Source organism: Acromyrmex echinatior, chromosome 12 (assembly GCF_024713525.1).
Source record: "Acromyrmex echinatior isolate Ae372 chromosome 12, ASM2471352v2, whole genome shotgun sequence".
Classification (NCBI taxonomy): domain Eukaryota; kingdom Metazoa; phylum Arthropoda; class Insecta; order Hymenoptera; family Formicidae; genus Acromyrmex; species Acromyrmex echinatior.
Window position 1 is genome coordinate 3,339,826 of NC_141863.1, and position 1,104,636 is coordinate 4,444,461.

Below are 1,104,636 nucleotides of genomic sequence, written 5' to 3' on the forward strand. Positions count from 1 at the left end.
AAACACACAATTAATAGCAATGCGGGAAACCTCCCGTCACACAAGTATGTGTGACCAAACGATCCTCCTTTTAGCCCGCATGAATCCTAAATAATCTGCTATGGTTGCTCTTTGTCACTTTTGTCCTGTATCGTATGATCGAACCGCGGTTTACTTCGTCAACATATCGACCGTCATAAAAAAGATTTCAAGAAAATATTTTACTCTCGGTAACCAATAAAAATCTCGTTTCAAATGAATAAACGAATTAAGAATTTGTAATGTCTACAAAAATCATAAGCGTTTCAAGTTACCATATTATTTGACCCTTCCAGAATGACCAGTAATTGCGACATTGTCCTTATTAATTTCGAGAAGCAATTACGTTTTCAATTATAAATAACTCGCGACTTTCCATGTCGATTCCGTAACGAGGCGTCACGGTTGCTAGAGCTTTTTTAAAGATCTCTTTTCAAGCGTGGTTAATGACATGATGGTTAAGTGACTCCTCTCAGTTTTCTCCTCCTCTCGCGCTCGCCACCGCGTTCTTTCGCCGGTGCTGCTTACCCCGTCTTTTTATTTTTCCCGAGAAACAAGGAAGAATGCGGAGGCAAGTGGCAACGAGAAAGACGGAAAAGAACGAGAGAAGGGGCGATCCTTCGTGTGTGGTCCTGGAATCCTCGGTCAACTCGGTCGGCCGAGGTGTCGCGTTGTGTGTGGTATACCATGGTGTCTTACGTCGTGTCGAGACGTCCCATGCGAAACGCCATAAGCATGTGGAGATCCGAGGAAGATTCCGTACACATACGAGCGACATACGAGACACAACGTACGGAACGATGGACGGGACTCGCGTATGCTCTACGCAAAACCCCCTAGAGAGATGCTGGAAGTCGTGGACCACGCACTCTGTTTTTGTTCATCCAAATATCTTTTCGTCGTTGCCACTCTTGACATATGGAATTTAGTGCGCTGCCTAAGCGTGCGTCATAAATGAAACTTGACCAACCTCAAGTTAAAGTGGTTCTTTTTACGAGACATTTTCACATCTGTCTAAGCAATCTTATGTCTCGTGCTAATAATATGAAACTTTTGAGGAATTTTTCGGATTTTTAGGTTCTCTAATATGTATCATGTTATATGGATTGTTTTTCTTACGATCTTTTCTCTCATAGTTCTGTAAATTCAACGAGAATTGTATTTGGAGAAATCGTGTTTATAATTCCAGAGATATTTTTTCTTACACCTTTTGTTCAATGGATTTTTATATAAGTATTTTATTCATTCTTTTATGTTGGTTTGTGAATTAGTCGATTAAATGCTTTTATGAATCTATTAGCTTTCTAACAGGTGACATTACATGTTGCTCAAGCATTGCCGAGCATAATGCGGGCATAGTGTTTATGCTATTGTTATCGAACGGTGATAGTCCCATTGAGACATATTTAAAAGATATGTAACAATGCCATCTCTTTTGCCATAGTTTTCTTTGTTCTTATATTTATATATACATTAACTTTACAAATTTTTTAATGGAATTTAAATGGAAACGATATTTGATCGAATGGCAAAATGACAATGAACTCTATTGAATAACTAATTAATTAAAATTTTATTAACGTATGTGCCATTAAATGTTGTCATTATAAAGTTAAATAAAATGCATTAATTTTCTTATTACTAAAAGTTGTAATCATATTTATTAATATAAATCATTAGTTATTAATTAATGGAATATATCCAATTGACATTAACTAAAAGTTACGTCTATTATTGTTATAATTTTGTACTTAACAATGTAACACATGTATTATATTTGTATTGTTGAAAGTGAAATTATAACACAGATATTATGTTACTTTTAATTGGTGTTGACTAGTATATGCAAGTACAAAGATAATTATTAATATTTGGATATATAGCAAAGAAAAATATCTTTTTAACGAAGCAGTGCTTTTAAACGATCACAAAGAAAAAACAATAGAAATAAAAAATTTGTGCGAGGAAGGAGAATGTCTATTTTTGATCTCGATGATCGTGTCATTTTAACACGGCCTTAACCTTGGAGCGACAGAAAATGTAAAAAAAATGAAAGATAGAAGAAGGGAGCTACGAAAACGTATACACAACGGCAGCGTTTATTCAATGTGGGAGGTCCTACGGTTTCCCTCGGACGAAATGTTCGAATCATTTGTCAATGCAGTCCAGTTTAGCGATTCGTTTCACCAACACAGAAGTTCTACAGCGATGCTGTGGGTGTTGGTACGGTCTAGAGATATCCCCCTGTCTCCCCCGATTCTTTTCATTCTAGATCCCCCTCCGAGGTCTGAGAATACGAAGTGGGGTCCTTCCGTGTCCTTCCTGAAATGGTTTTCTTTCTTGCGGTCTAGCGAAGGTGTGAAATTCGTGATTAATTATCGGTATTCGTAGGCGGGTTGAGAACTGTGATTCTTTGAGTTTCTAGAGAAGGTTACGTTGGTCCCCACTCGTTACTCATATGCTACTGCATGTAATTTGAAAAAAAACAACAGTAAGTTTGAAAGAAAAGTTTCATGACAGATATAATTATTTTCTTTTATTATCCGCATTCGACGTTATTTATTCTATGAGTATTACATGTATAATAGTAACTTAAGTATATCAGTCTCCCAAGGCAGACATTCTCTGGAGAAGAATGCGCAGCTTTCGGGTCTGATGTGGTGTTTGCAAAAATATTCCTCCAACCTCCCGTGTAGCCATTCGCCGAGACATTCCTGTGCGTCGTACAAACAGAGGGAAGTTGGCAAATATTTTTCTTCCTATGTTACCGCATGCAGCATGCTCTTTTCAGAAACTGAGAAATGTGCGAAGGTGAGATTTCCGATCTTCCCGATGGTTGAGCATTTGTACAACGCGGTATAACCAGAGAGGCTTTTGTGGATACTACGAATCTGTGAACTATTTATTTTTGACCTCGTGGACCCTTGCTCAGGTTTATCGAGGCTAGGTAAGAGTACACTTGCTTGGATCACTGTGAACTTCCTGTGAATCCCTTTAAACAGACTAACGCTATGATCGAACAATATTTTCCGCGAAGAAAATCTTTCTAATTTTTAATTTCTATTAAGAATATTACGAGAATAAAGAAACATTTTCTAATTTAAAAGTTTACAAATTTTTTTCAGAGCAATCCTATTCTATTTTTGTACTTCGATATGTCTTACCACTGAATCTTATAAATCTCTGTTTATATAAAAAGATGCATGAAATAAGAATATTTTCAGATAGAAAAGATTTGTATTAATCATAATTAAATTAAATAAATTTCGATAAATTAAATTAATTAAATTAAATAAATCGAAAAATTATATAGAAAAGCATATACATTTACAGATAAACGTTGCAGCGTTTGATTACAATACGATTAAAATCGTAAAGAGATACTTTTCCTGCAGCAATAAAAATATCTGATTGCACAACGACATTGTTATATATAAAATTATATAAATGTTGAATCTGTTTCTTTATTCTTATCAACTGCGCTACGCAAAACGAGCAGAACAATTAATCTTTCTAATTTTATAACAACTGTAATAATATATTTTTCAAAACAAATCTCAGAATATCTTAAGATAATAATATTCTCATAAAAATAATTTCTTATCGTGGGAATTTTGTCGACACGTTGAAATCTCCGCAGATTTGATATCGCATTGTGATGCGTTTCTAAGACAGTATCGCTACAATAATAACACCAACAACGTAAGATCGCCGCAAGATATATCGGCATAATCGCAAAATTATTTAATTGGCGAACATCGTGTATCGCGCGCACGCGTATGAGATCAGCTTCATGAGGAGAATACAGGAAGAACGAGGAGACCAAGAGACCCCAAGGCGGGAGGATTTAATCTTCAATTCCGAAAATCAACTTAATGTATTCCACCCCGAAAGAGGTGATCCCTCTTGTTCGGCTTAGGAGTGGACGAGTAGGTAAGAGAGAATGAAGGGAGACAAGAGAGGGGCCTAGGAGCTCACAACCTGTAATTTCAACGCGAACGGACTAAGTCGTCGGTAATATGGGAGCCCGAAGCTGGAATAACGGCTCATTTCCATAATTCGTTCTTTAAGCATCATTTTTAATAGGCCCCTGGCGCCGAGCGAGCAGGCCGCCGTCGGTCGGGCCCGAAGGGCTTCGTCAGACCCCCATAGTGTTTACACGACATCGGTCAGACTTCTGTTGTCCTTCGCCTTCATATCGCCGTAATGTCTTCATATTCCCACACGAACATGAATTGCAATCTTCAAGAAATAAGCGAGATAATTGAAAACCTTATCGCGTTCCCTTTAATATGGACTAGGCGAGATGGATTATAAATTTAAATTACGTTGTGAAAAGACAATGCATGTTTCCCCATTCAAGTAATTTTTTTTACCGAAATCACGGGACAGACCGATGATAGCGATTATAGCTTTCGAACAGACGTGCGTGATGTGCGTGGTTTCCTTAAATCTATCCCGGCATAATCGCGTCCTTCTTGTTCCGCTCTTTTATGATTTACGTAAAATTGCGTTGACGCACAGATGCTATCCCATTGTCTCCATTTTTGTAGCCACGTGACGGATACCGGTCAACGTAATTATTACATCCTACAGCGACGACCGTGTTACGCCCGCGTTGCACCAGTACCCCGAATTTCGGCGGTCGGTTTGGGATCCCACAAAAAAGAAAAAAAAAACGGAAGTGCGGTGCAGATCGCGAGGCGCGGCAAACAAGTGGCGCACCGTCTGCTGCTGCTGGCAGTTCTGGCCTTATAAACCGGTCACGTGACTGAGCAGGATCGACGAATCAACGCGTGGTAGCACCACGAAGATCGGCGGAAGATTGCCGCCAGCACGAGGGGGAAATCTCAAAGAGAAAAGGAGAGACCGATGGAGAGAGAGAGAGAGAGAGAGAGAGAGAGAGAGAGAGAGATGTATACTTATAAAGGAAGAAAAAGAGAAAAACGGAAGAGGGATATAAGAAGAGAAGGAGGAAGAGGAGGAGGAGGAGGAGGAGGAGGTGATGGTGGAGGAAGATGGTGCCGGAGCGAGATGAAAGTTCACTTCTTCCTCGGTAGCAAGGTTTCGAGTCGGCGTGGAGGTAGAGGACCCCCGCCGTGCTCTCCCGCTGCGACCGGTAGCCATCCTCCTGTCCCGTACGTAATACGCGCTACATATGTGCGTGTGTGAGTACGTACGCGACTCACGTCCGTGGGGTGCACACTCCAGAGGATCCAGAACCGGCGCACGCCATTGCGATATTAATATTCCGTCTTTAAGTGCGGTAAATCAACGAGGAATACGTCGTTCATCCCTGACACTGCTTGCCGACCTCTGTCCAGGGTTTCGGGTTACTCGGCATATCGGAGATCGCCCGGAAGGAAATTCCCTATTACTACCACGTTTACTTGTATATCCCACGGCCCTTGTTTTCACATATATATCGAAGGAATCAAATCGCGCGAAGAATGGAGGTAATTTTCGCACGGTAGATGAAGAGGTATACGTAACATGGCGGGAAGCGAATAATATGTGGCCCTATCATATCGTAGCTCATTCGACGGAATCGGCAAGAATTGCTTCAGAATTTTGAAGCAGTCTCTCCACAAAGAACTAATCCGAGACTCTCTTCTATATTTCTCTCACGGCACTCAAGAAACTCGCGCGGTTATACGGCTTCACGTCACCAGCGGGATTTCGAAAGAGTGCAGGAAAATAAAAAAAAAGGCAAAGTCTCTCTCTCTCTCTCTCGACACAGAGAGATCCCCCCAGCACCCCCTCCCCGACAGTGCAACTAAATAAAAAGTACAGCGAGCGCGACTCGGCGGCGGCTGGCTTCATGGACCGCGGGAATTTCAGCCCCCGCTGTGTGAGCCACGGTGGTGCCAAGGCGGCTGTGTCACGGGGAGATTGCGCACCCCCTTCCTTCCTTCCCTTCGACATATTTTTGTGACGCGAACCACACGCAAAGCGCCACGCGATCTATATACCTCGGTTTCCCACCTCGTCGCGACTGAAAGTGGTCTCTCGCTGAGCATGGGGCGATCCAATTTTCTCTTCAAGGCTTCTCCCTCGAAACGGGCTTCCCGTAGGGCTTTCTTCCCATCGAGATGGGAAGCTCTAAGGTTAATGAATGAATTCAATAGGAAGAACTATACTGGCGAGGTTAGCGGGCCGTTTCATCTCATCAATATTCTATATCGAAGTTAACAGAAAGGAGAAACCACATATCTGCTTTTAATTTTTACTAATTAAACTCAAACGCGCCACAACGTCTTCTTAAGAAAATTAATTAATTAAGAAAATTCAACGAGATGCGCTTGTACTGCCAAATTTTACTACCGCGTGCCTGCGACGTAACTTTAATTAAAGAGGCATTCGGAATGTCGAAAGTAAATTATTGGCTGCGGCGGCGTTAAGCATGAAACCGCCACTGAGAGGAGAGCTTGTACCGGCAAGAGGCGGTTCAATTTTTCACAACCGTCGTAAACAGGCTCCAAAGGACGTAACAGCTACCGAAATGGTCGTCTCACTGGTAAGCCGGGAATGACTCTAAGAGATCTCGAGACCCGATGGTATCCTCAAGGGAAAGCACGGGAATTAAATCTAAATGAAAGATCTGCGGGGGAGAGGTGAGGAGAAATAAAATCTCTTTCGGCCTTCCTTGGGCGCATCATAAGTAGCGAAGGCGAAGATAGTGGGAGGCGGAGGAAAGAGAACGGAGGGGGAGTAGGTTGTAGGGCTATCTCTCCCGGATCTCAATCTAAAGACTCCGAACATATTTTCTCGAGTTTAGAGTCAGGCCCGACTCCTCCATTGGCCGTCGTGGAATCTACGTCCGTCGGGATCCTTCCTTCTTTCCCTTCCCTCTTCCGCCTCTATTTCTCTCTCTCCGTCGCCTTTTCGCTCTCATCGTCCTCCTCTCGATTTCTTCTACCTGTTTGCCGCGTTCCCCCGAGATCAAAGCACGCCGACACCAGCAGCCCGATCCGTGGGGTGTCATCCGAGATGAAGGGTGGGAACCAGCGGTTGCAGAAAGGGTCAGGAGGGGAGGGCTCGATAGGGCACCCAAGAAAAGGTGGCCATACAATATTCATTAATGTGCCGAGGTAAGGTCGCTGGGGGTATTTCTCTAGAGTCTAGAGAATGAATCGAGAATTGAGCATCGCCGGCGTACCAATATAAATCATAGCGTTGCCTGTGAAATCGATCGGGAAAGAAAAAGGAGGGATTTCCATTGCCTGACCCCATAACGACATCACGTAAAAGAGCTAAAAGTCCCTCGGGAAACGAGGTCGATTCTTGAACGATGACTTATGCGCGAAAGCAAGAGATATATTATAAACGACTTAACATAAAAAATTATCTGTCTTTGCGATATCATTTTGTTCAAACAAATATTTCTTACAGTATGTATAACAGTTCTGTCCGCCAACTCTTCGCTAGTCTGACTAAGATTGTAAGTGACACGCTATAAAATTTATAAAATGTATCCGAGATATAGATGATACGATACGATCGTTCAGGACGAACATAACGTTGCGGTGAGGATCATTTTTGAAGTTAAGATCGCGGGACAATAGCGTTCGTGTTCCATGGTCAATCCTGCATTTTTTTCAACGGCTATCGACCGTCTGGCATCTAGCTTGTCGTCGAGAAAGATTATATGACTTTATCTTTTGCCTTGTCAAACGAATCGTCTAATTATTTCAATCGAGTTAATGGTCAATTCATTTTCTTCAAAAATATAGTAGAAGTTTTTAGAGAATCTAATTAACTGTGCTTCTTTATTCTTAAATTATTTCAAAATATTCATTTTTTGAAATATATATGAGATATATTAAATTTTGATAGAAAAATATTTCTGCAAGATATGAAAAGCAGTAATAAATAATGGTAAATACGCGATATTAAACCGCGATATTAAAGTAATGGATGGATGTCATTAATTTTGTGTTTATTCGGTTATCAGACGTAGTTAATGTAAGAAGAGAGACCCCCTCAGTGGTGTTATCGCCAAGTCAGCGCCGATAATGCGAATGTGTGCATACTCTCACGTATCCTCGCGCTTTTACAGACCCACTCCTTCGTCTTTCTTGAAAAAAAAAAAAGATTGCTTGCATTACGAGCAAATTTATAGCATACAAGTATGACGGAGAATACAAGCAATTAGATCTTGTATCTTCTTCAATCATGGTACAGCAAGACATGAATAACTTTCTTCGAAATTAAAAACTGCTCACGCTGATAGCAACAGGTGGATCTTGATTCCGATAAGCTTGAACTTGTTTACTTCGAATTTCCAGACGTTGCGAGTCGCGACGAGATTAGATTGCCGTTCAATTAACACCCCGGCGAAGAAACGTCGCCAGACGGCATTTCGCATTGTGATGATTCAAGAAAAAAAAAGTAAAGTATTTCGTTTTAAAAATTTCCTTTAAATTAATCCTTTAAATTACAGAGCTATAATTAAATGAAAAAAAAAAAAGAAAAGAAGAAATAGGAGTAAATAGAAAAAAAGAAAAAATTCGATTGTTAATGACACCTCGTCGCGATCACGTTATAAATTAGACGATCGACAGCCAAACAAAGCCATGGCTTACATAGCGCGCGATGGTGAAGGGAGAATTTCTCACGCATCATCGGATCCATCTTTCCTTTATGATCGAAGAAAGTCGACGAGTTTTCCCGGGTTTTGTTCGCGATGCATCGGCCAGTCGATCGACGCGATCATTCTCTACGAGATGGAAAACGGGACGAGGCTTGTCTGACTTTTCATCCGTGGAGAATGGACCCATTATCTCATGCGCGTGGTGTGCGTTTACGACATCTGTTATGTCTACGAGAAGCGTATTTTCCACTTGGAAACGAAGTTTCCTTTATAAATCGCTTTTGGCATTACAATTTACAACGGGGAGTTAAGCATCTCGATTAATGGCGCCGTTAATGATTTACGTATGCGTTTATAGTCCTAGTGCGATATAGCGCGGCAAACAAATGAAATAAAGCGAAAATGAAGCGCTCATTATTTTCTAAATATAGTAGAATGACATTGAACGATATAGAATGATATAGAACTTCATATCGCGATATATTCCTGAGAAGCGACGTGACACGTTCGAAGAGGAACATAAATAACATTTACAAATAACATTCGGGAAGTTGAAATCCCACTGTGTTAAATGATTCTAATATGCCGCCGAGAATGAAAATAATATCACCTTGATCAGTTGTCCCAATAATAAATTCGCGCCTTCAAGAGATTAGTCGGTCAAAGGAAACGTCGTCGCTCCCCTCCTTTAATTATCTTGTTAATTCTGAATATTTAGATAAAGTGTAGAATTGGTCGATGTTAGCAAAAGTTTACCAATAATCACCAATCGCGTGATTGCTCAGTGCAAATGTCGTCGCAACAAATGATGATTCGTGACAGATCGGATTATATAACACAAAATTTTTCCTCTGCTGCGCGATACTCTAGACCGTGACGACGTGAAACACGTCGCAACTGGATGATAGCGGATACGTCGATTCCTCTTTTTCTACATCGCAATTCTATATATGTTGGACTCCGTTCCATGAGTCAGGAATCTCGCATATAGGCGGCGTAATTGAGAGTACAACTCAGACTGAATATAACTACCGAGCGGTATCGCGTTGCTAAACAATCCTGTTGATTTCTCTGAGGTCATGTCGCACCCGGACGAAGATCATCGCGATCATCATCGGCGCGTGCTCGTCCAATTATCAAAGCTCACGCCTACGGTTAGATGTCGTTTAAAATTGTTCTTTATCCACTCTCCAATATCTCTATCGATCATCTCGTCGATGCTTTAATCATTCCTTTTTTCATTGCGGCGCACGAAGACGCAAATAATTGCTTCTCCGTCGTTATCAATTACGTCATCGGGCCAGAAACGTGTTCTCTGACAAGACTGCGGCAACCTTCATCGGATCGCCTTTCCAAACGATGACAAGCGGTCACTTCCTGATGACGAAGGCCCCCCTGGACCGAAGGTTGCCTCCGGCAGCCGTCGTTCAGGGTCGCTGTCGTCATTTTCACGAGCGCGTGATTCTTTGCCGCTGGGAAGAAATTACCGGGTCAACGATGGCGATGTCTGTTGATTCAGCTTGCAGCCCATTCACACCGAACCGTTAATACGGCAGATAATACATCGCCATGTTGTGAAACGCATGGACTTTGTTCCCACCCGCAACGATCAGCAGCAAGTCGCATGAGGCAAAATCAACGATAGGGGCCAAGTCAATTTTGGTTGATCGTGCGATGCGGGGGGTACCAGCGACCTTATCTTATTGAAGCTTGACGAGATAAATCTGTCTAGCCTCTTTTTTCTCATGGATCTTATGTCTCTATTTTCATTGCCTTAATAAGATGTTTACGAAACGGAAAGGAGAGAGAAAGGGGGGAGGGGAGGAGGAGAGAGAAAGAAAGATTTACAGGTTTTGCTCATATAAAGTATAATTCAAAACTTTGATGTGATTTACTAACAATATATTTTTATTGTTTTCGACATTTATGATATTTTCCTACAACATTCGTACACACATATTTTTAAAAATTAGTGCTGAGAAAGTTATTAGTTATAGGCACTATTAGTTTTCATAATACTAAAATAATTCTTATCATCTTGTAATATCTATATTCTTGACTAAATATATTTTGTAACAAATCACTGTTCAATTAGTTTCACATTGAAGTGACTTGATTTGATACTCGTTTGCAAGACGACTGTTACGACTGGCGAATACGCGACAAACTGTTATCAGTCTTCTCTCTTCTGTGCTAGTGAATCTCATGGAGGGGCAATAAAGCGATAGCGCGACAATATATAAGCTTGCACATTCGTCTCTGCCATCAGTTTGATATTCTCTCACGTTTATGTTTTGCTCTAGAGTTGTACAATTCTGATCACATCGTACTTTCATTTCGAACATTTGAGATAATTAAGAAAAAAAGAAGTTATACGGTAAATAAATAACCATAGATTTTTCCGCGTGCTTATAAAGGAGTTAATCTGGACGCAGCGTTCATTCACTACTACAGTTCAATCAGCAAAAATTCATCGTGTTTCATCCTCGAACTCTAATTGCGATTTTTACGTCTTCTTCCTCTTCCTCTTCGACGCATCATCTCCACCGTTAGAAAGCGTGGCAGCAACACGCAACCAAAAAAGATGGGATTCTCTTAGCATTGATTGAACCGTTTCCGCAATAACTATCGATTAAGTTGCGCATTTATCTTCTAAATAAATCGAACTAATAAATTGAACTTGAGATATTTTCAACCGTTATTAGACGAACTCAAAGTTACGAAAACTGTTTCCGGAAGTGTGACGGCAGTGTTTTATAATTCGTTCACCGTGATCGTCCAGCCCAGTTATGCTCTCGATCAAGTACAGCAAGCAATTCCTGAGCTACCGTATACTCAAGTCCAATCGGTTCAAATACATTTGACGATACGGACTCGGACTACGTGGTAGAGGGTGTGCGCAAGGTGGTGTGTGTGTGTATTGTACTGCGGGCGACTTGTCGTACCTACGGTGTTCACGAAAGCAGAGACGAGGGTGCCCCAACAAGACCTGGAAAGTCTTGTGCTAAAATCCAATGGCCGAATCGTTTTGCACGACGACGCGAGCTTAATTAAAGAAATACGTCGGACGGGAACGACGCGACAGGAAACTGACGTCATCGAAAATCGCTAGTGAGGCGAATCTTTCGAAGGCAAGGAGCATAGAACTTGGAAAAAAAAAGATAATTGTAAAACAAATTGAATTGGTAATGACAATTGACAATTTCGTCATCGAGGATATTTTTAATCAAAAAGAAGATATAATTTTTGGAATAATTTTGCGAAAAAATCGATATAGCGGAGAAAATCTGATTGGTAACGAGAAATTATTTTATTAATAAAAGAAGTTTCGGGCAAAAGATTGACAATCAAGATTATAAAATTGTGGCAAGCCATGAAAGACTGTGACAGTTAATGATTTCGTTATTGAAAGGATTGTTAAAAAGGAAATTGAATATTTGTCACTAGCGAGACAAAAAAGTTCTGAGACTCCCTTTGAGGAACAGACAGATTTTATCTAACGACAGCGCTAAAAAAAATACGCTTATGTATGTATGTCAGCTTGTGAAAGATCGTTAAAGCAAAGATAAAGAAAGAGCGACAAAATTAAAGTTAAATAAATAGAAAACGAAATCATTCGGAAATTCTTTGAGAGAGACGCATCGAACGCGACTATACGTGTACATTCACGTATACAATACACGTCTGCATAAAACGCGAATTAAACAGTCATTAATTAAAACGACGATCGAGCAAAATCTGCACGTCTTTGGTGAAATTGGCGAATTGGTTGAAGTCGGGGGCGAAAAAAATGAAAAAAATGATCGTTTATGTTCCGGGCAGAATGCCAACTCACGTTGGTCCCTACGGCGCCGCTCGTTACCCGGGCACCCTGCTAGGAGCTGTCCCGGGTTTTTACAGCCCGGTTTCCGGCTACTCCACCGGCCCGGTCTCGAGCTACTACGGGAGCTTTCAGCCACCGCTGGACCTTCCGGTTTGGCCGCGGAGGATGCCGGCCGAGGAGGAACTAGGTGCCTCGCCGGCCGCCGGTTTGACCGGACTGGGGGTGTCTCCGAGCACCGGCGGTCCTCCGAGTCCGGCGCACAGCGACTCGGATGCGTCCAGCTCGAGTTTGGAACTGGGTACTATCAGGACCGGCGAAAACGCCCAATTAAAATGCAGGTAAGAAAAAAGAAATGTTAAAAATTTACATTACTTGTACAATACTTACGTAATGGGACATAATATAAAAATCGCGAAATGAAAATTATTAAAGAATTATTAAATATAATAATTTAAATATATATGTCATTTATATATATTATGAATATATGTTATAAATTATACATATATGTATATCAAATACATATTTACGTAGATAAGAATTATATATTTTTATTATAAATATCTCCGAGAAGTCATAGATCGCTGATTGACTCTGGGTATTGAAGTTTAATGAATGCACTGCGTTCAATATTATTGTTGATAAAAAATCAATTAAGATAAGAGTAAGAAAAATGCGTTATTTGAAAAAATTCAGTATTTTCATTAAACGACACCACAAAACTGTCTTAAAATACTTCTGCTTTCAGTCAAATCGTATGTATAAAATTCAGTTATTAGTTTAGCACTTGTTTACGATTTAGAAAGGATGGTACAGATAGGTTCCCACTTCTGCTTCTCAAGATATATTGCGTTATCTAAATACAACACAGATTTCTTATATCGGTATATTCGAATCCTGATTGACGTCGTCTTGTCTTATCGCAAAACACGCAATGTAATTCTATCAAGTTTTCTATTTATCCATTCTTTCCTTCTGTTCAAATTTATCCAAATCAATTATTTTATCTTAATCCGTGCTCGCATTTTTTCTACCTGTTATCTTATCTCTTTCTCACCTTTGTACTTTAACATTGTTTAACGTGCTTTTCTAACGACACATGACTTTATCTGATAAATCTATTGTAAAGTGAATTAACAAAGTAATGCACGTTTCATCACGGTTTTACTATCAAAGATTTACCACAAATAATACAATCGAGATGATCAAATGTCGTTATCTTGTTTCACTTTACATTGTGTTCTTCTTAAATGGTGCTAATCTTTCTCAATATATGTAAATATGTCCATAAACGTGTTTACACGTTACTAGTTACATACCAGTTACGGCCAGTTATCTCGGTTGATATCGTGGAGGTCTTTATTGCTTGAGGATACTCGAAGAAAAATTTGTAATTCATCTTGACAAGTGCATTTACCGTCTTGGAACATCCGAGATTAAGAGCTCGACTGGCGGACTCATTTTCTTCCTTGCGTGTTTTAGCAGAATTCGCAGATCTATCCAATGCTCTCTCTCTCTCTCTCTCTCTCTCTCTCTCTCTCTCTCTCCCTCCCTCTCTCTGGGGACAGTTTATCCCGAGAGGAAGAGGATCAATATCTCTAATGGTAAACAGGTTTGCAATCGGCTTAGTTTATATTCAAAGTCTACGCACTCCCGATAAAATTTAGACTCGGCACAAGGCGAAACGATAGCAATTGCCTTCGAAAAACGAGCGAAAGAAGGAAACTCTTAACTTAAAGCGATGAATCATTGACTGCTGTATGGTACGTGTTTAAAAAAAATTTCCGTTACAATTAATTAATTTGTTTATATGCATAATACGCCGAATTCCAACATTATTGCGTCAGTTATCATGCGCAAATAAAAAATAATAAAGTAGTAAAGAGGAAATCTTATTATTGAAGTTTTGGAGAACTTTGATTATCACAAAGAAATAATTTGCTTCACTCGGTGTGCACGTGAAAGCCAGAGCACTCGCTGTGATCGCAGAGAATATCATTCTTTCTATCAAGGCATTTGCTTATTTTATCAATCATATGTATGTATGTATATATATAGCTTTTTTTTTTACTAATGTATGCAATTTATTTATTTTAATGGAAAACACAGTAATCAGAGTCATCTTATATAATACATTATTTTTGAAACCATATTAGATAATGCAAGATTAATTTAGAATATCTTTAACATTATATATTTCGAAGCTACATTGTAATTTGTATAATTACTGCTACTCGTGAGTGAAATAATTGAAGACAAGAGCCGAGTGTTTGGCCAATTAAATCGTTCAGAATTACCTTGATCCACGACCTCCTGTGGACATATCCGTGTCTCTTAATTGAAAGAATTCGTTGTCGTTCACAGTATAGTACCGAACTTTAGTCTGTCTCTTGCAATAAATTAGTGTCAAATGGCGGCAATTGTAAAATGGATGCAATTGGTATCAATTGGACAAGCCAACAAACGTTCACGTTTGTGACGCAAATTATATTTCGATACTTCAGAGGAGCGTCAAACGGCTGTATTTACATATCATGATCGATTAGTTCCGATTTGTGCAAAGTGGCAACTAAAAAATTGGATAGAATTTATTGAGTTATTTCTTGACGTTACGTTCTTCCTGTTAAAAGAATTAAAATTGTAATATTCTTCTTTTACAGATGGCAAGATTGTGGCCGATGGTTCACGTCCCTGGAGCAACTTGCAGGACATGTTGGGAGATTGCACGCGGCGCCTGGTCCGCGGGGTCTGTTTTATTGTGGATGGGAAGGATGCGCAAGAGGCGAGCGTGGGTTTAACGCGAGGTAAAATTTTTCCGGATGTAATATTATGCGCGCGTAAGACAGCAATCACTTTTGCATTCTTGATGAACCCTGTGTTTCTCTCGTGCAGGTACAAGATGCTGGTCCATGTACGGACACACACGAATGAGAAGCCGCATCATTGCTTTCAGTGCGACAAGAGTTTCAGCAGAGCAGAGAACTTGAAAATTCATGCACGTTCTCATACTGGCGAACGTCCTTACGTCTGTCCCGTCGAGGGTTGCAACAAAGCTTACTCGAATTCCTCAGATAGATTCAAGCATACTAGAACTCATTCCGTAGATAAGCCATATTATTGCAAGGTTCCGGGTTGTCCGAAGAGGTACACCGATCCATCGTCTTTAAGAAAGCACGTCAAGACTTATCGCCACTATGTGAACAACAATGACAAGGTGCAGGAGAAGAGCTTTGATGATAGCAACATTCAGGAGAAAAGATTCGATGCTAATTCGCCTGACAAGCAGAGCAGCAGTGCGCATTCCGAGTCGGATAAGAAGGACTCGAGTATCGAGAGTAGCATGTCGGGTTGCAGTCCAAAGACTAGCAACAGCTTCGAGGAACAGAGGAACTTTGTCGAGTGGAATAACATGTACAACCTCCAGGAACAACGAAAAGAACAGGAGCAAGTCACCCCACCGAAGCCGTACGAGCAGGATATAAAGATTTATCCCAGGATGTACGATGAAAATTATATTATACCGGACAGGATTCAAGTAAATCCCATGTACTCTGCTGGTAGCACTATTATCAAGGATTGCTCTGTAGCTTCATCGTCGCCTCATACGAGTCCAGGTCGAGTGTCCGATTCGTTGCCGCGTATTGGAATGCAATCGACGCCCATTAAAACCGAGGAACCCATGGAGTACAGTGTTACCAAGACCACTACGGTAGATTATAGAAACATCGAGTCGATCGTCAACAGTACACCTTGCAAAAAGGAGAATACAGTCAATTGCGATCCAGTGAGGCATTCGGTAATCAAGCGCGCGGAGGATCTAAAGATGGAAATGGAACAGACGCCGCTTAAAGAGGAATTGAAAAATACCAATGTCGACTGTTGCTGCCGGCATAAGTGTTGTGTCCACAGCAATGACAGCATCTTGCAGAAGACGAAAATTCTCTCAGATCTAATTCTTAAGACACAAAATCCGCTCTTTCGACATCTATTGGGTTCAGTAGATTTGCAGTATGGGCTAGAAAATATGTGGAGTAATATCGTGGATACTAATAACACATGCGGCCAAGACCTCAGAGTAAAAAATGAGAACGTCACCGAGATGGAGCAAGATTTGCCACTGGACTTGACGATCAACAAATAACGAATAATTAGCTGTCAACATACCAAAAATCTCGTATTTTGTCAAATAAATTTTATTTTTATCAATTGACAAAATATGAATTAAATGAAAACATCATGTGAATTTTAGACATCAATCAGTCAATCAATATAATACGATTAATTGAATGATAAAGAATAATTAATATATCATTTGAGAACTTTCGATCGCATATTGAGAAACCAAATATATTTTAAAATCTAATAATACAAGAAAAATGACCAGATAAAAACAATTCAAGATTGGACAAGAATTTGCTCAATCCGTAGTTGTGTAGAAATAGTTGCACTAATCAAACTATTCATTAGAGATATAATTGGACTTGTAAATGCAACTCGACAACCTTATAATCAATTCAATCAATCACTTGGAAACGATGTTCCCGCTTTCAAATTTGTCATTAAAATCGGAAATAACAATGAAAGTTAAACTAGGGACTTATTATAAAACTGTAAATATTTTTGAAACACACGGAAGTGAGAAATAATACTCTTGCCCAGTAATTTATCTATTAGAATTGAATTTCAAGAGTTATAGTTTTTATAATGTAAGACTCTTAACAATAATCATATTCCAGTACTCTATGTAAACAAAACATATGTATCATATGTATATAGAAATTTATATGTATGTATATGTATGTGTGGCGAGTCAATTGATAAATAAAGTAATATGAAATAAAGTACCTAGAGAACACCACATACATTGGAGCGTCAAATTTTAACTGATATCTTTATAAATTATATCAGATTGGCTATATGTCATATATTTTAATCGACAAATGTTACAATCGATAATGTAAATATTTATATATGCTCCAAAAATGTCTTATAAAAAATAATATTTAGATACCTTTTTATAAAGTCTTTGAAATCCTGGGAAAAATGTTTCATACATAATTATATATAATTATATATAATTATATAAAATTATATAAAAAAAAAACTATATATATATATAAAAAATTATATAAAAAAAATTGACATATTTTATATACAATTATTTATAATTATATATAAAACATCCATGTATGTATGTAATATTTTTTCCCGGTATGTCTTTTATAAATACACGTGTTGTCTGAGGTGTTTTTCTCTCTGCTAGCAGAACATGTTTAATGACGTGAATTAAATAAAAAAAAGATTATTTATGTGTTGTTCATTCTCTTCCTTTCATGATAAATTATTTGCATAATTATTTACAGCTGCTTGTAATGTAATTAATACAATTTTGTAATAAATACAAAAATGTTATAAAGATACTTGTAAATTTTATAAAGTTAAAACCTTATGTTTGAAGCTAATAAAAAATGTTTGCAAAAAGAATTTTATGAATAAAATGATATCGAATATATTAATTTAAAATATACTATAAAAAAATTAAAAAAAACATAAATATTAGTGGAAGAAAAAACATAGAAATCGTAATTTTCAATATCATAATGTTATTATTATCTTTCTATTTAACTTGAATATCTAAAATATATAAAATTATTTCTGAAAAACGTGTTATCAGTAATTATCGACACGATTTTATTATCGATAAAAGTCTAAAGTTTCCTGAAATCAGCCAAATGGCAGAAAAAAATAGGTATACTGTTATTAAAAATAATGAAATTATAATTATATTATTATATTATTATATTACAATATTATTATATTACAAATATTGTGATGAAGCTTTTAAGATATCTTTTGAAGCGATAGATGAATTTCTTACATTATCGACAACGAATACGTTATGTAGTATAATCAAAAAATATAAATGTAATATCCGATAAAAATTATTCTGAGAATTTTTCAAAATTTCTGAATAATTTTATAACTTTTTAGAATATTTTTCAAATTTTTTTTGTATCACTTGAAACACTTATATATTTAAAAATAAGTTTACACTCTTTATTTTTTATTTATTATAGCAGAAAAGAAAAGCTTATCAAAAGAGAAGTCAGAAAATTTTATATATATTTACCATTTTTGTCGCCAGATGGCAACTTCATTCGTGTCTAGTAGAGACTCCAATAAAAGTTACGACATGAGAAAGTTAATTAGTTTGCGATGTTTCAGAAATTTCCGTTACGTAATTTGACATGTAATGTAAAGAAATTTATTTGTTAATATCTTTAAAATATATAATTTTAATTATAATATATTATTGACAAGTAATATAAATATAGATATATGCAAACAAGAACATGACACCATATACCGCCATTTATTTGAATTATGGATTTTACTGAACTGAACTGACTGGATGCAGAAACCAAAAACACTTGTAGCAAAATGCGACGCGATGACCAATGAACATGTTAGGAGCTGTAAGCTTATTGGCTACCGTGTTACATTTTGCAGCGCTATAAACATTTTCACATTCAGTGTGTAGGATATTTAAGCGTTTATATTATAAAAAAAATTGAATTTTCTACAAGCTTTTTCCCACTTTAACGTTTTCTCTATTGAGAAGCGATAAAGTTTCTTATTGACTGTTAGAAATATATGCGCAAGAATCATCTGAGTTTCTTCTCAACCATTGAGTATAATTTTGCGCAAGCGCACATCTGAGTTTCTTCCATCCATTGAATATTCTCTTCAATTTTATGTTTTATGACAAAAACATAACCTAATAGTAACTTCCTGAGTGTTGTCATCAAGTCGTATTTTGATTACAAATGTGTTAGATTGAGTATTTTTAACTCAATGGCAAATGATCGGGAGGTACTTCGAGAAATCTGGGACGGAAAGATCCCAGTCTGTTTTACTCTCAACTCTGAAGAAATTTGCGACTTGCAAGGACCAGATCCATTTTACTTGATGGTACCTAGATTAAGTTATTTTCCACTGTGTACAGAAAAGGTAATAAGTTTACAGCACATTTTATTATATTAGAATTTTATTATTTATTCATATATAGCTCTATATGAATTCATATATGAATATATGAATAACTGATTGATTAATTTTATCTATAATATTGAATATTGTTTTAGGTTCGAAAACATTTCATACGTCATATACAAAGTGACAGTAAACAAGAGCATGAGATGTGGCTGGAATTTAATGGAATTCCATTAAAATGGCACTATCCAATTGGTGTTCTACTAGACATTTATTTTAATGACATTCAATTACCTTGGAATATTGTCGTTCATTTTGATAAGTTTCCAGAGAATGTTCTAATGCACTGTCAAAACAAGTACGTAATAACTCAGACAGCCAGACTGCAGCAACAACTAAACAAAACCTGCTGGTATAACCTGATGACAGATTGGCAGAAGAAATTAAGGATCTGCACTGTTACTAAATATTTTCAAGACTTGCTAGGTACTGTCCGTTTGTTGCATGTAAAATTTATCAGGCTTTCTGTATAACCAAAGTTTTTATAATCTGCTGCCAATCTGTCGAGTTTATATAATCTGCTGCCAATCATAGTGCTAATCATTTTGCTAACAGGAAAAATTTGTATGTAATATTAGCATGATGTGGTGATTTGTTTACTTATTTGATAGTTAGATGATATATAATTGTAACGTTGTAATGTAATTTTAGGGAAATTGTAGAGGCACATTTTCTGTCTTGTATAAAAGAAGCTGATGTTTTGAAACATAGAGGTCAAATTGTTTCTAGTATGCAAAAAAAGGACCATACCCAATTATGGAATGGCATTATGAATGATAAATTTGATCAGTTCTGGTCTGTAAATGGAAGGCTTATGGAAGCCAATACTGAAGAGGGATTTAAATATATACCTTTCCGTTGTTATACAAGTGAAGATAAATATATACAAAGACTCATAAAACCAATGAATGAAGAAGGCCAAAGAAAGACTTTAAAGCATTTGTTAAATGAAGTGTTTCCGGATCAAGAAAATGGTACTGTTACACAAGTTTCTCTAACAAGGGATATATCATAACTGTCTGTTTAAAAAAATATGTATCTCTTAAATTTTTATTTTATCAGATATTTTAAGAAGAATCAGATCAATTCCAAGACAGTTGCAATATATCTCTTGGAAGTCATGTACATGCTTTCATTTGTTTAATAAAATTGATACTTATGTGATTTTATTTTACAGTTACAGTGCGTACTCACGGTATTATACCACCGTTAGAGACGCCGCTTCAGTGGATGTCAGAACATTTAAGTTATCCAGATAACTTTCTACATTTAATTGTAGTCACGTCATAATGTTTAAGGAAACAGATAATTTCATTCTCTCAATGATGAAATCGTTTTTCTGTGATTATTTTGTTTTAACATAATTTATATTGTTTTATGGTATATTTATTTTATAAAAATTTCTTCCCATAAAAATTCTATCTGTAATAAAATCAATTTATTGCCCAATAAGGCCAAAGGGAAAAGAATATATTTACTGATATATTAAATCGCTACTATAATGTTAATGAAAACTATGTTTATTGAACAAATAGTTATAAAATTTTCTGCTCGTTAAGTTATCGCGCATCTTTCATCTGGTTTGTGATATTCTATCGATGTCCGCGAGGAAAAATGATTATTTTGCATAATTGTAGATTCTGCAGGTTTACGTATGATAACGGGATGATTTCCGTTATTACTATATTCCATTGTTCTGCGACTGTTTCCAAAACTAAGGTAACTCACAATTTCTTTCTTTTTACTTTGTTGCTCCTGCAATTCAAAAAAATTTCGATTAGAAACTTATTTTATTTTAAATTTATTCAATTTTGTTTTTACTTTAAATATAATCATCGCAGTATCTTGATATCTTTTATGAATCTCTTCCTTGCTCAAGACAATGATCACTTCTGGAGATTCATAACACGCAGTCATTTATATATATCTCGTATAATTTTGTTCGCATATTCAACATGTACTTCTCTACGACATTTACATCGCCTCTATACCTGTAATTATAAATCCGGTTAGCAGCAGTTCTTTGAAATTTAATATTTATCTGCTACGATATTTTTAAACATGGATAGTCTCAACCGAGGAAAAAATATATAAGTCGACAGAGGTAAATTCGGTGTTAATATTACGGTAATATAAGAGCAAAACATTCAACAGAGAAAGGAATTGAAGGGAAAAAGAAGGTAGAGAGGTTTTGTCAAGATAAAAATATATGCATGGGGTCTAGCCTTTCGCAAACGGTAATTTTCTCGCCGTTGCGGGAATTGCAAACGACTCTGTGAGACTTCCTTTCCTTTTTCTTCTTTACCGCGCGACATCAAGAACACGTGTATCGTGGAGACAGGCTTTTGGAAATACGAGTGCGCTTTATAATTAGCCACCATCGCGAAATTGAGCATCTCTCCCAGTCGAGTGTTATGCGCCTGAAGGTCTCTTAGAATTACTGTTCAAACGTGATACTCGTCTCGATGTCACGTTTGAAGATTATTCTTATCTCTTCACTTTTCTCGACTTGTATACATATATCCTCATCTCTGCATATCGACTTTTTTTGTGATTTTGTTTTACGCTATGTATCTTGACCCTCAATCATAGTTCAGTCTAACGTAATCGCGATGACGTCAATTTCAAGCTCAAAAAACCGATATCACATATATCAATAAAGTGGAGATATCTATTGAAGTGGAGCTAAAAGGAGCTCTAATGCATCGTTTAAGTTATATTTTTAATCTACAATCGGGAAAAGAGAAGGAACACTTTATGTGGGACATAGAAACCATAGCTGTAATCGTGATTATTAAACGATTCATAAATAATAATAGTATTTGACAAATATCACGTTGTGTTTGTGTCCAAGATCGCTATACTGACTCTGTGAGGATATACGGATTTCTCATTTTGTGACACACTTCCCATTACCGGTTTTCTACCTCAAATCACAGTTCTTGCCTACGAAAATCAACGATCCAACGATACGAGATATGCTGAGGGAATAATCGACGAAACTTTTGTCTGCCCACTGCACCGCAAACAGAATCGGAGAGCCACATCAGTTCGGACGATGTTGGAGCAACGCCAGAATCTTTTCAGCTTTTGTATTTCCGGTTGGAGAACGGACTGAGAGGTATTCCGGGAGCACGGTGAAGTATCTAAATGCTACTCAACTCGTTATTGTATTCTTAACGCTTTTCAAGATACATATATAATATCAGCGAGGAGGACTTGAAAACTTAAACCGCTTACAAGTCGAGCAGCTTAGGTACGAAGAAACCGTTAAGTGGCGAAGGAAAGCGGAGATCGGCATCGTCGCGATTTGATCTTCATAATATTATACGTTCAGAATGTTACATTCCAACGGAGTCATTTTTTTTATCGTGCCACTGCACCCTTCCTAATTGCGTTGCACCAGCCGGTGACATTTATTGGCGTTGATTGGCGCGTTGCAACAGTCATTCTTTGATTCAAGGTCCGTTTAGCGCGTATGCGGTGACCGTAATAAAAACGGATAATGTGATTATTATCGCGATTATAACTGCAAGACTTCGGTGGATCTTCCAAGAAAACGTATTCTTAATTTTTCTCTAAATGGAATTACAAATCAATAATTGATATATATTAATATGATATAAAATATTAATGTAAGTGAGTAAATCGTAAGTGTGATTTAAAATTTCGTGAGCGTGTTCCTTAATAAGAAAGAAGAAATATTCATATAAACATTAAATCGTAAATGTTTCGTTATTGAAATAAGGATACAAATGCAGTACTATTTGTAGTATCAAATAATGACTTTGTTTAAAATTTTTAGATGGGTATTTTTTGTTTACAAGAATGTTCATCTATTAAAATATCTATTATTTTCCATGTATTATTCTCTGTTATTTTTCGTGCCTAAGCACGTGCCTTATGTTTTTATGGAAACATTTGTTCTTTCTGTTTACTCAGAAATACACTCGTAAAATTTTACAACTTATGACTCATGTTTTATACCACAACAATAGGCATTTCTTCATAATTTAAATTAAAAAAATTAATTTGTCTTAGAATTACGACATTTATGAAAATGTAAAAACTTTTATAAAAGATTATGAGCTCTCTGCTTTATTACATGATGAAAACCTCGAAATATTATAGCTAATTGTGAGAGATCAATTGTCCTACTGACGTTAAAGTAGCGATCTGTGAAACTGAGCTTCCATTCTTTTCGCTGTTGCACGCGATAACGATTGCTCAATCCGCTCAGGTGCATTGGCACCAAGTCATTTACATTGCGACACAATGTGAGAAATTGTTTATTATATTCGCTAACCTCATAGAAGTTTTATCGTAAAACAAATACCAAGGTGTTTTTCATCAAAATAGTCATTAATCAATGCGCTCAGATTTGTTATCGTATCTTTTTATAATAAACTACGAATAAAAATTCTCTACGCAACACTAGCAATTAGAAAATACATTCATTAATGTTTTATGCTCTGTTCTCGAATAATTAAGAAATAAATTATTAACGTTTCATTAACGTTTTATTACTTTCTTATTAGCTAAATGACATTTACTGGTTAATCATCATTATCATTAGCTGCAGAGAGTCGGCGTGCGGATATGGAAATGTGTGTGTCATTCAGAGTCCATATTTTCCTTTCCTTTTAATAGTGAGCGTTTTATTCCCTGTTACCGGACTCGCAACGATAAACATCGGTAGTAAATCATGCATTTGCATAGGAGGAATTTACGGTGCGGTGTGCATTCTATATTGCTTACGAGAGATTCGAACTCTTACGTACACAGACACCTACGATACAAATTATACATGCATGCGTATTTAATTCTCTAAAAGAGAAAAAAAAACAAAGATATTGAGATTATTTACAAAATTAAATATCACGAGAAAATGTACAAGAGAATTTACACGGAAAATTGCGAGAGACAAAGCAACATGCGCGAGAACGTTCTTCACGCACGTGCGATGTGCACGTGTGCGTGCGTGTGCTGCCGTATTACGCGAAATTGAGCGTCCTGGATGCGTGCCTGGGGAGACTATAACGCGTGAGAGAGGCTGCGATTGCCACGAGCTGCCAATCGAATCGGACGCGATAACGGAAAACAATGCAATCGGTGCATCGGCGCGGGATGTCGGTGCACGAAGACCGTACCGACGTGCGTGAACCATCCATGACTTGGCTCGCGCTTATCACCATCGCGCCTCTAATCTGTGCGGTGAGAGGAATGCCGGGGGTGAGATATCGAGACGAGCGAGCGCGTTCCTCTTCAGGAACGCAGTCTACAACTCGCAAGTTGCTCCGCGCGCAGGTCGTGCGCGAAATTACGTAAATCACTAATTGCGAGAGGAGTGCACAGTTCCAACTTGCTGTTTCTTAAGAACTGATTTCCTCTACCCGTTCTTTTCCTACCGAGAACAGTCGCAATATCGCTTGAAACGTAGACTTCTCTGAAATATACGTTTCTTTTAATAACAAAAAAATGATAAATATTATGATCTTCCTTTGTCACAAAAACAATTTAATCACTCTTAATCAGAAAACATTATATATTTATTAGATTGGAAGAACGTTTGTAAGACAAAATTAATTTAACTGAATCGATTCACAGATGGCCTTGATATTACGAGATAGAAATTGACGTAATTGTTTATCAATATTACGATAAAAATATTTTCGAATGTGAAAGGTCAAAGCGACGATAGGAAAAATTTAATTCGTAATATTATTCGAAATTTTTCGATTTATCATTATTCGTTGTTTCATGATCCAAGCGGAAATATTGAATCTTGAATGAATGTAATGAGAGAATGGAACTTTTCTCTCCTATACTGCGTCACATGTAACTACTGAACTACTCGCGGCAGGAAGATAAATGCTAAGGTTTGTAAAATCGCGTGAGAGACTTCGTGAATCATATCAGTAAAAGAAAGAGCTATTGCATCAAATGTACTAATGCAATACTCTTTCTTCGAGTTATTTGATAAAATCATCGTCTTTCCAGATAAAAAAAAATACACATGGCTTCTCAGAATCTTGGGAAGGATTAATAAATGTCGCATATAGATATGATAGATAACACACATTGTCGATATCCAATAATTTAGTACAAAATGTAATAACTCATTATATGCAATTTAAAAAGAAATCAAAAACTTCAAGTTGTAACCTTTCAATGTTGATCTTAATATTACTGTTAGTTTATATTATATATAAAATAATTTCAAACGATTCAATCTACTTTTTCAAGCAAAATTTGATGATTCAACAAATGTATTTCATATATATTGTATTTTGATTATTTCAAATTAATGATCGTATCAAAATAATAGCATTCCATTCACATTTCTTTACGCTAGACATTATTTTGTAATATTCTGTAGATTCGCAGCCGATAACAAATAACAATTGCACGTAAATAACTTAAAAAAAATAAATTTAATGAGTGTAGGGGCAATAATAACAGGGGGGCTTGTTTTAAAATAATCTCTTATATTTTCTCTCAAATTCGGTAAAGATTCTATATTATATAAAGCGTGTCAAAACGTTGCAAATGCCAAAATGGGCATTTTTATGTTATTTGACACGTTTCATACAATCTATAGGCATGTGTGTGTGTATATGATACAATATTTAATACAATAATTTTTGCGTTTCTTAACGTACAAAAAAAGGATTGGTATCTCAATGCCTTTCTCTTGCACTCCTCAGACACTAAGATCATTTCCACTCTCGTTCTCCGATACTCTGCTGTGGATACTCATACGTACACACACACACACATACACACACACACATACATACACACGCACACTCTTTCTTTCTCTCCGTTTTTCTTCCATTCGTTTCCTCTCGATAAATCACAATGACGGATGTGGTCATTTCAGACAAAAGTTGATAATAATGAGAAAAAAAAAAGCGTAAAATACAGAATTAATAATATTATCGTAATCGTTTGCAACATGAAAATGCCGATAAACTGTTCGATTCTATGACTGTCGCGTCATTCTGAGCTGCCACACATCGAAGAAACCGTGTGCTTTCTTTTTTTTTTTTCTTTCTTTCTCGATATTGACCATGTATGTACTAATAAACGCAAGATAATATGTCGATAAGCAACACAGCGTCAAATAATCGTGAAGTCCTCGGCTGTGCGAATTACATCGATTGCACGCAAGAGTGCGACGAGAGAAACAACATTTTTGTAAAATATGTAATCGGGAAGGCATGACGACGCACACGAAGTTTCTTCGTGTCATTGCGATACAATAGAATAATAAATAAGGAATAGTTGAAATACTGATATAGCGCGTGAGGAGGACACTGGTATATTATTTCCGTACAATTTCGTACAAATACGATACAATAAATACATACGCTTCATCAGCGAAAGATACTTGGTGACGCTTTTGATTCTTGATTCCTCCTCACGCTAAAACCGTAAGGCACGAGTAATTCGAAGGCACCTGACAAATTTAGAGGCGCATTTGTTGTAAGTTGATTGTATCAAAATATAATTTTCGATATACTATATCATATGTATGTATATGTATGTATAAGTGTATATGTACGTATGTATATATGTATGTGTATCCACTTTACATATTTCTATTTATATACATATACATATATATATATATATAAACTTTCTTTGTACACATACAATAATGAACATTATGCATACAACATATTTACTTGTGTGTTGTACGGACTATAAAACGCGGGGGCTCGCCCACGAGACTCCCCCTTTTATGCACTTAAAAAATATTGCTTGTATACGCTTTATGCCTCTCGTTAACAGACTCTTGTGGACTACGATGTGTACGTGATGTACGTACTACAACACACAAATACAGACGCACCCGAATGCATTCGAATACAGCACACATACAGCACACAAAACATTCCGGTGTGACGATTTATATTTCACGCGATTAAACATTTTTTTCGTCAATCATACAGCCGCTTATTATGTATGTATTATGGCATTATATAACTTATTATGGCTTACGATTACGCTAAATTTTTTTATTGTACACTGCCGCCTTGATCACGATCCATTATCGCGATCGTGAGCAAGGCACAAACCTATTTCCCTTATTTTATCTTTTGATCCCCGGACTTAGTTGGCGAATAGCTCTATAATAAAAAAGAAATATGTATCTTTATGCACAATAATAAATTAACGAGTTAAAAATTGTCATTGTGCATTTTTTAAAATATGAATTATTAAGTAAGATAACATTAAGTAAAATTTATATTTCTTCCTTTTATTTCAAAAGAAGTATATAAGACAGAAATATTTCTGATTGCATGATATGATATGTTGCACCACGAGATTGTAATTATAATTATCATGTCGTAAATTTATTCGTGAGACGATAAATTAGAGCTTGGTACGAAGCGATCGCACAGGCAATCGCGTTGGATAATGCCGTACCATGAATGAGCTCGATTAAGCGTGAATATTGAAACATTAACGTAACTGCCCTGTCTGCAACAGTGATTTACAAAATTGCCCTTCTTGCCTGTCGCTTGGCAACCACTTGATTATTTAGAAATTCACCTAATATCAATTTCCTTGCCTTCGATAATTAAAATATTAATAATCTGTATAAAGCTACAATCATCAGAATTTCTTTTGCTTTTAACATTTATCTTAAGTGAATATTTCAGAATATTTCAGAATTTCATCAAGTGAGGAAATTGAGGAAAATCCACATTATACATTATGATCGATATCGTAAGACTTTTCCGGAAGATATCTCTTACAATCTTATACGAATTTCCTTATGATACTAATGATGTGTGTGTGATTCACAAAAGTTTCCTTCTGATAATTCGCCAGCAAAGTCGAACATGAAAAAAGTTACTTATTTACTCGAGGATCATAATGCATCTCAATCTCAGTGCATTGGAAACGAGAGCTCATTCATACTATGAAAGACATTTATCTATAATTATTACGTCTGTTCGACTGTCTCCGACTATCCAAGAATAAAAAAAAGTTCAGGATTAGAACTCTAACTTTAAAAATGAAAAATTTTGAGAGTTATAGGGATAATCATACAAAAAGGAATACATACATTTTAAAAATTCATTTTCCTGCGTATTAATTAATTGCGCAAAATATAAAAGAAAATATATATTTATATAAAGAATTTTATTTTTTAATCTTATTTTTTAGAACAAAAGCTGTTAGAATAAAGGGAGTGAAGAATTATATTAATTTTCATATATTTTAAAGGTTCAATAATTTCTCTACTTCTGTAAAGAGACAGCTGGACAGAGGCATCATTAATTGTCAAAATACAAAGACTTGAATATTTAAGACTATAGTACTCCATGTTCGTTATTTATTGTTCGTATGATATTTAATGGCGAAGTTGATTCAATGATAATTAATGTAAACCGATACGTAGCTTTCTACGTATCTAAATTATCGGTGTTTAATGCAAAGGAAACTTTTATAATTTCAATGTTGTACATAAGTAATATGAATAATAATCGACAATCACTTCTAAGTTGATCTATACTAGATACTAACGTTCTGTTTTAGATAATATTACTCTACAATATATATTCAACATTATATAATTAATGTATACCGGGGTTTGTCTTATATCACGCACGATGTCTCGTACGCGCAATTATACAATTAAAATATAAATATATTACATAAGGCACATAATTTTCAATCATTATTTCCATATGTCTTTTTAATCTCTTTTACCCACCTCGTCTAATTTTACTATCAAATTCTTTGCTATAACTAGCAAATTCTTTCAAATCATTATTCTTTTGTATCCGATAATATGCAATGACTTCCTATCACTAATACATTTAATCGTATGACATTTTCGTCATTTCCCAGCAAATTAGTTCGCAGAGAGCGAGGTGCACAATGAATCTTTTCGGGCTTTCTATTATGTCTATTCTTCTAAAAATATTAATATATGAGCTATTACAAATACATAAATATATACGTCTTTATCATGCATGAAAAACGATTCACATTTTGTCTTAAACCGACAAAAAGAAGGCACGAGAAGTAGTCTCTGCGGAAGTGACGTCATTTTGTTTCAAATTCCCATCTCATAATTTTTTTACTTTTTTTTTATTTTTTTCAAACGAAATCATATAAAAATAGATTATTTCTCCCAAAGGAAAAAATTGATTAAACTCTAACATTTAAACTCTAACATTTAAAATAACACTATAATACATATATCCACTGAATTCATCATAGAAGTCTTCGATGATTCAATAATGTCATATTCTTACTTAGTTTCTTTAAATATTTACATTTTTATTTACATATTTACAGACAGGCCATTTAAGTGATAATAATGAAAACAAGAAGTAGACAACAACTGTCAAACAATGAGAAGGGAGATGACGAAGTTTTATTGTATAACATGGTACGCGTGTGATATGTGCGCACATGGAAGAAATTGTTTGAGCAATTAAGTGATTTCTGCAGATCGAATGCATATTCACGATCGGTGATGAAGGCGATCGCACGACCAGTTCGCGGAAAGCTATGGGTGGCACGATACCAAGAAATCGTACGATTAACGTCCGTCTGCGGATAACTTTCCATAGAAAATAAAATGGAAGAAACATTTATGTTGTTTTTATTTAAAATGCAATGCATCTGTATAGCACAATATGTAATGTCGATATGAAAAATTGAACTAAAAATTTGCTTAGACAAATATTAAGCTAAAAATATCTTGCATACGAGATTGTCTGATTTTATTACATATCATGTTGCAAGAACAGATTCATTGCATTCCACGGTACTTCGGCTTAAACATTTCTTTCCGCGAACTTTCTTTCGATGCAACGCAATGGCTGCGCGCTCTGACATAATTCTATAATTATAGCAAACGAATTCGACCTCTAAACGGCCTAGCCGATAACCACCTCTAATCTCGATGATAAAGTGATGAAAAAAGATCTGCTAGAATATCTACACAAGTTTTTAAAAGGAATGAACGGATGGCGGTGGAGGGGAAAAGAGTCAAGCAGATCTGATGAAGTTAGAAGAAGACGGCAGTCGAGGACACGACCATGTATAATCTCCTTCCATGCCTCGGGTCGTCCAATGGCCGATTAAGACTTTATCTCGATGTATAACGCTGTACTGACGATCCGTAGAAACGATAAGTGCTTACGTGGTCTGCTACGTGTAGTAGATCACGCACCAATCGATCTTTCGCCGGTACATTCTCACCCGAGAAACCTACAAGTCTGATTTTTACGCCCCCAAGCTAATTGACTGTAACGCAATTCATTATCAGGTTTTTTTTTACTTTTAAAGAAATATATCTATGTAGAATGAAACAAAAGAAATACAAGCACGATTGACGATTGTTTCAAAAGTACGGTTTTCTATCATTAACATTTGATCGTATGCAAAAAGATATTACATGTAGAGTGAAGATACGCTAACAAACGCATTCCTCTGCGGAAATCGATTTGTATACGAATCTAAATCATATCTCCAGGGCACTCGCAAATTAAGCTTAAAATCATAATTGTGACTTTGGCTCTCATTGAAATCACAAATTATCTGGCAATTACCATTATTGTTATTGTTGATATTATGACCGCTGATAGGAGATAAATCGCGCTGAACAACGCACTTCTTCATGGGTTTACTCACTGGATTATCTAGGTAAGGCTTGAAAGTGATGGCATCAGGATTATTCGAAGGCGATACAGTACTGATTGATTTTGTAACAAATTCCGTTCGAGAGAATTCCTGTGTTGATTTCCGTTTTACAAGACAAAGAGGCATATCCTGAGGCGGTATATCGTAGGAGTCGTCCATATCTGCAAACTTGTCGCAGAATCTTTTCGCCGATGGCATCACATCTTCGCAGCAAGGAAATATGCAATGTCTCTTCAGAGGTGAAAATCTTTGCTCGCATCCTTCGGAAAAGTTAGAAACCACGGAATTTGCTCTAGGCGAATAGCAATACATTTTAATCGAAGGCTCCGTGTAACAGGACTCTCTTAAAGATAGCTCTTGATAAGAAGATGTCGTCGACATTGTAGTATGACTATCTACGGAGCAAAATAGATTACAGGGCGCTACGGATTCTACTTCAGAGGATGGTTCTGTTCCAGTGCAGGGTTGATAATTAGAGGGATATTGAGAAGAAACAAAACCAGCATCGCCAAGGATGTGATGCGATGGCAATAGTTCATGTTCAATCTCAAGTCGATCACGTAACAACGAAACACAATTTGTAACTTGTCCCAACGAAGTGTAATTTGTTGTCGTCAAATCCAATGGCGAATCATTTTGGACAGGACTCAATCGTTGACGTGAATCTCCTCGAAGAATGATTTCATTTCTGAGTTCTGCCTCTTGTTCCAGCCATTTCTGTACCTGACGACGATTTATGCCAAATTTTCTCGCGGTAGCTCTTTGATTTCCCTTTACTTCCTCATCCCAATGGAAAGCGTCGAGAACGTTGAGTTTAAAATTCAGAGAAAAAGATCGTCTACGAGTAAAATTGCTAGACGAATTTAAGCTGTTAGAGGGCATGAAAGAATCTATCTCACTATCCGACCAGCTACTTCGAGATCTTCCAGCGCTATAACAATCACGAGGACTCGAAGGCAAAGAGTAACTATTGCGATCGTATATAGGATTCACTGTTCCTGAACTATCTAGTGACGACTCGCCAACAGGTGGTCGTTGATAGTCAACGCACGAGGATGCAGTTGCTTCTTCCCCTTCGTTATATACAACCTCTTCCTCATCCAAATGCACTTCTTCTTTGATCAACGTCTTGCAATATTCTATCTTCTCCTGCACTTCTTCCTCTCTCTTCTCTTCAGTATGCTGCGTTGTCTCCTCCGACTTTCTCTCTTGCTCGTGCAGAACCGATGGGATAGGCTTCTCGGAATTCAACGGGCGGCCCGTGTGTGCGTGTTCATGAGCGTGCACGTGCAAATACGGACTTGCAGGAGCTCGTGAAGAGTCAACGAAGTGAACGGACGAGGAAGAGCCATCGCTATCAACGCCTTGATGCGATACTGGCGAGAGCGGGGCCCGTGGGCCATTGGGAGAACCCATCGATTCATACGGCCCTGACGTCGCCGCTGTGTCTGGACTCGCTGGCTCTGTCTTTATCATCGACGGCGCTAGTAGCAGGCTGTACGATTTCCTGTCGAATGAATCGACGTTCCCATAACTCTGCTCTCGTTGCTGCGGATGATGATTCGGCGAATGATTACGCACGCTATTATTGATATCGTTCACGTTGTATCGATGTTCCTGATGTGGGGAATGGTAACTCGTCAAAGTTTGATACACCTTCACTTCGTTCCTACTACCGAACGTTGAAGCTGCTTCTGCATCTTGTTGTCTGTCTCCGTTCAATAAGTAGTAATTACGGTCCTGCTCCACTTGCGCGTCTAAATATCCATGAATCTCCGGTACGTGAACTCTATCTTCGTGTTCTCCGAACAAACGAAGATGTTGTTCCGATGAATATTCTTGATAGATCACAGATGTTAAACATACGGGCACCACCGTATTGGTGGTAGTAGTTTGAAGGCTATATTGGGGCGAGGAGGGTGCACTATCATGCGGAGGATGAGAAGGTGGGGGCCCTTGCTGTGTAGTCAGCTCGTCGCCGTGCTGTCTGGCGAGGTTGAGGTTCAAGGCCGGCGTTGCTGGAATCACAGTACTCCCTGTGACTTCCGTCACAGTATCCGATTTAGAAACACTCGCAGAAGAAGCAGTTGATGAGACGTTGCCAGAATTCCCATTTTCAACGCTATTTCTGAGCTGCTCCTCACACTGCAGCCATTTTTGTATTTGACGACGATGAATACCGTACTTTCTTGCAGTAGCTCGCTGATTCTGCCGACAGTCCTTATCGTGCCTATACGAATCCAGAACCTTAATTTTAAAAGCTGTCGTAAAGATACGTCTGGTACCCATAACGCCCACAGATTTTCGCATATTCTGCTGCTGATGTTGATGCACCGATTGCTTTGAATGAATCATTTTCACCGAGTTATCTTCACTGAGCATCTCACTCACGTCAACAAGTTTTTTTTTTTATTAAAAATATTATACACACATAACTTTGTCGCACCTGTAGCAATGGCCGTCACATCGACCACGAGTCCGATTATAATGACGATGCAGGTAACAATTACTACAAATTTCGAAACCGGCACTGTCAAAGACTACGCACGAGACTACCTTAACGCTTAACATTGCACGATGCGATCTGACCGTTCGGCGCCGGAGTTCCTTTTAGGTCTTGCCGTAACTAATTTTCATCCCCACCGACGAGCCTGCCGCTGCTTCTCACTGGTCTTTCCCCTCCGCTCTATTGCCATCTCTTGCTCTCTCATTCCTTCGAATCTCTCTCCTTGCACTCTCTTGCGGCCTCTCCTCTGTGTATCCCCACTCGCGTCACTTCTTTAGCGCTATCTGCGTTCAACCTATCATTTTCATCGTATTCTCTCTTTTCATCTAATGTTCGCCCCCTCGCGACACATCGTTGCCCCATTCGTACAGCACGCTAGCTAGTCTACCGCTGAAGGCGGCTACCAGTCATTCTTCTTTCTCTACGCCACCGATCTAACGCCTCCTCTCTTTCTACAGGATCTCTCGTCATTCTGCCTCGACCGCCTACCTAACTGCCGCAAGTATAGACACCCCATGTCCTCTCCTTTCTCTCTTCCCTTTCACACCTCAGCGCCGTAAAACTCCGCCATTTTGTGGACTTACTTCCGTTAATGACGCGCGCGGGAAACGTCACGCCGGCATGACGACGACGCTCTCGGCGCCATGTTGTCTGCTGCGAACGTCTGACTGACTGCCTGCCTGCCTGCTTGCGTTGCGTGCCGTTCAGCAGTTCGCCGTGGCAGCCAGCATGGAGCCCCGATTTTTGCTCGCCTTTCTCTTCAAGCTGATCCTGTCTCCGTTCGACTTTTCAAAACACAAAGTCGAACACGCACGGAATGTAACATTCCGCATTTTTTTTTTATAATGTATTACAAGACATTATGTAGATTTCAACTATAGATTTTAAAAATAGAAACAGTAATCATCGCATAAAATTTAAACGGATTATAATCAATCTCCCAAGATCTATTCCTCGAAAAACTAAATATATAATATAGATCAGGTCACTAACATACGTCAAGATATGAACATTACAATACATATATCATATGCATGTCTGTGAGTCGGCGGTAGTACAGGAACTTTTAGTTAGGTAAAGCGGCTAGTGGGTGAGGGAATTTTGCCTTCCAGGAAAAACGCTTATGACTTACAGCTAATGTTAAGCTTATTGAATTAGAAATCGCCTGTCTTATAACTCTACGGTAAAGTAAAGTTGGAATTATTTTCTTTAGTTGAAACTAGAATAATCCTTCAGTTTAACATTGGGTAACCGTTATCAGCGATATATTCGTGCTTTTATAATCTTAATTTTTTAATAAAAGAATTCTACAATCTTTTTGCTTCCTTTCGTTTCTTTTCTTTCATGTCGTTGGAGTTGCTTTTGAATGAAATTTCGAGGTATACGATAGCCTCTTGCATATGCGCCGTGGAATGAGATCATGTTGTTTTTGTGGCGTGAGCCGACAGTTAATATGTTTAGCTTCACGCGCCGTTGCCATGTCTCTTCTTAGCCACACGTAGGCCGCAATACGAACGCATACGAACGCGCGCGGAAAGACCCGCGAGGCAATGACGCAAGCCATACGCTCGCATATACTTCGATGAACGAGCGCGTGAGTAAGATAGACCGATAAAAAGAAGCGAACGAGGCCTCGTAAATTTCCACGATTCGCGCCACCGGCAGAAACCAAGGATGCCAACGAATCCTCTCGCAGTTCTCTGAAGAGCCACCCTACTCTATTTCCAAGAATCACGGCGGCTATTCTTGTGCTCGCTCATCACGATGAGGCCTGCTTTTGAACACGTCCGCCGTACAGCGAAGAGGCACCTGCCTTCTCGCGCAGATCGGCCTTCGTGTGTAGTTATATAGGTACGACTCATCGCTCAAGTATTTCACTACCTGCGTCCGTGAAACTGAGATCTTCCTGTCGATTTACTATGTGAGCAATTGATATTATCAATTGCGTCGCAACAATGTTGCGCATTCCATCGAATAATTCATAGTTTTTTTTATATTTTTTTATATTACTTTATATTATTTACTTATGTCGATTGGTTAGAGTGATTGCAGGAAATTTCTTTACATGCTTTACATGCTTTTTGCATTTTTCATCTGGTTATTCCATATTCCGATCTTTCGCATTCTAGCGAGCGGAATGAAAGTATTCGTTAAGAATAATATTGGCGACAAGCATCATAAGGAAAACATCGAGTCGAGGCAACAGTAGACCGGCAGTCGCCTAGTGTCGGCGCGGGACGGCTGGCCGGCTGGCACGGCTCGTCGGATTTGTCCTTGAGGCCGAAGGTAGGCGCAGCACGCAGCACGAAGACAGAAGATGTGGCAACATAGCAGGCGCCCCCTCTTTTGTCCGCCGGCCGCTCTTGCCAGACAGGGTGTCGCCAGCTCGATCGGCCTGGTCGTCCGGGTTAGTGCGAGGGACGAGGAAAGGGAGAGCATACGGAGAAGAAGGAAGAAGAGAGAGTTTACGTATATATGTATATGTATATATACGCTGTGTGCCATAGAACAGCACTAAGAGGGAAGAGAGACGCACCATGGGGGGAACTGCTCGTTCGAGCAGTGGACATAGGAGAGACGAGACGAGGGACGAAATGCAACCTCGCCGCTCGCAGCCCGTAAGAGATCGTTGTGTGCGTATTATAGGATCGGTCATGGACCTACATTCACGCAGGCCAAGCATGTTTGAAAACTCGCGTTCTTCTGGAATGTGGCCTGCGGAGCCCCCTTCGGGCAACCTCTCCCTTTTCTCCTCATTCGTCGGCCCTGCGAAGTCTCTCAACGCAGTGGACGTGCTCGGACGTCTACCTACGCCCTTCTCTTCTTACCCCGCCAAGCCGTCCTTCCTTCACCATGATCCTCGTTTACCCGTCGTCGTGGTTGTACCTCGTGCCGCCGCGCCGCGGCCACCAGCTTGGCGCCCCAAATAGTCGCGTAACCAAAGACGCGCCTCTGGCCTGGCTTGGTCGCGCCAGACTTCTCGGCGCCCAAATGATGTACATCGACCATTTCTGTCTCACTTCTTCCTTCGCACTCGCTCACGCGGCTATTATAGCCTTCGCTTTCCGCGCTCTCCTTCCACGAACTTATACACGGGAAAGGCCGACGGGAAGGAGGTTTTATAGAAATGATAAAGAACAACGAGAAGAAAAAGATAGATCAGCCAAGTCTCTATTTACCGATGTCCTGAAACTTTGCTTTCAATCCAATATTTGTGTGGCCTATCTTATTCAAATAACGAAAACTAACATGTTTGTATACATAAATATACGAAATAAATGGAAAAAAAAAAGAATATAAAGTTTAATGAGACTTGTATTGAAAATCTTTAAATGTCTTTCCAACTTTTTTGTTTGACTTGTAGATAAAAGGATCAAGTTTGTTGGCAAAACGAGACAGGCGGTCGCCTACAGACGCTCAATTTCGTGGTGTGTGTGTGTGTGTGTGTGTGTGTGTGTGTGTGTGTGTGTGTGTGTGTGTGCGTGTGTGTGTGTGTGTGCGTGTGTGTAGGCGATAGATTAAATCTAATCTCAGAATCGTATTAAGTTTTGTTTCAGTTGGCCCTCATTCAAAAATTTGCGTTATTATACCCTGTATATTTCATATTGATTGCTGTTGCCAAAATTTGTTTCACGCATTTAGATTTTCATTATTTCTCCCATTAAATTCTACGTCTAATATATGCCGTTAATTCCTCTTATTTCACAATTTGTCAACTACCCGTAATATTTATCGAAGTTATGTATAGTACACAAAACAGACAGGCTGCATTTCTGTAATTTAATGATTGATATCTGGCACTAGCTCTGTTACGTTTTCGTAATACACGAAGGTTTCCGCATTTTACGCTTTGTATTTATAGATTCACGAATATTTGCGTTTTGACTTGGCATCGTCCATGTAATTCCAACAGTACAGTCGATAGATAGCAGCGGATTCGTTGCGGAAAGAATTCGTGAACTATGACACGTTGTGAATATATAAGTGCGATAAGCGACCATGGCCATTGGGAAACAACTGTATATGTACATACATATTCATCTTTTATCCAGAATAAAGAGCGGCACTTGTTGAAATCGTAATCGTACATTTATAAGCTAAATTTATTTATGTGCATACTAACTGAAAGAGCAATACACACATGTACACACAGTTACGTTAATGCATGCGTGCATACATGCAGCGTATATTACGTGTCGTGTATGCGTGCATAGCGTCGAATCTAATCATATAGCAGGGACGGACGGATCGACTAAACGTTAGTATATTTTTTAAACTAAATTGGATTTACATCTCGATGATCTAAATAAACAGAATATTTTAGAATGTAAATATTAATAAGGAACTCGTAGAATAATAATTATTATTTACTAGTTCTTTTTCATTCTTTTGTTACGATATTTTCATAAAAATATCTACCCACATAATACGTTTTATCCGACAGATAAAACTATTGGGTCATCTAAAAAGTATCCGCGGTTTTTTATCTAGATGGTGTTGATGGTCAACACATCTAGTGACAAAAAACCGCGGATACTTTTTAGATGACCCAATATTACTGGAATATCCTCAAGACATTCAGAGGATATATAGGGCTTCTTTGAACGTCCGTTGGAGGTCTATCCAATAGATACTTATATTTATTTTATAATAAAAAATTATCGTTTTTCAAAGCTGAAAAACATGAGTAAATTTATCTAATCCATAAAGTTATTGAATTAATGTTGAATTAGTCCCTGATTATGCAACGCGTACACGTTAAATGTTGCGCGTTCAATGAGATTCGAGAATCGAGTCAGCCCGCGTTGTGTAGAAATATACCTCCTCCGTAGGCGGTCTACGATGGCGCCTACTCGTGCGCATACCTGCCTACCTGTAGCCCGTAGCCCGTAGCCCCCGAACAGGCTAACCTCAGGCGGAACCGTCGACTCTCCAACGCAACGGCTCACGAAACTCTCATTTCACCGAGATTCCTCCGTCCGTGCGTCACGAGAGATACGCCCGTCTCTACGCGTATCCGTTCGTCGCACGCAGCCGGTAGCCATCGCAAAAGCGGACAATCGAGAAGCGAACGAGCGAACCAGCGAGAAACGCACAATGAATGAATCGACTCAATCGACGCGACGACGGACAGACGCATGGACGGAAGAACAGATGCACGGACGGACGGACGGACGGATGGACGGACGATCGGTCGGTCGATCGATGCAATTCCGTTGCGCAAATTCAGAAAACAGTGAAAAGAAACCTTATCACGCTTGTGTGTGGACGTTCACCCACCGACACACACGTACGAGAGAACTCAGCCCCGCGGTGCAACATCGATGATTTGTTTTTTTTACGAGTTTGACATATACACGTGTATATGTACGCACACGCACTAACCTTTATCTTATCATTGGTGAAGGCGGATCGAGGTTGACTGGTTGTTTGCTATAGTAACAAGACTCAACGATTCAACGCTCTTGCTCCCTCTTTCTCTCTCTTCCCCTTATCCTTCTATTGAGAAAGTAGAATTCCACGAGGGTGAAACATGTATATATACATACATATATGTATATATATATGTATATATATAATCACCCCACAATTTCGATCGCAGGGGATTCACGACGGCGCGAAATGCGCTGCATTTCCGTTCGGATAGCGATTTGCTTTATCGGCCGAGCAATTAAAAAAAAATGATACGCGCGGTAAAAAGATGCTGTTTTATCCGTAGGACGCGTGTTATCGATGTTTCTAAAATGGACTGGTCAATTGATATTCTCGCGCAAATACAGCCGTTACAAAAACGTTAAAAGAGCCTAAAAAATGTGAATAGAAAGAATGCAACTTTATAATAACGAAATATTAGCCAAAAATAGATATTAAAATTTATGAAATTATATAACTTTTTGTTGCGTTTATGCATGAAATATATAATTATTTGAAGGACAAACGTTGAGTTTAGAAAATAGGGACTCGCGTTTATCGAGACGTTTATTTAAACAAACGCAGTTGCTCTATCTTTAAGTATGTCAAACGATATCGGTCTATAATTATTCATCGTAATAATAAACATACACACGTGCACCGTTCATATAATATGTTTCTATATTCAGATCGATTAGTCACTAGTTCGGTATAATGGTTTGTTGGCGCACGATCAGGCCGATGATTTATTTACATGAAGAAATTGTAAAATATCAATTACTTGATCGATAATCGAATCTATTTTTAATTTCTGAAATGAGTGATCTTTGCCACATTTTCCGTAGCTTTAATTTTTATAAATAATATTTTACTTGCGCAAGCTAATCCCTTTATAGAAAAATGAATCTTATATCATTTACATATTTGCCATATAAGCTAAAAGTTTTGGCGATTCTGTAGGCACTGTACCATTTCTGGCAAGCAGATCTGTAAATAAATGGTTAGAAAGGAAAAAAAGATTCTGTCAAAACTGATCTGAGTTTAATTATTGAAACATTCGCGTATATAAATAGGGTACAAATATATGTGATTGATGCGTATGTGTGTTCATTTCTGAATGTTACTGCACAGTTCGACTTAATAATATATATATAAATATATACATTTTGTAAATTGTTTTAATAAGGAGTCACATAAGCGTTTCTAAATAAATAAATATTGTTTCAACACAATATAAACTCGATAAAAATTTCAATAATTTTAATAATTCTAATAATAATTTACTTCAATTCTTTCCTTTATCGCCTCCTTAAAAATGTATTCTGTAAATTAAAAAGAAATTTCAAACAATTCAATTATTAATGAAACTATCTTTTTTAATCTTTATTCTTTTGATTAAAAAAAAAATCGTCAATTTTGTTTGTGACCCTTTTAGAGCAAGCACCTTAACCGGAAGTCTTAATTTACTCCACCCAATTTATAAATTACGTAACGTCTCTAGAGTAGAAAAAAATTCGTCTATAATATCAAACTGATGATATGACACTATATTCCAAATGAATACGTATTTTTTATTTATAAATTACTTAATTAATTGTAAAGAAATAAAATGATTGTAAAATTGATTCTTATAAAGTGTATATTTTCGAATCAAATACTTTTATTCCTACTTTTATGTTAATATGTTTCCCTCGTCTCAACATTTACGCCATAAATTAACAAAATATAATATACTGAAGTATTTATTTACATATTTATTTTTAAAATAAAGATTTTATTTCAAAATAGATATTTACGTGCTCACATTCATTATGGCAGTATTTGAAGAAGCGAGAAGAATGTTCTGCAAAATATTTATAAATTGAGCGAGTTTATAAATTGAGTGGAGTTAATAAATTGGGAGAAAATATCATTGTCCTTATAGAATTATTCGGCCACTTATCTCGCCGATAGTACATTGTACCTCGAGTATTTCTTGTCTTAACATTCTGAACGCGTACAGCTAAAATTTCAAAGTCTTTCGAGTTTCAGAAACACGCAGAAGACTATCTACATCTCAATAAGTGAATGATCGAGTGCTTCTCTTTTATCATTTCCAGTATCAGTACGAGTTTCACGAGTAGAGGTACTCCTGCTTGTAAGTCTTGAAAGAGTTTTAGCGGCTTCTTACAAGAAGTTCGTACTTTGAGACATTTCCTTTGCCTCAGTTAATTCAGTTCCCAATTCCAACACCAATTCTAATTGCTATAATATTGATGGTTTTTTTCAGATGAATGAAACTTGTGCACGTGAATAAAATTTATCGTTATCTTTTTCTTCGTAAGATTTCTTCTTCTTTTTTTTTTAAAATACGAACCGCTTCAAGAATTCACTAAATCCGAGAAATATATTTTCTCGATTATTCTCTTTTTTTTCCTTCATTCGTCTATGCTTAATCGCTATCTTAATGCTATTTGTATCATTAAAGACGTTAGTGAAGCGTGAACCTTTAAATATCGCTAGTCTTGATACGGGTTACAAATCGATCTCCGTTACTAAATCAAAACTGTCTCAATCGTTTGGACATACCAAAAAAATTTCACTCGAGCAACATTAAAAATAAATTCGTCGCTCGCTCCTGTTCTCCTTGCAACCCGATCAGAAGTAGCCACTAGAGGACACAGTTAGCTGTTTCTAAGAATATTCTTAAATAAAATCTACTGATTGCATTTTCAAGGTGGTCTTAGTCGCGAGTGAGCTCCGCGAAATATGTCGTATGTGTACGTATGCGTGTGTTTGTATGTATGTGTGCGAAAGAGTCGCCAACTTTTCAACACTTCCAACGTCCGACATGCGCAAACTATCATTCAAATTTCAATCACAGTTGCTGATGTAGCATTGTGTTTTCCTCATATGTAAAAATAAATCGCGTCAGCACAAAAAAAAACCAGTCACAATTGCTATTTCAACAATATTTCAGCACATTTTAGTGGCCAAAAATAAATAGCTTATTAAGTACATGCATCCACACGAAGTGGTTGTATATGAAAGCCTGGCAGTCGTCTAATATATTTAGCATTTAACGAAAATGTAATATTGCACTGTTACAATTTACGCATTTGTTATATAATCTGTGATCGTCTTAAAATATGTTACCTTCGTAAAAGTTACGATATTCATGAGCTGTTTCTTGCTAAATATTACTTCAGCTAAGACGAGTCGAGTCATTCTCTTCATCCGAGATCTCGAAATCGCGTAGGTGTTTGCATTTCAATATATGCATAGTACAAGAGATTCATATAATCTTCATCTCGGTCAAAGTAATTTTTAATATTTGCGTAGACTTATTTTCATGCGTTCTATTATTAATAGTTTTAAATAATTCTGTCAAAAATGTCGGTCTATATTAATAAGCATTATAGTGTCACCGATAATATCAGTATTCATTGATATGGTATAATCGATTTCTATAATCGATCTCCGTATAATCATAAATGATATATGTTGTATAGAATGCTAAATGCATTAAGAGTAGTTCAGATGCGCGTCATGATAATATGATTATCTCTTTTGAATATCGATTTCTTATCTTCCATCTCTTTATGTGTGCGCTTTATCCATTGTAGATATAATGAAAATGAACATACAATAGAAATGAAAGGGCGAAGATGAATCCTTTGATAACTTACGACATGAGTATGCGTGTGTGTGCGTGTGAATGTATGTGTGAACTCTCGCACTCTTCGTTATTCGTCATTTTTTTCCATTTACTTTTGCAAATGCGCTCTGCGAACGAATCTTTTTCGTTCTTTAAGGCATCATTTTGCGAGGTGTCAGCCATTTCTTCATATAGTAACAGAAAATCGTAGAAATATAGATGAGCACCAAAAGAGCACACGTCACCCCAAGCGCTAACACTGAAGTTTTCGTTGGACATGGCTCCACAATGGTCACTGTTTTGTCTGCAAACACAATAGCGTATTCAATTTTTGTAGCGAGCGTTAAAATATTTTATTTCCAGGTATACGAATCTGTGTGTGTGTGTGTGTGTTTTGTGTATTCATAATTTTACCTGCTTCGTTAAAATCTATGCTAGCATCGCTCTTTAGAAAATCGGACTGTTTCTCATCGCCAAAGTCGAGAACTAAAATCTCTTGAGACAGAGTCATATCTTCAGCTTTCTCTTCCGTCGAGTTTGCAATACTTCTTCTGCGTCTCTTGCCCCATGATTCCACGGATTCACGTCCCCACTCACAAACAGCCTGAAATGAAAGAAATTATTAGAGGCTTCCTTTTCCTATAATAAGAGAAATGAGAAATCAATTAATTACCGGTTCGCAAGGTCCCAGACAGTATTTCACGTTACATTGGAAGATCACGCCGTAAGATTCGGTGAACCTAAAGGCCTCGTATACAGATTGCAGAGCGTTACCATCGGGAGTGAAACTGGGGAAGATGGAAGGATCGACGGGACATCTGAAAATTTAAATGTTTAAGATTTTGTTAGCTTTTTATTTTTTTTTTATTAAGCTTAAATGAGAAATATTAAACAGAATAAAATAGACTTACCCTTCGTCGTCGATAATTTGAAACGTGCTTTTCGAGTCCTTTGCCATAGCTACGCAACTACGAGCGAAAATGCCGTAAGGAGCTGCAAAATATTAATTTTTGTAAATTGTCAGATACTCATTGTATCGTTATTGAATTAACTTTTTTTTCTTTTTTAAGAGAAAAATTAATTTGCTGAAAGCAAACTTACTGTCTTCTGGGATTTCGATTCTGAATGTCAATTTGTCACCAATGCGTACAGTTTCAACTTCTCGCGATCGGCTGTCGAGGATGCGAATTCTTGGTGGAGGCGCTTCTGGTGCACTAGTAATACTGATCATTTCTGGATCTCTGATCGGCATCATACCAAATGTAATATTCTTCGAGGACATATCATATGTGCATTTAACTTTGTAGATTTTGTCGGCCTTTGTCATTACCACGGAATGATGTTGCAGTACAACCGTGTTTGAATATATTCCAGTCTGAAAACCGTCACGCTGCCATGGTGAAAAGAAAGTACAACAGAGATTATGTACTCAAAGAGAGAGGGACGTGCATTAACGTAAATTCTTTATAGATTTTTTTTTAATATAAAGATGTGAGAAAACAATTATGTTGCGTATTGATGACAGTGCAGTGTGTTAGTCAATGATCAAATGTGACAGATTGAGAATGTTGGGCATGTGATACAATATTTGTAATAAGTGCTAATTGCTTGAGGTAATTTCTTTTAAGCATGCATATTTCTCAGGCATCAATAGAAAATATTGTAATTATAAAATTGTAACATATGCAAGAATAAATATTTAGAAGAATCCAAACAAAATAATTTTCAAAAATTATTACAATTAAAAAAACTCTTTAAAAAATGTATTTACATTACTTTTCAATGTTATTATCATTATTTTATATATTATACTTACCACGCTTTGAGTGTTACAATCTTGTCCGCTCATCGTGAGGTCGAGCCTGAAGAGATCGCTATTAATAACATCAATATTACAAGTCTCAGATCGTCCGAGAGCATAAATACGTCCATTGAAAGGCTTATTTGTACGAACTTGGACAGCAATACGAGTATCTTTGCAGTCAACCGATACTGTAATATTAATCATTAAGATCAATATTAAATTAGACAAGATTGATATTAAATTTACATTTTTATATGATATTATATTATTATATTTATTCCGTACCATCATAACAAGTTCCAGTCTTGTCGCAATTGATGTCATTTCGGGTGAGATTGTTTATCGTAGAATCTTCTGTAGTCTCAAAAACGACCGGCAACGGGTCCGATATTGGTCCAGTACCCTCTAAAATAATAACGTGTGATTAATACATCGCGCATACATGTTTAAATTCTCTTAATCTACATCCCTTACTTTCGCAGAAATTTTCAAAGTAGGTGCCAACTCGTTCTCCATTATCGATCAAAGGCCTCTCCGCGTTAAGATACGTGGAAGGTCCATCTGGGAGAGTCCAATGATCCAAATGGAAGAGCTGACAATTATAAGCCGACCCTTGTGGCGCACCGCGATAAAGGAAAGATCTGCAAAGAAACTCGTTCTCGATTTCGCAGGCTAATCGGCAAGCGGACTCACTTTGAACCTGCAACTCTTTATCCGTGTAATAATGCAGGCCCGCATATTGTGCAACCTTATCGTCTGCCACACCGATTCTGGGCATCTGGAAGATCCTTTGAGCCTTACATGCCTCTTTTCCTATTAGCAACCGATTAAATAGACAAGTTTTATTTCTTTTTCATCGACAATATATCTAGAATTATTTTTTCAACATTTTCCTCACAACCGCTTACCTTTCAGGCATAAATTTTCGAAATAATCCACTCCTTGCGCATCCACGAATTGAACGTATTGACCCGTCGTTCGACGATCTGAATCGCTCAGATGACACTGGAGCGTCACATAATTATATTCAACGGAGCGACAGGTGAAGCGGTGCTCGTTTAAGCAAGCCGCGAGACAAGCTTCCTTTGTGGACGTGTAAATTAATGCGTTGTCCAATCCGCGAATCATTTTATTTGAGATACGCTCGAAGGCCCATGGTCGTAAACAAACGTTCTCTAAAATAATATAGATCTATAGAGATATTTTTACTTCTCTTTTGTATTATGTATGCATTCTAATAACACTTATGATACAATCTGTGCAGATTTGTCTAACGCGTTTTATTTGTAACTATACAAATATTCTAATATATTTTATTATATAATATAATAATTATAATAATTTTACTATAATAATTTTACGATTCAGCTAAATAATATCTTGAAAATTAACGCATTTTTTTCATTTTCTCCTTAAAAACAAATAGAAAAAAATCAAAGAAATCACCAGATAAAAGTCAGAAAAATCACAATTCTGATCCAAATAAATTTATTTATATTCGATTAATACTAAAAGCATCAGGTAAAAAATTAGATCATAAGATAACTAAAAATATTGTTAATAATTTGGAAGATCTCTTTAACTTATTGCTTTCTTTTTTGAAATGATGAAACATTTATCATGATTCCCGGAGTATGACGTAATGAAAAACGGGAGGATTGTGTGAAGCCCATTGCTAAAGATTCTGTGATGAAAAATCATGAGACGCTATCATGTGACTTGGCATCGTTATCTGATGATGACGCACGTAACTACGCTTTTTGGCACATGGGCCCGAAATGTATTTCGGCCGATCCCGTTCGGCGTTCCAATTTCTTTTGTTACACCCTCAAAACTGGCGCTAGAGTTGCCGATGATGGCGGAAGCGGTGCCAACGAACCGCTGGGACGCATGGCTACTTCACGGATGAATCATCGTCGACCGTACAAATTCTTGACCGTGGCCGCTGACGACAAATCGTTCGTTCTGAGCGAAGCTTCGTCAACTAATAAGGCACCCATTATTTTGTCAATCAATTATGTAAAATATTTATTGAATTCTACATTCAATTCTAAAAAATCTTGCACAATTTTTATGGAAAATGACAAAATTGGCTGTAACTTTACTATTTTATAATTTACGTAATAATGATTTGTGGCAAAGTTAACATTGTCACAATTTCTGCAAATAAATCATTTGACTTCAGACGGTTAGTTTAGAAATCCCAGAGTTATCATAAAAAATTAATTTTAAAATTCTCTGACTTTTCTAGGTTTTCCAGATAAAAATGGGAAATTTTCATGACCAATATAAAATATGTGAAAATTTTAATATTCAAAAATATGTAAAAAATTGTAATATTTAAGAATCAAGAATTGTAAGAAAGCTAGCTTATATTATTGAAAACTTAGTAGATAAAAGAAGCTTGGTAGCATAATAAAATTTTGAGGACAAATTCAAGGGTAATTCAATAAAAAATAAATTAGTATTGAAAAAAAAAATGTTATGATGAAAAAGAATGATCAAATGAAATTAATGAATAAAATATAGATTTTAATTATTTTTAAAAAGTTATTTAAAGTACACGAGTTTTCAACGTATTTGACTATAAACGTCAGATATAATATTTAAAGAATTACAAAAATTATTTAGAATAGGAGCAGTTTAAGCGATTGTGAGTGAAAAGTTCCAGTCTCTTTTATATTTTCCCCTGATTTTTCTCGGTTTTCTATGATCAATTTCAATTTCCCTGACTTTTCTCGGTTTTCCAGGTATGTGACAATCCTGTAAATGAGTATTACTTCTTATATAGATCCCAGAAATATGAAAAATGTTTTCTAAAATATCCATTCACAAAGATACAATAATGTATTTTTTCATAGAAGCGTGTTTTAAATAGTTTTAGCTCAGTTCCATTCTTTCTTTTCAAGAATTGTATCCCTTATATATTTTACGAGCAAGGGCACAGCAAGGATAGAACACAAAGACAAACTGGCAAATAAAGTGTCTTTCTTTTGCAAGGAAAATTGAAGAAAGGTAAGACTTATGTAAAATTTTGCAGTTTATAAACGACTTGTAACGATCACTGGAACAAAGCCCATTCTTTTGAAATTTTGTTCATCCTGTTTATCGGTCGAAGTAGGTAGCAAGCGATTTTACGAACACAGAGTGCCTCACAAAGCGCGAAACAACTCACCAAGAAAATCGTTTTACTCATTAAATAGACAACATGCAATTTCTTGAAGCGCAAGAAATTTTCCTCCAAAAATTCCCGGATTATACGGAAGAGCACATGTTAAAATATTGAATAAAATCAGATATTAATATTTAAAGTATTGAAAAATTTCACAAAAAATATTGCTTAATCATATACAACTGTGAGAGAAATGTATTCTAATAGATTAATTAAAATAAATAAGCTACAAAGATTATATTTGCGTACAATGACGTCGATTTGGAAAAAATATTAGGAGGGAGGGGAAGGGGATAAGGCAAAAACATTTCAAATAATGATCTTTTTTTTAATAGTCTTTACATTATCGAAAGAGGGAGATAGAAATGTATTGAAGTATGTAGATTATCTTTTACATGAAAAACAAATTGTACAAACAGAATATTCAATACATGAAATCAAAAAAGAAATTTCTTTTCGATTACAGATAGCAGACGACACGTCTAATTCGCAGCAGAGTAATGTTTACGTAGCGTATCGCCTGATCAATGTTTTCTCGCAATTTTAATTATTTGTAGTTAAAAAATATTTTGTTAAAAAACAAAAGATAAAAATTATTGGAAGATGTCACTTTATCAATAATTTTATTTTATGGGAAGGAAGTGAAAAGTGCTCTGTCCCTTTAAGTCAACGTATATGTCTTGCGTATATGTGTGTATAGCAGAACATTTTTTTTCAAAAGAAAAGACCTTTTTCTTAGAATATTATTAAACATTCAATGCGGCAAAAACACACAAATGAAATAGTATTCTTAGTGTTCCAATGTAATAAAATGCTTTCATAAATAATGAACTGCGGCATATATCTAAAAAAAGACATTAAATAGACTTAAGTTAATATTAGAACCTTCTTCAAAATTCTAAGAATTTTCAAGGTTTGCACACGTGCAGGTAATACCGTGGCAACCTTTCTGTTTAAACGCGTTCGGCTTAGTTCCCGGATACTCGACTACATTTATTGTAAAGCCGATTCAATGACCTAGCCAGCAAAGAAAATCTGAAAAATAAAGGCTATTTTGGCGCGGATATATACAGGGAAAAACGGACAAAGACTGACTACCTGACCACCTATGAGAATTTTCTTGTAGTTTTCTTCTAAAAGAAAAAAATTGCTTAAAGTACCAACATTTAACTTCAACTTGACGCTATAATGTTAGTTAACTACTGTAATAATTATAATAATATAATTATTTTTTATACAGTAAAATTAATTTTGAAATATTATTTCCTAAAAAATAATCCTTGGTTACTTTTGTCGGTATATATCAATAATGTAGCATGTAAAAATATTACATTATCTTTTCTCTATTATGAAAATTTTTAATAAGTAATTTGATTGATTCTTACTGTTTTAAAATATATTATAAATAACATAATAATATATTTTCTGCATTAAATGTATCCGATTTAAATGTATTTGTAAAGATAAATGACGTTTATTGTTTTCCTAAGCAAATCAAATTGTTTTTAAATCTTCTAACTAGCCGCACTTAATAATTTAAACTGTTTTGTTGCCTGGAAGACTTTTTTTTCGTTCGACAAAATGCTGTTAGTTAGCCTTTGCTTTGAAAGTCGTTATGCCGATACTGTCAAACCTATTCGCTTTGAGTTTAAAACGTATCAGATTATCGTATTTCACGGTCTATTCTTCATATTATTCTGCAACGCACACAAATAACGGTCTTTCCCATCGTAAAAATTTCTTGTGTAAATTATCTTTTTCATTTGTCATTTTTCTTTCTCCGTTTACTATGCTTTTATCCGCCGCTTCCTGGGTAACCAGATCACATTAACGAGTATTATAACAACAGCAGTGCATTTATTATTCCACAGAACATTCAAAAATCGAAAAGAAAGAATGTTGTAAGTATTAAATATTTAACCATTAACTAATGCGCCAATTCTCACCGGATCTTATCTGCAATTTTGTCATATAGTACATATTGGCGGCTCTTTGGGGCTGCGCCGCCGGATTCGTGGCGGCCGTTTCGTTCTGCAGCTGGCAGAGGGTGTCTTGCATCGGCGCCAAGGGATTTACGACAAACGAGAACGCGGCTGCCTGACATTCTGCCTCTTCCCTGCACCATCCTTGGCACTCGTACAACGACAGATTCCTCACGCTGTAATAGGTAGTGCCGCGGTAATCGTAGTCGGTAAGCTTCTCAAACGCCGTCCTGGCTGAAACGTGGAAGCAATTTTGCCTCTACAGAAGCATCCTCAGTACATCCTTTCATTACATGAGCAATCGAAAGGTTCTTATAGAATTCTATTCAACATAAATTTCCATTAGAACGTAATGACGAAAGCCTCGACTAATTTTAGAAAAAACTTACCCAACGCACCGTCGCCGCTCGCCAACAGTGCCATGAATATCAGGCTCGCGGCCGTGGCTGTTACCGTTCCGATCGCAAATGAGCCCATCTGCAATGAGAATGAGGAAACCACAGTTACAGAAGCTGTAATTAGAATTAGCCTGACCGAGTATTGTTCTTCGAATTGGCGTGGAGCTAATTCCTGAACGGAAAAAATAATTTTGCTAAAAAATTTTAAATTTTGCTGAATACAAATCTGAAAACCACTTTGTTGGACTATCAAAATAGTTATACCGGAAATTAAAAAATGACGAACAACGCTGCAAAAAAATGTTTATTCTAGCAATCAGTTTAAATTTAGATTTAGAATAAAATTATTTTAACCGTTCAACAAAATTACTTTTAGATCTGTATCCAGCTAATCCAGCAAAACTATAAATTTTCAATTTTTTTTCAACAAAATTATTCTTTCCGTGTATAGCGTCCTACAAGGAATAATTGTGACGCGCCATGTACCGCCAAATAATTAAAATATTGAGAGTACAAATAAGTTTCCGCCATTTTTATCAAAAATTAAGCATTTATCGTGAAAGAAAGGTACATAATGTTTTATTGAAAGTATTGTCGCTAGCCACTACTTTTTCCCATCTTTCTAGCATACGGATACCGTGTTGGAAGAACGCTTCATCTTTTAAGGCTATCCAATTATCGATCCAATTTTTGATATCTTCATATGTTCTTTGTCTTCGACGTCAAATTCACCGTTCTTAAACTTTTGAAACCACTCACGACGACTTCTCTCACTTAAGGCAGCCTCACTATATGCTTCTACAAGCAATCGATGAACCTCAGCTGTAGATTTCTTCAAATTAAAGAAGTAAATCAAAAGTTCCCGCAAATGACGCTTATTCGGCTCAAAACTTGGCATTTTCGCACAAAAAAAAAATATATGATGCTGATACAAAATCGCTAGTATTTCAAGGTTATATTGTTGACTGATGTCCAAACGTCTTACGATATAATGTTTTACATCAGACAATTTTACTCATAGCTTGCTAGTGGCGCCGTCTTTTGTCAAACGACGGAAACTTATTTGTACTCCCAATACACCAGTATATGCAGAAATACACGTAGCGTCATTACTTTTGAAGCTTACCAATGAAGCAAGTCAATACCCCGAGTATAAATTCAAACGATTGTGCGCGCGGAAATTCCACTTCCAGTAATCAAATACACGTTAATCCGGTATAATTCTCGATTACAGTGGATTCTAATGAAAGGGTAAAGTTAATCACTCTGGTTACACGCCTCATCAGCGCGGAGAATCTGCTGAGCGATATGGTCGTTTGTTGAACGAGAATTTAGTACTCATGAAAAGTTCGAGTAGATGATTACGCCGAGATACAGTTGAAAAAAAAAATCGCGTCGTTTGCTATTCCGTCGAGTGTACTCTTGTAATCTGCTCGTTGCAAGCGTGCAAGTGCTGCAACTTCCCGCACACCACGCAGGACTACGTTTTGCTCGCGTTTCACGAGACCGCTTCCTAGTTTCTTCCCGTTGCCGTTTTTCTTTTGTTCTGTTCCTTTCCCGCATCTAGTTACGCGGGAGACGCCCTTCTCATCGATGTTGTAGGTCTCGATCCTCGACAGGACGAGTTCGATCCCCTGACTTCGCGAGATCAACTTTTCACGCTCTCTCTTTGGTATCTCGAATAATTTATCTCGCAGTAATAACAGCGCCGCACAAGAAATAATTTCACCGCCATGCGTGAGCATCGAAAATAGAACGCGCGTATTTCCTTCACAATCAATCTTTTCCTAGCCTGTGGCGGACATGTCACGCTAATGCTGGTAATTTCTGAAACCCGGCCGTTTTCGTTATCGTCCTTAATTTCTTCATGCAAAGGATGTTAGTTTCTTAAGAAACGAGAGTCTTAATGTCTGCAAAATCACAAAATGTTCTATATATCAATACTTTCCATTTGTCTATCACGTCTAATACGCTTCTACAAGTGATAATAAAATTATATGAATCTCCTTTATCTTTTCGGTGGTGAATACGTTCCGCGGATACTCCAAATATCTGAACAATGCCATTATTACATAAATCATCTGCGCGCAACTGTTCATCCGATTTCCCAACAAGTCAACTTTGCTGACCAACTTTCTTCCCGGTCGTGCACGTCTGATTTGCCAGCCTACATTACGATAACAAGAATGCAGATATGATCATCATACCCGAACAGCTCGAGATTAACCACGTAGTTTCGTGGAGTTCGAGGTCACCGAGTATAATAGAGCTCCATTGGAGATCGCCAGAGGGAAGGAGAGCCACATCGTGGCCTGCACCGAGGCCAAAGGTTCATCCTCCCCTCTCCATCTGCGGCCCCGTGGTCTCTCCTCGCAATCCCGCACCCACGAGATGCACGTCGTGGCAAAGTCGCGCGCTAACAATGAGGAATGCGCTTAGGCGCGCTCGGTAGGCAGGTTGATGCACTGTTACGAAGATTAATGCGACTGCCGAGGTGAAAGAAATGCGTGCGCGAGCGCGGAAGGAGCATGGATTTCTTCTTCGCCTTATACGGGGTCACGAGTTACCTGAGAAACTCGGATTTCCGGGATTTCACAGAACGTGCCTTTTCATCTCTGCGAATAAGACGAAGGGTCTAGATGACTTATAGATTTATTAAATTCAGCATCGATTCATCCCAGTTACATCTCAGCAAACAGCTGATACCATCTATTGTCATTTGGATGTAAAAAAAGAGATGTTATGAAATGATGACAACAAATCAAAATAATGACAACAAATAATGTCAATTTGTTTGCTGCGGAATGTCTCACTGGAATTCTCAAGTCCTAAAACGGAACTAAAACGTCCTCACGTTTCTATCGAAATCGAACAGCCCAGGCAAGGATAAATGAACTCTTCGTTATCTACTACAGTCACGATATATTCCCGTGTTCCAATTCACGTCGATTTATATCAAGCGGTGATCAAGATATGCAATATGGTAGCACGAACGACCTTAACAATCTCACGGTAGTGTCTCCCGACCCGTTGTAGGCGCGGGAAAAAAATTATTCCGCGTACGTACGATGCCCCTGACCTTTACGTCACAACCAGTCCCGTCTGGCGCGAGACCTGGTCGACAGGTTCGCAGGCTGGTGATGTTCCGCAGGCGCCCAAGGCACGTTCGCCATGCGAGATCGACACTTCCGGTAATCGTCGATGAGTTCGTGCGAACCGCACGCCTACCGTACTTGACGAGTCGTGTTTCTTATTGAAACGCGTTTCCCCCGATAGCGAAGAATTTCATTACTTTCCGCCAGGATTCTGCTGATAAAAGTCATTATAATATGCGGATACATGATTATGTACCAATTATAGGCGATTGTTAGCATACTCCAGCGATTAGCAAAGGGAGGAAATGAGACTTTTATAGGTTGATGATCGTTTTGCAGTTATGCTTGCTTCTGATGTCGTAAAATAAGCACATTTGCAGATTAAACGAGGAGTCGAATAGAAAAAAAAATCACTCTCGGAAAAAGATTTTCAACATGCATGACATCTAAATGCTTGACAAACAATTAAGGTAATTTTATACTAATGATTATTACGGTTAAATGCATGTCCGTAGCGTTTATCTGAATCTAGACATTCTCGTAAACCGTTAATTATCGAGTCACGATCGCCATCTTTGGATAATGCAGCGTCGTGGAGGTCTCGTACTACATAATTATGACAGGCTTTCGAGAGTCCATCGAGAGAAGATTCAATTACGGTGTCACGACGTTAAGCTGTCTTTTCGTAAAACGAATCGGATGTTTATAGGGTCATTTACGATTCTTGCAAATTCGTTCCGTGTACATTAGAGAGATACATTACCGTGACGAACTGCAGGGAAATACACTCTAAACTATTCTACTATTTTACATAACTTTATTTTACTGCTCCTTTCAGAAAAATAGTAAAAAAAATTTACATAGTATAGTTCCGTTTTTCTCATAAGCTTCTTAGGAAACGCCGTAGACGATTTGCAACGTAAGATAAACTGCCTAGAAGTACTAATTGTAATCATTGTGTTATCGGTAATAAGATGCATCTGAATACACCCTTCGGCTACTGAAATATGTAGATTTATGACCCTTACAACGTCAATGCCGTTCGAATTAATAGCTTCACCAGGAAATTTCTCACATATTAAAGACACGGCAGCTCGTTCTCCATATTATTTCGTATATTTATAGAAGACCGCAACAGAGAAGATCTCATCGGCTGTTAAATATCCATGTTTCAGTATTCCGTAGGATAGTTTCTTATGAGCGTGTACGAAGCCTGATAATAATTGGTCAATAAAAAACATTGTGAATGAAGTATAATTATCTTGATTAAAGCATCAACCGAATGTGAATTGACGTCCCGTCAACATTTGCCAGTTCCGACTTACGTGGTTACCTAGGTGGAACTGATTAGACGGAGGAGAAAATTGTTTACTCGCTGTTGCATCCCCGGCGTCGACGAAAGGGAAAGGGGAAAAGTTTTAAGGAAAGGCAAGATTGTTATTTCTGCTAAGAGCACATACATCGTGCACGTTACGCTCTCACGTATGCCGTCGTTCGTCTTATACCTCGCTCTTTCTATCCCGAATGATGCTGCGATAGGGCGAGAGCCAACCAACGTGTTCTGACTTTCCGAGGAGAGGAATCACTCCTTCTCGTCTAGGGTCGTTTCACACCCTCATGGCGCGAAGCGCTTCCCGTCACGATACTACATCCGCTTTCGTGATGAATCCGACTGCTCACGACTCAAATTTACATGAAAGCGAAAGGCAGACTTTCGTGTGAGCGCATAGTTCACGTGAACAGCAATATACAAGGCAACAATAATGTGATATACGATGTTTGTGAATAATTAGATAATTCATCAGTGAATATATATATGTCTAAATATATAAATAATATATATTTTTTAATTATCTCGTAAGGCGTGTTATTCTAATTTAAAATGAGAAAAAAATATGGAAGAGTAGAATAAAAAATAAATCAATTGAAAGAAAACATAAATAATTTTCTATGAATTGATTCTTATCATCACATATATCTTTGCAGTTTCCGAGTAGCTGAATATTTTCGCGAGCACCGAGTTGAACCGCGATGAACCCGATGAACCACGTACTATCTCCACGACGCACGTAGATCAGTAGCACCAGTGTGGATTCATAAATAATGAGTTCGCAGGAACGAGAATACGAGGAAGGAAGCAAGAGAATGATAGAAAAGAAGAAGCGAAACGAAAACTGGCGTAGAAAGACTGGATTCATAAACAATGAAGGTACGTAAAATAGCGCTTAAACTTCTCGCTGGAAGCAACCGAGATGTTTGGAAAAATATTCGCGGAGCTCGATTTCTTTTTCAATATTTCATCCATCGAATGAACCGTGAAATTGACGGAGAACTCGCTTCTTTCTTCCGTGAGAAAGAGCCGATAAATTTACACCTCAATATATAATAGTGGTACAAGAAATACCTCAAACAAATTCTTTATAATTGATCGAGAGTTCACAGTTGATTTTAAGAATGAAGAAAAAAGTGTGTCGTGTTGTGTGTGTTACTATGATGTTACGCTATTCTAGATAGCGTGGGACTCACCACGATGTTCCGTGAGAAGCGTGATCCCGAGGATCCATTGCCTTTCAGCGATCAAAGCGAATGATAACTTGAAATCGGTCGGTCGATCGATCGATCGATCGATTCGACGGATCGCACATTGGAACGCACACCAAGCGATCTTGATAAATCCTCCAAGTAATTAGCAGCTAGATATCGTCGTCGGTGTACCATGCAGAAGACGGGCGAAGACAGGCGAACCGAAGACGGAACAAGCGAAGTAAAAAAAATATGATTACGCTGCTGTGCTCCCCTGTGGCGGGAGGCTTCGTCCTGGTGCAATGACCTATGCGGCGTAGGAGCCCTTTCGCTCTTCGCGCTATCATAGCGCGGGAATAATAATCAAGGAGGCGAGAGAGAAGCCGACCTTTCGAGTTCTCATCTCCATCCATCCGGGATATTATCCAAGGTAGACGCCATAAATATACTATTCCGGCGCGGCAAGACTTGTCCCACAACGGCGAATATTACAATGATGTATCGTCGTTGTAACGAGTTCTATAAATCAGTCGGTTGAAATAAGTCGCTTACCGAGGACGTTTCTTCTTGTTCTTTTAGAAATTGCGCGAAAAATTGAGAGACACGGTCGTGTTTCGCGTCAAGTTCACGCGCAGTAACGAAACATATGCTAAATAAGAGAAGAATGTTCTCTTGCGAAGGCGGTTGGCTCTCGAAGGTATGAAGAGATCATCCTACTGATACTAAAGAGGATAAAGGCAAACTTTTATAGTTGTGTATTCTGTTAGAAGCCACATTATCATGGAAAATTCTGACATTTAACGATGGGAAGAAACATTCAAGTGAAGACCAAAGATAGACGCGTACAGAAATCTACGGATGTACTTTAAGGTTTCATATCAGGGAAGCGGTAATCAAACGAAGCTCATAAACGGCCTTTCATCTCGCATCTTCATCTTCGTCTTCATTTTCCGTGGAGATTATTCGAGGTTTTATCGTGGGCAAAGCGGACGATTGGCGAAGAAGGCTTGCCTCTCGAAGGCACTAGAGAAACGTTAACGAGATAAATTGCGTTTCAAAGAATCTCGTATATTCTTGCACGCACTAACAAGCGGGTCCTTAACGAAAGTTTTCGGGTTTTCTCACAACTTACTAAGTAAGGATACTTCCCGACGTAGACACAACGCACATCACGAAGCGCAATCGTACAGATTTCTTAAAAAGAAGACTTCAACATCAAAGTCTGATTTCACTTCAGAACTCCATTCGTTCTTCATAGAATGGAATGAGAAAAGGGAGAAGATATGATGACCTTCGAGTCAAACCACCCGTAGCCTTCGAATCGACACTTCTTGCTCCTCCACCGACATTTCACATTAGGAACATTTCGTGATTGACGATCTTGCGCATTATTCAAACGAGATTGCTCCGTCCTTCGTGACGAGCAGGTCGATGGCATGGCATACTGATGCATTAACAATGGTAATATCACGTTTAAGCGAGATGAATTAATTACCAAAGAAGACGCAAGAAAGGCGACGGTCAGGAAGGATGTCCACGTTTATCTTAGATTGAGGGTTTCGCACAGCTGAAGAAGTTATCGAGCAGACAACTTCATCATCTCGCATCGGACACGGCCCCGGATTTCTTCGTCCTCGACGAAATTAACCTCGAGTTATGGTCGGATGGAAAGAGAGAAACGGAGTACAGAATGTGGAATGTGTGTCTCGCGTTTAAACGTGGCGGTTTACACGTAAACCTGAATAAGTAAAACGTCGACTCGCGTAAGACAGTGATACGAGGATAACATCTGCGGCGAGGTAATGGAGAGACACGAAAGAGAGAGATTACTTTTCTGCGGTTATGAATCGGAATGCGCGTGTAAATCATTCCCGTCCTGAAAGTGGACAACAATTACTTAAACGCTTATAGACTACTAGGAAAATGCAAGCCGGGCTTTACAAAAAGATACCTTGATGCGAATACGTCAAACTAGTAATGGGATAAACAATTAATGACTTAAAAATAGAACATTAAAGAATAATTACATATAATCAAGGTATAATATAAAAAATATTATACAATATTAAAATAAAGGTAAGATTATGAAATTGTAAATTAATAATAAAATTATTCTTTTCTCATGATCGCTTAAGGTAGTAAAGGGAGTCTTCTGCACGAAGGCTCGATAAACGTTCGAACCATTAGACATCTTGTCAGCATCAGGTCGGGATGAAATATTAAATCTACGGCAAACTCTCCAATGTATTTACTGGAAATCGAGCGAATGGATTTCAGGAAGTACCTATCAATTTCATCAATTTGATGTTAGCTTGGCGGATATGCATGAATTATCGTGGTCTCGATAACAGTGTTTAGCTTGCGGAAAGAGGAAAATAAGGTAGAAAAGAGAAGGGAAAGAAGCAGAAGAAAACCAGCGGGGATAGGAAAAAGAGAACAAGGAGTCCTTCCGCAATGAGGCCGCGCTTATCTTCTCCGTAAAACAAAGTGGCCCGCGGCTATTCCTCGCTCCATTTGCACGAGATAATCTTAATATCCGTAGAGCAAGGGAAGGAAGCAGTTGTGCTGTATGATGATGGAACGATAACGCAATCTTGAATCCTTCGAAAACTAGAATTTGAGAAAAATAAAGGTAATACGAGATACGTCACGAGCGTTTTCGTGAAGATTTTTGCAATTTTTCTCGTCGTCAGTGCTATCAGCGCTACTTTATAAGAAAGTATAAACGTCAACCGTTAACGGAAAAACTTGTAGCCGTGTCGAGGGAATATAATGAATCGTTCGGTTAATTAACCGAAGTTGTATTGCGCAGAGGGAATGTTCCGTTACATTGCTCTCCGGTTTACGAGGAAAGAATTTGTCAGGAACTTGTCTTACAAGCTACACGGAAGCGACGACCTTGAAGATATCACCATGAAAAGTAGAAGCCAATGAGGAAATTTTCACATCTAGAGACCGGATAATTAAACGGTGACCGTTACCTCTATCTCTATCTCAATCTTAAGGCAAAGACTCGCGTAATAGGTTACTTTACGGGAGTTTAGAGAAAAACGGTCTTGATGCAGCGGTTGCTTCCTGGATAAGAAAGTCAATAGATCTAACATTGACAACTTAATAATTCTGCTAATAATTTTAAAAATTTAACTAATAACAAACTGGACATATCAATCTGTGTTAAATATACCTTTTTATAGATTAAAGATTTTCAAAGATGTAATAGGTACACTGAGAAAAAAATAACCTAAATTTAAATAAATATTTATTTGAATACCGCTAACTAAACATTTATTTACAATAAATAAATATTTACTTAATAAAAAGAAATGATTGTTAAATCAAATTAATGTTTTTTGTACCGAATAAATATATTTTTATTTTTAATAAATATTTAGTTGGTACTATTCAAATAAATATTTATTGAAATTTAGGACATTTTTTTCTCAGTAAATAAATAAATTTTACATTATTTTAATTTGCTTTTTGATGCTTTCTTTTTGAACAATTAATAGAAGAAAGTCATGTTAACAGAATTTTGTCTACTAAGAGTAATCTGATAATTTGCTGTTGACTGGTCCGCACTTACGTGACTTAAGTCACTTTAATTGCCCAACTCTGCATGAAAATGGAGACAAGCGTTCGAAACACGCGAGCAAATTTACATTTCTCGAGGATAATATTATTAATAATTAACCGCAATGACGGTCGCATTATTCCGTATTATAACATAATGAAGCAAAGGACAAACTTGAGGACAATGTTGAAGGATGTTGAAGGAACGAAGTGCGTCCTCGCGTTTACAGTTAAGTCGTTGTCGTAGCGGATCGCAGATTAATTCTACGGCGTTTCCCTGTGTTGTGCTTGCCATGAAAAGTCGCAAGAAATTTATCCTGAAGAAGGGAAGAGAATAATGTAGAGATACAGAACCAAGGTGGTATCGCGTCGACCGTTACCGTTACTGACGTATGCCAGCGATCTAACGTAACTTACGGACGTGAGTCGCATCTTGAAATCACTTTGGGATCACATTCGCTGATGAGAATAGGTGCAGTATCACATGCTTTCAAGAAAAAGCTCTTGAAGAAAGTGCGAAATTCTGAAATATTTCATTCTTTATTTCCACGTGAAAGAATGAATTGTTCGAAAATTTAATTTTTGAAACGACGAGGAGAAAGAATCTGTTTTTCAGCGATTAAAACAATTTAATGAACTTTTAACCCACTTAGCGAATCGCAATTGTGTCGTATGAATTTAATTAAGCTGGAAAGTTTGTACACCAGTCTGCAAACAACCAATACAACTGGAAACGACGCATGCTACCAAGAGTGCGGTAGCCGATCCTGCCATCGTCGAAGACATTACGTGGTCGTGCTCATGCAAGATCTCAAGTAGCTACGAGGACATTTTGTCCCCTCGTCGGGCGCCGTTGCAGCCGGCGTGTTTCGCAATTTTTGCGTTCAGCATCCTAAGCTAATCTCCTCTTCGCCGTACTATCTTTTCTCTCTCTTTCCCTCTCTATCTTCTCATCATACTCATCCGGCTCCTCCGGTTGGTCGATGCAAATGGAACGACCGAGAATAGGAGCTCAGCAGAGCAAAACCAGCGAGGCAGGACGGCGAGACAAAACGATCTCCAGGAGGGACCCGCTGTATCGCTCAAGGACACGATCCACCTCGAAAGCAGGCTCCGTGACAAGCGATAGAAGAAACAGTAGGAGGAGAAGAAGAAAAAGAAGAAGAAGAAGAAGAGCTATGACTAGGAGGAGCTGAGGAGAGAAATATTTGCGGATCCTGGTGCGCGTCCATGGTTACACAAAACCGCTTGTTCGCAGAATTTTTTTCGATTAACCGCGGTGGATGTTGCCACCGGAGAAGCTGCCGCATCTACCGATCCTAGAACAGAATGCGATCCGGCAACTACTGGGAATGAGCAAAGAGAGAAGAACAAGGAGGAGGAGGAGGAGAATTCGTTTCTCTATCGTCTCTTGAGATCGCGGTGTAGATGCGATAAATTAATGCTCTTGGGGGCGGTTTCGCCGACGGCAACACTTAGGATAATTTCCATCCCGTGTCCCTCTAGTCAACATCGCCGGCTCAAGTGCGCTCCCGGTGAAACGTGGTTTCGCGATTTCGAAATGCTTTTACGCTCGAGCATATTGTAGAAGGTTAAGCGTAATGAACATCTACGCGAGTCTTCTTCATACCGGAGAATCGGTAGTCCCATTTAATTCGCGTTAATCGTCTCGCAAAGAGACGATTCTTCTGGCCGCCGTATGCCGCAGCTACTAATCTACGTTCCCATTCGCCGAGGAAATTTCTTCCCTTTTTCGAAATTAATACTCTCGACTCCGGATCACTCTTTTTTCTGTTAACTTACGGCACGCTGGACCGCGGTAATGTCAGTCGACAACTCGTATCAAGCGCGACAGATGAGCCCCATGCTCCTTCTAGGATGCATCGCTTTCCTGAACGCAAACGACCGGCGCTCGGCCCGGGGTTCAACGAACCAGTCGATAAATTGCGCGTCTACGATTCTCCCCACTTCGCAGACGCTAGTCTCTCATACTCGGTAATTACGGATTCGCCGGACGACTAATGGCTATTTAGAACGGACCAGGCGTGATTTAGCGTCCCGCTCGAGTACCTTGCCCTACCCGCAGCGCGGCGCACCGTACTTTTCGTGGCTCGCATTACAATTGATTTGCATTACAAGGAAAACAGGCTCCAAGTTAATAGACTCATGCCTAGAGAAGGAAAAGCGACCAGGTTCAATTGGCATGATCCTATCTGGTTAGACATTTTTTTTTATCACACCGCACCCGCTGGCGACCGTGCGCAAAGTAATAAATTATCCGAGGATTACGCGATGAATCTAATTATGAGTGGTGCAATTGCGATTGCGATTTACGCTGGACTGTTCTGGCCGGACGTTCGGCCCGCGTATACGTAATTTGCATGTTAATGGAACGAATAATAATCACGCGTGCTCGAAGCAAGAGCACTGATACCGTGGTGTCTTGCTCGCATTGTAGGAGCGCCTACGTAATTACGTAGGCTTGATTTGAAAAAGCAACGACTTTAAGAAACGTCGAACCGCACGTATAATTTGTTAATTTCAACAGAAGATATTTATAACTATAAGCGTCTCTCACAGATGTGGTTCGCGGTCTTTTAAAATGCGGGTCAACGTTGACGCAGCGGGTGGAGAGACTTTCACTATCCTTCGCTATCCTCAAGTTCGAGGTAATCTTCATTATCTCGCTTATGTAATGCGATAGCCACGAGAACAATGGCATGGTGTCTCAGTATGCGAATCATCCGTCAGAGTTGCCACGTAAGAATAGTAAGTGTTCAGGAGGTTCGAGGTCCCGCACATGGACCTCACAGACGAGATCCCAACCTTCGACGATCAAGTTTCGACGCAAGAAGTTTCCTCGTTCTCAGGAAGGGAAACGAGCCGTCGGAATAAGAAAAGAAATAGCAGCGGGTGTAACCGGGACGCACGATTATGCGAACCGCCCGCGGTGAGCGAAACGAGCCGTCGTACGCTACTCAGTCGCAGCGCATGATGCATTAATGAGAAATGATCCCGAGCAAATGAGTTACTCGGTTGACGAACGAGCGTGCGAGGCCGAGTTATCGGATCAGAGCTACATGGAATGCACGTAACGAAATCAAGTGTTCGCAACCATCGAGGTGCGAATGCAGGTGTGATGGGCAGCGAGTGTCGTTCCGGGAAGATGAGTAGCATCTTCGTGCGGCACGAAGAATCTATGGCGCGTGTACGCTCGAGATGTACGAGCGTGAACGACCTTGGGCACTGAGCTGAGCTGCTCGCCGATGCTCACCTGTGACCGGTTTTGGCTGATTCGCTGCTACTGGTAGCGGGCGAAAGTGACAGCCGCGTTTTTACGAGCATCCCGCGAAGTCGGGGGTCCGCGATTACTCGTGGGATAATTGGACGTGTGGAGCCTTTTTGCGCTCATCCTCTATTTTAATTCGAATGCGTGAGATAGTTAAGGACGAAGGTGTATAGCGTTATAAAACGTATGTATATATTCATATATCGAGTGCAATAAAACACCCTACACAATGCGAGGCACAATACATTTTCTGAATAACACCTCGTTAAAGTAAGACACATACTTTTCCGGCCTTTTAGCGGGGTGATATATATTTATTTAGTTAAAAAAAAAAAATTGTTATAATCACGTGCCGCGTTTTATTCTGCGTCTTCCATCTATCGCTGATGTATCAAAACAACAACATGATGTACAATCAACGCACCAGTAATCAACGCAATTCAATTCATGGTAAAAAACACGGCGGGCGTCTTACATGGATGTAAAGATAATGATGTAAAATGAACCCAGGGAGAGAGTTAAGGATTACACGGTCGATCAACACATCGAGGAAACTCTACGCAAGCGAGTCGGTTATATCATTCAGCCAGAGGCGCTGAATAATACATACATTGTAGGTTCGAATCAATTTGCCAACTTATGGACTGGCATTCATTTCTTGTTTGATTGATTTTGATCTTGAATTTTACTGCGCGGCAATACCATCTCACGAACGGAATTGAATTGATTTAAGTGTATCTGCGATACCTTGAATCAACGGCGGAATTACAAACTAACCGATGAGAAATGTGCAAAATCAGTGCATAAGCAAAGCCGGAAAAGTCCTTTTTGAACAAGCTTTCCGTGTAGAGGGAAGAAAGAAAAAGAAAGAGGATATTGCGCCTTCTTGCGAGACTATTACGCTTTGCCGCCGGCACGACCGGTATCCTCCAGAATTGCATTCATCGCACCCGCCACGTCGCCATTGCGCCGGATACACCGGCTGCATCAACAAGAGCTGTATACTGTGTAATCAGTCCGTAGGCGCGCTTTCCGATTCGCTGCAACTAATAGCCTCTGGCGTGACGGTGTTGTTAGAAATATCGTCAGGAAATAGAGATAGAAAGATAAGATATATTTATATATTTTATACAAGGCTGAATATGTATTTGAAATACTTTTTTATTTGAAAAATGATATTTGTAAGACAATTGTATTTGGTATTTTGTATTTCATAGGAGCATATAAAAATATAATACAAAATACACTTGTATTGCAAATACTATGTTTTAAATAAAAATATTTCAAATATGCCCAGCCAGCCCTGATTATATATAAGGGAAAGTGGGGGTAATTGTGCGCATCCTGGTTTGGTACTTTTTCAATGGATGAAGACATCACTGTGGTGAAATTTTTACGCAGGAGGTCGTCCTCTTAAGATAAAAGATACGACATAAATACGTTACTAACCAGGGAAATACAAAAAAGTGAAATCACATCCTTTCTTGTTATTTTAGCGGTCAGGAAATAAAGTGGTACGTTGATATTTTTAATTTATTTGATTAAAGTTGCATACGTTAAAGTATGTTATTATGCGGCTTTTGAGCTGTTATTTATTAAGTTTGATTAAGAAATGTTGAAGTAATCGTATTTCATATTGTCAAGTCGCGACAGGCAATTGTGCACAAGCGTTTTGAAATGCCCATAATTACCCATCTTCCATATAGTATATGACTAACATTAATTTTTTCGTTTTTTTTTGCATTATTATTTCATTTTGCCAAAGTCTACGTATATTATTATTATATTAGTTTTGTATTTTTGCTTAATATATGTAATACATATTTATATTGCAATATAATAAATATATTTTCTAACTTCTTCGTCAACATTCCATAATTCATTCATTTCCTACGACTTTTACTTTGCGCACAATTATCCGAAATTTTTTTGCTTTTCCGTTTTTTCCTTTCTGCCAAATACAATTTTATTGAATGAAAATCTGTTCGATATAAGGATATAATCCGTAATGGTAGAAGAATGTTTACAGTTTCTATTTCCATACTTATATCACTTTAAATTTATTGGAAAATCATTCCAATAAATTTCCCTTAGATGCGCACAATTCATCCACTTTCCCTTATATATATAGAATAATTTTGTCGAATTATTAAAGTAATTATACAGAACTGTAAAGCATAATAAATAAAGCAAAAAGTTTTAGCAATCAGCTTCAGCATCCTATATGTAATTACTTTGATGATCTAAGAAAATTATTTTAGACCTGCATTTATAACTAATTTTTTAGATACTTCAGCAAAACCGTTATTTCTGTAGGATTAAGCTTAATGAAGCTTCTCTTTCTCTCTCTTTTTCTTTTTTCGCGGTTTTTATAGGTACGAACAAAAATAAAAAAAAAATAATAAGAAAAAGAATGAATTTTTGGCTATTAAAAGCTACTCATGTTATGATTTGCAGATGCTGATGGATTATTCCATCATCTGTTCCGAGAGACAGAAGATTTACGATATTAGTTAATAGTTAAAGAAGGTAATCTAGAGAAAGACGCGCAGATGTTCATTCCCGAGTGACCTTCGTTAACGATTACTTCAATGAGTTCTCGTCGTGTTTTTTTTTTCTTTCGACTAATGACGCATTCGACTAATACGAAAGTTTCTTTGATTTCGAATTACTATATTCCTTATTATTCCAATTATCCAATTACGTAATTATTGGAATGCTATTCTAATTATCTTAATGGGCAATTCCCTTGTCAGAGCTAATAACCACCTGCAGTAGATTAAAGTAGGCGAGATCCCTGTACTTTCGTGAGAACGGCGCCTGCTACCTATCTCTTGCTCATAGCAACTATGCCGGATGCTCTTACGGTATGTATATCTCACACACGGTATATAAACGTTACACCATCAGAAGGCAACGTATACCGCGAAAAAAGGCGGATTAAAAGCAATTTAGGGCCATATATTTCCCAAGACGGATATGGATGGACGCAGCGCGGTGTATATACTCGCAATAGCATGCAATCAATCCGCGAGATGACTTCGTGCTTCTTGCCAGTCTCGCACGACTAACGACATACCTAAGTAGCGCTTTCTTAGGTAGCGGTTCACGGGCGTGAACCGCATTTCATCGAGAGCGATGCTTCTATTTTTCTGCCATATCGCAACACTCGATAATTGGCTTAAAGTCACTTGCGTTCTCTATGAATAATTACTTGTGAATAATCGCCAGTCACGTGAATGCCTTCGGACATCTCATGCAAAGGTGATCTGCTAACTGCCGTTTCTTAAGAGACTAAATGAAGACTGCACAGGAGATATAAATTACCGGACCTTATTTGCGGGCTTCGAAACAAAAAGATCGCGAGGCGTCCCGGTACGAGAACGTAACGGTAAACGCAAAAGGCACCGAAACAGCAGGCTTAAGCGGCTACCTCTTACGACAACTGGGTGTTCACCCGAACAATTAATCAACGACTTCCAGTGCGGTCGTGTGATTGTAAGTTTTCGAATCAGTCAGATTTTGCCTCGACTCACGAAGCGAAGGTACCGTTATTACGCAAGAGACGGCTGTGAAAAGGAGGAGGAAAAACGGTAGACGCGAGCACGAGCGCACCTCTTTCTCCTTCGGATCGTTTTTTTTTTTTCTTTATTTAACTCACCTCCTGCCTCTCTTTCTCCTGCTCCTCCTCTTTCCCCTTTTTCCTCCTCCTACGCTTTGTTCGCCCACTCGGTGGTTACGGAGAACGGTTCATCGTGACAAGACTTCTCGCAGTCACAACTTTCTGCGGCTTTCAACGCCGAAAAAAATCCGATTCCGGAACTATTGCCCAGATAGGGGCTTCGTGACTGCGATTTGCGGCGCGAAATATCCCTTTTTTCACCCCCCGTAGCGAATCGTCAGATTATGCTGAATCGCTGTTCAAGGTGGAACGTATCGAGGTGCGTTACAACTATTATTAAATAATCGACGCTCGTTTTTTTTTTTGTGAAAATTAGCAATGACGTATAACGCCGTTGATGGAGTATTTTTGTCACACGAAACATACAGCAGATTGACTCAGAAAATAACACTCACGTGTATAAAAAATTATTTTCTTTAATATATAAATATTAATATTTAATATCATAAAGATTGATAATTTAAATGTTTGGCAAAAAGGCTTAAAAGGAATAAATAATTGCTCTAATCTTATTTCATAGGCAAACACCGTGAAATTTGTTAAGCTAAAAAAAAATCTCTGTTCATGCGTGTGCCAATCTGAAAAGCAATATGATGAAACCTGTCAAAAGTGTCGACAATTATCTCTCATCGATCTTGGTGCACATCATCTGGATGCAAAATAACCTAGCAATTAATGAATCATTCTGCGATGAGAATTCCGGTCCGACTGACGTGCCGTCACGCGCAAGTATATCGTGATTCGCGAAGGTAGCTATTACGTCGCTATGCTTATTTAATCGCAGACGTGCTTGGTGGCTAAGAGCAGACGTTGATACGGGACGATCGGCTAGAATCGGTCTGCCTCTCATTTCTCTTGATCAATCCTTCTCGAGAGGTTCGCGTGAACGTATGCGCCAATTGTAATTTTTGTATAGAATCTCATATTGTTGAAGATTAAAATAACAAACGTGTACCGCAATATAAATATAATGATAATTCTAATATATAAATATAATAAATCCCTTGGTTTTCATATAAAAATTCTTTCCATGCTCAATTTATTAATAGGAAAAAATGAGAACACGTTTGAGAGTACATGCTCGGATTTAACGGGATTAGATAATTTTTTTTTTTTTTTTTGTAAAACTGCCACATGCACAGCTTACGTACAGCATTTACGGTGCACCGTGTTATCGGCGCTTTTATGGTCAACGCTTGTTATGGAATTCATGCGTGAACTCGATAACATGCGATGGTAGAATGCAGTGGATGTAACTATTGAGGAAGTTCTTGTCGGTTCAAATTACCATTATTTTAAAAATAATTGAAGGGGGTATAACAGTCGATACAAACTCCAAGAATTGAGAAATTATATACTGCAGAAAAAATATGTAATACTTTGATTCTATTTTTCTATAAATCTTTATAATTTTTTGTAGGATACATACTTTTGATTTTCAAAATTAAGACATATTTTTAATTTTATCATTATTTCCGATTATTTTTAAGTTCGTTAAACCTTCACAATTGGATGATAAACAGGTATCTATATATTGAGTTGCTAGTTGCTTTGAATACCTGAAATATTAACTTATGACTTCAAACACTTAATTAACCAAGTGTATTTAGACAATATTCATAATAATACAATATTTAAACTTTATGCAGCAGCCAACAGTTGCCGTGCAACTAGTTTATTATGATCCATTTATAAGTTTTAATATCGCAATGAATTTAGCAACGAAAAAATTCGTACTGCTAAAACACGTGTCTACGGGCGACAGGTAGAAATAATTTACCGACAAAACGCACGCGAAAAATATTTTCGAAACACACGGCACGCAACGGTCTATGTTCTACAAATTCAATCGTCCTTAAATTATACCCTTCGATGTCGGGGGTCCATCGTTCTTCGTGGCTAATGAAAATAAGAATTATAAGTAATAAGGGAAAGAAGATAAAGAGGCTGAAGCCGACGGACGGACGGTACAAGCAAGAAGCGAAGAAAAAGAAATTGAAAAATGCCTAAACCTTCGGGAGGCCCGCGGCGAGGAAGAGGAGTTCTGAATGTGCCGTCCAATAAAACAATATAAATCACACAAGAGAATCTCGCAAATTTTTAAAGATAAATTCTATAGCATATGATATCTATACAATACATGTACGAACATAATCTCCGCGGAATTTTTAGCGATGCGGACAATTAAAAAAATACTTATTGAATTCATTCGCCGAAGAAACAATGGATTCTGAGAGCGCGATTCTCAGGAAACCTCAACCACTGGTTATTAATGTTGTCGGGGCGTCGTCGTCATTAAAGTCGCGTTAAACTTAGCACCGATTGTTCGCTTTCCGCAGTTACGACTTACAGTTACCTACATATACCTACATTGTGAGGAATTCAGATCACCGATTCTCACCTGGCCCGCCTGCTGCGTTAAATCGCCAATCTCAGTGTAAAACTCATCTAAAACTCATCGCGGAAATGACAGTAACGGTTTCGCGCGTAAACGTAAATTACGAAATGTGGCATTGACTGCGATATTAATACTGAACAATCTGCATTTTTTCTATCTACATTGACAGTTATTAATTAATTTATTTATTTTGTTAATATTGATATATTTAATTAATTATTTTACATTATACGGGATTATTTTACGCAAACAATCGGTTTGATGAATTTTGAGGAGCCTCGAAAATTCTTTTTATAGAGATATTAAAATTAAGACGTGTCAATTTTCACGGAGAAGACTCGTCATATGTTATTATTATTTTTTTTTTACAAAATAGACGTAAATATAAACATCGACATAAATTGCCGACTTGGCACTTGTTAAATAAAACTAAGTAGTGGATACACTTAAAGTATAAATAATCGTTATAATAATAATAATCAATGCCCGTTAATTAATTACTTTAATAGGAGTTGAAATCGCAGGGTAGTACCTGGCGTGGTCTCTCACTCGGTGTGCGATTTTAGTCGCCGTTCACGCGTAACATAAGATCACGCATGTTTCGCTCGTACCTATCTCTCGTCGGCAATTTCGCGTTAGATTATCACGTATCAGCAAGAAAAACCTGGGAGATGCCGCGCCCATATTATTTATATTTCTACGTTCCACCGCCCTGGAATTCCAAGACCAGGAAGCGCTTTCGTAAAACGTCCAGGAAGTCGGCAACGCCTCGAGTGAATCGCCGTTAAAGCGGACTTGGCTAAACCTGGTCGTCTACTCGATGCTGTGAAACGACAGGGTGTTTCCCAACATCGTGACCGTTGAACGTCGTATCAACCGGTCGTATCAATAAATTCGAGCGTCATCGTTCAACCGCTTCGCTTAATGATATCCTCCTTTAATCTTCCCGTTCACTGGACAACCCGCGATTTGAATTAATTGCTTAATGATGCCGTTCGTGCACTATGTAAATATCTGTGATTTAACTTGACCGAGTACATAAATAAGTAGACAGTAGATAAGTAGTGTATGTCGTAGACATCATTCTTTTCAATCGTAATATCCTTCTGAAACCGTAACTGACCGAGATGATGATTACGAGATTAAGAATAATAAATCGATCCACATTTCATGTATTATCTACGAGAACTATCTGCACAATTTATTTATTACCGATAACTGTTACGCTAAATATATATATTGCGCATTTAGATAAATTCGCTCATCAATTCAACATCAAGCGATAATAATAATAATGTCTTTCTCCAATTAACATTCTTTTGCGGATTTTGCAGAGTTCCGTTTCACCGGGAAATCTAATGCAACACGTAGCGGTGCGTAACGAGCCTCCTAAAGGGGTATGAAGAACAAGGTCGTTGGTGTGTACTGAAGGCAGTTGGTGAGATCGTCATGTGAAACAGGAAGTATCACGGCCGTGCAAAACGTATCTCACGATAATCACAAACAGTCACCGAAACTGCCGTTTCGAGGATTCACGCCGGATTGAGGAAGCGATAAAAGCTCGACGAGCCATTCTCATGCTCGTTATGATGCGCCGCAATCTGCCATTAACCGGACCCTCGCTCGATTTAGAGGCGATAAAATCCATGTGCGAATATCGGCAAGGCAAATTACGGCGATCTTACGTTCTATTCAATGCATTTTGCAGATTGTTTATAGGTTTCACGGAAATTCGATGTCATCCGGTTTATAGCTATCTCTTTCTCTCTCTCTCTCTCTCTCTCTCTATTTCCTCCCCCTCCCCCTCTGTCTCTCTCTCTCTCTCTCTCTCTCTCTCTCTTTCTCATTCGTCACGGGTTTCGACATCTCGCAATCTCGCGCGTCGCACTAAATTGGCGTCCAGCTGTGATGATATCATTCGGAATAAGGACTACCAGCTCGCGTGCGCGGGATTACCAGAGATGGTCCCTCATCCTGTCCCTCCGACAGCTGGAATAACGAGACTCGCGGACGTTACCATTAAAATCGTGACTAGCGGTTTTTGCTTCTTCGATGAGGGACTAAAATGGGCGCCCGCTCGTCGTATCGATGATGATGCTAATTGGAGTGGATTGAAACGAGCGGTTTTTATCCCCAGGGTAACCCCGTCCAGGAAGCACTTTGCGGACATAAACTGGCTTAAAAAAAAAAAAAAACGTGTTAATTTGACTAAATTACTCGCGAATGTTCGTTTCTACGTGCCAACGTTCGACGTGTTTGCGTGCACAATTCTTAAATTTTTAATCGACGGGATGAGCAATTTAATTGAAAGTTGACTGAATGCAACCAATACTATCACGAATCTATGCGGATTCTTATTTGTCAGCTGTCCATTACAATATGCCTGAGAGATGCGGAATTACACTGACTTTCGCGGAAATGAACAAAGATTACGATTGTGACTATAACGGTATACGTGGAGATTTAATATCTCCGAGTTTTAATTCAACTGATACGCAATTATTATTATCTATTAAGAATAAATACGGAATTAACAGTTATCATTGTGTAATAAACGCTTATGTATTTTATTTTAATCGGAGCTGAAACGCGTCTCGGACGCTTATTAAACGTCGACGTCGTCCCGTTAAAGATGGCGATAATGGCTGTTTATAATATACTCATTATCTAGTGTCTACATTTGATATCTATCTTAGTTCGAGTGAAGTACAACTTCCGGTAAAGAGAACCGAACTGAAACGACGTAGCCAAAGTAGCACCGTCGATTCGTCTGGAAAGTAAAGCGCGAATCGGCGAGCGATGGACCTCCAACGGTGACGACTGACTGGAGAGTGTAACGGTCTTCGAATGCAACAGCGAGAATCGAAGACGAGCGGTTACCGTTGCGCGATCCACAAACTCGGGGGCCCGGCAGACATCTCCATGCACCACGTCGCGGCGAAGTCGTGTGCCGCTGTTTGCTTTCCATCGCCCGTTCTCGTTCCTTTGTCCGTCCGCCTTCGTTACGCGCATCGTGACCGCACACGAACGACCGATGATCTGAATATACACCCGTACGACTGCTCATCACGAGAAGTACAGTAAAGCTCCATTCGTCGATTCGGAATAATAGAAGCACGCCGGGTCAAATAACAGAATTTCTATTATAAGAGACCACGTGTAATTTGAGATTGAATGCTCGTTATTAATTGGGTTAAATGATTTGCGCAACTACACAATAGAGAGGCTTCCATAAAATACAAAATCTTGATAATCCATATATCCACTACTACCATATGGTTCGATGCTAAGATGTAACGACCGTTTCGCGAGTTACAACCTGCAAAGCATTGCACATAAAACACCCACGTGACACGTTTGCATACGCTTATACAACTCGGCATTCCTCCTCTCCTTCTTCGAATGTATAGCTCTTTCATTATGCCGAACCGCGCGATGTCTGGATACAACGGGCGGTACACGCGTACAGGTCGTAAGTTGCGAGATAGAGAAGCGTAAAGAATCGAGTCTCGCAAAAGACCGCCCCCCGAATGGATTCGGGAATATTCTCTCTGTTCATCTCGGTAGAGACGAGGATACCGTTGGCTGTGCCACAAATTCTGGTAAAGGGATATTTCTCACTCGGATCCTTCACAGTACAACGTATTATCTCGCATGGCATCTCCCCCCAACTCGATAATGCTACTTAACACGAATCCTAAAGCCGTTAACTCGTACAACGTGTCGAAAATGAATGGAGGCGTCCGCTCGAGAAGACGAGGCTTTTACATTCTTTTGGCTGCTCAAGTTCGTCTCGAAACTCAAAGAGAAAGTCCGAATTATCGTTTAGCTCGCGCCGCAATTTGACCATCGGCGTGAATTACGCTGTTATCTAAGATGTTTCTTCCGTTATTCTCTATTATCTAACTTAAACGATCATACGAATAATCTATTAATACCGCTACGATGATCAGCGCAGATATCAAGTAGTGCAAAGCGTTCATCTCGCAAGAGGCCTCATGCAAATCGATGTTTTAAATTAAATTACTTGTAATTGAAGTTAAGAAATAAAACGACGATGAGTCATTATTTCAATAATTATAGACGTGACGCGAATGCTCGATGAGGCCGAAGCAATTTTCTAATCGGAGTTCGTAGGCATGTTGAAAGATTTATTTTTTATACAGATAAGAGATATCGCATGCAAGAAATCATCAGCGTTTAAGGTGTTCTATATAATTATTTTGGTGATTATTTTATGATTCAAAAAATTTAAATAAATAATATGAAAGGAGCTACAAACCACGCTGGATGTTAATGACTTTTTTTTTGTAAACAATCAAGATTAAATACAAACAAAATTAAAACGAACGTGTCAACTCCTAAACCGGGTCATTCTCAATGTTAGAATAAAATAAATAATAATTTAAATTAATATCGACACAAAAAAATGTGTTCTAATGAAAGAAAAAAAATTCGGAATATATCACATTATTTATGCCCGTGTATATTAAAATTCAATAGAGAAAATTTTTTTGTTCGAATAATTTAAATTAAATAAATAATAAAATAATGAAAGAGGCTACGAACCACGCTGGATGTTATGGAATAATGACTTTCTCATGAACAATCAAGATTAAACACAAAAAAATTAAAACAAATGTGTCGACTCTTAAATTGGGTCATTCTCAATGTTAGAATAATTTAAATTAATACTGATAAAGAGACACAAAAAAATGTGTTTTAATGAAAGACAAAAAAGTTCGAAATATATCGCATTCACAACCGGAATACACATTTCATTAGCACATAACATCCAATAACGTAATTCGTAGCTTCTTTCATATTATTTATTTAATTAAAATTATTTAAACCGTTTTCTCTATTGAATGTTAACATACGCGGGCATAAATAATATTTCAAACTTTTTTTCTTTTATTAGAAACACACATTTTTTTGTGTTCTTTATCAGTATTAATTAAAATTATTCTAAGAAAATTAAGAACGACCTGGTTTAAGGGTCGACACGTTTTGTTTTAATTTTGTTTATATTTAATCTTGATTGTTTATCAAAAAGTCATTAGCACATGACATCCAAGCATATTCTCCTTCCATATTATTTACTTAATTTAAATTATTTGTATCGTTTTTTTCTATTGAATTTCGATAGAATTATTTTCAAGTCTGTTTCTAGCTAAATTTTTAGATACTTCAGCAAAACCGTCCTTACCGTATAGATTCGATAAGCTCAAATGACTATGGCTCAGTCTCGGAGAAATATATTCAGGATACGTATGCAAAATAAGTATTACAGTTCCACTTGCGAATTCTTTTGGAACACCGGTTATCCAGATGATTGCGACTTTGCAAAATTGCTTGAATATCAGCGATCAGAGCGACGATCAAGAGGCTGAACCGATATTTGCGGTTGCGATCCAAGACCATGATTTCAGCGTTCGAACGTGAATCATCTTTGTCACCGACCGAGTCTCGGCCATTAAGCTATTCACAACGCCCAGCTGTTCTCATCTTCCGCATTCATTATTCTCGCCGAGATCGCGAGAGAAGAATGCCGAGTACGTCGCGCGCGTCTGGCATCTCGAGATATCAATAAGACGCAGCGAAATTCCTCTACCTGGGTCGCGGCGGATGAGCTAAATCGTAACAATGGTGACGAGCAACGAACAGTTCTACTGAGCAAACGACTCATCTCGCGTGATTCGAGATGGAACAAAAATTCTGTGGTCTCGAGGACCGCTAAGCACAAGGCGGATGAATATGTGTGTGCGTGTGCAATCATTCGGCTAGAAACTCCTCGAGAAATTGCCATCTAACCAGGTCAAAGACATATAATATACAAATAACGCCTCGCGTGGTATATAATATCACCAGCAAGCGGATTCATTCCACATTTCCGATGCTATCAAATCGATCGCGTATCGAGTATCCTTATCACCCTAGCTTATAGTTCATATAATGTGATTAGCGCATGTTTACAGTTGCCGGAATTGATTATCTTCGATAAGCCTTAAACGTAGACTTATCGTGAATCATTTCAGATACCAGGATTCGCAATGAGCCAAGGCTGATAATTTATACTATTTACAATTCCCGGATATCGCGCTAAACGTCCTCCATTTATTTCCTGTCCGTCAACACCGTCTATACTTTTGAAAAATGTGAGCGTCAATCTGTTTCACCGGTACGTTTCTCCTTTATTTGCAGCCCTGAAAAATCAATCGACCTGAACGAACTATTTGGAACGACAAATTCCTTTCGCGCTGTCACATGGTTCATTCCGTGTTTCACGCGTCCCGATAATATATCTCTACTGCGGCTGTCGATGACCCCCTTTCACGCTGTGTCTCGTACCTTCGTACCGTTAATCGATCAATTTGCAAAGCGCACGTTTCGATCGGCGCCTCATGCCTCCTCATGCCTTGTGCCGAGTAGCCGTGTAGCCGGGCACGTTGCCGGCTTTCCAGATTGCACGACCTGATCCGGCGCGGTGCGGCGTACGCGAACGAACGCGGAGCCCACTGATTATTACGTGTCCGCCTAATAGCCCCGAGCGAGCGAGGGTTCGATATTGATGACCCACTAGCACGGTTTATTATCCGCTACGAAGCGCAGCGGCGATTAGTTCCTTTAGCGAGTCGACCAAATGACGTTTCCACCGGCAGCTGCCATATGCATCTTTCGCGCGCGCACGTATGTACGTATGTATGTACGTGTGTACGTGTACGTCTGTATAAGCGTGTGCATCGGTGAGATTTATGTTTACTTGTGTGAGATAAGCATTTTACAGACTGGTGGAGCGATAGAGCACCGTAACACCGGAGATATGGACAATGGACACGAAGGAGTTTTAAGAGTTACGTGTAAAGTAATTCGTTTCAGGGATGATAATAATATGAGAATAACGAAAGAAATAGCCGGACGAATTTAATTGGACGAATAAATTGGTATAATATCCGCGTTTGGGGAAACGTTTGAGTTTTCTCGCGAATATATCCTGATGACAACTTGCGTGGAGAGACGTGGGTTTCAAGATTCTCGTGCGTATCCGCTTCCGTTTTTAACCGACACCAACGTCGAATTATATCTACGCGTAGCACGCGAAGCAACCGCCATGTTATTTTTAGTTACGCGAGAGCAATTAGTATTTAAGCGAAAAGCGCAATCGGCGAAGCGAACGCCAGAGATAAGACGAAATTATTACGGTTCGAGTTAACTCCACACTCTGCGAGATACACGTAAACGCGCAATGCGTTGCGTCGAGGGATCGCCAGGAAGTGACTCTGAAACGTGCTAAGCGCTTTAATATAACGAGCGTCGAACTGTCGCCATTGAACTGTTCTCCACTCAGGTTCGTTTGCCCTTTACACATCGCCTTACACGCGTTCGCGCGTACAGGAGCCTTGACCCAACACCCGGGAATGGATGGGTCTCGAATGGAGCGCGCATGTTGGTTCACGATCCGGGATTATACGTCGCGTCGCGTTATTGTGAGCGAATAAGAATTCACTTGCGAATTCATTTGCGAGCGTAACCGTTATGCCATTCTTTAGAAAAAGCCAGCCTGGACCTCCTCGCCATGCATCATTCCGGACAGGTGACATATTTGCCTCCGACGTAGGAGAATACGAACGTGCAGTTTAAGCCGATTAAGATTAACGGTGTTAAGATTAGCGATTGTCTCTAAGATTCAAGTTTTACGTAAGATAAAAAAAGTGTAGACAGAAAGAAATTGTATAAATGGTACATCCGTCCATTTTCATTTATGCTGATGTAGACCGCGGTAAAGTTATAATCTGCAATTCTAATAATGCTCTGATCACGCGGAAAATCGAGGTCTCCTGTACGTGTCAGTAATGCGTACGAGATTATCGCAGTGAGTTGAATTCAGTTATCAATTCATATACTTCTGGAATTATTCATCCGGAAACGTATGACGATCATTCCCCGATATGTTAGTATTCACGATACGTTTAGCTATTGCGGAGAGTTAATTTCAAGCTACGTTCAGTCTACGTGATACTTCCTGCAGAGCCAGATGGACGAGCACCTGCATAGAAACGGGTAGTCAACCTGGGAGATACAACCTGTTCGAGCACCCCGTGGTCTTCCAGGCGCTTCTTTTTACGGTTATTGGTCCCATTTCTCTGTTTGCTTCAAGCACGTAAGAATAACCAATGATGATAGGAGGTACCTACCGTAAGAGCACGTGTAAGAAAGTGATCCCCTCGTCTTTGTTAGCGGAATTAAAAATACGAATACACACGAGGTAGTACCCAGGAATCTCAAATTCTGCCGCGAATAAAGAGAGAGACATGTACTCGTAATTTCTTTAATAAGACAGGATATCTCTTCTTCATGGTATAACAAGATGCAACAAGAAGTAAACGTGGTGATTTCCTTCCGTCGAGTAGTCTTTTTGAGCAAGAGTTCGAATCGCCACGATCACGCTACATACGTAAGGTACGGGTAAAACGCGGCTTCGACTTCTTTCCAGCTCGAAAGATCGAAAGAGAAGACCATGCGAATCCACACACGACGCATTCGGTTCGCACGTATCGGTCTGTTTGTACGAGAATAGTGGATGGAGATGGAAGGAGCGTGCGAGCTAAACGGAGTCTTGGTCAGGGCCGTTGGCAGCTCGGGGTCAACGGCCAGGCGGCGCCTGCGAGATCCTCCGTCGCTCGAACGCGAGATAGTGGGGCAGGTCGCGCTTACAACGACGTCAGGGGAAAAGGAAAACGAAGGTAGGGAAGAAGAACGAAAAACACACTGGGAGGACTTGAATGCGTGCCGCGCGAGAAACCGTTTTTACACCCCTTAGATATCGCGAGCTGTTTCAGCAGCCCGGCGCAAAATCCTTCCTGAAGAGGTAAACGATTTGCGAATAGATTTGCTTTAAGTGGCTAAGCAAAATCTCGCAATTAATCTCGTACGACGTTGGCAGCCGCGAATACGCCGTAATGACCTCCGAGAGCAGAGATTTTTACATTATTATCGTCGCATTTGTGTGCATTTCCGTGTACTTCGTTCGAATATTATTCCTTTCTGTAATGCGCTATTTCATACCTATTCAAAGACTGCTTTGTGAAATGAATTCGCAATAAATGTCTCGGAGAATTCACATGCACGACATGCATCCGATTCCCTTTCATTTAATCTGTTTTATTGCCGACATAATGACATCTCTTTCAGTTTTAATTACAAGAATGATGTTTCCTTTTTTTACAGATATCATCTCATAAAGATACGACTTCGTTAGATGATACGTCAGCATCGACTCGTAGTAAAATGTTAAAAATCCTATTTGCAAGTGTCATGGAAGAGTAAAAAAAACGCACGGATTAAAGATTCTTGTCTCTCTTACTTCGTGTAACGTCACGAATCTCATCGCGACAAGATAAAAACCGATCCTGGTTGGCGTTGTGATCGAAGCGACGTCGATGACAATGATGAAGAGAAGCAAGCCGGTCACGTCGCGGTAATTTTACACCTGGAGATGAAGTACTTTGTGTTCGGATCCTCCCTTTCCTCGTTTAAATTGTCTATTGTATCGTGGTCTCGCGTATGCTAATGGAATTTTGATATCAGGTGCCTCACGTGAAGGTAGGGCAATTCCGAGAAACCAAGATACCAATGATCGAGCAGCGCATCACTACGTGAAGGTCGCTCGATATAACATGACGGAATTGCAGAGAATCATTCGGGGCAGTCGGCCAGTAAAACCGAGTATACGGCGATCGGACGCAAATGAGATTTTCTAAAGACATTATACGACCGTAACAAACGTAATGACCAAAGTAAATTGTAAAGTACATTAATAAATGTACGGTAGTGAAAAAGCAAGGAAAGGTGGCTAAGATGTAAATATATCAATAAGATGAATGGGGATATAATATTATAAAAGGGAGCAGTTTTAAAGTATAAATACAAAGTATTAATCAAAGAATATCAAAGAACGAGTGAGATCAAATTTGTATACAATGTTGTAATAATAAAAACAAATCGTTAATGGTTAAAAAAAAGTCTAATGATAAAAATCTGAACAAATATTAATTTATGTATATAAAATCAAAATTAGAAATAAATGAATAAAACTAGAGAATTATCTTTTACTATCGCTCATTTTTAATTTCATATGTGATACATATACCGCTCTGAGCAGTTAAGCATCGTTGAATTTTATGGTTGGAGTCACTAGAATATAAACTATATAAGAAAAACGTGCATTATAAAAAGATGCTCATTAGTAGAACAGTAATTATCAGCAGTTTTGAAATCAGTAACTTGCATTTGACGATAACCTAGCAGCAAATCGTGAGAAGTGAATGTGGTACGTGGTCAGAATTGCTACGCGTAACGAGACTCGTTGGAAAATGTGTCTAGCAATTTTCAACTCCTCCGGGATTTAATCAAGATCGTGCAAGCTGGAATATACTACGTGTAGATAATTAAAACGCATTTCGTAAGTAATTAAAGTACATTTCATAAGTAGTTGCAGCTACATATATAATGAGAGTAAGTTTATAATTATATACATAGAGCTTAAGTTCACATATAGTTCTATTGTATAATATATAATTTTAATTTCAGATTGTCCTAATAAAATTGTTTCTGCTGAATAGATTATCTATAATATCATAAACCTATTAATATACAATAAATTAACAAGAATTATAAAGAAACAAAAATGAACACAATCTTATTAATTTTACTATTAGCAAGATATTTCTATTAATTACTAATATTAATTAAAGCTTAAGCAAAACAGGAAATCTTACAAGTTCCTTTTTTTTTTCACTCAGTTCAGGAGTGTGCTCAATCGAGTTGCTAAGCAGCAAAATTTCGACACTCGTCACGTCGCTTCCACACGTGTAACATAAATGTCTACATAATTCATTGAATTCCCATCCCACGTGTAACGTGTGATTCTTGGGCGAACATTACACCTACTTTGAAAGTAGTAAATGTTAAACCTGTGTATTATGTCGCTTTTATAGTAATATTCTTCCTCGTAATATTCTTTCCTTTAACAATATTAAATGAAAACATGAAATTAAAATAAACACTCGTATCTGCGAAATAATAAAAAAAACATATACATAGACAACACTATAAAGAGTACTACTTCCAGAAACAAATGATTCATGAATTTCGTAGAAGAATCTCTCTATAATGCAAAGAGTATCGGAATACGTTACGCTTCCCTGGCGTTGAACTCTCCAAATCAAGAACTGCTTCGTCGCTAAAAGCTACAGCTGGCAATAGAATTCTCGCGGCGCAATTGCTCAGTAAATGAGTAGAATCAAATTTTAATTTACTGCTACAATATTCAGTCATAATATTTGAACAAGAATAATTTATTTATATTTTTCATTTTCTCAATCACAAGCTTGAAATTCATTTTAAGTGACGCTTCGAGTGTCTTGGTGTTCTTTTCAACTTCGTACTCTACTTAAAAAAATTATAACGTTATAACATTACCGATTTCGCAAAGACACGTAAGTACGTCTACCTTCTGACTCACAAGTTAGGGGGTCGATGGACTGAGCCGCCAGAGGTACCAGCATGAATATTCGGGACACGTAAAACGAATATATCAAATTGGATCGCTTATCTCGAAAGACTGCTCGTTTTAACGACGCTTATTTTCCATTGGGCTTCCTCACGCATTTCATAAAAATATTTTCATATAATTGTACAGCTTCATTAAATTTTAAAGTTGAAAAAAATCATTGAAAAATACTGAATAAATCATACGGATAAAGCTTAACGTATAGAAATGGCCGTATCGCGGCATTAAAGTCTCTGTTATAGACGTCTATTTTCTCGCGTTCAACTAAGAATAATCTCTTCGACCTTGAAGGGCTATTCCATTCGCAGCATCGAGCTCTCCCATTCGTTACGCGAGTGCAGGGTTAATCCATGAACGCGCGAAGCAAATCAACGCCGTGAACGAGACCGAGAATCGAGCGGCGTGTATACGCGTCATACGCCGCTTAAGAGAAATGAGTTTCGTTTTCGCGCCCTCAGTTACAGCCTCCGCACGCTCGTCTCGCTTTTTCAAAACCCGCACTTGTATACGTATCCGTTGGGTGCAACAATAACCCTTTGAAACGATGTGATCACAACGAACAACCGTATCTTGTAAACGCCTACGTGAGATATTAATAAAAATGGGCATTTTTTTTTCTTCTCCGAGATATAAGTATTGAAGAACACAGGGCGCGTTATCGAATGCTAAAAGAGATTTCTACATTACGTTATTATTAAGATATACGAGCCCCGCGATAGGATACATCTCGGCAGAATATAAGAGGATTAATCACCTCATCCTTGAAAGACACGAGACCTTCTCTCGAGACGTAGCTTGTACGCTTTTGTAACGTCCGCGTGCTATTACCGCGCGGTTGCTCAACAGCTACGGCCCTGACTTTGAACCGAGCTCTCATCGTGGGAATGGCGGCCGCGAGAAATGCCGGCGATCGACGAAGAACTTATATTTTACATAGATAAGATTTATATTCTCGCCGGTTATTACAAAATTAATTTGCTTCCTACGTAATTTGCAAAAAGTAATCCCATCGTAAGTAAAGTAAATTTCATCGAACGCGAATTGTACGTGTCATATTTTCACCTCCTTTTTTTTTCGGAGCACTGGGTAAATATAATCCTCACCGCTATGGGATATATCGATACGCCGCATCGCGCAATTCGAGGTCGATCGACTCAACGAACGTTCACCTAAGGCACCGCCGAGCAGGACCTTCGCCGTGAACCTTCTGCACGTTCTCTCCACGATCACTTCTCGATATCTCATGGGATCGAGATCCGTGGAATCGTTAAGCGATTTTCTATCCGCGCAAGCATCTCACACCCAACGAACCCGTTTGGCCGTTGACACTTTTTATCACGTCGAGGTACCCTGTCGGCCATGCCTTCTGCGTGAGAACGAACGCGACACTTTTCGCACTAGTGTGTTAGCACCAAAATCCCACGTACCTTAGTCGGCTATCCACTGATATCGCGATCCCAGATCCTAAGTTCACCCCGGTCTCTAATCACTCGATAGTTCTAATCACTGGTATTATATATCTAACCGATATTTTTCTAAACTTTGTCAAGCCCGGAAAGTCTCTTCTGCCTTTCGAGCGAGGGTGGCGGAGATATCGACGTAATCGATGGTGATCTCTCCGCCAAAATCTTTCGACACCGGGCCGAGCACACGCGACTTGAACACTTGATCGCTTACTCGATGTAAGAAAAAAAAAAAAGACGCTCCTGTTGGCTGGACTGTCGGCACGGCTCTGTCTTCGAGGCAGCGCATCCGCCTGACTTTATAAACCGAGTGGGTCGAGTGGTGGTCGCGATGTGCTTGTCAGCTATAACTGGAGAACGATTGGAGAACGCGGCTTAAAGGCGTCCGCGGATTGGCTCGCAAATCTAGCGGTACCGAGGCTCCATCCTGGGGGATCGACTGCCTTCGCGAAACCGCGATGTTTCCATGCGTCTCTCTTCCTACGGCCCGGCTAGTTACCCGGTGTAATTAGGGAACAGTGACATTTTACCGTTTTTCCCTCTCTTTCTGTCCTGCTGTCGTGTTTAAGGCTTTCTCAATCTACTATATCAGTCAACCGATACGCAAAGAAAGAAAAATCTGATCGCGTGCATCGCTACGCATCGAGCATATGGATTAAGTAGGTATAATAACAGTGGAAGTGTGACACAAACGAAAAGAAGACGATTTTAAATTGTGTGTAAACGCTGATAAATTGTTCTTACGATTTTTTTTCAAGATAATGAAGAAAAATAAAAAATTAATTTTATTAAATTAAACATAAAAATTATTTCCTAGTTCGATATTTAATTAAAAGAGTTTGCACGATTAGAATGAATAGTAAATTTTCTGAAATCGTGAATGATATACCGATTAGCTCGTATTATATTTTATTGCTCGCTAACGTGACGTTTTACGCGAATAACTTACACTGTGTATTACTTCCGATATGCGGTGTCAAGGAACGACTCGCATTAATGTAAACTTGACGCTAAATAAATGTAAACGTGCCCGGTAGGCCACCGTCGATGACCGCAAACGTATAATTTCAGGCTAAGAGCTAAAGAGCGATACAGAGTTCACGACAGCGCGGTGTGCAACTAATGATTTTTGCGAGGCATCACGAGAGAAGAGATGCCTCGTAACTTCGGCATCTATGCGGCACCGTAAACGTAATGGCAGTCGCGGACCGTCAGCCGTGAAACTGTTATCCACGAACTTGAGCGGTGCGAAAGAGTCGATAGAATCTGACGCGATGGAATGCCAGCAACCGACCGAAATAACGATCCTTTCTCTCAGAGTCTCGGGGTCGACGTAATTTTCCCTAACAAACTTTTCAAACTGTAGGCAGCATCTCTCACAGACAATATCTTTGTTTATCTGAGAGATATACAACCTCTGAAGAAATTGCCTTGAGATTTATCTCAAGCTTGAACACATACAACTATTCCTTTCATAACCTACAGGTACGTAATTTATTATATTAGATGTATATTTATATTTATTGGGTCATCTAAAAAGTATCCGTGGTTTTTTGTCACTAAATGTGTTGACCATCAACACCAGTGACAAAAACCGCGGATACTTTTTAGATGACCCAATACATAAAACATACTATTAAAATATTTCAAAATATAATTATAAAAGTCAGGAAAATGTTACAATTTATTTTTTATATAAAAAAGAGAATTGTTTTATATATGTATCTGTCGAGATTAAACTTGTTCCTCATTAACAGATTGTTCCGCTTATGCCGGTACAATTAATAGGGAGACGATCGGAATTTACAGAGTCGTCGTTGAGCAACGTATCTGGTTCACCAGAACGCATACCACGATCGTTAGACATACGAACCGATCGTTAACTGGATATTTATATCGTTGCAAGAGTTGTAAACATTATGAGCAATATCAATAAGGCAAAGGATGGATTTTTACGAATAAAAAGAAATATCGTATCACTTCACTGCGCCTCGCAACCGTTCAAACAAACTCGTTGTTAAAGCGGTCAATTTCATGCTCGAAATAACTGTGAAGACTTGTATCAACTGAGAGAACGCTCGCTGCTAATACAGTCGTAAAATTATGCCACATGTTAATGCTCAATATTGCGATTAAGATTAAACCTGGGAAAATTTAATTGAAACTGAAGCCTCGTTAGCCTCCTCGATGCAATCGTCGGATATTAGAGTGCACGTAAAAGATTCGAGTTCTAGTTTCAGCAATCAAATCTAAGGAAATAGCCTTCGTTACGTTTCAACGAAAACAACGCTCATGTATGCATGCTCGTGTACACACATATTGGATAATTTTCACTTACAGTGTGTACCGATTAATTGGACGAACGATTAAATTATGACGCGTTCGACGAAGCTAAATATAATCTCGCTATATTACGCTTAGAGGATGTTATTAAAAGTCGCAAAAAGCAAGTGAACCCTGTAAACAATATTGCCGACTCGTTACTCTGTTGCCCACAGAATTTTCTTTTTTCTAAGAAAAATTCGAAGAGCAAATTGAAGATTCTCGCTTTAATACCAGTCGTTATGCACACGCAAGCATCATTACAGACTCACGCGGGAATTGTCAAAGGAAAATCTCCGAGGGAAACACAAGTTCATCTACGTTTCCACAGGAGGTCAACCATATTTACCGAGATACCATTCTAATTGCTTAAACAGGACAGAAGGCTAATAACGCGGATTTAAGGAAAGTTCTCACGAAACATGAAATAGATGAATATCAGTTCACTTTTATTCCTCGCAGGGAAAGATTGCGGATACGGGATGAGTTTTGCGAAGTAAGAGCGACGTGTTGAAGCCTCCACCTGTATCACAAGTTGATCATTCATAAAAAAAAGGATAAACGCGTCACTCTCGCGAAAAAGAAGTGAATAGCACTTTCATCGGGAACAAATCGGGTTATGGCAATGATAAAGAGTACGTAGTCAAGATTTAATCGAGGCTTATCGCTAACCTTAGATAGCTTATACCATCGTTGATTATTCAACGGGTCTCTGTTCTGCGCGCCGTCACTATGTAGACCCTTCGTATGTTCCTCCTTGTAACTTAGAAGGTCCTATTCGTCTCTTCTCCCTTTTGTTCTATCTTGATTCTTTGCTCTTTGACTTAGGTATATAATAGTAGACGCTGTGCTGACTGTGTAACCATTAGAGGTAGGATCCCTTTACGGCTGAACCCTTCCTAGTAGTGATTTTCGTATTATTCCCTTTCTCTTCTTCTCGGATACTCGGCTCTCTTCGCTAACGAGTCTTTGCGGTGATTCTCAATAAAGCTCATATCCAAGACGTACTTAAAAGTACGGAAAAGTAATTTGTACAAATGATAAAATCGCATCGTTACGTTTAAAAATTTGAAGTATTGTATTTCAGCTTTGATTAAAAAATTTAACTCAACACAGAAATATAATGAATTTGACAAAAATTAGTCAAATTTTTGAAAGTAACGTAAATCGTCATCACCTTGATGCCACACAGCTAGACGATCGCGCGACCTAGGACGAATTACACGGTCGCCAACGCGGGCATCAACCATGAAGAGAACCGTATGGCACACGGACCAACCAAAATCAGCGAGATTGGCCAGTCTAAGTGCCTAACTGTAGAATTTTATGCTCGGTGATCTAACGCGCACATTAGCGGCGGTGTCCATGTGGTACTATGCAAATGGGCGTACCTATAAATCAAGTTAGGTGTCTAACAGTAGAATTTTATGGTTTGCTAGTCTCGTTCTAAAATGCACACGCCCATTTCCGCATTCAGACGCGGTGACGATGTGCACGCTGCAGATCCGCTTTTATTTCTTAATATTTAAGTGATGCGCAAATGCCGATGTGGATCATCTCGCAATCACAACACAACCGCCGTTCACTGAGAGTCTTTCGACTGCGACAATAATCGTACGAGCGGCTTAATCATCCCGACGCATTTTGGCGACATGAAAACAGGCACGACCATCTTTACTATAATCTTCGTAAGCCGCGATCATAAAATTTTTGCGTGCTTTAGCCCCACGTACGGTACCGAATAAGAACGTGGAATCACGATGGGACTACGGGATGCAATAAACTACGACTACCGTTTTCACGAGCTTACGCCGTAAATATTGCAACGGTACAAAGAAGATGTATAACACTGTTGTTAACAATATAATGAATGCGTGGTTTGTCGTAGGGGCGTTTGACTCGAACGGACAAGAAACTACGACCGCTAAAGCGTATAGCTGAAATTACCCTTTTACAAAACCTGCGAAAGTAGTTCTTGAATTTGCGGCTTCCTATATATATTTATATAACCGCGTCAGATCCGCGTAAGATCTGCGTCGAAGATGTACTGGATAAGAGTTGTGGGTCGAACGTTATTCCAAGGGAAACACTCGGAGAATTTTCTTTCGTGAAAATTACCGTAACAAATATTGCTCTCTTTCTCTCTCATATATAGACACTTGGAACAATTTTATTCTTCAATACTCGTGCGGTGGCGTGCAAGATTCTTCGATTGACGTGATAAACTATATTAATAGCTCATTGTATAAATGCATCCTTAAAACCGACTATATACCGATACACAGACGCGTTTACCTGCACGCGACCATTATATCCCGCGCGAAAGTGTTACGCGCATTTTCTTCGGCGAAAGGAATCAGGCGGCCGTGTTACGTCTTTCTCAGCATCATTCTCTCGCTAAGTGTCGATCGTGCGAAGTTATTCTGACGATGATCGGCAGGCCGAAACATCTAACTGTGGCGTTTGGCTATTTTACGAGCTAGTTGCGCACGCGGCCGTATGCGTGGGCGTGGAAAACGCGGCTGATCAGGCGTGCTGGGATCACGAAAGGAGCGTGTGTGGTGGCACAAAGGTTACTGCGGGGTCAATTGTCTAACTGTGGTACCCACTCAAGATGTTATGATCGTTTGTCTTCCGTATTGTCTCGCGTTGAGATGATTCTATCTATAGACGCAAGTCGATCGTAAGTTTTTTTTGTTGCAATAGTCAATTGAAAATTAAAAAATTGACTAATTAATTTTACATTACAGAACCAACTTTGCGTAACGGCTAAACAACTTGCGCGGAATGAGGCGACCTTCCCTCGAAAGACCCCCTTACGAGTTTCCCCGATCCTCGGATAATTACAATGCTGGGTAATTACAAGAGCGACAGAACTAGGCCATTGCATGTATCTTCCGTGTATTCGCTTTAAAAACAAAATATTGTTTATGCATTATTAACTTTAAAAGATATTAAAGACGCGCTCTTCTCGTCACGGCGCACCGAGTCGTTAGACGTTACAGCAAAAACTGTAATACTTGCGAAGCGTCACCTTGAGCGGGTTCAGCGTAGCGCGAGTGCAACAGCCGATCCCGCCACGCTTGTTAAGATCGGACGTTACACCATTGTTGTAGAGAACTTTAGCTATACATTTGATTCGCTCGATCGTTCGTTACGCGGCCGACGCGACGTGCAACGTTGAGGAAGCGAATGTCAGAAGAAATGGCGAGACCTTTAAGTCACGGTTCTGCGATCCGCTTTAATCTTCAAATACTCACTAAGGCGCGAGAATCACTCGTAATGTTTCAGCTAGTTATATGAATATGATCTCAGGTTATTACATAGAGTCTTATATTATCCGCTTCTTATCGCCATTCTTTCAAATTTATATGCTACTTCTTATCGGCAATGTTGGTAATAATCTAATGATATTCGAAGTGATATAACTAGAACTTAAGTTAGATGATGTTAAATATGTTTCGAACTTATTAGCGGCTTATCACAAAATCGAATTAAATATTATAATATAGATTTAGTTTAAACAGTTAATATTGTAAATATAACGCATTTAATTTATTTCTAACAATAGATAGCAAAACTTGGAAGGAGATTCTTGATGTTTATTCTCGTGCGTTTATGATGTCTTTCAAAATAAAAAAAGATCGATCTAATTAAATTTAGAGTTAGTTGAAAAGTAGTTTGTTGAAAAAAGACAGTCTAATCTAATGAGACGTCTCTAGCTTGATGGGTTGACCATCGAATACTTTCATTCGAGTATACCTTCTACATCTTCCTGTCTTGGAGTCTATAATAGAATAGATGAGCACAAGGCCTGATCATCGGGAGTTATGGTTGATTAACTGGAGTGCCTGGCAATGTAATAAAGTCGCCCGGCCTTGGAATGGGTCTAACTAATACGATTTATCGCCCGCCGGGTTCACGTTTGGAATTATTAGAGAGCACAGCATCCCTAGATCATATTTTGTCGTCAACAACGCTGTTGTTACCAGGAGCCCGCGGGAATGGAGATGTGGAAACGCGATGGTAATTGAATTTATAACGCCTATCCACGTTTTGACTGGTTGCATCCGGGAAGGTCTTAATTTGCACATGCAAACTTAATTTTGCGTTACGCAAACTGACTTGCGAAACGTTTCTCGATCAATGCATCATATTCAGAATCTTTATTTCCGCGTGACATAAACTCACGATTCACGAAGCTGCAATGTATCGTCAATTGTGGAATAGGACGAAAAGGAATGTTGCTTGTAAGAAGCCCCGGAAGAGTGGCGAGAGCCAGATGCTTTGGGCGCGTAATCGAGTAATCGAATATACCATCGCGGTCCGATAACAATCGATCACCGTTAAACCATACCCACCTGCCAAGCCTGAATTCTCACGCTCGCACATCCAGCACATAGATGAGAAGGACGTCGAGATAGAACGCTGCGTTCTTTCGCGAACAGGGAGCCGCGAATAATCGAAAGGAGCGACGACGGCGTGCTTCCTATCGTGGCGAGAATACTTTTTGTCGTTCAGTCAAGACAATTCGTTCCGCGCCGCGAATCACGCTCCATGCCTGTCGTTCCAAGACACCTGGAAAAAGAGTGCTGTCTCCCTGTACGAATGGCACGAGCGATCGGTCTGCGAAGTAAGACCTGACTTGCTCGATCGATTCTCTTCATGGCTATGAAATTGGGATGAGATTGTCGACGGGCGAGCGTGGCGTTTTCGGAATGGACCATTGGCACTGTATCGGTTTCATGATTAGATTCGCTCGATGCCGTTAGAAGACAAAAGCACCTCACGAAATCGTGGACACGAAAGGTTTCCGCAACGGTAATCTCCCGGTGACGAGTGTGGGATCTCGACGAGATGAAGCGAGTCAGTAAAAAGCAGAAGATGGAATTCGCTGTTGCTTACATACATGTACATAATTCGCTTCACATATATAATATTTAATTACGTATATAATATTACGCAGGTACCTGTTTTGCAACTTTATTCCGCATTTATTGTCAACCCCACAATCCCAAAAGAGCGTGAAGGTGCTACATATAAATTCTAAAACCAATAACTATATATACTGTTACTAACGACAAAGATTAAAAGATTTCATATTAAAGTCGGAATAATTCGTAGATATTTCTTGGACATAAAATGTGCAAGGTATGAATATACATTGATCGAACATTGATAATTTAACGTCAGAGATAGATGCGACCGGAAAGTGACTAGACAGGTTTTGTGATCGCTAGATGAGAGTTCTGTCGTTATCTAAAATCATGTTCTGATATAGATATAGATATCTTGAGAAAATAAAATATCAAAAAGTTAGATTATATTAATCAAGATTTTTAATTTACTAATATATTCAAATATAGGTATATGCATATTCAGATATTTTGAAAGACTATGTTAAAGGCGTTTAAAATAAAATGAAATTTTAAAGTAAAAATAAAAGAACTATTTTGACATCATTCATTATTGAAAGAGTCAATCTCGCCGTTAAATTATTTTCCTCTACCTATTAACGTTAGGTCATTTTTGTTTTAGATTAAAGTATTATATATTTTCACTTAAGGGATTAAATAAGGCAACGAGTTTCATGAAAACTTGAAAATAACAATTAAAATTATTTTCTTGGATATTAGATGATATTATCGTCTCTGCATACTCCAACGACTTATCATCAATTCTCTCTCCGTCATGACGGAAATGGTATGAGCCGACAGGGACCGCCGGCGAAAGGAACAACCCATTTAGATATTCCCCGCCGATTCTCCTTCAGCTAGTCGTTCCTCAAGATTTCTTAGTTCCTTCGTATAAGTTTCCTCCTCCGCCTCGTCCTCCCACACCCGCCCCCGCTCGCAATCACTATATTTTAGTTCGCGTCCGTCCGAGAGGCATTGACTCTTCAGTCTTCCCGTGCGGCAGCCAATGGAATACAAGGCGGCTTTCTACTCTTCTGGGTTCAGGGCCGGTCAAGGACTCGCGCGCAATGTTGGCACAACGTTGGCGTAGGTTACAAGGTGCGAAGAAAAGGATTCAGACAGGGAGTTTGCGACCATCTCCTAGGTCGTCCTGTCATATCGCTAACCGACGAGCTTGACGTCAATATTTTGCGAAGGTCGTCACGGGCGATAATTGCGGTTAGTACTCATTAGACCGTGAATTATCGAGCAGTAAGCAACTTTACTGGCACTTGCCAACCTATGAACCACATCACCGTGGCCGCATTCGGAGCGAAAATACCATCGATATAACTGCGAATCCTGGAAGGATTCCTGCAGGCGGATTATTTTGATTACGGTGGATGCGAACGGACCTTAATTATTAAGCCCGTTTGTTGTAAGTTCGAATGAAGGTTTCCGTTTTTGTGCGAGGCGGAGGCGATGGTCTTAAGCAAGGCAGTGACCGCGAAGGACACGGAAGATGAGGGCCTCTTCATTATTTTCCTGTAGATTACGCCCCTCCGGGGCTCCTCAGATTTCGTCGAAGAGCAAATCTGTTTTTCGACCGACGATCATTTTTCTCTTTTTCGGTTTTGCGATTCTTACTAATGCTCGTTCTTTCGTCGCCACGCGGATGCGATAAAGACTTGAAGCGTCGCTCTCTTATCTACTTTCATTACAATTATCTCCCGCGCTAATCTTCTCAATGACTTCCGTTCTGTCCCCGTCGTTCTCACATTCTGACGTTAGTTCTTCGTAGCGCCTCGCTGCACGCAATAAACATCGAAGATCGATTCATCGAACGCGCAGGGCGACGACCGTTCAACAAGTTTTCTCTCCCCTCGTTACAGCACTTTCGCGTTTAGCATATCCGTTCTTATCTCATCATATCTGTAAGTAATGTAGCCGCGTATCGTGTATCAATGTAATTATTGTACGCCGCGAGAAATTGCGCGTCCTATGTACTTAGCGCCTTCTACACTTCATGATGACGAAAATAACTGCATCGTATGACGAGAATAAGCCAGGTTTGATTGGTTCCGTGTGATTATTGTCCTTTCTTCACTTACTAATTTCGCATCGTCGTGAGACACAAAAAAAAATTGATATTTCATACAATGGTACATTTTTACAAGATGGGTGTACGTTTCTATGCAAATTATTTACAATCTCGCAGCCAAGAGCAGCCAAGCTGAGTGGAAATAATTGATTATTTTCCGGCTGTCTCTCGATAAATAGCCGAGAGCTATGTATCCAATCGAAGCTCTTCAAAGCTCAATAAACCCGCCTTCATGGCAATTTCATCATGCCATCGCGATGGTTCATTATTATCTTCAATGTACTGCCCACGTTTTTCCATACGTCCGAGTCGTTTGTGCGTCCCTCATAAATAAAACCCCTGCCATAAGGTCATCATATCGAACTAGACAATAATTGCCCCGCATTCCGTATGATTCGTTGGCACGTCCACGTGTATTCACTCAGGGAAGCGTGCGACATGCACCGTCTCATATGAGCGTCTCATATGAGCACGTAATAACAGGCTCGCAAGAACGTGGCGGTGGTTCTGGTCTTCCTCCCTTTTCATCGAACCATCCGCGTCGTCCATCGAACTGCCTCATTTTCACGCACGATGTTCCTACCCCTTCTGCCCTCCTTCCCCTCGCATCGCTCGCTTTTCTACGGCAGGTCTAAAGGTGATTTCTCGTCAAGGTCACGCAGTCTACCGTCGCGGAACGAGTCTATTTATAGGACACGGCTGCAGCATCACGGCTGCAGCTTCTATCGTTCCAAGAGGGTCGTTCCTTCATACGTTCCTTCATACCGCGGCAGCGTTTTAGACGATACGGGCGATCGAGCGCTCCCCTTGTTACGCACAGGTAGCATAAACCGAGCATGAAAATGACCCGGAAGAGTTGTCTTAAAAAAAAAAAAAACCGACGATCGCCGTCGTCGCGGCGGCTAGGCAAAGGACGAGCTGGACGAAGATGATGCCGGTGCATTCAAGACGAGTGCGGAAATCGGTTGTGCGCTGGCAAAAGCTACGAATTCGCTTCTCTGTGCAGCAGTCCGTTCCACGAAGGGAAATGCTCCTTTCGATTCAAAGGAAGAAACGCGATAACCTGTCCACGGCTGGCCTTGCCAGCGTAAGTGATAAATGCAAAGATTTCATTTCAGCTAGAGAGTGCCCTACCTCGACTGCCAGTGCCAATCGCACCATTCAGATTGTATCCCTCTGTATAAAGCAACGGTGGCATTTTTCGAACGCGAGAGCGTTCAATAGAGTTGTTGTCAGTAGCCGCGAGGATGGCAGAGAAGGACTTCCGTTTTAGATGCCATTGATAGCGCGCCTTCAAGTTTACAGCTTGGTGCGCGTTGAGGATACAATGGCATTGGTAGGATTTATGATTAGTTGCTGATACGTCATGATCTACTTTGTGGCAAATTGCACGAGATTATTACGAAAAGAGTAACGGCACACGGAGAAGGGAGAATATACGGAAAAGACGGAAGGTTTACGATAATAATAACGTACGACTGCTATTATTCAAAATTATTGATGTTTAAAAGGTTATTGCTTCAGCTACGTCTCTACGAATCACGCGAGGAAATGATGTTTACATAGCGACGAGAGTAAAAACTTAAAGCAAACTTGTCCGGGACTTCGCGCTTCCCATAGTCGAGGCTCCATAATCCACCTTGCACTCCACGTACCTCGACGACTTCTGACATTACGTAACATGACGCAAGGCAAACACACTCGGCGTACGTACTACCTCCTCTCGGGTGTATTTTGTTATTCAGCGATTCTGTACGGTTTGCTACATTGCACGTACACGTGGCGTGCGCGGCAGCCGGTAGCAACGGCAAATACTCCAGTAAAACGTCGCGCGGCATCGTAAGAGCGCTTCTGGGTAATGCGCAATAACTTTGTTGCGCTCTATCACGGCCCGGAAGCTCCAGCTGGTATGCACTCTCCACTTCATCGAGTCGCTCATGTGCCTCTCCGCTCCGCGAAAGGAAACGCTCGTTTGTAATGTCCGATTCCGAGAGGAGCGGGATATCCTGTCGGGCTGGTTGCCACCGGCTAACAAATGCGAAAAGTTTAGCTATCCGTTTTCTCGCGCTACGCCCTTCTCGCTCTCCCGCTTCTCTCTGCGTAACTGTCTTGCGGGAGATTACTGGTTTTGCAAATTACGCGTTTTGATTAATGAAAATACACGACTCACGCGTCGCCCCTCCTAGCGCAAAAATTCACGCGGCACTTCTCCGTTACGCCGTATATATGCTAATATTACATAAATTAACGTTCACGATATTTACGTCGTGATTATTGCAGGTAACGCGTTCTTGCGGACGCTATCAGTGCAACCGTTGGCGTCGTTATCTTCCACAATTGTTTTATTTTTAATGACGCTTTCCGCTCGCGGATTAACTCACGCTATTTCTACGCACAGGATACATGTCAATCAAAGGAATTGCATTTGCAACAGTTAATCGTTTAATAATAATAACTGTAGCTTGGCTTGGTACAAGATAACGACGCTAATGGAATTAAATAAGAAGACAACCTTCTCTAATTTATCAATAATTTCTGTCAACAAATTATCCAAGTATCGAAGAACACGCTGCATCACGATGGTGTTCAAAAGTGTGCAAACTTTCTACGACATATAATGATGGTACATGTCCGTGTCACACATAAATTGGTCTGCGTATACGTGTATATTGATGATCAGCGATATCTCGGATGTATCATTTCGCTTCGCGCTCACCGTCGTTTTGAATTTCACGGTTCTGCGTCGATCGAGTCGGTTTCACCCGCTAAAACTATCCCTCAACTATTCCCAATCATCCGTTCGAGCGAAGATCGAGATCCGATGATTTGCTCGAGCCTTTAACATCAAATCGCAGCCGTCACGTTGAATACCAGCACGTCTGACGCAGCTGGTCGCAACTCTTTTGTCACGGTAGACTGCAGATCATCGTTTTCCCCTCTCTGCACAAAATCCGCCCAATCGATTCTCGAACAATGACACGCGTCAACGATGGACGCGGGAATTCATTGTTTTATAAAGACGCAAAACATCTGTGTAATAAGACGTCACAGGAAGTGACGTGTAAATAAGTGCACTGCTTTTCATTCTTTGCTCACCACCGACGTGTGTTATTGGATCTTAACATTTTTTATCGATTATAAACTCTTATCTTTACATGAAAATATAAAAAAACATATAAAAGAAGAAAAGGATTGATAAAGACTAATTTATTTATTTATTTATTTTTTTAAGAATAAAACCTGTTTCTTCCTAAATATGTTTTTAATGCTTCAAATATGCTTTAAACAGTATTATAAAAAAATATATTTAAAACATATTAAAAACATCAATTAAACATGTTTTTTACCCTTGAAAAGAAATCTCTTCTATCAGTTTAATAAGTCATAAGAATTTGTTATTCATGATTGCAACAATCGAGATTTAAAAGTTGAAAATTATAAATTGAAATAGTTTTTCAATGAAAATGGTGGGATTATTCCTGTACGACTCATTTGCACCGAGTACGAGATCATAAAATAAGGAAATTAAAATGATTCATAGTCGCGGTTGAAAATAATCCTGTGGAGATTGGTAAAGTGATATACCGTGAGAAGAGAGTAAATTCTTAGTAAATCATTGTCATATAGGAAATCAAGTATTTAGAAGAAGATTAGAAGAGAATTTCACTTAAGGAAAAAAAGTAAATTGGATTCCTTGTTGCGCATCTCGTAAAAATCATGATATTGATAAATTTAATTAATGCGTTTAATATTCTCTGAGCAATAGATTTTTAATCTATTTCAATGTTCGTAACAAGAGAGAGAACTTGTTTATATAACTCGCTATTTGATCAGCAGTATGAACTCGTCATAAATGTCCCGCACGCAAAAAACGACTACTTGTCTTTCTTTATCTTTCCTTCTTCATCTTCGTGTCGGAAGCTCTCTTTCCTTTGATAACGCGTATCAAAAAGAAGCTGCTGCACGGTAGCTTCTTAGTAGTTGCTTGGCAATTAACGAGCATGAGACGCGAGTATTAAGTTTATCGAATCATTTATCGGCCTTACACAATTATCGAAGTCACTCATTTCAACGTTTCAAGCGATAGCGGTATATACCATGTTTTCCCTCCCTTGGCCCTATACTAGAAGAAGATTGCTTTTCAACCGCATTCTCCCTTCATTAGCCTCGGCGTAACGAAGGGAAAAGTACAGAGAGGCGTAAGCAGTCATGACTATCTTCATAAATCTTCCTGGACGCGCGACGATATCAGCTGTGTAATTGTTTCTTGCGAAGAAAGTTATAGCGACCATTTCTAAATGGTGACTGATGAAGCTTAATTCAGTAACCATCTTTAAAATGCATGGAGAATACCATATAAATAAGCTATTCATTATAAATAATTATTTACTGGAAAAAATCTGGTTTTCTTTATTCACCAGAAGCCACTCAATTCTATTTAATCTATTCAATCTTTTTCTATCGCGATTTTCATTCAAGTTCCATTATCTTTCACGGATGTGTGTTGACTCTTAGCTTCAAAAGTTCTCTAAAGATTTTTTTTGTTCTATATTATTTTTATCTGTAATTGGCAGTACTTGACGGAATTCTAATGTAATAAAAAGTTTTATTCAATTACCACAATTAGCGCATTGTCGCCTTAATTCTTATTGCTTCATCTGTTCGCTATACACGTTTACCTTCGAAGTGACTTCAAGAAAACGAACTATACAAAAAAGGTCGAACTAACGAAGACACTTGTCTGACCGTCCTATTAATTCTGTGTCGTGTACATTTCAAGCTGCCAACTTATCTCGTTTTACTTTCCCAATTGACATTCCCGTCGTCAATCTTAATGACAAGCGACTTCAACAAAATCATTTTTTGTCGCAACCGAAGAGAAGCAAACAAATTTATATCCCGTGAATCTACATGATGGAAATAAATAAAAATAATAACTAACCATCATCGTCGAAATAAAGTGTCAATGCCTATGTACGGATCGAGAATAAAGTGGATGGAAAATATTATGACAGCGGACACAGTAAAAACCCTGTGTACGTACAAATTTACCAAGAGAAATACGCGACAACCTGCCTGTAAATTTCACCCAATATCGTTGTCGTTATCTTTGAGAAGAAGGGAAAAATATAGGTGGAGAAAAACGCGATCGCTCACGGGACTACTAATTTCGCTCGTCCTTTCAGTTGCTAATTTCTGCGTTCTCGCTACTCCTCTATTCTTCTCCCTATGAAGAAGCGGGAAAGCAGGGAGAGCACGTTCACTGATTCGCGTACGACGATCGATCTTCTTTTCTGTACAACTTTCCTTGTCTCTAAATTGGAACGATGTGCTTCTCGGTACGCCTCGCGTTGACGAGACACACGCGTGACGAGAATCGCCAATAACGGTGCTCCCGACGTTATCTTCGCGAAATCCTGGAAATAATTGGCTCGTTGTAAATTCATAGTCGCGGCATGAGGAAGAGACAACAAACAACGACCGCTCTTTCGATTAAGCGAAAACGTCATTTTTCACGCCGCAAATTGTTGTAGCTGTCGACAGTAAACCACATGGAAGAAATATTTACGTTTCCTAACGGAAAAAAAATCATCATCTTATGACAAGCTGAAAAGTTTTATTACCTTGATTAAAAGTAGCAAAATAGAGGAACGTTTATGATCTGTATTCAGAAAAGTAAATAACTATCGATCAATGGTGGCCGTGATACCTGATGCATAAAATTACGCACTGAGAATCTTAATTTTAATTGCCAACTTTAGACTCCGCAGGCTACGCAGCTGTCTTATTATTAATCGGCCCGATTGTTACGTTCAATAAAGCTAAACGCGACGCGCAAGAGAAGTGATCGAGCACGACCGTATGTATTCTTAGTTAATATAGCATCACAGCAATTTACGGCTGTCGAATGATTTCTACTGACAGCGGACTATTAATATCGAAGATAGATTGCGTACTTGTTGTAACATCACCGGTGTATTTCGAGATGGATCTTTTTCCAAAGTTCCCGACCACCGATGTAGCTACGTTGGATGGTAACTTACCGGGTGGTCAATGTCCGGGCGCCCACGTTATATACCTACTAGTAACTCGAAGCGGAATCGAGTTAAAGACAACGTGTGGAAAAGAAAAAAGAAAAAAATACAGAAGCACTGGAAGAAAAACGCGAACTTGCGCGTCAATCGTACGGTATCTCAATGAGTATGCGGCAAATATTATGACAGAGGACACATGAGTGCGTGTTTTGCAGTATATGTGACGTGTATGAAAGTCGCTGATCATATGGGGAAGAGTTGCGGAAGAGTGCAGCTGCATAAGATAAAATCGAAACCGAAATAACTTACGTCGATAATGGTACAATGTATACACGGACGGACATCTAAGGCTATCGTCAGAAAATACCAGATTATTTCCAGATCGCTGAAGAAGAGTAACTAACGGGTTTAGAAGAAAATAGGTAGAAAGGGAGGAAAAAAAAAGGAAACAGATGCAGAAGAAACAGAAGAAGCACGCTTGGTAGAACAGAGGGAGAACAGGAATTCTTCTCGCGATGGAATGAGGAAATTACGAGGAGGAGGAAGCGACAGCGAGAGCCTCGGATGTCACCAGCGGCTGGTCCACGTCAGGCGTATCGCAAACGGGACGACACGCTTCGTGGACGTTGCACGTCAGGTCGGGGTTAGACCTGACAGAACATTCGCCATGAACTAACACGGAGGCACTCGCGTCATGTGCATTCGCGCGCGTGTATTTAGATTAAGACTTACAAGCTTGGATCGGGAAAAGGTCGGTGACCTCCGCGCGATGTACCACGAGAAATAAATCCCATTAAAAGGAAAAGAAGAAAAGGTCGAACCGTCAAAACATCAAATCTAGAATTTTTTTTTCTTCTCCACTCCATGGCGAGATGCGGGCGTGGGAAGAAACGAAATTGATTCAGCTATGTGAAAATCACGCGGAGATGTACTCGTATATACGTTTGTGATTTTATCGATTACAGAGAAATTCACATAAAATAATTGTTCACGGAATTATGGAATTTAATTTTTCATGCAACTCCATCTATAGAACGTAAATATGAGATATGATTATCACAATGTTCCGTTATGCATTTCTCAAAGCTTTGAACTATAATTCTCTCAAGGCGCACTTAAAACATCATTTCCTATCAATTATGATAGAATTATCATAACTCGGTAATTAGTCCAGATCTGCTATTAGCAGACCGGAGCTCATTAGATTGTTAATGTTGCTCACGTTGTTACTGCAATGTGCAATCGTCCCTTAATGCGCCGCATCATCTTTCGACTTCTTCTCCGGGACTCGTACAAACTATACGAGAAGATTCCACGGAGTAAAGAGCTTTTGCACGCACAGCGGAAAATTTTTTAAACATCAAAGTAGTTGCTCGAAGTTCCTAGCCTCTTTTACAGAATGCGAATTTTATACGTGGAAGAAGTACATAAAGTCATGAGACTTAGGATTACGAAAGGCGTGTTTAGGGAATAAAAAAGTACCTCGACTAAGTCGCAAAGATGTTTAACTTCACTGCAAAGCTGTTTTCGCGAGTGAACATTAATATTAAATATGACTGTGCAAATTGCAAAAATTACCGATGCTTGACTGAATATAGCGGGTTGGACCCTGGCTCGCAGGGCATACCTACTACCTACTTCGCAACGTTGGTCGAGAGGTCGAGGCTCGTTAAGTCGGCAATGTAATCTACGACATTACGACGTCTAATCGTCTCTAATACGCTGCGTCGTACTCAAATCCCCCGTTCGCGGCTGAAACACGGAAGGCGTCGAATACGCCCGTAGGGACTTCGTAGACCCCAAAGACTGAAAACCTAGGCGATGGCTTTTGCGACGTTGGTTCATGGAATTCTGCATGCAGCGCAGCAACGACGACGACTGTGGGAAACGGGAAATTTACTCGGAAGACTCTCGCGTGGGTTGGGTTAATATGTGTAGAATACGTGTAGAACACTGTCATTACGCTCGCATGATGTTCGTCTTGCGAACATACGATGGTCGCTAATGGATGGACTATGTCGATCAATTATGGAAAATTGGAACGAGATGAAGACGAAGCTCGGTTAGTCGTAACTGCAAGAGATGATTCTCTACTGCATGTTTCTCTTGTGGTTTTGTTAAATTATATATAGTTATTCGCGAATATGTACCAAAAATTTCATGAAATCTGTTAAAAAGAAATAAAAAGAAAAGATAAAAACATTTGCTCAATTTCTGGAATTATTATGATAGTATATAAAGCAACAGACAATTTAAAAAATTATTGCTTATTCGTAATATAAGTTAAGAAATTCACACACATACACACACACACGCATTCTCGTACAAGAATGAAACCCACTGACCTGCACAAATAATTAGTGATCTTATTTAATAATTTTCACCATGTAGTATCACGGTAACAAGACGATGAACGAGAAAAGGAATTCCTCGTTAAAGAAGTTCTTCGGCGAACAAGGACAAGTGCCCACATCCGACCTACAATTTCTCAAAACATCAGTTCCGAACATTGACTTATCGTCATATATGTTAAAGACTCGTTGTCAAGACCGTAAGCACTTTAATGCAGTACAGTTATGTGATACCAGCCCGGTATATATCATAACTGTACACCTAATGGAGATACACGATTGTGGAGATTGGACACGGTTTTGCCAGACCCGGGCGAGTTACCGACCTCGTGCGATCATCTCACGCTACGAGAGAGCAGAGAATGCTTTCCAGCATTCGACGCAATCCATTTAACAACGAAATAAGCGGACGCGAAGCTCGGCATTCGGTAGTTCCGTTTAATATTGACGTACAATGCGAACTTCACAACGAGCAACGCGGTAACATGAAGCAAATTCTTGCATTCAATAGACCGAGAACGCGGAATCTACGTTTCTTCGTTGCAAAATTCCGAGAATGTGGCTTTGAGAAGGAAACTCTGTGCATTTGAGGACATTCAAATGTGTTTCTAATGTGTTTCTCGAGAACAAGAATCCAATAGGCAAACGACAATTACACTTGTATATGCATAGTTGTTGTACAAGCGTTAAATTGCGTCATTAACATTTCTAAATATCGCGATAAAGATAAAGTGCTGTTACGCAGGCGGAACGCCTAGTGTTCTTTTTCTACGAGATAAAAAGAAATTTATGAGTTTCTCGTTTAAACTTAAAAGAGGATTCTATTTGCGAATTGTTATTAAGTTGTTACAGAAAACGCTGCTCTCGGAATAAACGATAGCGAACCGCCGGCGAATCGGGAATTAGCGCGTCCTGAAAGCGCGAGAAGTCACACGGTGCTACCGCCGCTCTCGGTGCATTGTTCAAGGTCGTCCAAGGACGTTCCCGAGGTCCTTGGACTCGAGAAACGCTCGTAACAAACTGGTCCCCCTCGACCTTCGACGCGCCGCGGCGTGGCCGTTGAAAAGAAGGCGAGTCGAGAGCGGATGTGTTGCGAGAAAACGCAAGGCCTGCATTATTACTTTCCTTCATCTCTCTCTTCCACACCGGCCGGGCCGCCGCAGTTGCACTTCACGTGCACCTCTATACCTCCTGGGCACATCCCGCCTAGTCGTTTCCCTTTTTATTCCGCCGACAAATACGAGCGCGCGGTGTAATGACGATAAAATCGAAGGACTGCTCTCAATTTGCTTCTTTGTCGCTCCGCCCCATCGTCCATTTTTCTTCGATTACTCTCGAGGTTTCTTCTTCACGGGGGCTTACCCGTTTCCGGTCATCCTGCCGTTACACGCCTACCCGTGATATTCTTCCGGGCTTCTTCTCTCTTGTCCTAAAGGGTCGTGCGAATCGGTTCAAGCCGAATATTTTATAATTCAAACTCTTCTTATGTCATCCAATATTGCGTAAATTATACGCTTAACAGCGTCTCAACTTTTCATCAATTTAATGGCCTTTTTCTTTTCAGGTTTAACACTTGTCACGCAGCTGTCCGTGGCCCTAGCGATGACTCGTATATATCGCGATCTGCGATATAATTATAATTGTGTACGCGATAATTTTGTATATACTAATTATAATCGCACGAATGCACGAAAGTTTCTTCCTTTTTTTTTGTCTCCTCCTTGTCATCCCTTTCTTGTGCCGCGCTTCGGCTTTTTCTCGCTATCCTGATTCTTCTCCTCGCGGCTTCTCAACCAAGATATTCCTTTAGCCTGCTGACTAATAATATAAAACGGCCGATCCTCTCCGATGTATTATGCCGAGGTACAATTCACGCACGAGCGGGCACCGTAAGGAGGCCTCTCTCAAGAGGAGGCTCGGCAGGATGGAATCTGGTCGAACGTGTGTCACGGCGCGCATCGCAACATTCGCGACCGGTGCACGAAAAGTAGGAGGCGTCATCGCGAGAAAATCATTTCGAATTACGTAGCGGCGATGCGATTCTATCTGCAACGCATGGTTCAACGTAAAGGATCGTTCAATGCCGTTGTGCAATGTCGCCTTGCGTATTATACGGAGGCCTCCCGGCGTAGATTGGACGACCGCGATCGCGCGGCAAGATTGGGATAATGAAGTTGCGCTTACTCGAAAGCACTGCCGGAATAGAACCGCGGAATAAATGCACGTACAGTTTGAGTTACATCTTACACCGTCTGTTACATTTTACACCCGTCTCGTTCCTCGACACGTACGACTTTGTGTTTGACAGCAAGATGTGACACTTATCGCGATAGTTTATCGTCTCGTACCTTAACGCGCGAAATTACCGTGGAGATGCGCTCCGAAGTGTCGCGGATGTTCTAAGAAAGGGTAATAAGCGCGTCTTAAATTCGTATGACGTCTTTAATCAAAAATATACAAAGAGATTCTAGGTCTTCTTGTATGTTAAGATAAGATCTCTAGAATCTCTCTCGTGTATTTTTATTAAAAATTTGAAATTGTTATTTTATAACGGTCAAAGTTAGATCTTTAATGTCTAAATAATTCAATGTGTTCTACAGATTACCTTGGCCGGGAGGCTGATGTAAGATAAAACAGTTTCGTTTATGAATTATATCGTCTTATAAACGTATTATTCAATAACACGTAGAAGCTCGTAGGCATTTTACTTATACCCGATTCTTTGACTAATCTATATACGTTTTCGTGATGAATGTGACGGCTTATCATGCGAATAAGATACGCGCTAAGAAAAACTACATAAATTGATTGTAGAGATAGTTAGATGTCAGTCGAAAGAGATTACTGCGAAAGGTGTGATAGAGATTCGTAACGGCTCTTGCGGTGCGCGTTCGATCGACGAACGTAACTTCCCCTCGTTATAAAGTACCTCCTCGAAAACGACACTTCTCGCGTAATCGTCCGCGACGTTGCTACGCAGCTTCCTGTGGGCAACATAAATCTCCTCGCTTCCTCATATAAATTACACCGGGGGATGCTGAAGTGGCCGATGGGGTCCCAGATGTAATATCACGACACTTTGCGATAATCTTCCATGGTTCACTAAGCCGTTCCGTAATGTCATCAATTTATATCGACTCCGGAAACGATTGCCGCTATATGATGCTAATTGCGTTCGACGCTCACAAGAGGGATTGAAACTATATGATATTTCATTGACACTGCCACACTGATAAATTAACCCGTTAGAAATTTGCGTTTTGTATTTCTTAGGCGTTAATTACATAACATTCTACATGGGACATTTCCGTGGAGTATATCAAGACAAAAAAATATATTCATAAAATAAATAATCTGAATATTAAAATTCAAATGAAATCAATTCGATCTGATTATTCTGCGTATTTTAATGTGCCCGTAACTTTCGTTTACGATTATGTTTCCCCCCCCCCATCTCTTACGCGACGTGTCCCCAAGTTTTCAAAAGAAATTTACACTGCCGCCCGGGAAAATAATCATCGTGTCAATTAACGGCGGGACTGCACCGCCGCGTCATGTAATCTCTCATCTGACGTGCGTGAAGATAAATCTTATTTAAATGAGTAGCACGCAGGAGGCGAGGAAAAAACGGTACCGTTTTGTGCTCGAGTGTCGTGTGTGAGTGTTTACTCGCTCAAAAAGTCGTTTCGCCATCCGGTTTACTCTCGCACGCTCGTCGCTTGTTACCTTTCCGTATACCTTCCGCACCTCTTCCTGTTTGTTTCCAACTTTCCGTGTCATTCTACCATCGTCGATTTTGCACTTGTCGCTTCCGCGTGTGCATCTCCCCCCTCCCCCCTCTCTCTGTTAAAATGACGTCGATATTCAGTATGTACGACACCCGATGATACAGTATATTTATCGTTTATAAAAAAGCATAACGATTAAGATGTAAATTGGATCTCTCTCTCTCTATAATAAATAAGAATTCAATTATAATTAAATTCTCCTCCATCGTTGGGCACACACAACACACATACACGTACACATTCTAAATATACCTATGCAAAATTCCTATAATTTCCTGTAATCACTTACAATTTCCTGTAATCACGCGAAGAATCATCCAGAAATTTTTCCTTCATAGCTTCGCATCGATATGGACCGATAAATATAATCAATCGATAGTAAACACATTACCATAGAAGGTGTTGATGCAACGTAAGTAAGAGTTACGTCACTACAAGGGTTCATAAATCGTCATTCGCAACGCGCGACCATTTCTCTCTCCATTCTCTCGCGCTTCTTTCCCTTTCTTTTTTTTCCTCCTCTCTTCATTCTCGCTCCCGTCGTCTCCCGTCATCGTCGTGCATCCAGGCTGAGTTAAATTGGCATGAAGCGTCCACTCTTCTTCCCTTCCTCTTCTCTTCCCTCCCGGTTCATTCTTTATTTCTTTTCTTTCTCTCCTTCCCTCTCGCCACGATCACGATTCACCTCTCGCGTTCTCCTCGCCGCTTTGCGCAGCAGTAGCTTCCGTATCGCGCTTTAATTACGATCGAGATCCCGTTTTTTTACAGTACTTTTTATTAATTGAGGGGCCCCGCGCGCGCGCGCGCGCACACAATCGCGCTCGTAAACAATGCAATACACACATGTGTACACACACTTATCGAAGCCACGCGTCCCACCGTAACAAAAGACGATTACGGTACCAGATTCGCGTCGCGGGTCCTCGCGCACCGGCGACAATCAAACATTCAGCGTAAAACCAACACAATTATTTTCTGGACAACATTACCCGCTCATAATCAAGATGAACTCGTGAGCTCGCTCGTAATTGCATCCGCGATATGATAAATGGTAACATAGTTACTATGAACGGAATGAAAGAGGTTAACAAAACGCTTATATAAAAACATTTATATCGTAAGAGAAATATTTTATTTCTGCACGCTTGAAATTGCATGGAATAATAATCAGAAAATGGTAAGTCAGATATTTTCATAATAAGTGAAAGAACCCGGAAAGAAGAATAGATGAAAATTTTTATGATAGCTGATTTTAATAGACTGATGTAGTAATTTGCATCGCACATGAAAGGAAAATTAACTCATCGCCTTTAACAGTCAATTCAAGTTCAAGGTTCAATTTACGAGCGATTATGTGGAACAAAAGAATCGCCCTGCGATAAAACGCATCTATTATGGCATCTCATTCATTATGATAACACGTCTTTCCTATCTTCCTGTTTTCGTTCGGTATATAATCGCATAGTTGATCAAGTTCGTAATTTTAAAACAGTATTCTAATCCGGAAAGGGCATAATTTTAATTAATATACACGAAATATGCTGCTGCATAAAAAAATCTTTAAACAGCACATACTTTTTCTTTCAATTGTGCTTTTAAAAATTTGATTGTTCTCCTTTCTCAATATTCTTTAATTGATGCACGAGTTTGAAAGCATTCGTGTTTAATGAGAACGATACATTTATTTCATAACATCCGACAGCTCAGAAACGGATTTATTGTCGGAAAGATGAAAAGAAATTTGCAACTTTCGCACGGAAGGCTTCCGCGCAAGCGGCGCATCCTCGTTTTTTTTTGCCAGCAAATTATTCGATTGTTTCGCAATCTTAACGATGTAAATAATTGCTTTCTGGTCGCACGCCCCGTTCGTATTTTAGATCGCGAGATGTCAGTTAACGAACTACGATCCTGCAAATAGGATGCTATGCAAATGATTCTAACGTTCTATGGATTATGGTAGATAAATGCCGTCGGAATCAGAAACTTCCTTCCTTGTTGATATAACCCCCATTAACATAAGATAATGAAGAAAATGGGTGTAAATAGGAAAAACTTAACTAGGGTGCTAAATTAACACATGATAGGCGTGAAAACATGAATATGTTTTCTTAACGATACCAACTATCCTCTAAAGCTGAACAATGACAATAGAATTTTATACGTGCCTTGTACACGTTGATTATCTCATGAGTATGTGTGTCTTACAGATTCTCGGAAATCGCTAGTGTTCTTTGTATCAAAATCGGAAGTTTTACCGGAACAAACATAAAGCTTCAGAAGAAATGATATATACAATGGTGTTATAACGAGATATCATTTAAGAGAATAGCGCTCGAAAAGAATCAGCCTAAAAATATTCTAAAGGATACCGTTAGAACGCTAACCGATTGTAAGCCATAAAATATTTGAACAGCGTAGGAACGGAACATTGTACTTATATAACGAATTAAAAAATTCTTTTGCTGAATATGACAATAATTATGTCTGAATACTGTGCTATTAATGACTGAAAATGTATTGATAAATAAGATCTGCGTTATAATATTTGTTTTAGAAAATCAGAAAATAAATAAGTACGGTTATGAAAAAGTACTTTTTTAATAATCCTAATAATTAAAAAGGATCTATAATATATTTGATTAATTCTATATTCTAAACTTCCAAAGCAATCCTTATATTATCTGATTAAGAATGCACTCTTATCATGTTTACTTGCGCAAAGAGTGATTGTTAAAACTAATCATAATTTACCCTGACAAGAGCGATTACTATAATTTCGTTCATATAATTTACATAGCTCGTTAAAGATCGTACCTATACTTTGGCATCTCAATTAGAAGTCGAACCGTAATTATCCCCTTATCATTTGAGACGCGCCACGCGTCTCGTCTGATCGCGGTACGTAAAAAAATTCGAGGGCAGAGGTCAATTGTTCTTAAGAGGCGGCCGCGCTTTCAGAAGTTTCCTCGCGACTGACGTTTCCGCCGGATCGATAATTGCTGTCACCTCGCGTTTATGCATTCTACGTACAGTAGTGTAGTCTCGCATCGCGAAACGTTTGGCTGTTTCTAAGCACGAACCTAGGAAGAGATCCTACCGGCACGTGACGGATCGCATTGAAGCATCTCTTTGATATATGAAGACCGACCGGCATGGAAGATTCAGTGAATCTTTTCAACGATGAGAATAAAGCGAATACATTCCGCCGTATTTTGATAACGGTAACACGAATAAAAGAATTTCTTTAATCAATTTCTCTCTGATTTAGATTGAAATGCATATCGTGTTTAAGGACGCGCCAAGAATTGTCAACCGTGTCCTCATTGCAATGCACGATGCATGTCACGGTTTGGATAATTGCTTTCGTGAAGATGATAATTGTTACGCGAAGAATTTTTTTGCGCCGATGTAGACCGGCTATTTAGACAGGAATTTCTATGGGTTCTTCACAGCTAGAATCCTTCTAGAATTATTCAAGCATCATCACTCAGGAAAACTGCCGAGTTAGACTTGAGTAGATCCTCCCATTAATAAAGAAAAAAGCGACGAACACGACACGTCGCTGCCTATCTATAGTAATTGTTGGCCAATGTATAACTCAACACGCTGCGTACGTATTTTTATTCGTTTAATGGTTAAGGCTATGCATTTCTAAATAGTTAAATCAAATACAGTTACCTGGAAGAAAATGAAATCGCCGTAAAATGGAGTCACGTTGTATGCTCGATTCAAATAAGACTTTATTATAGTTCATCGCAATGAATACAGATAAAATTGGCTTTGCATACACCGGGTCTCTGATGTCAAATCAAATGGCATATTCGCGTAGAAACGAGTCGTATACCGTTATCGCGTCAGCTAGCACAATTTTCTGTGCTTCTTCATGGCACAGCGCAGGAAAATCCTTTAAGAATCATAGGAATGCTTCCTCCAAATTATCAAAGGTCTATGAAGCGATATAAGCGACATATTCTCTCCTCTCTCTTTCGCTTGATCTTACAACTATTACGGACCGTTACACAATTCAACTACCGCTTCTTCGTGTGTCTCCATCTTCGATTGGAAAAAACGAAATTGACCCAAGTATACAGTAATTTTCGAATTTTACTTCCTCGCGTCTGTTCATTATTTTCGTTATTTCATCCGCTCCCATGTCAAAGCGAAATCTTCTGTAGAAGTAACCGAGGAATTTCTGAGACATTGTACGTTTGTGATCACCGCTCATGATCGAATAATCTCCAGATCATCCGGAAGGGAGCCGAGGTACTTAGATTGCACCTGGCATTTGGTCCTGGGAGCTTAAATCGACGCGGATGCCGGACGAGAGGGCAGTCGTAAAGTCGGATTAATCTCCGGCAATTTATGGGGCATTATCCGCCGACCTTCCGGTACGCGAACAGCTATTAAGGTAGATGAATGTACACCGCCGAGGGGGCGAAACGGGAAGAGGACGAGCGAGACGCTCGCAGGATGAACAGGACACCCGCGTGTGCGTGTATGCGCTCCTAAGTGCGTGTAGATTCACGCACAGTTGCGTGTCGTTCATACCTCATTCAATTGTGAATACCATCACGACGGGACGTGACGCGTCTTGTACGCACCTGAAAAAATGCGTTGGTTACGCGTATTAACTCTGAGACACGCAGGTACATGTGCGACTACGAGCATTTCGGAAGCGATTGGAACGTGATAGAGAAGAAGAAATAAAAATATGTAAATAAGGTACGAGGTTCATAAACGGGGGATAATACGTTCGCGAGGAAAAAGAGGATCGAGGACAGGTTTGGCTTTCACAAAGTCGATTCACTAGATTTCGTCATTAAAACGTTATTTCAGATAGAAACTCATAATAAGCTCGATATGACAGTAGAAATTATTTTAGGAAAAATTATTATTATTATCGTGTCAAGAATTCGTCATAAAATTTTCGTCAAAAGTGTACCGAATGATATTATAATTTTTCCTAAAATGAACTTCTATTGATCGTCTTCATCTTATTATAATTTTGTGTTTTATCTGAAATAGGCCAATCATATACTATATACATTAAATAAATGCAATTAAATAAATGAAGAATGTGTAAATCGACGGAGCTGTTTGTAAAACTTAAAACATGTGATAATAAAACAATCTTGGGAGAGAAAGAAAAGAGGAAAAGGAGGAACCCCGGAGATGTTTTGCTTGTGCAAATTCTTTACCGTTGCGCGATTAAATTTGCACACAGAGATACGCGATACCACCGTCATTGTTTCGTTACGGTTTGCAGGAGCCGGTCGTTCATTTTATTGCGCCCGAATTAATTCCTGAGGCGTGTAAACTAGCAGTGTAATGCGCATCAAAGTCGTATCATCGTATCATCGTATCTCGCGTGAACCATTAAACGAATACCAATACATTGCCATTGTTCTTTAATTACAATATGTCGTTTTACACGACGATGCTCACATTGTCGCATCTCCGGACAATTGATTATAATTTTAACGATAATACGACTACTTGCATATTATGATAAAAATTAAATTCAACTTTACGTGAGGATTGTAATATTTGTAATAATATTATCTTCCAGAATTAGTCGAACACTTTAATTAAAATGCTAAGGACCCCTATTAACGACGCACAGTAAAGAAGGCGGGATGAGATACTTGAATGATCAGAAGCTACCATTATCATTACAATTCGTCAAAATATCGAGGCGAATTCTCACGTGAACGACGCGAAAGACGAGTCCAGGTGATTTATTCGCGACGTGGCATTCGGCCGCGGGAAACGCGAATGGTATTCGCGGATTATGAATATCTCCTACGTAACGCTATTGTCCGCTCAGCTATTGATGTACAGTTATGTGGGCGCGTATTGTGTAACCGCGCGGCGTTTATTGTCAATAGAATTCACGATAACACGCGAGAGAGCGCCGTCCTGAAATGCACCGTTCAAGGCTTCAACGCGGATACGTGACATTGTAAACTCGAATTGTTTACATGCTCACGTTGCATACCGCCGCGAGATCTGCGCCATCTGCTACGCGTGCACGTTACAGAAATAGCGTTACAGAAATATGCTGCTGCACCTCGGCATTCGCCTCGATAAGAACGACGTGCGCGTATTCCTGAGGGGCTGGAATTTTACATTATTCGTCGAACGTAATAAAAATAAGATCGATAGATGAGAAACGTAGGAAAAAGCGTGTTTGCGTAACGTCCATAAATTATGCAACCGACCCGGTAAAAAAGCAAGCGTAATTGCTCCCTTAATGAACCAACTTCCCTGTATCTCACTATACGGCATATTAGGTCGCGTACGTCGATCGACGTTTTCCGGCAAACTCAGCTCTCACGTCTCTAAGAACTCGAAGAAAGTGAAAAAAAAAAAGAAAAAAGAAAAATGATAGGAAGGTAATCACGAGGGACGAACGTTAAGTTAGGGCGAGCAATTAAATTGTAATCCTCACATATCCCTCGAGACGAATCGGTTTAAATCGGAAAGACTCGAACAATCAACCGGACTGGTTTGCCCTTCGAGCAATGAAACTCATTTGCAGACGGATCGCATATTTCCCGGTGCGGTGCAAAAAGCTACCGCGGCGAAATCGATATCGCCCGATAGAGCAATCAGCGGCGCCGGCCAGCCGGCGGCGCAAGAAGGCGCGAGTGGCACGCGAGAGGAATAAGTCGAGGATCGTGTATGCGCTATTAAATGGTACATTGCCTTCGCGTGTTATAGAGTCATCTGGTACGGCGGGGATAGTGTACGGATCCACTGCCGCTCTCTCGCGTGCTCCTCAAGCAGCATCTGGGACTTCTGTAAGCTGCGGCGGCGCGCGCGCGGCTTCTTCGGTATTCACAGATTTCATTTCTAAGGGACCGACGATACCATCGTGAAGAGACCCGTGGGAATACAGTCGAAATCATTAATTTATCCACACGCGCATATCTATCTTTATACTCGTACAAAAGATCGAGAAATGCGATATGCTTCACGCGTGTATTTATTTTAAGGTTTTTCGCAAATGCGCGCGACACGCTTGTCTGATAAGGATACGCATATATATATCTCCAAGTGTTACAAATCACACGGTTTACGGAAACATACGTACATGCTTGCTGTCTGGTTAACCAGCTGTTACGCTCGGATAAATTCACACCGTGTGACCTTGTAATGTACCGTTGAGGATGGTCAAGGACCCAAGAAAGTTCAAATGCGATTAAGTACGGCTCGATCATGAGGAATTAACGTTAGATTTCCTCGCTAGTTAAGTACTCGGTACTTGCTTTTGGGTACGAGCGATCATCACGACGTTGATTTTTTACCGGGCCGTTACCGTTGTAACGATTTGTAGGATTTATCGCACAGCGCGGCGTGCCGTCGAATTAACCACCACGGTAAGACGAACGCGCGTGATTGTGGTTCTAATGATTTCAATCGTTACGATGTGCGATCTTGCCGTTGTACTATAATCTTTTCAATTGGAAAGCGTGAATGTGTTACAGTATGTGCAGGCCGCAAATGGTAGCAGCAAATTTAATGATTAATAACCCATTAATCAACACGTCAAGTTTTCTATTGTGAACACGGGGGGAAACGGGAATTGTAACGACGAGAAGAGTTCAGGAGTTTCTCGTAATTACGACACGAACTTTGGAGCGAGCGAAAGCAGGGACATTACGAATTTATGCGGTGAAACCGGCGGTAAGTCACTCGTTCTTAGTTCGACTTCGCGGCGACGCCGGATGGAATTTACTCAGGTTTGAAACTTACTCATGTCGAAAATCACATTACCCGCGGTATGCTGACAGTGAATTTATTTTATTCGTATACATACCTGCGATATAAATCACCCGCCCACGATTGCGCGGACCGACAACGGCTCCTTAAGTGACTCGCTGAAAGGTAATTCCGCCGCTTGCAAACGTGTTGGAATCTTGATAAATCGTATACCCGGAGTAGGAATCTCACCCATGGCGTAGTCATGGATGATTGTCTTTTTTTAAGCCCGTAGCTGTTTTCAAGCTAATAAAGTTTTTTTTTAACAAACATACGTCTAAGCTTCAACCTATTCTTATTCCTTTTCTTTTTAGTCCAAGTTACCTTTTGCCTCTACTTTTCCTTAACCTTCACAGGAAAGACCACTATAGGATTGAAATATTGTTATAGGCAAGAAATACAATGTAATAATAAATTATAAGAAATCTTATTCCAAGAAAAAGCTGTACGATTTTAAAAATAGACCCTCTCTAAATTAACTACATTATCAATCGTAATAATGCACGTGTATTATTTTATGTGTGTAAATGTATATGTGAGTATATCTGTGATGTAATCAGCGTGGATTCGCATCAAATGATCCTGTACGGATCAGTCATCTCTGTGGGACGAGTGATTGTTAGGATTCTTTTCGAGATAACGATAATGATATAACGGTTGCGTGGAAATAGTTGAAATGATCCCGCAAAAAATGAAATAGATTTGTCAATGGCATTATATGCGACTGATGAAATGTTGCTAAATTTCATTAGCGTCTCTTCTTAGATTGACACGACCGAATTAAAAAATGATTGCTTAATGACTTTTTCTATTTTAATTGAGCTTGAATATCTGTATTTGAAGAAATAAAAATATTCTTGCAACTTCGATTGCTTTATAAAACCATGCAAAGATAACCATGCGTATAAACGTGGCTGGATTTCATGCAGGAAGAAATTTAATTCAGAATTGATGTAAGGGAAGGTCAAGTGTGTTATAATATCGTACGCGAATATCGCTTTTAATCCTTCCGCTACAAAAGGCGATGATAGTCAACCGTAAAATTACATCCTTCGCGTGTTGAAAAATCGCCTTACAGGTTACGCTACATTACATACATAATGCATTGCAGGTTTGTAAGAAGTGAGCTGGGCTATCGCTTTTAATTCTTTCGCTATTAAAGTCAACGTGACGATGATCTCTTATAGAATTTTTACGCCTTGAAATCTTTTTCAGTATTATTGAAGCAATAAATATATTATGTATATTAATTATACGATATATACTTAAATTTTTATTCGCGATAAATAAATCATAGTCAAATAAACAAGTAAAAGAAGATGTATCTTTCTATGATGTTCTGCTGAAAGTTTTAACGTTTAAGTTAAAAAACTATTTGGTAATGTAATAGAGAAATAATTTTGAATTTTTCCATATTTTTTGAAAATTTAGAACAGTAAAAAAAACTTGGGCTACGGACAAAAAAAGACTCAGATTGCTAACAAAGAAAGTGAAAATAAGATTGCAGATGGAGAATTAAAATAATAATATATTTTAAAGGCGATAATTTATTCAAGGTAATATTCAAAGGAAGCTTGCCAATCGATTCGCAATGGAATAAAAGAAAGACAAACACAAATCTATCGCGTATCATCTTCCGGAAAACAATCATCGAGTCTCGTGGGCCAAATTGCTTCTCAACAAATACGCGCGTAAACGAAAATCACAAAGTTCTCAGGAAGAAGCGACGACATTAAAGTGTAGCTTTAGCTACACGGTTTATATTTACGAGATACCCATAGCCTATAATTCCTTCCTTCTTCCAGTTATCGTACCGGCAAGCCCTGTCATTATCAGCGTGCACCTCAAACACCATGGTTAGCTAGGACGTTGCACCAGCGAATGGCCGCGTCGTCTTTTCTCTCGATACCTCGAAACCGATAGTGCGCGACTTTTTGTTTCGCGTCCCTGGCTACCATCCTTCGCGCAAACGGGAAAGGAAATGATGAAATACTCCCCAGGCCTCTGTGATTTACTTAGATTATCCTATCACGGAATAGCCGATAATCGGGCAACGTTATCGATACGTTAGATATAAAGTTCTCAACCGGAAATTGCGGCCGGTCGCGTCTAATTTTTCTGATAACAAATGCATCGTTGCATGAGAATATGATTCTTATCGAGATTCTTATTTTAACCCTTTCATTTTCAAATATGATTTATCGCAATTCCTGCGACATTTCTTGTTAGTTTTAGCAAAATTTTAGGCTCTATTATCATTTTTAAACACAGTTCCACCTTTTCAATTTTGATTTTAAGATTAAAAGATGCGGAACCTCTCCTTTTTTATAAGGAACTATAAAAGTATGAAAAGAAAGAGCGCTGCTGAAATTGTCATTATTTTTTTTTATATAAATGGAATGTCGTACTAGCTTCACAAATCCATCTAAATTTAGATTGTGATGTTAGCACGCCGTTCTACTAATAAAAAAAAAGACAGTTCCAGTAGCACTTTTTATAGTTCTACGGTTCTTATCAAAATAAAAAAAAATTCCACATTTTTTATACTAAAAAATCATAATTGGAAATATGGCGTCTTAACTTCGCGAATCTAGCATAAATATAGAAAAATACAAACCGCAATATTTTATGTTATTTTGTATTATATAATATATAACTACATAGGAAAGGGTGTAAGCAATTTGAAAATTCTGTCTAAATTTTCTATGCTATCTAGTTTGTTGCACACAATACATTCTGGAAATAAAAAGCACTTTTTTTTTTAAATTTCATGATGACAATAAGCATGTCAAAAATGTCATTAAGCACACAGTTAGCGCCTTACTTAGAATGTGGGTGGCCTGAATATCTGAATATTTTATCGTGAGCGGATGTAAGAGTGGATGTACATGATTCACACTACATAACAGTGTTTAGCAGCATTCACAGCATGAACTGCTACTCAACTCGCATACAAATACGCTTATGTCACCATTGCAAAACGCGCGACAGTTTCCCGCCCGGTCGTTGATCCCTAGAATATCACATATGTATCTTACTTTAGTATTAAATACTAATAATATTTACACTATAATATTTTAATATCAATTTACAGATGGCACAAAATTGACATTTTTTTAAAGAAATAATATATTTACAGATTTTGTGGCGAATGGGATTATATAATATGTGCCGTTTTGGCACTGGTCAATTTATTTTGATCACTGCTTACGCTTAAGACTCGCAATTATAAACTATCCCGTTTGTTCGCGAGCGAAACCTTGAGATCTTGAACTTGACTTGAAGTCCATGGTCGCCATTGCAACCTTCCAGATTATTACCGTTAGCCATTGCCGCGTTGACGTAATATACGCAGGCATGTTTCTTCCTTGTCGTACCTTGTCTTCCCTGCCTACTTGAAACTAATTATGACATTTAACGTACGCGAGCATCGTATAGTCGTTCACTTAGATATTTCGTCGCACTTCATAAGGCGCCACAAAACATATGGAGTCTCAGGTCATATATCCACATACCTTATTACACCGACGGCGTTTTGCAACGTGACTCTTATATGCGCGAGCGATCATAAAGACGATCAGTTATACGAAAATAACAGTGATCTTTTAACTCCTTCAATAGCGGACCTCTATTTAGTCAAGGAAAGGCTCTTTGAAATTTTCATACGTTATACGCAAACTGCAATTTGTTATCTTAAACTGATATCTTATAAAGATAAGATTTACATTAATTCTCGTATCCATATATTTTAATTTTCTCATTTTAAGATTTTAATTTATCACTTACGTTATTTAACGGATTTTCAGAAAATCTCAATAAAATCTGTCATTTAAAATTATACGCAGAAGACGTCTCAACACGGATGATAAAGTTACACGAGATTCATATTCGGAGGTAATTGTCATCTTGATGATCCCGACGGTATTTTACCCGCGACGAAGAATGTAAAGGCTACGAAAAATGTCTAACGATTCCAAAATAATTGCTCACCGTCGAATTGCGACACCTTATCCCGGAGATTGCACCCCGTTAAAGTGCTGCAGATCGTAAACTCACGGCAACTCGCAGTTTTATTTTACGAGACACTCTGGCGCGCACTGAAAATGCCGTAATGTTTGCGGACCGGCTCGAATTATGGCGACGATTACTCCACGCTGAGCGCGCGTTAGCGTGGCGACGATCTTTAACAGCACGCGGTGTCCATCCACCCCATAACGTTATCACATAACGTTAATTATGAGTCGCTTTGATGCAAATGGCAGTTTCATCGACAACGAGTTATAATTGCGATATCTTTAGAGAATAAAGCTTCTATAAATGCGAAATTTAGCGGATCTTGCGTTAATATTCGTACTGAGATAGCTGTGGACGTAATATAAAATTGTATTAATCATACAGATAATGTATCATAATACGAGTATGATAATAAGAGATGAAATAAAATATTAATGCAATGATAAACTTTGCGAAAACTTTGTTAAAATATGTAATCTCACTTAAATAGCATTCGCTCGGTAGCTTTATATAAACCGAGACAAATAAAATCCTTGTCTATTCACACACACATATATGTATATATATATACATATATATATATATATATGTATATAATATATTTAAATATGTATCTCAACTAGTTACTTGACTAGCGGAATTTTATTATAGTTATTATCTTAATACATACGCATATAAATTACGGTGCATGACATAAATTATTTTAAAGTCGATAATTTAATGTCATAATTTAATACGTATATACGTATCTAAATATACATCTGATACACATATGATATTTCTCCGTTATATGTTATCAGAGATCTTCATTTCAATAAAAAAAATTTCTTTTCACTCACCGACCGATGCACAACAGCGGAGTTATCTGCAACGTCGATTATGTTGATACTGTAACATATAAACGTAGAATCCATATTAAAACAGGGCAGAAAAAACAATCAATATTCTAAAAAAATAATTATTGAATGTAAAGTTTAAATGACTAAAATTTTCTCGAAAATAAGCATACAATTTTCAAAACAACTATACTATTTCTGTTCGTTAAATACAAGTTACTAGAATTTTCTCTCAACGCTTCAAAATATAATTAATTTAACGAGAACAAAAATCTAGAATTGACCTCCGAGTGATAAGTTAATTAGTATTGAACACAAAGAAAAAAGATCTAAAAAATGAAGAGCAAATTTAATTTCTAAGATGAAGACCATTTCCACTTTTCAGCAGTGTGAACCACTTGCAACTGTCCATTTACAGGAAAATGCAATTATCAAGATGCAATTATCCATGGTAACGATCACGCAAGAAAGATCGTAGTTATATACTAATTATTAAAACCACAACATTTTACACAATACTCTCAAAATTAAAGTTTAAGTTAATTAAAGTTTTAAAAAAGATAATTAAAATTGCATGCGGGGAGGGGGAGGAGGGTTAATTATTAATATAAGAAATATATAAGTCTTTCTGGGAAAAAAAAGAAAAAAAAAACCTTATTAGTCCATTTATTAATACAACATTCCAAAATGTGACACGACACGACACATCCATCTAAAATTTATTTATTAGATTGACAGCAATTTATTAAAACCTAGATATACTCGTATTGAAGCTTTATGTTACTCAAAATCAGTAACAATAGATAAATTATGTTTCAGTTGGCGGAAAATTCAAAGCGCGAATTTTATCATTACGATATTGTTATTAAGAGATATATTAGAATCCAAGCATCCAAGTTAAATATATAATTATTGACTCACAATGTGGAGCAGTAATTTATAACTCTCGATCGTGTTATCGTTTCGGTTCTTGCTTCCAAGTTGCGCAAAATATCCAACAAATTGTGATAACCCGGTTATGTGTGTGCAGAATGTTAATTATAATAATTAAGCAATAGTGAGAATCGTGATAGCCATATTCATAAATTGTTTGTACCTTCTAGCTCGGGTTTCGTCGCGTGAATGTGTAACGTGATGACCTTATAGACCGACCAGTGCGCCGTAAAAAAATAAATACAAAGATTACAACCAATTAATTTTTTTCTTTTCGAAATATTTAACGTATTATAATAAATTCACAGCTTATATTCATTTCTTTACATTTTTAATTAATTTTGATGCATATTTAACATAGCATTCACAATCTGATACTTTTTTAATGAGTAAGATGTAGTAACTTATGGAACTGTATAATTTATAAAACTTCACTATTGCTACTTGTAGCAAATTTTCTACCTCTAGAGAATTGAAATTGTATGCCTTTAAATTTTTTATAAATCAAGAATCTCAATAAAACAAAAATTATCTTCTAAAAAAAATATTGTATGTTTATTTAAATATTTCGAAGAGCATAAAATGGTTAAAATAACTTCCCAAAGTATAATCAAGCAATGTTCAAGTCTACAGCTAACATTATGAAAGACGAATAAATAAGTTGGTCACAAGATTTACAATGATAACAGAATGTAATGTGCCATGTGTGTTAAAAAAACATCAATGTAACAGCTGCGATACTGCCAGTTACTATCGCAACATCTACCAATGCTAATCAGGGTTAATTAAACTTTTCCTATCCACTTATACGAACCGTCGTTATAATAAAGGAGAGGTAGGAGGAGCATTCAAAGTACGGTTAAGTTAACCGGTCCTAGGCATGAATAACGACAACAAAAGTTGAACGACGTGACGGACGTAGGTGTGAGACCCGGAAAATGTACCGCAAAATCACGTGCCTCAGCCGGCAACCGTACTGACCCATATTTATCCGAGTTTCGGAGGCGTATACAGTTATCTCGTTCGATGTAGTTCGAAACGCAATGCGTTCTTTTCCAGGCGATCTCGAGATTCCGCAAATCTCGTAAAACATTCCGGACAGCCTCGGTATCTGCGTGCCGCAACGGTTCCGTGGTTCTCTTTACACGATACTCTCGGCTCCTTTTTTCTCGATGGATTTATTCTGATGGACACAACGACCGCGCACAATTCGAATTCTCTCGGAGCTTTCCCTGCGGGGAATTCTTCCAACATAAATATATGTTATTTAAATAAATATAACGCAAATGTACGTACTTGATGTAAATGCTCACTTTTCAATATGAATGACAAAGAAATTATGATTTAAACAGGAAAATTTTCATAGCAAAAATGATCGATACGACGAATAAAATTTGACGCTAAGTACTGTTTTCTTGTCTCGACATATATTTAGGAGTTTTCAAAAAATAAATCATTTTTATTTTGCGTGACACGAAATACATAAATAAGTGAATGTAATGTAACACTGTGAGAGAATATGCACAGGATGAATAAGAAGCATTAACCTGTCGAAGTTAAGCGAGCTATGCGGAAACGTCAAAAATATCTCGCAGAGCCCTGACATCCCGCGGCTACGGGTCCATTACGGGTCACGTTAGCTCGAGTTCGGATATTATTTTAGTTTCAAGGAACATCGGCTTCACCAATTTCGTTGAGAGCAAAGGTTAAAATTCGCCGTCATTACGGTAATGGTGCGAGAAGACGCTTTTTAAGTATACAGTAGTTAGATAATAAGCGTTAAATTACGCAGAGACAAAAACCGCCCACCTTCGCGGTATAATAACGACTTTCCTGTTGTACAGGTAATAATGAAAATTTGTAGCTTGGTTCGGAGTCGTAACGCGCGATAAACTCGGTAATTTATATTCAATCTCGCAATTGTAATTGAATAATTTTAACAAGCAATTATTACTATGTATATCCGAAAACTTCCGGGTCTAAAGATATAAGAAGAAGAATGATAAAATGAAATATTTTTATTTTTTAATATAATTTTTTAGAATGATAAATTAATTATTTTATATTATTAAAAAATAATTTTAATTTTTTTTCCTTAACATGATTTTTTTTACACAAGATTGCAGGGCAAGTAATGAAGACACTACCGTGTGTGTTCAATGTTCTCTTTCTAGAAATAAAATATATCTAAAATTACTCTAATTCTAAACATACAAAAAGAAGAGCATAAAACCACAAGATATTGTTTGTGATATTTAATAAATCATTACATTAATAAAAAATTTTTATGTTCTTCTTTTTGTACGTTTTGATTTATAAACCACGTTTGTTGTAATTATACTCAATTCTTTTCAATCATAAAATCCTATAAATCAATGTAATAATATAAATGTATTGTTTGCTAAATTAAAATTCCATTTTGAAATCTAAACGTAATTGACATGTAGAACCTGTTGCACGTCGTGTTTTTGCACTTTAAGTTCTATTCTCAGAAATTCTCAGTGGTTCGTGCGCGAAATTCACATCGCTCGACTCTTTCCCATGAGCGAGTATTCTAATTTTTACCCTGCGACACATAGCTAACATTCCACTTCTTTGTCGCCGCACTTCAACATTGCTTTATCTTCTGCGGCGCGAACATGGCAGTAGTTTCATACTAATGAGCGCTCATACTTAAACCTACATAACGTGGTATGTATCGTGCGTGGGTACAAAGTGTTATACAGATGTTTGATATGTTCACGAAGAGAGGGAGGAATATGTCGAAGAACTAACTGTTAACGATTGACATGACAAGCCGAAGGAATACCGTATCACGATTATAAAGGTTTATTCACTATTAATTATAGCATCCTTGACAGCGACTTCTCGAAGAATGTAAAATATTTGAATTGTGAAGTGAATGGCTAATACGAGCGGCATAAATTAGGCATAAGAAAATCAAGCGTATTTTATGCATTGAAAGTACAAGATATTATAAATAGAAACAAAAATATAATTTGTCGCGCAGAATTGTTCAATAAAATATTATTCATCAATGTTAAAAATTCGTAAGATACACTTTATTTATTATTATTAATGCGTTGAATGTCGGACCTAATTCGCTCGTTTTTCCAACAACGATGGAGTGAAATTTTCAGATTAAGTCCTCGATAAAACATCATATAATTGAATTTAAGTACTTTACACTATTAATTCAATATTAATTATATTTTTTAAAATTACAAATATTATTTTTTACAAGTTATATGCGTTTTTTTACTTTGGTAATACCGGTTAACGACGGTCAACTGATGAACGGCACAGGGCTACTTAAAGTTCAAGTGTTGGTCAGTGACTGGCATAGCAACGTATTAATACTCTCTCTGATCAGTAGACGTAAAGTGACGTCCTCGGAAATCTGAAGCCCAAAAAAAAATTCTGTCTTGTTGGTTACGATGAGATCGTGTAATTTCATGTCCGTGAATCTATTAACGATAACATATATAACATATTAATAAATCCAAGATGATTATAATTCATAGAAACGCATGAACAGAAATACACATCGTGCTATGATGCCGAACAATTAAAATAAACTATAGCAAAGCAGAAGATGCAAGACTGCAATCAGTTGCATCTCATTGCTGTCAAATACCTGTATGTATAACAGCTGTAATGTATCTTCCTGAGTACAAAACTGCGAATCGACTTAAACTTAGTTTCTTTGAAAATTTACAGAGCGTGTTATGTTAAATCTGACAAGTCTTTTAATTTCTATTTTATTTTTAATGTCGATTTCGCGATCGTTCTCCTTTCCAGTTCATCAATGTTGTACGAAGTCAGTACTCGATTTCAATTTGTATCGCAATATTTAACAAATTCGATCCAAATTTACAGCAATTCTTACATGTACAATACAGCAACTCTTACATGTATAAATAATTATTATTCGTAGAATTTATTGAATTTCATTAGCAGTCAACATATTAAAAAAAGTTATTACTTCCAAAAGGTTCAGTATCATTATATATAAATATAATCGTCAAGTCCAAGTTACTTCAATCAAACCTTCCATTGTAAAATTTGCTTTCTGCAGATATCAAATCGTTTATCGCGCGCAACTTTCCACTAGTGAATCTGATAAAGATATCCTGTACGTAACACCACTCAAAAAGTGGCATTCCCATTTTCAAAGTAATGAATGACGGAGCGAGAACGAGCTATAAATTGAATTTACAGGTGCATTGCAATTTTCTACTCAATTAAGAGATAACGATATTTCACAGTCACGTACCGTCAATACTTTTTCTGTTTTTACGCGTATCGCCGCCATTCCGATTTAATGATCACTTCTACTCATCTCGGTGATTACTAAACTGTCGGAAAATACGTGGTGCGCAAAATTTACGAGATAAGATATTGCTTCTATTCCGCAAACACTAGATACAGTTAATCGAGAACGTCTTATAAAATCTACGGAGTTTTTCGACCATATTTTTCTGTACACATCAACATTCTTTCTAATATGACAAATGTTTTCAACATTCTTTTTGAGATAATAATTTTAGAAAATTATCGCTATTGTTTTTATTGTAATTTATAAATTACAATATACATATCTTCTTAAATTTCGAATGTTTTATTTATTCTACGTTAAATATCATATTGTATCGTATATACTAGAACGTTTTTAGTCTCGTAACTAATACATGTCACGAAACAATTCACATTTGCAATCTACGTTCGCGCGACCATTTTCAATTTGATTAGGTCGTTTAGAAATCGCTGATCTTCCAAAAGCACCGCCGGCGCTGAGATAATAGAACGTGTAGTCACGTTCTAACTAAACTGCCGGAAACATCTATACTTTTCAGTAGTCTAAGTGGAGCCATTAAAGTCAGCAAAAAAGTGGCGCAGACTGGAATGTACGGCGATTCTTCAAAGCGTCGTACGCACTGGCTGCTTAGTCATTTAGACCGGCGTGCACATCGCTTAAGTTTCAGCCATTCACTTTAAGTCTTTACCGTTCCGCACTCAGCGGTAACGACGTTAGCAATCGTTTTTTATTATTCATTAGCGGGTCAAGTTTGAGAGAACCGCGACTGTTTCACGCGCGTCTTAACGTTTCCCCAATGTGCTTTGCCGCAATGGAAATGTCGCGCTGCGACTATCAATGAAGACAGCTAAACGTGAAGACTTTCAGACGTTCAACTCTCCGACCGTAGGCTCTGCATGGCATACGAACCGTGTGAATTTGAAAAAGAATTTCATTATGCGCGCGCATTCACGTATGCGAAATACACATGGTTGCGTGTCAGGTCACCTGTGGAAAAGATTTAGTAATTTTAAATGTATACATTGCATTTTCATGGAAACCATAAGGATCTTTACGAGCAGTACATTTCGCGTGCAGTGCATTTTAGCGTCATTATTTATGCCTATGAAATGAAACAGGTGGTACGACGTCGAATGTTGCGATTATAAAACTCTGTAGGCCGTGGCTTTATTATTGGCGGACACGGGCAATATATAGATACGCGTGTGCTCGCGTATGCAAATTCCGCAGTACACACAATAAACGGTGCATGAATTAAGGCGGCCATACCGTGCATATACCGTACGTAAAAATATGTACAAATATAATAGATGTTTTATGCTTGAATTTTATGGAAAAAAAATACTCTGGGCCCAAGCTTATATTTAGCTAAACCATCGCGTAATTTCAGAGATGGTTCTACATTCGTAAATGTTGACTTTACAACAGACAAGAGGGTGTAAATTAAATTTTCCGAACTTACGACGACGTTAATTACTTGATACTACGAGAATTTACGGCCGGCACTTTGAACTTTCCACTTCAAGACCATGTATGTTCTTCACGTGTCTGCTCTTACGCCACGTATGCAATATACTCGCACAAATGGTGCATCAAGAAACGCGTTGAGGCCATTCTACATTGGTCGTATCGTAGACGTCGCAAGTCACAAGCTTGTTGCTTCAGCCTGTGTGGAAATTTATCCGGAAATTCCATACTTTCATACTGGCCCTATATGGGCATTACTGAGGCATCCAAAGTAAAGGTTTGTCAAACTTACTTTTTCCCCAAGGTAGTTATACTTAGGCCTGCCCAGTTGCAGTATAAGGCTCAATTTGATCTCAAATTTTCTCTGATAAATTTAATTTATAGGATATCCTATAATTATGCCTTAAATGGGCTTGAGTTTGATAAATCTTTATTTTGGATACCTCAGTAATGCCCATATAAGGCCAATATTGTAAGAAATTTAGAAGAAATCGACACAATTCGAAAAGCTATCAGTGTCAAGGCTGTGTAGCTCAGTAACAGGACGGAAGTCTATCAATATGCAGAAGATCAGGTTTTGGTTTGAATTCCGGAACGCTCTGATATTTTTCTCGCTTATTTCTTACAATATTAAATATGAAGTGCCTGGATAAATTTCCTCATGGATGTATCAATCCTATTTACAGTTATATAAAATATGCCCAGGTTAAAATTTTTATACTCTTGGCTCAATTTTGGATTGTCACGCCTGACCTGAGCCAAGTTTGAAGACCAATGTGGAACCTAGATAAAAAAAGCGTGACAATTCAAAATTGGGTCAAGATGGGCCTCCTAACTTGGGCATCCTAACTCCTCAAATAATAAAGGAAAGTTAACTCGGCCCCGATTACAGCCTAGAAAGAATTTCCACACGGGAACTATTCGATACTTCAATTTTAAAGTCGCGTGATACTTACGACACTTCGACGCTACGATACGATCAATGTAGAATGGCCTTTAGATTTATATTAATCGTATTATTGAGACTGCAAGAGGCATTAACGGCACAGGGCACTCAGCGCGCGTTCCGATGAAACGATAGCGTCTTCGTGAGAAACATTCCGCGGATTCAGCCACCCGCTACGCGAAAAGATAAGCGGTGTAGTGCGTATTCAGTACGCGCGACACCACGCAAGTTCTACGCGCTCACGCATCATTCCGCGTGCACGCGTATCTTTGGCGTGATTGGAAAGTCGATCTACATGTGGCTACGCGGCCGCAACGGCACGCACACGATCGCACCTTCGACACGATTGCGACCTGAAGTTCCAATATCAACTTCTTTACAGACGACTTGTGCGAAAGAAAACCACATGCCGTGGCGCGTCGAGGTAGTACACCTGATTAAATCGCCCGTGATTTGCATTCGCACATTATCAAGATGAGATAACGCTAATTGCACTACGATGTACCTGGCTATAAGTTGCGGCGAATGCTTCCAAGAATTTCGTTATCGATCTATTTTTTTTTTACGATAAATCCCATTCTATCTTCAAACGTGCTCTATTTAAAGAAGAATTAAATTTCTATTAGCTAGAATATATATTATATCTAACTACAACAGTATTAATTACGAACGAAGAATTGATATCTCACGACTATATTCGCTAGGATATACTAGTTATGATAAAAAGGTTGTTGCTCCCGTCTGGGTTGCAACCGTATGTATATTCGAACTGCGTCGTGAGATGCATTCCAGGTATTTCTCTTACATGCATCTACGGTTACATCGACGAGAAGGGCTCGTTACGTTCGCGAAGACCTTCGAAGGTACGTAGACGAGGAATATACTCGGCTCTAGTTGGAACGGCTCCGATCTGTTTCGTGGCTACCTCATGCGCTACATACGTGTTTATCTACGTATGTAAATGTCAGGTAAACGCGGATGCTAGTCTGGATGTGCATCGCCTATGGGAATACACGGCCATGCCAAGTTCAGGGCCGACAGCGGAAAAAATATATTAAGCCGTTTATCTTTGCAACACGCCTGCCTCATGGCAGCGTGTGGATGGTAATAGTATATCGAGTTTATAACAAAACTACGCCGAGCACTCTTCGTTATGTAAAATACGCCGCGGTGCGCAACAACTTTAATACCGTAAAGGCAGCAAAGGAGGAGGATAGACGGTTTCACGAATGCGTAGAAGAGAATTGCTATTCCGAGGGTAGCTATATATCAAGCTGCAACGCAAATATTATATAATTGTGATCGGTATAACAGAGCCCTTTGTTCTTTGTTAATCCAAATTAAAATATCACTGAATGCAAATTCAGGTTCACGTTAGAACGCTATCGTAGTTTATTGTGTCAGAGCTTCACTTTGGTTCTTGTAAAACATTCGCGTTGAGCAAACGTTTATACGCACATCGGGAAACGTAAAATACGAGACGCGCGGTGCTTTTACGTCCTCGAACAGCTGACGGCGTTTTGACGTATCGCGATTAATCAGAATCGACGTGCACCGGCGGAGCGTGGTATTAAATCGCGTCGTAAAAGAGCGGCAAGAGGCCGGCTGGCGCGTATGCTCGCGATTACGGCCCCCTTCGGTTGGTACATCATCCCCCAGCGCATCCCCGACGTTCCTCCTTTTTCACGACGGTCTCCCGACTTCTTGTGCTCGCTATAATGCGGAGAGCCGCGTAAAGACCGGCCACAAAACTCGGCGCAGGTACATACTCGTCGTACAAGGTTCCGCTCGGAATTATAACTATAAGCGCCATAAAGCTCGCAAACAGAGAGGAATGCATTTTTACATCAGGCGATCCAACGCGTATCGTCTTCGTTACAGACAGACCGCTGCTATAAGATCAAGAAAGAGGAATTAAAGTCACGCAAAAAGTACTACAAATCAAAATACGGCGGAAAAGCCTGGAATTCAATAGACAAGAAAAATCGCGTGTTCCGTTCACTCAATTAAAGTTAATAACGTATCCGAAAAAAATGTTGTTCAGTTAAGATAAGCTTGTCTTGGCTCCGACAGGATTATCTGCAATTAGGATATTCAACAATAAGATAGTAGCGCTATCTTAAGCGATTAAACATCGCTAAAAGGCACGATAAACAATTCGCGACATCCAATTGATCGCGAAGCAATCCAATGAAAACCAGCTGGGCAATGGTTAATTAGAGGGGAAAGAAAATGCCATGTCATCCGTGCATGTCTCTCTTTCTCTTAAAGAAAGACTTGTGCTTGGATGTGCAGCAGGAAAGATAACTGGCGACATGGAGGCGTCTAACACCTGTTAACGAACGCAGCCTCACCTTTAGGTGCCTTCAAGAACGTCGATACAGTTATTCCAACTGCAAGATCGACATCCTTTAAGGTCACCTACTCCTAACCGGCTATCGCGATGAGCAACTCTGCATACTAGGACAACGACAGATTCGCGATGCCGAATGGACGATCCTTAAACTTAGCTCGTGGAACGCGCGGCTTATGGAAAACTCTCAGTTAGTAACTTATTCCCGTATTAATACCGATCATAGAATTACGCGAATAAAATCCAACGCATACACAGTTTACGCGCATAAACGATTACTTAACGATGTTTCATGATTTCAGTAATATTAATTTGATAAAATCGCCGACCGGTTCACGATTATTAAAATACGAATAATTATCGAATTCCTCAACATACAGGAATCTTGTAGATTCAATCGTAGACTTTCCTTCTCTTTTCCTCGGGATATTTATTGAAATGAAAACTAACAGAGATTTCCTTGCGATGCACCCGAGGATCAGAGATAAACTTTTCATCTCTCTCTCTCTCTCTCTCTCTCTCTCTCTCTCTCTCTCTCTCTCTCTCTTTCTGTCTCACTTTACTGCTTGATATTTTTTATGAAGTTTGCATCGGATTGATCGAGGCATGGAATTAATTAAAAACAACCGGACTATACGAAGGTCTGCTCGGACCCACAGAACCGGTCTAAATGCAAGATGGCGTGAGTATTATCGATTTGTCATCAGCTGATAAAAATCTACAACACCCGTGCTACTCGTTCACCTTTTTTCTTCTTTTTCATTCGATGTACGACCCTTCATTAAACTGATGTACTGGAACACGAAGCGTCGCGGTGCAATATTGTCGGCCGATTCAATAATTAATGAGCTATTACCACCAAAAAAAGTGGCTCGTTAGTTTGTATATGTAAACTAATACAAAACGGAGATTTACATGATTCATCTTCGAGAGAGGCTTATCACGAGAACGCATGTAACCGTTTCATCATTTTTATTCATCGTTATTTTCGCACCTCTCGAACCATCGGGTTGTCAGCTATTTTATTGCATTTCGAATACCAATTTCAATACCAAGAAACATGCGATAATCAACCAGCTACAAGTTCAAACCATTAACTAGTGACTACGTTTTAATATAAGACGTTTCAACGCAAAACTTGTTAAGCTCAAAGTGATTTATGATCAAATGAATGAGAGCAAAAATAAATTAATTCTAAAATAAAAACCCGTGTAAAGTCCTCCGTGTGGTCTCTTTCTCTCTCTCTCTCTCTCTCTCTCCCCCTCAATTTTTGAAAAAATTAACTATCTATAGTTCATTCGATCGCTTATCGTTTACAAATGTATGTGATTAAAACCGTTCGCGTCGCAAATAAAAAATATCTCCTCAAAAGGACTATTAATATCGTTTGCACGACGATTATTAATTTCCCATGTCAGAACATGCACAGTGGCACGTACTTCATTAGACGCGTTGAATCGCTGCAATTCGGCAATTCCGTTAATTACTGCAATTACCGGTGTACGCATCGTGCACGCCATTCTTACGCAAACGCACTTATGCAAATCACCATATCGCTGCCAACCCGAGTACAGTTACGACCGTGGGTACGACGCGCGATCTATACAGGGGTCCTCCATACAGGTTAATCCAGCAAGATGATCGTTGACCCGCGATCTGGGAAGTGTGCGCGAATCGCGATTTAATTTGCGATCGCATCGACAGCGTCTGTATTCATCTGCCTTCGATTACGTCCACTCGCAAGATACATGAAAAAGTGCCCTTACACCTCGCGTAGCTCCTTATCTGTGATAGCTGTATCCGACTAGAGGTCGAGGAAAGAGGGAAGCGCTAATTATCATCGTCGACAGGTAACGCTCGTTTGTTAAACGCGTACGTCGATCGTACGATAAATGCGCAACAATGTCCATTAAAGCATTAATTAATTGATTAACTTCACAATTCTTCGTGACATCCATAATTAACCCTTTCAGACTTACAGCTAAGAAAAAGTTTTGCATCAATCTCGTGATGAAGGAAAGAGCCACGATTGTATCTCACGAATATGAAGGGGAAGAGAGGATTGACTCGTGAACAGGGAGCATTAGGTGAATGAATATTGTTATAGCGCAAGCTGAAAGTCTAACAGTACCATTGTGCATCCATTGAAAGGAAAAAAAAAACATTGATACGGGCAAAGTTCATGCTACGAAACGGTGCTGTATCGTGAAATCTCCGAAGGTTAATCAGGATGTGGGGATTGATAGGCGCACAAAACGCAAAGCGTCGAGATAAATTGACGCGAAGGTATTTATCTGTAATTAAGTCGGTCGCAATTAAAGCTGATCATCGATCAAAAATTATTTGCTATTTCAGGCGGATATATGTGAAATCCTCGCTGGCGTATTAATGAACGTTGTGCGTTCAGCGAGAGAATGCGCAGGAGGTCGGAAAGGGCTACAATAAGAGTGAGGGAGATGAAATGAGTGGGAGGAGGAGAAATCATAAATCTGTGTAATTGACAGGTCCCGCTGAAGATGTTCGTGCGGCATAGATGCTCGAGCAGATAGCTGGCTAATAATGCTCTGCCTGCTCGCTAATAATCTACGAACGTGTATAATAGGCGCTTTGAGAAAATGCCATCTTCCCATATTGTAAAGCAAAGCGGCGATGAAAAAATTAACACACTCGTATACAACGAGACTTGCATTAATCGGCGGGTGGTCACGCCCGTAATTAACACCTCGGGGCAGAAAAGCCGAGGGGTGAAGAGTACTCGTAGAATCTCGTGAGGCGAGTAGATGTGTAAGGATTTTCAGTCGCCGTTCTCTCTAATTCATTCGACGTCGGCTCGCAACGTTGAAATTACCATCGTCGCGAATATTCCCGCGTCATACGTGCTAGTGCGGCACGTACACGCAAGCCAGAAACATCTATCGAATGTGTTTGCAAATCGCCGCAAGGCTGGCGGTAATTTAATTTGAAATCAAAGATCTATCTTTTTCTCTTTCTCCATTTCTCTATTTCTCTCTCCCTTTTCCCGGCGGAGAGGAAGTCGAATCCGCGTACCAGACCACCGTGTGCGCAACGGAAATAAAGAACCTCCATGAAATTATGCACCTGTCCATTAGCCGCTTACTCGTTCTAGGGGTTCTAGGTGTGCGCATAACTTTCCACGGGTCCTGTGCTTCACCGTAATCTCCCTTTGTATCCTTCGTAAGGTCGCGTGAGAGCGCAATAATTTAATTCAACAGCGGACATAAACTCGGTCTAACCAATAAGGACTCGCAGCCCTTCTCAGCGACGATTCTCTTCGTTCACGCGTGTCCTCGAGTACGCGGGTATATCAGGGTATTCACAAGCGTGTACGTGCGTATAGAAAACGTGTACCAGCCCAGCACGTATCTGCGGAAGTGCGATTGTACGCGCACGAGTCCTTAACTAATCGCCGACGAAGTTCGAACCCCATGGTCTGGTCGCGGATCGGAGTTACACCGAGACGAAAGTAATGTAATGTTAATGAACGCTTACTTACGTCATAAATCCGTTTCTATTGCGATCGTTTTCAGACACAACGATTAACCTCGCTCATGTGCGTTCCGCTCAACGACAAGACGTCTGTTTTCTGTAATTGTATTATAGTGTATACTTTTGAAACTTAAAGTGAGGTAGATATATGTTTGATATCTGACGAAAGTGAGAAAAACTGATGCGAGTAAAACCGAATAATGATATTACATAGCACCATGCACATTATTATTAACATCTTCTCAATGCGTATATACGGTAGCATGAAATTATGCAGCAGAAAAGGATTTCCAGTAAGTTGCGAATTAGTAAGCCGTCCGCTTTGGTCGACGTTTAGGAAGGTAATATTCATTATTTTAGATTCTCCGTTGAAACTGTATAATTCGGCTCTAAAATGTGGCCCTATTCCGAAGGGTTTTATTGGTAATCAGGAGCGACGAGAATACGAACCGTCTCAAATCGCTTGGGACGTGCCATGGCCATTAAGGTCATCCACACGTGCGCCATTAAGATACCCCTTTACCGTGCAGGGTAATTCGCTCATGTAACAAGAGGCGGATAAAAGGGTCGAATCTTGCGGATAACGGCAGCAATGCACCCTTCGTAATCGCCTTCGATCATCGTAATGCGACATACATACACCCGCCTTCGGCGCAAAATTAGCCGATATCGAGCGATTGGAAGCTCGTCTGATGGATGCACAAAAAATTTACTCCACCGATTACGTAGCCCTCATCCGACAGAGGGGATATTATGATATTAATATTATAATATCTTCAACAGTCCCTTGCTTTTGCGCAGTCAAAGTGTCACCGTTAGTGTGTAATGAGAGCAATTTAATAAATTTTCTGATATTCATATTTAACCCTAAACTAGGCATTAACTACATAATCGATCGACTCATAATCAGTTCGGATTTCAGAGGCCCTTATTATTCCTCAGACAAAATAAAATGTAAATTTCAACATTGGCAAAGGATAGTTAAACGTATGCTCGACAAAATTCGTCGAATCGGTCAAAAACTTAATGATACAAAACGTTTGAAAAAAACAAGAAAAATCACAAAAATCTCTGGGCCTTTAGACTCCTGTCTTATTAAGGATTAATTATAATTGAAATGAATCAATAGAGAGATCAAAGCAAAAAAATTTACAAGCAATAATATATCATTCTTAGACGACTAAAAGGGACCAAACGTGATACTGACCAAATATTTACATTGTTATCTTTATTTAACGGTGCAATCATTCATCATTCCGCATTCACGCGGCGTAAGGATAATCAAAAACGCAATCGGTTTGCCGCTCGCACTGTTCTAATTAAACAGTCATTAATCATTTGGAACGTTAGTCGCGACGGAGCGTGCTATAGATTCCTGACAAGCACGTGATTAGGTATGACCCCCATGACCATTTATGAATTAGGTGTCGAACGTGCGCTTTATGGTAACCGTTATTATAGGCGCCATTAACGGTTCAACCGCGTGATACCGAAGACAATTTTCCAATATAGTTTCGTTAACGAGACAAGCTTGTCGAGTAACTTGAATCGTTTTAATTTAGCAGTCCTTGCTCTGCTAATAAAAAGCGCTTGAAATATCACTAGCAAAACAGATTTCAGCGAGAGTGGTGATTTGCATGAGCGTGACATTATACCTTGAGCAAAAACCAATTATCTAAATTGCCATTATACGTATAAACTCGAAAGTGTATTACGCTTTCAGCGACGAATTAACGCATATATAACTGAATTTAATTCCTCTATTTAATTAACGTATCAAAATTATATTAAAACCTCTGTTAAATATAATCATGGAATGCAGAAAAAAATTAATCTAGTGTAAAATAAAATTCTTAATTAGTTTTCGTTTAAAAAAAGAATAATAAAGTTAGGGATAATGGATTTGAAATAAAATCGGAATTTTCATTTAGTTTAGAAAACTCGTTTATGATACAAATATTGTGCATGCTAATTCGATTCTGTTACGTGCGCTGTAATGAGATAAATCATAAACGCATCTCTTACATGAAATTGTAACTAATGTGTTGCAAATCCAACTGCCATTAAAACGGTACAATATTAAATAACGTTCCAAGACAAATCGACTAAAGAGCGATCTAACGCTCGCTCGCAGCTGGAATCGTGCAGCAATGTTTTGTCTTATTTATCGCGCTGAGATCCACTTAAGCGCGCATTACACCCAATCAGTTGAATAACATGTATGAGACACGATTACATAATTCGTACCGTATACTTTGATAATTCATAGCTTAGATAATCCATATATTTCGATACTTCGATTTATTTATTTCATCCTTCGAAATAAAGGTCACTTTATCATGCTGCTCCTGACTGGATTTGTTCTTATCAACTAAGCAAAGTGTTTGGGATCTGCGAGAAGAGACTTAGCAACGATCCTGTCTGCGGTGTGATATACTCTTATCTAACGTGCCGCAAAATTCTTATTCTGTTTGAAAGCGGTGCTATCACCGATATGGCGAATATGCGAGTAGCAATCACCGCATCGTCGGTGCACCAAACCTCGTAATCGTGGCTTGCACCGCGGGACAAAACGATCAGCAAGGATCTATCGAGGCACTGATCGTGCGTGGCCGCTGCGTCGTTATGTGGAACGATTGCGATACTGCGGTACAGTTACCTTGACACGAGGAGAGCACATCCTTGCGGCGTGCATGAAACGAGGATGAAAACGGGGCCGCGTGTGCCGTGAATGCACGTCGATAAATATTTCTAGGCTACAGCAATGTGCGTAAGAAAACATAAATCGATGCGGTGTCGTATAAAATATACCATCAAATTATTCGGTTAAACCGCTTGGTTTTGTATATCGAATTCTGGATATATAAATTATAAGCGTGCACAACGTTGACGTTAGGTAAAAATACATGTAGTATAAGAAAGGAAAGAACTGGTAAGTAGGAATTCAGGATGTCGCCGAATATTAGGCAAATGGAGTATGCCTTTAAAAACCAACTGTCACGTAATTTTTAAGTTCATTTTAGAATTCACAAATTCATACGCCAATAAATGTGACGAGGCAATAAATAAAATGACCACCATAAATCGCTACAAGTTCAAGTTGTCCAGATACATTATGCCTCGTTTAAATGAATCGTCCAGTGGTTGAGTTATCTAGAACGCAGATGTTGCTACCTGCCTACAAAACGACTTTGTATGCATTAAGGAATATCGTGTAGATATTTTATTACAGTGTGTGCGTGAACACCATGACATCCGCAAAATCATCAATAAATGCGAAAGATAAAAAAAGCCATCTGTCAGACATCAATGGCGGCTAATCTTCTTGTACAAGTATGTCAAATATATAATCAAGATGCAATCTATCATGCTTCAAACTTACTTGCTTGAGTAACATTCCAGCTAAATGCCCGATTTGATTTTATTGCGCGAAATAATGCTGATTTAAGAATTAAAATTCTATCATCGAAATGGATCAATTTAAAAATTGATGTTCCAATGTACGTATAGTATAACTATCTCACGATTCTGATTCGATGCAATCCTATTTTTTTCATTCTCATAAGTATCTGACGTTTTTGTTAAAAATATTCTCCTATTGAAGGGCGTCGATTGCTGGAGAGGTGCTCGTGTTTCGATATATCGAGATGTAACGTAAAATAAGTGGAAGTGGAACGACGATGATCACAAGCGAATAAGAAATCGGACGAAGTAAGACGAACCTGGAATCGAGGCGAGATTCAATCTCAACGGATGAATTCACCATGAAACGTTGCGATTCACCACATAAGCGTTTTCGTACGGCCTTCTTGTAATCCTGGTCCATGCTATTTTCTCGCATTTACTCGCATTTCCTTCCTCATACATTTTTCTCTCCTTCGATTCATGCTTCACACATTTGCTTCTTGCTTGATACAACACTTTATTTTGCATTACTTTTTCCACTGCTTTTCATCTAAGAATTTTTTGCCATTCGCTGAATAAACTATTGTTTAACAAAACTGCAGGTTTTTCTATTTTTATAGATCTATCTTTTCCCGATTGTTATACTTTTAGCATATTATGTCACGCTAGAAAAATGGCGCGTATAAATGACGTTAGAAGATTTTCAACTTTGAGTTAAATAGTAGATGCAGTGTACTAAATCGGCCGATGTTCATTGATGCTCCTAAGCTCAGTTATTACTGAAACTACTGTAATCAATGCTAATACGGGGCCGGTCGTCGGTACTAAGAATTAACAATTTCCGCTAACCTAAGGCTTACAGTGCTAACTTTACGCGCGATGCAACCAACGCCGTAGTAAATCAATATAAAATCGTAAATATTAATCCCTTCTCTCTTTTTCTTCCCGCATAAAAAGCAGTAATATGTGGAAGAAGCTATTTATTGCGATAATTATTTACGATGCGGACGCCCACGTGACTTAGGGAGAGCATGATTAAATTGTGTATTGCAATAATTAAAACCGCGAAGTATAATGTACGATAATGGTGTACCGCATTCTTTCAGATACTACAAAAACAAAATTACTCTATCGGCGTCAGTTTTAATTGCACACACAATCTAAGAAATAAAAGTAGTTAGTAGATAATAAACTAATTACGATACATACATACGTATAATATTGCGACGTATATTACATTAATTGTACAAATATTAAAGTTACTAATTTTTTTATTTTCAGCAAAATACTATCATTTATTATGTAGTTTTCTTGTTTGGAAAGATCACTACATCCATTATATTCGCGTGTGTAACCATTCCATCCTTCCACTCAAGCTTATTTTATATCTCGGTACGTCAAAACGTGTCATTATTAAATACATATAGCGTGCAGATTCTTACAGTGTTAAAACAAGTCTAAAACTGCCCTTAATACTAATAAGAAGCAAACAGTAACATGTATGTTAGCCATTAACAAAAAAAAACAGACTATTATAACATGGCGCAAATTCTTTCTCCGACATTCGTTTAAGAAATTTTGTGCATAAATAACAAAATATCTAAATATAAGAAAAAGTTTGTGGATTTCAGATTATATCGACCCGCATTTCTCGCCGTTTAATGCGCGGCTGAATGATTATGCCGCTCGTTTGCTTTATACTCTACCGGACTGTCCAATTGCTTACTCGGTAAAGTTGCTGTTTAAAGACCACGTATAATCTCCTCTCCATCGTCGAGAAGCTAAATGGAATCCGTGGACAGGCGACACCAACGGTATCCCCTGTCCACAACCGCGAACGTCGTTCCGCTCGAAGACATCGGCGTCTAACGACGTGCTTGCTTAGCTACCAAGACAAATGGTACACCCTACATACATTTGTATATTTCGCGATGTTTGTACACTCGGTAAACAACCGAAGCATAAATTGCAGCGACGCAGTGCGTATTGTTTCGTGAACATATGCTGGAGATGTATTTAGGTATGTTTCATTGCTTAATTTCTTTATAAAAAAAAAAAGTAGAGATCAAAGTTCGTTACAAATATGATTTTTTTCATTAAATAAAAATATACTCATTGTAATTAACTCTTGATTGATAAAATAAATCGTGATAAGAAATATTCAGATCATGAAAGTGGATTCTAGAAGTGGCAATCTAAATGCAATGTCTTAAATTGTCCAATCTTAATTTGATAATCTTTCTTGTATTAAGTGTAATAAATATCATTTTTATATGCAAATAATATCTGCAAAATATTAATATTCAAAACCATATATATGTAATATGTAAATGTTTGTAAAGATCTTCAGTATATTAGGCATGGGGAAGGAGGAGAGAATTTATAAACTCGCTAAGCCAAAATGGTGTGAACCGGACATATCTATTTTTATAGATAGCGCGCTTTCTCTTTCTCTCTTTCTCTCATAATATTATTTTAAAATGTTCACGGTGCCACCTTGTAAAATCTTTTACAACATTTCGCACAGGTATAGTTCGCCGACAAGCAGAAATGGGATTTGCTTCATCGACTGTAGATATTCAAACTTTAACCAAATCGTTCAAAAAGTCCTCACTAAAAGCATCCCAGAGAACATTGAGACGTTTTATAAGACATCATAAAGACTTCCTAAAATTCATGAGACATTTTTCGAAAACATTAGAATGACGTCTTCAAGATGTCTTATGCGTCTATTTATGACATTCTAAAGACATTATCTTTAAGACATCTTACAGACTTTTATGATGTTTTACAGATTTACCTTTATGACGTCTTACAGACATTATTCTTAAGACTCGCTTCGGACATTTGTCTAAAAAATAAAAATAAAAATTACTGATACGCGTTGACAAGAGGAAGTATACAAAACAGAAATTGGAATTACCTGATAAATCTGTATGTGAATGTAATTATATTTAATACAAATTTTCAATAACGATTAATAATTGTGATAGATAATAGATCGTTATTGAAAATATATACTAAGTATGATTTTACATTGTAAATTCTCAAGTATACATATAAATTTTCATACAAATAAATTTCTGAAGATAAAGAGAACTTGATATATTTTAGAACATTCTGTATTGTAAGCATGCATCCAAATAAAAATAAAAATAAAAGTAAAACTTTATAAATGAAATGACTTAAAAAATGGCAATACAGGTAAGATTTTGAGAAATGTCTAATAGTATTTTTAAATGTAAATCTTAAATACATTTTTCATTTGTATAAAGTGCGCATAGCTTACAAGAAAACTTAAAACAATTATAAACTAAAACTGAAATAATAATATTACAACTATTATAAGCTGTGTCGATTAGATAATGATACTGCTGACATCATTATCCACTTAACAATTGTTAAAACTTAAAAAAGTTAAAAAAAAAACAAAGAAATAGCAAATGTCATCCATAGGAAAAAAAGCAACAATTACCTACGTATGATAAAAAAAAAAATGAAATTAATCGATCAATATATTTCTAGCTTTTATTCTATATCTAGCGTTAATTATTTAGAACATTGCAGTATACGAAACGTGACGTACAAATGCATACGCATATTTGACGTCGCGTTGTGTTATACTATTTATGTCTTAATTAACACGTGCAATATATTTTATTGAATAAATTCGTCTTTGTGTTTTACATATATTATTTATTAAAATGGATCTACAACGGTATTTGTTTTCGATTGCATTAGTTTTATTAATGACAACACGTATCCATAGCCAAATGCGACCAATAAAAATCGGTAAGGAATGATCATTTTTTAAAAATTATTATAATAAATTTTTAAAAACGTATCACTCATGCGTAAAAATATTGTATATGTTTAAAAGAATTATTTAATGACAGAATTGACGAAGACTGAAATTTCTATGATAATCTACTCAATTGGTAATACGTAAATGTAAAAAGTATTTTAAACCAAATCAGTATTTGCAAAGACTCACTTTTTTCAATTATATTGTAAAAAATTGTTTATAACAAATATTTTTCACAACATTACATAATTTTAAGTTACATAACAATATTCTTCAAAAATTAACATAATGTCATGGCTTATTTCGAGTTATAATTAAATTAATTTAAAATTAATATAATTAACAAACGTTTCGACTTACAAAGCCTTCTTCAGTGCTACAACGCAGAGATGCAATCTTAAATTGTATTTAATGAATAAAGAATAACGGATACAATGAAAATTTAAAAACCATAAATGGTGAAGTGTCATAGTTTAAAAAAATTAATCTACTGTTGACTGTAGTATCTAAATGTTCCTATCTTTTCATCTGGCGGGATACTTATTGACGTTCGAATTTTTTTATATTTTTATATTCTTTTATATATTTTTTACGTTTGTTAATTATATTAATTTTAAATTAATTTAATTATAGTTCGAAATAAGCCATGACATTGTGTTAATTTTTAAGAAAATATACAAACATTTTTTACTCTATTTTAATGTTCCTCAAATTTTTATTTTCACATGAATAAAAAACTGTTTAATTATTGAGTTGTCGGAAAAGTCACGATGCATTTTTCAGCTCAAAATTTATACATATATACAATATCTTCTCTTAAAAATAAACGCAATTTAAATTTTAAAAAAGCGTTTTAAAGTATAAAGTTTATTTTCAAAAGCTTATATATTTTTTAAGTTTATGCGAGTTTGGTAATTTTTACAGAAGAAAAAAATAAATACCAGCTGAAAAAAATAAAAAAATTTCTTTTCACTTTGTAGATCTGTAACATGCCTAAAAAAAATTTGAGAACAATTTCGACTATCTATCGTAAAAACTTGCAGCTTTCCCTGCAAAATCATTTTTTTAAAATATTCCTACGATTCTTTATTACTGAATAATCGCGAATTAAATAAATATTTTGAATTTAATTGCTTATAACCTCCATTAAGAAACATCTTGACGTAACTATTAAAACAGATTCTTAAAGCTGAAACATTGCTCTATCGAATGGTATAATTGAATGTAGGATATATATAAATTTGAATTAAAAATGTAACAAAAATACGTCATGACTTTTCCGACAATCCAATACATTAACTTCAAGCAAAGATATATTAATTTAAAGTGCAATAGACTTGTGAATACCAGTTCAGAAAATTTCGAAACAAATACCAATTAAGATTAATATAATATTCCATTTGGGAGAACAGTCACATACATATTAAATTTAAATAACAAAAAATATATAAATTATTAATTATTTTCTTCTTTTTTATACCGAATTATGTTATATGTCATTAAAAAACGATATGTAACAACATTGTGTCGATTCATAATTAAAATAAAACGAAAAAGACATGTTTAATATAAAAGAAGGTATCAATACAAAGAAAGTACAAAAACAATATAATATATTATAGTAAGTAAAAAATATTTATAATAAAATAATTTTTAATTAAAGTTCATTAGTAATAAATTTTGCGCGTGATAATATCAGTATATAATCATAAAGTCACCCAAGAGAAATATTTTTAATGACATTCACATGCTTGTTATTTATTGTTAATCCGATACGCGTAATTAATAAAATAAAAAACTAATAAACTAGTAAGTAAATTAATAAACTCGTATGTATCAACTAATATTAATTATTAAAGTAAATACATGTAATAATTATTAACAGATATAATAAGCAAATTAATTGTGATATATAAATCTTTTTACTTTAATTAATCATCAGATAAATTTATTAATAATTCAGCACGTTCATATATTAGGTGTTGGAATTAATTCGTAGCGTTTTACAAGTGATGGGAAGTACTTTCATTAATGTATTTTTTAATGCTCATGTGAAATAAATAACATTCTTTCATTAAAAACGCTACGAATTAATTCCAACACCTAATATATTTATTCTTTACAACAAATATGCATATACATATATCAATTTTTTAATTAATTTTTCATTGATTAATATATTTTTAGGAGCAATTTTTCACAAAGGCGAAGAACATCTTCAATCTGTATTCTCAAGAGCAATCTCTGACACAAAAAATGAAAACCATGAACTCGTATTTGAACTTGTAGCAGTCATTAAGTACATCGAAGGCAATACCGACAGCTTTATGACTGCTATAGCTGGTAAGTACGTGGTGAAATCAATTATTCCGAGTGATTATTCCATAATGTTGATATGTATTTTTTATAATAATTATAAATCTATTTTCCTACATAACATACTTATTCTAATCCTAAGAAATTTAAAAACTTTTTAAACTATCTCTACAATTATATAATGTACATATTGTAATGTAAGTAAGATGTTATCAAATTAAATAAAGTAAAATTAGCATCCATCTTCAACTTTTGAAAAAATTAACGGTATACCTTTATACGGTCTGACCCAAATGACTTCTCAATAATCTTGATGTTCATAATTTTTTAATGATAATATGGAGCGAAAAAAATCAATGATCTTGAACTTCTTAAAGGTCAAAGTCAACATCGAGATCAATGAAAAATTATTTGGGGCGAACTATGTAAAGGTAAACATTTACTAAATTAACTTTCTATAGCGTAGAAATGTGCAAACAAAAAAATTCAAAGTGTGTATACATGTGCAAACGATAAGCAATCAAATGATGTATAGAAAATTAATTTTATCAAAAATTGGGACCCAACTTCAGACGGGTATCAAATTAAAGTATGTTTATAACTGAAAAAGGAACAAGAGATTTATTCTTTTTTAAGATTTTTTTTATATAAATATGCGAGGAAATTGGAAAAAACAGATTTATGAAGAAGGATTTTTATTACATAATTATTCTAATTTTAAACATATTTGTTGATTTACTTATTCGATATAGTATTATTTTCTAATAGCTTGTGAACTTCTTGAGGAAGGGGTGGCAGCCATTTTCGGGCCTTCCAGTCGGTATACTAGTGGCATAGTTGCGAGTATTGCTGCGAGATTTGATATTCCGCATATAGAGTATGTTTGGCGAGAAAGCAAAGAAAAGCAAAATCGGAAGAAAGCTTCATCATTAATGACCATAAACATATCCCCTGCCAGTGAACAAGTTAGCCAGGTTAGTCAGTTATTCGCAATTTAAAAGAATCATTTTGTATCTAAATATGTAGGTTTAAGATATGTACACTATGATAACTTGGACATGTTTAACAGTGCAAGTAATAATTTAATTTACTTTTATGGTGATTTTTAGATACATATTTAGTTAATTAATCAAAGTTAAATCGTTTTTATAACACGTTAAACATTCGAAATACAATTATTATATTTGTAATATATTTTCAATCAACAAAACTGTACAGGCTATCGCCGATATCATTAATTCAATGAACTGGCGAAAATTCGCAGCGATTTACGAAACTGATGAAGGACTGTCTCGTCTTCAGAAAATTTTGATTCTAAAAGGAGACGAGAACGATCCGATTATACATACAGCATGGAAGCTTGACGAAGGACCGGATTATCGCTCAATGCTTAAACAGATACGCTATTTGCCAATGCAGAATATAATTATCGATGTTAAACCGGAAAATATTATGAAAGTGCTCCATCAGGCAGAGGAAGTCAGTTTACTGTCAGATTATTCCGACTTCGTAATTACATATTTGGTACTGTATTTTAAATATACTGTATATAAAATAACATGATAAGCGTTTCAAAAGCGTATTTTAGGTATTATAAAGTCAAAAAGCTTGATAATTAAAAAAATTATAAGTTAAACTTTTAAAAATTACATTTAAAGAAAATTAAATAGAATAGGAAAAGCATAATATTATTCTTCTTGTGCATCTCCGATTGCTAGAAAACAAATAGTTTTTGAAATAATTATTCCGTTAAATCGTAGGATTCATCCATTTTATCTATTATCGAGATGCTAAATGGTACTTTTAATATCACTGGACTGAGCATAAGAGAGAATGATGACATAGAAGGAATTGATTCGGTATTTATTTAACAATCCCCCTTAATTATCAGCAATAAGCATAATATAATATATTATAATATAATCTCATAATATAATATAATATAATATAATATATTATGAGATTATAATATAATCTCAAAAGTTTATATTCTCTTATTATATTTATATGTACAATTCTTAAGTACTTGCGTCAGATCTACACCGGATCTATAAATTAATGAGTGCGAACAAATCGCTCGAATATTTGTAAACAGTCAGTGCCTCGATAGTGAAAAATTATAACAAAAAAAGACTATTACTTATTACAAATATCAACGAGTAAACGTCTACGAAAGACTAAAATATTTCTGCAATTTTTTGTTGCACAAGCACTTAAGAAAAGAAAGTATTTATTTATTCTAGCAGACAGATTAACGTCTATTTAATGTTTTCACATTTCATATTGAATTAAGTGATACAAATATTTTATATTAAAAATTCAAAATAAAAAATTATATAAAATAACTACTTGAACTAATTTGCGATTTTGATATAGTTAGATTCAGCGGTCCTCTATGACGCAGTATTTTTGTTGCATACAGCATTAGAGACTTTAAATGCAAGAAATATTGAAAATGAAGTAGATATGTCCATTGATCCTATACCACTTTCTTGTACTAATAGTACTAGAAAGTATCAAGTAGGATCTTATATTACTAGTATTATGCGAGAGGTAAGGAGAAGGTCTTTTTTTATCATTTCTTATATAATAAAAAAATGACAATTTGACTTTAAGCCTTAAGACATATAATATTATGAAAAAAGTAATTTAATTAATAACGACTTTCTTACATTTTTATATACACTTACATAAAAAAATAAACTTTCCAAAGTTAATTAATAAATTAAGTTAATTTAATTAATATTAAATCTATTAAATGTGACTGACATAATAACTTTACTACTTTAACACAACTGTATTTAAATAATGAACATTCGCGAAAAAAATATTTAAAAATTAATATCAAATCTTCATTATTTACTTTTAACGCAAGAAAATAAATGTTTACTTTCAATGTACAAAAATTTTTCTTACACAGATATCAAAAAGAGGAAAAATAACAGGTATTATATACATTGATGAATATGGCCGTAGACGAGATTTTAATGTAAAAATCTTGAACTTTCGACAATCAAGTATGATACAAACGGGTTATTGGGATACATTTAATGGTATACATATCAAACAGATGAAGAAGGTGAAAGATATCTATATATACGGAAGATTCATAGAAGAGAAGATATTCAAGATAAGCGTACACAAAGTTCGTAGTACTATTTTACATATTAATTATAGATGTCTGCCTAGCTGATCTCTCCATTTAATCAAATTAATGAATAAATTATATAATAATGCGCTATTTATGCGCTTTCATATTAATATAGTTTTATCTTTCGCGCTACATCTCTTCTGCACCTCTCTTGGATAATTAAAAAAAATTCTCTTTATGCATAATTAGATAGTGTAATTTTGCAATTTTAAACGACTTAGGGATGAATATATCTGTTTGCAAGAGGGAAATACCTTAAGGAATACAGCGCAAAAATTGAAACTATTTGAATATGGAAATGCATAAATAGCGCATAAATCCTGTGTATTTAATTTTCCAAATCGATTGTTATTAACACATGAGGGCTGATTGACAGCCTACTCAGCTCCCCCTACAAAAAATTTTTTTTAGCTAAATGATATGAGCGCAAAAAATTTTTTGAGAGTACATAAATAGCAAATCATTAAATTAATTTATTAAGATTTGAGAGCGCCAGCTAGGCAGACGTTAATTATAGTCCTGACATAGAAATATATGATGTTAGAGCCATTGAATATTAGAATTATATCTTGTAAATTCATTTTGTAATTCATAAATTACAAGAGAGGATTTAAAGTTACATTACGTATATAGTTTGAGAAAGATATTCAGTATATAATAAGTATAGATAAAAAATAAGTATAAAAAAAGAACAAATTGAACAGAAAATGATATTGTATTTAATAATATTACTTTAATGATGCTTCAATATATGATTTCTCTTAATTAGTACAAAAACAGAAATATCGTGTACCACTAATGATAGCATTAGTGGTATACATAATAGCGAACGAGACCATGAAGTTACATATAATTGCTCTACAAATAACTCTTAGTTCTCTCTTAGCTCTTCTTTTTATTTATTGTAGTCATAATTCACTAAGTATAAATTATACAAATATTTTTGGAGATATGAAAGATGTAGTAACTTCCTCTGATTCAGAGTAGACCCTACATTATGGAAGTAATCGATGGTTCAACGCGAGGAGTACTAATTGGTCAAAAACGCTATGAAGGTTATTGCATCGATCTGATTAATCTTATCGCAAATTTTCTACGCTTTAAAGGGATAGTATTCCAACTCGTAACTGATAGACCTAGCAGTTATGATCCACAAACAAAAACTTGGAATGGTCTAATCAGGAGCATTCTGGATCATGTAAGTAAAACATCCTGTATTTTACAGAGGAAAAAAAATGATTTGTTAAAATATCTAAAAATTTTGCTAGATACAAAATTGAAAAATAATTTCATTGGATTATCAAAATAATTATAGAAGACTTAAGTTGATTTCTGGAATATTAAAATATTTCACAGCATTACTAATCATGCTTGAATTTACTACATATTTAATTACTTTGATAGTCCCGATAAAATTATTTTCAGATTTGCATGTAATTAAATTTTTTAATATTTCTACAAAATTGTATTTTCCGTGCAGGAATTTTTGCTTAAAGAAAAATATGTTCTTAATATATTTCTACCGCCTCATTTTGGCGACAAATTAAAGTAAAAAAATGTTCTTTTAAAAAGAAAGAAAAGATAGAAGAGAAACATGTAAATCAATTGAGATTGTTTTCATATTACAATTAAATTAATAGTAATATTTTTTTAATAATCCACTTTTTATTTAAAAATCAAGTTAATTGTTTATCACTTTCATTTCATTAGTTTTTTCTAGTTATTGTGATAACAAAAATTAAGAGTTTACACTACTTTTCAGTAATTTGTTATTTATGATCTATTTCTTAAAAATTTTAGGAAGCCGATCTTGCTGTATCCGATTTAACGATAACATCTCTCCGCATGACCGTTGTGGATTTTAGTTTGCCTTTCATGACCACAGGTAATACAATATCCCTAGAGAAATAATAAAATATTATAAATTAAACGTGTTAAGATATTGTAATAAATAAATAATTAAATTTTAGACTATATTAATGGCAGTATTCCAATTTTGTTTTAAATTAGGTTACAGCATTGTGTTTAGCAAACCGGAAAAGCAAACGTCATCTTTTTTCCCAGTCTTAGTGCCTTTCTCTAAAGAAGTATGGCTCTCCATGGCTATTGCTTGTCTTGTCGTATCGATAATGTTATTTCTTCAGGCAAGGTAAGATTTTTTTTAAAGACAACATAATTAATAATTTTGAATGTAATAAATATGTCATAAAAATTATCCTTCTTAAATTAATAGAGGAAGGTCGCCAATATCACCGACATATCACTTTGTTTTTAGATAATATTTCTTAAATAAAAATTAAAAATAAAATTTAAAAAATATAAGTATAAACTAAAAAGTATCTTCTATCAAAAATTATAAGCAGTTGTTATAATACTTTGCTATTTTGCTATAATTATTTTTTCGTAAAATAAGCAAAAATGAACTTCTGACAAAATGGACTCCAAAACCGACACACTAAACAGTATGTGCTACGTATTCCTATTCTTTTTCTTTTACAGGAATTATTTGTATAAAGTATCTACAAGTGAATGTATATAAAGATTTTTCGGCTTCACAAGTCGATTTAAAGTCAATTGATTTTTGAGATCGTTTGATTTGATATCTATTAGATTTTTTGTTGATTTTTGCAAGAAGATCGATATTTTATCCATATAGTGTTGATAAAACATCGATCTTATTAATGCAGCGTAAAATGCCGATGTTCGAAAATCAATAGAAAATGGCGATATCAAATCAAACGATCTGAAAAAGCAATCGATATCGATTTGATTTCGACTTATGAACCAAGGTTTCCAGAATTTTTCACTTCGTTATAAAACATTTTTAGTGAATTATAATTTCTTTATGCTGTTCTGCAAACTGCAAATATGTAACGCAATGGTTTTTCAAGGGGTTTTCCATACATGCACGATAACTTCAGCTACAGTACAACTATTTGATACTATAAAGCAACATTGTAAAAATTAAGCTTGTTAAGATTAGATCATTGTCTGTTTTAGACAAGTGTGGCGGTTTATGCTACACTCTAATTTTATATTCAAAATAGTATTATGAAAAAACTAAGAGAGAAAAAATAATATAAAATGATTTATAAAACAGTAAGCATTTAAAACGTAATATTATCAATAGTCACTGTTATTGAAATTATGCAATATGCAAAAGATCGTAAGAATTTTATTTTGCATTTGTAGAATTCGTTTTTAGCTGACTTGATATAGAAACAAGCTACAAACATATGAATTATGAGTTATTTTTGTACTTTAATTAGCTAAATAGATCAGAATTTATTAGTATTAATAAAGTGCAATAGTTAGTTTCTGAGAAATAAGGGGGTATCATTTTAGAAGACTTACATCAGTCAGCGACTTTCCTCTAAATCCGACTAAAATTAGTAAAGTGAAGATAATCGTTAAAAAAAATGTGACTTGCATTTCAAAAATTTAAATTCTTTCTTAAGAATGGCACCTGAGTGGAATAATTCGCATCATCTATACAATACTGATTCCGAAGAACTCAAAAAAAATTTTAACTTCAAAAACTCGTTCTACTTAATTATTGCTTCTTTTGTGCAACGAGGTTCAAACATACTACTCAAGTAAGTTTTAATATGATATCATTACATTATAATTAACAAATATATAAACATATATATTTTAAATATTGAAGAAATTATTTTTTTAACCAAAAGTTAAATGTTTTAAATTATTATATAGTATTTTTATATAAATAAAATCACTTTCATTGTAGAATATCATCCCTGCGCATGCTTGCGAGCATATGGTGGTTCTTTACTTTGATCATGTACAGCTTATATACAGCGAATCTAGCCGCCTTTCTCACTGTGGACAAAATAGGTATACCTGTTAAAGGAATTGAGGACCTGGCTAGACAGACAAAAATTAAATATGGTATACTAAAGGGTGGCGCAACAGCATCATTCTTCCAAGTACATTAGCAGTTTATTTATGATCATATTTAGCTCAATACGAAAAACTTACATATATTCGATATTATTCAATTATAGAATTCGACTTATTCAACGTACAAACAAATGTGGAATACAATGGTGAATTCTAAGCCAAGCGTATTCACATCAAGTTATAAGGAAGGTAATTCCAAAATTGAACATACACCTCTAAGTAAGATACATGTAAAAAAATACATGAAAAACTTTCTTTCTTCAAAAAGAGTTATATTATTCGAAAAAACAAATTTTTTCTTTTAAATTCTATTTTTCAAATACATTAACTTTCTGTTACAATATGTTCCAGGCATCAATCGAGTTATCCATGGCAAACGACGATATGCCTTTATCATGGAAAGTGATAGTAGTGAATATCATATAGAGCGCGAATGCGACTTAATCAAAATAGGCAGCGTGATCGAAAGCAGAGAATACGGCATTGCTATGCCACGCAGTAATATTATAACTTCACTACAATACCAATATTTTTCCATTTCTTTATCTTTATATTAGGTGTTGGAATTAATTCGTAGCGTTTTTTAATGAAAGAATGTTATTTATTTCATATGAGCATTAAAAAATACATTAATGAAAGTACTTCCCATCACTTGTAAAACGCTACGAATTAATTCCAACACCTAATATAAACCATTTTTCTTGCATCTCTTCTACAGATTCTCCATACGGAATACATATTAACCGTGCGATCTTGAAGCTTAAAGAGAGAGGTTTACTGCGCAAACTCAAAAAAAAATGGTGGCAAGAAAGAGGAGGAGGTTTGTGCAAAAAAGATGAAATTAATGCAAACACACACGAATTAGGAATGACAGGCCTCGGAGGTGTATTCTTCGTTCTAATATGTGGTTGCAGCGCTTCGTTCTTTATCGCAATTTGCGAATTTCTATGGAATATATTTAAAGTCGCTGTGACAGAAAAGGTAAATCTCTACTTTATCATATTCATTGTTAATTTTGGGATAAATATTATAAATAAAGTAAATTAATTTTGTTTTTTTTTTTAATGAAGAAAAGGAAAGCACTAAAAAATTTAATGTTCGATATAAGATTTCTTTCTTTTTATCTAAATTAAATTGTTTCACAATTTAATTTAGATAAAAAGAAAGAAATTAAATTGTGAAATAAATGCACAATACGAGAATTTTAACTATACGTATTATATGTTAACCTTAAATTTAATAAGTTAGTTACATAGCCATTATTGCGATATATTATAAAGAGAAACTTAATTATCATCTTTTATACAGATCACGCCGTGGGAAGTGCTAGTTGCCGAGTTGAAATTCACTATAAACATCTTCGCAATTAGGAAACCCGTTAAAATTATCAAGAGGAGCAAGAGCAACATAAATTCCAAGGAGGGTGGACTTGACAGAGCTGCATCTACGACTTAATCTATCGTTGCTTTTTTTAAATATATTTTTTTAAATATATTAATGTATTTGATAAATTCGATAAAAACTATGATAAAAACAAGTGTGTATATAACGATCATGAAATGAATTAATTATTGCCAAAAGCAATTAAGTTTAATCACAAATTATTTTAAATAATATAAGGACACCTACATTGAAAGCATTAATTTAGCATTAAATAAATATTCATACATATATAAATAGATAATGTATATAGATGTTTGTAAAGATGTGTATTAAGCAGGGGTTGATGTATACACTAAGCTAAACGACTGTGTGTCAGTCATCTCTGTGTGTATACCTCTCTTCTGTAATATTATTTTAAAATGTTAATCATCTTGTACAACAGTTAACATAAGTGTAGTTCGCCAAGAAGCAAAAATCGGATTTGCTTCATCAACTGTAGATATTTAGACTTCAACCGAGTTGATCAAGAGATCCTTATTAAAAGTATGCATGCTTAAAATTTAACAAAAATAATTTTATGACATTAATAGTCATTTATAAGTAAAGTACGACATAGATTAAAAGTATTTTGTATTGTTAGAATGTATTTAAATAAAACTTTTTTTTTAATAGGTAAAGAATACTTGATATATTTTAAAACTCCTGTATTGTAAGAATTAATTTAAATAAAAAAATAAAAATAAAACTTGATAAATAAAATAATGGTAATTATTTAGAATACCTCCGCCTCACCTCAAATCTTAATAAAAATACACTTATTTGACATGTTTTCATTAAACGAAAGAATCTGCCAAAAAAAAACGTAATGGTCGGCCTCGTAAATTGAGTTTTTAAGAGTTAAAGTTGGAGACTTTAGACTCTAAAATCTTCAACTGTAACTCTTAAACATTCGATTCACGAGGCCAACCGCCGCATTTTTTGCCAGATTTTTATTAAAATTTGAAGTAGGCGAGGTGGGGGGAGGGGGAGAGGATATTCTAAATAATTATCAAATAAGTTTAAAAATGATAATATATTCGAGATACATAAGATTTTGAGATTTGCTTAATAGTATTTTTAAGTAAATTCTAAATACATCTTTCATTTATGTAAACTCTCCGCGTAGTTTACTGTCGGACTTAAAATAATTATAAACTGAAACTAAAACAATAATATCACAACTAAACTGCATGGATTGGATAATGATGCTGCTATCATTATCCATTTAACAATTGTTAAAACTTAAAAAAGCTAAAAAAAAACGAAGAATTAACATATGTTATCCAAAGGGAAAAAAGCAGGGATTACCTACGTATGATAAAAAAATCTGAAATCAATATGTCTTATACATTTAGCTCTCATACGTTAATTATTTAGAGTAGATTGCAGTATACGAAGTTTGACGTACAAATGCACACGCATATTTGACATCGCGTATTATATTATTTATTTATGTCTTAATTAACACGCGCAATATATTTTGAATAAATTCGACACTTTGTGTTTTACATATTATTTATTAAAATGGATCCACTACAATGTCTGTTTTCGCTTGTACTACTTTTATTAGTGACAACATGTATCTTTGGTCAGATGCGACCAATAAAAATCGGTAAAGACTGGTCCTATTTTACAAAATTAATAAATTCTAGCTCATGATGTGAAAACATAGCTCATGGTATGAAAAAATTTAATATTCGAAAGAATCATTTAACGATAAAATTAGCAAAGACCGAAATCTCTATGATAATCTACTCTACTAATACTACGTAAATGTAAAAAATATTTTAAACCAAATCAGTATTTGCGAAGACCCACTTCTTCCAACTACATTGTGAAAAATTGTTTATAAAAAATATTTTTCACAATATTATACAATTTTAAGTTATATAATATTATTCCCCAAATTTTTATTTTCACTTGAATAAAAAACTGTTTAATTACATTAATTAATAGTATTAATTTCAAGCAAAGATATATAATTTAAAGTGCGACTTGTGAATACCAGTTCAAAAAATTTCATAACACAAATATCAATTAGGATTAATATAATATTCCATTTGGCGACTGCCACATACATATTAAATTTAAATAAAAACCGATGTATAAATTATTAATTATCTTCTTTTTTATGACGAATTACGTTATTATGTCATTAAAAAACGCTAAGTAACAATGCTATGTCGATTCATAATTAAAACAAAACGGAAAAAATAACTTCACCGTAAAAAAATATATCAATAAAAAGAAAAGTAAAACATAATTATAATAAAATAACTTTTATTAAAAGTTCATTAGTAATGAACTTGCGCGTGATAATATCAGTATGTATTCATAAGTCACGCAAGAAAAATATTTTTAACGATGTTCACGTGCGCTTGATACTTAATGTTGATCCGATAAGCATAATGTAAATTGTAAACTCATGCATAGTTTATTAGCATTATTAAAGTAAATACACGTAATATCTATTTATAGATATTTAATTAGAAAATTAATTATATATTATATAAATCTTTCTACTTTACTAATAATCATCACTAACAAATTTATTGATTAATAATTCAGCACATTTATTTATATTTATTCTTCACAAAAAATGTATACACAATATCAATTTTTTAATTAATTCTTCATTTGTTAATACATTTTTAGGAGCAATTTTTCACAAAGGCGAAGAACATCTTCAATCTGTATTCTCAAGAGCAATCTCTGATACAAAAAATGAAAACCATGAACTTGTATTTGAACTTGTAGCAGTCACTAAGTACATCGAAGGCAATACCGACAGCTTTATGACTGCTATAGCTGGTAAGTACGTGGTGAAATCAATTATTCCGAGTGATTATTCCATAATGTTGATATGTATTTTTTATAATAATTATAAATCTATTTTCCTACATAACATACTTATTCTAATCCTAAGAAATTTAAAAACTTTTTAAACTATCTTTACAATTATATACAATGTACACATTATAATGTTATCAAATTAAAATGTGAAAATTTGGCATCCCCAACTTTTGAAAAAATTAACTTTGTATAGTATAGAAACGTGCAAACGAAAATGTGCATACCTGTGTAAACGATGAGCAATCGAATAATATATACAGTTAATTTTTTCAAAAGTTGGGACCCAACTTCAGACGGGTATCAAATTAAGATATGTTTATATTAGGTCATTTAAAAAGTATCCGCGGTTTTTTATTCAATTTTTGAATGAAAAACCGCGAATACTTTTTAAATGACCCAATAATTGAAAAAGGGATCAAGAGAATCATTCTTTTTTATAGAAATACGGGAGGAAATTGAAAAAAAAAACAGATTTATGAAGAAGTATTTACATTACATAATTATTCTAATTTTAAACATATTTGTTCATTTACTTATTCGACATTGTATTATTTTCTAATAGCTTGTGAACTTCTTGAGGAAGGGGTGGCAGCCATTTTCGGGCCTTCAAGTCGGTATACTAGTGGCATAGTTGCGAGTATTGCTGCGAGATTTGATATTCCGCATATAGAGTATGTTTGGCGAGAAAACAAAGGAAAGGAAAACCAGAAGAAAGCTTCATCATTAATGACCATAAACATATTCCCTGCCAGTGAACAAGTTAGCCAGGTTATTCGCAATTTAAAAGAATTATTTTGTATCTAAATATGTAGGTTTAAGATATGTACACTATGATAACTTGGACATGTTTAACAGTGCAAGTAATAATTCAATTTACTTTTATAGTGATTTTTAAATGCATATTTAGTTAATTAATCAAAGTTAAATCGTTTTTATAACACGTTAAACATTCGAAATACAATTATTGTATTTGTAATATATTTTTAATCAACAAAACTGTACAGGCTATCGTCGATGTTATTAAGTCAATGAACTGGCGAAAATTCGCAGCGATTTATGAAACTGATGAAGGACTGTCACGTCTTCAGAAAACTTTGATTCTAAAAGGAGACAAGAACGATCCGATTATACATACAGCATGGAAGCTTGACGAAGGACCGGATTATCGCTCAATGCTTAAACAGATACGCTATTTGCCAGTGCGCAATATAATTATCGATGTTAAGCCGGAAAATATCATGAAAGTGCTCCATCAGACAAAGGAAGTCGGTTTACTATCAGATTATTCCGACTTCGTAATTACATATTTGGTACTGTATATTAAATATACTGTATATAAAATAACATGATACTTTCAAAAGCGTATTTCATGTATAATAAAGCCAAAAAGATTGATGATTAAAAAAATTACAAGTTAAACTTTTAAAAATTATATTTAAGGAAAATTAAATAGAATAGGTAAAGCATAATATTATACGTTATTCTTGTGTCTCCGATTGCTAGAAAATAAGTTTTTGAAATAATCATTCCGTTAAATCGTAGGATTCATCCATACTACCTATTGTCGAGATGATAAATGATACCTCTAATATCATTGGACTAAGCATAAGAGAGAATAATGACATAAAAGGAATTGATTCGGTATTTATTCAACAATCCTTCTTAATTATCAACAATAATATAATATATGTCCGACAACCATATCGGCACGCAATTATCATTTCTGAAATTAATTCATTTATATGAATATATATAATAGTTCATTTATATGAATATATATAACATTTCAACATTCAGACTGTAGTGGCGCTTCATATTTAAAGTAATAATATAATATATTATAATGTAATCTCAAAAGTTTATATTTATATGTACAATTCTTAAATATTCGCGTCAAACCAGATCTAGACCAAACAAATTAATGAGTACGAAGAAATCGCTCCAATGATTACAAACAGTCAGTTCCATTTAATAGTGAAAAATTATAACAAAAGAAGAATATTAATTATTATAAATATCAACGAGTAAACGTCTACGAAAGACTAAAATATTTCTGCAATTTTTTGTTGCGCAAGCACTTAAAAAAAAAAGCACTTATTTATTCTAACAGATTAACGTATATTTATTGTTTTCACATTTCAGATTAAATTTAGTGACATAGATTTTTTTATATTAAAAATAAAAAATTACATAAAATTAAGTAACTATTTGAACTAATTTACGATTTTGATATAGCTAGATTCAGCGGTCCTCTATGACGCAGTATTTTTGTTGCATACAGCATTAAAGACTCTAAATACAAGAAATATTGAAAATGAAGTAGATATATTCATTGATCCTATACCACTTTCTTGTACTAATACTAGAAAGTATCAAGTAGGACCTAATATTACTAATATTATGCGCGAGGTAAGGAGGAAGTCTTTCTTTATCATTTCTTATACATATAGTAAAAAAATGACAATTTGATTTTAAACCTTAAAATATATTATGAAAAAAGTAATTTAATTAATAATGACTCTCTTATATTTTTATATACACTTGCTTAAAAAAATAAATTCTTCTCTAATAAGTTAATTTAATGCCACATTAAATCTATTAAATCTATTAAATATGGTTGACATAATAACGACGCCAATGTTTACTATCTGAGCACAACTGTATTCAAATAATGAACATTCACGAAAAAAATATTGAAAAATTAATACAAAATCTTTATTATTTACTTTTAACGCAAGAAAATAAATTTTTACTTTCAACGTTCGAAATTTTTTCTTACACAGATATCAAAAAGAGGAAAAATAACAGGCATTATGTACATTGATGAAAACGGTCGTCGACAAGATTTTAATGTAACCATCTTGAACTTTCGACAATTGAATATAAAAGAAACGAGTTATTGGGACTGTAATGGTCTACATGAAACACCGCTTACGTTGGAGGAAGATATATATTTATACAAAAGATTCACAGAAGACAGGATATTGAAGATTAGCGTAACCATAGTTCGTAGTACTATTTAATATATTAATTATAATCCTGACATTAATATTATATGTTGTTAGGCATTAAATATTAGAATTATATCTTATAAATTTATAAATAAATAAAAGAGCTAAGAGAGAGGATACTTGTAGAACAATTATGTGTAACTTGATTGATTTAACTCGTCCGTTAGTATCATTAATTTAGAGAAAGATATTATTTATAATAAGTACAGAAAAGAGCAGATTGAACGGAAAAAAATATCGTGTTTAATAATATTTTAAACTTTACTGCTTCAATACAGATGAGTATGATTTCTCTTAGTTGGTATAAAAACAGAAATATCGTATATCACTAAAAAAAAAAAGTAATAACAAACGAATTAAATCAAGTTATTATTTAATCTAAGTTATAATTATTCTACGAGTATCCTTTTTCTTAGATTTTTCTTTTATTTACTGTAGTCAGAATTCAATAAGTATAAATTATACAAATATTTTTGATTCAGAATGCACCCTATATTATGGAAGTGATCGATGGTTCAACGCGAGGAGTACTAATTGGTCAAAAACGCTATGAAGGTTATTGCATCGATCTGATTAATCTTATCGCAAAATTTCTAGGTTTTAAAAACGTAGTATTCCAACTCGTAACTGATGGATATGGCAGTTATAATTCAGAAACGAGGAAATGGAATGGTCTAATCAGAAGCATTCTGGATTATGTGAGTAAAATCTGATTTTACAGAGAGAAAAAAAATGATTTGTTAAAATATCTAAAAATTTTGCTAGATATAAAACTTAAAAATAATTTCGTTAGATTATCAAAATAATTATGTAGAATTATGTAGAAGGCTTAAGTTAATTTCTAGAATATTAAAACATTTCACAGCATTGCTAATCATGCTTGAGTTTACTGCATATCTAATTACTTTGACGGTCCCGTTAAAATTATTTGCAGATTTGCATCTAACCAAATTTTTGTGTATTTAAACAAAATTGTACTTTCCATGTAGGAACTTTTGCTTAAAGAAAGATATGTTCTTAATAAATTTCTATCGCCTCATTTTGGCGATAAATTAAAGTAAAAAAAAAATTTTCTTTTATGAAAAGACAGAACAGAAAACATGTAAATCAATTGAGTTTGTTTTCGTATTACAATTAAATTAAATATTAATAGCATTTTTTAAAATATAATAATCCACCTTTTATTTAAAATCCACGTTAATTGTTCATTATCTTCATTTTACAAGATTTCCTTACTTATTGTGATAACAAAAAATAATTCAAGTTTGCACTACTTTTCATTAAGTAATCTATTATTTATGATCTAATTCTTAAAAATTTCAGGAAGCCGATTTTGCTATATCCGATTTAACGATAACATCCCATCGCGCGAGCGTTGTGGATTTCAGTTTACCTTTCATGATCTCGGGTAAATATTAATAAAATTATACATTAACTATTAAAAAGAATAATATACAAAAAAATATTACAATATTGTTATAACTCGTTGTATTCATTACTCATAAATTTTAAAGAACCCAAAAATAAATTAAACATGTTAAAATATTGTAAAAATAAATAAATAATTAAATTTTAGACTATATTAATGACAGTATTCCAACTTTATTTTAAATTAGGTTTCAGCATAATAATTAGCAAACCGGAAAAGCAAACGTCATCTTTTTTCCCAGTCTTAATACCTTTCTCTATAGAAGTATGGCTCTCCATGGCTATTGCTTGTCTCGTCGTATCAATAATGTTATTTCTTCAGGCAAGGTAAGATTTTTAGAGACAAAATACTTAATAATTTTGAATGTAATAAATATGTCATAAAAATTATCCTTCTCAAATTAATATCTTCTAAAATTAGTAGAGTGAAGATAACCGTTAAAAAATGTGTCTTGTATTTCATAAATTTAAATTTTTTCTCAAGAATGGCACCTGATAAGTCGAACAATCCGCATCTATGCAATGCTGATCCTGAAAAAAATAATTTCAAAAATTCGTTCTACTTGACTATTGGTTGTTTTATGCAACAAGGTTCAAACATACGGCCCAAGTAAGCTTTAATATAAAATTATTATAATTAATAAACATACATTTTTAATTTTGAAGAAATTATTTTTTTAAGCAAAAGTTAAATGTTTTAAACTATTGTAGTATTTACACATAAATAAAATCACTTTCATTATAGAGCATCATCTCTGCGCATACTTGCAAGTATGTGGTGGTTCTTTACTTTAATTATGTACAGCTCGTATACAGCGAATCAAGCTGCCTTTCTCAATATGGACAAAATATCTGTTAAAGGAATTGAGGATTTGCCCAAACAGACAAAAATTAAATATGGTGCACTAAAGAATGGCGCAACAGCAACATTCTTCCAAGTATATTAGCAGCTAATTATTTATGATCATATTTAGCTCAATATATGAAAATAACTTACAGATATAATTCGATATTATTCAATTGTAGAAGTCGACTTACTTAACGTACAAACAAATATGGATTGCAATGGAGAATTCTAAACCAAGCGTATTCACATCAAGTTATGAAGAAGGTGCCCAATTCCAAAATCGAACATGCACCACCTATGTGAAAAATACATAATAAAACCTTTTTTTTAAAAAGGATTATATTATTCGAAAAAACAAATTTTTTCTTTTGAATTCTGTTTTTCAAATACTCATATTAATTTTACAATACATTCCAGGTATCAACCGAGTTATCCATGGCGAAGGACGATACGCCTTTCTCATGGAAAGTGGCGCTATTGAATATATTACGGAGCGCGAATGCAATCTAATTAAAATAGGCAGCGTATTCGAAAACAGAGGCTATGGCATTGCTATGCCACGTAGTAATATTATAACTTCACTATAATACTAATATTTTTCCATTTCTTTATCTTTATTTAAATCATTTCTCTTGCACCTCTTCTGTAGATTCTGTATACAGAGAAGTTATTGACATTGCAATCCAGGCGTTTAAAGAGGTAGGAGAGCTGGAGACACTCAAAAAAAGGTGGTGGCAAGAAAGAGGAGGAGGTTTGTGCAAAAAAGATGAAATGGAAAATAATGAAAGCACGAATCAATTAGGGATAGCAAGCCTCAAAGGTGTATTCTTCGTTCTAATGTGTGGTTGTAGCGTTTCGTTCTTTATCGCAATTTGCGAATTTCTGTGGAATGTACGTAAAATCGCTGTGACAGAGAAGGTAAATCTTCATTTTATCGTGTTTATTATTAATTTTGGAATAAATACTATAAAAATAAAGTAAATTAATTTTCATTCTGTTAATGACGAAAAGTACTCAAAAATTAATGTTCAATATAAAATTTTTTTTTATGATAAATTAAATTGTGAAACAATGCAATATGCAAATTTTAACTATATATATTATATGCCAACTTTAAATTTAATAAGTTAGTTACTGCATCGCCATCATTGCAATATACTAAAGAGGAATTTAATTATCATCTTTCGTACAGATGACGCCGTGGGAAGTGCTAGTTGCCGAGTTAAAATTCGCCGTAAACGTCTTCGCAATTACGAAACCCGTTAAAATTGCCAAAAGCAGTAACATAAGTTCTAGGAAAGGTGGACTTGACAGCACTTCATCTACGGCTTGATCTATTTGTTGATTCTTTCTTATGTATTGATGTGTTCGGTAAATTCGATGAAAACCATAATAGAAACAAATGTATGTGATGATCATGAAATTAATTAGTTATTGCCAAGGGAATTTAAGTTTAACCACGAATTTTTTTTAATAATAAAAGAACACTTACGTTGAAAGCACTAATTCATTAAACAAATATTTATATGTACTTATATAAATAGGTAATGTATAGATGTTTGTAAAGATGTTTGTAAAGATGTGTACAAATCGATGTATTTACTAATAAACTGAACGACTGTATGAGTCAGTGATCTCTGTGTGTATATCTCTCTTCTGTAATACTATTTAAAAATGTTAATGATCATCTTGTACATATTAATATAAGTACAATTAATATAAGTATAATTCGCCAACAAGCAAAAATCGGATTTGTTTCATCTTTGTAGATATTTCAGACTTCAACCGAGTCGATCAAGAGATCCTTGTTAAAAGCATGCTTAAGATTTAACAAAAATAATTATATGACGTTAATTTTTATTTCTATAAATAAAGCATGATACAGATTAAAAGTAGTTCTGTACTGTTAGCATGTATTTAAATAAAATTTTTTTAGTATGAAGCGAAGGTTAAATGATTTTCTGATTTATTAACCTTGAATAACTTAGTTTAGAAAATATGTTTTAATTTATACTGTCATATGTATATGTCATAATAATAATAATGGCAAAAAAGATTAATCTTTTTCCTATACGTAATGCAAGGAAAAACTTCATATTACTCATTTTGACATTATAATCCAATATGATCGCGATAAAAAACTACAAGCACTAATTACTTAATCTTTTTATGTGTTTTTTAAAGTAATTAGTAATCTTTATATTGTTATCCTTTATTAATTTACTACTTCATTTGTTCATTAATTTTTTGCTACATGGTTAAACATGTATTCTTTCTAATTTTATTTTGAAAATAAGAGATATTTTAATCACAAATTGGTAAATTTGTAATAAAGAAAATTAGTTCAAATAATAAAAACGGAAATACAAAATGTAGATTGTTTGTATTTATTACAATTTTAACTTTCTCCCTATTTGTTAGATTACAACAAAAATCCCTACTAGTTTATTTAATTAACAAAATATGAATTTATAATTTTAATAACGAATTTATTTGAATATATTTTTTAAACATAGAAGTATAGAAATATAAAATATCGTTATAAAATATTACTGGAAGAATGTGTGCGACGTAATCACTACGACATGGTTCTCAAAACGAACGACGCGAAGCCAAGCGTATATAAGATGTGGTTCGGATCCAAATTTAGATCAGTGTATAGTAGGACAACATCGAAGTCGAAACTTAGTGAATACAGTTTTCTGATTCATTGGTTTTCCCTCTTCTATTTCATTGAAATTTCGCAAAGTTTCTATCAAAAGTTCTTTGCTTCAGATAAAAATCTTAACTGATTTCAATTGAAAAAGTATTGAATTCAAACAATGAAGAAAATTCAATTATTGACGCGCGAACATTAAGGTAAAACTAGTAAAATTATTAATATATACATATAAGGTAATATAGTTCTACTGTGATATAAAAATCGATATAACTCGATTGATTTCAAAATAGTTTAAACCGTTAAAATTTATAATCATAATATAAAGAACTTTACTTAGAAATTATTACTCATATATATTCTCCAAATGATTTAGATTGAAAGTAAAGTTATTAAATAACAAATATTTTATTTAAGAAAAAAAATTGAATTTTAATTAAAATTTACATTCATTATATATATTTTATTATATATTATTGATATCGATAAAATGTAGTGTTATGTACATAGAAAAGGAGAAATCATTAATAATTGCAAAGTTATTCATATCTTGTAAGTAAATAAATTTACTATTGTGTTTTACAGATTTTTTACTAAAATGGACTTACGACAGTATTTGTTTCCGACATTAATTTTATTAGTACTGGCAACATGCATTCATGGCCTGCCGCGACAAATAAAAATCGGTAAGCAGTGATCATTCTAGAAAACTAATAAACTTCAGAAAGCATACCGTTTATGTATTTCGCAGATAAAAAAAATCATTTATCAATAGAACTGGCAAACACTAAAACCTCTATGATAATCTACTTTACAGTAATTTAACATAATATTCTATTTGACGACCGCATATATGTATATATTTAAATTAAACAATAATTGATTCTATAAATTATTTATTGTTTTCTTCTTTTTTATGACAAATCGTCATTAAAAGAATGCCATATAACACATGAATTCATAATCAAAATAAAATAAAAAAGATATATTTAACATAAAAAATTTTCTTAATACGATAGAAGTAAAAATATATTTATCAATTTTAGAGTCAAATATATTTATAAGTTTTGGAGTCAAAATTCAGTAATGATAAATTTTGCTCGTAATAATACCAATGTATGTTCACAAAGTCACGCAAGAGAAATATTTTTAACGGTGTTCACGTGCGTTTGTTACTTAATAATATTAATCCGACATGCATAACGTAAATTGCGAATTCGTGCGTCATCAACTAATATTTAGCAATTTATTCAAGTAAATATATTATAGGTGTATGTAATAATTATTTGGAGGTATTAGAAAATTAATTGTGATTATATATTAATCTTTTTACTTCAGTTAATCATTACGATTATGTCTCATTACAATTACGTGCTAAATTTTATTTTATTCTTTAAAAAAATATATTATAATAATTTATTTGAAAAGCACTTCATTTTTATTTTTAAAATTTCTTACGTTAAAGTTTTTCTGATATACAATATATAATCATGCACATATCCTCAATCTTTGTATTATATTTCACACATTAATATTGATCTAACAAGGTCAGACTTTTTATAAATTTTTTAATTATTAATATATTTTTTAGGAGCAATCTTTCACAAAGGCGATGAAAATCTTAACTCTACATTCACAAAAGCAATCTTTGATACAAAGTATGAAAATCTTGCACCCGCATTCGAGCTTATCCCCATCATTAAGTTCATCGATGCTAATACTGATAGTTTTAAAACTGGTGCAATTGGTAAGCACCTGGTGAAACCAATTACTCCGAATGACAATTATTCCATAATATTAACAAGTTTGTTTTCTAATAATTATAAATATACAATATTTTTTCATAATGTATTTATTCTAATTCAATCCCAAGATTCGAATAGAAAATTAAAAATGTTGGAATAGCTGTATAGTTATACATATAATCATACATATGTATGTATATATATATATATATATATATATATATATACACACACACACACATAAAATGTTATCAAATAATCGCATTCAATAAAAGCATGATAATAATTTAAAACGGGACGAGAAAATTATTTTTTTACGGTCACAAAAATTCGTGTGTAAATGGAAAAATAAAATGAGTTTACAAAGAAGGCTTTACATTGCATTTTTATTCTATAATAATTTTAGACATATTGTTAATTTATTATGTACTTAATGTATTACTTTTCATATATATAGCTTGCGAACTTCTTGAGGAAGGAGTAGCAGCTATTTTTGGACCTCCAAGCAGGCATACTCGTAGTATAGTTGCGAGCATTGCAGCTCGATTTGATGTACCGCACATCGAATATGTTTGGCGGGAAAACGAAGAATTAATAGAGAAAAATAAAAGAAAGAAGATTCTATCGTCAAAAATGACCATAAATGTATTCCCTACCAGTGAGAAAGTCAGCCAGGTCAGTCGCTATATGTTATAAAGAAGTGCTTCGCAATTGAAAATCGACTTTGTTTTATACGCTATAATAAATCGCAAAATTTGAAAAAGATGTTTAACAGTGCAAGTAATAATTCAATTTATTGGTTTACGCAATGATTTTTGGGTTATCACATCTAATTAATTAAATCGAACGTAGTTTACAATTCTTAGATGCAAGTTAAATCGTAATTTTGATATCATTGAATTTAAAATACAATTATTTATTATTTTTGTAACGTATTATTAATATAATCGACAAAAACTGTAGGCAATCGCTGATGTTATCGCATCAATGGAATGGCGAAATTTCGCAGCGATTTACGAAAATGATGAGGGACTATCGCGCCTTCAGAAGACTTTGACTCTAAAAGGAAACAAAGAAAATCCGATTGTACACACAGTACGACAGTTGAACGAAGGGTCAGATTATCGTACGATACTTAAAGAGATACGCTCTTTATCGGTGTGCAATATAATTATTGACGTTAAGCCGGAAAATATCATGAAAGTGCTCAACCAAGCAAAGGAAGTCAGATTACTAGCAGATTATTGCAATTTTGTGTTAACATATATGGTATAGTATATTTTATTTATATTTATATTTATTTACGTAACAATTATCATATTACTTAACAAAATGTCATATTACTTTCAATGTCGTTTTTTACGTATTTTAGTGAAAAGATTAGTGTTTAAAAAAAACTATGAATTAAACTATTAAAATTAAATATGTAAGAAAAATTAAATAGAATATAGATAAAATATGTATAATATTGTATATTATTTTTATGCATTTCCCATTGCTAGAAAATAGCGCATAAACAGTTTTTGAAATAATCTTTCTATTGAAATTGTAGGATTCATCCAAGCTATCTATCCTTGAAATGCGAAATGGTACCGTCAATATCACTGGACTGAGCATAAGAGAGAATGATGATATAGAAGAAATTGATTGGGTATTTATTCAAGAATCTCAATTTTTTTATCAGTAATGAGTATAATGCGATATATTAATTATAATATAATCTCAAAAGTTTATACAATAAGATTGGAAATAAGACCGTTTATGTTAAATACATTACTTTAAATACGAAACGCCACTACGGTCTAAATGTTAAGATGTTGAATTATTATATATATTCATATAAATGAATTAATTTCAGAAATGATAATTGCGTGCCGATATGGTTGTCGGATTTTCGCAATCAATCTGAAATATTAATAATCCTCCCAAATTTCCCAAATTTAATCAAAAGTTTATATTCTCTTATTGAGTTTAAGATAAAATATTTAAAATAGAATATTAATATGGAATTATATAAGTTGATTGTTCGCGACTTTATTTAGCTGGATTCAGCAGTTCTCTATGACGCAGTATTTTTATTACAAAAAGCATTAGAGACTTTAAATGCAAGAAATGATAATGAAGAAGATATTGATCCTATATCACTTTTTTGTACTAATAGTACTACAAAGTATCAAGTAGGACCTAATATTATCAGCATTATGCGAGAGGTAAGAGATTTTCCTTTATTATTAAATTTTTTACATACTAAAAAAATAGTAATTTGATTTTAAATCTTAGGATATATGTATAACGAAAGAATATATTAGGGAAAGTTTCCGCACATTTTTAACAACTTTCCTTTATTAAAATAAAATAAATAATACAATGTATGTTAGTCAAAATATTTGCTACTGTTTTCTATCATCTTTACCCATCCTTTTCAGGCAGTATACGAACACCACGTTGAAAATGCGCGAAAATTTTCCCTACATTCTAATAATTAAATAAAATTATTCAATTACACAATTTAAGTGATCTCATATTTAATAATGATAAATTTTTATCAATTATTTTAAAAATAATAAAATTAATATTTTATTATTTTTATAGTTGTCAAAAATGGGAAAGATAACGGGCGTTATGAACATTGACGAATACGGTCGTCGACAAGATTTTAATGTAAAAATTTTAAATTTTCGACCATCGGGTATAGTACAAATGGGTTTCTGGGAACCGTTGACCGGTGTAAATGTCATACGAACTGAAAAGGAGCAAGACAGCTATTTATACAAATCCATAGAAGAAAAGATATTCAAGATTAGCGTAATGGAAGTTTGTATTCCTACATTAATTAATCACATTATATATAATTTTTCTATAAATATTCTCTCTCTTCTCCTTCCCTTCCTCCCTCCCTCCCTTATTCTTTCTCTCATTCTTTCTTTCTTTACTCTAAATTATATAAATATTTTTGGAGATACGAAACATGTAATAATTCTTCCGATTCAGAGTGAACCCTACATAATGAAAGTAACGAATGGAACGCACGGAGAAATGATCAATCAAATACGCTACGAAGGTTATTGCATCGATCTGATTAATGCAATCGCAGACTTTTTACATTTCAAAGGAATAGTGTTTGAAATTGTAACTACTAAGCAGGGTAAATATGATCCAGTAACAAAGACTTGGGATGGTCTAATCAGGCGCATTGTGGATCGTGTAAGTAAAATGTTTCAAAGGAAGTTTATTTTAAATTTATTTCTATTACCTTATTTTATCGATTTTAAACAAAAAAAAATTCTTTTACAAAAAAACAATTTCTTTTATGAAACAAAAACGTATGGCAAATCATCTGTTTTAATATTTTACAAATCTTTTCATATTTACAAATTAATTGTAGTATTTTCGAAAACGCAAATAATCCATCTTTTATCTAAAATCCACATCAATTGTTCAACCGTCGTGAAGTTAGTCTCCAACATAAAAAAAAAATAAAGTTTCTTCGATTGCTCATCGTTTGCACATGTTTGCACGTTTTGAATTTTCGTTTGCACACTTCTAATTAAAAGTTTTTTAAAAAACAATTTTGGGGGAAGGCTAACTTCGCACTAGCCCCCCAACTTCGAGCAAATTGGATCGAAAAGGCCTCAAACGATAGATTTTCGTTTGCACATTTCGAAACAATTCGATTTTTTATTTGCATACCTTTAGTTAAAAAGTCTAACCTCCAACACTCATTTGTTAATAACTTTTTAAGGTATGCAAACGAAAAATCGACTGTTTCGAAATGTGCAAACAAAATCCTATCAATTCATGCCATTTTGAGCACAGTAATTGCAATTTAAACCTATCTTCTACAGTCGATCTCTTTCAAAACTTTAATTGCTTTTAAAGTACAACTACTACAAGTGTGCAAACAAAAAATCGAATTGTTTTGGAATGTGCAAACGATCGATTGAAATCTTTTCGATCCCATTTGTTCGAAGTTAAGAGGCTAGTGTGAAGGTAGCCTCCCCAAAATTATTTTTTAAATAATTTTTTAACTAGAAGTGTGCAAACGAAAATTCAAAATGTGCAAACGATGTGTAAACGATGTGTAAACGATGAACAATCGAATAAGCTAAAGAAACTTCATTTTTTTAATGTTGGAGGGCTAACTTCATGGCTAATTATTCATCACTCTCAATTTTGTAGAATTTCCCTATTTATCGTGATAAGCAAAAGTATGCCTTACTTTTCTATAAACTGTTATTTATCATTCATTTCTAAATGTTATTATATATAGGAAGCCGATCTTGCGATATGTGATTTAACCATAACACATGAAAGGAAGTCTGCTGTAGATTTTAGTCATCCATTTATGAATCTCGGTAAATATATATATTATTAAATATATTATTAAATATATTATTAAAAAGAATGAAAAATATAAAAATAGTCTAGTAATCGTTATAATTTGTTATTTATTAGAAATTCTAGAAGAGATTTAAAAAAGGAGTTTAAAATTCTTGTAAAAGCAATAATACAATAATTACATTTTATTATATACTAATTTATGACAGAGTATATTCCAACTTTATTTTTAGGTATAAGCATTATATTTAGCAAACCAGAAGAGAAGACACCAGACTTTTTTTCCTTTTTATTACCATTAAGTACAGAAGTATGGTTCTACATGGCTACTGCTTTTCTCGGTGTATCAATAATAATATTTCTTCAAGCAAGGTAAAATTTTTCAGAGATAAAATATTATAATTTTGATAAAAAATGTAATAAGAATTATTCTTCTCAAATTAATTATTACTTTACTAAAATTAGTAAAGTAAAGATAAAAAAAATGTGACTTGCGTTTCATAAATTTAAATTGTTTCTCAAGAATGGCACCAGATGAGTGGGACAATCCGCATCCATGCAATGCCGATCCTGAAGAACTCGAAAACAACTTCAATATAAAAAATTCCTTTTGGTTGACTATTGGTTCTCTTATGCAGCAAGGTTCAGATATTTTACCCAAGTAAGTCCTAATATGATATTTATCATTGTATTATAATTAATAAACATATTTTAAACATTAAAAAAATTATTTTTTAAATCAATATCTTCTGTAGATCAGGGAGACAACATTAATATCTCCACTGGTGTTCCGTATCTCATTAATTAATTACAGTACAATTGATGATTTCACTATCACTCTCACTAACGTTTATCGAGTTATATTACTTGACGCTTTCACTTTCGCGCTCTATAACGTTTTCTATTTGACGCATTGTAACGAATTAATGTCGCCCAGGGGAACTCGAGTCCCCGGATTGCTCTGAGATTTCGCCTGGGGGTGCCTTTTGACTCACCCTGAGTCTTCTCGATAGATAAACTTGTGGTCAAACTATTTGTGATGAGGGATGACGCCTAAGGGAAATCCTGAGTCGCAATCGCGCACGCACACACGTAAGATAGACTCGTAATAATATTTGGACAATATTATGCAGTTTGGACAGATACTGTTCGTACCCGATTCGCATTCTGGCTTGATCAACGGTCGAATGAATTTAGCGCTGCCAGGCCCTCGATTTCTTTCCGGATTGGTTCTCCCAAATCGTGGAGATCACGTGTTAGCGGCAACGCCGTTTCGGGCAATAGCAAGCGCATTAAGAATCACAAACATCGACAATCGTTTTTAACTGTACCGCTACCGCGATTTCTTCCTACCAAGATCCAGATGCTCCTGTCGTCCGTAAACGTGTAATCGTGTGATCCTTTGATTTTATCCGACCACGATTTCTCGAGCTCTACGCAACAATCAAGGATTAATTATTTTCCTATTTATGCTTTGTGTCATTTTCAGTTAGTGTATGATTCCTAATAATTATTCCAACTAGTATGATTTTAATTGTATTTTACATATTTCAAATATGCTGTATATAAATATTTCACGAGTGACTTGATCTATATTGAATGTCTATTTTAATGTTGTTGTGATTATTATCAGATAATTAGATTTGGTACTCTTTCGATGTTTTAAACTATTATAATATACAGGATGAGTCATTTTAATCACCCCAAATATTTCCGTTCCCTTGCATTTTACAAGAAAATGTTTCAGACAAAAGTTGTATGGTTTCGAGGGACATAAGATGGTACCATTGGTTTAACTATGAGTGATGTTGTCAAGGTCAGACGAAGGTCATATTAAATTTTTTAAATGGAACCCTCCATTTTTTATTATGCATTCTTGTAGCTTATCTTGAGAGCTTTTCAAAACACTATAATAAAATTTTTCATTAAGTATTTGTCGAATTTTGAGAAAACAAAATCACTTTCATTACAGAGCACCGTCTCTACGCATGCTTGCAAGCATGTGGTGGTTCTTCACATTGATCATGATCAGCTCGTATACAGCGAATCTAGCTGCCTTTCTCACAGTGGACAAGATGGAGACGCCTATTAAAGGTGTTGAAGATTTAGCTAAGCAGACGAAAATTCAATATGGCGCACAACAGGGTGGATCCACGTCAACCTTTTTTAAAGTTTGTCAGCAGCTTGTTTAGCGACATATTTAGCTAAATATAAAAATAACATGCAAATATGATTTAATAATCAATTACAGAATTCAAACTATTCAACGTATAAAAGAATGTGGGCTGCAATGACAGACGCTAGGCCAAGTGTATTCACATCAAGTAATAGAGATGGTGAGCAATTCCAAGATCAAATTTGAATACAAAGAATCTTCTTTTTTTTTAAAGAGTTACATTATTCGAAGAAACAAAATTTTTTTCTCTTAAATTCGATTTCTTATAATGTTTTCTCTTGGCTGCACTATCGCCCACTAATGCAACACTCGGACAGTGTACTGTGTTTCCATGGCTAGTGATAAGCGAACTCATTCGGTGTACCGTGTTTCCGTGGCTACGTAGTGCAAATTTTATGAATGGGATTTTGCTATATCATCTCAAAGGGTAGAGAGCCAGTGTGACATTTAAAATTTAGAAATCAAGGGAATAAGGTTTTAGCGCAATAATGATGTTAGTATACACCATAGTGTGCACCACTCTGGTGTAGTGTAGCTGAGTGTAGCGCTTACACACCGCAATTGGTGCGGTGCGAGGGTCCAGTGTATCCCAAGAGAAAACGCTATTAGACCCTTTATTATATACGTTCCAGGTATCGAACGAGTTGTCAAGGCTAAAGGACAATATGCCTATTTCATGGAATCCAGTAGCATTGACTACCAATTGGAGCGGAACTGCGAAATAATTAAAATCGGGGGCTTAATTGACAATAAGGGCTATGGCATAGCTATGCCGCGCAGTAATATTATAACTTCTTTGAATACATCCAATATTTTTTCCATTTTATTATCGTTATATAAATCATTTTTCTTGCATCTCTTCCATAGATTCTGCATATAGAATACCGATTAATCGTGCGATCTTAAAGCTAGGAGAGCGAGGTATATTGTCAGAAATAAAAAAAAAATGGTGGCAAGAAAGAGGAGGAGGTTTATGCACAAAGGATGAAGAGGAAAAGAGTGAAAACACAAGCGAATTAGGATTGGCAAACGTCGGAGGTGTATTCTTCGTTCTAATGTGTGGGTTATGTGGTTCATTCTTTATCGCAATTTGCGAATTTTTGTGGAATATACGTAAAGTCGCTGTGACAGAAAAGGTAAATTTTTATTTTTTCATGTTCATTATTAAGTTTAAAATAAATAAAGTTAATTTTGTTCCTTTTAATAAAGAAAATTATTCAAAATTTTAATGTATAATATAAAATTTTTACTTCTTTTTATAAGTTAAATTGTGAAATAAATTTAATTATCATGTTTCGTACAGATTACGCCGTGGGAAGCACTAGTTGCCGAATTAAAATTCGCTGTGAACATTTTTGAAGTAACAAAACCCGTTAAAATTTCCAAGAGCAACAACAACAGCGCAAGCTCCATGGGTGGACTTGGCAGAGCTGCATCCACGGCTCGATCTATCGTTGGCTCTTTCTTACGTCTTGATATAGTCGATAAAATCGATAAAGATCTCAGCACGAGTAACCGCACTAACGATCGTAAAATTAATTGATCATTGCTAAAAGCACTGAAGTAAACTACGAATTGTTTTAAATAATACACGATTTAAAATTATACAAAATCATTTACTTTGAAATTATGTATCTAATCGGTAATAAATACATATCTACAGATTAAATGAGTTTAATTACTGACGTAAGGCAACTAACAAAAATTTACAAATTAGTACAGATGAGTAACATGAAATTTTTCATTGCGAATAACAGTTGTAAAACAATTATTATTCTCACTGCTTCGTAGCATAAAAAAAAGTTTGTCAGAAGTGGGATTCGAACCCACGCCCACAGAAGTGGACTGCGACCTGAACGCAGCGCCTTAGACCGCTCGGCCATCCTGACTTGAGAACCGATTTGGTAAAAAGAGCAGAAGAACGTTATTAAAATTCTAATTATAAAATATGTTTTTAAAGCTGTAATAAACTATTATATGTAACATGTTGTTATATAAAATCAATGTTGACAAACAAATTGACAATATGTGAAATACTTGTTAATGATAAGTATATTAAAAAATATTATGAATTTAGAAGCGATTGTAAATAATAATGTAAATAATTTAATCATATTGTAATCTACTGATAATACTGCAACATTGATTAAAATTGTACGTGCATTCAAAAATTTATATCAAAAAATGAATTTTCAAGAAATATGCTTAAGAAAAAATGTCACCAACGTATAATTGCAAAAATTTACGGAAATGATGGAGGATCTATAAATTAATTCATTTTATAAATTAATCCATTTCATACAGGATAAAGTTTAAAAACCTGATAAATTTTGAAAAATTGAATAAATTTTTTCAAACGTAAAATAAAACTTCTATTTCTATTTAACCAGAAAATTGCGAAAATAAAAAAAAGTGAGCCATTGTCAAGCTTCTTTCTAATAATTAATATTAATTTCAGCTTATAAGTAATATTTTAAAGCTTAATAATAGTAAATAATATTATTAAAATATTTTAATTAATAACTAGTTGCTTTAAATTCTAGTTGTTTAGCAAAATTTTTTATAATTCGCGTACGTGGTATCGACAAATGGAATAATGTTTAGAATGAAAATCACTTCACCGACTGCAGATACACGATCCTCAATCGAGTCGATCAAAAGAAAATCTTGAATGTGCGCTTGGGAGAATCAATGAGGAAAACTTATCCCGCAAAATATTGACTTTCACTTCCGCGTCTGAAGGCTGAACATACCCCACGTGCGTTCCGCATCGTTAGCACGTAACACTTCTACCAACATGTGACCGATTTGCTAAACATTCTCTTCTATTCGTACTGGCTATAATTACGATGATTTTTTTTAAACATTTTCTCTATAAAATTGATTACGTCAGACCTAGACTTTTGCCTGAAATGCAGCAATCATAAAAATCTATGATAATATTCAGCAAATCTGGCTAAATAAAAATAGAATTTTTTATTTCGTATATGTAAGCGTATAGCGGAACAAATAATTGTTTTAAATCTTCAACATGACAATCAATAAAAAAATTAGTTTCGTAATTTTTGTCTTTGAACAAATAATTTATTTTTCGATACTTGAGCGATTTAATTAGGCATGACTAGCATTCTTAAAGAAAGTTGTCAACCTTGCAGTACTAATATGTTAATAATAAATATGTTTGTTTATCTAAATATAATATCATTTCTCGAACGCTATTCACATTCGAAACGTCGTAAGTTCCGCTTGATTCATATTTTTCATATTACATATATTACATATATTTCTCGACTATCCGCAGTTAATTGAAATTGCGATATTTCACAAGCCTTTACAATATAAAATATATAATATATTATTACTTTGTATAAGGAACATTAAATATACATGACACCGGAGAAATTCCTTTTTATGAAAACATAATCCCTTCTTTCTTTAGAAATTCTATAGAGGAGATCAAATAATAACGTTATTATTTAATTCTGTTCATACATATATCTTTTAATTCTAAATGTTCAAGCTTTTTTCGTTATCGACGTCATTTATGTAATCTATGTAAATCGAGAAAGGAGAAAGATAAAATTAAAATCCGTGCCAACGTGCCAAATTGTCACCACGACCTTAATGATAACCACTGGCTATGAAATCCCGAGGGCATCGGTGTGACTGAAAAAGAAAGATTCAACGCCAGCACACGTAATACGAATACTTTCGCGGTGCATCGAAAACAAGAGCAAAGATTCGAAACCGATCTCCTGCTTCCTGAGCAAGGACTGGTTCGGAACCGCGCATGCATGCAGTCGATCACGTAGAAAGCTCGGTTGCATAAGCCACAACCGGATCTCACCAGACGTTTTTTCCGACGAAGGAAGAGAGATGAGAGCAACGGAGTACGGATGGTGAAGAGGGACAGATTGGGAAATTCGGAGAAACTTTGAAAACTATTGATGCACCCGGGAACGCGACGGACTTCGTGGCCGGCTGGTGAGAGTCGCTGAAAGTTGTTTGTAACAATTTTACGTGCATTGACCTTATGTAAACATTAAATAAAAGTGAAAACGCTGCATAAGATCATTCTATTACTCAATTTTCGCTGAAGATCCGGGATTCACTTGACACTCATGTGTTATTATTACTTCCTTCTCACTTGGATATTCCCGTAAGATATAACGAAAGGAAATGTTCATTTCAAGTTTATGAAATATGAAAAACATTAAGTAACACAACAGGGTATGTAATAAAGAAATTAAAAGTATTTTCGACTATATGTGTGTACATACCGGAATAATCCCTGTAAAAGTTTTTCTCAACTGTACATGACTCTCTTGGCGCATTGCTGTGAAACGTTGTGAGCTCATTGCATTTTCCAAGAACTTGTTTACTTTAAAATAATTTACGAAGGTTTGATCTCGTAAATTTAAAAAACGATTAAAAGAAACGATGCGTTTACGCGAAAATCGATTTGTAAAGTGTCGTATATTTTTACGTTGTAGATTTTTACGGTCGTTACATCCGAGATAAAAACTTAGATCTTCAATAATTCTCTCACCACACGGGAAGATAAAAAGTATAAGCACACAGAGAAAGTTCATGAAGAGCCGGGGAGTGTAGAGTTTTACAGTAAATATACCTCTCTGGTATATTTCTACTCTTTTAATAACACAATAAAAATTCTGTGTGTATGATATGAATAAAATATAGTGGCGATTAAAGTTTTGGACTTCTGTATTAAACAAAGAGGTAAATCCGAGTGCCGACATAGTGTCAGACACACAAGAGGCGTTTTATCATCATTGTCTTTATCTTTGTGTCAGTGAAAAAAAAAGCTTACATTTGCTTCCAGATATAAGACTCATATTTCTTCTGTTTACAGTCGAGTAAGCCAGATGCCTCTCATGAGGAAAATTCCCTTCGTCTTGGACCCCTTTTTTCACAATTTTCCAGGCTATACTATCTAGAAAAATACCTGCCTCGTCAATTTCAGTCCTTCTCGACATCGCTTATTCGCTGCCAATCTCAACTAAGATCAATCATCTCTCCTCTACTTCTTCACTTTATTATTTTAGATGACAGAAACCTTCTTATGATGGATAATATACGTAAACCTATTATTGATAAGAATGTTAAAGATTTCTATGTACATAAAATTAAAAAGAGATTTTCTCAGTTTCTGTATATATTTGTGTATTATGCTTCGCTTATCGAGTGAATTGTTTATTACTGAACTAAATATTTAACATTGATTTTTCGGCTTTGGTATATGATTCATTTAACAAAAAGCGTTATAATTATGTAGATATCTACGCGACTAAATAATTAATACTGATTATTAAAAACTATTAATAACAACACTTTTGAAACTATATATCGTATAATTAGACCATTCAAATACTCTCTCTATACAATAAGTTAACGGGTGAGAATAGCTATTTGCATTGTAACGTAAATGGCTTCTAAGCATACCTTAGAAATGAAATCCATATGAGCCTTTTACTAATTAGCCATTCCTCTGATTTACATTCGTGACGGGAATAGTCTGCTAACATTTTCTGAATTAAACACCTGTATTATAGTTCCCTCAACCAGAGTACCAACGTATACATTAATTAAAATTATAATTACTTTTGTATTAAATAAAAAGTAAACGAAAATAATTATATTACCATTGTTTTTTTTTTACTAATCCTTGATTTAATTTAATATGGAGAAATTATTGGTATTCTATTATGTGTGATGATAAATTATTATTAATTGCATTTTATAAATAAAAGCAGCAAAGTTCTTCTGGATGAATCATTTTTAATATACATTTTTCTATAAAATAATAATAGCCTATTCTTTGTAAATATTTCTTAATATACAGTTATCTTGAAATAGTTTATTTATTTAAATAATAGTGTATGTGCTATAAATTATGAGGAATATGAAGTAGTTAGCAATACGAATTAGTTGATTTCACAATGATTATATAATGTCTAATTTTGAAACTGTATGCTACATAAGAAAATGTATGTTATGCGCATATATAATGTAATGTTACAATGTGAAAAATTAAATCTCGGCTTTCGATAAAACTTTATTTACACGATAGTATAAGCACCATAAATTACAAGCAATGTTTACGAATGTAGTTCATTTCGTAATGATTATGTAATATTTAATTTTAAGACTGTATCCCAAGTAAGAAAATACATGCTATAAAAGTGCATATGTAGTCTGTTTTACGAATAATGTTGCAGTGTAAAACTTAAATAAACTGACTTTTAATATAAATTTTACAAGCTATTAATTATAATAAAATTTGTTATCAACAAATATTATTAGGATGAAAAAATACTAAGATTTATCTCATAAGACAAAATATCTTATATGTATAATTACACTAATTACTCTAATCAAAATTCATGGTTTTGAATTATTTACGTATATTTTTTCTTGCATTTTAAAATATTTATTTAAAATATACATTTAATAAAATATATTCTTTTAGCATTATATTTAAAAATATTAATCTTTATGCATTTTTAGCTCTGTATTTTTTAAAAATTAAGTAAGATACATAATTAAATTCTCAAAATAAATAAAAAACAAGAGAAAAGAAAAAACAGGCTACTGAGAATTCGCGCTAAAATTGCGCATTGCAATATAAATAAGATTTGAATATATTCACAACATTATATTGTATTAATATTAAAATTCAAAATTTATTTTACATTTTTAACAATAAAATTATCTTATATATGACAAAGAGAAGTAAGCTGTTGTCGTGTCAAATTTGACAACATAAGATTGACTATTTCATGAGGAATGTATAGGTATCTCTCATAAAACATCATGATTTTCATTGGATCTTAAGTATTTAAATTTATTACTACATTGACTGAATATTGAAGATGGCTAAAAGTCGAAATATGTACAACACTTTTTTTGTAATAGATTTCAGAATGCAGCCTATACATCGAGCGATTGGTTCTTACTTATAGATCCATAAATAAGAACCAATTTCTCGGTGAACTGGCGATATTCTGAAACCCATCGAAAAGAAAGTGTTGCAATCTTTTAGTTGCTGACTGTACACATGAAATGTAATGTTGTGAGTATATTCAAGTCTTACTTATAATGTATTACACAATTTTAACAGCGTGAATTCGCGGCAGTCTGTATTTTACTACTTCTTGTTAAAATATTTATTTTAAATACACATTTTTTTCAATATTGTGTTTTCACGGTATAAGTCTAGATTTTTGTAAAAACGAGATAATTTTTTGTTATGCATTTTTAATACGAACCAAATAGTGTTCCTCATATTTTTTATTCTATCTATGATGTCTGCATTATAAATAATTGTTGTTATACAATACACATGCAGTGTATTGTACAGAACAACTAAAATTTTTGCAAGAAAAATTTAATAGTTATTATTTATATAAGCAATCTTTACATTGACGAGTATAATAGTTCATCACATTATTGCAACTATGTAGAACAGTTTTTTGTCACTATCGCGAACAGCCGAGCATTAATAATCAGAAATAGAGCGTATCCGACAATATGGATATATTCTTCCGAGTCATTGTGATGAGATTACGAGTACAAAATGTAGCATTCGTTATAAACTTCATTGAAAATTAAAAAAATTACATCAAAGTATTTTGTAATAAGATAATAACAGACTAATATATAGTTGATACTTAAATCTTATTATGTTATTAATATTAACATAGTAATAATTAATATTAATAATAATTAATATTAACAGCGAAACAATATTTAATTTTTTAAACATTTTATTAATATTAATATTTTGTTAATATTAGCTATTCTTGATCAAACACGTCTTTCACGAATTCCACTACGAGCAGTAGAAAAACCGGCTAAGCCACGACATTTCTTCGCGACCTGGAGAAGGAAATGCGTTTACGGCGGTAAAGTGCATCGTCGTAAGAGAAAGGGGAACCTACTATTCACGGGTGAACGTTGCCGCAGACTTTATTCACTTCATTCAGTGCGTGATCCTTAGTCTGTCATATGTGCGGGCACCTTCCTCATTGGAGGAATTTTTTGTAATTTTACTCCGTGTGTTCGTTAATCAGTGAGAAAACGTGTGCGAATCGCAAAGTGCTGAAATCGAATAGATTATCCTCGTACAATTCGCGTTATCGTTTTTCAAAACTTGAATCAGTGAAATTAAATCAGTAAAAAACACATCGCGATTGATAAATATATTTTGACATCAAATTTAACGAAAATGAAAGAATTTTTTTTATTATACGTTGCCTATTAATTAAACATTTATAAGTATTCCACGCAAATAATACAATTATCATAACCATATTGCTATTGTAAACATCATTGATTATGACAATTAATGAGATGCTAAGCCTGATATATCTAAATCACTGTAGTCCGTAGCAAATTCGCTAGTGTTTGTTCGCAAAATCAGTACCACAATTAAGCATAATTCTCCGAATTCTGAACACTGAATCGGCATTTCCCGCAATCACGTATCTCTTCAGGCATGCTCGAGAATCCAGTCGAATAAGCACTCATTACAACAGCATTACAACGACTTCCTAAGAGGAATTTCATCGAAAGTTAAGATGACGGGATCTGGAGACCTTAACGACGGAAATCGGTGAACTCGATCTCCTCCGTTTATAAATAAAAAAAAAAATCTAGTCGATCATTTCCCAAAGCGCGAGTGAATTCTGCAAGGTGAATTCTTTAATAATAAACAGAGAAAGAATGGCACGTCCGTTGAGTTACCTTTTCGTGATCGTATGCATCGTTTACGAAGTGATCGCGGAGAAAGAATCAAATATCCTTAAGTTAAGCAGACCGCAAAAGGTTACTTCGAACGAGACTAAAACGACAAACTTTAACGTAACGGAATACGTGACAGAAAAGAATGAATCTGGCAAACAGTCGCCTTTAATTGCTTTCAGCAAGAATAATCCAGAATTGGACTGGAAGAATTACTTGAAGATGTTCGACGGAAACGAAGAAGAACACCGAGATCTCGACGTCGATTTTATGAAGGAGAAACTCGAAAAGACAGCTAACAGTATACAATGGCTCGCTGATCTTTATGATCCTCTCAGGTGGGCCAGAGTGCCCGGAAAACTTCAAGACGAATGTCGAAGAGATATGGAAAGGTTTCTCAGTGCACTGAGGGACGGAAAACTCTGGGCGGCAAAAAGTAAGTAACTGGTTGATTAAAATTTAGTTAATAAAATCCTTTCAAGATTCCTCAAAATTGAAATGTTTTCACATTGATTAATTTCTATAATTAAAAGATATAAATAACAATATGTGTTTTATAAATCTTGTCTTATCTAACAGTTTATTTTTGAAAAATAATTTAGATTCTTTATACATTTATGTATATTACATAATTTTATTTTTCGATAAAAATTTTGACAAGCATGATGAATTATTAATTTAAAAGTAATTGCAGAAAAAGAAAAAAAGAATATAGAAAGCATAATTACGAAATATAAATAATAATTGAGCTAAATAGAAAAAGTATAAGCAACAAAATCTGATTTTTGAGTGAAAAACCGTAATCAATTATTACAAAAATATATTCTTGAACTAGGATTAAAAGTATTTATGTTAGATGTATAAATATCATGATTATTAATGAATTATCAATCGTTATCATTTTAGACGTCATCATTTTATAAAATTCATTAATAAGCAATCAAAGCACTTTGACCTAGTTTACAGCGTAGATTTAGTAAACTTCCTGACACCTTACACAACTGCTCTTGAGTCTTTACTCTGTACGTTTCCTGCGAATACAGCATTACGGAAATGAAATTTGGTCGTTACTATTTTGAAGATGACACTCAGCAAGAGATTCGGAAGAGAATCAACAATGAAGTCATGCAAACGAATTGCATTGAAGTATTAACATAAATTTAGAATGGAACTTCTTATGAGTTTAAAATAAAAAGAGGGTGAGAAAGAAAAAGAGAAAGAAAATGCAATTGTTTCTATAAGATAAAATTTGTTTTAAAAAGAATTTTCCGTACCATTCAGAAATGTTATTTCGTTTCTTCTATAAATTCTATATATTGCATTGTATCTCTCTATTCTTTTTATTTTTATACTATAAATTTTCCGATAATTTATTTTTTACTATTAGATATTTTCTCTACAAATTGAAACTATAAACAAATTTCTTTTGCTACTGATAAATAAAAATAGATTGAAATATTACATATTTATATATAATTTAAGCATAAAATAAGCTATAAACATATAGAAATGCACACAAAAATATTTATTATGTACTGTTCAGGCTCTTCAATATTTCAATAATCTCGATCGAATAAGCGCTTTCGATATTTCATGCAAATTTCTTCTGCCATATGAAAATGCGCAGTTCAAATACATATATCCGTATTATAAAATATTATTACGTGTTTCTATTCAATTCAAACTATATATATATGTACACCAATATCATATAAGAAATTTAATTAAAGGATCGTATCATAATTGATAATTAAAAGAATGAGAGGGTACATCCTGCACGAATTATTTTACATAAGCGACATAATCAGTCACTTCACGAGATTAACTAATAACGTCGTCGTGGTGTACGATATCATTATCGGAACCGTCCGTCCGCGATTTAGAAAGTGAGAAAGACTTGGGAAGCTGAAGTAGCCGGCCCGATGAAAGCATGCAGCTGCACGAGCTGCAAAGTCACATTCGCGGTGCACGGATTTACAACGATTTCCAGTCACGAGCTACGTTCGCATTATCGATATCCGCAGTAATAACGTCGAACATATCAATGGCCAATTGACCGCGGCATCGTCCTATTTCGCATCGTGGCAAAACTTGCGAAACTGCAATCGCAGCAGCGCGACACGCGACACCCGGCGAGATCATCTTCGCGCGCGCCGCTCCAAGATATGTGATAGCGGCTCTTAAACGAGCCAAGAGTCGCATACCTGTAATTACACTTAGAAAGCGACACTAATTGTCGGAAGCAATTTTTTTATCCTTGACTCTATTAATGACTCACTTATCCTTTGAATATGCAAGAAATGGGATGTTTAAAGAAACTACATAATTATATATACACATGAGGAAATTTTTGGAGCGTGATTTACTTTTAGAACGATCAAATGCAACTTTGCAGCCGCACAGCTTGCGTGTCTGTCGAGTATGGAAAAGTTTTAAAATACGTTTAAACGTCAGAAAAAGTTAGAGCGACCGTTTTACGAGACGACGGAAATAATTGCGTTAAGCAATGCAATCACGAAATATACGACGGGAATAAACAAAACTTGGGCAATTATCAAGTTGCCGCGCGACAAGCAATAAAAAGTTGCATCGGTAATTTCGTGTCTCATTGTTGCGGAGATTATTTCCAAATGCTACGCGGAAAAAGGACTTGCATTAGGCAATCTCTTTCGATGCTTTGATCTCGCGACTGTCATAACACGCCACAACGAGTCATTATTCTTAAAGCCAGATTACCCATCAATCAGTCGGACGCGTTACGCCATTGTTGAGAATTTCATCGCCAAAATGCAGCAATAACTTTACGTCTCGAAACAATTCTACAGTGACTTTATAGCTCTTTGCTTCTGTCTACGCAATATATCACGAATATAGATGGAAATTCAATTACGACGTCTGCCAATTTAACTTAACTTTAACTTTCGCTGAGAAGTCATATCGTCTTGGAACGAGGTGGAGAAATTATCGTCTATACGCGTCGAAAGTATGCAGTACGCTTTATTTTAACGCCATTTACGTTACAGCCTTTCAAAATTTCCTCACGGTTCATTTGCGTAATACCAATAGAGAGATTCTTCTAGATTATCGCACAAAATTGATCACTTTCGCGATAACAGAGCAACGCGTTACGTTCTCGCGGTGGTGATCGGTCGATGCGAACATGTGCATATGCAGAGAGCCCCGACAACACTTTCTACTCTCGTGATCAACACGAGTCACTTTACGTAACTGACAATGAACCTTCCGCCGACAACCGTGTAATCAAACTCCACGGGGAACTTGAGACAAACGAAATTTTATTGCGTTCCCGGTGCGGACGGTGACAGACGTTCAAAGAGAAAAACGGGGGAAAAAAGTTATGAAGCAACCGTAACCGAGACGTAGCATCCGGGTAGCTACCGTTCCGGAAAGATCTCGAGAATATCTTTCCCAAAAAAGAAAATGCCAAGCATATTGTCCGTGCAAATATTTCCGCAAATTTGTCATGCCTAGCTGTTTTGTAATCTTACAAGTCTCTTCTCACGTCCTTCGTAAGGGACACGTGATAAATGTCATACGAAAGTGACACGCTTATTTCGTTCGTTCCGCTCCGATAACTAACAATTATTTTTCATCGTTTCGACTGGCTTTCCTTTTCAGTGTCAGACGCGAGTGGCCGCTACTCCTCGCAATTTCACTTTGGCAACGGTTTCTGGCTGGGATCGATCACCCTCTGCAGGGAGCTCAATATCACCGACAGAAAAACTATAATGAACATCGAGGAGCAAGCACCTTTTTCCTTGAGGTTTCACGTGGCAAGATTTTATCTGAATCTTCCGAAAGAGGTCGACTTTTCAGTGAGTAATAATAATGAGCTTACGCTATTACCACGTTATAATTATTAAATCTTTGTAACTACAAAGATTAAGTACTTGAATAATAAATAATCAATCTTTTATTCCCATATTTATGTATGTATATATAAATGGTTTAAATAAATTTGAGAAGTATCTTTCTATATATACATTTTTAAATGTATCATAATAAATATGTACATTTTTTATACTTGACATAATTAACGGCTTATAATAAAAAAAAGTTATATTAATAGTATTAGATTTCTAATTAGAAATAATCTTAGCAATTCAATAATATCATTATAATGAAACATACTTGTGTGTGTTGTATTAAAATAATAGTATTGAATTAAGATTATCTCCAATCAGACTAATGCCGTTAATATATCATTTTTTTGTCGTATCATGTACAAAAGATGCATTAAGTAATTTACAAATAACCATTTTAATTCTTAATTATTTCCATAATTATCTTCAGTAATTATACTTGTGATCTTATCATTGCCACATCATTATTCATAACGGGATGCAACGAAGCGGATTATTACAATATGCGACGCGCGTTTAGTGAATTAGTGTATTTCCTATTCGACGACATAGTTTCATCATTCCGTACTTGTATACTGCGATAGTACATAAACTACACTGTACTCGAGAATTAATTAAGCATCGGGTACCCTGAGTAAGCTGACGAAATCGTTATGAGACATTATATATCTATATATTTCTAGAATTGTACATCAACTATTAATTGCTACGTATTGTTACACAATGATTATTTACGACTGTAAATAATCCACGTTTAACCGCGATAGCAGACAAAGATATTAAAATAGTAAGGATAAAAATCATTGTTCTCTTTCTCTCTTTTTCTTTTACTTAAGATATCAAGTATATTTCGATTATGTGTAATAACAAACACTAATAATTGAATTTAAAGTATCTTATTTATAGTATCTTATAATTTGGTTTTATTTGGAAATATTTGTCTGTGACAAAACGTTTATTGAATCTTTCTAAGAATTTTATTTTAAATGAAATAAAATCAAATTATCATTAAATACAGATAAATTATAAAAAATAAATCTATTATTTTTATCTTAATAAATAAAAAATATAATTAATATTCGTTTTTTTTTTCAATAAAATTAGCAGAAATAAATCTGAAATATTTTTATTATCCTTCTTTAATTTATTTCCTATAGATATATCTATACTACAATACAATATATCTCGTAATTATCTAATAGTAATACTCTAATAAAAAAATTTTATGTTGCAAATAAACGGTGCACATTGTGAGCTTTATTTTGTAAGCTCTATATATAAACATAATAAATCGGCAAAAAGATCTTAAGTATTTTGGGAGTATGCACTATAACATTATAATCTCTTCTAGTCTATCCACTTTAAGCCAATAAATCTGCGAAATATTATCATTATTTGTGATAATACTTTCATTCTTCCGACTTGAATTTTTAATTATTCATATCTTTTATATATAATAATATATAATAAATTTTCACAGATCCATTATAACTCATATTGAAATAAAAGATAATTTAAAACTCACCGATACGAAGCGTAGCAGCGGAGTTGTCGTAACTACGTTGATCTGTAACATACAAATGTAGTCAGATCATATAATATCAATAAAAATAATTAATTTTGAAAAGTAAAATTGATAAGAACAAAGGACTCTTAACTTCGATAAACAATAAGTATATTAAAGAAAGCAAATTGTGAGAGTTAAAATTTTAGAAAGTAATTATTTCACGTATTGAATTTGTATATTAGTTCATTTTTTTCAGGTAAAGATTTGGTAAAATAATTATATATTTCTAGAAAAACAAATAATTTATAAAGAATAAATTAATAATATACCTCATGGTTGCTCCGCCGGCGCCCGATGCCTCCCAAGCCTCCTCCTCCTCTCAGAATTATTTGTTACACTCACACACTATCACTCGCGACACCGATTAATTACTATAACACTATATAACACTCGATTATTAAAATATGACAATCGTACGACACTTTAAGAGGCCTCGTTATCTGAAATAAAATAAAATATTATTTAAATGGCGTATTTCACGACTTTCCAATTTTTTAAAAATATATATTCTATTAGCATATTCGATTTAGATGCTTTGTGCTGTAAATTTCATTCTATCTTCATCATTTATTATATGCGAAATAAAGTTTTACAACGCGTGAACATCTAAATCGAACGCAGCCTCGATTTATATTCGCACTTTAATTGAGTTTAAATAAAATTATCATGTGAAATATCTATCTGCTACGAAAAAAAGCTATTATGTCTACTATTCGTGCCAATCATTTCCATTACAAAATTCTGAGAGTTTATTACTCGCGCAGATTTATGAGCGTTACTTGCCATCGATAAATGTGTAAGAAATGAGGTTTTACAGCAATTAACAATTACAATTTAACATTTAGAAGAGTAAAAACGCGATGAAACACGGAGCGACTCTCACTGTTTTTTGCCAATTTGTATGTCGAAATGCGAGTAATAACGCGGCGAACTTATGCAAACAATAGCGAGCAATATACAGAACACAAACAGAAAACGAATCAAGGTTGCGTGCCAACCGACATATTAGTATTCCGACTTTAATATTTTGTAAAAATTTTATATCCGGTAGTAATTTTAATTTACATTTCTGATGTCTTTATATAATTGATAATTAATATATTCTCGTTAAAATTGTAAGAGTTTATTAACCTGCTGATTTGTCTATTCTATTTGATACAAAATATAATTTTTTTTTACTAATAAGTTATTTTATTTAAAAAATTGTTTTCTGTGATACTTTACTTATTACTCGATAACTTCGTTTGTTAATGGAAAATCTTATTTTGTAAAAATTTTTTATTTTTTAGAGCTTTTTAATCCTAGCTATACACTTTTTTTCTTTGATATATATATATATCGGGTCCCTGGAACTCCATATTTGTTATCAACTTCCGTAAAAATGAACATATTTCAATTAATTTTTTTTTTTCAATTTTCGGAAGAAGAATTGATTAAGGAATAAGTTCATAATGTTTAAAAATCAATAGAATTAAAAGCTTCGAGATATATAGGATCAAAGAAAAAGAAAAGTTCAGAAATACGAAAAAAATCTCGATTTAGCAAATTGCACTGGGGCTTCTGGGACTCCAGTAAGTATACAGCTAGAGTTAATCATATTAACCTAAATAATATAATCGATCGTATAATAAATTTGAACAGATCAGCAGGGTTAATCACGCAGCTAAGGATTACTTGTTATGTTTGAACGTCTTTCGAATTAAAAATTAAGTAGAAACTCGAGAACTTTTCTATCTTGCAATTAACTGTTAGTACACATAATTTAGTCATTCGTGTCCTGCGCATTTCTTTTCTTTGAAATTCTAGAAGCACCTGACTAAATAATGATCTCTCCCTTTTTTAACATAACTGCACAGATACTTTTCAAAGATATTAAAATATATCTGAGAGAATCGTTTAATAATTATTTTATACTCGTAAAAGTTATTAAAATTATTCCGAAACACAAATCGACTCATCGTGTGCAGGAAAGGATGAAAAATCAATACGTGTATTAAAAGTTGTAAATAATTTACAATTTCCAAATTCTCATTGACTCGATTTTTCCAATAAAGAAGAAAAACTATTTCGACATACGCGTGGCTCTTGACTCGCTTAACTTGTGAGTATTCAATCGAACCTGTGAATCAATCGCGCCAGTCGATAATCTCTAATTGTAATATTTCACGTGTGGAATATTTCACGTTTCGGGAGATAACAATGTAGAGCGGCACGCGCCACTACCGCCTCGCTCGCGTTGCGACGCACGAATGATAGCGCGGTGACCTTGCGTGAGGCCAACGCTCGCGTCACGCACTACGCCGTCCCATTCAAATCAAACACGTACCGAGCGTTGCCTTTACAACGTTATTTTTTCGTAAAACGTTTATTTCATTCTGAAAAATATTTTTACGTGAAACCTTATTCGATACATTTGAAAGCAATCTCTATGTGTTCTTATCATACTTTGTCTTGTAGATTCATTAACGTGTTAAAGTTTAGATTTATGATTCATGTTAAATTATAAGATAAAAATTTTATTCGTAATTTTACCTATGTACGTGGAGTGCATGGTTTTTTTGATATACAATGTATGTATTTTAATACATACTTTATACATGTATGCAATCGGATTCTTCAAATATTTTGTGCGATATGGCATGTAAAATTATAAATTGGATTTTATTTTAAATGCTGATACAAATTGTAGATTGTATAAGTGAATTTAACTAATACATACGATTGAATCATTCGTGCTTGTGCATTTCTTTTCTCTAAAATATTAGAAGCATTTTACTGAACATATAGTCTGTATTTTCTTTCCTTTTTTACTACACAACTTTAACTATTTGTGTGTATATTGTAAAAATGTTATATTACGTATAAAAAATCTGTAAAAATTAAATACTTAATAATTTTTGAATAATTGTAAAAGTGATGAAAATTACTCGAAACACAAACAACCAATGATATATGATAAAGAATCGGAATATGTGAACCGAAACATTTATGCAGATTTATTAATTGTTGCTAAATTTTGACCCGAAAAAATATTTGATACTTTACTAACTAGATTGTTACTTTAAAAATTATAAATTTTTTAAAAATCTTTTATAGATCAAGAAAATAAAAGCTGTAAAAATGTAGTGATTCATTTTCTTTTTTAAATATTTCATTATATAAATATTCGTTAATTATTTTTAAATTGAAAGCGTAAAGAAATACATAAATGATCAAATTGAATAATCCAACAGAAAACTTATTCGTTATTAAAATATCCATTGTTTATTAATAATAATAATCCAATTTATTATTAATAATTAATTTGAAATCCAAGGAATAACATGTTACGTACAGGTAAAAAAGATACAAAATCATTTGTGCATGAAAAAAATGATTTTGCCGAAATATTAAAAAATTTAGCTAGTTACAGATCTGAAAATAATTTTGTTGAATTACTAATAATTATAAAAATATGATGAACAATAGTAAAAAATTTTTTGATACTTTAGGAATCAGCTATTAGCGTACATAATTATTTTGATAGTCCAACAAATTTATATTTTCAAATTTGTATCCAATTAAATTTTTAGATGCTTCAGCAATATCATTCTTTTTGTATGCATAATGAAAACCTATATATATATATATATATATATATTTCTATCACTTTCGATAAGTTCAAGATTTTCCAATATTAAAATTTCGTTCAGTTTTTATTACGATATATATATATATATATATATATATATATATATATATATATATATCGTAATAAAAACTGAATGAAATTTTAATATTGGAAAATCTTGAACTTATCGAAAGTGATAGAAAATATCGAGCACAGATCGGCGCATTTTTGTTAAGTTAGAGTAACAGCTGGGCAGTTTATTTCCTAAGAAAAAGTAAGTTTCGGCATTTGCACTAATAAGATTATTCGCTGACTTTAATCTCAAAGTTCGTCGATAGTTATTTCAAACACTGGAAATCCGCTATTACTCGCCTTTAATCTTGTTATCCTTGTGGAGTTTGACGATATCATTACGTGCTTAATTAATAGAATTTCCTGCCTAAGCAATTTCGCAATTTCACAGACTATGATCCGCACAATTTGCCGAGTATAAGTTATTACTAATTAAAAGAAAAAAGCATCCATCGTATTTCGATCTAGGACCAGTTTTAAATTCAATAAATTCAGCATTATCGAGCTGGAATCCTTTCTCTCTTGACGGTGACAGTAAGAGAGCAAAAAAACAAAAATAGAACACGTAGCGCATTATTAGAAGAACTGAAAAAGTTTGAACTACGTTTTTTTTTCATCGTCACGCGTTCTCATTTCCATTACTGCGCGTCGACGCGACTAAATGAAAATTATAATCTCGAACATTGAACGAGCTCGACTATCACTATATTTTTGCGAGAATACGTGAATTTTTTGTGATGTGAAAAAGTATCACCCGTTTAAATATTCTTACGGAAAATCTAAATCCTGTCACTCTGCCTTTCATGTATAAAAATGTGTAAGCAACGAAACATGCAATGCAATCATAGAAAATATGTATGGAAGAGAAAGAGAGAGAGGTTTCTCAAAAAGCGTATTTCTGTTAGATTTTTTATAAATGGTCAGCGTACCTTTTAGTAAATCGATCATCAGCATCTTTTTTTTTTTAAGTGGTTAGCATTTTTTGCCATAGTACCTATATAAAGACATCAAAATGGAAGAGAGGTCTTCTATCCTGCAAGATTCATTTACTAATGAAATAATTTTCAAAGGACAGAAAATACTCTTCTCTAACGATATCATTTCATTTTCTTTCCAGACACGTCAGGTGTTTTTGGGTCTCTGCTTGCCAGGTACATGCGATCGCACATCCCTGACCTCGATGCTAAGGGCCAGTGCTGATAGAGTCGAACGCGAGGGCAATTCGACCTATCGATCGAGCGGCCCGAAAATTCACGTTGTTACGGTGAAGCCCGTGCCATCCAGCAATTACTGCGCCTGGCAAGATCCCAAATTTTACGTCCTTTCGTGAGTAATCCTAAAAATCCTCTTACAACCGAACCATAAATTGCTCGAAAAACTGTAGTTCAGCACGGCCAGTGAGTTCGTGATACGACTTTTCGCATCGCATAATAATTCAATATCGTTAAAAAATGCATCTATTTAGCGGAAAGAAGCAATCATGACGTAATTGTTAGTTAATTCCATTTCGTAAATTGATTGTTTCGATTGTTGTACGTGTATATATAATCATTTATAGACGATATTATTTAAATACGATGTTTTTATCATATTATCGTTCACGACGTTCTAGATAAGATTGGCTCCGATAATAGAAAAATATTATTCATGCGATTTAAAGTGCGAAAAGGACTTGAGCTACCTAACGGCGTAAGTTGGAAAATTTCATTCTAGGACACAGTGCTCTGATGGAACTTATGAAACTTGCTTGCCGCACTTTTGGTAAACGCAGATATCTCCTCCCCTTCGTATTCCTGAATATCAAAGTTGATATTTCTACGATATCGAAGAAGAATCGAAGTCTGTGCTCAGGAAAAATCTATTTCCTGCAGATAGAAATATTTGTTTTCAATTCGAATGTAATTTCGCTTTATTATATTTGATACTTGAAAGAACAATTTCAATATTAAACTGTATGTACGGCGCATAAAAAAAGATTAAAAGTAAACGAATTTACGGTGTATAAAAAAGATCGAAAGTAAACGAATTTTGTGTAATTAAAAAGAAATTAACTTTTTCAATTAAAAGATGCGATATATCTCGAATACATAATATTCATATCGATATTTAAGAACGAAGTGTGTTTTAAAAGCATTATTTTGTTCGATGCGTATATAAAATTGTTTTATCGGCTATTACAAAATATACGCCCAGTTTTACGGCATGAAATTTATAAGAGGTAAAGTAGGGATATAGTATTTCAAGGGCCATCGCGATCGATACTGTTCTGTATTAACCTGCAATTTTCCAAACAAAACATGCATAATTAAATTTATGCTTACATTCATTTTAATAATAAATAAATACGGAGAAATTATATAAGCATTTATATAAGAGAGCATTATTGCCTAACTTTAAAATTCGCGATATGATCAGACAGAAATTTTGCAATCATACATTACATAATACAATACAGAGGATCATTTCATTTTGAGTAACGAATTCATGCACGACGTAAACAAGAAAAATGCGTCGTAATTATACACATACCCCTATGGTGAGCTTAAAAAGAAATTAATTACAAGCTCTCTCATAATTCTCGTAACTAAAGCGCGCCAGAATCATGACAATATATACTTATATATTCTTCCCTTTAAAAACACCTCTCTTATTCTAAAACCCTATATAACATTCATTCATTCTCAAAAATCTGGGTTTATGTGATGTAATACATCAAATGGATAGCAAATAAAAAAGAATTCTCTTCATAAATTTTTCATGTGTTTTATATATATTTTTTTCATACATCAAGAAATTAATCCTGCAGCTTACGATATTTTATATCAGTGATATAAATAAGAAGTTAACAGAAATTCAATCGAACAGATTGTGAATTTCATAGGATTAAAATAGACAGCTGTAAACGAGTTATATACTTCGAACTGTACGAGTGGAAATTAATTCAAGTTCTCGTTAGAGAAAGCTTAAGCATTTGAAACTGCGTTGAACCGAAAGACCGAGGATCATTGTCCGCGTATATGCCGGCAGTTTGGGCATTCGAAAAGTTCGATCCACGACAGTAGTCATGTCGTACGATATCTCTAACGTGCGAGTGAAAGCAAGAGTTCTGCGAGGATTGGTTAATTTCGATCACGGATTGCACAGTCAAACTTTGGTTGTATCCACCCGAAGTTCGGGGCCTCGTTAACCGGAACGTTACGGAGAAAGGCACGGATCTCTCGTCATTCATGGAAAAATACTCTTTCATTTTCTCGCTTTCTGATCGAAAATTGTATTTTTCCGCGCGTGGTAAAGTACCACTGCTTTTTAATCGACTCGATCGAACGAGATCGCCGCGGCAGATTATTTATTACGCGGTCGAGATAGTTTGCGCGTGAAATACGATTTATGCGCATCTGACGTGACCGGTTACGTGAGCGCGTAAGCGGTACACCCGCGAAAAGAAAGTGCGGGAAGTATTTATGTTGCACACGTGAACGCTTAATTGCCACGAGTATAAGCGGCAATCGCGCAAACCCACAAAATATATGTAGTATGTTTGCTCGACCTCACGCTACACATTATACCGTGGCAATGAATCGATACTATGAGACAGTTCTTGGGTGATAGGTAGCATTGCCATATATTTCAAGTCGTGTATTTAGGTCGACGATTACGTATTTACAAAATGAAAAGCTTAGTTCATACGAATTACTGGTACACACGTTTCGCACAGTTTAGAAAGTAAATAAAGTAAATAAACAGAATCTTTTAATCAAGAATCTATTATTTATGAAAGTGAACACTTTCAATTTAACTCAGTTTATCTGTTAGGTAACTTCGATATATCTTTGCTGGATATCGTTAGTACATGTATTTCTCAATTTGGGACAAAATCCGAGAGAGCAAAGTTTACATCGTCATAAGTATGTATCGCACGAACGCAGGACAGAAAACTTAAAAGGGGCTTCATTCCTTCCTTTCCTTTTAAGTTTAAGTCAAGTTTTCTAATTTGCGCCCGCTCGAAGAAAAATTGGCGAGCAACTATTTGAAATCAGTGCCAAACGTTGTTTAGCATACTTTCGCGGTTACGTTTCACTCGCGACGTTTTCACGTCGCTCATCTATCGAAAGGAGGGAATTACAACGTACGTACGAACGTCAATCGTTGCGTAATGACACTCGTGCGATCTAGTAGTGTTCAGCAAACAAGACAAATGCAAACAGCCGGGGTATCATGGATGTCAAATTGAGCAAGTGTTGATTGCACAGACCTGACGATGCAACTGCTAACGTGTCACCATCGTTAGTCTTTTCTAACTCCCGTCTCCACATCCCTTGCGGCATATGGCTCGCAATGCATACCGACTTTTGCCATAAATGTTATGTAAATTGCATAACTCCCTACGGTCAGCTGAAAACCCACTACGCTTAATAAGAACAAGACATTCGTGTCTTATGTATCGCGATCTTATGTATCGTGTAATAAATTGCACGCGATCTCGGACATGCGATCCCCATGCTTTACGTCTCCATGTTCAAATTGCATTTTGAAGAAATGCATATTTCATTGATTCAACGCGATTATCTTAACCGCATCCTTTTCATATTATGCATGTAAATGAAATGTTGTCCGTCGAAGCGATTATTGGTCTGTCACATTCACATATAATGCTACTAATGTTCATTCATAAGTATCTGTTTTTATCCATCATTTTACCGACACGAAATTACAAGTGTAATAAAATACCACAAGTTATTATTATATATGATTAATCTCAAATTAAGGAATAAGAAGATAACTCAGGTATACAAATATAAATTGACGCCAGATTACGCTAAGTTTCTCTTATGAAATCATATCGTGTATATGATGGTAAGTTACTTCTGAAACATATGTTATATTCACAATCGTTAGACTATCGACTGGTACAGAATTTATTACGCGATATTACAATATTACACGTAGTATTATTATCTATTGCGTAAGAGAAGTGTAGTGATACTGTTTAAATAGCCGTTAGCATTACGCAGCTAATTGTGAGTCACCGATTAAATGCATGATACAGGAAAGTAGAACTTTTTCTTAATGGCAAAACGTTAATTATCTACCTACCGGGACACGCATTACATAATTCGTAACAGATTACAAAGCATCCGATTGAACGCCGATTGCCGAATGCGTATGCGTATGTTGTCGAGAACAGTGACAAAAAAAAATGGCGTGCGATGCAAGTAATTCCGGGTAGCCAATTTTCTGCGTCGGTCCACGTTGCAGATATTACATCAATCGGTGTTGCAACAACGTGACTTTTTACTGGCACAAGAATGTCGGCCGCAGAATTCGAAGAAATTGAAAAATGTTGCGTATGTTGCACGAAATTCATCAATTATTCAAGAATTCAGACGGATGATCCTTTTATAAATTCAGACAATACAATTCAACGTCATGTTTACACGTTTTTGTGAAACAAATTAAGATAAAACTAGGTTATGTCTTATTTAATTTATGCAAGGACGAAAGTAACTTGGTCAGTTTTCAACACCACCGATTATTAACACATAGGATATTAGGAAGGATTTATAAGGAGATTACATCGCTGATGAAGGTTTCAACATACATGGGGCATCGTTTGATGCCCCGTTTTTGCTCTGGTTGCAGCTATTTACCATTATTGCAGAACAACGCGCCGCGTTTGTGTCCTTGCGCGTAATGCATAATAACGATGAAGTTAACGAGACCGACGACGCAAGATTGTCCGCGGGTTGTCGAGAAACTGCACGGTTCAATTTCCAAGGAGAGTTACAATCTAATGGTCCGATTTAGCGACTCATACGGTCTGTCCTAAAAAGTTAATCCGCGTGGAAAGACTAGTTTTCGCAAAATTTAATCACGAAAAGTAACACGCGCGGTTTTCAAATAACGCTATTTTTTTTTTCATTCGTTTCGGAATGAATTACGAAGCGGTCTGAATCGTATGAATAAAAGTGCATCGAATTTCTCGGATTTGCAAATAAATCGAACTGGGCTGATTCATTACGGAAATATTAGTCGCACGTTTAAAAACGACGAACGTCGGCTCGCATTTATTATTGAACGGTGAAATATCTACGAGGGATTTTTACCGACGAGAGACAAAATGAAAAATTTCATGTAGTTTCCTAAGTGCGGCTTGAGACAACGCGGATAAATCAAACGTGATAAACAAGACTCCTCGCAGCGACGCGACATGCGCTTTAAGTTATTACAGCTTTAAATTATCACTAAATCGATGGTTGCTTCATCTCGCGATGCTTCACCTCTCTCTAATCCGTAATATCGGAGTGTAAGTTGTAAAACTGCATTAAATAATTACAGCATTAATATAACGTTAACCAAGAATGAAATATTTTATAAAGTAGTATAATGCGTTAAACGATAATTTCAATTTCCCTTCATTTCATTAAAATAGATAAAGCTTTCATAATAAAAATTCATTCCGACAAACACGAGTTTAATATAAAAGTAAAAATTAAAAATAACGTTAAAATATATATAAAAAACTTTAGTGTGATCTTTCAATGATAAAATATTGAAGCGAAATATAATGAAAATATAAGTGATTAAATACGCAATTTGCGATACACAATATAGAGAAGTCAGAATAATATATTGCGACCTGAATCACAGGATTGTTGGAAATTCAGTTTACTGAGTTGAGAAGGAAACGTGTGGGTCGTAAATAATCCTTTTGGTTACAGTACGTCGCAACTCTCAGCAAGTAATTCTTCAAAAATATTTCCAGACAACCGTATATCGCATTGCGAACTATACGAGTTACACGTGTTATTATATGCGGTCTCTTAAATTTTGATAAACGTTCCGATCGATAAATGCTTCGATCGATAAATGCTTTTTTATACAATATTCGTAGTTCGTACACAAGTCCAAGATAACATTTACAGTTTGTTGCACAGGGCAGCAAACAAGACGATGAAAAAATTTATTTTTACCACAATTTTTTTTCTAAACATTCACTAGATTATTCTCTGACGGAACTAGAAAGAAATCGCTCAGTTAAACAGCTGACCCTCAAGAAAGCGACGTAATGTTCGGCGCACCGGCGTGCAATTATGCATCGGCCGACCGTGCATCGTGCGCACTTGCACGCATGTTGTGGACCTATTACGCAAGATTATAGAAAGCCCCCGGTACACGTGAAAGTGTTCGCGCTATCGTCTGCATTCCAGCAGAATGCGGGCCTCGGTAGATGCAAATCATGTCTTGGAGTGAGTTCGGGATCAATTTTTGCATTCGAAAACGTTGGATGAGCGACATTATTAATGATGCACAATATCCTATCAGTTTTTCGTAAAATTTTTATCAATGAGGTAGTACATCGATCATGGTATCGTTAAAGCTCAGTTTCACAACTCACTCACTTAACTCTTAATCGAGGTTCAACTTATTTCTAGAATTGAAAAGAGATAATATTAAGTTGAACCTCGATTAAGAGTTAATTGTGAATTGTGAAACTGAGCCTAAGAGATATTATTATTGAACTTTCGTTTTTATGTTCTTAATTTATTGAAATAGATGCGACCTCATTAAAATATATGTGCACGTGAATGTACGCTTAGCGATACTATTGTAACCTTGTGATAAGCGCATAACTTTCAATACATTGTCATCGTGTACGCAATTGCGACAGTAAACGTTCTCCCCGCGAAGTGACAAACAAGGAAACAGAACGAGAGCGAAGAAACGAGAGTAAATCAAATGAGAATTTAATTGACGGTGAACGCCAAACCAGATGTATAATAGCGAGTTAAATAAGCTGAATTGACTCACCAGAACTGATATATGTATGCAGCACAGCAACCATCAAGATCTGAAATAAAATATAAAAGATATAATTACTAACAAGTTACAAAAGAAAGTTGCGCGTTCTGTTCATTTATTTTTAACTTTGTATACAGACAAAAGTTTCGAGACGACTGTCGAGTATTCTATTGCGCGTACAATTCATTCAAGATTTTATTCAAGAAAATGAGAAAAAGATTTCTTTAGCAGATAAAAGTTATAAACGGCGATGGTAAGCAAAGAATTAAATCAGAACAGCGAAAATGCGAAGTATACAAGAAAGATGAAAGAAAAAGGAAAAGAAAAAGAAAAGAAGTGCAAAAAAAGATCGCAACAAAACTTCGTTTGTGAAACTTTTATTTATTCGCGTTCAAATCGCCTTTACTTATTCTTTTTCTTTTGTCGAAATTCGCACATAGTAGCGTGTTAAAATGGGTCGGATAAAAAAAAAGGAGAGAAAAAAGAAAAAAGAAAGCCTATTGCTATTCTATTTCCCGCGGAGAGCCACATTTAAGCTGCACACAAATGTACTGCGGGGAAAAGAAAGAAATCCACAAAAGCCCTCCTCCCGTACTCGAAATGTTCCGACAAGAATAATAATTTAAAGCCGACAAGAAGATATAAAGCGGAAGTTCCTTCGGCCGTTAGCCCCGAAAATAAGTGCGCGGTCCGAAACTACGAAATTCATTGTCTGAATGGCTTTATTCCGCGAAATTCCCATTCGCGATTTTGTAGTAGATAGTCGATGAATGAAAATCTAATAAAATAACTTTTTTGATTTTACACAGTTAAATATAAATACGTATATATAAATACGTATAAATAAAAACGTAAATACGCATAATATAAAAACGTATTATATGTATTAAATATAAATATGAATATATAAAACTTCAAGGAAGATAATATGGAAACTGTTTGTTGTTTATACTTTCAAAAAGTATTCATTTATTCCATTTTTCGTCACTTTGTGCGTTAATAAATCAAATTCGAAATTTTTGTAAAATAATAATTTTTGATAATATACATTAATCAGTTAAGTAAAAATCGATTCATAAATGTCTATAAATTTATAAAATATAAGCGTGTTATTAAATTTTCGTATAATTAGTCTGCAGGATGTCTATCAATTATAAATTCCAATTGTGTGCTAATCTTCCACGCGAAAATTCGATATCACGTTCAACGTAGTTCCATAATGAAGCAGTGTCAATTTTTCACCGCGAAACTGTTAGATTCACCGTAATCAATCAAATCAATGAAAACTTCGCACGGATTTATCATAATTTAGAATTGCGACTACAGATTACATTGAGTTAAATAAACTTTTTATAACAATATTTAAAAGATATATATTTTAATATTATTACAAGAAGGCAATTAATTAAATATGTGTGTATTTAATGTATGTTTGATTGGTTCCTTTTGTAAAGAATAAATAAAAGATACATATATATTCACCTGAGAGTAAGAATATTACAAAGTATTATGTGTAATATAATATATACTTCCCCCCCCTTCTCTTTTCTTTTCTTTTGTGCTTCAATTCACCTTATTTAATAATGAATAGACGGTGAGAGGACATATGTGCCTCCCATTGTAATTAACACAGAAGGTTATTAATTCCTGAAAAGGTTAAGATTGGAAAACGACCGCAAAAAATCGCACCGTAGTTGCACCGAGTAATTTTTCGAATTTAATTTCGCGGGACATTAAACTCAGCAACTGTAGCCAGTACGCCGCCCAACCGGAAATTGAAAAAGTTAATGTGTTATGTGCAGCGTATATTTTGATTAATAAATTGTGATATTTTTGATTAATAAATTGTGCATTTTGTACTTGTCTTTTCATTCTCGATCACATTTTCTAACATCGATATTTGTTAAGCGACATGTGAATTGATTTGCAAAATTTTCGTATAGCATGTAAGCTACAACACCGTATCTCTCTACAAACGCATCCTTCTACGATACAATGCATGTGCGTTGAATGCTGAAATCATAGTATTGTTAGCGACGAACAAAAGCAATACATAGCTATACACCTTGCGTCTTTATTTTATGAGTCTGATGTAAATCTGTGACGCCTCTAAAGACAACGAGTTTCTATCGTTGACGGTCCATTTAATCTTTTAATCCACTCGCGATACAACAATACTTATTAACATTGTCTGCATGTTTAGCTATGTGATAATTCTGTTGCGTGTTGAGAGAGTTTTCGAGCAAAACTTTTCAAAAAAGAAAATAAGATGTTTTTTTTTGTTTTCTACACGATTTCGCATTTACTTTTCACGCGTTGCAGTAAAAAATAAAGGAAATGAAAACATGTTATTATACGAGTTCTTAACACGTCTTGTTATCGATATTATAGATTTATTCACAAATTATACTATCATTTCAGAGCCATTGGTGGCACGATATTGTTGCTGATGATCTGCGCGATCGTGTACGAATATAGATCACTTCCTCTTGCGAAGGAGATCGAGTTTTCGAGCGTATCGAATAACAACGACAAAACCAATGACTTTATAGACAAAAATCTGAATCAAGACCGCAGGATCTCGATAGGACAGGAAAACGATCAGGAACTGATCGAAAAAGGAACAAAGCGTTCGCAAAAAGAGAATTCCATTCAACGGAAGAGTTGCAACAAAGGTTAATGACATATATCTATAGCTTTGTCGGTATATTTTTGTCTTAAATATTCTTAAAAAAATTCTTCAACACAGTCTTTGTCGTTACTTTTTCAGGATTCTGGCTGAAATTCTTACTCGCGTTCAGTCCTATCGTCAACGGGAGTAAGATCATTAGCACCGAACCTGCGGCCAAAGATAGTCTAACTTGTCTCCACGGTCTTCGAGTGTTTTCTTTAGGATGGGTCATCATGGTGCACACATACATTCAGGTCTTCTCTATCGCTGGTAATTCAGGGAGAGTTGCAAAAACCACTTTCTGAAATGAACGAACTATAGCAAGAAAGCTTATAGGCGCGTAAAACGAGAAATGTAGAAGATAATAACGTAGAAAATTTTGTGGTCTCGTTAACAACGTTTCTCAAATTAATTTGAGATTACTCTACTTTCTACAAGTAGCGCTTGATGCAACCGATAAGCATTGTGATGTAATGAGATGTATCGCGTTTCCTGATCAATGATAATCGAATCTAACTCTCTTCCTCGCTTTATACGTGTATATACTTTCACCGACAATTTTGCGATTAAATGTTTCCTCATTACGCTTTGCAGAGAACAAGACATTACGAACGGTCACAGAAAGGAATTTCATGTTCCAGACTGTCAGTAACGCGACATTTTCCGTGGATACTTTCTTCTTTATTAGGTAATGAACAATGAATGTTTATCGCGATGAAGCAGAAATTAATTTGTGACAATATTGTTGACAGTGGTTTGCTGGTGACTATACTTTTCTATCGGTCCTTGGGCAATCTGAATATTGAAAAGGGCAACTTTTTGAAGACAAGCTTCACCAAATTCATTATCATGATCTTATATCGATTCGTCAGGTATACTTTAAATAGTACATATAATTCCCCGTTGGAAATATTTTTCTTTCGAAGCAATTAAGTTTTCAGATAAAATTTTTACTTTTGATTTATCTTATGTATCATACAGATTGACGCCAGCTTATCTCTTTGTACTGGGAATGAATGAGATCGCTATGAAACAAGCTCAAGCAAAGACAGTCTTTTCACCAATTGTTATTGATCATCTGACCTGCGAAAAGTTCTGGTGGCGAAACGCGCTATATTTGAATTCTTTATATCCGCGTACAGAAATGGTAAGATGATTTATGTTCTGCTTATCCTAATGCGCTTTCTTTTTTCTCGCTACTTCGTGAGGTAAAGCTTTTAACGAAATATGAAACTTCTTATATGCATTTTATAATAATGTTCGCTCCGAATACATATATATATATACATATATATATATATATATATATATATAAAATATATGTATATTTAAAACATAAAAAAACACTAATCTGATAAAAAAAGCATTAGATGTCGTTATCGAAAAATACATAATGGATTAAAAAAACAAGATTCATCAATTATTTTAATATTGCTTTCAAAACGTATCCCAAGTACTTGATGATACAATAAATATGGAGTAACGAAGAATATTGCATAATACGTGATTATGTAAAAAACGAGTTAACAACACTTTCGATGTACGATAGGTAGAAAAACCGTAAGGATTGGTTTTTGCGTCAAAGTGATACTTAATGCATCGCCTTTCCCGCGCGTGAATTTTCCTTCGTGTCCTAGTTCTCTTAACTTTCGCAATCCCGTCGCGATGCAATCTGCTTGGCAATTGATTCGCACATATTACATTAATAACTTTCTAGTGCATGCTGTGGAGCTGGTATATGGCAAACGACACGCAGTTCTACGTCCTTGGGATACTTCTTCTTTTGCTCTCGGTGAAATATTTCAAGACCGCGGTCACTATCGTTTCGCTGTTGATCGTCTCTTCGTGGTTCACTACGTTCTCGATAGCCTACAGCAACGATTACATAGCCAGGTAATGTCTTGAACTCCCGATCAATATTACACGTATCATTTGTCTGCAGCACACCTTTCACGTTTTCTCTATAGATCTACTACTGACACGATTAACGATACACTTGTACCAAGTTATAACTGTGTAAATATTAATAATATCTCTAATATTTATTAATTTACAAGATATCATTAATATTAATGCACATGATTAATTGATAATCACAAGATAATTTTTTTAAGAAATTTTCCTCTAAAAAATATGATAAAAATTACTAGTTAAAAGCTTATAGTTAAAAATTGTTTTTGAAATTATAAAAGTCAACTTATCATTTAAAATGAAATTCATTGAAATTATTTATAAAGATCGTCAGGGTATAACCATCGTTCGTGGAAAATCTTAATTATGTATATTAACGAAAAAGAAACAATTTCAAAGTAACAAAGGCCTTTCACAATATTCAATGAAACACAACAATTGGAATACAGCCACTTACAATGTCTGTATGACTTGCTCTCCCATCGAATAAAGTACCTCGATCTTTTTATATTCGGAACTGGGTGAATACGGAACGGTGAATACGCAGGAACAATGCAATAAGCCAGGTATCTGTCGAAGCATCGCTTGTAATTAAAAGCAGGCTTTCATTTCAGACAGCTTCATGGCGCACGTGCCTATTATAACGCGCTATCGATATTGTACTTAGCATTATTCGTCCCCTGATGCGGCAATTTCAACGCGCGATATGCGTACACGCTTAATTCCTTTATCGCACTCTTCACACAGGATTCAAGAGCCGTTTGCTCTATTTGACGAACTCTACGATAAACCCTGGCTGAGAGCGGGTCCGTATTTCATCGGCACGATCAGTGGTTATATCCTCTTCAAAACTAAGTGCCAGCTAAAGCTACCTATGGTGAGCATTTCGAAACACTGTTCCCAGCTATCAGATTAATCATTCAGTCAATCTGTCAGTGATATACGCCTCGCTGCGCGATAATGATGCGATAATGCGAATTTATCGAACAATTGCAGAATCCGTATACATTACGAAGAATACAAACAATATAATTAAAGATAATTGGGCAGAAACGATAATTATCTTAATACATGTAATTTATATTGCAATTATTTTTAAGTTACCCTAAATACAACAAGGATTGCTAAATGTATTATTCATCCACACGGCGAGAATTTTCTGCGGGCGTTCTTTCTTAATGTCAAATGTTTTCTGTTAAACTAACCAAATCTCAATTCCACAGGGAGTAGAATTAATCGGCTGGATACTATCCGTGGGCATCATGTTCTCGGTAGTATACGGATTGTATCCCGGAAATTTGACGGTGATGGTGAGCTCCGTATATGCTGCCTTGGGACACACCGCGTGGGCGATGGCCGTTGCTTTTATCGTGATCCAATGTTGCACAGGGTCGGCACGAATGATCGACAGTTTGCTTTCGCTTAGGCTAATGTATCCTCTCTCGAGACTCACATATTGTGCCTATCTCGTGCATCCTGTTATCATGATGGTCACGACTACGCAGATGGACGGACCGCTGCATCTCTACAATGGGATTGTGGTAAGATAAAAAAAATATTGTCTGAATATAAAGTTCCTATTGCGATATTGCTATATGATATCTGTATAAAACGAACCGCCATTCCGTATACATATCGTAATGTTTTATTTGGAAAAAATAAATAGCAATCTGATCTCTATAGAATAGAAATCTTGTTTAGACGTTACCGCGACTTTTTCATGATAGATAATTTTGAAAAGAAAACCGAAAGTAATACTTATATTTTTTTTGTCCCTTTTAGGTTGAAGAGTATATAATTATTAACATACAAATAAATATTCTTTTGAAAATATTAAGTATAAACTTTCAAAATAAACTTATAAAATATTATATATATATATATATATTAAAGTTTTTCTGTTTTTTTAAGAAATAGAATATTATATTATTTTACCTTTCCAATTTAATTTTCTTATATAGGAAAACTCTTCTTTCGATTATAATATATAACATTTTACATAAAAGATTCTCTATTTCTGCATTTTTAAAAACTGTTGTATAAAATAAATTGCATAAAATACTACAATTCATTTTACTCTCAATAGAATTGTATTAAGGCTATGCATGTTTCTTCCACAGCTTATCCTCTATTTCGGCAACCTAGTTGCCTCGTACCTGCTGTCCTTCTGCATTTCTCTCGCTTTCGAGGCGCCAGTGGTAACTTTGTTGAAAATTGTATTCACTTCGAAGAAGAGAGCAAGGTAGAATGCAATTGTCTGCCTGATAGAAGAATAAATTATCCAGCGTAGTAAGTATGTAAAAATTATGCACGTGAGTTAACACATAAGTAATAATTGTATGTTGCAATTACGCATTCGTCGCTTATCACGTGTGCATACATGATTTATACATAATTTAATATAATGAATAATATTTTTAATCTATTAAATTTCTTACAGGTAACAACATTGTTCCAAATCTGAATTTTTTTAAAGCAAAGATGAGAATCATCCAAAGATGAAAATCACTTTTCCAGGATAGAAAAGTTCGTCTTTATTTGTGAACATAGATTTGTGAACATCGCTGACATTTAATTATTCTTGATAATAATGTAAATATTTTATGATAATCTATGTGATGTTATAAGTCTTAATAATGTTAAAATTTTTTTTTGCAAGATAAAATACTAAATTCCTCATAATTCAATTTATTATTATTAATAAAAGATCAGGGGAGATAAAACATGAAACAGGTTTATAGAAAATGACAATTAATTATCGTAGAAATAAAATAATTGCAAATGTGAAGAACATTAAAGATTAAAACCAACTGATATAAATCTCTAACGTAAAGCTTTTGTCGAGGAATTCTGAACTTCGGGGACAGTTTTATTTGCGATTCTCGCAGAAGCAACAATAAAGTTAACACACCGAATCATATTTCTATACGTTATTTTAACACAGTAATTATTATTAAGTATCATGATCTGCTAATGCAATAATCCTTTATTTACGTAATGGATAGAAAAATGTTCCTCAAACATAAAATCCTGACATAAATCGCTGATAATACAATATAAAATCACGTTAAGAAACTTTTCTCGCGTGGAATGAAAAATCTACGATAGCCGTAAATATATAATGCAGCGTATAAATAATAGCAACAAGCATTTAAGCATGCAATACTATGTTGAATACATTGTAACATGATATCAATCTTTGATATATTTTTTTTGTGTGGAAAATAAAAAAGCGGATTATGTACAATTAGTTAGAATTTTACAGTATTTTTATCATTCATTTAGCAGTTTATTGTCAAATGATATAATAAATTCAGTCGCGTAAAATTCAGTTAGTATAAAGAAATAGAAAAAAACATATATGACGCATTTATTCCAGAATTTATGCGTATTACGCGGGATAGCCGACGATTCGCAATAACGAAAGAAAAAGCGAAAAATACGTTATATAGTACAAAATCGATAGAAAACATAAAAAGAAACAGAAAAAATACATTACTTTTACGTATCAATAAAAAATACACAGAAGGAATAATTTACGTTAAACAACAAAGCCTCTGTGATGGAAATCAATTTGTCACTATTATGTATTATCAAATTTAAATAAGCCTCGATTTCCTTATCATTGGCTTCTTATTGTATCTAGACACAAAGGCTTTTCTCTCCTGCTTTTAGCAACTACAAAGCGATGCGTGACGTAAAAGGAGGCGCATGTCGCAAATTGATTTTCGATGCTCAAGAGGTATCTCCGGACTTTGCGTTTAAACGCGTTATCTGCAGATGTAAAAATAATTTTAAATTCCTTCAAGGATGCGACCGTTCATTGTTACAAAAATATGACAGATGGCTAATAACTGCAAATTAATCTATAAACACAATTTTCTAATGAAGTTTAATTCATATTTTCTTGCAGTAATTTCGTTTTCTTAATTCATTAAAATCGCGACTTTTTATTTAGAATATTCTGCTTAATATCATTGAGAAACTTCATATTAAATTCTATTTTAGATTAATTTCCACATTAATTTTTATAAATGGATTATTACATATGGATTTAACATATTTATAGTTTAGAGTTTTATTTTATAGATTCGTTAATTTTGTAATTAATTTTGCTCGATGATCAAATGATTATTTAATAAAATTTATCCATATCATGCGATTTCGCATGAGCACGCGGAAGAAACGTACACAATGTCTACGATACTTTCTACTTCTACATGGTAAGCACATTTCCGGTTTCATATCTAACTTATTTTGTACATATCGTTTATTCATATATATTACAAACAGAGCGGAAAAAAATAGAAATAATACGAAATAAATGTTTGTAGAACATTTAGCATACTATTGTATGTACTGAACAAATATTAATTACCAGAAAAATTCACAATACTCTTGTCGACGGAAATCACAGGGCACATATTTCCGCGGAATTTTACAATATATAGAATTGATGTTTTTCACTTTAATTTTAAAAAACACTATAGCGAGGAAAAATATCAATAAAAAATTATTTTTAGATTGTAAAATAGAGAAGGTACGAGAGTATAGTAAAAATCAGCCGGCAAAATTCTAATTAATGAGTTATTAGTATTTGCGTTTAGATACGCGCAAGATAAACTACGGTATAAAATAAAAAATTGTGTAAAGATTTATAACTGTATATATAAAATTAGCCCCTCGTTAAGATAGTAGATGAGATTAACAGCGATTTTTCACGAAATTTTACGACGATGTTTAACATACAGAATTTACTTGAGATAAACGTAGCAGATTAATTAACGCGTCACCATTTACGCCTATTAAAGAGCTAATTGTAGAATTTAAACGCTGAACAAAACGCGTTCCGCTGACGATACAGTTTCGTAGAGTGATAAATCTTTAGCCAACCAAAGCCTGTGTAGTATCCACCATCTGGCGTCCGACACGAACACGCTCACGAGAGAAAATTGCTGAAGGAATTAAAGTCGCTCTTAAGATCGATATCCACCCTATTTCAGTAAATGACCGTATATTATTTTTTTCTATCCATTAATACATACGTTCATTCATGATGTAAGAAGACCGGATGAACTAATTTCAAGAATGTGTAATCGTTCAAAGTAATGAAGATATTTGTGACTAATTTAAAATTGACTCCAAATTATTATTACGCGGAATGTTACACCTGGTCTTCTTACATTCAGTTTCGATATACAGTGGCTGCCATAAAAGTTTTCGACTAACATATAATGTGACAATAATTTGTGCTAATTTATTTTTTAGTTTATATTATAAATTGATATAAAAATTGTTATAATCAACTTGAGAACACGGTATCTTAAATATAGAATATATTAAAAACTTGTATACTACATATCTTTATAGATTGTTGAGCAATATAATAAAATAACTCACACTCAGTCGAAAATTTTTGGCAGCCATTATAAGGCGACCAAAATCATAATATAAACAGGAAAGAGATTGTACAAAAGTAATTTTAAAGTATAAAATAAACTTCTTTCTTCTCACGAATTTTTACTTTCGAAAAAATCCATATTAAAAACTAGAAAATTAATAATAAACTTCTTTCTTTGTTAAACATGAATAAATATGATTAATTTCTTAGCGCTCCTAATTGCCAAACTTGTTATAAACATTTATTAAAAATATGCATTAAAATACAAATATAAATTTTACATAAAATTCCCTTTAAAAAAAAATACAGTATGCAATATGTTTATTTCACATTTTGGTTGCTATGCATAATTCCTTGAAAATGTGCACACCGCAAGTAAAATATTTATGCCCGCCTGGGATTACTTCCACTTTAATATGGAAGTGTAAAGCTGTATTAAATTTTCGTAGATTGCATATAATGGGTATATAGATTCGAAAATCGTCCATTTGTTTGCCGCGATTTTGCGGTTACAGAATGTAGCAACCTCTATATATGTGCATTACCGCAATGACATTGTTCATATGCACGAGAGAGAGAGAGAGAGAGAGAGAGAGAGAGAGAGAGAGAGAGAAAGAAGGAGGGAAGGGAAAAAAAAGAGAGAATGTATACACGTGAAGAGAACATCGAAAATGGTTACGGATGTGCTTTCGTAGAACATGGGCACTGTCAGATTAAATCCACAACATAACTACGTAAAGACACGTGTACGACATAGACATCTCATTAAGAAAATCGATATCACTTTAATTATCATACAAGTAGAGACGGACATTGAACGTAAACGCAACCATTAAATAAATAAAACAAAAAATGAACATTCGATCAAAACTGGATTAAAAGTTTAGTTAAAAATGATTTATACTCTTTTCCATGTATATACTCGTACACTTTCAATGCATTATAAATTATAATTAACATCTGATTTAACAACATTTTAACAAAATAAGAAAAGTCATAAAGCGAAAAAGCTTTTTGTTAATAATTATTTCTTTAATGATACCAAATTTTCCACGTTATTCATACTTTATTGCATACGAGAGAAAAAAGATTTACCATTACAATCTATTAACAATTTACAATTAATTCTCTTTCGGAGTCCTCTATCGATTTAATCAAATATAATAGGGGAGCTAGATTTCCTGGACCAAAACGTGAAGTGCGGAAATTGATTTGAGAAGATCACAAAATGCATTTCGACACACAAAAGCCATTGCACTGTATACACATTTTGTACACAAAAGCTCTATATATTCATAATCGACATGCATTCACCATTTAAACGCACTATAAAATTTCAATTAAATTATGCACGATTATCATTGTAATATCATGTTTAAAAAAATGTGTATATATATTAGGTGTTGGAATTAATTCGTAGCGTTTTTAATGAAAGAATGTTATTTATTTCACATGAGCATTAAAAAATACATTAATGAAAGTACTTCCCATCACTTGTAAAACGCTACGAATTAATTCCAACACCTAATATATATATATATATATATATATATATATATATATAAATATATAAATATGCCATACGCGTATCCAAATGTATACATTTTATGTAATTAAAAAATATCAAATAATTTTAAAAAATATGGATGCATTGTTGCAGAACGTAATTAATTAAATTCTTTACAAAATAATTGAAAAGCGCGGTACCTTGTTCCATTTTGGAATGCACATCATTTGCATGTGCTACTCATACACACACACACACACACACACACACACACACACACACACACACACACACATTCCATGCTTATGAGCTTTTCACATTCACTTTGATGAGTATGTCCGTCTGCATTCTTAACCGAGCTTAACGTAACCTACTTTCAACCGGTGCAACTTCTTGTAATTAGCAGACTGAGCTGCATCTCATGCGTTCCGACGACGTTACACTTCTTTAAGAAAGAATTTTCGCATAAGCAAATTTTTCTTACTACTAATACTGATGTATTCGAGAGTCTCTCTTGTTCTTCCTCTAATATAACTTTTTGTTTGCCGCATAATCTGTTACAATAATCTATTAAAATCTAATATAAAATTCTAAATTTCGACATCTCTCTATTTCATTGATCATGAAGAATGAGGATATATCTAAATTTACCATAAAATTGACCGATCGAATTTCTTCTCCCAGAGGTTACAGAGATTGTTTTTCCAATAAAAATGGAGAATACCTGAGAAATCCTCGGGGAGATTCATGAAACGCGACTTGATTAATTATCATCCCTGAAGGGTATGTCGAATTCTACGAAATTTGAAAGCAAGGTTTTCCATGAATTTATATGATAGAATTTAACTGATAGAGTTAATTTCTCTATATTGTGTTCATCTTTGTATCTGTTGCGCTGTGTAAACTATGGGATTAAAATTTTTATTATTATAATATAGAGTAATTTTGAGTATTACAAAATATCTCCCAGGAAGGGATTATTTTCAGAAATATTATTGGCAAGAAAAAATAATCTATTTTTAGCAAAAACACAAACAGGAAAAAAAGTGTAAACCGAAGTAATATTTTTAATTAAACATAGCCTTATAAATGTAATTATTATAATTAATTTGAAAACGATTATTCTTAAAAAAAATCTATTTCTTTAATTTAATAGTTATTCCTAAAAAATCGATTCCTTTCATGTAAATTTCAAAGTCTGTAATTATTTCAAAACCAATATATATATGTGTGTGTAAATATATATGAAAAGTAACAACATCAAAGAAGTTGAAAAGCATTTGTGATTATATAATATATCATTCATAGAACCAAGTTCTGCAAGCATATTTTTTATGAATGAATTACCGTGTATTCAAACTGCAGTCTTGTAATTTTTCTACACTTTCTACCAAAATTTTGTCTTATATATCTGCGGTGGCACATGCGCGGACAACGAGGTGCAGGAGGTAAAGCCTAGTTTTCAGTCAGTCGGCCGAGAGCCGTCGAGGAGCTCGAGTTGTATACAAATTTTGGTGCTCGCGATACACACACGAGGTTTCGAAAACTATCGTAGGCTGACAGAAATCGCGTTCGATTTATGAAAAAAAAGAACCGCAATACTTCTGTGTTACAAAATGCGTCAATCACTATAAAATTGACGACGAAACATGAAACTGACAAATCTTTTCTGCCAAACTGGTTAAAATGGAAATCCTCTGGTCGGATAAACCAGTAGAATAATGTCTCGAATTTTGCACGTGAAAAATTTACATGTGAAAATAAGACGTCGTGCACAGCCATAATTAATTGCAGTCTAAACCGAGGAAAGGCTCGATTCTGAAAGTTCAGTCGTGCAAAGAAATCCAAAGAAAACGCGAACGTGACACGACTGAGAGGCGCGAGACCGACGAACTTAAGCTTACTAGTGAATTTCCGGGGATATACGCTATGTGTTGATAACAGAGAGAAATCGATCTTTAAGCATCTCCAACTCTGACTTGCACTGGATGGAAAATGTCATTAAATCAATCAAACGATATACTTAACGAAAGTGTAATTAACAGAGATATTTTAAATATTATGTGTATTGTTCAGAAAAATCAGTGACTCCGATTTATCGTTTATGTAATTTGCAAAAATATTTAATAAGAAATAATTTTTAAATGCAAATAAAATTTTCTTTAACTCGAAATCAAAACTTTGTCGATTATATTTAAGAAAATCATACTATCAGTTAAACTATCAGAAATTCCATGGAGAATGTCTCAAATTTTTATATCAAAGTAGTGTAACATATTTATTTACAAAGATGCTAACACACGAAGCATGACACGTCAAATTGCCGAACGTGTTCGGAGAAGGACTCAGAAAGGATTCATTATTAGTTTCGCGGAAGTTAGTGTACACACGGGTTAATGTTCCTGTGTCTCCAACTAGAACGACGAGGAGAATACACGAAGTTATCCAAGCATGAACAAGGGAAGATCTGGTGCGACGGCCACCCGGAAAATTTTCATAGAGTTCACGTCACAAGGATTTCTCGTTTAATAAGTTTCCAGGTATGTTAAATGTCCGCTAATTAATATCAGCTAGAATTGTGGCATCTCGGGTATCTGCCTCGAACATATTTTATTTACGAATCATGCATTATGTACATATGAATATGCCAGGATGTGAAATAACTGACCATTATTGCGGCTATGTTAACATAATAACAATAATATAGAAATTAATATTATTATATGTTTACAATTGCAAATTACAATTTAAAATTATTTAAAAAATCATTTACCATTATAAATACCATCATTAACATCAATAGTTATGCATCATTATTCATTATAAGAGATATTTATTCGATTTTGAGTATACATTATTAAAATTTGTATAAAATAATATTGATATCTAAAAATTAAATTAATGTAAAATATATAAAAAGTATAATTTTATGATTTTACAAAATAGAAAAAAAAATTATATTTTTAGAACGATAAGATTCTCTTTAAAAATTCTAATTTATATCTTTGATATTTCATTGCCCGGAAAAAATGTTTCATATATAATAATATATAATTATATATAATTATATATTGTGTGACATATTTATTTCACATATAATTATATATAATTATATATATATAAAGTATGTCCATCATGTATGTATATAACATTTTATCTTAGATAGTTGTGAATCAAAGTAAATCGATAGAATTTAATTAATCCTTTTTCAAACATACATCTTTAAAGTTTACATTGAATTATTCGCGTTTGTATACCCATGCTGCGTTTTCACATGACTTCGTGTTTGACTTGTTATCCAAAAACTCTGCCAATTGTGCGAGTTTCTGTTCACACTTCACAGTATGACGTATCGACTTTCGATACCCGCACCCATTGCTGATTCATGACTGCGAATAGTTCCGACAGAGACACACTCCTTGCAGCATTATCCCACGTCACATGCTATGACGCTTAATAAGCGAGATATATAAATGGTGGATCATTTTCAGATTGAAAAATTGCCTTTTTATTATAAGATATTACTTCTATTCCGTAAAGATCATAATGTTTCGACGTTGCACGGCAATGCATTTGTCAATTTTATTTCGCTAATATTTTTCTAAGAATGTATACGAGAATGTCGAGTCACGTAATGTAGATATCGCAGATTATAACACGTGCGAGTAATATATTAAATGTATCGTAGATAGAAATTTTTCATATAAATCGTTTTCTTTTTTTTTTTACGTTTTATTAGATAGCCTGCTCTTTGCAAGAGGGAATTGCCTATTACCTGGTGTCATTATAATGACACCATTAAGTTTAATTAAAACAGATAATTCCAGTAAAATAATATTCAGTGCGTCATTTCTTTTTTATGATTCGTTATACACGATATTGGAGCCATTTAATGGCGATCGTTTATAAAAGACTGGCAGATGGTAGAAATCCTGTCTAGATAGGAGCTGAATTCCTATCTAGATAAGAGCTGAATTCCTTTTAAAAAAATGGAATCTAATCACGAGGGTCACCTTCGTGATGGAAATTAGTGGCCCGAAACAAAGTGGCGTGTCAATGGATGATATTCAATTTACTTTGCAATGTACGATAACTTGTCGCACGAACGATTCCTATCAACAAAAAAGGCAAGAGGGTTCCGGTTAAATGAAAACAAAATAGATTTCAAGAAACAAAAGAAAAAAGTTGAAAAACGTGAAAAAATAACGGGTCTCTTGTTTTAATTCTTTGATGTGCTGTTACAATGTAAGCGATTTATTTTAACGTAATGTTTTTCTTGATAAAGCTCGGAATCCTTTACATGTGATAAAAAAATCAATTTTTAATCTACGTAAATGATGGCCACGACAAAAAAGAATAGGAAGAAAATTTAATAGCGCGAAAACTTCGCGTTAATGCTATTGGAATTAATTCAATTTTTATTCTTTTATACATTTAATAACGTAAATAATGATTAATGATATATTTTAACTAAGTTCGTAATTCAAATAAAGCATACGAATATATCCGAGCATAGAAATTAGCTCAATGGCCTAATTTAGATGTAGCCGGACATGTCTAATTTTGTCTAAACATCACTTATCTTGATAAATAGTACATGTATACAAATTACGCGATAACGCAAGTATAATTTATACCTATTTGTCAGAAATGCAAGGGTCTGGAATTATATTTTACGCACAAATTATCTTGCAGTTTACATTTAACTATTTTATAAATGCTTAATCATATATAAAATTTGTATAATGTAATTTATATATCTATAATCATATACTAAAGATATCACTTTTTATTTTTATTATGCAATGACAAAAATAAAGAAACCCAAATACAGTTTTAAAAAGGTAAATAGGTAAAAAAGATTAATTGAATTTTGACACAAATCTCCTCTTGATACACAGAGCACCAATGGCTAAATTGCAAGGTAATTTTTTTGCTTTCAAGCCGCGCTGCCGAAACTTTCATAGAAAAGTAAAACGTATTTTTTGGATTCGCCCAAAAGGCATCGAATCAACTAGGACCAACGGTAGAATTGTCGAAGAGAAATGATACGATGCCAAATACGATACTCTAAGATTCAAGATTCGTGTCTCGTTAACCCCGTGACCCCTTCGCGATCAATTTCAGATAAAATTTCATTCGTACGAAAATCAAAATAGCAGAAGCCCCAAAAAAACGAATACGAGATACCACGATTTTATTATGACAACGTAAAAAAACATAAAAATATTCTTTTTTATGAAACTCTTGTATTAACGTCATCCTCACGGTTTGTCAGAATTACAAAATGATAAATTCATATATTTCGATCATTGTCAAACTTTCGTCGACGCTTAAGAAACATTTCAAAGCATTTGATAAATAGAATCTATTAACAAGTAAACTTTGTGCACGATGTGCAATAAGTAAGAAACTTCGTGCTTGGCAAGAAAGTTAGTAACGTAGAAACCTATGTTTTTGATAAAACATAATATTCATGATGGAACTTAAAAGAGAGCATATAATATTTTATATATATTTATACATATAAAATTATTCTTCGCATCAATCTTTTGATATATAATATGTAATGATAAAAATGCAATGTATGTTCATGTATGTATAGTAGCCCTTTTTCGTACCTTTTGTAATGTTGTTACCTTACTATACGTTACTTTTTATTCTAGCACGTTGCTTACTGCGCGAGTAATAAAACCTTTATTACGTCCCTGCACTCTAGTTCTACGTATCACCTCATCTTCATTCCCTTTTATTTTTGCTTTTCCAAATACACAACGAAAATGCTATTTAAAAATTCCGTACGAAAAACGTTAGATGTTATAATTAAATCCATATCCATACGTGCGGATGCGTACGTATTTTATTCACTCCAGATTTTTCCTTGCAATTCACAGAATTCTATGAATTGCAAGGAAAAATCTGAATGAATATCCAGAATCAGTTATGATTTAATAAATATCTAGTTTATTACAGCAAAAAAATGATACGCTGACAGAAATTGTCGTTATGACTCCTCACATAAATTAAATATTCATGAGTAAACTGTTAATATTGTGTATATATAGACTATGATTTATCCTCTTCGTGATCGTCTTAACAAAACGTATTCCTATTCATTAGCAAAACGAGCTTTCATCTGTGAAATAGTTCATTAAGATTCTTGTATATAATGAAGCCGCATAATTTCAAGCAAAATAATCTACGAGAACTGCTTAGTATAAGCTCACTCTATATATTTCATATATACGCTAACTAAAAAATGTAACAAAAAAATAAAAAAAATATTCAAAATAAAAAATATTTAATATTTATTATTATATATTTAAATATTTTATCACAACATTTGGAAAAAAAATCGGTTTTAAATAACAAATTTATTTCAAAATAGCTATAAATATCTAATTACGTTATTCATTCAAATAAGGATCCTTCGAATTTAATTTTACTTTCGTTCGCAATAATATTGCTTAAAAATACATATTCGCAATTGCTCACATTCTACTGGCGCTGAAGAGCGTTTTCACTGAAGAGCGTTTTCTTTTATGGTGCATTTTACGGGACCAATCTCTTAGGTAGATCCCTCAGCCTATTTAATGTCGTATATCAAATTTAAATGGAATTCTCTCGGCAGAACAGATAAAGTGGTAGATTATTTTGTGTGAATTACCATGTAACCCTTTCACAAGACTTGCACGCGCGAAGCGGATGTAAAATTACGCTCTTCCCACAGTCGACGATTACCGAGGCATCCAAAGTGCAAACACAATCAAGAATCCCTCAAACTTGAACATCCAAAAGTACCGCGGTAGAAGAGTAAAAAGTTTAACAACTTTGGTTATCAATGCTAAGATACACCTACTCGCAGAATTCTCACATAGGTTTGTAAGAATCAAAACACGTCTGAACAATCTTTTGCAACTTACTTCTGAACTGTCAGGTGGTCACATTATAAGCATTGTGCTCTGTTAAAACATTATTCTCTGTATCTTTAATCTTTAAGATTTATATAAATATAACTATATAAGATTTTTATTACAAGATTTTAATTTCATTCACATTCGATGTATATAATTTCTCTATTTCTATAACACTCTTTTTATTATGGAAAAAAATAAATATTTTCTTAGGCTGATTTCTAACAGAATTGATACGAGCTAGTCAATAACCAGGAGCTACGAAAGATACTATCATATGCAATTATCTAGCTTGCGCAATTATATGTACTCCTCCAGCAATATTCCGTACTCCGGGAAAGTTGAAACATATCTCTGACCCAATCTTTAAAACTACAGTTTGCACGAATGAAAATGTTTAATGTATCCTAAAATCTTCCTACAACACACACCTCGCGAACTTCGGAAATAAATTGACATTATCAACATTATAAAATCCCAAACTTTTACGGAATCTGTCAGATAATTTGTCAGGAATATTCTTTAGTTTAAAACGGATAAAATGTATCATATATGAAGAAATAACTTTGATATATAAGTATTTGTCTCTTTTATAAAATTGAGTATTAGCGGACAAATTAGATTTATATATTTCTCATAAATCAAATAAAAACATCAGATACAGAGAAATATGCTGTGAAATGTGTCAAACTAAACACGCGAAAAATTTATGCGAAAAAGAAATCGAACAACATGGATATAAAGTTGTCATAATAATACAGCGATATAGATTTTTTGTCGTAATGTTTTACAAGGTCCGCTTTTCAAAGCCAATACTGATCTCTTTCTTCCTTTTTGACATGTTCCTTAGTTTCTCTCTCTCTCTCTCTCTCTCTCTCTCTCTCTCTCTCTCTCTCTCTCTTCGTATTCCGATATGCTCTTATCCTCTGACATGTCCGAAAAATAGATTACCGAAGGGTCTTGTTCCGCTTCCTAGTAGTTTCCAGTAACGACATGAAATTCACCAAGCAGAAAGGAAGGTAGTATCCGCTTACAGAGCAATATCGAAGGTATTACAATATTTAAAGTAGGGAAACGGAACAAGGATTCTACACCATAATAGCGAATATTACACCTGTGACTCTCTCATAAGCATTGAAATGAATTCCTCTTGAAAGAATATTTAAAATATTATCACTTCAAAAATAACGACTGTAAAATTACTTGGAAATTCCTCTTAATCTCTCGTAAATTTAATAATTTCAAGTATTCGAATTAACTGAAGAACATATTTTACGATTTTTTTTCATTGCAATTAATCAAAATTGTATATTTAACAACGTTTGAATAAATTCCTATATTAATCATCATAAAAAATGCTTTTGTAAAAACAATTTTACGTCAACGTCATATATCTTCCCACACAAATGTATCTTAGCCTTATTAGAACATTTCCTTTGTTCTATATTTAATATAAAGAAAAAAACTTTATTGTATGCTTTATTAAGAATTGATGGGTTTTTTATGGGTTAGGTTATAGTGCCAAGAGGGAAAGCTACCCATTTTATTTGGAGACCCAGTATACGCTCCGTCAAACAAGGATATACATTATAGTACCGAAAGGTCAATCGAAATCACGGAAAGAAAAGCTCTTTGTCCCTAAAGTACGCTTTCCTAGACACGCTATTCCTCCGGTAATGGTTGCATTGCTTTATCTCGATTTATATTAAAATTCGTAGTAGCTTATCTAACAATAAAACGGAATCCCCATTCCTACGCATCATCTCAAATTATACCCGTTTATTTAATTAATCATTCCTACACAAACATATTTATTACAATATTATAATTTCGTTATTAAATTAAACACTCGTCAGCCAATGACCTTTTCAAATTAATTTCAATAAATGAATTAATATCAAATATTTTATTTTCGTTTCAAACTGGTGTTCTCAGTGTAATACAAAATAATAAATTAATGTTTTTGTTATTCCAGTAATTTCATAAAAATTCCAAAAGTATACCTTGTTAATTATAATTCTATTTCGAATTTTGAAAATTTGATACAAAGCTCTATACCTACTTCAGCATAAAACTACAAAGAATTAACTTACATGTATGTATAGAAAGAAATTAAATATTGATAATTAAAAATCATTACATTGTTTTTCATACTTATATTAGGTGTTGGAATTAATTCGTAGCGTTTTTAATGAAAGAATGTTATTTATTTCACATGAGCATTAAAAAATACATTAATGAAAGTACTTCCCATCACTTGTAAAACGCTACGAATTAATTCCAACACCTAATAAAATCTTATCAAATATTATCAATAATATTATTGCGTAACATGCAATAATATTATTGATAATATTTGAATCGTATTCATTAAATGAACGTAATTTATATTTATGAAATAGATTACTTTTGGCTTTAGATGCAGCTTTCAACTGCAAGAATGTATACGCGAAATAGTAATATCACTATTATCGCATTAGTTGACCAACAGTAACGTTATTACAGTAATAACGCTCTATTGTGCTGCAGTCAATATCGTTTCGTAAACTAGCTCCACCAAGTACCACCAGTAAATATAGCGAATAATATGCAGTCGGATGGCGGTGTCGATAATGGCAGAAAGAGAACAGAAATAAATCGTAAAACGTCATGACCAAATACGATGTAGAAAAATCAGAGCTCTCAGACGAGAGAGATAGAAATGACGAGAATCGGTGGGATTGCAAGGACGACAAATAGATAAATGAAACTGTTCGTTGGCTATTATGCGGCGGTTCGTTTCACATCCCGCATGCGATGTCACCTGTTTCATTTTCGTATCGCTCTCTTTTCCGTTTTGCATAGAGAGAAGAACCATTTCGCGCGAATAAAACTTTAAACAATAACTAAAGCAATAAAATGAATAACAATGTTATGCATAATAATGGTCTGAATCAATCATAAAATATCGTAAAATTTATTTAACGGTCACATTAGTTTTTTTTACTACTGATTTTTTTACTACTGATAATGAAAAAGTAAAAGAAATATAGTTAAAATATGAGGTAAAAGAATCTATTCTATAACTCTTAATGACTATGTAACGCTACAGTTATAATCGTTTACATTACAGTTTAAGAATTACAGAATAGATCTCAAAATTATTATTATTATAAAATTACTTAGCAAAAATATTAATGAAAATAATATATGATAATAATATAAAAAGTAAAATTATATAGCAAAAATATAAATCATTTGTCACGACCAAACATTTCGTATTTCGTACGAATCGTATTTCAACTGAAACCGAATAAACGTTGTTGTTCACATCGTTGGTTATCACGTTGCGTCGAAAGTTCTATTTTCGGGTTCACAGACAAAAAGAGCGAAATACTCTATCTGAAAACGTCAATTTAATAAAAAGCGCAATGATATTGGAACATACAATCGTTGTTCCCAATATAGTTAACCGTTTATTCATTCCCTCTGATATCACTAATATAATCGTATCTTCGATATTTGATAAAAAAGGAAACAAAGAGAATTCTTTATGTATATGCTCAATATAATTCCGTATAGATAGATACTATAACTTATATAATTGAAAAATACGTGCGTTTGTCAAAATGTTTGATTACGTTTATATAACTCATATTAAACGTCAAATTAAAATTAGCGTTAAATTTGAAGACCGTCCACTAAATTTGGCACAACAAATCTATACAATTTGCAATTCGATAACGAACTAATCCTTCGATTGATATCGAAGAATAGATTCCATGACCAACAGGAAATTAGATCATATCCCTTCAACCATGAACAAGCAGAATTATTAAATTACACAATCGAGACAGCATATTATAGTGTTCATTACGAAAATCCTAATTTGCATCTATAGAAGCGTGCCTCGTAGTAATACGAAAGTTTCTCAAACTTTGACGGCAGATTCTGCACTTAGTTATAATGAACGAAAAGTTCCCTTCCTAACTACATTTATGAAATTGTACTGAGATTATACTTTGGATGTAAATGGCAAATATTGATATCTATATTTTAAATTTAGTATAAAATAAAAAAAAAATAAATTAAAAGTGTTTTTATATTCCTTTACAATTGTTTTAATCATATCGAACACATGCTTAATAGCACTTTTCCATTGACTTTAATTAACTTCAAATATCTTTTCCTCTTTAAAATCTAAAAACGTTAAATTCAATTCGCATCTTTTCGATGCAAATAGCTAAGAAAACCCTCAGAGATATCACGAATTGTTTCCAACATCTACTCGAAATCGCGGAATATCCTGCGAGAGGCAAAGCTTCGACATTGTAAAGATGGGTTGAGAATCTGGCGAAGGAACAAAGAATAAAAGGAAAGTCCTCTGAATTCCGAGAATGTTCAAATGCGATGTGAATCGCTGATCTCCCGCGATCTTTAGCGTATAATTTATCGGATGTGTCTAACTTTCAATAAAATTAATCATTAAAATTTCTAAGAGATACGCACAAATTTTATAAACGTTATTCTCAGAAAGATGACAATCTCTGTCTGTCGAAACAAAATTATCGGAATCATAATTTATTAAAAATATACTCCTATATCTATTTTTCATAATTTAATTTATAACCTGCGTTACTACAGCACGCATGTAGTCAGTTGTGTGTTAGTTGTCCATTATATTAATTTAAATTAGCATTAATTTTTTTTTATATATGTATAATTAAACTATTTTTTATCTCTTATATTTTCAAGCATTGTAAATGTATAAATCATAATGCTTTACAATCTAGTATATTTTAATGTTCCTAGAAATTTTTCAGAGTTTTTACATAACCTTTAAAGAAAGATTTATTTTATATAAAGGTTGCAGGATTACTAATTTAAAATCTGCTAAATGTATGTTACGAGTAATGTTATAAGCTTGGATTTGCACTCCTATTCATTTTCGTTTCCCGTTGGTAACATAAACCACGAAGAAGATTTTGTAAATTATGGTGTGACATATACATATAAAAATAGCCATCTATTTTATAATAATCATGTACAAAATACATGATGGTATTACTTCCAAGTATGTATTCGTAGTAATGATCTATTGTAACACAACAGGTGGATCACAATAGATCATTCTCATGATACGCCAACGTGCGATTATTCATTGGGTCTTTTGGTAATAAATAATATGCCATCGCAAAGTGGCGATTTCACATATGTGCGATAGCATAAGTCGTTTTTTGTGACGTCCATATTACGCAAAAAAGAAAGTTTTTTCCGAAAGAAAAAAGGTACAATCCTCTGTTGTTAAACTTTGATAATGGAACTTCTTTGGCAAGAAAACTTTTACGTATGCTCAGTACTGTTAATATAAATATTTAAATTCGCTAACTAATTATAATCTGAGATCAAGTATACACAGTAAAAACTCCATTATTAATAAAAATTAAATTTTACTAAATTACCGCGGACATGGAGAAGAAAAATGTACAAAAAAATTAAAATAAGCTAAAACAGTGTTTCTCATTTTTCACGCACATTGTTTCCTATTTATTTTATTTTAACATTAAAAAATACAGGTAATTTTGAAGATTAAAATAATAACATATTGCTTGCTCATTAAATTTGTTATTCGTACTTTAAATAAATATTTAAAATCTATAATTATGTAATTTTTAAAAAACACTTTTTTCAAATATAAGATCTTATAGTTTTACAAGCAAAAATCTCTACATTCTAATATTTTTTAGTCTAAATAAAAGATTAAGAAAAGAATAAAAGGGTAATAGATCATTAAAATAGACTAAAATAAAATAAATAACTCACCCCAAGGTTGTTGTGCCATCGCTCGATGCCTCTCCTTCTTTTCGCAGATTACAGTCCATTGCACTTACATAATATTCGCGAAAATGCGGACAATTATGATCGCGATATTTTTTACGGCACTCCCGAAACGATTATTATAATTCAACAATTACGCGACACTTCGTGCAATATCTCCGAATCTCCGAATCGATCACAGATATTAAGTTTTTCTTTTGATAAATTCTTTATTAGACTGCAATGTTAATCTGTAACAAATGAAAAAAAAAATTATTATAGCAGCGCTCAAAATATCTAATATTTAAAAAAATAACTATTATATTTTGATATCCTTAAATTTTATATTCATACTTTAAATATAAATATTTAAAATAACTATAATTAAAAAAAAAATCTCTTTTCGTTAAATATAAGATTTTATAATTTTGCAAATAAAAGTCTTTTTGTTTTAATTTTTATTTTTTTTAATTTAAAGATAGAAAAAAGAGTAAAGAAATAATAGTCAGTTAAAACAATGACAATATATGAAAAGTAAATAATACTCACCCTAAGGAGGGTGCTCCTGATGCCTCTTAGGCCTCCTTCTCCTCTCAAAAATTTATTATTTATAGAACACTCGCGAATATGTTACGGACAGTTACTTTGTATGACACTCCCGAAGCGATTATTAATAACACAACAATCACGCGACATCTCCGAAACAATTACGCACTCTTAGTTTTTCCTTCAATAAATCCTTTGTAGTGGCAATGTTAATCTATAACATACAAATATAAGAAAATATTATATGTCGTTCAAAAGAATTAATATAATAAAAAGATAATAATTTAGTTAACTTTTATATTTGTAAATTAAAATGGAAATATAAAAAATTTCTTTTTTTCTTTACCTCCACATTATTACTTCTGTTAACTCCTCATAAATAAAGAAATTTTTTAAATGTTAACGAATAGGAAAAATGTTTACCAAATCGAAAGTATAAAATATTTAAAACATTTAATACAAAACATTTAATATAAAATATTTAATAAAAAACAACACAACACATGCGCAAAATATGTGAAGCTTCTACTATACATATAATCCTGACGCAATAAATAACTATCTATAAAACAAAATGTTAAAAAAAAATTGTATCTAATATTAATTTATATTATTTAGAAGTATCATATATATCGTAATTCTTGAGGAATTTAAAGCCATTATAAATACTTTCGAACTTTTACCATACGCGTACATTCTCTAACTCACATTGTTATGCTTTAGGAATGCTTTTTGAAAGTTGTCGAAAGTTTCTGCCGTAAATCATAGTCTATGTATATGGGATCGCACCACAGAATAGTCATCACCTCTAAGCCAGAAATTTTACTCACAACCGCAACCACGTGGCTGTATTAAAAGACTAAAACCCGTATATATTAAACATCAAATATCCTTTTTTTATTTAAAAAAAACATATAAAATAAGATTATTATTATCTCATTTCTTTAGAATATTTATGCAAAAGTCATATATTAATATTATTAATTAATTAATCACAGCCAGAGAAAATCAATATGGAAGCACAATTAAATCTTTGTGTGCTATTCGTTTCTGGAACGAATGAACGAGAGAATATATATCAACTTTAGCACATGTATCGGTAAAAAGCATTTTCGTTCACTCGCAAGCTAAATATCTCAGTTTTTCCTAGCATCATTCGTACCAGCTCCTCTTATCCTTCATTCGATCTCTCGACTTTCGTACTCAAACCTTCGTTCTGCATTCATCAATATTTCTCGCTCTTATTCGCTAACACCGCTCTATCCTGTGTGTCTGAGTCGCAATTAGTGAGCGGTATGACGCGCAATTGCAGTGACAGTTATATCGCATGGCGTTAAAACGCATACTGAAAACGTACTAATTCATATTCTAATCATGAAATCATGGGAAAGCGAGTTAATTTTCATTTCCTTCATAAACGTTGTTCGTAGCTCTTTAATTATTTCTTTGTTTTATTTATTTCAGACTAACGTAAATTAATCAACTGTATACTTAACGATCTTTTGTTCGAGCGTTTGCTCTATTTATGAAACACATTAAATTATTAAATGGCACAAGTGCAGCTGTCGTAATTCATAAAAATAGGAATAAAAGATTCTCTATTTATTTATCATTTTAAAAAGAAATCTCTTTAAATGCGCAGTTAGTTTATTAAATCCAATTTAGTACAGCTCTTCTATTCGCAAATTATAAAATTTAGATTTTATATTTGTAAATTAACGTTAAGTTTTCAACATAATTAGCGCCAATTACCACTTTACAAATATTAAAACTGATTATAGAACTGTTTAATATAGAAAATTAAACTAGAACTATTATCATAGAATATTAAAAAGCGTTGATAAATCATGTAGGCTATTTTTTAATTAACTCATATATGCATACGTATGCGAATTGAATGCTTTATTATTATACCACATGAATTTAATTTAAATTTAAATATTCAAAAGTTGCGAAAGAGGCATCACAGCATGAAAATTAAGGATAGATCACCTTTAAAAATTCAGCAGAGAGTAAGAGTTATACGCCGAGAGTTATACGAGAATTTTAATATTAATTAGAATATAGAATTGATGAACAAGAGCGCGATAATTAATAAACCACGACTTAATTGTATTTAGTTACCCGATCAAATTGGATTGAGCAAGATCACATTTTCTCATTACCACAGCTCCAATGCGTCACCGGATAAATCCACATTAGTGATCTGGGTTAACGAAGAGGTAACACTGCAGGTATTTAAAGTGGCTTGCAAATGTATACCTTCGAAGTATATAAGAAGTATATAAGAGAAAAACAATGGACAGTCATAACATAATCTGCAGATAGACAATTCTATTCAAACTCTTCTGTGATATCTCACCTTATGGAAGGAGACATAATATAAGAAAATTGATATCAAAACTAACAGAAGCGTAAAATCTGCAAAACACATCACTTTTATTTGAATTAACAACGACGCATTTCCTTGGAAAATTTCTATGATAAAATCACAGTTACAAAAAAAATTGTCTTTTTACACTTTAATGATTATATACACAAAGCGTTGTGTAGATTGTAAAGTTTCATATCGCTGCATTTAATGGCGGGAAATGTTAGAATGAGATTCACCCAAGTCTAAATTGAACTTTCATGGAAACAGGAAAGATTCCGGAGATATAATGTCGTTTACAGTGAAAACAAGTTTTAGAAAATCTACGAGAGAAGTCCTGAAACGGACGGGAAAAAGAATGAGAATGGGATTTAAAAAGTGGACTGATTCTGCGAGCGAAAGCTCGATGATAGTTGCTCGATTAAATCTATTTGGGATTATTATTTTTCAACTCTGTCTAAAAAAAACAACAATTTATTTTCCAAAAAACATAATATCAATGCGTGTTTATACGAGGGCAAGGTGAAAAGTTATCGGCCTAACATAGATGGTACTGCTACAAATAAATGTATTTTTAAAGTAAAAAACTTATTCTTTCTAGGCCGAGAACTTTTCACCTTGCCCTCGTACTTTTTTTACGCGTTTTCCTCGTAGAGAATATTAAATTTCAGAAAAAATCGAATCTTTTATTCCTTTCATCGACGGTAACTGTATCTCGTTGAAACCGCAACTCTTTATGTAAAATAACATTCTACACATTCTTTGGTAAATACAAATTATAAATGACTGAAGTAAGAATTTAAAGTACACACACACACACACACACACACACACACACACACACACATATGTATATGTATATATATATAGTATATATACATAACTGTGGCACGGTCGGTTGCGCTTATTAAATAGCGCGATTTTACTGGCACATAATATAATAAATATAATAGTAAGTCTCATCCAATTTATGCGGAATTTAATACTTCTCGACATGCGCGCATACTTGGCTGACAATATTTCTCTGTTAGATTATATCCTGCAGAACCTAAATGCGAAAAATATTGCAAGTGGTTTTGGAAGCAAGAGAGGGAAGATACTGTGGAAAGTAACGTCGCTCTATAAGCTTGGGAAAAATTACCACGTATGTCAGTCTACACGTTTTTCTACAAGAGTACAGCGTACACTGTATGCTGCACACGTAAACTTTGTAACACGTATCCTTTTTCGCCAGATCTAGATAAAGCAGGGTATACGATAACGAAAAATTTTAAATTGTGCATATTAGTCAGATTATGCTATAACTGCTGTAAAATAGAGCCACTTTAATTACGTAGCATTTACTTCCGCAATATTCTGTATTACATCCGAATCAATTTTAAATATTTAACATGACCATACAAAAATTGTGCTTTTTAAATTTTATCTCAATATATTCTTGCAAAAATTCAGACAATATAAAGTTTCAACTGGATATGTTAACATTTCACGTGCATTATCGACAAAAATGTCTGCCATAAATCGAACTGCAGTGGTAACATATAATGTATATATACGTTCCTGGAGAAAGCCATAAATTTTCAAAACAGTTTATAACAATTCAAGCATACGCAAGCCAACATTCAAGTTTATTGTGGCAAACTTCACGGTTTGCTACATTGACATTTTTGTGTATGATTATTATTACATCAATTCTCATTTAATATAATTTGCAGATGAATCAATAATTTTGTAGCGACACAAAAAGTAGCGATTACTAATAGACGTAAAGTACTTACAATTTCAGTAAAATAACCCAACCATAACAATTTGTTTCCTACATACGTCATGCGTTGACGCAATAATTACGACTCGTTAGCGTTTAAAACTAGTTGTTTCGTGAAGTTTGACGCGAGTTATTTTCGCAGAAGAAAGCTTTTCCGCGTAAATGTCCACAGCGAGGTAACCGAGACAATCTTACCATTCATTCGAGACTGCAATTGTTAATGTAAGAAAATATCTCTTTGGAATTATTTCATTAAAATGCTTCTTCAAGAATGTTGAAGTAAATTCATTCACGTAATTTAATAAATTGTATTAATCGAATTAATTTAAAAACAGAAATAGAAGCGAGAAAAATATTAATATATTCACAGACAGCAATCGATATCTTATTCAAGAATTGGAATAGTGCCAATCAATTAGTCACAGAGTCGATAATCTATCGTGCATCTCAAATATTTATGAATATCACAAGTGCCACGAAATAAGGACGAGGAAATTGCAACGAAAATTATTTCTGGAAATAAAATTTTATATATGCAATTAATTGAACAGCTTACTCTTAAATAAACAGAACTCGCGCACGATATTATTGTAATTATATACGTACTAAATAAAATTAAATAAACGGATCCTCTAAGTAACCATTTCTGCATGGAAAGAATTAACAATAATATTTCTCGAGAATACTCCGGAACGGAATGCCAGCATTGCTGACCTTATTATACGCAGCAAAAGTAAAAGCTCCTAAGTTGAATAATAAAAATCTTATATTATCCCGGATATCACCAGACAAGAAGTTTACTCATAACGCTGAATATAGCACCGGATGTAATGTAGTGATTCAATCTGGAATAAATTCAGCGAGGGTACAATGTGAGGGTGCTCATGCAAACTCCAAGACCACGTTCAGAATATAAATTCAAGACTATGAAATGCACGCGGCAAATTCCTCTTCCTCTCTGCGTAACTTCTCTTCAAAAGATAGGAAATTACGGGGAATCCAGCAAAAAATAAAGATTACGGTGTCCGTCTCACGGAAAAGTCATCACAACTTTTTATAATGCATCATGTGCTTCCTTCCTGCATCATTTATCTTCATGAAACCATAAATCGCGTAAATTCCTTGTCATCCATTTCTGTTTCTCAATTTTGATAAATCCGTTTTTAGAGTTTTTATCCGTCACATGATTGTGTTTTACAATTTATAAACTTAAGTATAAACGTTGTACGATTAATAAATTGCTTTTTTTTGCGAACTGAAATGCGACGCATTAGGAAAACCTTAATGTCCTTTAATATCCATTAGAGATCTAATAGTCGAAAGAACGTTTTACTAACGTCTAATGGCTGCAAGACTTCTCTCTTATGGTTATCGAAATTGCTCAGATCTCAAGTCTAGTGTATTGTAGTACAATGTATTGTAATATAGTGTATTGTAATACAGTGTATTGTAGAGTATAATATATAATAGTGAAATTATTTATGATAAAAGTAATACGAGTTAAAAAATAAAGTGATGATATACTGAATTTCTTAATATATTTTCTTTGAATTACCGAGTTTTTGAGTAAGTTTAAGTTAATTTTTTTTATTTAAAAAAGATAAAGCTACTAATTTTGAATTATAAATACTTAATAAGATATATCAGATTCTTGAATTATATTTTAAATAAAACCCAACAGAACTTTAATTTAAAACTTGATTTCAAAATACAAATTAGTAAAAACTGAAATAGAAAGCTGCGACAAATAATAACCTTTTTTGATATTTAGGAATATCTACGAAAAATATGTAGATGAAAGAATTCGTAGATTAAATAACATGCATTTAATCAGGCATATGTCAAAAAGTCACAATCTTGCATAAATATATAATATGCTATCATTACAAGAATACCTAGTAAAGAATTTAAAAATTCCACAATGGAGAAATTCCACAACGAAATTATTCAGCCAATAAAACTTTACAATTACGAATTTATTGCTTGTACAGATGTGAATAACTATTCTATCTAAGTTTGAGAAGATGCTTCGAACTTATTCATGTGATTAATTGAATTATATATAAACTTCTTGTTGGAAAGTTTGACAATAATGCCGCCAATTTCACGCAATCCTTAATGCTTCGCAACTGTTATTCCTATTGGAATTATATCTGGTATTGACTGCATCCTAAAACACGTATCTGTCCGCTTCAAAAATAAGTAGCAAAAATTATTATACATATTTAAATCTAATTTCTCAACGTCATCAACACGTTTTACTTTATAATAATAAATTTTTATATGCATAAAAATAATATTTTCATCATTAACTTTCAAACTTGGATTAGATCATATTTATAATTAAACTGTCTATCATCGGAAAATTGAATATGCTTTGGAAAGGCATGCATCAATGACACGCCACTTTATGATAAATTTAGTTTGCGCCTACTCCTTGTCCTCTTTGAACGTCATTTTCACTATAGCACGGTCTTTCTAGGCAAATGTTATACTGGATTATTATTCATATATAATTTATGTATTATATATTTATGGCATATCGAAGCAACGGCATGACATATCAACGAATCACATACGTAATGACAAGTTTTACGATCATTCATTCTTACGGTGAAATTATTATCAACTCTATTGGATTGATAAATTCTACCTGGTACGTTCGTAATAAAAAGTAATTAAATATAAATATTATTCGAAATCAAATAATTTCATGGTAATCTCACAGTCTAGTTCCTTATATTCGCGTAAAATAAAAGATATATTTAAAATATCAAGTTTAAAATAATTTTATTTAATTTCTAAGTAATCTTTACATAAATAATTAATTTCTCTTTTCTGTTTATAAAATGTTATTTCGTCACATTTCATTTATTTATATTGTGATATTTATTGCTTTATATCTTATTTCGTCACTGTGACATTTGCATATTCTATTTTCTTTCTCGTAATGTGAAGAATACATCGAGAACGATAAACTATTATTTACATAGTTTTTCAGTTCACTGAAACATAAAAATCGCAATTCTTGTATTTTTCCGGGATAAAGGAATAAAATATGTGAGCTTCGATTCGAAACAAGAGTAATCAATCACACAGAAACAAAGATAAAGGATTATATCAGCAGTAATTTTTTGTTACAAGATAGAAAAAACTTGCGGCCCATTCTTTCATATATTTTTTTCAATAAAAGTTGAAATATTATTTCACTCCCAAAGAATATGGAATTTATGTTTATACCTTTTTCAGAGAATATTCACGGCGTAACGGAAATCTCGTAAAAAATTAATAAATAAAATGTGTTGTTGTAAATTCTTGTACGAAAATCATTCTGCTTGTCATGATTGAAAAAGACTTGACAAGCGGATGTATTAAAAATTTAAAGATATTTATCTACTTTGAAACATCTACTTTGAAAAGGAAAGAGAAGTTTCTACGTGTCGGGGATATTGATATTTAGGTATATTGAAGAAGGAGACTACTCTCTTGAGCTATTTCAGAGAAATAAGCTGTATCTTTTACATCAACAAAATTTTCGTTCAATTTTCGTAGAAAAATACCTTTACGTATTAAACCTCCAAGAAACTGAAAATAAATTGCTTATCGACATATTTTTAAGTCTGGAAATTAAAAACTAATACTTTAGTCTTGTACAAAGCTGTTACTTTTAACAAAATCCTGTTAACCTGTCACTATGCTGCATTAACTTTTCGAGACCCCTTTAGGGACTTCGACAGCAGCACCACCTTTTTCGCCACTCAACCCCCATGACAATGGCAAAAAAGTTTTAGCCCTTAAAATAAAAAAGTAGATTAAAAACACGCCGGCCCTCAAAAGATTAAGAAACTCTATTGAAATTAAAGGTGCAAGATCATATGTATCACATTATTATTGCTTCAAATATTTAAATTTTATACATTTATATAGAACATTTATTTATTAATATGTTTTAAAAGAATATTTTATACATATTCTTTTATTATTATAATTAACTTCTGTTATCAATATTTTTTCTGTTAATTATTTTTTTGAAGACATTATTTTTGTAAACAACATTTTATTTACTTCCTAGTATTGTGAAAGAAGCAAAGAAAATAAAAGTATTTATTCTTAGGAATTGTATGGCTGGGGACATATTTAGGTCTCCAACCTTACGTTTCACGATCACGTTTCTATTATACATATCTCATTTTGTTTCAGCGGAATTTCGGAACAAGATTATACTCGTAATGTTCTGAAGCCCAACTTTCAAAGAGTATAACGTGCATGAACAAGCAATATTGCATCGTCATGATTGTTTCGCGGTAGATGGGAAATTAATAGACTGATGATACTAGTAAGAATTAATGAGACTTACGAGAAGCAATTACGATTGATAACTACCTCGATGAGAGAGTAGAGGATCTAACTCACTAACGAAGCCATGTTCATCATGACACCGCATGACATTAGAAGCAAACCAATTAAGAAGTTGTTGCTTAAGTCAGTAAACAATTGAACAATTTTGCATTCCTGAATACGTTTAGTAGATAAATTTCATGTACAATTTAGGAAATGTTTAGCTAAACCTTGACCGCGACCTCTCAACTTCGAACTTAGAAGTGGCAAATTAGCGGTTTCTAAGTTCTAATTTCAATGATATGGTGTAGTTAAAGGTCAAAATGGAGTTTCGTGTTCGTGACCTAAAGAAAGATAACAAGAGTGTGGAGCGGAAGTGGCGGAAGGTGAGAGAGTAGGCTGGATAAATCATGCGGTTTATCTGATATGATCGAGGTTGCCCTAATTAATGGAGTGCATGATAAACGATGTGATTTAAATGACCTCCTCTAGGACTAAACAAAATCTGACCGACATAATGAGAACTATATTAGTCATCTACAAAAAACAAGGCTACATTTTTCTTTTTACTTCTTTCCAACCTTTTATTTGGTACCATAAAATCGACCGCGCACTGTTCAGTAAATAACACCAGAGATTAAACGTCGCAATCAAATTTTAAGCAAATGTAATCTTGGCATGTACAATCAATATCTATATTGTGATATTTGATAATGAGTAAAAGCAAGAAGAAATTTCCTGCCTCTCGAGATATTTGAATAGAAATCCAAATCTATAATTCTCAAGATGAAACCGCAAATGCGGTCAGATGAACAGATAGTTAGACAGTTATAATGTCGATTCTAATCTTACCCATATATACCGGCGTGTGTCTTTCGTGTACGTAAACTGGAGGCATAGAAACGCCTGAGTTCACATTCGTACATGCATGTGCATAAACGCGAGTGTGCCTACGGGGTCTGCCGGTCGGTGCAACGTCGTATGCAAACTCGGACCGAACATCCCGCCTGTCTCGAGACCGGTATACGACGAACTCGTATACGTAAACGACGTAAATACCTTGGCATTCCATGATGTTGAGGCAATATGGACTACCAACTTCCTCCGGCCATATACGTTACGTACATACTGCTTGTATTCCGATAGCGTGCCAAAATGTGGGAAATGCAGATAGAGCTGTTAACTTGCACTTGCTTTTACGCGACGGGCAGTCGAGAAACGTGCGTGATAATATATGGACTCTATTGCAGAAGATGAAAACTTGTTGATAGGATGAAAGGATCTCTTCCGAACGTTCTCACGAAGACAGGGATGAGATCGTGAAAATTTTATCAACGTAACTAGATTATTCTCCTACATTCTATTCTTTAAATATATACAATTCCTTGCAGGAGGACCAGCACACTGTTCGACAATCACAAGATTCTCTTGTGAAGAAAATTTTGCTTCTTGATACGAACGGTCGTATAACGCCAAGAAATTTGAAGAGGGTTGATTATTTCTTTCACATGGATATGTAAAACGAGATTTTTCACACCGGACTAGCCGACCTACTTAGATAACAGGCACGTCGTAACTATCATTTTCTGGCAACCAGAAAATCTCGTAGGCTCTCCCGAACATGCACTAAGAGGAGAAGACGTGTTTCTACTAAAAGACTAAAACTTGATAGGACAATTTAACTCAACGCGTGAAAGTGCTATCGACGTCTGAAATAGCAGCAATATCTCAAAATCCACTGTTTTATTAAAACAGGAAGTTTTCACGCAGCGGATTGATAAATCGACTTTATTCTTCTTTAGGATAGTTTGAACTTTATATCCTGGATTTCCGCGGCCAAACATCCAACGTTCTATATTTTGTCAGTAAATATTTTTTAAATATTGAAAAGATATATTTATTTACGCAGCGCTTTCCACTGTCATCGTTCAAAAGTACCTTTTTCTAAAGTTTTCTTCAGATAAATTTTGTCTTCATAAATAATGCCATTCCTTATCATCTCTTGTAAACGAGAACAACCTTATTTCTATGTTAGAGGATGGTAATTTTTTTTTCTTTTTTTTCTAATTCAGGTTATCTCATCTTATCGCGTAGGCTTGAGTAAACGATCAGGCACTCCCTTAAGCATAACAAAAAAAACTGCCTACGAAGCTGTTTTTCATTCAAGATAAAGGTTCCCTTTTCCTTCGCAATTGTTGTATTCAGACATTTTTTTCATGTCTAAGTACTCCCAAATGATTTATAATACGTAGCAACATTCAACAAACCGTCACGGCAAAAATATAAAGGTGGACTGACAAAAGCTGGATAAAATCGATCAGGAAAAGATGTGTCGAATCCTGCAAAAGATATCGAGAGAATAATGAGAATTTGATCTATTATCGCAACTTGGAGATGATGAAAAGTATTATAATAGATACTCGATGATTCCAAATTGTGATCAAACAATTAGTTATTTCACATAAAATATATGCACATTTGATTTTAATTTAATGCAAATGTATCACGAAAGCTCTTAATTGATAAAGTTTAACAATAATACGACAACGTAGAAAATTGATTCAATTTCGTAAGGAATCGTTGTACCGCCGCAAGAGATTAACTGCATTTCGCAATTTGTGCTGCGCTCTAACCACACCAGCTGGGCAAAGCCTTTACGTGCGCGCATTATCCCGCATTATCTGCCCCTGACGTCCGGCGATATCGCAAATTCTCGATAATCTACCGTCCGCTGTTATTACACCTACATTTCGACCACAGACAATATTCGCACCGTCAATTTTCTCATGAGACAGTACAATGCGTTCGTGCAATTGTTCTAAACTAAAAAAAAAGGCAAAAGAAACATCGAATTTAAAAAGAATTCGGAATGTGTCTGCAAGGAATTTTAAAGAAATTAAAAGTTTGATTATACGGAAAGAATACCTCGAGAATAACTATTGGAGAATAACTTCTTTTTTTTTTAATTAGATGAAGGCTCTCACAAATATTTATTTGCAACTTCCGTAATTTGTCAAAATCAACATTCGGTAAAAACAAAAAATTAGGAACAGAATCTGAAACGTTTCTTGTATTTTAAACAGCTCTTTTGATATCATTAAGGCGCTTTTAATATTATTAAGAAAAAGATAACGCTCCGGTTACCATGAATTATACATCGCATATGGGAAATCCCTTCTCATATTTTCTTTGTCCCTTGAGACAGACACATTAAATATTAATGAGAAAAGTGATAATGAAGTTAAAATGTCGGTATGATCAAATATAATACGCACTATAAGATCTTTATTTCATTTTATATAATGTAATATACATCACTGTATTTAATTACAACTTTTATTAAAAACAATTATTATATCAATAATTTATGTAGTAAAAATATAATCTATTCTTTTTTTACATAAACAGTAATATCCGTTAAATATATACTATTTCGAGTATAATATTAGTAGCGTAAAAATATTCCGGGTCACGTTTGTTCACTACTTCGCGAAATAATTTAAATCCCGGGGGTAACCGAGTAAATCCAACTATGGAACGCAAAGAAATTTGATTCTTGTAAAGATTCTCTATGTTCTGCAGCAATTTTATGTCTCTGACGAGGCGCTAACATCGCCAACTGATTCCCAACGCGTGCAAATCGCACGTTGAAACTGGAGCTACGGATGCTAGCTATCGATTCCAAGCTTGCTGAGCGACGAGCGAACCAACATGCATTCCAATGCGAGAAAGATAAAAATCGTTCGTCATTCGGTTTCCCGATATAACAACTCGTCGAAGCACTCATCAAAAATGACAGCATCAATACATATTGATGAAATGCGCAACAAGACCATCCTGATTGTATTCTGTATCTCTATTACCTACGCGTAGTATAACTGTAAAATAAGAAAAAAAGACATATTCTAAAATAGAATTTGTATAAATTCAAATTGGGTTTTATTCTCCATTAATTTCGTCTTCTCTTAATTATGTGCATTTGACAGAATAGATGTTACGAATAGGATCAAAATGTAGGTATATCGAGATCTGTAAAGTCAGTTCAAAGGTGAATTTCCATTCAGTTGCAGAACAAAGGAAAATGTCGGCCGAAGTGAGAGCTGGTCGACCTACCATGCCAACGATTCCGCACTCCAAAAGGCCAACGATTTTGATATATCCGACGGGTAAGTTATAAACACCATGTTTCCAATACTAATTCTCAGTATTACGCTAAAACTAAATTCTACTTTATTATAAGAAATGTACGGCGACTTATGTCATGTTGATTGTCTTAAGAGATGCGCTAGATTCATTTTGAAGACACGGTATATTAACTGCGCGAGGGATGACGTTTAATTAGACGCTTGTGTATAAAATATTAGATCGCGCTCGCGGCAATGTTAATTACAAACGAGTTGTTGAAGCATAAGGGGTTTAAAGAGGCGGAGAGAGAGAGAGAGAGAGAGAGAGAGAGAGAGAGAGAGAGAGAGAGAGAGAGAGAGAGGAGAGAGAGAGAGAGACATCGGATTGATAATGTAATTAATGCCAGCCATTTGTTATATGGCAAATTACGAGAAACACGAATCCACTAACAAGTTAGCGATGTTAATACAATAACATAGTACTGTTATCCGATCATCATTCGCCGATGAAAGGCTTTGCCTGTTTACCATCGTGCAGTGACGTGCGAATTGTCATATATGATGTGTCTAACAAAGGACCATCTCGGTTTGTACAAGTTAGTGAAAATCCTTGATATCAATAAAAGTTGACAGCATAAGATAGTTCGTTATGAAAAAAATTTTACACAGAAAAATATCATTCTATTGCTAAAAAAGTGATTACTTAATTTATATTCTTTTCTTAAGTAATGTTATCTTTAATAAAAAATATTTTCTTAATAATGTAATCTTAAAATATATACTTATTAAAAATTTTAGAAAAATTCATTATTATGTCAAAGAATTTAAAAAAAAAATTTTTATTTTATAAAATTAATTGAAAAAGCGACTTTATATAAGTAAATCGAATTTATTTTAACTTTATAATCTTGATTAAAATATTAAATTTACTAGAGGATTCTGAATATATTAAGTAATTATTTGTCTACAGTACGTATTTTTCTGTGTATATTTTCAGAATTCGAAATTAATTCTTTTTCAAATGCAATTTTAGAGATTCACAATTATAGACTATTGACATTTAATGAACTTGGAGAACACTTTTTCAAGAAGTAAAATACTTCAGCGAGGTGACGGAGTTATTTGTGTCACGGTTTTCTGTTGGATTAATTATAGTTGACGTTATAAAACTTTAGAAACTTTAGACTTCGCGCAATCTATGCTTCATTCAAATCCCCACAATAGCTCTAATTTACAGCTACTAAAACACTACTAAAAACACGAACACATCGATTCAAAAACACATCCTTAATTTTAAGAATTACAACAAACGGTAATACGCGAGACACGATAAGCACAATACAAGAAACGTGACGAGCACATGGAATACGCGAAATATGGAATATCTAATTTTTTCAGAATGACGCATATAATCTTTAGAAAAAGTTGTATGTGCTAATAGTAATATCCCTTACCAATATTTTTAATAAATAAATCAAATTCGAACAATTAATGTAAATTAATGTACATACAGTAATAAATTAAGATTTATCTTTCAAATATTTACTGCAAAAATAATTTAATGAAGTCGGAGTCGCGTCGAGAGTTGTAATAGCCAAAAAGTTGTGTTGTATCTCGTTCTGTAGAAGTTGTGCGCTATCTTGATTAAAAGTTCTCAAAAGAACCAAGCTTTTCTTTGCATCGTGTAGGAAGAATAGCATATACTGTAAAAGCTAAATCAAACTTTATGTATTACATACTGAGAAAATAGCGCTTAATCCAAGAGAGAACTGGGACACTTTTATTGAGAAATGTCGACATTACTATATTATGCGTTGTGTAAAAAGTTTTAATCGAACAATTCTGTCGTAATAGAGACAGTAGGATTTAAGTTTTTTTAAATACGGATAGAAAGTCTAATCAGTACCATCTTAAATCTTATCTTATAAGACCCACTAATTCGATTTAAGCAACTTCGCTTTTATTACACGCTTGAAATTTTCATGAATTGACAAACTTTCGAGAATACCCTTTTTATTTAGTGATGTAGATCTGCTTCGTGAACAGGAATGAACGAACCACTAGTGTGGTATACATGTACTTCATTAAAGATATTTATATACTCATAGATAATAAAAATAAAATTACGTAACTTTTCGTATATACATATATAATCATATTCATATCTATTAAATCAATTATCGTCAACAATTAATAAAATTGATATATCAGAAGATAGAAGAGAGTAATTGACATATCAATAATTTGATAAGATAAATCTAATAAATTTGATACGTATTCGTATAACGATCGTGATGTTATCAAAAACAATTCTTCAAAAATGGGATATACAAAATATTGCACCACCAGTATTTTAATCTTGTTAAATCTTGTTAAATCTTGTTAAATGATCAAAATGACCCGTCGAAAAACATTGTTTAAATTATTAAAAGCTCCTACGTCGCTAAAGAAGATAAATACTTTACATTTACGTTATAGACAATTACGTTGTTGAGAATTATATATGTACGTATTATAGTAATGTATATAAATTAAGATTAATATTGTATTAATTCACTTATAAATCCTAATGCACGACCAATTTACATCTTTCAGTTACGCCGGAGAGCATAATCATACCTATCGTATCCTGCATTCTGGGATTTCCGCTGTTAGCATTAATGGTAATTTGCTGTTTACGAAGGAGAGCAAAACTCGCCAGGGAACGGGCTCGACGAAGAAACTGTGATTTGGATCATGGCGCATTGAGCCTCGTCCGTTTCAGCCCGGTTCATCGCCTAGGTGAGCACCCACCGAGTTTAAAAGTAAAACTAGGACACGCGCTTACGCGGAACAGATATTCGCTGTGTGAATAGAAACACTGAATAGAAACCAAATCGCTCGTGCAAAATTAAATGTGACGCTAACCAAGCGGATAGTACGTGCAAACCAGCGCTGCGAGAAAATTATTAGAGATATAATATATTTTTTTATGTGCGCGAAGCTCTCTTCAATATTTTTCAAATTAATTTCATAAACCGTATCCAAAATATCCAAATAAAATAAATATATTTATATAAAATAAAATTATAAAATAATATGTATATTATATATTGACCATTGTGTCTATATAAAATAAGCAACAGTGCTGCAAATCAAGTTTATAATGGCATGATATTTATTTGGAGATTGTAATATTGCATTTATAGAGAAAAAGAGAAATGTGAAACACAACAGCGTTTGCTCCAATGTTTTCGTTAATGACGACTACATTGTTCTCTATCTCTCTCTTTCTCTCTACATATTTTTTCCTCGACTCTCTGACTGAATACAAACATACATAATATAATACCTATGCATAATACGTAAGTACTCTCTTGCAACGGCACATAAATGCACTCGTATAGAAATAATACCGTATATCGTACGAGACCATTGGAATAAACATAAAGAGGATAGAAGGGGCTCAACAGCAGATTGAATTCTGGCCTGAACATTCCAATTCCATGCACTAACGATGGATATTTTTAGTGTGAAACTATGATCGACGTACATATAGCCGATTATTTCTATTCAAAAGCAAATACTCGATAAATTCCCAGTTAAATCCTTCTCTCGCTCTTTTAGCACAAAGTAGACTAGACTGATGTTATAAATTATATCCCTCAAAAAAACATGTAAGAGAGATGTATGAAATATTATTTCTGATCTAAATCAAGGCAACAAATTATTTGTCAATATAAAAATTAAAATATATTAAAGTAAAATGCTATAAATGTATTAAAGTAAAATGCTATAAAATTCCATTCTTGAAGCTACACATGAAAATCACTGTGCTACGAAATTTTTACGATAAGCAGAAATAAATTTCTTATCCGGAAAACCGACACACGACATCGCAACCAAACGAATCTATCACGTCGTAATATCAAAAATTGGATCTTATATCGTTCATTGATAATCCATTTCCGCGGAGTGCAACGCGATGGATAATATATGTGACACTCCGGAGCGCTATTTCTCTTGTAACCGTGCGACACTTTATCCGAACACGATTTCGTATGTGCAAATGCATTTCCGCGTGGTTGAGAATAACCATCAGGAATGGCCGCGTTATTATCTCGCCATTCTTGTTTTCGCATCTAAAATTCGCTTTAAATCGAAAAGTTTTTGTTATCTGGCATCCGGTACTGGCATCCGGTACTTTTTGCTGCGAGAGAACAGCGACGTAGCCGCAAATAAATGTCGTTTTTGCATAAAAGCATTTGCATCGTTAATATACCCACAACATCATTCATTTACATATTGCTTGCGGAAGTATCGATAAACAATCGATGTAATTCGATGAACTAATTTGTTGACGTTATTGACGTTATCAACTCTTTAAATCGTCTGCATAAATGCTATGACTTGTAAAAGTGATAGCATTACATCCATTGTATAAATTATTTTTAATTTAGAATTGTGATGGACAATTTGATATGTACATCAATATGAAAAAGGTAGAAAAACATGTTTCTTTTCACTTATAAATGAACGTATTATTTTAACGAAGAATATATTTAGTAAATAAATGCATAGTTAATAAAACTGCCTGAACATATAACATATAACATAATAATGTAATAATATTTTACAAACAATAATGCCAAATGTGTCAATAAGTATACCGAAATTTATAAATACAATGGAAGAACCTAGAATTGTCTGTATAATAAATACCTTTTTATAATTTTTATTACATAAATTGGTGTAAATTTATTTTTATTACTAGATATACTTGCAGATTGAGTTGCATTTTTAGAATTTTTCAACGTAATGTAGAGCTGAAGATAATAATATATTACTATTAATATTAGAAAAGAAACTTTTATAATATTATATAATGTAAAAAGGATAGAGTATTAAAAATAATAGGTGAATTTTTTTTCAACTGAATCTTCTTATAGTGAGGCTTTTTTAATATACATATCTTTATTTAGAATTTAACCTCTCTGTGCGTATTAGTTAGCGCAAAACAAAAAAATTTAAAGATGACGCGATCTACTTGAGTGCGGAAAGACAGATTTATTTCTTCACGTACTACTAATACGGTCTCTTCCAGCTAACGAAAAAGTTTTTTATGTCCCTGCGTGGACGATCTACGACGTAAGGTAGCCGTTGCAACCGCTACAAACTCTCAATTTACGACAATCCAGTCACCAACACTAGATAGTAGACGGTCGTTTTGTATCACTATTTAGTGCACACAGTAGACGAGACATAAAATTTACCGTCTGCAATGTTCTCTTCTAACAAAAGATTGTCTGCTAAAAAACAGAAGATAAATGCTTCATAAATATCATATGAGCATAATGTACAATTTAACTCTTACATTTTTCTAGTGACTATTAATTTTCAGAGATGAGTCATAGAAAAAAAAGATAAGTGATATATATATATATATTACTTATCTTTTCTTTCAAAAAATTTGCATGTAATGCTACCTGTAGATTTTTTGAAAACTTTAAATCTAATTTTTTCTTATCACAATTTAATCAAATAGCATGTATTTTCACACTATTTCATTTTTAATTTGATTTAATATCTATTTTAATGATTAAATGTTAAATAAATATTCAAATATTATGTATATAAAACTTTAGAGCGAAAAATAAGATTTTATTATATCTATTCATATCTTTGAAGCTTACTTTGCATAAGAATGACTGTTTTTATAATTGCTTAAAGTAATTTAACAAATCCGGATTTCATTTTTGCGTTTATGTTAAAAGAAGTTTGCGCAAAGAATTAAAATCAGTTGAAAATTTATCGAAAATATCACATCATGAATATACATATTATTATCGTGACATGCGACATTTATTAATTATTTGTTTTCTCTCATTTAAATATCTTTCTGCAATTAAAATTTATTCTCCTAAATGAGAATACAATTATTACGTGCATCGAAACATACAAAAAATAAATAAAAAATTTTAACACAGAGAGGTTAAATCGATTTAATTAATTATTGTATCAGTAAACTCTCCCTAATTCTAAAGTTAAAGAGGATTAAATTTTACATACAGTGTAAGCTTAAATCAGTTATCTAAATATTTACTCTTTAAAAGTAACTTTTACTTTTTCATGTATATAAAGGAATGAATGTATTTATAGAATAAAATTATATGGTACAAAATAATCCGCACTGAAAGGTTTATTTGTGTTGGCAAGCACAGCATCGAGAGAGGATTTAGGTAAAATACAACGTAGTTAATAGCATCGCTCGATTCTTAGAAATTTGCTCGGATGTATAATTTACAGCAATTTCTTTAGCATTTGAAAAAAAAAAATATTTTTTATCTAATGTGCCAGCGCTTGTGACTTGTATAATGCCATAGGATAATCAAGTTAGAACGTAATTAGGTTTGTATAAGAATGAGATAATATTAATATTATTCAATACGTGATTTTTAGTAAAAATATTGGAATAGTCGACATATTAGGAAACTTTACTTATTTCCATTTTTATTTTATGAAAATGAGTTTGACGCAACGTTTTTTTATTCCTAGATTAGATAAAAAAAATAAAATTGAAGCTAAATATTAGATTGCATGGTTCGTTTGTACGTATAGTATAATTAGTTTAGCCAATTAGGAATCTTAGAGATTCTTGTAGTTAATTTAAGTAGAAATTTTTAATCGAAAGTTTTGTCAATGGCAAATCAAATTTCCGCCAGTGAATATTCTTCGAATTTCAATAATCGCAAGCAGAGCAAAAAAAAACGAATAAAAAGGAAGAAAATATTTTAATTTGTTTCGTATTAAACACAGTCTTGTCTTTAATCGTCATATATAGATAATAAGTTTTGATATTCTTAAATTGTTAAAACTTGCAACTTTGATAGCGAATGTGTTCAAACAAAAGTTAATGATATCAACATTTTTTTAGTAATACGACTTACATGTTATCGGCATTTTCGCAGCTGGCATTGATCGACCGGCACGTACCGTGTCCTTAAGAGGTGATAGAGGATCCCGAGCCTTCTCATCCCTGGAGTTGGACACCGTCGTCGAGGAGCGTTCAGATCCCGAGCAGAGCACCGCTCTCGAATTAAGTAGTCCTGACTAGCATCCGGCTTTGGCACCGTCGAGGTAATAACGATGAGATACGTTGAAATTATCCCGCCTCATTCATAAATTCTCATAAAAATATTGCTAATTACACAATACGAATTTCTAACTTCAAATCAGTATTTTCTTCAAGAAATGCAGTTTTAAAATTAATAAAAAAGAAATATCTCATCTACGAACGGCTGTAGAGAAAATAATTACATCGAATAAAAAGTTTGTACGGTGAAACTTTAAGCATTAATAACTATGTACGAACTCCATCCGATTTGCGGATTAAGCAACTAATACTTTGTTAATACCATAAAATAAAAATGATACTTGTTCGCTAATTAACAATAACGCGACGCGATCAGAATTATATTTTTTATAACAAATATATATGAGTGGCTGAAAGATTACAAGAAAATACGAACGTTGTATAAAGCTATGTTTCATTTTTAATTTATCTATTCTTTTCTATAATTCTCCTTTTCCCTCCGTTACAAATTGAATTTTTATTCGAATTATATGAATGATGAACGCGGAAGATGCTAGTTGGACAACAGCTACACCTAAAATCAGAATTAAAATATTAACAACTAAAATACAGTAAAATATAAGTTACAATTACAATATCATTGTTGACTGCTCTAGATTAGAACGTCTGTCCTTCCTTTTTTTGCGCCAAGAATTTTTCATATAACGATTTCTCATTTTTCTCCCTCATATTCATCCGTGATAAAAATTTCTGATTAACTTCGAATTGATATTTCTTTCACAAAAGCATCGTTTTAAAATGAATAAAAAATTATCTCACCTATGAGTCTTTATTCCGAAAGCAATCTCAATCGAGAAGCAATTTGAATAATGGCATAACAATTGCGCATGAGCTTTGAAAAATTCATGAATTATTTGTCGTAATCAACGAAAATCACGTTGCCTGCTAATTAACGGCCCTCAAGATGCAATTAAACTCGGTGTTTTTAAAAGAGAACGCAATCGAATAAAAAACAGTCCATGAGCGTCACACGAAACTACATTTACACTTTTTCTTTCTGTATTTCCGTCAGCAATATGAATTTATCTGCATTACGCGAATCGATTTAAGAGGAATGCGCTAATTGGTCGATGGTTAAACAGTAAGAAACAGTCAAAACACTGTAATGGCGTCAAAACGCTTTATGACTTTTTCTCCCTCGATCCTCTTCCATGATGTAAATTTTCTCAACAATATATGGAATAACTTTTTATTACATGTAATTAAATACGGACAATAGTCGCGTCGATCGAGAATAACAATTTGAATAGTGACGTCAGTTCTCTACCAATTGCGCGTAGCCTTTAAAAACTCGTTAGAGCCGACGAAAATCAAACAGCTCTCTAATTAGCAGCACCTGCAATGCAATTACAAACTTGATATTTCTCGAAGAGAACGCGTATAATTGAATAATAATTCGTGAAAACTCGAGCGCGCGTCACACGAAACTACATTTCTCTTATACTCTTATTTCTTGCTCTTCGTTTCGCTAGCAATCTGAATTTATCTGAATTACGCGAATAACGTAGGAGAAACGCGCTGATTGAACGACGCTTGTACTTAAGATAATTACAGTGGTGCCAAAATACTTAGGCATCTTTTTTTCTCCTCCTCTTTCCCATTCATTTTCGATGTCAAAAATAGGAATATTCCTCATCCATTCAATAAGAGCAACTCAAATAGAATATAGAAATCATAATAATATTCCAGGAAAAAATGTTTCATATATTATTATATATAATTATATAAAAAACTGACATATTTGATATATAATTATATATAATTACATATATAAAATATGTCCCTGTATAATAACATTTTTTCCCGGGATCACAAAGGCATTGTCATATATAATGATATTATTTGTCACTTATAAGTTCATTTTTAATTATCAAACGACATGATGACGTTCTGTATGATATCATTCTGTACGACTTAATTATGATTCTGTGTTCTGAGAATGAAAGTCAATGTATTTTTTTTTTTTTTTTTTTTTTTACAAAAATACAATTCTAAAATTAATAAAGATTACTTTACCTACGAGCTTCGTGCCGAAGGGAATTGAGTTAGTCGAGGCTGATTCTATAATGGCCGCGAACAGCGAACTACATGCATTAATTGCGCCAACTTGCGTATACGAGTCTCAACCGATTGACGAAAGCGATTGATGCTTTATTAGATCGATTAGACGAAGATCGAACTAGCTATCACTAATGGTAACTGCAACGCGATCGGACTCGGATATTTCTCGAAAAAGATATCGAATAAAGATTGCGAAATTGGTCACCCGACACCGCGTCTTCCCCGTCTTTCACCCGTTTCTTCCTTCTTCCTTCCGTTAGCAATCTGAACTTATCTGAGTTACGCGACTCGTAAGAGAAACGCGCTGATTGGACGACGCTGGTTAGTACCTAATAAAATAATTACGATAATATAATGACGCCAAAGTACTTTTTCTTCCCTCTTTCCTTTCCGACGTTGTAAATATTCTCGAAACCGAGATGATTTTTTGTTCCTCGTTCGTATTTATTTAATGAGGGCAATAAGTCTGTAATTTTCATTTATAACAAGAATATGGCCAAATTAATACCAGAATTAATAGAATAAGATATCTCACCTTAGAGCTTTGTCGATCGGATTGCTTCTGCCGAAAGCAATCGTATTAATCGCGGATTGAACGGAGCTATATACATTAGCTATATACATTAGCAATTGCCCTAACTACAAACCTTAATCGATTCGATCGATGCTTCGTTAAAATGAACAAAAATCGGACTAGACTGCGATTTAACAGGAAAACGACATGCTCGGACTCGATTTCCGTTAAAACAACGCGTTCGATCGGACCAAAAAATCACGACAAACCGCGATCGTCATATCACTCACTTCTGCCAACGTAATTTTCGTTTAGCACGTAACGTACATATTACGTGCAAGCATGCTGATTGGTCGATCAAGCAATTGCGATATTTACAGTTCAAATATTGGAAAGGGCGCAATTTTCGATTCAAATTATTCAGTAATGTTCACTTCTGCCAACGTAGCTTAACTTTAATTTCGATTTAACTTACTCATTATTTTTTTTCTAGTTCTAAGAATTAGGAAAAGATAATCAAAATTAAAGTTAATCTATACTGGTAGAAATGAACATTATACATGGATAAAATAAATTAAAATTCTTTAGAATAGGATTCCTTTACTGAATAAAAAATATCGATATATGCTAATTTCTACCACCTATCTACTCTCCTCACAAATATTCATTAAATCTGACAATTTTATAACTGATATGAAATATTGATGATATTTTCAATTTACATTTTGTTAATGAAATTTTCTTGTCAAGAGCATGTATAAGAACATAATAGAATATCATATAAAACAAGAGCGTAAAATGTATATACAAAGTAAAAAATAAAAAATAACTAAATTTAAGAATAAAGTAAACTGATTGACCAATACATCAATTGTTTGTACAGATGTTTATGAGATTGAAGTGATCATGAGAGTAATTTGATCATTTCAGATTATTAAAAAATCAAGACTAATCTAATGTCTCCATACTGTGTTGAAATCATCTGACCGCTCAAAATTATGATTTATTAGAAAATCAAAACAAATTTAATGTCTCCATGCTATGTTAAAGTCATCTGAATATTCGAGATTATGACTTGTAAAAACTAAGGACTTGTCCAAACTAATTAAAGTCTTCGTAAAGTGTTAGTGTGTTTTGCAGATATGGTTGCATTTATTGCATTTTTACAGGTCTCCACGACCATCGAAATCTTTGGCGGTGCCGTTGCCTGTGGATCATAGTCCGCTGTGGACAGCTTTGACACACGCTAATGCGGTCTCTGCGGCGTTAGGAGACACCTAGCAGGAGGTGGAAGACGGCAGCTATATCAAAAGTCTCGTCCTAGATCTGCCAATCATTTACTGACCGGCCTCTCTGAAAATGTCTCTTGGAGCATCGGAAGGAAGTTGGACATCTTTACTCAAGCACTACCATATCGCGATAATGACTGTGTGAAATATCAAAAAAATATACAATGCTTTTATGTCAAGAGAAGTAAATAATAAAACAAAATTTACAACAAAATGATGTTCGAAAAGTAGAGCATCGTATTCCTTTCGTGTGAATGTGCGCGTATGCATGTATATCGCAACTAACATTATGACCAACGTGAAATTTTGTACTATTTGCTCGTAATATTTGCGAGTAGAGCTTTTTACACGATAGTTAAAATCTAAAATGTACGCGGTCACTGTAGGAAGTAGCTGGTCTACAATACTAATATATCAGTGTAAATACAGATTTTTAATTAATGTACAAACGAAATTACATGAATAAAGTTATTATTCGTGACTGTATTATATGAAGATTGATACTGTACAATCGTCGTTCAATGTACGCTTTTATGAACATTCAACTATTCTATTAAATAAAAAATATAACATGACATATCTGCCTTCCTATATCAGATTGATGATTTTCGACAGTCCAGGATACGTAATAATATAAATTTTACAAAGTCAATTGTAAAATTAAGTCAATTTGCAATTATAGCTATGTAAATAATCGACGGTTAGAATCCGGGTATTATGCGTCCTTTTTTTGCTGCCTTTTTCAATTTATTCTGTTTCTTTTCCTTCTTCTTTTTCATAATATTTTCTCGTCGCTTTTCTTGCCTTTCCTGCATAGATTTCTGTACGTTCTCTATCCTGGAATTCCATTTATTTGCGCTGTGTTTCTTTTTCTGTTCGTTCCGTTTTATAGTACGTTTCAGCAAATCGGGATCATCTTTAATCTGTCAAATATAATATAAAGTCAAGTATAATATAAATGTATTGAAAACATAGAAAACATTTATATATGAAAAACAAACAATGATAAATTCGCAATATATATTACAATATAAAAAGAATTAGCTAATACAAAAAATAAGATATTTATAAAATAAAATCAATTATTTATTTTGTTAGATATTGCAATATTAAAAAAGAAATTTTTCATGTATATATATATAATATATATATATATATATATATTAGGTGTTGGAATTAATTCGTAGCGTTTTTTAATGAAAGAATGTTATTTATTTCACATGAGCATTAAAAAATACATTAATGAAAGTACTTCCCATCACTTGTAAAACGCTACGAATTAATTCCAACACCTAATATATATATATATATATATATATGGAATAGGTACAATAAGGTGAGTATACATACCTTTTCACCAGATGCTTTTGCCAATGCAGATTTCCATGCATCTTTCTCTCTAATGTCTTCAGCTTCTTCCTTATCTCCTAAATCTTCTAATTGCTTTAATTTTTCTTTTTTCTGCTGTACTTGTTGTAACATTTTTTTAGGGTCATTCTGACTCTTAGGTAATTTCTTCTTTACACCAATCTCGGAGAAGTCAAATTTGCTAAACACCATTTTACCTTCCGAATTGAAAACTGGTTTAGGTTTTGGCACTTTTGGTACTTCCTCATTTTCCGTCTTTATTTTACTCCCATCAACTGTATTTTGTTCTATCCTAGCAAGCTTTCTTTGTAATAAACGCTCTTCCTTCTTCGTCTTCTTCTTCAGTTTATTTTTCAAAGTTTTCTTAAGAAGTTTCTGTTTGTAATGCAACTTCTTTACACCCTTTAATTCTTCCAATTTTGCATGTAACTCTTTAAAGGACTGTGCTCTTTTAGTCTTCTTGCCTGGTATAGCAAAATTCTTCACTGCGATGGAAAATACAGTAAAAAATAAAGTCAGCAATAAAATTCATGGAGAATAAAAATTTCTTTTAGTAAATGGAAAAAATGCAAACTTTCTTGAAACAAAAAATATTATCATTAAAATAATTACATTGGTTGTTAATATGCTTATATATTACATATTAAAATAGAAATATAGATAGAATATCATTGGTTAGAATTAGATAGAGTAAATTCTGCAAGATTATTTTATACTTTCAAACAAACAAAGAGATAATACCTTTTTTTGTAGGCTCTTCTTCCTTCGTTGAATTATTTTTTTCAGCTAAATAAAAATATAAAAGATATCCATTTAATTGTTTTAAAAAAAACCTTTACATATTTTAGAAATTATATTACTCAATGAAAAATTATATCCACCTAATTCATGCGTCACGGGCATTATAGATAATATATGTGAAATAAATTGTTCCTCTTTCTGGAGCATTTTACGAATTTCGTCTTTATTAAATCCTTTCGACATTGTTAACTGCATCTTCTTCCCAAAACTCACGTGTACTTAATCATGTAAATAACTATGATATAGGTTATGTTACCCAACGTTACCAACCTTGAATATGAAAATAAAATAGATTTAAGATTCGCATTGTTATATTTTTCTATGAACGTTAAAAATAAAATTAAAAACAGAAATAGAATCTTTTTTGATTTTTTATCAATTCTTTTATTTTACGTTTTGTAAATTAAGAAAATATTTCTTTCAAAATTTTACATATAAATTTTACATTTTGGGTTTTTATATATAAATCCTTTTGTTATGAATTTCTTTTATTCTTCTCTTTTCTCTTATATTCGCTATACGAATTTATATTTCTTGACATTCTGATTTTGTGCAAGAAACGCAACATCGGAATTGATGATGAATAAAAAAATCAAGGATATAGCACAACACATACATATGTCTCTCTTTCTCTCTCTCTCTCTCTCTCTCTCTCTCTCTATATATATATATATATATATATATAATATATAAAATTTATATATATATATATAAATTTAAACATGTATAAATATATTACACATTCTATAAATGAAAGGAAGAAGAAATAAAAGAAAAAAAAGTCAAAACACTCAGCATGCAAATTTTTACTATTAAAAATTATACATATCCTTATAAAATTATGTATTAATTTTGAAATCATTTGCATACTCCTCTTTAGTTTATTACCAAAATCAACTTTTATGATATACTGATATATGTATTATTGTATATATCAAAAATTATTTTAATGCTTTTTTAAGCTTTCATGGCTGTTATCTTTAAAGAGAATTTGCGGGTTATCGCTGTGTTTTTTATTCATTACTAATGCCGTGAAACTTGCCATTCACTTTATCAGTTGCGCTCCTCATCTTAATCGAATGAAGTCCTGATGAAGTATTTTAATATAAATCAGATAACTTAATTATATAAAAATATTGATGACAATATTAATAGCAAAAGAGAAGCTTATAATAATTCGATATAAGAAAAAAACAAAATTACGTAAACGCTTCATTTATCAAACGTGATTCTCGTAAAACAATAAGGTTTTTTCCAAATAAATCAAAATTATCAAATTCTTCTTCAACAGCTATCGCATCTTGTACAGTTTTAAAATAAATGTGACAATATCGTATATTAGTTTTCGAAATCGTCTTTACAACCGTCGCTGAAACTGGACTAAATTTCTCAAATAAATGTAAAATGTAATGTACACCATAATTTTGATGAATATTAGCAACAATTATATCTTGCATTGGGATGTACACAATTTTAGATGAATTTGTAGTCTTGTTTAATGTGGATGTCACATCAAATTCTTTCGGCTTCATTTTTGCATCAGAAACTAATATTGGCATTTTCTGATCATGTATGCCAAATCGCCTATTTTTATCGATTTTGCTATCTGTCTCAGTCTTCATTGAAGAATATAATTTAGTATCTTCTTGCTTTTTTCTCATTACTTGATTATAATCTTCATTATTAATGGGATTTTGTTTTGGAAATGAATATGTTTCATCAAATGTTTGAAAACCTGCATTCTTCTGTTTAATTTCATCTGCATTATATTTATAGTCATGTCCTGAATTGCGAGCAGTATCTAAAAAATTGTTTCCTTGGAATTTATTCGAATCAAAATTTCTTGAACTATAAAATGGTTTGCCTCTATATTCCGACAATTTTTCCTGTTTATTATCCTCATGATGAGTAGAATTTGAATCAAATTGTTCATCAGTGCTAAACATCTTTTGCGAAATATCTTCCATCTTTGCTGCCTGCCATTGATTCGAACTGTTTTGATTAGTTGCTTTTGCTTCGCTTCCCAATTTATCTTTTTGTGGTAACAATGATATCTGACTATCATTTTGAAGACCTTTTAAACAATTTATCACTTCATCTAATGTTTTATAATTTATGATTTTCAATCCATTGGAACCACCTCCTTCATATATGGATACAACAGTTCCATAAGATGAAAACGTATCTTTTATATATTCTGAGGATAGTCCTTTCTTATTTGCAAAATGTACACTAAAACCTCCATCTTTTGTTGTCCTATAATACTTTTCATAATCCATTGTAACTGAAGAATTATTCTCCTTGGAAGTTTGTCTTGAAAACAATGAAGATTTTTCATCGAATACTGATGAATTTTCTTTAGTTACATTTGAAATAAATTTATGATTATATATAGAGTTTTGAGAAGTATTTAAAATGTCACTAGATCCATTATTTTCATTGAAAATTTTATGAGTGCTGTTTCCTCCATTATTTGACAAGTTTTCACTATTGAAATCTTTTCTATTCGTTTTTCTATCCTTTATTTTACTTCTTTCTAACAATAACTGTATCTTACTATCTTGTAAACCTTTTATACAAGCTATTGTTTCATCTAAGGATCCATATTTAATAAATCTAAATCCAGTTTCATCCTTAGTAACATTTACACCTAAAACATTTCCATAAATTGAAAATATTTGCTTTATCTCATATACAGTGAGCTTGTCTTTGTTCAAAAAATGTAGATTGTAAACCCCTTCTGGATCTTCTTTAATGTACTTATCGAAATCCATGATATCGAATAACAGATTTATCAATGATGCTTCTTCAGAACTCTTTTAGTTCTAAGATTGAGTTAAAGTTAGGTTGAGAGATTAAGCAACATAAATTACAAGTAAATCCATTCAAATTCAGCTAAATTTTCAGTCTTTTAATGCTTGACGTATAGTTATGTCTTGTATAGTTTTTTCATCTAAAATAATTTTAATAAAATTAGCATTAAGACACCCTGGTAAAAATTTTTCTCAGAATTTTTCATATAATGTTTCAGAATTTCTAATTATAATTTTATAGCTTTCTCACATATTTTATTGAAAAATTCTGAGAAAAGATATAGATTTTCAGAGAAATGTTTCAATTCGTATAAAAATTATAAGAGAAATTTTTATCAAGAAATAGAGCCTCTTTTTATGTTATTATCTAATAAATAAACAATTCTCACCTGATGTTACAAAATATAGCTTTGTTTTTCATAAATAATACAGCATATATTTCTGGCCAATATATGGAACAAGCAGAATCCCTAAGATCGTGCAAAAAACTATTCCAAATTATTAGTTGCTAAACAAGCATGTGTTGCACGTGTACCTAATCAGGAATTTTGCCAGTTAGAAATTTATTATACATTTGAGACGAGATCTTTCCTGTTGTTTTATATCATCATAATACATGTATGTAAACACTTCATTCCCACAAATATCAACAATCGAGAAGATTATATGTTTAACTAATAATTAATTACAAAAAAATTGTGACCGACTATTCTTCCTTTTCCCAAAAAAAATGGTCCGATCTCTCTCATTAGGTAAACAAGAGAACTAGGGTCGACAATAGACCGACTAGAAACTTCGATAATCACCAATCACCGACAATCATAGATCTAGAATGACCTAAGTGAAACTCTATGGATCCTTTCTTGATGAAGACAGGTAAGACCTTCGACTATATAAGTATGACTCGCCAGTAAAGCCGGTTCTACATTAGTTGCAAGTTTGTTGCGACAGCCAATCTGAAGCTTGCATTTTGAAATCAACACTTCACATTGTCGCAACAAACTTGTGATCGGCTTGCAACTAATGTAGACCAGCTTAAGGTGCATATCCTGCAATCAATCAAAAGTGTTCCCAAATGTACTGGTTTATGATTAGTCACAATGCGCAAAATTCAAATCGACTATTTTAATCATATCAATAATAGCTAAATTGTTTATTTAATATAGATATTGTCATAATCTATTGGTTAAGCCTTTTTAGTTTAGTTTTGAAAACTATAAATTATATTGGGTCATCTAAAAAGTATCCGCGGTTTTTTGTCACTAGATAGTGTTAATGGTCAACACATCTAATGACAAAAAATCGCGGATACTTTTTAGATGACCCAATATGAAATCCATCAATTATCCATTAAGCAGCCATTTTAGTGCGTAGAAATAATTTTATCATGGACTGCTAATCACATGATTGCAATGACCAATCAGAACACTTAACACTAGTCGCGCTTCTCTTATAAATCTATGGCCGGAATCCATAATTTGTTTTTAGGGTAAAATCACACAGTGCGGAAAAAGGCTGCGAAATAAGGAATGCGCCATTGAAACAACCAATTAGGCTATTCGGAATAAAGCAGAATAACCGGCAGAATAATCGGCCGATTAAATTAATCTCAAATGAAAAACCGGTTTTATATTAATTGTTTAAATATGACTACTTAGTTAATTATGACTACTTTTACATGACACGCTTATGCTCATTTCTACCAACGTAGATTAACTTTAATCTCGGTTCAACTTACTCTTTGTCTTCTTCTAATCTTTAGAATTAGAAAAAGACGAAGAGTGAGTTGAACCGAGATTAAAGTTAATCTACATTGGTGGAAATGGGCATTAGTCGGGTTTAATAACACTCGTATAGTTATGAAATTGTCCAATCATAGCTGTTCCTCGGAAGAATGGAACGACTACGATTGGCTAGTTTTACAACTATGGATGTTATTAAACTCTATTAAGAGTGCCGTGTAAATGTAATCAATAATCGAGAGTTTTTAAATCTCTATATTTGATTAAAAAGTAATTTCAACAATTTCAATATATATACAGGGTTGGCCATATTCGACGGAAAGACCTTGAACCCTATTAAATGATTTTTAAAATGAACAGCAAAAAATGTGTTTTTTTCCCATGATTGAAAAAAAAACATCTTTCCGTCGAATATGGCCAACCCTGTATTTATTTTTTCAACATATATATATATAAATTAAACATCTTATATATAGATACAATCTAAATTAAAGTATTTTAATCTTAAATGTTCAATTGTTATTTGATCTAAAAATTAATAAATATTAACTCGAATAATATAAAAAGCACTGTTTTCGTAAATTTAAGGCGGAAAGATCAATTACAAATAATTCGTGCGATTATTATACTCAGAATCGCGAGTTCAAAAATCGGTCTCGGTGATATGCGCCATGCCGCCTATGCCATTCTACGCCATGCCATACCACGCGGTTGATTTACGTTTCCCGCTTCTCAGTCATGGTCGCCCCTGGTGGGCGGCCATCTTGCGCGTACGGAGACTGCGCACTAGCGCGCCATCGTAATTTACGACTCTCTCGCGCACACGATCTTCTCTCGTTTGCTCTCGTTCCAACAGCAGGTTATTGTGTGAGGTACGTCATCGCGATCCGTGAGTATCCGCGGACCTTTCCTCGACTCAGCGTGTCGCTCGGCAACAGCGAGAAACGTGACCGCCGTAACCGGGAACGTCGCGTGCGCAAAAAGAACAGCACGACCGTCACGGAGGGAGAGAGAGATAGTGGGCGGAGTTTACGTTTGTGTATGGTGTGAAGTTTGCAACGGAGACGCGCGTTTGTTTCGGAGTCGAGAACGACGCGTCCTCGGGAGATCGCCGTTCCCCAAAGAACGTCGATCGCACGTCAGCGTGGAGGAGGTTATGAGATCGGGAGTACAGTCACCGTGAGGTCGGACAGCCGTAAATAACGTGGATGCGCACGCGGATAACGACGGATCATCACGAGCGAGCGCGAGGAAGGAAGAGGGACCGTGACGCGGCGGCCGGTGCGGGAGGCAAATGCATGGGACGCTCTGATTGGCCGCGGCGGCTGCTATGGCCGCCGATTGGCGTATCGCACGCATATACCCGAGGGCACAGTACGGACGCGCACCTACACCCGCGAACCGCGTAGCAGTCGCTCGAGCGACCGAGGACAGTGAGAAGAGCGACGGAAACGGTCGGTCCGCGCGCGTCGTCGTCGTCGTCGTCGCCGTCGTCGTCGTCGCCGCCGTCGCAGTTTCCTTCTGAGGTGGAAAGCTTCGTGTGCGACGTTCGTGGCGCGAATGGCTTGGAGAACGACGCTGATCTTCAGCCATAGCGAGCAAGAGCCGTAGAACCTCACCGAACATCCGAGAGAGAGAGAGAGAGAGAGAGATATTATATATACATATATATATATATATATATAGATATATATACATAGTGTGCTGACTCGAGGGAAGGAGTGCGGTCCGGGCGCGACGCCGACCGTCTCAATATAACCGCGTATACGTAAAATCCGACAATCCGTCAATGTTAGAGCCGCCGGAGGAGATCCTATTCTCTACTTGCCCTATATTGTGTATACCAGATTTTAAAATACGATAATTAAAAGTGCATCGCTGGAGCGGAGAGGCACTGAGAGAGAGAGAGAGAGAGAGCCGAACGAGGATAGAAGTGCATCGCCAAGCGGGAAGGTAAGCGTGCTACGGTGCGGGAGCGAGCGAGAGCGACAGAGAGAGAAGGAGACAGGAAAACGGGACGGAACGGAGCGGAGTTAAAAGCGCCGTACGACACGCAGAAGGACAAAGACCGCGGCGTTGGCATAACCTCCAAGTCGTCGATCGTTCGCGCCGCGCGTTTTGGGGATCGTTGCGCGAGTCCAAGTCACGAGGTGTTCGTCACTACGAGGATAGAGAAAGGGAGAGAATATATTTTTACAAGTGTGCAACGCGCGCCTTCTACTAGAGCGACGATTCAGGCACGTATCTGGGAAAGAGAAGAGGAGATTGGAGAGAGAGAGAAAGCACGTGCATCATCAACATCCGGCCAGCGGCAACGTCCGTCGAGCTAGAAGGTAGTCGGTAGATTGTGAAGGTTGGATTTATTCAATTTTGTTACGCGTTCTTTCGCGACACCTGGTATACGATTATAACGCGTAGATAAATTCGTTACGTGCGTGTAGTGCGACACGAATGCGCGCTCCGTCAGTCGGTCACGTCTGGGCGCCACGACGTAGCGGATATAAATAAATAAAAAAAAAAGAAATAAATAAAGAGGAGGCCCCCAAGGCGACACACGTCACGCGTGCACGTATACACACGACACACGTCCGTGCGTACGGCATCGCGAAGCACGCGAACGGGAGTGAAGTAGCGCGAGCATTCGGTTGATGGATGAGACTGGCAGGATGCTGCAACACGGAGGATCAGGTGTGGGTTTGATGGGTGGAAACCAGGGCCAGGCAGCCCAGAACACCGCCGGCTACGGCAGCATGGGCCCGGTCGACGGCACTGCGGCTCAAGGCCCCGATCAGGCGGTCGAGGCCAGGAAACAGGACATCGGCGAGATCCTACAGCAGATCATGAACATCACGGACCAGAGCCTGGACGAGGCGCAAGCGAGGTATTGCCGTCTCGTATCCTTTTTCCTCCTTTTTCGTTCCGCCATTTTTTTATGTGCTTGCGCGCGGGATGCGATGTTTGATCTTGTCCAGTTACCTTTAGAATACCTTTTCAATATTGTATCATTGAATTGTCGTTTCTTTCTTTTAAATGCTTTCTTTTACCTGCCCCTTCGTCCTTGAATGTTTCGTTCACTTCCGGCACTTGGAAACCGTTGCATATTTGGTTTTCTAACTTCACTTTCTAAAACTTTTAGAATGATTCTCGCTTTGAAAGGTAAAGTTTCATTCTTAAAGATTGATGAATGGAGTCTTTCTTCAAATCTACTCTCTAAAAATTTCTTATATATATTTATTTAATGTTTACACACAATCGGTTATACTTTATAGTTAAAATAAGTAGTGCCGTATTCTTAATTGCCACGACTACTTTGGCGCTAAAGTGTCCGTAAGGTCTATCAGCGTTACGTCGGAGCAGAAAATTATGTTTACGGCTCGTTAATAGCGGAATTAAAGGTTTAATGGTACTTTCGATTTACGAGGTCGATTCGTTACTACTCGGGAGGAGGAGTACCGTGTAAACGAAATTCTCATAAAAGCAAGACGATGCCCGCGTATAAAATACGGTGCACGCGGTTTTATTTCGGGTCCCCGGGTTCACGGAAACGCATTAAATCGTATAGATTACAAAGTGTACCCATGTTATACCGCTCGTCGGTTCTCGCAACGTCACGCAAAAAGTACATCTCTTCTACCGTTCTTCTTATCTCATATATCAATTTAAAAAGAACACGCGGGGAGCATTTTGCACAATCTTTGCAGTTAATTATACGGTATTATAAAACGTGCAGTGTGCTTATTAATAACGACGAGTGATAATAGTGCTTCCACTGTGTAACTGCGGGTCTCGACGTATACTTAGCTAATTATGCGCGTGTTATTCATTAGCGCATTAATCAGTCTGATTTATCTTACGGAATACATATCTCGGTAAACATCCTTTCTATCTTTTTATGATAATTTGATGGATCTGCGAGGCATTTCTCTAGATAGGATTTATCGATCCGCGAAGAGATTGATGTCACATTTTTTTCTTTGCAATTTAGCGAGTAAACAAACGAAGGGAACGCGTTTTATGAATAAAATTTTTTAAAGAAACGTAGCATCTGGTGGTACTCCGAATTCCGAACTCCTTGCATTTAAACTGTCTCGTCTGTGCACACACGCGGCTAAGTGTGGCTGCCTGTTTCACCTGGCTTTGCTCATGTATGTTAAGTTATATTAAGTACCTGTCCGCGTGTTGGACGTCCGCTACAAAGAGCGCCAGATGTGCCTCCCACGAATACGTGCATTTTATACGGAGTGCAGAGCGAGACACTTGTAATTTTCGCGACGTGCGTTAAACGTTAGCCATTTAAATATTGCGGTCCTCAATTAAGCATACGGCCTTGAATTAAGTGAATTGCCTTTATTAGCACTGAGCCACTAATTTCGGTGGCGATAGTTATAATTTCATATAATTTGTATGCGGAGTGATGGTATCTAGATTTGTCTTCCTTCGTCATACGATTTTTTTTCCTCTCGACGGACTCGAGGGCAACTTCTGGCTGCTTTTCAGCAAGAGATACTGTGTAATACAGTGATAATTTCATCTTTGTTTAACAGTGGCACACAAAAATGTCATGATTTACTGTACGAGCAAAAAAATGTCTTAATACAAAAAAAAAATAAGCTATCAGAACTCGTCAAATAAATAACTTTCTTCTTTTAAGTAAAATATCTTGATATAAAAAAATTTTACTTAACACAAAAAAGTTATTTATTTGATGAATTCTAATAGTTTATTTTTTGTATTGAAATGTTTTTTTCTCTCAGTATGTTTTTTATTGGAAAGCATTCTTTTTTTTTCTCGAAAGGTCAATCCTGAATTTGTAAAAAAACCCACGTCAATCATCTTTTGTGTGACTTTAGGTCTGTTCTTTGTTGCTATATCAGACCGTAAAAATTTGATATCTCGCTTTCGCCAAACTTTAAATATATGTATATCTATTTCATTTTAAGTACAAGTGTACGCTATAGTAGCTACAAAGAACAGACTTTTTATAGCGACGTCGAGCTAATCTATTCGTGAATTTGCTTGCAGAAAACACACCCTCAACTGCCACAGGATGAAGCCCGCCCTGTTTTCGGTGCTCTGCGAGATCAAGGAGAAGACAGGTGAGTGATCTTTTCTCTGCAACAACACGGGCATTTGCTCTTTTTGCTCGACTCGCACCGCTCGGATCATTAAACTTTACGTGCGAACGACTCGCCTATTTTGTACCGCGCTAACGGATGAATGGAATTTTTAAATGAATTACTTTTGGATGTGACAGACTCTCGTTTGCGACAGAGACTCATCTTGTCACAGAGACCGCGGATTCCAATGTATTTTTAGTCTCTCTCGTATTAAACTGGCAGTGCCGCGTATTTTTATACATATGTATTTCACATGATGCAGAAATCGAATGTTATGAGAATGCATTATTATTTTTGCAGCGTCATTGATTATATCTATGCTCGAGCGAAGTTTCATTCCATTCGTCCGTGCGCGCGAGTTATTGTACATCATAAATCATAGGTCTTATTTAAGCTGACTTTCGGCGCCTAGTAGTATTTGGTATTGATTTTTAAATTGCGTTTTTAACTCTTGGAATCGATCGAAATCGGCACAGACGACCGCGTTTCGAGACGACCTCGGTTTTCGATGCTTTACGTACGTATACAGAAGATTCCTACATTAATATGAAAAAAAATAATGACAGTTCCAGTGATTTCATAGTTCTACTTCTTCCTAATAAAAATAAAAAAAGTTCCGCATATTTTATAACAAAAAACCAAAATTAGCATACCATATGTATTCTCTTTTGGTTTTTTCAATATAAAAAGTGCAGAACTCTTTATAAGGAACTGCAGAACTATGAAAAGAGAATGTTACTGAAATTGTCATTATATCTCATTAAAACCAAAAAATGTTGAGCTTCGCAGATCCGATTCCTACGATCTTTAGATTCTTTCTTCTTTTTCATTGCGAAAGAAGTCTGATAATAGGCGATAAGACTGCATTTCAAAGTGTATCAACACTGAAAATCGAACACGCCGAGACTGCCAACTCGAGATTTAATCTCTGAACGTGAAAAAGATCGTAACTTCTTCGTGAATAACGTTCGAGCCGTTGTGTCGCGGCTCGTAAGCGCGCAGTAGAGCGAAATCGAAAAATTGCGAGAGAACCCTATCTGCGACAGTGCAACCCGCGTTGATGCTCCCTTCGACCACCCTTCGACCGCGCGACCCCTGCGAGAGAACCATTCGAAACTCGTAAACATAATTTTTATGCGATGTTTGGATTACTTTTACGCGCGGATCAAGAGACCGCGAAACGCGCAATTATTTCTGGGGGACACGATCGAGGAAGACTAAGAGAGAAAGAGGGAGAAATTACGAAAGAGGGGTGAGAGAGATTGATGTAGGGATGGAAGTTACGTCAAAAGTATTCGCTGCCCGTTAGGGGTGGAAGGACCACACTACACCACGCCCCTCATACTAAGCTACTCTCTTTCCTATCGCTTCTCCAGCGGTGTGTGCGTGTGCGTGTGCGTGTGCGTGTGCGTGTGTGTGTGTGTGTGTGTGTGTGTGTGTGTCACACACACATACACACAAATAGGAGACACGAGGCTGTGACGTCAACAACGACATCCCACGTTTCTGTAACGTTATGATATTTCCAAATGGGCGTTGAGTACATACGCGACGAAAGGATATCTTTTTCGCGATCAAAAGAGAACGAGATCGCTATTGATTGTTTTTCGGAGGAATTTAAATGTGGACGCAATCGTTTGCTAACGCATCTTCGAATGCCTATGCATTTTTATAACCCTATGCTTTTTCATTACTTTTATTCCTTCCTCGTTGTATTCTCGTTTGTCGTCATTCGGTTATACTGGGATTTTAAATTGTACTTTGCCTCGAGCTCACGGAGATATTGACCTTTCTACTTCAGTTTTGTACAGTTAAATCATAGCATAAAAGATCTCACGATATTTTGTTAAGAAATTGTAGTATCTGTACAGATATTCAGATATTCTACGCAGAAAACTTTTTAAACTTTATTAATGTAATTATTATTATCTAAAGAAATGAATGTATATATAATACATTTTATTAAAATGCTAAGATGTTTTCAGAATTGTCTTTATAATTTTTATGACTTTTTTTTATCGACATATTCTTTGAATATTTTATATATAAAAATACTTTTATAATGTGCTTAATATAATGGATATTTTCCAGCAAGAGATACTTAGTAACACACATTACATTCTTGTTATTTGCTAATGTTAAACAAGGATGATATGATCATGTGTTTTTTGTTGGAAAGTAATATATATTGGCAATATTTTGAAAAAAAAAAAGTTATATTTGAAACATTTAGAATTTTATTGTAGGTATATTCTATGTACTAAAAAATATGGATTTAATATCATGCCGATTTATATAATTCTCACTGTGTTGGTGTTGACATAAACATGTGAATTTTATCAGCATGTAATTTTACACCAACACGATGAGAATTATATTTAATACCCATAATGTCAAATTTACGTTCATATTTTTCAGAGCGCATACTTTTATCCTTCCGTATAAAATATTTATACATATATAACTCTAGATTTTTTATTAGAATTTAAATAATAAATAAATAAATAAAATAAATAATCAATGTCTATATGGACTGCATTGAAGAGCACTTGATTTTTCGATGCGAAAAAGAGAGGAGAGCAAAGAATAACAGAGAAAGTTTTAGTTAGAGTTTATCATAAACAAAAAAGGCGTCAAAGTATGATGAGCACTCGAGACGATGAACCGTTTTAACGGTCCTGTATCTTTTATGAGTTCCGGCCCGGCTGCGTGCAGAGTGCCACACGCGTGCGCGCGGAAAAATGTACTGAGAGCTTTCTCCTTCTCGCTTCATACGAGTGGAAAAGAGACACGAGATAGTCATAGTCGAGTTTATGGACGATGGCTGACGAGGCAGTGAAAAAGTACTAAACCAAGAGGAGCAGATAAACGCTATGTTAAGCAGACCGTTTTACCAGCCATTTAATATAATCTGCTCTTGCGTTCGTTCTCTCGCGTGCGCCGCTCAGATAACTTTGGATCAAGACCGTACAAGGTGGGACCGATCTCCATCGTAGTTAGGGCCTTATCCCTTTGTTTGCCGCCGACGAACATCACGCTATTATATCTACGTATAACGTTGCGAATTTTTATTTTGTCAACAACCTTTACCCTTGTCGGCCTTTCAGCGAAGGAATCTGAATTACGCGCGAAATTATATGTGAGAACTAAAATTTTCCGCTATATAAAAGGTTATGTGGAAGTCTAAATGTGAATTACAATATTTATTTTTAAATCTCCCAATCAGTTGTTGCAATAGTATTGAATTATAATAAAAAAAGTTGCACGAATTTCTTGCTTTATTTGTAGGAATTAATTTCTATCGGAACAAAAATTCGTAGCGCTATCCCATTTGTATCATTTTCTATGTAAAAAAATTTGGCAATTATACCATTCGATAAAATAGAGTTTCAATTTTAAGAATCCGTTTTTTGAATTGCGATAATTTTCATTTTAACGCAGTTACGAGCAATTAAAATGAAAAGACTCCGTTTATTTAATTCGTGATAATTCAGCAACAAAAAATTTCAGAAACATTTTCGAAAAACGATTTTGTTGAGAAAGTTTGTTAGAAAGTAGAAAATTTTCGCAAGTTTTTTTGGGTACGTGACAGGCTCAGTGAGAAGAAACTTACTCATTTGTTCAGCTCGTAGTTTTCTATAGAAAAGTTGTGAAACTCACAAAAACTGTCAAAAAACATAGTGATCTTACGAAAGTAGAGGTTTTAAGCTTTAAAGTCCTATTAAAAAATTTAAATGTCATTCATTTTTAACGAAATTGCTTGAATTTTGAAGCTCATAGAGCTACGAACTTTTATTTCGACCTGTCACATTTCGTATTCGATAGAATAAATTTATTAAATATACCGAAGACTTCTTTTTATTCATGAATTCACGGCTATAAATCTTGATGAAATCGCAAAATTTATTTTTAACAGAAATAAATTGAGCGAAAAAAAAAAATTTATTCCGACATACAATGCAAATAAGTCACACTTGACTTCCTCGCTTTTGATGCAATTTAATGCGCTTGCAATGGATCGGAGACCTTAATTTTATGTCGCTCCGAAATTCTAACTCGGTATATACGATCACAAGCGGAGAATCGGGCGATCGCACTTAACACTAATTGTACGGTGCAATTACGAGACACGCAACCAGGCAACTCGTTCGATTCGCGTTAATGGACCGTCCTACTTCCTCGAATATCACGTGTAATACCGATCGATCGGGTCCTAAGAGACAGTCAACCTCTGACTACGATTTGTCACGGTCAAATTGGAAGAGGCGCTTTCCTTCTGTAACCCGCTGATCTCGAAGACCTGTTTCGGATGGAACACACCGCTCAGAACGATTTCCCGTGGGGCGCGCGTAGATCCCAAATACCGAAAGAAACGGGGAGACAAGGCTGGTTCGAAATCCGCGGGATTTCTCTACTCGCCTTTCAACCGTTGTCCCCCAATCCCCCTTTTTCCATCCTCTCCCATGTGCGGACAGCTCTTCAGTCCGCATAGAGCAGCTGGCATAATCTCGTAGTGCACATGGAAAAAAAAAAGGAAAGGAAAAAAACCTTCGAGGATGTCGGACCCGAACGGCGGCGAGAGGACTAAAATCCGACCTGATTGCACGATAAATAGTCATCTTGGTAATTATCAGGTGGACGATTGCCGGACGATGAACTTTTCGGCGCACTCGGACGTCCGATAAAACGAAATTAATCCGCGGGCAAAACAGATAATTCGGCCGAATAATAATTCGCGTCGCTGCCATTAATCACGGATCGGCCGATATTGATTTCGCGCGTGGCGCGCAATCCGATTGGCTGACTTTACTTACGGTCCGTCATTGCGTATATGACGCACGTGCGTTTCGTGCGGTGCAATCCGTTACATAGGATGTCCCGTGCTGGATTAATCCGTCTGTTCGATTTTCACACCGAGGATTTATTTAATTTAGGGCATCGCCGCCGCGCCGTACATCCTCCGATTCTCTGCAGTTTTGAAACAATGGCAGCTCGTGCAAACAATTAAAAATCCATACTCGATTTGGCCGTTGGCCAACGACAGCTCCGTTTCCTGTCGCACACCTATATATATATACATATATACATATATATAACGTGCAATATGGACGTCCGTCAGCAACAATATTATTATTGTTGTCATCTAACTCGATTGTCGCTCGATATTTTTAATACAGCATCCTCTTTATTAGGGGAATCTTTTTTTTAACGCTAGTAAAAATAATCGATTCGAAAAACGACATTTTATTCAACAACGGGTGTACGAAAATTTTATTCAGAGATACGGCCTTTCGCGCCGCGTTGCCTGATATGTTAATATTAATCCGAAAGGTGAAACGGAGCTGAGCCCACGTGAGTCTTGAGCGCATTGCGTTTCGCTGCAACTAAACCGGCTGACCTTGATTTCGCGCAGCGCATTTCACGCTGGATTCACCCCCGTCCTTTATCTCCCGTAATTAATGGCTCCGTTTGCTTCCATTTATTACGCGAGTACGACATCGAACTGTCTTCAACACGGCGGGTGAGCACGCTCGCGTGAACGATTAAAAATTGCTCTCGGTACATTTCCCTCGTTAATCGCGAAGAATTCACGTGGACGATCTCGAAAAAGTTATGGAATTTTAATTGAAAAACAAATTTAATTATAATTAGATTTATTTTACAGTGCTCTGTAAAATAACGCTTCGCGTTGTCGAGAAATTCACTCGCTGGGAACGTGAAAGAACGTGGAGCGTTCGCGGAAAGAATTTGATCGTATGCATCGCGTTCTGTTATTGTTACAATGTACGAAACGTGGCTTCGGTTTTCGAGAGGTTGACGCCGCTCATTCCGGCTCCAGCTGGAATGTCGTTCCCCTAGCTTCGCTTTCCTTTTCTTTTTGTTCCGCGCCTTTCGTGCTCTCTTCTCTCTCTCTCTCTCTCTCTCTCTCTCTCTCTCTCTCTCTTTCTTTTTCTTTGTATTTCCATCTCTGTCTTCTTCATCCATGATACTCGCATGCAGATGGGGTTCCAGCATCCCAAGGTGAACCGGAGTCCCTTGGCCCTCTCTTCCCATTTATCTCTTTCTCTCTCTCTGTTGCCTTCTCGCTTTCTCCATCTCTCTCTCTCTCTCTCTCTCCCCCCCCTCTCTCTTTTCGCCTCGTCCTCTTGAGTCTCGAACTTCACGGAGTCGACTAACGAGATTTGTCCGATTGGAGTGAGTCCGCTGTAATGCTCACGCACTGATTTATTGCAAAAACTTACACATTTGTGGTAAATCGCGGCCTCTCTTTCGTTAACGTAGGGAAACGTTTCATAACGAGCACACGTTTCGTTCCCGCGTTCCTCGCGCCACGAAACGAGAGCCTTGCTGATTCTCATGAGTCGCTTTAATTAACTTTGCCGATTACGCGTCACGTATTCGCTAATTACGCGCGAAGCGGCTCGCCGTGACGAGCAAAAGACGGCCGCAATACGCGCGAGTTATTATGCATTGTGTACCCACAGACGCTGATAAAGACACGTATTATCAAGTAACGGAATTACCGTAATGTTCGCTTTACAGATAACGTATGCACACATTGTAGGCGAGAGTTTAACTCGAACGCTGCTGCTTCGGGCTTTATCAGCACACGGCCTAAACTGCCGTCACAGTTATTTTCGTCGATTATTTTATTTCCTTTCTTCATTCGCACTATCAATTGACGAGTCACGGTTTCACGTTCGTCTAATTTAAAAAAATAAATGCGTCACCATCAGTTTTAAGCGCGGCAACTTCTTACCCGACGGCGACACCGATACAACAAAAGAGGAAACAAAAGGAGGAATCGGAAAATGAAGGGAAGAAAAAGAAAGAGGGAAGATAAGATGAAAAGCTATTGTGCTGTCAAGTCGTAGCGCGTACCGTTAACGGAATTGCAGTTAAGTCTCTTTAATTGCGTGGAGTTACTGACCGGAAGTCGTCGTTATGGTCATTGCTCTCGTGACGAGGCCACGCTCTTATTATTCGGTACTTTAATTAAAAGCTGATAGACAGGATTTTATTAAAGTGTTATTTTTCCGAGTGTAAAAGCCGCTCTCGGTCTGAGGAGGGTTCGATTACTCGAGTTTTCGCCAAATAAACAGATCCACTTGGTTCGTCGAGCCGAACGACGAACATTTAGCGTCTAGCGACGACTGAGGGACGCTTTGCGTCGTGCGTGTGACACGCTACACGCGTGTGATGGCGTATGTGTGTATGTGTGTGTGTGTGTGTGTGTGTGTGTGTGTGTGTGTGTGTGTGTGTGTGTGTGTGTGTGTGTGCGTGTATCTACGAGCGCAGGAGGTCGATTTAACAAACCATACGTTACACCACGATAAAATCTCGCAAACCTATAAACTTCGAGCTGAAGCTAGGTGCGGGTACGTTATATCATAAAAATCCAGTAAAATAAGCTCGTAAACCGAGCGAGGGAAAGAGACGAAAAAGTGGAAGAGAAGGAAAGGGGCTCGTGTTGTCGCGATGCACTATAAACTTTCTTCGCGAATACGCGCTCACGCGTGTCATACACGTGCATAATATTTTAGAATACGCATTCGAGATTACAAAAATTGGACTATGAACGAGATGTTGTTTTATAAGTTGCTTGTAAACGTAGATAACGTAGATAAAGGAAATACAATATTTAGTAACACATCTTTTTTTCGGAGTGTGTTATATTTATTTATTTATTTATTTATTTATTTATCTTTACTACGCACACACGCAGTTTTTTGATATGTAAAATTATATTAATGCGAAGAGTTCAAATCTTCTACATGGGTCTCTGAGGTTTCATTTATGAATAATTAATTTTTATTCATATAATAAGCTTAATCCTCTATTTTATTAATATAATGTAATTAACTCTCGGCAATGTGAAATTTTCACTGTTTGTCTGCAACCTAGAATTTCGAATTTCAGTGCAGATTTTTATATTGTCTAGACTATGTAAAATTCTTAATACATACTTGTGAAAACTTTAATCTTTCGACTCTCTCATACTGATTCCCAGACATAAGTTTGCAAGTGAGGTAACTGACTTCAAAAAATGTTCTGTATAACAGCACGTTTATAATATTAAAAATTATATTAAAGTATAGTAAATAAATATATCAATGCGTAAAATATAATTGTTATTTATTTTTATTCATAAATCTATAAAAATTTTCAAATTTTTTAACAAAATTATTCTGAAAAGGTGATTTTTAAGACGAACGGCTCGCTTGGGAATCGAAAAATTAACGAGTTTTTATTATCGTAGAAATTGGATTGTATTTCACTTATTTTTTTACAAATTTAAATTTAAATTCATCTACCAGAATTCACAATCAAAAAGTCCAGTATTGCCGACTGGAGGGTGAATAATTAATATAATACAATGAAATTATATTTCACCCTCGGGATGTATATTAGACAACGTATTCTCTATATAAGTCAGGATAGTTGAGATAATCTCTATTTCTTGTACGTGAACTATTACAGATGTACATGTACACCTCACGCTTCTATCCGATTCGATTTATGGATATGCCGGTTCTTCGGCTAGGTCGGCGATCTTAGATTATCTCAGTGCATTCACGTCTTGGTGTGGACGAGGGAGGAAGAGTGATCTTTCGAGAGGCTAATTGGAAGATTCTCGAGGGCTACTCTCGGCGGCTCCTATACGCTCGTCGTGGGCCGGCGTCCTCTTAATCGTATGGTAATTCTATGGAGATTGCATGGGGCGAGGAGAAGCTCGTAGCTCGGGATCGTTAGGCCCTTTTCGTCCCCGCTGGGACCTAAACTCACTCTGCCTCCTTCCAACTAACGGCGTTCCGCTATCTGGCTTCCAATCACTCCTCCTGCTCCTCACCCATCATCTTCGTCGTCCCCTAAGAAACTTATTTTTTCTTACGCTCATCTCGTTGCTCCTGTCAAAAATAAATCCAAAAGGTATGATTAGCTCACTTCTGTCTTGCCGAAAATTGTATTCTACGAGAGATACTCTGTCAGTTAATTCGCCATTTAATTCTTTCGTGCAACATACAGATGAAAGATTATATTATATTATATTCTATTGTATTTATATTACGTTATTTATTTAATTTATTCAATTTAATTCATAATTAAATTAATTACAAGACCTTTGCTGCTTTGAAAATTAATTATTAATATTTTATAAAATACAATGTCTCGGTTACCTGACGAGAGCTTATAGCTCATAGCTTTACCGTCAAAGTTTCACCTTCCTTTGGCGCGTTCTCCGATTTTCCCTCTTATATTCTTTCTTGAGTAGAGGCCCGAAGTGACAAGTGAATGGCGTGCTAGCCTCAAAGAGGAAGGGAGGGGGAGGGGGAATAACAATAACCTCGCCGCGAAATAAGTATCATACTGTCTCGTTTTCATATATATATGCAAGCGACTCCAGACACGCGACGACCTCACAATCGCCACTGTCAGTCCTCGTTGGAAAGAAGCCTGCGATTATGCGGGCGTGTATGCGTGTACGTATTACGTACGTATGCATGTGCTTGCAAACGCCACTTACTCTGTCGCGCGCAAATGCGAGCGTTATCGTTGATCTAACTCCATTCCAATTCCGTCTGAGTACCAGATGACAGGAGAGTGACAGCTCATCCTCAATGCGACTCGCCCCCTTCCCCCTCCCCCTCCCCCTCCCCCTTCCGTCCGTCATCGAAGGAATATATCGGGCATAATTTTATCGCGAATCAAATTAGAGGCCGGTACCGGCGTTGTTCCCGCCTCATCGACCACCGACGCGTTATCTTTACGTCAATCCTGCGACACCCCAATATCTCGTTAGCATTTTTTTACGAGAAGCAATTTTAATTTCTGCTTCGCCGATAAACACCTATTATTATTCCTCGCGATACCAATTTGAATTCGAGTATCACGTAGGTAAAATATAATATATCGCGATATCGCGCGCGGTCGGCGGCCCCCGGGAGTCCGCTTCTCATTTTTGCGGTACGGTGGTGCAATGTGCACGCCATTTACAGGGTGCATAGAGCAACGAAGGAGCGATGTTCGCAGCGTGCGAGATGCAGCAGAGAGTACAGGACGCATAACGGCGAGAGGTGCCGGTGGATAAAAGAGCGAGAGAAGAGAGAGGAAAGAGGTGCGGGGGAGGCCATGGTGGGAGGCAGGCTGAGAGGAAAACGCGAAGGAGCTTCCATCTCGGGCTCGAGATTTCATTAAAATTCATGAACCGTACGCGACTTGCGCCTCTCTCGCGCCGCGGTGGTCTTTGAGTTTTGCGCGTTACGAAGAAACGGCGCGATACAGCCACCGACGTGGATGGACGAGAAAGAGAGAGAAAGAAAAGGGGGAGAGAGAGAGAGAGAGAGAGGGCGAAGAGAAAAGCGACGTCAGCTATGAATAATACAGGGAACTTCTAATTGCGCGAGACAAAACTCCGCGTAGTTGGAAACTTTCGTCCCGACTACGATGGTCGGGAGGAGGAACTTTCGCAACTCTTGCAAAACTTACCACTTGTTTTACCGTCGACCCATCCTCTTTCGTTCGCCCGTATACGCGCCGCGTCGTCTCGCCGGAAGTCAACGCGGAAACGCTGCGGCTCTCTTTATACCGTCCTTCCGCCGGTCGCATCTTCGCGCGGCTATCGCCGTGGAATCTCGCGAACTTTGTTCCTTTCGTTCCGCCGTTTGTGATTCCCCGTGGAATTCGCTCCGAGATGCCGAGAAAATGCCGCTCGTCAACTAGTCTTTGCCCAGTTACAATCTTCGTAGCTGTTATGGTATCCAAGATAAGGCGTAAGGTGATATCGAATAGAAAGTATTAATACAAAAAACATACAAGGCGATCTTCAAGGCTGTATTTCATTTTCGTGTCTCTTTATAATTTAAGAAAAAAAAATGGCAAACTGATACGCCTACGAATGTTGTCGATGAGAGTGAGAAATGTATGCTATTCGTATTTTTTAACAAATATTTGTCCAAATAGCACTAATTAAATATTTACTAAATATAAATATATATTTATTTGGTACAAGAATTTGTGTGATTGAAGTATTATTTTTTTTCATTAAGTAAATATTTATTTACCGCAAGTATTTAATTAATACATATTTAAAGAAATAAATATTTATTAAAATTTAGTAAATTTTTTCCAGTACTGAAACATCGACTTTAAGATCTAACGATCTCAAGAAATTTTCTCATGACAGAGATTAATTATTAATTATTGGAAATCTGTCCGCTTTCTATCACCCTCGGTACATTTCCTTCTTTATTCCACGCGTGAAACATCGCGTGGCAGCCGAGAGTCACGGTCGTATAGATTATCTGTTCGATGATGATTAAAGTTATTATTCGACACGTCATTTGAGAAAGAGAAACAGTTGTTTTCTCCTTCGCTCGATCTCGCTCGAGCGCTCTTTCTCTCGTTCTCTTCCTCTCTTTTCCACGATAGTGCTCACATAGGTGTCGGCAATGAAGAGAGGGATATCGTTTCTACGGCTAGGGTGTGTTCAACCCCCGTACTCAGGGGTGGCTGTAACGTCGCTCGTAAAAACACCGTAAACTCGACAGCAACAGGTCCCGTGTGTCTGCCGCAGAAGCGCCGGCCGTGCCGCTCTCGAATATGACGGTTGATACGAAAGCGTACACGAAGGACTGCCGACACCTCGCTGCACTGCTCACGATCTTTTGTGCCATTCGCTTTGCAAAGAGACAGTTACGAAATAGAGTACAAATATTTTCTCTAGTCGACAACGTTTTGTGGACTCATCATTTTTTTTCTCAATTTATTAAGTACATTCGTAGATGAAATACAATCAAAACTCGCCGAGTCTCCTCGTACGTTTTTTTTTTCCCCCATCAATTTATCAAAACCACGCATTTTCAGGCATCGCGTTTGAAGCATCGATTCTAAACGTACCTCTATCGAGACATCTATCATTCACGATTACACATTTCATGTATTTTTTACAAGTATCGTCGAACTCTGAATAAAACCGGAAGAAAGGACCGACGAAAAATCTCGGAAACTCTCAGTGCATCCGGTATGCACGAGGTAGAAAACGTAACCACGGTACCATCTTGTTGATTCCGACATTTTTACGCGAGGAGGTTACCGGAACGGTCCGGGCGACCATCATCTTCACGATGGTTGGGGCGAAGGGGCGGGAGAAGCGGTGAGAAAAATTGTCACGGCGAAGGATTTCGAATTCTCGCCGCGTAAGGAGTCTGCGGCAGCAGAGCCAGCCAGCTCTCCTTCCCTTGCATGTGCATGCATTATGCATGCACAACGGCGCTACGAGAAAAATGTCTTGGCAGCCGCAAAGCGCGGGATGGTTGCCTTGTCTCTATGTATGCGGCGTTATCAGCCCAGTATATGCAGGTGTACATGTGTCGATACCGGGGGGTCCAGATGCACTCAACTTCGCCGGCGGTCTTCTAATTACGCTGATAAGATTTCACTAATAATGACATCTATTATGAACGACGTAAATGGCGATTGGCAATATAGCGTGTGAAAAATTATTTTTCTTTCAACATATATTTTTCAAACAAATCGAAGTAATGCAATCTTGATAAAGATTTTTTTTCTTTTTTTTTTTAATACTGCTGGAATTAATTATTTTTTTCGACGCACTCTTTATTATTAGCAATATTTAATTCATGAAAATGCATCGTTCTTTTTTCTTATTTTTTTCGAAGAACGTTCAAAGAATAATATGGGGGGAAAATAAAAGATAAACATCGAGATTAAAGCTGGAAAAAGACGAGCTATGGTCGACCGAGTCACAATAATGCGTCTTGAGTTCCATCCTCGATATTTCCACCGACGGTTTTTCCACGATTTGATATTGAGCGCCCTCCCCCTTGTTGAAGGTACGGTGGGGATGAAGCTGAGCCGACAGTGGCGACCGTCCACCCTTCCTCAGGGACGGATTGCCCTCTCTGGTTCTTCTGTGGACTATGTCTGATGTCTATGGCTCCATCAGAGCCTGTACAAGAACGCGTTTTTTCAATCTGCTCTGATAGAGTTATATTTTTTTTCACATTATTATAGAAATTAATGAAGAATTATTGTAAAGAATGCACTGTGTATCGTTATGATACTTTATTAAATTTTATTTAATAGGATATTCAAATGCAAATTTATGCTTTTATGAGAAACACTCGCTACTTTCTAATCTAAAAAAGTAAGATTGCCGAAGTTGTATATCGTGCAATTTATGAGTTAAATATGGATAACGAAGTTGCAACGTATGGAATATCGTGAAAAGTTTCACGCTAAAACTTGAAGCTTAGCCGGACGATGTTTCGCGTGTAAGAGACAACCCTCTTCGTTAACTTGGAAACCGAAGAATCGTAGAGCCGAGGGGGAGAGGGTGAGGGTGGTTTTTCCAATGATGATGCACCGGCAGGAGGTGTGCGTTTACGGCACCCGTGGGAGTCACCGGCATGAAAACGAAACGCGAAGAAGAAAACTCCGGATCCTGTCCATCCTTAAAAGAGGAGTCTCGAGTTTCTGTGTGAAAAATTTCACAATTTCAAAACGTTGTAAACTTAAAGCAACAAATTTCGGCGGTAGTTCTATAGTTGTACGTATATATAATTCAAGTATCTTTCGCTAATTTCCTTTTTCGATATTTCATCACGAAATTACTTTTTCTCCCGAAGAAATATTGAGTTCAATTGTAGAAATTAAATTCGGGCTCAGAATATAATCTTGTCAAAATGCTTTTTCATCTATCATTTTAAAAATAAATCTATCGTTCTCTAAAAGTAAATTTATACAGTTCTCGGAATTAAAATTAAATAGGATGTCATGATTGGAATTCGAATTGATAGATATCTTTTTCAATGAGATTTTTTTCCATCCTCTGATTTCGTTCGACGTGAAAGGATTCTGGCTGTGTGGAAAGAGTTTCGCCGAAAGACTTTCGGGTTCTGATGGAATCCTAAATTTTAAATCGCTCGAAGGATCCCAGTCGGAAATTGAACCTTGACCTTTTCCTCCTTGACGACTTTCGATCTTTCTGATGGGATTGGTCTTACGATCGTGAACGGGCGTTAGGAAAGCACTATCGTCGTTAGGTTTTATCGTAGATGTTTTGGCTTCAGGTATAAAGTGCGTCTAGAATAATTTCACTAGTCACACTTTGCGGCCGCAGCACGTAAAGGTTTTTCAGTTTTATGCGTTGCTTAGCTATAAAGTGCCGATCCGACGTTGTCTGCAGTGTTGGTTAGAGTTGCAATAGTCGGAAATATACTTAAACAAAGATATATTTTATATGATAGATCCTACCGACGTTAATAATTTTATTTATTAAAATTGTGAAATTACGTTTAAAGACATTTAAGGGAAAATATCGATAGTTTGACAGTTTCGGAATATCGTTAGCATCCCTCGTGGCTTTGGCTGGCTCATAAATTCGCCAGGGAGAACTTGCCACCAAGTCCCTGGAGTAGCGGGTAGCCCGTTCAGAATTACATCGCCGATATTTTTGCTTCGCCGATGCCGCCGACAATGAACATTTTCGCGACACGCACGTCGCGGCGAAAATGCGAAAGTCGCTCGGCGACGTCGACGTCGGCGTCGGCGTCGGCGTCACCGTCGGCGGCGGTGGCGACAACGCGACAGGCGTCGACGAAAAAAGAACAGCAGTAACATCTCCTTTTTCGCGCTGTCCATTGACGTTTATGCGTTTGCACGCGCGGTCATCGGTATACGCGGCTGCTGCCGGTGCATCCGTGCGAATGCACTCCGGAGATTTTCCAGGCCAAGTGCCTCGGCGTTATTCGCGGGGATGCACACGCCGTAGATCATGGTGTTTTCAGCATCCATATCCATACGCGCGTCTACGAACACACAGGCGCGTCTGTACGCGGAAATGCACCGAGTTATTTTCTGACCATTGCCTCTCGCTCTCCTCGCACGTACAGTCTGGTCCATCACGTGCCTGATACGCGGGATACAGGACGTTCCGCTCTGGACGGAATGTGGGGCCTTTCAGTTATGAATTTTCTATTAATTTTACAGTTGATCTTTTTCGTTGGCGAGAATTCAGTAGCGGGCTTTTTGTATTCGAATGGGAAGCGACAGACATTCATGAATGATTCATTAGGGAGAGACACTTGTAATCTCGTGAATACATTTCACAATCGAACTTGATCCGAAATGAACATTTTTTTCGTCTAAATTCTTCTTACTGTACACATTTCTTTTAATTATGTAAAAATGGGTATTTTAATTTATTATATTTACTTATTTATTTTTTTTTTTTTCATGTTTTTCTTTCATCTCATTGCTATATCTTTTAAGACACGCGACTGGTTTTACGTGAAGCACTCTGTATATACAACGCACGTCGGTCCGTGGCTACATAGGCATCGACTCGTGCATACATATACACACGCACACGCGCACGCGTATACCGGGTGGTCCGAAAGTGGCGTTGGTCTCGACGCGAGAGCCACTCGATCAATACACCACGTTGCCTCCACCCCCAGAAACCGTCGGTACACCCCTTCCACGCCGCCTCTGTCTCTTCTCTTTCTCTTTCTCTCTTTCTCTCTTCCATCCTCTCTTCTATCCACCGGCTACCCCTCTGCACCGTGGCCGACGTGTTCGCCCACCCCCGGGAAGAGGGACGATACGGTGGAAACGGGCTTTCGGCCGGCCGAAGACTCGGAAAGGAAATACTCCGCTCAGCAGAATTTTTCGACACACGCTCCTCGTGCACTATGCAAAAAAAAAAAAAAGAAAAAAAGAGAAGGGGAAAAAACGATTCGGCCATTCGCGAGACTCTCTCTGGAAAACGGCATTATTCCGCGAAATGCACATCCCGATTTTTCGAGAAATTCGCGAGAGCGTAAATCTTTCGGAATAAAATGTAACGCGCGTGCAGGCACGCGAGGAAGTTATTCTTGTGGAAATTAATATCGTCGCATTCGCGAGTCATCCCGTCGTAACTTGATCCTTTCTCTTCCAATCTCCATCGTAAATACACCGTTATCGATGGCGCTATCTTGATCTGGCATTCCCGCGTATTTGCGCTTATCGCGCGTGGGATGGATACGGTTAGCCGCTAAATAGATCGGCCACCCTCGATGATCGCGGAAATCCTCTCGGAATTTCACCGGATTCCCGTGTTATTTTCGATACCGACTTTATTATAAGCTCGTTCCATGGACGCCCCGGCGTGGCGGTACCGGCGGCAGCGACGGCTTATCGCGTGAAGTAGAAACGGATTGAGTCCGTTCCTGATCAGTTTTCCACTTTGTCGATGAGGGTTGGCTCTCGTAGGCATAAACGAGGTTATAGAGTCATTATTAGGCATTATGGACCTGTTTCGTCGGCGGGAGCTTATACCAGAAAGAGAGGCCAGCGCGCGTAGGCGTTTTCCTGTCGTGTTTATTTAATCGATTACCGTGGCCGTTGAATTTTACAGTACCTACCGAGCGAAATGTGCCTCTTATACCCCGCACTCGTAAACTGTTACAGCGGCGATGTTCTATCATCGACATTACGATCGGATCGTATTGTGATATCTACCGCAGGGAGGTACGAATAGACGCAACGTAGTTCGTACGATGAATATTTTTAGCGCGACTTACAATATTAATGAGCGTCAGAAATCTAGAAACTGGAAATATTTCCAAATTAGTTGGAAAGTAACGAATGGTTTGCAGTTTTCTAAAGGATTAAAAATTATAGTAAAAGATGAAACGCGAAACGATCTGCAATTATCGTATAATGCGATATTTTATGAACGCCGTAAAGGCGTTATAAAAGCGCGAAAGGGTTCGTTTTTTTCACGCGCTCGTAAAGATCGACGCTATCCGGTTCATTTTGCTGAACGAGGCGAGGCGACTGAGGGGAGAGGAGGAGGATGGGAGGTCTGGTGGTCTTCGAGGTACAGGATACGGCACTGACCATGCGTGCGAGGGGTGTTTCCACCCTCCACGGACGAGGCCGTGGGTGCAGAAAGGGGAGGAGAGCACACATTCGGTACACCTGCGCTGTATATTGCGGAAAAGCCGGACTTGCCAGGCAATAAGAATTTCTTTCTTCATCCCTCGCACGCCTGGCTCCCTTCTCCGCGCCCTGTCGACATGCAACCCTTTATTAATATCCTCCCCCTGTTCCTCCTCCTCCTCCTCCTCCTCCCCCCCCCCCTTGGCCCGCTTCTCCTTCGTGCTACGTCTCGTCGGTGAAGCACCACCTTCGACCTTTTTATCTACCCGCTTCTATCCTCTCGTACTTCTCATTGTCTCGCAACAATGTGGACTCGGGGGCTAACTAGTTTCGCTGATACGGGCGTATTAGAGCTGCCTCGGACGGAAAAAGAAGGCCAGAGTACAGACCGCCTTTCGTCTTTCGTTCCGCGCGCGCGGACGACCCTCTCTGTGAACTCTGCACCTGTGTACGCACGAGCTCCAAATCGGAGTCTATATAGAGCACGTCGTGACGGCAAAAACGAGGAGGGAAGGTCTCTCGCTTGGTGAACTTGGTGAACGCGAATAATGAGTTCGTTCCACTAGCGCCGCCGTCCCACTGCAAGTCTTACCGTAACAGATGATAGTAGATTGAAGCGAGATTCATGAGAGAGGTTTACTCGCCGAACTCACGATTATTCTTAGCTCGACCGTAGGCGTTTTCGCAATCGTTCGGTAATTATCTCGCCGGGCACGTTCCGAGTGATTTAATTCTCGACGCGGGGGCCGCGTAGCCGCGAGCCGTTCTTCTCGCGGTTTCCGACGCGCGCGCGAGCATTCCCCGCGGTTATTAAGCTATTAAAAAGTCTGGTTATCGTTTGCCGCGAGCTGTACGTGCGCGCCAAGCCGAGACAAGTCCTCGAGGGTTTCCTGAGCAGGAATGCCACTTCAATAACGAAGCCGAAGCGCAGCTATGGGGAGGAGGGAGCTTAATTTGCCTCGAGACACCGCGTTCTCTCTCTCTCTCTCTCTCTTTGTACACTCTCCTTCGCGTACATACACACGTACATACTTATGTACATGTATACATGCACGTGTGAATATATATACATATGTGTGTGTGTGTGTGTGTGCAAGTATCCTAGCCGGATGCCTTCCATAGTTATACCACCGCGCCTGTCTCTCGGTGCTGGCATCGTACTCACGTTTCGTCCGCGTATAAACTAGAGAACCGCGCGCCGAGGTGCGTCCGTGTGCGTTGCTGTACACGCCGAGTATATAGCACGCCTAGACCATTTTGCAGCGTTCCTGCCATTCTAACATCCGTGTTTCATTAAAAGATCTCTCGGCCCGACCTCTCGGCTGCGCCGTAACGACTGGCACTTCGCGTAAGACGGACCACGCCGGTGTGTACACTCGGTGTCTCGGAAGTAATCTCCGCGTTCTTGCGGCGGACATTGGTCCCTTGACGATCGTGTCGTCGGCATCGCGTCTGACCCGCAAACTTCCTTAACGAAAGAACACCCTGTGTACAACGGAGTACGGAATAAATAGTACTACGATTCATAAAGTTTGCTTCAAATCGCCTCAAGATACGAAATGCGATTTATGAATTATTTATTCAGATTCTTTTGCTTCTAAGCGCATTACATTACACGCGCGGAGATTGTATCGTATTATTGTATCATATTTTTTTATGTCGTGACGGTATCTGTTGTGACGTTGACTTGATGAATGAAAATAAGCGCCACAATCTTGTTATGCCTTGAAAGCGCGACATATTACGATGGACGTTTCCGTCTTGCATTTTGCACGTTATTGTAAGAAAAAATGTGTAATCGAGATTGGGTAGTCTAAGATCAATATACACTGTGAACGCAGCGTCGTTGTGCAATCGCTTAGAAATTCATTGTGCGATAAAACCACATGCGAGGACTATTAAACTTGTTGCTCTTCGGCTCGACTGTAATGGAAATGAACAATGGCTTGGTAATACTTGAGAAACTGTATAACCGAAGTTGCAGTTCTCAGTAGTACTTCAAATACTCTTTCAAATCACATCCATTGTTTCAAGTGCCGACTTATAATAATACGTTTCGACTTATAATAATATATGTATAGCTATATATTTTAAATCATAACTCAAATGTCTAGTTGCTCTGTCCTACCCATTTGAATAATCTTGAGATTAATTTAACCCTCTGCTGACAATATGAAATTTTAACTTTTTCAACGTCAACAATAGAACTCTTTGAGAATACAGTAATTTTTTTATTATGTTTCAGATTATATAAAAATCTGAAAAAAACTTTGATATACTTAAATTTTAACGAGTTTTTTTACTATAATAAAGTCGGATTGTATTTTACTTACTTTTTACAGATTTAAATTTATTTATCAAAAATCACAATCAAAATATCGATGACGTCTTTAAAGACCCCATATTGTTAGCGGAAGGTTAATGGTATGATTTCTCAAGATATATCTCACGAAGAACCGGGACTCTTTTCGGTGACTTTATTGCGGATTTAACGTGAGATCCTTGCTTTTCTAGTCTGCGGGATAAGATTTCGCAAGGACCCGCGCATTTCACAGGGGGTTGACGAACATGAATGTGGCATAGTCGGTAATGCCTCCGTAAGGGAGTTAACAGTAATTCCTGTCGACCGGGGGCCCGTCCCTTTCGACATTTACGACGTGTTTTACGCGATCAAAGCAAGCCGTAACAATTATTGGGCGATCTCGCGGCCGTAAAATTTTATTCGACCCCCACAGCTACGGAGCAAGCCACCCCCATCGCCGTTTCCAATCGCGAACTAGGGGGATGTTTCACGATCTCTACCCCCTAGCTGCAAGTCTTGTTTCTTACACGGCTAGAAGATTATATATTAAGTGGTAAATGCCTTTGAATTGATTTCAAGATTCAATAAAGTCTTCATGAAATATAAGATTTATAAGCAAAAGTAACATCGCATTGATAATTCAACATTAAATGCTACATCAAGATGTCGGCAATTTCATATTAAATATATTATTTTCAAGAGCGGTCGAGATTTATACTGCAAGGCAGTCGAGGAACGAGGCGCCGAGCATTCTCGGGGAGCATATCTTCGCACTTATCCCGTCCAGGTGGCGGAAATCGATGGCCGCCGGCGATCGTTCCGGACACCCGGTACGTCGAGCTCTGCGCATTGTGTACATTTGGCCGCGTTTTCGCGTCGAGTTTTGATTTACGGGGTTGAAGGAGTACGGGAGGCAGGAGGGCGACCGCGGTGAACAGGAGGAGGGTGAGTGTTCCGGCGGAAGTAGCTAGGAAAAAGGAGGAAAAATAATAGGAGGGAAAGAGGGGTGGCGGTCGAGAAAGTTGGACGGGCGGAACATGGCAAAGATATGGTCGAGCGAATTCAAGTCGTAAGATGGAGAAATAGAGAACAGGGGTTAAAAGAGGGAACGAACTACGGGGAGGGTGGCGACGACGTCGATGCTGGAAAAACATCGCGGAGCATTGTGAGCGAAATACCATAGTTCGCGCGCGGGATCCTTTTTTGGGTGGCGAAAGCACGGAATTGCCAGAGCGCGAAAGAAATCGCCGAAAAGAAGCTCTTCCCTCTCCCGCGAGCAACATAAAGCGGGAGATATACGCGCGAACGAGCGCCGAACTTCGCAAAACATTGTTTTCTACGGGCAGAAAGAGAGTTTCGAGATTCGCCCGACCGAGAAGTCCCGTTCTCGTCGCCTCGGCACCCGGAACTTCCGCGTCGATAAATCCGCGATCAACGGGATACGTCGTGAAACGACGAGTACGACTGGGAGGGTAATTCGTTGGCGTGTTTTAAAGCGGAAGAAAATTTTATGCTTACGAAGATGAGTATAAATTTCTCAAAATTCTTCACACATTAAATTTTTATTTTGTTCACTTTCTATTAGAATTTATTTTACACACGTATGAAGTTGGTCCCCTCCAACTTTTGAAAAAATTAATTTTCTATGGCTCATATTTATTGTTTGCACACTTTCGTTAAAAAAAAGTTTCGTTAGTACTATTTAAACAAATATTTATCAAAGTTTAGTCAATTTTTTCCAGTTCACATATACAAATCTGAATAAAAATTTTTTTGGATCCTCAAAATGATGGAGGATAAAATTTTTGCTAGGATATCCAAATTTTTCCATTGTTTATCATGCTTTACTACATAAATGTTTTGATAGTACAATAAAATTTTAGATGTATGTATCCCTAGTTAAATTTTCAGATACTTCAACAAAATCGTTCTTTCCGTGCGATTTCGATGAAGGATTTTCCACCGTGCATTTAAACGCGCGTTTATCGCGTGCGCTACTTTATTTTCTTTTTTTTTTTAATTTTTTTTTTCATCTCGACATTCGAAACCGGCACGCGAGTTAGCATCGCATCACATCGTCTCGAACAAGCGAGGACGAGTCTCGAAACACGAGCCTGCCGTCTCGATTTCCTTCGTAAATCAGGAGAGCTCGGTATATTTTTACGGCAGGGGCGTCGATATCGGATCCCAAGGGGGCATAGACATTGGCGTCTTTCTTCCCTCCTCTTTCAGTTCCCTCTCGGAAAGCGAACGTATCGCGCCCTACGCCTGGGATTCACCCTCGAATTAAAAGAGCAGCCATCTCGGCCACCTTCCCTTTTTCCTCTCCCTTCTCGTCTTACCCCGCACGGATTAGGGAATGAAGGTGTGAGAAAGGTTACGGGAAGATGAAGAAAATAGAGAAATGAAGTTAATATTATACATGAAACGCTGAATCAGCCATATTAAATATATAATTTTACGTTAAGTACGGAGATGACTAAAGGAGATGCATTGAGAAAAAAACAAATTATATTTTGCATAAATAATTTTAATAATTTCATTTTCCAGTTTTGTGCATCTTTCTAATGTGCAAACTATTAATTTTGACAATTAATGACGCTCTCGTCATCTCGCTTTTATAGCGTTTGCGATACATACCGATGCACATCTAGTAACGTCTTCGGTATTCTGACATTCTTCCACACCTCGTTTCCACATCCGCGTTAAAATGGCGACAACGTCATAGAGAAAAGCTGCCCTAATCTCGCGAACGACGCCGGGTGTGCGATAATTCAGACCATCCCGGCGAGTCTTACAGCGGGGTACCAACCGGCGCTCTTAAAATATGCAAGGGAAAGAGAGAAAGAGAAAGAGAGAGGAATACGGCCGGGATCCACGTGCGACGAAACACAACCCTCGAGATAATTTAGATTCGTGGAGCGAAGCACAGCAACAGAGAAGACCGGTGGCAGAACGTTGGCGGTGTGTATTGATCTAAACGGGAACCCGTGAAAGCAATTAAGATAAGGCACGGTAACAAAGGGTTGTCGGCTGCTACCCCGCTTTCCGCGATGGAAAACAACGCGGTGACGGCGGATAGCGAAAGGAACAGACGGGGGGGGAGGGGGTGCAGATATACGTGAAGGAGGAAATACGAGGTCTAGGCTGGATGTTAAAAGGCGATCGAGAAAGCTCGACATTTATTACAAAAGCGGACTATGGCGAACGCGAACCGAGGTTTTGACCCATGAAATTATAATCCATTTGTGTGATACCTAAAGTTGCCTGAGCTACTGCTACTGTGCCGTTCGCATTCATTGAAGCGAGTTATTCGTTCGTCTGTTCCGTCGCTTGCTCACTCGCTCGATCTCGATTCGATTTTATACATATAAGGCAATTACAATTTAAAATAGTCTCCGATGATAATAAATCTAATGAATAAGAGGTTATCCCATTTTTCTATCGAAGCAGATCTTTGTGCTCAAATATTTCTGTGTGAATTTATATACACACATTTATATACGTATCTGATTCTGCAAATTGCACGACGAAATCTTTTTTACGCTGTTTTTGCAGAAGTAAACATCAATCATGAATAAAGAACAGTAATATATCACATATTAAATTGACAAGCAATTTAATAATTTACATACATAAAATATTTACGATATTCGCTGCTCGTCGTAATCAAAGACATTAGTGTTAACGCGTTATTTTTCAAGGTTCTCTCAATCATTTAAACCGTTTTCGCGGCGCACAAATTAATCGTGCAATTAGCCTGCAAGTAGGCCTCTCTTCAATAAGGTGCCGTATTAATGTACTTCATTCGCAAACGACCCTCGAGAACGACGACGTTACGTTTTAGCAGGTATGAGTTTATATACTGGGTGTCCCGTATACAGATCCGCGCGTCGCACACGTGTCAATCGTAGATAGAGGGAGAGAGAGGGAAAGGGATAGCAGGAAAATGTGGCAGAAAGACAGAGACGTGGGGAGCAACGAGAGCAAGAGCAAACGGCTCGAGCAGACCGTCTGAGTCGTAAAATGTTAACTGCTAGTAAAACTGAGTTTACGCGCTTGTAAGGACCCCCGCAGGAGGCTGCTGCCATCCCTGGCCCCTCTTCAGCTTGGCAGCACGCAGAGTCGCCCCTTACACCCCCTAATAGCCAGATTATTGCTCGTAAGCCAGCCACCCCCGTCGTCTGCCCGTCTCCCGCGTGAACACGGAAATAATTCCGAAAGAACGTTTAATTTGCACGTTTTCTTAGACTCCTTGTTATTGGATACCAATAATAAGGGGACTGAGTACCGTCGCCATCTGAATTTCGAAACATTGTAATACATGTATTGTAATACATGCGTTCGACATCAATTCAACTCACAGTTCTTATTAACTCTTTCGATTTACAATTTTTATCACGAGAGGGAAAAGGAAGAATAATTTTGTAGAAGACACTAAAGTCATCTAAACGGATAAAGCATCACAATTTGTACGTCGTTTAACTCAAATTCAAAAGTGAGTGCAATTATCTTAACCTTTGTCAGGTTAGGCTAATTAAGTATACTTAAAGTGTAAAGTTACATAAAATGTGTACTATCCGGCGCTAATTTAGCTCCAAAGTTAAATTTCGCGGATATTTTGTCTTGTTGACAAAATGTGACTTTAAGACACGGTTTTCGTAATTGTATAAGAATGATTATTATCATATGCTGTTGGATTTATTTTTTTTCTTCTTTCTTTCTCTCAAGAGCCTTTCTTTTTTCCACATTATGTTATAAATTATAAAATAAACTTCGATTACAAGGATTAAAATTGATACAATCTTTTTTCATAGATAAGAGGACAAACATTTATTTCTATCTTAAAACGAGCGCTCGTATCAGCGATCGAAATTGCTTGGCCTTTTAACTTTCAATGGTGCAAGTTCTTCCGCATCGCCGTAAACCGGCGTTTTATTCCACCGCCCTCGGCGAGAGACGCCGTCCAGAGGTTTTTCATTTTTAATTACCCACAGCGCCGTGAAAAGTTTCTCGGCACTGCACGAAAGTTTTAATGGCTGCGTTGACTGTCGTTAACCCCTTCTTAAGTCATCCGTGGAAGTGCCGCGGAACGTGCTACGATTTCGAAACTTATTTGACTTCATTCTTGAAGCTCGTTTGATTCGGCCATACCTTTCTCCACCGTGATTCAATTTTCAACATCATTCATTCGAAACGTCACTGAAGGAATAATGAATTAGCGTTTGCTCGATCCAGAAATAACAGATTCATTCTGATTTTTCGAAATTAATATCTTATTTCGCTCTTCCCTGTAAAAATATTTTCTGTCTTCCGCGAAGACAATTAGCCCCAAAACAGGTTTTTAACAATTGAGAAATTACGAGTCTTGCAATTTTTTACTTGAAGAAACTTGTTTCCCTGTCATTTAAAGCTACACAAAGTCTCCTCATATCAGAATCCCCCTAGAATCTTGCCGAGGAAACAGAAGTCTAGCCCCTCTTTTCCACTGGCATAATTGTTACACTTCATATAAATGCATTAGCTCTGCGCATTCGTTTCACGCCTCCGCGAGTCCACGAGAAGTCTCGTTCGTTCCCCTTTCTTCGTTCGTCTCTCCGGGGACTTTTTTCGCGAGCTGTGGCGAAAAGTGGCGGACGAGAAAAGTTTTCAGCGAATTCAAGTAGCGACTTGGGCAATTGCAAACGCGAATTCATTCATAAAGTCACATCGAGAAGGAAGGTAATAACGTGAAATTATCGTTCGAATTTTCTTGGAGAAACGTAAGAAATAATATTAAAATATTCGCAAAAAAAATTGATGATAAATATGAAACAAATTTCCCGTAAAATCCATCTTTATGTTTTCAAAGATAATCAATAAATGTTTTCAAATTTTTCACATTATCTTTAGATACAATTATTAGGTGTTGGAATTAATTCGTAGCGTTTTACAAGTGATGGGAAGTACTTTCATTAATGTATTTTTTAATGCTCATGTGAAATAAATAACATTCTTTCATTAAAAACGCTACGAATTAATTCCAACACCTAATAGTTTATATTTTTTATTGTATCATATACGTCATAATTTGTCAAGATTTTAGATTGACTAGATATAATCTTGCTATAAACAGGGTAGTATATCTTGTATGCCAGAGTTCAGTCTTCTCTGAAGACGAAGAGATTCCTCTTGACGCTTCGTCAAAGAAGCTGAGAGTTTCTTGTTTCGCTTGCATGCCAGTATTTGCCTCGGGTGAGGGTGCTAACTGTCGAAGACGACAGGGTTAACATCTTCGTGGTGGCAGGGAGTTTCGCGCGAAGATAGGGGGAAAATCGGAGGATATACGAAAGGCAGAGTATAGAATGTCCCTCGCTCTGCGGTTTTATGGGTCGTCCAGCTCCATCATGCGCCATAAAAGTACAATAAAACCGCTGTTACACCGTGGAGAACTACCCGTTCTAAACCACTGCGTGCAACGGGTCCTTAAGACGAGAAGAAGACTGACGGAGACGCTTGGGGAGACGACCAGAGGCAAAATTGATTCTTTTATGATCGACAAACGCGCGACCCCGAACTAGGATCGATTTGCAAGCAACCCATTTTATTTTTACGTGAATACATGCAGATATATTCCCCTCTGTCTCTTTGAGATCCTTCAAATCGAATTAACCGTTCTAAATAATTCAGAGTATAGAAGTTACGAGCGTAAAATACATAAGGAACGTGATTTCAAAAGTCACATTTCTGTAAAATAACTATTCTTTGGAGAAACTTAAAATTATTTTTTTCTACTCTCTAAACCTGAATCAGCGGAGAATCACACTGATATCAGTATGCCATTGGTAATCAGTGGTAATATTACATTCCCCTATGTATATGAATATATTGTAATTTTAACGTGGCGCTTTCGTCTGTTTTCAGTTTTGTCACTGAGAAACACGCAAGAAGAGGAGCCGCCAGACCCGCAACTAATGAGGCTGGACAACATGCTGATCGCCGAGGGAGTCGCTGGACCAGAGAAGGGCGGTGGTGCGGGGGCCGCTGCATCGGCATCCGCGGCAGCTGCGGCTGGTCCACCCGGGCAACCGGACAACGCGATCGAGCATTCGGACTATAGGGCTAAACTTGCTCAGATTAGGCAAATTTATCATCAAGAACTAGAAAAATACGAGCAGGTTCGTATAAAGGAAATGTCGAAAAAATATTATCGAGTGGCTTGAAATATATTTCAGCTTTAACTTTTGCGAGAGAGAGAGAGAGAGAGGGCATCGTGCGCTTTTTGTGTATACCGGATTTCCGTCTGCAAATTGCATAATGGACACTCGCGTTTGGTTCGCCGAATTTAATCTTGATGAATTTATAAATGTACTGCAAATACAAAATGGCCAACCGACCCATTAAGCCAAACGGGTTAAGTTTAACTCGCGTATTGATTTTCGTAGCGCGCGGCGCCGCAGTCAAACATTTTTACGTTTGCGCGCGCGACGTCGCAAAATCCCCTCTCACTCCCACGAAAATTATTCATTTCAAAGAGAGAGAGAGAGCAGGCGAACACGCTCGCTTTATGCAAATCCCGCTTATGAATATTATTCGCCGCGAGCGAACGGCGGCGGCCCATTATCGACGCCATATCGAGTATTGAATTCGGGTCGCGGAATTACATCGGTCGTTTTATCGTCGTCCGACTTTGTGAGCGCGAAAAAAAAAGAAAGAGAAATAAAGAATGAGAGAGAGAGAAAGAGAGAAACGGAAAAGGCGAACTGAAAGACTGAAATGAACTCGCGGCGCGTAAACGAGCGCCGTTATTCACTCTCGCCGAGAGAACTCTCGGCGAAATGAAAAATTTAAACGCGTAACCTCGCGGTTATCGTCGAGATCCGGCGGCTGACAAATTTCGGCCATCCCGGTGCGCTATCAGCCCTCTCGATTCCACCATCGATAATCTCTCCGCTCGTGAAATTCAACGACGTCAACGCGAATTTATCGTCCGCCAACGATCTCGCGGTCTCGTTAAGGTTGCGTAATATGCTGGAGCGAATTCTCACCGTGATACAAACAACGATCACAGGCGGTCACGAGTCCGCGCGATAAAACGATCGATTGAAAATTCACACTGTAATTCCGCGTAATCCACGGGTATTAGACGGTGATCTTCATTAATAACGCGTTATTAAATCGCTAGTGAGATGATCGTTGTAATCAAGCGATTTTCACGGCACGTACTTTCACGATCTTCTACCAAAAGGAAAGCGTCAATAATTCCCTTGCGGCGTGTCATACATATACAGGGTGTTCCAGGTGGAAAGATTAATATTCTAAGAGATGACGAGATATATAAGATATATCTCGTCATCTCTTAGAATATTAATCTCTATCTCTATATATATCGACTGATATATCTTATAATATCTCTATATATCTCTCTCGAGATATATAAGAGATATTATAAGATGTATCAGTCGTTTTGAGTAGAAATGTTTATATGAAAACGTGTATCTTATTCTGAACGGTTTCCGAGATAGTTTGAACAGTGGGTTTTTGAAAATTTATTATAAACTTTTAACGTCTCACTTGAACAATGGACTATTAGAAAATCTACGTAGTATCTCTTTTTTAATAGTATAATTTTGTAAACTGCAAATTCAATCTCGAAAATCGTTCAGAATAATAAGACACGTGCCAAAGGGTTTGCGGGTTATCGCCATGTCGTGATCCATAATGGCATTAGCAATGGATCACGACACGGCGATAACCCACAAACCCTTTGGCACCCCTGAAGAAAATACCCGTGAAAGCTTCAAAAGAATAAGACACGTGTTCATAAACATTTTTACTTAAAGGGTTATTTCCCAGAATATTGACCTTTCCTCTTGGAACATCCTATATGCATCGATTTAAACAGATATTAAGGAGTCTGTATGGCCTATTCCGTAACTCTTTAACGACAATTTTACTAGCTAGGAATGTCGTTACGCAGGTATTTTACATTGTGAAAAAGCTGCACAACGACAATATAATCGATACCGAACTATCGTTAAAAGTTACAGAATAGGCCTACCTGATGTCGTCTGTTTTACTGACAAAAATACCAATTCGTATTAATTTCAGAATCAAAATTTCTTTTTCACAGTAAAATACACGTGCTAATATACGTATATCAGTTTGACACGATTCAATCGGAGTCTGGCCGTCACGTCAGCATTCTCTTAATGATTCTCGATTATGACGGAAACTCGTGTACTTTTTTTTTCTGTGCGAACGTTTAATGGCGACTAGCTCGAAAGGGGGACTGATAAGAGAACGGAGAATGTTATGCACGTACATTCGAGAGAAACGACTGCCGTCGAGCTGGTCTCGGACGGGGCGACTCGCGTGCTAATGAAGCGGCTCGCGCTAAGTAAAATCTCGCGTGCCGGACCTTGCCTGTATGTCGCGTGATACACGGGTTCTTTCAAGAGGACGCAAATCACTATGTCGAGATATTGCCGCGCTCCGACGGAAATTCGACGATGTTATCGCAAGCAGTTTCATTAAGAATTTCCCCCTCGGTCGCTTCCTCTTGAAATCGCTGCCATGATTCGGTCGCGACGCGACGTGGCGCGCCGCGATAATTCGACCCGACAGGACAGCTTTGACGCTGGATAAGAAGACCCTCGTGAATTTGGTGAAGTAAAAAGTAAAAAAGTAAAAAGTTCCTCAGTCGATTAACTCGAATAAATAATATTAATTAAATGATCAAAGCTCGGAAACGCACGTGACTAATTAATAATACGTATAATAATCTGATGTATGAATTAAATGGTCAAAGCCCTTTCACGAAACATTTCACGAAATTATTACGTGGGAAATTTCCTCAAATGATACTCGGAATTACCCCTGACTCTTGCACGTAATTTTACTTTTAATTAATTTATTTGGAAAATAATTCAGCACGATTCAGAGATAGCTATCTGTGCGATTATCATCGCCGTCACGAGGCAAAGTCGCGGGGCGATTACAAAATCGCGCGTACTCATCACCGGTCGTGTTCACATCCCTTTTTCACCGGCGGGACAGATTACCGGTCATTCCGCTTGACATACGCGCGTAAAAGCCCTTACATTCGCATGACGTCGCGCGTAATCGGCTATTTTTACCGTAAATAGGGCCCGCTCATCGGCCCCAGGCGCATAACTCTTTTTAACGCCGCTCGCGTTTTCGCCGGCAGTTTTTCCTTGCCGCTCGCGTATATACGAGTACGTTCGCTCCCTATATACGTGGATATACAGCCGTGTGCATGCACACCCACGCGCGCACGTGTGCTTTAATTGCCACACCCGCTTCGACCCCATATTTCACCGTGTGTCAGCGGGCTTGACGTTTCCCCGCGGTAAACACGCACAGCCCCGGAGGTCCACCGGCGCGGTGTGGCGCATTCGTCAGGGTCGGATTAAAAGGGCATACCGTATTTTCGCGCAAAATGATTTTGACGTCACGCCTCGCTATTAACGGCGGTAACGTCGCGTCCTTTTATTTTAGAACGTTGGAAGAGCCAACGGGAGTTAACGCGTGCGTTATTACCGTCATTCGCGAAGCGATTTCCTCGAAGCTTTGGAGGCGCGCGTTCGTCCCGCGTGGCGAGCCGTCGCGTCGATGCGGAAATTGAAGATTACAGTTCTTGGAAAGTAGCAATTCGCGCTCTGCCGTCGTCGGTGGAAATCGTAAACGATGATTCGTGACCGTTCTTCTGGGATACGCCCTGGATCCGCCCCTGTAATGCGTGCGTGGCTCTTTGTAACCGCAACAATATGCGCGCCGAAAACGTATGCATTCGCGTGCAACTTTGCGATGCAACTCGTGCGTGCCGAGGGGTGGTCCGTTGATAAACGGGGCCGTTAACGAGTTTTAAATCTTCTCCCACTTTTCCAATTTCTTTTTCCTTCCTTTTTGCTTTTTGTAATCTCTCTCTTAACTTCGAATGGACTTGCCACGAAATTGTCATTTGTAGCTTAAATTATACGCAAAAGAATAACGAGTGTAACGATAGTTTGTTAAAGCTCCTCTTCCTCTTCCTCCCCCTCCCCTCCCCCGAGAAGAAAAGAACTCAATTGCGCACGGTATAACCAGAGGAAAATTTGCTAAAACGTACGATATAAATATTTCGTCGGATCTGAAAAGTTCAGTAATTGGTTTAGTTAGCGGGCCAACGTTGTCAGGACAGAAAGTTCGGCCATAAGCGAAATTTACTATTCAAATTCGGTCGACTCTGCTGCATTAGGGTGAATGTCTGCCTGACTATGCAACATGGCGTGACAAGCACGAGAATAGAACCGCATCGGGTTTTACGAGATCGCGTGATCACCGCCAGCAAACATCGTCTCTACCATGAATTTCGTCGGTGCATGCCCGCCTTTATTTTATCCGATTCCCAACTCTGATTCCGACCGCGCACACCTCGGACCTATCCCTGTATTGTATCTCGGAAAAAGCAATGCAGAATGCATCTTCCGTTTGCGGGAGGAGGTGGGAAGGGGAGGGAGGGAGGGGGGAGGTGGAGTGCGCTTTTTACGCGCGCATAAATATTTTGTTTTATTGCCTGGCTATACATCCCTTATTGCGGCTATATATCCGTTCGATGGTATGATCCACCACATGTAAATCGTATTATAAGTATGATAGCAGAATGTAAATATCTTACGTAAATATCTTTTGAAGTGTTACCATAATAATTTGAGAGAAAAAAAAAGATGATCCCAACCGAGGGGGGGGGGAAGGGGGAGGGGTAATATTTTATTGAACGAAACGGGATCTCGGAATAATTCGGAGTAAAATAACTCGGAGTAAAAGCACGACATCTTTATGTTCCTTTAAGTAAACTAATTAAATCGTCGTGTTATTTATTACGAGGAATGAAAGAAACGGTAGTGTCTCAACGGAAGCGTTCAGTGGCTCTTGGCGAAGCAAATTTTCTCACGGCGCTCTAATTTTACTGCGACACGCTCTATTAATACAGAGACGCATACGCGTATTGCGAGAATATATAGCGGAGGCCAGCATGCCTGGCTTCGCCAACGTTATGGAAATTCCGACGTGTGCATTGCTAAATATACTGGCGCCTGTTCGCTCTCCCTCTCTTTCTCTCTCTCTCTCACTCTCTCGGCGCGGTTATTCCCGCGGTTAGGGAAACAACCCGGAGAGAGTTTCCGATGGTTGCATAATCGAATTTATGCTTGCGGCTGATTTGTATCGTGGAGAGTGGCATAGATCCTAGCTATTTTGCAATTCAGTTTCTATCCCAAGTGTCCAGATTAAACCAACGTCACCTTCGAAGAAAAATTGGTGAAATGTCGTTCGGAGTGTCCCAGAAATATATGGATGTTGACAGTCACAGAAATCTAATCCTTGAGTAATCGAAAACATAAATTATTTTTTTCCTACTAATTCTTGTGAATGACTGAAAATCGAGTATTTTATCTTTAATAATTTCATCTATTCAGCTGGTCTAACATAAATCAAAGAATTTTTTTATTTGAAAGAATTTATGGAGATCCCAAAAAATATAGTTTGCCATTTATAATCGGTTGATCTTACATGACTCAAAGAATTTTTATTACTTGGAGGAATTTATGAAGATCCCAGAAATTAGTTTGTCGATTACAATTGTGTATAAAATCTTGTATGCTTCAAGAATTATGCAATAAATTACCGCAACACATTGGGTCAAATCCGTCTTGACATAGGATTGCAAAGAGTTAATATTGTCGACTCTGTAGCATGAGAACCTATCGGATGATAGTATCATTTATTCCGAGACTTGAAGCGTTTCAGAAATTAAAGGAAATCAGTCCGGAGAAATGTGAACTGGCTTTTCTATCCAATTCAGCAACGTTCCTTTCGTTCTTTGCACCTTCTCCCTCTTTCTCTCTCTCTCTCTCTCTCTCTCTCTCTCTCTCTCTCTGTCACGTGCAACAGCCGGGAAGACGGGAACGGGGTTGATCCACCCTAGTTGAGTCCCGCGCGAAGAAAGGAACGAAGAGGAAGAGAAGCCGCATCGGAGTGGATCGAGAGAGGAGAAAAGGGAGAGGGGAGTTCGTCGGCGGAATGGAATCCATTTCGAAATTGCAAGCCACCCTGTTCGATCCCCCTTTCTCCACCGCCCACCCTTCGTATCCTGACACCCTCCCGCGGCCTTTTCCTGGCTCCTTCCCTCAGGAAAAGCCACTCCCCCTGCTCGACTCACACCGCCCGTCTCGCTCTCTATCTCTCTGGCTCGCTCCCTTTCGGGAGACAGCGTGCTCGCCTCGAATACTGATATCGAGCAAAGTCCTTTTTCCCTTAAACCGAGCAGCCACCAGGAATAATGCATTATACGTACGCGTCCTTCGTCTCTCACTACCTCTCTCGCTTCGTCGCTCGACTTTTCCTCTCATACTCTGATCATAGTACCTTTCCTTCGTGTCTTGCTAGTCTTAGCTCTCTCCGCCTTTCATCATGTCGACGAGCTCGAAATGTACTCAAATTTGCCCTGAAACAGTTTTATATTTTTAATTAACAGTTTATCTCATCAATGAATGTCTTACATTAGATTCGACGCGTCTCCTGTTGAATGATTAATGGTTGGTAAAACCCGACGTTTTGTCTTTATTTGTTTTAGGCTTGTAACGAATTCACTACTCACGTAATGAACTTGTTGAGGGAACAAAGTCGTACCAGGCCGATTACGCCTAAAGAAATTGAAAGGATGGTTCAGATTATTCACAAGAAATTCTCCAGCATCCAAATGCAGCTGAAACAGTCTACTTGCGAAGCAGTGATGATCCTGAGGAGTCGATTTTTGGATGCCAGGTTCGTGTTATATTCGTGAAACAATAATACAAGTAATAGATGTATATAAAATGCATTCCATTTATCATCATAATCATTTTTGTGCCTTTTGTGTATCCAAATTCGGAAAATATTCACCGCAATTAACATGATACGAATTGATTCTTGTTGCAGACGTAAAAGAAGAAATTTCAGCAAACAGGCGTCCGAAATTCTGAACGAATACTTTTATTCTCATCTTAGTAATCCCTATCCAAGTGAAGAGGCCAAGGAAGAGCTCGCACGAAAATGCGGAATTACCGTGAGTCAGGTATCGTCCATTATTTTCTCTTATACGTATTAGGCGATGAACTTTTGTAACTTATAATATTTGGCATCGTACTATGGCTTTTAATTTTTATAATAATTTTAAAAAGTTTTTAAGCTTATTCTTTAAAGAAGATATTACGGCGCTGAGTAAAATATTTTATTAAACACTTCGATGAAAAAGAATTAGGTATATTGGACGTGTGTGAGACAAATTTTTGTCTCCCTTTAGTGTTGAAATTGAAATGAGCGCGTATCTTTATTCTGTTTGCTATCAGGTGTCCAATTGGTTCGGAAATAAGAGGATACGCTATAAGAAGAACATCGGTAAAGCGCAAGAGGAAGCGAATCTGTACGCAGCCAAGAAGGCAGCTGGTAGGTTCCAACTTCGCTAAGTGGGTGTCCCTTTACGAATTTGTTTTGCTTAAAGCATGAGGAAAATTTTGTAATAGTAATTCACAAAATTGATAAAATGTCCATATATGAATATCTCCGTGATTGGAAAGCAACATTTTGTTAATGAAAATCAGAAACGATTTTATTTTATGAATGGCAATTTATAAAACGTTTTCTAAAGTGCTACCTTTTATGTTGCTACCATTATTTTTATCTCTCAATGCTCCCCCGGACTTATTGCTCTTTTGGTTACATTGGAACTTCGCCGAGGAAAAGCGAATTAAAAGCGAGAAATGTAAATTGTTCTCCTGTAAATTGAAGCAATTAACAGACAAATCGTGGTACATATTTTTTCTCATATTTTTTTAAACATTAAGCTAAGAATCGAGATAGAGGAAGTCTCATTACTGTAAATCATTAGGCGACTGAGTTACTGCCTATTGTTTGGCGCCGCAGTGACATTATTATTGCAACCGTTGATGAATCGCCGACGAAGAATAAATTTAGCGTTTGTTTTCTTTGGCACGTGATGCTTAGAAGAAACATCTCCGTGATTAAATCTTTTAAAAAATTTCTTGTTTTCAAAAGTTGCGAAGCACATATAGAGCTATGAAGTTTTCGTTTCATCTTTTGGGATGAACTTTCTCATTTCATCCTCGCTTACTATCTATTTTTGTCTTTCACTACCAGCCTTGAAGACGATGAGAATTCCTTTTTCTCGTAAAAATTGCAAGAAAAATTCCCGATCCCATTCCGAAATTCCACGGATTCGTGGATCTCACCCTGGTCGCAATTACGCGCGCTTCGCTTAACTACCGAGGCATCTCACTTTATTTCGGACGCGTGAGATATTTTTAACTCACCAATTATACTTGGGAGAGAAGGGGAGAACACGAGTCAGATGGCGAGAGAGGATGGGTGAGACGCTGGGGGTACGATGGAAATTCCGGGCTTCTCGCATTTCTTTCAGCACTCTCTGCGTTTGTCTTTCCTCGCCCACGTTTGCGATGAAACGACCCGCGGTCCTCTCGTAATTAAAGAAACGGAATTCTAACGACCTAACTCTGCGAAACAACGCTTGTCTCGAATGGCGCGAAGGTTTTACAAGCGCGGAACACTCTACTGCAGAAGCCGCCGGGTACGGTTCATACAAATCTGAAGCAAATTATGAGAAAGCTCGGATATTGTCGGAGGAAAAAGACGAATTGAAATTATTAACGCATTTACATTCAGAAGCAGTGATACATTATACAAGTTTAATTAGTCTTTCTATATCGTTCCTTAAATATATCTTTGCAATAATTGGACTACGTTATTACGTTTTTTCACGAGCCAAAAAGAGAGCATAAGCTCGCGAGACACGAGAGACAAAATCGCTTAAAAAGAAAAAAGTCGCACCCTCGAATTTTGTATGCACCGCGATTGTTTCTACAGCAGCTTTTGCAGGAGCATCGCCGTACAGTATGGGCGGTGCCAGCCAAGGCACCCCGACGCCGATGATGTCGCCGGCGCCGCCCGGAGGACCGCAGGACATGGCCGGATACAGCATGGGAATAAACGGCAGCGACTACGGTTCGCAGCCGTACAACGATGGCTCTATGGGATACGACCCCATGCATCAGGTAAAATTTACGTAGTCTCTCAGAACGCTCACTGTTGCGCGGTGTTTCCTCATTAGCCGGTTCTGGTAGTCAATGTCGCTCGCTTTTTGGAATACGCATTCACATTTACTAAGCATGAGCTTATCCTAGAACGTTATGCACACTATGTGGGATTACGCTGTGGCTCGGAAACGCACTGCCTCTGAAAGAATAGCTGAGAGCGTTGAATCTGATCAATCTCCGGATACGAAGAAAGGAATTATAATAAATTGAACGATTGACTTTTATTATGACGAAAACTTGCTCATGTGATTAAGTTTATGAATTTGATCTTTTATTGGTAAGAAATTACAACCAAGTGTTTTCCTCCGATCTTAATAAGCTTTGGATGTTAAAATATAGACAAAATAGATATATTTTTTTGTAATGTTTTTTTTCCATTGAATGGGTCTTACAACCCTTTCTTAAAAAAAAAAATTAATATTTTTTTCTTCTTGAGTAAATATCGTTCTAAATCGTCAGATATAAAAACAGTTTTAAGGCTCCTGAGAGTATTCACTCATATTGAATCATAAGCGAGAAATGTGTCATAAGCGACACATTGATTTTTTTTGCATGCCATTTGTAAATAAAGAGAATTTGGATGAAATGAAATGATGAGATCGTTTTAAAAATGATCGAGAACTATCCTTATTTCCTTTGACAGTCAATAAATAGTCGTAAAAGGCACATAAAATGCGTTTATTAATTTTTATTCAATGTGTATACATGTTCACTTCACGAACCTTTTTCGACCTATCAGGGAAGATAAGGAAAATCTTTGTTCATTTTTACAAGTGTTTTAAAGCGATCTCATCGTTTCGTTTCATCCAAATTCTCTTTATTTATAAATGGTATGCAAGAAAAATCAACCATTTCTCGCTTATGATCATCATGATTCAATATGGCTGAAAACAACTACTCAAGAGCTTTAAAAAGTTTAAAAAAATGTTTTCAAGATTATTTATAATAATGATCAACAAAATTTTTTAGAGTAATTTTTATATATAAATAAAATTGTTTATAAATATTATAACAATTTTTATAAATAAAATTTTTTATAAATAAAAATCTTTAAAAAAAATTAGAAGAAATATAAAAAGATGTTATTTTATTAGAATTATAAAGTACCTTCGAAACTATTCGAAACTATTTTTGCTTATATAACTTTTACTTTATACAAAACAATATTCACTCAGGAGAAAATCGATCTTTTCCACAAACTATTTTTAAGAAAAGTATGCATCTCTTATTTCTGTCTATATTTTAACGTATTTAAGACTTATTAAAAATAGAAGGAGACATTTCTTCTTTGTGAAAAATTTCATCAAAAGTTTATTTAGTAATAAATTATTACATGTAATTATTTCATCTCTTTAAGAGAAATTTGTATTTAATATTTCGATGATGATTATTTTAAAGTTTGAACTGTAATATATCAAAATTAAAATTGGATTGCTGAAATTTTTATCATTTTGTATATATTTTTGTATTCTGAAATTTTTATATTTAAAAATCGGTAAAAAAATAAAATTCGATATTGAATATACATTTCTTTTTATTTTATTTAATGCTCCTTAAAATTACAACTCCTAATTAATTTTATTTCCTCAATATACCATTATTATCGCATATCCTATCATTTAGATGTTCATCTCTCTTTTTTCGCATAAATCATGCGAGCATATGAAGTTATTACTGAAATCTGCTGTCTTCGCGCAAATTGCTTCCCTGCAGTTCCAAGCCACGGCATTGCATCTCGATGAATGCATGCGCATCTCACCTTTCGCATACTCACACTCACTACAAGAGAGAAAGAGGGAGAGAACGAAAAGAGAGAGAACAAGAACGATATTAGAGCAGGGGGGGAGAGAGAGAGAGAGAGAAAGAGAGAAGAAAAGAAAGGGTAGCGGTGAAGGAGTCTGCTTGAGTTTCAGGATGATTACGATGCCATATACAGGGAACAGACCCTCTTGTAAAACAACCCGAATGCATAAAGAGAGCATTACGCATAATGCCATTTTGGTTTTATATTACACGATTGAATTAAACGTAACTTTTTTATTTTTTTTCCAGATTTCCGCGATTTTTCAGATGTGTAAATAAAATGTTCCATTCCGTTATAATTTCCGGGAATTGACTAAGTATTTATATACTTGAAATTTAATTGACCTCAAGAACTGAAAAAATTGGCATGCGTACCCCTTTTACCCCTGTATATGGATGTGCGTGCATGTGAGTGCGTGCGATTAAATGTGTACGTGTGTGCTGGAATATATATATATATATATATATATATATATATTGTGTTGCCGGATACGCTATTGCTGGTCCTGTAAAGACGGGCTCGAGGGCGCCGACAGTCGTGGTGCGAAGGGTGTGTTGGATCGAGTAGGGGTGCCAGGGTAGAACCTGCACAGATATGTACAAACACACACACGTAAAATACACGTACATACACAACTAGCAGCCAATAGCGCCAGGTTTGCTTAGTATGCATTGGAGTTGCTAAGTCACTTTTTAGACAGGGCTGGCTCTCTCACATATTAATGGAGCTAGTGGATGCGCGCCGCCTCTCCTAACGAGTCACCCGATGTCTCTGCGATGCAACGCAACGAAATGAATTTGGAACGGTGGAAAATTTGCGGGATTTCTTCGATCACACTCGACAGTCTTCCCCACTGAGGTTCCTTTTATATCAATCTTTGATAAATACTTTTCGCGTTGCTTTTTTTCATCGAATGTCGTTAAGGACCTTCGCATAAATTGTTCGTTATCTTCTTCCTCCTCCTTCTTCATTAGATTCTTCTTTAACCTTCGTAAATTCGCTGAGACTATTTATAGCCCGGATTTGCTTCCATAGTTTATTGTACTGCCCTCACAGTCGAGCCGTTTAAATCGACGTAAGCAGTTTTATAAAATTTTCATCGAGAACCTTATAGAAATTTAAAGAATTCTAGAACGAAGAATACTTCATCTCGCAATTCACAAATTGACACATACATGCTAATTTCCGCTTTGATATCGGCGCTTCGCATGAGGATACGTCTCGTAACGTCTCTAGCGTGGCTCTTCGTTCTTCGAACGTAGTAAATCTCGCTGACGTACAATTTCAACGATGTCGCGTGACACGGAGTGACGTTAAATTAAATTTGCGGGTAAACACAGTGAGCGGGAGTATTCGGGAAGTCTGGCAGGGGATTCCTGTAGGAATTTCAAGCCGATGGATCCAATATCTGACATGTCAATACGCTGATCACTTGTCGATGTTTCGTTTCGACTACAATTCTATCGTGGGATAAAAAAAATCGTTACATTTGTCCGATGAATCATTTGTCGAGGAGCTTATTTAATCCGCATGTTTTCGATTTCGACAAGATACCGTTATTAAATTATCGTTGAGAAGATCGTAATAATATATTTGCGCAGTATTTCTTTCGTTTTTCTTTTCGACAAAACCTCTATTTTAGAAAGCGCGTCGAACTCGATCGGAATCGAGGCCATCCTAGGAAAGCCCGGGAGGAAATTAATTTCGTGGTTGATCCGGTTCACCTAGAAATTCTACGATCGCGCGGGATCACGTGGTGCCGCAAGGGTTGAAATGAAGCGACTAAAATGCATGCTCGTAACCGTGCTGTTCCGCAGTCACTTCCGGCTTCTGTATAGCTCTCCACCTTCTTTATCGATCCGAAACAGAGCCCGTCTTCTCCTGTATCTTCTTGCTGGCGTTAAGTTCCATCAGTTTTATCGTTCGATCGATGTGTCTTCAAACCGGTTCGTCGAGAAACACAAAACACGTAGCGAATTTACGGATCAATTTTATTTTTAGCTATTTTCACGATCAAACTCGCTTCTTTTTTGCACAATAAAGCGCTATCTTTTAGTTCAACCGATTTAAATTCTTAATCCATCTTAAGAAGTATAAAAGAAGTATAAAAGCAATATTACGGTTCTTTCGATTAACCGTTCATTACGTGTCGTTTATCCAGAAAATATCGTACTATCTTTCAGTCTGTTTAAGTGAAATTTCTAATTTCACTCGTGAAAGGCAGACACAGCGAGCTCGTACGTATCAACTTTGCTTTTAGCTGAACGTCACCGCTTCTGGATTCTAATCCATTTCGTTGTTCTAATGAGATAGAATTTGCAATTTCTTGTCACATCGATCTCTCCAAGGTCTTTCCAGCTTCGACGTTGCATTAAGTTTTGACAGTGAAGTTCGACATGATCGGCTCTAATAACGAAGTTTGCGACGACAACAATTCCCTTCCTTTGACAATGCTGCAGCTGGCACTAACTACTTTTCCCGTAATCGCATACGTAACAAATGAGCATTCGCTTTATTACACTCTTACACGAGCACAAAGAGCCTCTCTCACACGCCGGCCGATTGACTCCTAACATTTTGCACCGGTCAAGTAATGTAATCCACTTGTATATTTCGTCATAATCTATCTTTATCACCGCCTCGTTTTGTCTTCGCCGTCCCTCCCGCTCCTTCACTCTTCTTTTAATCTCGTTCTAATCAGTTGTTGGTTGGTATTTCGAATCTAACAAGTAACAGTAACAGTAAGGAGTTGCGGAACTGTGTTTGTTGCAACGAAGAGAGGAACGCGAAGTTCGTACGAAAGCACCTCCACCGTCCAACGGAGGAGGGAAGCGAAGATGCTTTTCCTTCCTAATCCAGCCGTTTTCGGATTACCGTCTTTTGCTATTTTGCGCGCGTACCGCCACAATGTGCGTTATTAAAATATCGAGAATGACGTTTTGAGAAGAAAGACGGCGCATTGTCGCAAGCACAGTTCTAGTACGGTCTCTGCTACCTACGTTACTGTCACGATCCATTCGGTCGTCTGCTGCGCCGTCTCTTCTACTCTCCATCACCTTGACGATCCGTCTCGGAAGCCGCGAAATCGCGCGAACGGTTCGCGACGGTTCGGAAACGATCCCGGGCGACGTGCATTTCTTCTCTTATCGTTCGCGAAGAGATTACGTTATGCAAATCTAAACGAGGAATTTTCAACTAGCCGCACAAATCGGATTTAACTTTGGAAATAGAAGATTGCAATCGGACAAATTCTTGTCAGGATCTTAAATTACGATTCGACGCGAGGTCGTTAAAAAAAAAAAAAAAAAAAAAAGATCAGAAACTCCAATCCGACTCAATGACGTTTTTTTCTTGATGCAGATGAAACGAAATTCTTAGAAGGCGACAGAGAGTGAGAGAGAGACCCCGGATCAGACAGCCATGCAAAAGACACGCAGTCGAAGCTAAGATAGAGAGCGAGAGAGAGGGAGAGAAAGGATGGGAAAGTGTGAATCGTGCGAGAGACAGAAAGATAGAAGGATGAACGCGAATGGGGGAGAGAAAGGAGGAGAGAATGAAATCACACAGCTGGGGAAAAAGTTATAAGACGTGAACGTGAAAATCGGGACTGGTACGTGTACACTGATCTCGGCCTCTCGTGCTTTTTTTATTGTGTTTCCAGTGATACGTCAGGCCGGTCTAAAAGCGCTCGCAATCGTGTAGAAAAATTCAAACGAAACTCTAGCCGCAGTCTTTCGACGTGAGATAAAAGAGAAAGAGAAGAGTGAGATGAATGAGAGAAACGTTAAAAGGGTTAGAGATGATGAGAAAGAGAAAGTGCGAGCGAGAGAAAGAAATAGATGCTGACGAGGACCGGTCGGGACATCACATCGTTTTCCATTGCAACAAGCGCCTGATCTCTTTCCTTATAACTCGATTTTTAAGTAGAAAGAGAGGAAGGTCGTAGAAGAGATAGAGGATTTCGGCGAGAGATTCTAGGAACGAGAGGAGTACTCGGGGAGAGTGTTGTTAGGAGAGATCCTCTCCGGTTCGCGAGGTGCCAGTTCCGCTCTGATCTAACTCATCGATAGTGCAATATGTACGCAGGCAGATCCGCGTGTCTACGTGTTCCGGGGACGTTTCGAAATTTTTACTTCGAACCTGTGCTTCGCAGAGGCGTGCGTGGCGACAACGAGATTATCGCGTGTTTACTGCAGAGGAAGATCCCCCACGCTTCGTAGACCCGAAAAATAGAATTTATTTTCGAACTAAGCTGTGCACGTGGAGGAGGGGGGGGGGAGGGGAAGGACTGCGTGCGTCGCGACGCATGTTAAAGATGTGAACGCGATAAAGTCGAAACTCGTGCAAAGTCTAAGCGCCAGGGAGCGGTCGACAACAACCTCTGGATGACTCGGCGAAATTTGCTGCGAACGACGCTGAGAAGAATAGAAATTTCATAAAATTTCGACGTTACGAAGGGAAAGAGTGAAACTTGGCTATCCGGGACATCTTGATATCAAGTATCAAAGATATCATTCGATGCGCGTGATTGAGAATGATTACCTCTTTTATTTAACTTCTCTTGCATTGGTCTATCATCCTGAAGAATACGTCGACATTGGAAGAATTGGAGAACGCAACGACGAGTCGAACAGACCGAGCTTTTGGATCTTTCCGGATGTTCCATATCGAATTTCGTACACATCGAGACGACACGCAAACTCCGGGTAAAGCGGAGGACTCTTCGTCCGTGCGTTTATTATACCCTCCAGAAAGACGGTCTCGCCTTCGAGCTCTTCCCTTAGGATTAGATCTCGCTAAGTGTGCAATAAGATTTTGATATTGGGACTATTCTTTTTCTCCTTTTTTTTTTTTTTTAGGTTGTAGAGATACGTTAGATAGACCGTTTGTTATATAGATAGTACAAGTTTTGGTGGCAGCAAGCGATAAGTCTTAGTTTCGATTGTTAGTGGATCGCGACGAGTGTCTCGGACGAGTAAGGAGTAAGGAGTGCGAACTGCTACTTTTAACACCGACATTCTTCCAGTTGCGAGAGAATTTGGAAAACAGGGCCTTGAAATTATTCGCGCGAAAGACGTTTCTGTTGCCTTCCTCCTCTTTTTCGACGTCTGAGAGACCAACATCGGAAGACCAGTGACGTGTGAATCTATATCCGAATCTATATCCGTTTGTACATAAATATATGGCAGCATACACGCACCCTACGCATTGCGCGCGGTTTCATATGTCGCTCTTTACACGGCTACTTAATTCTTAGAGATTTACTTAAAGGCAGCTCTTTACGCATACATACACACATACACACACAGTTTTTCACACGTATAATATGTATATATAGACTGATAGAAGGAAAACAAGGCAACGTTGGAGTGTATCTTATAGTTGGAGAGATACTAGGGCAGATAGTTTTCGTGACATGCATGGCTGCATGTAGAGTTTCAAGACACGAGAGCCTCCGAAGCGAAAAAATCACTGTCGGTCTTTGGACGCGATCTTAAAGTACGCTTTTGCAAGTCACGGAAGATTAGGAAACTTAGTTTGTCAACGCTAATTTGATGGATCTAAAAAAAAACGTCGCGAATTACGATAATGCTATTTTCTGAGGCCCACGTGTATATTGGTTTTACAAGGTAGTACGTGTGTGTTTGTCCGCGCCTTTGTTCTGATCTGAGAGAAAGAGAGAGAAAGAGAGATTGATTGGTTGGAGTTATTTGAATGAATAAGCAAAAGATGAAGATCGAAAGATGGAAGAAAGAAGCGTGACAGAGGGAGTGAATGGAATGAAAAATTTCATTGTAGCTCGTTTTGCAGAGTTCAAAATTTCGCGTAGACAGTAGAATAGACGCTGGCTCGTTGCATTGGCGAGTTCGGAAGGATTTCCCGATATCCGAGTTAACAAGTTTCGTGGACGAAACTGAGACAAGTGTCCTGAATCCTTTCGAGACGCGGATAACGAGAGACAAGTGATCGCAAGTAATAACGCGAAACAGTTTCAAGATATCGAGTTTCGCTGACTGTTCGAGCTGCACTATAAATTCGAGTATCTATTTGAAATTTTCGCTAGTAATTTTTGTAATAAATATAGAAGGTAAAATATCTCTGTTTCTCGTTCCCGTACAGCCGATGCAACGTGGCCGAGCTTGAAGAAAGTTCGACGTACTCGCTCGACGCCGAGCGGGTAGAAAAACCGAACGTTCTTCTTAGAGAGCGAAGCGCGAAGCGAAGCAAGTCTTTTTTTTTTTTACCGGGTATCGAGGCGAGGCTTAGTGACCAATGACACGCTATTTTGTCGCCATCCTGCAGGGGATAAAGACAGAGGGCTAAAAATCAATTGCAAAACAAAAAACAAACAATCGAAAAACATGACGCAGGGCAAGGCATTGGCTGGGGGGCCAGGCGCGGCGGGATGGATGCAACAGCGCGAGGCGGTGCCCGAATTTCCGCCTCTCCACGATTCAGCGGACTCTGATTCCGACCGGGAAAACGAAAAGCGACCGCGTGTCTAAAGACTCACATTTGTGATTTCTTTCTTCCCTCATCTTTCCTTCCGAGGCGGACACACGCGCGACGTGTTAGGCGTTAGAGAGAGATTGTACGAGCGATGCGTGCAAAGAGGAGCGAGCGAGCGAGCGATCGAGCGATCGAGCGATAAACGAGAACCAACATCACATCACAGCAACGCAATCCCATCGACAAGACACAACACGACACAACATGGCACACGCCACACACGGTGAAAGAAAAAACGTATACGAAATATATGATACACGGTCGTTCTGCTGGTGTTCCTAATAAATAGTGTTCGTTTTCAATCTTCGAGCAACTCTCTTCTCGTTTTGGTTCTGTATCAGAAGGAAGAAGGATACGTGCGGACGTACGCGTGGACCGTCCGAGCTCATCGCAGAAGGCAGGTGGCAAGCTCGGAACTCGGAAGATGACGGAGCGATTAAGTCGAGCGATCGTCTGGCTGTTGTTTGTTATCAACAAATGTATACGCGAGCGTATCTCCGTGCTCGGGATCGAAGAGAATCATCGGTCGTGAAACGTATCAAACGCGTCTCCGTTCACGTATCCTTTGTTATCCGGACTCGGCCTTATCAAGCAATTTTTCGCGAGAGATCTGTGCACAGAGCGGACGAGCAAAGTGAACGGAAAGAAAAAAAAAAATACGCGAGCGACAAAGGCGTAGGTCAGTGTGCTCTCCTTACGGCGGAAGTTCGTTTCTCTGAAGACAATAGGTCGACGTACACGCGTCTAGCTAGGGAGAGAGCGTACACAGACCAATCACATTTACAACTGCTACAACATTAACAAGGACGTTAACAGCGGCGTTTCCAAGCTTCTCTAATTGTAAGATTCTATTGTTAAGACCAAAAGTATTCCATCATTATTTTATTGTACGACGTGAAATAATTGTGACATCATCGGCACCGAGAATGTTTTTACTTTTTTGTAGTTTTATTATTATTATTTTTTTTAATAAATTTAATTGATTTTTTTAATCAACTTGTGAAGACCCGTTTAGAGACTGCAGTTTATTTTGGAAACGCTGTGCGTAAATATCATTTTTCACAACATATGAACACGACTCTTACGTTAATGTCTTGTTACTCGTTCCCGACATGTTAATCTTATTCTTATGTAATGCTGGCGAATGTCTTTTACGTTCAAACACAGTCTGAATCCCGTACCCTTTATTTTCTAAGTTGAGCTTTAAAATGCAATCACGATCCTTTGCACGTTGCGTACGCTGAGAGGTTCGAACTCGCTGAGGAAATAAAAGTCGACTTTCTGTTTCAGTCAACGTGATGCTACAAATGATCAGTTAGTAAAATTTTTTCTTCTAAATTGGTCAACGAAATGTTTCAAAGTCTTTGTAGTGACGTTTTAACTTACACCCTTAGTCACAAGGGATCCGCGAAAAGTTGTTTAAAAAAATATATTTAGGCTGGCATTCATAGTCGATTCTTATTTCAAAATCGACTTAAATAATTTAATATCTAACGAGCTTTCTATAATAAGCTATTAACTAAGTTTTGAGCCTTAAGCCGCAAGAAATTGACTGATCATAGTCGATTATTCTTCTTACATTCGACTGTGATTGGTCAATTTCTTACAGCTTAAGACTTAAAGCTTATTGTTGAAAGTCCATTAAGATGATAATACGGCTTATGACTTATCTTAAGACTGTACTTAAATATAAAAACCGACTATGAATACCAGCCTAATTCCTCCATTTCCACCAATGTAGATTAACTTTAATCTCAACTTATTCTTCGTCTTTTTCTACCTTTAGAACTGGAGGAAGACGAAGAGTAAGTGGAACCGAGATTAAAGTAAATCTACATTGGTGGAAACGGGCATAAGAGTTGATTCTTAAACTTGCGTTAATTTTATACTTGTGTCAATAACAGTTGGACGACTCTAATATAAAAAAAGTTCTGAAAAGAGAATTCTTAGAATTTGCTCTCGAGATACGTTCCCAAGAATCAAAGTTCTTGGAACGCATATGTCTCCACCGTAGAAAAACTTCGACGTAGCTCGGACTGGCTCGGAGTTTCAAACTTATCGGCCTATTTCTAATCGCTCGCGTCTCGAATTCGACAACGCGGGGCAAATTGATCAAGGATTGCGATTGCTTTGGAAAATTGATGTGCATGACTGTATTTTCGCGAACGAATCGCTTAAATTTTTTCCCTTCCCCATCCCCATTTTTCTTTTTTGTAATTGCGCTACCGAGCACGAAAGTTTCATTAAATTTATTTATCTCCAATTATCCCTTCGTCTTTATCGATTTTATCACCCACGACACAACACACACGTACACATATAGAATGTTGAATCCGAAATCGACAGCGAAAAAGGCCTTTAAAAAAAAAAGAGAGAGAAGTCGATCGTCCGGTTTTCATGACGTCGACGAACAAAAATCCTAAGCGCGGCCGATCAATCGGATTCGACACGTGATTGCGCCTGTCTACCCTTAGTTGGCCGTACGTACGTAGGTACATATGTATTGTGTATACGTATATATATATATATATATACATGTGTATAAAAAAAATATATATATTATATATACATTCTATACTTTCGTATATCTGTATACCTCGCACGCTATTCCGCGTGCGGCGGGAAAAGAGATCTCTTGTTGTAACGAACCGAGCAGAGGACACACGAGGATTGCGTTTCGAATGAACAAAAAAAAAAGAAAGAAAGAGAGAAAGATACGTGAGCGCGCGCGCGTGCACAGTTGCCTGAGGACAAGTCGGGATACCCGGTACTTTCCTGGATAAACGAAACAGTTCGTTCGCCGCGGATGTATACGTCTGCATCGAGTCGGAATCGTTTGCGAGAACGTTTCCGACGACGAGGAGAGATAGGTCCCTCTTGCGAATCTTCTCGGACGATCTTTTTTCACGCCACTGTGAATTCGCGCGCGTACACGATGCCGGATGCTGTTTGCTTTCAGGAGCTGTCGCCTTGAAATCCTTAGGAGAAACGCAGGAAGAACGCATACTGACAAAACTTAAAGAAAAAAAAAAAAAGAAAGAAAGCGAAAGAGAGAGAACTTGCGTGCGTGTATGTGTGAGTGCGAGAATGAGCGAAAAAGAGAGAGAGAGAGAGAGAAAAAGCGGAAAAGAATACGAATAACGAGACCGCGTTGTTATCGCGAATAACGCTCGCGCAATCCGATCACCTCACTATCTGTGATCCGAGGCTCGCCTTTGAACGGCGAGTAATACGAACTAAAAATCGATATTAAGCTATTAAGATTACGTAACGCGCTCGTGTCTGGAGGCACTCGTGTTCTCACCTAAAATCGCCCAAGATTTCCATCTGATTCGCCTTCTCCTCGGACGCCGTTTCTCGCCCGCGGATATACCGATAGGCTGTCGACGGAAAGAAGAATCGCGAAATATCGACAATTCGAGGATCTACTCGTGCGCATGTTTTGTTTCCTCCTTCCCTTCGTTTTCTTTTTCAATTCTCCACGTTACGTTAATTAATAATGTCGACCGAGACGCGAGACCTCGTCGCCCTCGGAATCGGGATCCCCACCTCGACGGACGTATCAAGAAACGTCGTGCATCTCGCGATTTTGCCAGAGATTACGTCGTAACAAATATTTCTAAGTTTTTTTACGAAGCGAAGAGCTTCTGCATTCGCGGAATTAATGCGCGCGCAAAACGCCCTATAAACGGCCTGCGCGAGAAAAGAAAAGGGAATTTGCGATTCGCTCCGGATTAGTCCGCAGTATTCCGCGATCTGCAATTCTCTCTGAATTTTTGACTTGGAGACTTTATATTGACACGAATGCTTCCAGCCATCGACGACAGTGTTTTTCCCCCCCCCTTCTTACCCTTCTCATCTGCGATCCATCAACAGCAAAAGAAAGATATATAGCGGAACGCGGAATGATACATGGCAGACGCATTGAGAGAAATAAAGGTGCGAGAATGAACGAGAAAGAGAGAGAGAGAGCGAGAGAGAGAGAGAGAGAGAGAGAGAAGCAATGGTCCTGCGACACAACACTAATGTATACGATTTTTCAACACGAAAATATTATATATTGTAGCTATATATATAGAAGTATATATAAAAGAGGATAGTATATAGGCAACCATAACGGCTAAATGAATCATTGTAATGACGATGGTAATTAGTATGGCGAAGATTATTATTATTATTAGTTATTAACTAGTTTATTTTTAATTATTATATTATTGCCATTATTATTATCATTGATATTATTATTATTATTACTATTATTATTGGCGGTTCTCGCATTGTGATAATCGCAAACTGTAATTGTATCATTATGATGATAATAAGTATCTATGGGTTATTAAAGTTTATCGTCGACTCGAGACAGAAAAAAAAAGACAGATGTATGTTTTTTTCATTTTTTTTTTTTTTCAAACGATTCACACCTTGGAATTTTTTGCCTTCTTTCTTTCCGTTTATCGTTCATCGATTTAATTATCGTAATGAATTGCAAATTTGGATCACTTATTGCCTAGCATGTAGGTAAAAACGAGGAAAAAAAAAAGGATCTTTATATCCTATTCACTGTATAAACAAAGCCGAGGCGAAGATGAGGAGTTACGAGTATCCTCCGAGCGATTAGGTGGTTAAACTCTGTTGTTAAATAATATGTCGCGAGCGAATCGCTCGGCTAAAGATTGGCTGCCGATTACAGTTCTCTTCTCGTTCTTTTATTGATTCACCTTCGTCCTTATTTCAATCGAACCCTGTCCGGATGAGCGTTAAATCTTTAGCGATAAAATACGGATTATTGTGCAACTCGCATATGTTCATCGTGTGGATCCAGATGATTCAGGCTAGCAAGAACGAACGATTGCGAGCGAACGTTTGCAACGAACACGAACGAGCGTAACAATCTTTTTTTTTTCTTCAACCTAAGAACGAGGGGACAGTTTTCTTGCATAATGCATAAGAAAATGAACCAATCAAAGCCCTTCATCTTCTTTTCCATGAAATAAGAGACTCCGGTTGGGATTGATTTTCTTGTACCTTATGCGTTATGCAAGAATTCGTGCTCTGCCCTAATGATAAAAGACCTAACGTGTTCCTTGAAGTAGAACTAGAATTCGCTCGTGTTCATTCGCGTTCATTCATGCACAATGCTGGGTCCAATCTGGGATCTGACGATCTTGACTCGCTCGTTTTCGAGAGAGACGTATATTTCGCTGTTGATCTTTTTAAACACGCAACGTTTAAAACATTGTATAACGATCTCGGTCTCGACGACCATGGTCATCTTTAGCCGAATCCTTCGCCGATCGTGCGACCAGTACAAGTGCGTTCCGGCACAGCTAGTATACGAGAAAAAAAAAAAAAGCGCGCCCGGGGTTCGCTGTGAGTGCACCTCCGGGCGTCCCTTTATAGGCTCTACTCTACATTTAATAAATGAAACGATAACAAAACGAAGAAAAGGAAAAAAAGAAATACAGATCGATAATACCGACGCGACGTGCGAGAGAGCTAGAGAGAAAGAGAGAGAGAGAGAGAGAGAGAGTGTGTGTGCGTGCGTGCGCGCGAGTGAGATTGACGAGAAAGGAATAAGGTTTAGCGTACTTTACGAAAATACGCGCGGTATAAGATATTATTATATATTTATATCCTTCGTGCGCTCTTCTCTTCCTCTCCCCTTATCCTCCTCATCCTTCTCCACCCTCGACGTCCCAGGTCTCTCCGTTTCTCCTTCGCCCGCCATCCCCATCACCCTCTCCGACTTCCGTCTACACGCGATAGCGGAGAGTGAGAGAGAGAGAGAGAGAGAGAGAGAGAGAGAGAGAGAGAGGAAAAAAAGGAGGCAGAAGATGTAGAAATAACGAGAGACGGCCGTACACGTTCGACGTGCACGCTGATAAGAACGCTGATTGTTAAACTGCATTTAACTGTCTTTTCCCCCTCCCCTCCCCCTTTTTTCTTTCTTTTCTTTTTTTTCGCCTCTCGAAGTGTCATCGGTGTCACGGCGTTAACTGTCGTCGCTTAAAGAACAGCCGTATCACCCCTCTCTGTAATTCGCTCCTTCACATCTCCCCCTCTTCCCTCCCCTCCCCTCCCCTCGTCCCGCCGTCTGCCCGACTCGACCAATTTGCCCGATGATCCCCCGGTGTCGCGCCCACAGAGACGACGATATTTTTGGATTGATTTCTTCGTGTTTCGACAACGCGAGAGCGCGCCTACTCACTTCGCATATTACACACCGGAAATACACCGCGCGGCGTCCGCTGGTCGCCGATTTCGTATACGCATTTTTCGTGTATGATGATCTCAGAGGCACATACGTTCGTGCGCGGGAGAGACGATCGTCGACGTTGTGGCCCGAAAGACGACAGTATACCACAGAAATCATTGTATCGATTCGAAGCATTATGATAAACTTAATAAAAGGATCGAAAAATACAACGGCGTCTCCGATTGTTTAATCTCCCCCCCTCCCCCTCCCCTCCCTCCGCATTCCCGTCCCATAGTTGCTAAGTAATCATTGATGTAATAATCTTTTAATTTGTATTATTCTTTATTATAATATCAATAGTTATAATTATGACAATGAATCCTAATATTAATAATATACGGTATAGATTATCACTATTGTTATTATCATTGTAATCCGCAATTTTATTCTCCATAAACGTACATCAACTTGGAATTTCAGAATGCGTGAACAGTATATAGCAATATGTTACATCAAAGACGAAATCGCGTCGCTCCATAAACCGGCCTATACATACATTACAATTACAGCTCGATTAATACTTCTGTTCAACTTTAACGCTAATCTTAAAATCTTCTTTTTTTCTCGCTCGCCGTCCCACTGCGACATATCACCGTTTTGAGCTCTATCTCGAGCGAGAGCCAACCGCATTCGCATTTTACATTAATATTTTTCGAGTTGTTTTGTTGCGAACGAACGATGGTAAATAATAAGAAAAAGAGACGATAGTTTAATTGCACATTCTGCATCGCCACTCGAATTCTCAACTTAAAGCTCATGTGTAAGGATTAGAAACGTGCATATTTCAGCTGTAACGACTGCATAGATTTCTCGACGAAAGTTTATCGTCGATCAACTGTATGACTAACGATGATGTTGGTCGCAATAAGCTGTCATTCACCACAAATAGAACTCTGGTTACATTTCGGCGAAGGTATAGCACGGGATCCATTTCTATGTCTCGGTATTTAAAAAACAAGCGCGAATTCTCTATATATAAACAATTGCGATAGGACAAGTTTACGAAAGCTACATTTAGAATATGTACAAATCTAGAGTTCACGTATACATATATATATATATAAAACTTACACGCGGCATCTCTGCAACTTTATCAACATGTGTGTTGTAATATATATATTATAATATCATAATATATTATAATATATGCATCTAAGATATACCTAATTCGTATGTCACAGATATAAAATGTATTACGAGTGTCACAATTTACAAAAATTATCCTTAGAACCAATCCCTTCTATTTGTGGTCAATGGATATCTATGCGTCAGAAATTTGCTATCGTTTCCGAAATACTCTATGGAGAATTTCTCAATCTTACTTGACAATATTACGGGACATTTATCAGCGAGAAAAATCGAGACGAAAACCGTCATAATCGATAATATTTTCAACAAAAGATTCTAAAATTGAACGATCAACAGTATCCATATAGGACGAAGCGCAAGGCGACGATAGATTGAGCCAGTAAAAAGCCTTTACTTGCAAAGGTACTCATTCTTCACCGAAAAATATATATCTCCCAGGACATTTATTTTCCGATAGAGACATTTCAACGTACACCAAAACCGTCGGCCTATTCTTTGCTAGGATCCTTTACTGTCCCTTATCAATACTTGCAACTATCAAATTCCTCGCGAAGATAGACGCCAACGTTATCTTACAAATCTAACGCGATTGAACCAGTGGAAACGCAATACAAACTCGTTATTCATTTCACATTATCTGTACGTTGATGGCAGTTGCGTATTTATTGGTGTATCAATGTTATCTCGTAATATTATAAGCCCGACGTCTAACAACGGTATTCCTACATATCATACACTTAATGCGCTATTTCCCCCCGTTTCCCTCGATAAAATTCTCATATCCCTAACATCTCGTATTTATCGGCACTACAATATTCTCTTCTCTTCCGTACATATAAAATCAGACTTAGAATTACAGCACATACTGAGGCCGTGTTGTAACAAATTCTGCGATATAGTTAAACTATATAATCTCAGCATACAATCCTCTCTCTATCGTCACACATTTACAAGACACTTCGAAGCGAGATTATTTATAATTTTAACTTAGATAGATCTCCGATTACAGGTTGCACGTAAAAATATTAACTTTACATCTCACTCACATAATTCGAGTTCGCAGAACTTGAATCTTCGCGTAATATCGAGTCCGGTACCGATGACAATTTACTTACAAGCTAAACGAACATAGTAACGGGAATGCACTCGCACACTTCCAAAACGATGATTAACTATTAGCAAATGCATAAGTAATCATCTGATGGAAATACGTATTTAATTAAAACGGAAATCGGTGCGTAACTTTCAAAGAAATTCATTACACTGCACACGAAATAACATTCCGTGAGAATTAATCTGAAAGGAGCGTATTCTTTCAATTGAAAAGTGTACAATGGAAACTTTAAGTTTACAAATCATTATACGTGCTCGGATACAATTTATCTACGCCTATTGCAATTGCTAAATTATCTTCTCTATTTCCTATATTCCGCGTGGGAATCTTGTTCTAAATAAATTTTAATGTAATATTTAATTCGATATGATAAATATAACAAACTCGAACAAAATTTCAAATGTAAAAATTAAACTAGACAATTCGAATATGTGAAGTGCGTATAAAAAGACGCGTATCTTCTGGATTCTTACGTCGTATACACCCTTTCGAAAGAGACTGTATGCACCGTGCATCACTCTAAAAATATACTATTGTTGTCACGATTTTTCTGTACAAGAACAGATATTCACATTAAATACAACTGCAATTATATAAGAAACTTCCTAATTTAAATAACAAATTATTCTCATGAGCTGTTGCAAAAAAATTATCGTGGATGATATCTGCTAGGTGGCATGTTCTTCACCGAACGATCCTTCATGTCACTCGGGTTGAACATCATTGGTCCCTAAAAAATGTCCTTGGCTTAAAGTACATAAAATTAATAACAAGTTAATAGTTTTATATAATAACATACTAGAGATGAAAGTAAGTCCTCCGATTTTCGAGCTTGCGCAATTTTTTATTTTATAATTATTCGTATTAATTATAGTTTGTATGTAAGCAGTAAGGGAACATATACTTTTTTAAATCCTTATCCTTCGTTAAAAATATGTGACCGCGCAATTGTAATTTACAGTGCGCAAAAAGATAAGACATAAACTGAAACAGTTATACACATATACATGTATATATATATATATCTTAACAAATAACAAAAGTAAAAGTAACCGAATAACGTGTAAAGTTATTTTACAAAACCTGCATCTAAAATCCTTTACCAAGTTTTCCCACGATTCTACGATTAAAGATCTCATGAAAGTAGTGATTGATGATGATTGATAAGCGTAAGCTAGTTTAGTAAGTAGCGTTAAGTCATAATAAGAATCTTGCTTGACACATGGACAAACTGATTAGAAGACAAAAAAATCGTACTAGCATAATCCCTCGTACCATAGTATGTTTCGTAGTAATATTTTGGAAAGTGATCACCTTGGAAATGCGGGAGAAGTTAATGCCATTGGATTACCTTGTTCCGTTGAAGGAGCCGCGGATCCCTCATTGTGTAGCTCTGCACCTCTCGTGATAACGAGCTGGTCGAGCTCCAGCGAGAGAGCTATATACCATACACAATACAATAACGTTGTCTCACTAACAGATATTCGCTACGTCGCTTGTGATTAGCTAGTCTTATTTTCTATGTTTACGAGTGTAATACCAATTTATGCACGATTACACGTTGCACTTAACTCGCAGACATAGCTAAAAAAATAGCGTTTCAACAAACTTATTTAATAAAGCGTAAGGCTCTCTCTCACATCACAACGTGAAAATTAGTATTACGGTATTTATGTTCTCGTGTATTACAGCGTAACTGCTGTATTTCAGCAAAAAGTAGAAAGGAACACTTTCATGCTTTGGTAAGTACACAGATGATTATTGGATTTTTTTTTACAAAGGATGTGCATTACATAAAACTATTCATAATCACAAGGAAGGTACGCTCATTCTATTGCTAATAATGTTAAGAACATAAACATGCAAAGCGATATTAAATTCATTGGTGGCTATATAAGATGTTAATAATCAGCTTTAATTATGAAATGCAATACAGCCTTCCTTTTCTTATGCAAGAAAGCTACATAGGTATATGTACATTTCCATGAAGCGGTGGGTAAGAAGAAAGCGTGTGCGTAAAACATCAAATGATATGTAAAAATTAATAAAATGAATGTCCTTACTATGAGCAATAATTATTATTTGGCTACATCATTCTGCTTCCCCGACTGCTTGCATAAAGAAACACAAAAAGAAAGGTAAGATTAAACACAGGTATATAAAAGAAAGAATCTGTAGCAAAGTGGAGAGATCTAATTGAGTATCACTGTCATTAAAATGAAATGTAGGAAGCAATAAAAGTGTATTTTAATTAATGCTATTAATAACATTGATTGTTTTAGCGATTATTTCTTCCGGTTAAATAGGGGGGGGGGAGGGTAGGAGAAACTGGCATAGTGCTGGAGCAGTCTAGTCCATAAACATTTCGTGAAAAATTTCTACTGATTGATCGCCAGTGAACATATAATTGCTATATATATAGATTAATAAATACGATCAATTCAAAGATATCATGAAAAAATACTTTTGAGAAAAATACACGATTTGCAAAACTAGGGGAATGAGTGTACAGATTGTTCATATCACAATGATTGTGTAGAGAACGTATAGAAAAAATTCGTTATGGAACGTTATGGTTTCAGAAACACGCTGAAACAAATGCTAAGCTGCATATCAGAAAACTGCAGCCACAACGCAAGGGACAACAAATGTATTGTGTAATGTAAGGTTTAATAATAGGAGACACACAGATGTGCGTGTGTGTGTGTGTGTGTGTGTAGTTGCATTATAAATATATAGTTTGGTGTCGATAATATATTTATAGTTCAATATTCGTGAAACCACACAAGTGTGTATTACGTGGCACTTACTGGGGTATTTTCCGCGATGTTTCCAGACGGCGGTGTTGCTGCAGGAGTCAGGAAATCCACAGGAGCGGTTGGATCATTAACTATCATAATAAAGGCAACATTACTTTTGGACAAATTGTTTTTCAATGTTTCAACTCTCATGTTAGATTTTTCAATTCTCAAGTATTTTATTCATTCAATTTTTCGCTGTCTCTAAATATTATATTTTCAAATGAGAAAAACAAGCTGAGATTCAAATTTACATGAATAAAATCGAAGAGAATTAAAGTTTAGAAATTCGACTTACTTGGCGCGGGTACCAACACCTGCGGGGATGAAGTAGCTATAGGTACGAGTGGAGACGTCATGGGGGTGGCCACATTAGACGATGCCGCGCTACTTTTGGATTTTCCACTCGGATTCATTATGTCTACGTAGTTAGCACGCATACTCCTACCCCTTTGCAGTTTGTACATATTACTACCAGTAGGCAATTTCGAAATATCCGCCGCTGATATATCCTCGTTGTGTGCACTTGGTAAAGATGGCTGTGGAACGCGCTCCACTATCGGTGCTTGGAAACTCATGTCGGCTGTTTTCGGCGGTGGGGCCAATGCCGTGATACCGCTGTCGCCATCCTCATCCTTGTTCATCCACTTCTTCGCGACTGGATCCCATACAATCTGTAATACAAAAGACGACAGAATTGATTACAAGATTTCACTAACAACTTTTTCTCCACTGTTTGACATTCGTATGTTAGGAAAAAATCTAGCTAACAAATTAGAGGAGTTTAATAGCAACTTGTTAATCAACAGTTACTCAATAAACCTTGGCATTATACTGGCCTGTTTATCGTCCATCTTATAAGCATTGTTGTAACCATAAGTAGCATTCTATTACCAAAAGTATCCGCGCAAGCCCTTAACGACATAAAACATAAAACCGTCCATCGTAATTTTTTAATGAACTGGAGGAAAATACAAAGCAGTGGCAAATTCTTACCGTTGGGTTGCTATCGTCCGGCAATATCATTTGATTTTTCGGCTTGGGCGCAAGTTTACTGAATAAACCACCGAACCAGGAGCCACCACTGTTGGAAGGTTTCTTTTCAGCCGTTTTTTCGGTTATTTTCTTCGTGTCCGCCGCAGATTTAGCAGTTTGTCGTGGTGTCTCAAGCGCATCTAATTCTTCCAATGGATCATATTGTTTACCCGTTGACGGTGTCATAGAAATTGTTGGCGCAGGCTGAAATAAAATATACGATTGATCATCGCAAGCTTGTTCCAGCAAAGTTTATCACTATTTACTGTAACGATGCGAGTTCGCCTATCACATGCTAATTAAAAGTTTTGATCGCACTCTACAAAACACTTAAAAAATATGCGATACTCACAAATGTATTACAGTAAAAAATGAGAAACTTTGCTTACCAGATTTATTTTAGGAATGATGTCGCTCTATGTTGGAATGTTGGAACGTTCAAAATGTACAATCAGAAAGATATTAAGAACAAAATCATATTAAAAATCTTAGATAAACGCAAAAGATGCAGATAAATTATTAGAAAAAGGATTTAGAACTTAGAGGACATGTTGGTAAGTATTAACTGTGGAAATAATTTTTAATTTTATGACGAGATCAATTTTTTAAATCCACATTAACTATTCCACATAACTATTTTTTAATAATTTTAATGAACATTACATGGCCCCTAAGTTTAAAATCTTCGATATCTATATATACAATAACCTACATCTTTATATAATAATCAATTGTATTTATAATCTTAAGAAGTTCAAGGCAATGCATTATATGACAAAACTTTATTATACGTTTGATGCCAACAGTAACAATAGATATATATATATATATATATATATATATACATTTAAACAACGCTTAAAATATTAGAACTTTGAAAAATTACATAATATTAATTAATGACACAAAACAGGATTCTTTATATCTCTATTTCATCACAGCATATGGATTCTTTCCTCATTAGTATTTGAATATTTTTTATGTAACATGTAAAAATTTGACTTTTGAGATAATAATATATAAACACAATCATGTATATAAATTGATAATTCTGATTTTCAATAATTTTTTTAAATATTTAAAAATATTATTTATTGTACTATAAAAATTATGTATTGCCAGATTAAAAAAAATTTTTTTTGTTAATACTTGAAGAAAATCCAATTATCTATCAATATAGAATTACTATTACATCTTATCTCTGTGTTTACATGTACAGAAAAACTTGGCCACAATTCTATACGCTTACAGATTATTTTTTAGTCGCATTTTGTGGGCATATCAATGTCATAAGTTAAAGACGTACTATTCTTAGCAGAAGTATCATCGATTAGATGATTATTATTTCTAAATCTAAGAGGTAAATCAATCGGATATGTGCCACCAAAAACTAGTGGCTTATATCTGGACGATTCGGAAATATTTTGCCCGGTACTATCATACGACCACGCGTCTACCGTATCGCAAATAACATCCTTTCTACGAATATGCGGTGCAACTCTCATAACTTTCTTCTCCTCGAAATTACAATATTGTTTTAAGGTTTGTGCTTCGTTACTGAAAGTAACGTGACTCTCTTTGGTTCCGAAAGATAAGTCCGGCGCTAAAAGAGACTCGAGTTTCAATTTGCTAAATTGAATGTCTAGATCTGTAGTTTGAGACACGGATAAATTTCCCTTATCTGATCTGTCTGGCGCCGTTTCTTCTTTATCCTCGGACGGATTCTTTTTCTTAATCTTACATTTTAGGAATACCGGTGGTTGCGAGCACGGTGGTTTCGAAAATATAGGATCGACACGTCTCGGTTTTCTATCTTTTGGGTGTACTTTGTTTGGTAAAATTTTTGGATAGCTCATAGTCAATTTGGGATATTTCTTACGAGAATTTGGAACTTTCATATCGAGATTATCATTAGACAGATTAAAGAATGTAGATACATGACCAGGAGTATTATCATCAAATGCAGAGGCGATATACGGATTTGATTTTACAGACACATTTCGACGGCGTAACAAATTAGTATCGGCAACATTTGGTAATCTTTCAAGATCGAGAATATTATCCGAGGTAAGTCCGCAATTACTTACTTCAGGTGTGGGTGTTTTGTCTTCTCTTTCCGTCTGTCGGTGAGCAAGCATTAAAGAAAACAAGTGTTAATTGTATAGACTTATATATTAGACTGTACGTTTCCATTGGAGACGTGAGGACAACAATAGTAAGAAAAAGCAATAGTTATTGAATATACTTTCTTTGTTTAATTGCGCATTATGTGACAGAGCATCTAATCAAATATTGCCCTATGTTACTAATGTTGTCTTCACATTTCCAATGGAAGCGTACAATCTATTATATAAGTCTATAGTTAATCGCAATACTTTATGGCAAATAATGTAAAAAATTATGAACAAAATTGAGATATATCATTTTTGTAAAAAATTCGATATTCATGAAAAGATGAAAATATGAAAGTGATACAAAAATTATATAAATTATATGAGAATGTGAAGATGATATATATTATGAGGAAGAGACGCGTAATGATTAAATTTTTGTATTCAAAGATGGTGTAATAAATACAATAGCTACTTTTTAATATACCTCATAGTTCCATTTGTCTTGTTGTTGCGAATTAGTTACTTCAGTCTGATCAGTTAAGCCTGGTGCAGACTGTTGCTGCCAATTAGACTGTATAGATTCGTTTCTTCCATAATTATTTTGATAATATGACTGCTGGTTCCAATAATCCTGTTGTTGCGACTGCTGATATTGAACAGATTCGTCTACGTTTCTCATATATTGCGCATTCGGATCGTATGTATCTTGAATGTTCGTGGGCAAAGATAATGGTTGCCAATCTGATTGCATTTCATTCGTGTTAATTTCCATCATCGACGTAGGCCCGTCATTGTAATCGGGTTGGATAGTGTTCCATTGTTGTTGTGATGATAATGGTAGTTGCGAAGATTGCTGTTGCTGATGTTTTACTTCATGAATTTCCTGATTTTCTATAGTACGAGAACCATATGTTTCATCTTCGACAACCTGTTCATCCTATAACAGAATTCTATTTAATATTTGCATTAACGTAAAATTAAATATCATTTGTCGTAAAAGAATCATACTAACCTGATATTTTCCAACTATCTCCGCTAATCTGTTAAGCCACGTAACATTCGCAGCATCTTCGATAGCATCCTTATAGACTGGATCGTGATACTTGATTCGATCGCCTAATATATGAACCGCTTTGATGAAGGATTTCTTGTATTTCAATGGATCGTTTGCGATATTTATTGCAATCTGTTCGATATACAATAAAGCTTTTTCTATTAATCCACAATCCACCATCTTTACAGTTAGATCAAATTTGAATGTTTGAAGATCTACTAATGTGAAATGCGGATCGCTAAGGTTCCGAGCGTATTCATAAATTTCTGTTAACATGACAGCTTCCATGGTAAAGAATTCAGAATACGACTTGTTGTGATTAGCGCCGATTAACACGAGTTTAACTCCATTAGTTCCGTAAGCGCCGAAATCAATTTGCGCGAGTATGTAACAAAAATGTGCGGCATGGATGTCGCCCCTCGCGAATAATGTATCCCCGAGAGTCGTTATTGATCGGCGATTAACTTCTGGATTGGTCGAGGTATTAGATATAATCATAGCTAGATGAGGCCGCCAATCGTCCCAGCGCGGATCCGCGACGCACTGTAGAAAAAAAGAAATAATTAGTATCATGACGAAAAAGCGTGAATAATTTTATTACAAAACAAAGTCATAATTTTTACCGTAACTATAGCAGGTATACGACCAGAATGCAGTTGATACAAGGTCTGCAGTGGATCGTGTGATGGCAGACTGTTTGCAAAACGAGTCATTACAGAAGCGTGCGTGCGTTTATCCAGTTTACTAGCCAGGAAGAGAGCGTGGCCCCAAAGTCCTTCGTTCATTGCGTACTCTGTTATAGGTAAATAAAAAGTAAAAATTAGTAACATTTATAACGTTTAACGAGAAAAAAATTAAGCCTTTTTTATATACCTAATGCTTCTTGAACCCGTCCATAGAGTAACGTATCTCTGAATTCATCTGTTACTTGTTCTACGGTTTTTCGTTGCTTGGTTTCAGTTTTCTCGGATAATGCTGAAATGTCCTGGGTACTTCCGTCGCTGCCCGTTGCTCCAGAACGTTGCGATATTTGCGATTCTCTGCGTCCTATATCTTGAGATCTGAACTTATTCGCATCGTAAGGATAAGCATCCTTATTACGCAATAAGAGTCCAGCAATATCGACGCCAACAACGTTCTGAATAGCGAATTTAAACGATATTAATTAATTTGAACGATATTAATTAATTTGAGTGTTTTAAACTATTTTTTTAATGAAGAAAAACTTACTCCATTTTGTTGAATTAACATAATCATCAGTTCGTATAGCAAGATGTATGAAGCGCGATCGATCATTTCTTCATTTATCACTGCTTTTTTAATTTTATTTTCGCAATATTCTATAATAGTCTTCTTATGCGTTACACCACTGTATAACAAAGTCATCATTATATATATTACTTGTATTGAATTTACTTACTTTTATATGATTTTACTTACTTAATTAGAGGTCCTGGATATAATCGTAAATCGCGTGCAACGGGATCATGCGAGAGTAAGCTATCTACGCGAAAAATATCCACTTTAGCTCTTTCACCATCAGCTGGGTAACTAGGATGAACATGGATCAAAGATCCAATGGAAAAGCATCCTATGAGAGAATCATTTTTTTAATTAGCTCAATGATATTAAGCATTAATAAAAAAAACAAATACAATTAATATCAGAAATTATACCATATGCATGAGACGTGGAATATTTAGTCGGTGTCAATCGAGCAGAAGTAATTATCGTATCTTCTAAGGACATATCACCCAATGTTCGTTTATCACCAGTAGTCCTGAAATAAACACAGTATTCTTTCTTTTAATAGAGAATCTTTAAAGAATTATGAAACATATAAACAATATATTATGAAGACATATAATTATGTGTAAAATAAGCGTATTCCACTTCAATTTTGCAACGAATTTAAAATATAAGCAAAATTAAGCATTTTTTAAAATAATTCTACATATATTCTATTATGTGGAATTCCGTTTGTCTGCACTCTGTTTATATACGAACTCATAACTGAACTCTCCTTATCTGAAATGGCGCCATAGTTCGGATAATAAGAATTCGACTTCAGTTTTCCGAAGTCAATTTTTATTATCGGAACTAATAGGTACTAATAGAGGGGAGAGCTAATAAGCTTTTATTATCCGAATTATATACGGTTATCAAAACTATTTCTCGATAGGATAAACGAAGTTTTACTATATTTTTATACACAATTGTCATAACTGTATAATATTTTATTGCATTAAATAATTGTTATGATAATATACGCTTGATATGAATTATTACAAATAATTATACAAATTTTCTACACGCTACGTATATTTAACCAAAATTGCCATAATTGAAATTTTAAAATACTGGGAGAAATTAAATTTTAGAAAAATCTAGCTTAAACATTTCGAACCGAGAGAAGACTCTCGGTCTCACCTATTAAAATTGCGACAAATCGTACTGCGCTCCCGCAGATTTCCGGCCCATCCGGAATATCCAAAATGTGGAATATACAATGTCTTGTTGGGTGAACGGAAACATGCACTTGGGATTGGAAAAAATCTGACATACAATGAATGTTATAAAATTTAAAATAAGAAACAAAACTGATTGTTCAAGAATTTTTTTAATTTTTTAAAAAGAAAATTTCAGAGCATACCTGTCATCGCAGGAGCTACGGCCAGAATGAACACTGGCTCTATCCTCTGGATAATTACTGACTCCTCTGGCAATGTGCTGTTGCTGATGTTGATTCGCATAATATTTGTGGTACCACTCGGAATAGGCAGCAGGATTCGTTCGACGTAAGTTTTCAAGATATGCGTAATAATTGTTACCATAATGAGCACTATAATCATATCCACTGTATCCTGCACATTCACAATCGAATAAATATTTAATAACTACTTTCACATAAAAGAACGTTATTTTTTAATATTTAGAATTGTTGTATATTGCATCACACGTACCATTGTATGCATAATAAGGGTCTCTCGCACGCATGTAGTATTCACGGTCTCTATCATTGTAAGAAGATCTACTTGAAGGCCTAGAACTATGAAAGAGTAAATATAAAATAATGTAAAATACAATAAATTAATATATTAATAAATAAATTATTAAATAAATAAATAAATAAATAAATATACCTTCTTCCATAAGGATCATCGTAGTAGTCTCTTCTATATGGATCTCTAATATCATAATCTTCGTATCTTCGTGATCGTCTATCATCCCTTCTCCTTTCACGATCCATATATTCTCTATCTCTAGGATCTCTAGAATATCGTGCATCATAATCTCTTGGATCTCTATCTCGACGACGTGGATCTCTGTCATCGCCTCTGTCTCTTCTGCGATCATCTGGTCTTCTCCTACTGTCCCTTTCATCTAGATCCTCTTTTCCCCTGATTCTTCTATCCATATCGTCTCTACCATGTCGATCCAAGTCATCGCGACTGTGATGCTTACGTTCGTCTTCGCGATACGGAACATCCCGTCGTTCGAAGTCGTCGCGGGCATTATACTGACGTTCATTATCGCCCGCGCGTCGACGTTCGTAATAATAATCGTCCTCGTATTCACGATCGTAATACGCGTTCTTCCGATCATATTCGTATCGTCGGCGATCAGGACTTGTTTCTCGTCGTCTCTCCCTACTTTCGTCCCGACTATTGCGAGATCCCTCATCTTCTTCGTCTTCATAGGAATCCCGTCGATTCGAGGAGCTGGAGATGCCCTGGCTTTCGCTCTCCAAAGATGCGCCTACCGCTTCCTCACGTTTATTTCGCGATTCACTCGCTTGATCCTGCTTCGCGGACATCGGTGGAGGAACCTCCGGAGGAGAACCAGTAACAACTCTACCACCTGTTGTCCTGTCGTCCGACAACTGCGTATCGTTGGAAGATGCTCCGCCTGGTATCTGTCTACGTTCCGCCTCTGTTTGCTGCGCAACTTCGTCGGGCTCGTTGCCCCTGCCGAGCACTTCACGAGTCTCACTCGGCTCCATCATTATCTGCGACTGCAGCTGATATCTCTCTTCACCTGATGGATCATTCCGCGATGGAAGGGGCTGTTGCGGTGGAAGAGAGCGTTCTCTACCTGAAGGATCATTCCGTCGTTCTAGCGTATCCGTATCACCTCGTAATAACAAAGGAACATTTCTCTCTTGCCCCGGAAGAACGTCACGACGCTCCGCTCGATCAGGTATATTTCTAACTTGTATACTTTGTTCCTGACCCGATGGATCGTTCCTCCTAGGATCGGACAGACGTTGCCCAGTCTGCACATGATGTTCCTGACCTGTAGGATCGTTCCTGCGTGGATCTATGGTACTCGATTGTCCTGGTACTTCGCGCAGGAAGGGAATATCGTTAGGCACTTCATCATTCTCATCATCCTGACTCGGTGGCGTTGGTTCGTGTTCCTGATGTGAATCCGTCAACTCGCCAGTCTCTAAAAATGTATTTCTATCATTCGAAGCGAATTCGTAGTTATCTGGCATTTGTTCCGTCAAAGGTGGATGAGACCGAGTTTGCTGCTGCTGTTGCTGCACCGATAGCACTTCAACGTTGTTCACCTCCTCCCTGAAATCCCGAATATTCGTCGCTTCTTTGGGACTCGTGCTCTGTTTGGGATCATTGTCCAACGTTTCTTTGTTTATAGAATCTCGCGAACCATAAATATCACGTTCCTTCAACGTTGCAGGCGCAACAACCTCGACATTTATGAAATCGGATGATTGTTGGATGTTCTCATAGTTCTCTACACTCTGCTCAGGAGTGTTCCACTGTTTGGGAGGTGGACGTGAGTGATCCTTCGCATACCATGCATTCTCCAACGTATTTTGATTGTACCATTGATCATAACTGCTTTGCGAGATACTATCCACTATTTTAGTAGCACCACTTTGATATGTATTCGATATTAGAGGATCTTGACCGACAATTGGTTGGCTATCGACAGAATGAGAATTCTCTATACCGCTTGACGCGTAATCCGGAGGTAGCACAGGCATATTATCGGGAACAGAACTGCGGATACTCACAACGTTGAAATTAGGAGGATGTTGAGCTCTCTCTTCTTGGAGAACGGAGCTCGAATGTACCTCTAATGATTCACCCAAAAGATCCACGTGTTTTCCCGGTTTGCTACTAAGATTAAGATGACCAAAACTGCTGGTTAATTCCTCTGCTGCTGTAGAACCAAAAGAACGGTCATCTTTTTCGCTAAGAATGGTTTTAGAAAGATCATTTTTCGGTGTATCATCAGTCAGTATGTTTAGATTATGATGATCTCCAATTGATGACTTAATATCGCTCGATTTTGCGTGACTGATTGAATCGTGAGGCGACACAGTAGTTGCGATAGAAGCTGCTACTGCTGCTTGCTTCTCGTTCTCTTGTTCATTATTATTGGGTGTATGTACAATATTTTCTACGCTTGTAGGTACAGTTGTAGATGCTGGAGTATAGTGGAATGGCGCCATGTGCACTTGTTGCCATTCGTTCACAGCAAACCTAACGCTGTTATTATTTTGTGATACGTTCTGCGCGAACGAACTGTTATCCGCACTCGATGGCTGTAACCATTGCGTAGAATGTACAGATTCGTTTTGCACGTTAGAATGTCTCCAATCGTGCGAGGCACTGATATTGCCCGACTGTGGCCAAGAAGCAAATGTGTCATCTACGTTATTTGTTTGCATTAAATGCGTGGATTGATGATGGGACTCGCGATTTTGATTATGCCATTGATTCGATACAACATTAGACTTATTACTCGCTTCGTTACTTTGTTGCTCATTGGTAGACCAGTTCATGGAATGTTCCTTATTGACCCCCTCGATAGGCGCATTGTATATTTGCGATGGTTGCGCACACTGATTGCCCATATTGTCGACTGTTGGTTGTTGCATTTCCTGCGACATGTTTTGATCCTGCCCTTGACCTAGAGTATCAGTATGATTCTGCCAATTACATTGTAATGGTAAGTTTGTTGTGTCGTCTTTACTCCAGTTATAACTGTTATGCGTCGCCATCGGTGATAGATGTGTTGATGTTGGGTGTGTCGATGGTGGGTGTGTCGATGGTGGATGTAATGGTGGTTGATCCTTCTGGCTCTGTTGCGGCATGAGTCTTTGCTGAGTATAAGCTGCATTTGACGATTGATGCTCGTTCGGCCATTGAGCATGCTCATAACTGGATTTCGTGTTGTTCTGTCGAGGCGGCAACGGATACTGCTGATTTTGATTATAGTTCGCGTAGGGCGGGAAAGAATCCGTGTAATTTGACCCAGTCTGACGAGCAGGCTCCGACCTAGGAGTGTTTCTGCCTGATACGGAGTTCTGATTAAGTACATCGGATGTATTACCATTAAGATTTTTGTAATAATGGTTTTGCACAGAACCAGATATCAGCTGTCCTTGATTCTGATACGAGGGTATGTAATGCTGTTGCTGTGATGGTGGTTGCTGCGGTGGTGATTGCTGCTGCTGGGTATCAGACTGTTGGTCCAGATTCCAATCCCAGGGATCCTTCCATGTATCACTCGCATGTTTTGATTCGTTCACAAGAGATTGCTGGGTGGTATCATTCGGCGGGACATCCGATTGAGACCCAAACATGGGTATCCACATATTTTGGTTGTGCATTCCATATGTGGCTGAATGATCCACCCGAGATCTGGCGGGTCTAGCTCGATAAGGATTCTATAATTGCAATTAAATTATTTTAATATCTAAATTATTTATTCTGTTGCTATAACTCATGACTTGTAAAGCATCCAAATATACTTACATTCATGCTGCAGGACTTTGCAGCCTGATTTACAGCAATCTTTGAGATCTGTAATAAATATAAACGATAAAATAGAACATGCGGTGGCATCTCGAATGAAGATTCAACAAAGACAGCAAGAATTAAGTAGAAATCGCAAAAGTATGCTCTCTAAATTCTTTAGAGTGGCATCTTACTCTAAAGAGTGAAAATTTAATCAGTCTTAAAAAAGAATAACTCAATTTTCAAAAATAACTCAATTAATAAAATTTTAAGAATAAAATTTCTCTTCACAGCGAGATTCACTCTTAAAAGTTTCAGAGTGACAAAATGTCTTCATATAATTCTATCATGCATATTCAGTATACATACGTCACTTTTATACAATTGGCAATAAATCAAGAATAATTTTCGCTTTTCATGTAACCACCTGAAGAAGAAAAGTTTATCATCAAAACATTAATATTTAACACGTCAAACGTCATTCGTGATCTGAGGAAAACGCTTGTCATTGCGACACTGACAAGTCTTAGTACACAGATGTAATGACAAATAAGTCATTAGCCGCAAGTTTTCGTGGTACTGGACGATTTCCGAAGATTCTCCAGCACGTCAAAAGAAGAAAAGAGAAACGAATGCGCGAAGAAAACGATCCCAAGTAAACGCAACAAGATTGTTTCGTAAATCTAGACGAGCGAAAGGAGGGCTTTCGGCCATCCGATAAGGAGCCCCACCAGTCGAGGAATCTCAGCCCCGACAGTGCGGAGGCGCTCGGTTTAACTCGGTAATTATGTAATCGCGGACGTGGCAGGGTGCCTTCCTGGCCATCGCCGTCCGAAGAACAAGGCGAGATCGTAGGGTTCAGGTGACCAGCTGTGAGAGTCGACGGTGCTCGACGGCGCTCGACTACGCGGGGAGAGTCGACGTTTGCATACGCGTTCACTCACCTAAAGCTATCGTCGCTCGCGTTGCCGTTTCCACGCGTCTGGTATGCGCATTATTGGCCGTTGTCGCCACCAGTTACTTCTGCGGGTTTCTTCCCACGACGGAGCAAACGTCCTCGTCCTCGTCCTCGTCGAGGTCGATGTCGATAGCCGCGCGCGGACACTCAATTCACTCAATCTTAGGAGTACGCGGACATTTCAACGTACGCGAGAAAGTAAGATAGACTTACAGAAAGAGAGAGAAAGAGAGAGAGAGAACGCGCGAGAGAGAGGCAAACACGACTCGCGGTCGAGCACGTCACGGATCCTTTCTCTCCCCCGACTCTCCGTTCCGTTCGACCACGGCAACTTTCCACGCGAGCGGAACCGGGACGAACGTCAAAAACCGAGGCCGGAAGCCGAGCGTCGCGCCGCGGCGATTGCGCGCGCAAGATGGCGACCGCCGGGTCGATTCGAACGAGGCACCAATGGTATATTTTTCAATTAGGAAATTCTTTTTATTTCTTCAGGTAGAAAATCGAATTCTCACGATTACGCGACAGCAGCGGGTAATCATCCACCTCGAAAACGCGCGCTTCGACTCGTTTCCTTGCGACTTGCGGCGAGTTAAATTTCCTGCGCGAGACGAGTGCGCGAACGTCGCGTGCACGCGCACTCGTATATGTCGTAGGTCCGTTTTCTGTAGCTAGGGTACACTTTTGATACTTAAAGTAGAATGGATATGTGTTTGATATTTGGCGAAAACGGGAAAAAGAATTTGCGGTTTGGTGGAGGAATAAAAAATAGGGATCCGTGTATTTGATCTCTTCGCGATGTGCTCACCGACGACACCGACTCTTACGTCGGCTGCCGGTGATAACGCAAAGCGTTACGGTGCTCACTCGCACTCGGCGGATAAGCGATCGTTGGCCGAGCGATCGGCGCGCAGATCGACAGGATCGACTGACGTGGTGGGTCGGGAGTGGACGCGCGGCGGCCACATCGGCGATCAGTTACGCGCGAATGGTCTTCGGACGTTGAAGTCGCGAAGCAGCGCGACGATTGTACGATTAATTCTTCTCCTCGCTCATTCCAGACGAGATCGGTGAATAGATCCTCGATAAGATGGTCCTGTTCACGATAATCGCGAGGGTGGCAGACGGCCTGCCACTGGCGGCCACCATGCAGGACAACGAGCAGGTTAGACGTATGCTATGATAAAACGTCACCTCCTTCTTACAATTAGCCGTCACACTTTACTTCTGCAATTAACTCGATGCGTCCGTGGAAGTCTTATTACTGACAATATGGAAGAAGAAATCATGAAATTTATTTGTTAAAGTACTGTCTGTTTCCACCAGTGTAATTAACTTTAATTTTGCTCCAACTTACTTTTCATCTTTTTTTTTAATTTTTATATCTAGGAAAGACGAAGAATAAATTGAACAGAGATTCAAGTAAATCTACATTGGTGGAAATGGCAGAAAAGTTTAAATTTTTGGAGCAAATCAATATTTAGACTGGCATCTGTATACTTGTATTTTATTAGACTTATTTATGTTTATATATATTTATGTAATTTATGTGTGTATCTTTATATATTTTATTTTATATTTTATTAAACTTATGGAAATTATATTCTGTTCTGTGCCATAGGATGGTAAGAATATTGTGGAATATCAAAATCAAGCAAAGATGCTATTCAGAAAGTTAGGTCCACAATCTCCGACTAAGTGTACCCTCGAAACTGGACCGTATCTTTTTCAGTAAGTAATAGTTGGACTGAATTCTCCATCTGAGTGTCCCACTATATCATTGTGTCCTTATTAATTGTGAATTAATAAATATCCCTATTAAAGTGAAATAAAATGATTTTGTAACTTTGTAATAAAAATTAAAAAATCAAAATGATACATTGGGCTATTCAAGTAGAGAATCTAAACACGTACTTAGCATGTTTGATCTATGTATTTTGAAACAATTGTATATTGTACTTTGTTTATAGTTATTTAATCGAAAATGAGGTGTGTTATCTGGTACTATGCGAAAGGAATTACAGCACACGCATAGCTTACAGTTATCTGGAAGATATAGCACAAGAGTTTCATTCTCAGTACGGAAAACGTGTAAATACAGTGACCAGGCCTTATACTTTTATTGAATTTGGTACGCTATAGATAACTGTGAATATATCGCGTCTTATTGAATATATCGCATTGGCTTTACATTGTTTGTTTCTTAGATACATACATTCAAAAAGCCAAGAAGATCTTTATGGACAGTAGATCTCGCAGAAATTTGAATACACTTAACAGCCAGTTGCAAGATGTGCAAAGAATCATGGTACAAAATATTGACGATGTTTTACAAAGGGGTACTGTACTTTCAGGTAATGTAGAATTGTTCTGTTTGTGTAAAAAGAAATGTAGAAATGTACTAAAATATTATTTGTATTTTGCAGAATTGGATTCAAAGACTCAAAACTTGTCTATGTTGTCACAAAAGTATAAAAAAGACGCGAGACATCTAAACAGCAAATCGATGTACGTGAAAGCTGTTGCAGGTCTTGTTGCATTTTTGGTCTTTTTGTTATATTTCTTCATTCTTTAGTTAAACAACACGAATAAAAAAAACTTCGATATTATACATCAAAGGTATTCCATTTTCAAGGATAGAATATTTTTGTTTATCTCTCTCATAATTGCGAAGTATTTGTGTGATTCCAACATCCGTTTATATTTATAGAAGTGAAAAATGAAAACTTTCACATACAAGATATAAAAATTGCGAAAATGTAATTATATTGTATTGATATATTTAAACCGATCCATGTAAAAATTATGTTTATAAAAAAATAGTATATAACAAAATATTCAATGATTTTTTAGCATTGCTCGGTGACAAAATTTTTTGTTATGTAGAAATGAATAGGTATAATTTTTTATAAAGTTTCATTGACTCGTTCTAATAATCTTGTGAAGGGATCTAGTAATTTCTATATAAAAACTGTACAATATCATTTTGCCATCATTTTAAAAACATATTGTAACAAATATTTGTGTGATTTATTTATTTTCGTAGTTTGTTGTAACAATGAAAAATAAATTATCTCTACAATATCAACTGGAATAAAAAATTTTTTTAGTAGAGATACCATGAATTTTTTCATGATAAAAGATTTATCATTCTTTACATTTGGATTGTCATATCTTATCATTCTTTATATTTGGATTTTCATATTTTTGTTGAATCATACATTTTGTAAAGTCCTTTTGTAAAGAGAGTCCCGAGTTAGTATAAATTTAAAAAGATATATTTATTATTTGAGTGCGGTTATATTTTTGGGTGGTGTGCGGATATATATATCATTAGTATATGTGGAAAAGGAACCAATTAAGAAAAAAATGTATTATAGACGATCATACACGTCATTAATGTTGCTACGTTTGTATTTCATCTGTATTAAAATTATAATGATGTATTTACAATAAAAATATCCATATATAAGTCAATATTTATAATGTGACGTAATTTTTACATTTTTATTAACTCTTCATAATTTGGTATATTAAGCGATCTTTTCTTCTTTTTTACTTTATTGTCCGTATTCTCATTATCAGAATCTGAAAAATCATTGAAGAAATAGTTTACTGGTTCATCTTTTTTGTTATCATCGGACCTCTTATTGTTGTATCTTTTCTTTGCTCCATAACTTGTACACTCTGCATCACTCGTTTCTTCATCTAGAAAATAATATGTATATAATGTACTGATTTATGACAACATATTGATAGCATTATAATGGTTGTAGTAATGGATAATATTTACCAGTATCTATAATATCGTACATATTCGAGTGATCTTTCATAACAACATGCAATGTCGGAAACTCTACTATAGTCTTATTCTCTAAATTTTCTTGCAACGTAAGCGTAAGATCCAAGTCATAAAACCTAAAAATAATCGATTATAATTAATTAAGTGCTTTAATCATAAAACTAGAAAACAAAGAAACATTTACTTGAATTGTGCCTTCTTTATTTTCTCGGCTTTTAAAAGAACTTTGATATTAGTTAACCCAGCTGCTCTATAAAACTGTAATTTATCAGCTAAAAGTAATTTTGTGTTCAATTTTTCGATGTCAATTTCATCTGTTGCAGAGACTGGATCTAAAATCTGTTCCACCAATGTTGATAATCTTACGGTGTCTAGAGTTCTATAATAAACATAATAATGTATTATTCACTTTTTAAAAACTATTTATCAATTTCCAGAAATGACACATATATTTATGTACCTGTCTATTGTGTACTTTATGTTTTCAGCTTGTGGAAAAATCCATTCTAGATGCCAGAATAGCTCGTTGGTCTTCCAGTTAAGGTACGTAGTGTTTTCCTTATGCCGACTGAAAACTTGTGGCATATATAACAATGACACTTTTCTAGAGAACGCTGCGCATCTCAATTTATGTAGGTGCTATAAAAGAAGACATTGTGACTTTGTGGCACTTTTAAAAAATATATGCAAAAAAAAGAGAATATCGTACCACTGGTAGAATAGCTTGACGAGTGTATTTTATCTCTGGATTTCTCTTCCTTGTATCAATTGATCTGCCAACTTGCTCGAGAAAGCGATAATCTGGAAAATATCAAGTTATTTTAAATTTTAAGATGTCTCAGGCAACTTAAATGAAGAAAGGAGTCTATTTTCTTACCGCTTAGTAAATCTAAATCGGTAAACAACGCTAAAGGGACAAACTTGGTCGGATCCCGGATCCCATCACATTCTAACTCCTTCTTATGAACATTCACGCATGTGAGAGAGCATGTTCTAACCTCACATTTCGGGCAAGTGTATCGCGCCTTAGCCGCGCCGCATACCTCGCAATTCTCCAATCTGTAAATAAAGATAGGAATAAATTAGCTATCCGATAATTAGTGTCGCGAGAAATTTCTATCGGTTTTTACATTTACATACCTTGGGAATCCTATATACTTACTTGTTCTTGATGGTTGCCATCTTATTTTTGCTTATCTCCTATGCGAGTGCATTTATGTATATGATTTTATATGTGTAGTGTGAGATTGCGCGTATGTGTGATAACAGCTGTTTTGTACATATTTTCGTCAGAGCGAATATATTATTAAATAACAATCGTCTTGAGTTCAAGTTCAAATAATTTTTATTTATTCTCTTTTTTCTTTTTTGCATATATACAATATCCTTTACAATTATAATATCGGCTAGGTGGTTTTATCACCTTTTACAAGGAGGGATTATTACAAAAGTACGATCAGCTCTGGATAAATCGTGACTATTATATTTACTCTGTCAACTTCGAATATCTTATTCTTGTTCAATATTTGATGAAGATAAAATAATAAGTACTCGGATTGACATAATCGAGTTTTGGAATGCAATTCAGTGAATCCCGAAGTAAAGCGAATATAGGCTCTTGCGTAATGTAGTATATAAGGTATAAGAAAATGAACAAAAATGCTTTATTTCCTTCCTTTCCGTGACATAAAGAACTAATTCTACAATGGCTAATTCGTTTTTGTTTGTCTCTTGCCTTTTTGGTCAATAAGAGACAAACAGCAAGAAACAGGAAACAAAGAGCACATTGTAGAATTAGCCTTTGTACTTAAATGTATGAAGAACGATGACATTACTGACTGTTTACTATTTACTATTTAAATGTATTGGTCTGTTAGACTTATTGTCAGACAGCAACAAAAAATTCAAATAAGACGTCTTAAAAATATCTTCTAGACTATTTTAGATGTCTTTATATCAAAGCTTAATATACAATGTGTTCTTTGTTTCCTCTTTCTCGCAAAAATGTTTCACATATAATTATACATAATTATATAATTACATAAAATTATATATAATATATATAATTATATATATTATATATATATATATAATATATATAACATTCATATATATTTTTTTTCCTCGGTTGTTTTTTCCTCTTGCCTTTTTGCCTCTTATCCAATTTTTTGTTTTCTTTCGTCCGAAATAAAAATTGATGGATTTCGAAAGAATAGCAATACGTGAAAAGAAACGCGATTGTCAATAAAACAGTCATAAAGAAGAAAAAAAAGACATGAGGTAAAAAACGAGAAATAGAAAGCAAAGAACACGTTATAAATTACCAGCACAGATGTTCAAACTAGGGATGTTCTGAAGAGTATCCTGAAAATGTCTCGATATTCTGAGAACGTTAGCAGAAACATCTCTGGGATAAAGTGTATTATATGGGTAAACTTTAGACATCTTCAAAAAAATGTTTTTAAGATGTCTTATGACTCGTTTTTGAATATATTGTTTGGGAAGGATAACATTAAACCTGTCCTTAAAAATTACGTTTGTTATCCTCAGTAGCCAAAATAATTGATATCATCGCTCTATATAATTGCGGACGGGCTTTCTTCGGGTTCTTTTGATAGTCACGAAAAATCTTTGGCCGGTCTTTAATAACATCTCGTCGATGCTTTTATCGGAGCATTCTAGTCATTCTTAAAAATAAATATTAATTATTTTTACAATTTTTAACTTGAAAGATTAATATATCCATCTATTAGTATGAAAATCAATGTGAGAAACATTTACAATCGTAACTGAAACAATTGACGATATATATCTTGATTTATTTATGGAATTAATTATAATTTATCTCATAACGGAATAACACACAATATACTATTCACAATAAACACTTGCGTTGTACGAATTGACTGCTCGTATGTATCTATATGAGCTGGTTAAAAAAAGAAAGGAAAAAAAAAAGGAAATGTACAACAAGAGTTCAATGTGATGCGTGTACGCTATGCTTTCGCGAATAAAGTAATCTTAACAACTTAATTCGTAATGAAGTTGATAGTAATCTAAAAATATCTTCGTTGCACATTGTGTCCCTTATTTTGTGACTATAGGACACATAAGTACGATAACAGTAATATCTTATTATGATAACGCCTTGCACTGTTTGCAGTTCTCCATTCGTTCGTTGAATTCCTCTATTTGCAATGTCATTTCAAAGAATTTGTATTTATCGTGGATATTCCGCGTAGCGGTGCATAAAATGTTCTGGGGACTTGATCCAGGTTCTGCGAATGAAAATATCACATTATTTCAATAAAAAATCAAATATCGCGAAATAATATAAATAAATAATAAGACAATAATAATAAAAATACGAAACATGATTTTATATATAATAAAATTTAGAAGTCTAAAGATGAACGATGAAATGCAAGAATTTATACAGTTTGAATCAAGAAATATATATATAATGATCTAGGATAATGTTAAAAAGGATCTAGCATAGGTGCAAGAATTTAAGAATATACAAGAATGCATCGTTGCATAACTAAAATGCATAAATATAAAAAGTGCACATGTTGAATATTTTTGGGTGTACGTACTTATAGCAAGATGCGCTGACAGAGCAGTCTTGTCGAGTGAAAGCGCCCAGATTCTAAGATTGTGCACCTTAACGACTCCATCTATTTGCATAAAGGTGTTTTCCACATGTGAATAGTCAAAACCCTTAGGAATACCTTCCATCAAAACATTAATTACATCTTTAATAATCGCCACTGTAGTGAGAATAACTAATATGGAGAAGAGGAATGTACATATTGGATCCACCAAGTTCCAACTTGGCTGAAATATTAATCGATTATTAGTCATGTTTTATGTTTTCAATAGATAAGCCTGTTTGTTCATTGAGTCACAAAACTTCTATAAAAGATAAATATATAAAGAACGCAAGAACGATAACTTTTCAAAGTTTTATTTTTATTTCACGAGACATGATAAAAGTATGTAAAAATATACGTTGATAAATTACTAATGAAAGATACATAATTGAAGATACCTTAAAATAAATGACTAATGCGGCGACGAATACTCCCACGCTCTGAATAAAATCACCCAAAACGTGAATGAATGCGGCGCGCACATTGATATTTCTTTTTGATTGCTCGCCTTTGAGATCATCATCATGCCCATTTTCCACATCATCGTGCCCACCGTGACTGTGTCCGCCGTGACTGTGTCCACCGTGACTGTGGCCGTGCTGATGCAACGACAGGCCCATTCTATAATATCACATACATATAATGCATATAACATTAAAGCAATCTCTACATTAAAGCAATTAAGTAAAGACGCTAATTCTGAAAATTTTGTTAAAACTAGTTTATATCTAACAATTTTGAGCTAATTTTTTTATTTAAATTAAATAAAATTCAAATCAGGCCATTCATATAATTCAATTAATTCTCAAATATTTCTCATTTCGCACATTTAAATTAATTCGTATATCATTCGCGATTATATAGTATATACGCAATGAGGAGATGCTTGCCAAGTAACACAGTCTGGCTGTAAAAAAATTTAAAAAAGGATCAAAATGTAGCCACATCTACTTTAGCTGTGCATTATAATAGTAGTGACTCTCTATGACAACTAGAAAGTCAAAATGCGCAGTTATTTTATTTGTAATGATAGCTGTAAGTGCACTTATGACTTTACGTTATCAGAAAAACCAAAACTAATTTCAGCCATTTTGCTACTTTTAAAGTGAATAAAGTTAAAAAGTGAATAGCTAACAAGTCTTTAAGATGAAAAGTTTGGAAAATTCGGCTGTAATTTGTATGTCATCGAAAGTAAAGAGTAACGTGATTATCAATGTTATATCATAACAAAAAATTGATCATTCGTTTATGTGGCTCTAAAATTAATTAGTACTTATAAGATTCTATGCGTAGTTCTGTATGTTTATGAATGTTTGTCAGCGCTAGTATACTTTTATATATATATATATATATATATATATATATATATACTTTATAAATTGTAATAATTGCAATGATTAATTAATGTTTAAATTTTATCTTAGTGAAACGAAATTGCCAGATATTCAATTCAAGTTAAAGCAAAAAAGAAATTTTTTAAATTCTCTTTTTACAAATTAAAAAATTATAGATTTTTTATTGATTTTATTAATTTACAAAAATCATTTTCCTTTATTAGTTTATCTTTTTTTATCTTTATTCCGACTACCACTGCTGTAATATGAGACAATATTTTTACAGCAAAATTATGTAGTCAAATGGCTGCGACATTTAGTTACTAAAAATATTAGCTTTTTATTAAAAATTTTTGCTTTTATAACTTTGTCAAAATGCTCTAATGACATTGTGACGACAATTCTGCTACATGTGCAGTTTAAGCAACATTATCGCAAACATTTCAAAACTAAACATGTAACAACCTCTTTATGTAGCAGAATAGTTAAGCATTTAAATGGCTTCGATATCGTTTTTGCTGTTACAATTTTCAAAACGTCAATGACTTTACACAATGACTTTATGCCAATATCTGTGACAAAAATGCTATTTAAACTGCGATGTTATCGAAACTTCATGTGTTACTTGGGTCAGTTAATGTTACTCCTGGTGAAAATTTTTCTCAGAATTTTTCATATAATTTTTCAGAATTTCATATAATTTTATAACTTTCTAACATTTTTTATACGAATTGGAACATTTCTCAGAAAATCTACGTCTTTTCTCAGAATTTTTCATATATGTTAATTATAAAATATCATAAGGTTTCTAAAATTTTTTGTAAATATAATTTCTGATAAAATGTTATAAAATCTAAAAAATTACAAAATATTTTTTTCTTGTTATGAGATGAGAAACTTCAAAATATTTCAGAATTCTCTCGTGTGAAAAATTTTGAAAGAAGATGTAAACTTTCCGAATATTTCTGAATATTTCTGAAAAATGTTCCAATTCATATAAAAATTATGAGAAAAATTTTTCGCCAGGAACATTAAGTACATTGTACTTTTCATTGTTATAGGAACAATCGTACGGTATTATGTTGTTATGCATGAATTGCCGTTGTACAGAAGATTAAATAAATATTGTCTTAAATGATATCACTAACACTAGATTTACCGCAACACCAACTGCAGACGTGATCAACATCACCGTTGCATCCAATTCAAAGTCCTTATGGACAATTCTTTCTATCGCGAGGTAGAATAAAATGCCGGTAACTACCCATATTAATAAAACCGAAGTCAATGCCCCGATGACCTAAAACAGTAGAAAACAGAAAATGTACTATCATGAATTATACTATATTATTATATTACTATTATGTATGTACATTTTTTCACTGTGTGTATTAACTGTCTTCCTTTTGTGATACAACTCCACATAAATTATAATACATCACGAATAATTTCGAAATTAATTAAAAACAATTTTAAACAAATTTCATGCAATATTTATTTCATGTGTATACTGTTCTCTATTCTAACTTTACATCTTCTCATTAACTTCACATCATTAACTTTTATATCTAAATCAGGCCTGTTCAATTTGAACTCAGAAGCCAAAACGCAGTTATCGACACAAAAAATTCAATGTAAATAAAATTTCAACTGTAAAATATTGATAAGCATCACTCAGATGCGTATCAACATTTTACAGCCCTCGAAATCTTATCCATTGAATTTTTTTACGTTGATATTGCTTTGTATTCTGGCTCTGGAGCTCAAATTGGATGGTCCTGATCTAAAATAATTAATAATATAAATTATACTTATTTATCAATAAGATTCCACGTTTAACTAACTCAATTTTATCTGAATATCTACATCAAAGAGAAAGGGAAAAAAATACTCACCTCCGCTCGATACCAACCAAAAGGCATTTTTCTAGTGGCTGGTCTGCTGGAGACCCAGATGGAAAAAAGAGATATCATAAAAGACGCAAAGTCAGTCAACAAATGTGCGGCATCAGTTGCTATCGCTAAACTATTCGATAATACTCCGCCTAAAGAGAAAAAGAAAAATAAGAAGGAAATTTATAATAATTTCGCGACGGTATAATTTTTACAAAGCATTCTTGTTTATACAGATAACGCGTTTTGTTATATTACCAACGATTTCTGCTATCATAAAAATAACGCAGAGCGCACTGGCGATCAACAACTTTTTTCGGGCTTTCTTATCAATCTCCTCATTCCTCTCCCTGTGACAATGATCTTCTGGAGATACTAAAAATAATCATAAGAAAGGAATATAAGTGTTTAGTTAAAAAAAAAGGAGTTACTTGAAAAGTCACGATTCGTTAAATGTCAATTAAAGTTACTTGATTGATGCAAAAATTATATTTTATAATAAAATATAATAGATTTTTTTCTAGTTAATTTAGAAGAGAATTGGACAAATATTTTTCTTACAATGATTTGTCATTGTTGTCTCTATTTTTCAGATAATTTTCACTTCACTTTTTAATTGTCACTTTTTTAAATAATCAAATAGCAAAAATATATGCTGATCCAAAAAATAGACATCTCATGAAGAATCGTCGCACATTTTTCTTAAAAGAAACTAGAATTGCTCGGTGACTGAACAAACTGGTATAAAACACCTTTTATGAAAAAAAGGAAAATTTTTTTAACAAGAATAACCATAGTACATTAAAACTTCCGGAGTGAAACTAAAACACATTTTTTTTGAAATTTTAAATGTTTTTAACCTTGTAGAAATGATAACTAAAAAACTAATTAAGATAATCTCCTGTTTTTTTTTGTTTCCTAACTTTTGCGCAAGAACTATTAGGTGTTGGAATTAATTCGTAGCGTTTTACAAGTGATGGGAAGTACTTTCATTAATGTATTTTTTAATGCTCATGTGAAATAAATAACATTCTTTCATTAAAAAACGCTACGAATTAATTCCAACACCTAATACAATTAAGTTTTTGAACAATTTGATGTCTTACAAACTAAAAAATAACAATTTTTTTTACAAAAACATTTTTTATTTAAATATTTTTTTATGCCATCATTTTTTGAATCTTCCTTTAAAAAATTCATAAGAATAGATTAATTTTATGGCTGGCAAAAGTGAAAGGCTCCTTAAATCTTAAATCGCATCATTATACTTGTATATCTCGCAAAGAAAACGTACATGAATTTTGTTGATAATCCGCAACTATATTTTCGTCGCCAGAGCCTTTCACAACCGTACAACAACCTGACAATTTTCCATGAACGCAAAAGATGACCTTCCGTGGTGACATCTCATTTTCGTCGTCCTCATTGTTATTCGGGGGAATGCTCGTTCCATAGCCATAAATCGCCTTATCTTTAAATCTGCAAATACATCATTATAAATTTCTATTGTATACAGTTGAATATTATTAAAGTAATGATACAAAAAATCATTTTTACAGAAGAGTGATTTTTTTACTTCATTAAGATGATTACGATGATTTCCTTATACGACTTTGCGTAGTGGAAGAAAATGATTATGTATTAATGAAATAATCGTGTATAGCTTGCCGTCGATGATTCGAGAAAAAAATAATATCATTGTAGAGTCATTTATATTTAATAATTATTTTAAGTCAATCATCTTTTTTATCATGTCAATTTTATATTATTGGAATTCTTTGGATACGTAAAAATAATTTCGGTAGCTTTTTATTTGTCAAATTACGAAATCTATATCAATCCCAGGACTATCTTTTATATTTCTTTGATAAGATTTATACAAAGATTCGTATTGATTAATATGATAAGAGCAGTATATATATATATATATATATATATATATATATATATATATTAATTTATGGAACTCAGTATAAAGTCCATCAAGTTTTTTTATACGTTCAAATTATAGTGAAAATTATAAAATTATAAAATCGAACTTGTAACAGAATTTATTTCCTGATTTATGATTTATCGAAAATAACTTATATAATTTGCGTAATTTGATTAATTTGAGATAAAGAAAGGTTTCTTAATATTCCTTATTTTTTATTTTTTACAAATTAGATATATTTACTTCTAAATGCAGATTTATAAAAATAATCCATATTTTTTAGAAATATTGAGAACATTATTAAATATATTTTATACATTTAAAATATATTAAAAAAGAAATATTTGTGTTTGTGACATCATCAAGAATAATCAATATTTTGGAAAAAAAGAAAGAAAAAAGAAAATGATTCTCATGTACATGTTTTTTTACTCTATTTTAATTAGTAAGCAATTCTGTAAAAAATCTGATGGAGACACAATTATATGCACAATATAAATTGTTGACATTGTAACACGCTTTAACAACAGCAACACATTATATACGTAAATACTTGACCAATTCTTATCGTTTTTCACAGAATGCTATTATCTATTAGCCAGATATCTCAATAATGCCGTGTGTAAATGCGTATTCGTTTCACATGTACCTGTGAGTTCCTCTGTCACCGTCTGTGATTCAATTACGATGATGCCGTGTGCAAAATCACTCGATCGAAGAATATCGATGAAGACGAAGATTTCGCGATACCGCATACGCTATCATATTTAAAAATGTGTGAAAAGTCGCATCTTGAATTTTTTTCGAACATTTTTATATTATATCATTAATACGTACATATGTAACACTTGTAACATTATGTATAAGTAACATAACAAAAAATTATAATAAAAGTAATTTTCAAAAATACATTAATACAAGTAAAATGCTTATATGAGCATCTGCGATGCATAAACAATATGTATTTTTGTAAAGAATTATAAATAATAAAGAATTCTTATAAATATATTATTCACACACTAATAATTATCGCGGACGCTCACACAGACATTTTATTCATTGTATGTAATAATATATTTGCATAATTCATTTAAGCTTTAACAAATATCATTTAACTTTTATCTGCAATCTATAATATTTAATCGCTCGTTAAACTGATAAACTCATAATTTTCATCGCAACACGAATTATATATTTTTACACCTATATATATATATATTTTTATCATGTAGCCTTAATCTTTTTAGAGGCAGCGTTCGCGGCGCGGAAAGGGAAGGCTGACCCTCAGAAATTTGTCCTTCAGAATGTACAGACGAACAAATATGGCACGGTAATCAGATATTCATAAAGATTCGTGACGGTCTCCGTCGTTCAATCAAGGTACTTGCCGGTAGTGTATAATCTGTAGATTTTTGCCGATACCGCGGATGAGACGCGAGGACAACGCGAGGACTCGCATCGATGCGTATCTCGAGCAACATACTTCCTTTTGTTAACGATATACGCACGAAGTTGCTTATCTCTTTTTCTCCCACGTTCGCCACTTAATGAGGAAATGACAAATAGTTTCACTACTGTATGGAAACTTTTCATTTGTTATCATTTGAGCGACTATAATACGGAAATATAACAATAGGGGACTTTTACACGAAATTATTGGCTTTTGAAAGTCATCATTCTATTATATATATCTTATTATTACTTATATGTTTTTTGAAGTATTATTTATTATTATGGTAATTATATTTCAGATCGATTGAACGGTTTGCGGATTATCGTCGTATGTTCTTAAATAATAAGGTGCACCAGCGGATTAATAACTGACAACGGTCGATTCGTCGCTCCGTACGTCGTGCTATCCGACACCATGTCAGTTTCGTATTAATTATACTGTGATAATACGAGAACAACAGTCTTGCCTCGTCAAGACAGAGAGAACTGCTTGCATGGGCGTCGACAAGACGTTAGAAAAAATGTATTGCTGATATGATAAGAATTCTTGTGAATTTGCAAACTTTTCATAAGATTAGTAATAAAATAAAATCTCTTAATAAAATTAGTCTAATTATGTAACAGTTGTTTAAGCAGCTAAAGAACCTAAGAACGAGTATCAAATAACCTGGAAAAAAATGTTTCATATATAATCATATAAAATTATATAAACTTATATAAAAAAAATTGACATATTTTATATACAATTATACATAATTATACATGAAATATGTCCATATATATATATATAACATTTTTTTTCCCAGGCACAGAAAAAGAGATTGTTAACAAAGTGCAGGAATAAATACGATAAATAATTAAACAAGCTGATAGTATATCAAACATTAAATGTTAATATTGTCTGGAAAAAAACGATTATTTTTTTAAATGTCCCGACTGATAATTCCAGAAAGAAAACTCGAGCAAGCGCGATCCCTGCGCCTATTGTTTCAGGATCGCATGACAAATGCACACGCGAGTGCACTCTTCTTCCGCGATTAAACGTGATTGTTACACGGGCTATAAAATTATGCACTTCGCAAACGCCACTACTTGTTACTCGTGACTTAACGCGAGATAACAAGCATGTCGAACATAGTTTGATGTCGACAGTAAAAATAGTTTAGGAAGCTCATCAGAGTCCTTTATCTTATCCATGCAACACGAAAATTATGTACAACACAGTTTCGGTTAAACAATCATAAATTAACTCAATGTGTTATTCTCGACTCTTGGAAAGCGTGACGGGTCGATAATGGGATAAAAAAGAAAGAAAAAAAACTTGCGGTATACGCGGTTTTACAGGTACGATGCGCTGACGAGAGAGAAACTCGAGAAGTCAACCGCAAACGATCGTCAAACGATCGTGCTTTAAACGATCGTTTGATGGTCGCTCTTTCTCTAATGACGTACGATCTAATCGTTGGTCTTTAGAGAAGGTAGTCTAATAGATTTTCTGCATACATGTTTGATTGTTTTGTTATTATATATGTATATTGGCATCTTTCATGCAAGTCGGTTAAGCCAATAATTTTCATATTTCACACTTAAAAGTATCTTTCCATGTATAATGTTCATTCCAAAGATTGTACACGTCTTTTAATATGAAACTGAAGAAGGTATAGATTCTAAAGAGTGTATTTCTTTATTTATTCTATTTAGTGATACAAGTTGACACTAAAATATTTTATCTTTCTTGATATTTGGTGACACAAATCGTGTTAGCAAAAAAGCCAAAGCATCCTGATACAAGATAATAAAAAATAATTATTTTATTATTTAAATCGGATATAAATGTCAAACGTACCGTTGACATCACTGGAGTGTATATTTTGATTAATCCTAAATTATTTAATGGATTTACAAACGCAAATGTATCATTAATCAATCGCTGGAGAGTGTAAAGCTCTAATTTTTTTAAAATCATTTAATGGATTTATATATATATATACGAATACAAATGTATAACAATGAATCCATTCACGTTTTACGTGGATTACCAATGCGAGAGAACAAAAAAGAGACATCGGTGACGCAAAGTATTTCAAGGCTACATTTTGAAGGTCCACGGACACCGAGATATTTTCTGGTCAAAGCTGATCCCGTTATTCCGACATTAACTGAAAATATTCCGTGATGAACAAAACCGAAGGGAATCATGCGAGAGTGCACTCCCCTTATCGTTTTCGCACGAGTAGTTCCTCATAATTATGTAGTTTCTCGGAATTATGATTTACGTAAATGATGTTGACGCAATTTTATCCGAGTTCAATGATTTATCGTAAATATCCGGGCGGGAAACACCAGAAAACGGAGCAATGAAAGTTGTCAGCAGAACGAAATGATTTTCCTCGCCAGGATCTTGTTTATTTCGGGATTCCAATTTCGTAGAATAGCAAAACGAGTTGTAAAGACTATATGATAGTCTATTAACGTATAAAAAAAGAACTGTGTTGGGAAAAATAGAAATTTACCGTCTCGTACCGCGAAGATTCGAGTAGATAACTTCGTGGAAAAACCCGATTTGTTATTTTTATATGAGAGAACTGTAATTACGCACGACAGTTTAATGGAAAGAAACGTCTAGGTTTTTTTTTAATGCTCATGAAACTTGTTGTACATCCTCGCGTGCGACCATTGTATTGAGATCCTGTCGCGTGGCAAAGTGAAGGGGAATCACGGCCTTGTGTTTGCAGAGCTACAATGCATATCGCGTACGGTAAAATTGCCGCATAATTTCGGCAATCAGTGAGCGAGCTCTGTGACTTTTTAACACGCGGAGACATTGCCCGAAGAAAGAGAAATCGAAAAAGGAAAGGCTTTCTCGCCGACAATGTGACGAGTGTGTGTGAATGTTAAAAGACAGTTGATTATAATCAAGAAATAATAAGAATTTTTTAATTACATTCCGCAATGTTTTTATATTTATATTAGATTCTTTCAAGGCTGTTCCGCGATGTTATGTAAAACGTATTTTTTTTTATGAATGAGAACTTTTATGAATGAGAAAAAATTCTAATTTGTGAGAGATTAATATGTTTTTTTATTGCTGCACTGGACTATACTAAAACTTTTTTCTCGCTTTTACCAAATATCAAATATGTATCCATTTCATAAAAATAAAAAAACAGATTTGATAATTTAGAAACTCGGCGTCTTGACATTTTTCCAAAAGAGATTTACGTCTCAAATATAAATGCAAAAAAATTGTTCAAAATATTTATAAGGTATGAGGTATCAAAATATTTACGAAAACATTTATGAATGTGTTATCGAAAGATTTCAATGATCATATCATGAATATGTTAATGATGATTGACGATATGCGTGTACGTAATTTCTTCCTCCAAAGGGTTAATTTTCCAATCGATTTCGCTAACGATTATCCCATATTTTCCGTCTGCCAATATATAATTCGATATCGAGCAATATATTCCGAAAAGAGAAGAAGCTCAACATCTTCAATATTCTTGTGCGAACATTAATTGGGAAGCTCAATAATTTTTCAAAAGATACTCTCTCAAGAAACAACACACTCCAATTTTTCTGATTCCAACGGACACCACTTGTCATACATTCACGCAGCACCGTCATCTCTCTTAAAAAATCAAGCTCTTCATGGAAATTACGAAAAACAATTAGTCACGCATCGAAATGCCACAGCTGCATCCTTCAAAGCTGCAGAGCAAACCGAAACCCGTAGTATACGGAGCGCAATCTGACAGATTGACAGTAGCCCCTTCTCCTAAAGTTTCTGCGATGTCGCGAAATTTTCCACTCGCTGGTCCCGTGCGATCTCTCCTTCGCCATATCTCACCTGACTCGCGCACAGCGAGGACCAAAGATTGCGACTGGAGAAAAAACTCACAGCTTGATTTTCTCGTCATCCATGATCGATCCCGAGGTGGAGCGTTCGTGGATCCAGCTCATCCAGTCAGCTCGCAGTCGGTCGGCCGCCGATAGAGCGACGTCGCCGTGTTGGTCCTCCTTGAACGGGATCCGTTCAGCGATCCTTCGTCGAGTCGAGTCGAGTGCCAGATGAATGCCAGAAAAAAAAGAGGAAGACAAAATTGCGATTCGTCCGAGGCGGAGAAACCGCCTTGGATGGAGGCGACGGTCGAGGAAGGAGGCACGGTGACTGGTACGTGTTGTAATCAGTGAAGTCGTGTGGATTGTTGTCCTCCGGACGATCAGAGAGACGCGAATCGACTGCAACCGTCACTCGTCGAACGAAGAACGAAGGCACGGCTTGCCGCTCTTTCGGTGGAAGAAGACCCGTGGTCAGCCTGGGTCCGTTCGTCTGACAGATAAAAGATCTAACATTAGCGATCGGTCTATCTTCTTCTTATATACGAACACTCTCTTTCCACCTCTTTCTCTTTTTCTTTCCTTTTTTTTTTACATCTTTCCTTCCCAGTCTCCTCAGTCTCTCTGGCCTTTCCTTGCCAGATAGTCTGTCTTTATCAGAAATCCCCACTTACACTAATACTTTGCTCTCTCACTCGCTGCTCTATCTTCTCTCACCGTCTCTTTCTTCTATCTCCATTTGGAGAAGATACGTCTCTCCCGTCGAGCTTTCGTCCCACACTCGCCTTCGTAAAGAACACTAACTATTTTTTAGTAAAAAATAGTTAGTAACTTCGAGTCTTTGAACTCGTCCGAGAGAAATCGTTGGGGAAAAAGTAGCTCCGATTTAAGAAATTCTGATTGAATTAGCCGCTTTTTAGATAAAACTCTTCTTATCGCACCTTGCTTAGTTTTTAAAACTTCTGAACACTTCCCCCCACCTTTGTTATATCTATAAGTATCACCGATATATCTTGTATCTTAGAGTTTGACGATCACTCCGCATGTACTTTTTGGTGTCAACAGATGCTTTCACAAGTCGGATCCGGTTTATCGCAGTGGATTAATCGTGCGAATAATTCGTGCGATTTATTGGCAAGTATAGTCATTTATTTCTTTCGCACTGATGTCTTCGCCATAATCGCGCTGGTTGTATTATAGTATGCGTCTTATCAATCGATAGTCTCGAAATCCCGAACGAGACCAAACAAGATCAACGTTCTTTCAAAAGTCCAGCACAATGCTCTTGACGTGAAATGTCAATTTTCGACGATTTTTTTTATAAAAAAAAGGGAAAAATTCCTTAGATCAGCGATGTGTTTCTTAAAACTCCACTAATACGGATTATAGTGAGAGATCCCATTGAACGAGTCTAAGCGAAAATCTTCGATCATATCACGAATCATGCCCCATGGAGCGCGAATTGAGACTGAGCGAATGGTAAAGGTGAAATAAACACGCGGGCACGTTCATGTAACTTTCCAAAGAGGTATTGCTGATACACGTGATGCAGAAGCACGCGGCGATTCAAAGAGGCGATTGTCGATCGCGCGGATTTCATAATCGAGAGGCTCTTCCTGCGATCACGTCATGCCCGACTGCGTTAAATTTTAACAGATTGTCTTAACAAAGATCAGGCGAAAATTGAGATTTGCTCTTGAAAAAATTTAGAGATTTCATCACAACAGCTTTTGTTGACGATCGTGGCTTCCAAAATTATCATAATGAGTTTGTAAAAGAATCAACGCCGGGTCTACAATGAATTAGTAGTTGAAAATCTTAAGTCTTAATTTAAGTAGATGACTATTATAATTTTTCACATTCACAATAAGTCGTTAATTGTACAGCGAGTCGTTTGGACCAATGAAAAGGAAGAAAATTGAATTTGGTTAATCTTAAGAAAATCAGTATCGTTAATCTCGTATCTCTATCGTATTTCTAATTTTATTGTTAATTAAGACTATAACATTCAAAATCTTAAGTAGTAAGACGTAAGGAAATTAACATATTGGATTTGCTGGATCCCTGGTGAAAATTTTTCTCTGAATTTTTAATATAATTTTTCAGAATTTCTATATAATTTTATAATTTTCTCACATTTTTTATACGAATTGGAACATTTCTCAAAAAATCTACATCTTTTCTCAGAATTTTTCATATATGTTAATTATAAAATATCGTAAGATTTTTAAGATTTTTTTGTATAATTTTTGATGAAATGTTCTAAAATCTAAAAAATTTAAAAATATTTTTTTTTAAATTATGGGATAAGAAATTTCAGAATATTTCAGAATTCACTTGTATGAAAAATTCTGAGAGAAGATATAAACTTTCCGAATATTTCTGAGTATTTCTAAAAAATATTTCAATTCGTATAAAAATATGATATTCGTATAAAAATAATGAGAAAAATTTTCACCAGGGATGGCCTACTTTAATTGGTCAATTCGCTCTTACGTTTTACTGCTTAAATTTTTGTGACCCATAGGATGTCTTCCACTTGATACTTAAAATGCTTATAGAATCATTTTATTCTTATTGTTTATCAAATATTACAAAGACAGATAATGCTCGTGAGCATTGTGAGCGCCAAATGGAACACACCTTTATGTTTAGCCTAATGTTTTATTCAAAGTGGAAGGCTTTATTTATGATGATGTCATGAAAGAAACTCATTGGGTGAACATCAGATTAAACTTAATGACAAGTTAAATAATGAAAAACCGAGCTTCAGTTGTATAAATTGACTATTGGTCAATTTGACTTCAATTTCACCGATTCACCGATAAGACTTAGGACTATCGACTTATTTTAGACCCGGTGTTAGATAAGATAAAAATTTCAATGAGGGAGACATGGAAATGGTAGCTTACGAAATCGAACTTAGTAATTTTGATACTTTCGAAGAAGACAACACATATATACAAATATAAAGCAGTTACGAAAGAGACAATTTAAAAGAAGATAAATAAGCTGAAGGAGAACAGTACAATATTTACATAGATATTCTCTTTTCTCTTGCTAAGTTCAAATTTAGTGTAAAAAAATGTTTATTTAACTTTTGTAATTGTACGACAAATCGTGTTCACTCGCAGCATAAAAATATAGACAGTCTTCTTCTTGACGTGCGATGAAATATAATAGATATGCTGCCTATTACGTGTACTTCTTTTTAAATGCTGATAGTCGTGTGCATGGATGCCATGGTTTCCATTGTGCATCATTGATCAATTGATGTGATGCAAATACACGTGTGTTATGAGATACTCGGAAAAATGAATGTGCGTAAAACGAGAAGATGAAAATACTTATTAAATTATCTCTAACTGGGTCTTATCTAAAGCTACGCTCACATGATAAAAACTCGTAAATCAACACAATGTTATACGGAAATACATTTTCCATTCTAAATCGTACGTCTCCGTGCTATCCAAGATCCCGGTAATGTTTTGAAATCGTGGATCATGCGATTGCCTGATTAGAGTAAATTAAAATTGAATCGTTTGTCGAAATCAAACTTAGCAATTTTAATAAATTGAAATAACAATACTGAAAGCGAAAAGCTAAGAACAATTTTAAACTTGTTATTTACTCGTCAACGGTGCAACTGAAGTCCATTTTCACGGTAGTGTTTGATCAGAACTATTGGCTGCTATCTGGTGCAACGATGTTTTGTAATTCTTTTGGTAGGATATTACAAGACGAAGGGTAGGGTTTCGTGTAAAATAATTGGATACTTAGAGTTGCCTTTTTATACAGAAACGTGATCGCAAGAAAAAAGATCGTCACACAGAATGTTGGACAGTCAGAAAGAAATAATATCTATTAATGGATGACCTCCGACTGTCTATCAAAAACTACGTTTATGGCTCCGATAATAAAAAAGTATAAAGGTAGTAGGATTTTTAATGATTGAATGTCCCTGAATAATTTAACGCGTTATTTCAGATTTTTCGATAAATTATATTAGTATTGCCATCCATAAACTTTCTAACAATAACAGTCGACATGAAAACTACTTTGCATTTTTTGTCAAAATTTATGACTGTTGATAACGCGTACGTTTGGTGAGTTTGGTCGATACTCGATAATTTGCTATCGTAATAATGGACTTCTTGTAGAAAAGTAATGCAATTTAAAAAATTCAGAAAACAAAAAAATATATATATAAATAATTGTACTATGTATTATGTACTATAATAAAATTTTAGTAATAAATATATAAAAATAAATTTTTAATTTTTTAACTCAAGAATTAATTTAAGAAGCACTCTTTTCTTCATTTCCTAATTATTTTCCTCATTTTAGTATTGTTTTAAATTGTTTCAATTCTGTAAACTGTATATTATCAGAACAATTGTTATCCACAAGGAAAAAAAAATCATTTTAAGAAAGGCACGTTTTTTTTTGCAAAAGTATCAAAAGTATAAATGCTCAACGAACTCAATTGATTACGAATTAAATTAATTCTGTTAACAAACAAGAAATTAAAAAAAAAAAGTTATACCCGAACATCAAAATATATTGTCACAACAAGACTTACTCGTTAGCTATGTTGTTTTGTTCGACCACAGCGAGAATTTCTACGTCGGCGGATTTATCTCTGCTGTTATCCATGTCGTGAATTTTCCAAGCAGATCGTCGAGGAAGAGTGCGAACAACGCGGGTGCGCGAGCATCGAACAATTGACAGAAGCCGTCCGCCAAGCCGATCGCGCAGCCAAGGCAAGGCAAGGCAAGGCAAATCTGCGGCAGCGCGGGGTTACTATGCGTCGGGAGATGTCATTAGTGCGTGGCGAGCTGGCTCTCTCTCTCTCTTTCTTTCTTGATGTATTTACATAAATATTATGAACAAAGGAGACGCACGCATGACAACTAGATCAATCAATTTGATATCTTTATCTCCGCGAGAGCCATCAATAGGAGCTGCTTCTGATTAGATGTACAGATGTCTGATCACGAGTTCGCGTTGTTGAGATTTCATGCATTTCATGCATTTGATCCACAATTCCAGCGAAATAATAAAATAAGCGAAATAAGATAAACGATGATAAATGTGCCTTATCATGAGAAATTAGTCCATTTCGTGCGACCTCGCGCATTACACTCGATCCTCAATTGAAAAATGATCAATGATAGGACGTAATAATTTTAAGCCTGCTCCGATCGTTGCTCTATCATTCCCATTTCGATATGATCGAAGAATTATTGGATTATGGAATGTTTGGGTTACAGAAATGTGTCAAATTTCTTCGCTCGCCTCGCTCTGATTAGCTTCGCGACCGCGGCGTTCAAAATAAATTCCCACGAAAGACACAATCGTCATTAACGCAGGCAATGATCCGTGCTGAAAAATATATCGCAAAAACTCATTAAAAAATCGGATTTCCAGTATCCACGAATAAATTTATCGGTACATAACATTATGTACAGACAAATTTTATTTAAAACTCGAATGTCGATAAGATTTTGACCCTTTTTTTCTTGTCTTCTTTCTTTCTTTGTAGTCTTTCTTATAGCGTAGGAAGAAATATCAAAGATATTTTACAAATATTACAAGTTTATTTCTTATAACTATCATAGTAAACAATAATCAATCACAACATTGGCTCGATAACATGAACAGGATTGTATGCTCATGAGTAATCAGAATACTATAATATCGGCAATTATGGACTTTACTGACTTCTTGCTTCGACTTGATCTAAAGAAGTAGTAATTTTGCGCGTTTGCAATATGAAAAGATGAGATTACTTTGAAGATTATAATTTAAGATATTATACGAAGTATGGATCTAATAAGTAATAGAGACCTTTAGCTTCCAATACATTCCTTATTTTTTAGAGTTTACACGATCAGTAGCAAATATTTACACATAAAGTACCAAACGTTAATTACAAAAGTAAAATATATAAATTTTTACGTATTAACGTTTGTTAATTTAGGACAAATGAAAATTTCTTTATACAGAATTTTATAAAATTTGTTTGATCTTGGAATTCAATATTATATATAATTTACAATTCATTGTGGTTTGAAACATGATCAACAGTTTCTGAAACAAAGAAAAGAAATAAATGTCTCGTGAAAAGAAATATATGCATGCATTTAAAAAATATATCGCGGGAAATATACCACTATCTCTCCATGTTTGTCTGTTTGCATTGTCTATCTTTTGTTGCAGAACTTTGATTTCTTCGTCGTAACCCACCCATTCCGGCAAGATACGCATGGCTGCTTGTAATTTCGCTTCCTTAGTCATCGGGTTATTACACTATATAAAACAAGAAACGAGAAAGAAAAAGACAATTGCTTAATAAATCTAAAACATTAGAAATATTCCAATATATTCATTTTTGTGATGTAAATAAAAATACATACTAAATCTATAGTTTTGGCATATTTTTTGGATGCATTGTCGCACCAAGTTTCGCACCATAACCATTCTTGTGGCAGTGTCTTGATGGCCACTTGATGGATCATATTATTGGGGAGATCCTAAAATCGTCATCGATTATTTTACAAAAACGCAAAGAAACGATGATGTAATAAATAACAATATATATCTTTATACTGTAAATATTAAAATTACTCGTTTTACATACTTGATCAAGATTTGATAAGCTATTTGGATCTTGACTCAATGCCTGATACTGGCCTCGCAGTCTATCTCCGGCGGCAATACGACGGAATCGTTTGAGATCGACCACATACAGCGCGCTAATGTGATAAGCACGACCTTGCAAGTGATTTCTCCAATATCCTTGCTTCCAAAATCTAAAACCATCCATTTCGATTCTGCTATCACAGAACGGCGTATACGCATAAGGTGCACCGCCGAGATCCAAGGTTGCTAATTCCTTCAAATCCGCTCTTACTACCTGTACAAAAATGATAAATAATTAAAAAAAAACAAGTAAAATAATTAAGAATAGTTATGTCGCTACATTTTAAATTTGCCTACCTGATCCGCATCGACAAATATTATTTTCTTAACGTTCAGCGGGAACAGCACGTCGAGGAACAAAATTTTATATCCCCAAATAGTTCTCTGTTTTTCAGTTTGTTGATGAAGCCAACGAGGCCACTTGTATTGAACAAGTTCATACTCAAAGCCATATTCCTTAGCCATATGAGGCAAAAAATCCTATATCATAAGAAAGACTTTGTTATTTGCTTTCGCAATTAGGAAAAGAATAAAGAAAAAAATTCACTACTATTTTCTATATAGACATTTACCTTCAGCGTTGGTGAAAGATAATTTTTTAAGAACCAGAATTTGACTGGTGTTTTAGTGTGTTTAATAACACTTAGCATCATGATCTTCAAAAATCTTTCATATAAATGCCCAGAGGCAAGAGAGAAGATATTTAATTTCTCATCTTTATCTTCATTTTCGTCTGTCGCTGTAAATGTCCTAGTTTGGAAATAAAATGAAACATACATAAGACTTATTGCAATGGTAAATTGTTATTTAGCTATTTTATATCAGCAAAAGTATATCAATTAATACAAGCTGTATTAGTAAAGCAGTGATATGTCAAGTCAGTTAATAAGACGATAAATTGAAGACAAGAACACATATTGGTGACTTGGAATTATAATAATCAATGTGAATAAACTAATAGTTCAAAGTACATCAAGATTGCAGATTAACTGGATGTTAGAATTTAAAAGCCACAAATATGTTCTCTATTATAGTATATATATGTATGTATCTATCTCTGATTTATGAGATATGTGTATGTGTGTACTTAATTATAGAAAATTATGACTGTGTAATTATTAACTACATAATAATGAGAAGCTTACCAAAATTTGGCAATGCTAAAAAAGAGAGAACAAATAAAAGTTAAATTCAAAGGTAACGGAATACCATGCTACTCATGTTAAATACTAACACCCAGTATTAGGAATTTGTGAAACATAAAATACAAGTAATTTAATCAATTGAATGTACCTAGAAATGGAGTTCCATAATCCAGAATCCTTCTCGTTGTCCGATAAAAGATCTATTCCCGCTTTATCTGGCTTTTTGGAAACTTTCACTTTCAACACGTGACTCCTCAGAGAATTTATCAGGACTTTCACATCATTGCCGTTTTGAATAACGTTTTGTCCATCAATAGTAGTAAAATCGTATATTTCTGCGGACCGTCCTTGCCGAAGTCGTAACACCCATTCGCCAGGATTTGCCTTGAGTTGAAAATATCCTAGATTGGCCATTACTATAGTATCAACCATCACAGATTGTTTCTCAGTGCCTAATGTAAACTGAAGGCCTCTTGGTGGATTTCCCATTACTGCTTCAAAACAGTGACCTTCGAGCAGCAAATATTCTAATTCGAATTCACTGAAGCAATACAAAAAATAAAAGTTTTAATAAAACTAAGATAAAAATTATTTGATTTATAATAAGATATATTTTAATATTTTTACCTGTGTACGCCCATTGCGACATTATCAAGTTTAATGTTATCTAAATCATAAACACTGCGAACTACTTCAACAAGCCAGTTCTCAGGTGCATGAATGTATTGTGTTAATAAAGATGAAGTTGGAAGTTTTGTAAATTTTGCGATAAGACCACTAATATCTCCTTCTGTTGTAAATTGCAACTCAGGTTCGAGTACAAATCGATAAAAACTGTAATGAAAAATATATTACAGTATATTTTATAACAAATAAGAAAAGAATTATGAAGAAATTCAAGTATTACTTTACCTTTTCAATGGCATATCGCTATTCTTGTCTACGCAATTCAAAAATACTTTTATATTACAATTTAAGGCTTGTTGTAATGTTTTCAATATCGGGCCCAATTTTTGAGCACCACGTGAAACTGGATCTACAATGGCAATAAAGTTGAAGGCAACTTCATCGGGATTAATTGCTGAAATTTTTACAACGCTGCAAAATAAAACATGTATATAAATATGTATATAAATATGAATTCTTGTACATAATATGTATTCAGTAATCAAACTCTTTAGTTATTTTTATATATAAAAGTCATTATTTTACCTGTGATCATCTCCATGGAAAGGAACATCATAACGACTTCGAGTTTGTGGACGTGGCACTAACAGCGAAGTAATCTTCATAATCGTATCATCCGTAATATTATTTTCTTCTATAAAAAATATTTAATTATTTTTACTACATACATTTAAAACAATTACGCTTTTTTAAATAAAATACCATATTCATCTTCATTGAAGATTTGATCCTTTATCAATTTCATAAATAATTTGTCGCCATAGGTGCTTTGGCTGAATCTTTCTAATAAAGAGAAGTCATCATTTGTAAATTCTTCATTATCGTCCAAAGGTCCAATAACACGACCATTGCACAAAACTGCTCTTGTTCCCAGCTCCATGTTTAAAACGGCTTTAACATAATGTTGATGCAATGACAATATCGAATTTTGATTCTCTAAGATTGCTGCTACAGATTCATCCTGCAGTAATCAAATTATTAATAAAGTGATTTTATATTAGGTGTTGGAATTAATTCGTAGCGTTTTTAATGAAAGAATGTTATTTATTTCACATGAGCATTAAAAAATACATTAATGAAAGTACTTCCCATCACTTGTAAAACGCTACGAATTAATTCCAACACCTAATATATATACGATTATATATATACGATTATATATATATATATATATCATTTATAGGCAGACGTATATCTTACCTCAATCTCAAAGTTATCATTAGCAATGAGAGCTACGGTATCTTCTTTGAGGATTTTACGCATATAAAGTATAGCCTTTTCCGGTGATAATGCACTTATTGCAGCAAGCACAATTTTGTTAATATCAGACTTTAGATTCGCGTCATCTTCTGCATTAATAATTATACTAATTCGCGCATCAGCATTTGATTCCTAATAAAAATATATAAATTTTATATATTCTGTTTTATATATATTACACGAAGTATTACTCTAAATTACATACTACATATTCAAGAGCCTCTCGTAGTAATTGTCTGCCAGATAATGATTTCAAATCAGCTACAACCCAAAAGGAATATAAATGACGCATATTGCGACGCGGTACGAACAAGTAGTGCATTTTCTTCATTAAATAAGTTGATAAATTTTGAGAAGTCCATTTAATATAATCGTCATCTTCAGGAATTGTACCGATTAAATTTAACCATGCATTTTTATCCACTTTTAAGATACGTTCGTTCAATCTAGAAAGCGAAATAATCAAGGCAATCAAATCTAAATAATTTACTATGTTGATTAAAAGATTTAATTACAAGTGTTACATACCGTGGCATAACATTTGGTTGGTTCATGAGAAAATCAACAATGTCGTCTCCTTCTGTTATTTCACCTCGATACACTGCTTTTTGCAACATAGGAGTTTGCAACATAATAGTAGATAACACTGCTTCCTCATACGATTCAGAATTGATCTGATTAGGCGTCAAAGGTACACCGTTTAACAAAGCTTGTGGGAACTTCTTAAAACCACATCGTTTTATAAAGTCGTTGGCTAGATGCCGCCCTACATCGTATTCTGACTCCTCACCCAGGATGTAAGGTATACTAGCGGATGAATCTCTGGATCTAATAACTTTTTTTACATCATCCACATCGACACCAGAATGCCCGATGTAATTTCCTAACTAAAGCAAAAATAAATATTATTAATTCTTAAATAAGAACACATTAAAATGCTAAATATAAAGTTATATTTAATAATGTTATATTGTTTAAATATAAAGCTTTACCTCTGACAAGAAATGTAAAGCCTCTTTTGGACTTCTAGTGTCTGCAAAATAGTGATATGCATTGTTAACTGCGACACTGGCATCCATTAAACCTGTTACCGATGTATTATAATTTGTCACAAAGACAAATCCTACCCTCAATGGTGCAGAATGCGCATAGAGAGATTGTGCCAGAGCAATGAGTGGCATGGAGTCGTCACTTAGAGGATCGATAATTAATACCTAAAGTAAAATCAAGTATTAATTATTCAACATAAAATAAGGAATTATTATTATATTACTAATTTAATAATACTAACTAGATTATATAAATTTCTTCTAATATTTCTGAGCATGCCAGGAAACGTTGGCCGTAATAATTCGGTTAGTGATGGTGACCAATTACTATAGCGTGGATCATTTTCGATATCATTGATCCAATTAATTGCGGAATCTCTTATGTCCATTGCAAAATTTTGATTATCTGTACCTCCAGATAAATCCAAAGCTAATAATTTACTCATTTTTTTATTACTGAAACCTAAAATAATTCATAAAAATATATTCTTTAAATATGTATAATTTAATATATTATTTAATATTTACATATAAATAACTATTTGTAAATTATACCAATTTTATGAAGAGCTTCCATTACTCGTAATTCATTCCTTAAAGATTCTAAAAGAGTTAAAATATCAATAGCTTCCAGGTCAAAATATAAGCCATTGATGAAAAGCGCTGTGTCAGTTGGTTGTATATTTAGACTTGCCATAAATATTTCTTGATTTAATTTCATTTCCTTCTTCATATCGATATTTACTTTAGTTCTGATTAGTGATTTTGCCTATAAAAATAAATTATTACGTATATACATAGTCATATAGATACATAACTTATTTCAATACATACTTGCATAGGAAAATTTTGCGATATATCAGTCAAGATGTTTAGTGCTTCTGCAGAAGGAGACTTCATTATTCTTTCAGCTGCCTGATGGCTTAGTTCTTGAAACTGCCATACTTTAAAAGCACCAATTTCATGACTAGTTTCCAATAAATATGTCTGTATTTTATCCAATTCAGCTTGATGATCTGGATATAATTTCCTGAAAAAATAGTATGTTATACCATACTGATTTAAAGTAACATATAGAAATATATAAACTAAATACTTTACGTTCTTACTAACCACCTTACTTTAAAATCATAAAGTTGATCCCCTCAATTTCTTCCATGCCATCGTTTGTCATTTCTGAGCTTTTCCCTGTGTTGTCTTTAATATCAGAATCATCAGTTGCTTTGTACTCTGTAGATTTCATTTGCAACTCTACACCATAGCCTGATAAACGCAATTTTGTATCCTCCCTCTCCTGTAAATCGTTTCAGATATAAGAAACAAAATTCTGTCTAGTATATATAATGTTTAAAATGTATATATTTCCATTACATTATAATCCTTAATAAAATGACGAAGAATGTAATTGATCCCTTTTGTTTCTGCTATATTTTTTAGCTTCTCATGAAAATCAATAAACGTAGGTGTCCCAACCTGACCATATAATATTATTATTTTATATTGTTCTGGAGTACTTAAATATTTATGATCTACATCATAAGTATCTACAGTTTCCCATGTATCCTGAAAAATAAATAATGTAATTATGAGTTATATTAACATATGAATTATTTTAATGGATGAATTATGTATCTATATGACTATGTATATAAATTGCCAACCTGTTCAAGCAACCTATCTATATCTTCTAGAGAACAAGTGAATGTTTCACCAATGTTAACAAAATTATCGCAAAATCCATATGAAGAAACATTTTTATTCACAGCCATTTGAAAGAACATTTCCACACGTGCAGAATAAATACGTAAAGACATTCCTAACTTAAAAACTGCTATCTCAGATGGAGACAGATACTTTTGGACCAATTCCAAAATAATATTATAATTATCCTGCTGTGTATCTGTTTGAAATAATTAGAGGAATTAAGTATGACTGACTTGCACTTCCAATTCAACTGAAAAATAACATAATCAAATAATGACATAATTACGTGATGTAGAATGTTTAATTATTTCGGAATAAGATTCGATAAATTTCCAAAAGTAATTTGGATTCTCATCGCTAAGATATTCAGCTGCCTCGAGAACAAGAGGTGTTTCCTTCCATTTAGCATTTATTAAAGTTGTTACATATTTGTTGATCTTCTTGTCTGCTCCAAGTTGATTGGAGTATAATAAGAATATATAAAAAAATATGAGTCCCCTCATCTGTAACAAACAAAAAATAAATCAAGATCATCAACAAACTGTTATTATAAATCTTCCTTGTAATAAAATTCTAGCAGAAAGGCGCGTTTTTTTAGAAAGAAAATCGAGTGTTTCATCAGTAAAATTTTGCAAATCTTCACTAAACTCACTGTGAATTCTATTTCAATACACACATCTGTCGAATACACAGGATGATAAGATGATCTAAAGATGCCTGATGAAATCTATACGTGCGGTATCTAATATTTCATTGATAAGCATTCATGGATTTCGTCGACAGCCTAGACTTAGGACAAAGAACGCTGATTATACGAATAACGTATATACCTTCGAAAAATGACTAAAGTTATCTTAGCTACGAAGAATGCATTGATGACTATTGCTGATCCATTCAGTACACGTGCCACATACACAATATCTTGGAATGATGATCGAAATAATCGGATTTAAGAAGAATTATCATCCGGTAAGTTTAGAATCATTAGGACAGAAACCTAAGATCGGCTATCCCGACATTTTACGTAGAACCGTTAAAATTACCTATACACTAGCGCCAGTACATCTATTTTCGGTTCGAGAACTACGTTGTTACGTATTGGCGTGATGCGAGTCCGACTAAATCGCCAATGTTATAAATCGCGTGGTAAATTGTCTTTTAAAAAAAATATAATATAAATTATAATTTGTAAATCGTAAACAAAATTAAACATTTTATAAATATAAAAATATGCACACTACTTAAAATTCTATACAATTTTTCAAATCAAGATTATATAATAACGATATAATGTAATTATACTTTGCTGATGTTGAATTGTTGTACACTATATGTGTAAAAAACTCGATCTAAGAATGTGATCTTATCGCCAGTAGGTATGTAGTTAACCAATTATAATTGTTCACATAAGAAGAGAATCATTTTCAAAGTATTTCAACAAAAAATGACATCACGAACGTTTCCATATATTTATTTCTATAATTATTGTTTATAATAATTGCACAATTTTATTAATTTCTTCTTATCATGTACGTTTTCAGAATCTTTCTTAGATACTTATAAAACTCAATTAAAAAGCACATCCCGGGAAAAAATATTTTATATGTAATTATATAGAATCATTTAAAAATATATATAATTTTATTTAATTGTCTATAAATGACATATTTTATATATAATTGTATCTAATTATATACATATAATTATATATAAATATGTCCATTTATATACAAATATATAAAATGTTAAAAAACAATAAATCTGTATTTTTTAAATATTAAGTTACTATTAAAATTTTTTTCAAAATCATGGAGGATTTAACGTAAATCGCGTTAAGACGGTCTTAAATATAATAGCACTAACTCCTAAGTAAATTAATTTTGTTAACAACATGCTTAACAAGCATGCGCTTATAAAATATCTATGATGAGGAAATAAATGTACACGAGGCACGTAATATATGCAACGTACAATCTATTTATTATTTACAACAACGTAGCAATATTACGTAAACTCACATCGCGCTTTGTCTAATGACAAGTCGCTTATCACACAGTTTTAAAAAATAGCGCGCGGTCGTGCCGCGGCTGCGCCATTTCGAACCAATCAGCGGCTGTCGATCGGGCGCAGTTTCGCGCCTTCGGCGCGCCTCGGCGAATACGAACGGGAATCGCCGCGAATCCGTTTTCGCAAACCGTCATCCATCCAGCCGACTAAGCATCGGATATGCATCGAATCGAGCAATTCTCTCGGTAAGTAAATTCAACGATTATTTAGGACTGTCGGCGCTAATAATCTGAGAGTGTATTTTTACATGTGTATCCAGGCGTTTCGCAGTTGCATTTTGAGACCGCCGTTTTCCTCGATTGGCTATGTAAACGGCTCACGACCGTATCCCCCAGGAGTCCTAATTACGTTGAGCAGCGAATCTGATCGACAGGCGTTCATTGTGAGTCTCATAAAATTCCTTTTTACTAATTTTGAATGTTAAAATTAAGATCGATTCGAATCGATCCAAGTCGCGTAAATCGGATATGCGGTAATGCAAATGGCGGTGGCGCAACGGCGATAGACTTTTGCAAAGTGACACTGCAATATATATCGAATACGGCGGTCGTCAAAAAGCAGTCGCGATAGATGCGTATACATATTTCTCGTAAAATAGAGGAAAAAAATCACGGAAAATCTTGGAAATGAACTGTTCGAATAATAATTCGGAGCAAATATCATATAAAATTTAAATTTTATGTAACTATTATATAAGTAGGAGTATGTATTGGAAAATTAAGTTTCTTGTAAGTATGTGAAAGAATTTCATAATTATATTTATAATTAAAATTTTGTTTAAAGTGAAATCCTTTGGCGTGAAATTTACGTGAAATTTAATTTTCTGAAATTGTCATATAATATTTTAAAAGTTTTGCAACAAATTTGAAATCGATCTTAGCAATTTGTTAATCAAAGAAATGTTTTTGATTAAAGAATATTAAATATTAAATTAATATAATAATACATCCAAATATTTAAAATATTTGGATTTATTACAATATTAAATTAATATTTAATATTCTGTATAAAAGAGAAAAGTTTTCGATTAAAAAAATGGAATATTACATTAACTTGATATTTGTTATTATTATTATTAATATTATTAAATCGAAACTTTTTTGTTTGATTAACAACAAACTTTACTATAAATTGATTTTATATTCACTGTAAAAGCCTTAAAAAATTATATGACAATTTCAGAACAAATACTCCATATAAATAAATATTAATACAGAGATAGATAGCACTATTGTGTCATAAAATGTCATAATAATAAATAAAATGTCGAGTATAATAATAAAGAGCTTTTTAACAAAATTGAAAAAATAAAAAAGAACTAAAATGAAAAATAATTTATTCGTAATTTCCATGAAATTATATTTGCTGAAATCCAATATGTAAATCATAATCGATTCGACAATATTTTATAAAGTTCAATAAAACTCATAATAATATACGATCTTTACAGATTTCCATAAATAAACAGTCAATTTCGCACATTTTAGCAAAAAATAACGTATGGCGAGATCTGAAATTACATTTTTATATTGCACGTTCGTATTCGTCGATTTGTTTGTCGTGGCGGCATTTCTAATGGCTTGTTACAATGTGAATTTTATTGACATGAACGTGGCGAACGCCCATCACATATAGAGATACTTACATGTCGCGTACATACACACAGAGACAACCATACACTCACATCGCGTGTGTTGTGTGTAATTGCGTGTAGACGTACGTGTGTATTATACAATACGTGTATGTATACACGTGTCATTGCGTAGCACGTTCAACGTGACGCGAAAATGGAAATTAATTTAACGTTACAATCCCATTGTACCATCTTGCTCTATGCTAACGTCTATAAACTTTATTCACAATTTGGTGAATATCCTTAGGAATAAACGGGAGGAGATCGAATTGTTTCAAGTAGACAGAAGTCGTACCTTCGTGCGAGCGAATTAGGCAAGGTTTTACGTATTCCGATTTGTCGCGATCGTTTGATCCTGAGATTTTATTTAACGTTCACGGGATGAGAAAATCAAACCACGATTACCGCGTACAACTCTAAATGTGCGCCGAGACGTTGAGCCGCGTAATTTAGAATTGATTCGAGTATAAACTAACTTGTACATTTCATTCCTTCATTATTTCACATGTTCGCATTTTGCCGACTCTTTTCAATTCGGTAGAACTTGGACTTTACGTTCTCGGCGGTACAAACATCGCCGTTGTTACAACACATCCTCCTCCTTCATCATTAAAACGGAGAGTCTTATATGTAGGAACAAAGTTATATACGTATATATGTGTATAGAATATATCCTCAAATGTTATATTTTGGAACCAACGGTAAAACATTTGTATTTAAATTATTGGTATATGAAAAGAATGGTAGTTTTGCTAAAGTATTGAAAAATTTAGTTACATATAGGTCTGAAAATAATTTTAGTTGAATTATCAAAATATCTATATAAAACGCTTAAGCGTTGATGATAATGCTATAAAAAGTTTTAATATTCTAGCAACTATGATTAAAACGTCTTACATCCCTAGTAATTTATTGATTCAATATTAGCCCAATATATCTTCAACGTTTAATTAAATGTATTGCCAATAAATTGTTACTGAGGATAATTATTTTGATGTTCAAAGAAAATTATTTTTAAATCTATATTAAGCTAAATTTTTCAATACTTCGACAAAACTTCTTTCCGTGTACCTCGAGGAAAAGTTATCCAAGCGGGGCAATCCTGTTGCTGGAGTGCACTTCTAACAATCATAACAGCAACTAATAAACGCCGTGTTCGCGTTTGAACGCTAAATCTCGCCTGCGAGAACAAAAGTTGTAACATTAACATTACAATATAATCGTGCGCTCCTTCTCATTTATCGTCACGTTGTCGGTGCGCGTGTTTTTTTTTTTTTTTTCATTCACTTTTTGCGTGGACAGCCGAAAGGGTGGACGGATAGCTGTCGCGGCGTTTAGGGGTGAATTCCTCTATCAAGTTTAAAACGAGAGTGGACGAGTTTTGCTCTCCGATTACAAAGCGAACCCTGTCTCACCATGTATCTGGTATTGCACTGGCTGAAAATATTATGTACACTATTGCGGTCTACACGATTAAGGAAGATTACGAGCCGTTTAGCTTGGCTATTGACTCGAGTAGAAATGGGCAGTTAAATATTTGCAATCCTTGTTATCGCGAATATAAATATTAAAGTTAGCAGAATTAAGGTCACCAAAATTGCATCAAAATTCATATTATTGCATAAAAAAACTTTTAGAAATCTTATGTAACATATATTATTTGGGTAGATAAATTTTATAATAAATTTTACAAATATGGGAGAGCATCTTTTTCTATCGCAATTTGTTCAAGTATTTACGCTATCTGTAGAATAAAAAAAATAATTATATTAAAAAATAATAATTATATATGATTATATTCGTTAATTGAAAAAGAGATGTATTTATGCAATTTGTAATTTTTTTCTCACCTCGCACAATGACGCTGTTATATTTGCGCAATGTAGATAGGGAATTGCATTTAACGATTAAAACATTAATCTTGCGAGTTACTTAAATGTGCTAGTATGGGAAATGAGATTGCGATAAGGATACTATAGCAGGCCCGTTCACTTTGAATTAATTAAATTAAGTGCGCACACGGTATCACGGAGAAAATAGCGGATCGTGATCTTCCTCAATGCACACGTTTGCTCCAGATACGTGTGCATCCTCGTGCCATATTCCGGTCGTATGCACATACAATACATGTAAATTCCTAACTATCTATGCATATATTTATTTCGTACGCGCGTGTACATTTATGTACATATAAATGAATGCAACTGCACAGAGAGACGCGCGCACATCTCATACATCCACACACAGACGCGCACTTTTGCGCGTGCACAGATAGATAATATATACAACGTGTATATATAAAAGTAACCTCTTCTCTAATATATAATAAATTTTTCTTTGGCACATCTCACCAGCTATTAGATCCGTACAATTACACCTGGCTAAGTATATGTATTCATATATAAATATATAAATATATAAATGCATCTATATATTTATATACGTATATAACAGTTTGTGTATTAATTTCTAATTTTTGCCGAATACATACGTGTATGACGGTCGGTCCAGATGCATTTAGTTTCGTCTCAGGCATCTTCGCGTTTTTATAGTGCGGACGTAATGTACGAAGGACTTGGACTTCGAGAACGTTTAATATTTTGAAATAAAACGCTTTTAATTCTCGTTACTTAAGAGAGCTCAGGGCTTGTATCCGACTAGAACGTAAGAGCGTGCTTCGTAATTTCGCTCTGACAAATTTATGAAAGTACCAACATTATCAGCTATTACAACATACATTAAAAAGAGAGAGAGAGAGAGAGAGAGAGAGAGAGAGAGAGAGAGAGAGAGAGAGAGAGAGACAGAGTATTAAGCTTTAGAAAGTACTAACTTATGAGGTAAGAGTGCATCCACACCGACATTATTAATTCTGTTTCACACAAACATTTCGTCAAAATACCGATACATACTTTATGTGTATACTGTATAGTATTTATATACATATACGTCTATCTACATTTAAATGTACTTTCCATATGATCAATTTTAGTGCGTTGTCTCTCTCGATCCTACCTATCTCTAAAAAATTATATAAGAGGAACGCGGTTAAATCTGTATTAATTATACATATATAAGTTTTATGCCGTTAAAACGTTAAGTGCCGCGCCGAACGAAGAGCAGGCTTGGCAGGCGCACGCATCTGCGTGGGAATCGCACTCTCTTGAGTTCGCAATATTCTTCCAAACTCCAAAAGTTTCCTTAAACTTTTCTTTTTGAAATTTTAAAATTTCTTTAAAATTCTTTAAAATTTCTTTTTAAAATTTTATCAATGATTTTTAAAGGTGAATTATCATAAATACGACGATTCATTAAAAGTTACGTAGAAATTTGCTGCAAAAATCAAGCAAGTGAGAATTAAAAAATCTGAAAACCGTGATTGATTCTATCTCGCAATATCGCAAGAATCTTCTTCAGAAAGAACGAGAGGAGAGAATTGCGATGTCATTCGACGAGAGAGCGCGACTCCGTGGACCCATTCAGAAAATCCGGCGCGCAGTCGGAATTGAATCGTCGATGAGGACTTTTTTTGCGCATGTTTATTCTCTCTTTGTTTAAATACAATATATATCCACATGAACAAGGCACTCTCTGCTCGACAGAAGGTTTTTTTCGCCGAATCCCTCGTCCTCGCGCGTCGAGTAAAAAGTCTCTACAGCCACATCGAGCTTTCGTTTCGTTTTTCTTGGGCCATCTTCTTCCTCGTCGAGTAAAAAATGGGGGTGCACTTTAGAATATTTCGATAGGAGCTCTCGCATATCTCGGATTTCGTTCTGTTCGAAAACTCCGGAATTAGGCTCTAAACTGGACAGATCCTCTTCATAAAGCTGTTATTTTTTTCTAGATCACACATTTTCCATATTTAATTTTTAATTTTTTTTTTTTTCGTCTTCCAACAGTCGCAAAATCGAATTTTGTTATACTTTCGAGAGAGGATGTCATTTTATTTTACCGATAGAAGATTAGTAATACTTTTATATTATGCAATAGAGCGAAATGAAATGTGGCATCTGTTATCCCTATGCATTTCAAATTTTTTTTCATTTCCACTCTTTACTTGTTATCATATTCTCTATGTATTCACTGTGTCCAGCACTGTCCGAAAAAAAACTACAAAAATGCAACGGGGATAATTTGAAAGCTAAAAAGCCATATTTAGCAGATGCCATCATTATATTCGCTTATACAAAGTAGAACTAGAAATTTCTACTCTGCTGTTCATATGCATTAATTTCGACTAATTAAGAACTAATAGCGATAGTATACAAAGTCATCTTAAGACGAGCATTATATCAGAAAAATATCTGTTTTCGAATTACGCAAATTCATTGAGAAATTTTTTTTCTACTAGGCGAGTTATTGACGAGATTTTAACTATTAATTTGTTTGATATTAGAAGCAACTCAAAAAACAATGCTCGTACCGAATGAAGACGTAATTGTTATTATGAATCACTCATAGATTTAATCCTTTCAGTACCTAGACTTTGTACAGTAAAATTTTGCTGTATAATGATTTAACGAATAATTTTCTTTTTATTTTTCTTATCAATGTATAATTATAAAATATGTTCAATGTATGATTATAAAATATGTGGCTATAAGATAATTGTTTACTCAACTCTGTAGGATATTTTAAAATCGTATTACAATTATGTGTGTATGCATGAAATGATTTTTTTTTCTAGAAAGATAGATAAAAAATGTAAAATAGATATACATCTTTTATGTAGGATTATAAGAGTTAATAACAACGCGAATAATAAAAATTGCAGAACACTTAAAATTTTTAGCACTTACAGTATTTCACCAGAGTTCAAATTCTTTTTCTTTAAAAAAAGCGAATAATCAGAGTTGGGCTCTTAAGATATTAAAACAAACATTAAATAAAGACAACGAGTAATTAAGAGTCTTAATATGTGATAATTGGTTCTTTTTCTTTGTTTAAATAAGATATTAGAAATTACGTATTTGGCACAACGCGCTTGTGTTTAATACGGTATCGAAAGGATTAAGGCGAAATGCAACTTTATCTGCATGTCTTCTTACGGTACGAACACGAACCAGTGCCACAGAGAATCTCGCCCACGGGCAGATCGACGTGCGTTATAAAGGGAAGCACTTGGTCCGTTTCTGAGCAACGACCGATCGGCAGTCGACCTTAGAACCGAGGGTGAAATTCTCCGGCTTGACGGTCTCTTCGACGGAGATTTTGCCGAGTCGCTTCTTAACGCGGAACGGCGTCGATCGGGGCGATATAATCTCGTAGAGATCGCTAGTCCGTCCTTGAACATCTCCTTTGGGACTATTGATCTTTTGATCGATGGGAATGGCGATATCTACCTCGGCGCAATGATTCTGACTAGGCTTTTTCGGTTGTTCTTTTTCCACTGGCTCGTCGACCAGATCTTTCTTGTTCATCTCCTCGGACGGAGAGTTGAAGACGCTCGAGGAGCAGCTCTTGGAGTCGCAAATCAACGTCATGTCGGGATAATCATCGGTCTCTTCGGTTTCGGACGGCAAATCTCTCGTAGAGGCCAAAGAGATCGTTCTGACTTCCGGCTTCTGAGGCTTCTCTTCGTCGGCGTAGTCCAACGACAGACACTTCTTCTCGAACAGAGCTGGTCCGGATGATTTCTGATTTTCGGTTTTGCTCTCCTTGTTCTCTTTATTTTCCCGATTTGATGTAATTTTACCCTCTTCTGTAGTCTCCAGCGAGTTAATCATCCTCGATGGACGTCGCACACTGTTCTCCCGCTCTACAGAGAGACAAAATTCCTTGTCTGTTAGCAAAATACGCTTCGGCATCCTCATCGGCTTCTGATCGAGATCTAGATCCTTTTCCCAGGACGGGGTCTTTAACAGGCTCTTCACCTTGCGCAATTCCGTCAGCAGATCCATAGTCTCCTGCGACGGTTCATGAAAGATCCGCCTCTTCGGTCGTCTGATGGATGCGTTTGTGTCTGATTCCTGATCGGGATGATCGATTCCTTCCTGCTTTCTCAGAATGGATCTTACCGTACCTTCTTGACTCTGATCTCGCTTATTCATGGCAGTTTCGCTTACAATTGTGTCAGTCGATGCAACATTTTCTTTCTTAGGTGTGCTCTTTATGATTACGTCAAGGTCCCCTGGTAAAAGGTTCAGTCTTTCTTGTCGACTTATTGCTCCCGGAGCGGCTTGAGTGCGTCGTTTGAAAGCCGCGTAACTCTCCATAGGTATTTCCTGCATCTTAAATTTGTCTTGTAATTGTTTGAATGTCTCCCTTGTGTACTCTCGATGAGTCGCCAGCGAATCTTCTGACGAGATCTCCCGTGTTCTCCCGATGTTATCGGTCATAGTACGAGCGGCAGTGACGAATGAAAGAGCGTCTTTCGCCAGGAGATTGTCCGAGGAGATGCCTCGCCTTTCAAACTGATTGTACTTGATTGACCTACGTGTATTCTCGACCGTCCTGATGTCCTCAATGATCGATTTTCTTGTTTTCGTCGGGGAAAGAGTTCCTCTTTCCAAAGTGCTACTCCTCAATTCGATCTCACGTTCGGGGGAGACGCTCGAGATAGGCCTCTTCGTGGGTGAGTTTGGCGTGCTGTCGTCGCTACGAATGATCTCGTGAGAACCCTGAAAGATTCTACGGCGAATCATAGTGGCTGATTCCTTCTTCGTGCGTTGCATTCTTTCGCGTTGCGGCGAGTTGTTCCAGCTGTTAGTTTCACTCGGCGAATTCAAACACGTGGTAGAGGAGGATATTATCTCCTCGCTTGTGGTCACTCGGCACTTCAATAACTCGGCGGTCACGCTGGTCGGTCGCTTCTCCAATTCTAGCCGTGACTCCGTTCGCTCGTCGCTGTTATCTGTCGGCAACGAACTCGGCCCTGAATCCAATACATCGTCTAAAGACGTGTTGTGCAACGTATTTCGTTCCTTCGATGGTACAGTGGACTCTAGATCTTCCGTCTCGAAAGAGTACATCTTCAGCAGGAACTCTTTACCCGACCGTCTTCTTTCGAAAGTTGTTGTCGCCATTTGTGGAGTCTCTGCAATACTTAGAGATTTGTGTTGTACTTCTTCTAAACGGGAAGTAACAGGCGTTACTTCTGGCGTTTCGATTGCATTTTCAACATCTTCCTTGATAGCAATCTGCTCAATGTCGTATCTGATGTTATTTTTTATTCCGTCGTGATTCTTCATCGCGTCGTTCGTCCTCGTCCTAAGTTCGTTCTTGCGTTCGTTACGCGGCGTGTCGAAGATGAATTTATCTAAAGTTTTGGACGAGCCGATCTTGTCGAGGAACGGTCTCTCAATGGCTTTGCTGGGTCCGATCTTTTCCAGATAGGGCTTGCCAAGAATCCTCGGTGTTAGCTTCGCGAGGAATGGTCGGTCTTCAGTTTTCGAAATGCCTATCTTCCTTAGGAACGGTCTCTTCTTTTCCTTGTCTTTGGTAACCTCGAACGAGCGATCACTCAGCCGATCGTTGCTGTAATTCGACGAATTGTCACTGCTCTTGGAACGGGCTCGTTTGTTCCGCGTCGCATACGGTGTCAGCGGTGTTCTGGGCGTTCTCGGGGTGAGAGATGGACTGGGTTCCACGTTCGGGCAAGTCTCATCCAACAATGCCATCGCAGTCATTAGATCCATACAAGCCTTCCGCGGTATCGATACTATCGGCCTCGGGAATTCGCTCTCGATGCTGCTATTCCTCGTCGAGTTCAGATCCGGTTTGCTATCCCTACCATCGTTATACGAGCACGAGGGATACGAGCTCCGATCGCCCATCGGTCCCGGTGAGGTATCGGTCGCTGGATAATCCTCCAGGTACCAGGGTGTCACGCTGAGATCGTCCGGTCTCGAGGCAGGACTCTGTGGCGTCCCTGTACCCTTGCTGATGGCGCCTTTACCGCCAATGATGTGCTGTGACTCTTGCTGACTCTGCTCCGTACCACTCGACGACAGTGCCATTCCATCGCTAACCGATACTTCGTTCGAAGTGCGGCTGAGAAGTGGCCTACGATAGCCGGAGCAAGTAGCAAAATGTGGCGGCGCCGGCCTCGCAGTCTCCACGATGATGCGACCTTGGGCACAAGGCACTACCGGTTCCCCGTCCGCCGGTGCCTCTTCCGGGGTCAACGGCAGCGCTGCTCCGCGACCGAATTCGATGAACCACAGCTCGTCCCTCAACTCGCATTCTCACTTCTTTTCGTTCATGTCTTTATTTAAATAGTGCAATACGTAGTGTAGAACCAAGTCATAACAATACTTGTACTCCGTCTGGAAAAGAATGTTACACATGTTTCTTCATATGCTTTGTGTCTTATATTTTTATATAAGACACAAAATCAAAGTATTTTTAATAAAAAAATATATTATAATATATTAACAATATTATAATTCGAGAAACGCATAAGAAATTTAGAGGATGTTGTATTGTAACGAAATAATTATATACCATGTTTTCCACAAGCTGGGGTCTGTGTCTGCGTACAGTTTTTACGGCTTGGAAAATGTCAACTTCTCCATGTTGAATGACCTGTTCTATACACGCGTTGGCCGCACAGTAGACCCCACAACGACTTCTTCCATCGGGCGAAACCACAGCTACTGGTCCATAGTCTGTTCGTTGTCTCCATCTCTCAACCATATTCATGAGCTCTACTAAACTATTTGTGGACGTGGGCACTTTGTGACCCATTGGCCAACAAGTTAATTGAAACAGTTGCACGGTCTTCGGTGGTGCTTTCACCCCCGCCATCAATTCCGTCAATGAGACGATTTTCTTATTTATCCTAAAAACCTGAAAAATAATTTCATAAAATAAATAAAATATTATCATCGTACATTTTTTAATACATATGTAGATTTTTTTGTGAAAATTCAAATAAAATCTAAAAATTGAAAACTTTGTGAGTCTTTATTTTATGACGATTAGAGAATCAGTTCTCACCCAGGTTTTTATATTGGTGTAATGATTGTGACTGATGTGGTCAATCGTAAACACGGGTCCATATTTCTTGGAGTGTCTTCCTTCAGGCCAAAAACTGGGAAAATTCGTGGATCCCTGAGGTGGCACGCAGAGAACTACTACCGCAGCGCATTCATAGTCGTAAACTAAAGACCAGAATTCACCGCACGTATGTCGAAGGGGCCATTCCGTTACGATATATTCTCTCGGTTTCGTGTAACCCTGTGTAGTATGACAGTGAATGAATGTTCTTTGGAAGAACGCAGAACTTGGCAACGATTGCGGGAATGTATCTCGGGAAACGCGATATATACTTCGATCCGCTAAGCTTTTTATATTTTCGATATTCATAAATCCGATACTTTTTTTTATCATCGTTTTTAATATCACATAATAATATAAATGTAAATTGAACTTAAAAAAGAAATTTGTGTCGATGCATTTATATAAACGCTAAAACAATTAGTTTCAGTTTTAATTATCAGAGTGGTACACTTTGTACAAATTTCGTTAAAAGTTTATATCTAAATTAGAAATACAGATTTCATAGCGAGAGATGTAAGAGAAGGTAAAGATAAACCAGTTAAGCGAGGTGATTTATTTTACTGACTTACATCCACAAAGACAGCGTTGATGTAGTCTGTGAAACTGTTGCCCTGAAAGCTGGTGAGGTATGGTCGAAAGTTGTCCGCTGTAACAAAGGAGAAGATTGATTTGTACAGCGTGGAAAAGCTATTTGTCGAAGTTGCCGGTCGTTGAAACTCACGTGGAACTACCAGGACGTCTCTATTCTTTTCCCTGTTGTCAGCCCTGTGTCCACCGGCGCAATCGCCAATCGTGAAACGCGGCGTCTGCTTGCAAATTTGCTGATACTCTCGTTGATATTCGTTCATTTTAGTTATCGCGTTTTTTATACTCTTCTGCTTTAGACGTTGCGATAATTCAGCTACAGGGAACCACGATGTACCGCATACGACGAATTCCTCGAGCGTGTCGTATACGAATTTGTACTGTTCCTATTATATTTGAATGAATACATATATCGAAATGTAAGATAAAAAAAAAAAGTTGTCAAAGTTGTCAAATTATACCATTAATAAATTTTAAAAGGATATCAGAAGAAAATTAAGAACAATTTATTTGAGAATAAATTCTGAAAATGAAATGATGAATTCGTTGAAAATAGGAGCAAGTCTTCCGCGCAAATCTTTTTTGCAACAAAAAAGAGAATATAGAGAAATTAGAATTCTTTATATAAATAAAAACTGAAACTTTTAACTTAATTGACTATTAATTGTTATTTTACCAAATTTTCTATGAGCCCTCTCCTGCTCTGCCTTAACTTCTTCAAGTAGCCAAACACGTCGAACGCATCTTCCTCTTCGGCTAGCTCCATGTTCGCATCGATCGCTAGATATACTCCTGATCGTCCTCCACCATCGCTTTGTGTCACAAACAAACAAATTTATTATCTCATTAGTGCGAGAGTGGCTCGTTGCTAGCTTTTACATAAATAATCAACTTGTAACACAAGTGTCCTTACTTGCAGTGGACGACCATAGGGCCGGATTCGTTCTTTATGGTTGATCCCACCACGGCTCGAACTCGCCGTCTAAATTCCAACACCGCATTTCCAAAGGGACACGTGTGTGAGTGCCATTCTGTGTAATGAAATTGCAACAACGTCCTTTCTTCCGTAATCTCCTGAAAACGTTTTCGCATACAGAATTACAACGATCTTTCATGATAACAATCATTTTCGTCTCTCATTCGTTTCCTACACTTTGTATTTCATTGTCATTCTTCATTTTCCTCACCGAATCGTTCGGAACACGTACGTGAGATTAAGTGCTTCAAGATTTATGATCGTTGCTGAAATGCAGAAAATCGCCGTCTAACAAATTAACGACGCGCGGTCGCGGAGTGCAACTTGCGTTGCCGGCAGATTATTTTCCGGGGGTGAGATTCTCCTACAGTATTGTTATCCCAACAATGCCGCGTTAAACTCGACAATTGCAGTCGCATCTTGCGCTGCCCGGCCCGTGTTGCACATCGGGACGTTTTGTAACCTCTCAGCTTGCTTTGCTATTCCCGGAATGGGGTTACAAGGTTCTCTTCTTCTATATTAAATTTCGCTCAGCTAGTAAATTTCGAAATTAATTACTTTGTTGCGTCTACTGTTCAATAGAGAAGCATACTCGATAGTTTCATACGGTTCGTTAACCATCTTACATCGAAGAGTGCTGATCGCGATACAAACGAGAGACTAAATTCATCAGTTCCACGTGTCGGTATTTGTTTCACGAGATTTGTTGAAATATGTAAGTTATTTTTCTTAGCAATGATATATTGTGAATAAAGGATTTATAATCTTCTTATGATATTCTTGAGAATTGATCAATATGTTATTGGTATTTGATAAAGACTTACCAATATTTTAAGAAAATATAAATAGGAATTTTATAGAAGTTGAAAAAATAAGATGTATTTAGAAATTTTTTTGAAAACAACTTTTATTCAAACGTTTTTAATTTTTTACTTATAAAAGATATATTTTTATAAATTTTTGTATTCATATGTTGGATTTTTCATACACAAATCAAAATTAAAACTTTTAACTTAATCGACACATTGCCTTTATTATTATTTAATTATTTAATATCTTTTTAAAATATACAATTGGTGCAAAGAAGATAGACTATTATATTATACATTCAAAAATAAAATCTTTCGTTACAAAAAAATACACGTGGAAGAATAAACATCTCTTTCTTGGTTAATGTACAGTGAAAAAGAATATATACAGAGGTTTCGGAAAGTAGACGGAGACATTAATACGAAGGAACAGCTTTAAAACCTGAGAGAACTCTCTAGATAACGGAAAAAGTTGAACGAGAAAAGGACTAGGTAAGTAACGATGCCGGTGGTGGAATCAGATCACAAAGCGTGCGGCTCGGAAGAGCTTTAGAAAGTCCTTGCAATTGTCATTCCTCGTTCTCGTAGATAAAAGTGCAATTAAATTAGCCGCTCGCGTAATAGCTGCTTGAGCAAATTTATCCTCATTCATATCACGGATTCGTATCACATTTCGCATTCGGGCAGGATCTAAATGACGAAAGTGATGCGATCTATATACGGTTAATTTAGCTAACTTTCTCGCTAACTTTGCTCCCCATTCCTTGTTCATTTCTAGGCCGAGACAAGGTTTCGAGTTGGCATCAACTACGTTACCGACCAATTTGGGCAAACTACTGTATTATTCAATTACACATAATCACTCGAATTCCTCACGGTTGTTTCATAAAAATTTCCTCGTTAAAAAGAAGAAGAATTGGTCCATTCAAGGATCATCCGGATAATTCTCGTTGATGTGACGCCTGTCGCAAGCCCTTCTGTGATTCATTCCAGTCTTAATATATACGAATATTCGAATAATATTCGAATCGCGATGGATTTACGTTATTCTGTTACCAGTGATAAATGACATCGCGAATTTTTCAACTTATACAAATTCAGGATGAATCGAATTACTGAATTGTCAATTGATCAACGCGAATGTTTGCGCTTTCTCACAAATATTGAATTTAATTATTCTGCACGCGTTATTCATTTGCTACGCACGTCGAAGATTATTAATCTGGGATACAGATGATTTTTTTCTTTTAAAGAATAATATTTGCTCTATACTGTTATTTGCATGTCACATTTAAATTTATATTGCGAGAGATACAAAGTTTCTGAGTAGCAATTACTTACGTTGTTCTCGTTCTTTTTGTACAGCCTTATCGTCCTTATATGAAAATTAGCGAGCTCCTCTTCTTTTAATACGGAAACGCCGATACCTCCATATTCCTCGTCTTTTTCTTTATTCGCCGGCCAGTACTGTACACACATCACCTGTAAGAGAAAGTTGTGGCTGAAAAGCTGTAGGGTGTAAAGAATTCATAAAACAGACTCTAAACTCTCTTAAAGCTGACTCGCAGTCAACGTCATCGTGCACGATAAAGACTGCTTTTTGCGGCGTGGCAACTTTAATGGACACTATTTCCGAGCACTGTGTTATGTTTCTCTTTTTTACGAAAGTCTCGCTGTAAATGGCTTTTTACCCTGATAAAGTCAAAGGTTTTCGTGAGCATAACGATGCAGGAAGCTTGCTCTTGCCAGACCATCCGCCAGAATTCGGTCACCGTGTTCTCCATAGGTCCCTGAGTGACGATGTAAGCGTTTGGTTTCAATATACTCTGAAATGTAATATTCGACTCTGTAATTTGATACTCGACGCATGATTAATATTCATCTAAGTCCGCGCGGGTGTAATAATTAGCTTGCATAATTTTTTATGCAAGAATGTGTATTCAAATTCGCCGACATGACGAATTCCCGTCTTTTCCGCGAAATAAAAGACATTCAATTGATTTATTGGATCGCGTATGAGATCAGCGATCTCGAAACGCGCTTAATTTGACCTTTGCTTATTGATGTAGATACTTATTAGCAAATATCATGACATACTCACATCTACGTAGGATGCATTAACGTAATCGGAATCAGGCTCGCCTTCTATCGTCTCCAATACTACCCTATTATAGTCGTCTACGAAAAGAAGCGAAAGGAAACATTTTAGTCCTTAGGTGGTAAAAGCTCTTATTCTAGAACGGAAATAAATCCTCGTTAAAGGAACAGAACACCGGCAATTGCAACCATCTTGTAACCGTGGTTTATTTCCTCTATTGCAAGAAAGTTAATTAACGAAAATTCGGAAACCGTCAACCAATTCACGAAACAGTTATTATACTATATTAATACAATAGATTTATTTCTGTCGATATTATTCATTTTTTTTATTTTTTAATACGAGCTCCTTATAATAATTAATGCGACAGAGACTATTTCTATTGATGTATTAGAATCTTTTATTTATTCAGTACAAACTCCACTATTATAATTAAAAACGTTGAATCTGCAAAACATACTTGCAATTATATCCGCTTATTCGCAAATCATTATAAGAGAAAATGCTTACGCAACGCATTTCAAATCGGTGTTTTATGTCATTATACGCGTGCAATCAATGCGATTCTCTTCCAGACATGGAAATGATAACACGGTGACTTAATAAGAGGCTTAGATTAGCCTACATAAAAATAGAAAGTGCTATCTACGACTAGTACCTACATGGAATACACTTTTGATTTTGATTTTTTTCCTTGTTTGCGGTTTTTATGGCGTGTCTGCACGAATGCGTTTCCACCTTCGTTGCTGTCTGCAATGAACATAGAAAACGAAATATAAACGAATGAAATCTCAATGTGAAAGCCTTACTATATACAATTATCAGGAAATTTTGCGGTGTTAATTATTTATTAAGCAGAGAAATGGTGTAATTGATTATTTTACATCAATTATGAAATTATTCAAAAAGCGATACTTGTGATAACGACTATTAATAGTACTGGAAGCTTTAACTCCACATAACAACGTTATTAGGCTAGCTTTTGCAATTTTTATTCTTATAGTCATTTCATTTAGAAAGTAGATTATATCGTGTGTCAATAACAGAAGTTATTAGTGCCTTTGAAATTGATGTTAAATTGAATGCAATGTATAAAGTTATAAAGGATCGATTTAGGAAGAAATTGTTGTTATATATAACAAACGAATAAAATATTGTAGAAGATATTTCTTTTGCCCTTTAAAGACCTGTTCCTGCGATGAAGCTGACAGCTAATTATACAAGATAAAAGTCTGACTATAAATATGCTTGACGTGAAGAAAACTTATTACTTTTTAAAAGTTTCAAAATAAATATATCGAGAAGAAAATTTTTAGTCGATAGCGCAAAATTTATATCACGTTGCGGTTGATGCGTGCAGATAAATTCAATTTTTGCATAGAAAGCGCGTATTTTTTTCGTGCGTTAAAATTTTTTTATATTATCAAAGGCTATATGTGCAATCGTTCGCGTCGATTTAATTGGAATCAGTGAACATTGCGGATCGTATTTTTGGCGCAGTTAACAGCTGCGATATTCGAACGATATATTTTGTGCCATACAGTGTACGTGAAAATCTCCGCGTAGTTTGCTTTGGCAGTAGTGATTGCTCAAACTCTGAGATTCGACAAATCAGAAAATTTATGCGACAACTACATCCTAAACACGTGTCGTATTACTTAGCTAAAATCACCGAAATTGTTCGTGCAGTTCTTTTTAAGACATCGTCAAGACACGTACTCGTACTACAACAATATATTGCAACGCAATCGATTCCACTCGTCGTAAAGTATTTTGGATTTTGGCACAATGGTTAAAAGAGAAACATTTCTGTTGTTATTGTTGCCATTAACAACACTTTTGCTACTTTGAAAATTTAATTAATTCATGCATAATTACGCAACTCTCGCAAACCGGAAGTTTTTCGCATTCCCTGCGCGCTTCATGAATACGTATGACGCTTTATCCGCCAGTATTTGTCGAACATCAGGAACTTTCATTTCCGATAATGCCGGGTGAGTTTAATTTAAAAATCACGCCGAGATGATTTTCGCGTCGCCGCACCGTGCTGGTTGGATTAAAATTCAGCAACGACCATTCCCTGCCGTCCATTCTATCTATTCAACCTCTTACTTTCCTTCTCTCGCCGTTATTCGCAGATAGTTCACCGGATTTTTCCTATCAGAGGAAAAATGCTGGATTGGTTGCGGGAAAAAAATGTGGAAAAGAACGCGTGTGACGAAAATTTCTCGATGAGAGGCTGATGACAGAGCGTCCAAAGTGGTCTCCATACAAAAAGGATCGTTTGCCATATAACCTGCGATTATACAATCGTTAGGAGTCTGTGCTGCGAGGACACAGGATATTCCGGGATAATCTGCTGGCGTATAAACTGCACTCGAAGGCGGCGTCGTCATGCATACTGTACGCGAACAGGGTTAAGAGCTTTCTCGTGTCGATGGCGGATGCCCGGAAAAAAGCTGTCCGCATTTGCCGCATTTAGGAAGGCATTTACCGCGCATCACGCAAATTCTTCGTAAAGGATATGCTTTAAGCTATCAGATGATGTAAATGTAAACTTTTGATACATCGATTCCTCTATGTGATATTACGCATGAAAAATTGGATCTATTGTAAAAATGTCCATGTGAATTCAAAGTTCTTTAAAATTCTGTCTCCTCAAGTCGCAAAAATATAAAGGATGGTGCCTCGCTAAGGCCATCCATCAACAATTGGAATTTCTCAAGAGTAAAACTGCATACATAGAGGAGAAATATTTTCTTCGCGATACAAAGGAAGTAGATCGATTTTGCGCTTCGAGAGACGGACGTGAAAGCAACATGGTGAAATATGTAAATATTGCCTGAGATCTCTTGTCTCCTGAAACAGCAGTGCAAGGTGGAACAGCAGTGCAGGGTGAGATATGAAGGAAAGAAAAGAGATCGGACGAGTGGATGTCATTTTCTAAGATGTTGCAGTTAAGAATTCATCTTGTTTCGTCATTCGCATGGAATTGCTATTTCTCATTGTGTGCTACTTGCATAATAGTATGATGAATTGATCTAAAAACTAAGTTATAGAAAAAGTACTACCAATAAATACTTAATTTTAATGGTAGTGCAGTCAAAAGATGTTTTAAGTCTGAAATTTTTAGGAGTAAAACCTTCTTGTTTTATACATTAAAATTAATAACTTTGATGAATTCAATGAAGATTATTTATAATAAATAATATGTATTTATAATAAATAAAATTATGTATAATAAATAAGAAAATATTTTACATATAAATTACATTTGTTAAATAAAAAAATTACTATTTAATTTAAATCTAAAATTTTGACATTTACGTTTTTATAAAAAACAGATCAAATGTTCCAGAATTAACATTATTTTCATATGAAACACAAATTGATAATATACTCTCGAGATTATAGTTTTCATTTTATAATTTTCTTGGATCTTGAATGTATTATACTAATGCAAATTGTCAAGGTAAAACCTATATCGTGGAATTTCCGAAACAACTGTCTAATGAGAAACCGATATTATGCTGAGTTTCAATTTCTCGACCTATTCCTTCTCAGGAGGAGTTCCGCTTTGTCTCTTGGCTGTCTGCCTATCGCCGAGCACTCTGTAATATCCACAAGTATGCCTATACGTGCCACATGAATGTATATAGCATCACGTATTTCCGATCATGTATCTATCAAGCAAATAAACTTATTCCGGTATCTGACGACGCAGTGTTTGCTTTCAATATCTGTGAGATATTGGAAAATAATTGCGTAATAAACAGTTGTTACGAAATAGAAATAATAACATGTCTATAGCAATACGGTCAGGAAACGTTAAATCACAATAACGTTTAATCACAATCGCATAGGCACGTTTCCTTTAAATTACGCGCGAGTCTGAAAAGCGAACAATTTCAAGATTATAAGATGTAATGAAGTATGACTAATTGTTATAGCCAATAATCGATAACGCGTATATCGAAGAACGTGGCGAGGAAAAGGTCGTAAGAGTTGTCGAAGCGAAAAAGCGAGTCCGACAGGACTGAGAGGTGACCGAAGTTAGATGAGTTGACGGGAAATAGGATTTACTGGGCCTCTCACCTGAAATTCCACTCGGTATAGAACCGGGAATTTTCGGCGCAGCTCGCACAGCTTCGGAAATTGCGAAAGCTCGGTCGGAGCAGTCGGCAATGTGGTGCTCAATTTACTGCTTCCCAATTCTTCCGTAGCTGTGAACAGAAAGATGAGAGGATCTTAATGTGGCTAATAGCGACGATGGTACTAGACTAATGAATTATAAAGTTAATTGATAATGGCAACATCATCTTACCGCGCATACTCAGAGTCTAGTAACTAGACTTTGTGTATAGCATCGTTATTTACAACGAGTACAAATCAAATTACATACAAATCGTATTATATAAAGAAAATGCTACGAATAAGTTAAACATTTTTTTTTTCGAGCAATTTCGGATTAAGTAGTTGTCCGCGCTTGCTGAGATTTCTCGCTCGGGGGCACGGATCTCTCTCGAGGGTAGAAAGACGAATGGAAAATGCGGTAAGCCAAGATGTGAAAGACAGGCGAGGGTGAGACAAACTGCTACTTCGCTTCAGGAAAATTTGCAGCTGCTTGTCACTCTCAGCACTTCCTTCACGTACATACGTATGCCCTCTTGAGACACGTACACGTACATGCAATCATGTTAAATGGCCATAAACATGTGTACGTGTAAGTAGGTACATACAGCTGTATGTCGTCGAAAATCATTAATCCACTGAGAAGTACGAAATCTGCGCTGCCTAGTTGAATATAACTGACATTAAAACGTAACGGCGTTTCCGACGGTTTCATAAAAGTTGAAAGTATCCTTCTAATATTGTCCTAATTACCCCTCGTCGTTTCAATAATATAAAGGCGAGTGCGTGATTAACTTCAGTATGCTGTATTCTAGGAAGATTACGAGTTGAATTCTCCAGCACTGAATCTTTTAGAATTATTTATTAACAACATAGAGAAACATAAAGATTTAAGTATAATCATACGGAATACTTAATCACGGGTGAAAATAGAGAGAATAATTTTATGCCCTTAAAACTACTTTGATATTAATGCGTTTAAGGAGTGAAACAGTTGCTGATATAATCGCATTTTACACTTAGTCGTTCTAGATTTACAATTTGTGGAAAGTTTGTTATTGACATTTAAATGTAAAAGCAATCGATCCACGTTTCGTAATGTCGGTGTCTGGCAATATACAAATTTCAACTAATGCCATACTTGATATGCGAATTTACGTTAGAGTGGAAATTAAATTGATTAAAAATATGATATAAGTCACTCTCCCAATGATCTCGATAGCATATGCAACAGAACATCGCATTTAAAATCTAAATGCAAAATTCTATAAATTACTTATGCACGCATTTCGACATATGCACATACATGGAAATGCACATGATGGAAATTTTAATCGAAATATCATATTTATATACCTCGGTGAGAGGTCAAAATATGTAACGTAGCTTTACTATTTTAACGATATTGTTTGTTCGGAAAATTGTTTACTTCTAGAATTATCGAAAATAAATATATATTAACATATTTAAATGACTGATAGAATAAATATATTTAAATAATAATAGTAGAAAAAAATTTCTACTATTTAAATATGTTAATATACATTAAAAAAAAAAGATAAAAGAGGAAGATAAATTGATCAATTTAATCATTGAGATATTGCAACAAAATCCTAAAAATTTTATAAAATGCACTGTTATAAATTTGAGCAATTATTTAAGAAAATATAATAAATGTTGTCAGTTATTTTGATTGCTTTGATACCAATGGTGTTAATATTTTATATGTTTCATATGTTCTTGCGTTTAATAAGAGCAAATCTTAAAATATAATCACTGCAATATAGAAGCTTTTGATTATCTGACACGCTTACAGAAATACAAAGTTGACTATACGAATACAACAGTCTCATTATCCTTTGTTTCTTTCGGATACAAGAAATTACGGTTACCTGCGACAATATACAGTTGCTTCCGTTCAACGTCAGCTTTGTATTTTACTGATGCATATAATAATATATGTTTTCGACAATATATGACAATATTTTTTTAATTAATAAATTAAAATATAGACAATTAGAATAAGTTAGAATTTGATTTTAAGCATTTGAAATTAATAAATATGTAAAATTAATGAGAAAGTATTAATAATTTTGATAAAACTTTTTAGCGATAAATATAACTTGAGAAGGAATTAAGATTATTTCCGTTTTTTTCTTTATTCTTTGTTGAATATATGTAAAAAACTAAACTTTTTGATGAATTATTCTTCAAAACGGATGTTATAACGTAAATTTAATAAGGGAATAGTCATCTAATTCTTTTACGATTTATTCCTTAAAGTGTTTTTACAACTCATTTAAAATCATTCTATTATTATAACACAATATATACTATTTATTTTATTTTTCGATTTATTAGTATTTGAGAACATTATGAATACAAATTTAATTTTCTGCAAAAAGTAATCATAGAAACCAAACAAATATTAAACGGAATGAACACGTTGTAACTCATTATGATAACGTTTCTAAAAAAAAATTGAATGATAAATATTGTAATTAATATAATTTTTTATTATGAGTTATTGTGAAATATGCAATTGTGCATATTTAAAGATTTGTAAAGAATAATTATTAAAAAAAGAAATTATGTTAAACGATATCCATACAAAACAGTTTTAGAATTTACATTTTTTCATTGTTAGAATATAAAAATTAGAATATTAAACACCTAAACTATTTTCGGATTAAAAGATGCACGAGTATCAATTTTCTATTTGTTGTTTTTCGACAAAATGATACATTCCAGAAAATTCGTGTAAATGTCACACGTCCTATTACATTTCTACATGCCGAACCGTAAAGAGCTACGTGTTTGCGTTGGTGGTTGTTTATCGGTTCGCATTTATCGGCTCGGTATATCTATTATTAGAGCTATAATATACACATCTACAATGTATCAAATCAAGTTTGCTGCATCGTGATCTTGATTGCAACATATCGAATATATACGTTATTATACTGAAGGACTATGCGAGATACATTATCGCTTATACATGAAAATATATAAAAATTAAAAATAAAACATTAAAGTACACTATATAGAATAACTTTTACAAATTAAAAGAATGAAGAAGATTTAAAAAATGATTTTATATAATATCTTCTAGAGATAACCTTTATAGTCTAAGCAATATTGATTTTTCTGCTTACTTTTTGTTTTTGATGTGTAAATACTGTAACAACAAGATAATATTAATTTCTAATTAAAAAATAAAAATATTATATAAATTATTCAATCTTTTATTTTAAGGATAGTTTTAATAAATAGAATTAATAAATATATGTAAAACGTTCTATTTTTTGTTTCATGATTCAAGTTCTGTGAATGAATGTGAACGTAAAGGAATCTGAGAGAAGGAGTAAACCGAGGAGACATCAGGCGACAACGGAGCAACCATAAAGTATTTTATACATTTTTTGTTAAAAAATTAAATACCTGTTTTTCTATTTATTTTTATTGCTTAGCTAATAATTAATAAATTGAAACTATAGAGAAAACTATAGAGAAAACTATAGAGAAAAAAGCATACATAAAATTTTGTAATTTTGTTTTTAAAGAACACATATTTTCGGATTCTATAAAGTTTTTTCATTAAATGTTTATTTGAAGAGATAAAAGATATAACGTATGTAACAATAAAATTTTTTAAATTTAATTACTTTTGACGCTTCACACAATAATGACTGAATATATTTGTATTTTACAGTTATTATTCAACATAGTTTGCAATGTAGTCTACAACTCCGCTGTTGCGCATCAAATTGGTGAGTGATAAATTAGTTTTTATTATAAATTGAAATTTTTTTGTAACGGGCCCATGAAACTTACATCAGATGTGCATCTAAAGTGTTTGTTGAAAATTCAGATCAATAATACAATCATACAAAAATATGAACATAGATTCATTACCTTTAATAAGTTAAAAATTGCTTTAATTAGTTTTAATTGATTAAAATTTCATTTAATTTTAAATCAAAATCGAACCGTTCGCAGTTTTAAATATAAAAATAAAACTTTATTTAACTTTGTTCTGCCTTTTAATACGTTTTAAATTCTCGGCCAGTACTAGCAATTTTTTAATGAATTTATCATTGATTTATCAGGAAACATTCTTGATGTTAGTCATAATTACGTAACGCAATTAATATTTACTAGATTACACTCTTTGAATTGGATTGAAATGATGTAAAAATTCTCTTAATGAATATAAATCTGTATCAAGAGAACTAATCACGCATGTCATACAGAGATTTGAAGAGAGAGTTACTTAATTAGTATTACTTAATTAGTATTCTAACATTGTGCAACGTAAATATCTAACAAATGATAATTAATCGGTCTTTTTCTTTTGTTACCAAGTTCTAGACACAGTTAAAACTATGCAAATATACAATATTTTTCCGCATATTCATAAGATGTAATTGCAAGTAAAAATTAAATGTAACGCTACGATTTATACATTTATCTCGGATGAATGCGAATCGATTATCCTGCTGAACTGTGTAGGATTAGTGACGCATACTACTGAGAATTGTGTTTTTAGTCATGCAACATTCTCGAATCGGAGAACACTGGACGATTCTTCGATCGCTTTGAAAAGTTGCAGTTCTTCGTGACAGACGCAATGAATTCCGGCCGGGCGATTCGATTGCTTTCGAAAGGGTTTCGCGGTGATTACACAGAGCGATTCACTGAAGGGGTAACCTGACCCCTTTCACCGTCAACACTTGTCGTAGAGAACTTTCTCAGTCGATCTCTTGATCGACTAGCGTGTATATGTTTGTCCAAGCAAATATTATATACCTCTATATTTTTATTACGGAATTTAATCGTATGTGTTCGCACTATTTGCGAATTATTTTGCAGAAAATCTCTACCGACGTCGCTATCATCGCGTGCCTACATTTTTCATTCATTCCTTGACCTTAAATTTCTTGCATCCTAACTTGATCCTTCCTCTATCGACGCGAACAGATGGAAGTAAATAGGCTATGTATCAGACAAATAGGAATTGCAGAGAATGTCGCGCGATAGCTTACGTGGTAAATGCGCTGTTAAATTAGGCATATCAAAAGTGAATTTTATGAATTCGAATATTGAAATGACATTTAGATAGAATGTAATTGACTTTGAGAAATTTATTCGCGATCGTGCACTTAGTTTTGGTAAAAAATTTATTTTTCTTGTTATATAAACATTTTATGAAAGCAAAACTTGATGCGTTTATGTTTTTTGTATTATTTCCTTCAAAAAACTTTATTTTTAGCATTCCTTTTCTTAATTAAAAAAAATTTAATTTTATATTTAATTTAGAGTATTCTTATAAACAAACAAAACTGAAATTCTTAATGATTCATTTAAAATTGAACGAAGAAAAAAGTTTCATTACTTATTTATAACACCAAAGCTGAATTCGCGAAAATTCCTTTAATTAAATCTTTACTTTTTTCAAATAAATCTTTTTTATTATATTTTACTGATTTTATTTTAATATTTTCATCCAAATTCCGTTTCAGAACAAAATGTTTCTTTTGTTTGAAGACGGAGCCGATATTTTTCGCTTACAATTGAAATGTTCCATTCGTGCGGCATCAGCATTCAATACTTTATTGTAAATTCTAACTAAACCAATGTAATTTTTAACTGGGTAAACTCACCAAGCCAAGAGGCGGTTAATTAACAAGAACCGGATCTGTACCCGTTATTCAGTACGCGCTCGGCGGCGATTGTTATTGTCTTTTGTTGATCGATCGGGGATTTGAAGCCATCCAGGGAATTACAATGGCGATTCATTACGACCTCGCCGGCAATTAGGCACGAATTCGTTATTTTGCCACACGTTACGTCGCTATTGAATCATCCACCGATCTGGTTTGTGTATTTTGTATCTTGTATCAGCATTAGGGAAAATATTGTATATCATAAAAAGCATGACCACTACTGATGTCACAAGCAGAATCATGTTAATTTCACAACTACATAGCTCTATGTCGCATATTAATTCACGAGGGAGATAGTACCTCCTGATAATTACTGACACCTTATATATAACTAAAGTTTCATATTACTTTTGTACCATTTAATTAAGGACAGTGCATTAATGTAAAAGGTAATATGTAATAAATATTGTATATACAATAATATTGTATATACAATAATAAATATTACACATAACATATATTATTTATATATGTATTTTATATACAGATTAGAAGTACTTTAAATATTGAAATAAAAAGAAATTTTTTTTAGATTTTTAATTTTTTGACAATTTAAATAACGTTTTATTTTATAATAATTTTTATACATAAAAATAATCACGGAAAGAACAATTTTGCTGAAATATATCTACAAATTTAGCTATAAATAGATCTGAAAATAATTTTGTTGAATTATTAAAATATTTATGTAGAAAACTCAAGAATAATAAGCAAAACTGCAAAAAATTTTCATATTTTAGCAAACAGCTTAAGCATCCTATACATACTTATGAAAGACAATCCAGTGGGATCTATGAAGTTAGCACGACAGTCTATTTCTATTAATATAAAAAAAATATTATTTTACAGTTCTAGTAGCACTTTTCTAGTTCTACAATTTCCTATAAAAATTAAAAAAGAATTCTGCATTTTTTACACTAAAAAATCAAAATTGAAAATATGGTGTGTTAACTTCATGAATCTAGCATGAGATTTTCCTTCTAAAGTATAAGAAAAAGATAAATATTTTCACTTTTAATTTCGCGTTAGTTTTACTCGGATTCTATCAATATGTAATTTAAAAACAAAATTCTAACGATCTTCATACACTTTAAATATATATAATTAACTTGATAGTTTAACAAAATTATTTTCAGATTTGTCTAAATTTTTAGAGACTACAGCAAAATCGTCTTTGTCGTGTAGTAAGTTTTAAGACAGGAAATTGCATAGAATTGCAAAAATATTCTGTATCTCTGATTTTCTAGCCGATTTCTTTACGCTCTTGATTTGGCGAATCAAATCAGCGATTCGAGATAGATACATAGAAACACTTTTTATTTGATGAATCAAATTGTCAATATAGTAGGAATAGTGTTATTGATTGCGTGATTGTCTGTCGTGTAAGGGTAGCATTTATTCCAATTTTATCCTAATAAAATGATAGTAATCCTTTAATCTAATCGAGTTTATGAAAGGATATGTTCTTAGTCTACTAATATGATAGCGCACAGGGGATTGATTTGTATCAGGCCTCACGCAAATCATCCGCTACTGAATGCGTTTTCAAAGAAAAGTCTAAGTAAAGCAAAAGTGGGAATCAAGTCTGTTATCAAACGTAACCACATTGATTTAAGAAAGGGCGGAAGATTACCAGAGGCTAACTATGTTGCGCTACTCCCCCAGGTGGTTTTAATCGATTCTCCCCTACTTTCCACGACCTGCCGGATAGCTCTTTATTGACGCAAAGGCCGAAAATATACGCGGAGAAGGATTTTAGTATCATCGATATTTTCGTAAGGGAAAACGATGCCGACTTTCCTCCCGTTTTGAGAACCAACGAAGCGAGCGGAGGAAATTCGATCAGTCAGTCTCGGATACGCACTTTCGCCGTATTGCCTCCAAATTCTGTTTTACGTTATTTTCGGGGAAGGGACATTTCGTTATATTTCGCGAAACTACCTAGTATTTAGTAGTAACAAGCATCGTATACGAATTTATAGCATATAAATAATATAATATAGATGTAATTATTATTACAGATAAATACTTGTTCTATTTACAAAGAATTATTAAAGTTGGGCTCTTGAGATAAAAATTAAACAATCAATGAAAACACGAGCAATTAAGAGCCTAAATTCGCATACGTGACTCTGCTTTGATATTGTAAGTACGTCGCTAAAGATGCTTGGCGTTATGATATTTTTTTTGCCGCGATCGTAATTTAATTTATAGTATTTTATTGTGCAGTTATAAAGTGCACTCGCACTTAGTCTAACAGCTAAATGACGGTTACATACTTCAGATTTTGTAATCTAGGAGACTCTCTTGCTGTACTCGATTACTTTGATTTGCGACTACTTGAATTGTATTAAGGAAGTTGTTATTATACGTGATTATCAATTATTCATCAAGAGATTTTATTGTACTAGATTGCTGAAGATGGCTTGAATTAAGCCGAAACGTTCGGTATTGTTATACATACATATATAATACTGAGAAATATATATTGATATAATCGCTCCAATTACTGCAAATTTAGGCTCTTAATTGCCCGTGTTTTCATTTGCTGTACTTATTCTATTTATACGTCTACGTTCTAGATATATCGAATTCAAGGGATTAACTCCGAGTCCTTCTCATTCCGATATAGGCTGGGATTGAGAATCGAGCGTGAATGAGAATCGACGTCATGATCATGTAACGCACATCTGGATCTAGTATACGCTCGTCAATGCATGTACAGTTTCCCGTTTCTCGTACAAGCAGGTGCACTCGCTTGATTTCATCCTCATGGAGCGCTGATTACGCGGTAAAGCATATTACCACATTGCGAGAGTAATGGAGGCGGCAGGATGAGTTATGCCGAGGCGAGAACAACTCATTGGCCGTTTTGCCCACCGGTGAACTATCGACCGGTCATTCGACGTTGATTCTTACATCAATCGCGATTTATGACCGGTGACCTGAATCTCGCATGCGGACGACGCAAACGAAATGATAACGAATCTTCATTGGACGGTGAAAGTATTACTGATCGGCACGTTTTCAAGCGAGAGAAATAGATCAAGTTAATATTATACATTTGTACACACAAGAATGATGTTCGCCCGCGTTCCGATTTGCACGTAATGGAAAGTCCAGCGCAATATATTTCGCGTTGGTGTCGGATCTCCCCAACAACGCGACAAATATTGGGTCAATAATTTCGCGCGTGAAAAGTTTACATTACATTTAACTAAATCATATCTGTATATGGTAAATTATTACGTTCATAAAGTCGTATTAAATTTAATACGAATGACGGCATAAAAATATTGCGAAATGAATAATTGAATAAAAATTTAATCTCAATCGCTGATGGATAGCAAGTTTTATATTTACATTCTTACATTTTTAATCGTAATCAAATTTTTCTATCTGTGAATGCTGTATGATTAATATTTAAAAATGTTTACTTAATCGACCAACTCGTGACATTTATTTTACAACAAATAAATAAATACTTTAATATTTTAATATAAACAATGTTTAATAATATTAAAACGAGGAAGAAAAAGAGAGGGAAAAATAGAAAGGAAGAGAGAGAAAATTCATAAAGATTCTCGCATGAATCTTCAATATCGAAGATAGAAAATTTTTCCTATCCACGTTATCATTTTGTGTTATCGCGTGGATTTATCGCGAAGTTTAAAATTCCACCTATGTCGAACTTCGTAATCTTTTAAGGAAGTTTTTGAGGAAAAAGAAGAACGATTCCGTTTTCGTCGTGAATCGTAGATGCACAAAACCGTCCCATGAAATATCGTCGTGAATTAGTTGACAGTTCGTGGATTTCTTGCAAGACGGATTAAACGCGCTTTTGAATTTCGGTAAAGTTCTTGCCTCTCGATCTGTCGACCAGAGAATACGCTTCTTCTTAACATAAACTCGCGAGCGATCATCTCTGTACGATTTCCGCATGTAAAAATCGCTATAAAGAAATATCTCATAGATCGTTCGTTATTGCTCTTGCAGAAGTTTCGCAATTGCGAGCTAACTATCGAGAAATTTCTGCGAGCTGTTAGACGACCAGAGTCGCACAGAGCGACATGCATATGTACGGGGTAATAATTACACCGAGACCGTTTCAAGTTTGAGAGCATAGAACTCAATTACTGCAAAATAATGTGGCATGGAAATACCAGCATTGCTTTTATTAATTAAATTTAATTGATTGTGCTACAAATGTTTGTTTAATATCTCCTATATGAATAATAAATATTAATAATCGGCATAAATTCTTATCATAGTGTTAAATTTCAGCGATATATATTATTTAAATTATTTTATTCTTATACATGCGCTCCCTTGAATTTTCGCATGAGAATTTTTACGTTCTACGTCATTATAACGCAACATATATAATTCCAGCAAAATATATTTTTCTATCCATGTTGTGCCTCTTTTTCCGTGTAGGTATACCATACGAAATGACATTTATGGCCTCGCCATAAATGTCCAATTAACATTTTATGTTGCTCGTAGTGCAATATTTATCATATGTTACGAAATAAATGTGTTTTAAACTTGCATATTCGTACAAATGTAGTATAGATCATTGTAATTATCGAATGTTATAAATCGCGAATTACACCATTCGTTTTTTCAGATAATTTAAATCCCAATATCGGACATATGTAATCGGGCGTTTCGTTTTTATTTCGTTTATTTCGTTGAAACATGAAACGGAAATAAAATAGACTTACGCGACGTCACAGATTAACACAAATTGAAGCGATGTAAAATATAAAAAAATGAAAAAAAGAAGATTGACGCTTTCACTGTGTTCGTGTTTTATGCGACTAGCACAGATAGCACTCAGTTTTACGTCATTATATTCCTCGTTCGATTCTATTTCGGCTATTTTTCAAAAGCCAGGTTTGATGAGCGAGGAATAATGGCATTCGCGTATACCGTCCATTGTTACGCCAGCATTTTTCGTCGGGCTGCGAATAAAAAGTTCCAAGTTTTTCTTTCGCAGATGATGTTATACACACTGACGTCAAGTCAATCCCGCGAATATACCTGACAAACGTAATGACGTGATATTGATTGAATTAGACATATCGTCCTCTGCGGAAGTTTCTCTGCCGTTGGCAGCCGTTGCCTAATCGCTTCGACTTGTCAGAGCATAATGAAGCGAGAATTATCATGCTCGTGACATCGTTCAAAGGCAGATTGTCATAATTCATGAGATAAATTGAAATATGTAGAATTTTAGCTTTAACTTTCATTTTGCTGTTGCCGTGCACGTGGTAGATTACAAAACTCAAATACAGTTCTTATTTTTTGTTTTTTCAAAATTTCCTACTTTCAACTCGCTTTTCAGGGACTCTCTATATTCATCTCGTTTCCCAAGTCATTAATATGCGCATTTTAAAAAAACTGCGAGAAAAATATATACGCTCGTGTATTATTATCGTTGTTAATGCACGTTAATGACGAGTTAAGTAGAACGTTGAAAACGAATTTGACCATTTGCAGTGCAAACACCCGTGGTAACGAGTTTGTGAAAATTTTAACTGGAATTTCGAGGGTAAAAGAAGCAAGCTCATCCGCTCCGGAAATGGGTAGTCTCGAGAAAGATGCGGTAAAGTCCGCGACATCTCGACCCATTTTCTTTAATATCATACGGAGTGTTTTTCTTTGTAACGGTTGGACTTTTCCTTGGAAAAAAATGTGGTTTCGCTACGAACTATGGGTAAATATTAAATCGCTTTTCGTGAAGAACAACGAAATAAATTACGCCGGTTGAACTGTAAATTTTACAATTAATACATTTATCCAAATTAAATTGCTAAATTATTTGCGTTCCTGAGTAAAGACAGAAGTAATAATGTATTGTAAATATTAAAAGTGCATTTTCGCTTTATTCTTTATTTAAATTCTTGTTACTTTTTTATCATAATCGAATCACGTTCTTTCAATATTGCAACTTAAATCGCAGCGTGATTAAAGTAAAAAATAAATAGCGTGAGTAAAAATAAATGTTACCTTTCATATAAAATTTAACTTTAAATTTATATTTTATGACACGAATGCTTGATTGTTTCATTTATTTGTTTCACAACCATGATATTAAGCGGCATTATCTTTATAGTTCCCAATGTAAATTATCTATCTTATTTAGTACGCGTGAACTCTCTCTTTCTCTTTACTCAGTTAGAGCAACTCAAACTTCATCCAGTAAATACATATACATTCGAAATTGTAACGCCATAGAGGGCGAAAGCCAACAAAGTCCGCGGAGTTCGGCAACAAGATAGTTAACAAACGGCAGGAGTAATGCATTAACGTTACAAGAACGCGAGAAGATAACGTAGTTCAGAGTCTAAATCGAGTCAGTCAAGAGAAAACAAACCGATGAAGTTAGCCGATCCATAGTCGGTCGGTGAAAAACCCTGTTGGATATTTTCCATCACTTTGTCACTAACAAACTGAATCGTGGAAAAGAATTCGAATTACAGGAATCTCCTAATCGGGGAGGGTGATCTTCTTTACGATAAATCGTAAGACACTAAAAAATGAAAACACTGTCTTCCTTTTTTACGACAGGAGAAATAGCACGTATGTGAGTTGAAAGAAAAGACTCTCATTGTATGGTCTAAAGGGAAGCCTTTTCTATTATCTCATCTGTTTCGTTTGTATTACAGTTGAATTTATCGCTCTCGGCGACAGCAAGGTGGTTCCTCGCTGGTAAGAAATGGGATTGACAGGTTAAATCTTCCTTTCGAATCAAGTGGCAAATGATGTGGAGATATTAATAACTATTTGATCCTACACAGTGCTATTGAGTGATAGTGTTGCTATCAATATGTAAATTTTACGTATAAGGAAATAAGCTATTCTTAATTAATGTAATATAACATTTTTTACACATTTCATACTTTTAATGACAAAATATTTTTAATTTCGTAAACACAGATAATCTAATTTAAATTTGAAATCATTAATTTAAAAGGAAAGCAAAAAGAGAACATTATAAAATTCAATCTTGAAATAATACGGAATATGTCAATTCAATTGTTTCATACGTTTCCTCATAATATTTAAATAAAATACGTAATAACTCAAAGTAATAATATAAAAATTGAAATCACACTCTGAAAGCTTGTCTCCGTTTATCCCAGCTATTAGCATGGCAGATTAGACTTCCTAATGACCACTAAAGGCACAGCTTAACGCTCAATGACTTTGCTAACTTGGACGTGAAATTTACATATCGATAACATTCTAGGGCTGAGAAACATAATTATTTTGCTACGTCACTATCTGTCACGTGAATATGCTTATTTATAACAATGTAAGTTAAAGGAAATTATTTGAATTGTTATAAAACGTACATATTTTTTGTGTATATTTGTATAACTGTTATATATAGAAAAGGGAATATAGAGGTGAACCGCGTAAAAAAAATAACCGCACGTACCACTTGGATTTCTTTTTTATTTTGATGCGACGCGTCTCCTCCCCAGGGATTGAGAGGATTGATAACGCTCTGCGGAGTTGGAAAAATCTACCGCTACATGATTTCGTTTTTATCCCAGTATCCTTCCCTCATCTCTTTATATTGCAGTCAACAGATTTGAACTACCACTATAAATTAGATCGGTATTACCGAATTCATGAAAATTTAATTGTCCAACGTGATGCTTAGGGATGCTATCTGATCGATACTCTAAAACACTCGAAGGAACTGCATAGAATGCCCGATTATTATTACCCGGGGGAACGTAATATCAGTTTAGGGACACCGTTTAGCTAATGGCAAGGTTTAGGCAGTGATTAATGGGCTATAAAGTTTGAAGTGCAATGTTGAAAACAATCGTGACATGTTACAGCGCGGTATGCATCTCGAAATTTTCACGCGACAGCAATATCCCGACGACTCTTTGCGCACGACTGCGTTGCGAATTATAAAAGGATAAAACTATGACATTAAACATGAAAGCGAGTTAAACACGCGTCTTTTACATAGCTCTACACACCGCAGTATATTATGTTCCTTGTAGAAAGACAAAATATTAAGGTAGCTCGGATAATGTAGCAGATTTATTAAATTTTGAGCGACATTTAAAGTGACATTATATTGCCAATTTGATAATAAAGGATCACAATAAAATTTTGAACTCTGGACTGAACTTTAAAGATTACACGTAGAAATTTAACTTTTTTATTTTCACCCAGTAGTTACATTGTAAAGCAATTATTTATCTGTCTGATCTTCTTCTTTCATTTGTGTTGAATTATTTATATCTTTGAATTACCGACGAGATTAATCGTTCTTTAAGCCCCGATAGCTTCGACCGTATCCAAGTTCTCGGTATCTCAAGAGCTCCTGCAGGAACGGTCATCCTTAAGCGCGATATAGCACGGCCTTAAATTCTCAAGCTCGTTTAAACCCAATGCGCCATGGGACACGTTTGTTCCTTAAATCGTCGTCTCTTCTTTAAACTCCGAACGTTCTTTAAACGTAGCGATGCGCTGCACATGCGAACTGATATATGTATGGGAAAGGGAAACACAATAAATGTATCGATGCATGTAGATCGGCGAAGTAGCCGCAGTTGTACATTATGAATTTCCACGCCGAGTATTTTCGATAAAATATAGCTGGCTCGCTACATCTATCTTGTCTCTCTATGATCGAATTGAAGATTCAGAAGAAACTCTTTCTAATAGAAGTGTGCAACGGCGGAAACTATGCTCGGATAAAAAATTCCTCTCTGGGTACCATCATGATTTTTACTTGTTAATTTGATAAGAATGTAAATTATTCGATGTGGCTCAGAATTATTTTCACGCTTCCTACGATAGCAGTCGAAGCCAAAGCTGCCTGTTTTAGTTAAATGTATAGATTAAATATAGAAATATAGTGTAAATATAGAATACGTACGTGCTCTTGAATGAAGATTCGTAATGCTACGGTAATTATATTATACAATTATGGAATTAAATATGTTATTCCGATATTTACGAGTGAACCGGATAAAAATATTTCTGCCTTCATCACTTAAGGAAATTTTGATGTTACTTCCCTTGGGCGGCAAAGTTATTCTTCGATTCGAAAGGAATCCTCGTAGTTCCAGAGAATGACCAAAATCGATGTCCTACATTTAGTAGAAACAGGAAAACGCGCTCGATTCATTCGGAAATGTTCCAAGGTGCTGACGTATATTTTCCAAAGTACTAATTGCCAGCAGAGAGACTTTCGCAAAAAAGTTTCGCCACTCTGGCCTGTTCCGTGTGACGATCAATCAAATTTATGTCATGGTGCTCTCTGAGCTCCCTGTCAATCGTATTTCGTCCAAGTTTCGTGAAGAAAAATTGCCAAACTGACGCTTAATCCTTTTTTCATTTGTATCACGAGTAAAATACGTTATCGCAGGGAATAAATCTTTACTGGAAGTTCGCAAGGATTTACACGAAATAGAATGTATTCTGTTAAATTCATTTTACTGTTATTCGAACTTTTATCGAACTAAAGAACCGTTTACGATTTTCTACGAGGTCTGAATGAACGCATAATGGTTTAATGCTGCAATTTCCCGAAACTTTTCGTTATTTATCCCGAATCGAAATTGATATTCCAGAATATTAATGGCGAATGTTGCAAACGTGTGGTAATTTTGCCGAAATTAAGCCGCAATTTGGATTTGTATCTCCAAATTGCGCTTCCTGCACGTATACATATGAATGACCGGATTACGCATACTCGCGTGAAACGGTTTCGGCGGTGCTAACGAGTAAACGAATCTTTACCAAGCGACATATCAATAATCAATATTCTACGATCGAATCGTCCATCATCAAATAAATGATGATTGACACGCAGCCACGAGGATGTTTACCGAAAATCCGCGTATTAGTACTCGTTGCTAATCCAGGCCAACCGTCCATACGCTTGTTTGCAATCGAGAGCAACCTCTCGTTGAGCACGTGTCCGTTTTAGCATGTCGAATCGAGTGATGTTCCACGTCGTGTAACATTTTCGCTTGCAAAACCATCGAATACTTCGTTAGACAAGTGCATTTACGCGCCCGTTCCCGAGATATTTGTTATTGCTCTTTTCATCCATGGACTGTTTTTACCTACAGCTTTTATTGCCTACAGAGAGATTTTACTCTCTGAAATACTTCCAAAACATTGATTCGAGATTTTGTCATACACATACTTTTGTACCTTGAATATTCAGTTTAATTGAAGGCAGTCATGAAGAGACAATTAATTATTACAAGTCAAGGTGAACGAAATAATTAAGTTCTAAATATAAAATAATATATACACAAAATTTTTCAAGTAGGATTGATACTTAGGACAGAATTCTTATAAATTGCTTTAATTAAATGTTTATTAGCATTTATGTGTTCAGTTTTGTCGTACTTTTAGATCAGTATTTTATATCGACTTGTAGCGTTGCAGACGTTATGTCTATATACGATACGACCGCGAATTAATACTGTTTGTGCGATTGTACACTAACGTCTGTTCGGGGAGTCAACCCGACAGTGATTATGTCGCAGTTGACAAAGCTTGTTATGCGGGCTCTACAAACAGTATCATCCTACGTGTACCTGCGACCATCGCCATCCGACGCGCATATGTAACGCGTAAAGCGAATGGACGTCGAGCTGCAGGTAATTTCAAAGTGACTCCTCGAGCGATGACGTTACGTCGTCTATGATTTCCAATGGTTTCTGAAGCTCTTGAGTGTCAAACAATTGTATTTGTCCCTATCTGTCCCTCAACAGGCTGCAAAGGGGACAGACTCTTAGGATACTTTCAATCGTTCGAGTACATCTTTTCATTATACTGACAAGATTCGTGTAATATAAACAGCTTCATTCTTTGAATATCGTTTCACATTCAAGATGTACCGATGAAGTCCGAGAATCTACGTGGATGTCGGATATATTTAAATTTTATTGCTCGCTGAAGCTCAGGGATTTCCATATCTTTCTTTGTGTATCTTCTGGATACTCCAGTCAGATTCCATTGACGATAGTCACGAAGATTTGATTCAAAATGTTCAAAGATTCCACACTGTTCGTAGCGATACAAAAGAAGAAGCTAGAGAGCTATACTTTTACATTTATCAATGATATAAATGTAAAAGTACATATATTTATTCTTCGTATGATTCTGTAAATTCTTACATCTGTTACATAAATACATAAGAAAATAAAATAACTTATGAATATTTATATGTATTAAAAATATATTTTACAATTTACATTGTATAATACGAGGAAAAAAGTTGTTATTTATATAATAAGATACAGATATGAATCAACCAAGTATAAATATAAATAATATATCTCTCATGTTAAAGTCAGAATGAATAATGAGCAACGGGTTGACGCGAGATATTAATCTTCTAACTGTCAGAGTACATTTGAAGCTTTCATGAAAATTGATACGTTTTGCAGCGAGATAAAAAATTCAAACTCACATCCATTTTTCTCAAAATATTGGAGTTTTTTTAAAGTCAGCCGTAACCATGACGGCGACGGACCATTCGGCTTGTCTTCGCCGTTCAAATCGCGATGGGGGAAAATAAATATAATGGACCGCGATTTAAAGAGTTAATTTAATATTAACGCGATAATCACCACGATGAAAGATAATTATATCCCTCCGCAAGAAGAAGATAGTTCCTAACGAGCTACGTCGGGGAGTTAAAATTTACCTGTGCGAAACGAGTTTACCGCACGTGCGACCCGATGCAATTAACAGCCTGGGGAAAAGGATACGCCACACTGGCAATTAATTCAATGTTCGTGAGTTAAAGTCGTGACCGAATTTGATCGTCATAGGGGAATCGCGCTCTCATATGCGCTCTCGTCGCGCTCGTCGCGATCCGTTCGCTATCGTTATCGTCACAGCGAGATGAAACGACGTGCATTCATAGCTTCCTTTTTGCCGCCGCATAACCGTACGCATAACGGCTACCGATAATGCACAAACTATGCAGGAAAGCGGATGTGCGCGTACAATGGCGTTGCATAATATCAACATCAATATTGTAGAGACAACTTGAATACAGAATAAATTGAAGTTGCGCGATCCATTTTTCAGGAATCGCTGTACGATTTATGAAAAGATTGCACGAGGAAAATGTAAAATATTAATAAGAAATGCGAAATGTAATTATTCTGTATTTTTGCATATAGATCTGGTCGCCCTTTCGCCAGTTTCGCGGGCGTATTGAATACATTTGGCATTTCGAGAAATATCAAATAACCTCGCGCGCGAATGATTTGTACGATGGGACTAGTAAAGAAAAGGCGGAAAATAAGATCGAGTGTTTTCAATTCAGACAGAGACGATATCGGGCGAAAAAGCGTACGGTTTTATTCGCAAACGGTTTGAGAGCTCATAGTGCAAATAAGATGAGCAAGCAGAGAGAAGCGCGTGAGAGGCAACAATATCAGGCGGTATTGTTCGAGATTTAATATCAATTATTCAGATACAAATGTAATCGTATCATCTATTAATTAATTAATTTATATTCTCTGAGATTAATCACACTCTGGTTAAGATATTATTTCTATAATTTACAATCAATTAACGTGTTATTCTATTCAATTTGTATATTTTACACATTGGATATTATAAAGTTAAAAGAAGAAATGTAAGATATAAAGAAGGTTTCAATTAAATGAAACAGTAAAATTATAAAAGGATGAAGTTAGCGCACGCTAACTTGTAGTTCACGCTAGCTGCACATTTGAGCTATTATATGTACAAATATACATATTTAAAAAATCATTTTTTGTGAATAATCAACTTTTTGAAGGCAAGATGAAGATGATTATCGTGAGAAACGCTGTAAAAGCGCTGTGATACGCTTTCTAACATCTACGTCGGCATGATAGGAGAGCACTTGGCGGTTAAGCTTCGATCAATCGTTCTCTCATTATATGAGAGCTTCAAGACTTGCATAAGACGAGAGAAAGCGATCGTCAAGGGAAAAGCGACAAAAAGAAGCCTCGTGTCTGGGAAATGTACTAAAGTGGAATCCTTTAACTGAGACCTACTTCTCCCGAAAGGATGTTTTTTCTCCTATCTGGAAGTAGACGTGGCAAGAAGAAAAAAGAGTCGGGTGCTAAGAGATATTCGCAGAATGCGAAAAGGGTGGAGAAAAGGCGAACAGTGCATTCTCCGAAGTTTTTCTGGAACTTTGCAATTTTCTCGGCAAACACCCAATCAAATTTCCTACTGTAAAGGAGATCGCGCGACTCTCGCCATTTGATCATCCGTATCTTTCGACACAGAGCCGCGTATCGATATTAAATCGCGAAATTACGGAAAAGCTCGAAAGGTCGGACCTTTCACGCTAACTTTCATGGTACGAAGGATGCTCGCAATGTTGAAAATTTGATCAGCCGTTCGAAACCGTTGGGACGGAAGTTGCGCGCTTGAAATCACAGATCGGATGCGAAAAATGATATGCTGAAGTTGAATTTTCGTATTCACGCTAGCTCCAACATAAATCTCTCTTAGTTATATAGCATAGAAACAATTTTCTTTCTTAAATAATGTAATTTTCGTTACATTTATAATCTCCATCAAACATCGTAGATAATAAATTTGGATGAATAAAAAGAAATTAATTTTTCCCCTTCAATCATCGTTATTATCATATTTTAAAAAGATGAATGGTATTATTGAAATATAGAGCATAAAAATTGATTTTATAATTGAATTCTAGGTACGCACGTTAAAAAACGAAACATGACATCTTAAAAACGTATAAAAGATGTCAAAGACATTTTCGCAAAAAACACCTTTTATATCCCAATTTTAGACTTTGTATTGAATGAGACAGATACACTGAGAAAAATGATTTGATTGGATTAAATAATAATTCTGGTGGAAAATGAACGAATCAGAATTTTCTGATTAAATCTACTAAAATTCTAGTTGAGATAATTATTCTGATAAAAATAAGAATTTTAGTAGATTTTATCAGAAATATTGTCTTAACTACAACTCGGGTTATCTTAATTAGAATTCTAATAAATTTAAACAGAAAATTCTGATTCGTTCATTTTCCACCAGAATTATTATTTAATCCATTCAAATCATTTTTCTCAGTATATCTGTTTCATTCAATACAAAGTCTAAAATTGGGACATAAAAGGTGTTTTTTGCAAAAACGTCTTTGACATCTTTTATACGTTTTTAAGATGTCATGTTTCGTTTTTTCAATCAGAATTTTTTTTTCAGTGTATAACAAAAATTTAATTGGTCGCACACAATCAAATATTTGATCTGCGACACTGTTAGTTCAATCGTAGCGAATAAGGGTTAATGTAGGATTTTTTTAAAGAAATAATTGCTAATTGTTATTGGTTGTGTAAAATTTGAAGCAATGGCTGTGTTCAGCAGAAAAAGCAGCTGTTCTCTCAAACGATTGGTTCTTACTCTTAGTTTCTTATTGAATCTAAATATATAACCAATTATATTAAAGAATCTTACAAAAGTTACAAAATTCCTTTTTCTGCTGAATATAACCGTTGTTATTCTTCTATAATGTCAATTAAGTTTTAAATTATTCAGCATATCCGCGAATTAATTTCTTCTAATGTTGATAAACAATAGAAATCAAATTGCTCTTTTCTTTTTGTGAAAAATATTTCTAAACTTATTTTTTCTTTTAGGTTCTTCAATGCTTTTACGAACGGTCAAACTTAGCCCCGAAATGCACGGTTTATAAATCCCAGTTCTCTAATAATATTAAAGTTAACTTCGCTAAAGAGATGATTTCCCATCTGTTTCTTTCCCTCTTATTTCCACTTATTTAATAAATTTCTGATGGCAGTGCAGAAATAAACGGTGACAAGTAGCCGTGAAGTCAGGAGGGGGATCCTGTCGAGAAGAGGAGGTCAACAGGAGATGGATCGATTTGGAGGAGGTAGTGAAGGAGGTAGTGGAGGAAGAGAGGGCGGGATTCGAAGGGGGGTCGGTGAATTCGTTGAAGCGACACTTTTCCAAGTTTCGTTGCCGATCGATCAGCGAAATACACGGTCATACTTACTCTTGGGATCTTGCAAAAAGACAGCTGAAAGTTATTTCCTTTGAAGACAACGCGTCATATTATCTCTTACATGAAAAGAAGTTATCGTTTTGATGGACCACTTCATGTGCACTTCACGTTTCTTGCGCGTGATGTTATATCGTAATATTCACGCCCGAATGTTAAGAATGTCATTCATCATATTTGCCTCAAGATTATAATAAACGAACACAGAAGGAAGTATATCAGTGTCACTCCATCTTTTATCTTCATAGTCGACAGTAATATTTTCGAGCATCTCTCTGAAATGCGATCCAAATTATCATCCTCGGCTGTTGTTTCTACGATGATGAGATGAAGTTTTTATACTTGATTTTATTATACAATAATTAACTTGTTTCTTATTTTTTCTTAGTAATTCTGATTCCCTTCTGTGAAAGCTGTCGCCGTCGATCGTCGTAAAAGCAGCGTCTCACTTCGCTGCTGTTGAAATGGCGAAAACAATTTCCGACATTGACACAAGCCATATTTCAGCGTCTGCTGTCGCACGAAAGAAAGTATACGTAGTACTTTTGCCGCGCATGTGGTAATTTATTCTCCTTGGTTCCCATGTTGGTGGCACATTTTCCCAGGCAAAACCGCCATCGCGGTTACTGAGCTTTTTTCAGTAAAAAAACGAAACACATTCGAGGAAACTTCATGCGATACTATCCGGTTGAAATCTTGACATCTATAAGAATGCATTTTTAAATTAATATATACTTCATATTTTAGCAAAAAGTTGAATTCCAGAAGCAGTCATTTCTTTAAGAAATCCTCATTTCTTCACATATTGTTTGAAAATTACAATTGTCTTCATAATTTCGTCGATGTAGTAGTCGATGTAGTAGTTGATGCTTATTTGAAAAGACAATGAAGTTTTACTGACAACGAAATATCTCAAAATTTAGCTAGATAAGTTCGAAAATAATTTTGTTGGATCAAAATGATATATAGGACGTTCAAACTGATTGGTAGAAAGATTGGTCAAGACTTTTTACATTGCTCATCATGCTTGAAATTCCTACATAATTATTTTGATTCAACGAAATTATTTTCAGGAGAGATCTACCTAAATTTTTATCTATTTCAATAAAATCATTCTTTTCTTGCATACAAAGTTTTCATCATTCTGTCATTAGTGGTGAAATTTATTGACAGATTACTTTGCTAAAGCAAAGACCTGAAAATGAAGCCTGAGACAACAAAGCGGAAATGCAAATTTAATTAAAACGCTTTTGGAACGATTCGTTCGTCGTTACATCGCGCATATCATTAGCAACATGATCGGTACTTGCTTTAATCCGGATCTAACATGCTCTGCTAGTCACACGTGTATTTGAGACGTGGAAAGGAGTTAACTACCGTCACTGACTGTTTGCATAATTCGGTACGGTATCGGCGCGGGATTACGTTTCATATGCAACGGAAACGGAGAGTTTGAGTTGCAAATGGGTCAGCAACGGACATGCATTTATACACACGTACGTGTGTATTTTATTTTGCCGACCGTTGTCGATTGCGTATTACAGGTCGATCGATGTCTGTCCTCTCTCTCTCTCTCTCTCTCTCTTTTTTTAATGCGAAGAAAACGCGATGCATCGCGTAGAACTGGCCGCGCGAGATTTGAAGACAAAGTGCCTGGCCTAAATCGACGCATCCCAGCACTCTCGCGTGGATCGCTGTTATTACGCGCATCGTTTGGCGACGCGCCAGATTTTGAGACCTAAGTAGCCGCCTCGAATTATTTCGCGAAATACTCGCGTGTCGAGAGAGATGGCACGAAAAATAGCACCCACGTTATTATTTGTGTATAGATAGCATCTACTGCGCTCTCGATTACGTGAAAGGAAGCACGCTAATATCGTTTCTAGCTCTGTGTAATATTACTCTGTGTTGTCTCGAGTGCGGAGCAAATAAAAATAAGAAGCGGATACAAAGGATGCACTCAGATACTATTTGAAGAGATTTTAATTTCCTAACTATGCGCAATAATCGCATTTATGTAACATCAAGCGTTGCATAATCATTATGCAGTTATCACATCGTTACCATCCCATTATTACCATTCTATTTAAACGATTTTTTCCTCAATAGTCTGAATATCTATAAATTAATCGATAAGTTATAAATCAGCTGTTATATGATATATACTATATATATAATGCGATTGTGTTAGTCGATTGCACAAAAGTGGTCAATCATAACGAGAATGCACGTTATTTATATATCGTAGCAATTATGTATCGTCGAGATTCGAATTATTGTTATCAAAGTTAATTTAAAATTACGATCAAATTTCCAATTGTTCGTCAGTTTCGCATTTAAAAAAAAATCTGAGCGTGACCACGCACTGTATTTCCAAGCGAGTAGATATAAATGTTGCTGCAATTGCACTTTTATGGAGTACATTATATTGAAAAGTTACATGCATTGTCGTTCTTTGTTGTCGGAATAGTGGAGCGCGTTAACCGAATTCATTCGTGTCGAATAAATTTGCGTAATCCGAGATGCTCGTACTCGCGAATTACCGTGGTTTCTCTGGATGCTCCAACGCTCTTTAACGCAATCTCAAAACTTACTCGTTCCCATCTGTCGCACTTTAGTTCAACAATGAATTTAATCGCGATTCGTCACCGAATGCGTCCCATCTTCTGTATGTTTGACCGTACAAATTTATTAGCCGGAATTTTAATATTTACTTCGCGAAATTTTGCGACCGGAATTTCATTTTTCAAGAATATCTCCGCATTTCTTTATTATTCCTTTGTTTGTTCAATAGCCATTTATTGTACAATTTCACGGAAATATTTTTCTTTTCGCGGAAGCATACAATAATTGCACCTATTAATTAATTGATATAGTTAATAAAAATTAAATTCCGCGTCATTTTTACAAAGAGCATATCGAATTTTGCTCCGAACGCAAGATTCGCAACGTTATTCTGCAAGTACGTAAATCGCGAGAGCTGTATTTAACGTATATTTAATTCACGTATTCTCAGAAATACAAAACTTTCGTGTATTGATTTAGTTCGCAATTACCACGAGCTCTTGAAAAATCGAGCTACACAGGGAGATCATTGTCACAAAAAAATAACGATCGATTTCTCAATCGATCGGACGATATCAGTACGTTGGCCACGCGGAAAATGTGGATTCGAGCAACAAGGAAAACGCAATTATCGGCCAATCAACGTGCTTACCTAACGTCGACCTCTCGGCACTTTACCTCTCAGCTCGCCTTCTCGATCGCACGAAAATGAAAGGTAATTGCGACGTCTATCCGGCGGAGGTTCTTCGATCCTGTCGGATTATCCGTTTTTTGCTGTAATAAACCGCTATCGGAAGCCGAATACCAATAGCTGATTCAATTGTGAGTACACCATGTAGGCAATATGATTAGCAATTAGAGTTTCTCGCAAAGAAACGGGTTTCGGATGATTGATTTAATTATATCTGGACAACAGTTGGCTGATTTCCATCGATATTGTTACCCGTAATTTGTAATACATGATTGATTATCGATTGGATTGACTTCGAAACAAATCGAGGCTGTTTATTATTAGACCAATTGATTATGTAACGCTAATATTAATATCGAAGTATCGCTAATGGCGGAACATGCGACGCAGAAGTGCGACGCAGTAGATACGTGAAATGTTTCGATCTCAATTTATTTGACTTTCAAATTAATTTTAACATGGGAAACCGTAATCTGTTAATAAATTTAATAACAACGTTTTTTTTCCCCTTTACAAAGGTATTTCGTGCTGAACGAGTCTCTGAGCTGCATTTTAGCTTTTGACCAATTCTTTTGATATTCATGAAACATACTTGAGTAATCGTTAAATACCACGCAGCAGGCCTTGCAGCGTGTAGCGAGAATAAAGAAAGTTGTCGGCGTTTAATGTTTAATTCAGTAGACCGGTATAAAAGTAAGATTTTCCTAGAAAAAATTTACCAGAGTATATACCTCCGCTTAGCACACACAGTATTTTCAGTACATTCGAGTAATTATTCAATCTGAATTTGAGATGATTTTTCTGCTCTTATTTTTTTCTTAACAATTCATTTTGCGAGATGCGAAATTCCTGTTTCATTAAATGAAGTCGACGAAATTGGAAATTGCACGAGCACGTTAGCTTTTTTCATTTATCGTGGCACGCGCGACTCTAGATACCTATCTATCTCTTTAAACTTTGTTTACATAATAATGATGCGGTATATGAAAGTTACAGTTGTTTGTAGAGCGCAAATGTACTGTTGCGCTTTGACATCCACGGTACGCTTTGCACTCGAATCTGCATTGCTGAAATTTTGCGGTAAAACAATGGACTTTGCTTGCGAGATTGTTACGCGTATGCCGGCGGCTATGTACAGAATCAGACATATATCAGTAGGCCAGAAATAGTTCTCGAGACCTGCATCAGGGTCGCCCAACCTCTTAGCATGCATGATATTATAACTTATCGATTTCAAAAAAATTTTGTCACTAATCATCAAAAATCAACGTTAATTCTTTGTTGTTTTATTACATTGCTTAAATTAACGACATAGATAATAAATTTAAATCTAGATAATAAATTTAAATCTTTTTATTATTTTATCTCATTCTTAAATTGTTAAATCGATTAATAATCGGAAACTTGATTAATATCCACGTATTCATTTATGATGTATATATATTTATCATACAGATTTAAGTCTATAATCGATAACAAATGAATGCAAGGATACAAATATTTTCAATTATAAATTTCAGTTTCTCTCTGCGATATCCTTTACATTAGCTAACATATGTTGTTTCCAAAAAAGGGATGGGAATAATAAGAGAAAGATTCGATGGCCTGAGGGAGACGTCGTGAATAAAAGCTGGAACGAGTCTGATATGTGATTGGCTGACAGAGGAACGGAGAAGAATTCCTCGTGGGCAATATTTATATCTCGTAGGAACCACAATGTTGACGTAACCGTTATCCCCTCTCTCTCTCTCTCTCTCTCTCTCTCTCTCTCTCTCTCTATTTTCTTTTCTTTGTCCGGCTATTTATCCGGCCGTTCCTCGTTCACTTTTCGTTTCACGCACTCATTTCATTACTTGCGACATCATAAACGTCCTGACAATCCCAACGACGTGATATAAATTTCTTTACGTAATAATAGAACATAATAATGAAAAATCAATATGGTACGTGCGTAAATGGAAAATTGTTTAATGATAACAATGTTTAACAATATCGAAGAAAAAAATATATATTTTACGAAAAAAAAGGTTTATAGATATACATTTATAAAAATTTATAGATATAGACTTAAATAAATTATTACATTACCGAAAACTTTAAATGGCAGGCACGAAAAGGTCGGAATCAAGAAGGATCAATTTGATAGAACTTGGTCCCCACGATATAGTCGAGTTCATGCCATCTTGAGAATTCAAACTTGCGGACTGACGTAGGAGTACGACTAAGTGATGGGAAACAGCTTTGGATGGAGGGTTAGAAGCTTTGCGGGAAGTAGTACGTTCCATCGTAGGGTCAGGCACCTCTAATCTGACAGCGGACGAAGTATGGCTCGCTCCCTGTTCGTTGTAAAACTCGCACGACTTGAAATCAATCGCAATCTATTTTTAATCTAATAGGAATCGTTGGTCACGTCGCGTGACCACTGCACTACTGTCGATTGTTTAGGACTGGTTATGGAAGAGAAGCAAACCTTTCGGTCGGCCAAGTTTAATCCTCAAAATATTCCCGCATTTCATTTGAAATTAAATTTCACCGTCGTTAAATTTATGCGTCCCGAATGTGTTAGCATAATAATTCTATATACGTTCCACTGCATATGATTTAAAGATGAATTGGTTTACACGACATTTATATTTATTTTTGTTACGCACAGTCGTAATAATCCTCATTTATCGATTAACGTAATACACTCGGGAGATATCGTGGAATATTTTATGTCTGCAATAAAGTTTATGTTTTAATGTAGTAATCAAAGTAAGTAGTTGTTCCCTCAGTAAAATGCGACCTGTCCGTCTATAACTCTATTTTTTATCGAATTTTCGCTAAAGCAAAGAAGGAAATACCGTCACTGTTTGTGATTTCTGAAGACTTTGCCATCGTGTAATTTTATTGACTGGTTTCCACCGCAAGACAATAACCCTCGCTTAAACCCTCCAAGAATAGCTAACAAAGATCGAAGGCTTTGCAGAGAAGTGCTCGTAAATAGCGTTGCCAAAAAATTTGAACGCGAAATCGCATTAAAATTTATCATCTCTCGTAACGCTGTCAATTATAAATGGTGTATCTCATCTGCGTAAATCACCGTAAATTCGGAACGTGAAGTTATATTATTTTCAGTGCGGTTTGAAAGTCTTGGAGTGTCGTGGTGATTTTTCTTCGTGTTTCACCAGAGATTTACATGGATTACACATGTTTCTGAGTTAGCTCTACCCGGTCTTTCTCGAAGTAATCTACTTTTGTCGAACCGAAGGGCGTTCGCGAACATTGCCGTTTGAACCTTCATTAATTTCTGTGATTTTCCAAGTAGGGAGAGAAACCTCAGGGGAGATAAATAGAAAAACATCCCTTCCTGGGATCTTTTAATGTACTCTGAGCAATTTAAAGTTCTAATGTCCCTTTTCATCCTACGGGACTACCGTGTAATAAAAAGATACGAGATCGCGAAAGTACACGCGCCGGAAAATAACTTACGGTCAGAAAGAAACATCACGGAGGAACTTGTGATTACGGAAAAATAATTAAAGAAATCACAAAATATCCGCCGACTTTCTGATCCAGATACTTTCTCAAAAGAGAAAAATTGAAAATATTTTATGTGACTAGTAGTCTACTTTAATTATAAAAAAATTTTACTTTATTTAAATATGCTGACTTTATATCGATATGGAATATCGCAGATAGTGCTAATGTCAATAATAATGTAATCAATAACACGATAACGTCTGATTTCTGCGTCGGGACGCAGTCGAGACACTACATATAGGCAGTAATCCAAGATTAACCTTTACACTATCAAGCTTTTCAGCATTTTACATTGAAATACATGCACGCAGTCTACTTTGAATATAATACTGCGGGCGTTTGGCGCGACGAAGATTAATGGCACTTTCTACTGACGTGTACTAGGCAAAAAAATTGACAGACGCTTCTATAAGCGTTACGAGAAAAAAATATTACTTTTAAATTTCATTAGAACATCGATCGTTGCAAAAGAGGGACTTGTCACGCATTATCGTCACCGGCTATGAATTAAATGAGTTTTGTACCGTAAGTTAATTGATAAACTTCGTATTTTTGACATTCTCTTTTTGTAGTTTACACTTACTAATGAAATCTCTGCGCTCAATAATACATTTTAATTAAATGTTGAATACGTAATATTCCCGCGTGAAATCTTTGCGTAATTATCGCAAACGTTTTCTCGTTTAATTTGAACAGTGAAACGCTGTACATATGGATTATATTATGGTATATAAAGTCACAAAATAAGCGATTCAATATGTCCCTAGAAGATGTTATTACGTGCTTCATATGAGACAAGAGAATATCTCTAAGGAATTCAGGAAGGTTTCTATCGAAACGAGCTTGAAAATAGAGATCGAATTGCAAGTTTGATAAAATTGAGGTCATCGGGCGGATCAGCGGATCTGCGGATCTGAACCTAACAAAAGTCTGAGCACCGGTGTTCTCAAGGGTGGCAATCGACCATATCGAATTTTCTCAATTTGTTCTTTCCCGGTACTGCTTTGTATCCCAAATGCGATAACCAATCTATCAAATTTTTACTAGAAAAAATTGGGGAACTGCAAAAATATTTGATCAAATATTTTTATGTAGTAAGTAATTACATTTGTTTAAAATTACTTTATATTACCGTAGTTTTTATATAAAAGTTTAAATTGATAATAACTGATTTATTTTTTAATTTCCACATCCTTCTCTTTTTTTCTTTCTTTATTCTCTCTTTGACATGTATTAATTTTTGAAACAATTCTGTAGAAATAATTCTCAATATTTTTAGATTTTACATTTTATCGAGCTCTCTGTTTTTCAATAAGTATTTGTAGAGCCTGTGAAGCGAATTTGTTTGATTAAAATATAAAATTTCATTTAAACTCGAAACGTAGTAAATATGCACAGAAAATGAACGAGAACACACACGTGTGCTCGCAGAATTAAACAAACGCTTCGAAATTCAGGAATCTGCTTCAAAGAATCATATGCTTTTTCAATGGTTGTACGATGATCGATATGGGCAAAGCCAGACAAGCAGAAAATTTAACGGATGAAAATTGTATAAATTGATGATGTCCCGAAATGAGATTCTGGATAATGGGCCATTGTGGATTACGAGATATTCTCGTGGCGAAAATTACAAAGTTACGAACGTCTCGTGAAAAGTTAAGGCACACTTTACAATGGCGTAGGAAACATCTTCAATTTTATCTCATAGAGGAACTCGATACACTCAAACAATATTCAAAAAAGAAATGATGAAGTAAGAGAGAAAGAGAGAGAGGGAAGGGAGGGAGGGGGAGAGAGATAAAAAGTGAGAAAGGGAAGATAAACTTGGAATGGGAAGGTAGACAGAAAAAGGGGATGAAAGTCAGCTTTAGAACCGCGATTTTCGCGCAGAAAGCTAAAGCGCTTGCCTTTGACAAAGGGAGTTTTTTAATTGACCCATTGTTGTTGGTCTTAAAGTGAGGGTTTCCTGTTGGCGATTGTAAAGTACTTCCAGTGGCATTGTGGATATGCATCAGATGAATCACGAAGAGGCAACAGCTATTTTACTTTTGCTGTAGTTTTAAAAAAGGGTCTAGAAGAACTATAAATATCAGACGATTCTTTCCTACAAAATATTATGAATTGTTCTTTTTCATTTCTTGTATTTCTAAGTCAAGATGTCGCAAGGACTTAATAATAAATAATAATATTATAAGAAACAATTCTTGCATATAATTATTATGAAATTATTATTTATTCGTAATTATGCTATATGATAGAAACAGGACGGATAAGAAAGTCTTGCAAAATCGCCATGAATATAAGTATTAGTAGTATTATTCGCCAATTAGGCACATCAGTGCGCATAAATGAAAATGTACGAAATCACGCGATAAATTTATGTGAAATCTGCACGAACTCATAACGCCTTCAGGCTGGATTAAATGATCGAATCACGTTCGGGCACAATTTAATTTGATTTCGCAATCAACGGCTTTATTATCAGTCAGTGACGATGGATGAGGGTGATGATAGTGTGAGGCTGAATTTTCGATCGAGCGACGACACGCGAACGATACCTACGCTATGTACGTGAACGTTCGCGCTCGATCATTTATTGATAACGATTCGATCAATTATTGACAAACATGCGTATCACGATGCATTTTTGTTACAATATATATTGGTAAATTCCATTAATAGTGAGCGAACTCGATTACTCTTTCGTTATTCTTCCTGCTCTCTTCTCCATACAGTAAACAAAATACCTTTTATTTTTTATTTTTGATTCTCAATATCAATATTTTTGTATGTTTGATGCAAAAAAAAAAATTTTTTTCTGTTTATTAATACAATTATTATCGCTTAATTTTTAAATTATTGAAGAAATATCGTATTGCTCGCGATAAATTATTATGGTATTCGAAATAGAAATAACAGAGAGTAGTATTATTTAGGCGACAATTTATCATGCAAAAGTTGCGCTGCAATTATTGAAGTTCGTTGCATTGAACGTGGGTTGTTGAACGCCTATACTCGCGCTTTATAACCGCGCTGTGCAATCGCATTTGCTTAAGTCTGGCAAGTACAATGAACCAAGCTGCGGTCGTAGTCGCGACAATAAATACAGACGCCACGGCTTCCGTGAGAGACAACTCTATGTCGCACGGTCTATATCTTATCATCCAACGTAACTTGACTATCAACTTCCTGCGTTCGATATTACACGTATGGTGCAACGTTTCGGACATATACACGCTTGCTTTGTTCATCGGAGAGAATATTGATTACTGACAGGAAAATTCTCAAACACAGAACTCGATGGAGCTGGCAGATGCGCGAGGGTGACAATTGAATTTTGCAATTTTACGAGAGAGAGAGAGAGAGAGAGAGAGAGAGAGAGAGAGAGAGAGAGAGAGAGAGCTACAGAGACCCTATAATCCAAGAATAATACGTAATGCATATTAATGCTAACAAATTCGATGCACAAAAGTGAAGAAACTTTTCGTCTTTACAGTTTATTTTTCACAACAAATTAAGTATAACAATAATGTAAAAAATAATATATCTAAATGTGAAAAAGTATTTAGTAATTTAAGCACTCGAGAGGTTAATTACATATTGAAGTATTGATTATTCAAAGTCTATTCATAACATTGGTGAGCTTTTACGAATGGTATTACGGATTTGCTCGGGGGCTAATATAGCGAACAATGCGCTTATCGCATTTGTACCAGATGCAAATAAGCCTTCCACCTCGATTTTCGTCGTGACAATCGGCGAGAACGTGTCGCCGATGCAATGGCGAGTACGCTATTATGTCGGTAACGACTGACCCGAGAATCTGGGTATTATGCAGCAATTGGCCTTACTTGGCGCCACGACAAGTTCGCATTTAGTATTCGGCGCCAACCCGCGCCGAGTACACTGTGTGCGTTATACAGCCTTTCGGAAATTCCGCATTGCAAACGCGTCGGGAACGCCGGGAACGCGATTCTTTCTCGGGCAGATTCATTCCGTGCGACGGATCGCGGGATAACAGGTGGCACGAATAAAGGCACGAGGATGCCGCGAAAGTAAATATAAACGTGCTTGTGGTCGCGAATTTAACGACCACCCGTAATTCCAGAGGCAAAACGAGCAACGCGTCTCGCACGCATCTCGGGTCATATACGAGCTATTGGCAGGGTAAATTGTATCTTTCTTAAGCACAGACTTTTGCATAACGCATAAGGTGTAAGAAAATCAACGAGAATCCTTCATTTCATGGAAAGGAATAATTTTGATCGGTTGATTCTTTATATCTTATGCTTTGTGCGTCATGCAAAAGTGCGTCTGCATTTCCCACCCTTATTTTGGGAAACGAAAGAGTTTGCGCTTAATTTAAAATTTAATTTCATTCTACTCTCCTCGATAAGCAAAACAAAATATATCCTCCCTAAATTTTTTGAAGTGAATGAAAATTCTGTCACTTTTTTTTCTCTTTAAAATATTTCACTCTTTTGGTGAGACTCACTTCAAAGAATTTAGGAAGTAAGTTTTTAGTTCCTTTTAATATATATTGCACCGATATAATTGCACGGGAATACATAGACGCGAATGTTCGTGGTCGCAAAATTATACAAAATAATCGGTAGTAGGAGCAATGCAACCTTAACCGGCTGCAGTTTATTTATAAAGTGTTCTTGAAGCCGCGTACACGGGCGAAATATTTTCGTTTTATCTCGACATCCTAAATATATTCCACAAAATCTGAAGATACCATGTGCTGTGCGGGATTCTTCCAAGTTATTTTCGCCGATCAGCTCGTTTGACACGCGCTAGCCACCATCGATCGAATGGATAGCCAATCGCGTTTAGTAAAATTATCAATTTATAAAGAGAATCGATCAATCATATGGATTAATGGACGCAACATAGTGATGGTTGCGCATATTGTGCATCGCATGAGATTGAAGCAGACTATTCTTAACGTAAAGATTGAATCTTTATAAATTACTTATATGAAAGGAGAAATGTTTCAAAGTCAATTTATTACAGATATATGTTTTGCTAAATAACTTTGTCAAAATACAGTAGGAGGAAATTATAATAAAAAGGTTTTAGATAATAAAATAATATGATTGATAATAGTATTGAAATACAAAAATTGTATTTCATTAAATAGATGCATATGCATGACATAAACGATCATTCTAAATTGTGTATCTCATTTATTTATTCTGACAAAAGCAATCAAAGAGATTTTAAAATATTCAAATTGTGAAATATTGTAAAATTTTGGGAAATTAATATAGATATACATTGGATTGGTGAAACATATTTTGCACTTCTACATTTTTCATATTTCAAATATTGTCATTCTGGCGAAAAGTAATTGTTCGTTACACATGACGTTTTTCCTCCTTCTGTCATTCGCAGGTAGATATCCCGTGGGCTTGTTTTCGAGGTACCTCATTGGAAAAAAATAGGTTAATAGTCTTCGAATGTAGACCGGGTATTTATTTGAATAAAATCCTATTTAGGTGGATATGCAAATAAAATTGTGGTTTTGTTTATTGCACGCACCGCGCTTACTTTGTGTTAACTATCGTTCTACCGTATAATACGCATCTCCGCTTGTTTACGTGCTGTTGATACCGCACTCGTAATCACGTTAGATTCAATTTATTCGCATTGACCGCATCAGTATCCTGAAATTGTTTGTTAATCATTGATGAATCATTTCTTTAATGTTCCATCTAATCCAATAATAATTAATCCATTATTTTCTCTAACTTATCTATAACTGAATTATTAATCTGTTATGTTCATTAATTATATATAGTCCCTATATTAATTTTGGTTCGAAAATTATTATCAAGCTTTTTCGTGTTAAAATGTACACATGTTTTTTGTTGATTCAAGTTTTTTTGCCAAACAATTTTTTTTCGTTAAAAATTTTTTCATCTGGTTGTTGAGCATTTTTGGCGGGAAAAAGGTTTTGTCAGAAAGAATGATTCGTTCGAAAACTGCGTGCATGTTGAACGTTCGTAACAACCGAGAGGTCGAGTACTCCGGCAAATTCCAACGTCGTCGTCGTCATCATGCAATGTGGCAGTTCTCATGCTTGCACTCCGTATCCGGTTCACGGACGTAGGTCCGGATGATTCAGCACGGAAAAGCGTTGCTTTATTTTCATTGCGAAACCCCATCACTGACAGCTACGACGACGACGTAAGGAGCAACGCTCGTGGCAGTGGGTCGCCTGCATTTGTGTCAAGATCAACTAACTTTGTTCGCCTGACAGCATCACAGCGACAGCGTGGACCAAACGTTTATGCAGCTAGTGTGTCTCACATGCGTCGGTTTAAAAATATCCAATAGGCCGCTGCTCGCAACATCCCCGTTTTCTTTCCTCACGAATAAATTCATGAATCAAAGCCAAGCCCGACGAACTAATCCCGATAAACGAAATATTAGAGAATTTGTTTTTGTTTTAATATCGTCATCGTTAATTAGTTAGTTTTCATTAATTCGTATATTTTATTTAAATTTGAAAAATATAATTTATTAATCGTAATTTTCCATCACTTTTTCAGCACTGGACAAGATAGATCGTTGAATTTGTAACATCAAATTATACCCCATTTGAGTTATTTTTAATCATTTCTATAGATTGCCAAGGTATTGATTTAAATTCAGTCTGTTATTTGCTAAATGCATACGTTAATACGGATGTTGTTTACTTTAAAATCTAATCCACAGAAATGGATTGATTTATATTTTGACATACATGGAAACTAAAAATAACAAAATGTTATATTTTTTAATTTGAGAGAGATTGTGTTACCTATTTTGATATCTAATACGTGTACGTAAAGAATTATTACAAATCATATCAGTTTGTGAATAATATACAATACAATTCTAATTTATCAAAGGTAAAGCCAATATTGGCGATGTAAATATTTAACTTAAATTGCAATTAATAAAGATTAAATCACTATAAATCAATTTAAGCTGCGATGGATTAACGCGCTGTCTTACAGAACGAGATTCCTGATTTAATCAGAAATATCTGTCCCCCTTACGATATAAAATGGAATGTCGCACGTGTCATACGGTTTCAACATTTTCGCTCGCCCCTTGAGAAAAGTTTTCATTACAAGGCTGTAAAAATGCATGAGGCCATTTATAATGCTCAAGGGCGTTTTCATATCTCTGAAAATAAAACTGATACGAGAAATTTATTTCGTTTCCTTTACAATCTTCTTCAAAATTGTAGGAAACGCATCGGCATTTTAAGTCACTCGAGTGCAGCCATCTCGAACGGTGGAATTGGCTAGCTCGGTTCATACAATATACATTTTCGGCGTTATTTATAACACTTTTTTTGTTTCATTTCACCGCCCGAACTACTTTCATTAAGGAGACCATCTTTTACCGAGACAATCTGCGTGTGAAAGCAGAAAAAAAGAAAGAAAACCGCCCGTCAAGGTGCGCGATACAATGGGGAATGTATAACTGGCAGTGTCATTGTCTCAGGCAATGATTAACGTGTCTGGGCTACATTGTCTACTCGGATATATGCTTTCGAATAAAATGACAACGCCATTCAATGAGCATCGACAAAGGGAAATGCTTATCCATTGAAAAAAATACACGTAAGCGTTCTTCGCGATAAAAATGAGAAAATTAATAATTCGCCACTGGAAACGTAACTTTATTTTTTGCAACTCTTTATTTTTCCGTGATGATATTATGAGTGTGAACTGGGCCGGCTTAATGACCCGTAAGCGCTATCATGGGCGAGCGAAGAAATGATCGCGTTAATTGATTTCTTGCGTGACGATGGCAGACATCAAGGCGCATATCATTTGTATGATTACATTTGTATGATTATTGATTATTAGAGGATAAACAACCTCTCATTACGAATGAAATTCGCAATATGATTCGTTCTCTAACGACATTACTGGACTATAATGTATCCTCATATAGGCTACTTTTCTGTACATAACGAACATTGTCTATAATTCATTAATAATTATTCTAATACGTCACGTTCTACTTCTCTTAGAAATAACCACGTAATTCGAAAAACAAAATTGCATTAATCAAAATTACATCGCGAATATTTACGTTGTTGAATATTACGGCTTGCCTTTGATCAATTAATCTGTTAGTATTAAAAATTTTTTCGACACTGCGTTATTATTACTTTCTTTTCAATGTTATTCAATAATTTCTTTGATACATGAAAGTTTTTGGACAATGTGTATCAATGGCGATGCGTTTATTGTGCAAAAGTTTCGCTACCCGATGTTGCATTCCATATTCGTTACGGAATTCGGGACTACTCTGATATCTCTAATTCTCATTACGGATATGTAGATCAAGAGGCGGCATGTGAGAGTTAGAATTATCGATGTTTGTTACGTATTGAAGTGCATTATGAGTTGATAGATTCGTTCAGATCAGTACCGTAATTCATTCCACGTGAAAATAGCAAAGTGTGTTCTAATATCCAGTGATATGTTAGTATAATGCAAAAGAGAGTTTTTTTTCTTATAATAATATATCACCACCATAATCTCATTTCTTCTCAAAAATATTCCCAAGCATTTTTAAAGTATCCTCGAGCGATCCAAAATTTGAGTGCGAGCTTATATATTTATGGTGATCTCGGGCGTGTCGCAAAATGCATTACAACTCCCCCAGACTTACGAGAATTTTCAGAACGCCTTTTCAACCTCTTGAAAACTACCTTAAGTCTCTCAGTGCGATCTCGAAGGTCTCAAGAGTTTCGAGAATATTTAGAACACTTTGCGTTTCCTCTCAATAATCTTGAGTGTTCGCACAGTCAAAAGTCTACGAAAACATGCCGGTATAGAACGGTTTTCTTGGCTTGTAAATATTAGAGAAAAATAAAAACGAAAAGCAATTAAAAAATTAATCGTATACCTCAAGTGATACGCGCATTAATCGTTCATCACCGTGATTTAAAATCAAAAATGTGAAAGAAAAGAAATCGAGCTTTCTTTTAATTCGAGATGCAAAAAAGAAATATTTTAAAAATAATACCGAGACGGAAAGGCAGTCAACTCGACGCTAAAAGCTTCTATGCTTCGAGAGGCCTTGAGAAAGTGTTCAGATTTATCGAATTATGCGCTTGATGTTCTTTACCAAGTGTCAATTGCGCAGTCGTTAAGTGGGGTCTTCAAATTCCGTGACCTGAATGCATAAAATTTATTTTCTTAATGGAAAATGCATTTACGATACTGATGCGGAAACTCGCGGAATTTCAGTGCACAACGGTGTGTCTCGTATTTACAAAGATAATACATTTCGTTTGATTGCGATGAAATATTCATTTTATTTGTAGCTTTATTGTATTCATGACGATCACAGCTGAAAGAGCAAATATGAATCTAACATGTCGATATAAAAAAATATATAAAGCACATATAATCAATACTCGTCTCGGTTGTGTCAATAATTCATTACGGTTAGTATGGATATCATTCGACGTCGCAAATCGGATTTAGGTTTTTCATTTTTCAAACGGTCGTAAGATAACATTGCAATTGGATTGGAATTACCCCGATTATTTTCTAACCAAGCTTCAACTCGTACGCTGTGTAAATTTTGTTGTTTACACAGAAAGAACGAGTTTATTGAGTATCTAAAAATTTAGTTAGATAAAAATCCGAAAATAATTTTATTGGATCATCAAAAGTTATGTAGAAATCTCAAGCAATGTTGAAAAAGATTTAACATTTTAGTAACTAGAATTCTGAGCATCCTACATAATTATTTTAATGACACAATAAAATTATTTTCAAATCTTCTATCCAACTAAATTTTTAGATACTTCAGCAAAATTTTTCCGTATATAATTCGTGTAATGCATTTGAGTCGCGATTAAATTCTAACAAAGGAAAGAGAAGAAGTAATCAGAAAAATCAGGACGCAGTATCGCACGGGTATCTCTTTAGATACCCGTAAGACGTTTTTTAATCGTTAGTATTATCTGAGATTAATCTAAGGAAAACGATAATCTAAGCCGGGGTGATTCATTAAGGAAAACGAGATCGCGAATTGTCTCACCGAAGGAGATGAGGCCGCTGTTCAGCATAGACAACTTAATCTGACTGGGAATAGAGGCGAGACTCTGTCCGGGATTTAGGTGACGCTTTCTGGGCGGTTTCTCTGGTGCTCGGGGCGCGCTTCTGCTCCTGTGGTGATGATGATGCTTCCTGTGCGAGTGGGAATGCGAGTGGGAACCGGCGGCGGTCGAAGCCGCGCCTGTACGATCGGAACCGACGCTGCTCAAACCGAGAACACCGCCGCCGCCGGTCGACTGCGTTCGTAAGGACGACATGCTCTGTAAAATTGAAAAAAAGAAAGACAAAATTAATGATGACATAAACATAGAATCTGCAGTTTTATAAAGTATTAAATACGGCGTTTGCATAAAATAATTTATTTCTAATAAATCGTTCCTACTTTATCTAGTTTATATTAAAAAATTTCAAGTTCTTTGCGAGTTCTTTCTTTCTTCATAATGTTTTGAAATATCTAAGTTTATAATGATATAACAATATTATTTTCTTAAAAGAAAGAAAAAGATAAGAAGAGAGAGAGAGAGAGAAGAGAAATTATATTCTCTAGTTCTTATGTACAGTTAAGTAAATTTAAGACTAGACTTCATAGAATTTTCAAATATTTTAGAATTAATCCTTTCAAGATAGAAGCTTTTTAATTAAAAAATATAAAGAAAACCTTATTTTTTAAGGGTCGTTGTATTCTGATCTTAAAATTCTAAAATTCAAATGAAAAATAAAATAATTTAATTATCATGAAACTTGGTTGTAGAAGTTCTTGATATCGCTAAATTTGAATGTAACCTGAAAATGTCGAATTTCAAAAGGGTTGTAATCTCTGATGGAGAATCTCGATGTCACGGGGCTTATAAAGTTTGGAAGTCAGTTTGAAAATTAGTACTAACTGTTTATATAACATTGATAAGCTTCAAATAAAGCAAAACTGGAAAAATTGATGTTACTTTGCAATCACAAATATTCCCTAAAATGGAATTTTATAATAACCATATTATATTTTATTTTTATCTGCTATATTTACGAATTTACTCTTTTAATTTTTCTATTTTTAATCTCAGATTCGAATAAAGCATTATTAAATTATTCCATAAGTCAACTTTCATAAAAGTCGAACGAGTAGTTTTGCAACCTAAAAGGGAACGATTCCAAATAAGATCGCTTGTTCACAAAGGATGACTATTTTAGATATTTTAAAAGAAAAATAATATATATATTGGAAACATTAGAAAATTTTGTCTATCATTCACTTTGATTTACTCATCACGTACACTTTGCGAATAAATTCTGACAATTAGGATATTTTATCATATTACATATTTTCGAATTAAATAAATTATAAGAATACATTTAATTTCTTAATGGTGTCGCGAATCGACTAAGCCGCGATAATTTGTCACTCATGTGTTTTCCGCTCCTTTCACAGAAGGAGAGGGCAAATATTGAAAAAGATGTCAAATATTAATCTTCCTTCAATATTTGCATTCGAACGGCTTGTATGCCCAAGAGCTCAACGTTAAACGCCAGTTGACGCTGTTTGTGTCATACATGCTCACTATCCCCCGAAGGATTATCATTGTCCTGGCTACGATCCATCGCGCCTTGGAGCACATGGAATGTGTGTATGACGTTCGCGTTGTTGCAGCAACCGCTGTTACATCAATCCGCAAAAGCGATTCTCGTATTTCCCGAGGAATATATTTCCAGCGATGATAGCATGTCAGTGATAGGACTTGTTAAAGCCGCTCTACAAGATATAATTATACGTTTTCCGAGTATCTCGAACAGGCCCGTTATTCGCAACCATTTTCCAGAAGATTCATCTTTTCCCCGAGCGATCGTAACTTTCCGCTAAATTTCGCAGGTAAGCAGCAACGAACATCTAAAACAAGCAACTTGTCTTGCTTTCTGAATGACTAGGTATGACTATCGTTGCACGCAATGTGGCAGAGAATAGAGATGGCCAGTTAGGCCAGCTGGCAACGTGACGCAGAAGATCGCATCGCATTTTCTTGCGTTTCCTCAACGCCTATATTTATCAGAACGCGTAATAAGTTAATAACCCCTTAACGTGCCCTCTCGATATCGTTCTCGATGGTCAAAAACGGCGTTAAGTGCCGTTTAGTTTTTATCTGATAAAATTCAGAAGCTGAATTAGCGAACACTTGGGAAATGAAGTAATTTTTTAAAGCAAAATGTTAAAAGGTTCTCTGATTATTATTTGTGGTGATTAAAAGTGACATCAATGAGTTTAAGTACCAGATCTTTAATTTTGATCTAACGACAAAGTTGCGAAGTCAGACTAAAATTGAACAGTGGAAAGTCACAAGAGGTTAAATATATTTTTAATGTGGAAACTTTGAAATTACTTGGAAATTGTCGTGTAACTTACAAAGAGTGAACTAGAAGTGGAAACGCACTTTGAAATGCGATTTGTTGCAAAAAAATAGTTTTTATGTTTATATTAAGAATCCCAAACCCTATAGCATCAGATAATCCTTAAATTTTCAAAATAATGCATGTAAAAATATTAAAATCGTATCGATTAATTACTTGACAAGATAATGGATCTCATTGTTAGGGAAATGAAAAAAAGTAAGTATTACGATATTCTGGAACCAATTGACTTTTTTCCGATACTCCCCTACACAGATGATATAAATACAATTCAGGTTAATGCTTTTTCATGACTACTTCAACAATGCGTCTATATTGTACGGGTCGCATTAATCGGAACTGTATTTATATTTAGCTTAGGCATATGATAAAAAGTCGGTCGTGATATGTAATATTTAATTATCTTATCTTTTCACTAAGCTCAATCATTTTGCCAAGTGGTTAATCAATGTCCGCTGACATTAAAATTTTTACGTTTATTGTTTTTTAATTTAAATGTGTCTGAAGTTAAGATTAAGGATTTAGGATTTTTAATATGACGAAGGACTATTTTTTGTAAAAATCGCAGATCAAAAACACCATTTCAAGTCCTTTATTTATTAAAAGTTTAATCAAGACCAATTAATCCTTATAAGTGCAGTTTTGAATTTTTTTTAAAACTGCAGTCATATTCAATTTATATTACAATACTTTTGAAGTTTGCTTTCAAAGTACATTCATATTCTAACTACAGAATCTATAGACAAGATATTATTTCATCGCCTTCTTCCCTCATTGCATTTTCATTCAGTTTTCAAGCCCCGTCTATGTCTCTCTACTTTCCATTAGCAACGGCGTACTTTTAATCGCATTTGCATGCAGGAAAATCCGAGAAATAATGCCATTAAAAGCAGCGTAAGTTACTTTATTGACATAACTTTTTAGATTGAGTGTTGATAGAGCTTCGATTAATAAATTTAGTTTGTAACTATAGAGATACTACTTTTCTACAATTTTGCATCAAATGTAACAAATTCATTTCTTTTACAAACGTATCATAATGTTATATTTATATTACACTCTCATTTTGAACTTTTAATATATGCATAATATATATATTATATAGAGTTTCGTTGTACACTTTTAATACCTGCGTAAAATCCATGGTGCAGGTAAAAATTTTTGTAGGAAATTTTTCTAGAAGAGCTCTCCGGATTCTTGTCTCGAATTTGTGAAACAATCCGCAGTACGTGGAATTTTTCAAAGAATGATCTGACATTTTCACGTACAATTAGTACAACGTGAAAACTATTTCTCTCTCAACAGCACTAAATTTCTCTTATTCACTTTGCTCTACTCTTATTCACTAGCATAGAATAGCTCGAATTACTCGAATTTGAAGCATACGCGCGTCTTCTGAGAGGACAATTTGCGGAGACTAAGTTTCTTGCGAAGCCTCGTAATAAATCTTTTATGCAAATCATTCAAAGTATTTTAATCTTTTAAAAGAGACGTCAGCACAGACGGCCATCTTACCGACATATATATATATATATATATATATATATATATACGATTTTCCTTCTCTTTCTTATCAATTAAATCGATAGTTTTTTAAAGGCATGCAAATCAATAATATTAATAAAAAAATGCAATTTATAGAACTTATATATGTTTCAAAAGTCCATATCTCATGAAAATAGTAGCATCCTTTAGATATAACTTTCAGAATATAACAGAAGTATTATTTATTGTATACTTGGCATCAGCCTCCGTCGTGTCTTCCGATTTATCGCAAGAAACTGAAAAAGTTGAGGACCAGTATAGTTTCTTATAGAAATATTTAAATAAGCTCAACTGGAGCAGATTTTTTTGCGTTTCAAGCAGCTGCTGATTTCGTCGCGGCATAAATTTTTATTATCTATGTAGATTGTTATTAATTCGGCCAATTCCTCTGCGTACGATTATTTATTATTAAATTATGTTGCTGGCACTTGTGGAGTTTAATCCGTCACTGTCGCGTCCATTTCGAGCCTCGATAATGGATATTCCTAATGTAATGGTGCATATTTCAACAGTACTGCGTTTCTGTGTATTCTCTTTAACAGTTTCTATCAAATTAAACGTAATAAAATGCACCGCGGAGGAACGTTGTATCGACAGCGCCTAATTGCGCACAATTAAATAATGGCTGCTCAATCGGTCGAAAGTTGAAACTCGGTTCTGATGCACAACGCTTTTTATCAAATACGATTCGCGGAAAATATAATTTATAAGAATAAAAGTTTTACGCTTGTATAAAATTTTTACCCGATTTTGATATTAATTTTTAAATCTGAAAATATTTGAAAAATAGTGGTAGAACGAAAAATATTTTATTTATGTTACATATAAATATGTATATAATGGTTGCAAAATTACTATGCATAGTTTACAGCTTCAATTAATGATTATAGTATATATTGCAATGGAATGGTCGACTGATTTGCTTAATCGACCAAAACTAGAAAGCCCTTTATTTCTCTGTATCTGAATTTCGCCATAACTGAATTAATTAATAATTAAGCAGACGGAATTATACGTGTTTGTGTGTGGAGTTCGTTCGGGGGGAAAAAATTGACTATGTATCGAGCTTTAATCTGGAAGTTGAGTCATGCATTGACTCTGATTATTAATAATGTCAACTTAATTATTGATTTTTTTCTCCCTGATTCACCATTGATGTGCTCAAAGAATATCAATTTCATAAATTGAAATTGATGTTCGCGTTAATACGATCGAGATAGAGTGAACTCAATCGCATTTGTTCCGCGTTTACAATGGCGGGCCATAAATTCGTATCTAAAAGTATGTACATACTTAACATTAGACAGACTGTCATTTCGGCAAAGAAAAAAGACAAAGAAAAGAAGGGGAAAGAAAGCAAGAGGGAGAAAAGTCGTAGTCTTTTCCTTTTATATCCCCTCACTGATATATATATTGTACTTGCCTACGCTACCGTTCTCCTCTTTAAAAACTTCCAACTTTATTTTATCGCCTGACGGATGGGTCGGGGGGATGACGGTGCAAAAATACGTCGCAAAACACAAGACAGGACGCTTCTTCTTCATACAACAGTCACACGTTGGAGGAATCGTCATTGACTTTCGCAGTCGCGCCGTCGGAGTTACGCAACTCTGCTAAAGATCAGTTTCTTTCTATCCGCGCATTGTCTCGTAATATATTGCTCTCGTTACGGTACGCGTTAGTTTATCCGTGCGTTAATTAAATTCAATTTGACGGTCTTGTGATTTAACTTCTCGCGCAAATGAATTATTCATGCACCGCAACATCGCGTGTATTACTTTATCTTGGAAAAAAACTTCAGGAAAATATGGGGTGGTTTAATTACTTTTTTAGATACTTTAATTTTTAATAAATATTATCAATTTTATAAGATTTTTATAAAATATCTGCTATAAATAAGTTTTAATTTTAAATTTAAAGAGATTTGTATTGTGAAAAGGTACTTTTTTAATTTGAATAAGCGTATAAAAGATTTCAATAAATCTACTGGTAATTTCGAACTTATTTTTGCGGGTTCCTCGACTACCGTTCGAAACAGCGTTTCTTTTGTAAACCTAAATGAAACCCGAGGTTTTGCTTGACGTTCGGGATTATAATTACTTCTTTTGCGTTTCACTTCTATTTACATTTGTGGACGTGCTCTGGCAAAACTTACAGCTTCTACGGTTGTTTACCATTCTGAGAAAAAGAGTGAAGGGGGACCTCCTCCCGATCGACTCTCATTATAATTTTACTGCTGTTATAATTTTGCAATGTATTATGAAAGCACCAAGCGTGTGCACATTGGCATTTTCAAATAAAGTTTTACTTCTTTTATATCATTTTTACACAATTTTACATTAACGGAAATGTGAATGGTTATATCTTTACAAGACTTGTCCTACGGGAATAAATTTGTCATATTCTAAATAAAATACGTGCAACTTAATTCCTCTTTAATTTTAAAACAGTAAGATACAAAACATTTCATTACATTTATGACAAGTTTTATAATCAGAAATATTTATTTACGTGTATGTTTATTAGTTTTTTTATCTTTTTTTTACTACAACAATTATGCAGTGTTTTTTATTTTGTTCTTATATTAGATGTTACGAAAATATAATTATTTATATGCAGAAATTTGAAAATATACACTAATACAACTAAATTAGAATCTCAAGGAAGGTAATTTTACGCGGCGGAGCAGGTATGAGAGGAGATATTTTAAGAATATATTGCAGTAAACAAAAAGATTCGTCCGAAATAATTCACAGTGCTTCCGTTGAAAATTCGTAGGTAATGGGAAGAATTTCATAATTTCATGAGGAAAGTTCTCAAGGTACGCGTGGACATCTGCGCTCGTGGCGGATATTTTTAAACATTTTGTAAGCAGTCAACACGAGAAAGCCCTTGCCTCTTTCGAAGGACGGTTATTGACCACACCATCGGGCCTCTGAATTCTTGTTCCGAAGTTGTTATCGCCATTCCGTCGGTATAAACCGTGCAAACCTATGGCGCCAGTAATGTTATCAGTTCCATTCCGCAAAGCGATACCGCGGAACGATCGCGGTAATTTTAGCTTCGCACTTTGCAACAATTCACTTTGTTATTTTTAAGCGAGGTATAATCTTGAAATATCGCTATACTGTATAAAATACTGTATAAAAATTCTTAGAAAGACTCGAGTAAATTAATATTTGATTTGTAAAGTTTCAATTGGTTATTGCTATGTTATAAAGTTCAATTTTGTTTTGGAATGTATGTCTGTATGAGAGTTTAATGTGATACTAATTGAATGTGCAATTGAAGTTATCTCAAAATAATTTCAACAATCGCAGTTTCTTGAAAAATGAGAAAAATTTCTCATAAATTTAATTTTCAGTTTAAGTTTTTTCATGATGTTCCGATATCACTGTACTGAAGTGATTCCAAAATCAATATGGAGTGCAGCAAACAAAACCCAGATGTTTGGCTCTTCGTCAAGTCGACGCACAGAGATGGAAATCATTTATTTGTTCTCATTCTGCGTCACGATAAAAAAATCAAGGCAAAATAACATTTTACCGATCACATAAAATATAAAAAATTAATTTTAATATCTTTTAACACATCTACTTTAGCGAATATATAGAAGAAAATTATGAAAACTCTCATATGAAAATGTCTCACAGAATTATATTCGCATATCCGTGAAAAACTGATTCAACAAACAATTATTCTAAATTGTATTACATGTTGTCGTCTATTCTCTGTGACAAGATCCTCGCATTAATTATATAGAAAATTAGAGATCCGTGTGAAATAAGTTAACTTTTAGACTCAATAATAAATAGTTTTTGAGCTTATTCTTTAAAACTTTTGGAATGAATTGTCTAGTGTGAATCACTTTGAAGAGTAAAATCTCACTTCGAAGAGTGAAATCTTACTCTGAAAATTGAGTCGCTCTTTTTCAAGACTGGCTCAATTTTCACTTTTTAGAATGAGATTCCAAAAAATTTAGAGAGTAAAAACTCTTATGTCTGTATAATATTATTTAATTTACCACACTATATATAAAAATTTCCTCATTTTATTCCCCTTTATTTTTTCGGAACTTAATTTACCGTAGAATTAGTTCGAGATCCTTTTTGATAAAATGAATGATTTGCTGACACATTTAAGATAGAATTATCTGATAAATTTATTGATGGAATGCTGAATTTTGGGGCGCGCTGCGGATGGTTACAAAGTTAAATACAAGGGACGATAGACCGGTCATGTAACAGGCTAATCCACTGGGGAGGCCGCTCAACAACTCTCCACATCTACTAGCTTAAATCCATACGTTACACAACATGTGGTTTTTGTATGATTTCATCAATCGCTTTAAATTATTTATTAGAAATAAATTTATACGCAGACAAATCCGGTTTCGAGGGAAGTCGATATCGAATTCCCAAGTGACTGTTTATATTTCAATAAGAGGAATAGTAGGTTTGAAGGGTCTCGAGTTTAAAAGCGCTCAAAGCTTCCATGCGCTAGCTAGCTCGAAGATTGAAGTCGGCTCTTTCGATGCACATGTTTTTAAATACATCTTTCCCGAAAGACTCTGCTCCCACATGAAAGTCGATGAGCTAGCACTCGAGACTAGCAATCGCGATCTCTGTTTCTACAGAAGAATTACAGTTGTATTGTCATTTAATGTCAAGCACGTTTGTCGTAGAACGTGATTATACCTTTCTTTTTCTTTCTTTTATTTAATTCTAGAATACTATCGCTGTTGATAGCATTTTCAGAGCGCATTTGCGAACGTCTTGAAAATGCTTGCTGCTGCTGAGAAATACGATGAGACGCAATTATCCCGACTTTAATTATAACACGATTGTCATCGTCAGAGAAATCAAAGAACGTGACTGACGTTAGTGTCTATCCTTTGAATCGCGAACAGAAGATGGAAGACGTGTCACGTGCACGCCTGTCTAAATTCATGTGAATGGAGTACGCTGTCGCCGCAAATTCGCCTCGTAAATTCTGCGAATCGTTTTCACGCGCTAATTAACAAAACGGATTGTCCCTTAGAAGACCCCCACAAGATGCATACCGTACATACTCCGGCAATTTATCACAGAACAATAACTGCGTAAACGCTTAAGCCGGAGAGTTACAGCCCTCTCAGGTTGGTCGCTCTTAACAGCCCGTCGTCGCTGAATAGTCGACAGATTTATGTATGCTTGTAGAAACGTGTACGAGTACATAATCGATAATCGTCTGGAATTCGTAAGCCGTTCTCTGCACCGTATCTTTATTTCTAATTACTGGTAATACAAGACACGTCGTTACTTCCTACGAGGCGCCCATCGCTTACTTCGTATTTAAGCTCGCTACAAAAGAGAGCAGCTTGCGACGTTACAAATGAGATGTTAGAAAGAAAATGCAAAGTCGTATATACGTTAATTACGCAACACGTTATTATATAGATTTGTAAACCTGTTTTATATGACTAATCACGACTATATGTTTACTTTACGTATACACGTTATGTGTCTTATAAAACAGATCGCGTATCTTAACAACTTCGTAACTGCCATCACAAAATGCGACGCCAAATTTTCCATCGAAAATGTGCATCATTAAAGTAACCGACGACATTTTTTGTTATTGCAGAATAAGTTTTAAAACTTTGAATAAGAATATGCACTTGCACAACTGCGCCGCAATATAATGAAATGAATGAAGGTAATAATTATCTAAAATCCAACGGCAAGTCTTCAAATATATGTAATATATTAATTTATACTTATGTTGAATATTGAGTCAATAAATCTATTTACGTATGAAATATATTTATTTTTAGAATTAGAAAAATCTTAAAAAATTTAACTTGTAAATCTTTGAAGAGATTCTTAAATACAATATTTTTTCATTTTTTTAGCGTTATTATTGTGCAAGTTTATTTTTTAACAAACTTAGTAATTTCTTTTTGCAATTTTATCTGTATTATATAATAATTTGTGCATCAAGTGACAATATACTTTAAAAATGTCCATACGCGATATAATCTGACACGTGTAACGTGATAGAGAGTAATTTAATATCATTCCGTTAATTATATAATTTACTATCATATATTTACGTGATATCATCAAGTTCAGATTATCATATAAGACAAATATTTATAACGCAGCATGAAAACATTTATAAAAGTGTGATTATAATCCACAGAGGATAAAAATTACGACAGTGAAGAGAATTCTAGCCATTTATCTCAATATACACCGCGTGATTTTCTCTTTCCTATTAAGGACTCACACGATGACTGGATTAGCGGCGACAATATCGTGCATAAATCTTGATCCACCTCGCATAATTGCTCTTGAGGTCGTACATATCAGATTCCGCGGCCTAATAATTTAAATCGTGCATGAATCAGCGCGGACGCGTAGAATTCCGACTGAAAATAATTCGCTCACGGTTTCGAATGGGACGAAGGCGAGGAAAAATGTAAGAATGAGCGTGAAATTAATGCTTCGGCACACATATATCGGTATCTCTCGTGGGAAACGAAAACCGATGATAAATCCAGCGTCCGTGAGATATAAGGCAGGTATAAATAAAGCGCGCAAAATAACTGGCATTTTTAATGCCCCTCGATCTCCCGCGCGCCACCGTTCAGAAGAAGAAACCCGTCCTCTGCGAAAAATCGCGGATACATCGAACGAATATATATGCCCCATCCTACTCGATCTACTTGCCCATATATCCCAACTATTTCTTCCTGCTATATCGCAGCTCTCGCATTCGATACTTGCCGGCAAACACAGCCGCTGATGCGAGTAAATAAGACGATAAATTTACGACGGCGAATTCCTTTTCCGACCCCGATAAACATACTCGCCAATTGCCAGATATTCATTTATCGTCGGGATAAACCCTTCGGATGTTCGATTCCCTTAGAAAGTTCAAGTAGTTAATCATGTACGTTTTTCACTGACGACAGATAATTTATGATGCAATTCGATTTTTCATTACATCCTTTGTTAGTATAAGAATTAACACTATTCAAGCTGTCCTCAACGATGATTGATTACGGTGACAATTACTAACGACCGTTGTAAAATTTATCGAGCATTATATATCCAGTTACGTTTGCATTTAGATTTAGATTTAGTGTCAATTTTTTTATTCCATCTTCTTCCGCAGACTAGGCATCTTATTTTGAGATTATTTCACGCAGACAGTCGATCGTGTATCTTGAAACGAGACGAAAATGATAAAAATAAGCGAATTTATTAGAATATTTATAATTTTATTGGTTAATTCCTAACAAATTGCTCATTTTTGTAATTTTCAAGATACACAATTGATCCCTAGACAAAGATTTGCAGCGGAATCGACAATCGATACGACACTTGACGTCTCGCGCATTTTTCTGCCTCGAGCACCTACATGAGATCTATTATTCTGATCTCTTCCGTTTCTGAATACTTAACCTGCTCATTTTTAAGGCAGTATGATTTAAATGTTTTTGATATCGATTTTTAGACGAAAAATGAAAAGCTCTTAAAAGTTCAAGAGTATAATTTAACAAATTGATAATTAATACATTTTATAATTTCACATATGGCTTTATTCATGCTTTATTATGAATAACTTCTGTAAATTTATAGTTTCTTATATTGTTATAATTTATGTATATAAAATTTTGTGTAATATAATATTTATTGTGATAAAATATGGAATCTGACTTGAGATAAATTACGAGACAAGCATTTCGCGTGTTACCCCAGGAAATACTGCTGACTCAGCGAGGTCCATTAGTCGCGAACATTTCAAATTTTCCGACATGCTTCGGCCACTCGTCGTTATTTTCACGAACTGTGCACTTATGGCACTTAAATCGTATACAGACGCAATAGAATGTATGCAAAGAGGGTCAGTATTTTCTGCAAACTGTAAATTTTATAACGAATTTCAAGAGTCAGAAATTCAAAGTCAACAAAAAGATGGTTAACTTTATAAACGACATTTTTATTAAAGTCCATTAAAACGTAATTTTCTTTTTACCAAGTTACATACCTCTTATTACAATTAGTTTGCAATTTTTAAATATTGAATGATAAATTTTACTTTGTAACTCTATTTTAAGTGCTTCTTAATGAAACGTCAGTTTCATATTTATTGAAGAATTATATATTGATCGAAGAAAAGCGCGCATGTTTTGATGCATTCGAGAGATATGACGGACGTTTGTGCATTCATAATATACGCGTATTATTTCCAGCGAGAATTCGCGTGTCACTGACACGTGTGATAACGAAGCCGTTGCACTTTTCCGTACCTCAACGTTCGAGATTGATGCTGACGAGATTTGATGAAGACGATGTCTCACGTAGGCACAGAAACGCGATACTGCACTTTTCTATGCGTATTGACTGCAAAAAATATTGCGCTCTGCAATTAACATTTATTTTCGAAGTTTTGCTTTCTGCACTTTTTCAAACAAAAACGATAAAAATACAATATCGCAAAAATTTGCATTATTCCATCACTAAGCTGCATAACAATCGATCGATCGATCGTTGATATATTGATGAACATCGTTTGAAGATTGAAATTTAACTGTCTTTACATTGATTGATTTTCAAATTGATAGAATGAGTTAAACCATGTAATTACAAGAAAAATTAATACAAATAGCTGAATGAGGCTGAAGGTTTGGATTTTTTTATTAATTTTTTCACATCCACTGGATTAATTCGTTTTTTTGTGGCAATGTCAATTATTCTCCCAAAAATTACACATTGTCAGAACCATATGGAAATCCTTCGGAAAGATATCCGAGCCGACTCAATAAACGTCAACGTGAGAGATCTTCGCGTCACGTGCCAGTGTTCGAAAGCGTTATAATTTCGAATATAATTCTGTGCAGCCGCGATATATAGATGTTCGAAGAGAAGATAAAAGAATGAATTTCTACGATTTCGAAGCCAAGAATAAGATTTTATTTTTTTTTTAAATAATAAAACGTTCGTTGCAGCAAGCTTCATTATTATGAAACTATCTTTTAACTTAACGTAGAAAATCGGACTATAAAAGATATGATGCGACGCAGGCAAAGTATATGTAAAAGCCAATTAACAATAATTACTGTTTATCATGTTGCAAATAGAGTCAGTTGAAATTATGCGATCTAGAATAAAACGGAGCGTCTCTAATGAAAGTAATTAATTAAGATCACCACAGTGTTATCAAGCTTAAAAGAATTAATTACTCCGGCATTCAATTAATTAACTTTTTAACCGAATCACAATTTATAAGTGACGAAACGAGGCTAACGATAGTCTATCAGTATCGAAACTTTCGTTTCTTCATGGTCCGATGTTTCATCATTTTTGCACGCAATCAGTTACTTCGGTCGAACTTGTTATCGAATAGAACGATGTTGACATTGCTCAGCTATCGCGTAATCTTTTTCATTCCTACCTCAATTTTATTTTAATTAGAGAATTTGTAGGATTTTAATTAAGGCGGCGATTTTCCTGGTGAAGGAAACGTGTGTGTGCTTTATACGCGAACATCGAAATTCCGCTCGGCGCCATGCAGAGTCTCACGCTCTTACGAGCCGCCGTCTCGTCGTCGTCGCCATGCAGTTACATCATCGAAAACAACGCGAAAACGTATAATATAGTATATTTCTCACACGCCAACGCGAGCGTAACAAATTATATCGTAGCAAAATTTATAACGTCGAGCTACGAGCTCGTCAGAGATTCGATTTCTCCGTTTTCAACGATAACGAATACTGAAGTGTGAAAAATTATAAGAGAAGATATTTATTAAAATTTTTATCAAATTAAATTAATATTACCACATTTTAATTTTTTTATTTAATAACATGAACATAATTAACAACACATTTGTAAAATTATTTACATTACATTTACATTTACATAAATTAAAAATACATTTGTACTTGTACAAATACATTTACTTTGTCATTGTTATTAATTCACAAATTTATGACACAAACACACACACATACACACACACACACAGTAGTTATTTATTCCTGATAAATACTTTCGCATTTCAAATATTTGTATATTTTCTCGTTTTACCGTTATTTAAAATGTACATTTAAATAAACAGCTCCTAATAATTTTTCACGTTCTATTTCTGTAAATTTTACCGAAAAATATGCATGATTCAAACTTTCAGTGTGATTTCGAGACAAATTCTGAAACTTAAAGAAACCAATTTTCTTCGTGAAAATTGCAACTCGTTTTCAGTTTATTTCCAGCTTTATTGTTCGTATGGATGCACCTGGAGCGCTTTCAAAAGAAACATACATTTTCCGCGTCTTCTCGTTAAGAGTTAAACGTAGAAACGTGACTTCGCTGTAGCTACGAGCTCCGACCAGTCACGTTCAACATTTCGTTGTTGTCATGCAAGTACCGCTCCGGCTCGTTACACCAGACCAAATAACGCTTCAACACTTGCTCGATCCTTCCTACTCGTCTTCCGCTACATCCTAAATCCATCTACACAGTACACAACATCTATCATGACAGGTGATTGTAACGTACCATATGACACGGCTGCTTCCGAGTTTGACAATCTATCGCAAGTCTTCCGCGACTCTGCGCAGTCCTTCTGGAATCCAGTGAATACCGAATGTCCTAAGACCACCGTACACTGACTCTTCTTCGATCAGCAACGTGCACCACCACTCTAGTATCATCCAAGCAACAACCCCCGGGACCAAGATCGCGGCGTCTCTCGCTCTCCTCGATCCCGGATCGACCGACCTCAGTATTGGCGATCGATCGATCGCCGGCCCACCTCGATCACCCCCGAGTCAACGACTGTTATGTGCTTGGTTTCCGGTTCTCTCTCCCTCTCCCTTTTGCGCGCACTGATCATTCACCCACCACCACCACCAAGTACGGCACGACGCGACGGCGACGACGGGTGGCGGCGACGACGACGACGACGACGACGACGACGACGACGACGACGACGACGACGACGACGACGACGACGACGACGACGATGACGACGACGACGACGACGACGACGACGACGTGGACGATCGCGAGGTCGGTGACGGACTGGCGCGGGGCAACGCGCGAGTCACCGTCGACGACGAGTCGAGTCGCTCTGATGAGGAGATCCTGGGGGGCCGTCAGGCTGGCTGGCGAGGAGGTGGCGGGTGGGACGCGAGGGTTGCTAATGGAGAAAGAGAGACAGAGAAAGGGAGAGAGAGAGGGAGAATGAGAGGTCGAGAGCGGCGGAGCGGACGTTCAAGAGGGGAGGAAGGGACGACGGCGTCGGCGTCGGTTCTTCGCCGAGGGCGTGGTCCTGGTGACGAGCGCGTTGTACCGGACTATAGAGCCAGAGACGGAGCGAGCGCTGGTCCAGATGCTGCTGATACTAGCTGGCGGTTGCTGCCTTTGCTGCCGTTGCTGGTACCAGCGTGACCGGTTCGCGAAGGTGCAATGACTCTGAAAATCTTGTCCGGGAAACGCTTGGAAATTTGGAGCTCCAATTTTTACACTGAATCTACGTAACTCAATTACATCATTGTTTATCGCGAAACTTATAACGAGAGATACATCCTGCGTGTAATACATTTCATAATTGAAACTCCTTTCTCTCTGGGACTTGTAACTTTTATAAAGACAGTCTTCATATTTATGGCTTGAAAATAACTGAAAAAAAAAACATCTTCTTTGTTGATGTATTCTAGGTATTCTGATGTTTTAATATATTTTGTCGGGTAATATTTGTAAGATTTCGTATTAAAAAATTACGAACCACATAAAAGACAAAATGTACAGAAAGCTGTATGAATAATAATTATCATCGGGAATTATTTGTATCATGGACTGATTCATTTCTGATGAGTCTTGATTTAACGTTATTTAATTTATATTTGTACATTTAATTTATTATTTGTATTTAGTTACAAATTAAAAGTTTTAGAATAATGTCGATTAAAAAGACTGATGTCTTGAATTTTCGAAAGACCTCTCGTGTTGAGGAAATCCATTCTATTCCAGATACGTTGCTGTTATTCTTTCCGTCCCGACAAGATTCTAGCGGCATAGGGCGCGCATTCGTTATCGTCATATTCTTCATCCGCAAAGGAAAACAGAAGCAGGAATGAAATATCATCGTTATTCTGCATTCTCTTTTTTCCGCGTTCTTGCAGGGAGAATATCCTGGCGCCTGCCGGTATTCCTCGCCCACCGGAAATTACCGAAACTCGCCACATCCGTCCTCAATGTTCGGGATTTTACGTTTTTGTCGTAAACAATGTTTCATTAGCGCAACGCGGTGGCTATCATTGGACTACAAATGACACGACGAGGACGCGTTCACCATTACTATTCGTTTTGAAGTCGTTACACGAGCTGCGGCGAATAGAAATTAATCAGAGTCGTTGGAAATCCTCGTTCGCCGTAGTTGTTTTACCGCTAGCGGATTACATCGTGGTGCATGTTTCTCAAAAACAGAAAAAAAAAAATAGTACTCCACAAATGACGCTGTTTCTCGCACGTGTATTATGTGAAAGATGGTCTCACGTGTGTTATCTTGCATAAGATACCATAAATTCGTATATAATAGTTAATCCTACGAATATTTTAGTCTAATAAAGCACAGTGATAATGATTATTATAATAATAATCATTATTAAAAGAAAATATTCATGAAAATTGCCAGAATTACATTCAAATGATTTAAAAAATAAAACGAATGTATTTATATTATTAGTTAAAAATTTTACATACAGTACACAAAAATAATTCAATTTTCTTTCAATTATACATTAAAATAATCCTATATGAGAGATAGTTCTGATGATTTAAATTAAATAAAACGTATTTTGATCTCCAATAATAATCTGAACATTCTTTAAACTTGCGACTGCGCAAGGATCGACTATAATTCTTTCTAATTAGTACTTGGCATTTAGAGAGAAGAATCGTTCTATCTTATTAACGATATTGTTAGGTGTGGGAGAATCGATTTTCTGTCCATTGATTACTGCAACTATATACCGTAAATCCGATTTCGCGTACCGAGTATATCCTACGCGATCGATAGTCGTTGAAAGACGATGCAGGAAATGACAATTGCTATCTTCTAATACCTTCTAATACAATTGTATCACGATACAATCTAAGTGTCGCAACGAAAATTAGCGCGCAATTAAACTTACAGTTTCGTTCTATTATTAGAGATGGCCAAGTAAACTATTCGGTTCGATAATCTTCTGATTTGCGTAATGCAAATGCCGCTGTACGTAACAAACGGAATAATTTACGAATAAGATAATTTGTGTCATCTCCTCGTTATGTGTATATATATATGTGTATATATATATATATATATGTAGGAAAAATATTAAAAAAGAACAAAAAAGAACGTGTAAATTAAAAATACATTAAAGAACATATTAAAGACATATTAAATACATCAAGGTCAAAAGAATTTTCGTATCAGAGAAGCTTGAAAAGTAAAGTAGCAAAATTATGTAATTTCAAAATAATTTTATTAACCAAGACAATCACTTTTTTGTTTCAATATAACACGCAATTATCATTTAGAAAAAAATTTCCTAGTTTTATTTCTCTAATGAAGTGAAAAAATCATACTAATTTTACTTAAAAGAAAAAAAGTAACTCACAGAAAAAAAGAGAACATGAATATAAATCATTAAAACAGACTATAAAATATAACTAAGCGTCTTACATAATGTATAAAATATTTTTCTTTCTTATTCTTGCAAGAAAACAATTTCTTTCTATGAACTTTATGCGAGATTTCAAATTAATAATAAATAGAAAAATGAGAGTAATTTGGATAGTTTTTTTTTTTACAAATTATGATATTATAAATAATTTCTTTTATCAATATATGAAATTTCTAATGTCAAAATAATATCATAATCTTAATAAAGTGGGATTTGGCAAGGTATTGCAGCCTTTTAGAGATGCTATTAAGTTATTTAGGAAAGAAAAAAGTATTTATTATTATAAGTCTAATTATTTTATATATTATATTATATTATTTGTCCAATTATGTTATTTATATTAATAACAAGTAATTGATTGTTATTTGGGTATATTACTTTATTATTTAAATTATTCAAATTATTTAAATTATTAATTATTATTATTATTTTGACAAAATGTACGTATATTTATGTCCTTTGGCATTTAATTATTCCATCATATTTTACTTTCTTGAAAATATTAAAAGACCTTTTGACCGCAAAGTTTTCTCTAAGCCATTTTAGAGATTTCTCATTCATTCGAAAGTGCAAAATGCAGTCATTTGCAGACAGAGGACTGTTCGAAACGTCGTAATAAATTATTACCGGCGTATTATCGAGTTGAGTGCAGGGGATCAAGGGGGAGGGAAGGGGAGTGGGTGTGTGAGTTTAATCCACCGTCAGAACTACGTTCTGTCGGTGGCAGTTCGCGAAACGCTTCGAAAAGCAGACGTGGACCTGACCCAATTGGAACTACGTTTCGAACGGGGAGCACAGTCGTAATAAAACAGCTAGGTGACATGCCTGACGGTCCACGTCGGGCAAGGTTAAACGCCGACCCTCACGCCGAGCTTATAAATAACTACGATATTTTCCTGCTTTTCGGCTCGTCTCTCTCCCTTCTCTCTCTCTCTCTCTCTCTCTCTCTCTCTCTCTCTCTCTCTCTCTCTCTCTCTCTCTCTCTCGCTCTCTCTTTCTTGCATAGCCACGACATCCCGGCCGAGAAAAGCTCGCCCGATGATCTCTTCCCGAGCGCGTCTAGAGCTTCCCGATCTAATTGGGAAATATGGTAATTGGGTCGAGTGGAGAACGGTGGAATTCTGACATGAGAAATAAAAAATCTTCTTTATCCGTCTTGAAAAATACATCTCTCGTGTGACAGACATAATTTTTTGTTTGAAACGCTGCTGCGGTGATCTTATCCTGATCTGTTCGATTATTGTATCGCCACGAGAATGATGATAGTGATGTGCGTTTGATGTGAAAGAAATATGTACAATGTATATATATATATATATATATATATATATATGTACAAGAATGTGAAGAATTTGGAAATACATCTGAAACATATCATATCGAGTTTCTGGTAGTGTTTGAAGATTTTTTCGATACATTTATTTTTCATTTATAGACGGAAAGAATAATTTTGCTGAAATATCTCAAATTAAATTTTACTGAATACAGATCTGAAAATAATTTTGTTGGACCATCAAAGTAATTATGTAGGAATGTAGGATATTAAAACTGATTGTTAGACTGTCAAAACTTTTTGCAGCTTTGTTCTTTATGCTTGAGATTTCTACATAATTATTTTAATTATTCAACAAAATTATTTTCAGATCTATATTTAACTAAATTTTCAGATACTTTAATAATATCGTTCTTTCCATGTATGTACGGGAAAAATAGGTCACGCGTTCCAGGATTAAAGCTTTGTTGTAGCTTATGGCTTAATATGCGCTCTCTCGAATAGCATTAACTTGGGAAATTTGGAGTTGAGCTTTAACACTGCTGTATGAAGATATATTAGCCTGATATACGCGTGACACAAATGTGTGAAATCTTCCCGATAGCTGTCAGGCCTCAGGGGACCATCAAAAATTCAATGGACGTCGTTTGCTCCTCTCGAGAAAAAGTCAGTGCAATCGATCGTTGGAGGAATCTTCACCACGAGCACGATGCTATTCGACGCAAAATGTCGTGCACTGTTTCGTATTGCAATTCGCGAAACCAAATGCAATTTCCGGCCTCGCTCATCTCGTCGCGTGGAATCTTCCTCGGGAATTTGTATGTGCATATGTTATGTATATGGTTGTCAGCTCTCCGCTTTTTTGAACCAATCTCCAGCAAATCTCGAATTTTTCTAAATTTTCCGATTATATATTCTAAATTTTGATAACTTTTTTAATTCAGAAATGGCGTTCGACGTGGGGTTATAATTATAATAAATTCCATATATTATTCAAGTACACATATATATATAGGAATTCATATATACAGTAATACTGTGCATTTCTAAACAAAATCGTCGTTCGGAATTCGACGTTAAACTGTAGATCCTTTTATGACTGTGTACAATCAACATGCGTACCACAGGCATATAATAAAAGTCAACACATCCTTTCGGAGAATTATAGATGGAGAAGGAAGTAATTTAGATCGAATTATTTAAGCATTAAAGATCTAGCTTTGGCCGTTACTTCCAATTCATTGTTGAATAATAAATTCTATTATATAATTGTGTGTTTAAAGAATAATATATAATTTCACGAAGAGATCAAATGGGTTTAAAAATATAGTTATTAAGTGAATAAAAAAAAAGATATTTATTAAAAAGATATTGAAAAAAAATCTCCGGCAGGTAAGAAGTATGATGACCTTTTTTTAGAGAAGCCATCTAAGTAAGCAATCGATTTCTGGCAGAACAGTAAATCTCCAATGCTGGGCTTCAAACACTGATCGAAAGCTGGCAACCGTGGTTATGTACGTTATATACAAGTAATTTAATTTGCGTATGAAACAGCACAGAAGCGTCAAATTTTTGCTCAAGAAAAGTTTCTCTTGCAAAGAGAGAAACATGGCATTGCTTCCGTAACGGATGTTAAATAATGAGATCGTTAAAAGCTGCATAAAGCATCAAGGGCGCAACACGATGTTTCTCAGTCGTTGAGTATGCATGTTAGATGTTAGCTTCGATGTCGGAAACGGTTACTAAAAATACCGATACGTTTACTCGATCGCGCCGGAAGCTCATCTCTTTCATACCAAAGACCTGTCGAATTGTCATTAAAAAACTCTTGTAAAAATAAACAGAAATACAGAGAAATCCGATCCCTTTATGAAATAATGTACACAAACTAACAAAGCTGAATATAAAGCTAGATATAAAGCTGCATTTTTTTAAATTACTATTTTTATTAAAGATAATTATATTTGCGTCTATTTGAAGAAATGTTTTCATCTCATATAGAAAGTTTTTTTAATTATTATATTCGAATGGTACCGCTACGAACCATTTTAATTGCCATCTGGCTATATGTCCATCGGTCCATCTAGATGTATCTCGGCTGAAGAGATACGTAGTTGACCCGAGATATGGCTGTACTACATCGCCCGTATCAAGTCGTAACGAATAATCGTAGAAAATACACGGAGCACTACATACTATTTTTATGGAAGAGTAAGATATCTGGAGATCTTCGTACATAGACATTATTGTTAATTCATCTCTAAGCAGAATCATTATGACATTAGAACGATATTAAAATGATTCTAAAATAAGAAAATAAAGAAATGATAGAGACAGAAGAATCTTTTTTTATGGAAAAATTCGTTGAACTCAATTCAACATGTACAAAAATTTTCAACAATAAAATAAACTAGATTCCGATTTTCGTAAAAGTAACAGACATTTCATATCTTTAAAATTTTTATGATTTGCTGTCAATATCTGCTCGATGCGGGCGACGCAGTAGATGAAGCCGGTTTTGGTCAGCCGCACATTTCTCCAACCGATATGTCCATCTCGCAGTCAAACGGCGTTTCAAAGTGACGGCATTCGAATATGATAAGTTAACAGCTTGAAACGAGCATCTCTGCGTGCTACTGATTGGCAAACGGCCAAACCGTGAAAATTCCTCAAACCGGTGAACATCCAACAGCCTCTGATAGACATTCCAAGGTTGATGGAAATGCGGTGGATTTGTTGCTTGTTTCTAGCTTTTACTACCGCGCATGTCAGCCTTCAGTTTGCTTTTTATTCAATTTTGAAGATGGGCTCGTATCGCGGATTTGACCAATGTCAAATTTGGCACGAGAGCACGAAGATTACTAATCGATCGAAATAATGTAATGCTTCTTGATGTTGCGGTATTCATTTAATGTTTGTTGCACGAGGATTTTACATCGCGTAAAAGATGAGTCAATTAAAATGTACTCGAAAGAATTTACTCCGCTTAAAAATTGACAAAGAAATATATTCGAATCAATCCCTTCAAATATTATAAATTCAGTAATTTTTTGAATTGTAAATTTTTCTATTTCATTCTCATGTTACAATTTGAGAACAGGTTTAGGTTCCTCTAATAAAAATTAGAAGATTTCTTCCTAATTATATATTTTGTATTTCTATATAATTGTGTTTATTATGTAACAGTTCATTCGACATTTTAAAAGTTTATTCAACACTACAGCGAGAATAAATAGTTGGCGATTAAAAATATAGAACTGCGTTATTCTACGATAAAATAAATGAAAATAAAGAAAGCAATAATTTTTGCTCATAAAGCGACTTATATAGTTCATCTTAAATTCATTGAAGTTTCCTTATTAAAATACTAACCGCGTTTGCTCTTTCTTGAAACAAGATAAAAATAGAATGGAAAATTGTGGAGGCTCAAATTTTTCACATTATTTTTCACTACCATATTTTTCACACGAAAATTTTGCTTTATTAAGAAGCGTACAATGACATAGTACTATCAGCAAGTTTCATTAATTATGATTAATTGTGATGTACAAAAATTTTTCCTAGATTTATACAAATTGAAAATGAGAATACTCAAAATGAGATCTATAATTCTAATATAATGGCGAAACATTGTGTTGCTATCATTTTCGTAACATCCCAAAGTAAAAGTGTAGTGTTCACAATAACTAATAATTAATTCTATTTAAAAAGTATCATGTCTTTCTTTTTATTTATGTATATAAAAATAAGTGTTGTATGTCTTACGTTTTATTTTTGCCATAACGTAGAATAAACTTTTAAGAATATCTCGCCTGATATATGAAAGCATATTAAACATACTTAATGCTTTCTACGTTTATCACGGTCGTCTCTACGTTGTTCCCGTTCATCTTTGCGCTTTGTTGTTGCCGTAGTTGAACTACTGGCGCGTTTAGCCTGTTTCAAGAATTGATCCAGACCGAAAGGATCTTCTTCATCTTTCTCAAACTGTACTGGTCCCGATCGCGCAACTGATCTATCGACTCCACTAAATTCCTTGTCAGGAACGAATCTACAATAAAAAATAAGCACCGATAGCTTTAAATTTATAGACAATTTGTAGATCGTTCATAATTATATAAATTAAAACTTATGTATTGCATACAAAATATAAATATTCTCACCTGTTTGTTTTAACCAATTTCTCCAAATCGTCTCCATACGTGTCTTTATCAATATTCTTGCTAGGACGATAAATGTGCGAAGCAATAGAATTGCCATCTTTCCATGGCTTGTCGTAAACATTGTATTCGTCGTCATGTCCGTAACCGCTGTCCATCCCTTTGCTGGTATTAAAGAGACGTTGATCGAACTGCGCTTCTCCCGTACTAGGAATGCTTTTTGCAGGTAAACCAAGAGCGATTTGCTCGCTAATGTCGCGCTCGCGTTCGCGTTGCAAACGAGAGCGTTTATCGGGAGCGGCGCGAGCCAAATTACGTTCGCGAGCGCGATCTTTGTGCCGTTCTTGTCTGAGTTGATCTCTTTCACGTGATTCTTCAGATTTATCTGTCGAGAGAAAGAAAGCATCTCTTTATCAGTTAAATATCTTCATCATTTTTGTCTTGATTCAATTTTCAGGAATATTTTTTTATTATTATTTATTTTGTGTGTGAACTAGCAATTATACAAACCTAATGTTGCGGCAGATTTCAAGCCGGCACGCTCTTCTCGAGCTTTTTGAGCGAGTTGCCTCAAATGATCTTCCTTCTTCTCTTTCTCCTTTTGAGCCAATTTCTTTTCTAATTGTGCTCGCATTTCGACAGCTTGACGGGCTTTTCTGTCAGCAATGTAAAGAGCTTCTGCTAGCTTGGCAAAGTTCTCATTGATGTGAACTTGTTGCAAGCCCCGACCGTCTGCAGCAAGACGTTTGTCTAATGGGATTGTGTAACCCTGAAATGAAACATAATTTTGTTTCCTAGAATTGTAGATAGAATCGAGTATATCAAATTATATTTCAATATTATCTTTTATGACAAGATAAACTCAATGTTAGGCATAAAATATTTCTAAACACCTTTGCATTTTTCCAGTTACTTATGCACGGTGGAATTTTCCATTCTTTCTGTTCCTTCACCGTCACTTTTCTCGTGGGGGAATGCATGACCGGCGCTGGAGGAGATGGAGGTCCTCGCGGAATCTTTTTATTAATCCTGCAATCGAAAATCTTTACATTAAACATCCGGTAATTGCAGTTGTTCTTTATTCAATTTCACAATCGTCTTATTTTCACTGTACATACTTGAATTTTGGTGGTTCTAAAGGATCTACTTGTGCCTCCACCATTCTGATGACCCTCTGTTTTGCACCTGAATTAAATGACTGTCCTTGCTGCGACGGTGTATAACGTATATACTGAGCCGGAGCTTGTTTCTCTGCGCATCTCACGGGCATGGCTGCTGCAATCTTTGATCTCGTTATCTTTTCTAACGCTTTTTTCGTCTTATCTGTGAGTTCATCAATTTCATCTTCAAGAGGTCGTTGCAAGGTGGGATCTTCCTCATTTGTAATTTCTGACGGTAGCAAATCACTCAACTTGCTATAGACAATCTATAAAAAAAAATTAGTAGATTAGAGATGCTAGTTTATAATTTCAATATATATATTTAAAGCATGATCAAAACTTACTTTATCCTTACTATGACCCTGTCTTGCTATAAGATCATATTTTACTTTTCCCTGAGCATCAAGTTGTATCGCCAAGGCATTACTTGTGGATTCTTTGCCTTTCATCCCCATTCCAAGTGGATACTGAGCAACGTGAATCTCGGGGAAAGCTCCTCCATCTCCAAAGTCCTACATGTAATATACAATGTATTACACTTTAGAGAATTACAAGAGTTATCATAATCACTGATTTTATAAAATGCAAAAGTAATCGAATTATGCTGATAAAGAATATTTGTTTGTACAAATCTTTGCCAAATTACAGCAATTATTACTGACTTCTGGATTGCGTGGCACCCATCCTCGTCGCTGTCCATAAGGTGGTGCTGTAACAACAGCTTTGACCAGCGCTGAAACTGGTCTTTGGCGTAATTTTTGTTCGCGAGCCTCGTCCTCCCTGTCCCACACCACTTGGGTGGGGGCAGGTAATAAGCTAGATCGTAGAAAGAAATGACACAACTATTATTACAACCAGATAATTTGTAAGTTCTGATTTTATGTTTAGAGGTTAAGATATCTATTTTCAAGTCAATTACAAAGAAAGCGTCTTTTTAATACTAGATTATCATCAACAGTAACGAAATGATTTTACTATAAACTTAAACAAATAAATTTGCGTATGAAAATAACTCTTACTTTGTTAAGGACATTATTAAATACGATTTGTGTATCAATCCTACTGGAAGGTCCACATATACATAAATACACACACGTCTCCCACACACATAAACTACTCCGAGTACTGACAGCTGAATATGAAACTTCGTACTTTCACCACGCGAGGTCTCCAAGATCAACTGGGGATTAATAATCCTCTTGTCAAGATCTCTCTTTAGCAGCTATCAATTGATATGTCTCAATGAGCCAAATTTTTATAGTGTTTACAGTACTTGAATACTTATTCAAATTCATAAAATGACTTCTAAGTCCGAGATCACCTTGGAGCATTTTTATATTTTTAATGGCACTTATGCGAAGAAGGAAGGAGAGGCAAGTATGCAGAGATGTATCAAAAAGTAATCCTTTTTGATTAAATAAGTTACATGAGATGTGAACATATGTCTTCTTTTTTATCAGGAAGAAAAGAAAATATTGTATTACTATCCGGAAAAAGATATAGATGTTCAAATCAAGAATATAGGACTTAGCGAAGCGATAATCAAGTTTACAGAGTATGTATCGCAATTGTGTATGTTCGTAAAGAATATTGTTATGAAAGAAAATGTATTACAGGTCTTTCAGTCCTGGGCAGCCATGTGACTATTGCCATACACATAAAACACGTCAGATATATTATCAACCAGAACCTAATTTTTGGATGGTAATGGTATGTATTTTAGAAGATATAATAGATGAGACATTTATCATTTTTAAATTAGTATGAGAAAAAAAAGCAATTTTATTAACATTTTATAGATTGTTGGTGTACCATATATCTACAAAGAAAGAGACGGTAATAAATATCAGAATGATGAAGTATCCAGCAATGTTTGTCAAGCTATATTAAAGCAGACATACATGATGTTTAGATTATTCATGGGTTCCTTTGAAACTATCATTAATGATCCTGAATGTGGTTCTGTAATGTTGTTAAAACTTAAACTAGAACATTTTTATTCACGAGTAAGCAAAGTTACATTTTTTTCAATCAAATATAAGTTAATTAAGCTCGACATGACTTTTACTATATTTCACTTTCGACTTGTTTCAGTATTTACTTTCATTAAAACTGAATAATAGTGATATATTAGATGTTTTCCAAGGTTTACAATTCTTACCTCTTGACAAGATTACATTTCTCAAAGTGCAATGTTTTATGAATCTTGTAGAAGCTATGTTTACACAAGTAAAATACACTGCATTTCTCTATAATGACCAAGTTGTTTGGTATGTTTTGTTTTCGTTATTTCTCTATTATGATATATGCGTATATTGCATATTTTATATAAGATTTCTCTCGTAATTTTTTTTAGGAGTGGCTTGGAACCTGAAGACATGCAAGTAGTTTATAATTATTTAGTAAGTACTCTTTTACCAGCTCATCTTGAAAAAGAATTACATGGAGGCTCAATACCTAGAAACTCTCCTTCACCATTCACTTCTTCACATTATGGAAAGTAAGAACGAATAAATACTTTTGCTTCGATTTAAATGTAAGTTGTGACAAAAATACTATTAAAAGTATTTTTGTTTAGATTTGTTACTGGACCTGCTAGCGTTAATGAGCCCAGTTTAATTGGAAAATCACCAAAAGTTTTTATCAATTACTCTACTAAACCTGTATCATTGTATCTAGTAGTGTATCGAGCACTAAGCGCTACAATATGTCTCTTCGTCGATAGTAAATGAAATTGTTAAAACTATTAGTTATATTATTTATTAACACAAAAATAAAAATATTTGTATTTTTTAATTTTCAGAGAAAACCAGTTTATTAATTGATTTCTTTAAAAGCTTAGACGGTTTTCTGGGACCACAATTAACCACATTAGTTAGCTCTGTAGCTGAGCAGTGCTCAAAACATGTAATAGTTACACCGGAATCGTGTACCAAGTATCTGTATTTTAATAAGTTAAATCTAGCATACAAGAGTACAATACATTTAGATAATAGACGTTGTTCTAACGTACTTACAACACCTGAAGTATTGAGGATTATTACTGATATATACAACGATAGAAACAGGTACATACATTTCCTAAAATTTATAAAACGTGCGTGTTAATGAAAATTACATGTTAATGACTTGTCTCTTAGATTGAAAGAAGCTGGAGAAGTAATTATAAAGACCATAAGTGATTATTGGGTCATTGGAAAGTTGTCGAATCTGAGAGAATTTTTTGTTGTTATACAGCAGAAAAGTGCGAGCATTATAGAAATTGATGGTAGGTATAACATTCTGTGCAATTGAATTTATGATTGTTTAATCTCTTAATAATCTCTCCATTTATTACAGATGAAGTAAAAAGACTTTGCGAGAAACAATTAAAAAGTATTTTTTTCCATTGATAAATATGCAACGAAAAATGGAAGTACAATATGAAATTACAAATATTATTTCCTTATTTTTATCATTAATCTTTCATAATAATCCTCGCTGACTATAAAGAGGTAATATACTATATTATATAAAATAATTGTAGGAAGCTGTATATTTATGCACATGTGATATAAAATGTGAATTATCTCTCTTTTCTCTTTTTATATATACATGTATATTTTATATTATTCATTAGTACTGAAAAATTGAAAAGTTGTATATGTAAATAAGACAAAGTAAGTACTATAATATTGTATGTAATAACAGCATAATTCGATTATAAAAAAATTGTTGAACAAAATTGTTCAAGAAAATTTTAATCAGACATTTCTTCCTTTACATTTTTTTGATTAAGAATATTGTTGGAGAATTTTTTTAGTTTTGCTACAAAAAAACCATCCATATTATGTACATGCGGGTAAAATCGTTTAGTTAATTTCAGCGAGGGATGAAATCGATATTGTCTGTAACTCGTGAAACCATCAGTTCCAAATTCCAAATCAGTGGGTAGTAACTTAACGTCGCGCTTCTTAAGAGCGTAATCGATGATCCATTCGTTCTCTTCTGGTAGAATTGAGCAAGTCGAATAAACAATAATAGCACCTGATTCCGAACGTGCGTTCACACAATCAATCGCAGCTAATAACAACTCTCTTTGTAATGTACAACAGCGTTGAATGTCTACTTCTGCTTTATTCGCTTTTACACTAGGATCTTTTGCGACTACTCCTGTACCTGTACACGGAGCATCCAATAAGACTCTGTCGAAGCCTTTTATAATCTGAAAATGAGATTATCAAATTCATAAATCTTGAAAGTTTTACTGAGCTATAAAAAATAAAAGAAAATTTTCTTTACCGTAGGGAATTTTCGCCCGTCGTAACTACAGATTACACAATTGACAATACCAAGTCTATGGAAATTCCCAACAACAGCTTTCAATCGTTCTTTATTTAAATCGTTAGCAAATAGAGTTCCAGTATTTTTCATAATAGCAGCAATGTGCGAGGCTTTTCCGCCTGGTGCAGCACACATGTCAAGAATTCTTTCATTTTCTTTCGGGTCTAACGCCATTACGGGCAAGAAACTAGAAGCGCCTTGTATCATATAATGTCCAGCTAGATATTCTGGTGTCGCGCCCATAGGCACTTGTGAGGAATACACTACCAAACCAATCTTTGTCCATTTTCCTATGGGATCAAGATTAACACCCCTATTGATGAGAGCCTGAAAATAGATTTGACATTGCAAGTATAATTACATTGTTTATATACATATGTGTGTGTGTGTGTGTGTGTGTGTGTGTGTATAAAACATTGATTTAATTTTATGATACAAATATGAATTTACCTCAGCTAGATCGCGTCGTCTGGTTTTCAAAGTATTCGCTCGGATAGTCATAGGCCTTTGTACTTCACTCGCTTCCAAAAATTCTAATAACTCATCTAGTGGGAATATTTGCATCAATTTTTCCATTAAAAAATTGTTGTAACTGTAATATGTACATAAGTCCATTCGAAGTAGTTCAGTATATTCAGAACGTGATCTATTTTTCTCCCGTAATTTCTTGAAATCTGATAATACCATAATAACGTCTCGTATTCGTTGTTGAATATCTTTTAAATTAGTAACATTGGTAAGTTCTTCGTCATTTGGAAAAGAGAATACACTTTGATATGTCATCATATCTTCCACTTCTTCCTCAGCAAGCTTTCTATTTAATAAAAAAAATGGAAAGAATTAAGTTAAAAAAATTTATTTACGAATTTATTACGAATAGTTAAAAATTTACTCACTGTTCTCTCTCTTTTTTCTTTTTCAGTTTTTTATTAGCTTTTTCTATTGGAAGTAAGTCATCATCATCACTTTTATCATTTTCTTTTCCATCTTCCCTCATTTGCTCATCTTCGGTAGATTCTTCCTCACTGGAAAGCATCTCTTCACTGTCACTTTCTATATTATCCTCCATAAATTTTTTTGTTTTTTTCATGTTTTTCTTTAATTTTGCAGCAGAAACTAATTGATTATCATCCTTGCTCGTATCCTGTTCATTCTCACTCGTGTCCTCTTCATTCTCGCTCGTATCCTCTTCATTCAAGCTTGTGTCCTCTTCATTCTCGCTCATATCTTCTTCATTCTCATTTGTTTCGTTTTCATCTTCACTCAAATATTCTTCATCTTCACTCGTATTTACTTCATCCATTTGTTCATCTTCATCTTCCTCAATGTCATCATCATCATTAAATAACATATTATCATCATCACCTTCACTTTCTTCATTGCTCTTAACTTTCATATTTTTCTTCTTTTTGCTTTGGTTTACTTTCTTGCCTTGTTTGATTACTTGTTTACTAGAATATATTACCATTTCTTCATCTTTACTATGATTATTATCACTATAACTTTCATTTTTTATATTGGTCTTAGTTTTCATGCTTTTCAGTTTTTTATTCTGTTTGGCTTTCTTATTTAGCTTCAATACCTGATTATTGAAATATATTTTCATTTTGTCATCTTTATTGTGGTAATTCTTATTACTATCATTTTCTACATTTTTTATTATATCTTTTTGTTTCCCCTTTGTTTTCTTATTTTGTTTCAATTTTGTTTTTAGCTTTGAGCTCAGATCAGATTGGATTACCATCTCATCTCTTTTCTCATTGACAAACTTTACTTTCTTCTCCTTCTTCTCTTTCTGCTGCTTTAATATGTCTTTCCTCTAAAATTAATTAAACAAAAATCATTTATATAAAAGCTGTAAAAAATAATAATAAATTTTTATTATATAAATCAAGAACGTACATTTTTTGACTGTACTTGTTGTTCTTCCACAGTAGTTTTCTTTTTGAGCAATTTCTTTGCATTTTCTTTTAGCTGTTGATTCTTCAATAGTCTTTTCCTTGCTCTTTGTTTCTGCCGGTGACTTAATGTATTAGATTCTTTACCTATAACGTAGAAAGGTTTAATTAATTTTATATATAATTTCATGCAAATATGTTAATAAAAATTAATCACTATTTTTCATACCTAGAATTCCTTTTGGAAATGTTGGATCACTCTGTTTCTTTGCCTTTCTTCCACGACCACTGAGGTCTTTATCAAATTTTCCTTTGCGACCCATTTAACCTACAAACTGTTCAATAGATTTTTTATTTATAGCATAAATGTTTCTAAACTATTTTATAAACAATAATATTTTACAAACAAAGGATATTCCACAATTTTTATCATATATTTATTATGCAAAAATATATAAATTCTTTGTCACTTACTGTTTAAATAATTCCAAATTTCTAACCTCTATTGCAAACAAGAGAGTATAACACGTTTTAATATCTAAATATTAATTTTAATAATAACAAGACCGTTAAAAATGGTCTGTAAAATGAAATAAAATTGTTTCGATATTTTAACAAATTATTTCATTAAAATGTTATGCCGTGAAACTCTTATAGCTGTACGTTATTGATCACCGCGTGGTGCAGCGTGGTCAACATTTTCTACATGAGAGGGAGGGGAACAGTTCTAGTTTTTTTCTCGGGTGTTGATTAGCTGCAGGATAAAGAAATATTCGTATTTTTAAAAATTCCCTATTTTATAACCATTCAATACTCTCGAAAAATTTGTTATAACAATAAAAATTTGTTACAACAAATAATCCGGATATGTGGCGAGATTGAAAATTATATTAAAAATCCAAATTTATTATACGTATATAATGCACGCATTCTTAATTTATTTAAAAAAATTGTGCATAATAGACTATTTTGCAGAACTAATGCATTTAAGAATGTATTGTACGTATTTTTTTAAATGAAAAAATTATGAAAAACTTACAAATTTTTTAACACATTTGTGAAAGTAATACAAAAAATGTGGCGGTGATTTTGAACTTAGACAAAACATTATTTTAATAAGTAGACGTTTTTAAAGATTAAGGATAAAACAAAAAAAATTTCATTTAAATTATAAGATTGTACTGTTAAATATAAATTGTCTTATATGACTATTTTATATGACTATTTTATATATGTATGTAATATTCATTTTTGTACAGAAAGTATAAATTTTCAATTTTACTTATTTATTTTTTGCTCAGAATATATACCAAATACATTTTAAAAATTAAATCGAGTAGTTAAAATCAAGTAATTAAAAAAATATGAAGGAATTAATGCGTACTATATCCTTATTAATTACAATAAAAAGCAATTTCTCGTAATTTTTGTCAAAAAATGTGGAACGCTTCACGATTTTGCGTGTCATCCTTGCGCAGGGGCCATGCTAATCTTCTCTGTATCGTTCCAATTTTAGTATATGTACTGCCGAAGCAAGTACAATTTGAGGTTCTTTTATAATTGTATATATACTTTGAAACGTGTTTAAAATCACTCTCGAGAAAATTCCATTAAATCTTCAATGTATTCTCGACCACGGCAATCTAGTGAGAAATACACGAACTAAAATAAGTCCTTTAATTTCACAGTGCTATGTCAGTCTCGTTTTCTTGTAAAACTACTCGATCTTTAAAGAATTTTATTTATTGTATCATCATTTATTACAACCGTGACTTATGTGACTGTTCAGTAGATTAAATATCGCATTGAACCCAATTGAACGCTGCGCTAGTACCGGCCGGTACAGTACTGCTTTTTGAACGCATCACGCGCTGTGACGTCATGTGACGTAGTCCTACGGGGTCCGCACGGCTCGGAGCACGGTTGCTTGCGCAGTAGACGATCGCCACGCCGCAACGTAGTGTCTTTCCGCCTTCGTCGTTGAATTCTCGCCGATTCAAATATGTATTCGCGTCAAGTATGTGCAATATTCGTTTCCAACAACGACGGAGGATCATTTGTGCGTGAAACAATACGTGTGGAAGCTAGATTTGCTTGCGATCTTGTCGATGAATGTTCTCGATCGCCTCTTTCGTGCTTTTCGTTGCGATCGAGCACAGTGAAATCGCAAAGTTAGCCGCGTTCGCGGAATATCGGAGGGTAAATGAGGTGAATTTTGCGTTTCTTTTCGACATGGCTTGGCGAAATTATATGAATATATATTTTCGTGCGTATAGTGAATCTCATGTGTATGTGTAATGTGCTTCAGGTGCAGTGAAGAGAAAAAATGAAAGCGGAGGGAGCCAAAATGAATCTTCAAAGTGTCCAACGGCCGCGAATGAACTTTCCGTCTTCACTGTTCGGACACAAAGACTTTGAGTAATTGGATCGGATTTGTCAGGTACGCATTTTATTTTTGACTCGTTATGCGTCGTCTTGGCATTCGAGATCGTATTTTGGTAGACAATAGATACACGCAGAGGTCATACAGTCCATCGAAAATTCCGCGCGTTGTGACGCTGTTCTACGGGGTTCACACGACTCGCAGCACGGCTAGTCGCGCAGACGACAGACGCATAGCGTGTCTTTTGTCGTCAATTTCGTTAATTCAAACGCGCGAGTGCGACAAGTGCGATGCTTGTTCGGGATAACAACGCGGAATTGATAATTGTGTACGTAAAACAATGTGTGTGGCAGTTAAATTTTCTCGCGATCATGTCGATGAATGTTTCGCGATCGTTGTCGAGCTTCAAAGTTAGCCGCGTTTGCTTTCGTGGTTTGTCGGAATGTAAAATGTCCGACCATTTTTTGCGCTGTTTTTCATTGCTGTTTAAGTGCCGTGTAAGAGAAATGGATAATTATTTAGAATAACCCCCCTCCCCGACCTCAAATCTTAATTAAAATACACTTATTCGATGTGTTTTCACTCAAAACGAAAGAATCTGGTAAAAAGCCACGGCGGCCTCGTAAATCGAGTTATTAAGCGTTAAAGTTGGAGACTGGAGATTAAGATATCTATCATTCCGATTCGATATAGTTGTATGTGCGTTCTGCATTAATTACACAAATTACTGCTTTAAAAACACAAATTTATTGCTTTAAAAACACAAAATCTCTGCTTCACAAACACAAATTCATTGCTAATGCAAAGAATTTGTACGCTTAAAGCAGTGAATTTGTGTTTTTAAAGCAATAAATGTATTTTTGAAGCAGTGAATTTGTATAATTAATGCAAAACGTATACATTGAGCTGTATCGAATAGGGATGGATATCTTAAGTTTCCAACTTTAATGCTTAATAACTCGATTCACGAGGCCGTCCGCCGCGTTTTTTTACCAGATTCTTTCGTTTTAAGTGAAAACACGTCGAATAAGTGTATTTTTATTAAGATTTGAGGTTGAGAGGGGAGGAGAGAGTATTCTAAATAATTACCGAGAAATGTAATTCAGATACGGTCAATGAAGGAAGCGATACAGGGAATAGTCTTTTGAAACAGCGATGGAATAGATCTTTGAATAGATTTTCATTGAACGTGACGACAGATTTAACGGTAGGACTTTGAGTAAGTAAGCCGATCTATAAATCTTTATCTGCCATCGCAGATATTGAAATTCGCAAAATTTTCAATAGACTAGCTTCTTTAGATGTATTGAAATGCGTTATTTTCACCAGGATGAAAGTGACTGGTTCAGAAATTTGTATCTTAGAAATAATAGCACAATTATCATATACAAATTATTCTTTAAAAGAATATTAATTTTTTAAATTAAAAAAAATGTGAATTAAGAGAATCTTTTTTAATTTATTTTTGAATTAAAAAAAAAGAAAAAATATTCAAGTTAAAAGAATTTTCTATAAAAAAAAATATCAATTAAGAGTTAAAATATTATTAATTATTCACACTAAAAATGTGAATTATAATAATTTGTATTAAATATTAAAGCGCTCGTAAATGTAATAAATTCTCTTAATTTGCACATTTTGCTTTTTCTTTATTTAAAAATAAATTTTCCTTTAAAGTATATACAATAAAAAAGAGGCCTAACTACAGCATAAAAAAAATGTTACTGACAAATTTTCAATAAGACTATCCCCCCTCCTATAAGACCTCCCTCTCAGATTTAAAAAGCAACTGGTTGAGTAGAAATTCAATGTGCGAAAATAGAATTATCGGTGAATTTTTTCTTTTCTCTTTTTTTTTTGTATAAAAGTCGAGAAATTCTGACTACATCTCTTGGCGGCATTTCACGACGTTTAAGTTGAAGAAGAAGTTTCAGTGGGGCGCGCGACGCGATAAAGGAAAAGTTCGACATTCATGACAGAATTTTAAAGTTTACGCCCGCGAGAATATGAATGTTTAATGGCCGCGCCGCGTCGACCAGGAGGAAACGAGCGGTACACCGACGAGTGCAATTTGATTTTTTTTTCGCTCGACACTGATATCTAACGGACGCTTGGTAATGCAATTTACATAGCACGAAAAAGAAAATGCGTCGACGATCCCTCCTGCTTTCATTCGCGACCCTGGAAGCATTTCAATTATCCGAGATCTGTTTGTATTTCGTATCTGCACTTCTTCACCAGAAGGGACCATTTCAGTTACCTTCGTAGTTTCGTCCCGGTAGCGGCTTCATTTCACATTTATTATATCTGTATCTATTTTGCGTGAGCTTTACGAAGATATTAAATCAAAATATACAATAAATATCTCTTATATATCCATTTTTATCATTTGACTGATATAATTGAAAAATTGATTGATCATCTCGTTTCATGAAATTTTAATCGGGAGACACAAAATTAATGCAATTGTGTGAAACAGAGTTATTATTGGCTTCATCAAAATTTCAAAATTCATACGATGCTTTTATTTCTGTATGTTACTTGATATTTCACTATTTCTAATTACAACGCGAATTATTTATATATCTAACATTATACATTTATAATGTATCTAGCAAAATTTTTAGATATTTCAAATCGTCTTTTCCGTGTAGAGAATTGAGAAAAGGAACATACAAATTTAATTATGGGAGTTAAGCTCGTTTAAATGGGAGTTTTCATTAGCCCAGCTATAGAATTCCGAAACTGTGACGACATGTAAACGTCTTTGTGTTTATGCATGTTATGTTTGAAACATTGCTGCGTTACTATGAATTACCATATGCGGACATAATCGCAGTAGCGTAACAGCGGTCACGACTTCAATTAAAGCCGGTTGTTCAATTGTGCGAGCTTCTCTCTCTCTCTCCCTCTCTCCCCCCCTCTCTCTCTCTCCCTCTCTCCCCCTCTCTCTAGCAGGATATATAGCACGGGTCAAGTCGGATCCCGCGCGATTCGACTACGCAAAGCACGTATTTCGCGGCATCCATCGAGTCGTTAGAATTCAACCTCAGGCGCATTGTGTTCCGATCGTTGGAAATAATTAAGCTCTCTCCACGCGGGTAAAAGCTCACGGGACCGGGCGGCCCTTTAGGGAAAGGAAAGGGGAAATGAAAATCGCTGGAACATATCGTTTCGACGTACGAACGGAATGCGTTTCATGTTCAGAAAATTAATCGAACGGTGGCGTAACTTTTTTAAAGTATTATATTGGTCGAAAAAAGAATTCGTCGTGTCATTTGTATACTGTACTACCGGTTACTCAATTCAATATTATTTTTAATTCAATAACGTCAAAAGCATCATTTTTTAATAATAGGATCTCCTATTATAAAAATGATCCAATAAGATTACTAAAGTTATTCAGTATTAATCAGTTTCATTATTCTTTCAATCTTTTTTGAAATAATTAATGTTATCTAGAAATTCTCAGCGTTATCTCTTTTCGTGATTATAAATTAAACATATTCGCAAAGCAGGAATTAAATATCAATCCAATCGCATTAAAAAAGCGAGAGAGAGAAAATTTATTTATGAGAAAATAATAATTATTACACTTTTGATATAATGTTTTACGTCGGGCAAAACAGAAAATGGAATGAAGATATATAATTATTTCAGATAGGTTTTAGCGAGTAGTGGTAAAACTCTCTTCTTTCATTTAAAACGTAACACCCATCTCATAAATGTGCACTTTGCGCATGAGGAAGGAGCTTGTTTCATAGAAGTAGAAATTGTAAGAAGTAAAATACGGGATTAGGAAGGGGCCATGTTTGCCATGGAGACGACTTCAAATGGATTTGCTTGCAGCAAAGTGAGCCCAGGTCGGTCGCGGCCGACGTAATCGCCAGAATCCATCCTGTTATAACTTATGCAAGTCTTCGCATAATCCGGGAGCGTCCACCTTCTGTGTTATACATTTTGAGAGTGCGCTAGAAAGCGCGTTGAACATGTAAATTTAGAGTTGCGCGGATTTTCATTTCAAACGAGAAGGCAATGACTATGCGCAGGGTGTAAAAAGTCTCATACGATGGATATTCATAGTTATTATCAAGCCACGGCTTATGCGAATGAAATTTATATTGCATATGTTTGTCTCTTCTTTATCTTACGTTAATGAACTTTTTTGCATATGGAAATTTTGCCATGCTGTATGGATAAATTTAAAACATTTTCATTAAAGATTAGAAAATTTCAAGAAATCGGTAATATAAGGCCGATATTAATATGAGTGAGTAAAAAAATATGCGAATGTAATGATCTCTTCTAATTAAAATTACAAAAAGTATTACAAAGTATTTGCGTGTTCCACTATCATTTTTCATGTATTGTTCCTTTTGTATGATATATGTATAATTTGCACTTTTTTTTTAAATTGTACATGAAAAGGACGATTTTGCTGAAGTATGAAAATGTAGTTAGATACAGATCTGTGAATAATTTTGTTAATCATTAAAATAATTGTGTTGGACGCTCAAACTGGTTACTAGAATGTCTTTTTACCACTATTGCTCATCATATTTGAAATTTCTACGTAATTATTTTGATAATTATGTAGAAATTTCAAATATGGTGCGCAATGCTGTAAGAGTCCAATGAAATTATTTTCAGATCTGTATTTAGCTAAATTTTTAGATACTTTAGCAAACCTTTCTTTGTATTTAATATTTGTAATTATAATTGTATGGCAAAATAAAATTGGGTTGTCCAGGTTGTTCAATTCAGCAAAATTGTTCTTTCCATGCAATTTTTGAAAAAAAAAATTTATATGATTTACAAGGTCTTTTATTTTCGTGATTAGATTGATTGATTCAACGGTTATAATTTACAATATAAAATGGACAGGATGCATACATATACATACGTACTCGTTACAATAGCAAATCTGCAAATTATTCTCATTTCGCAATCGCTCTTCTAACTTGATTACATATTAATTTATAATTATTGTTAAGTGGAGCGTACATTTTATTCGGAGATTGTAGTATAAATTATAATGAAGCGTTAACTAAAAGTATGAATTAAAATATGATTATTCCTAATTACATCTGTGTGTAATCACCAACTGCGCTTCTGATTTGCAATTTTGCTGAATTGAAATTCAGCTAAATGCATGATATTTATACACAATGTTTTCTATAAAAATTGTCTGGCTAAATTATAATTTCGGTTGCATTCGTATATTCAAATTATTACTGTTAATTTATAAAGATGTTTAAAATAATTTTTTTGTTGATGAGTAGATACATCTCTGTGCTTAAAGAAATTGCAAAGTACTCTAATTAACTTTTTCAATATTACTATATAGGATCGATATAGTTTTTTGTCCTCCGTAGATACGGTCAGGCTATTAGTCTTTCGCTTTTGTTTTTTTGGAAAATGTCAGGAAAAGATTCAAGATACAAGTGTAGCATGACGATAAGGGGATAAATGTTTAACTGTGAGAAATTTGTCCTGGGGAGAAGATGTAGAGAAGATATAGTCGGTGACATAGGTTGCGCGCAGGATAAACCTTGAGGAAATCGCCAATAGTTTTCAACATTCGCTAAAAGAAGATAGGAGACGAGGAGAAAAGGCATTTTCGAAAGCCCAGGTTTCCCACTTGGCATCGTTTCCTCTCTTCACTTGCGTGCTGTTCACTTAGCGTTCTCCCTCGCTTTTTGCCAGTCTTTCTTACGCCCGCCTTGCAAGTTTCCGTAGTTTCTATCTCTGCTTATATACCCGCCACCTGGTGCTTTTATCTTACTCTTATCTTTCAAAAGACCGACACGACGCGGTGCTCCCGGGAAGAAATTCGCCGTGGTCTTGTTCGGCGCTTAAAGTAAAGTTTAAACCGCATCATTGAATCCATCGATCCTTCTCTCTACCTTTTTTCTCCCGCCTACGTGCTCCGCTACAACTATTTCTTCAGTTTTCTCGCGCTCGTTTCTCTCTGTTTTTACGCACCTCAGTATTTTCAGCCTGTTTGTCGCGTTCGCCTGATTGTTATCACAGTTTTTCAAACTCACTGCAACGTACGAACATTTTTTTCGTCATCTCGCTCCTCGCTTTCGGTCATTCTTTTTGCGTCTCCATTTATAAACTGTTTCCTTCAGTTTATCTTTCCTCGCAGTGGCCCCGCTCTATTAAAACTTTGCGTTCCCTTTGTCTCTAACTTTACTGCACCGCTTATGCGATGCACCTCATTTCTTCGTCGCCCCTCTCATTTTCAACCCATGTATCCCATCTTCCTTATTTGATCTCGCGCTGCCACCTTGCTACTTTCACTCCATTTATTTTCTTTCAAGTAGTTGGCGTATACTACCGTTAACTGTCATCTCTTGCTCGGCGTCGTCCTCTCATTCACATAATATTATCCCCTTTCACCCTTTCATGCCACTCCTTGCTTATGTACTTTCTTTCCCTGCATTATTTCTCGTACATACAGTCTTGATGTCCGTATGTTCTTTCACTGTCGGCATTTTGTAGATATTCTTCATCTTTTTATTCCTCTACATCACGCGTGCATCGTTTTATTCTCTACATTTTTCTCGTTCCCTATGGATACATGTCCATATGCTGTATTGTGTCTAGCGAACGCGTGTTCAAATATAAAAAAGTACTTCAAGCAGAAGTCGTTGCTTGCGAGGGAACATCGAGCGTTCTCATACAAGAGAAGTTTTCATACAAGAGAAGTATTTAAAATCGTCTTCGTTACTCATTGTATTTTTCTTGAGCAAACTTGAGCAAACATATAATCTTTGTTTGTAAGAAGAAATTCTCAGCAAATCATAACTGTCACATTATTAAAATTATATATTGTGTGAATTTTTATTTTATACAGCGAGAATGTACTCTGTTGCACCTGGCAAAGAACCAGATATATTGATTTATTTTTCTAGACTGTTATTTTAATTTCGGTATAGCTGAATGTACCGATTATATATAGTATTGACGATGGTTACCTAATTGTCATATCGATACAGTTGATCAACATAGTCATACAATACCTATACATTATACCTTAATTGACCCATATTCTGTTGAAATCGATTGAGTGTCTTGAGACAATGAATCTTACAATAATGGACCTTACAACAAGGAACTACAATATTGTCACACTAATAAAATTCGTAACATAATTTGAATTTGAAAAAGAAAGAGCAATTTGTGCATTTTAACAAATTTTAATAACTTTATAAAAAGTACTCTCTGCAGAATGTTATAATATTTTAATTTATGAAAACTAAAAATATGTGATAATATTTATAAACTAAATAGTTCAGAAGCATACAATTCGAATGTTAAAGCATAATTCAATTTAAATTAAAATTTACTGAGTCTCAACATCAACCTCGTATTTCATAGGTAGACTGTGTATGACAGGTATTTGGATTGCAATGCCTGCCATATGTTGGAATTTCAAAGGTGATTCGCTTTAAAGAACTTGTTATTATAATGACATGATGACACAACAAAGAATTGAACCTTTTAATTATTTATATTTCTCTTCTCGTGTGTTACAATATGTACTCATATTATTTCAGTATGTTATGATAGGAAACAACAAAGAGATGTTTTATCTTTTTTAACGACTCATTTAAATATACATAAAAACCGCGCTTTTTTAATATTACTGTATTTTCTAACATAACTGTATGTCTTTACTGTTGTAAATTAGGTCTCTCAAAAGATTCAAAGTGAAAGCAACATTGGATTTATACACTTCATTAACCTATCACAGTATTGACATGTGGCTGGTATTTATAATCGGTTCTTATATTTAAGACCATTTTAAGTAGAGTCTTAAGATGTCAATCACATCAGAGCCGTATTAGTATTTTAAGACATTACTTAAGACGGTCTTAAAATAAGAATCGACTATGAATACCAGCTTACGTTATAGATTTCAGCCATTCATCGCGTTCACTTATAACAATAATTTTGCTGCCTCGACAATAAGGTGCGTTCTCGCAAGTCGATAGGAATTTTCAGTAGTCGCAGACGTAAAGAGCACACGTAAGAAACACACAAGATGCAGTCTTGCAAATCGATAGGAATTTCCAATAGTCGCGGGCGCAAAGAGCACGCGTAAAAATACACATGCATATACGTATCTACGCGGGGCGTTGAGGAACATGCAAAGATACAGACAAAAGGGGTGACCTATATATACACACCGGAGGTACGCCTAATTTGCATTCGCTTTGACTTTTAAATTCCGCGACACGGACTTTACAATGGAGCGAAGTGGTCGGTGAGATGGGAACGAGAGTGGCGAGGAAAGGGAGCGAAGGAGGGGATGCACGATGCCTGATGCAGGGATGCAGGGATGCAGGGATGCAGGGATGCAGGGATGCAACGATGCCATTGCAACGTTGTAGTTCGGTGCGGACGCACCGTTGAGAATGGTGTAGATTTGCCTAAGGGGTCAGAAACTCTTCTCATTTTCCACGTCCGTCCGTCCACCCCCTTCACCCCCTACCTTCCTATACCTTCACCCCTTTCGCATTCCTTTTTCACTTATACGCCTGTGCTTAGCAGAAAGGTTATCGTTTATCTCGTAAATACTCTCTCTTTTAAAATGCAAATGGTGAATTGTGTAAAAATGAATTATACGCCATTTCTTAGGTAATGTCTGTCCGTTTTCGCTATATACAATAATAATTTGCACGTTCGGATACAGATGGGAGATATGGTCCAACAAACGCAATGTGCATGTTTGTTTTTCGTTTTATGTTTATCGCTAAAAACCAGTCGAGCATGCGTTTTTATTAGTCAGCTTCATGAGTGCAATTTATGTTAAATATAATCGAATTGTCGGTTGCGCGAACTTTTATTAACCTGATAATAGAATAATACTCAATAAGCGTATACTACTGTGATGTTTATTTGTACAATTCTACCAAAATTAACGGTTGTAAAATTAACTGCGATGCTCACCGGTTTTAAAATATATGCTCACCGGCGTTGATGTAATTACTCGAATATTTTCGTTTACGCGAACAGTAACAGGTGGCGATGCATTTTGTTGAGATATTTTCCATGCATATTCGTTTACTTTTGAACGTAGAGCGCAATGGAAACTTAAAATTCTATCTTTCCAACACAGTGATAGTGATGGATGGCATCTATCGATAGAAATCCAGAAGCATAAATTGAAATTGCATTCCTGTTATATGCATGACGCAATATTATCGACAATGCGTTTGTTCACTCTTTTATAAACTTTTTTACGCGACTTGATATTTTGCCACAATGCCTTCAATCATGCAACATAGAACTTGTTTGAAAAAATTAATCACTCACAATCAGCCTCGCTTGCTTCTCGTCATTTTCCATCATATTTCCTTTACATTCTCCATTGTAATGCAATTTCAAGTTCACTTCCTTCATCAAGTTTAGGGTCAATAACGATGTTGTGTACTCTCTTCCTTCTCTCGCTTAAGGCGACGACGTTGTCGTTAACGTGTCTAATATTTTCCTGTCACGTTATGCATAGTGCATAATATTCACCCGTGAAAGTCAGACTAACGCAGCTTACGCTAATATTGTTACGCCTATTAATTAGCAAAGTTGCTTCACGGCACAAGCTGCAAACTTTGTCCCTGAAAGAGGTAGAGGGGTTAGGGAGAGGAATGGGCAGGAAGGAAGCTTTTCTCGTTTTCCACCTCTGCGGCCAACTCAAGTCAACTGGTTTAAGTAAGTCAATTTCTCCGCTACTTTATTTTAACGTATTAGACGAAAAGTTACACCGCTTTTTACCGGTACAGAAAATCTTATTGAACTGCTTTTCCTCTCGTTCTTAGGGAAACTGCAGAGCTTAAGGAGAGACGCTCAAGTGTGTTTAATAAGCATGACAACTAGAAGTAGATTCATGAGTGCGAGTATTCTCTATTCGAAAGACTAATTTCACGTTTCGCTTCATGCGAATAATTACAATTGACAGACGTTCGTTTTATTTTTAAATATATTGTTTCGTCAACTTAATCTTCCTCTAGAGGAACATCATTTTTTAAGAAAACTGACAGAGCGACAAATGTTTTTCTTTGACAACTTTTTAGCAAAAAAACAAATAAGCAATAAATAGAAATATTAACTAGAAACGATTTTGCTCACTTTGTTCCGCTATATAACTTATATAAGATGTCAATCGCGGTTGCATTTAAAAGACAGCCGCGTGTCGTGATGACGAGGGAAGTGAGAGCAAAGACTTTAAGAAGAAGGAGACACATGAATATAACTGGGTAGCAGCAGTACATTTTCTTTTCAGCGCACAAAGCGGAGTTTCTCTGGACGAAAGCTAGGACATTGCGCCGCTCTCTCTGTCTTTATCTTTTTCGTAGAAAGGAACGCTCTACAGAGAGACGCTATTTCATCTTATCCAATCGCTTTGTCTGCACCGTACCGAGGTTGACGGCCCCTTAACACAATTTTTCAAGTGGATTGCCGATGCCGCTTGCGACTCCCAGACTCCCTCTCTCTTCGACATTTCTTTACACTCACACACACACACATACATATATATATTTATGTGTATAAGATAGATACATATATATATATATATTTTTGATATGATATCCTCATACCCTAACTCGAACCGACCAGCTTTCGTCCACCCTCGACGCTCTTATCCTGGTACATCGCGAAGATCAAAAGGCGCGTTCAGCACGAATAAACATTGTGCACTTTGGTCCTCGGCAATGTCGACGGACTTCTACGCTGCGCACGTGCATCCTTTCGAAGTTGCGAGAGCGTAAGACCCCTTGTAAGACGCACATGGAGTTTAAATGCAAGGACGAAACTTGCGTCAGCGAAACTACCTTTCGACTTCTTCCGGTTCGCGAATGGTACTTTCACGATAGCGCGAATCACTCGAATACATTGCTGTACCCCGTACGTCCCTTCCCTTCTATACGAGCAGCCGTATCGTGACCGGGAAAATTCAAAAGCGTTCTCGAATGCGTCTCGTGTTCGTAGCGTTTCGTAGTGAATACTTGACGCGAATGCTCGACGAAATCCGCGCAGCTCGTATCTACGCGTATAAGTCTCTCTCGGTGGCGAAAGGATTATGCTCGTTTCTCACGATGTATAGTTGCTCGATGACATTCTCCCAAGTATAGCACCGCCAACCAATCCTCCAATCCCTGCAGCCCCAACCCATATACACTCTCGTTATTCTCGCACTTCCGTCCGAGTCTTCGTCACCTTCCAACCTCCCAATCGGCGTTTTGAATGTGTCGCCGCAATAGTTTACAGGTTGCGCGTGCAACGCGACTACGTGACGAGAACGCCCAACTAAATTAAACTAAACTAAAGCGCCACGTTCGTTCCCTGAGATGAGAGTGGAAGAGAGATAGAGGTAATGGTAACGTATTACGTGTTGCTGAAAACGCGTCTATGGTCCTGGACTCGCGCATCCGACCCGGACTCGAACTAACGGGATGCAATTAATGTCTGTCAATTTTCAGAATTCAATATTCTACGCTCCGCGGTGGCCGACATGAGGTTGTAACGAGCATTTCCGATGCTTGTAACGTTGGGTTAATATAATACCGAAAATGAAGTTAATGAATCTTTCTCTTTGGGCAAAAGGGCTTTGAAAAAAGAATTGCTATTCATTTTAGAATATCGGAATATATCGTGGAGATATCAATTGAATTAGAATTATAATTATACATCACATCGTTTATCTCATTTAACAGACATGTTATACGTTTAGACTAAAATAAGAATGTTCGCGTTAATCTCGCGTTATTCTAAACGAGATATACATTAAGTTACACCGCATTTATTACATGCGCCGAAAAGTTCGGGCGTTTTCGTTTCCGCTCTGCAGGTGCATCTCATTAGCCTCCGGCCGCTTAATGATGCTTCGACTTAACTTCCTCGCACGGCATAAAGTTGGTTCGTAGCAATTTCTTACTCTCGGTTTCTTTCCGTCTCGGCCGCACCCTGGCAACGGATGTTCGACATTCTCTCGTCGTTGATTCTCCCATGGGTACTGTTCCCACTCGATTTTCCACCATCTCTCTTCCCCAACTAGGCGAGAGAGCTTCTCACTAATTGCTCGGGTTACATTATTGCACGATGTAAAGAACAAGCTCCTTAGTGCGCGCAATGGCATATGAATAAATTAGAGACACATTTTATGTCGAAGTTATTCGCTTCGTTGTATTCATGCTTTAATTTTGTATTCTCGAGAAGAAATAAAATTATCTGGTCCATACATTAGCAAAAATTATGAATAAAGAATATTAAAACAGATAAATTAGCTCTACATTATAATATATCTTGCAGTCACATCCGATTTATTAAAAGTTTTGTAATCTTCCACGGAATGTGCTGTTTTCGTTACGAGTATCTTAACTGGTTGAGATTTCAGCATGCAAAGTTTCGCAAGTAGATGGTGTAATTTTAACTATTTAACGAGTCCCTCCCCCCCTCCCCCCTTCCGTTACTCCGTTTCATTGCACATTTCGGAGCAACAAGTATCTTTTTCTTGTAAAACTGCCGTTGAAGGTTGATCGTTATCTGCAAGATAAATCAACTGTCTGATGTGGAAAAGCTTCGGTAAGCGGTAACCCTAGAATGTAACGAGGCAAAACTTTGTTAGTCTTAAAGTGTGAAGGTTAGAATTCGCAGCAGTATTTACTTCAAATTTCGTAGAGCGATGTGATATAACGTCAAATGTAAACGCCTGATAAAATTTGTATTAGTGATGAAAATTGATCCTGAAAATTCCGCAGGAAGGGAACCTCATCAAAGCGCAATTACGACTGTCAGAGATTCATGTGCTTTCAGGTACATATACGCGTGAATTTACAGTAGTATTATCATTAATATTATCAATATTTGTACTAACGCAAGGATTTTATATTAATTAAAACGAGGATTCGCCAGCGGTTCAGTAAATATACACACGTTGGTATTCGCATTCGATCGTTGCGCATAATTGTCAATATAATCGTTACAATAATTTATGGTCATCCTATTTGATGGTGCCGTGTAGGAGAACATCCAACATGTATACATATCGCATATGTATTATACATCTTGGTATGTATCCACAACGGACATACGGCTGGTCTATGTACGCAAATTATTGCATACACTCCACTTTGAAGACGCACCGAGACGGACCGAGATAGCCAAGGGCCGCGAATACGTACATTATTCCCGAAGGAAATTTCATCAAGTGAATTCGCGAACTTGCGACTGGAATCTTTAATAAACCAAACTTCGAGCAATTTTCACTTTTATTGAATACTTCGGAAAACAGTTCGTCCCGCGAACGAGTCCAGCTTTGTGTCGAACTTCTTGACTCGCTCGGTAATATTGGTTTTACTCGAGCAAATTTTTTTTGTCAAACCTCGCAACACCTCCGTAAAGGTTGCAAACGAGTCGCGAGGTTTTTTTTTAACGTATAAGTACATATGCTCGTGCATTGTATACGTGAGAAATTTATTAAACATCTGACACGCTCCTGAAATATGTAGGTATATTCGCGCGTGGTGTTCGTTTCACATAGGATATATCGCATTGCGATCAAATTTGTCAAAGAATCTATCATTAAAATTAATAGGGTGGGACGTGGGACACCCTATCGTGTTGTAGCGTTGAAAAATTTTTGGTGCCTTGTTCATTGTAGGGTATCATTAATCACGGTAATTAATGTCGCTTTGTGGTTAGTTAGACATGGCCATTAATTACCATCATTTATTATCTATTATCGTAATAATTATAGTTATCGTATAAAGCGAAAGCTGGGATTCTCTATCGCATGCAATATCCGCTCATTTTATCAAACATTCATACATATATTATTATATAATAGTCTCATCCATACTGAAAAAATTAATTTTTCGAAATACAGATACATTTGGAATGCTTTTTGCAACAGAGAGAGAGAGAGAGAGGAGAAATTCAATAGCATTTTAAAAATAATTTTCATTATTGCTGCGAATTTTCGCGCGAAAAAAATTCAGGATTACGTTAATGGGCGAAAAATATTTTCATTTTGTGTTAAAAACCTTTTCTATAATCCAGATTACAATACGATTGAAATTTGTATAATAGAAAATCAGTTTAAATTCTATTTAAATTTTGATTTATATTTTGGTAGGGAAAGAAAGAACATTTTGTTATTCATAAAGCTTTTACAATAGTTTATATATTGAGAGAAAAATTTTAGTATTAGTATGTATAACTACCATGCTACATATGTTACCATAATTATGGCTATTACTGCTGTAACGTTATTAATAATAATATAATATACTTCTTTAAATAAATATAGTTGACGATTTGAAATAATTATGATGATTATATTATAGTCATGTTTAATGACTATATTATGTTTATAATTACCATAGAAATGATTGCAATTATTATTTAACTATAATTTATAATTATTTTTTGGGACAATCATATAAAATACAGTTGGTCCAAAAAATTACTATCAGTTATATAATGATAATTGCAATCATTTTTATTGTAACAATAATTATAATTTTTAGTTGCTAACTATAATATATATATATATTTGTTGAGAAATAGAATTGTGCATATAATTATTATTACTAACATTATAACGATAATAACCATAATTAATTGGTAACATATAATTGTAGTCAGTCACATATACCAAAAATTTGTCTCAGTGTAATTGATGAAAATTCTCTATTTGCATTTCTTAGCAATAGCAATTTCGAATTCGTGACCGCGCGTTTTATCTGCAATACCGTAAGATATATGAAACGTGGACAAAACGCTACAGTAATATCTGTCTGCGCGATAATGTACCGCGCGCTTGCTCGGCGCATACGCCAACCGTACAGAAATACGGTTAATTAATTATCCGTGGCGCGGAATACTCCATTTGCAAAAAGAGAGAGCAAATTGATAAGGTCCGTCCGGTAACACGGATCTAACCCGGCGCGGCGCGGAACGGCGTGCGATGCGTGTAATATGCACGCAAAGAGTTACATTAACCGACACGCGAGCAAATCGCGTCTGTTTCGAAGCGTATGCATACGGTGTACCAGCGTGTCGTGTAAATCGAGAATCACGAGAACAACGTACGCACATAGATCACATGCGCTCTCGTACTCGCGCATATGTGTGTGCGTGTGCGTTTGTACGTGGATTTAGTCCCGTGTCTGAGCTATCAGACAACGGAGAACAATTCGGCACGCGAGTTAGATGCGGTCGGAGATGAGCCAAACGTGCAGTTTCGTGCCACATTTACATGCCGTTGCAACTTTACGACGTTACACGCGGTGTCAAATTACGCGCGTGCGTAGGACTTATCCACTTTATTCTGTGATCTTTTGGGTTTTTTGGATTGCAATAAATGTTTCCATGAATTTAATGCGAACGGCGCACGAGAGCGGTACACACATGTAGACATATTTGCTAAGTTTATGTTGGTACACACAAATACCAAATTGAGGGGGCTAACAGGGGATATATTCAACCCGCTCTCCATATCGTTACAATACTTGGTTATAAACTTGTATATACATAGATGTAACACATGTAAGATTCTACTGCAGCTTGGAGTTCGCATATGCAATTAAGAATTTGAGAATAAGATTAACAGTGTTGAATACTAAAAAGTTACGTTGAAGAAGTTACAATTACAGTTGATAAAATTTGTATTTGTAGCCGCGTTTCTGTTGAAGAACTTGGCTTAGTCTCTTGAGACAAGATAATAAATGGATCTTGAGAGTCAATTTGATATTCGTAATGTCATATTTGTAATTCAACTGAGGAACACCGAGATGGAGTTTGTCTTGAAATACAGCTTGAGTCTATTTCTCTCATGCTTTAGTTTCGATCCTTACAACGAGATGGTACATATATATTAATCATTTTTTAATCTAGTATCGAATATCGAATTGGAAAAAATTCCGTATTACTTTAATATGTTTCAGACATGATTTAAAAAGAGAATATTTATGTTTACGTGAAAAACCTGACTTGAAAATTAATAACAAATTTATAAAACATTAATTCTGATTTTACAAAAAAAGTATCAATCAATATTTCTTTTAAATATTTCTGATGTCGCATGTTTCTGATGTCGCATATTAATAGGACAGAATATTTATATGAAATTATCTTTTTGCAAATTCGATATATGGACGTATTAAATTATTTAATGTTCATTTAAGAAATGAAATTTACCTTTATTTCGATCGACGAAATATTTATGGAAATTAATTATTTTTCTTATACCTCGAAAACAGTGAAATTCTATAATTTTTTAATGAACGAAAAAAACAAATTAAGTCGCGATATTTTTCGCAAGGATCTAATTTGGTTTATTTGATTGATTAAAATTATTCAATTTTCAATTCATTAAAATCACACAGTTTTGTTCATTTCGATCAAAATGTGAATAAAAATAATAGTGTTATATTTATAAATAATTAATGGTTAATTTATATAAATGCTCTGTAGATTGAAATAGAGAGCTCTAATTCTTCAGTTGGATTTATTTATTACGTTACGAGAGAGAGAGAGAGAGAGAGAGAGAGAGAGAGAGAGAGAGAGAGAGAGAGAGAGAGAGAGAGAGAAATTGAAATTAACTTGGAACACACAGAAAAAGTATTTTCATAATATGTTAAACATTTGTAATAACGGTGACTGTTTTGAGATACGACGCCTGATAATTGTTTTCCTTTCATGTACGGCGTACATCGTCACGCCAACGATGTGTGATGAATAGTGATGATACAAGGTTGTTATGTTATCATTCGCGCAACGACACTCAAACAAGTTAGTCATTATACGTATCACACAATTACATTACTTTTCATACTATTTCTCGAAATGTGATTTCTTGCAAACAATTCATATGATCAATACATTCTTACGATCAACTATTTTAATTTGCAATTGCATCAAGGCAACGACTGTCGACATCTCATATTAATGTCGTTTAAATTGAAGATCGAAGCGAGAGAGAACGAAGATTATAAATTATTGCTTGGTATTTTTATTATTTATGACGATTTTTTAATGTTGCTCACATTGGGATACATTTTACATCGCGCTTCTCATCAATTTAAATGTAGTTTGCTTATTATTTTTAAACTGAAAAGTCAGAGTGTATGTAATATACGAATATATGAATATATTTTATGGAATATAGTTAAATATATTCCATAATAGCGGATGAATTGATACGCGGCACTCATTGTTCATTTCTTGAAGTTTATCAATATTATATCTGTTTGCAGATAATATTTTTCCGAGTACACTTTGACGTGGGAGGACTCTAGAGATACGTGAAAGATTTATTCCAAAGCGGAAACTAAGTACCGAAGCACGCGCGATCGGGAGTGCCGTATAAAATATCGCGCGATCGTCGTATTGTTACAGCCGTTTCGGGAGTGCCGTACAAAGTCTCGCGCGATCATCGTATTGTCACAATCACTTCCGGAATGCCGCACAAAGTGTCTTCCGCGACTACGATAATTATATTTTCGCAAGTGTTAACTACAGTCATTAAATCTGAGAGGAGGAGGAGACTTGGGAGGCATCGGGCAACAGCGGAGCAACCATGGGGTGAGTGTATTATTTATCTTTTACGTATATTATTATTTACGATATTTATTTCTATATGTAGATTGTTTCTAAAGAAATAAATTATTCGAATGATTTAAATAGGAATTAAATTTTTATTCATAAAGCATTGTAGAGGATTGTATTTAAAATATAAGGAAAAAAGAAAAAAATTTTTTATATAAATTATGTAATTACGTTATTAAATATTTATTCGAAGATGAATAAAAAATTTAATACCTAAAATAAATAAGAAAAGAACATTAATTAGCTCGAGCGTTTTAATAACTTGAATATATTTGTATTTTACAGTACAACGTAGTTTGCAACGTAGTTCATAACTCTGCTGCTGCGCATCGTTCCTGTGAGTTTTAAATTATCTTTTATTTTATATTGAGAGAGAGAGAGAGAGAGAGAGAGAAGTAACGAATTTATGAAAAAAGAACATTGTATTAAATATAATGAGTATGTATATTTAATTAAATATTAATGAATAAGTATAACATAGAAATATATTACAGACGAACATAATATTTCGTAGATTTGTTGCTTTAAAATGAATAAGCTAAAACAGATTAGGATTAAAATATAAATATTTAATCCTAGAATTCATTATTTCTTGTATATAAAGCAAAAGTTTTACAAAAGTTTTACAAAAGTTAAGTTGTGTACACTATGAAAAGGTATATTGATATTAATGGATTTAGTATTAAATGCATTATAAATAATTAATATATAAATAATTAATTTTTTAATTCAAAAAATAAAAAAAATCAGAGAAAAGAGAAATAGAATAAAATTAATATAATTGATGTAATAAATATAATAAATACTGCTGTTTTTCAATTTGAAGTTTTTAAATTTAATTTTTTAATGCATGTTTCACAAACCGTCGCTGATTAAAAGAAGATAGTTATGTGTAGTATTACAACTATATATATGGAATGATAATAAATTAGTTTTTATAAAGTCTAAAGTAGAAAAAAATTATTAATATTTGAATACATAATTTTTTTCTTTACCAATATTTTTTAGTAGAATTTGAGGCTTACTTTAAACTTCCTATTTTGTTCAGGATTAAATGTTGTAAAAATTGGAGCAAGAAAATTGTAATATTTAAAGATTTTTTAAATATATTTATAATATTATTAGTATAAATAAATAAAATGAAAATGCTTTTAAATTCAAAAGAAAGAAAAAATAGGAACTATGTGTACCAATTAATTTATTTAATAAGAAATATGTTATTGTGGGATTATTTATTCTATAATGCGTCAAGTTTATCCTAATCTTTTTATACATAGCCTACATAGTTTATTGAATTTTATTTTATATTATCGTCTAAATAATATATATCTATTGTTTCGAAATATTAGATAAAAATTGTACACTATCTTAATGTGTGATTACATATAAATAATTGTCTAACCTATATTTCATTCATTTCAATTTTTTATCAATATATTACTATAAACCGTTTACATCTTAAATTTGAAACTTTATTTTGAATATCTCATTCAACTTAAAATTTTCAAAAATAAGTTGCAAGATAAATACAAAGTTAAGAATTATTACTGTACGTATATATAGCATATATATATATATATATATATCTTTGGCGTGAAATAATTCACGTTGGTACAATCTGTCTTCATTTGACAGTAGCCATCTCAAAAAAAATTTTTTTTACATTATATAGTCTTTTCAAGTTGGGTATTTTATCTTGTGCCGAATTTATCAGTTTTTCGCGTAATAGATTGCTATTGCAAGCTCGAGAAAGGAAGCTATTCGCACTGACTCGTTTATCACTTTGCAAAGTGAAAAACCGTTTCTCTTAATAGTAAAATAAACATCCGATCTTACTAGCAATATAGTTTTGTCATGAGAAATTGCAAGTCTACAAGCTACGAATTCAACGTGCGTGTGCGAGCTAGTTTAGTGCACGCCACTAAAACGAAATGTCAGCAGATAAACGCGCATATGGCAGTTGTGTAAGTTCACACCGACACGAGGCTCCTTGCGATATACTACTGTGCGAATTGTTGAGAATCAAACATACGAAGATGAACTTTGCGAACGAGCATACGTGTTCTCGCTGTAACTTGCAATTGTAGTCGTATCATTCGAAATAATGTTCGTTAACTTTTCAAGTTAACTTGGCGGCTTAGCCATTCTCCCGGAATCTCGTTAATCACCGCATAACGAGGTACTCAAAGTACTGAAAAAAAATTCGCGAGACAGATTAAACTAGTTTTACGATCTACCTCTCGATCAGGTCCATGTTACGAATTGGACACGCGCTTAGCAATGATCACTCATATGACTATACACGATTTAAGGGATACGTAACTTTTCTCTCGATCGTCGTACAATCGCGAGCGCACTTTGTCTCTGAATAAGATTTTCAGAGAGATCCACGATTCTGTCGACTCGATGTCGCAAATTTGACACGCATTCCTGAGAACGAGGCTTCCACGCGTATGTAGACACTCGTACATACGTGATCTTGACTGATCGCGAGTATACACTAGCATAGCGGTCGTATAGCGGCAAGTTTACTTACGGACGGATGTACGTACGGATACACGGACGGACGTCGAGATCGATCCGTGGCCCTGGAAAAGGTGCGGGGTACGGGGTTGGCAAGCAGCGTGAGGTGGATGGTGGCGTGGAGAGTCGCCCATCTCGCGACGGGAGGGAGAGAATGTAGAGAGGGATGGTAGTGGTGGTGACTGCGCTGCGCCGTCGCGACGTCGCTCGTCGTCGAGGCCAGCCGAGTCCACCCGACAGGGGGTTGGTTTCCTCTCTTTCTCCCTCTTTCTTCCGTTCCATCTGTTCTCTCTTGCTTCATCCCCTGTCAACCCTCTCGTGCTCTTCCGCTTCGCTATTACTGCCGTCTTCGTTCATCCACTTCACTGAATTACCTGTCTCGCTTCAACCAGTCCGTTCCTCCCTCTCATCCTCTTCGTCTTCTCTCTCCCGCTCGCGACCCTCTCTCACCCTGTATCTCCCACTATGCTCCCAGTCTCACTCTCTCGCCCCGTAGCTCTGCAAAAACAAGCATACGGCTATCCCCAGTAGCACCCCGGTACACAGACCCGACCAGAGCGTCACGTCGGGCGCCCCGCGTGCCTAAGGGTAACGTGGACTGTACGTCTCCCTTGTCTCTCTCTCTCGCCGTCACGACAATGTCGCGCGTCACGTGCTACCTGCGCGTGACTCCCGGTACGTCACGACATTATTCTTCAACGGCGACTCCTCGTCACCGATGGGAAATCATCCTCCGAAGCGGATAAATTTTATTCTACAGATTCTTCGACGAATCCTTCGTTCAGCTCGCCAAATAGTCAAGTGATAGCCATGAACCCAGGATTATCCGCGTGTAGATATTTTTCGTTTGCGTAAATCCGACGTATCAATTGTGTTCTCTCACAGTGTTAGATATTGGACTCACTTTCGATCACCGATAGATATCGAAACGATGTGAGATAGTCGAGAGTGTCCTCGGCGATTTAATCGCGAATCGTCGGAAAATTAGTGATTACGAGAGAGTCGCATATGCACGTAGTCGGTAATCGTGCGCAAATGAACGTGCCGGGATCAAATACCGAGGTAAATCGGTAGCGCGATGTTCTCCCAGATGCGATCGCGGAATCACGGATCTTGCTCTCGAGGACTCATCTTCGGGATACAGAGGCACGAGCAACCGATAGGGATTATTACTCATCGAAAAGTTTGATACTCACGCGCGAACTGAAACTTGCCTCGTACTCATCATCGTCGTCGTCGTCGTCGTCGTCGTCGTTATTATCGTCGTCGACGACGACGGTCGTCTCATAGCGAAATTTCATCGAAATGTTCCATGATCGAAACGGATGTGCTTCATCACTCTCTCTTTCCTTCTCCTCCCTTTCCCGCCGTCGTGAAACTTTCCTGAACTTTTTCGCGAACGCATGAGAATTTTCATGGAACTGGAGAAATCATTAGAACGTTATCGGCTCCATTATATCGTCTATGTCGGCCAAATTTCGTCCGATTGTCGATCATTCATAGGAATCGTCCGCTCGTGGTTTGATATCTCGTGTTCAGTCGCGCCTTTAATAACCGCATCACGCATAATGATTGATCGTTCCCAGTTTCCGAACGGGTTCTCGTATACAACATACATGAGCGATTAGTGACCAGAAATGAACATTCCTTCGATTATCGTTCTCTTATCGGATCGTTCAACGTATTACTGGACATATTGGGCTCATCCTGAAGAGGACTCAGGTGCTGTCCCATTTAAATTCTCGTCGCGGATGTGTGTAGTCGGAAGTGTTCATGAATTGACCCCGAAAAGTTAAACTCGCACTTTTCACGCGGTCCAGCAGTGCGTTCCCGTGACTCTCAACTTTGTACGAACAAGTGTGGGCATGCAATATAGGATGGTCCTCATCCGTTGACGCGTTCGCGAGAGTGAATCGGCGCGGAGCGTGTTTCGGACAATACAGATTATTCTGGGCACGAGGACCGGATGCTGCGAACGGTCGGCAGGACGTGGATTTACACGCCACGCTCAGCTGGAGAGAGAGAGAGACTCTGACCGCTCTCGTTGGTAAGTCGATGTTTGACGAATTCACTGTTAATCTCCTGGACGGAACCTCCAACCTTTTGTTGTCCTGATCCGCGCGTTATATTAATCGTGAATTTATCGCGAAACGGGATAAAAAGCAGATTAGACGGTATCGTAAATCTCTCATTGAACGAAAAGCTTAGGGAAGCTCGATTAATAACCATTAAGGATTAGATATTGTGAGACCGTTACTGGCATTTTTAAGCTTTTATTGATATATTGTGGTGAAAGAATTGTGCTGAGAAATATTGGCTTTGGAAACAATCTTATTATCGAAATTTCGTTTTACGGAGAAACGATAGTATGGAATATGTAAAATGTAATCTTGAGAAACAAAGTTATTAATCTCTTTCATCGAGATAAGAAAATAGAGAATGTATAACTCAATTCTGTGTTTTCCATAGATACATGTAAAATATGTAAATACATATATGAATCTATAACGCAATTCTGTTCTATGTATATATATATATATATATATATACATATCTATGTAAAGTAGAATTGTTACAGAATATTTCTGGTCTTCTCTCGTTTAATAATATGCTTTTTCGAGTTCATCCGGCATTAACCATGAAATAATTGTCGTTCGATTGATTACAGCTGGCACTCAATGTCCTTCATTGTGTGAAATAACCATTTACTGATGAAACGATTATACTTTGACGAGATTTCTTTTTTACTTGAATATCTTTTTTACTTTTTTATACTTTTTATATCTTTTTTTATGCTATTCGACTAATGGAAACTGGCGCTTTTCACATGAAATGAAAAGCAAATTTAATGATTACTTTTAAAATTTATTCTATTCAATTCTAAATGCAGAGAAATTACAGAAATGTCTATTTATCGATCTGAGAGAAACAAAAATAAAGCTGTTGTAAATAAAAATGGTAAATACATTGTATTGAAGTAATTATTATATTTAATTAAAATTATTAAAGTTACAAACTCAGCAAATTAGGAATATTAAAGTTAAGTAATTTTTTTCGCTGTAAAACCTTTATTTAATAAATTTGCTGAACCTGTAATAATTTTAATTAAATGTAATAATTAATTTAATACAATATATTTAGTGTTTACATCTTCAATATTTATGAATTCAAAATTTATTGTTGATTAAACTATATTAACTATAATAAGAGTTTAAACAATAAAATTTATTGTTTAAATATTTATTATGAGCATACAATAAATTGTGAATTCTCAGATCTAAAATTTTCATGGAAAATCAGAATTTAGATGTATAGCTGGATCGTCGTAAATAATTTCCGAGTAGCCGGCCCTACCGCGTATGTACTCGTGGTCAAACTGATTTGCAATCGAACGAAGTTCATAGCGCGCGTCCTCGTAATTCTGTCCGCGATTGAATGCGCCTGACATTTTAACAACGATCGTAATGGCACGCCACACGCAAGCTTCCGAATCGTTATAGTTAACTACGCTCTGAATTAATTGATGAGCGCAATCGAATCTGACGGCGATTCCGCCCAAGTAAAACCAGTCGAATAGCGTTTAAACGTAATTATGTACCTGTAATATAATAGCCTCTGCGAGTTTGCGGATTCACTTTCAAATATAAACGTCTCAAATCCGGGTCACGTTGCCGCTATTATCGAGGATCCGATTAGCGCAGCTCGATTCGACAGCGATGCTTGAATTGAAATTTCGATTTTCATTTTGGTACTCTCGTTCTAGTATTGTTCTTATATTTCCTCCCGTCCGTCGTTCTCCCTTGAGAACAAGGTTCGTGTGGATTGTCTTATTTCTTATGAGAATTACTAGGAGGTAATTTTAAAAATTGCTCAGACCATTATCCGATCCTTGGCAAATCGAGTTAGTCTTCTCGTTCCTACTGGAAGAATACTCATGGAAGTTTTTGCTACTTTTCAAATGAGCGCCGGCACGCTCAATCTTGTTTACTGACGTTGCGTTTTATCGTATGCCTATGGCGTCTCCGATATTGGAAATGCTTTTCCAACTGTCTTCGATTTTCTACTCCATTTCCAGCGCTACGCATAAAGTTTTTTTTCTCCTTCCGCATTGGATTCTTTCCGCATCCGGCAGACGGTCTTAATCAGCGCGGCATTGAATTTATAAAAGGAATATTCTTAGTTTTTAATTCTTTCGATATTGATTGCATTTAAAAAACAATTTTCTTTAGACCTATTCTTTCTTTGGAATTGTAGGAAGTAAATTGAAATAGCGTGTACACAATATTTAACGATACAAACATAATAACTTTATTAAGAATTGACTAAAATGGTTTCATGAAATTTCTCTGATAGATCACAGCTTGAATTCAGTGGCATCATTTTCGTAATAGCGCACACATCAACGTACGTGTTCATCGTAATGATTTGGCCTCTCACATAATAGTCACGATAGCGACCTGCCATATTGACCCGTAGAACGTGCTTGGATGTACTACACTCCATCACATCTCTCTCTCCTCTCCTCTCCTCTCCTCCCTTCTCTCTCTCTCTCTCTCTCTCTCTCTCTCTCTCTCTCTCTCTGTCTCTGTTTCTCTATAATATGTATTACTTGAGTATTTATTTTTACGTATTTAGTTTTTGAAGAAAAAATTCAACTTACAATATTTAAAAAAAATTAAAATTATAATTTTTTAGTTTGACACACGTTTACAGAAACTTTATAATTGAAAAAAATTTAATTAATTTTGATAAATATTTGTTTGAATAGTACTAACTAAACATTTATTCACATTAAATAAATTTTTATTCTATAAAAAGATGATGAATCAAATTAATGATTTTTGATAATAAATATATATTAATTGATTCAAACAAATAATTATTAAAATTTAATAAATTCTTTTTTCATTCAATGTGGAATATTATGTGCGAATAAAACAATTCTAAGTGAAAAATAATTTATTATTCGGTTATTTCTGTCGCAATAAGCAGCTTTTATGATAAAAAAAAACACGATTTTACATCTTGATGTGGTGCGGAATATAAACAGGATTGTAAAATTGTTACGGTTGTCGACTTAAAAATTTTAATGAGCAGGTTTAGTAACGCACAAACCACTGACTACTCTGAGTAAAGGCTTAATTGTAGCTTCGCAATGTACGCTTGCCAATTATAATGCACAATAAAGTGCGACGTTACTATGAGATAGCAAGAAAAGTGCGGAAATCCTGGATCAAGGCAAAGTTAAATTAGATTTTTCCGGTCTGTCCTAAATCCAAATAATGGAGATACTTATATCATACCACTTATATCATACCACTAACTAAAAACATGATTACTTTTATTATTATTTACTATTGCTTAAATTATGTTTATTACACTTATATGTTACATTACTTAATTATTACTATTACTATTATACTATTAAGAAGTTTTTCTCATGAAAATTTAGTTATTCGTGTGAAGTTGACTTCTGAACAAATTAACTTTCTATAGCACGTTCGATTGCTATAGTCGTTTGCATACGTATTTCGAATTTTTTTTGCACGCTTCTAGTAAAAAATTTGCCACACTCAACCACGAGCAATCTAGATTTAACTAATCTCATTCGATATATTTTCGTATGCACATTCTGAAATAAGTCGATTTTACTGATATTACACATTTTCAATTAAAAAATTACTAACAAATAAACGTTGAGGGACCAACTTTACGCTGCAAAATGCACGTCACGTCTCGAATTCAAAAGAAACAAGTCACAAGAAATAACATTAAACGATAAATTTTTTAAATAGATACTTCAGCAAAATTGTTTGTTCTGTATTATTACTAAGTTTCGAATATACCTATTATAAATATGAGGACTATTTGCAATCGTTATGCTAATCTTCAATCATAGTTCCACTTTGGAACACCTTTTACTTCTCTGAATTCGTTACGAAAATGTAAATTGACTCTTTGGTGCAGTGCGCCAACTTGTTACAATTGTAAGTAAATGCGGCACGTGCGCGCGAAAGGTATTCGGGACTCCTGTTACTTTGCCATAAAAAATATTGCTATTAAGCGACGCGATTTCCGGCATTGTGAGTAACGTTTCCAAGCCGGCGCGCGATTCTTGACGTCGTCGTCGTCGTCGTCGTCGTAGGATTTTCATGCCAGCGGATATGCGCCATGGTCGTACACGCGCTTTGCATATCAAGTCTTGACTTGTGTGTATCAAGTTACTTTACCCTTTGTGCATCACAGTCGACCCGGCACCAGATTCATCCATCTCCTCTGCTCTTCCTCGCGTATGCACACGTACCACATATACGTGTGTCCGATCGTTCTGCTCGTCGCCCCATTCCCAGCGTCATCCCATCGTTCGAGATTTTACGAGTTGATGCTTGCCCGGTAACCGTGTGATTACATGCTCGCGTTTCCCGAATGCCGTACGCGTGCCGTGCATTCTCAAATACGTGACATTTTCGCGACATGTAAGATTGCCAACGAAATCGCTTTCTCACAACGAATGCTTGAAAATAGTTGAAACACTTTCACGAATTTATTCTTATATCAAAAGGTAGAGATAATAAATGTCGATATGTTAAAATAAATACACTGGCATGTATTTAATAATTATATTCACGTTGTGCTTATTTATAATCCATCGGCTCTATTGTATATCACAGCTTTTTTTTAATCATCGTTAAACGTTTAACTTTATTGCCTTACGTCTATAGGGAGACGTACGTAGGAGTTATTCATGAAATATAAACCGTCAGCTATTCTGACATCGAGAAGATGATAGAATGCACTGGGTAATAGTATGTCAGTTTCCGTTTTATACGTGACAGAAAACGAGCACATTCTAGCTGTGATCTAGCGAGGATTCCACGGGCTCCGCGCGACCCTTCTCAAGAGAAATATCTACGTTTTGTATCACCGCATTCCATACGATCTTCAGAAACGATTTCCATCGAGTTTGATGAATGCACTTCCGCCACGAGACATTTAATTATTCGCGTCGAACGAGCAAAGTGTAAACACTCCTTAGCAAATTTGCAGTGCTAGCAAATTAACCGCTCTCTAAATTAACCACTTGATTTATTCTCGTGGCGTGCAATTATCAATCATGCGGTGTCATTGTGTGAAAGTTGAATTAAACGTGCGAGAAGATTGATAAAAAAAAGGGGGTGGCTCTTTACGGGGAAACTCGTGCGCGGTTAAACATTTCGTTCATCATGCTTAATTAAGTTGCACATCGTCGAATGCTAAGCACTCTTGTCTTCCGCGAGTTGTATACGTGTCGCGCACAGCGTACTGATGCATACATTATTCCGAGTACCACGTGATTCACGGGGGAAAGGAAATCCATGCTCTGTTACCTGATGACGGAATTGGCACAGGTGAAGACATCCTCACTCGTCGCACGCACAGCACAAATCCATTTATCGGAGTGGCCGTAATTATTCGCAGGGAACTGAACCATAACGATATTACCGTAAGTGACGTTCGTAAGAATGCTATACAGTATTTGCGCGATGAAAACGAGACCGTATTAATTCGTCGTTTACACGAAGACAGCGTGGCGAGGACGTAAGTAGGAGGACAGATGTAGCCGGAGAACGGGAGGTAGCCGACTTAATTAAGAGACGTGCATCCCTTAATTAACTAGTTAGCGTACACGATAAGGTGCCGCATGCCGACTCGCCAACGCTCATCGTAGATGTTATCGGGAAACGCTCCTGTTTGAATTCCGTTCGCTGTATGAATTAGACGGAATCGCGATCCGAAACGCGATCCTGTACACGCGGGGGACTTCTCCGAAAGCCACCGGTATTAAACCGGCATCATCGTGTTGAACTTTCTAGTTAACCGTCTGCGCCTGCAGAGATCGCGGTCGCTTGCTCGCATACGTACGGAGATTACCGTACAAATTTCATTCGTGCAAATTACATTTCTCAGGCAAACGAATATTTTGTTGGAACGCAGTACAACGGAGTGGTCCTGCGAACTCGGTCGTACTGTCGCGTAACGCGATGCTTGTGTAAGCTCTACATCTCTCTCTCTCTCTCTCAGTATTCTGCCTATCTCTATCATTAAGATTGATATCTTTAATTCAATTGAAAAGATTCAGCTATCTTGCATAAGATGCTATCTTTGCGAGTCTGGTCGCGCTCATCTTGACGATGATGCTTATTAATGTTATATTACGAGAAACTGCAAATTGCAGATATATATCAGTCTGATATTTTAATCTGAATGCCAGTCCAGAGAACGTTTCAATTCGAATAGGAAAGGAGCTCTTGCAGGATTAGCAGTGGGAGAGGAGCTCTTGTTCTTCCTCTCTCAAACGTAGACGTATTATAGTAAACAAGATGTTCTACAAGGAGCTGATACTCGAGCTAATAAGAAAATGCCGTTTTATTTTTACAAAATTACTTTCTAAATCTGAATCAGTGGATAATCATTGATATCAATATCAAGTCTGCCACTTGTAATCAGTGAATTAATAAATGTGAGATTCTTAATCTAGCTAATCTTTGTTGTGTGATCTAACTGACCTTGTTTTAGTGCTTAAATTCAATGAATATGATATTGGAAGATTGAAATTAACATGCATCGGTCTTTTAGTTATATAATGCTCAAACATTCTTCCTTTTTTAGTTCACTAATTATCAAGTGCCAAGTACATCACTGAGTAATTAGTGATTATTCACTGATTCAGATTTAGAGAGTAATTTCTCAGAAATAAAAAAGCTCAATCTTTCATGCTCGTACTGAAATTGGAAAGAAATAGCCATTCCCATACATGATCCATATTTTCCGCATGCGTGACAATATGTCGATTTATCGAATGCGTTCGCACGAGGTAATAAACACAATAGTGAGCCGTCGCACGCGAGAATCGTTTATTCGCGCGTACGATATCATTAATCGCCGTTACACGGGATCCCTTACGCGCAAAATTGCAGTGCGAGGTATACATGACTCGATAACGGCCGATGAAAAATCGTGCATTAATTCCAGCCTATTTATTACATTAGAAACACTCGCTGTTATCCGACACTTATTTTTCATTCTGTCATCGTTAGCTGCAACAACCACGGCTGTTGCGAGCTATTAATCTTTTTTCCCCTTTCACCTTCCCCTTCTCGTTCTCCACGTTACCCCCACAGTGTGTCTTACGCCTCTCCTCGTTTCCCCATGTGTGGCCCATCCCTCTGATGTAATTATAATGGATTGAGATGCGGTACCCTGCACGAGAAGTGATATCGAATATTCCGTTCGTTCGTATCACCTTGCACCGCTACGAGGCGGAAACATCAGGTGGCCCTTGTGAATCCGTTTCTCTCTCGGAGAAGCGCTCTCGCGTCAGATAATTCCGACGGCAGACATTCGTCAATGTCATCCTCGAAAAGAAGGAGCGTCCGCAGTACGTGGAGGAGAGGTTTTTTTTAGATTCACCTGGAAGATTCGCGGCAAAAAATTTGTCAACTAAATCCTGGAGAACTGGATTTGACAAAGAAGTAACTACATCTCGGTTTGTCCAAAACGTATTATCGTATATTTTATATCACTCGCAAAATAAAATGGAAACAGAACGTATCGTTTCTCGTTACGTTTCTCGATTTTATTGATTTTATTTTTATAATATATTTATATGTATACAATCTTATTACACTGTAAAAGAATTTAATAGCTACTAAGCGTTGAGTGAAATAATAGATGTTCGATCAATATAATAAAAAAGTAATTTGTTAGTATATCTAAATATTTATACTACCAAATATAATAATACAATCAACGTTTGGTAATAATTATTAAATTAATATATATATATATATATATATATATATATATTTGCCTATATTAATCAAACACTTGATTGAAATTATTTCACTCAACATTTGATAACTGTTATCAGTCTCTTTTTTTTCATTTTTCATAGGATTGTATAATTTTAATTTTAACGCAATGTAGAAAGAAGTATACAGTTTTTTTATTATTAGCGAGACTTCAATAATCGCGAAACCACTTTCATAAATCCTTTACGTTAGTTCTATTCGCGAGAAACGAACAACGGAAAACGAGCACCCTTCAGTCTTTGCTAGTTCGCGACACGTTTGTTCCCGGTTTGTCTATGTGCCGGGTCGCCTCGGGCAAGTGATATTATATATCGCTTGTTTGGAGTGAAAATTTTGAGTGCCACCGATTTTATGGGCAGCCCGTACTCTAACTTGGAGCACGAATTTTACTTCGAATGGTTGTCGCACGTCTGAATGGTCTCCTAATGTTCGCGTAAATTTCCGTACAATAATATATGCTGATCGTACATTTAAAAACTGATGTCTGCGTCAAAAAGATTTATTCGCAAATCGTTACATACCAATTTATGGATATACGTTCTCCTTATGCAAATGATTAGAAAAGATTGTAGTTGTAAATCCAGCGAAAAATACTCATTAACGCACGGATGATTGCCGCGCAGGTATGTGTGCTTTCTGAGTGATGGAGTCGGTAAATACGACGTGGATGTTCTTTTGATGCCAAGAGCAAAAAAGATGAGAAATTCTCAGAGAGCTGCGATGAAAGAAATTAACGAAGTGTATACTCAGAGAATGTGCCAGCCGTTTAAGATACTACTACCATTCCTTTGAATAGTTTAGTTTGAAGAAAGTGCATTGCTGCACAGAATATCATTTAATAAATTTCATTCAGAAATTTCCTTCTGACATAAGTACTAAATAATAAGTCTACTATTTGTATGCTAGATTATTGAGATGATGATTATGATAAAGATCTACTGTAAACGTCGCAACAAAATGCGAATCATTGAATGCCGACAATTCTACAATGAAATATTTCATCGGAAGAATCGGGATATCGATCATATCAGATATCTGAATTATTTCGTCTATCAGCTTCAATAATTATTGCATCCGATTGCTGCACCTCGAAATTCGCGAAATATTAAAAACAACGAGTTCAGCTTCGACGGTCCGTTCAGCCGGTCGAGACGCATTTCTCGTGAAAATGGGGAGAACTCGTGAACGCGATTAAAAGGAAAGACACGAAACCGCCAACAGCTGCTCTAATTGAGAAAAATAAATTAAAAGCCAGGTGTGCGTGGTTAGAATGGAATATCTATAGATCCGCAGTGTGGACGTGCAACTTTACTCGAGTTGGTAGTAACGATGTGAGCGGAGTAACGTTTTCGATGATTGTCGTACCGCGTCTATTAATTAATTTTTCGTAATTATTTCGTGGGTCCAATTAAGCTGAGGTCGTTGCGAGCTTAATCTCCACTTGATCTTACGCTTCTTCGCTCAGATTAATGCTCGGCCTTGAAGAAATGAGCTCCGATTAGAGAAGTGTCGGAGAATAGAGAAGAAACGGGTAAAATGGCACGACCACACGGTCTCCCTCGAAGCACGCTGCTTCTACGTTGGTATCACGATGCGGCCACGTGCAAATGAGCTTTTAATGCCCGCAGCTCGCTGGTAAATAATAATTTAATCGCGCGCCGTACATCACTGCTTTTTTTTCGACCGCCAGACGGCTGAAATAATCTCGTAATTCAGCCTCCGGCTAAAAATACGATCGTAACATTACACACGCTTTTAAACAGATGATACTGACAACATTTCGACCATCTAGAAATTTACTTTGTTTTCTCCATCGAGCATCCTTAAGCATTGATAATATTTTAGATTCATTAGATACATAAACATTATTATTACATAAAACGCATTACGTAACATCTTCGATATACCTTGAAAGATAGATCGTGCGAGAAAAATATGACAGAAAACTCCTAAAGATCAAAAGCCATTTTAAATTACCACTGCGTTTCTTTCTCTCATACCAATGAATAGAGAAGCTATGATGAAAGAAGACGAAAGAAACCCAGAGGATCAGTCGATCTTACCAACACATTCACGTAGCAGCAGGTGATGGTACACTTGTTAGTCGGACGACACTCATACCAGCGTAACTTTCTGTTCATAAATTTAACAGTATTGCGAACATCGTTTCTCTTTACCTTAAGTAACGACACGAAATATCCGATGGTGTGAATACTGAAGATAAATAAATAGGGATTGCGCTTTGTATCGATTATATATTTATTTTGGACGAGATTATCGAACGTTCAGCTTTGCTAGAAACAATTTATAAAAAGATCATAAACTGTAGAGAGCGATAAATTATTTATTTGGAATATCTTTTATTCTTAATCCAACCAATTACGGTATATCATTATTATTACTGTGTTATAAATGATGCTTGGAAAAAACGTGGATAACAGAGGAAAGAAACTCGCATTTTTTCATTTAAATAAAACCATTCGCTGGATATCTCACCGGATCCAACTGTGCTTTTCGTCGGCAGGTTTCGCTTTGTAGCCGCATTGTTCATTTATCACACAAAGTATTCCGCTGATTCGTCGTTTTGCACGCGATGCTGGGATACACCTTTTCAATCTCACCGTTGTCAGAACGGCATCGGACTTGCGACCGACGTTCCGCAAATTTTTTTGCTCTTTGTGTCAAAATTTCAACCTCAATTTCATACGTCTGGGAATAAAACTTAAAACGATAATCATCGGAATTTCGTGCCATAAATTCCATCTCTCGCGTTTTCCGTAGTTTACGGTTCGCGTTAGTATCGGTACTCTCTCTTTTTCTCTCTCTCTCTCCCTCTCTCCCAGCATTTTAACTTCTTTAAAAATTCCTCTCGCCGAGACATTTCGTTGTCCTCGGGCACCTCGGAGCTCGTCGGGGATCGAAGATCGAGGCACGTATTCGAGAAAGACGCGTATTCCTCGTTCCGGTGCACTCATCCCAGGATCCGGAACTTTTTGCAACGAACGGCGAACGATAATGGCGCGCACCTCTCAATAACCTGACACGACGACCTTCCCTTCTTCCTGCCTCGCGTTTCTTCCTTCCTCGGCTGCATTCTCGTCTCCGGCATCGTATCTGGAGTCAATTTCGCCTCTTCTCCGAGTCGTGTGATTTTCCCGATCAGTTCCGCCACCGCGAACAACGGCTGTGCTGCAGGCCGGAAGAGGAAAAAAAAAATCAGACCCGACGCGAGAGATGAGAGTGAGACGAGGGATGGCACCGAGAGACGTTGAATTGTCGTGTAAATCTCTCGCGAGATTTGCACAGATAATCGAGACATCGCATATGATGCAGATGAGTCTGGGTATAGGATGACTCTGCCATATACGCCGCACCTATCAAAAATTTAATTTATTAAGTATTATTTATTATGTTTAAAGTAAACTAACTATATCAGTAAAACTTTGTACTGTTTACTATTATGAAAAAAATATTAGAAATCCGAAATATTTATATTCGTACTTCGCGCGTATTAAAAATGGAACTTTTTTAATCTCTTTTGCATTTTTGCCGTATACCTTATAGAGGCGGGATATATGGCTACTCATAGGTGGGAGGGGGGGTATGTATGGCTAATAAAAAATTTACAAATGCACATAAAACGACACAATAACTTATAAAATGCGTTTATAAAGTTTTATAAAGGAATAAGAATGATAAATATGTATACGAAGTAATAAATAATAATTACAATCTTCCCACACATGTATTACAAATGTTATGACATGAGGTACATATTTCATGTAATGTGTTTATTGCATTTAGTGCACTGAATTTAATCTGCCCACTTTGTATACTTTGGGCATAAATCCCGCCCGCTAAAAATGCGGTATATTCCAAACAGGTGGGATATACAAGACAACAAACTAAACAAAGAATACAAGAGCAAAGTACTTGTATTTTGTTACACAACATGCTTTATTATTCCTCTGCACTCATGTATCACGAAATAACCACTAAGTCTTTTGCACGTCCTATAGTAATCGTTTTATGTAGATTATAATTTATGACGCTACTTAACAGTGATTAAATCGATTCAACTCACAATAATATTAATATTAACAATAAGAAATTAAAATCATAACACAATAATAATATAACATAAACCATACATATATGATATAACACACATATATAATATAACAAATTACCCCCACTCCTTCTATTTTTTCTGATTTCTGCGGCGTAAATCCCAACGTGGTATACGTGGTGGCGTATTTGCCGGAGTTATCCTACCGTTCTTTCCAGAATTCCATCTTCTTTCGAGAACGCGTCGTTTGATTTTTTTTTCTCTCAGAAGCAGACGGAATACGGATCAAAATGATATGAGCCTGATTTATTTCGGGGTTGTGGTAAACCCGCTTATCGGGAATCTTGTTAAACTCATCATACTATATCTATAGCACGTCGGTTCATGTTCACATCTCATTCAAATTCATGATGTCTCGCAACTGGCTTACTTTCAAAATAAACGGCTCGTGCATTATCCGAACGTTATGTTAACACCTCGGGCGCCCTAGTTTCAGATGCGAAAAGTCAATAAAGAGCACAATCTGTGTGGAATTAATTAATTTTATAAAATGAGAAGAATTTTCTCTCGCGCACACGTTTAAAATAAACTTCATAAATTGTCATTTTATATATTATAGAAATTATTGCAGTAGAAAGATCTTATGTGCTTTAAATATAATATAAAACCGCGTAATACATCAAAATATGTAAATTCGAGATAAATGCCATGTAAACGTAGTTGATAATAAATTGCTGCATCGCTCTCGTCATTAGTATAGATTATCACTATGTAAACACGTGAAAATACAAGAATGCATGAAAACATTTAACCTCGGGTCATTTTAAACTTGTTTTGTGCCATATCGTGACAATAACTTTCGTGACGTTGTTATCTTGTTTAATATAATCTATTTTGTAAGTCGCTAAAATGAATTCATACACTATTCAGTAATATTTAGAGTGTTAATAGGTTTCTTTATCCAAAAAATAATTTATTTCCTCATATATTTTTTTCTTTAAACATATCCCTTTTTGTGAACACTTTTTTGTTACGGTTATTTTATAGTCAAGTCGTTATTCGCGAATACGAATTATAGGTAATGCTCAAGCATCCGACATATTGTAAATTAACATTTAATCATTTTACATATTTAAACATTAGTACATATACAAATTAATGTTTAAACATCCAATGCTATAATTTCTGATTTCGATATAACGAATTATATTAATTAATTTATGTATTATTATGTCCTAAAATTATATACGAAACTGATATCTTCTTTAAAATGATATTTTCCAATGTTGCTGGTGAGTTGTCAATAATTACAACGATCGTAATTTATGCACAGATGTATGAGTTGCAGCTGCAAATAAATTGTTTACCGGTAATGGGCAATGCGCAGTGGTACTATAAATTGTAATTGAATTATTACGACCGGTATTATATTGCGCTTGCCTTTAATCAAGCTCATCAGATAACAAAGTTAACAAAGAGATTGTGCCGCACGTTTTGGTAAATATATTAACTTAGGCTATTTACGCGTATTATAATATTTAATTTAATAGAAATTCCTTTATTTTTTTAGTTTCGTTTTGCAACGGGACCCGGGGCATAATCGAATGTTTGTTGAGTATTGCAGAATATCAAAGGGAATGATTAATGTTTGTGCACAGAACTCTACCTCTTTGTGATAAAACAAAATTGAATATCATCCAATCGAAAGCTCCCAATCTGTAACACAGAATGGGTTTCCATTAAATTTCTACGAGCATATAGTTCTCCGGGTTTGCATAAATGGTAGGTAGGCTTGATTAAAACGGACAAAAGACACGGATGTTTTCTAAATAAACCAGGACACTGAGCGACCTCATTGTTTCTCTTCTCGGCATCTCGGGAAATCATTTTCTTTTTTAAATACATACGGTTGATTACTGATGAGATAACTGATCTCGAAAAAAATTTTCGATGATAAAAACGATGTATTATGTATACGAAATTTACGATAACTGGCATTAATAATAGTTATTTTTGTTGACAATAATTTCTATTGATTACATGAAATGACAAATGACAAGCGCGCGATAGAAAACGCCCAGCGAGAATTCGAGTAAACGCTCGTGTAGTACAATTGCAATCAGGCCAATCAATTGTCCTCTTTTTGTGACGGTACCCGTGCTCTTCTTTAAACTCGTCGCATGATTAAAAAAAAAACCAAGAGAGAAAAGGGAAACCTCGTGCGCAAGTAGAAAAGAGAGAGCGAGAGAGAGCGAGAGAGAGAGAGAGAGAGAGAGGTAGAAAGGAAAGAATGTAAGAGGGACAAATTGTACGAAAACTAAGTTTGCGCGCGCGCGCGTCGTTTCGTTCTTGAAACGAGCACGCGAGTCGACTCGCGCGTGGAACGTACTTGGAATAGTAATTAGCATAATAAATTAGCTCGCAAATAAAAGCGGCCTGCGCGTGCGGCGTAGAGATGCGCATGCGGGAAGCAGCGGCTAATGATATCGCTCTCGTGATTAGGATAACAAAGAAAGCTGTTCGCTGCTTGGCTCCAAAGGGAGGATAGTTGCCGTGCAGAGTGCACGCTAGCGAAACGTCAATTAGTACGGCAGTTGAAGGGAGAAAAATGTTGTGACACCAGATGGAAGAAGCAAGAGAAAACGGAAAGAGACGGCGAGCGGAAAGAAGCGGGCACGGGGGAAGATGGGTGCGTCCTTTGTGTCGCGAGATTTTTATCCATGGCTGCACTCATAATGTTTTTTTTTCTCTCTCTCTCTTCTGCGACCGACCACGACGTGGTCTCCCTTTCGCTGTCGACGGGGGGGGGTTCAGTTCCAGGCGCCGAAGGCGGGGGGTCGAAAAACGTTCTGAGCAGAAGCGGGTGAAATTAGTTTAGCGTCACTTCGTTTCGGTATCCACGGTTCATGGGGCGCGCTTCGAACTTGGTTCTCTCAGCAAAAGAGTCGGAACTTCTTTTTCCGCTCATTCAGTTCAGGCTCTTCGACCCGGAGAGCCGCGTGTAAAGGGTACGGGGAATATCTGCTAGGAAATCCCTCCTCACTCTCGGTAGGGAATCCTACTCCTTGCTCTCGAGTTTCATTGCGGAACTTGGTCGTGGCAGTGCTGCAAGCTGATTTTTTTTTTTTTTTACATTGCGAGGATTTCATTCTGTACGAGTGTTTTTTTGCTAATCTTGTAAAGTAAAGAGCGAATCTTTTTGCGGCTGCCGAGACGCACGAGAATTCTCCGTAATTACTGAGGATATCAAGATGCCTTTTTCGTTGAATTTTGCGGAATCTCTCTCTCTCTCTCTCTCTCTCTCTCTCTCTCTCTCTCTCTCTGTCTTTTTTCTTCCTCTCTATTTAGGAACCTGTTTCCATAAAACATCTATTTGCTTCATTAATTAGTAATTTCCGTAGAAACGATATTCTAAGAGAAGGTTTATTAGTTATTTAATTTCTTTAAACTCACGCCTTTGTTTATTAATAAACTCCAAAATAATATAATTAATCCGTTTTATAAGCACGGCGCGTAATTCAAGAAACCAGGAAATTCACGTTTAATGAAACTCGGCGAAATGGTATAGTTCGTAGACTTGAAGCACTGCATATGTCGTACGATCAGACGTTAAAGGTTAATCAGACCGGTGATGAAACGTGAATTTCGCACAATCACGAGCAGTCGTAAACATCGGAGCGTAAATTGCCAGAGGGAGGATTGCGCTATATCGGCGAAGAAGTTAGGAACGTGGAGAGAGAAAGTCGTCATAAAGGTGTCGTAAAAGTGTTGGTGGCCCGGCATTATTCGCGGCTGTCAGGTATTGCGCCTTATCTATAATTTGGTTTTTCAGTGCAAGATAAATGGCGGACATCGTCGTCGTCGCGCTTGTCTTCGTGGTCGTCGGTCGTCGTCATGTCGCGACATTTCGCGAAAGATTGTAAGTACATGTTCCTCGGCAGTCAGCCTGGTAACTTTTACGCCGAGTCATATCTGAGTTTTCACTTAAACAGAGAACGATCGCCACGTATCTTTCCTTTTATATATTTTCGTCATTCGAGGACGAAACTCTTGCACTTCCTCCTCAAGTATCATTTTTTTTTATTTCACGCACGACCAACTATGTTGCTTCGTCAGACTTCGGATATCGAGTCCCAATGGTGTTCATCGTATTTTACGTGTCTTGTTCGAGCTTGAGCGTGAAATTTATTTATTGCTATTTAATCTTACCTTTCAGCTGATATTTCAGCGGATCAGAAAAGCAATGTTGGTTGGTGTTCGTGCGAGCCAATCATCGCGATCTTGTTTTCTCATCTCTTATCCCCAGCTCTTTCGACCATTTGGGAATTGCATTGTTTCTACTATTGGATTCGCGTTATTTTCCTTGCATCATTACACCCGTTCCATTGAAGTTCCAATCTCATTGCGCGTTTTATAACATTTATGTTAGTTATCGTTTTACCATCGATTGTTCCATTATATTGAAGTGAAGTATTGTTTTATCAAAATATCAAAAGTTACGTCCCTTTTTTAATTGAAAATAGTTTAATCAAGTACCTTATATATTCTGATAAAATTTTTGTAATCTCTCTCATGCAGCCATTTATAATTTAGTTGGACTTGTTCTGATCTAAAAAGAGGAAAGAAAACAAGCGGCGGAAAGTGCTCTTAAAAACAACGAATTGTTTCTTCGTGTTTTCGCTGTGTGCGGTCTCATGCAAGCGACATGGTAGAAAATCGTGGTTTGTAGAAGGCGATGATCTTCGTACCACAAAATAAAAAGAACATTATCGATGAGCGATGTCGTTCATGAAAAACTATTTCTTAATGACAAGAAGAAGAAGAAGAAGAGAAGAAGGAGAGATAAAGAGAGAGAGGAGAGAAAGAATGAGAGAGAGAGAGAGAGAGAGAGAGAGAGAGAGAAAGAGAGAGAAAGAGAGAGAAAGAGAGAAAGGGACGCTAATCGACCTTAGCGTTGGTGGTCGGTATATTTACTTCGATTCCGGTAATTAACCCTGTTAAACTACTTTGGCGTTTAATTGCAGGGTTAATTAAAACGCTGACACTACCTGGCTCGATGAAATTAACAGATTCATCGTGTCGAGCGGATTAAAAGCCTGCGCCTTGCGTAAATCGTGTTATCCTACGATGTCGCCGGGCGCGCACAATTTTGTCCGAATCATCCTCTGGAAAGATAAAGACAGACTTGTTCTGCTCTGTGCACCGTATATATTACATTTCCTCATCATATTACGTTCATGTATCGTCGTCTTTCACTACAAGAGCTGCAAAACATCTTTATTTGGTTCTCGCAACGTTGGTGCAATCCGAAATGGGGTTTCCGAAATGTTTGCATTGACCTCGTGACGGAAGTTAGCTTCGTGCTTTCGAGAAGGTATAGATAGAGAGAGAGAGAGAGAGAGAGAGAGAGAGAGAGAGAGAGAGAGAGAGAGAGAGAGAGAGAGAGAGAGGTTTGATTCAAAGGCGTCACCGAGGAGTTGTCTCATTTGATCTTTTTTTTTCCGTGTCCGACTCTCCTTGAACGTTCTCTCATCTCCTTTCGTGGCTCGTTTACTGCCGTTTGCAGCTTGCAGCTGTAGATGCGATGCCCGTGTGCGATGCAGCGGCTTTAACTCTACCAATGAAACGGCAACCGATTCGACCCCGTAGCGTTTGCTAGTTCTCGTTGCTCCACTCCAAGCCAATTTTCCTCTCCGTTTTCTTTGCATCGAAAGCCAGTTTTCTTTCGCGTCATCGAAAACGCAAGAGTTTGTCTAAATAACTGGAAATGAGTTTCTTAAAAGGGCAAAACAGGCGTATAATAGAATGGACGTAATGACGGTGTAAAAAAGGAAGCTGTTTGCGTTAGTTGAATTTGAGCTGGTAAATTCGATATTTTCGAGATAGAGGAAATTCGTTTCAACTACAATGGCTCTTGTAATTGTAAATTTTTTAAATAAATTAAATTAAATTAAATTAAATTAAATGTAAAAAAAGTGTATGTAATATACACTGAAAAAATCCTAAATTTAAATAATATGTTCTTGAATAAGTAAACATATCTTTACTGCAAATAAATATTTATTCAAAAAAGAAAGTAATACGTATTTAAACAAATAAATAATATTGTATATGTTAAGTTTAGTAAATGTTTACGTATTGCTATTCAAGAAAATATTTGGAAAATTTAAAAACATTTTTTTAGTGTATATTTTATCATATATATTTATATAATATATATTTTATATGTATTAAAAATATATATGTTGTGGGAAAATCTCATTAAATTTATCCGAGAGATTAAAAATTTTTGCTCGACTGACCTTACATTCTTTATATCAGTTTTTTTGTTTATGCTTCTCTTTTCAGGCAAAAATAACGCGCAGATTTAACCGGTGAAATGATTCCATTCTTCTCAATCCGTTTGGAACGCGAACAAGGGATATCTCGGTTTATTTTTCACCGAGACTACGAAGTGTTCGGCCTGCAGGTATCTGTATAGCGCTCGTTGGAAGCGTGCGTTTATGCGAGGCATGAGTGTTACTCTTGGCGTTGTATAAAGTACCCGTTTGCGCGTCCGCGTCTCTACGAGGCAACGTACTCTGCGCAAAATCCCGATTACGGTCCGGCTTTGTGCCGTCGAGTGTTTCGGTATCGCCGGGTGTCTCGTTAATCACGGATTCCTTGGGAAAATTGGAAGCGAAAATCCTGATACCAAGGTCGATGCCGGGTTGAGAAGCGGATGGGACACAAGGATGGGATACTCTTACTGTAGTGCACGCTGTGTGGTCGGAACGGACGATATTTCGATTCTACAGTAATGGACCGAGGATTCTACAGTAATGGACGCGAAGTTCCGAGAGAATTGTTGAACGCGCGATAGTTGTTTCCAACAAATTGCATGAATTGCGAAAAATGTTTACGAAAAATGTTGTCTCATTTGGAAGGATTTCAGAAAATGTAATCACACTTCTTTGCTTTCGAACTGAAATAACAAGTGCCCGTATAATAGATCCGCATTGCGAATGATATTGCCAAACGGCAATTGAGAACTCATAAAGAAGGATACGGTGGGTATGATGTGTGTGGCGAGAAATATAGGCAATATCGTTTCACATCGACTTCCATACTTCAATTTTCTTTCTTCTCATCTAAGGATCTCACCATCTATGGACTGAGCTAAGAGTACAATAACTTTTCTTATCTGTTGCCGCGCAGAACATCTATAATACCCAGCCTGTATGAGAGACATCCGACAATTGCTTACGTAATGGCGTAATATCTTCACTACAAAGTTCAAGTCTGACGGTCGCGGTTATTGATGGTACACTCCGTACGTACGCTTACGTGAACTTCTGAAGAAGTTAATCCGTTTAATAAGATGAGACTGATCATAGTGGAAGGGTGGACTTTTTCATCATCATCCGTTAATTTATCTCCTTGTCATCACCTTCTATACTTTAGCATTTCCCTTCTCCTTTCTTTCTTTAAGTACGACATCTTAAAAGCGAACATCAGTCGAGGGTTGGGTTTTCGTGGCTTACCCTTTAATTGACCTAGTTCAGCAGATAAGTATCTCTTGGTACAGTCGATGCCACAAATTATCTTCTGAATCTCTACCGCTCCATTCTTGACGCACTCCTGAGGGTATCAACCCTCGGGAGCTTACCGTTGAGAAAGTGTTGATGATGATAATCCTGGAAAAAAATGTGATTACATTGCAATCACACTCCGGAGGGACTATATTAAATTTTAAGCGTCTTACATTTTTTCGCGGATGGAATTATTTTCGCGAAGGCGTTCTCCAGAAGCTGAAATTTTCATATCTATGGCGCGTTAAAAAGTTTACGAAACGTTTCGCAAAAATATACAAGCTGCAAACATGTATAAAAATATCTCAGGAGAGAGTTTCTTCCAGAAACCTCTCTCTTTCCTCTTTATCTGCGGATTTTTCAACCAATTTAAAGTCGACAGATTCAATGGTCATCCAAGACGATTTCTATTCTATTTGTCGACTGTTCGGCCAATTATTTTTCGAGAACGATCCATCAATTTATTAAATCCATAGTAAAATTAGCGGGAGGGGAAAGGGAGGGAGAGAGGGATAGAATATCAAATGATGCTGAATGTAAGGAGCAAATAATTCATGAAATTTCGTTGAGGTTGTTGAAATTGCCCGACCCAAAGCACAGTATAATTGAAAGCGTTTTAGAAGCGGCAAGTGGGTCCCTGTGGAGAGACTGCGAGACCGAATAAAATAATAACTGGTTGTGAAGGTATGCAGAGGAGGAAAAGAATAATCCGGTTTGCCTTTGAGAGAGCGACATAATCTTCCTCTAATGAAACGGATGGTTAAGTAAACTATGGTGGCCGAATAATTACTTAATGCTGATATAGGATGAACAAGCGAGAAAGAATACGGATTGAACAAGTATACAGATGAAAAATGCATCTTTAGTTTTCGATACAATTCCCTTTAAATAATTGGGGGTGATTACGCGATGGGAATGTGGAATTAATTAGAGCGCATTAGGTCGCATAAAATTTTGATGCGATCTGTCGTGATGAGCATTACTCCATACTTAAATAATTTTTGCGCTTTAATACGAGCTTGTGACAAATCGATGATTTCGATTTGGGAAATACGGATTAAATTTTATATACAGATTATACGGTACATTACTAATAATAACTTCGAAAAGAAATAAATGTAATATCACTATGTATATATATATAATAAATATCGCGTATTAATGTTATGTTTATGACGTTAGTTAGAAAAGTTAATCATTAAATATTACATTAAATATTTTATTTGTATTTTATGTGAAATTGTAGTAGGTAACCAAGGCGAAACCAAATTGCGAAAATAAGGGTCTAAAATTACCGCGGTGTAACTTCAAAGCTTTCTCAATTAGACGGGTACGCGAGAAATGTAAAAATCCCTCTATGCTCGAATTATTTTTCTTGCCTCCCTGGCTTTTCCGCTAGCTATGTGGTTTCGTGGTTTGGGACGTTTTGCGACATACTGGGAATTTAGAACATAAAAATCGGGATATCAGCGACCGCAGGGCGGAGAGAAAGCAGTGCACGAGTCCAAGGCACAGATCCAGTGATTTCCGGAGGGGATAATCTCCGCTCTCGAAACGAGAGCCAGGTTATCTGCAGGGAGAATCAAACCGAGGGAGGTGGGAGGTAGTACATCCACGTGCGAAAATTATCATCGTAAAGAAAAAGAATTCAAAATTACGCGATTGATGTTAAATTGAAATTATACTCGTTAAGTTGAATGGAATTTCGAAGTAATTTGCGCTCCAAATTCTTGTGCAATCGTGCAAGTTTGGCGGACAGAGGAATGCAGTGATGATTACTTGGTTTGGAAGGAGATGAATGAAAAAGAGAAAAGGATATTGCAGCGTGAAAATGAAATCAAGCGATGTTGAGAACATCGAATGGAAAAAAAAACCTCCCTTCAAACTTCTCTCCCTTTCAAATGCGGCCCACTAACTTTGCCTTTTTTCCACGATTTCCACGGTCCATGGCGTGCCGACTACGACCTTTTGTCATTGCCGACGACAAATTTGACGGGTTCGCATTAATCTCAGCTCTATTACCGGGCCGTACTGATCCGTTGCGGCGGCGCCGGCGTCGCGGTAATTTCTACTTCCTGAATTTCCGCGGGTATGCCGACAGAAAAACTGCCGGAACGAATTACAAGCCTGGCGACTGAAAGAAATAGGACGCGCGAGAGATGTCAGTGTAATCGTACAGCTGGGATTCTCTTTTACCTCTTTTTTTTTTCCATGAACACCTGCAATATGCCAGCAAAATGTGCGCGCGACAACTCATGTCGCGATTTGTAATTGCGTGAGAGATAACGCGTACACTGAAAATTTTTCAGATGCTCTGTAAAACCGACACGTTTACGCGCGAAAGAAGGAGGCTACAGAAAATCTATTCTACAAATTTCGCGTATAATTATGGACAGAATTGCTTTATTTATTTTAACAGTGAACAATGATTTTAATAGTACAGATTTCCTAACCGCTCCATCCGTAATAAATAATTAAATGCGTAAATGTAGTAGATTTCATATTAAATAACTCTGTTGAATGTGGCTGCCTCGGTAATGTTTCATCATTTTGTGGAAAGATAGCGAAATGTATTTTAATTAGAATTTTATTTTTGGTTTACGCATTATTATTATTAGGATGTACGAGTTTTGATGTGAAATGCCGCGTGTAGTTTGGAAAATGTCGGGCGTTCGCGAACTGGTTTCTAGAAAACGGTCGTAAGTTTCTTGTTAGCATGTGAAACTTTGATCAGCTGCGTATCCATTAACAAGAGCAAATATAAAATACGGCAATAATTAATGTATATATATATATATATATATATATATATAAAATAAATATAAATTAAATAATTCGTATTATTATTATTCTCTGCATAAATGGATATCAATATTTAAGGAGAATGAAAACATGCAGGATAAAATTTGAACAATGTACATTTCACGATTGAAATAATAGTATCAAAAATAACACACGCTGCTGCAAATGATAATAATAACAATTTTGTGATGAATATTTTATGAAATTCCAATTTCAGGGCAAAAGAGTAATGATTAAAACATTTGAAAAGAATATTTTTGGTGAAAATAATTGCAAAGAAATTATTTTGAACGTAAAATTTGTATGTGAAAATTTTTATATACAAAGCTATAGACCTAATTTCTTCCTGATATTCCGAATCGAAGATTGCAGTTATCCGAAAGAAATTGGCCATTTCGCATTAATCTCGGTTCCGCCTTTCGTCGATAGGAGAACTACCGCAATTTTTGCCTCCTGAATTTCAATGGCTCGTCCGGTTGAAAAACCGTCGCAGCGATTTACTCCACGTCGACCATCAAGAGAACAGGAACACCGACGTGTATACGGAAAAAGGAACGCGAAGGAAAATTACCGTGCGCGCTGCCACCGAAATAAAAGCAGCTGCTGCCACTCGTAGCGAGAATATTTGACTTCCACTCCATATTAGATATGCTAATTTTTCTACAGTAATTTCTCTACCTCGTGCATTAGCCTTTGCTCTTAACTTTCGTGTTTCTTCCATACTTCGTATACTGTACCAACTTGAAACAAAAGAGAGCTTTCTTCCAAAGGAAGTAGAAATTCTTGAAAATTATTTTAATAATCATGCTAGACTGATTTATATTTATCTTTAAAGGTTTGAGTAACTTATTAAGAATGCCGTTGCTAATAATTACAAATGTTTAAACAAAACAATAATTTGTAATTACAAATGTTCTCCTTCCTGTAAAGGATACGCTGTAGCGTCTCCTTTCATGATATTACCTCCTTTATAATAATATAAAAAAGATGTTTTTAATGTATTCTAACTTTAAAAATATATTTGACGGGAGACGTTAGCTATCGTGTCTTCTAATTAGTAATATAAGTTAGTAATTAATAATAGTATAAGATTGTAAAGTACTGTGATAAGTTAGTTCCTCTAAAGAGTCTAAAGCTTCTGCTTAAATATAATTTACACATGTAAATTATTGATAAAGTGTTAAAATAATTATTAATAGCAGAAAGGCTGGAATATTGGAAATTTTATATATGTAACTAACAGTGAAAGAATAATATAGCATGAAAGAGTAGGCGGTGGAAAGTCGAAGAACATAAGCGAATGACGAAGAAAAGGGAAGGCGGGCGGGAAGAACGAGAAATTAAACGGACGTCGTCGGGAATTGCTGGGTAATTGAAAACCCGACTGCAGGACAAGGACGATATCTCGTTGTGAACCTTTGTCGTTCTCAACGCGCGGAAACCCGGAAACTGGCTACGAAGCGGAAAGGGGCACGACGGGACCATTCGAACATTAATTCAGATATTTCGTCTGACGAGAGCTGAATATGTTCCCTGTCACGATAGGGACAGTTTTCTCGTGCTTTCTCCCTATTGGCGCAATGAGAAATCGTGTACATCTTATCAGGAAATTTATGCAAATGCGAAACTTTATGAAAACGTAATGATCTTCAGAGTAGTATATTATGTATTCTCTAAAATGGAGTAAAATCTAACTCACTAAAGAATAGAATCTCACCCTTAAAAATTGACAATTGAGCCGCTCTTATTCAACACTGACTCAATCGACACTCTTTGTCACTTCTTAGAATTAGATTCTACTCTAAAGATTGTGGAGAATAAGGCTGTCGTATTTCTGGAATTTAACAATAGTATTATTTACAACAATAACAATAGTGTAACAATAGTATAACAATAGAATTTAACAATAGTATATTATTTTCGCACGTGGCTTAGATTCGCTCTAAAAAATTGTGAAAGAAGATTAACATGGTAAATTCGGCATCCGCATCAGGTACAATACTTATCGTCAATCGGGATATTCTGCTATTCCCGCCACTTCCAACTAACTCAACGATATAACTGTGAGATTGCAATTGCTAATATCAGAGATCCGTCCTTTGTTGATCTTACTCCGATGGCGCGCAATTAGCGCAGCTTCGTGGAACAGTATTCATCTTCCGCCGCCAATTTGTTGGCGATTCGGTAGACCGTGTCGTGTACGAATTCTGTGTACCTAAGGTGTTCCAATTGGCCGAGCCGACGGGCAATTATGTACAGACAACGATGTAAATCCGCAGCGATTAACATCATTCGCGTCGAGTTTCAATGAGCATTTCACTGAATTATCAAAAGATGTCTCTTTATATTAACGTTAACAGATTTGCAAAATTACGGCTATCGCGTTAATGAGATTACATCGGTATATCGGAATTTATATATAACGATAATCTTCCTAATGGACCATTAAAAAATGAGATACTCTTAATAATTAATTTACATTTTTTTTTTATTAGATTATATAATTGAAGAGTTCTCTGGAAGAACGTTGAATTTAACATTTTTTTTTATTTTATATGAAATAAAAAAGCGTATAACCAATACACAAGCAACATTTTTTTTTATAATAAAAACATTATTTTTCATAATAATAATGGAGAAACGTTTTTTCAGCCCTTCAATTATGAAGTTTTCGAAAAAAAAAAAGGTAACATTATTTTTGTTGATAATAGTCTCGTATTTGTAAAATATAAAAAATGCTTTTGGAAGAATGAAAGGATAAATATTCGCGATATCAACACACACATGCAATGTAATACGAAACGTTAATTTTTCCCGATGCTGAATAATTACACTTCTCATATAGCCGCAAGTTTGAATTGCTCAATTTTGGAGCACTAAAATTGATGCTTGTGATACCTATCGTGAACTCGAAGGCCCGCGGGCTCGACCTTTGTGGAACTTCGTAGCAAACGAGCAATTAGCACAGGCATCGCGGCGCGGTATTCATCTTTCATCAGCAATTTGATCGTGCTTCGCCGAGCCGTGTCGCGGGTATCCGGGAATGGTCGGCGTTCTGTGATTGAATCGCGCCGACGATACATCTAATGACGCTGCCGGTTATATGTACGTAAATCACGAGATTGGCAGTGTGAACCCGCTAAGAGCAGAAAGCGAGCGATCCCATTTATCTCAATGGAAGTTTAAGCTTCCACCGTCGAACGATTGATATATCAATAAAAGCGCTCTATTACTACACGTGACCCATTTCTACAATTGCATCGCGTACGTCCCAAACGTGAAACTCACGCTCAGACATTGTTCTCTGCACGAAACGAGTTGTATATATTGTTATTAATATATAGAGTGTCTGTAAAGTCTGTCGCTACTTCTTACATTTTGGAAGCGGTTTAAACTTATGATAAAATACGTGCTCGATAATTTTGAGGGGCTACTCGCAATTAGTGTAGTCTTTCGAAATGATTAAACACGTCTCGTGGTTTTTCACAATTTTAAATCTTTTCTAAAATGTAGAGGGTACATTGAAAGAAAAGATTGGCTGCTGCAGCAAATTAGATGGTAAAATATGGCATAGCATTTTTAATTGCAACAGCCAATTTTTTGTTGTATTAGCCTATCCGCAATGTCGGTATAGGATTTCGATTGGCTAACGCAAAAATGGTTTGCTGCAGCCAATTAAAAATGCTGTGCCATATTTAATCATCTAATTTGCTGCAGTAACCAATCTTTTCTCTGTATAGTTTATACTCCGTATAAAAACGTTATTGCATTTTTTTAAATGTCATGATGTTCTCGGTACATCACACGATTATTCGCAAAGTGGACGAAAGAAGTTACGATCGCTAGTAGATTCGATGCTCATGCGACATCGATGGACCATTATCACCAAAGTGGTACACGATCGTGGTCTCGTGCCCGCGTCAAGGGACTCGTCAAGGGTTTTATCGGGGACCAAAAAGCTTGCCGTTGTCTCGCGTCGAAACGCCGAAATAAATGCTAGCACCGACGAATAAATCACTCCGGGAGAAATAAATGCTGCTTTCGTCTCGTGTACGCCGACAGGTAGGGGGCAAACGGGGGAAGGGGGGGGGACACCCCCGGGTCGGGGTATCGATCAGGGTCAGTCTAGAATTTCCGTCGAGAACCTATATCAATCGATAGAGGTACGTGCACGTCGCGGAACCGCTCTTACGACGTCCGTTCCACCACGTTTGTTTCCGGGGTAAAGGAGAGACGCGATACCCTCCCCCTCCATCCCTCCCTGCCTCTCTTTCTCTCTCCCTCTCGTCCTCTTTCTTCTTCTCACTGAATCGTATCTACCTCGAGGAGGTCTATAAATCTATCCTACGAACTCACTGCCTGTTTGCAGGCGTGACATTAGCTAATTGGTTGGTTTTGTTGCCATCGGAGATTAAGCATCGTCTTCCGGCAAATAACAGGACTGTGTTCTTCATTTAACTTAATATGCGTAAAATAATTCCACGTAAATCGATGAAAGCTCTCTTTATTTTTAACAGTTTCATTAAAACCGATAGGATTTTTATTTGCAATGCATTACTTGTGGTGTTAAATTTAATGTTAAATATGAAATTTATGAAATGATGAAAGTTTTGTTATCTGCAGAAGGATGATATCTTGTCATTGTTGTATTTTACGACAATTACACAACATTTATATAAAATAATAATTTATATAAAATAATTATATATATTAGGTCATTTAAAAAGTATCCGCGGTTTTTTGTTCAATTTTTGAATGAAAAAACCGCGGATACTTTTTAAATGACCCAATATATATATATATATATATATATATATATATCGTTTTTAATCAATGGAGGTTCGCCGCGTGATTGATTTGTTCTTATATGCTCTTACGGAATACAAGTCGCTTATAAATCTAGCCGCAAATTAATGAGGAATATGTATCGTTACATTATGCTTACCTGCGGAGTGTAAACTAATTATCGCTTGCATGCATTACGAAGTCTGACAAACTTTCGCTCGAAGTCCACACCGCCCCTATAATTTATCGACTGCGCGCACGCTCAACTATAAATTCACTTATTCTTCGTCAAGTGGATGTAATAATATCCCCGCAATTCGCGTCGCGCGTCCACCTCGACGCTTCATTCGCTCGGACTTTCAGACCTCTCTCATTTCATTTACAAGCCAACTCGAGAAGAGCTTTAATTTTCATTGAATATAAACAAGCCCTGAGTTACAACGATCTTCTTTCAGGATCCCTCTCATCGTTGGCGTGATTCCTACCGCACGCCATGGGGGGGGTTGCTGCACTTTCGTTTCGTGCGGTCGGTTGGTCGCAGTATAAAATTAACGTGACCACGTATGTACGCGGTCTCGACTACGCGGAATATAATTCACAGCGACTGCGACACCGTGTAGAGCGTAACGAGTAGTAATTAACGTTCTTTCGCGTTTCGCGCGGCGCGGCGTAACGTTCCTTGCCGTTACCTCGAGAACGAATTACCCGTAGCTAACGAAATCGAGAAAACAATCGGTTGACACACTTTCGAGTCTTTTGGCTTTTTTTAGATATTTTTCTTTTATTTCTCTCCTTTTTCTTCACATTCGGTAAGTTGCAATTTCTAATGTACACATTTCTATTATCTCTACGGTATGTGACGAATGTCGTCATGAATATAATTACGTCAGTGAATGAATTTCATCACGAACATTTGGTTTGCTCGACTTCAAGGAATGTTATTTTATATTTTAATAATAGTAACAAATAATTGATTGTGTAATCTAAGTCGTTTAATAAAGGATGATTTCTGCAGGAAATTCCTGAATCTGATCAGCTGTCATTTTAAACGTATGTAGGAAATAGAAAAAAAAAATATCTTTTAATTCGATAGTTTTTACAAAGTAAAGATAATCGGAAATATTTTTATTATTTAATAAATGTTTACAAAAATACCAAATATTTCTAATATTAATGATACATATTTTGGAAATATGTATCATTAATATTTTCGAAATAAAAATATTTTTAAGCATTCTTTATTTTATATATCAATAAAACTATCGAAATCCTCTGTTAAAAAGTTTTATTTTTCTTATTTCTTACGTGATTTGAAAATAGCATGACAACTAATTAGTTTCAGCAACTTCCCATGAGACACTCCGCATCAAGATTTATTATGCGAGATATTATTTCATTTTTATGCCAAGTCTCGGACTTGGTATTTTCTTTTCCTTCTTTTTTTTTTATCTAGGAAAGAAACACCCAGGCGTGCACACGAGCAAAAACTTATTCACCGTTCTCAATTAAATTCTAAGATTCGCGCAATTACGTTCCCAATGATTTACGCAGCGGTCGCGGAATCAACGCAAAAATCTCGACTTGAAAGTTTCCCGGAGATCAGAGTTGAAATCAGAAACAGTGCACAGATATGGAACACGTTCCTTGCGCAATTAGTATTATGGACGGGTGGGGGAGGGTTTCACGGCCAGTTGTTGTTGAATGGTATTTTTCATTGGAGTACACAACAAGAGCGTGGAAGATAAATGCGCCATGCCGGTTAACTTCTGTCGGCGCATCGAATCGCATGGATCGATAGGTCGATGGTACTGAGAGTTTGAAGAGAGACTCATTGTTGGGCTACCGCGAGGTAGCCCCCATCCGAAATTCGAAATAGATACAGTGAAGTAGGGCGGATTTTTCGTATGAGGCTATTTACTATTCGTTGTACAATGGCGCATGAAATACGGCTGGCACAAGTTCAACCGCCAGTGTTTGCCAGTGTCGTCACCCAAATTGTCTTTCTCTGTACGCTGTACTACAGCCAGAACTTCCTACAAACGCGCGTACGGACACAATCCTCGCGTACACATACCTAAATATCGTCCGCCAAACTTCAATAGGGCTCGCGAGTTTGCTGGGAAATACGCGCGTCACTCGTTTGACATTGTAGAATAAAATTTAATTAAACTTGGCTATGATATGTGATAAAAACGAACGATTGTTTAGATGTTACTAAATATTGTGTAAAATCTTTTTTTACGAGTACGAAGCGGAGTACAAAATAAAAAATTGGTAAAATGACTAGTAAATTATGTTTGGAAATTATAATTCTTTTTACATTTAATCTCGCATGCAAAGTTTTAAACGAATTTTTGCTAAGAATAAAAACGTGTTATCATATATCGAGCACATGCATTTTCTACTTTCGGATAAAAATGTTTTTGAGAACATTCTGTCCACGGTTGCTCTTTCAAGTATTGATGGACATTGTTCTCGAAACAAACGACGCCGTTCGCGGAACCTATTTACAATTTACGCGAAATGTAGCGTTGGCACAACTTCAACGACCAATTGGCTATCGATTCGCAGGCGTTATGGCAACGTTCAGTTACTATACGAGTTATACAGTACCGTATATGTGGAGACAGTTATCTGCAACAGGCGCAGTCGACGACGGCCACATTGTATGCAGTGTGCACGTAGTTACCCAAATTTTCGTACAAAATAGGACGTGTGACTGTATAGTATCGTCCCAAAGAAAGAAACTTCAACGTTAAACTTTTGCATGTACGATAATATCAGTTTTACATAATGGACCAAATGACACACTTTCCTGTATATATATCATGTTTGTTATATTATACATTCATCTTACACGTCATGTGCACATATATACAATTTAAACATCTCGCTGTAGATTATCAAAATATTACATACATACGCGGAGTTACTCTATTCACTATTTACTATCTCGCTCTATCCAACGTTACACGCTGGATGTAATTATTGCGTAGTATAGAAAATTAACGGAAAAGGTTTTAATCTTGTTCGCAGCGTGCGAATCAAAATGTTACGAATGTTACGCGTTCGAAAGTTAAATCCTTACGAACTTACGAGCTTACATCGCACGCGCAGGGTTATACGGATTTAAGTCCTTTATGGAGTTATAAACTGGCGAGAGCTATACGTTCGTAGAGTTAAATCCGCGTAAGCACTAAGAGCGCAAAAAGTCCAATTAGACATATATGATACAGATTAACGCATCCAATATGTATGGGCTAATGCTGTTATTAACGGGAGCTTCTCCCGCGTGGATCGATGCCTTTAATACGTATTAGCATTAATAATCGTGCACATGTGTAATTGCGGAAATATCGGCTGCCAATATACATTAATCCAGTTAAATATTTTCAATATAGATTTTCAATATACATATATATGTCAAATTGTACGATTCGCCGTAATTAGCGATAATCAAGTCTTGGAAAAATTGCGGAATACGATGCAGGAAAAATATCCTATTCGATTTCCGTTCGCCAATTTTAACAATTAAAATCTTGCCGCAATTCCACTTTGGAATGGTTCTCGCAATTCTCGCCTACCTGTTCTCCGTAATTGGTGCCGCAGAATCTGCAGATCTTGTGTCTTATGATTCCAGAACCGTGTCGTCGGCAGATTATAGATCTCGCTTCTTCGTGTACGTTGCAACATTTGCGCGTACAAACAGTATAGCTACGTATAGTACTATACGCGATAGATTGGAGAAGTCCATTACGGATCAATCTAGGGGCTGTCGTTTAATCATCGACTACACGTAACGATGCTATTCTCTGGTTGTAAGCTGGATACCGGGTGTTATCAATTTTAGTGCTATTCGCCTCGTCATTATCAGCGTCGTTTCCTCGTGGACGTAGCATAACGTAGCGACATCCAGGTAATCGCAGCGTTGTGCAATTGTCGTTTGCGCAATAGCGAAACAAGGAAGGCATCGCTCACGCGAAAAATATTCATGGAAAAAGATTTTTCGGCAGCATTAAATCGATCGTATTATATATCTCTCCTGTCGTTCTCCTATCTTCCTCGCCGAATGCTTACGGTGGCAATACCACGTTGCACCGAGGAAAAAGCTGTCCCGTTGACGCAGATACAATTTTGCGCGAATCAAATGTCGTTAGTCGACGAGTGCTTGCGTCTCTGAATGCAGTCTTTGCGGCGAACATATTTAAAGTAACAGCCACGGTCGTTACATACCATCCGCGTTACTTCCCGAGACACCTTTCAATGAAGACCCGTGTGCAAGCTGCAGCTAACGACTTCCGTACGCCGTTTTCACGAGTAAGGAAAAGAGTTTCTCCCTTTCGCTGTACGCGCCAATGGTGGCACAGTGCATGCGATAAAACCACTCTCATTTCACTCGCGTCTCCTCCCTTTTGCGAAACGTGACGTGAGTTCACTTAAGATTCACTGCTGATCCATTGTTTATTGCAGCGTGAGTTTTTAAAATAGACGCTGAAGAAGAGTACGCTCACTTTTTTTTTTAACTTTTTGCCTCAATTTCTTCAAGTATATTTCACCCTTCATCGATCTTAAACGATAACATACCTCGAACGAATGCAATCGTAAATCGCGTATTATACTGATCACTTTCTCTCTCTCTCTCTCTCTCTCTCTTTCTCTTTCGTTACTCTCGAGTGACTTATACTCTGAATTACCGCTTTAACAAGATCCAAAGTTTGGTACGTCTATGGGATAAAGCATGGGCGTCACGGCTGAAAGTTTTGTCAGGTCGATGAGAAACTCATTCTCCGTTAAAGAGGGGTAAATTCCTTTCGGCCCTAATTACGGGACCCGACGGCCTCCCAGGCACCTTTATGAGGCTGTAACGTGAAGATAATCGCTGTTCGTAGTGCACTCAGGCTCTGGACGACTCCGCAGGTTCCTTGGTTCTGTCATTTTGACAATACCTCGCCGAAAGATCGATAAGGATAATTTACGAACTATGATATTCAGGGGCGAGTGGTGCGACTTTGCAGAAAATACTTTTTTTTTCGACATTTAAATTCCCCTTTGAATTTATAGCCGTTTTCGCGTCCCCCGTAACTTTTCATAAGGTAGCTTCTCACGGTGTGATAGATCGCCATTGTGCGTTGTGGTCGATGACGCGAGCTATAAGAGTTTGTAGATGATTGATGAAAATAATTTGTCGGTAATAATATATATCTTTCGAAAAGCATTTGCCATTTTTTACTATTATTCGTCAAATGGAGAAAAATATTCTTTTTTCCATTTTTATGTGTAGAATTTATATAAAAAAATCATCAAGATTTTGCATTGCAACAGCACCAACGTAATCATAAACGCATATGACGTTTACATCTATAGTTTATGCGATCTGATGGAACGATAAAAAAAAATGAAGCATACGCTGGTAAAAAATGTATTTTTTATTTATTTTTTTTACAGTCGGATCGAAATAATTTTTATATGCTACACATGTCACTAGAAATAATGAAAAAATAAATATGCATATTTCAAGAGTGAGTCGGAAAGAACCATCATAAATAAATCAATTTCAAGGCGCAAAATAAATATCCTAATCTCAAAGCAAAAGTACCTATTTAATATAATAATAATAATAATCTTCAACGGTCTCTTAATTTAAATTCCATGCAATCGATTAGCAATTAGTTAATGAAAAAGAGAACGCAAAATGGTGGACGCACGGCAGTGGAAAGTATCTTGCGTAAGAATAAAAATCGTCCATTATAAGAGGCTATAAGAGGAGAATGTAATCGAGAGAATACAGGAAGATTGGAAAAGAAAGGCGGCGGGCTCTCGTAGTCCCTTCATACTGGCCCCAAATTCCTGCGGCTGCGGTCGCGGAAGGATGCATGTGAGAGGATAAACGGGGGAGAACAGCGCGGAGTTCAGAGAAGGAGGCGGAGGAATGTCTGCGGTGCTGACTGCGGAAACGTAATTTCTCGCTACGTTGCAGTCGGTAGACCTTCTTCCTCGTGGTACCGCCACCTCCCCCGACCTACGACCTTTCCTTCGTTCCTCGTCGAGGAGGAGCCGGGATCGTCGTCATTGTCGCCAACGCGCCGCGCGAAAACGTCGGGCGAGGTGAACCGCCGGAATTTCCCGTCCCTGACTGAGTTTTCTTTCGTTTTCCTTGCGTTTCTATTCTCGTCGTTATCCTCCCATACCATTCTCTTGCGCTCTTATACGTTTCAGGTCGACTCGGCCGCAAGGAAGTGAATTCTCGCCCCCGAAGGTCTTCGTACCGATATCCCGCCGCAATCCATTGGATACGATTGAGATATGGACCTTCGAGAGCTAATCCTCGCTGAAAATGTAGAAATGTCACGAAACGCCATGTCGAATCCACCGCAGTATATCATCGCGAAACTTAGAGATTCTGATTCGTCCCCAACGATTGGGTACGAATGAAGCGTACCGTTATTCATGTCTCAAGTCATTCTATATGCCCACAAACTCTCATGTGAATTGCCGAGAGAGTTTCGGTTCTCGAGTTCGGTCTCGTAAGAAAAATTCTATCGGCGCTCGTAGTCGTCGTTCGATTGCCTGGTGCACCTCTTACATGGCCGGTGACCCCCTTCTTCCTCTTTCTCGCCGTGTCATTTCTTCCCCGGCCGCGTGGATTTTATCGGTCTCGGGGTTCGTCACTCTTTCATCCGACGAGTTTTCGTCGACTGACCTTCGCGTTTCGTACGCGTTACGTGCAGCTTCCGTCTCCGGTCTCGAAAGGAACAAAAGAACGAACCTTATATCTTTCATGGACCATTTCGTGTCCTGAGATAAGATGGGCGCAGCATTTACGACGTGAACGCCTATATACGATACGAATGTAGGCCGCGTAATTGCGCCCGTTTATTGCATCGATGCTACACACGTCGACTACTCGTTTATTTATCGAGAATCTCGGTGGCTGCCATGCCGATCGCGACAGCTGCAAACCGCGCACGGACTTTGATTGTTGTTTATTCGGCCAGGACGTCACACGTGTCGCTATTCCATGTTGCGAACTTTAGTGGGTGAGCGATCTCACCCCTTTCACACCACAAGATAAAATAAACGAATCGTTGATTGATCTTTGATGTTGTAGTAAATGTAACGAATTTATGTAACGTTACGAAAGATATCTACTTTTGTGATATCTCTATTTTTATGATTTTATAATATTTCGTTATAATTTTGTATAAATAATTTTTAATAATCCATTTTAATCATTTGTAATTAATGAGAATTATTTTCGCTACATTCTTCGATATGTGTACGGTTATAATATAGCAGATATAGATGTTCATCTCATTATATAAACACCAGCGCCCATCATGTAAACCTAATGATATTCCCCTGAATCAATATCGAGCAAACGCATCCTCTCTCTAGAGCTAAATGCGTAAGTGCGATAATTTCGAGCGAAATGTTGCACGGGGATTGGCTGCAAAACGCTATAACGCTATCGCGGTTATATCATCACGATGCAATATTATCGACAGCAGCTGCAAACGGAAACGGGGAGCGAGAGCGTAGCGGAACAAACTCGGTGGAGCAATTTTTCTCGACGTCGCCCGTGCGTTCGTGACGAATGGTCCCCGCAAATTTTCGGAAAGTTCCTTCCTTTTCACGACGGGCGGCGAGCTGCTCCTGATTAATCGTGTTTCGTCGGCCGCCCGATATATCCATTACCTCGCACCTGCAGTTCACCTGTTTCGCCGCGCCGGCCTATCTATCTATTCTCGGCGGCGCCTTGACATCTCGCGTCCTCGCGTTCTCACGCGGGTATGCGAGAACGCGGCGGAATTAATCAACGTTTTCCTCAAAACGCGGCCGGCCGACGGCGCCCACTTTATTCCTTCGTATTCGCCACCCTCGAGAAATTGCGCGACCGCCGCAATTTGTCACTCGACTAGTCTCTCTTTCTCTCTTACACATATACGTGTCATCCCATTCATGCGCTCTCGTCGTATAACTCGCTGCTACTCGTACCGGTTTTAAATTGCGTCGGGATATTTCTCGCGGAAATAATGCCGAGCTAACGAATTTGTCCCGACGAATAGCGATGTTATCAATTCGGCGGCACCGGCCGCCGAATTTAATTCGTTGCCTCGATCGCGTTTCCCGGTTCACGAGAGACGCTTCGCGATGCGACGCGATACAATGTGATGCGATGCTCTATCTATTTCTCCGCTGGCGAACGGCAATCCTCTTGTCACATCGGCTCTCTTTTAGCGCCCGACGGGGTTTTCAAACGTGCGTAACTAACGTGACGGGAATTCTTTCCAAGTCACGTGCGCTAAATAGAAAAAAGTGGATCAGTCGCGACGTTGACTGACTGTAAAAGGAATTTTTTATTGAGAAAATAAGATTATTACACGGTATTGTAAATAGCGCTATGTAGAAGCGTATGGGATTGTTGAATATTCATTTTAATGTTGGAGAGACCTGAAAGAAATTTAATTATATACATACATTTAACTACCTTTGTATTTAATACTATAATTCAAAATCTTTTTTATTAAAGAAATATCGATTTTTTTTTAATGCTTAAAAAATGTTTAAAGTGATAATTTTTGTACACAATAATAAAAATAATGAGCAAAATAAATATAAAACATAATAAACGATAATAGATCTATTTTTCAAAGTTTGGGTTTTCATAGAAAAATGAAAAAGAAATTTATCTGACATAACGCATTGGGCTGTTCAATTTATCCGTATTATCCTCAGTCTCTCGGTAGAGACACCCCGGAAAAAGCTGCGAGGGGTGGCTCGAAGGGTCATGGCGAGGCTCGAGAAGTCGGACGGAAAGGGAAAAGGGCATTATCGGAAAAGAGCTTTGCCGCTTTATTACGCGATGTCGAGGACGAGGGCAAACATTTGTAGCGTATGCTCAAATATTTTGCCACCAAGCAACCCTCATTTCTCAGCTGTTTCAGGTTCCCTTTGCCTTGCTTATTTGCCAGTTTGGCATCGACCTACAACTGCCACCCTCGGGTGGCTGAAATGGACCCCATTACGAGAGGTATAGAGCGTCCCATTCGCACCCGAGAGAGGCTCGCGTACATTATATGGCTCGTATAATCTGCCCGTATATGGTAAGCCCGAAGAAAGATTCCCTTGTTGTTGAAGACAATGCTTGTTCGCACACGCGTCGTTTAACACTTGTGCGAATTTTACGTGAATCATGTCTGAAACGAGCTTCCGTTCACGGTTAAGTTAAAAGAAATCCTTTTATTTTATGAAAAATGATGAAAACGAATAAATATTATACCTTACAGCAGTGAAATTTAAAAATCTGCGTACATTTTAGTATGAATTATTGATTTTTAATCTTGAAATTTAAATCTTGCGTCGAAGTAATGTCTTGGGAATATGGCTCAAGTTCTGAAAAGTAAACAGTAAGTGCACTAAGAGCATGGTACGTACAACGTTACGACGAAGTATGTCCCTTGGAATAACAAAGAGCTAAAGTATGTATCGTCAAACAACAAAGAGTTAAATTTAGATTGAAAATTCATGTGTATGTACATACATGTACATACATATATATATATATATATACACTATATATATATATATATATATATATATAAAATGTTTGAAGGGGTCGTGATCGTATTAGAGCGGCGGCTGGGTCGGAACTTCAAGAGGAGAATTGTGGCAAAATCGATATCGCGTGTTCTGTATACTGATATTGTTTCTCGCGACAAAAATAGGTACTCTAGTGGTTAATTGCAGTGGAAAGCGCAAGCATTTCTCCTCTCTGAAAAGGTATTTAACAGAAATGGTTATTGAACCGATGCTTCGATGTATGAAATAAAAACAAATTCATTAAATTAATATCTACAGTAATTAATAATCTGACAACCACAGATTATATTATATTATGTAATAAATAATTAATAAATACAGAAATTGTAATAGTTATTTTTGATGAAAGCTTTTTATAGTTATATCTACTAAAACAAAATTGCAAATATATGTACATTTCGGTATTAATTGTCTGACTAACAAGATTATTAGCAAAAATTAATCTTTTCGTTGATTTAAAAGAAAACATAATTTACGACATAGTTTATCTTGTGTAGCTGTAATGTTTCAACACAAAATAAAAGTTGCGAGAACTAACGAAACTTGTCAACAGAGAGTTAATTTGAAAATTTCAAGAAAGTCAGAATATGTTGCGTGACAATATATCACGTACTAATTATGACGTCCTGTGTTCTTGCTCCAAAAAGAGGTCAGAGAATAATTACAAACGGTTGCAGCTAGACGGGTTGTTTCAGAGAGGCGTCCAACATCACAACGTTGTGCTTTACATAACTTGCAGAGCGGTTTTTCTTTACCGGTAGCTCTAATCGGCAGCTTAATTAACAAACTATTTTAATTAAAGTATTGAAGCATATTGAGAAATTAACTTTTGGATAAGGTAAATGTTGATTATCCAAGCAATTTTTAAGTTTACGTTCTTAATGAAGATTTAGTTTCGTAAATTAAAATGTAAAACTCTTGCGAAAAAAGTTCAAGAGTACAAATTTGTTCGAAGATACGTTCTTGTACGTATCTTCGATGTCGCTGGTAGATAGCTTTTTCAAGAACTGCTCGTATACGGCTTCTCAATAAATCGGTTTTCCGCTCGCGATGTTAAATAATCGATTTACGCGCTCGAGGAGTCAACGGCGGTAAATTAACTGCGCTTGTAGCAAGCTTTCTTCGAGTGTATCACGATACAGGTTACATCCCCGATCTTGCAACAAGAGGGAAAAAAATACGGGCAGAATTTAACGGGTGGATGAGCAACAACACGTCGTGATTATCTCGCGTGTCCGAGTATACCGAGCTTCCTGGCATTTTTCGTGAATTTACGTTTTTCATCGGACCACGGGAAATTAAACGTCGATAGGAATGCCGATTTACCTCTAGAAATGCGAGGTTGTTGGTATATCAGAAAGCTGTCCCATCCGTGAGATAAGTAAAATCCGACATTCATTCCCATACTCACTCCCAGGAGAGGGACATTTGTTTATGATTGCGTTGTGTGGAGACAAATATAGAAAAAAGTCTTGTTCTCTCCCAGTACAAAACAAGAGATTCTCGTTGCAACAATGAAAAATCACTTTTTTATATTACCGTACCACAGCTGGATTTACGTAATGAACTGAATAATTTATTATCAGATAGGTAAAGTAAACATCTCATATGATCGAACATTTACACATAAATTTATTTATTTATTTATATTATTATTAATACTTTTTTAAATATATAATATTTTACTTTAATTATAATTTTTAAATACAATTATAATATTATAATAAAGAAATCATTCGAGGTCAATAATACTAAATATTATGTAAATATATTCGGATATAGATGTATGTATACGCATTGTAAAAAGAAGTGTTTAATTTCAAGATATTAAAATGTCTTATTCTTGTCTTTTTGAACACAAAATGTTTTAGTTTTAAACTTTTTCAATAAATAAAATACTACGTGTTTTAAATCCAAATACACAGTTTGTTTTGTCTATCTTCAAGAATTAAAAAAAAACAAGAATAAAACATTTTAATATCTTAAAAGTAAACACTTCTTTTTTGAGCGTGTTCGGTCTCCGGAACACTTACCTTAATTGAAATTGTTATTTAGGGTAATAAAAAAATAAATTACAGAACCTCAACGTACACATATATAATAACAGGGAATTTCTCGACGAGCCAATGCGCTGGAAAACGCGTGTTCTCGCCATAATCGAAAATTCGCCGCTTCGATTACGTACGACCAGCGGATAGCGTGTTCAGCACACATAAGCGAGGGGAGACACCTTGCATGGTCGAGCAGCAATGGCGCTCGACAACTGCGCCGCGAGAGATAGCAATTTCAGGCTTGCATCAGCACACTAGACGACGTGTTCCTTCCGCGATCGCGATGGTGTGATAGGAGATGAATTAAAGAAGCGCTGATTTAGCGCGTCCAGCGTCGCGGCGCGCCTCCATTAGCAAAAATTACCATACGGTTCGCTCGGAAACGCGTTATCACGCGAAATGGTACGGAACCGGGAATTATTTTCTCTAACCTAATTAAAAGGCAGAAGGGGGGAGGGAGGGGAGGAAAGAGTGAGAAAGAATGAGAGATGGCAGAAAGCAAAAGGCGATAAAAGCTTCCTCTCCTCTCGCCACCGCGTCGGAGTTGCCTCGTCCACGCGGCAATCGGTCTTCATTAGCTCGGCACGAACTTTTCCTCCGGCTTACCTGAAATTAAGCTCGCATGCTTGCGCTAATCGCGCGATAACGAATTACCGCGGACGGGTGGAGTCGCGGTATGTAGGGGAAACGATGAGTGGTACATTATCGCGATTGGCGATTGAAATCGCTGGTTGGTACGGAGGAATGGGATGCGATAGTGTCAGTAGACGAAGGAATCCGCTATCATCGAGGACGATAGTTTGCAGATTGGAAAAGCGAGGCGAAGCTATTAATCCCCTCGGCTGCATCGCGTGTTTTCCGCTCTGGCTCGTGATTGGAGAAGGATGAAAATGGCGAAGCGTGCTCTCCTGTTCGACGCGTTTTCCGTTCGGCTTCCGTTTGATGGGCTCCAATATGTACTGTCGGGATCTTTCCGTATAGAACCGGGTCTTAACGAAGATCATCCGCTCTGTTTATACAGAGCTCCTCGTGCTTCCTTTCGTCTACGTCTACGGATTCGTCTTTGAGCAATTTAGCGCGGAGTTTTCCTCACCGGGTGTACGTGCCTGTTTGAAAAGGTGAAAATGATCGTGTTGTTTTTTTATAGCGACGTATAAGTAAAGAATTGAGGAGAATACACAATTTTCAAGTATATTTGTATATATTGTACGCTTAAATGAGGTATATGAACTCGTAAATGTTTAAATAATTTTTGTTTGTGATGTAATTGTAATAGTGGATTCTCTCGATCACTCGCACTACACTGAATCACTGCACATTATAAAAGCTGCTTTATATAAAGTAACTAAATACAGTGGCATCACATGCAATTAATTTTACAATGAAACAATACATGTATGCTCTTTTAAATAATCTGACAAAATCATTTAATCGTTTAAAATATTGATATGCTTTTACATTTAACTTTTACCAATTTCATATATAGCAGCTCTTACAATTAGTATGCACTAGTATGCACTAATTTGGTGTAATGCAGGAAACTGAATTCGCTATAAGATTCGTAGATGCACAGAAGCGAGAATTGTGTGCGAGTGCGTCACGAATGCATCGAAGGCAGTAGAATTTGTCAGGGATAGGAGGAGGAATTCCATCGGATGGAAGACAATGACGCGGTAACTTGCAAATTGTGAAGCGTTGAAAAAATACGATTAATCTCGTTCGTATCGCGTTTCCGCGTGTTCTATCGAGAAATAGAGGCGACTAAAAAAAAAAAAAAAAAAAGAAAAAAATAGACGCTGTCGCGTATTACACCTCGATTTTTTTCGATAAAACTACCCCGATCGAACTTCACTTTCGTCTAATTTCTACGGATCGAGAACGAACGCGAGTATTTGCGCTCTTAAAGTGGCCGTGGATGAAAGAAATTTAATAGGGGAGGATCGCGTTTACTTCTCGCGTACACAAAGAACAACTTTCAATTTTTATGCACGCTCGGCGTCAAACAATCACGGTGAAAATCACTCACTGTTTGCTGCCCTGTTTGTTCGCACGCACGAACGATCCAATCTATAGTCGGGCCAATTTTTACGAACTTCCACGTCATCCAGTTTATTGAAATCGTTGAGCGAAGCCAATTTTGGTTGAAATCGAACGGAAACGCGAGCGATGTTTTTTTTTTTATCGCACCGTACACGTCGATCTTCGCGAGAGAAGCAAAACTAATGAAGATCACGAAAGGAAGAAATAGTTTCTCGTCGAAGGAAAACTTTATTAAGCACGTAGAACGGATCGGTAATGACACCAAGTCAGCCTTTCTTGCGCTAGAACGATTGCCTACGTGAAGTTTCTCGCAGATTCCCACACACTGCACCTTCGAAGACGTTAAGTTCTCCGAAACTTTGTTTGATTTATGCCGACCGTATGCATTGGTCTGTAACTAGGAATATATCATTATCAATTAATCGGCACTCTTTACAAGCTTTAGATGTAATAAAATACGTGAATTCGCGGTTTAATTAAATATTACGCAAATATTGTCGATTTGATGAATACTTGCATATTTAGTCAGACGCCTGAGTTAATTTATCTGCATAGGGAAACGCAAACACATTTGCATTTATAAATATACGCTTACTTTATATCTTGAATATTTTCAAATATAAATTTTAAATTATATACGTATACGTATATATTTCTCCGTACATCGAATTCAAAATTTCAATGCTTTGCATATTAAAATATGTTTTAAATACATTATATAATTATTATTTTATAATAATATAAAATAATATCGGGTTTCTTTTTACAGTAATCTTTAACTAAAATTTGAAATATCCGATACAAAATTATAATTATATTTTAATCAAAATAAAACATTTTAATGAATGCAGTTACATTGTCTCGATAATAATGTACGTTTCAGAGCGGGGGATATCCGCTCATCAGCAGCGAAATTAATTAGATAGGATCTAGTTCAAGTTTGATGGAGTCTATCAGAATCGAGTTATAACAACGAAATCGATCAAAGTAGGACGTGAGAAAAGTATTAAGCATCACTTACTGTAATTGAGCTCCGTTTCAACATCGACGATCTGCTTTTCGGCTTACAGGCGCTTCATTAAGTACTTCCCATCATTGCTCGCGTAATGCATTATTTCTCATAAAATATTTTCCCCTCGCTCTCCTCATTATCATGATCATTAACCGCAATTGGACATTCCGTGTAGCTTCTGAATGCAAATTACCGGCACACCCACGGTTAGATAACGATGAAATGAAAACTAAACAACGTTTCATTATCAGGCACTATATTGTAAGATAATAATAAAGCGGCAAAATACTTTCCCTTAATTTGATTTTCGTTCGTTGAAATTAACAGACGGAGAAAATCAATATGCGTGAGAATAGGTCATGACGCGAATTCTTAATTCCAAGCTTCCGTTTTGCTTTACATTTTCGTAACGAGTCTCTTTTCATAACGAAAGATTCGCTTGATAGGATTATTCAGATCGCTGTCAACAATAGGTTCCTTTTTTAAAAGTTGACGATCGACGGAAAAGAACGACGGCTTTCCAAGAATTCCGGTTGCACTGCCGCTTCGTGAAAAAACCACCTTGGCGTTTATAGACGGGCACACGTAATTTTATAAAGCAGTTAGTCGCCGTTTTGTGCAGGGCTGAATATTTTCTCACTCGCCCTCTTCTTTTTTACCCTTCATTCTCCACGTTCTTCTCCTCACGACGCAGCGTTCATCTCGAGAGGCGCATCGACGCAGTACGCAGACTCTCGCCCTTTCCAATAAAATGCCAAGGTGATTCGCGAGGCAGTAAGTAAGCTACCAAGCCCACTTAAAAATACAGATTCAATTAATTTTCGTGACAATAACTTTGCCACCATCTCCCCTAAACGTTCGCGAGGGACACGATTTTTATTTTATTCCATCACTTCGCTGCACGATGAGCGATTTCGCATAATTAGATGGAGGACGTTACTTTCCTGATTAACTTAATCCATTCCCGCGGTTAACACCAAATGGGAATACCCGTAAGTTGGAAAACTGTAGTTGGTAATTTAATAATGTGTTTAATTTAATAACGAGCGTGTGAAGAGAACTTTTGCATTTTGGATTAGGAAATTTTAATCCCGCCACAGCTCACACGCGATCCGCTTAATACTGTATTATATATGACAATACGATACTGAATCACGCGAAAAGGCTCTCTCTCTCGACTGAAGCTAGTTTCCGTTATGGCGTCGTAATGGCCACTACATTACTCTTTCCAGCCGAGCACATGTTTTATTCGGCGACGTCGATGGAGATGATCCGACGTCTGCTTAACGCAAGAACACGAATGCATTTTGTAGACGATATACATGGCCGTTGTCGCGCAACACAGTTGGATTTCGCGACGCGATTTCACCCCGGTGGGAGCCGTGGAAAGTGCAGGGAGGCGCGAGGAGACGGTGAACAAAAGTCCGAGGGTGGGCTCCCAAGGGCTGAGCGGATGTTGGTTCGGTAGTATTGCTTTGGTTTGCTTTACAATTCAAAGAAGGTCCGCGACTCTTTTTAAGTATTCAGGATGCACAGCGTCGTCGTGGGAGTGCGACAGTAAGTGATGGTTTTCGCGACCACCCCTCGTCTTCCGAGACGACGAGAGCTATCTAGCTCCGAGTGCTGGCCGTATGCGCTTGAGACGTTCCCGTCCAATAAAGTTACGTCCGGGGAGAAGCAACGCATTAATTGAAATCCATTTATGCATCCGTCTGGGAAGCGGAGAATCGCTTGCCGCACCAATAATTTACTACCACTACTGAGCTCCTTGGAAAATTTGTGCATTAGCGAGAATAGCGCGCGTTGAAAATACTAGCTCTATAGGCACTAGTTCTAGGCAATAAAAAATGTTATTTTATTTATTTTATAGAAGAATTAGAGCCGTACTATAAAATTTATTCGCCTTGTTTGAAATCCCTCAAAATGTTTGCACTTAAAACAAGATAAATGTACATAAGATATAAATTTAGACGCGTTGAAGATTCTGAGTGCAAAAAGTGCAAGCGACAGATTTTTTTAGTTATTCTACATAAAAAAACCAAGGTAAAGAAGCTGACACTCTGTATGTCAACTTAAATAACTTTGATCGACTGTGAGAATAGTGAACATAAAGCGCGAGTCGCTAAAAGAATGTGACAAATTCGAGACTAGACGTGCAGCAGTCGGGAATGCGAATCCTCTAAAGTTCTCCAATTACAACCGTAATAACATCCGCTACCGAGGGGGTGATAATAAAAAGCGCGTCCCATCGTCGCGCAGCCAGGATCGTGTAACGCGTAGTCATTAACAGTGTGTCTTGATTACAGAACAAAAATTGCCGAACGAACCGCAGCTGGGTAGTCGGGTCCATTCGTGGGATAAACGTGCGGAAATTTGATCGTTTTGCTGAAACTTGTCCATTTTTCCTCCTCGGCAGGCGAAATACGCGTTAGGGAACATGCCGCCGCCATCGCCGCTTGCAGCCGCATCGCGTCGCAGATAGCGACGGGTAAAGGGAAAAGCGCCAAGCGTGAGTTTATTTTCGACCCGTATACCGACCGAAGAGTGACGAGTTTTCTAGTCCTGTTTCGATGCCAGGAGATATTGCGCTCGCCTTTGACGCATGATATATTGCGCCGGCGATTTATCTTCTTCCCTCTGTTTATGCTCATACGCGACATTCCTCTGTCTCCCTCCCTCCCTCCTCCCTCCTCTCTTTCTCTCTCTCTTTCTCTCGTGTCATCGGAAATATCTTTCTCCATCTCTGTCTCGTCAAAGAGATATAATATCGCCAGGTTGTTCGTGCACCGCCGGACAACGGATAATTTCGCGAAATTACGCGCCGGATGCTTAATTGCTTTTGCGCGCCATTCGGGAAGCGCCAATTCCCGTTGTATTCAGGGCCACGTATTTGCCGCCGCTGGATATCTGCTTAACCCGCTTTTACATCGTTTTGTGAATTCCGTTCGGATCCCCGATAAACTTCACCGACGGTCGCGAGTCCGCTTGAATTTCCATTACACGATCGCATTCATAAATCGAATCGCTTTCGCGAAAACGCGTTTTTTCCGTTACTCTTTGACAATGGATGAATTTTGCAATGGTACCGTACACATATTTCGAACTCGTCTCCTTTTTTTTTTATTTTTATTTACGAAACTTCCAAGTTGATGCGTACGGCAAACTTGCATATGAAGCAAAGCTCTTTCACTTCTTCCATTCTCGCAAAATCCTGTTTTTGAGCGTCTCGTTTCCGGGATGTGACTGTTTAAATAATAAACGCGACGTCGCACCGCACTACACAAACGATCACCTCGAGCTTTAAAATAAAAATCAACTCGCGAAAGTGCGAATCCAGCTTGGAAACGTCGGAACTCTGAAAAGTCGTGACAACGCGAGACAAATTGCATCGGAAGCACGACGCATCTCTTCTAACGACAGAAGGAATATTTTCGTGTGTACCTGCCAACTCGAATATTCAATTCGCGCTTCCCTCCAACGTTGATTATTTCTGGATTTTATTTATTTGATATAAAATTTTGACTGCAATGTATAGAATATCAAGAAAATTGAATATTTTCAATATTTTATTAAATTACTCTTCACGTGCATCGTTTTGTGCATCGATTAACCCTTTGTGGACCGGCGACCTCGTTTGGGGTCATCCTCTTTTATTTTATAAACGTTTTCGTTGAGTTTTTATGAAATTTGGTTTACAGGATAATTCGATAATGTTTTATTCAAATCTAGGATCAAAAACAAATAATTCGAAATAGTCGATTCAATATGGCAGACAGAATTTTCAAAAAATAAATTGATTGTCATAATGCTCGATTTTCAATTGCAAGGTAATATCAAGTATCCCCTCAGTTTTGCTTTATTTGAAGCTTATCAGTAAAGCTATACGTAAACAGTTAGTACTGATTTCCAAACTGTGATGACTTTAAACTGTGATTATGAACCCTTTGATATTAGATCCTCCTTTATGGAAGTTACCATCCTTTTGAAATTCGATATTTTCAGGCTGTATTCGAACTCAGAGGTACCAAGTACCTTTTAAAACCGAGTTTCACGATAATCATTATTTATTTTTGAAATTTAAATTTTAGAATTTTAAGGCCGGAATCGAATTCAACGATTTCGAAAACATTTAGAAAGCAAGATTTTTCACAAGTTATTTCGTTAGGAAAACTCCGATCCTCAAAAGATTAATTCGCTAGTTTATTTTAAATCTATTCCATTGTTGAATGTATTGTCTTCGACGTTGCTAAACGATTTTTCTGACACTCCAAATCGTATGTCTGCAAGTTTGAAAACGCCCATGTAGAACAGTTTCAAAGAGGAATCCAAACAAATGAAATACTGGCACTTTCAGTCTTTTCCATTTTCGCTTCCCATTTTTCTTCATCACTCTACTTGAGTTTACGAAATAGATTTCGCTATTTTACATGAAAAATTTGAACCGTAACTAAAAACCTCTCTTTGTTCACGAAACATTCTCTCTCTCTCTCTCGAATATTTTATCACGGGGAAGTAATTTTTATTTGTACTCCCGTTCAAGTTGTTCTCTTTCAAGTATTTAACGGACATGGAAAATTGGACACGCGCGACCGATGGAACAGTACCGCGAACTGTGCGTTGGCAACGCGTAAGTAATTGCAGCCGCGGTGCATTGATAACGGACTTTGACATCTCGGGGATTCTTTTTCACTGCGGTCGACAACGTTGCATCGCGCGCGCGTTGCATTCGCGATGCGAGCGTATTATAGGGGGGAAAGTTCCAATTTAAAGCGCACCACCGTGCACTAGAGATCCGACGCGAAAGCGGTTGCGAAAGCAATTTCAATTTAACTTTTTAATTATAAGTCGACACGGCGATAGGCCATCCGCGAGCTTATGCATTCCATTGCTCCAGGGTGAATCTGTGAAAACCACCGACGCGACGGTCGCTGCCGCCGCCACCGCGCCGCTGCCGACGTTCTCTTCTAATTTACGGTAAACCAAATTTACTGCCAGTATCTGCTCGTGATTCGAACATTCCCGTTGCTTAATGTACGAATCGCTTTCCCTTTAAACACTTTGACGTTGCTGCGCTCAGTTTATCAGAGATGCTTAAATTACTCGATACGATCCGTCAGCTTAACGATATGTGTACGATTTTGTAAATGCATATATATATTATTAAATTCCTAATTTAATCGTGCAGTATCTGAACATTTGTAAAAAAAAAAAAAAAGGTTAAATTGAAAGGGAAAATATTTCAACTGCTAGAAAAATCTATGAAAGAGAGAGATGTTATTAGGGTTGCTACAAAATTGGAAATAAAGGAAATGACAGGAAAATTTAAAATGATCAGGGAATCTTGCCAAATTTTCTGGAAAATTAAAAGGACGAAAATATAAAAGTTTCTCAATGTTATTGAAAATATGAGGGAAAATTATGAAATTTTGTCTGGAAATTAGGGGAGGAAAGTTATGGAATGTTGGATGAGGAATTTGCGACAACCCCTAGTTATGGTCTACAACAGCTAAATGGCATTTTACGATCGTGCTTGAAAATTATCGAACGAGTAGGCCAACATTTTACGATCCTTAACAGTTTGATGACTATCGCGTGACAGGCCGAGATTATCTCGCAGTTTGCGTATGCAGTGTCATTAAACGGCGAATTTATAAGTCTAATATCGATGTTACTGGCGGTATTAAACTTATAAATCCCGGCGAGTTCGTTCACCGTTCGTAATCTGGATTTATTAATGTCGGGCTTCGCGAGTGAACTGTATCCAAATTGAAAATTGAGAGGGGCCGCAGCGATAACAAACACAATCGCCGTTGCAATCGTGATTGCGACGCAGCCCATAGTTGCGTTTCGTAATTTGTACGCGATACTCTAAGCGCATATGAATAATTTATACAGAAATCCACAGACGAATACCGCGTTTAGCTATTATTGATTCATCCTTAGTGAGTACAATCACATAATATTACATGAATTGTCATTATCTATTTTTAGCATTTAATTATAAAGACTAAAGAATTTCGAATGCAAGCAATTTGTGTCAAGTAAAAAATTTATAAATTTTTTTTCAGTTTGAACTTACTTCTCCATAATTTAAATATTATATATTTACTGTTATTAATTATTTCTATCGTTGATTTTGTGATCATGTTTTAAAAACTATTTAAGTGGATCGATGATTATTTAACAATTCTTTTTTCCTATGATTTTATTATCTCACTATTTGTCTGTCGGGAAAATTCATCACTGGCACTCAATGGAAGGCACTCTTTGGTTTAATTACGTCGGCGATTCTCAGCCTATTCCCAAATGTTTTCAACAGTTTTATAATAGGGTAATATTGCTCGAGCAAAAAGAAATCGATGCGCATTGATTGAATGGCGATTAAAATTTTACCGGAAAATGAACGGACGAAAAAGCAATCTGTGCCCATTGCATATGTGGCTGTATACTTGCAATCGGTATCGCTTCCGGTACGCGAATAAACGGGATTCTATGTAATGTGTATTGGTGTGTGCGTGCCAATTTTGCCACGATTTGACCACATAGCACAAGAGAGACGCACGGGAGATAAAATGATAGCAAGAACGTGCTTATACACGTAAACTATTTGTAAACAATTTTTCGGCCACTAAAATAAGAATTGAACGTAATATGATTTAGGAAATGTTGAGAACATTTTAAAGGAATATATATCATTGAATAGATATCAAGAAATATATATATTGGATATAATTTTATTTTAGTACACGATACATCTTTCTATTTACACATAGCGAATTTTGTAACATTTATCTTTTCGAATTTATCGGAGGGAAGAGGCGGGATATTTATTCATTCATTTTATAGAAGCTTTGCGCATGTAATATCTATGATAAAATTTACAAGCCACTCCAAGGGCGAAGTGGCTCGAACAACTTACCTTACAAAAGCTATGTCTCCGTCGGAGTAGAGCTCGTTGCGCATAAGTGCAATATCTCCGTCGTTGATGGCCGTGTATTACGACTGACAATGAGTGAGGAACCATGAGGAAGTGATTAGGTAGAGCAAGCATTCGGCGCGATGATTGTCTATCCGATTGTTGTTACGAGAGTCGTCTGTCGGAACGAAATACAGGAGAATGAGAGAGAGAGAGAAGGGGAAGGAGATGGAAGGGAAAAAGAGAGAGGGAACACAAGAGGAGCGAATTCTCGCGATAAGACGTCACGCGTTGCATCTCGAGATGCACCTGCGCCGTTACCGGAAACGAGACGCCCGTTTGCCGCCACTCCCGCGACGTAGCCTCAGGTCAAACATGCAAAATCCATCCGGGCACGTGAGCCGCATGCGAACGTGCCGCTGCAAACCGAGCTGCACTACGTGCTCTCGTAATACGTATAACGAGGGTCCAAGTATATAGACCGTTATGCAGGTGTGGAAGTTTCATCCTCTCTGCCACCTGGACGGTTCATCCAGCTCGCGCGCATCGTCCTTTGCCTCTCATCCCTCCCGAACATCTCCCGGAACTAATACGCGGATCCTGCTGATCTCGCTTAACGGCCGCGATATCCATACATGGACGTCCAGATATACTCGGTCAGGCACCCTATCGCGCGAGAGTAGGCGTTAGGATAGTGAGCTGATTAGAAGATAAAACCGGTTACATTAACGCTTTCCGTTTTGGCTGAGAGCCTCGTTTCCGAGGAACCCAGTTCACGTCTGGCATCTATATGCAATGTATATGTAATGCACCGATATTTGCTTCATATTAAAATAGATTATGTATATGTGCGTTACATATTGCATTAGTATAAAATTTCATATATAGAGATTATTATGTAAGTAGCTCGCTATCGCGAGCTTTGAATTTCTCAAGATGACTGGGCTAAGTTTGCTCGATGTTATATCAATTATGCAACGACTCCTGTTGATTCCGCATACAGAAGTTCCATCCTTTAACACCTGGGATTTACCCTTTTGGCGAAATTGGACATCTCTGGACTTCCTCATCCCGGAGGACTACTATATGGTTTCTTGGACCCCGATTAATGCTCGTGATAATTAATAGGACGGAGAGTTTCAACGCTTACACGCGTACGAACGCGAATACATCGGTGCAATTTTACAGCACGTGCAAGGAATTTGCGATGGATGCATCACGGAACCGCGTAATTCCGTGAAAAGAATAGAGGAGAATCAGCACTCTCTGTCAGTTTCTTTGTAGTCCATTTGTAAGGATTACGAGCGGAGACCGCAAGTTCCAGGCTTGCGGATATCGTGGCTTGTGATTTTTTTTATAAATGACGTTATCGCGTAGCGACTGTAAAATCGAAGGAAGGGAGACTCCCTTTTCTCGTTCATGCGCTTGTCAACGTCACGATAATATCTGCGTAATAATTTTCGCTATCGCCACTCGACGGCAACGTTTACATTTTGTAATAACGTCCGGAAATGATCTATCACTGTGTACACGGTTAGCGAAATGGTCAAATATCAGGCTATATGGTAGAATATATGCATTTGTAATATAAGTGCGAAAAGTCCGCCTGGGGGGGCTGTATTGCGTCGTTCGCGAATTGCGATGTAATGTGTCCAACCATTTTAATTATTCGACATCAACTCGACCGGGCGTATATAATAATAATAATTCCCATTATGCAAAACTCAGATAATTTATTTAAATGAGTCGCTGCTCTGACTGGGAAACCGATATCTTTTGACAATTACATTTAAAGTCCTGATAAATATATTGCGCGATGCAGAATAGAAATTGCATTTTACTTCTTAAGCGAAACATCCTGGAAATACTGCAAATGTTCTTATCCCACGAGAGATGCGCTCGATCGAATTCAAGACCTTTACGAAAGAACGACAAACGACGAAAGAGAACGTGTGTTAACTCCAGATCTTAATCCAGATTTAAACGAGGGAGAGAGGGAGACGTAAGCTATAGTCCAAAACGTAAACCGTGCTCTAGATGGAAACGTCGCCGTGCATCATAACCGGGAATTGCTCGAGTCTCGCTCGCAACTGCCTCGCAACGCTTTCGTGCGACTAAGCCGGTTATAAACTACGGAAATATAATATTTTCGATTGATGTTCCCATGTAAATCTTATCTTAAGACACTCCGCTCTCGGTGTTCTCGATGGAACTATCCGCCTCTCTCGTGCTCTTTCTCCTTCTTCCTCTCTTGCTTTCTCCTCCTGTTCCCAAGTCGAGTGCCCATAGAAGAACGCCGGTTATATCACGCAGAAAATCCATTCTATTCCATCAGCTCCGCTACGATATCGCCGGTAACCGTGCAACGGGCGCTTTTATAGCGTCCAATCATTTTTAAGAGTCCTACGCGCCCAAAGCATACCCACGGCCATTCTTGTCGATCAGAATCGAATCCCACCGTCATCCTTAGGGTGGAAAGCGCGCGCGAAATACTTTCTAGATCGATGCCCGAATTAAATCTGCGGCTGGGAATATATACCTATATAGGCGTGTGCAGCTGTCGAGCCCTCGAGAGCGCCATTAAAATGGAATATGGAGATTTGAGACGAGGTCGAGGTCCTTCAAAAGCGGTCGCCCGTGATTGCATCAACGTGCGGAATTTCGTGAAACGAGGACGATCTCTCTGAGATTGTCTCTCTTTTTCTCTCTCTCTCTCTCTCGCACTCGTTCTTCTTCTATTCTCTGAGAACATCGAAATTCTCGGAACAACTTGGCAGTCGTTCTAACGAGGACTATAAGATATCACTTGTTACGCTGCTTGTTACGCATCTTTTTACCTCACTAGAGATCGTAGCAAAAAAAAATCAAGAAAGAAAAATCTACATCAAATAAAGACAAAATATATTATATATTTTTAAAATAAAAAATATTGTAACACACACACACACACACACACACACACACACGCACGCACGCACGCACGCACGCACGCACGCACGCACGCACGCACGCACGCACGCACGCACGCACGCACGCACGCACGCACGCACGCACGCACGCACGCACGCACGCACGCACGCACGCACGCACGCACGCACGCACGCACGCACGCACGAACATGAATAGCACCTTTGAAACGCGAATTTAAGCAACAGTAAATAATTGGGAACAATGTCATTACGTTATATCATTAAAGGCATTCATTTACAAATTATTGTTATAGTAGTGCCGCGTTGAAACGACAGTAATTTTACGACAGATTCTGTACGCGTAACGTAATATGTGCGATAAAAGCGTACATTGCTCTTAAAGTTCTGTTAATTGACTCGCTACTCGCTGCGCCACGATTTAAAGCCACTGGTGAAATTTACGAACATTCCTACGCACGCGCACATAGAGATGTACCTGCAATTACACATAGCATGAGATTATTGCAGCCGTTCCGCTAAAATTTCCGGGATTATTCACTCGGCTTTTCCGAACTACCATTTACAGGTAACCCCAGTGAAAACTTTGAGTATCGGTCTCGTGCCGCAAAATATCCGACTAATCCGTGCCGTTTTCCTTTTTTTTCTCGTACATGAATCGCGGGGATAAGAAACGAACGGCTATTGCCCATTGTGGCTAGTTCAGTCACGCCAAAGCGATTTGGGTCTGGCAAAACAGCCGATGTGGCTGAGCTGTAGCAAACGCAAGAAAAAGCTTCCGACTCGCGAATGCAATTCCCGAAGTAAACGACGAACATAAGCCGCGTAATTAAGTTAGCGCGCGCAGGGAAGAGATTTCGTCCACAGTTTCCTCAATTGTACGAATTAATGCGACCCCCCGTCTAAAGAGAAAAAAGAACGAAATGCCGTCGTTGGAGGTACCGGAGCGTTGTAGAAATGTCTATATCAACGTGTCGCAGTCTGCAAAAAAAGAGAGATAGAGAAGAACAAGGCAACGAGAGAGAGAGGGGGAGGGGTGGAGGAAAAAGTGTGGAGGTCTCCGTTGAGAGAGAGCAATACGGGAAAGTTGAAGAAAGGTGACCAAGAGACACAGCATTCTATCGTTTCACGACGTGTATTACAAAGGATCTGGATTTTCAAGAGTCGCTTGTTCAGGTTCAACACTCGCTTAGAATGGACGCGTTTAAGCCGCTTAATTCCCGATAAGCTCGAAAGCTGATCTTCGTTGCATTTAATGATACGAAAGCGAGGAAGAAAGAGAGAGAGAGAGCGCAAACTGTTCTCCATGTTGTTCCGCACTCTCGTCGCCAACATCGCATTTCTTGACGAGTTTATCTTCATCCCTTTGTCCTCTGTATCTATCATTTCGATTATCAATTGGGCCGATGCTCTTGATATCAATTATTCGCAGGCGTGATCGTCGAACCTTTTGCACTGTCACGCTACAGCCTAAAGAGATTCGTGAGGCGATTCTTTTTTCCTGATAAAATAAGTCTGTCGGATTATTATTCGCAAAAGTATATTTTCCCTAGGTTAATAATTTGTTCCGTAACTCTGAGTCCACATTCATAAAATTTTTCTAAATTCTACGTATATCAATCTTGCAATTACTATATAAACATCATTCTACCGTTTTGATAAATGTAAGTAAAATCTGAAGATCTTTTCATTAACGGAGCGAGACAAGCAATTGATTAAAAAGTGTGTCTTTGATGGATGTGCGCTGTGTGTCGCTTTGACAAATGGCCGTGAATTCTAGATATCGTTATCAGATCTTAGCGTGCGGATAGAATTGGCCTGTTTCGCGTGTGCCGCGGGATAGATCGTCAACGATAACCGCCGTGAACTTTTGCCGAGAAATGGAAAAGTTAGCCACCCTCAGTCGCGTGACAGCGTCTAGGAAAGAGGCGAAAGATAAGGGCGGCGGCGGCGAAGGAATAAATCTACGCACAAGAGCGGCATGCTCGCGCGAGAAACTTCGTTAGATGGCGGCGCGAAACAGTGGAAAAAGAAGGGCGGGCAAGATTGCGGAGCGGTTTTTACCTGGCCGCCGCGTAATTGACTTCCAAGAACTCAGATCTTGTGTCCCAAAGTTTGTCCGACCACTTTGCTCCTTACGCTAAGGAAATTCTTAAACAGTTGAACATACTGTATTATAAGGTTGCGCGAGATAAGCGATCCGGGAAAGATTGCTAGCCGCGACATACGTTCGACGACATTTTCTACACTTCCGGAGTTCGTGAAAAGGGGCGTAAAAGAATCGCGACGCGGACCATTGCCAGCGACAATTAGCAAAAGTAAGTTGAGAAGCAAGGAAGCACTGATTCAACCCGTCGCGTTTAATACGAATGACCGGAACTTTCCTTCGCTTCTGCGGACAGTTCGTGCTCGTCGGAGAAGAGATTACTCGACTCTTTTCGGATACGAATTATCTTCCTTCATTTTTAGTAAACGCGTCGCGGATTAAAGTTCGACTTGTATAAATTGATTTGGGAATAAACGAAGAAATCAAGAAATAGAAGAATGCAAAGATAGAGAAGCATTGCATGCAGATTCGGGGTAGTTTAATTGCCGACGCGTTGATCTGGTTACAGCTGCCAAGTTTCTCATTACGAATCTGGCATCGCGATGCGAAAAGCCGAGATTACTACCATGCCATTGACCACTGCTCATCCTGGCAGCCGCCGACCTCACGTATCTCCACACTATACACACATACGTGCACATCATGTCGTGTCGAATTCGCCAATGTGCATGAAGCATTCCCATTCTATCTGTCTGTCTCTCTCTCTCTCTCTCTCTCTCTCTCTCTCTCTCTCTCTCTCTCTCTCTCGTCTCTCTCCGGCTGCACATGAAAACCTCTTCAGGAACTGCATCAAAGGAACGCTCGCCCCAGGCGCTCTTTATCGGGTCAGTTTAGGTCGGATCGGGTTCAGGGCGGGCTCGTAAGCGCGCCTCGCGAAATTCTCCCATTTACCTCCTGTTTCATTGGTTCTCTGTCGACACTCGTTGCTGTGCCTGTCGAATTTTACGTTCGAATTTCGATCGTGGACCGCTGCCGAAGTTGCACGATTGTCTGAACCTGCGTTCGCACGTGTCGCGTCGGATTCGAGTCTCGCTCATCGTCGGATCTAATCTCGCGAAATTGAAGGTAACGACCTGAGCACGACTTCCGTCGGCGCCGGTGATTTTGCTTTCTCTCTCTCTCTCTCTCTCTCTCTCTCTCTCTCTCTCTCTCTCTCTCTCTCTCTCTCTCTCTCTCGCGAGCTGCCTTCCGGCACGCTAGATTTCAATCTGCGAAAGGGAACCGTCGATTGCAGTACGGAATTTGCAACATAGTTAAGATTTCATTATCTACCAGCAACCTGACTCTGTGAAAAATTGTTCCCTTTTTGTCGCTCACAATGTAAAAGCCACGTTTTACATGTGATAAATGTAACAATTTCAACTTTTGAATGTAACGATTGCTTAGGAAACGAGTTTTTTTTTATAAAATTAATTTTTTATATTTAACTTTTAATACACGCAATTATTTTTCGATTCTTTGCATACGATGGATCGTTCTGGCTTAATCATTTCTACAAGTATACAAAAATTATTAAATGATCCTTACATATACTTTAATATCTTTAGGAAATATTTATAAAATTGTGTAATCTTCTCGTTAGCGTTCCTCACACGTTGTCTGGGATTTCTCGCTACGATTATTTTTTCTTTTTTAAAGACCATACTTTTATTCTAGTGTGCTAAATCCGTAAAAAAAAAAGGAAAGAACAAAGACCATTATTTAGTCAAATGCTCCTAATATTTCAAAGAAAAGAAATGCGAGGGACACGAATAGCCCATCGTCTGTACTAAGGGATAAATACGGAAGATAAAAGGAATTTGAAAACAGAGCAAAGCTATTTTTGGGTAATCTATACAATTGTGAAAGATGTGCTCCCAAAATGCGTTGCGGGTTGAATGAGGTCTGATCAGAAATTCCGATCACGAAACGGTATAGCAATTTACGAGAGAGTGCCAATAGACTGTTGTATAATGTACGATATAATGCGGTGTATAAGTCTCCACAAGAATGATTCCAATACGAACGTAACTGCCGCGTTGCTTGAATGAGGCTAACACGAAATGTCTAAAATACGAGGTGCTCTTAAACGGTCCGTGCAAAGAGAATATTTCTTACTGCGCGACAGGCGCGTCGTTCACGATAAACCTCGTTAATTTTCTTCACACGTTGCATAGGATCTCTCACTACAGCGGTCATTTTTTTAAAGATCCTTTTTAAAGATTGCACTTTTATTCAAGCGCGCTGAATTCGTTATAGTCGGCAAAGTTTCCCTCGATCCTGAATATTTTCTTAAGCAAACGAGACAGCACGTTATACTTTGACTATGTACTTTATCAGAAAGATACATAATCGTACGCTCACTATATCCCTACTTAGGTAACTGTCTTAGCAACATTTCGATTTTCTGAACGATCGATACACGCCCGTATCTCATTACACCAAAACGTCTCTCTTGTGCGAGTATCTCTCGCGTGCACCAAAGTACGTATATTACCTCTACAGCGGCATAACCAGCATTGCCGGTGATAATGGACAACGATAAGGAGCGATACCGTTATTATTAATATGAGGATTATGCCTGTAAAGACGATATGGTACCGTTGAAACAAAGAGATATATACAATATACATGTTTATTTGCATCGCAATAATTGCGTTATTACGGAAATGTCAACTGAGATTGCAGAAGATTTATTAATTAGTTTTGCGAATTAGTTTCTCGACACCTTTGTAGATATAAATATAGCGATGAAACATAGACGAAATAAAACAGGCGCGTATAATTAGATGACATTTTTTGAAACGGTGGTACCTTCTTACAAACTTACATAAAGAAGCATCCTCGCTTTGAGGTAGCAAAGATCCCAAGTTACTTTTAATATGGTCTGGTATCTTGTAAATTAGTTTTGCGAAGAGAGCTTTTGCACATTAATGGAAGAATACGCGAGATAATCTTGTAAAATATAATCTTTCGTACGCGCTGTTATAAATTAGATGAAAGTATTACGGGGAACGTCTTAGTTAATAGGAGAAAAAACGATAGTGACTTTTGCGAAGAATTGACGATCGAGTAAAAAAAGTGAGAGAGAGAGAGAGAAAGAGAGAGAGAGACAGAAAGATTTTATGGATTATAACTTATAAAATTTTCTTGATTGTTAATGAAAGCCAATATTGCGCCAAATTTATTGTTGAGGCGGACGATTATAAATTATCAGCAAAAATGTAGGTATAATATTGACTGTCGGAAACTCCACGTCACGAGATATCATGCAAGTACCTACGCACGATCGAGAATCAGAAGAGGTGCTCGTACATTGGAAATGTGTATGAAAAACGCCATCGCGTTGACGGCTCGCGATGAGAATTGAGCGTATGATCACAATTTCGAGGCTCGGATTGGCGATATTTCATTACTAAAATATTAGCGTTGCGCGCAAAACTTTTGATTAATCTACACGTTCGAGTGGTAGGGGGAGTTGAAAATTAATATTAGATCCCGAACGACTTTCCCGGACGAGACAGTATCGCGAAATATGTTGCAAGCACGTAATTATATCAAGTAAACGCGAGATATGTACAATGAGACCCGGTGATAATTAATACGAAAAAAAAAAGAACGTTTTATCTTTATGCGAACTGTATGGAAGCACTATGTGTTTTTTTTTCCAGACCACCTCGTTCATTCTTCCTTCGGTGAAGTACGAGAAAATTAAAAGTTGCTTTAAAGCGTCGCCTTTTACGTGCGATTCGTACCTTTGATTAATGAATCGCGCGGTTCCCTTTTGTCTTCGCGGTTTTCCTTTTTCGGAACATTACGCACAAATTGGTAGCTCATTATTAGCAACGGCCAGCTATGCATCCCCGTAAAAGCCTCAGTCGGGCATATTTTATGCGCTAATAAATCTCAGATATATTCAGCGCTATTAAAACTTTCCACGGTAAAAACTAATAAATTTTTATCAAAGCTACGCCTGCATTTCGCGTAAAATTCGAAATTTTACCGTTGCCATATTGCGATCGTCGTGCACATTAACAAAAATTCCAGACTATTACACGCTACCGATACAGAATGTCAGCTGGTACGGTATATTAATTGCTGAGCAGTTCGTGCAATTTTTTGTTATTCACTCTTGATGCGTTCGGTGTCGCGCAATATAATATTTTACAATCATATCCGTCAGGACCGACTGAAAATATTTGAGATCCTATAGTAAATAACATCTCTGACTCCGCGAAATTGATTGACGCGCGTAATTTTATTTAATTGAAAGACGTATTCGGTACCCTCTCTCTGTCTTTCTGTCTCCATCTTTTATCATATAAATTTAGAGGACGTGTTCTCGCGCGATCCATCCGTGAATGCCGATTCAGCAAATCAAGAGGATAATTCGAGCGGAACCTGTTCTCATGAAATTATTAATAACAATAACAATCATCACGCCATCATTATGCCGACGAATTAAACACCAGCGAGCATTACCGTTAATGTACGCTTTCCGTATAATTGGCCTATATATAGAAATTTATCTGGAGGTACAGGAACATTATACTTTTAATATCTTTTTTAATATCCACGGTTGTGCCGTAACGCGGCACGCTTATTACGTTTTGACAAAGACCGCCCATCGTATCTCTTCAGATCCTAAAAGAAGGTCCTTATTTCGGTTTAATTATAATTACTTGATATCCTTTTTCTTGGATGAGACAGAGGAAAATATCATAAGCAGGATTGACTTTACGTGATATCTCGCGTAATTCAATTGCCTTTTCTTTTCGCACGAGTGCAGCAAGCGAGCACTGCAATTCCTCTCTGTTTGATTAATACCAAGTTTCCAAGTCACGTGCTAAATTATAAAAGACTTGACGGGGATAAGATTAAATTTCGTTATTGCGAATACGCTCGCACCTCCCTCTATTATACGCATTGGTGGAGCCAGAAATTTAAGGGGGGATCGGTACGTCTCAAGCGAAACTTTTTTTTTTTAAATTAAATTATGAAATATTCAATTATTATTTAAATTATTACATCGGAAAAATATTATTTAAATGTATAATTTATGAAACGTTTCATTTTAAATTATTATATTAGCACGAAAAAAGAATAATAATATAATGAAATCTGTGTTTTTTGTATCTAAGAATTTTTTAATTAAAAAATATTTTTAGAATATTAAAATTATGATTAAATATTTCAGAAATATTATATATATATATATATATATATAACATCTTGCTTAAATATTTTTAAAAAGGAGGGTCTATCCTCCATGATCCCTCTCGTGGATCCACCAGTGCTATCACGTGGATGATAATGAGCAAATGTGCATTTTAACATGTAGATTATAATGGTTGCGTAACTGTTATACGTAATGATAATTATGTTGTTACAACTACGAGTAAATAGGGGCGTAAGTGGCAACCACCGTCAACGCGCGTACGTAACAATTCGTGTTGTACGAGCCCGACATCGCGGCTGCTTTTGCCCTCTCTCCCTTTTACTTCGTCGTTATTTTCTCGCTCGTTCATTGGAAACTATCCCCATATTTTTCGGATAGTTATCAGCGCGTTTGCTGAACTCCGAAATTAATTACGCGACTAATTCAATTACGCGCGGAGTTAAAAGCATCCTTTGTGAAAAAGTTATGAATTTATGGGAAGTATCCGGGACGCTCCCGTTAGTTTGGATATCAAAATGTGCCGTGATCAGTGAATGAAACAATAATTTTACTCTACCTTGTTTAAACTCTAACTTGTTTAAACAATAATAATATTACAGTCGTCACGCGGTATCTTCTCTCGGTTCAAAAACGTAAAATTGTCAAAGAGAAATTATTATGACTTGAACAAAAAATTAACGTTATTGAGAGGATATAATGAATCAACCAAAAAAAATTTCCAGTGCCACGAATTACGAAATAATGGCTTTTACGTGCGAAACTTTTGCAACGATTGCAACTTACAGTAGGAGGAAGAAAAAAAATCATTTAAAACCGCGGCAAGAGCATTGCACTGTAAAACGCCGACCTACCGCAGCTGTTAGTATCGGATTAACGAGCATTCGCACTGTTACGTCAGCAAAAGTGGACACCGCGACATTATGCTAGATGTTAATAGCAATGTAAATATCAGCGTACTCTCTGTGCGACAACACGCACGCGTCTAGGAGAATATTGTGTGATAATACGGCCGACTTTGTTATGTAAATCTTTTATTGCCGCAGTTTACGCTCCGGTTTTCATGGACTTAATTCTACGCGGCACTATTTGCCAATGATTGTGTCACTGTGTTATACAAAGTATAATCGCCGAATTTTCGCTCTTATTATCGAATTATCGGTTTTGATGATTATGTCTTAAACTTGGAATTAATATATTTTTTTAATTGAACTAAAAATTATTGAATTATACATATTATGTTTCTGCGATTATTGCTCACTTGAAAATGATTTTATACGAAGGGAACAATTTTGATGAAATATCTAAAAATTTAGCTACGTACAGATCTGAAAACAATTTTGTTAGATCATCAAAATAATTTAAGTGTTCTACCCAATGGTAGAACACTTAAACGTTGACGACAACGCTGCAAAAAATTTCTACGTAATTATTTTGATGGTTCAAACGAAATTATTTTTAAATTTGTATATAGCTAAATTTTTGAATACTTTAGTAAAATCATTCTTTGTGTGTACGATTTGCACATTTTTTATGCATTTATTTTATGCTTTTTTACACATTTCATATGTTCTCACGTAAATGTGCACGGCCGCACTATTCTGTGTGGGCCATAGTAAAATAACAATCTCGACAAATTTGTAATTCAAATTGACATAGTACAGGATAAATTACTGGTCCATCTAGGATATTCCTCTCAGCTCCTTTCAGAGAAAGGAGCGGAAGGTCCATCTACCCAGCATCCTGATGTCCGCATAAACCACCCCGCCTGGACAATTTCGAGCTATTCCGCCGAGCTAATTTCGCAATTACAGCCGAGTTATTGGTTCGGCGTTATCACACCATTTTCGTAAAGGCGTCATAGTTCGTCGTTTTTGAAATAATTCACGATTACAAATAATTCTTACAATAACGAAATAATTTTCGTCCGCGAATATGAATGCGTCGACGTAAATTGAAGTTAAGTTATAATACATGAATGGAAAATGTAGAACAGGAACGGGTGATATTTCAGTCTTTGTATGCATTTCAATAGGTTCCGATTTCTATTTTTAATCGTTGAAGTTTCTGCCTCCGTTATTCCGTACCGAGATTCTACTTGTCGCTCGAAAAATTTACTAAAATTGTTGAACCATTAATCGACGTAGTAATGTTGACATTTATATTATCGCGTAAAAAGTGAAATTCCGAATCGGGTGACGTTGAATATTAAAATAAAGTGTCATGTATTTAAGCGTAGTAATTAAACGTACACAATGTACCGTAATAAAATTTCCTTGCTGTTCTGTATACGGAATATTGCGAGCGGCGAAGTGACGAGTAAATTGTAGGACGCGCCATGCAAATGTAACGCTGCCGATTGGAATACACGTCGTGCATCACGGCAAAACGTATAGAAAGATTTTGACGCCTGTTACAAAATTATCCGAATGCATTGAATGACAATTAATATGGCAAAAATTGCACGAGTTTGTAAAAAAAAAGGGAAACATACGTAGTTACGTGGCCGGCAGTCGGTGCATTCATTATGTACATTTGATGTTTGCGTAATTGCCTTTGCTTTATTATTCCGTGGAGTATCGTATTTCGATTACTCCTGCTAACACGATTTTCAACAATCACTGCAGCTATTTCGTACTCGAAATTTTCGCAGGGACTCCTACCTGCGTATCACTTCGCTGGATAACGAGTATCATTAATATTCATTTTGATGTTCTTTTGGCTGCTCTGTAACAATAAACGCGAAACATTATCCAGTTAGCTCGCGCGTGCAATCTTTTTGGAAATTGATGCAACAAAAGAAGGGAATTATAATAATGATAAACGACAAGAAGAAGTCTTTTTTTTCGCGAAAAATTACCAAATAAATCTTTCTTTTCTTGTTTTTTTTTTTCAAACGGTAATTAGCAACGCACTGTTACCGTAACAGGTATTCCCTGAAGAAATTATGATTTTATTATTTAAAGTAGACGTTGCAGAGACTAGTGACTTTATGCATTTATGCTAAACGTTTACCGAGAGAGAATCGAGGAGGTAGAAATTTGTTCCCGCGCGAACAGCAAGAAACCCTTAATGCTGAAACTCACAAACAATTTTCGCGTTTGCCACGAAGAAGCGGTGGTGAATTTCGGAAGTTGGGTGTGTGGGAATCTCAAGGCAGATCAATGTCGGATAAAAACAGCGGATCACAGAAACGTGGCGAACTCGTGGGTTAGCGGAGAGCTCATAAATAAAAGATATTGCCAGCCAAGACAGAAAGAGAAGAGAGAGAGAGAGAGAGAGAGAGAGAGAGAGAGAGAGAGGGGGGGGGGTGGACAATTATTCTCGCATAGAACGACGTGCTTCTTGTGTCATCGAATACATTACACCCAGTGTGCATTACACGATGTACGTTTGCACTTTGCGAGAGATTCCACTTAACTCGGGGCCGCGCGAGAGACTGTCTTTTTTTCATTGTCAACAAAAACATACCGCGCGAGTTGACTCGAGGAGGAGACGATACTACCGAACGAGTGCATATTGCGCCAGGAATTATTCTATGCAAATCATATTATTCCCGCCTCACCGCATTACAACCGACTGTAATGTATTCCAGAGGGGGATTTATGCGGCTTTGCCGAATAATACCTGACTTAACACATTACTACGGGGAGTTGGGCGCGACAATAAGAGACTCAGCGAGAGGGATGAGCGCGCAATCAGTTGTTCTTAGTGTTCAACCCATGCATGATCTAAAGCTCGCGGATGAGACGATACGATTATTGTTACATCAGTAAAAAGCAATTGCACCGTAGATAATAAATTCTGTAAGTCTTTATGAAAAGAACAACATTTTGAATTATCTAAATAAATAAATATCTGAAAAATAATTATGTTAAATCATCAAAGTAATTAAGAACACTTAAACGTTGATAACAATGCTGTAAATGGTTTTGATACTCTAGCAATCAGTTTGAGTGTTCTATATTTTGATGTCCAACAAAATTATTTTTATATTTATAACTAGCTAAATTTTGTAATACTTCCGTATAGAATTATTAGTGCCATTTATGTTGAATGTATGTATCTCGAGTTCAACTTTATTTATTTATTTCAGTATATCGTAAAAAGAGAAAACTTATGTATGGAAGAGTCGTATATAACAGAGTGATACAAAGGCAAATGTAAATTCATAGCAGATGACAGATGAAACTGCGCAATACGCGCTAACTAGATTAATCGGCTGACGTATAATCTTCTTTATAGCTCGAGGAGCTTAACGATCTGCTGTGTATTCGATAATGGCGATACCGATGCCATTAAAAGACGCTTGTCTGATGGCGATCGGCTCTCGGTTGGCCGTGAATTTGCATAAAATGATTGGAAATCTCTGGGAGACGAGATAAAAAGAATGCTCGTTACTCAGTCAGCGACTTATCGTACACGATGTCAAATTTCTTCCGTCAGCCTAATGTACGGTCCTCGCCGCTGGCGGAAGGACGTCGCCGTTTCTAGAACAACGACCGGATGGGAATAAAAATTGGATGCAATCTCATTCTCTCTCTCTTCCTCCTCCCTCGTGTATCTGCGAAAACAGGTAATTACTCTAAGTTTATACTCAATTTCTCGCAAGTAAGAACGACGCGAGATTACGTCCCAGGTTCGCGCTTCATGCGATATTGTAAACACGCTGATACTTCACCGGGAGTTAACGTCGCGGACACGTATTGCCGTACTGACAATAAATTACAACGTAGATTAGAATAGTTAATGCCAGCGCCGTTCGAACGCGACGTTACCTAGTAAATCTTGCAATAGCGTTGCACAACAGGACTAAATTTGGGGGAGGGAAACATATCAGGATGAAAGCCGTGTCTAACGTTATTCATTAACAATATATCATAATCAAAACGGAGAAAATACGGTCAATCCGAAATATCCTCGTGAGTATAGAGAATATTTCACGTCGAGAATAACACATCTGTCACTTCGAAGTGCGAATGAGAGGATCTAAATAAAAAAAATGTGAGATTTTTTTTATCGCAAGGGCGAGCCACGAAACGAGTGAAAAATTATACGTGTCCAAAATGGGGAGCGTTTCCACCAACATAAACTATTTTTCTCACTGCGTTTTTCTGTGTTCTACTGTTATCTCCGTTCCATCCCCTTTGTCACGGACACTCAGACGATGTAGCCTCCATTTTCTGAGTGGCATCTCAAAGTTCCGGCGGGCGAGCCTGGATTTGCCCAGGACTGATGTCGACCGCGCGCACAAAGTCTTAACCTGAGCCTGCCGAGACAGTCAATTATCGGCGGGTGCTGAAATCAGGGTAAATGCTGGGGTGCGAGAGGGATGAGAGAGTGGCGATGCCGTGATCTCGCGCGCGAAGGACGATGGATGCTTTCCTCGACGGTGGTGGCGGTTTACCAGTTGAAGGCGCCAGGACCAGGACCGGAATTTTCGAACAAAAGAGCAGCGGTTCTGATTTAGTGGCGCGCATAATTTCGTCCTGGTCATAAATTAATATTTCCCAACTCGCTTTGTCCATTCGTCGACCTGCCTGCGGCCGCGAAAGAAAAGGATCTCGTGATGAATGAAAATCCTTTTACACAAATTCCTATATATATTTTTTTTAATATTAATCTTGATATATACATCACTCTTTTACTCGAAACTTGAAAGGTGACACAATTGAAAAAACGTAATTTTCAAATTATTACTATGAATTAGTTGAATAAGTATCTCGTCATATCAATCATCGAAAGTGAAACCAACTTAACTTTATTAAAGATTTTTACGTTGTAAAAAATATTCGTAAAATCGTCATAATTCGAAAAGGATGGTTTTTAAGGATTGTGAAATAAAAATGACAAAAATGACATTTGATTATATTTTTTTTAATATATTCTTTTTACTGCGATATTATTTGATTAATCGATAATTTTCTATCGAGTTGAAAAATAAATTTCTGCGAAACTTAATTCTTTTGAGTTTTGTCACTTGAAGTAAGAAAGTAATATATACCTATATAATAAATATACGGGGATAGAATTACATAAATATATATAATTTTGACAATTTGAAATTTAGTATTTACGACAAATTTCATTCTATATCTCGCGCGAATGTAAAATTTGCTGTGCTGTTTATTAGCATATAAATTATACGAAAATATGTTGGTTATCGTTATAATATTAATTGAATATTATGAATCGATTGATAATGTGTATAAAAGTTGAAATGCAATGTAATTTTACATTTTAATCATGAAAAACATCTTTGTTGATTTATTTTTAGTACACACAAAATATTAGTTTAAATATCACTCGCAAAACGCAAATAAATAGATAAATGGATTCATATATAATTATAAATGAATTATATGAAGTTTAATGTTTTTTTTTTGCGTTTATAATAATGTTCCAATATCTTGTTGCATTTTATCAAATTTTGTATCATTTAAATGAATCTGAATATTTGCATATTTAACATGAATTTATCATGAAATAGACATTTTTTCGACAGAAACGTGAATGAAACGAGTGTCATTTTTTTGGTGGATTATTTTCTTCTTTCTCCATTTTCTTCTTGGCAGATTTTCGATATTATAATCGCGTACGAATCCTTATGAATTATAACTAAAGCATCGAGATCAAAACGAATATCTTTTTTATGTCGATTCTGTCCTCGATGAGAGAATTTCATTTATGATTACGTTTCAATGATTACGCTGCTTAAATGATTAGCAAATGAGAATAATTTCCATAATAATCAACGCTAATTTATAACGTTTATAATACAGGAAACCACTCGGATTATCGAATAATTATCATTTATTTAGCATTGCTGAATAATAGTGGCTATTATTTTATTCCTTTTGTGTTTATTAACATTTTCCATATTTTTGTTACAGGTTTTTTGCGTCGTGTTAGAGAGAGACTGCACAAATTCTAAGGTAAGACTTTATAAAATCAAATCTATGAAAACTTAATTTACGTTCAATTTATTTATTTGAACGAGATCAAGTCACGTGTGTATACAGAAAAAAAATTATTATAGTCCCGCGAAAATATCAAATGGAAAAATGGAAATCGAAAATTTATGGCGAAACTGCATCTCTGGATGATGCATAGGAAACGCAAAGCTCTATGAACGTTAAAATTAAACAGTCCGCTAACAGCTTCGGAGCGTTTCCATCAATTTAGGCTCAACCCTTTTTTCTATTCAAAACGAACGTCGTTGCAAGCTTGGCTTTACTCGCGGAAATTTAAATGTATGTCGGCGGATGTACGCAGATGTATGTTTCTGCGTGTACACGAAGCTTATCTATGGATTAAGGCTTGAGCCGCAAATAGGAAAAAATGGTATCGATCGACTATTCGGTCGATGCTGCCGTTCGTGAATTAAACGACTTCGATTCGTTGCGAGCACGGTAAAAGCGCGGGATAATTAATCACTCGAAAATTCGCGATTTGCAATCAGCGAGTGTTCCACAATGATTATCAAAAAGGCATTAATAATAATAGTAATTACGATTTTATGAGCAGTTACGATTTTATGAGAATAATAATAAGTATTACGTGGCAATCATTCGCTTTCAGCAAAAATATAGTTGTGTTGTAAAAATGAAATGAAAAGCTGAATATCTGAAGCTTCTATTTCGGAATTTAATAATGTGGAAAATTGCGTCTGTACATGTAAAATGCGGCAAATTTATAATAACGATTGCTATATGCACATGGCACAAATTATGAAAGAATTTTGCCAGTCGGCGATCGTTTTGTTGTTACATTATTTGTTCAACACATTTATATCGGGAAAAATGCTGAACGAGAGTAAACGCGATTTTCTAAACTCTGATCCGCATATCTTTTTTTTATGCCGGGACGTCGATGTGTGTATTTCATGCGACCGTTGTAAATAACTATCGCGCAACACAAAAAGTTTAGTTTTATACAACCCCGGAAAATTGGTCGACATGAAATATCGGTGTCAAATAAATGGAATATTCTATATGTCGTTTGCCGCGCCGAAATTCGAGATAATAAAATGTTATGGAAGGGAGAATGGTACACCACTCTGCGAGGAGCCGCACGTAATCAACATTGATCAGCCGTGATGCCTAGCCTGGATTTATGATAACGCGAGTTCTCGTTAATCCAATCCATAATTGATGGGATAATCGACGAGGTGCGGTTGTGACAGAATTTGATTGTTAAAAATAAATGGACAATAATTAATTGATATTGTAGAGATATTGTAGACTGTGGCGAATTCAATTACAAATAATAGAGGACTAATTTTCGGGAGAGAAAATCTAACTAAAGATTAGGAGTATTGTATACGTATAGAACGCCGATTGATGGACAAATACCGCACAGATAGCCGGATTGCCACAAACGTCGTTAAACACAATTCACCGCAATTCTTTCGCCGTGCGACGGAAGGTCGTCACAGAATTATTTGCAGATTTTGCGGACAGCCAGATTTTGTGGACGGCGGACGAGACAAACTCGTTTAACCGATATCACGGCCTTCGTACTATATATATTCAAGTAGCTAGTTGTGCGGTCGGCTGAATCCGCATCATGAAAATATTATATAGCGTCTGAGCCGCATTTGCATAACGCGCTCGCCTACACGGTAATTTCGAGGATCAACAATTATCGTATCGATCGAGCGATTAGAAAATGCGTCGTGACCTTTTTGTTGCGTGTGTTTGTCACTGTTAAATTCATGACGTCAAATTACACCCAATTTCAGTGGTTTTCAATTATTTCCGCCACTCTTATGTCATTAATTTAACTGAAATAATGGAGTTAACAATCGAATTTAACTCAAAATGTATTACATTTGATTTAAATTTAATTTATTATTTACTAAGTACATACGTTAATATGAATGTTTATTTACTTAAAAAAAAAAACTAAGCAATTCAATCACAGAAACGGATTGATTTATGTTTTGACACATATGGAAGTTAAAAATAACAAAATGTTATTTAACTCAAGGGATTGAGTATCATTGCTTCTTCGATATCTAACAGTGATTTATGTCAGTCGAAGGACGCGTTTCGCTTTAATATCTGACCGTTAAAAAAATCGCTACAATAGAAAATCTCTCTCTTTTTTCATTTGTAATAATAAAAAGATCTATTGGGGGTAATTCTCGATTGTTAAAAAAAAATCGTCGTGCATTATTTGCGCCGAAAGGTACCGTGGAATTTTTGAAATTCCATGGAGATGAAGTTACTCTTAAACGAAATTTCCTCTTCTAATTTCCGTCAAAGGAGTCTCGTTTAGCGGTGTGTTCGTACTTTTCTTCTATTTCTTCTCCGCATCGAGCTAGAGGCAGGTTTTGGTGTGAGCCGTCACGTTCGTCGCGGTGGCAATTTGTCGGGCGACGGAACGTCAGGCCGAGCCACTGAAATTTTTAATTTCTTACGAGACGAGGTAGAGGCAAGGGACTGGTTCATTTGTTCTGAGACAATTATATCGTGAGAATAAGGCGCCAGGCGAGCTACGGCACAAAAGCGAGGACGGAAGGGAAAGAGACAGGGTCATCGTGCATTTCTGCCGAGGAATGAAGTGTCGCTAAATGCAGAGCAGTCCGCTCTAGTAGATCTTTTATCGCGAACTTTATTCCAGTGTTGCGGTGTTACGGTTTCTCCCTGGACTAACTCGTAAAGTATGTTTAATCTTAGCATGGTATAGTTAATCTTTATGAGTCCCTTCTCCCAAGTTAGACTCGGTAAAAGTTATCCTCCTATCCTCTTCCCACTTCTCCATAATTTACTCGCTGTAAGTGCAATGTAATCCTGATTTTCTCATCGCGATACAATTAAATTCGTGTATGATTTAATGTATTGTGATAGACGTTCGAAACGCACGTGCAGCAACTTAATTAATTAGCGTGCGTAATCAGGAGCTACTTACGAAACGACGAAGTGTTGTGCTCGTTGTTGTGTCGACATTTCCTCGCAGCTGTTTATTTCGTTCCGCGTGTCGCCGGTTATATTCGCCGTGGGAGTGATACGACGCGCAAGCCTTCCGCTTTCGCGATTGTCGGGACCCATTTACATCCCAAATTCCGGATCGCGCGAGTGTCGAAGTGCCGCAACGAACGTGCACCGAGAACCATCGGGTCTCGTGGTGATAATTCGCTTTCGACACCCGTCAGCCTCGTATCAGCCGGCTTGCTTGCCGTCGCTGTTGCGCTGCCTTGACTTTGTTGCTGCTGCAATGCAGTCCGGCTCTCCGTTCTGTATTCAGTAGTAGTGCTATGTAAATGGTCAGACGACGGATTCCCCTTGAGAAATCCAACAAATTTTCTAAGTAATAGACTATATCCGTATTACAAAAATATTTCAAATTCTTCAAGTCTGCGCGATGAATTTTTCACCGATTTTTAGTCAGCCTTTCATCGTGGGAAATTGAGAAAAATTCATTAAATTATTCCGCTTAAAAAAAAAAAGGTAACAAATCTAATTCTAAATTCTAATTTTGAAGAAGAATATAAAAAGCTTTCTTTGTTTTGGGATTGAAAAATTATATAATCCGTTATTATCATTCTTCTCTTTTAATTTTTAGAGGAATGATTTTAATTGTATGATTTTGAAAAATTGAGAGAAGTAAAAAACTGAACGTTATTGAACGTTATTTTTTCGGGACATGAAAATACGGCGGTAAAGTAATGATAATAATAAGTCAAGTTTCGTAAACGTCTATTTTTATCTAGATAAAATATATATCTTTAGATACATGTTCGATTCGTTGTGCAGAAACAGTCGGCTTGAAATCACTCTAGAAATGCGAGGAATGGTATATTCGTGATATTCGTTATGCATTTGTTTCGTAACACGTGAAATATTTCGTAGAAACCACTCGGTGCCCAGCGCTTGTTGTTTTGACGTTGCAGAGCGTTGTGTACGCAAGGTCGCCACGTAACCATTCGTTTGCAGTCTCGTGCGGGCAGGCAGTTACGAGAGTCGTTCTGTATGATTCTGTATGACTGCGTTCAGCAAGAGCATTATCAGAATTATTATACAATATCATTCGATCTTTGTCGTTCATTAGATGTAAAACATGGATAGAATAAACGCAATAGTTCTGATGGTGCTCCTCGAACGCAGCATATGAGATGTTGTTATGTGTGTTGTGTTGTTATTTCTTGCAATCGTTGAACAATTAACGATTCTCGTTATAATAAACTAGCAAATTTTCGACAATTAATAATGTACGTCGAGCGCCAACAATGTCTCGCACAACTTAAAGCAACAAAGTACAATACATGAAAAATGAGAATTAACCTTTATTTAAGTAGGTAGATGATAAGTTACGCAAGTTCATAAATAAGATGCTCGGAAAATACCCCTAAAATTTTTTTAATTTTATAGTTATATTTTTTATCAGTATACTATATTGTAGGTAAATTTGTATTATATATATATATATATATATATATATATATATATATATATAGTTGTACCTTGTGACGTAGAGAAATATAAAAATAATGAACTTAAGACTTCTGGGAAATACTTGGTATTTTTCTTTACAGAATAAGACTTTAAAGAAAAGTACTCGTATACTTGGCGTGCTGTATAGCCACTTCAACGACTTGCTTAAAAATTAACTTTTTTGTTACAATATGTGCGAGCAATGAACATAACCAACACTTATAACAACACTTGAACGTTTCTCGTATCTCGGACTTTGCAGCTTCCATTAACTTAAACGAAATTTGCCGGTTAATTTTCAGAGTGAGAATTAGGTATGAAATAACATGTGACTCGTTGGATATGATTTCAAACGATTAAAAACCATGTGTGGATGATACATGGGTTCTTTAATTATGTTTTATGTATTTGGGAGATTGCATATACAGTTAACTCGAGAGAGCCGTGTGAAATACCGCGCGATCGTTTTTGGATTCGGATGATTAGCGTGGGCGCGATCGTAATTAACCGTATTTTCATCATAAATTGTGTGAGTGCAACGAACCTGGCAGGAATCTGAGAGGAGGAGGAGGAGGTTTGGGAATAGACATTGGGCAACAGCGGGGTAGTTCATAGTGTGAATATTTCATTATATATTATTTTATTTGGAGAATTAATTATAAAATTATTCGTCACAGAAATCGTTCACAATTATTTCATTATATATGGACAACATTACTCTTTTTAAATTTTAGTTATTTCATTGCTATAATTTTCTTGTATCTATATTTTACAGATCGATGTAGACTACATAGTTACAACTTCCCTGTTACACGTCGTCTCGGTGAGTGATGTATGCCTCATTTTAATGTCAAATATTGGATCCATGAAATTTTTATTAGAGATATATGAAATATATTATAAATAAAATATATTACAACTTTTCATAGATTCATTATATTAAAGTGGATGAACTGAAACAGATTAGTTTTAATATTTAATCCACTGAATACAGTATGTATGTTTATTTATTGTATGAAAATATATACGCACAAAAAATTCGAACTCGTATCCAAGTATTATTATTTGCTAACGTATTTTGATGTAAACACCAGAGAATTGGAATAAAATGTTTGTGCATTATATGTATATGAAATAAAGACAAATAATGTCAATAGAAAATACTACAAATCAAAATAAAGATAAAAAAATACAATAGAAAAATTACAACAAATAACAATAGAATAATGGCTAATAGCTTAGTTACGTTATTTTACTTCTTTTTTTCTCTTTTCAATTATTTTTCTCATATAATTTGAAATCTGTATTTGATTTTTCTAGAATTAAATATTATTAAAACTGATGCAAGAAAGTAATAAAGTTTCTTTTAATTTCTTTGTATAAAATATTTCACATTAAAATATACATATATATCGTAATATTTTCTATTTAATTTATGTAATAAAAAGAATATAATAATTATAATTCTATTTTTATTATACATGAATTTAATATAATCTTTCATCCACTACATATATTTATTTTTATTAATAACTTTCATTAATAAACGCGAAATCGGTTGTATCTCTCACTATTCTGATGCGAATTCTCACTTTACCGAAATTTATTCCTTTCGAAAGAAAACAAATTATCTTGGGATATCAATTTTCAAAACTGTACAACCGTAAATGATACCGCGGATGTTGTGTGAAAAATGAAATTTACGAGGAGATATCCTTTCGTTATCAGTTTTTTAAAGAAGTTTTCCGATATCAAGCGCTTGATCTTAGAGAATCTCCTTTAGCTAACTCGATATGTTGTCACGTACGAACGTAATTATCGAACAAACTTAAGTCGTTGTATTAACTTGAGCTGTTCAGGACTGGAAACTGCTAATGGGAATGTCATTAACATCGCACTCATCGACCCGTAAATTCGTAAAAACTTTTGCAGACGGTAATACGATCGCGAAAGCAAGCACGATGTAATCCGTTTAAAAGCTCCGACAAAATATATAACACATCGTTCGCATAAAATTGTTAAAATGCTAAAACATCGGTAAAAGCTGCTGGTATCCTTTAATTTAAAAAAAAAAAATGTATCCATCGATAAAAATATCCGCGACATTATTTGAACATCGACGATAATGAAGTTCCTAATGCGACGTCGACTCAGGTTTAACTTTCTTACGTTAAACTCGTTGCAACAATGCTTTAGCGCGGTGTAAAAAAAAAGCCTCGGCTGCGAGCCGATAGCATAATACTGATAAAATCGCGTGCAGTTTACGTAGGTATTACAGATAATCTCTAGAGTTGCGACAAGAAACCTGCATGGCTGTGTGACGGGGAGCCGTTTATCGTCACGCGTAAAACCGCGATGCATCACGTCGAGCCGACGTATGCATCTCGCATCTGCGCACACTTGTCTTTTTGCTTGGCATCGTATGTCGTGTGAAGTTTCGAGCGTGCGGGTAAACACGAATGAATCATCGCATCGTCGACGGTGTCCAATGGATCGACAGGTCACGGGGGGATGCAGAAGCCCTTTTTCCGCAGCTCTTTCTAGATAGACGTCGCCGTGGTCGAATCGAATTGAAGCGAATTTTCGACGAGTGACTGGAATGCGGAACTGTTTACGAGCTGTCTCGTGACAAAATTTCGTTTCCTTACGAAGGGGAATGTTTAACGAAAGGAGCGTTCGGCGCTTTTATTCGTTTTCAAGCACGACGGTGCGGACGTCGAGCTTGAGAAACGACGACGGCCGATGGGCGACGACGGTCCTCGTCGAGGTCTGAAAGTGGCGGCGCACTTTCTGCGGCACGTACGTGTCTTAAAATAGCGCTTTTGCGCTCCTATGTAAAGAAACTTTAGATTCAACCGTCAATCCTCCAGAAATTCCCGGTTCCTTCGCCGGTATTTGCAGTACGCGCTGGAACGACGCGAGCGCGTTTCGGGTGGGATTTATGGTTACGACAAATTTGACAGGTACTACAGAATTCGCGACATGCCGAACGGAAGTGCCATTAAATCCGGATAACGTAGCCTAACGATAATACGATTAAAATTTCCTTTTACGATTTTAATACAGGGAGAAATATGCGCTGTATGAAAAATGAACTAATCGAATTGACAGGTATTCAATATTACATTAACATATTGTCTATCCAGTGAGTTTTATTAGTGAGTACAGTGAATAGTATTGAATTGTGCGCTCTTTTGTTTTTTTATGTTATTTATGTGATTAAAAAAGTTTTATATTAAATGACATCTCAAGTAGAAACACAGAAAAGTCATAATAATATCATAAGGACATCATCGTGATCTTATAAGTTTATTTAGAATATAAATAACAAATGACATCACATAATGACGTCCTATACTATCATAATGACTTAATTATGACTGTGTCCTTAATTATGACGTGGGATTTATTTTTATAAGTATTATAGGAAATTTTGATATCGCCAGTTGAAAAAATCAAGTCATGGCTACTATAAAGTCAACCACCGTAGGGTTAATTATTTCTTGTTTCATGTTCCTTGATAAGCAGCTCATTTGCCGATCGCTTAGATTTTAACTAGTACACAAAACCCGCTTACGTGCCCCTTAATGTTCCATTCGATTTAGCGTCCGATACTGGTCCCGAAGGGATTGAAGTTAGTAACTTCCGCGCTATACCTACGCCCTTTGCAACATTACACGGGGAACAACGAAACGAAATTGATCGGAGTTTACTACTGTCGTAACCTCCTTACAGCTCCATTGAACGTAGCCCGCCCGGGAGGGTTCTTTCCATCGTAAATATCTGGCGCCGACGTGACGCCCAGAGCAACTCTCCCTAACTCTAAGCAAAGCGTAACGTTTCCGTTTTAGAGCTTAGAGGGTTCTATGGGAATATGCGACCCGGTCGTCGGCTGCCAGACATATCAACGTGCCATACGCCGTTAGGCTAAAATCCCGCGCGTTTCCTACGCGCTGTTTCGGAATAATGACTGTGGCATATGCGATACCAGAATATACATAACGCGTGGAACGTGTACATAGATTTCCACAGTTAAGTGAGATCGCAGCCGACCAACAGTTTCGTACAAGTGCAGAATAATGTAGCGATAAAACGCTTTTGCGGATTCCGCGGGAAACGTATCCGCTTCCCTCGCGATAGCACGGTAACACACTCGGTTCTCGATATATCGGTCGGATTTCAAATTAATTTTAGGAAATAATCTACGCTCCCCGTTGAACTATTCATAACTCGTATTTTAGCCGGCTGCCTTTTACCGCCTAGGCGTTTCGATAGAAATTACAAAAAAAAATCTGGTCAGCCGATTTCAAACGTGAATACGCCGTTTTGAAATTTAAAAATTTTATTGTAACTGAAGAACTTTAAATTTTATTGTAATACTTCATTTCAATCAGCGAAACGGTATAAAAATGTGAAAATTTGAGGGAATCGAATCGAGCACGGTGTGTTTGAAGAAAAAGCACATCGCGCTGTTTGATGTGAGAGAGCGGACCGTGATATATGTATATTTAAAAGACGATCTGACCAGTTTCTCTCTACGATTAAATATTTCTGTGATACAATCCAATTTTTCCCAGGGGCGTGTCCGACACAGCGTCAGTCGGTTCGCCGTTGCATAACGCAGAGCAATTACTTTAAACGGTTTGGCGAGCGGAGCAAAGCGAGAGGAGGAAATAAGAGAGAGGTTGAGAGAGAGAGACAGAGAAGGGATCTCTACGAGGTTGTACGTGCCGGAGAGTACCTACGAACTATTAGGCAGCACCTACGCTCGCGATTTAGTTCACCTCGAATAAATTCCGGACGATACAGCAACAGAACAGTTGCCCGGAGCCTCTAAGCGTGTCCTCCGTTTACACGATAAAATCTGAAACGGCGAAAAAAGTTACGCGCTAGCCGCTCCAGTTCCGCTTCGTTCAGCAACTATTACTTTCTCAGATCCCGCCTGAAACCGGTTAACGGCTTATCGTCCTCCTTTTGGACACCGGTCGTTGGTTCTTTGCACGAATTCTGGTTAATCGTGCCGCGTAATTCCAGGCGTTGAGGAAGGATCCCGGATTATATCGCGCGATTCGAGCAGCCTGGCGAATAAGATCTCGTGGAACACATAGAATGCACGAGAAATGCGAATGCACGTGCCCCTTAAGTAGTTGCGAATATCAATAGGGAGTGTCTGAGAATACATCACAACGGTATTGTGTCACAATAGCCCGGGATTCACGTTGGGATATGGCGAATCCATCGGAGGTATTCGGACTTCCTCGAGCGTGAGGTCCAATACAATACATTGATATCCGTGAGTGATCCGACATGGTCGGCAAGTTCTCGCGGAATTAAACGTTGTTTCCAGTAAGTATACATATAATGCGCGTCCGGTAAATTGAATGCTCAAACAAGGAGAAAGAAAAATATGCTGTATTTATACATGGAAAAAACTATTTTGTTCTTTATAAATTTATAAATTTAGTTGGATGCATATCTGAAGATAAATTTAGTTGGACCATCAAAATAATTATGTAGAATACTCAAGTTGATTGCTAGAATGTCAAAAAACTTTTCGCAGTATTATTCATCGTGCCCGAGCTTTTTGCATAATTATTTTGATAGTCCAATCAAATTATTTCCCAATCTGTATCTATCTAAATTTTTTTATAATATTTTATAATATTTTAAAATCGTTCTTTGCGTGTTGTAGCTATACAAGATTGTCAATTTGAAATTTTATTTAACATTGCAAAATAAAAACTAATGACAGTTTGCATCCAAATTTCACAGCGCCATTAATACTTATCCGATAACACATCGCGTTAACGTTTCAATTCGCGCACGCAAACCAAGCGATTAGAACGATGACCGGAGGATCCAGGATCGATTCCGGGATTGAGTAATGCCGAATCGGATTTTCCAATATTCATGGATACGACCAGCAAGGTGGGAACGGGGAAAGGGTACCCGCGAATGTCATCAATGTGCCGATCGGCGGACCATACAAAATGGAAAAATTGCGAACGCGGGAAAAGCGCTTCCGCTTCTGTACCTTTTTATGTGATAGCTGTGCGTCATCTACAGCCGGACAGCGGGGGTTTGAATTTCAGTGGAATAGATAGGTGATTTTGTGCGGGCGATAACAGATCTACAATAACAGACTGAAACAAGACGAGGAGGATAATGTTGTGTTAAAATTTTGGGGGGGAATCTATATTTCACGCGATATTTTAATCCTCGACACGAAAATGCTACTTTCATCGGAATATTGAATACTGTATAATAATTTTACGATGCAAGAAAAATTTCCTGTCACACAAATTCTCTTTTTAAATATCATTATCGATGAAGATGCGACAAATGAATTACTTACAAAGATACATGGTATTTATATCGCTGGTAACTTAGAAATTATTATTGACATTCGCGTATATTTCCTTGGAAGTTTTGAAGAGGGATTAACATGAATTATTCAAAGAAATCTGTTAATAAAACGGCGTCAATATCTTAACGTCAGTTATCGGTGCAGACTGGATCATTTCTCTGGTCTCTGGGATATATCTCGACACGGCGAAGTGTACAGTCCCTCGACATCCATAAAACAAACATGGAATAATATCGCGATACCCCTCGGAGGTCTCGGTGGATACCGACGAGCTCTCGTCGCAGCGGCGCGCGAAATTACGAGCTGCTCGAGAAGAAATACGTCCACGGGGCTATGCACGCCAGGACGCTTAAGTGGCGACGGCACTCCGCATCCGCGCGGCGGACATCATGGGGTGCTTCCACCTTCCACATCCCCCGGGAGGGCGTGCGGCGCCGTAAATAAAGCCAGCATCTCTCGCAATATCCTCGCATACAGATCACCGGCCACGACTAATGCGCCGTCTCGTTAGATATAAGCCGAGTCGTTTGCAGATTACCCGCTTTCTTTGTTGGCGCAGCCGTGAGGAAAGACGACGCGACGCGAAGAGAGGATAAAGGGAGGAAACAAAAAGGGTGGTACACGTGGGAGGTGGTGGAAAGAAACGCGCTGGGAAAGCGGTAGGAAAGCGGATCCTGCAGACGGAAGGGAACACTCCGTTAAGTTAAGTCCACATCCTTCACCGCGGCAATAAAGACGGCTGTCGCGAAATAACGGTCGTGGTTTCTACCGTACTTCGAAATGAATGCTCCCTTATGCGAGTGTATTCCAAGGGACTAACGATTACTTTTGCGAGATTTGAAGATTAGAATTTTTCGGATTCTGTATGAGGACTCTCATCATTAATCAAGGAAAAAAGGGAATCACGTAAATGTTGAGAGAAAACTTCTTTATTATCTTACGAAGTTTAATAGAGAGGTACTTTTTGTGTAATTTATAAAAACTGGCGAATATTTTTTAACTTTTAATTCTGAGGATGGGAGCTTTCTAATAAAAAAATTTAAGAAGTTTTTTAAGGTTTTTTGCGGAGTTACTGAATTCGATTCTGGCCTCAGAGAGAGAGAGAGAGAGAGGGAGGGAGGGGGATTCTAAAATTCAAATTCTGAAATTAATCTGATTATCGTAAAACTCAGTTTTAGAAAGTTCTTGGTACCGTTGAATTTGAGTGTGTAGTTCGAAAATTTCGAATTTCAAAAGGATATATAGTATCCAGGAATAAAGGAGGTTTTAGTATTGGACTTATAATCAGAGTTTGAAAGTCAGTTTGAAAATCAGTATTATAATAACTATTTGCGTACTGAATTTCAAATAAAACGAAACTAGAAATGATCTTATTTTGAAACTTGATATCATTTTGCAATTAAAAATTCCCTAAAATCGAATATTATGATAATCAGATTTCTCTTTTTAAACTCTATCTGTCATATTGAATTTACTGTCATTTTGAATTTTTTATTTTTTATTTCAATTTGAGTGAAGCATTATTATCAAATATCTCATAAGCCAAGTTTCACGAAAATCGATCGAGAAGTTTAAAAAATAAAAGGGAATCCAAAAGGATTGATTGAAGAGAAAACCATTTATTTCAAAGTTCGTTACGACCAAATTGGTAATCTTATGATAAAATCATCACTTTTTTAATATAATTGCTTAAACTCTGTATGTAATTAAGAAGTTTCTAGTTATACATATCTCTTCTCTCTTTCTCTCTTAATTCTATCTTTCTCACTTTTCCTTCAGCCGAGTAACATGAACCATAGATTTTATGCACGATACTTGCTCACAATATCGTAATTCTCCAAGTTGACGGGTATCCCATATATTGTATCTTACATTCAGTATCTATCACGCAACCTACGTAGTACACGCGGATGCATGCGACAGTCGCTGTACACACTTGCGCGATATAGCGCATCTATCTGAGAAATTTACGCGAAAATTTCTAGCCGACGCTGTCTCTTTGAAGTGCTTGGACTTAAAGTTGCCTGAACTAAACACTGTGTATCTGTGTGGCAACTACGCGCGACGCAGGATGGTTGAAGTTTTAACTTTTTCATCTTTCTCGGAGGAAGAAGTACGCTCTAGTACGCGGCTAGCGCTTTTACGTGAATTTAAGAATAGAGCTGGTTCCATTTATTCTTTTTCTATATCTTTCTTTTCTCTCTCTCATCATTAAAAGTACAATACATATTTAGGTTATTATCTCTTTTTCGGAAAACAAGTTTCTTTTCCAGATATATGGTACTTTGATAATAAAGACTAGATTATTAACTCCAAACAAATTGATTAATTCCACTGATTGTTGTATTTATATCTAATTCTTCTTACGATTTTGAAATATCTTTAATTATTTAATTCAACAAAGTGTTCTTTTCTACTTATATAGTTACAAAGATTATTTAATTTTATATTTGAGTAATTTAGGTAACAGTATTAAATTTATTGCGCATGAATAATATTACGAGCCACCGAGGTCTTTACTTGATTAAAGCTTTGATACTCTCTTCAGGAATCTGTTGAAGTTACGGCTTCAATATAAACGTCTAGAAAGTGCAGTTCTGTGTCGTGCCGTCAAGTAACTATTAATTGACGAGTATACGTGCTGTGAATTTTCGACGGAGTTTTAACGTGACACAAATCCGATATCGGAGGTATCGGACGCAGACAAAGCCTGAGTGACGCAATATCTGCTCTGATGATATTACCGATTTTTAAACATTCATACAAATAAATCGATGACTTGGCCTGTCCTCTCGTTGATCGTATTCTAAATTAATTCGTATTTCCTTCAATACTTGTTCCTTGTTTAGCGAAGGAAAAAGATAAGAAGAAATGGCTTTCATGCCATTTTTATTTTCTCTATTCGATTATCTTTTCGACGACTCGGTATGACATCCGGTCTTCCATTCGCGGGAAACAATCTCAGTCGTCGTGATCAAAATCCCCTGACCAGCTACACACGACAGACCAACTCGTCCCTTATCCCCGGTACTGTCTCACCGAATCAACGACAAAGCCGTTACCCACCAAGACTGTGTAGTAGCAGCAGCGTGCCATCGGATATCGGTCGGCGAACAAACGACGGAGGCCTCGCGAGACCGCAGGACTGCAGGTATCTCAATATATATCCGTTGCGTATGGCCCGGGTATATACGGGTGTACGTTTGTTCAGTCGCTCACTCTCCCCGGACTTTCCTAACAAAGCCCCGGAGCTCCTTCTACGTTCCGGATACGTGGCTAAAGCTGGTATTTGGGATTTCCGTTCCGTTTCTCGTCGTACCGTCGTTCACCTCCACGGCCCAGCTTCCGCCGTCCTCCCAAGTCCGTCCTGTTCTCCGTTAGCGGTTAGTTGCGGACACGTCACCGCTCCGGGCATGAATCCTGTGGAACGAGATGAGACGAAACGGAGAAAGAGGGAGAGAATGGACGTAGACACGGAACTTCGTGTCGGTTTCGGAAGCGGTCGGACAGACTGTTCTCGCCGATCGCCCACCCGCGGGCGATATTAAGCGGGAACTTTGCCCGAATTTATGTCGACGCGCGTGCTCGATGGTCTCATTACATCGTATCGGCCGCCGAGCACGGATGCCGGAAACACCGGCAAACTGCGTCCAGATTACATCGCAACGGATATGGATCGCATCGGACCTACCCGCGAACGCGCTTTGGCGAATTTCGCGGCTGAGCGGTTCCTATCGTTGTTAACGACGAAGGCGTGACGTGAGCGAGAAAGAGAGCAGACGGGTCCGAACATATCGGTTACAAATGATTTGGAAATTACGACCTTCAATGAGAGGCGAGAGAGAGAAAGAGGGGAGGGGGGGGGGGAAGCATGATTCCATCTCCCATCCCCCGAAATTTCTCCCCGCGGTCGTTACACCAGGATTTTCAGTCTCGATTACATCGTTCCGATGTTTCCAACCCAGGGCTCGCTCGGTCTCTGCTCCAGCAGAGAACTTTGTTCTCCACTACGTTACGACCGGTGATGAATCAAAAATGAACAGGGGACGTAAGTCTCGACGCCCGCGGGCGATATCGACCGAAAACTTCAGCAGCAAATTTACGCTCGCATACTTGATGGCGCCTTTACATCATCAGCGGTATTGCCGCCCACATGACAAAGTTATACGTTGCTGCCTACCGGCTCTAACGTTAATGATGCGCAATCACGTGCGGGACACGCGTTCGGCAAAAGCGTTCACGTGTAATGTTATACGATGCGCGCAATTAGAGTGATTTGCGATGCGGGAGTATGCTTTGCGACTGATGTCCGTAACATTGATTTTAATGATTTACCGTTGACAACACCAGTGTTAACGTTTTACCAATCTCGGCGCTGGCAATTTAACGGTCGCATATTTATCGCTGAAAGTGAGGATTGCGGATGGTTCTAAATGCATCTCAACGTATGTATCTTTGTTCGTGCATCCCTTGATTATCCGAGAAATCCGCCTTCGTCGAGGGCGAATCTAGAACGGATTGAACGAGGACGCGACGGGATAGAAATGGAAATCTGCGGGGTGCCGGTGCAGTTGTACCACCCCGACGAATTGCTACCCCAAAGTGCGGAATTAAGCGCGAACTTGGTCGATGAATTTACGTCCGCACGAGGTTTGATGGCGTCATTACGTCACGGCATGACAGAGGAGAGAAAAGGAAGAAACAATCTTGACAAATTATATATCCCTATTACATAGCCGGCGTGGCAATAGTGTTACACTCATCACGAGGATGGATTGTAACGATCGTATTTCTCACTCGGGAATATGTCACCGTCGCTTCGTAAAATATTTCAGTCTTTCCGCCGAATGATGCAATAATTTGATCAAACGCGACCGCAGAATTATGTCGGGTTTAATTGGCACGCAGAGGTTTCCTGAATTTGCGGACGTAACTACATATTTAGCGGAATTAGAATTTAGAATTTTCCGATTAGGAATATATCGGATAATGTATACTCGTGACATTTTCATGACCGGATGCAGGATTTCAATCGGCAGGAGGGAGCAAAAATTTATTTTTACGAAAAAACTTGTTGATATTTCTTCTTCCAGCTTCTTTCTTTTCGCAAACATCATTTTTTTCTTTCTGTCTTAACATACACAGTGCATTGAGGTAGTTTTCCGATATTGTTAACCGCAATCAGATTTTCAGTTTTTGTTATTGTACAGTTGAGTTAACTTTTACGGTTTAATTTTAAGAGAATTTTAAATTATTACGGATAGAATCTAAATAGTTAAGGTAACAAAATTTGAATGGCGAAAATATTTCTAAAAGTTAAATTAGTAACAGTCCTTATCACGTGTTCGCTAAAATAACACACTACAGCATAGTACGGCGCATAGCAGAATGTGTGTACAATATTCCAGAGAACTCTCTTTCCTCTTTCTTGTTTTCTCTTTTTCGTGAATGCGCTTCCCCATAAGAATACAGTCACGGTACACAATAAAGGTCGCACCGTGTTGCTCTCTCTCCGTTGTAACACTTTCAAGTGTTTCACTCGTTAAACTTGTTATCTCGCGCAGTTGCCCCCCAAGAATTTTTGACCGCGCAATAATCTCGTTGTGCCAACATTCGTTGGAAATATGAAAGTATAATACCCAAATATTGCAGCGTACATGATTTTTGAAATGGTAAAAAGCGCGGATTATATTCTGAATTATAATAACATGTGTACGCTAAAACGTATCGTGTTACAAACATGCTTTTTGTCTTCAGAAAGCAGACATACAAAATAAGTACGTATAAAATATTGAAAAGTAAATCTCCGTATAGGATACATGTGCACTTTGATAATTAAAAAAGATTCATGAAATATCGTGATATCGGAGGATATCATGGCTAATTCTCTTTAATGTGCGAGAAAATTAAAGGTGCATTTTGGGTCGGAGCTTTGAACTACGTAATTTTGCTAGTTAAAACTTTGTAATCCTGCATCGCGCGTAATGGAGTACAGGTTTAGCCGCGCGGACGTACATGCATTAGGCGATATATGATTTTGCATTATATATTCCATACGGCCAGTATATGGGCACGCATATTTATGCGTAAACCGTGCAGAAAACCCAAGAGCGGTCAACGCCGTAATACTCCCGATTGCGCGCGAGTGTATTTTAATTTTAATCATCATGGTAATCCGAGCGTATTCGAATCTTTGCTAAAGCGTCGGCATTTCCTTTTCGGCTAATTTCCCGTTGAATGAATGCGGAAACTGTGATGCGGGAGTGATTAAGTACGTACGTATATTGCGTCTCTAATAGTATAAACTGCTTTCGCCGAGATTAAACGGGCAGCGTGTGCCTACCTAGTTGATGGCATCATTATATCATGGTACAACAACGACTAGATCATAGGAACAATCTCGACATGGCGCGGCTCTATTAAGCGTCGTGTATGCGTTTTCGGTAATTCCGGCGCAAAATGAAATTTAATAGCCGTATTATCTTCTCGCGAAAACTGGACCTTACATGCTATTTCAGTCAAATCGAGCGTACTACAATCACGATCTGTTTTTTGCTGCCAACCGCTCATGAAAATCAATGAGCAAACATGCAAAAAATATTTTTCTCTTAACAAGCGACGTGTTCACCGCTACGTTATATAGGTACGGTATATCCGGACGTGATCGTGACGAAAAACCAGGCCGACGAGAGCCCGGTAAAAAAGGAGTGAGAAGGAAAGAGAAGGAGAAGAAAAAAAGAAAAATCGCTGAAAATTTTACTCTGATTGCGCCAGCCGTAATAGTGTTATTACTTTCAAAGTACATTTCCTCACAAACAGAGAATTGCATTCATTATCAAGTTTATTTTGTACAGCACTTTTTTTTTTTTTTTTAAACGCGGCCACCAAAGTTTGCGAAACTTTCCGTCGGATCTCCAAGTTTTAACAATCGTATTACGTATTGCCTTCGCAATGATTGCGAAAGAGATTGACCTGCTCATCGCCCGTAAAGTCAATTCTACCGACATTACGACAAGGATATAACGAAATGATGCCGAATGCACGTCACAGGGTGGGAGTCGCCAGAGATAACCGGGAAAGAAATTGCGTTTTCAGTCATTTGAGAGAGGGGGAAAATGATTAATAGTTTCCTTCTTTCCTTTTTGCCTCGGAAATGAGCGAGCTCTGTCATGAGAAAGAATTTCTCGTTTTCTCTTTATTCTCCTTTCGATCGCACGGCGAATTTCCACCCCGTCGGTGGATGCACCGGCGTACTTTCACTTGTAAACGAGGCCAAATGAAACGCGGAAATGGGAGTTTATGGCTGGCGGGCGATTCGGCGGGCTTTCAATTGCTACCCCGCAGATGAAATTAAGCTGAAACTTCCGGGCAAATGCATACCCGTATGCATACGACATCGCGCCATATACTATATACCTACCAGCTCGTGTACGAGCTCTCGAATAACGTTGCAAGAGGAACCCTCGACGTGAATTATTTTTGATCCCGCTATTGAACGACGATTTGCGTTAAAAGCATCCGATCTGTGACCACGTTTAATCTTTAACTACGTACGATCAATTTCGACGATTTAATCGTCCCTCACCATGCGACATGCGGCACATCGATCAACGCGCGATAGGTATAACGTAGTGCCTCCGGTTGTTAAAAATAAGCATTCGCTTCGCGGTTCAGTAAGCGACTTAATTAAATTACGAGATAACGAAATCATTTTTTTCAAATCAAAAATAACGCCAAAAATATATTGTATCTTCTATTAATAGAAGAAGGAAATAATACATCGCGTATAAGATATAAGATTTATTTTGTGTGATATCTAGCATCGCGTACTTAATACAAATTTTCTACAAAAAGCAACGTTTCCGAATTAACAATTAATAAATACGGGAGTTCACGTAAAGTCGTTGGTGACGACGAGTAACACTTGGCTACAGTTTCTTTACGCTTCGTTGGATCGCCTCTGCTGCTTTCGTCGCATGTTATACCTGTCCCTCGATTTTCAACATTGCGTTTCAGAACCACCTTGTCGGTGCGCCTTGTAAGCGACACTAAACAGCGCGCGAATATAGGAAGCCTATGGCAACGATAGAAGAGCGTACCGTAGTGGAGAAACGCGGCTCTGCTCCGCTTCACTCCGCGCTTCCGTAAACGGCTTCCACGCGAGCGATATTAAGCACCCCGGCTTTCGTCTCCCCGCAATTTATGCCCGGTGTGCTCGACATCGCTCCGCTTAACAACGAAGATGAGATCGCGTATACCCCTCGCTGCGAGTTTCCCCGACAAATTGAAACATCAAATTCGCAAAATCTTTATTATTCCACAAACCCGTCGGCCCGCGGCGATGAATAGCGCGCACGTGCCCGCGCTTCGGGAAACACAATTCCGCTCCGTTATATATAGGATATACAGGATACTCCGAGCTATTATATAGAAAAATATTAATCCTTTCGGGATCTTTATTTATCCAGGGAAAAATTCGAAACGTTCTTCTGATTTAATATAAAAGAAATATAATTTTTAACATTCATATCTTTCGCATCAGCATTGTACTCCGACATATAGGATTTCATCATGCACAGTTAACGTTTCTATAAGCGAGGATACAAGCAATTACACAACAAAATCGTGCCAAACAAGTTTCATAGAACAAAATGAAAAATATTATTTTTACAACCAAAGGGATTTATATTTCCCGGCTTTCATATGAGCCGCCTACAATCGCTCTGCTTTTTTTTTTTTTTTTCAATCGATAGTTATCGAATTTTCATAATTGAATATCACTGGGAAAAAAAAATTACTCTTTTACCGCGCTCGTCGGCTCAAATACGGTTTTTGCAGGCTTTTCAAAATCGAGCGACCAACTTTAATGCCCGGCACGTTGCTCCTGCTTCAATTTACGCTATACCATTTTGCAATTTGTTGCGAGGAGGTAATTGAATCTTCTCGTCTCTCGCCCGGCAGCCGGTGGATAAACACTCTGACGTAAACTTGCGATGCCGGGAGTACATCGATTCCATCGAGGAGGGGTTATTTTCGCGTTTAAGAGCGACCTATTTTTGAAGGGTTTTGCTACTTGAATGCTCGCAACTGTGAAGGGTGGTCAGCCCTTTTCTGGTTTTCCTCGAGTGGAAGGTCACGATGGTTTTCGATAGTTCAACAAGTGCTCTTGAACCATTACCAAGTAGTAATTTTTCCCCACGTTATTCAGCATTTGCCCTATTTTTGCAATTTTTTCCGTGCTTTAACAAATAGTGCAACTGTATTTCCACAGTACGTTCCTCAATTGTTCCCTTTTATACGAGCAATAATTATGCAATATTGTTATTTATAACGTTTGGATGGCAGCGGAAAGTCGGAATATGATTTATTGTACGCTAAAACAGAGAAATAATCTCATTTTATCCTAGCAAGAACGCTATATATTTTGGGAATTTTGACAACCACTCTCATAACTATCAAAGAGTGGCTATTCCTCTCTGTCCTTCCGACAGCATCAGGAAATTTTCCGCAGCACCACGGTAGCCGAACGCCTCAGCCGTTACATAGCGCGCCGCTTTTCCTTTCAATTTCCGGTTTAAAATGTATTTATAAGCGGCGCGCGGGCTATATTTTCCAGCTCGCAAAGAGGCTTCTGCACGTCGCAACGAAGAATAGCAGCTGTTAATTAAAACTAGAAAAATATGTAATCAGTAAATTCGCATTTCCGGTTGTACGTGAATTTACACAGGGCAATTACGCCGGAGGCGACGATAAATAGCGTCGATATTGCTCCGCCGGAAACTTAAAGCCGGGAAACATTCCTCGTGGAATTTATTCTTCACGCCCTGGGCGTCGTGGAAGTCGCGCGAACGTTCGCGAGCTTTCTCAAGAAGCGATTTTCCTTTCAATTTACAACCATACCCGACGGTAATCCGCCACTGTTCGCGTTTTAAAGGCGTTGGTGGAACAGTCTGACCAGAGTCGGACCGTAACTACTTGCTGACATAACTAACGCTAGTGACACGTAACTGCATGAGATAACTGGCAAAGCTTCCACAGATTACGCTTGAAAGAAATACAAAGAAATTGCGAGTAGTTCTCTAGATTTTATATTATATAATACTAATATATTTCACGATATATTATATAATAAGATGATAATATAATCAAATAATATATTAATGTTCCTTTATACATTATTTATTATATATATATATATATATATATATATATGTGTGACCGTATTTATTATTAATTTCTAGAAGAAGCGTCTAACTTAAAGATCTGTTTGCTGCCAAATGAAATACATTTCCTTTAACATCCAGCATTTTCTGGTAAGATATCTCGTGATATCTGTCGATATCTCCTCATTCCCATCTTGCTGTTGTATCTCACGCGTCAATATTAAGGAGTACGATGCTTAGCTACACGAGATCGAGGATACTAATTCATCCAGCGTCGACAATTGATCGATCACCGTGCTTGTCGGCCATCCGACCGTCCCGTCATAGCACCCGAAAGCACGATAAAGTAAGGTAAAGGATGAACGGGGATGTACCATCCCCAATGAGATTTAATACCATTTTCCCGGGATCCACCCCTACCTAGTCGACAGTACACGCGCCCGCGCGCGATATCTTTCGAGCCGATCTGGAAAAAGGAGTAAATACGGAGTAAATACAACAAAGGGGTGGGCAGGTTTAGACGGCGGTTCCCGTAAACCGCTTTCCCGCGGGCGATATTAACGGGCGGCAGCGAGTCCGCGTACCCGGGAATTTATGGTACTAAAGCTGTACGCTCGGCGCGCGCGCGTTCTCGCTCTTGCACAGGTCCCGAGCCTCTATACCAAAACCCGTTAATACCAAAGACAAACTCGGTGGCTGTGCTTGCGTCCGGGGATGCTTAGGAGGGAGCCGCGCGAGTGCTTTCTGCTGGAGTTCTTCGTCCCGGGGTCAACTTGGGTCATATTTGCACAGCGCATCCCAGGGTCGTCGTAGGGTCTTGGAAAGCGCGCGCGCGCGCGGATAAGACTAAGGGAGAGGGAAAGGAATGGTTGAGGAGGATGGCTGAGGGGGTGGATTGAAATTTATCGAAGCGGCTAGTCGTTAAGGCGAAACTCCGTTAACGACTGAAGAGCCTCTGAAGTTTCTGAATGCGGGCGGCGTGCCTCCAGCTACGAGGACCAGCGGACGAGCATTCATTATGATCGACTGAAGTAAAGTTACTCTCCAATTCGGCTGGTAATTTTTTTTTTTTTTTTTTTATTCGACGACTACGATCGACAAACCAATATTCTCTAATCATGCTACGATTAACGGATGCGACGGATCATTTCGTGCATCAACAATGCAGATCCCTTTGGCGAACAAAAAATGTAAACTCAGATAGATGTGCTTTTTTTTTCTATTATTCCTTTTATTATCTGGCAGCGACTTTGTGCGATTGCGCGTTGGGAGAGGTATTAGTTGATAGAGTCTGTCCTGATCCACTATAAATCAAGCTGTACGCTAGACTTCGATCTTCTGTGTCGTAGCTCTTACTCATTCTCTTTATTCGCATAGCCGTGAAAGGTAAAACTGTTACGAGTTCGAAGTTTCCCAACGGCGTTCCCAATTGTGCCGCGGGGAAACTCCGAGTACGAACTTATACCGTTTGGCGTCGAAGTGAGATTTAAGGTGATACATTGCAGATGTACTTTCAATGTGTTCTCTTAATGCCGCAGCCGGTTTAACGTGAATTTTTATTTAACCGTGTTTAATTTTCCTACGCAAAAAAAAATTTTAACTAAATCTGATTACATATTTTTTTGTACAGTATTAAGTTAACATTTACTTACGGTAAATGAATATTTATATATTTATTTACGATAAATGAATATTTATGTACTCATTTACTTACGATAAATGAATATTTATATATTCAATAAAAAAAAGACAGTTAAATTAAATTAATGGTTTTTGTGTCAAATAAATACGAGATTTTATTTAGTAAATATTAACTTAAAACTATTCAAACAAATATTAAAAAAGTATGTTTTTTCAATATACATAGCAGATCAAATTTATCGTGTCTAATTGTAAGTAAATAATTGTAATCGTTTATCAAAACCGGATTTTAAAATGGATACTTTTCGATAAAACTTTTTCTGGCCATCCGTAAATTCTGAATGCTACTGTACGTTGATTTTTGATTGGGATTAACGAAGAAAAATTCACTTTATCGACTTGTATTATTCAGCGAACTCGGTACGCTGTGCTAATGCGTTATCATTATGCCGCGTATAAAAGGAATTTATTCAGATTCCAGTGATATGAAAGTTGGTTAAAACCATTGGGGCACTTGAACGTTCGCAAGCGGCTAATTAAAAGCAGAAGTAAAAACAATGCTGTAGGTTAGCGGGGTGGTTGAAAGAGCCGCCGCCGTCAGCTAATGCGAACGAGATGTATTCCGCTGATGAGTTCTCACAATGGCGAAATTATCGTCGGCTGGATGATTTTACATGAATACGATTGACAAATCCGTTAAAAAGCTTATATCCCCGCGGACAGGATGAAAATATGATCGGTCGCATAAACTCAATTGTCTCGCGGGGTGCATCGAGGAAAATAATTGGTTGTTTCATCAATGCATCCGCGGTGTAACCCGTTTACGAATCCCGTCGATAAAAGCACGCGGCCACGTTGCCTGTCAGTTTAGCGGACGTTTTATGGACCGACGGATATATCCCGAAATTTATATTGGCACCGACACCATCCCGTTAATTGCATGGATTCGAAATGCCGAGTTTCCGGGAAACTCCGAATCCCGAAGGGAGCCTCGATTATCTTAATTTCATTTACGCGCATTTACCATTAGCGTCGTAATTGCCTACAATTCCCGCCGCTTATATTTGCAATTATTTCCCGAAACGTCGTGACACGTGAGACAAGCGTCGTTAGATCCCGTGCATTAGATTATTAAATCGTACATGTACAGGGTACCGTTACTGCAGAATCCTGTTATTACGGGACTTAACGGGATCCACTTCTGCTTCTGATTTTCGTCTTGCGCGAAAGGCCGAGCTTTAAGAAACAGTAAATCTACTCTCGGTAGAACGGGAATTGCTGTCCACACTCGCTAGACAAGAAGAATCGTTTCCTCTTATCAATTATTGATTTCCAGTGCTTTGGACTTCCGAGTGCTTTGAGCTATTCTTTTAGTAGCTAAACCGTACAAGATGTCCGATACTCGATATAAATTGCGTCTTCGAGATCGCTGTTAGAACGTGTTATTCTTTTGGCACGAAAACTGCCACCGCAATGTTCGAGAGTTCTTATCTACCGAAACTATACTCAATTATAACTATCAATGAATTTTTATTATGCTGATACTCCCAATTGAAAAATAAGATCGAAAGATGATTTTGCTGAAATATTTAAAGAACTAGGTATAGATCTGAAAATAATTTTGTTAAACCAATAAATAAAATTTTTTTATGATTGAGAAACTCGAGCATGATGAGCAGTGCTGGCAAAAAGTTTTGACACTTTAATAATCAATTTAAGCGTAAAATGTCAAAATTTTTTATAGCATTTCTTTTCTTAATTATTTTGATGCTCCACATTGAAAGAAATTTCTGGTTAAATTTATTACTCTGAAAAAAAAATATCTTATTTTCAAAGAAATAATTTTTTTTAATACGAACAAAGAAATATTTCTTTCGAATTAATATTTTTTTTTCAGTGTAAAATTCTAGTTGAGGTAACCGGAATTCTGGTTGATACAATATTTCAATAAAATCTACTAGAATTCTAGTAGATTCAACCAGAAAATTCTGATTCGTTCAATTTCCACCAGAATTACTATTTAATCCAAGACCAGACCATTTTTGCAACAAATTATTTTTAGAAACATCTATACATTTTTTAGAAATATCTATATCTACCTAACTTTTGAGATACTTCTGCAAAATCGTTCTTTCCAAATACTTTGCAACAGTAACGGGGTAAATAATAATCGTACTTGTTTTCACCTTGAATAATATTTCGAATGTGAATGAGCGTTGCGATTTACAGGCGATGTTAGTCGATCGGTTCCGGAAGAGATCCGTTAGAGCACGCGCGATTGGGCGCGTATGAAATAAACATGAACGCTCTCCATCCACGTTATTACTTCTTCCGGTATCGCCCGGTATCGTCCGGTATTTTCGCCGAGTGCACTGGCTTACTCTACCCATTAGCGGTGCTCTAAGCCATTTAATCGTACGGTACACCTGCCTTTCCGCGAAGTCTCTTAACGTAAATTAATTAAGGTACCCAGACCAGACTTTTACCACGGGAAAGTAGCTGCCAGGTTATAATCAAAGTTTCTTCGCGTACCAGAAAGGGGCACTGGGACGTGGGGGAGTTAGGAGAGGCTGACGGCAGGCTTACAAACTGCAGTGGGTGGGCCGGCGGCGAGGAACGGTGAGAGGGGAAAAAAAAAGAGAGAAAAGAAGAGAAAAAAAAATATAAAAGAGTAACGCGCTGTCGGATACTCGCGGGGGTATAGGGGGTTGGGGATGAAAAAAGAAAACCTTACGCGGCATTACTCAACCTCTATTGGATAGAAATAATAGCGCACATAAAGGGGGAGAGTCCCGTGGAATGGACGACGAAACGTTCGCGTGTTTTCCTGGTGTATGGTGTACACCCCGGTCACTTTCGTCCGCTCTTGCGTCGCGCTTGTCGGCTACACGTACACACGCGTATTTCCCGGTCGCTTTCTTTTTTGCCGTGGAGTCGTCTCCCGATGTTGCGACACGTGCAAGGCCCTCCTACCGCATTGTGTCTCGCAAAATTGGCTAGCTACGTGCGGGGGTCGCGTAAATCGCGAACAAGAAAGACCCTTGGTGCGCCGTTACGCTCGGGCATGTTTGCGAAATAGCACGGCTGTTACTTGCGGAAAATGCGATACAATGCTGGAGCTTGTAGAAGCCAGGAGGATCAAAGGACCGCGTTTTACCGGAAAACTGCGGGGCGTCCAACCGATTTCTCTCTCTTTCTCTCTCTCTTTCTCTCTCCCTGTAAATAGGAAACAATCGTCTATCGGGCAATAGACGATTTTACTTTTGAGTACGAAACAAAGCATCGTAAGTGCTCGCCTGACAGGTTTTTTTTCAAGGCGCGAAAAGGCGCGTTTCGATGTCGTCGATTTTTGTATGTTATGCTCGAGATTGTAGATTGCATCACGTAATCCGGAAATTCACGATTAGATATTCCCAAGAGCTTTTCACCGTCGGTCAAAGTCGCTCCTCTCTCTCTCGAACGACTTTATTTCGACAAATTGAGGCATTCACAGACGTTCAATCGCAGCCTCCTCGAGCTCCCCCGCTTGATCGACTTGGAGTGATCGTTAAACCAATCGGCCGTTCCAATCTAATTGCAATTAATCTGCGAACGCGAGCCTTTCAAAATACTTGGACCAAGGCTGGTCGGGACCGTTTGCGGGACCGCCGGCGTGGCGCTAATCCCGCTCTTTCTTTTTCGCCCATTACGTTAAATTGCTCTCGTTACCGTTATTAAGCGGCACTCACGCTCCACTTTCAAAGACTGTGCAGCGCAGCGTGACACGTCGCGGGGGCGAATTACATTAGATTATAATTACACATTCGCTTAACAAGCGCTTGTTAGTCTGTCGTCGCGCAATACAACGAAATTTTTCGCGTAATTTTCCCTTTAACGGAACTGGCAATAAAATTTATTTTATACCACAGAGGCCAATAAACAACATGCAACAAACCGGCACGGCGCGACGCACGCTTTGTGCGACGTAATGGAAACAAGCGCACGCGCTCGTGCGTTACGTTACGTCATAGCAGCATAATTTTCGAGCTGTATATTGTAAATTCTTACACAACACGAGAGCCTTATTAACAGTAATGCAATTCCTCCGACTGAATAAGGAGTAATGATGATGTAATTCCATTTAGTACCTTTTAGACAGAATTAAGGTAATCACTTCAAAGTTTCCCCACGACGAGCATGTTATGTGCGCAAGTTAACACGAATTTTAAGAATGAAAACCAGGATGTTTAATGGAGCTTCGTGACCCGCGGAAGTTAATTATGCCAGTCGCGTGGTGCATTTAATCAAATTTCATTTGCAAGCTGCAACGACAGGCTCGAGCAGATACACAACGTAACATTTATGGTAGTAGCAGTAATTATGGATTTCTTAGGGCTTAATTAGAATTCCTCCTGCTCGACAGAATTCCTATTGCATCGCGATCAACGTCATCGTAAATTCACTCTGTCTTGAAACTAAAGTAAGTCACTATTATGTATATATCGTATCAAAAGAACTTTCATCGCGTTCTTGTTTTAAAATATAACTCTAAATTTGTCGAAATGATTTACATGATTAAATATATTGAATGATTGATTACATTGTACGTAAAATATTTTGGTCATCATTCACAAATTATATTGTTCTTTCAAAAGTGATATAACTAAAAAAATTAAGTTTTTCAGAAAAGGAGAAAATTATTTTTCTATTTAACAGAAAATGATTGGTTAATCAAATAACATTGACAAAAAAGATATATTCTTAGAAACATGATTAAATATCATTTTTATTATACTCTCAAAAAAGTATCCTTTTTAAGTTGTGATGATTTTGATATCCTTAACTCAAAATATCAACAATTTATATTTACCTTAACTAGGCAAAATAATTAAATTTAAAATAAAATAATTTCTTCTTCATATACTTCGATCAAAATTGTCTTAATTCTAGATGTTCTCTACTGAAAGAAGAATTTAAAAGACTTTTTTTTTATTTTACCAAAACGATACAACTTAAAATATATCACTCTTGTAGAAGGTATTATATTATCTCTTTGAAAATCTTGAGAACGACACAAATGTTATTTAGCGAGATCGCGCATTGTCAAGATAAGTTCGTTTACTTTTAATGGAATAATCTTTACCTCATACATTCATGATTAAAAAATTGTTTTTCGAATTCTGTCACTTTGATATAAAGGAATATATTCATTCCGCAAACATGGCGGAAAAATCGAGATTGTTGCGTGACGTTATCAAGCATTTTTTCTACTCCGCGATTTTTTCGGTCTCCGAAATTGTATTTTCGTGATTCGTATTGTTTCCCAGCTAACAAATGCAAATATTAATCAAATAAACAAGGCATGCGAGAGTCGATGTTCAGAAAAATAATATCCGCGCCGTACGAGCATTCAGAATGAAAGAATTTCGTTCCTCCTTTTTGCATGGTTTAATCACTGGTGAATTAACATTACGGTATCGTGAATGAATCGCAGGATTTTAATTGCATTCACGATGCAATCGGCGCGATCTAATTGCGACAATTATCGCAAACGTAGGAATGATTTGAGTTTAGCTTTCTTGTTCGATCGTCGAAAATATCTTGCGTTTAAATTATACCCGGTCGTTGCCTCCGCACACGATCGATAAACAAGTGCACGCGCGATTTACTCCATAATTTATTGTAACAGCAAAAAATCGACAGCTCGCAGCCGATCGTTGCGATTACGGACTAAGCACGAGTATCTTCGCCGTTGTTATAATAAACAGTATAACGTCAGAACCAGAAAAATCACGGATAAACAGTTAATTACATTTTTGTAAAAAATTGTTATAATAAAATACCACGGCATTTTTCGATGAGACGAGACAGACCTACTTAATTACCTCATTAAATTCTGTATGTCTGATAGTCCATAGTATTATGTTAAACGGGATGTATGTACTTTCTTGGAACACGAGAGCAGCCATCTTACCATTAATCTTTTGTTGACTGGCGACCTCGTTTGGGATCACCGCCTTTTATTTTACAAACTGTTCGCTCAATTTTTATGAAACTTGGCCCCTGAAGTAATTTTGTGATACTTCATTCGAATTTGAGGTCAAAAATAACTTCAAAATGAAAATAAAATAGAAAAAAATAAATAGAACAATAATAATTTTGATTAAACTCGATAGAGTTTTCAATTGAAAAGTGACATCAAGTTTTCAGTTTGCTGCATTTGAAGCCCATCAGTTCTATGTGAACAGTTGATACTGATTTTCAAACTTTGATTTTAAGTTCTCTGACACTTGATCCTTCTTTATGGAGATTACTACACTTTTAAAATTCGATATTTCAGACTATTTTCTACATTTAAACTCAAGACATCAAGAATCTCTAAAACCAAGTTTCATGATAATCAAATTATTATTATTTTTTAAATTCAGATTCAAATTCAGCAACCCCGAAAACCCTTAGCAAGCAAGATCTTCCATAAGTTACTTCGGTGGAAAGGTCTAGTCCTCGAAAAGTTAATTATCCAACTTTATCAGTCATCGACGAATTCTGTTCGTGACAGTAGCTCCACTTTGCTAGCCGGTTGACTTACCGCGTTGCTACTTCGGACGATCAACGTACAAATAAGTGTCTGGCGCAACGCGAGCGACAAAGCGTCCGCATCTCTGAGAGCCGATAATTACCTTCCAGACAATTTAGCGCGTCGCACATTCACAGCGAACGACGGACCCCGATACCCGTCACAGACTCCGGCATTAGGAGCTAACTAGGACGCGTAATCTAGGATCCGCAGCAGCGACAGCTAGTCCTAGTATGTCGCGTCTCTCCTCACCGTTGTGCTTCCTTATCGGTATTCCAGGTAGAATAACACCTCTCTGTGCAGAATCCAAACGTTTATAACAGGTAGGGCTCCGTCTCAGCGCCAGGCACGCAGCGCTCTTCGTCGACGCGAACAACTTGTTTGAACGCTTTGCAGGTCGCGTAATCGGGCGCGTATCCTACGAGTGCCACGTCGGGATCATCCTTGGGATCAGAGGCGGAGTCACGACCCTGAAAATCAGCGGAGTTTCGAGATCCTGACTTCCGACTCTCACCGCAGCAGCGAGGAAGCGGCAGCAGCCCGTAGGGATTACACGAACCGCCGCCCGCCCGGCGGTGGCCGATTGCTTGGCAAATAGGATTGTGCAGCCAAACAACTAGTCTAGTAGTTACGCGAGATTGTATCGCGTTACAATAGCAACGAGCGCGAGTGAGTCCTGCATATGTCCGCCTGCTGCTTATCGGCCACCACGTACTTAGTTCTTCCCGGTATTTGCATTCGTTTACGCTACGTACGAAACCAGCCTGTCCGCGAAAACTAGGAGCATATGTAACGAGGCGGTGAACCCGATTTCTGAAAGACATTTCCTGCAGAATACATAGACCCTCCCCCCAGTCCTCTCTCTCTCTCTCTCTCTCTCTTCTATACTTCGTTTTTCTCGGAACGCTCGCTCGAGCGGAGCAGCTTTCCTCGGGATTCCCGATATCATGCGAAAATTTCAGCCGGCACATGGCATTTTCCTTCCCTCCTATCTTCGTCCCGCGCCACGTCAAAATCGATATATCGGCTCGCTATGTTTGCCACGCGGGTTACGTGAGGCTGTTCTTTACATCCTGAAGCAGCATTTTATTTCTCGCAGGAAGTCAAACATTTATACCGCGAGCGAATTTATTTAAAATCTTCGAATGACGATCGATTTATCGTACTTACTGCGACTCAGGGAAACGCATAAATTTACATACGGTATTTTCGCTATCGCGAAAGATTCTGATACCTTATCGTTGTAACATCGTCTATCGTATCGCTCGTGTTTCGGGGATTGCGAGTTTAATTAACATGAAAATTATAATAATGAGGGATACAGAGAGAAGAATTATATTTTTATTACGTCGAGTAAAAGAGGTAGGTTCTTTATTCGCTATTCTTATCCTGGAGGCGCGAATAGATACAGAGAATGTTCTGTCGTGCCAGCACGAGACTCGACGCGATATCAAACGTGATTTACAGCGTGAATAAATCTAACGGTGCCATTCGATGGTAAACCTAACAAAAAGCAGCGGTAATAAAAGCGACGAGATTATTGTTACAGCGCCGTTACACGGCGACCGTGGCGTCGCGCGCAAATTCTCATACGTACATTGTCTCCCATCGCGCTCGCCAATTTTCTGGCAAGCGAGATTCCGCGGTGTAATAACTAACTGTCCATAAAGAAACAGTAATGTCGCATTATTTTTGCCATACGTATTCAATCCTTTCCTTCGGCTCTACCTCGACGGCAACGACAACAATAACGACGACGACGACAACGACGCAATACATGTACCTTCGCTACTGCCGTTGTGATTCTCGTTAAAAAAGTTAATAAAAAGGAATATATATATATATATATATATGCTTTACTCTCTCCTCTCCGAGAACACGTGCCAGCGGAGGATGTAACCGCGAACAGTTCCGCAGCGAGACAACAAAGATCGCGAGTGACTTGTACATCGGTGACTTCGAATATGAAACGTCTCCTTCTGATAACATTACCATGTTGATGGTACATGCGAGATATGAAGATATTTTTTTGTAATGTCAACAAACATCGTACAACTGCCACGATTTCGATGGTTTCGAAATAAAAATATTCGACGGATACAATTTTATATTTGCAAAATATTTTTATTTAGATAATATTTTTATTTATTTATTATACGTTTTATATATCAAAATGAAAGACATACAGATAACCACAACTCTGCAAGGGGTTAAACAATTTATCGTATCTATGCAAGCATAAATCGCAATTATAAGCGGATACAATGTTAAGGTATACCACAATAATGGAGATTCGGTTTGCAACCGACAAATAACAGAGGGAGGCATTCTCAATGGCAATGTATACGCCTAGAGTCCTTCCGTAACTCTGATCTCATGCTTTCGAGGGGAGGTAATGCTCACAATGCATGAGATTGTTGGCTCACAGAGACAACATGACCGCTCATCTTGGTAGCTGGACCACGACGGCGGTGACTATCGATCTCGTGACTACCGTCTCTCTTCTCATTCTCTCTCTCTCTCTCTCCCCGTCTCTCTTCTCGTTTCTCTTCAGCGTTCTCGGTACCCACTGGGGATCATGCATCCCACGAACTTGCGTAATAGTCGCCTATGCGGGCCATGAAACGCGAGCTTCACGCCGACTGGACGCGAGATTTCACGGATACAGCATCGCCCCGTCTCTTAGGGAAATGTCACCGATCCTCCTGGATTATGTCGCCGGATTTCCGCTTCGCTTCCATCGACGAAGGATTATTTCGCGAGAGTGCTCTCCTCTACTCCGATGCTTTCGATCGCGTCCTACATCCAGAGAAAGAGTATCAGTATCGTGAAATCTACGTTTTCTTCCGATATAATATTTTACTTACAATGCTCTCTAACTGGACAACGTCAATGCAAATATTTTCACGATTAAAACTTCCCCTTGGTCATCTCGCGATCATCTTGGCTGATGAGAGAAATTAAACAAAATTTATAGAACATGTATAGTAATGTAAAAGAATGCAATTCTAAAGACTTGAAGAGCAGAGTTCCTTTGCCATTTCGCGCAATGATGGATGGGCCGCTGATATCCAATACGCCATAACGGATCACGATGCAGTATTTCTTACGTGAAAGCATTTGTGACGCCATTCTCGCGAGCTGTCCTTCTAATTTCTGTCAGGACTTGCGGCATACCAACAGCCTAACTCCTCTTCCTCCTCCTAAAAGCATCATGCGTTTATGGCGCGACGCCTCGTAATACCGTATCGTCGCGAGCACTCTCCGCCTTAGTTAACTCCTCGTACTGTTTCGCTCGATGGCACGAAGAGAGTTCGCTCTCGGAAGCTCCAGGCGTCGGCATCGACAAAGAGGCCTCAGAAGCGGAGGAATAGATAGACAAAAGAGAGAGAGGGAGAGAGTGCCTTGGGGCATGAACCGCCGGAATCGAGACGCGCTTATAATGGGACTCCGGAAACAATGCTGTCCGGTATCGAACCGTCTGCCTCGATACCCCAACGCATACCCGAAGCCGCGGAAAATGCAGCAGCTCCATATAGTAAGGAGGTTGTGGTTTAGGATAAAGTCTTTGTTGGTGTCCTGGCCTGGTGGTTGGATAAGGCGAGGAAATAGTGAATTACACCTACATTGGAAATCCTGCGTATTAGAGGAGCTTTAAAGCTATGCCGCGGGTCTTCCAATTTTTTTTCTTTAACGTTAATTGAGAAGATTCGCTGACATCTACGGAGATTTCGTTGGATCTACGAATGACTGCTTGTCAACTCGACGACCGCTGCACTCATCAGGGGCAAACACATTTATGTAATTTAATTAATTTTACTATTTAAATAGATCTGCGGAAATGATTAAAGTTTAAGCTGTTTAAGGATTAGAAATATTTACGTAGAACAGAGTGTATATTTACACAGAACATAGTGTATACACCTCTGAGAAAGTTTATTACAAAGAACACGCGTGTATGTGTGTATACGTGTATATATATATATATATATATATATATATATATATATATATATGATGAAAACAGAATTTAGCCACAAAGTTTTGTGTTTATCAAATTATTAGTGACATATATTTACAAAAAAAAAACATATTCTAAAGTATTACTTATATTTTATTAATTTTTATTAATAGATAATTAATTAACATTCAAAATGATCATCTTCAGCTTTGCTACAAACTTTAAGTCGTGTTGGAAACGCATCAATGATAATCGCATCAATGATTTTCCATAGATAAATTTTTCCAGGCAGTAAAGAGAACGGTCTTTAGTTCACTAACCGATGAAAATCTTTTGATGCAGAATTTATAATAAGATGTAATTAATACTCTACAGTGTGTTTTTCCTTAAGGATATATTAGACATACAATCCCTGCAAAGAAAATTAAATTTGGAAGTATATTTAATATTTACACTTCAAATAAACTATATACATATGAAAGTTGTATGAATAAAATTACATTTTTGTTTAATAACACATTTTTTGTAATTTATTTATTATTTTTACTGTTAAAAATTAAAATTTAAAAGGTGATAAAAAAATTTATATTTTTCTTTTGTAAGTACTTTAAATATTCAAAATAATGTATGCGTTTTATTGCGATTCATTGATTAGTTATAAACATGTAGAACAAATAAATATTTCGTTTGTTTACTGGTTTGTTAACTAGTTTATGCATCGCAATGCAACTCTACATAAATAATCTTGAATATATAATGTACTTATATTTAAAAATTGAGATTTTTATCATTTATTTTATAATACATTTCCATATATTTCTATTAGAACACAGATTTAAAAAATATTATTATTTATTTATAAAATAACTTGTGATCAAAATAGTAAACCGTCACCAAATTTGTCGTATTATTTCTAAACGTGATTTAGAATAATCTGTAACTTTTTCATAATTTTGTTATCATTTTGAAAATATATATAAAACATCCTTAAATATATGTTTCTACTCAGCTGACGCTGTTTGTCATCATTTTGATGTTAAAATGACATTTTTATAATAAAATTATATCATATATATATATATAAATGTACATATAAATGTACATATAAATAATTAGAGTTAATGTTATGTTAATATCGAATATTCTCGCTAGTAAAATTCACTACATTATTATTTTACGTGCAACTGTTAACAGCGTGTCACGTTTTTTTCGGTCACCGAGAAATTTCCGTTTGTATAAATATGTTGTTGGCTTTTACAAAAATACAGATTTCGTCATGCGATAATTAAATGGTAGGAAAACCATGCAATGTGCTGCGGAAATTCCGTTTGTCCAAAATCGGGAGCGTTATTTTTGCGTAAAATAATTATTTACAATATGTCTGGTGCGTTACAAGAACAAACAACTTCATATCAATCATTTATGCGGCAAAATGTTAGAATTATTGTTTCGTTTTTTAGCCCTGCGTAATGTTAAAATAGGTCACATTCAGATTAAATTAAAGTTAAATTCACCATGATGTTAAAATTATTTTACTGTGATTACTGGCAATTACTACAGGTATTTCGCGTAGCTATGACAAATTCAATAATTATTAGTTCACATCTAGTAAGTGTATTATCTAATAATTGATAATTTTTTTTTTTATGATCGCGTGTAACAATACGGCGGAGCGGAATTTGATCTAGGAACGGGAAAGTTACTATCGTAAATGACACTAGTTTGACCTCGATCGACGTGGGAATAGCGTCACCGCGGCATGAAATTCTTCGGGGCAACTTCTCAGTCGCTGGAAAGTACACGCTGCTACCACTGACAAACTTACGCCCCTCGAAAAACTGTTGTAACAGCTTTAAAAGACGTAAATTGGCGGAAAAATAGAGAAGATGTGTCAGTGATCGAACGAAGGATCTTGATCGAGAACAATGTGTATTTGTATCTGGCCAAAACTTTTCGAGTAGCAACAATCGTCTGTTTCTTATAATTTTTATCGGAAAGACAATTATGACATGAATTTAGACCGATGAGAATAAATCTATTTAAACAAGAAAAATTCTATATTCGGTCAAAGCGGATCTTAGTGCTTAACTATTTCTGTGCGAATTTATATATCTGATTCTGCAAACCACACGCTGAAATTTTTTTAATAATCTTATTAAAGTAATAACACTTATTAAACTGAACAAGCAATTTAATAATTTGCTTTATAATAATTTAATTTTTTGCCAACGGGAATCTTTTTATAAGAATATTAATTATCAGATGTTAACGAGAATCTTAAATCTGCATACAATTTATTGTGAAAAATATTGTCTCAGCTGGGATTCGAATCCGGATTATTGGAAAGAAATCTACGAAGATTTATACGAAAGAATTATCAATTTACGTTTCTCTTACGATATGAAAATATATATATAAACGCAGTTTCATCAAAAGGTACGTAAATAGTATACGATGCATGCGTACAACCTGTATATCACTCTGTCAGACGCTTGGCTTTTCGCGAAGCCACTTGCTTTATGGAAATCGTTTAAGCGACAAGGGCTGTTACTACTTCCCACCCCCGTGCAAATATCCGAGAGCACGTTCCCCCTGAACGCAGACGGATCACGCTAATATCCATCACGGTGTAACAACGATCGCATTAATATCAATAACTCCCAAGCGAGGAGCGACTTTCACCGGGACGATATTTCTTTCCCTCGCTGAGACTTTGGGTTCTTGCAGAAGAACTCGCTCGGCGATTATCTGAGAACCATGCGAGAGTCTCTGCGGCGGACTTAATGCATCGAGCGTAGTGTTCTGCGAAGAACCTGCCGGCACGTATCGCCACCACACCTCTGCGAACACCACACCGTGCCATACACAACCGCCGTGGAGCATACAAGACCCCGAGCAGTGCCTGCTGGAGACACCGTCGAACTTTCGGTCGGTGAACGATATCAATTTGGCTAACGACGGGGGAGTTTTCGAGAACAGCCGGGGCAGCGAAGCTCGTCCGTGGATATATCGTGTCGAGATGAATACCGAGTGCGCGTATGGATATATATAGATATATATATATAGATATAAATATAGATATAAATATCGACATATACAATATATACGTATATATATATTTTCGACCGCAACGCATCGAATTCTCACACACAGTCGTGAGGGAGGCGGCGTGAATCGCTCTCTCGCGGTTCAAGTTCACGTGTACACTTTGCAAGCGTACGTGTGAGCATGCCATAACCACGTGATTTATCGTTCTACGTGACCCGACGAGTTCCCGGGGCCTCTCTTCCGCCATCGTTTTCCTCCAATCGTTCGACCTTTGCAACGCTCCTGCCTCTCTTCTCTCCGCATTCGCCGTTTTCCTCCGCCTCTTCGCTAGGATACTGTTGCAACATTTGCAGCTCTTCGAACGGGAACCTTCTCGGCTGATTTAAAACTGACGTGTAGTTTTTCCTTACGACGTAAGATAGGTAGGTAGATTTTGGGATGCGATCACGAATATGAAGGATAACGAAGGTGAAAGAATTTAGATTCATTCGACGCGAGCAAAATTTTCTTTAAAGTCATATATGGAAAGAGAGAATATTTAAATTACTATTGGTATTACATTGAAAAGTATTATTTAAATGTAATTCATAAAACGTTTTATTTAAAATTATGTATATTAACAAAAAATAATAATATAATAGAATCTCTGCATATTTTTATATCTACAGGAGTTTTTTAAATTAAAAAAATATTTTTGGAATGAAAATTGCGATTAAACATTTCAGACATATTAAAAAAATATATAACATTTTGCATATATATATTTTTTAAAAAAAGAGACTCAAAGTGAGAGTACGGTCAGTGCGCGGGAAGTGAGAGCGAGAAAGGTCATTTTCCACCCTGTCATCTGTGTTAACGTATGATAAACCTGTCTGCTCGCCGTGAATGCCGTATTGTGGAAAATTAATTAAGTTCACCAAGTTTCGTTCTGTCCGTAGACGGGCGTCAGGAACTATCACCAGTCCCTCCAGTCATTCTCCAGAATGTTGGAAAACGTATTAAGAAGAATGGTCTTTGTCCCGAGACGAGTATCATTAATGGTTTTTAAGTACGAAAGTGATACCAGAATAAAGACCATTCTCTTCGCGACGATCATTAAGACGTAATATATTATATATAATTGTAGTTTATTATAAGAAATTATCCAAGTATTATATATACGTATATTCGGAAAAATTTGAAATTCCACATCAGAGAATGTATAATATGGATATAATACCGATATATTGAGGAATGTATCATTCCTGGCGTAGAATGATACATGGTTCAGTAATTCACGTCGTCGACGGTTTAACGGTTAACTCTGAACCTCCTTCTCGTGCCTTTATCTCTAAGATATACGCCGGAAACGTATTCCTTGTCTTTTTATGCAACGTCATGAGAATCATGATGGGAAAGGGACGTATAAAAATAGCGAAGGTAAAGAGATACGTACGGAGGTTCTCTTACACCACAACTCTCTTTGATATGCATCTGTATCAGGATTCAGATCCACGCACGTATCTAGGTGGATATTTCAGAACGCAGGCAGGTTCAAACGAAGCTACGAATAATTATATACAACCCAGGGCTTAAAAGCGGTTTTACTAAAATCGCACTTGCTCGGTTTGTACATTAAATATTCATTTTCTCTTCGGTACGAGTGTGTGCGTTAAGAAAGCCTTCCGCAGAGGTTCGTAAATTAATGCTAGATACGAAGGGTAAGTTACCTTGCTTCAATTATTATTATCCTTTCAGCTATATACACGCAAAGAAGGGTTTCGTTGAATAATCTCAAAATTTAGCCAGGTACAGAGAATAATTTTGTTCAACTATCAAAATAACTGTACAAGTAATAATAATTACAGTGAAAAAAAAAACTAAATTAAATTTTAATAAATATTTGAGTTCTATATATAATGTAAATATATATTTATTTGAAAATCATTAATTTGATTTAACTATCTTTTTTTTTATTGAGTAAATATTTATTTACTGTAAGTAAATTTTTTTTCAATCAATTTTTATAAGATGCTCAAATTAGTTACTAGAATATCAAAATTTTTCACAGCATTACGAATGTTCCACATAATTATTTTGTTGATCCAACATTACTTTCAGATTTATTAAATTTTTAAATATTTCAGCAAAATTATTCTTTTCGTGCAATAACTTTTTCAATCAATACAGTAATTGGTATTCTCGATAAGAGAATATTTCTGCTTTTTAAATTATCGATAATAATCTTTCGCAGACATACGCAGTGATTTTGCATTATACGTAACGCGTATGGAATATCTTGAAAAAGCTTAGGAACATCCGAGCATTATACATTGGATCGGTATGAAACTTAAATATCTCTCTTGTTCACGCTACGTGGCGCACGCTATCCGATATCCCTTCGTAGGGTTGCGAGAGAAAGCCGATACGCGAAGATGAGGCAGAGTCAGAGATATATCAGGCAGAGAAAAAGACGGAAACGCGGCAAATAAAAGTCGCGAAAGAGTAAGCGGATATACGCGCGTATATGCCATGCGATTCCCTTTGCCGACGCGTTTCGCATCGACAACAAAATACGCGACACAATCGCACCGCTGAAGAGAAATACATAAACATAACAGCCGTACCTCCACGTATCCTCTCTCGTTTTCGTTTCACCCTCACTGTTTTCTTAGACACTGTTTCACACCTTCAGTAGAGATCTCACGTGCCTAGTCAGATCATTTTCTTTCACGAGTCTTTCCCAGGGGTGGAAAGGGAGGACGCAGGAGACAAGGTCTTTTAACAAGTTTCCCGGAAGTGACACGGCTATAACTCCGCTGCTGTCAGAGCGCGCCAAATAACGTCTGCAATTTCGAAAGATATTTTCAAACATTTTTTCCCTCCGATCCCCGGCGGTACCAGTGAGATTCTCTTGGCCCACGCAACTCGACGGACGACGATCGAGCTATCCACCTTTTTCCCGGAGAGATTCCTCTCGCGTTTTACTGCCTCGCTTTTACGCCTTTCTTTTTGCGCTTCCCGAACCACCCCGAACCTTCGGGCTCGATGCTGCGTCCTTCCGGCCTCACCTTTTTCTCGTTTTAGTGCCTGATCCCCTCGGCCTGAAATCCTGAAATCGTCCGGCCATCTCGCAACCGGGGGTTTTTTTTTTTTTTTCATTTAGAATTTAATGTTTGATTTTGCGACCGGACGCGAGGAGCCGCGCGAAAAAGCTCCCACGTGATAAAATCTCGAGACCTGGAAAAATACGGGATTATACAGAGCAGACACGCGGCACATATGCACCCGCGATAGAAGTTATTTTATTCCGACCGAGATTCCCCCTTTTTTCCCCGGAGTTTGTTAAATTTTAATCGACGCGTGAGAGACCGCTGCCGCCAACGCAACGCATCGCTTCATTCTTTCCTCTTTTCCTCATTCTTTTTTTTCTTTTTTTTTTTTTTTGTTAAACAATGGAACGTCCGGTTGCTGCCGAGACGAATTCCAACTATCGAAAATACCGTCGCTCGTGTGACAATTTTTAAGCCAGTCCGTTGTAACGAATGCGACGGCGGAGGGGGGATCGAAGAGAAAAATACGATTCAAACGAAAAAAAGGCGCGTACATTTGTCACAGCGATGCTCTGCATTGTTAACGTATGTTTATTTAATATCGCATGCGCTAAAAACAAAGCTGAATTAGGCAGAAGAAGCTTAATACTAATAATAAATACGATAGTTACGAACAGTACAAATAAATTGTTAATCATATTACACAGATTTTACGTTACCAAATAGTATAAAAAATATATATATATATACGACCATTATATATATTAGGTGTTGGAATTAATTCGTAGCGTTTTACAAGTGATGGGAAGTACTTTCATTAATGTATTTTTTAATGCTCATGTGAAATAAATAACATTCTTTCATTAAAAAACGCTACGAATTAATTCCAACACCTAATATTTTTAAGCAACGTAGAATCGGATTTTGTAAAATCAGTTTTTTCGGTATTATCGAGATATACATATATTTGGGCGGTTGGAGAGGAAGATTAGCTTCTTTTAATGTACTTATGATACGAAATAACTCTAACGATAACGAGGATATCGTTAAATCTCCGTAGCAAAAGCGAAGCCGCTTGTTTATTCATTCGTGAAAACGTAATCCTATTAAAACTCACGCTGTTTACACTGCCGGCTTATAGCGGAAAAAGTATTCATCATTCGCGTAATATCGCGAGAAACTTCTAAGAAATAAACGGCTTCGGGACTTAATGAACCTCGACGAAAGTTTCAGCAACAAAACTGCTGATTACATTTCAGATTGCTTCACCGTACCTTGCCCTTCGTTATGTCGCCTGATTAAATCGATAAACCGATAGACTTGTGTATTATTAAATTGCGCTGCGCACGGCCATTTGTATTACCATCGAATTAGAACGCGTAGAATTATGTGCATTCGGGATTCCCAGAGGAGCGCCGCGTTACTCTGGAAAATCGATCATACCACACTTTACCAGCTTTCAGTTGGGAGACATTTTCCGTTCTTATAATACTGGCTTACTTATCCCTTCCAATTAATTATCTTTGTTGCAATTTTAATAATAATAAAATACAATACAATTTTGATGATAAAAAATTATCACTGCTTTAATATCGCTCTGTGTCTGACAATTTATTAAGAAAAAACTAAAGTGTTAAAATAGTGATAAAGGAAGTGTTCAAGAGGGATACTTTAGGTATGAGGGGGTTATACATTTTATCCCGTCCTCTGACAGATCCTGTGCTTCCTCTACGCTACGCTAATCCCTTTGCGCGTGAAAAGAGAAAAAGTTTGAAAGGGTCGAAGTCAAAAAGTAGTCGGAACGAGAAAGAAATAACAGAAGAAGACAAAGAGAACCGAGAGATCCTTGGCGTTTACGAATAAGCACCGTATGTTTCCTTAATATTTTGAGAAAAATGGATTATCCGTCTCCTAGCGAATTTGCTGAAATAGCAATTAGTGATTTGTCGTTCATCAATATGGGGGAATATAATTACGTTATTCTGCCTACGCACATAGTTTCTCACAGAAAATGATAAGTAGAGTGAGAGAGATGCGGGAGAGAAAGAGAGGGAAATGCGGTCAGATTTCGAGTGGATAATAATTAGCACACTCGCGTATAATAGGATTGGCGTATAATGGTGGCAGCTTCGCTACGCATATGCATCAGGAATTTACGTATTTGGCCCCCTTAATGGCCACACACTTATGCGGTTGGGATAACACCGCGCGACTCACGATAATCGTACTTGTAGGCTACGTGCTGCGCATTGACAAGCGATCCGCGGTCACCTGTTAACGATCAAACCGATAGCTCTCTCTCGTTGAGCAAAACTCATTGCATATTCAACATGTGAGGTACCTTCCTCCCCCAATTTTCCCTCTGTCTCGTTACTTTTCCGCGCTCATAAAAGAAACATCGTTCGCGCATATTTTTCGTTTTGTCATTTTTATCCGGAATATTTCAAAAAAATTCCCGATACTCAGAAATCTTGTAACATTTCATTATTTTTAGAGCGGAAAATATCTGTTTCAAAGAAATCGTGCAGCTGGCGTTGTTTCATCAATACGATTAACAAGTCATTTTCACCGTGAACGAATATTCCCCGTTTTAATTCGTCGAAATTTTTGCGAAATTTTTCAGCCGATGTCCACGTTTATACTTAATTTATTACATTGAGAAACTATTCGGCCGTAAATACAAGAATTGTTTGAGGGTACAAAGGCGGACGGGAGAATAGAAACTTGGTAAAACGAAACGAATTCTATGCGTCTCGAAATATTACGGATTCTTTTTAGGCCTCAAACTAACGTATAAAAATAAGCATCAAAGTGAGCTGTCATTTAGAAAACCTAAAATTAACGATGTAGATTTTTTTAAATGTTTGTATTATTTTTTTTTTTTTTTTAGCTACTCTTATTACATTATTATCGATACGAAGCACCGGAAATCCAAGCAACATCGTTACGAGGACTCGTTGATGCGTTACCACCGCGGTCTTGTTTAAATATTTAATTCTCTCATTTACTGGCTCAGAAATGCATTTTCTCTCTTGCCTTTTCTCGTGTCGATTCGAACCAACGCAGAACAGCAAGGGCTGCAATTGCAGCGACGAATGCCGTTTCGTAAATTGGTCGACGCAAAAAGAAATAGACAGAGTCGGCTGGTAGGATAGCGGGAAAGAGAGTGGCACAAGGTTGCAGAACGTGACCGGATTGTGGCAAAATGCCGTCGGCGAGCGTCAGCGGTTTTCAATCTTTTTTTTCGTTCCTTTCCTTTCTGTTTTTTTTCTTTCCTTTTTTTTTTTTTTTTTTTTTTTTTGGTTAAAAGCCCCCCGGATGTTTTTCCCGATAATCGAGTAACGCGACTTATTAATCTCGGGAGCGGGAATACAAGCGAAAAGCGTCCGTTGCTGGTTTATCGGCGCGACGAGTCGTAGGACCAGTCGCGGAGCAAAAAGCGTAATAAATGTGAATCACGGTCGCGCAGCGAAGTTTTTTTTCCTCACGGCGTCGCTAACGCGGCACTTTATCCGTTCAATCGACGGACCCGAATGAATTAATGAAGGGGCGGGTAGAACAAATCTCGCACGGTCGACCCGAGATTTAGTTCCGTCGCCATCGTTGAACGTTTTTTTTTTTTTTTTCGCAAGTTTGGATATTGAATGCAGAGAGATTCGTTCCGATACGTCAGCCGTAAAGTGGAAACGCGCGGGAAGGCTGAAAGAAATTTTCCGTGGAAATAAAAAATATGTTTTGTGTACAAATGCAGGGACAGGAGAGAAATAGATAACAAGCCTCAGCGGTAAGTGCAAGAAAGTGCACTCGCGTATTGCAGAAGTATGGAAAGTGTGACAGTATGAGAAATGGTCTCGGCAGTCGCATCGTTTTGCAGGCTGCATTAAACGCGACGCTACAACCACAGCGGGGGAGAAAACGCATATGTATACATATACATATATATATATATATATTTTGCATCGCGAACGTTGCAAACATATTAATTTAATCGGGCCGCGTTTTGATATTTTTCTAGTTAATCCGATTTTTCTTGCGCGTGATGCTTTTACGAAGCGACCATGCCGGTGCAGGGCTCGACTAAAATTGCATTGTGTTTTACCGGTCGAAACGGTACGGAAAATAAAAGCTGTATTTAGTAAATATAAACTTCATCCCAGCCGTTATCGTTATCTTCTCCTCTGCGTCATAAATTCAACGATAAATGTCTCGGTGACGGTGTCGCGTAAAATTCAAAACGTTGAATATTACAGGGACACGTGTCTTCTAGACTTTCCATTCGGACGAGAGTTCTTCATGGGACGATGGATTCGGGGGCACGCGACCTCGTTTATGCGCGACGAGAATCTGCAAAATTTACAGAGACCGGCACTCGCGTGAATTTGAATAAGGAATAGCCCGTGAATTATTGGCTACTCTCGGATATCGGCTTTCTTCGTCTCGCTTCGCCTCGGCGCGGAGAGAATCTCCAGCTCGAGGACTCCGATCCCTGGCCTAATTACTCCTCCATCGCCGTTTTATTTCATCCCTGTCTCCTGGAGCGAACCGGCCTCCGAGACCCTCATTAATACGGCTGGCGAGCTTTCTTACAAACTTTCCGCTCGGCGGACGTGTAAACGGCGTGAAAGCGACGACTGGGTGGCGCCCTTCACCCTCCGCGCGAACTCTTCTCTCGAACGAGATGGAAATGAAATTGCCTGTTGTGTCCCGAATTCGTTTTCGCTGTCACATCGCTTCGCATTAAGAGCGGTCGGAAACGGCTGCGTGCAATTCTCCGACCTTCTGCACCCGAGCGGCAAATTAAAAACGATGAGGTCTGATATGAATTTATTAAGAAAACAAGGTGCACGTTTCTCTTCACGAGGAAATTTCTAGGGCGCTATCTCATATATACGTACCGTTTAAAATGTGCTTGATTTTTTGCTGCCGCTTTTTTCATTGAAGCGTTAATAACATGACACGATTGCGAATGCAGCGTTGACGGTATTGCGCGAAATGAAGATATTTTTAATTCAGTCTGATATTGCTCCGTCATTGACACTCCGTCATTTGATTGTTGTTGCTCTGTTTTTTAAAGGACGGCACCTTGAGCGAGCGATTCTTTATTGGGATTTAATCGTAAGGATCGGTAGAAGAAATCACTGGAAACTTCTGTCGAAGATGAATTTCTTTACGCTGAAATTATGGATAAAATATTGAGAAAATCGTATTGTAATTGTGATATTCGTATTCTAGAAAGTCGCGCAATTTTTTTTTTTTTAATAAAGTAAAAATTTGTTGTGATTTCATTTGATCTACATTATGTGCAGTTGAGGTGCAGATAATTTTATTTATTATAATGTTTAGATTGATTTTTTACTTTTATAATATTAATTATTTAATATGTGTTCCAATCTATTATCTTCATGATCGATTTTCACCTTTATTTATATTTTAATATCGAGACTTTCCAACGTTTTAATTAGTAAGAATTTCATGCATTTAATTTCCAAATATTTAATTTATTTTTTATTTTAATTTGGCTGAAGAAGACTTAATATAGCCGAAACATACATTGTATATTAATGAAAAACTAGTTTTAATCCCTTCTTGACGTTTTAATAAATTTTTTATCTTTGACCTAATTAATTGTTGATTTGTCCGATCTTTCTACCAATTTTATTAGATTCGCATTGCAATTTCGAGCTGGGAAATCGATTTATTATTTATTATAATATTTTAAGAACCAAATTGCAAAACGTAGTTCTGTACGTGCCTTCGTAGCTTCATAAAAAAAAGGTCTCAGGATACAATACTATTTCTAAGGGATAAAATATGAGCATGAAGACACATATGCACCATGAATAAGGAACAGATAGTCTCATTTATTATAGTTATTTAAGAGCTAAATTGCGAAATCTGATTCTGTAGGAATCTTCATAAAAAAAAAAAGAAGAAGAAATGAGGAAGGTTACGGTAAAATATTTCTTCCACGAGACTAATATGATGGAGTACAAATATGTATCTTGCACCGCGAATGTGGTGCAATTGAGTTGGCTCATCGCTCGTGTCGAGCAGGTCACTCATTACATTTTGCGCGTCAGAGTTAATATCTTGTCTCAATCGGAAAGCTTCCATTACTTTTATTACTCGGCAGCGTTTAACTTCCGTCGTCGACTTTATCTTCTCTTTCGACGGGTGGATTTACGCTACCTCGAGCCCTCGAGCCTCTTCGTTCTGCCGAAGAGGGTGCCTGTTTCCTATCGTAATTGAGTAAGACATCGCTGCGTTAAAACACGTGATAAAATTGTGCGATCGTGTTTACAGCTACGAGGGGAATTCGTGCAAAGTGACTACGACGAGCCAGTCTAATCGCTCTTTTGTAATCTTTTATTTAGTCCCGTTTGAAATAGAAAGCACATTTGTGCACATACGATTTGTGATATCGTATTTTAGTACATGGCTCGTTGAACTCTGGTTATTTGCAGAACGCACTGTATAAACTATGTACTCAATTATTACACCTGTAACAACCTCGGAATTGCCTTTTTCACATTCATCAGTTATTTTTCATTACTCGCAATATTACGCTGGCCGCTGGGCAAATTAAATAAATACCATACATAAAATCAATTTCATTTGTTTACCGTAGATTGAATTACTCATTGCGATATTGCATAACGAAAATACACCGGCACGCGTACGAGCGCAAAGTATAGCGTAATATCATACCAAACATGCGTACGTATGCGTGTGTACTCGATAAATGTTTACAGGCGGGTTTCGATCTGACGTTAATTCACTTAATATACTCGACCGCGCGTCGTTGGTAAACGATATCTTCCAGCAGACAACGACGGACCGCTCAGCAAGAAACGATCCGTCCGTCCGGCGGCAACAACGACGATACTCCCGTCCTCGATCATCACTCCCTTTTTCATCGTCGTAGCCAGCCATCCAGCCAGCCATCGGCGCATCGATTCTTCGCTTTATTCTTTTACGCGCGCGTCCGCGGCTTAACGTGTCACTTGCCCGATACCCAATATAAGACAACGCCAGCCGCGCTCAACTCGCTCAACTCGCTCAACTCGCTCAACTCGCTGTGCCATGGAAAATGTGGCGGATGAATTTTACCTCCGTTCAACATCAACAATATTGATTAAGTACACAGCGCATCACGGCAGCCGCCACAATCATCCCACCTACCCCGCCATACCCACACCGTCCCCTGTTATTGTGATAACCGTACGGCCACTTCGCAACGATGTCAGTGGACGTATTACAAGCGCGACAAACTTCATTCTTCCTTTTTTCTTCCTTCTTTTTTTTATCGCTGGATCGAATTACCTAGCTTGGATGGGAATATTCCTCTCTGTCATCGGAACGATTTTTCAAGAAGGATCTGATATCATCGCAATGATTCTCTTCCCCTTTCTCCTTCCTTCTCTCTTTTTCTTTCTTCTCTCGCGTACTTCCGTCGCCTGCTACGTCCCTTCGATATCGGCCGAAACTGATAAACGCATCGAGTTTATTATAACAGAGGAGAGAAGTTCAAGAGGAGAAAAATACATATATTTTTTCTGGCTGAATATATTTTTAGATCCCGCGTTGGCTTATTTTATGCCGTTGTAAAATGTTATTTCGGTATACAGAGTTTTCACGGAATAAACGGCCCACGTTTTTGTAACATCGTTCCCTTCATTGATTTAATTACCGCGGCTTCGTTCCGGCGTGGAAAGCTAGAACGGCGGATTAACGACTGCGTGTAGGCTCGTAATATGCATATGAAATAACACGACACACGAATGCGTAATGTAAAATTAAACATTTTGTAATAATAAATACTCTCGTAAGTCCTCTCGGTTTGATGCAATGCGAATAAACGTGATGTCAGATACATCGAATTCAATCGGATCTTCTCGACGTATTAATCGGATTAACCGGGGAACATAAATATGACAAAATCGACATAATCCGTATAAACTCGTAATGACTATAAAGTACTTGTAAATAAAATCGCGATTTTCGAAAGTGCATTCGTCACGTGATTTTGAATGAAAAAGGAAGATCACTCTCTGCGACGATAATAATAACGAGGGAAATATACAAGCGTTTTGAACAAATATTTCATTCTACTCTTATAATAGTCTACTCTTACGCGTCTACAGATTTTTCACTAAATGAATACGAAGCTAGAGAATAATTCTCGTCGAATGTGTGTCGAGTACGGCGCGCCCGATGCAAACCGCGATTTCGTAAGTGGATAGCCAGCAGCAACGAAAGTACGCTATCGCTCCAACGATTTTCTCATTAGATCAAGTTTCTCCGGTACAATTGCCGAAGAAGATTCGAGGCGATTCCTCGCATTCTGCCGTGAAAAAAAGGTTGAACGTGTAACCGTGGGGAGCTTTATAAATCTTAACATCCACAAAGTGGAGCACTTATTTCTATTTTAATCGTCCTCCTTTTATTCTGCCCCTCCCCTTCTCTCTCTCTCTCTCTCCTTCCCTCCCTCTCTTTCTCCCCTGACGATAAACCACCGTCTTCGCGGCAAGCAAGTACTCCTTTCCATCCTCGACGAGCGAGCTCACGTCGCTCTCGGACAAGTGTCCATTTACTCCGAAAGGGCCGAAGAGCGAGTACGGTAGTCGTGTAGTAAATCTCTCTGCGTCTTTCCCTCTGTCTCTCTTCTCATCTCCTCTCCCAAGGGGTATCTTCCTTTCATCTGTCCGACAGCGAGGCAGACCGACGAGCGAGAATTTCGCGGAGAACGGGCGAAAGGAAATTACGTTCGCGGTGTCAGCTCTTAGGGCGTGTTTCCTTAAGACTTTCCTTCTTGCGCGCGATCGATATTACGCGTACGTTAGTACCTATTGTGGAATGTTCCATCCATGGTGCCACGAGAGAACTATAGGTCAAATTTTTTTTATTTACTTAAAATATTTGTTTATACTTTACATATTACAAATGAACCATTCGTAAAAAGATATTATATTTTTTGACGTTTTAAACAAGAAGAATTTAAAGAATCCAAGTATCATTTGTAATGTATATATAATTTTTATGATGAAAAATTTCTTTTTACCTTTGGTAAACCTGTCTAATTTTTCGCAGAAGCTAAGAAGAAAATTTGGCTAGCTTTTATATCGTATTTATCATTTTTATCATTGAACTGTAATGGCAACGCAGCACGAAAAATTATGCTTTATGTTACTCAGAAATTTTTTAATATATATCAGAATACTTGCTATTTGCATGTAAAGCCATGCAAAAAATTGTTAGCTATCTGTAGCACATAAGACTATAAATGGAACTAACATATGTTCACAGGTATGAAAATTTAGACGCAGTAATATTTTTATTTCATATTTTATTAATATAATTATAGGAGGAATAAAGGGTTAACAATTTTTACGATTTATTCTTACAAAAGCTACTCCTTACGTCTTTCTACTTTTCGCTTTTGTGGCAAACGATCTATTGTATCACGCAGACGAGAGATGTCAAAATAAAAGGAGCGAAGAAAATCGTTTCGATTAATCGACGCTTGTTACAAAATAGCTCGAATTTATCGGGTCGAATTTTTCCGGTTAAGAGAACATGCCTTTGCGCGAATCGAACGTTTTGCAATTTCGACTGATTTTGTTACGACGACGCCTTCGAAATCGGATCTCGATGGCGATAGTGACGGCGATTGCGACGGCGATGGCGATCGCCGTCTTCACTTATTCTAAATAAGGATTCAGCCACGCGTATCTCAACACGGAAACGATATCGCGCGAAATTGCATTCGTCGCGTCGTACCCTTACGTCGAAAACCGTACCTATGAAAAGAACATAGAGATACGATCTTTCCTCCGACGAATGATCGTGTGTCGCAACAAATGAGGTCGAAGTTCGATCTTCCGCAGGTTCGCAGATTCGTTGTAGTAATCTGGATACAAAATATAGCGTTTCGCAACGGGAAATTGTGTTTCATTAATCTCAATATATTCTACGTATTAAAACGAATCCGATAGCGTTAGCTAGATTTTTAAAAATTTATTTAAAAGCCACTTATATACGATAGAATATACGTCGGATTGTAGTTATCGTTTTGTAATAAACGATACTGCTTTGTCTCGATACTTTACAACAGATCTTTACCTTCTTTACGAAGATACATAGAACTTGCTTGTTATTACTAAAACCGCAGTCTGCATTGATTATATCGGCAAAAGCGCGGGCTTTGTGCATCCCACAACATAGCGAATCGATCGATCCGCCTTTTTGAGTAAGGACGCGAAATCGCCGAAGGTACTTCGTCAATGGCGAAAGAGAAGAAGGCTCGGCGTTTCTAGAAGCGTACTTATCGAACGGAATGTAAAATTCTGCAAGAATAACCAGGATCGAAGCCATGAAAGAGCGGATGGAGGCAATTGACGGTGTTGCATGAAACTTGAAAAAGAGATAGAGCGCTTATCGGATCCCCGTTTGTATATATATGTACAAATGTGTGTGTGTGTGTGTGTGTGTGTGTGTGTGTGTGTGTAGGGTCTAAAAAAATTCACCATTTATAAACCATTCAGCATTTATATGTACACAGCATGCTGAGTAAAGAAGCCTTAGGCTTTATAAATGCTGAATGTTTTTTTAAATATCCTGTATAAAAGATAACACGACACTTGGAGAAAAAAATGTCATGCTGACAATTTATCACAATTTCAGCGATATTTCTCGTTAATAGCAGAGATCTACAATTATTCTCTACAATTGTGTAATTATATTTTTAAACAAGAATTCTGCATTTTTTTTATACTAAAATACCAGAATTGAAAATATGGCGTGTTAACTTTGCAAATTCAGCATAGTATTTTGCCTCTAAAGTACAAGAAAAAGATAAATATTTTCACTTTTAATTGCAGATCCTTTTATTACCCTACTCTAAATCGTTTCACTTTTATCTAAATATTTTTTCTATTATAAAAAATAAAAAAAATGAAAATATTTGCGTGTGAGACATAAAGTGGCCCATCCTGTGTAAGTGTGTATACACAACATATATGTATATATGTATATATGAATGTACAACGTAAACCAGCGAATTTCGTCGACGCGATAAGACCACTCAATCTCGACGTTATGATCCGCAGATAAATTGACGAGTGTTCAACAATCCGAATCGTTCCCGCGAGGAGACCACGTGGAAAAAGAGAGTGCGGGGTTGGATCGTTAAAATTGCCATTTCGCCCGTGCGTTCTGTCATAGATTGGTTTTTCTGATATAGAAAGGCGGAAGGGAATTTTCCGAGCACGCTTAGTAGGCTTTTGCAAGAGCAGTTCAGCTCTTTAGCGGTCGTTTTGCGGAGTTTCAGTTTAATCCTTTGGGGACTGTTCTCCAAAATGTAGTTTCATGAAACTATCTTTTCTCAAAGTTCGTCTGTTCGGGCTGTCAGATAACCGCGGATAAGAACTTTGAAAAATACTTTCGGGCTCCATAAAGCAGCAATCTTAAAGATATTCTCTTATTTATCAAAAAATGTAGAAAAAATTCCCCTTTCATGGATTATGTGTAATTAAGAAATTCGAGTGGAATTAAAAAAACTTCGCCCACTTTATACGTATATAGATTTAGGTCATCCGCATACAGAGATAAAACGTATGTCAAAATTGTAGAGCATACAGGATATATTAAAATTGCAGAAGTTCTACACCAATAGCTAAAATAGCTGCAGATCAATGTTAGGATTTTACAAAGAGTAGGAAAGAGGAAAATGGATAAAAAAAGATCTAGAAATATTTTTAACTTGATAAAAGATGTCAGTCGATTGTAAAATTATCCTGCAAGCATAAATAGTAAAATTTTTACGTTCAGGATAGCATTTTTTCGTAATGACATATATTAGGTGTTGGAATTAATTCGTAGCGTTTTACAAGTGATGGGAAGTACTTTCATTAATGTATTTTTTAATGCTCATGTGAAATAAATAACATTCTTTCATTAAAAAACGCTACGAATTAATTCCAACACCTAATAGAATGGTATCTGTATTGTAAGTTGCCGTGGCTATAATTTTAATAATTGGATTTGAGTTCTCTTCAATGTAGAAATCAAGTATGTGTGGTAGTTTCTATTTCACTTCTGCATTGAAGCGAACTCGAATTTAAATTTCGAAACGTTTGCTTTGAAAAATTAACTTTGGTGATAAGTACATTCTAATTGTTTGAAAATTATCTTATCACTTTAATAAATATATTATTTACCTACTTAATAACCATGAATGCTCATACAGACAATTTATTTATATTTCTATTATTATCTATAAAATTATACATACAATTGAACAGTACGCGGTTGACTTAAAATGGGCGAAGTTCTTTACATTATATCGTCTTATCGAAAATCGATCAAACATTCAAGAGAATAATTAACAAGATTGGACAGAGTGACTTCAATGTGCCTACAATCTTAACAGATTATATAAAGGAAGAAATTCCACGACGGAATAATGTCGCGCGGCTGCACATACTGTGTTAACGATATTACGAGAAAATTGAAGGAGCACTTTCGTGCGATCCCGAAGGAGTTCTCGAAGGATCTATCGAAGGAAGGAAAACGCGCGGACGTTATCGATCGCTTCGTACTAGCGATGTACCGTCGAAGATCTTGCCGTTGTGATTTCTCGAAACTCTCAGTCCGGCTTCGATCGTAGACCGATTCGTCTCATCACGAATTCATTGATCGCGATGGAGTAGTGGCGCGGGATGTGGCAGAGAGGGGCGGGGGGGAGGGGGAGGCGTAAGAGAGATAAGATCTCCTTTATATCCCCGGAGGTGTGAGCACAAAAGCACGGTGGGAACTAAATTCGCCGGCTAACCAACGACGATTGCTTGCGCGCCCGACAATCGTCTCCCGAGTCGAGAAGAAGATAAAATTGATCGACTCCGTCCGCCGCGGAGAGAGCGCGGAAGTAAAACGGGAAGTTAAGGACGCGATCGGCTGCAAAGATCCAGATTGCGTATCACGATCACTTAAGATACCGCGACTTCTCGCGTTATTCCCGCGAGATGATCGAAGAACACTTGGACGCGAATTCGAATTCCGCGATCGCGGAAAAGCGAAATTGAACAGAATTGAACTTGAGGAGATTCGAATTCGGAGGTTTTATTCTGTCTCAGAGATTTATTGAAATAACGTTGCGAAAAATAACGGAGATGTAGCGAATAAAGTATCGATCGCGGTTGTTCCAGTTTCGTAGTTCCAGCGTGATTACAGGGTTCGCTTTTATGCAGTCACCAGGATGGAAGGATCGATGTTCGGGAGGAAATTTTTTTTCGAGTGCCTTTTCGATCAAGGTGCCCTCGTCGTGTATTCATTGATCGTAGTGAAGTGCCGTGCAAGGATCACCGCATCTTTGGACGTTCTCATGCTCTTCTAGGATCCGAGCGAATACAAGAGCTGCAGGTGTGAGTGCAGCCACAAACAATGGACACTCCGGCACGGAGTGCCATCGGAGAAAGAGAAGAATGGAATATTTATTAGACTCGGAAAGAGAAGAGATCGTACGGGAGATAGGAAAAAGTAAGATTCGAAGATGAGATTTCGGGGTCATTCTCTCAAAGACTGAAAATCGATTTCGCGAAGAGGGTTGAGTCTCTAACGAGAGATGTTGAATTGCGTCGGATCTCCTTTTTTTTTCTTGCCGGACATTCGATCGTTCCCTCACGAGCTGCAAAGGATAATTTGTATTCTCGAGCTTGGCATGAATTATTAAAGAGCCCAAAGCGGTAAACCATTGCCTTTCGCAAATTGAACATAGAAAATGTAGACTCGATCACTTCGCAAACCCGGCTTTATCCCGGGCGGCGTGATTGTAAACGTGTTTTCCCGCTGCTGGCCCAATGCATCCTATGGATACCGAGATAAGCCGCATCAGATTTCCGGATCGGCGAGTAATCGAACCGATAGAAGCTGGCTTGGCATTCCGGAAACAATGCGCCTCGTGACTTCGCGAGATTGCTAAAACGCGGTAATGGCATTTTCCATCCCGCATATGTACGCAAATATACATCTCCATCGGATCACGGAAACGCATCGGAAGTGCTTCTTCGACGGAATGTTTAACCGGAAACGAAACTCCATGATAATAAAAAAGAAGCGGGATTTTAAAGGAGTAGATGGAGTCAGGGAGGAAGGGATTATCGAATAGAAAGTGATAAGAGAGGTGAAGGCAAGTTCGATACATCAATCGGTGTATATTCAATATGTGCAAGCTGCATGTTGTTATGTGTGTAACAGTATATGTATATATATATATATATATATTAGGTGTTGGAATTAATTCGTAGCGTTTTACAAGTGATGGGAAGTACTTTCATTAATGTATTTTTTAATGCTCATGTGAAATAAATAACATTCTTTCATTAAAAAATGATACACATTCGAGCTGCAGCGACTGCAAAGCCTGCCGGTACTCTTCGAGTAAAATTTCGTATCCGGAACTTTTTTCTATACGCCCTTCCAAGTTTAGAAAAATTTATGCTTAATAACGAAAAATTAGACGAGATATAATCAATCGACACGATCTTACAGAAATTTTATGCAATGCCTAATCATTGAATAGAAATTTTTAATGCATAAATTTAGAAAAGTTAAATAGGTTTGAGCAGAAAAATTTAATTAAATGAATAGAAATCGACACGATTCTTATTCTTACATAAATTTTATATAGTACTTAATGATTGAAAAAAAAAAAAAATCTTTGATGTATAAATATAAAAAAATTAAGTGAGATTGAGTAGAAAAATTTATGCTTATCGTAATAAAATTACATGAATAGAAATCAAATCGACACGATCCTTTCTACATAAATTTTATGTATTGTCCACCGCATTTAAAACAGATCTCTTCTTTGCGTGATGTATAAATTAAAAGAAAGATTAAATAGGATTGAACAGAAAAATTTTGCATGTACCTGGTATGTGATTTATTACAGCCGGGCAACACGCGATTTGTCTCGTCTCTTTATTTTTCGATGCCTCGAACGGTCATCCGTTACGATCGCCCCTAAAACCCGGTGCAGTATTCGCGTCAGCGTGTACATACATATATACGCATGTGTACATAATCGAGCTGTAATACCTGTATATCTACGGAATATAAATACACGCGGTACGCGAAAAAGCGGCGAGAAAGAGTAACATTACGGCGGTGCGTGCGTATGCATATGCATTCTTTCTTCTTACAAGCGGCCAGGACGGGCTCAAAAACGGGGTTCCACACGTGAATAATTTATACGACGTGTCCTACGAGATGGCAAAATAGGGTCAGAGAGGGGAGGAGGCGTTAAATATGTATTACGTTGGAATTGAATAACGCGAGAATAATTCATATCGGGTGGAATGAAATTGCGAAGAGGCCTTCGTCTCTTACATATCGGACAAGAATTAGAGGAGAAGGGGAAAGAATTCCAGGTTGATCAGCTTTCACGACGAGCTGTGATTAAGTATAATCTACGCGATAATGCGCTACGATAACACGCTGCGAATCACTGCTCTACGACTTTCCGTGCGCATGAAATTATTTGATACCCTATAAATATTTTATATGCTCCCCCAGATGACGGAAAACGAGCCTTCCATCTCCTGATGGAATATAAAATATCATGCGTTAAATGTTAAATATTTTTCAACTGGCATTTCAACGCAATGCACGCGCTGCGCTTGAAAACTCGCCCGCGGAGGAGATTAACGCGGAAACCAGGGCACAAGTGATTGACCTTTCACGGCTGTTTTCGAAAACAATGAAAAAAATTTGTTTCCACGATTTTAGTCAATCTGTCTTGCTCAATATTCAATATTTACCCTCAAAACACTTCCCTCGCGACCGGCAATCGCCAGCAATCGCAAATATTGTCGTGCATTCATCAAGTACAGGTATTTCGGCAAAAAGCGATGTGTCTCTGGAATTCTCACAATCAATCTTTCTTACATTTTCCCTTCTCTTCGTTCCCCCACTCTCTCTCTCTCTCTCTCTCTCTCTCTCTCTCTCTCTCTCTCTCTCTCTCTCTCTTTCTCTTTCCCTTTCTTCCCGGTCCTCCCTCTGGTCTTTGTTTTCCAGTCTCTCGGACTCGCGCCAGCGAGTTCCTCTCCTAAAAGCTCTTCCTCGTCTTTTCTCATTCTCGCACAAGCCGAGGTACGGAAGCTCGAAAAGTTCGCGACTGGACAATGAATGCCGGTCGGCGAAACGACGGGAAAGTAAAAAGGAATAAATAGCGGGACAGATGTGCTGGAGAGTTCGTGGGACCGCTTGGGACGGTCAAGGAAACGGGAGGAAAATAAAGGGTGAAACTCTCCAAAGAGCCGCTTCTCAAATCCCACTTCGTCGGCATGGCGAGTACGACGGCGATGATTCTTTCCGAGGGTTCGCAACTTTTCCGTCGCTCCGTCAAACAAGCTAATGTTTACCATCCTCAACAAAGAAGGGGGGTGACAATCGCCTCTGAATGCTGGAGACTTTCGGAGCATTAGCATTCGTTTACACTCCGTACACCGGGTGTCACTTTTGCTGCGATCGACACTTCGTCGATAATCCTTTTTTTTTTCTTTTTTCACTGATTCTCTATTATTATAAAAATCAAAAGTTATCGGGAAGATTTTACGAACAAGAAGATTCCACAGAATTACGAGTAAGGGAGAGATAGAAAGAAGAGAGAAAAATTTAGCAACATGCTTGCGTATCGCATTTTTCACACTTTTATCTTATCCCCTAAGGTTTGTTTTTCGCGGGACAATTACACAAATTGCAAGTAACATTAATAAGAGCCGTTAACAAAGATCACGGAGATAACTTGCGGTATACCTCGCCTCGTTTTAAACCACGCTCGAAGAACACCCGTTTCGGATAAACTCGTTCTCGTGGCGATAATAAACGAGCTTAATTAATGGAGTGGGCGGATAATCTGGAGTTAACCAATCTAACTTGACAAACCTGCTTTCACCCATACCTATACGAAAGGGAGAACTTTTTCCTCTCCCCCACGTATCCGAGGAAGAGCCATTTATACGGCATTTAAACTCCCCCGGTGACATTTGCCAAACGGGAATGGCGAATTTTCCGGATTCGCGCCGGCTAACCGGCGGATTTCTTTTTAGCGCGACGGAGTTAATTAACGATTCTCCTTCCGTTCTCGCTCTCTGTAGTTTTCTGTTTTTCTCCCCGCTCCCTTTCGTCTTAGAAACTGTCTTTTCACTCGGCCGTCGCACCCTGGAAGGTCGTAAAACGCATCCGCGTCGGACGGAGAGCAGCGTGATTTTAATGAGATTCATTTCGTTCCGTCAGCGTCAAAGCCGGCCGTAGTAACTTCTCTCCGCGTGCGGCGACGTACTTTCGAAAAAGTGTGGCCTCTCTTTCCGGAAGTTCTCCGCCGCGACGGTTGCATCGCGCATCTCAGCCGCTTTCCGTCGTAATTATGCGTCCCGAGCGAGGAAAATAGGCGCGCAGACGAGAGGTTTTCTAATGTAACCCGTCTACGTTAAAGCGGCGAGATGAAAGGATTACGAGAACGTTCTCGGGGAAAGGCTCTTTCGTCGACTGTTGCGTAAAATCGATTATGATTACCAAGAAAATCGCAATTTCGTACACGTGGGAAATCATGGGTATCAATGAAATATAAAGTAATATAGTAAAGTAAACGTCCCAGTGATTACATCTTTTCTTGGAGTGAAATCTCATTTCAACAGAGTGAAAATACAATCACTTTTGTAAAAGAATGAAATATTTTTATTCTTTCAGAAGTGGTTGAAACTTAGAGTGCAAACATGTACCTATGTTTGGATACACGATATTTATTATTGTTAATCTCTCTCTCTCTCTCTCTCGTGCTTTTTTATTGCAATATTATATAACTTAATTGTATTTAAAAATTATAATTAAATTATAATGTATACTTTGAAAAAGCTTTGAGATATTAATAATGAAAACAAAGTTTTTTGTGTGTAAATGTCGGGACATAGATACATGTTCGATCACTGGGACTTTAAATGATTAATTAACAGACTCCTTGCGCGAATATCTTTGTTTAAATTTTTTCTTCTCCATGAGCGAACGATCAAATTGCCGTTTGCATAGTTTATACGAGTTATTTCATCGCGAGTCGCGAGAGTATCCGGCGTACTTGGTCGAATATTTTTCAAGAGTTTAAGCCGCGTAACGAACTTACGGGACGTAGGAAAAATGTTCGCGATAAAATGCTTTTACACGCGGTACAAAAGCTTATTGGATACGTCTTCTCGTACTCGATTCATTAATATCTTCGTGGTTTCGTCGCGTAAATATACTCCTTGTAACGCGGGATTATTTGTGGTAAAACAATACCACGGGTGCGCCGGCATTCTTTTTATTCGTTGCGAGACAATGGCGCATTGTTCGTAGCAGAGAAAGCTTCCCCTCTTCGTTTTCGTGATTGATCGATCATCGTGAGATCGTCGAGATCGATCGCGCGTGTACGAGCGATGACACACCTTCCGTCGCATGCGTTTCGCCGTTACGTACCCCGGAAGTTTTTTCGTGTATAGCAATGATCCGTAACTAAATGCAAATGCATGTGGACTGCAGTAAATGCAAATGCAAAGAGTCGTCGTCGTCGTCGTCGTCATCGTCGTCGTCGTCTCAACTTTAAGCCCGCCTAATGCATTCGAGTGCGACGAAAGCAACCAAGTTCGACGAACTCCGGACGGCGCGGCGTGTAAGCTGCCAACTTTATGCAAAATTGCGACAACATCGTTTGACTTTATTATTGCCAGCCTGATTTAACGATAACAACACTCGGTGTGGCGGTCTCGCTGTCTCGATCGGTTCAGGGCAACAGATGGACGAAGGCAGAGGCGTCGAACGGAAACCGAGATGGTCGACGATAACGCGTCGCGATATCATGCGGTATAATGCAATATATAATAATGAAAACACACAATGTCCGAACGCGCGGCATGAGTAATAATGCAGGCTCGTATTGTTAAGCTCCGAAAGTCCAAATAAACATCTACCATTGTATAAAGGTTCTTTTGTTCTCGAACGCTTCCATTATACTATATCGCGCGTAAGAGAAGAGATACGCTGAAATATGAATGATAATTGTCAACCTCGTGAACGTGGAACTGTCAATGCCTTTCGCGTGTAACACATTATAATAATGCGTTCAAAGACGTTAACAATCATAAACGTCAAGCCGGGAATAATTACATCGCATAAGCACATGACGTATCGGGTATCCGCGGAAATTGATGAGAGCTGAGTCGATCCATCCACGCGTTATACGTATATACGCGTTTCTAAACCCAATAAGACTTCCATCAAAGACAATTCGATAAATTTCTTGCTAAAGTACTCCTGCAAGGCAATTATGCAAACCGCACTCATTAACGAATGCAAAGTACACTAGAGAGATTTCGCAGCGAATCCCCGTGTACAAGCTGGATCGACACATTACTCTCGCTCGCAGGTAATTTATCTACGTTTACAGGGATGCAAATATATGCGGCACGCATACCGGCTCGAATCGCGCTACTCCGTTTATGGAGAGCTTCGACCTATCCGACAACGTAATATCTAATTCCCGGTTAAAGCTCCTACGAATCCATCATAATAATCATGAACGAAATAAATGACTTTACCGGCGTAAATGAAACGACTGTAGTTTATATCATGTCAGACATACCAGCCGGAACAACATTGCATGTTTCCATTATCTATTTAATGTATATATCCTACGTAAAATTAATAGTAACGGCGGTATTCATAGTCCGAGCTTATATTCAAGATATTGTCTTGAATTTAATCCTGGACAACCTTAATCTTGAATATAAGGCCGAACTATAAAGCCTATGAGATCTTGAGCTATTTTATTTCCCTCCCCCCCCTTCCCCGTAGGAGCGAATGTTGCAACGTTTACTTTAAAATTAAATTCAGATTTATACAGATTAATTACACTTAAGAACTGAAGATGGAAATGCATGTAGCATTAAACATATTAATATTATTATTATTAATCTCTTTATTGAAATGCAAAAATAACAAAAGAAGTGTAAATAAATGTACAGTATAAAATAATGTACAATAATAGAAAAATATAAATAGTACTTCTAACCAGAAAGACTATACGTCGCTATATATAATAAATATTTTAATTCTTCACTTAATACAAGTAATTTTTTAGCACACAAGTAGTAAAAAAATTATTTTTTTAAATGACAAAACGACAACTCCTCAAAAGGATTAATCGTATCTGCCTCTTTTAAATATTTCAGACAGATTTTTTTATTTCATATATCGGCGTTCGTGATAAAGACATTGCTCGACCTTTCTGTAGCACGAAACTTATAATGTGGCTCACGCTATGTTTAGCAAAGCTCCGTAAGCTCTAGATGACGGTTACGTAAATTCAGAGGTAGAAGCTCGCGGCCGACATGCATATTATTACATATATGCACAGTGTTAAAGTTTCGTAGGTTGAAATAATAAGAGCTGACTCGAACTTGGTTGTGAAGCATCGGGCGGAGTTTAGATGGAGTACCCTTACGTTTAACTGGCTAACTGTGAGGTTAATTTCATCGCGTAAACTCCAGTTAGACCAATCGGTTGTTAACAAATATTCACCCTAACTTTGATCTTTAGAATGATTAGCACAGTGATTCAGTTAATTTACAATATAGATTTTTGTACTTTTTACAAGAAAGAAAATACGTCGAAACAAAACGATTCACCGTGGAAATAAAAAGAATATTCTTCAGCCACAAAAATTTCGTGTATTATAAAGTTACGAGTTACGATGATAATCGATAAATTGAACGAATACCGAGTAGTAACGTTAAAAAAACCTGGAAAGCAAATTAGAACGAAATTTATTTATGCTTCTGAGATCCGCGGAATAGTGTGTAGAAGCAAATATCGAAATGGAATTAAACGATGTACGTTGGTAAATATCAAGATAAAATGTAACATTCAGTGCGCGTATGTTCGTATGCACATGCTGAATCTTTGATCAAAGAAAATTTTTTAAAAATCGCTAATCGGATAGTCTGTATGTAGTTTAGAAGCGGCGAGAGAGAAAGGGAGGAAGAGAGAACTAAATGTAACAAATTTCCGTACGCTTTTACTCTGTGCGTCGTTTATTTTACTGACTTTCGATAAAAATCTTTCGATACCGCCCGTGCTTGCAACAAAGGCGCATAAATATAGATATAAATGCGATGAAAGTTTCGAAAAGGATGATAAGATTCGAAGAAATGTTTCTCCGCATTCGAGTGGCGCATCCCGGCATCGTATCCTCCTTTCATCCCCTTCCCTCCTCCATCTGGTTTTCCCAAGCGAAGCGGGACAAACAGCGGGCACATCGGTAAATGCAAATACAGAGCGAGAGTCTGGAGACGTCGGTGTGTCCCTTCGGTTGGGACCCTCCGGGGGTTAATACATTCGAGTGTGCAGCGCACGTTGTTTGTCGGCGTATGCTTGTATGCAAATGCGCGGTAAAGGGGACATCGCGTTACAACGCGCGCGGGGACCACCAGTAATGCCGATCTCTCTCAATTGTCGACATTTCGACGTTGCGTTATGTAAATAAACGGCCGGTTGACGCAACTCTCGCAAACGGCGGCGACGATTCCCGCCCCTTCGACCAATTTGCCGGACGCGCGAATAATTTCGGACACGAGTGACAAGTGCGTGCGGGGATGCGAAACCACAATTTCCACGATTACATTTCCACATTTCTCATCCGTTCTGTTTCTTTTCACCTACCTTTGCCTCCTCATTTCGCCCTTACGCTTCTCGCGGTTGTAACTGGATATCGGATTCTTGTGTGTATTTTTTTTTAAAAGGCGGATTGAAAAGTGAGAAATTTAAAGCAGGGACTCTCTCCGCAAATTTAAAATAATAAAAAATTATCATAACGCAAATTTTCTATTGTATTGCGCTCGTCGAAATCGCATCAAGGTTTGTGTAATAAACTACATAAATATAAGATAATCGCACTAATAACTGCGTTGACTTCCACAGCCATTATTATTATTTTTTATGAGAAATTTGTCTTATTGAAAGAACATTCTGAAAATATCTTGCATGTACCTTCATATTTTGTTTACATAAAATGTCAATATCTAGTTGTAACGGCATAAAGAGAGTTACTTTGTGCGTTTGCGCGGTGCCTGTGAATAAAACGGCTGATTGTTGAAAGCCCGAATTGCGGAAAATGTCGAATGAACGTCAAATCTCCGGAGACGCGGAGAAGATTGCCTGAGCGAGGAGCGAGTTATCAATACGGGGGGGGGGGGGCGGTGCGTAAGAGACAATGCGCGGATCCTTATCAAGGTACCGAGCATAGTTGCATAGTTCTAAGTTTCGCAGATGTAACACGTTGCGTACACTTAACATAAACAAGGACTCGGGATCAGGCAACCGCGTTTGGTGCTAAATGCGCGGCGATAGCGCAGGACCTGCGTTCGATAAGTTTAAAGCTGCACTATCGATGTCGATGAAGTGCAATAACAATGATAACACACAACATTCAATATTAAATTGAATCGCGTGGTAAAACAATGTTAGGATACATACAAACAATATTTATTTTTAAGAATTTTAAGCACAATCGTATATGAATAAATCAAATTACTTTCTGTTTATTCTAATTTAGGGGGATTCATTAGTTTCAGAATGTTTCTGTTGAAACCGAAAGTTTTTCGGCTCTCAATATCATATCTGAAATAAATTAATTTAATATAAGAATATATAATGTATTTGAAACATCCAAATTCGACCATTGTTGGCTTTCTTTATCGTATTTGAAATATTTATTTTATCTTTTATTACACAATCATGTTTTGTACTTAAAAAATACTGGTATTATGGAGATTGCGAGTTTGATAAAGCCCCGAGATTCAGCCCGGGCAAGGGTTAAGTATCCCCCTCCTCACGCCTTGAAATCGCAGGATCGGTCGTGGCACTTTAATGCACCATGACAAACAGCCGATGTCGAGAGGATGCGGCGACGGATCGGGTTTGAGCTCTGCGAAAATCACCGCGATCCCGTAAGATCGCCGCGATGGGACGGTCCAGGATGGCGGTTCGGGCAGCTCGGAGGGATGTAATTTGCAATCAGACGTCGAAGTCGCAGGACGAAAACAAGGAAGTGCCCTCGCGCCCGATTGGCTCGTAGCCAAGTGACGGATCGCCGCGGTCTTGCTCGGAGGGGTGGCGTTTTGTCACTCTTGCAACCCTTCGTAAACGCGAGCGACCACCTCTTGGAAGCTTAACACTCACCTCCTCTCCTCGCCGGGCACTCGGATTTCCCTCAAGCTCATCCCCCTCCCCTCCCAAATGCCCTTCCTTTACCTTTCCCTTCCCGCGACCTCAAACCCATCTTTTTCGGTCGGTGATAAATCAATGCGGAGCACTATTTGCGAGAGCGCACTCCAGCGCTGGCTTGCTTTCTAAACGACTGCGGTAAATGCTGCTTTTTCGCGCACGCCCTGTAACTCACAATTTCGCTCTTCGAGATTGTCGGCCGAAAGCTTCGTCCTGCGTGCACGCAGTTCGCCAGAGCTTGTTTGCTCGGTCATCTACGAAATAGACGATCTGCAAACTAAGGGCGCGGCACTTAGCTTTTTACTACGCGACCATAGCCTGAATTTTCAAATGACAAACTTGTGTATATACTGCATTACGATCTGTTACTTGAAATCTTGTTATTTAATTATTTACTCTATATTTTATTTTATATATTATATAATATTTATTTTATTCTATTCGTCAAAACTTTTAAAATGAATCTTAGTCTAAAGAATGAAGTCTCACTCTTAAAGATCGAAAATTAGGTCACTACTCTCTTCTTCAAGACTTAACTCAATTTTCACTTTTTAGACTGAGATTTTACTCTAAAGAATTTAGAGAGCACATTTTATTTTATATTTTTTTTATACTTTATTTTGTACAATAATTTATACTTATATCTAAATATATTTTATATTAAAATTATTTTATATTCATCTCAACTATAGTAACATCTGATATTATCAATAAATAAAAAATAAATATTAATATTAAAAAATTCTTCCTTCTGAAAGAGTGTAAGCTTCCATTCGTCGAAATAATGATAATATCGAACTCTTTCAAATATTCCTGCTATACTAAAGATAGCGGTAAATGTATTTCTGCTCATAAATCTTTGATAGATTCACTTTTCAATAAAACATTTTCGGACATAAGTTTATATAAACCTTGCTCGTCTATTTGACCTCATTAATACACTGTTTAAGTTTGATTCTAACATTTGTAGACGCTCTGTATATCTCATGTAACTACGGAAGCATAACATCTGTGATTGGTATTAAGATAATTTCCAGCGAGCAGGAGAAACAGTTCGGCCAATTCAATATCCAGAAGATACGCAAATTTAACAAGCGATTCATTCAAAATAGATAAGACCCGACGTTAATTTCGTAAATAATTAAATCGACGCTTCCGAAAAAAACGCTTCCGCTTCGCGGAACGAAATTTCAAGATACATTCGACGTGTAAAACGCGTCTTAACGTGCGCGGAAAAACGACGTAATGCGTCGTCCAAAGAACATATGTATATTTTAGCTGGAGAAGGATAGCTTTAGGACTCATAACGGCGTATTTTCGTGCATCGTAACTTCGCTGCGAGCACTTTGTATACAAGGAACATAAACTCGAATTGAGTTTGCCAATGCCAAACTCCCCTAAAAACACACCGTACCGCATGCGAGCGCGCACCGCGCACGTCTCGCGGAAGTTCACGCGGCTTTCACGGGACTTATATAATATAACGGCATTGTGGTAAACACCAGCGGTTAGTATTACACCGCGGGAAGTTGTATTCGCGACAAAGTGCCCCCGCTTTTCGAGCGCGTAGAGAAATACGTAGCGTCCCGTCTGGGACGGCGGCGCAATGTCCTTTTTATGGCTGACCTTTACTACCGTGGAATAAAAAGTCACAAAATGTCGCGTGCAGATTGGCGAAGTTAACGCAATTTGTTGATAAATTGCCACAAAAAGTTGCGCCCGCGCGTTTTCCAATTTCATTCACCGTTAGAAGTATCTATAAAATATTGTAATCGATCGACATCACGCGGGGAGCCAATGGCTGACGTTTGTCACTGCACGGTGATTTTCGACGTGGGGCTTGAAATTAATGACGCGCGAATGTAAATGAATGCGGAAATGCAAGAGTACGTTCGTATGTTCAAAGCGCGCAATTAGTAACAAACGTGGCTATTTGGTGCGGGGGGGTTTCATCAGGACGATTGTAAACGGGACATCGGAATTCACCGTCTCGAATAATTCGATTCGGCGATCGCGCCGAATTTGCGAAAATCATGTCTCACAATCTGTATTTTAACGCTAAACGAACGCATGTTTCGCGCGCGCGCGCATATGTGTGTGTGTATGCAAATAGTAAAAAATTATTGTTGCTGACTAATACGTTTTATGTATGATGAATATGCGAGCACACGCATACGAAATAGGAGATGTTTTATTCACTATCGCCGAAACGTGTTTTTATTTAGTGCAGATAAATTTTCGTATTTTTAAAGTCGCTCGTAGAAGATGACCATCGAAAGATCTCGCTATTTCAGGGTTGTCACAAATTCTTCATTTTAAAATTTCATTACTTTTCCTTGATTTTCAAACAAAATTTAATTATTTTTTTTGTTTTACTTTCAATAATATTTTGAAATGTTTTTTATATTTTCATCTTTTGAGAATCGTTAAATATTTCATTGATAAATTAATTTAACATAGCGATGTAAATTACTGTTAATGTTGTTGACCCTGCTTACATTTTTAATTGCTATGTTGATATAGTATTTCAAAACTATGTAAGTATGATCTACGTATATTAAGCTTTTTTAAAGCTGAGAATTTTAATTTTTAAAAAATTTTTGCAAAGTTCCCTGACTTTTCTTTGACCACGTTTCAAGTTCCCTGATTTCCTTGATTTCCAGTTTTACAGCAATCTTGTGGATTTAACAACGCTGGATATACGAGACATATATATACATACACAACGAGATATAATAATTATTTAAAGTAGCCTCCAAATGTTGCGACAATTATATAATATTTCATTGCTTCTTTAGCTATTTACTTAAAGGTGATTTCATTATACACAACATTTCTCTCAAGGAATCTTCCGCGTGCTACATTGTGTAACACCGCGCACGAATAATTATATCAAAGATACGAGGCGGGTAGTGACGTTGAGCACAATTGGTGATTAATATTATCAACAATAATTGATTTCATAGCAGCTCGATATTTCCATTTTGTGCATGTCATTATGTAGATAGGATAGAAGCGTCCCGCGCGTAATTAGCCGGGGAATATATCCGCAACGAAATTATTTTAATATCATTTTCTCTCTCTCCGGGGGCAGAATATGCCGGTCGTGTTTAATACGCGCGTATATTTAATACGGCCGAGCATACCGGTAATACATGATATAAATTACAACATACGAATAAAAAGCCACGCTGGGCTTTTCCTACTTTTCAGCAAAACATGGAAATACGGAATACGATTTTCTCCGATTTTAAATATATATACATCCGAATACATCACGCGCGTATACGTACATATCGCGATATATACGCGACCGTAGGATTTTATCATCGTATATTTCGCCTTCGATCTTCATTATGAATACAGTAAGAGCTGCATTCAGGTCGCCGCGTTTAGCGTTAAATTTGTCGAACATTTGACCGACGTGTACTCGGAGTTTTGGACTCGCATTTAGCGCTAAATTCCAGGTTTGCAGTCACCAAAGTTCGCGCATTTTCGTGACGGGAGGGGATGAAGGTACTGGAGGTACTCTCTCCCGTTTAAGCGAACTAAATTACTTGGTTCTTGCGCGGCAATCGATATCGATCCATGTGTTTTTCCAGCAACTCGTTAACGCGAGTCGTTCTCTCGAAACTTTCTTTCGCCGTCTTATCTAGGATACACGTGTGTGCATCCGCATGTATACGTGTGCGCATATATATATATATGTGTGTGTGCTTCTCAGATAAGTTTTAATATCCGCGGGAAGTGCCGGAAGCAAACAGGAAGAAATAGAGAACTGACTCAAGACCGGATGGGGACGAGAACTCACGACGAGACCATCCTGGGTACAACTTTAAATCGGTCCTACCAGAATTTCCTACACGGCCGTATGATGACCGAAATGAACGTTACAGTCGGAGACAGCGAAGTTCTCAGGAACTCATCTTCTCCGTGCATGCACATCCCATTACTCTATCGGTCTTCTCGCGATCGGATTTCCTCAGCGTCAGCGGCTATCGATAATTTTGCCTTTTCTATTAGCGGTTTTACATACAATAATAAGCAAAAGAAAAAGAGAAAGAAAAAGGTAGATAAATAGCTTTATTTATCATGCTCTGAAGATAGCATATCCTCTCAAGCGCTAAAATGTTAATGTAACAAGAGAAAAGATCCAAAAGAATAGATCCAACAGTGCAAGAATAATTGTAAAATATTAAACAAGAGAAAAAAAAAATACAACTACATATTCTACGAATGTTATGTAAAAGTGTCACGTGCACATAGAAGATGTGATAACGTGCAGGTGAAAGAAAGAAAAAGAGAGAGAGAGAGAAAGAAAGAGAGAGAAAAAGAGAGGGATGAATTCTTCATTGCTCAATCTGGATTCCATCGTACATTTCGTGGAAGCTGTACTTGAGTCAGGGGTGGTTCTTCTTTTTCCGAGCTTCTTCCTCTTCCCTTTCTTCCGCAGGAAGAAACCTCCGTTACAAGAGCGACGGGGCGCGGCACTAAAAATCCTCTCGTTTCACCCTCGTATTTAATTGAACGGATCGGACGAGTTAATTACGATATCGGCAATCCCAACTGCTAATATTTACGCCGAGACCGAGACCGAAGCTATCCAGGTGGCCGTTATCGTTGGTCGCCTCGCTTAGAAATAGAGCGTATCATCCGTGACGCCTTCCATCGATTTTTCTCTTCGCGACAAGATACTTATCCCAAGGGAAATGTAACGCGGTAGTAAACGTAATAGAAATATCAGAAAATTGTGTAGTCAAATGGAAAAATGACAGATATAACCGATCGACGTGGAAAACGATATCGCTACATATTTAGGTCGCAGCCAAAAAAAAAAAAAACGAAAAATTGCTTGGAAGAAATTACTTGACGTCAGCGTTGGGTACAATCGATTAATTTATCAGTTAACTAAAACAATCGATTAAAAATTCAAAATATACATTTAAAATCAACTAATGTAATCAATTGTCAAACAATCTTATATGACTAATCGATTAAGTTTCGGCTTAACTAAAATAATTGATTAAAAATGATATATAGATCGCGACTAATTTAGTCAATTATTAAAGCAAATAAAAACAATTAATTGAAAAAATAATAATCAATTATCAATCATTAATTTTCAGTCATGCATAAAAAATTATATTCATAATTTTTACGATCTATTATTAATGTCAAGATAACATTCCTTCTCTATTCTCTTCCCGTTATTCTTCTCGTTACAATAATACCCACTAAAAATCTGTCATATCGAACATATTCAAACCTCGCATCGAACCATATTTCGAACACGTTGCACGCGTTCGCGAACCCGCTAATTCACTCGTAACAACCCCTTTTATCCATTTCCAGGCTGATTACCATCTATGCAGCAACCGAACATTACCGTCGCTATCTGCGACCGTTACATTCCGACGTGTCGTTTATGCAGACCGTATAACGACGAGACCGGGACTGAAAGAAAGAGGTAGAAAGGAAAGAGAAAAAAATTCGTCCTCGCGAACCGCGGATGAATACGGGATAAGCACACGAACATCCTTTCTCGATACCGACGTACCTGGACAGGTGTCACCTACCGGGAGAGTAGAGTGAGAGACAGGGCGAGCTTTTTTTTTCCTCTCCCTTGCCACGTTTTTCGATTCGTGTCGCGTTGCTTGCGCGCGAAACTCTGTACGAGTGCTTGGCGGGACTACTGATTTCCATAAAATTATTACACGCTCGTGCGCTCATGCCAAAAAATTTGCATACCACGAGCCTGCATTCCGGGCGGCGCCGCGCGCGACAGAAAAGGGGCAGAGGGGAGGGGGGGAGGGGGATTGAAATAAAAAGATTTCGGGCTTCCGTCGTTTCCATTCCGCTCTAATCGCGTTTTCGTGTCCTCCTCTGCGCGAACGGCGATACGAGTTCTTTTACGAGAGATATTTGTCGTTTTTTTTTCCTACCTTGCTTCGCATCGACACGAGCATTTATGGCCGTCCCGGATACGGTTCGATTTTCCGTCGGCTGGGAAAATTCTTAAGGGAACAAAAGAACGAAAAGAGATGGAAATGATAGGGACGTTCGTCGAGCAACTTCTCTCTTTCTCTGTGTTGTTCTTTTTAAAAATTTAATATATCTCCGTACTATCTTACATTAATATCATAATCATATACAGCAGTAATATTGCATTTATTATTAAACATGATGTTGATTATATATATATATATATGTATAGTAAATAATTAATCTTTATTCATTATAATACTATTTAATTCAAATTAATACCGAGCTTCTGTTCGTTTGTAAATTCGCCTTGTCGCAGAAGAATATAAAATAAATTGCCGATATATTTACAAGTTCCTATTACAAAATTGTATTTTATTAGACGCTGTCACTATCGTCATCATGTTTAAAAAATAAATTGAAACACATGAAAATCGCGACACTGTGAATGAAATCTCCTTGGAATTAAGTACTCTTTAGATACAGGTGAATCTTAAATATAAAATGTTCTCTAATTTCGATACGTTAGCCCGTTTTAAAAGAATATTATTGAAACACCATGGATCGTGTGGAATGTGAATTTTTCCAAAAAGGCGAAATCAATGTTCAAAAATCCGATTTATTTTTACATCGCGTTCCACGCATTTTTTTCACTGGCCATTATTTCGTATCCAAAATGGATAGACGATTGCTAATTTCAATCCCGAAAGCCTGCTACGCGGTTCTAGTCGTCATAATCGGGCATAACGTAGATGCCCGAGATCCTGAGATATTCATCGGCCCCGTTGTCGAGTAGCTAATTCGTTCGCAGCTGGTAGTCTCCGTTCTGCGTGATGTAACGCACCCATGGCAAAGCCTGGTAGCCACTCTTCTCAATGATCTTCAAGTATCGCACTTGAATACCGGATGTAGTGAAGTATGGTATCTCGAATTTTACTTGTATGGGCGGTTTGCCTTCGACATCCTCGCCGACTACCGACGGTAGTCCGAAGTGCGCCCTCATCAAGTACTCTTTGCCACCGGGGAATGACTTGATGATCCAAGTAATGGCGCTCTGCTCCGGCGAGTATTTGACACTGCCGATCGTGGTTTTGAATTTGGGCGAGTCGGCGTCGTTCGGCACCGGAATCACGATCTCTACATTGTTCGCCGTGGATCGTCGCTTGAACTGCGATCTCGCTTTTATCATATATTCCACTCGACTGTGAGCGTGCCGCTCGATCACGGATTCGATCCATATTAGCGGTTTTACATGCGTATTTAATCTGTATGACATGAGTTCGAATTCGCCGTCCGGCGGGATAAATGAGATCGTCCGATCGTTCTCGAACCGGGAAAGTCTAACACACTGATGGAACTTGACGTCCTCCAATTCCACAGATTTAGATTTACCACGACCCGTCGACTCAAACAGAACCTTGTCGTTCAGACCCAATCTCAATTCCGGCATTCCTGACAAGTAAACTCTCATCTTTATGGCACCGACGATCTCTGAGCTCAAGACATTTCCATTGGCATTCGCCAGAAGATTTACCGATTCTATTACATCCAGAAATACTTCGTTCTTGCGATACTTGATACCCTCTGACCGCCATGAGACAGCGTTGGTCACAGCCATAGGAATTCTAGGTTGAATCTCTAGTTTGTGACCCTCTTGAGTTATATACTCCTGTAGAATCTTACTATCGGTAGTTTGAGGATAGCCAAAGTCTAGTAGCTCATCTAGAAGCTCATAAATAACTACAAAATTGTCCCTTATACTCTCCTCCTCCAATTCTTTAAAATACTCCTGCATGACATGCACCACTTTGTGCAGGAATACAAATATTAGGGATATGTTTGCATTTTTCTTGGTAGTAGACACGATATATAGATTGTTATATTTTATATAAGCGTATGTACATTCTGGGGTCTGAATGATAGGCGTAAGATTGCCTTCCTCTTCACGTTCCATCACCAGCGGCATAAATTTTTCTATGACACCGGTCTCGATGTCGCCGCGATAGTTTCGTGAGATCAACACCTTGCCCTTCACGTCCAAAATATATATTGCTGACGTCGACATCTTGTCTGAGCTGCAAGTAAAGAAAAGAAAGGTTAACTTTATTATTCATATTTGAAATCTTCTTAAAAAATATAAACGATTACATATGATATTTGACATATCTATGTAGAATTATTAAAAATACATTCGTAAGACTGATGGCAGAGAAAATCAGCTTAAATCCTAATCATCGATACTATCAAACGTAGCCGATATCTCTCGAGCGTTGAGGTTATGATCGCCAAGGCGAACGTTTCGAGACGAGATTTGCGATATCGTTTGCGGAAAATAATGATTCGCATTTTGTCGAGAAAAACATTGTGGAAAACGAAGCGATAATAAATAATATAAATGAATTTCACGTCCGACTGTGCATCAGTTTTTCGATATGTATACGAGATAATTTTTTAAAGTTCTGGAGTATATCGATATATACCTTGATGTACGACGCTGCGAATAAATCCCTTAAGTACTCCTTGCGTATTGTTTACATTTAGGTATATGACACCTTTCCACAGAATTGACACGAGAAAATTGCGACAAAAAAATATATCCAACACCTTACGCTTCCGGACTGCCACTGTGGACCGTCGCGAAGTTGCTCGAGGTCCGAGGCGCACGTCGCGCGCATGCGTCGGCAGCTAACTTCACACAGCATATCGACCGCGACGCTACGTGCCGTTCGAACGTCGTAAAATAGAGATGCTCATGTCGATACTTCGTTATTAAGATATGATAATCTATTTAAGACCGTCAAGACTTTTACAGTAGCATGTTGTGATTAAGTATTAATTTATAATGAGTATATGAAATAATAATGAAAGTTTCGAGTCTCTGAGCGAAAAGAGCGAGTAGAATAATAATGGAAAGTTAAATGAAAACGTTACATGCGATCAGATTATGAACATAATATGGATATCATTTATGAGTCAGATTTATCTTGTAGCAAACATGAGAGATGACTTTAATGTTTATGTATATAATATATGTACGTATATAATGTATTTATGTGTATTTATATTATAGATGTATAATTATATAATAAATTATGCATAACACAATTCAGAAAACAAAGTTTTACAGAAAATGAGTTTGAATATTTTAAATCTCATTAAAATTTTGGAATATTAATCTTAAAATGCAATTTTTGGTGTAGTAATTAATTATAGAGGAATAAAAGTACGTTCCTTTTGAAATAAAAATTGAAAATTTCTTAGTTATGTCATTGTTGTAGCAAATGAGCAATATATAATCATATAAGTGCAAATACGTATACATATATTTTATCTGTGTACATATACTTATATACCAAGGTATCTCATTATCTTTAGAATATTTTACGTTGAATAATATTTTACGTTGAATATCTTTTATCTCTCACTTCTTTTTAATTCGTCTGTATGTAATTCTTGGAAAGAAAAAGGATTTAAGGAAATCTGAGAAAAGAGAGAATACCGATAAAATTACACTACGTTCTTTGTCCGTTAATCCGAACTCATTCGGGCGGATACAAATATTTCTAAAATCGCGCTTAATACAGCAACGAAGATAAATCCGGTCTAAGGCATTTTAATCTGTACTCCGTGTTTCACGAAACATTAAATCCTGCTTGAAGCCGTTTCGCAGAAAGCGCGCAGTATCTTCAGCAAAGTAGCGCCTTCCGACATTAAGATTCTATACAACTGGAAGTCATTTAATCTCGGCGGAAGATTTCAGCGTTGGCTACTCCGCGAGGAAAGGAGCGATAGCACCCTATTATAGCATATCCCGTTCAGAGTTTGAAAACAGAAAATAAAGGCGAGACTGTTGCAAGGCAAATTCGACAAACAAGAATCGCGCATCCTTCTGCTCGAGATGAGCTTTTCATCGATCACGTTTATTATATAAATCCTTTATAGAATGTAAGTCGTAACAAACGAATATACAAAAATAAATGGATTTATCGAACAGCAAATATAAACTACAATTAAATAAAAAGAAATCTCTTTTGTTTTTCTGTTTTTTTTTCTTTTTTATTACATCTCTTTTTTTTACTTGTTTTGTTATGTTTGTAATAAGATGCTTTGCGCTTGAGGAGACTTGTCTTAAAGCGCATAATAAATATTCTCTCTCTCTCTCTCTCTCTCTCTCTCTCTCTCTCTCTCTCTCTCTCTCTCTCTCTCTCTCTCTCTCTCGAATTAGATAAGATGAACTCTTGCGAGTCCGAATGAATTAAATATCCGAACGTAATAACTGGAAATCAGTTTCGCGGATTAAAATTTTCGCGATGCAGTCTTACTAATGCAGTACCATCGATTTTCTAGCGTTGTTACATATGCCGATAGACGGGACGGAATATCGGCTGCATTAAACTGACTGTAAATACACGTCGATAGTGATTGCCGGCTCGCAGATTCTGCCGAAATAAAATGCCCTTGTACGCTTTACCGAAAAGCTTCGACACGTGTGACACGTAGCATCGCGTTGCGCGACATAAAAGCTCATCGACTAGAATATAAGTACTACAATTTCACGAAATATTTGGTACATGTACTCTCGCTATTTCGCATTTTCCCTCTATTATTTATAATGTATACGTAACGTAGCGCGGCATTACAATATCCTGCGAAAGTAAATCACGTGGAAGAAATGAATGAGATGCGTTATCCTCGCGCGACCGATTAGATTAAATGGAATTTCTGATCGTGATTTCGGCGATCGTGATTCGCGGTACTGTTTCGCGTGCCGCGTGCTCGAAACGCGATTTGCCCGATTTGTGCCCGATTTGTGCGCGTAAAAGCTTATGCCCTCGTCTAATCGATTTAACGTTTATAACGGGCATCAAAAGGCGCACTTCCGGCTGTCCGAAAATCACCGCTATTCGGCGATATTCATTCAACTATTCACGGGCGGTCAGTCCAACCATGTTATCTGCGGTCAGCATGACGTACCCCCATTACGTGTTTCGATCGTGCTTATTTTCGCTCGCGATATCAGCGAGAAGCCCCCTCCGCGGCTTTATTGCCTGATTCTAGAATAACCCGAAAGGGCCATTGGCGCCCACCGAGCGGCTTTTTAACGCTTTAGCCGCCACATCAATCGTACGCAAATTACGTATTTTTTCGAGGTCGGAACTTTCGGTTAAAGCTCTTTAATCATTCATGTGCCGTGGACAATGAACGCGAATTGAACACGAAACGAAGAGGAAAAACGAGACCGCCAACACCACATTTCTCAACAAGATTCAGATATTATCCATTGGGTCGGGGGAAAAGTTTCTTTGTATTTAAAAAAATCTTTTTGCAAAAGTTTTTCATTTGTTTCATTGCGAAATTTTCGTTTTACAATTATATCATTCGCTATAGCAAAGTTTCAGCTTTAAGAATCTGTTTTTTCAATTACGGTATAATGATTTTTATTGAAATTATGAGATCAAAGTCAGAATACTCTTTTACTTAACTCGCGAATAACTCAGGAAGAAAAAAATCATAGAAACATTAAAAAAAAAAATGATTTTGTAGAGAAAGCTTCGAGCTTTCACGGTAATCGAAAATTTTCGTAAATTTTTTTTGGGCATGTGAGAGATCCTCAAAGTGAAAAGAAATATTTTTCATGTTTTTCAGCTCGTAGTTTTTTAAATGTAAAAATTACCAAACTCACAGAAACTCAAAAAATATAGTAAACTTTCGAAAGTAGATTTCAAGCTTTAAAATCCTTTTTTAAAATTTAAATTTCATCCATTTTTGACAAAGATATTGTATATGCAATTTTGAATTAAAAAATACGAAGAAACTTTTTCCCCGATCCAATATTACGTCACAATCTCGTTAGTAATAACATCACTTTTTTATTTTATTCAAATAAAGCACATTCGAAACACACGTCGTATAGCAAAAAATAATCTAAGAATACATGATTATTTTCTCGTTTAAATTCAAATTTCTTCTGTAAATGATAAAGTTATATTCCTAGGCTATTATTCCTATTTTTCACCAACGCTGTATTTTAATTGCAGTGATTGAGATGCGCGTCATAATTTATGTTGTAATAAAAAAAAAAACACGGTAATATTTCTGGATTAAACGATCGTGAGCGACGAGATACAGGACATCCTCTCTAATGAATACATTAACGAGTAGATGAGCGGTGATGGCCTACGCGTCCGTGCGTGTGATCAAGTTCCCCGGTTGTTTTAGCATAAAATATTGAACAGATACGGCTGCACCGATCGTATGCATCCAGATGTGTTTACTCGATAAACATTCCCTAGTATTTAGGAAAACAGGCTTGGCCCGGGACGAGTGTCCTCTCGTCGAATCCCGATTTCCTATTTTCCATTGAATTTCACCTCGCCGCGAAGCGTACCCTGATAAATGTTTCATACCGATTTCTCTCTTTCTCTCCCTCTCTCTCCGACCGCGCACAACAACATTATGAATATTATTACACAGGAATATGAAATTCGCGTGATTTCTATGCGTGTTTGTTTGAGAATAATGGAATGCGTCAACAACGACGAGTGATCTCGAATAAGCGCGCATCGTAATATTACATCAAATTCTAGCGTTAATGCGATATTGATGTTACTTACACAACGTAATAATTATATTGCGGAGGGGAGTATTACTCGAGTATGCGGCGAACGTATTTTACGATACCGACCGGTTAAGCAACATTTCCGCCTTTTGCGGAACTAACAGCGCTTGCCATCCGTGAATTAATCATGAGCTTGAAAATCATTCGTCGCGCACGGCTTATGCATCCGGTGCAGAGTGCCGACCGGGCGAATATTTACCGGGGTGCACGATCGGGCCGCACTGAATCGCGTACTGTTTGCGGCAAATTCCACGAGAAATTCCATTGTAATTGAACGAGGCTGACTCGATTATAAAGTCAAATGATCGGCAGGTGGAGAGACGGCAGGGAACTCTCTTTCTTTCAGCGAGCGAATGCGTTTCCTTTCCTCCGCCGCGCCCCGTCGTTGACTTTTGTACTTCACCCTCTTCTTCCCTCTTTTGCACTCGTCGCTCTCAAACGCCCTGCGCCGAGTCGAAGAGTACAGACAATGACGGCGTCTTGGGGACGTCCTTCTAGCTGCACCATCCCGCGGAACGTTTCAAAAGAGACTACTTTGAGAAATTTAGGAAGTCCCCGAGCTCGTGCAAATTACCGGTGCTGTTAAAGAGTGGGAAACTTGACAGTTTCGAAAAATGGAATTGCCTTTAAGGTCCTTAGAATAGTAAACGCTGTCGACTTTAATTTAACGCCAGATCCGTGATAATACATCGAGAGTTGACGCAATAACGGAGTACTTTATAATAGAACTCGACTTACTTCAATAATGAAAAAAATGATAGTTAAAACTTTTGTTGTCCACGCTCATTCTGAGATCAATCTGTTTCGCGAATGTTTCGTAATATTTTGTACGCAGGATATTACGTGGTAATTTCGAAGATAATACCATATTTAAGCAATTTAATCGAACATTTAATTAATATATATTTTTTAATATATATTTGTTATTAAACGAACATATACAGGGAAAAAATATATTAAAATTTGATAAATATTTATTAAAGCATATATTTGTAAGCATGTATTTATTTTTTTGATACAAGAATCATTTATTTTGTATTCAATTATCATTTTTTTATTAAGTAAGTATTCTTTAACTGTTAATTAAATGTGTTTAGTTAGAACTGTTGAAAAAATATTATTACGATTTGGTAAATTTTTTTTTCAGTGTAATAAATGATAAATAATATGCGATATAAAATAACTAGATCGACTGATTTGTAAAATAACTAAAATTGATTAGATGCGAAAACTGCAGTTTCACGAAATCGATTTCTTTTCCCGATCGATTCTCACGATGAAATGTCATACACGAAGACAAAGCGATATAGTAAGGCTGGAGACTCGTGCAGTTATATTACATGCCTATTCCTAGGGCGTCTCCTCTGGGAACGGCGCCACATCGAGGGGCGAAAGTTAGTGCCGCCTGGGGGATCGGTACGACCGATAATTGAGGCTTGAATTAAATTAGCCTTCGGTGTTCCATTCCAGAACGACTGAAAGTCTCGCGCGTTGCTCGCGCGATAACCGAATTGACCCACGTTCGGCCGATCTAATCGCGATTATCGATCACCGCTCTTACGCTGAGGTTTCATTAGGATCGATATCGCTCCGCAGTTAAATCGGTTAGGCAAGATGCATAATGGATTAAGCAAACGCACGTGAGTTTGATGGCGATCGAACTCTCTTCCCTTTGACTCGCGTCGTTCCTCGCAAACGCCGCTCTTACGGTTTCGCGATGATAATTCTTACGAAAGAGTAAAATGGATGTTCGTCCGCGAGCGCGATAGTTGGAATATGAGAGAGAGAGAGAGAGAGACAGAAAAAAAGCGACGTAAATTGCGGTATCATAATGAAGCGGAGACCCGCGCGCGGCGCATCGATTTGCGAAAAATAAACCGGAACAAGGAACTTTATCTCGTATTTCTTCGCGACTTGGAAAGTTCTGAATATCAAAGTTGTAATTTATCGTAAGTACTTAGATTCCCCGGCGGGGCCACCGTATCTATTATCGTCGCCAATTTTTCGTCTCGAGAAAACGCGTTATCAATATACACCATCGCAGAATGCGATATGACGCAACTGCCAAAAGACACCTAGCCCGTATATTTCTCGTTTGAATTGTTGCCATCCATTTACGTTAAATAAATCATATTACGTAATAACGTACGGAGTTGTAATGTACGGCGACACGGAAATGCATTCGCGTCGAGTAAATGGATTTACTTAAAAGTTTAATAATACAAGCAATAATTTACGTGCTTTAGGAGAAGTTAAAACGGAAATTCATTAAAACATTATGATGAAATCCTATGAGATGAATAAAACACTATGATTTCTCTTCTTGCTCGTAAGACTACATTTTAACTGGATATGTTAATGAAATACAATAAAAGAGCGTAGCCAATCTTGAAATAAGGTCCATATTGTATTTGTAATCTAATTGAAGAAAGAAAACAAGCTAAAGAAATTGGTTTGGCGAATTCAACCATATTCGTTTTCTAATTAATTTGTTTCCTGTCAGCTCTGAATCCATAACGAATTCCGTGAACGGAAAGAAAATTTCCGTCCGAGAGAGAAAGATTCAAACGGACGGTGCCAATCACCGCGCCATCGGGAACGATGTAGTCCCGATTAAAAATTTAAATCAGCCATTGGCGCTGATATTGTTAGCGAGCGAGAAAGTTTGCAATCCACCGGCGCCGCCGTTAACCCTAAGTGGAAACATGGAGCCGGGAAAAGTGGCGAAAGAGTTGGGAGAGAGCTCAGAAATGCGAGGAATTGAAACCAGAAGGAGGAGGGTTGATCAGTGAGATGTCCTGCGGGGAGATAAGTTTTCTCGGTGCAATCAGTACCTCGCTGTCTCCTTCACCTTTTTGCAGCCCTTCCTCTCAGTCGTCCTCTTGTATCGGCCACCTCGTTGGTGTACCATTGTTGTGGCATTCACTTATTTTCACATTTTCGAGACTTAAGATAATGTGGCTGCTCGCGGCATTCAATTTACTCGGCTGTGATGTTTTTGAAGGCGTTCTTATGCATTCACAGACAAAGACTTTGCGTCGATCGAGATTTAGAGGAAGGCCATTTGTGAAACCGACATAATTGTAACAAATTAGACTTTTTTTATTGCAGAAAAATTGTCTTACATGAATTACGATTGACAACTATTGAAAGATTATGAAGATTTCTTGTTTTTACTCATTTTCTATCTTAAGTAATTACAAATATTTCTGTGTCAGTTTAACAAAAGATTCGAACGAACTGATGAAAATTTCCAGTATTTGCCAGATATGGCAATATATAATACATTTAATGGATTAATGCGAGTTAATCTGAGGTTTAAGAACAAACCCAGATTTGATTGTGGTCACGATTTTGACAATGTAGTGGAATCCATTTATTTAATGCCGATCGTAAAGCGTTCCGCCGATTGTATGGTAGGATTAATTAATAAAGTGATTGATTCGGTTAAACGCATTAATCGTACTGTGCGCCGCAGATTCGCGCGCGACTGGACCGGCGAATTCCATAAATTTAGGAACTGCCGATCGATCGAATCGTGTCCGTTCATCAGTGTGTCACGTCTGACCGAGCGAATTTACCGCAAAACCGGACAGCAGTATCGAATGGATCACCGATTTTTAAAAAATGATGAATAGCAAGTCCCATCGGTGTTAGTGCGATTCGCATTGATAGGCTTATTGTTGTAATTACGAGCGCGGACAAAAGACCATTTTTACGAATAATGGCTTGAATGCGAAAGATATTCTTGAGTTTTGCGGTAATGAGATTCCGATCTTAATTCCTCGCCAGTAATGTTAGATTTTTAAGATATAATTAATTGAAAAAATTGAAATCTGTAAAAAATATAAGTATATATATATATATATATATATATATATAAATGAGTAAAATAAGTAACAACGCTATATTTTTATAAGGAACTGTAGAACTATGGAGAGAAAGAGAGGAGGGAGGGAGGGTACTGGAACTGTCACTTTCTTTCATATTAGAATAGAATGTCGTTCTAACTTCACGGATACACTCAAAAGTGGAGTATGTAAAATTAGCACGACATTTTATTAATGCAAGAAAAAAATGACAGTTCTAGTAGCGCTTTTCATAGCTCAATTCATTTACTTACAAAAATAAAAGAGTTTCACATTTGTTATATTAAAAAATCAAAATTGAAAAAATAGCAATTGAAACTCTGTTTAAAAATGACTGTAGAATTTTGCTAAAAATAACGAGAAATGTCGCTGAAATTGCGATCGATAATCGATAAATTAATGGCACAATACTTTTTTTCATGTGTTGTGATATCTTGTACTCATACATTTAAAGTTCATTAAAATTGGGAATAATAATTGTTGGAATTTTGTTTTTAAATTACATATATTAGTACAACTTCAACGATATGAGAATTCATTATGGAAGAGAATAGAGCAGTTTTTGAGGAAATCAAAGAGTGCGAATTATCACGAATCGCTCACTTCTGACGCTGTAGCTTTACGCTTACTCAAAATGACAGTTAAAGTAATAAGTAATAATATAAGTAATTGTGTATATATACCGAGTCTTTTTGGTAGCGTAAACTGCAGTTATCAGAAAATAAAATACTAAATCTTGCGGGCGTTCCATTACATCGTATTCTCGCTTGCTTGCTTACAGACCGGAGCCTGCCTTTCAACGTTCAAAGCCGTCCGCTCTCAACGTTGGCGGCGGCGCGGAGGCCGGTCGTCTCCCAACTTTCTTATTCAAGACATTTTGAGAGCAATTTAACTTGGACTTTGGTCAAAGAGTCCCAGTCTTGGAGCCGCCTTGTGAGAAGGGAATTAAGAGCGGAAGGAAAGTGACTGCCGGGCCGTAATACGGCCGGATGGAATACGGAGGAGTGGCTTGCGGGAGGTTGCATCGTTCATCGCGGACAAGTTAAAAAAGAGAGATACATCCCGGGAACCGTCGGAGTGCCGCCGTTGTCGAGATTCACGAGGTGCATCCGGCTGGCGGTGCATGCGACCGGTTCGCCATCGGCTGTCCATCGACGACCAAGGTTCGCCGTACGGTTATGCTGGTGGCATCGCTGCAGGTGGCCGCCAGCAAATGCTGTCATGCCGCTGCCATGCCAGCCGGCGGCCCGGAGCCGGCCGCTGGTCACGACGTGGTGCCTGATCAGGCCGATCCGTTGCTCTCTGCGCGTAGGACTCGCACTGCTGCCCCTGATCGTCCTGTTAATCTTGGCCGGCCGCAGTTGTGCGGCTTCCTCGCAGCCCGTGACCCGCTACGCCTCGCGCATCGTCGAGACGAAGAGCGGACAAATACGTGGGATACTTCAGGTATGTATCGATTCTTCTTGCTAGGACCCGAACCGGGAGGGGATGGAAGAGAAGGAAGGTGGAGGAAATGGAGGAGGAGTATGACAGGGTGTGGGGTATCGAACGACGTACCACATCCCCGGCAGGATTTGGATATCCTAGGCAGGTGGAACGAACGCATTGGAGCCTGCTTGCTCGGACATCGAGTTCGAATCGTGATTCGCGGATCGGCTAGTTGCCGGCAGTATTACGTCGCTGTTTCCGCGATGTACACAGCGAAAAGCGAGATTTATTGCTGGATTGACCCTGCGGAAGCGGGATTTTTCTGTCCGTCGTCGTTCGAACGGGGTAGCTCGCTCGAGAATACCAATTATTTGTGATAACGCGTTTCATTTTTTCATAATTCTAATATCAGTTTTTTAAAGAGATGAAGGTACGTTTTTTTTTTTTGGTAAAAAAATAACATTTCCCTCCGCTAAATTTCTCGACGTAAAATTGAAGCTGTATACTATAAAATGGAACGGTATTCGCTAGTAATCGATTGCAGAATCTCTCGCGCAGGTCTATTCTTCCTGTTTATACAGGTAACGGGCGGTGGTTATGATAGTGGATATGCGATGACATGAATATTTGGATATTATGTGTACAGGATGAGATAATATCTTGGACATGAATTAATCTCCTGCTGTAGTTCACGTGCGAAATGCGAATCAATTTTGGTCAAGAGCTGTATAAACTAGCCCAGTTAAATGTCTTGTTAACTAATATCGAAATAATAATTATAGCTACAGCAGGGCGGCCGAGTGCTCTCTATTGAGTTCTACGTTACGTAATTAATATCTATTTTCATTTTAACAATACGCTATCTATTCTCACTGATGTTACAACGTATAATGGTAAGCGTTAATAATACATGAATAACGCTTTTAGCATGCGACATTACGGAGAGTTTAACGTGTACGAACGATGTTTCCGCGAGATTTTTAATCTTCGCGCGTCGAGCGCGTTCGGCAAAAACGAAGATAAAAACTATATCTAATGTTCTCTCATTAACATCCCGAGGAACGTTGGGTCCCCGGCGCATTAATCTTGTGATTTCAATTACTTCCACACTACTGTCTTCCTACATCTCTTAAATTTGACCGCGTCGCCGCGTATCCTCCTTTTCCTCGCGCTTTACTTTCTCCCGTTTTTCTGCTTCTTTTTCTCATCACTTGTTCCGTCCAATCTAACTCGTCCTCAGTGCCCAACACCTCTTCCCTTTTTTCTCTCTTCTCGTTGCCCACCAACGTACTCTTTCATTAAATGCGTTACTCTGTCCTCCTATCACTCTCACAAACTTTACAGACCTTCTCCCCGGCTTTTCTTTCCTCTGGCGTCAGTTTCTTCTCTTTTACCATCCCTTCAACTTATTACCGCACCTAAATCCTGCTGTCGACTCGACATTAAAACTTCCCTTTGCCTGCTAAGTATCTTTACCAACCGATAGCTCTTATATCCTTCTCATGGCTTTTTTTATTGCTCTAATTAACTAAGAATACGTGCGTCGCGCTCGTTAACTTTTTCGTCGTATCTTTACACGCACGCGCACACGCACACTCAATGAGCTGAAAATGTTTATTGACGTATAAGCTTTAAAATATCTTTAAGAGTTCTTTAAGAAAAGTCTTAAAAATATTTCACAAGGAACACGAAAAGATATCTTAAAATTGTCATATACGTGTCGATCCGTTTTATCCGTTTATTCGGCAATATTTGGAAATTAATATTTCGTTAACTGTTGCGAAAATTGCAAAATGATAGAGAACTTTTCAATTTAATTTTCTATTAAAAATAGCACTGTATGATTAGTGGACGTTATTTCAGTTACACGTGTATGTATACATTTTCTCTCGCAATTAGTCAAGCACACGCGTTTCCTCGAAAGAAGCAGCAAGACTAATTATCCTCGTCAAACCGTACACAGCGAAAGAATTCGCAACGAGTACAAGCTTTTATTATAGCTAGACTCGAAATTTCGCGAGCGGAATTAAAATAATTAAATACGAAACGTGTATACACAGTAGAAAAATCCCTGTCTTTTATCCTCCGTCCTACTTCCAATATACTTCGCATAGCTGCGCGCCGCTGCCTGGAGCGGGAACTAAAAGCGGTTCGATATCTCGATGTCCCGCACGACAGCGAAATTTTTCCAACAGACAATTTGCTGGCAGCTCGTCTATCGGAGCCGAAGCGTTTTCACAACACCGATCAGTCAGAGTGGGCGAGGCCGATTTGACATTTACCGCGGCATTCGCTACGCCGGATGGTAGACATCAATTACGTCTAATAGATATTCATATCGACAAGAGGCGGATCGATGGACGTGTCTGATGATTCAACCTCGTGCCGGCTCGGCGCCGCGCCGCTCGCTCGCAATACGAGCCGGCAAATTTCGCGTTTCGCGTTAAAGTATCCCGCAGGCGGGATACCGTCAACCGCATATATCCCCGCCATCTCCACCACCGGTGGCTTCACATCGGCGAAAATAAATTCGCGGCCGCGGAATAGTTGGGGAATTGCGGGGAAATCGGCCAATTTGATGCCTCGGTATCAATCCGCGCGGTGCATCACCACCGATATCGTTCGGCGACACAATAACGTATCGCAGTCCATGGACACGTTATACGTGAAGGGATCGTAGAGCTTTCATCCCCGCGTGTTATTTAACTTTCTGACATTTGATATTTGCACGTCGTTGTTGCACTCGCGAAATTACGAATCCCGTTCTCCCTCAAAATTGCCGCGCCCGACCCCGTCGAAAAAGGATCGCGAGAGCAACGTTAAATCCCAGTTGCTCTTCGCGCAATCCCGGAATTTCATCTCCGCGCTCTTATCAAGTCTGTGTAAGGCGCGCGTATATATACAAATTATACAGGATATTGCAGCGTCGTTGGAACTTCGATACTTCGAGGAACAATGTTGGCTTATTATAACTGCTACGAGCAAAGGGCGAAATAATTGAAGCGTAGGCAGCATTGGAGTAAAGCATGCTCGCGATTCGTAGAAGGATCCACTTTAAATACATAGTTACGTCTAAAAGCGGATCTTACGCGTGGGTATTACATGAACCACCACTGTCGATTCATCCCCTTCAGCGCCTCATTTTGCTCGTATATCCCGACCAAGTTTCCTCCCGGGATCGGCTCGTCGCTAAAAGAGAAATCGTCGAATACGGATTATTTGTAGGGGCGCGTGTATTCGTAATGCCATCACCGACGTCTCACGCGATTGAAACATCCGCGCGCGGATCAGACGGGGGACACAGTCGCTTTGGCGGGAATTGTGGATCCGCAATTTACCGGCCTTTTTTCGCCCAGCAGTCCCCGGGCGGATGGATGGATAACGAGAAAACTTTTTCGCTCAGGACGCCTCGTGGCCTTTACATTACGTCGTAACGTGCCGCACAACTCACGGTTGTCGTTTTTTGTTCGCCCCGCTCGCTCGCGTTCGCCGTTCACCGGTCCATTTCGCACGATCGACCGCCATACGTTTTGCCGGAGGAAAACATTGCTCTGTCAAACGCGCACCGACTACAGCGATCGCGTTCCTTCAGTCCCTTGCTCCTCCGCTGTGATATATAAGCAGAATTATTTTGCATATTGCCGCCCTCAGGCACGTACAGCCGTTGAATCTTGAGCGATGCGAATCTTGAACGATCGATTATCGTTATGCGTTTGCGAGACTACGTCGTGTTCGAGATACACGTTTATCGTACATCGGACGTAGATATTGATAGAGATACATCGACGTTTGTAATATTTATTAACAGTACAAAATTACCTTTTAAACATAAAAGGTAGAAAAAGGTACTGAGAATAAAAAATTTGTGCTCGTCGAAAAAAAAATGTATTAAATTAAAAAGTAAAACTCAAGTGGTACTATCTTTATTAATTTATGTATGATAAAATCTCAGTGATACGTATCTTTGTATATTTTCATTGAAGATCTTCTTATTCCAAGTGATAGTAATTTGAATTCTTTTTCAAAAATTATCATATCACAAAATTGCGTTTCCTTATGCAAGTGTATGTATCATTTGTATAAATGACTTAATATTAGTAATTGGCACGAAAATCTCATTGATAAGGATATATCGACGTTTGGAGGATGTATTAATTCTCCTTATGAAGCATATCAGTTGAATATTGAATTTTCTACGTATGCTGAGTTCGTAGTAGAATCTGGGTCAATTTAATTCGGACATTGTCCTTATCGAAGATACGGTCTTTCTTCGGCATTCGCGTATAAGCCATCCGGCTGAGCATAATCCGAGTATTAAACACGTCCGAATTCACCGAACAGAAAGCGGAAATATAATTTCCCACTTATTTATACGCGAATCTCGGAGATGAAAATCGCGTTAATCGCATCCGCATTTTATCCACAGAAGAGAGAGAGAGAGAGAGAGAGAGTGAGAGAAAGAGAGATGCGCGCGCGAAAAAAAAATTGTTTATAGGTGCGCGTTTTTTAATACAATTATCGCGCCCGGTTTACGAGTTATATCCCGTATTCCGAAACTGAAACGCATACGTTTGAAGCGCTTTACAAATTTTTCACGACGCATAATAATTCCCCGCGAAAACTACATCTACTGGTATCCCATCGCGGAATTTTTTTTTCACTACGTCCGCGTCTGTCAACGGCCCGATTGGCATTGCAAATGCATTAACGTATGCTCTTACTACGTTCGTCAATTTGCCTTTGTACTCGGAAATTTGTCTTCGTCATTTCTCTAGTTTGGAATTTCAATCTTGGAAATATTTCCTCGGCAGAGAAGTGCCGATATATTTTTTTTCTGTTTTTTTTTTTTTATTACGCTATCCTTTATAAATACGCGGGGAAAAAAGTTGCTCTCTTTTTTTTTTCCAGCCTACCCTCATAATAAATCTCTCCTTTCTAATCGGCAATCCTCTTGACTAAATGCAACTTGACCATCGTTTGCGGCCGCGTCTTTATTCGCCTTTACATTCATTGGACGCGACCAATCTTCTTGTCTATTTCCAGCTGCATTCACGGGGGAGATTTGTTGCGAAACAGCCGTTTCGCGACTTTGAAGCTTAATAAATTTCTTTTACATTTATGTGCTCTATAACTCATTGAAACACACCGCCACCAGCAAAAGCTTCCATACGACCGTTATTGGACCGTGTGTGCAGGCTGACGTAAATCCTCCGTATCTTCGCCATTTTTCCGCTCGACTTCCTTTGTCGCGCACATAATTTATTGTACCTCTAAATTTACGTAATTTATCGTCCCGTTTAAATCATCTTTCTGGAATTTTTACAACAACAAACTGTATAATTGTTGCCGCATCTACAGTCCGGTATTCAGCTCGATAAGGATTGTATAATTATTTTTCCAACGCAACTCGCAACTCCATTCGGCCTCTGCCCGACTTGGTTGAAACCAAGCTAAAGCATCGGGTACGTCCCAATTGAGAAAATACATCGCATTTTCTATTTTATAAATGGAGACCACATTTTACCGCGATATTATCTCGACCATATAAAATTCGAAGCATAATTTCCGCCACTAATTAATGCGAAACTCCTATCCGTTATCACAATTAAACGTATACGTGCGAATATGCAGAAACACGGTATTAATTCACTTCGCTTTAGCGATGTTACGCCTGTCCTTCGCTCACTGTTGCATCCGTAATTTATAACGTAACCAAATTTATTTCGCTTGTTATCATTTCCATGCGCGGGACCTAATGAATATCGCGCACGAGAGAAATGTAAACAATCTCTTTAGGGTAACAATTGTCGCGGAACGAATAAACGTATGCAAATTGTCAAGCGCGAATACTGCAATTGTGGTGCAAAATATACATGTAACCGAAAAGATAAATTCGCAAAGCCTCACGAAATTATCCTGTCTTCAGATAAACAGGCGTTTCTCGCTGCGTTTCGTATTCCGTTGTACGTCCATTTTCTATCGACTTACCTCGACGTACTCCATACGCATTACATCGAATACCGTATACATCTGATAAACTTTTTTTACCAGCACCATTTCGTTTGGGATGCATCGCAGATGGGATCGACAGCGCTTCAATGTCTGGTAACATCCTCCGCTTCTCTCCCACGTGTTTCCGTTTACACGTGCGCCGGTAAATGTGAGCCATCAATTTCACTTTGTATCCAGAAGAGAGATTTCAGGATAGCTTCTCGTCTCGTTATTCCGATACTCGCTTTTCTTCGTCCCATTGAAGGAGGCAGAAAAAGAAAACGGACGATTTTACCTTTGCCCTTCAAACTCTTCGCTTGTCCTGGAGATTCTCGACAAACTCCTGGCTCATTGTTAAACTCTTAAAAGGGAGGAAGGTATTTTAGAGAGAACATGAGGGATAATCAGTTGTCGTCTCGTTGAAATCAAGAAGAAGGTTTGCCACAAAATTGGAAAAAAATGTCAAAGAAATTGAAAATGGTAAGGAAAATTGAGAAAAAATCAGAGAATTTTTCAAAATTTTCTGAAAAAATTAAAATTTCTTGGTTTTAGAAATTTAATATGCATGTGTCATACTTACTCAATTTTGGAATACTATCAAGTTAACAATTAAAAGGAAACGGTGTGAGCAACATTAATAGTGATTTACATATTAAATTGTTCCCAGTAAGATACTTAACGATTTCCAAATCAGAACAAAAATACGGAAAATTTCAAAATTATTATTGAAGTATCAGGGAAAAATTATGAAATTTTAGGAAGAAGAATTTGTGACAATTCTACAAACATACATGCTGTATAATACATCTTAATTTTAATGACGAATTTTTCAAGTAGGTCGAAGTGAATTTTTGTCAAAAAAGAAAAAAAACGTCGAAATGCTAATGTCTCCTAAAGTCTATTACTTCTGGCGAATCTATAGTACCGGCCGGCCGGAGTAAATCCCCAACTTTGCAGTTCGGTATGAAAAAAAGACGGTTTTTTTTTCGCATTCCGCAAATAATGAGAATTACGATCACGTCTGCGGGCGACTGATTTCGAAATAAAATTCGTTCTATTCGCCGAGAGATTATAATAATTCACCGGGCACCGTTACGCAGTCCGCCCACGAACCGTTCCGCATTTCTGCCACCCTCCCTCCCCCCCTGCCTTCCGCATCTCGCCCGAAAGGAGCAGACAGAGGCAATAATCCGGCCATAAGTTTCATCCCATCGTGCAGATAAGATTATTGCGCGACTATTACTCGAACTGAAAAGCGCTCGATTGAAACGGGTGGGAATCTAACAATAGGCGGTAGAAACATGGTACGCATTAATCTTGGTTTCTTAATTGTCGGAACAAATTAATAATTAATCTTTTATCACGGGTATAAAGCTAAGCGAAAATTTTTAATACACGCAATAACGAGATGGAATTTTTTGCTTATTGAAGTTTACAACGTCAAAGTTTCACGATAAACGTTAATTGTCTAATTTTCTAAAATGTTAGTATAGCTTTTGTGAAATTGCGTGACATTCATTATCTCAAATTGGCGCAATTAATGGACGCTAATGTCATTGAAATAACAAACTGCAACTTGTTTCAAAGGTCAGCGTGCGTAATTATTTTTGGGAAATGGAATATCGTAAAATGCAAAGGCTCGAAATCGAGGCGTGTTTAAATTGGACTCCAATTTAATATTTAAATTTTATCGAATTCGACACACGCCGTGTCAAACTGCATCAATCACGACACGCGGGTGATCGTGCTGCATCAAAGCGTGGCCGCGCAAATTTCGGCGAGGAGATTTAATGGTGATTCGTTAACGGAGTAAACGTACCTCCGCTTCAATCGGAGATTAATATCTCGAATTTTCTCGCCTCGACCTATTTATCCCGCGTTCGGACTTTTAATTCACAAGCAGCAGCGCTGGTGCATTCGTGCGTCATCAGATGTATATGTAATATGGACATGTACAAAGAGGACCGCAACTGACAGCATATGTACAGTGACGTGCAAAAATTTCCGGCCGGTGACATTTTATGCTCTAATTTATAAAAAAAAAAAAATCCTGATAAATTTTTGATTATTATTGGATATTAGTATAAGATGTGGATAACGAACTCTTGTACTAACATCCGACAATGATAAAAATTTTATTAATTAGAGTACAAAATGTCACGTCGAAAATGCTGAAGTGTAAGAGAGATTTTTGTAAATTTCTCTCTCTCTCTCTCTCTTTCTCTCTCTGTGTTAAAATCTCTCACCCACCACGGAACTGATTTCATAAAGAACGACGTACGATGAAAGCAGTAGGGTCGAAGAGAAACTGCTTGTACTTGTAACGCCGTTCTCGCACGCGAATCTTTTCACGAAAAGGGGCGTCCCTTTCGTCGAACACACGCGCCCGTGTGTTTCCATTTTCTTGCGATTTCGCACTAAGCCCCCCTCCCCTCTCCCTCTCCCCCCCCCCCCTGCACCGTTCTCCCATAATGGGAATTTATTTCCCAACTACGTGATAGCTCGCCCAGGGAATACGAAAATGAATGCCGTGATCGTAAAATAACAAGCTGCGCCATGAACCGGGACGAACGTGCACGTACATAGGAAATTTCAAAACTTTCTCTCCCTCTCCCGCTTACTCGAATTTACTTGTTATTTTTTTAAATTTTGTTTTTTTACCCTACGCATAACGTGTCGATTTATCTTCTCCTTTTTTAATATTTTTACCGCCGGATGAGAGTCAATTACGAGATCGTCAGCCAGAATAAAATTCGCAAACTCATGAAGCGAAATTAATATTTCATCCTATGTCATCGCCATCATCGCCCGGGATTTTATGGGAGCCTCGATAAGCACCGATTGTTATCGGCAGTCGTATGACGCGCATTTAATTTTTAATGCAATTGGAAATGTCGAATCGAATAACTCTCATTTTTGCCTCTCTCTTTCTTTTCTTTCTCGGTCTATCCTTCTCTTTTTTTTTTTCTTTAATTTCTTTCTCGTACTCTTTACATCACATTTTTTTCATCGATCCTGCGACGAAAACGCGACGCCGATACGTTAAGGGAACTTTGTAATTTCCAGCGCGAATCGTAGAACGACCATTTCGACGGACCATTCCAATTGCGCTCGGTGACGCAATTAAAGTCGAGCCGCGGCAAACGAGATCTATCGGTCCTTCCAATATAATTGTTTCCATGATGCGACCGAACAGTAATTTTTCCCGCTCAGTTACGTCATGAGAAGTAGAACTTTATAAGATCCATTCATTTCCGCGAGTATTTTCAAAATAAATGTCGCGTTTAAAAGAAACAATTATTATTATTCAATCTTATAATTTAATTAATATATATATGTATATCATATATTTATCGTCTAATAGCCAAAGACTTTCCTTTGTAATTCGAGTCGCTTTTTGTTTATTTTTCCTTTTTTTTTTCCAGTTTTCTTTTTATTCATCAAAGGTGAGAATCAAGGCTCGCCTTTTCGCACAGTGTTTTTAATCATCGGTTCGTTTAAGGGAGGCTGGATCATATCTTCTTCTCACGCGAGCCGAGTATCTTTCGAATCACTCGCGCTTCCGACGCGCGTAGGGGATGAAATGGATATTGGGTGCAAGGGTAGAAAAAGAAAGAGAGAGAGAGGAGGAGGAGGAGGAGCTTTTCTAGCTTTCCGGCTGTCTGTTTCCGTTTTTCCCTGCCGGAGAGATCCGTGTGCCCCGAACAGAGAGAACGATGTATCTCCGTGGAGGAGCATCCAAGCGTATTTTAGAAGCTACTTGCGCGAACGGACGGTCGAAGAACAAGAGAAAGGAGAGTTCATGTTTATCAATTTCAAAGATATCCCAAGACGCCGAATGGAATCGATAAAACCGCGACCCTGATAAAACCCAGGGATAAAATACTGATACATACAGACATCGTTGTATCTCCGATAAAACTCGGAGATAGATATCGGTCACAGTTTTAGAATAGATAGCGATGAAATCGATAAATATAGATAGTTCGCCGCGGATATTAAATCTATTCGTATCTATTCCTATCTCGTTGCAGGAATTGAACAGCCGACACTTAGACCCCGTGGAAGTGTTCCGCGGGATACCTTACGCTGCGCCTCCCGTAGGAGATTTAAGGTTTCGTCCTCCGATCTCGCCGATACCTTGGAACGGTGTCAAGCTGGCGGATACATTCGGCGCGGTGTGCCCGCAGAATTATCCGGACCTCACCAATAACACTGCCGCGCTCTTGCAGATGCCGCAAGGCAGGTATCAGCAGCTCAAAAAGATGGTCGTCTTCCTGGCCAACCAGAGCGAGGACTGTCTCTTCCTCAATCTGTACATACCCGGAAGCGGTAAGAATGCACTTGTCGGTTCTACTTAATAGTATTTGATCGTATTAAGAGCCATTAAAAGCACGTAGAAAAACTTAAGTAGTATGACGTAAGTAATGAAGAAATCAACATGTTGAATGATTGCTTGCTTATATTATGGTTTTATATTCTCGACTATGATTGACTGATTTACTTATTGGTTACGTCTTTCTGCTTAAATTTTTGTGTGCTATAACTCTAATCGTTACACAAACCTACGTACAAGTTGAAGAAGCGTTATTGAAATTATTTTAGATAAGTGATTCCTCATTGCACATTGCGTGATCCACTTTCTCGTAATACTTCCGTTCATTAGGAATTAAATTATGACGTAATGTCTTTTGAGAGAGAAAGAAGGTTTCTTTTTTTACGAAAGAAGGGCAAGGTCATACGATAAATAATATTCTAAGAGGGGCTATGCAAAATTACGTTTCTATTGTCGCCTAAAGTACCTCGGCAGTAACGTAAAGTTTCTCAGTTCTGACAGAATAAAAGGGATAATAAGTTTTAATGAAGGTCTTTACTCTTCGGGAAGGTAGTAAAGCTACTCCACATTGAGTTAATGAAAGTTCAACTCTTACTATCTGAATAAATAATGTATTTTTCACATCTTATTATTATTTATTCAAGCAGCACAGTTTACGAGCGTTGCAACTCAATTATCAAGTCTCGATCGATATTTATTTCAAGGGGAACTCACGCACGTATATATCCGTTATAAATTCTTAAATAAAAAAATTCTGTATTAAAGTTCTGTAATAAAAAATTAATAACTTTTAATGGTTCAACGCGCTCGTTCATTGTGATTATGAAGGGGCGCAAAAGAAAAGACTTAAATTGATTTCACGCTTAAAATTATGTATCGACAGGAAGACGTCCAGGAGATGCAATCGACCGAGGTTAATTTTATACGATTAAAAAGAATTTTATATGCCGGAAAACAATACGTTACATTGGAACGTTATAAAGTTTTGAAGCCGCGCGGCCATAATTCGGCTCCTGAAATTCTCAACTATATTATCTATCGGAGCCGACAATTTATGCGTCCGTATAGTATTACATGGCACAAGTTGCTTCCTAAAGTAATTAGTCCTAAAGTAATTAGTATACCTTTATGCCGGGTAGTATCAACCTGGGAGCAGCCGCATGCGTTACGTCGCACGTTACTCGGTGCGCGATGAAAGATAGAGGCGAATTTGCAACGTAAAGCGGCCGGTCTGCGCCGTAACCTCGGTCGGGCTACAAAGGAAAAAGGAAGAAGGATTGAAAATTCGCGCAAGCTACGCGAATAACACAGGATACGGATAGAGGAGAGTAAGAAGCCCGTAAAAAAAAGCCGATCAAAAAAGAATCTCTCAATCGAATTTTCGTTACGGGGAAAGCGACTGTAAATCAATCAGATCCCAGAATTTTCGCTTTGTAAAGAATTCCAATTTTCGGTGAAAAATTTCACCGAGAGCTGCGCGTACGATCTCTCTTATATGACGCTTTTAGGTGATTTCAGGTTCAGATTTCAGTTACGGATTTCGTGACGATTAGAGGCTCGATTAACGGTCGCTTTAAACGGCTCCTTAATATACGATCGCACGCCAAGCACAGCTTTGATAAGACAAATATCGATTGGTATCCCGTAATCGATAAAGACAGTGCTTCGCAGCGCTGCATCGAGCAGTACTCACGGATTGATCGATACTAATTGGGCTAGTTTTACGAGTTAACGGATAATCAAAGTAAGATCGCGATACGATTGAATTACTAACTACGATGATTGCGAGCTCACGTAACTTGGCACCGCGTGAAAGCCATCTCCCGTGATAGTTTAGGATGATGTCTCCCCAGACAGGTAATCTGATGTACCCAGTATAAATCGTATAACAGACAGACATTAATTAGTTGCGACGCGATGGATGGATAAATGCGTATTCCTGGTTTATTGGTTGCTGAGACGATTATCAATTAAATGGAAACTTTTAATCTCGAAACCCAGCTGATGCAGACGTGTACATAGAAGATTAGGGTGGAAAGAAAGGAAGAAAAGAGAGAGGAGATTCGCTAAACCCGAAGTACTTACAAACACGAAAACCTCGGAACGTGCCCAGGTCTATAAAAAGCGTCGAGTAATCCTAAAGCCTTATTAAAACAAGCTTTTCGCTTTAATTTACCTTCGGTTCCGGCTTACGCGACGCTCTCGGCGTAAAATTTTACGTTCGCCGTAAAAGACGAGCGTTTAAAAAAAGGGATATGCGTTTTATCGGGACGATTTTCCAAATCGTGTATCGGTAGCGTTTACGACAGCCGTGGCGGATCCGCGCGAAGATTCTGCGTTCTGGACGAATCTCTCTGTATCTCGCGTAAACCGCGTATCGTGAGATACGCTTATTTGTGCGCGTGAAAAGTTGCCGCCGCGACTTTGCCACGTAAATAAATTTGTGGCAGCGACGATCGATCGGTGCCACGAAGTTGTTCAAAGCGAAGCACATCCGTCGCTCTTCCCCTTCGTCTCTCTCTCTCTCTTGGTAAATGAACAGTTTTGACCCGCGCTGCGCGATTTTTCTCTCACGGTCGTTTTACGTGCAACGAATCGCGAATACCATACATAGATCTGCTCGTTTCTGACGATTTCGCGAGACCGTGTAAAGACGTGACGAGCTCGTAGAGAATTTGGATGCTTAGCGCGGATTATGCGATGCAATTAGTTATCTTAATTGCGCAGGTGGCAAACGGCGAAAACGACTAATTGGCTGTAGGGATTTCATTTTACGTTCATAGGAAAAACGAAACATTCGCGGGGAGAGGGGGAGGGGAAAGAGGAGAGACCTGGGAGTGAATTTAGCCAGAGTATAAACAATATCGCAAAACGAAGTTGCAAACGCGCGCAGAAGAACGACACTCTTAAAACGATGGAAGCTCGGCTAGGCGCAATCCGTTGCTTTACATTTGCGATTCGCTTACGAGAAAGAGGGATAAAACGAAAGAGGGGTGTAAGCATAATGCTACGTAAACGATAATGTGCGGTATTACGGGAAAAGCTGGATCTGTCAATGGAAGGTTTATACGGATAAGAGGTTTATTCGTGGAAGAAAATGAAAGAGCGACGCGGACCCCCATTTGCCTGCTTGCTTTCAGGATCTCGAGGACTGGAGGCGCCGTATGCGGTGATGGTGTACATACACGGTGAAAGTTTCGAATGGGGATCGGGTAACTTATACGATGGATCGGTCTTGGCTAGCGCCGGCCACGTCATAGTGATCACGCTCAACTATCGTCTCGGCATCTTAGGTACGTGCTACCCTTTAATCAACCGTCCCGCATCCCCGAAAGCATTTTCATTAAGCGAACCTTCTGACGCAACATTCCACGGACAAAGAAATTCCAAATAACATCCATCTTGCGTCAAGATACCTTAATTTCTACCTTGCAATTTCTGAAATTTTATTTGTTTATTTTAGAACTTTCTTTACCTCTGAGTTTGCTGTACTTAATAATTTGTAGACAAAAATTTTTTATACTGAATAATGTGTTTGGATAAATAATTAGTCGATTTTTTTTTTATTATAATTATGTTACTAGAGAAACATTGGAAAACATAAATATCTAAGTAAAGAAGCGTCAATTATTGGAAAAGTTGCACTATATTTCTGTACAACGCAGAAAGCGCGTTTATTACGACTCCCACTTCCCCGAAAGTAAGTTCGTATCATTAACTACTATACTCTCTCCGAAATAGAGAGATAGCTTCGTAGAAACCATTTACATTCTTAAGTCAATATTGGCACTTTGAAGACCCACAAATGTATCTCTGTCGTAGTGCGCTGAGGATATACGAAAGTCCGAAAATGTCAATTCTATCTATTTACTTGTTAAACTTCCTTGGTTTATGACTTAATAGCGTAACGAATATTTATACGCTTCGTTTAATTATCGCAGTTATGAAACATTAAATCAAATCTTCACGCTTGTTCCTCTCTATGCTTCTCTTAAATTTTTTTAATGAAATTCTCCGCTTCTCATAATCAGAAAAATCTTTATTTCTTAATTTGAAAACACACATTATTAAATATTATAAAATCAAACTATATATTATAAAATCAAACGTTTAAATTAATTTCTTAAGTTAAACAACATAGTTATTTTTAACTTTCAAATGTGTCGAAATGTATTATTTTAAAGCCCATCACACATAAGATGACATAAGCTGCATAAGCATAGCATAAGGTTGCTGTAGCAATGAACAGCTTATGTAAATGAATTTGGCGTCTTTATGTCTCATTGGTCCAATGGCCTTATACTATACTTGTACAGCTTATGTCATGATGTGATGGATTTAATACGTAACATGTGAAAAAAAAATAACTATCACATCAACTCATTTCTGTAGTCAAATTGCTTACTTTTAAAAACAGCATTTAGATTAACACTAATAAACAGTATTTAGATTAATGTATGTAATTGGTAAATAATAAACTAAATTTGAATTAAACTTCCCGGCCGAGGTAATATTTTTCGCAATAAATTTATTACAGTTTCAACATATTAACATCTTTATAATATGATGCTTGATGGTAGCATCAAATCATTAAATTGCTTGTCAATTTAATTCGCGATTACCATAGTAGTTTTAATTGCGTTTTATAGTTCGGAAAAATAATTCGGCGCGCAGTTCTAAAAAGACTACAATATGGTATATATGCAAGTACATATATAGCGTATATTAATAATTCAAGATTGAATTATTTAAAGCAATGAAAATCCAGTTTCGTAAATAAGCATTTTTCTAGTATCGATTGTGTTTCTCACATATATGGTCTAAATAAAGATTTCTTAATGTTGTTTGAATTAACACATTTCTTGATTTAATTTATCTAAAAGAATGGATTTAAATTGTTTAATTCTATTATTTTAGCTAAATTAACGACACATTGAGTAGAAATAATAGCGATCTATAAAAATAATTTTAAAATAATTTAAATTACGTATAATTTGATATCATGAATTTAAGTCGCTTTCATGGCGAATGGAAATTTGGCAAAATTTTATCAAATGAACGCTATCGCAAATGTTGCGTGATAACGATAGGCAAAACAAAAAAAGAGAGAAATGCAATAAAAGAAGGATATCGTATGATCCGTGAGAATGGTTAAATCGCGAACGATTTGGCGTCCTTCCAGGATTCTTGAGGACTCGTCCGTTCCCTGACCGAACGAGCGGATCCGGCGGGAATTTGGCTTTAAAGGACATCACGATGGGACTCCGTTGGGTGCGTGAAAACATCGGCGCCTTCGGTGGCGATCCAACACGGATAACTCTAATGGGCCACGATACCGGAGCGGCGCTGGTGAATTTGCTATTGCTCGCTCCTTACAGCAAAGGTAAGAGAGGAATTCTTAGCGCAATTAGCAATTAATCCTTCGAACTCCGTCTGAACGCTCGCGTACACCGCGCACGAAATGTTGAATTCCGCAGAATCCTGTTTTAACGGAACGTTCTTACGATTTAAACGTCTTCTAGCAATTAGAGAGAGAGACACGGAAGAAACTTATGTTTGCAAACGATTTGCGTATCTAGACCACGGTTGCCACCTCTCGACTAGTGTTCCATTGGAGATCAATAGCTGTTCTATCAGAGATCCTATTATCTTGCCGGAGATTGATTGCCACTATCAAAATTGTTACTGTTTTATAGTATGCTCTCTAAAAAAAAAACTTTTTTTCGAAATTGAAGGAAAACCGATGCGCGTACCTAAAAAAAGATTATCAAACTTTTGAGCAGTCGCAGATTTTTTTTTCGTCAGCTGAAGAGCCGGAGATTCTAGAGATCAAAAAAACCAGAGTTTCTAAATATTATTATAAGAATAAGAACATCATATGTCTTCCGTTTCATTTAATTTTGACCCATCGATACATATACTTTTTGCGAATTGATACATCACTATTCCTTTTCATGCGCACCATCGAATCCCCGTTGACAGCTTAATGCTGTCACTGCGTCATCAGAATTAACAGTTCATCGGTTGCTCCAAGCGATGAACTATTGGGATATAAAATAAATCAATTCGATCAGCGCGGTATAAACACTGGGTGTTGAGGGCGGCAGAAATATTTGCTTGTCGAGTAACTTGATCCAATATTTACGTCGCTAACGTATTAATAACGTTGTTGTTTATGACAAGAAAACACAATGAAAAATGATACCAATACCGTTTCGCTCAGCGTAAAATACATACATGAAATTCGAACGAGAGGCTGAGCGATCGGAGGTTCGATCAATTCCACCTATCGGCGGTGATTTCGCTGAAAACTCCTGGCGAAATAACCGGCAGGTTAGAAACGAGGAGACGCTATTTGCAGGACCTTCGGTAGATTAATCGTCCAGGGATTAGTTGGCGAGGATCTCATGGAGGAGACAACCGAAGGGTTGGTCCGTCCTCTCAAAAAAACATCACCAAGCTCGGGGTGACAAATTACAGGACTCCATTTTATTCGATAAGAGGAGAAAGCGAGATGAGACTTTTCCTTTTTTTTTTTCCTCTCCTTTTCCCTTTTTTATCGTCGTTGGACAACACCAGCCAAAATTGAACGATCCTCCCAGCCTTTGTCCCTTCAGGTGATCGCGGGATTCTCCGCGGTATAGCTACTCAGGCGAGGGAATTGCGCAATAATAAAAATGCATGGTCCTCGGAACGCGCGTAGAACAAAAGCAAGGACGCTAAAAGCATCGTAAATACATCGCCGTGCGATAAATCCACGCGAACGCGATTACCGTGTGATATAGTTGGACACTAATTCCGCGCCAATCAGGCAAATTATGACTAACGCTGCGACCGTTTCGCTACCCATACGCTTTGCATAATCGATGGTCCAGATTCATTCGATTTGGCACGCTTAAATGTTCCACAACCGCAATAATTTCGAAATAGCACAATTTCCTAAAATTATCTATTTCAACCTTATTCTATATATATAATAGTGTTCTTTATAAAACCTTTATTGTCATATATCAAAGGAGCAATGGTAACTCAATCTCTTGAGTTAAATAACATTTTGATATTAATAAGGTTCAATAAAATTAAAAAAACGAAAAGGGAAAAGGGCTACGAGCCTAAGGTCAATTAATAAATTAACTAAGGTTCAATAAATTAAAAATTGAAAACGTTACTAAATAAATATGTCATTTAGTTAAAATATAAAACTTTAATTTATCGGCAATAAACAAACAGTTCAGTGACAATAACAAATAATTATTTATATATTTTCTCTTTGTAATATTAGGTGTTGGAATTAATTCGTAGCGTTTTACAAGTGATGGGAAGTACTTTCATTAATGTATTTTTTAATGCTCATGTGAAATAAATAACATTCTTTCATTTAAAAACGCTACGAATTAATTCCAACACCTAATAATTTCACCGTTATTTTTGTTAACATTGATAATGATCCAATAGGGATCGAAACGTTTGTTTATTATCGATAAATTAAAGTTTATGTTTTAACTAAATGACATATTTATTTACTAACGTTTTCAATTTTTAATTTATAACGATTAACCTTAGGCTCGTAGCTCTTTTCCTTTTCGTTTTTTAATATTTTGATATTTTTAGTTTCATATGTATGAATCAAAATATATACTTATCAATTTCTGTGGTTAGTTTCAAAGTTAACAATGTCCATATTAACGTTTGCACTTAGTACATAACTAATGTTATGCACTTAGTACATAATAAACTAAATTTGAATCAAATTTGTTTAACTCCAATGTTTTAGTTAGATTAATATTATATTGAATAGAAGCAGTGGCGACTTATAAAAGTGATTAAAAATAATTCAAATTGTGGGTATAATTTAACATTACAAATTTAGTAGTGTTGAGGAAAAGAAAAATGTAAGTAAAGTATTGTTCAGATGCTTAGAAATTTTAAAGCTTATTATTTTTATTATATTTCTCTACCTCATAAGAGTATAACTAATGTAAACTTAACTCTTAAACGCCACTATGAAACTTGAGTATAGCGTATCCAATTTAGTTGTTTGTAATTTTTATAAAAATGAATATATCATAAATAATCAAAAGACAAAATTTGCGTATCTTTAAACTATCTACTTAAAAGTCGATATATATATATATAATTTATTTAAAGTTATTAATCTTGCTCTTAATTTTTATTTTAAAAAATAATCGTTTTATTTAGACAAAATTAAATAAATCATGATGATATATTAATTAAAAATTTTAATAGAATAGTTAAACGAAAAGCAGCATCGTTCCTTTTGCGAGAAACTCCTCAATTTCAAAATTGTCACCATTGATAGGGAAAAGCCGAAAGTGTATTCGCTCAGACAGGCGGAACGGACGCTAAGAAGGAACACGAAGGATAAGCGGTATGGGGAATAGAGGTCGTTCTCGCTGTGGTGGTCGGTCGGAACCACTCTCCCGTCTGGCCATTTCCCGGACCTCCGGTTGTGCAGGAAACAGCGCAAACAGTTTACATCTCGAGAAGGGAGCATCGCTCTTGGTTGTGCATTCCTTCCGTGAGCCATCCTTCCTCTCGAGGCTCGACTCCGATCTTAGAGTGAATGAGTGAAAGAAAGAGAGAGAAAGAGAGAGGAAGATGGGAGGACAGACCCTCGGGGAAACCGCTTTTCTTTAGCATCCCGGATGCCGTCGAGGTCAGTCGTTTTTCCGACCTTACCGCACTTTCCGCTTCTTCGATTCCGACGTCGGCGCCGCCGGCGGTTTCCGCGAGACCAGGTGCGGTTTCTATACTTCTTACTGCTGCTAGTCAGAGATTGCGGGTGCCAGGAGGATGCTCTTCTTTCGAAAAAGAAAACGCTTCGCCGAAGTTACGAGGAAAGCGGTAACGAAGATGCATCGATTTTTAATCCGTTGCTGAGAGAAAAGTCTGAATTTTTTTTCCATGTAATTTTCTTTTCACGCGAGTACTCAAGAAATGTTTGAGGCTTTCGAGAACCACGGAATTCTGAGATGATCGTTGATCGCGTGAAGAGGATTGTACCAGGGAGAGATCTACTCTCTCACTTTACTTCAGACAAACGACATTAGCTTCTCTGGCAGATGCGAATGCATCGTCTGTAGATGCTTAATATTGCAACGAGATGCGGCCCAAGCGGTTGCACTCGGTCGGTCTATAGGACTTATAGTTATGCAAAATTAATGAGAGACTGAGTGGAATAAATGGAGAAGTGTCGATGAGAGTTGCCGCTTGACCGCGACGCTGCAAAAATATTAATAGACCCTTATATATCGTGATGACACATAGTTATGAGAAAACTCGCAAGAATGCGTTATATACGTTGTTGTTGTTAGTTATATTCGATGGTAAAAGTGTAACGTAACAAGAGTTTTGGATTAAGTTGCACCGAAACTAGTGTAAAATCGATTCGGGTGTTACGTTGATTCCCAACGATTTTTCGCGGTATCCACACGCGGTGTTCCCGTGCAATCCGCTTTTTGCCGATGCATTTTGTTGTACTCGATACGATTACACGGGGAACGGCTAATGGCTTTGCCCGGCGTTGCGTAAAAAGTTGCAAAACGATCGGTTTGGGTTTCCCGTCGATAACTAGCCGTCGAAGGTACGATTGCTTTCCCGCCGTTAGCTGCTGTCTGCCTTCGGCGGATTTCGATGTCCGATGATAAATGAAGACCATGGCTCTACCACCGAAGACATAAACGTTTCGTATTACATCGATCTCTCGTGTAATTCAGAAAGTCACTTCTTCTAGCCTTCCCAAGGGTGTTTGGGGTGCGGTTTTCCCGCTTCCCTTTCTCAATCCCGAGAAGACTGTCGACGTTACGTATCATCGCCCGGGAAGAGACAAGAGAAATAAGCTTCTCATGGCGTAGAGAGACAGTCTCGATTTATCGTTTCCCCCCGTTGTAATTTTTTATGAGCGAAGATCCAAGCGTGTGCAACACGCCTTGAAATGTCTTCTCTGTTACACGCGTATCATGTTTGTGTGTGTATGGATTCTTCAATTCTTGGACGGTAACATCGTCTCTTTTAGAGTTGCAGTCTCTACCTCGCGTCTGTTCCTCTGGCAGTTTCACGGCTCTCACGAACCAGAGATACGAGCGATTGGCTTCGTGAGTAATCAAGGAGGCAACCGAGTGTGATTCCTGGCAATTGTCTGATTCGCTGCACCCTGAGACGTATAAGTCTCCCGGTTATGGCAACTCAAGCGTTTCAGATTATATTTGTGCAAATGCGAAAAAAAAGGAAGAGAGGATAGGAGGATTTCATTCTCTGAAAATATCTCGCATGAAAACGGATCAGTCAAGCTTAGTGGATCAACAGACTTTCAATGTACAAAGAAAAATAATGTAGTAAGTTATTATAATTCTGCAAATTCTTCGTGCAATTTAATTCGTTATCTTGTTATTAAATGTACATTCGTGTTTCAAAAAATAATTACGAAATTTGTTATTAAAATTTATTATGATTAGAAATGTATAGTGGGTTTCTCTCGTGTCCCGAGGGAATGGTATACGGCGAGAAAAGCCAAGCGCTATGCAATACCACGCATAACAATAAGTCATAAAAATAGCTTCCAAACAGCGTTTCTACCTTCGCGTCTTCCGTTTCGCGCAGCACACTCCCTTCGTTCTATTTTGCAGTTCGTTACCGACAAAAATAACCGGGGAGAGAAACGTCCTGGTGACGTTGTGCAAAAAAAAAAGAGAAAGAAAAAAGGTAGAGAGACCATTTCCCGGATTTTCGGAGAACCGCGTCGTTATTGGTCCACGTACAATCGCCGGATATGGAATTGATTTCGGCGTGTTACTCTATCATTTCGACGATCGCTAAAATCGTTTTTTGATAGGCCGCTAACGCACGAAATTTCGATGTAACGTTATTAAATTATTTTCAAACTATTGAATTATTAACCGACACACCTGTCATCATTTTATTCGACATTCAAGCACGTTGCGTCAACAATATGCATTCAACAATAAAACTGTTGAAGCTAAATTAAAATTTATTTATTTCCCACACGTTTGCGCACACGCTTTTAAAATTATCGTTAACTTTTTCACGACGATAAACCTAGTGTTTCAATAAAATTAATAAACGTTAGAATTTAATGAAGAGCTCAGAATTAAGTGTGTTGCGCAATCTGCTCCGAACAGTCTTCGCTCTTACGTGTTCAAACTTAATTCAATCAGTATAGCGCTCCCGAAGGTCTGTACGTGTTCATAGAATTTTCACGAGACGTACGAAGTAATTTACATGCGGAATGTCGGTTGAACCGTCATGGGAAGCAAGAGAATCGTGAGAGTATGTCCCGATACGACGATCCTTGAAGTCGTGGTCGCGAAGTAAGTAGATGGACATTCCGTTCTGCAGCCTTTTGCACTCCCTGAGAACGAAGAAAATAAATTAGAACTGCCGTATTTTGCGTCGCTTCCTTTCAAAGTATAATTTACATCCCAACCAAATAAGATTCTTCAGAATTGGATAAAAATTCAAGTTGCTTCCGTAGAACCAACGCAACGAACAATATTTCCTCTATCTTTTCTCTCTGTTTTTTTGTCAGTAAGAATAAACGCCTTCATCTTTCTTCTGTCTAGAGAAAATAATATTTTTACGAATAAAGTTATGGTTTTTGGATGACTTAACATCTGCAAATGGACATCGTTGATACTAATGCTTTTCCCCGTAAAAGGCATCAATATTGTTGATGTATGAATATCGCGTAACCCGCGTATGATGAACGTCAAATTTTTTCCAACCCCAGTGAAATATCAGAGTAAAACTGTTGGCCAGGAACAAATACGTCTTTTTAATTTATTATTTTTTATCCCATTTAACGAACGCTGGAAAATCAAACCTTTTAAAAAAATAAAAATCATTCGCGCTCATAACTACTAACTTTGTCCACATAGTGGTATTTTACGCAAAATCCTCCATCGTTTGGGATTGGAAAGCTCGGATCGAACGAAATCCATTTTTCCATAAAAATTAGCGAGGTACATTTATGTACTGTCGATAGGATTATCTTTTGTGATCAAATGATTAAAAATTTATCTAAACTTTCTAAATCTGGATACTAATTATCAGTCTCAATGCCACTGAATAATCAGTGAATTCACAATGAAATTTAACTAACAAAATTAATCGCAATCTTTAATCTTGCTTTAGTAATAGTATAAATTCAGTATATATGGTATTAAAACTGACGCGCAAAAATATCTATTTTAATTATTAGGTGTTGGAATTAATTCGTAGCGTTTTTTAATGAAAGAATGTTATTTATTTCACATGAGCATTAAAAAATACATTAATGAAAGTACTTCCCATCACTTGTAAAACGCTACGAATTAATTCCAACACCTAATATTTTAATCATAATAATGCTCAAACTTCTTTTCCTTTTCAGCATTTTAATTATATAATACGCAAACTTGATACTTTCTTTTTCAGTTGAATTTCACTGATTACCCATTGACATACTTAAAACTAATAATGTCAGCAATATTCATTATTTCATATTTAAAGAGAATGTGATTTAGTCTTATTTGTGATAGAATTCTAAATCTCGAAGAGAGACACCTCCGGCATTCGACTGAGTGATATCCAACAAAAATTCGAATGGAAATCACGGAATATAACTATGTGAGGAAATATGCAAGCCATTGAGAAATCTCGATTGGTCACTCGCGTTCCTGAATGACGATCAGCCAGCTAGTTGCTCGATGCTCGGCGCTCGTTCCGAGAAAATCCATCTCCGGATGTAAGCCGGCCTGATTACCACCATAACGCGCCGTTGTTTCTTGTTTACCTTTAATCTTTCGCCGCTTCGCTAACGAAAAGTATACAATTTCCGCCGACCGCCTCTCGTTTTTTTTTTCTCTCCCAGCGGTCTGTTTCATCGCGCTCACCGAGAGAAACCTCATTATTCTCGTTATCAAGAAGCGCGAGGAGGACACCGTTGTCAATTTGCTAGGTTCGTTCTCTTCAACCGGCGCCACGACGCCGGGCGTCGCCGAGCTGATGAATGAGGCGAATTCTCGATGATTGCGCCATGATGAGAGACGTGAAGGAGATCGAGTAACCACCAAATGGGCTGGCACCCCCGATGCGTCGAAATTTCATCGACGTGTCGCGACGCAACACAACGCGACACTCTCGTATCGTGGACATGACATTGTGGAGGAATTATGGTAGCTGGCTGGCGAAACGAGGCTAGTCGCGAAACGATGGGGGCGGGAGAAAGCGCGGACGAGGGCAGGGCACTGGGTGAAATATCGTGGTTTAACGTGACAGTTTAAGGGCGTTAACCCTGGCGACGCTAATGTCGTCTGCGCGATGGAAGGCGCGGTGGCCACTGACCGGCTCTTCGCCCCTTTGTAGAAATGGCGACCGTATTTCTTCCGCAACATTTATTAATATACGTTTCCAAAGTACAAGCCGGCAATAGCACTGGACGAGGTGAAAAATGGAGTAATTGTGAGGCGAAGAGTCAGGATCCATGGAGGCGAGTCGTTTATTTCGGCAGGCGGTAAACGCACTTCGTTTCTTTTAGTCGACAATAAATAAAAGCGTATATCTGAGATTAAGAGAATAAAGACACGATTTGAGATAACGTGATAAAGGAGATTTTTTTTAAGGGGAAAAAGGTTCAACGATGTTGCTATTATAAAATCACGAAGAAAGGGGAGGCTTTGATCGAAGCGATCTTCTATCACGAATAGCAGCGCGCACGTCGAATCAACGTACAATAGTCAATCCGCGATTGTGGAAATCGACGTGATGCTATCAAAGCGAATAAATCGAGTTTCTCGTGGCCGTGATCCCTGCGTGAACGTGCCTCACAGAAATAAGGGAAGTAACGCAGCCCGATGTCTATTATCAAGCCGCACGATACACGGTCGACGTCGAACAGCGAAATGGACGTTCCGCGTCGTATCTGGTACGGAGAGACCATTGCACGATCGGAATAATTGGTCCCAGCGCCAGTCGCTACACGAAGCAATCGGGAAGAAAGTGCAGATATTCGAAATCATGAATTGTAGAATTTCGAAGAAGACTGACGATAACTACTGAAAATCAGATGGAACGTTTCGCGTTTAAAGGGAATCTTTTTTTCCCGATTAAACGTTGCAATAATTTTTATGAAGGATTTCGTGTATTACTTTTATTGGTTTGGAAACTCTTTTCCAGAATTAAAGTATTAAATGTATTAATACTAATCTGATAGGTGGAGTTTATGCTGGGAACGAAAACATGTTTTGAAATTGAGTTCTTTACCATTTCTTAGTCCAATATGGCGTCCAGAGCTGTCAAGTCGTGACAACATTTGCTTAATATAAAAGCTCTGCAATCTGTACTTACGAAATTGGAGTCTGAAAACTAGTAAAATGCTTGAAGAAACAACGTCGAGTTCTTAAACTTAACACCTAATTTGATACGAAAATTCATGCTGAAAAAGAAATTTATTAAATCTTAACATATTTCTTCGAATAATTCTGAAACTTTTACAATGCAATACATAAATATTTATTCGATAACAAAAATGATAGTTCAAATGAAATTGATGTTTTTGTATCAAATAGATATACATTTAATAAATATTTGCTTCAAACTAAAATATTCCAACAAAAATATTTATTAAACTTTATAATTTCTTTCCAATGTGGAAACACGTACGATATTAATGCAGTAGTGGTGTGTCGATGTCACGTAAATCGTACGTGTGTAAGTTCCATTAAATCTGTAAAACAGTGATCCCATCGAAGTTCGGTCTTCAGTTTAGGATCCCCTTAAAAGATTAGCTGTGGGATCTACCGGCGATGGATTATCCGTATTTTCCTTCCGGCTCATCCGCAAACGTATCGCAGCATTGGCAACGCTCCAGAGGGGTGGATAGTATGCATCAGGCGGCACCTCTTAATAATAATAGCGATAAAGCAGCTAAAAGGGGTACTTCGGGTCACCGCGTATGCGCGCACACACTCTTTCCGAATGCGTCTCAGAAATATAACTGCGATATGTATGAAGATGAGAGGGATCTCCACCGTGCGTGGAGTCTTCTTACATCGTCGCTCTTTTCCTTCGCGACTTTTTTTCCGGTTTTACGGCTCGTTGGCAGCAGAAATTCTTCGTTAAACGCATCCGCTGTTCGCCGTTTTGGAATAGTACCGCGACGAACAGATTTAATATAATGAGATGCGACGTTTTCTAAGTAGTTGGCGAAGGAATATCTCCGGCGCATTCTATGAATGCGCCAATGGGATGATAACAATATTTCGTAGACAATAATGTATTTATGATACGAGTACATTTACGAAGAGGAAGAAGCCAGGAATTTCACGTATTGCAAAATATTGGAGCTGTGATTGCTGATTCTCCAATATAGAGGAAAAATTCGGAAAAATCAGACGACTTAATCTCAGCTTTTGTTTAATCGAAAACTTTTCGCTCTAACGAAGAAAATCGCGGATAATAAACATTGACAATAAATATATCCGCTAACGTTGCTCGGCCCCGGCGATTTGCTACATCAAACAAATGTCACTTGCGAGAAATTAAACGAGTATGCACGAATGTCGGGCGTGTAAAGTCATAAAATACAAATATTTGTACTACGCATCAACGATACGCGAATGTTTATGTTGGACACATATTGCCTAATATTTCTCTTCGCTACAGGACGAGCATCGCGTTCTACGCGCGCGCGATGTTTGCATTCGAAACAGCGATTTTCATAAAGAAACCAGTGACGTTCGATAAACGACTTTAGCGTCAGCATAAATGTTTGCCGGCGAATATGATTTTCCGGTTCGTAATCGGAATACGAGCTAGAGATACTATCAAACGCGATATTAACGCACCGCTTGGAAACGTTCCGTTGCGTTACGTCATAAAATTCAGCTCGTTAAAAGCGAGATTAATTAAGTTCTGCAATATCCTTTTCAATTAGCATGAATTTTCCACGAAGGCGTGATTTTCTACGTTTTAACGTTTACCAAGCGGCCGCTGGAATGACGTGCGATATTAATTGCGCTGCCTAGAAAATTTCTTCCTGTATGCCGATCGGATATTGAAAATTATTCAACGTGTTTTCCGCCTCTCGTAACGACTAATTCAACTGCAACTCCGTCGTGTAACAGTTTTTAATCGTCCGATAATCGCGCGTTCGATTAATTCGCCGGATTTTCGAATTCGCGCGGAAAACAAACCCCGACGTGGCAGCGAACGGCGCGATTATATTTACGTCCGCTTCTAATTATCCATGCGAGGATAATAACCATTTGGGGTAACTCTCGTCGGGTTCATCGCTTCCACTCGATCAGCCGGAAGCTGACGATATCCTGCCGTATTCGCTATTCGATATATATACGAGTTACGACGGGCTTAGGCATCGGACAAAGGGGATCTTCGCGTGCTTATAAGTCGCTCCTGCGTACCTCAAACCATCTCTTCATCCATAGGATTATTTCACCGTGTGGTATTATCCAGCGGCTCAGCACTAAGTCCCTGGGCCTCAGTGCACGACCCGAACGATATCAGGGCGAAGATCGGCGAACAGATGGGCTGCTCGACCGAGGGTGACGAAGACATAGCTGACTGCCTCCGAGGAGTACCGTTGAAGACCCTCATGGACGTGCAATTACCGGAAATCAGGTAAGCGCTTAGACACGAGCGAAGCGTTGAAGAATATTCACTCTCCTTCCCTTGGACGATTAGGTCTACATTTGGCAAGTACGTCAAAAGAAAATTGAAATAATGAAATATGTATTGCGAAATGGAACAGATGGAATATATCGATACTCTTCTTTTCCATCTTTTTATTTATGATAGCATATCGATGTAATAAATATTACCTCGTCCCATTTATGCGACACACGTACATATACATACGTGCATATACAGGGTGTCCTGAAATTTGCAAATTAAATAAATAACAAGAAAGTTTTCGAAAAATTAAGTAAAAAAAGTTATGTGTACATTTTGGTTTCAAGTAATAATTGTTCAGATATCAGATTTAAATTTAGCCAATTATAGATTACATTACCTATCCATGAATCGCACGTGTATATTAGTAAGCACACTTTAGTTTATTTAATCCGTAATTTTGTTTATATTTAAACACTTAATTAACTGTTATTTCACAAACTATTACTTAAAATAAAATTTACAAATAACTTTTTTTATTTAATTCTTTGTAACTTTCTCATTGCAGTATTTTGATTCACGATTTTCGAGACCCCCTGATACGAGACTCTGATATATATATATAATATACGCGGAATTCATATTCGTCGCTTGAATGAATCCAATGAAGCTATGCATTTCGATGAAAAGTGGAAATGCCGAATTGTAAAAAATTTAATAGATATGATTGATTCGTTAAAAAAATGACATCTAGCTAGCACACAGCAGCAATTACTGTGTTACAAATTTATAACAATTTCATGAGTCCATGGCTACGATGACTTATGATAAATCGTCATGAGTTGTCGAAACTGCACGTGGCGATATTTAAAAATCTTGTAGTTATAAATTGTAGTTATAAATTGCCACGTAAACGTTTACGCAATCAAAAATCGAGAATCTATAAAATTGCTATAAAATTGGGTCTTAAATTGAATTCTGTCGACACTTGCATTACTTTATTAGGTATTAGCGATGACGTTCACAGGACGTTAACCTAGGTTGTGCGAGTGCATTTACCAGTATATTTATCACGAGGTTGAAATGAATCTGCGATACTAATTGCAAGGATAATCACATGCACGTACACTGAATTATCGGATTACTGTCAGATCGTGGTGGGTTAATAGCTCTCGCTTTATTGATTTAATACCCTTATTATATCAATTTATAATATCGTGGTCGTTTGCCGTAACGAGGGAGGGGTCTGACTTTATCGTTTTGTTCCACCAGATTTGTGCCCCGTATCGGGCCCGGTTTACCGGTGGACCAAAACAATCCCGATCCAGGTCTGGACATGGAGCGCGCGAGCGACGCATTCATCAAAGTGCCGCTGATCCTAGGCGTTTCCACGACCGAGTCGAATCTTGACTTCAACAACAACGACATACAATTCGGCTTTGAAGAGGATCACCGGAATCGCATCCTTCGCACCTTCATCCGCAACGCCTACATCTACCATCTGAATGAGATTTTCTCAGCGGTGAGGAACGAGTACACGGACTGGGATAAGCCGGTACTTCATCCCATCATAATACGGGACTCGACCATGGAGGCATTGAGCGATGGTCACACGGTCGCGCCGCTCATGAGAATCGCTTTCTACCACGCCAGGCGGGGCGCCAAGACGTACTTTTATCACTTCAATCATCAGTCCAAGGACAGCGGCTACGTGCAGGTAAGACATCGCTCCGAGGAACTTTGCAAGACAAAGTTTCTCGGTGCGAAGAAATTTTATCACGGGGGGATGATTGTAATAATTTTATTCTTAAATACCGGAATTTCACAACATAGCTTTTTTTTTTTTTTTTTTTTTAAAGTAATAGCCAAACTTTAAGAAAATTTCCGAGGCGTAAGAGATTTCCGAGAGAAATGCGCGCAGCGATGTGCGAAGATAGCAAGAAATCACGTAACTTAGCGTTGTCGATCGACGGGGATATCCGCGGTATCTCGAGGCGTCGATTTTTCTCTATCGTAAAACGATATCGTCCACCCTGCTAACACAGCTATTGCACGCTACTAACACGGTGAAAGGTGAAGCGAGTGAGTAGAAGAGAGAGGTAGAGACTCTGCTTAAGTCTGAGTTAACTCCATTAACTTGACATCCCGAAGAGAGACTAACGTTCGCCCTCGACACCTAGTAGTCTACCGACACTTCCAGCTAAGGAAGTAACCCGTTCAACCCCTGCCTGACACACACTCTCTCGATCCTACATCCTCGTAGCTCATCCGTCTCACTCTGCGTCGCACTCGATCCATACCCGGCTGGTAACCGCTGGCCATGACTTCACGATGAAGACACTGATTTAATAAAACGCCTCGAGCGACCCGCGTGCACCGTGTTCGCATTTTGTCTCGGGAATGACGGGGATTTGTCACGCTTGACATAATAATATCGGGAGGACAAGAAAGAAATTGTTATATCGGCCAATTTGTAAGGTCGCGCGCTGCCAAGCGGCGCGTTAAACTCGCGACGACGGGAAATAGATTGACGTTTTCAATTTAGAGGGAAAAGGAGGATCATAGGGAGCTTGAGAAATTTCGTATGGCGTGTTTGTAGATATTCAAGAAAACGAATTATCTCCGACGCGGTATTATCTTCCCAGGGGTTAGAAAACCGCCCGTAGAAATAATAAAAGTCAGCGTTAGACGGTACACGTCAAGTTGGTCTCCAAAAGTTAAAAGTTGGTTAATCCCACTCGGCGAGAGAGTGCAAGTGGTCGTGTAGTTAACAGTGATTTAGAGCATCAACGTTACTTTCTCCCCCTCCTCCTCTTCCCCCCCCCCTCCTCCCGGTTACATTACACAAAAGGGATTTAATTAAGCGTGAAGCGAAAGATTCGCTCTTTAAGGAGATTCTGAAGCCATCTTGTTTTCGATTATTTTTCGAAAATATTTTTCTAATTGTCTTTATACTAGATTTAAAAATCCTCTTCCACAATTAAAGTAAAAACGGTAATGTAGTCTAAACTGATCGACTTTATGCCAAAAAAAATTGGAAATTACAATTTTGTTATCAGCTTCTGTCATGATATCAAAATGATGTAAAAATGACTCCAAAAATGATCATTAAAAGTCATTTTTCAATCATTTCCGATTCATTTTAATATCATTTTAACGTTGTTGTTGATGTTGTCGTGATTTGTTGTTCTGCTTAGGTGACGCCAATTTGTAACAATATTTGCTTTATATACAAGTTTGATACTTTGTATAAAACAATCTTGGATTAGGGATTACATGAACAAACAATGTGTGTTAACTTCTTAGAATTAGGCTTAGATACCTAATATGAAAGATTAATTAGAAAATTGGTACATATGTGTACGATATTGATGTAATAGTGTGTAGTAATGTATCAATGACACATAAATCGTACGTATAAGTCCCATTGAATTGATAATTAAATAGATGACTTTAGGATCCCCTCAATTCACGTAACCGCAACTGATTCTATCGCTATAAATATTGTCAAACACAATCAAAACGTCACACTGGTTTACCAAGCGTGCGGTAAAAAAGAAAGAAACGAGCGAATTAGACGAGACAAAGAGGGAAAAAGCCGCGCTGAAGAGAGATAAGAAAGCGATATCAAGACCACTGAATACAAATGCGATGAATTTATTTGAATTGTTAATTGCGGCGTTTTCCGCCTGTCACGGTCTCCTATTCTCCTCGTGCATTCTTTTCCATACGCGTTTCACGCGTGTTAATAGGGATCAGTATAATACGTGGAACCATTTCACGCAGCGTGATAGAGAATTTAACTGTCGAAATTATGCATTTACAGTACAACGCTCTGCAAAGGGTCGGAGAGACAATTTCTGGCTAATCGTCACGGTTTCTATTAATTAACACTAAAATTAGCTATCAATGATTAACTGATATTCTGTTTCGGTTAATTAAATAAAACAATCGCCGATAGCTGTTGATAATTTAATTGACATGAATTACGAATTACGCAAATTGCGCGTGTAGTAAATATTATAATATCTCGCGCCTAATGAATGTACGTAGTTTCGGCCGTATAATTATCGATTACGGAACTTGGATGCTCCACGGCTCCGATTCTCTCAGTGGGAAATCTCGTTGCAGCGCCTGGGGAGCGTTCGTGGGGAGGACATACCGTATATTTTCGGGCTGCCGTTGGTGGCAGGCGGGGCTTTCTTCCCGCGGAATTATTCCCGACAAGACCAGGGCGTTGCTGAGGCCGTACTCACCTTCTTCACCAATTTCGCCAAGACCGGAAACCCGAACGAACCCCACAAGATCGAGTCGGTCGACTATGGCACGCCGAAGGAGAAGACGCGATTCCGCGGTCTCACATGGGAACAATATGAGACAGGATCTCAGCAGTATCTCACGATAGGTATGTTGCGCTTGAGACTGCAAGAAGAGAAGAAGTAGTTCCACCGTTATTTTTCGATAAATTTAATTTTCAACAAAGCGCCTTCTTCCGTCCTCCGTTTCTTTAAAAGGATCGTGACGTTTCTCGTGGAAACGTCGCGATCTTTTTAAATTCTGTGAAAAGTTCCTTCAGAATTTTGATTGTGTACAATGGACTTTGTCCGCCTCGACGCGTTCTCTTTGAAATTTCTTTGAAAAATTTAATTGTGCGTGCGAGATGAAATCCTTTTAAATGAAATGTGAAATTATTTCTTGATGATAATTATGTAATAGATATTCCTTTAATGCATTCGATAATTGTAATTAATTCGTTTTTAATAATTATTCGTAACAATACGTTGCATCAGTTTGCACATTTAAGAACGATGATATGTGATAACTATCTTTAATTAATGGTGATAAATAATTATCGAAAAAGAAGCGTTTTTAATCATTAAAATTTTATTTTAGCATTAAAACCGAAGATGAAGAGCCATTATCGCGGTCATAAAATGGCTGTATGGCTTAATTTGATACCTCAGCTCCATCGCCCTGGCGACGACGACGTTTCAATGCGACATCATCACTTCCGGGAACGAGGCGATCATTATTATGCAGGTAAGATCATATCTTGTGCGAAAGAAGTGAAAGTTTAAATTCTTATTTCTTTTGTTTAAGATGTATCACTCAATTATTTCTTGCTTTATTATTGTTCAGGACCGGTTCGGGACGAATGGTACACGCCATTGCCGCTGACAGGCACGACTCGAACGAGTTCTTCCTCAACCACCGCCTGCAGCACATCTACGGGAGGTGAGGATAGCCTTATCGAGGATATTACTCCGATTCTGGATGATTCCGAGGACGATGCCGAGCTGCTACAGAGACTAGCGTCTCGACATTACTACAGCACAACCACTGCCCTGGGGATCACTGTGGGTGTCGGTTGCATCCTTCTGGTTCTGAATATGCTGATTTTCGCTGGCATTTATTATCAGCGGGATCGCGACAAGAAACGTGCCGCCATGGATTGTAGGCCGAATGGACAGGAATCTCTGCCGATGACCACCAGGACATCCATAAAACCCTCCGACAATCCGCGATCCGCTCAAGAGCCACCTCCCTCGTATACAACCCTCGCGAGAAGCCCTTCCATTCAGGAACAGCAGCAATTCGCGCCGTCCCAGGAATGTCAGGACAGCGAGCAATTGAGGAAAGAATCGAGATCCGGTCATGGGACCAGCGGCAACGCCCACAAGGACGCGATTCCTCCGAAACCGCCCGCCAGGACCACCAGTTCACTCACCACTGCCGGTAGCACCAACACTATCAAGAAACGCGTGCAGATACAAGAAATATCCGTATAGCATTAGGGGTTGCCCCCAGAGGGCAACGCGCGGACAAAGCGAGTGACCTTTATGGACTCGGAAAAGGTCACCACGGAGTCCAGATTTTGAACGATATATTCCATTAATTGATCATTGGACAGTGCCGATTAAGGGAATTTTTCATTTATCGCGATTATGCGAACATAACTCGAATTCAACAGAAAATGACTATGTAACAGATCTTTTACAGTGTGCATTGTGTGTGAATTGTGGTCAAAAAATCAACATAACAATCTGACTTTAGCCATTACTACTAAAAATGGTCGATTGTTGTCGACTGTTACTACTTGCAGCGCGATATTGCGACTAAAACGCGGTCGCACTACTGAACTGTTATTATTGTTAGATTGCGCCTGACTATTACTACTTAGGAAACTTTGTGACCGGTTCTTTCTACTGGTAGGAATGTAAGATTGCACGTGGTGGTTATTTCTAATAGAGACGTGGATTGTACGTAGCTGATATTTATAATGAAACGGAATATTCTCTGTTGTTTTTAAGAAAGTGATCGCTAAAGTACCCCTCGTAATTCGTCGCTATATTATGTATATATCAGGTGCTCACAAAATATTTTATTCAAAGGACTTTTTTGTAATTGAAGATATCGATACAATGTTTCCTAGCCATTTAATTCATCGGAATAAATACTGATTCTCTCAGAGACCGTGGCAAATACGTGGCCTTAAGTATCAGTACATAAAGGAAACGTATCGGTATTTTCGATATCATAGAAAAAGAGCGCCTGACTAGGAAATATTGAAACGAAACGTATAATGAAATTCTTGTTAAGAAGCTCTAAATTGAATTCTTTGCTAAAAAGCAATTATATGTATAAGAATACCGTGTACGGATCGATACACAGTAATCGACGACGACGATAATGACGAATCTGATCTAAGAGATCTCGAAACGGAATCGGAATACCAAAGCCACGTATACGATCGCATACCAATCTCGACGACTGCTTTGTAAAGCATCGATTGGGAGGAAGAGGTACTCGATTCGAAACGGATCAAACGGATTGGATGCGATAAGCGTTTGTTATTCACAAGCAAAACGAATACGGTGTGTACGGAAGTACCATTCGTATAAGTGAAAGTGCACTCGTCGTTTCCGCCTTTACAACACATAGCTAGGCTACACCTCTCGAAACGTGTAATTTCGATCCTGTCGAGAACGGCTTAATAGCGCTCGCGAAGTTTACTCGGGCGAAAAGCGCAATTCTCCAACCGCGTTACCTGTCGCGCAAGTGCACAATCACGAGTGCATTCGACGGAGCAAAACCGTAGAACGGCATCGGGAGTACGAGACTACGACCGAGCAGCGCGACGACTTTCGAGAGGGCGGACTCGACCCTCCGCTGAGTGTTCTTCTCGTAGAGAATAGTCCGTCATAAGTATCGTACCACCACGAAATTGCGGCTAGAACTCTTCATCGTGATGATATATACACGTTCCGTAATCATTTCCATCCGCGTTTCTTGTTCAAGAACCTCGAAATTTCGCGATTGACAGCGCATCTTGTATATCCTTTTCTACTTTGACATGCAAAACAAGGTACGAGTATTAATACTGTATTAACTTCAGTATTAACATCAAAATTAAATATTAATATATTGAACATGTTTATATTTTTAATTACAATATTTTAATTAATATTATATTACAGAATTAAATGAATATACATATAACGGCGTAATTTTTTATTTTACATTAATTAAATGTACAATGAGATGAGTTTGTTTGATGGCACTTTGATTCTTTGGCCAAAATTTATGAAATATAATTTCTTCGATCATGGTCTATCTAAATTGAGAGATTATCGCCAAGATCAAATATCTGCTCAAAGTATGTAACAATAAAAAAAAATGGAATGTAATTTCTCTTAAAGTAGAATTAAAACTTGTATAGAACTCTCTTTTCTCTCTCTCTCTCTCTCTCTCTCTCTCTCTCTCTCTCTCTCTCTCTCTCTCTCACTCACTCTCTCTTTTCCACGACCAATATCCTAAGACGTGATCGCGCTCGTGTTTGCAGAGATACATTTTGTCTTTGTAGAGAGTTTTTAATCCTGAATTAATATTCATGACCTGAGATCACCGAGATCACTATATTCAATACAGATACCAAGTTTTGAAAGTCATCCTCGTCATTGTATGCAACTAAATCAACCCATGCGCGAAAAGGAAATGCGCTTTTCAGGATACAATGGAATGGGATATAATTATGCTAGTATTCAATATAACAAAAATCAGGCACAGCAATATGAAAAACGGAAAATATAGACACGACCACTGACAGGTTTTTACATACTAAAATATTTCTATCACATTTATATCTTGATTATTGAGATTGTGGTAAGGAATGTAAACCTAAAATTTATTCATACAGAACGATAACAAATAATACAAGAACTGAATTTTCTAACAATTTAACTGTTATCTTACGATTTAGAAAAAGAAACAATATCTTTTTCCACCTAGAATGAGTTTCAAAATCATTAAATATTGAGACTGTCTAAAAAAATAAGATTCATCTAATCGATACGTACGATTCCTCGGCACATGAAACTATACATATGTATCAATATAATATAAGATCGTAAAGCTGTAATTAAATACCATGTAGCGTAATATGCACAGACTCAATGTCGCGTAAAATCATATTGCCGATTACAATAGTTTTAAGTACGTACATACGTCATTACGTATAATTTTTCAAAGTAACTGTTCGCGAATGATATGATCTTTAACACGTTGTGATACTTGCGTGAAGGTAGTATTGACGCACGTAAAACGACAGTGAAATTTAAATACGTGTTATAGTCTAGAGAAAAAAAACCAATTTGTAAATTTCACTGTACAACAATAAATGCCAATTTATAAAAATATATGGCGATTTTTGTTTGCTAATCGTCCGTCGAGTGGTAAAATTATCATATCATCTTTTAAATTTTGGGTCAGCGTCGGTGAAATGTTAAATAATTAAACATAACACACGCATCTAACTAAATATAGACGAAGCTATATTTTCAAAGTATTTAAAATAATATACATGAAAAGATAATGTAACGAAAAGTTTAAAGCAAATTAGTTTCAAATATGATAAATTATGCTAGACATAATTTAACATTTTCTTTTCTCTATGTAATTCGTTAATGCAATGAAAATAAAGTGTAATATACACTATGTAACTTTGAAGGTTTCAGGATAAATCAATCTTATTCGACAGCTCTTTTCTTAGCAGGAACTGTATCGTGCGAGGGACTGTTACCTCTCTTTTTCGCACCCCGTGCGCCACGTCCTTTGAACATAAAAAATTTTATTAGTAATTGTTTTTTTAAATAATTACAAAATTATTTTGTGTCGTAATAAGGAATTCAGTTGTTTTAAGAGTTTAACTCAGCGAAATATATACATAATTTATGTGTATAAACTTCTCAGTATTAGCATGGCAAAGCATCATTATATGTATATTTGGTAATCAACAATTGTACTATTTTAGTGATCTTTTACCACCTTTCTTAGCGCCTCGCTTGGATTTATTGTATTTGTTCTTTGAAGCTACTATATCTTCCATCGCTTTAGCGAGGTACTTGTCTTCTTCCTCACCCTCGAGCATTTTACAGGTAACTTCAATGTCTTGGATTACCACCTTGAAACAAGAAAAATGTTTTGCTTGATTGTAATTTCAAAATTATCAAAGGAATTATTATAGAATTTAAAAAATTTTGTGGATATTGTTTTCCTCTCACCTTGCCTTCATTTGTCTTTGCTAATAAAGGTTTGGCAGCATTTTCTCCCTGCAAACGTACCCAACCTTCCGTTTGTCCCCTTTGGAAATCGATGTATGCAATATCAGCATCGAATTTGTCTAAGCATTCCTTGACATCTTCTCTTGTACACGTCTTGGAAACACCAGAAAAGTAAATAATTGATCCTTTTGGCAATTTATTATCTGTTCCTGCAGATGTTTGCTCTGTTTCATTTTCAGTTTCCTTTGTTTCCTCTGTCTAAAGAAAAGAATATATTAAAACACAAATGAAAGATTAAGAGCGATAGATCGCACATTTATCTTCTATTTGCTTTGTTTACTCACAATTGATTTCTTTGGTTTTTCTTTCTTTTTCCTACGTTCCTCCTTTTCTTGTGCTTTTTCTGCATAATAATCCGCACTATAAAAATTTACATATTAGATTATATACATATACACACATATACATGTATATAAAACAAAATTATACAATATCAATTTTTTTTCTCCAGAATTTTTACTTACGCCCACTTCCTTATTAACTCAGTATCTTGATATTTTACAGATTCTGTATTCATAAACGCTTTAGCGGTATCAAAAGTTTCGAATTGCACAAAAACAGATCCTTTAAACTTAAGAACTTTATCTTTATCTTGATATTTCCTCATCTGCAAAGTAAAACTTGAGATAATAAACGCATTAGAAATAATTTTTGATATACATATTTATTTCGATATTCATATCCGGCAATATATTAAATCTGTCAAATATTCCAAATAATCAAACAGACTAAAAAATAAATAGCACAAATACATTGATTTGTTTGTTCTTATTTCGTCTGGTTCAAAATATAAAGATGTTTATGATTAACAAATTAATATCAGAGCGCGAACGGCATGGCAGACAGCGTATTGGTCTGTCATGTCAGAGATCCCGGGTTCGATCCTGACAGATATCTAATCAAAATAAATTTACGTCTCCTCTCGGAAAAGGCCGGCAACCTCCCGAGAGTATCCTTGCCCACAGAAACCTCCGAAAAATCCGCCGTTTGGAACCGACATTAAAACTGTAGGTCCCATATACTTGTGGCAATTGAATAATAAGTGTGCGTATCACAAGCATATGAGAGAGGTGTAACACAGGCCAGAGGCCTAACGTAAGAGAAAGAAAAAGAGAAGAAGAAATTAATATCACAACACAATGAATGGAATTTGGACAATTTACTCATTGCCCAAAATTGTCATATTTACTTATTCTATATCAAATAAATATATTTACCACAATGGTTTCAAATGGCTTGTACGGTTCAAAAAAGACTTTTAATTTATCAATAGTTGTGTTAGTGAACGGAAAGCCTTTGACATAAACTGTTCGAGCTTCCTGAGCTTTCCTATATCCTTCATTGTATTCTGGCAGAGGATGCTTTGGAGAGCGACGTATCTTTTTCTTATCCTCAGATATCTCCATGAGATCGCTGGTTTCCAATGCTTTTAGAATTACATCGACATCTTTGCTGAGAGCAGCCAGCATTTTAAAGTTTAACATGATAGTCATTGGAATCCAGCCTTCGTCCAGTTTTGTTTGTTCAATGAGAAATTTGTCCCTCTGCATATTTACATTACCAAAATAGTACTGTAAGAAAATAATATTAGTTATAATAATATTGTTTAGTAACACAAGTCGACATAAACATCATTCTGTTTCTCTTAACATTCAAGAGATCTATTCTTCTTCCCCATATCTGTATGAAAAAGAACAAGGCTATTCTTGAAAAGAAACGTATACGAAATTCTAAGAAAATACTATAGTATACATAACGTATACTGTAGGTCTAAAGCCCAGGTCTGTAGGCCCAGAGTCCAAGTCTCAGTCTACAACTTTGCTTTAAAAGGCCTTAGGTCATAAGTGGAAAGAGATTAAGAGCTGTAGCAGAAAGGCTGATTTATAATCTTAAGACAGTCTTATGAGGTTAAGTCTTATGTCTTTAGTAATGCACAAGAATTATTTTATGGCTTGTCTTATGACCATTTTACAATAAGCCATTAATCATAAATCAGAAGTTAGAAGATGGAAATTGATGACTGTGATTGGTCAATTTCCAGCTTTGGTCATTTCTAACTTCTGATTTATGACTAATGGCTTATTGTAAAATGTGTATTACAGGTGTATAAATACTAAGTACCTTTAAGACATAAGTCTTAAAGACACTGTCTTAAGATTATAAGTCAGCTTTCTGTTAAAGCCCTAAGTGACAATAATTTTTGTCTTTGAACTGTTTTTGCACAGTCTTTGGACTTTAACCGTTAGATTTAAGTGAATTGAGCGAAACCCAATTCTTACTTATGCCTAAAAGCATAAGTTCTATGGTCGATATATCACTTATCACTACTTACAACTTAGGATCTGAACACAAGATTGTCATAACACTTACTTAGAGACTTAAGTTGTAGATGTAAGTAACGCACAAGCTTTGGCGTATGATGTATGATTTATTGCTCTTAGAGACACTTGTACGTCATACGTGAAAGCTTGTGCGTTAGTTACGTCTACAATTTAAGTCTAAGTAAGTGTTACGACATTCTTGTCCTTACAACTTACGACTTACGGCTTACGGCTTCTTAAAGCAAGGTTATGGACTTAGTCTTAAGAACGTTTGAAGGATTGATTTTTTTGCATGGTTCATCTTTTTTTTTCTTCAGTATGAAAAGAAAAACAAGAAAGATGAACCATGCAAGAAAATCAGTCCTGAAGTATGAAGGTCTTTGCCTGTTGTTTTCCATACCTCAAGATTGTCTTGTTATCCAACAAGACAAACTGACTTGCGTAAACTTGCGTAGACTTGCGTCATCAAATAAAAAGCATCCTTTGTTTCCTCAATAATCAATTTATGTTTCTACAGCTTTATATTATCAAAGTATTACGAAAAGAAATGAAAACTAGAGATATATCGCATAAAGTAACGAGTGATCTCATATGAGACTCATAATCTGCGAGTCTCAGGTTCGATTTTGACTCTCCATGTGTCCTTGATTTAAAAAAAGATAGCATACATTTATTATTTGTTTGGATAATTGTTACAACTCAAAACCACTGAGATGATTCAAATTTAACGTAAAAAAAAAGAAGAATGAACTGTTCCTTTTCGCGTGCATGAACACAAAGTACGAAATATATACCTCTATTTGTGTCTTAATCTTTGCCAAAAGAACTTCAGATGGTTCTTCCGCATCTTTTCCGTTTTCTTTTGTCTCTTGCTCTGCTTTTTCATCGATGGCATCAACAGGCGGCGTGTCGCTAACCTCGACGGTAGTTTCTGTGATCTTGTTGGTCTCGGCGACAGAATCACCGTTTAAGTGATCATCGCCACCTTTTACCTCTTCCTTTACTTCTTTTATTTCTTCCTTTAACTCTTCCTTTATCTCTTCCTTTGTCTCTTCTTTTGCCTCGTTTTCCATGTTTAAATATCTATCTGGCGAAAATTACTGAAAAAAATACGGCGCAATTTCTGAAATAACGGCTACTATATGCTTTATATTCTTGAACTCCGAAAGCGAAAAGAAAGACTACACACGTGCACCGGTTTGAGCTGAAAACGGAAATTAACGGAAATGATACTACGTCGCTAACTTAATTGAACAAGAAAGGCATACGATTATTCGAGATTGTATAGACATTAGGTCTGATTTCCAATTGACGAATATTCACTAGGAAACATCTGCCCCTATAACATTATTATTTTATATTTCTTTTTTTATATATTTTTCTATAATAATGCACAATAATAAAAATTATTCATAATATAACAATTAAAAAATATGAATCGCTAAATGTTATTAAATTGGAAAAGAAGATAGAAACTATCGCAACGTAAAATCTAGTAACTTTTACATTACTAGTAAGAGTATGGAGATTCAGGATTGCCAATTAAAGGTTAGACTTTGATTCGACCAATCACAAACTTTATCATAATATACTTTGTTCTGATTGGTTGAATTCTAATAAAATTTAAATCTTCAATTTATTAGAATGATCACAATACATTATTTAAGAGGGGGGTACACTTTGAAATTTCCAAAAGAATCGAAATTTTTTTGTTTAAAATATAGTTTGAAGTCTTATAATTAATGTGCAAAAAGTCTCAAATGGACATTCGAATTATTTCTAGAATCCGACCGAAACTGAAAACAAACATTCACATTACGTGTCAGTTCTAATTAAAACCATATAATTCTTTTTCATAAATATTAATTTTAATATGTGTAATTATTGTTTCAATAATTAAATTATGATGTTTATAAAGAAGAAATACTTATATAATTTTTTGGCCAAAATTGACACACTAAAATTTCAGTTTTCGATTTCAGCCGAAATTTAATTATTGTTTCAATAAATTATGAAAAAAAAAATGATATATGAACATGTCTATACATATAATATGGCCTTTATAGGATTTATATTTTTTAATTTCGGTTTCAGTTAAAATTGACATGTAGCCGAGTGTTTCGGTTCACTTTCGACAAAAGCTGCAATCGGACTCTAATTATTTCCCGAGTTATAGCACTTGAAAGGGAAGCACAGATAGTCGACTCGAAGGATCGAGTGGTGTAGCGTTCTATATAATTCTTTTCCTTAGCTATCGCTTTTTTCGAGCATAATAATAGCAGACAGAGCTGTTTTCCATATTTACCGATTATTTTCACTAGCGACTTCAGGTCGAAACGTTTGAAGTTGTAACGTCTGTAGTCAGTTGATCTGTATCACAGTATGTTTTGCATCTTCCAATATTCAATTTTAATAATGGAGCGTATGTCAATTGATAGGAAAGGTTCACGGAGAATAAAAGGACGCGCAACTCCACGAAAAAGTTGAAAACAAATTCAGTGGATGTGCCAACAGAACGCAGATCATATACATATACATTACATATAAATTACAATATACATTTTTCGTATCTAATATAACTTTGATCCTCTTTATTTTCTCATGTCACAGTTGGAATAATAAAGCTAATCAACAAGTATGTACAAATAATGTCAAATGTTCAGACTTCTTTTTGATATTATCAAGAAATATAAAAGTGCTTAGACAGTTATACAGTGTTCGTGCGCCTTTGAATTAATTAATTTCAAGATCGTTGACATTCTTCCTCCTGATCCTACATCGAAGGTTCGCGGGAAGGCAGATCCCGGGGGTCTGTTGTACATCAGCTGCATGCACTGCTCCCACTTCACAGACGATATAATTTGTTTTGGCAAGTATTTCTTAATTAATGCTGTATTGCCGTACGGATGTGCCTTATAATTGGAATAGACGTGACACCTGAAATCATCGAATTCTAACGTGTGGAGCATCTTGTTGAAGGACTTGAGCGCTGGTTCCATCAACCTTGTGTGGAATGCGCCCGACACCGGTAGCCTGGTTAACTTGTAAAGTCCGTATTTCTTCGCGTTCTTTTCTATGTATTCAAGAGCCTGAATATTCCCAGCCAAGATCTTCGATTGAGTGTACAAATATACTGCCACCCTACAATCATTCTTTTCATAATATCTAACATAACACCATACTTTTATGTATGTTTATTATAAATTATCTCAAATTAAAAAAATTAATAATTAAATTTCATTACAATGTAATATAATAGGCACATATAAAGCCTTGTACAGACCAAACAGAACATTGTTACAAACCGACAATGTATTCAACAAAATTCAATTTTAAATTCAGGAAATTATGAGATATATTTGTATGACACATTTTATTGGATACATGGTTGTCGACAAATATTGAAAGTGAAAAATATGAATAATATCAAATGTGAAATAATATCAAATGACAGTTGGTATTTTCCAATAAGAGACATAGTCTCTAATAATAAAAATAATAGTTATTGAAATTCTTTAGAACTATTAGGTGTTGGAATTAATTCGTAGCGTTTTACAAGAGATGGGAAGTACTTTCATTAATGTATTTTTTAATGCTCATGTGAAATAAATAACATTCTTTCATTAAAAAACGAATTAATTCCAACACCTAATATATCATGATTTTTTCAAAATTCAAACACTGCAATTTTAATACAGTACAGAGTTTTATTTCAGAGTTGTGACATTTTCAGGATTAAAAAATATGATATTTATATAAATATCAAAATACTCAATATATACCAATGCATTTCAAATATACGTATATATCCAAATATAGATATTTATAAAATTTCTCTATCTTACAAAGAATCTAGACTCATATTTTGTTCAAAGTTTTTTCAAAGAATTATTAAAATTGTTACACATTTGTTTGCTACATTTTTGTTATCTAAATTGTCGATGAGAAAATTTCTTGGTCTAGACAAAGCTTAGTACAGGAATGGTTGAAATGATTCTTACCGACAAACTGGTATCTCTATACCGCAATCTTGTGCCCACTTCTCGGCATCCTTGCACGCCTGTGATATTGAAGCTTGTGGAGAACACTGGACCGATAGCATTCCTTGATGACATTTGTTAGAAGCGTACTGCATCGCGGCGCCTCTCACAGAGACTAGTCTGATGCCATTCTCGAAGGATAAAGCGCCTGAGAAGATCAGGGCAGTCAGTTCCCCTACACTATAGCCCACGGCTACTTTACATGTTTCGAATACCCTGGGCCTTTCCTCACGGAGTTGCTCCAGTGCAGCCAGTGAACTCACCACTGTGGCTGGCTGATTAAAGCGAGTCTCATTCAGCTTCTCCTGTGGACCTCTTAGGCAGAGATCTAGTAGATTGTATTCCAGAATCTCGTTAGCTATCTCGAATAATTCTCTCGCCTGCGGAAAGCGCAAGTATTTCTGAACCATGCCAACTTTTATGGTACCCTGTCCTGGAAAGAGCACAATGCAAGTGTCCAATGGATCAATCTTCGGCTTGACAACTTCTTCCTCTGAGGTAGGAGCATCGACCGGATAAGGGCTCGTTATCCAATTTGTATCTTTGACATCACTGTAAGTGGCAGCTTCCTTCAGAAGACGAGAAACGTTCTCCTCACCCAAGGAAGATTCGACATCGCTCGCGGCACGTTCATTTTGTGATTCGCCGATATTCGATGTATGGCTACTGTCGTTTTTCGTGGCAGTGGAGTCATTGTTCACCTGTCTCAAAATTAACAAACGACTCAAGCAGGGCACCGTTTTAGCAGACAGGACTCGCTGGAGTATCGTTACTGACAACATTGTGATTAACGATGATGCTAATTCAGAATATATAATTCAATATATATCCTATTCGTAACTGTCAGTTTATAATTATCGTTAATTACAACGTTGAGTTGCAATCATGTGTGTCGCATGCGTATTCTAACCTATTCTATCATAGTCATCATAACATAACCAATCATAAAACATATGCCCGTCAACCCTGATCAGCCCGTCATCCAGTATTGAAATTTGAAAAAATCTGCGAACAATGCGAACATAAACTATTGAACTTCGAATACACAGTAGTTAGATATTCGCACGATATAAATGATATAACACGATACGGCGACGTGCAACGCATGGTATCCAATCAATGTATAGCGTTTCCAGAAGAGCTATACGTCTATTGGATATCGCGTGTCCTACGCCGCGTATTCACACTGGACGTGATGAATTATGAGTGATGAGCAATATCCAATGAAAGCTCTGCTTTTTCTCACGTGACGATGCAAAGCAGAGCTCTCTGTAGGTTTGTTCGCGTTGCATGAAATCCTCAAATATTTTTTCATTTTAAAATAAGATAGATATATATTTGACTTTAAAAAGAGAGAAAGCGAGAGAAATCGAGTGTAAAAAGTGCAAGCAACACGAACAGATCTATTGGATATGGCTCGTAGCTCATCGTTCTCGTGTTACCAGTAGGTCTGTTCGACTTGCTTAATACTTTTTACACTCAGCATCTTTGCTTTCTCTCTTTTCAGCGCCAAATATATATCTATCTCATTTTAAGTGTAAAAAGTGTAAAAAAGCTGTAAGCAGGTCGAACAGACCAAGTGACGTTTAGACTCTGCGCATGATAGAAGGAATAAGGAATTAGGAATAAAGAATAAATGATTCCTATCAGAAACCGTGTATTCCGATTTCTGATAGGTTAGAATCGTTTATTCTTTATTCCTAATTCCTTATTTCTTCTATTGTGCGCAGAGCCTTACATGACTCGATTTATGCCAAAATTTAACATCAATGTATGAAATTGGCCAATCATAGCTGTTCCTTTTAAGAATGGGACTGTAACTGGCCATTTTCATAAAATTGATGTCACAACTTCGACGTAAATCGAGCTGTGTAAACGTATAATAATGTATATTGGGATCTGGATATACCCAGCAAAAACGAGAATGAATTAAAATGGATTGAAATTTTTTTCTATCCGAATTTAAAAAAAAAATAGCGAATACTTTTTTTTGGATTTAATTGGATTCAATTGGATTCAATAAGATTCAATTGGATTGAAAAACTGCATTTCCTATTTAAAATTTTGAATTGAACAGTATTCACAATGTGTGTGTTATGTACAGAAAAAGTTAATATTATTTTTAAATTGAAAGGCATAGAGATATGCCATGCATTCAATTCCTATAAATGAATAAAAATGCATTCAGGATTGAAAAGCATTCATTTTAACATTCGTGAATCAATATTTCTGAAAATCTGAATCCATTTCAATTCATTTCAATCCATATTTTCATTTGTTGGGTACCTAGTCAGAAATGATAATGGAATCGAATTGACATCGATTCGATGTCGATTCCATTGTCATTTCTGACTGGGATATCAGCGATTTTTCTCCTTAACTCGCTCTATTCTTCTCGCTTTAAGTAAAGACGAGAAAGACAGATGAAGTCGAGAAGGACTGAACGAGTGGAAGAGAAAAATCGCTGGCGTTCCCGAACTCCAATGTGCTTGTTACTTCTTGATGACTCATATTCTTCGGATAACTTTGACGATATTTCGAAGCTGTCGAAGACACCTATTTCAATTCTCTCTACTCTTTATCACAAATATTGTATAACCAAATAAAATATATATCCGTTATTCTTAAATTACAATGTAATTAAGAAATAATTGAATAATAATTTATTTATCATTTAAATAATTATTTAAATAATTCTTTATTTAACTTGACGATTTTAATGAATTCCTCAAACTCGTCACAAATGTCTAAAAGTATAATATTTAAAATTTTACCTTCTATGCAATAATATGTTTAGGATAGTTGTAATAAAATAAATAATTTTATAAGAAATTTCCTTAAATTGTATCTACACATTTTCATATAAAACATTAAATTTATCCAGGTACTGTATTGTCGCAATAATACATCTCATGTTCGCATGCATCTAATTGTTTCATTCTGTTACAATTCGCATGATTTATAGTAAGTAAACCAGGGTATGGTGTCAATGTTGTTACCGAATAATTATAACGTAACATTCCATGCACAGACCTTTAATTGGACCACAGTAATTCGCTTATAAATAGCAATAATTAACCACGTGTTGAACAATAAACTCTCGTATACATTCAAGGTTTTATGACGTTACATAAAATCGATCAATTGAACAAGAGCGACGAAATGTAGCTCATGACAGACAATTAATTAATTAATTAAAGCAATGAGGATACCTTCTATGACATTATAATTTTATTTCATATAAAATATGCTTCATTTATAACTTTAATTTTACTTAGTCGTATATACTCGATTCCGATATGCCTGGCGTTCTCATTCCCTTGGCTAAAGGTGTCATCTTTGCTTTTCAATGTCAATAAGCGTGTTCATGAAGTGGCGCGAGGACAAGTGTCGAGGCGCGCGATTATATTGTGAGCTAATTGCCGCATGTGCGTGTACATATACACACAAGTTAAGAAAGAGAGAGATAGAGAGAGAAATTGTCGCAACGCTAATTAATTGTCGCCGATTGCGTGCCAAATCATCCCCTCCTCATTGCAGCAAGAACACACCTTCGAAGGGACGAGCGGGGTGCAGAAGATGTTGCTAAAATAAAAGCGAAACAAGACAGGGTCCACAGGGAGTGACGAGACGAGCCCGCGACGTGTAGAAGGGCCGGGCATTTTTTTTTTGCAGTACGCGCGAGTGAAATCAAAGAAGGTACTACATCGCGCCCTCGGAAGCTGCGTCATCGGTGGAGAACAATGAACAATAATTTTCACAGTGAAGTCGAGAGATTTCCTTTCGTTATTCGTGCTTTTATAGAACTTGTGTAGTGAAATCAGCAATATCGGCCTCTCTAGATTTTTTACAGATTGTCTGCTTTGAACACGAGATTTTCGACTTTACGTCATTCATTGTTAAATATTACAGTTAAACTAATTCTTTGAGTTAAATAACGTTTCGTTAGTTTCTACTTCCATGTGTCAAAATATATTATTTTAACAAACCATGTGAATAAGAAAGCCACAACCGTGTCTCATCAACCCATTCCTAGTGTTAAATTGTTTAGTTTTAGAACAAATGTCCATTTGACATACGTATTTTATAAATAATAGGTAATCAACTTTAATAAGTCAATTTAATAGGTATATCTCTTGTGTGAGTTAAATTATTTAATTTTATTATTTTAATTAAGTGACATATTAAATAGGAGCAGTGATTTCCTGGAATGATTAAAAATGACACAAAATCATGTATAATTTTACATCACAAATTTAACAGTGTTGGTCGTTTATAATCTCTTACATCTGCTAAAAGAAATTATAATCCCATCAAGATGCAATAAAATCGTGATTATTTCACACTGTCCTATTTCTTGATGCACAATGTAATTGAATGGGTATTTTATATAAGCCATCAAGACGTTTGAGCATAGCTTGGTATGGCATTTCGTTTCGCCACAAATATCTCAAGTCAATTGATACCTCAGCCAAATGGTTTGTTGTGTCTTGTGATGACCCATTTCTTTACACGATGTATATATTCAATCGGCTAAATAAATCCTATCGAAAATTAAATTAACGTTTGATTAGGCTCTCGCGGTTTAAGAAAGTAACGGAAGCGTTGCAAAAAATAAATTAATGTTATAAATTAAAAAGAAAATGGATATGAAATAGATAAAAGAAAATGAAGGACTTTTCAATTATCAAGCTTTTTAATTACCAATTTAAATTCGTAATGTCAAATTTTATTCAAGTCAAGTCATTTTTTAATTATTCCTATAGGTCGCCTCTGCTTCTACTCGATATATTGTTATTTTAATTAATTGTAAAACAATAAAGTTAGACACTTTAACTGAAGAAATGTATCAAATTTGATTCAAATATAGTTATTATTTACTAAGTGTATATGTTAATTTATTTTGAAACTAAATTGTGAGCAATTCAACTTGCGTAAAAAGAAGTCGATTAGATGACCATTCTTTTAATCATTGTTTTGTATTAAAATAATAAATAATACATTTTAATACACATGAAAATGAAAAATAATCAAATGTTATTTTTAACTCAACGAATTGATATAAATTGGATCCGTAATTTAATAATTACAATTAATAGTGACGCAACACGTAATTGTTTGCAGGTTCATTATCAAAGTGAGTACATATTATATATAATATAACGAGATTATAATGTGGACGGATGAAGAATCTGCACCGTGGGACATTGAGGAACCTGCTCCGGAAGCGGGTGCCGAGGGTGCGACGGAAGGTGCGCCCGTTGAGGGTGCAGCTGCTGCCGAGAAACCTGTCTTGAAATTGTTAAAGCTTGAGCCGCCACATTACAATCACCACTGGGTTCGACCACTGTTTCTTAATTACGCGTATCTTTATGATTATAGGTAAGATGCGAAGATACATAAGAATCTAAGTTTTTTAATTGCATGATTAATACAATTGTATAAAAAATATAGAGGTTATAAAATTAATCAGATCGTTAAAAAATAGTATGCAATCTTTCGCGGAAGAAATTTTTTTGTTTATCAAAATAGCTTAAACCGAACTTTAGTTTAAATAATTTTATTTTAAATATCTTGAGAGCAGAAGACTGTCTAAATAGATAAATAAATAACATAGAAATAATATGTTTTAAAACGTAAATTTTAAAATGATTGAATAAAATATATATTAATTTAACACATATTACAAAAGGTTAATTTTTCAATCTCGGAAAGATATGCTTTGTTTATAAACTGTGTCAGTATTATTTTTGTTTGTGTTTTAACTTCTTAAATAATCTTTATCTTTTAATATATTTATTTTGTGTGAAATAAACACAAATTTGAGTGGCTCGTTTGAGATACGTAAAATGTGTTAAATTTAATTTAATACAAATTTTCCATATAACAAAGCATTATAAATTTATAATTGTGAAATTACGTTATAAAATATTGAACTCACGATAATGAACAAAGATTGTTTGTAATCTCGAAATTATTTCTCAATCTCGGAATGATCTTTCTACAGGAAGAACTATTACGATGACGTGATCGATTATCTTAATTCGAGGCAGAAAGGTATATACCGCGAGCCACCCAGGGCTCAAGAGTGGGCAGAAAGAGCTATAAGGACCTACGATCAAAAGAATATGGACAAGAGCTTCAAGCGATCGGCCGACATGAAATACATGACTAATATGACATTCACAGGCAGACACTACAGTTATCATACTCGTGCTTACTATAGTCTGAAATACCAGAAGATTCTGTGAATTCGCAGACCGCTGTTAAAAGCAATCAAAAGACAACTATCAAAGACAAGAAAATGAAATTTCACATATCCGTTCACGTATACACAATCTCTCAAGATCTTCATCAATATTTACTTTTTGACGTATGTCTTTCTAATTGTCTCTATTGTATTTCTTGTTTGCAACTAGATAATTTTTATTAGGTGTTTTGTATAAACTAGTGAGATAAATAATATTGTAATTCAAATATGATTGGCAGTTTGGATAAAATCACCAATGCAACGTCCGATCAACATCATTGCAGTTAAAATAATATATGTTTGTACACTTACTTGGCATATGTATCATTAAAGATTAGCATTATATAGCTTTATTTTTAAACATTATTTTAATAGTTCAAAAACTTTTCGAATAGATCGTATATTTGCATGACATGTATTAACATGTGTTTTCTTTTTTAATCAATATTTAATCATTTATTAAATAATTAATAATTTAATTTAATTTTTATTTGTAAAGAAGTATTGAGGAAAAGGAAAGGATTGGTTATTTAATATTATACTTAATATTTATTATAAATACACGTAAACTATTTCTCTATTAAAATATATAAGTGATAATCTGTTTGCAAAGAATATCACTGTATATTTTAAGAAATAAAAGAAGAATAACCAAAAAGGTAAATGAACAAAATTAATAACTATGTATTAATAATTATAAGCAAAATGTTAAGAATAAGAACTTAATTATTAAAAATATTTTCGGAATTTCAGATGCGGCTTTGTGATAACGTTGATGAAAAGCCGAATATACTAGATCTAGACAATCTAGACTTTAGAAAATATATTAAAGACATATTTTTTTATTAATCTCAAGATTTATTAATCTGTAGATTTGTCCTATAAAAAAATATCAGTCATCATTTTTCGAATGAAAAACCGATTAAAAATAAAGAATTATTTTCAGGAATTAATACTAAGAAATGTGATCTATAGTAAAAGTACATTCTTCGTTCTATTTTAATTTTCAAATAATTTAGATTTGACGAGACAAAATTTTAATTTAATCATTAATTACACAGGTAATCTAATATTCTAGAAAAAAAATTCTCTAAATTAAAAAATCTTTGAAGTATATCAATAGATTTGCACACATCGTAGTAACATTGGCCAGATAAGCTTTTTCGAACCTTAAAACGAGACGCTTTTCTTTCTCTTCAAAAATTTTCGCTTCATCGGCTGCATCGCGAGAACTTCTCGTGGATCACCAATCTCGTTTGTATCAATTAATGAGTTGATCCTATATTGTCTTCCTGCCGGAACGGAGGGCTGAGCAGTTTCCGGCTCATCGACCGGCATCTTGGGCAATTTCAATAGAAAGGTCTTGGGCTTCTCCAGTTCAACATTTGCGATCTTGCGCGGTCTGTCGAATTTCTGCGACAATGACATCGTTTGCTCGTCGTCGCCCTGGTTGTCGAACTTTGTCGCGTGTCGCTGGAACACAATGTCGGCAGCCTCCAGAGTACTCTTGGCCTTCTCTATCTCGGCGTTCAGATCGATCACATCGAAGATGCGATCCTGCAACAAGTGTCAGATACGACAAAAACATTCGCAAGAACAGCTAATATGGAGATTTTATTCGACTGAATTACGTCCAAATTATGTGCGAATTATAAAGTGCATTTGTAATTTATATAATTTTGATATATAACTTAAATTATAATAAATTAATCATTTACAATATGTTTTATTAATAGCTTTTTTTTTTAATTGGATTTGATTCTTAATATTCTGCAATTATTGACTCATTCTTGCGTTTAATTTAACCTGCATGTCTCGTCGCTTGCGTCTCAACTCCGCCATATCCTCCTCAAACGCAGCGGCCGCACGTTCTTTGAAACGTCTATGAGTAATCACGAAATCGTCTTCGTAAGGATCTTCCTGAATGGGCCGACCACGTCCGTCAAGTAAAAAGTCCAACTCGTCGTAGAAATCATCACGATTTCCCGACAAGTTACGAGAACCTAAAATATTAGTGAGATTGTGTTAGTTATTATTAATTGTAAGTTATTAATATTAATTTAATTTTTTTGTGCAATACAAAATAATAAAAACAAGTAACAATGCATTTATAATAATTCAAAATTACTTGTATTATATAGCCATTTATATTTAATAACAAATTAGATATATTTAAATCTAAAGCATATCGTTATTGTCTTATAAAAGAATATATACTGATAAATAAATAAATCTATAAATATATATATATGTATATATATATAAATGTTCGTCAGTTTTATGAACTTTATAAAAAATAGATTCTTACCTGCAGAGTCTCATTGCAGCTAGTGGAATCTTGTGCATGCAGAAAATGAAAGGGAAAAAACATTAAGATACATAAAATGTCAATAAAATAAAAAGTGTATAATGAATAAAGGAGATTTGGGGAAATATGTGATGTATGTGTCACCTGACATGCTCTCAGAAAAGAGTTTTTAAATAAGATTTATTCATAAATAAGAAAAAAAAAATATACATTTATGATAAATTCGGAGAATAGTTTTCTGAAAGAAACAATATTTCGAGACAAACTCGACAATTAAATTGCGACTTCGCATCTCTTTATAATATCGCGCTGGTAGTATTATAATAAGTTTTACAAAAATAATTTAAAAATTCAAATATAACAAGTTTTGCAAGAATAATTTTAAATATTAAAATATAACGTATTTATTAGGAATAACATTTAAGCTCCTTCGAATTACACCTAAAAAACGGAGAAGCGAAAAATTGTGCGAGAAATATCGTACGAAAATACGTCAAATCTTAAGCAATGTAGGTTTTAATTCAGTCATACATTTGTCAAATTTCGAATCGTTAATTTACAAAAAAGACTGAATATAAATAAAAATAAAATCGTGCTGAAAAAGAAGGATCAAGCGTATTTTCGAAAGACACGTCTCGCATAATTAAAGTATCGATACATTATTATAATTACAGAATTATGCGCAATAAATGTATACGCAATCATGAGCATGAACTTTGATATTACATTCTGTCGATAAAATTTATTAACTATTTACAGCCAGTAAAATTTATCGACTATTCGCTGTCAATAAAGCACTATTTAAAATTAATGGAATCGTCATATATTCGTTTCATGAATAGATCAACGACGATATAATATCCATATGAATGCGTGATCGCCGAAAAAATGGCGGTCACAATGCATATACATCGAAAACATATTCTAATATACTCGTGTATTCAAATAGAACAGTGCCTTACAGCAAATCGATTTACACATTATATTACACTGTAATCGAAAAGAAATTAAAACTACAATAAATATAAATTATTACTAATTATTATTACAGTCATTTTTAAAAACATTAAAAGAATGTAATTTAAAACTGCAATATAGATCTTATCATAAGCATATTAATAATTTTATTAATAATTTAGTTTCAATTATTGTATTTTGAAAAAATGATAAAATTTAAGCTAATAATAAAGTCATATTTAAATAATGTTTCAAGATAACAATTGACATGTTTAATGATTAAAAGTTGTTTTTCCTGTAATAGCTATGATCGACAAAGATTAATAATCTTTTTTTTTCTCTTTGGTACACAGAAAGAATGATTTCACTAAAGTAACCATTCTTTTCATGTAAGGACATAAACAATTAATAATGGATCCTCCTTGAAATCTTCCTCAAAGTTTTCAGTGAGTAATGCTTAATGGCTGTAAAACACTGTCGTGAGAATTAAAGTAGATCGCAAGATTTTCTAGAAGCTGACGTGCTTCTCTGCGCGTTCGGCGATGCGCACCTTCTTGCTGAGGGCCGACTGTTGAACGACGTCGGCATCAGCGGCCGCAGCGGCATTCTCGTTGACCAGCGCCCTGAGAGCCGCGGCCCTGCGTTCTCTTTTGGCTTGCCTCTCGGCGAGTTCCTCCATCTCCGACTCGAGATCGTGAAGACGCGCCTTCGTCTGCATGGCCCGACTGGCGGCGGCGCTGGTCTGTGCTAAGTCGTCGTCCTCGTTGATCAGTTTGGACCATCTGGCGAACGCTGGCTTGCTCTCGTCGACACGTTCGATCTCGTCGAAGAGCTTCGAGCGTCTCTTGAAGCTGTTTTCGACGTCTTCGATCGCCGTTTTGGCGCTCTTCCTGGCGGTCACCGTATTCTCCAGGAGATCGGTAGCGTTTCTTCTGGCCTGGCCCGCGGCATTCATGGCCTCGAAGTCGTCCTCGAGACCCATTGCTGCCACCCGGGCGCGAAACCGACGTGTCGTTGCTGTCACTTCGTCTGCGAAGTCATCGCCCAGCCTGCGACGTGCCGGTATGCGTTGCCCACGGCTGTCGTAGACGGTGTCCTCATCGTCGAAAGCTAGTAGAGGGTCGGTGAAAGGCGGTGGTTGGGAGGCGCGGGTACGAGGGTCGAGGTCGAGGTCAAGGTCACGACCAAGGGAGCCAGTGCGGGGACCGGAGAGGTCGCGCGTACCTGCAAAAACCGACATCAGAAAAACATGTTGATTTGTCCGAATAAGGATGGAATCTGATGAGCGATGATGGATATGTCGTTGAGAAACAGCGCCGAATGATCGAAGTTGCATCAACAATTTTGGATGAAAAAGGAAGACTGATGAGAGATACTGAGTGAATGAATTGTGATAACAAGATGGAAAATCTGGCGAACTCGCATTTCAATTAATTTCCTTAATTCTAATTAAACTATTTAAAAATAGGCAACATAAATATTTAATATAAATAATAATTAATATTCATTTCTCAATTTTTTTATAATTACTGTTAATATAAATTTACTTTATTTATGTATCAAGAAATAAAAAAATTTGTAAAATTTAAACTGTTTTAAATTATATTTAAATTATAAATTATAACCAGTGACGTTGAGGAAGAATTCAGGGAAAACAATATTTCGTTTGAGACATTTTTATTTAAAATTTATTTCACATTATGCATAAATATATAGGTATAATTATTTAAACTGGTGTAATCTTAAATAAAATTAGGGACTCCGTTTTTAACACTGGTTATAATTTGATCTCTAATAAAAATCTAAATTGACATTAGATACAACAGTAGCATAAATATCGTTTACATTTATAATTATTCGATTTATCTTTTTAAAAAAGATTGAAGAAAGGAACACAAATTACGAATAATGAAATAATTACCTATTTAATATTGTTAAATAAGTAAAATTGAAATTATGCAATATAAAATAAAAATTACGTTAAAATTATCATTTTGAGAAATCATGATCGTTTTGTCGGTTACATTTCATGCTTCTCTATTTACAACAACTCAGTATCGGCTGAGCGAGCTTTACATCGTAGGTTGCTCGTATTTTTGGTGTCGTTTGATCAAAAATAAATTCAGATGCGCATTACATTAACTGGCACATCTACAAAATCTCATCAGTACATCCGACTATATGCTAAACTAGCAGTTGCATCTAAAGTCAAGCACAACGTTTGCTCTTATCCTTCATGTTTCGCATCATCCACGACGTTGGAAACATACAGGATGTCCCAGATAAGTGTATAATATAGCGAAAATCCATAATGCGTAAGTTCTTTTTTCGTCAGAAATTTAATTGTTTATATTTCATTTACTGATTTAGATCTCAAGTGCATATATTTTTATCACTGAGAGAAAAAATTGTTGCAATTATCATAATTCAACTATAATTTATAGTCATTTTTTGGGACAATATAACTAAAAAAAATTATAAGTTTTGCGAAAATAAACAGACGCAATAAAAGAAAAGATATACTTTAAAGATATATATATTTTTATTTCTCTACAATCAGTTATTACATCAAAATTGCATTTTAAAATTAAAATTACAAAATTTTAATTATTTAAAACATTCAAATTTATTTTTTAGAAACTTTTGTTTTTTTACTGATGTTGTAAAAATATTATCTGTTCTTATCAATGTGATTCAAAAAATTACAGCAATTGCGAATCGATTTTCGCTATAGAAAGATCAAATCAAATTTTTTTAGACAGCGGAATGCTGGCATATTCGCTTTCTGGGATATCCTGCAGGCTTAAACATTACTATTTTTATTTCGTCGCGATCGACAATTTATTGATGTCGTTAATTCTCATCTTTCCATCTTCGACTTTCTCTGTTCTATTCTTATGCAGTCGTATAAATCTACTAGTCAGCAACCGGGCGATCACTGTCAGCTTTATTACGGACGCATTATTCAAGAGAACACGCAATATCTTTCGTAAATTGTCTTGTCATCTGTGTCGATGAGAGACGTGAAACGACGATACGTGTGAATGTGCATGAGTATATATGATTTAGGAAGTAGGAATCAACAAAGCAAAAGTTTCTCGCGCGACATCGAGGCTAGTCGAGGCCAGACGAAATGAGAAGCCCGTAGAGAAGCCGACACGTTGCGATCCGTCGATCCTCGTCGATGATCATCGCAGCAACATATTATACAGTAATCACACCAAGACTCCTCGCGCAAAGTCAACGTTCTTAGGAAACCAAACAATTTATTCAGCAAAATGATATACATCAAATAGGAGAGACATAATTCAAAGACTAACTACACAGTTGCAGGCAAGACAGTAAAAATCTATACACGCAAAAAAAAGGATAACATTGAAATTCGAATAAAACTGTTAGAATGTGAAGGCCTCATTCTCGCTGTGTACCAGGAGCGCAAAGCTTTAATTTTAATTTCAAGAGGAGGCCGACAAGTGACCGACTATTCATTCGTTGAATCTCTTGCTGTGTTTTTCTCTTCTTCGTACAATTTTTCTAAATCTAAGTTTATAAATTCCTTCACACAAGTAAATCAATCTAGTAAATTAATATCTAGCAATATCTAGTAAATTGTCAAATATTATTGAGTTTATTTTAGATTTTAATTATTTTATTTTGTTATTAAATTTATTTCCGATGTTGCGGAACAATAAATACTCTTTATGTTAGAATTCTGGGAAAATTCTAGTTTATAAAGCTAAATATCTTATTATGGATACTATTTCTCTGCGTATGTACACTTTCTGCATCACTCCTTCTCATTAACATAAAATCTCATTTATTAAATCCTGGACAACGATCGTCCCGTTCACATCCTAATTTCGAGTTCTGCATCGCGATCCTCCTGCCACGTTATCGAGAATCGCGATGCCGAATCAATTGATAACACCTCGCCACGAGGCAGATCGATCATGCGAGTCGTGGGAATTGGAGTAAAGGATGTGGGATTAGAAGAGGGATGAGGATAAGGGAATTGGACAAGAGTTTTTCTCAAGTATTTTTCATTTGCACAACGAATCTATTCAGCGAGCTCCGACAATTTCTCGAGGAGGGTCTGGGAGAGAAAGTCTTTTTACAACACTCCTTCAAAACCACTTTGGAAAACGACTGAACAGGTTACCGATGTCGTTACGGCGCGCCGCGATCTCGTCGGCTAGTGAATTTCTCGGCTCCGGGAACAATGGTCGTCCGCTGTACTTCCGGTCTAGGTGGTCAACCATGGGTTTGTAATAAGACTCGCCCTTGTCATAGTTGCTGCCGTAGATGAACGTGCGTGGCCTGCTAAGAATTGGCCTCGACATCTCGAGATTCGACTGCCTCTCTCTCTGTTATCTGTAAATCAGAGATACATTCTGCACTGCTATCTTCCGCGAAGTTCACTGAAGATTTTAGATTTCCTTTAGCAAAATAGGTACAGTATACTTTTAAAACAACTTAGGTCTCGTTATACATAAATAGAACTCTGTTCGTAATGTAATTAATTTTACAGCAGATCTTCATGCTCATCGAACTTAGACGTAAAGGTATCATAGTTATAAATTTAAGTGATTTTTTTAAACTCCACAAATATAATACTTTGAATTCTCGAAATTAAAAACAATAATAAGAACTAAACAAAGAGAATGAGAGTACAGGTTCGTTATAGTAATACGCAAATAATAGTATAACAACTTTTATTAATTTGTTGAATTATCATGTCATTCATGTCAATTGAACGTTTTGACTTTCTTTGGAGACCTCCTCAACGATTAATTACAGAATTTCTGTATTCGTCCTCGTTATGTCAAAATTGAATCACTAACAAGGGAGTTGCCAGAAATTTGTTTAAATAATAAATCAGTCAATTATTTTGGCAGCTCCACTATTAAAATCATCATCATTATTGTAATCATTATCATTATTAGCATTATTAACTAAAACAGACAACACTGATATTGTTATTAATATAACAGGGAGCTCTAATTCAGATATATGAGCAAACGTTCTGGTTGTGTGCCACCCACGTGAAGAAGCTAATAATGCTGAAAATTATTTCGCCAAAACGCGTGCGGCACGTAGTGATCCCCCCGGCCTTCCTCCGTCCTCCACGTGGCTTCCAAGAGGAGCACTATACCATGCTTAGTAATAGAAGTCGTAGACACTCTCTCTCTCTCTCTCTCTCTCCCTCTCGCTTCTTTCTCTTAGTAGCAATTTGGTTCGTCATCGTCGGCAAACTGGAGCGAGCGACTGTACACCGGTCGAAAATAACCCGCGTCTAATTTGGTGCCCGTGAACTGAACTGGCACGGCGCGCACGAGGCCCGGGCCGCAATCTCCCTGAACACGAGGCGTGTGAATCCTCGAGAGCGCCCACTCTCCCTTTCCTCAGGGCCGATCTCTACGTCTGTGTACATCGCAGACGCGACTTAATTATCGCATTTTCGGTCTCTAAAAGAAGCTAGACACTCGGAGTGGCACATACCGCTCGCGATGGACTCAACTGATTTTCTCAATCGTAAACTTAATTTCTGTTGGAGTATATCGTAGACTAATGAATTAAAAAAAAATTTTCTTATACCCGAAATATACGTTTATTTAAGTATTAATATACAATATTTGCAAATAAAGCCATGTTATTAGAATTTTTATCATCCTTTTTTAGGATTACTACGTTCATAATTTGATTACTTTTGCATCTATAAAACGCTTATTTCTCTATCTAAAGTGTCTAAAAATAGCAAATATAGATGTTTATATTGAGATGTTTATATTGTTTGAGGATAAATTTCAGTATAATTAAATCGATTATTCATTCAAAGAGATCACGAAAGATTATTCACACAAGTTCGCTAATGTATTCGCAGAAATGACAGTCGCAACGTCGACGTTTATTGAATAATAACTTAAATCTCCTTCTTGTCACTTTCAATAACGCCACAAGTTATTCTTAACCTTGGATTAATGTTCATCGACCCGCCTACATCTTTTGTTTGTAATTATTTTTAAATAGAGAGGCTGCAACCGAGGCAAGAGCTAAGTAATATACGTTATCGCGTATGTAGGCTAATGAGCGCTGTACATTGACCTATTTATTTTAATTTTAGTCGACTATTAAATTATCGAGGCTACATTTTTTTCACTTATAATTAATTGTATCATTTTCTTTTAATTTTACAACAAATATATTTGGTTTAGAGAAAATGATCGTGTTTTATCACGTTAAATGTTTTAAGCATTTTATTATTATAATTTAAAATTTCAAAAAAGAGTATATTATAAATTTTTAAATAATATTATTAATATAAGAATTTTTCAGGTACATCGATTTTTTAAGTTAAGATAATAGCGAACATTTCAAAATTAAGATTAGTATATTTGCAAATCATTTATTAATTGTTATAATTAATTTATTCAATTAATAATTAAAATATTTGATTGTTTAAATATTGAAATAAATATACATTTTATTACAATTATTTCAAGATCATTATTCATAACAATTTTCTTTTCCTTTAATTCATCTGCAGAGAAATTAATAAGATTTAAAGAATAAAATTTTATAGCTAGAAAATTAGTTATACAAAAAAGATTTAATCGCAGATTTAATTATAATCAATACTAATTTTAAAGGTTTAAACAAAAATTTTTAATAAATTCAAATTTTATTTTATGTGATTAAACCTGTATACAAATTATTATTAATCTTTTAAATTATTTACTTTTAGGAAAAGTATAAAATATTAAATTGTAATAGGAAAGACTTTAAAATAATAAATGTACAAATAACGAAAAAATAAAATTTTTCACGAGAAGTACTAATACATTTTTTTCAAACTTTTTATGATGAAACGTAACTAAAGCAGCCCGATAAAGTTTATTAATTATTTTGACATTTCGTTACGACTTTCAACGATTCACTTCAGCATCGTGATACGACTAGAGCGATGGACAACGCGTCAAACGATGATGAAACTGTTTTGACAGTTCCTTAATCCTTTCTTGGAAGCCGACGATTTGTTCATCTATTTCATGGACAATAACGAAATGAATTTTTCCTGGCTCAGTTACGGATCATCGACACAAATATATCGACACAATAATAAGAGTGGCGTTTCAAATGAGCGGTCTAAAATCGCGTGGCGTAAATAAATTCGCAGCTCAGAATAAACAGCGGCGAAATGATAGTATATTCTTTCAGTAGTACACGCTCTCATCGAATCGCACGTGCCAAAACGCGACAAATGATAGCTAGCTTCTTTCGATTAGATTATCCGTTTGGCTTAATTGGCAAGTACGCGTCTGGCGCGCATCCGTTTGGATAGTAACTATGATTTAGACTATTTAGAGCGAATCAGTTCATTACTCGATCCTTCATTGACGCATTATTTGCGTTTTACTATGCGCAGTATATAATCACTATTTGTACGTTTCATTTCATTCAAAAAAGTTGCGTAAGTGGCGTACCCAATTTCCTATGTGCATCTAAATCGAATCAATATATTAAATTTATTTTATTCTTTGTATTGAATAATATAAAAATTTTTAGATTTAATAGATTTTAAATTTAATTTTTAGATTTTATAGAAGCATACTAAAAAATTTATTGCTAGTATAATAATATTATTAATTATAAAATATTAATTATAAAAATAGGTATATAGCCAGATAACATAGGAAGTCCGAAGAGAATTTTTGTTCGTTCTCGACCTACGAAATAAATTCCTATTTTGTCCAATTTCTGTTCTAAAAGTATTTCTAAGAATTCCAAAAGGTTTCACTTTTATGTTACTAATTGTGAAGTTTTTTCAGGTTCGAAAAGTATTCTTTTCTAGTTTTTTCTATTTTTATATAAAAATAAATTATACTTTGGCTTTTAGGGAAATTAAATATTACTTTTATTAAAAGTAACATACATACAAATATGCATATAAATATATTTATGTATATATATATATATAAATTCTTTTTGAATTCATTTTAAATAAATTACACAAATTAATAAAGAACTTATGATTAAGATAAGTATTTTCCGAGTTCAAATGGATCAATTGTGCTATCTGGATATATTATCATATAATTAATAATAATTTCAACATTTTAGGATTAATACTTACAATAATATTTATTACTATTGATTATATATACTTCATAAAATTTTTAAATTTACGTTTTTTTAATTACATCAATTTAATGGTCAATTTGATATTTCAATTTATTCAATAAATAATAATTTAGAAATTTCATTGTCTAGAAATTGTTTAGAAAATGTATTTATATCTTTTATCATAAGAAAATTTTTTATTTCAAGGTTATCTTTTTTTATTCTATTAGATTTATTAAAAGATTAACAATTAAAATAAAATATTTCAGTAATAAAAATATACATTAAACTGATAATTTAATTGAGTATATTTTTATATAAAAAATTAAATAAAGAATCTTAAGTCGGCAATGAAATGAATCAGCGATAAGTTAGACACACACGCTCTACGTACAAGCACGGTAATGAGTAACGGCGGATATAATGCCAACTGTTTTAGATTCTGACTCAGCGGATCCCCGCTAGATCCACATTTTCAAATTATTTAACGAATTCTGTTGGAGCAGTGGATTTAAATAAATCGTGCAATTGCGTTCTCGTGTCAATTCGCACGGAGTATCGGATGTCCGTATATATCGAGATTCTCTGGCAGCAAATAAACATTTTTCATATGATTGAAAATTTATCAAGCGTAAAGAATCCCTTAATAGAACATCTTCTTTACAGATGATGTGTCAATCTTTATCTAGTAGTATATATATAAAACTTTCTTTATAACAGCACAATTTTAGAGCAATATTTGATTTTTATTTAATTTTATTATCAATATTTCTTAATATTAATTTAAAATATTTTCCTAAAGGAGCAAGCCAATTAATTATTAACTAACACAATATACTTCCTTTCGCGTCATTAAAAAATACAATATGTCTAAAGCAACGATATTGACATAAACATATCGCTCATGAAAATGTATTTATGCGTTAATTTGATAACGATCTACAAAGTTTGATAATAAACAAATTTCTAATTCTGAAAACAATGGTAATATTAAACAGTTAGTATAAAATGTCTCGCATACAAAAGATTCGCTCGTCGATCTAACCGTGCATTTAAGATGTGTCATTTAAGACGAATATATTACAAGCAATTGTCCGTCCCGGAATATAGATTCGAGTAAATTTACTTGTTCTACATAAAGAGGCTTGCAATAATACGAAATTGAATGTTTAGCCAACGAAAACGGCAGTGTCAGATCGCGTATACGTTCGTTCTCTATCGTTGCGTAAGGCCGCCAAATTTAGCTAGTGGACGGCACTTAAAAACGGCGATATCGATTACAAAATAATCCCGGTTGCGCACAATCGACACCACTGATTTCGCGACACGTAACAACATAATTAATTACAAATGTGATTAATTGTTTAATTGTCAATATTTTAAATTTTATCTCACTAGCATTAATAATAAGTTAATACACACATCTTTTGGATTAATTGGTGTCACTTGAATAGTCTTAATTAAAAGGATTAATTATTTTTCGCTACGTAATTAAATATTATACATTATATTGTATATTATATATTATGTATTACATTAAATTAATATATATTATATTACGTAATTATTTATATATTAAATTATTGTATTACATATCAAAAGGATTATCGCGTCGCGAATGTAATTAGAGAACACATCATTATATCGCATTTTACATTAGTAATCGTCGAATTTTGTTATCATTTATACCATTTATAAAACAAAAAATTTATTTGTTTAATTTTCCAAATGATTAGCAAGTCATGTGTAAATAAGTTTTCACAAACGATGTATTAATTAATGTCCATTGTCTTATTTTAAATTTTGGTGACGAAAAGAACAATATTGCAATAATTAATAATTAATTTGCGCGCGAAAACATTTTTATCATTAGAAGTTAGTATCATAAAAGATTGATAATGTCGTTAGGAAAAAATTAAATATTGTTCTGCAACTGTGCGTTTATATATAAAGACATTCATACATTGCTATTGAGAATGAAAATTAATATCAGATTGTAGAGCGATCATTTTAATTGCAAAAGAAACTAAAGTTCAATGCCTAAGATTGATAACATTAATAATACGCAAAGATGATGAAAAATAGCATATTTAATTTGATTACACTCATGCGAGCGTCGTATATGCACTGTTAGAGAAGAACACGTTTAGTACATATGTATGCATGAATAAATAAGCGCGATAATTTAATTGCTCAACCGTATGATTATGATTTCGTAATCTCAATTATGACAGACGACGTTTGTCAAAAGCGCTACATTAACGATGCCGACTTCGATTAGGAACGCGAGTGGCTTATGATGTTAATTTCATTCACAATGAAAATGATATTCGCCACGTTGCATCACGATTAAACCTTATAAAATACATGTATAATTAATCAAAGCCCTTGGAAAATTTTTTCCCAATGAGAATTCTTCAAACTTGACTCTCGAGAGTGCAAAGGATATTTTTCACTGCAAATCCCCCAAACTTACACTCCTCTTTGAACACGAAAATATAATGTAGAAAAAAATGTCCTTCGACTTTGAAGAAATCCAATCAACATTAATTTTTATAAGGTTTAAACTAATCTCGAATAAGTGTGAAACTCTGTTGTTATTTGTTTTAAAATAAAAAATAGATCTTATCAAAACTTTTCAAAAGCGATGAAACTTGTTGAGGAAGAGAGAGAGAGAGAGAAAGAGAGAGAGAGAGAGAAAGTTTGCGGTTCGAGAGAAATAAAATATATCTCAATTAAGGTATAAAATATTTTACACAAAAATCAAAATAGTGATATGATAAAAAGAGAAAATTTTCAAATTTTTGTATTCGTCGAAAACAAAACATTTTTTTATTATTATAAGAATTATTATAACAAGAAAATTCATATTCCTGGCGCAAAAATAATACGAGATTTACACAGAAATATACAAAAAAAATCCAAGGATAAAACCACGTAACAATCCATACCCGCGCACTGACGACGATCTACACTTATCGTAATTGATCGCGATCGGTTGCTTTATCGCGAAGAAACGGATGAAGACGTGGCGCGAAAATCGGGTCGCCCTTACCTAAAAACGATCGTCACGAGGTGTTATTCCCCGGGATGCTGTTTCCTCGGAAGTAGCGGCGCGACTCCCACGGTCGTCGCGACGCCCGAATTATTTCCCACTCTTTGCGTTCACGTTCTATCCCTACTTATCTGCCTCCCAGTGGTTCCACGGAGATGTGTGGAGAACTAACGCGATGCACAGTGGTTCCAATTCCTTCAAAAGTTTGCCAAAACTTCATTTTTCAATTGTTCAATTGACTTTACAGTTGAAACACTCTGAAAATAGCGATAATATTTTCTCGTTGGCTGATCCAGAAATTTAGAAGGTTACCATTGGCGCATCATAAGCGAAATTTTTTTTTAATTAAGGTCAAATATAAAAAGATAGAATAAATTATTATTTAAACTGTTACATTAAAAAATTATCATTTATCTAAATGTATAATATAATTCATAAACGTTTTATTTGAAATTAAATTAACAGAAAAAAAATGATATAATAGAATCTGTGCGTTATATCTAGGAGTTTTTAAATTTAAAAATATCTTTCGAATATCAAAATTGCGATTAAGCATTTTAGATAAAAATTAAAAATATTATATAACATATTGGTATAAATATTTTGAAAAAAAGGAGATTTCAAGAAAAAGAAATTTTAAAAAGTGACTCAATTTTTAATTATAAAGACATTCACTCTAAAAGTTCACTTTTAAAGAATAACACAAATAATTTGTAAAAAACATTATAATATCATACAACATTATAATATATTATTTCTTTTTATTTTAAATTAGAATCGTATTAAAAAATTAGTCAATTTATTTATTATTAAAGAATAATTATTTTATTATTACAAATGAATAATTTTGACTAAACTTTTGGAAACATTGTGGACGCGGTTCTCCCGACAAAAAATACAGATACCGGGTGGCCGGATGCCCGTCGGCATGACAACTTCGTCGTCGTGATGGCACAACAAATATGAATTACGCCCGAGGTGGCCACGATCGTCGTCTAACGTTGATTGCAATTATTTTCGCGAATCTCGCGAGTGCATTCCACGGGAACAATGGGATACTCGAGTACTGGGATCCGGATACGTGCAAATACGACGAGTACTTCGATACAATCTCCTTGTCCTGCTCGCGATGCAACGCCAGCCGGAATCTCGTACCGGCCGCGGACCGTAGGTGCACGGTTTGATTTTATCCGCTCGCTGTTTGCGATTTGTTTCGCCTGTTCTACTATCCACGTGTGTCCTACTATCCCGCAGGTCTGCGATGCCAGTGCGACAAGTTAAGCGGAATGATCGGTTTCGAGAACGGCAGTCCACTTTGCGCCGCGTGCGGTCCCAACATGACCGCGACCGCTGACGGAAAGGATTGTGTCCTGCGCCCGAACGCGCCGTGCAAATGCTCCTCGAACCAAATAAAACGTAATCTCAATGAATATTTTTAGCTGACACTTCGACATTAACTTGCTGACATGTCGCGTTCGATACTGTCATCTATATTCAGAGGAAAAACAGAGTTGTGGCTAGTGTATAGTTGACAATTATAAATTTTATATATGTAGAATTAATGTATGTAGTTATATAAACTATTTTATAATTATCAATTGTAATTATAACGTCTGTAGTTTATTCAACTATAATATGTACAACAATTCTACACAATATAAAATTTAATATTAAATATAATATAAAAAAATTCTATATTCTATTCATTTTTTATTATACAGGAATCTATTATTGCATACATTTTTTGTACTCTTGCTCGCAGTGGACCGAAATATAAATGGCGCACTGCTGGATGCTGTGCTCTGCGTAACGTGCATCCAAGGCACGTATCCATCTGCCGATTGTTCCAAATGCTTGCCGTGCGGCAGTCGTGACAACAGCGGCCACGTTAATTGCGTGTGCCCGAGTACGACACGAGTGAGATTAAAAAATTATTGTCTGCACAAAGACGACGTCACTGACTGGCCGGATATCAGAGGCACATATCTGATGAAGTTCCGCAGCGAACACATCGACAGTTATTATCTGAGAAGCGAACTGCAAGTCGCGGCGCACCTTTGCAAGGTGATGAATGTTGCGCGCAAAGATCTTAGATCAATATTCATAGACGATTTCTTATATTTAAGACCCGTCTTAAATACCATAAGTAGTCTTAAGATATCATAAGTCAATTATAAAGCTGCATTAATATTTTAAGACACTACTTATTAAGGATATAAACACAACTTTCATGTGTACACATAATTTATTTAAAAATATAAATGAAAATAGATATATATTTCCAAAGGCGACTTTAGATCTTAAGAAAAAGAACCGTGATTATGAATACTGGTGTTAGACTTCTTCAAAAATATGAAAGAATATAGTATAATACAATAATGATAATTGCGATGTTATTAAAATGCGTAGTAATCGCATAGCGTATAAATTTGTGATTAACGGCTTTCAGAAGAAAGACAGAATGGCATGCGAGCATTTGTCAAACATATGCGCCCTGACTCTTTACAGTGATGGTATAGCTTGCATGTTTTTTATGCATACACCCATGGCACCTGTATGGTTGTTTTACAATAAACAAGACGCAGCGGCGGTGCTGAACAATACGAGGATATCCGAGAGATACAGTCTCAGAAAAGGAGATAATGTACGATACAGAAGAAGAATTAGAGAATGTAGAAAAATTAGAGAATTATTATCAGAGTTGTTATGATAATAAGATGGTTATACCTAGCTGAATTATCAATTAGATTTGGGTATTTATCTTTAGAGTACAATCAAGAAAATGAAATAATATGTATATTTTCAGAATACCATCCTCGATTTTACGATCGCAAGATTCGCATTAAACGGCAAATTCTTGTCCATCGGTAGACCGACTCTACCCTGTCAATTTCTGAGAAATGTAAGATTCGGTGCAAATTTCAGCAAAAAATGCAAAACTACTGCTGTTGAATTACTCAACGCACAAGTAGAATTGCTATCTCCTTATTTAGCGTTTAGAGAGGACAATAGATCATTTATACATGCATTGCCTGTGATTATTAAGTCGTCAGATCAGGTAAGATCTCAATAATAATGATAATAATGATAAAATTTATACAATAATAAAATAATTAGATTTTTTTGCTTTGTAGAATATTAAGGAAATTTCGCATCAGCAATTGGTACGAAAGTTCTTTCTGGTCGACAATGTAAGCGGTTTCAAAGCGTTACCGATGTTTATACACAGCGGATTCATAAAAGCATCAGAACTTTCCGTGCTTCGTTATATGAAATCTTTGACTATCTTGTAAGTCGCATATAATTTACGTTATAAATTCTTTTGTGATTAATCATTGTTAATTTTATTTTCAGAGTAAACGTTCAGAATAAAAAAGATCACGGTAAAATCTTCGCGCCCATTTTGATTGTGGAGTACGATGAGTTAACGTATCAAGATTTCCTTAACAATTCCGATGTTACAATAAATTACAAAGTTGCATTTGTGCTGAAGGATAACGATATAGATTATGATGTTCAGGTAAAAATTCGTATTAGTATTTTACTTTTTTTTTAAATACTTTATATATATTAGGTGTTGGAATTAATTCGTAGCGTTTTTTAATGAAAGAATGTTATTTATTTCACATGAGCATTAAAAAATACATTAATGAAAGTACTTCCCATCACTTGTAAAACGCTACGAATTAATTCCAACACCTAATATATATATATATATTAGGTGTTGGAATTAATTCGTAGCGTTTTACAAGTGATGGGAAGTACTTTCATTAATGTATTTTTTAATGCTCATGTGAAATAAATAACATTCTTTCATTAAAAACGCTACGAATTAATTCCAACACCTAATATATATATATATATATATTTTTTTTTTTAGATAACTGTCGGAGTATTTACAGGAATAGCATTAATATTTTCCGGTGTCAAGACGTGGAATTATTATAAGCATAATTACAACGGCAATCTTAGTATAGCCGTGTTACTGTGGTTCCTGATCTACAGCATGGGTGCGGTTGGAAATGCAATTACATTTGTGTGCATTTGTACATGCGTGTACCTGTTTGTCTTTTATAAAGCTCAAACTATACCGTACGTTCTTCTTCCTAATGAAGATAGCGAAGGAAAAATCCGAACATACATTATCGTAGCATTTAGCTTTAAAGTAAGTAATGCAACGTAACGTTTTATTTAAAATTAATTAATTAATAGAAATCCAATTTACCATATAAAACTTGATGAAATTTATAAATTAAATTGATCATAAATTTCACAATGCTAATAACATGCAAAGAATTTATTGAAAAAAAATATTTCAGCTAGGATTTGAAACTTGAACCTCTCCGGGGCAGGATTCATAAAATTTAACACCCAACATTTTTGTTTCTTTCATTTAGATTGCAGAAATGATAGGATTCGTATATCAGCATTGGGATTTGAGCGTCTTTTTCATCGACTGGGAACAACCGAGGACGATACCCGATCAACCGAAGTACGACTCTCCGCGTACTTCTTTACAGAAATTGTATTCCAACAGATTTCCAAAGGGCGAGGGTAAATCTTCGAGAATAACATCGGACGTCATCGCGTCCAAGCGAAGGAGGAGATCACATAAGACGAACAGGAACACGAGTCCCAGTGAAATGTCCAAGTCTTCTTCGATTGAAAAATACACGCCAGATTTTTCTTCCATTTGTTCGATCGCGAGGTCGCCTTTGCAGGAGACAACCGAACGCAGTTACGTACACGATTTTCCGATCAGCGTTTGGAGAACCTACTTCATCGCAAACGAGTGGTGCAAATTGCAAACCAGAAGAAGGATAAATGTAGCATTGCAATCGATTTACACTCTGTGTTTCCTGCAGGTCAGTTGACACAAAAAAGAAATTTAATTTCATCCGCAACACAACAAAATCTGAATAATTACATCGTTTTAGATATTCGATTTGGAATCGTGGATGTTAGCGATACCGGAATCGACCGTCGCAAATGCATCCTCCGAAACGGAGAACAATTTCACGCTGCAATTCGCGATTTGCATGTTCATGTACATATTTATATATCTTTTACAATGGTTTGTTCGTTTTACATTTTACGAGAGATACATTAGAAACAGACTGCAGAAGTTCGTAGATCTATGCTCGATTGCGAACATTAGTGTGTTCATATTGGCACACAATTATTATGGCTTTTATATTCATGGAAGGTAATTTAAGCGTGTCTTATAAAATGAAAAAGATAATTAATAATATTGCTTTTGATAGATCAGTACATGGATTTGCGGATACTGATCTTCCTACTCTGATAAACGATCTGAAAAAGGAAGAAGATGATTTATGTGCGCACAGAGGCCTGGTACCCGGCACAACAGACCAGACTTTTATATTATCGTTAACCCATTCATTTAAATCATTATATGATGAACTCATGAAGCAAAAGAACAATGTATGTATGAGATTGTTTGTAGAAAAAAAAAGTGTCACTGTTAATAACACTTCATTTATTTTCATGCTTATAAAAGAAAAAATCTTGAATATTATTATACTGTTTTAAAGTAAGACCATACAATTTAAAAATAATTATTGTACAGTTTGTAATACATTTTGCACAGGGAAGTGTGGGAATTTTAAAAGGAAGCGACACACCTTCTAGAAATTGGAAACAATTATTTGAAACCAGGTCAAAAATTAGATTCTTCCTAATGCAATTTCTGGATCATTGCTTGGAAAATGAAGATTATATAATCAAAGAGCAGCACATATTAGAAAAATTATGGGACGTTCTTTTTGTAGATGCCAAAGACAAATCTGTTTTTTATATTGGTACTAGAAAATTAGAGATTTTTAATCACAAAATTTAATACAGATATTGTCGTTTTAATGAAATTAATTTTATTTTTGCAGATAACAATTATTCCTTCAACAAAGTGGTGCTTCATGGAAACGAATGGTTATTAGTGACATTTGAAATCACAGTGTTTGCCTTCTTTTTGGCATTGTATAATTCTTATATTTTCGCTTGTATAGCGACGGTTGTCATATCGCAATTATTCTTAATAATCATTAGATGCAATGTTAAGAGAAATCTCTGCAACAAATCATTATTGGACAAGAGATTCCTAATGTAACCGCGATAAAATTGAACAATAATTAATTAAACAAATAATTAATTAATACATTATAGTTATTACTTTTATAATTTATTTTCTTAGCTTATTTAGATACCTTTACACTTTACTATTTTTTATTTCCTTGTACCACATTAATATCCAAAGCGAACATTAATGATGATCATTTCCATGCTTGTCCCCATGATGTCCTGAGTAATCGATCCCAAAATATTGTTCAACAGCGATAGTTATGAGGAATGCTGGTATAGCAATTCTCCAGCCTCTCGTTATACATATTAATCCACGCATATAAGGCGATGCACTTCTTTTGTAGCGCCACACTTGATTTCTCAGCCAAGGATCTCTCAATCCTTTCTTGGCTAATTCTTCTTGAACACGTTTCAATTCTGCTACATCTTCCACTTTATAAATATCATGGTTGGGTATTTGATATGGTGGACCATGATGATGTGCGTCATGACCTCCCATCTATAGAAAATAAATAATATATTTTTCTCATTATAATATATACGTATTTTAAAAATAATTACTAACTGGTTATTAATTTCTTTGTTATTTATCAGTCAGTAATATCGTCCTAAATATTTACTTTACGTTATATATCAATACAAAAATCCTAACATTCACTCTTATATATTTTTTATATAACCTTATGCCATTCAATAATACATTTCGTTTCTAATTGCACGGTTTTCATAGTAGCAATTTTTGAAACAATATTGTTCAATGATCATAAATGATTTCTCTACTAACATGTTTTCACATTTCTTACATTTCTCTAATTACATGTTTTCAATTAGAAGTTCTATACTAGAAGTTAATTTTTATCATCCTAATATTAAATATATGCCCAAAGAAATCACTGGCCCTAAATTAAACTATGATACAGTAGAAAACGCTTCGACATTATTATAAAAAAATATTTATTATCACGTACACTGTGAGAAGGTAGTTGATATTTGTCAAGTTGAAATTATGTAATTTATCTCCTTTGGATTATTTTGGACAATTTTGGAGTAACCAGCTGATCCAGCTTTTAAATCCCAGAACTATAAATATAATATAGATAGAGCAAGCACATGGCTCGTAAAAACGTGAAAATGTACCTTAAAGCTGATAGTACGTGAACGATGAGAATGCTGACTGCTTCCCCGTGATGACAGTCGGAATTCGAAAAAAGAAATCCTGAAAAAGTAAATACGACCAATCAGATTAGCGCGTTACATAAACTTAAATAATTCTTACTGGTCATATTACTTTTCTGATATTCCGTTTCCTAAATTCCGACTATAGATTTAAACACAACAGGTACAGACAATAGGCACAAGCAACATGGAATAACGAGCCGTCCAATCAGAGTTCTGGGATGTAATATCGAACTTATACATCTGATTGAAGCTCGTTCCTTGTTGTCTGTGCTATTGTATTTAAGCGGATCCTCACGTGACAACAGCGCTTTGACATCGAACGCTGATTCTTATTTCATGCATGCGAACTTCATTTTAGACAACAAAATCAGGAGAGTTGAGCTGTGGTTTCGGCCATATTCCAACTTCCAACGTTCTGCGGTTCCGGTCGGTCCTATCTAGACTAACTTAGATTGTGGTGCCGGCGATCAACGCAGATCAGCGTGGGTTTGGTGGATGTGGCGTGGACGTTACATTTATTTGTTGGCATGAAAATTGTTACGACCGTTAAATTGTAAAGAAAACTTGTTGCAATCATGTTGGTGCTATTCGAGACGTCGGCAGGTTACGCGATATTCAAGGTAAATTCGAATTTATCAGAAATGTTAGACTTCCTAACCTAATTGAATGTGCACGTGTTGGCCTCATTTCCCAGCAGGAGTATCGCGTATGAAATTGTTTAATATGTAATATATAATATTCAGAAAATGGAAAGTTACTTTTTAAAAGTTACAGTTACTCGTTACTGAGTATAAAAAGTAACAAGTTATCGTAATTACAAATTATTGATTTTTAAAAGTAACTCGTTACAGTTATCATTGACTTGAGAAAGTAATTTTTCGTCTATGACCATCAATCACAGCCTAGAGGCTTCTATAGTTTCGAGCACTGTAAAAAATTGTGTAGAATTATTTTAGTGGATATTTTTGAGACTGCGCCGTCCCAAATAAAGAAAAATAACATATCCTACCCACTTGGAACCTAATCGCTTAAAAGTTGCAGCTTAGACTTAGTATCCGCTTGAAATATTTTTAATTCATTTTAAATTTCGTGCCTGTTGAACCGAATGGGCCTTCTACAATAAACCGTTAGTTATAAATCAGAAGTCAAAAGTTAAAAATTGACGACTGTGATTGGTCAATTTTTAGCTTTTGACTTCTGATTTATGACTAAGGTTGTGATAAAAGTCTCACTACAAATGCTTTGAAGCGTTTGATGGACCAATGAGAAGAAAGAATTTTACAAACTGACCAATTAAAAAACGTTTCGAAGCGTTTGAAACATCGCGTTGATCATATCCTAATAACTTATTGTAGAAGGCCCAGAAAAGTAACGAAATGCATGAGATGGAAATGCATGTAGAAGACATGGCGATTGTAGGGCTGTGATTTTCTAATAGTCATTAACTTTAACGCTTAATATCTCGGTTCGCAGGGCAGAGTGACGCTTTTTTCTGCCAGATTCTTTCGTTTTATGCAAAAACGCGTCGAATGAGTATAATTTCATCGATTTTTTGAGGTGATTACCCTCTATTAGACCTTTACTATAAAAATAATTTCATGATTTGTAACTAAGCAGATTACGGAAGTAATCAATTACAATGTGTATGTGTAGTTACAGGAACGATAATATGATAATACATTTCACATTGTATATTATTATTCATTTAACAGCAATACGCGAAAAATTTCTGTTATATTACGTAATATTAAAATTTGGATAAATACAAAAAATATTCAAAATATCTTGCTATTTACATAATTTTCAATATAAAATAAGATATATTTATACAATAAAATTTACATAATTTTTGTGGACTTACATAATTTCTGTAAAATTGCTTGATTTTTTATATATACAGGACTAATCATGTAATCTACGTATTTTACATCTATTATATGTACAGAAATTTTTTTTACAGTGTAAGTGACTTGTGTCATATCGTGTCCAATTATGTGCAAAATAATGATAAAAGTAACTGTAAAATTCGTTACCGTTATCAAAAAATATAACTTTGTTACCGTTACAATTGTCAAAGAAAAAAAGTAAACAGTTAAGAAAAAAAGTACCCAAAAAAATAACTTATAACTGTAACTTTGTTACAAATAACGAGTTACCTCCATTCCCTGATAATATTACATATTGTATATTATAGATTTAAATGACAATTTGCTTGTAGGTTCTAAATGAAAACAAACTTGCCCAATCGGAGGATCTTCACAAGGACTTTGAGACTCCTGAAGCAGCCAGTAGATTGTAAGTTTTTCTTTTAAGAATCTATAGGTCTATTTTTTTTAGCTGAGCTAGTGTACACTTTTTGTATTTAAAGTGAAATAAATATATGTTTTATGTAACAATAAGCAATAAACTTATTACTTCTTATAGCCTCAGTTGTACTATTCTATTTGATGTTCTCATGTATTTTTTGCTTTACAGACTTAAATTAACGTACTTTCACAAGTTTGAGGACACCACCGAAGCATTATGCGCCGCTACAGCGCTTGTAAACAGCAAATTATCCAAATCTTTAAAGAAAACGCTCAGGAACTGCTGCATCGAGGCCCACGAACAGCTGGCGGTAGCCGATGCCAAACTGGGCTGTGCCATCAAGGATAAGCTACAGTTATCCTGTGTAAGCAACACAGCAGTGCAAGAGTTGATGAGATGCATCAGAAGCCAACTGGACAGTTTGATAAGTGGGGTGACCGAGAAGGAGAGGACGGCCATGACGCTGGGTCTGGCGCACAGTCTTTCCAGGTACAAGCTGAAGTTCTCACCAGATAAGGTCGATACCATGGTAATACAGGCAGTGTGCTTGTTGGATGATCTAGATAAGGAGCTCAATAATTATATAATGCGAGCACGCGAATGGTACGGCTGGCACTTTCCTGAACTAGGCAAAATTGTGACCGACAATCTTCAATACATAAAGACGATGCATATACTTGGCCAACGAGAGAACGCTATTAAATGTGATCTGTCAGATATTCTGACAGAGGAAGTTGAGGAGAGAGTGAAGGAGGCCGCGGAAACTTCAATGGGTTCAGAGATTTCGGAATACGACGCTGAACACATGCAATGCTTATGTGTTGAGATACTTGAGCTTCATCAATATCGATCCCAACTGTCCGATTATCTAAAGACTAGGATGATGGCATTAGCGCCAAACCTCACAGTTCTCGTCGGCGATTTGATCGGTGCACGTCTAATATCTAAGGCCGGTTCTTTGACAAGTCTTGCTAAACATCCAGCATCAACTTTACAAATTCTCGGTGCAGAGAAGGCACTGTTCCGTGCTCTTAAATCGAAGAAGAACACACCTAAATATGGTTTGATCTATCATTCACAACTTGTCGGACAATCCTCAAATAAAAACAAGGGTAAAATATCCAGAATGTTGGCAGCAAAAGCATCTTTAGCAACAAGAGTTGATGCATTGGGAGATACTACAAGCTTCGAACTTGGCGCGGAGCACAAAGTGAAATTGGAGGCACGATTAAGAGTGCTTGAAGAAGGAAATATCCGTCGGATAAGTGGCACTGCCAAAGCAAAAGCAAAATTTGAAAAATATCAAGTTAAGAACGAATACATGCAATATTCAACATCTATAGACTCAACACTAACGACTAAGAAGAGGCCATTAATCGAAGAGATTGAAACAAAGGAAAGTGAGGAAATGCCTAAAAGGAAGAAAAAGAAATACAGCACGAGTTCTGAACAGATTAATGAAGAAAAGAAGGAGGAAGAACCGCAAACGGAAATAGAATCGGTTACTGTACCGAAGAAAAAGAAGAAACATAGTCTAGAACACAATATAGAACATGGAGAATGTTCTGGTACACAAATAAAAACGGAATCCGATATTCCGAAAAAGACGAAAAAACACAAATTAGAATCTAAAACAGAAGATATATCAGAAGCGTCTATTAAAGAAGCGCAAGCTGAAGAGGATCTCTCATCGAAGAAAAAAAAGAGGAAGAAGAAGGAATTAATTGAACTTGAAGATGCAACATCTGTTAAAACTGAAGAAATTGAAGAAAAATATGAAGTATCCATAAAAACTGAAGAAACATTTGAAGGAGATGTTTCAGTTGAAGCTGGAACAAGTGAAGGTAATTATAAAAATAAAAAATGTAAACATACAAGGTTTCGAACAAATATCGAACATAATAATTGATTTCCAGTTTTTATATTTCACCATTAAATATCTTGATTCGGCTAGAGAATAATTTAAAAATAATATTGCAAAAAATGTAAACATTTAGAAAATATACAGGTTTAAATCTCTCTTTACAGTAGTTCAAGATATTTGAAGATTTTTTTTAAACTGATTTCTGTAATTTCAAATATGTAATTAACATTCTAATTAATTAAGTTCTGTCATTGTTAGACTCATATAACTAAGTAGACTTATTCTATTAAATCGCACAATTTTGTAATAAATAATAAAATAGCTGTCTAAATAAGAATTTATTATTTTTATTTACAGAAAGGAAGAAAAAGAAAAAGAAAAAGGAAAAAGAAAGCGAGAAGCTGCAACAAACAATAGTATCTGCTGAAGAGGTGGAGGAACCAGTTTCGAGCGAAAAAAAGAAAAAGAAAAAAAAGAAATCAAAGCAAGATTAAACTTGAATAGGATACACAAATAGAGATAAGACTGTAGCATAAACTATTGCATAACGCATAAGACATAAAACGCTTCTTCTTTGATACCAGAAGCTTCTGATATGTCTTCTGGGTTCTAAGCTGTGTTTCTTCGGAATGTCGGATTCCGTTTTTATTGTGCACCAGAAAAAAAAGGCATAAGAAAATCAACCAATCAAAATCCTTCATTTCATACTGTGATTGATTAATTTTCTTGCTTTATGCCTTATAGCGTTATGCAAAAGTCTGTGTTGCGGTTTATAAGATAAAAAATACAAGTTTCTACATTAAATTTTTACGTATATACAGATTTATTAGAATTATTTAAAATGATTGTCTAGATTTCCACTTATCCAACGTATATTTTTTGCCTTAAGTATTCTTAACCGTGCCTTCAGCTTGTACTTCGTGCTAAGCTTGAAGCTAATGGTATCTCAATTAACATTTAACATAGATGTAGAAGAACAATTATAGACATATGAGGCCTGTTCTTTTTGGCTAAATTTCTTGGATAGTTCATCTTTTCTCTTTTTCTCTAATATATATTATATGTGTGTGTGTGTATATATATATTCTATATTCTATATTCTATATTCTATATTATATATAATATCGATGCAGACAAAGCTATCATCTCGTTTAAGGATCCTATTTATAGCCATACTGAAAGATAGGTAGTTTGATTCGAATCCTTTGCTATTCAGTAACTTATGTGTTTAAAATCGCGTATATCACGTTGAACGAGTTCAATATGATTTATTAATTCCTTCTTCATCTGAAATCTCAGAACGGTTTCTATCATCGTAGACACAAAATTTAAGATACTGAATAACGACAAATTCGGAACAAAATTTCAAGAGATTTGCTATATGTATGCCTATTTTTTTTTAGCTGAATATTTGACTTTCTCCCTTTTTTTCTCCATCTCTTTTTAATTAAGTACGAAAGCTAGAGTAAAAAAGCTAGAGAAATTTGAGATTTGCTATCGAAGTATTTTTTTCTCAGGACCATGTTTTAATTAAAAATTAAAGCAAATAGGATCCTTAAACGAGATGATAGCTTCGTCTTAACATCGATATTTTATATAATATATAAAAAAGAACACACACACACACACACACACACACATATATGTATATATATATTATATATATAATATAAAATATATATATATATATATATTTCATATTATAATATATTAAAAAAATTCATGTAAAATATTGTATAGTTTTCTCATAAATACATTTATGCATAAACGATTCATTTTTTTTTTATAGAAATTTAACACTTCCTAAATATCAGTTTTTCATAAAGTAAAATATTGTAATCCTAAAAATTCTGATAAGTTAATCTGCTGTTTTACTTGCAGAAGGAGAGGCATGTAATTGTCAAAAGGGAAAGAAATATATATTGCTTATATTAATTTTTTGTACAAGGTACTAAACTTAGAACCATGATATTTTTATAACAGAATTACTTTATTTAACCCATGATACGCGAATACATCGAAGGTTTACTAAATATTTTATTCTAACACTTATTTATCTGACTTGCAGGCAGTTACATTATAGCTGAATCTTCGAAATAATTATGCGCTTTGCATATAGTATAATATATTAATCGATAATTTAATTCATGATTTTATATTTTTCCAAAAAAATATAAGCTACAATTAATATTGTACAAATACGATCATATATGAATTCGCTTGTAATTGCCATCAAATTAATGATAGATATAAAACTGACTTGTTAAATATCTTACAATACGTATCTCTTTTGCAGAAATGAGATTTTACCATAATTAGCAGAATTGCATTTGAATAATGACTCGCACAAAAATAATAGAGTAAGAAACTATAAATATCTTCCATGAGACGATTGCACGCAATTAAGATCGTAAATCGAAAGCCGATTGTGTTATAAGTGTATATTAGATATTAGCGCATGACTTGCAAAAAAGTAATATATTTTTTACATTATACATTCATATGAGTATCAATATTAATTATAAATCTTGATGCATATATGTGACAACAGATGTGTCTATAGAACAATATATCATAGATTTAACGATTAAATCACGAAAGTCAATTTAAAACTTTCGCGATAGATCCCCACAATACATACTCTTCAGATTTTATCCATTTTCATTCAAAAAGAGTATATCTTCCAAAAAAATATATTATATATTAATTTAAAAAATTTAAATAATTCACGAGCGTAAACGATATCATTTCTACAAAAATCAGCACAACAGAAGATATGTATGTAATAAATGATTATTAATTTATAGTATAGAAGCAATATTGTTTGTAAGCGAAGGAATTTTAGTTTTACTTATTTTACTTTTAAAATATGCTTATTTTGGAAAAATAGAAATATTATTTAAGGAAAAACGTTATACCTATATATACATTCATAAAAAGAAAATGTCATCAGTATTGAATCCGAAAAAATTCTGACTAAATTTGACTAGCAGACTTCGATCTATATACATTTGTCGTCTCATTTATCTCTTGCCTTATTTTAATATGTAAAACAGCAATTGTATTTTATAATTTTTTAAAATAATTACTTATGATTTCACTAGTTCTATCAATGTCTCACATATTTGTCTATTTTGATATATGGTATCTTCTTTCGCGCTATATTTAATAGATCTGATATCGTTTACAATCATATATGTATGTATACATCTTTTTGGAGTCCATTGCGGAAAACAAAATGTTTTTCCATTTCGTTTTAATTACACGTCACGTATCGAACGATGCTAGAAACTTTGAGAAAACATCTCTATTTGTAGATGACTTATTAGAAGAAACTCAGATTCTGCTTGGCGCACATAGAATGCAGTGCATGTAGGACTTAATGCAACAATTTGCATTCCCCTTTTTTTTCACTTCCGGTTCGTCTTCCTGGTTAATCGCCGTAACAAAGTGAATCGAGCAAAGCGTCGTAGGCGTGTACGCATTTTGTCTAACGACACAATAGTGATTATTGTATAAAAATATTTTATACATATTACTAGAGTATAATGTATAATGTTACATGACAATCATCAATTATTCGCTTCCGGCGAACTATGAACGAAATAATCATCACTCGCTGAGAATTAATATCTCAATATATATATATATATATATATATATATATATATATATAGCTTTTTTATTTCAGTTTCCTATTTCTTTTTTTATTAAATACATACTCATGTACTCGAACGTACGATATACGGTATCGCGAAAAATAGATTACGCAAATATGCGTATATACGTCTGCGAACTACACGTAGATTTTCTCAATTGTACAATTTTCTCTCATCAACTCTTCATCTCTTTCTTTCTTTTCGAATAACGTTACGTAAGATATATCAATGCGATATATTAAATATTCTTCTTATTATAACATAAATTAGTAGATCCGCACGATATAAGTCACGTTTCAACTTAAATTTGTACAGTTTTCCGAGTTAAACTATAAATTAGTATTAGTTATAGAAGAATGTGACAGAAAAATTATTCCGTAGAATCAAATCCCTTTTTAAATGACTAATAGAGCACATTGGGGACATCAAGACAATGTCAGTAGCAAAAGTACGAGACAGCCTTTCGCAGACTTTATTTTTTTCTCTTTCAGAGTCTGATCAGTCTGCAGATATCTCCAAGGACATTTCGAAAAGTTGCGGAAATCCAGTGATCAAATACTCTCAAAGGAGAGAACTGTGATTACAAATTTATGAAATGCATAATAGATCATTAGCTATAAACTCCCATTCGTACATACAACAAGATATAGATTGTGTGTGCTCCAACATCGTGGTCGCATAAGATGCAAAATAGAATAGAAAAACGCAAGTGCGTTGCACAGAGAGTGTCCTGGAACGACTTAATTTTAATTACAAATCTAGAGGCAAATCTGGAGTAGATTTCTCTCTTGAGAAAATTCTTAATAGCTGCGATCGACTGTCCCGTTAATTAAAAAAACAAATCTGAATGAAATACGATTAAAAATAATAAAAAATATTGTTTATCTCAAAATTCTAAATAGAGTAAGAATCTATAATTTGATATCAATAATCAAGAAAAAAAATCTGTGTCAGATTTGCTGTCATATTTGCGATTTCCGGGACACTCTTTCTGTGCAAATATTTATAATTCTATAGAGTAGCGACATATAAAAATAAGTGTATATAAAGTGCATAAAAAATATAGAGCGTCTCGTAGCGATTATCTCCGGTGCAATCTTGTTTTTCTTTCCTTATAAGGAAATACCGGAGAATAGCGACGAGTATTGCACACAAGTACTCAAGTGTCGTAGACTATGTGACAAATTCGCGAACTTATTCTATAAATTGGGAACATCGCGTAATTCTTATCTTTATACAATTCTCTAAGAATGTGTTTCTTCTAGTACCTCTAACGTAATTATTTATATATATATATATATATATATATATATATATATGTGTGTGTGTGTATATAATTCTTTAGAATACTCTACGATAATGTATTTATGACGATAGATAGAGTGTGTATGCATATGTACAAAATACATAATAAAAGACGTTTCGCGAGGCTCTATCACGATGACCAGTGCAGTCCATTATTTATCGGATACTCGTGAATAGATTCAGAACGGACTTGTTTTCTTTCTGACTGCGGGCTTTACTGAATACATTCCAAAAGCGCAGAGTCTCGTCGCCCGCCCCGGTTACAATCGCCTCGCCATCGGGCGACATCGCCAGGTAGAGCACCCGGTATGAATGTCCGGTGAGCTTGGCCACTTGCGTGAGGCTCGGGTATTTCCACACAAGAATCTGATTCTGCGAGTAACCGTGCGTGCTGACTAGCTCAGAACTGTGCTTGCTCCATGCCAAGTTGCAGACCTGTGAGCCGGTGTCGACGCATTGCATCGGTTGGCCAGTCAGCGTATTCCAGAAGCGAATACAACGGTCGGCGGTGCCGCCACCGGACGCCAGCAGGCCGTGATGATGCGGTGACCAGGCGATTGCTTTTACCGCTGCCAGATGCTCGGTATATGTCTGGATGGGTGAGAGGGAGTGTAAATTCCACACGTAGAGCCGATTGTCATTGCCGCCAGATGCCAAGTACTGATTGTCCGGCGACCATTTGAGGCCACACACCTCCTGCCGATGAGCACCGAGTCGCCGTTCGCCGACAATACACGGCGTTCTCACGTCTCTCTGCAGTATCAACCGATCCCTGCTGCCAGATGAGAGAACCTCTCCGTTCCATGCCAGGGCTCCCACTCGGGCGCTATGGCCTTGTAGCTTGCTCACCTGTTTGTTCACTGCTACATCCCAGACCTGTATGTAGCCCATATGCGTACCTACCGCCACTAGATTGCCACGCTCGTTCCAGGCAACCGAAGTAACGCTGTTGCCATCGCTGGACAGATCGCAGAGTCTCGTCACCTGGCTGGTGCATGCCGACCACAGATAGACGCAACTTCCCAGGCCAACGCTGAGAACATTCTGAGAGGACCAGTCGACCAGGTTCAGATAGAAGTCATCCTGCAGCTCCGGAGCATCTAGTACTTTGAAGGGTATTCTTGAAATCTTCCTGGTAGCCTTTCTGGGAGATCTCAATAGTTTTTGACTCTTGGCACTAAGTGGTGATAAGGAGTATGGTGAACTTTGATCCAGCAAGGTCCGATCCTTGGTGGGAGTGGTGTACTTGAAGAGGTTCTTAGTGACTAACGGCGAGAGTACCCTGCGTTCCTCGCATTGGCCCTTTACGTCCTCTATGCTTGCTCCGAGCAGCTCATTCTTCAACAGACAGGAATAGGCGATACCGTCACGGCTACCCTCGCCATTCTCTCGTGTCTTCTTCGCCACCAGGCCGCCCCGACCATTCTCACTAATCATAGAAAACGTCGTTTGCCAGTTATTACCTGAACGAGTAGGTATAAAACGGTCGTAGCTGTTGTTGTACGCCGTCTTCGTGGGTGAGAAATAGATGGGCGAGTAAGTGGCAACAGTAGTGCCAGACAACGTCGCCGTGCCCGTCACCGTCGAGACGTCCGCGCTCACCGGCTTCAACAGCCGTTTCTCGTACTCGTGATGGAACATGACGCGACGTGAGGGATACGTGTCCCACCTTTGCCGCACCAAGAAGTAGTATTCCTTATCTCTTTCACATAATTAACGGCACCGCCGACGCGCCTCCCGCATGCACCGCCGTCGAGAGATCGTAGGAGCCCGCTGCGACAACTCCGCAATCGATCCCCAGGCCTCAGAATACGTCACAAGCTCATTCCCGGGTGCTCAACCACTCCGCGCTACGTTCCGTTTAACTTTTTCGGACGGTTTGAGGTCTGAACTTGCTGGCCACCGTCCGTCGTGTTAGCAGCCTTGCCTTCGCCATTCGACGTCAGAACTCGCAGGATTCGAGAATCGAGGAGCCCACACGAGGTCTCGAACGATTGTATCCGCCAATAGAAACGTGTCTCGGAATATTAATAGGAAGGGGAAGGGTAGTCAAGCTTATCGACCGTTTTTGTCCCTTTATTGATTACTTCGCAGCACATTCTTGGAATGATAACAAATATTATATCGTATAAACAATACAATAAATACTATACAATACAATTAATTAATTGTATTGTATATACGATATATTTATTATCATTCCAAGAATAGTGTGGTGTCAAGTAATTAATAAAGGGACAAAAACAGTCGATAAAATTAATTTCCCTTCCTCTTCGTATTCTGTGATACATTGTATTATATATATGTTACAATATAATAATAAATGTATATATAATAATATTGTATATACAATACATATATATACGACAATATATCGTTTATTTGCAACTAAAATAACGACACTAAAAAAAAAAACAATTGTTTAAATCGTTAAAATTTGTATATACTATACAAATTTTTTAATCATAAAAATGTGATGTTAATTTTGATGTGCAGCTTTAATATAATAACTAATTAAAGAAGAAAAATAAAAAATCGAATATTCTTTTAAAAAGTACATTTTTTTTTCTTTGTGTTTTTGAACAATTTCTGTTATATCATTGTTGTAACAAATAAGCGATATAATATTATATATATTAATATTATATTATACATATATATCTATATATAATTAATAAATATTATTATCTATTAGCCGGATAAAAAAAATACCATTACAAAATATTACAGACTTTTTGAATCAACGGTCCGTTTTAAATTTTTCTTCTCTTATTTTTTTTCATTCCATAATTTAAAATGTGAATGCCTGCACGTTCGTTCTATTTAAAATGATGAATGTCATCGTCGGAATGATAAAGATGATTTAATCATCGACGACTAACGGATTTTCTCTATCTGTGATAAGATAGAAGGAAGAATTGAAGGACTTTTTGGACAATTAAAGAACGAGTGTTAAATAAAAATTGAATATATCGGAATGTAATTTCTGATAGATCGAAATCGTAAATTCTTCTATTGTGTGTCTGCACTTTCATATAATTCTACGTTATTTTTCCGCCTTGAATGTTGCGATGTTCATGCCAGTTGCAGCCGCGCATGCACGAACATACCTATTTTATAAGAGCCAGTGGGTAAATGAGATTTGAGAGAAGATTAGTTAAAGAAATAGAATTCTACTCGATCCTGAAATCAATCGCAAAATGGCATTTTCGAATACAAAAAGCGACACGCCATGGTGAGCTCAAAAAAGAAACTCTATATAAGGGTAAGTTCATTTGACGCTCACAATGCTCGCCAGCATTATTTGTTTAATATTTGATAAACAATAAGAATGAAACGATTTCATGAATGTTGTGAGCGTCAAATAAAACGCACCCAAAGAATCTGGCCACGATTTTGTTAAAATCTTACGAGAGAAAAGTATATATTTCTTCTCTCTCTGTATATTATCTCATTCTACTCATACCATCTCACTCTATAAGGTGCTTTCCATTTAAATGATAAGTCAATACAAATATCGTTCCGTCTTTGCTATTCATGGAATGCAAAGAAAAATAGAAACGATATTTGATCTGTATCACTAAATGGAAGACATATCTAATCTTAAGTAAAGTTACAAAATGAGACTATAAATTAAAGGGAAATAGTATAATTTATATATATTTCTCTTTCTTTCTCTCGTAAATTTTTAACAACTCATAGTTTCGTATATATTGTACATAATATACCATTTTATCTTTATTTAACATTCAGTGAATAACGAGAATAAAATAATGTATTATGTACTTCATGAAACACAATCAAAATCATCAGATTGTTGTAAGGGTTGCTTTCTAGCAAGAGAATAAGACGACGAGTATAACACAGTAATCTTTGGTATTTGCCAATGTTAAACAAAGATGAAATATGTCTCTTTCTGGAAAGCAGTAAGGGTCTTTAGATGAGCTGAACGTGCCCTACTGCTTGCTCAGCCCAGCCTCAGGCAGATCAACAGAAGAACCGCTAAATCAGCAGCACCAATGGAATCACGATGCTTTGCCGTTTCTTTCGAAGTCTCGTTCGTCTCGAATGAGTCATCTGGCTGATGAGGGGAGAACGAGAGAGAGTTTGCTCAATGTACTGGCGAGAGTCATTAGGGCGCGACACGGCACGAGAGGCTTTGTTTACCGTAAGATAAGACCAACAATGACATCGGAGAGGGATGACATCAGGGATCTGAGCGACGTTATTCTGCAGGATAATTCGGACACCGAGACACAGGTAAGATTGTAAGTAGATAAAACCAAGCAGATCTCCGGATACCGAGCATACGTATTTCCATTTAACCTTCCAAACGATCTTTATCAGGATCGCATAGTTTTATTTTAGACGACAGCTTGACCTTCGAGATAAAAATAAGTTTACAGAAATGAATCCTCTCTGTAAACCCAAAGTTTTTGAGTGGGAAACGTATTGGGTTATTGTTTGTACACACATATTTGTTATCACATTCCAATGCTAATCTTTGTATAAATTTATTGAATATTTTCTATAAAGCTTCAGATTAAATACTGAAGAGTTTTTTTGAATAGAAGATTTTTTTTTAATAATAACAATATATTCATCTTGAATCTCGATTCATGTTTTTTTAATTTATTTAATTTCATTAATTTTTAAATTACTAATAAATATTAACTATTGACATCCTTCAGAAGAATTTCTATAATGTTTTTCTATAAATTTAACAAATTTAACAAATTTAACTCAGCTTAATTTTATTAAATATTAATTTCTAGTGCAAACGCAAATTGAGTAAAAAGCCAAAGAGAATATTACAGTTTTCGGATGGAGTAATGGAAGAATATTCATCAGAAGATGAAGTTGACGCGCCAAAGAATAAAATTGTGTCACAGATAGATACTGTAAATATATAATCAATTAAAAATTATGTATGTATAATATTATATACTTATTATTCAATGAAAATATAAAATTTTATAAATTTTGTAGAAAAATATGAATTGGTTACCATGGGCATGGTACCAAACCACATGGTTGAGCTCTAAAATGTTGTACGGTTGCGATTACGTTGGCGAATGCTTGGCCAATTTCTTTGGCATAACAGCGCCCAAGTATCAGTTTGAGATCAATGAGTTTTATAGACTGCAAGCACTCGAAAAAGAAATGATCCACAAACAAGATTTGGAGATGGGTGGATGGAACGAACAAAATAGGAACAATCTCATAAATAGTGATACTATATTAACAAATGAATGTAAATAATGACGTAAAGTGTGGAGATTTAATACTGATGAAACATGTGTGTGTGTTACATATAACAAATTCTCTATTTTACAATCCATTTAAAATATCGCCTATACATAGCTTTAATTGACAGAGATTTGCTGCAAATTCATTAGCAAATTTACGAATAGAAATAATAAATGCTTGAATGATTCTTCAATTAATATTTTTTATGTAATATTAAAGTTTTTTAAAATATATAAAATAACTAGTATATATGAACTAGAATTTATGAAAAAAGAAAGTATGTGATGTAAGACAAAAATTAAAAATTATTGTGATATATGACAGTTGAAAAGCATTTAGATAAAGCATTTAGATAAAGATCCTGCAAAACTTCCTGTTCTTAAGTCAGTTTAAATGATTATATGTATAAAAATTGTATATATATGAAAAGTTTTAGTATTATTCTTCATAATTAATTGTTACAATAGATGCATATAATTTGTGTATATGATCTATATATATTATTTATAAGATACATTATAGTTATATTAAATCTGTTTGTAATATAAAAAATATGTTACCTCATTGCGAAAGAGAATTTTTTGAACTCTGCATTTGCACATACGTCCATATGAAAATAAACAACATATTCAAACACTACTCGTTGTTACTTATGTTAGTTGTGATTCACTGAATTGTTACTTATGTTAGCTGTGATTCACTGAATTATTATGCAATTAACAATGACAATAAAGATAATTAATAAATGTCTTTATATTTAATAAAACAAACATTCTTTTTATAATCAAAACTTCTTAGCATAAAATTATATTCTTTCTTAATAAAATATTATTTTTCAAAAGTATCTTGAGAATAAATTTGCTAATACTGAGAAACAATACAGTATAGCAAACATACAATAGTAGTGATAATATATAAGGATAAAAATACATATTGCTCTCAATAGTTTTCCTCGAATATATCTTGAAATCCTGTATGTATTACATGTTTCATTTGCCGCGTATATAGTACTTGCACACTGCAGTCGATTAAAATCTCGAATAACACAAAAGTTCGAGAGAGATGTTCTGTAAAAGTCTTTTAGACATTTGTGCTTTGTAGATTGCAGTATAAACTAAATATTTTGTATACTTAAAAAGAGAAAAAAAACTTATGTCGCCGGCACAAACCTATGCAGCGCACTAGTTAAAACTAGCAATGAATCCTGGAGACCCTGTGGAAAATGTCTTTGCAACCAGGAGCCTTTATATTGTTCTATATGAGCCAACATCTTGTTTGCTATATCGGTTCTGAAAGTAGGCGGCAGATTACATACTCCTAAATTAATAACAGCGAGTCCCATGTTGCTGTTTGGATTCACACCAACTCCAATCAATGTTCTACCAATTTTACAAGCCGTCAGCATCAGATCGGATGTCAATTGTAATTCCTGTATTTCCATAGACGCGAACTTGGAGGATAAGTTTGCCTCATACAAGGAATGGGATATTCGCTTAATCTGCTTTGTCATTTTCTACGAATGCATAATAGCGAATTAATTCGGAATACCTGAGTATCTTATCTTGCTATTCATCCTTAAAATATTAAGATATTTCGCGTATTAAAACGAACATACTTACAGCAAATAGGTCGGCCGAAAGATACTCCAAATTAACATTATCCGGATCAGTCAGTAATCTATATAACGTAGAACCGTGATTATCTGGTATTTGCTGCAGATCTTTGACCGCTTGATTTTTACTTAATGTTAGTACCAATGTGTCCAAACGTCCCAATTCCAGTATCGCGTTACCGATTTTATATTCTGAATCTTGAAACACGTGTATATCCAATAGTTTTGTGATATATCTTTCTCTACAAAACAAAACGATTTTATAAAATATGAGTGTGAATATATCATAGATTGCAAATTTTGTAACAGTTACCTAACTGATACAGACAACTCAGGGATGTCATAATTATCATCAGGTCCTAAATCTATTTCTGTCGTTGAGTTCCAAGCTAAACCAGCCGCTATTAAATAACCGATCCACGCGAAAGGATGCGGGGTAAGATGATGACTTCCCGACCAATGTGCGACAATAATACCGATCGAGTTTTGCTCCAAAGAGGTTTTTATCGCATTTTTTGTGTTAGCATATGTCGATGCTGGACATCCAGCCAAACTATTGTAACTAGCTGTGCCAGAACTTGGTAATACATTACCACCACCTAGTCTAAATGGCTCCGTCCATTCGGAGAAATCATAATCAGCCTGTAATTCGGATATTTATAGTAAATTTTACTTCAATAATTGTCCCTGCGAGTATATCATACAAAATTGAAAGAAGAAATTTAACTCTCACCTGAAATCCATATTCAACAAATATGATATTAGTAGGAATATTGTGAAACTCGGATTTGGAATGTAAACTGTTGGAACATAAAAGTAGAGTCGTGTTCGAGCTCAAATTGAGGATATGCCAGAGTTCTTGAAGGCACGAGTAAGACTTGAATACTTCCGACATGTCCGTTTCAAGCGTATCGTTGACGGACACACTCAAATCAAAGCTATCAGCTTGTACTAATAAAGTGGTTAATCGAGGACCTACGTGAACGTAATTTAAGCTAGGAAATACTGCGAGCAAGTCTTGAAAGATAGGCCACATTTGCATCAAATGATGTTGACTAACATTAGAATCGACATCCAACGTTGGAACTATGTCCAAATGACGATCTCTGAAAAAATTAATTTCCAAATTACGTAACATAAAAACTTCTCCATTTAACATGTAAATTATATAATAAATATGTAAAAAGATCGCAATTAAAAATGACACAATGAAAAGAGTGATGGTATAAATAAAGTTCATAAAAAATCGGAAATCTCTTATTTAAAAAGTGGATTCTTAGAATTATATAAATATATAATTTGTACCTGCAATATCTGTCTAGAGTTACCATCTCGGACTTGGAATAACAAAGTTGCCAGTCGCAATTTTGAACGAGCCTGGAGTAGAGGTGCAAATGCGAGATCTTAAACGATGAAAGTAGATCAACAATATGTAAAAGATATTCCAAGATCGGTACGCGTCCTCTAGGCGAGATATCCAACAATATACCACGATGTGTGAATCTCGGCTCGTCTTTGATGAAGACAGGCTCTATTTCGCACACTTCCGACCTACTCTGATTCTTACTCAGACGCAGAATTTGCACGAATGTGCAGACCGCATAATGCAGCCCTGCTAGACTTCCAGCGCTTACTTTTATGGAATTATGCGTAATATGCAATTGATAGCTATCCGCAATGTTAAACAGATTTCTATTCACGATGCATTCAATCATATTATCATTGAGCAACTTGCCGCAACTAGGTTGCACTTCGCCGATCTTTACATCATGACCCAATTCCAGCAGATGAGTCCTGCTTATTTCCCACACATCCAGTATTTTATGTACAGATTCACTGCCCTATAAAAATAATTTGAAACTACAATAAGAATTTACATGTAAAATTGAGGGAATTCCTTCTCAACAGAAATGTAATTCAAAAGATTTTCTATATGTTTGAAAAACATTAATATACATACGTATATCTAAATATTACCTGTATTATTGATATAAGAAGCTCTTTTCCAGCGATAAAAGGGGCCGTAAAATTTTTTAGTTCGTTTACAGTCTTTGGCTGTGGCCATAGCAAATTATAAATACTTCCTTTATCAATAATAGATTTGCTAGGACTCTCTTTGCCCGCATCACGCGAAGGCACATCGTACGCCGGATCCGACGACTTGTTAGATTCGACCGACAATTGACTCATATTGCACGTGAGACTCTTCTGGCAATAGCTTGTATCTGGGTACGACATAGTGGCACTGTGTATTGTTTCGTTCTCGTTCAGCATGAAATTTGATATAAATCTTTGAAGGAAACAATGCAGAGATTGTTTCTTTCTAGACAATTCGTACGGCGTTTTCCCTGCAAATGTTCTGAAAAAAAAAAAAGTTTAATATGTTTACACGTGCAAGAACAATATATTCAATTAATCGCTTACCCTTTGATAGCTCGTACAAGAGGATTTGCACCAGCCTGCAATAGTTCTTGACAGATAGCAATGTCACCACGATTCACTGCATCATGTAATGGCGTAGCGCCACAACCATTCTCGGCGTTTACATCAGCTCCTTTATCTATATGGAAATAATAACATGAATGTTATTTTCAGATGCTGATTATAAATTTTGTATTGCTGAACTGTATGTTATATAGCTTTCTTTCTCGTTTTTTCTAAATATCAAACATATGTCTATTTAACTTTAAATGTAAACACTCTATGTATACATTACCAAGTAAACATGCAATAATGTGTTTGTTTCCATAACATGCTGCCCAATGTAATGGTGTGTTCTTACTGCCCTGCGAGTCCCACGAATTAACGTCCAATCCTGCATCCAATAACTGCACTACTCTGTCTACTCTGTAAAAAAATACATGTCAATTGTTCTATGGTGCTAATTGATATGATTAAAGTAATGGTTATATTCCATAATTGAAAAAAGAAAGCATAAAGTTGAATATTAATATTTACGTACTCAGAAGCAGCTGTTGCTCTCAACATTTCCTCTATATAGATACGTCGTATTGCATCACTCGAGGCAACATCTACCGCATTATGTCCATCAGCATTTTGCACAGCTGGATCAGCACCACAATTCAGAAGAGTTCTCACAATGTCTGCTTGGTTGGTCTTAAATATAAACAGCATAAATAGAAACATTTATCAATAATTCAAATAGAAACATTTAAAAACAATAAAAATTGGAATAGCAACAATGGATAAAACATGTCTGGAAAAGAACTTCACGGACCTTTGAGGCATATAACAAGAAAGTTCCTTCCTCCAAAACCGGTTGATTCAATATCTTGTCCCTTGTGATACCCTCTGTGGTATTACCGTTCTCACCTGCAACAGAGAAAGGTCGACAATGTAAACAACGAAAAATGAAGAACGTTCTTATCCAGCCTACTTAATTTATTATCCTAGTACATGAGAAGTTCGCGCAAGATTTGAAGTGAGGAAAGAAAGGATACTTACATGCATCCAGGAGTGACCTGATAATGTCAGTACGTCCGTGTTCGATCGCTGTGCGAATATTATCGCAGATGCCTTGCATCTCTGTTCTGATTCAGCCTGCAGCTCGAAGTGAGATGGGTCAGACCGGCGTGTCGCCAGGCATCATCGGGCTGTCATTCCGTTATCAATTGTCGAAGAGACTCGTGCCGGTCGTATTGCCAATCTCCCGCGACTCCCGCACGGTACAGCAGTTGCAGAGTTGCCAGATCTCTTCTTCTTCTTCTTCTTCTTCTTCTCTTATTTTGCCAAGTTCTTATCCTGCCATTTCACAGACGTCAGAGAGAAACTTGAAAGCAATAATCAAATTTTTTTCGTGAAATAAAAAACATCAGAAAAAACTCTGTATTACACTAGCGACACCAAACATCTATTTCATAAAATGAATATGAATCTTCATATTTTCGATACTGCTGATAAAATCATAGTTTCATTTAGATTTTAGAAAATGAATGTGATCGTGTCCATGTTAAAAGGTTTGTTCGCGTTGCGTGTTCCAACATGGGTAGGAGCATATTGGAGTACACGACGCGACAGACCTAATGAGAGGTATCATCAGGATTGGCTATTTGTGGACAAAATGAGAGAGAATTCAGTCACGTGATTATTTATCACTAAAAAAAAAATAAAGATCTGTTCTCTTTCCACCTCAAATTCTGAATTGGTTAAAGTGAGGTATAGTTTGTTTGTTTATAATTCTTCGAAAAAGAACAGACCTTAACTGTAGAGCATGAAAAGGCATCTTCAGCATCACTGCATGTCATTGTATTATTCTTGGTGTTGGTCAGTGTTGGTGCTGCATCGGTAACCTTAGATTTTAGGTAACCTTTTGTCAACAACCTTTGTGTGTCTCGTTGCAAGTTATTCTTGATTTCAATCAATTTTGGTGTATGAAACAGACAAAAGAGAGAGTATGTTTATAGAGATTCACGAGCTCTGAGAGTCGAGAAGAAGCTGAGAAGTTGAATATTAAATGCCGGAGAGACCGTACTGAAAGTCTAGTCGATCCTCTGATTCGAATTGATTCATTCAATAATGATAGCCATGGATCTGTTGTTCGGAATACAGATAAATTCTGAGATGGTCATGCCGATTACGTTGAGTGGCGTGAACTTGAAGACGAAAGTGGAGACACTGAAGCAAGAAGCCGCGAAAAGGTGGAATCTGCCCAAAGATTCGTTTGGTAAAAGTGACTTTATATTATTTGAGATAGGTCGTGATTATTTTTGTACTCTTTCGTTATTTAATCCTATAAAATTTAACATCAGATGTTCATTGATTTCTTATATATTTGAAATATATATCAAGGCTTATTTAGACTGTCAAAAATCTTTATCAGATTAGCTTTATTTTCCTTAATAAATTAATCTTGTTTTCATTTTTGGATTAACCTTATTTTTTATCTTTCTTAAAAAAAGTTCAATTCTAATTTTTAAAATATATGATTACAGTTCAAACTTTTTGAAATAATTCCTTGTAGAATAAATTCAACTTTAGTATAAACATAATACTAATGATACTATCTCTCTTTTTCTTTAGAATTTATTTATTATGGGCTTATACTTGAGGATGATGCAACAGTGGAATCTATTGGATTGAAGAATGGATCAATGGTGCATGCATTAAAGAAAAAAGAGCCAGAATCGTCAATATTGAATAAACATATATCAGAAGATTGCATATTACAATTGGCATCTGCATTTAAATCTTTCAATGAGACCCCTGCATTTAGAAGTGCTTTGCATGTAAATATTCTTTAAATAATGTTTATACTGTGCTATACTATATATGTATACTTATATCCTGTACAACACATGATATATCTTTAATTATAATTGTCAAGTATTATTAGAGAAAATCTATATAAACATTGTGATATGTTTCAGCGTTTAAGCAAAAGACCAGAGGTGATAGATAATATTATTTCATCCTCTCCTGGATTGCATGAAGATGCAGTCGCCATTGCCATGTTGCAGGATCCCGAATTAATGGCGCATTTCATAGATGTTGATACTGTTAGAAGGTAATTAGATGTATGATCTCCTAAATGTGTATACCTCAGAATTATGCAAGCAGCATATTTAAAACAATATATTTTTACCTCATATGTTTTTAGTATGAACATAAATTTAAAGATTTTTTTATTGTCTCACATTTAGAATAGCACAGTTGCATCCAGTATTAATTGAGGCAGCACAGAACATCGCAGCGGCCGTGCATGAGGAAGCGCACAACGCCTCCAGTGGCTCCTCCAGTTCAGTGACCAGTTCACAGCCTACTACCGCACGTTCCTATAGCGTGGATAGCATGAGCCTTGAGGAGGAAATGGCGCGCGATATTGCTCACTTTTTCGCCACGCAGCCTATAAACGACAGTAATCTACGTTTTCCTAATGTGCCACCAGCTACGAATTCGCAGACATCGCAGCGACTGGATAATTTGCCGTCCTCCACATCCGACGGTGCCAATCAACTCGCAACTGACAATCAGAGCACCGGCGTGATCACGCCACAGATGTTCATGGAAGCTATGAGACAAGCCGCATTGGCGACCAATTCAAATCCGCAGCAGCCAGCCGCGTCGCCGGCGACCTCCTTGTCGCCGGTATTACCGCTATTCTCACCACCGATTAATGATCTGCAGCGGCAGTTGGCACAGATGCATGAGATGGGTCTTCAAGACGACACGATAAACGTTCAGGCGTTGCAGTTTACCAATGGTGATGTGCAAGCAGCCATCGAACTTGTGTTTAGTGGTTTCTATGATAATTAATGGAATGATGGGACGAGGTAATATAAGTGATTGCAGTATTTGTACAAATGTTTCAGAAAATAGTATTTTCCAGATGAGTCAGCCTGAATATCCACGACACATGTTCTCAATTTGTAACATACGTTGATGCTGAGTATTACTGAGTCATACAGAATGTGTTCAAGATGTGAAATTTACTGTTTGAGGGAGACTTTTTTATATGATTTTTGAGGTGCATTGTTTACATTAAAATAGCAAAATCTGCGAAACTTCATGTTTCAAGAGTTATAAAGACTATTATTCTAATTTATTAGAATGCAGTACAATGTACTTTGTTATTAACATCTATGCAAAAAAAAATATATATATATAAAGAAAATAGACGTTATGTATATATTAAGAAAACTGTATTTAGTGAAATGCTACACTTGCTAAATATATATAATGTATGAATTTTTATATCTGTGACAATTTTACATTTATGATGATTGCTCAAACAAAAACGCGACTTTTATTTCTTCTATGTAACGTTCTTATGCCGTTATAATATGAATGAAGTAAAACGTTCGGACATATCATATGTTGTAGTTATCTAAAATTTTTTAACCTTTTTAATTACTGATACATGATTTATGGAACTGTTATCTCGTCTTTTTTACGCGCCTGTATATAGATAATCGATTTTATATAGCATAATAAATTATACGAAGTCATCAGGAGTTCAATCAAAGTTTAACATATTTCATTAAAAATCAATGCAAATATATATGCATATGTACATGTATGACTGATTAGATTTCTTTCTTCTTCCTCTCTCTCTCTCTCTCTCTCTCTCTCTCTCTCTCTCTCTGTCTGCTTGTTTTTCTGTAATATTAATGTTGTGACTATTTTTTTTATAGCATTGGATATTATTATCAATTAAAGTTTTTGTCAAACAGCTATATGTGCATACATATATAAGAATATTTCGCTTCACAGAGTTGCAACTTAAGATTTAAAATTGTGATAAAAACTTTTGTTCAGCACGCATGGCATGTAAGCCACGTGGAATGACGCTTTAAAATGTAGATATATCAGTGCCGAATGCTCGAATTAAATGCGTTACATGCGTGTCGGCAATGTAGCACGGTTAATGCGAAATCGAATGCGTCGCGAAAAAACCTACACACAATCACGCGTAAGTGTCACATCTTTAAGTATCCAGTCATCGTTTGAGAATCTTTAGGATCTTAAGTGATGTTATACGTGACGTCAAATTAAAATTAATCTGATTAATCAGATGTGAGATTTAAGAACAATTAAATCTCGTAAAATGTAATTCTGATATTAAATTGTGATACCGGAAATAGTTATCTAAAATATTAATAATAATTTTATTTATTTCTACAGGATGTATGTAAAAAATGATTACATGAAAAATTGAGATATATGTATATTTGTTGTACATTTATTCAAAAATAAATATATTATACATGTAATATATTTATTTATTGTCACTTGGAAAACGAATTCTATACAAATAAAATATTCATCACAGAAATTATTTGAACATATTTAAAAATAATTTGTACAAAGAATATTTTATGATATGATTTTCAAATAATTGATAATTACAATCTTTTGGGAATTGGGATTAGTTTACGCAAGTTTTTTTGTTCTAACTGTATATATTTGCAACACTTATCTAATTTTATATATAGCACCTTAAATTGTACAATGGCTATTGTATTTAGCTGAGAAAGCAATTTTGCAACTGTAAAATTCTTCAATATAATTGGCTTATACATTTAGATCCAGTGAGGAACTAAGAATAAGACCAACCATACTCTAAATTCTTTGGAAGTGAAATCTCATTCTAAAGAGTAAAAATTGAGCGAGTCTCAAAAAAGAGTGGCCCAATTTTTAATCTTTAAGAATGAGATTTCATTCTTTAAGAGAGTAATAAAGAATTTTATAACAGTGGCAAAGTTACTTTATTTGTTGAAGTTAGATATCTTATGTCCTTAATCAGGCCTTACATTTAAGCATCTAAAGATGACCTTAAAATTTTTTAAGTTCATCTTTAGATACTCTGCAATCAATAAAATAATTCGTGAAGCATCTGAAGATAAATTTGTGAAAGCGTTAAATATATATATCTATATATGGCTGACTCAGGGAGCTGACATGAATATGGGTAGCAGAATCCAGATAATAGGGAGTTTTTGCAATAACGTAGCTCCAGATACGACGAACGTTAAAGTCACTAAAGTCATTCTTCTTTTCTTAATCAGTTATTAAGAAGAAGATAACGTAATCTTAGCGTTCACCGTTTGCAAAAGCTCGCAGATAGCACAGAGAAAAGAATTCATCAATTATGTCATCAATTTAGAATTTATTTTCAGAATACACAAAGAATTCTTTTTCTGAACAATTCTAAGAATTCTTTCTGAAAATGAACTGAAATGAATTGATGACGTACGACTAAGAATTCTCTTTGTGCTATCTGGGAATGTAAAAAAGCGAGTCACGTAATTCGTATTTCAGGAGAGCTATATTTGCGAGAGAGGGTGCAATGTGTCACGCGATACAATACTGTACCGGCGACAGTAGGTGCGTTGGTGCGTACGCTTATGGTGTGCCGGTTCGCCGGTTCTCGCTCACGAGTCACGTATTGGAACGAGCCGAGCGTCGCGTGGCCCCGAGGTGAAGGGGATTTCTGCAACGGTCCGGTACTTCGGTCAGTAAGAATCGGGATTTCGTATGGTTCGGACACGTCGGAGTCTCCTCACTGTTCGCTCGCGAGTGACACGAGTAACACGTGCTCGCGACGTCTGACGTGCACGCGCATCCATCCATCTCATTCACACGAACGTACGTCGATACACGCGCACCGACACGCGAGACACACGTGTCGACCCTGCTGGCCAGCTCGCCCTGCCGATTGATGCGGTGCCGGTCTGATTGAAAAGGTACAGTGAGAGACACCGTGAAAGGCTATCAAGTGTCCTGTCGTTTTCGTTGCGATGATTGGACTTCGAAGAAGCCGCCTGGCTGGATAGAACGCGAAAAGGACGACGTACTTTCCAACAGGGTCGAGATAAATCTGCAGGGTGTGAGGTTATGGGGAAGCTGAAGATTTGACGTTTGGGAGGATCCCTTATGATGTCTGCAGGATTGCGAATTTAGCGAACGAGAAGGTAAATAGATTAAAGAACGATTCTTCCGTAGCGCTTTCAACGCTAAATATCATTCGCAATTTCGAATTTTATCTTATAAATATGCCGTAGTTTCTTTATGTCTTTTTCCTTTTGGCAGACGTTTCTTTTTTGTTGTCTATAAGTTTTACAGTGCGACCTGAAAAGTCGCGTTCAGAAGCGACAAAAGAGAAGATGGATGACTAGTCTGGACCGGTCGTGCTGAATGCGCGACGAGAACCGCGATGAGAAACACGATAACTCGATTTCGCCAGGGCGGACAAGCTGTCTGCGCCAAACGAGCCGCGTGAGAAAGCAAACGCGTGGAACCACAGGGTCGGTTACTTGTTTTCCAAACTTTTGAAAAAAAAAACAAGTTTTTATTCAATTCTTTCTAATTTTGACAAGCTTTTAAATAAGTATCTTTTAAGATACGACCAACCTGTACAGTCACAAGTACCACTTTTCTCGATAATATTAATTATTGAGTAAACAGTTTGCCCGAAATTAAACTTTGTTGATGGAATCATCGTGTCGTTGTGTACATATAATAATTATTTTTATTATTAGAGCAATAGTAATTATAAAAATGAAACTTTTAATCATAAATTAATTATTTTACCATTTATAATCATATAATTCAAACACTTTTCTCTCAGTGCAGTATTAATTATTATAGACGACAGTAAATAGTTTGTCCGAAATTATTCTTTGTTGACAGAAATATTTTTGTTATATTTATAGATAAAAATTATTTTGAGCGCATTTATACAAGCTCCTTCAGAATTTATAGATTAATAATCAATAAGAATTTTAGACCATAGGTTAATAGATAATGTTATTAATTATGTAAAATGTAAATTGTACAGAAGTTTCCTTGAGAAGAATCGTATTAAATTTTAAGCGATTATAAAACGGAATATCATTACTTTTCTTAAACCGTCCGTTTTTTTATGTGACAAATTAAAAAAACGACGATGTTTGTCATTTATCTCGTACCGGCCCTGTGTAGAAACGTTTGCATTCACAATAAAGGCCTCGGCACCGTTCACGATCAGTAGACGTTGCTAAGCCGACGATTTTTATTTAAAGTTCACGTCTGCCTCTTCTTGCATTCCGCAAGGTAACTCTTATGTCCATTTCTATGCAGATTAACTTTAATCTCGATTTAACTTGCTCTTCATCTTTTTTCAACTTTTAGAATTAGAAAAAAATGAGTCTTTAACCAAGATTAAAATTAAACTCCATTGGAAGAAACGGGCATTAGGTACACATAAATTTGATAGGAATATGCAGAGAGAGAGCCGACGTTTGAAGTTATCACTACTAGGAATTTCGTGGTCGCTGGGATAAGCGCGATTTATATCTTGACTAATGGGAAGTGATGCGATAGGAAGCAAAAAATGGAAGCGGAGGCCAAGAATAGAGCAGATTCCACGAATTCTTTGAATGTTCAACTCCTCTCTCTTCCTACAGAAAATCATGGCATTTTCTTGAAATTTTTCAAATTTTCTATTATTAATAAACCCCCGATATAAATTTAATTTTTCAGCATGAATTTTCATCAATGACAGAATGTTAATTCAATTCTTTGAATAATGAATTGTCGCATGAAAATATTCTGAATATAAATGAATATAAATGAAGTATCCATTGTTAAAATAATTTGCATTTAATTTTTTCTAGATCTTTTTTATAATCTAAGAATTTGAATGTTAATTTATTGTATATTAAGATTTTTATAATTAATTCATATACAGAAAAGTATCATTCTGTTGCTAAGAAAATTGCCTAATTTATCTACTTTTTTTCTTTTAAATAGTTATTTTTAAGAAAATCTTCTTGCTAATAGTTTTAAAATATATCCCAAGTTATATATAATATATAACTCAACTAACAATAAATTCTAAAACATTTTATCTTGATTCCTCCAGCATAAAATGATACAATCTCGTGACAATAATGATTCATATGCAAAGGATTAAAATATCTATTCGTTTCGACAAATAAAATAATTTATTGTGATATCAGAACGTATTTAATAGACAGTTACAAGTAGGATCGTCAATGAAAACCCCCATAGGTTTTAATGACGCTGTGCCAGCTGATGATGTTTGCTATGCATCGCTGCTCGTGATAAGTATTACTGTAAAAAAAAAAAAGGAACGTAAGGACAGACGGGATCTACGAGGGCCACATGGCATGATTTCGCGTTTGTGCGAAAGTTTATGATTCCAATTGCGAATGGTTGTTTTACTTATAGAACCGCTAAGAATAGCGCGACTTCAACGTTGGGTCATCTCTTCTCGGGAAGGATAGAATGGCAGTTTCGATCAGGATGTGCCGGGAAGTCCATTGTCCAGATCGTATTGTTTCGCAATTGTCTATACATAAATGGTTCTGTTAACGTCGCGGTACGATCGTCGAATAACACCGTAGACTGGAGATTAACTTTGTTTCACAGAGTATTTAAATTTAATTATATATAAAGACATAAGAATCGCAAAAAGAAGAGCGGACAATAACGAAAAAAATCACTATATATATATATATATATAGTGATTTTATATATATATATATATATATATATATATATATATATAAAATCACTATATATATAGATTCTTATGTCTTTCAGCAATTGACTAAAGCATCAGTTAACGGTTAGCAGTTGATAATAATGCGTCTAGTTTGAGCTCACCGGTAGCTAAACTGGTAAACTTTATTTAAATTTGAACCGATCCAGAATAAGTTCACGCGATCCACAGCGGCCGTTTCATACAGATTCCGATATCAATTAAATGTAAATTTGAACCTGAATGTAAACCGGTTTAAACCACTCCTCAGAGGAGTTGATTATGTTTTAAAATCTTTTATAAAATGAAGAATTAACGTATATTGTATCGTTAAAGAATATCTTTTTTTTTTTTAATCTGGTGAAACTGAAGTTAGTGAAGCGATACGGAAAACAATACAATTATTGTCGATTAATAATAAATTTGAATCCGAGTAAATAAATTTAAAATATATTTAAATCACTCCTCAGTGGAATTGATGTTCGATTATGTCGTATTAATCAAAATTTTTTACGAAGGAGACCAACTATCAAACGCTATCTTTTTTTGGCTATGAAATAGGGTGAAGTTAAAAAGCGAAGCAATAACAAATTATTATTGATATATAAGATTCATCAAAGATTTTTATGAATATAATGACATAGATATGTATACTTTATTTTTTAGAAGCAAGAAAATATAAAAAAAATTTCTGTAAACTGTGTGTTAAAATGTTTTTTAATAAAACAATATATGCAATTGATAGAACAGATTGTAAAACATCGAATCCTTTTGTGTTCTTATAATTGATAAATAACTGCATATGTGTGGAATTAAATTAGGCCTGATTAGACCTAAGAAAAAAAAACATAAAACAAGTCATGTGACAGCACAATTAAAATAAATATATTGTAATTTTATTCTATTTCGAAATAAAAGGAAAGTTTTCGATATATTTTACAGTGTATTCTATTAATTGTAAATATACTGTTTTATTGAAAAATATTTCTATTTCAATATATTTCTTTTGTAAGAATTTTTTAAATGTATTTTTTCGCTTTGATGTCATTCGTTTTAATATCTTAAGATACCTTAAAATTCTATTATCGGAAATAATCGTAATTCGGTATAAAATTTCCGATTACTGAATATCACCTCAAACTAATTACTGAATATCACCTCAAACTAATCGATGTTAATGTGTATGTTCCTAAGAAATACGAAAGGACATTAGACATTCATTGCTTATCGCTGTGCCAGACCAATGATGATTTGAAAATAGTCACTATTTAAAAATCGTGGACTCTACTCGTTATGTGACGATTAGCATAGGTATTTCGTCGTCGGCTAATTCGTGATTGTAAGAATACCACAAGAAGATTATTTCGTTAAGAAAATGATCAGCAAAATTTTTCAATTTTAACAAAGAATCATAAGTTCCTCTCTATTTTTTTTATACTGTCGCAGAATCGAGTAAGCGAATGATTTTAAAGGCATTTAAAAAAAATCTTAGAAAAATTATAAGAATGACGATCAAACTCCGATTAACTTAATTGCGTTCGATCAGAGAATCCGAGGGATTCTAATTTCCTAGGGATTCCCGGAAAAGAAGTTTTAGTGGAAAATCACTTATTAGACTTAGATTAGGCAGAATCACAGAAAAAAGTATCTTAAAGCCTGAGACTGCATGTCTGAGATATAATAAAGCACATTATATCTGTACCAGAAGTTCGATCGCGCAATTCAATGATCAACTCATCAGGCGTCATCTAATTCTTTTAATATTCATTTTTCTTTTCTACCAAGTTTGTTTTTATTTTTTTCTCGATGTACTTCCATGAGAAAATTGCCAACGATTTATCTTAAATGTTGAGTCGCGCCTTTCGGTCGCGCCGCGACGACTTAAAATTACGATAATATCTAACATGATTGTTGGCGATATTAAAGAGAGCCATTTAGAGAAGACAAACAATTCGATCTTGCGCACGATTCGGAAATTGCTTGCCTTGTTTGCCTGGCGTTGTTTGCTCATAGTTGTTCATAATTAAGATACGCGACTTTCATACAGGCTACGCTCCCGTTGGCGCAGCGCAAATAATCGGCGCGATTGGCACGATGAAAAAGAGAAATTACGTCGACGCTTGCGTATTCTCATATGTGATTAAATTGAGATGTCACCGAAGGCTCGTCGAATTAATTAGCACTCGTATAGTTGACGCACACGTGGAATAAGTATCGACGGTATGTTATCGTCGATCGACGTCGTCAGTCGACCTCGTACCTTCAGCGATATAATTCGTATAAGTGAATTGTGCGAATAGTATATGTATATTGCTTTTATGTAAGTGAAAGTTCAAATGTATTAGGAATATAATAAATGTTATATATATATAATAAAATATTGTTTTCTGTTTCATAAAATTACCTTTCGTCTAATTTAAAATAAATTAATGCAATTTCTTATTTTTTTTACTAATATTGAAAAATTGTTATATCTAACATAATAATAATCTATTAATATGTATAATATAGTTATATAATAAAAAAATGTCTATAATAATTTAAAATAAATTAGAGCATCTGGTTTCAATACATAATAACAATAAAATAAAAAATTAAGAAACTTTTTACACATTCCATTCTAATATTCATAATATCTCTTTTATGTCATGAAAGTATATTCTTGAGAATAGAGATTTATTAGAAGGTCGGATGAAAATAATTCATACCGTTCGGGTTAATAGAGAAACGCTTCGTGTTTGTACAAAGAGTGTATAATGGCGTAGATCGTTGTACCATGATTAAGGACGAGTAGTATTACCAGTTTCGTAGATAATCGCTACAATGATTCGATAGGAGTCTGATTGCCGGAAAACGCTGTCACACGAGTATCCGCGTGGGAACTAGGCGATGTATGTGTCACGGATACGGAAAACGATCGTATCTGTTTGTTCGATAATTAGAAGAACTCGCATGTTAAACTCACCAGAGACCAGAGATAATCGCGCGTAAAATGATGTTCGGGGCAAGGCTAATTTCATAATTGGCACACCCACGAACTCCTTATTTAATTATCACGAGGTCGACAAGGCCAACGAAAGGTCTCTTTGTGTCTATCCACCTTGAACCTTTGAAGCTCTTTCGTTTCGAACTTCTTAGAAGATTCCTCTTCTCGGGAAAGAATTTAATTTCATAAAAAAGGAAATTTTTGGAGTGCAGATTGCTAACCACAAGAGTTCGTATATTGATTTTATAATGTGTTTGATTATAATTTCCAGTTTAGTAATCAGTTTTTATTGATAATATGTTGTTAGAAACGATTATTAATAGTTATATTCTAATTTCAATTTATTTTCGCGATTCTTTCGTACTATTTCGAAAAACTTCATTTTAAGATTACATTGTTCATGTAGTTAAAATTGACATTTTTATTTATTGCCAGAAATATCTTGATCGTCCATTATTGACATCGCTGAGATCTTGAAAATTTTAATATTTTTTCGCATATTTGAAATATTTCGATGGATTTTTAAATATGGACGGAATTAATATAGACACAAGCATCTCAAGCATGAGACTAAAACATATTTGATCGAGCCTTATTAAACCGGTTATGTTAAGTCGAATGAGCTGCTATGAGGTTTCAATTTTAGTAGGCGCGGCATATATTTCATTTTTGTCTTTAATTATCTTAATTATGTGATACCCAATCAATATATATATTAATTAAAAATATTATCTAACACCGTTATATTTCAAAACATGCTATTTTCTAATTAATAGGTAGATTTTTTTGTGCACAATATGTAATTGATAGTTACAAATGTATTTTGTAAAATAACATTTAAAGTTATATAAAATTTTTATTTAACGTAACAATATTAATATGATAAAAGGCGATATCTAGATTTTTCTAAAAAATGAGAGAATAAATACAAATCGAATAACGATTGTCGACAGGTGACCGCATCGAATGTTATCGGGCAACCGCCTTGGCAAATCGATAAATTTCCGAAGAGGAAACCAGAGAGAAATTGAATTGCCGTTTGATCGACCATTGTACGCGCGGCTACTCGATCTGCGGAGCTACTAAATCGCAGTGTGACTTTTAACATAAGTCACTGTGCGAGAAGAGGAAAAGGAAGAAGTGCAAAGAGAAAAAGCAGCATGGCGCACGAAAACGGGATAAACGGCGGTGATACCGATTCGGAGACGGTGGAATTGAATCCATTGAGAAGAACGAGATTCCACGTGAATCGGGTCGACAGTCTCGAAGGTCGTGCCAGTCTTCTGGGCGAGCAAGAGACCAAGAAGTCGTCCCTCAGATACATGACCAGGGAAGCCCTGCCCAGATTAGACAATTACAGGAATATCTTGAGCATCCAAGCGGCCCACAGACCTTCCTTAGACGAGTTGCATAATCCCACTCTTCTCAATAAGGTGAGATTACTCATTCAATGATTACTCTAAAGGCAATGTTGTTGACGCGCGAATCCAACATTCTTTTATCAATGATATATCACGTTGGAAGCGTTCCCAGTATAATATATGTGAAATTTTTTTTAATTAAAATTGGCAATTTAATTATGTTTTATACAGAAATACCTTGATTTTTCATCATTTATTAAATCACCATACTTTTAATATATTTTCGGTTTATATCGAGAAATTTCGCTAGCTTTTCAAATATGAACGCAATTAATATAGACAAGCATTTCACACGAGATTAAAGCATAAAATTTTGGATGAAATTAATGTGCGGCAACAATATCCCTTCGCTGTGCAGTTTGTATTATATTATACAATCGCTACTTTCGCTTATAAGATAGACTGAGTTATTTAACGAAGGAAGTAAACGAGTTTGCGAGTGTCGTATGACACGCTGCGACACGTTATGATATCGTCTAAAATTTTATTTAACGAGACGCGTTATGCGATGAGAATATAGCGAAGATTACGAGAAATGTTAATATTTCACGTGATTACCGTACAATGAAGCGTAAAGTGCGAAACATTGCCGATAAGTTTAATATTCAACGATAACGAGTGGCACATCGCGAGGAAAATTTGCGTGCTGCGTGTCGTATAATTTATAATTGTTCGTTTATTAATGTAATATATGCAAAAATTGATATTTCTTTTTGCAATGAATAATGAGCTTCTCGGAGGGAAGTTTGGCTGCGAAAATGAAAAATGTAAAAAAGTTATAATAGTAAAAGTTTTTACGTGGAAAATCTTTTTAACCCGTGGTGCTCCGATAAAAGACAGATGCATGTATATACATATTATACACAGGCATATACGGGCACGAGATAAACGATGAATCTATCACGTCGGTACATGTCGAATCCTTGACGATAATACACGCGTTCTTGCGTGGCAGAAACATATCATGTGTAATTCTGGCATTCATTCGCTTCTTGATTTTTTTACTCGTTATCTATGCCCTGTTCTCTCGCGTATAAAATGAATATCTAAAATTAAACAGGAATCTTACATGCGGGTTGTGTAATATATGTTTAGTATCCGTCGCGTATGAATTGCAGCCACGCACGTTTCTAAAGACGCGCTCCAAAAGGTAGCCCAAGAAAGCGTATATCACCATTTTAATATAGGGTTACCTGAAGATTAAAGGTTACCAACAGATTCATCAATGAAATTCATTCATAAATTTCTTGGTTATCTTTAATCTTTAGGTAACCATATATTATGAAATTGGGCCTTAGTGATTAAATTCCCAAATTAAGAAGGACAGTCCCAAATTTTGTTCCAAATTGAGGACATGATTATAAATTGTCCCTCTTTAAGTGTAAAACTAATAAATTTGAAATAATAAATGAAAATAATAAGTATGAAATAATTTTCAATTAATTATGTGCAGAATTTTATGATTTTTTTTTTCATTTAAAAACCCCAATATTATTTATAAAATATATTCAGTAGAAAAGTGCAATTTTGAAAAATAATTATTTTTTTAAATTAAAAAAAAATTTTTTTTTTAATTTTTGTAATTGTTATCTCACGTGATATTATACATTAAATCTTATTAGTTGTTTGAATATAATAATATAATATTTTTTATGTGTTTCGTTAACGATTATTTAAAAAATATTTATGCAAAATATTAAAATTTAATTATGATTAATATAATATTGAATTTTTTTAAATATCTCTCTTTTTAAGAAGTTAATAATTACCTTAGTGTATCAATATGATCGAATTTTTCCCGTATGTGTATAAAAATCTTATTTACGTATGTATTATTTACGTTTGATCGCGATTAAAATTTTCGTTATGTGAAAATTTTATGTTTTATCACTGATATCTTTTTTTTAGGATACCATGTATAGCGATTATAGTGCATATAACGCATACATAGCGCGTAACATGATAGCGCAGCACGTGCACGCTCCTTCTTTCTGCCAGCGTGGTCGACACGCGGTATTAATTACGCTTAAATGATTCGTAAATCGTGCGATTGCAGAGATTGTTAATTGTGCAATTAATCCGCCGCTGAACGCAAACGTGGCGCCGAGATTCCGTCTCGTGGTGACGTCCCCATGTTGGCAAAAGTCACAGGCGGAAAAGTTCTCGGTTTATTTATCTCTCCCGTTCAAATGGGAATGGAAAAACGCGATACCACGAACGTAAATATGGAACGTAGCGCTGAATTTTTATTGCCTTGACGTGACGATTTTGTCGACGACGGCACGACTTTACAATGCCACGGGCACCGTTATCAAGCGTTGTAACACTGATACAACGCAAAATCAAATATTTGCGATGACTACTTTCGAGCACATAATTATATTTTTAAAAGTATTATCCTTGTTATACGGATGTTGCGTTAATTGCAGTTGCATAATGCTTACTCAATTCAAACAAATCTAATCTCTGTTTTAATCTTAATTACGTATTCTCTTTCTTTGTCGTTTGTTTATTATTAGACATAATGTTTTTTTTTTTCAAATATTTCTTTTTTAGTTTATTACAATCTATATCTTTGTTCCCCAATAATTTATTCATATTTTTTTATTCATATATTTTTTGTATAATTTGGATGTTTGGGAAATTTTATAGCACGTTGTAGCAATAATTACAATTATACACGTGCTGCATTTAAATGAATTAATACACGAGTACAAAAATATTACGAGTAGATTCACTACGTTTTTTTTCAGCTATGAATCAATCTGATACGCCCAAAAACGTTATCCAAGCATGAAACGAATGCCGATTGTCCTTGTGATACTTCAAACAGAAGTGCAGTCGAGTCGTTTGGTAATGTTCGATTTCATTTCCGCCGGGCAATGCCCGTAAGAATTTTTATTTGCTCAGCAATTAAATTTCTTACGAGGCAAAAATAATGCGAACTTTATCTATCTGACATTTATACACGATAAATATTTGCACCGTTGCAAAAAACGATATGGCTCTATTACGCGTATCATAATATTATTTAAATTTCGAAAAAAGCATTCTCATCTTTCAAAATAATTAATTCTTTCACAATTGCAATTTTGCAGGATTTATATATCGCGCAATTGGTAACAAAAATATATTGGATACTAATTGTTCGATATAGTATAATAAATTCAATCGAACAGGACGAAAGTGAACATAAAGGATTTTCTCATTTTGTAGATTTTGTATGCGCGGAATCGAAAGGCTATTTAGATAGCTCGAGAGGAGACTAAAGAGAAAGGGGATAAAACAACACGGTTGACCGCTCACGTGAAGGAATGACATGATTGCATACTGGGTCACGGAGAATTAGTGTACATGTATTTAAACAAATTCAGAAAAAGCGTCACGTAGATTGTGACTCGCGCTCTACGCGGCATAAATATTGACGCAACGTTTTGTGCCAATAAGAGGTCAATCGGAAAATACATGTGCGAATTCTAAAATGTTATAATTCTGTTATATAAAAATGTTATAATATGTTATAAAATGCATTTTATAACTGAAGAAATCAAAATATTAACAAAAAACGTATTTTTTAATATAGGAAAAAGAATATTGATAAAATATTTCAAAGTGTAATCAGAGCGTGAATGACTATGTATACTTTAATGGAATACTGATGTTCTTTATAATTATTTACTAAAAATATATTAGAGAAGAAGGTGGTATTATAGCCAGTATAGATATAGTGGTTCCTCTCAATTTCTCCAATATTAACTGGCGAATTTTAGTGATATTTCTTTTCTGATATATTAGAATACATTCTTTGTTGATATAATATTTTGATGTCTTTAATAAATTATAAAATATACATGTATATTATTTTATTTATCATTTGTCTATGAAGTAGCACATCTATTATTAAAATCTGCTATTAGAATGCTGTGCAATGCAAAAAATATAATACGTATAAAAAGCACTGAGTTCAACGTGTTAAGTCAAATTATCTATGCAATAGATGTTGCGCCGTTAGTCATGCTTCATTAATGCAAACGAGGAAATTTTTCAGACGTGGATTACCACGGCGCATATGAAATCATATGAGTATGTAACTGTTGGGTCAAAGTAAAGACCCGTCACGTTCGCTCGTGCAATTAAAGTCCGTCGTTCGAGATGATGATGATGACAAATACTCCGAGACAGTCTCATCAGCTCGCACTACGCGCTAAGACGACGTAATTCCCGTCTGAGGAATCAATCCCTTTGAATGATTCAGAAATGTGACACTTGGAAGATCAAATGGGTCCATTTATCACATACTACGTCGATAGATCTCACGATAATTAGACATACGAATTTATGTCACGAATTTTTGTTGTAATTGGACTGTTGATAATTGAGCGACATTTCTCTCATATGTCTCATCATGTGACATAATTTTTCGGATCAGGCTGATGTTGTTAATTGGCTGCAATTAGCAATTCTCTATTTCTTTCTGGATCAATGTAATACAAATAAGAGAAGTTGATTACTTGCACTATATATAGCGTGGTAAAAAATGCCATTGTCATATTAAGGTGTTAATTACGTTAATTGCGTTTGAGAAAATGAGGAAAATTTAACAGAATTAGAAGAGAGTATACTTTTGCAAACATTTAGACAAATCTTCTATAAAAAAAACGGAATATTTTAACAAGAATTTAATGTAATTTAAACCGATCTGAATTGATCTGTATTTATATCCCGCATTCAATGAGACACGAATAGCTTTATTTATTTTTATGTCAATATCGTTTTTACTATTTACATGTGACATGGACATTCTTAAAACTACTATATCATTTAAATAGTTTGATATATTGTTGATTTTGAGTGTAAAAGGAAAATTTCCTGAATCCCATAAAGCTTATCGTTATGAAGAATTTGCAGAATTGCGAGTATAATCATGCGAAATGAGCAAAAAGTATAAAAAATTTCAATGATAACGTTTTATGATTGTAATTGACAAGTTGGCTGTCGATTCAAGTTGGCTCTATTACGCGAGGAGACACAATATCTCTTCAAATTTTTAAAAATATTTTCTATATTTTACGAAAAAGTAAAATTGATAAATATAAAGAGAACATATATAAAAACTAAAAAATTATACCGTCAAATTTTTCTTATTTTTTCCCAAACTAATTAATTTCTCTATGGCATACATTTTTAACAATAGAATGCATTTATATTTGCGATTTGATATGGTGATGTTAATGGCCTCAGCAAAAAGCGTACTCCGAATAAATTAGAATCTCTGACAGATAAACGTGCTATTATTTGAATATACTCGTGATATGTCGTAATGGAAGATACGAGCACATACAAGATATAAGAACAAGCATATAAGAAGGCTCATCTATATAGACAACTTTTATTCTTCCTGTACATTGTCATAAACCATTTATGCTTCTTTATATGTGTAAGATACGTGTAATGTATACACATAAATGTTTTACTAAAAAGTTTTAGTAGCCTTTGTAGATTTCGGTCGACTGCTCTTTAAGAATCTCAGAAATGAATAACTAGATTTACATCAACTTCTCATGAAATTGTGAGAAGTACGCAATGAAGTTTTCAAAAACTTGATAAAAGAACACAAAACAAAATTTAATGTTTGATCTGAGATTGGACCATAGTATTCTTATATATTTTGATTTTCTGAAACCGAATCCGATGTCCAAATTGCTCCATTATGTCATAATTTTTTTTATCGATAAAAAATCGGATTCGATTTTAAAGGGTCAAAATATATATGGGAATAAAAAGTGACCTAATATCCGGATCAAAAATTTTTTTGTGCCTCTATAATTGAATGATTATTATTTGCGAGATAATACATGTAATAAGAAACTTTCACTTAAAAAGATATTGATTTAATTTATTAGAAAGAAAAAGTAAAATTTGTTTTTACTATTGCTGTTTTTTTAAGTTTATTTATTTTTTATACGGTGTCATATTTTTTAGAATTTATGTGATGGAAATAAAAATATTTTTGATAATAAATATTTAATGCAGAGACAAATAAGAGAAATAGTCGGTTGTGTAATAAAAAAAAAATGAAATTTGGCGAATTAATCAAATGTAGAATAGAGATAGATAGAGTAAAAAACAGAATTGTGATTTTATGAAAGGTTTACGATTTTATGAAAGGCTCATCTCACGATTGTACTGGATTTTAATGCAAGATATTCGAGAGTAAAATGGAAAATCACGGAATGGTTTAATCACTTGATTGTGAGCTAGAGAGAGTTTTAAGTCTTTAAGAGGATGAGTTGCAATTCAATCAAAATCGAATTGACAATAATTGATAATGCAGTTACTCATCTCATGATATAAATTATTAACATACGCAAACGAATTAATATATTTCTCTATAGTATTCATTTCAACCGTGTTTGTGTTGGTATATCTTAAAGATTTCGATTTGATTTGATTCCTCGATTACTCATTCATTTCCAAGACCTCTGTAAATGTTTTAGTAAGACTCACTCCGGAAATTATTAATCATTGATTGTCAGTGCTCGAACATATGTCATAAGATATAATTTTTTTTCCATGAAGACGAAGAATCTTTCTACGATAAGCCATTATCTAAGTTTTAAATTATAAGCCGTAAAAAATCAACCGAGTCACAGTCAAGAAAAATAATCGACCATGATTGGTTAATTTCTTATAGTTTAATAGGCTTTCTACAATATAAGCCTAAATTTTAAGTTTTAAGTCGTAAGTCTAAGACAATCACAGTTGAATATGAGAAAAATAATCGATTATGATTGATCAATTTATTAATACAACTTGAGATTTAAAGCTTAGGTAATAGCTTATTGTAGAAATCCAAAAAGATTTAAGCGTCTTACAAATATAATAATGTTCCAGGGATATTTCCAATTTTTTTTTTAATTAAGCAATCTCATGTGCGATGTAAAAAGTCCCGCAACCTTTTGGATTCGGCACATTGCAGACATGAAGCCGATTATATGAGGCTCGTCTTACGTAAATCGTTAAGACTTCATTGGCCATGTGGCGAATCCTTCCTCGAAACCGGAGTCACCTTCAATGCCTTCAATAATCGTCTCTGAATCTCTAATCCGCTCGTCGGATCTTACCGGCTGCTCGGTAAGACGCGAAATCGCCGCCTCGTCATCTGCAACAAATCGTTTGGATTCATTTAGAGAGTTCACCTTGAAGCCTCTCGGTACGTCGATTATTCCATCGGATTGATGAAGACATTATCTCAACGACACGGGGCATTATTCCTCGCATAATTACCGGTCGCATTTTATAGACACGATATGTGATGTGCATGGAAAAGCAGTCGTCTCTTATGGCATACAAAAGAGAGTGCTTAACGCTTTAGGAAAAGTCTTTCTGAAGAAACTTTAGGGAGGAGAACGAGGTCACGCTCAGCTTGGATTATTGATCTTAATTACGAGAATTGCGCAGCGCTCAAATAATAATATAAAAACTTTTACTGAATTATCTTATTGATGCCATCCATGTCAATTGACTAGAAATGTTCAGTTTATCGAACAATTTGTTTTCAGGGCTCTGGCTCGCATACATTAACTGTTCCACAATTGAAATCCACGGCACCAGGAGTGAAGTTCGGATGGATCCAAGGAGTGCTGATGCGATGTCTTCTCAACATCTGGGGGGTGATGCTTTTTCTGCGACTCTCCTGGGTCGTAGCGCAGACCGGAGTGGGTAAGTGCCCTATTATCGAATCATACTTCTTGATTCATTGGATTCCTGAGATTTTAACGTCGATGTTATTCCAGGCCAGGGTGTTTTGCTGATTCTCACAACGACAGTAGTCACGACGATTACATCCTTGTCGATGTCGGCGATCAGTACCAACGGTCTTATCAAAGGAGGTATTATTATGCGTTAAAAATAACAGAACTATAAATCTACAACATCTGAAAATGAAAGAAGAATAAATCAAAAATACCATTCCTTATAATTTAAGAATTATGTGAATTAAGAACGACAGAAAATATATTTTATTTTACCACAATATATTTTCAATAAAATGAAAAGCTTTACGTTTTGTTTTATAATGTAATGTATTTCGTGATAATTATACATGAAAATTAATATATAGTATAAGTATACAGTTAGTAGTATACAATAAAATTAGTATATAGTATACAGAGACATCTAAATTGAAACATTTGAATAGAAGTTTTGAAAAGAAGTTAAAAAAATATTTCAGACGAAAATTGCATCTGAAAGACAAATAATAAAAATTAAAATAAATTTGAAAAAATTGATTTTTCAAGATCACGTTATCGCTATTTTTTAAAATAAAATTATACGATTTTTTAAATATAATATGAATCTTGTTATCTCTCATATAAAAGTATTAAAGTAGAATTATAAAAAACTAGTCCATGAGGATTGCCTCTCGATTACCTTTCTTATAAGTTCTTTTATGACGGATAATATCATTTATACTTTTATCAAGCTAATGGATATTTCTATAATTGTTTGCACATATTTAAATCGATCAATTTTTTCGTAAATATGTAATAGTTCAGTTAATTGAAATGTATATATTCTCTTTTTGCAGGTGGAACTTATTATATGATTTCCAGGTCGTTGGGACCTGAGTTTGGCGGATCTATAGGTCTTATATTTTCTTTAGCGAACGCTGTCGCCTGTTCCATGTATGTAGTCGGCTTTTGTGAAAGCTTGGTGGATTGTCTACGCCCTTTCAAGGCCTGCATAATCGATTGCGCGACCATGGATATCAGGATCATAGGTTTATAAACGTTTATATAATTCCAAAAGATAAAAAAACATTGCAATTTTGATTAAATAATATTCTCGTGTAAATTAACATCTAACAATTATTTGTATATTTAAACATTATCACTGATGTAATTTTCTATCGATAATTGAACTTGCAATTAATTTAATTACACCGCTTTTAAGTCCTCTTTTAATTTTTTAAAGTCTTGTCGAGGATGCGAATTACACTTATGGATTTTCAGGCTGCATAACGATAGTCGTACTCCTGATAATTGTTATAATCGGCTTGGAATGGGAGGCAAAGGCTCAAATATTTTTGCTGATAATTCTTCTCGTGGCTATTGGAGATTTTATGATTGGTACTTTCATGGGCCCCAAGAGTGATTTGGAGAGAGCTCAAGGATTCGTTGGTTACAGCGGTAATATTGCATCAACATTTTTTTTCACTCTTTCAACATTTAGGTAGTAATTACGAGAAGTCGCAATTAATGGGTATTGAATTAATTTTTTCGTCAATTTGTGATTTATAGCCGAGCTGTTCAAGGAAAATTTTTATCCGAACTATAGATACAGCGAAGGCGTGGAACATAATTTCTTTTCAGTTTTGGCCATCTTCTTCCCGGCGGCAACAGGTATCCTGGCAGGTGCGAATATATCCGGTGACTTGAAGGTGATTTAATCTTTTCATCTATAAGAGATTACTAAGATATTTATAATTAATGCTTGCTTCACTATATAATTTACGCAGTGTCTATTTAATTACTCATCAGTTTGCATATTCGATAAAATTATCTTTTATACTGTCATAAATTACTTTCTCGATCGATGAGTGATAAAAAAAATTTACGTGCTATTTTTTAATTATTATATGATTATAATTACTGAAATCCACGTATTTTATGTGATGTATTGTGATGGAAATGCGAAAGTTTTGTACCACTTTTGAATCCTATTTTGAATTCGACAGGATCCACAAACAGCGATACCGAAAGGCACATTACTCGCGATTTTTTTAACATCATTGTCATACCTAATGATGGCGATTATGGTTGGCGGTACCGTTATGCGAGATGCGACCGGTAACGTTACTGATTTATGGACGATGTACAATAGCTCTCTTTTGGCTCTGTCAATGCCCGGCGCAGACAATGACACTGCGATCGAAAACAGTACAGTTATCGAGAATGTCACTCGTACATCCTGGAGCATATACGGAACGGATTTTAACTGTACTGCAGGATGCAAATATGGCACCCATAATAGCTTCGAGGTGCATAAAATTATTAACAAATTATTATTTACAAAACTAATCTCTGAAAATATTAATTAAATAAAAATAAAAGTCATATGTGTTAAATTTGAATGGTCATTGATATTAAAGGACTATGGTAATGAAAATTATCAGTTATTAAGAAATTATATTATTATTAAGAAATAATATTATATGAAAAAACTGAAATAGGCAAATGACATTATTTCTAGGTGATCCAATTAGTTTCCGCTTTTGGACCTATTATCTATGCCGGTTGTTTCGCGGCGACGATTTCAAGTGCCTTAGCATCGCTGGTTTCAGCGCCGAAAGTATTTCAAGCGCTCTGCCTTGACAAGCTATATCCAGGAATCGCGTGGTTTAGTGGAGAGAAAAATAAGGAGCCAATTCGCGGTTATTTACTTACTTTCGTTATTGCTGTCGCTTTTATTCTGATAGGTGAGTGGTAATTCTATATATATATATGTACATATCTCGAGAAATTTGTTTTATATATTAGGTGTTGGAATTAATTCGTAGCGTTTTACAAGTGATGGGAAGTACTTTCATTAATGTATTTTTTAATGCTCATGTGAAATAAATAACATTCTTTCATTAAAAAACGCTACGAATTAATTCCAACACCTAATATATATATATATATATATATATATATATATTTCAATTTTTTTAGGTGAATTAAATGCAATTGCGCCGCTGATTTCGAATTTTTTCTTGGCCGCCTACACTCTTATCAATTTCAGCACGTTTCATGCTTCTTTGGCTAAACCGATCGGATGGCGACCAACTTTCAAGGTACTGTAGCGTAAAAATATATCTATGGCGTTATTATATTTTCACTCTATCTAATAATATTATTCCATTTTTTTTTAGTATTATAATATGTGGCTTAGTCTCGCTGGTGCTATTCTTTGCGTTTCTGTGATGTTTCTGATCTCATGGTGGACGGCTTTAATAACGTTATGCGTAGTCTTAGCGTTATATTTAGTAGTTTCGTATAGAAAACCTGGTAATTTACGCAACAAAAATTTATCTTTGTTTAACGTTGCTTTTTTCAATACATTTCGCTCTTTATGAAAATATATTACAGATGTAAATTGGGGCTCGACTACACAAGCCCAGACCTACAATAACGCGTTAACTGCGGTGCAGCAATTGGATCGGGTGGAGGAGCATGTGAAAAATTATAGACCGCAACTCTTGGTTCTTACTGGCGCGCCCAATGCGAGATCATCTCTTGTCGATTTCGCTCATCATATTACTAAACATCAGAGTTTATTTATTTGTGGTCATATTATTGAGGTACGGCTTGTTCCTATTTTAGCCGATTTGATGTACCTATTCGATAATATATCTGATATTCATGTCCTTCAGACACCCATATCATACAAAACGCGCAACAGCATGGTGCAGAATTGTTCTTCCTGGCTCAGGACAAACAAGATCAAGGCGTTTTATTCGCTGGTGGATAGTTCGAATTTCCAAGATGGAGCTACTTCGCTCCTACAAGCCGCTGGACTTGGGAAAATGAGGCCTAATATTCTGCTGATGGGTTACAAACAAGATTGGGCTACTTGTCCCCGGGAAAATCTGAATATGTATTTCAACATCATGCAGTAAGTCCTTGCGTGTGTGTCACACTTTAGTTAACTTGACATAAGAGAACTAACTTTTTCTGTATCTCACAGCAAAGCTCTGGATATGCATATAGCAGTGGTACTTCTCCGACTTCAAGAAGGCTTGGATAGCAGTATGATCGGAGATGTCGAAGATTCAAAAAGACTCGCGCCTACTTCGATACCGGGCAATCAGAGTTTTTCGCAGCTTAGCCAAGGTTTTTGACAAAAACTAAATTTTCTTATTTTCTGACATATATCTAATATATCTGATGTATTAGTTGTTGCACGATACATTCCGCTCAAAAGTTGGAATATCTCTAAATTTTGAAAAGAAAAATCTTTATTAAATATACGAAAGTTTTATGTTATTTCAATCATAAATTTTTGTCCAAGAGTATACATTAGAGAATAAATTAATGTCAAAATAATTAGATCTATAAAGAAGTATTTTTATATAAAAGCTATAGAATGCTTCGTAACGTGTATGTCATTAGTGTAATAATATATTTTTTTCGAAGAACGAAGCTTGATAAATTATAATTTTTGCAGCTAGTAGTACGTCTGACATATCAATCCCCGGCAGTCCCGCACCGAGACGTTCGAAAACAATTAATGAGTATCCTAATCCATCCTCCGAAGAACAACGTGAAAATCGACCAAATATAGTGCCAATCACAAATATACTTAATGTAGTAACGAAATTTCAACGAAAGCATAAAAAGGGTACTATCGATGTATGGTGGTTGTATGATGACGGTGGTCTAACGCTTCTGTTACCTTACATTATCAGCACGAGACGTAATTGGTCTAACAGCAGATTGAGAGTATTCGCACTTTCTAATAAGAACTCTGAACTGGAATACGAACAAAGGAAGCAAGTATTAATTTTTGACGATGAATAATTTCTTCTAGAAATAGTTACGCAAAATAATTTTTTCTTGATGATATTAATATTATTAATTTTTTTCATAGTATGGCGAGTCTCTTGTCAAAATTCCGGATAGACTATTCCGCCCTAAAAGTTATACCGGATATCTCAAAGTCGGCACAAACTGGTACAAAGACATTCTTTGACTCATTAATAGCCGACTTCCAAGAACTAGCCGATTCGAAAAATTCCGACGACGATGATATGAGTAATTTCAAGTTTATTCTATGAATAGTATAAAATAAAACTAACAAGCTACTAATTTCCTATCAATATATATTATGTAACAACTCGATTTTTTTCTTTAGATGTTATTAAAGATTCAGAACTTATGGCGATGAAAGAAAAAACCAACAGACATCTCCGTTTGCGTGAATTGTTACTTGAAAATTCCATGGAAGCCAATTTAATAGTTATGTAAGTAGTATTTGTCATGGATTTTTATATTGATAAGGCAACACTACCAAATGTCTTTCAATTGTAACAAGTTTCGAATATGTTAAATATAGATAGAATATAGATAAAAGAGAAACATGTATTTTTTTTAATAAGTAAAGAGTAACGTAGTTTGAATCATATTGTGCTCTGTCTTTCTCTAACGTATCGAGTTGAAGAGAAATAGAGATATTGATATGGTTCGATTCTTTCTAAAGCTTGGTGTCCATATCAGAAATTATTCTGAGATTTCGGATGGAGAAACAATTAACGAATCATATTTGAATGATTTCGGCCTTTTGACAATATTTAATTTTTTCTTCGTCCAAGATCTTAACATCGTGAACAGCAGGAGCACGGATGTTAAGATCAGAGAATGTGCAATCTATTACGTTTAATATATTCAAAGCTTATTAAAAGTAGGATATTTGGTTGTGTTTCCTTGTAAGTCGGATTTTTTCATTAATATTGTTTGATTTATAGGACATTACCGATGCCTCGGAAAGGTGCTGTATCAGCACCTCTTTACATGGCGTGGCTAGAAACACTTACACGTGACATGCCGCCGTTTTTATTGGTCCGAGGCAATCATACGTCGGTTTTAACGTTTTATTCATAATGTGAAACCGATTGATGAGATGTTGTATTTACAAAGCTATAGAATGTCACATAGTAGGTGGCGATATCGCAGTATTACAAGTGAAAAGAAAGACTTATAATCATCTATATACGCAGGAAAAAATGATTCAACCATGGCAGAACGAAACATCCAGTGACATACAAGTAATAGACAAGCTATTGATGATAATGAGCCTTTATTATTGTGTGTAGGAAAACATACTTTTATGAATGAACCACTATTGAAGAATGTGCCTAAGTAATCTTTGAAAATGTTTTTTCAGTTATATATATGAGACTGTATTTTTTTTAATGATTGGAATATACTTTTAGATTCCGAAAAATCTTGACAGTCTCTTGAAGTATGAAAACATCAATCACATTTTATAAATGTCTAAAGTGATTATAATCTGTAGTATTATTTCAATGTTTTTTATGCAAACTTTTTGTGCCTTATCTTAAATAACACTGTGTTTTATATAGGAATTCAAAGAATTTCTGCAACATTTGTATCGGTGACTTATAAAATTGCACCTTATATATCTAATAATAAAAAGACCGATTGTCTTTTTCTATAAACTTTTATATTTCTATACATATATACGAACTTATAAGCTCTTGACAATCTTTGAATACAAAACAAAATTGTAATAAATTCTGTAAATACTGCATATTTTGCATTAAAAGATCTGCTTATTTTTGTTTGTTTTAATATTGACAGTGTTAAAAACATCAAGTTCCATCATGAAAAATAGTGCAAAGAAATAAATGTTAATGTTTATAAAATAGAGTGAACGCATAAAAAAGTCATAAAAGCATTACAGAGATATGCTATAAGATTACTTAAACATTACGGTAGTACAAAATGCTAAATTGTCACGATGACACTTATGTCAAAGATTGTAATTCTATTTCACATCTTTTTCCACTGCGATATTAATCGGAGATATCGCGTATGTTTCAAGTATATAGTATAATGTCTCATATAAGTTTCATACAGAAATTTTATATCGATTTCTGTTTAAACTTTTAATTATGTAACTTCGTTATAATATAACAACTATCAGTGCTTTTATATTATCGACAACTTTGCGATACATTATAGATGATAGATATTTATTTGAATGCTTCGATGTGAACACGTTTCAGACTAGTTGCGAATGCGTTGCAGGAGTCAGAATACTGATAGTGCACGATCACTTTCTTTCTGATTACGTAAACCTTGCAGATTACAAATAATTTATTATTGCGTATGTATGTTGGATTCTTAATTATAATTCGAATTACAAATTAATTTTGATTCTATATCATAATAAAAATCAATATTCCAATCCCTCTACATGCATATAGTGTATATATAAAATCGAATTTGTGCCATATTGTGTTACGTGCCGTATTTATAAAGATTAATCCCATTGAACACTACAAGATGTAAATGGCATAGCTTTACTCTATATATATTTTTTGGGATATCGTAGGAAAAAATGCATAAAATAAGCAATAAATAGAACAAAAAAATACTCATAAATACTTAGTAAAAAATTTATAGCTGCAGCTATAAATAAAGGTCACATGTAAAAAATGAAAAATTTTTGAACGAAAAATTAAATAAATGACAAGAATAGAGAGATTATCTCTGGCAAAAAGCATAAATATAAATAACTAATACCAAATTTGAATATATTACTTTTCTACTCTAAATATATAAAAATTATATATTATATATGTATGTGTGTGTTTTTATATATATATATATATATATATTAATCTCTTCAAATACTAAATCCTTCTCTTGTAAGATATAAAATGATACAGTAACTTTTAAAAAATTAATTTAAAAAATACTATAATATCAAAATGTCAGGATAATAAATTATCATCGTCATGAATTGCATCGTATTTTTCCGCAGATTCGATAGAAGAAAATTCGATTTTACGTTTCGCGGATAGCACTGGTGGCATAGATTGCGATTACATCGCAAGATAAATCTTATTTTCCTTTCGCGTTTAAATGCTACGGATATGCCGCGGTCTGCGCACCAACAAGCAACAGGAGGACAAACCAGAGCTAACTTTCGCTAATTCAGATAAACGCAACGATCTAGTCGGGAACTCCACCTTCTCAGCAAACACCTTACTTGATTGTGGAATTTCGTCTTCCGATCGATGAATGAGAGTACCGTTCACATAGAGCACGTTGGCGGCTACGTCCTCGGGTACAGTTAATGTTTGGTAACTGTATGTTGCTTCTCGCTCGATTCTCTAGATTAGAAGTAGTAAATCAGAAAAGTAAAAATCAAGATTTTTCAATAATTAAATAATTAATTTTGAAAAAAACTTAATTCCATAAAAACAGTAGCAATATTCGTTTGCCATATAGCAAGTCCGAGTGAAAGCAATCTGCTATAAATTTAAAATTTTTGAACAGTATCTTTTTCAAAGTGACTTTTATTTATTCTAAATTAAGACTAACCTTGAGAACTTCCTGAGATTCTTTTCCAGCCCCTACACATATAACATCTGGTCCAGCCATTGTAACCAGCGATTTTAAACGTTTGGATTCAGCCACCTAAGCAGAGAGATATTGAGTTACTATCTCAAAAATTATAGGTGAAAATAAACGAGTATTGCACTATATAATCAACATGTAGTCATTTTATCATTACATTTTGTATACCATATTTTTAATTTATTATCACATCACTTGAATAAATTAGAATAAACTAGAAAATCATTATTGAATTAAATTTTATTAACGAAAACTACAAACTATTTTATTCAATATAATAACTTCTTTTTTTTTCTTTTTAATTCGTATATTTTTATATATTAATTTTTAAAAAAATATTTTATGTGTTTTTAAAACATTTATATTAAAATATTTATTATAATCTTAATGTAATCTTAATGCATTATTATGATGTCCATATAATTCTTAATGTGCCAGCACAAATCGTGCACAGTGTTTTGTACTGTAAACAGTAAAATATGTTATCTGAAAAGTGCATACACAATGAGCTTATAATATACATAATACATATTTATACAACGATAATTTATGAACAAAATGAGTAATGCCTTTAAACATTTCGCTTGAAGTTAAATGCTAAATCATATGCATGCTAAGGTGAGTGAATAAGATTCGTGGTATTGTTCAAGTGCACGGTTCAAGTGCCAAGCTGGAACTTGTGTAACTTATTACAATTTCAAAAAAGCAGTTCGTAAAATTCTCAAATTATTACATACGAAAAAAAGTTTCTCAAAATCGTGCAAGTTTGCGTTTCTAGCCTGTGAAAATATTCATTTTATTTCTTTTCTTTTGTTAAATTTTTCTTTAATAACATATTAAGAGGGTCAGTTTAGTGCACCCAAACCTGAAGAGGGGCTGAGGTAAGACTCTCCACTATCACCTCTTCGCCACCATCACCCACCTTAAATGAACATTAGAAAAGTAAGGTGAGTGAGCATGATATTCTGTTGAAGTTTGATGCAAATCCATAAGGTATATATATCTATTATACCTTTTATAAATGTACAATGTGTGCTGTGAATAAATACAAAAACTTTCATTGTTACTAACAGACTGAAACATGCATTTATTACATATAGAAGATTTGATCTTAAATTGAATCTATTTCAAGAATAAAATTAATACTGAAAAGCAATAAAAAAAGTTGACAGGAAATATATTACATCTCAATATTAAATTAATTTCTGAAGTAGCTTCTAATAAGAATGAACTATCATATAATGAAGATATAAGATATAAAATGCTTTCTGAAATAGACACAAAAATTACAAAGTCATATCTAACAAGATATTATTAATCTTTAATATATTTTGTAAAATAGTTAAGATAAAAAATGTAAGTATATTAAAGAATATTATAGACAAAACATCGTCCTTTTTAATTTAAACACATATTGTATTTAAGGTCTAGGATTATTCTTGTGCATAGCACAAAATCATCCATACTGAGTACATCTTTATGACTTTAACATCAAATGTTGAATTTAATGAGACATGCGATATACATTAGTATGTAATGAGAAATTTGTGAATTATGTTTAAAAGGAGATATTAATAATTCTTAAAAATGTTAGATGCTATAGATGTGTTAATCTACAAGATTACCGACCTTGATAGGTACGCATGGATATTCTGGAAATGCCGCAGCAACTGCTCGTGCTCCGGCTTCATTTGTAAAATGAGACAGTCCAACAAAGAATTCTCTACCTATGACGAAATATTTTTGCATTAATAAATGTAAAAATTTATAAAATATTTCTGATGTTTACATGTGTTTACATTGTGTCAAAAGCACAAGTATGGAATATCAAAACAAATATTAAATACGCAAACTAAAATTTACCAGTAAAAAGCACATCTCCACCATCTAAGCGGGCATTTTTGTCGCTTATTTCTATCAATGGTATCTCTAACTCTTTTTTCAACACAGCTCTGATAGTATCGAGCTGAAAAAACACAAAAGAATAATTTAAAAGCGAGCAATAAAGGAACTAAGTTCGATCCAAAGACTTTAAAATCATCATTATTATTATCATGAATTCTAACTCAATGTAATACAATACAATCAATTTTAATAAAATCTGGATTGTGTATTATAGGTACCTCTTTGAGGCGAGACGGTTCGCTTGGATGGGCAATCAGGGCAATGCCGTTGCAAACGACGGCGATGTCTTCGACGAAAACGCAAAGCGGTGAGTTCTCGTCGGGCGGCATCTCGACAACGTCGATGTCGAGCTCGCGGAGAAGCTGCGCCAGGGCCAGGTGCTGCGTCCTGGCTTCGTCCAATGTTACCTCACCTCGTGTACGCAGCGACAACGGGATCCTGCAGAGGATTGCGTGCGTATACCGATGCAGCGGCATGCTCGATGGTTTTGCGTTTCTCTCGCCGAAGAGCAAAAGCACGTAAACCTACGTCGCGCGGTCAGAGATTTAACTAGATTTGATGTTTAACGCGAAATGACGGACAAGTCAGCCATGATGTAAGAAAACTAAAGCCTTGGACACAATTCACACTGCGTTCAGCAGAAAATGCAGTTTTGTGCTGAACTATTGCAAAATTCTTTAATATAATTGATTTATGCATTCAGATCCAGTGAGGAATTAAGGGACAAAACCAATCATATTAAAGAATCACTGAACGCATGAACTGATTTATTTTAATTTGCTCAAAGCGGTAAATGAACACCTACGTAAAATGTTAGAAGTCGATTAATCGAGATGAAAACAAACAGGGAAAAAACTCGAATATCGACTCAAAAACAATCGCATTCGATTCATCGATAATCAAAGGTAATCAAAGCTGGCTTATCCTAACCTCAAAATTCTCGCAAAAGTTGACGCAAGTTGATGCAATAACTTCGTGGGTGTTTTTTGGTGTCTTTACCAAATATAAAATGAAACATTCATGTTTGTTAATTTCGTAACGTGACAACTCATCGAGATGAGTTCCGTGAAGACTATTATTGGCCGTCATTCCAGGTTCCAGCATGATAAAAACATTCCGAATTGTTAAATGCTTGACGCTGCAGCTCGATGGCAAAGCTCGACACCTGGACGCTGTGACACCGATACGCGTTGTTCGTGTATAATATAATATAAGATGTAAGATGGGACCGCATCGTGTGCCGTAATAATGCGCCTAAAATTCGTCAGGGCGCTTCTGATCCTCGCGCTGTTAGGCAATCTCATCGTCTGGCATAGGATATGGCGGCTATCCATGGAGCAAAACATGGGCTTGCTGACGCCGAGCGTCATGACAAACGAACACTCACAGAAGCACCAACAGTGTCTGGGCCATTTGGTCACCATTGTCATCAGACAATTCGAGAACTTCGAAAACGATGTGGCGTCCATGGTGGAGTCAGTTTTGAATTCCTTCCCAGGGATACCCGTCTTGATAGTCTGCGATGAACTGCCTTATCCGCCACTGGAGCTGGACTTTGCCAACGAGAGTATGAAGAACGTCAAACTGATCAGCTTAAAGCCTGAATTCAGTAAGTCCTCTGAGGAAAGGAATCCACTCTTCTATATACGTACCAAGTTTGTCCTATTCTTACCTGATGCAACAAGATTGTCGAATAAGCAAGTTATACAGGTAAATATCTTTTGTTGTGATTTGTTGTGATATTTAGAAAACGCTTTCTTACAACAGTTTATTATTCTCTTTGATGTATGTCTTGCAGGATACTATCGCGCAAGTGTCAAATTTAGGGATTGTTATTGTACCAGTGGGAAAGATAGCCTTACATTGTCTTGAATTAGATTTAAAAGTGAGAGAATGGAATTTGAAGATAGCACGAGTTATGGCAACAGAATGTGATAGTGTAATAGGTAAACATGTTACTATGCTTGAGGCAAAAATTTTGAGAAGATTGTCAGATCCATTTTTGCTGCCTTTCACGGACGCGTTATACATTCAGACAACAGCTATTGGTGCAAAGGTAATCCATTTTGTCTAATTTAAGATAATTATTACCTTCTTATTTTATTTTTCTTGAATATAATTTATTGAGTAATAAATTTATTAATTTGTCTTTGTGCAACATATTGATGTTGTGTGACATATTGGTTTTGTTATTTATATCTAATTGGATTTGTATAATTAAATATGAAGATATTATATCATACAAGGATTTTGTGATTAGTTTGTGAATATTTTATCTTCAATTTTGTGTTCTGGTGGCAGTGTGTGAGTGTATAAAGGACCCCATATTAATTATATAGATAATTGGATCTCAGTGAAATGTATGAGTTTGTATTTATATAAGATATAACCAAGATTCAATTTACTATATAATTACACTCTGCACTAATTATATGTGAAAATTAACTTTGGGAATCCAATTTTTCATATAGTTGGTGTAGAGTTCTTTGTATTCCCCAATTTTTTATTTTTAAACCTTTTAATTTGGTAAGTATTTTTTATTAATTATGCATTTCCTTTAAGAATTTTTAATATTTATTTTATTTTCGTTTTTCTCTGTGTTAAGAAAAAAATTCAAATTTATATTTAAAAAAAAGTTTAATTAATTGAATATTTATATTTTTTAAAAATATATATTGCATTATATTTCGTAATATACATTGTATATTTGTTGTTAGATACATATATTGAAAAACTATCAGTTCAATGAGGGAAAGCCATTGTACAGAAACCAACAGGCACAATCCAAGATACAGCAGCTGTATCGTACACGTGAGCGATTGATGTTCGAGAAATTGGGGATAAAAAAAGTTACAAGAGCTTCCGGTTCCGTGGAGTGGTACGGTTGTTCGCGGGAAACTCCGAGATGTTTTGGTTCAGTAATAAACGGTGTGCCATCGTATCTCTATCAACATCGATACACGCCGCCTTGTTGTTTGGCCGGATTGAGAAAAGTCACCTATCACATTATTGACAAATTGGAGGAGGTCGGTATACGGTTCTGGTTGGAGGGCCAATCGTTGCTGGGAGCGATGAGGCATGGCGATATTCTACCGTGGGATCACGAAGTACAAATCGGATTGAACCGAGACGATTTGGCGAGATCGCCGTGGTTGGTCAGAGCTAAGAGCAAGCCGGTCGTTGATAATGACGGCTTCATTTGGGAGAAAGCGACAGAGGGCGAGTTCTTCAAGGTACAGTACTCCAAGGTGAATCGTTTGCACGTGAATCTGCTGCCGTTCTACACGCGCAACGGATCCATGACGAAGGATGCGTGGTTCCTAAAGAATCGGGACTTCCCAGAGCACTTTCTTCATCCAATGTCTAGCATCGAGTTCGCCGGTAGACAAGTGCCATGTCCAAATAATATTAGAGACTTCCTAGAGCTTAAATACTTTAAGGGGGTGATAGAGAATCCAGAATTACCGGGTAAATTTGTCTTTGATTAGTCCATTTTAGATTAATTATATAAGATTATTCGCGGTAGCGTATTGTTGCTTGATTTTGCAGAAATCGATGCTTCAAAAGTCAAGCCATGTTTATCGCTATCGAATTGATAACTATATTGAAACATTACATATTTTATGACATTAGAAATTATCTATGCATGAAAACGTTAATATATCTAAATAAAAATTACAATTTGATAATATCTTTCGTCTACATTGAAGACTTGCGAACATTTCTATTGCCTTATTCGGACTCTACTTTAGTAAGAAATGATGACAAATAATTGTTGTTATCTTTGAACAACTCAGAAGTAAAGTAAAAATCATAAATTTTTTTCTTGCATGACCTGTTAATATATTGTGCCAAATAAATTCAGTATTTTTAATTAGATTTGTAGATATAAATGTTGACACATTTTTCAATACATTTTCATTGTATTAACTTTTTCTAAATTTTTTTATTGTTTACTAATGGATATTATAGTATTGGGATGTATTGTATTATAGAGATTTAAATATTTAATATTTAAAATATATATTAAAAAACACAGATCTGATCTCATAATAATATTTTTTAAATATTTTATTTATTAAATGGAGGCATTTAATAATGTATCTTGGACTATAAAACGTGAAAAATATTTCATAAATATTTATATATATAGTAGGAATTTGATTGTTCAAGTTCTGTGATTATAATTTTTGTAAACAGAATGAGAGAAAGCATTTAAAAATAAATATGTTAATTGCATTTATTACGTTTAAATAATATTTTATCTGAATCATTTTAATTCAAATCATTTTATTTAGTTTCTCTCTCTCTCTCTCTCTCTCTCTCTCGTTGTATTAAGCAGTGAGATGTTATTCTATTTGTTACAATGATCTTTTTTCGGCAATAAGAGTCAGGTACATAAACTACTTCATAGAACTAATTGATCTCTCTATTGTATAATTAGTGCCAATTTATTTGTAAAAATATAGATATGTATATGTATCCGTCTGTTATAGCAAATATTAATAAAGCACTGTTGTTCATAAAAGATTGAAATCCGTGTTCTTATTCATTCAATTTTAAGTAACTGTTCTTACATCTTTAGGTGGAGTCAGTACGGGCGGTTCTCGCACAAAACTGAGTAACTTTTCTAATTTCAAAGATTCTAATTCCGTATACGACAAATGTAATTGCTTCTTCGTTGGTTTTACCTTTATCCGTAAATTTGGAGATAGTTTCAACGTATTCACGGTACCTCTATATGAAATTAGATATTAAGTAAACGAATTACAAATTATATGAAATATAATTTTAAGACTATACAAATTTTTTTAAATTAAAGATAATACTCACTTATCATCGCCAACTATTATAAATGGCAAAACGTTATTAAAAGCTAATCGAGTCAGTTTGTTTTTTCGTTTACTGACGATTTGTTGACTGCAGATTGGTCTGTATTTGTTGACATTCAAATCAAACACTGTAACTTTGCCATCATTTGATACGCAAGCTAATACCGTAGAGCTGTATGGTGCCCATTGAACGTCTCCAATTGGAACACCCAGATCGAACATGAACAAAGGTTCTCTGCGTACAAAGTATTAATATAATAAAATTTGTGTAATTATGAAGATGTAACTTACGGTCTTTCGTCTTCCCAGATCTTGATTCGCCAGTCGCCTGAACAGCTGGCGAAAATGCTGGAATTGTACTTGTTGAACACTATTCGATATACCGGCATGGTGTGTGCTTCTTGATACGTTCTCATGTAAATGCTGCTGTACGCTGTATTGCATTTGTACATTGAACCCTCCTCTGTTCCCACCAAGAAAACATTCTGATCGGCGGGATGAAATGCAATGCACGTTCCGCATCCTAGATTTAAACGGTTTGCATAATTATTATGAAACATAATGATCTCTGGTTTCCTTTTATCATTACCTTTCAGCGTAATCATTGTGCCATCTGGTCCCGGTATAGGAGGTTGGTCCAGGAATAACGTCATAATGGTAGTGAGACCAAGATCATTCTGGTTTAATACCCAATGATTTATTTTACCGTCGATACTAACGCTAAAGAACGCCAGATTTCCCTCCTCTGTATCAGGTGCCCAACGAATCTGTAATCAGTACATATATTTTAAAAATTTTATTGAAAGTTTTTCTCATGAAATTCTCAGTTTTGTCGTAAAGTATTAGAGTTAAAATATTCAACGGACCTCCCATACTAACCCTCCATGCTTTTGCACAACGTCGCTGCTTTTGTATTGCGGTGTGAATGGTGGTAACATTACGTTATAAACCGCCACTGCTCCGTCCATGGTACCTTAGTTAATAAATTAATGTTATCATACAATAATGACATAACAATCACTTTAGAAACTAGATTATAAACTAATGTAAACATTTTATTAAAAGATTTTCATTTTCAAAATTTACATTTCTAAATAAATATTTTTATAATACAATTAAATATTTGAAATGATACTATTTCACACCAATAACTAAAAGATGAGGATGTTGAGCATTAAAATCCAGGCACATCACGGGAGAGTCTGTCGGACAAATCCATTCTGGATACGATGGATTCTTCAAGCTGAATAAGCAGACTGTGCCGTTTGTTATTGGACTGTTAAATGATACTAGAATACATATATTATAATTCTTATTTGTAAACTTAAATATTATAAAAATTAAAATATGCGTATTCTACTAACGTGATCCAAAGGCGACTGCAAAGAGATCATAATATCTACTATTAAAGCACATGTCCGTGATATCATGTTTTTTAGTCTTTTCGTACGAAAATTTCCACAGAGGTAATAAGGAACCTTCGCCTTCCTTGAATTCATCGCTCGGATCATCCCAATATCTATAATCTAACAATTAAAGAAATTTATACTTGAGACTGAGGTTTCATCGAAGAAAGGATTAAAAGTCTACCTTGCGATATATCGTCAAAAATGTTTTGGTTCACCATTCGCTCTAACGTTTTTGCAGCTTGTAACATTCTGTTTGTCATTGCTGAAGATTCCAGTTGAGCTTTTTTCTTCACGTCTTCTTTCTTTGGTTGTGCCAACGGGACTTTCTTCTCCTTTTCCTTTTCTCGTTGTTGTTGAGCATAATCTTCCTATCGACAAAATAAAGAAGGTCAGACTTCTGTATAATATTTCTATTTTTTATGTTTATATCTTTTAAATAAAAATGTTATTCTGCGTGGTGAATGTAATATCAAGTTGACGCATATATAATATTCTGTCAGAAATAAAATAACGTATTAATAATTAATTTAAAGAGAACTTTTTACCTGATATTCGTCAAAAATAGTCCATTGAAGAACATTGATATTGAAAGTCGCAGTAGGCGGAGGTATAGTTTGTGTACTCATATCCTGCAAGGTTTATTTAATTTATTTTTTATATCTATAAGCAAGAGTTTAAATATGTTTAATACATAGAAGAGAATATACGTGCCCTCATAGGATTATCATATGTCAATGCTGCTCTCTCACAGAAGTTAAATTGATTAGGTATTTTCTTGGGTTTTATCTTTTCTATTTCATCTTCCTCAGGTTCCGGTTCAGCTTCCAACTCATGTTCACGTTCGGCCTCAGCTAGCGCTTCTACTGTTTTGTCTATTTCTTCTTCTACTATTCTTATGGAATATGTAATTTATGTTTTTATTTAAAAGAATATCAAATGTGTGATTTGTTAAGTCATGTGTAATTATCCATGTTTTCTATACTTACCTTCTTCCTCTTTTTCTTCTTCTTCCGCTTCATCACGCTTTAATTTCTCATCTGTTGTCTCCTCCTGATCCTCATCTGTATGTGAAATTAGAATTGTGTAAATACATAATTATTATACATATATATGAGAATCTAAACTATTAAGTTTATATTAGATGTAGTAAAAAGAAATCCATTATTTTTCCAATAGATGGCTTTAGATCACGCGTAGACGAGATACAGATTACTAAAGTTATCTATTGGAAAAATAATGGATTTCTTTTTACTACACCTATATATCCTTTTTTTATAATTATTTCATCTAACATAACATTTAATTATTGCAATAAATAAAGAGATTTCACCAAAAGTTCCTCCTGCCAATTGCACTTTGGCTTCTTCAGAGTCTTTGTGTAATATAGTGCCAATTACATTTAGAAGAGTTACTAAATGTGGTGGAGGAGGTAATCTTACAAATTGACGTAATTTCCATGACCATTCGACTAAAGAATCTGGTACCCTGGTATTATGTATAGTTAACACTCTGGCTAATTCCTCTTGTAATTCCTAGGATATTCGAAATTAGATACAGAACTATTCAACAGCAAAATCAAGAGAAACATTAGACGTACTGCTTCTGTTAACTGCAATTGATCAATTGGTTTCAACAAAATTTGCTTTCCTCGCATCCAATCCATATCACCAGCACCTAAATCTTGTCGTGACATGTAATTCTTCGCTGATAAATGCTGTAAAATTTTGATGTTTTAATTTTCTTTAATATGACGAGTTATTACTTTTTTTTTTACTTTATTATTATTATGTTATAACGATAAATATATACCTCTTTACTTGTCTCTAATATTTTTGAGGGTATCTTTTTAGGTATTATCGGTGCCATTGTTTCCTTTCTATTTAAAAATATAGTCAAAGCAATCGCAACAATCTCTAGCAATTGATCAGTTGAAACTGGATTAGCTTTCTCTTCGTATTTTGTTACAAATATGAATATTGCATTCAGTTGTATGTATGTTCTCTCTTTAATATACAGTGATTTACTATTAATGATGAGGAGACAAATTCTATTTTGCCAAGCACTGTTCTGTTTGTTCTTATCAAAGTAGTCTATTTTATAAATGAAGAATATTATTTTTTAATGATTGGTAATATGATTATGATAAAATATATAAAGACATAATAAAAGATAAAAATCCTAAACACTCTTTTCTCATATATCATTCAATACTGAGAAGTCTGTTACAGTTTCCTAGGATACGCCAGCCTTTGATATTGTCAATCTAATTTTTATGATTTTAGTTTGAAATAAAATGCTCTAATCTTCAGATATCGAATCTTTTTTTCACTTGACAGTAAATTTTTAACTTTGTTTTTATATTTAATGTAGAAATTTTATATAGTTTTGGATACAGTTCTGAATTTAATATATGTGTACATATATAATACATATATGTAATAACATGTCATGTGACTGTCAAACATAACTAGTATATTTGATTCAATTCGTGCAGTCATGCTAGTTTTTTTCTGTCGCAACCAGAACAAGCATGCTTTTCTCATTGGGGTTATCTTACGGAGAAAATCAATAATGGACTAGACCACGTAATGTGAACACTCCAACAAGTTGTAGGACGATTATTGCATAGAATCGTGCGAATATTATTTATTAAAATTTGTAAAATATTAGTTTATGCAATTCTCATAACAAGGAGTAACTAGGAGTGACATATTATGTTGTTAAGTTTTGAAAAACTTAAAATGATATATAAAAGCTGTGTGACGTATCAGACATCTGTATTCAACCTCTTTATTGTTTGACTGAATACCAGCTTTTGTTAATTACAGTGGTGTTGTTAATCGTAATATGTGTTTTATATTTATAACATTTCAGTTTTTTTGTTGATTCTTTTACATTTGATCAGCTTTAGTAAGATAAAATAAAATAATGCAGATATTTCTTTCTGTTTTAGATGAATTAAAAGGAGCCTCTATATTTCTAAATGTTTTGAATCATGGAAGATAGTGGTATTGATAGTGATCCTAAAGCTGTTAATCACGTTGAGGATGAAAGACTCTTCTTGGTAAATATCCATCTTAATAAACATATTAACAGATATTTATTATTAGACTTTCCTAATAGAGAAATATATAAGACTATAATATAATATATAATTGTGAGGTAAAAATAATGATTTATATACAAGATAACAATTGTTTAATGATATAAAAAGATCTTAATCTTTTGTAGGGTAGTGATAGCAGTTGTAGCAGTAATAACACACAGGTTTCTCAACGGAATACAACGAAACAGCTGCAAAAGAAACTTGGTACTGAAATAAACTTTTAGTTTCTTATAACATTTTTATTTCAACATTGCTTTTGCAATAATTAGTGCAACTTATTGCTTTGTTGTAATTATGTACGCAATAATGTTGTTCTGCAGAGATACGCATTGAACAGGCGAAACGAATCCAACGCAACTCAGATTACATAAAACTTCCGAAACATGACAATGAAAATGCAAGCAGTTCTGCCGGATTGATATCAATACAAAGATTGCCTATACCACGTAAAAATAAGGAGCACCTTCCTTTAGTTGAATACTGGCACAGCGAAAGTGAAAGGTATTAAACAATCATATATGTATACATAAAGAATTGTTAGATGACGACACTTTATATTATACAATATTTAAAAGTTAAATAATGTTAAGTGAAAATCGACCGAGAATTGTTCAACACAATGATTGAAGAAGCCATATTCAGTCGAAGCGAATCTTAATGAATAATAATTGTGAATCTTATAGTTTCCAACTAAATTGCAATAAATTCGTTACAGTATTTTAAATGCTCATTAGTATCAGTATTATTAAATTATTTGTCAATTTGATCTGTGATATTACTCCACCTTCAGTTCAGAACTATGTTTTAAAACCGATAAATAACTGGCACGCCAGTTTACTTGAAAATTTTTAAGATTTACAAAAATATTAGGCAAGACCTGTGTTTTGATCGAATATGATCTTTACTTATCTGTGTTTAAAAATTGATTTTTAATCTGTTACATAATATATTGTCCTCTAATTAAAGATAGCAATATGTATCTCGATTATTTCACATTTGTAAAGAAAACATCTGTATCAAGTGATCAAGTTTAATCAACGGATTCTATTTGCTTGTGATTAGTGAAAATGAAATGACTCTCTTTCCGACGAAATCGAAGGATTCCTCAAAGCACAAACAAGATCTCACAGACACGTTCAGCATCGGGGAATTAAGTGACGAAAGCGAGGACTCTTTGAACTTGGATTCAGCACAACCACCACATCCCTTCATGCGAACTTACGTACCTACTGGGTGTTTTGCTTGCCATTGCCATATATTATAATGTAATATAGTTTGCATACTGGACTGATCTCATTCAAACTGATTATTATTTAAGTATCAATATGTCATTGAAAGCATATTTAGAAAGATATTACATTTTTGCTAAGTAATTATGTTTCCGCGTTTATTTTGAGTTATGAAATCAATTTGTTGTATCATATTAAATCATCATTGTTTACAGAGAGTTCTTAAATTATTAAAATTATTTTATTAAACCATTGTCTATTGATTTTTTTTTTCGTTATTCAATATTCAATATTCAAGGATCGAGCATCCTGCGAAGAAGCAGGATTGCGATGTTTGAACAAAAGGATTAATCGGTTCAATGAATGCAACAATTTGTTGGGGACAACGCTTTCTTCTTCGTGATCGAAGCAATTATTGTTAAGGATATTATTCAAACGGTGTTTCTCAACGTTCACTAGCCATCGGTAACGCTCACGATACCTATTTTGCATGATATCGCAGCAGGTAATATCCGTTAGGTTTTACAGCAGCGCATTGCTCAAGTACATTCGATTGAATTGGCAAATTAATCAATGAAGCATCAACTTATTGTTAGTCTCTATTTTTATTTAAATAAAATTTCATACGTAGCGATATATAATTTCGATCGAGAAAATAAATTGTAAAAAACATTTACGTATATCCAGAATTATTTATTTAAATATTATATATCTTTTTTTACTCTTGTGTTTATTAAGTAATTGTACAAATTTATTTAATTGTAATTTTTTTAATATGCTTTTTAATAGAATGAACGAATGCAAAGATGAAATATAGCCTTTTTCATTTATTTATATATAAAAAATATTTTATATCAACGAGTCTACATGCATATTTATTTTTTAAATACGTTATTTTTATAATACGTTATAAAAAACTATTACTAGAATAGAAACGTAAATTGTTTTGTGCAAATTTTAGCTGCACAATAGATAGGCATATTTTTTTTATAATTCACTCCTTCTGATTATCCTGCGGAATGCTGCATTGTATAAAAAATACGAAAAAACTGACAGACGATTTTAGAAGATCGCTAACGTGGAACGCGGAATTATAAGTTTGTCGTGCGTTTTATTAGATTGCAATATACTTTTATTAGGTTGCAATATATGTGAGAGAAATTATGGCTCATCGAACGGATACTCTGTGCAATAGAGGAAAACGTTACGATATACGAGGAAAAAAAAAAGACCGTAATTATGCGCTATAATTGAATACAGACGGACAATATTTTTCTTGATAATCCTGGAAATTAATAGAGAACATTCTTTGGTAATTTCATTGCTAAATATTGATATGACCTTGCTTTTCAAACTGCAGGAAATAGAAATTTCCAACGAAGATCTTCGAATAATTGAACATTTCCTTTACAGATTAAATAATTCTCGATTAAAAGTCTTTCATTTTACTCCGAGCGACAGTCTCTTTATTCCTCTGTTTGTACAGATACATGTTTATTACAATCTAGCTGTTTAATGATGTCCTTTTATTTTTTAACATAGAATCTTTATTCTTTTTAGTTCACATGAATTTATATACTTTCAAATACGAAGTAAAATGCCACAGAAGAAATTTCACACGGTTTGCATACCAATTCAAAAGAATAGAAAAAAAGTCTGTTTCTCTCGGCGGCCCTTAAAAATAACTTGGCGTTCTGAAGGCACGCCTAAGTGCGCCGTTGCGTAAATCATAACTTTTCGCATGTGTAAAATCGTCAGTAAGAGTAAAACAATGCCGCGCACGCTTAAGAGAACTTTTCTAAGCACGCACAATGTGCGCCAGATCGTACCGGTGAGATACCGCGTGCGGAGAATACCGGGAGGATGCCCGTTGTAAAACGTGCCCAAACGCGCTCCGTTACGGCATCCCGAGAGAAACGACCTTTTTCCGTTGTCTGATCTCGATCGCGATATGAAACGCATATTGCGTATGCATTTCTTCCAGCTGTAGGAGTCGAGCAGTTCCTTTGGGTGAATGCTGGTAAGATTTTTTCAACTACTCATCAGAATTTAAAAATGCTCCTTTGTTTAGCTTTGAATAGATACATTACTTTTTATTTACTTTATACAATCAAATGTATATATAGGAATTTATTAGGTAAACTTGTTTTGAATTTTTTTTTCTTTATCACTTTGATGATTTGTATTCAGAGGCTTGTGAAAGTAATTCTTTCTGACCTAACAATATTTTTTGGGGTTTTAAAAGTCTTAACATTTATCTAATCTATTCTTACATTTGAAGTGCTTTCATTCATATCTAATGACTTAAAATTACATTATCGACGCAATAATCTAAAAAAAACATTTCTTATCTATTTTTGATCGTGCTGTTATTTGTTTAAAGATTAAAGACATTTTGTAACGCTGATTTACTAAGTAAATATAATAAATCAAATATAATAATTTAAATTATATTTTATTTATTATGTTTACATAATAAATCGACGTTATAAAATTGTTAATATTAATTTATAGATACGTATATCGTATATTTTAATTGATTATCCTATGAAATTTCCTTCCTAATACTGTAATTTGTTAATAATGCTTAAAACAACTTTTATAAAAATATGAAAATAGTGGAACCTGCATAAATGCTACAAGTGATTTAAGTAATTGCATTCTTATGTATCTATTTCACGCTGCTTATGTTATTATTATAACGAAATTTTTATATAACATTTTTTATTATCTCTAAATAAATTAAATATATTTCCTTTTAGCTTCGCGATCATAATATATAAAATGTTCTTTCAAGGATGGAATTAAAAATATTCATAATGTTATTGGAAATATTAAAATTAGAAAATATTAATTTTTAGCTTATCAATAAATACAAATAAAATTTGCTGGAATTTCATTTAAAAACAAATAAAAATTATATATAAAATAAAGTTATTAACATACTGACTATTAAGTAAGATTGTTATTTCAAAGTTATTATTTCAAAATTATTACGACGTTTATTTTAAATATCCGACGCGATGAATAATGGATACTCTCAAAGGGCTCTTTCCGATCGCAAATGCGAACACGAAAATGCAATGTCGTGCTGGTAGCGCGATAGCGTTCTAATTAATGGCTTGTGCATCTGAAATTTATTCCACCTCTCCGCGGTATTCCAGCGAACCGATTTTTAATTAAATCCCTCTCGACAGGCATATGTGCATTAAACCACCGCGTCGCGCTGGTTCGGCTCGCCACGTGAATAAACGTTTGTTGTGTTAAATTCCGCGAGATGCGTGATGCATATATGTATATGAATATTTAACCTCACGTATACGCGCTTTCGTATATTACACGTGTCTACGCAGTGATCTAAGGGAATACCGGAGCATTCCCTTCCTGGATAAATGCAAGATTAATTTATTTCTCGTAAGCAACTCCCGACGGACGCAATAATAATTTTTCGGTAACGTTTTTTTTCAATCGCTTAAATATTTCCTGCGCGTTTCTGTGTTGATGCAAAGGAAGATGTTAAGTTTAGAACTGTTTTTCAGCCAAAATGAAAAAGTAGTCTTTTTTTTTTTTAATTAAAAATCTGTTATAAATAACGAATATCGATTCATAAATTTCGCTAAACCTATTACTATTAGTATATTGAATTTTTCATTATTAATTTATAATCTTAATTTGTATTTTTTAAGATTGTATATTATTTTACAAGTACGATTTTTCTTTCATGCAGTCTCTTCGATATCTGTCATCTGTTTATTCTATTGATCTAATTTTCAAAAAGAATATAATTTCAGAAAGCGATTTCAACGAAAAATATGTACTTTCATGTTGAATTCATTTGAAATTCTACAGTATATACATATACGTAATGAGAACTATGCTAAATACGCACTAAATAAGCTTTAACATCGTTTAAGCTTTAAGTGCGTTCTGATCCATTCTAAATTGGAGAAACGCACGAATCCAGCTCCCGAGTAAAAATGTTCAGATTTTGGGCTCGTAGCGCTTATATACCTTATCTAGATAGCTAGCGCGCTCCAATGAGCGTTCAGGTACAACACCTGCGGCGAGGCATCGCACTCATTGGCTGGCGTGCGAGTGGTGGGGTTCGAGCCTGACGGCTAGTATAAATAGGATGTAAAGGTGTAGCTCCCCTTCTTTCGCGTAATAACTTTTCGACGTTTCGGTTTAACTTTGAGATCGTTGCCGGTTTCGCGGAAAAAGGAAACTGATCTGATTTCAGACTTGAGATGATTTTCCAGAATAACGTACTCTATCGAAATCGAAGTATAAAACGAAATGATAAAGGAATCGTTGGAATTTGGCAATGAGGTAAATAATATAAAATAATTAGAGATTAACTTTAATAGATAAAAGACGCGCATCGAACGATGTCTGTTTATTATTGAAATAAATATTTTGCGCGATTTGTTCATTTAATAGAAGTTCAAATTATTCTAATTGAGAATGAAATTTTAGAAAAAAATGAGGAATAGTAATTAAACGTAATGCACAATGGAACAATTTAAAATATGAGACATATAAATATATACTTATATTTGTAGATATCCATTCTACATTATATTTAATTTCTATTTTTAATAATTTTTTAAATATTTATTCCTATTAATATTTATTTTTTTTAATTTTGAGAATTAAAAAAAAAGATAAACAGTAAATTAAACAGAGATTAAAGATAATCTACATTGGTAGAAATAGACATTTTCTCTACAAATCTAAAAATATCAATCATGAAAATAGTTGAGGACCGACAGCTTATTCGATTTACTATTCGACTCGACTTAACGCTCTGTTCTTTTTAGTTGCATTTCTTGCACAATTTAATTCTTCTTTTACAGCTAAAAACAGAACAGACCATTGACTCGGAGTCAGGTCAGTAAATCGAATACGTTATTAGAGGGAAGATATAGAAGCGTGAAATGGCGCTGTCTGAAGTGTGCCGTATTTCACTTTGATCGATCAATGCGTCACGCTACGCCAATGGACTTGTCGTGTAACGGGGCTTGCGGCACGGTACGCTGCCCGCGCACTCGAAACCCATCGTACTTCCTGTACCAACAGCTTTTTTTTCCCGAACGACTGGGCTTAATTAAATCCCGACAGGCATATGCCATGCCTTCTCGAGGAAGAACGAGCATCAAGGTTGTTGAAAATCCCGTTTACCGCAGTTGCGCCATCGCACATCAATGCACTATGTCAGAAAATACGGAAAAGTAATTTCTTCTCCCATCATTTTTTTTTTAAATAATGATTTAGAAAACGCCTTTCTTTGTTCTCTTAATTTTACATTTCTGAATCTTATTAGGCGAGACTTACAATATTTATGGGAGATTTGGAAATCCTATTGTTAAAAATTATTCGCGTTTTTTAAAATTCGCGTACATCTTAGAATCTTTTATCTTTCTATTTAATTGGACTTTTTGTAACATATGATTTAAAAAAGTGATAATGTAATATGATATAGAGGATCTGATCGAATAACATATAAAAACGGGCACGACGTGGTTCCTTATAAAAAAATTAAAAAATATATATATAGAATATTTCTCGATTTTCTGCTTAGTTTGCCAGAAAATTGAGTTTGAAAATCCGTTGCGTATGTATGTCGTTACGGCTATTAAGCTACGGTTCGTCGAGTGACGTATAGTATTTATAAACAATGTTTACATGGGATCTAAAAGCTATTAGGTTCAAGGAAAAACACAAAGAAAATTTTTAGCAAACAAAATTTTATTTTCTCAACGACAAAATTGTTTGTATCGACGCACTCTCTGTTCGTAGAATTCATCGTCATGATGATTTGAATAAAAACTGACATGAATATTCGACATCATAAGTCGCAGAGCGTTGTTTATAAATACTATACGCGGTTCGCTCGACGACGTAGCTTAACCGTAATAGCATACATACGCAACGGATTTTCAAATTCGATTTTCTGGAAAACTAAATAGAAAATCGAAAAATATTCTACATATTTTTTTACTTTTTTATAAAGTATATATATGTTACAGGCGCGACGCGAGTTTGTGTAGTATATAACAGCATGGAGCAAACAGCGAAGCGCGTGGTCCTCATGAATGAAATTGGCTGCGGATCGCTGGACCACGTGACGCACGCGCAGTGATGCAAGGAGGAGAAGGTGAACATGACAGTAGTGGGTGCGCGACTCACGTGAAGATAGATTCGCAGTTCGATGCGCGCGCGATTAGTTCGGTGAACGTTCGAGAGATGTCGCGACATTCGCGGCTCGCTCGCGTGGCGGTTGGCTTGAAACACCTGACTGTAGTGACTGTGGCGTAGCAGTGTAGCATGGGCTGGTGTGGCGGGTGCATACTTCTTTCAAAACAGGTAGCACGCGCTACCGGGTGACAACATTCACGATTCCCCATTCTTTTCCTTCCTTTTTTCCTTCCTCCCTCCCTCCCACTCTCTTTCTTACCTTGTCCGCATCCCTGTCGAAGTATAACGGTAGCGATCACGTGACACTCCCGCGATATTTACGCGGCGCAGCGTGGCTAAGTTCACATGGAGTACCATCGCGGAACGACGACGTCGACAACATTCGCAAAATCGTTTCGAAGTCATCGTTCCCGTCGTCGTTTCGAAGGTTACCCGTCCGTCTGCGAGTTCCTCGGGTAGAACGCGCGCGCGTGCAGTGAAAGAGCGTCCGGCGTCTTCCGGATTCGCGAGATCAGAGTAAAAGAAAAACATGTGACCGGTGGGGTGAAGATCGGAGTGCGGAAGAGTGCGTTGGAACGTGTGCGTTTGCTGAAAAATGACGCTCGTCATCGGCCGGACATCGATGAGGACGGTGTTGCTGACGTCGTTGCTGCCGATTTCCGTGGTGTTGGTAGTGCTGGCGCGCGCCGGGGATGTCGCGACCTTGGAGTACAGCGTAGAACCCCTTCCGGCATCCAGGGAGCAGCGGCCGCGTCCGGATACAGGTGAGTCAATTGAGATTTTAGCATTCTATTTTAATTCGCTCTTGGCGAAATCACTGTCGAGATATTAATCAATTCTCGATTGTTTCTATGAGAGAATAATACATACTAATTTCATTGTATTGTAAATACATATAAAGGGGCTGAAACACATGAGAAAAGTATATAGGCATAACATGAAAGCGCGAGAATAACTTTCATACACTGTTTCCTTCTTCTATTTTTTTAAACTTTTAATTTTACGAGCGCTTTATTATTTTTCAATCATGCTTGTGATAATTTATTCTGACGATATACATAAATAATTAAATTCGTTAAATTTCGAGTATAATAGTTGAATATTTCAATTTATAACATTGACGAATGAAATAAAAAGGCGAATTTATTTATGAAATTCAATATTAATTATGATATTAATATATTAATTATAATATTAATATATTAATATATTGTATAAATGTTAATATATTATAATAATATCATAAATACAAATTATGATATTAATACCTAATTTCTTAAATACCTAATTTCTTAAATAAGTTCGCATTTCTATTTCATTCATCAATGCTTCAAATTGCGACTTTCAACTAATTTACTAATGCACGAATGATAGAAAAGAACATATTCTGATTTCTTTTATTACATTATTATCAATCTATGCTTATATATATATATTATTCTTCTTATATTTAACTGCTTTTAAATTTAAATTTTTATCTTGATTTCTTGTTGCTTCTCTATTATTATAATTAATATTTAATTTTATAAATAAATCTGCATTTCTATTTCATTTATCAACATTGCAAAGAAGAAATTAAGAATTATATATAATATATAAATCTTTTAATACATACATTCAAATGTTTCTAAGTTTAAATTTTTATCTTATTTTCTTATTGCTCTTGGAAATAATATTTGTATTGGTAATTTTCCAATCACGCACATATTTGTAATAATTTATTATGACAACATATAATAATATATAAATTAGTCAGATTCTAATGATGTCTAATAATATAGTCTTAATTTGCAATGTTGATAAATGAAATAGAAATGCAGATTTATTTATTGGTCATTATAAATTTTTACTTCACTATTTTACATATATTAAATTATCTTTTATATACATATATATATATATATGTGTGTGTATATATATATATATATATATATATATATATATATATAAGAGATAATTTAATATATGTAGAATAGTGAAGTAAAAATATTATAATAACGGAATACTATTGTGCTTGTATAGAAAAATTATAATGTGTTTTCTTTCCTATCATTCTCGCATTAGTAAAATAATAGTAATTGGTTTCTCACGACCAATTATATCTTCTTCACAACAATATTTTATGATAGGAAAAATTATATCTGTATAAAAATATAATAATGCGGGAGGGTGAAAGGAGCATCTACAAGACATTTCACCGTCACTGCATCCTTATTTCTCTTTTTCTCTCAGTTCTTCTCCCTTTCATTCTCGCACGAGATGCACTCTTCGGCGATCATTGCAATGACGGTGAATGCCTGAACTTTGTTGCTCGTCTCAGCTTTGCCGATGAAGAACGACCTTTGCACTCGGTTGCTTCTGTGAAAGTACGCTTGTGCATCCTCTATTCGCTTCGTGGCAAAACGCCCTACAGAATTTTCGATAAATCCCATAGATTCTAAAATTTGATTCCGAATTTACCTATATTTTCGAAAAAATGAGCTTGTTAAAGTCTATGTAAAAAATTTTTTGATTACTCATATTTGTAATTATTATACTTACACGATAATATACGTATATAACGCGTTTTTCATCAAACGTCGGTGAAACAAAATTAATTAATATTTGAGTAGATTTGTTGAAAACTGCATCTATGTATTTGAATTTCGCTATCTAAATGAAATATGAATCAATTGATTTTATACTCGGATCATCAGACTTTATTAATTCTACACGAAACTCGTTAGCTTTCCAAATGCTATTTCTACGATTCGTAGAAGCGTCTTCGACGTGCACAGCAATTAAATACGTTTGATAATAGACGCGGGTCAGTTTCCCATGGTGTTTAGAAATGCACGGCGCTCATTTTGTCAGGCCGCGTCGTCTCGATCAAATCGATCAATTTGCATGCACTTAGAAAGGCGGAAGCGCGTGCACGTGTCTCGATCGATGAATCTTCACGAGATCTCCTTTGTGAGTGCAAATTAGTCGCGCGACCGCACTTTCTATTGGCAGTCAAATGCGATGAGTGGTAAATGAATGTTGACGCGATCGGCATGTCGATCTTTCGGCGGCCGAGCTTTTTTTTCCACGATGATTGCATTTCGTCTTAGATCATCGTCAACATATGCTTATCGACACGCCAGGGCGTTAAAAAAAATATCGAAACTATCGCGTCGCGGGTTTCACAAGTTGAAATTAATGGACTGTGACTTTTAATAATGACAAATGATTACTTGGAATCTTTCACGACGCCTCGTTACAGCTTTCCGAACGCGATATTCGGTGGTTATTAAAGAGAAAGCAATCAAGAAAGAACAGGCTCCTTCACGACTCATTGAACTTATTGCACGCCATATTAATAACGAGCTAATTAATCTACGATCAAGTTTTACTGAGCAAAGTGTTGATTACTTTTTTAGCTCATACATGGAAAAAATGATGTATTAACAATATTTAGCCGACAGTAGTCTAATTAAAAATAATCTTGTTAAATCAATGACAATATTAAACAAATACGTTATGTTTAATAAAATCTTATTTGTTTCATTAATAATATTAACATTATTATTGAATAAACGCAATTATTTTTAGTTAAACTGCTATTGGTTGATACTATTAATATAATATTTTTTTCTTGTGTATCTACTTTTCCGTAGGATATTTCCAAATATATTATATAATAATGAATCTTTTGTCGAAAATTTGGAGGCGACATTTTTTGATGGAATTAATCTTTGAGATTTAAGTTGTTTTTGAAAAAGTATTTCAGATTTTATTAAATTACGAAATTAAGCTTTTCTCGTATATCTTTTCGAAATTGAAAATGGTTGAAATAGGAGAAATCAAGTATTCTTAGGCGATCGCCGAAAGCGAATAACTTACCGCGAGCCAATGGCGGATTCCTCTTCGACGTGCGACAATGTGTCGTGAATGCATACGCATGCACCGGGTCAGGATGCGGGTGGAAAATGTTCTTGGCATCGGTTCATGTAGAATCCTCTTCCAACCTTGATGCGAATGGTACGTGTCGAGGCTGCTGTTAAAAAGAGGGAACCTCATGCAAACGCAGTTTACGGAATAACTGTTCGCCGCTCGCGAACGTGCTGTGAACATTTATTTAACGATCGCGATTTTATGATTCCTTAATGTTATTTACAGCTCATAAGGTAATCCTTAATGAATCACATGATTACCTTACGAGCTGTATTGATTTCCAGTTTGACCTGGACCAGTCCATAAGCGATATTGAATGACTGCGCTCTTTGTTATTGCTTGTTTTTTTTTCCGCTATCCTATGAATTTCTACACTGATCTTTACTACTGAGGGAAAAATTTTTAATATTTGCAATTATAATTACATGTTACTAAGATTATAATTATTACTGCTAAAATATTAGTAATAATAATTCTCTAAATTCTTTGGAGTTAAATCTACCTCCAACAGAGTGAAAAATAGTGACAGAATTTTCAATCTTTTCTTTGAGATTTCACTTTTTTGGATGACATTTTATATTTATTTTATTTTCGCAATCAATAACGCATGTACATTTTTGTATTAAAAGTAAATGTACTTCGAGATCTTTTGAATCGCAAAAATAATTTTATTAGAAACTTGATGACGGTAGATATTAATTAATTATAAGAACGTGAACGAGGAGTCAAAGGATAATCGCGTAAAGGCGGGAATTCAATTTATCTTGCACGAAACGCGTTACGTTTTAAGTTGCAAGTGCAACGTGTGATTTGTTTTCACGGCTTTCGATAACAGGATTTATATTATACGATACAGTCGACGCGGAGCTTTATCAGGGCTACTACTACCGCTTCGATATTCGCTCGCGTGGCTCAGCAGGATTGCAGCGAAGAATAGATTGCAATAAGATGCAATTTTCTAAGAAGATTCAGAATACTCGGCGTACACGCAACATTAGATAATCGTGGGAGATTTAATTAAGATTAAACCGCTTCGCGGCTTGTCCGATTCGTCCTAATCGTGACTGCGAAAATATCAAATATCAAATGAAATCAAATACAATATTTTTATTTATTCTTCATGCTTTCGCAATAATCTGCAAACGAAAATGTCAATGTTGAAAAAGATATTATTGTGTGAAAGCAATTCGTTTATAATTTCAATTTATTAAGCGAAAGAATAAGTTATAGGTGTTTGATTTAATAAAACGAGATTTAATATTAGAAAGTAATGAAATATACTTAAAACTTGGTTTTAAATTTAATTCAAGGAAAGATTAATTTTCTAGATTTCACTAAATATAAATTTCTGCTAGTGATAATAAATTTCGATCAATTCGATCATTGAACGATTTGAAGGAAAGTGTTATGTTGCGCAGAGATGATGGTTTATTGCAATGTTTATTACCTCTTATATTTGTAATGGTCTTGAAGGATTCACGATTTCAAACAGAAATTGAGAAAAAAATTCGCGAATTGATTTACGCCAAGTACCATTCTGAAGATTTAAAAGCTGATCGAGATGCGCAAAATGTACTTGAAATTCCAGCGGTGGCAGTGCTTGATCCCCTCTACGTTTTTAGAGAAAATTTACGATCTGCCCAGAACGCGTTCAGTCACTCCTACCCGGGTGCGAAGGGTGTAATTTTATAACCGGTCATAATTAGAGATATTAACTCGCTTAGGAACCTTTACCCGTGAGTTCCATCGTGAGCTCGCCTTCTCTTTGGACTCTTCTCTGTGCGGCCATTTCGCTCCTATTATTATGCTGAAACAATGAATAGTTAAAATCTCTTTACTGCCATGCGAGAGCCCGTAAGAGAGCCTTCCTCGAGAGAACGAAACAGTAAGCCTTATGGAAGAATCTCATGCTTCCTTTTTGCTTCCTTTCTTCGCGGTACAGCGTGTCGAAATGCGTTGCCTTTGTTCAGTAACTGAAAATTGTTGATATTAGTAATTTATATCAATGGCACAAAAAAGAATTTTAATATATACGATATACAATTATATACAGAGGAGAAAAAAATCCTTATTTTTAAAAAGTAAAAGTGAAAAATCGCTGTGTTTTGTCGTCAGGGTTAAATCTTATCACGGTAAAACTTTTTAACGTGAATTTTATTACACTTAACTTTCACCATTTAACGCAATAACAGTTTGAAGATAATTATTATAGAAAGACGTAGATTGTTGCTAGAGAAATTCACGGAACTGACATTATCATTCACATCGTAAATTACATTAGAATTACAAGATTAAATATAAAGGGAATTATAATTTTTTATAAAAAATTATAATAAATTATAAAATTATAATAAAGAATATTCCGTTTTTTTTTTAACTATTTAATGGCCTATTTTAAAGAGAGAGGCCATTATTTTAAATAATTGCAAAATTGTTTTTCGATTACACGAACAAGACCGCATAATTCGCAGGATTTCGACGCCGCGGGCTTTAGCGCGGAGAAAAAAAAAGGGTTATGGATAACAGAGCGCCGGTTATCAAACCGTGATAACTCGTCATCTCGCGGTAATAATTATCCATCTCGCAACTCTTCCGTTGCGTTTTCGACGACGGTGTGTGGCCGAACGTGTTTTCTTTAGACGCGTGGCTATTTAGCGGGGCTCGTGAATAATGTTCGTTATTTTGCACGCCATTAAAACTATTCCATGACGGCACAATAGCACATAACTATGATGGCAATAAATGCATTCTCGCATCGGCAATAAAGACTGTAATAAAGGTATTTTTCGCGGGGCAGAAAAAACGCGTGAGTCGCGTGTTCGTCGAACTCTCAGACAAAATTTATACGTTCACTCGCGTTCGAAGGAAGGATATTTTGTGTCTCTTTTTTCGAATTTATCCGTCGCAAATCGATTAACGTTTTGAGACAAAACGTCTCGATATATTCCGACGCGCAATAAATTTTTTCTGCAGTTTAAGATGAGTCGTATATTTATTCATTTGTGAATTTATAAATTTCGAAATTAATTTTAAAAGCAGATAGATTTATTCGTTTCTAAAAAAAAGCGGATAAAAAAGCGTGCTTCGCTTATTCATATTTCCATGAAATTAAAGATAAAACGTGAACATATTATTTTTAAGAATACAATATAAAATATGTGTAGAAAAAGATATATTTTTTGAAATATATATATTATATTATTTGTGTACTTTCATACTTATATATATATATATATTTATTTTAATATTTTTTAATTAATTCTACGAGAATAATTCGCGCTCGTAAAAGAAGGAAAATCTGGGAAAGGTAGAGAAGAATAATGGCTACAGAGCACTATTTATATAACTCTTTAATTATCTCTCCTCCATTAGAGTCGTAAGAGAGGCTTTTACATGACGAGCGTAATAGGGCCGTATGCTCTAATTAAAAAAGAATGCGTGGAGTAGTGGGATGATTATCGGCTAACAGTCTGCCATGCATAAGTGAATGTAACCCTTTCGCAGCATGCTAGGTACTTATGCAGAATGGAAAGAACGCCACGCACTTGCTCTCTCTTTCTTTTCTATACCAAATCGGCTCTCCAAGGCAGGGATCCTCACTAGCATAAGTCCTCGCGAGACTTGTGGAAACTATCTATAAGCCGCAATAATAAAATTCATATTAACCAAATTAAAAGAGATTATTTTAGCATTTGCATTAATTAGCATTTCTTACACTTAAAATAACAATAAATAATTGTACGTAATTAGTTGTAGTAATTTGTATTCCATGTTATTACCTTATATTATCTTTTCTGTCGAAGAGATATTTTAGAGCTTTAATTCGATACTTTATTTCGATATTCTTTAGAATTTAATAAATGATAAATAATGGGCGATAAATAATTATAAATAAGTATATAATTGTAAATAAGTATCCTCTTATTTTTATATATTCTTACGTAGTTAATGAACGAAGTTTGTATGCATATTAATTTAGCATGATAAAATACTTATATATGATAAGACTTTATATAAATTAATATTACATTTTTTCATGTTATTGGTAAAATTATGACCATTTAATTAATCAAAAATTACTGAAACAGGATAACATATGTCATAAAAAATACTGTAATTTAATTTCAACTTTTAGTTTCTTAATTTTTTTAAATCTTGCAACACAATTCCATCGATTAAATTATAGCACACGAGAAAGAATATTCAGCATGAATATTCTTAATGATGCGCAGTATTTCGGAATCGAAATAATTCAAGCATGATACCTTGGCCTTGGTATTCAAGGTAGACACTTGTTATGACGTACAGAGCGTTGACTTTATATTAAATCACCGTTCTACCATTCGCGCTCTTACTCTCAAGTCGGCAGGTCGTTCCGCTTGTCATTAGCTTATTACTTGTTTCGATCATTCTGTGAATAATTAGGAGTTTATCGGTTGATGTGATATATTAACTCAAAGATTAATATAAAATAAATAAATTGTATTATCGAGACAAATGTACAACATTTTACATGCATTCATGGCATTTATCATTAGATCGACCATCTTCATGGATGATAAGAATCAGAGCAGAACAAATTTAGATATTGTTTATAAAAATACAATAAAAATAAATATTTAATTAGAAAAAATATAAAGTGAACAAAAATTATTCAGGTTATAAATTGCTTTATATTGTTCTTTTTTTTCCCTTTAATATTTTTTGTATTAAATTTGAAGCTTGTAAAAAAGAAACAATCTTGAGATAGTATTTTCTATATATTTAGATACAAATAGAAGAAGAAAATATCTCTCGAAGTCATACAATATCTCTTAATATTTATTTAATACACAAAGAAATGCTTTAATGAGATTACTGATTGCATTTATTTTCACAATGTGCCAATTTTCTCTTAATCTTTCTTAGTCTTGTGTCCATATTAATAATTAAACTCCATCTTATTTGAAGTAAATCAAATGCGATGAGAGATTTAATAAACTATTTCGTCATATACATAAGTAATAATATATTGCGACTTCCATAATAATCACACGATATTTTAATAGCGAGATCAGATTTTATTTGTCCTCGTTTCTCAATTGACTCTAGTCTCTCTAATTAAAATGCGAATATCGTTTACGTCTCAAGATATGAAACTTGATTCTGAATCTCATTTAATACGGTTTTGAATGTTTAATTTAATTTGAATAATACGATTAAATGAATTTATACAGATGCGGGGAACGTCCTTTTCATATATATATAAAACATCTTGACGTACGTACGCACGTTGTAGAGGTGGGACGCTCACTTGTGGTGCTCGTGGTGAACGGATTTGCGCGGCATTCTCGCTATTTTATATTACAGGAGTTACCCGCGTCTTCTTCCTCTCTTTCTCTCTCGTTTCGCGGCTTCACATGGCCTATGTCATTATCTGTCATTACGCCGTTGGACAACGGCGAGAAATAGCTTCGGTCCGAGGGGGGATACACCATGTAAAATCTTGGCCGATCGTGCCGTGGATTCGACCTATAATGCGGTTGTTTTAGACTTCGTCGGGCTTGTAACGTGTTATTTCGCCTGTGATTATCTCTCGGTGCACCGATTTGGCTTTATCATCCGAGCGCTTTGCGAACTGAATTTTTTAATATATTTTTTTAATAGAATGCCTCTAGATAGAATAACAGATTGATGTGCGAATAATAAAATTTGAAGTATGATTAAATTGTACAATGCTGATTTATTATGTTAATATGAATTAATTTGTGTAATTTTATGAGTCAAAATCATAAACAGTAATTATAAATATTAGATATTTAATTAAAAAATGATTAGTTATCTTTTTTTTTTGAAATATTATATTGTTTATTTGTTACAACAACGACGAAAAACAAAGTTTTCCAAAAAAATAAATTTAAATATTTTGTATTGTTAAAATTTTGTAATATTCACTTGCAATTTTGGTGTAACTAATGTTAGGCATAAAATTATATTTCTTCAAAATATTCTTCTTTTTAGAAAAGAAGTTCTTTCTTTTTTCTTTATATTTCCGTTATTTTTTGCAAGCAATTAAAAAAATGATAATTTTAGAGTGGTGGCTGTAACAAATGAGCTATATTTTCTAATCGTATATTTCAAACATCTAGCACTTCTCCAGTAAATAGATAGGTACTCTCTCATAATGTGAAGCATTAAAGTCTTCTCGACGAGATTCTTCTCCACGTCGTTATCGCGCCGGTCGGGACGATCGTTGTACCGATGATACCGATGATTACTTGGACCGTAAGGAGATTATTAGGAATCCACGCGTTTCATGAATGTTTTGTTTCTTGGTGAAAGTCTTTTTCGTGATTTTGCAGTATCAGATATTATAGGTCGAGAAGTTTCCTGATTCCCTCGATCGTGGTCCCGGCGTATGAAAGGGAAAGTTTGGAGCGCGCCATGGATGTGCCAGGAAGATTCGCGATTGCAGTTTCCCCGCGGCGGCGAGTGCGAAATTATCATTTCTTCTGCCTCTAACATGACGGAATACTGATGAAACTGTCAAGCGAAATAAATAGCGGATGCGCGATTATCAATATATGCTTTCCTAATTTTTTTTCTTCTTTCTGTATTGTGCAGGTTGTTAAATATATGACGATAATTCGATGACGTTAAATCATACTTGAAGTTACATAAAGACTCGATTGTCTACTTTCTAATATTAATCTCATTAAATTTAGGTTGAGTATTTTACATTGATGCTTCTCATGAAGAAGAGAAAGTTAAGTGATTGAAAAATATAGGTAATGAATAGAAATAAATAAGGTACTTTGAATAATTAATTAATTAAAAACGTTTATTATCTATGTATCTGACAATTAGTTGATACACTCTACGAATTTATATGCACTCTAGGCTGAAAGTTTGAAAGTATTAAAAAAAATTAACATTTTTGGGATTAGTTACTTAAATATCCATAACGAATTTTTTTCAACAATAATTCTTCTAGATTATATAATAGTTATTTATAATAGTAATTTAATCTAAAGATTGGATCTAAAAAAATTGGATTTTACCGCACGAAAATAAACAAGTTGTTCTCGTCTAATCAGAATATCAGTTTCCTAACAAGTCACTGGTCAATATTATGCGCATCCACAATTACAGTGATCCTGAACAAGTTTCCACATAGTATTGAAAAATTTATCGTTCGCGACACAAGCGTGTTTCTCAGATCGCGAACTCGAACTTGAAATCAAGACTGGCTCTCATTGCCGCGAGCGAGGTTTTTTTTTTATTACTACTTTCACTGAACTGATAGAATTGCAATACATCCTTTTTATGTTGTTATTTCTTTGGAGAACACAAAAATTTCACTGATAAAATGCGATAACAAGAGAGCTGCTGGATTTTTTAATAATTTTCCTGGTATTTAGATTAATATCAATGTAATAGCGATGAAGACTCGCTTTCTTGGTGGACATTTTTATCTCGGTGAAAAGTGTTCGCGCATACAAGAGAAATTAGACGAGATGAAAAAAGTGATAACCTCGAAATGCTTTTTATTGATTATCGTTTCGCGATTGGGAAGGTCGCTTGCAAGTCAACGGAGCATGCATGCGCGAATTCAAAGGAGGAGACCTGGCGAGTCGATTCGCATACCGACTATATTACGGTCGCGAATCATCCATCAACCGGATCGAAATCAGACGAGCAAAAAGCTCGCGGACTCGTCTAAATCGATCGCTACTCGCCGCACTCTCACGATCTTGTATACGTCCACTCATTTCAGATAACGCGCGGTTCGCTTCGCAACCGCGTACGTGCGTTTCGTTGTCATTCTATCTTCTTATCTCTACGCATATATGCGTCTTATGCATGCACACGCCTGTGGCTAATGCTCGATTCTCAATGGAAATATTAACTTAAATGGAAAGTACAATAAATATTAAAAATCATGTGAATTTATTCCTTAATTGAAATGAAAAAAGATATTATATATATATATATAATATATATATATATATAATATCTCTATAATATATATATATATATAGTTATGAGTTTTACGAAAAATTATTATATTGATACGTTGTTGTTAATCTTGTAATAATCTCAGTAATAATTGTTTTATATATTTAATAAAATAAGCAGATTTTTAATTTTTTTTATACATTTAATTTTTTTTTAATTTATAATGTCAAATTATAAGTAGCTAATTTTTCTATGTTTTATATATGTTATTATCATTTTTCTATATGTCGTTTATTTAACTAAAACAATATAGTAAAACTTTAACTTAAGAAATATATTAAGTTAATGGCTCAAATTTAGTTTATTATTTATTAAGTGTACTCTCTAAATCTGACTCAGTGGATAATCACCGATATCAGTATGCCACTGGATAATTAGTGAGATTATTATATTCACTGATTCAGATTTAGAGAGTATACATTAATATGGACGTTGTTTATTTTCCATCTATCTTTAATTGAAAAAGTTCTATTTAATTTGCAAAAGTTATTACATTAGTCCCGGAAATGATTTATCATTATGACAAGTTAAAAATCGAGACCAGTCACGAAGTGACTTTGATTCTTATCGATATCGCGTATAACCGGCTTTAGTATAACATCGATGCGCTGTTTAACACAAATATATATATATATATATATATATATATTCGCAAAACTTTGCGTGCATCGGTTTCTAAAATGAGAACTCCTCAAGGTAGTCAGCCAAGCTGATCACGGTTAATTACGTATGCAGCGTGCAACGACACGAGGCCACCACCCTCCATTAAATTGCCATTAACGATTCCCTGTTTAATAGACCCTTACGTAATTATGTGTTGAGCCACCCACGCGCTCCGTCACGCACTGCCTTTCCTCAGGGTCCACTGAATCGTTTCTCCGTCTCGTTTTCTTCTTTGAGTCGGTCTTTGCGTTTCGTCTCGAGGTAGAGATACGCATACAAATATAATACTCACGTAGAAATCGTCGAGGTTTGTTTAACTGGCCCAACATTGGCTTGGCGAGGCAAAGATTCAAGGAAGTTAAGTTTATAGATGAAAAGGTATATAAAATAAACATAATGGACTTAGAAAACTGCGTATGTTATATAATAAGTGTGCATCTCTCTATAAATTTCTAAGTCTTTATCTTAAATCCTTTCATCTGTCTATGAAATCCTTTCATAGATTATCTCGAGGTTTTACCTTAGCAATTGCATTATCGAAGATTTGATAAGATATCATTTATGAATCACTTCTAATTTCTTAATATATTCTATATATATTTCCTTCCTTTTTACATATATTAAGTACTTTATAGCAATCGAATAGAGACAGTCATTGATAAAATGCGGACTATCCTCCAGTCTGAATTAATTGAGACGATCGATGCCTCGATTACGTTCCGTTTCACGCGAGAACAACTCACAACTCAGTATCTTTCTCAGTATCTTTATCTGCCTTCAGGCTCGAAATGTGACGCCAACAATCGAGCGTGAGAATTCACGCACCGGTCATTGACATGAATTAAATGGTTAATTTGCTTTTGTAGCAAAACTAAGAGTTGGAGTTTAGAAAGTTTTTCATAAATTTACATCAAAAGCAATTAATTAATTTAAACAAGAAAAATAGGAATGGAGAAACAGTGACTGTTTTTTAGGTTTTAGATAAAAAGTTTTCATGTCTTTTTTAAATTATTTTTCTCGTAAGTTTGACATTTTCCTGGGACTTTGATAAGAAAAATATGACTTGAATCTAATCCCGATCAAAGCAAAAGTGTACCAATTTAGTAATAAAGAGAACGTAAAGTTGACCTTTTAAGGTCTTTAATTTTTCACCGAAACTCGTTTTGTGAAACATCTCAGGAACTCTTCGGGAAAGAGTCAGGACTTTGTCAATAATATTAAAAAAATAAAAATTCTGAAAGTGCCGAATTATTAATTCCCTAAACTTAAATTAAACTCGCAGCATTAACGTGGCAATAAGAGAGCAAATCGCGAACAATGCAGACAGGTATTCGTGATAATGTCACGGGTGATATTTTAACGGCGTGAACGGCCGATTATTCTCTCTCTCTCTCTCTCTCTCTCTCTCTCTCTCTCCCCCGGGGGAAAGGTTAGTGCACGCTCGCCGTCGGAGATTCAGGACGTAAAGCGTGCTGAATCTCCGGCATATAGCCATAGCCACAGTTATATGCCTGATGGTACCGCATCGCGCCGCGCGCGATATCATGCACGCTTTGAAACGAGGAACGTTTAAAAACGTCTCTGCACGCGCGTACAATTACCTTCAGTGTTACAACCGCTCCTACGATGATGCATGTTGTACGAGCGCGCGGCCGCGTGCGAGATGAAATTGTCCCCGACGCAAAAAGCCAGTTTACTCGACCGAGAGGTTACGACGCGCGGAGGCATTGCGATGCAGCCATAAAGCAAGAATTATTAAGCGGTTCTTTAGAACGGACGAGTTTGCGTTCATATGCGGTTAGACGTTCGCGGAGACAAAGGGCCTCTTCTTGCCCGACCGTTGCGGATCACGTAAAGTAGACGAAAAAAAAAAAAAAAATAGCCACGCCTTAGACATTGACGTGTCGTAAATGAAATATCGTTCTCTACGAAATTGTAATTAATTCCACACATTCGTAACGATAACTCGTTATATATCGTAAAGGATTTAAAAATCCTGATTTTTTTCCTCGTTGTTTCGAATGACACTATCAAGATCTTCTTCGACAAACGTTCAATGCCGCGTATCTGAATACCGGGCGGCAACTCGAGAGAGTCGCCTCGATGGTCTCGTTTGCGAGCTTCATCAGCGAGAGAGGACTAATGCATCGTCACAAATAGCCGCGATATCAACGTTCATTTTTCAGGATGATTTATCGAGTCGTTCTGCGTACGATCCACAATTCAACCGGCGCGATCCGATCTACCCCATCGAACATTGTCCACCGTACAACCGGGTTCGATCGTGCATTCGTACCGTCCCATTTGATTGCGTTCATTAAACTCGCCCAGCTCCCAGTATCGGTTTCCTCTTTACTCGCGTTCTTGCTGTCCCAGGTTGGTCCGTGATATCGAATCAGCAGGATCTGGAGCATGCTCCCGGTTTCTCACAGGGGAAGGCCCGAAAGAATCGTGATCGAGTACGGCAGGGAAGAGCAGGGCAGAGTTGGAGTAAGAGAGCGGAAAGAGTGTAAGAGATGAGAGAGAGAGAGAGAGAGAGGGGGGGGAGGAGAGAGCAGCGATCAGATCGTAAGAGGGTCGTAAGAAGAGGACAGTAGAAAATGCTAGGAGAGGAGGATAACATCTCGTTAGACTAGTCTAGCAAGCTCTCCGGAGAACGCAGCCTGGTTCCACCGCTTCTTGCACTACGCTCTCAAGATTGATCGTCTACGCGCACGTTGCCGTATAGATACGTACATATACGTGTATATACCCGAGTTCTTCTTCCTCCACCGAAGAGGGTTCGACGAATGCCCCGGGACAGCCTCTGCGAGAGCCTCTTCTGTCGAGAGCCGCCTCGTGAGAAATCGCTCTATCCTTCCACTCGTGTGTTGCACAACTTACCTTCTGACTTCTTCCGCTGCTTTGTACGCATTTAGTCGTGTCGCGATGAAAACGCGAAATTTCATGATAACGAAGTTGCTTCAAAAATTGCTGATTTTCAAACATAATACAAAGTATAAATTTTATATTTAGAAATCTAATTCTTCAAAGAAATTTTTTGATCACTTTTTAATTCATTAATACTCATAATTTTTTTCTTATTTTTTTAAATTTAAGAAATAAAAAATTGAAATAATTGAAGGATTTTTCACAAAAAATTAAATCTTCAAGAAACAAAAACTTATCTTAAAATTAAAATGAATCCTCTTGTATATCGTTTAGTTTTTGTTGTTAAAAGAATTATTAATTTATTAACTCATATTATTCTGTGTGATTTGTACATATATGAAGCTACATTTCTCTCCCCCCTTTATTTTATGTCTCTCTTCACGTGTTATTGTAGCTCTCGATAATTAGAACTTAAATCGGATTTATTCTCGTGCGGACGTAAAAGCGGGCAGACGGAAGGTGTGTTTCAGGGCTGTGCCCGCTTTTGATTTATAGCGCGGCCCTGTGGAACGCGAAATGGCGATGTAAAGGCGCAGACGACATGGGGAGTCCCAAATTGCCGTTTCTTCTTCTGAGCCTCGTTCTTCATCAGTCCATCGTAACCCACGCGTGCATTTCGCATTGTTCGCGCGCGAAAATTGCTGCTGCAGGATTACAATCAAAGCGTGTCATTCGCAGCTCAATGAAGCTAGTCGCTGTATTGTTTCACAATCAAGCAATTTACAATATTAGAATCGTTCTATTAATTCGTTTAATACCATGATACTTATAATTAATATAGTAACTCTCAAAGTGTTAGATATTATAAGGAAACTTTATATCTCTTTTTGACAATTTACAAAAAATTGCTTTTAACAAACTCTGGAAACTCTGTATTCTTGAGTTTAATCATTGCAAATTAATATATTAATTCTTGTTGAATCTTAAAGGGATTATTGACTCAAAAGTTCCGTATTTAGTCGATATTTTTCAGGAAATGTGCAAACGAAGCAATATCGTAAACTTAATTAGTCCTTATACCGTACTTAGAACGAATAAATGAGGATTAAGATTACGTCGGTATTCTTATATCTCGCGTTTTATTCGTGTATAATTGCGAGAATGCTACGACCGGTTTGTTTCATCTGTAACGTAGGGCGTACCGTAACGTGTCGGGCCTGTTGATATCAAATATCTGAGACATTAAGTGCATTTATCTATTCGACTACCCCATTACGTACGAATGATGTAGTAAAACAGAAACAGAGCTTTATACTCGTACACGAATCGGCACGACGGAGATTCGCGATAAATCCCCTTCGCCGGAGATTAGAACGAGGATGGAGAGATAAAAGCGTATAATTTGAATTGTTGTAAATATCAATTTACGCATGTGTTTATGGTTTATGTGGATATCTTATATTTCGAGGACATTAGTAATTTGCATGATTGTAAGCTACATAATAATCTCTAATCGCTCCACCGTGAGAAATAATTGAGATATGTTGAAAACGATTATATCTCAGAATATTAATTCTTTCGTATCTTAATTAATATAGAAAATAATAAGTCATTGTATAATATACTTTAATAATATTTAGTTAATTAATCGCCCGCTTTTTGTTTTAATTTTTAGTCAATTAATTTTTGTTACAAATTAGAAAGAATATTCTTGAAAGAGAAACTTTTCTCTGAGATAATTATTAAAGTATTAGAAATTAATTTTTTTTCAATGTTATAAAATATTTACTTTAATTTAAATAATTTTAATAATTTAAAATCGAAATATGATTAAAATCAAATATTCGAAGTAAAAAGTAATTTGAATATAAGAAATATTTTATTTATTTCTTTTGTATAAAATGATTTATTGATGTAAACAAGTGCTTTTATGTCGTTTTTGCTAGATTCTTTAATTTCTATTTGAATAACTCATTGTTTTTCTAACGTGATTAGAAATAAATAATATAATTCTGAAGAATCGAATTGATCGTAGAGAATATTTTGTTGAATTGTATCCAAAAGCTTAATCATCGAATCCAATTTACAGAACACAACGGAGCGATTACATCGTTACATGGGCGAGTTTCTTTTTTCTTTCGAAGTCAGTTCTCTCGTTAGACTTTCGGGTCACGGGTTACGTCTATCACATTGTAATTCGAGCCTGTGCGTGTCTTGTAGATGATCGCCCGGCGTTTGTACAGTAATAACGCCGACAGTATGGATCTCCGGAGATAAGGTCGGATAACCAAACAGAAAGAGGGAGAGTTGAGACAGCAAAAAGGCATCGCTGAGAATGCATCGAAAGTTTCTCATCTCTATCGTGATAATCAATTAATCTTCGTTGTATCGTCGTTGTAAAATTGATTGGTCCGTTACGAATGTAACGATGTTTGATTTGTAGGCGGAAATAACTCTTTAATGAGCTGCGTTATCTCGCTCTTGCCAAGAAAGATATATCGCCTTCCTTAGTTTCTTCTAGTATAACCATTCGCTTGGTAGAAATATCTTCCAAAAGTCAGAGTTGCAATTGAAAGAATGAATAAAAACTAAGATATAAAAAAAAATTAAATATTCCAAGTAAAAAGTAATTGGAATAATAAAAATATTTAAAATGATATAAAAGAATAAGTGAGAATTAAATAAATTAGCATAAACTGAATATCGTGTTATTATTAGAATAAATACAAATCTGAGAATAAATTACAAATATAAGAAATATTTAATTTCTTATATTTAATAAATAAGAATACTTAATTTCTTATTTATAATCTTTGTATTTACTGCTATTGGTAAAACAAATGTATGTTGTTTTTATTTTAGCTCTTCGAGTATTTTCTCAAAGTGATAACATGACTATATTTTATCTAATCTCGTTAACCTAGTTCTCGATTCTTCGACCTTTATTCTATTATCTTACTCAAGCATATTCAGTCTTCTGTTATTACTAGTCATCCTTGTACTTTTTTTGCCTTGTGTTATTACAATATTTCATGTCGTTATCTATGAACTTCAGAATAGCGACAAATGACGGTACTACAGGAAAGAATTGTCAAAATTTCCTCAAAAGGAATCTTAAGATGAAATTCAAGACGTTTTGAATGAAAAGGTTAATTCCGGGTCGGTTATATTCTTTGCAAGTGCACTTCTGATGAATGTATGACCGACGAATGTATGTTCCGTCTAGCGTAAAAGAAACGACCGACGTGTCCCACTTGCGACAACGTGACATAATCGAGAAATGTGTCCGCCGTCTTTATATCCGAATGAATGCACGAGTTGCATTCAAAATAGCCCACGAAAAATTTTTTCAGTCAGTTTCAAACACTATCTCAACTTGAGATTACTCGAATACATGTAGATATATACAACCATTCCGAGTTGTGACCGTCTATAAATAATTTAGTCAAATCTCCATGAACGAGTATAACATAAGGGAATATTATTCTATTAGTGTAGTCCGAGACATGTTAAAAATTTCGACATGGAAGTTTCATCCGTAACTTCCAGTAGACGTGATTTAATTTAGTACATACGTGTTCAGAAATTGAGTAGAAAAGTATTCATGCATATGTATTAAGTTCTAATCCAGCAACCACCGAATATAATTACCATATATAAATGTAAAACATGTATATTTATATATGTATATGTTATATAGCAATTATCTTCTGTTTGCTAGAAAATGTATATATATGGTTTGCATAATATTTATTAATTGATTTTTGAATTGATTGAAATTTAATTTGATTTTTAAAACATTTGAAGCGAATTAAATTATAATCAAAGGGGAGTGGTAGAGATAGCGATAATTAGTCACTATTTCTTTAATTCAAAATGTAATTGATTATAAATAAATATCTACAATCTGTAATTAAGGAATTTTCGTTATAATTTAGATTTTTTAAATTTTTAGGAAAATCTTACCATTTTTTTCTGATTCTTATATATTTAATTTTTACATTCTATACTTGTAATATACAGATAATAATTGTGGATTTTTATATAAAATTGGTAATAATTAACGATGCCAAAGACCAAGATAATATGAGATAAAATCGGGTTATGAGGCAAGAAAAGGATGATTCTCTCACGGTCCTTCTCAATCAAGTCGGCATGGTCACGCGTTGCTGACTCTCCGACACGGATTACAATACAATTTTCTACGCTAAATACGTGAATCCAGCGGTTCTCGTTTGGCGCCGAATTCGGGTCTTTTGCTTTGTACCGTAGCTTGAACACATCGTTAATCCGCGGGAAGTAGCACGGACCTTCCTCGACTGGTTCCATCGAAAGTCGGGAAGAAGAAGACCCGGTTTCGAGATCGGAGAAAGCTGTGACCCACCTAGTGCAAATCAAGCACAACAGACCCCGTGGAATGCCATTACGGATTAAAAGTGATAGAGAATCCAATTTAATAAAGTAATAAAGAGCTTAAAAGATTTTAGCGACTTATTGTTAGTAAAGAGTTAATATTCTGAAAGACTCGCATTTAAATCCTGACATTCTTTTTTTTCTCTTTCGAATAACATTAAAGACTTTAGAGATTTGCAATTTCTAAGTCCTGTGTCACCTCGTAAAACTGAGCCCTTGAGTTAGTAGAGCGAACTCTTAAATCGAGATAGTGGGATTTGAACAGGGCTTTGTTCAATTAAACAACTGTAATTTTTCATAGATAATTTGACTGCGCGCACGTGGGACTCGATAGTTTAGGTTGCTCGATAAAATTCGTACACGATTCGTTCCTTCAGATCGACGACGATCATCTCTGCTTGATTCGCATCTTTGCAATTAAAAATCTCGACCTCTGTATAATTAAGTTGCGTTGCGTTGATGGTAAGGGAGGGAATTTTGAGTTGAAGGACATTAATATATCATATATTATTTTACTTTTTCTTTTATTTTTATGGCATTTTCTTTTAATATGCATCGTCAGCGAAATTTATCGCAACATATCGTAAGATACCGTAATATCCGTTAAGTAATAACATAAAAAATTATTTTCTCTATATTGTATATACAATCATAAATCGAATCTGTATGAATGTATAATTTGAACTACTGGTTATTTGAAGTAGTCTAATTATTTTTCGTATTTTTATATCTGAGTTTTTATTGAACAAAACGTATAATATATTTACAATACAGATGAAGCATCGATGAAGTAATTAAAACCGCATGCCTTCAAAAGAAAACTATTTCTGTTCTCAAACAAACTACAATTTTTGCAATTTTTTTCTCCAAGTTAGAAAACTCCGCAGTCATCCTTTTGCGTTTCAACTTCTCGGAACTATGCCTTCGGAGAAAACCATTTCCTTCGTTCGCTCGCACTGCTATAAGAACCTTGCAGAAGTATAAGAAAAAGCCGGCTGGCAATCGTAGCGAAGGTTACATCCTTTTCCTTTGAGGGAGGAATCGGAGTACAAAGACGAGAAGGCGAAAAGAGAGCAAAATAAGGGAGGATAAATGGAAGTCATCACTAGTTTCTGTAATCGTATCGATAATTTATTTTGACTTAATCTTTGATTTTCCAAAAAAAAAATGAACTACATGCCTCAATATTAATCAAAGTTAATAAAAAGAGAATCGAGCTGATTTTTAGTGCTTTTGTACTCATAATAACAAACTGAAGATTATCTACTACAGTTGGAATTATTATTAGAAATGTTCTTATAAGCCTATTTTTATTTTTTATGAAATTTTCTTTTAATATATGAATAATTTAAAACTTAATTGAAAACTTAGTTGAAAACTTGTTTTATCGATCGCTTCAATCAAGATTTTTTTAATTAACTAACTTGAATATTTATCAGCGATATATTCTTTCGAGCAGCACTGATTATATAATTTCTTAAAACACAAAAATGAAGGAATCTCTATTGCTAACATGTCGATATGCCATATAGAGATCAGTGGCTAGTTTCCATTCGCGTTTCTTGTTAGGATATCAGCTAAGTCTCATTGTAAGGGACGGGGAGATTGCGTTCAAATGGCGGGAACAGGTTGCCATCCAGCTTTTTGCAGGTACATTATAGCATGACGGCCGGTACCTTTAGACCCGATATCTCTAACGATCTCTGCTCGGCAGCTAGATCAGCTTAGATTAGCTGTCGCTTTGAAAACTGTGAAACACTCAGCTTGCTCGACCTCCGTGTGCACGGTTCTTATCACGCAATGCAATCTTCGAATTCGCTTTTGATTAGATTAGAATGATGTTCCGCGAAGGACATTGAACGTCCTTTTATATAATTAACGTACATATTTTTCACGTTTTTTGCATAAAATCTGCATAATGTGTAAAAAATAAAGGCGAACTGATATCTTACTGATATCTTTATAAGAGATAGTAAAATAGATAAACAAGTTGAGTTTGCATAATTTATAGCGTTAAATTATTATAAATATTTGAATATATTTATAATAATTTAACGCTTTTTTCAAATTTTTAAAGTAAGTAAAGAAAGAGTTTTGTTTATTTTTTGCCTAAATATAAAACTTTCAAAAATATAAAAGCAAAAGAATATGTTTTTAAAATAAGTTTTATTCACAAAAATTTTTTCGCGAAATAATATTTCATAATATTTCGTAAGAAAAAATAAAATGTTAAAATGCTAATATTTTCTGCTTTTAAAGCAAAGTCGTTTTTTTCGCTTACATAAATCACTTAGATAAATAAATTACTTAGTTACCTGTCAGCTTGATGAAATGACATAAATAATGGTATCTCACGTATGTAATAACTGGTGGAACTTTCTGTGAAATTGCAGCGTACTATTATTTCCCAATAACACGACGTCCGTCGTGCCTCGCTTTTCCTTGCGTGTCCTTTCACTGGCGATAGGAAACACGATTAAGCTACCTAGCTATTGTGCAGATCCGTCACTTATTATTGTATTCGTTCGACGTATCTCGTGGCCCCATCATTATAAGAAATCAATATTGCTATCGACAGGTATTTATCAAAATTACAAGTGTAATTTGTCCAGCTAAACGTTTTTCATTTTAAATTATTGGCTAGTGTAATTTTAAGCTTGTATTTGTGCTGTTTCAATAATACTTTATTATCTTTGATTATAACAATTTATATTCATCAACTTTTGTGATGTAACAATATTGGCAATACAAAGACGAGTTTGTTTAAATCTTCAAACAAAAATTTGAAATATTTGAAAGCAATATTTGCTTGAAATTTAAATGAATTAATAAATTTAAGTTATGATATTAAATAAATTAATAAATTAGTAACGTAATTATTTTCGTGAAGGTCGATTAGCATAAAGTTAGATGACTACCGCAGACTTGAACAGCCGCGTCGTGACGTCTTTGTGTAAAGCAACTACGGATCCACAGACTATATTGCAGCTTTTTCTATGTAGATCCAGCTGCTCGATGCAATAATCCAAGTCGTTTACGACCGGTATGTAATTTTGCCGTCACACAAAAAGTGCCGCATAATTTTAATTCCGATGAGACCATACCTTAAAACTTTGCTTGTTCTCGCCGAGATATATCCCTTCATGGTGATCTAGCCAGGATCCGAGACGTACAAGCCTGGAATCTCGATGAAGTTAAGTTCTCTCTCGGTGGGCCAATTTTGTTCTCCCTTCGAAGGATATCCTCTGGTGCCCTTTGCAGCTGCTATTATCTAGGTTGCCATGGCTCGCGTTACCTTTGTGAGACACAACTTGGACATTTTGCATTGTCAAGTAGATTTCCGCCAGCATCTACGACTACACGTTAAAGAAATTTTTTTGCAGATTATGTACACAAATGGAATTCACTAGCTCGTCGTGTCTCTTGTTTCTTATGACAGCACAATTGTTCTGAATCATAGCGTAGTTGGGCATAACGTGAATTATTTGCAAAAGAATTTGCCAATCAGAAATTAATATAATTATGTATATTAGTTTTATTATCGTATACGATCGCATATCGAGTATGTAATTTTTTGCTTGATTGTTATATGTATGAGTACATGACCTTGAAAAAGTAGAAGTAAGCAAATGCATCGTGTTCGACAAATCCATCACTCCTGGTGAAAGTATTGGAATGACGTATCATTTGCTAGTCATCTGATGTTAGCGATCATTATTTCTACTAAACATTAAATGTTATTAATTTCTAGTCATTGTCCTCATTTACGTTAATCTAATTATCTCTTGTTGCATCGGCATTATCGTAAAATAGGCAGTTTCTCTTAGTAGAATCTCGGTCAGAAAAGCAATAATCAATATTTATTTTGATAAGTCTAGAAAAATTTTATCGCTCTTCAATTTTTTTTTTCAAAAAAATAGTTCTCGATTTTTCAAAATCTATGAGAAATGACTTTTGTAATCTTATGTTATTTTTCAATACAAATATATAAGAATTCAGGTATTGAGAAATTTTCATAACAAAAACAGTAGATATCACCTGCTATGATGTTCAAATAATCTTAATTAATATAAAATTTAATTATTATAATTTTATATTAATTAAGATTATTTGAACATCATAATGAGCTCGATTATTAGTTTGATGATTGGTTTGTTTTTGCTGTGCAGATATTCGAGCGTTATATTCTTATTTCGTTATTAAAACAGAAATCCTGTAAAAAATACTGTTCGTTTTAATACCGAAGAACTGCAATTATATATGTCGTATATTACTTTTACCTTGGAACATGAAATTGTAACTACGATACATGCAAACTTATAAAAATCACAATCGAGAATTCAATTCAAAGATGCAAGCAGTTGCGTGTATCGTGGCCACTTGTTGTTTCTCAGGACTTGAAGTGACTCGGATTAATTTTCTACAATCCCCGGAGCATTCTCCAGGATCACTACACCATAAATCTGCCGTCGACACGAACGGATAAGTTTCCTCTGCGAGTCGAGCTGTTTTTCCGAATGGCATAGTAATCGAGGTCGCTCGCGGAACTCGCGTGCCTCCTCTTCTTTTTGCCTCTCACGGGAAGAAACTCGATTCGCGCAATTCCCAGGACGACGATACCAAGACGTTTCGTTTCTTCCGTCCCACTTTTGTAGGATTCGACGAGAGAGAATCACGGCTATCCCGCCTTGAGATCTAGTCCTGTCGGCGTGCTATGTGCTCCGTGCAGGAATCTAACCTTAATGAGTAAAGTCGAGTCCTGTAACTGGTAAGCCAGTTGCGCTCTTCCCTCGGGTTTCTCGAAGATCTTTCGCTCGATGCTCTCACGGATCGTAAAAAGAAACTGGAGAAGTCGAAGAGGAAGTGATTCTATTTTATTTAAAATTGTCCTTCGCGTCTAGGGACTATTTTAAGTAAAACGATGTTCTAGCATTATATTTTGAGGCTTTATCGAATGTTTGAAAGTAATAGAGATATTTTTCTCTCTTTCTTTTTCTATCTCATAAGAAAAAAATCTTATTAATAAAAATGGAAGTGAGTAACTTAATCGTATCATACTGAAAAGGAATGGTTGCAGTTACCATAATTTAATTGTAATCATTTTTGATACCATCTATAAGTATATTTTTTTTGTAAAACTGAAATATAATTATTATTGCTGACATTATAACAGTAATAACTATAAAAATAGAGCTCCTAATCATAATAATTTTATCATGCAATTACTACAGTTGCAAGTACCAAATACTTTTTTCTCATTGTGTATTCAGTGAGAATATAGTTTAAAACTCATGTTAATAATATATTTTGAAATATTAAGTTTTTTTTTGCATCAGAGAAGAATTAAAGATTTTATATAGAAATTTCTTTTGATCAAGTGAAAACCTCTTAATCCGGCGTCTCTAGGGTGGTCTACATCTAAATTCAGAACTGTGAATACATTTACTTTCCGGTAGGTATATATGCGCTGAATCCGGTGCAAGATTGTTAGATTGCTACCGCAGTCTACCGCACGTTGCGGTTCGTGGAATTGCACTGCCCTCGGCTTGTGTTAGTCCACCAAACAGGAATTTGCGCTTAAGGCGGGGCCCGAGAAACGGGGCACTTTCATCGGGATTACCGGGATGGTCGTCGATTATCGCCTTACGCAGTTTTCTGAAGCTAGCCAAGACCTCGCCCTCTTTACATCGTTATCTACCAGATATGTACATGTTCTGTGAGAGAAACATTTTATCGGATGAATACATGGCTGAAGTCACGGCTACACTTGTAGTCAGGAATTTATATGAACTTGAACTTTGTAAAAAGAGATCGAAATACACAACTCCATTTTGTTTGAAGAAATAAAATAAAATGAATTGAGGAAAAGAGGAAATTTTAATAAATATTCAGATAATACGTAATCTCCAGAAGATGTGCATGTTGTCTAGGTAGGTAAAGAGTTCACAAAGTTTAATAGATTTGATAAGTTAGTATCTAGAAACATTTTTATTCGAATAAATGCAACAAGTGCAGATAAGTAGAGAATCTCTAGATTCTCTAGACTTTTCGACGGCACGCTTTCTTGGAATTTCTTGGAGCAGTTCCGCGATTTGCAGTACGCAGCGGTAGTTGCACCTGGCGACAACCAGGAGAGATCGCAAAACGCATCGGTCAGCTTTAATCTCGCAATTGATAATCGAGTCTTGGAGCGTGGGCGCCTCGGTCGCCGAGGAAACCACATCGCGAGCCTTCGATCCCGCCTTACCTTTCCTCTCGATCTAACGACAGGTAAACAAACGTGCGGCGCACGGAGATCTTGGACGGCGATTGCGGCCGCTTCTTTTTTTCCGCTGCAAGACCGAGCAGCAGCGATCTTTTTCTCAGCGCGCGCATCTCGGCGCGCGTGAAAGTCCGCAGTGTGCATGGCGAGATCTCACGCTGCATGGATACATCTCCCGCGCGTTGCTGCCCCGATCTACGGGGTGTTTCGTAAGGTGTACATGGTGTAGGATTGCATCTCTCGACGTATAATATGATGGCGCCTGAACGACAACTTTTGTTAAGATTGATGTCTATCAATTTGTAGTTTTGTATTATTCTCTGACTCTTCAATCTTTTCCGTGAACCATTAAATAAGTATAAAGTTTCGAATGATGCGAAGTTTGAAATTGGGATTTTAGTTTATAATTTAGTTTACAAGTTTTAATATTTAATAATATGTAGGATTTTCGTTCGAGTTTAAAGCTTTGAATGAAGTTCGATTGAAATCGGAAATGTTAATTTTTAATTTCTAATTTTTAATAATAAATAATATGTTGCATAGAATTTTTATAAAGAAGTTGATATTAAATTTTATCTAAAACTACGCTTTTCTTTTTTAAGATTGATAAACGTCTTACGAAACACACTGTATGTATGCACAGAAGATCCTCGTCACTCTCGAGGTTCTTCGTCACGATGATGAAACGCGAGATTTCCGTCGGCGCGATGTTATCTGTTTCATTTTTATGAATCGAGGGGTTGGGAATCAGTGATGGTTTGTCGGACGAAGATCGACTGGCTAATAAGTCGACTCAGCTATAATACCAGACTTATTAAGCAAGATGCAAAATTAGAATGTGTTGCTAATTTCTGGAATCTTTTCGCTTTGATGATTAATGTAAATTTCTTTGTTTCTAATCCTATTTATTTTCTAAATTAGAATACGCTTACAAGTTAAAACAAAATCTTAATTTTACTGAAGAAATATATATTTTTACAATTTTTTTTTGTTTCCAAATTATGTTACATTTTTGTATTAATTTCTACATAATATTTGTGTTACATTCTAACATATTTTTTGTGTTAAATTAACACAAAAATTTTCGGACACATGAAGTACGTTAAATTAAACTAATTTTCCATGTACAAATAAACATTTCTTACAGTTGTGGCTCAGTTAAGTTTCAAAATATCTGCATCTTTTTTAAATTTTCTGTTGAATATTAAAGCTATAAAATGTTTTGCGCATCATACGTTACACGAATATAGTCATTTCTACGTATATGCTCTTTCACGACATTTGAATCCGGACGTTTCAATCTTCACGAGGTTTTGAATTGCGAGCCACTCTTCCGAGAGAGTCACGTAGAGGCGTGTATCTCATGGCGAGTCGCTTTTACAACTTGCATGACGTTGATATCCCACGCAAAAGCCGTACGTAAGTATATAGAAGCGACAGCGCCTGGCGAAAGTAGGATGCACTTGGCGGGTGCTTTTCGCTCGCTCGACGTGCGTGTGAGAAATGCACACCGCCAATTGTGCGTGCGCACGCACGACAGTCATTGCGCTAATGTAGACTAGGAGGGAAATCTGCCGAGTTTATATTAGGTGTTGGAATTAATTCGTAGCGTTTTACAAGTGATGGGAAGTACTTTCATTAATGTATTTTTTAATGCTCATGTGAAATAAATAACATTCTTTCATTAAAAACGCTACGAATTAATTCCAACACCTAATACAATTTTCCTTAATTTTTATAATGAGCATGAAATACCTTTAGCGAGTTATAACAAGCTAAACTTGAGCTAACTATTTATCAATATTTACGTCACAATAAATTCAGCTGGACAAACATTAGTTTTATTTTCGAAGAACGTCAGAACTGTTCTTTAATTCTTATTTTATTACACAGAAATAATGGATTTTACTAAAGTATCTAAAAATATAGCTAAATACTGAAAATAATTTTGTTGAACTATCGAAAAAATTGCACAGAAAATTCACAATGAGCAACATTGCAAAAAATTTTGATATTTTGGCAATCAGCTCGAGCGTCCTATAATTATTTGGATAGCTCAATAAAATTATTTTCAGATCGGTATTTAACTAAATTTTTAAATACTTTAGCAAAGTAGCTGTTTCTGTCTATGATATGGAATAAAATTCTTTAAATATTTATAATATTTTTAAAAATTCGTATATTTACAAACCTGACGATAAATATTATTTTTAACCTGCCTTCATGCGAAAAGATAATCGTATTAATCGTTATAAGTACACAGAATTGTAACAGAGCTCGCAGGAATTCCTGCTTTTCGACACGCAAACGTCCGACACGCGAGGTATCGTTTCTCGAAAACAGTAAGAGGAAATTTCGGGACGACCATCGTTTCACTTTTAACAATCTTTCAAGTTTAATTATTAAGTATTGTGCGTCGTGCGGGTAGAAAAATTGAAAACGTCACGCACGACCTGCATAGGACTTGGCTTGACACGCGGGAGAGACAAGTGAAAGTCCTTGGCAGTTCTCTCTTCACTCTATTAGCGATCTCTATTGCGCATAGACGAAGCTCGTCTTGTTAATTAAACAACCAGGATAGTCGATTTATTCACGGATTTGAATTGCGCATCGAGTACTATTTTCGTGACACAAGGTCTATTCTTTTGTCATCCCAAGTTCAAAACTAGTTCAGAATTCTTCGAAAAAGAATAGAATCTCTAATCAGGTTTCTTTTCTTTGAATGTAGTTATTAACGTTAATGAGAATATGTGCCATTGTTATCGCGAGATGTCATTACGATTGATTGTTCAGGCTTTATTTGTCTAGCCTTATTTGTATTATATTATTTTTAATTCATATGATTTATGCAGTGCAATCTCTATTTGTATACGTTATATAAATGTAAACATGCATCTTATATATCTTGTAAAAGTCAATGTATATTGCATATCGTACAGCCTTGACCGTATTAAACATTCTCAATTTATTGCATTTTCTTTAAAAAGATAATACAATAATAAAGAAAGATCAGCAAAATATTAAAATTGTTATAAAAATAAATATTACTTTTAATAAAACTTTTTTAAATTTATTCTTTGTCAAAAAACGTACGTCAGTTTGTGGGAATACTTTGTATTTATGGCCAAGGCCGTAGAATAATGCAAAATGAAATTTTATTCAGATATTTAAATGACTCGTGTGGTTTCGAATTAGATCCAAGTTTATGTCAATGCACAAACATCACTATAATGAATATATCGAAATCTTCGAACTTTTCTAATTTTTAGTAAATAGGAATATTTTTTTTATTTTAAAAGACCAAGCAGAAAGATATTTCTGTATTTTATTATAAGAAACGCGAGATATTTTTATAATACTAGACGCATTTAAGATACAAACGATCGATTTGCGTTTTAACTAAGCCTTATATTCTCCGCGTGTGGCCGGTGTAATCCTCCGATTTGTATTCCCGTGTCTTCAAAAGAAATCCATTACGAATATCCCTCGCGCAAAAATCCCTCGTCGTCTCAATGAACTTTATTGGGAGCATCTTTATGGATCGGTAAGAAGACAGACAGACCGGATCCTCTATATATCGAATCGAACCCAAAAGTCCTTTCATTCATAAAGAGCCCAGAAAAAATTCGCAGAACCTTTTTCCTACGATCTTGATGAAACATACTGAGGCTTGCGAACAAATTAAAACAATGTTTCTTACTTTATGTTTCTTAGTTGTACTAATCAAGAATTGAAAAGCTATCTCTAATAATTGTGTTCGTATAATATTAAGAAATCAAAAAATATCACATAAATAAAATCTTTTTTATTCTTAACTAATTTTTTTTCATACTTTTGAATTAAATAAAAATCAAGTTCGTATGTGCACAATAAATAATTTAATGTCAAATTATTAAAAAATAATAGGATATATTTCGACTACATATAATCTTCATCAGTTAACGAGTATTAGAATAGAAGAATAGTACAAGAATAGAAGGCAACAGAATAAAATTATCTATCTAATTTATTTTTAATAATTAATAATTTTTTCCTATTCTAAAACTTTATTAATTTCATTCTGTTGACTTCTATTCTTGTATTATTCCTCTATTCTAAATTCTAACACTCTTAACTGATGAAGATCACGTGTAGCCGAAATGTTTCGTTATTTTTTAAATAACGATTTAACATTAAATTATTACTTATTAATTTAATATTTATCATCTCTTGATTTTTTTGCTTATTTCTCGGCCTTCTGAACCTTCTTATTTTCTCATGCTTTTGAAGTTACAAAAATTTTATACAAAAATTTTGATAAATTGGAGATTATGTCTACTTGTTCTGCAAATATTGTTCGCGGGTTTTATCAAGATTGGAAGGAGAGGATTTGTGAATATTGCTTGTCTTCCCGTTTGGTAAATCTCTTTCTTTCTCTCTTTCTCTTGTTAAAAAGAAAAATGTGTACTCTTCTGGGAATCGTACGAGATAATCTCACGAAAATGTAGACGCGACATGTGATAGCGTTTCACTCGGCGCGATTATCGTCTCTTCTGTGCTCCGGTCTCCCATACTGCGATTACCGCGCGGGTACTCCCCCGGCAATTTTGTACCAAGGTCGATTTAACTTTGAGAGATTACGCTCGCTCGCACTTTGGCTGCAGGCCACTTCGCTCGGGCATCTTATCTGTGCCTACAGACAGGCTCGTTCCTCGCGATGTCGCTCGCTGTTTTCTCGCGCGAGAGGTCGACGACGGTTAACACGACTGACGGCGATTAGCATCGCTCTTGCGTACGTTGACGTTGCCATATCGCGCCATTATCCCATTTTTCAATGTACCGCGTCTTTGTGCCTTCGTTCCTCTTCGTCATCTTTGTCTCCCGATTAGTACGAAAATCACAAAGAACGAAACTTTTTTTAAACTGAGGTGAATCTTTTATATGCGGCATTAACATTTTTCACGTCACGAAAGTGAGTGAAACTTAAAGTATTATGGAATTTTTTATTTAATATATTCAGATTCTGACCAACTTTTGTCTGTTTTCTCCAATGTAAATTAACTTTAACCTTCTTCTTTTTTCAACTTCTTCATTTTCTTTCTAATTTTTAAAACTAGAAAAAGATGAAGAGTAAGCTTATTATAATCAAATTTTAATTAGATAACACAATTTGTTAATGAAAAAGTAAGAAAGTTTTTGTCATATCAAAATAAATGATTATACGTATCAAACAACATTTTTCTCAATGTCATTTTTCATGTTTATAGTCTAAGGTATAAGTATTAATATATATATATGTAATACACTGAAAGAAAAGATTGGCTGCAGCAGCTAATTTTTTGTTGCATTAGTCAATCGAAATCCTATACTGATATTACAGATAGGCTAACACAATCAAAAATTGATTGCAGCAATCAAAAATTGACTGTTGCAGCCAATTAAAAATGCTATGCCATATTTTACCATCTAATTTGCTGCAGCAGCCAATCTTTTCTTTCAATATACATATATATATTAATCTACCACACATACTCTTTAAAAGTACTTCGATCTTTGTGCCACAAAACGAAATTCACCACAACAGTTGCACCTATTAGCGCGTAGTCAACATATCAATTGCAGCGAGAGCGAGATTGAGTACGCTGGTGTACGAAGCACGTGCAAGCAGGTTCGCTGATCGTTCCTCAGTCTCGACCGGGTTTAATACGTTCCGTGACCATTAATATTGTTTCAAAACATACCGGGTCGGGCCTGGTGTGCCTCACGTGAGTGCGAACTGGTTTTGTTGTCGCCTGCGGCTCGACCGGACCCTGACACTGACATCCTTCAAGGTTCCGCGCGTTTCGCGCATTTGCCCCACGGGTCCTATCGTCGGACCGTGACATTGACTTCGAGATGGAAGCCTCGTGAATATGGTAATATCGTGGCTATGCACATCCGCGCTGCCCCACGCTGATGGCGGGCGATGTTGGTGGTAGTGCCGGGCTGGCAATGCCGGTGAAGCGGTTATCGTTATCCTTCTCATTCCGTTCTCCTATCCGCGTGTCTCGCCACTGGACGTTGCTGTTCTTTTCCGCCGCACCGCCGGTTCTTCGCGCGTGACTTCGTCTTCCAGATAAATTTTTATTAAAGTCTGTCAGTAGGGATGAAAAGAAGCCTACGTCCTTAAATATATCTAATACGAGATTACACGCAGAAGATCCAACGGAGATACGAAGTTGAGATTTCTTCTGGCAGTTACTTAGGCAATAGGGCTGTATTAAGCCAATATGAAAAAGGGGGAAGATTATTGAGCAGTCTGGATACATAACGTTAAGCTGGGACTAACAATCTGGAGGGAATCACAGAGGAACTTTTTAGATGTAGAGATGTGCGATATATTGCAAGCACCGTCGTGCTTGATCGTTTATCGCAATTCCAGCGATATTTTTAGTAGTACTAGCAGAATTTATACTCTATAATTATTTTTTAACAGAGTTCCGACTGTAATTCTTGAAATTTTGGTTTTTTAGTAAAAAGAAATGCGAAACTTTTATTTTTACTTTTATAAGGAACTGTAGAATTATGAAAAAAAATAATGTTATTGGAACTGTCATTATTTCTTTAATATTAATAATATCGTGCTAACTTCACTATCCAAAAAGAATAAAAATTCCGATGTGTATGTATCATATTTACTTCAGTTCTTGAGGAAGATCGCAATTGCGACGCATAATTTTATATATTACAATTTAAGTGATATTTAAAGACTGATATAGTCCCACTCACTTCCACTACCACTCAGACAATAATTGAGGTATCGACTATCGAGATATCAATAAAAACGAAATTGAGACTCCTTTTACTTATATCTGTTACTAATTTTGCTGATGGAATTTACGTGAAAGTTCTCAACTCAGCACAAAGAAAGGGGATAATTACGCATTCTTTTCTCTCTCTCTCTCTCTCTCTATCTTTTTCTGTTGTTAATTATTATCAATGCACCGAGGCATTATTGGCGTTGCAAACCTATTGCCTCGCCATAACACACGTTAACATACGTGTCCCGCGTGCACTTTCACGATAATATCCCATGTTACATTCTGCGCGCAGTGCTATGTTGGTGCACGCGACGCAATGCACGAAAGAGTCATTTCTTTCGTGGAACATTCCTGTTCGTACAGCACAGGTTTGAACTCCCGGTACACACCTATAAACATTGTCGACGAACTCCATCTACGATGCACTCAGGGTCGGATCTATGTGAGAAATAGGAAATTTCCCTTGCGTTACAACGCTCTAAATCTGACTTTGGTAGAATATTTTGCTCGAAAACATTTGACATAACATTTCTAAATGATTTCCAAACAAAATGGAATTGAATCTAATCTTTTATAACGAAGATCATGAAATTATAAATACTATATTGACACACAAGGAATCGCGAACATGCATAAAATTGCGGCTACATTTTTTCCAAAACAGGCCCAAGTAAATTTGTTCCGTAATTTAGCTTCTTAAAATAAATTTTGCCAGCATCCATGGGATCTGTAGAGTTGCAAGTTGCAAGTTGCAAGTGCACGTATGCTCGCTCCACCTTTGACCCGCGAGTGATGTCAGTCCGTGTCTTACGCGACACACCGTGCTCAGTTTCGCACCGTAATTCGCGGTGTGGCTGGTAGTCGTGCGGTGGAAACGGATGGCCGCTCCTAGAAAATAAGTGTTGGTACATGGGAGCTTGTTACGATACAAGAGAGAGAGAGAGGGAGAGAGACATAGAGAGAGGAAAAAAGAGAGAGATATCGCGAAGAATAAGGAACTGCTGCAAGCGAGCGAACTGCTGCACTTTCTTGCCCTCACTTGATCTAGCATTTAGATTTATTAGCCTTCAAGGGCGAGAGGAACTAATATAGTAACTCGCTCGAGAGACGCATGAGGCCGTATGCTAAGATTGGAAGGAAAATTGCGATAAGATAGGTACACGTATGACCCGTGTGAAAAGGAACGCTGCATCTTTTCTTTTTGCAATTACAGACATTCGCACGCAATATTACATAAGTAAATATTTCCGAAACATATGCTACGATGTTAAACTCGATACTGTCAGATTTCGTATGATTATTATCATAAGCTGTAGTTAAATTAGACTTATAAATGAAAGCTATTACTTATTGGAACTAGTGATCATCGTCATTTTAGTAATTTTCTTGCATTACTAATTTTAAATAATATACAGCCGTACGAAAAAGAATGTAGAGGTTACTGTCTAATTGTGCGCATAAATAATGTGCATGTTAGAAAAATAATGCAAATTTTGAAAAAAATTAATTTTTAAGTATAAATTACTTACCCTTAAATTGAATTAAAAAGAAATTCTTTTTAAACATAGTGTTCCATTAAAATCGGGTTTAAAAGGGTTAATTTCTTTTGCACTTCTTTTCCCAACAGTAAAGATTTAACTTCTTTTGTAATTAAATAGAATTCACTTTTCTTCTTTGATTTTATAGAGCTTATAAATTGAAAATATGCTGTTTTAGCACATTTTTTAAATATTCAATTTATAGTTGAAGGAATCAAAAGAATTTAAGGAGTTCCAATTTGTCATTTCAATATTTAATTTTTTTTATATTTTTAAATATAGTACTTTTTACATACATAGATTACTCAATCGAGAGATATTATACGGTATACAATTCACTCTCACAATGACACTCTCGCAAGAGAAGAGACGTAATTTAAATACTAAAGACACTTATTACGTGTATCCAATCGCGTGTATCTTCTCTGAGTAACCGGAAGTGCACGGGCGAACACAATAAACGAAATATATCGGCACTGTATATCCGCGACTTTACGAGATCGTATTGTATCAGACGAGAAAACTTTCTAATTACACGTCCGCGAGGAGAAGATACTAATTATGACGACGGAAATACGATTTAGAATCGCCGCGGCAAGGGTTAGAAAATCGATAAGCGGTAAGGAACGAGCGTGTCGGGCTCTCGGCCGTGGGATTTATCGGCGATTAGAGAACTAGCGTTAGCACGCTTGAGAGAGAAGTCCAGGCGAGAGAGAAGGGCTCTCGAGGAAGGGCTCGGAAAAGCAACGCTCGGTGCTCTCGGACTTTTGTTGCACGGTCGCTAGGTACGGATAATTAAGGATAATGGAGACGCCTGAGGGAAGACGGGAATAGATGAGGCATTTCCAGATGATGGAATATTATGAATAGCACCTTACCGGATACTACATGCACGTACAGATAATCGGCAAACTGGTTCTAACTCTTGCAGCATTTTCTATTCCGCGTTCGCTGAAAAGCGTCTGGCTGATTCGTTCTGATATGCTTTGATAAATATTGAATGGAACTCGCTATGGTTTAATTAAAATGTTATCCGCTTAAAACGTTATCAATTTCATTGATCTTGGTTTATAACTTATAATTGTAAAAAAATATGTAAATTATACATATAAATAATATGTAAAAATTAAACAATTGATAGTGGAAATATAGATATAAGGTCGTACGCGTTTTAAAATTGCCCGCTATAGTGATTTATTTGTGATTTTTACATGAAATTTTTTTTACGGTATGATTTTATATTGTTCAATTTTTATATTTAATTTGATTGTAATGATAAATTGCGTGTACAAACGACAAATTTTATGTCAATTAAAATATCTTACAAGATTGAGGATCTGTTTGAAATATTGTTTCTTTACTGTTCATCATCATTGTAATTTATTTGTGACATTTCTTTTACTAATAATTGCTTTCATCACTTACATTTCGAGTCCTTTATTATCCACAGGAAATTCCCTCTACGACTAAATGTATCAATTATCTAACTGTTTATGATTGATTCTATGGAGATATTCTCACGGATTTTGTGTACACAATCATGAACTGTCCGCGCGTTTTCGAATGCAAAATTTCGCGGTGCGGAGAATAGCGCTCGTTTACTTCTCACGCAAATCATCGTCGGCATTAATCACCCGGACTTTCGGCATGAAAGCGTAACATTGTAAATAAACGGATGATGATAATTTACGCCGCGATAAGCAATCAATGCGCGTGTAGAGCACAAATCCACACGCCAAATGGATTTACTCTAATCGCTCTCTCGCGTTACAGGAGGGGAGGATAGATACAAATTGCGATGTGTTGCGAGACTCGGGTTTGCTTGTTACATCACGTGCTCATTACCCGTAATATTACCGACTTATTACTCATACCAAGAGTCAAACGATGCGCGCGACCCCGATGTAATTGCGAGGGCGAGTCGAAAACTGAAGATACTTTCGCAATTTTATGTGCTATGGGTTGTCAATGTCGCCTCTTCGCTAATTGAATGGCAAATTGCGCGCGAAGTCCTTCACATTTTGACCCGCGTTTGCTGTTTTATAAGAATCCTTTCTTCTTTATTTCAATGCTGCTTTATTTGTTCAACTACGTCCGATCGTCGCGATGTGCAACTCTACTTTTAAATATTTGATTAAATCGGAACGACCTTGCCGTTAATGGCGGAAACTTTTAACTTTGACGAATTACGTTAACAGGAAGCACGCATGAACGCACCCATGAACGCATCCGATATATGATTTTCAGTTTGAATCACGAGAGTCCAAGGACCAATGTTCTTTTTATTGTATTTTACATTGCACCTAATAATAGTAACATGATTTATCTTGAATTTACTGATTATATAATTTGACCAGTCACGGCTAGTTAATTAAGACTCGTCATCATTCGATAGTATCTACTTGTATGTGTTTTAAGTACGAACGACGGATACTATTATACATAATAATTTGATATTCATAGAAATATTTTTTCGAAATTAGTCATTGATTATTTGCCGCTGTCATGATCTGTAAATACTATATAAATACTATATAAATATTGATACAGATTTTTTGCAAAATTTCTCTAACGCCGTAAGTTTTTTTTTAGTTAAAAATACTTAAGAATTATTATTCAAGTGTCGAGGAACAAAAATCGTAAATCAGTATTATTATTGTATTAGGTGTTGGAATTAATTCGTAGCGTTTTACAAGTGATGGGAAGTACTTTCATTAATGTATTTTTTAATGCTCATGTGAAATAAATAACATTCTTTCATTAAAAAACGCTACGAATTAATTCCAACACCTAATATTAATATGATTATATCATTCTTTTATTATTATTTTTTATATTATACGATTATGTTAGGATAATTAGTTTAAATATTTATCTTTGAGAATTTTATACTGCAAAAGAACAATTATCCAGTAAGGATTATTGTGATTAATAGATTTTCGTTTTGCAAGAGAATGACTTTATGTGATCTTTTACACCGCCCCCAATCCAATCCAATTTTTGATGATCTCGTCTTTGGAAGCGCGTCCCGGATGGGAAAGAGAAGTGGCACCCATATCCGGCAAAAACTGCTTTCATCGTCATCCACAATGCAGCTCAAAGTGTGCCTCCCTTTGGTCCATTGTGTCATTGTCCTCGTTTCGAGAAATATTCTTTCTTTCAACATGACTTCTCCTTCGAATCGCGATAACAATGAATTTTATTCGACGAGTGCGTCGTCGACACTTCTGTTCTAACTGGTTGCGATAATATCGTGTCGTTGCGGATTATGTAACTAAAGTATAAGCTTGAAATATGTAAATTTTTCTATACAAACAAGCGAAAACGAGGGCAAGGACATGTCTCGACGACTCATTTTGTTTTTCAGCATAAAAGACTTTAAACTTTTCATGCCTAATGGATTATGTGTGTCTCGTAAAAAAATAAATCGGCAAACATTTTATTTGTTGAATGTATATTTACGAGGGATTATAAATTATATAAAATAATTGTGGTTTGTTAGAAAAAAAATATTTATACGAAAAAGTTGAAGATAAAAAATTAAGTGTCGTTATTAGAAATGAAATTAAGGTTTTTTTTTATCGAATCAAATCAAATTGAATTTTATTTCTTTGTTCCGAATTTTAATATGTATAAAAAAGAATTTTATCTGTTTTGCTTATTAGTGATAAGTATGATTTTAGAAAATTGTTAATGTTATTTTTATTCGAGCCTTTTAAATTCAAAATTTTTGTATTTCTCAAATCTCTCAAAAGATTCAAATCTGAATTGAATTTTATTTCGATTTATATTCGAATAGTTTGCATCTCTAATAGTTACAATTTTTAACAATTATACAACAGATATCTATTTTCGAAGGATATTTTATCGGGTCACATATATAATAAAATAGTTCATTTACATATCTTTAGATTTTTAAATTTATTTTTTTGTAAAAAATTTTTTTGGAAGATTTTTTTTTAATGTACAATAGATATTAGAATTTTTGTTGAAGAAACAGTCTTCGTGAATCGTGAATACGCCATTGACTTTTGATTTATTCTTACCGATCTGATAAATCTCGAGGTCAACTCATGTCAGGATTACTTTTTTCTTATTGCCACTGCCATTCGTCAAGCTTTTACGACGGAGAATGATATACGAATCACCTCTCACGCTTTCTTCCTCTTTCTCCCGTCATTATTGTTTAACAAATAGGTTGCGATAAACGATAAAGCCAGCTGTTTATCTAGTTGGAGTTCACAACAATACTCTTCTCAGATTAAAGAGATGATTTCTGAAGCGTTCTGAAGCGTAATCTACAGTAGTCCATGAGAGAACTGGGTACTCAGCATAGTCTTCAAAGAAAGTTTAGTTCCACAATACAGATTTCTTGTTGGGATAAAGAATCGCTTCACCGGACTTTCATGCAACTCGTAAATTACGAGAAGATACATCTTAGAAAATGTGGCGCGAATGAAGTAAGCAATAGAGAAAAAAATCTACTCCATTCGTCGATGAAAGAATTAATTATCTTGACATTCAGTAGTTCTGTGATATGAGTGTAAACGTCGACGTTTGCAGATGGAAAATTGTAGTTTTGATTGCAACGCTATAATTTTCATACTGCGAGGTGGCAATCACATAATCGTTGGAAAACGGGATGAGATCATTGCTTGACGAGGCGTAACGCGTCACGTTTTTCTAAAGAAGTGTTTTAATATATTTCAATATTTAAAATATCGTGTTTTTAAGTTGATTGTAAAATCAAAAATATTAACTTCTAGTATAAATAAACGAATAATAATAATAAACTAATATTATTAATTAATCTATATAATATTATAAACCAAAAAGTAAACAAAAATTTGACAAAAATTATCATAAAATTATATGCTGGAAATTAGCAGCTACTGTATGTAATTGTCATCGCTATAAAAATTCTTTTTTTTTTAAGTGTCTTGAGATTTGCATCATCGATGTGCCTCGACGATTTTTTCGGCGATGTTTGACTTTTTACAAATCAAGTAATAAATTCAGATTTTATTTGTTGACTCATAAGCACGATTCAATCGTCGTGAAAGTGGTTTGATCGGCAAGCAGCGATCGATATTATAATTAATAATTTAGAAAACTCGATCGATGACGAAGACTAGATCGTCATGCTGGTGTTCCAGTTGGTGGCGCAATAATGATCCCTCCTGTATAGTCGGCGGCATTCCTACGTCGAGGCGGCAATTAATGATCCAGAAACAATTCAATCCGATTCAATGCGCGGCTCGTATGCTTCTATCGCGATCTCGAGATCATCGCGCGCGGAAGAGCCCATTTCGTGGGAGCGAGAGAGCACGGGACGAAAATTATTAATAACAAACCCCATTAGCGTGCAATGAATGTACGGTGATCCTCGTATCGTCGGTTTGCGTCGTGAGAAAGAAATTAATTCGTTGCAATTGCATTAGAAATTATTTCCTTTTTTTAATAACAGCAATATTAGATCTTTTACTATATGTGGAAATATTTAGAAAAATCTCTCTCTCTCTCTCTCTCTCTCGATTCTGATTTAATTTAAATGTTTATTATAGCAACAAAGCTAATAATGTATTTGATGATTAATTAATCATGATACTTTCTGTAGCGTGAGAATCAATTTATAAGGAGCTGTCATCCATTACATTTGACCAAGGAAAATTGCTTATCTTTCGTAATACATTTACAAACGAGAACAGATTATATTTGCGGGATAACATTCGTAAGTCTTAAATTATTCCGGTAATATCGGGTGCGCAGTGTAAAACGCAACTGTGCAAATGTATGCATGTATAATACGTAATGATAGTCTGTTGACTAGAGATATTCTACCAAATGGTGAAACAATAATAGACAAACTAAATGCTTCTGCGAGCTTCTTGTATCGTTTTGCGTTTAGTCTTTATTGAGCTGAGGAATTGATGATGTGCATCAGTATTAGAAATACGTACTATGCATTGCATAGACATTACGAAGGCGAGAAATACGATGCGATTTGTATTCGTTGTAGTAACAGAACGTTGTGCTCGGCAATCTAAGTGCTCGGTGTACGATAGGAATTCATCCTTTCGCCAAGAGTTGCTTGTGAAAAGCGAATGGCGTGGCAACGAGATCCGTTAAGTCCAACGCGATTCTTTTTCCTGATTTGCAGAACTGTGCAGAACCATTAGACATTTCTCAATAAGAATAACGTTTCTAAGTTTCTTATTCTTGATTTATGATATTAAAATTAATTAGAAATTACTAAATAAATTAATTGTATATTAGATAAAGGTTAATTATTAGAGAGACAAAATTTAATAACTTACACAAAATCATATCGTCTTCTTATTTCAAAAATACATAATTAAAAAATGAAGTTTTTCAGAAAAGGGGAAAAAATTTTTTTTAACTTGACGGAAAGTTATTGACAAAATCAAATTATCGACGAAAAAGAATATATTCTTAAATTTGGTGGTTAAATTTTTTTGTTATTTTCGTTTTATAACTCTTAAAAATTAAAATCTTTTTTGAATTGAGATTTTGTAGTATACATATTTATAATTATGTACAATTATTGTATTATTGTATTATCAAGAGAGAACAGAGCCTAGGAATTTTTAGTTTTTCTCGGGAATGAGCTATGTGTGATTACGGCAGCTTACGCGGGAACGAACGTTTGGATAGCCTTTTACGATGGTTCATTAAATTCGCTTGTCCATTAGGATCCCGTTTTTCTTCTTGGGGTTAAAGGGATGAGCTTATCCGCGCGGCAATCAGTGATACGCTCGGATATCCTTTCGTGGCATTGATTAATGACTCGCGACGTGCACAGTCGCGATTTCTTTGTACGGCTCGCGAGAGAGGATGCGGCGCCCGTTTCGATTAACTAATCAAGAGTATTGCGTGTTCCCGCCGGCGAAGATGCACTTGCCATGGGACGTTGTAATAAATCGCGCAACGCGATACCGCCTGGACAGTATGCAAAGGACCTCCATCAACGTTCGCCATTCAGTTTTGGAACGAACGGCGAATGACACCGACGAATAAATGAATTTCGAGAATCAATCAACATGAAAAAACTGGCGTATAAAAATTGAAGCTCTGTAATTTTCTCGACAGCTAGAGTTTTATGCGGACCTCAATCACGTCGCTGATGTTGGTACAGCGTGTTTCATCTCGAGTTGTGCAGTCAATTGAAATATACCAGCAAAAAGTTTAAACAATTTCGAATTCACATATTCAACTTTTATTTCAAATCATATTTTTTAAATAACTATTACATTTTATAAATTTAATCAATTTTATATTTTTTTAAGCAAAAAATACTTTGCATATTAATATGTAATATTACAAAAGTAACAAGATATTAAAAATTTTTAAGTATTTCTTACCTTCGATAATAATATACGATTGAATTGCTTTTTATTTTAAACACATTTTTTTAATTAAAATTAAAAATTATATTTTATTTAACTTTTATTTTTCCAACAATTCTTTTTTGTGCTCGAAATTTAATATGATTTGATTGAAATTGCAACAGTCTGTACATAAAAAATTCTTCCAAGAGATAATATCTCTCGCCGTGTTGTAATTTGTGGTACATTCGCTAAGTTACCGCAGCTACTAAATCAATTTCTCGCGAAGATGATTAAGCAGAGAATTATCCTTTCTTTTAAGCTGTGATTTACAGCGTCATATTTTCGTAATCGATTGATAATCAAGCGGGTTGTTTCTTTCTTGCTCGCTTCTTTTCATGGTGGCGCGTAACGGGGCGCTTTTTCAGGAAATTCTGATAATTTTCGTGATTACTCTTCTTGCGTGATGACTTTGCGCCAGTAGAAAATTATCAAACTCGGGGGACTATCGTCCGGCTTCAAGGTTGGGTCTAATTGCGAAGTTGCTCGTCTCTCTTCCGAGAAACGAATTATTATGGAGATGCACCTCGTTTCGTCTCGTGATACGCGCCATGTACACGTGAGCAGATATAACAGACATTCGCTGCAACGCGTCCTCGATGGTGCAGAAGCTTTGCGCTGCAGCGGGATTGCTCCGGGTGGTCACGTTTCACGCGAAGGCATATACTTCCTCCTGCCAAGCTAATTCCTCGGCCGGCTTTCCGTCGTCTTGAGATGTAATCATAGTCCTCGAGAAATATGCGGCTTCATTTCTGTCGATCCTGGTCCTGAATTACTTCGGAATTAGAATACTTTTGACATCTTTTCGGGAAATTGCGCGCAATACGAAATTATTATGCTTTTTTTCTTCCGACAATTGCAATTTTCTTCTAATTGCGGGATACACACGGAACGAGCGATTTTGCTGAAGTATCTAAAAATTTAAATACAAATGTGAAAATTATTTTGTCATCAAAATAATTATGTAGAAAACTCAAGCATGATGAACAATACTGTAAACGGTTTTGACATTCTAGCAATTAGCTTGATTACTTACCTATGTAATTATTTTGACAATCCAACTAAATTATTTTCTAATCTGTATCTGAATAAATTTTTAGGCATTTTAGCAAAACTTCTCCTGAAGTTATCTTAAATATTACATAATAAGATATATTGCTCATGTTCCGCTTTTTCAGAACTTTAATGCGATATAATTTGATTTCATATCAACAAGTAAAAGATATATTTTTCATAAAAATAAATTGGATGAATTTATCGCAAGAAAGATTTATAGGATAAAAGATGTGGTAAGTTTTGACCTTCGTAACTCTTCGGCATTGACCAACATTTTGCTGACGCGACGTTCAGTTTGTATTTAGCTGATTGTAGCTAGAGCCATGCCAATCTTACATTTGAAATCTCTAAACGTCTTGCGTCGAGGAATCGCGGACCAATATGAAGCACGAATCGCTTGGTCGGCGCTCGAAGACGTTATCCCAAGGTCCGCTAATTATCCTGACTCCGAACAATAGCCAGGAGCGCGGGACGCGAGGAGTAGAGAAGGACAAAGACTCTATCGAGAGTTAGACCCAACAATGAACTCGATCATCTTGGGTTAGATGCGGCAAATATCTGCCTTCCTGCGTACCTCGAGCGTTCCTAATCGAGGGTCATAGTCTTCTGCTTCTCTCTAGATATTACCTTCACGATGATTACGAATGTTTTGTAATAAACATAAGGCCTGATTTACACGATATTTTTTTTTAGTAGCCAGCGTGTTAATCTCCTAGCAAACTAGAAAACTAGCAACTAAATAAAATATAAAATCGATTAAAAACATACATATATATCTTTAATCTGTATATTAAAAATAAATGTAAACATATATTAATTAAAAGTAAATTAAAAAATCCTACAAATTATAGTTTGCTAGAAAATTAATATGCTATTACTAGTAAAGAAGTATTGTGTAACTCAGGCTTAATAATAGCGAACGGGATAGTTATTCGCAACAATGTAGTTACTATTATTATATGCGAAACTCGCACATATTGAATTTATACATTGTAACTCATGTCGAGATTAATTTTACAGCATGATACAGCAAGATTTTTATTACTTTTATTAGGATTAAATTTTATTTGGAATAAGTATATCGCTTCTTACAAGGATATTTACTTGAATAGCTGAATATCTATATGTAAATGCAATTGAAGAAAGATTTGAGGCAAAAGAAAGAATTTATCTTATTTGCATTTTTACAATTTTCTAAATAATTTACTCTTTGCTGTGTAATTAACATCTGATTCTTCGAATAGTCAAAAACAAAAGTGAAAGTTTATCCTCTGAAATATTTTTAGAGCGCGAGAGGAAACACTTTCTATGATATGCAAGTTCTAACGAAGATATAAAGAATCAACTTTAAATGGCAGTATTATGGCGTCGGGATGCTAATAGCGTCGAATAGTCATGCAAATTTTCTATCTTATGCGACACTTGAAAGAACCAAAACAAGAAATCCCATCAGAGCTTTGACACTGATTAGATTAAGCCCCACCTAAACACTACACTTAATTCTTTTTACATGTTCTAAAAACGAGCCGCTCTACTACTTGTTTTTTACGTGTAACTTTTGAATCAAACGAGCCGATGCTGTCAAAAGGCGAGTGCATCTAAGTGCATTTTCGGAGAAAGATGCAACCGCGGCCGTTTCACGCTCGATGTCGTGTCGAAAGGTTGACAAAGTTTATCTCACGAGTATATCTAAAGATTCCCTTCTCAATTCGGTGTCAGGTGTCCTTCCCTGTTGGGCATAACGACTCGTGTCTCAACGGAGATTAAATCCGTTCGTTCGCAAAATAAATATTCAAACCGGCCAGCGGCGCGTTGCAGCCCGCCGATTTCAGATAATGTCAGGATCTGATCTTCTTCGGAGTAGCGCAACCTGATTTGTGCGTTGGATATATGAATTTGTGAAGAGTAGAAGCTAGAATCAAAGATTAGGATTACATAGCTTTTGTATGTAACGTTTGCCTGATTTTTACGTTTAATTAGCTTACAAGAACATGCATTGAGAGAAAAGTTTTTAGTACGTGTGATTATAATTATATGTTATCGTAATTATAATTAATATTATAACTGATAATACTATTTTCGCTGCCAACTATATATATTTGTTGACAGAATCATACATATAGTTACAATTACTATAAAATAATTTATTCAATATATATTGTATATATTATGTATATATGGGCCTTAATTCTACACATAAAACTTGTGTAGTTTTCATCACTTTACAGTCACTACTATGTCTTTTCCTGTAAACATATACTTAACAAAAAAGAATAATTTTACATGTATTTTTATTTAATTTCTTCCTAAAAGAATACAAAGACATTTAAAAAAATTACAATTACTTTTTAACTATATATTATGTAGTATTGATACTTTGAATTACAATTCTCAACACCCATAGTCTGTGATCTGTCTCACGCCTCGAAATTACGGACTCTTCGCATTTGCGCGACGTTAACGTGTATACTTTCGCTACGTAATTAAGCTCGTCTTGAAGCTAGGCAGGTTTATCCCGGCAAGGAGATCAAATGTGCTTATCATGGTGCGAGCCAGCGAGGATAATGAGGACCTCTCTGTGAGTAATAGTAGCTTTTTCGAGCCAGCCACCACGCTTAAAGTGTTATCCGGCAACCGGCTATTCTCCCGAGTATCCTCTTACGCCAAGGGGATTCTATCAACCTTAGGGCTCTGGAGGGAAGTTTGTGTTGCTACCGCCTAACGTCGGAGAGCTCTTGCAGAAAGCGGACGTTAAAACCCAAAGGATTAATGTCCCCATCCTCCGCTGAGGTGCATTGTGACGCTCGGCGAAGATCGCGCGAGAGTCGCGCCGCGTGATACATCACTCTTCCGTTTACAGCCTCAGCCCAGCCCGTTGCGTACGCGATTCGTACGCGGTTGCATCCTAAGCTCAGGCAAAGTTATATTAATGATACCGTCGTTAGTTACACGCCGGGACACTTGTATGGTTGTTCTTACCCGGGAAGAAGTGCAGCTTGATAAACATGCGCGCCATATTCGCCAAAGTACGCGATACATATGCATGAATACGACGTTGAAGTGTTAGAGCACATGTAAGTACGAGTTTTACACCGAAGAAGAAGCGAATTCTTTTTGATAATTCGTCTTTTTTTTTAAATTTTCCAGTACTTCGTACATTATCGATTACTAAAATTTGTTAATTCGGAATATTTTTGATATATAATATTTTTAACTTGTTTGATTGAAAGTGGAGTAAAACTGTATAGGTATAGAATCAAGTTTTTGGCTTTAATTTTGAGGGCTCATTAAAAAATAAATGAAAAACTCGAGATTTGTTTGGTTCTTGAAATTTTAGATTTACTACCTAATTTTTGAAAAGTGAAGAAGAGAATATTTTTGAAATAATAATTTTTTCCTTTTTATTTTATTTATAAAATTTTGTAAATTGTTGTCAACAAAAACATCGTTTGTAAATGTTAAAATTATATTTCCTTTTATATTTTCTGTCTTATATTTATTCTCGTTGGAACAAAAAAATTGTTCATAATATATAACGCTATTAATGGAGAATAATTTGTAACGCTATGTAATTAAGATTTGTTAAAAATAGAGTTATTCTGCTTTTGTGAGAAATCCTTCAATTTAATGTAGTTATACCAGAAATTTAAATATTCTATAGCATGAGAGGATTAATCTCGATTTAATTTCAAGTCTTCAGCCTTGATTTCTATTATACACACACATAGCTATGCTATCTCAAAACAGCTATTTAAACCTGCGATCGATTTCATCATCTTTTCGTCGATTAAGGTTAAAAGGTTAAGAGGGTTTTCCGTTCTCCTGAACTTTTTTGCACTTATTTCGTTCTCTTTTTCTTCTGTATCTTTCCTGTTTCCTCTCCGGTTGCAACTGGCTGTTTCGTGGATATCAGGGAACCCATCTCGTTTATTAAAGTTTGAGAGGTGCCACTTTCTAGTTGGGCGGAGACGAAGGCAACTCCAGGAGATTGGCTCGATGCTATCCCAAGCTTGCCCGTCAATTTCGAGCAATTAATGAGCGGTTCATCCCGCCGGCAATTCTTCGATGAAAGTATTGAGGAAGCAGTTACAAATTGTTTTGAGTGGGCGAGTGGCTTCGTTAGTTTCGAGTAATTAATCCGATCTGATTTTTATCTGAGAGTAAAAGAAAACGCTCTACTCCTTCGTTATTTAAATTCATTGATTTTAAAGTATTACATTTCCTAATCTCGGAGCATTATTTGTCTTTCTATTTCATTTACGTATCTGATTAACTATTGCAATTTATTGATGTAATTATTTTACTGATAATTATATATATATATAAATTATATTGTGCATTCTAAACTTTTTTTTGAGAGAGAAAAAGTCTGGAATATAAGAAATTACTGTATATAATTTATTACATTTTTCTAAAGATAAATAAAGAGAAATGACTTTCGACAAATCGACAGCCACATGTTAGAGACCAATTTATGAGATGACAATCAGTCTCTCGCGATCTCTTCCTGCCCAGTGTTTCTTGTGTAATAACGGTTGTTTCAGAAATAATGAAAGAGAAACTTTTGCTGATGACAATGCGCGCGAGAAGGGCTAAATGGCGGAAATGGGACGATCGAGTTGAGACATTCCGAGTCTTTTCGTCCGATCTTTCACTTCCACAATGATTAAATCGCACTGTACTATCTCCAAACACATTCACGTCGTATTTTTGTTTACGTGGCGAAAGGAAGATATTTCTAAATACTGCTTCTAAATACGTTCCAATACCTTTCTAACGTTTGAGGTAATCATTTTCTATAAAGCAAGTGAAAGCAAATTATAGAGTATTTAGAAAAATTTCCGAAGTAATTCTTACAAGACAAGTTTATTAAATATATATTTTCTCAATAGTGTTAATAAAATTAGTTAGTTCATTTTTCCTTACTTCAAAAAGATACAAAAACTTTAAAAAACATGATTATGAAGATACAAAAATTTTTAAAAACATGATTTCAAGTTATTACTATGAACGAGTTAGGTAAATATAATCCTGTTAATTATCACAAGTGAATTAATTTAACTTCATAAAAAGTCATCAAAATCGTTATAACACAAAAAGGATTAAAAACAAATCGTTAAAATTCGTCGCAATTAAAAAAGGATGGTTTTTTAATGATTGTGAAATGAAAAATGATAAAAGTAACATTTGATCATGTTAAAATATGTTCTTTTTACTGACGTTATTTAATTAGTCATTTAATTTTCTGTCTTTGAAAAATAGTTTCTCCCTTTTTCTGGAAAATTTATTAACTTTTTTAAGTTACACTTAAAGTGAGGAAACAATATCGCAATTTACAATTTCAGTGTTTCATAAAAAATGGAGCATGAAATAGATCAGGCAGGTCAAAATGCAACGAACTCGAATATGATGCATCCTCCATGAGTTCGTTGATCTAAATTACAAGCATAGACAGCACGTCAGCGAGCTGCGATTCCTTTTTCGAAGATCGAGTCAGGCTTGCTGCTTATTACAAAGATTCTTTTTAACGGCGAGTATTTTTGTAGCAGTTTACAGAGTGCTGCGTTTTTGAAAGTAACACTATACCTATTATTCGATCAGTTGCTCAGGAAGAGCTATTTCATTCTGGCTCAACGAATCTATCTGAAAAATAATTGCGGTCTGTAATGGTCGCGCGTACCTACTCACGTGCTACTTACCGTGATACTCTTAGAATTCTTCCAACGGCAAAATCCCATCTATCTAGAAACTGTGTGTTGCATCAGCGACGGATTCGATTGACGTTTTTGCATCGTGATTTCGTAAGCACGGAAGAGAGACCGCATACGTCGAGAAATACAGGGAATTTCGATTACTGCATGTTATTATTCGGCAGAAAATTGAACTCCGTGATCGAGATTACAAAAGTATTAATGTATTTTCGCCTCGCAGAAAATTGAATTCCCTAATTGTCAGTATTACGAAATCCTGAAAATATGAATAATATCTATATCGATATGTAGTCGATTTTCCTAAAGATCTTTTATTCAATGTAATTCTCTTTCTTTTTCTATCGAATTTCTTTTTCTTAACCTTAATTGATACCTATTCACGAGTCTTGTGAACATATTTTTTTATTTGTATGCCAAATTTCCAAATAGTTAGTGAAAAATTGTTTATAACAATTGTTCTTCACAATTTTACATTAAATTCATAATCATAATGTTAAATTATATCTAATTTGAGTTATATATTATATTATTTTTATAATAAAAATAATATAATAATTCTTTTTTTAAGAAAACGATTACGTTTAAATTTCAAATTTATGTTCAAATTTTCTTAGAAATTAGATTTCTCAAATAAGGATTAAATCAGTGCAGATGTTGCAATTATTATGGTAAATCGCGATGTAATTACATGCGAGTTCGCGTTAATCAGGTGGACAAGTATCGAGTATATCGAGCCACTCGGCGGTAGCACGTCTTTCTTTAGTTCCATTAATTGGAAACGCCATAGTATCTCACGATGGCGTTGGTAAATGGGTTAATTCTAATAATGTACGCCTACGGATGGAATCGCCGAGACGAAGAAGCGAAGTTCGTTTGAGCGATAATGATCGCCGTATGAGAACTCACAAACGAATACATAATCTAGCTAGTAATACACTTTTGCTTGATTGCCACTGAATGAGATTTTTATGGAAAAGTATATGTATGTTTGCTAGGTGGATCTATACGTTTCTGCAATATTCGTCGAAAGATTTGCTCTCCGCGCTTCATCGGTATCTGTCACATTATTCTCGCGTTAATCTCGCAAATGTAAGCAGTGGTTAACATACAATAAGATATTAATATGAAATAAGGATTACTTGCAATACGTGATAAGGCAATTGAAAACGTACGATAAAAATAAGACAATGAAGTAGTTTGAAACGAGAAGTTCTTATTATTGAAAATAGCAACTTATATTTAGAAATTATTTGTAAAAATATAAGGAAAATAAATTCGAAGATCCGATAATCATCATTTATTATCTTTTTACTGAGTCTACTTTTAGTAGACTCTAACCTTTTGGCGCTGAATGAGTTTATTAAACCCACTCAATTCTAAATCCTTTTATAAAAATTGTTATAAACAATTTGTAAACAATTTATAAACACCTTTTATAAACAATTTAATTTTCTTTGTGTTAGATTCGAATATTTTTCGTCTTACACAGAAAGAACTATTTTGCTAAAGTATCTAAAAATTTAGCTAGATATAGATTTGAAAAATAATGTTATTGGACTACCAAAATAATTATATAGGATGATTAAATTCATTATTAGACTATCAAAGCTTTTTGCAGCTTTGCTCATTATATTTGAAATTCTTACATAATTATTTTGATGATCCAACAAAATTATTTCAGATTTGTATCTAACTAAATTTTTGGATCTTTCAACAAAATCGTTTTTTCTATGTAGTTTTTTTTGTACAATACTTGATTTTACAATACGTCATGTATATGCATCTGCGTACGCGTTTCATCGAAGCGTTGAGGAATGGCTGTCGATTTGACGCGAGAAAAAAAAATACAAACCTCAGGTTGGAGGCAGGTTTGCCGCATTCGCTGGCAATCTAATCCACCGCATTCCAGCCGTCGAGGCGTCCGGGAACACGAACTAGCCGCCGTCACCTCTAAGGCACACCCCGCTCATAATATGCAGATGAGAATATAAATATGAAACATGAGATCAACGGAGCCACCTATAGATCGCGCTACATCGCGGATGCGACCGCGAGAAGGAGACGGTAGAAGTAGAGAAGGTAGAGGAAGGAGGAGATGAGGCCTCGCGAAAGTGTCGGAAAGATCGAAGGAAGGAGAAGCGGAGGCCAAGGAATTGAACGAGGAAAGAGAGAACGTCTCTCGTTGGTGCGCAGGAAGTGGTCGTCGGCGATCGGCTTACATCAGATCGTCCTGCGGCGTCGGTCCGGGTAACGAAAGGTCTCGGTATCGTCGCGCATAAGTGGTCTATTTCTACTGCGGGTTCTTATCGCGCGTTGCGAGCGCTATGAAATACGCGACACTTAGACTCTTAAAGAGATAAGGAGAACCGACGCGTTAGAACGATGTTAGGTTGCGATACTTTTAGAATTCGGCGCAATTTGGCGAAAAACAGAAATATGCTTTATCGATGCGAATGAATCAAGTTATAAAAAAGCACTATAACAGTGCAACAAGTAAAGATTCATGTGAGATGAATTGAAAATCAGCTGAAAATTTAGATCTTTCTTGACTCTTTTTACGTTCTGTCTGGTGTCTTTCTATTATGTTTTAATTTATTAATTTATTATTTTCTATGGATGAGGATGACCAAATTGAATTTGAATTTCCCGTTTTCTATTCTCTTTGATTCTTAGGACAAAATTGTGTCAAGTCAAAATGATGTAACACTCTATTCTTATTGAAACAAAATTATTTACAACGCGATGCTACTGATAGAGAACAATTTGGATTAATAATCCAGATAAAAAAAATGAATTTATTTGGTTTTGAATTAAAGGATACCCTTTAATTCAATGTCAAGATTAAATTTATTTCTCCTTGTCGTCATATCTCGAACAAATTTAATATTTTCGTCTACACTTTAACGATTCTCACTCATTGTTTCACTGCTTTCTTCGACCACGCTTCGACACGCTTCGACGACATCCGTGCATTGACCTCCGTACCGTAAAAGCGTAGGGCACGTAGGGATCTGATCGCCCTCCGGCGACGGCGGATTAACGAGGGGTCCTAGATTGTAAAGCATAGATGGTCTCTGTAAGTGCGCTTTGTCGTCCCGACAGATAAGCGCGACGTAGGTATTACACACTGTAAGACACCGTGCGTTCATCGACACATCCGTTGCATCGATTCACCGCTGCCGAGCCGTGCAACATCGTCTCTTACTCTTCGAAAAAAACCTCTCGCTAAAGTGTATGTAAATTTGGTAGTTGCTCGACGAGTATACGACTACGATGCGCACTTACGCAACTGTCACGAGTCGTGTAGAGTACTTAAATACAACGAAGAATTTATTTTAAATGAACAAAGAATTTCTTTCTTTGATATTTTGTTTGTTGATTTTTATTTGTTCAACGTTAAAAGCACAAATAATTTTTTTTTGTAATAATATTTTTAATTATTCTGTCTCTTTTATGATAATCAGATTTATGTATGATTATGAGAAGAAAATTTTTGATGTTCTATAATTATAATAATTATATGATAAAGTAATTACTAGGAGCTCTATTTTTATAGTTATAAATTAATTGTCAGTTTAATAATAATGATAATTATCATGTCATGGCTTTAAAATATTCAGAAATAATGGCATGTTCGTTAATTAATAATCCAAAATAATCGCTAATGTTCAAAGCTTATTATTGCTCCGATATTGGCATTATTAGAAACTTTAATTTATTTTCACTTTGCATTAATTAATTTCCTGCGTTCTATCGGTTTCGATTCATTTCTTTAATGAAAATTAAACAGCATAAAGTGGACGATTCTCAGAAAGTATATTTAATTATAGTGATTTAAGAATATAAATTTGGTTAATCTTTTGCAATATCATTTTCTATTTTCTCTTTCCTCAATTTTACTTTGTTTTCTCCTCGATTTATACAGTAACTCAGTCGTTAAGCACGAAGACTGTTCTTGGAAGTGAACATGTAAAAATGCTCAAATGCAAATTAAAACTGTTAACTCTAATTTACAAGTATCTCCTCTTCCACCTTATTTATTCATTCCGAAACTGTTAATCATCATCGGCATGCGGTGAAATTAAGGTGCAAACTCATTAGTCATTTCTTTTAAAATTCTGGACGGTCGCTAAAGATATTCCCGCAGTTGTGAATCACGATTTATGCTTTCTTTCACATTTTACAGACATATAAAATGTACATTTAAAATAAAAATTTGTAATTTACACAAATACTTGTCAAGAAAATATTTAAATGTACGTCATAACATTATTTTTTATATCCGTTGAGTTAAAAATTGATCGATCAAAAGTTTTTCTAGACAATTGTATATTTCGACCTCAATAATAACAAATAAAAATAAAAATATTGTTTTGATGAAAGCATTATATAATTTTCCAATCTACTAATTATTATGATTAATTTGTATTCACAATATATCACGAATGGATAGAACTGAAAGTTATTGGGCGCTAAACAATCTCACGTAAAAATTCAGAAATTATTATCCTATTTATAATTCTTTTACGATATAACATGTGGTCGTGAAAGATGCAAATTTAATAAGCAATTCTTCACTATAGGCTTTTCTCAAGAGAGAGCCAAGTATCTCTAAAGCGAACTACTTATCGGAAACCGATAAGTAGTTCGCTTTAGAGATACTAAAAAACCGATTGATGATTGGAACGAACGATAATCAACCGCGTCTCTTGGGACGCGACGATTTCTTTTCTGCGACACCGCGGGAATACGCGCGTACTTTCGTGCGATCGCCGCGGTCTTATGAATATAATGTCGTCACGATTCCACGCTTGATTGTGAAACCGCTAGCGGTGCAATGCTGTACGTACTAAACAATGGCCGCATCGTGCCGTTCTTGGCTATCATTCGCGTGCTTGCGCGTGCCGGACGAAGAAATAAATCCATATACCTGTCTTTGAGAAACGTCCGATCGACAGCTAGTTCAATTCTCGATCGACCAATAAAGTGATTAAGCTGTATCGACTTTTTTTGTAAGTCGGAAAGTCTAGTTTCTTCATAATAGCGCTAATAAGGCGTGACTACGTGTCTCGAGAGAAAGTCGCAGAAGAATTATGATTGTCAGTAGTTTACACGCATTGAAACTTTATCGACATTCATATCTTTATCAGTAAAGAATCTAAATATCCTGTTTTTGTGTTAAATTTTTAACGTGTTTGAATATTAATTTAACATAAATTGTTATTTGATTTTTTTTTTGTTAAATTGACATTCAATATTTCTTAGTGTTAATATAACGCAATTTATATGTAAGTGAATAACGAACAGTTAAAAATATATTTTAACGCATAAATTTTAACAGAGAGATAGGTAAATGAATAAATTTATTAATTTGACATACTAAAAGTTAATTTTATTGAAACGTGTTAATTTAACATGTTATAAATGTTAATTTTTTATTGAAAAAAATATGCATTTACAATTTGTTAACAAATTTATTTATCACTTACATTTTTTCGTGTTAATTTTTGACGTAATATTTATGTTACTTCCTAATACGTTACCTTACGTTATATTAGAGTGGGTCACGTGAAAATATTTTTAACATGGATTTTCTAACTATATATCTGAAATTTTTCGAGTTTTTAAAATAATGATAACGTCAGGGGGAATTTGCATTTTAAGCATTATATTTGAGGTCCGGAACGTCGACGCGCCTTTGAGTAACATTGCTTTATGCAACATGACACGCGTTGCGCTTGCAAAGTATTGCGAATCCGACGTCTGGTAACGTGGTCGGGTACAATGGCAGGAAGACGGCTGAGAGAGCATTTTGCGGCTCTGTGTTGTGTGTCGAGATAAAGAGGAGGAGGAGGTGGTGGAAGAGGAGAAGAAGGAGGAGACAGGCGAGGCAAACGAACGAAACCATCTCTTCGGCTATCGGACGAAGAGCTGCCCTCGTCCTACTCCTCCTACGATAAATCCCGCGAATGCATCTCTCGCGGTTGATGCAGCGAGCCACACGACGCGGTTGGGCTCTGTTATTTGTCTACAGGCTGCAGAATTGCGCACCATAAAATTATCGGCGAACGGGGCGTGCGTGCGTGCGCCGTGCCGACGAGGAACGTGACCGTGAACGGCAGGAACAGCCGAACACAACGAGGTGCCTTTTCTTGCACGCGCGATCGGATCACTCGTTAACCCCCGCGTATACCGTGGAAATAATTAAACTCGTGAGTGGCATAAAAATCTCGCGGCGCGCCGTTAAATCGATTGAGAAATCCGTGACTGAAGGTATGCCGCGAATATAAAACGTTTCTCTCCTTTGCTCGGAGACTAAACTATATTTTGTTTTAGAATTATATTGGCTAGGATTTTATTTTACATAATTCTGATCTTCTTTTTTTTATTTAATCATCTTTATTTATACGTATATAATCGAAAGGTTTCCCACAAAAATTAAATGGGTCTTTAAAAATATTTTCTAAAATATCTGTGCGTTATTACATCAAATTGTTTTCTATCAGTAGCGTCACATCGTGAACAATTTGTTCCGGCAAGAATTGCAAACACACACAAATACAAGAGTTTAATATTTGCAAAGAATGTTTTTGTTGAGAGCAATTTATAAATTTTGTAAATGAAAAGAGTTGTTATACTTATTTATATTATAAATAATACTCTTTATTTTTTGAATAATTAGATAAAATCTGGTTTTAGAAATTGCAATTATTATCTATGTTCTTTACGAGTTTATATATGTAATATATGTAATATAATCCGGGTAAATGACTCCTCGACATATCGAGAACTTAGCCGAGCTCATTGATAGTCGAACTATGTTCTCGTGACAGCGCAAACTTGATAGCGCGTTGAAACTTTCACATAATTCTATCGTTAACCGAGAGAAAAGTGATTATCGATGTCATACATGGAGTTTTCTTTCTAAATTGCTGATTAGATTATATGCCATAAAAAGAATGCCGACAAAAGAATCTGCCTTGGTTCTTAACACTTTTTTTTTATCGTATTGGAATCGTTAACAGGAATACCGGTTGCGTAATGAGGCTCATTATCACGACGCAGGCTTTGGAAGTCGAGTTAGTTTAGCGCTTGTTTATTAGAGGATCGTTAATAAATGAATCCGCACAGCGAGGATGCCTCATCGCAGACCGCGCGAATTATCGCGAATGAAAATACGTTTTCTCTTGGAAGTATGTGGCACGAGGACGTTCTTTATGACTGCCTCTTGTCACCAGCGTGCGGCTTGGCGTGGTACGGCGCATGATTCGCATTACGATGCGTGTCGTCCGAGTGGGTTAAATATGTACGCGCCTCGTATGGCGTTTCAAGGAACCCTGATTCACTTCATTAAACTGGCCTCCAGATCTAAATCGGCGATCGCGGATTTTCCTGATCGTCAACGTGATTTTTTTCAGCTTATTAACGCGCCGGAAATAAGTACACACAGAAAGAACGAGATATTTGCTGATGTAAAATTTTAGCTGGATATAGATCTGAAAATATTTTTTGTTACATCTTTAAAATAATTATGTAGGAGACACTCAAGCATGATGAGTAATGTAAAAAGTTTTACGTTTGAAATGTCCAAATCAGATATAAACGTTTTAATTTTTACTATTTATTTTTCTAACATTTTTCATAATTTTAATTCTCCGTCATTCAAATTTTTCTCTTTCTGTGTAGAGAAATAATTTGGCAGAAATTGAACCGAGAAGAAAGAAGTAGATATTTTTACATGAATATTGCCGTGCAATTTGAAATCAGACTTTTGTAATTACATAAACTATATGATATATCATATAGTTATATATGATATCATAAATTCTAATATGACAAATTTTATTTCCATCCGTAGATTCCGTTATAATGAGTTTTCACTGTAATATCTCTCCAAGTATTATTCGTGGTCGGGAGCCGTGCCGACATCCTAAAATCAATATGCATAAATCACCATTATTGAACAGCATCCGCTTTTCAGCTGTCATCGTGCACTTTATGGACAACGTCCATATTGAATAATGCAACGTAAACGTCTGCATTTATGCACTGTAAACGGACGCGCGCCATCGATTGCACTTATCAGAATAACCTGCAACAACAAGCATTTATATGTAAAAGAAGGATTTTGCTGAATATTAAAAAAATTAATTAAATATAAATGTAAAAAAAAATCTAATTTTGTTTGAATTAAAATAATTATGTACACAGTTAGAAAATTTGCAGTATTAATCAACGCTCAATTGTTCATCTACATAATTATTTTGATGATTGAACAAAATTATTTTCAGAACAAAATTTTTCAATGCTTCAGTAAAACCGTTCTTTTCGCACGCAATTTATCTGCCGTTTCCGGACATAAAGATAATTATATGTGGGTGCGCAATCTTCATGAGAATAAACTTTCGCAAGTTTCGTGTTTTCCTTTGAATATTCGGGAGGAGGAGACGATCCGCGACGACACGGTCAGCCTACTTTCATAAGCAGAAAGCGCATCGTGGCACGTGCATCTTTAGCCTTTGCTCGTTTTGGTTCAAGAGATCACGAAGCCCTTGGTGTGTACGCTAATTGATCAGGCCCAAGCGCAATTCCAAGCTGCGATGCCCTTAGGGCCCCTACGGATTCGATAATGAAGATGCGCTAGCACGACCCTTCCTAGAAGTGCAATGATGCACTCTTCTCTACCTTTCTTCCTACGTTCACCTTTTCTTTTTTTTTCTTCTGGTCATTCCTATGCATCAGGGTACATTTAACGGCCTCTTAAATGTATTGTATCTGGCTCTGCTGAACTACTATTCGTTCGAAGATGTATCTCGCTTCTATCCGCGGGTGTCTATAAATTTGGTTAATAGAGCGGCTTCGTCTTCTCGCCCTGAGCGAGAATTACAAAGTCGAACGTGCGGCACCGGAAATCTATGATCTATGGTCATGAAGAAAATAATTACGTTCTTATTCGATATCTTCCCTGCTTTAAATTTGATCCGCATTTACAGATTTGCGGCGTGAAATTATCGCTAGTGGCGCTGTTTGTGTTATCTTTTAATTATTATCGCCATTATTGATGTTATTAAACAATTGAGAAAAAAATTCATATATTATATAAAATATTACGGTAGTAATTTAATATACAATAATTTTGTATTTAATTTTCTCTGTTATATACAATATTATTTTACAATATGTATAAGATACAATTAAATACCATATTACTGTAACTATTCGACTATTATAATCTTGCATTTTATATTATTGCATTTTTAAATAATATATATATATATATAAAATAAAATTAAACGCGATACTATTGTATACTTATATCGTGTATTTCCCTCCATTTATGTATCATTTTGCAATTATTTTATAAGTGAAAATTTAACGAGCGAATATGTGCATCAGAGTTTGCGCGCTCGAAAATATTAGTGATGTAGATTGAAAAATGAATACAATTTCGTTGAGGGTGAAAATCGAACAGGAAAGTATAAACGTCTTGTTTAAAAAATTCGCCGTAATAAATCATACAGCTGAAATGAAAGATGCGAATGGTGTTCGGTATAGTACATCACATCTTCATCGGCCTCGTTTGCGCAGCTTATGTTCCTCTCATAATTCTCAGTGGCCAGTTAGTTGCGATCATAGGTGCCCTTTGAGGGGGTCGATTCCATGAAAAAACGGTTATAAAACCAAGGCTCCTTGCAGTGCGAGATACGAAAAAAAAGATCGCGCGAGGTCGTAACACGTCGGGATTTATTTCGCGAACGAAACGTTAACGTCCGTATCTAGATAAAGTATGCTGAAAGAAGTGGACAACGGTATGCTAGAACTTCTAATATACAAGGTGTGCGATATACATTCGTGCAGAATCTTGTACCCATGTAGTGATTTGCAGATGGATTCATTTTTACTGAATATTAGCTTATTTTTATATTTTACTTATCCTTTGTAATCCAACGTTTATTAGTGTACACGGAAATGGTTTTGCTAAAGTATCTAAAAATTTAGTTAGATACAAATCTGAAAATAATTTTATTAGACCATCAAAATATGTAGGACGCACAAGCTGGTTACTGGGCTGTCAGTACTTTTTACAGTGTTGTTTATTAGACTTGAACGCTCTACATAATTATTTTTATAGTCCAATAAAATTATTTATGAGTCTGTCCTACACAGCATACTTCATCCGAGGGATATTCTGGGAATGTTCTTAGGACATAAAACATCCTGTAGACATCTTTAGAACGTTTCTTAAAAATATGTGCTGTATACTGAAAAAAAATTTACTAAATCTAATATACAAATATTTAAATAATATTAGCTAAACATTTTTTTTATAATTAATAAATATTTAATAAAAAAATAATGGTTAAATTAATAGTTGTTGAATAAATATATATGTTTATATTTATTTAGTTACTACTATTTAAATAAATATTTATTAAAATTTATTACATTTTTTCAATGTATGAGATGTTCAGCTAAATATTTTAGCTAGATATTTTAGCAAAAACATTTCTTTGTACAGGAAAATAAAAAGAACCTCAGAACCAATTAAAAGTATTCAGATAGACGACTGGAATAATTATGAGACGGTGGTGGAGCAATCGTGAGGCAATATAGCACTAAGTAGAATATGAAAGATTTTTAAATTCGAATCACATTCGGTTCTTTTTTTAGAAGCATTAATAATACTTCTTGCCGAGTTTATTTGTATTCTATGACGGAATATAGTCTATCAAGAAATATAGCGAGTCATCGGATTTTTATTCCGACTTTCCCGTTATATCTTAAATTTTACATTATTATTTAATATAATAATTAGCTTAAGTACTAAATTACTTAATGACACGAAATTATATTGACAGCAACAATAAATTTAGAATGAGTGCTCTTACAATCACATTCGTCTTAAAGAGATCGAAAACAGAGAGATTGTCCTCTTTAAGACGAATCCTCCTACATCATCATAGTAATCTTTCAGGAGATGAATAAGCGTGTACACAAGCGCAATAGGGTAGTTTTTAACAAGTCGTATTTATCATCACACCTGTCGTCCCGGTGTTACAAGCTTTCATTCGAAACTTGATCGTGTGTCGAAAAGACGAACGATGCCCACACCGGACATCGTTCATTGTAAAATCGATTACTTTTAGCCCTCGTAGAGGTTCGATTCTTACAAATGGCAACACACAATGAGAATATTTCGACGTCTCCCGCGGTTCTTCACTAAGCCATACCAAGCGAGCCCTTTTAACGTTGTTAGACGTCAGCTTGCGATGAATAAATGTCGGTGCTTTGTCATGGCCAAAACGAGAAGCGACGGCTCCTCTCGTCAACATTAGCGCGTGCATGAGAACGCGCGAGTTGACGCAACGTTAATTCAGACGTGACAATCCGTCCTTCTTTCTATTATCCGTGGAGCACGAAAGCATTGTGTAATAGAGAAGATGTACAAAAATGGTAGAAAAAGAAGTAACCTTGCTTTAGAGAACAAACGTGACTGGCTCGACCATCACGTTCAAATGTGAAGCGCAAACAAATCCTACGTTTCTTAGAGCCGATCTTACAATACGATTGTAATTATTATGAACACATCTAGCACTCAAATATGCGTATAATATCATTAATTTGTACACATTTAGATAATATTAATGAGAAAAAAAGTTTAATATGTCAAATCTAGGATTTTCAATTATATAAATATATAATTTAGAAAAATTATTTAATATGCGCAATATCTGATTATATATATAAATTATTGTTTTTAGATTTTGCTTGAATCGCGCGCGTGAAAAGAGTTATTTTTTTTTAGAGAATTATTTTTTTTAATAATAAATTTCTCGCTGTTTTGTTATAACTTTGCGTTTGCTTTAATTTTCAACATCAAGTTGAGCGTGTCAATTTTATTTAAAATATTTTATTTAAAATAGTATTTTTATGGGAAAATAAAAATCCAGTGATTTAAACGATTACTCGAAGAAAACAAATGTTTAGTGTTGATACAGACGAGCGAAGGACAGTGAGAGTCAATGAAATTTTAGTCACGTACTTCCTTAGTCTTCGACCAGCTTTTTTATTAGTCTAACTCACTTTAAATGTCTACTTACTGTCAGGTTAATCAGCATTGTTTTTGTATGTGCACAGCCTTATATATGTGTATTTAAAAACTTTCTTTACCAATGCATTTAGTGTTTTATATAAGAGCTAACATATAAGGAAATCCCTAAGTCGCACATGCAATGTTTGATGAGCATATTTTAACTTTCTCTCCGCCGTGAAGATTTTCGTCACGTTAGTCAGCACAAAAAACAATTGCAATCATGTTTATTAAATATTAAAATGCACACATGACTCATCGTGATAAAGAATTACAGTTATTAATTTAAAAAGTGGTATAGAAATTAGGTATAGAAATTATTTTTAAATTATCGATCTTCTAATATGAAAGTTTTTCTTACAAAATCGTTTTTTCAAAAAAAGATTTCCAAGATTTTTTTGTTATTGGATTAAGTTATTCGGATTAAGTAAAAAGATTATATTGACTTTGATTATTTATAATTTTGTTAAAAATCATTATATCACAATTTAAAGAACAGATTCTCAAAGTTGAAACTTTGCTCTATCGAATGATATAATTGTCGAATTTTTTGACGAACATACATGACATTAATAAAATAGCGTTATGAACTTTTCTTCTGATTTAATACATTAATTCTACACATAAAACTTATATAATTACGAGATCATCTTTATAATTGTCATCATTATATTTTTCTCTGAATGCATCTAACTAAAATATAGTCACTCAAAATGTCGGTCATTCGACTTATTTCCTTTTCTCTACTACGGATGCGTATCCGCTTTCGGATTATCTCTCGCTTTCGCTTCACTTTCATCTTCCGAAACGTTAGCGGAACTGGCGGAAGATTGCTCACATTTGCCAGAAATAAAATTACAAGCTATATCTTGAAAGCTATCATTAATTGAAACTTTACTCGGAATTAGACTTTGTCAATCCTTTCACTGTCATTCTATCAAAAGAGATAAAGAAACACAGAATTTCCTCATTGAAGATTCGTCTTGTGCGTTTACTTCTTTCGACGCATTTAAAGGACTGCGATATGCTGTCACGGAAGGATCCGCGAAAGGGCAAAACGTGTTTCTGGGACCGGGTTACCCACATAAGGATTCGAGACTGCCTACTTATTCCGATTGCATGCATCGTGCAGTCCGTTGCTCTCCGATGCCACGACGACGCCATGGCAGCTCGTCCGCTCTCTCGTTCGCCGCCCACAAACACGCAAATGAAGATATCCTCCGTGTTTACACACGCTGGCCAGCCGGTGGAGGCCAACGTCTCGTAAGTGTGTCGCTGGCTTTACGGCGAGCTGAAAAACGGTCGGCTTATCCTCGTCCGGCCTTGCCTCTCGCCACCTAGTTGTATCCGAGGGTTCGTCAACCCCATTACATTCTCGTCGTATCGGCTTTTCATCGTTGTCACGTCACGGAATCGCGATAAAGTGTTGTGCGCGGAGAACCGAAGGATAAAACGTCAGGAGATCGCGTGCACCGTTGTAGTTTTTGATGGGGATCCTCGATACGTCGCATTGCTACGTGTCTAGTGTTTAATGAACTGCGATAGGCAAGAAGAAACACGAGGATGCTTGCGAAGCGTATCGATTCTGCTGCGCGTGAATTGGATTGACAATTCACGCGCAGATACTTATTGTTTTAAAGATATATATAATTATACGCACACACATATATATATGTATATATATATATATATATATATATATACACATATAGTTAAATAAATGTGTGTATAAAAAATTATAAAATTATGTAATTATAAATATAAATTATATTTTAAAGGACAATTATGTTTATATAACAAAGATATAAGATTTAATATATTTTACGATGAAAAAACGGTTGAAGTATCTAAAAATTTAACTGTCATATACATATCCTAAAATAATATTGTTTTAGACTGTTAAAATAATTACTAATTATAGATTGCTTAATTAGTTGCTGAAATATCAAATTTTGGCAGTATTGCTCATCATGCTTCAGTTTCTTACATAATTCTTTTGATAGTTATTTTCTGCTACAGTATATGTACATAAATTTTAATACTTTAATAAAATTGTTCTTTCAGTGTAAAAAATTTTTTAAACTTTTTTATATAAATATGACTGTCTTTTGTAAATATAATTTACATACATAATTTTATAATTTCTCACACGTCTCTCTCGCACATTTATGTTTAATTAGATATATCTCTAAAACACAAAAAGTGTATGCTCGATAAATTACTTGTTTATACATTATCAAGTACATTTTTTGCTTTATTTTAAGTGCTGAATTAAAATAGTTGAATAATAATCAAAGTTTCACTGCTCTCATTCTGTCGGGTTTAGATCAGTAAGTGACTCGAGTAAAATGAAACTGTGTCATGAATGTGGTTGACTCGTGCTGCAGAATAAGAGCATGCGCTCAATGATCTCGTTCGTGTCTATACAGATATACGCACTCGTGCCGGTAGATTAGTAACATACTTATCACGTCCGACTTGCGCGAATTTTTTGTCGGCTGATAACTTCGCGTTAAGTCACAAGATTCACTGCAGACTTGACCTCCTTATGGATAAACTTTGTAACTAATAGTCCTCGTTAGAACGGCGTAAAAAGTTTAAACAAGAGCGCGGCATCATTAAACGTGTCAGTTGGAGACTCACAAGGCATAACAAATTAGCGTGGAATCGTAATCGTCCGTAACGATGACTTAATTCACTAGGCTCGCGGCGACAGATGACCCGACATTGACCCGACAGATAAAGATAACTAGCGTATTAATCTGTGCTGAAATGATATATTTGTGCGCAGAAAAAGAAAATACAAAAATATGACATATAAAATGATATATAAAAATCAGTTTCAGACAATTGTATTTTATTGAGATATATTGATCATCTTTTTTATTACCGCACATCTATTTACTCGATAGTTTTGATTTTTCTCGTTGAATTTGATGGCTCATTGAAATTGTATTTGCACCTCGTATGTATCAAGTGTTTGTTTCAACAGAGTATATTTTCTGATTCGAAAAGAGGCATGGCTGGAACAATGGACATGAAGATGATACCGGTCGTCATAAACGCCAGTATTTTGACAGGCTTAGATGCTCGTAAAACGCCAACGTGTTTATGTGATGGTTTAAAAAGCTACAGGTAGAGAGATTCATATTTCGCTTGTAAACGTAGTAATGGCCATTCTATGGAATTGCTGATCTATGTTTCTGCGGCAATCCTAAAATAGTTATCATAGTATTGTTAATAGCTATTAGCCAATCAGCCATGCAACTGCGTACAGCTAAATTATAATTGCAAGAGATACTCGCGAATACAATCTAAAATTTTATTTCTTTGTGTAAAAGAAATACGAGATGTGTATGTATGTATAATGTACGTATACACACATGCACTGATATATATTTATACATAGGAAAAAGTGAGACTAAGGCTTTTGTAAATATAATATAGCTTCTCTTAATATTTCCGCTATTAATAAATTTTAATAATTATTTATGGAATCATTTAGTAATCTGCCATTAAACTAATTGAGACTAATACACAATAGCCGGCATTTATTATAACACATTTTTACTTTCAAGCATTTCGATTGGGTTTTATCAATAAGAAATGTGTATTTTTTGTCATACATATTTATTGTAAGACTAATCTTGTTATATTTTTTTACAATATATTTGAAACTATCCTGCGATGACTATTGCTTTTTATCGTATTATACAGACATCGTTGTATAAGTCGACGACTTAGCTCGCCAGAATATATACGTTTACGACGATCGATAACATCTTTGTGTCTATTGTTCTAACCACGTCTCTGATTACTTTTTTTTTACATACCTACATGAAATACGACGTTGATCATCAGATGCAGATACTATCGTATGATGATCCCTCTGGCTACAGCTCGAGGCGAAAATGTTTCCTGGAAACTTAGGTCGAACATCTATTGAATTCTCGAATGAATCAGCAGGAGTTATTCCAATCAATCCTAAAGATGAATGTTCCTCGTTTCTTCGATAATTTTTTTCACAACTTATTTTTATTTATTCAAATATTTTTTATTGCTTCAAAGCAACAAATATTTAAAATATAATTCGATTAAATCTTTTTTCTAAGAGAGAATCTCTTCTCAGGATTCACCATGATATGATATTATGAGTATCATATGTTAATAGCGTATCCGTTGCACAGATCATTTCGGATCCCGACATCTATTAATTCTATGTGTGACATGCTTAGCTTTTGTCTTTCTGTCTACGCTGTTTTAAGTTCTTTCTGAAGAAAATTTATGTGTGGTCGTTTCCTGTCTAGAGAGTGCTAGACCGTTCGTAGATTCGCATCGCGTTCGGCTGGTATCTCAAAAAGAGGCAGCCGAAGTAGGAGCTAATTTACGAGGCAAAACCCTGGAAAAGGATATGTATTTTTCGTATCACCGTCTCCCTTGTCTCGTTCACGTTTTATGCCGTCGTATTTAACAAACACACTACGATTTTGCACAATATCCGATCTAACACATATTCGCGACAACGCGAAACTTTCGTCGTTTATTATCCTGGCGCAAAGTGGCGAATTAATTTGCCAAGAATTTGTTCGCCGGCATTTCCGTAACTAAATACTTTATAGGCGTACATTCATCTTTCTGCTGTAGGCTTGGAGGATAAGGATTTATGCTGTCGTGAGAAGAAAGTAGAGGAATGGAATAAAGTATGAATTATGATAGTCGCTTGTTTAATATAGGTACATTTTTGATTATTCTTACATATAAAGCACTTTTTTATTTATAGAATAAATATCCATTTTTACATTCAGACATTATATTTCTTTATATTTATAAATGTGTATTATATTTTTATATAATACACATTAATAATTTATTTCAATAATTTATTTATTAAATTTCATTAAAATAATTAAACCATAAATGTTAATTAAAAATTAATTAAATATTATACTTATATATTTAATACGTTACATTTATAATTTATTTCATTAAATTTTATTTATCTAAATAACTAAAACTGAAAAATTTTTATTGAAAATTACATAATTAATTATATAATTGAAATTACAAGAATCCTATTTTTTAAATGAATGTAACAGATCAATCAATTGTTCTGCAATATGTAAAACACATTCTGGATCCGCTCACGACGCTCTTTTTTCACTTCTTTCCGCCAGCGGTATTTATGGCGTACGTTAAATGTGTATCGCGAACATAACGAGCTCCAGCAATCGTCGATCATCTGCTCTCGATCGATCTGTTTACCAATGTTCTCGCATTTTGTATCCTGTCGCGAGAAGAAAGTGGAGGCGTTTTACGACACGTAGTGACTACGGTCGCACGAAATACGCCAGTACGATCCTCGTTCCTCAAAGTGTCGTCGCCATGAAATTAACATACAGAGTCTTCGAATTCGCATAGATGTGTGTATATTCCTTAACGATCCTGAGCATTACATGATTCTTGCTATTAACTCGCGTTACAGGACTTCTGACTGAAATATTATCTCAAGTAGTATTCTTAATATCTTCGACAAATTAGATATTTTTAAATAGCGAAAAATTTCAATAGTAATTGTACATATATATTTTTTTTAACCTTTCATTTAATCATAATTAACAATGTAGATTCTAACATGGAAAGAACAAATTTGTTGAAGTATTTAAAAATTTTGATAGATACAAATTTGAAAATAATTCTGTCACACCATCAAAATAATTATGTAGAACGCTCGAGCTAGTTGTCAGAATGTCAAAATTTTTGCACCATTACTCGTCGTATTTGAGTTTTCGACATAATTATATCAGTTCAACGAAATTATTTTCAGATCTGTATCTCTACTTAAAGTTTTACTTCAGCAAAATGATTCTTTCTGTGAAATGTACGTTTTCTCGATGTGACCTATTCGGTACGGCCGACGATATTTCGCGTATGAAAACTAGATAATCGTGATTGATTCGTGGAGGAGAAAAAGCGCAAAAGTTTCTTAGTGCCTCGTCGACCGGAGTCCCACGATGAGATCGGCCGCATTTCACGCACACGTATACGCACTATTCAAGCGAATCTTTGCCCGCACGTTCTCGCTATTATGTTATGCAACTGGCGGAACGCGGAGCCTTGAGAAACAGGCTGAGATAGAGGAGGACGCAGATGCAAATTATGGTCGGGAGGATGTGGTCTAATGGGAAAATGTTTTCTGTGTTGCAGGTAAGGACTCTCGCTCTCGTCTCTCGCTATCGCCACGTTGATTCCCTACGACGACGATGCGCCCGAAGGTACGAGCGCAATCGAAGCGCATCGGTATCGTGTTCAACTCTTTGCAGTAAGATTTATGCTCGGCCAAAAGTCACAGTGCATCTTACATTCATTGCAGATATTAGAAGTAGCTAGAAAAATCTTGCGAAGTATACCTCTAAAAAGTAGTTATTTAGTTGCATAAAACACTGCATGAAATTAAATTGCAAGCAACAAAGTTACATATTTTTTTACAATTTGTTGATTTGAAAAAAGATTTGATGCGATTATGAAGTAATTTTAGAGAAATTAGGTAGAAACGTAATTAGATAGAATTTTATATTAAAAAGACTTAGATAATGTTTTATGATAATATTAATTTCGTATTTAGAAAATGAAATCGTATAACCAGATTAGGAAAACAATACGAAAAATTTAATATAATATTTAGAGAGATTATAATTTTTAGGATATATTATATAAACTACGAAAAAAATTATACAGCAAACTTTGAAAAGATTTGTGAAATCGATTCCAATTTTAATTCTTTTTCATGCAGATTTCGTATTTAAAACACAAATCCTCAAAAAGATGCTTCAAATTTAGAGGTAAATTTTTCTTGCTTATTGAAATTCTTGCCATTTTTGATCTCGTAAACTCGAGGCTCATTTAATTGCCGACATACGTATCGATTATGCGCAATGTCGATGTTAATGAGTGCGTTAGTTTGCGAACAGGGATTGTGACATCAATTACGACCTTGCCCTAATGATCAACGATACACGTCGCTACGCACATTCGATGTCAGTTTTCAATAAACACGCACTTGTAATCTTATCCTCGTACGTGTTATCGCAATTAGGTTACAAGCAAAGACGTGGCCAAAGACGGAGTTAACGATTCTTGAGTAGATATGCTTTAGTTAGTTGAGACGTCGAGTTTATTGATATTTATCTAATATTATACTGAAAAAAGTTTAATAATAATCAAGCCTAGAAAGATGATAATTATTGAATATATTGATGAAATAATTTCAATCAATATTCGATTAATATAAAAAAATTAGTATTATTGGATCAATTAATTGAAAAATAAAATTATTTATGGTTATATTATAAAAATATTTTATATTAAATTAAATATTTATATTAAACAAATATTTTAATTGGAATTATTTTACTCATCATTTGGTAGCTATTACCAGATTGTTTTTTAGCGTGATTAATCAAATTCCTATTCTATTATTAGACGTAGTCTAATCACAATTTCAATCTGTAGTCTAGTGTGGGTTTAAAATTTACGATATAAAATACATATGCAGAACACGAGCTAATAATAACATTACATCGATATTATAATTTCCTGTTCAATATAAATGTTATGTACAACATAACATGTATTATATTACATTTATATTGTTGAGTGGAAAATTATAATATTGATGTATAATATAAGTTATTTATGTTCTATAGGTAGTATAATATATCAAAATCTGAAAGAACACTGAGAAAAATTTCTGATTGAAAATGAATGAACCAAAATTCTGGTTATCTCAACTAAAATTTAATAGATTCAGTCAAATTCTGGTTTATCCATTTTCAACCAGAATTCCAATTATTTTTCTTTTAATATTACATTTTAAATGATGCTTATCTAAAAAAAAAAAAAAACAAAGATAAAATTGATACTAGGAAAATCTGGACGACAAATATTTATTAATAAATTAATATTAATATTCGCAAATAGTGTTTTATCGTGGGCATCACTACTCCAATATCGAACAAATCAAGAAAGAGAAAATAGGCAGGAGACAGAAAGTCAATCGAGGTTTACGTAGATCGGTTATTGAGTATCGACATAGAAAGTAACATAACCGTAGCGTAACGCAGTCCCAGGTGGCGATAATTATGTCGTTTCCAAACTAGTCGCATGCCTACACCGCGACTGGAATGCCGCGACGCCTCTGGCGAACGAGGCCAGGATTGCTCTCGATTACTGCGCGCTGTTTTCAGCTCTCTCTACTCCAGTCCTACTCTAGTTCTCTTTATCGAGCGTATTGAGTTGCAAGGTTGCTGGCCATTGAATGACAACATGACTATCTTTTTCTTCGTCACTTCGAAAATGGTCGTATATATCGAAGAAGATGCGGTTCGAGATACAGAAAATCAATTTAATACTGATTAATTTGATACTGAAAGGTAGTGATTAATTACTTAATAAGCTGAACAACATTCTTTCATACTTTCCAATATTAAATTTCTAAGTGAAACCAAGATATGTGACGAGTTATAAATCGATATATATTTTATATTATTTATTATCTAGATAATAATAAGTATCTTATCAGATAAGCATATTTACAGTGTAGAGATATGTTGAAAGAGAAAACATTTTTTTTTAATTTTCAATATATTATTTTACATAAGTAAAATAGTTTTTAAGTAAAATACTTTCTAATACTTTTTAAAATTTTCTATGTACCTATTCATCATGGATTTGGTTGAAACGATATGATCAAATTTTGTCTGTCAAAATGGATTCGTGTAAGAGGTTACTCATTGCAATTTTATTTTGCGATAAAATCTTCAATTTGTGCAGATTTTATGTATAGATATACATCTAATATCTCATAATATTTATATTCTTTAGTTTCTTTTATATAGTATTTATGCGTCCACATATAGGTGGTACAAACTGATAATAATCTATATTGCGTTATAAGTAATTTATAGTAAGTAATGGTTTAGAAAAATCCGCGAAGAGCACGACATTAAAAAGCAGCGTATAATCAGGAGAGACGTTTTGTGAAATCGTGCGTACGCACGCCACACGCACTCTCGACATAGCGATTAAAAGATAGTTCGATATGTGGGCAAATGGTATGCGTGGGAGTCATGAAAAATTACGCGGTGTCTTGCAGCGTGGCCGCGTAGTCGCCGCGGAAAGTTTAATGGAAAAGTCGGGAGATGCGTATGCAGATAGCGGCTTATTTATTAAACTTTACGAGATTGCACGCGCCCGTTTTTCCCGGCACCGACTCGGAGAAGATGAAATGTGGCCGATGGCAAAACGCATTTCACACCGTGCGTGTGGAAGCACCGTCGCATGCGTATGTATTAAATGCGTATGTATTCGTATATATTAAACCCGTTTTGTATAATTCAAAACTTAAAGATGTATTACATTAAAGAGGTATTATACGTATTTTTTAACTAAATAAAAAAATCATGAAAGAATTACAGATTTTTTAAATATTGTAAGTAATACGAAAAGTTCAGCGATTTTGAAATTTATGTGCGTGTATGTGTGTGTGTGTGTGTGTGTGTGTGTGTGTGTGTGTGTGTGTGTGTGTGTGTTGATTAAATTATTTCAATAACTCTTAAAAGAAGTCAAGTTTTATGATTAATTTTAAAAAATGAGCTACGGATGAAACAAATCCCGTTTGATATTAACGAAAAATTGACACGAAGATTATTGATTAAATAATTACTTGATTAAATCGAACTTGTTACGTGTATCTAACTCGTGATTCTACGTGTGTAAAATAGGATTTTTTCAATTTCATAAAAGTAACTTATTTGTTACAACAATATTCATAAAACAAAGTTTCCAGAAAATGAATTTTAACGTTTTGAATTATTAAAATTTTGTTATATGAATTTTGAAATGCAATTGATATTAGTAATACTAACTTAGTATTAATTGTAAAGAAATGAAATCATGTTCTTTTACAATATGTTTTTTTTTAAATATCCGTTTTCTCTGTCTCTTTCTCTCTCCCTTTCTCTTTTTTTCTCCCTTTCTTTAATTAACTAAAAAAATTACAATTTTTCACGTTGTAGCAAATGAGCAAATGATACATAAAAAAGACATATAAAAGTAAAATATAAATCATTCATTACTCACATACGCGGTACATAAAATTCTGAATAGCGTGTTGTCGCGAATTACGGGTCGTGCGAAGCACGACTTTACGCATTGCGTATATGCGGCTAAGCCGCCGCACACGCATGTACCCGCGACCGATTGCATTATGTAACGAGATCCGTATATGCTCACCTGCTGGCCCGTGCTTTACGAGACGCGTTAGTCACGCGTTATTCCTATTAACTGTACACGTCGACGTAACAACAATACCGCAACGCGTCGCATACCGCAGCGAGACGTTGCGGCTCTTGGAATCGTTTATGCGATTGCGATTATATTGTCGTGGAAGATGAACGCACAAGGACCGTGCACGCACGCCAGATGAGAATATTCCGTCGTTTAATAGCGTCGCCGTATACAATTTTCACGGGAGATCGATGGAAATCTTAATAGCGCTTCTCGCATTGACATTCCTATTAATTATTCAATATGTTAATGTTGGTGCCTGTTCCGTACGATTGTAAGAATCGGGTACACGCGATTGCAATTGATATACAGCGTATAAGATGAAAAGCGCGCTGCTCGGGACGACAAGGTGATGCATTGGTGCCATTGATGGCGATTAAGGTATCGCATTCATGTTGCGTCGTGCATGTTAAAATTTTAATGCTACTTTGTTCAGGATTAATATTATCATTATTCATAATCAGATGTAAATTCTTTTATACAGTACAGTTCTGGTATCTGGCGAGATCTGATATTACAAGTCTTATTCAGCATAAATATTATTCAAATGAGATTATTGTAAAATAAGGTACGCGAGATGAATACGTTACTTTAAAAAATTAATCAGATAAGTAAAGAAAAGCCAAACGCAATGTTTCGCAACAAGTTCTTTGCAATTTTTTTAAGACGTTTACTTATAGCAGCAACCTTTACAAGACGGAAAAGTTATTATAGCACTAAAACAGTGTCATATTTTGAAGCAAAGAATGAAAAATGACAACAATCTTTCTCAAAGAAAAGCTGCAAAATTTTGAAAATAGATCTCATCTTCTAAAGGTTAAATTAATGATCAGTATAATTTGTAATATTATCTTTAATTAACTTTAATTCATGATTATGTTTCAAGTCCGATAATAATTGATGCGCAGATTATACATTAAAAGATGTACTTCAAAAATTTACATAAAAATATCATTGAGCAAGATTTATATTCGATTATATTTAGCGCTTTTTTACTTATCTGTTCATATAAGTATCTAGTACAATTTATTTAAAAAAAATTAAATTCATAAAATATTTTAAAATTAAAAATGCTCACATTATTAAAAAATTATATTTTCATACTTTTTCATATTTTTAATTTTCGTCAAATTGCTCTTGCAATCTCGCACTAGATTATTTTTGTTTATTTCTACTAATATAGATAAACTTTAATCCTAATTTAATTTGCTCTTTATTTTTTACTAATTTTTATAGAAAAGGAGGATTTTTAAAAATAAGTTAAACCAAGATTAATGTTACTTTAACTGGTAGAAATAAACATTTGTCAATTAAAAAATTCCTTGGCATATCTGCAATTTTTTTTTCTACTGTTTCTAAATGCTAATAATGTTCCATGTCGTCAAGAACATTGACAGCGTCCGATCATTGACGAATGTCATGCATCATTATCCACCGTGGAGATACTATAGGTAAGTCGAGTCTTTGAATAGCGCATATCACGACGGATAACGACGTCAATGTCGACTTGCGAGTACGAAGGACGACGTCTCTGGTCAGGGCTGCGTTACATAGGAAACATGTTAATCTTTCGTGTGCACCACGTGTGTGTGTGTGTGTGTGTGTGTGCGTATATACATATATATATATATATATGTATATATATGTATATATATGCATACACACACACACACACACACGCGCGCGCGCGCGCGCGTTCTCATACATACGCATCCGCATACATACGGTCGTTCGCAAGGTGGCCAATCGGTTCGAGTGCCAAGAAATTGCGGACCGAGTATTTTAACGCTTCGAAGGCGCGTAAATCTCTGGTAACAATGCGAGAATGAAGAAGCGGAATAACGAAGGGTTGAGGTCGAACCGAGTTCGAGTTAATACACATCTTAGATATTGCGTTCTTAAGTTTTTCAATTTTTTATAAAACTTAGGAAAGTAAAATAAAATCAGTTAAATTATTAAGTTACTAAACTAAAAAAATTAATCAGGAAGAAGAATATTTAGCCTGATTTTGAAAATAATGTTCTTGTAGAATATAGAATATATGTATGATTGTTGCTATAATACAAAATTTAAAAAACTATTCTGATTTTCTAGGGCTTTAGTTATTGATTATATAATTCAATTAGGCACGAAAAATATTAGCATCATTTTTGGGTGTGACTAAATTTATTGTTGTTATTTTCCTGACGAAAATAAATAATAGAATTTAGGGACAGAGTAATAGAAGGCGTAAATGAAATTTTCAGGTGAAAATTAAGACAACGAAATGTAAAAGAGGTGTTTATATTTCTTTTATGTTTCTTTATCTCAATTTTCTTCTGATTTGTCTACGCTTTTATTACTTTCTCTTTACGCTCAACATTTCGATTTTTATTTTCGATGAGTATATTACACTGGTTGTGCTGTATAACTACCATTTTACCATTTTGCAAACGTATCACATATTTTTTTTTTAAATCACTCCACTCGGATTTTTCGACGGGGTATAATATAAAATGATAATGTATCTCTGATTGCCGGGCAACGAGCGAAGTGATGTATTTTTCGCCGTGTATAAAATTTAATTACGGATGCGGTCGTAATGAGGGGTTTTGTCTTTCTCGTGAGGCAAGGTGTAGGATCTTCTTCCGAGGATGAAAAAAGAGGGAAAAAGGAGTCTTGTTATCTTGATGGGAGGCCAATAAACGGATGGCAGCATCCCATGCAACACAATAAGCTGACAGCGGCTCTCGCGACTCAAAGACCCCGGTCATTTCGCACGGACTTTAATAAGAGACCTTTTCGATCTATTCGATGTTGCTTGTGCTATGTACAATTGTAAAAATATTTTCCGCTTAGATCATGATTCAAACGTTATTGAACAATAAACCGTTATAGTTCAAACTCGTGCCCATCTCACGCAATTCACATTATTCTATGTTTAGCTTGGAATTCCGCTTTTCATATTAAGAATTTTATATTAACAATTTTTAGGATTCTTTTTAAATTGACTATTTTAGATTTTTGTTTGCATTTTTGTAAATAAAATGTTTAATATTATTTCACAGAAGTGAATCGCGTATATTAATTTTAAAAATCAGGAAACGTGAAATGAATGATTGAGATGAAGAATAGGTATTTCCCATTAACAGAAAATTTTAAAAAATTAATATTTTGTTTAAATTTCTTCAGGATGGTTCTTTATTATTCTAAAAGATTGAAAAGAATTTTTTACATATTTTTTAATTAAAGACGAAAACTTTATATGATTATATGTCCGAATTTAGTTTTAAACACACAAGGTGTTAAAGGAAAATTTCGTGTTGAAGAAAAATTTTGTTTTTTCAAAAATCGCTTAGGTTTTTATTAAGGTTATTATTAAGGTTATTTTATAACTTTGTGTGTTTAAAGTTTCAAAATAATTAAAATAATTCGAATGGTTTTCGAAAATTTTTTTCTTTTCAATCTTTTAGAATAATAAAGAACCATCCTGAAGAAATTTAAACAAAATATCATTAATTTAAAAAAATTTTTTTTCAACTTTAACACTCTATATTTTTTTAAATCAAGCTATTTTCTTGAAATAATATAAGGAATCATCCCTTAAAATCTTTAGGATTATTCTGTATAATGAGAACAATAGTTACGTAAACTGTGATCCAATCTATCCATGCCATAACATATCAATAATGTTTCCTCTTATATGTACATTACTAGTACGTTATTCGTGAATCAAATTGAATCAAATCGATAGATACGAGAGTAAATTTAACATGATATGGACTCTAACACTTTCTTATGCAGCAAACATCTTAACGGTTGTAACGTAATGCGTTATGCATGCGTTCTGCGTACATATAATAGAAAAATGTACATGCGTTACCTACTTATCTATTTGTTAACGGCCGATCGTTACTTCATCGTTAGGTTTGCCCTTGAATATCTGAACGAGATAATTAATCCTGTCGTGAATGATAAATGGCATGCTTAACCCGGGACACCTTGTTAGAGAAAGTGCTGATGCTGATAACGAAGACAGTATTTGAAATTAATCGAAGTAGGCGATTACTTCTTCGTATCATTGCATATAATCGTCAAATCTAATTAGAATTATTTATCTGATCTTTTGGAGGCTTGAAAATTTTCCTATTCTTGATATAATGGAAACTTAAAGTCATCTGACGTCGAATTCTCTTTAGAAATTTTTGGATCTATATTTTTACTGGAAATTATTGTAAGGTGATTGAAATAAATTTTATTTTAAAATATTAGGTGTTGGAATTAATTCGTAGCGTTTTACAAGTGATGGGAAGTACTTTCATTAATGTATTTTTTAATGCTCATGTGAAATAAATAACATTCTTTCATTAAAAAACGCTACGAATTAATTCCAACACCTAATAATTAAAATAAATTAATTAGATAACTACTTTAGAAGAAAATAATTAAGATAAAAATTAAAAAATAATCTGATTACTTTAATTTATAATAAGGAGGTTAATTTGCTCGCGAGAGCAGCTTAAGTAATTAAAATATTTTCTAATTTATTCATAATATGGAGACTTAATAAAGTCAACTGATATTGAATTCTCTTTTGGAAAGTTTTGGATTACGTTTGATTTATAATTTTACTAGAAAATAGTCTTTACTAGAAAATTACTTTATTTTAAAGTGAAAACATTATCCAAGATTTTCTTTTCCAAAGAGAATTCAACGTCAATAACATAATTAGAATATTTTCCAATAAAAATATAGATTAAATGTGATCCAAGATATTCCTAAAAATATTTTAATCTCACCTGATTTTAAGTCTCCATTATACTGATATTAATTTAACTGAATTAGAAAATATTTTAATTACTTTAGCTATTCTCAAGTAAATTAAGTAAAATAAATATACATATAAATTTTTAAGTATACGCAATACTCTGAAATCGTTCAACATAAATGAGTGAAGAAGGCATATTCGGCCAAGGCAGGTCTTGGGATCTATAATAATATTTTTATAGAATTTTTTACACTTTGCAGTTCACTCTGAAATCGATATCTACAGAACACAAAATTGCCTTCTTTCTCAGTCATCAGTCGGCTTCGATTTATCATGTCGTGTCGTAAGATCGTCGCAAGATCGTCGTAAGATAGCCGTTCGTAACCACGCGATGGTGCATAATGACCGCGGATTACGGCGATTGAAATTAGAAGCCGTTTCCCAAGGCGATCCTCAATCGGCGAGAGCACTTATTCGAAATCAGCGCGAAACGGGAGCGCAATCCCACGATGGAGGATGACGCGGCTGCCCGACGGCGCCCCGCGTCGCGAATGATGCAAAGTGAACCCTGATTGATTTTTGCATCGATAATGCACGATAGTGCATGCAATATAGCCATGGAAACTTGGGACACTCGCGGATTGTATATCCACGCACTGTCATTAGCTTAATCGAATCATCGTTCGCGTAACCGCGACTTTCTCACGCTCGTTATGTGCTGTGTGTCTGCGTACGTACGTTCGCGTATTACGTATTACATGTATATATATATATATGTTAAAGGTGGTCCAGGTACCGCACGCGAATAAATCGCTTACGGAGGTATGTTAAGCGAATCGCGATATAGCGATTAAGCGAATACGCTTCGATACGGATCGATGCGGGCGTTCCATTCACGATTGTGCGAAAATTCCCCCTTGTCTTGTGTACCTTATTATTTAATTCTATTTCTCGCTGTTTACTCTTTCTCCCACGCATTTACGATTTCTATTTCATCGATCGTGCTTCTCTCCGATCATTATTGAATTACGCAACGACGAATGAAATGTGTCTTGGGAATTTTCTAAAGCATTTCTTCCTCCCCATTTTTAGCTTTTAATTCTTTTATTAAATTCGTTCTTAATCATCTCTTTGAGAAATCTTTATAATTATCTATATAATTGATCACTTCTTAGGTATTGTACAATTTTAATTGTTTCAATGAAAAAAAAATGAATTCTGTAGCTGAATTTAATGTATTTTAGCACGTAATAGATAAATTATAGATACTTTATAAAATTAATCTACTGATAGTATTTTTTTTCCCTTTAATATTTTAGATTTCTTTCCCTTTCTAGCTTTTAATTCTTATATTAAGTCTGATCTTAATTATCTCTTTAAGAGATCTTTGCAGCTAGCTATTATATACTTTGCTTTAATGGAAGAAGTTGAGTTCTGCAGCTTCGATTTCGATATTACACACACATTTTAAAATTATTCTATTGATAATTATTTTCTTCTCCAATGATTTAGAACATGTTATGCCATACTTTACGTGATGCTATCTTTATGATGCTAAACTTATCGTTCTTTTATTATACTCTTTTTCTCTGCATTCTCGCCTCGAGAGCGGAACGCTTTTCCGTCATCCCGCAGATCGTTCGCCATTACGGGAAGCGTCCGATAAGCGAACAGCGAAAGTCGTTCTCGAGGAATGGTACTGTCGCTCTCGGCGACCCAGAACCCCAATGCGGCAATTCATACTTTCGAAGTGGAGTGAGCCGTGCAAAACTTGTCGCGTGAATCGCGCCCGTTGCATTCGAAACAGGCAGTTTCTGCATCGCTCAGTGGCATGCAGAAACTGCTAAAGCTAAATCACTGTAAAACCTTGATCTCTATTTCTCTCTCTTTTCCTCGCTCTTTATTATCCCTGCCATTTCGATCTCGGCCACTCTTTCGCATATTTTCGTCTTCGTTGGTGAACGGATCGTACCAATCCTTCTCTCTCTTTCAGCTGCACCGGTTGGCAAGTGGAGCATTTATAAAATAAATGGCGGCAAATCTTGCCTGCACCGGATGCTATTGAGCTTTAGGAGTCGTCGTAAACCTTTTAAGTACTCTCTTTCTAGCATCATCTTCGCGCGCTATCGATCTACGATAAAATCCGCTTCCATCTACCAATCGTCCCTACGAGCAGTCTAAGTGCAGCATTAATGAAGGCGCGCAGGAATGTACTTGCTCATACCGTAATATTTGCATTCTAAGATAAGGGTTAAGTTGTAAAAACAAATTGAGTAGCTTCTCCGGAAGACTAGTTTTAATCTTTAATTATTATGAAAGTCATTAGTTTCGTACATTTCTATTTAGTAATCTTATGGTATTTTATTATTGCGCAAGGTGGGAATCATTAGTTTTATGTTTTTCTACTTTTGATCTCATTTTTATTAATAGTTTTACTGAATAATTATTATCGAATATTTTAAGATGAAAACAGAATTATCGCTTTGATATTTGAGAGTCCTTTGTCTTAAGGATATATGTATTATCAACTCAAAACATTACCTCAAAATGTATAAATTTCATAGATTGTTTTATTTGTTTAAAAAAATTTGAGCACAATTCTTTTATTATTTTAAAAGTTATTTAATTTTTTGTTTACCTTGATTCTTATATAAATTCATGTAAGAATTGACTGTGAACGTCGGTCTATCTGTTTAATATGTGGTAGCATTTTTCTGCTTTAATCGTTTTCATAAAATTATAAAACGTAATTCCGTAAATCTGCGGGCGTTTCTTAGGCGAGTTTTTATTGATTTTTATCAGAACGAGAGACGAATCGTATATCTCTTGATATCGAGGTCATTCCTTTAATTAGATCACCATATTACAAAATGTATGTATGTGTGCATGTCTTCATCACGTTGCACGATTATCACATTTTTAGATTACGCACTTTGTCGGTGTCCAACGTGCTTCTCGACGAGAAGTCTTGTACCAGGGTGGGTCTCCTCACAATTGCTTGCGAAATGGACCCATCCGGCGTTTACATAAGCCTCCCTGATGCACGATCAATCTCGATCGATCGTTTTCTAGCGAACTAGTGAGTAAGCGATCGATCAATCAACGGCGCGGCGGCTGGGCGTTCTCGAAATCGCGGGGACCATTATCATACCGCGGCGGTCACTCTGATGTAATTATGATCCGCAGAGCAGCGGCCATTGTCGGTCGTTCTGCAAGAAGCCGTTTGGTATTTTAATTATCAATCGGGCCAATTCGGTGAGCGCCCACGAATCGGCAGGGAGCCGCCCGAGCCGTAATTAAATTCGGTCATTTCTGATCGATACGATATTGAAGGATCTCTGGTAAAAATCTCTTTAAGAATTCGTTCAAAATTTTTTCGCATTTTTTATACTAAAAAATTCTGTGAAAAGTATTTCAATTCACATAAAAATTCTGAAAACGATTTTTATCAGGGAAAGCCTGGAAAGGAACATTTGCAAGAATCTATAGCATATCTACAGCGTATCTGTAGCTTTGTGTGTGTGTGTGTGTGTGTTATAAAACAATAACGACGTGCGAACTTTACGATCCGATAGCGGAATCTTAATTTGCCTATCGGCGAACCGTAACAGCCGCCCACGCATCGTCTCGCGACGAAAGGGAGACCGGAGTGATTCGCGTGTGATGCACCACGTGCATCAGATGATGCATTGAAATATCCTCGAGTACAGCGATATCGCCCGGCGGGCTCGCACACGCCCGACCTCGAAAAGGCCGATATGTCGAGGCGTGTATCGCCATGTTATTTATAAAGCACGCGCACCGTACGAGAATATACGCGAATCGATGCGGATTTTTCCACGAGTATGAGAACATAATTGCAGGTTACGTCCGGAGTGAAAAGGGCCGGGAGAAGGTACTGCACATTGATAAGCGAATGGTGACGCTTGATAAACGACGCTCGAATTCCTCGCAGCATAAGATACTGCATCATTTTTATATCGTCTATCGACGTACAGGGTGTTTCAGACTTGCACTTTCTTTCATTTAGAGGCTCTTCGGACATAAGATAATTTCAAATACACTGAAAAAAAGACTTGGTAATGGTTTGTATTTTATTTGGCATATTAGTGTAATTAATAAATATTGCCAGATATAATTACACAATTAACCGTTTCGTAATAATAATTAGAAAAGTAAGATGATATTTAGAAAAATAAAATTAGCGTTTAGATAATTTTGATTATATTAACTGAATGTTTAATTAAAATTATTTTAGTTTTAATAAACTTTGCTTGTTTTATTGAAAGTTTTAATAATTAACTAGACCTTTTTTCAATGTAATACTTTATGCATTTCTCGTTAAAATTTAATTAAAATGCAATTTATTTTGGGAAATTAAGTAAAAACTTTGTTTTGTTCTTTTTTCTTCAAATTTTTTCAAATTCATAAATAACCTAACATCTCAATTTTTCGGTAACTTAATAGGACAAGTTATGCACTTTTATTAAAGAGAAACTTGCTTCGGATTGGTCGAGAAGATTCTATAGACTTGAATATAAACAAAGGGTAGTCTGGAGAACATAAGACAGCCTGTATAGGGGAGGAGTGCATCCTCGAAGGACAATCGCGGCCCGCGGCGTAGCGAGTGTGATACCGAAAAATGTTTATCGCCGAATATTCTGTATCTCGATTATTTATTGACGCATACGCGCGGGGAGAGATCCGTAAATCTGCGGGGATTTTTACTGAGCTTATAATTATGGGATACTTCGAGCCGGAGAAAAGGCGCGGCGATTGTGCATGCTGTTCGCCATATATATTGATAGAGACTCCTCGGCAAGTGCATCGCGTAAAACAAATGATGCTGGAGTCTTTATGACCAAAAGGCAACCCGCATATTTCTCAGTTCCTAACCGGCCACGACAAATGCATCCGCTTTGGTTATTCATTTCGATATAAATATGTCGTTAGAAGTATCATAATATTACTTTCACAAATCCTATTGTCCGTAAAAAACAATTTTTGGACGAACGTATTAGGGGGAAAATTAAATAAAAATGTTAAAATATTTTTTTGTGAAATTGAATGAATATTATTAACTTTACTTCAGTTGTGTTAAGCCTAATAATTAAATAATTTAACTTTTATTTCCTGAATAAAGTGCGAATAGAAACATGGATCTACACATTTACGGAATAACAACATATTACAATTTAATTGATAGGCAAATGATTTCCATCGTTTATTTTCTTGTTAATTTTCTATACACGCTTGTTTTCTGAAACTCTGATAGAACGTATGATTAGAGAGTAAAGTATAGGGTTATAGCAGGTACTTGCAATGGCTTTCCAAATAATACACGTACTGTGAATAAACGTGTGAAAGAATTTGTTTCGGAAACGATAATTGAGTATGTTAGTTTTTTTAATGTGAGAAAGTGAGCACCTCTCGCTCTCAAAAGCAAAGTGCAAACTGGATAGAACTTCTAGAATCAATTACTCTTGGCAATTTCGGACGAGAATGAAAATGCATCGCCGAGAGTACATCATCGTCATCCGCATATACATCCGATATATCAGAGACCACGTAGTGGCCTTGAACTGTTCACCTGCTTGGACATGGCGTGTCGCCATTACGCTCGGATTATCTGATCGTAATAACGGGACGAGTATGCCAATCGACGGTGGGCTTTAATTGCGACGAATTGCAGACTTTACTGCGTCGTCGCTCGAGCGAATTTAACAGCGATCGTCCCGCAATCACAGAGCGACCCCGCTGATCTCGCGCCGTAATCGCTTCAATTATGTTAAAGAGAAAAGCTAGAAATGAGCTGACATTTTTCTGCAAATTAGATGTTTCTTAGTATAATTAGATGTTTCCTAGATACAATTGCGATTCAATGGTCCGATTACATTTTATTGAACGTTGATCTATCTCGAATTAATCTATTAATTTATCCAGAACTCTTATCAGCACTCCGATTTTGAAGCGTGGGAGCGTGCCAATTTTACACACCCATCTATTAATTATTATTCATTTATGTTGCGTGAGATTTTAGTTAAAAATTTGCGATTAAATCAATTAGAAAATTACAATCATTATCTTTTGATTTTCATAAATATTAATTAAATATTTATTTCATAAACAGAAATACTTTGTATGAATTACTATCCTTTTATTAAAAATTAATTCTTTCGAACATAAATTTTCTGATTATAATTAATGTTTCTGTTAATAATTAATGTTTTTTTCATTAACCCTCCAGAACTGACGCCAAAATTTGTAACACAATTACACTAGATCTATAAAATCATTTAATATATATTGATTAAGAGGGACTAATTAATTTCAAGGAAATAGTGTAATTTGTATAAAAAAGAATGGATTAATTATAAATTGATTTTAACAAGGATAATCCAAATTTGCAGATGTAACATAAATCAATTTGTTTGATATTTTTATATAAAATAGTAATTGTATTTATAGTAATAAATTAAGAGCTAATAGTAATTTTCTATTTTAACATTACTTCATAGAGAAAGCTAAATTATTTTTACTCATCAGAATCTTTGGTATTCAAATAATTACTACATAATATATCTAATAAACCTACCAACTCGAGAGGATTAATATTTTTATTAAACTATTATATCAGTTTTATTTTATTGATTAATTTAAAATGTGTCAATTGAGCACATTTCACATTTTCAATATTAATTCCAAGATGTCATTGAAATATACAATAGAAAGCAAAATTTTTGCACATTGCTTGTCTTTTATTTCGATCTCTCACATAGGGTTTCACCGCAAAAAAGATCCAACGAATGCAAGAAATGTTTCTGCGTATGATCTTCGCGAATGCTCTCACCGCAAATTCCCATGTAACTGCTAAGCTGTCCATTCGACTTCTATTATCGAGGTATCAATCGCCCATAGCCATTTTCGCTCGTTTTCTTATTGCGCGCGTGCCCTCTGCACTCGCCAAGCAAGTCGATACTTTAATAAGATTCGTGCCCGAGTTGATAGAGCGTCGATCAAAAATTATTTCCCAAGAATAACTGTCATGAATAATTATGATATATCTAATATCTAATTTATCACAACTCTTGTTGCTACTATCATATTTATATTTCTTCATTTCTTTAAGTCCCATTACTTGTCCCATTTCGTAAATTTTATTCGAAGTCTGAATAATAATTCTCGAATAAATTTTACTTCGGTATGCTATAAATTCTCTGCTTGATCAATAAATGTTAAAAACTATAGTATTGTCATAATTTGTGTTTTACAAGTTTCTTATTGAATGTGAAATTTTTATTTCTATCCTTCGTCCATATTTTGCGCACATTGTGCAATTTTGTTTGGGCGATTTTGAGGGCGCCAAAGAATGTGCGATTTGTTGCCGATATTTATGCGGCATAAGGGAGCATGATTTACAGCGACTATCGAAATTCGCCTCTAATCCTTTTACTTACCTTTCGTTTTTCTCACAGGCAAGCCCGCTTTAACGTCCGCCTTTGGTTACGGTTCGCGCGATACGTTTCCATAAAGTATACGCCAAGTCGGGAGTTGGAATTGCCTAAGCCTCGACTCGGATAATTAACACGATATTAAGAGTTATCTTCGTAGATTCATCCACTTGGATATCCCTTTCCCTGAACCGCCCTCTCAATCTTTTATGAGCTCCAACCGATATTCGCCTAGCGTGAGTTATGACCTTCTCTCACGCCAAGTCGTGTTCCTTTCGTTTGCGCGAAAATGCGAATGTCTTAGGCATCCGTACTGCCGTTCAAGTAGGTGCATGACTTTACCATTCACGCTCGTTTCATGATATAACGAGAATAACTGATCAAACGACAATGTTAATTATAGTTAATTACGATTAATTACAGATTACTGACTGCAGGAATGTATACAATATTTCTTCGGTTTTCTACGTCGTTTTTATCTGCCACAACATTTTCCTCGATTTTTACATATTTTACCGACGTGAAATGAATAGATATAAATAACATGATTCTCGAATATAAAACGTAATTTATAAGCAATAAATATGCATAACAAGAAATACACAGGGTGTCCCAAAATTCGCGCATTCGGAGTCCAGGACTCTTTCCTTTAGCAAAATTGCGCCCGATAAATAATTTTTGCGCTTATTTGTCAACTTCAACCTGCTTTCCTGCAAAAACTATTAATCGAACACAATTTTGCAAAAGGAAAAAGTTGTTTGTTTTAGCATAAAGTATCATGTCCTGTACTCCGAATGTGCGAATTTTGGGATATCCTGTATGTAGTAAAAGGTAAATGAAATATATGTGATAACCAGTTTTTAAATAAATAATCGGACAAACACGCGGCTCAAAGATCATGAAAAATCGTCGGAATAATATAGGTACGTTTAAAGAATTAATATATTTTGAGTCGAATATGCGGATTGAATTGGGTTCGCTCGATATATCAGGATAATTCCGGCGGTGTAAATTTAGCTAGCCAGACGTTCATTGATATAGCGAATGCGTTATCCTAATCTCTCGACTCGCGATCATCGATATCGTAAATCGCGCGTGGGTCGGATCCCATTTTTGGCGATCATTCTCCCGCGAGCGAGAGGAGGATTTCCTGCGCAGCATATATGTCAACTCTTTTATGGGCATCGTTACGAATCGCCATGAAATCGTCGTCGAGTGAACGCCGGTGATGGCGCGGATGCATCCGCCACGTGAATTACCGTGTCGGTCAATCCTTTCCACCCTCTGGCTCTCTTTCTGTTCCTGTCCATGAGGACGCCGCCTTTAAAATGCGCCGCGAAAGTGCCGTGCTCGTCCATGCACGGAAAAGTGCTACGCGCGCGTTACGCACGCAGCTGCGTGCCATAAAGATTCATGCCTTCCGCTGCATCGCGTCGCGTTCGTAAAAGGGTAACGGAATGCGGGATAATGCGTATGCTAGATGTAACCGCACTGGCCGCGGAATAAAGTATTCTTGCTTCGTATCGTTTCGGGATGAGATGACTTTTTTTTTTATCGTTTCCTATTTCTAGTTTACGGAAACACGCGGACAGCACTTTATCGCGGTTTCGCGCTTTTCAATTTTGATAGAAACTGCAGATTATTAACAAAAGAATAAAAATAGATTCTAAAGAATATAAAAATTATATAGATTATTAAAAACGTTCTTTTATTTTTTATTAAATTAATAATTACACACGACATGATGTCTATTACATGTTCTATTACTTTAAAGCGACACGATTCAAAAAAGTAAATTTCTCAGAAAAAGGGAAAAATGTTCTTTAACTTGGCAGAAAATTATTGCGATCAAATGTGATCATTTTTGTCCTTTTTATTTATAACTCTTAAAAAATCATCCTTTTTGAGTTGTGACGATTTTGATAATTTTTTATGAAATTATGTTCATTCACTTTTAACGATTTGTATCAAATAAATATATGTTTACATTTAGTAAATATTTACTTAACTTTATTCAAACAAATATTTATTAAAATTTAGTAGATATTTTGTTTTTAATGTATGTGTGTACATAGTTCATTTCTATTCTTCACAAATGAGTGAAGAATTCAGGCAATATAGAAAATTTAAACAAAGTGACAAGCGTCAAAGTATCATCTAACAGTCACATTTTCTTAATTTTGTCGGCTGCCGCGATAATCACACTGAAGAAGCGCACAAATTCCAGGTACGATTCTTCACGGCGACCCATGACGATTTCGCTCTTCTTGCTCGGGCGCAAATTGCGCGCATTCCGGGCCATTAGTATCCCGCCCGAGGCGTTCTTCGTTGAGGTTGAGAGAGGATATCCCGTGACTTTCGCGTCCATCGTAGTTGCGTTCATCGAGCGTAAAAGTTCTGAGGATTAGAGCGAGGTAGATCGTGGTAGCCAGGATGCGTTGAAAACCCCGCGAGCATCTTCTCACGGTGGCTCGATCGCCGATTTACTGACGCCGATTTCCCTCCCTGCCCACCTACGCCTTTCGTTTCGTCCTCGAAGGTATCGCGAAATAATGAAAGCCCGGCGTGAAAGAAAGAGAGAGACAGATGCGGCGAACGGCGACGCAAACGATAGCCAGCGGGAGGAGAATGGCATAGAAGATACCGAGAGAGTCGCTTGAATCGAGGCGTATTAGAGGTGTAGGCACGTTCGGTACGGCACAGATGAATCGCCGGGGTCGAAAGATGGCTGATAGATGCACCGAGATTAGACCACCTCGGCTATCTCGATTTCACCGGTACGGATCCCATCGACTGCGATCGCGAGCACGTGTGCCTTTCGTATTGAAATCTGGTATTTCGTTTCCAACCAGGAAGCCAACGAGGAAAGGATTCCCGCGCGAAGAAATACGCGAATAATCCACCTACTCGATCGGACTTCTGTAATCGATGCCCGATGCTCCATTCGAAATCGAAGATTAACGTCATAATTTCAAGATGGAGTTTTTATTCACCTTTCATAAATAAATTTCATTTAAAGACCGAAAATGAACCAACACAGGGAATGTTAAATAAAAATAAATAGAAATCTCAATAAATTATATAGATGTGTGTTTATCGAAAGCAGAACAAGTTTTCTCTTAATCACAGTCCTTCATCCATCACACATAATAATAGAATTTAAATAGAAGAACCGAAAAAATATCAAGCATCGATGAATAAATTGAAAATTTACGATAAACGTCGTTATTTTTAATTGATTGTGTGTGTGTGTGTGTGTGTGTGTTCAAATAAATTAGATTAAGAAGAATTATAAATTTGAATTGTTTCGATAATTGTATTGAATTTTTGTTCGTAATTTGCATGGTATTATTTCAATTTCACCATGAATTATTTCATGTAATGATTAATGACGCAAAAATTTTCACACATATTACCTACATAATATTTTACACAATCTAGATTTGCAACATATGAATTCGAATTCTACTTACATATTATATAGTATTCCTAGAATATTCTGCTTCGCACTGTGTGAAATCATGCGTAAAATTTTTTCTTTAGCAAATTTCTTGATTTCTCCTGATCACAATCAATATATCAATTGTCATCTAATGGCACAGCTATTTCCGACAGATTATGGAGGATAATATAAAGTAACTTGGCTCGTTTATACAGAAAAACTTCTTTTCGTGACGACCATCAAAGCTTTTATGACTCCCGAGTTCGACAACCCCGGTATAATATATTCCATAACGATACTATGGTTCGTACAACACACACACACATACAATCCTCAGGTATCATTAATTCCAACGATTCGGACCGTATCTCAAAATTATCACGACGATCATGGAAGATGTTCCGTTATTTCCGCCTTTCGATCATGAAAATAACGGACAAGTCCGCGTGGATATCGATCGATAGATCAACAATCGTCGTCGTTCGCCCAAGTCATCGTAGTTTTCAGTCATTCGCGATATGAATCGCGTTACCGCAATCGATGACGTGACGACGACGGCTTGCTTTCTCTGAAACGCCGCGCAATTTTACGTGGAAAAAATGCTGATTAAATGGTACGTGGTAATAACGATCTATTCATATATTGCGTATCTCTCATGAATCGCGAAGAAACAGCTAATAATGAGTCTTTTCTTCGAGATTTTCATCGCCATCGTAGGTGATGACCCCACGATGATATCTGCCGTCACAATGGTCGATGCGTTAAATGTTTCTACATGGTAAAAACATTGTGTATTTGTGTTAAAATTGGTCATTGTTAAAATTTTTGTGTTGCAATTTTTACTATATTCAAATGTTTGATATTTAACATTTCTTAGTATTAAAATAACATGATTTATGAGTAAGTGAACAATGAACAATAAAAATAATGTATTTTAAATAAATTCTAAAGTGACTGAATGTGTTAATTTAATATATTAAAATGTTCATTTTATTGAAGAAATATATTTCCACACAAATTGTGTCAGAGTTACATTTCTTGTGTTAATTTTTTACACAATATTTGTGTTTTTTTTTTCTAACATATTCATCTTGTACAAAACCAATACACAAATTTGAACATTTTCGAACATATGTTAAACTTAACACAAATTCTCCAACTGCGCACGTCTAAAACTAATTCTTGCGGATTCCTCGGGCTATATGCAGGCTATGTAACACCATTCGCGATCTCGCGCGAACCTTTGGACTTACGTGCGTCCACGCATGTCGGCCGCCTGCTGTAGATGATTATCCGAGCTGTGAAACGGGGATTCGAATCATCAGATGTGGATGCGCCGGTTTACAACCGATCGTTATTGTGATAGGAATTCCTACGGTGAGGTGATCGGCCGCTTGTTTTCGCCCTCGGTATGCCTCCGTGCAATGTGTGCGTACGTTTGGATGCGTTCTCACAGGTGCTGTACGTTACGAGTTATTCACGAGAAAGCTCGTGCACGAGAGAGTCCAAACACGCCGATAATTCAGTCCCGTTGACCACGCTTGCCGTAGATCTCCAGGATCGCCATTGTTCACGAGAACTTTGTGTAATTCTCGTCGAGCATCGGGAGTTCTCTGACTTTTCTTTCTTTTCCTCTTCCTCATCTCTTTCTCTCTCTTTCTCTGTTTACTTACCTTGTCTTTCCTGCAGCATTTCTTTTGGATCTGTCCATGGTTACCTCGAGTTCTTACGTAAGCTTCGTCGTAATCGAACAGTATGGTTAGTTTGTTCGACGCAATTTACGTTTGAAGGGCCGATCGTGGAGCAAGGAAATTCCAACGCGAGGAGTATTCGATGTATGGAGCGGTTCGTTTAAACTGAGTCCTCTTTCTCTTTCTATAGGTGTCTTAGAGAAAATTATAATTTCCGCCTGAGAGACGAGAAAGATGTATGGTTTGAGTGTAAGAGGCAAATTACTAAAGAGGTACCAGCCGTTCTTAAACATTAAGTGTTCCGTGTTGGTGAAACGAATTAACAGATGTCTTTATGATTGTCGAATCGTGACAATACGAGAAAATAACTACTAGCTGAAATATTCCCACAGTGATACATGATTTTATTTGATTTTATATGATTTTATCTGTGATATATTACAAATAATTTTCTTTACTACATATGAAGGCATTTGGTAAAATAAACCATTTTATATAATATTACACAATGATTTCTCGTGCATATGTAATTATTGGATTATATAGGAGGATTTCTATAAATTTTATAATTATATATTTATAATTTGATTTCGTGAACATTATCCTACATTAAGTGATTATCCTCTCGTGACAATATACATATATTCATTAAATTGTATAAAAACTAGAAAAGTGATTGAGATTTATGAGTTATTTTTAATAAAAAAATGAACTGTTTTTATATTAATAACGCTTTCGAGGGTGTCACAGAAATTTTTTTTCAAAAAAGCTACGCGGCTTGTGGATTATTTTCGTGAACATTGCAGTTCACTTCAGGACGAGAAGTCGCCCGATATGAAATCAGTATCGCAAGTTGCTTCTCATTCTGATGAACTGCAATGTTCACGAAACATTGGTATTTAGCAATTTATCCTTAAAAACCGTATTATTATATTTTTATTGCCTATGCATTTTTCATTTTCCATTTTATACGAAAAAAATTAATCTACTTCTCTAATTGTTCCAAATTCAAGAATATTTCTTGTATTAATTATTTTATTTACATATCTTTTTATTTACTAAAAAGTAAATTAAAAATCTTTTGCAGAATTTAAAAAAAAGATTTCTAGGTGATTTGCATGATGTTCAACATTTTAAACTTTCGCACAGAGAAAACTTGAAGAGATCAACGAAATCGCGCGAGGTCTTATCATAAGTGTTTATGCATGAATGTTGTTACATAAGTCCCGCTATTAATTCCGCGATAATCATATCGCGTTCATCACCTTTTGAGACAGACCTTTTGAGATTTTTCCGTGGTGGAACATCCATTTTTTTCGAAAAAGCATTCTTATATAATCGCAGCATCTCACGTAGAGTTGTTGTATGCCGAAGAACAAAACACAAATATTGAATAATTATTGAAGGAAAGTTCTCACAATGTACATGAACATAGATGCAATTAAATACTACACTGTAGAAACAATTAAAAAGAAAATAAGCAGAAGCCGATACACAGCGGAAGCAATTTAAAAAAATAATACAAGCTATCTAAGAGGTGATTGGTCAAAAATTCAGGTGCAGAATTTCTAAGTTGATTTTTTGATATAGAGAAACAGTGATTTGGAAAACTATAATATAATTCAGATTTCGCACGTACTATAATTTACGAAAAATTGCATAGCATGTGAAAGCAAAATTACTACACAAATACTATAATAATAGTCTTGTTAGTGATAGCTGCTGATTGATTTATTTGAGGAAAACTTTATTTATCGCAAAAGCTGCACTTTGTTGCGTTTAAGAAAAAGGAAATCGTTTCCCACGTGATGATGGTTGAAATTTCGCGCGACAATTATTTGTCACCGAAAGGAAGATCTGTCGCTTTTTGTTACTGTCGCGACGTGAAACCGCATATGAGAAAGTTGTTACGCTACATTACGTAATGTTTGACAATGCTGAGACTTTAACGCAAAGCTTACGCATCGTCGGAATCGTTTACGTTTGGCGGAAGATAAGCACACGCAATTAGCTCGCGTTATTAGATAACGTCACTTTCACGCTGACGCGATCCGATATTCCACGGTAAATTCGTCATTATCCAGATTTGTCATTTCTTATTACTCGCATAAAAATATTTTTTTTATTTGGGTAGAATTGTTTACTATTATACTTATTATTTTAAGATAATAAATAGAAAGTAAAGGCTTATATTTAAATATAGTTTAAAATTAAAAGTAACATATAAAGAACGCAGTACAGGATCTAAATTAAGCAGAATTTGATTTTTAAAAAAGCATAAAAAGGTTATATAAACAATCAGCATTTATTAATCAACACATTAGATACTATTTGGTTTTTATGCTTCTTGTTTATCACTTTTACACTGAGAAAATTGATCTGGTTGGATTAAATAATAATTCTGGTGGAAAACAGACAAATCAGAATTTTCTGGTTAAATCTATTAGAATTCCAGTTGAGATAACTAGAATTCTAATTAATATAATTATTCTGATAAAAATAAGAATTTTAGTAAATTTTATCAGAGATATATTGTATCAACCAGAATTCCGGTTATCTCAACTAGAATTCGAATAAATTTAATTAGAAATTTCTGATTCGTCCATTTTCAAAAATTTTTTTCAATGTAAATAAAAATAAAAAGGCCTCTCAAATTTTTTACTCTTAATTTAATTACTTAATTTCTTACTTTTAATTTAATAACTTTTTTATTTTTTAAATGTAATCGTTGCTTGTTTTAATCAGAAAATAATATGAAAATTACTTTATATAAATTACCAAATATATGCACAGTTACGGGAAAAATTTGCAATTTAATGATGCTTATTCAAGAGAAAAAGGAGCAAAAATATCGTCTATGACGGCAGGTGTGCACAACTAGCGAATATACGCCATATAGCCAGTCTTGCTCAATAAAACGTCGTGTGAATGATTGCGAGAGGCGTGCACGCAATTCATTTCGCCAGTGCGAATTCCAGTGCTTAGTTTTTCACCAGCCTGAACCGCACCTTTTCATCCTTTAAGTCGGACACGTCACGACAGTGTCTCCTTGGTTGCTCCCGCGATTGCTCTTTTGCAGACTCCATATGCAAATGTCTTTCACAATCGCTTCTAGACACTAGAACACAAAATTTGCAATTAGCAGTCTAACAGAATAGTATCAGAAACGCGCTATTGTAATAAATATTTTTCGAACTTGATAAATAATTTAAATAAGAAATTTAGATTTATTAAATTATTGTAATTTAAATTAAATTTATATATCTTCAATTATTGATTTGGACGAAAGAGAATCATGTGATTATTCTTTGTGCCAAAATTAAATTTTATTTCATTTTTTAATGAAAAATAAATTTTTTATGTAATATTTTTTAACTCAAATTTAAGTCCTTCAATTAGTTTATCATTTAATTTATATCCAAGAAATATTTTAAGAAATTTAAATTTTTTGAATTATTTCTTAGATATAAGTTTTTCTTAGATATAAGAATTAAATAAGTGGGCAAATACATAAACAGCTTAAATTTAAATTAAGAAATATTGTGTGTAGAAAATAAAACGCGGAATTCGGACGAGCTTTGAAGTTGATTTGTGTGAAATAAAATCCGCAGAACTCTATTTAGCCTCTGGTAAAGTTGTCCCTGATGCCCATATGTATTAGACACTTGTATGCGTGCGTACATGTTAATGTACATGCAAAGCCCGTATACGTGATATACGTGCTGTCTCGCCGCAAAATTTAGTGACGGTAAATAAAATTTCACTTTGGCGTCAGGATTTTTTGTCTGTAATTATTATGGTTCATTTCGTCTCTCGTTCGCCGTTCGCGATCTTTCTCGCGATCTTTCTCGCGATGTTTCTGCAGCCCGACGGGGTCTTTATTTTTCGATACGTAGACACTTAGACCTTCCTGTTTTACTGCGGGTGCAGCGCGAAAGTCTTCTCGAGCGGCGAAACTTTATGCATGAAGTGTGTATAAAGTTTAATCGTTCGCGATGTAATGATGAGTCACGTTTCTGCCATCCGGCGCTCGATAAGTTAATACGGAATATTGTAATTGCTTCCCAATGGATCGGGTTTCAACGTGACAGATAGAGAATGTACTTAAAATATCTCACGTCGTAGTTGCTAGTCATAATAGGCAAATCGTGCACCAATTAAATTCTATCGTGAAGAAAGTAGTAGTAGAAACATATCCTGGATTTTCACTTGTAGAGTACATATGCACGTTTTATAAACTTTATGTATGTAGATGTGACTGAAAAAACCGTGAAAGGAATTGTATCTTTTTATTGCCTGTTTATTTAGATTACATACAGAGCACTGTCATTTTCTAGACAGATCTAGAATATTGGATGTGTTAACAGAAATTTTCAATCAATATTTATATTGTATTAGAAAAATCTAAAAGAGTCAAATATTAAATATTAAATATTAAATATTATAATTTCTTTATTTATAATTTTATTTTTTATTCTCAAGTGAAAAGAACAATTATGCTGAAGCTATTCAAAAATTTAGTTAGATACAAATCTGAAAATATATATAATTTTATTCATGCAGTGTAAAATAATTACGTAGAATATATTTAAGTTGGTAGAATACAAAATATTTTTTGTAGCAGTGTCATTATGCTTAAACGTCTTACAAGAAGAGGAACTCTTCATGAATTTTAATTAATTTCTTCAGCATGGTGAATTTAAATAAATACACAATTTATTTTTGATGTAGATTCATCATATTGAAGGAGATCGAAATCCGTAAAGAATTCTCTGTGTTCTCTTCTTATTAGATAATTATTTTAATAGTCTAAGAAAATTAACAACCATGCAGCTGCTCGAATGATCTGTTAAAAGAGACAAGGATGCTGGCCGTTTTTTCGTGATTCTTATTTTACCATCTTATCTCATCTTTCGCGTACAAAAAATGATCGAGTTCTAATTACTCCCGGAGATAGGCTCGTATATTTCGTCCGTTTGTGCTGGAGCGCCGCCGCTTCGCCTCGTCTCCATCATGCGTAACACTTTTGTGGTCTGCTATGTCGCATGCGTACGTGAGGCCTCGGTGGGCCATATCGATTAAAGTTATTGAATGTTATGTGCACGGTGGGCCATATCGATTAAAGTTATTGAATATCACTACTCGAATTTATTATTGCTGCTGGCGTGATAAACGCTCGCTAGTAAGAGATGGAGGAAGAGAAAAGAGAGCGAGAGTGAAAGAAAGAGAGAGGAAGAGAACGGACGTACGCATAAATTCCTTTTGCCTTTCTCGAGCCTGCTGGATGAACGATCTGGTATCGGGAGTCTTCTCTTCTCTGCACTTTATTTTTTTTTTTTCTTTGACTTGTTATTAAATCGTGCTTTTCGTTATTAAATCAGGTCTGGATATACTCGTACGCATTGAAATTTATTTCTCGCTGTAAAATTTCTCGATCGTTTGAAATAACCAGAAACCTTTTCTAAGAATTACATTCTTATTCGAATAATTTTCCACGTGAATTCGTAATTACATATTCTGTCAAAAATATTTTTACTTTTGGTGATTTTAGTATTGAAGATGGATCTATGTAATTATATAATTATGACAAGATAATGAAGAAGAAAAATAACAGATAATAATGATGATAACGGTGTGTTAGATATAATTCGAAAATTTTATAGCGATTAGATTACAGTCTAATAATAATAACAATGCAAAAGCACCAAAACGTATCAATATTCGTATACGTGTTTATATTGTTTATGCATAGCGTTTGCTCGATGCTGAATTATTATCCAGTCGCTGGGGATATACGGTAAACTCGTCGATGTTATGAACGCCATGACGATGTTGTAACATGCATTGTAACCTGTCTTTATCAATGGGCGTGTGCGTCGTGCGGGCAGGTACAAATGTAGGTTAAACGCGATGATTAATGCGTAATCGGATGGCCTATTGCGACGGATGTCGCGTCGTCACGGTCTGTGATAAATTATCGAACGTCTCCTGACATGCGTTACGCGCGTCGCGGCCGAGTTTTACTTTTTCGCGGTTGAATCGAGTTGAATCTATCGATATGTATTATACGGATTGCTGATATTTTCAGTTCCCACTTCGCAAGAACTCTGTATTCAATTAGAGATCCGTCATTTCATAAAGAAAGTTTTCTGAAATATGTCACACGTAGGAAGAACAGTTTTACTGAAGTATTTAAAAATTTAGCTAGATATAGATTTGAAAATAATTTTGTTGGACTATCGAAATAATTACGTAGGAATTTGAAGCATGAAAAGCGGTGAATAGAGCTTCGATATTTTAATAATCAGTTTGGGCGACTTACGTAATTAATTTGCTAGTCCAACAAAATTATTTTCTGATCTGTATCTAGTTAAATTTTTATAAGATACTTCAGCAAAACCATCCTTTCCGTGCATAAAGATTATTTTTCTTTCAGGAGACACAGTTAAATGTTCTATCTTTTTTTTTCTTGGCATTCAATAAATAATAAAAATAGAACACTTGTATCGATTATATCTTCTAAAAAGAAAGTAGCTTTACTATCACGCTATTATAATACGCTATTATAATAAATTTTTCTTGTAAAATGTCGAATGTTTATAGATGCCTTGGTAATGCTAATCAGCACAATTCATGTACATATATTTATATCAGTGGTTGAATCGCGTCGAATCGATTTCCGAAGCTGATGCGCGTAAATGCCGGATTATCATGGCATTCCTCGGTTGAGTTCTCGATTTAATCAAGATCCACGAGAGATCGCGCGTAAAAGGGGAAAGGTGATCGCCGGACATTAAAGGCTTTTCTTTACGCCGATCTAACGACTCCGTCGGATAGTCGAATGGGAAGAATGGCCGTCATAAATTACAGCTGTTGGTTTCTAACGAAGGTGTGTTAACCCACCTACCTACTAGAGGTGAATTGCGAGAGAGACAATCCTCCGCAGCAGGCATAGCCGCTCGCAAAAGCCGCGTTTCTTCGCTCCGACATGAGCGCGTGTTTACGATTCCCTTTCACCTAACAGTTCCCATGCCGATATTCACTGGAGGGAAGAAAGGTCTCGCAATCGGGGAAAAGCGAAATCCACTTCGTTTATTCTTTTCCCCTCCCCTCGTTTCTCTTCCGAGTGATGAATGATCGCTCTTTAGTCGCGCGACGAGGCGCTGTTATTATTAACGGATAATCAATTCATATCGCGTTTTACTTGCCTCGCGAATCATAAACACACGCGTTTCCTAATAAGTCCTGTGCAATAAAATTGTCAGATAATAATAATGATTATTCGAGTTTAATTATGATATTTCTAAAATAAAATTTCACACGCATTGCACATAAGAAAAAACAAAAAATCCTAATAAATTCCTCATTTTAAATATAATGAATTTTAAATTAGGAACTCTGAACGAGAATTCTAATTTTAACGAGAAAAAAAAAAATTTAAGAAAATTAATTAAACGATAAATATATATGCATCCGAAGTCCCCATATAGTAATTTCCCGATAAAAATAACGATTATACTGATTCTATGGGTATATTATAACAGTTTAATTATGATATTTCTAAAATAGAATTTTATTGCCGCAAATAAGAAATGCTGAATAAATTCTAATTTTAATTTCTAGATGAATTCTAATTTGAACGAAAGAACTAGGTATTAAGATAGTTACTTTATTTGACATGTATCTATAACGTTGTCTTCGCTCGTTATGACTGCAGCGTGATTAGATTCTACGTTTTCCTCGACAAAAATCGCATACGTCTCATCTCTCCTATCTAATAGCGAGAAAAGTGTTCGCATAGACCGTTCTTCGCGAGATCGTTGCGGCGAGTAAAGTCACCGTCACAAGACTTTACACCCGTGTCGTGCTAGTTGGGACAGGTTATGGTTCGTGCACAGGATCTTCCGCAGTGCGGTGAAAGTCCTCGAGATGCGACTCGCGGAAGCTTCGACTGGGTGCAAGGTTGTAAAATCGTTATCCTGACGATTCGTTGGCAGTCCCGGCTCGTAGCTACCGTACAGTAAGATTAGATATAGCATAAAATCGCATGAGTTCAAGGAACTTGCGATTCCATTTGTTCCTCTTTTCTCGGCAGAAATTTTAGAATATTTTAGAATTCACACGAAGAATTTTAGAAAAGATGTAGGCAGTTTTGAAATATTTTTTATAAAGTTATAAAAATTATTCAAATTACAGAAATTTTTGGATCTTATATAAACATTCTGAAAAATTATATAATATATAAAAAAATTTTTAGAAAATTTTTCACCAGGGGTAGTTTGACAAAATATAATTTTTTTCTCTCTGAAGTGCCAAAGTACGTATACCGAAGATTTTTTTCGTGTTGAATATGATGTCGTTATCAGAATTTATATAATATGAATTTTGAGTAAATTGAAGTAAAATGAGCTAAAAATGCTACATCAGGTATGTATTATGACAGTTCAGAAAGAATTTAGTATTAAATTGTGTAATTTAATTTTCTAGATGTTATCGAAACATCTAACAGAATATTCTCTGAAATTGTTTTGCTTGTGTGAAGAATTTGATGTTAATTAAAATAAATACATCTATAAATAAGTTTAAAATAAGCTGTCACTGCATCACTGCTAGCAACGAACACGACTAGCAGTAAGAAATCGCCACTCGTAATTACCGGTCGGTAGATATCATAAAGTAAACATACCACGCAGGTGCACAGTGTAGGTAATGGCGTCTGACGATTGCGGCAGAACCATTTCATATATTTCGAATTCCCGCTCGTATTTCTTTCCCTCCGATCGATCCCTCAGGAACAATAGACGTAAATTCTGTTATTTTTCCCGGCGAGAGAGGATTAAAACGATTGCAGGATTTACAATATAAATCGTGATAAATATTACTGCACAATGCAATATTTCTGCGAAAAGGTACCGAGAAGAGAGATATCGATAAAGAATGAATTAATCAACAAAATATCTAAAAATTCTAAAGTATCTAAAGTATCTAAAAATTTAAAGCTAAATTTTTACATATACAGAAAATTTTGTTTGATCAAAATAATTATGTAGAATGCTCAAGCTAAAATGTCAAAACTTTTTGCAGCATTGTCTATTATGTTTGAGCGTGCTACATATTTTGATAACTCAATAAAAATGATTTTTTTTCAGATTTATATCTAAATTTTTAGATATTTTAATAAAATCCTTTTTTGTATGTTTGTATTAAAAAACAAATTATGCAGCGAAACATACGCGACAATGTCGTGATATTTTCGTTAGCCTTGACTTTTGATGCAAATATTCACGTGAAATGAATTTTTCATGAGAAGAGTATACGGTTTTTTTTTCTCTTTCTACGGCAATTCTTTAGATTATCTTGGAGATTCCATCCAACTGTTGTAGAACGTTCGATAAGTATTTACAATTGTATCACAATTGTAATGTTATTATTAATGATTAATGAGTTGTTATAGTTGATACGAAGAAGATCTTCGCCATCCATCGACAATACATATATTTTGATATTTCTTCTTCGGACGTTTCGCAGCGAATTTTTCTCATTAGGCATCTGATCGGTCATTACAAGCCGTTAAAGAAATTTTTCGCGATCTTTTACGAAAAGTCGGCGTGAAACGATTGCTCGATCATGCTCGTTTGCGAATTCCAAGGATTTTTCGTTATTTCCCTGCGTACCCAGCTCTATAAAGATGCTCGATTATAAAAATCAATCGAAAAAATCGAATCGAATTCGTGTCGGTATAACGCGAAGATGGCAATTACGTACGTTGGATCATCGGCGTTCCTTAATGAGATTTTTTGATTAGGTACATACATTACTCTGTCTACATCCTTTTTCCTGCAAAGTACACGCTTCTCGATTCTACATGCGATATTATTTTATCGAATTTTTTTTCATTCGCGCACGTAAATCGCGCGTCGGAATTTTTGTCGACGTACACAGAAGATTGCACGATATTAATTTTAAATGGGCTTAAACATTTCTCAAATGGTGTTGTTTTACGCGTAGAAATCTTACCAGACACGTAAGGATAATTACTACTCTTATAAGCAAGCAATTACATACATATGCATAAGGGCATATCACCTACTTAAAATGATTCAGTCTCTTAAAGAAGAAAATTAAAATATAATATTTAAAAAAATTTAAAAAGAAAATGTTAGAAAAAAATATATTTTTGCTAAATAATTTATTTTTAAACTTTCCAATATACACTTTAAAACGTTTGTAATAAAATCTATAGTTATTATATTTACATATTTCCAATCTTATTACTCGATTTGCACGAGGGAATTTCTCGATGTGTTCGCCAGTATACAGTAAAAAATATTTTATGGATACAATCAGTAGCACAAGAACGTTGTTCTGCCTTACCAAGTAACTGCAGTGAATCTACTTTAGCAGTAAAATCTACTTTCAAAATATAACTTTAATTTTTTTTAAATATTTTATATACTTTGCTTTAAAAAACAGCTGACAACGTTCTTGTGTCAACGACTTGTGTTAAAATCAAATCTTATTAAACTCTTTGTGTTGAATTTTTAATATGTCAGAGTGTTAATTTAACACAATATGATTGTATTATTTAAGTATTTTGTGTTTAAATTGATATTTAATATTTTTTAGTGTTAAATATAACTTATGAGTAAATAAATAACATAAATATAATTTAATTTTAAAATCACATTAAAGTTTAAAATAAATGATTAAAAATTTAACGTGCCAATTTAACTATTATTTATCAATTTTATTGAAGAGACATCGCTTCCATAATTTTCCAATAGATATATGTTTGTATTACTTTCTAGCATATATATCTTGTAAATTAACACAAAAATTTGAGTGGATCTTTTGGAATCATGAAATAGAACAAAACGTGTTAAGCTTAACACAAATTTTCCAACTGTGTACCTTTGTATATAGACGATAAGCCATGCCGATATATCGACACTATCGTATCGGTGCGTAAAATATTTTTACGGCACAATGAGAAAACGGCGGCGGCTTGCAGAAGGCATCTCATGCGGCGAACCACGGCGGTATACCGTGTTATTTACGCAACATACTTTAGGATCCTATCTGTAAAATACCACGCGCGGATCCGTTTGCTCCGTTACTTTTGAAGGAGCCGAAGAATATTCTTCCTTATGTCGACGTTATTCGTAAACAACTCGATATATCGCCCGCTCGCAAAGTCCGACCGATCATCCCGATGATTTTTAATCTCTTGCGCGCCTCGCACGCAGCGTGAACCTAATCATCCGCTGCAATTAATTCGCCGCTAATAATGCTCGCCGCTCTCACGTGGACGTTTCGCAAGAGCTCTTTAATGCACTCATATGTCTCTCTCTCTCTCTCTCTCTCTCTCTCTCTCTCTCTCTCTCTGTCTGTCTGCCTAGGGAATACGCAATATTCGTGATAATTATTGTGAGATTGTTGAATTACTTTTAAAATACTGTATGCTTTATCACGAAAAATATTACTTTAAGTAAGATTCGAATCTAGACTTCTTTATTATTTATTATATATTATTATTATTATATTATTATTTTTATATTATTTGTTCACTTACTGATACATTGTGTTATATTGATATTAAGAAACATTAAATATTTAACACAATATTCAAGTAACAATCATGTTAAATTGACATTCGAATTGTTAAAAATTCAATACCAAATTTTAACAAGGACTTGAATGAACCGATTTTAACATAAATACAAAATATTGTTTACTGGGCGTGCATAACCAACATCTATTGTTTAAACAAATATATAAAATGAGACTCGAAAGAATCTATCAATGAAAGAAAGCCCCCCCCATTAATATGTAATTTCGATATATATATTGATATTATATTTTATATTGATAAGAATCTAAATTGGAGAATTGAAACATATATCTTATTCGTTTTGTTACATTCAAAATAAAGAATTTTCTGTGCACCCGAACAGCTGATGTAAGTTCTTTTTTACATTTTTCGTTAATCTATCGCTTAGCATTTATATCGACACAAAGTGAATCCATTGTTCTTACTTATACAAATTTAAAAGTAATTTTGTTAAAATAATTAGTAGAACATTTAATCGTAAGTAATAATGCTGCAAAAAATTTTAATATTCTAACAACCAGTGACTTGAGCAATCTATATAATTTATTTTGATAATCTAGTAAAATTATTTTTAGACTTATACATCTATCTAGATTTTTAGATATTTTTAAATATTAATAAAATCGTTATTCTCGTGCATTAAATTTCGCCTTTAATCTCTTGCAACGTGATGATCAGCTCAAATGATCCTCAACGATCCTCCGACGGAACGATGTCTGTTATTTTCCTCTTACGCAACGATGATTATGCTATTACACTGCGATTATTTCTCTTATCGGCGCGTAAACAACCATAATCGACGGGATTGTTTTTCGTAGTGTTTACGCATGGTGGCTTAACCAAAACATAAAATCGACAATAATATCGTGTGTTATCGAACAAAAACAAGATGAATATAAATCGAGAAATTATTGAAGAATTTTTTTAAATCATAATGAATTTTCGATTACTATTTATTCATTGATTTGATATACCTTTCTTTTATTCACACTCAGAGTAAAAGACAGTGGTAGCAATAATCATAATTTTATAGTTACAATCTGTAAAAAACATCTGTAGAAAAATGTAGGGAATTCCAGATTCGAATCCTAACTAGAATGATTTTTCGCGATAAATTCTTTACAGTGTTTTAAAATATTAGCATCAGCATTATTAAATTACATGGTAATTTAATTTGTAAATAATTGCAAATAAAATGGTGCACAAATTGCTTGAATTAGAAATTGTAAGATTCACATAAAAATATTAACACCAAGATTTTTTTTCTTTGAGTACACAAAAGGAAAAAAAATATTTGATTGAATTAACTGGAATTCTGATAGAAGATGAACGATTCAGAATTCTAGTAAATTTAATTAAAAATCTAATAAACTTAAGTAGAATTCTGGATCGTTCATTTTCCACCACAATTTCAGTTAATTCAACCAAATATTTTTTCCTCCGTGCATAAACGTATGCTCTCATTTATTTATACTGCATTTATCATTGCGACGTTGCGCTTTCATTTCACCGTGTTTCAGTCGCTTCTCATTGATTCTAAATTTTCCGGTTAAATTTTCGCAGAACATGCCCGGAGTTAATACGGTACCATCGATATTTTTCGAACCTCGTGAAACTCGAGGGCATTAGTTCGAGGGCCGTCGAACCGCAGCGGTAGCCCGCGTGAAATACACACGCGGCCACGGTGGATCGTATATATTCTGTGTAGCAGTGCACAGAACGTGGACATACAAGAACGAGATATATACTGCACCGGCCTTTCTCGCAATCCATTTGCATGCATGAAGAAGTTCGCATGCTGCGCCATCGTCGCCGTCGCAGCCGCCACCGCCACCGCCGTCGTTGCCGTCGTTATTTTTACTATTATTATAAAGTACATGTTTCCTGTACTCTCGCGTGCGCACCGCACTGTCCACTGGGTGGTTTACAAGCACCATAAGTTTTATCGGGAGGTACGCGGAGGTGGTGCTCGTCTCTTTTTCCTGCCGCACGGCGCGGTACTCGATATTTTATTGGTCGATGGCGCCGTAGCGTTCAGCGAGAGACATATTTTTGATGCCCTTGTGAGGCGGTGGTTCATCAGGATATCGCGTGTTCTCTTCCGTGTACTTTCACGCCGGGAATATGTCGCCCACGAATTCGACCAGTTGCACATTTGCGAGACTAATTTAATTGACTCGGTCCGATCGTCGGCACTACGTCAATGTTGGTACATCGTTAGTTTCTGATACTTCAATAAGTATTGCAATAGCGGCGGTATGTCACGGTAATTGCAGGCGCGAATAACGAATAATTATACAAGGAAATGATGAAATTCAGGATGGATAGGACGTGAAAGATGTATTTGACCGACGATTAATTATGAACGGTTGTACTATGTATCGTGCGAGTCTGTACTATTGAATATCATGGCATTACATTATAATTAAAAATGTAACCTAAATTCATCTTCATACGCGCTCGTTTGACACCATCGTTGTGTTGCCCGTATATGACCCTCAATACCATCTAGTGACAAAACCGCGATACTTTTTAAATGACCCCTATTTGGAGTGGTCCAAAAAAATATTTTTTTGATCTGTTGTCTAATAAGATTTGTAGAACTCAACAAAATTTTCCGTGTAAAAAATTCTTTCAAGTTAGTTTCCAAGTATAACATTCTTTGTAGATACTATTACATATCATAATCTATACTTGAATGTTGCACAATGTTACGAAAATTTTTGTAAAAATATATCTTACATTTTTAACCTTTAAGAAGTTACAATCAAAATTATTAAAAATATGTTTCAGATTAAACAAAAATTTCTACGTAATAATCCTCAAGATGTCTAATACCGATCTTTGGTATTATTATCCGAGAGTTTCGTGGTGGCCGCAACTCCACTACCGATGAAGTCCGCAGCGGCAGGCCCTCCGATGCGGTTACCGAGGAAAATGTCAAAAAAATACATGAAATGGTGTTGGCTGACCGGAAAGTGAAGGTGCGCGAGCTAGCAGATGCTACAAAGATTAGTACTGAGCGAACACGCCATATTTTGGGCGAGATTCTGCATAAGAAAAAAATTTTTTTCATTCCCAAGGAGGTTACTTTTCACCCCACCTAGTAGTTCGTTTTAAGTAGAAAATAAAATCAAATGCCATCTTTTGGTATTTTTAGCGAATAATGCTTTATGATTCCGTGAAACATACTGAATTTTCTTATTGCTGGCATTAACGTTGCGTGCGTTGCGATATTGCATGAACGCGAATGCACTTGATGCAGTTCTGGAAACGTACAAGAATTTGCATTGCATAGCAATGCGTTTTTTCTGCTCGCACTCATGGACATCATGTGATGAAAATATGCGTGTAATCATATCTAATTACCGTAACAAGGCTTTTAATTTACGAAGCATTAAAAATGCGAAGATGCATTGCAAGAACTATTTCCGAAATACATATGATTATATTCTTTCTGTCTATGAAGAGAATTTTAACATTTTATGAATTATTGTACAGCATTGATCAAGAGTATAAAGCACCCTCACAAAATGACGTTACATATCTAACGAAAAATGAATTTAAAAAAACAGTTTTATTAAAAAATAATTTTGAATAAATGACAATTTTAATATTTTGATAGTCTCCTCTCTTTTACTGCTTTTTTCAAGAAAATATAATAAATTGTACGTGATTTACACTTATGGCCAAGGCTAAAACTAATTTTACAAATAAGTTGTCTTATAGATATATTCTAAATTATACATTTATTTTGTAATAAGATTCCTTAATTACATTTTAATATTTACTACTGGTAAAAGTAACACACAGGCATCATCGTTCTTTGCACAAGTTTCGCGAATAATCGATCGTTTTTCCAATTCGATTAAGTAATAGTAATAAGTAGGATGTTATACGATGACAAAAGTTACGAAATCAATGGTGTAACAATCTACTGTTATTAATCGGCATATTGCCCGTATTACGTGTGGGTGGAATGCAGGAAATATGGAAAGGTGAAGTGCGCAGCTGCGCAACAATATCGCGTGTAATATTGTTAAGTATTATGGTGTTACACGATTGGTGCTCTTGACACTGTACACGTACACACAATTACATATCGCTCATTTACAACAACGAGATATAATTAAAACATTGTAGTTTTTTAGTTGCTTGCGCGCGAGAAAGAACGGAAACATAAAAAAAGCACAATTTTATTCTTCTTAAATCAGTGATTACATCAAATGCATTTTAAAATAAAAAAAAATTATAAAATTTTTATTATTCAAAGTTTTCAAACTAATTTTCTGGAAAACTTCGTCTTTTGACTTGTGTCGTTATAGCAAATGAGAGTGATATATACACGGATAGTACAATTTTGCTAAAGCAAAAATTAAAAACAACTAAATACAGATCTGAAAATAATTTTATTGGACCATCAAAATAATTATATACGACGTTCAAGCTATCTGTTAAAATGTCAAGACTTTTTGCGCAGTATTGTTTATTATGCTCGAACGTCCTACATAATTATTTTATTAAAATATCAAAATAATTATGAAAGACTCAAGCATAATGAGTGATAATTTTTAGATAAAAATTTTTAGATAAATACAATGAAATTATTCTTTCTGTGTATCCATCGTACATCATGGAGGCGTTGAAAGATAGTTGATTTATCCGTCGAAATCCGTCGTCGCAGACAAGAACGTCCAATAATCTCTGCAATAAGACCGATAATTACTGTGGAAAATCGCGTGTGAGCGCATCGACATTCCGAGACGGAACGTCGGCTATGAAAAGATGGAAGAAAAAAGCGAAAGATGCCGCCGTAAGCGAGATAAGACGATAGCGATCTTTTTCTTCTTCCGCCCGCGCAGTATCAGCCGCTGCAACATTCTACTGCATTATGCTAATCGGTCGTGGCGGACACCGCGCTGCAATTTCGCACTGCCTGTGTGCCCACGGCGCGGTACGATCAACGAGCCAGAAATCATTAAGCATGATCGCGTGGCTGCAGCAAAAATGTAAGCCGATATCTAGAAAATGCGTGTCGCGAAAAAAGAAAATGCCGCGGCTAGAGCGGTTTGCACGTGTTTCCTTCGAGAAGACGCGAGATTCCGCTCGACAAAATGTTTTATAAAGATTTTTTTTCGCGTTCCGGATCGATACCTGTTCGAAATGTGCACTTAGAAAAAGTTTGTCAGTGTGTATTTTGGTAGCGAATTTCTATAAGCATTTCCAAAATCAAGTCATACGGTAATAGCAAAATTTACTTTGGTCATTATATCAACTTATATATTTTTGTACAAATAATCAAACATTATTATTTAAAAATTTTCTTTGTTTCACGAAACCATGAAATATTGTTTACTAAGAATACCGAAAGACGGAAAATATTTTATTTTTTATTTATATAAGTGGACTACAGTTTGAAAATTTGTTAAATTTATTCACGTGTTTCAATTTTTTCAAATTTTTGTGTTAATTTAACATAAGGTGAGTATGTTAAAAAGTAACACAAATATTATATACAAAAATATACTGACTTACTTTTGCAAATTGTGGCAGCATATTTTTTCAATAAAATTAATATTCATAATATAGTAAATTAACACATTTATTTATTTAGAATTTAAAATTATTTTGTAACATTATTTTGTTTTATATATGTTGCGCTCGACATACAAACCTCTCATGCATTGCCATTCTTTATGTGCGATGAATAATTACTTGATGCAACTTTATTGGCGTGATTTACATTGTCGCTTGTCTGTGTGGCTTCTACTTCACGTCTATCTGATTCGTATTCGTTTCATATGACGAACTGTAAATATCTCGATGTGCCTTCTTTGTCTTACGTGCAATAAAGAATATAGGAAAAGCCCTTCCAGAAATTTTAAATTTTTTATTGCATTACTTACAAGATTATATTTTAGATATTTTATGTTGTTATATATGTAATCATTTATAGGATTACATTTCAGATATTACTGTAGGTATTTATAGCGTCACGTTTAAAGCAACTCTCGCAGCGACGCATGCGGAAGAACACGCTAAATTTTGTCCAGAGCTCAAATCCCGTTCAACTTGTTTAATAAATTCGATTTATATGGAAAACACGTATATATCGCCAATTGTAGGAGTAACACTTACCGCTATAATAGTCATAGAACCGGCTATGATAAAGCTCGCCATTAATTATCGCCGTCAAATTATAACTTTAAGTTTTAATTGCGCTTATAAAATTACATCCTGTGCGCGTTATTGCCGCGTGCAATATTCCCATATATTAAAATACTCTTCCGCTGTAGGAATTCTTAAGCGATGACGCTGTCGATGTACGATGTATGCATCTGCAACATTGTGAGCCGGCTTTACAGACATTGACCGTATTGAAACAGCAGTAAGGGAAAGGATGAGGAAGATACATGTCATCGTAAAGCTTCTACAATAAATAAATTCCCGTTACTTACATTTCAAATAATTTCATAAAATATTTCAGAATATTTATATTTAAAGATGTTCAAATTTAGAAAAGCATTTGAAATAGTAATTTATAATCACAGCATAATTAATATTTTTTAATAATAATTAATTAAAGTCAATATTAAAATGTTGCTTGATATTATAATTTTTTAAATAAAATGTTATAGATTTTTTTTTTATTGATCTTCGTAAAACTTAAAATTTTGGGAATTTTTTTAATATGACCACACATTATAATGATATATCGCATTTATTGAAATAGTAATTTATAATCACAGCATGATTAATATTTTTTAATATTAAATTAATTAAAATCAATATTAAAATGTTTGCTTGATATTATAATTTTTTAATGTTTGCTTGGTATTATAATTTCTTAAATAAAATGTTATAGATTTTTTTTATTGATCTTCGTAAAAAATCTTCTTAAAATTTTGGGAATTTTTTTAATATGACCACATTATAATGATATATCGCATTTATTTATCACATTTATAATTATATAAATTTGAATCTCTGCACGGTTATTAAATATTCGACGTTCGAGATAATCGCGTCCATTTAGTTCGGACAAGCGTTACCGACCCGCGTAGTTAATCCTACTACAGAACTTGCACATGCAATGTATGCATCCAACAGGACTTATCTATCTTCGTAACAACATTATGCTCCGAGCTTCGTATGTGTGTGCGCGTGCAGAACTCGCGTTTGAAGATCGCTACGCGTGATCGAGTGAGGCATACGCACCTAATAAATCTATACATGTCTCGCATGAAATAACTATAATCATAGAGTCAGGCGATTGTGTGTGGTTTTAAAACTGTTCGACAATATTCGAAGTTCGCGATAGCCGCAAGTAATTAATGCAATAAAATAGCAGTTTTTTTTTCATTTGTTATCAAACACTTTGTTGAACGCATATAAAATATTTAATTTTTGAGATTGAATTCCTAGATAGTATAATTTTCTAACTATTTTCTTAATCTTCAACTGTAGCTATGAAGACTATACCTAAATTCTATTCCTGTTTGACGGAATGTAAGTGAACCTCCATAATTATAGTAATTGATAGCGACTCTCTAAATTCTTTGGAGTGGAATCTCACTTTAAAGAGTTGGGTCAGTCTCAAAAAAAGAGTAGCTCAATTATCAATCTTTAAGCATGAGATTTCTCATTTCGGAAAAACAATTTATTTTAAAAATTTTAGAGAGAAAAGTTCAACATTTTTTTATCTACAATTTAGAGTTATATTTATAGTATCATTCGTAATACTACAAGTTGTATAATCATCAAAAAATTTTCGCTTCGAATCCAAATGACTCATTGCTATAATCGAGAATTAAGAATATAATCTTATTATTACTCATTATTTATAAGTTACGATAACAATTGTGTTTATTATACTAAACACAAATTTGCATTTAATTGTTCCATTTTTTAATAAATTACGTAGCAATTTATCTAATAGGTGTGTGAGAGAGAGAGAGAGAGAGAGAGAGAGAGAGAGGGAGGGAGTTGAGATTTATCGAAAAATATAACAACTCAGTCTCAATCGATTTTTTTTAATGTCGGTTTTAATTCAGCCGTGTTTTCGATAAAAACCGCAAACTTAGATTGATTTTTCTGGAATATGAATATTATCGATTTTTTTCTAATATGTGCAGTCTCGCGCAACGTAGTGCTTCGTAATGAAGCGGTGACGACGAGCGAGGGATGCAGTTTTACAATTGTAAATACCGGCTGCAACTACAGAACTCGCGCGTCGAGTTGTACCGCAGATGCCCGGTTGACCTGAGGCATATAACGGTTCTTGGTCGCGGCTTCCCGGTGGTTCCTCTTCGTTTTTTCGAATCTCGTTCGGTAAGATCTCACGGAGCCGTTTAAGCCGATTATTCGAGCCGGTTTGACCATTTCGTGCAGCGTAAAAAGGAATCCGGATGCACGCGTGCGTTTACCGATGATCTTGTGAAACTATTTGGAAAAAAATCACCTCTGAGAAAGAGAACGCGTTATTCAGACTCGATAATACGGTGGTTTAATTAATATACCGTTAAATGCTGCCATTGAAGCGGAAGCAGTTAAGCGCTTTATCGTAGAAAGTACTTTTTCCTGGCTTGCGTCGAAATGTTTAAAAATGTTGATTTGTAAAATTATGATAAAGGAAAAATGAGAGGAAAATTTAAAGTTTTGATATATTTCAATTTTAGCTATTTATTTTTTAAATTGATCTTGGGTTTATTTTAAATAAGAAATTTAATTTATTTTAAATTAAAAAAATATAATTTTAACATAATTTAAACAAAAAGATATAATTTTTATGTTATTCAAATAAGAAAAATTCAGGAAATGAATATATATATTGCAAAATTACTTTTTTATATAAATTCGACAGGCTTCAATCAAATAAGTTTAAACTTGCATGCAAATTTTTTATCTTATATTATCAAGATTGATGAATCGTATCTTAGATTGTCTTAGCATAGAATAACCGCAATTGATGATGGAATTGAAGCGAAGTCAATGGAGCGCTATAAATTATTTAGATCCATTTGGTAGCGACATTAACATGCAACATATAAAGCACCGCTAAGGGCGAAGGAACTAATTAAGATTGCCAGAGGAACGAGAAAGGAGAGGAGAAACGCGATGTGAAGCAACGCCGAGAGAGATTCTAGCAGCTCAGCACTCGCCGTTCATACAGAAGTAACCGCGAAACAAATCGTATTGATTAAATCGAGTCGTTACTTGCTCGCAGCAGAATTTTAAAGAATGCCTCGTTGTACTTTACGCGAAGGAAAGCTTCGTGATTCAACTCAATTACCCCATCGCTGTTTATCAGGATTTACTATGCGTTTCGCGTTGCATCGCGTGCACTTGCGTTATCTTTTTAATGAAATAATACAAAATTCAACTTTTGATTGAAAAATAACGAGAAATAAACAATAAAATGAAATGTGAAGAGAACAAGAAGAAATGAAAAGAAAAAAGAGAAAAAGAATTGAAAAGCTTTTTAATATAATAGAAAGTTTTTTTTCTATGAAAATCGCCAGGTAAATTATTTCAAAATAGTGAAGTTTTGTTAAACTAAAATGTTTCTTAAAATGCCACGTACCATTATACATTGAGAAAAACAAATGGTTTTTTAATTACTACAATTTAATTATGATTTATAATTATTTCCGACTATACTATTTTTTTTTGTAAAATTTTTTTGTAAAATAAATACGATATATGAATTATTATAGCAGTAAAAACTGTAAAAATGAATTTTTTAATTATAATTATATTACCATGCAATTCTAGTAACAGATACACAATGCGAGGTTGATAACCTTGTATCGCTTTCTTGATGAATTAGCATAATAATTAGCTCGCGCGGAAAAATCACCATCGATCAGCCCGTCCTCTTCAGTCTTTGTCTCTTCACCTTTGCCTTGTTGGAAAAGAAAAAAATTTATTAACTAGTAATGAACGTGCCGTTTTAATTATTCGCGGACACGCTTAATCTCATACCGCACACTTCTCGTGTGCCGCACAATTCCCAAGATGAATACCACGCCCCCTGCCATTAATGCATTCATTACACGCTGCGATTAGTAACGTAATAGTAATCGATTTTTCGAGGAACATCTATTACATGAAAACAATTTTCAAAATGGTGTCAGCTTTTTAAATTTATCACGGTGGGAACAAAATAGTGACTACAGGCTTTAGACGACATGATTAATGTACGTAACTTTGTGCATATTCGCTAAATATTGGCACATCCTACATCCATATGAATAATTATGCATGTCATGTATGTGTATCCTTATATTAATACAGGGGCAGGAAAAATTAATGGAAACTAAGATTTGAATTCTTGAAATCACTCATCTTCATTTTTAGCACTTAGACGCTCCATCGTTGACGTAACTATTCTGTTGACTCTCTTTATTTTCCTGCATCAATCCATAATTTATAATTATTATTACATTTAAAAACGCAGCATTTTATGAGACTTTAATTATTTTCATAATTATGTTAAACTACTTAATTAATTATTTGATTATCAATTTAAATCTCGAAGGATGGATTCTGTTAAAGTATATCATCGATTCTCGTCCGGTCGATATATCAATAATCCAACGTGTAAATTGTTGCACGGCCACGATGTCTGCTCATTTTTAATGCTGCCTAAGGGGCACGAAGGCGCCCGCACACTCCGAAAATTGTTTCGAGATCCAACTTATTGCGGGCCGTATCGACTCTTAACCCTTAAATCTCGGTGTATCAAAATCTAATTGAGGGTTTGGCGAGATTGCCTGCAGAACCGGGGAACCGGGTTCCGATCGCGCGCGAGGCATATGAATTTTACGTCAAAACACATCAGACTTACAGCACGCCCATTCACCTTTATTGCTGGGCGTTGCGACTGTATAAAGCATGCAAATTTCTCAGCATTTACCAACTTTCGTTCGCGACAATCATGCGAAGAAATATTCGACGTGGCGTCGCGTCGTCAGCAGCCTCCGTTCGCTTTACACAGGGTGTACTTATAATATAGCGATATTCTCTATGTATCGAATATTGATAGAATTTTTTTTGTCGATAAGAACATTGAGATCTAATTAAAAAGCTATTTTACAAGGAAAATGAAGGCTTTTTGAGAAATATGGATATTTTGAACAGATTTGTCTCTATGGAAATGTATTATAAGATTTTACTTTGTATTTTACTTTAAGTATTACATGTTTATTTAATTAAATGTTCATATTTGAAACTTAAATGATATAATGTTTGTCATTAAAAAGTCGATGACTGATGAAATAATTTATTAATGAAAAATTTAAAATTCGATAAAGGAATACGCATACTGTCACACTTTTCAAGTTTTTTCGGCATACTGTATATGTTCCTACGGTACAAAGGATGCTGAAAATTACGAGCCGGTAGTTAATGATCTTGTTAGTCATGATTTTAATGCAATCTGCTTTACGATATTCCTCAACCTATTAGTTACTTATATTATAGTTTTCTGCATCACGTACGCGTGATTTGTTAATTAATGTGATATGCTGAAATATATTATCTTGAAAAAATATATTATCTTGATAAATAATATTATTTCTTGTCAATTATTTAGGGATAATATTTTTTTTTATTGATGAAAATTATTCTCATTTATATTACATATTATTAGCATACTTAGTCTTTTAATTAATATAACATAATTTCAGTGGATATTTATTTGGGTCACGGTTACTTTTACTTTTAATATTAAATTAAAAAAAAATTTATTCTTCATGTTTGTGTTAAGCTATTAAAAGATATTAGATGACAATGTGCGATATGAAAGCGATGTCGTAAAATTTCCTCAAGCCTTAGGAGGAATGTTGTCGTCCTTATTCGCAGAAGAGGAATAATAAGAATAAGTTCTCGGCGGACTTTACGTAATAGCGCATAATTATTGTTTTGTAGCTTCGTGCGTTGAAGTTTTCGCATTTAAATCCGGTCGTCCCTGGGTAGTCGAGGGACCTCTAAGGACTTATTTTATGTGTGGGCAACGTAGGTGAGAAGCATGAAACGAATTTGCCTGATTGAAATGACGTTTCTTGCGCGAACTCTCGAGTCGCGCTTAAATGAGTACGCGTGTTGATAGACGTTCTTGCGAACGATGCCTTCTTCTAAAATTCTAATGTTTTTTTAATTAATTCGGTAATATTAGGTGTTGGAATTAATTCGTAGCGTTTTACAAGTGATGGGAAGTACTTTCATTAATGTATTTTTTAATGCTCATGTGAAATAAATAACATTCTTTCATTTAAAAACGCTACGAATTAATTCCAACACCTAATATATATTAAATATTAGGAAACTTTTTACGTAATTTAAATCTAGTAAAATTTTAATTCTAATTATTAACTATAATAATAATAATAATAATAATAACTTTATTGAGTGCAACTATTAACATTATAAATACAAAATAAATAGATAAAAAATATAGTAATATTTGATATCGAGTATCAGCTGTACAACAAGAGGCGAGGCGATAGTTAAGATATAATATATTATTATAATATAATATTAATATATTAACTATGATAATATATGTATAGTTTAATAATAATTATAAAGTTTACAAATTTGCAATATGTATCTTACTTGCGTTTGAGATTAATCTTTTCTAATTTTTTTTTAATTGACTGCGTAATCTACACGCAATTTATATCCTTTAATTTCTCGTAATATCCGCGTGTTACCAGATCCGGGTATTACGGAGGTGTTACGCAAATATTGCACAAAGGATGCACGACGGTCATTATTCAGCGACAAAGCGCCGCACCTTTCCTGGCGTTACTTGCACTGCCCATATCACGAGGAAGAGAAGTGCTGCATTATTATTCCGTTTGCAGGAAAGAGAGAATCAGATGATAGTCGTACGCGATTTTTCAGGCGACGTATTTATCGGACTTAGCTCCAAGTACACGCAGATTCACTTTCGTGTTTTCGATGGACATGTCTCGAGGACGTACAAAATAACGCCCACATCGAGCCGAGGATAGTGTTGTTATCAGTCGATCTTCTGTTTAATAGGCGCTCGATGCTTTTAGAGAAGATATTTCGGAGATATTTGAGCTATCGGATTGAATTTCTCATGTGGATGACGTGAACAAAGCGAGTAAAAAGTTTAGAAAGTTCAAAGGTCAAATATCTTATCGCGTAAGAAATTATAAGTATCTATATTAATATTTGTATTATTTATATTCACTCTAAAATTTTTAGAATAAAATTTCATTGTTAAAAATTGAAAAATTTTCCAGTCGTTTTCAAGACTGGTTCAATTTTTGCTCTTTACCGTGAGATTCACTCTGCAGAATTTAGAGAATTATTTATGTTTATTTGCACGTTAGCAATAATAAATAACACCATTTTATATAATTATTCTTAACAATCGTAAATTTACTTTCACATTCAGTTGTCAGTAAAGAATGTGAAAAATCATCGGCTAGCTGTAAGTTACACGGACGAACTTAATTAAACCGTGTATCTATTAGAGAGAGAGAGTGAACGTGTTACGATCTTTTGCACGTTGCACACTGCACAATCCGCTAATCATAAAATAAATTGACGGGTATAATTTAAGTTCAGATAAACGTGGCAATCTTTGTCAGTCAATCATAATTCATTTTCAGCTTATAATATTTATGAAATGTCCGAGTCTCAATTAGATTAGATTTATCTAAATACTTATATTACGCAGAACGTTACAAACATCAAGCTGCACTATTACCTATGAAGAAATGTTTTCATCTTTTATTATATTTAAAATTATCCGTAAATATTCAATTTTCATTTTCTTCGAACAAAGTAGACAGACATTCCTCATACGCGTTTCAGATTCTTTAGATTGTTCTATCAGTCGATTATATATAATACAATAATGAAAAGAATTGTCTAATATGATTTTTCTTCCATCTCGAGAATTTCGAACAAAGAATTGAATTCGAACGTCCGAACATATATCTCAGCTTCTACTAAGAAACGTTCCATCATCCGGATGGTTGTTTTGGTACACGAAAAAATGCAACAGCGCGCGAAACATCGATACGACAGCTAATTCTCGGGATCGTAAGAGAAGAAAACGCGTGCAGATGAGCGAAGTGAACGAGGAGAGAATAAGAGGCAGAGAGAGAGAGAGAGAGAGAGAGAAAGAGAAGGAAAATTCCTCTCGCGTGGCGGCACGCACGTGAATGCACTTGTCGGCCGCGTGCGCGCGTGTAAGAGCGCATGGTGAACCTGTTGCATCCCGGGCGTGTGCGTAAAGCCACGCTGCAGAATGCACTTCGACTTACATGCCATCGTTCGATGCACATATATGTTTCTGGACGTCCGGCCGGCCGTTCCTGCCGTTCCTGGTTCGTCGACGATTCCTTACTCTAGTGTTGCTAGACCGGGAAAATCCTCTGCACCGCCAAGCACGTCGGCACGCCGGAAAATTAACGCAATTATATGGGAACTAGGCAAAACGTGTTTTCGAGTGTAAATAAGAAAGAGGGCAAGCGTAGAATCCGCGAATTCCAGAATGGAAAATAGCGGGACAGAAAAAAAAATTCTTGATTCTTATAAATATCTTTTTTTTTTATATCAAATCGAACGTATAATGGTTATAAATTATAAATTACTAATTAAAATACTAAGCAACAAATTTCGATCAGTGTTTTGTTTTTTGATAAGTAACAGATGATTCTTGTAAGGTTTTATGCTTGTTATAAAAGGAGTTTTTCAAAAATTTTTATTAATTTTTAGAAACTCCGCTTAAAATTTTTTATATATATATTATAGTAATAAAATATATTGACAATATTTAATGTCAAAGGATTACACTGATTTACACAATTTTTGTTTCTTGACATCTGAATGATGATTTTTATGTATTTTACTCCGTAATAAAATACATAGGAAAGTAGAAAAGAATTGCAAATTGTTTATATTTGTAGTTTTACAAAAATAAAATCTTTGATTTATTAAAATCTATGACTGGAATTTTTTTAATCTTATGTTCTTTTTCGGTAGTTAAAAATATATAAGAATCGCCGTTAAAATGTTGAGAAACAGAAACTGTAAATTAGTGTCTAAAATTATAATTTTATGCTTTTAAAATAAGAATATTTACATTATTTCATAAATTGTTATTTATTCAACCCAATTATTATTGTTCCAATTTATAACTATATTAAAAACAATGATATTTAAATAGAATTTCTCAGACTTCTTTCGCTATATTGTTATGAGAATCGTAAAAGGGTCTAAGGGCTATACTAATCTCGGAAGATTCTTGATTCTTTCTGGGAATGCCGACGCTGCGCGGTCGACGTGGATTTCTCTAAGATGTGATTCGATATTGGCGGCATTCGCGTCGCTGGAATTTGCATGATTAGTGCGCAATGCACCAGGCTGCTGACGAAGGATGCACCTGGCATTTTGTGCGCTGCACTCACGCGAATGCATCATCAGCGACGTACGAAGGGCTCAATTTTCGCAACAGCCGTGGGCACTTTCCCAGTGAGAAATGCAAATCTCTTGAACATCATAAGAAAATGTATTTTCAAGTTTTCTCTCTCTTAGGATTAGAAGTAATTTTCCTCTTAGGATTTAAATTATCTGATTAGCTCAACCTAACCGTTACTTTCCAGAAAAATTATAATTATAGATAATGTAATGATTCTCGTTTAATGACGATGTCTCTTCATGCGATGTCTCGGACTTCTTATAGTTCCTAGGATAAACGTCAATATTCCAACACCGCCGTATTCTCGAAGATCGATAAAAACTTCGCCGAGTCGATTGGCTCTGCCGTAGCTGTCACGCTCGTTTCCATATAATCGCTTCAATTACACGACACAATTTCCTGTTCGGACAAAGAAGACCGGGGGCAACGAGGCGCATTAGATAACGCATGCATTATGCACGCGGCGTGCAAAAGCGACTGCGAGAACCTCGGCCGGCCATTAAAGTTTAAAGCCCGTCGAAAAAGATAGGCATAGACGGGTTGCTGTACGCATCGGCTGGCGAGCGAAAAAACAAAGAGGGAAATCCAGATCAAGGGCCTTATCATTCCGGCCAGATTGGCTGCCGGTAATAAGAGGACTTCAGTCTAGCGTAATGGCCTCAAGCGTACGTGTGCATCATAAATTCATGATGCGCGCGCGTTTCCTCCGGTACATTAAGTAGCGACTTCATCCGGCGCACGACGGTCAATACTTGCTCGGCCGATCCTGCGGAAGAATATGCCAATCGCGTTTGTTTAGTCGTAAAATCGTTGTCCTTAACACACTAACATGGTTTCACGATTTTTCTTTTCTAACATGACGCGAGACGACGACGCGAACGACGGAGACGATGCGTAATTACGCTCGTGAATCGCCTCGCTCTAATTAAAGTCTTTTTTTGTTTTCTCTGTGCAGGTACGTTGACCGGATGTTGCTGCGTGCGGCGCCAAGAGCGTGAGACGATCGAGGATCGCCGGAAATGTGGTATGATACGTACATTCACACGCGTTCGCCGCTCCTTGCATGCCTCGAGTAGACGCACTCGAATTGATACGTGGGTTAGTCTACCACTGTCAATTCTGAGCTATTTTTAGAGTTAGAGATTAATGATAAAATTTATCATTTGTTATTATCAAAATTTTGTTTTTATTAGAACGAGTGGAAGATAATTGTTGAATACTTGATCACGAATTATGGCTTTATCATATTTTACAAATGCAGTAAATAGTATGAACATGAACTGCTTAATTAAGTTGTCACGAATGCCGAATGGATGACGAATAAAAAATCGTGATAGTTTTTATTTTTATAATGCTTATATAAACTTTTTATATTTTCTAAATATTCTTATTAATTCGTTAAATATAGTGCAATCAATGTAGTGAAGGCGATAAATTTCATGGCCCACCCAAGTAGAACATAAATCATGAATCGTGACATCAAAAAGACGTTAAAACGACTTCATGATAATTACTAAGTCACCGTTCAATCAGTTACGATTCATTTTAATGACATTCTGACATTATCGTGACTTGTCGTTCTGCTTGGGCAGATTTGAATGTCTTTAACTTCGATTTTGTCTCACGTTTCGAATATAGCTACACGGCAAGATTTTGCTGAAGCATCTAAAAATTTACATATAGATCTGAAAATAATTTTGTTGGACCATTAAAATAATTAAAATAATGTAGGACGTTTAAACTTATTGCTAAAGTGTCAATATTTTTGCTTATCATGCTTGAGATTCCTACGTGATTATTTTGATAGCCCAACAAAATTATTTTCAGATCTGTATCTAGCTAATTTTTAGGGATTTCAGCAAAATCATTCTTTCCGTTTACATTAGATCCTTTCGAAAAACGTGACGCAGCGATTACACAGCTTTTCATATTGCGAGAGCAAGTTTCTTTTAAAAATTCTTCATAAATCGTCCACCTTAATTGATCTTTTTTGCATTCATTATGTATACCTAATTGCTTTCGTTACGCTGCTCTTGGTATTATTATCTTTTCTTCCTTTTTTCATCATTATTCTTGCAGCTGACTGAATCATCGGAATTAATTTTTTTGGATATCGTACCGTTTTTATTTATTACACTGTCATTATATTGCCAATAATATTAGCATTTTTGATAGTAATATGTCGGTACATAAATTTGTACAGCACAATATTTATATTTAACGTGCGAGACTGTAAACTTTTATTTAGTTCAGAAAAAAACTTAATGATGCAGAAATCGTCTTAGTTACATCGCGACATGAAAATAGATTCGGATGTCTTTTTATAATTCTGACTACCAATCATGTGCAAATTCTTTGTTACACAAGACTATGTCTACGTGACATTTTTTCTTCTTAGTGCTTGATTTGTGTTATACGCTTTTTTCTAACAACTGACATGCTAATCTTCTAGCGAATTAAACAGAAAACTAGCAGCTAAAAAACATGTACAGATATATATTAGGTGTTGGAATTAATTCGTAGCATTTTACAAGTGATGGGAAGTACTTTCATTAATGTATTTTTTAATGCTCATGTGAAATAAATAACATTCTTTCATTAAAAAACGCTACGAATTAATTCCAACACCTAATATATTTGTATAGATATATTTTTAACTTTGTTAATTTTCTAAAAAAATAGAAATTATAGAATAATAATTTTTAGCTTTTTAAAAAATATATAATTTGAAGAATTATATTTTTTTTAATTATACATTATATAGTTCTTCTGTTAATTCTTTAATTCACTGGAAGTTATCTAACACGCTAGTTATTAAAAAACATCATATTTGGCCTCGACATATTTTGTATCGTACGTACATATTTTTGTACGTCAAGAGATTGTCACAGCTTTAAAATCTTGACTATAATTAATCTGATTAGTAGTCGCAATAATACAGTGTTTAAACCATCATGTCCCATACGATCCTTTTTTATGACGACTCTCGAGTAAAAATCATAACGCAATGGCCTTGGAACTGATTTCGACAATTTCGTGACTGACGCGACACTGAATTATCTTATTATTTCACTAAGCAACGAGCCCAAGCGCAGGCAGCGTAATTAAGCGTCTCGTAACTCCAAATGTCGCAAAGGGAGATCGTTTTCCATTGCCGCGCGGATAGACATTATCCTCTTCCTTTAATCAGCCAAGTTGATCCTTAATGACGAAGGACTTTCGTCGACGCCCTCGCCGGATCGTCTTGTGAAGTAACAACCGATCGCTTGGGAAATCGCGCTATCATCCGCGATGACGGCAGGCTATTATAACAACGAGCCTCTCTTTCAATCTCGTTAAATGTATTAAGCGCTTAGATCTTCGTATTAGACGAACGAACACGAGACGGGGCCAATTTGTGAAACATCATTGAGGAAATTGTATGTCATTGACTTTAAAGTTGAAATGCCACAGAAAACCGTGTGATTAAATCTCGCGTAACTTTTATTGAACGTTAGATGTGGTGATGGAGATACGTACGGTAAAAATTCGAAAATTGATATTACGATTTACGCGAAGCACTAATATCAATCGTCAGAGCGCGCGATCAAGTGTATCTCGCGCGATTACTGTAATTGCATAACTTATGCAATGAAGGAAATTCACGTTCCGAATAGTGTTAACGATTATCGTGCCTCGCGAATTTCGCCAGGTATTATTCTAGCGCGACACTCCGTTGTAGGTTACACCGGTAACACGCAATTTCCCTGATCATTAAAGCTCCTCCATGAGACTTTCACCGGATCGTCGTTATTGCACGCTCCGCGATAATGCGTTGCCGCACCACGGATGCGCCGTGTACGGTATCTGCATTTGATTTCTGCATACGATTGTCACACGCAATCATATTATTGCGCGACGAAAGTGCGTGTTGCGGGAACTTTCTTCCGGAAGGGATGTCCTGCATGTTTATGCAGGAAATTCGCACGTAACGCATCGCACGTGAATGTCACGCATGCGACCTGCATACATGAATATTCTACGTGACATAGATGTTCGCTGATTTGTGATTTTGTCGACAAAAGAATGTAGAATTTAATAATAAGTGTACTAGCTTTTTTTTTTATTAACATGTGGAAATGTAGGAACGAATAATTAATTGCGAGCAATGAAATTCGTTATTTATCACCCGCATTACGTCGTCCATGATGCACGAGTGCGACTTTTAGATGCATCGATCGATGACAATACGTTCGCCTGCATTTCGTTTCTGCATTCAGTGTCTGCTGGTTAACGAAGCGACCGAAGGTCATTCATTGATTTTCGCACGATGGGAATCAGGCAACCGCTTCTTGTATCTCCCATGATTTATTCGCGTACATAACCAGCGATACGAAATGCCTTCTAATCAAGCATCAGTGAAATTGAGTAGAGAGTTGAGACAATAAGAGGAATAAAAGAGATGGAAACAAACAACAATACTTTTATGCGTGACATAAAATACTTTTTTTATTAAAAAAATAATTTTATAAAATTGAATAAATATTGGGATATAAATTTTTCCAACGTCTGAAATTAATTACATTATCAGATTTGTTTTTTTAACTGAACTTTCTCTCAGTGTTTTTCCTTTTTCTTTTCTCATTGAAGAGGAAAGCTGAACTGTAAGTAGTCTAGAAAAAATAACAGAAATATATTTTTAATATAGATTTTTTTTAATTTTTATGCATATTTTTAATTTTAGGATTGTTGAAAATAAGTTGAAAGTAATGGATTTAATTATAAATGAGAAAAATGTACATGGTTTATGGAAAAATAGAAGGAAACTCTACAGAATAAAGATGATCGGACATTTTTCTTTCGCCGCATCACGTTTGTCTCTAGTTTGTTATTAACGACGTAACCAGATGCGCGCTGCATAATGAATGCACAATGCATACTAAACGAGGTACCAATTGGAACCAGTGGACCGGAAAGAGTGTGGCACAGCGAATGCACCCGATGCACTTCGATGCACATCCGCACGATCAACCTTGCTGCTCGTGTGCTGAGTGCAGCTCGCGCGATCGTGAGTCGTGCATCGACAAATCGAGCCCGACTTTCGCACGACCCGCATACACCGGTGCTTCCCGCCATGGCGTCGCAGTTCTTCGTCTAAGCTTCTCGTGACTTACCGGAGGTACCCTCATGGTGCGCCGCGACGAGATCGCCTAGACACGGCGGACGGGGATCTCCCGGAAAAATCGACGATAAATGCGGATGCTCGCGGCTGGCTAGAGGGACGAAAGGTAACACGTAAACGCAATATACTCCCGTCCAAGTACGGCGAGAGACGAGCCGCGATGCAGGCACTTGGCCGATGCACTTGAATGTGCAATACACGATGTGCGCACGATCGTGATGCGGAGAGACGGAAATACGATGCGGCGGAGAAGAAAATTATATCCATGAAGAGTTGTCTTTGCTTTCTGCACCGAAAGATTTTACTAAAATATCTAAAAATTTAGCTGGATATAATGTATCTGTATATCTGAAAATAATTTTGTTGAACAGCAACTTTTTTATGTGTGCCTCTGCATCGCGTGCCTTTAATCTATAATGCAATTATTATTTGGTTTTTTAGCAATTTTTTTTGTGAGTGAACAATAAGTGCTCGAAATTTTTCAAGATATACTGCTTTTATAAATTTTACGCGCTAACTCAGTTTTCAACGTTTCGGATTCTAGCTACCAGTGCATGTTTAAGGCATGAGCGTCTCGTCTTGTAGGGATGCAATGAATAAATGTAAATTCAACCTCGTAATAATTACTTTAGGAATATAGCCCACCACTGTAATCACTTTAATAACCGCTTTTGCCGTGGCGAGACGAGATACCTTTCTAGTCGCGGTGTGATGAGTGCTGTTGCATTAATGACGCATTTTACGAGAACGCGAGAAGCTCTGCCGTCAAAAAGGCAAAGGAAGTCCATCCGTTTGTTTAATCGACCGCATACAAACGAGTTTAGATACTGGTGATAAATTATTTCTACTCTCTAAAATAACTCGTTAACACTTTCAAGCTGATTTCAGCATTAAGCTTGATAAATTAATAAATTAGTTTGATACTTTATTGTTTTTAAATATTTCCACATAATTATACATAATTTTTAATGTTATATTTTTTAATGTCTTAAATATTTAGTAAATTATTCTTAATTAGATAAATAAAATTATTATTTACACGAAAAGAAAAACGGTTTGCTGAAGTATTTAAAAATTTAGAACTAAATGCAGATCTGAAAATAATTTTCTTGAACGATCGAAATAATTACGTAATCTCCATTTCTATCAAGATTAACTTTAATCTCGGTTTAATTTACTTATTTTACTCATTTACTCATTTTCTAATTCTGAGAATTAGAGAAAAATGAAAGGTAAGTTAAACTAAGATTAAAGTTAATCTTCATTTAAAAAAAACGAGTATGAAATGCTCAAATTGCTTATTAGATTTGTCAAAATTTTTTGTAATATTGCTTATTATGCTTGAGTGTCCTATAATTATTTAGTTCAACAGAATTATTTTCAGATTTGCATTTCTAACTAAATTTTTAGTGATGTCAGCAAAGTGAATGAAAAGAGTCAACGGACAGTTGCGTGTTTAATTGCGCACAATGCTGAAGCAGAATTACTCAGCACCTTTTCACTCGGGGATGTCGAGAGTTATTCGTCACACGTATTGAATGATCTTTAAGTTATTCTTTACCGGCGAAGAAATTGCACGTCCTTGCGAACGAACTTGAAGCTCTAGTACCAATTAAAATTAAATACGCGAGCGTTTCTTGTTAACAACTTGTGGCATTCTTATTACCGAAGTTCCAGTAACACTGGCAATTTTCAGTAATAATTTACTTTAGCGATCTACACGTATCGTGCTTTTGTTACGCGTTCCTTGTAGATATGCGTGAAGATTGAAAACTCGTTCGAAAATATCGCACTGTGGACTTTCGATTTCGCGCCTTCGATACATGCAAATCCATCACTGCGAAATTGCGATTTATCGATCGCGCATAAAAGCGGTTGTTACATTTCGAAATAATCTTGACGTGTTATTAAAAATAATTTCTCCACTTTTATGTCGACATCACTAATGATTCTATCTTTTTATTGATATTCTCTAAATAAATAATTATTTCCTTCGTATGTTGGAATAAAAGAGACATGCAGAGATACGCATCTTCTCGTAACTATAACTTGTTATTTAAATTAGTGTAAAGAAATTTAAATATATTTAAAATGTACCTTATAAAGTTTTAATTTATTTAAACATATTTAATTTAGTTTTTATTTTGTCTCTATTAGGAAATATTTTGTATCAGATAAGTTTTTTCTACCTTAAATGAAAATCAAGATTAGAGTGTAAGAATGTAGGAGAAGAGTGACAGAAACGTGAACAAAGCTTCTATAGAAGACATTAAACAAAGCGTAAAAAAATAAAACGCTCTCTCTTTACATTTCACTTACATTCACTTAGTTTTATTTTTTTAAGAATTATTTTTGTATAAAAACTTTTTAAATGAATCTATTAGAGCAATAATAATGTTTGTGTACATAAAATTATATTGTATATGTTTGAAAATTGTTTCTCTTTAATGTGTCTCTTTTTTTATCGTCACACAAATATAATTGTTGACTCCAACATGCAACGCGCCGTCTGGCAACACGCGCCGACAAATATTTGCGCGCATCATCGTGTCGATCCAATGACAGCCAAAGTGGCAGCGATGAACCCCGAAAAAGGTACTCGTTGAATCTCGGCGTTGTTTATCGGGATGCGACGCATTAACTCCATCGTCCGCTGACGACGATGACGTGGGGAAGCCATTCGTTTTAGCTGACGCACTTACAGTATTCTTAAATTATCCAACATAGGGATAAGAAGAAGACGAAGAGAAGGAAGAAGAAGAGGAACTTGCGTCCTTGCGGATCCTCTCTGTCACGGAATTGTTGGCTGGCTGCGACCGGGTTCCAATTAAAATAAACGCGTTCACTGCTTTTCTTGTCACCGTTCCAAGCAACGATCAGGATTGAAGCCACCTCGTCACCTGATGTTTCTCTGCACAGCCGAAGACGATCCTTCCACCGTCGACCGCAGTTCTCTTCTTGGTCCGTTTACTCCGCGTGAGTCATCCGCTCCTCCGCGTCCGCAAAACGCTCGTCGTCGTTCCACGCGAGTCATTCTCTTCGGCGTTGTTCTCCTTGGAGTCATTCCTCTCCTCGTTGTTCTCCTTGAATCAGACTCTTCTTCGTCATCGTCATCATCATCATCATCATCATCATCATCATCTTCTTCTTCTTCTTCGGTGTACTTGGATATCACTCTCTTTGCGCGCTCCGTTTATTTCCCACTTTCTGCTATTATATTCATATTCCTTAGTCTTCAAGATGAGATAGAGATAAGGATAAAAACATTATGCGTTTATACGGCCAGTGTGATGAATAAGTCGCTTGCTGCTCTGTTAAATACATTTATATGTGTATAAAACACACATGAGAAAAAGAATTATCAGAATTTTATTGCATAAAGAAATGTTAAAGGTGGTAAATAATTAAATTTAGATCAAAATTAAAACTAACATTTAAAATTAAAATTAATCTTTTTCTTATTTTTTCTTTCGAATTATTTAAAATTAATTTTAATATAATTACACAGTTGGATATCGCGCTTTCATTCTACGTTCTCGGTCCGTTTCCCAGCATTCTGCTTATTATTTATATTCCTTCTTTTTCAAGATAAGATGGGATTAATGATGAAAAAAAAATTGTATATTTATATGATATGACTAACGCAGTGTAATAATTAAGAAACTGCTCGCTGCATTGTTAAATATATATGTATAACACATATGCAGAGAAAATAATGATTAGAATTTTATTGTATAAATGAATTTAAAGAAAGTGGCAAATAATTGAGTAAAAATTAAATCGAAATTAAAATTAAAATTTGATTAAAAATTAAAATGAATCTTTTTTAATTTTCTTTTCGAATTATTTATAATTAATTTTAATATAATTAACACGCAAGTATATTGTGAAGAGCACCATTAGTGGTCGCAAGTTTTTTGCGTCAAGATTGATGTTATAACGTGCTATGAAAGCACTCTAGTCCAAGGAGATTAGTCTGTCTCTAGCCACGTTTCTTAGATCAGTCACGGAGGATCAGCTGAGTTGCGCGGCCGTTTGTGTCCGCGAATGGACGCAATTTCCGAGAGGTTGCCTCCGTCGAGCAAAAAGTTTGAAAGACCTGGCCGCGTGTCGTGTGTGCGTCGTGTCGACCGAGCGGCCACGCAGCAACGTCAGAAGTCAATGCCAGGAGTGTCGTTAACCTTCTTCGCGGCAACATATGGCATATATCCTGACGAGGGGGCATACAGTGAAGAAGACACCGAGCGCTGAAGAAACATAGGAGAATCCGTTTGTGGACGACGTTTGAAGCCGGTAATGGTTAAAGAATGCTCGGCAGTGTCTGAAGCGTGTCTATGATTATTGGCTAATCGGATATTCCACTTTTTGCTCCTTCAGATATTAAGATATTAAGAAATTTGAGGAACGTGACATACACAAAAAATAAATAGATAGATACATAATTTGTAAAACACGGTTTGCTGGAACGTTAAAAAATTTAACTGAGAAAAGATATTTAAAAATTTATTTGTGAGATGATATAATTTGCTTGATTGAAATAAATTTTTATTTAAATACTACGTAATAAAAATTTATTATTTTACTAAAATGTATATTTTGTCAGTCAAATATTTTTGTAATCAATAAATATCGAAGATATTTTACTTGCATATTTTGATCTTTTTCTCAATGTAGATAGTTTCAAAAATGATTACGTAAGACACTCCGAGTGATTGCTAGAATGTCAAATCTTTTTGCAGCATTGCTCATCATGCTTGAGTTTCTTCTCTTATAGAAATCTAATTTTGATGAATTTAACAGATTCTCGAAATTATTTATTTTTAATATTAAAAACACCGAACAGTTCTTTTAATATTCAAAAATTATAATAATACTCAAGCAATTAATTATTATTTTCCAGTATTAAATTTCTGTAAGGACTACCTAATGATGGTTCGACAAAATTATTTTCAGATCTGTATTTATGTTTTTAGATACTTCAGCAAAATCATTCTTTCCGTGTAGACTTTAATTAGAAACGATTTTCTGTCAAGGTGACTCTTCGATCAACAACGAATCATTCTCTCTTCTTAGTTGAAGACATCAACCTTCCCCGATAACGAAATTATCTCCTTTCGCGGAATCGATTCGACTTTGAGATTTAGTGCGCGTGTGAGCGTCGCGTTGCAACGTCTATATGGAAAGAAGCTACACGCGCGGAATATTGACGAAGGATCGGGATGAAATAATCAGCCGTGGATTCTGGGTTCCTCTCGCGATCACAGACATAAATCATGTCGTTATCTCAATCGGCAGCAGCATACGATGATGATGATGCGTTCAAGATAGCGAATGGCCGACACGTCGTGCTTGATGACCTGCACGCGTCGCATCAGATGGCTTCACGAAGTGTCATTTAAATATACATGAAGCTGAGAAATAGGATCCTTATATCTTTAACGGGATGCGAACGTGTCATGTCGATTACAAATTTTGCCAATTTTCCGCATTCATTCGCTCTTTCATAACGTAAAGTAGCGAGCTTTACAGTTCGAACAGAAATTATAGTTAAATTATGATAATAATAAGAAACCATTTTTTTTCCTCTCAATGTGCATCTCGCAATTGCGGTATATCTTGTATGCGTGCAACGATTTCCTCATGATTATTACTTCGCGAAGGTGGTTATTTTTCAAGCGAACTTCAACTTCGGGGAAAAGCACGCCCTTTGATGGCATGTCTCGTGTTGGTTCCGAGTTCTTGTGAAGCACCGCTTGACTGCACCTGCAGCGCGTTCCGGAATATAGGCAGATGCGCTATGTCGTAAACATTTACTTTCTTTCAGAAGCCGCTGGCTCCTGTCATATATTAACTGCTGGTGGATTCTGAACGTGTGATATGTAACCCGAGGCGGGATGATTCAAGAATTAATTCCCGCGCTTCTGAAGCACTAGAAACTTTTTAATGACGCAGTATAAAACGCACAATAATTCTTCGCATGCTTGAGATATAAAGTCGTGAAATAAATCATAGATCAAATACGCTAAACAATTCAACAAGAATTTTTTATTATCTCAATCAATCAGCTACTGTTGAAATTCATACATATCATTTTTATTATCATTATTATATGTATTATAAATGAAGCTAAAATAAATTGAGATAAGATATGTTTTATTACATATATTGAGGCGCGATAAATAGAAATTGCGTATATAATTATAAATAACATATGCGTTCTTATAACAAAAATGGCCTGATCGTTGTATTGACGCATATGTTTTGCGAGGTATTAATTTTAGCTAAGAGGAAAATGTTTCCCGCGTCAATCATATTATACGTGACGCCACGTCTAACTATGTATGCACTCGAGTGCATCGTCTTGCAGCGCAGCCTTGAACGATCAGCGAAGGCCAAGGTATATACATATGGCGTCGGGGCGCTAAAAAAATTTGTGCGCCGAGCGGTAGGCTCGGTTCACCGGCCGCGATAATTAGTAGCTCGTTGATTTTTCCGGAGAGACATAACTCATCATCCGTTAACGCAGGCTACCCGCTAAGGCTCCGTGGAAAAAGAGATAAAGGAGAAAGAATACGTTGAACGCGTGCACAGGGAAGCTCCGTCATTTTCTGCGCGATTTCCCAAACAAATTACACGGTGCACGCTAGATCCTGTCGTCCAACTTAGAACCTGCAATTTATCCCGGAGATCTATGCGTCTTCTTCCGAGGTGGAGATAGGGCAGCGCGCCGTTATTATCTTCCGTTGTGATGAGGCATTTTCTTAGAAGAGGAAATCATACGGGCGAATGGCGCAGTTTTGTCTTGGAAAAGCGAAAATTTCTTGTTTATATTATCTAACTTGTAGCTTTCTGTCGAGAGAATTATGATATAAATATGAAAGAGAACTGAGAAAAATCTCACGCGAGAGGAATGGCCAGTGTGAGGTGAGATTGGAAAGATCTCACATGGAAAAAAGGTAAAGTAAACTTGAGGGAAATCGGGAAGTCATTTAGAAAAATCTTGCAGTAGATTGGGAATTTCATGTAAGTTTGATTGTTCGAAGTTTTCTCTCATTCGTGATAGAAGGAGCGTTAATTATTGCGAGGTGGTTTAATGTTAGCTGAAGGAAAAAGATTCGTGTATATGGATGCATGATTTTTATTATAAAGATTAGATAACACGATCGAAAGAAGTTCGATAAAAACACGATTGATAAAAACAAGAAGCAAAGTCTATTCACCGGCAAAAAAAGTCTCGACTCCCTGCTTAACTCTTTAATTTTCGCTGCAGTTAAACGTAACAGCTATCATGCTTTGATGTCGATATCTGCCGTGCGTGTATCTACCTACGCGACTACACGTCTTGAAGTACGATTTGCATAATTACACATGCACGTGGGCAGAAGTATGTAAACGACGTAACAATTTTCGAGAGCTTTGAGTGCTGCCGCTGCTTTTTATTGAAAAAAAAAAGGGAAAAAGCTTATTACTTCTTGAAAAAAAAAAACAAGATAATAACAAGATATGAAGGGATTCCTTTTGTGGAATCGAGCCGCAATCCCTACAAGAGTGACTGATTCGCATAGTCATTTGGGCTTAGCATTTGCTAAACTCACGAAGCTTAATACATTTATGCTACATTTACACATTATAAAACATGCATATACCGCACATATTTTTATAAGTGATAATAAAATAAATATTAGAGAGGAAAAGTGGAAGTAGAATACAATTTACTTTAAGAATAATACATGGAAAGAGAATAATTTCATCGAAGATATGATCAATCGATTAGTAGAACCCTTTCATTAGTTCTCTTTATATTCTCATATATTTGAAAAATTTTTAATTAAAATATCGAACTGCAAGAGTGACTTGCATGAAAATCAATTGTTCAAGAATGAGCTCGAAGTAGCAATCGTACATTTTCCAGCTCACACATGTGATTGTTATGAGGTACATACGCGTGATTAAGAGTCCTATTAAAGCAATACCGAATTACTAGAAACTTATATCCCGAGCGGTTCTTATTATTTACGCGCACCTTCGTCGCGCTCTCTTATGAATATCTCACAGCGAGACGCAGCTGCGCTCCGACGCATTAATGTAGATACGTCATGCGGCGCGGGATCATCAAGGTGTACCGAGTGTCTAGAGTGCACTCTCTGCAGGTAGCAACGTTGACAGACAGTGAGTTACATTGCAACGGAAAAATCAAATTTAACTGTGCGGACTCGACGATTAAATCTTTGAGAATTTACTTCGTCACAAAATCGCAACACGTCCAGTCGAACTGCTTCAGGGAACGTAGTAATAATGATAAATAACATTTATAAAAAGAACGTAATAAAATGTTATATATATTGTAATTTAATATTTAATAATATTTAAGAGAAAAATAGTAATAATAATTCATTTATGATTTCTCTCATCTTATTTGAATATTTGACAATTGAATTGATTATATAATTTTATTTTTACATTGAAAGAACAGTTTTGCTGAAATTAAAAAATTTAGATAGATATAGATCCAAAAATAATTCTGTTGTAGACTATCAAAATTATGTAGGACGCTCAAACTCTGGTTGTTAGTATGATAAAACTTCTTGCAGCATTGTTCATGCTTCAGTTTTCTGCATAATTATTTGTATGGTCCAACAAAATCAGTTTTAAATCTACCTAAATTCTTAGATACTTCAGCACAATCGTTCCTACCATACACTTTTTGTTAATAAAAAGTAAAAGCAAAATATTTGTTTCGATGACATCGTTTTGCAAAAATATCGAATGATTACGTGTCTTCGACTTCTCAGGGCAAATCGCACAGGAACGTACACCGCAGCAATTGCATCGTATTATTACGGATAGTACATCCCGGTCGATGTGAATGCCTCTCGTTACAGCACCGGCATACCGTACCTACACGCGTATATCGTCTCGTATAACTCGGCCGTTCACTTTTATTATTTGCCGGTTTACGGCAGGAAGTCATTACCGCATGCAGATTCGCGGTGTGCCGAAGGCCGAAGGGTAATCGCAAAGGGGGACTCAATAAAAACGAGCCGTGTACAGCTCCCTCGTATGCCTTCGACGACGAAGCCAGAGATGAGGCACGTACGTACATACGCTTTTGATAGCTTGTACCCGAGACGAATCCAGTTTCCTCGTTAAACGTGAACGTCGCGTTTTAGAGACGTTACATAATAAGGGTGCAATGCCACGACCTACCCTCTGATTCTACCGCTATAATTACAAGGTATACGTACGTTAATTTCCATTTTTTAACATTTAAACAGTATTTGCGATTTGCTTTCACAAAATATACATTTGGTCGAAAGTATAAAGCACCTCGACAAATTGATATATATAAACGTTCTATATCTAACGAAAAATAAATTAAAAAACTGTTTGAAAAATAATATTTATTTCTATAATCATTTTAATATTTTCTTCGTTTTTTTTTATTTTATTATCAATTCTTTCAAAAAAATGTGAAGGTGTTTTATATGACTTCAAGATTCAAGGCTGTAGATAATAAGTAGATAATAATAAATAATAAATTCTAATTTAGCGATATAATTACGCTATTGTTTTGCTTCTCGTTACGTAAATTCTTTCTTTAATAACAATAATAATTCGTCGTGAATATTTAAATAATATTATCTAACGTGCTATATAAGTTTGTTGTTACAAACGTCAATGCACGAAACTCATCTTAAATAAAAAGGAATTATTGGTAGAAATAAAGCGTTAGAATTATTGGACGTTGACGTTGGTTACTTTTTCGCTTCGCATAAGTGCATTTGAGAATCACGCCCATTTATCATCTCGGTCGGTCAAAGGGTGGTTACCTCGGAGAGAGAGAAATAGGAAGATTGACGTACAATGCTTGCGGAGATGATTCAGAACGGGTAATCCTTGGTGAATTTTTTTTTCTGGTCATTTTCTACGCGTGATTCAGTTCCAGTCGGCGCACATTATGCATCAAGCGGTGCAAAGACCTGCGAGAATCCAAGGCTACTCACGCCAGCCTGAGTAATGAATCGTGACGGTGACATAGATATCGATATTCCGGAAAGAGCCAACATTGAATGGTCAATAAGATGAAAAGTATAGTTTTTTAAATTATTATCACATCAGAGAAAAATATAGTGGTAACAATCATACAATCTTGGGCTCTCATACCAATATTAGGTACCTCATTAACTATTATTTTAAAGTTCAGCTCAATAATTAATTTATGGTATTTACTGTAATATTATTTTTTCCTTTATTTTAGGAATCCTTTAAGTTTGTGTGTAATGTACTAATTACTAGGTGTGTAATTACCCTAATCAATAGGCAACAATGCACGTAAAAAAATTTTAGGTGAATGAAAAAAAATATAAATGCCTAATATTTTGGATCAAGTATAACAACTATATACAAATTTTAAGGAATAGGAATTCACAACTTAGATTTGTGCGACGAATTTTAAAATTTCCATCAATCTGCCTTTAAATACTTGTCTTTTTAATTATGTGATTGCTCGAAAATTATAGGCAATTACAGAAGTTTAGATTCTTTCTGTCTGCATTTATTGTTCTTCGTCCCACGTGGAATGCGAAGGCGAGGTGATCGCGAACCCCTTCACAGGTCTGTGGAATAAATAGCCTGCCCAAAAGGGAAAAATGGCCGACAATCAGCCTAAATACCGGGATGTACGAATGGCCCGCGGTCTTTGGGCAATCTATTCGATTACCACGAATCTTCTTCCTCTTCTCCATAAGAAAGAGACACCAGACTCTGATCGTGTTCACAAATTCTTTTCGATCCGCGCCGGGAACTTCGCGTGTATGGCGAACCATCTCCCTTCGTTTCGGATCGTAAATCCTCTCTCGAACCAGAACACAAGCCTTTTATTCGGTAAATTATTTTAGAGAGGTGAGATGAAAAATTTCTGCAGATGTGCAGAGTTTATTAAATTCATTAAATTATCATAAAATTAAAAATATATCATTTTTTATTATAGAGTTATTATTATTAGACTAACTATAACTATGTACTCACTGAGTCACTTTTGAAAAAATCCTTTTCACACATACCCTTTTCATACATTCAGAAACAATGATAATTATCAATAATTATTTTCTGGAGGATGATTCAGAACTTTTTTGACAATTCGGTATTATTAAGTTTAAGATAGCAAGCAGGGAAAGAAACGGCTTGTCTCACAGAACGAGAGAGCGTAATTTTCGTTATTATTCGTAACTCGAGACTGAGCCTCCGGACGAAGGGTCGTTGCATTCTAGAGATGATCCTTATACGATCGAAGCCGCAAGACGGCATTGTCTCAGCCTTTTTCTTGCCTTTAGAAGAGGAGGCCTCTCGCGTGCGAGTTATATAACAAAATGGCCGTATTCTTCCTTTAGCTCTGTCGCTACGCACGATGCGTGTATGTGCGTACACGTGTGTACACGTACACGTATATCGATACGAATCATCGTGTCGGCACGTAAGGTAGGAAGGGTTCTGGGACTCTACGTTAGGCTAGGTTCTAAGTCGTTCTAAGTCGGGTCTTTAACCGAGCTGAGGGAATGCCGGTTGGCTAGAGACAAATCGTGCGACCGCAGTAGAAGCGATTCGTGCTATCATTTCTAACCGCGGTAATCAAGAGAGGAAAAGAGGGAACGAAAATAGTGAATGAAGTCGATCACCCGTCGCCACTTCGTTCTGCATGGTTGAGCGTTTTTGCGTCGCGTGAAACAAATACCTGGAAGAAATCAACAGTTTCGTGGTAATGGGTTTAAAGTTTTAATTGGTCTTATCGTCTAGGATAGAGTTTTAAATAAGGAAACAAGTTCCTTTAGTTTCGTTATCTGTTACTTTATATACGTAGTTACATTATAAACTTTGCGGAGCTAGGAAGAAATTTTTGAGGTATCTCGCAGTTTTATCTTAACTTGGCATGAAATGAATTAATAATTAACGTTAATTAATTATCAATTAATTAAAATCAATAATTAACAATTAACTAATTAGTAATTAATAATTAATGAAATTAATATAGAAACAAAGGCTTGATAGATTAAGATTTAAACAATTAAATTAAACAGCTCTGAACCAAGTTGGATTTTAATGCTAGTTAAATAATAAATAAGTTATAAAAGAGTACACTAAATGATGGAAGTATTGCAACGATATAAAAATCTGACAAAACGTTTCGGCTTTCAATGAATCATCTTTACTGTTGTACAATGTATGTAATAAAAGATTAATTAAATAATTAATGATTAACATGATTATGTTAGACAAAAAATGACTAAGCTAGTGGAAGATAATAAAATTAAAAAAATTCTTTATATACAAGAATTTTCACTGCATTTGAATTGCAAAGACTTTGACTTCCCGCTAGAAATTGTCACACGTAGGTCCTTCCAGTTACAGTATTCAGCATAGAAGAAATCCCTATCAAAAAGAACATCTAATCCTGTTTCTCACCTCACGTTTCTGCGCCTCACCTCGCAAGAAGGAGTTTCAAAGGAACCGTTTCTGAGACAGTCACGAAGCAGACTTTACTCTTGAATGGCCAAGACTCGTTTCATTGTTTGAGAACACCATGCGCCCGCGATAAAACGGTACAATCGATTATCCGTGCGAGGATAATCGCGCGCGCACTTGAAGGTCTCGTATAATATACGAGACGAAACTCGAGGCGTGTCCTTCCGTTGAAAGGATTCTCATTGCACGCTGCGCTTTCGTTCCTTCTCCGAGAGCGTCGCACTCTCAGCGAGATCGATAAAACGGACGTCCAACGGCGAACTCTTCTCGTTCTGCTTTGATAAGATCGACGAGCAATTTGTGATATCGCAGGCATCGTTGCGCGTACGCGAATGCGTGTATATGTATAGCCGGATCGAAAGCGCAGATTGTACGATCGTTTAGCGAAACAATGCAGATATCGTTTGGCAATGATCCATAAAAAATTCAAATCATTCAAATATAAATTACATTATTTTATACACATTTCACGCTTCGCGCTGTTAAAGTCATAATGTTAAATTGTACCCAATTTAATTTATATTTTTAATCATTCCTACAGGTTCTATATACAATATGAAGTTAATCTGACTAAAACAATTTAACTCAATAAATGTAGTAATTTGACTTAAATTAAATTTATTATTTACTAAGTGCGGATACATTAATATGAACGCTAATTATTTTCGAACTAAGTTAATTTAACTACAGAAGTTTTGATTAAATATAATTTTTTCTTTAATAATAAAAGGACGATTTTGTTAAAATCTATTTTGTCTAAAAATTTAGTTAGATATAGACTTGAAAATAATTTTAAATTATTTAAATACAAATACATTTAAATAAATTTTTAAATATTCAACAATGCAAGCTGGATAAAATAACAAATATTTCTCAGTGTGACGATCACAATCGCGCTAAGATCTCTAGTTTAACATTAAAGAAATATCATGGTTTTTGATAACGCTCAGCGATTACACTTATATCCTCAATATCTTGTACTCTGAAGCTTGTAATCGCGTGGGTAATCACTGTTTCCTCTATGTTATTTATGATTTCTCGTCGTATACACATAGAGTGGATATCGTTACAGATCATGAGAAAGTTACGCAACCAATTTAAATATGCGATTAAATATGCTCGTGTGAAGATCCTTCTAGATCAGGCGAAGATGAGGCGATATGTCTTCGCTAATCGCGGATTCTGATCACGTTAATATTCTGTCCGGTCTTAGAGAAGCGGTCGTCGAGAGGAAAACGGAGTCGGAATGGCTTGTGTAATCTCCAACATGCTCCTCTCACGAAGCGAGTGCAGTCGCTGCACGTTCGTCTATGATTCCTCGGCGACGTTCCTGGAGTGCTATAATTGTGGCAAGGCAGTCTTTATATTGCGTGGATATATTGTGCGTGCCGAAGAGAGTGAGTGAAACACAAGAACGGATCTGTTTACTGATTTAATAAGCCTTGAAAATTTAAAAAAATGTTACCTTGTATAGTCTTTAAAAGCGATTAGAGTCTCGAGAAGTCACGCTCCCGAAGGAATGAAGAGAACGGCGTGTGTACTCGGTACTAGTATTTCTTCTTTCAATATTCTCGCGTCTTATTTTCTCGCCTGCAGATCTTCTCTTTCGTTTCCCTTCTATTTCGCACCGTCTCGCAATTCCAGTAGACGGAACTGCCGATACGTCAAGCGAGCAAACCGGTGCGGCGCTTTCCTCGATGACATGTCCCAGCTACCTCCGCATTCTGAAATCCGTGATTTTCCGGTGTTGAAAGTTTATTGCTGTCGACCGTGTTTCCCGACAGCATCGGTTCTCGGTGTTTCGATGCCGGAGAGCATGCTGCACTCGTTTCTTGAGTCTCGAACGATGTTTGCTCTAAGTTTAACGATGCTGTATGATGTTTTAAAGGAGAGGATAGGGTTTTAAATTTAAAGGTATTAAAAATTATTTATTATCTATAATCTGCTACGAAATTACGCTTATCAATATAAGTAATGACTTATTTTGTTTTAATGATCTATGATATTAATCTTATAAAGAATAAATGCAAAGTCGTGATGAAGGTTTCAATCCTTTGTTGCGTTTTGAATATTAGAATGACACACTCTGTACACTTTATGCAATTTTTTATTATATTTTCAGTTTTAAAAATATGTATATATAGGTGCATGCATCGAGGATTTTATTTTAGTCTATATATATTTTATTTTAATTTACTGGATTTTATTTCAGTCTATAAATATACATATATATATTTTGCTACATTTGAAAAAGAGTTTGGTTACATTAATTGAAATTCTGATTGAAAATGAACAAATCATTCTGATTATTTATATTATAATTTAGTTGAGATAGAATTCTGATAGATCAGAAATCTTCTTCTTTCGTTCATGTTCAGAAAATTTTCTCAGTGTATCAAAATACGTTATGAAAATAATGTTATGATAAAGTGCCATTATCAGTGTCATCGTTTTAAGTTATGTGTCGCGCATGGAAAAAAAATGGAAACGTCAACGGAGGTGACATCGATATTATTTATGCAATCGTACTTTTTTGCATTAAGCAATGATATCGCAGGCTGGCTCGAATCATCCGACTCTGAATCATTCATTCCCTGTCTGCGATGCATCATTCGCGGCACTATCGTGGTTCCTTTGTCGTACATATATCGCGGTTAATATCGCGCGATGTGCTGTACAATCGCTAAAGCGTAGGCAGAACACGATTGGGAGAGATTTCTCCCTCAGAAACAATCTATGTATCACTTGTTAAAATATTGTGAGCTGTTTCATTTGTTTCGCTTATAATATTTGAGTAGTTGATATGCAAAACCAACTACTACTATATATTTAAAAATATATTTAAAAATTAGATATCGGAATCTTGGATTCTCTTTAGGAATTTAGCTTCTTGGTCGAATTGTTGAACATTTTAAAAATGTATTGAAACAGTTACAAACTCTATAAAATTAAGGGAGAAAAGTGCAAAAAGAAATTAAATCTCCAAATTCTTACAAATGTAGTTATCAATCGATTAATAAAAATATTTTTGGCATTTTATTTCAAAATGATCTACAATACTTTCTTCAACTGCAAAAGCAGTCAAAGAGCATTTTAATAGAAATTGTATTTTTTTTTTCATGTCAAATCATATATATTTTGTCTCCAACTATAACAATGAATTCTATTAATTAAAAAGATTTTTTTTTATTTAAATGAGAAAAACTATACAGCAGTCATTAAAACAAAATTTCAAGTGAAGATAACGACTTTTACTAATAGGCGACTCATTTCTGTACACGAAATTTTGCTTATTAGATCTCGAAATTGTTCATATTTACTTAGCCAGATTTTTCTTTGCAGTTTTTGCGAACATCTCGTATATACGAGTGTAGAGTGTTTAGTGTTCTCTTCACACAAAGAGAACTTGTTCGCGCCGTCAACGATATTTTCTCGGAAGGCGCGCGTCTGTTAACGAACATCGTAAAATCGCTTGAGCAAAGAACGTGAATTCGATTGGCACCCTCGGTTACTTTTCTGAGTAGAAATATCGATACCGACGAAATCACAAGGTGCGCAAGGTCGTAGCTCGTCGAGAGGATTCTGACTTATTCCTCCTTGGAGCGGCATTCCTAGGCGCTGCGCCGGAGGCGCGTTTTCTCACCTGGAATACCACCATAATGCTGGATCCATGCCCTCGCGTGTAAAGCAACGGGGCTATCGATATATCCCGATCGATTTAATATATCGGCACGGTTGCGCAACGGACGCTGCCGTGCATTCACCCTGAAACTGCACTTGCCTTCTCGCCGACTGCGAGAAGATGCTGGTCGTGAGCGATACACGGGGATATTCGCGGTCGATCCCCCGCGATGCGAGATATTGCACCGTACAATTGTTTATTCAGGACTCTCTTCGCGGAGCTCTTTATATTATTGCTAATATGGCAGACGCGGCTCCCGTCCAAACTGATAATGGTAACTAATACCACTCATGAGTATCGCCTTGATGAGAGTGAATATCAATGTATTCGAGAGATAATGAGATTTTGCTGAAATATCTAATAATTTAGTTAGATACAAATTTGAAAATAATTTTGTTTAGGTCATCAAAATAATTATGTAGGACCATTAATTACGTAGATTCAAATTAATTGCTGAAATGTTAAAATTTTTTGCAGCATTGCTCGTCATGCTTAAGTTTTCTATTAGAAAAAGAGTCTGCTTTTATTAATTGAAATTTTGATTGATAAAGGACAAATCAGACAATTTTTTAATTGAATTTATTATAATTTTAGTTGAGAATTCTGATTGATATGATCAGTATATTCTTTATTCATTTTTAATCAGAAATTTGTTCAGTGTATGTAATTATCATCAATATTTTGATTTTGATGATTTAACAAAATTATCCATACAGCAGAGAACAGTTTGCAGTAACATTGCTGCAACATTTATAATGTTACTATAATATTGCTGGAATTATCTGTATTGTGTGAATGTTTTCAGATCTGTATGTATCTAAATGTTTAAGTACTTTAGCAAAATCATTCTATTTTCATTTATTACAAGAATATTTTGCCCGAAAAATTAAAGAAAAAGAAATTTATGTCTTCTAGTAATTATTTTGATGGTCCAACAACAAAATCGTTTTCAGATTCAGCAATCTAACTAGATTTTTAGATATTCACCAAAATCGCTCTTTCTGAATAACATGAAATTAATAATATGTAAAGCAATTTAATTATTTCGCATCTTTTATTTATATAAATTGTATAATTTTTTACTTAAACAGCAATCACATGTGTGGGCCGAATACGACAAATTGCATTTGTCGTTGCAGTGAATATCAAGAGATGTAATGCGCGTTATTCGCAAGTAGTTACAATGAAATATATGTAATCTTCGGACGTGTGTAATTCGAATATGTATACATTTATTCGTACACGTGCAATTATCTCGACGGGTAATGACGATAATCGCAGGCATTTAACTTCGCGCGTCTCCGTCACGGTGACTAATATTCATCTTCACCCCTGGTGCTCGCGCGAATTTTTGCGATTCGCCGTGACAACGATTATTTATCTCCGATATTTATTACCTTCAAAATAATCTCTCGCGCCTCTCGCTCTTCGGCTCATTTGTAAATGTGTCGAACGCTTTATTTGGATACTTCGCGGTTGCGTATGTACCTGGATGCGTGAGATCTCTCCTGAATGCATAAATATTGCTATCTCACGCATCAAGCGAGACATAGATAGAGGATGAAACTCACGAAAATAGGTATTTGAGTGGTTTTAAGTGCCGTCAATCCTTTCGAATTGACAATGGGTCTATTATGCCGAAATTTACAGACCCACCAGTAACTGTAGATTTTGAAAGATATAGATGATTGTCTTCTGGACGATTGAAAGATATAGACGATTGTCTTTAGTTAATTTACAATATTAATATAAAATAACAACACTAATTGTCGATCAAAATTAAAGTGAACTTACTGAAGACTTATTTATGAAGTCGTAATGATATTTTTAGTTATTTATTATAATTATGAGAATTTGATTTACGTTCCTATTTTGTATAATAATATAACTATTAGATACAGAATATACGAATGTCGAATGAATATTCATTAAAACGATAGCGTGTGAAAATTCCCTAAATTGTTCTTCCCAGGGAAAAGATGATGAACTTCATATTATTAAAATTGTCGGAGAGAATTTATCAGGCCTCATTTTAATATTAAATATTTTCTACTTTGCGTGGAGCCGAAATTTAGGAACATTTCATTTATTTGTCGACGTCGTGTGTATTAATTAACATGTACATCACACATAAATTATTACAGCACATTATCATAAAACGGTTGATGAACCTTCGGGTCACTTCTGATTTTCTCACAGTTTAATTTTGGAATTATCAAATAATAAACGATCGCTCGTCCTATGAAAGTGCTGTTAGTTTTACGTGCCAACTAGAGTTCTTAAAAATAAGAAAAGATGTTTTTCTTTTTTTTCTTTTCCTTTTCTATCTTTCGAGTCCTACTCGAGCACTCTGAATTCTAATGCCGGTGTCTTGGTTTCCGCCACGGAGACTGCCTCGGACGTTTTCTAAGACCACTCAAGGAAGACATAGGATCTGTTTGGTCACCGCTATCGCAGCCAACGAAGCATCGGTGGCTGGCAAGGAGAATGTATACGTGGGCGGTAGTTTACATAGAACTTTGAACCGTTTGGAGTCTCGTTGGCGATGGCTCTCGGCCGGCCGAGAGTAGTAATTCAAATCGACAGTAGCATCCATTTGGTTAAGGGGATCCCCTCTCTATCGAGATACGGATCAGTGATTTATAACTGGCTGCCGGAATGCGTGCGGACGTACCTATGTCTCTTTCGACATCATCGATATCCATTATTATACCGGCTTAGGCAGAGGCGAATCGATATTCACATATGTCGTGCCTGGATCTGGTTCTGCCACTGGCAAGTTTAACTGGTTGAATAACTTATGCGAAATTAAAAAAGTACAGAGAACGATGATTCCTCATTAAATTTTTGTTAAGTAAAAATCAATACTGTTGTAAAAATGAACCAAAGAATTCATGATTGAAAGAAAGCTAGACATTGTGTACTTTATAACTTATTAAGGTGAATGAAACGAACGATTTTGTTGAAAGATCTAAAAAATTGTGCTGGATGCAGATCTGAAAATAATCTGGTTGTTAGAATATCAAAATTTGTAGCATTACTCCTATCTTTAATTTTTAATATAATTTTATTTTAATGATCCATGACGCACAGAATTATTTTTTCTATTTTAGTAAAATTTTAGATCTTTCAGCAAAATCGTTTTTTTCCGTGAGAACGTAGCCTGAGAACAGATATTATTTTTAAACCATCTTTTAAATTAATCTTGATTTGCGGAAGGAATGCTAAACTAGAGTTCTTATGAATGGAAATGAAATTTAATTATACCAAAGTCTAGAGAATTAAAGTTTGCGTCATCATTATGTAATACTTAGATCATCTTAGGGAGACACGTTTCGTACGAGGATAAAAAGAATAAAAAGGAAGGGAAGATCTATTTTACGATCCTTTGGAATTATATCATCGCAGGTAACCTTAGAAACATTATACCCAGACGATTGATAATCTTTTTATTTTTTTTACGCTCTCGGGTTAGTTCTTTGGGGTCTCCTAATCTGGTTAGTTTAGGATGTCCTTGATGGAGTATCGGGACCAATCTCTTCGAGCCCTTCGCCTCGACCGACGTATATTTAAACATATGCCAGTTCTTCTCGAGGTTGTCTCGGCTGATTGTGAGTAGTCAAAACTGGTTGCGAACAGACAATAAGTATTATGTAAAACAGTAGTAGAGTCTAAATGCTGGGAAGATATTTGCATCACACAAATGTCTTTGTCTTGAAGTCTAGAAATTTATATTAATTTTATAAATAAATTAAAGCTGTTTCATAAAATAATTTATTTTATATATAAGTAAGTTAACAAAAAGATTGAATTTTATATTATTTAAAACACAAGACTGAGTATGTATAGATTTGTAAAGCTGATTGTATCGTAATAGAAATTTCAAATTTCTTGGTGATATTTTTTTATTTTCATGAAAAAATATATAATATATTTAGTATATATTTTAACTTACATGTATACATAATTACAAACTTGATCTATTTAGTACAATAATACAACAACGTTACAGTATTATTGCAACATTACTGGAATATTACAATGTTGTTGTAATATTGTTAATAAAACGATGTGTGCTCTATGGGAGACCAAGTTTCGCGTAATTTAAGTTTCTTAATATTCGTTGCGATGTCTCGCAGTGAGCCACCGTGCGCATAGATATTTCCACGTTGATACCTTTTAACCTTTGCGATTTTCTGTGTGACCCTGCGGGGCCAGGCCCAGGCATGAGGCCCGCACATTGTAACAATGCATCATCTTGTCGCGCTGGGAGGTTCGGTGCTTCAAGGCTGCCTGAACCTGCGCGACCACGGCCGTGGAATACAATGGACGGTTCAGGCGTAGCGCCGTCGGTTTCAATGCTTACATTATGACCATCCCCGTGGCATGGCACATGTAACGATACTTATCCTAGTAGGGCTTTGTCTCACGCGAGAAGAGTCACGAAAGAGGAATGAACAACGGGAATAAAAATTGACTTGTATTAAAGCTCATCCGAAATAGTCCGACACGGTGATCCTTCGAATCTTTTGAAATTATCAATGAGTCCTTTCAAGACTCTCGAGGTCTTTCTTAAATCTCTTTACGAATCATGGATCCCGATAATGCACCTTTTATACTATATATTTTGCATGGTAATTCTTCTTATTAAGCTTCTGATAAAATCTTTACCGCACGACTATAGACAAAGTAAATTATAACGAAATATATAACAATAAGATTAATTTGTACAGAAAACGGAAAAACAATGCCATATTTTGAGGCAAAAAAATATTTTGATACAATGAAAAATAATGAATCATAACGAATCTTATCCAAGAAAAAGTTATAAGATTTTGTTGCAAAAAGTTTAACATTTAAACAACCTGCAGTTTAAATATCTTACATAATTATTTTAATGAGCGAGACAAAATTACTTTTTTAAATTTGTATCAAGCTAAATTTTTAGATACTTCAAAATCATTCTTTCAATGTAGATAATAAATATAATTTTTCTCTAATCTACAAACAAATTAAATTATACTTTCTTTAAAATTTGATATTTTTTAAATTTTGTTCCAACTTGAGCATTTTAATTATACAATATATAATTATTTTGATAATCCAATAAAATTATTTTCAGATCTGTCTCTCTAACTAAGTTATTAAATACTTTAGCGAAATCATTCTTTTCCGCAACGATGTAACCGGCGCTGTCACTTTTTCTCATGGTAGACATTTAGCATAGACATTTGTGTTCGAGTTTGTCACGTCATAAAGCGAAAATTTTTCTCAAATGCATTATCGATACTACGCCGATAAATCTATGGGATAGCTCAGGGCATTGTTACATCTAACCGACATAGTCGAGACCGCTACGACCGATCTTAACAGCGTTCTCGAGGGGGGTTGCCCCCCTTCGAGCGGTGCATCGCGACCGACATTGCCCTTTGCGGAGACGCTGCTCTTCGTCTTGCAGACGAGCGTCGTGACTTTAAGATCAAACCTGGTGCATCGGTATACATCCGTGTATCTCTCGAGGCGCATCCGCGCCTTTATGTAACGTGCTCATCGGGACACACGGGCTCATTAGCCGTGGCATTACTTGCCGGAAGACGATCGCCGTGTAAATTATCGGCGTATGCACACCCGCCGATCTGTTCGCGATCGGTCGACCAAAGGGATAGGTCGCAGCATCGCTCCATGGGGGTCAACCAAGATAGCGGTACCGGCACGGCCCTTTGTCAGCCCTTTGACGATTTAATAATCGAACGGCAGCGAATGAATATGCGTACATCTTTATTTGACGTAGCTTTAATCGATGGTTAATAAATACATTTGGAGTATGGTATACAGACTTTATTTTTCATAGTGATATTTTGCAAGAAACATTATATATTAAACGAATATATCTGTTACATTTATAATTAATTCTAAATTTTGTTTGATCTTGGGAATATTTTTACTGTTAATTAATTTTTTTCTTAATTAAATTTGTTTACTGAAATTGACTGAAATTGGACTCGTCGAACCGTCCTATTAATTAACCGTGGCGGCTTTAATTATCACTTTAATTATTAAATAATTTCCTATCATTAGACCCTGTATATTGTTTACTACGCTAACGTAATTCTCTTAATTGTAATTGTTATAATTTATTAATTAATTTTGTTAAAACAAGATTCGTAAATTCTAATATGGCAAGTCTCTAAAACGGGGACGAATTTTATATACTTTTTCATACTTTTTCTTTTATATACTTTTTAATTTTATAACTTCTTAGATGTTCTTAAAGCATGAATTTGTGGGACAAATCTCTGCTGAAATTCCGTCTGATTGATCGGGAATGATACCGAGATACATTTATCCGCTATATGACATTTTCAGAGAGCGCTCATTTCATTGACAGATGGACTGATAAAAACATTGAAATATGGCTAGGAATTTATTAATAAAGACGTCACAGCTGGATACCGATTTTTTTTCACGCAATCAAGGCTCAATATCCAAGCAGGAGCTTAGTTATAGCGGTAAATGACAGTGTAGATTGCCTTCGGCGCCGATTATTGACTGTGGGTTTTCGACGTTGCGCCAGAATGACATCTGCGAAAGGATCATGATGAATCCCCTTTGATAAGCGAGAATCGAATTACAATTTGCATAGCCAAATTACGCATACAAAAGGTCCTGCCAAGTTTAGACAGCTAATACTCTCCGAAGGATCTCGCGAAAGTATCACGCCGTCCCGATCTCTGTTTTAAGTTATCTTGATTCAAATCATTATTTGTCTCCCACGTGAACGCGTAATCGATCCAAATTAATTTGTTACACACAGTAGCTTTATACGAGTCACTTCCAATAGACGCGTTGCCATTGAAAGGATTATTAGGATTTAATTTTAGATCCGATTTCATTTATCTCGATTACACTGTTCTCTTTTCCATTTTTTTTCTCAAGGAAAAATAGGATAGAATTATCATTTATCGATTTTATTATGAGGATAATAACAGTTTTTATATTAATAGCAGTTTTATATTGATGTCTGGAATTATATTATTGCACGCTCACGTAATACATGACGATATCTAGACGTGTATTATTCATTAACCAGGCAAGTGAAGCTTAGACAATTGGTCTGTAGAACGTCAACAACACGTGTCGTAAACTGTCATGTTTCTAGAAATAGAATAGAATAGTTTTCAACTATTACATTCTTTGGTTTATTATATACGATTTTTAAAAGGCGGCTTAAACGTATTTTTTTTGCGCTTTTCTTCATGTTGGATGTCTTTTTGATTGCTGAAACGTTTTAGTTAAGCAAGTAAATGGCGTTTATAATCCTAATGAACTCTGTTTAATTATGTAAATCTTCTACCTAAAACCGGTCGCATAGTAATATCGTGGCATCACATATTCAATTAAAGGATTTATTCGAATGTTGTTTACTTAGGAAATTAGAAAAACTGGAATTTTTGTATAACTTAATGGGATTTTTTACACGTAAAAAACATTAGAGATTTTTATATATGTATTATATAAAAATTCGTTATAAAAATTCGAATATATTTTTATAATATATGAAAATAAATTTGATAGTATTAAGTTCCTTTCATTATTTAACAATACACAATTTTAAGTGATATATACTTAAATAATAAATATCAAATATGTCAAAAGTTACACTGATTTACAAGATTTCTGCTTCTCAACATTTGAATGATGATTCTTATGTATTTTATTTTCTAGAATAAAAAAAAAATTGTAAATTGTTTGTAGAGTATTTTCAAAAACCAAATTTTAGGTTTCTCAAAATCTATCACTAATAAAATTTTTTTATTCTTATATTCTATTTCAACAGCTAAAAATACTTAAGAATCATCGTCAAGAAACAGAAATCTTGTAACATAGTGTAATCAATAATACAGAACTGATCATACCTTCTTATTAGTTCAGTCATTGACATTTGCCTCATAACCGATGTAAAAAAAAAGCAACAACAACAACAACAACAACAACGGGCATTGGTTTCAGACTTGGGCCATCCGTAAACGAGACACGACATGAGTAAGATACAGCCTTCGTTACTTTCGAATCTGCTGCCGAGTGATGTATGTTCGGCAAGGATCGCAAGCGTACAGTGTCTCTGTTCTTTTTTGCCATTATTCTTCGTACATACGTATGTAACGTACGCCGGGGAATCGTTCGATGACTGATGGCGATTGTCCGGCACCAGGCGACGCGACCGTGATCTTGGTGGATAGCCTTGTACATGCGCGTCTCAGCATAATCCACCGAGTGTGTACGTATACATTCGCGTGCGCGTGTGTCTCAGGTAGAAAATAATTCCTCCTTTCCCTCGACCGGTGCCGCACTATATCTCTCGATTCCACAAGTCGCGTTCACCGTGTAATTGTTAAGGATCGCTCATGTATCGCTGGGCAGCGACATGTAAATGAAATACACTACTGTTCATCGGTGAAAATTCATACAATATCTGTACGCTATAATTAATCGTTCCTCGTTGGATTCGCTCGGTTAAATTTACGCAATATTAGATGCAGAATGTGCGTGTGTGTGAGAGAGAGAGAGAGAGAGAGTGCGTTTTGTATCTTTTTTCCTGATGAGTTCCGGTAGCCGCAGCGCGTAAAAATGATTTATAGTCCGTCGTATTTCGAGACGCGCCTTTTTGCTATTTATACGAATCTGCGGACGAGGCGTGTCGTAACGTTAATCCACGAGCGAATATTACCTCATGTCATTCGCGCTTCAAGGAAATTATCTTCTTACGTACGAGAACTAATTGCAGTCAAGAATCTCTTCGTGGATGGCTTCTCAGCTTTATTATCCAACACACAATATCGCCTTATCAACTATTATACTTATTGAACATGTCACCTTGTTAAGTATTTTATGTTATACGAACTATTACATATACTTAGTGGTCATTATTTTACAATTGTATGTATCAGCTATTCCTTATGTGTTGCACTGTTACGCCAATGTAATTACGCTGCTATCTCGAGTCGCTTTATCTGAGACACACAGATGAATCTCTAAATTGCACGTAGCTTCGCGTATCGACCTGTCTCGCGGCATCGTCCATCATACCTCTTCGTGTAGCTACAGAAAAAAATGTCTGTCCCTCGACACGAGGAAGGTCGACATTGCGAATCGTGATGTCCCGCTGATGCACGATTATGATAATACATGCACCTTTCTCCGTGTCCGCGTGATATCCGGACGCAAGATCGTGTAACGAAGTGTTTCGGCGTAAATTTATGTAGAAAAACTTTAAAAAAGATCTCATTAATATTATAAGTCCTTGACAAATCATTTGTTGCGAGCTATGTAGGGCCCAAGCTATCTGTATCCACTAGGACCCAATTAATTTTAAGACATAATCCCAGTGGATACAGATAGCTTGATCTCTACATGGCTTGTAACAAACGATCGTCAGGGCCTTATAAGGAAATATTACCGTGTCTTATAAGAGAATCTTTTTTATAAAGAAATTTTACTAAGTCCTTTTTTTCAATATATTACTATAATCCTGTCTTTAATTAATTCTCTTTAACATCCCAGAAACGTTCAATGTTCGTTGATGTCTTGCTTACATTTTTTAAATTATATACACTCTCACAGTAATATCTAGTAGGTTTCCTGATTTGATAAGATATTCCTTTTTATGGCCCTGTATCATCCTTATCAAGGCTAATAGCTTTATGATATTAATATTAACAATTTCCTACACAGAAGAGATCATGTCTTATATCCCTTCGCGGGAGCGAAGTCAATGATCTCTATCGCGATCACGCGCCTCCTTTCACGGAAGGAGAAGGAAACGAAAAGGATCAATATGCGGGTGCACGGCGAGTACCTCTCGAGATCCCGCGGGATAAATCGCGCGCGGCGAAGATGAATTTTCGTCTCGGCATCTCGGACGGTGGATGCGGAAATAACGCGTCAATTACGGCCCAAGGAGAGAGAGAAAGAGAGAGAGAGAGAGAGAGAGAGAGAGAGAGAGAGAGAAAGGGAGATGCAATATCTTAAATCACGAGCGTGTACATTAATTCCGGATAGTCGCAATTTATATGATTTATATTCAATCACCCGTGCCCTCGAGCGCTCGTACGTTACCGCGCGAATTTTTCGCGCGAGGCCCCGGTGCGGATTATTCAGCGGCTACTTACACGCGGGCACGATTCGTTAAGCTTTTGCGAGGCAGTATCGGGTTGAAGCAGCAACGTAAGACGCGCGAAGGTGTGTTGTCTACTATATATTACCCATCTTATTTTACGGGTATAACAAGCGTACTATTCCTTTCAAAAGAGTTTAAGGTGGGTGTATAGCCGAAGATGGTGAAAAGCAATAACTGAAGAATAGGGAAATTAATCACTCGTAAAAGTTCCTTATCTTGCCGTTTATTTTAATGTAATCGAGAAGTAATATATTTCTGAACCATATAACAATAATATTTGTATTAGTAATCTTTATTGTAATACGTCAAAACATCTTTGGAATAATGTTGTATGACACAGAAATATTATTCCATTTAATAATTTTAATATAATATATTTACTTAAAAAATGTACATTATCACGCAAAAGTTTGGAGCATTTCTAAATTAAAAAAAAAATTTAATTAATTTTATTTATTAATATTGTGAATGTACCAAAATTTATATTATTTTAATCATCAATTTTATTTCGATAGTATACGTTCGAAAAATAAAAATTGATATTTAATAAGATAATTATATTTGTAAAGAATCGTTTTTAAAAATTACAGAGTGTTCCCCAAACTTTTGAGCGGTAATGTACGTACGAAAATATTAAAATCCAATATTTAATTATTCAACATTTTTTACGTTAAAATCGAATTATTTAAAAAATATGTGTGATAATCTGTGTAATATATACACAAGTAATAATATACTTTTAACGTCTTATAAAGCTTGATTATCTCAAGAGTGATAATACAAATAATTATATATTTTTGATATATTTTATACTCGTTTTTTACACGATCGATATCCTCGCCTACAAAAATATGCTAATCTCTCTTCTTTCCGAAATTGCATCGATGCGATCGCATTTCGATCCAGGAAGCATTTCGGGATGCGGTCGGCTACTTTTTACGAGTCTCAATCGCCCGTCCGCGTTCCATTGTTGCCCCGAGATCTGCATACGATTTAATGGAACATCGAGGAGCTCCATTGTGCGTTCCTGAGGATCTTACGTAACGGCACGATGCACGATAATGTCTTCAACACATAACCGTACGCGTGAGTTTGATACGATGATACCGGAAGATTCCTCCAGGCAATAGACGCGTAATCGTCGTAATTCCCGTTTCATCATCGCTATCACTTCTTCGGGAACTTCGCGCAAGAAAAATACATCATTGCCGATTGATTGTAAAATTCGCTCGAGAATCATGCGGCATAGAAGTGTATGGACCTAATACCGGAAGATCCGTGATGTACGCGACGCGAATAATTGAAAAACAGTCCCGCAAAATGGTTCCATCGTGAAGCTCTTATTGTTTCTTCTCGCGTAATCTCTTATTCTCGGGCTGCAACCGCAACTCCGAAAGTGCATTTGCGTCTCCCTCATCAGGATCGATCCATGCGCGATTTAATGGAACATCGGCATTATGCAATCGACTGACCGCACTCGATACGATCTTCGATGTACGCGTAATCGCGTATTTGTGTGTGTGTGTGTGTGTGTGTGTGTGTGTGTGTGTGTGTGTGTGTGTGTGTGTTGAGTCGCTATCTGGATTAATCGCGCACGTGTTCGCGCTGTAAGTGATTTATGCGTCGGGGATGACCGTGACCCTCCGATCGATCGGAGAGATCATGGTCCAGGAAGCGATACGTCTTTCCTCGCTCGTCACCTGTGAATTTTGCCCAATCGCCGCCTGCATCATCATGCTGTCAAATACAGCAATCAATCACGTGACTCTGCAATTATGAGCGTTTAAGTGTTATGTATATGTAACTTCCTCTAACATGATTATAGGATAATTGAGAACTGGCTTCTAATTACAAGCAGATTTACCAATAATATACTTGAGTAGCAAAACTGTCTTTACATGATGTACGTTCTCTGACAATACGTGAGAATGTGAAAGCTTTTATTTGGTTATGTAAAAATATGTTTGTATTTCAATCGAGATAGGCACATTGAGATGTTTGTATTAGTTTCAATATGATACAATCTATGATATAATTATTAAATGATATTAAATAATGATATAAATTAGAGTGTTTATTATTGAAAAAAGACTATGTTTTTCTAAATACAAAAATCATTTATTTTCTTTTATAATTCATAGTTCTGAGAATTTTTTCAGAATTTTTTATCAATTTTTTAGTACTACATTTTCTCATTTTTATCAACATGAGAAAATACGGTATTAAAAAATTCTGAAAAAATTCTAAAAAAATCTTAGAACTTTATGAGAAGAAAATAAATGATTTTGTCTCTTGCAGTTTTTCTGTAGAGTTGATAGTATTTGAGTAACAAATTATTCAAGACCAATATTTGGCAATTTTTAGTAATTAATATCTTGTTAACTATTGCGAAAATTGCAAAATAGTAGAGGACTTTTCAGTCAGCATTCCTTTCGTGTAATTCTTTTCGCGACTTATTATATAATAATATATATGTACTAAATATACTAATTCTTTAACGGGATCTGTTAAACACATTTCGAGAGCTTTGACTCTTAGTCGGTCAATGATCGCTGTCGAGACGGTGATTCGTTATCGTGTTATCGCCATGTTACATAATTATCGTAGGATTATGCGTGTTCAATGACCGGAGTGTCTCCGTACTCTCATCGCGGATCGTTGACGGAAACGGATGTACGCTTCATAAAACAAATCATTTGTACACAGACGTGACTGCATTACGATTCTACAGAAACTCTCGCCAGAGAAGATGCATCGAATCTCCTTAAATCATATCGTTGTATAACTACGTACCGATACTTGGGTATTATCTCTTGCAATATTCGCTCATAATTAATTTATTTTTAACACCGCGTATGAATGAAAATATTTATCATTTAAACAATAATATGTTAGGATATTGCTATAGTAATTATTCTCGTTGAAATAAAATCACGCTAGAGGGAGTTGAGAGGAATCGTTTATAAATAATAAATATTACATACATCTCGCTTAGACTTCTTCACGGAATAAGCAATAATGGTCTGCCTTTTTATGGTAATACGAGACTATGTTAAGGCAAGAATTAACAGGCAGTTGCCTAATACGCGTCGTTGCGTACTATTGATCGATACAGAAGATAATTATATGCGATCAAATTAATTTATGAAACAGCCGTTCTGGCATTCCTTCGGATGATTCCTGGTTTATGATCAGCTGGAAGTAAAAAACTTATTAAAGTTCTTTTGACTGTATATAATATCAGTTAAAAGTATCAGTAAAAAAATCAGCTAACATCAGTAAAAAAACTTTTTTCATTAAATAATTTGATTTATAATGATTTTATGCAGTAAAATGACTCTATTTTGCTGAAGTTTTAATAACTTTTAAATGAATAAGTCGATTCAAATAAACTTTTGCATGAATATTTATTAGAATTTTATTAATATTTATAAAAAATTTCAAAATTTTATTTAATTTATAATGCTTATTAAATTTGCAAATAAATACAAAATACGATTTTATATAAGAATCAAGGCAAACAAAAAATTAAGTAACTTTTAAACTAATGAAAGAATTGTACTTAAATTTTACACAGATTTTCAGTTGTAATAATAGAATAATTTATGAAATTTTTATATTCTTGATAATACTTTGAGACGTGACATACATCTTTAAGTCTCGAAGAATAAGAAAAAATTCGTCCATGAAGAAATTAAAGCTCGCTTCTCTTAATCTCAATTGATGCGTTAAAAAGAATAATCGATCATCTCGAGATCGTGATGGCCTTATTAAAAAATAACATTTTGACCTGGATGCGATCATTTGATTTGTATCATTATAATTTCATCGTTATTGCGCATCTACGATTAGAATAGCATAATTATTGATTTCTCGAAAAACGCGTTGTTATTTATCGTTGTTATCTAATTGTCCAAATTCGTTAGTTGCAGCAATTTAATCATCATAACGACAGTAAAGTGCCATTTGCGATAATAACGACAATAAATCCAGGCGAGAGATAATTATCGTCACTATGACTAAGCGACTGCATTAGCTGAACATGCACGTCATATTGATTATCTTTTTAATGTGGTCGGTTCCGCTTTATTTAATTCGCGGTGAATGAACGAGCGAATTTTCGGCCACAAACAGCCACGAGGATCATTATGTGCGTTGTCGGGGATTTTATAAACCATTACGTCGATCAAAACTGACAATTTATAATTATCATTGTTACGAGGTTTGTACAACAGTAAGACAAACTGTCTGAGACAGATCGGTGACTTGAATCGGCCGATCGATAAAATTATTTCGGTCTCGCATCGCGATGTATTGTGACTCGTCGTGACTGTGTATCTTCACGGATCAGAAGACGACTCTCCCTGCAGATGATATCTGACTAGCTTTAAATAATGGGACCTTGCTACGAGTGAGTTCGACGTTCCACGTCGTAAACTCGTAATCATTTATGCCACATTCTCGACTCGTGCGAGTAATACGTTCCCAAAGAGATGAACGGTTCTTTACATAAAATAAAATAAAACATACTTTTCTCTATCTATTTTTAATCTTTTTAAAATTACAGTAATTTTGTTATTTACAATAATTTGTGAAGCAAAATTTATCAAAACTAATAATTCTTTTAATTTACTTTTTTAAAAATATTTTCTCTTTATACTTTCATAATATATTTTGTACATTTGTAAAACACTTTAATTTTTTAATTACTGCTTATCGTTTCCATTAGGAAAGGAAAATATGGGTGTAATATTTCACATTAGCGCTGAATAATAAAATTTGTTAAAGTCCTCGATTTACATCGGTTTCTCCCGCTGGGAAATAAATTTCAATTTACAAGAATTCATCGATGAACCATTATGCATCCACTGCAAGACGAGACAAGGCGCGTCCGACCGAGTGTTGAATAATCGTCGCCTCGTTCGATGTCATTCCTCGTATCCGCGCAAGGGTGCAACGCAATTTGCAGCTGCATGCGAGAGGCAGGAGGAGAGTGCATGCTTGCGTTACCTCGGGGCTTCCGTGTAGATCATTGATCACGCCGGATTAAGGAGATTTGTCGTCGCGTGGTAGCGGAAGCGTGGGCAGAGAAACGATCCTCTTTGTCGTGTCCACCCGACAGGAGAGAAGGGAATATGCTTGGCGACTTCCTGCTTCTTTTCTGGATGTTGCATCCGACCGGCTGTCGCTCGCAACCAACGCAGATCGCGCACTTTTTCCGGATTATTACCGTGTATTCATTAAACTCGCGGGCCTTGATTGCATCAAATTGCCGGAACGGACGATGCCGTATGAAACGGTTACATAAGTACCCGCGATTCCGGACGTTTCGACTACTGATGATGAATGGCGTGGACAATGCCGAGCGGACAATAGCTTCACGCTCGCCACGAGCTACTTCGTGTGTTCGACTAGAATTCATTTTGATTTTTTTTTTTTATTGAAACGCTCTATTTCCATCGCGCAATCATATCTCCACGAGCATCTGAAGTTAATACAAAATACAATATATAATTTTTTTCTCTTTACACTCATATTTCAATTTGATAAAATCATATGTACTGTTATAAATTCATAATGTCAAATTACATTCACAGTTTGAATTATTTTTAATTATTTGTATAAATCACCACTGCTCCTATTCAGTATATCATTAATTTAATTAAACGAAGTTAAACAATTTAGCTCGAGAAAATGTATTAAATTTGACTTAAATTCAATTTATTATTTACTAAGTGTGTGTGTTAATATGAACGTTGTTTACTTTGAACCATAAAAATAGATTGATTTTGACATGAGATACAAATAATAAAATGTTATTTAAGTGAAGGGATTGGATTACCATTGCTCCTTTAATATCTAATACTGTAGCGCCGTCGGGTTAATAGAAATATAGCTGAATTAAATTCCGGTAACGATAATAGAAAATGTACAGAGCGTGTAACTTTCTTAAAATAATTATACGAAAGGAAAAGAGAAAAGTCAAATATTATAGTTGAAGTAGTTTACTGGCCTGCGCAGTTTAAGAAACTGACGAGATCTTATCGTAGCGTTTGCGGATTCTGCGCCTGTTTGTCTGGTTGGGTCTTATGAGATCTTCGGTTCTCATTTCCGCTTTCATTTCGCTCAACTTTTCCTGATTTGCAAGTCGGGTGGCATACTGTTACGCTCATTACAGATTATTCTAGCGCGATTAAGTTAGCTGTTATGTGAAATACGCTTTTGTAACCGCCGCTTCTGTAATACTTTTATTACAGAAGTATCGATACCCAGCAAGCGACATGATGTAAAATATAAAATTAAAATTACTCATTACTTTATTATAAGTATTATTATAAATACTTTATTGCCAGTTCTATTTATTAAGTTAATATAATCACATTGTTATTTTAATAAATTTTAATGGCAATCGAGAAGTAAGTTTAAATTAAATAATTTTAAATTAATGTTAAATAAATTATTATTGTTAGCAAATTAGTATATCAAAATATCAATCAATCGTGACTCTGTCCTTTTCTTTTTATATCGTCGATCTGGAGAGACCAATGCTCGCAAATATATTGTAATATTGAGCCATTGCGCGAGACCTCGTGACATCGAGATCATCTCCAAGGTTAGGGTTCCGTGAATAAAGCCGCAGATAATATTCACAGATACGATAACCCGGAGGGTTATCTTCAACACGACTAGCGCGACTCTAAAAATCCGGTCAACAAAGCGACCTCCTCGAAACGGGACGTATAAATTGCAAGAGCTCAGAGAGTCTTATTGGGGAACTACTCCTCGAAGAAGAAGAATAATACAAGAAGAAGAATAATACGTTAAGACGCGTTTTGATCATTCTTCGTGCACCAGACTATGTATATAGAAATGAAACTGTTTTAAATAATTCTTAACAGCAATTTTTTAAGGTACTCGAAAAAGAAATTCAGTTATATCTCTATAATATAAAATTAAATTTTAGAACTTACTTTAAAATTGAATAGCCTTGGCCTTAAGTATAAAGCACCTTTAATTTATATCCTCAAAAGAATATTGGAGGTAATAAAAGCCAAAAGAGAACTAAAAAAAATTCTTACAAAAATAAATATTATTTTTCAATAAAACTATTTTTGTAATTTATTTTTCATTAGATAAAACATTTACGCCTATTTTTATGGGGGTCTGCTTTATGACTAAGACTGTACAGATAATTGTTATTTATTTTTTAAGAAAAATAAATATATACATATAGAGACTTTCAGATAGATATTATCTCTCTCATCAAGCAAGTAAAAAATTACTATTTAGTACTACTAAAAATATTTTTAAGAACGGAAACAGATTGTATAATACTTTCATTAATCGCAATTTATTTTTATAATACAATATATGTGGATGATTTAGAAAAATTGTTTTTTAAAGTTATGTGAAAAAGGATTGCAGCATTTGGAAAATGTTCTATCAAATATTTTCACGCAATTTTCATATGCATGTATGAATATCTGTATGCTTAGTTCGAATCGCATCGCATTACACAGGTAAGGGTGACTACAAGCCTGAAATATTTATCTGCTACGATCGCGCTTAGCTAAGCGGCATTAGGTTTCGGAAGCCGACGAAGAGGCGACGAGTCGCGCGGCAATATCGTGGAATATCTTAGAACTTACGTACTATGATATTATGTAATGACACTGGTAATAGAGACATATTCACCATACAGACAGACATATTATGACACTTTAAGCCGTAATTGCCACCTTACTCCCTAACATCTGCTGACTGCGTCAGCAAACTTACTTCCTGTCGCGACTCACTTGCAAATTCTACGCGACGAGTTTATTAAGACTTTCTAACTTTTATATTATAGGTATAAGATACACAGCGGAAATTTTTACCAATCGTGAGATAAGAGAGGGATAACAATAAATCTGTAGCACGTGCTGATGATTGAATAGCTGAAAATTAAAATATTGGAATATATGTTTCATAAAAAATTAAGAGATTTTGTAATAAATTTGAAATTAAAGTAATTTATTTTTCCAAAGCTACAATTAATTTTTTAAGTTATAAACAAATCGAAATTTGAAAAGAGTTGTTGATAAATAATAAAGTATTAATTTATAGACTATTTAAGCAAATTTTAAGGTATATTTAGTATGTAAAAAAACTAAAGTTCAATGATAATTCATACAATATTGAAAAACTTGAAACACTCCATAAGATTACGATGATTTATTAGATTGCCTCGGGTATAAAATACGCTCTTCTGAGAAATAATAAAAACGAAGAATAATAGAAGTTAATAAAGCTAAAGCATATGTTCATGGAAAATACGTCAATTGTTACGCAGCTACTATTATTTTATCGTTCTCGCAATCGGAGTTTTGACACGAATACTGCATGAACACACGATAATTTCATAGAACCATGCAGGCAATAATTCCTCCCTTCAAACAAAGACCGCTCGTTGATGTGAGAATGCATTACGTTGAAGTTATTAAAATTGCAGCACGATGCACGATGCGCGCGTTTACGATAATAAAACAGGCATTAAGATAAAAAATAAAAAAAAAATAGAACCGAACTGGGCCTCGTAACAAAAGTGGGACAGTGAAACGGTACGCGCGATTCGCAGGGCCCGGACTCACGCATCTCACGTCGAATCTGGGGTCCGCTTTCGTGGGTCCAGTCCGCGAGTGTGTGACACATCTCAGAGTCATCTCACGTGCCGCCCGCATTGTAGTTCACTCGGGCAGTCAGCCAGCCAGCCGACCAACAAGCCAGCCAGTTAGTCCGTGGTCGTCAAGACTTGAGAGAATCGGGAACTCGTGGAACAAGAACAGAGACAACACTGACCTTCCTCATATACGTGTCCACATAAAATATTATGATGTGGTCACGTTCGTGACGACAATTCGCGACGACAATTTCGCGAACTTACGACAGTGAGCCTTGTCTTTCTCCTGCTTTTACAGTGCTTATACAGACGCGATTTTTATGGTTGCCTACTTTAAATCTGGATGGTATAATAGTGTGTTTTATACATAGATAAAACTATTTTAATGAAGTATTGAAAAATTTAACTAGATATACACACAGATCTGAAAATAATCTTGTTGGACTAAAAATTATTATGTAGGACACTCAAGGTTAATGAGCAATTTCACAAAAGGTTTTGACATTTCAGAAACTAGCTCGAGCGTTCTACATAATTATTTTGGTCTAAAGAAATTATTTTCAGATCTGTATCTAGCATAATTTTTAGATACTTTAATAAAATTGTTTTTTTTTGTGTAGCTGAGAAAAAATGTACTAATTTTTAATATTTTGATAAATATTTATTTTAATAATACTAAGTTGACGTTTATCTCCAGTAAATAAATATTTATTAAATGAGACAATGATATTTAAATAAAATGAAATATAAAAAAAATAATATTTAAATCGAATTAATTTTTTTTTGTACCAAAAATAAATACATATTTACATTCAGTAAATATTCAGCTAGTACTATTCGAATAAATATCTATTAAAGCTCAGTACATTTTTTTAGTGAGTAGTAAACTCATTTAATATATTAAAATACAATTATATTTTTTAAATTGTTCATCGATTCAAATATTTTTTCAAATTATTGTATGTAGTAGGAAATTTTCGGATTTTTGTTACTTTTTTTTTGTTTATCACGTTCTCTACTTTATGCTTTCTCGAGACTGATGAAAATTCCGTATGGAGTAGAAGGTTAGACGACAATTCCCGCGATTTCGAGATTAGGCAGACTGCATTATTCAGAGCTCGGGTTGGCGGGATACTCGTGTATATTTATAAGCAGGCTCCACAACAGGGCGGATTCCACTTCGCGATTTGCACGTTCGGAATATCTGTTTCGTTGAAATGTATCTCTAAAATGTTGAATTGGTTGTCGAGCCTGCAATGTCTTAGATTACCGTATACACGATGACAAGTTATTATTCCAGCAATCAGAAATTGACCTTTATATCGTTTCATTACTTCAACAACGACACAACTAAAAAACAAAGTTTTCCAAAAAATAAATTTGAACGTTTGAAATTATTAAAATCTTAGTATTAATTTTGAAATGCAATTTTTGATGTAATAACTGATTTTAGAGGAATAAAAATGTGTAACTCGTAAGTATGTTTTTTTTTATATTTCTACTCTTTTTTTTCTAAACAATTTAATGATATTTTTTTATTATATTGTTGTTATAACAAATGATATATGTTTGAGTAATACCTTATTATTTTAAAATCAAGGTATTGCTCAAGGAGTCGAAATAAAAATTTCAGAAAACTTAAACACTTTATGGAAGGAGTAACTTTTATACATTTTTTATTGCTTTTCTACCAGAAAATCCTTAAAAAATTTTTCTATTGTTCATAAATTGTAGTAATATATTAAAAAAATTCTATAGTATCACAAATTCTATAGAATTTTAAATTCTCAACACACATTGGCTTCGAGTTTATAACTTCGAAGTCGCAGGAAATATTTTAACACAGAATAACGCGTTAGGTGAGAATCGCAAATGAAAACCGAGCTGCTGTATGTCACGATAATCTCCGAATTCACGGGGCCTTTTCATGGAGCATTCGGAAATTCATACCGTCACGAAATATTGAACCCTTTAATGAGCTCACAAGCCGAGACTTTACGTTGTTGTAAATTAAGTTCGTTACAGCTGTACCGTCTCTCAAGTTTTTTACTGATTCGAGAAGCGTCCGCTTTGGGGGTCGGGCCCGCTTACGGACAATGAGAGAATAAATTCGTGACGCGCAGCATCTTCTCTCGATTCTTGCCGACGAGCTCTTAATGATCCCCCAGCGGAACATGCTTGTACGTAGATATTATGGCGTGCGTTCTTCGGCATTTTACAGTACGAACGAATTTTCGAAGCGAAGCGAAACGAGCAACGCCCATTATCTGCACGATATGGCTGTCGGCAGACGTTATTGTACCATGAGAAAATCGCGAGGAGCAATTCTTGAGTATAAGTACAGAGAAACGAGAAATTCGCTCGAGTACGAAGTTAAAAAGAATAGTTTATGGACACATTGCTGCGTTGATGGAAAAGTGTCACCTTTCAAAATTAGTAATTTTTTAATAGAACATTTTTAAAACTGTGAATTGTTACATACAACGTTTTAATTAGGATAGTGAATACAATTCGTTTAACTTTATTTTCTTTTCATATTATGCTTTCAATTACAATATATTGCTTTTCTATCAATGCAGCGATATAATAATATTGCACTGAAATTTATGTTTATTTAATATTTCTTATTTAAGATTTTATTTAATATTTCTCATTTGAGATTTTTTTTTTACGAAAGTTAATTTATTGGCAGAAACTAATAATTTTCTTTTCATTGAAAGTTTTAATTGTACATGACAGAACGATTTTGTTGATGTATAAAACAGCTAAAACAGCTGGATATCGATCTGAAAACAAAAATAATTATGTGAAACATTTAAACATTGATGACAACATTGTAAAGTTTTATATCCTATATAATTATTTTGGTGATCTAAACAAAATTATTTTCAATCTTTCTCTCTCTCTCTCTCTCTTTATATTTCTAATTCTCTTTCTCTCTCTGCATATGCATGTATGTATCTAACTAAATATTTAACCGTAGATGCTTTGAATAAACTCAAGAATGAAATGTTGGATCCATGAATACGACTTGGTCCGTTTTTACAATCGTGACAGACGATTATTAGCTCGTCGAGCACATGGAACTGTGAGAGAAGTAACGGTAAACCGAACCTCTCGTATCCCCAAACCACTCGCGACTCTGAAGAACACCGTTACTTGAAGAACTTCTCTCCACGAGAATTTTTTTCGTTTCGCCCGTCGCACGCAAATCTAATTGAGAACTTAATTACATTTGCTGTGTAGCGTAAAGAAGAAATGGTCAATGTTCTTCCGGTTTTCACCGAGACGCTCTGACGGATAATGATTGCAAACAGCGATTCGCATTAATCCGTAGAAAATTCCTCCTTTCCGTCGTCGGATCCGTGTAGAAACGGACCAGAATCTATAATTGCTTCAATTACACATCATAGTATCATTGTTTAGCACACGCGATCGGTTAACATTTAGAAATCGCGTTAAGACGTATTTCTTCAATGTAATATCTAACGAATACTAGCATAACTATAAAAAAAAATTATTGCAAACTGTATGTATAATTTTATTTCGTTCTCTTTTTTGCAAGCCACTAAACATTTTTTTAAATTTTGTCATAACAAATGATTAATATAACGTATTCTGTGAACTTTAGTTATTTTTATACGAGTCATTAAAATTAAATTCATTCCTTCTACTCATCAATATTTATATCTATGAAGTTATCATCTATTTCTGTACTTAATTTACTTGAGGAAATTAAAGATGTTTTCCAGAAATACCATTTTTGTTTGCAGACACGTCAGTCACGGATCATCGTAATGGGCGTACATCCTTACACATGGAACTGTTGTCGTCAAAGGCTAAACGCGAGCAGACATTACGCAACATTCTCACTGCAAGAAGACGACAGATTTTGAATCAACGTTTGCATGAGCCTCACCGGATTCTTTCTAGTCGTAGGCCACGACCTGGCGACATCATTTCGAAGGACCCTCAGGACGTTCTGGAAACCCAAGAGACTAGAAATGGCATTTACGTCACAAACGCTCGAACAGAGATATCGATGAAAGAGGAAATTCCACAATCATCAAGGAAGCCGATTGAAAAAATCGTTTCCGTGATCAGTCTGAACGCGACGGGAGGAGAGTTGGAATCGCGAATCACGAAAACATCTAAAAACGAATCTCTATCGCCGACGACCGAGAAGAACGAAAACATCTCTTCGACACCTTCTTCGATCGCTTCAACGCCAGCTATCAATCAAAAATTGGGAGACGCAGAAGTGCGCAAGAAGAACACCGTATCAATGCCAGAGTCATTGTACAATCACTTCCGACCAGTGGAGAGTAATATTCCGGTGGAAGATATGTCGCAATTTCTTTATTTCGGCCAGAAGCTCCAGCCGGATGCGCTGAACATCACCAGCAGCAGTAATAACTCCGTAGAGACGACATCGACGAACCCGACTTCCTCACGCAGAAGATATTCCACAAAGAGAGTCACCGCGACGATCGCGACGTCGATGGAGGAGATTATGAACGAGGAGATGAATATTGCGTTGGAAACGTTAGAACGCCGAACGGTTGAGAAGAATCAAGTATCGAGGATTAAGAATACGTTCAGAAGCTCAGGTAACGGGTTATATTATCGGAAGCCAAGGCCCACCGCGGACGTTGTGTCCAATATTATTCCCGGGAACGAGTCGAGCCCTGGTATCGTCGGTGGCTCGGAAATAAAGAGCGAGATGAATACGGTGGACAAATTCCACCGCAGCGACTCGTCCGCTTATGCAGACGGAAGCCGCGATCGAGTCCCGCTAGAGAGAAAAAACGCGGCCCATGTTAGCGAGGTGAACACGACGACCCAGATACCGCGGCAATTCGATGTTGAGGCGAGGATCATCGTGGAGAGTGAAATCGATGCGAAACTCTCGAACGAAACGGCTCCGAATGGGACCGCCGAAAGCTTTCAGAGGATCAATGATTTTGGGAAGGATAGCGAAAAGAAGAAAGTCACCGAGGCGGAGACGGAAGCAGGGAACGCGGAGAAATCGGAGCACAAGTTAACGGGTGTTGAGAGGACAATATCAACATCGCAGAGAGAGAGTGAGAAGTCTCGAGAGAGCGACAGCACCGAAACGACGTCGTTGGTACCATCGCGGGCGGAATCGTCGACTCTGCGAATCGTCGTGCCGGACAACAGCTTCGGGCTGTCGAGTTTCGAGAGCGAGCGGAGCCATCGGAATACCGTTAAGCAGCAACCGGTCGTGGATCCCATCGCGGATCGACCGGTTCGCGTGTCGGCCGGCGGCGACGTCGTCTCGAAATCATCGCCATCATTGACATCGCCCTCGAAGACGGAGTCGTCCGCACCTGTCGTCGTCGTCGACTCGGATCAACAGCCGCAGGAGCAGCAGCAGCAGCATCCACAGCAACACGTGTACGCTTATACGATAACGAACGTGACGCGATTGTTGCGCAACTACACCGGACCCGGATTAAGCGGCGAGGAAAGACGGGGAGGAGGTAGTGCTGCTAGTAGCGGTGCTGAGATAACGAGCGGTGGATCGTCGCAGCAGCGACCGCAGCAGCAGCAACCACCGCCGCCGCCGCCGTCTTCTCCTCTTCTGCTTCCTCGTGCCAGTGATGGCGGTATAGAACCGGCACGAACGCCGACAGGACTCAGTGCTGGCGCGACCGTCGAGCCAGCCGCAGCTGCTGGTGTGTTGCCCGGTGTAGTTGACAGTCTGGTGGGGGAACGATCGAGGAAAGCTGTTTCGCAACAACAACGAGGTGCAGCCGGCCAGCGAGCGGCAGTTACTTGGTCCTCGTTGCATTCAGCCACGAATAACGATAGCGTTGTCTCGTCGACATCCAGATCCACCAAATTGCCGGAGATCGCAAACAGAGGTACGGTTAGATGGAACCACACTAAGTTGCGAACCAGCGAGCAGGAGGGTGCTAATGATCGGAGATTCTTAAGGAAGAGCGCCAGCGCAGTGTTAAATCAAAGATCAACTATAAGCGAAGAATCTTCGACTCTGGTGACAAGCAAGCGTCACAGAGTGTTGGCCTCTTCGAACGGGGTGTCTCCTTCGATACCAGGTACCAGGAGACTGAAGTCCAGTGAGGAGAAGATCGATAGTGCTAAGGATAAATTAATGGTGAACGATCGATCGTCGAACGGGACACAAGTTGCGAATCGCAGGAAAATTTCGGACGATGAAGTGCCAGGTGTTGATTCTCTTCGGGAAGTTACGCGTGCCAGCGGGGTAAACGAAGTGCCGAGTGACAATAGTTTTCAAGAAACCACCGTCATGGGGATCTTAAATCGAAATTCGAGTGCAACCGACGAGACATTAGACGCGACCGATTCGTCTGTTCTCGTCGACGCGATCACGACGATGGAGCTGGAAAAGTCTCACGTTCTTGAGGAAGATATCGTTACTACCAAGTCAAGTTTAAATGAAAGCGATATCAGGAACAACGATCAGAAAGACGATCAGGATATCGCGATGCTGAACAAGACCGAGAGCAACGTGAACGCAACGATAGACGGGATCGGCGAGACGACCGTGACAGTGATCGAGCAAGTGGATGAAGTCGCGATTACAACGACGACGACAACAACGACGACGACGACAACGACGACGATGTCGACAGTGCCGGCCGCTCCGGTTTTCCCGGTCACGCCTAGAATACTGTCGGAATTGGAGAGGACCACTACCGATCCGGAGACTAACACCTTGAGATTGACGGACGCCGCGAAGGAAAACAATCTGGACCCTTCGGAGATTCAGAAGAGGTACCGAGCAAAAGATGCAACGACGTCATCAACAACGACAATCACAACGGTTTCGCCAATTCAGAATGACGTCCATGTAAAGACTTCGAGCAGAAGGTCGAAGGTCCTACCTACCTCGTCGCCGCCCACGATAACGAAGAATGGGAAACGCGTGTCTGGCGAGAGATCGCCGGAAGTCAGGGCACGTAATTTATCAGACAAGTCAAAAGACAAGGACGACGTGCTACCGATCATGCATCTGTATAACACGTCGGATATCTTCAACAGCAGCGGGTCGATGGACGGGTTCGCTCGAGATACGGAACATGTGATGCTTCCGGTGGATTCCGAGTCACAGAACGATCCCGCATTGACGACGATGATCATGGGAACGATGACGACGTCGTCGACGACAACGAAGAAGAATCTCGAGTTAGCGACGACTGTCGATAACGCGACGGAAATTAGTGGAAGTACATCGACCACCGTTCCCGTTCCCAAGTCTAAGGAACCCACCGTTTTAACAAACTCACGAAAGGACAAACACGAGGAGAATCGTGAATCTCAGGAATCTGCTGTTCCTCCAAGGTCTAAAGGTTCCTCTTTCGTAAACACAACCAACAGGACGAGGTACAGACCTGCCTATCATCATTCGATTCTGCCGGAATACAACGGCACGATGTATCATCCCAACGGGCTCAACAGGACGTTCTTCGAGACCGGAGAACCGATCTCGGTGAGCCCGCGGGAATCGATGAACATCAGTGAGGTGATATTGAAGCAGCACGACGGCGACGTGATCGCTCAGGAGACGGTTGCTGTGGTCGGCTACATCCTGGCCACTCTTGTCGTCTTTCCCATCGCCGTCGGCGTCGGGCTCATTCTCAGAAGACTGATACTTAGGAATCGTAAGGTGAGCGAGTTTGAGGTTTCGAGGTCGCTTAGCGTGCCAGCGTTGCGATCGATTTAGCTTAGATCGGGATTAGAAAGTATGCGCGAATCGCCACGCTCTAGATCGATTCGTGATATTTCGTCTTTCTCTTTCTCGAGATGGAGTCTCGCATTGTGATCGGAGAATTGGTAAACACGATTTGAATCCGTTTATAAATATCAAAAACACGTGATTGTGAGAGGGATACTTAGGAAAGCTTTGCGGATACACATTGGATTTATATTAATTAATATGATATTTATGGTATTTTAATAGAAAAGTACTGAGAATAGCACGTAATTTTTATAATTGCCAAATGTGTGAAATTTTTTCAACAATTTACTGATTTCAAATGAAGACATTTTAAAAAATAATGTAACGTAAAAACTATATTTTTGAAATTAAATATCTTATATTTATTTAAACTCAAATAATCTTCAAGTAATTTCAATTCTACAGTTCAATTCTTTTTGTAGTTCTTTTGTCTATTTCATAAATTTAAACATTGTTGAACATTAAAAGATGAATAATTGTTTCCAAAATTTGCAAAGAAAAAAGTTGGAAGAAGACAAAATTTAGATTAATCCAAATTTTTATTATCGAATTAAATGTTTAATTAATAAACATCCACGAAATCTTCTAAATTCTATTAATTATTTTATTGATTACAACTGAAGATTTTTTACAAGCAAACTATGTTTCTGAAATTTTACATATCTTAATATTTATTTAAACTCAAATAATTTTCATGCAATCTCAATTCTTTAATTTACAGTTCTCTGTTTTGTATTTAATATAATATAAATTTAAATATTATTAAACAGAAAAAATGTCACGTAGATAATTGTTTTCAAAATTTTCAAAGAAAAAAGTAGGAAAAATTGGAAACAAAAATTCAGACCGATCGAAATTAAATTTTTCGATGAATTGAACAAGATTGCCTAATATTGTTTAAGTAAGTAACATAATATTTCATTCTGATATGACTTATAGAACATTATGATTTAATTGAAGATCAGATCTATTCTCTCTTGAGTGTGGTTGCGATCAAGATTATCGTATCAGCGGAAGAGATGGGAGAGCGATGAAAAAGCGTCACGTGTAACTCTATTTTTAATTGATGCACGACGGGATACTGAGGTACAAATTGCTGTTCATATGACAGTGCCACTTACGTACCGTTACGCTGCATGACCAGGCGATTATCATCGCGAGTTTATCGTATGGCTATTTGGCTAGCGACGTTTGTTATATCGCAGCGGAATCGTGCTAACATTTTGATAATTAACGCATAATCGACATTTGAATCGCTGTTGTTATGGACTATTAGATGATCTAAATGCGGTTCGCTAAACTCATAATTATTAGAAAGTATCGTCTTGAATAGCTATTGTAATTAAAACGGGTTTTAAAGAACCCTCTGAAGCTGATGTCAAAATCTGTAACACAGTTATGTCTTACTGACAGAGTCTTAGGTGTTGGAATTAATTCGTAGCGTTTTACAAGAGATGGCACAAGCAGTACACTATTTCGTTGTTACCTATAGTTCTGTATACATTGTAAACATCTATCATAGGACGTCATTTGCCGTACATAACCTTTCTTGAAATCATAAATAACAATACTGTATAATTCATTGAATATGTCAAAATTTGTGCCAGATAAAGTGTTTTTGCGGGGAGTTTTGCTTCATTACTTTAATATGAACAAAAGTGCAGCTGAAGCTCATCGTATTTTAGTGGATGTGTATAGTGAACATGCTCTGGCTGAGCAAACGTGTAGGAAGTGGTTTGCACGTTTTAAAGCTGGTGATTTCGACTTGGATGACAAGGAGCGACCTGGTCAGCCGAAAAAATTTGAAGATAACGATTTGCAGGCACTGCTCAATGAAAACTCATGTCAAACACTTAAAGAATTATCTACGTCATTGGAAGTTGACTTCTCAACAATAGGAAAACGTCTTAAAAGTTTGGGCATGATCCAGAAGGAAGGACATTGGGTCCCATATGAATTGAAACCAAGGGATATTGAGAGACGTTTTCTCACGTGCGAACTGCTGCTTCAACGGCAGAAAAGAAAAGGTTTTTTGCATCGGATTGTTACCGGTGACGAAAAGTGGATCCATTATGACAATCCAAAGCGCAGAAAGTCATGGGTTAAGTCCGGCGAACCATCAACATCAGTGGCAAAGCCCAATATCCATGGCTCAAAGCTCCTGCTCTGTATTTGGATCAGAAGGGTGTCATATACTACGAACTGCTAAAACCGCATGAAACCGTTACTGGAGATCTCTACCGACGGCAACTGATGCGCTTGAGCCGTGCATTGAAGCAAAAACGGTCGGAATACTTCGAAAGACACGATAAAGTCATCTTGCTGCACGACAATGCTCGCCCACACGTTGCAAAACCGGTAAAAACATACCTGGAAACACTTAAATGGGAAGTGCTACCGCACCCGCCGTATTCTCCTGATATTGCACCTAGCGACTACCACTTGTTTCGATCATTAGCTCATAGCTTGTGCGAGCAGAAGTTCACATCTTACGAAGATTGTACAAAATGGTTCGATTCCTGGATTTCATCTAAAGATGAACAGTTCTTCCGACGCGGTATTCATTCACTGCCCGAAAGATGGTCAAAAGTAGTAGAAAGTGATGGGAAGTACTTTCATTAATGTATTTTTTAATGCTCATGTGAAATAAATAACATTCTTTCATTAAAAAAACGCTACGAATTAATTCCAACACCTAATACATTTATGAAAAAAACGATTTAACTATAAGATCTAACATTTTATTGGAGCTGAAAATAATATTATAATTGAATTATCAAAATAATTATGTTGGAAGTTAAAAAATGATGAGCAAAAAAATTTTTTGATATTTTATCATTTACTTGAATTTCGAACACAATTATTTTGCGTTGTTATCACGGCCGTGACTTCGTCGTGAATGAATATCAAACGCGGTCATCAAATAATTCCTTCGCGAAGGCTAGCTTTGCAGTGATTCATGAAATGGTTAACTATCCCTTCTCCCTTTCCCTCCCCAGCAATTACTACAAGTTCATTGTATGCAGAATAATCTCGGGATGATTCGAGCACAGTATCATCAGACGAAGCGTGGCGTATTAGTAAATGAGAAAATGAACGCGAACGTTGGATAATGCGAAAATTGTTCGGCTCATTATCTACGATGATTCTTTTTCCGTGGAATTTTCCTCGAATAGTCAACAAGAAGGTTGCGATGAAGGTCGAATATCTTCTCGTGCGAGCCTCATCAACATAATCGTGTCTGAAAATAAGGATATTTGTGCCGAGCATTACATTTGTGTAATTATTAATAATTACATCAATAATGTACTTCAACAATTAGATATGAATGAATTTATACTTTAATATTTACTCTTTAGCATTCCTTGGTGAACCACATTTCTAGTCTATATTGCAGTTTTTAATTGTGAAAATTCCGTTTCTTGTCTTGGTGAGAACCACATTTTCTATTATATTATAGTTTTTAATTACGGAAATTCCATTTCTTGCGAATAAGTGTCAACAATCTTTTTGGCGTCAGAAATGATAGCGGGATTAATGGCGCAGACCACAAAATTTCCGGAAATGACATAAGCGAAATGCTTTCACGCCCGCGAGACGTTCATAAATAATAACGGGGGCATAAATTTAAATTTAACCTGACAGTCATGGAAATAAATCTGAATGGCGGTACAAAGGTTTGCGTGGACGGTAAAAAAAGGAATACGCAAATGAAGGGAGAAGGGAGAAAGGATGAGTACAGGGGCCATATAAATAAGCGAGATCGTTTTCGGGCTTGCCAAGTTAGTTCAGATGAGGTCGATGCTAAACTCGGATGTGCTGTGTTCTTCAAGATTGAAATTTCATCGTCGACAGGCAAACCGATCCGTTTTCCTGATGATTCTCGCATGACATAAGCGACTCTATATAGATGCTCTTCTTTAAAATAACTTGTGCATGAATACGTTGCATAATTATAACCAAATATGATTGATACTTGGTGTAGAGAAAAATTCTTCATAATTCGCAGAATACAAAGTAACATTACATCAATATTGTAATTTTCCACTCAACAACTGCCATGTATAATATAGTGGAAAATTACAACATTGATGTTACTATTAGTTTGTGCTCTGCGGGAAGCAAATTATTCTCTTTATCACTATTCTCATATTAAAAATATTCCAGTGCAATTTAATTAATTTTATTCTTGAAAGCTACGAAGATATACAATAATTGGTCATCATTTTTGCATTATTTATGTGCATCTGATCGCCTTTGTAAAAAAACGACGTTATATATTTGCATGGAATTATAATATATTCGTCTATTCCGGCAATATTGTTCGCGGAAATACTCACAGGACACCTCAATTTATCCCACTGATCTTCATTGCGTCTCCCAATTAAACGGGAGTGACGACCGATTCAAATGGCTCGCCGATGCGCGTGCGAGCGGCATGTTGCACATACATTCCGCTGACGTTGATTTGCTTATGCAGGTGCTCGAGGAGTCGGACACGTCATCGGAGATAAGCTGCAGGAAGGACGCTCTTAATCTCGAAAACGGCGACTTTAAGACGTCCATCGAGAAGGCGATCACGAAACTACCGAGGATACAGCACTTGGTGAGAAATTAACGAACACTCTCAGATATTTAATGCGACAGCAGTCACGTAGTAATTGTTTGCACAGCTTTTTGACGCGTCGTCACATGGTGTGAATTTTTTCAATTGCATTGTACTTTATTTAATTTAGTGATCACGCAAAAAGATATTTGGGCCAAATAATTTACGTGTATCCTAATATCAAAATTAATTTTATTCATATTTTATAAATTATTTATTCAAATAAAAAGAACGGAGACAGAACGGAGTTGTTAAATTACATTAATAAAAATGATTTTATTTATAAATCAAATTAATTTGATAAATAATTTTAAAAATTAAAAAAAGAACATAAAAAACCACAGCACAGGTTGTCGGTTGTGATGATTAAAACTTTATTCAATAATGAATTATTCAAGCGTTAATCAATACCCATATCAATAAATAAGCGATTAAACGTTTCGGCCACAATCTGGCCATCTTCAGTAATTAAACATCCTTTCAAAACGCAAAAATTTTTTACATTCAGTCGAAATAAGTACATCGGTCGTATGTTAAAATAGATTAAAAGTGTTCTTATTAGTGTGACGATGATCGTGCGGCAATATTACAACACCAGCTTATATGACAGGATAAAGTATCATCACAACCGACAGCCTGTGCTGTGGTATTTTATGTTCTTTGTTTTTTTTAATTTTTAAAATTATAACCACTTTTATTTTAGACATGATAAATAATTATAAATAAAATCAATTTTACTAATATAATTTAATTAATAGCTGTCTCTTTGTTTTTTATTTGAAGAAATAATTTGCATAAATATTCAGAGCGAGTTATTGCATACATAATAATATATTGATTTCGTCACGCGTTTCGCGTATGGGAAAATCGCATTATGCATAGAGACACGTCAATGAAAAATCCCGGAAGTTCCTTAACATAAAAGAAATTTACGTCAGCAATAGACGCGAGACAGATTAATTCCAGACGACGCGACGTATCGAACGTTTCATGCGCTCCCATGCATGTCAATTAGCAGCTATTTTTTAGGCAATTCTTAACTGCAGTTTAATCTTCATCTCTCCGCGCAGTGTCACGAAGCTGAGAAACCGCCGCCTCCGCCATCTCAAGAATCCAGATGGGAGTTTCCTAGAGATAAGCTTAGATTACAGACAGTCCTCGGGCAAGGAAACTTCGGCCAGGTGAGAAGATACTTCTTGCGGCATCCCTATAAAAAAGGCAGCCTGTAATTTGCGGCTGTCGGAAAGATTTTAACGAAATACCTGAAGTCCATGCGGAAACGCAATCTTCGCGGCCAAGTTCAGCAGTTTCTTCTTCCGATATTTCCTCAGCGATTTTATCTATTCTTTTACTTGCGCAATTCTATCGACGTTGATTTCGACAGTAATAACAGCTTTCGACGTGCGCGATTTGAACGTCGTACTTATTTATAAGATACAATAATGGGTAGTTAGCATAATACATTCGAATTGATGCAAAATTGTGAGAAAACTTGGGGAATGTGTAATCTATTGTGATGGAATTTTTTTTTCTATTAATTAAATAATCGCACAGCGATTGGTATAATTGTTTTCCCATTGTGATTATAAATTTCCAAAGTAGTGGCAATAAACACCTCTAATAACATAAAACGAACAGGAAAAAGATTAAAATCCGTAATCTTAAATTATGATTATCAATAATTGGCATTATTTAGATGGAATGCATTTACAAAAATGCAAGAGTAAATTAATTGCAAATTTAAAAAGGAACAAAATCTTTTTAAAGCTTACAATTAATAAACATTTGAAATATGATTAAATTGCAATATCAGGTGTGGAAGGCCGAAGCTGACGATTTGACAGGTCATCAAGGCACGACTCGATTAGTAGCAGTGAAAACCATCAAAGAAGGCGCTTCTGATCGAGAAAAGGAAGACTTAGATCGAGAACTCGAAATTATGAAGCAATTAGGCAATCATCCAAATGTCGTAACACTTTTAGGTTGCTGCACTGAAGAAGGTAAGTTGTATATAATATTAATCTGTTTGATATTTTTTCAATAAATACGTGATGCAGAACTTACGTATACAAGAGTAGCTATACAAGATATAAAAGATTGAAATTATACAGAATGTTAAAAAAACCCTTTCAGCATTTATATTTTATTATTATATGTAAATACATCCTATATAATGGATTGAAATTTTTATGAATTAGTACATTAAAAGATTAATATTTTTTAAAGTAAAGGTATTATATATGGGCGAATAATTTTTTAGTTACTGATTATACGTTTAATTATATCTTATTAATTAATGTTTACAGTTCAATCAAAAATTTCACCCAAAATAGAATAAAAATTTTTTAAATTAATAAATAAACACACAGAAGCGAAAAAAGTCATATTTGATAAAAAATGTTAGCGCTTAATAGTATGTTTGAATGAATTTTACAATTTCACAAACAAAAATAAACCTTAGGATGAATAATATTAATTTAATAGCCTGCACTTCTCAAACGTAATTGCTCGAACATCTAACCGAACGTAGTATAATCTTTTTTCAATTAACATAAAATTACTTTCATCTTGAATCATTCCTGTACGTTGTATACGTGGTGCATCTGATCGTACACTATAATCAACCGAGAGGAGGAATACACCATATGGCATCGACACGTACCGACGGTGCGACACGCATCGCGCAATTTCTCGCGAAAATGCATCCTTACGCGGTCCCTATTTCGATTTGCATCGACGCGCAATCGGCGCTGCACCTGCAGCTGCACGCCGCAACTGTACTCGGTGAATCTTCCTCATTATCGTCACTTAACTACGACCTTGCATGTCGCCGCTCGCGTACGGGCCTTGGCAGCCGCTTGATAAACTTTATAAAAACCGTTTTAACTGCCGGCACTTCGACGCAGAAAAAATGCACGAATCGTCGGTATATAGTAATTAAGTAATCATGTTCCGCCGAAGAGAGGAATACACAGATAGAACCACGGATCTGGATTACGACTCCTCCAATCAGGTCGCTGCCACCGCCTCCACAGCGATGCGTTTGCGATACACTAGTCGTCCTTGCAATTTAATCGAAATTCGCAGACAAGCTGCGAATTAGCAACCTGTTCTCATTATTCAAACTAATAAAATTGCCGTGAATGTTCCACGTGGTTAATAAATATTATAATTAAATATAATAAAACAATAAATCCCCGTCGTGATCTCGTCGTGACTTAATTTACTTTATCCAATATCTTAAACCGTTTAAATGTGTCAAAACTACAAATGCCAGGGAAAATATTTTATCGCTTCTTTAAATCGCATATTTACATTGGAAATCAAAATATGCGAAATGCGTTTTGCATGTTTTACTGTTGTTGAATGACTCGTTTATATGTTTTAAACATGATTGCATAATAAGACGCAGTTATGCGGGAATTCGATTAAATGGTCAGCGTGAAAATGTTTGTCTTTCTGCGATTGTGTTTGCCTAGACGATAAATTAAACAGTCATTATGATAATTCTGTAAGAATTACTTTGTTTTGAAAAAGATTTTATCCGTTTTGTTTGCGTTGTTATTGTGCTTTAATAGATAATTATAGGTAACATTCACAAACTTGAAAACTGCAAATTAAATACTACTATAAACAATGTATTATGTATTTTTTAACCAATGTTGTTTCTCCACGATGTTAAATCAAAATTATTTATCTTGAAATCTTGATTTTACGGACGGAAATAAATTATTAATATTTTTTTCAATTAAAATAAATTTTCCACTTGATACGACGCAATTGTTGTTCCTTTATGCATAAGTTTGCGTAAAAGCATCAGTGATTGCATCTATTTGCAAACAAAAGTGTAATCGATGTATAATTCCTTGGTTATTTCATCATATAATTGATTAAAAATCGCAGCATCCTGCTTCCACAATATCGAATCGAGTAATCGAAGGCACCGAGGCTTCATTATCGAAAGTGCGTGCGTAACGAATTGGTAAATAATTTTCTTGCAGATAAATACTCCAATAGATTGTTTTTTTGAAGAACGATCTTTATTATGAAAAAATTACTTTTTACGAGAAAAAATTAAATATGGCTTTCCAGAACTTTAATCATTTTCAATAAAAAATATACTTAAGAATATATTTAAAATTCTTTATCGGGAAATTTGGATGTAGGAAATAAATCTTTGAATAACATTAAAAATTTTATTCCACGTGTTACGTTCAAATCTATATTTTTCATATAAAGAATAATTTTCATGAAAAAAAATATATATACTTATGTACAGTCTCATTTATTGAGAGAAAATGATCATTTTAAACAATTATCATACTTTAACTATAATTTATAGTCATTTTCGGTGCAAACTATTATATATACATTTGGGAGAATTATTAATGTATAATTATTATTATTAATATTATAGCGAATAATAATTTTAAAAATAGAGCTTCAAATCATAATTATTTTTATTATGTAATAATCATAAATATTTCTCTCAGTATAATATAGTATTATAATATATCTGTAGGTAAAATTTTAACTCAAATATAATAATTTTTGAAATTTTATAAACATTGTGTGTGTATTATTTTTTTTTTAATTAGAAAATTGACGGACAAAAAAGACATATATTGTCACAAATAAAATATTAATTTGTTGAGCATTTTTTTGCAGAAGGCAAATTTGAAGATAGAAACATAAAAAATGTTTGAGCAATTTTGTACATCACAAATAAATCGGGGAGTCAGAGACCATTATATCTCTTTCTTCTCTTCCATGTGTTGTTCGATATCGTCATTCTCATCGTTCGTATAAATTTCCATACGCATCCCCGCGAAGTGCCTCATTGTTATACAATATGTTTATTAAGTGGATACTTCGCGATACGACCGTTCAATTTGCGAATCAAAAGAGGCTAAATGAAAAAAACGAGTGGTGATACAATCGGGCGGATGATCAACTCATTTAAGTGTAACAGTGCGATAACGTTATTCGCTTTGATTATTAAAATTATATTGCTTCATTTCTATCAATTAATTAAAATAAGTTATTAAAAAGTCAGGCTCTGTTTAATTTCTATTTTATTTAATATTCTTTAAAAAGTCAAGTTAGTTATAATAATCTTATTTTAACAAAACTTTTGTATAATTTTTTAATACATTTTTTATTTATACATGGATTGTTTTTACAGAAATTCTCCCTTAATAGAAATAAAATTCATCAATAAAATCTGGCGTTAAGTTTTTATTATATTGATTATTGTGTTGGAAATATTATCAATCGTTTTAATATTTCTTGCTCTCATGAACAGTGAACATAGAGCTAATCAATATTTAATTGCTGAAAAAAATTATTCACGAGAGAAATAAACTCGGGAAGGAAAGATATTTGTTCGGTAGGACAAACAATTATAACGATAGATGCTCATTGTGAGCGCAGTAAAAGTCGAGATGATTGCTGCGGCAAATCGCTTAGAGGTGTGCCAGCATTTTGGGCGTCGCTGATTCAGGGAGTGGGAACCTTAAAGAGTTCTCTTCACAGCTCGCACAATGGTGAACGTGGAAAGTTCCTAACGGTTCAGAAACTCGAGACCACCGCATAAAATTTACGACATTTAAATTTCGGTCCTATCACGTTTATCGCCGTTTGCGGCCACGTCCGAATTTCTTTCCGGCGATGTTCGTCAAAGGAAAGTCTTTTGACCATTTTACGATCGCCGTTCAGACGAAAATAAACGTCTCACGTTGAACAGTCGTGCTTCGACCGCCAAGAGAATTATTAACAGCCGAAGAACTGGGTGGCAGACATTAAAGATTCGGTAAATTCTCATATTTCTAACGTTTTAGGAAAGAAATTTGTCAATCTTAGAGAAAAACAAATTAAATTAAAATAAATTAGATTAATAGGTTTTGTGGCTTTGAAAATAAATTCAATACAAAGTAAAATACAAGTAAAATAGGCTATTACATAAATCTCCGAGGTACGTAAATTATGTATCCATAAAGCGATAAGATATAATTCGCAAACAATTGGAATGTGTATTATCAAACGAAGTTTGATACAGTTAACTGCAAGTTTTAGATTGGTAATATTGCGAATTATCTCTTATCGACTTATGAATTCATTAATTTGATTTATGCACTAATAACCCCGGAAGTTTATATAGGCATTTTATTTGTATTACAAATAAATTAATATTTTTAACACACCGCGCGCATTGAATTTATGCATTAATGCTTGATGAAGACATCATAATTTGAGTTTTGTTTTATCGCGAAACGATTTTCTCTGAGTCCAAAAAAATGCTATGTGTCCTATAAAAATGATGTGCCTCTCTTATTTAGCCATTGTCCGCTTTTTCTTTCTGTCCCTAATCGAGTTTCGGCGGCTTATTTGCTTTCACGACGACGTGTATGAAATAGGAGCGACATTAAGAAGCAGCATTCTTTAAAATCTGCGAACTCGGGAACGTAGTATCTTCTTTCTTGGCACTGGAATTCTTCATGATAATATCTTGGAAATTTAAGAGACTGATAGCATACTTAGGTTTAGGCTTTACGTTTAGGCTTACTTTAACTTGCCATGTCGTTAAATGATTTTTTAATATTTTGTGTGATTCATTTTAAAAATAAATTCCCAAAATTCAATAGAATTAATTACGCCTCATTATACTTTGCGGTTTAAAAATCTCAAAGTATAATGACGCGTAATTAATTGATTCGCGTCAAAGTCTCAATGTTATTGCATTTATAATTTTGTTTACAACCTATTAACTGTCTCCGAATGATTTCCATATACGATGACGCACGTAAGATTAACAGAAGATCCGAGAGAAACTTGTTCTACAACACGCCGGCCAAATATATTTTATTCTTGTCTGCGTATCGTCGTTTCATCGTTTCCTCGAACGCGTTTCTATCAGTCGTGCATGCGCAAAATATGATCTACGTGAAAATGAAACGTGAACGATATCACAGCCCACGTACTGCGCACTCGTATTACTTCACATTCGTCACGCCTATTGTATCGTGCACGTGCCATATCGATCGTCATAGGCGCGGATCCGTAATTTTTGCAACGAGTTCAACGAATTCAACACGCATGTGTTTGACAATGGAGGTTAAATATATCATGTGCCAACGAGAGAATAAGCATTGCTTTTGAAGAGAAATCCTTTGTACGCAGCGATCGTTAATTCAATATTTTTAACTGTAATTCTTTATAAAATATTTAAATTATAATATATATAAATATCTGGAACCAAATTTTTAATTTATATGGTTACGGCAATGAAGGTAATTGTAGCAAGAAAATCTTCGGGATTTGTTAATTTTCAAGAGTGATTTTATAAAATAATCTTTTTTATTTTCTTTTTATCAAATTAATAAATAATTTGCAAATTTAGTAGTGATCTTTTTATTTGTATTTTTCTATTAATTGATAATTTCTGTCGGATTTAATAAAGCTTAATGTACTGATACATTAATGTTCGTGTATAAGCATACATAGTACAGCGTGGTAATTGCGATACAACTTATTCAGTACAGTGTTACGGTATTGAATTGCTAATACACGTTAATAACGCGCGACTTAAACGATCGAAACAAGCATTGTAAGTATTACGTTTAAAAAACGTACTAACGCGATTAATTTGGAGCGAGCAGCACACGCCTAACTTATGCTACTTGGCGAACAAGAATTATTAGGGAGGATCGTAATATCGGTCTAATATGAGAATTACGATTCGACACGCCGACAAAAGTGGCTCCATAAGTTACAATCAAGCGGGTACTACCTAAGTGAGATTCTTCCAAGAGTGTGTCTCTTAAATTATTTCGAATATGAAATATTTCTCCAACATCCTCACCATGTGTTCCTCTAATCGTACATTTTTTTATCTATCGTCGTGACGATAAAAGCATGGCAAATAAATAAATATAATATAATTAAAATTTTACTTAAAAACTTTATTAAAGCAATAATTAAATATTCAAATGTTCCTTTCCAATTATATGTCGCTCATTTGTTACAATAATGACCCAATTAAAAAAAAATAAAGTTTTTCAGAAAATGAGCTTGAATGTTTTGAATCATTAAAATTTGTAATGCTAATTTTCAAATATAATTTCAATGTAATAACTGAAAAATGAAAGTGTTCTTCCTGTTTTTCTTTACATTTCTATTCCTTTTCTATAAGTAAACTTCAAAATAATAACTTTTGAATTATGTCGTAATAAATAAGCGATGTTATAATATTTAACGTCGATAATGATACATAATTATTATACATATTGTAATTAATTTATTCTATTTAATGTTGAAATATGCTAAGATTTAAATGAATTATTGTTCGAATAAAGTTATATTTTTATGATACAAAGAGTTCCATGTATAAGTTCGCAATTTAAACGTATCGATTACACATTTACATTTGTTTCGACTATAATGCAATCGATTGATGCAATCGGAAAAAAATTCGATCAATCTTACGAAAGCGTAACGGAGGTCAAGAAAAATGCTGCGTTTCACATGGCGATGTTTTCGATTTATTGAACCGCGGTAAAATATGCCACGAATGGTAAATCATTATTGAAGTAAATTCAATACACACGATGTACTTCGTGATACTATACGTTCGCTTCGTCTCTTGAAAATGGCATTATTCATTTGAATCGTGAGTAAGAGTTGATGAATAAGAGTTATCCTTCGCTGATTGAGATCCCCTTATTCGAAACGCAGGAGCGACATGCTCCAATGCGCTCTTCCATGAATGAACATAAAGGATTTAATGCATGATTTTCTCTGATTGCAGAGCCTCATTATCTCATACTGGAATACGTCATGTACGGCAAACTGCTTGCGTATCTGCGCGATCACCGTACCAGGCAGTACTTTTACAACTTCAGCGAGGATTCAGCAGCCTTAACATCCAGGGATCTCACGGTTTTCGGTTATTGCGTGGCCAGAGGCATGGAATATCTTGCATCAAAAAAGGTATGAATATTTTTGAGATATGTTAATATAATCAATGTTAATATAAACATTGGAGTTTATTAAGATTCAACTCTCTCACTCCTTCCCCTCTCTTTCAATACAATTAGAGTGAGTGTGAGAGAATCAGTTAAATCGTTGATTTTAATATTCGTGAGAATGGACACTGATATTCTTTTAATTTTTATATATTTTTATACATTTATGGAAAATATATTTATGGGGAAAAAAGACAAGATAATCTCATATAATGAATCTACAAAGAATAGACAGCATTTTCTTTCGCTTTCTTTTCCGGTTTCTCTCCACATGTACATTACATTGAATCTCGTCAAAAAAGAAATTCGTCAAAAAAGAAATTCGACAAATATGTTTAACAAAGAAATATGTTCGACAAAGAAATTCGACATATATGTATTAGGTGTTGGAATTAATTCGTAGCGTTTTACAAGTGATGGGAAGTACTTTCATTAATGTATTTTTTAATGCTCATGTGAAATAAATAACATTCTTTCATTAAAAAACGCTACGAATTAATTCCAACACCTAATATATTTTCTTATTATACAACATTTTCTGTCATTTTATAATTTTATATAAATTTTATAGAAATAATTTCAAATTTATTTAAAATATTGTGATATATTTTTCACATTTATTTTTTATAAATGGAAAAAATAAAATAAATATAATTTTAACGTTTTTGTTCTTTATGCGTATAATAGACGAACGAAATTTTAATGCATAACCGAAAATTATTCATGCAATTCTACTAATATTTAATTTCTGTGAAATTGTTTTAAATAATTCTCTTTGTTTCATCTATTTAATACTAAAAAACAATTTCGCAATTCTCGAGCATTTATAAATAATGTTTCAGAAAAATGATAATGTTTTATTAGTAGAGATGATGTCATAAGAATAACATAAAATTTCACATTTCATCGATTATTATTTCATTGATAAATCGGTAATAGCCTTGATGATATTATGTTACAAAATTGTTAGGCCTTCGTATTACTTTTTTAAACCGAGTTGTTTACTTATAAAAATCGCAAGATTTCGACATGACTAATTTATCATTCGCCAAGGAGAAAAAATACTCTCCAGCAACAAAAATAATAAAATCTCGCATTATATAATGTATATATAATGCGATATGTCTCCTCAATGACATTGCATCAATGATGCGAAATAGTTTACGATGTAACAGTAACTAATTAATTTTTCTTCATTTCGCATGGCTTATTTATGAACCGAAGGTTCTCCAAGCTTCTCGGTGTAGATCATTATTATAAGAGAAAAAATAGTTTCGCTTGACCGCTTGACAATCACTTGACGGTTCGTCCCTCGCAATATTTTTCTTCTTTTTTTTTTGCATTACATACTGCTGACAGAATAGGATGGTAGAACTAAACAAGCGAGGAAACCAATCGCGATAAATTTCAGCGATAAACTTTAACGATCGATACGTACGTAGTTATTTAAAATGCTTAGATAGAGGCTCTCTCGTTAATCTCCCCACGATTTAACGGCCTCTCTGTGCCGTAAGTATCATCCGAACGATTCGTTCGGGACATCACCTCGAATATTCGTCAAAGGAGTATAAGTTTAGATATGAATAATTTTTTATACGTTTAAAGGAAGAGATTTTAAAGAGAATTACATTAGAGAATAATGCATTTGATGGTTAATCAAGTATAATAAAAGATTTTAGTAAATTACAATCAGTAATTAGAATGCGAGATTTCTTGTGACAATGTGCAGTTTCTTGAATCAATCAACGTTTGTTGCTTGCGACATGGCTACAAGTACTAACAATTTTTACGATTATTAATATTCTATTACTTAAGAAATGTGGTGAATGATTCTTCTTGCGTAATTTAAAACACAAATCAAATTGCAGTTGTATGTGATCATGCGAATGTAAAAATTAATTCACATAGTAATGTACAGTTGTATATCCGTAGCTGATTGCTTTGTGATTTTAATATTTTTTCTTCATAAAACATATTTTTGCACCGAGTATTTGTGATTTCGAAATAATATCTCAACAATATCCAGCATAATTTTATATTCGGTCATTTTTATTTGAGAAATTAAATTTTATTTCTGTCTAAGGCTAGATCTAAAAAAAGATTTCGCGTAAACTTTTTTATGTGTTTTGCGAAAAAAAATATGAAAAATGAGATTTTTTTCGAGGACATCTGAATCATTGCTTGTGGAAGGTCGCACGGAGCATCGACTGCACGACAAACAATCCGCTAATGATGTTTAAACTCAAATATTTTCACACAGTCGTAAAACTTCCACCATTGCATTTGTTGAAGGATCGTTTCTATGTGGAGATCTATATCACTAGGCAAAGATTGAATTTTATATCTCATAAAGAATGAATTCGAGGATACTTGTTCAGTACTTCTTTATTCGATTCGAGAGCAATAAATAATTATCAACAACATTTTTACAATCTATGCGACTTGATTAGTTTCATGACTGAGATATTGTGTTTTGTAATAAAATGTAGAGTTTTATGTTATTCGTGCGTCATCAAGGAAATATTTACAACTCTAAAATTACAGAGAACTCGTCTCCATAAAAAAATAATTTTATTTCTAATTTTTATAAATGAGTATTAACTTCAGTTTTGATTTTTAAACTTTTATATAGTTGTTATTAACAGAAAAATGATGTATTTAATGTATGTATTTCTGTTTATATGCAGATATGAAAGAAAAGTGTTTGATATTTGTGATTATATTGCGTAATAAAATAATTATGATTAGAAGTTTTATTTTTATAATTATTATTACTGATATAATATTAGTGATAGTAATAATATTTATAATTCTACTAAAAAAATATACAGCTGATACCAGAACTGATTATTTAAATTATAGTTAAACTATTATAATTGCATTTTTTTTCTCTCAATGTACATAGATGATTTTATTATGAAATTCTTAGACCATCTTGTGATCAATTGTCTTCCGATAACATATTCAGGATTGTAATACGCAGCCACGATAAATTTAATAAAATTTAACATAACATCGGAATATTTGCCGTATGATACAAATATCGCGATGCGAACCGGTATCCGAAAAAAAAAAAAAAAAACGTTTTGTCCAAACAGCCGGGAGGAAAGTTTGCAACCGACGTGCTAATTTATTCCGTTTAATCTGCATATCGATTAAAACGAGAATGTTGTGAAAGAACTCGGAGTAAATATTTTTTCATTCCCATTTCAAATTCTTGTATAAAGCGAACTTGTATTACGCGGAGAGGAAAAAGAAAATTTGCATGTGCCTACGGAAGAGCGCTTGACGAGCTTTGAAGAAGGATGCACCTGACGATTAATAGGCAATTAGGGAAACAAAGAAACCTCCCGCGAGCGCTCGATCGTCCTCGTCAAATGTCGAATTACCAGTTTCCGTCCGTATAATAACTTCCAGGAAACGGCGTAACAAAAATTATTCTCTCGAGTTAATAGACAATTACATAGTCGCTAAATGATAGTATTCGCGTGCCGTACCAGCTGCATGAGAGAATATGCGTGGATGCATCCTAGATGCGCCGCTGCATTCAAGCAGAATTTTCAACGGCAAGCGCGGCTGATACGACGTTTCGTAACGTCGTATTTGCATCATCTCGTTGCGTATAATAATTATCATCCTGGTTTCTCATTGCGGCTTTTGGAGTAGTTTAGCGAAACTTCATTTGACCGAATGCCACATTGAACGGTTAATTAAACTATAATTAATAGTAACAAAGAGACTACATGAAATCATGACGCAATGCGAATGTCACGATTTTCGCGATCGAAAGTTACACACATCTTAACATTTTTTTATTATTCGAATTATATGTGTTTGGTGGCATGATGTAAGAATACTGGGTATAACATTCTCATTGATACGCAGTTATTCAAAATAATGATAATTGATCAATCAGTAATTGGTTTCAAATTGTATTCAACATCAAATTATATCACTTTATATTATCAAATGTAAAAACAATAAAAAAAGAGGAGGTATGTATAACTTGATCACAAAAATTGAGATACTCGCATTGCGCCATGATTTCATGTAGCCTCGCCATTAATATTAATTATACTTTAATAAAAATTATATATCACAAATTTGGATGGACCGTTTAGGATACTTACAATTTTTCACGGATTTTTCAACTATGTAAGCAATTGCGCAGATGTTTTTCCCATCTATTACACATGGAAGATTAAAATCTGTCGATTAAAATTCCCGTTTATTTATTCTTCTGAGATATCCTTGCTTTCCAGTTATAGTTGAGCATATATTGACGGATTGACATTGTTAGATTTATTGAATCTACTGTCTCGAGGCTTTCGTGTCGCTGAAACAATATTTGTCTTCGCACAGACTTCGCACTGGTCCTTACTTCTACTGCGAATCTCGTTTTGTCGAGCTCAGACTCAAGGCTGAGTTTTTCTCGAGACAACTGGCTGTACCTCACTCGTAATAGCGTGTAATTCCCCGTCATACGAACGGCCCGTAAGCAATCGCACACGTAATGGAACATGCACCTCACGACTGCCGATCGATCATCGGTGACTTGATCCTCCGGTGACTTTTTCTGTGCAGATCATCCACCGAGATCTCGCCGCCAGAAACGTTCTCGTGGATCACAACAAGCTGTGCAAAATCGCTGACTTCGGCATGTCGAGGTTTGCCAATGAAGACGGTGAGGTGATCGAGACCAGACACGGTAGAAACGCCTTACCTATCCGATGGATGGCCCCCGAATCGTTGATCTACTCCCTGTTTACGACGAAGACCGACGTCTGGAGCTTTGGGATTCTGATGTGGGAGATCGTCACTTTAGGTGGGTATCTTCATCATCCGTTTCGAGAACTGAATGACTTGCTTAGTTTTGATAGCTTGTTGTTAGAATAAACATTATTTTTTTATTGAAAGCCCTTTAAGAAAATATCGTATCTAAGAATCCATTTCTCGCTCTTATTATTATTTAATATGAAAATAAGGATATGGGTATACAGACACATTTATGCTAATAGTGCAGAGATATTGCTAAATGGTGTCATGAGTAACATAGCTCGCATGTTATATATTTTATTTTATTTGTTTAATTAACTTATATAATTAATTTTATTCGATTAACAATTAAAAAAGAAGAGAAGAACATTATCTATAAAATATATCGTTAAATCGTTAACTTAAAAAGAAATAAATAAAAATATATGTCACTATATAAATATGTCACTCAAATTTTATAACAATTTTTTAAATCTTCCACTTTTATCATCTTATATTAATTAGAGTGCGTTCCACCTAACGTTTGCAACGCTCGCATCGTTTCATCCTTGTTTAACATTTTTAATGACAACAAAAAATTAATAACAATAAAAAAAATCCGATGCACATACACACGTACAACGATAATCTTGAATATCCTATTTGCTCGAAGAGGAAAAGAAAATATCCATTTTGTTCCTTGTTAAACTATTGTACGCTAATCAATGGACGATAACTTCTTATTACGATCTATTATGTTGACATCCCGTCATAATAATCGCATCATCTTCTGCTCTCTATTCAGGTTCAACACCGTACCCGGATATGACGGCGCGGGAAGTCATGCGGAACGTGCACAACGGTTATCGGCTGGAGAGGCCTTCGCACTGTCGAAGCGAGCTCTTCAGGGTGATATCCCGATGTTGGCACGCCGATCCCGACCGCAGGCCGGAGTTCCAGATCCTACGCAGGGATCTCGCCCAACTGCTAGAGGACAACATGAACGGGCACTACGTGGACCTCGAGAGCTTCGCTTCCGAGTGCGCCGACTGAGAGAGACCGCCGGAAGAAATCTCAGGCTCATCGCACTGGGAAATTGATCCTGTGGAGAGGCTTACTTTTGGCACGCATTAGTGAGCAGGGAGATTTTTCTGATGTATCTCGATCTTTAAAAGCGACTTTCCCTCGCGGGAAGAAAATATAATTGAGATTACCTTAGAGAGATCGAATACGAGGTTCTAGGACGTTCTTATTGCTTTTGACCTCTGAAATTCGTAGGAATTTTGTATGAAACATATTCTGTCTTTTGAGCAAAATACGCTGGAAAATGGAATCGCCAATTGTTCTACTTAGAACAACGGAAAATTATCAAGTTGTGCATGGAAATAACGATTTTGCTGAGGACTTTAAAAATTAAAAAAACTAAATATATATAGATCTGTAAATAGTTGGAGAGATCTTTAAAATAATTGTAAGAAACTCAAGCAATGTTGCAAAGAGTTTTGACATTCCAACAATCAGCTTGAGCGTCCTACAATTATTTTGATAGTTTAAACAAATTATTTTTAGATTTGTATTTAGCTAAATTTTGTAATGTTTTAGCAAAATTGTTCTTTCGATGTACAAAATTCCCCGACTCGCACGTAAAAATCGCTATCCGTCCGTAAATTCGAATTCGTCCAGTATATGTATTTGCATGGGTCTTATTATCGTTGTGCAATAGCAGAGTATAATGGCAAGATGCGATGTTAATTTATTATTACGTGAATACGATGTGTACTTGGCAGCAACGTTACGCTCATTTGTAATAATTACGAATGAATTTTTTGCCATCATTTAATGCTTCTACGATTTATTTGAGGTATATGTATAATTAATTATGCGATTTTTATCTTGCTGAAGTACGCAGAACGTAGAACACAGGAACGCTGTAACACGCGATACTGTGATAAATGGCAAAAAAATGACATAAACGTGGTGCTGAAGCGCAATGAAAGTTTATAAAGTCCGCAAAAATGCAAGTATTCCACCTAGAATAGAGTGTTATTGGGTAAGTAACATTTTTACAATTAGATATACACGATATGTCGCTCGTAAATCTTTCGACATTTCGTCTCATTAATTTTATTTATAAACGAGAATGTGTGCATTGAGTAATGATTGTGCGCAATTGATGATTTGAAGGCATATTGTATTTTACAACACTGCTTAAAAGTTTCAATAAATGGCAAAATTTGTAGAATAAAAAATAGAAAAATTGTTTTCAACATTAAACATTTATTAACTCAAATATATTGTTTGCTCACTTTTGTCATTTTTTTTCACCTTGTTTCAAGGATCATAATAAACCCCTTGGATACCCCTAAATATTTGCTCACTAGTATCTGTGTTTTGAATTACCTTATTTTTTTCTGTGTTTCTTTGTGTAAAAACCAAATTAAGAATATAGTACGTCAACATTTTTTTTCTTTAAATGTAAAAAGGACCTAATAGATAAATATTTGACAAATATACATATTGAAAAAACAGCATTTATTGAATCTTTCAGATGGTATTGTACATAAATTATTTTTTTATTAGAAAAGTATTCCGATTAATTCATCAAAACGGACACTATTTTTAGTAGAGAATTCTACTTTAATTTTTTGATATTCATTTATTACTTCGAGCGAAAGGAACCTAGCTATAGATGATTGATCGATCAACATCGATCGACTAATCATTTCTGGGAAGGCAATTTATAGGAAGACTTTAGCTCTCCACCTTAAATTTGGATGACACAACGAGACTTGGCTCTGCGTCGCGATTTTGTACATACTATGTCATTTGCGTAATATATACATATACATACATAAAAATATTATATTTACGATAAATATTATATTTGCCGGAAATCAAAAAGAGATGCCCTTTCCGAACTGCATTACTCGCCGTAATATTGTAACAGTAATTCTCGCTATTAATCGTTGTTAGGTATGTGCATCTCGTGTTTCCAATCGCGCCCGACGCGTTTATACTTAATCATTCTAGTCTTTCGCGACGTGTTTTAGGGCGACGATCAGTATCGATTACATCGCACGCTATTTCCTTTTTCCATTCTTCACTTTTATGAGCGTTACGAATTCGCTCAAAATTGCGACAGAACATAATATACCGCGGTCGCTTAAAAAAAAAACCGATTAAAGTCCCCGCTGTCATTTGATTATTATATTAAGTATTTTTTATCTTGCTATTTTTTCCTGCGACGTTGTTTCCATTTTGATATGACTCGTCTCCATTTGTCGTTATTATTTGAAACATCGCTCTTGATGAGATATTGCAGCGCATTGCAGCGAATAAAATAATTGCGACCAACACTGTATGTAGACTCGATTGTATTAAGAACTTTTGTCAGTAAACGTTGTGAGAAAATTCAACTGTTACGTATTTATTGATTTCATAAGAATTTAGCGTACGATAGCATATTATTTCGGTACTTTTCAGATTTGACAAAAACACCTTTGCTGAAAATTTGTCTCTGAATTTTTTATATAATTTTCTGCCTAATTAATTTTTTAAAATTTTTATATAAATTCAGAATTTTAGAAGAGAGAGTCTACATCTTTTATAGAATTCCTTATATATGTAAACTCTGAAATATTTTAAGATTTCTTATTCTATAATTTTTGAAATCTTATGAAATTTGAAAAAGTCTATAAAGTATTTTTTCACCAATTATAGAATGAGAAGTTTAGAATATTTCAAAATTCATATACATAAAAAATTTTAATAAATAAAATTTTAATAAGATGTAGATTTAAAAAGATGTAGATTTTTTCCATTATTTTGCAACGCAATATTGTTGGAATGTTCCATGCTATTTGGATTCCAACTACCACTTTCTTTGCTAAGTGTTTAAAATAGATAGCCTCGGAAGCGTGAAAAATAATGGCGTGAAATGTGGTGGAATCACCATCGCGTTGTGCGTACGCATTAATTCACAGCGTAAAAGATCGGCGGTAAAATTATGGTTATATGTTGTAAAATGATCGTTGATTCTACCTCTAGCCTTGGGGTAAAATTACCAAAGTCATTCATATTTGTCTTTTCAGAAAACGCAATAATCTTCTCGATCGGCAAAAATTTATGCAAGCAGTAGGTAAAACAAGTCTGTGTACAAGCTTGTTTAGCATAATTTTATTTAAAGTAGAAATATCTTAAAATATACTTGGCAATAAGATATCTTATTTCTGATGAAACACAAAATTTTTATTCCTACTGGTACATCAAATAAAACAGTTTGCAACAAGGTATCCTTTTCATGCAAAATTATTTTATGAAAGTGTGGGATATGTAAATGGTTTTTATCTATTGAATGATCAATAAAAAGTCTTGCTATTAAAAAAAAATAATTATGGATTTAATAAAAAATTACAATATATATATACACATACATACATGTGTAGTAAATATTTATAATACAAGTATTTGGTTCATCAATCATTTATTTTATAATACTCATTGTTTCTTTTTAATTAAATTTGAAGGAAAGATATTTCAATTCTAAAAATAAATAAATTTTGTAATACAATAATGTAACAGTTTGAAACAACTTTACGATATTTTTAAATCGCAGATATCGAATTTTGATCGCCCAAAGCGTTGGAATAAAGGAAATTGCACAACCCAGATTTTCTCTCTTCAGAAGTTATCTTGGACCGCGTCGGCTTACTCCTCTTTCAATTAGAAGGCGGGTTTTGCCTTCGGTCCTCGTGATTTATGAAATCGCATCCGCGACGGACGCCGCAGATTTACTGCAAACGGGAATATGGATTTATGCGCGCGAACGCGTCCCGGAGGAGATAAAGGCGCGGTATGCAAATACGTTCAGTACGTTTTGTCAAAGTCCGTGGGCTAAAAGGAGGTGGGCAGCAGAGATTTACAGGTGCCACCGTGCCTATACTCTGAAGAAGGAGGCAAGGTCGAAGGAATCAGATTCCCGGCCGGGATATCGATCTGGCGATCGCCGTTTCCAGGCGCGAAGACGTGAAAGAGATGACTTAATGAAATTAATTAAGACCTTCCCATCTTTCTTTTGTTGTGGCGATTTGATCGCGCGAATTTAAAATTCTCTTACGTCAGTTTTATGTATAATTATTTCAATCCAACAAAATTATTTTCAGATTTGTATCTCCATGCTAAATTTTTAGATATTTTAGCAAAACATTCTTTCCTCATCCTACATCTTCTTAAAATATCTTTCAGAAAAAATTGTTTCTTAAGAACACAATTAAAACATATACTACTATAGAATTTTTTCTTATCTGCATATCTGAGATTAATTTGTATTAACTTTCTCTAAGTATTTTTTAATCGAGTCTTGATTTCACCCTTATCTGTAATTATGATAAACCATTTTTATATAAAGATCACGCTCAATTTTATCGAAGTTACGGTGCACGCGTACGATAACAAAAATGTCAACGTCCGGGTACTTTCATCGAAAGATAATTAAAACATAGGAAATAATAAATAATGCTATTATAAAATTAATGTTTTATATTTTCAAAGATTGAAGAAATTATTACAATAATTAAGATTGATATCGTTATGTAAAAGATATTTGCTTACCGAGAATTCATGGAACATATTTTTCTCGCACACAAATAATCACATAATTAATTTTTACATTTAACTTTTACCACTAGAGGCCATGATCATAATCTGCTTTTTATATAATAGCGGCCTTGGTTCTTGGATTCGTGTCTCGAAGCCGTAAGTATCGGCTTACTCTCATCAGTATCCATGACAGGGTATCCAAAGGCGAGTGCACCTATCCACTCCATGCAGTTGTCTTCACTCTTCGAAGCTGGGAACAAGTACGACGTGTGTTCGACGCTGTGGATCGTTATCGTAAATTGGATCGCATTCCTGAAATCTCGAGAAATAACCATAAAATGTCCCACACTCTTTTATGGTAACGGATTCCCTTGCATTCGATGATGGAACGATGAATCCGATTATCTTGCGATTATCTTGCGACACCATAAGTTTCGATATTTCCCCAAACATAAAAAAGAAGAAAAAATTGTAAAGTATGATAGAAGAGAAAACTGCCACTTTATGTACTAACAAAAAGTTTATTGGTAATGTTTTAAAGGCTTAGCATTCTAAGGTAAAAAAATTAGGCCAATTTAAAAGCACAACTTGCATATATTTTCTAGATTTTTTTCAAAAACAAGGCGAACGAGAATCATGATAATTGCGATAAGATAAAGTGGGAGAGAGAGTCAATAATTTCAGTCACACATTTATGACGTTGCTTCTTTTTGCGTATCACGGAAGTAAAATGAGATTCTCACTGATCTTTCCAAGATGATACGTCATATATTTCTATAATCGGTACACTAACTGATGATGACGTCTCCTAAGGAGAAACTAATCATGCTTTTAGCATATACTTTCGAAAGTTCAATTAGAAGATACTTATATCAACGTCGACGTGCCAAGCTATTGATCTTCTCATCCTAAACATGAAACATAGCCGGACATAGCGATAGTCATAAATTACAATTATATAGATATCTTCTTGTACCTCATCTTGTATTTTATACAGTTCAATGATGATCTTGCAACAACAATCAAAGAGAATTATTTTATTTTTTATATTTTTGAACAATTTTATTTTTGCCTATAAATAGTTATATATTATAATTTTATTTTTCTTCTATAATTCATCTGCATTCCTTCTTCATACTATAATTCATCTGCATATCTGTGACTGATTTGTATTAACTTTCTCTAAGTATTTTTAATCGATCTCCAAGTATTTCACGTTTATCTATATGTATATCATTATGATAAACTATTTCACAAAGGTCACGCTCAATTTCATCGACGTTACGGTGCGCATACGATGGCGACAAAAATGTCAACGTCCGACTATCTTCATCGAAAGACTTTCGCCGCAGAATCTTCCGAGAGTCTTGTAGTCATAACCCTTACGTGCGCTCCTTTCTAATCCATAGGAGTTAAGAATCGAAGCGCAATCAAAAGAATACTCGTGAATGACCTGCGTTCCACTTTCATTCATAACGCCACCCAATATCACACCTTACCTAATTTTTTTTCTTAAAGACGCCTGTCATCGTAATCTTTTAGAAATCGAGTGTTATAAGAAAGCCATCTATAATCTCATCATGCTGATTCACACTTCCTTATTTTCCAGCCATCGTTAGATCGTTAGAATATTTAGATATTCAGGGTACTAGAATATGAGATTAGATTATGAAGATGAGTTGTTCAGTCTTCTCCGTTCCATTTTAATCCGTACAGACATAAACATGTTTCGTTTCAATTCCGAAATCACGTATCTTAAAAGTATGAAAAACTGAGAGCAAGTGTATTAGAATGAAATATACCTAGACAGAAAATAAACAACACTAATATTTGGAACACATCATTTTTTTTTTATTTTATCATTAACAATTGCGTAATATTTTACAGAACAGATATTTTTATAAGATATGTTAAGAACATAATATATATCAAAAATTTCCGATCAGTTTTGTTTTAAAAATTATCTTGAAACTAACGTGGTTCTAATATTAACACATATAAAAAATAAGAAATAAGTTTTGTTTTAATTAGCATAATTTTGCGAACGTGGAGATCCATAAGACGCGACCTACATTTTCTGTGTCCTTCTGGTCGACGGCATTTCACTTGTCCGCGATTCGAACGCGAATCCGGAAAGAGAAGAATGATATGATCAGACTCGAAGAAATCTCAAAGTAGCGATTAAAAAATAAGAGTAAACCTGTTTCCAGAATGGAACCGGCGCCACGCAAGAATTGTTTGAGAAACTCATTTACCTGCGAATACAACGAATGTCCCGTTTCGGGAAGAGAGAGGTGCACATAAATTATATCTTTAAGATGTAACTAAATAGTTGCAAATATATAATTATGTTATATTTTAAAGATAATATGTTGTAATACATGATATTACATGACTTTGTAAGAATTATATATGTAATAACATGTTTTTCGGAAAAACATTTATCATATGATTCTGTAGAGAATTTCTGTGAACAGTTTTCGTTTCGCTTTCCAATTGTTAGTTCTTCCTACGCTCGCCTCAACATCTTTAATTTACGTTTTCACTATTTATAGCGTTTATTTTTATTGCCAGATAGTAACATCATCAGATCACGTCGATTTATGGATCGGCAAAAAATTGGACGGATCGCGGCGTACTCGTGTATATCGATCACCTTATCTATCGATCCATTTTATAAAATGACGGGCGAAGTGAAGATATAACAAAGTAAATTGTAACTTTTAAATTAATTTAAAATAGTTTCCAGTGAAACGTAAAATTTTTTATTTTAATATTTATGTTATATATGTATTTTATATATGTAAAATTTGACGATTTCAAACACTCTTGTTACATTAAAAAAAAAGAGTTGTGACTATAATTGCATGATAAAATAATTATGAATAGCAGCTTCATTTTTATAATTATTATCATTAATAATATTTATAATATTAATAATAATTATATGTAATAGTAATTGTATTTATATAATTTTATATACAAAAATATAGTTGGCACAAAAATGATTATAATTTATACTTATTCTTTATAATTTTGGATCAAACTATATATATATATATATATAGTATATTTTTTATATAGAGAAGACTATAAAATTATACTATTACTAACATAATTATATTTATAGCTAATGATAGCAGTAATAAAAATATAGCTTCTAACCATAATTATTCTATCATATAATTACAGTCACAAGTCAAACACTTTTCTCTCAGTGTATCGTATTATTAGCTGGGTAATTTTATATCATCTTTTTATCATGATAATATTATTACATTTTTATCCGTTTAACTGAATGCTCTTGTGAAAGTATAACAGTTCAACTATTAAAAAGCAAAGTAACAATTTCAAATATATTGCTGGTGATAAAATATACTAAAGGCCTCGTTTCCTAGAACGAATATCCTTTATTTCATAATACTCATCTCATGAAAGTAGGTAATTCTTAATATCGGAAAATTATGCTTTATTCGCGACTTCTCTAAAACAATTTATCGCGCACCAGATAAACGTCTTCTAACGATGGCGTTGCTTATCGTATGCCGCTGTGGTAACATTTAACACGTTTCTAACTGAAGACAGTAAGTACTTCCTATCATATAATGAAAATTATTTGAGCATAGCGTAAAACTACCGCTTTCACCCCTTCCGCTGTCATCAAGCAACTGTTATTAGAAACGAAATGCGGAGTTTAACGGAGAAATTAAAGTTCAAATGGTTAAAGCTGCGGCGAATTTCGGACGCAGCGTTGTTTCCGTGGAGAAGAAAGTCATTGACGTAAAAGATTTTAAGCAGTACGTCACTTCCCGTTATTTTACAATAAATTGCTCTCACCACAAATGAAAACAGAAGCATCGTGATTTTTGGAAATTTTTTATTGTTTATAATTTTTCCGTGACTGATAATATTCATGATATACTTAATGTTTGAATTCTAAAATTATTTAAAAAGATATACTCATACCAAAAGAACTGTTTTGTTGAAGCGTGTAAAAATTTAGCTAAATATTATATAAAAATCTGAAAATAATATTTTAATAATTCAATAAAATTATTTTCGGATCCGTATCTAAACTTTTAGATATTTCAGCAAAAAATAAAATTTCTGTTTTTTCTGTGCATACAAATTAATATTTTAAAATTAATATTAATTTTGTTAAATAATAACACTGTGTTATAATCTGTTTCTGTATCTAAATAGTGATTCTTACGTATTTTTAGTTACTACAAAGAATATAAGAGTTCCATTATTCACAAATTTTACGTGTAACATTTATGTAAATTTTATTTTAGCTGTAGCAGCAGTTTAAATTTTATGAAAATAAGATATTAAAAATGCGATAATAATAATAATCGTAATGCAAAATATAATTATCGTAAGAAAATGTTTTCTTACTTTACGATTTTTGCTTATCTTAAGGCGATCTTATCACGTCTTTAAACATGACTTGCATCAAAATTGACGTAAATATTGCAGTAAACGCAAAATAACACTTTCGCCGTTTACTTTTTTATGGGTATTACATAGATCACTTGATATTACAGTGCTTTGTGCGCTTTCAAAGCAATTTTCTGTTGCTCTTAGGCGAGAAAGTTTACGATTGCATGGTATTTCTAGCAGTAAATGCGCTATTATACAATTCTTAATTTAAAAGCCTTAATCGCCAAATTATTTAATTCCACAAATAAGGTTAATCAATCGTAAATTAATTATTTGTCACACAATGCAATTTTTTTGACATCGTCGTTTTTTTGAAGTTGCCACTTGATGAATATGTCAAGAGCAATAAAGCACATAATCGATATTCCATCGTAAAAAATAGGTATAAAAATTGAGCAACTTTCTCTAAACATTCATACACTATTAATCGCGCTATCAGAAGATAGCAATTATGGAGAAAATAACTATATCTTTTAATTCATTATGATATTTAACGCCGATTAATTTCTTTCGACGATAAGCCATTTTCTAAACGAGACGAGTACCTAAGTAGCTAGCCAAGCATAACATTTTATAATAACAAAAAGAGTGTTTTCGAAAGCGCGCTGAACCACGAGTTGAATCATGCGTGAAAATTCAAATAACCTTCGAGTAACAAGTAAAAGTGTCTGGTCTTTCTCCGTCTAGCGCAATTTTACATTTCTCAAAATTATTTTAGATTATTCTTTATGTATCTCTTTACAAGAATACTGAATCTAGGATTAATTGATTAGAAAAATATTTGAAAAGTATATTGATATTTTAACTTCAATTTATATGCATTAAAGAAAGGTCGCCCAAATTCATAAGAAAAAATCCAGACTTTCTATCGATATATAGGTTACGAAGACATTCTGTCCGCAGATCTGTAGAGTCACCTGCTTCACGCATGCGACAAAAAGATCGTTGTGATCAATTGCGAAGAAAAACTTTCTCAATACAATAGAATGTCACATGAAAAGTACAAGATTCAGAACAGTAATCACAGACAGAACAGCATGTTGCCCATCTGTTAAGACCAAGCAATAACATGGACGGTATCCTTTTCTCGCACCTTCTTAAATTTTTCACCAGTTTAAATTTAATCCTTTTAGAAAAAAAATTAAAATAAACTTATTAAAAAATTTTTTCAATATTTTTATATTTAATATCTTTAATTATTTAATTAACAATTAATTAATTGTTATTTTATAATTATTATATAATATTTATTTTATTATGTAATACTTTTAATTTAAATATTTTTATACAACGTATAAATAAAAAATTTATTCCATTTTGTTGAAACGAAATTTGTTTCAAATTAAATAAAATTTTTATTCCTGAAATCTTCAGTTTTTTTTATACGGAAGTTGTTGACATCTTTTAAGGATGAAATTTAAATTAATGAGAAAATAATTAGACAGAAGAAAGTGCGGTGAACCTGAAACTCATTGTAAATCGTGGTGTACAAGAGTATGATGCTGCCTGTAATCTATTGACCGAGAGTAAAGCCGCGTTCTCTCGCACGGATGGAGAGGAGGAGCTCGGCTGGCCGACTTCTTCCTTCTCTCTGATACGACATGCTTATCCACCAACCCGACGATCGTCCAGTTTTCTCGGTCACGGCTGCATGAGGGGGAGATCCCGTGTTCCTACATTATCCCCACGTGGACCACGCGGGGAGGCCCTTCGTCTTCTACCACCACGAGAGAGCTGACGTTTCGCGCCAGTTCAAAGAGCAGATTGGCAGCAAGTGGATTTGACTGACGAACATCGGCACCGAGAGATCCTTCTCGAAGGAGGTCGTTCATATTTGGGTTTGATTTGTTTTTGAGAAGGTTTCTTAAGCGTAATCTGTGGAAATATACGATATTTGTGAAGAAAATACTTTTGTTGAGTGTTTAATGATATTGTTCTATGATAGTGTTGAGAGATTGATAAATATACATATAATTGCAGTGGTAGTGACAGTGAAATCCGGAATAATTGCAAATTAGTTGATACTAAAACTGTTAATGAGTCTTAGTGGTTTGTTAGGATGAGAATTGGACAGTCGTGCTGGGTGCTGCTGGTAAGATTAATTTTTTTCTTTCAGCAATATATTTAATTTTAATTTCTGTAATTGTTTAAAAATAGTGAAATTTTTTGCTGCTTTTCTGACTCTTAATTACCCTTTAATATTTTATATTTTAATATTTTTGATGTTTATCTAATCGTGCAATAATTATTCAAACGAATGCGCAAGGAATTTTAATAATAATTATAATATTTTTGTATAAACCATACCTAAATTTTCTTTTTCTTTTTTTAAAGTATAATAGCATATTTAAACCAATGAGATAATTACAAGGTTATTAAAGATAATTTAAAAATGAGATAATTATAGTGTACAATAATTAGTATTTCTTTATCAATAATTGCATTTAAGATAATTAATCATTTAACTGCATTTAAAAAAATAAAAAAAAAATAATTAATTGTATTAACTTGAATTCGAAAAAAGTTTGATTTGCTGTCTTTAAATGAACGAAGTTTCTGATTCCTTCAGTTTCTTGACCGTATGATGTCAGTTTACCTGGTTCAAAGTGGAACAACCTTTGTCGCGACCTTGATCCAGTCGCTCGCTGGAATGAGGAAAAGTAATAGATGCTTTGCGCATGCACTGGTATACCGAGTTCGCTCTCGCGCGAGAATTTGCGAAAGGCTCTTTATCAATGCTCTTTATAAATATGGAAATTGACTCGAAATATCTGGCACGAAGTACTCAAAGTCACGCAGTCACGCGATTCTGCTCATTGCTGAAGAACCTATTGAATATCAGCGAAATCGTCTGCTCGTGTCGACGATTATTGGATCGTTACGATTATAAAATGACCGCCAAGATAGGTCTTTAATCTTAATAGGTCTTTAATATTGAAAGAGGCATGTAAGAACATATTATAACAAAAAAAAGAACGTCAACTTAATTAAATTTTTCTTACATTTATATTTTTATATCAAGAGAAAAATGTTTGATATATTTGTAATTATAATTGTATGATAAAATAATTACGGTTAGTAGATCCATATTTGTCATTATTTTTATAATATTAGTAATAATGTAATATAATAACATATAATAACATATAATAATTATATTTATATTAATAATTATATTTAAAAAGTGTATAGTTGGCCTAGAAAATGACTATAGTTTATAAAAATAGAATTGCTACCATAATTATTTTACCATGCAGTTATATTCACAAATACCAAGCGCTTTTAATGTCTGGCCAAATTCTTTATTCTCTAATAATAAATAAGAGCAAAGGATAACTGAACCTTTGATAAAGATAAAAAAATAATCGATCTCTCTTTCTTTCTCGTGTAATTTCTAACTTTTACAAAAATTTGCTTAGAAACACTGTTCAGTTTTACACACATTTCACTATAGTTAAAAGGAATACATTTTTAACTGAATAATTGTTGAGGCACTCTTCATGTTAAAGCTGAGAAGTGGGTTCTCTTAGAGTTGAAGGCGTATATTGCATCGCGTGCATTATATGATTTATTGAATATATTCTCACGTGCGTGTATAGTTGCATCCTGCATTTGCTGCTCGATATCGTATTTTAGCGAAACTAAGTTGTTTTTATTAGAGTATCGAGAAGAGATATTCTTGAATATACGAAACGATTTTGTTCCATTAGACCACAATAAGAAATTAATAAACGTTAATGATAAGAATATCCTCTCCGATCTACTAACACTGATGAAACTTAAACGCCAATAAATTTAATATTGCACCTATTCATTAATACGTCAAGTATAAATCTAGTGTTCACAGTTAATGACTAGCTTTCAATATAATTATTTCTCATTTATAATAATTAATTCTTTATCTGAAAATAATTAAATTGGAGAATAAATTCATCAAATCGCGTTCAATTACGAGTTGCTGAGAGTCAACTTAAATAAAACTGACGGTTATTTACTTTCACTGAAAATCCATGTCTTGGTGCACAAAAATGATATACATATAAATTACATATATTGAAGTTATCAAGTCAAGTCTCATATTTATCGAGGCATGAAATCTGCATAATACTTTCGCGACGATATGTTAAGAAGCTTCTTTTTCGACGATTGCATAAAATCGCAATGCGATCTCTTGCATCCTGCGAAAGCTCATTGTAGCCACTGCGTTTCCGGTGCAACGAACGTAAACTTCGCAGCTGACATGTTTCTCCGGACGGGCTTCCTCCTCGTGAAAAAAAGAAGAGGAAAGATCTCTTGCGCGATAATCGGTCCACGCTCTTGGCAAACAAGAGAGATACGTGTAACGTAATTTACGCTTCCTTGCAGTTCACTCGCGGCTATGTATAGCGGCTTTGCACGCTCGTTACGATTGTTCTTTCCGGAAGTTGCATTTTATTGTCTCCCCGGCGTTGAACCACACGCGCCGTTTTCACTCACGATTCAATTAAATCGGCGTCTCGCGCGCGACATCCACTAATTATATATATTAAAGTTAATTAACATTCTACTTAATTCTCTCTAGCTTATGAAAATTTATATTTTTTATTCGCATCAACCGCGTCTTTCTAGATAACTGTGTTAATTATAATTTACCGTATTAATAAGATTTAGATAACATCCTCTTAATACTTCTAACAATTAATTAGGCAGGAAGAGATGTAATAATGCATAATGTAATCCTAGAGTTATTAATGCGCTGCAAAGCATATAATGCTTAAGAGGTGTAATTATTAAATTATCTATTAATATTATTAACGGTAATTAAGAAAAATGTATCGCAATACGCGGCCTGCAATTTTTTATTTAATAATATTGAGTAAATTAAGTTTTATATATATATATATATATATATATATATATATATAACTATATATAAAACTATATATATATGTATATATATATATTTTATTTTCTAGGCAGTCGTGCTACTGTCCCCAATCCATGCCGAAAAGAAGAACACCGACAATGTCGATAAGGCCGATGATGGCGAGAAAACTCAGGAGAAGATATCAGCGTCTCTCAAGTTTGCCGATGAGGACGTCAAAAACAGGACGAGTAAAGTACGAGGAGTAGTGGCATCCGTAAGTGGGCACTTTCATGGAGGGCTTTCGAATGATATTTATCTAATATTGCTTCTTCATTTTTTATAAAATATGGATTGTAAAGAAGAAAATATAAAAGTCTGTATATGAAAAAAATTCGTGCACTTAAAGTCTGACAGATTGCTGATTTATAAATAGATATTATATTTGATTAAATAAATAGTAATACTTTATAATATTATAAATTATTTTATCTAAATCTTCGTAAAATTAATCGGTAAAGTAAGACAAGATAACTGTCTCACTTTATCGATTATCTTACGAAGATTTAGATAAAATGTACCCTAGTAGCCAATACTTGCATGTGTATACATTTATATATATATATATATATATATATATATACATATATGAAATAGTTTAACAAGGTCACCATTTATATTCACAGTACAATTAACTTTACTTAGTATAAATTTTTTTCAAAAAAAATCGATCTTCTTAAACAACAACAGTAATTTTAAATCGATCCATTTTGCGAAAAACTGATTCTTCTAACGTATTTTAAATAGATTTCTTTATAAAAAATTGCTTCTTTTTTACAAAAAAGATTATTTCGAAGCGATCTGTTTTCAAAACATTTCTTTTTAGTGAATTGATTTGGAGATCGCACATCTATACTTTTTTCAGTGTAAATAGATCATAGATCTGAGTACCTTATTATTACGTTATCTTATTATTTATACATATCTGTAATCATTGGCTTTATGGAAGTAAAATACTAATTTTCCTTATTTTTGTAGGCAATGAAGACACCGGAGAAGCGGGAACAAATCGGTGAAGTAATACCAATAATACGTAGCATGTCGCAGCCACAAAAGCTGGCAATGGCAACTCTAATCTCCACTAGAATATCCAATAACGACACGACCTCTTCGCCACTTGAGGAAGTCGAGTCTCTTCTCGGCGGAAACAGAGAAAACGCGAGCAGAGATTTGATGCTGCCGATCAGCATGGACATAGCGAAGATCATATCCAACGATTCCGACTCCGAGGAGAGCGAAGAGGAGGACGAGGACGAGATGCCCGAGGTGTTACCTGAAGTGAGTAAAAACGCGTGCAGATAAAAGAATAATATTATCTTTATTTAGTGCACGTGATCACGCACAAATGATTTATCCCGTCGACTTTTTCCTACCATCGGAGAATGGTAGAAAGTCGGAGTTTGACATGTCTGTACTTTGTCGTAAATTTCAGCGAGATTTATCCTACCGGCTAATAAATATGTATATTTTTCCTGGTAATGCTTATAAATATCGACTTTTACACACACACACACACACACATACACATATATATATATGTATGCAGTCCCTAATAGATTCAAGCTTTACGACGATTTCTAAACTATCGAGTTGAATTATCCACGAGATAAATCTGTAGATCCTTGATTACTTTTATGCGGATTCTAAATTGATGCATTATTTTTGTTAAATCGAATTTTAATTGAACATTCTTATATTATGATTATTACTTCATTATTTTAATTATTTTAAATATATTAAAAATTATTTTATTTACACACGGAAAGAACGATTCTACTGAAGTATCTAAAAATTTTATTAAACTGTCATAATTATACAGGCCTCAAGCTGATTCTAGAATATCCGATTTTTTTATAGTATCGCAACGTTATATTTGACTCTCCTGCATAATTATTTTAATATTCCGACAAAATTAATTTCAGATCTGCATCCAGTTAAATTTTTAAACATTTCAAGTAAGATTGTTTTATTCGTAATATAAATGAATTTAAAGCTTTTTTTTCAAAGCAATAATATAAAAATAAGAAATGTAATATCTAAAAATAATATTTTATAATAAAAAGAGCAAGAAAAGTTTGTACTTATTTTTATTTCTATATCACTATTTCATTTACTTTTTGTACATATTTAAAAAAATCTTCTATTATGCAACATCATCATGCATATATTTTATAAGAATTTAATCTTGTAATTAGTTTCTTCTCGCAAGCTTTGTCAGTTCAGTTGAATTTACTTATGTCACATGGTTTAAAGAAATAACATTCGTCGAATCTTCATTCAGCTTAGATTGCAGCATTCTTGGATTTAGAATCTCATCGTACGGTTTCACTTGTATCGGGCCTTTAAACAGCACCTTTTATGCAAGTACTTTCACGTGTTCGACATATTTTATTACGACGACTCGTCGCAAGGACCATCTCTTGAATCTCGTGAGCGATGGTGTCGCGGTTACTATATACCACCAGATATATCAGAGACGTCAGAGAACGACTTTCCATTCCGGACATTAATTAGCGAGCGACTTGAACGGATATAGATGAATGTTGATTTATTTTGCGTGGGAATAGATAAGCGATATTACAGCAATTTTCTCTGAAGGCTCTATAGAGAGTGATTAAAATTAGATAAAAGTTCAATTTTTAAAGTGTAGAACCACTTCAATATTTTTTCCCAAATAATCTACGACGCATTTATTTATTTAAGCAAGATAAAATTATGTACTATATTTAATTCAAGATACTATAAAAAATAAAGGTGTAATATATTTTCAATCTGTGATGATTTTAAATGCGTGATACGTGGTGCAAACAATATTTCTGAAGCTTAAGTAAACGATCATTAAGGTCAATGCACACGGACAATACTTGTAGGTGTTTATAATTACAGAGAATACACCACAAATTTAATGTTCGCACGTCAAATTGCGATTCTAAATTTATTATGCATTGTTAGAATTAATAAAAGCGACAAATTTGATCATGTTTATTATAATTAACATTAGCAGAAAAAGGAGACAGAATTTAACTTCAAAAATATCTCTAACAATTAAATATTCTTGTTATTATATTAAAATAATGTAATAAAGTGTTAAAAAAATAAAAAATGAGCAAAAAAATTAATGGACTAAAATTTCAATAATGCAATTTTAATGTGTCAATTTGATATTAACACTAATGTAGCAAGATAAGTTTTAATTTAACGAAGTCTTTCTCAGCTATGTTTATAACTAAATTATTAAAAATGAAAACAAAAACATAAAGAAATTAATGGAGTTAAAATAATGGAGTTAAAATCAATACAAAATATAAATTATAAATAAAAATATAAATTAAATATCATTAAGGTTATAAAAGTGAAGTGTATAATTAATGATTGATTGAGTACTACAATTATGTTAATTCTCTTTATCATATTGAACAACATATTAAAGTGAAAGTCTTTCTCTCTTTCGTATCAAATAAAAATTTTTTGATATATTACAAATATTTCTTAAATCTGATAATATAAGAATAAAGTAGCGTTTTCGATCTTTTTTAATTTGTGACATTAAATAATCATCCTAAGTCGAGGTACATTATTAAACGCATACGTTTTAATGAGCAGCATAGATCTTTTATGAGATGCCGCTAATATGCTATTCAAAAATAAATAATGTTCTAAAGTTTCAGTTTTTAATTGAATTAAAATATAACGCTTAATATACAAAGCAATAAAAAGAGAATAACGATCAATAAACGAACAATAATGGATGTTTTACTAAAAAATATATTAACATAATTTATTCAATCAATAAAATATGTATATAGAAAACGAAATAGAATACTAAATAATAATATTAATTTTGTAAGAATTTGTATAAACAAGTTTTCTAAATTACAGGCTCAAGAGCTGCGGCTTGTTAGATCGCAAGAGCGACGGCGACCTATAATCGTTAAACCAATGCGGCCTGTGAGGCCGTCTCTTCCAAACAGGAGGAACGTTTACACAGGTCAGTTTTTCCACGATAATCAACGATTTTGAATCGCAAAAATGACATGAAATGATCATTAATGATTTTTCTAGGTTTATCGAGGCCGCCCGTGATGCGGCCAACTAAACGGCCGAACGATCCAAAGAAGAGGCCCACGGAAAACGAATGCACTTTCTTCACGAAGACGGTGTGTCTCGAGGCCAACGATTATCCACAGTGAGTCTGCCCTGAACTTTCGTTTCGGCATTGAATTAATGACGAACATTGTTACGCGGCGATTTGCATACGACCGAGATTAAAATCGCCCAGCCCGTCTTAATTGGCAGGCCGACGATTTTCACTTTTCGCATCTCCCCTTCTCGAGAGTATTAAAATAACTGCGATCATATTGTAGAGATAAATAAAATATTGATTGTATATGGCAGAAGTTTAATTAAAAAATTCAAAATTTTATTATAGAATTCTTAAAAATTTAGACAAAGTACATTATTATATAGAATTTTTAAAATTGTTTTTTAAATTCGTTAATTATTTTCTTACAAATAGGTAATTTGCACAAACCGACTTATTATGGAGCTATGTATTGAGCAATTACAATATCATTTTGTCGGTATTTCCTGCTGAATTCCTTTAAAATTTTCATTACTTGAAATTATCATTCCTAGTCTTTCAAATAAGTACAAAATAAACATAAAAGAAATTTCCCGCCCCCATTGGAGAAAATATGCTATTATTCGCTTTCGCGAAAAAGTATTAATAACAGCTTTAACTTTCTAGCGAGGCGATAATAAGAAGTTTAAGGTCCAATAAGGAAATGGTATCAGCATTGTTGACTGATTATAAAGCGCAAGACGGAAGTGCGGAAGAAAAATTGCCAAGTGCCCTACCATTGGAGAACAGATACGAGAACAATGAGATTAAAAGGTAATTGAAACATTCATATTTCTATTTATCTCTTAAAAATTACCAAGTTTTTATTTTAGAATATTAATTTAATTTTAAATTTCTATTGGCTTTAATTAATATATATATTTAATAATTAAATTTAATTAATATATATATATATATAATAGAAATATCTAAAAATTATTTTCTTGCACGTTTTATATACTTCAACAAATTTGATTAAAATAAATTATAAATATGGCAAAAAGTTAAGATAAAAAATTAAATAACTAAAAATTAGAATTTTTACAATTTAAAGAAAATCACTTTTATTACTTATTATATTTTTTTGCTTTCAGACGATCTGACAATCCCTTCGATAACGTAGAGGAGGGTTTTACTTGTCCATCAGCTGTCAAATATGCTCGCCCACAATTAGCAAGAGCTGCTTCCGGAGTATGGAAGTATATAATAAATACAGGTGAACACACCCAGACGATACGACTGGAGAAATGTTCGTAAGTATGGCAACCAATATATTATATATTTTATTTGAAAAGAGAGTAATTTATTTGGACATTAATTTTATAAATTTATGTAATATTACATTTAAAGCGACTAAATAAAAGGTTCAGAATATTAAATTACGAAATATTTACCTGTTATAATTAACGTTAAAGTTAATATATATGATTTCTTCTTATGACGATATATTACTGAAAAAAGTTATGCATATATTGCATAAATTTGTAGTGTCAAATTATATTTAATTTAAGTCATTCTTAATCATTCTTACAGATCGCCAAGATCTCATTAATTTAACTAAAACAATGGAGTTAAACACTTTACTCAAGAAATGTATTATATTTAACATTAAAAATTAGTTCATTATTTACAAGTGCCTATAATAATTTGGACGTAGTTTACTTTAAAACTAAGTAATTTAACTACAAAAATGTGTGTGGATTAATTAAATGTGATTATTTTTTTAATTATATAATTTAAAATGTATCAAAATAATACATTTTGACATACATGGAAATTAAAAATAAAACGCTATTTAATTCAAAGAAATAATTTAAATTTGATTTTCTAATAATTAGTATATAATTATATTATTTTTAATGTGTTTTTTTATTTTTTAACGATATTTAATAATATTTAATGTTTTTTTACAGTAATCCACAGTCAAGTTGCTCATTCATCTCAGAAAACTATCGTTCCTCCTGCGTGCAAATCTATAACTATCACAGATTGCTGACCTGGGACCAGAAACTGGGACTTCACATGGACATATTCAAAGTGCCGACCTGTTGCAGCTGTCACGTACACGGCTACGCCGAGATCTTCCCGCCACATCAAAAGGATCCCCCGACGAAACCCAAAGAATCGTTTCCGGGCGCCGATTTCGCGACGATCGATCAGAAGGACGATTTTCAGGATCTTAACAAGCCTGTCGTTCTCAATCATATTACCAAGTACACTCCCAGCATAAACTTCGACTCCAGCCACGGTATTTTACCTCAGAATCATTCGCCATCGCCTACATTAAATGACCTTAGCGAATATGTTTCGTTTTCTTCAGTGTCCAGCAACAAGAAACCGGTATTGGAAGTTAATCCGACGAGTAGACCCAGCTTTACTCTGCCTGGTAGCAGAACTAGACCGAAGAAGCCCTCACCGATCCCGCGACCGTACGACAAATTGCCGCAACAACATGCGCCCAACACGCGAGCACCGGGTTACAAAGGACCATTGACCAAGAGCAGCAGGCCTAACCGACTCAACAGGCCACCTTACAGACGAGAATCCACCGTTCACGAAGATTACATGGAGACTTCCCGTAATACGACCAGCCGGTGAGTAACGTGCAACACTGTTACCTTACCAGTTTAATATTTTTTAAATTTTATAAAATATTTTTGTAGGAGAAATAATGTTTGTAAGATTATAATATCTAGATTTGATAGGAAAATAATCCAGATTATGACTTCTATTAATTAATGTTGCAATTGAAATTTAGTAGAAATCATTGAAGCTATTAGGAATCATTTTTCAGATATAGTCAGCCGTACGATCAGGACGTGGATGCCACGTCGAGACTGCAGAACGGAGGCTTTGACGACGAGTACCAGGAACCCCAAAGGAGAATCAATTATAACTATCACCCAATCATAGACTTTTTTAAACCGGAGGCTTCCATGTTGAAATCCGCAGAACCGCAATTCGCCACTCAGCCAGTACCGGTCCAAAGTGACAACAACGCATGGAAGCCAATGATATCTTAAATCCTAGTGTTCTTCCTTCGGAGTACCTGACATCCTATTTTAATGAAGATTCCAAATCACGTATTTCGCGAAATTCGCGTTTCTTACATTGATATCTACGATCGTGAGAGAGTAATATTTCCTAGAAAAAAATACAGTGTCCTGTGCAGTAACATGTTCATTGTTTATGTGTCTCTAAGACTTTTTTATGTTGGATTCAAACAGAAGAAGAAAGAATCCAAAATTTAATTAAAATTGTAAGTGAAGACTAGCCTACATTTAATTTAACGTTTGATTTAACATCTTACAAGGCTTTTTGTATTATTATATAATTTTAAATAGATACTTTATCTAATTAGTTTTCTTTTATTGCCTAATTAGGTCATGCAAAGATATAGTAAGTGATGAGTAAATTTTTTATTTGAATATTGCTTGAGATTCTTCGTATTATTAGTGAAAAGACATCAAAATATGTAGATGTTGTATTATGGCCAAAATGGGTAGATGCAATGATTGTTTCACTTTTTTCGGACTTTCGAATACGTTCGTCTCGATCTAATATTTATTAATTGTTACCTCTTTCTATTTATAATTATTATAAATAGAAAGAATTATTTATAAATTATATTTAAGGAGTTTATGATATGATCGTGTTTTGTATCACCAATAAAGTATTCTTAGATCATTCTTTTTTAATCTTAACACCTATTTATAGTTGTTTGAGCTGATTTAATTGTAATTCAAAATTAGATCAACGAGAATAAATTAATTAAGAGAAATAATTCTATTTTTGGTCAAAGCGAATCATATGCCAGGATAATTGAATTAATTCAGTTTTTTACAGTAATTAATCGCGGATATATATTGAAAAATTTTTATTTTATGCCAAATCTAAAAGAGATTTTAATGTAACCCAATCGCATCTTTATAGAAATGGAGAAAGCTAAATTTCTCGTAGTTATATGTTTTGTAAAAACTTTTCTACAAGATTTGTTTACTAGCAAAGTAGAAACAGGAAAGAATTAAGTCTCTGTTTTATTGTTGTCATGGTTTGATTTCTGTTATGCCCAATTTCTTCACCTCTAGACAATTTATCCAGGAGATATTTTCCAGATTACAATGAAGATATCTCCTGGGTAAAGTTATTTGCAATTTATCTGGATGTGAAGAATTGGATATTAATCCTTTTTAGAATTCAAAGAAATTTATCTAAGATTATATAAATCTTTTATGTTCTAAATAAATTTATAACATTTTTAAATTTTAAATATTTAATCTGCTTTACAACTTAGAATACAAATTTATCAGTTGTTTTAATTGCAATTGACAAAAGAATAACATTAGCAAGCGACTGAATATCAATTTCTTAGACAAAACATTGAGATTTATAATGAAATTTTATACTAAAAGGATTGCAAAATGATTTCTGTTTTATATTTTTAATTTTTTAATTTAAGTTAGAGGATTGATTGAAATTGCAATTGTTTAATCGGTCATTAGAAATGATAATAAAACGCGCTTATTATTTAAAAAGTCTCTTTAACAAAAGGAACAATATAATATGACATATTACGGAACATATATTATACTGTAAATATCGAGAAAGTAGTACTTTATACTAAAACAGTCTTACTGTATAGTTAAATGTGTTAAACGTTCGCTTTGTTTTTATGATATAGCAACGTGTGTAAAATCACATTCTCATGTTCGTGAAAAGATTGGTGATGAGTATCGTTTGCTACAATCGACTCGGTTTGTGTAACAAAATTATTCGAACGATGCTTATGATTAGAAATGAAAAAATTCGCTTTTAACAATAAAATATCTAAATATATGCAATAATCTGGTTAGAAACAAGACTTTATATGAGAGCATCATTTAAATACGAGAAGCATCAGTTCAGTCAAAGTTGTTACTTTAGCCATCTGCGTGCTAAAGCACGCATTACACGCTCACTAGACACACCCTTGCACTTATCTATTTAAGCACGCTTGTGACTGCTCTGGAAATGGAAATTACATTCTATGATAATTTTCTCGCGGACTCGTCAAAGCGAAGAAAGTCCCGTAGCTCGAGCGATACGCTTCGCGGCCCAACGCGGAAAGAGACAATCGCCACGAGTGGAGAACGCAACCGGTGAAACGAACTGTTCACAGTTGACTGAACGAAGTAAATCACACAATGCTCTATGCCCGTTCTGATGGACATTTTCATGGTGCATCCTCGCGCCTCGTCGTGCATCTTGTTCTTTTACTTCGTGTCGATAGCGATTGGCTCAATTAACGACACATTCCTCCTCTCGAGCATCTTTTACGAGACGCTCGTAATCGCGCCGTAAAATGAAGAGTACGAGTGCATTGTAATTGGGGTACCATGAAGCTATACGGAGTTTCTAATACGTGAACCGGAGAAGAGAGGCGTTTGGGTGAAACGGCTTGACGAACGAATCCAATCGAGAGTAACAGAATCGTTGAACGATCGGATCTGCACGCTTCGCGAAGCAGGGTATCTAATCGTTCTAACGTTTTTCACCCTACCTCTCCTTTCAGATGACTGGAAAATATAAATTAGGCCATGCGGCCCGTGCTGCCGGCCAGTTCGACGTTAGACCTCGATCGAAGATGATTAGAAATCACGCCGACGGTTCGCACGTAAATCGCGATTTTCTCTCCTTTGCCGCGACGAACATAAATTGATAAGCATCACCTGTTGTCCGCGTAGAATCCGCGTTCTTTGAAAACCAAGTAACGTAGTGTTCTTCTACTGCTGTGAAGAGTTTGAATCGCAATTCGTTGTCGAAAAACGAATTCGATATTTGGTGCCGTTCTACATGATCTTAAACTGATACAGTTTGTGATTAAAATAATATTCATCTCCTCTCATATATTACAATAAATAATATACACGAAAAGAGAGATCACAAAAGAATGATCTTGCTGAAATATCTAAAAATTTAGTTATAAATACAGATCTGATGATCATGCTTGAATTTTTTATATATTTATTTTGATGCTTCAATAAAATCATTTTTAAATCTGTATTTATTAAAATTTTTAAATATTTCAGCAAAATCATTCTTTTTGTACGTATTTCTAACATTTAAACATTAATGTTACATTTCAGTTCTATTTAACATAATAATTGTGAAGATGTGTGTACTAAAAACTTTTTTTTATACTTTAATAGTTATTGTTAGTCACATGTCTAACAATATTTTTTCATCTTGATAGTGCTATGAAGCGAAGAACAATTCAGAGAAATGGAGCAGCAACGAGAAACCTATAATCTAGTTATCATTTTTGTTCTGACGATCGCCAGCATTCATCATGTGTCATCATCGAGTCAGAATATTAACACCATTAAGACCAATATTGACTCCACTAATGGTGATAAAGTTACCAATCACACTTGGTTGCAGCCCTTGAACACCACGACAACAATCTATCAAGATTTCACAACCTATTTGCCAACTTCAACGAGTGTAGAACCGGAAGAAATACTTGATTCTTCGGAAACAAAGAACGTTCTGAATCGATATACATCGCCATTTTATCAACATAACGAGTATACCAGAAAAGATGATGACCCAGAAGAGCCTTCAGATTATCCGATACCATATTCGGAACACGAAAAAGCCAGAGATGTGCCTACTAAACCAAAATACGTGGCTCCTGGAATCTGGGCGAAGCCGTCACCTGAAAAAAACATTACCTTGGACTTCGTGCCGACGAGATTGCATGCTCAGGTTCGAGGCAGTCACACTGTGAAAAGATTACCACAGCAGCAGGCGGTCGAAAGCGCGGAGACCGATGAAGAGAAGCGTAATGCAGCCAGATTGAGGGAAGTTGTCACGAACACGAAGGTTAACACGGTGTACACTGAGGAGGGATACGAGGATTCAGCTTACGATCATGGAGGACACATCAGAGATGCTGATTTTCACGAAGGATTTGCGCGCAAACTTCACGATCGTAAGAAAAGCAAACAAAATTCTTTAAGCGATAAAAAGAAGAAAGAGAAAAACAAGAACTTGGTGCCGGATGAATTCAAAGAGTATGAGGAAGACTATCAAGATCATTTGCAAGAAAATAGAAAGTTCGAGGAGGAGGATGATGAAGATAATCTGATAGGATACGATAGAAACAGCTGGGAAGAAACTGAAATAGATCCCAAATTTATTGCTAAAAATATCCAGAAACTGGAAGAAGATATAGAGAAGGATGCTGAAGAGGCCGAGAGGAGTTCGAAGGTATATCAAAATGCACAAGAATCGAAACTTCGCCATGACAAAGTTGACAGTTCGGAATTGAAGAATGATGAAGATTACGTTGAAGATAATGTAAAATATGAAAATAAGTCTATCAAGGCGAAAAAGAAGAAGAAAAAATTCAAATTGCGAAATGACAATAATGTAAATAAAGGGACAAAACAATCACTCAAATTAAAACAAGAGAAGGAGCTTTCTGAGAATTACGAGACAACTGCGCTTTCATTGAAAGAAGCAAGTTTAACTGATGTTGAAACGTTGGCGATTCCTCGTGGTTTTGTGAAAAATTCTCCGAACTCGCAGATATCTCTCTCTATTGATCAGACGACTTTGCGCTATGTCGCCCCGATCACAACAGATTTGTTCCAACAAATCGACGAGCCTACGACGGTCGATTATAGTCAGCTTTTCTGGGATTACTTCAAGGCGAAGCAAGATCCATCGATCATCGAGTCGTCTACACTCGTGCCGAATTTGACAACTATGAATCCGCAGGATGAAACGCGAACGCCGATCGCGATTGCGACCATTGACGGTCACGGTCCGTACCTTCTAGTGACAAAAGAGGAAACTGTGACGTCGCCTTCGACATTCCTCGAAGAAGAATTTTCGAATAGCTTTCGTCAGCGAGATTTGTTCTCCGATCATGTGGGATTCGATCAGCCTTCCGTTCAAACACACGGCCGTCATCTGCTCGAACAAAGAGACGATACTGATTACATCAACAACGTGATAACCACGTCCACAATTGAGACGTTCACCAATATGCAACCTTTGCCATCATTAAGTCCTAAAGATGTAGAATATTCATCTTCGACTCTTTTTGACACTACAGTGTCCAGTAGCACCCCGGCTGTCATGACACTCAATTTCACCCAAGAAGCTATCGCGCGAATAGCTGATTACCACGAAAATCCTTTCCTCGGTCCTGTTCTCGACAACAGCAACATCGCTGTTACTAGAAAGCTCAAATATAAGGTCTTGGCGAGAGCAAAACCATCTCATGAAAAGAAACCCGTTAAATCAGTCACTCAATCGTCCAAACAACAAGTTCCGACATCATCCCCCGTTAAATTCAGTCAGTCATCCCATCAACAAATTCCATCATCTTTCAAAGAAGGAAACGAATACAAGAGGATTCGTGATGAATTGAACGCGAAGTACAACAAGACGCTGAGTTACATTAAAAACAAGCAAGAAACGCAATTTTTTCCAAAGGAGAAGAAGGTTGTCTTTCTAAAAGATCCCACCCCGAGGAGACCGCCAATTCAACGAGCAGCATATTCAATCTTTTTGACGGATCATCCTTTAACAGCAAATCGTTCGAGCGTCTCTATTGAAAGTGAATCGTCTCGGGAGGCTAACTGGAAGAAATTGAAAAATCAACAGCGTTCTCAACCGATCAAATTACCGTTCCGTTTCGATCCCTTCGATCACATTCAATTGGTGCCTTCAATCTATCGCACAAATTTACTTCCGACCACAAAATTATTGCCACCGCCACCGCTGCCGTTCACAAATGCTTACGCCAATTACCGTAGCAATAAGCAGAACGACAACTATCATTTTTATCCCAGCAGCAAACCACAACAGCATGATAACGCATTTAAATTTTTCCCTTTGAGTTCCGAAACAAGCTGGAGAACGCGATCGCGAAGAAAAAGATCCAACGAAGGTGAATTTCGCGACGGCGCGGACGTTAATGTGAAAGCAACAGCAAATAATGGTGTGACCAATGACTATAATAATAAATCGTCAAAACAAGATAAAAGTTCATTTGATAGGGTAATCGATAGATTAAAAGGAAAGTCGAGTCGGAAAGCAATTCATGCACCGATCACTGTTCCAGACGCTATGAAATTAACATTCTTTGCGAGATTAAGAGGAGACCAGAGCGGAACATCCAGCAACAAAAATAATATTGTCTCTCAACCAATTTTAATCCAATCGGCAAAGCAAAATGAACGAATGAATGATACGGATGTTGTAGAATTGGCAAAGAAGAGCACAGGTGTTGGAAATAAAACGTATGTGACAAGAAACTTGAAGAACGAAGCAAACGAAAAAGATTTTGAACAATTGTTGAACGAGTCACCTAAAATTAGTGGCGACGTTATCAATAAAGAGATCGCCGCTCGTTTTAATGAGAAGAGTAACGAGACTTCATCGAAAAAAAATGGGAAAATTGAAATTGAAGTTCCCAGCGTCCCTTACGGCGGAGAATTCGCAGAAGACGATCTTGTAAAACCTTCTATGACGACGGAAGCTGTCACAGATTTGAAAAAATATCCATTTTATAACAATGAAAATGTACCCAGCGCGTCCGCGTTAAAGTACGCCGTTGATCCCAGGACAATACCACGGAAGACCTCGCGCGGCATGGAGTTCTACAATTCTCGAAACGCTTATAAACAGTGCGACGAGGTGGAGCCTAATCTTGAAAAAGTGTTACCCGAGAAAGAGGAGCCCGATCCTAAACGAGGTCCGCAGGAAGATCTACCGCGTCTTCGTGGTCTCGGAAACAAATTGGATTGCTTTAAGGCCAAATATTTTGACGAGAATCCCCTCGATAATCCATTGTTCGCCGAGAAATTGATTGAAGAGCCGACTCCGCCATCGGAATTAAATCCTACAAAGTTCGCCTCGAAGATCATGATACTTCCCGAGCAGAACGATGACTACATTGTGCCTCAAGTTTCGAAGAAGCCGGAACGCAGCGGTCGCCAGTGGCGAAACAGAAACCGTCCCTATGAGGCCCTTGAATCAATCCGCGTGAATTACAAGCACGATCCGCAAACCGGAAGAGGAAGGAACGCGTATTTCCACACCGTACGTGGCATGAGGCCGCCATCCAGTACGATGCGTAGAACGAAAAATCGGAAACCTCGACCAAAGATCTCCACCACTACGCCATCGTCAACGTTGTATCAAACCGTTTCCTATCAAAATCAGGTGTATGAAGATGTAATGGGCAACATCAGGAATTCAAAGAACGCTTATCAAGTCTATGAGATGACGACCTTGCCGCCGTCTGCGCAGATCCTAGAGACTGCAGGCAGCGAAAATATGTTGAAAGTAGCGGACAATATATCGAAATCTTCAAAGGAAAAAAGTACGTCGAAGCCGGACGTTTCTGACGTCATTGACGTTATAAATGACATTAAATCACCGGAGATTAAAGGACTGATACCTCCTCCGAAGTACCTCCAACGACAAAATTATAGAAAGTACAGACCTCTGGCTAAAAACAGAATATCTTTAATAAGAACTACGACTCTTTCTCGACCTCCCTTCATCACTCATCGTACCATCAAGATAAATAAGCGCAGCACGACAAACGATACAAACAATACTGCGAAGAATTTCTCTGAAAGTACAATTAATGAGAATAAAAAGATTACAGTAAATGCGAAGAATTTCTCTAACAATGTCATTAACAAGAATAAAAATACTATAGTTAATGGATCTATAGAAGTCGATGATGTTGGAAATAATACATCTGTAAAATTGATAGAAGAAACGATAAGCAAAACAAATGCGACATCCGTACCATTGGACTTGAAGATTGAGGAGAGTAGGCCAATTAGCACGCTGGATCAAAGTTTGTTTACAACTCTGAAGATTGATGATAAGAAAAAACGAAGAAATTCCACGAGCAGTGACCTTAGAAGCGAACCTCAGAAAACCGTTTACACGATCAAAGATCGGATTAGGTTTTCGAAGCCCAAGTGGGACACGAGAGGATTCGGAAAGTTTACCACGAGCTCGAAGATAGTGGATGAAGATGGCAGGCGAAAGGAGCCTCGGTATAAACGTGTCGAAAGGAAGAAGAAGCCATTTAGTGATCAACAGAACAATTATGCGATAATCAATTCAACAGAGAACACTTCAAGGATCGAAAGTGCAACATCATTAATAGAAGATAGAGAAAGTAGCACAACCGAAGCTTATTACGCAGAAGAATCCGCTATGCAACAAAAAATTTATCGTAAGAAAGATGAATATCCAGAATCAGGAAAGGTTAAGAACATCAACACGGAATCTGAAGAAAGTTTCTTCAGGGAAGACAAGGAGGAAAGTACGACTAACACATATCAAGTTCGCGAGAATGTCGATGAGGATATTTCCACGACCACGACGGATCCTCAGAGTTCAAAAGAAGTTTCGGATTTGCGAGAGTACTTGGAGTCTGATCCACCAGAATACGCGGAAATATTTCCCGAGGAAGCGACAACACCATTAAGTAAATATAGTGCAAACACGAATTATGAATCTGAGGACAGCGAAGAAAAGCAGGAAGAAGAGACTGATTATCCTGGAAATGTGGCAAATGATGATAATGAGTCTTCCGAGAAAATTGAGGAACAAGTCGAAACACCGATGAAAACGGAATTATTCGGAGAAGATGACGATTACGAGGAACTTTCGTCAAAGGAAGAGGAAGGTTCGAATAAGGACCAAACATTCTTTGCATATACAAAGAAACCATTAGTTAAAAGCAATAAGGACGATGAATTCTCCGAGAAGACGACCTATAAACCTTTTCCATTTTCGAGGTACAAGTCAAAAATTAACAAAGAAAACGAGGAAAACGATCCTGAAGAGGAGAGAGAGGAGGAGAGCGAAGATTACGTGTTTCCTTGGCACTCTGATAAAAAAATTAAAGAAGAAAAATACAAATGGCTGCACAATGCTGACAGATACGAATATCCTTGGGAAAGGAGAGATAGATTAGCGAGGGAACAAAAAAAACAGAAATTAGCCAGGATGCGGTTTTTCGATGATGAGGACGAGGAAGCATCCACGAGACTGGAAAGACCAATTTTTCCTTGGGAAAGACATACTTATCCTTGGGAGAAGTATAACGTTCCAACTAAAAATCGCAATATGAATATTAGACGCGATATCTCGCGCAGATATATAGACGACAACGAAGAATCCAACACCGAGCACATGCCGTTTATGAAATATAGCAGCAGATACAGTTCCAATGCACCGTCGAATTTTTCTAGCGCGCGCGAAATCAGCAGATCCATTAAAAAAATTCTGGAAGATGATGAATCTGAAGAAAAAACTTCGAAGGAAAAGATTGAAAATTCCTCTTCGTTTGCGCGGAAATTACCATCTCCCTCAAATAGAGGGATCTCTAGAGGAACGCTTGTACCCGAAGACATTACGCAGCCGCCGAAAAGAAAGAATGCAAGAAGAAAACTCTCTCAAGTTGGCAAGAATAATTCGAATAATTCGCGCTTTGATTCGAGAAAATTGAGGAGCGAGGACGTTATTAATAAAGAAAAAGAAGAACAGCCTATGGAATATTTGAAATTAAACAGAAGTAATTCAGATGAGGCAGAATCGTCGACAGAAATAATAAGCAGCCAGTCGAGTAAATTATCTAATGGAACGAAGGAAGTTCTTTCTACGACTGGACAACAGAAGAAACGTCGACGAAGAATATTGAAGAACAACTCTACGATTTCTCTCGATAATACACCTGCTGAATCTGTTACTGAATCCATTAATAAAAGGCGCAGGAAACCTGTGGCTTCGACAACAACGTCAACTACGCCTTCGGCAAGTATCAATTTTGCCACGAAAAAATCAGTTCCTACACCTGTTCAAAGAAAATATTCAAAGAAAAAGAAAATAGATATATCGGATTTTTCTAAAAAAATTGAAGCTGCTAAAATAATTGCTACGCCAGAAACAATCAAGACTGATGATTTTCAGATAGAAACTTCGACTCCAAAAATACGGACGATCGAGCATCTATCGAGAGGTTCAAAGGAAAAGATCGTTACGAAGACCGCTTATCCAGAAACAGAGAATGAATTCGATTCTATAAAGACGAATGTAACGTCCGCTCAAAAAAACCCGGTGAGGTTGAGAATCAAATCGAAACGCAAAAAAAATGATAATAAACAGAATGGTAATAATGAAGATTCAGATAATAAAAAAGAATTAATAAAAGAAGATAAGAAAGATAAGAAGGAAGATAAAAAAGAAGATTATAAAGTTAAGTTTGCTAATGAAGGTGAAACTGAAAAATCAGTGATGTTAGATAAGTCTCAAGAAAAAAGTAGAGATAACGCTTTTAAACATTTTGGAATGAAGAAGGAGGAAGTTAAGAAGATAAATGATTTTGGGACTTACGATGGGATTGTTAACGAGGAGAATAACAACGGTGACTCTGGAATAACGTCAGAAGTAAGTTTGTCACCGCAGCACAGAACGATTCAGCTGACCGAATATGGTTCGAGACACACAATGTCTACTATGTCTTGGATTTCAAAGAATTACGATTAAGGCATGAATTTCATTTTCTCCTTTGTTCACTCGAGCAAAATATTCTTGTAATAGAAAAAATGATTTGCTGAAGTATTTAAACATTTAGATAGATACAGATTTGAAAGCAACATTATCGACAATGATTTTATTAATTAAATAATTTAGGCTGATTTTTATGTATTTTATATGTTGATTCTGAAAATGAGGTCAGAATTTATTTTACGAGCTCTAATTTTTTATAACCGACATATCTCTTTCCAAAAACTCCTACATTTTGCTAACAACAATTTATTCAATAATATTTTATCAATAATTTTTAATTTCTTAATTAAAATAATTTCTTAATTAAATTCTTTATGTCTTTTATAATGAGTGGATGTTAAATTCAATAGTTATTCTCTATGAATCATTTATATCTAAAAGAAAGGAATAAGCAAAGGATTTTTAAATGCGTGTTACTAAAAAATCCTGCTTTTCTCATAAATTTAGCAAACAAATTTGAAATTTGAAATTAGAACAAAACATACTATAAGAAGCATACAGATTAATAACGTGAGAAAAATAAAATTATTTTAAGAGTACATAATTTTGATAGTTCAACAAAATTATTTTTGGATCTGAATTTAACTAAATTTTAGATATTTCACAGCAAAACTGCTTTTTTTATATATAATACATTTCAATACAAAATTAAGAACTCAACGGGAATAGCAATGTAAAGGATATTAAACCTTTAGAAATTGTAATTTAAAATGAAAACATTAAATAATAATCAAGTTGTTCAGATAATTGATGTAATGTAAAAATGTTCAATGTAATCATCATTCACCAAAGATGTTTTATGCATGAAGTAATATTATAAATTATAATGTTCCTATAAATTAAGTACGTAATGATTTAAATTAAAATTAACTATAGTAAAATGTATTGATATAATTATGCGTTCAGTATGATTCATTCATGGTTTATTCATGAAAGTTTGTGATTTCAGATCTACCCAATATACAATCTAATGCAGAACATTCAACCAAATCACGAAAGAAATCAAGCCAATGAAAAAACTAAGAGTGAATCGAGTAGGATAACTGAAAACTGGAAAGCTCGAAATGACGACAAAGAAGAAAAAGAAGATAAAGGACAAAAACAGAAACCGTTACTACAAGCCAAGTTTATAAAGGATCCGGAACGCAGGATGTATTATTACGTAGAGCGTAAATAATTCGAGCCAACGTATTTTACGTTTAATTAAAACATTTCTTATTTTTACGTAAATTGATATGCGAGATTAATTTTAAAACCGTTTTAGATAATTATAAAAAATTTATTTTGGATTTTTAAATTTATTTTAGCTTTCTTTTTATATTTCGTAATTAATAATAATATATAAGTAAATTCCATATCATGTAATTTATAAAATTTATTCGTAAAAAATTGAAAATCGTTATCATAAGGATATTACACAAAAAATTGATTTATGTCTGCTGATTATGTCTCTTTACTCAGAATTACTATCTCAAATTGTGACGTCAAAAATAAGAAAATATACAACAAAAATTTTTGCAAAATATTATATATTAATATAGAAATATATTTTAATACAATAACACTTATAATTGACAGAACTGACTTATAAAATATACCGAAATTTCTCCTTTTGTTTCGTTAATTAATGAATAATCATATATCTGGAAAGAAATTTTCAGATATGTGAACAATAAAAAATGAAATGTGTTATTTTTATCTATGACAAACTCTTAATAATAGAAATATAGAAATAAATATGACTTAATTTCTTCCCGAAACAAGAAAAAAGTTTTCGATATATTTTACAGATCTGTTTTATTGATTGTAAATAATAAATGTTTTATTGAAAAATATTTCTATTCAAATATAATTAGCAAGAATTTTTATTGTGTGTCTTTTCGCTTCTGATGTCATAATTTGAGATAGTAGTAGATAGATAGAAATCTTAAGAAGGCATTTTGAAACATTCATAAAAGCGAACATACCCAGGTAAAACACAGAGTCATAATTAAGTCATGATGATATCATAGGATGTCATTATAACATCATTTGTCACCTAAAAATAAACTTATAAATGACAAAAAAATAATAAAGTTATAATGTTATCCTTATGATATTATTATGACATTTGTGTTTTATTTGAACGCAAAGATAATAATTTCAAACACTTGCACTTGCAGTTTATTTTAATATTCACGATATTTTTAATGTTTGCAGTAGTTTATCATAGCATTTTTTAGTTAATTAATTTTTGTTTCAGAGAAAGCGCATTTAGATACGGATGATTAGACGCGATTCAATCGAGGGTGTTGCAATAGTTTTTTCCGACCTCTAATTACGTTGTTGTATATAGTCTAGGATATTTTTGTTAAATAAACGTTACAGAGGGATTGCATAACGCCCTCCACTCGAAACTATATCCATTCTTTTCATCGGCGCAACTGTTGCGCGACTTACTATTTGTATCTTGCTGCGAATCACCAGAGAAATTATATCTTCCGTTTGTGACAACAAAAAGAAGGCTTATTGAAAGTTAAAATTTCTTACTTGTTCACAGATTTACAATACGTCAGCAATAATCGCTATCTTTTTAGTCTTACCGATAATATAATTCGACTGCTTTCGCGAATTTATGAGCTGATTTCAGTTAAAATCTTTCTCAGAGAAATATATCATTTATAATCATATTACATGATATAAATGAACTTATTATAGTGCGACGTTGTTACAATATTTGCTTTTTATAAGGTCAAAGATAAAAATAACCAATAAAAGCCAAATTTCGTTAAAGTAATTTAATCATAATATGCAATATTTTACACAAGACAAAATAGAAAGAAAGTAGAGAAAGAAAGAATCTTTTCTATAATAATTTTATATCTATATATAAAATATTAATTTTAATTATAAAGATATGCTAATTTACTTTATATTTACTTTATTGAATCTTTTAATGATACTACTTTAAGAATTCATTCAACAAAATAGTTTTCCCTCGTTAAAGACTCCTTTAATTGAGCTTTTTATCAATTACTTCTTTCATAATTACAATAATTATTGGATGATTAAGCATAATTTTCATTAAATTAATATTTTTTTACCGCTTTCTCTTTTGTAACTGCAACACTTGTCGGCAATATTTATCATCATAACAATCGCTGCGATTCATGAGTCTGCTGGATTATTAATCTTGTTACGTAATATCGCTAACTGTCTTCAAGAGCGGATACCCTTGATCTATTTTTTGTATAAGTGCGATAATCTTTTCGTGCAGCTTAATAAGGGACATATTAATAATAACATTGTTATTTACTATAATGCTCTTATCCTGCAGTGATCCATTAACATGGGAAACTTAGAACAATTACGAGTAATACCAAAGTTACAGTGCGTCTAAATAACTAATTTAATTAATACGCATATTTTTATAATTTTGAAATAATATCAATTTTTATCTTATTCGTTACCATTATATTATATTAACAATTTATGCCACCTTCTACTACCTTCTATCGATCTTCGGCGAAAGATTTTGTTGACGATTCTTACGAACAATACTTGTAGCACGTTATTATCAGTAATTTTTACGTCCTTCCTATTTATTAATTCAATCTAAAAGGACATCGTTGTCATTTGTCGCCGTTCAACAAGGACATGCATCAGTATGATAAAACTACGAGCACAACACACAATACATAAGAAGGTACTCACGAGAAACATGGTCCTTGGTACACAGGATAGAAGTCAGTACGCTACATGTGAGAGGTGGCTGCTCCAAGGTTAAGGTGTCCCAAGGCGTATCCCACAGATATCTTCGCAGTTCGATAAAGTCCTATAGACAGAAGAATAAAACGGGCGCAATCGAAAGGAAACGCTAACGATTGGCCAACATTAACGCACGCGGCACGCCACGCAACGTGTATATAATTCGATCTTTGCCTTTGTATTCTAGTTTTGCCTATGCGTTTAGTACGTGTTGTGTTCTGTTGGAAACGGCGACATGCTGCCCGCCAAGGTACGTGAACGCCCAGGTGAATAAATTAATTATAGTAATCTCGGGGGTAGTCTCATCTATAGGGATGTGAGGTAGTTTTCATAATTTTATGTGAAGATAATACTTAGATTTAATGATATTTTATAACAAACTGTACAAGTTGAATATTTAAAAAAAAATAGAAAATAGATAGTTGCTTAATAGGATGTTTTACATTGCAGTTACATTGAATTATTATAATTATTATATTGAACTGTTATATTGAATTACATTAGATTAAATTAATATGATATGATATGATATGATGTGACATTTTACTTTATAGAAAATTATTATACGTGGATAGTTTAAATATGAACAAGACTTTTTTTGTATGAATACAAATCAGTGTTGGTAGATGGTTGGTGTACCGATATTATTTTATTGTCTTTATTCTTAGAACTAGAAAAAGATAAAGAGATAGTTAAACCGAGATTAAAATTGAATTGCATCGGTAGAAACGGACATTAGTAAGTAGTTATATATAGAAAGCAATTACTTATCTACGAAGTATTACAATCATAACGTTCTGTATTTTGCTTTATCGAGAATAATAAAATGTGAGCAATAAACTAATACAATCAAGATAGATGGACAACTTGCAGACTTATTAGTGTTAGCTATTGAGTTCACCGTGTAATTATTTACACACACATTGAATAGGTCATATATTCAATACTAAGTCATATAGAATCCGGTTACCTTACACAATTAAAATTGTTGTCACTAACATTTTAATAGAAATAAAAATGAATTTATAATTATGAAACGATTTATTTCGTAAAATCTATTTGTTATCGTTTGATTTAGGAATAAATACTTGACATAAATATCTAAGAACTGCAGACTTGTGCAACAAATGAAAACGAACGAAAAACTGGCATGTACGACACATTTTCTATACACGATTGTCTGTTTTAATGCAATCAATTTCAAGGTCATATACCTATATTTTATTTACTTATTTTATTTATTAATTGATAAAATTATTGACAGTGATAATATAATCATAGGAAATATTGTATTTATTTATTCATGAATAATCGCTTAAATAATGTTTTTAAACTGTCTAAGTTGGAGTATTATTATATAATCGAAAAAATGTGCACTTATGGCGAACTTATCAATTTATTATACTTCATTATATGAGAAAATATGCAGTTAAAATAATAAACGTACTGTTAATAATATTTGCAGCCATAATAATTGAATGCGCGTAATTAATTTTAATGTCATTTAATAATAGATTTTTCTCATAAAATTCTTACGCAAAAGTTTTATATATATATATATATATATATATATATATAATATATATATATATAAATTATAAAAAATTCCGTATAATACATTTTTTGTCAATAGAAGCAATATTATTTTATAAAATATATTGAACGTTATGTAACATTTTGTCTTCTAGCGCATTAATGAGCAACTACATAAAAATATTCTCACAAAATATGCATTCAAGTCTCCAAATTTTATTGTGACTTCTCGATATGTAATTTTTAGGTCACCTTGATATTTGGACTTGTAGCGTTTTTAAAATTATCGACAGCAGCACCAGACAGCGCAGGGGTAGTGGAAATGGTGAATGGATTGGCGTACGGTAAGTCAGACTTCTGTTTTTTAACTTTCCAATTCTTTCTTTCAATATTTACAATATTTTAAGAATTTTTATGATAGACTATAATTTATTCATTCGATAAACTCTAAAATAATAGAAATTGCTATAAAAAAAATATCTTTATTTTCTATCTTTAAATACGATTTAGATTAGGCTCCAACAGAAAGCAGCACTGGTGATTATTGATTACTAAATTAATCTTCTTTCCTTTCACTCGACAAAATACTTGACTTATTGGACATTATAGCTGAAAAAAAGAATTTTAATAAATATTTGTTTAAATAGTTTTAAATAAATGTTTACTAAATGTAAATATTTATTTATTTAATACAAAAATTATTTTTGATTTTTTTTTATTGAGTAAATATTTATTTATTATAAGTAAACGTTTATTTAATGCTAGAAATATGTATTAAGATTTAATAAATCTTTTAGGGCCTAATTGCAAATGTTGTATAGGCTTTATGATCATATCAATTGCTTCATTCAACAGGTGGGATTCCTTACGGAAGCGTGAGCGGCATGCTCGCCAAGTATCAAGGATATGGACAGATTAATGCTCAAGCCAGACAATTTGACATTCTGAGCAGCACTCAATGGCCCGTAATTATCACGCCGAATTTCCGAGCGACTCGAGTAGTGGGAATTTCCCCTCGACCTGTGCAAATTTATAATCTTCCTGGTGTCATCGCCCCCGGTATCGTCGGCAGGATCAGCCAGATCGGTTATTAATTTGCCAGCCTGTTAAAACGATCTTTCCATCAATCATCAAATGCTACATCAGTCACTCGAGCTTCTCTTTCCTCATCATGAAACTCTCGACGAAGAACGTATATTGCCACCCACATAAAGTTATAATACATCCTGCAGCATGATATCCATTATGATACAAAGTAGAAATAATTGGTTAATGCATTATTAATTTGTGATTTTCACCGAGTTAATTTACGCTGAAATTAAAGTTGCACGATCCTCACGTAAATTATTCGTAATTATGAATAATAATATACATTATTTAAAAATATATCCTCATATGTTTTAGTTAAAGATCGAAACTTTATAATATATTTTATATATTTTATATATTTTATACATTTTTTTGTATTTGTATGCCATTATTGTTAATTGGTAAAACTGTCTAATATTACTGTTCTCTATTAGTAGTAATGTTATGTAGGAAATGGACAAGAACTTGAGCTTTATTCACAACTATACATTTCGTTTTTCATAACTATATTTTGTTTATATCTTTTTCTAGAAAAAAATTAAAGATTACGATTTAAAAAATGTCATATTTTTTCCAAATCATAAAAGAAGATATTTTAAGCTTTATGTAAGCTTAAAATATAAGCTCAAAATAAGCTAAAAGTAAAGCTTAAAATATCTTCTTTTATGATTTGGTTTATCAATTCTATTATAATAGAACTCTTCTTCAAAAAGAACTCTGAATATTCGTCTATGTATCAAATATAAAAATCCGATTAATGAATATTTTGTAAATATCAAAATCTGCAAGCAGAATTTAATATTATATATTCCTTTACTTATAAATTTGATAGAGCTTTTAATTTGCATGTTCGAAACGTATAAAGACTATAATTTAACGATCCACCCTTTACACCTTCGCACTCAGCATCGAGGGTAAAAGGCGTTTAAAGGAGAGAAAGTATAAATGACATCGGTCACAATGTCTGTCCCTTAGTCGTCAAGAGCCGCATGCACGATGCATTACGCGTCACACGTGAGTATCCTTGCATAAAAGCCATTGGTCATACAGGAAAAAGTAACAAAATTGCAATTTCATAACGATCCGTAGTAGCGTAATAAATCATTGCAAAATAAAAATTTGCTATGTGTCGAACAGATTTGTGTGAAGTGTCAACTGCAAAATATCTATCAAAATATCTGTCGTTTGCACTTTTTTAATAATTGAGTATGCGGAAAATTTGTTGCAATCCTCAGCGTGATATAATAACCGGAGTGAATCATTTGTGAATTTATTAATGACGATATTATAAATATTTTATTCTCTCGATATATTTGCGGTATATTTGCTCTTTATATTATAACGCATAACATAAATTATATTACATAAGAATTTGTATCGAACCTAATTTTGTTAAATTTGCGATATCATAGTTTACAAAAAAATTCTAATTACAACGTTTACTTAATTAATTATTAAGTCTTACATTTATTAATTAAAAAAAAGTAATAGGAAAGTATTAGGTGTTGGAATTAATTCGTAGCGTTTTTTAATGAAAGAATGTTATTTATTTCACATGAGCATTAAAAAATACATTAATGAAAGTACTTCCCATCACTTGTAAAACGCTACGAATTAATTCCAACACCTAATACAAATCTATTTAATTCTTACATTTTATTAATGGCTGTTTGTTTATATTATGTTTGTTTATATTTATATACGTAAAAATATATAAAGCTTATGATACATATGTTAAATATGGAGGGGTATAAAATACGTTTAGATCAAACATGTGAAATAAGTAAGAATTTAAAAAAACGTATGTTGACTGTCAGAAAAAATTGCAATTTCATTATTGTCGTTAGCTGCAGTAGATTATGTAAGATAATTTCAAGTATGTTCTTACGCGTGCACATATGTAAATAATCAATGAGAAATTGATGCCAGATATATCACCATCTTATTCTTATTTATTTGATTTTTACTTATTTTACATATTTTTATTTTTTTTATTTACTTATTTTTTATTTAATTATGCGCTTATATTGTCATCGTAGGAAATTTAGTCTTAAATATAAGCACACCTTGGATATTTACACCATGCAATAAATTATGTTCACAATTTGAAGGCATTCTCGTTTTAGTTTAAAAAACACAAATACGTCATACAAAAATCTTATAATCATCTGTAACGTATTATAAATTATTGAAATGTGCAATTTCACACAGAAATATTAGAGATGTCAGTCTTTCTCAGATCTCAATAGCGATTATTTACTAATGTTGTTAGAAAAAAATGCAGACGAGCACATGTAGAGCACGTTATTCGCGAAAATCAATCTTGAAATGTACACGCATGAATGGAAATTTAATCTTCTTTTAAGATGCGCTGAATACACGGTACATTAATATTTCTTGAGCAGTGAAGTTTTTGACATTTCATTTCTTGCTTATCTTACATATATACGATTATTATATAACAGAAATTACATCTTCTTTTAATAAATTACATTTCTCTCTCTCTCTCTCTCTCTTTCTACTCCAGAGTCTTTCGATGGATTAGGTTTCATAAATAAAAAACTGACAATAAAATAAGATATAACAATTTTTAGTAAAAAAGTACTATGACGTAAACTTCGCATTTTTCTATTATTCTATCGCAGTGTACAGCGAAAGTCATGTCATTCTATGTTACCTACATTAAAATGATGTAAATTTTCCATTTTTATATTAATGTCACAGTATGCAGGAAGTTGTGTTATTCACGTCGATACATTAAAAAATATGTCTTCAAATTATTCCTTCATAACTATGTATTTTATAAAATAATGAGTAAGAAGTAATAGCCGGTGAAACATTCATACAAACGTAATAATGCCTTCATACGAGTCTTACATAAATCAGAAGAAAATTTCTTATTACAAGTTCCGTTACTAATTCCGTTACTTTCTCTTGTCGAGAGACTGTTGTGAAGATAATGAAATTATTATTTATTAATTACTTTCTCAGAAACTAGTGCCATGAATTTTTATTTATTTTGCAAAGTTCGTCGCTGCTGGTCGGAAAATAACTTTACCGAAAGTTCCATATACTTGAACAGTCTTTCAGCAATATGTGTACATCGTGAAAGTGCAATCGATGTGACTGCACACAGACCGATTCGATTCTATTATTATAAGAATCAAGTTCCGCACGACGAGACGGTAATAAGTACATCCAGGACTGATATTTGTGCGTGTATATGTACGTCAGAGCTTCTTTTTGCCGAGATTTTGCAAAACTTTCTGCTGGAACGATGCGTTGATCGTCGGATTTACATGCACATGCGTCTCTCTTTACGCAATAGCAAATAAAACATAATTCTATGAGAAGTATCGAGTCAGTCACGCTATACGTGTGCGTTACGCAGTTCGTAACATTTTTTGCGAGAAATTCCGGATATCAAACGCCACTATACTTAAATTATCTCATGCTTGAATATAGCCCATTGCGGACCGTTTAGTTATACATTAATTGTATTCAAGTAAATTTTCGTAATTTTTTACATCTAAAATATAATTATTGTTCTTACTTTTATCTTAGAAATTTTAAAAAAATAATCAAGGAGTAATCATTTATCATTAAATTTTTCTTATGAATTACAAGCGTCAATGTACAATATTTCTTATCATTGCAGATAAAAGCTATTATATTTATAAAATAATTGAAATTGAAAATACAATGAATTTTAGCAAATGCATTGTAAGTAAAATAAAAATCCTTGAACAGTTATTAATAATAACTATTTAATATAAACTATTTAATAAATAATACTATTTATTAAATAAAGTTTAAATACAATTTTTAGTATTTAAATTTATTAATTTATTATTGTTACAATTATATTCCGTGTAAGTTTGTACGTTTAATCTAATATCAAATTTTTTTCTTACAGATATTATTGTACTGCATCGCACTTTGGTGCGTAATAAATGATGGAAAAGCTGCAAGAACTGCAGTCAGTAAGCATGAAATGTTTCTTCTCGAAATTTATTTAAATTTATTAATTAAAAACAAATTAAAGTTTATTAATTATAAACAGCTTATTATTTATAAGAAATGTTGAATATATGATAGTACATAACGTGATACTCGATATTTATATGTAAATAAGCATCAACTCTATATTTGTACGCAAATAACTTAACAATTTATTTGAACAATATTATCATTTTTAGACAATTAAAAATGTTGAATTTGCAAAACAATTATTGTTATACATACCAAAATTCAAACGAAGAGATATGTAAAAAAACATATTTCTCTGAAAGCTATTTATTAATAAATAAGTTATAGTTTACGGAAAGTTTCTTATTAAGTTGTTTGTAAAGATCATTAATAAATAAAAGATTATTTAACGAAAGAAAGAAATTAGAATTTCAATGCGTTTTTATTAAATTTAGAACTTTCTTTATTTTAATTATCATTCTCTTTACACAGGTCCAGATATCCTAGCAAATTTCGCTAAAAATGTAGCTTCAGTATTGTCGCCGGTCATTTTGCGCGACGTGCAATCCCGCAATAATCGATCGTCCTTCCAATCAACCCTGTCGGTATCCGCCAATCTGAATGACGATTTGAATTCACATTCAATCTTGAATAATATAGTCGATACAAAAACATCAAACGCGGCTACCTATTACGGACCACGCTCTTATCCTTACAATGGACTCTACGAGGATTCTCCGGAAGAACTCGAGGGATCCGAAACGAATGAACGATTCGATGGATCTCTACGAGATGGTTCCTACCTACGCCAAGAACAATCGAACTTTTACAAACCTCACGATTTTTCCACAAACAATGATAATCTTGACGCAACTCCAAAATCTAGCGATAATATCGATTCATCAATCGGTCGTATTCAGGAATCGTCCACCAATTTATATCCTTCTTATCACGGCGGTGGTTTTCCCAAGGCAGCCTTCCCCCATGGACCTTTCTTGGATAAACCCTATGGAGGCTTCTACGGAGGTTTTGGACCATACGGACACCACCACCACCATCATCATCATCATCCATATGGAGATGGATCTTCGGAAGAGGCGGGCACGGAGGAGAACGCGCGATTGGAGAACAGGACTAATTACGGAGATTACGGTTCGCCTTACGGAGGTTACGGTTTCGGCCACCATCATCCCTACTCTCCATTTCCCTTTGATGGATACGGTCATCACGACTTCTATGGACCCTATCAGAGAAACGGAAATGTTTCTTCTAGAAACGGACACTATGGACATCACGGTTACGGGCCTTACGGCGGACCCGATTTCTATGGTGGTTATGGCAATCACGGTGATTACGGTTATGGCAATAATAATGGCAACAATAACGGCAACAACAATAATAATGACAACAGACAAACCGAAGAACCGGCTGAGAATGGTGACCAGAATAACTCGACAAAAAACGGATACTCGCCTCCTTATGGGCCCCCTTGGGTCAAGCCATTACTGGGGATTTTTCACCCCCACGATTTCCCCCTCCTGCCGTACGACCACTTCCATGGATTCAAGGGCGGTCCTGTCGGGGTTGGCCACGTTGGCTATCCAATATATGCCGATCCGTATCTAGTTGGATTTCCATTCCATCATCCTTACGGGCCTTTCATTCACGGTAAGAAATATCTCCCGCCGAAAGGCAAACCTGCCGATTCAGGTGAATCGGCCGAGACAACGGAAGCAACTGCTGAACTTATGGAGAATGAAACTCCCGAACGAATCACTACGCTCCACGACGAAGAGGTAGCACCGGCTCCAAGTTCGAATCGATACAAGATAACGCCAACGGGACGGAAGGAATTGAAGCAGATCAAATTGGTTAATTTCGAGATTCGGAGAATCTGATTTCCTAAAATATTAATCCTAAACTTGACAGAAGAAAATAAAATCAAAATTAACACATACAACATATTATAGTAAAAGATATGAAGAAAGAGCGATGTAATATGAAAAACTTTTCAAAGTATTATCTTCTTAAAAATCTTTCTAGGAGTCATTCTGCTTGTAAAATAGAAAATTTAAGAAATAATAAAATTAGAAAATATTGGATATATTAGGTGTTGGAATTAATTCGTAGCGTTTTACAAGTGATGGGAAGTACTTTCATTAATGTATTTTTTAATGCTCATGTGAAATAAATAACATTCTTTCATTAAAAACGCTACGAATTAATTCCAACACCTAATATAATTTTGAGTGCGCACGAAAGATTCGTATAAGCTTAAAATTTATAAGGAATATGTCAAAGTTAATAATATATTTATATATTTTAAGAACAGCATATGAGAAACTTCTTCGACCTTTTAAGTTTTAAGAAACGTATATTATTAGTTAGTTGCTGATTGTTATTAATTATGTATCTCATTAAAAATAAATTATAAAACTAACACATATGCAGAAAGATGTGATAAAATCTGATTGTTGCAGATATACGGTGTTACTATCTTTGACTGTAAGAAAGATAAGCTGATAATTAATAGACTCACTAATTACAGACGCTGCGCGACACGTACATTCGTACTTATCATCGGTTTTCATTACGTTCTCAGGATTATGATATAGAATATGTTCTCATAATTATGGTTGTCGGCCTTTATATACACAATTATTCTTTGTTTCTAACAATAATGTATGTAGCGTGTATGGTCCAGTAATTTTCGTGGCCTCCATATGATTTTGCATATACGTCGCGTCAATGACGATACGAAACACGATTATGCAAGACACGCAAAGTTAGAGACATTTAATTTTCATGCAATTAGTTGTATCCATGTCTTGCGTGAAAAGAAAACCGTTAGCAAGACATACATAGTAAAAAACTTTTATTTGTGTTTGTATTAAAATCGATAGTTGTTAAATTTTTGCATTGAATTTTTAATATAGTGTTAGTGTAACGTAATGTGATATATGTTATTTGAATATTTTGTTAATATTCGTTAACTTGATATTCAGCATTGTTTAATAAAATAACACAATTTATGAATATAAGTGAACATGCCAGTTTGTTTTTTAACAAGGCCTTCAGCTCCAATAGAATTATTTAACTCTATAACGCAGCACTATATTAAGATTAGCTTATGATCTGTTTTATAAACGTGTGTGTTTTATAAACGGTTTTTACGCTGCACTCTGATTTCATTTTTTATATTACAAGAAAAATAAGAAAGAAAAAAAATATAAAAATAGAACAGATTTGGGAAACTACAAATGATAGAATATTATTAATAATATCTACTATTATTTAAACTACAATTTATGAAAGAAAATTGGAATAATTTTACTTTCATATTTATAGAATTCGGTTTTAAATGATATTTATAAAAAAAAAGATCACAAATATATATGAGAATTATGAATTTTTATTTCTTTAATTAAACATATCATGCTCTTATCAGTATTAATAAAGTACAATATTCAATGATATCTTTAAAGAAATACCATTGTATTATATATTGTACTTTATTAATCAGTATTGTAATTTTCCTCTAATAATTATAATATTGCAGAATATTCAATATTTTTATTTCAATATATTAATTATTTAATGTAACAGTTATTTTTGTTAATTAAAATTAGTTATTTTGGATTGAAAAAAAATTTTTTTATATTGCCCCATATAACTGCAAGAAGTGCATAAAAATAGATTATTATAGCACTTAATTCAAGGTAAATGCATAACAATTTACGTAAGAAATCCTTCGCTATTCTGGATATCGATTGTAGATCCGATCTCGTTTGCTGAGAACAGAAAATAAATCGGCGATGGAAAATCGACCGTGAAGGTAAATGTAACAAAGAAAATCGTATTTCCGATAAAAACAAAGACAATCAAGGAATATTCATACCGATTATGTTTCAATCGACGGAAGTATAACTGTTAATTACATTCTTATTAATTCTGTAAAGATGGAATATTGAAATAATAGAATTTTTATACGTTATTAATTGAAGAAGTTGAAGAGAAAAAGTAAAATTACTTAAAATTTTTAATATTTATTTATATTAATATATATTTAATGGCAGTTTTACCTGTTTTTTTTTTTGTAAAATATCAAAATATCAATATGTGTAATACTTGAAATATTTACATTTAAGTAACTTTCTACAAAAGAATGACTAGAATTAGAATTACTCAATATGATACATCAACATCTTCTGTTAACCACGTCATTATTATGCGAAACTGTGATTATGCAAACTGTATATTACAATGTGTTTTGCTGAGACATGATTGATAAGACGGCTCAAAAGATACATCGCATTTGATAAAAATAGATTCAGGAATACAAGAAAAAGACAGAATTCTTGAGAAATTGAAACTCTGTTGAATTATATCTTGAAAACTAACGTGGTTATAATATTAAAACATATAAAAAATAAGAGCATAAAAAACCACAGCACAAGTTATAGTTTGTGATATTTAATTATTATTACATTAATTAAAACATTAAACGTTTCGGCCACAATCTGGCCATCTTCAGTAAGTCAATAATATTCTTAAAAACGCAGAGTTACATCTAGTTGACATTAAATTCAACAGTCGTGAGTTATAATTAAATAAACATGTTCTTTTCTATGTGAAGATGCTTCATACAATAATGTTACAACACCAGTTGTCATATCAAGAAAAGTGTAAAACAAGAATTTCCAGATTTTAATTTAAATAAAATTGTATATATTAATATCTTCTAATCATAATATAAAGAAATAGAATCATTACCTGTTTTACAGCAAAAAAACTAAACGATGAATGATGATCTCAAGTACTTCTTTTGCACAATTAGAATTTTGTCGTGACATTATGTGTTGTTATTTGTCCTATCATGTATTTTATATCTATTTATATATCACTATTTATATATCTGAGTCAACAGTTTAGAAAAGAAGTTCTAGAAAGAATTATTTATTAAAGGAAAGAGAGATCCTTCTTTAGAAGAGGAAAATAAACATCAGGCAAACCTTCCGTGTCACTTTGCTTATTGATATCACTTGTTTGTCTTTTTATATGTATTATTTCCGAAATTCTTCTTTTCTTAACGATTGTTCTATATCTAAAATTCTTATATTATCCCAATCTAATTCATGCATCTCATTGAAATGGTGACGTGAAACCACTGAAATTTCGAAAGGTTTTTTTTTATGTCGGCCTTTAATCCGAGTTTTTAATTTCCTTTTAGTTTGGCCAACATAAGACGATTCACAGTTTAAACAATTAATTTTATGAACTACTCCGCATTGGTCATCCTTAGGCAAAGAATCCTTTCCTGTCTTAATAAATGTATTCATTTTATTCATAGGTTTATAAGCTATATTAAAACCATAAACATGTGAAAGTTTTTTGAATTTTTCAGAAACTTTGCCCAAGTATGATATCGTAAAAAATTTTTTTGAAGTAACGTTAGAGTCACATTCATTATTAAATTCTTCGCGATTTTGATCTAAATTAGTTCTATTTTCCAATGTTTTAATTCTATTTTTTATTGTTGAAAATAAAAACTCGGATTAAAGAACATAAGGCCGACATAAAAAAACTTTCTTCCGAAATTTCAGTGGTTTCACGTCACCGTTTGAATGAGATGCATGAATTAGATTGGGATAATATAAGAATTTTAGATATAGAACAAATTAATGAAAAGAAGAATTTCGGAAATGATACATATAAAAAGACAAACAAGTGATATCAATAAGCAAAGGAAGGTTTGCCTGATGTTTATTTTCCTCTTCTAAAGAAGGATCTCTCTTTCCTTTAATAAATAATTCTAGAACTTTCTAAACTGTTGACTCAGATATATAAATAGTGATATATAAATAGATATAAAATACATGATAGGACAAATAACAACACATAATGTCACGACAAAATTCTAATTGTGCAAAAGAAGTACTTGAGATTCATCGTTTAGTTTTTTTGCTGTAAAACAGGTAATGATTCTATTTCTTTATATTACGACTAGAAGATATTAATATATACAATTTTATTTAAATTAGAATCTGGAAATTCTTGTTCTACACTTTTCTTGATATGACAACTGGCGTTGTAACATTATTGTATGAAGCATCTTCACACAGAAAAGAACATGTTTATTTAATTACAACTTCCGACTGTTGAATTTAATGTCAACTAGATATAACTCTGCGTTTTTAAGAATATTATTGAATTACTGAAGATGGCCAGATTGTGGCCGAAACGTTTAATGTTTTAATTAATATAATAATAATTAAATATCACAAACTATAACTTGTGCTGTGGTTTTTTTCTGTTGAATTAATTAATTCTATGTTACATGTTAAATTGATTAAGCTAACTCATATATCGTGTATCCCCCCCCCCCCCTTGTACGAAGCAATCTATCATTGTAATTTGTGACATCATTCTATTAATGATGATTTTTACATATATTAATATTCTATGCATTTAATTTTCAAAATACATCGATTTAGTTCTGACATCTCTATTTAATTAGGTATTATATAGGTAATAAATTTTTCGAGGCTCTTCATTTTCAATATCTAAATTATGCCTTCTTCTGTCGCTAAGAATGTCGCCACGCAATTGACAAATCACACAAACATGCCTATCAACATAATTTCACATTTTGTAACAGAATTCCGGATTACGTAATTGTTGATCAGCATAAGTGTCGTCTATCGCTTCTTTCTGTTTCGGTTACGATACTCGGGAGAAGACCGTTTCCTCCTCCGGGTCTACTGCTGGGATTCACCGGCGGACTCAGGAATTAATGTTCGACGATAAGCGATTAGCGATTACAGCAGCGGCATTAAATATCGCAATCGGTTGCGACGTATGATTCTCTCCTGCTCTAATGAGGGGTTTACGGCGCCGCGGACACACGCGAGCAATCGCGTCGAAGAAGAAATTTGGATGTCAAGGCGTCCATCGGGCATGGACTAATGCGACCCCGTCACAGGTGCGTTACCGCACATCGCCGCGTCTTTCGCGGTTCTTTCATAATGCAAAATCGCAATTCGCATAATCCCAGGGTAACAATGAAGTTTCCTATTAGCACAACAGGCGGAGGCCAGAGCGGGACCTGGAAAAACGTACTGTTCTCGTGGGGGGTTCACCGCGCCTTACGAAGGGACCCCGCCTTTCTTATAAAAGCACTTGTGTCGCAGAAACGATAGACAGTGGTGTTCGACAACGACAGATGAGAAAAAATCGGTGCGATTGTTAGTACGGCGTCAGTTGAGCCACAAACAACAATTGCAAATACGAGCGAAAGAATGGCGTGCCTGAAGATCGTAAGTGCGACGAATTTGAATCAAAAATTGTTCTAGAAGTCAAGTAATTTAACTTATTGCGACATTATTCTTTCGCTAATCATAAAATATTACATGAAATTTGTAATAATGTATGTTTTAGTATGAGTTTGCTATGAAATTTGGACATTATGTAATGGCAATATATCAGTTATTAAAGTGAAATTTACTTTATTATTATCACACACACGAGTAAAATCATGCATATGAAATAGCGTCATTATCATGCCATTAATTTGGATAAGCTTTTACAATCACTGTTATGTTTCTAAAATTCTTTCCACCTTATAAAAAATAAAGATAAAATTAGTACTTTACTGTCTCAATTTTTAATTTCTTATTTTAATTTAATTTTCTTAATTTTAATTGTAATTTTCTTAATTAAATTAATCCCCATTCTCATCTTTTATTCGCTTTACAGTACCTTGTTCTGCTCTTATCCGTCGCAATCGGCGTGGCTGTTGCAAAACCGGGATACTTAGGATACGGATATGGATACTATCCATATCACTACGGATATAGATTCCCGTTCTATGGAGGATATGGACATGGATATGGAGGATATGGACATGGATATGGACATGGATATGGACATGGATTTGGCTATGGATTTGGTAGGATTTATAATAGAATCTGTTTCGTAAAATTTATATGTATAGAATTTATAAGTTACACCTCATAGAATCGCATTTCCTCATAAATTCATATTTTTTTTATTTTTTGTAACTATTAATTTTATACTTAAATTAATTCTTCATATAATTATTTGCTCTGTAATTATTTAATGTAATATTTTAATATAACAATTTACTGTTTGTAGTAAAATATTATAAAATTATATTACGTAAGAAAAAGGATAATTAAGAAGTGCTGTAGGCAGTGTACAGTTTTTTATAAAAAAATTTATCGTAACAATTAAATTGCATTTCTCTGTAAAAATATACATAAATTTATAAAAATATAGAAAAGCAAGCTACTCATGGTGAAATAATACATAGGTTTTGTACATAAATATATATTTAGAATAATTTTTTATATTACACAAGTTCCGTATCACGCAAACAATGCAGAACAACTTACTCACGCATGCTAATTTCATGACAAAGAAATCGTTCAGATATACACATTCGCATTCCCGAACAAAAGGATCGTTTACATGGAAATATCAAAGTATTTTTTTATTGTTGTTTAGGATATCCGTTCTACGGTGGTTATGGTCATTATGGTGGTTACGGTCATGGCGGTTACGGCTATCATGGTTAAGGTGAATACAAAACACGGCCTTCTTCTGGATTCTCTCTGAAATACCGTCTGAAGAGTGAGCTCAGTACAAAGATGATCTACGTCGTTTTTTCTCTCCATTGTATCTTTTTGTTACCAGGATTGATCCAACGCCACAAAGAATATAACTGTCCACGTAACGCTTGTGTTACATTGTACATGCAATCTATGGCAAAATTTTAAGAAAATAAGAACAAAATTCTTTAAAAAATAAAAGTACAGTATTAAAAAGATAATTATATGTTATAATACTATTAGGTATGATTACATATAGATATAAAATAAATTATGCTCGTATTATCAAAAATATTAAATCTTACTAATGTTGTTTTCACAGAAATCATAAGTGATCTTAAAAATATTAAATTTTATTAATGTTGATTTCAGAAATTTTAAGTAGTAATGATTTATCAGTAATTATATTATTGTCATAACAAACTTTAATATTACTGACAAGATAAATGAATAAATTGATAACTCAATATGATTCGATAATTTGAAAGAATTTAATTCAATAATTTATTTCTTTGAAATGATCTTTTTTCGTTTTTAAAGGTACGAAAGACAATGTCTTTGTCAGTCGAACAGATCATCTTTCCATATAAACGTTTATGCAAAATGCGACAGGTGTGACTAGTGTGATCATGAAGTTCCGAATGCTCTCAAAGAGGAAGAACACGTATCCGCCTAGTTATTGAAATCTCGCGAGATGTCTACGATACAAAGCTCTTTGTCTTTCTTATTATTACAGGCCGCAATGGTCACACCTGTATTTTTTTCTTTCATCTTCTTCTTCTTCTTACGTCACGCTTACGATAACTGAGAACTGACCGTGTAACATCGCATGCTTTATCGTGCCTGTGGCTGCTCTTTCAGTACCTTTGATATTTCGTAGGAAACATAATCCGTGTCGCGAATCATGTTCATATTTTTCGTTCGACGATTCGTATTTCTTCTTAAGAGACTGGTATTACAAAATTTTATAAAATATTTGCGATTAATCAAAATTTAATGTCTGTAATTCATAACTTTTACTATTTAACAGTAATTAACTATATTGACTTATCCATTAACTATACTGTGAAATTATCAATACACAGATAAATCTGATAAATAAAATATAACTAATTGACGATTTAAATTGAATATAAAATAGATTCTTTGTTATAGAATTGGCAATTATTTTTTATGCACGATATGAAAAGATTGATCAAGTTTGATCTATAAAAAATAGATCAATATTAAATCTATAAAAAAATAACATTTATAACAAATATTATCTTGGTCGTAAATATAAAGTAACTGAATAAATTGACATCAACGTTTCAGATCTAATAAAAAATAAATTAAAATATAACTTTATTAAAAAATAATATTAATATTTTTTAAATTCTTTTTTATTACCGCTTTTTCCAAAAAAAAATGCAATTGAGAGTGTTTTATACAATATTTAACCAAAAATATTTAACCAAATTTTTTTATAATAAAAATAGCTGTAGTTCTATTAATAATGTAGTTAATAACTTATAATTAATTCTAAAGAGAGACAACTGATAAATTCAAGATTCAGACAATAAATGCGTAATATTGATGCTATTCCGGGAATTAAGTGCTAAGCGTCGAGCGATATTCTAATCGTGGGAAGTGACTTATAACATTCTCCATTCTACCTCAAGGACGTAGTGAAGATTACCGAATTTCAAGTATAAAGAGCGATACCTGCTGTCTTGGAAGAACGATTTCATTCAATCGTATATAGTATTGCAAAAACATCTTTAACTATGTAATATCCAAATTATGTAATATCCAAATAGATTTTAACAACAAAAATCCATATATATATTCTCTTTAATTTTAGTAATTATAACTATAAATAATTTTAAATAAATAGTTATGGAATTTCGAATTTCTTACAATAAATTTATCTTACAATATTCGTTAATATTTTTCTTACAATAATTGATACAAACTCAATCGATGAGACATACGCATAATTCATAGAGTGACCTTGACAGATAATTTATGGAGATATGAAGATAAGAAAAACATTTGATATATACGGCACAACGATGATTATTATGGCAGCTAACGCGTCGACCACAAACAGCTTCAGTGCCCTCGTGACATTTAAATGGTGAAAATTTTGTCCATAAAGCCATAAGTGCAATATTGCTATCATTTTGTTCCTCGCATTACCCAAATATTACCAACGAGTTATTCCAGAACGTTTGCATTTACGGATTCGAAATTTCGAATAATGTGGATCGCGTTTTTGGCGAAAAGTTTAATTATTTACATTCTAACAATAAATTTCTCAAGAACTCTAACAAATAAATAATCATAAGCATAATTAACAAGAAAAAATACCTACAAAATAGCTTCCTCTGATGTTATCTTGCGTGTTTACAAAAGAATGCACTAAATAATTCTGCATCAGTCGAAAGAATGAGAGCTCGATCAAGAATATGAATTTAATGAATCGTGAATTTAATCGATAAATGACACTGAGATCATCATATTGTCAAATGAAAAGGTCACATTTCGAAATGAGAAAACAAATTCTTAGACAAACAGAATAATATTTTTAACAGAATAATATAATGTATAGAGAATTTTAGAGACTGAATCGATAAATTAATGAATAAAGGATAATACCATAATAATAAAATATATTTCAAAATTTTTAATTTAACTTTTATTTGCTTATTTTATCATGATTGCACACTAATATATCATACTTTTAGTTAACATTGTAATTGCAGATACTTTTATACTCTTATTATACACGATGTTAATATCTAATGACCACGTTTCAGATCGCTTTCTCATGCAACGTGCTTATATTGTTCCCCGAAGCGCAACAGAATTAATAAGTTTCCAAGGAATAATAATGCGAATCTCTCGATTGCGATTCTTCAACGAGAGATTCTGAAGAAAAATCTAAAATTTATCAACACGTAAACAAAATGTTACTGCCGCGAGTATTTCTAATAAATTAAGAAATATCATGCGAGATATTCTGCAATTTGCAACACAGTTAATATATTAACGAAGCGCCAAACGCAGCAAAAATTTGTTATTTCATAATGTTTATTATCTCACAAGCAATACGTAATAGAAGCGATGAGGGTAGTGCGTTAAAGTTTTCTCAAATATATAAATTTTCGCCTATAATAGGTTTAATTATTTAACGTCATAATTATTACATCATAATTATTACAAAAATGTCTTACTTGGAAAATATCTTACGTAAAATTCAAGAAATTGAAATTTCGTAGAAGTTTTAGGCAGACTAAAAAAAATATTTAACATCATCCTATTGTAAGGATTAATTAATTTATGACATGACTATATACATAATTAAAGTTTCTTCGAACATTCTAAAAAAAATGCCGGCTTAAAAAAAAAATCGATAACGAACTGGCCACGTCCTTCGGAATTTCCGAATTTCAATAGCTTGAAGAATGTGGAACGTAATATATAAAATTATTTAAATGTAAATTTAAATGCAAAATGGTAATTGTTTAAATTTGCATTCGATCGATTTCTCTATTTCTTTATTATATTTACATTCTTTTACATTCTTCAAATTATACATATACAAATTTCTCTTGTTTTTATTTTATTTTATTTTTTATATAAATTGATTTATATACGAATTAAAGCGTCGCAAAATTAATATGGCATCTTCAAACTTTTATGCTCCTCAGAGATGCAATTAAGGATCACTTTGATCAAGATACGAGATATCTATGTTCATCATGGATGTGTTAATAGAAATCCTAGAAACTCGTGAAATTTACGTTTTTGAAACACGATCTCACCACGAAATTATGAAATTTATAGTTCAAGGACGAAATAAAAAACAAATTATTCTAATCCTCAAGATCGCCAGCTAATCTTAATAGGAAGATGTAGAGTATGTAATAAACCTTGAGACTGATGAGATCCATTAATAACATCTTTTTCCAAAGATAGCATTTCATATTAGATACTTTTTTGTAGACGAAGTGGGTTGATTATTTAAATTTATTATTATAAGCGCTAAAAATCATTTTTAGGATCCGTCTTTTCGAGCGGAGTGTAACCTGATCACAGTGAAGCATAAAATTTTCATAAATTTGCAAAAATTTTAATTTTTGATGAAATTATTACTTTTAATAAGTAATATCTCACACACACACATACAGAGCAGCAGCAGCAGCAGCTGATTCATGATTTAGAAACCGATTTTCCTATTCTGTTGAGAGTATACATATATCCCTTTAACGGCTTATCTGCGAAACGTGACGAGCGAAGGTCGCGCGGGCAGCGATCACGACCTTTTCTGCGTTTGTGTCAAGCCCCTTCATTCAGTGAAAAACTGAATACTAAGCGAAAGGTTAACCTCACGAGACGCGAACTTCATTCATAAATAATTACAATGTCCCCGGAATTATTTACCGTACGGTGTCAAATAGAGAAGCATACAAAAGTGCGGATGTAAGAGCATCGATCAGGAAGAACATTTCAATTAGCCTGACAAGAATCAGCCTTAGATTAACAGCATAAATGTAAGATTACACCGACATAATTTTAACCTTTGTGCGATTACATACATAAAACGTCGAATATAGAATTAAGGAGAAAAATGCACGATTTGTAAAATTTAGACGTAAATATATATTTTTTTTATTTCTATTTTATATATTTAATTATAATTATTTTAACGAATTTTGATTCGCAATTTTAATTCGGGGAAATTTATAGATGAAAATCTTTTTCCCGACTATCAACATCCACGCCTCTGAAATTATCGCGCGTGGCGAGTTAACTTGCGATCAAAGAAATTTCTCACGCCGTCGAGTGGAGGATGCAATCTTTTTTATTCGCGATCATATTTAGCCCATGTACATTAAAAATTCATTAAGTTTTATAACCACTCATTTGTATCTAACGTGATTTATATTTCAAGTGCAATAAAATTAATCTTTTGAATAATAATGAAGTTTCAATAAAGACAATGTTACGAAGCAAAAATATATGATGTATTTGTTGTAATCAAAGATTTATAGACTGCGATAGTAAAAATAAGAAAATTTACAAGAATCGATAAATATTTACTTTCATAATATTTTGCTTCCTAATTATGCTTATAATTTGCTCCATAAGCATGTTTTATTTAATGCAGAATTTGAAAAAATAAGCTTTTTTACGAAGACTATCCCGATGATAAATCTGGTGGCGTGACACGCCGGATGTTTATCTGCTTTTTATTAATGTAACGATTTGCCGACATTGCAAATCGTTATAAGTTAAAGAAAAAAAGAACTAACAGAGTTGAGAGATATGCCATCTCCATCGCCAAGATAATTGCATCTTTACGTAATTAAGAATATAACATTTTGCGAAAATTAAACAATTTAGAAGATTTTTTTATCAATTGTACAATATATTTCCCGCTATATACAATAGGTATAGTACATAATTATTATTAATTGTAAGTGATCAGAAATAATTAATCTATAATATACACAAAAATTTGAGTGGATCATTTGGGATGCTATCTAAATGGTCCATTTATATATATAATACACATATATATAATACAATATATAATAGAAGATATCTTATTATAATCTTAGTACCTTAGATCTTAGTACAATCTAAAAAAAAACAATTTATTATATTTTGAACTAATTATTCTTTGCAAAAATAAATCGTTTAATGAATCATTTATAATTTTCTGATATCGCAGGCGATTATCACCTTGAAACAAATGCAAAGAGTGTACACATTGAAGATTTCTCTACACGAGTACTATTCCCGTTAGCAAATAACTCAGGCACTTATTCTAAGTACTTGCGCCACTGGTACTAAACTTTTATTGGACCTCACGGTAGCTGGTGCATCGCTACGCGTAAATGCAAGCTCGCGTAATGTTTGCAATGACCCGCTGATGATCGTTCGAGCATCATTGTGTCTAAGCATCTCTAGCCCGATGACGAGTTTACATGACTCAAGAAGAAACATTAATGCGTCTCTTCCTTGCGCAATGAAAAGTCTGTTGGCTTTTTTCGCCACTTTTTCTCCGCATAAATGAAAAGTCGTCGTCGTGTGAAACATACATCTTACATTCAGGTGTACGCCACCCGTGATTTATCACATGAGATTAAATAAAATCATGTTAATAATGTTGAAAAAATTAAGTTAATGAATATAAATGAATTAAACTGTATGAAAGTTTTTACATTTACAAAATTTTATTACAAAATATTAGGAAACTACACACATTAAGTAACATATTTCTTATTTACTATTTTATAGTTATTTTATTACAGAAATTGAAAAATAGTTATAAAATAAAAATAGAAATATTTGAGAAAGAAAAGGAGTAATATAAACTTTCAATATTTTAAATTTAAGATGATTAAAAGTAAAAAATAAACATATGTACATATTTTCAATCTTTTTATTGTAAAGACAACTGAAACAGTTTTTTAATTAAAATTTCACATAAATATCTTTACGAAAGATGTCGAGCCAGTATTTCACACTAACAATAAGTATAATGCAACATATCGTTAGTTTATGGTGTCAATGGCGATCACCATTCGGTGTATAAGGTATTTACGTTTGACTCCTTAATAGAGAAAATTAAATGATATACAAGGAGAAGAAATCCAAGGGATATCAGAGAAAAGAAATGGCCAGAGAATGCATCTCTTGCTCAATTCAAAACACAAAATTAGGTAAGCGTATGTAGAACACCAAACAAAAAACTCAGATTATCATATCTACATTACTTGATTTTTAAGACAATATTAAAACCCTCCAAATAGCATACAACTTAAGTGATGTGTATCAATCGTACACTGAAAAAAAAATGCTGTTGATTCAATTAAAGTCTATATTACGGGCTGTCACTAACATAAGTGATTAATTCATGTATATTTTTATTGACATAAAGGCATAAATTATTATTTCAATAATAATTGATTACTTATGTTAGTGACAGTCCGTAATGTAGACTTTAATTGAATCAACAGTATTTTTTTCTCAGTGTATAAAAGAATTGATATCACTAACTAGCGACAAGTTAAATTTCATAAAATTGCAAATTAATAAAACTATTTAATATTAAATAATTTTTAGGCCATAACTAAAAGCAGTTACAAGTTAAATACTGTCTTAATGGGATTTTACGATGAAAAATGCTTTTACGATGAGAGAAATTAGCAAATGAATATCAAAATTTTACCGACAGCTTTCGTCGACGATCGTAAATTGATTAGTCTTACATCACGCGCAGTCTATAATACTCTTGCACAATACTAAAATGTCAACAATATCAAAATCCACAAATTCTAAATACGGTCCAGTGAAATGTAAATCTTCATCACCCTCGCTTTACGATGCAATTAAATTTGATCGGATATATGCACCAGCTCCTACATTACGTTATATCAGCCAGAATCAATAGAGATCGGCCTTTGACAGATATACGCACGGTAGACATTTACAACAGCAAAGTATGTTACAATCTTTTCAGACTATCCACCCATCACTTACTGTCATGACGGTATTTATCACCACTTTGAATTACACTCTTAGACCTCAAAAACGTGCAAAAAAGCACATTGCATAATGGAATCGTGAAGTTTATCGTTGCGTTAGCTGTGGCATGTAATTATTGAAGTGCCCATACGACCTGCTTCTACTGTTTAATATTACATAGAGAAGCAGATATACATAACGAGACTTGATCCTGTTGACATTTAGAAGATATGCGTTAATTCTATTTTGATGGATTCATGATGCGGAAGTTTCCTTACTTTTCTGTAGAGAAGGATACAAAGAAAGGAGAAGTGGAAATGTTGTAGCCGATTATGTACTTCAATGATGTTCGTATACCTTGTATACCTTGATTTATTTTGATTTATTATTTTTATTTATTTAATAATAGCGATTTGTATTAGTAACGTTCTAGGCAACAAATTTTAGTGAATCTTTCAATCAAGGTATGTGTGTAAGAAGATTATCTAAATGTAATATTGTGTTACACTATTATTATATATGATTACTATTACTATTATGATGATCAGATTGTAAAAAATTAATTACACTGATTATAAATTTAAATGTTGTTAATAAATTTTATCATTTTGATATATCATTTAAAATTGCACATAAAAAGATTTTATACAATCATATTTATTTTCATATATTGCAAAAGATATTTAAATTATAGCTATGTATTACATATATCTACAATTTGCGTAAGTAATTCAAAGCAGAGTTTCTAAAAATTCAAGAGAATATGATGGAATTTTTGAAAAGCATATCCTTTTTCAGAATGAAAATCCCTATAAGGAACATCTACTATTTATTGACAAACAAAGTGTTGATCAAAATTTATTGTTCAGTGTTATTAACATCAAATTTGCATACACTTTTTCACATACACGACTGTTTTGCGTCTTCTATCAGAATAAGGACATCGAGGAGGTCGTTTTGGCAGTAAACATTGCCATCATTTGTTGCCACCAATTTGTATTTTTTTTAATGCCTACGAGAAATGCATATGCATCAATAATCGGCAACGTGATATCGGCATTCCTTTTTTTAAAAATAAAAGTTTAGGAAGACTATGAACCAAACAAAGTAAATGTATAAATATAAGAAACAAATATAATTAATGTATATAATTAATATACATGATCTAACACAAATAATATCTTTAACACGAATGACCTTTTTTTTGATCAGATACACATCCTTGAGTCTCTCGAAATCATCTCCAGACGTTCGCTGACACATTCTTAGATCAGGGACGAATACGGATCCTTCGGCTATTGCCATTCAGCATCCATCGTTCATTCTATCAGACCTTTGGAATACCACGGATGATTCCGTCCTTCTCATGGGATGCTCACTCTCACTTTCTCTCTCTCTCTCTCTCTCTCTCTCTGTTTTTCTTCCCCTCTATCCTTTTCCGTCTTTCTCCAGCTCTTCCTCTCCCTCTACCTTTCCAGTCCAACCCCCACCTGTATATGTGCGTGGAAGTAGAAGAATTACAGCATCCCGCAGACATCTCATGCTTGGCAATAATCATCATGGACCGAACGTTCCTCCCCACCAGCCAATCAGGTAAATCCTATAAATGCTCTTGGTCGTCCGCAAACGAAGAAGTCACCTCCCGGGACGCTCGCGCTCTCCCGAGTGAGGTATGTGTTCGTTTTGAAGTGTCCGTTTTGTTTTGGTCATCTTCATCGGTGATCAGCGCTGCGATCTAGCCATGGTAAGTAGCAGTGTATCACAAATCGTGGACGCAAAAGTGATGTGAGAGAAAATAGGCACAAACGGGGAAGGGTGTACTCGACGCGCGAAGGGGTTGCGGGTTTCCGTTTCTTATCGGCGAGTGTTCCGGAGAAGTGAGATATAGTGAAGAAATCTGATGGAAGGTTATAGCTGCTATTCGAGAATAGAGATTGAAAAATTAAACGATATCCTTACACGATACCCTTTACCGTTCATCGATCTTTCAATTCAATGGTCATGCGTTATCTAGAAGTTTTTAAAAATTCTTACGTTCTCGTACAAAACATCGCAGTAATGTTGCATCTCGTGATAGATAAAAACGCAAAAATAAAAGTAGTAATCTCGTTGCCATATTTAAATATTTAAAAAAGTTATAAGAAATTAAAATTTGTAAAACAAAAAATAAAAACTGTCAATCATAAATGTATGTACAAGTTTAATGAAAAAACTTATGTGTAATAACATTCTTAATGAGCGAAATTTTTTACTTTTTGTATAAAATTCCTAAATTTTTAAATTCTATTTATTACATATTTGATATATAATATTTTTTATATTAATTTTTTATATTAAATTTTGAACTAAATATTTCCCTTAATGTAATATAAAAATTTTTTTTTTGCTTTATAAGATTTAATTGAAAGTTTTATTTTGGGTGTTGTTAGCTTTTAATATTAAACTTTTTCGATTTTCACAGAAAAAAATAAAGAATTTTGTAAAATATTCTTGAGTATTGTTATGTATGTCTTTTTATGAGACATTCTGTATATATTTCAACTCTACAGCCAAGTTTCCTTTTTTGTTGTGCTGCGATAACGTAAAAAATTCGCCGTAGAAAGTATCGAGCTCAGCAATAGCAAAGATGCAACGATAATTTATTCCGCATGCATTCTCATGACAATAGCGAGAACACCCGGCTGTCTTGGCGCCTTTGATTTTCGACTCTTACGAGCGTCATGTGCACTTTCCTTTCTATAAAAGAACGTTTTCGTCGATGAGCCTGCCGTTTGGTATTTACATACATAAACCCAGTCTTCTCGCGGGAATATAGTGAAACAGCTGTTGCGGCAGGTTGCAAATGTCAAGAGTTATTGTTCTTTAACTTGAAATCCGACATATTTTTTTATAATTTTCTTAATTTTTTTCAAATTTTGATGTAATGAAGTTATCACGCAAGTGATAAAGAGGAATCTAAAGAAGAATGCAGTAGGCAGACTAAAAGTTTTGTCTAATAAAATAGATTGTAATATTTTTTTAAGAATTCAGAAGTTTTGTTATTAAATTAAAAAAGAAAGCGGTAAAGTTAAATTTTGAAACACTGCTTAAATTTTAGCATTAATTAAATATTGTTAGTTCAATTCTTGTATATGAATTCTTATATAAAAAATTTGACTATACACATTACACATACTGGAAAGAGAATCTTAAGTCGTAGAAGTGAAAAATAGACAAATCAGTTTCTGTTTAAATCCATTAGAATTTCAATCGAAATAATTAAATGTCCAATTATGATGACCTGCAGAATTCCGGCTAATACGATCAAAATATGCTAGTTTATTTATTCTCAACTAGAAATTTTACTCAGTGCAAAGAAAAACTTTGAAAATGTTTCTCAAGTATATATTTTAAAAGTATAAGCTTTATTTAGAAGTCCATTAAGTGCAAATCTTACATTCTCTTTGCGTGAAACAATTTTCATACATGAAATTTCTAAAGAACACCTAATCCGCCAACTTGTTCACATTTATTAACACAGAAATCATTTTAGATTATTATCTCCTCGGTATGATTACTAAAAACATTCTAAAATAAAAAACGTTAATATTTTAACCTTTTCTTTTACAAGATATATAAAGTCACAAAGTCACTAGTGAATTGAGTTAGATGTATTGGAAAAAAAGTTTGATTGCATTGATTAAAATTCTGATTGAAAATAGACAAATCAGAATTTTTTGGTTATATTTATTATAACTTATACATAATTTATATATAATTCTAGTTGAGATAATCAGAATTGATATAATCAGAATCTTCTATTCATCCATTTTTAACTAAAAATTTTTCTCAATATAATCGAAAGATAATTTATCAGCAATTTATATAATGTTTATATTTCTTCGAATTCCATCGATTGAATTAGAAATGCATCATTCTTGCTTAATATGCACTCTGAGAAAAATTTCTGATTTGAACGAACTAGAAGATTCTATAGCATATTATAATGAGAATTCTAATTATTTTAACTAGCGAATTATAACAGATTCAATAAAAAAGTTCTGATTGTCCATTTTTAACCAATTAATGCAACCAGACTTTTTTTCCAATATGTGGATTAAAATGAGAACGATCATGTAACGAAATAAGTTTTCGTCCGGTAAAGGTCAGTCGCGCAGTTTCTGTGCATAAAAAGTCACACGCCATCAAACTGCTCGGTTCGCGTGCCATTAGAGATCTCGAGGATCTCATGATGTAATACAATCGCGTTCTTCTTCGGCGTCAAATAAGGCACAGTTACGATATCTACACCAGTCTCTCACCGGTTCACGGCCTAGCACGTCTTATGCAAATTAGATGAATCCGAACGTATGTACGGAAGATACTTGAATCGACGGTAGTTCTTTGGCGGTTTTAATCACTTTCATTTGCTGACTCTCATTTTTTCATTCATTTCTTGTTTCTGCTTCAGAATGTAATGTTCTAATATTACGCTCGTTATTTATGATACTTGAAAATAGACAAATCAGATCGATAATTAAATAAAAGTTAAAATCCATTTTAAATTAAGATTTTTATTACAAAATAGTTTTAATATTTATTTTTAAAAATCATCATTATTATAATTTCATATTGACAGAAAAAAATTGCTGCAATTATCATAATTTATGTATAATTTATAATCTTTTTTAATTTATATTCATAGTTATTTTTATTATATATTTTTTGATAAAATTATAAATATAATTATTACTAACATTTACATCGATAATAATTGTAAAATAGAATTTCTAACACTCGCGTAATTATTTTATCATACGACTATAATCTCACAAATGCTATACATTTTTATCTTAATGCAAATTCTATAACTTTGGACATATAATATTGATGAATTTCTATTACTTATAATATGTATGTATAACATAATATCCTACGAAATCTCTCGGTAGCTAATCAAGCCTTCATGATATAATCTGTTGATTAAATAAAGCCTATAGTTAACGAGTAACTATCAACAAGTAGCAGGATTAGCGAAATTGTCGTGCAATAGTTTAGCACCGGCGCGATGCGATAATTGAAATTCTTGCTCAAGTCAACCGAGGGTTAAAGATCGGCGCAGATTAAAACTTGCATAACTCTACACATACGTATAATTAATTAATATCGGCGTTTATAAATAAATTTTGATATTGTTATAAAAATCAGTATAATTGATTTGGTGACGAAGTAATTTTTAAATTATATTTGTGATATTTGTACATAGAAATTATGAATGAAAAATACGGATACGTATGTAATAAGATAAACTTTACGTCATTGGCACAATTCTGCATGCGGTGCAAAAACATTACATTTATCTACAATATTCTTCAGCATTTAACATACAAGATAATAGAAACATGTATTCGATCATTAACTGGAAAGCCACGCAAGATAACGTGAAAGATTTTCGCATCGCATTGTAAGAAATATTACGATATTTTCGGATTAATGTATTATCAGAAATGACTACGTAAACATTTTCAATGTTTCCTAATTAAATAAATATCTTTTAATTGTTCAGATTATTAATTAAATATAGATATATAATAAAAGAAATATATTAAAACACAAATTAATAAAACTACAGCTTAATTGCCATAAAATAAAATACGTTATAATTATTGATTGGTACAACGTGATTAAAAAAATTAAATCTGTTACACTGTATATAAATTAAAGAATTGTGGAGAACAATAACGTTGTTTATTTATACAAATATATATTCGAATTGTAATCGATTAACCGAATATGATTAATTGCTCATTTTGTAACGTAGTTGTAACTTTCACTGATTTATTCCGTTGCCTCAGCTGAATGTCAATGACTGCGCATCATTAGCGATCCGCAAAAATGTCGTAATTACTGCCGAAGCATGTGCTCGGCATGTATTACGCAAACAGTTCTTTCACTATAAGAAGATTTTTTTCTTCTAAATCCCCAGATTATCGTCCATTGACAGAATAATGAATCCTGTTGACGATTTATCGTTCGAAGATTTAGTATATCTTCACATTTTACTTCGTTTAATCATCATAATTGCTATCACAAAATGATTTGTTCGATTGTTGAACTATTAGAGTTGATACATGTTACGAGCAAAGGATGATAATAAAAAGACGTAGATATTTTTTCACGAAAAGAATAACTTTGCTGAAGTATTTAAAGATTTAGATAGATACACATCTAAAAATAATTTTTGACTATCAAAATAATTATGTAACTCAAATTGAAATGTATCAAAATTTTTTACATCATTGTTCAATATGTTTAAATAAATATTTTGATGATTTAACAAAATTATTTTCAGATTCGTATCTAGCTAATTTTTAAACATTTTAGCAAAATTGTTCTTTCGATGTATTTATAAAATTATAATTGTTTCTTATGTTATAAAATTGATTTTGCATCTGTTTCTGGTAAAGTAAAAACTATTTTTAAACACTTTTTTAAAAAAATAATTACTTTGTGAACAGAAACATTAAATATTAAGATAAGATTTAAATTAAATAAATTTTTGTTGCAATTGTAGTATTAATAGTACGTTACAAATAATCTTTAAATCAATATCAATTCGTACAAATAGATCATAAATTGTGAAAATAATCGTTTCGGTGAACGATTTGATGACTCATTGCTAATACGAATTAATTAAGTCCTTGGAACTCGTAACAATTTTGAAATTAATTCGACGTAGTCATTATAGTTCGTCATCACATCGTATCTCGACATTAAGTAACGTGTTAACATAGAAATGTCGACATTATTTCAATAGTCCATCAAAATGAGAGAACTCTTGACATCACCATTTCAGTGACGACCTCCTAAAAATAAATGCACGCCTCTATAATATTTTGTTACTAGTTTAGCATATATAAATGCATGTATTCATTCAAATACGCGTTTTGCAAGCGTCCTCGCTGACTATGTTAATCAGAAAACTCGAGCTTCATCATTTCGCGATTATCAAAGGAATTAATCAATGAAACTTATAGAGCTAATTAAGTGTGGCTCATTAAGTGTGATTTATCAGAATTTGTTCGTTCAATTGATAGTACTTAAAAAATGTCTTTGAAGAATTTTTTCGAGGTTACAGCCTTGACATAAATTCATATGTTTTTAGAATTGTAAGAAACTTGTGTTTATTGCGTAACAAAAATTTCCTTTTTAATATTTATAAAAATTTGATTAAAAAATTCCGTGTGTAATACAAGAATGTCGTATTTACAGGTAAAATATTAATAACGGTTTCGCATATATCTTACATATATTTACATGTATCTTAAAATTCCATGTTTCAGAAACATTTGTATTGTTCAAAAATATTTTTTAAGACTAAAATTTTATCATAAACTTAACTGCAACACACGCAGACAATTTATTAATTTCACTTACATATCTTTTCGGGATTTAAAAATTGCTCTACAAAAATAATTTCAATGTGGAATTTTTAGATTTTTATCACAATAACGAAATTTAAAAATTACAGAAACATACTGTAAATTTCATAATGTTAAATTATATCAGAATTATTTGAGTTATTTTTAATCATTCCTCTAAGTCGTCACTATTTCTACTCAATACGTCGTTAACTATTAACTAAAACAATGTAATTAAAAAATTTTACTTAAGAAAGTATTATTTGGTCTCGCAGCAACCCGGAAGTATTAAATTTGTAATTAGATTTGATTTAAATTTATAGTTTATTATTTACTAAGCAGATGTATTAATATGGACAGTGTTTACTTTGAAACTACCTACAGAAATGAATTAATTTAGATATTAAAGATAGAAGGTTTGCGGGTTATCGCCGGATTTTTGTCCATTATCAATGTTTCGTGAATCTTGCTGTTCACTTCATTAGGGCGAGGAGCGCACTGATACTGAGTTGCTCCTCCAAGAAACTCCCTTCATGGATTAATTTATATTTTAACACATAAAAGTTAAAAACTACAAAATGTTAATTGAATTAAGGAATTAGATTATCATTGCTCTTTTGATTTAACAGCATATTATAATGCAATAACAGTTCAGTGCTATGAATGACATAACTTTTAATCGCCCCTCGACTTAATTAAAAACTTTAACTTCTAAATTCAAGCTATCAATGCGTGATATAATATCCTCGAAATACAATTCATGATTCCTTATTGCAAAAGAAATGCAAAGCAGTAGTATTACGCGATGTAGAAAGTGAAACATCTCAGAATCCATTATTCATTACAACGCCCGATCATTATCTATCAATATCAAAAAGTTATTCGTCAACGAGATCCGAACATAAAATCAAGATTTTCACGATACAATGACGCCATTTCACCTCGTTCGCGTTCATACGATATGCCAACGTTTATTACATTTATCGGGCACCATCCTCATCTCCTATATCTTCGCCTCTCGCGTATTCGCTTCGATCAGTCGAACTGCAACCAAATAACCGGTTGACACCAGCGATGTCATTCATTGTGGTATTTTGATTATATAATAACGGGTCGCTGCGGGACCAAATTGGTCAGTAAATTTCAAGATGAGCCCACGTCCTTTCGTAATAACGATAAATACCCAGCTGTTCTTTTTCTTCTCCCACCTATTTTTCTTGTCGCGAACCGGACAGAATCGATCTTGCGAGGTCAACCGCCGGTCTGCTTGCGTAATGCAATTATAATGCGGCTCATCATTATCGGCGCGAACTTCTTTTTTGGCGAGACAAAATTCTATGAAGACAGGATTCTATTTAATTATACGTCCCAAATTTCGTGAGATATAAACTCGTCATTATATATTCTCTTATACTAATACTTTTGAGGCTTTCATGGCCGTATAATTCAACCAGTATAATTGTATTATATTAGTCAAACCGACGTTGATGAACCAGCAAAATTGATATCGATTTATTTAATCTTTTTTGGCTGAGAAGTCTTCAACTTATATTTTTATTGTAAGATATAAAAAAACTTGAAGTTTTTACTACAATGCCATCGCAACATGAAGCAGTACTTACATACCGTTACGTCTAATACTGAACGAGAAGAAAAGTGGTACTTTTTATGATACGTCCACGACGAATGGATGAGTTACTGCAAGTTTCTTACTATGTAACGCGCGATCAGTTAAACGCATATGGAAACGTCATGGGGTTGAAAAGCAAAGACACAAGTTTTACGTTTGCACGTACTAATCCTTGGAAAAAAGGCTCTGTCATGTTAAGCAGTGAAAACAACATACACAATCGGGACTTTTGACGGTGTTTAACAATAGCTTCGTCAGTCTTTCCGAGCTGCGTTGTTCTTCGATGACAGACGTGACGCCTCGCCGTATGCAGAAAGTAATTAGAAGTCACAGGTGCAATAAGACACTGGCAATTATGGGAGGCTTCATACTTTCATAGAGTAATTCATACTTTCATAGAGTCATTGCGTAATTAATATTGACTGGTTATTAATGAACAAATAATTAATAATGACGTGTAAATATCAGTTGATGCAAGATCTACTTATTTGTTATTAATATATTAATGTACGATAAATATATGCAACTTGAAATATCTAGAAATTGTAAATTACTACAGCAAATTACTGAAGTTTACATTACTCTAATTAAAAAGAAAGCGTCGCAGAAAAAGACTAATAAAATTTTTTACAAATTTGTGAAATTAAATTAGATTAAATACATGAGAATTGTATTTGTAATGTAATTTTCACGTGTTTCTTAAATCTGATAATTACATCAAAAAATGATTTTACTGAAATATCTAGAAATTTAGTTACACATATAGCTTAAAAAAGAATTTTGCTGGGTGATTAAAATAATTATGTAAGATTCTAAAGTGATAAAAATCATACTGGAAAAAGTTTGAACAAGCAACCAGTTTGATCGTCCTAATAATTATTTTAATAGCCCAACAAAATTATTTTTTTTTAAATCTGTCTAGCTAAATTTTTAAATACTTTATCAAAACGTTTTCTCCGTATAAATAAATAAAAAATTTATAAAATTACATATTTTATAATGTTTTCTTAATTTTACTCATCTTTTCTTAATTTTGTTCATCATTTCGTTATTATGCGTAACATAATATCTAACGTCGTGACTTTTAAAGATATGACATAATCAAGTGGAGATTACGCTAATCGACACAAACATTTATCATCGTTGAGTGAGATAATTGGAAAGCATCTGTCCCGAAGGCTTAACCGTGCTTTGTTAATACTAGTAAGACGTAACTTACAGGCAGTTCGCACGAATTATGCAAGATATTATATTTGCACCTTATAAGGTTGACCCGGCTATACACTCATCCATTGAACGCACACTTATTAAGCCTGTTTCGCTAAGAGGAGTCTGCCGTATTAAGCCAAACCCGACAAATTGCTTTCTCCACGGTTAACCAACTACGTCCACCAACTACGGCGCGAGTCTGAGTATGCGAATTATGGCACCTGCTTTTTTTCTGTCAAAGATGAGCGTTACGTAGAGAATCGATTCCTCTTATGAAATGGAATTCTTCCCGAATTTCATGTTGTTCTGAAGCTCTATTATATTGTGACACACATACACACACACACACACACACATACATATACACAATAATTTCATTGAAATATAATATATGAGAAATATTTTAAACAAACAAAGTAATAGAATAACACTTTAAAATATGAGACATCAGCAATAATGCTATTTATAGGCAATAGATTCTTCATGTATTTAATACATAATAATACATTAAAGAAAGACATGATTTTTAAGAAAAACAAGAATGTAACTTTAAATGTATATGTAATAGTAACGCATATATAATACATTCCACTTTATTTTAATTTCTTCTTCTTCTTTTTCTTAGACGTCTGATCTGTGCTACATCTCTTTCTTATGCTTGAGATTGCGCACGCTAATTATTCAGTTGCCACGAGTATATTACTTTAATTTATTTTACATTAATATAATATATATTATATATATATTATATATATATATATATGTATATATATATAATTATTTATTTATTCATATTTTGTTTACATTTTGTTTAATTTTTATATAAACGATTATATGAAATATTACATTAACTTTTCCGGATTCGTTTTAGCACGCGCTAACATTTGTTACATTACCTGCTTTCGTAATATATTCTGTAATAGTAGGCGAATATTAATGATACAGCATGAACCAGCTGTTACAAATGGTCATATAATCACGAGAGATCATGAGAATTATTAACTTGTGAACTTATTGAACTTGTTGAATCTCTTTATCGTCCGTATTTTACAATCAATATTCTATCAATAATGTAATTATATATTAATGGACACTATTGATTTGATAATCAAGCCATTACAAAACATGTAATGTGACTATTGGTTAGACATTACCAAGACTTTTTATTGCCATGTATACATTCTTTACATGAATATCGTTCAGAATATTAATTCGATAATATTCCGATGTAACCTCTTTAGATATAACAGTTCCTATTAAATCCTTGACATTTATTTAACAGGAAAGGTTACTACATAATTTGCATATAAAATCCGACAAATATTCGAAAACATTATTGAAATAGAATCTACTTATTTGTGAAAGTTATAAATTTGTTAAATATTCTTAGGATAGGATTTAATTAAAATCATAAAGATTTTTCGTGCTTTAAATCACCTTCAACAAAAATTAATATAAATCTTTTATTAAGTAATTATTATATCAACTGAAATACCCTGGGGTTATATAGAAAGTTTTTAATTACTTGTTGTGTTTTTAATTATTATAATAAAATCTACTTCTATAAATGGCATGTGCAACACTTTCTGGAGGGCCTTTTCATTTATCCGCGCAATTTCCTCAGAAAGATCCGCACAAAAGAAATTCTATACAAATTATACGTCGCGATTTGATCAATTTTCTTCCGTGTGTCCATTAGCGACAGTCGCGTGATTAGAAATTTTAACACTCGATTGCGTTGCGTAACACATTTTACACGACTATACATCAACCCAATGAGAAAAAGACCATCGAAGTCCATGTCACTTATCGGCCGGCATCTCGCAGACTCTCGCTTTCTCCAAATGTAAATGAAATATCTAAAGATACTTTGTGAGAGTGATCAATTGTTTACTTAATCTGCACGGATCACACCTATCGCATAGCGCTGAATAAATTAGGATAAACATACTACCGGGTGTCCGCACTTATTATTATGCTCTAATAATTGCCCTACTTGTCACGTACAGCGAGAGAATCGTTTGAGATAAAAATGATGCCTCTGTGTACCTGCACAACGGAGTTTCGAAAGCTTCTTTACGTGTTATTGCGTGGCGTTTTAAATTTAAATGATCCCTCAAGACTCTTGAGAAAGCGCAGCCTCCTCCTCTTTCTTAAAGTCTTTGGAGTATCCTACAGTTACAAGAATAAGATGATTACTCATGTCACCGGTAAATGGTTTGCAAAATAAATCCCGTCATAAATTCCATCAAAGATAACTTCTAGCATTCTGCAGGAGCAAAAAGGGAAGGGATGGTCTATACTTTACAAATCACGATTCTGTCTTTTTCGCGAAATATAATATTAATATTTTGCAGACAGTTGCAAGGCACTTTGCAAGAATATTGTTCGCGAGTTCCTTTACATTTCCATAACTGTGTAATTTTCAGAGAGACTTGAACTTATACCGGCTGCAATAAACGGACTACTTCCTATACAAAGTTTTCATTTACATAATAATGATGTTCTACGCGAATCGGTCTTCTGGATCAGTTTAATGAATGCCTTGAGGATGTGTGTGTGTGTGTGTATGTGTGTAATTGTATCCTTGTCACGACACGAGTTCATGATTAGCCATTTTATCACAAATAAACAACTAAATGTTAAATAAGGGTATGAACAAAATTAATTTAAAACTATATATTTAAAATTAACGAACACAAATTTTATTGCAAATTAATTTGATAAGATTATTTTAAATGATATAAAATATAATATAGATCTCTCTTAGTTTGGTTTATTTATCAGTTTGAGAATACAATTCTGAATCTTTGCGATTGCATCTTTAAGATCACTTTATAAGATAGCCGTTGATGACCATCATGCATTGTAATGTATTTACATTTTCACGTTCTTATTCGAATAATGCATTATCTATGTTTTTACGTTTATATATTGAATAATGGTCACATCCATAACGATATTGTACACACATAATGATGAATTTTATTATATATATTTTTACAATTACTGTCTAAATCATATCATGTGTTTCGTCAAGTTGTTTTTCAAGTGAGTCGTTGATTTTAAATTGTATCAAATTTAACATTGAGAATGACCCAATTAGGGTCGAAACGTTTGTAATAAACTTTTATTTTTCAATAACACAGCATTAAGACCTGACTTGGGTTGTAGCCCTATACTTATTACTTACTTTAATATCTATATATTCGTTTCTGATTTTGTGAATCCACAAAATCAGAATATTGATTTGGAATCTTTTTAATGGAAATATTGGAAAATTAAAAACGTTCAGTTCACTAAGAACTTTTTATGCATACTTTTAGCCTAATAAAACAACATTCTCAAAATTTTTTTAATAACTTCTCCACAAACTTCTATTTATTTATGCGTTATTTAAAGTTAACTTTAATTAGATTTTAATTATACGTTGAGAATCAAAAACTTTAATTATAAAATCGTAAAATTATAAAATTTTATTTTTTTTTATTTTATTATGAACTTTAGGATGATAAGACCACAATTTCATAATCTGTATCGTTTCTTTGGCAAACCGACTTCAGCACTGTATAAAACCTTTCACACTAAGCAAGATACAAGGGAGAGGCTATCTTTTTCCCGTAGCGCACGCGCTGCTTTCAGTATAAATTATAAAGCTAAAGGTCACCGGACGCGCTTCTTCGAGACAGGATTATCAAACACAGATGCCGTCGCGAACAGTTACGGCTATTTAATTCGTTAGTCAGAAGTGCCAGTTGAATCTGATGAAATGAAACATGCACCTTTGAACTCATTAATGAGACTATATCTCGACTTGCAGGTGCCAGATTATCCATACATTAAAAAATTAAAAAAACTTATTGTTACAGAAAAACATTTTTTGTTGTAATATAACAAAGAATTTAAATATGAAATATGTAGCACACTAAATATACCAAGTATAAAAATTAAATAAGAAAAGAAATGAGAAATTAAATATAAAAATAAAAACAACATACTAAATATTTAATTTTATAAATATCAAACAATAAAATCCAATACAATAAATATATAAAATCTACATTAAAAAGCGTTTATAATAGTTAATGCTTAATTGTTTAAAATGAAGCACGTGCTTTGTAATATAAAAATTTACATATACACATATATATATATATATTAATGGGACGCACGCATAATTGTAGCAAATAGCACTATTTGCATCATCAAACGTTAATCAATGAAAAGACGATACACTATATTCTATGCTCGCAAACCTTTCACGATCATCATCGTCATATTACATAGCGCCTTGTGGCCGAGATGCGTTATGTAAGATCACCGTTGGTGAAGCGTGAGATTATCCCACGGAGATGATCTTCGATACATTATGATATACATTACGATTGCATACGTGAATGCTTGACTAATTACTATGGGAAAGAGTAAATAAAGTGATTTTTATTTACTTTTTTTATCAACGATCCTTGGCGCGATAATTATCTAGGAAGCTTTAATGCAAAAAATATTTCTAATGATAGTTATCGTTAATCAAATATACATGTAAATGTAATCAAGTTAGTTTTTATCATAAACATAGTAAATACATCGAATATGTCGTACGTGTGAGAGAAAAAAACAGCTCAAATCTTTTTTTTCTCTTTAATAGATAGAGAATTATCTTCTAACAGAAAATAAAAGAAATCTGAGTTGTGTTTTTTCTCTCTTTCTCATTTACGAGCTACCATTGTTTGGTCGTAATGGTATGCTTGATCTGTACCGTGTCTACGGTGAAATTTTAATAAAAGTTGTGTTACAGTGGAAGCTGCTGTGGGCGGCCCTTCTGGTGGCCGTGCTCTCCACGTGTCATACAGATGCAAAGAGAAGCAAACGTGCAATAGAAAACAGCCCACAGTCCCAGGGTTATTTCTATGAGCCACCCTCTAAACCTTTCACTTTACCCCCTCCGTAAGTAGTAAAAAATCTGAAAATCCTAAAAATACTTATATACGTATAAATATCACTTTTGATACATATACAGAGAAAAGTCGCTACTAATAGATCTTTTAAAGACACATTCTTTATCTTGTTGTTTAAATTATAAAAAAGTTAATTACTTCAAATTCGACACAATATTATTATATAATAATTATTATATTATCTGATAGAAAACACTTTCTTATTTGTGTTTCTAAAGTTTTATTTTTAAGAAATATCCAGAAATAAGATGGTATGATATCGGAGACTGTCCTCTATCAATCCGATTAGATTTGTCTTTAAAAAATTTTATTTGTGATCAAACTATATTTATGTAATAATAAGTAATAATTTCTCATCAAACACATATCTATGATTACGTTGACAGAGTGACGTCACAGACAAGCATAATAACATTTAGGCCAACTACGGTGACATTACCACCATATACTTATACTCCAAGAGTTCAGACAACGGTAAGACCACCACCATCACCACCACCAAGAACTCCACCGCCACCACCAAGAACATCAACATATGTGGTGACAGGATATACATATACAACTCCGAGAACTCCATTCCCGACACCACCAAGAACGCCACCACCACCACCAAGAACTCCACCGCCACCACCAAGAACTTCACCGCCACCACCAAGAACTCCACCGCCACCACCAAGAACTCCACCGCCACCACCAAGAACATCAACATATGTGGTGACAGGATATACATATACAACTCCGAGAACTCCATTCCCGACACCGCCTAGAACACCGCCACCACCACCAAGAACGCCACCACCACCACCAAGAACTCCACCGCCACCACCAAGAACTCCACCGCCACCACCAAGAACTCCACCGCCACCACCAAGAACATCAACATATGTGGTGACAGGATATACATATACAACTCCGAGAACTCCATTCCCGACACCGCCTAGAACACCACCACCGCCGCCTAGAACACCACCACCGCCGCCAAGAACACCACCTCCAGTAACAAGCGGAGGATATGTTTATACAAATCCAAGTACAGAATTTACATTGCCACCGAGAACATCGCCACCAAGAACCGTGCCGCCACCAACTCCTCCACCGCGAACACCACCACCTGTGAAAATTCCACCACCATACACAAGGCCCCCATACACACCACCTCCACAAACTCTTCCACCGAGAACGCAGCCACCATACACAAGGCCCCCATACACACTGCCTCCACAAACTCCTCCACCAAGAACGCAGCCACCATACACAAGGCCCCCATACACAGTACCTCCACAAACTCCTCCACCGAGAACACCACCACCATACACAAGGCCCCCATACATACCACCTCCACAAACTCCTCCACCGCGAACACCGCCACCATATTTACCACCTGTGAAGACTCCACCACCAAGAACGCCGCCACCATACACGAGGCCCCCATATACTCCTCCTCCGCAAACTCCTCCACCAAGAACACCGCCACCGTATACTCCACCTCCACAAACTCCTCCACCGAGAACGCCGCCACCATACACGAGGCCCCCATATACACCTCCTCCGCAAACTCCTCCACCAAGAACGCCGCCACCATACACGAGGCCCCCATATACACCTCCTCCGCAAACTCCTCCACCAAGAACGCCGCCACCATACACAAGACCTCCATATACACCACCTCCGCAAACTCCTCCACCGAGAACACAACCTCCGTATTTACCACCTCCACAAACTCCTCCACCAAGAACACCGCCACCGTATACTCCACCTCCACAAACTCCTCCACCGAGAACGCCGCCACCGTATACTCCACCTCCACAAACTCCTCCACCAAGAACACCGCCACCGTATACTCCACCTCCACAAACTCCTCCACCGAGAACGCCGCCACCGTATACTCCACCTCCACAAACTCCTCCACCAAGAACACCGCCACCGTATATTCCACCTCCTCAAACTCCTCCACCAAGAACACCACCTCCAAGAACACCACCACCTCCTCCACCTCCACCTAAAACCGCACCTTCTTATTTGCCTCCACTTCCAACTAGACCTTCTTATGTACCACCAAGGACAACAACACAAAGACCTATAGAATATGAAGCTGGATCATTCATTACTGAATTTGGAAGGTATACTACGAAAACATCTACTCGTTTTACTACAAGGCCTACGCCAAGAATTACTACACAATATATTACTCGACCTACTCCTCAAATAAGCACGCGAGTCACTGCTCAGCCATCTACTTACCTTCCGCCTTTCTCTGAGTCCACCAGATATACTCCAACTGTACCTACGATTCCTACGACCAGATATACTCCATCAACGACTAGATACACTCCACCCACGACTAGATACACTCCACCCACGACTAGATACACTCCACCCACGACCAGATACACTCCCCCCACGACCAGATACACTCCTCCAACTACAAGATATACTCCACCTATAAGAACAACATTTTCGACTAGCACATATAGTCAGACTACGCCCGTCTATTCGTCAACCACTCCGTCAACCTTTACTCCAACTCGACCACCACCGTATCTTCCGCCGTCAACACCAAGACCAGTATATCCAACTGTGACGCCGCCGCCACCACCTGAACCTATTTACAGCATTACACCCAGCACGCCAACTTTGCCGCCACCAACCGGAAGGCCTGCACCACCTCCAACACTGCCGCCTACAACACCGAGGCCAACTTTAGGATACAATTACCCGATTCCCAATATTCCGTTTGAAACTCGCAAACGATGAAAATAACATGGGCTGACATGAGCAGCTTGCAGTGCGTTACCGAAATCTTAAATATTAGTATGCATAATATTAATATTAGCAAAGATTATTTAATAGCCGATATAGGTAACGCTGAATCCTTCGCCACATTTAGAGAGTATTACCTTTTTTATATATCGATCATTTTCGCTACACTATTTTTTCTAAATAAGAATTTAGTCGGCCAACGTACGAATCATTTTATATATATAATGTAAAGATGTCTCTTTACATATATAATAAATAAAAAAGAAATAAAAATTCGTAGAAGAATGTATTTACATACCTTTCCTTTAACGTAAAATGTGTTTTTATTTTGATAGACACATCGAAATTATTCCCAAATGAAATAATTTCCATTGCGTATTTTACATTTTATAAAATTCAGCGATGCATTTAATGTGAAAATAAGGTATATAAAATATATACATATACACACACACACACACACACACACACACATACGCACACACACAGGATTGTATATCAATGAGAAGCATACACATTTGTACATTTGAAAGCGTAATTATAATATATATACATATACAAAAATTATAATTGCATAGTTTTATTTCGTTTCTTAAATAAATTAATAAATTAACATACATCACGGAAGCATTAAAATATATTTAATCATAAAAATATTTTATTTGACAAATATGGTTTAAAAGTTTGATGTACACTACAGTTTGGAAACACTATAAATTAAAAAAATTGACATTTATAGGATTATTTTCTTAAATATTCATAAAAATATTTTTTTAACAATAATCCTTTAAGTTTAATAACATTGAATATAAAGAATTATTTTATTATTAAATAAATCAATTAAAAAGTGTTTCCAAACTTTTAGTGTATTTAAAACTATTACAGTGTCACAGTCGATATTTAATTATAGACTTTTTCATGATAATTACAAATATTTTTCTTTTAAAGAATATATTAATCAATACACAATAATGAATCAGTTTTTTCAAAGGAAAATTTTGATTTATAACTCGCAGCGATTTACAGTAAATTTCTATAGATTTATACACGTAAGTACCTATTCCGTATAACAAACATATTAAAATCCTCGCTGCAAATGTCCGACCGTTTGTATTATTCCTGATATTTGTGTATAGATACTTGTGACAAAAGTGCATATCACGGGCAAGAAATTACGATGTCGCTTTGATGAATGAGTGGACGAAAATGGAACGTTAGTAACGTATTTAGCAGGTCAAGCATTGGAACGGTGAGAGATTTTCCTTGCATGTATGCTCCGGTGGCACTCGAGTCCTGGCATCGAAATAAGTAGCCCATAACCACCTGTCTTCTACTTACCATAACGAGCCTCCCCCACAAACAAAGGAAATCTCCACGGCACTGATAGAATCACTAAGTGAAAACTGCGTGTGAGAAATGCTTGATCGTTAGTTGCGTGGGGAGCAGCGAAAGAGTAACGTCGTGTGCTCTATATAGTTTGAAATAGCAAATTATTGGGTTAAAAAAGTCTAAGTCGGACCTAAAATAGTATCATCGGGCTAAAACAATCTTCTTCCTCGTTTATCAAAATAATCATTGTCGACGAACACTTGTCGATCGTTCGCGTTTACAATTGATCGCAATGGCAAGGTGAAACAAATCGACAATTCGAGGCATGTCAACGGTAAGCTGATTAATTAAGCTCAGTATCGTCCTAATGTGTAATCGTAAAGGATATCAGTCACCAGACTTCTCAGAAGGCGATGCTTGAAACTAGCAGGAGATCCGCTATAAGTACATCTGAGCTAGGACTTTATTCTGATCGCGGTGATCGATATAATAGGAGTCATTACGGTTTAATTGTGAGAAAACTTGCGATCGGAGTTATGGTGGTGGTAACGGTAATACTGGTGAGTAATTGAGTGTGCAGAATTATTTATTAATTATTTATTACATTTGTCAAATGTTAAAAAATATTTTAGGACATAATTGAAGCTTATAACTGAATTTATAATCGGAGCTCACAACTAAAGCGAAAAAATTAAAGTAGAAAAATTAAAAAGTAGAAAAATTAAAAAAGAACATAATCAGTATTGCCATAATTACATGACAAATAATTTTAATGTATTTATTGAGTATCTTTAAGTTTTTTCTTACATATTTTGATAATCAATATATCTTTTTTCGTTATATAAATATGGATTTATTCCTTGGATACATCTGTCGTGGCATAATAATATTCCTGATTAATAAGAAAGCATTAATATAATATTACAAATACCTTGTTAACATTTTGGCTGCATGCCACTTGGCGCTTGCAACGATCTTGAAATCATTCCATTTTTGTTGTTTATCAAATGTTAATCAAAAACAAATAATGCTTGCGAGCGTTGCGAGCATCAAATGGGACGCACATAAGTTAACCGTATTTGAATGATACGTAAAATTGATGGCCTCGTCATTGATTTGTGAATGAAAGAGAGAGACAGTTTTTATATGAGAGAGAGATGATTTTACTAAATATTTAAAACATTGAATAAACAATATAAATTATATTAAATAAAACATTAACATTAATGAAATAATTAAAATAATACACTAGATTTATTCAGTTTAATGCCAAAATCAATTGGATAATCAAAGTATTAAGGTAGTTAAATCTTCAGGATTAGAAATATAAAATAATGAGTTACAACTGAATAGATAAAGCGATGTACCTATCTACATATATTATTCATCTCCGTTCATATCTCACAATCGATGATTTCGCTACATGTTCGCTATCGTACAACTTGTGTCGGATGATGACCTTGCACATCGAAAAGTCTGTTGATTCGTGAAGCATCCTGTTTCGCACGATTTTGTTACACGTGTCTCTGAGATGACGATAATCAAACGGTACGGAGTTTTTCGCAAGTTTCTTTCACGTGCGAAGAACAATAGGCATAATTATAGTTTGCGCGTTTTCTCCGGTGATTAATGTTGAAGACGTGTGTGGAATTGTAATTTCACCGTGAATCTTTGGGTATCCCTTCTATGCATGGGGAGTCAAGCGAGCGAAGATTTCTACACGCTTCACATATAGGGCGTTAACTGTGTTTCGGTTAACAGATTAACCATCGTCTGCCAGTTGGGAACATGGATTAATTGCACCTTTGTTGTTTCAAAAGATGTATATGTAAATATTATTCACTGATTTATAAATTATTAATTGTACAATTGTACAATTTCGCCTTGCAATCATTCATTTTCTTTCTACAGTGAAACTGGACATTAAATTTTTCAATGTCAATTAAGAACTAGCATTGTGCTGCTTTCAAAAGTAGCGTAATGTTAACGTTTAGTTAACTAAATTTTTACAAAACGAGCTAAACTTTATTTTATCTAACAGATATTAAAAACAATAATTTTATTAAAATGACTTGGTATTATTAAAAAAAAATATTTTATGTTTATATTAAAACAGATTATTATTAAAATGTTTGTATTAAATTTTTAATACCTGAATGTTAATTTATCATGATATTGTATTATTTGAACATTTTGTGTTAAATTAATATTCAACATTTTTACATTTTTTGTTTTAATTTTTTTAAACAAAATTTTTAAAACAAAATTTTTTTATATGATATTTGTGTTATTTTCTAACATAGTTATCTTAAGTTGAATTAATACAATTTGAATAAACCATTTAGTTTAATATCATCGTAGGTGGCGATATTTATGTACGATTTTACGTCCGCCACGACGGGAAACAGTAAAATCAATCAGGAAACAAAACATATATACATACTACAGAATGCTCTCAAGAAATCACCAAGTCTCTCAAAAAAGCCTATTAACTCCACGAATTTATACGAAGCCATAGTTAATCGTAGCGATCTTTTAATGGAAGATCGTTCGGACGATGAGAACTACGAAAATCTCATTCAACGGAATACAACAGGCGATATAATACCACCCGAGACACGCATTATGACAGCGAATGGGCCCGAGATGAGAACGCAGAATCTGCACAATTTTAAGCAACGGAAGAGAGTGCTGAAATCCATAGAAGATGCCAATGAAAATGAGGAATCCGAGTCCAAGCAATTGTTCGATAATCATGCGATCGTTTATCGTGTGAGACAGAGGTGAACTACATATCATCGTGTAAAAGAAAAGTTTTCAATAGATGTGATTGTAATAATTTATAGTCATTTTCGGGGACAGTCATCTATTCTTTTTGGTATATAAATCTATATAGCATAGAAGTTTGCAGCAACATTTGAAATGCGTATTGCTGGAATGTTAAAATGCTGCTGTAATATTGCTGAAACGATCTGTGCTGTATAGAGAATTATAAATGTAATTGTTATCTCTAAGAAAAATTTAATACTGTAAATATTAAATTGGATGATGGTCGTTTATTTTTAATATTAAAAGCACTAATGTTATTAATATTTATTTAATGCTTTTAATATTTCAAATAAGTAATTAATTACTAACCAATTCAATACTTATAATAGTATTAAATTTCTCTAAAAAGAAATTACTAACATTATAACAACAAAAATATAAAAAAATAATGCTTCTAGTCATAACTATTTTATCACACAATTATAGTCATAAATATTAAAAACTTGTCTCTCGGTATGATTAATTTCAACGACCTTTTACCTTAATGGCATAGTCAATTTCTTTGAATCGTCATTCATCAAAATCAATTATTAAGAGCCGAAAATTTTTTTTTTTACTTAACAATAGGCAACGATTTGTAAGTATCCATTTGACAAAATATTATGACCTTCACAATGCGAAAGAATTAGCATATCGCGCAAATGGATGTTATATTGATGGCTCAATTCTCCCATCAATAAATCCGAAAATATGAATATCATTGACATCATTTTTATGATGATATACAGGGAATACTTTCTACGTTAAGTAACATCGTGTCATTGCGCGCCAAGTTGATTTTATATATAAATTGCACGTGCACAGACTCTCTCACCGACAGCATCGTTCACCACTCGCTTACATTTCATCGTGACGTGTAAAGAAAGAGAGAGCCGATCATAATGATATCGCAAAAATTTATATAACGCGTCAGGTAATTTTTACGCACCGGTCAGATTGACATGGGTAGTTCTTCATCAATTTGGCAGATACAAACATCCGGATATGGATGAGATTGTGAGCACGGAGGAGCTGGCGCGACCTACGCCGTTTCACTGGGAATTCAAGACGCCGCACCCGACGTCGTTCAAACGGCCGAGGTATCCACAATTGACGCAATACCGATACCCGTACGTATCCAGGAGCATCCAGGACATCATCAAGTATCTGACAAATAATGCCGAGATGCCGAATCGCGGCATCAAGTTTACCGGTGTCTACATGAACCCGAAAAAGTATGATCTGATTCCCGATATGGAGGAGATGATGTCCAACAGCGATAAATCGGAGGAGATCGAGACGCCTCCATCATATCCGGTATACAATAACGATCCTTTTTACCAATATAAACCGAAACATCCAGCTGACGTTAATCTTTTAGCTACATCTAATGTGAGGTTTGTAAAATGGAAATTGTTGTAATATTTTGTGAATCTAAGATAGTGAGAATATTAGATATTAATATGGAAAGAACGATTTTGTTAAAGTATTTAAAATTTAGACAAATACAGATCTGAAAATAATATTAGACTATGAAAGTAATTATATATCTTGTTAAAAAACAAAAAATTGATTTGGTTAAATGAGTTAATTTTTTACATATAATGTAGTTTACAATGGTGAATAAAGCTGTCATAAATATAAGGCTCAGCGTACAATTTTTTAGTTACAGTACACATCGAAAGTGTATAACTTGTCCTCTCAAAGTATCTTTTACATTATAAGTGAAAACTAACTCATTCTACCTAAATCCAATTTTTCATATAATTAGTCCTTTATTGCACTGTTATTATATTACATAAAAATTAATACAATTATGAAAAGATCGAGTGATATTGGATAGAACAGTTGATATTGAACATGAGAATTGTTTAAGATACTACACATACGTCTAATATTTTAAGCAATTATCTTATCTGATATCAGCTGTTGTCAAATATTATCCAATTTTATCCTAATATACCTACAATTTATTTAAAGTACTAATCAAATCAATCTTTTTTAGATTCTCTCCGACTGGAGTACATCGATACAGCCCTTATTACGATCCTGTATATTCTCGACCTTTAATCACTTACAACAAACCTATCATAACGGAACCGCAGTACGAAACCACCGGCTCTTACTCGACAAACACTTTAAAGAACCGAAAACCAAAGCCGTTCAGTGTGATGCTTGACATCTATCCTATTACCGATCTCGTGGAACAAAATAAGAAAACAAGTTGGACTAGGCCGCAATCGTCTATAGACGATTACGATCTCAGGAGACCCCTTCGTGGACCAAAATTTTATGCGTCATCCCCGCAATCTATACCTCTCCTAGGTGGACCTAGTCCTACGCCTATATCGGAAGAAGAAGAAAGAAAACAAATGATATTTCATTTAAATTTGTATCCTCGAAGAAAGAATAAAATTGATAGGTGCGGTTCTCAATTTATCGCGAATCATATTTAGTTCTTATCATTTCGTCGATCAATCCACTTAAAAAAATCACTCTGGTGAAAATGTTGCTTAGAATTTTTATATAAATTGATCTTTTCAGAAATACTGAAAAATCTCTATATTTTTTCTTAGAATTTTTCATGTATATAAATTATAAAATATTCTAAAATTTCTACGATTTTTTGTTTTATGAATTTCTTTTCTGTTTTATAAACTTTTTCAAACTTTATAAAATTTTATTAGAAATTATAGAATAAAGAATCTTATAGAATAGAATGTTATAGAATATTTCATAATATATAAAATATTCAGAATTCATATATTATATATATATAAAATTCTAGCAAAAATTTAGATTTTGTTGGAATTTATAAAAAACGAGTACCAATTGGTATAAAAAAATGTAAGAAATTTTCTAAAAAGTTATAAAATGATTTAAATATAAAAAAATTCTGAAATTGATATAAAAATTCTGAAAAATTATATAAAAAACTCTGAAAAAATCTTTACTTATAGAACAAATTTAAAGTTTGTCTTGCAAATTGTAACTTAAAATAATTGCTTCACTCTCATATTTATCACAGAGAAAATACTTGATGTCTTCGTAAAAAATGTATTTAATATTTTTAATTTGACTTTTAGGAACGATATCATACACAAATCAGAATCGATGAAACTTGAGGAGCGGCAAGAATTTGCAAAGAAGATAATGTCTCCCTTAGAATCGATCACCAAGCATTTAACTGATCATTCGACGGTCGAGGAATCGAAATTCATAGAGAATAAAAATTCAGATATAACCAGTTTTCCGATATCGCGATATCACGAGATGAGTTTGGACGAAAAGAACGAGAGAGATGAAGATCTTGTACCGAATAATAATTCAGAAATTTATTCGGATTTGGTTAACAACGATGGTATCATAGAAGATTCTATCGTACCTTTCAATCATAAATTAAGTATCGATGAAGATTACGTCAGCACGGAGAATTATGAAATTAATGCGCAAAAATTGATCGGGACTACAGAGAAAGATTGTGCGAATTGCAACAACGCAACAATGATTGGTAGACCGAAAGCAAATACAAACAAAAGCGTCAATCTTTTGAAGGATATTGATATCGTCTAAGGTTCTTGACATTTTAGCCTTTTACGCTGAAATTAAAAATATAGTTATTAAAGACGTGATTCGTGAGAAAAGATTATTAAATACCTCTTGATAATTCAATGTGCTAGACATTTTAATGTCATATAAACGAAAAATTTTACATCATGTCGCTATCTCACTTGAATCACCGACCGTATTTATCTAATGTATTATAATTGTTATTGTATTTTGTTTTGAAATATATTTTTGTAGTTCTTCTATTGTGCTTCTTTTAATCGCAACTTCCCAATGAAAATGACCTCATTAGGATCGAAACTTTGTTAAAATAAACTATTTTTTGATACAACTTAGTATTAAGACCTTGCTTGGCTCGTAGTCCTATTTTTATTATATTAAATAAAATCTTTTAATTTATTGCAGTCAAAAAGTTAATTAGATAATTTGAATAAGCGTTTTAACACAAATTAATTAATGCTTTAATTCTTATTGGATTTCGTTTTTGAGTTTTAATTTTTAACAATTTTAAGAATTTGAATTTAGAATTTTACTTATTTTAAGTAAAATAAATAATATTAATTTATAATATTTATTAATAATAATATTACAAAAATTTTATTTCTCAATTTAAATGGTAATTTTTATATATATTAACTACTAAAGAAGAATATATAAAGAATATAATAAAAAATCGCCAAGATCGTAAGAGCTATGGCATGTAACTCGACAAGGTAATATGAAGATTTCAACTGGGTTCAATAATCGCGCAAGAAACTTTCATTAATCACCGATGTGGGAAGTAGCTGATGAAATGGTTTCTATTATATGTCAAACATTTTTGATAAAAAGAACGATCAATGTGTTTTTTATATAACCAGACAAGCATTTAAATATCATGTTTATAATCTGCTTAAATTCAGCCAAGCTTGCTTTCTTGCCTTGACATTTTTATCAAAGGAACATTTTTATCATTCGGAAATCTTTCGTGATCTTTGAAGGAGATATTCGTCGCTTAATAGAAAATTGCTCATATGTCACTGTGACATTGGATACAATGTATATTTAGAAGATGAGAATAGCAAAATTAAAGAAAGCTATTAATCAAGAAATTACATTGTATATACAAGATGATTCAGGATAAACGTTTGTCTTTAAAGTGTCATATTCCTGACTTAATTCTAAGATTTTTCCTTTGCTAAAATTTTATAGAAAGATTTTTTAATAGTGTAAATTTTTATTATTTTAAACAATTCTCTAATAGACAAGCAACTTTTAATATATAAAAATTGATTCTATTGTATGTATTATATGTAATTTGAAAAAATTAATAATTATGTTTATAAATTATTTGTCACAAATATAAATAGATAGTTATCATATTAAATAAATAAAACATTTAAATAAATAATGAACGAAACTAATTTATACAAACTTGAAAATGTATATATTGTCGACTATAAAATGTACAATTTCATTTTATCTTAAATACGAATATATATAATATTACATTATATTACAACACACAGAAAAACGCATTTGTAGCTTCCTAACAATATCAACAAGTACGGTATAAATAAAATATACAATTCTAAATTCTCTCTCTTTTTCTTTTCTTTGTCGAGAGTTAATAATTATATATTTTACTTATATATTAGACTTGTAATTCTATGCTATTAATCTAATCTTAAAATTACCTAAAGATAACACATTGTCAAATTTTACAAACCATATACTTCGTTATATGGACGCGTCTTAAATCGTACAATACTTTTTACATTATGAATATAGCACCAGCGAACTCTTCTTTCTCTGCAAGTTTATAAATTACATATTGTCTAATAGTTCTGTAACTTACGGTGCACCTTTTTCATATTTCACTTTATTATTATTACATCTATAAAATCTGCTGAGTTAAAAAAAGTTGGATTTAAAAAAATTTTTATAAATTTTTTTTATAAAAAAAAATCAGAAATCGTTTTTTAGAAAACATTTTTAATTTATTTATATTAATTTTTTCTTAGCAATTTTACATTACTTTTTAGATAATAAATATTAACATGATTTAAAAATAAAATTTTAATTAATTTTAGAAACGTTTCTGTTACAAAATTGGCTTTTGTTTAATAATTGAATTTTTGTTTATAATTTACTTCTAAATATATTTCGTCTAAGAAAAAATTTATATAATTTATGGAGACATTCTCTAATATTGTCATGAATCTTTATGTTCTCGAACCCAGCGTACTCGGATGGTAAAGCGTCGTGTCGGCTCCCCATTCGTATGGGCCTTCATGTGGACCCAACGTGATCATCGTGCCAGGTCCCAAAGTTGTATGCGATCCAGAACTGACCATAGCTGGTCCGGAAGAGACATAACTCAGAGGTGGTCGCGGTTGATCGCGTAAACGCGCGTGTTTTACTTGCCGTTTATATCTGAAAAAGAAATAACTCAATTTTTTTTATCCGACGATTTATTTTGTCAATAAGAAAACAAAAATTAATTATTGCTTATAATCATAAATAATTGTTGTTTATAATGATGAAATGATAATATTTGGATTTAACAAAAAATTTAAAAAAGTCGCGAAATTAGGTAGACCATATTTTGTACGGTGATTATATACATGATACAACTACTAACTATTAGCAATGTGACTAACAGATTGTCACTTACTTGGCATGCATGCAACATAGTGCACAACTGGAAATGATTGTGGCAATTCCGACGAGGACTGCAATAGCTAGGACCCAAATCTGCGTCATGGAGGCATCAGCGCGGGCTACCACGGCGGCACAATGCTGCACCTTTTCCACATGATATGTTCTATATACTTTCTTCAGCTCTTTATTCCTCGGATCAGTCAACAACGATCTCATCTCGTCCAAATCGTAAGACTCCTTGCCGACCATTTGAAAGCAGGAGCTGGTCGACGAAAAGTCCAGAGAGTTGTCTTCTTTCGAATAAAACTGCGTATCGTAGACGTTGACACTGATTGGCAGCGAAAGAGCCTGTTGAACCGCCTTCTCGAAGTCTTCCAACGTCTTCCTGACTTCAACTGGCGGCTTCGAGAATACGAACTTCAGCATGTCGCGATCACGCAACAGGAAGATCCTCACAGTGATGTTAGTCTCGCCTCTTGGAGTTAATGAGTTATTCGCCGACATGATCATCTCCATGAAACCGTCCGCGTATCCCGCCATGGAGCCTGTCGTCCTGAGCTCGCCAGTGCGCGCATTCAAAGACAGTTGCGACGGTATCTCCTTCTGTGACATGGAAGAATCAACTAGAGACGTGAAAGATACTCTACTCATGTTATAGTTGATAGGTAATGCGCTGGAATCAGCGTCATAAGCCTCCAATGTGATCAAACTGGTGTCAATTGGCACATTCAAACGAACCCCCAGGGTTATGTTATCCTTCTTAAAGTACGGTTTATTGTCATCGATGTCCAGGATCTTGACAAGTACCTGTCTCTCCGAAGGATCCTGCTTATTGTATGGTTTCGGCACTATATCCGACTTCTTGGAAGAATACTTGAAACACTTCACGGTCAGTAAGTGAAACTCGACAGTTTCCCGATCGAGACGACCGTTCGATTTGATGATCGCGGAATTATTTTCCAGACGCTGCACAACAAACAACCCCGCCTCGTTCCCATATACGATCTCGTAACCAATCATCCCATTTTCATTAATATCTTCATCGACCGCTTCGATCACGCCGACTTTGGAACCTACCGGCATTTCTTCTAGGATGTTCAGCTCGATTGGCGGACTATCTAGACTGCGTTTGAAGTGCGGTTTGTGATCATCGATATCATTCACGATCACCTGGAGCACCCTGGTTGCCTGCTGCGGCGGCTCGCCGAGGTCCTGTGCTACCAAGATCAGCGTGTAGCTGTCTTTGGTTTCTCTATCAAGTAACTTGCGTGTGCTAATCAATCCGGTATCGCTGTTAATCCTGAAGGCACTCGCATCTTTGCCGAAATTACCGTCCTCTAGAAAACGGAAGGTGATTCTGCCATTTGGCAAATTCGGATCGTCTGGATCAGATGCCACTACTTGGAACACCGGACTGCCAACAGTAGAGTTCTCCGCGATGTAGGCTACCTCCTCCAATGTCGGCCTGATGAACAGTGGCACGCCGTCGTTGCTCACCACGTCACCAATGTACAAGATAAGATTCACATCCGAATACAAAGCTGGCTCGCCATTGTCCTGCGCTCGCACTCGCATGTTGTACGGTTCAGTCCTGCCTTTGCCAGTCAATGCTCGCGCCGAATATATCTCGCCCGTCGTGTGATTTATTTTAAACAATCCTAAAAACATCAATTAATTTTGCTTTATACATAAACAATGTTATCAATTTATTTTGCTATAAAAAGGAAATTAGATTTTATTTTACACTAACAACTTCCAATAATTATGTTGCAATTGCCATAATTTAATTACAATTTATAATTTATAGTACAATTTTTGATGTCACTGTATATTTTTTTAATAGCACTATAAATATAATTATTATTAATAATATAACATTAACAATGATAATTAGAAAAACGAAACTCCTAACTATAATTATTTTATTATGCAATTGTAGTCACAAATACCATTCAATACACAATTATTAATTCTTCTTCACGGCTATTTAAACTTCTAAAATAACACTAATTTTAAATTACACGACCCTGTTTATACCTCGGAAAACTAATATTGTAGTTAACAATAACACTTTGATCTTACCATTAGCTTCACCTTCGTCGATAATCTCAAAGTTGATCGCCCCACCTTCGTCTTCGTCCGGGTCAGTAGCCGTGATGTTTACCACACTGATTCCCACGGGTGCATTCTCTGGAATCACCGCGGTGTAAGATTCCTGTTCGAAGCTAGGAGCGTTATCATTAACATCGAGAACGTCGATCGTTACTAAGACTCGACTACTCCGTTGCTCAGCACCACCTTGGGGCATGTCTGATGCCACGACATAAAAACGCAACACCGATTGTTTTTCTCTGTCGAGAGTCGTGTTTGCGGCGATCTAAAAGTTATTTCTTTCATTATTTATTTTGATAAAACTATAAGAACTACATAATTTTCACAAATTATTTCGATTAAATTTTAAACACTAAATTACAAACCTAAATTATAAACACTAAACCTAATAGATATCTAAAAAAAAATTTTTAATATCCTTTAGAGAGAGATTTAAAATTTATGTTAGTTTTTAAAGAATTAAATTTTTCGGATATTTTCAGGCTAATATTTTGATTCTTTGTATATTAGAATATAAATTAAGACATATATTATTAAAAATTATTAGGAGAATTTTACCTGGATGTTGCCCATTATGGGATCCACTTCAAAGAGATTAGCGTTTTCTCCTGTCAAAGAATATCTCACTTCGCCATATCCCCTTTGGACTTCTTGTTCAGTTTTAGAGCTATCCATATCCAGTGCTTGTACATTCAATACAATTTTCGAGGGTTTAGCTGATTCCAAGACAGAGATTTTATAATCTTTCTGCCCAAAAACAGGAATATTGTCGTTGATATCGTGAATTTCGATGATTACATTGGCCTCCGACATCTTTCGCGTTATATCATAATCTCTGGCAAGCGCTCGTACTTTAAAGCGAATAAACTGAAACATGTTTAAAATTTTACATCTTATACGAAAAAAGAGAGAATATAAATTTAAACTAATTTGTTAATATTATTAATATAATCAAGCATCTTTAGATCAGAAATAATTCATTATCATAATAATTATAATAATTTGATAAAATTTTATTATTCTAAATTCTCTGAATTTTTTTTTATTACAAAATCTCTCTCTCTCTCTCTCTCTCTCAAAACTTATACGATTTTTACTTGATAAAATCATGCAGTCTCAAAAGTATAATCTCCTACCTTCTGATTCAGCACTTCGTAATCCAGTCTCTTACTCAGCACTACATTGCCGCTCTGAACACCCACATTAACATAGCCTTCGTCATCGTCCTCTCTCACCAATTCAAACCTCTGTACCGGATATCCCGTCGTTGGCTCTTTCGCCGACAGCATCAACAACGTCGTACCCAGGGGTTGTTCTTCCGGAACAGTGATCTTTATCGTTGGATTGTTTGGTGACCATCCGGAATTGGTAAACGTCGGATTATCGTCGCTATAGGCTTGGATGTAAATTATCACCTCTACTTTCGCTATCTGTCCGTCCCTGTCAACGACAGCGTTTAAATCCTTCGCCTGCACTGTTAATATTACGACAGCGGCCACTTGATAATCTAACACTCGGTTAACGGTTATTGCACCGGTCGTGGAATTTATTCGGAATGCTGTTTTGTAATCATAAGAAGCAGTATTTTTCAGAGCCACACCGGTCTTGTCGACAGCTTTTATTGGTTCCACTAGAGAATATTCCAGATATGCGTCTGCGTCAGGATCATTCGCTACCGCTTTCAATACGAGTTCACCTATTTATGATAAATTATTATTGTTATTAGATTTTCTCAGTGTGGCTGCAGAGTATAAAAAAATCTAAAGTTCCTTATTCATCTAGAATCTAGAATTTCTATTACTCTATTTTTTATTTTTAAAGACGACTTGTTTAATAAGTTAAATACAAAGCTAATTATTAATTGGTGACTGTTTATTGGCAACATACCAATGGCTGCGCGTTCCGAGACATGAACAATGTATGTTGATTCATTAAATGTTGGCGGCTTATTATTTACATCTACAATGTTCACTGTGACGGTAGTAGTAGCTGTCTCCTTGACAGGTGTACCTGAATCAACAGCGTACACAATCACCTCGTATTTTTCACCACCAGTCTCCAGATCCAAGCGAGCGTCAGGTGACACAGTTATGATACCAGAACTATAATCAGTCACTCTTATCAACTTTACTATCAAATTTGTTTAATTAAAATAATTAAAATAAAAACAAGACAAAAAGATAGTAAGAGAAAGACTGTAAATTCTAACATTGCATTATCTAGTAAATTTTATATTGCACCTGGAATCAATAACAAAATTATCCTTAGAACCGGACGCGATGTAATACTGAAGCAAGTTATCTCTTCCGTCGGGATCATTGGCGACTACCCGAATTACTTCCGTTCCTGGAGATGCGTTTTCTAAGAGTCTCGCCCGATAAGTACTGGGTCCTGGTAAATTTGATTTATAGTTTCCTCGGAAAATAGGTTTTTGGTTTCCCGGAACACCGACGCGAACTAACAGCTTTGCGTCAGAATATAGTGGTGGTATGCCAGTATCAGTCGCACGAATGATTAATTCGTAAATGCCCCTTTCAGTGTCTCCAGAACGAACTGGTTTCGACATGGTTACTTCTCCTGAGTCCGGATTAATCTGTAAAATTCATTAATGTTTAAAATTTACATCATAAAATAATATTACTAAATTTTATTACAAGAGAGAGATTTAGAAATTATACACACATTATTTTAAATCTTATAAATTAGTATTAATTTCTATAAGTTTAAATAAAATAAAATATATTAACGAAAATATTATCATTTATCACAAAACGGATTATTAAATAATATAATAATATAATTATACAACGTTAATTGTGTAATATTAAATTTTACTTTATAAACACTTAGGTTTTAATTTTTAAGTTTAAAAAATAATAAATCAATAATCGATCTGATAAAAATTATAAAAATACTTCAATGGCAAACCTTGAAAACATCGTCTGTCATACTATTATGCCGGCTAATCGAATATACGACTTTTCCGTTGCCTTGCATCGGTCCGTCGATGTCGGTCGCCCTGACAAACATTTGCGGATCAAAGCTGGTAGCAGCTTCGCGAACGGTCCTAGAATATTCCGGCTGCTCGAATGTTGGCTTATTATCATTAACATCGTCAAGTTCAATGAGAATATTAACAGCGGACACTCGGCCGCCACCGTCCGTTGCCTCCATCGTCAAGGAATAAGATTTTTGTGCCTCGTAGTCCAATTTATTCGCCACAAATATCCCGCCTTTCTGCGAATCGGTCTTGAACTTGTCTGCGCCGAAACCACGCAGAGTATATGTTAGCTTGCCGAAGGAACCGCTGTCGTAATCCTTTGCATAAACATCGCCGAAGCGAGTACCGAGTTCTGCGTCTTCCAGGATCGATAGTTTATACATCGATTGAGAGAATTCGGGGCTGTGATCATTGGCGTCTAACAGCTGGATATGCACTCTAGAGGTGGCCACCTACCACAATAAATAAATAAATAATTCATATTAACAAATAATTTATATTGAAACAAATAATTTATATTAAAAATTTCAATGACAAAAATAATCAATATTAAGATTAGAATAGGACCGCTTATATATTGTATAAATAGAGTCAACTAAGTTGATTGACTATAGTTAAGTAATTTCTCACAATTAAATTAAATAGTAAGACTAACCACTTCGCTCGCTACAGTCGCGATGACGTCAAACTCGATTTCTCTCTTTGTGGGGTCATCAACATCGTAATCGAGAACATTGACATCTTTGGCTTTAATTACCACCGGTACTCTACCCTGAGCTTCTTCAGGACTAACAGTGAATGCTTTGCTAATTCCAGGATATCGTGGTACGTCTCGCAACGCCAGAAAATATTTCGCGTTGTCACCCACGTCGCCATCGCTCACAATCATATTTAGACCTGTATAAACACGATGTCATCAAACACGAGAATCTTTTCAAATAAAAAACAAAAATAAAAAAAGAAGTAAAGAGAGAAAGAGAGAGAGAGAGAGAGAGAGAGAAAAATATAAAAAAAAATATAAGAAAAAAATAAAAAAAAATATTTAATTTTATTTCTATCACTTTTCTTGTTCCATAAATAATTAACAAAAAGGTAATAGACTATATCTCTCACTTACAGCAACATAACTAAAAAAATTATCATTTTATAATTGCTTACAGAAAAAGAACTGAAACATAAAATAAAAAGAGCATTAATATTTTAATTGCTTATGATTCTGTTAAAAATTATTGTATCGTATTTCGAAGAACAGATTCTTAAAGCTGAAGCTTTTGCTCTATCGAATGGTATAACCAATTTTTTAAAAAATCATATAGACATAATACATAACATAATAAATAGCGCTACAAACTTTTTGTTCCAACTCAATATTTAACTTTATAAGTAAACACGATTTTCAATAAGCTTAATGACCTGGTAGAGGAGTGTTCTTTCCGATGTCTTCTGAAATCTTGATACTGAAGTAATCCTCATTGAAAACAGGCTCGAGGTCGTCCACGTCCGTGATCACGATTGTCACGATTGATGTGGCAGTGTCGGCTGGTATTTCATTGTTGATCAACTCAGTGGCTTTAACTTGGAAGGTGTAAATGCCGCCGTTTTGCAGAATCCTGGGATCCTCGCGGTCGAGGGACACATTGGTTGTAACTAACCTGCCAACTGTGACATCACCATCGCGAGACATCTCAAGATCGAAGTGCCCCGCATCATCGTCTTCCAGCGTCAATAACAGATTTCTCGATTCACCGGTGTCACCGTCACGTGCTCTCACCATCAAAACCGTGTGACTAGCTGCGGTGTTCTCCGGAAGTGCCGCACTGTAAGGCGCATTCAGGAAAACAGGTGGCTGATCCTGCCAAAAAAATTGTGCAAAAGTTTACGATATAGATTTTTAACGAATTATTTAAAAATTGCCTTATTTCTCTTTGTTTCTATAAATCTTTTATTTCTATATTTCGCTGATTTAATATAAATGACTATTTCTATTAAAAAGTAAATCGCGCGTTTGCGTAAACTAAATCATGATTTCTCGCTTACTGAGATAACGAGTTTTATAATTTTATTTTGTACCATTATTATAAGTTACCATTAATAAAAAGTAAAAGTGTGTATATAATAAAATTATAATAAGTTATAATAAATAGAATTATATATACATAATAAAAAGTTAAATTAAAAATAATATCTAAACATGTGGAATTTACACAATATTTAATAAAGAATATGTAGCAAAGAATATATGATAAAAATAAGATTATAATACACTCGTTACTTCAATGATTAAACTCTATGCATGACGAAGATGAATCTTCACTTGATAACGCTCGCGCTGACAGGCAGAGATTGAATAACAGGTTGATGATTCTCTGCTAATTTTATCGTAAATGACGTTATTATCCAATGTAGGATTATCGCCGATTTTATACATGATTATTTCAATAATGATCGAGACCTACTTACCTGAACGTCGAGGACGTCAACGGCAACGGTCGCTCTGGCCTGCAACCTCTTCGACGGATCGCTGGCTCCGTCGACAGCCAGCAAATTAATCAAATAAGAATTTCTCCTCTCGTAATCTAACGGTTTCGCTAACGTGATCCGCACGTTGTATTCTCCTTCAGCGATCTAAAACAAATCGTCACGATTATCTCAATCAACTAGTTCTCATCCATTTCTATAATATGGTTTTAAGACAAAAGAGAAACAGTTACTACATCAACTAAAAAATAATATGCATTCCAGAAGTATTTATATTTTTACTTTTAATTTAATTTCATAATTTAATTATTTCTCATAGAGCATACTTGTTACTTCATTCCAGGAATATTGCAGTAACATTGCAAAGTAACACTGCAAATATTCTATATTATATGGATTACTTTAATTTTTTTCAAATAATTATACTAAAGTTTATTACCTTCTCCGTGGAGATGTCGAAGACCTCGCAGACGTCGTCGTCGCGCGACGCCGAGACGCATTGTACGTGAACGTCGGCGTTCACGCCACCGTCGCGATCCGTGATAGTAATTGTGCCCGAAGGAGGTAACAAGCTACCCACTTGCGCATTTTCCGGCACCCTGGCTGCGTACGGTCGGTTGTGATAAACCGGTGGATTATCATTTTCATCAAGCACCGCTATTTCGCGACGAAGAGACACCGTATTAGGTTCCGATCCAGCGATACCTTCGTCTGGAACAGGCAAATTTATTTAGTAAAACTACTGAATCAATCTTTCTCTCATTACGGCTTGACAAAATGAATATTCTATTTAGTTTTATTTCAGCCAATATATATCAATACGAATATTCAATTATACATATCGCTCTTTTACTTTAAGTGACACAACTAAAAAATATGATTTTCGAGTCATAAATAAATTAGGTAAACCCTATCAATCATCAAAAATGAACTAACTTAACTTTAAAAAAAATCAAAATGTTTTTTACGACTTAAAGAGAGTGGTTTTTTTTTTAAGATTGTTCAATGAAAAGGACAAAAATGACATTTAATTTGTTAAAAATATTTGTTTGTCGATATTATTTAATTAATCAATAATTTTTTAAATATCAATTTTTAAAATAATTCTTTGAAATGATATAAACATTGGAGGTATCTATATAAATTAGAAAATATAGAGTAAATTTTTTATTTCATAAACATAGCTTAACAATATAATATAATAAAAATCGAAGTTACATATTAATAGATATACACGATTTTACCTGTTATGCTAATAATGACTTCGATGAGATCTTGTGTTTCTCTATCTAAGGCTTTTCTCAGGATTACCACTCCGGTCTCCCTGTTCACGGTGAAGTATTCGCCGCTGATGGAATAATGCAATCTAGATTCTTCAGGATCCTCTCCACGGAGAGTATAAACGGGAACATCAGGCGGTGTACCTTCTGACACAGCCAACCTAGCCATGTCTCCACCTTGGATAAAGTGGGGTGCCCTGTTTATCACTTGACTCCATGATGAAGACCACGTGGAGATCGACAGCAATAAAATCGCCCACATCGTCACCTGTTAATTAACTCATACTTTATCTAAAATTCATAGCAACAAAAAGTAAAATAATAAGACAAATAAAACAAAATTAAAAAATCAATTTAAAATTAAATAAAATTTAATATTATGTAAAATTTATTATATAAAATTTAGTATTAAAAACAACAGATTATTATTTATATCTAAATATTAAGGTGATAAATCAGATAATGAATTTTATTATTTTAATGGCAATAAATAAAATCAATAATAATAATTTTCATCCTCATAATAATAATTTTTATTATAGGCACAAATAAATAAAAATTCTCTATCATATAGAAAAGAATTAGAATGCGAATATTAAAGTAAAAAAATTTCTGCTATCAATCGAGAAATATAATCAGAATCGTATATAATAGAATCGTGTCGGAGTTCATCGAACCATTACACGAAAAGTTACAATCGGCGCATGCAAATGAGTGTGCAGATAGGAAACGGCAATCGCGTGAGCAGGATACAAGATTCGAAGGCATTTAGTCTCCACTCAAATGCGACTATCTGCCGTCTACTGCTACATTCTTTTTAGTCGTTCTACAAAAGAAAGGAGTATGGTGTACAGGCAAACCGCAACCGGTACTACCGGCAACCTCTGCAATCGCAGCCGGCCGGTACATCGTCGAGATGCATTTTCCGCCGAGTGAAACGCCGTTAGAAATCAGATTCCATTTCAGGAGTTCACAGAAGCCGATCTATATGTGAAAATGGCACAACGTGACCAAATCGAATCGCGAGATTGTATCGAATAGCAGAAATGCGTGACGTTGTTCATCTCGCAGTGCGTGTATTGTACTCGAAGAAATCTGTTGTAAGAGTTCGAAGAAAGCCACTTTTATAGCACGTTATTTATAGGGGAAAAAATGGCATGGCAATTCACCTTCCAAGAAAATTTATGTTACAGGAGAAATTTGTTTTTTACTCAGAAATCTTTTTATATCTTACAAGAAAGAGGATATTCAACTTTGAGAAAGTAGAATACTTCATATAAAGGTTATTAATAAGTATATCTATAAATAACGAAAACGGCTGATTTGCAAATTTAGAATCTACATTGGCACATTAGTGTTGACCGTCATAAAAAAAGTACTCGCTTTCTTAATTGCAACTCCCACGTTCGAAATGATATTAACGAGCCGCCTTCTATCCTTGACATCACGTGGGCAGACGCGTTACAGTATTAAGCATTAGAGAAGAAATGACGCCGGCAGGAGCAACAGTGACATACAGCGTGGGGTAATGGCCCTGCATTTCCTCGACGCCTTCGTGCGTGTAGAGTGCAACCTCGACTTCCGCGTTCTACCGACCACAACCGCCATCAGGAATCGCATCTCCGGAAGATGTAATTATCAATCGGTTGGAGGAAGGAAATTTATGGTTGACGTACTTGCGGATCCGCCCCTTTCTTTTCGTGCATCTTAAGAACAGTTCTCGATTGCGAGTCCTTATTTACCTATCCACGCTGGCTAGGAGGAAACGCGTGTTACGCGTATTGCAAGATGCATTCTCCTACAGCGAAAGATACGACACGCGCAAGAACACACACGAGCGAGGTAATAAGATGAGAAGCAGTGCTAAAGATACGAAGACTGATGGATGTAAGAATAATATGTGTATACGTTTGTTCGTGGAGTTTGTGTATTTGCTAGTATTTTAATATGAATTTAAGTTTTATACAATTTAACTTTGTAGACTTACCTGATTTTTCTTAAATTTTATATAATAACTTATAAAAAGTTTTCTGTAAAACCCAAGTAACTCTAAGGAGTTAAATTTTTAGGAAACAAAAAACTTCTTATCTTGAAACGTTTATTACAAAAATATAGTAACCTTTTTTTAGAAATTCAAAGTTTTAAACTTTGATTAATATGTATTTTAAAGATTTATTTACAAAATAATAAAAAATTTTAAAAAATTATAAAAATAATCATAAATACTAAAATAATAATAAATAACTCTTTAGGCGTGTTTAGTTTTTGGTACTGTCCATAAAATCTTATTATTGTTTTTTGATATCGTGATTAGACAGAAGGCTATTTCCTTAATCTTATCTTTCTTTTATCTTGGACGAACAGAATTGAGAATCAGATAATAGTACTCAACTGTGAATGTACAATGAAAGTTGAGACCTACAATTACCATATGCTGAAAGCGAGATTTCACTACGTAGAACAATTACTCTTTTAATTGTTGAACGTGAGTCAATGCAGATTTTTGCGGACAATGAAGCAAGTTTATCGACTCAAACGAAATCACGAAATGTCTGAACTTAAAGAATTGACGTTTGATTTTACATTCTGAATACTTCAAATGTGATAAATAAGTACTTGTGTAAATATAAAAAAAAAGAAAGAAAGATGTATTTAATAGATATTGAATAATACAAATAAATGAGGAAGAGAGCCACATCAAAACAAATTTTAGTGCCTAATAATATTGCATAAATTTTTATAACTTTTAGTTCATACAAACTACACACAATTTATTTATAGGTCTTGAAAGTAAAAAAAATTAAGACAGTCCTAAACTGAAATTGGAGTATGTATGTTAAATGTGGGATTTATTTATTACACTAGAAAAACAGTCTGGTTATATTAAAGGAAATTCTGGTAAAAAATGGAGAACAAATCAGAATTTTCTGATTGAATCTATTATAATTCTAATTAAGATAATCAGAAGTTTGACTGAGCTCAGACTTTTCTGGTTCGTTCATTTTTCACCAAAAATTTTTTTCAGTATGGCATGAAAATTTCATAAAATATAAGCGAGATTCCTCACGTAACTGATCCATAATTGAAAGGATTATGATTTCCAATTATGATTTCGCAATTCTTATTTAATATAAGTAGTGAATGATGCACACGTTAATGAGAACGCATTATCTTGAAACAAACTTGGTTTCTCTAACTTTGTGTACTTGGAGTAATGCGGAAAACTGTGAGGTGCGAAAACCGTGACGATGATAACCGCATGCGTATCGACGCTTTGCTGAGCGAATTACGACACGTACGGAGAACTTTAAACAGAAGTCACCGTTACTGCCAGCCAAGTATAAAATGATACCGAGAGATTGAATGATGACTGCGGTCACAGCTGTGCAGCGAGAAAGGAACCAAGTGCAACTTCCATCCAACGAATCGTTTGGAAATTAACGTTTGCGAAAGATTGCCACAGACTCGTCGCTACTCAACGTTTAGTTATTACGGTTTTATAGCTATTGCACCATATTTAACCATTTATATAATAAGCGAGTTTGTTACAAAAATGATTTTACAAAAATTTTCACATATTTGTGTGTTCGAAATTTAAATATATGCATCAAACAGATATGAAAAATTATAAATTATAAATAATGTAAAATAATTCCTTAATTTGCAATATAATTATTTTTATCTTTTACCTTAGTAGAATTTTTTTATCATGATAAAGCAGTATAAATAAATTTCAAGTTTAATCGAATATCTTATATCTTATGAGTTGATTACTCAGAGCAAAGAAATTTCTTTGACATTTAAGCACTGGCTTCTAAGAACGACAGGTGTGTATTAATCATTAATTTCTGGAATAACTTTTGCGAATCTATATATCAAAATTTAACTCTTTTATAAAACATGCATATCTTCTTATCTGCAAAATTTTTTTTTACAAAATTCAAGTAATATTTTTTTAGAAGATAAAAAAACATAGATAAGTTATAGCCTTATAAAATAGTGCTAGAATTAATCCGAGAATAGAAAAACTTTATTTTACGTAAATGATTACCTGGAATATCTTTACATACTAATTAACAATCACTAGTATTATTATATTAATATTTGAGAACATTATGGATATGAACTTTACATACTCATAGTTTTCTGAAAAAAGTAATAACCAAACAAAATATTACAAATAAAATAAACTCGTTAAATAAATTATTATGACAATATTTCTAAATATAAAAAAGATATTTAATAAAACAATTTTTTACTGCAAGTGTTTCGATGGAATTATATAAAGAAAAATAAAAAATTATTTTTAAAAAAATAGAAAATATATTAAATAGTATGAATTTTACGAAAATTAACATTTTTTCGTTTTTAGGGTATAAAAACACTGCAGATAATTATTTTCGGGTTAATACAATAGGAATATCTTTTTTAATATTATTAAATATTTTAATTCATTATTTAGTTATTCTATACAGTTTTTCTGCGAATCATGGAAGTGAGTTAATTTAATTTGCAGCGAAACTTTCTATTTCTTTGTTTCCTTGGAGATAAACAATAAAAGGAATTAATCAAATGTAGGTGTAATCAAGTCATTACTTAGGTGATGAGATTCAAGATTATCGGGCCTACTCTAAAATAATTCTGAAACATATAGCTACATCACAAGAAAAGAGAAACGAAGAAAGAAGAGCACAAGTAGGACAAGTAGCAGGAACGAGCGAAAGAGGAAACCAGAAGCCAGGAAAGAGTAAGAGAGAAAGAAAAAAACCGTTACACCCCTCTTCCTCTGGTCTCCGTTACGTTACGCGGTTGGAATCCTGACACTGCGTGACCAAGTGATGCCAGGATGAATGACGAAGAAAAGGAATATTCTGGTGTGCGCATATCTTCCTGTAGATCTTCACTTTCATCAGCACACTTCGTAAAGGACACAAGAAATTTTTTGAATTTATCAAATTCGTAAATGATCTTAGATACAAAGCTAATAAATCATTTATTTTAACTTCTCTTCGTAACATATGATAAGAATATTGCATATACGATTCATGATAGTATGAGACCTACTCATTCCTTTCAGATTACTGGAAATTCTGACAATCCCCGGAATCATTTGTTCCCTTAATCAACAGAAGTCACGCGCGTCGAAAAATTTGCACCCACAGCTTTTCCTGTTCTTCGAACTTGACACTGGTTCCTTGAAACCAGAACTTCGCCAGACCGCAAACTTACTGCCGGAACTGGTTTTTTTCGCAATGAATGATGAAAAAAGAAAAATAAGGATCAATCGAAGATTTACGTGTTTTCGCCAGACTAGTCAATTATCCGTAACAATAAGTTGGAATTTTTTATAATACGTTCATCAAATCCCGAAAATTCAAACACAATGGAAATTAATTTAATATGTAATACCTAATATCAGTAAGTTTCAATATATTGTAATTATAAAAATGTTACACATTAAAATACTTAGGCTTACATAAATCTCTCCATATTTCATCCGAATTTTTTTTTTTTTTCTTCGACATTATAATATAGAGTCTTTTATTAATTTTAACGTAACGTGTAAATATACTTAGAATTAGATAACTAATATAGGTTTTAATATCATCGTGATATCACTGTTTTGCGAACAAAAGAAAGAGCACGATTATACCGTTGCCAAGAAATCGTCGAGACGACATCCTCAATCTCCGACCTCAATTCCTCGATTTGCATGAGCGTTGATTTTGCAATCATATTCAGGACCAGAATCCAATTTTCAGTCCTTCTTTTCTGATATATTATGTTCTTCAATATATTAATAAATTTAGAAATTGTGAAAGATGTTCTTCAGTTTATTCAACTGAATAATAATTATGCAAAGAGTGATGAACACAAAGAATAGAATGAAAACACAAAATCACAAGTCACTCGATTCCAGTCTGAAAGGAGCGAGCAAGCTTTATACTCGTGAATAAATTATAAACCGCATACGCAATTCTTATTATATACACAAATATTATATATACAAAGAATTAAAAGTGAATAGTTTATTTGCTTTATTTCTGGGATTATTTACAAGTAATTGAAAACAAATTCAAGAAATTCATTTTAGGATGTGCTGATGTAAGATGAAGTAATCTTAGCGACATTATATTCTTCTAGTAATAAAGACAATAAAAAGTCTTCCAATCAACAATTGAAACAAGAATTCAATTAGCATCGATCTAATTTAGAACATTTTATTATTTTAGGACGCACAAATCTTCAATATTGGCATTAAACGTTCTTCAACTTCAACATCTGCCAAGTTTAAACACTGAGAGAAAAGTTTTTGATATTCTCTAATTGCATTGTAAAATATTACTATTGCAACATCAATAGTAATAATTATATATTTATAGTGTCTTTATATCAAAAAGAATATATCGTTGCATAATTAAATAAATATAATTATTATTATTAATGTTGTAGCAGTAATGAGTATAAAAATAAAGTTCCTAACTATAATATTTGTGGAAGTTGAAATTAACCGATCAACTCCATAGAAAGTTTTTTGTTATTTAATCAGTCTCTTCGCGTTGAAAATAATATCCAAGTTGATGTTTTGGACAATTGGTATATGCCATAAATTCAAAAAGATTATCTCAAACTTTTTCGTGAGCTCACAAGATTTACCTTCCAAAGACGCTCCAAGATACCGCGCTGCACAACACGGTTTATCACCTCATCGTGTCACGAAACTACACGTGCTGTATTCCCGCGCACCATTCTAATCACTTAAACATATTCGTGAAATTACGTTGAATCGTCCGCATGACGCACTCACGAAAAAATAACTAAAAAGTACGAACGAACGTAAGAGAATGTCTTATCTACCTTCTCGGTATCATTGAACGACGGCGTCGTTCCGGACCGAAAAGAGAACCAACCGGTGTCTGCCAGCCAATGGACAGGTCTATACTGCATCCTAAGGAGGTATGCGGCCTCCACCGCGGGAATGGAAGGTATGGTGAGAGAGAAAGAAAGAAAGAGAGAGAAGCCGTACGCCTTGGAGTAAAGAGAACCTATAGTCTGTACCCGGTAAAGTTCCACCGAGGACGACGACGACCTGAGGAGCGAGTCTTTTTCTTCATATTGCTTATCCGAGGTATTAGATGATCCTCAAAATTGATTTAATCTGCAATTGTCGAAGCTTTTCAGTAAAATATTAATTGTTAATTAGTAAAATAATATAAAAATTAATACAAAAATTATATCTTAAACCAATTTAATGTACAAATTGCTAAAACCATAATTGTAATACATAATTTAAAGAATAAATTGTTTGAAAATATCAATTATAATTTTATAATAATTACATTTAGTTTCGAAAAGTAGAGTTTATAATGATTAAAATTTTTTAATATAACAACAATTTCAGACAATTGATTTGATTTTTATTTCTACATCTTACAACAATTGATATATCTATAAATAAGTAAGATGTTCTATAATATAAGAGTTGTAACGTTAAATTTTTTGCGGTAGAGATTTATATAATAATGCGAACCGAGAAAGACAAACTTCTACTTCAATCTCTTATTAGTTTCTTGATAAACTAGTGAAATTATGAAACAAAAATTTTTATACTGTGTTTGTAATAAAATATAATGCTTCATCTGGTTGACATGTGATTTGACAATAATGAAAAATGACAGAAGATTAGGGTTTATAATGAAAAGCGAATCGATGATGAGGATAGAATTGCATCATCAGTTTTCCTGACATTTCGTTTGCTAGAAGCAATCTTGAAGGTATTACGACCTTTCGATGGAGCTCTTTGATTAATCTCCTGGATTAGAAAAGTTATTTTTGCGGATCAAGTTTATTCACATTGAAATGAAGTTAATCTTATCTTCAGTCATACGAACGATACGATGAAGAAATGCATGCTAATAATTATATTTTAAAGAGAAAAGCAAGAGAAAGTAATATTTTTTTATTCAATGAAGCGTTCGTAATAATTAAATAATTATTTCCTTCAGGAACTTCTTAATAATCTTGAGCTTTAAGAACCGCTTCAATTTTAATATCCAATCAACAAGATGTGCTCACTTAAAATAAAGTACTCGCCTAAAATAAAGAATGTTGAGAGCAATATAACATCATAAGTATTATAATACTTTATTCATTAGTATAATAAGTAAGTGTATTAAAATTGAATAAAAAAATATATTACTTAAATACTCTATTAAAGTATCATTTTTTTAAGACTTTCAAAGAAACAAAAATTTAATAAGTAAAAGTACCAATTATTGGTAATAATAATTGCACATAAATTTTTAAATATATCTTTCAGTTAAATAAACAAAAATCTCAATTTTCAAAAATATATCTTTAACAAGCAATTTTAAGCTTTTATAAAATTAAATACAGATTAAAAAAACGATCAGAGTCAACAATTACATCATCTTTCAAAGATGGCGTCTAGTTGCAGTGTAAGTCGCGGCCAAGTTTATCTCGCGAGTTCCTCGTTCTCGTCCATCTCGTCAGAAAGATAGTTCAAAAGGTCTCTCTCGCGAACGTTTAACGTGTACAGGCTATAAAAGAGCAATGTTAAAATGCCGAAGGCTCGACGTACTTCGTCCCTCTCCATTCTCTTCACCCTCCTTCCACTCTTTCATTCCCTCTCTCTCTCTCTCTGACTCTCCCCTTCACTCCCCCCCCCCCCTCTCTCTTTCTCTCTCTCACACACTCACTCACTCATTTATTCTTCTTCTTCCTCACTCTTTCGCTCTTTTGCTCGGTGGGGATAAAAAGGATGCGGAAAAGGGGTATTTGTGAATCGTAGCATGATCGGGGAATAAGGACGACGAGAGAGGAATCGAGAGAAAGGTAGAAAATCAGTCAGGTAAGAGGAAGACCTCGCTACGACGAGCGAGCGAGGTAGGGGATTTGTACAGTTAGCAAAGGCCGCAGTGAGTGCGACTCCACCTTCGACTATCGTCGAGAGTATCATGCCAGCATCTAAAGTTGGACGGAGATTGTTTTCCCCTCCATAGAAGCGGGACAACGTGCTGATCAAGACCTATCCAAGCTGTCGAAGATCGGCCGGACTGGATTCTGGGTTTCCAATCTAGCACTGCACACGCCTCGACTTCCATATAGCATGCTGTTGAAATCACCGCGTTGGTAAACGGACAATTGTCTCGGACATTTGGTCCGAGTATTTATAGATTCCTATAATTGAGTTAAGAACGTAGCTGCACGGAAGGAACGACTTTGCTGAAATATCTAAAAAAATTTAGGTAGATCTAAAAATAATTTTGTTTGCACTATCAAAAATAATTATGCCAAAATAATTATGCCTTCACTTATTTGTGTTCAAAATAATTAAGTAGGACACTCAAACTGGTTGTTAGAATATTAAATTTTTTTGTAGCATTGACATCAACGTTCAAAATTTTATATAATTATTTTGATAATCCAATAGAATTATTTTCAAATCTGTATGTAGCTATTAGAAAAAAAAGATTGTAATATGATATAATTTTTATAAAATTTTGTATAATTATAATAATCTTTACAGTATTATCCATAATTATGTCTCATCTGTATCTCTCAGATTAACTTATTTATATCTAACCACTTTATGTGTCAATTATACATTACACAATTACACAGATCTCATCGTTTATATACTATAATTAAGCGTATAAATTAGAGATGGCTCACGGCAAAGAATTAAGAAGAATCCAAGAAATAAGTTAATTCTCTATGTTTTCCCATATTTTAAATTCCTCAGCATAATGGCGAATCTCAGGCTGCAGAAATCTAGAAGATACGTAACGCGCAAACGCAATATTTGTACGATAATAAATTATATGTTAGTAAGACTAGGAGAAGGAGAAAGAGAACATATCGCGTCGTGAGAGAGATTGTGTCTGTTGGCATAAGTATCATCTCTCGACGCAATTCCTTCCTCCTTCTCTCTTTCTCTCTTTTTCCCCATCTCTCTGTTTTTGCAACTCGTTTGTGTCCTGTTACGACTTATGGGAAAACTCTCGTGAACTACATGAAGCATAGGGTGTTGTCAGTTAGATAACCCACTTCTCACGTGCCTCTCACACGCGAGAAACCTTTCGAATCGCCATTTTCCTCTAGCGTAATAATCGCGATCGCATGAAGGATCGCGATTTCGAGAGGCCGAACCATCCCTGTTGTAATGATTACGAAAAGTAGCAAAAAGTGATAGTATGCACCTTTATTTTCAAGCGCATGAATTCGTATAAATAATTCAATAGTTTGGTATAAGAAAGAAATTCATAATTACGATGTCTTCGTATTTCAAAAGATTTGAAGAGAATTTTTTGAATTGCGGATTCGAATTTCTTTTATATTTACTTACACATTAAAGCAATTTCAAATATAATGAACAAAAACACGAACTAATGATATAAGTAATTCTATACTATTTTGTTGACAGATTTATTAGGTGTTGGAATTAATTCGTAGCGTTTTACAAGTGATGGGAAGTACTTTCATTAATGTATTTTTTAATGCTCATGTGAAATAAATAACATTCTTTCATTAAAAACGCTACGAATTAATTCCAACACCTAATAAAATTTAACTAAATATCGATCTATAAAAATTATTTTGTCGAACCATCAAAATTATTCAACAAAATTATTTTCAAATTTATATTGAGCAAAATTTTAAATTTTTCAACAAAATTATTCTTTTTATGTATAAACATGTCCTAGAATAAATCATTATTTAACTCAATTTATTATTCCATCAGTTTCAACAACAATTTCTCTAATAGTAAGTAGAATCAACCAATAACTGATCAATTGTATAAAAAACGTGAATTACTTTCCGGAACCACTTTCGAACTGTATTCATGTGATTTGCACGCTTTCTGTTTATTTATGAGCTCCTTGATATGCTGTAACAAATCTGTTCAACTTTCCTCGTATTAATATAGTACGATACATATACTAGTCGTTTAATTATATAGCGAAATAAATCTATAATAATATTATAATTAAACATTATTACTAATATACCAATATTTATAATATTTATATATTTAGAAATATTATTAAATAAATCTTTTATTTACTAAAAAATAGCTCATTCTAAATTTCTATTTAAAGAATTTGAAGAAATAGCTTCACAAAGGTTTCTCTCTTCCCTATTTCGCAAAAATATTTCACAGTTACCTGCGGAACCAGTTGGCGCAATTTCGTTGATTGCACTTTGCCGATAAATTATCCAATTAGAGCGAATCGCCTTTATCGCAGTCGAACCCTTTTTTCTGGCTTGACAGTTTCGGGCGAATGCGATCGACGTACCTCTATACGCCCCTTTTTTTATTTGATTTTCAATTCTGCACGCCTATGGGACAAATCTTTCGTGTAATTTCCAATATTTCCGCCGGCCGATCGAACATGTGTCTGCAACGGCATCGATTTCACGGCGACCTTTTATCGATACTACGAATTTTCAAAGTGTGAAAAGGGTTGGGCCTCTCTATGTTTCAAAGGGTGCGCAAATAGTGTTGCAGAAAAAATGTCTGTTAAAATCGTCATAAATATAAGGCATTTTTTGTGTACTTTGCGGAACATGTATTTTTTTAACAACAATAAATCAATTTTTTTGAACAACAATAAATTATTAACAATAATAATTTTTGCTTTTATATAATAAAATAAATAAATAAATTATATAATAAAATATTACTACTTTGATAGAAAAGTGACATCTTAAAATTAGGAAAAAAAATTGATGTCGGTGCTGCAACGTCCTGAAAACCCTAGAAGTCATCATTTTCTATCTCTTTAACATTATTTTTCTCAAAATTATGAAATAATAAATGATTTTGGACAACGGAGTCGTATTTATCAAAAATACATTAGAAATGACTATTCATACGCTTGCATTTCTGATTTAAGTTCAATCTGCAAAAAAGAAACTAGCGGAATATGAATCTTTCCTCTTATATGCAAAAAAAATAGCACGTGTTGAACCGTTGCAATACGTTCGAAAGAATGGCGTGAGATACGTTCAAGATGGATCTGTGCTAAGCCGGTCGATGTACTTTTATAAGGTGCAACGCTCATAAACACACGATGCGTCCGGAAAATTACTTAGGAACGTTATAATTATGCAAATTGATCGAGCGGTGCCGTAATAACCTCACATAAACGTTCTATCTTCCGTTTATGGCATAAGAGAAATTTAGCGCAAGAACGTTACGACGTGCGACGAAAGTCGCAATTCACGTGCTATTGCAATTCATTATCAGATTGCAATCGAGTGTTTGAACAGCGATTTTGTGATGATCTAAGCAATTTCCCAACGTAAATTTTGGGAAAATATCTTGCAATTATATCGAAGCTCACGCGATACAGATAAAGTAGTGCACTTTTTAATGAATAAATTATTTATTAATCGATTAATATTGGAAACTATAATAGGTACGTAGGATTCTTAAACATGATAGACAATGTTGTAAAAAGTTTTCGTATTCTATGTAGTCAGATCATTGAATCATTGATCATTAAAATATAGATGCTTCGATCAACTTTGACATCAATTTTGTGAACACGAACTGTACTCTCACCATTATTTTTGAAAAATCCGATTTTTGCATTACGTTTTATTTTATTGTCTGTTTTAGTAAAATATTTCCACATCTCAGACTTCCGAAAAATTTGTGTATTATCTGTAATTATATCCACACAGTATCTTAGATCGGGTAATACCAAATCAAAGATTCTTATACAAAACCGAATGCTTAGATTCAAATACTATTTAAAGCTCAGAATAAACTGGTTATTCAAATACAAAAATTTTCATTAAACATCAATATTAAAATATACGATAATAAATACGAATTTTCTGATCTTGATATAAACTAAATTTAATTATTTAACTCAATTATTTACAAAGATTATAAAGGACACGCTTCAAATTGGACGTGTGTTTTTGTATATCGTTTAAGAAATAATCGAATGGGTCGTCGAGTAGCTTACCACTCGGTGCGATTGACTCGCAATCTGTCGATTCGGGTTTAATTCCACCTGCGTCTACATATGTGATTTAAAGATCCGAAAATGACCAATAAAATATTGTTAGAAAATATGTGAAATTATTAGAAGATATTTAAAAATTACTATTAAAAAATTAATTTTCTTCGTCAAATATGTACATTATACAATGTATAATGTACAATATATCTATAATATAATATAATATAATTAGAAAAATTTATAGTTTTAGCTAACAAAATGTGTATAATATAAAAAATAAAATTTCTATTTATTAAAATAGAATGATTTTGACTAGTTTTGCAGCTGTAGAAAAGAAGGATTTTAGCAGATTTTGGGACAAAATATTCGTCATTTTTATTCAATATAACTGATGGATATAATCGTATTTGCAACAATAAAAATTTGAGGATTTAACTTTTTTTACATTTTTGTCTCTACAAGATAATTTAACTTCTTTCATAATTAGATTTTTCTCTCATTTTTCTCCCTTAATTTTATAGGATTCGTAATTGTTTCAGCACATTTTTATAACGTTCAATTCGTAATCAAGAAACTAAAGAATCCAGGATTTTTTTATATTTTTGATAATAAAGCTGTCTTTGGATATAAGTTATTCTTGGATATAAGTTATTTCTAAAGGTTTAATATTTAATTTTTTCTTTTTATAATATCTTAACAAATATGAGTGTAAAGATTCTAAGATAATTTGTTAGACTATAAAAATTTGATTATTAAAATTTTACATTGTAATTGTAGGTCAGAATTCTCTCAATGCAACTCTAACGAAAAAGGCATTCATTCGACAAACCTTTCGATGTCTCGAATTTTTCTCGTGTAACTTTCCGTGCTTGGAAATTGCACAAACAAGCGAGAAACATTTATAATCGTCCCTCCAGTAACATATGTTGCTATCTGATCAATTCGCACGTGATTTACCACAAATATCAGACTTGAAGTTAAAAATTCAACATAATCATCACCAGAAGGTGGATTTTGTTTGTTTCGGTAGAACAAATTATTGACAGTGCACTTAGAATGTACGTGAATATCCTTCGATAACATGATCCGTGCAAACAGACGACACGTGTTCTTGACATTTTTCGTTCCCGAAGTGTATAGGTTCCGGTCTTATATTATTTACCGTAGAATCGCGCGCGATCAGGAATCAAATCTCGGAGTTTGCTAGTACCACGTGATAATACATAAAACAGTAATTCCGGAACGTTCCAAAATCCTGCATGATAAAATTTAATGATACCGTAAATTATTGTTTCTATATTAAGTTAATGTTCTGCAGTATCAATGTAAAGACAAGATAAATGTAAAGACAAAAAATTGCAAATGCACTGTGAAGTTTGAACACGCTTGAGTAAAACACACTTCTTACGACAAAAAAATGAAAAGCGAATAGTAAAAGTTAACATAATAAAAATTACGTAACGTCTGAAAATAACTGAACCTAATGACTAATTTAAATTTTTATAAAATAAAAGGAATATTTTATAATAAATTATATTCGTATTTTTAATAATAACTGAAATATGAAATATAAATAATTATTCAATATAACAAACATTGATTGAATTTGAGTTAACATGATTGAAGAAGTTAAAACTCCACGAATCACATTTGTTAACACCTTTATCTTCGTTTTTTTGATCCCTGCACAAACTCATATCCTGCAGTATTAAGTGCACAAGATACACTTTTGAATACACTCACTTACTAGGCAATAGGCATCGCATGCTTTTTTCACATTAAAACAAGATATTTGTTTAATAAAGTTGCATAATAAGCGCGCGATTGTTGTTTACATATTTTTATTATTTATTTTTAACATACTATTTCTCTAACTCTCGCTAGCCTAATAATTATAATTTTAATAAAATAGAAATGAAATAAATGAGTTATTTTTTTTTAAAGGATTCTTATAGGAGAAAATAATCAAGATTTGTAATTCGCAAAAGAAACAATAAAGTAGTTATTATAATAAAAAAAATCAATTCTTGTGTTTCGTAGTTTTGCTCGTTGAAATTCTTTTTTGTATTCCGTTAACGCGGTACTGGTTTCTATAGCGATATATCTGACATTATCAGCTGATTAGTGTATGTGACATATGGTCACCGTTGATTTTATTAGATTAGCTGCAACTTATTTTCAGCCATACATTGTACATGAGTATTAGATAACCACAAGACTGCGAACTTTCACGAGGAAATATTGTAAGTAATAAAAACATAATTATCCATTATATATATTATTTCTTATGCAAATGATATTCAATTGAAAATATTAATATGTAAAATATTGTAATATTAAAATATTTATACATGAGATTAATATAATTTATATAGATAATTAAATTACGTAATTTATTAATATACAAAAGATTATATTTTCTTAAAACACAATAATTTTTTTAAAACACCTTACACTCATTTCCAAGATGGAAAACGCCTGTTTATGGTTGACCCGTTATACCTTACGGACAGGCGGTATTCAAAAGTATCTAAACATTACAGAGAGCATAATAATTATTAATAATATTTATACAATTTTTTCTTTGCACCATTAATGATGAAAAGTGTTAAAATATTTATTCTTGATAAATAATTTTTAAAATAATTTTCAACTTAGAAATAAAAAAATATTTTTAAGCATTTATAAATAACAGAGAAATTATGGTTTATTAAAAGCTTATAATTTTTCTTTAAGAATCTTATCAGCATGTAAAATTTAATTTTGTCTTTCTTTATAATATGTAAATGTGTATTTTTTACACGCAAGTGTAGAAAAACGCATTCGAGAATTGATTGTAAATTCTACAAGAAACGTTTATATACGATAATCTCAAGCGGTGTAATCGTCCTAAAAACCTCTAATCTTCTAACAAGGCGGCTACATCGCCGTGGCACGCGTCTAATGCATACACGAGGCGAAGCGGGGAGAACGCTAGACGTACCCCTCTATGGTGATTATGGGGTGAACTCTCTCGGTGCCCCATAGAGCCTTACAGTGGCCCAGACTTCATGGAGGGGACGAAATACCCCCGGGACGGTATATATGTTCTAAGAGCCCTTTGCCACATGCACAGTACCAAATTGTACCCCGCCTAGTCCGCTCGTCGGTGAATTCTTATTTTCTCGTTCCAATCGCCGTTACGTGAATATGAATTTCTATTAATGTTCATTCTTACTTTCCAAGAGTGCTCTTTCTGTGTTGTGTGTCATTTCGGGAAATTCGTTTTGCTTCTAATTTACTAAAAGTTGAAAATATTTGGCAAACCACAAGTTTGGATTTTGACATGGTACGTGAAAATGTATTCTGCAAAATTTTTTTAAACAGCTCGATAAAAAAAAGCGCGTTAAAATCCTTCTCCGAGATTCTAAAAGGTGTAATTTAATTTAGAAATTTTAAAAACTAAGAACTAAAATACAATTAAATAAAAAATATATTTTTAAAAATATTTTATTTTTTTAAATAAATATCTTGATTATAATAATTTATATACGTGCAGAAGATACAAAAGCAGAAGTGTGAAAATTGTTTCATTGCTTTGCGTTACAGCAAGATACAGCAATGTCGTCAGAGTACTCATTCTGCAGCGAGGGTGGCTTCGACGAACTCTCGAGCTCCTCAGATTCTGGTTTCGATGTTAGCTTCGAATCGCCAAAACACGAAATACCACCTGATACTCTCTTCCCTCCAGCTAAAGAAGTGAAGCGCAAAAAAACGCGAAACACTCGTTGCAAAAGTCCCACGCAGGTATATAAATCAATGAGTGCTCTCAATATTTAATCTATCTATAAAAAATTTAATTTATCTAAAATTTTTACGCACTAAATACAATTTTTCAAAAGTTTTCTAAACAACAAAAATTTAAAAGTTAATTTAAAATACAATTTAAATATTCAAATATTTTTTAGATATTATTATGATAAAATAGTTTTAATTAATTCATTGAATTTCTTTTAAATGCTTTTCAGTTTTCTGCATTCAGTTCTTTTAACTTTTAGCCTTTCTTCTTCGCTTCTGCTCTTTAGTGCAAATTATTTTAAATTTTTTTTGTTTTTAATAATAAAATTTAAATGGAATTGTAACGGTTTAATACGAAAGTCTATTGAATTTTTTGACTTAATATATTTGACTTAATAATTAAGTTGAGAGACGGGAGAGTGGCTTAGATGTAGACACTAATTTTTTGCAAAAGAAATTAAAATTCTTTAAAAAAGAAAAATTAAATTCTATTTATGTTTCTTTTAATTTTTTTACTTGTGATGGTCAATCCAATTAGAGGTTTTATTTATCTGTCTGCTTGCTTTTCTAAGCTCACTCTTTCAGAATAGGTTTTCCGGAAAGATTCCTTCTCACAATATCCCTTCTGCAAACAGGTGCTCAGATTAAAGAGAAACCGGCGAATAAAGGCAAACGACCGCGAGCGTCACAGAATGCATACTCTGAACGACGCCCTGGAACGTCTGAGGATGGCCCTGCCGACCTTTCCCGAGGACACGAAGCTCACTAAGATCGAGACTCTCCGTTTTGCTCATAACTATATCTGGGCGCTGTCACAGACTCTGGGCAACGCTGACAGCGGTGAGATCACGGTGAACGTCGGCAATGTTACCGTCAGTATTACTGAGAACGGCAACATGATCACCTCGTCAACTGGAAGCTGCGCGGTCGCGGCCCAGAAGAGGCTCGGACCTCAACATACCGCGAGTTTCCCGTATCCACCTCAGGAACGATTCGTCGCGCCAGAATGGCAGGAATATGATTGCTACAGCGATCAAAGCGTGAGTCCACCGATGCAGTATCAACCTTGCTACGACCAGAGGATGTATCAGATTCATCGTCCTCAGCTAACACCGCCATCTCATCATCACATGCCTCATCACAACATGTACCAGTGTCTTTAGATGTCAAAATGCAGATAAATTTTATTTAATGGTTTAAAAATGGGCTGGTTAAATGAGCTGGTTTTTTCAGCGTTGATTATCTTTACTCATAAGATTCAGCTCAATCTCTCTATCTTAATACAAATAATGGAAAAGATACAAGAACGATTATGTCCTGGAAAACTTAATCAAAAAAATTATTCAAAGAAAGAAATTGAGTATAACTCAATGAAGAGTGTAACTCGATGAAGAGTGTTTTTTTTTTCCAAAGAGCTGACGTGATTGTAAAAAGAAAGGACTGTGCTATAATTATCGTTATCTACTTTATAAGAGAGAATATTTTATTCGGAAAGAGTATCGCTTTTACTTACAATGTAAGTCGATTAGAATGATTCTTCAACTTTTTCTTCTGCTTTTATCTTCAATAAGTATTTTTTGCTAATCATCAGAAAGATGGTGAAGTATATAATTAAAACAAAAATAATATTTTTTTAATATAATATGTAAATCCAAGATTTGACGCTTTTATTTCAAAATTATTTCAAGAGCTTTTTTTATACTAATATTAGAAGTTTAATTTAACATTTCATAATGCGGAAAAGAAGAAAAAATGTTGGATTTACCATTAATTATAGATAATTAATAATGGATTTATTTTAAATACCATACTAACTGCGTTCCTTTTGTTCTAGTCAGCAATATTTTTAGTTGATCTCGAACGCTCGATCTCATTTTTGTTCAGCATATCTTAAGGTATATTTATATATGAGCTTTTAAGTTAAAAAAAAAAAAAATATATATATATATATATATATATATATATATATATATATATATATGAAATGCCAATCAGTGCTCTTATTTTAATACGCAACTACTGATTCAGGGAATATATTGTATATAATTTATATCTGATAAATAAAATTACATATTTTACCTAAATTTCGTGTCGAGCCATTTTTTCTATCTATATATACGTGTTAATTACATCTATTTACATGTTATTAATTATAATACATTTATGTATAGAATTATGTATAAAATTTTAAAGTAAAAAAAGTTTTGATTTTAATTTCATATATACAATTTAATCTATAAAAAAAATGTAACATTGTTTATATACTTTACTATTATGTCACTATTTTTTATTATTTTATGAAAGATTGAAAGATCAAAATTAGGATACTTACAGAAGTCGCAATTTATAAACCCTGTTCTCCCAACGAAATGCTCTGATCCACTTTATAGGAATGGAATAGTGACTTGAGAATGGACAGGCACGTGCCAGGACACGCGTCCTGCATTGAAACCACTGCAGAGCAGATGTATCAGATCGTGTCTGAAGTTAAATCTACCCATGTAATCCGTGAGATTACATGTAAAAGATGACAATGATTCGACTGAATCAATGTGAGTATTGAATAACCAATTTTCACAATTAGCTGGTGATCTTCAAATAAGTTCTCTCATTATTCTTATACAATTTCATAGCTTCAATTACTTGTTATTTGTTCTCGTTATTTATGTTATAATATTTTGAATAAAATAACGAGCAATACATTATAAGCATAAATAAGGTGTAAAATTTATTTTAAATGATGTATATTAACAATTTTTTTTATTTTAAGAACGAGATAAAAATGCTCTGTAATCGATTAAAATAAAGACATAATTAATACAATGATATACAATAATAAAATAACATTTTTATAATAACTAACGTAAAAATAGATTTTTGCAATAATTTTCCGTGGTTGTACACAAATTTTATTGCATTAATTTGAATAACATTCGTTCATTATTATGCAAAAACATTTTTATAAAGAAAGCAATTTGCATAACGAGAGCAAGTAGGCATCCCCTTATAGCGTGACGGCCAAGTGTTAGCAAAATAAATAAGTAAAATCGATCGTTCGATCAAACGGAGTAAATGGCAACGGAAGATCTGTCAAAACAGTTCTTCGGAGCGTTCAAAATGGAAGGATAATATTTTCCTGTCTAGTCCTTGAGAAAATTTCACTTCACTTGCGAGATCTACCCGTTCATTGTAATAATATTGATTTATGATTAACTATTGCGATAGATTTTTCAATTAGAAATTACATCATATATTTATTCCTTATTATCTCATTTTTATTGATTATATATTTAATCTTTTAATTATATATTTATTATAATTATATTTTTTTTTTGTCAAATTATCTTATTAAGTTTTTAAAAATTATTTTATACAAACGGAAAAATAACATTTTCTTCTTTGATTTGAATTTCAAAAATTAAGGCTATTAACTATTACTATTATTTTAATTATTTTTAAATCAGATGTTAAAGTTTAACTCTTATTCAAATAAAGTTCAAAGAACGTATTCTCGTATTGCTAATGCAGACGAACTGATTCATCAAAACTACTGCTGTGTGAACAATAATTTCCTATACAAGATCTATTTGCAAACAGCGTGCAAGCTGCAACGAATCCGTTAGCACGCTCGAACGTTTCCCCAAATCTCGCCAATAATAGTAATGCCTCAATGGCGCCATTATGCGGACAATATATCAATGTGTGCATAGCACATGACAGACGGCCAGCATCCATAAAGGTGTTGGATTTTGGGGGGTTCAATTAGTTTTTGCCGAGAGCTTACATTCCATTCACATACCTAGTAACTTAAAAAAAAATAGATAATAATGTATAAACAGGCGCGACAAACAGTTCCACCGCTTACTTTGTTACCTTTGTTGCAGAATGTTTTTCAAAAAATATATTGGAACTTCAGTTAGAAATTCTTGTTGATTAACTTGGAAATAAATAATTATAATTATAATTTGAAATCAGATCGATAAGTCAATGAAGAGAAATGATCCTATTTTCTGTCAAAGTAAATTTAAAATATTTAAATTCGATATAAATTTATAAACATATCCAAAAAATGAATATTTCTTTGGGAAAGAATTGGATGCACTTTTTTTTAACAATACTGAATATCAAATATCATAAATAATAAAATTTTTTAATACCACAGAATGTTATTATATTATTAAAAGTTATCACATCATTTTCATGTATCAATTACTTTTTCACTAAACAAATTTTTGTCATTAATTATTATTTATATACGGAAAAAACAATTTTATTGAAGTATTTAAAAATTCAGCTAGATATAGATCTAAAAATGACTTTAAAATAATTATGTATGACGCTCAAGATGGTTGCTAGAATATTAAAATTTTTTTTCAATATTGTTCATCATACTTAAGCGTCCTACATAATTATTTTGATAGTCCAACAATTATTTTCAGATTTGTATCTAGCTAAATCTAGATACTCCAGGAAAACCATTCTTTTCGTAGGAATATAATTTTAATCGTTCATTCCACATTTCGCAAAAACGAGACATCTTTCTTCCAAAATATATATCAACTTGTGGGTGTAGATGCAAGTGAGATTGACGGATCAAATTCGTAATGACTTATGTTATTGTTCGAACATATGATATTTTTTGTTCTTTTTTTTTGCGCATCGTGAAGTCGCGGACATAGTGATTTCATTTCGATCGACCTTCCGTTGAGTCGTTTCCGTCGAGTGCACATATCGATCGCTAGAGTTGGCCCTCATTGTACTGACGCGCTGGTCTGTACGGTGACATACTGGTGGCTGACAGAGAGACGGTGGTTCCCCTCATGGAAAGAAAGAAAGCGGCACGGTAACGAAGGGAATGAAGCATGGATACCGGGCCACGGTCATCAGGAGGGTGAGACGGTCTTTCCTAATTCAGGAAAACTCGTGAAATTACCTTGACCGATCGTTGAGCACTTAATCGAAGATTAATGGCCGTAGCCTTTGAAGACCGAAGCTTTATGAACGCGATTTGTCCCTGCGTTGGAGATTTAATTCGCTTCACGAATTGATAAACGTATCATTCTCGATAGAAACTGCATGGATTAATTCTGCAGTGTCTGAATGATCACATTATTATAGATGTGTAATTATTAAGCGGGAAATATATATTCGAAGGAACTTATAAATGAATAAATTAAACTGTTAAAATATCAAAAACTGTATATTTATATAATTAATCCTTCGATGCCACTCCTAGTGGCATAAAATATTATGACTCATGTTATTTGTGCAATTATATAATTTATTAATACTTATAATTTATTAGTACTTACACCCCATTCAGATTTATTTATTTGCAATAACTATAAAATAGTTTATTTAACTATATATTGTATAATTCTGCATAAAATTTGTATAATTACTCTCTAAAATTTTTTTAATGAATCTCTGAAGAGTAAAATCTCTTGAAAATTGATCGAAAATTGAACCACTCTTTCTCAAGACTGACTCAATTTTCATTCTTTATGCAGATTTCACTTCAGAAAATTTAGAAAATATAATCTACTATGTCTATACATAATAGTTACTATGTGCCTTTTTCTTTAAATGTAGAGAGACGATTTTAATCTTTAAAAAAGAAAAATGAACGACAGAAAATCAGTTCCCATAATAAATCTTAAATCGTTAATGTAGTGGAATCAATTTTGGATACTGCAATACATATCTTTTTTTATAAAACAATCTCTTAAAAACAAAGATTTATTTTTATTTCAATGCTTTTTCTTGGAATCTCTCTGAGGCTTCGATGTACTTATTTGCAGGCGTACAAACACGTGTACTCATACGCTGGAGGAAAATTCATCATATTTCCGCATCTGTTTAGACGCGTCGTGTGCAGGGTAGTCGGTTTTCCATTGCAAGCCGGCATTTGCAGGCCTTTGTGGTAAACTACGATAACAATACCAGTTATGCTACCGCGTTGTGCGATCGGCTCTGACACGCCACGCTTTCTCTATTCGCGGTGATTCGCTCGTGTTAAAATATGGAAAGCCTTATTTGATCTACCGCTGATCGGTCCCTCTCTTATCCCCGAGATTTACGAAATTAATTAGAATGGACCACGGATTAATGTGCGCACCCTCATCTCGCGTGATGCGTTGTCGGATAAATCGGAAACGCCGCGGAATAAAGCATGTATGGATTATTGTGCGTTTATGCATTAGCGTTGCTAAGATTGACAAGTCGAGATGACTAGAAAAATTAATTGCGATTAATTTTTCTGCGGTTGAAGCATTTATTATATAAATTATTGATTAATTATGTAAATTTGGAGGAATATATAACATATAATATATAATATGATGTATAATATATATTAGGTGTTGGAATTAATTCGTAGCGTTTTACAAGTGATGGGAAGTACTTTCATTAATGTATTTTTTAATGCTCATGTGAAATAAATAACATTCTTTCATTAAAAAACGCTACGAATTAATTCCAACACCTAATAGTATATAATTATAATATATTATATAAAATATATAATATCCTGTATATTATATATTTTACATAATATATTATATATTATATATTATATTGTGTATATTTTATATAGTCAATTTTTTTGAGAAAACAATTTCGGAAACGTTATTCGTTATTCAGAATCATTCATATAATTATCGGTGTCGCGAAAATTGACGGTTTCGCAAAACGTCAAGTCAATGACAGGGATTCGTGATGAGAAAGAGAGAAGGAGAAAAAGGGGGGAGGGTATTGCCACGCCACATACATACGTACAAACATATTCACCTATGTGCGCGCATACGTACCCCATAGTTTGACTCCAGCGCTAAACGCACAGGGGGACAGATGTCTACGGGGGGCAGGTGTACCCCAGTGGTGCGCGTGCCAACCAACCCCCTGCCGCGCCACCCATTCAAGACTATAATTTACTTGAAGAATGCCCGACCCAGCCAGGCATTCATCCCGGAGTGACGTGGGTCGCTGCTTTAGGTTTAACAGTGAGGCTGTCGGTCGCGAGAGGCCGATCGCAGATCAGTACGATTGCCACCCGTGAATCTCGATGCCGGACATCGGCGAGACGTATCACGTCTGTCAATAATAACGATGACATCGATGGATGCTTAATAAATTAGCGAATTATAAATGGCGAAGATTTAGAAGATAGATACTACGTAGGATAAAGATATAATTCAAATTTGTTTAAATTTTGAGAGGACGATTTTGTTAAAGTATCTAAAAATTTTTAGCTAGATATAAATATAAAAATAATTTTGTTAAATTATCAAAATAATTATATAGTATACAAGTTGGTTGTTAGAATGCCAAAACTTTTTGCATCGTTCATTACATTATGCTTCAACGTCCTACATAATTTTAATTTTTTAACAAAATTGTTTTCTGTATCTAGCCACATTTTTTAATACTTTAGCAAAATTGTTTTTTTTTTATATTACTATGTATTTGGCTGTTTACAGTATTACTCAAATTTAGATAACAAACAGTACATTTTTGCAATGGCCGTTTTGGTACACTTTCTCACTCCGCTCTTTAATCACATGTAAAACCGGGATTAAGTTTGCTCCAAAGCCTCGTCGGACAAATCATTGATTTAGCATCATTGTGAAGCAAGTTCGAAGCACCGCGTTTTATTGGACTGGTAGGATCGAGATTATGCAGGATTACACACGCGCTGAAAGTATGTTTGATCTCTCGTCTCCTATCTGCGTGAGTTTTATTCGAATCGGAGGGGCTCATAGAAAAAGACAGTCTATTTAAATCCTGCTAAAATAGGGCTTAGTAAACTCATTCAAAGAAACAAATGTATATTTATTTTACTCGCGCTTGACTTGACAATATATTATCATCAATTTGAAATATCAACATTAATTAAATTAAGAGTTAATTAATGCATCTATCTAATGTTATCTATATCTAATGTTTATATTTTCGTGCTAATTATAACCTAAAATATAAAACACATGATGAATATAAATATATAAAAAAATTATACAAATTAATATCGACGTAATTAAAATTTTTAGCATTTCTTATAACAATGATAAACAAGATCAAGGAACATTTAACACAAATAAATGAAGGCTTTATTCTAGTTTGTCCTAAAAAATAGTTATAAGCTGAAGCTAAATACAATATGACAAATTAAATTGACAAACAATTTAATAATGATGATTAATGATAATGAACGTCATTAAAATTATTATATGAATTATTATCAAATATACTCTAATGGGAATATTTAGTATAACTTATCTGTTTCCATAGCGACTATTTACAGTTACACGATGCACTGTATTTGATTTGGAATTGGTCTTTAAAAGATTTACCTGTACAGATGATGGATAGAGTTTCCTTTTCATGGATAATTATTGAACCGCTGAACGGTTTTCCCTAACTGTTCAAATCATCCGCAAATAGTAACTTAATATAGTAACCAAGTGCAGCCCTTCATTTTGAAATCGCTAACTATTGCTAGCAAATTAGTAATTTAATATCATATATAGGCTCTTTCAAAGAGGAGATTCAATAGAAAGAAGCTACTAGTTTTATTTCACGGGAACGTTGTTTTGTTCAATAGCGAAGCAACAGCTAGAAATCAACGATCAGTTGAGCATAAAATCTGGTCGACACGCAAGTAAAATAGCATGAAGATGTTACTAAAGAAAAGAAACGTTTCAAATGCATTAATCGCAAGTTGTTTGCGTCAAGAGATTCCCGATAAAGGAAATTAGTCTAACATGCACTTACTCAATCTTATTGAATCAAACGTCGATAAAGTTGTTCCATATTTATTTAAAAATTCAGAATTAATTATTTTTCTGTTCGGGTGACACGCAATGTCATTGTCAATCTTATCAGACGGTGAAAATTGAAAATGGCGAAAATGTATTGCGCGTGGAGATCTTTTTAAATATATTCAATGTTATTCCTACACTTTACACGGATGCTGGTCCTATAAGCAGTCAAGTGGTAGTCGTAACTCGTGCCCCACATGGATCCCCATCCTCGTCGCACTCACCACGCCGGGTACCACGAAATCCCGAATTCAGGGACTCCCTCTGCGGGGCCCCTCGTCATCCCCCTTCAGTCACTAGCTGGCAGCTCATTAAACACCCACAGCGCCCTTAGTCGCCCCTCGTCCTGATTTAACTATTGTTTAGCGCTCATGTGTATGTGTGTATATGTGTGTGTGTGTGTGTGTGTGTGTGTGTGCATCGTTGTCCACACGAAGCAAATTCGGAGTAAAATCGTTGCATATATAGGGTGCTCGAGAAATTAACGGCACGAAAAGAAGTAGATCATTGACAGAAAGAGCTCCATGCAGCATGCATCTCTCGAATCATGCGACGGGAGAAGCGAGGAGATTTACAAATGCGAGAAGATATAAAATGAAAACATTGTAAACGGAGACTTTATTTTAAAAGCGCAAATTGAAGACCTAATAAAAATAAAAATATATATCTTTTATGGAACAATACACTCAGAAAAATGTAGGAGCTGAAACTATATAGAGCCAAGGATTTGGAAATGTATAAGAAATTTATTGCTATATTAAATAAAATTTTTCAGAAATATGCTCTTTTAATTATCCATCAAGACATCAATTACTTCCGGGTTGCACAATTCTTGAACACCCTGTATGCGACAATGCTAATGTGTGCGCGACCAGCAACATCGTTACAGCCACTATGCGTTCACCATCACCAGCAAAGGGATCGAACGAGCCATCTGTCCGTATTTTGATGTCGTACGTACGAATGGCAGTGGTTCTTATTTTGATGCACTTCGCGCAGTTCATGCGATGAGTTATGCGGGCGGGGTGAGAAGGCAAAATTTCGCGCCAGTCTTTCGTGTGGGTCATCCTCCAAGTCTCGAGGGAACTTCTAACGAGGTCGACAGCGATCAGTTAAATTTTGTTAGTTCAATTGCCTTTCGATTTAATTGCGACATTATCACGCAGCCATTATTTGAATTACGAAGCGGATCCGGTGGAGATTCAAATTACGAGAATCGCAAAAAGATAATTAAAAAAGAACAGGGGATTGTAATAAACGTGAGTACATTTTATGTAAATTTTATTCATCAGTCTGAAAATATTATATATATAGAGAGAGGATTATTTTTTTTAATTTACATCAATATATACAACTTTTTATTCTATTTTTTACATAATTTTAACAATTAGTATAAAAATAAATAACATGACATGTCAAGATTTGCTATATTAGCTTTAAAAATGATTTCATTCCTAATGTTGCAGTGTAAAATTTTTTTAGCATTTTTTAATTATTTTTATATTTTTAGATTATTTTTTATTTTATTTTCAATTTGTTCATTTAAAGTTTATTCTTAAATTTCGTTTTAAAGCCGTGTGCTTGATGCGATAAATACTAGTATATACTCTCGATACTTCTTTTTTTATTAACGTCAGGCTTTTAATCATCGTTCATTATTTACCTAAATCCTGTCACGGATATTGAGCACCGCCGGAAATACAAAAGTGACGTGTCCCTCTCCTGATATACACCGGCTCGAGCTTTGATTGCGATCGTTCAACCCCAGCAACGTATTTCACCCCTTTGCGCCTTTCTCGCTCCCGCCAACGCTACTCTGCACATTATTATTTCATAACAATCACACCGTGCGCGGAATAATAACTGTCTGCTATAAGCAAGCGACGAGTTAAAAATTATCATAATCGATAACAAAAATCTAGTTGTATGTATATTATCGATTTTTGGGTGACGACAGATCATTTGACATTAATATTTCGTGTCATTCACTCTTCTCACATTATTATATTTTTTTACCAAAATTTAATACTAAAAGATAGTAATTAATTACTTATTTTAAGTATTAAATTAGCCAATATTAAATTAGATTTTTTCAAAGAACTCTCAAACAACGTTTCAAATAATTTCGATAATAATAAAATTTTATGATAGATGGTATAAATATAAAGAAAAAAGAAAAAAAGAAAAAAATGATTATTAATTTCTTTACTCTATAATTTATTACTAATATTACTATACAGCTTAAATTGTTTTATAAAAAAAACAATCCGTTTCAAAGCTGAACACTTCAGCACGTTTTAGCTTTTTAATTGCTTTCACTGAAGTAATAAGAGAAGATGGACAATGTCCTTTGGTTTGTCCGGTTGGCCATCCGTTTATTGAATCATCTGCTAACGAGTTTAAATTTCATCCACGTCCGTCCAACGACGGTAAGCAAGAAGTTAATTAAATCGTCCGTTATCCATCTTGACTAAAGGATCGACAAAAAAGCTTTTACTCGCTTGGATGACTCTGTCTACTCTCATCATTCCTGCAAGGATAAGAGATACTAATAAATCCTTTATTTTTACATATAATTATATACGCATTTAGACATAATTATATTAAATAAAAAAATTAAATAATTTTTAAATTAAAAATGGCAATAACAGCGTTTCAGTTATAAATATTATATATTTATAAATCTTTTTAAAATACATTATTTATAAATGTGACCATTAAAATCTATTTTTTAAGACATATATTTTATACATACGATAAAATATATAATATGTTTGAATTCTTTATAAATAAAAGAGCTAAAAAAATCGCATTTACAAAAACTTCTTGGAATAAAGTAAGCAGATTCCAAGATTATATTTTTATCAATCACATATATTTTTTTAACGCAACTCTGTTTGAAGACTTATGGATTTTATAAATCTCTCCTTTTTCACGCGAATACGGGCTTTCTCACGCGTTTCGACGACCGTTTAGTGCGTCCTCGAGAAGCGAGCGCTTCTGACCACTGCTTCGTGGGCCACCCCGAAATCCTGGTGAAGCGTGCTCCATTTCACGGTTGTTTCGTAAGAAGCAGGCTGGGCCGCGGTCCTTTGAAACCCACCACTTCGCGGCGAAGATCTGAGGCAAGCTGCCGAGAAAGGATTTTCGCGCTCTTGAGCCCTCAATTCCTCCCCTTTTCGACGGGATCCTTCGATGGGCGCGATATTCTCTTTCGATTTACCCAACTTTCGGAAATATCGATCCGGCCGGGTCCTTTTGATCTTTAGAACGTAGCCGATGCGTCGAAGAGAAGAAAGTTATGAGAGGGTGGATTTCCTTATTTTTCTTTCCGACGGCATACCCCTCGTGAGAGCTTATTAAATACCAATATCACATCCGGGTAACGGATGAATCATCAAACGGAGATATGAAGGAAGCAGGAAACATTGTATATACAATATACATATAGGTAGTAGATACAGAAAGTCACCGTTATGTCCTCGAAGAATTTAAAAGGATTGAAAGAAGAGAGGTTGGATCGCTTGGATACCTGCCACTTTGCTTAACAGATGAGTTTATTTAGAGCGATTTAAGGGTTCAAGAATTCTCTGGCGCTTATTATAAAATATTGGCGTCATTCATCACTAAACTTCGTAAAACCATATAACGAAATTTTATTACAAGATTATTTAAGACAGAAATACTTATGTTTACAAAGAAATTCATATTTTTAATTACGCATTTATTAAATTGAAATCAAACATAATATTTCAGGATAAAAAAAATGCTTTTATTTGTTACGATGATCTATTATTAATAATTTCTCTACAGAAATATTAGGAAGAAAAAAATATCCGTCCCTTAAGCCATAATCTTTACATACGACATATGTCTTTATTCCGGAAAACGATTGGCAAGAAACGAATCGGTATCACGCTCGACATTTCAATTTTTTTATCGTTCGCCGCTTCCGGAAGGTGGAAAAAAAGCTTCCGTGGGACAACTTGCAGTCGGCAGACGGTTTTAACACGTTAAGGACCAAGTTACGCATTTTTCACGGTGGTACGAAGCGAGGGGGAAGCGCAGTGCCCAGGAAAATTGAAGTCACGACGACCATGTCGAATCGATTAGAATGCGGTGTACGGGGGTGCTCGTCCACCTTTGTGAACCACCGAACGTGTAATTTCAAGGTATTTAAGCTGCTTAACGAGATTTTTATCCCATTTACCCATTCCTAAAGAAATAAGATCATATTAAATATTAAATGTTTTTACATAACTTTGAAATTATTTTTAAAAAAACGTGAAGATTTTTTTAATTCCGCTGAAGAAGTAATATAAAAGACGTATTTATATATCTTCAAATTAAAATTGTTTTTATATTTTAGTAAATTGTTTTTAGCATTAAATTTTTTAATTCTTTTATTTTTATTTTAAAATAGCTTTCATAAAAAAGAAATATAATTGTATTTTTATATTCTTATTTTTATAATAGAAAAGTGCAACAATGATAAATGCAATATTTAAAAATGGACTTAATATTATAATATTAAAAATAGTCTAAAACTTGTATTTTTTTAATGCTTATTTATACACTTTTATATTATTCAAAATGTTCTCTTATGAGATAAATGCATGTTATCATACGATAATCTTTTTCAGCCAATTGCCTGGAATCATATCATACTTTACCTTTGCCTTGCAAACTATCCCACGCGACACGTGTCGGTCACGTGGCGGAACCAGAACTGTAATAGTGCATCTCTATGCGTATATTTGCCCACAAAGTGCGTATCAATTTGATCAAGAATTGCCTGCAGATAACGGGTAGCTCGATAAAAAAAACCAGACAGTGATAAAATAATAATCCGCTCATCTGCAGCTTCAAAGTGTCACGTGGCGATATGAGTGGCTTTAAAAAAATTATCAAAAAAGAGAAGAATAGGATTTAAATAAAATACCGTATAGATGAATAGGTGTTATTTCGGTACTTGGATATCGAATAACTTGATCCATATGTCAATGGAAAGCAAGCATCGATTTGGATGAAATGTCGTTCATTTATAAAATATATTACGTATAAAATAATTTTTTATTATAAAAAAATGTCAAAATAAATTTAATCTAATAAATAAGAAGTATGTTTTTTCAATATGCAAACCATTATGATATAAATTCCTATATATTCTTAATTAATAAAGTAATAAATAAATGAATCATCACAATCTTTAAAAAATATTATTTTATTAATAATTAAATAATGAATTCATTTTACATTATTTATATTCTATGTATAACTTATCATATGTCAACTTTTGAAAAAATGCAAATACAATATATAAATTAAAGAAACTTTAAAACATACATAAACTCTCAGGCCTAATCAAAATTTTGCTTACTCTATACACAAATAAATAAAAAATTTCACTTTATAACTTAACAATACAAAACTTTTTGACATTACAACCTAAAGAAAGATTCCAAAAATATTAATCTAAATCAAAGTTACAGCCTATCAAAGTTACAAACAGAGCTTGAACATGTATTTGAAATACTTTTATTTGAAAAAGTATTTATAAGACAATTGTATTTTATATTTTGTATTTATGGGAGTATATAAAAGTAATTATATTTTCTATTTTAATATTAATTATAATAGATTGAAAATATTTTGTATTTCGTATTCCAAATACTAAGATTGACAATCAATCATATGATTTGATTACAAAAAACTTTCAATCTTTCGATTTTTAATATGAAATAATACTTTTATGTGCTCCGCTGAAATAAAAAATACAAAATATGCTTGTATTACAAATATTGTGATTTAAATAAAAATATTTCAAATACATGTCTAGCCCTGATTATGTAAATCTTCTCACAGATTCATATGTGTTTTTAAAAGAAATTTTCGGAAGATATGTGTCCCAGGGTTAAACTAAATCCTATATAACTACAAACTATACAAAATATATGAATCCTTAACTGTAGATAATTTTGTTGATAATTATGTTTTACAATTAGCGTTCTATTCTTAAAATAACAGCTTGAAATAATAAATTTCCAGAATTTGTACTTATAATATTAATGTTCGAATTATCTAATCAATATTATACCTGGTATTTAATTAATTAGATACCTGGATTTAAATATTATAATATAATATAATATATATTGTATATATATAATTATAATATTATTATATTATATTTTATTTTATACATTATATTATATATTAGAATATTACATTATATTATATTATATTATTTTTATTCTTACATACTATTTATTTTTTTTAATTTAATTTTTTTAATTAATTATTTCAGATAATTTGAATATTATATTACTTGAATATTTATAGTATTTACAGCTGTACATATAGTAAAAAACATTTTGTACTTGTGCTAGAAATGGTCCATTCAAGTCCTTATTGAAGTTTGTATTGAATTTTTAACATATTTGAGTGTTAATTTAACATAATGTGATTATATTATTTAAATATTTTGCATTAAATTGATGTTCAAGATTAATCAAAGTGACACAATTTATAAGTAAGTAAAGTACCTAAATATAAAATTTTAAAACGTAAATTCTACAACGAATGAATGAAAATACCTGTTAATTTAATAAATATTAATTTTACTGAAAAAATATCTACAATTTACTTACAAATTGTGTCAGTGTTACGTTTTTTTGTATTAATTTATTTTACGTAATATCTTTGTATCATACACTTTGTAACATATTTATCTTATCTTACAATTAACATAAAAATTTTGAATGGACTATTTGAAACACATAAAACGTTAAATTTAACATAAGTTTTCCGATTATGTAATGCAAATATTACAAAACATTATAAAATAATAGTTATAAAGAAATAAAAGAATCTATTTATTTGCGATATTAGTTCAAGTAAAATAATTAATTAACCTAAAAATTATTTGTTTCTAGGAAAATTGATATTTCCTTCGTCAAAAATGCTTATATGCTCGTCCATCAATTCTAATTCATTTAAGGCATCAAGACTATTGATGTTGTTTTCAGAAATTATTGAAATTCAAAACTGAAATGTACTCATATCTGTTGAAACCGAATTGAAATCGAATGTCCATACGATTAATTAATTAAAAAACTGGAATATAAATTTAATTAATCATTACAACATAATCAAAATTCAAATTATATTGCAGTAACATATTTATAACTATCATTATACAATTATGATTGCTCCTTGAGAACACTGGTACAACCTTTAAATATTCAATATGTATTTAGAAATTTAAAAACATAAACATTATCGCGAGAATCGAACAAAAAACCTCACTGTACCCTATGTTCGTTATATATACATATTTAAACGATTTGGTAACAACTAATTTGGTAAGAACTAATATTCATAAATTTACCATTGTCATAAATTTTCCATTGTCGTCTTTTGATTTCCTTCAGCTTGCAGATGTGTACCAGTCTAATAAAATAATATATTCGGGTTATGGCAGATCTTGCATTTTGATTTATAATTTAATTTGCGCAGTATATCACGATAACACATACATTGTTCGTATTTTTTTTTACAAATATACATATCAGGTGTCATTTTAATACCATTTTATGATCTTTGTTCGTTGTATCTAAAAAGAAAAACAATTTACAAATCAGAAAGAGAGGGAGAGAGAGAGAGAGAGAGAGAGAGAGAGAGAGAGAAAGTGAAGATTATAAATGCAAGAAATGCAAGAAACGCAAACAGATATATTGAAATTTATCTTCCTCTTTGTCTGAAATATATATATATCACTATACCTGCAGCTGTTTCAATTACTTACAATTAAATATGAATGATGACTATTCCATAAAGACAATTTAAGTGCATTTCCACTATTAAACTAGTACGAAAAACTTGATACAAATTGTATCCTATTATGCAAAATCCAATTTTCTTGCATATTCTTGTGATCTGCCATTATGTCCGTACAGTATCTCAGAATCTGAATCACTAAATACGACACAATGTATGCTACGTATAAATATTCTCAGAAAAGGTCGAAGTAACATGGATTCTCTTTGAATGTAAACATAGAGCGCGTTCAAGTTGACAAAACGGCTAGCCTGCTCGCCAAGCAAATAAACATAATTGGTTGTTACTTATAGATCCAACCAATCATATACAAGTACAATCGTTCGGTAAACATGCCTAGTTGCTTTGCCATCTTGAACTCGTCCATAGTTTCACTTAACGGTCAACCAGCAAGAAATGATAGATCGGTCGATATTAAATCAACATCGATGTTAAATCAGTATCAATTTAATATTTGTATCAATTTAATATTTGTCGACAAATTATTTCTGACTAAGAAATAATATTATTTCATTTGTAATTATTCAATCATCATTGCAAAGAGTTCAGTTCTTATATAATATAATATTCACATCGCGCCGCAATATTAATTTATTTTAATAAAATTTATCAATTTTGTGAAATGAAATGGTAAAGAAAAATATGCGTAAATAATATGTCACTAATTAAACATGTACAATGTTTGATTACGAGCAAACATATTTTTTAAATACTTTATTAAATATATAAGGTAGTGAGAGTATTTTGAAGATGACCTGGCGCAATTAATCATCACGCTTTTTCACGCCTTCGTTGTATTTCCCACCGTTATCAACCGCGTGTCCATTGATCGCATCCGCCATCGATCTTCTTTAAACGGGTATCTCAAGTTAACGCGATGAACGGCCGGCGATCACGTGCGGCTTGCGTGCATGTGAACGAAACAAGGAGTGAGCGCGAACGAATGCCTTCGCCACGTGTTGGTATCACCAACCCCGAATACGGTGACACGTGTCAAACGAGCAACGTGTAAAAGTGAGCGTAATTGAGATATCATAGTCGAATGAGAGATTCTTGGCTAATCTCGGCGGTTTCACACCACGGCCACACGCACGTGCGGCCGCCACGTGTCGTCTGTTCGCCTGGCATGTTTGTTATTTGTGGCACTTGGCGCGTCGATTAGAGTAATTAGCATCACAGCGACTGGAAAGCGTAACTAATATTTGAGCGAATATTCTTTAACTCTGAATTATTTACGCTTGTATTTAACTGCATTATCATTAATCTTTGCGTAAGAGAATATCTTCGTTTGGAAGGTCTTAATAAATTTAAAATAAAAAAGAATGTTAATTAAATATTATAGAATTGATACTGCGTGCTTTTGTATTCTTTATGTTACATTACGATAGTTTTTTCAAGATGATGATTTTATCTCTTGTTTTCTACAAAAGGCTATAATAATTAAAAGATTTTTATTTCTGCTTTCAATTGTATAGAACACACACAATAATGTAAATATTTTTTTAGGTGTATATACGTTTAAAATAAATCTTTTTTTAACTGAGATATTCTTGTTTTAAAATTGTACACAAAAATGATCCGATTGATGATTCAACAATACTGTGATCAGAGGAAACAAAATAGTACGACGATGGATTGAGCGCAATTGAATGGGATCGCCAGAGGATATTGGAGCAATCTGTCATGTGTAAATGTTTGCAGCACGTGATACGCCCATAGCGGTTTGCAAAAGAGTTTAATTAGAACGCTCACTCTATTGAATAGTTTGCACAACTATTTAAGCACGTATACATAAATGAATACAGATAGAGATAAAATAAAATTTAAACAATTAATCTTTTGTTCTCCATTATAAACTAAACGTTTTACTACATGTTAATTCCAAATGAAAATTGTAGAAGCATATAATAAAAATTTTAAATATCTTTTTATTAAAAAATAAATAATATATTAAATGTTTTATTATTATTAATATATTAATTATTTTTTGTTATTAATATTATTAATATATTTTAAAAATGATTTATTAGAATTTGTTTTAAGTTTGAATTTTTATGTGCGATACCATTTAATTTAAATTTTCTTTTATAGAAAAAGAAACAGTTTTCTTTTATAATACATAAAATTTAGATAAAAATTTATATTTGTTAAACATTATTAAGTTGTTATATTTAAGAGATTTATACACAAATTAGAATATAAAATAAATATAAAACAATGAATTATATAATATATATAAGAAATTTTAAATAAATCTTAGCTTTTTCTTTTTTTGCTTTCTTTCTCTCTCTCTCTCTCTCTCACTCTCTCTTTTATCCATTAAATAAATTATCACATAATTCATTCGAAGGCAAAACAACTGGCAAAACAACTTTAATTTACAAAATATAGAAGAAGGATATCATTTTATATCGAATCTATTGCTCGATATTGAAGCTATAGAAATGAAAAATTACATCGAGTTCTGTTTGATATTGGAATCTTAAGCGTTAAATGCCATCTAGGAAAGCAAAGAGAATTAATTAAAAATTATTTTTTAGATTATTTTAATCTTTTGAACTGACTTACACAGATCTCAGTGACGTCGTGTAAAAAGATTGAATGAGAAGAGAACAGAAAATACTGCAAAGTTGTTACATAAAAAACCATTTTAGACGATCACAGACGTAACGTCATTGTCGTAATGTGAATACGTACGGCTTCAATCGTTTCGTGCTCAGGCTATTCACAAAAGCACCCCTGGCTCCCATGCGGATGATCATAGGCGCCCGTACTTAAATCTCATTCAGATAACAGCTCTCCTCTGCGCAAGTACAAACGAGCTCGACGATGAAATACATGCGATTACTTTTCAAAGAGATAATCCGATCGATCGAGATTACAATAAAATATACGAACTAAGGACAAAAATTACCTCAAGATGAAAAAGCTGTGTAATTGCGATAAATCGCTCTATCAATGTCGAACTAATCTATGTTAAGATATAGTGAAAGATGAATCCAATAACTTTCTCTTTCAAAAATACAAACAGTCGAAAAAATACTTATAAATCAAAATGAAGAAGAAGTACAGTCGAATCTAGATCTTAATAATAATACTTCCATATAAATTTTTTTAAGTACATCTTTTATTACTTAAAAAAAATTATATGTGTAAAATTACAATATATATTTACGTATTAATTCGCCTACAAATTATAATTACAATTTTTTCTTAAGATATGTTATTAATATGTTGATACAAACATAAAAATACTATAAATGTAATACGTATATTATATTACATAATATTATAAAAAATTATATGTTTGTATAGAAATTATAAAATATGCTATTGTTATTATAATTTCTCGTCTAATATAAAAATATATGTATTTACAATTAGAGAAGAACTCATTTTTGCAATGTATAGAAGCTCAATTTTTATTTCCTGCACTACAAATTGTACAATTTTTACATATTATTTATGCAATTTTATATTCTTTTTATATAATGCAATTATATAAATTATACACCAAATGCTATCGGACTTAAAATACAATCATAAACTGAATCATAAACTGAAGCTTTAATAATGATGCTAGTAATAATCATCTTAAAATTCTGCAAAGAAAAAATACAGGTTAAGAGTTAGGTCGGCAAATTCGATTTCCGTTAACGGATGAAAGAAGACCACCGGCGGTTACCTGGTCCGGAGGGAATGAAACAAAGCGGTCACATTAGAATCTACTGTGAATCTCATCTGAGTGAGACTGAGATACCTTCCGATCAGATACCTTCCACGGCCAGGTGAGCCAATTCGAGCGAGTAACGCCTTTTGACGTTAACACCAGCCACCTCTTGTGTGCCCCGTGCACCGTAAACGCACGTTGACGCACAATGGCCAGCAGATCGTAATCTTCCGCCTTGGTCCCCAGTTACCAGCGACCATTACCATTATGTTTGTACTCGTGTACTATCATCTTGTTGTCTCATTTATCCGTCGGAGCGTCGCGTCGATGAAAAGAGGACCGGTCTTTCATATTAATTCGATTTTTTTATCGATAATGCGACAACAAATGCATCGATAATAAATAAGGAAAAGACAATAAATAAGGAAAGAATTTTTTTGATGTTTTATTAATAATATTGTTACATACATAATTGGTCTAATGTTATTTATTTTTATTATATACATCTCAATTTTGTGTAAATCATGTGTAAATGAAAGAAGTTTTTCCGTGGTAAACATTTCTTGTTAAATTTTTCATATAATTTTTCAGAATTTTTTCGAATTTCTATATAATCTTACACCTTTTTAGAAAATTTCTTAGATTTTTTAATAAGAAATAAAAGTGCTGAAATAATTTACATTCTACATCTTTTTTTTTAAATTTTTCATGTAAATTCTAAAAATTGTTACATTTATCATTCTATAATTTTTAAAGAACATCTGACAAAGTTTAAGATATTTTTCATAAATTTACAAAACATAATTATATAATTCTTAAAAATAATATAAGATAATATGAGAAATTTTGTTCACCTGGTTCATATTGTAATTCACTATTGTACAATGTAAAATAATTTGTTTGCTGTAATTTTCTCTGATGAGTTACGAGAAAATTACGTTCGCCGAATTCTCGACGCGTGAGTCATTGATTACGATAAAAACGGGATTTACCAACTCATCGCATCGCAAAATCCGAGACGGTCGGACCGATTCGGGAGACAGGAGCTCGTTTCTAGGGAATACTACTCGACGAGGGAGAGGACTCTTTTGTCCACGTAGTCCGCGAGGATTCATCCTCTCCACATCCCGAGGGATACTTCGTGTATTATATTACCGGTCGCCCTCCTAGGAGCGATCATTATCTCTTTAGGAACTCGAGTCCAGGAATATGGGCCAAATAACGTAGGAATTATTAATAATAGCTATAGTATCACTACGCAAAAAATGTATCTTTTCGAGTAATTTATTAAAAAATAATATTTAAACAATGCTCAAATAATTTATAAAATTAATAATAAGTATAGGCTACAAGCCAAGCAAAGTCTTAATGCTGTGTTATTATGAATAAAAAGTTTATTATAACATACGTTTCGACCCTAATTGGGTCATTCTCAATGTTGAAATTAATAATTTTAAAAAATCAACGACTTATTTGAATGACACTAACATGACAAACACAATAAATAATTAATAAAACGAATAATTTAGACAGTAATTATAATAATATATAAACTCATCGTAGCGTATGTAATTTATTAAACATATATCTATTATTAGCACTCTGATTGCCAAACTGATTTTAGCATTTAATTTGATAAATCTAATAAATTATATCTTATAATACTTACTGTTTTTTAAATATCTGATTATAATTTATATTATTTTTTCAATATCTTAAATACTTACAATTATTAGTAAAATTATTCTTAATTGAGTAAATAAAATCATCATACAGACTGGTATTTATTTCTATTTTAAGATCATTTTAAGAAATATTTTAAAATGCAAATATGATTCTGTGATTGATTCACAACTTAAAACGGTCTTGAATATAAAAATCGATTATGAACTATATCAAAGTATTAAACAGTGAGACTTTCAAACTTTGCATTTTCAAAAATAAGAACTTTTTACATTCTGTATCTCTTAAAAATAATTATTATTTACTTTTTATTGTTAATCTATTAGTAAGAAAAGATTACCATTATTTTTAAATCGGCCTTTTTCATGAGTCTTTCATAAAAAAAAGAAACGAACATGAGTGTTGCACGTACGATAATCATCGCAGATGCTGCCGGCCACTTGAAAACGAAGTGGTCCGGGCCGCAAGTAAGTAAAACAGTTGCCGTTGGTCGAGAAATAATATCGACGAGAAAAAAGGCCGCACGCGCCGTTGCTCTTCTATTGCTATAAGATAAACTAATGCATAAGTAGGTGCTTAAGAGCCTTGAAAAAAATTCAATTGATGAATAAATTATGTGATAATTTTTATTACAAATAATTTTAACTTTTCTGTTATCATACTGGCTTGTTTATCAATAAAAACAAGTCTGTTCTCACGACAAATATATTTAATTATAATTCCAACAAATAATTATCCTCGTTATAATATAATATTATATATTTTTATTTATATTTTACATATATTTATTCTCAAAATATCACGTTATATATATTGATTAAAACAAAAGTTCATAGCACTACAAACTTCAAAATTGAAATAGTTGTAACTTCGTTAAAAATGAGCAAAATTTAAATTAAAAATGAGAGTGTTGAAACTTAAAATCTCTGCTTTCAAAAAGTTCGTATGTTTTTTAAATTTCTGTTTGCTAATTTTTACATGTAAATAGAAAACTATGAGCTAGATAAAATGAAAAATTTTCTTATCACTTTGTGAGCCTGTCACGTACTTGAAAAAAATTTCCAACGCGAAAGCTTAGAATTTTCTCTGCAATATCGTTCTTTAAAATGTTTCTAAGATTTTTTACTGAGAAATTATAAAATTGAAACTTTGCTCTATAGAATGATATTATAATTATATAATTATTTTTATATAAACATATATACATGATACAAATGAAGCAACGCTACAACCTATTATTCCAGCCCAATATTTCACATACGAGAAATGCACTTACAATTAGTTTTAATAGAAATCCACTTACCGCGAGGACCTCTCGGATGATATTCCTTATATCTCCCTTTTACGTCCTCTTCGTCGTAAGTCGAGGTCAAAGGAAAACACAGATTCCCAAAGGATCCGATCCCCGCAGAGAAACGCGATACCGATAAAAATCGCTACATTTTTCCTAAAAACAAGGTCCGGTGAGGCGGGACGGATCCCTTCAGTGTCAACCCCCTATGTGACAATCGTCCGCGCTCCATCGAGCGAGCGGTGTCTCCTAACTGGGGGTACCTGTAACCCCCGCAGTTTCGACGGTCTAAAAACGTCCTTCCGCACGAACGCGCGCGCAGAATTGAAATCCCTCGTACGCGATAATGCGAACATGTCAAGCTCTCCCGCTCCGACGATTATGAACTTCGTCGTTTGAAGACGAATGCTAATCAGATTCTAATCCATTCGCCCACGTTATTTGCGAATTAATGTGCGCATGTAAACAACGTGTGCGTCATACAACTTGCGTCAAATCGAAGTTTCAATCTTTTGATACGCAAGGCTTCTCATTTTCTAATCTAAGACATTTATTTATTAATAGAATTATAAATACATCAAGTTAAACACCCCTTGCATTAATTAAAAAATTGTATCTCGGTGAAATGAGTTTAATTTTCACATATGATGTAGCTTATATGTGAACAAAAGATGTATAATAAATACAAGACTCAATAATGAATAATTTTTGAGTTATGGTATGTTAAGTACAGAACTTGCTTTCTGAGCATTTTTGATACACTATAGTTAAAAGCTATACTTTATTGAGCCTTTATATTGTGTCTAATTAAATCTTTTGTCGTTACATTATAAGCTACACTATATGTGAAAATTAATTCATTTCATCAGTACTCAATTTTTCATGTAATTAGTAGGAGGTATTTTATCGTGTTTCAACTGTATAATAAATGCAATGTGCATTTTTTTTATTTTATACGAAATACAAATTATGACAACGAATATTGTCGATGGATTATGAAAGCGTGACAGATGACACGCTATATTTTGAAAAGGAGCGAAAACTCGGATACGAAGATCACCCTTCGGGCGATAGAAAAAAAACTTTACTGTTGCGATTTTCAGCAGAAAAAAAATTAACGAGTTCTGTGCAAAGCTGCAGTTATGCAGCAGCTGCGACGAGCGAAGCGTGATCGAAATCACACTTCTGGAAGACTGCCCTAAGTCATGATAATCGAACGGAATATTGATCAGGTGTTTATCTTCCTACATCTAAATCGCGTTTAAACGTGATTAAAATGATGTATTCAAAGCAATATATCAAAATAGCTTTTAACAACTAAAATTGATTGATAAAAAGTTGTGCATAAAGTAGTGCTATATATTGAATTTTATTATCTGATTTTAACTAGTTTTTTGAAACTTTTTTACGCTCACAAATATATATAAAGATTATATTTAAAAACTTACAAAACAAGGTGAAAATTCTTTAATTATTGATACCAACAGTTAGATGTCTTGACATTGCGAAGTATATTTTATTTGCCATCGTTTATACTGTTTATAGTATAAGTTTTTACTTCTCTGACAAATTCTAATGTATGTATTTTATGTATATTACTGTTCAGTTTAACTAACAAGATGAAGATCCTTCTTAATTTATTGATACAACAATTATATGTTATTCAACGCGAAGTATATTTTCACTTTTCAATCGACTTTATGTTATGTTTTTTTATCATTTAGACATATTTTGTAAACATTGATAATGATCGCGATCATTTGCTGTTGTTAGCTGGCATGTTATTAAATTTCATAATTAATTTATTAAGACATTTTTTTACTTATCTATCAATTTTATAGGTCAACTTCTGGTAGCCCTTTTTCTTTTAACTTATTTTAAAAACTTAGTTTAATTAAAAAAACATTTCTTAAAATATTATATAGTTCTTAAAATATTTTATTAAATGTCATTGCGGTTAAAAGCATTTATAATCAATTTTTATTATAGAGAAATGTTAAGATTTCCATTTATAGCACTTATACTGCCCACTACGATTTTCCGTGACAACGGAAAGGTTAACAGAATAAATCGCCGCCATTCAACGCCGTTCATTATCTACCAGAGAAAACAAACTGGTCATCTCTCGTTGCTCGCATTATGTCCGGGCTGTCACGGTTGTAGAGGATTACACGTCGATTACGAGGCGTAATTTTAAACCCTCTTTCATAGTCTGCACTCTCACTCTCTCTGTCGTGCGCTTCGCGTTGCAACCCTTTGTGGGTTACTCTATGGTTTTACAATCAGTCACCCGTGCTGTGACACGACCGATGGGTCGTCGTCGTGTCTGCGAAGGGGTTGCCTCGTTTCGGAAAGCGGATTAGCGCTCGTTTCTCTCGCGTTCCTCTTTTTAGTTTTCACTTCACGCCAAGTCGACTCTTGATACCGGTGAACTCGACGGCTGCCATTTCTCTCGTGATTGATGAGTCTTGAGTCAAACCGATCGCGTATCTTCCTTCAACAATCGAAGATTCTCTCCTCTCTCCGAATATGGTTTTGCACGTTTCTCGGCTCATCGTAGTAATTTTTACTCGTCATTGTTTACGGCACAATCCACCCTTCTCCAGAAGGCGTGTCCGTCCAAAGGGTGAAGTTTGGCTTCCGAAAACATAATAGCCAAAAAAATGACAAGGTGCGATTTTTGCGAGAGACAGTGCGTCTCTGCGGATTTTGCATGGTTGGTACAGCATTTAATTTATTATATAAATAATCTTAATATATAAAAGTAATAAATAATGACAAAGTCAGACATTTAGATATTATTATATTTGTGAAATGTGATTAATTTAAAACAATTTACAGAAAAATTCAAATATATTATTTATCTATATCGACGTATAGTAATTTAAATTTTAATATAAAAGTTTTAATTTTAATATTTAATGATAGTTTTTTTATGTCAAGTTAAAATAGTTAAAAATTTAGATTTATTGCAAATAATATGGAAAATCACATCGACAGTTGTTTCGCGACAGAAAAGGATCATATATAATTTATAGATAGTTTCTAGATAAAGTTTAAGTAAATTGCTGAAAAGTTTACTTTTGGACAAGACGTAATCTTTCGATATGATCGAGAAATACTTGATGTGGAATACTCGGGGTGGTGCTTCGAAACTTCCGCCGTCCCTCAAACATTGCGCTCTGCAAAGGTGCCCCCAGCCTTTTTTCCAGTATGAATGATGATGTATGGATGCTGGCTCTGGGCATCGGGGGCACAGTAAAGGGTTCCATTGTTGCGTCCTCCCCTGGAGAACGCGAACCCACTCTGCCCCGCAGGGGAGACCTTCGTAAAATATTACTACCGAGCAACAAACTGCATTCTGCAGGCTGTATACTGTTAATTTTATGCCCGATTTTTTGTCCACTCCATCTAACTTCACCCCAACCCCCCCTTCTTTACCTCGCAGCCCTCGCTTTCTTGACAGCCATCCCTCGATGTTGTTACACAAGAGTCTGTGATCCAAAGTGCCAATGATAATAAATATTCATTGAATTATTCTCAGAAACAACATTGAAAGAAGCATGCAAAATAATGTCCATCCTTCTATCACTTATAATTTCTACGAATATTGTGTGCATTGTAAAGAAATTTGATTTTGTGATAAACGATTTTATAAAAATTCTTTTTTGTACTCACTTGTACTCACACAATAATTCAGCAATCTCCTTTTACAAATTTATTAATTTGAAAACTTTAAATACAATTATAAAAATTTAATAAAACAATTAACGACTCAAGAACATCAAATGTAAGAAAATGAAATAAAAAAGATAAATGTGAGGTGCACAATAAGCGGTGCAGTGCAAATAATTAAACCGACGACACTAAAATAGAGTCAATAGATTAAAAATTACACGCATGTTATATAAAAATTTATATGAGATATACAATAGTATGAAATTACAAATGCAAAAGATAAAGTTGCGCTACATATGCTCATACTCATTATAAGACATGTATTTTCCGATAGGCGTCTCGGGATTCGATCGAACTCTTTTGCTTGAAAGAAATTAGTAATCCGAGAAACGGGCAAATCCGGCCCCGCAATTCACGAGAACAATGCGAGACCGCAATTAATAGAGCCTGTAATCGGATGCACCCTGCGCTCTCTATGCAAATTCAATCGGACACGGTTTTAGAAATTCGCCTTGGCCCTTCTCGTGCGTCAACAATACGCCGACTTTGTCGACAATGGGAAATAATAAACCGTGATAAATAGCTGAGCAAATACACGTCTGCGATTGCGATGTTCTCCGCCTCGGTTTCTTTCTCTTTCTCCTCGTATATTCTCGATTCCAGGTGCAGCCGCTCAAATTCCAAAATAAATATGTTTGGCAAATACCCGGGGTGGCTGGAATAAATGAATACTGGTATTAATTTCTTCGCTTATCAAACTCAATTTGTTGCCCGATGCGAAAAAACGTGAAACATTTAAGCGCGTAAGAATTCATTCTTCTTTTGCGTATCGAGAACAATATTTATGATTTAATTTATCTTTGAATAACTCAAAGTTAACAAAACAAGCGTCACAAAATTTATTAAAGTTAATGAGCGCTATTTAGATATGTGTTGCCAGTTTTAAATGACCAATCACTATACTTGATTTTTATAACACCATAATTCTATTACTTATTGTAATGCGGAATAATTATCATAAAATAAATTATATAATGCAATTATAGTAATTCTCTCTAAATTCTTTTATTTATTTTTACAAATCAGTTCTATTTTATTACTAGTACCATTTTTTCTGTCTTGTTACTAATAATATTTATCTATAATAATATTGCATATTTATCTGTAATAATTTGCATATTAAAAAATTAATTTGTTATATTACTCCTTTTGATCACTTTAAATATTTACTAAAAATACAACAATAAAAGCTTTGATATATTATTAAAATTATGATATAATGTACCAGATTTTGGTGCCAGATTCAAGACGGACCAGGTGACCGCGTCGGGGTAAAATCCGTCACGACACGGTGACGGTTCTGGAAGACCGAAACTTGAAGAGGCAGCACTAATCAAAAGTGGTCCACGGAGACAGATTGAGGGGCGTGCTGAAATAAATCAGTCTTTTGTTTTACAGCCCTAAAACGGCCGTTGGGGATGTATATACAGCGCGCGAAATGACGTCCATTCATTAAAACGCCCCAGCTGCGAGATCGAAAAGACTCCTACCGATTCAGCAGCTTCGGATAGCGCGATTAAATAATCTCGACCATTGTGAGAAAGTCATTATTTATTACGTACACTTATTTATTGCTAACGTACATGCAAATTTTATTGCAGCACACTGCGCTTAATGTTACATCAGGGCTTTAGTAATTTAAGAAGGGGCGCAATGTTGTGAAACGAAAAATAATTAATGATACTAAATAGTTGCATTTACAATAAACGCACTTAAAATCTTTTATAGAATAAAGAATTCCGAATTTGTCAGATAACTTATTCTTAAAATTTAAATCAAATTAAATTGTCCGAAGTATTTTTTTATTATTTGACTGACGTTTTAACGTTAACATATAACTACTACAATTTTTCTCATTGATCACCTTTTAAAATTCTAAGATGACATTTTTGTGGAACTCACAGTGAATAGTTCACTCGTTTTATAGTGCTTTTATTAACCTTATAAATTTTTTATATATGAGAATCTAAACTTTTAAATATTTCTCTTTCTTCTAAAAAACTTTTAATATCTTAATTATTCAAAATAGATATTTTCTTTTCTCTACATTACGTATTTTCCCTTTTACACTCCGCAAATAAAAAGCATAAAATCTTACACTCGACTCGTATGTCTCATTTGTTGTCTCATTAAATATTCAGGTTCCGTTATATTATGGAGCAAAATTAACGAGCAGAGAGATAACTCGAGTTGTATCTAAAGACGCGCGGTGGGGCAAATGAGCAAACAGATTCTCAGCAGAGAAGAAGTCTGTGCACTCTGACACAGCAGCTCGTAAATACAATACTCGCAAAATCTATCTTCGCCGCCTTTCGCCAAAATTGTCGGAATTGTTATCGCAAATTTGCAAGTGTCACGAACATTTCAATTTAAATTGTTATCACAATCGTGTGTGCGTTGATCTTCTCGCTCGATACACATACACAAAGAGCAGCTTGATTGCGATATAATAGTGGATATAATTGTGTTACTATACGAAGAAACCTAGCATGAAAATCTGTACGATAAGACTGGCTAATTATCTCAGGCAGTTAACCCTGCTCCGAATATTTCTCTCGAGATGGAAAAAACATCTTTGATTTATTCGCTCGTTATCTCAAATTTATTTGAAATATTTTAATTTTTCTGAGCCTCCTAGGAACATCTTGAATGCTATTTGTTCAATAATTGTTTTAATAGCGAATTGTCCTTTTAATCTTAATTAGAAACCATGATTAAAATGTGCAATTTAATTTAACGAAACGATAGTTACTTAAGCTACAATTGTTGAGTGAATAATGTACAAAATAGTATAGCTACGTTATAAATAGTTCATGAGCGTAATCTACATTGCTAATGAGATGTTATGAATCATATATTCTATATATAGAAGAAATATTAATTTATATGCTACAATGTATTTAAATTAAACGATTGACATTGAGTTCAAAATTAAAATTAAAAGACATTTGGAAATAATATCTTTAAATGCCACAACAATTTTTTATTTATAGGCTAAATATTTTATTTTTATTATCTCTCATTTTTTTATTTCTCATATTTAATTTTATTTATTACTAATAAAATAATTAAATAATAAAAATAATTAAAAATAATGATAAATAATAATAATGTAAAATAGTTAAATTGGATAAAATTAATTTTTACATCATTGCACTTTAATAAAGTATCGTATTTCATTATAAGTTTGGAGATACATAATATTTTGAAATGCATTTGAGATCTATCCTCCTGATTTTAATATATTGCAATTATTTGACAACTATCATTTTCCGATTATAGACTTCGCGTTAGTATGTCTATCGGCGAAATCTTAGTGCATGCAGGATGAAGAAATGTCATGAAGTGTAATAATTATTGCGCGGGCGCGGGTCAATAATTCGTGCCACGTTGCTTGGCGACGGTATTCCTACTCTAAGCCTCTGGAACAATCGGCGCGAAGTGCTCCTCTATTCCCTCTCCAACTGTTCAGACTCCAAGCAGAAGTCGACCAACCTACAATACTTCGCGCTTCCAAGACCGAAGACGAAGATCTTGTCTTCCAATTGCGGCGGCTGACCCCTTAGTGTTACCTCCGTTCGTGAAGAGAGCAAGCTAGGTATTATTATGATTTACATCTCCCTTCCCTCTTTTAAAAATCTGTGTATTTGAAACCAAGTTGATTTTCTGAAGAGGACACGTGACGAGTATGTGAAACGTGTTTTGCATGCGCGAGAATGATTTCAATAATAGTCGCACGTGGTTTTCCAGAATCACGACTGTATTGCAGTTTACGAAATAAAAGTGCCAATGTAGGAGTACATTAAATTTCTGTGATATTAATTAATTTATTAATTTAATGACGATAAAACTTTTGCATCAATTATAGTATAACAGAAAAATAAATTGAATGTTGTTTAATATTATATAATATTTAATATCATATATAATCGCTTCGACTTAAGTGTAATTTGCTCGTCGGCAGCTACAATTCATTCAATCACCATACATTACAACTAGTTTCCTCTGTTACAAATTAACAGAAATAAGTACCTAGAAAAGTTTATTACTCTTGATATACTTCGTTCTTTAAAGAATCATTACATATCGTACACGCTATTCTTCTGTCTTTTAAATTATTTTCTAAATTAAAGAACTTCAGCTCTCCACGCAACAATTTATTAAATAAAATAACAATAAAATAATAATGATTATATAATGAAGTAATTATTTATACGTTTTTTTATTTATTATCATAATTTTATCTTCTATTTTATAAATAGTATAAAATTTATAAAAATCATATTAGAGAGAGAGTAAAATTAAAATTTGCTGTCATATTTGTGAATTCGATCGCATACTTTATATTTTTTATTACAATTTTTAGGCGCGTTTCTTCAGTTTCGTTAACTTTAGATAAGATTAGGAAAGCAAGATAACTTAAAATTAAAATTAATTGAAAATGTTATTGCTTGCAGAACTGGAAACGGTGGTATGTGGAAGAAAAAAGATGGACCAGAAAAAAATGCATCTACATCACCAAATGATGGGTCATATATAAAAAATTACGTGACATTTGTGTCTGAACGCTGGTCATTGCTGAAATCGTGGTTTAACAACAATTTCGAAAGACTGTTTAGTTTTAAAATAAGCGATGTGTCTAGTTTTGAAAAATTCGTTCAGCTCCTATATCGTCCGACGGATCCAGCCAGTCTAGGAGTGGCCAGAGCTCTATTTGGTGAGCCAATATGATAATTATACTTTTACATAATTTTTCTAATTAGGTGTTGGAATTAATTCGTAGCGTTTTACAAGTGATGGAAAGTACTTTCATTAATGTATTTTTTAATGCTCATGTGAAATAAATAACATTCTTTCATTAAAAACGCTACGAATTAATTCCAACACCTAATAATTACAAACTAAGCTTTACGAACTAATCTGACTTATCTTGTAACACCGATGAGAAATTACATTGTTTATTTCTATTCGCATTGTCTCTATTTTCAACTGACTGTCTGTACCTGAAACACTTTTTATTTTCTGACTCAAAAAACTTTGAGTTTGTTATATTTAAAAATCGAATTCATTTCATGCGTTCTCTGTTTTTAATTCAAATCTAAGGACATTTAAGCTTATCTTTTTACTACTATTGACATTATAAGCATTTCAATGATTGACTGCAAGTAGCCATTATTATAGTAGCGTACGTTCTTTTTCCATTATATTATAATTGTGAGCATTTTATATTCGTTTTTCACGTTGCCAGCGTCTGTTTTAGAGAGCGAAATAGAAAATTAATTATGTTTTGTTTTTACCGACTATAATTAAGTTGTAATATGTATGTTTTTAACATTAAAAATGATTCGAGCATGATCGAAATGTTTATTGTTTACTGCTAGAATATTAGATTAAATTTTTATTCAACAATATATTTGTTTCTTTTATTTTTATTCAATTTTTATATTTCGATGGTTTATTTTATATAATAATTTTTCGCTTATAGTCCCTTTTTTCTTTGGTTTTTTTATAATTACATTACTAAGTTCGAAATTATAAAAGTAATCTTATGTTACTTTTAATTGGTGTTTACTAAAAAGTAGCTTGAAGTCATAAACTGAAATATTTATTATATATTTACCGAAGAAAATTAAAATAATTACATAAAATAATTGTAAAAGAATGATTAATAAATTATTCAACTCTAATTAAAAAATTTAATTATATCATGATATGTTGAACATATAATGATATGTTATTAGCGTTAAGAGATAGAAAGAGCATTCCATAAATCAGTACACTACCTCATCGCTGTTATCATACAGTTTAATCCTTTTCACCGCAACACTTAATAAACGCAGTGAAGAATTTGAATTGTAAGAACTAGACACGATTTAAGACCTATTAAAGCGGTCTTGAGAATTAATGGCTCGAGCCAATAAAAGCACGGCCGTGATTCTACATCGCCGGTAGAAAAAGTGTATTACTTATACGAGCTTCTTTATCTTAACAACGCTTGTGTAGTGCACAATCAAGCTTGATTAAATATAAAAGAGAATAAATCTAACGGTTTAAAAGATTTTGCTAAAGTACACAGAGATAAGTTTTTAAGTATAATTTATAAACCTATTTAAACTACAGATGTAATTCAAATCTCTTTTTCTATCTACTTGTAGGATTTCAGTAATACACCCCGAAAATTCAATGACAAGCTGCGTGATAATTATATATATTTTTACATAATTTCTCTAATTATAATTTAAGTTAATGTAAAATAAGAGATATAATTTTGAACATAATACAATTCTGAACAAAATAAAATTTAAATACAATTTTTGAGATTTAGATTAGAGAGTACTAAACAAGAAAAAAATCAAATTTAAATTGAAAATTGGATTTAAATTTTATTTCGATCAAAAAATTGTACAATGTTCAAAATTGTATCACCTTATCCTAAGTAGTTTAAAGTCACCAATCAAAATATATATTTATAGTAGAATCCGCAATTAAAATAATTAAATAAAATCATGATAAAGGAATAATTAATAAATTATTCAGTTCTAATTCATTATCTTTTATTCAGGCGTGTGCATGGTGATAGACGTTATCGAAGAGAGAGGATTCTCAGATATCGATATAAAATGGGGAGATCCATGGGACTGTCATTTCCCGTTGATCCACGGGATGATGCCACCATCGCTGTCGTGGATGATAATGATATACACGGTGATGTGGATGGGTGCCTTTGGAATCGCGCTCGGTCTGCGATTCAGGATCGCGTGTGCCTGCTTCGTGTTGCCTTATTGGTACATCTTTCTGTTGGAAAAGACCTACTGGAACAATCATACTTATCTCTATGGCGTTGTAGCCACTTTGTTCTGGGGAACGGAAGCGAACAAATATTTGTAAGATAAATATCTACACAATAAACAAATATTTTCTAGTTATGTTAAAACTGGTTCTTGTTAAAATCTTTTTAAATTTTTAAGTTAAGTCAGTTTAATATAATCATTATATTATTACGTTATTTGTGTGAAATTAATATTAAATATTCCTTAGTGTTAAAATAACACAATTTACAAGTGAACAATTTAAAACACGAACACATAACAAAAATAATGTATCTTTAAAATGAATTCTGAGATAAAAGGATAGACGTACTACTTTAACATATTATATAAATGTTAATTTTCCAACCTACATTATAGGTTATTATCATATAATTCTCCTAATATGCATTAATCGATGACGAAATTTAATATGCTGTCACTTTTTAGCGCATTAGATGCAAGCAATGCAAAACGAGACGGCAAATCCGTGCCATACTGGAATTACTTCATTCTGAAGTTTCAATTCTTTGCGCTTTACTTTTTGGCCGGCTTAAAGAAGTTTAGCAGAGAATGGCTTGAAGGCTACGCTATGATAAATCTATCTAAACATTGGGTGTTCTATCCATTTAAGTAAGTAGAATTCATGTTATTGAAGACAAAAAAACAAAAATTGTACATTTTAGCAAACGAAAATAGTACTGTTATAAAGTAAGAATTGACGATCAATTTACTTTACACTTAACGAATTTGATTGGAGTTATTATTACATATTTCAGCTTTGGTTCATGATTGTATTTCAAATCCGATAGTAATTGACGCCTAATTTATTTAACAAACAGATGTATGTACAATTTATAAAGTAAATTATGTTATACTCTTATATATATATATATTAAGATTTAATTTAACTTATTAAAAAAACAGTGGCAGATACAGAGATTTGTCAAGGGAAAAATCATTAACGTTCTACAAACAAAATTTTTTTTAATATCAAATATAAAAAAATAAAATGTTAAATTATTATTTAAATTATTACATTAAAAAATATTACTTAAATATATAAAATACTTAAATATATTAAATTTATAAAACGTTTTAGTTAAAATTATATTAACACAAAAAAATAATGTATAGAATTTACGTTTTTTATAACTAAGAACTTTATAATTTTTAAAATATTTTTAAAATATCAAAATTGTGATTAAACATTTTAGAAATATTGAAAAAATATATAACAATTTGCTATAAATATTTGAAAAAAAAAAGATTGACCCTCCCGTAGATCCAGTATAAAAAACAATTATATTTCTCGATTAACAAGTAAAGAAAACGGTCTCTTTCAGAATATTTCTGTCCACTGAACAGATTGACTTTCTAATCGTCCATTGGTTCGGCTTTATTTTCGATCTGTCCGTTGGATTTTGGATGCTGTTCGAGAAAACACGTATACCGTCCATGGTCTTCTGCACAACTTTTCATTTAATGAACTCAAGACTATTTAATATAGGTAATTATTATTTAAAACAAATGATAATTATTATTTGAAATAAATTAATTTAAAAAATTTTGGATATGGATTGATAAGACTATTCAAAGATTTTCGTTGCACTATTATATTGAATTTTAAGAAAAGATCTTTTCAGGAATGTTTCCGTATGTGTGCCTGGCAACGATGCCACTCTTTTGCCGTGCAGATTGGCCACGTAAATTAGAGCTGTACTTTGGACTGAAACAAAAGATTTTACCGATTAATGCAAATTCAATCGACGTAAAAAGCGTAAAAGAGACTGATAGTCAAGTAAAAGAATCTGTGAAGCCCAACTACTTAAAATTGTCTTCAAATGAAATTGTTTCTAATGAAACAATGCATAAAGGTAAATAACATTTTTTTTACAATAATAATTCAATACAAGTTTAAAATATCTACAACTATTTTCAGAAAAAGTAATGAACAAGGAAAAAGACAAAAAGTGTTTTATTAAATCAAAATCTGAAAAGAAAACTGATGAAAAAAATAATGATACGCAATCATTAAAGAATTCAATTAAAGTTAATGAAAAAGGAGCGACCAACGTTTGTAAAAAAAATTGGATAGCTCAGCAATCACCGAAAACTACGAGAAAACAAAAGTTTGTAGCATCGCTATTACTATGTCACATTCTACTGCAGTTTTTTCTGCCATACTCACATTTTATATCAAAGGTACCACTTACTAATACTAGCATTATTATATTACTCTTATAGAAAATTTAGTGATTAAATACTTATTAAGCACTAAATAACAGCAAAGTAGTTTAAATATTCAAAATAAGTAATTAATTACTATTTTTTAATATTAATTACTTATATAAAAAAAATAATTCTAAATCTGCTGACATGTTTACTTTTGCAATTAATAAATTAATTCTGCAAAAATATATGCAATAGGTAAAAGTTTTTAATTGCAAGATTTTCTAAATTTATATAAATTGTCGTATGATTATATTTTTATTACAAAAATGTAACTTCAGGGCTATAACAATTGGGTACCAGGTCTATATGGTTATTCCTGGGACATGATGGTTCATAGCTGGGACACTATACATGTAGTAATTAAAGTGCACGATAACGCAAACGATGAAGTGCGGTATTTAGATCCTGTTGCTTGGGTGCAAAATGATCGATGGATGAAGCACGGAGACATGGCGATACAATATTCGCAATGTTTAAAGGTTTTAAAGTGCCATAAATAAATATCTACCTTAAAGTTCCCAATAATTTTTCTGTCAATAATGATTTTTATGCCATTATATTTATTAAATATAATTTATTTATATATAAATTCAGAATAATCTGATGCGTCGAAAAGAAGAATTGAGAACCAAGCATTATTCTGAAGATATGGAAAAATGGATGGAATTGTCTACGAATTTCAGCGTTTATATAGACGTGTGGTGTTCGCTAAACGGCAGATTTCAACAAAGAATATTTAATCCAAACATCGATATGTTGACAGTTGATTGGCATCCATTTAAACCTGTTTCGTTTCTAATGCCGTTACTCACGCAATATAGTTCGTATAGGTATGTCTGTTTCAGTCTAAATTAATTTATTACAAAATGTAATAGTATTGATATTCGCTAAAAAAATATGTCATAAATATAATATAAATTAATTACGTTATAAAAAATAATTAGTAATAATATTAATTATTAATTACTAATATTAAGTATAAAATTATTAATTATTGCTAATTGATAACTATCTTAGTCAGCCGAGAGAGATTGAGAAAAATTATTCAAAATTTATAGCTAACAATCCAGGAGTGAGTAAAATTTGCAGTACGTTCACTTTAAAATTAATTTAGGGATAAATTCAGTGTAAAAAATAGGGATAAATTCGGAATCTATATAAATAAATTATATTTATAAACTGAAGATGAAAATACATATATGCAGCTTTGAACACAAATATAGTACTTCTACTCCTTTTTTCCCCCACCCTCTCCCCCGTCAAAAATACCATATACCGCTAAAATAAATATCGATAGATTCTTCACTTATAAATAATTTTTTAGTAAACAAAAACAACAAAAAAATTGCTTTTGCTTACTACAAAGATAAATATTTTTTGGCAAGTATTGTCCCCCTATAAATATTAAGATTTAATTTAAACACATACTTAGCAATGTGTTTATTTCCTTATTTCAATTATTCTGTTTTTTATGGTTTTCAGACATAAAATGGATGAAATTCAACAGCATGTATACACTTGGTCAAATTATACGGATGTATTGTTCGTGGCCGATTTTCCAGGAATGTATTTGGAAAACTACATATCCACCGATTTCATGAATGTTTCTTTGACGGTGCTGGAAGGCGAGGTAACTTATGGGGAAGAAGAATCGATGGATGTGATCACTGTGTCAAAGAAAAAATCGATCTCTGTCGGAACAGGGAAGTTTCATCGAATAAAAACTACGAGTTCTTATCCGGCATGTTACATGTATACTTACACAAATCAGACGAAGCAATTAAATAGCGAAAAGTAAGTATTACATAAATATGTCGTAATAAGATATTGCACAAAAATATATAAGTATGTATCAAGATCTGGTGATTTATTTTGTGATATATTGTGATAGATTTTTGAACAATATTTATAACATATAGTTTATATTTTATAAAAGAAAATTAATTATTTATATAAATAAAATTAATAAAACTTTTGTATACATATTAAGAAATAAGATTTTAAAATCAAATTAATACGTTTTGGAAATTAAAATTTAATACATTTTTTAGAAAACCTCCTCCAGTAATAGAAAACATGCCACAACTGTTAAAAGAAATTAATTATAAAATCATTGCGTGGATAAGAACATTCGTCCATATAACAAATGCTTTCTTAAACTTGATGTACGATGTTCCTATGGTACGACGAGTACGTGTTAGCAAGTAACGAACATTAGTAATAAGTGAAAAAAGATTAAAATTGTTTCTTACATCAATCTTAATGCATCTTATTTCTATTTATAATTTTTTCAGAAAAATTTCTTTATCTTTTAAACATAAATTAACTTATATTAACTTTAACTAAAGTTTAATAATATTGGATTTTAATTAATTCTTATTAAAAATTTTCAAATAATGTTTCTTTTAGTTTGTAAGTAATTATAAATATTTTTTGAGAGTATCAAAATGTATCAAAAAATATTTTAAAACTGGTTGATATAAATTACTAATTTTCAATAATAAAAATTTTCAATAATAAAAATGATTTAAAAATTTATATAAAAATATACATAACCTTTTAAAATATATACATAAATTATAACCCACAATATATGTACATTGTTATAATATAGGGAAATGTGAATATAGTAAAAATGTTATTTTTATTATTTTTATATATTATACAAGGCCATGTGATAATATATACGTATACAGAATGTAACAGAGAGATCATATTAAATTCATAAAAATTATACTTTAAAATTTTTTAATGAAAATCCCTATTTTTAAATTATGAAGTGATTTTTACATTATTTCAACGCTCTCCAAACTAATATTTTTGTCTAATGCGTCACTTAAAATGCTACAACTTTTATCTGGAACAATTTTCAAGAAAATGCACATTTTTTAAAAACGAACCTGATATACAGTTGCCCTGTTATATCCTGTATATATTGTTACAAATTAATGTGATAATCTATTGTAACTTAAAATAGAATTATTAGACTAATATTTTTTATCAATTTCAGTATATGATTCAGCAACTTATAAATTTGTATACCTATTTTGTAATTGTGCTAAGTATGAAATGTACTAAATATGAATATTGTTAATAAATTATTCAAATTCTCTCATCTACTAATGTGTTCATAAAATTGTTTAAATCTTTAATGAGCAAAATATCTTAACAAATAATATTAAACAATAGCAATTGCTATTTTGCATAGAAACAAGTCATAAATGTATACATTACGGTATTCCACTTCTCTACTAATTTAAATAAATCAGTATTAACAAAGTATAGTGTGTAAAGTATAGTTTCTGTAAAATAAGATCCTTCAATATCTGACATTCCTCAATTATTATTATTAACATTAAATATCAATAATTAAAACAGAACTTTATTTTCACAAAGCAATACAATTTATTATTTTATTTTCAATACATTATTCTTGCACAATATAGTGTCCAAGAAACGTTTTAAAGACATTCTGTGATGTGTGTTACTGTTAATAAGTTAACTCTGTTTTGAAAGGATAGACATAAAGATATTTCTTGTAGCTTTCTATATCATTAATGTGATAATCTCCAATTTTCTGACCATCGCTTATATATTCCAAAGTAAAGTGCTCTGTCTTAGGATTCTCAACTATAACAATTAACATTTTTAATTGTAATTGTCTCACCAATTTGAATATAATACAATAACAAAAAGTGAAAACCAAAAACTGTTACAGAATCAGAAAAATGATATTACAGAATCAGAAATAGATAAATTTAAAAAATTATATACTCACTATTTTCTTTTTCGATTGCAATTTCCCCTGGATTATTTCCTACTACATGTATGCTTAATTTTTTAAAATTACTTCCAATTACATTCTTTGCAAAACATTTTTTTAGATCGTCGACCTTTATGTCATTTATTGCAGACACTTCTCTCTCGTATCTGTCAAAAATGTATTCCCTCTTCATTATCTCAATCCAGTTTCTATTAACTACATTTTTAACAACATTATCAGTATATTCATGCTTTTTTGCAATCATTAGCATCGCCTTAAAATTATCCAAATCATTTTCCTGTAAATTTCTCAAAACCTCTTTAAACAATTGCAAAAATGTCTCGATCTGCTCATCCATATATTTGGTTGTGCATTTATTTGCCTTAGTATAGATGGTAATGGAATATCCTAAAATTCCGTTAATATACTCCAAGTCACACGATGCAACTTTAAACAGCTGTGTTTTATCTATTTCCCAATTATGTAACTTTTCGGACATTATTTCCTGAAAACAGGTACAGATGAATAAGATAATTCATATATATAATAAATACATAATAATACATAAAAATACATAAATATATAATAGATACTTATAAAATACAAATAAATATAAACTGAGAATTGCAATGCACTCCAAAAATATACAAAACGATGTTATTTAATACTTACCATCATCAGATCGAGTAATATCGATAATTTAAAAGATGCAACATCAATTTGATAATAATTTATCACTATGGAAGTTGTATTCATTTTGTCTATATTTTTTAATTTGCAACAGCTTATGCCCAAAGGTATTTGCATGACTCTCATCTGTTGTATTGTACTATTAAGCAAGGGACCGCAATTTATTATTCCGAGACATTCCCGTATGGTCGCGAATGTATCGTCCGGCATTATGTTACCTTGCACGAAACATTGGATGTATAATTGATCAGTAAAGGATTTAACAAAGCGTTGGAATTCTCCAAAATTTATATTAGACAGAGCAGTATGCTTGTCGACGTATGTATAATAAACAAGATTCAATATCGATAATTTTACGTCACTGTAAAAAAGCAGAAAGGAAGTTGAATCAGCAGCATGAAATTGATCAGCAGAAATATAATGTAATTTAATATTTCATTTTAGAATATTAATTGTTATAATTATTATGTATCATGAATTGTTTCTATTAGTTACGTAAAAATTTTATAATTGTTATAATTACGCTTAATAATAAATAACCAGTACTTGATAAATATATGTGGATTCATAAATGCTTTACTATAAAATCCCTTATCTAATAGTTGCACTTTGCAAGATTCAAATAAAGAATTTGTAATACGTGCTAGATAGTCAACTATGTATTTTGCAATAGTTATCAACAAGTGCTGCAAAAAGTAAAATAATGTATCTCGAAAGTATATTTATAAGAAGAAATAATAATAATAAGCATTTTTGATATTAAAAACATAATTAACAATAAAAAAGGCTAGTGAGATTATCAACGCGGAAATTTTAGAGCATTTTATGTATATGTATGTATACGTATTTCATATTCCATTAACAATGTCAAAAGTTTTGGCTACGTTTCGAGCCATCAATTTTTAGCAAACAATTTTTCTCTCATATTAATCTCATTCTTATTCCTGAATCCAGGGAGAATCGCAGCTGTAATTAATCGTGCCATAATTAATTTTATACTAATGATGATTGTAACATTTAAATAAATACTAAATTAAAGAAAATAGATGGAGAATTCGGAACTAGAAACATAAGAAATATAGTAGTTATATCTTTCTTTAACAATATAAAATTCCGCAATCATGTTGGAAAATTAAAGAAGATAAAATTTCATACTAGTTTTATTATTTAAATTTAAAAAAAGTTAGAAATAAAATTCATGTTTTATTTATTATCAACAAAAAATTATGGTTTTAACTTTGTCTTTTTTAATTTTGTCCTCATTTAAATCTAACAAATACTGTGACAAATTAATTATGACATTACAATCACGATACTTTCTGGAATCACAAATAAAATTTAATATAAAACTAAAAATTTGAGATTAAAGAAGAGAAAGTGATCGAAATACTGAGAATGATCGAAAAGTACGAAATTATTAAATACGAAATATATTTGAAATTTGCGCTTACATTATCACATTGTTATTCTCATTAATATTTTATTGCTAATCATATTTTTAACTCCAACACACGCTTGATTTCATACTTACGGGCAACTTTTCGGTGAACCCGTTTATTTTGATTATAATACCTCTCTCATTGGTATAAATATAATATTCAAATCCAGCTACCACAGCTGGATATAATTCTTCGAACAAAAGTAGGTTTAATACACGACAGTACATTTCCATAAAAACGGCACTGAAATGTCATAAACGTGAATGTTTTTCTCTCTTTCATCAAGATACAAATGTAAAATTATATAAATATCACAGATTGACAATTACACTATGCTAACAATTCTTCTTATAATTTTTTATACAATTTTTTAGAATTTTTATAGAAATTTTAGATTTACTTAGAATTTTTGATTAATTTGTAACATTTTAAAAAATTTCTCAGTTTCTATATACAGATTGAAACACTTTTCGGAAATGTCGAGAAAATCTATCAAGTCACATGATCGCGCACACGCATTTTTTTTTTAATTCTTCATATATATGAATTCTAAAATGTTAAGATATCTAAGATTTTTCATTCCATAATTTCTGACAAAGTCTTACAAAATCTGAAAAGATAAAGTATTTTTTGAGAAATTAAAAAATTCAAAATTTAGAATATTTCATAATTCATATTTATGAAAAATTCTAAGAAATATATATTCGCCTTCTCAGTTTTAAAAAAATGTCGTAACTTGTTCCAATGTGTCCAAAAAATATGAAAAAAATTTTCACTAAGTAATTAGAAATTCGCATATATTTTATATATTACACACATGTATATATACAGGGTTGGCCATATTCGACGGAAAGATGTTTTTTTTTTCAATCATGGGAAAAAAACACATTTTTTGCTGTTCATTTAAAAAAAAAAGTGTTGCCAGATCTTTCCGTCGAATATGGCCAACCTGTATATATACTGTGTATATATATATATATATATATATATATATAGGATCAGTATATATAATACAATAGTACTTATTATTACGAAGTAGTATCTATTATTATACTTTCCATGCTTTTACTTACTTCTTTGGCGACTGAAATCCTAAAGGGGAAATAAATTGAAAATTTATATAACATTTCGGCAAACAACAAAATTTGAGATTCGGGCAATACCAAATTTCCGATATATGATCGTTGTATATTTCTACAGGATACTTCGAATCTTTTTCTGATGTCGATATTAAAGAGAAGTCGCTGGCAATGAATACATTTTTTAATGGTAAATAAAAATTTGGCAACGGCTCAATGGATTTCCATTGTTCGATATATTCCTTTGGAACTTCGATGTATATACATTCCTTTTCGTTCCAATGAGTCTGAATTTCATTACAATCTAAAGTCAAAGGACGAGGTTTTTCTTGCAAAACAGTAATAATCGCGGTCTCTGGCTTCATATAATTCAAACACTTTTGTATAGCTTCTGGGTTGTACTCAATACAAATAAGCTTATTTGCAGTTATATAATCACGTGGTGGATAGAAATGCATACCCTTACACAAATTTATTACATAATGCACAGAATCTTCTTCGTTAATAAATCTAAAAAGACCTCAAATTGTTTCACATACATAAATTGTGACTTTTTTTTCAATTATTTATATATTATTTATATGTTTCTATACATATTTCTAAAATAAATTTACCTAAAATTATATTCCATTATTTTATAAAAGTCATAGTAAATAGTCCTTTTATGTGGATCATCTTTTTTTAGTAAATTAATAAAGGAAAATATTGCATCTAAAATTTCCTTCAAATGTTCTTGTTTCTCAGAGAAGAGCACTACAGTAAGTTTCAACATAATATATATACAATTATATCTTAAGAACGTTTCATTGTTACATTGAACATTATCACATAAACATGGCATTTTTTTACGTAGATAACTTGTTAAAGAACCTTTTCCTCCATGTCTAATAATCCATGCGATATATTCATGAGGTTTACTGTTATAAAAATCGGGTGGTAAAGGCATTGTCCATGTTATTTCTACCTGCAAAAGATAATCTTTAATTTTTATTTTATATATATAGTATATATATATATATATATATATATATATATATATAAAACTTCTTTTGAATCTCTCTTGTTTTAAACGTACTTCGTCATCTTGCTGAAACTTCATATGTGATATATGAGACTTTGTTTTGGTTAATACTTTTTCGATTTTGGGAGTATCAAAAGAAACACTAGAAACATAGTCATCAGGAGATAACCTATTATTTGGTATATCAACAAAGCATTTTGTAATGAATTTTTCCAATGTGCTCAATGATAATTTAGCCTATAAAACATGTCTTATGTTATACAAAAATATATTTAATAAGTAGTCAATGATTCACAATGAAATTTACATTGAGTTACCTGTATAGCTAATGTCATTTTGTGAGCATTATAATAGCGATTTCTGAATTTGTGCAATTCTTCGCATAATTTATTGTCATCCATATTGCTAAAGGTCACAAAACTGTCCTGAGCATACTCATTAACTGAATCGGTTTGCGTAGAGGACAGTTGCTCCTTCTCGTCACAAGGTACTAATTTATACTCTATATATGAATATGACATATAAAGACTGAAAGTTATTTTGATATGATATTATAATTTATATACCACATATGTTCTTTCGCTCCCGTGTAATGATATCTTTCGTCATCAAAGGTTTAATAAAGCCTTGAGCAAAACGATCAAGAGCCAAAAACAAATATTTTTCTTGAATAGTAAAGTAAAATGTTGTTTGTTCGCTATCTGTTGAGACGTCAACAAATCCACCACGTTTTTTGATGAATGTTTTAAAATTTGTTTCCTGTATGTAAGATATATACATTTACTTTCTGAAAAGAAAACTCTTCAGAGAATAAATATATTCTTTTTAATAAAATCTCACTCTAAAGAGTGAAAATTAAATCAATTTCGAAATAGTAACTCATTTTCAATGTTCAAGATCCGATTATATCAACAATACTTTCACTTTAAGCGAGACATAAAACTCTCTTTAAAGTCGAGAAAGTGGGAGAGATAGAGAGTTTTAAGCCTCGCTTAAAGTCAAAGTAACGTTGATGCAACCTAAGAGCAAGATTTTACTCTTTAGAATGAGATTCACTGTAAAAATGTAGACAATAATACGAATAAATGAAATTTTATACAAAAAATTGTGTATCATATTTTAGTACTTCTGAGTATTTTTCGGATCCCACGAAAACCATATGCTTGAATAAATTTGCTACGTCTTGAATGTCTGTTTCGCTGAAACATCCTACTCCCACACATAAGCTACATGCTGCCTATTTAAAAAAAATACACGCATATAAAGATTATGCGTTTCGCAGGTTTCCTCCGTATCCATTCTTGAAATGTGAACGTTTCATCAACCTTGCAGTCCACTTCATCAGGGCGAGGAGCAAGCTGATACAGTATCAGGCTGCTCCTCGTCCTGATGAAGTGGACTGCAAGATCCACGAAACGTTGGCATTCTAAGAATGGATCTGGACACGGAGGAAACTCGCGAAACGCATAATCTTTATATAGAAAACACACGTAGAAGCCTCAAAAATATTATAAAATATATGCATATGTACACATAACACGCATTACACCCAATACATACTGTGTAAATTATATTAAATGGAAATATCAACACAATCAATAGAATAACTCATACATAATTCAAATTAAATCACATATTTCGAAATAAAGCTTAAATAAAACTAATAATACATTCTTACATTAGTTCATGTAAAGATTCCTTTCATAATTTTATTATCTGTCTTTAATATTATAATATCAATAAATTTCTAAGGATGGCTTAAAAAATAATTTGGCACAAGTTATATATCCTAAAACGCAACTAATTGTCTTGTTTACCTTTTTTTCATCTCTCTCATCATTTTTATCTTGAAAAGCATCTGTTTTTAAATATATATCTGATATAAGCAAAGCTGTTAAATCATTTCTTAATCTGATGACCCTAAATTTAAGAGACAAAACAAACAATAATGAAATAAAGTCAGTGAAAATGTTGGTCATATAAAAAAATTACTCTTCCTTTGTATATGGTGGATTAATTGTAACATTTGTCTCAAAAGATTAACGTCATGATATTTTTCAGACTTAAAAAATTATTCTTTTTAAGCATGTTCCTTTGTGTTACCTATAATCCTTTTTGTCGTTTTCCGATTTGACGGGCGTCTCTAGATATTGAACTTGATCATCTTCAGATCGTCGCTCCATTTCTGCAGACAATATATTATATATATTGACGTGCACAGAAAATCACAGTAAAAAGGCTTGATCTGAAAAATTGTAATAGAATTTTGAAGATTAAAAGTTTTCAATTTTTTAGTGGACTTGGAGTAATTTTAACTGTACCCGACATTCATTTTTCTTTCTTCGTGACACTCACCTTCAAAACCGTTAGATAATTTGTATATTATAACTAGACGCACGTACAAAGAATATAAACAATTGTAGATATGCTTACAACAATTGTATGCTTACTTATTTGTGTTATTTACGTAGAGGTTTAGGGCGGATATTCATAGTCGATTCTTTTATTTAAAACTATCTTAAGTAATTTTAAAATGTTAATAATCTAATTACAGAGCCTTTACATTAGCATTTTAAGTTACTTACAAAATATCTTTCTACGAAAAATTTTAATCGAAATATATGGTACATCGAACGTATATTATATTGAGTAAAATTTTTCTCGGAGAAGACATTTTAAAATGTTGTCTTAAGATATTATAATAGATATTATAATAGATATTATAATAAAATATTATATAAGACATATCGCTATAATAAATGATTTATGAATACAGTTTAACTTATAATTAATTATTTATCATTAAGCCATGCAGGAAAGGGATTGTTGTATGGCCTGCACTAATGGTATATAAAAAAAGTTTTTTTTTTTTTAAAAAAATGCTAAACTAGAAAATAAGTGTTTCTTATAGATTTCGGGTCACTGAATTCGAACTGGTAAGACTTCTGATGAAAGTAAAAATAGGAGCGTAATCGAATGTGATGGAAGGATAATAGAAGCTTAAACGAAGCTTCTAGGAGACAAAAATTGAAACAATAGAACGCATAAAAAAAGTGTTTACACTTCTTTTACGTTCCATTGTTTCAATTTTTGCCACCTAGAAATTTCGTTTAAGCTGGTCATACGCATTTTCCGTAACTGTAACAGTAAGATTTTCGATCAATCGCGTTGCTCGATTGTTACGGTCATGATTACGCACAATCAAATCGTGCAACGCGATTGGTCAAAAACCTTGCTAAAACTGTTACTGTTACGGAAAGTGTGCGTGATCAGCTTTTATGCTTCTATTTCTCTCTCATTATATTCGACTTACTCCGATTTTTATTTTCACCGGGATCGTTTTACTATACCACATCCAATTTTTTATATAATTGAGGAAGATGATAGAAAATTTATAAAAATTGAAACATTTGGGAAATAGCAAAACTAAATATAACATTAAAATGCAATCACAAACTAATTTAAATATGTTTGATAAATTAAATAAATTGTAAGAAAAAGAAGATTTTACTTTATTATTGTTAAAAATGTTACGTAAATATTATAGCTCAACACATAAAATAAATAGAATACAATTGTGTAATAAATAATTAGACCTGTGTGAGTCATAGAAAATTCTTTCAACTTTAAAAAAAATATTTTGAAAAATTAAAATTAGAATATCTGTTTTTATCAAAACTAAAATTACTTTCATGACTCACGCAGATAATCCAATTGTTTATTCCGCAATCGATTTATTTTGTGACGTATTAAACTATATACCTAACATTAATAAAACAAAATTTTTTTGTTTCTTACATTTTGTTTAATTTAAAAATATATATTTAAATCAGTTCAGTGTAACCGCGCGCATTTTAACGTTATATTTACTTTTGTTCTTTTTTCAGGAGTTTCAATTTTCACAGATTTATCATTTTTTTCAAATTACTTAAAAAAGTGGACATGATGGAGCAAAACGATTTACGAATTCGGATTCAGCTACCTTAAATCTATAGAAACATCTACTCGGATTTGTTTTTCTAAAAATTTTTTTCGTGGTACTGTGGTAATTTGAGCCGAATTCTATTAATCTACATACTGAAATGGAAAACCATGCACTAATTTACTATTAACATATGATATATATATATATATATATATATATATATATATATATATATACATATTCGCTTCCGATAATTGCAGTCAGTCTTTAGTTGAAAGAAACAGAAGGTATACAATATTTAAAAACTTCCACACAATTTCTTTATTTTTTTAGAATTTCCAATAAATAAAACAGAACTTTATTACTATAAGTCAGTTTATTATATTCTTTCTATTACGAATCAAAAAACAAATCACAGAAAGTAGAACTTTTCTAGATATTCTTCAGATAACCATAGCAAAACTATGTTGTCTGGATTGTGGCTAAATCACATACTAAATCACTTACGCTTTGACAGAATAAGTATAGAGACCTTTCTTGTAATTTTCTATGTTAGTAATACGATGAACTTTAGTGTTCTCCTGATCGTCGCTTAAATTCTTCAATTTGTATAAACTTTATTTTTAAGATCGTTATCGGCAGTATAATTATATTGCTTTACTAATTTCTCCTTAACAGCATCCTCTTCTGACATTTTTTCCAAAATTACATTGAACGATTTCAAATGTATCTCGATCTGCTGATCCATGTGCTCGGTACATTTATCTGCTTCAACCGTAATAAAATATCCTATAGCTGAAGTTGCACGACAAAAAACTCAATTCGGAATCCCCACTGCATGTGAATATTTATTTCATTAAGATACAAATATATAATTAAATAAAAAATCGGTATTGGTAACTGCAATGTGATGCAACTGTTGATGAAAATTTTTCTCAAAATTTCACATACAATTTTTAAAAATTTTTATGCAAATTTCGTAATTTTTTGAAGTATATAATTAATTTTATAACTTTTTAAAATATTTTTTATATTTTTTAACAAGATTAAACTGCTTTCGGGAGTGTCGAGAAAGTCTAATTATATATACACACAGGTCCGGACAAACACGCATCTGTTTTTAAATTCTTCATTTATATGAATTGTAAGATTTTTACGATTTCTTCAGGACACGGTAGCGGCTCCCATCAAGTATATTTTTGTAGTAATAACATGTATATATATATATATATATATATTTGTACACATTCTTTTGAAGTTTATTATTCGAACAGACTACTCTAATTCATAAGGAATTTAAGACAATAAGTAATACAAATTTTATATACTTGACGGATGTAGCCCAAATAGCACAGACTCGTGCATCACACCAGGATTCTCTCTCGTCACACTATTTGATTCATTTTCGACGTTCCCTCTGCTGTGACTTTATCGACGATTAGAAAATGGATGTAACTACGTAGTGCCCAATTCGAAAATGAATGTAATGGCGGTAGTGTACGATGAAGTTTAAAGTCACTAGATTTAAAGTCCACAAACTCGCCACTATCCTGACACAAGACTATTCAAACTTATGCATTTGTATAAACATATTTTATTTGAAAAAATGAAGACGTCAATTATGTAAATAAATATTTTTTAAATTATAATTAGTTTATTTATGTGCAAAAAATATGTACGTAATGTACGTTATTTAATTTAATACAAGTTTATTTGTTGTAGAAATTTAATGCATGAAAGTGCACGAAAGATACATGTAGATACAGTTTAGAAAATGAACCATTATACTTGAAATCGTATTATATGCACTTCCGCCATATTGACGCAACACTTCAAAAATCAATTGAGGTATTTCATAAATTTAATGACTTTAATGAGTTTCACATAGATTTCAAAGTAGATTTCAACATAAATTTCAACATGGATTTCAATGTATTATATATTTCAACAACGTAGATTTCAATGTGAATTTCAACATAGATTTTAACGTGAATTTCAACAATGTGGATTTCAATGTGGATTTTAAAATGGATTTCAATGAGGAATTTAATAACGTGGATTTCAATGTAGATTTCAACGCGGATTTCAATTGGTCCCACATTCTCACAAAAAAGCTCTTAGATTTTTCTCTGATACATGTATCTGCATTTTATGTACTTTCGATATTTAAATATGAATTAAGTAGTAATTTAGTTATAATATAAATTAATTAAGTAGTTTAGATAAAATAATTTAGGTAATATAAAATAATGGAGTATAGATTCGAAGATAGAAAACGATACTTATGTAACAAATCGAAAATACAAATATATATATATATCAAGGTTTCCACAGAAAATAAATTTAAAAATTCCCTGACCTTTCCAGGTTTTCCAGATGCATGAAAATGGAAAATTTTCCATGACCAATGTAAAATAAAAGGTAAATTTTGACATTTAGAAGCAAAGATTTAATCTTTGAAATTTAGCTTATATTAATATTAAAATAACGCAAAAGAAACTCAATAAAATAGGTATAATAATTTTTAGTGCAAATTCAATTAAAATATAAAGTTAAGTAAAAATAAATTTGTATTAGAAAAAAGAATGCAGTTATGACGAAAAAAGATGATATAAATTTGACTATAAACGTCAGAAAGTAATACTTAAAAAATTATAACATTATTCGGAATAGGAACAGTTTAAGGGAATTGTCAAAGTTCAAAATTCTAGTCTCTTTTATATTTTCCCCTGACTTCCCAATTTTTTCGATTTTTCCAAGTCTGTGGCAACCCTGATATGCTATCTTTCTCTTCCCAAACAATTAATGCACATGTGGCTGAAATAGTCCAATGCTTTGGTTATAACAGTGAGTCTAAATTTAACTTCTTGTCATTAAATCTTTCCTGTTTGCTCGTAATAAAGGTAATAAGTTCAAGCTAATTAATATTTATTTATAGATCGATAAAATATATTATTATATTATAATATCGACATATTATTATATTGATAAAACGTAAACAAAATTTCATTACGTGACATTACTGATACTTTTTTCTTTTTTATTTTAATTTTTTAAATCAACTTTTCGTACGATTAGCCGAGGTTGAGATCTTAACAAGGATTCTCGAAAAATATCGCATATACTAAAGAAAAATACTAGAAAAATCTATATATACGTAACGTATGTCTTGTATTTTTGTACAAACATATAGGGTCATTTAAAAAGTATCCGCGGTTTTTTCATTCATCAAAAATTGAACAAAAAACCGCGGATACTTTTTAAATGACCTAATACATTATCATATGTGATATTTTTTGAAAATTTTCGATCAGCTGATCCTCGTTTCACGTGATTTCACGATATTTCACGATTTTCATATCGTGAATCGTTTAAATCTCTATAAATATAAATGAACTCATCTGAATTGTTTACATTTAATCTAAAAATACATTTCTGACATAACAAGGACATAAATGCAATCTAATTGGGACGTGAGGAATTGACCGTGCGTTTTGATGCGCATTTCTTGATTACTCCACTCAAGCTTTTAGTGCTTAACCTCAATACTGTACCGTACATTCTGGTGCAGATTCAGAGGGAATTATCTGACACAATTTCCGATTCTGATAAGTATGAGTTTATTCATATAGAATTGTTGTAAGCGTAATTTCAGTATTTCACTGCCAAATCAGTACCTTCAGTGGCAATTTATACCATGCTTTTAATCAGCGACCCATTTTACATTTGACTTAAATACGAAGATCGCAATGCAGTTTATTTATCGTGTTCTAGGTTATGGGTTGTAGACTAAATGGTATAAACTAGATCAATATAGGATAAATTTAAGCAATAGGGCATGTATTATGAAATTATTCAAAATGAACTTTGATCGGAATTATTCCGTTTTCCATAGAACACACTACAACTCTAGAAAGTAATTGAATAATTCCAATCAGATTCCATTTCGATCATAATTACATCATACATACCAGATATCAAAGTATTTGGAATGATTGATAGAAATGTACTGATTTATCTTACTGTTTTTTTCAGCTGAATTTTTTGCATAATTCATCTTTCATTTTTTTCTCTCTACATTGGAGAAAAAAAAAGAAAAATGATGCAAGAAATTCAGCTGAAAGGAGTAGTCTTACAGTATTAATTGCTTTATTCATTTTTTGTTATTAATAATATTTATTATTGGCAATTCCAGGAAAGTAATTAACTTCTGCAATCTAGACGTTTTCTTGCTGATATATAATTGCTGTGCAAAGTTGACCAGCAATCTTAATAGGGTGATCAAAATATGGCTCATCCAATTTTGCCTAATGATCTTAAAGCAGAAGAAATTATTGAGGAAAATGAACTTTCATTTAAATTAGATGAACCTATTACCATGGCTCTAAATGTAAATTCACTGACTAACATCGATGAAGAAGACAGCCTATCTTTTGTAGTGCTTGGTCGAGATTCAGTGGAGGCTCAAGCTTCTTTATTAGCTTCGTATACCGATCTTCAACAGAAGAGCATGTCAATTGTACATGCATCACAATTCTACTTTATTTCATGATTCACCATTTACTTTAAAGTAGAAAATTAATGTCTTTTTTCTTACAGGATTATAAATCACTGGTGTCGTCAATGACCGTAACTGCGATGCAAGACAGATTAGTAGAAGTGTTGCAAGAAAATGTAAAATTGAAGGAAACTTTAAGGCAGACCAATGTATCCATGAAACAACATTTTAATACCCTGACAATGTGGCAGGAAGAAGTGACGAAAGTTCATCTGAGTCACAAGCAACAATTTGCAGAAACTAAAGAACTTATAAATCATCTGAAAAAGGAAAATGCAGAGCTGAAATATAAATTTTCACGTTTACAACATTTTGAAAATATGAGACTTAAGGTATATATACACAGAAAATTACATACACAAGTAATAATTATATTTTGCAAGTATTTCAAAAGTTCATATATCTGCAAATCTATCATAGGTTCATCAAATCTATTCAAAATATATTCTGAATTCTAGTAAGTTTACTATTTTAATCAAGATTATTAAATTAAAACAAATTCGATTTGCTTATTATACAGTTGCTATTTCGATCAATTTTAATATTCTTCAAAAGAAAATTAATTCTTATTTTAAGTAATAGTAAGTATATAAATTAATTTATATTTAATTAATTAAAATAGTATTAGGTGTTGGAATTAATTCGTAGCGTTTTTTAATGAAAGAATGTTATTTATTTCACATGAGCATTAAAAAATACATTAATGAAAGTACTTCCCATCACTTGTAAAACGCTACGAATTAATTCCAACACCTAATAAAATAGTGTTTCAAGATTCGTGGCAAGTATATTTTAAAATTATCAAAAAAATATATTCTTTATTAAAAATAACTGTTACTTTTAAAGGGAAGAAATTAAATAAAGTAATTATTTTTCTTAACAATAGAATAACATTTTTCTGTGTGTAGAGATATTGTACATAATTCTATAATTCTATCGTTCATTTAATTTTTTTCAGATTAGTAGATCTGTTTCTGAGGATTGGGCCAATTTGATTTCTAATAAAAAACTAAAAGAACCCTTTTTCATATTCGATACATTCAAGGACATTTCCGAACTTGTACCTGAAATATCTAACCTAACAATCAAAAGGTGTAAACAATATATAACATCTATAATATCGGAGAAATTGGATGAAAAATTGGAGAGATTGAAAGAGGGATTACAACAAGAATTGCCGCAATTAGAAACGGAAAAAGAATTAGAATTCGAATCAGCGATGATAGATGACAGGATAAAACAAAAATTGCAGCAATTAGAAACGGAAAAAGAATTAGAATCGGCGATGATAGATAACAGAATAAATTGCAAACTTTACAATGATGTAAAGACCACAGAAAGTTCGAAATGTTCGGAAGCATACTCTGAAAAGGATCAGGAAATTGCTTGCTTAAAAGAATCTAATGCTCTACTCGAACAGAAATTGCAATGTGTATGTTTCTTTAAAAAGTTTGCTAAATATCTTAACAATTAAATTCAGAAATAAAATCGAATTATCTTTTAAATTTTGCAGGTTCTTACTCCTGTGGAACAAGTTTCATTGGAAACGTCCAATTTAAGTCATCAAAAATTTGTACAAAATATAAAGCAGTATAATGATATGTTACAAGAATTAACCAAATGTTTTGTAGAACAAGTAGAACGTTTTGCTGCCTTAGAAAAAAGTTTAAAGAAAATTACGGATATACTTAGACTTGACGATAAAATGCAGTGTGAAGAAAAATTATGTCAGTATTACAATGAATTAACTGATGAGCAAATAAAAATTATTACTGATAGGCAGACGTTAATAAAATCACAAAACCAATTCCAAAAGATATTCTCTGATTACAACTCTGTTCTATATGAATTGCAAGTAATGCTCGACGAAAACGTAAAATTAAACATTTTAAAGGATAATAGCGCTCGCGAGAATTTAGAAACGTCAGAGCAACTGGAATGCGACAAGCAATCATTGGAACAAGAAAAGAAAATTTTCGATCGAGAAAAGGACAATCTAGAAAATCAACAAAAATCCTTCGAAAGCCAGAAAAAGAGTTTGGACGTAGAACGTGTATTTTTGCAAGACGAGAGAAAACTTTTAGAGCAAGAAAAGATCAGTTTAAATGAAGAAAAAATGTCACTTGATCATCAGAGTCAGTTATATGAAGATTGCGAAAGAGATCTACAAAATGAAAAAAAAATATTACAAGCTCGTAATGAACTATTGCTGAGTGAAACAAATAGCTTGCGACAACAAATTGAGGAGAAAAATGCGCAGTTTAAAAAGATAATAGAACAGCTTGCACAAAGCGTGAGTGAAGTTTTTCTTAATGTAAACTAACATTAAAAATATTTTTGTAAATTCTATATCAATTTTATATCATATCTTAAATTTGATTTATTTTTATTATATTACTGTTTTATGATTATTTTATTACTGTGTTTTTTTTTTATAGATGGAAGAGATACAATTGTTAAGATCACAATTATCGCTTTACGAAGAAGACTTTCAACAGGAGAAGAAACTAAAAGAAGCATTGTTAGAAGAAAAGAGTAAATTGGACACGGAATTGCTGAAGCAAATAGAGTTTAACAAACAGTTACAAGAATCTAACAACGCTAATGTTAAGTTAGGACACATGTTTGAAGAACGAGTAAGTAATTCTTTAAATTCATTTACCGTGACGTTTTATCTAAAAATAAAAATGACCGTTTCCTGCTTTTTATTACAATTAGAACGGTGACAAATACAATGGGCATGCAAGAGGTGGCAACGCCACTGTACAAGAGAAGCGGTCGAATAATCGAAATTATTTTTGTTTATTTTCAATGAAATAGTGAATAACATAATTACACATTTATTCAAATTCCTTTTGGAAATTTTGCTATACGCGCAAACATATAAATAAGTTTTATTTCTGTCGCACTGTTTCTCTGTAGTTCTGTAGTATACTTTCGATGTATATCGTATTGGCATTGCTAAGTTGGTTGCTTTAATCTTGGATTATTCTCTTTTGTTTTCTTCTCATTCTCTCTGTCCTTTTAAGGATACAATTGCGCTTTTTACTAAATTATAAGCTATATGTATATAGTCAACAATATTACTCAAAGTAATTAGTATACTATTATATGTATGATTTAGTAGATATACCAAATTTTAAAATTTTTATAAATTTTTTCTTAAATTTTTCTTATAATTATAATAAAGTATAATTTTAATAATTTTAATAATTGAGTAAATCTATTCATATAAATATAGTGTTTTAATTTTTTTTAATTGAAATATATTTTACATAATTTTTTATAAATACTCCTGATTATTCTGAGAAATATGGTTATTATTATGTTGTATTATAAACAGATATTGATAATAATCCAAGATTCAAGTTCATCAGTGCCTTTTTTCAAATGGCATTTTGCATTAACATTGGTTATAAATTGCAGAATGTAAGAAAATTAATTATTATATATAATATGCATTTTAATTTGATAGAAAGAACAAGAATTTTAATACGTAATTCCTATCTTTATTTTTTCTTATTTCAGTATTATTCAGTTGATGTTTGTATACGATTATTTTATTTTATTACTTATAAGATACATGAAATGACATACATTGAATATCGTATTACGCGAACAGAATCTACAGAAACTGCTCAACATTTGTCACAGCTCTATACATTTTTTTTACTTTCTTATTTAAATGATTGCTTTAATGTGTTTCTTAATATGCGATGTGATATCGCACAACAAAATAGGACATAACACTATATGTTATAAGTTTATTTTTAATCAAAGTAACTGAATACATTAGATTGAAAACAATTGTGCTCCAAATCTAAACTAACATATATCATAACTTGATTGCAGAACTTTATGCGATGTCCAAAATGCTTGATGGTATGTCGAAATTCATCAGATTTGTTAACGCATATTAACAGATGTGAATATGCCTTAACTTAACATAACATAAATTTATAAGAAATCATATAGGTATGTACACTCTTATACAAGAAGAGTGTACATATAAGAGTGTACTTCATATTAGCACAGATATTGATATGTGGTACTTCTTACATTATACAATTTCTCTTAATATAACAATAATTTTACGTAGTAAACAGCTTCTAAAATGTAAGAGATATATAATATTTAATACTTAAGAATGTATACTTACATAATAATTAATGATGCTAAAAACGTGTTTTAAATCTAGTTTTAGTAAGACTGAACAACAAAATACATATACAAATTTTATTTTTTTAAATATTCACTTGTAATTAGAATTAATGTGGGAACGTAATTCAAAAATGTATTGAGATATTTTTCGATGTTTCTCATTTGACATCAGTTATGTCTATTTTAATAATTGATATGCTTTGTAAGTGCCAAAGAAAATTTTTTTTAACGTAAAAACTATTACAACAGCAAGTGTAATTAAAGTTTTATGTCAGGATATTAATTTTACATTATCTTTGTATATTGCACACGCATTATCTGTACGCAACTGTTAGCTACCTCATGTAATAGTACTATGAATAAACAATAAATAGTTTTGAAGAAAACGTGTTCTCGATGAAAATGAAACTATTCTTCCAAAACACCTATAACATATCTATTTGTGCATAATTCTAGATGTAGCTAATGATAGGTATATATACACCAAGCACGTCTCGCTTGAATACGTTTATACTGATTTACTACAAACACTTTAAAAAAAAAAATCCTCGTCCCTAGCTCTTATTTATTTCCACTGCCTCGGAATGCGTTCACGCTTGTACGATAACAAAGACGAGGCTGGGTGATGTGACTTGGACCATGGTCACTGTAGCTCCGCTCCAAGTCCCTCGTAGCAAGGAGGAAGGGGCAGAAGAAAAAGAGGTGATGCCTGACCTTGGCTGGAGGAGCCGCGGTCAACGATTCTTTCCCGCGTGCTGGTCAGAGAAGACGCATGTCTTTTTGCGCTATACGATCATTGCATTCGCCATCCTTCCATCTTTTCACAAATTGGTCGGGACCGATCGCGGAGGGACACACATCACGACGACGACAACGACGACGACGACGACGACGACGGCGGTAGTTGCAACGAGCCTGCTCAAGGCAGGCCGGTCGCACGTCCTTAAAAATTCTTTACAGCCGACGAGCGGACACCCGTTTGATGCACTCGTGGGGATATCACATCGAGTTCGTGATTTTTGTAAGTGGATAGAATGCGATCGAGTTCCCCGGATTCAGCTGGTAGTCGTAAGAGGGGTGACTATATGAAAATGAATGAATTCGAAAAAGAAAAACTAGTTAAAATAAACTAGTATTGATTTTTGTACAATTGAAAAAATTTCGAGTAATATTGCTTATTTGCTAAAATTAAAAAATTTTTTAATTGTTTTTTTAAATGCCATAAAATAAAAAAGAATGGAAAGAAAAAAAGAAAGAACGTGCTTTAAAAGAACATATTTTTATTTCTTTATAATCAGTTATTGCACAAAAATTACGTTTTAAAATTAATATTACAAAATTTTAATTATTCAAAATATTTAAACTTATTTTTTGAAAAACTTTGTTTTTATACTATTTTTTTACTATTTTTACTTTATTTTTTTGTTATAACAAATGAGAATATAAACCTAGGATCTCTATAACTTATTAATTGAACTTTATATTTTGGAACTAGATGTTTCTTGCAAAATATATGTAATAAAAATTCAAACTGTTTGCATTTTATATTTTCAAAGCTTTAATAATTCAATTTTATTTCATTATTCAATTTCTGCTAATTTATTTTATTAAGTTATGAAAAATATGGAGATTGTTGCAGAAAAAAAATGTACAGCTCTGAATCGAATGCTAATTGCAGAGATAAATGATCAGTACGAGAAATCATCACTTAATGGATGACTGATAGATTAATAAGTAGACATTGATGATCAGCGGTGCACTCCTTAGAGTACCTTCTAATTTACATTTTCTCGGCGATAGAAAAGAGCAGCACGCGTTCGTTAATTAAAGTGACGAGCGGAAATGCGGGCGACAGCACCATCTTTTAATGGCGTAGCATCCAGGGAATCGATAATATCTCCCATAATTGCAAGATATATATGCATAGATTTTTTTCCTTATAAGACCGGTTGATCAAGGTTCAATTAAATCCCTGCTCGAATTAATCCTATTATTAGCATACGAGAAAAAAATATAAAGTATTGATAAAAAGTTTTTTAATTATAGAATTTTCTTAAAAGTTCTAAAAATATGTGACATAAAGCAGAAAGCTTTTAGTATCTCTACAGATTTTCTTTCACAGAATGCGTTTCAATTCTGCTATTGAGATAATAGATATTCTTTTTAACAAGAGACAAATGATACAATGTAACAGTGAACTGTTTAATTTTTGTTTAATTGGCAAATAAGGATGTAATAATTTAATGTGTTACACTGTGTCATCTGTATCTTACTAGAAAGCATCCAATTAGAAACAAATAATTTTTACACCAATCACAGAAGGGAGAGCAGAGATATTTTGAATTTGAAATATCAATCTATTTGAAATATATATATATATATATCTTCTCTCCCTTCTATAATTAGTGTAAAAATTATTTGTTAGAGCAAATATACTTTCTGTAAATACAAAAATCATAAAAAACATATAATAAATCTGTTGTATTATTTAATTTATCTGTTGTACACTTACATCTAAATATATGAATATTTAATGCGCGAATAGTTTGTTTAAGCTATCATGATGCCTTAATTGTTCTCAAGTGCAAAGTACACAGTAAGATAATTTTAAAAATTATATGACACGAACGTCAAATCAAAATGTTCTTGAAATGTTTACTATTCACATTACGTGCAATTCTCTTTACGCAACACGTGTAAGAATTTTTACTCCATTACATGTATAATTTTATGTCTTTTTTAACAATTCTGCATACTTTTAAAACGTGACCATCAAATTCGCGATGGTTGAGTCTGCCTCGACTAAATTTTCAGTTTAAGAGCCGGTTTTATGATAAAAATGTAAATATAACAAACACATTTACAGCTTTATAAGAAAAAAGTACTTAATATTGACATCACAGCAATGCTATTATTTATATTATAATCGATAATTTATAAATCTTTTTTTAAAAGATATAGAAAAATAACAGGACAGGCAGAAGTCCGACCTTCATCATTTAAATAAAGCGTAAAAATATCGCGCAACTTCTAGGTCAAGAGCATTATCAAATTAACACTATTATACGCCGAAAATGATCTTGAAACTTAATAGTTTCAGCACAAATTTAGAGTACGAAGTATTATCTTCAATTTTTTATATTAATTCCAATATTAATTTGTATAATATATTAGGTGTTGGAATTAATTCGTAGCGTTTTACAAGTGATGGGAAGTACTTTCATTAATGTATTTTTTAATGCTCATGTGAAATAAATAACATTCTTCATTAAAAAACGCTACGAATTAATTCCAACACCTAATATTATAACATTTGTTAATATATTATAAATATTTTCTCGATATTAATGTAAACATGTTTTAATTGCTAATGTTAAAAAAATAATTGTGAAAATTTTTCTATAACTAGATCGTATGTTATGTTTAATAAATGATTATTTATTTATTTATATATATTAGGTGTTGGAATTAATTCGTAGCGTTTTTAAATGAAAGAATGTTATTTATTTCACATGAGCATTAAAAAATACATTAATGAAAGTACTTCCCATCACTTGTAAAACGCTACGAATTAATTCCAACACCTAATATATATATATAGATGTTATATCAATTAAGAATGTGTCAGATGTGTTTGACGTTGCTTAATAATAATGACGATGATTAATCACGCTACTCATTGACTCAGCGTTTTTAATTCAAATCGCGGTCTGCCATTTTTTGCGTATAAGAACGATGCATTCCAAGAATTATGATCTTCAGATCGTTGGTCATTATCATCCCCCTAACGTAAATGACTCTTCGAAAAGATCTGACGAAATGTAGTTACAGTTCTGTATCGAAAACACCTTCTCAGAATTTCTTCTCTATTATATGAAGCGATACCGAGAAGTATTATTAAACATAATTAGACGCGTGCTAATTAAATTATGTGTGTAAATATGCCACGTTTTTCTCATGTAAACTCGATACGAATGATTAATTATTTCTTTGTGCGAATGTGATATGTAATTGCGTCATCGAAAATCGCGATAAAATCTTCCAAAAGAAAGATATGCTATTTAAATGTATGCATTCTCGCTTGCTTTTTGTGAGAAACTGAAAACAATGGAATGTTTAATAAATTTTAATGGATCAAAATAGCGTGGCTTTTTTATGTCAGACACATTCAATATTCATTTCTGATGTCAACAAAACAAAAATTAAATATTAAATGTATTAATTTGGAACATTATGTAAAAAATTTCAACCATTTTAACGCCAGCCGTGCATCTCAATGCTAAAGAAATATTCTTCATTTAATCTTCAAACAAGTCTTTTATCTCCAAACATCAATTAACAGTAACATAACATCAATGTAGACATAATATGATACAATACAATAATATGTTGCGTACAATTACATTGTTGAATCTAAATCTATAACATGATGTTACTGTTAGTTGGTGTTCAGTAGGATTTTCATTCATCTTTAATGTTAAGAAGTTAGTCAGAATTTTATTAAGAATGTTTTGGTTGTACAATATTTTAGTATCAGCTAAAAAGTCAATATCAATTAATATAAGCTAACAAATGTCATAAATACTCTGAAATCAACTGCTAAAAAAGCAAAATAAATAATTTGATTTATAATAATTTTATACATTAAGTGCTCATATTTTATTGTAGTTTTAAGTAATAACTTTAATTGATATTATAATTATCAATATCTTTAATTGTTTTTATATGAAATGTGATAATGTATTCTTCTTTTCGTCAATTTCCACTGAAAGAGGACGCGATGGCTGAACTTATCGGCCGATATTGATAAATTGTTAAGTTATTAAACATAATTATTAAACATTACAGAAATTAAATAAAATATTATATACGTTAAGTAAAACATTATGTGCATTTCTTGCTGTATATCGCATAAATGCAAGATTACATCACTTCGCTCAGATCAATTTCCATTTATTTCTCTTGTAAACTTAATTCAAAATCATAATTTGAAGGTCT

General features: G+C 35.1%; 56 protein-coding genes, 6 long non-coding RNA genes and 2 other non-coding genes across 125 annotated transcripts; 32 read left to right on the forward strand and 32 right to left on the reverse strand.

Moving 5' to 3' along the window:
- The first annotated feature begins 10,854 nt into the window (after positions 1-10,854).
- LOC105153855 (uncharacterized) lies at positions 10,855-17,739 on the forward strand. The gene is made up of 3 exons (XM_011068972.2): positions 10,855-12,772; positions 15,095-15,238; positions 15,327-17,739. The coding sequence occupies exons 1-3, from the start codon at positions 12,402-12,404 to the stop codon at positions 16,573-16,575; spliced, it is 1,764 nt and encodes a 587-aa protein (XP_011067274.1). The 5' UTR covers positions 10,855-12,401; the 3' UTR covers positions 16,576-17,739.
- Positions 17,740-19,185: 1,446 nt separating this feature from the next.
- On the reverse strand, positions 19,186-19,825 carry LOC147907741 (uncharacterized). The gene is made up of 2 exons (XR_015546880.1): positions 19,722-19,825; positions 19,186-19,430 (listed from the first exon to the last, which is right to left on the reverse strand). It is a non-coding gene; the product is annotated as an uncharacterized LOC147907741 (long non-coding RNA).
- On the forward strand, positions 19,290-20,956 carry Atg5 (autophagy protein 5). Its single transcript, XM_011068974.2, has 4 exons — positions 19,290-19,445; positions 19,580-19,785; positions 20,139-20,461; positions 20,665-20,956. The coding sequence occupies exons 1-4, from the start codon at positions 19,290-19,292 to the stop codon at positions 20,775-20,777; spliced, it is 798 nt and encodes a 265-aa protein (XP_011067276.1). The 3' UTR covers positions 20,778-20,956.
- Positions 20,957-20,991: 35 nt separating this feature from the next.
- Positions 20,992-39,228, reverse strand: LOC147907742 (uncharacterized). 4 transcript variants are annotated; one of them, XM_087411767.1, is made up of 3 exons: positions 39,055-39,228; positions 21,309-21,478; positions 20,992-21,242 (listed from the first exon to the last, which is right to left on the reverse strand). In XM_087411767.1, exons 2-3 carry the CDS (start codon positions 21,402-21,404, stop codon positions 21,042-21,044), a joined length of 297 nt encoding a protein of 98 aa, XP_087267893.1. In that variant the 5' UTR covers positions 21,405-21,478; positions 39,055-39,228; the 3' UTR covers positions 20,992-21,041. The 4 variants fall into 4 exon arrangements, with proteins under 4 accessions (XP_087267893.1, XP_087267896.1, XP_087267894.1 ...); XM_087411770.1 differs by lacking the exon at positions 39,055-39,228 and adding an exon at positions 38,535-38,889; XM_087411768.1 differs by lacking the exon at positions 39,055-39,228 and adding an exon at positions 38,543-38,888.
- On the reverse strand, positions 25,956-35,295 carry LOC105153857 (hypothetical protein). The gene has a single exon (XM_011068975.2). It carries the CDS (start codon positions 33,543-33,545, stop codon positions 30,915-30,917), a length of 2,631 nt encoding a protein of 876 aa, XP_011067277.2. The 5' UTR covers positions 33,546-35,295; the 3' UTR covers positions 25,956-30,914.
- Positions 39,229-40,100: 872 nt separating the features above from the next.
- On the reverse strand, positions 40,101-236,476 carry tyn (trynity). 6 transcript variants are annotated; one of them, XM_087412159.1, is made up of 18 exons: positions 236,340-236,476; positions 216,819-217,029; positions 216,276-216,520; positions 192,079-192,118; positions 180,857-181,027; positions 180,546-180,587; positions 115,776-115,824; positions 50,066-50,153; positions 49,641-49,910; positions 45,431-45,697; positions 44,997-45,335; positions 44,808-44,927; positions 44,535-44,710; positions 43,820-44,108; positions 43,630-43,711; positions 43,392-43,536; positions 43,133-43,322; positions 40,101-43,022 (listed from the first exon to the last, which is right to left on the reverse strand). In XM_087412159.1, exons 8-18 carry the CDS (start codon positions 50,151-50,153, stop codon positions 42,871-42,873), a joined length of 2,118 nt encoding a protein of 705 aa, XP_087268285.1. In that variant the 5' UTR covers positions 115,776-115,824; positions 180,546-180,587; positions 180,857-181,027; positions 192,079-192,118; positions 216,276-216,520; positions 216,819-217,029; positions 236,340-236,476; the 3' UTR covers positions 40,101-42,870. The 6 variants fall into 6 exon arrangements, with proteins under 6 accessions (XP_087268285.1, XP_087268287.1, XP_087268283.1 ...); XM_087412161.1 differs by lacking the exons at positions 216,276-216,520; positions 216,819-217,029; positions 236,340-236,476 and having other exon boundaries at positions 192,079-192,422; XM_087412157.1 differs by lacking the exons at positions 180,546-180,587; positions 180,857-181,027; positions 192,079-192,118; ... (1 more) ...; positions 216,819-217,029; positions 236,340-236,476 and having other exon boundaries at positions 115,776-116,469.
- LOC105151991 (uncharacterized) lies at positions 73,542-79,211 on the forward strand. The gene is made up of 2 exons (XR_015546969.1): positions 73,542-77,375; positions 77,860-79,211. It is a non-coding gene; the product is annotated as an uncharacterized LOC105151991 (long non-coding RNA).
- Positions 136,220-147,957, forward strand: LOC105151998 (glutamate receptor ionotropic, kainate 2-like). Its single transcript, XM_011066007.2, has 16 exons — positions 136,220-136,493; positions 138,694-138,849; positions 139,591-139,796; positions 140,041-140,346; positions 140,583-140,681; positions 141,199-141,375; positions 141,743-141,967; positions 142,956-143,171; positions 143,774-143,858; positions 143,984-144,122; positions 145,432-145,569; positions 145,722-145,920; positions 145,999-146,083; positions 146,246-146,392; positions 146,613-146,875; positions 147,203-147,957. The coding sequence occupies exons 1-16, from the start codon at positions 136,406-136,408 to the stop codon at positions 147,347-147,349; spliced, it is 2,676 nt and encodes an 891-aa protein (XP_011064309.2). The 5' UTR covers positions 136,220-136,405; the 3' UTR covers positions 147,350-147,957.
- On the forward strand, positions 148,060-157,092 carry LOC105152034 (glutamate receptor ionotropic, kainate 2). 2 transcript variants are annotated; one of them, XM_087412154.1, is made up of 16 exons: positions 148,060-148,928; positions 149,972-150,127; positions 150,732-150,937; positions 151,174-151,479; positions 151,712-151,810; positions 152,405-152,578; positions 152,953-153,174; positions 153,663-153,878; positions 154,504-154,588; positions 154,797-154,935; positions 155,093-155,218; positions 155,354-155,546; positions 155,635-155,719; positions 155,873-156,019; positions 156,105-156,373; positions 156,648-157,092. In XM_087412154.1, the coding sequence occupies exons 1-16, from the start codon at positions 148,841-148,843 to the stop codon at positions 156,786-156,788; spliced, it is 2,652 nt and encodes an 883-aa protein (XP_087268280.1). In that variant the 5' UTR covers positions 148,060-148,840; the 3' UTR covers positions 156,789-157,092. The 2 variants fall into 2 exon arrangements, with proteins under 2 accessions (XP_087268280.1, XP_087268281.1); XM_087412155.1 differs by having other exon boundaries at positions 155,873-156,016.
- On the forward strand, positions 158,087-168,042 carry LOC105151997 (glutamate receptor ionotropic, kainate 2). The gene is made up of 17 exons (XM_011066005.2): positions 158,087-158,314; positions 158,700-158,800; positions 159,706-159,861; positions 160,317-160,534; positions 160,823-161,128; positions 161,412-161,510; positions 161,902-162,069; positions 162,452-162,673; positions 162,851-163,063; positions 164,130-164,214; positions 164,431-164,569; positions 164,721-164,858; positions 166,170-166,368; positions 166,449-166,533; positions 167,006-167,152; positions 167,241-167,509; positions 167,677-168,042. Exons 2-17 carry the CDS (start codon positions 158,713-158,715, stop codon positions 167,914-167,916), a joined length of 2,772 nt encoding a protein of 923 aa, XP_011064307.1. The 5' UTR covers positions 158,087-158,314; positions 158,700-158,712; the 3' UTR covers positions 167,917-168,042.
- Positions 168,179-168,262, reverse strand: TRNAL-CAG (transfer RNA leucine (anticodon CAG)). The gene has a single exon. It is a non-coding gene; the product is annotated as a tRNA-Leu (tRNA).
- On the forward strand, positions 169,019-202,933 carry LOC105151996 (nose resistant to fluoxetine protein 6). Its single transcript, XM_011066004.2, has 13 exons — positions 169,019-175,572; positions 178,776-178,972; positions 185,387-185,595; positions 194,491-194,744; positions 194,840-195,010; positions 195,335-195,428; positions 195,493-195,612; positions 195,722-195,887; positions 196,458-196,633; positions 197,399-197,528; positions 197,875-198,192; positions 198,772-198,940; positions 199,092-202,933. Exons 1-12 carry the CDS (start codon positions 175,119-175,121, stop codon positions 198,895-198,897), a joined length of 2,415 nt encoding a protein of 804 aa, XP_011064306.2. The 5' UTR covers positions 169,019-175,118; the 3' UTR covers positions 198,898-198,940; positions 199,092-202,933.
- LOC105151995 (hypothetical protein) lies at positions 205,030-240,986 on the forward strand. Of its 3 annotated transcripts, none has more exons than XM_011065999.2 (6): positions 205,030-206,099; positions 229,354-229,455; positions 232,009-232,194; positions 235,614-235,631; positions 236,361-236,529; positions 240,290-240,986. In XM_011065999.2, the coding sequence occupies exons 2-5, from the start codon at positions 229,371-229,373 to the stop codon at positions 236,504-236,506; spliced, it is 435 nt and encodes a 144-aa protein (XP_011064301.1). In that variant the 5' UTR covers positions 205,030-206,099; positions 229,354-229,370; the 3' UTR covers positions 236,507-236,529; positions 240,290-240,986. The 3 variants fall into 3 exon arrangements, with proteins under 3 accessions (XP_011064301.1, XP_011064303.1, XP_011064304.1); XM_011066001.2 differs by having other exon boundaries at positions 240,341-240,986; XM_011066002.2 differs by lacking the exon at positions 235,614-235,631.
- Positions 240,824-243,761, reverse strand: Surf6 (Surfeit locus protein 6). Its single transcript, XM_087412162.1, has 5 exons — positions 243,621-243,761; positions 242,659-242,848; positions 242,519-242,563; positions 241,760-242,262; positions 240,824-241,332 (listed from the first exon to the last, which is right to left on the reverse strand). Exons 2-5 carry the CDS (start codon positions 242,771-242,773, stop codon positions 241,111-241,113), a joined length of 885 nt encoding a protein of 294 aa, XP_087268288.1. The 5' UTR covers positions 242,774-242,848; positions 243,621-243,761; the 3' UTR covers positions 240,824-241,110.
- On the reverse strand, positions 243,367-246,280 carry LOC105151992 (hypothetical protein). The gene is made up of 3 exons (XM_011065997.2): positions 246,081-246,280; positions 245,781-245,926; positions 243,367-245,531 (listed from the first exon to the last, which is right to left on the reverse strand). The coding sequence occupies exon 3, from the start codon at positions 245,350-245,352 to the stop codon at positions 243,778-243,780; it is 1,575 nt and encodes a 524-aa protein (XP_011064299.1). The 5' UTR covers positions 245,353-245,531; positions 245,781-245,926; positions 246,081-246,280; the 3' UTR covers positions 243,367-243,777.
- Positions 246,281-247,911: 1,631 nt separating this feature from the next.
- On the forward strand, positions 247,912-299,010 carry exd (PBX homeobox extradenticle). Of its 8 annotated transcripts, none has more exons than XM_011066010.2 (8): positions 247,912-250,014; positions 252,156-252,229; positions 278,406-278,659; positions 285,118-285,308; positions 285,462-285,597; positions 285,872-285,968; positions 287,424-287,611; positions 287,741-289,178. In XM_011066010.2, exons 1-8 carry the CDS (start codon positions 249,782-249,784, stop codon positions 287,861-287,863), a joined length of 1,296 nt encoding a protein of 431 aa, XP_011064312.1. In that variant the 5' UTR covers positions 247,912-249,781; the 3' UTR covers positions 287,864-289,178. The 8 variants fall into 8 exon arrangements, with proteins under 8 accessions (XP_011064312.1, XP_011064317.1, XP_011064314.1 ...); XM_011066015.2 differs by lacking the exon at positions 287,741-289,178 and adding an exon at positions 293,119-299,010 and having other exon boundaries at positions 247,913-250,014; XM_011066012.2 differs by lacking the exon at positions 287,741-289,178 and adding an exon at positions 295,761-299,010 and having other exon boundaries at positions 247,913-250,014.
- A 3,476-nt stretch (positions 299,011-302,486) lies between these two features.
- Sec16 (endoplasmic reticulum export factor secretory 16) lies at positions 302,487-319,362 on the reverse strand. Of its 9 annotated transcripts, none has more exons than XM_087411730.1 (18): positions 319,145-319,362; positions 318,219-318,266; positions 314,571-318,130; positions 314,391-314,476; positions 314,081-314,291; positions 313,104-313,207; positions 312,868-313,018; positions 312,658-312,796; positions 312,301-312,565; positions 312,051-312,220; positions 311,386-311,970; positions 310,858-311,310; positions 310,347-310,379; positions 308,221-308,463; positions 307,523-307,898; positions 307,237-307,316; positions 305,778-305,864; positions 302,487-305,156 (listed from the first exon to the last, which is right to left on the reverse strand). In XM_087411730.1, the coding sequence occupies exons 2-18, from the start codon at positions 318,222-318,224 to the stop codon at positions 305,076-305,078; spliced, it is 6,630 nt and encodes a 2,209-aa protein (XP_087267856.1). In that variant the 5' UTR covers positions 318,225-318,266; positions 319,145-319,362; the 3' UTR covers positions 302,487-305,075. The 9 variants fall into 9 exon arrangements, 8 of the variants coding, with proteins under 8 accessions (XP_087267856.1, XP_087267861.1, XP_087267859.1 ...); XM_087411735.1 differs by lacking the exon at positions 305,778-305,864 and adding an exon at positions 306,490-306,534; XM_087411733.1 differs by lacking the exon at positions 305,778-305,864 and adding an exon at positions 306,490-306,537.
- Sec22 (vesicle-trafficking protein SEC22) lies at positions 318,963-322,632 on the forward strand. The gene is made up of 6 exons (XM_011066023.2): positions 318,963-318,981; positions 320,217-320,320; positions 320,777-320,886; positions 321,126-321,286; positions 321,363-321,509; positions 321,582-322,632. The coding sequence occupies exons 2-6, from the start codon at positions 320,246-320,248 to the stop codon at positions 321,728-321,730; spliced, it is 642 nt and encodes a 213-aa protein (XP_011064325.1). The 5' UTR covers positions 318,963-318,981; positions 320,217-320,245; the 3' UTR covers positions 321,731-322,632.
- LOC105152002 (box C/D snoRNA protein 1) lies at positions 322,552-324,229 on the reverse strand. Its single transcript, XM_011066020.2, has 7 exons — positions 324,120-324,229; positions 323,835-324,016; positions 323,667-323,758; positions 323,418-323,596; positions 323,142-323,336; positions 322,949-323,073; positions 322,552-322,863 (listed from the first exon to the last, which is right to left on the reverse strand). The coding sequence occupies exons 1-7, from the start codon at positions 324,137-324,139 to the stop codon at positions 322,655-322,657; spliced, it is 1,002 nt and encodes a 333-aa protein (XP_011064322.1). The 5' UTR covers positions 324,140-324,229; the 3' UTR covers positions 322,552-322,654.
- Positions 324,230-324,284: 55 nt separating this feature from the next.
- Positions 324,285-341,822, reverse strand: LOC105152001 (proton-coupled zinc antiporter SLC30A2). 4 transcript variants are annotated; one of them, XM_087411747.1, is made up of 9 exons: positions 337,631-338,258; positions 337,129-337,560; positions 331,131-331,315; positions 330,095-330,211; positions 329,840-329,988; positions 329,093-329,244; positions 327,009-327,231; positions 326,554-326,794; positions 324,285-326,235 (listed from the first exon to the last, which is right to left on the reverse strand). In XM_087411747.1, exons 2-9 carry the CDS (start codon positions 337,188-337,190, stop codon positions 326,093-326,095), a joined length of 1,272 nt encoding a protein of 423 aa, XP_087267873.1. In that variant the 5' UTR covers positions 337,191-337,560; positions 337,631-338,258; the 3' UTR covers positions 324,285-326,092. The 4 variants fall into 4 exon arrangements, with proteins under 4 accessions (XP_087267873.1, XP_011064318.1, XP_011064320.1 ...); XM_011066016.2 differs by lacking the exons at positions 337,129-337,560; positions 337,631-338,258 and adding an exon at positions 341,650-341,822; XM_011066018.2 differs by lacking the exons at positions 337,129-337,560; positions 337,631-338,258 and adding an exon at positions 332,419-333,886.
- Positions 337,467-338,976, forward strand: LOC147907744 (uncharacterized). Its single transcript, XR_015546875.1, has 2 exons — positions 337,467-337,550; positions 338,133-338,976. It is a non-coding gene; the product is annotated as an uncharacterized LOC147907744 (long non-coding RNA).
- Positions 341,823-342,647: 825 nt separating the features above from the next.
- Positions 342,648-350,667, reverse strand: Uggt (UDP-glucose-glycoprotein glucosyltransferase). 3 transcript variants are annotated; one of them, XM_087411739.1, is made up of 24 exons: positions 350,448-350,667; positions 349,904-350,120; positions 349,575-349,813; positions 349,285-349,476; positions 349,035-349,207; positions 348,748-348,943; positions 348,469-348,682; positions 348,156-348,376; positions 347,857-348,078; positions 347,393-347,751; positions 347,070-347,310; positions 346,805-346,996; positions 346,307-346,565; positions 346,130-346,235; positions 345,830-346,015; positions 345,545-345,751; positions 345,066-345,458; positions 344,918-344,932; positions 344,345-344,522; positions 344,070-344,252; positions 343,711-343,986; positions 343,487-343,603; positions 343,241-343,379; positions 342,648-343,160 (listed from the first exon to the last, which is right to left on the reverse strand). In XM_087411739.1, exons 2-24 carry the CDS (start codon positions 350,118-350,120, stop codon positions 343,123-343,125), a joined length of 4,563 nt encoding a protein of 1,520 aa, XP_087267865.1. In that variant the 5' UTR covers positions 350,448-350,667; the 3' UTR covers positions 342,648-343,122. The 3 variants fall into 3 exon arrangements, with proteins under 3 accessions (XP_087267865.1, XP_011064326.2, XP_011064328.2); XM_011066024.2 differs by having other exon boundaries at positions 346,130-346,238; XM_011066026.2 differs by lacking the exon at positions 344,918-344,932 and having other exon boundaries at positions 346,130-346,238.
- Positions 350,668-351,574: 907 nt separating this feature from the next.
- On the reverse strand, positions 351,575-361,272 carry LOC147907745 (uncharacterized). Its single transcript, XM_087411740.1, has one exon. It carries the CDS (start codon positions 361,270-361,272, stop codon positions 358,420-358,422), a length of 2,853 nt encoding a protein of 950 aa, XP_087267866.1. The 3' UTR covers positions 351,575-358,419.
- A 169-nt stretch (positions 361,273-361,441) lies between these two features.
- On the reverse strand, positions 361,442-424,987 carry Ptp36E (protein tyrosine phosphatase 36E). The gene is made up of 14 exons (XM_011066027.2): positions 423,065-424,987; positions 408,565-408,841; positions 370,881-371,008; positions 367,448-367,535; positions 366,789-366,865; positions 366,379-366,513; positions 366,029-366,169; positions 363,816-363,976; positions 363,579-363,714; positions 363,039-363,288; positions 362,887-362,963; positions 362,255-362,494; positions 361,760-362,104; positions 361,442-361,581 (listed from the first exon to the last, which is right to left on the reverse strand). The coding sequence occupies exons 1-14, from the start codon at positions 423,065-423,067 to the stop codon at positions 361,501-361,503; spliced, it is 2,139 nt and encodes a 712-aa protein (XP_011064329.1). The 5' UTR covers positions 423,068-424,987; the 3' UTR covers positions 361,442-361,500.
- Positions 374,233-645,546, forward strand: NLG-5 (neuroligin 5). Of its 5 annotated transcripts, XM_087411741.1 has the most exons (16): positions 374,233-374,322; positions 374,629-374,686; positions 441,360-441,491; positions 458,702-459,029; positions 459,339-463,623; positions 529,356-529,397; positions 534,676-534,723; positions 609,230-609,894; positions 619,902-620,199; positions 623,344-623,496; positions 625,386-625,586; positions 636,667-636,859; positions 638,123-638,567; positions 640,982-641,255; positions 641,744-641,890; positions 641,990-645,546. In XM_087411741.1, exons 8-16 carry the CDS (start codon positions 609,670-609,672, stop codon positions 642,637-642,639), a joined length of 2,586 nt encoding a protein of 861 aa, XP_087267867.1. In that variant the 5' UTR covers positions 374,233-374,322; positions 374,629-374,686; positions 441,360-441,491; positions 458,702-459,029; positions 459,339-463,623; positions 529,356-529,397; positions 534,676-534,723; positions 609,230-609,669; the 3' UTR covers positions 642,640-645,546. The 5 variants fall into 5 exon arrangements, with proteins under 5 accessions (XP_087267867.1, XP_011064333.1, XP_011064334.1 ...); XM_011066031.2 differs by lacking the exons at positions 374,233-374,322; positions 374,629-374,686 and adding an exon at positions 439,938-441,259; XM_011066032.2 differs by lacking the exons at positions 374,233-374,322; positions 374,629-374,686 and having other exon boundaries at positions 439,938-441,491; positions 459,339-459,390.
- Positions 430,641-433,974, reverse strand: Bx42 (Puff-specific protein Bx42). The gene is made up of 8 exons (XM_011066029.2): positions 433,850-433,974; positions 433,493-433,646; positions 433,175-433,342; positions 432,789-433,096; positions 432,564-432,699; positions 432,181-432,439; positions 431,674-432,055; positions 430,641-431,561 (listed from the first exon to the last, which is right to left on the reverse strand). The coding sequence occupies exons 1-8, from the start codon at positions 433,861-433,863 to the stop codon at positions 431,351-431,353; spliced, it is 1,632 nt and encodes a 543-aa protein (XP_011064331.1). The 5' UTR covers positions 433,864-433,974; the 3' UTR covers positions 430,641-431,350.
- Positions 433,934-436,554, forward strand: Ccz1 (vacuolar fusion protein CCZ1). Its single transcript, XM_087411745.1, has 10 exons — positions 433,934-434,207; positions 434,295-434,385; positions 434,447-434,540; positions 434,630-434,836; positions 434,925-435,100; positions 435,187-435,330; positions 435,409-435,554; positions 435,634-435,898; positions 435,971-436,098; positions 436,170-436,554. Exons 1-10 carry the CDS (start codon positions 434,129-434,131, stop codon positions 436,220-436,222), a joined length of 1,383 nt encoding a protein of 460 aa, XP_087267871.1. The 5' UTR covers positions 433,934-434,128; the 3' UTR covers positions 436,223-436,554.
- LOC105152036 (uncharacterized) lies at positions 436,526-439,762 on the reverse strand. Its single transcript, XM_011066064.2, has 7 exons — positions 439,526-439,762; positions 439,281-439,386; positions 439,056-439,198; positions 438,050-438,972; positions 437,604-437,967; positions 437,112-437,480; positions 436,526-437,034 (listed from the first exon to the last, which is right to left on the reverse strand). The coding sequence occupies exons 2-7, from the start codon at positions 439,372-439,374 to the stop codon at positions 436,570-436,572; spliced, it is 2,358 nt and encodes a 785-aa protein (XP_011064366.2). The 5' UTR covers positions 439,375-439,386; positions 439,526-439,762; the 3' UTR covers positions 436,526-436,569.
- LOC147907746 (U6 spliceosomal RNA) lies at positions 440,485-440,591 on the reverse strand. Its single transcript, XR_015547048.1, has one exon. It is a non-coding gene; the product is annotated as a U6 spliceosomal RNA (small nuclear RNA).
- Positions 598,560-600,620, reverse strand: AP-1mu (adaptor protein complex 1, mu subunit). Its single transcript, XM_011066030.2, has 2 exons — positions 600,441-600,620; positions 598,560-600,035 (listed from the first exon to the last, which is right to left on the reverse strand). The coding sequence occupies exon 2, from the start codon at positions 600,023-600,025 to the stop codon at positions 598,757-598,759; it is 1,269 nt and encodes a 422-aa protein (XP_011064332.2). The 5' UTR covers positions 600,026-600,035; positions 600,441-600,620; the 3' UTR covers positions 598,560-598,756.
- A 114-nt stretch (positions 645,547-645,660) lies between the features above and the next one.
- On the reverse strand, positions 645,661-650,058 carry La (La autoantigen-like). Its single transcript, XM_011066034.2, has 7 exons — positions 649,586-650,058; positions 647,688-648,041; positions 646,935-647,077; positions 646,755-646,830; positions 646,411-646,668; positions 646,175-646,310; positions 645,661-645,959 (listed from the first exon to the last, which is right to left on the reverse strand). The coding sequence occupies exons 1-7, from the start codon at positions 649,862-649,864 to the stop codon at positions 645,877-645,879; spliced, it is 1,329 nt and encodes a 442-aa protein (XP_011064336.1). The 5' UTR covers positions 649,865-650,058; the 3' UTR covers positions 645,661-645,876.
- Positions 650,059-651,351: 1,293 nt separating this feature from the next.
- beg (malonyl-CoA-acyl carrier protein transacylase beg) lies at positions 651,352-653,888 on the reverse strand. Its single transcript, XM_011066035.2, has 2 exons — positions 652,793-653,888; positions 651,352-651,932 (listed from the first exon to the last, which is right to left on the reverse strand). The coding sequence occupies exons 1-2, from the start codon at positions 653,611-653,613 to the stop codon at positions 651,491-651,493; spliced, it is 1,263 nt and encodes a 420-aa protein (XP_011064337.1). The 5' UTR covers positions 653,614-653,888; the 3' UTR covers positions 651,352-651,490.
- A 2,464-nt stretch (positions 653,889-656,352) lies between these two features.
- Positions 656,353-659,308, forward strand: fln (flightin). Of its 5 annotated transcripts, none has more exons than XM_087411627.1 (3): positions 656,353-656,742; positions 657,956-658,213; positions 658,839-659,308. In XM_087411627.1, exons 2-3 carry the CDS (start codon positions 658,005-658,007, stop codon positions 659,080-659,082), a joined length of 453 nt encoding a protein of 150 aa, XP_087267753.1. In that variant the 5' UTR covers positions 656,353-656,742; positions 657,956-658,004; the 3' UTR covers positions 659,083-659,308. The 5 variants fall into 5 exon arrangements, with proteins under 5 accessions (XP_087267753.1, XP_087267754.1, XP_087267752.1 ...); XM_087411628.1 differs by having other exon boundaries at positions 656,354-656,729; XM_087411626.1 differs by having other exon boundaries at positions 656,355-656,928.
- LOC147907747 (uncharacterized) lies at positions 659,255-661,084 on the reverse strand. Its single transcript, XM_087411625.1, has 3 exons — positions 660,888-661,084; positions 660,251-660,638; positions 659,255-659,960 (listed from the first exon to the last, which is right to left on the reverse strand). The coding sequence occupies exons 1-2, from the start codon at positions 660,921-660,923 to the stop codon at positions 660,252-660,254; spliced, it is 423 nt and encodes a 140-aa protein (XP_087267751.1). The 5' UTR covers positions 660,924-661,084; the 3' UTR covers positions 659,255-659,960; position 660,251.
- Positions 661,085-661,552: 468 nt separating this feature from the next.
- LOC105152015 (hypothetical protein) lies at positions 661,553-673,628 on the reverse strand. The gene is made up of 3 exons (XM_011066038.2): positions 673,520-673,628; positions 666,506-666,717; positions 661,553-663,570 (listed from the first exon to the last, which is right to left on the reverse strand). The coding sequence occupies exons 2-3, from the start codon at positions 666,684-666,686 to the stop codon at positions 662,855-662,857; spliced, it is 897 nt and encodes a 298-aa protein (XP_011064340.1). The 5' UTR covers positions 666,687-666,717; positions 673,520-673,628; the 3' UTR covers positions 661,553-662,854.
- Positions 673,629-674,439: 811 nt separating this feature from the next.
- Positions 674,440-679,706, forward strand: LOC105152017 (meckelin). Of its 4 annotated transcripts, none has more exons than XM_087411620.1 (13): positions 674,442-674,686; positions 674,774-674,935; positions 675,282-675,583; positions 675,969-676,163; positions 676,326-676,577; positions 676,654-676,808; positions 676,874-677,039; positions 677,400-677,684; positions 677,917-678,384; positions 678,457-678,725; positions 678,784-678,964; positions 679,131-679,341; positions 679,423-679,706. In XM_087411620.1, exons 1-13 carry the CDS (start codon positions 674,482-674,484, stop codon positions 679,644-679,646), a joined length of 3,075 nt encoding a protein of 1,024 aa, XP_087267746.1. In that variant the 5' UTR covers positions 674,442-674,481; the 3' UTR covers positions 679,647-679,706. The 4 variants fall into 4 exon arrangements, with proteins under 4 accessions (XP_087267749.1, XP_087267746.1, XP_087267748.1 ...); XM_087411622.1 differs by having other exon boundaries at positions 678,457-678,566; XM_087411621.1 differs by having other exon boundaries at positions 674,470-674,690.
- ND-B12 (NADH dehydrogenase [ubiquinone] 1 beta subcomplex subunit 3) lies at positions 679,388-680,746 on the reverse strand. 2 transcript variants are annotated; one of them, XR_015546847.1, is made up of 2 exons: positions 679,744-680,117; positions 679,388-679,606 (listed from the first exon to the last, which is right to left on the reverse strand). XR_015546847.1 is itself a non-coding variant. In XM_011066040.2 (2 exons), exon 2 carries the CDS (start codon positions 680,115-680,117, stop codon positions 679,800-679,802), a length of 318 nt encoding a protein of 105 aa, XP_011064342.1. In that variant the 5' UTR covers positions 680,587-680,746; the 3' UTR covers positions 679,388-679,799. The 2 variants fall into 2 exon arrangements, 1 of the variants encoding a protein (XP_011064342.1); XM_011066040.2 differs by adding an exon at positions 680,587-680,746 and having other exon boundaries at positions 679,388-680,117.
- Positions 680,747-681,078: 332 nt separating this feature from the next.
- On the forward strand, positions 681,079-686,074 carry nop5 (nop5 ribonucleoprotein). The gene is made up of 4 exons (XM_011066042.2): positions 681,079-681,417; positions 683,016-683,092; positions 683,273-684,948; positions 685,326-686,074. Exons 1-4 carry the CDS (start codon positions 681,373-681,375, stop codon positions 685,460-685,462), a joined length of 1,935 nt encoding a protein of 644 aa, XP_011064344.1. The 5' UTR covers positions 681,079-681,372; the 3' UTR covers positions 685,463-686,074.
- An 865-nt stretch (positions 686,075-686,939) lies between these two features.
- fzr (fizzy and cell division cycle 20 related) lies at positions 686,940-692,262 on the reverse strand. The gene has a single exon (XM_011066043.2). It carries the CDS (start codon positions 691,571-691,573, stop codon positions 690,089-690,091), a length of 1,485 nt encoding a protein of 494 aa, XP_011064345.1. The 5' UTR covers positions 691,574-692,262; the 3' UTR covers positions 686,940-690,088.
- A 730-nt stretch (positions 692,263-692,992) lies between these two features.
- Positions 692,993-695,821, forward strand: LOC105152021 (protein FAM177A). 3 transcript variants are annotated; one of them, XM_011066044.2, is made up of 4 exons: positions 692,993-693,167; positions 693,904-694,192; positions 694,708-694,833; positions 694,922-695,821. In XM_011066044.2, the coding sequence occupies exons 1-4, from the start codon at positions 693,133-693,135 to the stop codon at positions 695,192-695,194; spliced, it is 723 nt and encodes a 240-aa protein (XP_011064346.1). In that variant the 5' UTR covers positions 692,993-693,132; the 3' UTR covers positions 695,195-695,821. The 3 variants fall into 3 exon arrangements, with proteins under 3 accessions (XP_011064346.1, XP_087268102.1, XP_011064347.1); XM_087411976.1 differs by having other exon boundaries at positions 692,994-693,197; positions 693,860-694,192; XM_011066045.2 differs by having other exon boundaries at positions 692,994-693,167; positions 693,860-694,192.
- A 96-nt stretch (positions 695,822-695,917) lies between these two features.
- On the reverse strand, positions 695,918-700,837 carry LOC105152022 (uncharacterized). 2 transcript variants are annotated; one of them, XM_011066046.2, is made up of 12 exons: positions 700,260-700,837; positions 700,033-700,127; positions 699,757-699,911; positions 699,511-699,641; positions 699,219-699,354; positions 698,772-699,153; positions 698,100-698,635; positions 697,528-697,900; positions 697,108-697,436; positions 696,802-697,036; positions 696,352-696,695; positions 695,918-696,259 (listed from the first exon to the last, which is right to left on the reverse strand). In XM_011066046.2, exons 1-12 carry the CDS (start codon positions 700,336-700,338, stop codon positions 696,211-696,213), a joined length of 2,844 nt encoding a protein of 947 aa, XP_011064348.1. In that variant the 5' UTR covers positions 700,339-700,837; the 3' UTR covers positions 695,918-696,210. The 2 variants fall into 2 exon arrangements, with proteins under 2 accessions (XP_011064348.1, XP_087268099.1); XM_087411973.1 differs by having other exon boundaries at positions 695,918-696,695; positions 700,260-700,836.
- Positions 700,838-700,943: 106 nt separating this feature from the next.
- On the forward strand, positions 700,944-703,830 carry LOC105152023 (ubiquitin-like protein 7). Of its 2 annotated transcripts, none has more exons than XM_011066051.2 (5): positions 700,944-701,478; positions 701,835-702,040; positions 702,182-702,318; positions 702,455-703,084; positions 703,141-703,830. In XM_011066051.2, the coding sequence occupies exons 1-4, from the start codon at positions 701,331-701,333 to the stop codon at positions 703,065-703,067; spliced, it is 1,104 nt and encodes a 367-aa protein (XP_011064353.1). In that variant the 5' UTR covers positions 700,944-701,330; the 3' UTR covers positions 703,068-703,084; positions 703,141-703,830. The 2 variants fall into 2 exon arrangements, with proteins under 2 accessions (XP_011064353.1, XP_011064352.1); XM_011066050.2 differs by having other exon boundaries at positions 700,946-701,116; positions 701,219-701,478; positions 702,455-703,830.
- A 1,906-nt stretch (positions 703,831-705,736) lies between these two features.
- Ncc69 (sodium chloride cotransporter 69) lies at positions 705,737-727,191 on the forward strand. Its single transcript, XM_087411972.1, has 18 exons — positions 705,737-706,225; positions 712,738-713,217; positions 720,768-720,927; positions 721,002-721,097; positions 721,796-721,987; positions 722,220-722,396; positions 722,508-722,647; positions 722,945-723,247; positions 723,460-723,685; positions 723,921-724,042; positions 724,121-724,256; positions 724,338-724,549; positions 724,622-724,863; positions 724,936-725,081; positions 725,416-725,740; positions 725,839-726,002; positions 726,103-726,211; positions 726,713-727,191. Exons 2-18 carry the CDS (start codon positions 712,945-712,947, stop codon positions 726,846-726,848), a joined length of 3,159 nt encoding a protein of 1,052 aa, XP_087268098.1. The 5' UTR covers positions 705,737-706,225; positions 712,738-712,944; the 3' UTR covers positions 726,849-727,191.
- On the reverse strand, positions 727,028-731,833 carry LOC105152026 (N(G),N(G)-dimethylarginine dimethylaminohydrolase 1). Of its 2 annotated transcripts, XM_011066053.2 has the most exons (6): positions 731,480-731,833; positions 731,220-731,322; positions 730,986-731,083; positions 730,222-730,278; positions 729,321-729,416; positions 727,028-729,109 (listed from the first exon to the last, which is right to left on the reverse strand). In XM_011066053.2, the coding sequence occupies exons 1-6, from the start codon at positions 731,735-731,737 to the stop codon at positions 728,855-728,857; spliced, it is 867 nt and encodes a 288-aa protein (XP_011064355.2). In that variant the 5' UTR covers positions 731,738-731,833; the 3' UTR covers positions 727,028-728,854. The 2 variants fall into 2 exon arrangements, with proteins under 2 accessions (XP_011064355.2, XP_087268100.1); XM_087411974.1 differs by lacking the exon at positions 730,222-730,278.
- Positions 731,834-732,036: 203 nt separating this feature from the next.
- LOC105152029 (ribitol 5-phosphate transferase FKRP) lies at positions 732,037-735,789 on the forward strand. Its single transcript, XM_011066057.2, has 4 exons — positions 732,037-732,166; positions 732,356-732,971; positions 733,060-733,317; positions 733,979-735,789. The coding sequence occupies exons 2-4, from the start codon at positions 732,510-732,512 to the stop codon at positions 734,747-734,749; spliced, it is 1,491 nt and encodes a 496-aa protein (XP_011064359.1). The 5' UTR covers positions 732,037-732,166; positions 732,356-732,509; the 3' UTR covers positions 734,750-735,789.
- LOC105152027 (uncharacterized) lies at positions 733,181-742,086 on the forward strand. 2 transcript variants are annotated; one of them, XM_087411977.1, is made up of 5 exons: positions 733,181-733,317; positions 740,456-740,566; positions 740,734-740,812; positions 740,929-741,109; positions 741,671-742,086. In XM_087411977.1, the coding sequence occupies exons 2-5, from the start codon at positions 740,498-740,500 to the stop codon at positions 741,870-741,872; spliced, it is 531 nt and encodes a 176-aa protein (XP_087268103.1). In that variant the 5' UTR covers positions 733,181-733,317; positions 740,456-740,497; the 3' UTR covers positions 741,873-742,086. The 2 variants fall into 2 exon arrangements, with proteins under 2 accessions (XP_087268103.1, XP_011064356.1); XM_011066054.2 differs by lacking the exon at positions 733,181-733,317 and adding an exon at positions 740,063-740,344.
- On the reverse strand, positions 735,449-739,892 carry LOC105152028 (dynein intermediate chain 2, ciliary). Its single transcript, XM_011066055.2, has 14 exons — positions 739,312-739,892; positions 739,100-739,216; positions 738,833-739,034; positions 738,489-738,563; positions 738,214-738,389; positions 738,048-738,131; positions 737,684-737,870; positions 737,458-737,619; positions 737,239-737,382; positions 736,960-737,066; positions 736,683-736,860; positions 736,385-736,616; positions 736,095-736,328; positions 735,449-735,998 (listed from the first exon to the last, which is right to left on the reverse strand). The coding sequence occupies exons 1-14, from the start codon at positions 739,366-739,368 to the stop codon at positions 735,821-735,823; spliced, it is 2,133 nt and encodes a 710-aa protein (XP_011064357.1). The 5' UTR covers positions 739,369-739,892; the 3' UTR covers positions 735,449-735,820.
- Positions 742,087-745,994: 3,908 nt separating the features above from the next.
- LOC105149623 (Tie-like receptor tyrosine kinase) lies at positions 745,995-933,235 on the forward strand. 2 transcript variants are annotated; one of them, XM_087411970.1, is made up of 10 exons: positions 745,995-746,166; positions 747,867-748,799; positions 864,446-864,514; positions 907,462-911,363; positions 915,916-916,041; positions 917,112-917,222; positions 917,855-918,041; positions 924,848-925,029; positions 929,649-929,889; positions 930,625-933,235. In XM_087411970.1, the coding sequence occupies exons 2-10, from the start codon at positions 748,631-748,633 to the stop codon at positions 930,870-930,872; spliced, it is 5,235 nt and encodes a 1,744-aa protein (XP_087268096.1). In that variant the 5' UTR covers positions 745,995-746,166; positions 747,867-748,630; the 3' UTR covers positions 930,873-933,235. The 2 variants fall into 2 exon arrangements, with proteins under 2 accessions (XP_087268096.1, XP_087268097.1); XM_087411971.1 differs by lacking the exons at positions 745,995-746,166; positions 864,446-864,514.
- On the reverse strand, positions 781,091-784,850 carry LOC147907748 (uncharacterized). The gene is made up of 2 exons (XR_015546897.1): positions 783,900-784,850; positions 781,091-781,824 (listed from the first exon to the last, which is right to left on the reverse strand). It is a non-coding gene; the product is annotated as an uncharacterized LOC147907748 (long non-coding RNA).
- Positions 789,080-801,217, reverse strand: LOC147907749 (uncharacterized). 2 transcript variants are annotated; one of them, XR_015546926.1, is made up of 3 exons: positions 798,500-801,217; positions 796,636-796,903; positions 789,080-796,579 (listed from the first exon to the last, which is right to left on the reverse strand). It is a non-coding gene; the product is annotated as an uncharacterized LOC147907749 (long non-coding RNA). The 2 variants fall into 2 exon arrangements; XR_015546925.1 differs by having other exon boundaries at positions 789,080-796,903.
- Positions 835,690-850,459, reverse strand: LOC147907750 (uncharacterized). The gene is made up of 2 exons (XM_087411775.1): positions 849,778-850,459; positions 835,690-839,531 (listed from the first exon to the last, which is right to left on the reverse strand). The coding sequence occupies exons 1-2, from the start codon at positions 849,959-849,961 to the stop codon at positions 839,395-839,397; spliced, it is 321 nt and encodes a 106-aa protein (XP_087267901.1). The 5' UTR covers positions 849,962-850,459; the 3' UTR covers positions 835,690-839,394.
- An 8,091-nt stretch (positions 933,236-941,326) lies between the features above and the next one.
- Positions 941,327-952,593, forward strand: NT1 (Neurotrophin 1). Of its 2 annotated transcripts, XM_087411940.1 has the most exons (10): positions 941,331-941,952; positions 944,816-944,980; positions 945,742-946,041; positions 948,643-948,751; positions 948,826-948,949; positions 949,511-949,657; positions 949,978-950,136; positions 950,797-951,131; positions 951,204-951,477; positions 951,678-952,593. In XM_087411940.1, the coding sequence occupies exons 1-10, from the start codon at positions 941,920-941,922 to the stop codon at positions 951,904-951,906; spliced, it is 1,875 nt and encodes a 624-aa protein (XP_087268066.1). In that variant the 5' UTR covers positions 941,331-941,919; the 3' UTR covers positions 951,907-952,593. The 2 variants fall into 2 exon arrangements, with proteins under 2 accessions (XP_087268065.1, XP_087268066.1); XM_087411939.1 differs by having other exon boundaries at positions 941,327-941,952; positions 950,797-951,477.
- Positions 952,594-953,268: 675 nt separating this feature from the next.
- LOC105149634 (uncharacterized) lies at positions 953,269-963,726 on the forward strand. The gene is made up of 2 exons (XM_087411926.1): positions 953,269-962,359; positions 963,432-963,726. Exons 1-2 carry the CDS (start codon positions 955,145-955,147, stop codon positions 963,657-963,659), a joined length of 7,443 nt encoding a protein of 2,480 aa, XP_087268052.1. The 5' UTR covers positions 953,269-955,144; the 3' UTR covers positions 963,660-963,726.
- A 2,347-nt stretch (positions 963,727-966,073) lies between these two features.
- On the forward strand, positions 966,074-970,961 carry LOC105149621 (uncharacterized). Its single transcript, XM_011062173.2, has 3 exons — positions 966,074-966,479; positions 968,010-968,106; positions 968,618-970,961. Exons 1-3 carry the CDS (start codon positions 966,465-966,467, stop codon positions 968,854-968,856), a joined length of 351 nt encoding a protein of 116 aa, XP_011060475.1. The 5' UTR covers positions 966,074-966,464; the 3' UTR covers positions 968,857-970,961.
- On the forward strand, positions 969,831-975,883 carry LOC105149620 (uncharacterized). The gene is made up of 3 exons (XM_011062172.2): positions 969,831-969,865; positions 972,768-972,834; positions 973,313-975,883. Exons 1-3 carry the CDS (start codon positions 969,848-969,850, stop codon positions 974,716-974,718), a joined length of 1,491 nt encoding a protein of 496 aa, XP_011060474.1. The 5' UTR covers positions 969,831-969,847; the 3' UTR covers positions 974,719-975,883.
- Positions 975,884-979,988: 4,105 nt separating this feature from the next.
- LOC105149619 (uncharacterized) lies at positions 979,989-981,671 on the forward strand. The gene is made up of 3 exons (XM_011062170.2): positions 979,989-980,136; positions 980,576-980,768; positions 981,347-981,671. Exons 1-3 carry the CDS (start codon positions 980,119-980,121, stop codon positions 981,415-981,417), a joined length of 282 nt encoding a protein of 93 aa, XP_011060472.1. The 5' UTR covers positions 979,989-980,118; the 3' UTR covers positions 981,418-981,671.
- Positions 981,672-990,571: 8,900 nt separating this feature from the next.
- LOC105149618 (uncharacterized) lies at positions 990,572-1,007,492 on the forward strand. The gene is made up of 3 exons (XM_087411833.1): positions 990,572-990,715; positions 1,004,009-1,004,157; positions 1,004,555-1,007,492. Exons 1-3 carry the CDS (start codon positions 990,713-990,715, stop codon positions 1,006,920-1,006,922), a joined length of 2,520 nt encoding a protein of 839 aa, XP_087267959.1. The 5' UTR covers positions 990,572-990,712; the 3' UTR covers positions 1,006,923-1,007,492.
- Positions 1,007,493-1,008,582: 1,090 nt separating this feature from the next.
- Positions 1,008,583-1,014,875, forward strand: LOC105149633 (hypothetical protein). Its single transcript, XM_087412047.1, is given in 6 exon segments — positions 1,008,583-1,008,591; positions 1,008,641-1,008,817; positions 1,010,619-1,011,040; positions 1,012,055-1,012,462; positions 1,013,071-1,013,487; positions 1,014,152-1,014,875. Coding segments are annotated over 6 exon segments (1,950 nt in total). The 3' UTR covers positions 1,014,669-1,014,875.
- Positions 1,014,876-1,016,035: 1,160 nt separating this feature from the next.
- On the reverse strand, positions 1,016,036-1,035,582 carry Cad74A (cadherin 74A). The gene is made up of 14 exons (XM_087411832.1): positions 1,032,804-1,035,582; positions 1,026,111-1,026,414; positions 1,025,306-1,025,577; positions 1,024,849-1,025,013; positions 1,023,802-1,024,240; positions 1,023,044-1,023,285; positions 1,022,316-1,022,840; positions 1,021,628-1,021,980; positions 1,021,275-1,021,489; positions 1,020,524-1,021,083; positions 1,019,946-1,020,254; positions 1,019,358-1,019,652; positions 1,017,289-1,018,933; positions 1,016,036-1,017,047 (listed from the first exon to the last, which is right to left on the reverse strand). Exons 2-14 carry the CDS (start codon positions 1,026,406-1,026,408, stop codon positions 1,016,837-1,016,839), a joined length of 5,529 nt encoding a protein of 1,842 aa, XP_087267958.1. The 5' UTR covers positions 1,026,409-1,026,414; positions 1,032,804-1,035,582; the 3' UTR covers positions 1,016,036-1,016,836.
- A 6,680-nt stretch (positions 1,035,583-1,042,262) lies between these two features.
- On the forward strand, positions 1,042,263-1,044,876 carry tap (basic helix-loop-helix neural transcription factor TAP). The gene is made up of 3 exons (XM_011062168.2): positions 1,042,263-1,042,475; positions 1,042,736-1,042,933; positions 1,043,560-1,044,876. Exons 1-3 carry the CDS (start codon positions 1,042,473-1,042,475, stop codon positions 1,044,085-1,044,087), a joined length of 729 nt encoding a protein of 242 aa, XP_011060470.2. The 5' UTR covers positions 1,042,263-1,042,472; the 3' UTR covers positions 1,044,088-1,044,876.
- Positions 1,044,877-1,056,950: 12,074 nt separating this feature from the next.
- On the reverse strand, positions 1,056,951-1,059,747 carry LOC105149616 (uncharacterized). Its single transcript, XR_846615.2, has 3 exons — positions 1,059,548-1,059,747; positions 1,059,131-1,059,355; positions 1,056,951-1,058,856 (listed from the first exon to the last, which is right to left on the reverse strand). It is a non-coding gene; the product is annotated as an uncharacterized LOC105149616 (long non-coding RNA).
- Positions 1,059,748-1,072,208: 12,461 nt separating this feature from the next.
- GC (gamma-glutamyl carboxylase) lies at positions 1,072,209-1,082,121 on the forward strand. Of its 2 annotated transcripts, XM_087411828.1 has the most exons (12): positions 1,072,209-1,072,460; positions 1,073,244-1,073,559; positions 1,074,419-1,074,678; positions 1,076,524-1,076,845; positions 1,077,218-1,077,400; positions 1,078,114-1,078,277; positions 1,078,414-1,078,644; positions 1,078,710-1,078,972; positions 1,079,281-1,079,481; positions 1,079,597-1,079,832; positions 1,080,485-1,080,796; positions 1,081,054-1,082,121. In XM_087411828.1, the coding sequence occupies exons 3-12, from the start codon at positions 1,074,435-1,074,437 to the stop codon at positions 1,081,208-1,081,210; spliced, it is 2,313 nt and encodes a 770-aa protein (XP_087267954.1). In that variant the 5' UTR covers positions 1,072,209-1,072,460; positions 1,073,244-1,073,559; positions 1,074,419-1,074,434; the 3' UTR covers positions 1,081,211-1,082,121. The 2 variants fall into 2 exon arrangements, with proteins under 2 accessions (XP_087267954.1, XP_011060469.2); XM_011062167.2 differs by lacking the exon at positions 1,072,209-1,072,460 and having other exon boundaries at positions 1,073,232-1,073,559.
- A 243-nt stretch (positions 1,082,122-1,082,364) lies between these two features.
- On the reverse strand, positions 1,082,365-1,091,066 carry LOC105149631 (nardilysin-like). 3 transcript variants are annotated; one of them, XM_087411827.1, is made up of 14 exons: positions 1,089,098-1,091,066; positions 1,088,812-1,088,914; positions 1,088,121-1,088,231; positions 1,087,561-1,087,753; positions 1,087,312-1,087,496; positions 1,087,049-1,087,231; positions 1,086,844-1,086,937; positions 1,086,588-1,086,726; positions 1,085,968-1,086,483; positions 1,084,987-1,085,137; positions 1,084,002-1,084,141; positions 1,083,438-1,083,816; positions 1,082,781-1,083,270; positions 1,082,365-1,082,632 (listed from the first exon to the last, which is right to left on the reverse strand). In XM_087411827.1, the coding sequence occupies exons 1-14, from the start codon at positions 1,089,175-1,089,177 to the stop codon at positions 1,082,493-1,082,495; spliced, it is 2,904 nt and encodes a 967-aa protein (XP_087267953.1). In that variant the 5' UTR covers positions 1,089,178-1,091,066; the 3' UTR covers positions 1,082,365-1,082,492. The 3 variants fall into 3 exon arrangements, with proteins under 3 accessions (XP_087267953.1, XP_087267952.1, XP_087267951.1); XM_087411826.1 differs by having other exon boundaries at positions 1,086,588-1,086,937; positions 1,087,312-1,087,484; XM_087411825.1 differs by having other exon boundaries at positions 1,086,588-1,086,937.
- A 2,625-nt stretch (positions 1,091,067-1,093,691) lies between these two features.
- Positions 1,093,692-1,100,024, forward strand: LOC105149613 (NF-kappa-B essential modulator kenny). 7 transcript variants are annotated; one of them, XM_011062163.2, is made up of 8 exons: positions 1,093,692-1,093,822; positions 1,094,368-1,094,531; positions 1,095,115-1,095,438; positions 1,095,519-1,095,809; positions 1,096,436-1,096,909; positions 1,096,991-1,097,770; positions 1,097,916-1,098,113; positions 1,098,196-1,099,111. In XM_011062163.2, the coding sequence occupies exons 3-8, from the start codon at positions 1,095,208-1,095,210 to the stop codon at positions 1,098,295-1,098,297; spliced, it is 2,076 nt and encodes a 691-aa protein (XP_011060465.2). In that variant the 5' UTR covers positions 1,093,692-1,093,822; positions 1,094,368-1,094,531; positions 1,095,115-1,095,207; the 3' UTR covers positions 1,098,298-1,099,111. The 7 variants fall into 7 exon arrangements, with proteins under 7 accessions (XP_011060465.2, XP_087267741.1, XP_087267740.1 ...); XM_087411615.1 differs by lacking the exon at positions 1,098,196-1,099,111 and adding an exon at positions 1,099,330-1,100,024 and having other exon boundaries at positions 1,093,693-1,093,822; positions 1,094,368-1,094,558; XM_087411614.1 differs by lacking the exon at positions 1,098,196-1,099,111 and adding an exon at positions 1,099,330-1,100,024 and having other exon boundaries at positions 1,093,693-1,093,822.
- Positions 1,100,025-1,104,636: the final 4,612 nt, after the last annotated feature.

Excerpts from the sequence above, each read along its gene's own strand:
- LOC105149631 (XM_087411825.1), bottom strand. The coding sequence starts at position 1,089,177 with ATGGAGCGACGATCTGAAGATGATCAAGTTCAATATCTAGAGACGCCC. Across the intron at positions 1,086,938-1,087,048 it reads AGTTTCAGCAAGATGACGAA|GTAGAAATAACATGGACAAT; the intron begins GTACGTTTAAAA and ends TATCTTTTGCAG. Across the intron at positions 1,083,271-1,083,437 it reads TATTACTCGATCTGATGATG|GAAATAATGTCCGAAAAGTT; the intron begins GTAAGTATTAAA and ends ACCTGTTTTCAG.
- LOC105153855 (XM_011068972.2), top strand. The coding sequence starts at position 12,402 with ATGAAAAAAATGATCGTTTATGTTCCGGGCAGAATGCCAACTCACGTT. Across the intron at positions 12,773-15,094 it reads AACGCCCAATTAAAATGCAG|ATGGCAAGATTGTGGCCGAT; the intron begins GTAAGAAAAAAG and ends CTTCTTTTACAG. Across the intron at positions 15,239-15,326 it reads GAGCGTGGGTTTAACGCGAG|GTACAAGATGCTGGTCCATG; the intron begins GTAAAATTTTTC and ends TCTCTCGTGCAG.
- Bx42 (XM_011066029.2), bottom strand. Across the intron at positions 432,056-432,180 it reads GAAATCTGCCGCAACATTAG|ATAAATCTGAAGAATCACGT; the intron begins GTTTGTATAATT and ends TTCTCTCGACAG. Across the intron at positions 431,562-431,673 it reads AAATTGGTTAAAACAAACAG|ATTCGTTCCTGACAAGGAAT; the intron begins GTGAGAATATTT and ends TTTTTATTGTAG.
- tyn (XM_087412157.1), bottom strand. The coding sequence starts at position 115,850 with ATGGATTCTACGTTTATATGTTACAGTATCAACATAATCGACGTTGCA. Across the intron at positions 50,154-115,775 it reads CCGCTGTTGTGCATCGGTCG|ATGGGCTCATTTGCGATCGG; the intron begins GTGAGTGAAAAG and ends TTCTCATTGCAG. Across the intron at positions 44,109-44,534 it reads ATTGTAACACTCAAAGCGTG|CGTGACGGTTTTCAGACTGG; the intron begins GTAAGTATAATA and ends TCACCATGGCAG.
- LOC105152027 (XM_087411977.1), top strand. The coding sequence starts at position 740,498 with ATGGAAGATAGTGGTATTGATAGTGATCCTAAAGCTGTTAATCACGTT. Across the intron at positions 740,567-740,733 it reads AGGATGAAAGACTCTTCTTG|GGTAGTGATAGCAGTTGTAG; the intron begins GTAAATATCCAT and ends AATCTTTTGTAG. Across the intron at positions 741,110-741,670 it reads TGGCACAGCGAAAGTGAAAG|TGAAAATGAAATGACTCTCT; the intron begins GTATTAAACAAT and ends GCTTGTGATTAG.
- Ncc69 (XM_087411972.1), top strand. The coding sequence starts at position 712,945 with ATGGCGCACGAAAACGGGATAAACGGCGGTGATACCGATTCGGAGACG. Across the intron at positions 723,248-723,459 it reads GCACCCATAATAGCTTCGAG|GTGATCCAATTAGTTTCCGC; the intron begins GTGCATAAAATT and ends CATTATTTCTAG. Across the intron at positions 724,864-724,935 it reads ATGTATTTCAACATCATGCA|CAAAGCTCTGGATATGCATA; the intron begins GTAAGTCCTTGC and ends TGTATCTCACAG.
- nop5 (XM_011066042.2), top strand. The coding sequence starts at position 681,373 with ATGTTGGTGCTATTCGAGACGTCGGCAGGTTACGCGATATTCAAG. Across the intron at positions 683,093-683,272 it reads CCTGAAGCAGCCAGTAGATT|ACTTAAATTAACGTACTTTC; the intron begins GTAAGTTTTTCT and ends TTTGCTTTACAG. Across the intron at positions 684,949-685,325 it reads TGAAGCTGGAACAAGTGAAG|AAAGGAAGAAAAAGAAAAAG; the intron begins GTAATTATAAAA and ends TTTTATTTACAG.
- Atg5 (XM_011068974.2), top strand. The coding sequence starts at position 19,290 with ATGGCAAATGATCGGGAGGTACTTCGAGAAATCTGGGACGGAAAGATC. Across the intron at positions 19,786-20,138 it reads CTAATGCACTGTCAAAACAA|GGAAATTGTAGAGGCACATT; the intron begins GTACGTAATAAC and ends ATGTAATTTTAG. Across the intron at positions 20,462-20,664 it reads GTTTCCGGATCAAGAAAATG|TTACAGTGCGTACTCACGGT; the intron begins GTACTGTTACAC and ends TTTATTTTACAG.
- LOC105151996 (XM_011066004.2), top strand. The coding sequence starts at position 175,119 with ATGGCACGTCCGTTGAGTTACCTTTTCGTGATCGTATGCATCGTTTAC. Across the intron at positions 196,634-197,398 it reads AGCAACGATTACATAGCCAG|GATTCAAGAGCCGTTTGCTC; the intron begins GTAATGTCTTGA and ends CTCTTCACACAG. Across the intron at positions 198,193-198,771 it reads ATCTCTACAATGGGATTGTG|CTTATCCTCTATTTCGGCAA; the intron begins GTAAGATAAAAA and ends TTTCTTCCACAG.
- LOC105152023 (XM_011066051.2), top strand. The coding sequence starts at position 701,331 with ATGATAGCCATGGATCTGTTGTTCGGAATACAGATAAATTCTGAGATG. Across the intron at positions 701,479-701,834 it reads TCTGCCCAAAGATTCGTTTG|AATTTATTTATTATGGGCTT; the intron begins GTAAAAGTGACT and ends CTTTTTCTTTAG. Across the intron at positions 702,041-702,181 it reads CATTTAGAAGTGCTTTGCAT|CGTTTAAGCAAAAGACCAGA; the intron begins GTAAATATTCTT and ends GATATGTTTCAG.
- exd (XM_011066008.2), top strand. The coding sequence starts at position 249,782 with ATGGATGAGACTGGCAGGATGCTGCAACACGGAGGATCAGGTGTGGGT. Across the intron at positions 285,309-285,461 it reads AGTCGATTTTTGGATGCCAG|ACGTAAAAGAAGAAATTTCA; the intron begins GTTCGTGTTATA and ends TTCTTGTTGCAG. Across the intron at positions 287,612-295,828 it reads GATACGACCCCATGCATCAG|GGCAAGGCATTGGCTGGGGG; the intron begins GTAAAATTTACG and ends AACATGACGCAG.
- AP-1mu (XM_011066030.2), bottom strand. The coding sequence starts at position 600,025 with ATGTCGACGTCAGCAATATATATTTTGGACGTGAAGGGCAAGGTGTTG.
- LOC105149621 (XM_011062173.2), top strand. Across the intron at positions 968,107-968,617 it reads GGTGAATGGATTGGCGTACG|GTGGGATTCCTTACGGAAGC; the intron begins GTAAGTCAGACT and ends TTCATTCAACAG.
- LOC105149620 (XM_011062172.2), top strand. Across the intron at positions 972,835-973,312 it reads AGCTGCAAGAACTGCAGTCA|GTCCAGATATCCTAGCAAAT; the intron begins GTAAGCATGAAA and ends CTCTTTACACAG.
- NT1 (XM_087411939.1), top strand. The coding sequence starts at position 941,920 with ATGAGAATTGGACAGTCGTGCTGGGTGCTGCTG. Across the intron at positions 941,953-944,815 it reads AGTCGTGCTGGGTGCTGCTG|GCAGTCGTGCTACTGTCCCC; the intron begins GTAAGATTAATT and ends TTTATTTTCTAG. Across the intron at positions 948,752-948,825 it reads CAGGAGGAACGTTTACACAG|GTTTATCGAGGCCGCCCGTG; the intron begins GTCAGTTTTTCC and ends TGATTTTTCTAG.
- LOC105149619 (XM_011062170.2), top strand. Across the intron at positions 980,769-981,346 it reads TGGATTTGGCTATGGATTTG|GATATCCGTTCTACGGTGGT; the intron begins GTAGGATTTATA and ends ATTGTTGTTTAG.
- GC (XM_087411828.1), top strand. The coding sequence starts at position 1,074,435 with ATGTGGAAGAAAAAAGATGGACCAGAAAAAAATGCATCTACATCACCA. Across the intron at positions 1,074,679-1,076,523 it reads AGTGGCCAGAGCTCTATTTG|GCGTGTGCATGGTGATAGAC; the intron begins GTGAGCCAATAT and ends TCTTTTATTCAG. Across the intron at positions 1,079,482-1,079,596 it reads AATATTCGCAATGTTTAAAG|AATAATCTGATGCGTCGAAA; the intron begins GTTTTAAAGTGC and ends ATATAAATTCAG.
- beg (XM_011066035.2), bottom strand. The coding sequence starts at position 653,613 with ATGTTGTCAGTAACGATACTCCAGCGAGTCCTGTCTGCTAAAACGGTG. Across the intron at positions 651,933-652,792 it reads ATAGAGATACCAGTTTGTCG|GGTGGCAGTATATTTGTACA; the intron begins GTAAGAATCATT and ends GAATGATTGTAG.
- LOC105149613 (XM_011062163.2), top strand. The coding sequence starts at position 1,095,208 with ATGGCTCATCCAATTTTGCCTAATGATCTTAAAGCAGAAGAAATTATT. Across the intron at positions 1,095,439-1,095,518 it reads AACAGAAGAGCATGTCAATT|GATTATAAATCACTGGTGTC; the intron begins GTACATGCATCA and ends TTTTTCTTACAG. Across the intron at positions 1,098,114-1,098,195 it reads GACACATGTTTGAAGAACGA|AACGGTGACAAATACAATGG; the intron begins GTAAGTAATTCT and ends TATTACAATTAG.
- Ptp36E (XM_011066027.2), bottom strand. Across the intron at positions 371,009-408,564 it reads CAGCGGCCTCATCTCCTTCG|CTACGGAAGAATTGGGAAGC; the intron begins GTGAGACAATTC and ends TTCTGTTCACAG. Across the intron at positions 366,866-367,447 it reads AAATCAAAAGTGTATTCCAT|ACGACTATAATAGGGTAGTA; the intron begins GTAGGTACTAGT and ends TTCTTTTCGTAG.
- LOC105149634 (XM_087411926.1), top strand. The coding sequence starts at position 955,145 with ATGGAGCAGCAACGAGAAACCTATAATCTAGTTATCATTTTTGTTCTG. Across the intron at positions 962,360-963,431 it reads ACTCTGGAATAACGTCAGAA|ATCTACCCAATATACAATCT; the intron begins GTAAGTTTGTCA and ends TTGTGATTTCAG.
- Uggt (XM_011066024.2), bottom strand. The coding sequence starts at position 350,120 with ATGAGGGGACTCATATTTTTTTATATATTCTTATTATACTCCAATCAA. Across the intron at positions 347,752-347,856 it reads CTTTACATTTCTTGTCAGAG|TTAGGAAATTACATCGGGCA; the intron begins GTAAAGCTTTAT and ends TTTTTGCTTTAG. Across the intron at positions 343,380-343,486 it reads ATGCCAAAACTATAGATTTA|TGTAATAACCCGATGACTAA; the intron begins GTATGTATTTTT and ends TGTTTTATATAG.
- LOC105151992 (XM_011065997.2), bottom strand. The coding sequence starts at position 245,352 with ATGGATTTCGATAAGTACATTAAAGAAGATCCAGAAGGGGTTTACAAT.
- LOC105152021 (XM_011066044.2), top strand. The coding sequence starts at position 693,133 with ATGGCATTTTCGAATACAAAAAGCGACACGCCATG. Across the intron at positions 693,168-693,903 it reads ACAAAAAGCGACACGCCATG|CCCAGCCTCAGGCAGATCAA; the intron begins GTGAGCTCAAAA and ends CTGCTTGCTCAG. Across the intron at positions 694,193-694,707 it reads ATTCGGACACCGAGACACAG|TGCAAACGCAAATTGAGTAA; the intron begins GTAAGATTGTAA and ends ATTAATTTCTAG.
- LOC105152017 (XM_087411620.1), top strand. The coding sequence starts at position 674,482 with ATGAATTACGCCCGAGGTGGCCACGATCGTCGTCTAACGTTGATTGCA. Across the intron at positions 674,687-674,773 it reads TCTCGTACCGGCCGCGGACC|GTCTGCGATGCCAGTGCGAC; the intron begins GTAGGTGCACGG and ends ACTATCCCGCAG. Across the intron at positions 675,584-675,968 it reads TCGCGGCGCACCTTTGCAAG|AAGAAAGACAGAATGGCATG; the intron begins GTGATGAATGTT and ends AACGGCTTTCAG.
- Ccz1 (XM_087411745.1), top strand. The coding sequence starts at position 434,129 with ATGACTTCTAAGTCCGAGATCACCTTGGAGCATTTTTATATTTTTAAT. Across the intron at positions 434,541-434,629 it reads CTAATTTTTGGATGGTAATG|ATTGTTGGTGTACCATATAT; the intron begins GTATGTATTTTA and ends AACATTTTATAG. Across the intron at positions 435,555-435,633 it reads AATATGTCTCTTCGTCGATA|AGAAAACCAGTTTATTAATT; the intron begins GTAAATGAAATT and ends TTTAATTTTCAG.
- La (XM_011066034.2), bottom strand. The coding sequence starts at position 649,864 with ATGGAAAACGAGGCAAAAGAAGAGACAAAGGAAGAGATAAAGGAAGAG. Across the intron at positions 648,042-649,585 it reads AGATTAAGACACAAATAGAG|TACTATTTTGGTAATGTAAA; the intron begins GTATATATTTCG and ends ATTTTCTTACAG. Across the intron at positions 646,311-646,410 it reads CAAAGACAAATGAAGGCAAG|GTGGTAATCCAAGACATTGA; the intron begins GTGAGAGGAAAA and ends TCTTGTTTCAAG.
- LOC105151997 (XM_011066005.2), top strand. The coding sequence starts at position 158,713 with ATGGACTTACGACAGTATTTGTTTCCGACATTAATTTTATTAGTACTG. Across the intron at positions 161,511-161,901 it reads ATATAGAAGAAATTGATTGG|CTGGATTCAGCAGTTCTCTA; the intron begins GTATTTATTCAA and ends GACTTTATTTAG. Across the intron at positions 164,215-164,430 it reads TCATCCATTTATGAATCTCG|GTATAAGCATTATATTTAGC; the intron begins GTAAATATATAT and ends CTTTATTTTTAG.
- ND-B12 (XM_011066040.2), bottom strand. The coding sequence starts at position 680,117 with ATGGGAGGTCATGACGCACATCATCATGGTCCACCATATCAAATACCC.
- LOC147907745 (XM_087411740.1), bottom strand. The coding sequence starts at position 361,272 with ATGGCACTGTCGTCGAGTGGTACGGAGCAGAGTCAGCAAGAGTCACAG.
- tap (XM_011062168.2), top strand. Across the intron at positions 1,042,934-1,043,559 it reads GTTGCAAAAGTCCCACGCAG|GTGCTCAGATTAAAGAGAAA; the intron begins GTATATAAATCA and ends TTCTGCAAACAG.
- Sec16 (XM_087411730.1), bottom strand. Across the intron at positions 314,477-314,570 it reads GATGATCCTTATGGAAGAAG|TTCTAGGCCTTCAAGTAGAT; the intron begins GTATATTTATTT and ends ACTCTTTCATAG. Across the intron at positions 307,317-307,522 it reads GGTGTTGGTACCCGCGCCAA|TTAATGATCCAACCGCTCCT; the intron begins GTAAGTCGAATT and ends TTATTATGATAG.
- LOC147907742 (XM_087411767.1), bottom strand. The coding sequence starts at position 21,404 with ATGACTGCGTGTTATGAATCTCCAGAAGTGATCATTGTCTTGAGCAAG. Across the intron at positions 21,243-21,308 it reads CTGCGATGATTATATTTAAA|GAGCAACAAAGTAAAAAGAA; the intron begins GTAAAAACAAAA and ends TTTGAATTGCAG.
- LOC105152002 (XM_011066020.2), bottom strand. The coding sequence starts at position 324,139 with ATGGCAACCATCAAGAACAA. Across the intron at positions 324,017-324,119 it reads ATGGCAACCATCAAGAACAA|ATTGGAGAATTGCGAGGTAT; the intron begins GTAAGTATATAG and ends CTTTATTTACAG. Across the intron at positions 323,337-323,417 it reads ATAAAGTACACAATAGACAG|AACTCTAGACACCGTAAGAT; the intron begins GTACATAAATAT and ends TGTTTATTATAG.
- LOC105152028 (XM_011066055.2), bottom strand. The coding sequence starts at position 739,368 with ATGGCACCGATAATACCTAAAAAGATACCCTCAAAAATATTAGAGACA. Across the intron at positions 738,132-738,213 it reads CATATGATAATCCTATGAGG|GATATGAGTACACAAACTAT; the intron begins GCACGTATATTC and ends TAAACCTTGCAG. Across the intron at positions 737,871-738,047 it reads CTATTTTTGACGAATATCAG|GAAGATTATGCTCAACAACA; the intron begins GTAAAAAGTTCT and ends TTTTGTCGATAG.
- LOC105152036 (XM_011066064.2), bottom strand. The coding sequence starts at position 439,374 with ATGGGTCGCAAAGGAAAATTTGATAAAGACCTCAGTGGTCGTGGAAGA. Across the intron at positions 437,968-438,049 it reads AAGAAAAAAGAGAGAGAACA|AAAGCTTGCTGAGGAAGAAG; the intron begins GTGAGTAAATTT and ends TTTATTAAATAG. Across the intron at positions 437,481-437,603 it reads GACGACGCGATCTAGCTGAG|GCTCTCATCAATAGGGGTGT; the intron begins GTAAATTCATAT and ends ATCTATTTTCAG.
- LOC105149623 (XM_087411970.1), top strand. The coding sequence starts at position 748,631 with ATGACGCTCGTCATCGGCCGGACATCGATGAGGACGGTGTTGCTGACG. Across the intron at positions 748,800-864,445 it reads GCGGCCGCGTCCGGATACAG|GTACGTTGACCGGATGTTGC; the intron begins GTGAGTCAATTG and ends TTCTCTGTGCAG. Across the intron at positions 911,364-915,915 it reads TGATACTTAGGAATCGTAAG|GTGCTCGAGGAGTCGGACAC; the intron begins GTGAGCGAGTTT and ends TTGCTTATGCAG.
- Sec22 (XM_011066023.2), top strand. The coding sequence starts at position 320,246 with ATGGTCCTGTTCACGATAATCGCGAGGGTGGCAGACGGCCTGCCACTG. Across the intron at positions 320,321-320,776 it reads CCATGCAGGACAACGAGCAG|GATGGTAAGAATATTGTGGA; the intron begins GTTAGACGTATG and ends TCTGTGCCATAG. Across the intron at positions 320,887-321,125 it reads ACTGGACCGTATCTTTTTCA|TTATTTAATCGAAAATGAGG; the intron begins GTAAGTAATAGT and ends CTTTGTTTATAG.
- LOC105149618 (XM_087411833.1), top strand. Across the intron at positions 1,004,158-1,004,554 it reads CCTTTCACTTTACCCCCTCC|AGTGACGTCACAGACAAGCA; the intron begins GTAAGTAGTAAA and ends TTACGTTGACAG.
- Cad74A (XM_087411832.1), bottom strand. The coding sequence starts at position 1,026,408 with ATGTGGGCGATTTTATTGCTGTCGATCTCCACGTGGTCTTCATCATGG. Across the intron at positions 1,025,014-1,025,305 it reads TCGACATCTCCACGGAGAAG|ATCGCTGAAGGAGAATACAA; the intron begins GTAATAAACTTT and ends GATTTGTTTTAG. Across the intron at positions 1,024,241-1,024,848 it reads TTGACGTCCTCGACGTTCAG|GATCAGCCACCTGTTTTCCT; the intron begins GTAAGTAGGTCT and ends TTTTTTTGGCAG.
- LOC105152029 (XM_011066057.2), top strand. The coding sequence starts at position 732,510 with ATGCGCCTAAAATTCGTCAGGGCGCTTCTGATCCTCGCGCTGTTAGGC. Across the intron at positions 732,972-733,059 it reads CGAATAAGCAAGTTATACAG|GATACTATCGCGCAAGTGTC; the intron begins GTAAATATCTTT and ends TATGTCTTGCAG. Across the intron at positions 733,318-733,978 it reads CAACAGCTATTGGTGCAAAG|ATACATATATTGAAAAACTA; the intron begins GTAATCCATTTT and ends ATTTGTTGTTAG.
- LOC105152026 (XM_011066053.2), bottom strand. The coding sequence starts at position 731,737 with ATGCCGCTGCATCGGTATACGCACGCAATCCTCTGCAGGATCCCGTTG. Across the intron at positions 731,323-731,479 it reads AACCGTCTCGCCTCAAAGAG|CTCGATACTATCAGAGCTGT; the intron begins GTACCTATAATA and ends GTGTTTTTTCAG. Across the intron at positions 730,279-730,985 it reads ATCCATGCGTACCTATCAAG|GTGGGTGATGGTGGCGAAGA; the intron begins GTCGGTAATCTT and ends TGTTCATTTAAG.
- LOC105152015 (XM_011066038.2), bottom strand. The coding sequence starts at position 666,686 with ATGTCGAGGCCAATTCTTAGCAGGCCACGCACGTTCATCTACGGCAGC. Across the intron at positions 663,571-666,505 it reads GGCGCGCCGTAACGACATCG|GTACGCGCGACCTCTCCGGT; the intron begins GTAACCTGTTCA and ends CGGTTTTTGCAG.
- fln (XM_087411627.1), top strand. The coding sequence starts at position 658,005 with ATGTGGACGGATGAAGAATCTGCACCGTGGGACATTGAGGAACCTGCT. Across the intron at positions 658,214-658,838 it reads GCGTATCTTTATGATTATAG|GAAGAACTATTACGATGACG; the intron begins GTAAGATGCGAA and ends ATCTTTCTACAG.
- Surf6 (XM_087412162.1), bottom strand. The coding sequence starts at position 242,773 with ATGCAGTTAACAATGTCGAAAGGATTTAATAAAGACGAAATTCGTAAA. Across the intron at positions 242,263-242,518 it reads AGAAGAGCCTACAAAAAAAG|TGAAGAATTTTGCTATACCA; the intron begins GTATTATCTCTT and ends TTTCCATCGCAG. Across the intron at positions 241,333-241,759 it reads CAAAAGCATCTGGTGAAAAG|ATTAAAGATGATCCCGATTT; the intron begins GTATGTATACTC and ends TATATTTGACAG.
- LOC105152001 (XM_011066016.2), bottom strand. The coding sequence starts at position 341,723 with ATGGATAACAGCAGAGATAAATCCGCCGACGTAGAAATTCTCGCTGTG. Across the intron at positions 331,316-341,649 it reads CAAAACAACATAGCTAACGA|ATTTAAAGATAAGGCGATTT; the intron begins GTAAGTCTTGTT and ends ATGTATTTGCAG. Across the intron at positions 326,236-326,553 it reads GTCAGCGCATCTTGCTATAA|AACCTGGATCAAGTCCCCAG; the intron begins GTACGTACACCC and ends TTTCATTCGCAG.
- LOC147907750 (XM_087411775.1), bottom strand. The coding sequence starts at position 849,961 with ATGGTGCTTGTAAACCACCCAGTGGACAGTGCGGTGCGCACGCGAGAG. Across the intron at positions 839,532-849,777 it reads ATGGATTGCGAGAAAGGCCG|TGTCTAGAAGCGATTGTGAA; the intron begins GTGCAGTATATA and ends TTTGTGTTCTAG.
- NLG-5 (XM_087411741.1), top strand. The coding sequence starts at position 609,670 with ATGCCGCTGCCATGCCAGCCGGCGGCCCGGAGCCGGCCGCTGGTCACG. Across the intron at positions 620,200-623,343 it reads TCTGTACATACCCGGAAGCG|GATCTCGAGGACTGGAGGCG; the intron begins GTAAGAATGCAC and ends GCTTGCTTTCAG. Across the intron at positions 625,587-636,666 it reads GCTCGCTCCTTACAGCAAAG|GATTATTTCACCGTGTGGTA; the intron begins GTAAGAGAGGAA and ends CTTCATCCATAG.
- LOC105151995 (XM_011065999.2), top strand. The coding sequence starts at position 229,371 with ATGTCGGCCGAAGTGAGAGCTGGTCGACCTACCATGCCAACGATTCCG. Across the intron at positions 229,456-232,008 it reads GATTTTGATATATCCGACGG|TTACGCCGGAGAGCATAATC; the intron begins GTAAGTTATAAA and ends TACATCTTTCAG.
- LOC105152022 (XM_011066046.2), bottom strand. The coding sequence starts at position 700,338 with ATGCAAGGCATCTGCGATAATATTCGCACAGCGATCGAACACGGACGT. Across the intron at positions 697,437-697,527 it reads TTGTTGAATATGGATTTCAG|GCTGATTATGATTTCTCCGA; the intron begins GTGAGAGTTAAA and ends TCCGAATTACAG. Across the intron at positions 696,260-696,351 it reads TTAACTAGTGCGCTGCATAG|ACTTTTACAGAACATCTCTC; the intron begins GTTTGTGCCGGC and ends AATGTCTAAAAG.
- LOC105152034 (XM_087412154.1), top strand. The coding sequence starts at position 148,841 with ATGGATCCACTACAATGTCTGTTTTCGCTTGTACTACTTTTATTAGTG. Across the intron at positions 151,811-152,404 it reads ACATAAAAGGAATTGATTCG|CTAGATTCAGCGGTCCTCTA; the intron begins GTATTTATTCAA and ends ATTTTGATATAG. Across the intron at positions 156,020-156,104 it reads TGGCATTGCTATGCCACGTA|ATTCTGTATACAGAGAAGTT; the intron begins GTAATATTATAA and ends CCTCTTCTGTAG.
- LOC147907747 (XM_087411625.1), bottom strand. The coding sequence starts at position 660,923 with ATGGCGGAGTTGAGACGCAAGCGACGAGACATGCAG. Across the intron at positions 660,639-660,887 it reads GCAAGCGACGAGACATGCAG|GATCGCATCTTCGATGTGAT; the intron begins GTTAAATTAAAC and ends CACTTGTTGCAG.
- fzr (XM_011066043.2), bottom strand. The coding sequence starts at position 691,573 with ATGTTCCATCACGAGTACGAGAAACGGCTGTTGAAGCCGGTGAGCGCG.
- LOC105153857 (XM_011068975.2), bottom strand. The coding sequence starts at position 33,545 with ATGCTCAGTGAAGATAACTCGGTGAAAATGATTCATTCAAAGCAATCG.
- LOC105151998 (XM_011066007.2), top strand. The coding sequence starts at position 136,406 with ATGGATCTACAACGGTATTTGTTTTCGATTGCATTAGTTTTATTAATG. Across the intron at positions 145,570-145,721 it reads GGTTCAAACATACTACTCAA|AATATCATCCCTGCGCATGC; the intron begins GTAAGTTTTAAT and ends CTTTCATTGTAG. Across the intron at positions 146,084-146,245 it reads CACATCAAGTTATAAGGAAG|GCATCAATCGAGTTATCCAT; the intron begins GTAATTCCAAAA and ends AATATGTTCCAG.